Consider the following 1,153,433-nt stretch of genomic DNA (forward strand, 5'->3'; position numbering starts at 1 on the left):
GTAGACCTTCACAGCAGTGCTCCCAGACCCCTAAACCCACTCCCAAAAATCTAGAAGTCTTCCAGACAGACCCCCAAAAACATGAAAGGCCTCTACTTTGCAGGGGCCTAAATGAAAATAGTGCCAAAACGCGCTCTGAAACTAGGCCCAAAACACCCCTTTTCCTTCAGGGATTTTCTTCAAACCACTTGCAATCAAAATTAGAACTTCCCAACAGTGCTCCCAGACCTCTAAACCCACTCCCAAAAGTCTAGAACACTTCCAAACAGCCCCCCAAAAACATGCAAGGCCTCTACTTCGCAGAGGCCTACGTTAAAATAGTGCCAAGATGCCCTCTGAAACTAGGCTGAAAACACCCCTTTTCCACCATGAATTTTCTTCAAACCACTTGCAATCAAAATTAGAGCTTCCGGGCAGTGCTCCCAGACCCCTAAACCCACCCCCAAAAATCTAGAACACCCCCAAATAGCCCCCCAAAAACATGCAAACATGCTACCTGGCAGTGGCCTAAGTTAAAATAGTGCCAAAACGCACTCTGAAACTAGGCCCAAAACACCCCTTTTCCACCGTGGATTTTCTTCAAACCACTTGCAAAAAAAAATTAGACCTTCCGGGCAGTGCTCCCAGACCCCTAAACCCACCCCCAACAATCTACAACACCCCCAAACAGCCCCCCAAAAACATGCAAACATGCTGCCTTGCAGAGGCCTAAGTTACAATCGTGCCAAAACACACTCTGAAACTAGGCCCAAACCCCCCTTTTCCACCATGGATTTTCTTCAAACCACTTGCAATCAAAATTAGACCTTCTCAGCAGTGCTCCCAGACACCTAAACCCACTCCCAAAACTCTAGAACACTTCCAAACAGACCCCCAAAAACATGCAAGGCCTGTACTTAGCAGAGGCCTAAGTTAAATTAGTGCCAAAACACACTCTGAAACTAGGCCCAAAACACCCCTTTTCCACCATGGATTTTCTTCAAACCACTTGCAATCAAAATTAGACCTTCCCAGCAGTGCTCCTAGACCTCTAAACCCACTCCCAAAAATCAAGAACATTTCCAAACAGCCCCCCAAAAACATGCAATGCCTCTACTTCGCAGAGGCCTACGTTAAAATAGTGCCAAGACGCACTCTGAAACTAGGCTGAAAACACCCCTTTTCCACCATCGATTTTCTTCAAACCACTTGCAATCAAAATTAGACCTTCCCAGCAGTGCTCCCAAACCCCTCAACCCACTCCCAAAAATATAGAACACCCCCAAACAGCCCCCCAAAAACATGGAAACATGCTGCCTTGCAGAGGCCTAAGTTAAAATCGTGCCAAACCACACTCTGAAACTAGGCCCAAACCCCCCTTTTCCACCATGGATTTTCTTCAAACCACTTGCAATCAAAATTAGACCTTCCCAGCAGTGGTCCCAGACCCCTAAACGCACTCCCAAAATTCTAGAACACTTCCAAACAGCCCCCAAAAAACATGCAAGGCCTCTACTTCGCCGAGGCCTAAGTTAAAATTGTGCCAAAACGCACTCTGAAACTAGGCCCAAAACACCCCTTTTCCACCATGTGTTTTCTTCAAACCACTTGCAATCAAAATTAGACCTTCCCAGCAGTGCTCCCAAACCCCTCAACCCACTCCAAAAAATATAGAACACCCCCAAACAGCCCCCCAAAACATGCAATACTGCTAAAAAAACACCCCTTTTCCACCATGGATTTTCTTCAAACCACTTGCAATCAAAATTAGACCTTCCCAGCAGTGGTCCCAGACCCCTAAACGCACTCCCAAAATTCTAGAACACTTCCAAACAGCCCCCAAAAAGCATGCAAGGCCTCTACTTCGCCGAGGCCTAAGTTAAAATAGTGCCAAAACGCACTCTGAAACTAGGCACAAAACACCCCTTTTCCACCACGGATTTACTCCAAACCATTTGCAATCAAAAATAAACCTTCTCAGCAGTGCTCCCAGACCCCTAAACCCACTCCAAAAAATATAGAACACCCCCAAACAGCCCCCCAAAACATGCAATACTGCTAAAAAACACCCCTTTTCCACCATGGATTTTCTTCAAACCACTTGCAATCAAAATTATAACTTCCCACCATGCCTCCCAAACCCCTCAACCAACTCCCAAAAATATAGAAGAACCCCAAACAGCCCCCCAAAAACATGCAAACATGCTACCTGGCAGAGGCCTAAGTTAAAATAGTGCCAAAACGCACTCTGAAACTAGGCCCAACACACCCCCTTTCCACCATTGATTTTCTTCAAACCACTTGCAATCAAAATTAGACCTTCCCAGCAGTGCTCCTAGACCTCTAACCCCACTCCCAAAAATCAAGAACACTTCCAAACAGCCCCCCAAAAACATGCAAGGCCTCTACTTCGCAGAGGCCTACGTTAAAATAGTGCCAAGACGCACTCTGAAACTAGGCTGAAAACACCCCTTTTCCACCATGGATTTTCTTCGAACCACTTGCAATCAAAATTAGACCTTCCCAGCAGTGCTCCCAAACCCCTCAACCCACTCCCAAAAATATAGAACACCCCCAAACAGCCTCCCAAAAACATGCAAAACTGCTAAAAAACACCCCTTTTCCACCATGGATTTTCTTCAAACCACTTACAATCAAAAGTAGACCTTCACAGCAGTGCTCCCAGACCCCTAAACCCACTCCCAAAAATCTAGAAGTCTTCCAGACAGACCCCCAAAAACATGAAAGGCCTCTACTTTGCAGGGGCCTAAATGAAAATAGTGCCAAAACGCGCTCTGAAACTAGGCCCAAAACACCCCTTTTCCTTCAGGGATTTTCTTCAAACCACTTGCAATCAAAATTAGAACTTCCCAACAGTGCTCCCAGACCTCTAAACCCACTCCCAAAAGTCTAGAACACTTCCAAACAGCCCCCCAAAAACATGCAAGGCCTCTACTTCGCAGAGGCCTACGTTAAAATAGTGCCAAGATGCCCTCTGAAACTAGGCTGAAAACACCCCTTTTCCACCATGAATTTTCTTCAAACCACTTGCAATCAAAATTAGAGCTTCCGGGCAGTGCTCCCAGACCCCTAAACCCACCCCCAAAAATCTAGAACACCCCCAAATAGCCCCCCAAAAACATGCAAACATGCTACCTGGCAGTGGCCTAAGTTAAAATAGTGCCAAAACGCACTCTGAAACTAGGCCCAAAACACCCCTTTTCCACCGTGGATTTTCTTCAAACCACTTGCAAAAAAAAATTAGACCTTCCGGGCAGTGCTCCCAGACCCCTAAACCCACCCCCAACAATCTACAACACCCCCAAACAGCCCCCCAAAAACATGCAATACTGCCACCTCGCAGAGGCCTAAGTTAAAATCGTGCCAAAACGCACTCTGAAACTAGGCCCAAACTCCCCCTTTTCCATCATCGATTTTCTTCAAGCAACTTGCAAACAAAATTAGACTTTCCCAGCAGTGCTCCCAGACACCTAAACCCACTCCCAAAACTCTAGAACACTTCCAAACAGACCCCCAAAAACATGCAAGGCCTGTACTTAGCAGAGGCCTAAGTTAAATTAGTGCCAAAACACACTCTGAAACTAGGCCCAAAACACCCCTTTTCCACCATGGATTTTCTTCAAACCACTTGCAATCAAAATTAGACCTTCCCAGCAGTGCTCCTAGACCTCTAAACCCACTCCCAAAAATCAAGAACATTTCCAAACAGCCCCCCAAAAACATGCAATGCCTCTACTTCGCAGAGGCCTACGTTAAAATAGTGCCAAGACGCACTCTGAAACTAGGCTGAAAACACCCCTTTTCCACCATCGATTTTCTTCAAACCACTTGCAATCAAAATTAGACCTTCCCAGCAGTGCTCCCAAACCCCTCAACCCACTCCCAAAAATATAGAACACCCCCAAACAGCCCCCCAAAAACATGGAAACATGCTGCCTTGCAGAGGCCTAAGTTAAAATCGTGCCAAACCACACTCTGAAACTAGGCCCAAACCCCCCTTTTCCACCATGGATTTTCTTCAAACCACTTGCAATCAAAATTAGACCTTCCCAGCAGTGGTCCCAGACCCCTAAACGCACTCCCAAAATTCTAGAACACTTCCAAACAGCCCCCAAAAAACATGCAAGGCCTCTACTTCGCCGAGGCCTAAGTTAAAATAGTGCCAAAACGCACTCTGAAACTAGGCCCAAAACACCCCTTTTCCACCATGTGTTTTCTTCAAACCACTTGCAATCAAAATTAGACCTTCCCAGCAGTGCTCCCAAACCCCTCAACCCACTCCCAAAAATATAGAACACCCCGCAAACAGCCCCCCAAAAACATGCAAACATGCTGCCTTGCAGAGGCCTAAGTTACAATCGTGCCAAAACACACTCTGAAACTAGGCCCAAACCCCCCTTTTCCACCATGGATTTTCTTCAAACCACTTGCAATCAAAATTAGAACTTCCCAGCAGTGCTCCTAGACCTCTAACCCCACTCCCAAAAATCAAGAACACTTCCAAACAGCCCCCCAAAAACATGCAAGGCCTCTACTTCGCAGAGGCCTACGTTAAAATAGTGCCAAGACGCACTCTGAAACTAGGCTGAAAACACCCCTTTTCCACCATGGATTTTCTTCGAACCACTTGCAATCAAAATTAGACCTTCCCAGCAGTGCTCCCAAACCCCTCAACCCACTCCCAAAAATATAGAACACCCCCAAACAGCCCCCCAAAACATGCAATACTGCTAAAAAAACACCCCTTTTCCACCATGGATTTTCTTCAAACCACTTGCAATCAAAATTAGAACTTCCCACCATGCCTCCCAAACCCCTCAACCAACTCCCAAAAATATAGAAGAACCCCAAACAGCCCCCATAAAACATGCAAACATGCTACCTGGCAGAGGCCTAAGTTAAAATAGTGCCAAACGCACTCTGAAACTAGGCCCAACACACCCCTTTTCCACGATTGATTTTCTTCAAACCACTTGCAATCAAAATTAGACCTTCCGGGCAGTGCGCCTAGACCTCTAAACCCACTCCCAAAAATCAAGAACACTTCCAAACAGCCCCCTAAAAACATGCAAGGCCTCTACTTCGCAGAGGCCTACGTTAAAATAGTGCTAAGACGCACTCTGAAACTAGGCTGAAAACACCCCTTTTCCACCATGGATTTTCTTCAAACCACTTGCAATCAAAACTAGACCTTCCCAGCAGTGCTCCCAAACCCCTCAACCCACTCCCAAAAATATAGAACACCCCCAAACAGCCTCCCAAAAACATGCAAAACTGCTAAAAAACACCCCTTTTCCACCATGGATTTTCTTCAAACCACTTACAATCAAAATTAGACCTTCACAGCAGTGCTCCCAGACCCCTAAACCCACTCCCAAAAATCTAGAAGTCTTCCAGACAGACCCCCAAAAACATGAAAGGCCTCTACTTTGCAGGGGCCTAAATGAAAATAGTGCCAAAACGCGCTCTGAAACTAGGCCCAAAACACCCCTTTTCCTTCAGGGATTTTCTTCAAACCACTTGCAATCAAAATTAGAACTTCCCAACAGTGCTCCCAGACCTCTAAACCCACTCCCAAAAGTCTAGAACACTTCCAAACAGCCCCCCAAAAACATGCAAGGCCTCTACTTCGCAGAGGCCTACGTTAAAATAGTGCCAAGATTCCCTCTGAAACTAGGCTGAAAACACCCCTTTTCCACCGTGAATTTTCTTCAAACCACTTGCAATCAAAATTAGAGCTTCCGGGCAGTGCTCCCAGACCCCTAAACCCACCCCCAAAAATCTAGAACACCCCCAAATAGCCCCCCAAAAACATGCAAACATGCTACCTGGCAGTGGCCTAAGTTAAAATAGTGCCAAAACGCACTCTGAAACTAGGCCCAAAACACCCCTTTTCCACCGTGGATTTTCTTCAAACCACTTGCAAAAAAAAATTAGACCTTCCGGGCAGTGCTCCCAGACCCCTAAACCCACCCCCAACAATCTACAACACCCCCAAACAGCCCCCCAAAAACATGCAATACTGCCACCTCGCAGAGGCCTAAGTTAAAATCGTGCCAAAACGCACTCTGAAACTAGGCCCAAACTCCCCCTTTTCCATCATCGATTTTCTTCAAGCAACTTGCAAACAAAATTAGACTTTCCCAGCAGTGCTCCCAGACACCTAAACCCACTCCCAAAACTCTAGAACACTTCCAAACAGACCCCCAAAAACATGCAAGGCCTGTACTTTGCAGGGGCCTAAATGAAAATAGTGCAAAACGCACTCTGAAACTAGGCCCAAACCCCCCTTTTCCACCATGGATTTTCTTCAAACCACTTGCAATCAAAATTAGACCTTCCCAGCAGTGGTCCCAGACCCCTAAACGCACTCCCAAAATTCTAGAACACTTCCAAAAAGCCCCCAAAAAACATGCAAGGCCTGTACTTAGCAGAGGCCTAAGTTAAATTAGTGCCAAAACACACTCTGAAACTAGGCCCAAAACACCCCTTTTCCACCATGGATTTTCTTCAAACCACTTGCAATCAAAATTAGACCTTCCCAGCAGTGCTCCTAGACCTCTAAACCCACTCCCAAAAATCAAGAACATTTCCAAACAGCCCCCCAAAAACATGCAATGCCTCTACTTCGCAGAGGCCTACGTTAAAATAGTGCCAAGACGCACTCTGAAACTAGGCTGAAAACACCCCTTTTCCACCATCGATTTTCTTCAAACCACTTGCAATCAAAATTAGACCTTCCCAGCAGTGCTCCCAAACCCCTCAACCCACTCCCAAAAATATAGAACACCCCCAAACAGCCCCCCAAAAACATGGAAACATGCTGCCTTGCAGAGGCCTAAGTTAAAATCGTGCCAAACCACACTCTGAAACTAGGCCCAAACCCCCCTTTTCCACCATGGATTTTCTTCAAACCACTTGCAATCAAAATTAGACCTTCCCAGCAGTGGTCCCAGACCCCTAAACGCACTCCCAAAATTCTAGAACACTTCCAAACAGCCCCCAAAAAACATGCAAGGCCTCTACTTCGCCGAGGCCTAAGTTAAAATAGTGCCAAAACGCACTCTGAAACTAGGCCCAAAACACCCCTTTTCCACCATGTGTTTTCTTCAAACCACTTGCAATCAAAATTAGACCTTCCCAGCAGTGCTCCCAAACCCCTCAACCCACTCCCAAAAATATAGAACACCCCGCAAACAGCCCCCCAAAAACATGCAAACATGCTGCCTTGCAGAGGCCTAAGTTACAATCGTGCCAAAACACACTCTGAAACTAGGCCCAAACCCCCCTTTTCCACCATGGATTTTCTTCAAACCACTTGCAATCAAAATTAGACCTTCCCAGCAGTGCTCCCAAACCCCTCAACCCACTCCCAAAAATATAGAACACCCCCAAACAGCCCCCCAAAACATGCAATACTGCTAAAAAAACACCCCTTTTCCACCATGGATTTTCTTCAAACCACTTGCAATCAAAATTAGAACTTCCCACCATACCTCCCAAACCCCTCAACCAACTCCCAAAAATATAGAAGAACCCCAAACAGCCCCCATAAAACATGCAAACATGCTACCTGGCAGAGGCCTAAGTTAAAATAGTGCCAAACGCACTCTGAAACTAGGCCCAACACACCCCTTTTCCACGATTGATTTTCTTCAAACCACTTGCAATCAAAATTAGACCTTCCGGGCAGTGCTCCTAGACCTCTAAACCCACTCCCAAAAATCAAGAACACTTCCAAACAGCCCCCCAAAAACATGCAAGGCCTCTACTTCGCAGAGGCCTACGTTAAAATAGTGCTAAGACGCACTCTGAAACTAGGCTGAAAACACCCCTTTTCCACCATGGATTTTCTTCAAACCACTTGCAATCAAAACTAGACCTTCCCAGCAGTGCTCCCAAACCCCTCAACCCACTCCCAAAAATATAGAACACCCCCAAACAGCCTCCCAAAAACATGCAAAACTGCTAAAAAACACCCCTTTTCCACCATGGATTTTCTTCAAACCACTTACAATCAAAATTAGACCTTCACAGCAGTGCTCCCAGACCCCTAAACCCACTCCCAAAAATCTAGAAGTCTTCCAGACAGACCCCCAAAAACATGAAAGGCCTCTACTTTGCAGGGGCCTAAATGAAAATAGTGCCAAAACGCGCTCTGAAACTAGGCCCAAAACACCCCTTTTCCTTCAGGGATTTTCTTCAAACCACTTGCAATCAAAATTAGAACTTCCCAACAGTGCTCCCAGACCTCTAAACCCACTCCCAAAAGTCTAGAACACTTCCAAACAGCCCCCCAAAAACATGCAAGGCCTCTACTTCGCAGAGGCCTACGTTAAAATAGTGCCAAGATGCCCTCTGAAACTAGGCTGAAAACACCCCTTTTCCACCATGAATTTTCTTCAAACCATTTGCAATCAAAATTAGACCTTCCCAGCAGTGCTCCCAAACCCCTCAACCCACTCCCAAAAATATAGAACACCCCGCAAACAGCCCCCAAAAACATGCAAACATGGTGCCTTGCAGAGGCCTAAGTTACAATCGTGCCAAAACACACTCTGAAACTAGGCCCAAACACCCCTTTTCCACCATGGATTTTCTTCAAAGCACTAGCAATCAAAATTAGACCTTCCCAGCAGTGCTCCCAGACCCCTAAACCCACTCCAAAAAATATAGAACACCCCCCAACATCCCCCAAAAACATGCAATACTGCTAAAAAACACCCCTTTTCCACCATGGATTTTCTTCAAACCACTTGCAATCAAAATTAGACCTTCCCAGCAGTGGTCCCAGACCCCTAAACGCACTCCCAAATTCTAGAACACTTCCAAACAGCCCCCAAAAAACATGCAAGGCCTCTACTTCGCAGAGGCCTAAGTTAAAATAGTGCCAAAACGCACTCTGAAACTAGGCCCAAACCCCCCTTTTCCACCATGGATTTTCTTCAAACCACTTGCAATCAAAATTAGACCTTCCCAGCAGTGGTCCCAGACCCCTAAACGCACTCCCAAAATTCTAGAACACTTCCAAACAGCCCCCAAAAAACATGCAAACATGCTGCCTTGCAGAGGCCTAAGTTAAAATCGTGCCAAAACACACTCTGAAACTAGGCCCAAACCCCCCTTTTCCACCATGGATTTTCTTCAAACCACTTGCAATCAAAATTAGACCTTCCCAGCAGTGGTCCCAGACCCCTAAACGCACTCCCAAAATTCTAGAACACTTCCAAACAGCCCCCAAAAAACATGCAAGGCCTCTACTTTGCAGAGGCCTAAGTTAAAATAGTGCCAAAACGCACTCTGAAACTAGGCCCAAAACACCCCTTTTCCACCATGTGTTTTCTTCAAACCACTTGCAATCAGAATTAGACCTTCCCAGCAGTGCTCCCAGATCCCTAAACGCACTCCAAAAATATAGAACACCCCGCAAACAGCCCCCCAAAAACATGCAAACATGCTGCCTTGCATAGGCCTAAGTTACAATCGTGCCAAAACACACTCTGAAACTAGGCCCAAACCCCCCTTTTCCACCATGGATTTTCTTCAAACCACTTGCAATCAAAATTAGACCTTCCCAGCAGTGCTCCCAGACCCCTAAACCCACTCCAAAAAATATAGAACACCCCCAAACAGTCCCCCAAAACATGCAATACTGCTAAAAAACACCCCTTTTCCACCATGGATTTTCTTCAAACCACTTGCAATCAGAATTAGAACTTCCCACCATGCCTCCCAAACCCCACATCCAACTCCCAAAAATATAGAAAACCCCCAAACAGCCCCCCAAAAACATGCAAACATGCTACTTCGCAGAGGCCTAAGTTAAAATAGTGCCAAAACGCACTCCAAAACTAGGCCCAAAACACCCCCTTTCCACCATGGATTTTCTCCAAACCATTTGCAATCAGAAATAAACCTTCCCAGCAGTGCTACCAGACCCCTAAACCCACTCCAGAAAATATAGAACACCCCCAAACAGTCCCCCAAAACATGCAATACTGCTAAAAAACACCCCTTTTCCACCATGGATTTTCTTCAAACCACTTGCAATCAGAATTAGAACTTCCCACCATGCCTCCCAAACCCCACATCCAACTCCCAAAAATATAGAAAACCCCCAAACAGCCCCCCAAAAACATGCAAACATGCTACCTGGCAGAGGCCTACGTTAAAATAGTGCCAAGACGCACTCTGAAACTAGGCTGAAAACACCCCTTTTCCACCATGGATTTTCTTCAAACCACTTGCAATCAAAATTAGACCTTCCCAGCAGTGCTCCCAAACCCCTCAACCCACTCCCAAAAATATAGAACACCCCCAAACAGCCCCCCAAAAACATGCAAAACTGCTAAAAAACACCCCTTTTCCACCATGGATTTTCTTCAAACCACTTGCAATCAAAATTAGAACTTCCCAACAGTGCTCCCAGACCTCTAAACCCACTCCCAAAAGTCTAGAACACTTGCAAACAGCCCCCCAAAAACATGCAAGGCCTCTACTTTGCAGAGGCCTAAGTTAAAATAATGCAAAACGCACTCTGAAACTAATCCCAAAACACCCCTTTTCCATCATGGATTTTCTTCAAACCACTTGCAATCACAATTAGACCTTCCCAGCAGTGCTCCCAGACACCTAAACCCACTCCCAAAACTCTAGAACACTTCCAAACAGACCCCCAAAAACATGCAAGGCCTGTACTTTGCAGGGGCCTAAATGAAAATAGTGCCAAAACGCACTCTGAAACTAGGCCCAAACCCCCCTTTTCCACCATGGATTTTCTTCAAACCACTTGCAATCAAAATTAGACCTTCCCAGCAGTGGTCCCAGACCCCTAAACGCACTCCCAAAATTCTAGAACACTTCCAAAAAGCCCCCAAAAAACATGCAAGGCCTGTACTTAGCAGAGGCCTAAGTTAAATTAGTGCCAAAACACACTCTGAAACTAGGCCCAAACCCCCCTTTTCCACCATGGATTTTCTTCAAACCACTTGCAATCAAAATTAGACCTTCCCAGCAGTGGTCCCAGACCCCTAAACGCACTCCCAAAATTCTAGAACACTTCCAAAAAGCCCCCAAAAAACATGCAAGGCCTGTACTTTGCAGGGGCCTAAATGAAAATAGTGCCAAAACGCACTCTGAAACTAGGCCCAAACCCCCCTTTTCCACCATGGATTTTCTTCAAACCACTTGCAATCAAAATTAGACCTTCCCAGCAGTGGTCCCAGACCTCTAAACCCACTCCCAAAAATCAAGAACATTTCCAAACAGCCCCCCAAAAACATGCAATGCCTCTACTTCGCAGAGGCCTACGTTAAAATAGTGCCAAGACGCACTCTGAAACTAGGCTGAAAACACCCCTTTTCCACCATCGATTTTCTTCAAACCACTTGCAATCAAAATTAGACCTTCCCAGCAGTGCTCCCAAACCCCTCAACCCACTCCCAAAAATATAGAACACCCCCAAACAGCCCCCCAAAAACATGGAAACATGCTGCCTTGCAGAGGCCTAAGTTAAAATCGTGCCAAACCACACTCTGAAACTAGGCCCAAACCCCCCTTTTCCACCATGGATTTTCTTCAAACCACTTGCAATCAAAATTAGACCTTCCCAGCAGTGGTCCCAGACCCCTAAACGCACTCCCAAAATTCTAGAACACTTCCAAACAGCCCCCAAAAAACATGCAAGGCCTCTACTTCGCCGAGGCCTAAGTTAAAATAGTGCCAAAACGCACTCTGAAACTAGGCCCAAAACACCCCTTTTCCAACATGTGTTTTCTTCAAACCACTTGCAATCAAAATTAGACCTTCCCAGCAGTGCTCCCAAACCCCTCAACCCACTCCCAAAAATATAGAACACCCCGCAAACAGCCCCCCAAAAACATGCAAACATGCTGCCTTGCAGAGGCCTAAGTTACAATCGTGCCAAAACACACTCTGAAACTAGGCCCAAACCCCCCTTTTCCACCATGGATTTTCTTCAAACCACTTGCAATCAAAATTAGACCTTCCCAGCAGTGCTCCCAAACCCCTCAACCCACTCCCAAAAATATAGAACACCCCCAAACAGCCCCCCAAAACATGCAATACTGCTAAAAAAACACCCCTTTTCCACCATGGATTTTCTTCAAACCACTTGCAATCAAAATTAGAACTTCCCACCATACCTCCCAAACCCCTCAACCAACTCCCAAAAATATAGAAGAACCCCAAACAGCCCCCATAAAACATGCAAACATGCTACCTGGCAGAGGCCTAAGTTAAAATAGTGCCAAACGCACTCTGAAACTAGGCCCAACACACCCCTTTTCCACGATTGATTTTCTTCAAACCACTTGCAATCAAAATTAGACCTTCCGGGCAGTGCTCCTAGACCTCTAAACCCACTCCCAAAAATCAAGAACACTTCCAAACAGCCCCCCAAAAACATGCAAGGCCTCTACTTCGCAGAGGCCTACGTTAAAATAGTGCTAAGACGCACTCTGAAACTAGGCTGAAAACACCCCTTTTCCACCATGGATTTTCTTCAAACCACTTGCAATCAAAACTAGACCTTCCCAGCAGTGCTCCCAAACCCCTCAACCCACTCCCAAAAATATAGAACACCCCCAAACAGCCTCCCAAAAACATGCAAAACTGCTAAAAAACACCCCTTTTCCACCATGGATTTTCTTCAAACCACTTACAATCAAAATTAGACCTTCACAGCAGTGCTCCCAGACCCCTAAACCCACTCCCAAAAATCTAGAAGTCTTCCAGACAGACCCCCAAAAACATGAAAGGCCTCTACTTTGCAGGGGCCTAAATGAAAATAGTGCCAAAACGCGCTCTGAAACTAGGCCCAAAACACCCCTTTTCCTTCAGGGATTTTCTTCAAACCACTTGCAATCAAAATTAGAACTTCCCAACAGTGCTCCCAGACCTCTAAACCCACTCCCAAAAGTCTAGAACACTTCCAAACAGCCCCCAAAAAAAACATGCAAGGCCTCTACTTCGCAGAGGCCTACGTTAAAATAGTGCCAAGATGCCCTCTGAAACTAGGCTGAAAACACCCCTTTTCCACCATGAATTTTCTTCAAACCATTTGCAATCAAAATTAGACCTTCCCAGCAGTGCTCCCAAACCCCTCAACCCACTCCCAAAAATATAGAACACCCCGCAAACAGCCCCCAAAAACATGCAAACATGGTGCCTTGCAGAGGCCTAAGTTACAATCGTGCCAAAACACACTCTGAAACTAGGCCCAAACACCCCTTTTCCACCATGGATTTTCTTCAAAGCACTAGCAATCAAAATTAGACCTTCCCAGCAGTGCTCCCAGACCCCTAAACCCACTCCAAAAAATATAGAACACCCCCCAACATCCCCCAAAAACATGCAATACTGCTAAAAAACACCCCTTTTCCACCATGGATTTTCTTCAAACCACTTGCAATCAAAATTAGACCTTCCCAGCAGTGGTCCCAGACCCCTAAACGCACTCCCAAAATTCTAGAACACTTCCAAACAGCCCCCAAAAAACATGCAAGGCCTCTACTTCGCAGAGGCCTAAGTTAAAATAGTGCCAAAACGCACTCTGAAACTAGGCCCAAACCCCCCTTTTCCACCATGGATTTTCTTCAAACCACTTGCAATCAAAATTAGACCTTCCCAGCAGTGGTCCCAGACCCCTAAACGCACTCCCAAAATTCTAGAACACTTCCAAACAGCCCCCAAAAAACATGCAAACATGCTGCCTTGCAGAGGCCTAAGTTAAAATCGTGCCAAAACACACTCTGAAACTAGGCCCAAACCCCCCTTTTCCACCATGGATTTTCTTCAAACCACTTGCAATCAAAATTAGACCTTCCCAGCAGTGGTCCCAGACCCCTAAACGCACTCCCAAAATTCTAGAACACTTCCAAACAGCCCCCAAAAAACATGCAAGGCCTCTACTTTGCAGAGGCCTAAGTTAAAATAGTGCCAAAACGCACTCTGAAACTAGGCCCAAAACACCCCTTTTCCACCATGTGTTTTCTTCAAACCACTTGCAATCAGAATTAGACCTTCCCAGCAGTGCTCCCAGATCCCTAAACACACTCCAAAAATATAGAACACCCCGCAAACAGCCCCCCAAAAACATGCAAACATGCTGCCTTGCATAGGCCTAAGTTACAATCGTGCCAAAACACACTCTGAAACTAGGCCCAAACCCCCCTTTTCCACCATGGATTTTCTTCAAACCACTTGCAATCAAAATTAGACCTTCCCAGCAGTGCTCCCAGACCCCTAAACCCACTCCAAAAAATATAGAACACCCCCCAAACATCCCCCCAAAAACATGCAAGGCCTCTACTTCGCAGAGGCCTAAGTTAAAATAGTACCAAAACGCACTCCAAAACTAGGCCCAAAACACCCCCTTTCCACCATGGATTTTCTCCAAACCATTTGCAATCAGAAATAAACCTTCCCAGCAGTGCTACCAGACCCCTAAACCCACTCCAGAAAATATAGAACACCCCCAAACAGTCCCCCAAAACATGCAATACTGCTAAAAAACACCCCTTTTCCACCATGGATTTTCTTCAAACCACTTGCAATCAGAATTAGAACTTCCCACCATGCCTCCCAAACCCCACATCCAACTCCCAAAAATATAGAAAACCCCCAAACAGCCCCCCAAAAACATGCAAACATGCTACCTGGCAGAGGCCTACGTTAAAATAGTGCCAAACGCACTCTGAAACTAGGCCCAACACACCCCTTTTCCACCATTGATTTTCTTCAAACCACTTGCAATCAAAATTAGACCTTCCCAGCAGTGGTCCCAGACCCCTAAACGCACTCCCAAAATTCTAGAACACTTCCAAACAGCCCCCAAAAAACATGCAAGGCCTCTACTTCGCAGAGGCCTAAGTTAAAATAGTGCCAAAACGCACTCTGAAACTAGGCCCAAAACACCTCTTTTCCACCATGTGTTTTCTTCAAACCACTTGCAATCAAAATTAGACCTTCCCAGCAGTGCTCCCAGACCCCTAAACCCACTCCAAAAAATATAGAACACCCCCCAAACATCCCCCCAAAAACATGCAAGGCCTCTACTTCGCAGAGGCCTAAGTTAAAATAGTGCCAAAACGCACTCTGAAACTAGGCCCAAAACACCCCCTTTCCACCATGGATTTTCTCCAAACCATTTGCAATCAAAAATAAACCTTCCCAGCAGTGCTCCCAGACCCCTAAACCCACTCCAAAAAATATAGAACACCCACAAACAGCCCCCCAAAACATGCAAACATGCTACCTGGCAGAGGCCTAAGTTAAAATAGTGCCAAAACGCACTCTGAAACTAGGCCCAACACACCCCTTTTCCACCATTGATTTTCTTCAAACCACTTGCAATCAAAATTAGACCTTCCCAGCAGTGCTCCTAGACCTCTAAACCCACTCCCAAAAATCAAGAACACTTCCAAACAGCCCCCCAAAAACATGCAAGGCCTCTACTTCGCAGAGGCCTACGTTAAAATAGTGCCAAGATGCACTCTGAAACTAGGCTGAAAACACCCCTTTTCCACCATGAATTTTCTTCAAACCACTTGCAATGAAAATTAGACCTTCCCAGCAGTGCTCCCAAACCCCTCAACCCACTCCCAAAAATATAGAACACCCCGCAAACAGCCCCCCAAAAACATGCAAACATGCTGCCTTGCATAGGCCTAAGTTAAAATTGTGTCAAAACACACTCTGAAACTAGGCCCAAACCCCCCTTTTCCACCATGGATTTTCTTCAAACCACTTGCAATCACAATTAGACCTTCCCAGCAGTGCTCCCAGATCCCTAAACCCACTCCCAAAAATCAAGAACACTTCCAAACAGCCCCCCAAAAACATGCAAGGCCTCTACTTCGCAGAGGCCTACGTTAAAATAGTGCCAAGACGCACTCTGAAACTAGGCTGAAAACACCCCTTTTCCACCATGGATTTTCTTCAAACCTCTTGCAATCAAAATAAGACCTTCCCAGCAGTGCTCCCAAACCCCTCAACCCACTCCCAAAAATATAGAACACCCCCCAACAGCCCCCCAAAAACATGCAAACATGCTGCCTTGCAGAGGCCTAAGTTAAAATCGTGCCAAAACACACTCTGAAACTAGGCCCAAACCCCCTTTTCCACCATGGATTTTCTTCAAACCACTTGCAATCACAATTAGACCTTCCAAGCAGTGGTCCCAGACCCCTAAACGCACTCCCAAAATTCTAGAACACTTCCAAACAGCCCCCAAAAAACATGCAAGGCCTCTACTTCGCAGAGGCCTAAGTTAAAATAGTGCCAAAACGCACTCTGAAACTAGGCCCAAAACACTCCTTTTCCACCATGTGTTTTCTTCAAACCACTTGCAATCACAATTAGACCTTCCCAGCAGTGTTCCCAGATCCCTAAACGCACTCCAAAAAATATAGAACACCCCGCAAACATCCCCCCAAAAACATGCAAACATGCTGCCTTGCAGAGGCCTAAGTTACAATCGTGCCAAAACACACTCTGAAACTAGGCCCAAACCCCCCTTTTCCACCATGGATTTTCTTCAAACCACTTGCAATCAAAATTAGACCTTCCCAGCAGTGCTCCCAGACCCCTAAACCCACTCCAAAAAATATAGAACACCCCCCAAACATCCCCCCAAAAACATGCAAGGCCTCTACTTCGCAGAGGCCTAAGTTAAAATAGTGCTACAACGCACTCTGAAACTAGGCCCAAAACACCCCTTTTCCACCATGGATTTCCTCCAAACCATTTGCAATCAAAAATAAACCTTCTCAGCAGTGCTCCCAGACCCCTAAACCCACTCCAAAAAATATAGAACACCCCCAAACAGCCCCCCAAAACATGCAATACTGCTAAAAAAACACCCCTTTTCCACCATGGATTTTCTTCAAACCACTTGCAATCAAAATTAGAACTTCCCACCATGCCTCCCAAACCCCTCAACCAACTCCCAAAAATATAGAAGAACCCCAAACAGCCCCCCAAAAACATGCAAACATGCTACCTGGCAGAGGCCTAAGTTAAAATAGTGCCAAACGCACTCTGAAACTAGGCCCAACACACCCCTTTTCCACCATTGATTTTCTTCAAACCACTTGCAATCAAAATTAGACCTTCCCAGCAGTGCTCCTAGACCTCTAAACCCACTCCCAAAAATCAAGAACACTTCCAAACAGCCCCCCAAAAACATGCAAGGCCTCTACTTCGCAGAGGCCTACGTTAAAATAGTGCCAAGACGCACTCTGAAACTAGGCTGAAAACACCCCTTTTCCACCATGGATTTTCTTCAAACCACTTGCAATCAAAATTAGACCTTCCCAGCAGTGCTCCCAGACCCCTAAACCCACTCCCAAAAATCTAGAAGTCTTCCAGACAGACCCCCAAAAACATGAAAGGCCTCTACTTTGCAGGGGCCTAAATGAAAATAGTACCAAAACGCGCTCTAAAACTAGGCCCAAAACACCCCTTTTCCTTCAGGGATTTTCTTCAAACCACTTGCAATCAAAATTAGAACTTCCCAACAGTGCTCCCAGACCTCTAAACCCACTCCCAAAAGTCTAGAACACTTCCAAACAGCCCCCCAAAAACATGCAAGGCCTCTACTTTGCAGAGGCCTACGTTAAAATAGTGCCAAGATGCCCTCTGAAACTAGGCTGAAAACACCCCTTTTCCACCATGAATTTTCTTCAAACCACTTGCAATCAAAATTAGACCTTCCCAGCAGTGCTCCCAAACCCCTCAACCCACTCCCAAAAATATAGAACGCCCCGCAAACAGCCCCCAAAAACATGCAAACATGCTGCCTTGCAGAGGCCTAAGTTACAATCGTGCCAAAACACACTCTGAAACTAGGCCCAAACACCCCTTTTCCACCATGGATTTTCTTCAAAGCACTAGCAATCAAAATTAGACCTTCCCAGCAGTGCTCCCAGACCACTAAACCCACTCCAAAAAATATAGAACACCCCCAACATCCCCCAAAAACATGCAATACTGCTAAAAGACACCCCTTTTCCACCATGGATTTTCTTCAAACCACTTGCAATCAAAATTAGACCTTCCCAGCAGTGGTCCCAGACCCCTAAACGCACTCCCAAAATTCTAGAACACTTCCAAACAGCCCCCAAAAAACATGCAAGGCCTCTACTTCCCAGAGGCCTAAGTTAAAATAGTGCCAAAACGCACTCTGAAACTAGGCCCAAACCCCCCTTTTCCACCATGGATTTTCTTCAAACCACTTGCAATCAAAATTAGACCTTCCCAGCAGTGGTCCCAGACCCCTAAACGCACTCCCATAATTCTAGAACACTTCCAAACAGCCCCCAAAAAACATGCAAACATGCTGCCTTGCAGAGGCCTAAGTTAAAATCGTACCAAAACACACTCTGAAACTAGGCCCAAACCCCCCTTTTCCACCATGGATTTTCTTCAAACCACTTGCAATCAAAATTAGACCTTGCCAGCAGTGGTCCCAGACCCCTAAACGCACTCCCAAAATTCTAGAACACTTCCAAACAGCCCCCAAAAAACATGCAAGGCCTCTACTTTGCAGAGGCCTAAGTTAAAATAGTGCCAAAACGCACTCTGAAACTAGGCCCAAAACACCCCTTTTCCACCATGTGTTTTCTTCAAACCACTTGCAATCAGAATTAGACCTTCCCAGCAGTGCTCCCAGATCCCTAAACACACTCCAAAAATATAGAACACCCCACAAACAGCCCCCCAAAAACATGCAAACATGCTGCCTTGCAGAGGCCTAAGTTACAATCGTGCCAAAACACACTCTGAAACTAGGCCCAAACACCCCTTTTCCACCATGGATTTTCTTCAAAGCACTAGCAATCAAAATTAGACCTTCCCAGCAGTGCTCCCAGACCACTAAACCCACTCCAAAAAATATAGAACACCCCCAACATCCCCCAAAAACATGCAATACTGCTAAAAGACACCCCTTTTCCACCATGGATTTTCTTCAAACCACTTGCAATCAAAATTAGACCTTCCCAGCAGTGGTCCCAGACCCCTAAACGCACTCCCAAAATTCTAGAACACTTCCAAACAGCCCCCAAAAAACATGCAAGGCCTCTACTTCGCAGAGGCCTAAGTTAAAATAGTGCCAAAACGCACTCTGAAACTAGGCCCAAACCCCCCTTTTCCACCATGGATTTTCTTCAAACCACTTGCAATCAAAATTAGACCTTCCCAGCAGTGGTCCCAGACCCCTAAACGCACTCCCATAATTCTAGAACACTTCCAAACAGCCCCCAAAAAACATGCAAACATGCTGCCTTGCAGAGGCCTAAGTTAAAATCGTACCAAAACACACTCTGAAACTAGGCCCAAACCCCCCTTTTCCACCATGGATTTTCTTCAAACCACTTGCAATCAAAATTAGACCTTGCCAGCAGTGGTCCCAGACCCCTAAACGCACTCCCAAAATTCTAGAACACTTCCAAACAGCCCCCAAAAAACATGCAAGGCCTCTACTTTGCAGAGGCCTAAGTTAAAATAGTGCCAAAACGCACTCTGAAACTAGGCCCAAAACACCCCTTTTCCACCATGTGTTTTCTTCAAACCACTTGCAATCAGAATTAGACCTTCCCAGCAGTGCTCCCAGATCCCTAAACACACTCCAAAAATATAGAACACCCCACAAACAGCCCCCCAAAAACATGCAAACATGCTGCCTTGCAGAGGCCTAAGTTACAATCGTGCCAAAACACACTCTGAAACTAGGCCCAAACCCCCCTTTTCCACCATGGATTTTCTTCAAACCACTTGCAATCAAAATTAGACCTTCCCAGCAGTGCTCCCAGACCCCTAAACCCACTCCAAAAAATATAGAACACCCCCCAAACATCCCCCCAAAAACATGCAAGGCCTCTACTTCGCAGAGGCCTAAGTTAAAATAGTGCCAAAACGCACTCCAAAACTAGGCCCAAAACACCCCCTTTCCACCATGGATTTTCTCCAAACCATTTGCAATCAAAAATAAACCTTCCCAGCAGTGCTACCAGACCCCTAAACCCACTCCAAAAAATATTAGAACACCCCCAAACAGCCCCCCAAAACATGCAATACTGCTAAAAAACACCCCTTTTCCACCATGGATTTTCTTCAAACCACTTGCAATAAGAATTAGAACTTCCCACCATGCCTCCCAAACCCCTCATCCAACTCCCAAAAATATAGAAAACCCCCAAACAGCCCCCCAAAAACATTCAAACATGCTACCTGGCAGAGGCCTACGTTAAAATAGTGCCAAGACGCACTCTGAAACTAGGCTGAAAACACCCCTTTTCCACCATGGATTTTCTTCAAACCACTTGCAATCAAAATTAGACCTTCCCAGCAGTGCTCCCACACCCCTCAACCCACTCCCAAAAATATAGAACACCCCCAAACAGCCCCCCAAAAACATGCAAAACTGCTAAAAACACCCCTTTTCCACCATGGATTTTCTTCAAACCACTTGCAATCAAAATTAGAACTTCCCAACAGTGCTCCCAGACCTCTAAACCCACTCCCAAAAGTCTAGAACACTTCCAAACAGCCCCCCAAAAACATGCAAGGCCTCTATTTTGCAGAGGCCTAAGTTAAAATAATGCAAAACGCACTCTGAAACTAAGCCCAAAACACCCCTTTTCCATCATGGATTTTCTTCAAACCACTTGCAATCACAATTAGACCTTCCCAACAGTGCTCCCAGACCCCTACACCCACTCCCAAAAATCTAGAACACTTCCAAACAGCCCCCCAAAAACATGCAAGGCCTCTACTTCGCAGAGGCCTACGTTAAAATAGTGCCAAGATGCACTCTGAAACTAGGCTGAAAACACCCCTTTTCCACCATGAATTTTCTTCAAACCACTTGCAATCAAAATTAGACCTTCCCAGCAGTGCTCCCAAACCCCTCAACCCACTCCCAAAAATATAGAACACCCCGCAAACAGCCCCCCAAAAACATGCAAACATGCTGCCTTGCAGAGGCCTAAGTTAAAATCGTGCCAAAACACACTCTGAAACTAGGCCCAAAACCCCCTTTTCCACCATGGATTTTCTTCAAACCACTTGCAATCACAATTAGACCTTCCCAGCAGTGCTCCCAGATCCCTAAACCCACTCCCAAAAATCAAGAACACTTCCAAACAGCCCCCCAAAAACATGCAAGGCCTCTACTTCGCAGAGGCCTACGTTAAAATAGTGCCAAGACGCACTCTGAAACTAGGCTGAAAACACCCCTTTTCCACCATGGATTTTCTTCAAACCTCTTGCAATCAAAATTAGACATTCCCAGCAGTGCTCCCAAACCCCTCAACCCACTCCCAAAAATATAGAACACCCCCAAACAGCCCCCCAAAAACATGCAAACATGCTGCCTTGCAGAGGCCTAAGTTAAAATCGTGCCAAAACACACTCTGAAACTAGGCCCAAACCCCCCTTTTCCACCATGGATTTTCTTCAAACCACTTGCAATCAAAATTAGACCTTCCAAGCAGTGGTCCCAGACCCCTAAACGCACTCCCAAAATTCTAGAACACTTCCAAACAGCCCCCCAAAAACATGCAAGGCCTCTACTTTGCAGAGGCCTAAGTTAAAATAGTGCCAAAACGCACTCTGAAACTAGGCCCAAAACACCCCTTTTCCACCATGTGTTTTCTTCAAACCACTTGCAATCACAATTAGACCTTCCCAGCAGTGTTCCCAGATCCCTAAACGCACTCCAAAAAATATAGAACACCCCGCAAAAAGCCCCCCAAAAACATGCAAACATGCTGCCTTGCAGAGGCCTAAGTTACAATCGTGCCAAAACACACTCTGAAACTAGGCCCAAACCCCCCTTTTCCACCATGGATTTTCTTCAAACCACTTGCAATCAAAATTAGACCTTCCCAGCAGTGCTCCCAGACCCATAAACCCACTACAAAAAATATAGAACACCCCCCAAACATCCCCCCAAAAACATGCAAGGCCTCTACTTCGCAGAGGCCTAAGTTAAAATAGTGCCAAAACGCACTCTGAAACTAGGCCCAAAACACCCCTTTTCCACCATGGATTTACTCCAAACCATTTGCAATCAAAAATAAACCTTCTCAGCAGTGCTCCCAGACCCCTAAACCCACTTCAAAAAATATAGAACACCCCCAAACAGCTCCCCAAAACATGCAATACTGCTAAAAAAACACCCCTTTTCCACCATGGATTTTCTTCAAACCACTTGCAATCAAAATTATAACTTCCCACCATGCCTCCCAAACCCCTCAACCAACTCCCAAAAATATAGAAGAACCCCAAACAGCCCCCCAAAAACATGCAAACATGCTACCTGGCAGAGGCCTAAGTTAAAATAGTGCCAAAACGCACTCTGAAACTAGGCCCAACACACCCCCTTTCCACCATTGATTTTCTTCAAACCACTTGCAATCAAAATTAGACCTTCCCAGCAGTGCTCCTAGACCTCTAAACCCACTCCCAAAAATCAAGAACACTTCCAAACAGCCCCCCAAAAACATGCAAGGCCTCTACTTCGCAGAGGCCTACGTTAAAATAGTGCCAAGAAGCACTCTGAAACTAGGCTGAAAACACCCCTTTTCCACCATGGATTTTCTTCGAACCACTTGCAATCAAAATTAGACCTTCCCAGCAGTGCTCCCAAACCCCTCAACTCACTCCCAAAAATATAGAACACCCCCAAACAGCCTCCCAAAAACATGCAAAACTGCTAAAATCACCCCTTTTCCACAATGGATTTTCTTCAAACCACTTACAATCAAAATTAGACCTTCACAGCAGTGCTCCCAGACCCCTAAACCCACTCCCAAAAATCTAGAAGTCTTCCCGACAGACCCCCAAAAACATGAAAGGCCTCTACTTTGCAGGGGCCTAAATGAAAATAGTGCCAAAACGCGCTCTGAAACTAGGCCCAAAACACCCCTTTTCCTTCAGGGATTTTCTTCAAACCACTTGCAATCAAAATTAGAACTTCCCAACAGTGCTCCCAGACCCCTAAACCCACTCCCAAAAATGTAGAAGTCTTCCAGACAGACCCCCAAAAACATGAAAGGCCTCTACTTTGCAGGGGCCTAAATGAAAATAGTACCAAAACGCGCTCTGAAACTAGGCCCAAAACACCCCTTTTCCTTCAGGGATTTTCTTCAAACCACTTGCAATCATAATTAGAACTTCCCAACAGTGCTCCCAGACCTCTAAACCCACTCCCAAAAGTCTAGAACACTTCCAAACAGCCCCCCAAAAACATGCAAGGCCTCTACTTTGCAGAGGCCTACGTTAAAATAGTGCCAAGATGCCCTCTGAAACTAGGCTGAAAACACCCCTTTTCCACCATGAATTTTCTTCAAACCACTTGCAATCAAAATTAGACCTTCCCAGCAGTGCTCCCAAACCCCTCAACCCACTCCCACAAATATAGAACGCCCCGCAAACAGCCCCCAAAAACATGCAAACATGCTGCCTTGCAGAGGCCTAAGTTACAATCGTGCCAAAACACACTCTGAAACTAGGCCCAAACATCCCTTTTCCACCATGGATTTTCTTCAAAGCACTAGCAATCAAAATTAGACCTTCCCAGCAGTGCTCCCAGACCCCTAAACCCACTCCAAAAAATATAGAACACCCCCAACATCCCCCAAAAACATGCAATACTGCTAAAAGACACCCCTTTTCCACCATGGATTTTCTTCAAACCACTTGCAATCAAAATTAGACCTTCCCAGCAGTGGTCCCAGACCCCTAAACGCACTCCCAAAATTCTAGAACACTACCAAACAGCCCCCAAAAAACATGGAAGGCCTCTACTTCGCAGAGGCCTAAGTTAAAATAGTGCCAAAACGCACTCTGAAACTAGGCCCAAACCCCCCTTTTCCACCATGGATTTTCTTCAAACCACTTGCAATCAAAATTAGACCTTCCCAGCAGTGGTCCCAGACCCCTAAACGCACTCCCAAAATTCTAGAACACTTCCAAACAGCCCCCAAAAAACATGCAAACATGCTGCCTTGCAGAGGCCTAAGTTAAAATCGTGCCAAAACACACTCTGAAACTAGGCCCAAACCCCCCTTTTCCACCATGGATTTTCTTCAAACCAGTTGCAATCAAAATTAGACCTTCCCAGCAGTGGTCCCAGACCCCTAAACGCACTCCCAAAATTCTAGAACACTTCCAAACAGCCCCCAAAAAACATGCAAGGCCTCTACTTTGCAGAGGCCTAAGTTAAAATAGTGCCAAAACGCACTCTGAAACTAGGCCCAAAACACCCCTTTTCCACCATGTGTTTTCTTCAAACCACTTGCAAACAGAATTAGACCTTCCCAGTAGTGCTCCCAGATCCCTAAACGCACTCCAAAAATATAGAACACCCCGCAATCAGCCCCCCAAAAACATGCAAACATGCTGCCTTGCAGAGGCCTAAGTTACATTCGTGCCAAAACACACTCTGAAACTAGGCCCAAACCCCCCTTTTCCACCATGGATTTTCTTCAAACCACTTGCAATCAAAATTAGACCTTCCCAGCAGTGCTCCCAGACCCCTAAACCCACTCCCAAAAATATAGAACACCCCCCAAACATCCCCCCAAAAACATGCAAGGCCTCTACTTCGCAGAGGCCTAAGTTAAAATAGTGCCAAAACGCACTCCAAAACTAGGCCCAAAACACCCCCTTTCCACCATGGATTTTCTCCAAACCATTTGCAATCAAAAATAAACCTTCCCAGCAGTGCTACCAGACCCCTAAACCCACTCCAAAAAATATAGAACACCCCCAAACAGCCCCCCAAAACATGCAATACTGCTAAAAAACACCCCTTTTCCACCATGGATTTTCTTCAAACCACTTGCAATCACAATTAGAACTTCCCACCATGCCTCCCAAACCCCTCATCCAACTCCCAAAAATATAGAAAACCCCCTAACAGCCCCCCAAAAACATGCAAACATGCTACCTGGCAGAGGCCTACGTTAAAATAGTGCCAAGACGCACTCTGAAACTAGGCTGAAAACACCCCTTTTCCACCATGGATTTTCTTCAAACCACTTGCAATCAAAATTAGACCTTCCCAGCAGTGCTCCCACACCCCTCAACCCACTCCCAAAAATATAGAACACCCCCAAACAGCCCCCCAAAAACATGCAAAACTGCTAAAAAACACCCCTTTTCCACCATGGATTTTCTTCAAACCACTTACAATCAAAATTAGAACTTCCCAACAGTGCTCCCAGACCTCTAAACCCACTCCCAAAAGTCTAGAACACTTCCAAACAGCCCCCCAAAAACATGCAAGGCCTCTACTTTGCAGAGGCCTAAGTTAAAATAATGCAAAACGCACTCTGAAACTAAGCCCAAAACACCCCTTTTCCATCATGGATTTTCTTCAAACCACTTGCAATCACAATTAGACCTTCCCAACAGTGCTCCCAGACCCCTACACCCACTCCCAAAAATCTAGAACACTTCCAAACAGCCCCCCAAAAACATGCAAGGCCTCTACTTCGCAGAGGCCTACGTTAAAATAGTGCCAAGATGCACTCTGAAACTAGGCTGAAAACACCCCTTTTCCACCATGAATTTTCTTCAAACCACTTGCAATTAAAATTTGACCTTCCCAGCAGTGCTCCCAAACCCCTCAATCCACTCCCAAAAATATAGAACACCCCGCAAACAGCCCCCCAAAAACATGCAAACATGCTGCCTTGCAGAGGCCTAAGTTAAAATCGTGCCAAAACACACTCTGAAACTAGGCCCAAACCCCCCTTTTCCACCATGGATTTTCTTCAAACCACTTGCAATCACAATTAGACCTTCCCAGCAGTGCTCCCAGATCCCTAAACCCACTCCCAAAAATCAAGAACACTTCCAAACAGCCCCCCAAAAACATGCTAGGCCTCTACTTCGCAGAGGCCTACGTTAAAATAGTGCCAAGACGCACTCTGAAACTAGGCTGAAAACACCCCTTTTCCACCATGGATTTTCTTCAAACCTCTTGCAATCAAAATTAGACATTCCCAGCAGTGCTCCCAAACCCCTCAACCCACCCCCAAAAATATAGAACACCCCCAAACAGCCCCCCAGAAACATGCAAACATGCTGCCTTGCAGAGGCCTAAGTTAAAATCGTGCCAAAACACACTCTGAAACTAGGCCCAAACCCCCCTTTTCCACCATGGATTTTCTTCAAACCACTTGCAATCAAAATTAGACCTTCCAAGCAGTGGTCCCAGACCCCTAAACGCACTCCCAAAATTCTAGAACACTTCCAAACAGCCCCCCAAAAACATGCAAGGCCTCTACTTCGCAGAGGCCTAAGTTAAAATAGTGCCAAAACGCACTCTGAAACTAGGCCCAAAACACCCCTTTTCCACCATGTGTTTTCTTCAAACCACTTGCAATCACAATTAGACCTTCCCAGCAGTGTTCCCAGATCCCTAAACGCACTCCAAAAAATATAGAACACCCCGCAAAAAGCCCCCCAAAAACATGCAAACATGCTGCCTTGCAGAGGCCTAAGTTGCAATCGTGCCAAAACACACTCTGAAACTAGGCCCAAACCCCCCTTTTCCACCATGGATTTTCTTCAAACCACTTGCAATCAAAATTAGACCTTCCCAGCAGTGCTCCCAGACCCCTAAACCCACTACAAAAAATATAGAACACCCCCCAAACATCCCCCCAAAAACATGCAAGGCCTCTACTTCGCAGAGGCCTAAGTTAAAATAGTGCCAAAACGCACTCTGAAACTAGGCCCAAAACACCCCTTTTCCACCATGGATTTACTCCAAACCATTTGCAATCAAAAATAAACCTTCTCAGCAGTGCTCCCAGACCCCTAAACCCACTTCAAAAAATATAGAACACCCCCAAACAGCCCCCCAAAACATGCAATACTGCTAAAAAAACACCCCTTTTCCACCATGGATTTTCTTCAAACCACTTGCAATCAAAATTATAACTTCCCACCATGCCTCCCAAACCCCTCAACCAACTCCCAAAAATATAGAAGAACCCCAAACAGCCCCCCAAAAACATGCAAACATGCTACCTGGCAGAGGCCTAAGTTAAAATAGTGCCAAAACGCACTCTGAAACTAGGCCCAACACACCCCCTTTCCACCATTGATTTTCTTCAAACCACTTGCAATCAAAATTAGACCTTCCCAGCAGTGCTCCTAGACCTCTAAACCCACTCCCAAAAATCAAGAACACTTCCAAACAGCCCCCCAAAAACATGCAAGGCCTCTACTTCGCAGAGGCCTACGTTAAAATAGTGCCAAGACTCACTCTGAAACTAGGCTGAAAACACCCCTTTTCCACCATGGATTTTCTTCGAACCACTTGCAATCAAAATTAGACCTTCCCAGCAGTGCTCCCAAACCCCTCAACCCACTCCCAAAAATATAGAACACCCCCAAACAGCCTCCCAAAAACATGCAAAACTGCTAAAAAACACCCCTTTTCCACCATGGATTTTCTTCAAACCACTTACAATCAAAATTAGACCTTCACAGCAGTGCTCCCAGACCCCTAAACCCACTCCCAAAAATCTAGATGTCTTCCAGACAGACCCCCAAAAACATGAAAGGCCTCTACTTTGCAGGGGCCTAAATGAAAATAGTGCCAAAACGCGCTCTGAAACTAGGCCCAAAACACCCCTTTTCCTTCAGGGATTTTCTTCAAACCACTTGCAATCAAAATTAGAACTTCCCAACAGTGCTCCCAGACCTCTAAACCCACTCCCAAAAGTCTAGAACACTTCCAAACAGCCCCCCAAAAACATGCAAGGCCTCTACTTCGCAGAGGCCTACGTTAAAATAGTGCAGAGATGCCCTCTGAAACTAGGCTGAAAACACCCCTTTTCCACCATGAATTTTCTTCAAACCACTTGCAATCAAAATTAGACCTTCCCAGCAGTGCTCCCAAACCCCTAAACCCACTCCCAAAAATATAGAACACCCCGCAAACAGCCCCCAAAAACATGCAAACATGCTGCCTTGCAGAGGCCTAAGTTACAATCGTGCCAAAACACACTCTGAAACTAGGTCCAAACACCCCTTTTCCACCATGGATTTTCTTCAAAGCACTAGCAATCAAAATTAGACCTTCCCAGCAGTGCTCCCAGACCCCTAAACCCACTCCAAAAAATATAGAACACCCCAACATCCCCCAAAAACATGCAATACTGCTAAAAAACACCCCTTTTCCACCATGGATTTTCTTCAAACCACTTGCAATCAAAATTAGACCTTCCCAGCAGTGGTCCCAGACCCCTACACGCACTCCCAAAATTCTAGAACACTTCCAAACAGCCCCCAAAAAACATGCAAGGCCTCTACTTTGCAGAGGCCTAAGTCAAAATAGTGCCAAAACGCACTCTGAAACTAGGCCCAAAACACCCCTTTTCCACCATGTGTTTTCTTCAAACCACTTGCAATCAGAATTAGACCTTCCCAGCAGTGCTCCCAGATCCCTAAACGCACTCCAAAAATATAGAACACCCCGCAAACAGCCCCCCAAAAACATGCAAACATGCTGCCTTGCAGAGGCCTAAGTTACAATCGTGCCAAAACACACTCTGAAACTAGGCCCAAACCCCCCTTTTCCACCATGGATTTTCTTCAAACCACTTGCAATCAAAATTAGACCTTCCCAGCAGTGCTACCAGACCCCTAAACCCACTCCCAAAAATATAGAACACCCCCAAACAGCCCCCCAAAACATGCAATACTGCTAAAAAACACCCCTTTTCCACCATGGATTTTCTTCAAACCACTTGCAATCAGAATTAGAACTTCCCACCATGCCTCCCAAACGCCTCATCCAACTCCGAAAAATATAGAAAACCCCCAAACAGCCCCCCAAAAACATGCAAACATGCTACCTGGCAGAGGCCTACGTTAAAATAGTGCCAAGACGCACTCTGAAACTAGGCTGAAAACACCCCTTTTCCACCATGGATTTTCTTCAAACCACTTGCAATCAAAATTAGAACTTCCCAACAGTGCTCCCAGACCTCTAAACCCACTCCTAAAAGTCTAGAACACTTCCAAACAGCCCCCCAAAAACATGCAAGGCCTCTACTTTGCAGAGGCCTAAGTTAAAATAATGCAAAACGCACTCTGAAACTAAGCCCAAAACACCCCTTTTCCATCATGGATTTTCTTCAAACCACTTGCAATCACAATTAGACCTTCCCAACAGTGCTCCCAGACCCCTACACCCACTCCTAAAAATCTAGAACACTTCCAAACAGCCCCCCAAAAACATGCAAGGCCTCTACTTCGCAGAGGCCTACGTTAAAATAGTGCCAAGATGCACTCTGAAACTAGGCTGAAAACACCCCTTTTCCACCATGAATTTTCTTCAAACCACTTGCAATCAAAATTAGACCTTCCCAGCAGTGCTCCCAAACCCCTAAACCCACTCCCAAAAATTTAGAACACCCCGCAAACAGCCCCCCAAAAACATGCAAACATGCTGCCTTGCAGAGGCCTAAGTTAAAATCGTGCCAAAACACACTCTGAAACTAGGCCCAAACCCCCCTTTTCCACCATGGATTTTCTTCAAACCACTTGCAATCACAATTAGACCTTCCCAGCAGTGCTCCCAGATCCCTAAACCCACTCCCAAAAATCAAGAACACTTCCAAACAGCCCCCCAAAAACATACAAGGCCTCTACTTCGCAGAGGCCTACGTTAAAATAGTGCCAAGACGCACTCTGAAACTAGGCTGAAAACACCCCTTTTCCACCATGGATTTTCTTCAAACCTCTTGCAATCAAAATTAGACATTCCCAGCAGTGCTCCCAAACCCCTCAACCCACTCCCAAAAATATAGAACACCCCCAAACAGCCCCCCAAAAACATGCAAACATGCTGCCTTGCAGAGGCCTAAGTTAAAATCGTGCCAAAACACACTCTGAAACTAGGCCCAAACCCCCCTTTTCCACCATGGATTTTCTTCAAACCACTTGCAATCAAAATTAGACCTTCCAAGCAGTGGTCCCAGACCCCTAAACGCACTCCCAAAATTCTAGAAGACTTCCAAACAGCCCCCAAAAAACATGCAAGGCCTCTACTTCGCAGAGGCCTAAGTTAAAATAGTGCCAAAACGCACTCTGAAACTAGGCCCAAAACACCCCTTTTCCACCATGTGTTTTCTTCAAACCACTTGCAATCACAATTAGACCTTCCCAGCAGTGTTCCCAGATCCCTAAACGCACTCCAAAAAATATAGAACACCCCGCAAACAGCCCCCCAAAAACATGCAAACATGCTGCCTTGCAGAGGCCTAAGTTACAATCGTGCCAAAACACACTCTGAAACTAGGCCCAAACCCCCCTTTTCCAATATGGATTTTCTTCAAACCACTTGCAATGAAAATTAGACCTTCCCAGCAGTGCTCCCAGACCCCTAAATCCACTCCAAAAAATATAGAACACCCCCCAAAAACATGCAAGGCCTCTACTTCGCAGAGGCCTAAGTTAAAATAGTGCCAACACGCACTCTGAAACTAGGCACAAAACACCCCTTTTCCACCATGGATTTTCTCCAAACCATTTGCAATAAAAAATAAACCTTCCCAGCAGTGCTCCCAGACCCCTAAACCCACTCCCAAAAATATAGAACATCCCCAAAGAGCCCCCAAAAAACATGCACGACTGCTGAAAAACACCCCTTTTCCACCATGGATTTTGTTCAAACCACTTACAATCAAACTTAGACCTTCACAGCAGTGCTCCCAGACCCCTAAACCCACTCCCAAAAATCTAGAAGACTTCCAGACCGCCCCCCAAAAACATGAAAGGCCTCTACTTTGCAGAGGCCTACATGAAAATAGTGCCAAAATGCACTCTGAAACTAGGCCCAAAACACCCCTTTTCCTTCAGGGATGTTCTTCAAACCACTTGCAATCACAATTAGACCTTCCCAACAGTGCTCCCAGACCCCTACACCAACTCCCAAAAATCTAGAACACTTCCAAACAGCCCCCCAAAAACATGCAAGGTCTCTACTTCGCAGAGGCCTACGTTAAAATAGTGCCAAGACGCACTCTGAAACTAGGCTGAAAACACCCGTTTTCCACCATGAATTTTCTTTAAACCACTTGCAATCAAAATTAGACTTTCCCAGCAGTGCTCCCAAACCCCTCAACCCACTCCCAAAAATATAGAACACCCCGCAAACAGCCCCCCAAAAACATGCAAACATGCTGCCTTGCAGAGGCCTAAGTTACAATCGTGCCAAAACACACTCTGAAACTAGGCCCAAACCCCCCTTTTCCACCATGGATTTTCTTCAACCTACTAGCAATCAAAATTAGACCTTCCCAGCAGTGCTCCCAGACCCCTAAACCCACTCCAAAAAATATAGAACACCCTCCAACATCCCCCCAAAAACATGCAATACTGCTAAAAAAACACCCCTTTTCCACCATGGATTTTCTTCAAACCACTTGCAATCAAAATTAGACCTTTCCACCGTGCCTCCCAAACCCCTCAACCAACTCCCAAAAATATAGAAGACCCCCAAACAGCCCCCAAAACATGCAAACATGCTACCTGGCAGAGGCCTAAGTTAAAATAGTGCCAAAATGCACTCTGAAACTAGGCCCAAAACACCCCTTTTCCACCATGGATTTTCTTCAAATCACTTGCAATCAAAATTAGACCTTCCGGGCAGTGCTCCCAGACCCCTAAACCCACCCCCAAAAATCTAGAACACCCCCAAACAGCCCCCCAAAAACATGCAATACTGCCACCTCGCAGAGGCCTAAGTTAAAATCGTGCCAAAACGCACTCTGAAACTAGGCCCAAACCCCCCCTTTTCCACCATGGATTTTCTTCAAGCCACTTGCAATCAAAATTAGACTTTCCCAGCAGTGCTCCCAGACACCTAAACCCACTCCCAAAACTCTAGAACACATCCAAAAAGCCCCCCAAAAACATGCTAGGCCTGTACATAGCAGAGGCCTAAGTTAAATTAGTGCCAAAACGCACTCTGAAACTAGGCCCAAAACACCCCTTTTCCACCATGGATTTTCTTCAAATCACTTGCAATCACAATTAGACCTTCCCAGCAGTGCTCGGGGACCCCTAAACCTACTCCCAAAAATCAAGAACACTTCCAAACAGCCCCCCAAATACATGCAAGGCCTCTACTTCGCAGAGGCCTACGTTAAAATAGTGCCAAGACGCACTCTGAAACTAGGCTGAAAACACCCCTTTTCCACCATGGATTTTCTTCAAACCACTTGCAATCAAAATTAGACCTTCCCAGCAGTGCTCCCAAACCCCTCAACCCACTCCCAAAAATATAGAACACCCCCAAACAGCCTCCCAAAAACATGCAAACATGCTGCCTTGCAGAGGCCTAAGTTAAAATCGTGCCAAAACACACTCTGAAACTAGGCCCAAACCCCCCTTTTCCACCATGGATTTTCTTCAAACCACTTGCAATCAAAATTAGACCTTCCCAGCATTGGTCCTAGACCCCTAAACGCACTCCCAAAATTCTAGAACACTTACAAACAGCCCCCAAAAAACATGCAAGGCCTCTACTTCGCAGAGGCCTAAGTTAAAATAGTGCCAAAACGCACTCTGAAACGAGGCCCAAAACACCCCTTTTCCACCATGTGTTTTCTTCAAACCACTTGCAATCACAATTAGACCTTCCCAGCAGTGCTCCCAGATCCCTAAACGCACTACAAAAAATATAGAACACCCCGCAAACAGCCCCCCAAAAACATGCAAACATGCTGCCTTGCAGAGGCCTAAGTTACAATCGTGCCAAAACACACTCTGAAACTAGGTCCAAACCCCCCTTTTCCACCATGGATTTTCTTCAAACCACTTGCAATCAAAATTATACCTTCCCAGCAGTGCTCCCAGACCCCTAAACCCACTCCAAAAAATATAGAACACCCCCCAAACATCCCCCCAAAAACATGCAAGGCCTCTACTTCGCAGAGGCCTAAGTTAAAATAGTGCCAAAACGCACTCTGAAACTAGGCCCAAAACACCCCTTTTCCACCATGGATTTTCTCCAAACCATTTGCAATCAAAAATAAACCTTCCCAGCAGTGCTCCCAGACCCCTAAACCCACTCCAAAAAATATAAAACACCCCCAAACAGCCCCCCAAAACATGCAATACTGCTAAAAAACACCCCTTTTCCACCATGGATTTTCTTCAAACCACTTGCAATCAAAATTAGACCTTCCCACCATGCCTCCCAAACCCCTCAACCAACTCCCAAAAATATAGAAGACCCCCAAACAGCCCCCCAAAAACATGCAAACATGCTACCTGGCAGAGGCCTAAGTTAAAATAGTGCCAAAACGCACTCTGAAACTAGGCCCAACACACCCCTTTTCCACCATTGATTTTCTTCAAAACACTTGCAATCAAAATTAGACCTTCCCAGCAGTGCTCCCAGACCCCTAAATCCACTCCAAAAAATATAGAACACCCCCCAAAAACATGCAAGGCCTCTACTTCGCAGAGGCCTAAGTTAAAATAGTGCCAACACGCACTCTGAAACTAGGCACAAAACACCCCTTTTCCACCATGGATTTTCTCCAAACCATTTGCAATCAAAAATAAACCTTCCCAGCAGTGCTCCCAGACCCCTAAACCCACTCCAAAAAATATAGAACACCCCCAAACAGCCCCCAAAACATGCAATACTGCTAAAAAACACCCCTTATCCACCATGGATTTTCTTCAAACCACTTGCAATCAAAATTAGACCTTCCCAGCAGTGCTCCTAGAACTCTAAACCCACTCCCAAAAATCTAGAACACCCACAAACAGCCCCCCAAAAACATGCAATACTGCCACCTAGCAGAGGCCTAACTTAAAATCGTGCCAAAACGCACTCTGAAACTAGGCCCTAAACACCCCTTTTCCACCATGGATTTTCTTCAAACCACTTGCAATCAAAATTAGACCTTCCCAGCAGGGCTCCCAGACCCCTAAACCCACTCCCAAAAATATAGAACATCCCCAAACAGCCCCCCAAAAACATGCACGACTGCTGAAAAACACCTCTTTTCCACCATGGATTTTCTTCAAACCACTTACAATCAAAATTAGACCTTCACAGCAGTGCTCCCAGACCCCTAAACCCACTCCCAAAAATCTAGAAGACTTCCAGACAGCCCCCCAAAAACATGAAAGACCTCTACTTTGCAGAGGCCTAAATGAAAATAGTGCCAAAACGCACTCTGAAACTAGGCCCAAAACAGCCCTTTTCCTACAGGGATTTTCTTCAAACCACTTGCAATCAAAATTAGAACTTCACAACAGTGCTCCCAGACCTCTAAACCCACTCCCAAAAATCTAGAACACTTCCAAACAGCCCCCCAAAAACATGCAAGGCCTCTACTTCGCAGAGGCCTAAGTTAAAATAATGCAAAACACACTCTGAAACTAAGCCCAAAACACCCCTTTTCCATCATGGATTTTCTTCAAACCACTTGCAATCACAATTAGACCTTCCCAACAGTGCTCCCAGACCCCTACACCCACTCCCAAAAATCTAGAACACTTCCAAACAGCCCCCCAAAAACATGCAAGGCCTCTACTTCGCAGAGGCCTACGTTAAAATAGTGCCAAGACGCACTCTGAAACTAGGCTGAAAACACCCCTTTTCCACCATGGATTTTCTTCAAACCACTTGCAATCAAAATTAGACCTTCCCACCGTGCCTTCCAAACCCCTCAACCAACTCCTAAAAATATAGAAGACCCCCAAACAGCCCCCAAAAACATGCAAACATGCTACCTGGCAGAGGCCTAAGATAAAATAGTGCCAAAACGCACTCTGAAACTAGGCCCAAAACACTCCTATTCCACCATGGATTTTCTTCAAACCACTTGCAATCAAAATTAGACCTTCCGGCCAGTGCTCCCAGACCCCTAAACCCACCCCCAAAAATCTAGAACACCCCCAAACAGCCCCCCAAAAACATGCAATACTGCCACCTCGCAGAGGCCTAAGTTAAAATCGTGCCAAAACGCACTCTGAAACTAGGCCCAAACCCCCCCTTTTCCACCATAGATTTTCTTCAAGCCACTTGCAATCAAAATTAGACTTTCCCAGCAGTGCTCCCAGACACCTAAACCCACTCCCAAAACTCTAGAACACATCCAAACAGCCCCCCAAAAACATGCTAGGCCTGTACTTAGCAGAGGCCTAAGTTAAATTAGTGCCAAAACGCACTCTGAAACTAAGCCCAAAACACCCCTTTTCCACCATGGATTTTCTTCAAATCACTTGCAATCACAATTAGACCTTCCCAGCAGTGCTCGGGGACCCCTAAACCCACTCCCAAAAATCAAGAACACTTCCAAACAGCCCCCCAAAAACATGCAAGGCCTCTACTTCGCAGAGGCCTACGTTAAAATAGTGCCAAGAAGCACTCTGAAACTAGGCTGAAAACACCCCTTTTCCACCATGGATTTTCTTCAAACCACTTGCAATCAAAATTAGACCTTCCCAGCAGTGCTCCCAAACCCCTCAACCCACTCCCAAAAATATAGAACACCCACAAACAGCCCCCCAAAAACATGCAAACATGCTGCCTTGCAGAGGCCTAAGTTAAAATCGTGCCAAAACACACTCTGAAACTAGGCCCAAACCCCCCTTTCCCACCACGGATTTTCTTCAAACCATTTGCAATCAAAATTAGACCTTCCCAGCAGTGCTCGGGGACCCCTAAACCCACTCCCAAAAATCAAGAACACTTCCAAACAGCCCCCCAAAAACATGCAAGGCCTCTACTTCGCAGAGGCCTACGTTAAAATAGTGCCAAGAAGCACTCTGAAACTAGGCTGAAAACACCCCTTTTCCACCATGGATTTTCTTCAAACCACTTGCAATCAAAATTAGACCTTCCCAGCAGTGCTCCCAGACCCCTAAACCCCCTCCAAAAAATATAGAACACCCCCAAACAGCCCCCCAAAACATGCAATACTGATAAAAAAACACCCCTTTTCCACCATGGATTTTCTTCAAACCACTTGCAATCAAAATTAGACCTTCCCACCGTGCCTCCCAAACCCCTCAACCAACTCCCAGAAATATAGAAGACCCCCAAACAGCCCCCCAAAAACATACAAACATGCTACCTGGCATAGGCCTAAGTTAAAATAGTGCCAAAACGCACTCTGAAACTAGGCCCAAAACACCCCTTTTCCACCTTGGATTTTCTTCAAACCACTTACAATCAAAACTAGACCTTCCGGGCAGTGCTCCCAGACCCCTAAACCCACCCCCAAAAATCTAGAACACCCACAAACAGCCCCCCAAAAACATGCAATACTGCTACCCCGCAGAGGCCTAACTTAAAATCGTGCCAAAACGCACTCTGAAACTAGGCCCAAACTCCCCCTTTTCCACCATGGATTTTCTTCAAGCCACTTGCAATCAAAATTAGACTTTCCCAGCAGTGCTCCCAGACACCTAAACCCACTCCCAAAACTCTAGAACACTTCCAAACACACCCCCAAAAACATGCAAGGCCTGTACTTATCAGAGGCCTAAGTTAAATTGGTGCCAAAACACACTCTGAAACTAGGCCCAAAACACCCCTTTTCCGCCATGGATTTTCTTCAAACCACTTGCAATCACAATTAGACCTTCCCAGCAGTGCTCCCAGATCCCTAAACCCACTCCCAAAAATCAAGAACACTTCCAAACAGCCCCCCAAAAACATGCAAAGCCTCTACTTCGCAGAGGCCTACGTTAAAATAGTGCCAAGACGCACTCTGAAACTAGGCTGAAAACACCCCTTTTCCACCATGGATTTTCTTCAAACCACTTACAATCAAAATTAGACCTTCCCAGCAGTGCTCCCAAACCCCTCAACCCACTCCCAAAAATATAGAGCACCCCCAAACAGCCTCCCAAAAACATGCAAACATGCTGCCTTGCAGAGGCCTAAGTTAAAATCGTGCCAAAACACACTCTGAAACTAGGCCCAAACCCCCCTTTTCCACCATGGATTTTGTTCAAACCACTTGCAATCAAAATTAGACCTTCCCAGCAGTGGTCCTAGACCCCTAAACGCACTCCCAAAATTCTAGAACACTTCCAAACAGCCCCCAAAAAACATGCAAGGCCTCTACTTCGCAGAGGCCTAAGTTAAAATAGTGCCAAAACGCACTCTGAAACGAGGCCCAAAACACCCCTTTTCCACCATGTGTTTTCTTCAAACCACTTGCAATCACAATTAGACCTTCCCAGCAGTGCTCCCAGATCCCTAAACGCACTACAAAAAATATAGAACACCCCGCAAACAGCCCCCCAAAAACATGCAAACATGCTGCCTTGCAGAGGCCTAAGTTACAATCGTGCCAAAACACACTCTGAAACTAGGTCCAAACCCCCCTTTTCCACCATGGATTTTCTTCAAACCACTTGCAATCAAAATTATACCTTCCCAGCAGTGCTCCCAGACCCCTAAACCCACTCCAAAAAATATAGAACACCCCCCAAACATCCCCCCAAAAACATGCAAGGCCTCTACTTCGCAGAGGCCTAAGTTAAAATAGTGCCAAAACGCACTCTGAAACTAGGCCCAAAACACCCCTTTTCCACCATGGATTTTCTCCAAACCATTTGCAATCAAAAATAAACCTTCCCAGCAGTGCTCCCAGACCCCTAAACCCACTCCAAAAAATATAAAACACCCCCAAACAGCCCCCCAAAACATGCAATACTGCTAAAAAACTCCCCTTTTCCACCATGGATTTTCTTCAAACCACTTGCAATCAAAATTAGACCTTCCCACCATGCCTCCCAAACCCCTCAACCAACTCCCAAAAATATAGAAGACCCCCAAACAGCCCCCCAAAAACATGCAAACATGCTACCTGGCAGAGGCCTAAGTTAAAATAGTGCCAAAACGCACTCTGAAACTAGGCCCAACACACCCCTTTTCCACCATTGATTTTCTTCAAAACACTTGCAATCAAAATTAGACCTTCCCAGCAGTGCTCCCAGACCCCTAAATCCACTCCAAAAAATATAGAACACCCCCCAAAAACATGCAAGGCCTCTACTTCGCAGAGGCCTAAGTTAAAATAGTGCCAACACGCACTCTGAAACTAGGCACAAAACACCCCTTTTCCACCATGGATTTTCTCCAAACCATTTCCAATCAAAAATAAACCTTCCCAGCAGTGCTCCCAGACCCCTAAACCCACTCCAAAAAATATAGAACACCCCCAAACAGCCCCCAAAACATGCAATACTGCTAAAAAACACCCCTTATCCACCATGGATTTTCTTCAAACCACTTGCAATCAAAATTAGACCTTCCCAGCAGTGCTCCTAGAACTCTAAACCCACTCCCAAAAATCTAGAACACCCACAAACAGCCCCCCAAAAACATGCAATACTGCCACCTAGCAGAGGCCTAACTTAAAATCGTGCCAAAACGCACTCTGAAACTAGGCCCTAAACACCCCTTTTCCACCATGGATTTTCTTCAAACCACTTGCAATCAAAATTAGACCTTCCCAGCAGGGCTCCCAGACCCCTAAACCCACTCCCAAAAATATAGAACATCCCCAAACAGCCCCCCAAAAACATGCACGACTGCTGAAAAACACCCCTTTTCCACCATGGATTTTCTTCAAACCACTTACAATCAAAATTAGACCTTCACAGCAGTGCTCCCAGACCCCTAAACCCACTCCCAAAAATCTAGAAGACTATCAGACAGCCCCCCAAAAACATGAAAGACCTCTACTTTGCAGAGGCCTAAATGAAAATAGTGCCAAAACGCACTCTGGAACTAGGCCCAAAACAGCCCTTTTCCTACAGGGATTTTCTTCAAACCACTTGCAATCAAAATTAGAACTTCACAACAGTGCTCCCAGACCTCTAAACCCACTCCCAAAAATCTAGAACACTTCCAAACAGCCCCCCAAAAACATGCAAGGCCTCTACTTCGCAGAGGCCTAAGTTAAAATAATGCAAAACACACTCTGAAACTAAGCCCAAAACACCCCTTTTCCATCATGGATTTTCTTCAAACCACTTGCAATCACAATTAGACCTTCCCAACAGTGCTCCCAGACCCCTACACCCACTCCCAAAAATCTAGAACACTTCCAAACTGCCCCCCAAAAACATGCAAGGCCTCTACTTCGCAGAGGCCTACGTTAAAATAGTGCCAAGACGCACTCTGAAACTAGGCTGAAAACACCCCTTTTCCACCATGAATTTTCTTCAAACCACTTGCAATCAAAATTAGACCTTCCCAGCAGTGCTCCCAAACCCCTCAACCCACTCCCAAAAATATAGAACACCCCGCAAACAGCCCCCCAAAAACATGCAAACATGCTGCCTTGCAGAGGCCTAAGTTACAATTGTGCCAAAACACACTCTGAAACTAGGCCCAAACCCCCCTTTTCCACCATGGATTTTCTTCAACCCACTAGCAATCAAAATTAGACCTTCCCAGCAGTGCTCCCAGACCCCTAAACCCACTCCAAAAAATATAGAACACCCCCCAACATCCCACCAAAAACATGCAATACTGCTAAAAAAACACCCCTTTTCCACCATGGATTTTCTTCAAACCACTTGCAATCAAAATTAGACCTTCCCACCGTGCCTTCCAAACCCCTCAACCAACTCCTAAAAATATAGAAGACCCCCAAACAGCCCCCAAAAACATGCAAACATGTTACCTGGCAGAGGCCTAAGATAAAATAGTGCCAAAACGCACTCTGAAACTAGGCCCAAAACACTCCTTTTCCACCATGGATTTTCTTCAAACCACTTGCAATCAAAATTAGACCTTCCGGGCATTGCTCCCAGACCCCTAAACCCACCCCCAAAAATCTAGAACACCCCCAAACAGCCCCCCAAAAACATGCAATACTGCCACCTCGCAGAGGCCTAAGTTAAAATCGTGCCAAAACGCACTCTGAAACTAGGCCCAAACCCCCCCTTTTCCACCATAGATTTTCTTCAAGCCACTTGCAATCAAAATTAGACTTTCCCAGCAGTGCTCCCAGACACCTAAACCCACTCCCAAAACTCTAGAACACATCCAAACAGCCCCCCAAAAACATGCTAGGCCTGTACTTAGCAGAGGCCTAAGTAAAATTAGTGCCAAAACGCACTCTGAAACTAAGCCCAAAACACCCCTTTTCCACCATGGATTTTCTTCAAATCACTTGCAATCACAATTAGACCTTCCCAGCAGTGCTCGGGGACCCCTAAACCCACTCCCAAAAATCAAGAACACTTCCAAACAGCCCCCCAAAAACATGCAAGGCCTCTACTTCGCAGAGGCCTACGTTAAAATAGTGCCAAGAAGCACTCTGAAACTAGGCTGAAAACACCCCTTTTCCACCATGGATTTTCTTCAAACCACTTGCAATCAAAATTAGACCTTCCCAGCAGTGCTCCCAGACCCCTAAACCCCCTCCAAAAAATATAGAACACCCCCAAACAGCCCCCCAAAACATGCAATACTGATAAAAAAACACCCCTTTTCCACCATGGATTTTCTTCAAACCACTTGCAATCAAAATTAGACCTTCCCACCGTGCCTCCCAAACCCCTCAACCAACTCCCAGAAATATAGAAGACCCCCAAACAGCCCCCCAAAAACATACAAACATGCTACCTGGCATAGGCCTAAGTTAAAATAGTGCCAAAACGCACTCTGAAACTAGGCCCAAAACACCCCTTTTCCACCTTGGATTTTCTTCAAACCACTTACAATCAAAACTAGACCTTCCGGGCAGTGCTCCCAGACCCCTAAACCCACCCCCAAAAATCTAGAACACCCACAAACAGCCCCCCAAAAACATGCAATACTGCTACCCCGCAGAGGCCTAACTTAAAATCGTGCCAAAACGCACTCTGAAACTAGGCCCAAACTCCCCCTTTTCCACCATGGATTTTCTTCAAGCCACTTGCAATCAAAATTAGACTTTCCCAGCAGTGCTCCCAGACACCTAAACCCACTCCCAAAACTCTAGAACACTTCCAAACACACCCCCAAAAACATGCAAGGCCTGTACTTATCAGAGGCCTAAGTTAAATTGGTGCCAAAACACACTCTGAAACTAGGCCCAAAACACCCCTTTTCCGCCATGGATTTTCTTCAAACCACTTGCAATCACAATTAGACCTTCCCAGCAGTGCTCCCAGATCCCTAAACCCACTCCCAAAAATCAAGAACACTTCCAAACAGCCCCCCAAAAACATGCAAAGCCTCTACTTCGCAGAGGCCTACGTTAAAATAGTGCCAAGACGCACTCTGAAACTAGGCTGAAAACACCCCTTTTCCACCATGGATTTTCTTCAAACCACTTACAATCAAAATTAGACCTTCCCAGCAGTGCTCCCAAACCCCTCAACCCACTCCCAAAAATATAGAGCACCCCCAAACAGCCTCCCAAAAACATGCAAACATGCTGCCTTGCAGAGGCCTAAGTTAAAATCGTGCCAAAACACACTCTGAAACTAGGCCCAAACCCCCCTTTTCCACCATGGATTTTGTTCAAACCACTTGCAATCAAAATTAGACCTTCCCAGCAGTGGTCCTAGACCCCTAAACGCACTCCCAAAATTCTAGAACACTTCCAAACAGCCCCCAAAAAACATGCAAGGCCTCTACTTCGCAGAGGCCTAAGTTAAAATAGTGCCAAAACGCACTCTGAAACGAGGCCCAAAACACCCCTTTTCCACCATGTGTTTTCTTCAAACCACTTGCAATCACAATTAGACCTTCCCAGCAGTGCTCCCAGATCCCTAAACGCACTACAAAAAATATAGAACACCCCGCAAACAGCCCCCCAAAAACATGCAAACATGCTGCCTTGCAGAGGCCTAAGTTACAATCGTGCCAAAACACACTCTGAAACTAGGTCCAAACCCCCCTTTTCCACCATGGATTTTCTTCAAACCACTTGCAATCAAAATTATACCTTCCCAGCAGTGCTCCCAGACCCCTAAACCCACTCCAAAAAATATAGAACACCCCCCAAACATCCCCCCAAAAACATGCAAGGCCTCTACTTCGCAGAGGCCTAAGTTAAAATAGTGCCAAAACGCACTCTGAAACTAGGCCCAAAACACCCCTTTTCCACCATGGATTTTCTCCAAACCATTTGCAATCAAAAATAAACCTTCCCAGCAGTGCTCCCAGACCCCTAAACCCACTCCAAAAAATATAAAACACCCCCAAACAGCCCCCCAAAACATGCAATACTGCTAAAAAACTCCCCTTTTCCACCATGGATTTTCTTCAAACCACTTGCAATCAAAATTAGACCTTCCCACCATGCCTCCCAAACCCCTCAACCAACTCCCAAAAATATAGAAGACCCCCAAACAGCCCCCCAAAAACATGCAAACATGCTACCTGGCAGAGGCCTAAGTTAAAATAGTGCCAAAACGCACTCTGAAACTAGGCCCAACACACCCCTTTTCCACCATTGATTTTCTTCAAAACACTTGCAATCAAAATTAGACCTTCCCAGCAGTGCTCCCAGACCCCTAAATCCACTCCAAAAAATATAGAACACCCCCCAAAAACATGCAAGGCCTCTACTTCGCAGAGGCCTAAGTTAAAATAGTGCCAACACGCACTCTGAAACTAGGCACAAAACACCCCTTTTCCACCATGGATTTTCTCCAAACCATTTCCAATCAAAAATAAACCTTCCCAGCAGTGCTCCCAGACCCCTAAACCCACTCCAAAAAATATAGAACACCCCCAAACAGCCCCCAAAACATGCAATACTGCTAAAAAACACCCCTTATCCACCATGGATTTTCTTCAAACCACTTGCAATCAAAATTAGACCTTCCCAGCAGTGCTCCTAGAACTCTAAACCCACTCCCAAAAATCTAGAACACCCACAAACAGCCCCCCAAAAACATGCAATACTGCCACCTAGCAGAGGCCTAACTTAAAATCGTGCCAAAACGCACTCTGAAACTAGGCCCTAAACACCCCTTTTCCACCATGGATTTTCTTCAAACCGCTTGCAATCAAAATTAGACCTTCCCAGCAGGGCTCCCAGACCCCTAAACCCACTCCCAAAAATATAGAACATCCCCAAACAGCCCCCCAAAAACATGCACGACTGCTGAAAAACACCCCTTTTCCACCATGGATTTTCTTCAAACCACTTACAATCAAAATTAGACCTTCACAGCAGTGCTCCCAGACCCCTAAACCCACTCCCAAAAATCTAGAAGACTATCAGACAGCCCCCCAAAAACATGAAAGACCTCTACTTTGCAGAGGCCTAAATGAAAATAGTGCCAAAACGCACTCTGGAACTAGGCCCAAAACAGCCCTTTTCCTACAGGGATTTTCTTCAAACCACTTGCAATCAAAATTAGAACTTCACAACAGTGCTCCCAGACCTCTAAACCCACTCCCAAAAATCTAGAACACTTCCAAACAGCCCCCCAAAAACATGCAAGGCCTCTACTTCGCAGAGGCCTAAGTTAAAATAATGCAAAACACACTCTGAAACTAAGCCCAAAACACCCCTTTTCCATCATGGATTTTCTTCAAACCACTTGCAATCACAATTAGACCTTCCCAACAGTGCTCCCAGACCCCTACACCCACTCCCAAAAATCTAGAACACTTCCAAACTGCCCCCCAAAAACATGCAAGGCCTCTACTTCGCAGAGGCCTACGTTAAAATAGTGCCAAGACGCACTCTGAAACTAGGCTGAAAACACCCCTTTTCCACCATGAATTTTCTTCAAACCACTTGCAATCAAAATTAGACCTTCCCAGCAGTGCTCCCAAACCCCTCAACCCACTCCCAAAAATATAGAACACCCCGCAAACAGCCCCCCAAAAACATGCAAACATGCTGCCTTGCAGAGGCCTAAGTTACAATTGTGCCAAAACACACTCTGAAACTAGGCCCAAACCCCCCTTTTCCACCATGGATTTTCTTCAACCCACTAGCAATCAAAATTAGACCTTCCCAGCAGTGCTCCCAGACCCCTAAACCCACTCCAAAAAATATAGAACACCCCCCAACATCCCACCAAAAACATGCAATACTGCTAAAAAAACACCCCTTTTCCACCATGGATTTTCTTCAAACCACTTGCAATCAAAATTAGACCTTCCCACCGTGCCTTCCAAACCCCTCAACCAACTCCTAAAAATATAGAAGACCCCCAAACAGCCCCCAAAAACATGCAAACATGTTACCTGGCAGAGGCCGAAGATAAAATAGTGCCAAAACGCACTCTGAAACTAGGCCCAAAACACTCCTTTTCCACCATGGATTTTCTTCAAACCACTTGCAATCAAAATTAGACCTTCCGGGCATTGCTCCCAGACCCCTAAACCCACCCCCAAAAATCTAGAACACCCCCAAACAGCCCCCCAAAAACATGCAATACTGCCACCTCGCAGAGGCCTAAGTTAAAATCGTGCCAAAACGCACTCTGAAACTAGGCCCAAACCCCCCCTTTTCCACCATAGATTTTCTTCAAGCCACTTGCAATCAAAATTAGACTTTCCCAGCAGTGCTCCCAGACACCTAAACCCACTCCCAAAACTCTAGAACACATCCAAACAGCCCCCCAAAAACATGCTAGGCCTGTACTTAGCAGAGGCCTAAGTAAAATTAGTGCCAAAACGCACTCTGAAACTAAGCCCAAAACACCCCTTTTCCACCATGGATTTTCTTCAAATCACTTGCAATCACAATTAGACCTTCCCAGCAGTGCTCGGGGACCCCTAAACCCACTCCCAAAAATCAAGAACACTTCCAAACAGCCCCCCAAAAACATGCAAGGCCTCTACTTCGCAGAGGCCTACGTTAAAATAGTGCCAAGAAGCACTCTGAAACTAGGCTGAAAACACCCCTTTTCCACCATGGATTTTCTTCAAACCACTTGCAATCAAAATTAGACCTTCCCAGCAGTGCTCCCAAACCCCTCAACCCACTCCCAAAAATATAGAACACCCACAAACAGCCCCCCAAAAACATGCAAACATGCTGCCTTGCAGAGGCCTAAGTTAAAATCGTGCCAAAACACACTCTGAAACTAGGCCCAAACCCCCCTTTCCCACCACGGATTTTCTTCAAACCATTTGCAATCAAAAATAGACCTTCCCAGCAGTGCTCCCAGACCCCTAAACCCCCTCCAAAAAATATAGAACACCCCCAAACAGCCCCCCAAAACATGCAATACTGCTAAAAAACACCCCTTTTCCACCATGGATTTTCTTCAAACCACTTGCAATCAAAATTAGACCTTCCCACCGTGCCTCCCAAACCCCTCAACCAACTCCCAGAAATATAGAAGACCCCCAAACAGCCCCCCAAAAACATGCAAACATGCTACCTGGCATAGGCCTAAGTTAAAATAGTGCCAAAACGCACTCTGAAACTAGGCCCAAAACACCCCTTTTCCACCTTGGATTTTCTTCAAACCACTTACAATCAAAACTAGACCTTCCGGGCAGTGCTCCCAGACCCCTAAACCCACCCCCAAAAATCTAGAACACCCACAAACAGCCCCCCAAAAACATGCAATACTGCTACCCCGCAGAGGCCTAACTTAAAATCGTGCCAAAACGCACTCTGAAACTAGGCCCAAACTCCCCCTTTTCCACCATGGATTTTCTTCAAGCCACTTGCAATCAAAATTAGACTTTCCCAGCAGTGCTCCCAGACACCTAAACCCACTCCCAAAACTCTAGAACACTTCCAAACACACCCCCAAAAACATGCAAGGCCTGTACTTATCAGAGGCCTAAGTTAAATTGGTGCCAAAACACACTCTGAAACTAGGCCCAAAACACCCCTTTTCCGCCATGGATTTTCTTCAAACCACTTGCAATCACAATTAGACCTTCCCAGCAGTGCTACCAGATCCCTAAACCCATTCCCAAAAATCAAGAACACTTCCAAACAGCCCCCCAAAAACATGCAAAGCCTCTACTTCGCAGAGGCCTACGTTAAAATAGTGCCAAGACGCACTCTGAAACTAGGCTGAAAACACCCCTTTTCCACCATGGATTTTCTTCAAACCACTTACAATCAAAATTAGACCTTCCCAGCAGTGCTCCCAAACCCCTCAACCCACTCCCAAAAATATAGAACACCCCCAAACAGCCCCCAAAAACATGCAAACATGCTGCCTTGCAGAGGCCTAAGTTAAAATCGTGCCAAAACACACTCTGAAACATGGCCCAACCCCCCTTTTCCACCATGGATTTTCTTCAAACCACTTGCAATCAAAATGAGACCTTCCCAGCAGTGCTCCCAGACCCCTAAACACACTCCCAAAAATATAGAACATCCCCAAACAGCCCCCCAAAAACATGCACGACTGCTGAAAAACACCCCATTTCCACCATGGATTTTCTTCAAACCACTTACAATCAAAATTAGACCTTCACAGCAGTGCTCCCAGACCCCATAACCCACTCCCAAAAATCTAGAAGACTTCCAGACAGCCCCCCAAAAACATGAAAGACCTCTACTTTGCAGAGGCCTAAATGAAAATAGTGCCAAAACGCACTCTGAAACTAGGCCCAAAACAGCCCTTTTCTTTCAGGGATTTTCTTCAAACCACTTGCAATCAAAATTAGAACTTCACAACAGTGCTCCCAGACCTCTAAACCCACTCCCAAAAATCTAGAACACTTCCAAACAGCCCCCCAAAAACATGCAAGGCCTCTACTTCGCAGAGGCCTAAGTTAAAATAATGCAAAACACACTCTGAAACTAAGCCCAAAACACCCCTTTTCCATCATGGATTTTCTTCAAACCACTTGCAATCACAATTAGACCTTCCCAACAGTGCTCCCAGACCCCTACACCCACTCCCAAAAATCTAGAACACTTCCAAACAGCCCCCCAAAAACATGCATGGCCTCTACTTCGCAGAGGCCTACGTTAAAATAGTGCCAAGACGCACTCTGAAACTAGGCTGAAAACACCCCTTTTCCACCATGAATTTTCTTCAAACCACTTGCAATCAAAATTAGACCTTCCCAGCAGTGCTCCCAAACCCCTCAACCCACTCCCAAAAATATAGAACACCCCGCAAACAGCCCCCCAAAAACATGCAAACATGCTGCCTTGCAGAGGCCTAAGTTACAATCGTGCCAAAACACACTCTGAAACTAGGCCCAAACCCCCCTTTTCCACCATGGATTTTCTTCAACCCACTAGCAATCAAAATTAGACCTTCCCAGCAGTGCTCCCAGACCCCTAAACTCACTCCTAAAAATATAGAAGACCCCCAAACAGCCCCCAAAAACATGCAAACATGCTACCTGGCAGAGGCCTAAGTTAAAATAGTGCCAAAACGCACTCTGAAACTAGGCCCAAAACACCCCTTTTCCACCATGGATTTTCTTCAAACCACTTGCAATCAAAATTAGACCTTCCAGGCAGTGCTCCCAGACCCCTAAACCCACCCCCAAAAATCTAGAACACCCCCAAACAGCCCCCCAAAAACATGCAATACTGCCACCTCGCAGAGGCCTAAGTTAAAATCGTGCCAAAACGCACTCTGAAACTAGGCCCAAACCCCCCCTTTTCCACCATGGATTTTCTTCAAGCCACTTGCAATCAAAATTAGACTTTCCCAGCAGTGTTCCCAGACACCTAAACCCACTCCCAAAACTCTAGAACACATCCAAACAGCCCCCCAAAAACATGCTAGGTCTGTACTTAGCAGAGGCCTAAGTTAAATTAGTGCCAAAACGCACTCTGAAACTAAGCCCAAAACACCCCTTTTCCACCATGGATTTTCTTCAAATCACTTGCAATCACAATTAGACCTTCCCAGCAGTGCTCGGGGACCCCTAAACCCACTCCCAAAAATATAGAACACCCCCAAACAGCCCCCCAAAAACATGCAAACATGCTGCCTTGCAGAGGCCTAAGTTAAAATCGTGCCAAAACACACTCTGAAACTAGGCCCAAACCCCCCTTTTCCACCACGGATTTTCTTCAAACCACTTGCAATCAAAATTAGACCTTCCCAGCAGTGCTCCCAGTCCCCTAAACGCACTCCCAAATTTCTAGAACACTTCCAAACAGCCCCCAAAAAACATGCAAGGCCTCTACTTCGCAGAGGCCTAAGTTAAAATAGTGCCAAAAGGCACTCTGAAACTAGGCCCAAAACACCCCTTTTCCACCATGGATTTTCTCCAAACCATTTGCAATCAAACATAGACCTTCCCAGCAGTGCTCCCAGACCCCTAAACCCCCTCCAAAAAATATAGAACACCCCCAAACAGCCCCCCAAAACATGCAATACTGCTAAAAAACACCCCTTTTCCACTATGGATTTTCTTCAAACCACTTGCAATCAAAATTAGACCTTCCCACCGTGCCTCCCAAACCCCTCAACCAACTCCCAAAAATATAGAAGACCCCCAAACAGCCCCCCAAAAACATGCAAACATGCTACCTGGCATAGGCCTAAGTTAAAATAGTGCCAAAACGCACTCTGAAACTAGGCCCAAAACACCCCTTTTCCACCATGGATTTTCTTCAAACCACTTACAATCAAAACTAGACCTTCCGGGCAGTGCTCCCAGACCCCTAAACCCACCCCCAAAAATCTAGAACACCCACAAACAGCCCCCCAAAAACATGCAATACTGCTACCTCGCAGAGGCCTAACTTAAAATCGTGCCAAAACGCACTCTGAAACTAGGGCCAAACTCCCCCTTTTCCACCATGGATTTTCTTCAAGCCACTTGCAATCAAAATTAGACTTTCCCAGCAGTGCTCCCAGACACCTAAACCCACTCCCAAAACTCTAGAACACTTCCAAACACACCCCCAAAAACATGCAAGGCCTGTACTTATCAGAGGCCTAAGTTAAATTGGTGCCAAAACACACTCTGAAACTAGGCCCAAAACACCCCTTTTCCGCCATGGATTTTCTTCAAACCACTTGCAATCACAATTAGACCTTCCCAGCAGTGCTCCCAGATCCCTAAACCCACTCCCAAAAATCAAGAACACTTCCAAACAGCCCCCCAAAAACATGCAAGTCCTCTACTTCGCAGAGGCCTACGTTAAAATAGTGCCAGGACGCACTCTGAAACTAGGCTGAAAACACCCCTTTTCCACCATGGATTTTCTTCAAACCACTTACAATCAAAATTAGACCTTCCCAGCAGTGCTCCCAAACCCCTCAAACCACTCCCAAAAATATAGAACACCCCCAAACAGCCCCCCAAAAACATGCAAACATGCTGCCTTGCAGAGGCCTAAGTTAAAAGCGTGCCAAAACACACTCTGAAACTAGGCCCGACCCCCCTTTTCCACCATGGATTTTCTTCAAACCACTTGCAATCAAAATGAGACCTTCCCAGCAGTGCTCCCAGACCCCTAAACGCACTCCCAAAATTCTAGAACACTTCCAAACAGCCCCCCTAAAACATGCAAGGCCTCTACTTTGCAGAGGCCTAAGTTAAAATGGTGCCAAAACGCACTCTGAAACTAGGCCCAAAACACCCCTTTTCCACCCTGTGTTTTCTTCAAACCACTTGCAATCACAATTAGACCTTCCCAGCAGTGCTCCCAGACCCCTAAACGCACTCCCAAAATTCTAGAACACTTCCAAACAGCCCCCCACAAACATGCAAGGCCTCTATTTTGCAGAGGCCTATGTTAAAATATTGCCAAAACGCACTCTGAAACTAGGCCCAAAGCACCCCTTTTCCACCAAGGATTTTCTTCAAGCCACTTGCAATCACAATTAGACTTTCCCAGAAGTGCTCCCAGACACCTAAACCCACTCCCAAAACTCTAGAACACATCCAAACAGCCCCCAAAAACATGCAAAAATGCTTCCTTGTAGAGGCCTAAGTTAAAATAGTGCCAAAACGCACTCTGAAACTAGGCCCAAAACACCCCTTTTCCACCATGGATTTTCTTCACACCACTTGCAATCAAAATTAGACCTTCCAGGCAGTGCTCCCAGACCCCTAAACCCTCCCCCAAAAATCTAGAACACCCCCAAACAGCCCCCCAAAAACATGCAATACTGCCACCTCGCAGAGGCCTAAGTTAAAATAGTGCCAAAACGCACTCTGAAACTAGGCCCAAAACACCCCTTTTCCACCATGGATTTTCTTCAAACCACCTGCAATCAAAATTAGACCTTCCCAGCAGTGCTCCCAGACCCCTAAACCCACTCCCAAAAATATTGAACACCCCCAAACAGCCCCCCAAAAACATGCAATACTGCAAAAAAACACCCCTTTTCCACCATGGATTTTCTTCAAACCACTTTCAATCAAAATTAGACCTTCCCACCGTGCCTCCCAAACCCCTCAACCCACTCCCAAAAATATAGAACATCCCCAAACAGCCCCCCAAAAACATGCAAACATGCTACCTTGTAGAGGCCTAAGTTAAAATCGTGCCAAAACACACTCTGAAACTAGGCCCAACCCCCCTTTTCCACCATGGATTTTCTTCAAACCACTTGCAATCAAAATGAGACCTTCCCAGCAGTGCTCCCAGACCCCTAAACGCACTCCCAAAATTCTAGAACACTTCCAAACAGCCCCACTAAAACATGCAAGGCCTCTACTTTGCAGAGGCCTAAGTTAAAATAGTGCCAAAACGCACTCTGAAACTAGGCCCAAAACACCCCTTTTCCACCCTGTGTTTTCTTCAAACCACTTGCAATCACAATTAGACCTTCCCAGCAGTGCTCCCAGACCCCTAAACGCACTCCCAAAATTCTAGAACACTTCCAAACAGCCCCCCACAAACATGCAAGGCCTCTATTTTGCTGAGGCCTATGTTAAAATATTGCCAAAACGCACTCTGAAACTAGGCCCAAAGCATCCCTTTTCCACCAAGGATTTTCTTCAAGCCACTTGCAATCACAATTAGACTTTCCCAGAAGTGCTCCCAGACACCTAAACCCACTCCTAAAACTCTAGAACACATCCAAACAGCCCCCCAAAAACATGCAAAAATGCTTCCTTGTAGAGGCCTAAGTTAAAATAGTGCCAAAACGCACTCTGAAACTAGGCCCAAAACACCCCTTTTCCACCATGGATTTTCTTTAAACCACTTGCAATCAAAATTAGACCTTCCAGGCAGTGCTCCCAGACCCCTAAACCCTCCCCCAAAAATCTAGAACACCCCCAAACAGCCCCCCAAAAACATGCAATACTGCCACCTCGCAGAGGCCTAAGTTAAAATAGTGCCAAAACGCACTCTGAAACTAGGCCCAAAACACCCCTTTTCCACCATGGATTTTCTTCAAACCACCTGCAATCAAAATTAGACCTTCCCAGCAGTGCTCCCAGACCCCTAAACCCACTCCCAAAAATATTGAACACCCCCAAACAGCCCCCCAAAAACATGCAATACTGCAAAAAAACACCCCTTTTCCACCATGGATTTTCTTCAAACCACTTGCAATCAAAATTAGACCTTCCCACCGTGCCTCCCAAACCCCTCAACCCACTCCCAAAAATATAGAACATCCCCAAACAGCCCCCCAAAAACATGCAAACATGCTACCTTGTAGAGGCCTAAGTTAAAATAGTGCCAAAACGCACTCTGAAACTAGGCCCAAAACACCCCTTTTCCAACATGGATTTTCTTCAAACCACTTGCAATCAAAATTAGACCTTCCCAGCAGTGGTCCCAGACCCCTAAACGCACTCCCAAAATTCCAGAACACTTCCAAACAGCCCCCAAAAAACATGCAAGGCCTGTACTTAGCAGAGGCCTAAGTTAAATTAGTGCCAAAACACACTCTGAAACTAGGCTGAAAACACCCCTTTTCCACCATCGATTTTCTTCAAACCACTTGCAATCAAAATTAGACCTTCCCAGCAGTGCTCCCAAACCCCTCAACCCACTCCCAAAAACATAGAACACCCCCAAACAGCCCCCCAAAAACATGCAAACATGCTGCCTTGCAGAGGCCTAAGTTAAAATCGTGCCAAACCACACTCTGAAACTAGGCCCAAACCTCCCTTTTCCACCATGGATTTTCTTCAAACCACTTGCAATCAAAATTAGACCTTCCCAGCAGTGCTCCTAGACCTCTAAAACCACTCCCAAAAATCAAGAACTCTTCCAAACAGCCCCCCAAAAACATGCAAGGCCTCTACTTCGCAGAGGCCTACGTTAAAATAGTGCCAAGACGCACTCTGAAACTAGGCTGAAAACACCCCTTTTCCACCATGGATTTTCTTCAAACCACATGCAATCAAAATTAGACCTTCCCAGCAGTGGTCCCAGACCCCTAAACGCACTCCCAAAATATAGAACACCCCCCAAACATCCCCCCAAAAACATGCAAGGCCTCTACTTAGCAGAGGCCTAAGTTAAAATCGTGTCAAAACACACTCTGAAACTAGGCCCAAACCCCCCTTTTCCACCATGGATTTTTTTCAAGCCACTTGCAATCAAAATTAGACTTTCCCAGCAGTGCTCCCAGACACCTAAACCCACTCCCAAAACTCTAGAACACTTCCAAACAGCCCCCCAAATACATCCAAGGCCTGTACTTAGCAGAGGCCTACGTTAAAATAGTGCCAAGACGCACTCTGAAACTAGGCTGAAAACACCCCTTTTCCACCATGGATTTTCTTCAAACCACTTGCAATCAAAATTAGACCTTCGCACCGTGCCTCCCAAACTCCTCAACCCACTCCCAAAAATATAGAACACCCCCAAACAGCGCCCCAAAAACATGAAAACATGCTACCTTGCAGAGGCCTAAGTTAAAATAGTGCCAAAATGCACTCTGAAACTCGGCCCAAAACACCCCTTTTCCACCATGGATTTTCTTCAAACCACTTGCAATCAAAATTAGACCTTCCGGGCAGTGCTCCAAGACCCCTAAACCCACTCCCAAAAATCTAGAACACTTCCAAACAGACCCCGAAAAACATGCAAGGCCTCTACTTCGCAGAGGCCTACGTTAAAATATTGCCAAAACGCACTCTGAAACTAGGCCCAAAGCACCCCTTTTCCACCAAGGATTTTCTTCAAGCCACTTGCAATCACAATTAGACTTTCCCAGAAGTGCTCCCAGACACCTAAACCCACTCCCAAAACTCTAGAACACATCCAAACAGCCCCCCAAAAACATGCAAACATGCTACCTTGTAGAGGCCTAAGTTAAAATAGTGCCAAAACGCACTCTGAAACTAGGCCCAAAACACCCCTTTTCCACCATGGATTTTCTTCAAACCACTTGCAATCAAAATTAGACCTTCCAGGCAGTGCTCCCAGACCCCTAAACCCACCCCCAAAAATCTAGAACACCCCCAAACAGCCCCCCAAAAACATGCAATACTGCCACCTCGCAGAGGCCTAAGTTAAAATAGTGCCAAAACGCACTCTGAAACTAGGCCCAAAACACCCCTTTTCCACCATGGATTTTCTTCAAACCACTTACAATCAAAATTAGACCTTCCGGGCAGTGCTCCCAGACCCCTAAACGCACCCCCAAAATTCTAGAACACTTCCAAACAGCCCCCCACAAACATGCAAGGCCTCTATTTTGCAGAGGCCTATGTTAAAATATTACCAAAACGCACTCTGAAACTAGGCCCAAAGCACCCCTTTTCCACCAAGGATTTTCTTCAAGCCACTTGCAATCACAATTAGACTTTCCCAGAAGTGCTCCCAGACACCTAAACCCACTCCCAAAACTCTAGAACACATCCAAACAGCCCCCCAAAAACATGCAAAAATGCTACCTTGTAGAGGCCTAAGTTAAAATAGTGCCAAAACGCACTCTGAAACTAGGCCCAACACACCCCTTTTCCAACATGGATTTTCTTCAAACCACTTGCAATCAAAATTAGACCTTCCGGGCAGTGCTCCCAGACCCCTAAACCCACCCCCAAAACTCTAGAACACCCCCAAACAGCCCCCCAAAAACATGCAATACTGCCACCTCGCAGAGGCCTAAGTTAAAATAGTGCCAAAACGCACTCTGAAACTAGGCCCAAAACACCCCTTTTCCACCATGGATTTTCTTCAAACCACCTGCAATCAAAATTAGACCTTCCCAGCAGTGCTCCCAGACCCCTAAACCCACTCCCAAAAATATTGAACACCCCCAAACAGCCCCCCAAAAACATGCAATACTGCAAAAAAACACCCCTTTTCCACCATGGATTTTCTTCAAACCACTTGCAATCAAAATTAGACCTTCCCACCGTGCCTCCCAAACCCCTCAACCCACTCCCAAAAATATAGAACATCCCCAAACAGCCCCCCAAAAACATGCAAACATGCTACCTTGTAGAGGCCTAAGTTAAAATAGTGCCAAAACGCACTCTGAAACTAGGCCCAAAACACCCCTTTTCCAACATGGATTTTCTTCAAACCACTTGCAATCAAAATTAGACCTTCCGGGCAGTGCTCCCAGACCCCTAAACCCACCCCCAAAAATCTAGAACACCCCCAAACAGCCCCCCAAAAACATGCAATACTGCCACCTCGCAGAGGCCTAAGTTAAAATAGTGCCAAAACGCACTCTGAAACTAGGCCCAAACCCCCCTTTTCCACCATGGATTTTTTTCAAGCCACTTGCAATCAAAATTAGACTTTCCCAGCAGTGCTCCCAGACACCTAAACCCACTCCCAAAACTCTAGAACACTTCCAAACAGCCCCCCAAATACATCCAAGGCCTGTACTTAGCAGAGGCCTACGTTAAAATAGTGCCAAGACGCACTCTGAAACTAGGCTGAAAACACCCCTTTTCCACCATGGATTTTCTTCAAACCACTTGCAATCAAAATTAGACCTTCGCACCGTGCCTCCCAAACTCCTCAACCCACTCCCAAAAATATAGAACACCCCCAAACAGCGCCCCAAAAACATGAAAACATGCTACCTTGCAGAGGCCTAAGTTAAAATAGTGCCAAAATGCACTCTGAAACTCGGCCCAAAACACCCCTTTTCCACCATGGATTTTCTTCAAACCACTTGCAATCAAAATTAGACCTTCCGGGCAGTGCTCCAAGACCCCTAAACCCACTCCCAAAAATCTAGAACACTTCCAAACAGACCCCGAAAAACATGCAAGGCCTCTACTTCGCAGAGGCCTACGTTAAAATATTGCCAAAACGCACTCTGAAACTAGGCCCAAAGCACCCCTTTTCCACCAAGGATTTTCTTCAAGCCACTTGCAATCACAATTAGACTTTCCCAGAAGTGCTCCCAGACACCTAAACCCACTCCCAAAACTCTAGAACACATCCAAACAGCCCCCCAAAAACATGCAAACATGCTACCTTATAGAGGCCTAAGTTAAAATAGTGCCAAAACGCACTCTGAAACTAGGCCCAAAACACCCCTTTCCACCATGGATTTTCTTCAAACCACTTGCAATCAAAATTAGACCTTCCAGGCAGTGCTCCCAGACCCCTAAACCCACCCCCAAAAATCTAGAACACCCCCAAACAGCCCCCCAAAAACATGCAATACTGCCACCTCGCAGAGGCCTAAGTTAAAATAGTGCCAAAACGCACTCTGAAACTAGGCCCAAAACACCCCTTTTCCACCATGGATTTTCTTCAAACCACTTACAATCAAAATTAGACCTTCCGGGCAGTGCTCCCAGACCCCTAAACGCACTCCCAAAATTCTAGAACACTTCCAAACAGCCCCCCACAAACATGCAAGGCCTCTATTTTGCAGAGGCCTATGTTAAAATATTGCCAAAACGCACTCTGAAACTAGGCCCAAAGCACCCCTTTTCCACCAAGGATTTTCTTCAAGCCACTTGCAATCACAATTAGACTTTCCCAGAAGTGCTCCCAGACACCTAAACCCACTCCCAAAACTCTAGAACACATCCAAACAGCCCCCCAAAAACATGCAAAAATGCTACCTTGTAGAGGCCTAAGTTAAAATAGTGCCAAAACGCACTCTGAAACTAGGCCCAAAACACCCCTTTTCCACCATGGATTTTCTTCAAACCACCTGCAATCAAAATTAGACCTTCCCAGCAGTGCTCCCAGACCCCTAAACCCACTCCCAAAAATATTGAACACCCCCAAACAGCCCCCCAAAAACATGCAATACTGCAAAAAAACACCCCTTTTCCACCATGGATTTTCTTCAAACCACTTGCAATCAAAATTAGACCTTCCCACCGTGCCTCCCAAACCCCTCAACCCACTCCCAAAAATATAGAACACCCCCAAACAGCCCCCCAAAAACATGCAAACATGCTACCTTGTAGAGGCCTAAGTTAAAATAGTGCCAAAACGCACTCTGAAACTAGGCCCAACACACCCCTTTTCCACCATGGATTTTCTTCAAACCACTTGCAATCAAAATTAGACCTTCCAGGCAGTGCTCCCAGACCCCTAAACCCTCCCCCAAAAATCTAGAACACCCCCAAACAGCCCCCCAAAAACATGCAATACTGCCACCTCGCAGAGGCCTAAGTTAAAATAGTGCCAAAACGCACTCTGAAACTAGGCCCAAAACACCCCTTTTCCACCATGGATTTTCTTCAAACCACCTGCAATCAAAATTAGACCTTCCCAGCAGTGCTCCCAGACCCCTAAACCCACTCCCAAAAATATTGAACACCCCCAAACAGCCCCCCAAAAACATGCAATACTGCAAAAAAACACCCCTTTTCCACCATGGATTTTCTTCAAACCACTTGCAATCAAAATTAGACCTTCCCACCGTGCCTCCCAAACACCTCAACCCACTCCCAAAAATATAGAACACCCCCAAACAGCCCCCCAAAAACATGCAAACATGCTACCTTGTAGAGGCCTAAGTTAAAATAGTGCCAAAACGCACTCTGAAACTAGACCCAACACACCCCTTTTCCAACATGGATTTTCTTCAAACCACTTGCAATCAAAATTAGACCTTCCGGGCAGTGCTCCCAGACCCCTAAACGCACCCCCAAATTTCTAGAACACCCCCAAACAGCCCCCCAAAAACATGCAATACTGCCACCTCGCAGAGGCCTAAGTTAAAATAGTGCCAAAACGCACTCTGAAACTAGGCCCAAACCCCCCTTTTCCACCATGGATTTTTTTCAAGCCACTTGCAATCAAAATTAGACCTTCCCAGCAGTGCTCCCAGACCCCTAAACCCACTCCCAAAAATATTGAACACCCCCAAACAGCCCCCCCAAAACATGCAATACTGCAAAAAAACACCCCTTTTCCACCATGGATTTTCTTCAAACCACTTGCAATCAAAATTAGACCTTCCCACCGTGCCTCCCAAACCCCTCAACCCACTCCCAAAAATATAGAACACCCCCAAACAGCCCCCCAAAAACATGCAAACATGCTACCTTGTAGAGGCCTAAGTTAAAATAGTGCCAAAACGCACTCTGAAACTAGGCCCAACACACCCCTTTTCCAACATGGATTTTCTTCAAACCACTTGCAATCAAAATTAGACCTTCCGGGCAGTGCTCCCAGACCCCTAAACCCACCCCCAAAAATCTAGAACACCCCCAAACAGCCCCCCAAAAACATGCAATACTGCCACCTCGCAGAGGCCTAAGTTAAAATAGTGCCAAAACGCACTCTGAAACTAGGCCCAAACCCCCCTTTTCCACCATGGATTTTTTTCAAGCCACTTGCAATCAAAATTAGACTTTCCCAGCAGTGCTCCCAGACACCTAAACCCACTCCCAAAACTCTAGAACACTTCCAAACAGCCCCCCAAATACATCCAAGGCCTGTACTTAGCAGAGGCCTACGTTAAAATAGTGCCAAGACGCACTCTGAAAGTAGGCTGAAAACACCCCTTTTCCACCATGGATTTTCTTCAAACCACTTGCAATCAAAATTAGACCTTCCGGGTAGTGCTCCCAGACCCCTAAACCCACTCCCAAAAATCTAGAACACTTCCAAACAGACCCCGAAAAACATGCAAGGCCTCTACTTCGCAGAGGCCTACGTTAAAATATTGCCAAAACGCACTCTGAAACGAGGCCCAAAGCACCCCTTTTCCACCAAGGATTTTCTTCAAGCCACTTGCAATCACAATTAGACTTTCCCAGAAGTGCTCCCAGACACCTAAACCCACTCCCAACACTCTAGAACACATCCAAACAGCCCCCCAAAAACATGCAAACATGCTACCTTGTAGAGGTCTAAGTTAAAATAGTGCCAAAACGCACTCTGAAACTAGGCTCAAAACACCCCTTTTCCACCATGGATTTTCTTCAAACCACCTGCAATCAAAATTAGACCTTCCCAGCAGTGCTCCCAGACCCCTAAACCCACTCCCAAAAATATTGAACACCCCCAAACAGCCCCCCAAAAACATGCAATACTGCAAAAAAACACCCCTTTTCCACCATGGATTTTCTTCAAACCACTTGCAATCAAAATTAGACCTTCCCACCTTGCCTCCCAAACCCCTCAACCCACTCCCAAAAATGTAGAACACCTCCAAACAGCCCCCCAAAAACATGCAAACATGCTACCTTGTAGAGGCCTAAGTTAAAATAGTGCCAAAACGCACTCTGAAACTAGGCCCAAAACACCCCTTTTCCAACATGGATTGTCTTCAAACCACTTGCAATCAAAATTAGACTTTCCGGGCAGTGCTCCCAGACCCCTAAACCCACCCCCAAAAATCTAGAACACCCCCAAACAGCCCCCCAAAAACATGCAATACTGCCACCTCGCAGAGGCCTAAGTTAAAATAGTGCCAAAACGCACTCTGAAACTAGGCCCAAACCCCCCTTTTCCACCATGGATTTTTTTCAAGCCACTTGCAATCAAAATTAGACTTTCCCAGCAGTGCTCCCAGACACCTAAACCCACTCCCAAAACTCTAGAACACTTCCAAACAGCCCCCCAAATACATCCAAGGCCTGTACTTAGCAGAGGCCTACGTTAAAATAGTGCCAAGACGCACTCTGAAACTAGGCTGAAAACACCCCTTTTTCACCATGGATTTTCTTCAAACCACTTGCAATCAAAATTAGACCTTCGCACCGTGCCTCCCAAACTCCTCAACCCACTCCCAAAAATATAGAACACCCCCAAGCAGCCCCCCAAAAACATGCAAACATGCTACCTTGTAGAGGCCTACGTTAAAATAGTGCCAAGACGCACTCTGAAACTAGGCTGAAAACACCCCTTTTCCACCATGGATTTTCTTCAAACCACTTGCAATCAAAATTAAACCTTCGCACCGTGCCTCCCAAACTCCTCAACCCACTCCCAAAAATATAGAACACCCCCAAACAGCGCCCCAAAAACATGAAAACATGCTACCTTGCAGAGGCCTAAGTTAAAATAGTGCCAAAATGCACTCTGAAACTCGGCCCAAAACACCCCTTTTCCACCATGGATTTTCTTCAAACCACTTGCAATCAAAATTAGACCTTCCGGGCAGTGCTCCAAGACCCCTAAACCCACTCCCAAAAATCTAGAACACTTCCAAACAGACCTCGAAAAACATGCAAGGCCTCTACTTCGCAGAGGCCTACGTTAAAATATTGCCAAAACGCACTCTGAAACTAGGCCCAAAGCACCCCTTTTCCACCAAGGATTTTCTTCAAGCCACTTGCAATCACAATTAGACTTTCCCAGAAGTGCTCCCAGACACCTAAACCCACTCCCAAAACTCTAGAACACATCCAAACAGCCCCCCAAAAACATGCAAACATGCTACCTTGTAGAGGCCTAAGTTAAAATAGTGCCAAAACGCACTCTGAAACTAGGCCCAAAACACCCCTTTCCACCATGGATTTTCTTCAAACCACTTGCAATCAAAATTAGACCTTCCAGGCAGTGCTCCCAGACCCCTAAACCCACCCCCAAAAATCTAGAACACCCCCAAACAGCCCCCCAAAAACATGCAATACTGCCACCTCGCAGAGGCCTAAGTTAAAATAGTGCCAAAACGCACTCTGAAACTAGGCCCAAAACACCCCTTTTCCACCATGGATTTTCTTCAAACCACTTACAATCAAAATTAGACCTTCCGGGCAGTGCTCCCAGACCCCTAAACGCACTCCCAAAATTCTAGAACACTTCCAAACAGCCCCCCACAAACATGCAAGGCCTCTATTTTGCAGAGGCCTATGTTAAAATATTGCCAAAACGCACTCTGAAACTAGGCCCAAAGCACCCCTTTTCCACCAAGGATTTTCTTCAAGCCACTTGCAATCACAATTAGACTTTCCCAGAAGTGCTCCCAGACACCTAAACCCACTCCCAAAACTCTAGAACACATCCAAACAGCCCCCCAAAAACATGCAAAAATGCTACCTTGTAGAGGCCTAAGTTAAAATAGTGCCAAAACGCACTCTGAAACTAGGCCCAAAACACCCCTTTTCCACCATGGATTTTCTTCAAACCACCTGCAATCAAAATTAGACCTTCCCAGCAGTGCTCCCAGACCCCTAAACCCACTCCCAAAAATATTGAACACCCCCAAACAGCCCCCCAAAAACATGCAATACTGCAAAAAAACACCCCTTTTCCACCATGGATTTTCTTCAAACCACTTGCAATCAAAATTAGACCTTCCCACCGTGCCTCCCAAACCCCTCAACCCACTCCCAAAAATATAGAACACCCCCAAACAGCCCCCCAAAAACATGCAAACATGCTACCTTGTAGAGGCCTAAGTTAAAATAGTGCCAAAACGCACTCTGAAACTAGGCCCAACACACCCCTTTTCCACCATGGATTTTCTTCAAACCACTTGCAATCAAAATTAGACCTTCCAGGCAGTGCTCCCAGACCCCTAAACCCTCCCCCAAAAATCTAGAACACCCCCAAACAGCCCCCCAAAAACATGCAATACTGCCACCTCGCAGAGGCCTAAGTTAAAATAGTGCCAAAACGCACTCTGAAACTAGGCCCAAAACACCCCTTTTCCACCATGGATTTTCTTCAAACCACCTGCAATCAAAATTAGACCTTCCCAGCAGTGCTCCCAGACCCCTAAACCCACTCCCAAAAATATTGAACACCCCCAAACAGCCCCCCAAAAACATGCAATACTGCAAAAAAACACCCCTTTTCCACCATGGATTTTCTTCAAACCACTTGCAATCAAAATTAGACCTTCCCACCGTGCCTCCCAAACACCTCAACCCACTCCCAAAAATATAGAACACCCCCAAACAGCCCCCCAAAAACATGCAAACATGCTACCTTGTAGAGGCCTAAGTTAAAATAGTGCCAAAACGCACTCTGAAACTAGACCCAACACACCCCTTTTCCAACATGGATTTTCTTCAAACCACTTGCAATCAAAATTAGACCTTCCGGGCAGTGCTCCCAGACCCCTAAACGCACCCCCAAATTTCTAGAACACCCCCAAACAGCCCCCCAAAAACATGCAATACTGCCACCTCGCAGAGGCCTAAGTTAAAATAGTGCCAAAACGCACTCTGAAACTAGGCCCAAACCCCCCTTTTCCACCATGGATTTTTTTCAAGCCACTTGCAATCAAAATTAGACCTTCCCAGCAGTGCTCCCAGACCCCTAAACCCACTCCCAAAAATATTGAACACCCCCAAACAGCCCCCCCAAAACATGCAATACTGCAAAAAAACACCCCTTTTCCACCATGGATTTTCTTCAAACCACTTGCAATCAAAATTAGACCTTCCCACCGTGCCTCCCAAACCCCTCAACCCACTCCCAAAAATATAGAACACCCCCAAACAGCCCCCCAAAAACATGCAAACATGCTACCTTGTAGAGGCCTAAGTTAAAATAGTGCCAAAACGCACTCTGAAACTAGGCCCAACACACCCCTTTTCCAACATGGATTTTCTTCAAACCACTTGCAATCAAAATTAGACCTTCCGGGCAGTGCTCCCAGACCCCTAAACCCACCCCCAAAAATCTAGAACACCCCCAAACAGCCCCCCAAAAACATGCAATACTGCCACCTCGCAGAGGCCTAAGTTAAAATAGTGCCAAAACGCACTCTGAAACTAGGCCCAAACCCCCCTTTTCCACCATGGATTTTTTTCAAGCCACTTGCAATCAAAATTAGACTTTCCCAGCAGTGCTCCCAGACACCTAAACCCACTCCCAAAACTCTAGAACACTTCCAAACAGCCCCCCAAATACATCCAAGGCCTGTACTTAGCAGAGGCCTACGTTAAAATAGTGCCAAGACGCACTCTGAAAGTAGGCTGAAAACACCCCTTTTCCACCATGGATTTTCTTCAAACCACTTGCAATCAAAATTAGACCTTCCGGGTAGTGCTCCCAGACCCCTAAACCCACTCCCAAAAATCTAGAACACTTCCAAACAGACCCCGAAAAACATGCAAGGCCTCTACTTCGCAGAGGCCTACGTTAAAATATTGCCAAAACGCACTCTGAAACGAGGCCCAAAGCACCCCTTTTCCACCAAGGATTTTCTTCAAGCCACTTGCAATCACAATTAGACTTTCCCAGAAGTGCTCCCAGACACCTAAACCCACTCCCAACACTCTAGAACACATCCAAACAGCCCCCCAAAAACATGCAAACATGCTACCTTGTAGAGGTCTAAGTTAAAATAGTGCCAAAACGCACTCTGAAACTAGGCTCAAAACACCCCTTTTCCACCATGGATTTTCTTCAAACCACCTGCAATCAAAATTAGACCTTCCCAGCAGTGCTCCCAGACCCCTAAACCCACTCCCAAAAATATTGAACACCCCCAAACAGCCCCCCAAAAACATGCAATACTGCAAAAAAACACCCCTTTTCCACCATGGATTTTCTTCAAACCACTTGCAATCAAAATTAGACCTTCCCACCTTGCCTCCCAAACCCCTCAACCCACTCCCAAAAATGTAGAACACCTCCAAACAGCCCCCCAAAAACATGCAAACATGCTACCTTGTAGAGGCCTAAGTTAAAATAGTGCCAAAACGCACTCTGAAACTAGGCCCAAAACACCCCTTTTCCAACATGGATTGTCTTCAAACCACTTGCAATCAAAATTAGACTTTCCGGGCAGTGCTCCCAGACCCCTAAACCCACCCCCAAAAATCTAGAACACCCCCAAACAGCCCCCCAAAAACATGCAATACTGCCACCTCGCAGAGGCCTAAGTTAAAATAGTGCCAAAACGCACTCTGAAACTAGGCCCAAACCCCCCTTTTCCACCATGGATTTTTTTCAAGCCACTTGCAATCAAAATTAGACTTTCCCAGCAGTGCTCCCAGACACCTAAACCCACTCCCAAAACTCTAGAACACTTCCAAACAGCCCCCCAAATACATCCAAGGCCTGTACTTAGCAGAGGCCTACGTTAAAATAGTGCCAAGACGCACTCTGAAACTAGGCTGAAAACACCCCTTTTTCACCATGGATTTTCTTCAAACCACTTGCAATCAAAATTAGACCTTCGCACCGTGCCTCCCAAACTCCTCAACCCACTCCCAAAAATATAGAACACCCCCAAGCAGCCCCCCAAAAACATGCAAACATGCTACCTTGTAGAGGCCTACGTTAAAATAGTGCCAAGACGCACTCTGAAACTAGGCTGAAAACACCCCTTTTCCACCATGGATTTTCTTCAAACCACTTGCAATCAAAATTAAACCTTCGCACCGTGCCTCCCAAACTCCTCAACCCACTCCCAAAAATATAGAACACCCCCAAACAGCGCCCCAAAAACATGAAAACATGCTACCTTGCAGAGGCCTAAGTTAAAATAGTGCCAAAATGCACTCTGAAACTCGGCCCAAAACACCCCTTTTCCACCATGGATTTTCTTCAAACCACTTGCAATCAAAATTAGACCTTCCGGGCAGTGCTCCAAGACCCCTAAACCCACTCCCAAAAATCTAGAACACTTCCAAACAGACCTCGAAAAACATGCAAGGCCTCTACTTCGCAGAGGCCTACGTTAAAATATTGCCAAAACGCACTCTGAAACTAGGCCCAAAGCACCCCTTTTCCACCAAGGATTTTCTTCAAGCCACTTGCAATCACAATTAGACTTTCCCAGAAGTGCTCCCAGACACCTAAACCCACTCCCAAAACTCTAGAACACATCCAAACAGCCCCCCAAAAACATGCAAACATGCTACCTTGTAGAGGCCTAAGTTAAAATAGTGCCAAAACGCACTCTGAAACTAGGCCCAAAACACCCCTTTCCACCATGGATTTTCTTCAAACCACTTGCAATCAAAATTAGACCTTCCAGGCAGTGCTCCCAGACCCCTAAACCCACCCCCAAAAATCTAGAACACCCCCAAACAGCCCCCCAAAAACATGCAATACTGCCACCTCGCAGAGGCCTAAGTTAAAATAGTGCCAAAACGCACTCTGAAACTAGGCCCAAAACACCCCTTTTCCACCATGGATTTTCTTCAAACCACTTACAATCAAAATTAGACCTTCCGGGCAGTGCTCCCAGACCCCTAAACGCACTCCCAAAATTCTAGAACACTTCCAAACAGCCCCCCACAAACATGCAAGGCCTCTATTTTGCAGAGGCCTATGTTAAAATATTGCCAAAACGCACTCTGAAACTAGGCCCAAAGCACCCCTTTTCCACCAAGGATTTTCTTCAAGCCACTTGCAATCACAATTAGACTTTCCCAGAAGTGCTCCCAGACACCTAAACCCACTCCCAAAACTCTAGAACACATCCAAACAGCCCCCCAAAAACATGCAAAAATGCTACCTTGTAGAGGCCTAAGTTAAAATAGTGCCAAAACGCACTCTGAAACTAGGCCCAACACACCCCTTTTCCAACATGGATTTTCTTCAAACCACTTGCAATCAAAATTAGACTTTCCGGGCAGTGCTCCCAGACCCCTAAACCCACCCCCAAAACTCTAGAACACCCCCAAACAGCCCCCCAAAAACATGCAATACTGCCACCTCGCAGAGGCCTAAGTTAAAATAGTGCCAAAACGCACTCTGAAACTAGGCCCAAAACACCCCTTTTCCACCATGGATTTTCTTCAAACCACCTGCAATCAAAATTAGACCTTCCCAGCAGTGCTCCCAGACCCCTAAACCCACTCCCAAAAATATTGAACACCCCCAAACAGCCCCCCAAAAACATGCAATACTGCAAAAAAACACCCCTTTTCCACCATGGATTTTCTTCAAACCACTTGCAATCAAAATTAGACCTTCCCACCGTGCCTCCCAAACCCCTCAACCCACTCCCAAAAATATAGAACACCCCCAAACAGCCCCCCAAAAACATGCAAACATGCTACCTTGTAGAGGCCTAAGTTAAAATAGTGCCAAAACGCACTCTGAAACTAGGCCCAACACACCCCTTTTCCACCATGGATTTTCTTCAAACCACTTGCAATCAAAATTAGACCTTCCAGGCAGTGCTCCCAGACCCCTAAACCCTCCCCCAAAAATCTAGAACACCCCCAAACAGCCCCCCAAAAACATGCAATACTGCCACCTCGCAGAGGCCTAAGTTAAAATAGTGCCAAAACGCACTCTGAAACTAGGCCCAAAACACCCCTTTTCCACCATGGATTTTCTTCAAACCACCTGCAATCAAAATTAGACCTTCCCAGCAGTGCTCCCAGACCCCTAAACCCACTCCCAAAAATATTGAACACCCCCAAACAGCCCCCCAAAAACATGCAATACTGCAAAAAAACACCCCTTTTCCACCATGGATTTTCTTCAAACCACTTGCAATCAAAATTAGACCTTCCCACCGTGCCTCCCAAACACCTCAACCCACTCCCAAAAATATAGAACACCCCCAAACAGCCCCCCAAAAACATGCAAACATGCTACCTTGTAGAGGCCTAAGTTAAAATAGTGCCAAAACGCACTCTGAAACTAGGCCCAACACACCCCTTTTCCAACATGGATTTTCTTCAAACCACTTGCAATCAAAATTAGACCTTCCGGGCAGTGCTCCCAGACCCCTAAACGCACCCCCAAATTTCTAGAACACCCCCAAACAGCCCCCCAAAAACATGCAATACTGCCACCTCGCAGAGGCCTAAGTTAAAATAGTGCCAAAACGCACTCTGAAACTAGGCCCAAACCCCCCTTTTCCACCATGGATTTTTTTCAAGCCACTTGCAATCAAAATTAGACCTTCCCAGCAGTGCTCCCAGACCCCTAAACCCACTCCCAAAAATATTGAACACCCCCAAACAGCCCCCCCAAAACATGCAATACTGCAAAAAAACACCCCTTTTCCACCATGGATTTTCTTCAAACCACTTGCAATCAAAATTAGACCTTCCCACCGTGCCTCCCAAACCCCTCAACCCACTCCCAAAAATATAGAACACCCCCAAACAGCCCCCCAAAAACATGCAAACATGCTACCTTGTAGAGGCCTAAGTTAAAATAGTGCCAAAACGCACTCTGAAACTAGGCCCAACACACCCCTTTTCCAACATGGATTTTCTTCAAACCACTTGCAATCAAAATTAGACCTTCCGGGCAGTGCTCCCAGACCCCTAAACCCACCCCCAAAAATCTAGAACACCCCCAAACAGCCCCCCAAAAACATGCAATACTGCCACCTCGCAGAGGCCTAAGTTAAAATAGTGCCAAAACGCACTCTGAAACTAGGCCCAAACCCCCCTTTTCCACCATGGATTTTTTTCAAGCCACTTGCAATCAAAATTAGACTTTCCCAGCAGTGCTCCCAGACACCTAAACCCACTCCCAAAACTCTAGAACACTTCCAAACAGCCCCCCAAATACATCCAAGGCCTGTACTTAGCAGAGGCCTACGTTAAAATAGTGCCAAGACGCACTCTGAAAGTAGGCTGAAAACACCCCTTTTCCACCATGGATTTTCTTCAAACCACTTGAAATCAAAATTAGACCTTCCGGGTAGTGCTCCCAGACCCCTAAACCCACTCCCAAAAATCTAGAACACTTCCAAACAGACCCCGAAAAACATGCAAGGCCTCTACTTCGCAGAGGCCTACGTTAAAATATTGCCAAAACGCACTCTGAAACGAGGCCCAAAGCACCCCTTTTCCACCAAGGATTTTCTTCAAGCCACTTGCAATCACAATTAGACTTTCCCAGAAGTGCTCCCAGACACCTAAACCCACTCCCAACACTCTAGAACACATCCAAACAGCCCCCCAAAAACATGCAAACATGCTACCTTGTAGAGGTCTAAGTTAAAATAGTGCCAAAACGCACTCTGAAACTAGGCTCAAAACACCCCTTTTCCACCATGGATTTTCTTCAAACCACCTGCAATCAAAATTAGACCTTCCCAGCAGTGCTCCCAGACCCCTAAACCCACTCCCAAAAATATTGAACACCCCCAAACAGCCCCCCAAAAACATGCAATACTGCAAAAAAACACCCCTTTTCCACCATGGATTTTCTTCAAACCACTTGCAATCAAAATTAGACCTTCCCACCTTGCCTCCCAAACCCCTCAACCCACTCCCAAAAATGTAGAACACCCCCAAACAGCCCCCCAAAAACATGCAAACATGCTACCTTGTAGAGGCCTAAGTTAAAATAGTGCCAAAACGCACTCTGAAACTAGGCCCAAAACACCCCTTTTCCAACATGGATTGTCTTCAAACCACTTGCAATCAAAATTAGACTTTCCGGGCAGTGCTCCCAGACCCCTAAACCCACCCCCAAAAATCTAGAACACCCCCAAACAGCCCCCCAAAAACATGCAATACTGCCACCTCGCAGAGGCCTAAGTTAAAATAGTGCCAAAACGCACTCTGAAACTAGGCCCAAACCCCCCTTTTCCACCATGGATTTTTTTCAAGCCACTTGCAATCAAAATTAGACTTTCCCAGCAGTGCTCCCAGACACCTAAACCCACTCCCAAAACTCTAGAACACTTCCAAACAGCCCCCCAAATACATCCAAGGCCTGTACTTAGCAGAGGCCTACGTTAAAATAGTGCCAAGACGCACTCTGAAACTAGGCTGAAAACACCCCTTTTTCACCATGGATTTTCTTCAAACCACTTGCAATCAAAATTAGACCTTCGCACCGTGCCTCCCAAACTCCTCAACCCACTCCCAAAAATATAGAACACCCCCAAGCAGCCCCCCAAAAACATGCAAACATGCTACCTTGTAGAGGCCTACGTTAAAATAGTGCCAAGACGCACTCTGAAACTAGGCTGAAAACACCCCTTTTCCACCATGGATTTTCTTCAAACCACTTGCAATCAAAATTAGACCTTCGCACCGTGCCTCCCAAACTCCTCAACCCACTCCCAAAAATATAGAACACCCCCAAACAGCGCCCCAAAAACATGAAAACATGCTACCTTGCAGAGGCCTAAGTTAAAATAGTGCCAAAATGCACTCTGAAACTCGGCCCAAAACACCCCTTTTCCACCATGGATTTTCTTCAAACCACTTGCAATCAAAATTAGACCTTCCGGGCAGTGCTCCAAGACCCCTAAACCCACTCCCAAAAATCTAGAACACTTCCAAACAGACCTCGAAAAACATGCAAGGCCTCTACTTCGCAGAGGCCTACGTTAAAATATTGCCAAAACGCACTCTGAAACTAGGCCCAAAGCACCCCTTTTCCACCAAGGATTTTCTTCAAGCCACTTGCAATCACAATTAGACTTTCCCAGAAGTGCTCCCAGACACCTAAACCCACTCCCAAAACTCTAGAACACATCCAAACAGCCCCCCAAAAACATGCAAACATGCTACCTTGTAGAGGCCTAAGTTAAAATAGTGCCAAAACGCACTCTGAAACTAGGCCCAAAACACCCCTTTCCACCATGGATTTTCTTCAAACCACTTGCAATCAAAATTAGACCTTCCAGGCAGTGCTCCCAGACCCCTAAACCCACCCCCAAAAATCTAGAACACCCCCAAACAGCCCCCCAAAAACATGCAATACTGCCACCTCGCAGAGGCCTAAGTTAAAATAGTGCCAAAACGCACTCTGAAACTAGGCCCAAAACACCCCTTTTCCACCATGGATTTTCTTCAAACCACTTACAATCAAAATTAGACCTTCCGGGCAGTGCTCCCAGACCCCTAAACGCACTCCCAAAATTCTAGAACACTTCCAAACAGCCCCCCACAAACATGCAAGGCCTCTATTTTGCAGAGGCCTATGTTAAAATATTGCCAAAACGCACTCTGAAACTAGGCCCAAAGCACCCCTTTTCCACCAAGGATTTTCTTCAAGCCACTTGCAATCACAATTAGACTTTCCCAGAAGTGCTCCCAGACACCTAAACCCACTCCCAAAACTCTAGAACACATCCAAACAGCCCCCCAAAAACATGCAAAAATGCTACCTTGTAGAGGCCTAAGTTAAAATAGTGCCAAAACGCACTCTGAAACTAGGCCCAACACACCCCTTTTCCAACATGGATTTTCTTCAAACCACTTGCAATCAAAATTAGACCTTCCGGGCAGTGCTCCCAGACCCCTAAACCCACCCCCAAAACTCTAGAACACCCCCAAACAGCCCCCCAAAAACATGCAATACTGCCACCTCGCAGAGGCCTAAGTTAAAATAGTGCCAAAACGCACTCTGAAACTAGGCCCAAAACACCCCTTTTCCACCATGGATTTTCTTCAAACCACCTGCAATCAAAATTAGACCTTCCCAGCAGTGCTCCCAGACCCCTAAACCCACTCCCAAAAATATTGAACACCCCCAAACAGCCCCCCAAAAACATGCAATACTGCAAAAAAACACCCCTTTTCCACCATGGATTTTCTTCAAACCACTTGCAATCAAAATTAGACCTTCCCACCGTGCCTCCCAAACCCCTCAACCCACTCCCAAAAATATAGAACACCCCCAAACAGCCCCCCAAAAACATGCAAACATGCTACCTTGTAGAGGCCTAAGTTAAAATAGTGCCAAAACGCACTCTGAAACTAGGCCCAACACACCCCTTTTCCACCATGGATTTTCTTCAAACCACTTGCAATCAAAATTAGACCTTCCAGGCAGTGCTCCCAGACCCCTAAACCCTCCCCCAAAAATCTAGAACACCCCCAAACAGCCCCCCAAAAACATGCAATACTGCCACCTCGCAGAGGCCTAAGTTAAAATAGTGCCAAAACGCACTCTGAAACTAGGCCCAAAACACCCCTTTTCCACCATGGATTTTCTTCAAACCACCTGCAATCAAAATTAGACCTTCCCAGCAGTGCTCCCAGACCCCTAAACCCACTCCCAAAAATATTGAACACCCCCAAACAGCCCCCCAAAAACATGCAATACTGCAAAAAAACACCCCTTTTCCACCATGGATTTTCTTCAAACCACTTGCAATCAAAATTAGACCTTCCCACCGTGCCTCCCAAACACCTCAACCCACTCCCAAAAATATAGAACACCCCCAAACAGCCCCCCAAAAACATGCAAACATGCTACCTTGTAGAGGCCTAAGTTAAAATAGTGCCAAAACGCACTCTGAAACTAGGCCCAACACACCCCTTTTCCAACATGGATTTTCTTCAAACCACTTGCAATCAAAATTAGACCTTCCGGGCAGTGCTCCCAGACCCCTAAACGCACCCCCAAATTTCTAGAACACCCCCAAACAGCCCCCCAAAAACATGCAATACTGCCACCTCGCAGAGGCCTAAGTTAAAATAGTGCCAAAACGCACTCTGAAACTAGGCCCAAACCCCCCTTTTCCACCATGGATTTTTTTCAAGCCACTTGCAATCAAAATTAGACCTTCCCAGCAGTGCTCCCAGACCCCTAAACCCACTCCCAAAAATATTGAACACCCCCAAACAGCCCCCCCAAAACATGCAATACTGCAAAAAAACACCCCTTTTCCACCATGGATTTTCTTCAAACCACTTGCAATCAAAATTAGACCTTCCCACCGTGCCTCCCAAACCCCTCAACCCACTCCCAAAAATATAGAACACCCCCAAACAGCCCCCCAAAAACATGCAAACATGCTACCTTGTAGAGGCCTAAGTTAAAATAGTGCCAAAACGCACTCTGAAACTAGGCCCAACACACCCCTTTTCCAACATGGATTTTCTTCAAACCACTTGCAATCAAAATTAGACCTTCCGGGCAGTGCTCCCAGACCCCTAAACCCACCCCCAAAAATCTAGAACACCCCCAAACAGCCCCCCAAAAACATGCAATACTGCCACCTCGCAGAGGCCTAAGTTAAAATAGTGCCAAAACGCACTCTGAAACTAGGCCCAAACCCCCCTTTTCCACCATGGATTTTTTTCAAGCCACTTGCAATCAAAATTAGACTTTCCCAGCAGTGCTCCCAGACACCTAAACCCACTCCCAAAACTCTAGAACACTTCCAAACAGCCCCCCAAATACATCCAAGGCCTGTACTTAGCAGAGGCCTACGTTAAAATAGTGCCAAGACGCACTCTGAAAGTAGGCTGAAAACACCCCTTTTCCACCATGGATTTTCTTCAAACCACTTGAAATCAAAATTAGACCTTCCGGGTAGTGCTCCCAGACCCCTAAACCCACTCCCAAAAATCTAGAACACTTCCAAACAGACCCCGAAAAACATGCAAGGCCTCTACTTCGCAGAGGCCTACGTTAAAATATTGCCAAAACGCACTCTGAAACGAGGCCCAAAGCACCCCTTTTCCACCAAGGATTTTCTTCAAGCCACTTGCAATCACAATTAGACTTTCCCAGAAGTGCTCCCAGACACCTAAACCCACTCCCAACACTCTAGAACACATCCAAACAGCCCCCCAAAAACATGCAAACATGCTACCTTGTAGAGGTCTAAGTTAAAATAGTGCCAAAACGCACTCTGAAACTAGGCTCAAAACACCCCTTTTCCACCATGGATTTTCTTCAAACCACCTGCAATCAAAATTAGACCTTCCCAGCAGTGCTCCCAGACCCCTAAACCCACTCCCAAAAATATTGAACACCCCCAAACAGCCCCCCAAAAACATGCAATACTGCAAAAAAACACCCCTTTTCCACCATGGATTTTCTTCAAACCACTTGCAATCAAAATTAGACCTTCCCACCTTGCCTCCCAAACCCCTCAACCCACTCCCAAAAATGTAGAACACCCCCAAACAGCCCCCCAAAAACATGCAAACATGCTACCTTGTAGAGGCCTAAGTTAAAATAGTGCCAAAACGCACTCTAAAACTAGGCCCAAAACACCCCTTTTCCAACATGGATTGTCTTCAAACCACTTGCAATCAAAATTAGACTTTCCGGGCAGTGCTCCCAGACCCCTAAACCCACCCCCAAAAATCTAGAACACCCCCAAACAGCCCCCCAAAAACATGCAATACTGCCACCTCGCAGAGGCCTAAGTTAAAATAGTGCCAAAACGCACTCTGAAACTAGGCCCAAACCCCCCTTTTCCACCATGGATTTTTTTCAAGCCACTTGCAATCAAAATTAGACTTTCCCAGCAGTGCTCCCAGACACCTAAACCCACTCCCAAAACTCTAGAACACTTCCAAACAGCCCCCCAAATACATCCAAGGCCTGTACTTAGCAGAGGCCTACGTTAAAATAGTGCCAAGACGCACTCTGAAACTAGGCTGAAAACACCCCTTTTTCACCATGGATTTTCTTCAAACCACTTGCAATCAAAATTAGACCTTCGCACCGTGCCTCCCAAACTCCTCAACCCACTCCCAAAAATATAGAACACCCCCAAGCAGCCCCCCAAAAACATGCAAACATGCTACCTTGTAGAGGCCTAAGTTAAAATAGTGCCAAAACGCACTCTGAAACTAGGCCCAAAGCACCCCTTTTCCACCAAGGATTTTCTTCAAGCCACTTGCAATCACAATTAGACTTTCCCAGAAGTGCTCCCAGACACCTAAACCCACTCCCAAAACTCTAGAACACATCCAAACAGCCCCCCAAAAACATGCAAACATGCTACCTTGTAGAGGCCTAAGTTAAAATAGTGCCAAAACGCACTCTGAAACTAGGCCCAAAACACCCCTTTTCCACCATGGATTTTCTTCAAACCACTTGCAATCAAAATTAGACCTTCCAGGCAGTGCTCCCAGACCCATAAACCCACCCCCAAAAATCTAGACCACCCCCAAACAGCCCCCCAAAAACATGCAATACTGCCACCTCGCAGAGGCCTAGGTTAAAATAGTGCCAAAACGCACTCTGAAACTAGGCCCAAAACACCCCTTTTCCACCATGGATTTTCTTCAAACCACCTGCAATCAAAATTAGACCTTCCCAGCAGTGCTCCCAGACCCCTAAACCCACTCCCAAAAATATTGAACACCCCCAAACAGCCCCCCAAAAACATGCAATACTGCAAAAAAACACCCCTTTTCCACCATGGATTTTCTTCAAACCACTTGCAATCAAAATTAGACCTTCCCACCGTGCCTCCCAAACCCCTCAACCCACTCCCAAAAATATAGAACACCCCCAAACAGCCCCCCAAAAACATGCAAACATGATACCTTGTAGAGGCCTAAGTTAAAATAGTGCCTAAACGCACTCTGAAACTAGGCCCAAAACACCCCTTTTCCAACATGGATTTTCTTCAAACCACTTGCAATCAAAATTAGACCTTCCGGGCAGTGCTCCCAGACCCCTAAACCCACCCCCAAAAATCTAGAACACCCCCAAACAGCCCCCCAAAAACATGCAATACTGCCACCTCGCAGAGGCCTAAGTTAAAATAGTGCCAAAACGCACTCTGAAACTAGGCCCAAACCCCCCTTTTCCACCATGGATTTTTTTCAAGCCACTTGCAATCAAAATTAGACTTTCCCAGCAGTGCTCCCAGACCCCTAAACCCACTCCCAAAAATATAGAACACCCCCAAACAGCCCCCCAAAAACATGCAAGACCTCTACTTCGCAGAGGCCTAAGTTAAAATAATGCCAAAACGCAATCTGAAACTAGGCCCAAAACACCCCTTTTCCACCATGGATTTTCTTCAAACCACTTGCAATCAAAATTAGACCTTCCCAGCAGTGCTCCCAGACCCGTAAAACCAATCCCAAAAATCTAGAACACTTCCAAACAGCCCCCCAAAAACATGCAAGGCCTCTGCAGAGGGCTACGTTAAAATAGTGCTAAAACGCACTCTGAAACTATGCCCAAAACACCTCTTTTCCACCATGAATTTTCTTCAAACCACTTGCAATCAAAATTAAACCTTACCAGCAGTGCTCCCAGACCCCTAAACCCATTTCCCAAAAATATAGAACACCCCCAAACAGCCCCCAAGAAACATGCAATACTGCTGAAATACACCCCTTTTCCACCACGGATTTTATTCAAACCACTTGCAATTAAAATTAGACCTTCCCAGCAGTGCTCCCAGACCCCTAAACCCACTCCCAAAAATATAGAACACCCCCAAACAGCCCCCCAAAAACATGCAAGGCCTCTACTTTGCAGAGGCCTAGGTTAAAATAATGCCAAAACGCAATCTGAAACTAGGCCCAAAACACACCTTTTCCACCATGGATTTTCTTCAAACCACTTGCAATCAAAATTAGACCTTCCCAGCAGTGCTCCCAGACCCGTAAAACCAATCCCAAAAATCTAGAACACTTCCAAACAGCCCCCCAAAACATGCAAGGCCTCTACTTCGCAGAGGGCTACGTTAAAATAGTGCTAAAACGCACTCTGAAACTATGCCCAAAACACCTCTTTTCCACCATGAATTTTCTTCAAACCACTTGCAATCAAAATTAAACCTTACCAGCAGTGCTCCCAGACCCCTAAACCCATTTCCCAAAAATATAGAACACCCCCAAACAGCCCCCAAGAAACATGCAATACTGCTGAAAAACACCCCTTTTCCACCACGGATTTTCTTCAAACCACTTGCAATCAAAATTAGACCTTCCCAGCAGTGCTCCCAGACCCCTAAACCCACTCCCAAAAATATAGAACACCCCCAAACAGCCCCCCAAAAACATGCAAGGCCTCTACTTTGCAGAGGCCTAGGTTAAAATAATGCCAAAACGCAATCTGAAACTAGGCCCAAAACACCCTTTTTCCACCATGGATTTTCTTCAAACCACTTGCAATCAAAATTAGACCTTCCCAGCAGTGCTCCCAGACCCGTAAAACCAATCCCAAAAATCTAGAACACTTCCAAACAGCCCCCCAAAAACATGCAAGGCCTCTACTTCGCAGACGGCTACGTTAAAATAGTGCTAAAACGCACTCTGAAACTAGGACCAAAACACCTCTTTTCCACCAGGGATTTTCTTCAAACCACTTGCAATCAAAATTAGACCTTCCCAGCAGTTCCTAGCACTTCCAAACAGCCCCCCAAAAACATGCAAGGGGTCTAAGTTAAAATATTGCCAAAACCCACTCTGAAACTAAATCAAAATTACACCTTCCCAGCAGTGCTCCTAGACCTCTAAACCCACTCCCAAAAATCAAGAACACTTCCAAACAGCCCCCCAAAAACATGCAAGGCCTCTACTTCGCAGAGGACTACGTTAAAATAGTGCCAAGACGCACTCTGAAACTAGGCTGAAAACACCCCTTTTCCACCATGGATTTTCTTCGAACCACTTGCAATCAAAATTAGACCTTCCCAGCAGTGCTCCCAAACCCCTCAACCCACTCCCAAAAATATAGAACACCCCCAAACAGCCTCCCAAAAACATGCAAAACTGCTAAAAAACACCCCTTTTGCACCATGGATTTTCTTCAAACCACTTACAATCAAAATTAGACCTTCACAGCAGTGCTCCCAGACCCCTAAGCCCACTCCCAAAAATCTAGAAGTCTTCCAGACAGACCCCCAAAAACATGAAAGGCCTCTACTTTGCAGGGGCCTAAATGAAAATAGTGCCAAAACGCGCTCTGAAACTAGGCCCAAAACACCCCTTTTCCTTCAGGGATTTTCTTCAAACCACTTGCAATCAAAATTAGAACTTCCCAACAGTGCTCCCAGACCTCTAAACCCACTCCCAAAAGTCTAGAACACTTCCAAACAGCCCCCCAAAAACATGCAAGGCCTCTACTTCGCAGAGGCCTACGTTAAAATAGTGCCAAGATGCCCTCTGAAACTAGGCTGAAAACACCCCTTTTCCACCATGAATTTTCTTCAAACCACTTGCAATCAAAATTAGACCTTCCCAGCAGTGCTCCCAAACCCCTCAACCCACTCCCAAAAATATAGAACACCCCGCAAACAGCCCCCAAAAACATGCAAACATGCTGCCTTGCAGAGGCCTAAGTTACAATCGTGCCAAAACACACTCTGAAACTAGGCCCAAACACTTCTTTTCCACCATGGATTTTCTTCAAATCACTAGCAATCAAAATTAGACCTTCCCAGCAGTGCTCCCAGACCCCTAAACCCACTCCAAAAAATATAGAACACCCCCCAACATCCCCCAAAAACATGCAATACTGCTAAAAAACACCCCTTTTCCACCATGGATTTTCTTCAAACCACTTGCAATCAAAATGAGACCTTCCCAGCAGTGGTCCCAGACCCCTAAACGCACTCCCAAAATTCTAGAACACTTCCAAACAGCCCCCAAAAAACATGCAAGGCCTCTACTTTGCAGTTAAAATAGTGCCAAAACGCACTCTGAAACTAGGCCCAAAACACCCCTTTTCCACCATGTGTTTTCTTCAAACCACTTGCAATCAGAATTAGACCTTCCCAGCAGTGCTCCCAGATCCCTAAACGCACTCCAAAAATATAGAACACCCCGCAAACAGCCCCCCAAAAACATGCAAACATGCTGCCTTGCAGAGGCCTAAGTTACAATCGTGCCAAAACACACTCTGATACTAGGCCCAAACCCCCCTTTTCCACATGGATTTTCTTCAAACCACTTGCAATCAAAATTAGACCTTCCCAGCAGTGCTCCCAGACCCCTAAACCCACTCCAAAAAATATAGAACACCCCCAAACAGCCCCCCAAAACATGCAATACTGCTAAAAAACACCCCTTTTCCACCATGGATTTTCTTCAAACCACTTGCAATCACAATTAGAACTTCCCACCATGCCTCCCAAACTCCTCATCCAACTCCCAAAAATATAGAAAACCCCCTAACAGCCCCCAAAAAACATGCAAACATGCTACCTGGCAGAGGCCTACGTTAAAATAGTGCCAAGACGCACTCTGAAACTAGGCTGAAAACACCCCTTTTCCACCATGGATTTTCTTCAAACCACTTGCAATCAAAATTAGAACTTCCCAACAGTGCTCCCAGACCTCTAAACCTACTCCCAAAAGTCTAGAACACTTCCAAACAGCCCCCCAAAAACATGCAAGGCCTCTACTTTGCAGAGGCCTAAGTTAAAATAATGCAAAACGCACTCTGAAACTAAGCCCAAAACACCCCTTTTCCATCATGGATTTTCTTCAAACCACTTGCAATCACAATTAGACCTTCCCAACAGTGCTCCCAGACCCCTACACCCACTCCCAAAAATCTAGAACACTTCCAAACAGCCCCCCAAAAACATGCAAGGCCTCTACTTCGCAGAGGCCTACGTTAAAATAGTGCCAAGATGCACTCTGAAACTAGGCTGAAAACACCCCTTTTCCACCATGAATTTTCCTCAAACCACTTGCAATCAAAATTAGACCTTCCCAGCAGTGCTCCCAAACCCCTCAACCCACTCCCAAAAATCTAGAAGACTTCCAGACAGCCCCCCAAAAACATGAAAGACCTCTACTTTGCAGAGGCCTAAATGAAAATAGTGCCCAAACGCACTCTGAAACTAGGCCCAAAACAGCCCTTTTCCTACAGGGATTTTCTTCAAACCACTTGCAATCAAAATTAGAACTTCACAACAGTGCTCCCAGACCTCTAAACCCACTCCCAAAAATCTAGAACACTTCCAAACAGCCCCCCAAAAACATGCAAGGCCTCTACTTCGCAGAGGCCTAAGTTAAAATAATGCAAAACACACTCTGAAACTAAGCCCAAAACACCCCTTTTCCATCATGGATTTTCTTCAAACCACTTGCAATCACAATTAGACCTTCCCAACAGTGCTCCCAGACCCCTACACCCACTCCCAAAAATCTAGAACACTTCCAAACAGCCCCCCAAAAACATGCAAGGCCTCTACTTCGCAGAGGCCTACGTTAAAATAGTGCCAAGACGCACTCTGAAACTAGGCTGAAAACACCCCTTTTCCACCATGGATTTTCTTCAAACCACTTGCAATCAAAATTAGACCTTCCCACCGTGCCTTCCAAACCCCTCAACCAACTCCTAAAAATATAGAAGACCCCCAAACAGCCCCCAAAAACATGCAAACATGCTACCTGGCAGAGGCCTAAGATAAAATAGTGCCAAAACGCACTCTGAAACTAGGCCCAAAACACTCCTTTTCCACCATGGATTTTCTTCAAACCACTTGCAATCAAAATTAGACCTTCCGGGCAGTGCTCCCAGACCCCTAAACCCACCCCCAAAAATCTAGAACACCCCCAAACAGCCCCCCAAAAACATGCAATACTGCCACCTCGCAGAGGCCTAAGTTAAAATCGTGCCAAAACGCACTCTGAAACTAGGCCCAAACCCCCCCTTTTCCACCATAGATTTTCTTCAAGCCACTTGCAATCAAAATTAGACTTTCCCAGCAGTGCTCCCAGACACCTAAACCCACTCCCAAAACTCTAGAACACATCCAAACAGCCCCCCAAAAACATGCTAGGCCTGTACTTAGCAGAGGCCTAAGTTAAATTAGTGCCAAAACGCACTCTGAAACTAAGCCCAAAACACCCCTTTTCCACCATGGATTTTCTTCAAATCACTTGCAATCACAATTAGACCTTCCCAGCAGTGCTCGGGGACCCCTAAACCCACTCCCAAAAATCAAGAACAGTTCCAAACAGCCCCCCAAAAACATGCAAGGCCTCTACTTCGCAGAGGCCTACGTTAAAATAGTGCCAAGAAGCACTCTGAAACTAGGCTGAAAACACCCCTTTTCCACCATGGATTTTCTTCAAACCACTTGCAATCAAAATTAGACCTTCCCAGCAGTGCTCCCAAACCCCTCAACCCACTCCCAAAAATATAGAACACCCACAAACAGCCCCCCAAAAACATGCAAACATGCTGCCTTGCAGAGGCCTAAGTTAAAATCGTGCCAAAACACACTCTGAAACTAGGCCCAAACCCCCCTTTCCCACCACGGATTTTCTTCAAACCATTTGCAATCAAAAATAGACCTTCCCAGCAGTGCTCCCAGACCCCTAAACCCCCTCCAAAAAATATAGAACACCCCCAAACAGCCCCCCAAAACATGCAATACTGATAAAAAACACCCCTTTTCCACCATGGATTTTCTTCAAACCACTTGCAATCAAAATTAGACCTTCCCACCGTGCCTCCCAAACCCCTCAACCAACTCCCAGAAATATAGAAGACCCCCAAACAGCCCCCCAAAAACATGCAAACATGCTACCTGGCATAGGCCTAAGTTAAAATAGTGCCAAAACGCACTCTGAAACTAGGCCCAAAACACCCCTTTTCCACCTTGGATTTTCTTCAAACCACTTACAATCAAAACTAGACCTTCCGGGCAGTGCTCCCAGACCCCTAAACCCACCCCCAAAAATCTAGAGCACCCACAAACAGCCTCCCAAAAACATGCAAACATGCTGCCTTGCAGAGGCCTAAGTTAAATTGGTGCCAAAACACACTCTGAAACTAGGCCCAAAACACCCCTTTTCCGCCATGGATTTTCTTCAAACCACTTGCAATCACAATTAGACCTTCCCAGCAGTGCTCCCAGATCCCTAAACCCACTCCCAAAAATCAAGAACACTTCCAAACAGCCCCCCAAAAACATGCAAAGCCTCTACTTCGCAGAGGCCTACGTTAAAATAGTGCCAAGACGCACTCTGAAACTAGGCTGAAAACACCCCTTTTCCACCATGGATTTTCTTCAAACCACTTACAATCAAAATTAGACCTTCCCAGCAGTGCTCCCAAACCCCTCAACCCACTCCCAAAAATATAGAGCACCCCCAAACAGCCTCCCAAAAACATGCAAACATGCTGCCTTGCAGAGGCCTAAGTTAAAATCGTGCCAAAACACACTCTGAAACTAGGCCCAAACCCCCCTTTTCCACCATGGATTTTCTTCAAACCACTTGCAATCAAAATTAGACCTTCCCAGCAGTGGTCCTAGACCCCTAAACGCACTCCCAAAATTCTAGAACACTTCCAAACAGCCCCCAAAAAACATGCAAGGCCTCTACTTCGCAGAGGCCTAAGTTAAAATAGTGCCAAAACGCACTCTGAAACGAGGCCCAAAACACCCCTTTTCCACCATGTGTTTTCTTCAAACCACTTGCAATCACAATTAGACCTTCCCAGCAGTGCTCCCAGATCCCTAAACGCACTACAAAAAATATAGAACACCCCGCAAACAGCCCCCCAAAAACATGCAAACATGCTGCCTTGCAGAGGCCTAAGTTACAATCGTGCCAAAACACACTCTGAAACTAGGTCCAAACCCCCCTTTTCCACCATGGATTTTCTTCAAACCACTTGCAATCAAAATTATACCTTCCCAGTAGTGCTCCCAGACCCCTAAACCCACTCCAAAAAATATAGAACACCCCCCAAACATCCCCCCAAAAACATGCAAGGCCTCTACTTCGCAGAGGCCTAAGTTAAAATAGTGCCAAAACGCACTCTGAAACTAGGCCCAAAACACCCCTTTTCCACCATGGATTTTCTCCAAACCATTTGCAATCAAAAATAAACCTTCCCAGCAGTGCTCCCAGACCCCTAAACCCACTCCAAAAAATATAAAACACCCCCAAACAGCCCCCCAAAACATGCAATACTGCTAAAAAACTCCCCTTTTCCACCATGGATTTTCTTCAAACCACTTGCAATCAAAATTAGACCTTCCCACCATGCCTCCCAAACCCCTCAACCAACTCCCAAAAATATAGAAGACCCCCAAACAGCCCCCCAAAAACATGCAAACATGCTACCTGGCAGAGGCCTAAGTTAAAATAGTGCCAAAACGCACTCTGAAACTAGGCCCAACACACCCCTTTTCCACCATTGATTTTCTTCAAAACACTTGCAATCAAAATTAGACCTTCCCAGCAGTGCTCCCAGACCCCTAAATCCACTCCAAAAAATATAGAACACCCCCCAAAAACATGCAAGGCCTCTACTTCGCAGAGGCCTAAGTTAAAATAGTGCCAACACGCACTCTGAAACTAGGCACAAAACACCCCTTTTCCACCATGGATTTTCTCCAAACCATTTGCAATCAAAAATAAACCTTCCCAGCAGTGCTCCCAGACCCCTAAACCCACTCCAAAAAATATAGAACACCCCCAAACAGCCCCCAACACATGCAATACTGCTAAAAAACACCCCTTATCCACCATGGATTTTCTTCAAACCACTTGCAATCAAAATTAGACCTTCCCAGCAGTGCTCCTAGAACTCTAAACCCACTCCCAAAAATCTAGAACACCCACAAACAGCCCCCCAAAAACATGCAATACTGCCACCTAGCAGAGGTCTAACTTAAAATCGTGCCAAAACGCACTCTGAAACTAGGCCCTAAACACCCCTTTTCCACCATGGATTTTCTTCAAACCACTTGCAATCAAAATTAGACCTTCCCAGCAGGGCTCCCAGACCCCTAAACCCACTCCCAAAAATATAGAACATCCCCAAACAGCCCCCCAAAAACATGCACGACTGCTGAAAAACACCCCTTTTCCACCATGGATTTTCTTCAAACCACTTACAATCAAAATTAGACCTTCACAGCAGTGCTCCCAGACCCCTAAACCCACTCCCAAAAATCTAGAAGACTATCAGACAGCCCCCCAAAAACATGAAAGACCTCTACTTTGCAGAGGCCTAAATGAAAATAGTGCCAAAACGCACTCTGAAACTAGGCCCAAAACAGCCCTTTTCCTACAGGGATTTTCTTCAAACCACTTGCAATCAAAATTAGAACTTCACAACAGTGCTCCCAGACCTCTAAACCCACTCCCAAAAATCTAGAACACTTCCAAACAGCCCCCCAAAAACATGCAAGGCCTCTACTTCGCAGAGGCCTAAGTTAAAATAATGCAAAACACACTCTGAAACTAAGCCCAAAACACCCCTTTTCCATCATGGATTTTCTTCAAACCACTTGCAATCACAATTAGACCTTCCCAACAGTGCTCCCAGACCCCTACACCCACTCCCAAAAATCTAGAACACTTCCAAACAGCCCCCCAAAAACATGCAAGGCCTCTACTTCGCAGAGGCCTACGTTAAAATAGTGCCAAGACGCACTCTGAAACTAGGCTGAAAACACCCCTTTTCCACCATGAATTTTCTTCAAACCACTTGCAATCAAAATTAGACCTTCCCAGCAGTGCTCCCAAACCCCTCAACCCACTCCCAAAAATATAGAACACCCCGCAAACAGCCCCCCAAAAACATGCAAACATGCTGCCTTGCAGAGGCCTAAGTTACAATTGTGCCAAAACACACTCTGAAACTAGGCCCAAACCCCCCTTTTCCACCATGGATTTTCTTCAACCCACTAGCAATCAAAATTAGACCTTCCCAGCAGTGCTCCCAGACCCCTAAACCCACTCCAAAAAATATAGAACACCCCCCAACATCCCACCAAAAACATGCAATACTGCTAAAAAAAACACCCCTTTTCCACCATGGATTTTCTTCAAACCACTTGCAATCTAAATTAGACCTTCCCACCGTGCCTTCCAAACCCCTCAACCAACTCCTAAAAATATAGAAGACCCCCAAACAGCCCCCAAAAACATGCAAACATGCTACCTGGCAGAGGCCTAAGATAAAATAGTGCCAAAACGCACTCTGAAACTAGGCCCAAAACACTCCTTTTCCACCATGGATTTTCTTCAAACCACTTGCAATCAAAATTAGACCTTCCGGGCAGTGCTCCCAGACCCCTAAACCCACCCCCAAAAATCTAGAACACCCCCAAACAGCCCCCTAAAAACATGCAATACTGCCACCTCGCAGAGGCCTAAGTTAAAATCGTGCCAAAACGCACTCTGAAACTAGGCCCAAACCCCCCCTTTTCCACCATAGATTTTCTTCAAGCCACTTGCAATCAAAATTAGACTTTCCCAGCAGTGCTCCCAGACACCTAAACCCACTCCCAAAACTCTAGAACACATCCAAACAGCCCCCCAAAAACATGCTAGGCCTGTACTTAGCAGAGGCCTAAGTAAAATTAGTGCCAAAACGCACTCTGAAACTAAGCCCAAAACACCCCTTTTCCACCATGGATTTTCTTCAAATCACTTGCAATCACAATTAGACCTTCCCAGCAGTGCTCGGGGACCCCTAAACCCACTCCCAAAAATCAAGAACACTTCCAAACAGCCCCCCAAAAACATGCAAGGCCTCTACTTCGCAGAGGCCTACGTTAAAATAGTGCCAAGAAGCACTCTGAAACTAGGCTGAAAACACCCCTTTTCCACCATGGATTTTCTTCAAACCACTTGCAATCAAAATTAGACCTTCCCAGCAGTGCTCCCAAACCCCTCAACCCACTCCCAAAAATATAGAACACCCACAAACAGCCCCCCAAAAACATGCAAACATGCTGCCTTGCAGAGGCCTAAGTTAAAATCGTGCCAAAACACACTCTGAAACTAGGCCCAAACCCCCCTTTCCCACCACGGATTTTCTTCAAACCATTTGCAATCAAAAATAGACCTTCCCAGCAGTGCTCCCAGACCCCTAAACCCCCTCCAAAAAATATAGAACACCCCCAAACAGCCCCCCAAAACATGCAATACTGCTAAAAAACACCCCTTTTCCACCATGGATTTTCTTCAAACCACTTGCAATCAAAATTAGACCTTCCCACCGTGCCTCCCAAACCCCTCAACCAACTCCCAGAAATATAGAAGACCCCCAAACAGCCCCCCAAAAACATGCAAACATGCTACCTGGCATAGGCCTAAGTTAAAATAGTGCCAAAACGCACTCTGAAACTAGGCCCAAAACACCCCTTTTCCACCTTGGATTTTCTTCAAACCACTTACAATCAAAACTAGACCTTCCGGGCAGTGCTCCCAGACCCCTAAACCCACCCCCAAAAATCTAGAACACCCACAAACAGCCCCCCAAAAACATGCAATACTGCTACCCCGCAGAGGCCTAACTTAAAATCGTGCCAAAACGCACTCTGAAACTAGGCCCAAACTCCCCCTTTTCCACCATGGATTTTCTTCAAGCCACTTGCAATCAAAATTAGACTTTCCCAGCAGTGCTCCCAGATCCCTAAACCCACTCCCAAAAATCAAGAACACTTCCAAACACACCCCCAAAAACATGCAAGGCCTGTACTTATCAGAGGCCTAAGTTAAATTGGTGCCAAAACACACTCTGAAACTAGGCCCAAAACACCCCTTTTCCGCCATGGATTTTCTTCAAACCACTTGCAATCACAATTAGACCTTCCCAGCAGTGCTACCAGATCCCTAAACCCACTCCCAAAAATCAAGAACACTTCCAAACAGCCTCCCAAAAACATGCAAAGCCTCTACTTCGCAGAGGCCTACGTTAAAATAGTGCCAAGACGCACTCTGAAACTAGGCTGAAAACACCCCTTTTCCACCATGGATTTTCTTCAAACCACTTACAATCAAAATTAGACCTTCCCAGCAGTGCTCCCAAACCCCTCAACCCACTCCCAAAAATATAGAACACCCCCAAACAGCCCCCAAAAACATGCAAACATGCTGCCTTGCAGAGGCCTAAGTTAAAATCGTGCCAAAACACACTCTGAAACATGGCCCAACCCCCCTTTTCCACCATGGATTTTCTTCAAACCACTTGCAATCAAAATGAGACCTTCCCAGCAGTGCTCCCAGACCCCTAAACACACTCCCAAAAATATAGAACATCCCCAAACAGCCCCCCAAAAACATGCACGACTGCTGAAAAACACCCCATTTCCACCATGGATTTTCTTCAAACCACTTACAATCAAAATTAGACCTTCACAGCAGTGCTCCCAGACCCCTAAACCCACTCCCAAAAATCTAGAAGACTTCCAGACAGCCCCCCAAAAACATGAAAGACCTCTACTTTGCAGAGGCCTAAATGAAAATAGTGCCAAAACGCACTCTGAAACTAGGCCCAAAACAGCCCTTTTCTTTCAGGGATTTTCTTCAAACCACTTGCAATCAAAATTAGAACTTCACAACAGTGCTCCCAGACCTCTAAACCCACTCCCAAAAATCTAGAACACTTCCAAACAGCCCCCCAAAAACATGCAAGGCCTCTACTTCGCAGAGGCCTAAGTTAAAATAATGCAAAACACACTCTGAAACTAAGCCCAAAACACCCCTTTTCCATCATGGATTTTCTTCAAACCACTTGCAATCACAATTAGACCTTCCCAACAGTGCTCCCAGACCCCTACACCCACTCCCAAAAATCTAGAACACTTCCAAACAGCCCCCCAAAAACATGCAAGGCCTCTACTTCGCAGAGGCCTACGTTAAAATAGTGCCAAGACGCACTCTGAAACTAGGCTGAAAACACCCCTTTTCCACCATGAATTTTCTTCAAACCACTTGCAATCAAAATTAGACCTTCCCAGCAGTGCTCCCAAACCCCTCAACCCACTCCCAAAAATATAGAACACCCCGCAAACAGCCCCCCAAAAACATGCAAACATGCTGCCTTGCAGAGGCCTAAGTTACAATTGTGCCAAAACACACTCTGAAACTAGGCCCAAACCCCCCTTTTCCACCATGGATTTTCTTCAACCCACTAGCAATCAAAATTAGACCTTCCCAGCAGTGCTCCCAGACCCCTAAACCCACTCCAAAAAATATAGAACACCCCCCAACATCCCACCAAAAACATGCAATACTGCTAAAAAAAACACCCCTTTTCCACCATGGATTTTCTTCAAACCACTTGCAATCAAAATTAGACCTTCCCACCGTGCCTTCCAAACCCCTCAACCAACTCCTAAAAATATAGAAGACCCCCAAACAGCCCCCAAAAACATGCAAACATGCTACCTGGCAGAGGCCTAAGATAAAATAGTGCCAAAACGCACTCTGAAACTAGGCCCAAAACACTCCTTTTCCACCATGGATTTTCTTCAAACCACTTGCAATCAAAATTAGACCTTCCGGGCAGTGCTCCCAGACCCCTAAACCCACCCCCAAAAATCTAGAACACCCCCAAACAGCCCCCTAAAAACATGCAATACTGCCACCTCGCAGAGGCCTAAGTTAAAATCGTGCCAAAACGCACTCTGAAACTAGGCCCAAACCCCCCCTTTTCCACCATAGATTTTCTTCAAGCCACTTGCAATCAAAATTAGACTTTCCCAGCAGTGCTCCCAGACACCTAAACCCACTCCCAAAACTCTAGAACACATCCAAACAGCCCCCCAAAAACATGCTAGGCCTGTACTTAGCAGAGGCCTAAGTAAAATTAGTGCCAAAACGCACTCTGAAACTAAGCCCAAAACACCCCTTTTCCACCATGGATTTTCTTCAAATCACTTGCAATCACAATTAGACCTTCCCAGCAGTGCTCGGGGACCCCTAAACCCACTCCCAAAAATCAAGAACACTTCCAAACAGCCCCCCAAAAACATGCAAGGCCTCTACTTCGCAGAGGCCTACGTTAAAATAGTGCCAAGAAGCACTCTGAAACTAGGCTGAAAACACCCCTTTTCCACCATGGATTTTCTTCAAACCACTTGCAATCAAAATTAGACCTTCCCAGCAGTGCTCCCAAACCCCTCAACCCACTCCCAAAAATATAGAACACCCACAAACAGCCCCCCAAAAACATGCAAACATGCTGCCTTGCAGAGGCCTAAGTTAAAATCGTGCCAAAACACACTCTGAAACTAGGCCCAAACCCCCCTTTCCCACCACGGATTTTCTTCAAACCATTTGCAATCAAAAATAGACCTTCCCAGCAGTGCTCCCAGACCCCTAAACCCCCTCCAAAAAATATAGAACACCCCCAAACAGCCCCCCAAAACATGCAATACTGCTAAAAAACACCCCTTTTCCACCATGGATTTTCTTCAAACCACTTGCAATCAAAATTAGACCTTCCCACCGTGCCTCCCAAACCCCTCAACCAACTCCCAGAAATATAGAAGACCCCCAAACAGCCCCCCAAAAACATGCAAACATGCTACCTGGCATAGGCCTAAGTTAAAATAGTGCCAAAACGCACTCTGAAACTAGGCCCAAAACACCCCTTTTCCACCTTGGATTTTCTTCAAACCACTTACAATCAAAACTAGACCTTCCGGGCAGTGCTCCCAGACCCCTAAACCCACCCCCAAAAATCTAGAACACCCACAAACAGCCCCCCAAAAACATGCAATACTGCTACCCCGCAGAGGCCTAACTTAAAATCGTGCCAAAACGCACTCTGAAACTAGGCCCAAACTCCCCCTTTTCCACCATGGATTTTCTTCAAGCCACTTGCAATCAAAATTAGACTTTCCCAGCAGTGCTCCCAGATCCCTAAACCCACTCCCAAAAATCAAGAACACTTCCAAACACACCCCCAAAAACATGCAAGGCCTGTACTTATCAGAGGCCTAAGTTAAATTGGTGCCAAAACACACTCTGAAACTAGGCCCAAAACACCCCTTTTCCGCCATGGATTTTCTTCAAACCACTTGCAATCACAATTAGACCTTCCCAGCAGTGCTACCAGATCCCTAAACCCACTCCCAAAAATCAAGAACACTTCCAAACAGCCTCCCAAAAACATGCAAAGCCTCTACTTCGCAGAGGCCTACGTTAAAATAGTGCCAAGACGCACTCTGAAACTAGGCTGAAAACACCCCTTTTCCACCATGGATTTTCTTCAAACCACTTACAATCAAAATTAGACCTTCCCAGCAGTGCTCCCAAACCCCTCAACCCACTCCCAAAAATATAGAACACCCCCAAACAGCCCCCAAAAACATGCAAACATGCTGCCTTGCAGAGGCCTAAGTTAAAATCGTGCCAAAACACACTCTGAAACATGGCCCAACCCCCCTTTTCCACCATGGATTTTCTTCAAACCACTTGCAATCAAAATGAGACCTTCCCAGCAGTGCTCCCAGACCCCTAAACACACTCCCAAAAATATAGAACATCCCCAAACAGCCCCCCAAAAACATGCACGACTGCTGAAAAACACCCCATTTCCACCATGGATTTTCTTCAAACCACTTACAATCAAAATTAGACCTTCACAGCAGTGCTCCCAGACCCCTAAACCCACTCCCAAAAATCTAGAAGACTTCCAGACAGCCCCCCAAAAACATGAAAGACCTCTACTTTGCAGAGGCCTAAATGAAAATAGTGCCAAAACGCACTCTGAAACTAGGCCCAAAACAGCCCTTTTCTTTCAGGGATTTTCTTCAAACCACTTGCAATCAAAATTAGAACTTCACAACAGTGCTCCCAGACCTCTAAACCCACTCCCAAAAATCTAGAACACTTCCAAACAGCCCCCCAAAAACATGCAAGGCCTCTACTTCGCAGAGGCCTAAGTTAAAATAATGCAAAACACACTCTGAAACTAAGCCCAAAACACCCCTTTTCCATCATGGATTTTCTTCAAACCACTTGCAATCACAATTAGACCTTCCCAACAGTGCTCCCAGACCCCTACACCCACTCCCAAAAATCTAGAACACTTCCAAACAGCCCCCCAAAAACATGCATGGCCTCTACTTCGCAGAGGCCTACGTTAAAATAGTGCCAAGACGCACTCTGAAACTAGGCTGAAAACACCCCTTTTCCACCATGAATTTTCTTCAAACCACTTGCAATCAAAATTAGACCTTCCCAGCAGTGCTCCCAAACCCCTCAACCCACTCCCAAAAATATAGAACACCCCGCAAACAGCCCCCCAAAAACATGCAAACATGCTGCCTTGCAGAGGCCTAAGTTACAATCGTGCCAAAACACACTCTGAAACTAGGCCCAAACCCCCCTTTTCCACCATGGATTTTCTTCAACCCACTAGCAATCAAAATTAGACGTTCCCAGCAGTGCTCCCAGACCCCTAAACTCACTCCTAAAAATATAGAAGACCCCCAAACAGCCCCCAAAAACATGCAAACATGCTACCTGGCAGAGGCCTAAGTTAAAATAGTGCCAAAACGCACTCTGAAACTAGGCCCAAAACACCCCTTTTCCACCATGGATTTTCTTCAAACCACTTGCAATCAAAATTAGACCTTCCAGGCAGTGCTCCCAGACCCCTAAACCCACCCCCAAAAATCTAGAACACCCCCAAACAGCCCCCCAAAAACATGCAATACTGCCACCTCGCAGAGGCCTAAGTTAAAATCGTGCCAAAACGCACTCTGAAACTAGGCCCAAACCCCCCCTTTTCCACCATGGATTTTCTTCAAGCCACTTGCAATCAAAATTAGACTTTCCCAGCAGTGTTCCCAGACACCTAAACCCACTCCCAAAACTCTAGAACACATCCAAACAGCCCCCCAAAAACATGCTAGGTCTGTACTTAGCAGAGGCCTAAGTTAAATTAGTGCCAAAACGCACTCTGAAACTAAGCCCAAAACACCCCTTTTCCACCATGGATTTTCTTCAAATCACTTGCAATCACAATTAGACCTTCCCAGCAGTGCTCGGGGACCCCTAAACCCACTCCCAAAAATATAGAACACCCCCAAACAGCCCCCCAAAAACATGCAAACATGCTGCCTTGCAGAGGCCTAAGTTAAAATCGTGCCAAAACACACTCTGAAACTAGGCCCAAACCCCCCTTTTCCACCACGGATTTTCTTCAAACCACTTGCAATCAAAATTAGACCTTCCCAGCAGTGCTCCCAGTCCCCTAAACGCACTCCCAAATTTCTAGAACACTTCCAAACAGCCCCCAAAAAACATGCAAGGCCTCTACTTCGCAGAGGCCTAAGTTAAAATAGTGCCAAAAGGCACTCTGAAACTAGGCCCAAAACACCCCTTTTCCACCATGGATTTTCTCCAAACCATTTGCAATCAAACATAGACCTTCCCAGCAGTGCTCCCAGACCCCTAAACCCCCTCCAAAAAATATAGAACACCCCCAAACAGCCCCCCAAAACATGCAATACTGCTAAAAAACACCCCTTTTCCACTATGGATTTTCTTCAAACCACTTGCAATCAAAATTAGACCTTCCCACCGTGCCTCCCAAACCCCTCAACCAACTCCCAAAAATATAGAAGACCCCCAAACAGCCCCCCAAAAACATGCAAACATGCTACCTGGCATAGGCCTAAGTTAAAATAGTGCCAAAACGCACTCTGAAACTAGGCCCAAAACACCCCTTTTCCACCATGGATTTTCTTCAAACCACTTACAATCAAAACTAGACCTTCCGGGCAGTGCTCCCAGACCCCTAAACCCACCCCCAAAAATCTAGAACACCCACAAACAGCCCCCCAAAAACATGCAATACTGCTACCTCGCAGAGGCCTAACTTAAAATCGTGCCAAAACGCACTCTGAAACTAGGGCCAAACTCCCCCTTTTTCACCATGGATTTTCTTCAAGCCACTTGCAATCAAAATTAGACTTTCCCAGCAGTGCTCCCAGACACCTAAACCCACTCCCAAAACTCTAGAACACTTCCAAACACACCCCCAAAAACATGCAAGGCCTGTACTTATCAGAGGCCTAAGTTAAATTGGTGCCAAAACACACTCTGAAACTAGGCCCAAAACACCCCTTTTCCGCCATGGATTTTCTTCAAACCACTTGCAATCACAATTAGACCTTCCCAGCAGTGCTCCCAGATCCCTAAACCCACTCCCAAAAATCAAGAACACTTCCAAACAGCCCCCCAAAAACATGCAAGGCCTCTACTTCGCAGAGGCCTACGTTAAAATAGTGCCAGGACGCACTCTGAAACTAGGCTGAAAACACCCCTTTTCCACCATGGATTTTCTTCAAACCACTTACAATCAAAATTAGACCTTCTCAGCAGTGCTCCCAAACCCCTCAAACCACTCCCAAAAATATAGAACACCCCCAAACAGCCCCCCAAAAACATGCAAACATGCTGCCTTGCAGAGGCCTAAGTTAAAAGCGTGCCAAAACACACTCTGAAACTAGGCCCAACCCCCCTTTTCCACCATGGATTTTCTTCAAACCACTTGCAATCAAAATGAGACCTTCCCAGCAGTGCTCCCAGACCCCTAAACGCACTCCCAAAATTCTAGAACACTTCCAAACAGCCCCCCTAAAACATGCAAGGCCTCTACTTTGCAGAGGCCTAAGTTAAAATGGTGCCAAAACGCACTCTGAAACTAGGCCCAAAACACCCCTTTTCCACCCTGTGTTTTCTTCAAACCACTTGCAATCACAATTAGACCTTCCCAGCAGTGCTCCCAGACCCCTAAACGCACTCCCAAAATTCTAGAACACTTCCAAACAGCCCCCCACAAACATGCAAGGCCTCTATTTTGCAGAGGCCTATGTTAAAATATTGCCAAAACGCACTCTGAAACTAGGCCCAAAGCACCCCTTTTCCACCAAGGATTTTCTTCAAGCCACTTGCAATCACAATTAGACTTTCCCAGAAGTGCTCCCAGACACCTAAACCCACTCCCAAAACTCTAGAACACATCCAAACAGCCCCCAAAAACATGCAAAATGCTTCCTTGTAGAGGCCTAAGTTAAAATAGTGCCAAAACGCACTCTGAAACTAGGCCCAAAACACCCCTTTTCCACCATGGATTTTCTTCACACCACTTGCAATCAAAATTAGACCTTCCAGGCAGTGCTCCCAGACCCCTAAACCCTCCCCCAAAAATCTAGAACACCCCCAAACAGCCCCCCAAAAACATGCAATACTGCCACCTCGCAGAGGCCTAAGTTAAAATAGTGCCAAAACGCACTCTGAAACTAGGCCCAAAACACCCCTTTTCCACCATGGATTTTCTTCAAACCACCTGCAATCAAAATTAGACCTTCCCAGCAGTGCTCCCAGACCCCTAAACCCACTCCCAAAAATATTGAACACCCCCAAACAGCCCCCCAAAAACATGCAATACTGCAAAAAAACACCCCTTTTCCACCATGGATTTTCTTCAAACCACTTTCAATCAAAATTAGACCTTCCCACCGTGCCTCCCAAACCCCTCAACCCACTCCCAAAAATATAGAACATCCCCAAACAGCCCCCCAAAAACATGCAAACATGCTACCTTGTAGAGGCCTAAGTTAAAATCGTGCCAAAACACACTCTGAAACTAGGCCCAACCCCCCTTTTCCACCATGGATTTTCTTCAAACCACTTGCAATCAAAATGAGACCTTCCCAGCAGTGCTCCCAGACCCCTAAACGCACTCCCAAAATTCTAGAACACTTCCAAACAGCCCCCCTAAAACATGCAAGGCCTCTACTTTGCAGAGGCCTAAGTTAAAATAGTGCCAAAACGCACTCTGAAACTAGGCCCAAAACACCCCTTTTCCACCCTGTGTTTTCTTCAAACCACTTGCAATCACAATTAGACCTTCCCAGCAGTGCTCCCAGACCCCTAAACGCACTCCCAAAATTCTAGAACACTTCCAAACAGCCCCCCACAAACATGCAAGGCCTCTATTTTGCAGAGGCCTATGTTAAAATATTGCCAAAACGCACTCTGAAACTAGGCCCAAAGCATCCCTTTTCTACCAAGGATTTTCTTCAAGCCACTTGCAATCACAATTAGACTTTCCCAGAAGTGCTCCCAGACACCTAAACCCACTCCCAAAACTCTAGAACACATCCAAACAGCCCCCCAAAAACATGCAAAAATGCTTCCTTGTAGAGGCCTAAGTTAAAATAGTGCCAAAACGCACTCTGAAACTAGGCCCAAAACACCCCTTTTCCATCATGGATTTTCTTTAAACCACTTGCAATCAAAATTAGACCTTCCAGGCAGTGCTCCCAGACCCCTAAACCCTCCCCCAAAAATCTAGAACACCCCCAAACAGCCCCCCAAAAACATGCAATACTGCCACCTCCCAGAGGCCTAAGTTAAAATAGTGCCAAAACGCACTCTGAAACTAGGCCCAAAACACCCCTTTTCCACCATGGATTTTCTTCAAACCACCTGCAATCAAAATTAGACCTTCCCAGCAGTGCTCCCAGACCCCTAAACCCACTCCCAAAAATATTGAACACCCCCAAACAGCCCCCCAAAAACATGCAATACTGCAAAAAATCACCCCTTTTCCACCATGGATTTTCTTCAAACCACTTGCAATCAAAATTAGACCTTCCCACCGTGCCTCCCAAACCCCTCAACCCACTCCCAAAAATATAGAACATCCCCAAACAGCCCCCCAAAAACATGCAAACATGCTACCTTGTAGAGGCCTAAGTTAAAATAGTGCCAAAACGCACTCTGAAACTAGGCCCAAAACACCCCTTTTCCAACATGGATTTTCTTCAAACCACTTGCAATCAAAATTAGACCTTCCGGGCAGTGCTCCCAGACCCCTAAACCCACCCCCAAAAATCTAGAACACCCCCAAACAGCCCCCCAAAAACATGCAATACTGCCACCTCGCAGAGGCCTAAGTTAAAATAGTGCCAAAACGCACTCTGAAACTAGGCCCAAACCCCCCTTTTCCACCATGGATTTTTTTCAAGCCACTTGCAATCAAAATTAGACTTTCCCAGCAGTGCTCCCAGACACCTAAACCCACTCCCAAAACTCTAGAACACTTCCAAACAGCCCCCCAAATACATCCAAGGCCTGTACTTAGCAGAGGCCTACGTTAAAATAGTGCCAAGACGCACTCTGAAACTAGGCTGAAAACACCCCTTTTCCACCATAGATTTTCTTCAAACCACTTGCAATCAAAATTAGACCTTCGCACCGTGCCTCCCAAACTCCTCAACCCACTCCCAAAAATATAGAACACCCCCAAACAGCGCCCCAAAAACATGAAAACATGCTACCTTGCAGAGGCCTAAGTTAAAATAGTGCCAAAATGCACTCTGAAACTCGGCCCAAAACACCCCTTTTCCACCATGGATTTTCTTCAAACCACTTGCAATCAAAATTAGACCTTCCGGGCAGTGCTCCAAGACCCCTAAACCCACTCCCAAAAATCTAGAACACTTCCAAACAGACCCCGAAAAACATGCAAGGCCTCTACTTCGCAGAGGCCTACGTTAAAATATTGCCAAAACGCACTCTGAAACTAGGCCCAAAGCACCCCTTTTCCACCAAGGATTTTCTTCAAGCCACTTGCAATCACAATTAGACTTTCCTAGAAGTGCTCCCAGACACCTAAACCCACTCCCAAAACTCTAGAACACATCCAAACAGCCCCCCAAAAACATGCAAACATGCTACCTTGTAGAGGCCTAAGTTAAAATAGTGCCAAAACGCACTCTGAAACTAGGCCCAAAACACCCCTTTTCCACCATGGATTTTCTTCAAACCACTTGCAATCAAAATTAGACCTTCCAGGCAGTGCTCCCAGACCCCTAAACCCACCCCCAAAAATCTAGAACACCCCCAAACAGCCCCCCAAAAACATGCAATACTGCCACCTCGCAGAGGCCTAAGTTAAAATAGTGCCAAAACGCACTCTGAAACTAGGCCCAAAACACCCCTTTTCCACCATGGATTTTCTTCAAACCACTTACAATCAAAATTAGACCTTCCGGGCAGTGCTCCCAGACCCCTAAACGCACTCCCAAAATTCTAGAACACTTCCAAACAGCCCCCCACAAATATGCAAGGCCTCTATTTTGCAGAGGCCTATGTTAAAATATTGCCAAAACGCACTCTGAAACTAGGCCCAAAGCACCCCTTTTCCACCAAGGATTTTCTTCAAGCCACTTGCAATCACAATTAGACTTTCCCAGAAGTGCTCCCAGACCCCTAAACCCACTCCCAAAAATATTGAACACCCCCAAACAGCCCCCCAAAAACATGCAATACTGCAAAAAATCACCCCTTTTCCACCATGGATTTTCTTCAAACCACTTGCAATCAAAATTAGACCTTCCCACCGTGCCTCCCAAACCCCTCAACCCACTCCCAAAAATATAGAACATCCCCAAACAGCCCCCCAAAAACATGCAAACATGCTACCTTGTAGAGGCCTAAGTTAAAATAGTGCCAAAACGCACTCTGAAACTAGGCCCAAAACACCCCTTTTCCAACATGGATTTTCTTCAAACCACTTGCAATCAAAATTAGACCTTCCGGGCAGTGCTCCCAGACCCCTAAACCCACCCCCAAAAATCTAGAACACCCCCAAACAGCCCCCCAAAAACATGCAATACTGCCACCTCGCAGAGGCCTAAGTTAAAATAGTGCCAAAACGCACTCTGAAACTAGGCCCAAACCCCCCTTTTCCACCATTGATTTTTTTCAAGCCACTTGCAATCAAAATTAGACTTTCCCAGCAGTGCTCCCAGACACCTAAACCCACTCCCAAAACTCTAGAACACTTCCAAACAGCCCCCCAAATACATCCAAGGCCTGTACTTAGCAGAGGCCTACGTTAAAATAGTGCCAAGACGCACTCTGAAACTAGGCTGAAAACACCCCTTTTCCACCATAGATTTTCTTCAAACCACTTGCAATCAAAATTAGACCTTCGCACCGTGCCTCCCAAACTCCTCAACCCACTCCCAAAAATATAGAACACCCCCAAACAGCGCCCCAAAAACATGAAAACATGCTACCTTGCAGAGGCCTAAGTTAAAATAGTGCCAAAATGCACTCTGAAACTCGGCCCAAAACACCCCTTTTCCACCATGGATTTTCTTCAAACCACTTGCAATCAAAATTAGACCTTCCGGGCAGTGCTCCAAGACCCCTAAACCCACTCCCAAAAATCTAGAACACTTCCAAACAGACCCCGAAAAACATGCAAGGCCTCTACTTCGCAGAGGCCTACGTTAAAATATTGCCAAAACGCACTCTGAAACTAGGCCCAAAGCACCCCTTTTCCACCAAGGATTTTCTTCAAGCCACTTGCAATCACAATTAGACTTTCCTAGAAGTGCTCCCAGACACCTAAACCCACTCCCAAAACTCTAGAACACATCCAAACAGCCCCCCAAAAACATGCAAACATGCTACCTTGTAGAGGCCTAAGTTAAAATAGTGCCAAAACGCACTCTGAAACTAGGCCCAAAACACCCCTTTTCCACCATGGATTTTCTTCAAACCACTTGCAATCAAAATTAGACCTTCCAGGCAGTGCTCCCAGACCCCTAAACCCACCCCCAAAAATCTAGAACACCCCCAAACAGCCCCCCAAAAACATGCAATACTGCCACCTCGCAGAGGCCTAAGTTAAAATAGTGCCAAAACGCACTCTGAAACTAGGCCCAAAACACCCCTTTTCCACCATGGATTTTCTTCAAACCACTTACAATCAAAATTAGACCTTCCGGGCAGTGCTCCCAGACCCCTAAACGCACTCCCAAAATTCTAGAACACTTCCAAACAGCCCCCCACAAACATGCAAGGCCTCTATTTTGCAGAGGCCTATGTTAAAATATTGCCAAAACGCACTCTGAAACTAGGCCCAAAGCACCCCTTTTCCACCAAGGATTTTCTTCAAGCCACTTGCAATCACAATTAGACTTTCCCAGAAGTGCTCCCAGACACCTAAACCCACTCCCAAAACTCTAGAACACATCCAAACAGCCCCCCAAAAACATGCAAAAATGCTACCTTGTAGAGGCCTAAGTTAAAATAGTGCCAAAACGCACTCTGAAACTAGGCCCAACACACCCCTTTTCCAACATGGATTTTCTTCAAACCACTTGCAATCAAAATTAGACCTTCCGGGCAGTGCTCCCAGACCCCTAAACCCACCCCCAAAACTCTAGAACACCCCCAAACAGCCCCCCAAAAACATGCAATACTGCCACCTCGCAGAGGCCTAAGTTAAAATAGTGCCAAAACGCACTCTGAAACTAGGCCCAAAACACCCCTTTTCCACCATGGATTTTCTTCAAACCACCTGCAATCAAAATTAGACCTTCCCAGCAGTGCTCCCAGACCCCTAAACCCACTCCCAAAAATATTGAACACCCCCAAACAGCCCCCCAAAAACATGCAATACTGCAAAAAAACACCCCTTTTCCACCATGGATTTTCTTCAAACCACTTGCAATCAAAATTAGACCTTCCCACCGTGCCTCCCAAACCCCTCAACCCACTCCCAAAAATATAGAACACCCCCAAACAGACCCCCAAAAACATGCAAACATGCTACCTTGTAGAGGCCTAAGTTAAAATAGTGCCAAAACGCACTCTGAAACTAGGCCCAACACACCCCTTTTCCACCATGGATTTTCTTCAAACCACTTGCAATCAAAATTAGACCTTCCAGGCAGTGCTCCCAGACCCCTAAACCCTCCCCCAAAAATCTAGAACACCCCCAAACAGCCCCCCAAAAACATGCAATACTGCCACCTCGCAGAGGCCTAAGTTAAAATAGTGCCAAAACGCACTCTGAAACTAGGCCCAAAACACCCCTTTTCCACCATGGATTTTCTTCAAACCACCTGCAATCAAAATTAGACCTTCCCAGCAGTGCTCCCAGACCCCTAAACCCACTCCCAAAAATATTGAACACCCCCAAACAGCCCCCCAAAAACATGCAATACTGCAAAAAAACACCCCTTTTCCACCATGGATTTTCTTCAAACCACTTGCAATCAAAATTAGACCTTCCCACCGTGCCTCCCAAACACCTCAACCCACTCCCAAAAATATAGAACACCCCCAAACAGCCCCCCAAAAACATGCAAACATGCTACCTTGTAGAGGCCTAAGTTAAAATAGTGCCAAAACGCACTCTGAAACTAGGCCCAACACACCCCTTTTCCAACATGGATTTTCTTCAAACCACTTGCAATCAAAATTAGACCTTCCGGGCAGTGCTCCCAGACCCCTAAACGCACCCCCAAATTTCTAGAACACCCCCAAACAGCCCCCCAAAAACATGCAATACTGCCACCTCGCAGAGGCCTAAGTTAAAATAGTGCCAAAACGCACTCTGAAACTAGGCCCAAACCCCCCTTTTCCACCATGGATTTTTTTCAAGCCACTTGCAATCAAAATTAGACCTTCCCAGCAGTGCTCCCAGACCCCTAAACCCACTCCCAAAAATATTGAACACCCCCAAACAGCCCCCCAAAAACATGCAATACTGCAAAAAAACACCCCTTTTCCACCATGGATTTTCTTCAAACCACTTGCAATCAAAATTAGACCTTCCCACCGTGCCTCCCAAACCCCTCAACCCACTCCCAAAAATATAGAACACCCCCAAACAGCGACCCCAAAAACATGCAAACATGCTACCTTGTAGAGGCCTAAGTTAAAATAGTGCCAAAACGCACTCTGAAACTAGGCCCAACACACCCCTTTTCCAACATGGATTTTCTTCAAACCACTTGCAATCAAAATTAGACCTTCCGGGCAGTGCTCCCAGACCCCTAAACCCACCCCCAAAAATCTAGAACACCCCCAAACAGCCCCCCAAAAACATGCAATACTGCCACCTCGCAGAGGCCTAAGTTAAAATAGTGCCAAAACGCACTCTGAAACTAGGCCCAACACACCCCTTTTCCAACATGGATTTTCTTCAAACCACTTGCAATCAAAATTAGACCTTCCGGGCAGTGCTCCCAGACCCCTAAACGCACCCCCAAATTTCTAGAACACCCCCAAACAGCCCCCCAAAAACATGCAATACTGCCACCTCGCAGAGGCCTAAGTTAAAATAGTGCCAAAACGCACTCTGAAACTAGGCCCAAACCCCCCTTTTCCACCATGGATTTTTTTCAAGCCACTTGCAATCAAAATTAGACCTTCCCAGCAGTGCTCCCAGACCCCTAAACCCACTCCCAAAAATATTGAACACCCCCAAACAGCCCCCCAAAAACATGCAATACTGCAAAAAAACACCCCTTTTCCACCATGGATTTTCTTCAAACCACTTGCAATCAAAATTAGACCTTCCCACCGTGCCTCCCAAACCCCTCAACCCACTCCCAAAAATATAGAACACCCCCAAACAGCCCCCCAAAAACATGCAAACATGCTACCTTGTAGAGGCCTAAGTTAAAATAGTGCCAAAACGCACTCTGAAACTAGGCCCAACACACCCCTTTTCCAACATGGATTTTCTTCAAACCACTTGCAATCAAAATTAGACCTTCCGGGCAGTGCTCCCAGACCCCTAAACCCACCCCCAAAAATCTAGAACACCCCCAAACAGCCCCCCAAAAACATGCAATACTGCCACCTCGCAGAGGCCTAAGTTAAAATAGTGCCAAAACGCACTCTGAAACTAGGCCCAAACCCCCCTTTTCCACCATGGATTTTTTTCAAGCCACTTGCAATCAAAATTAGACTTTCCCAGCAGTGCTCCCAGACACCTAAACCCACTCCCAAAACTCTAGAACACTTCCAAACAGCCCCCCAAATACATCCAAGGCCTGTACTTAGCAGAGGCCTACGTTAAAATAGTGCCAAGACGCACTCTGAAAGTAGGCTGAAAACACCCCTTTTCCACCATGGATTTTCTTCAAACCACTTGCAATCAAAATTAGACCTTCCGGGTAGTGCTCCCAGACCCCTAAACCCACTCCCAAAAATCTAGAACACTTCCAAACAGACCCCGAAAAACATGCAAGGCCTCTACTTAGCAGAGGCCTACGTTAAAATATTGCCAAAACGCACTCTGAAACGAGGCCCAAAGCACCCCTTTTCCACCAAGGATTTTCTTCAAGCCACTTGCAATCACAATTAGACTTTCCCAGAAGTGCTCCCAGACACCTAAACCCACTCCCTACACTCTAGAACACATCCAAACAGCCCCCCAAAAACATGCAAACATGCTACCTTGTAGAGGTCTAAGTTAAAATAGTGCCAAAACGCACTCTGAAACTAGGCTCAAAACACCCCTTTTCCACCATGGATTTTCTTCAAACCACTTGCAATCAAAATTAGACCTTCCAGGCAGTGCTCCCAGACCCCTAAACCCACCCCCAAAAATCTAGAACACCCCCAAACAGCCCCCCAAAAACATGCAATACTGCCACCTCGCAGAGGCCTAAGTTAAAATAGTGCCAAAACGCACTCTGAAACTAGGCCAAAAACACCCCTTTTCCACCATGGATTTTCTTCAAACCACCTGCAATCAAAATTAGACCTTCCCAGCAGTGCTCCCAGACCCCTAAATCCACTCCCAAAAATATTGAACACCCCCAAACAGCCCCCCAAAAACATGCAATACTGCAAAAAAACACCCCTTTTCCACCATGGATTTTCTTCAAACCACTTGCAATCAAAATTAGACCTTCCCACCTTGCCTCCCAAACCCCTCAACCCACTCCCAAAAATATAGAACACCCCCAAACAGCCCCCCAAAAACATGCAAACATGCTACCTTGTAGAGGCCTAAGTTAAAATAGTGCCAAAACGCACTCTGAAACTAGGCCCAAAACACCCCTTTTCCAACATGGATTGTCTTCAAACCACTTGCAATCAAAATTAGACTTTCCAGGCAGTGCTCCCAGACCCCTAAACCCACCCCCAAAAATCTAGAACACCCCCAAACAGCCCCCCAAAAACATGCAATACTGCCACCTCGCAGAGGCCTAAGTTAAAATAGTGCCAAAACGCACTCTGAAACTAGGCCCAAACCCCCCTTTTCCACCATGGATTTTTTTCAAGCCACTTGCAATCAAAATTAGACTTTCCCAGCAGTGCTCCCAGACACCTAAACCCACTCCCAAAACTCTAGAACACTTCCAAACAGCCCCCCAAATACATCCAAGGCCTGTACTTAGCAGAGGCCTACGTTAAAATAGTGCCAAGACGCACTCTGAAACTAGGCTGAAAACACCCCTTTTTCACCATGGATTTTCTTCAAACCACTTGCAATCAAAATTAGACCTTCGCACCGTGCCTCCCAAACTCCTCAACCCACTCCCAAAAATATAGAACACCCCCAAACAGTGCCCCAAAAACATGAAAACATGCTACCTTGCAGAGGCCTAAGTTCAAATAGTGCCAAAATGCACTCTGAAACTCGGCCCAAAACACCCCTTTTCCACCATGGATTTTCTTCAAACCACTTGCAATCAAAATTAGACCTTCCGGCAGTGCTCCCAGACCCCTAAACCCACTCCCAAAAAATCTAGAACACTTCCAAACAGACCCCGAAAAACATGCAAGGCCTCTACTTCGCAGAGGCCTACGTTAAAATATTGCCAAAACGCACTCTGAAACTAGGCCCAAAGCACCCCTTTTCCACCAAGGATTTTCTTCAAGCCACTTGCAATCACAATTAGACTTTCCCAGAAGTGCTCCCAGACACCTAAACCCACTCCCAAAACTCTAGAACACATCCAAACAGCCCCCCAAAAACATGCAAACATGCTACCTTGTAGAGGCCTAAGTTAAAATAGTGCCAAAACGCACTCTGAAACTAGGCCCAAAACACCCCTTTTCCACCATGGATTTTCTTCAAACCACTTGCAATCAAAATTAGACCTTCCAGGCAGTGCTCCCAGACCCATAAACCCACCCCCAAAAATCTAGACCACCCCCAAACAGCCCCCCAAAAACATGCAATACTGCCACCTCGCAGAGGCCTAGGTTAAAATAGTGCCAAAACGCACTCTGAAACTAGGCCCAAAACACCCCTTTTCCACCATGGATTTTCTTCAAACCACCTGCAATCAAAATTAGACCTTCCCAGCAGTGCTCCCAGACCCCTAAACCCACTCCCAAAAATATTGAACACCCCCAAACAGCCCCCCAAAAACATGCAATACTGCAAAAAAACACCCCTTTTCCACCATGGATTTTCTTCAAACCACTTGCAATCAAAATTAGACCTTCCCACCGTGCCTCCCAAACCCCTCAACCCACTCCCAAAAATATAGAACACCCCCAAACAGCCCCCCAAAAACATGCAAACATGATACCTTGTAGAGGCCTAAGTTAAAATAGTGCCTAAACGCACTCTGAAACTAGGCCCAAAACACCCCTTTTCCAACATGGATTTTCTTCAAACCACTTGCAATCAAAATTAGACCTTCCGGGCAGTGCTCCCAGACCCCTAAACCCACCCCCAAAAATCTAGAACACCCCCAAACAGCCCCCCAAAAACATGCAATACTGCCACCTTGCAGAGGCCTAAGTTAAAATAGTGCCAAAACGCACTCTGAAACTAGGCCCAAACCCCCCTTTTCCACCATGGATTTTTTTCAAGCCACTTGCAATCAAAATTAGACTTTCCCAGCAGTGCTCCCAGACCCCTAAACCCACTCCCAAAAATATAGAACACCCCCAAACAGCCCCCCAAAAACATGCAAGACCTCTACTTCGCAGAGGCCTAAGTTAAAATAATGCCAAAACGCAATCTGAAACTAGGCCCAAAACACCCCTTTTCCACCATGGATTTTCTTCAAACCACTTGCAATCAAAATTAGACCTTCCCAGCAGTGCTCCCAGACCCGTAAAACCAATCCCAAAAATCTAGAACACTTCCAAACAGCCCCCCAAAAACATGCAAGGCCTCTGCAGAGGGCTACGTTAAAATAGTGCTAAAACGCACTCTGAAACTATGCCCAAAACACCTCTTTTCCACCATGAATTTTCTTCAAACCACTTGCAATCAAAATTAAACCTTACCAGCAGTGCTCCCAGACCCCTAAACCCATTTCCCAAAAATATAGAACACCCCCAAACAGCCCCCAAGAAACATGCAATACTGCTGAAATACACCCCTTTTCCACCACGGATTTTCTTCAAACCACTTGCAATTAAAATTAGACCTTCCCAGCAGTGCTCGCAGACCCCTAAACCCACTCCCAAAAATATAGAACACCCCCAAACAGCCCCCCAAAAACATGCAAGGCCTCTACTTTGCAGAGGCCTAGGTTAAAATAATGCCAAAACGCAATCTGAAACTAGGCCCAAAACACCCCTTTTCCACCATGGATTTTCTTCAAACCACTTGCAATCAAAATTAGACCTTCCCAGCAGTGCTCCCAGACCCGTAAAACCAATCCCAAAAATCTAGAACACTTCCAAACAGCCCCCCAAAACATGCAAGGCCTCTACTTCGCAGAGGGCTACGTTAAAATAGTGCTAAAACGCACTCTGAAACTACGCCCAAAACACCTCTTTTCCACCATGAATTTTCTTCAAACCACTTGCAATCAAAATTAAACCTTACCAGCAGTGCTCCCAGACCCCTAAACCCATTTCCCAAAAATATAGAACACCCCCAAACAGCCCCCAAGAAACATGCAATACTGCTGAAAAACACCCCTTTTCCACCACGGATTTTCTTCAAACCACTTGCAATCAAAATTAGACCTTCCCAGCAGTGCTCCCAGACCCCTAAACCCACTCCCAAAAATATAGAACACCCCCAAACAGCCCCCCAAAAACATGCAAGGCCTCTACTTTGCAGAGGCCTAGGTTAAAATAATGCCAAAACGCAATCTGAAACTAGGCCCAAAACACCCTTTTTCCACCATGGATTTTCTTCAAACCACTTGCAATCAAAATTAGACCTTCCCAGCAGTGCTCCCAGACCCGTAAAACCAATCCCAAAAATCTAGAACACTTCCAAACAGCCCCCCAAAAACATGCAAGGCCTCTACTTCGCAGACGGCTACGTTAAAATAGTGCTAAAACGCACTCTGAAACTAGGACCAAAACACCTCTTTTCCACCAGGGATTTTCTTCAAACCACTTGCAATCAAAATTAGACCTTCCCAGCAGTTCCTAGCACTTCCAAACAGCCCCCCAAAAACATGCAAGGGGTCTAAGTTAAAATATTGCCAAAACCCACTCTGAAACTAAATCAAAATTACACCTTCCCAGCAGTGCTCCTAGACCTCTAAACCCACTCCCAAAAATCAAGAACACTTCCAAACAGCCCCCCAAAAACATGCAAGGCCTCTACTTCGCAGAGGACTACGTTAAAATAGTGCCAAGACGCACTCTGAAATTAGGCTGAAAACACCCCTTTTCCACCATGGATTTTCTTCGAACCACTTGCAATCAAAATTAGACCTTCCCAGCAGTGCTCCCAAACCCCTCAACCCACTCCCAAAAATATAGAACACCCCCAAACAGCCTCCCAAAAACATGCAAAACTGCTAAAAAACACCCCTTTTCCACCATGGATTTTCTTCAAACCACTTACAATCAAAATTAGACCTTCACAGCAGTGCTCCCAGACCCCTAAGCCCACTCCCAAAAATCTAGAAGTCTTCCAGACAGACCCCCAAAAACATGAAAGGCCTCTACTTTGCAGGGGCCTAAATGAAAATAGTGCCAAAACGCGCTCTGAAACTAGGCCCAAAACACCCCTTTTCCTTCAGGGATTTTCTTCAAACCACTTGCAATCAAAATTAGAACTTCCCAACAGTGCTCCCAGACCTCTAAACCCACTCCCAAAAGTCTAGAACACTTCCAAACAGCCCCCCAAAAACATGCAAGGCCTCTACTTCGCAGAGGCCTACGTTAAAATAGTGCCAAGATGCCCTCTGAAACTAGGCTGAAAACACCCCTTTTCCACCATGAATTTTCTTCAAACCACTTGCAATCAAAATTAGACCTTCCCAGCAGTGCTCCCAAACCCCTCAACCCACTCCCAAAAATATAGAACACCCCGCAAACAGCCCCCAAAAACATGCAAACATGCTGCCTTGCAGAGGCCTAAGTTACAATCGTGCCAAAACACACTCTGAAACTAGGCCCAAACACCCCTTTTCCACCATGGATTTTCTTCAAATCACTAGCAATCAAAATTAGACCTTCCCAGCAGTGCTCCCAGACCCCTAAACCCATTCCAAAAAATATAGAACACCCCCCAACATCCCCCAAAAACATGCAATACTGCTAAAAAACACCCCTTTTCCACCATGGATTTTCTTCAAACCACTTGCAATCAAAATGAGACCTTCCCAGCAGTGGTCCCAGACCCCTAAACGCACTCCCAAAATTCTAGAACACTTCCAAACAGCCCCCAAAAAACATGCAAGGCCTCTACTTTGCAGTTAAAATAGTGCCAAAACGCACTCTGAAACTAGGCCCAAAACACCCCTTTTCCACCATGTGTTTTCTTCAAACCATTTGCAATCAGAATTAGACCTTCCCAGCAGTGCTCCCAGATCCCTAAACGCACTCCAAAAATATAGAACACCCCGCAAACAGCCCCCCAAAAACATGCAAACATGCTGCCTTGCAGAGGCCTAAGTTACAATCGTGCCAAAACACACTCTGATACTAGGCCCAAACCCCCCTTTTCCACATGGATTTTCTTCAAACCACTTGCAATCAAAATTAGACCTTCCCAGCAGTGCTCCCAGACCCCTAAACCCACTCCAAAAAATATAGAACACCCCCCAAAAATCCCCCCAAAAACATGCAAGGCCTCTACTTCGCAGAGGCCTAAGTTAAAATAGTGCCAACACGCACTCCAAAACTAGGCCCAAAACACCCCCTTTCCACCATGGATTTTCTCCAAACCATTTGCAATCAAAAATAAACCTTCCCAGCAGTGCTACCAGACCCCTAAACCCACTCCAAAAAATATAGAACACCCCCAAACAGCCCCCCAAAACATGCAATACTGCTAAAAAACACCCCTTTTCCACCATGGATTTTCTTCAAACCACTTGCAATCACAATTAGAACTTCCCACCATGCCTCCCAAACCCCTCATCCAACTCCCAAAAATATAGAAAACCCCCTAACAGCCCCCAAAAAACATGCAAACATGCTACCTGGCAGAGGCCTACGTTAAAATAGTGCCAAGACGCACTCTGAAACTAGGCTGAAAACACCCCTTTTCCCCCATGGATTTTCTTCAAACCACTTGCAATCAAAATTAGAACTTCCCAACAGTGCTCCCAGACCTCTAAACCTACTCCCAAAAGTCTAGAACACTTCCAAACAGCCCCCCAAAAACATGCAAGGCCTCTACTTTGCAGAGGCCTAAGTTAAAATAATGCAAAACGCACTCTGAAACTAAGCCCAAAACACCCCTTTTCCATCATGGATTTTCTTCAAACCACTTGCAATCACAATTAGACCTTCCCAACAGTGCTCCCAGACCCCTACACCCACTCCCAAAAATCTAGAACACTTCCAAACAGCCCCCCAAAAACATGCAAGGCCTCTACTTCGCAGAGGCCTACGTTAAAATAGTGCCAAGATGCACTCTGAAACTAGGCTGAAAACACCCCTTTTCCACCATGAATTTTCTTCAAACCACTTGCAATCAAAATTAGACCTTCCCAGCAGTGCTCCCAAACCCCTCAACCCACTCCCAAAAATATAGAACACCCCGCAAACAGCCCCCCAAAAACATGCAAACATGCTGCCTTGCAGAGGCCTAAGTTACAATCGTGCCAAAACACACTCTGATACTAGGCCCAAACCCCCCTTTTCCACATGGATTTTCTTCAAACCACTTGCAATCAAAATTAGACCTTCCCAGCAGTGCTCCCAGATCCCTAAACGCACTCCAAAAATATAGAACACCCCGCAAACAGCCCCCCAAAAACATGCAAACATGCTGCCTTGCAGAGGCCTAAGTTACAATCGTGCCAAAACACACTCTGATACTAGGCCCAAACCCCCTTTTCCACATGGATTTTCTTCAAACCACTTGCAATCAAAATTAGACCTTCCCAGCAGTGCTCCCAGACCCCTAAACCCACTCCAAAAAATATAGAACACCCCCCAAGCATCCCCCCAAAAACATGCAAGGCCTCTACTTCGCAGAGGCCTAAGTTAAAATAGTGCCAACACGCACTCCAAAACTAGGCCCAAAACACCCCCTTTCCACCATGGATTTTCTCCAAACCATTTGCAATCAAAAATAAACCTTCCCAGCAGTGCTACCAGACCCCTAAACCCACTCCAAAAAATATAGAACACCCCCAAACAGCCCCCCAAAACATGCAATACTGCTAAAAAACACCCCTTTTCCACCATGGATTTTCTTCAAACCACTTGCAATCACAATTAGAACTTCCCACCATGCCTCCCAAACCCCTCATCCAACTCCCAAAAATATAGAAAACCCCCTAACAGCCCCCAAAAAACATGCAAACATGCTACCTGGCAGAGGCCTACGTTAAAATAGTGCCAAGACGCACTCTGAAACTAGGCTGAAAACACCCCTTTTCCACCATGGATTTTCTTCAAACCACTTGCAATCAAAATTAGAACTTCCCAACAGTGCTCCCAGACCTCTAAACCTACTCCCAAAAGTCTAGAACACTTCCAAACAGCCCCCCAAAAACATGCAAGGCCTCTACTTTGTAGAGGCCTAAGTTAAAATAATGCAAAACGCACTCTGAAACTAAGCCCAAAACACCCCTTTCCCATCATGGATTTTCTTCAAACCACTTGCAATCACAATTAGACCTTCCCGACAGTGCTCCCAGACCCCTACACCCACTCCCAAAAATCTAGAACACTTCCAAACAGCCCCCCAAAAACATGCAAGGCCTCTACTTCGCAGAGGCCTACGTTAAAATAGTGCCAAGATGCACTCTGAAACTAGGCTGAAAACACCCCTTTTCCACCATGAATTTTCTTCAAACCACTTGCAATCAAAATTAGACCTTCCCAGCAGTGCTCCCAAACCCCTCAACCCACTCCCAAAAATATAGAACACCCCGCAAACAGCCCCCCAAAAACATGCAAACATGCTGCCTTGCAGAGGCCTAAGTTAAAATAGTGCCAAAACACACTCTGAAACTAGGCCCAAACCCCCCTTTTCCACCATGGATTTTCTTCAAACCACTTGCAATCACAATTAGACCTTCCCAGCAGTGCTCCCAGATCCCTAAACCCACTCCCAAAAATCAAGAACACTTCCAAACAGCCCCCCAAAAACATGCAAGGCCTCTACTTCGCAGAGGCCTACGTTAAAATAGTGCCAAGATGCCCTCTGAAACTAGGCTGAAAACACCCCTTTTCCACCATGAATTTTCTTCAAACCACTTGCAATCAAAATTAGACCTTCCCAGCAGTGCTCCCAAACCCCTCAACCCACTCCCAAAAATATAGAACACCCCCCAAACAGCCCCCAAAAACATGCAAACATGCTGCCTTGCAGAGGCCTAAGTTACAATCGTGCCAAAACACACTCTGAAACTAGGCCCAAACACCCCTTTTCCACCATGGATTTTCTTCAAAGCACTAGCAATCAAAATTAGACCTTCCCAGCAGTGCTCCCAGACCCCTAAACCCACTCCAAAAAATATAGAACACCCCCCAACATCCCCCAAAAACATGCAATACTGCTAAAAAAAAACCTTTTCCACCATGGATTTTCTTCACACCACTTGCAATCAAAATTAGACATTCCCAGCAGTGCTCCCAAACCCCTCAACCCACTCCCAAACATATAGAACACCCCCAAACAGCCCCCCAAAAACATGCAAACATGCTGCCTTGCAGAGGCCTAAGTTAAAATCGTGCCAAAACACACTCTGAAACTAGGCCCAAACCCCCCTTTTCCACCATGGATTTTCTTCAAACCACTTGCAATCAAAATTAGACCTTCCAAGCAGTGGTCCCAGACCCCTAAACGCACTCCCAAAATTCTAGAACACTTCCAAACAGCCCCCAAAAAACATACAAGGCCTCTACTTCGCAGAGGCCTAAGTTAAAATAGTGCCAAAACGCACTCTGAAACTAGGCCCAAAACACCCCTTTTCCACCATGTGTTTTCTTCAAACCACTTGCAATCACAATTAGACCTTCCCAGCAGTGTTCCCAGATCCCTAAACGCACTCCAAAAAATATAGAACACCCCGCAAACAGCCCCCCAAAAACATGCAAACATGCTGCCTTGCAGAGGCCTAAGTTACAATCGTGCCAAAACACACTCTGAAACTAGGCCCAAACCCCCCTTTTCCAATATGGATTTTCTTCAAACCACTTGCAATCAAAATTAGACCTTCCCAGCAGTGCTCCCAGACCCCTAAATCCACTCCAAAAAATATAGAACACCCCCCAAAAACATGCAAGGCCTCTACTTCGCAGAGGCCTAAGTTAAAATAGTGCCAACACGCACTCTGAAACTAGGCACAAAACACCCCTTTTCCACCATGGATTTTCTCCAAACCATTTGCAATCAAAAATAAACCTTCCCAGCAGTGCTCCCAGACCCCTAAACCCACTCCAAAAAATATAGAACACCCCCAAACAGCCCCCAAAACATGCAATACTGCTAAAAAACACCCCTTATCCACCATTTTCTTCAAACCACTTGCAATCAAAATTAGACCTTCCCACCATGCCTCCCAAACCCGTCAACCCACTCCCAAAAATATAGAACACCCCCCAAACAGCCCCCAAAAACATGCAAACATGCTGCCTTGCAGAGGCCTAAGTTAAAATCGTGCCAAAACACACTCTGAAACTAGGCCCAAACACCCCTTTTCCACCATGGATTTTCTTCAAACCACTTGCAATCAAAATTAGACCTTCCAAGCAGTGGTCCCAGACCCCTAAACGCACTCCCAAAATTCTAGAACACTTCCAAACAGCCCCCAAAAAACATACAAGGCCTCTACTTCGCAGAGGCCTAAGTTAAAATAGTGCCAAAACGCACTCTGAAACTAGGCCCAAAACACCCCTTTTCCACCATGTGTTTTCTTCAAACCACTTGCAATCACAATTAGACCTTCCCAGCAGTGTTCCCAGATCCCTAAACGCACTCCAAAAAATATAGAACACCCCGCAAACAGCCCCCCAAAAACATGCAAACATGCTGCCTTGCAGAGGCCTAAGTTACAATCGTGCCAAAACACACTCTGAAACTAGGCCCAAACCCCCCTTTTCCAATATGGATTTTCTTCAAACCACTTGCAATCAAAATTAGACCTTCCCAGCAGTGCTCCCAGACCCCTAAATCCACTCCCAAAAATATAGAACACCCCCCAAAAACATGCAAGGCCTCTACTTCGCAGAGGCCTAAGTTAAAATAGTGCCAACACGCACTCTGAAACTAGGCACAAAACACCCCTTTTCCACCATGGATTTTCTCCAAACCATTTGCAATCAAAAATAAACCTTCCCAGCAGTGCTCCCAGACCCCTAAACCCACTCCAAAAAATATAGAACACCCCCAAACAGCCCCCAAAACATGCAATACTGCTAAAAAACACCCCTTATCCACCATTTTCTTCAAACCACTTGCAATCAAAATTAGACCTTCCCACCATGCCTCCCAAACCCGTCAACCCACTCCCAAAAATATAGAACACCCCCCAAACAGCCCCCAAAAACATGCAAACATGCTGCCTTGCAGAGGCCTAAGTTACAATCGTGCCAAAACACACTCTGAAACTAGGCCCAAACACCCCTTTTCCACCATGGATTTTCTTCAAAGCACTAGCAATCAAAATTAGACCTTCCCAGCAGTGCTCCCAGACCCCTAAACCCACTCCAAAAAATATAGAACACCCCCCAACATCCCCCAAAAACATGCAATACTGCTAAAAAAAAACCTTTTCCACCATGGATTTTCTTCACACCACTTGCAATCAAAATTAGACATTCCCAGCAGTGCTCCCAAACCCCTCAACCCACTCCCAAACATATAGAACACCCCCAAACAGCCCCCCAAAAACATGCAAACATGCTGCCTTGCAGAGGCCTAAGTTAAAATCGTGCCAAAACACACTCTGAAACTAGGCCCAAACCCCCCTTTTCCACCATGGATTTTCTTCAAACCACTTGCAATCAAAATTAGACCTTCCAAGCAGTGGTCCCAGACCCCTAAACGCACTCCCAAAATTCTAGAACACTTCCAAACAGCCCCCAAAAAACATGCAAGGCCTCTACTTCGCAGAGGCCTAAGTTAAAATAGTGCCAAAACGCACTCTGAAACTAGGCCCAAAACACCCCTTTTCCACCATGTGTTTTCTTCAAACCACTTGCAATCACAATTAGACCTTCCCAGCAGTGTTCCCAGATCCCTAAACGCACTCCAAAAAATATAGAACACCCCGCAAACAGCCCCCCAAAAACATGCAAACATGCTGCCTTGCAGAGGCCTAAGTTACAATCGTGCCAAAACACACTCTGAAACTAGGCCCAAACCCCCCTTTTCCAATATGGATTTTCTTCAAACCACTTGCAATCAAAATTAGACCTTCCCAGCAGTGCTCCCAGACCCCTAAATCCACTCCAAAAAATATAGAACACCCCCCAAAAACATGCAAGGCCTCTACTTCGCAGAGGCCTAAGTTAAAATAGTGCCAACACGCACTCTGAAACTAGGCACAAAACACCCCTTTTCCACCATGGATTTTCTCCAAACCATTTGCAATCAAAAATAAACCTTCCCAGCAGTGCTCCCAGACCCCTAAACCCACTCCAAAAAATATAGAACACCCCCAAACAGCCCCCAAAACATGCAATACTGCTAAAAAACACCCCTTATCCACCATTTTCTTCAAACCACTTGCAATCAAAATTAGACCTTCCCACCATGCCTCCCAAACCCGTCAACTAACTCCCAAAAATATAGAAGACCCCCAAACAGTCCCCCAAAAACATGCAAACATGCTACCTGGCAGAGGCCTAAGTTAAAATAGTGCCAAAACGCACTCTGAAACTAGGCCCAACACACCCCTTTTCCACCATTGATTTTCTTCAAAACACTTGCAATCAAAATTAGACCTTCCCAGCAGTGCTCCTAGACCTCTAAACCCACTCCCAAAAATCTAGAACACCCACAAACAGCCCCCCAAAAACATGCAATACTGCCACCTCGCAGAGGCCTAACTTAAAATCGTGCCAAAACGCACTCTGAAACTAGGCCCAAAACACCCCTTTTCCACCATGGATTTTCTTCAAACCACTTGCAATCAAAATTAGACCTTCCCAGCAGGGCTCCCAGACCCCTAAACCCACTCCCAAAAATATAGAACATCCCCAAAGAGCCCCCAAAAAACATGCACGACTGCTGAAAAACACCCCTTTTCCACCATGGATTTTGTTCAAACCACTTACAATCAAACTTAGACCTTCACAGCAGTGCTCCCAGACCCCTAAACCCACTCCCAAAAATCTAGAAGACTTCCAGACAGCCCCCCAAAAACATGAAAGGCCTCTACTTTGCAGAGGCCTAAATGAAAATAGTGCCAAAATGCACTCTGAAACTAGGCCCAAAACACCCCTTTTCCTTCAGGGATGTTCTTCAAACCACTTGCAATCACAATTAGACCTTCCCAACAGTGCTCCCAGACCCCTACACCCACTCCCAAAAATCTAGAACACTTCCAAACAGCCCCCCAAAAACATGCAAGGTCTCTACTTCGCAGAGGCCTACGTTAAAATAGTGCCAAGACGCACTCTGAAACTAGGCTGAAAACACCCGTTTTCCACCATGAATTTTCTTTAAACCACTTGCAATCAAAATTAGACTTTCCCAGCCGTGCTCCCAAACCCCTCAACCCACTCCCAAAAATATAGAACACCCCGCAAACAGCCCCCCAAAAACATGCAAACATGCTGCCTTGCAGAGGCCTAAGTTACAATCGTGCCAAAACACACTCTGAAACTAGGCCCAAACCCCCCTTTTCCACCATGGATTTTCTTCAACCTACTAGCATTCAAAATTAGACCTTCCCAGCAGTGCTCCCGGGCCCCTAAACCCACTCCAAAAAATATAGAACACCCTCCAACATCCCCCCAAAAACATGCAATACTGCTAAAAAAACACCCCTTTTCCACCATGGATTTTCTTCAAACCACTTGCAATCAAAATTAGACCTTCCCACCGTGCCTCCCAAACCCCTCAACCAACTCCCAAAAATATAGAAGACCCCCAAACAGCCCCCAAAACATGCAAACATGCTACCTGGCAGAGGCCTAAGTTAAAATAGTGCCAAAATGCACTCTGAAACTAGGCCCAAAACACCCCTTTTCCACCATGGATTTTCTTCAAATCACTTGCAATCAAAATTAGACCTTCCGGGCAGTGCTCCCAGACCCCTAAACCCACCCCCAAAAATCTAGAACACCCCCAAACAGCCCCCCAAAAACATGCAATACTGCCACCTCGCAGAGGCCTAAGTTAAAATCGTGCCAAAACGCACTCTGAAACTAGGCCCAAACCCCCCCTTTTCCACCATGGATTTTCTTCAAGCCACTTGCAATCAAAATTAGACTTTCCCAGCAGTGCTCCCAGACACCTAAACCCACTCCCAAAACTCTAGAACACATCCAAAAAGCCCCCCAAAAACATGCTAGGCCTGTACTTAGCAGAGGCCTAAGTTAAATTAGTGCCAAAACGCACTCTGAAACTAGGCCCAAACCCCCCTTTTCCACCATGGATTTTCTTCAACGTACTAGCAATCAAAATTAGACCTTCCCAGCAGTGCTCCCAGACCCCTAAACCCACTCCAAAAAATATAGAACACCCTCCAACATCCCCCCAAAAACATGCAATACTGCTAAAAAAACACCCCTTTTCCACCATGGATTTTCTTCAAACCACTTGCAATCAAAATTAGACCTTCCCACCGTGCCTCCCAAACCCCTCAACCAACTCCCAAAAATATAGAAGACCCCCAAACAGCCCCCAAAACATGCAAACATGCTACCTGGCAGAGGCCTAAGTTAAAATAGTGCCAAAATGCACTCTGAAACTAGGCCCAAAACACCCCTTTTCCACCATGGATTTTCTTCAAATCACTTGCAATCAAAATTAGACCTTCCGGGCAGTGCTCCCAGACCCCTAAACCCACCCCCAAAAATCTAGAACACCCCCAAACAGCCCCCCAAAAACATGCAATACTGCCACCTCGCAGAGGCCTAAGTTAAAATCGTGCCAAAACGCACTCTGAAACTAGGCCCAAACCCCCCCTTTTCCACCATGGATTTTCTTCAAGCCACTTGCAATCAAAATTAGACTTTCCCAGCAGTGCTCCCAGACACCTAAACCCACTCCCAAAACTCTAGAACACATCCAAAAAGCCCCCCAAAAACATGCTAGGCCTGTACTTAGCAGAGGCCTAAGTTAAATTAGTGCCAAAACGCACTCTGAAACTAGGCCCAAACCCCCCTTTTCCACCATGGATTTTCTTCAACGTACTAGCAATCAAAATTAGACCTTCCCAGCAGTGCTCCCAGACCCCTAAACCCACTCCAAAAAATATAGAACACCCTCCAACATCCCCCCAAAAACATGCAATACTGCTAAAAAAACACCCCTTTTCCACCATGGATTTTCTTCAAACCACTTGCAATCAAAATTAGACCTTCCCACCGTGCCTCCCAAACCCCTCAACCAACTCCCAAAAATATAGAAGACCCCCAAACAGCCCCCAAAACATGCAAACATGCTACCTGGCAGAGGCCTAAGTTAAAATAGTGCCAAAATGCACTCTGAAACTAGGCCCAAAACACCCCTTTTCCACCATGGATTTTCTTCAAATCACTTGCAATCAAAATTAGACCTTCCGGGCAGTGCTCCCAGACCCCTAAACCCACCCCCAAAAATCTAGAACACCCCCAAACAGCCCCCCAAAAACATGCAATACTGCCACCTCGCAGAGGCCTAAGTTAAAATCGTGCCAAAACGCACTCTGAAACTAGGCCCAAACCCCCCCTTTTCCACCATGGATTTTCTTCAAGCCACTTGCAATCAAAATTAGACTTTCCCAGCAGTGCTCCCAGACACCTAAACCCACTCCCAAAAATCTAGAACACTTCCAAACAGACCCCGAAAAACATGCAAGGCCTCTACTTCGCAGAGGCCTACGTTAAAATATTGCCAAAACGCACTCTGAAACTAGGCCCAAAGCACCCCTTTTCCACCAAGGATTTTCTTCAAGCCACTTGCAATTATTATTATTATTTATTATTATGTTTCTTATATAGCGCCTGAATCGACCCCCGAAGGGGTATCTCCGCGCTTGCCTTGGGAACCCGTCCTGGCTTTTCCCTGTGAGATAGCCCCTACAGGGCATCCCCAAGGTGAAAGCCAGGCATCCCGCCGCAGGGGGGCCGTTGTGGAGATTAAGCAAGCTTAATGCCCAGAGTTGCAGAGTGTGAACCCATGATTAGGTCAGGCACCGAAGCGAGAATTATCGAGTCCATGGACATTTGAGCTCAAGACCCTGCCGCGTCGGGAATTGAACCCTGGTCCCGGGTCTGACCTCTGCTTCAGGGTCTGCCTGCTCTAACCAGTGAGCCACACTTCTCCAATCACAATTAGACTTTCCCAGAAGTGCTCCCAGACACCTAAACCCACTCCCAAAACTCTAGAACACATCCAAACAGCCCCCCAAAAACATGCAAACATGCTACCTTGTAGAGGCCTAAGTTAAAATAGTGCCAAAACGCACTCTGAAACTAGGCCCAAAACACCCCTTTTCCACCATGGATTTTCTTCAAACCACTTGCAATCAAAATTAGACCTTCCAGGCAGTGCTCCCAGACCCCTAAACGCACTCCCAAAAATATTGAACACCCCCAAACAGCCCCCCACAAACATGCAAGGCCTCTATTTTGCAGAGGCCTATGTTAAAATATTGCCAAAACGCACTCTGAAACTAGGCCCAAAGCACCCCTTTTCCACCAAGGATTTTCTTCAAGCCACTTGCAATCACAATTAGACTTTCCCAGAAGTGCTCCCAGACACCTAAACCCACTCCCAAAACTCTAGAACACATCCAAACAGCCCCCCAAAAACATGCAAAAATGCTACCTTGTAGAGGCCTAAGTTAAAATAGTGCTAAAACGCACTCTGAAACTAGGCCCAAAACACCCCTTTTCCACCATGGATTTTCTTCAAACCACCTGCAATCAAAATTAGACCTTCCCAGCAGTGCTCCCAGACCCCTAAACCCACTCCCAAAAATATTGAACACCCCCAAACAGCCCCCCAAAAACATGTAATACTGCAAAAAAACACCCCTTTTCCACCATGGATTTTCTTCAAACCACTTGCAATCAAAATTAGACCTTCCCACCGTGCCTCCCAAACCCCTCAACCCACTCCCAAAAATATAGAACACCCCCAAGCAGCCCCCCAAAAACATGCAAACATGCTACCTTGTAGAGGCCTAAGTTAAAATAGTGCCAAAACGCACTCTGAAACTAGGCCCAACACACCCCTTTTCCAACATGGATTTTCTTCAAACCACTTGCAATCAAAATTAGACCTTCCGGGCAGTGCTCCCAGACCCCTAAACCCACCCCCAAAAATCTAGAACACCCCCAAACAGCCCCCCAAAAACATGCAATACTGCCACCTCGCAGAGGCCTAAGTTAAAATAGTGCCAAAACGCACTCTGAAACTAGGCCCAAACCCCCCTTTTCCACCATGGATTTTTTTCAAGCCATTTGCAATCAAAATTAGACTTTCCCAGCAGTGCTCCCAGACACCTAAACCCACTCCCAAAACTCTAGAACACTTCCAAACAGCCCCCCAAATACATCCAAGGCCTGTACTTAGCAGAGGCCTACGTTAAAATAGTGCCAAGACGCACTCTGAAACTAGGCTGAAAACACCCCTTTTCCACCATGGATTTTCTTCAAACCACTTGCAATCAAAATTAGACCTTCGCACCATGCCTCCCAAACTCCTCAACCCACTCCCAAAAATATAGAACACCCCCAAACAGCGCCCCAAAAACATGAAAACATGCTACCGTGCAGAGGCCTAAGTTAAAATAGTGCCAAAATGCACTCTGAAACTCGGCCCAAAACACCCCTTTTCCACCATGGATTTTCTTCAAACCACTTGCAATCAAAATTAGACCTTCCGGGCAGTGCTCCCAGACCCCTAAACCCACTCCCAAAAATCTAGAACACTTCCAAACAGACCCCGAAAAACATGCAAGGCCTCTACTTCGCAGAGGCCTACGTTAAAATATTGCCAAAACGCACTCTGAAACTAGGCCCAAAGCACCCCTTTCCCACCAAGGATTTTCTTCAAGCCACTTGCAATCACAATTAGACTTTCCCAGAAGTGCTCCCAGATACCTAAACCCACTCCCAAAACTCTAGAACACATCCAAACAGCCCCCCAAAAACATGCAAACATGCTACCTTGTAGAGGCCTAAGTTAAAATAGTGCCAAAACGCACTCTGAAACTAGGCCCAAAACACCCCTTTTCCACCATGGATTTTCTTCAAACCACTTGCAATCAAAATTAGACCTTCCAGGCAGTGCTCCCAGACCCCTAAACCCACCCCCAAAAATCTAGACCACCCCCAAACAGCCCCCCAAAAACATGCAATACTGCCACCTCGCAGAGGCCTAGGTTAAAATAGTGCCAAAACGCACTCTGAAACTAGGCCCAAAACACCCCTTTTCCACCATGGATTTTCTTCAAACCACCTGCAATCAAAATTAGACCTTCCGTGCAGTGCTCCCAGACCCCTAAACGCACTCCCAAAAATATTGAACACCCCCAAACAGCCCCCCACAAACATGCAAGGCCTCTATTTTGCAGAGGCCTATGTTAAAATATTGCCAAAACGCACTCTGAAACTAGGCCCAAAGCACCCCTTTTCCACCAAGGATTTTCTTCAAGCCACTTGCAATCACAATTAGACTTTCCCAGAAGTGCTCCCAGACACCTAAACCCACTCCCAAAACTCTAGAACACATCCAAACAGCCCCCCAAAAACATGCAAAAATGCTACCTTGTAGAGGCCTAAGTTAAAATAGTGCCAAAACGCACTCTGAAACTAGGCCCAAAACACCCTTTTTCCACCATGGATTTTCTTCAAACCACCTGCAATCAAAATTAGACCTTCCCAGCAGTGCTCCCAGACCCCTAAACCCACTCCCAAAAATATTGAACACCCCCAAACAGCCCCCCAAAAACATACAATACTGCAAAAAAACACCCCTTTTCCACCATGGATTTTCTTCAAACCACTTGCAATCAAAATTAGACCTTCCCACCGTGCCTCCCAAACCCCTCAACCCACTCCCAAAAATATAGAACACCCCCAAACAGCCCCCCAAAAACATGCAAACATGCTACCTTGTAGAGGCCTAAGTTAAAATAGTGCCAAAACGCACTCTGAAACTAGGCCCAACACACCCCTTTTCCAACATGGATTTTCTTCAAACCACTTGCAATCAAAATTAGACCTTCCGGGCAGTGCTCCCAGACCCCTAAACCCACCCCCAAAAATCTAGAACACCCCCAAACAGCCCCCCAAAAACATGCAATACTGCCACCTCGCAGAGGCCTAAGTTAAAATAGTGCCAAAACGCACTCTGAAACTAGGCCCAAACCCCCCTTTTCCACCATGGATTTTTTTCAAGCCATTTGCAATCAAAATTAGACTTTCCCAGCAGTGCTCCCAGACACCTAAACCCACTCCCAAAACTCTAGAACACTTCCAAACAGCCCCCCAAATACATCCAAGGCCTGTACTTAGCAGAGGCCTACGTTAAAATAGTGCCAAGACGCACTCTGAAACTAGGCTGAAAACACCCCTTTTCCACCATGGATTTTCTTCAAACCACTTGCAATCAAAATTAGACCTTCCGGGCAGTGCTCCCAGACCCCTAAACCCACTCCCAAAAATCTAGAACACTTCCAAACAGACCCCGAAAAACATGCAAGGCCTCTACTTCGCAGAGGCCTACGTTAAAATATTGCCAAAACGCACTCTGAAACTAGGCCCAAAGCACCCCTTTTCCACCAAGGATTTTCTTCAAGCCACTTGCAATCACAATTAGACTTTCCCAGAAGTGCTCCCAGACACCGAAACCCACTCCCAAAACTCTAGAACACATCCAAACAGCCCCCCAAAAACATGCAAACATGCTACCTTGTAGAGGTCTAAGTTAAAATAGTGCCAAAACGCACTCTGAAACTAGGCTCAAAACACCCCTTTTCCACCATGGATTTTCTTCAAACCACTTGCAATCAAAATTAGACCTTCCCACCTTGCCTCCCAAACCCCTCAACCCACTCCCAAAAATGTAGAACACCCCCAAACAGCCCCCCAAAAACATGCAAACATGCTACCTTGTAGAGGCCTAAGTTAAAATAGTGCCAAAACGCACTCTGAAACTAGGCCCAAAACACCCCTTTTCCAACATGGATTTTCTTCAAACCACTTGCAATCAAAATTAGACCTTCCGGGCAGTGCTCCCAGACCCCTAAACCCACCCCCAAAAATCTAGAACACCCCCAAACAGCTCCCCAAAAACATGCAATACTGCCACCTCGCAGAGGCCTAAGTTAAAATAGTGCCAAAACGCACTCTGAAACTAGGCCCAAACCCCCCTTTTCCACCATGGATTTTTTTCAAGCCACTTGCAATCAAAATTAGACTTTCCCAGCAGTGCTCCCAGACACCTAAACCCACTCCCAAAACTCTAGAACACTTCCAAACAGCCCCCCAAATACATCCAAGGCCTGTACTTAGCAGAGGCCTACGTTAAAATAGTGCAAAGACGCACTCTGAAACTAGGCTGAAAACACCCCTTTTCCACCATGGATTTTCTTCAAACCACTTGCAATCAAAATTAGACCTTCGCACCGTGCCTCCCAAACTCCTCAACCCACTCCCAAAAATATAGAACACCCCCAAACAGCGCCCCAAAAACATGAAAACATGCTACCGTGCAGAGGCCTAAGTTAAAATAGTGCCAAAATGCACTCTGAAACTCGGCCCAAAACACCCCTTTTCCACCATGGATTTTCTTCAAACCACTTGCAATCAAAATTAGACCTTCCGGGCAGTGCTCCCAGACCCCTAAACCCACTCCCAAAAATCTAGAACACTTCCAAACAGACCCCGAAAAACATGCAAGGCCTCTACTTCGCAGAGGCCTACGTTAAAATATTGCCAAAACGCACTCTGAAACTAGGCCCAAAGCACCCCTTTTCCACCAAGGATTTTCTTCAAGCCACTTGCAATCACAATTAGACTTTCCCAGAAGTGCTCCCAGACACCTAAACCCACTCCCAAAACTCTAGAACACATCCAAACAGCCCCCCAAAAACATGCAAACATGCTACCTTGTAGAGGCCTAAGTTAAAATAGTGCCAAAACGCACTCTGAAACTAGGCCCAAAACACCCCTTTTCCACCATGGATTTTCTTCAAACCACTTGCAATCAAAATTAGACCTTCCAGGCAGTGCTCCCAGACCCCTAAACCCACCCCCAAAAATCTAGACCACCCCCAAACAGCCCCCCAAAAACATGCAATACTGCCACCTCGCAGAGGCCTAGGTTAAAATAGTGCCAAAACGCACTCTGAAACTAGGCCCAAAACACCCCTTTTCCACCATGGATTTTCTTCAAACCACCTGCAATCAAAATTAGACCTTCCCAGCAGTGCTCCCAGACCCCTAAACCCACTCCCAAAAATATTGAACACCCCCAAACAGCCCCCCAAAAACATGCAATACTGCAAAAAAACACCCCTTTTCCACCATGGATTTTCTTCAAACCACTTGCAATCAAAATTAGACCTTCCCACCGTGCCTCCCAAACCCCTCAACCCACTCCCAAAAATATAGAACACCCCCAAACAGCCCCCCAAAAACATGCAAACATGATACCTTGTAGAGGCCTAAGTTAAAATAGTGCCAAAACGCACTCTGAAACTAGGCCCAAAACACCCCTTTTCCAACATGGATTTTCTTCAAACCACTTGCAATCAAAATTAGACCTTCCGGGCAGTGCTCCCAGACCCCTAAACCCACCCCCAAAAATCTAGAACACCCCCAAACAGCCCCCCAAAAACATGCAATACTGCCACCTCGCAGAGGCCTAGGTTAAAATAGTGCCAAAACGCACTCTGAAACTAGGCCCAAAACACCCCTTTTCCACCATGGATTTTCTTCAAACCACCTGCAATCAAAATTAGACCTTCCCAGCAGTGCTCCCAGACCCCTAAACCCACTCCCAAAAATATTGAACACCCCCAAACAGCCCCCCAAAAACATGCAATACTGCAAAAAAACACCCCTTTTCCACCATGGATTTTCTTCAAACCACTTGCAATCAAAATTAGACCTTCCCACCGTGCCTCCCAAACCCCTCAACCCACTCCCAAAAATATAGAACACCCCCAAACAGCCCCCCAAAAACATGCAAACATGATACCTTGTAGAGGCCTAAGTTAAAATAGTGCCAAAACGCACTCTGAAACTAGGCCCAAAACACCCCTTTTCCAACATGGATTTTCTTCAAACCACTTGCAATCAAAATTAGACCTTCCGGGCAGTGCTCCCAGACCCCTAAACCCACCCCCAAAAATCTAGAACACCCCCAAACAGCCCCCCAAAAACATGCAATACTGCCACCTCGCAGAGGCCTAAGTTAAAATAGTGCCAAAACGCACTCTGAAACTAGGCCCAAACCCCCCTTTTCCACCATGGATTTTTTTCAAGCCACTTGCAATCAAAATTAGACTTTCCCAGCAGTGCTCCCAGACACCTAAACCCACTCCCAAAACTCTAGAACACTTCCAAACAGCCCCCCAAATACATCCAAGGCCTGTACTTAGCAGAGGCCTACGTTAAAATAGTGCCAAGACGCACTCTGAAACTAGGCTGAAAACAACCCTTTTCCACCATGGATTTTCTTCAAACCACTTGCAATCAAAATTAGACCTTCGCACCGTGCCTCCCAAACTCCTCAACCCACTCCCAAAAATATAGAACACCCCCAAACAGCGCCCCAAAAACATGAAAACATGCTACCTTGCAGAGGCCTAAGTTAAAATAGTGCCAAAATGCACTCTGAAACTCGGCCCAAAACACCCCTTTTCCACAATGGATTTTCTTCAAACCACTTGCAATCAAAATTAGACCTTCCGGGCAGTGCTCCCAGACCCCTAAACCCACTCCCAAAAATCTAGAACACTTCCAAACAGACCCCGAAAAACATGCAAGGCCTCTACTTTGCAGAGGCCTACGTTAAAATATTGCCAAAACGCACTCTGAAACTAGGCCCAAAACACCTCTTTTCCACCATGAATTTTCTTCAAACCACTTGCAATCAAAATTAAACCTTACCAGCAGTGCTCCCAGACCCCTAAACCCACTCCCAAAAATATAGAACACCCCCAAACAGCCCCCAAGAAACATGCAATACTGCTGAAAAACACCCCTTTTCCACCACGGATTTTCTTCAAACCACTTGCAATCAAAATTAGACCTTCCCAGCAGTGCTCCCAGACCCCTAAACCCACTCCCAAAAATATAGAACACCCCCAAACAGCCCCCCAAAAACATGCAAGACCTCTACTTCGCAGAGGCCTAAGTTAAAATAATGCCAAAACGCAATCTGAAACTAGGCCCAAAACAACCCTTTTCCACCATGGATTTTCTTCAAACCACTTGCAATCAAAATTAGACCTTCCCAGCAGTGCTCCCAGACCCGTAAAACCAATCCCAAAAATCTAAAACACTTACAAACAGCCCCCCAAAAACATGCAAGGCCTCTACTTCGCAGAGGGCTACGTTAAAATAGTGCTAAAACGCACTCTGAAACTATGCCCAAAACACCTCTTTTCCACCATGAATTTTCTTCAAACCACTTGCAATCAAAATTAAACCTTACCAGCAGTGCTCCCAGACCCCTAAACCCATTTCCCAAAAATATAGAACACCCCCAAACAGCCCCCAAGAAACATGCAATACTGCTGAAAAACACCCCTTTTCCACCACAGATTTTCTTCAAACCACTTGAAATCAAAATTAGACCTTCCCAGCAGTGCTCCCAGACCCCTAAACCCACTCCCAAAAATCTAGAACACTTCCAAACAGACCCCCAAAAACATGCAAGGCCTCTACTTCGCAGAGGCCTAGGTTAAAATAGTGCCAAAACGCACTCTGAAACTAGGCCCAAAACACCTCTTTTCCACCATGAAATTTCTTCAAACCACTTGCAATCAAAATTAAACCTTACCAGCAGTGCTCCCAGACCCCTAAACCCACTCCCAAAAATATAGAACACCCCCAAACAGCCCCCAAGAAACATGCAATACTGCTGAAATACACCCCTTTTCCACCACGGATTTTCTTCAAACCACTTGCAATCAAAATTAGACCTTCCCAGCAGTGCTCCCAGACCCCTAAACCCACTCCCAAAAATATAGAACACCCCCAAACAGCCCCCCAAAAACATGCAAGGCCTCTACTTTGCAGAGGCCTATGTTAAAATAATGCCAAAACGCAATCAGAAACTAGGCCCAAAACACCCCTTTTCCACCATGGATTTTCTTCAAACCACTTGCAATCAAAATTAGACCTTCCCAGCAGTGCTCCCAGACCCGTAAAACCAATCCCAAAAATCTAGAACACTTCCAAACAGCCCCCCAAAAACATGCAAGGCCTCTACTTCGCAGAGGGCTACGTTAAAATAGTGCTAAAACGCACTCTGAAACTATGCCCAAAACACCTCTTTTCCACCATGAATTTTCTTCAAACCACTTGCAATCAAAATTAAACCTTACCAGCAGTGCTCCCAGACCCCTAAACCCATTTCCCAAAAATATAGAACACCCCCAAACAGCCCCCAAGAAACATGCAACACTGCTGAAAAACACCCCTTTTCCACCACGGATTTTCTTCAAACCACTTGCAATCAAAATTAGACCTTCCCAGCAGTGCTCCCAGACCCCTAAACCCACTCCCAAAAATCTAGAACACTTCCAAACAGACCCCCAAAAACATGCAAGGCCTCTACTTCGCAGAGGCCTACGTTAAAATAGTGCCAAAACGCACTCTGAAACTAGGCCCAAAACACCTCTTTTCCACCATGAAATTTCTTCAAACCACTTGCAATCAAAATTAAACCTTACCAGCAGTGCTCCCAGACCCCTAAACCCACTCCCAAAAATATAGAACACCCCCAAACAGCCCCCAAGAAACATGCAATACTGCTGAAATACACCCCTTTTCCACCACGGATTTTCTTCAAACCACTTGCAATCAAAATTAGACCTTCCCAGCAGTGCTCCCAGACCCCTAAACCCACTCCCAAAAATATAGAACACCCCCAAACAGCCCCCCAAAATCATGCAAGGCCTCTACTTTGCAGAGGCCTAGGTTAAAATAATGCCAAAACTAAATCTGAAACTAGGCCCAAAACACCCCTTTTCCACCATGGATTTTCTTCAAACCACTTGCAATCAAAATTAGACCTTCCCAGCAGTGCTCCCAGACCCGTAAAACCAATCCCAAAAATCTAGAACACTTCCAAACAGCCCACCAAAAACATGCAATGCCTCTACTTCGCAGAGGGCTACGTTAAAATAGTGCTAAAACGCACTCTGAAACTAGGACCAAAACACCTCTTTTCCACCAGGGATTTTCTTCAAACCACTTGCAATCAAAATTAGACCTTCCCAGCAGTGCTCCCAAACCCCTCAACCCACTCCCAAAAATATAGAACACCCCCAAACAGCCCCCAAAAACATGCAAACATGCTCCCTTGCACAGGCCTAAGTTAAAATCGTGCCAAAACACACTCTGAAACTAATCCCAAACTCCCCTTTTCCACCATGGATTTTCTTCAAACCACTTGCAATCAAAATTAGACCTTCCCAACAGTGCTCCCAGACCCCTAAACCCACTCCCAAAAATATAGAACACCCCCAAACAGCCCCCCAAAAACATGCAAGGCCTCTACTACACAGAGGCCTAAGTTAAAATAGTGTCTAAACGCACTCTGAAACTAGGCCCAAAACACCCCTTTTCCACCATGGATTTTCTTCGAACCACTTGCAATCAAAATTAGACCTTCCCAGCAGTGCTCCCAGACCCCTAAACCCACTCCCAAAACCCTAGAACACTTCCAAACAGCCCCCCAAAAACATGCAAGGGGTCTAAGTTAAAATATTGCCAAAACCCACTCTGAAACTAAATCAAAATTACACCTTCCCAGCAGTGCTCCCAGACCCCTAAACCCACTCCCAAAAATATAGAACACCCCCAAACAGCCCCCCAAAAACATGCAATACTGCTAAAAACACCCCTTTTACACCATGGATTTTCTTTAAACCACTTGCAATCAAAATTAGACCTTCGCACCGTGCCTCCCAAACCCCTCAACCCACTCCCAAAAATATAGAACACCCCCAAACAGCACCCCAAAAACATGAAAACATGCTACCTTGCAGAGGCCTAAGTTAAAATAGTGCCAAAATGCACTCTGAAACTCGGCCCAAAACACCCCTTTTCCACCATGGATTTTCTTCAAACCACTTGCTATCAAAATTAGACCTTCCCAGCAGTGCTCCCAGACCCCTAAACCCACTCCCAAAAATATAGAACACCCCCAAACAGCCACCCAAAAACATGCAAGGCCTCTACTTCTTAGAGGCCTAAGTTAAAATAGTGCCAAAACGCACTCTGAAACTAGGCCCTAAACACCCCTTTTCCACCATGGATGTTCTTCAAACCACTTGCAATCAAAATTAGACATTCCCAGTAGTGCTCCTAGACCTTCAAACCCACTCCCAAAAATATAGAACACCCCCAAATAACCCCCCAAAAACATGCAATACTGCTCAAAAACACCCCTTTTCCACCATGGATTTTCTTCAAACCACTTGCAATCAAAATTGGACCTTCCCACCGTGCCTCCCAAACCCCTCAACCCACTCCCAAAAATATAGAACACCCCCAAACAGCCCCCCAAAAACATGCAAACATGCTACCTTGCAGAGGCCTAAGTTAAAATCGTGCCAAAACGCACTCTGAAACTAGGTCCAAACCCCCCTTTTCCATCATGGAGTTTCTTCAAACCACTTGCAATCAAAATTAGACCTTCCCAGCAGTGCTCCCATACCACTAAACCCACTCCCAAAAATATAGAACACCCCAAAACAGCCCCCCAAAAACATGCAAGGCCTCTACTTCGCAGAGGCCTAAGTTAAAATAGTGCCAAAACGCACTCTGAAACTAGGCCCAAAACACCCCTTTTCCACCATGGATCTTCTTCAAACCACTTGCAATCAAAATTAGACCTTCCCAGCAGTGCTCCCAGACCCCTAAACCCACCCCCAAAAATGTAGAACACCCCCAAACAGCCCCCCAAAAACATGCAATACTGCTACCTCGCAGAGGCCTAATTTAAAATCGTGCCAAAACGCACTCTGAAACTAGGTCCAAAACCCCCCTTTTCCACCATGGATTTTCTTCAAACCACTTGCAATCAAAATTAGACGTTCTCAGCAGTGCTCCCAGACCCCACAACCCACTCCCATAAATATAGAACACCCCCAAACAGCCGCCCAAAAACATGCAAGGCCTCTACTTTGCAGAGGCCTAGGTTAAAATAATGCCAAAACGCAATCTGAAACTAGGCCCAAAACACCCCTTTTCCACCATGGATTTTCTTCAAACCACTTGCAATCAAAATTAGACCTTCCCAGCAGTGCTCCCAGACCCGTAAAACCAATCCCAAAAATCTAGAACACTTCCAAACAGCCCCCTAAAAACATGCAATGCCTCTACTTCGCAGAGGGCTACGTTAAAATAGTGCTAAAACGCACTCTGAAACTAGGACCAAAACACCTCTTTTCCACCAGGGATTTTCTTCAAACCACTTGCAATCAAAATTAGACCTTCCCAGCAGTGCTCCCAAACCCCTCAACCCACTCCCAAAAATATAGAACACCCCCAAACAGCCCCCAAAAACATGCAAACATGCTCCCTTGCACAGGCCTAAGTTAAAATCGTGCCAAAACACACTCTGAAACTAGGCCCAAACTCCCCTTTTCCACCATGGATTTTCTTCAAACCACTTGCAATCAAAATTAGACCTTCCCAACAGTGCTCCCAGACCCCTAAACCCACTCCCAAAAATATAGAACACCCCCAAACAGCCCCCCAAAAACATGCAAGGCCTCTACTACACAGAGGCCTAAGTTAAAATAGTGTCAAAACGCACTCTGAAACTAGGCCCAAAACACCCCTTTTCCACCATGGATTTTCTTCGAACCACTTGCAATCAAAATTAGACCTTCCCAGCAGTGCTCCCAGACCCCTAAACCCACTCCCAAAACCCTAGAACACTTCCAAACAGCCCCCCAAAAACATGCAAGGGGTCTAAGTTAAAATATTGCCAAAACCCACTCTGAAACTAAATCAAAATTACACCTTCCCAGCAGTGCTCCCAGACCCCTAAACCCACTCCCAAAAATATAGAACACCCCCAAACAGCCCCCCAAAAACATGCAATACTGCTAAAAACACCCCTTTTACACCATGGATTTTCTTTAAACCACTTGCAATCAAAATTAGACCTTCGCACCGTGCCTCCCAAACCCCTCAACCCACTCCCAAAAATATAGAACACCCCCAAACAGCACCCCAAAAACATGAAAACATGCTACCTTGCAGAGGCCTAAGTTAAAATAGTGCCAAAATGCACTCTGAAACTCGGCCCAAAACACCCCTTTTCCACCATGGATTTTCTTCAAACCACTTGCTATCAAAATTAGACCTTCCCAGCAGTGCTCCCAGACCCCTAAACCCACTCCCAAAAATATAGAACACCCCCAAACAGCCACCCAAAAACATGCAAGGCCTCTACTTCTTAGAGGCCTAAGTTAAAATAGTGCCAAAACGCACTCTGAAACTAGGCCCTAAACACCCCTTTTCCACCATGGATGTTCTTCAAACCACTTGCAATCAAAATTAGACATTCCCAGTAGTGCTCCTAGACCTTCAAACCCACTCCCAAAAATATAGAACACCCCCAAATAACCCCCCAAAACATGCAATACTGCTCAAAAACACCCCTTTTCCACCATGGATTTTCTTCAAACCACTTGCAATCAAAATTGGACCTTCCCACCGTGCCTCCCAAACCCCTCAACCCACTCCCAAAAATATAGAACACCCCCAAACAGCCCCCCAAAAACATGCAAACATGCTACCTTGCAGAGGCCTAAGTTAAAATCGTGCCAAAACGCACTCTGAAACTAGGTCCAAACCCCCCTTTTCCATCATGGAGTTTCTTCAAACCACTTGCAATCAAAATTAGACCTTCCCAGCAGTGCTCCCATACCACTAAACCCACTCCCAAAAATATAGAACACCCCAAAACAGCCCCCCAAAAACATGCAAGGCCTCTACTTCGCAGAGGCCTAAGTTAAAATAGTGCCAAAACGCACTCTGAAACTAGGCCCAAAACACCCCTTTTCCACCATGGATCTTCTTCAAACCACTTGCAATCAAAATTAGACCTTCCCAGCAGTGCTCCCAGACCCCTAAACCCACCCCCAAAAATGTAGAACACCCCCAAACAGCCCCCCAAAAACATGCAATACTGCTACCTCGCAGAGGCCTAATTTAAAATCGTGCCAAAACGCACTCTGAAACTAGGTCCAAAACCCCCCTTTTCCACCATGGATTTTCTTCAAACCACTTGCAATCAAAATTAGACGTTCTCAGCAGTGCTCCCAGACCCCACAACCCACTCCCATAAATATAGAACACCCCCAAACAGCCGCCCAAAAACATGCAAACATGCTACCAATACTTATACTTCCCTAACTTTTACAGCTCCTATTCATTACAAACTGTTTCCTAAGTCAAGTTTTTTACAAAATAGTCTTTGATCTTCTTCTAGACTGTTTCTACATTCTTATCCTGCCTCTACCACCACTCTCTGTGCTACTACTATTTACTATTATTATGAGTCGGTCTGTGTAGGTAGCTAAGCTTGCCAAGTCGGCAAACGGTGTTAAACAAAACTCTGATCCAGCAATAGCTCTAGGCACTCTAGTCCACTGGGTTGCCCTTGCTGTCTATTCCAGTCTTCTTAATGTAAGTGCTTTGACAATTTCCAACAACAAAATGTCAATGTGTCCACCAAGAATAAGCTAGTAGTTGGCTTTTTTGATTTGATAGGAGCACATACCATACCGCTAGTGTTTCAGGGACTGTTCTGCACATACAGAAGTATGGACAAGAGAAATAGGACATTATTGATGACAGGTGCAGTTTGACTTTCCACATTCCTCAGTCCGAACAGACGTTGAACCCCCAATCCCCTGACCGACTATCTAGTGTGTCTGACCAATGATTACGACCCTGAAGAACAGAAGAAGACTACCGCCGAGTCCTGACCTATCAGAGTCATGGAAACATGCCTGCAAAGTGCAGTAGTTCAAACCCTTCCGCTCACTCACTCGGGAACAAAAAACACACAGTGTTAGTTAGTTTTAAAGTTTTATTTTCAAATAAGAAATAAAAAAATGATTTCTTTATTTTTAATAGCGCAGTATTCCGAGAGAGCACTGGTGATAGATGACGTTAAAGTTTAAACAACATTCCCTTGAATCAATATACTTCAACTTAACACATCAAATTATTAGAATAACTGTGCGGGAGCCCCCACCTTCTTTAAAGTACTTAAAGTACTGCTGGTGATGAGGAGTAGGTGGTGAATTGTCCTGTTGGCAGAAGGGCAATGGAATCTTCTGTCTGTAATTAGAAAAATGGCGCAAATAAAAAGCAAGCATTCATCAGTTGTGCCAAAAAGTGTAGCATTTAACGGCTAACCATATAAAAGGTTAACATCCTCCCCAAAACTGTCACTTTTTTTCATTCCCAATAATTAAAAATTGGTTATGTATTTACCTTTTCTTCCATCACGAGTCGAAATAGGGGGTGGTGTATGGCATCTGAAAATATGACATGTTTTTTCTAGGCGTCACAACATCGGATGCGGCACCTAACACTACCATTGCCGGGGCCAGCAGTGCGGAGGGGTCCACTCCAGGGGGTGATGCGGCGGTGCCAAAAGTGCCACCAGGAGGAGCTGTGGGGGATGGCTCAGCGGCGGCTGACGGTGGTAAGTTATTATACTCTTTACTTATTGACATTTTTGAGTAGGCTCGCAGAGGAGTGTATGATGTACTGTATCGTAGACAGTACACTAGTACAAGTACACTGTACTGTTAAGAACAGTTACTAATTTAGAACTACATTTTTGCCAATCACGGAGAAGACAGTCAACCTTGACTTAGCAATAGCATTAGCGGTGGTAGTTCTCGGGTAACCAATGGCCCCCTCTATTGGACTTCAACTCAGCTAGGAAACTTTTATCGTGAAGCCAAGTCATAGCAGATGAACTTGAGGGATGTGAAGAACGAAAAGGGAAAGAAGGGTGAAAGGAAGGACGAGCGAGTCGTAACATTTATGATACGTGTTTTTGAATGCAGGCAGACGTGGCTGATAGGAAGGAATCAGATGCATGGCTGCTTGAAGCAAGGATGGTTGGAGGAGAAAGAAAAGATGACTACCTGTGTGGGTGAATCAGAAAATGCATGTGTGGTGTGCATTGCAATATATCATTTGGGTCAAACTCAAATGCAAGTCAAAACGGGGGTTTACCAAATAAAATGAAAAGGGTTTTAGTTGGTTGTTGAATAAAATTAAACTTGGTACAGTTGAGACATTAAGAAGAATGATAGACGTTTACTTTGGAAGCCTGGATGGTATCTTCTTCTTCCTCATAGATAGCAGAGGTGTATGTAGTAGAGCAGACGCTCAGTGGATGAAGAGTGTTACTTTGAACAGCATGTCCGTGCCAGAGTAGCAAAGCTGAGGAAATCCAAATACTAGAAGTTGTGATTGTTCAGAAATACTCCCTTGACTAACAATACAGTAGTTTACTTTGCAAGACAGCATATATTGTGTATGTATTGTATAGTTGACATTATATCAAGTCAAGTCCCTTCCTCCGGCAATTATGGGTACCACACTCACTCCCTATGTTAATAATTTTCTTTCAGCTGTGTCATGGGTGGACTATCGCTGTTGTTCACTCAATCTATCAAAACAAAGCACCTAAAGTCATCCATCATACAAGCAAAGATCATGTGATCGGCAGGATATATGATCAGAAATGGATAATCTTCATTTTCCTTTTGTAGTAGTCAAGGCCCTGGGGGGCAGTTCGAAATATAATTTACATTGAGCAGTAGCCCTTGATGTAACCGAGAATGGCCAGTGCCACCCCTATAGAAAAGTAAGAGCTTCCCTATCCCCACCTGCATGTACTGCTTAAAGTAATGCGAGTCTGCGTCATCATGGCTTGTGCCTGTTTTTTTTGGGTGCAAGCTGAGTGAGCTGGCATTATGCCGCTACCACAAGTTCACGTACAAGTAATTTCTTTTGCAAAACAAGAGAAAAACAGAAGAAGACTGGTGTAGTCTCTGACTATGTAGTAGTGAGTCCATAGTGCTGCTAGTAGAATTCCTGAAACTCCCACTAATGTCACAGGCCTACAAAGACGGCGGAAAGATACATGCCAAAATGTTATACTGTGCTTGCAAGTTGCTAGTGTTACTGTGAGACAACTTTCTGTTGAATTATTTTGAGTTAATGTTAAAGACTATTGGCTACAGTGTTTTTCTTTCTTTCTTCATATAGATGCTCCGCGACAAAGAAAGCTCACCCGGAAAGAGATGGCTGTCCGGGCCAGGGCCCGTAAGCTGGAGGCCATTTGTGCCAAATATCAGTGGCTGTGGGCTCGGGAGTAGGAGGAGGAGGCAGCAACTACTGCATCCTCCTCCAGTGCCCCCGGGGCCACCAGCCAGCAGCCTCCAGCGAAACGGCGCCGTGGCCTGACAGCCTCCCGCTGCCGCCGCACAGCAGCAAAAACAACAGCTGCCCCCCCCCCCAGAGCCTGGATGGCATGTCTGCGCCGCCTCCGAAAGAGAGTGGACTACCTGGCGCGCTTGGCAGAGAAGCAACATCGCCAGCTCCGGGACTTCCGCAAAGAGCTGCGGGACCACCTGTCCACAGGACACCGCCGGAGGAAGTGACTGTCCTTTGCCCCTTTTTTAAAGACTGTTGGGGGGGTGGGAATTCGGCGTTGGGGAAAGGGACTTGAAGAAGGACATTTGGACATTGGTTGGGGTTAGGGAGGGGGGTGAGTTGGGTTAGTTTATTTTTGTTAGGGGAAATATATTTATTTATTTTACATACTTAAACATAGTATACACGTTCATATTATTTTGTGTGGTGGTGGGCGGGGGTTACTGTACGTTTGGTTTCTTCAAACTTACCAGCATGAATTATCTAAACGTCCACAAATGTACAAAAGTGCCACTAACAGAGTTAGTGAATTTAATTGCCCTAGTAGTACTTTACTAGTACTACTGTCAGTCTCTCCTCTCCTCTGAGTCCTAGCCCATCATTCTACCTCCCCAAAATGCTTATCTTACCTGTGATTCGTGTTTGAGAATAGGGCTAGGCACAGGGCTGGCTGCATGGCAAATGGAGATTAATGTTGGGTTTTGACTTGAATCCTGGACAGATGAAATATCATCGTTGTGCTGGTAGTAGTAGTGGTACACACTGGCAGTAGCAGCATATGAAAACAAAGGAAATGAAACATTGAGTGGCCTGAGCGTAGGATTAGAAACAGTCCGATAGATAGTACGGTAGAGAACAGTGCCATAAATTGTTGCCTAAGCAGTGCTAATGTATTCAAAATATAAGTACTAGTTGCGTGGAGTATGGCTACTATAAGAAATAGCATTAAGGCAAAGGACACAGCAACGTAAGCACTAAGCATTCGATTTGTCACGTGTCGGAGGAGGATGTTGTTGATGATCAATCCACGATGGCGCACATGAAATTCTGATTTGAATGATTTTTCTGTTGCTTTGACCTTATCCTCCCCAGCAAGTGTGTGGAATTATTGCTGTCATTTAGTCACAACTCAATGAAAAAACCACACAGCCCGGGGGAAGAGGGTTAGGGTTTGAAAATTGGATGGGAATGGGGGTTTTTGGGAAAGTTTTGTGGAGAGAGGAAAAAAACACAGCATGGACAAACAACAAATGAAGAAAAACAAATCTTTGGATTCGAAGATATCCATAAATCTTTTAGGGGACATAAAGGAAGTGCACTACTGCTTGCATGAAGTTGTTTGCTAAATGGATGGTTAGGTTACTGAAAAGTAGTACTTACTACAACTTACTAGTAACTATGAAGAAACAATTTGACAGTACAGGGCTGCAGTAATTATGCAATTTCACTTGCCTCTCTGCCCTCAGAGAGAATAAACACTTATTAGTACATTAAATTCGTTTTAAAAATAGCAAAGAAACTTATCAAATAGCTGGAGGGATGAATTTGAAGCAGAGAGCAAACAAAAACACAGAGTCACACTCGTAGAAGTTCAAGTACACAACAATAACCTTTAAAAGATAAGGAGAAGTGAAGAGGATACTGTAACTGTATGTTGTAGTTGTCCTGTTGAATTTGTGAAGTTGCATTCATCCAGCCATTCCTCTTATTCGCGGTACTCCTCCATTCCATATGACGCTCCGTCAATCAATCTTGGTGACCAGACACACTGTCCACTGCCTGCCTAATGCGGAATTGTGGATCGCTAATGGTAAGCCTGAGTTAATTGTTTGTTCCATGGCACAGGGTAAAACCCGGCCTGTAATTGTTGATGGAAAAAGAGGAAGTGATATTAAAACACCACGGAGAAACAAATAGAAGGTACGCTGGTAGTGCAAAAATAACACTTTCAGTTTCAGAGGTGACAGTATTACATACAAGCATCATTTCGAAAGTGCGTACCCTGAGTCTCCTTTTCAAGGATAGTAATTAGTAACTATGGGCGAATTTTGCAGATCTGCGGTCCACAAATTCATGCGAAATCGCAAAAAAATCAGAGAATTTGCGTGAAATTGAAAAAAATCAGAGAATTCGCGGATTTTCCCGCAAACTCGCAGATTATTTTGCGATTTGCATAACTATTACTGGAGTACTTTCTACTGGCTAATCCAGTAAGTGCTACCTCGTTGGGTAAATATATAGTGCTTTTCCTACACTACAGCTGCGTAAAGTGCTAGAAGAGTTGTCTCCTGTGACATCTGCAAAAACGCATTGCCCGCAATGTTAGCCTATGTGCCGAAATGCACCTCAGAAACAGGGCCAAATTCCCCTTTCCCCTCAACCTACGACCAAATTGCTACTTTTACACAAAATTAGACCTTCCCAGCAGAGCTCCCAGACCCCTAAACCCACTCCCAAAAATCTAGAACACCCCCAAACAGCCCCCCAAAAACATGCAAGGCCTCTACTTCGCAGAGGCCTAAGTTAAAATAGTGCCAAAATGCACTCTGAAACTAGCCCCAAAACACCCCTTTTCCAATATGGATTTTTTTCAAACCACTTGCAATCAAAATTAGACCTTCCCAGCAGTGCTCCCAGACCCCTACACCCACTCCCAAAAATCTAGAACACTTCCAAACAGCCCCCCAGAAACATGCAAGGCCTCTACTTCGCAGAGGCCTAAGTTAAAATAGTGTCAAAACGCACTCTGGAACTATGCCCAAAACAGCCCTTTTCCACCATTGATTTTCTTCAAACCACTTGCAATCAAAATTAGACTTTCCCAGCAGTGCTCCCAGACCCCTAAACCCTCTCCCAAAAATCTAGAACACATCCAAACAGCCCCCCCAGAAACATGCAAGGCCTATACTTCGCAGAGGCCTAAGTTAAAATAGTGCCATAATGCACTCTGAAACTAGCCCCAAAACACCCCTTTTCCAATATGGATTTTTTTCAAACCACTTGCAATCAAAATGAGACTTTCCCGGCAGTGCTCCCAGACCCCTAAACCCACTCCCAAAAATGTAGAACACATCCAAACAGCCCCCCAGAAACATGCAAGGCCTATACTTCGCAGAGGCCTAAGTTAAAATAGTGCCATAATGCACTCTGAAACTAGCCCCAAAACACCCCTTTTCCAATATGGATTTTTTTCAAACCACTTGCAATCAAAATTAGACCTTCCCAGCAGTGCTCCCAGACCCCTAAACCTACTCCCAAAAATCTAGAACACTTCCAAACAGCCCCCCAGAAACATGCAAGGCCTCTACTTCGCAGAGGCCTAAGTTAAAATAGTGCCAAAACGCACTCTGGAACTAGGCCCAAAACACCCCTTTTCCACCATTGATTTTCTTCAAACGACTTGCAATCAAAATTAGACCTTCCGAGCAGTGTTCCCAGGCCCCTAAACCCATTCCCAAAAATCTAGAACACTTCCAAACAGCCCCCCAAAAACATGCAAGGCCTCTACTTTGCAGAGGCCTAAGTTAAAATAGTGCCAAAACGCACTCTGAAACTAGGCCCAAAGCACCCCTTTTCCACCATGGATTTTCTTCAAACAACTTGCAATCAAAATTAGAACTTCCCAACAGTGCTCCCAGACCCCTAAACCCACTCCCAAACATCTAGAACACTTAAACAACCCCCCAAAAACATGCAATTTTGCTAAAAAGCACCCCTTTTCCACCATGGATTTTCTTCAAACAACTTGCAATCAAAATTAGACCTTCCCACGTGCCTCTCAAACCCCTCAACCCACTCCTAAAAATATAGAACACCCCAAACAGCCCCCCAAAATCATACAAACATGCTACCTTGCAGAGGCCTGTTAAAATTGTGCCAAAACACACTCTGAAACTAGGCCCAAACCCCCCTTTTCCACCATGGATTTTCTTCAAACCACTTGCAATCAAAATTAGACCTTCCCAGCAGTGCTCCCATACCCCTAAACCCACTCCCAAAAATATAGAACAACCACAAACAGCACCCCAAAAACATGCAAGGCCTCTACTTCGCAGAGGCCTATGTTAAAATTGTGCCAAAACGCACTCTGAAACTAGGCCCAAACCCCCCTTTTCCACCATGGATTTCCTTCAAACCACTTGCAATCAAAATTTGACCTTCCCAGCAGTGCTCCCAGCCCCTTAACCCACCCCCAAAAATCTAGAACACCCCCAAACAGCCCCCCAAAATTATGCAATACTGCTACCTCGCAGAGGCCTAAGTTAAAATCGTGCCAAAACGCACTCTGAAACTAGGCCCAAAACACCCCTTTTCCACCATGGATTTTCTTCAAACCACTTGCAATCAAAATAAGACCTTCCCAGCAGTGCTCCCAGACCCCTCAATCCACTCCCAAAAATCTAAAACACCCCCAAACAGCCCCCCAAAAACATGCAAGTCCTCTAATTCGCAGAGGCCTAAGTTAAAATAGTGCCAAAACGCACTCTGGAACTAGGCCCAAAACACCCCTTTTCCTGCCATGGATGTTCTTCAAACCACTTGCAATCAAAACTAGACATTCCCAACTCTCATCCCAGCTACGCAAATCCACTAAGAACCACCTACAACACACTCCAATCGCACCCTAAAAACACGCAATAATCGAAAGTTAACATAAGCGCCTATGGTAGCGGTTTCCCTTCCTCGACTTTGCCTAAACACACCCTTCCCATCAATCGATACCTCCCAAATATCCTGCACAACCACCAATTCCCCCTCCCTACCACTCACAGAAGCCCCGTTCCACTAGCTCAACTGGAACACCGCAAACACACTTTCTCCTTGCGCTCCCAAACTGCCCATTGGATAACTCGGCAAATCGTACCTTGACAAAACATTGCTGTTTTCAGCACTTCCACTACTTTGATCCTCTTGAAACTTACCAGGAAACTTGTTCCAGTGATTCCCAAGAATCTCTGTAAGGCAGAACAAAATCGATCTACTGGAAGGTATACGACTTTTCAGCCAAACACATGCGCCCGCAAAACACCAAAAAAGGCCAAAATTCGGCCAATTCTGAACCAAAAAACACCAAACCCCCCTAAAACCTTGCCAACATCATTATAAACGAGCCTGCATTGGGCCCTGAACCCTAGACTCCGGGAACCCTACCAAATTCAACCCAAAAACCCTAGTAAATCGCACTGAACCCCCAAAACAGCCCTAAACCCTAGATATGCTCTGTCTGTCTGTGTCAAAGAGCCTAGGTATGCTACATCAGGTTGCTTCACTCAGTGGTGCCTGCCTTGACCGTCTGCATGGCCCTGCCACAAGCATGGGCCAAAAATCTGTTCCGCTCAAGAATTTAGGAATTTTCGGCAATTTCGCAAGATTCGCGGATTTTCGAATTTGCCGACGAAAATCCGCAAATTTCACGAGCGGAAAAGAATTTTGGCCCATGCTTGCGGCAGGGCCATGCAGATGGTCAAGGCAGGCACCACTGAGTGAAGCAACCTGATGTAGCATATCTAATTGTATGCAGCAAGCCACATAGCCCCAATTTTACATGATCTGCTGTCTGGACTCTGCCGGGCATAGCAACACTACACTGCCTCGACCACTCCATACCATGACTAGACAGACATGTAGTTCTGCTGTAGTAGTTGTTGTAGACTGGTTTACCTGTTTGCCACTCACAAATTGGCCATAGTTCTTCCGTAAACCAACGCTGATAATCCATCCATCCCAGTGAGTGACTGTAAAGAAAAAAGAAATATTATTTAATCAATCATCATGGTATATTGGCAACCAGTGAGTCCAAGGACAATTTGCATATTGGAAAACCCAATGTAGCGGCCCCTGCAGTTAAAGTACAATTTGAATTAAACAAGGTAAAAAAAGCAGAGTAGACTTCGGTTACATTTAGTGTGTAAAATATTAAATAGTAACAGAAGACATATGATTAATTTCATGTACAACAAACAAACAGCAATTGCTTTCATCAGAGCCAGACAGCCATTGCTGTCCACTGCATGCCACCTTTTCATTATTCATTACCTGTTCCACTTTTTGTCCGCATCTTCTTCTGAAAGTGAGGGCCCACAGGGCAGCCTCTCCTGTCAATTTCAGAAGTAACTGTCAGCAATCAGCAAGCATGTATTCAGTAATTCCAGTCCCACTTGAGGGGACTCGTCTACGACAACAAAGTTTCTTGATTCTGCGTAATCCAGCCATCTGCCTTGAGGGAAATGGATAGGGAAAGTCTGGAGGAGGAGGATAGAGGAGCATGATTGAGTTGTAAACTTGTGAACCTCAGGAATGCAGACTGCGGCACCTTCAAATCAATAAGGAAATAAGACGAAGAAAGTGCTGCTGATAGACTTGTTGTGATTAGGTGATTAGAGTTTTGTTGTGGTAAAAGTTGCAAAACAAAGAAAGACACACAGGAATAAAAGTGAATAAGGATAAAAAAAAGGAAGTCATTTTCAGGCCTCGTGTCAGAATTGAGACGGGAGTAGGTCAGCTAACAGAGAAGAACTTCCGTCACCTAAGTCAGTGTCCTCTTCTTCCTGCGTGCATTCACGTATTTTGTAATCTGGTGGTATGAAGTGCTGATTCATCTTGATCATTGTTAACCTCTCCACATTTTTGGGCGAGAGGCGGGTCCTTTTTGAAGTTACAATGACACCAGCAGCACTGAAAACACGTTCAGAAGACACGCTTGCTAGTGGGCTCGACAGATAATTTAGAGCCAGGTTGGTGATCAGTCGCCATAGAGGCCTTTTGCCATACCAATACAGCAATGGGTTCTGATTAACAAAGACCTCTGTTGGGTCATCCAGATAGGCCTGCACCAACGACTCAAGGTTCTCCAGGGTTGCGCCACTTTGCGTACCATCTGTGGCCTTTGCATCACTGCAACGAGCAAACCTTTGATGAGTTAGCCAATCCGCTTCCGACAATATTATGGCTGGGCCTGGAGCAGGTGAGGATGATGATACGGTTGCTGGTGTCGTTAACGGCTGTGAGGGAAAGTGACTCCCTTCGGCCACAGATTCTGAAGTGGAACTTGAAGCCGGGTGGCCTGCTGATTCAGTAGTTCTTCTGCCGGTTCCTTCAATTTTCTGCCACTCTTTTTAGAACCGAGTGGCTGACAGAGCCAGCCAATGTTTGTACTTCGAAACATCTGCTTCATTAAAAGGAATGAATGCTTTGCTGGCCACAGCCTTTTTGTACCGTGGATCCAGAATAGCGGCACAAATGTAATGTTGTTCTGTATGTATTTTTTTAAGCCTTTCATTGTCAACTAGGCAGCTTAATAAACTCTCCGCCAACTGATATGCGTCTTGCTTTTCAGCATCATCTCGGAACCTTGAAGACACCGCCTTCAGTTGGTGCTCTAGCAGGTGCAACAATGGATAGCTTTGCCCAAAGTACAGTCCTCCCTGCTGACTTCACGCGTGAAGACCTCAAAAGGACGAAGCATGTCTGTCAGGCTTTTAACTAGCTTCCATTCCTCCAATTCTAGCCACATGTCTTTCATAGTAGAACCCAGTGCAAAGACATACTGATTGATTATGACCCACTGCTCAGACAGACGCTCAAGCATGTAGAAGGTTGAGTTCCAACGTGTTACCACCTCCTGGATGAGTCCTCTGACTGGCAGTCTACGTTCACGTTGCATGTTCCCCAGCTGCTTCTGGGCCTTAAAAGAATGGCTGAAATGTCTGCAGATTCTTCGGCAGGTGATCAGTAACTTGCTGACTGTGTTTTCTTTTTTCAAGAAATCTTGCACAACAATGTTAATACTGTGCGCCAAACGCAGCACTCTGAAATAGCCACCCTCATGCATAGCCTTAACTACATTACTGCCATTGTCTGTGGAAACATAACCAATCATGCGCTTTCTTGGATGAAGCCATTCATAGACCTTACTCTGAAACTCATCCAAAATGTTTTGTGCAGTATGAGATTTCTCCATGGCAAACATGGCTACTGTTGCATGTTTCCGAGTAGCTTGAAAAACAGTGTCCGGGTCAACACTTGCACATAACTTATCTGTAACACCTGCAAAAGAGACCAAGTGTGCAGTGATGCACGTGTAATCAAGGGCTTGGCAACTGGTCCACATGTCTTTTGTCAGGTGGACAGTGTGAACAGCACTCTTCTGCAAAGCTGCCCCAATCACCTCCAGCACATCTTGATGTAGTGCTGGAACCGCAACTCTGGAAAAATAGGACCGGCTAGTAACCTTCCATTTAGGGCAGACTGTTGCCATAAATTCTAGAAAACCCACCTCTTCCACGAAAGAAAAAGGGAGAAGGTTCAGCGCTAGCATTTTAGCCAGCTTTGCCTTATACAGACGTGCCATTGGCTGGTTGCGTTCAAATGGCGCCTCCGACCAAAACATGCTTTTTATGGTGGTTTGAACCGTTTTAAGTGACGATGATAATGATGATGCAGACTTCTTCAAACCAGTTAGGCTCATTGATGTACTTTCTCGCATTGGTATCTCTCCCAGACTCTTAGTGTGGCTCATACATGTTGCTGGGGTAGAGGGTGTGGGCGCTACCACTGAAGTGCTGCTACCCGGAGTACTGGGTGTACCAGAAAAAATGTCTGTCACTTCTTCACTTCCCCCCTGCACGATCAGCCCCTCGTCATCATCAGATGCAATACGAATGGATACATTTGGATTTGTTGTACTTTTGTATTCCCGGATCTTCCTTAGGTGCACCTCCCAAATGATAGTGTGGTGTTTCTGGAGATGACATCACTGGCCTCCGGTACCATAGTTGGTACCAAGCTTACCCCGACTATCTACACTTTTACAAATCGAACAAACGAGCATGTTTTCTGACTTTTTGCTAACACTAAAGAAGTCCCAAACTGGGGACTGGAGATATCTGCTAGCGATGGAGGTGCTACTTTCAATGCCAGATGAAGTGGAGGATGGGCGTGGCTGAATTTGACTCTGTTGTACACTTACAGCACCACTACTTGAGGTCATGGAGGTCGTGCTGGATGGAGGTCCCTGCCGGCCCTTCTGATGGGAAAATATGGAAGCTGTAGGTCGTGTTGGTGTAGTAGGTAACTGCGTTGGTGGTGGAACCAGTGCCACACTGCCCACATCCCGCTCAGCAGCAATTAGGGATACGGTAAAAATACAGCAGAATACACCACTTCTTGTTCGTCATCATCAACCATAGGTGGAAGCCTTGCGGGAACCTTCCTTTTAGGCTTAGCTACCTTTGTCGGCTCATGGCGTGCCTCACTCTCAGACTGTATTGCTGGGTTCCAATTAATATCAAGATCATCAGAAGGAAGGGTGCTTGAAGAAGAACTTGTAGTAGTAGCCCTCCTTGACCTTTTTCTTGCTGGGGATCTGGAAGACAATGGATCATCATCAGGAGGAGTGGCTTCCTTGGATGATACCTCCGCTTGAATCTTGATTTCCTGATGTGCCCCTACTTCTGGAGGAACAAGCATTGTGGGCAGTTGTGCCGCTCCATGCGCCTCTAGTTGCGCCTCTCCATGCGCTTGCGCCTCTCCTTGCGCATGTACTTGCGCTTGTACTTGCGCTTGTACTTGCGCTTGTACTTGTGCTTGTACTAGTTGCACCTGTGGTTGTTGTTGCGGCTGTGGTTGTTGAACACTCGTCAGATGAGTTACACCATGCATTGATTGGATGCTACTTTCTTGCGATGAGCCAACATCACTGGTCGATGGTGATTGAGCACTTACAGTGGCTGCCTCTGCAGCACTCATGGTCTGGGACCTAACTTGGCGTGGTGGCACTGAGCCAAATGAAGCGGAGGTGCTGCTCCCAGCTTGGTCCCCAGTGGACACAGCTGCTGCTGCAGGCGTAGGTTTTTTCCCCAAAAAGGTGTCTGTGGGCACACCAGTCGCCATGGTAGGTGGTGCCACGTGGTTCTTCTGCTCCTTCTTACTGGCAGTGGCACTGGCAACTTTTTTCATAGAGGCGCTACGGCCACCTTTCTTTGGGCCCATCTTCTTCAGATGTCCGAACTAAGTATGGGTAAAATTTGCTGCGAAATGGCAAAAAAATCTGTGAGTTCACGAATTTTCCTGCGAACTCGCGGATTTTTGTGGCTCTTGCACAAATATGTGACCACGGGTGCCTGTAACTTTGCCAGCGCGCCAAAAGGCGCCGAGGTCCCTTGAGTGAGCTGGCCATTATAGTGGGGAGGGGCGGGAAGATGTTTCATACCGCTAGTGTGTGGTGGTCGGGGCCAAACGGGCGGGGCTTCTATGCGAGTTCACATGCATCTTGTTTATAAAGGGTCAGAGACCGAGCAGAGCAGCAGATGAGGAGAAAGTAGCCTCCTGGTCACAGGAGCTACACAGGGATGGCGCTCGGGAAACTCATGGATGCAAAAATACATTTGGCACAGGACCCCAGAATCCTTCAGATGTCCAAGATAGCTCTGCTGTGCGTGTTGGTACAAAGCCATTCTGATCCTGCTCAGTGCGTTCAGGCGCATGCAGCTGCTGCTGGACAATGTCCCATCTCATACTAAACTGCCCCGTACAGACATATGCTGGCGCTGGGCAGTAGGGTGCAGTGGCATGCGGGTGCATCACGCCTGGTACATGTGCATACCAGTGCCAGGGGGGGGACGTGTTTATTGGTGCTGTGTAGCAAGTTATGACTTTACATTTTGACTGCACCAGACGGTGGTACCACCTACACGGATCAGGAGCATCCAGGCACCAGACTTCATGGTGCAAGAGCATAATGGTGCTGTGCGGTACGGGTATATATGTACTGGGGGCAGGGGGGCACTTAGCACAATGTGTGCTCAAATCCAGAGGTTTCCAAGGCAATTGAGCACAAATGATTCTCACACTGAGAGGGCTCCGGGACAGTTCAGCAGCACGGGGGCTCACACCCACTGGGACCCGGGGCAGTTCAGTAGCGCGTGGGCTCACAACCCCTGGGCAGCTCAGCAGCGCGGGGGCTCATACCCACAGGGCTCCGGGGCAGTTTAGCAGCGCCACCCTCTGGTTCTTCACTGCCAACCTCTGGTTCATCACTGCCACCCTTCTGGTTTCACCACTGCCACCCTCTGGTTCATCACTGCCACCCTCTGGTTCACCACTGCCACCCTCTGGTTCACCACTGTCACCCTCTGGTTCATCACTGCCACCCTCTGGTTCACGCTGCCACCCTCTGGTTCATCACTGTCACCCTCTGGTTCATCACTGTCACCCTCTGGTTCATCACTGCCACCCTCTGATTCATCACAGCACCCTGTGGTTCACCACTGCCACCCTCTGGTTCACCACTGCCACCCCCTGGTTCATCACTGCCACCCTCTGGTTCATCACTGCCACCCTCTGGTTCGCCACTGCCACCCTCTGGATCATCACTGCCACCCTCTGGTTTATCACTGCCACCATCTGGATCATCACTGTCACCCTCTGGTTCATCACTGCCACCCTCTGGTTCATCACTGCCACCCTCTGGTTCATCACAGCATCCTCTGGTTCACCAGTGCCACCCTTTGGTTCATCACTGCCACCCTCTGGTTCATCACTACCACCCTCTGGTTCACCACTGCCACCCTCTGGTTCATCACTGCCATCCTCCGGTTCATCACAGCACCCTCTGGTTCATCACTGCCACCCTCTGGTTCATCACTGCCCCCCTCTGGTTCATCACAGCACCCTCTGGTTCACCACTGCCACCCTCTGGTTCATCACTGCCACCCTCTTATTCATCACTGCCACCCTCTGGTTCACCACTGCCACCCTCTGATTCACCACTGCCACCCTCTTGTTCACCACTGCCACCCTCTGGTTCATCACAGCACCCTCTGGTTCACCACTGCCACCCTCTGCTTCACCAATGCCACCCTCTGGTTCACCCCTTCCACCATCTGGTTCATCACAGCACCCTCTGGTTCATCACTGGCATCCTCTGGTTCACCACTGTCACCCTCTGGTTCATCACTGCCACCCTCTGGTTCATCACTGCCACCCTCTGGTTCACCACTGCCGCCCTCTGGATCACCCCTGCCACCCTCTGGTTCATCACTGCCACCCTCTGGTTCATCACTGCCACCCTCTGGTTCACCACTGCCACCCTCTGGTTCATCACAGTACCCTCTGGTTCACAACTGCCAACCTCTGGTTCACCCCTGCCACCATCTGGTTCATCACTTCCAACCTCTGGTTCATCACGGCCACCCTCTGGTTCACCACTGCCACCCTCTGGTTCATCACTGCCACCCTCTGGTTCATCACTGCCACCCTCTGGTTCACCACTGCCACCCTCTGGTTCATCACTGTCACCCTCTGGTTTATCACTGTCACCCTCTGGTTCATCACAGCACCCTCTGGTTCACCACTGACACCCTCTGGTTTACCACTGACACCCTCTGGTTCACCACTGTCACCCTCTGGTTCGTCACTGCCACCCTCTGGTTCATCACAGCACTCTCTGGTTCACCACTGCCACCCTCTGGTTCACCACCGAGACCCTCTGGTTCACCACTGTCACCCACTGGTGCATCACTGCCACCCTCTGGTTCACCACTGCCACCCTCTGGTTCATCACTGTCACCCTCTGGTTCATCACTGCCACCCTCTGGTTCACGCTGCCACCCTCTGGTTCATCACTGTCACCCTCTGGTTCATCACAGCACCCTCAGGTTCATCACTGCCACCCTCTGGTTCATCACAGCACTCTCTGGTTCACCACTGCCACCCTCTGGTTCACCACCGAGACCCTCTGGTTCACCACTGTCACCCACTGGTGCATCACTGCCACCCTCTGGTTCACCACTGCCACCCTTAGGTTCATCACTGTCACCCTCTGGTTCATCACTGCCACCCTCTGGTTCACGCTGCCACCCTCTGGTTCATCACTGTCACCCTCTGGTTCATCACAGCACCCTCTGGTTCATCACTGTCACCCTCTGGTTCATCACTGCCCCCCCTCTGGTTCATCACAGCACCCTCTGGTTCACCACTGCCACCCTCTGGTTCATCACTGCCACCCTCTAGTTCATCACTGCCACCCTCTGGTTCACCACTGCCACCCTCTGATTCACCACTGCCACCCTCTGGTTCACCACTGCCACCCTCTGGTTCATCACAGCACCCTCTGGTTCACCACTGCCACCCTCTGCTTCACCAATGCCACCCTCTGGTTCACCCCTTCCACCATCTGGTTCATCACAGCACCCTCTGGTTCATCACTGGCATCCTCTGGTTCACCACTGTCACCCTCTGGTTCATCACTGCCACCCTCTGGTTCATCACTGCCACCCTCTGGTTCACCACTGCCGCCCTCTGGATCACCCCTGCCACCCTCTGGTTCATCACTGCCACCCTCTGGTTCATCACTGCCACCCTCTGGTTCACCATTGCCCCCCTCTGGTTCATCACAGTACCCTCTGGTTCACCACTGCCAACCTCTGGTTCACCCCTGCCACCATCTGGTTCATCACTTCCACCCTCTGGTTCAACACTGCCACCCTCTGGTTCACCACTGCCACCCTCTGGTTCATCACTGCCACCCTCTGGTTCATCACTGCCACCCTCTGGTTCACCACTGCCACCCTCTGGTTCATCACTGTCACCCTCTGGTTCATCACTGCCACCCTCTGGTTCATCACAGCACCCTCTGGTTCACCACTGACACCCTCTGGTTTACCACTGACACCCCCTGGTTCACCACTGTCACCCTCTGGTTCATCACTGCCACCCTCTGGTTCATCACAGCACTCTCTGGTTCACCACTGCCACCCTCTGGTTCACCACTGAAACCCTCTGGTTCACCACTGTCACCCACTGGTGCATCACTGCCACCCTCTGGTTCACCACTGCCACCCTCTGGTTCATCACTGTCACCCTCTGGTTCATCACTGCCACCCTCTGGTTCATAACAGCACCCTCTGGTTTACCACTGCCACCCTCTGGTTCATCACTGCCACCCTCTGGTTCATCACTGCCACCCTCTGGTTCACCACTGCCACCCTCTGGTTCCTCACTGTCACCCTCTGGTTTATCACTGCCACCCTCTGGTTCATCACAGCACCCTCTGGTTTACCACTGACACCCTCTGGTTTACCACTGACACCCTCTGGTTCACCACTGTCACCCTCTGGTTCAGCACTGCCACCCTCTGGTTCATCACAGCACTCTCTGGTTCACCACTGCCACCCTCTGGTTCACCACTGTCACCCACTGGTGCATCACTGCCACCCTCTGGTTCACCACTGCCACCCTCTGGTTCATCACTGTCACCCTCTGGTTCATCACTGCCACCCTCTGGTTCATAACAGCACCCTCTGGTTCACCACTGCCACCCTCTGGTTCACCACTGACACTCTCTGGTTCACCACTGTCACCCTCTGGTGCATCACTGCCACCCTCTGGTTCACCACTGTCACCCTCTGGTTCATGACTGTCACCCTCTGGTTCACCACTGCCACCCTCTGGTTCACCACTGCCACCCTCTGGTTCATCACAGCACCCTCTAGTTCACCACTGTAGATTAGGGGGAGAAAGCACACCTGCCCAGCCTCAACCAGGGGCTGGTTAATGTGTTACTGAATTTGAGCTTCAAGTCCGGCACCTGCTTCCTTATCTGCAAGTGCTTCCTGTTGTGGTTTAATTTTTGTGACAGACTGGAGCTTGGGTGTCCGTTGTATATGTTGTTAGCTAGGGACGCTCGACGTGTGACGTGTGATGTCAACACGCTCCTTATGAGCCCCGGAGTGACGTGAGCGAGTCAGGCGAACTCGGATGTTTGTTGCCTGTGGATTGTGAATGCCAGTTTAGAAGCAGTTTTTTTACCTCATTTGAAGAAACTGTCGGAGCGTAAATTTCCCGCCATGCATATTTTGCTGCATAACGTCTACAACGTGGATCTTCTCTCCCGTTTTTTTGAAAAGTGGACACTGTACGTTGTTGTTGCCTTTAAAGCCTACTTGGCACTAGTTGTAGAGGATTTTTCTTCTTGCCCTCCCCTGTGTGGGAGTGGCGGGTTCATCGACATTTTACCTGGAAGTACCCTTGTCCTGATGAAGCCATTAAGAGTCTACTGGCGGAAACGCGACCACGACTGCGTCGTCACTCTTGTGTTGAAGGAGTCCCTTTATCTTTATTCGTGTTTGTTTCAACTTCTTGCACCCCTGACTAAATCAGTTTTGTGGGAGAATTGACTTCTCAGGCGCCATGAGGATTCCCTTTTAGATTTATAACACTCAGAAGTAGGAGTGAATATTTTAGGTAGGTTTCAATTATCTTTCTTCGGGTACACTGTTGTATATGTATTGTATATATTGTATATGTGTATTGTAAATAATTACTGTATTTTGTATAGTAGGATTATATATATATTTTTTGTGTTATTCTCCGGATTTTTCTGTGTGCCACTTTTTCTTGTGATACGTTTATATGTCCTTGCAAACTTATGATTAGTAATATTTGTTTACATTAATTTGTACCAAACAAGATAATTAATTATTTCTTGGGTCATAACATTAAATGTTAAATTAATCCCTTAGTACCATTTCTTCTACTTTTTTCATCATTTGATAACCCTTGCTCCGGTATGGGAGGGTATGTGGGCAGAACCCCTTTAGTATTTTCTAGCCTGGAGCATTGTGCCATACTTGTAACTATTCTCTGACCCTGCTTCGAGGGTCAGAGCAGGGTCAGAGAATATTTGCAAGTAGGCAACAACTCTGGAGACGCCGCTCAGGAGGCACTTAGAGAGTTACAGCCCAAGTTGAAGTTAATTTCTTTGTAACCATTTTGTAAATGGTTGCAAAGAAATTAGCTTCAACTTGGGCACCTGCTGTAACCCTGTAAGTGCTTCAGTTTTTGAAAATCCATTCCGCAAGCGATTTCGCTGATTTTTCTGCAATTTCGCGAGATTCGCGGACCGCGAAATTGCAGAAAATCCGCAAATTCCGCGAACAGAACGGATTTTACGCCCATGCTTAGTCAGAACAGCAGGCCGCAGTTGCACAAGTTGCAGAGTTCTCTGTGGCCACACGTGACGTAACGTGACGTTGTGCTGCACACACCGCTGCAGGACTTCTTCCTGGCACTGATGATGAACGATGACTGATGTGATTCTATTGTGCACCTAAAAGCAAAGAAAGCCAGACGAACATCAGTTAAATAAATGTTGCTTATGTCGTGCTTCAATTAATATTTGCAACTAGGCATTGCATTTATTATTATTACAACAACACACCCAAAACGGAAAGACACAAAATAAACATTGCAATTCTAATTCAAAATGGATGTTTAAATTAATAGAAGAGAGACCACACAGAGAGAGTTGGTGCATGCACCACTGAGTACCCCTGGGCCTAATGGATGAAAGCAAGGCAAACTGGGTGCAGGCCTGAGCACACTGCCTGGCTTCAAAATGGCCCCTTGACCCCCAGCCACATGGCCAGGCCCTGCCTGGACCAGGCCTCAAAATGCCCCCCACCCACATGGCCAGGCCCCAACACCACCCCAAAAAGTCGAAAAAACACACAAAAATCACCACAATCCAATGCCATCCATGCCCTCAATGATGTTTAAATTCAAGACACCCCACAGAAAGACTTGGTCCATGCACCACTCACTACCCCTGGGCCTAATGGATGAAAGCAAGGCAATCTGGGTGCAGGCCTGAGCACACTGCCTGGCTTCAAAATGGCCCCAGCCACATGGCCAGTCCCTGCCTGGACCAGGCCTCAAAATGGCCCCCACCCACATTGCCAGGCCCCAACACCACCTCAAAAAGTAAAAAAACACACAAAAATCACCACAATCCAATGCCATCCATGCCCTCAATGATGTTTAAATTCAAGACACCCCACAGAAAGACTTGGTCCATGCACCACTCACTACCTCTGGGCCAAATGGATGAAAGCATGGCAAACTGGGTGCAAGCCTGAGCACACTGCCTGGCTTCAAAATGGCCCCTTGACCCCCAGCCACTTGGCCAGGCCCTACCTGGACCAGGCCTCATAATGGCCCCCACCCACATGGCCAGGCCCCACCACCCCAAAAAGTCGAAACACACACAAAAATCACCTCAATCCAATGCCATCCATGCCCTCAATGATGTTTAAATTCAAGACACCCCACAGAAAGACTTGGTCCATGCACCACTCACTACCTCTGGGCCAAATGGATGAAAGCAAGGCAAACTGGGTACAGGCCTGAGCACACTGCCTGGCTTCAAAATGGCCCCTTGAACCCCAGCCACATGGCCAGGCCCTGCCTAGACAAGGCCTCAAGATGGCACCTACCCACATGGCCAGGCCCCAACACCACCCCAAAAAGTCAAAAAACATACAGAAATCACCACAATCCAATGCCATCCATGCCCTCAATGATGTTTAAATTCAAGACACCCCACAGAAAGACTTGGTCCATGCACCACTCACTACCCCTGGGCCTACTGGCTAGTGTGGCTTTACAGGCCCCCAAAATAAAAATATAAAAAATCCACATATAGTGAGCTAAAATTCAATGACATAAATGAGATTTAAGTTCAACAAAACTCACAGAAACAGTTTTATCATGCACCCATGACTAACCCTGGGCCTACTGAATACTGTGGCTACCCACAATATATATTTTTTTAAGTTGTGGAAAAGTTTTCAAATTGTAGTTGCAGCAACTGCAATGCCCCAAACAAACAACACCAACTTACTTGTAAAATCTCAAATCCAAAAGTGATCCAAAAACTCCAAAGTCCAAAAAGTCCTCAAATACAAATATCCAGCAGCAGCCACGAAAAGTAATCCTTCCAGCTCCAGATCCAAATAAAAAGTGACCAGGAGATGGACAAAGCACTGGGAGGAGCCTGCTGGACAGGAACAGGAAGTTGGAGACTCTGGGGCACTTCCTTCCTCCCACCCTCCCCCCAAAAAATTGACTCCTTGCACAAAAAAGTGCAGCCAAATCGCAATCTGAGGATTTATTCTGATCAAAATCATCATTTTCAGAAGGTTTATGCTGCCTGCGGTGGATTTCTTGTGCAGAATTGCAATTTTTGCAAGTTCGGGAAAGTGAGCTGTTCAAATCTCCCGCCGGAAGTCAGCTGTGCGCCGCATCTACGTGTTCGCAATTGTTTACTCCCGCGATACGTGATCGCGGGCCCTTATGACGTACTCGCGTTGTCAAACACTCGCTGTGCAAGACAGCGGGCCGCGATAACATACACGTGGTCGAAAAACTCTTGCGCGATCACGCAGCAAGATCCAAAATGGCGCTGCACACGCAAACCGGAAGAAAAACAACTCGGCGGTACAGCAACACAGCGCGTGATATTGTATTTTTCAAGCGTGACCAAGCAAAAAAATCCGGCAGCTTGCGAATTGCGGATTTTTGGGAAAATTCACGTGATTCGCGGACCGCGAAATTGCCAAAAATCCACAAATTCCGCGAGCGGAACGGATTTTACACCCATACTTAAGTGTTGTAGCGCTGATCTTATGTTCCAGCGCTAAGACTCTCACACAGCTCTGTCAATGCACCTTGTGTGATGTGCAGCTCATTATTCTGTTTCAGCACTGCGACGCACACATCTCCACTGATGCACCTTATGTGTGATGTGTTGCTCATATTCTATTCCAGCACTGAGGTTCGGACATCTCCATCTCATGTGTGATGTATACCTCATCTTCTAATCCAGCGATGGGTCTCCCACACAGATCTGCTTATGCACTCCATGCGCTGCTCATCTTCTGTTCCACCTCGGAAATTCTCACACCGCTCCATCAATGCACCTCATGTTTGATGTGCCTCTCTTGTTCTATTTCAGGGCTCACACCAACAAAGCTCTGCTTATACACCTCCTATGTGATATGCTGCACATCTATTCTAGATCTGAGACTCACATAGGTCTGCGGATTACTTCATGTGTGATTTGAAGCACATCTGTTGCATCACTAAGATTCCTACATTGCTCTGCTGATGCTACTCATATCTTATGTGCCGCTCATCTTCCTATCCAGGGTTAAGGCTCTCACAAAGCTCCGCTCATGCACATCATGTGTGATGTGCAGCTCATCTTTTTCAGTGCTGAGACTTACACAGCTTGGCCAATGCACCTCATATTTTATGTGCAGGATGTCTCCTGTTCCAGTGCTGAGACCCTCACTCAGCTCCACCCTCACATCTTTTTTACAGCCCATCTTCTGTTCCATCACTGAGTCTCGCACAGCTCTGCTGATGCACCTCCTGTGTAATGTGTAATGTGTAGCTCATTTTCTGTTCCTGCTGAGACTGTCACACAGTTCTGCAGATGCACCTCATGCGTGATGTGCCGCTCATCTTCTGGTCCTGTCCTGTGTTGAAGCCCTCACACAGCTCCGGTCATGCACATCTGGTGTGATGTGCTGCACATCTTCTGTTAAAGCGCTGAGACTCTCACACAGTTTTGCCGATGGGTGATGTGCTGCTCATCTTCGGTTCCAAGTCTGAGGCTCACATACCTCTACTGATGCAACTCATGTGTGATAAGCCACACACTTTCTGTTCCAGCACAGATACTCTCACATAGCTTTGTTGATGCACCTCATGAGTGATGTGCTCCTCATCTTTTGTTCCAGTGTAGACTCTCTTGCACAGATCTTCAGATGCAGCTCCTGTGTGATGTGCAAAAAGAACAATTGATGGACAGAATGCAGAACAGTGTCATACATTCACCCCAGTACAGAGATCTGAGCCTAAATCCATCATTTGTGTGCTCCTCATACCATTCCAATTTGAATCCAGCCCTATGCAAATCAGCCTTGACCCTACGCCCAATGGGAACAGTCCAGCCCCAACTGCAAGGCCATGTCCTCCCTGGACTGGAAAAAAGCAGCCTAGGACCAGCTTCGGGGTTTCGCCCCTCATCAGCCAAGATCACTTGACTCCAGTGGCATAGAGAGCATGGGACCCATGTCTGGGCATACCCCTCTCACTCTGGGTGACAAATGCAGGAAGAACAATTGATGGACGGAAAGCAGAACAATGTCATATATTCACCCCAATACAGAGATCTGGGCCTAAATCCATCGTTTTCTTGCCCCCAAGCCATTCCAGCTTGAACCCAGCTCTATGCAAATCAGTCTTGACCCTGCGCCCAATGGGAAGAGTCCAGCCCGATATGCCAGGCCCTCCCTGGACTGGAAACAAGCATCCAAGGGCCAGTTTCGGGTTTTCACCCCTCATCAGCCAGGATAGGTTGACTCCTGTGGCATGGAGAGCAAAAAAACACAATGGATTTATGCACAGATCTCTGTACTGGGGTGAATGTATGACATTATTCTGCATTCTGTCCATCAATTGTTCTTCTTGCATGGGTGATATGTGGCACATCTGTAGCTCCAGCCCTGAGACTCGGCCAGCTCCACCAATGCACTTCATGTGTGGTACACCACTCATCTCTGTTCCAGCACTGAGACTTGCGCAACTCTGCTGATGCACTTCATCTGTGTGATGTACCACTCATGTTCTGTTCCATAGCTGATACTTCCACACTGCTCCGCTGATGCACCTTATACGTGATGTTCAACTTATTTTCTTTTCTATCACTGAGATGCTCACAGAACACGGCCAATGCACCTCACCATTCACCTTATGTATTGAGACTTTTCCACAGCTCTGCCAATAGGTGATGTGCCACCAGGGCTCGATTAGTGGAGAAGCGTGGCTCAGTGGTTAGAGGCGGCAGACCCGGAAGCTGAGATCAGCCGTTGACCAGGGTTCGATTCCCCGCCTCGGCGGGTCTCGGGCTCAAAATTCCACGGACTTGACAATTCTCGCTCCGGTGCCTACTCGACTCACGGGGTCACACTCTGCGACTCTGGGCAATAGCTTGCTTAATCTCCACTATGGCCCCTCGCGGCGGGATGCCTGGCTTTCACCTTGTGGATACCCTGCCGGGGTATCTCACAGGGGAATACCAGGACGGGTTCCCTAAGCAAGCGCCTTGATACCTTCGGGTGATACGTGCGCTATATAAGTCGCAATACATTTACATTCAGGGTACCGCATGGGTGGTGGTGTACCCCCACTTGTTTTACCGGGTGGACGCTGTCACCCCTGCCAAACAGCTGGACTTCACTCTTTGGCCTCTCTAAGACGATATTGGAGCTCACAGCACGCTGCTCACGCGCAAGATGAGATTGGAGCTCACGGCACGCTACTCACGTGCTGACTTCTCAGATGCAATCGCATCTAAGGGGTGAGCGGTGAGAGGCAATGAGCCCGATGGTGCAAGCCACCTTTCGTGACGTCACTTCCTGTCATGACATCACTTCCGGTGACAGCGTCCCCCCACTTCTTTTTAGGTCTCGGCTAGTGTAAGACTGCGCACATGCGCAGTCTCGCTGGCGAGATTTAATGAGTTAGAGTAAGTTTCACTAGCGAGGTTAAGCCCCGCCCCTCGTTTCCATTGGTTGGCGTCACCGTTCATGCTAAACGGTGGCCAGCCATTGGAAAAGAGGTCCTAGTGACGTACTCTTTTCTCTTTGAGCCCCGTCCATTTCTGACTGGCTTCCTTGACTTACTACTGTGGTAAAAGGTTTCTTATCTTCTTGATGGGTCCAAAAAGATGGCCCCATAAAGAAGATAAGAAACCTTTTACCACAGCAGGAAGTCAGGCGCTTGTCGGGAGCTTGTTTTTCTTTCCTTTTTGTATAATCGCGGCACCCTCGCTTTACTCTTAATGTTACAAGTAAAGCGCGGATGCCACGACTATACCAAGAGTAAAGAAATAGATGTTTGTTTCTATTTCTTTACTTTTGGTATCATCGCCGCACCCGCGCTTTACTTGTAACATTAAAAGTAAAGCGCGGGTGCGGCGATGATACCAAAAGTAAAGAAATAGAAACAAACATCTATTTCTTTACTTTTGGTATAATCTTGGCACCCGCGCTTTACTTGTAAAATTAACAGTAAAGCGCAGGTGCCACGATGATACCAAAAGTAAAGAAATATATGTTTGTTTCTATTTCTTTACTTTTGGTATCATCGCGGCACCTGCGCTTTACTTTTAATCTTACAAGTAAAGTGCAGGTGCCGCGATTATACCAAAAGTAAAGGGCGGGTGCATTGCACGTGGCTCTGCAAATACACTTCACCCTGATCCAGGCCTTCTGCTGCGAGAATGACATCAACATCCTGCAAGTGGGCAACGTGAGTCAGCTGGAGGCCATCCTGGGCGGGCCCGACACCGAGGAACCCGGGGCGGACCTGCACTGCAAGCTAGTCAATGTGTCAACACCCGCTGCCTGCCTGCAAGCAAAGAGGTAGGCAGCGCGCACGTGTTACAGTTGTGTGCCAACTAAGCCCTCCCTTCCCTTTTATAAAATACTTGTAAACAGCATGATCCTTTGTGAGATTCCCCAAAGTGATAACCAAATGCCTCGTAGAAACAACGCTGTAATTTTCACCATTAATTATTTGCACATGGCCCAGTCTAGCACTGGTGTGCGGTGTAAGGGCACTATATAAATACATTTAAACTAACCCTGGGCGGGCAACTTCGCTACGCCCACGAAGTGGACGTAGTGTTGCCTACTTCGCCCTTTGCAAAGTAGGCAAAGTAGGCAACACTACGCCCACTCCTTGGGCGTAGCGAAGTTGCCCGCCACCCGCCTCCCTCCCGCCCTCCCGGACATAGCTAAATTTAATTAAATGGGCTCATATAATAAATAAAATACACTTACCTTGTCCGCGGTGTCCCGGGGCTCCCTCTGCTCATTCACGGCGCCATCTTCTAACCAATGCGCATGCGCGGGCGGTCACGCATGCGCATTTCTCGTTGACAAAAGGGCATGTATCTCCGCAGAGGACCTTGAAACTTGCAGTTCATACGTCTCTTTGGATGAAGTCAGTGGCACAGTTTTTTGTAAAAGAATGGCTTTCACTCTGCTTAAAGTATCAATTCGTATAGAAGAGATGTTCAGCGAAGGCCATAATGGCGACTCCCCGTCTGTCTTAGTTTTAGGAAACAATACTTGCATACAACAAGTGACCCTGGCTGACACACTTACGTGCCACAACAGCTGTGATCATTCAACATAATGTAGCTTCCATTCGAAAGCTGCCTAAAAATTAGATCTATCACTGCAGCTGGAGAACCTTGCAGGTGTCAGGATAAGTTGTTAGAAGAACCATCACAGGCTCCGTGTAAGTTAATACCCTGACATAGAAGTGTACCACTTAGTGTGCTTTTGCAATTTGTACCACTAAGAAATACTTCTTTTCCTCCACTCCAACATCTGTGTGTGTATATGGTAAATCCCAGGTCGACTTGATGTATTCTTTACCCAACCTTTCATACAGGCCCGCTAGTATGTGTTTCAAGCAATACTGAAACTGGAAATTTGCCACTGGCAAGGTAATGGTGCCATGTATTATCTGTTCTATTGCTGGTTTCTCAGAAACAGTCAATGGTAATCTTGCCAGTTTTTCTATGCTCAACACCGTATAGTCTGCTCCTCTCTGTGCCAAAGAGAATTGTTTATCTGTAAGGTTAAATGCAGAAAACAATGACGTGGTGTTGATTAGACGCCAAGGCACATAGCCTTAACGAAGATTTTGTAGCGTCCAGCCTAGCAGTATTATAGAACATAATTGAGACTGTCCATGTTATAACATGAGCAAGTCCTGTTCCATTATGTCTATGGCAGAGGATACAATACTGTCCAAAGAATACATTCTGGATGACAGAGTCGTTAACCCATTGTCAACTACAGAGAGAGATTTCTTTAAATTAATACGATCAATTTCTCGTATTCGTTCTGCAGTTACCATTTGCGTGATTTTCCATGCTTCATTATAAGCAGCATAGATACCGGCGTATATGAAACGTTTATGACGAGGTTTAGGAGGCCCTTGTAAGAAGTCCCTCAAATCAACGCCTTCTTTAACCCCTTGCATGCTGGTGACGGACCCCAGCCGTCACGCTCCGCGGTGCTCGTGTGCTGATGACGGCTGGGGTTCGTCACGGCCCCGCCCTGTTCGTTTGTTTACCGCACAGCGGCGGAAACGGGCCAGCAGTGAAGGGGTTAAGTAAAGTTAAGTGTTGTTTTATATCTGGTAGTGTGGATTTTTGTAGCCACTCAAGGCACAATTTTCCTACACTGTATGATGTTACTATCCCTAGATGTTGTCTCTGGAAATATCTTGGATCTGGCCTAGTTACTGTAAACCCTTGTGTCTTGCTCAGGAATCTATCTTGACAGTTATTCGTGTCTGTGGGCCAGATTAACCATTTCTTCCAATCAGTTCTGTTCTGTTGTAAAATATATTTCACTTCTACCTCCTCATCTGTAGTGTCATCACTATCAGGTGTGGATTTAGGTATGGACGGTTTGTTTAAATCTTTTATCTTAGCTAAGCCAAGGCAAAATGTTTGATGAACAGTGTCATTTAAAAACATTATTTGTTCTGGGATGATTCAGGCTCTAAATAAAGCTTCTAATCGCTGCACCTGCCAGTCTTTTGTGCCCCAGACAGTTTTGTCTCAATGTTGTCTTTCCAAAAGTCAAAGCCTAAAGTAGACAATTGAGCATAAAAGGCAGCAGAATAAATTTGCTTATTATTAGTCAACATACTTTTCATTCCTGTCTTATTAACTTTTTTAAAGTGAAATGTTTCTGGATTTGAAACATTAAAACCTGAGAAGTATGGACATTTTTCATAGAATGTTTTTGAGCTACCCTTTGGTGGCATTTACCAATTTTGGTGATTCGATCACTTTTTGAGTCTCTATATAAAGTTTCCACATATGAGACTCTTTATCTACAGACAAATTCTCCATTGTACTGTTCTCACCAAAAGATGCATGCTCCTTGATGATGTCCATGTTTTCTCCACTCATTTAAGTAGGATTTGAAAGACATTATGGTTTTAGGAGAGCACGATAATATTACCTTCGGGTTTACGATAGTCCCTACCAGTTTAAACATTTAGTAAGTGTACCTTCACATAACTAAGCAAGTAATTAGATTTAATTTCTCAGAAACCCAGCACATTTCCAGTCAGTTCGAACATCTTTTCAGATGGCGCCCACATATTTACTGTGGTTGCAGTGTGCTACTGTGCACACATGCTTGTATTGTATTACCGCGTACTATCGCGAGATTTGACAAAGAGCATGATAATAGCTTCAAGTGGTTTATGCTAATCCTTGCAAGTTTAAATATTTAGTGAGTGTAGTACTGAACCCCATAGCAAGCAAGAGAATTTATTCTCTCAGTACCTCAGCAGATTTACAGCTAGATTAAACCTCCTTTAAGATGGCGTCCTCACTTTTCTGTTATCGTAGTGTGCGACTGAGCACACATTATAGTATCTGTTTACCGTGTAATAGCGCGAGATTTGTCAAATGATAACCATTGTTAGTTTAAATATTTTGTGAGTGTATGTCTGAACCCCTAAGTAAGTAAGAGAATCTTTTTCTCTTAGTACCTCAGTATATCTAAAGCCAGATTGAACCTCCTTTAAGATGGCGTGCTCTCTTTTCTGTTATCGCAGTGTGCGACCGGGCACAAATTAAAGTATCTGTTTACCGCGTAATATCGCGAGACTTGTCAAATTTGGCGCCAAGTCTCTACACTTTAAAATGGCTAATTGCATCAGCCACAGCGTACGAAGATCTGCAGACAGACGCCCGCCCCATTGCATCCAGTCATCCGTTTTATAGTGAGTACATACATTCTACGGGGACCAGCTTTGCTTTACGCGAACCATATTTTCTATCATCATCAGGGTGGGATAGGTTGCACTTCACCCATCGTTGCTTATATTGGTTATTTTGCACCGCTTTTAGGGACAGCCCTTCTGTTTTAGCCGCTATGCTGGTTTTCTATACACCACGTTACCGGTGACATCAATAGTAAGAGATTGCAAGTCAATATAATCTAGGGCATAAGGTGGGTTTTTGTCTACGAAACATTGGCTTTATTGGCTCGGTTTCTTCTTTATATCTTTGCCGCACTTACATTGCGGGTGCTCCGGCCGCCAGAATCCTGTTAACAATATCAATAGGGGGGCGATTATTGATTACGATAACTATTGTCACTATTCAACTAGGGTGGAACGGTCAGTTCTTATCCCTCATTGTAGAACTATATCCAGCGCGCCGCCCGTCTGTTCCATTAGGCTTTTTTTAGCGCTTACACATATCATTTTCTACAGATGGAGTAGACGCGGTAGTTATGACGAATTCTAGTCATCCCCAACTTCATCAAAACACTTTGTTCAGCTGGCACACAGCGTCCAATTAAGGTAGGATTAGTTTTGCCATTCTTGCAGGTGGCGATTAGACTCTAGCGATACAAAATTGAATTACAAATCATGTCTGTATCTTTGTACCTTTCCTGTTTTTTTCAGTAACCTCGAGTAGGCGTTGCTACTGTTTTCTATCCACTATTCCCCCTTCAAGGGCTTGGTTCATCTACTGGACTAATTTAGTCCTTTTATCAGGAACATTATTAGCGCCACTGTAGATCTATTGATAAACAGCTTGTTCTGCTAAGAGACTAACTGTACCTTTATATATGTCATGTTTTTTTCACTCGTTAGAGTAAATACAAGGCAACATGCATTATAGTCTTGGTGATCTCCAATACTGACAGAACTATGGATCCAAGTTCTCAAAATCTATCCATTCACAACAAGGTATTGCTAAGTTTTATCTACCACGGTCCCCTTTTTTACAGGCCCATTATAAATAATTACTTAAATTAGTTTACCATCTCTTGTAAGGCTAGTTTCATCTGCGAATGTGCTGTGTTTTCCAACAGGTGACAAGTGCCTCCACTTGTAGTTTGTTTTTCTCCCAATAAGTTTACCCAAATCAGTTACTAATTGGCTATTTTAGGGGTATTTTATCCCTTTTCTCCCATACAGATTTCCCAGTTGAAATTCTCCCTTAAATCAGATATGAATTGGTTATCAGTTTCATCTGTAGACATACAATTGTTGTCTCCTGTACTTTCTACCATCTGGTAGCCAGGCTTATTCATCAGATGTATATATGTATATATTGTATAGAGTATTATATATTGTGTAGTGGAATATTGTACAGATTATTATAATTCTTGTGGTGAGATTCAATTATGTATTGTACATAGGCATATAGATGTATTATAATGTTTTAATTTCATATGTACATAAATGAATTCGTTTGGCTTAGTCTTGCTTCGGTCACCAGGTGATTAGAGAGATCGATTCAGATTAAACAAATTATCAACAGAAATGTAATTTAAATTATGTGAAGAATGAGAATTTTCTAATATGCAAATAACATTTATCTTTTGTTTCTTAGTTATCATAATTGTGCATGAATACAGACTTCCTGAAGAAGGCTCACGCCGAAACGCGTTGCAATGGGAATGCACTTCTGTATTTTATAAATCATATGGATTGTTTGTTATTATTCATATAAATTGTTATATGTTTTGGATTTTTGTATGTATGAATTTATAAAAAAGACAAAAAAAAACAACAAAAAAAACACTTTCTACACAAAAAAAGATGATATAAAAGTAAATAAAATATTAGAATATATCAGTAAAATCACAGTGTGAGTTCAGTTATTAGCTTTTAGTTTTCTCTCCCTCAAGTTCAACTGGCACAAAACCTGGGGCAATTTTGCTCTTCCTTACCCCTAGTGTAGTAGCCTTGCCAGGGTTCATCCTATTAGGCAGGGGCCCCTTCCTTTTCAAATATAGTATACTCAAGGCCTGTCCTTGATTGGTCTTTCTTGTTGTAATCAACTGATCCGATGGACAATTAAGACAAATATAAAATTAGTACGAGTTGATCTCCCTGGTTTCACCCAGGTGAGGCAAGTGGGCTAAGCCATAATCATCCTTTTAATCAATTTTGTAGTTTCCCTTTTCTATCTCACCTTGGTATTACAATTCTTTTTAACAGTTTTTGGATACCATGGCCAAACTACCCACGTTTAGCTTTTCTGACGAACAGTTTGCTAATATGGTAGGTAGCACTGTTTCCTTCGGTGATTCCACCACCCTAGGACAGGATAAAAATGACGAGATAAACACCTTATTAGGGCTAGGAAAAAAACTTAAGCGGATAGAACAACACAGACATTTCATGCTCCAATACTTGAAAGCGGGAGTTATCCCGCAGGACCTTAGGGTACAAAATATACCAGGTCTATTTGTACATATCAGGGATTTTTTGGAATGCTGGGCACTAATATCCAACCGGTGTTCGAGAGACTATATGATGCTAATTGTAGAAACATCTAAAGGCATTTTACAGCAATTAGCAAAGGAAAAAGCAGACCTGGAAGAGAAAATCAAAAGTTCAGGCATAGTAGAAGATGTGAAGACAGAGCTGGAAGATATAGAAACATATGTTAACTCATACTCAGATTATTTGATCAAAAGAAAAACAGAGAAATTACAAAAGACATTCACTTTTTCAAAAAAGAGACTACTTACCCCTATCTTTCAGATCACTATTTTACCAACTCTGAAGGTTCAATAGACAGTTGGGGTAATAGACCACCTAAATTTGGCAAAAGAGGTAACACCTTTTCAGAATCATCTGGCTCTGATGGTGATGGAGCGTATTATGAAGACACCTACCAACAGGGTAGATCGAACACCAGATATCAAAACAGGCCCCCTTTTTTAGGGAATCGCCAAATGAGACGAGGAAATTGGAGGCCCCATTATCAACCTCGTTTTCAGAGTGCTCCTACACCAGACTTCAGCCAGTTCCCAGTACATCAACCCATGATGTACAACCAGTATCTAGAAACGAGAAACAACCGATACTGGAGAAATTATATCATCTTCCCATTTTTAATTTATGTGATAAAATCTTTCACTGTCCGCGATCTCTGTTCTATCCTAAGGACTTACATTCGGTCCTCATCCTGGATTGAACAAATTTGATCTATTCAGAGACTTACAGTCCTTCTTAAGGAAGATCAGGCTTAAACTTGTTTTATTAGGACAAGAAGAGACATTAGAGGTGTCTAATCGGTCAGGGTTACGACCTAAATCCACTTTCACCCCTACTATAGATCAATTACCTCCCCAGGTTGCCATCTTTGAACAAATCATTTATGATAAATTCATGAATATTACTAACTACACTCCTAAAACACCTTTCAACCTTACTGTGGCAGAATACAAAGCTTTAAAAAACATCAAAGAAGCTAAGAATCTCACAGTTAAAGCGTGTGATAAGGGAGGAGGGATTGTAGTCTATGATACTTCCAGTTACGTTTCCAAAATGGAAGACATATTAAGCGACATTCGCTTTTATGCCCCAATAACCAGAGATTCTACATCTCAGACGAAGAATAAAATCAGAAGACTTACAGACAAAGCCTTCAGGGATGGAGAAATATGTAAAAAGGAATGGGAATACCTAAATGTAACTAACCCTAAATTAGCAAGCATTTATGGAATTCCGAAGGTCCATAAGAACAGTCTTGATCCACCTTTAAGACCTATAGTGACCACCATCGGCTCAGTAACAGAGCCGTTGGCTAAATATGTGGACGCTATTCTTTGCCCTCACATTTCCCGTATCCTGAGATATGTACAGGATACCAGACATATTATTAACCGAGTGGAACATGTACAATTTTGCAACACCTCCCAACTGTTAGTCACTATGGATATAGAAGCACTATACAGTAACATTCCCATCATGGGAGCATTGGAAGCAACCCACTGGTTTTTGCAAAAATATAACATCATATGTCCAACCTTGTTTGTTCTAGAATGTCTGAAAATTGTTCTTATGGATAATATCTTCGAATTCAATGGTAATCTCTTTAAGCAACAGCAGGGAGTCAGCATGGGTGCCTCATGCGCTCCAACTATTGCTAACATTTACATGTCCCTCTTCGAAAATCAGTGTATCTTCAATGAGATTACACCATTCTGTGAATCTGTGACCAACTGGTCACGATACATAGATGATGTATTTTTCATTTGGATTGACAACGAAGATACTTTGGATCAATTCCTCCAATGGATAAATCTGTGTGATAACAACATTAAGTTTACTCACCATACTGATAGGACACAAGTAGAATATCTAGATGTCGTGATTAAACATCACGATGGGGCTCTTGCTGTGGACTTATTTGTTAAGCCCACGGCAAGAAACACATTACTTCATTACGACAGTTACCATCCGACCCTACAAAAAAACAGTGTCCCATTTGGTGAATTTCTTCGGTTACGACGTAACTGTACAAATTTATCAGATTATGATGACAAATCCCTTATGATGAAGTCTAAATTTCTGTCAAGAGGATATCCTAAAAAAATAAATAATAATTCATGATTCATATAAGCGGGCCCGCTTTTATGACCGCCAGCAACTGTTGGCACCCAGTAAAGATAAAACAACTCCCAGTTTAGTGTTCATCACCAAAACTCGGTTCTCAATGAACAAATTTGACAGACTGTTTGTGCCCACTGGCCTATATTAAATGTGAACATACCAAAGGAAAATCGGTTACCCAAACCCATGTTTGCATATAAAAGGAACAAATCCTTAAAAGATCACATAGTACGTTCCCTCATGGGAAAAGGAACTTTAAGTGGGCAACAATCATTGATCAATACTCTACCAGTTACAGGCACTTTTAGCTGTTCAAACTGTAAATCGTGCACCTCAGTATTGCAGGGGTCAACTCTGTTATTCAATAAACAACTCATTAAACCCAAAGATCTCAATAATTGTAAGAGCTCCAATGTGATCTACTAATCATTTGCCCCTGTCAGAAAGGCTATGTGGGACAGACAAGTCGGGCTTTGAATGTTAAACTGACAGAACATCGGTCTGCAATTAGGACACGCAAACTAACAGCCTCTATGGTCTCTCACTATTTAGAGCAGTACCATGAACCTGATAGCATGTCCTAGTATATCCTGGAGAGGATACACCCAAAGACAGGCTCAGATCAAGATAAGATCAGGAAACTACGAGAAGTTTACTGGATCTTTTTATTGGGGACAGCAGTAACAGGATTAAATGCAGAAATATCATTGGGAACAGGCTATAACATAAATTTCAAATACGGCAACTAATTAGATTGGATATAACCTGAAACTTTCTGAAACATAGATTTTAATATATTGCAATGAAAGGGTGCCTACAGATGAGACTTCCAATACATGTTGATCATTGTGAGGGTCTAATTAAAGGGATTTTTGAATTGGTGGTAATTCACCACGACCCCTCCTGCAGTAACTTTATAGGACATTACTAGGATTCCGTTAGAACTGTCCTTCTTTGTGTATTATTTAGTACTCAGTCTGTTTAATTGTTCATTCCCATAGACGAGCTAGATATGACCCATCTTGTTGGGACTCTTTAGTTTACATTTGGCAGAACTACTGAAGTGCACCAATTAGTTTTTTTCTAATTTTGGTGATTCAATCACTTTTTGAGTCTTTATATAAAGTTTCCACATATGAGACTCTTTATCTACAGACAAATTCTCCATTGTACTGCTCTCATCAAAAGATGCATGCTCCTTGATGATGTCCATGTTTTCTCCACTCATTTAAGTAGGATTTGAAAGACATTATGGTTTTAGAAGAGCCTGATAATATTACCTTCGGGTTTACGATAGTCCCTACCAGTTTAAACATGTAAGTGTACCTTCACATAACTAAGCAAGTAATAAGATTTAATTTCTCAGAAACCCAGCACATTTACAGTCAGTTCGAACATCTTTTCAGATGGCGCCCACATTTTTACTGTGGTTGCAGTGTGCTACTGTGCACACATGCTTGTATTGAATTACCGCGTACTATCGCGAGATTTGACAAAAAGCATGATAATACCTTCAAGTGGTTTATTCTAATCCTTGCAAGTTTAAATATTTAGTGAGTGTAGTACTGAACCCAATAGCAAGCAAGAGAATTTATTCTCTCAGTACCTCAGCAGATTTACAGCTAGATTAAACCTCCTTTAAGATGGCGTCCTCACTTTTCTGTTATCGTAGTGTGCAACTGAGCACACATTATAGTATCTGTTTACCGCGTAATAGCGCGAGATTTGTCAAATCATAACCATTGTTAGTTTAAATATTTAGTGAGTGTATGTCTGAACCCCTAAGTAAGTAAGAGAATCTTTTTCTCTTAGTACCTCAGTATATCTAAAGCCAGATTGAACCTCCTTTAAGATGGTGTCCTCTCTTTTCTGTTATCGCAGTGTGCGACCGGGCACACATTAAAGTATCTGTTTACCGCGTAATATCGCGAGACTTGTCAAATTTGGCGCCAAGTCTCTACACTTTAAAATGGCTAATTGCATCAGCCACAGCGTACGAAGATCTGCAGACAGACGCCCGCTCTATTGCATCCAGTCATCCGATTTATAGTGAGTACATACATTCTACGGGGACCAGCTTTGCTTTACGCGAACCATATTTTCTATCATCATCAGGGTAGGATAGTTAGTTTAAGTACTTTATTTGATTTAAAAAAAATTCAGAAAAGGGTGGACTTACCACCATGCAAGCGGTATTTACATCATAAAAACAACACAAGATAAACTTTGAATCAAGTTAAAAATTGATATCATGCTCTACAAAAGTAACAGAAAAAAGGTCTAAAAGGAAAAGAATAAACAAATGATGTGAGTTCTTGCTTGGGACACATTGATTTTGACTCATGATAAAAGGAAAAAGTTTAAAAGAATAATGATTATACAAAAAAAGCTCGTTATTTTTAACGTATAATACAAAAAGACAACCGTTTGGAGAAAAGGGAGGGGAGTGGAAAAGTCTGTGCTCTGCCAAAGCCTGGTCTATTGTCCAGAGACGTCTTTGGGTGGTGCCCTTTTTTCCAACTCTATGGCGGCGAGGTTCAAAAATGTTATGGTTTTACATGAGAGTTCTATCCAAGAACCGCTTAGGCATCTTATCACCGCCGCCCTGCAAGTTCTCACCTGAGCTTCTCTTAAGAGAGATCGAAGAAGCGTTTTTCTTAGATTTTGAAGTGCCGGGCATATGCATATAAGATGCAGTAAAGACTCTACGCTGTTGCCACAGAGGCGGCACTCGGAAGTTGCCCACAGCCGTAGCCATTTGGGTGTGAGGTCTTTGGACGAGAAGCAACCCAGCCTTAAAAGGCTTAATTTCCTTTTATAGTGGTCCCTGAAGCATTCTTTCAGATAATCCTGTGGTTTTAGGTAGGTATAGGACGGCAAAACGATCCAGGCATGGCTTTTGCCAGCCACTGCTGCTTTGTCCATGAACAGTGATGATTGTTTGACTGCTTTCTTGACTATCAGTTTGAAAGCAGAATATGTCATGGACAGATGCCAAGATTCTTCTAGTTTTAATGTCTCCAAAGCATGCCTCAAGATCTTGTAAATTGAGTCTGGTAGCCCGGCCTGTTTTTCGACTTCTAACCAGCATAGGTGGGCCAGGGATTCGTCTTCTGCGTCCCTCATACGCCAATAATATTTGGCGAGTGCTCCTTGTCTTGCTGGGAGCTGGTTAGTGAGACCGAACTCCAAACGAATTTGGGCTTGCGAAATATGTCTCGGGATTGAGAAAAGAGTTTTGAACAGCCTAGATTGGGCGAGATTTAACGCTGTGGCGTCCCGGATTGCCAGTAGTTCAGAGCCGTATGTCAATGATGGCAGAAATTTGGCGGCTACGATGTTAAGGATGTGGCCGGTGGAATGACCTTTTAATTGCTTTTGAACAGTTTTGAAAGCAAATTGAAGCTGCTTTGCTTTGGATTTCCCCTGTTGTAGATGCTGTTTAAACTTTAAACGGTGGTCCAGTAAGATTCCCAGGTATTTATAATGATCTACCTGGATTAAAGGGGTAGAATTTATCCTTCAGACGAAAGTTTTTTTTTTTTTTTTTACCACCGAAGCATATGATGTTAGTTTTCTTTAAGTTTGTAATCAGTTGTGCGTTCTCAAGGTACTGCGACAGTTTGGAGATCAAGCGTTGTAAACCGATGTTTTTTTTTTAAAGGAGCACGATGTCGTCTGCGTATTGAAGACTTGTTATAGGTGAGTAGGCCAATTTTGGTGGGTCTCCCTGGATGGTGCTTAGGTCACTTTCTAGGTCTGCGGTGTAGGTGTTAAAGAGGCTGGGGGCCAGAACGCAGCCTTGCTTTAAACCGTTGGTTGTATAGAATTTCCTTGTCAGGCGTCGCCCGTCTCCTTTTTTCACTTGGACCCAAGTATCTGTATAGAGCTCGATAATTGCTCCCAGCAACTTTGGCGGCATGCCCCACGCTTTCATTTTGGCCCAAAGATTAGATCTAGGCACTTTATGAAAGGCCGCTTTAAGGTCCAGAAAACAGGTGTACAGCGGGGTGGAGTTATTGATGGCTTTGTTAACAAGGAGGGTTAATGCGGATAGATTGGTCAAGGTGCCCAGTCCTGGCCGAAAGCCTGTTTGTGTCCGTGGAATTATCCCTGTACTGCTCACCCAGGATTCCAGTTCTGCCAACAAGTTGGAAGAGTAGATCTTAGCCTCCACGTCTATTAAGGCTATAAGCCTGTAGTTGTTAGGGTCTGAGCGGGACCCGGATTTATGGATAGGATACAGAATGCTGCCTCTCCATGATTACGGAATGTTTCCGGTCTTTAGAATCTGACCGAATAAAGGTGTTAGTTGGCTGGCCCAAAACGATGGGTCTTTCCTAAATAAGGCGTTGGGAAGACCGTTTGGACCGGGCGCTCCGTCTGCTCTCAATGATTTTATAGTATTTGAGACTTGCTTTAGTGAGAACAATTCCATGTCTCCTGTAGTCTTTGGTGTCGGTAAATTCCCAGTGATTTTTGGAACTGGCATTTTACTCGGGCTGGACCGGGGAAGCTCCACAAGATGCTTGGTGTTATTGTCCGTAAATGAATTGTATGAGGAGTTGTACAAATGGTCGATGTGGCTACTCCAGAGCTGGTCCGTCATGTCTGAGTTAAACTGGCGATGTTTGCCATTTAGCATAAAGTTTATTTTTGCCCAAAAATCTTTTGAATTCTGCAATTTGCTTGCATGGAGTATGGAGCACGCTAGTTTTTCCCTGTGCATTCGCTTTGCCAGATTAATCTCTCTTTTTAGTTCTTTTTTTAGGGATTCGATTGTATTCAGCGTGGGTTGTGAGAGCTGGGGATCTTTTTTGCGTTCGGCCCTGAGGAGAGCGTTTATTTGCCTTTTTAGTTGGCGCAGTTTCGGTGTGTACCATTCCCCACCTCTTTTTCTTATGGGTTGGCGTCCTCTGTTGTTGGATTGATGTTTCTTGTTGTTCTCCATTACGAAGTTTTCCCACGTTTTGACTATGTCTCTCGTTGTTTCAGATAGTTGGAACAATTTGTGGCATGATGCCATTAAGATCGAGAGATTTCCTTCGTTCCAGTTTAGCCGTTTTAGATTAAAGATTTGTGTATTCAAGGACAATGGCGCGGTCTTCTCTGACTTTGTAGGTTGAATGGTCAGGATGAGGGTCTGTGGAAAATGATCGCTTTCTATGCGTTCCTGAATCCGGAAATCACTTATGTGGTGGAATAGGTCGGGGTCAGCCAGGGTATAGTCTAAGGTAGAGCCGGAGTTCTTAGAGACCCTCGTTAGGGCAGCTGGTCTGTCCAGATGGCCTCTCCCATTTAGGGTATACAGATGAAGAGCTTCCAATTCAGAGGCACATTTCCTTCCCAATGCACTTTGTCTGCGTTGATTACCCTGCCGTGGCTCGATATGAGCGGGGAGGGTTCCCTCCTGTCCACGAGTTAGATTCAGATTGAAATCTCCCGTTATAATCATGTTTTCGCTTGGGTAGGTTGATTTCAGTGTCTTGATAGTGGTGACTAGTTGTTTTAACCTTTTCCCTTTGTGTTTTCCGCTGGGGTGCATGTAGAGATTCACGATCAGAAGGCCCAGGTTAGAGGAAACTTCCACTTTGATGCATTGCATCCATGTTGAGTCTAAGTCGATGCAAATTGGTGACCAGGTGAAATCTGTTGATATGAAGATGGATAGGCCCCCTTTGGCCCTACCGGAGCGTCCCTCCTTCTGGGCTGGAACAAAGAATTCTTTATATCCCATTAAAGGCGAATTTTTGGTCTGCCATCTTTCTTGGAACAGTAGTATTTTAAATTGGGTTATGAACTCAATAAAGTCATCTTCCTCCATTTTTGTATTCAAGCCATTGATGTTCCATGAGCAGATCTTGCAACCCTGCTTTTCCCCCATCGTTGATCTACTATCAATTCAAGCTGCGTTCCTGTGAGATTGAGCCCGAATAGCGTGTTGGAGCCTTTCGGGCTTATCTGCCTCTTGGTGAGCGAATGTGATTGTGATTTGTCTTAGTTGCTGCACTTCCACTTCGGTACTGCTTCTTAAATCTGGCCCTTTGGCATTTTTTAAAAGGCTTATTTTTTGGGATTTGTTTCCGCAGCGGGCTGGGATAACGTGCAGGCTCCACTTTTTTTAGTTCAATGCCACATGCGGCGAAGACCTCCCTATGAGACAGGATTTGATCTGTGATGGTATGGTTGGTCCAAGTTGTGATCGTCGAGTCTGAGCCTAATTGAAGAGGGTTTGGTTTTAACTCTATTAATTCAAGGTCGCTCGATTTTAAGTAACGTAGGCCTGGGAATTCTTCTAGAAGTCTTAAGATGGCCCCTCTATTCAGGATATCGTAGGACCCTCTTGAACAATATTGTGGAATAAACTCGATTTTGTTGCTTGGCATGGACCGCTTTAGGATTTTTGGTCGACTACTCTCTTCATTAGGTGGAGGGGCCATTCCTGCCTGGTCGACCTCTAGCTCTGGTGTATGTGAGTTTACCATCTGTGCGCTGTTGGCGAGGTCTTGTCCATTGGGGGCTGGAATATGAAATTCGCCACCCTGTGTGTCTCGTAAGTTCGCTCCCTTGATCTTTGCGGCATTGACTAAGATAACTTGGCTGTTGATGTCCGGGACTTGGCTAGATGAATTCTTGTCGCTTAATTCCGTCCTTTGATTGGTGTTTATGTTGATTCCAGGCTCTTGAAGTGGTTCCTTACGATCTGGTTTTTGTCCCACTGGTTTAAAGATACTGAACACTTTTAATATGTTCTGATTTGTCATAGTGTGACCTGTTGCTCCTTTTGAAAATGAGGGTGCCTTGGTGGTTGAAGGATCCCTCGACGTGGTCCCTTGCTCTGACATTGTTTTAGTTAGGAGTGGGACACACTCGGAGTGCTGTTTAGCTTCCTTGGTCATGGAATTGTTAATGGATTTTTCCGGAGAAGTTTGAGGGGCCCTTCGGTTGTGTGCTTTTGCTTTTGCATTTCTGGCTTTCCTTAGTCGCTTCCGTTCTCTCTTTGTAAGCGTTGGAGCCTGTTTGATGTAATTAGCGGTTGGCGCGACGTTGGGAGTTGGCTCCTGAATTATCTCGGCTGCCTCTATGCGGTTAACCAGGTTGTTGTCATCTGGGCTTGCTGGGCTTGCTGGCGACCTGTTTTCCTTTGCTGGGGGGGAGTGTGGATAGTCTTGCGATTCCGGGCTCTCTTCACCCCTGCTGGCAATGGTCAGCCTTATCAGCCTACCGGGGTCCTCTTTAAGCTTCTGATTGCCGGTTAAATCGCTTGATGTTGTGGTTGTTTCCGTGGGGAAGTCTTTAGACGAATCCTTAACAGCCCCCAGTATTTGGGTCATCAGACTGGGAACTGTGGCTAATTTGTCTATTATATTGGAGCAGTGACAAGTGTAGAACGTATGGTCCTTATTCAATTGAACCTTGGTAATCATGGTATTTAATTCCTGAAGGTTTGCTTCAATCCCCTGGACGTGAGACGCCAGGAGGTGGAGCAGGTCAACTTGAGTGTCCAATTGAGTGGGATAGGTTGCGCTTCACCCAGCGTTGCTTATATTGTTTATTTCGCACCGCTTTTAGGGACAGCCATTCCGTTTTAGCCGCTATGCTAGTTTTCTATACACCACGTTACCGGTGACATCAATAGTAAGAGATTGCAAGTCAATATAATCTAGGGCGTAAGGTGCAATTGTCTACGAAACATTGGCTTTATTGGCTCGGTTTCTTCTTTATATCTTTGCCGCACTTACATTGCGGGTGCTCCGGCCGCCAGAATTCTGTTAACAATATCAATAGGGGGCGATTATTGAATATGATAACTATTGTCACTATTCAACTAGGGTGAAACGGTCACTTCTTATCCCTCATTGTAGAACTATATCCAGCGAGCCGCCCGTCTGTTCCATTAGGCTTTTTTTATCGCTTACACATATAATTTTCTACAGATGGAGTAGACGCGGTAGTTATGACGAATTCTAGTCATCCCCAACTTCATCAGAACTCTTTGTTCAGCTGGCACACAGCGTCCAATTAAGGAAGGATTAATTTTGCCATTCTATTGATAAACAGCTTGTTCTGATAAGAGACTAACTGTAACTTTATATATGTCATGTTTTTTTCACTCGTTAGAGTAAATACAAGGCAACATGCATTATAGTCTTGGTGATCTCCAATACTGACAGAACTATGGATCCAAGTTCTCAAAATCTATCCATTCACAACAAGGTATTGCTAAGTTTTATCTACCACGGTCCTTCTTTTTTACAGGCCCATTACAAATAATTACTTAAATTAGTTTACCATCTCTTGTAAGGCTAGTTTCATCTGCGAATGTGCTGTGTTTTTCAACAGGTGACAAGTGCCTCCACTTGTAGTTTGTTTTTCTCCCAATGAGTTTACCCAAATCAGTTACTAATTGGCTATTTTAGGGGTATTTTATCCCTTTTCTCCCATACAGATTTCCCAGTTGAAATTATCCCTTAAATCAGATATGAATTGGTTATCAGTTTCATCTGTAGACATACAATTGTTGTTTCCTGTGCTTTCTAGCATCTGGTAGCCAGGCTTATTCATCAGATGTATATATGTATATATTGTATAGAGTATTATATATTGTGTAGTGGAATATTGTAAAGATTATTATAATTCTTGTGGTGAGATTCAATTATGTATTGTACATAGGCATATAGATGTATTATAATGTTTTAATTTCATATGTACATAAATGAATTTGTTTGGCTTAGTCTTGCTTCGGTCACCAGGTGATAAGAGAGATCGATTCAGATTAAACAAATTATCAACAGGAATGTAATTTAAATTATGTGAAGAATGAGAATTTTCTAATATGCTAATAACATTTATCCTTTGTTTCTTAGTTATCATAATTGTGCATGAATACAGACTTCCTGAAGAAGGCTCACGCCGAAACGCGTTGAAATGGGAATGCACTTCTGTATTTTATAAATAAATCATATGGATTGTTTGTTATTATTCATATACATTGTTATATGCTTTGGATTTTTGTATGTATGAATTTATAAAAAGACAAAAAAAAACCTTTCTACACAAAAAAAGATGATATAAAAGTAAATAAAATATTAGAATATATCAGTAAAATCACAGTGTGAGTTCAGTTATTAGCTTTTAGTTTTCTCTCTCTCAAGTTCAACAGGCACAAAACCTGGTGCAATTTTGCTCTTCCTTACCCCTAGTGTAGTAGCCTTGCCAGGGTTCATCATATTAGGCAGGGGCCCCTTCCTTTTCAAATACTGATGGAAGTGTTAGACAGATGTCCAACACGTATTCTTCTGCACATAGCAGGCATCGTAGAACAGGTAAGATGCGATCTTGCAAGATTGGTCTGAATGATGGAAACCATGTGGTATTCAGATCTCTTAAACGAGCCAAGCCCAAAATGTGGATTATGCGCTCATGACACTTCATTGCCAGAAGAGTGGTCTCCGTGGTAATCTGGGTGTCGTTGGTGACTGGACTTGCCATATCGGAGCAGAAGGGACAAGACAATGATTCCTGCTACGAGTCTCAAAATGAGAGGCAGGCCGCCGAACACAGAGTGCACGAAGTTTGGAAAAATGTCTAGGACTGCTTCAAAGGGTGCTAACAGTCCCGAAATAATTGTCTTAAATACATGTACAATACCACTGTTATCAGACATGTTTAAGATATGACCTAACATTCTGCGAAATGTATGGGGCAGTTTGTTGACAAAAGGGCATGTATCTCCGCAGAGGACCTTGCAACTTGCAGTTCATACGTCTCTGTGGATGAAGTCAGTGGCACAGTTTTCTGTAAAAGAATGGCTTTCACTCTGCTTAAAGTATCAATTCGTATAGAAGAGATGTTCAGCGAAGGCCATAATGGCGACTCCCCGTCTGTCTTAGTTTTAGGAAACAAAACTTGCATACAACAAGTGACCCTGGCTGACACACTTACGTGCCACAGCAGCTGTGATCATTCAACATAATGTAGCTTCCATTCGAAAGCTGCCTACAAATTAGATCTATCACTGCAGCTGGAGAACCTTGCAGGTGTCAGGATAAGTTGTTAGAAGAACCATCACAGGCTCCGTGTAAGTTAATACCCTGACATAGAAGTGTACCACTTAGTGTGCTTTTGCAATTTGTACCACTAAGAAATACTTCTTTTCCCCCACTCCAACATCTGTGTATGTATATGGTAAATCCCAGGTCGACTTGATGTATTCTTTACCCAACCTTTCATACAGGCCCACTAGTATGTGTTTCAAGCAATACTGAAACTGGAAAATTGCCACTGGCAAGGTAATGGTGCCATGTATTATCCACTCTATTGCTGGTTTCTCAGAAACAGTCAATGGTAATCTTGCCAGTTTTTCTATGCTCAACACCGTATAGTCTGCTCCCCTCTGTGCCAAAGAGAATTATTTATCTGTAAGGTTAAATGCAGAAAACAATGACGTGGTGTTGATTAGATGCCAAGGCACATAGCCTGAACGAAGATTTTGTAGCGTCCAGCCTAGCAGTATTATAGAACGTAATTAAGACTGTTAGTCTCCGCGGTGCTCGTGTGCTGATGACAGCTGGGGTTCGTCACGGCCCCGCCCTGTTCGTTTGTTTACCGCACAGCGGCAGAAACGGGCCAGCAGCGAAGGAGTTAAGTAAAGTTAAGTGTTGTTTTATATCTGGTAGTGTGGATTTTTGTAGCCACTCAAGGCACAATTTTCCTACACTGTATGATGTTACTATCCCTAGATGTTGTCTCTGGACATATCTTGGATCTGGCCTAGTTACTGTAAACCCTTGTGTCTTGCTCAGGAATCTATCTTGAAAGTTATTCGTGTCTGTGGGCCAGATTAACCATTTTTTCCAATAAGTTCTGTTCTGTTGTAAAATATATTTCACTTCTACCTCCTCATCTGTAGTGTCATCACTATCAGGTGTGGATTTAGGTATGGACGGTTTGTTTAAACCTTTTATCTTAGCTAAGCCAAAGCAAAATGTCTGTTGAACAGTGTCATTTAAAAACATTATTTGTTCTGGGATGATTCAGGCTCTAAATAAAGCTTCTAATCGCTGCACCTGCCAGTCTTTTGTGCCCCAGACAGTTTTGTCTCAATGTTGTCTTTCCAAAAGTCAAAGCCTAAAGTAGACAATTGAGCATAAAAGGCAGCAGAATAAATTTGCTTAGTATTAGTCAACATACTTTTCATTCCTGTCTTATTAACTTTTTTAAAGTAAAATGTTTCTGGATTTGAAACATTAAAACCTGAGAAGTATGGACATTTTTCATAGAAAGCTACCCTTTGATTATAAGTATAAACATTTCTAGGGTTTGCAGATTTGTGCAAATAATGATGGCCATAGTGATTATAATAGTAGTACATTTGTTGATAATCTGATGAACCTTCTAAGTATTCATGTTTCGTAAATTTTGCTGACATCTCTAAGTCTGACATCATATTATTAACAGTCTCAAAGTCCCAATTATCAGAAAATGTGCTGGGTGAAACAAAGTCACTCAAGGAAACCTTGAATTGATGTAGAATCTTTAACAACTCTGCAGAACTGAAGATGTCATAATCAGTTCTGTCCCAGGCTATACCACCAGGTATAGGAATGGCTTTGATGTTCACTGATGACAAGTCTCTTTGTTCACGATGAGATGATTTGTGTGGCTTCAGTTGCAAGTTGATGGTCTTACTTGCTGTGTCCATTTTGCTATATCTTCCATTTATCAGCATTCCCAAATTTAATACAAGAATCCGCCAAAGTAGAAGAAAAAAGTACGCCTAGCACAATTCCAAGTTCAACCCATTGTGAAACTAGATAAGTTTTTTCAAGTTGAAAAAGTTCTGTTACTTGTTCTTTGAAAGTTTTATTTGCTGGCATCGTTTCCGGTTCACTGGGATCCACAGAAAACATATCAAAGTTGATGAAATAGCCAGAGGCAGTTCTGTCAATTGTAGGGATTGCATCAGGATTATTTGAAATCGCTGGAGCTACTTGATCATTTGTCATATTAGTATAGTCAGACGCTATATCATTGTAGACAGGTGTTTCTTGACGAACTGTTTTTTGGGTTTCAAGAGGTACAAGTTCCATTGCTTTGTTGCATAGTCCTTCTTTTTGCACTGCAGATTCTTTAAAGGTGATGAGTCTCTCAGTTTGAACCTCTTGGATAGTAGCCAGATTTGGTCATCTGCTACATCTTTGGAGTCCACTTGGCCTACTACTTATGATCGGCCACATGATGTGGTTTTACCAGGTCAATGGACACAAACCTGTTTTCCTTTCTTCCAGCAAGGGGCGGCAGTAACACTGTTCTTGATCCTTGGATTGCTAGCACAGGTACTGGTTGTATGTAAGAAGGCCCAAATTCCTTCTTATCTGCAATCTTTTCTCTGACTAGATCCCCAATCTTTGGAATCCAGGCAGGCCTTGCTAGGACGGGTGGTTTTTCTTCTGTGGTTGTCGGCTTCTGTATTGTGTTGCTTAGACTTCTTGTTTCATTTAAGTCCTGTAAAACAGCCAAACAGTCTTTGATATTAAAGCGTTTTTGTTCTACCACTGAAGTATGACGATCGAGGTCATTGGCAATCATTCTAGTACAAAAAAGGATTTCATATGGAGTGATTCTACTCAGAGAACCTTTTGGCAGATTGTTTAGACTACGTTGGACACTTATTAGATGTTTGAACCACCCGTCACATGAGCCTAATACCCTAGCTGTTATAGATTGCTTTATGTCCCGTTTTTTTCTTTCCACTACAGAATTTCCCTCAGGATGGAATGGACTTGAGTACCGCAATGCAGCGCCCAAGCTGGCCATGGCCTCCTTGTAAGCCTTTGAGCTAAACGCAGGACCCTGGTCAGAATGTAGCGTGTCGATTGTGTATGTGCCCATAAAGACTAGCAAATCTTGTATAACAGTTCAGGCGTCAGCCGAGCGCTGATGGCACATCCAAATGAATCTGTCCTAATAGTTGTGGGACCACATTTGCCCATAGGGACATCTGCGTGTAGAAAGTCTAATGCTGTCTAACAATGGTGTCTATACTGGGCTGGCTACACTGTAGTCAGGTATCTGGCGGCATTCTCTGCTGCGCTCTCTGTTGCAGTCATGGCAATTAATTGCAAATTTGTGAATGTATGCATTCATCCCTGGCCACCAGTATGTCTCCTTTAATTCTAGTATAGATTTAGAGTTCCCTTGATGTATCAGACCCTCTCCCAAATGAGGTTCGTGTATCAAAGCTACTCTACATCTCCTGTTTGGAATAACTCTATCCCCCACTCCAGTGATTCGAGCAAAAGGAACGGAGTTTGCGTCAATTATGTATGAATATTCGAGTGGATATTTTAGAGGTAACGCTGCACCGCTGCCTTTGCTTGTGGCATTGACAGCTAGGATTATTTTGCCGTCTGTTTTCATTTTTGAACAAGTAATTTCAGCTACGGAAGCCGTTTGCACAGCTGCATTTGCGGCTTCATCAGCCAATGAATTCCCTGCAACGTGAACGCCATCACGCTGATGACTCAGTGTATGGATCACGTGAGTTTTTTGTAGTTCTTTCTGTAATTGAACTACTTGTTCCAAAAGCAACTTATGCTTGATTGTGCCACCTTTTGCATCTTTGAAACCGTTTTGAACCCAGTTCTGCAAGTATTCATTGTAAGATTGAACACAGTAATAGGAATCGCACACTATGAGTGTGGGGAATTCGTGATCGGTATTTTCAAGCGCCATCTTAAATGCCTGTAGTTCAGCTCGCTGAGCTGTACAGTCTCCGAGAGATTGTCTTTTTATGACCATAGGTCGGAATTTACCATCGCGCCAGCGACCTTTAACAATCGCGCACGCAGCACTATAAGCCTGTTTACACCCAATTGCGGGCAGTGCTGATCCGTCTGTATAAATTATATCTTCGTATTGTTCTAGAGGCAGAATCTCAGTGGGCAGAGAACATTCTTGTTCATATTGTAGAAATTCTTGTGTTTTCAAGTAAGGATCAAAAACGTATTCAACGTCTGTTGCAGCAAGAGAATTAACCAATTGTATCCACCTTGGATGTAAAGCTTTTGCATTTGGAATGCTCGCTTGTGTCACTGCCTCTAGGGCAGGTACAGGTGTAATGAACATTATGCGTTTTCCATGTGCGAGGGCTCTCTCTTTTGATACTGCAGTTTGAACCGCTGTCAAGATTTTTTCTTTAGAAGTGAATTTCATTTCTCCTTTTGTGTACAAGTGTGATTTATAAGCTATTGGTACCTTTTCACCTTCATTAAAGGTTAAGTATGTGAATCCACATCTCCCTGGGATGATTCGGATTACAAAGTTTTGTATGCTTAAATGTGTCTGTAGATGTGTTGTTGCTAACATGTCTGTTTGCACTGAATGCAAAATTTCTGTGTGTTTTGAGTCCAATTAGTTGTTTTGAAATCTGGTTTGATTAATTCGTAGAGAGGTTTAACCCTTTCTGCATAATTTAGAATGTTAGTTCTTCCAAAATTCAGGAAACCTAGAATTGACTGTAACTTCTTCAGCATTTTTGGAGATTGGAGCAGCGCATATTTCTCTAGAAAGTTTGCTCTCAGGCTTTTGCCTTCACTTGAAAGTTTGTACCCTAAGAATAGGACGTTGAGGTAGGCAATTTGTGATTTCTTAAAATTGAATTTGTACCCTTCAGATGCAAAGCCAAGTATTATGGTGTTCACTCTGTTTAAGTGCCTGTCCAAGTCATCGTCTGTTAGATAGATGTCATCGACATAAGATAATGCCTCATCATCATACCTTTGCAGTAACTCTGTTACTCTGGCTGAAAATAACCCTGGACTATTCTTGAATCCCAAGGGGAGACGACAGAAGAGACGCTGTGTCCCCATGATTGAGAAAGCGGTCAAGTACCTGCTTTCCGGTGCAATATTTTGACAGAAGAAACCGTTAGAAATATCTAATGTTGTTTTATATTTTTTGCGCACAATGTTATTCATCAGTGCTGCACTGTGTGCATTTTGTACTGCAAAGGTTTTGCAACAAGAGTTTAAATGTCTTTAGTCCAAGACTAGACAATATGTATTGTCTGGTTTAGAGACAGGAAACAAAGGATTGTTCATGGACGAGGTGCATGTTTCAATCACCCCCTGATATTCAAGTTGATCTAAGTTCTCCCTGACCTGTTTTTTAGCTTCTTGCTTAACTGGGTACTGCCTCTGTGCAGTTTGTTGAGTTTTTAACTGAATTTTGTGATGAGGGGAATCCTCATCCCATCCTACATGATTTTTATATAATGCTGGAGCCTGGGATACAGCCCATTTTCTGGCATAGGTGTATTTTAAGTGAATTGGAATATGATTTGAGAAGGCTGGCATAATGATGTCTTCACCATAGGCACTCCCTGACACATTTTGGTGGCCAGTCTTTTTCACCTAGGAGAATGTCATAACCCTTAGAGAGCTTCTCTCAAAAGAATGCTCTTATTTTCCTAGTTATGTCCCCCTCCATCCGGAGCGTTATTTCATATACCTTATGGGGTACACTAACCCTGGTATCGGCAGTTTCAACTTGAATGTATTAATTCAAGTCCACTGTATCTCAAGATGATCCTTCAGGATCTTGTGAGCTATGGTGACTTCTGCTGCACTGTCTAGCATTGTCTGGGCCCACTTCCTGTTCTTGAGTTGTGTCCTCAAGATCCTCGGCATGTCTGATTGTTAGGCCTGATTCCTTCTTCTTGGTGAATTGGGTTTTCTTATTTTTTGGAATGTGTTGATCATCTTTGGACTTCACGTGTTCTTCCTTCTGTTCTGACCGTTCTCTTCTTTCCGATTTCTGTGAGGAATGTCTGAAAGGTACGAGAGGAACGTGTATCAGTATCTTGATATCTATCAGGTTTTCTCAAATTATCCTTGTTCCTGAGGTTATACCTCTTTTCAGTGGGCTCCTTTTGAGGAGACCTACCTCGGGACTGAGAACGCTTCTCTTTAGAAGTTTGTTTAGTATTCTCCCACTTCTTTTTAGGAGTAGTGAGAGTATTTTTAATAAAAACATTTTCTGTTAGTTAGTGCTTAACTGTTTTTTGACCCAAACTATCTCTACCTAGTTCTTCATACAAGTTTTTTATTATTCTGGCCAATTCAAATGGTTGCTCAGTTATATCAATTTCTCTTATTTTTTGGCAGATTGCCACTGATGTTGCTTCACCTTTAATGTTAGCTAATATTATAGCTGAGACCTGTTTGAAATATTTTAGTAATTTCATACCCAGATTTAAAGCATGCTCTGCCCCGTATTCATTTTGAATCTGTTTCAGGACGTCTGGTATAACTGCCATAGATGGAACATCATGAGTTTTTTTGTAGATTACAGCAGACTGTACCCCAGGTGTCACGGTCCTCCAGCTGTGGTGCGATCCCCATTGGTAAACAGATTGTTTAAATCCTGTGTTTCTCATGAGGTGTACTATTGGAAAATACTGCCTCTATTTGAGTGTTTTTTTTAGCTATCCAGAATGGAATTTGTTCCCTTTTTGCGGGTAATTTCCCAATGACTGACTGTATAGTCTGTGGTGTGATTTTATTTGTGTTCCCCTGGTAAGGGGTATGTTGTGGAATCCTTATAGGTGGTTGGACTGTTAGAGTCTGCGTGACATATTGAACCAATTGTCTATGTATTTTTAATAATTGTTTTAGTTGAACTAATAGTTCTGGACCTGTCATTTCTTCAATGGCAGGATGTGATCATAGCTGGCTAATACCGGCCATGTTGCTCCTGGTCTACCCAGTGGACCGAGCCTGGTAATGTGATTTTGATGTTGTAGGGCGCCTTTAAACCAGAGCACATGCTCTTGGTATGTTAATGGAATGTCAACATCCTCTAAAGGGGTGTATTCCGCTGGAGGTTCCTCTACTTTGTAGATGTGGAACACATGTGTTAATGGATTTGCTTCTGGAAAGATAATCCATAAATAGAATACCTCTGTCTGCCGATATTCATGTGCCTCTATGACAAATATCACCCTACCACCTCTTGATGATACGTCATTTGTTATAAGATTGATAGTGATGGATTTCCATACATTTTCCGAGATGATTATAGCATCCGCATCGTCTTCATTAAAACCTGTAACGTCAAAACCTGGTCGGGCTGCTGCAGATCCACCGGTTTCGTTGTTGTCGCCGTTAAGCGACATTGTTTAATGAAAGTTTGCAGAGCAAGTTTCAAGGAAACAAAGATAAGGTGAACAATATTTTGCAAAACTGTATCCTTCAACGTTGAACAAACAAGAACCTAATACATTGGATTTTCATCCTACTCAGTTATGGTTGATATTATCCCTTTAAAACACACAAGATGATGGACAGAATGTTGCACAATGGCAAAACATTCACCCCCAGTCACAGATCTGGGTTTAATCCATCGTTATTTTGCTCACCAAGCCACCCCAGTTCAGACATGGCATTTGCAAATCAGCCGTGGCCCTGTGCCTCATTGGAACAGTCCAGCCCGAACTGCCAAGCCATATCTTCCCTGGGCCGGAATCAAGCATCCTAGGACCGGTTTCTGGCTATCAGCCGTCTTTAGCCAGGACAGCTTGACTCCAGTGGCGTAGTGAGCACGGGACCCACGTCTGGGCATACCCTTCCCACATAGGGTGAACAGCAAAACACACAAGATGATGGATGGAATGTTGCACAATGGCAAAACATTCACCCCCAGTCACAGATCTGGGTTTACTCCATCGTTATTTTGCTCACCAAGCCACCCCAGTTCAGACATGGCCATATGCCACTCAGCCTTGACCCTATGCCTCATGGGAACAGTCCAGCCCGAACTGCCAAGCCATGTCTTCCCTGGACCGGAATCAAGCATCCTAGGACCGGTTTCTGGCTATCAGCCGTCTCCAGCCAGGATAGCTTGACTCCAGTGGCGTAGTGAGCACGGGACCCACGTCTGGGCATACCCTTCCCACATAGGGTGAACAGCAAAACACACAAGATGATGGACAGAATGTTTCACAATGGCAAAACATTCACCCCCAGTCACAGATCTGGGTTTAATCCATCGTTATTTTGCTCACCAAGCCTGACCCAGTTCAGACATGGCCATATGCAAATCAGCCTTGACCCTGTGCCTCATGGGAACAGTCACGCCAGACCTGCCAAGCCATGTCTTCCCTTGACCGGAATCAAGCATCCTAGGAACGGTTTCTGGCTAACAGCCGTCTTCAGCCAGGATAGCTTGACTCCAGTGGCGTAGTGAGCACGAGACCCACGTCTGGGGATATCCTTCCCAACATTCCGGCCATCCTCTTGTGTGTTTTGATATTATCCCTTTACCCACTCCAGACGTCTATTGGATTATTTTACGGGAAAAAGGGTTCTCTGTGAAAAGCACGACTGAGTTACTCTAGTATCTAGCGTTTAATTAGTGCCTTACCAAACGTTGGGCGCCATGTAGTGTAGTTCCTATATTTTCAACAGGCTCTGCGCTTTGGAATAATATATCCTATAGAATTGACATTGGACTTAGGTCGACTAGGTCTCTATCAAATATATTAGACTTAATAGTGAGTGCCAGCTAGCTCAGAGGTCACTAGAAACTTTCTCGAATAAACTAGAAGGGATTAGTTTCTGACAACCGCATAAACATGACAACTTCTGTTCTGTCATTCCTTTAGGAACTTTGCACACCGCCAAACTTCGTCCTGCTTACCGGTCTGAGGGGGCCGCAATGCTTGTGCCTGCCCTCGCATCCTACCTTCTGCCAGCTATCATCAATGCGAGTGAAGAACTACAAGCCCCAGCGCTCCCTGCGTGGCGCTTTCAACTCGCGTCACAGGGAAGCGCCGTCCACGCTTGAAAAGCGTTCAAGGGCTCCCGCAGAGCGGGTTCTGTCATTCCTTTAGGAATTTTGCACACTGCCAAACTTCGTCCTGCTTACCGGTCGGCGGGGACCACAACGCTCATGCCTGCCCTCGCATCCTCCCTTCTGCCAGCTATCATCAACACAAGCTGAGGACTACAAACCCCAGCGCTCCCTGTGTGGTGCTTTCAACTCGCGTCACAGGGTAGTGCCATTTCACGTTTGAAAAGCGTCCAAGGGCTCCCGCAGCACGGGACGCGCGCGGGCGTGCCTGGGTGCTGCCCGGACGAAGCCCGGGCCAAAGGCTGGCCCATCCGCGCCCGTCGTAGCCAGGAGGAGGCAGAGCTGGGCCACCTCCCTTTCATCTGACCTTATTTACCTTGGGGGACTCGGTTAGTAACGTTCATTTCTAACTGTTATTGAACTTTTGAATTTTAAACTTAAGCTCCAGACACTCCCACTCTTCAGTAGGCTTTGTGGAGGTTTGCCTTAGTATTGTTTTAACTCTGATATCCATTGTCTGAACAAATTTCATCTTGTATATAAAAAAGAAAAATGGCCACTAAACATAAGCTTACGGGGCAGAGGGGAGGGGGGGTGGTAGGTACGTTGGATGCATTTCTATCCAGGGCCGAATCAGTCCTCCAGCATGAAATTCAGCTTACTGAAAAAAGATTGTCTTTGGTGTTGTATGTAGAACAAAAAAGATCATCACTGGGGGCGATAAGTATGGCTAAATCACAATCTACGAGTCATATAAGTACAGAGTCCATAGAAGTAGCAAGATCTAGTATGGTTGATATGGATCCCATCCCTGATTTAGGGATAGCAGAGGTGGTTGACCCGACTGCTACGGAATGTATTAATTCCCCAAAATTGAGTGCCCATGGGGCTTCAGTGGGTTCTCCCCATTTGCAGAACCCTGATTACTCTGCTGCCCAAGCTCTACCCCAAGCCCAAACCCACTCCCCTATAACACTCTGGGTTCCTCAAGGTGACCGAGCCACTAGATTCAAAAGACCAGCCAAAGATAGTGAAAGGGCGGCTAGTGCATCCTTACTGGGGTTGGGCTCTAATAGAGAGGGAGTATCTGGAGAACCACCGGCAAAGTGCACTAGGAGTGGATTAGCAACAAGGGGTAAAACGAAAGAAAAACTTAAACATCTAAATGGGAAGTCGTCTCCAAGATCTGATAACGGCTTGCCCCTAACTATCAATACTAACTTGAGCAAGCCGGGTGAACCTGGAGATAATCTGGATTATTGGAAACGCTTGGAGACCCTAATTACCACTCTCCTCGCACCCTTTTGGAATAAATTAGGGGCAATTGAAGAAAAAATCACCCTCCTTTCAAAGGGTGCTGAAGTGAAGGCAAATCCTGAAGTAGCGAGGGCTTTAGGGGGTGGCTCGGAACACGGAGTACCGGCACAGCCTAGGAGTAGTGGTGCTGTTGGAGATCAAAATAAGGACATGATTTATGGGGCGGCAAATAACCATAATGGAGAGATGTCTACTGTAAGCTCGCAAGTCCCGCATGTAAGGTCAGACCCAGGAGGGGCTTTCCCGCAACTGAGTTCAGCACCACAAGGCATGGGTGGGCAGGCAACTACGTCTTGTTTGGGTGCTCAGAATATGCACATGTCAAAGGGTTTATCGAGGGTATTAACTGTTGATCCAGACCGTCCTAGAGAAGGACCTAGTATTACAAACCTTGCGATCATTAAGCCCGCGCGAGACACTTTAGATTTGCCACCGGCGGCTTGTCCTTTTGTTGTGGTCTTGGCTGGTGTTCCTCCGCTGAGGCCCGATCAAACAGAATCCTGGACTCAATTAAGAAACAAAACTCTGAACTGGTTATCCAGATATAACCGTTTTAGGGTGGCCATGAGTAACAATATCTTGATGGTGCGCAGGGTTGCATGGGTGGACCGGTCGCAGAAGTACATAGGGGGGGACTGTGATGTTGTTATTTTTCGAAGCCCCGTAGTTGCCCAAATGATCCTTAAAGCTTATGATCATTACCCGCTTTCTGCCACTTCTATTGTGGCCCGCCCACTTGGCTACTTTAACAGGCCCCCTTTGAGATCCTGGTCTCAAATAGTTTTGACGATCAAGGCTGACTACCTGTAATTAATCCAACTTTAGTGGATCCATTGAATACGGGGGGCACGGTAGAGGAAGAAACTCCTATTTCTGTGACTAGCCCGACAACTCTAACAACTCCTTTTATTGAAGTGCCTCGTCCCATTACCCTTGGTTCCGCCAAATCTAATTCTACTTGGCGGTCAACAAGTGGACTTGATTTACAAATCTTATCATAGAATATAGCATGGCTCAGTCGAAAAGGGGGGATACCAATTGGGACCTCTTCCTTTCTAGCCACCACATTATTGTCCTGCAGGAAACATGGGACTCTAAAGAATCTTATTTTCTGGATGGGTACTTGTCTTTTTGTGAATATGCTGTACCATCTAGAATGGGGAGAGCCAGCAGGGGCTTTTGTTGTTAATCAGCCTTAAACTATTGTCTAAAGCCAAGTTAATAGACACGTGCTTACCTAATATCATAGCAGCTGAACTAACAGGGACAAACCTACCGAGCTTTTTAGTGGTCAATTTTTATAATTCTTTTATGAGAAGTGACGATTTGGAGCATATAAGACTTCTCGCTGCCTTTTTGGATGACTATGAGGCCAAGGGTGATATACCCTACCATTTATTAGTCCTCAGATTTTAATATCCATGTCTGTCCTACTAATTGTCTAATTGTCTATCAAGATCAGAAGAGGAGTATGGCCCGCAGCGGATAACACATTTCGAACATACTAACTCCGGGACCTTTCTAGAGAGTTTTTTATCGGCCCATAATTCGATCTGCCCTGCGCAGTAGGATATTTTATCTCCTATTCCCACATATACTCGTCAAGGCCATCCAAATGCCATTGACTATATTTTAGTCTCAGGTTCAGTGATGGAATTACTAGGTATTTTTGGTGTAACTTATAGTTGCCTGAGTGACTATAATTCACTGACGCTGGCCATCAATATTTCTGTTACTGAGAAAGCTAAACCCCTGGCTCAGATAACTCATCCTAATATCACTCCAAAAGATAAAGCACGCAAGTTAAGATGTGAGGTAATTACTCCGAACAGTTTTCTTGAAAATCTGTATAATGATTGTGTAAAGGAGTTTGGTAACTGTATGGACCAGGACTTTGACCTATCAATAATCTTAGGTGCGTTTGATCGCATTACGAGGCAGGTAGCGGTCAACTTGACGGTCCCATGCAAATTAAAACCCAAGAAATATAAAAAAAATGGTTTGTTGAAGCCTGTATTAGTACGCACAGAGTGCTCTTGGAGGAGCTTAATGTGAACCCAAGGGCTACTGATAGGGTTAGCAAACTAGGAGGGCTTATAAAGCTGCAATTGATAAAAGAAAGAAGCAGTTAAGAGAGATGGCATGGGAGGAACTTAGCCAAGTGAGTGTTTTGGCTAATAGCACTAGGTTTTGGAGTGTGGTGAATAGCCCCACTTTTGATGAATTCACAAATTCTGTTAAAGACTGTCTCAACTACCCTGAGAGGTGGGTTCATCACTTTAGGGGCGTATATAGCGATGTGAGTCAGGAATTCACTAGATTGCCAGAGGACATAGGCTGTGTCTCAAATGGGATGTATGACGTTACAATGCATACTATTACAACGCATGCTTTTACAATGCAAGTTTTACAACGCAAGTACCTTTACAACGCATGTTTTTACAACGCATACCATTACAACGCAAAATAGTAAAAGAAATATAAAAGTACCATTACAACGAAAACCAAAATAACGCATACAGTTACAACGCATAAATAAACGATTTTTTTTTTTTAATTGTAAAATTAAATCTGGCACGGGATGCAGGGAAAATAGGGATTTTGGGTGGGGAAGTGTATTAAAATGTAGTAATAAACTGATTGTAAATTTAGCGAAAGTGAAGTATTTTTCAAAAATTAATACGCGAGTATTAATATTAATACTCGAGTATTAAACGAAGAAAACAATTGTTTTTTTTTAGATTTTGTAAACTAAATCCTGGCACGGGAAGCAGGAAAAATTATGGGGTTTGGGTGGGGAAGTGTATTAAAATGTGATAATCCGAAAAAGGCAGATATTATCACGAAATTAATACTCGATTATTAAAAATAATACTCAAGTATTTAACAAGGTACTCGCTTAATGTAAAAATTAATTATCTCAATTAAAAAATCTCGAATTTTTTTTTATTAAAAATTATATAAAACGATGGATAATTTAAATAAAGTTTTCTAAAGAACAAACACATACCAAAGATATAGCAGCCATTTTAAGTAGTGTAGTTAAATAAAATAGTCCTTCCACTATTTTCATAAACGAACCACCACAACAATGAAAACAAGATGGATGCCAAAACGGACTAAGAAACTAAAACATTTTTTCTTCGTAATTTTAAATTACCTGTTTCCACATTTAAAAAATCAATTTTAAGCGCTTTTTAAAACGTACCTTTTCTCAAAAATTAAGAACACACTGCCACAAACCTATAAATACGAGGCATACACCATTTTGAAACCAGTTGATTTTCAACTAGGAGAGTGAGCAGATGCAAAAACCTGACCCTCTGACCTATTTAACCAACAAGGACCCTGACTTATTCCACAAAATATTTCTCAGAATAAACAAGTAAGTTTATAAATAAAACAAAGTATAAAGTAATGTTATGAAATAAAAAACGTATTAAACCTAAATCAAATGTTTTTTTAATTTACAGAATAACGCAAATTTACTGTTTATCAAAGCACGTTTTCATTTACAAAGCGAATAATCACAGCTATTTAAGTACTTATTTTCCTAAAAGCATAGCGTACTAAACAGTTAAAATAGCAACATAACTCTGTTTTTTTAAAGGTGTAAACAATTAAATAAACGTTTTATCAGTCAAGTTTCCATACTATAATTTTAAAAAACGAATTTGAAAATTGCCAATAGATACAACGCTGGAATTTTTTTTAAGGTGCACAAATAAGTAAAAGTCGTTCTTTTTTAATCCAAATTCAAAATAGCATAAGTTAAAGGTTGTTGAAATATTTAGAAATAAACAAATAACGTATTTAAATTTTTCAACAGACAAATAATTCATTTAGAAGAAAGCTTCATAAAGCTACCATTAATCATAATGAAAAGGAGACTAACTGATAAATAAACCATATAAAATGTAATTTTTATCTTTTTTACAAACTACTTGAAAGAAAGTAAAGGGTAAAAAACATTTCCTAAATCAAATTTTTTTTTATTTCTTTCAAAACAGATAAATAATATTGGAATAAACCGAACACTGACTTATAGAAAAAAAGCCAAGGACAATTTTTCAAAGGGTAAGAATTTCAATGAAAATACAGAGAAAGCATTTGCTAATGTTACATCAAAAAGGTATAGCAAGCGACAAACTGTGGAATAAGATAAGTTTATCAATAACTATGAAAAAACCAGCAAGATGCAACAATAAGTAAAGTGATATGTACTCTTGAGATAACATTTAATATTCCAACCTTAGAAATTTGTAGTAGTAGGAAAAGTGAGGGATAGCGATGGCCTGAAATTATCCTATTCTAACCCTAGAATATTACAGCAAATAGTAAAATGATAAATATTTCAAAGAAATGCTGTCAATTTCAATTTCGTGATAATAGTAAAACATGCATTAACATATCATTTCGTATTTATTTATTTCAGAATTTCAACAAGTAAACCTCAACAAATAAATCCGAACCTCACCTTAAACTCAGTCAACTAAGAAAAGAAATAATCACCAAACTTAAAAGGTAAATGTAATCGAAATGCATCAAAAATGAAATACACATAGCTAGCTATTTATTTTTTCTAACTCTTCAAAACTTTAGCAATAGGGAAAATAAGGGATAGTAATCGGGTTCAATATACTAATGTGACACGAGGAAGGTATAGTAGTAGGGAAAGAGAGGGATAGTGTAAGAGTATAATATACTAATCTGACACCAGGAAGGTATAGTAGTAGGGAAAGAGAGGGATAGTGTAAGAGTGTAATATAGTAATGTAACTCGAGAAAGCTGTAGAAGTAGGGAAAATGTGTGATAATGTAAAAATATCTTTTTCTGTGCTATATCCTAGAAGGTGCAGCAATTGGGTAAGTGAGAGATACTGTTGAGGTGTAATGGACTATTTTACCTTTAAGAATATGTAGTAGTAGAGAATGTTTAGGATAAGTGAAGGATAGTGTAGGGGTATTAATTACTATTCTAACTCCAGGAAGGTGCATCAGTATGGTAAGTGCTGGATAGTATAGGGGTATTAATTACTATTGTTACTCCAGGAAAGTGCATCAGTAGGGAAAGTGATGGATAGTGTAGGGGTATTACTTACTATTCTAACTCCAGCAAGGTGCATCAGTAGGATAAGTGAAGGATAGTGTAGAGGTATTAATTAGTATTCTAAATCCAGAAAGGTGTATCACTATGGTAAGTGGTGGATAGTGTAGGGGTATTAATTACTATTCTGACTCCAGGAAGGTGTATCAGTATTGTAAGTGCTGGATAGTGTAGGGGTATTATTTACTAGTCTAACTCCAGGAAAGTGCATCAGTAGGGAAAGTTCTGGATAGAGCAGGGGTATTAATTACTATTCTTACTCCAGGAAAGTGCATCAGTAGGGAAAGTGCTGGATAGTGTAGGGGTATGAATTACTATTCTAACTCCAGGAAAGTGCATCAGTAGGGAAAGTGCTGGATAGTGTAGGGGTATTAATTACTATTCTAACTCCAGGAAGGTGCATCAGTATGGTAAGTGCTGGATAGTGTAGGGGTATTAATTACTATTCTTACTCCAAGAAGGTGTATCAGTATAGTAAGTGCTGGATAGTGTAGGGGTATTAATTACTATTCTATCTCCAGGAAGGTGCATCAGTAGGATAAGTGAAGGATAGTGTAGCGGTATTAATTACTATTCTAACTCCAGAATAGTGTATCATTTGGGTAAGTGATGGATAGTGTAGTGGTATGCTTTAAGTTTAACATGTAAATAAACACATAATAAAACAATTTTTTTTTTTTTTTTACAGAAAATGTCAAGCCTTCCAACAGCTGAATATATCAAATCTCGAAAAGGAAACCGATTACTTACACATGCTGGATATATATATTGTAAAGAAAGGATAAGTGAACCACGTAGACATTGGAGGTGTGTGCAATATTACTCAACCCATTGCAGCGGCAGAGCGGTTACCCTGGGAGATAACATCCTTAAAACCACAGACCATAACCACTCTGACTCTGCAATGGAGATTGAAGTTGGGGAAACTATTAACGAGATGAAAGATATTGCATCCACCTCCAATGACACTACTGGTTCAATTTTAAGAGAGGTTGCACAGCATGTCACCAGTCATGTTGCTAGTAGTATGCCTATTATTCCCAATTTGAGAGGAATTATCCAAAGACAAAAGCAGGCAAGTAACACTCACACTGAAACTCCTCATACCTTTTCTGACATTATTATTCCAAATGAACTATCTATTTCTTTTTCTAATGAACCTTTCCTACTCCATGACAACAAAAAACCCTCAAAAACATATTCTAATCTTTAGTACACCCCGCAACCTTGTTAAGTTAGAGAGTAGTGAAATTTGGATGATGGATGGGACGTTTAAAAGTACACCCCATCCTTTCACCCAAATTTACACTATTCATGCACAGATTAACCATAATGTAATTCCCTTAGTATATAGTTTGCTACCTGATAAGCAATCTGCAACCTACACTGAGCTTTTATCAGTGATTAAAAGCAAAACATCAAATAAAAGTCCTAGGAAAATAATTGTTGATTTTGAATTGAGTATGATCAATGTGATCACTAAAACGTACATGGATACCCAAATTCAAGGATTTTTTTTTCATTTTTCCCAGGCTTTTTGGCGTAAACTTCAAAAACATCCCTGGTTTCAGATTACTCTACGGATAGCAAACTACAGTTTGAATTAAAAAAATTAACTGCTCTTTGCTTTGTTCCTCCTGAAAGTGTAGACGAGTACTACACTGCAATTTCTGAATCAGAATATTTTGTCGAAAATGAAGATAAATTGGCACCCTTACTAAATTATTTTGAGGACTCATGGATTGGGCAACTAAGCAGATCGGGTCGCAGGAGGAAGCCACCATTCCATCTGGAGTGGAGGAACTGCTACACAAGCTGTTTAGAAGGAGGAGCAAAAACAAACAATGCCATAGAGGGATGGCATAACTCCTTCAACCATACAATTGGCAAACCTCACCCTAACTTCTACTCATTTTTGCAAACTTTGAAGAAGGAGCCAAGTTTTCAAGAAATGAGAATTTCTCAAACATTAACTGGTAGCCTAAACCCACGAATTTCCAAAAAATCAAAGGAGATGTCTGAGAGACTATTGGCTATACTACAACAGTTTACGTTGTGTGTGGCTTTAGACTACCTACATAATGTTGGTAATATTCTCCATTTTTAAATATAATTTACACCTTACTTTCCTGCTTTTACCTAAATTAATATAACTTTTCAATTTAATTGGCTGAAACATTTTTTTTAATTTTTTTAAATAATTAACGTCGGGTCACCTTACCTGTAGTTGTCTTCTTTCTTTTTCTTCATCTTTTTCCCAATATTAAAATTCTTTATATTGCAAAATCCAATAACCCAAGCAATCCAAGGATGTTTCCATCTTTTTCTTTTTTATAAGTAATTTGATTCCCTTTTTTAATATTACATTTTAAAAAAAGTATTTTTTATAATTTAAAAAATTGTATTTTGAATCATAAAAAAATATCTTCTTGTTTCGAATGTAAGTTAATCCTTAAAAAAGGTTTTTTGGTGATTTCCATCAAATGTCAACTGGTTTCAAAGTTAAAAATGTACACCATTTGTAACCCAATTACTTCTTTTTCTTTCAAATTACTCTCTATCTGTCTTCCATTTTTCGATCGGCAATGTTTCCAAACTCAATGTGCATCTTTTCTTTTTTTTTTTTAAATATATTAAATTTTTTACACACTTTGCACATTGCACATTGTACAATTAAACATTTCATGTCAATCATATGTAGATGAAAAAAAAAAATCATTCTATTATATATATACAGTACATCTTTTAACTCTACATTACAATAAGAATCTTAATCTTAATGCGAACCCATATTCTCTTTCCATCTAAATATAGGTTCCCAAATTCTCAATCCTCTCATTTTACCCCTTATCCCTTTCCGTGCATATATAGATTTTTCCAAATTATAAGCCGCTAGTAAATTAGCCAACCAATTATGCATGGCAGGTGGATTTTTATCGAGCCATGCTCTGGCTATAGTCAATCTGTATACTGCAGCGGCCACGAAGATAAATTCTCTCTGCGCATTTCCCCAATCTGGGTCTATCCCCAACAACAACAGTGAGGGCGTGAGGGTTATTTGAATATCCAATGATCCATTTAAGAAACGTTCTATGTTTCCAATCAAGGTATGCAATTGTGGGCAGGTAGCAAAAACATGAACAATATCTGCCTCAAGGAAGTTGCACCTCGGACAGGTAATACCAGTAGTGCCTCCCCATTTAGCTATTCTCGCTGGGGTAAAATATAATAAGTACAGTGTTTTGTAATGCTGGGATTGAAGGGGAGCAGAACACAGTACCATACGAGCCAGTTCAAGTGACTCCTGGAATATTTCATTCGGAATGCTCAATTTATCTACCCATTTGTTACAGTACTTTTCCATATCATCTGCTTTCCCTTTCACCAAACATGCATACAAACTCCTAATTGTAAAGTCTGCAGAGACCTGTATTTTCGCCATAATTTCGTTTCTTTGATACCCTGCGGGTCCTCCTTGTTTATTACTCAAAAAGCTCCTAACCTGTAGGTATTTAAAAAACGACCTCCTATCAATATCATATTTCACCGTAAGATCTGCAAACTGTACTATCTCTTCCGTGTCCCTCAAATCCCCAATCTGTACTATTCCTCGTTCAGCCCACCTAGCCATTGTACCGTCAGCAAAGACTGCCGCAGGGAATGACCTACTCTTATATAGCCTAGTATATCTATTAAATCTTCCAAGACCTGCCTTTTTTAGAAAAGCATTCCAAATTCTGACTGCTGCGTTAAGTGTTTTAAATCTGGTCCTCTTGTAGTACCCATAATCCGTGCAGTTTAGGAAGCAGTTTTCTGCTTCCTCTCCTAAAACAGCCGCGTAGATTTCTGTAGACATGGTTGTCACTTTTTGCTCATTGCCACCCCCCCTATTAACCCCTGCATATATTGTAGGGCAGCCGCAAAATAATACATTCTAAAATCAGGTACCCCCCACCCCCCTCTCTCTCTCGGTAAAGCCATAAATCTGTAAGCCCTTCTGGTCTTACCCTGTGCCCAGATGAATCTATTCAAAATAATCTCTAATGAATTGAACCATTTAGTTTTAAAAAAAAGTGGGATAGCTCTAAATAAGTAAAGAAACTTGGGGAGAATTAACATCTTAATAACATTAGTAGTACCTACCAAGGATAAGTGCAGGTTGTTTAGTCTTTCCAAATCAGATTTTACCCTTGATAATAGGGGGGCAATATTGTTTTCAACAACTTTATCTAAATCTGACGAAATAGCCACCCCTAGATAAACTGCAGAGGTAACCACCCGTGGGTCATTACAGCTGGAATGTGCATTTTCTACAATCTGCGTCTTTGATCTATTAAGACTATATCCAGAAATTTGTCCGAACAACTCAGCTTCACCTTCCACTTCACTAATTGACAAATGAGGATCTGGGGTAAGTATTGCCACATCATCGGCGTAGGCCAATGTTTTGACCACGCATCCATTCACCCTCACAGGAGGGATCAGTGGGTTGAATTCGAGCCTACGCAGTAGTGGCTCTAAATAAAGTGCAAACAACAATGGGGATGAGGGGCACCCTTGTCTCGTCCCCCTCCCAATTTTAACTGCTGCCAAGTACCCTCTGTTAACTCTTATTTTAGCCGTAGGCTCCTTATATAGTGCCTGTATAGCCCTAATAAATCCTTCTCCTATCCCACACCACCTCATAGTTTGCCATAAGTACTCCCAGGAGACCCTATCAAATGCCTTTTCGGCATCTAAAAAAAGCGCTGCCATAGGGTCTCCCAGGGTACCTGCCGCATCGAACATAGTTACTACCGTCCTAATATGCTGCGTTGTCCCTTTACCGGGGATAAATCCATGTTGGGCTGGGCTTACCAAGCTCTCAATGACCGCTGACAACCTTGTGGCTAAAATTTTGGAATACACTTTAACATCAGCGTTCATCAATGTTATCGGTCTATAAGACCCCGTGACTTTTGGATCCTTCCCCTTTTTCAAAATTACAATGATGTCCGCTCCCCCCCATGATTGGGGGATCGACTCTCCCTTTTGTGCCATGACCATGATATTAAACATATCAGTTGTCAGTGAGCCTTTAAATACTTTATAAAACTCCACCGGTATCTGGTCCGGTCCTGCTGCTTTACCTGATGGTAGACTACTCAATGCAGCATTAAACTCATCTATATGTAGTGTCATTTCTAAATCTTCACTTCCCTCCTCAGACAGTTTAGGAGGATCAATTTCCCTAAGATATCTTGCTATATCAGCAATGCTTTCTTCCTTCTCAGGGGTGTACAGGGTGGTGTAGTAGCTCCTAAATACTTCTCTAACCAGTTCAACATCACCTTCTATATTACCCTGGTGATCCTTAATCTCTTTAATATCTGAGGTAGCCAATCTCTGTCTAGTGCGCACGGCCAAAATATGCCCTACCCTTTCACTTAGTTCATATGCATTCTCCTTTTTGGTCAGGTAATTCTTTGCAGCTTTCTCGGCAATACCTTCTATGGCTTCTGATTTTAGCGCTATAATTCTAAATAAATATGCTTCTAATGGGCGATTCTGTGTTATAGCCAAGGCCAAATCTTCTTCCTCTTTTATCAGCATCAGTCTTACTTCCTCTAATCTTGCTCTTTCTTTCTTCTGCTTTGCTAAGACAAAACTTGTAGTCTCTCCCCTTATCCAAGCCTTAAAAGCGTCCCACACAACACCTGGTGATGCGGTTTCTCTATTAATCTCCCAAAAAAATGTAATCCATTTCTCCATATGTTCTCTATACTATAGGCGGGATCTATTAGTAAAGCTCTTTCAAAAGTCCATTGTGTTCTAGTATTTTATTCCTGCCTCATTTTCAAAGTTAATATCAGTGGACTATGGTCTGACACTATCCGAGGCTGCTTCTCCATTTGCGATCCCTGTAGTAATGTTCTAGAAATTAAGAAATAATCCAACCTAACCAACGTCCTATGTGGGGCTGAAAAAAATGTACTGCCATCTATATGCGGTGCAGCTTGACCCAAGGGTCTTCCAGAGAATTATGTGACACCAGATCTACCAGAGCCTTATATACTTTCTTCTTCCTCCCCCCATACTTTCCTCCAGCCTGCAAAAAAGAGCTATCTGGTACATGTATGTTTAAGTCCACGCAGCATACAATAGGTTCTGGCCATTGAGCTAGTTCAATATCTAAATATTGCAGGACATCTGGATCATCCTCAGTAGAGCCATAAACTGTAACTAAAGTTAAAGTCTCCCCTTTAAAGCAAATTTCAAGAATCACCCACCTCCCCCATTGATCATCTTTCTTTCTTCTTACTACTATCTCACTATTTCTGCCCAAGACTGCTACCCCCCTTGTTTTTGTCCCTTGTTTAGTGTTTGCTAATACTCTAAATCCCAGTTGTTCCAATAGATACCCTCTTGTGCCTTCTATATGTGTCTCTTGTAGACATACTAAATCCAATTTCAAAGATTTTAACAAGGCTGCCACCCTCATTCTCTTAGTAACACAATTGAGTCCACAGATATTAATAGAAGCGATCTTACATGTCATCGTAATGCCCCAGTTTCCTTATGTGAAGACCTACTATTTTTGTGTACCATATACTTTTAAACTTATACAATGTGCCACTGTGCTGGATCAAATAGTGAGTACCAAAGATTTGTGCGTTTCCCCCCCCCCCACCACCCCACCCCTGAGCTCCCTCCCCTCCCTCCACCAGCCTCCCCCCTTTATGGGCAAATAGGTCAAAAATGACCTATGTGTGGCCGCTTTTGAATTGCGTCAGTCGCATCCCCCCTCAGCCTATATAATCACTAGCCGAATCCCTGAATCATCCTTTCCCATCATACAGAGCTATACATTTGTGCACACCCACCTTATATAGCATTTCCAGCATCTTAACCCCCCTTCCTGTTTTTCAATTCTTCAATAAACTGCTGTGCTTTAATTTCTGAATTAAACATTCTTATTTTCCCTTTTGTTACCACTTTCAGTTTAGCAGGGAAGAGGAGATATGCTTCTGACCCTAATGACTGTAATGGTGCAATCAGCTGTCTAAGCCTCCACCTTCTCTCTACCGTCGCATGGCAAAAATCAGGCCGAGCGAAGAATGAAGAACCTTCAAATGTCCTCTTACTGTCAGGTCTGGCTTTAGCGATAATTTCCTCCCTTAGCAAGAAATTCCCCACATTTACTAGGATTGCTCTGGGAAAGGAGCCCTGCCCATCCTTTCTTACTCCCTGCTTCAATGTGAAGGGGTATCTGTGCGCCCGTTGAATCTCTTTGTCCCATTGCCAGTCTGACTCTGGAAAAGCCCCCTTTAACATATTCACTACAAAGCGCCTCGTGTCCTGCCCTTCAATCCCTTCTGCCACACCCAAAAGTCTAATGTTATTTCTTCGCTGGCGATTCTCAAAATCCTCCAGTTTCCATTGGAAGTCCTCCGAGAGTTTTTCTTGGTCCGTCTTAAAAGTCTTGAAATCTCCAATGTCGTCTTCCAACTTGCCTGTTCGTTCTTCTGCTTCCGTTACTCTTTCGGCCAGTTCGTCATATAATTTATTCATTTTCCTCATTGTGTTCTGAATTTTTTTAGCATCCTGCCTTGCCCTCCGACTTTCCGCTCTGGCCTCCGCTTGTATTTGTTTAAGAGTGTTAAATAGAAGCTCTACGGGAATCTGTTGCGTTGTACCCACAGGGGGAATTTCTAGGTTATTATCATCCTCTTCCCGATATGACTGTGAGGTTGCTGAGTAGTCCCAAACTAATTTCCTCTGGGTCCCCTCAAAACCCCCTGTCAGCTGCCTGGATAGCTTTAGGAACTTCTTTTTCTGGGTAGTGTCTTTATCTGTACCGGACTCAGAGCCAGAGCCTGAACACTCCTCTGTACTCCCAGCACTTGTTTGTTCTAGCTCCGATTCCTCATTGAGGGAATAAAAACAATCCCCCTCAGCAGAGCCACCTTCAGCTTTTTCTAGTCCCTCGCTCACTCCGTCTTTACTTGCAAGGCTTAGGGTGCTTCCCCATGTTTTAGAAGACTCCCCCATTGCTAAATTCATCTCCTTTTCCACTAACATTAGAGCCCCCAGCATGTCCGTGTTACCGAACTCAAACACAGCCTGCCCCAGGCTCTCACCAGTTTTTGTTCTATTTTTCACAGCAGGGTCGGTAACATTACCTTCTGGCTGTAGCGTCTGATCTGCTTGCTCTGCTTGCTCTGTCAGAGCTACCGTGCGAGTGCCAGCAATTGAATCGCGCTCCAGCTTGCTGCCTGGGTCGAGCTTACGGCGTTGCCTAGCAACCTCACCATCAGCGTCCTCGGCGTCCTCGAGGACACTCTCTCGATCATCCAGCTTTTCACCGCCTTTACCGGCTCCGCTGATGCCGCTGATGCCGTTGATGCCGCTGTTCCGTCTGCCTCTGCCGACTGTTGTATCCTCTACATGCTGAGAGGGTAATCTCGGTGAAAAGGCCTCCGTGACGGTAGGCTGCCGCATCATTGTCTCCTTACTTTTCTGTTTCTCTTCGTTTCTTCCCGTTTTGCTGGAGGTAGCCGCTCGTTGTGCTGCGGTGTTCACTTGCACCTCAGAAGCTGCTTTAGTTTTTTGCTCTGTTTTCTTTTTCCCCCCAGCAGAGATTCCTGTCTTAGGGATGGCGCCGGGGTTGCGAGGGGGTTTACTCACATCCTCCGCATTCGCAGCTACTCCTCCCGGCGTCTTTTTTTCTTTCTCTTTTTCTTGCTTTGACGTCCTCTCTGGCATCTTGCTCACTTGTGCCAGCTGCACCTGTTGTTTCTTTTTGAGCCCGATCCCGAGCACACTCATCAGGCCTCTAGCACCTCTCTTGAGCCAGGCAATAACCCGATAGCAATTTTGAATATAGTTCACGGCAGACCCTGTATCAAACACTCCAAGTAAATCAGAGTCACCGTATAATGTCCATTCAGGTGCCATTCAGAATATACAGGATATTCAGGGTATTCAGCATCTCAAAATCATGCTTCTAAGTCCTTAAAGCTGGAGAGGGGAAAAGTGTGACTGCTCACAGCAATCCAGTGTCGGCCATCTTGCCTCTCCTCCAAACCAACTCCATGTGCATCTTGATAGTTTTTCAAAGAAAGATTTTTCATTTTTCTTTCAAAGTTGATCCCAAAAATAGTGCAAAATCCACGAAAAACATCCAAAACAAGGTCTTTCCATGTCCATCTTCACAATATTGCAAATCCCACGAAATCCTTCTTTTTTTAAAATCTTTTTTAAAGATTTCCAAAGTCCATAACCTTCCTGAAAATAATCCAAAAATGTGGTATTCCAAGTTTTTTCAAAATTGATCGACAAAGGTTTCGAAATTCCATGTCCATCCCGATGAAAAGCCCAAAACAACGAAATCCAAAGTCTTTCCAAATAAATATTGATAGATTTTCAAAATCCATGTGCATCCTGAAAGTAAAACATCGTGCACAAAATACAAAACCTTTCTAACTGCAAAAAATCTCGCTAGCTTTCTGAATTTACCTAAATTCCCATTTTTTCAAAAATTTTCAACGCAAGAAATACAAAAACTTCCCTTAAACAATAACGCAAACTAAGCCGATCGCCTAAATAATCCAAAACTATGAATCCAGCTTTTTTTTTCAAAGTCGATCACCAAATTACATTCTAAAACATGTATTCGAAATACTTTTAGATATTTTTTGTTCAAAGCATTTCAAATTATAACTTTCCTTGAAGCAAAGAGTTTTGAAACATCCTTAATATACATTTCTATATAACATTATTTTGCAAAATACATCCTTTAATAACTTTATCCTATTAATTATTGCGACCCGACAAAGGCATACTCTAGTAACATAATCGGCGACATGCTAAATTTACTACCTTAACATTACATTTTACATATGCAACCTCTCCTTATCCTTTCTTAACAATATATATATCCATAAAGCATTTAAATGTTTTTAAATAAAGTTTTAAAGGTTTCCTACCTGTGCGCAGATCAGCTTCCAGCTGCTTCCTCCATCGACGCAGTTGAAAATGGCTGCTTGCATAGACGTTTACGCGACGACGTCATCAAGAGCTACAAAGATGAAAAAAGGACTATTTACTATTTTGTACAATTTAATATATTGTATACATTTTTATTTAATGTTTCTTTACATGTTATTTTTTTTAAAATATGTTAAAAATACAAAAAATAAACATAAATAAAACTATTTTTTTTAATAAAAAATACGTAAAATAAGAATATTTTGTTTTTGATTTATTAAATATTTTTCTTTAAATTAATGTTTTTTTAAAAGTGTATTACATAGTAAATACTTTTAAATATCACTTACCGGAAAGCTTATTCCATTTTCATCCAAATCACCATTTTTCTGACTTTTTACCTGCTTGCAAAGTTGATCCGCACGTTTCATTGCTTGAGCTGTAAAAATAAATGAAGGACAAATCACTCCATTGACAACAGTAGAAAAGCGTGGGAACATAACTTCTAGTCATCTAAATACACTTTTTTTAAATCACAAAACATATAATATTATTTTTAAAATTACTTATTGATGTTTCTTAAATATTAATATAATTCCTAATTATTCTTATTTTATTAATTTTATTTTTTTTAATTTTAAAAGATACTTGAGTATTAAAATAATAAAACTTAATTTTATTATTTAATTATATATTTCTATATATTTCAAATAATGCTTGAGTATTTTCTAGCATCAAAAACTACTTGAGCATTAATTAAAAAAATCATCAAATTATTATTGATTATAAAATAATAACTTTATTTATTTTTAAAAAAGGTACTTGAGTACTTAATATATGTAATTTTTTTAAATAAAAAAACATGATTTTTAAAAAGTACTTGAGTATTAATTAAAAAAATATATAGTATATATTTTAAATGAAATATATATAAATAAAAATATTATTACATTTTTTTTTTTAAAGTATTAAAAATAATATACTTACGTTGTAAAGACTTACGTTGTAATGACATCTGCGTTGCAATGGCATGCGTTCTAAAAACATGCGTTGTAAAAGCACTTGCATTGTAATAGTTGTGTTGTAATGGTAGTGTGTTGTAAAAGTTGCGTTGTAAAGGATGTTTCCCTCTCAAATGCCATGTCCTTTTCTTTGGATGAAGTCACTGAGGTGATTATGTCAACATCAAGGGGGAAGGCACCAGGTCCCGATGGTGTTCCGGCTGATCTTTACAGAGCAGATCCTATTTTTTGGGCAAAAATGTTAACTTTTGTTTTTAATGCTGCAAGCCAGGCCGGCTTTCCCCCGTCTTGAGCCAAGGTGGTAATTATTCCGATCTTTAAAAAGGGTTCAAGAGATGATCCAACCTGTTTTAGGCCAATCTCACTCTTGGATTCCGCGGCCAACATAATGGGGAAGTTGTCCTTGCCCGCCTAACAGAATGGCTAGATCAAAACAGCATCATCTCTGATCTTCAATATGGATTTAGACAGGGAAAGGGCACATTGGGTCAATGTCTTAATCTTCATTTAGTGATAGGGAAGGTCGTAATGCGCACGCATCTCCATTTGGCATTTATGGACCTAACCTCAGCTTTCGACCTCGTAAATAGAACAAAACTCTGGGCATCCCTTCATAGCATTGGTTTGGATGCAGATTTGATTTCCTTCTTGGCGGCTATTCATGAAAACACCACAGCCACTGTACGCTATAATGAGGATGACAGCCTAACTGATGCTTGGGCTGTCAAAAGAGGGGTTCGGCAGGGGTGCATTTTAGCTCCCCTGTTGTTTACACTCTATATCAACAAACTTGGGGACGCCCTGACCTCCTACTGCAAAAGCCGTTCCAAAAGCCGGTACAAAAATGATCCCTGCATCACTTTCTGCTGAGGGTGCGGTTTTGGTCGTAAGGACTTCGAGAGTGCTGCAATCTCTTTTAGACAGTTTTATTGGTTTTATGGACTCTCTGGATCTAATCACAAATTTTAAGAAGTCACACTCAATGTCTATTGGTTCAGGTAGAGCAAGGAAGGCTAAATTCGATTGTAAGGGTACGGAACTAACAAAAGTCCCCTCCTTTCCATACCTAGGTGTTCTTTTTGATGATAGGCGCTCGTGGCTCACGCAGCGCGCACACAAAAAGAACACGCTAGCTAGAGCCTCCGGGCCATTTTAGAGTTTGCTAGAAGAATTGGCTCCAAACCACTCCCGGCCCTCATGAACATTTATAATGCTAAGTGCCTCCCTATGGTGACCTATGGGAGTGATGTATGGGGATACATAGAGACTGGTGAAATCCAGGCAGTCGAAAACAATTTTTTCCGTAGGTTGCTGCTGGTCCTGGCCTCTACTCTAGTTTTTAATATTCATGAGGACTTTGGCGCTGGTTTTATCTCGGACCAGATTGCGGTTGCCCCTTTACCATAGTGCGGACTTTGTTTTTTAATGAATTTATTAACTTTTATTGTGTCTTTTGTAAAATTGTTCTGTAAATGGTGGACTTGTGATTAGGCCAAACTTTTTATATATTTATTCAAATCCCGAGGAATGTTTTGATGGATAGGAATGTTTAATATATGATGGCTCATGGAGAATCTGTTAAAGGCGTGAAAATCGGAATGAACTTTTGTATTAATGTAATGTGTTATGCTTTGTGATGTACACTTTGAGGGTTTTAAATTTAACCGAATAAAGTAACTTTGACTTTGACTTTGCATAAACATGACAACTTTGTTTCCCAAGAATAAAATGTATCTTCAGAGTCGTGTAAACAATAGATAGATATTTTACTCAGTCAATCGTTTCATCAGAGGTGCAGGGAAATCAAGAGACGGGCGTTTTCAATAAAAGGATTTATTGAAAGAGTATTTTATTGTTCGATTATTTAAAATCATTACAATATACTAACAATATAAAAAATTATCTAAAATACAAATAAGTTAAATTCCCTGAATGTTACTGCGAACTAGTGGAACATAAAGCCTTAAGAACAGTGTCACATTCTGGCTATACAGTTTAAGAACAAAGAGCCTTGGTTTTTAAATGGGTGGTGTGTCCATACTTCAGGGCTGACTGTTTTCTTTATGAGGCTCCATTTTTGCGGTCATAGCAGCTTGAATTAGTTCTATGAATTTCCCCAGCCGTGCTACTGTTTGAGTTGAGGTTGAAGAAAAACACAAGTCAGAGATTTCGCTGCATCGTGTGAGGCCCTGAGCTCTGCAGATTGGGGTGACCAAACGGTGCCTCTCACTAGCTAGCTTTGGGCAACAACACAACAAATGGAGCCAGGATTCCTGATGGTAGTTGCAAAGTCTGCATGCTGCTAATTTATCCGAGTGGGCCCAGCTTTGATTAAAATCCACGATGGGTAATGCGAGGAGTCTCATGTAAGTGATCTTTTTTCGGGTTTGGACAGATAGTGCTTGCTCAAGATAAGGCTGTGCTTTTCCCACTTTGTAGGAGACATCCAATGTAGAAAGATTTGGATGGTGATGCAGACTTTCCAGGTCTCCTATGTGTGATATATGCTTGACCTGTCTGTTCACAGCTCTTTTCCATGCAGCTATTGAAATATTAGCGTTGTCCAAGTTTTGCACCTCTATTTCTAGCAGATTTGTGGCTACTGACGATTGTGCTTGCCATGGGGATCCGCTTTCTTCGAAGATTGTTTTGATTTGCGCTTTCAAGGCTGTTGCTGGAGCTCGCAGGGTACTAATGTAGTATTTTATAGTGTCGCCCAGGCAGGAAATATCTGGGCGAGATAGACCCAACTCCAGCCTTACTCTGGCTCTCCTGGCCTGTCGTGGTATTCCTAATACTTTCTTGTATACGGAAATTTGGAAGCTCATGAAAAAGTTAGTAAGGGCGCCAGGAAAGATTAAGTGGCCGTAGTTAACTGAGGGCACTACTTTTGCTTTTAGGACTTTCAGAATGGGTTCAGTGGATTGACTGTGTAGTTTTCGGTTAAGACTTCTCAAGCTTCAGATGATTCCGGCCCCTTTGTTTCTTAGGTGTTTCAAATGAGCTGTTGATTTTGCCCCTTCCATTAGCCTGAGACCCAGATAGTTATAATTTTTGCAAGATGTGATTTGATGGTCACCTAGGCGCCATTGAACTGTTTGCTTTCGATGGTACTTCCCAAAGATGAGGATCTTGGTCTTCTCCTGGTTTACCAGTAAATTATTCTTTTGATTGAATCTATGAAGCGCATCTAAGGCTTTCTGTAGACCTGTCCCAGTGTGGTCCAATATAACAAGATCGTCCGCGTATTGGAGGATTTGAAGCCGCACATTCCCCAACTTTGGAGTAACTAGATTTGCCCCCTCCAGGGCTTGACCCAGATCGGATGTGTAGATGTTAAAGAGTAAAGGTGCAAGGACGCATTCTTATTTGAGGCCGTTATTAGTTGGGACCCTAGTTGTTAACGACGTTTGACTGGTGCGTACCCAGGTCCCATCGTATAGAGCCCTTATCGCCTTTAGCAACTTTTGAGGAATGCCCCAGTTGATGAGTTTTCTCCATAATTTACCACAATCCACTCGGTCAAATGCTGCACTATACTCTACAAAGCAGCAAAACAAAGTGGGTTGAGAGGGCTGGGTCGCACGTCTGGACAGATAGCCCAGTTCTAGGATGTTGTCTACGGTGGAGCATTGAGGTCTAAATCCAGTTTGGAAGAATGGGAGGATGTTGTGCTCCTTTACACAGCTTCCTAGTTCCTTCAGCAACACTCTAGCATATGCCTTTGCTTCGATGTCTAGCAGAGCCACAAGCCGATAATTTTCGGGTTTTGTGCGGTCACCTTTTTTGTGTATAGGGAAAAGTATTGAGCCTTTCCATGATGTTGGAATGGAGGCTGTTTCAAAGGCATACTTGAAAAATGGGGTTAACCGGTCCGCCCAGAATCCATGAGACACTTTGAAAACTGCTGCAGGCTCTCCGTTAGGACCCGGTGCGCTATCTGTCCTCATTTTCTTAATCAGGTTGGTTATCTCTATTGTATTGATAAATGGTCTTTTGTCCTCTTCTTCGTTAGCTGGTGGGAATTGTTGTTCTTGGGTGTCCGTCCTTCCCTGGTCAATTGTGTACAGTTGCTTTACATAATTAACCCACTCAACCGCTGCCACCCCATTTTGTTTGCTTTTACCGGTGTGGCACAATTGTCTGATGTGTCTCCAGAGTCGAGTATGTCCCTTTTCTTTAAGCAAATTGAATATTTTCAGCCACTCTGCCTCAATTTTCTTTGTTCGAATTTCCCATATTTTTTCCTATGTTCTCCTCAAAGCGCTTTTATTTCCTGTATGAGGTGATTTGTGACTCCTTTTCTTCTCGCCTTCAAGGCCTTTGAGAGACTCCGTTTGGTTTGCTCTAGATCCATTGGGTTTGATTGTAATAAATGGTTTTGTGAATGGAGGGCCTGAGCTTTAGGGTTGCCACTGACCTGTCCTAGCAAAGATTTTAATTCCTCTAGTAATTCCTTCCAGTGCTCCAGGGGAGGTGCCAGTGTTTGGCACTGCTCTTTATGAGTGACCCACTCCATGAGTACTGGACTTAGTTTTGTGGACCATTTTATTCTATTCAGTACTGTGTGGTGCTCTTCCTCGATTGAGGTACCCAGTGTTCCCGGGGTGGTTTGCGGTTTTCCCATTTATATCAAGGGTGACCCTCAATGGCCTGTGATCACTTTCCTCCCTGTTTCACACCTTGAAGTCTTTAAAGTATGTTAGCAATTTTTCGACAATCAAGATGTATTCAATTGTTGACTTATCCCTGAAGGTGGTCAAGGGTAGCCATAGAGGGTCCAATGCTTTCTTGGAGGCGTGGGTGGAAACCATGTTATGCTCGAAAAGCAGCCGATGTAGAGGCGCTAATTCTGTTATGTTTGGAGGTTTCCTCGTACCATCTCCCAAGCCCCTGATGTTCATGTCCCCTATGATGATGGGGGAATGAGAGGCATATTTGCTGTGCTTTGGTTCCGTGTGGAACACTGCCCTTTGCTCTGCTGTGCTTATTATCTTGTAAGCGTTGTACAGTCTGGGTTCCGTGGCAGAGCTTTTCCCTATTTGATTGACGGCCGTCCCCCTTAAAACTGAATACACCTCCCTTGTTGGAGAAGTTACTGCTAATACATGTGGGTATTTCTCGGGTATGGGAAATGCTACGTCAATACCCCAGGCAGCCATTTTTGCTGTTTCATCTGTTGTGAGCCCCACTCGGGCGTGTCGACTCAACCCAATCGAGGTTGATTCACCATGAGAGTCGCTGGTTAGACTTAGGAACTTAACCCAGACTAAGGGGCTCATTAGGATGGCGGACGGAAACGGGTACCTTCCGCCATGGTCGCGGCAAAATCACTCCCGCCCGCATTGCGGAGAATCCGCGGTTGCGATTAGGATATTCATGTCAAGAAACTCCGACCGCGGCGGACGGATCACATCAAACACCGTCCGCGGCGGACGGAACACATCAAACACCGTCCGCGGCGGACGGAACCAAAAGAAACCCCACCGCCGCGGACGAACATGACCGCGGGAACAGGCCCAACCGCCGCTATACCTGCGGAGGGTCCGGCAGCGCGATTAGGATAATGCCGCCATTCCAACGGAACTCACCGCCGTCCTCCACCGCCGCGGAAACAATACTTCAGAAAACGGACCATGACTGCGGAAGGACCACACAAGCACCATCCCTGCCGTCAAACCGATTACAAAATGGCAGACGGAAGTAAATAGAAAACACACTAAACAGAACACCCAACCACCTGAAACACCCACCCCCAGCAACTACACGCCCCAATGACACCCCCCAAGCACCGAAAAATGCACCTAAATCACCACACCCACAGAACACCTGATTGCCAACAACCATTGGGACACCACCACCACACAGACTGTAAAATGAATCCCTCCCACTACCACAGTCCTTTGCATCACAGCATAGCTGCAAGCAAGAGCCACATTACCACGAACAGCAGACACACACAAACACACATAAAACCTGCACACAAACACACACCACACAAACCAACACAACACCATCCCTACACACCCCACACCTGCACATCCCACCCCACCACACCAACACCTTGCACATCACACACCATGGCACCAAAGACAAATCCCAAATTCACTGAAAGTGAGTTGAAGGTCATGGTGGATGAAATCATCCGTGTCGAACTACATCTCTTCGGCAACCTAGTCCAGCAGACAACCTTGGCAACCAAAAAACACATGTGGGACAGGATAGTGACCAGAGTGAATGCGTCAGGGACCGTGCCACGCACCAAACACGAGATCAAGAGGCGGTGGCACGACCTCAAGGCAAGGGTGAAAGGCATCAGGGTAAAGAACCACCTGCGGGCACACCACACTGGCGGCGGCACTCCCCCGGAGCCCATACCATTTGCTGAATGGGAGGAGAAGGTCCTGGGCATACTGCACCCTGAGAGCCTGGAAGGAATCGAGGAGGGACAAGAGGCTGGTAAGTACAAACCAATGACCACGATCACACTGCCATGGTCTGCCATGCACAACTGCCAACACACATCTCCCTGGCCCCAATCCATGCATGTGGACCACACATTCACCCAAATGTGAAGTCCTGGCCTCAAATGCATACACCATGACCAAACACAAATGTTGCCTCCTACCTTCCCAGCCTTGCATGTTGTCAAAGCAGCCAGCACTACAACTCCCAACAGGCCCCCATGTCCACAGGGAGGGTGGTGGTGGGTGGGGTGTGTGAGAGACCAGCACTACAACTCCCAACAGGCCCCCATGTTCACAGGGAGTGTGGCGGTGGATGGGGTGTGTGAGAGACCAGCACTACAACTCCCAACAGGCCCCCATGTCCACAGGGAGGGTGGTGGTGGGTGGGGGTGTGTGCGAGAGGTGTGTGGGGTGTGTGAGAGACCAGCACTACAACTCCCAACAGGCCCCATGTCCACAGGGAGGGTGGTGGTGGGTGGGGTGTGTGAGAGACCAGCACTACAACTCCCAACAGGCCCCCATGTCCACAGGGAGGGTGGTGGTGGGTGGGGTGTGTGTGCGAGAGGTGTGTGGGGTGTGTGAGAGACCAGCACTGCAACTCCCAACAGGCCCCCATGTCCACAGGGAGGGTGGCGGTGGGTGGGGTGTGTGAGAGACCAGCACTACAACTCCCAACAGGCCCCCATGTCCACAGGGAGGGTGGTGGTGGGTGGGGGGTGTGTGCGAGAGGTGGGTGGGGTGCGTGAGAGACCAGCACTACAACTCCCAACAGGCCCCCATGTCCACAGGGAGGGTGGCGGTGGGTGGGGTGTGTGAGAAACCAGCACTACAACTCTCAACAGGCCCCCATGTCCACAGGGAGGCTGGCGGTGGGTGGGGTCTGTGAGAGACCAGCACTACAACTCCCAACAGGCCCCCATGTCCACAGGGAGGGTGGCGGTGGGTGGGGTGTGTGTGCGAGAGATGGGTGGGGTGTGTGAGAGACCAGCACTACAACTCCCAACAGGCCCCCATGTCCACAGGGAGGGTGGCGGTGGGTGGAGTGTGTGAGAGACCAGCAATACAACTCCCAACAGGCCCCCATGTCCACAGGGAGGGTGGTGGTGGGTGGGGGGGTTGCGAGAGGTGGGTGGGGTATGTGAGAGAGGTTATTGATTTGTAATGTTGTTACCAAAAACATGTCATGTCCACAGCATTGATCATGATAATCTTGTCCCTCAGGTGATCGCAACTTGACTGGCGAAAGCAGCAACCGCCAGCACCAGTCGCCCCCTCACAGCACGGACTCTCTGGGGACGAGCCCATTGCCAGCTCAGGCGCAGAGGACGATGCGGGCCAAGCAGACTTCCAGGGCCATCAGGCTCCAAGGACATCACTGCCTCCACCACCTCGGCCTGTGTCACCACACCAACACCTGCCATTGTGAGCTGTGCAGCCACCACCACCACCACCACCACCACTCCTGCCTGTGCCACCCTGCCTGACCCATCAGCCGATGATGGACCATCAACATCCCAGGCAAGCAGGGAGAGTGGACGGGAGAGGACACAGGTGAGGGCACAGCTCACAACCAGGAGTGCAGTTGTCCGGCGAGGTGGGGAAGGACACCCACCCCATCCTGGCGCCGAAACCCTGGAAGCCATCGCCAGAGTCAATGCCACCTATGAGCGGTCGCAGGCACAGTCTGATCGGGCCCACCAAGACTCACAAGAGAACAGTCATCTGTTGCGGTCAATTGATACCCGCGTAGGCCAAATTGTGGACCTCATGGGCCAGCAAACTGCTCTGTGGAGGGACTGGCTATCCCGCGCCACACCACCACCCCCTCACCCTAGTGCCCAGCGGGACCGCTCACCAACACCACCGCCACCCACACCTGAGCCCAAGGACAGGGAGGTGGTCCCTGGCCAACCTGCCCCCACAGCTGTCTCCGCTCCGGCTACAAGACGGAGGGGCCGTCCGAGGCTGGATACAGGTGAGAGCAGTGGTGTTGCTCCATCTACCCGCTCTAAGAGGGGGTGCCAATGACTTCACCCTTGTCTGAGCCTGCCATTCACCCTGCAAACTATCCTGTCCCACAATGCCAACCATTGCCACACATCTGTTGGACTATCTGGACATCACACATTGTGGTGTCCCCGCGGTGTTTTCATCTGCCATGACCTTCAACTCTCTCTCCCCCACCAACACTTCTTTGTAAATATGCACCAACATCAATCCTCAACCTGTAAATAAACATCACGTAAACACTCAATGATGTGTGGCCTCCATATTTTAATCACATGATTGTCTTAGAATGTAACGTTACCAGGTGCAGGGATCAATGTAGTTGAGAATCATGCCTCTTTGGGAGTGACCTAGGGATAATGAGAGAACAACAAACACAGGTCAGGAAAGAGATTCACACCAATCACAACACACTGTACTGCAACATCCCACAAACCACACTCATCACCAATTAAGCGGATCACAGGACACACATCAGGGAGCATTGCATGTACACCATCTAACACACATTTGCAAACAGAACATACCAGAACAGGCATCATAGACACACATCATCCACACTCCAGCACCAAACATACATCACGCATTGTCTGGCTGCACAAGCGGTAGTTACTCACATTCAAGGGAAATAGCGATCAATGAGCTGACGCCTCTGGTCCACACCTTCTTCCTCACCACTATCCTCATCAGTCGACATGGGTGGGATGGGAGACCGAGCAACCTGTTGGTCTTAAGGGTCCATGATCAGTTCAATGTTATTGCGCAAGGCCAGGTTGTGGAGCATGCAGCATGCAATCACGATTTTGCATACTTTGCCTGGTGAGTATGGCAGGGCCCCTCCGGTTTTGTCAAGGCAGCGAAACCTAGACTTCAGCAGTCCAAAAGTACGTTCTATCACTCGACGTGTCCTCCCATGGGCATCATTATAACGCAATTCACCAGGGGTGGTAGGATTCCTGATAGGGCTCAGCAGCCACAGCCGGTTTGGGTACGCAGAGTCGCCTAGGTGGGCTGATGACAGATACAAATTTCATTACCAGGATTTGTGGGAACACCATGCCACACATACAACACAATTGTCCTCACAACACACTGACAACACAATTGTCCTTTCAGCACACTCACCTACAAGCCACGCACGTTCTGGACGCAGATTAGCCATCAGTTTGGGGACATTGCTGCTTCGCATGATGTGGGAGTCATGGGCGGAACCGGGAAATCTGGCACACACATGCGAGATGATGTTGTCAGCCAGGCACACCACTTGCACATTGATCGAACGGTAGTGCTTCCGATTCCTATATACAGCTTCACGTGCCTGGGGTGGTATGAGACCAATATGTGTTCAATCAATGGAACCCACTACGTGTGGTAACTGGGCCAGGGCATAGAAGCCCCCTTTGACTGCTGTCAACTGTGCCGGACGTGGAAAATGGATGTAATCATCCTTGTAAAGCATCATGGCATTCAGAACATCCCGAAGTACCATGCTGAACATGGATTGTGACATCCCTCCCGCATGACCAACTGTGTATTGGAAAGTGCCAGTCGCAAAGAAATGAAGTACCACCATCACCTTTGCTGTGGGTGTGAAAGCGCCAGGATATGTCCTGCGTGGCTGCAGATGAGGTGACAATTGTGTGACAAGCTCCTGCAATCTCAGTCGGTCAAGCCGGTATTTGCGGATCACCTCCTCGTCAACCATGTCCTCCAGCACAGTGTATGGTCGATGCACATTTGGAGCCCTCCTGTGTGGGAGTAGATGGCAGCAGATGTTAAACGACCAACAACGCATTGTTGTGCAACACTATCACATCTTGAGCAACACAATGCTAATAATACATGTTGCAGACAGTGATGATATGTGTGACCGGAACAATATATAAGGCAATAGAGCTGACTACACATACAATGTACAACCACAAAGAACATCCTGTGGGCTAACATGTACAATGTAACGTGCACACATGTTCAAACATCTTGCAACAACACATGACTGAGGGCCCATATGTGGACAAGCGTCCACACAGACACACATGTACGTGCACAAACAACATGAAATTGGAACACACCCTCCTTGTCTTCATGCACCCATGAACACACCTACAATGCCCCCTCAGCTGACATGCATGGGCACACAACAACAGACACGCATACACAGAATGCATGTACACACACATCATTGTTACTTGCACGCACAAACCGCACACTCACAACAGCTAATGAATGTGTGTACACACCCTTGCGGTATTGTGTAGATGTGTAGAAATTAAAACGTGTGTCCCCAAGACCAAGACGTCAACACGTCGCCATGCAAATCTGACACAACTTGGGCCCACATCACTAGCCTTTGTTAACCACTGGCAAGGTCTACAGTCTGAGCACACATGCAACAAATGCACATGAATGTCGCACTTGGACACGGTCCGTAGACTACTCATCAATCTTCTTCCAGCATTCCGGACATGTCCTGACACACACGTACAACTAAGAAGATTACATGAGTGCGGAGACATGCAGTGTGTGTACTAACGCCATCTGGGGACGCCTTCCACCAACACAGAAGATGACCGATTACACAGCAATTAAGCATCACATATGCTGTTTGGTCAATGACCATCCCGGTTACACCCCGCAAAATGCATGTGCGCACTACCGCAACGGTGCAATATTTGAAATCAATCACTCACTATCGCCGCTATGGCGGTGCACGCATTCCGCGGTGGCGGTGCAGGCCAACACATACATTTGATGATGCAATATGAAATGGCAGTTGAGAAAACCCCTTACAGTGTCATTGCCTCACCCACCGCCAGTCCAGGCCGGTCACCCACCACCAGTCCAGGCCGGTCACCCACCGCCAGTCCAGGCCGGGCACCCACCGCCAGTCCAGGCCGGTCACCCACCGCCAGTCCAGGCCGGTCACCCACCGCCAGTCCAGGCCGGTCACCCACCGCCAGTCCAGGCCGGGCACCCACCGCCAGTCCAGGCCGGGCACCCACTGCCAGTCCCGGCCAGGCGCCCACCGCCAGTCCAGGCCGGGCACCCACCGCCAGTCCCGGCCGGGCACCCACCGCCAGTCCCAGCCGGTCACCCACCGCCAATCCAGGTCGGTCACCCACTGCCAGTCCAGGCCAGTCACCCACCGCCAGGAATGGCCAGTCACCCTCTGCCAGGACTGGGCGGTGCCAGGACTGGCGGTGGGTGACCGGCCAGGACTGGCGGTGGGTGACCGGCCTGGATTGGCGGTGGGTCCCGGCCATTCCTGGCGGTGGGTGACCGGCCTGGACTGGCGGTGGGTGAGGCAATGACACTGTAAGGGTTTTTCTCAACTGCCATTCCAGATTGCATCATCAAATGTATGTGTTGGCCTGCACCGCCCCCGCGGAATGCGTGCACCGCCATAGCGGCGCCAGTGAGTGATTATTTTCAAATGATGCACCGTCGCGATAGCGCGCACATGCGGTTGCCGGTGTGTGAACGTGACGGTCCGTGCACATGTAGCCAATGGGAACAGGTTACGCGTTGCGCGTAAGCGCTTTCAAAAATTGCGGAAGACGTGCACCGCCACACCAATGCGAGTCATTGGCTCTTTTTGAATGATGCATCCAAGGAAAACCAATTGCTGCAGACGTGTGCCACTGATATGAGCTCAGGGCCCTATATATATGTGAAGATTTTCTGCACACATTCACTGCTTCCAGCCACTGCTGCCTGCTACCGTCACCTCCACCTGCTGCTCCAGAGCTATCCAACAACTGCTGCCGGCGACCGTCACCTCCACCTGCTGTTTCAGAGCTATCCAACAACTGCTGCCTGCGACCGTCACCTCCACCTACTGCTCCTGAGCTATCCAACAACTGCTGCTGTAGTGCCACAGTCCTGGACCTTGCCATGTCGAGAGTGCGAGAGATCCGGTCTCGTCCCTTCACCGCAGCGGAGCTGGTTGTCCTTGTAGACGGTGTGCTCAGCCACTATGAACGGCTCTACGGTGCCTCCGGACAGGTGGTGAGTGAAGTGGGTAACATGTTGGTGGCCATGAGGTGGTCACTGACTCCTTGCTTCTGCAAGCTTGGCGGTGTGCTGTGGGACCTTCACATGGGTTGTACTGCGCATGGCTGCATGAAGATACGTGTTTCTGCAATGTTTATGAATGTCAAACAGTCCACTGACGTTCTCCTCTTGTCTCCCATCCTGGTAGGTGAAGCTGCACCTTCGCAAGGCCGTGTGGAGGACCATAGCACGTGATGTACGGGCAGTGGGGGTGTGCAATAGACGACACACACACTGCCACAAGCGCTGGGACGACATATCCAGGCTCAGCAAGAATGTTGCGGAGATGACACTGGGGATCATTCCAAGAACAGTCCGCCTTTCCCAACGCACCATGACACCTCTAATGCGCCGCATAATTGCTGTGACGCAACCTGACCTGTCCGCCCGGATGAGAGGGGATCAACAGCAAACTAGCAGTAAGCAGACTGTATGTGTCTATAACTTGTGAGTGCATGCATGTATTCGTGCTCAGACACAGTAGTGACATCCGTGGTGCGTATCTTTTGCATATATAGCATGTTGGTGTCATTAGCGGAGTGTGTGGTAGCACCCATGTCTGCCAGGTGGACATACCAGTTGATTTGTATTTGAGGGTTCCAGGACATGCCGTTGAGGTCTGGTGTCCCATGGCATGACATGTGTGGTGGTCTGCATGCACTTGCCCTGTTTGTATGATGTACATGTTTCACAGACACCCACGGATCTATGATGTGAGGATGTGTGGTAGGGGTGGTTCGTGTACAGGATGGGTGCTACATGTCAATCGACTATAAGGAACGGTGTGACTTTGTAACCTTCAGTACGTGAGTGTGGCACTTAGGTTAACATCTCTTCCCTCTCTCTTCCAGCTTTGGCCGAAGGCACTGACACACAGACGACGGAGATGAGTGGTGGCAATGCATCCGGATCCGAGATGACACACACGCAGACTGACACTGAAGAGGGCAGCCACGGAGAGGGGGACAGAACCGTCCCTGAGGACTCACATGTGGAGACACCATCGTCCTCATCCTCAGGAAGTGTTGGTGAGTCAGCACTGTTGTCACAGACAGGGAGTGGGCAATCGACACCTTCAGTCGGGACACAGCACACAGGGCCCACACTGCCACCCACTGCAACATGTACTGCTCGTGCTCGCCAGAGGAGAGGGAGCAGAGTTGCCTTTGGTGCAGGCACCGCGGAGCCTGCCCCTGTGACACAAAGTGCACTTTGTGCAGAGGCTGTTGATCTGCTACGACAGCTGTGTGTAGGGCAGACCAACATGATCAATGCATTCCAAGACCACGATAGGAAGTTGGGGCAGGTGGTGGCATTCATGGAGGGGATGCATGGCGATGTTGCTGGTCTCCACAGAACAGTTCAGTCATTGGCAAACACTGTGTCTTCAGCCATTGTACAGTTGCATAGACAGGGTGCTACTTCTGTACCATCCACACCACTTGATGTTACAGGGGAGAGTGAGTTATGTTATGTTATATGTTATATGAGTATTTATTACGCGCACAATTACTCTTGAGTATCCTGGCGCGAAACCACAGAGAAATCACATAAGGAAGCACAGCATAATTTTAGTGAACTTGGTTAAAAAGGTGAGTTTTAAGAAGCTTTTTAAAACGGCTAAGGTCTCTTGTGTCCCTGAGAATGAACGGAAGGGCATTCCAGAGGGTAGCTGCTCTGACTGAAAAAGATTGGCCGCCCAATCTGGTGCGCCTTAAGCGCGGTATTACCAGCAGGCGTTGGGAGGCAGATCTGAGATGTCTGCTTGGCACATGAAGCGTCACTCTTTCCCTGAGATAGACTGGGCCGTTATCATGTAGTGCTCGGTGGGTGAGAACCAGAGCTTTAAATTGAACTCTTTGGGCCACTGGAAGCCAATGAAGGGAAGCCAGTTGGGATCTTATGCTAATGCGTCTGGGAATGCCCAGCAAAAGTATCGCCGCCGCATTTTGTATGATCTGCAGCCTGTTTAGCAAATAGGAGGGGGAGCCCAGATAGAGAGCGTTGGCGTAGTCTAGGCGGGACAGTATAAGGGCTCTGGCAACCGTTTCTTTTGACGGTTGGGGCAATAAGGGAAAGAATCTGCTCAGGGATTTAAGGGTCCCAAAGCAGGCACCCGTCAGTCTTTTTATCTGCTCTGAGAACCTCAAATCTTCATTAAACCAGATGCCCAGATTCTTGGCCGGGCCCCCCTCAGAGAGGGGACGGGGTAAATCGGGAGGCCAGATGAGTTCAGTAAATTGGTTGGGAAAGTGGCCATATAATATGATCTCCGATTTACCCTCGTTGCATTTCAGCTTGGCCTGAGCCAGCCAGGTGAACACGGCCGCCAGGCACCTTTGTGCTGCGGTCGTTTCTAATTGTGAGTTACCCCAAGTGAACAAAAGCTGGGTGTCGTCGGCATATGCCATTATTTTCGCACCCAGCCTCTCGGCCAAGTAGATCAGCGGGGTCATATAGATGTTAAAAAGTAGTGGGCTCAAAGTAGAGCCCTGTGGGACCCCCGTCTGAACTAGCCTGGCCGAGGAAGAGTGTGGGGGCATCCAAACTTGCTGGTACCGTGAGTCCAAGAATGACTTCAACCAAGACCAAGCGGCCCCCGTGAGGCCGATGTCAGTGAGGCGGGCTAGGAGGAGTTGGTGTGGGACCGTATCAAAGGCAGCAGAGAGGTCCAATAAAATCAGCGCCGCTCTGCCACCCTTGTCCGTGCACTCCCTGATGGCTTCCACCACCTCTACCAGGGCTGTCTCCGTACTGAAGGAGGCCCTAAAGCCTGATTGAGCTGGGTGAAGTACCCCAGACTCCTCCACAAAGGTGTTCAACTGCCGAAAGATCACCTTTTCGCAGACTTTGGCCAATGCCCGGAGCAAAGAGATGGGACGGTAGTTTGCAGCGACAAGAGGGTCAGCTGAAGGTTTCTTTAGGAGGGGCAGAAGTTTCGCTTGCTTCCATAGCCTGGGTACCGTTGCGGATTGCAGTGACCAGTTAATTATATCTGTAACTTCTGTCACTACATAGTCTGCAACTCCAGCCAAAACTCTTGCCGGGCAAGGGTCCGCAGGGGAGCCCGATTTAAGAGATGTCAACACAGTAAGAATGTCCGATTGATCGGCCAAAGTAAAGTTGGCGAGGCAGTTATTCGAGAGGGAGCCGGACGTCTCCTCCACCGGAAGAGTTGTAACGGGACTCAAGGCAAATCCCTCCTCAATAAGCTTAATTTTGTTAATAAAAAAAGAGGAGATCTCCTCACATCGGTCTGCGGAAACTGGAATCTTTTTTTGCTCCGCAAGAGGCGACAGAAAGCTTTGTACAATAGCGAATATCTCCTTATCATTATTATCTGCCTTTAAGATTCTAGTCGCAAAGTAGGTGCCTTTTGCAGTCTTAACTGCGATATAATATTCTCTTTGGACTAGACGGAGGGCGGCTTTAGCTTGTGGAGAGTAAGCAGCCCTCCAGAGCCTCTCCGATTTTTTGCATGACCTTTTTAACTCTTTAAGCGCTGGCGTATACCAGGGTTGAGAGGGCAAAACCCGTCGGTGGCTTTGTGAGGCGGGTTTGGAGGTAGCCTCTACTCCTCGCCTAACCCAGGCATTAAAGAGTTCCACTTGGGCCTCTAAATTGCTTGCTAGGGCCATATGGGAATGCGTAAGAGCATCGACCCAGCCTGGGATATTAATTTTCCTCGCTGGGAGGCCAACCAAAGGGGAGGGGTGGCGTGGTGGTCGTGCCATATCCCAGGAAAAATAGACAACCGCATGGTCGGACCAGGTGACCGGCTGGGGGTCTTTCAGAGCCAGATTAAAGTTGGAACATACCAGGTCCAATAAATGTCCATGGGAGTGCGTTGGTTTGGTGACCCACTGAGTCAAAAGTGTAATACCTAGAAGGTCTTGTAGGGTCAGCACATCTGGGGAACCGGTGGAATCCCAATGGATGTTGAAATCTCCCAGTAGGAGAAATTTTGGAAAGCGTAGCACACGTTCCGCTACAGCATCTCCTAAGGAGCTTAGAAAGGAACCCAAGTGAGGGGACAGAATAAAGGAAAAGTCAAGTGCTTCACCATCCAGCACACTCAGAGATTTGTCACATGAAAAGGCCCAAGCTTCCCTGAATACCACAGCAGTGCCGCCCCCTCTGCCTAAAGTGCGATCAGCCCTGGCCAGGCGGTAGCAACGTGGGACGGCCAGTTCTACTACTGGGGCACAGGAGTCACTGAGCCACGTTTCCGTGATGAATAAAATGTCCAGATTATTATCCCCGATGAGTTCAAAGATGTTATCAGCATGTTTCACCATCGAGCGGGCATTGATGAGAGCGGCTTTAATTGAGGGCTTGGTCTGGGTTTTTTGTGTTCGATGTATAGGGATGGAGGGGAGATGGAAATTGCAATGATTGCATTCCCATCCCCTATCCGGGCACGGAGGGGACCTTTTCAGACCTGCGTGTGAACCTGGATTCAAAGAGAGCATGGTTTCACAACTGTAGGTGAGAAAGCTCGGGATGTGTGGAGCAAAAGGGGCAGTCGGACCGGCCCTGGGCGCGGGACAGGCGCGGACGCGCTTACCTTTGGCGCACCTTCGGCGCGCCATCGACGCGCCCGCTGCGCCCGTCCGCTGCGCCCTCGCCAACACATGATGATAAATGGGGGGGTAGCTGGAGGCGCGGGCTCCTGTCTCCGCCCTCCTGCTTGCTGGTATGTCCCTGATTGGTCCGCCTACCTCCCAATGAGCTCTCCACTCAATCGGCACACAGCCGTGGTGGAACGAAGCTCGGGATTCGGCGACCAAAGAGCTAGTGCATCAGAGGAGCAGCCTGACTCGCTGTCGTCCTCGTGGATGTATTAAATGAGCCCAGCGTGTGACAAGAAACACAGAAACAATCTTAAAAAAGGAGGAGCAGCCTAACTCGCTGTCGTCCTCAGTGCAAAGAATGTACTTGTGCAAAATAGGCAATTAAAATACTTGTCACCATACAAAAATATAAACATCAGAATTTAAAAGCACTGTAAGAAAATGCTAGCGCTCGCACAGTGGCAGCAGCGATTTCAATGTGGAAGGCTGCGCGCTTACCGATGCCGGCTTAAAATAGCTGGAGGCGCGGGCTCCTGTCTCCGCCCTCCTGCTTGCTGGTATGTCCCTGATTGGTCCGCCTACCTCCCAATGAGCTCTCCACTCAATCGGCACACAGCCGTGGTGGAACGAAGCTCTGGATTCGGCGACGAAAGAGCTAGTGCATCAGAGGAGCAGCCTGACTCGCTGTCGTCCTCGTGGATGTATTAAATGAGCCCAGCGTGTGACAAGAAACACAGAAACAATCTTAAAAAAGGAGGAGCAGCCTAACTCGCTGTCGTCCTCAGTGCAAAGAATGTACTTGTGCAAAATAGGCAATTAAAATACTTGTCACCATACAAAAATATAAACATCAGAATTTAAAAGCACTGTAAGAAAATGCTAGCGCTCGCACAGTGGCAGCAGCGATTTCAATGTGGATTTCAATGTGTCAGACCAGGCCTCTTATTCAGGTTATTACACTAGGAGCAGCCACAGGCAGCAAGGCAGGGCACGGAGGGCACAGACACCATCACCTAGGACTGGGATGTCTTTCTCCGAAGACGACATGAGCTACACTGGAGTTGACACACAGGATCATCAAGGGGTGTTGGGGGAAATGGATTCACATGCTACACAGGCATCCCCCACAAAAGTAACTCCCAAGGCAAGGGCACAGCCCAAGTCCAGGGACACTCCCAAAGACAAGAATACTACAAAGGAAAGGGCACCTCCCAAGAGCAGGGACACTCCTAAGGACAAGGACACTACCAAGGAAAGGGCACCTCCCAAGAGCAGGGACACTCCCAAGGACAAGGACACTACAAAGGAAAGGGCACCTCCCAAGAGCAGGGACACTCCCAAGGACAAGGACACTACCAAGGAAAGGCCACCTCCCAAGAGCAGGGACACACCCAAGGATAAGGACACTACAAAGGAAAGGCCACCTCCCAGGAGCAGGGACACTCCCAAGGTCAAGGTAGCTTCAAAGGAGAGGGACACTACAATGGACAAGTCTGCACCCAGGGACAGGGCACTGCCCAGGGATCAGGGACATTCCAGAGACAGGACACCTCCTACGTCCAAGGCACATCCCATGGCCAAGGGTTCTCCCATGGACACAAGCACCATCAAGGACAGGCATATATCACCCCTGGCTGCACTGAGGATGATGTTTAAGGAACGTACAACACATGTGTCAGCGGTGGAGTCCCCCCATACCTCTACTCCCATCCACGCCCCGCAGAAGCAGAGGAAGGAGTACACTGTTGTTGCATCCCCCATTACACATGATGCAGAGGACAGAAGGCAGGCCCACAGCAAACGGCAGGCAGGGTCCAGCACGTCCCCAGAGAGCAAACCACCACAAGCACATGATCCACCTTTGATGTCTGATGATGCCACTCCACTTACCAGTCCATTCATGTCCGGGGTGCCCCTACATTTCACAAAAAAACGGAGGCACACACCAGTGACACCTGACCACCTCAATGTCGCTCAAGTACAGCTTTCCCCAGCTCCCAGGGCCACCCTGCCACCTGGCCCATACAGCCCTGTGGCTCATCATTTCAGTAGTCCTAGTGGGTCAGCTGCAGTTCACTCTCATGTGTCAGATAGTGGCACTGTGTCTATTGTACGCTGTCATGCATCAAGAGTAGCACTGTGTCAGTCGTGCCCTCTCCTGTTGCAGGTACTGGCACTGTGTGTGTCCGCCGCTCTCAGATGTCAGATGCAGGCATGGTATTTGTTGGTCAGTGTACAGGGACATGTCCTGGCAGTGTGTCTGGGTCTATGCGGCTCATGTGTCAGTCAGTAGATCTGTGGCTGTGTCTCACACTCCTGTTTCTGGTGCTGGCGGTGTGTCTGGGTCTAGGGCTCATGTGTCAGTCACTACAGCTGTGGCTGTGTCTCACACTCCTGTTCCTGGTCCTGGCGGTGTGTCTGGGTCTATGGCTCATGTGTCAGTCAGTAGATCGGTGGCTGTGTATCACACTCCTGTTTCTGGTGCTGGCGGTGTGTCTGGATCTATGGCTCATGTGTCAGTCACTAAAGCTGTGGCTGTGTCTCCTCAGACTCCTGGTGCGGGTGCTGGCAGTGTGTCTGGGTCTATGGCTCATGTGTCAGTCAGTAGATCAGTGGCTGTGTCTCACACTCCTGTTGCTGGTGCTGGCGGTGTGTCTAGGTCTATGGCTCATGTGTCAGTCAGTAGATCGGTGGCTGTGTCTCACACTCCTGTTGCTGGTGCTGGCGGTGTGTCTGGGTCTATGACTCATGTGTCAGTCAGTAGATCGGTGGCTGTGTCTCACACTCCAGTTTCTGGTGCTGGAAGTGTGTCTGAGGCGAGTAGTTCAAGCACTCCACCAGATTCTGTGGTGTGAGGTTTAGTTGCCATCACTCACATGTCATTTTACTTTGTGTGTAGATTGACGAATGTAACCACCCAGACATTATTATTGTCCTTGTGACGGGTCGCTTGACACACGTACTTGGGTAGCCAGTGATGTACCTGCTCTGTTGGCCACAATACTGATACTGATACTGCATTCTGCCCTCTCATGTGCTGCCTCTGATGTACCTGTTCTGTGCAATGGACTGTTGATGCACTTAGCCCCTCTCATTTGCTGCCTCTGATGTACCTGCTCTGTTGGCCACAATGCCCTGTTGCTGTTGTGATACTGCATTCTGCCCTCTCCTGTGCTGCCAATGATGTACCTGTTCTGTGCAATGGACTGTTGATGCACTTAGCCCCTCTCATGTGCTGCCAATGATGTACCTGTTCTGTGCAATGGACTGTTGATGCACTTAGCCCCTCTCATTTGCTGCCTCTGATGTACGGAACTGAAAGCAGTCTCTGAGGGAGAAACCTGTTCCAAGGACTGATCAAGAGCCACCACCGCCGGACGCACTGTGCGCGAGCCGCCCCGACGCAGAGGGCGCGTGCCTCTGCTGTTGTCATAGCCTCGGCTGCAGCTGAGGACGCTGTGCGCGCGCCGCCCCGACGCAGAGGGCGCGAGCCCCCCCAGTGCCCCGGATGGACGCTGCCCGCGGGCTGTGATGACGCTGAGCTGTGCTGGACAGAGCTAGAGACCGGAGCCCCCCCACCCCCCCCAGACGGCGCGCGAGCTGCAGAAGCGGTAGAAAACCGCAGGAGGGGCCGCGGAAGGGCCGCAAGTCGAGCTGAGCTGGTGCTGGCGAGGAGGATTGCTGGTGAAGGATCGACACTGAGGAGAGGCAAGGAGGCGAGGGCGCAGAGGCAGGAAACTCGCACACAGAGACCTCGCACGCTAGACACAGACTGAGAAGTAAGTGAGGAGAGAGTAAAGTGCGTTGAGCGCAGGACCCTGGGACTGTTTAATAAACGGGTCGAGCTCAGAACCCCTGTACAGTTAGTAAATAGTAAATAGTGGCACTCATTACATCTAACCCCAAAATCCCCACACGCAAATACTGAAGTTGGGAATCGGACTATTGGAAGTTTGGGGTGTGCAGCTGGGGCTTTGCGTTGGTCAGCTTGTTAGACCAACAAATCAGCTGCGGGTCCCTCGGTTCTAAGTGTTGGTGGTGCGTGTAAATTCGGAGGGTAACCATAGTGATGGCCCCCAAAAGAATGAAAACAACTGTGGGGCACAACGTGAGAACAAGATCAAACTCCGCAAATGTAGAGAAAGCAGGTACCTCGGAGAGGAGCAAGGGGAGCCCAGAGTCTAAACTTATTAAAAAGAGAAGGAAAGGTGTGAAAAAGAACACAGTGACCACTAAGGACATTACATCAAACTCAATAAAGGAGTTTGTGGGAAGACATTTTAAAAAAGTATTCACACCTGTAAAGGACAAGGATATTATGTCTATCGAGTCTATCGAGTCAGTATCTGATACTGAGAGCTTCGAAAGAGAAGAGATCAGGTATACATCCCTACCCTCGGATGTTCAGATATCCGAGTCCCTAAATATGGTCAATCAGTCTTTGCAGCTTTTATCGGACCATCTGGATTTTGCGTCTCCAAGGCTGTCATCATCGCCACAAGATCTCTTCCCCCGTGATTTGGAAAGAAGAACCCAAGTTAGCCCGATCCCTCAGGAGGATCTGGAAAGAGAAAAAGATAGCACCACGAGCAGTAAGGTGCGTCACAGAAGAAGCGGAAGTAAAAGTCCTCCCGTCCTTCGTGATGCTAACATAGAGCAATGTGGGGAACTGAATTTAACTTCAGAGATAAATTGAGATCTCTCTGCTATGTCTGCAACCTCAATGTTGGATCTAATGCTGATTTTACAAAAAACTCTTCAAGGCCTTCTAGAAGTGACTCTGTCTAACAATGTAATTCTAAAAACTCAAAAAATGTATTTAGCTAAAATAGAAGGGGAGCTAGAGGGGATCAGACTACACATGCCAGATAGGGGAAGACAAAACCTCGATCTCGACCCTGTGCCTGAGGCGCAGGCCGAGGCGCAGGTAGAAACTGTCGAACAACTTAAAGAAAATCATGAGGTATACATTTCAAAGTGGCCAATGAGGATTATAAGAAGAGGGGAGAAGGTTAGACGTGAGAAACCAACTGGAGCAGGTAGGAGATCACTAGGAAAAGGGAGGGAAATTCCAGAGAAAAGGTCAAGGGTGGAAAAGGATGTCTGTGAAAAGGGAAATGAAATAAAGGGACCCAAACCAGGTATGAGTACAATAATGAAGAGAACCTCAAAGAATCAGGGAAAAAATGTGTGCCCCCATAATACTCCAGCGCAAGAGATCGAACAAGGTAATAAGAAAATTAAATCACAGACTAAAGAGGCCGGGAGACAGTTACAAGGGAATCTACAGTCATGGGTCACCCGGGAGGTGCAAGCTAGCAGGCCTCATACTCAAACATACAAGGCAAACAGGACAGAACCTCTGAGCCCAAACAGGATAACGAAAGATGGGAGGGAGGAGATGAGGCTATACCTTGAACCAATACCCTTAAGGAAAGGGGGGAAGAAACTGGAAAAGAGGTTGCCCCTTAATAGGACACAACTTCTGCAGGGCTTTGCCAAATGTCATAATCTGAAAGATTTAGGAACGAAGGACCTCAGACAAGTGGACTTTAGCCAAAACAAAGAAGGGAAGGAGGTCACTAAGATTATACTGTATTCAAAACTGATAAAAACTTTGATTGAGAAAGCAGCGAATGACCTACAGAAAGAGGGAATTCGGCTATTAACCGAAGAGGAGGTACTGAGGGAAATAGAAGGAATTGATTGGCAAAGAAATAATTTCCTAAGATGCCATGCAGGGTTGGGAAAGAGACAGGTAAGGATAAAGGACCCAGAAGAAGAGGAAGGAACCGCCTTGGGTAACATACAAATAGTAGCAAATAATTCAAATTTAGAAAACTGGTGGGGAAATTGGAGTAAGGTCACGGCCCAGGCGGGCCCTTCATCCAGAGCCCTTGAACTTCAGGGCGAGGATGGATGGCTAGAGGACATAGAATAGGTAGAGGATTTGCCACATAGCATAAGATTGGCCTCCTGGAACATAAATGGCCTAGGAGATGACGTAAAGCAAAAAAATATAAAGGAATTAAGTAAAAATACAGAGATTATATGTATCCAGGAGACCTGGCTGTGTGGCAGGACCCCGACAATAGATGGCTTCTTCCAGCTAAATAGAATGGCTAAGAAACAGAGGTTTGGCCGTCCTGCGGGGGGAATAATGACCTTGGTGTCAACAAAAATCATGAAAAAGGTGACAGAAATTACTGTAAAATGTAAATGGCTACTTGTCTGTAGAATAATGTTATCAGTATGTATGGAAAAGAACACGTTATTGCTAATAAATGTATATATGCAATGGGATACGGCAGAGGAATATGCTGCGGAAATGGAGTTATTTACAGAAGACATTAATACGATCTGTGAAAAGTATGGTAAGGATGTGATCATGTTAATGGGCGACTTTAACCATAAAATGCACCCCAAAAATGTAGATTGCTGGTTTCAAGAATTACTAGAGACCTATGAGATACCGCAAGCTATTTTTCCAGACTGCATAACAAGTGCTAAGGATATCCAGTTGGGAAACTTTTTGGGAACAAAAAATCTTTTCTGTCTAAATGGAAGATCCCCCTCAGACTGTCCAGCAAAAAAAACTTTCAAAGTGGGCACTCAAAATTGCCCAATTGATTACGTATTTGTGTCCCCTTGGAGTTTCCAACTAATAACAGGGTTTAGGATTCTAAATAGAGAAGGGAGCGACCATAATATTGTAGTCCTGGAGATTCCAGGTGTACAACTAGAACCCGGAACCCAAGTTATGGAACAAAGAATGGATTATCCTAAACGACGTACAACTAGGTTAACCGAAGAATATATGGCCAAACTAATGCAACTACAACAGAACTTAGATCTGGATGCAGAAAATGGCCAGGGCCTAGACTGGTATGTAGGGAAAATTGAGAAGGTAGTCCAAATCCTTAGTGAAGGACTGAGAATCAGTCAAAAAAAACCTAAAGGAAACAGCTTAAAAGTGGACAAACAAAGAGGTTGGTTCACAATGGAATGCAGGGAAAAGAAAAGAGAAGTGAGGAGAATGGCACGACGTAAACTGATAAAAGGTGGGCATGGCAGTGGAAATGTATTAGCATCCCTAAAAAGAGAATACAATATGTTAATCAGGAGGACAAAAAGGGAATTTAAGGAAAGTAATTGGCAGAAGCTATTAGAGGCCATAGAGGCAAAAAACTTACGACAGTTCTGGAAACTGGTTCATTCAGCAACAGACCATCAGCCAGCAGGAATGATCTGTGTAGTGGAGGAAGCAGCCTGGGAGGACTACCTTCAGGAATTATATAGTCCGGGGAGGAACCGGGAAGCAAATCAGCACACAGATTGGAGCGGTCTGGTAGCTGATATAAAACCTGACTTCACGGCCTCTATAGTTAAAAAAAACGATAAAGGGCCTGAAATTAACAAGGGCAGCTGGTCCAGATAACCTCCCTGCACTAATAATTAAAATTCAAATAGACTGGTGGGCGGAATTTTTGGCTAATATGTTCCGAGTAATTTTAGATACTGGAAAGATCCCCGAGAACTGGAAAGGGGCAATAATAAGACCAATACACAAGAAAGGCGATAAGCACACCCCAAAAAACTACAGGTTAATTAACCTGTTAGACATTGGGGAAAAGTTATTTACTAAGATAGTGCTGGCCAAACTAAAGACTTGGGTAGAAGGTAAGTCAATTATCCCGGTAGAACAGGGGGGATTTAAAGCAGGGCACTCCACAGTGGATCACTGTTATGCCCTTTGGGAACTTGCACGGAAGTCGACGGAGCAAACGGGGAACATGTTCTGTTGCTTCGTAGACTTCCGGGCAGCCTTTGATTTGGTGGACCGCGGGAAGCTATGGGAATGCCTGACTAAATATGAAATCCCAGCGGGTCTACTAGCAATCCTAAAAGAATTGCACAGAGAGAATTGGGCGCAAGTGATTAAAGATACTCAAGGGGCACTGACAAGGAAGATTGACATAGCAAATGGGTTAAGACAGGGCTGTGTCCTGGCCCCACTCATCTTCTCGATTTTTCTAGCAGATCTGCCAGCAGCACTGGAAATAGAAAGAAGTGCTAGCCCGAGAATGAGCGGCAGGAAGGTGGCAAGCATGCTTTACGCGGACGACCTAGTAATAATCGACTAAACAGAGCTAGGGTTACAGAGAAAACTAAACGTTTTTAATGACTACTGTAAGGCAAAACTTTTAGTAGTAAATATGGATAAAACGAAGATTCTGTGTTTTGGTAAAAGGTCTAAAAGTTTTAGCTGGTACCTAGGCAAAACTAAATTGGAAACGGTAAAGGAATATAAATACCTAGGCTTATGGTTCGAAAGCTCCTTAAATTGGGATAGACATATTGAAGCCCAAATGGCAAAAGCATCATCCTCTATTTGTGGGTTGAAAAAATTCAATAGAGATTACGGGGACCGGTCTCATAAACCCATGCTAAAGGCTTATGAAGCAATGATCCCTCCCCAAGTATTGTATGGGATGGAAGTTCTTTACTTCTGCGGCAAAGTGGGTTGGGATCGGGAGGAAGGTATGGTGTTGAAAATGCTTCTGTCCTTGCCAAAGTCAGCGATGATACAGGCAATTAGAATAGAGACCGGAACAATAGCATGGAGTATTCAGGCTAAAATGGCTGTGGCAAGGTTCTGGAAACGACAATTACAAGAGGAAACCCAGAAGGTGTCCCTTTGGTGTAGTAATGAAATCCAGCATAGCAACCTAAAATGGGCAGTGGAGGAAAAAAGGGAAATAAAGGAGGTAACTGGTAGCTTAAAGGTGAGAGTTAATCAGAATCCAGTAGAAATCTCCTTCACCAAAGGCGTACTAAGAGCACAAGGAAGGGAGCTATCAAGACATCAGGACATAGAATACTTGAGAAAGAAAAAGTCGGTTCACTGTATGATAGAAGCATGGGAAAATGATGCATGGTATCCATACCTAGAAACCCTGCCGAACTACGGATTGAGGTGGGAGATTTTGAAAATCCGAATTGGAACTAATCCTTGGCTACTGGAGGGGAGATTAAAAGCAGAAATGATGTATCCAGATGGGTTATGTAAGTGTGGACTGGAGACGAAGTGTGATATTTTGCACATATTGTTGGATTGCCTAACTGGTTTAGGAGTGAGGAAACAGTTCTTACGACCGCTATTTATAAAATATGGCATTAATTCAAGAGGGCAAGCAGCTACATTACTAATAAAAATGGAAAAATTGGATACTGCAATTGCACTAGGTAACTACCTGAAAGGTATAAACCGTTTGTCAAGGGAAAGCTCAAGAAAGGATTGTAACTTATTTTATTACCCACCCTTGCAGGAGACATTATTAAAGCCCGATGCACGTCTAGTTCAAATGGTCTTAATCTTTGTAAAATAATAATGATGTTTGTACAGGTTTTTAAAGATTGTAAATGCTTATTTTATTATGTTTAGAGATTTTTAACATTTTAACCGACTTTTAAATTTGGAAATACTGAAATATATGGGCCTATAGTAGCTAGGGTTTTACTAGAAATGTATAAGCAACTTAGAAATGCAATTGTGTGATTTTAGAGATCATTACGTATCATTGTGACTGTTTGGATTGTAATGTTTTAATTTTATATGAACTCGAAGTTTAAAGACCACGGTCTAAATAAACAGATTTTTCTCTCTCTCTCTCCCTCTCATTTGCTACCGCTGATGTACCTGCTCTGTTGGCCACAATGCCCTGTTGCTGTTGTGATACTGCATTCTACCCTCTCATGTGCTGCCAATGATGTACCTGTTCTGTGCAATAGACTGTTGATGCACTTAGCCCCTCTCATGTGCTGCCAATGATGCACCTGCTCTGTGCAATGGACTGTTGATGCACTTAGCCACTCTCATTTGCTGCCTATGATGTACCTGTTCTGTGCAATGGACTGTTGATGCACTTAGCCCCTCTCATTTGCTGCCTCTGATGTACCTGCTCTGTTGGCCACAATGCCCTGTTGCTGTTGTGATACTTCATTCTGCCCTCTCATGTGCTGCCAATGATGTACCTGTTGTGTGCAATGGCCTGTTGATGCACTTAGCCCCTCTCATGTGCTGCCAATGGTGTACCTGTTCTGTGCAATGGACTGTTGATGCACTTATCCACTCTCATTTGCTGCCTCTGATGTACCTGTTCTGTGCAATGGACTGTTGATGCACTTAGCCACTCTCATTTGCTGCCTCTGATGTACCTGTTCTGTGCAATGGACTGTTGATGCACTTAGCCCCTCTCATGTGCTGCCAATGATGTACCTGTTCTGTGCAATGGACTGTTGATGCACTTAGCCCCTCTCATTTGTTGCCTCTAATGTACCTGCTCTGTTGGCCACCATGCCCTGTTGCTGTTGTGATACTGCATTCTGCCCTCTCATTTGCTGCCTCTGATGTACCCGTTCTGTGCAATGGACTGTTGATGCACTTAGCCCCTCTCATTTGCTGCCTCTGATGTACCTGCTCTGTTGGCCACAATGCCCTGTTGATGTTCTGATACTGCATTCTGCCCTCTCACGTGCTGCCAGTGATGTACATGCTCTGTTGTACCCAGTGCCCATGCTCTTGAATAATCTGATATTATACACCTATTATGTTGAATAAAGCTAGTAAATCATGTTTTGTTGTTTGTCGTTGGCATTCCTGGTTGTGCACTTCAATTGTGTATATATTGGTGCGATCGTCAATGTGATTTCTCTAACATGACACACCCCCTTCCAACGTCACAGCCCTGGCAGGTACTCCCCTTCCGACAGCAATTGGTGGGTTGGCGTACCTGCGTCGTCGTCGATGATGGTCCATGACTTGCTGGTGGTGGAGCACGAAGAGTATCGGAAATGCGTGTAGCGCTGGGTCCATGACGGCGATCTGCTTGTGGTGTGTATCTCCGCTGTGGTGATTCCGCCGTGTTCAGGCAGGTTGTTTATCCGCAGTGATTTTATGTGTGTTTTCCGCCATCGTGATTTGGAGGACGGTCGGAGATGTCATTCCGTATGGCGGTGTGTCTGGATTGGGTGTGTCCGCCGTGGGGTCGGGTGTACTTCAGCGGCGGTGCGTGCTCTTCCGCCGTGTACGGAAATTTGACAGTGTTTCCCATCCTAATATGGCGGACGGAGTGTCCGCGGCAGGCGGACAGAGGAAAGGCTTTTTCCGCCTACTCCAGGACGGCGGTCGTCCTTCCGTCCGCCATCCTAATCGACCCCTAAGTCATTTGACTGTATTTCCGTAAGAGACGGGATGTGCATAAAAAGTCTGAGTAGATTGCCCCTATTTAAAATATCATGTTGGCCTTTGATATGATATCTGGGGGTAAGAATCACCTTGTACGTTGTTTTACAGATTTGGTTTGCTTTGCCCTGATTATTTAGGTCTCCTTCGCAGGTGCTTGCTTTGTGACTAGAACCAAAGGTCCCTTGGCATAGATCTGGTTGCTGGGCCAAACTATGGATTGGCTGTACTGCTTGGTCACTGATTTTCTGCCCGCCTGGGGCTAGGTATCCCTTAATTATGTTAGCCCCAGTCTCGGGTACTTGGTCCTTGACTGATCCCACTGATTTTCTTTGCTCTCTCTTCTTGTTATTTAATGCAGGAGGTGATTGGACTATAATTTCCGGGCCTGTTGGGCTTTGACAGACCTCCGTATGAGGGTTTGGCTGGTTGGCACTATCCCTCACTTCTGTGTTGCCCGGTGGGGGTGGGGGTGGGGCTATGCTTGTTGAGTTATTTGAAGCATGATTTTTTATAAAGATCTGGAAAAGACGTCTTTTCTCTATAGTGCTTTGTAAATTTTTTAAATGAGTTGGTAAAAGGAGAGCACGTTTTTTAGATGCCTTAGCTTTTTTTTCCTGTTTCTTTAACTTTTTCTTAGCCCTCCTTGAAAGCGGATTCTCTTTCCTTATCTGATTGGAGTTGTTGCCCTCAGTTTGCTTTCCTGGGGAAGAGTTACTGATGTTAGAGTTACAGCTGAAAGGGCTATTAATAGGTTTGGTCGATACCAATGGATCTTGTATCTCGGAATTTGTTGACAGGTTCCCCTAGTTGCCTCCCGCTGCGATACCCAAGAGATTTTCTAGGTTTGAAGCGGGTATGGAGCTGTTCCTATTACTTGGGGCCAACGTACTTCCTGTTTGCATTTTTAATGATTCTACCAATCCTTTAAGAATTTCTGGCAATGTTGCCCATGTGTCCATGAGAGCTGCGCACGAGCAGGTGCCAATGCTGTATTCTGGATCTCACAAATCTTGTTCTCCAAGTAGTCCACCTTCATGTTCAGCTCCGCTAGACGCTGCGCGATGGTTGATAAAAGGTCGATTTGTAACTCCATTTTCTTCGATTGCCAGAGCAGTGACCTAGCCATGTTTTGCATTGTTTCCCCGGAAGGGGATGCTCCTTGATCGTAAATGGCACTGCTCTCATAAAGTTTTTGGCTTTGGGAGCTTGTTGTGGGAGAAGGCGGACGTCGGTTGTCATTAGAGCTTCTAAAGAGATGGGGAGTCAGCTTCAGTGTGCTTTGTATCTTGGATTCCAAGTTTAGGAGGAATGTAGGCGATAGGCAACCCGAGTTTTGCAGCCGCTCTGACACACCTGAATTTCTTAGACCGGAGCCTATGATAGCTATCGACGGCGTCTGCACCGGGGAGTGAAGATTAGGTTGTTCCTGCCAGTGTATTTGGGCGGTCACAACTTGCTCTGGCTTTTTGCTATTTAGTGCCGTGCTGTCGCCTACTGGGTCGCTTGTGTGTCTGAATTTCTTTCCTGATGAGCGTCCCGGCCCCGAACAGGAACGAGAACTTCTTCTTTCTGTTCTTGTGCTTCCTGTATTTGCACTTTGTGCTTGTATGTCCAGCAGCCTGTGAGGGAACTGACTCCCTGAACTGTTGTCCAACCTGTCGCTACTCTTGGCTCTTGGTTGAACTGCCATATCTGAGGTGCTCTCTGGGTTGGGTGGAAGTTTAACTAAAAATTGTGTTATGAGACCTCCTGGTGGCGACTTTAAAAATAACTTTTTATCCTGTTCTGCTGTCCTTGCACTCCTTAAAATTCTGGGTGATACTTTAGACTGGTGTGGTGACTTTGCGTGGCAGCTTTCTTGTTGCTGACTGTATTTTCCTTCTCTTTTTTTTTTGTCATTCTTCTATGTGGGTGACCTACTTATCAGTGAGAGCTATGTGCTCCTTATGGCTTCCTCCTCAGCAAGGCTCTTTGTTTTTTTTTCGTTTTGCGTGTTTATAGACGTCCACCTAGAATAATTTCCTTATTTTTAGTACACTCGCTACGTGTCCCGTGGACAAGCCTGTACCACCCCCCAAATGATGTTTTTGAGAGCATATGAATGTGTGCTAAAAGAGCTGTGTATTCATAAAGGGCAAAACTGAAGAGATTCGGAGCTAGTCTAACCCGTTCCAGGCAGTATGGACCTGGCTCCACTTGCGGCACCCGGCTCCTGGCTCCCGCGGCTCCTGCGGCCCTCTACTCACAGCTCACGGCACCCGGATTGGCACGGCTGGTGGCTGGCAGCTCACGGGTTCACACTCCCCGCGACTCTCTACGGCACTCTATGGCTCCGCCTACGCTGCTGCAGTCTGCTTTCTCTTCGTGTGCTCCGCTCCTCTCCTTTGGACACTCGCAAAACCCGGACAGGATCAAATGTGAAGGGAGCCAGGAGATTCTTTCTGCGTGCTCTGGGTGTGGCCTGGGTAAGTCCCAGATCGGCAGCACAGATTTGTCGTCTCTTAAGGACTTGTTCTGGCACAAGCTGAATTTCAGATGTCTTCTTAGTCTGGAGAGATGAGGCTGGGCTAAGAGCAACAAACTGCAAACAAAGAACCGCTCCTGAGATATGCAAGGCTTTAAGGTGCTCCCAGCTCCCGCCGCACACCAAGCTGAACAGTGAGCCTGACAATCCAGTGAGAAAAATCTTTGTGGTGCTTTGTGGAGCTCCTGGCTCCTACCACGCAACAACAAGAAAGGCAATAATTAGGCTCAGCTGCTGCAGGCTGTCGTGTTTTAAAATGGGGCCCGCATAATCTGCCACACGCTACCCACAGGTAAATCCCAAATAAAACAGCAAAAGAACACTTATACAGTGTTTACGGTGCTCGCGGCTCCTGCCGCACACAAGACGGTTATTAATATAGCGATATGCGTTGTTGCTTTTTCGGGGCTAATGCGGTGCTCGCAAGTCCTGCCGCACCTCAAAGAGGTATCAGGCAGTACTAAATCGCTCCCGCGATCTCTGCAGGTATGGCAGGAAATGGTGATGCTCGTGGCTCCTGCCGCCGCGCACCGTGCACCGGAGGGGAGAGAAGTCCTCCTTGCAGCTCTCGCCGGTGCGGCGCACTGAAAGGGGAGATCACTGCTCACGGGGCCGCTCTTCACACGCGGCTCCCGCAGCTGCTCACCTCCTCTCGCGGCTCCTGCAGCTGCTCTCTCCCGGCTGCAGCACTCCTCCGCTCACGGCTTGCGGCTCGAAGCTCGCGGCTCCAACAACTCGTTCTCTGCAGGAATGGTAGGACTGGCGGGAATGGTGGTGCTCACGGCTCCTGCCACCGCGCACTAAAGGGGAGAGAAGTGCTCCTCGCGGCTCCCACCGCCGCTGCTCACCAAAAAGGGAGAGAAATGCCCATGGGGCAGCTCTTCACTCGCAGCTACTGCAGCTTCTCTCTCTTAGCTCTCTCCCAGCCACAGCACTCCTCCGCTCTCGGGCCGCTCCCCCGACACTGAGGTGAATAGGCACAAGAATCACCTACCAAAAGGATTTATTGAACAGTCTTCTGTCTCATGCAAAAGAAATGAACTGCTACAATCATAATACTGGCTTCAAAGTATAATACGTACAGCAAGAAGAGTATTATGAAATAATACTTTAAAAGCATGGTATGGTTTCTAAGCCATAAATGCATACATAAATAACAAAGACTAAAAGTACTTAACAAGTGCTTCAAACATACGCCTTCCTCAATGTACCTAACCTAAGTCTAGTACAAGGGAATAAGTAAGTGTGGTGTAGCATAGGTTTAGTATTCTTTGCCAAGCACTATCCAAGATTTCTCTTAGGGTCTAATCAGCTCCGTCCCTTGGTTTTAGAATGAAGGAGGTCTGGTATCTCTGTCTCGGGACTCGATTTCCCAACACCCACAAGGGGAGCTTGGAAACACTGGAGCTGGATTTCTCGGTGAGAGAAAGGCAGCCTCTCTGTCAGTGTGTCAGCTGGAGGGTTGGCTTCCCTCGGCACTTGCTGTAGCGAGCTGCGTCGGGCAAGTAGATAGTCGAGCTGCTCCAAACCACTGTGTCTTTGCTAGGGCAAGTGTGGGCATATTTCTACCTTGACGGTGCCGAGTTTGACGTAAAGTTGGACTTAATAACATCATCAAAGAACCCCAAGGGAATGGCAGTTCTTTGAAAATTCCATGAGTTCTTGGACAAATCAATATTCAAGCAAGGGGAAGTCCTTGACTGCTGAAGCCGAGTTTTCCAAGAAATCGTTGTGGCTTTTCGGAACTAGTGGAAGTATCCATGCCTGTATTTGCCTGTATTTGGACTGCATGGGCTATGTCTAAATATGGTTATGATTTCTATGTCTATATAAGGGCAATGTGAATTGTACCTATATAAGGGCATGAATCAGGAAAATTAAACTCGGGTCCTAAAACGCTATAAAACAACTGGTGCAGGTAGGGTTGGAGTAAATGCAGTACCCCAAGGAGGAGCTGCGGAAAGGGCCTATTGCTTGTCGGTATATTTACAGTTCTAATGAAGTCTTGAGAGGGTATTTAAATGGTATTCATTGTGCTGTTGTTTTAAGACGTTTTGAGCCAGCTTGCAATGCCGTTTGTGTCCTTCGTAGACCTCTACCATGTCTTCTTGACACCGGAGAAACTAGACAAAGAGAGTGCTCCCGCAGAACTGGTCTGTGGTTTTTCTGTGCTAACAGACGAACCCAGGGCCACGCCTCTCACCTGTTCCAGGGCTACCTCGTGAGTTTCCTCAGACTTTAGCTGTATTCTCGTGTATTTTTTGTATCTTTATGTAACCTCTTGTGACCCTTTTTTAATTTCACCTGCAGCATCAGGTGACATGCGACGCTTGATTATTATCGGTAACGTCTAGCCTTATGTTAGTTATTTGTGTAGGTGTCTCTGTAAATAAATCCTAGGTGGAGGAGAGTGAGTGACAGCTAAATCGGTACAGGACAGAGCTTGCCCTCCTTGCCTTTCCCTGCCGTCCATGGTCCCAGCCCAACCATTAGAAAAAGTTCACCTCACGCCTTAACTCTTGAACACCCTTCCATTGCGGTCCAGGATGTTGGATACTAGTTTGGCCTTTTTGCAAGCTTTAAAAACCTTTATAGCACGCTGACTTTGTCTTTGCTGTGTGTTTCTTTGCTGCTAATTTAGCACAAGGAAACCATTTGATGTCGGTGCTCTTCACGAATAATAAAATAAATAAAGACAAATATTATAACAAACCTGGGGGCCTGTTTTTAGACTTTAGATTTCGAATAAACTTCAAAATCTAACTTAATCTCTCACCCTATGAAAAATATGTACACCTTATCTCTACAAATCTGCAGCCCACTGTTATTGGGACCTTGGTGAATTTTTAAATGCATTATTGAAATTGGTTCCTGCAGCACATGACTAAAGGGAGCCTAGCCCATTTCCTGGAGCTCAAAATGAAGTGTCTCAGTTGGCCGTGCGGCCAAAAATAAGAGCTCATGTGAATATAATATAACCAGGAGAGCTCTCCATTGGCTGATGTCAGTGTGTAACAAATAAGGATACATTTTCAAAAATTCACTCGTATTCCAGCAGAACACTGAAACATCAAAAAATATGATATCAAAAGTGGATATTCTCCCTGAATTGGTGTGCTCAGTAATTGCAGTACCCATTGCATACCAATGGGGTCCTTGCGGGGGCACGGATTCTGTATGTTTTTCATTGGCACTGCAGCAGAACTTGCTTGTTTAAATGGAGTAAACAGAAGTGACTTAATCACTACTTTTCTCTAGTGTTTAAACTGGATTAAATCGATTAAGAACAAAAATTGAAAATGGTAAGCCTGTTGAATTAAATGATGCTGCTAAGGGACACTTTAAAGCTCAGATATCATTCTAATAAAATAAGAAGCGTACCAAATCAACCAGGTACAGCAGTAAAACTAACATGCATCTGATGTGGTGACCACTATTGCGAACTAGAAGTACTTCCAGCCATATTAATAATTAGTTAATGTGCTCCTTATGCATGTGTAACACTTGCTTGTCCTTCCTATGTTATGTTTTGTATGGTGCCTGTACTTCAAATTTCAATTAATTGGTAATCCTGATTTTGTGTTCATGTTGCTGTTGGTAGGTATTTGTGCTGATGTGTTACACTCATTCATGTTCATCTGATTGTCCCGTGTGGTGGTGTTTCGTTGTGCTGGATCCATTTCTACATCTGTAATGTTTGTTGTTGTGGTCAACAAAAGGATTTAGCATTTTCTTTTCGGCACCTGGGCATAGGTTTTATATTGCTTGAATGGTGTTGGTGGAATATATCCTCGTCAATCTGGTGTTTCTAAGCTGTTTGCACATACCCTTTGCTGTTTATTTTGTTGCAGCAATTTTGCTCAACAGTTACTCGAAACTCTCTTTGTTTTGAATTGTTTCATGTTTTTCATGGTGTTGTGCTATGCATTTTCAGTGCTCGCTTACAAGGCACTCTTCGACTCTGTGTTTCTATGCCTTTCAGATGTGAAGTTTTGACCGGGTGTGGGATTCCTGCTTTTATTGTCAGAAGCATAGGAAGTGGGCCAGTATTTCTATAGGCTAGATGCCACCGGGCCATATTTGATTGTTTGAATGCCATAACAAAAAACGTGCATTAAAATGCAATAGGTCTCTCCTTTTATTAAGTTAAAGCCATTTGCTTTGCTATACAATACCATTAGAAAAGCAAATGGCTTTAATTTAACCAAAGGCGAGACATGTTGCATTTTCAATGCTTGCTTAGGTGTGTAAGAGCTTCCATTGCAGGAAGCTTCTAAGGCGAGGTTGAAAGCAGGTGAACTGCCAGGCTTGGCATTTATATTTTGACGTGCTCCCTATGTGTACATTATTCAAAAGGCACCAGAGGAAAAGCAGCAAAAACAGACCATGTGGTTTGTGAATGACCACAAGAAAGTTTGTGTTCAAGTTTTCCACAGTTTAAAGATTATGCTTGGATGACTATTCCAAAGTGCTGTGCTGCATTAGTTCAGTATGAAGTGACTATTGTGCTTTTTTCTTGTTTTAGGACATATACCCTGTGTGCAACACATTATCTTTTCCATGGCTAAGATTCACACAGCTCCGCTGATCCATCTTGTTTAAAGTGCCACACACCTGTTCCATCGCTGAGAGCTCAAACAGCTCCGTTGATGCACCGTGTGTGATGTTGTGCTCATGTTGTGTTCTAGCGCTGACACAACTCTTCTAATCCACTTCATGACTAGCAGCACATCTTTAGTTCTAGCCATGAAACTCACCCAGCTCTGCTTATGCACCTCATGGGTGATGTGCCGCTTATTTTCTCATCCAGTGCCGAAGCTCTCACACAGCTCCGCTCATGCACTTCATATATGATGTGCAGCTCATCTTGCTTTCTAGTCCTGAGACTGAGCTTTGCCAAAGCACCTCATATTTAATTTGCAGAACATCTTTCATTCCAGTGCCGAGACCCTCACGCAGCTCCACTGCTGCACCTCACGTGTGCTGTGCATCTGGTCTTCTGTTACAGCGTTGACACTTTTGTATAGCTCTGCCAGTGCACCTCCTGAGTGATCTGGAGAACATGTTCTGTTCCAGCGCGCTCATACACCTCATGACCTATGGTCTGCTTGAGCGATGAGTCTTATGCAGCTCCATCGATGTACCTCATGTGTGATGTGCTGCCATTCCTCTGTTCCAGTGGCGAGATGGTCACACAGCTCTGCCAATGGGGGATGTGCTGCACATCTTCTGTTCCACCAGTGATACTCTCATACAGCTGTGCTGGTGAACCTCAAGTGTGATGTGCAGCAATCTTCTGTTCCAGCACTGAGACTCTCACACAGCTCTTTCAAGGGACCACAACATGTGCAGTGCATCTTTAGCTCCAGCCCTGAGACTCACTCACAGCCATGCTGAAGCACCTCCTGAGTTGTGTGTTCTTATATCTACTGTTTCAGCCCTGAGATTCTCACACAGCTCTGCCAATGCACCTCATTTTTAATGTGCTGCTTATCTTCTGTTCTAGCGGTGAGACTTGCATAGCTCTGCCCATGGGTGATGTGCTGGACATCTGTTCCTCCGCTGTGGCTCTCGCACAGCTATGTCGATGCACCTCATGTGTGTTGTGCTGCTTATCTTCTGTTTCAGCAATGATACTTTCATACAGCTCTGCCAAAGCATCTCATGTGTGATGTGCAGCACATCTGCTATTCCAGCAATGAGGCTCTCACACATCTCTAGCTATGCAACTCACGCGTGATGTGCCGCTCATCTATGCCAGTGCTGAGACTCACATAGCTCCACCAAAGCACCACATGTGTGATGTACTTCTGATGTTTTATTCCAACTGCTGTTTCCCATCCAGCTCTGCTGATGTGCCACACACCGATCAAAGGCTGGGCAGTTCAGGGCCCATTTCAGTATCTGACTGCCACGCGTTACTGCAACAAGCAGTCGAGGTCTCATGCCCTCTACCCAGAGGTTATGAGGCTGGGGTGGTAGCTGGCCCCTCCACTGCATCTTCTGGATAGTCACCTGGCATGTACCCGGAGTTTCACGGCAGACAATCTTCGTAGGTGTTTATTTAATGACCATAAATGGTGTCTACTATCAGGGTTGGTTCAGGGCATCTTCACGCAGTGCTGCCCACACTAGATGTTTTTGCTACTGCAGAGATCGCTCAATGTCTACTGTTTCACGTCCTGGAGTTCTCTCTTTGAGACTCTATAGTTGCCACTTTCTGTCTTTCGTGGTACTACAGCCTTCTTCATGTGATTTTACCACCTCTGGGTCCCCAGGGGGGGAACAGCGTTTACAACCTAACTTTTACAACACAGTACCTTTACCACGCAACTTTTACAACACAAGTTGTTACAACGACTTGCGTTGGGGGGCGCTCTAGGATAGGGAATAGTTAATTTACTATCCAAAACCTTCCCTACTATCCACGGGGACTGGAGTTGGAATAGTAAATTAAACTATTCACTATCCAGCACCCCCCAATGCAAGTCGTTGTAGCGACTTGCTTTGTGAAAGTTGCGTGGTAAAGGCATGCGTTGTAAAAGCATGCGTGGTAATGACATACATCTGTCCCCAGGTCATAAAGGTCAGGAGGGATTGGCCCCTGGTCATCTGCCATCCACCCTGGTTGCCTCTTCGGTAGGATCTGCTGCTCCGGCAAGAGGTCACAACATAGCACCCAAAACTCCAGAAACTATGCTATGGATGGGATGAGACTGAGTGGAGACAACGGAGTGGTTTCTACCTCCCTTTAGAGGTAATGGATGTGATTTTGGCACTTGGCGTAAGGAGAGGATGTAGTCCGCCGGCTAGATTGCAGACTTTGGTGCTGGAAACCATAAATCTGCATTGACAGACAGTTTGATCATCTTTGTTAATTTATTTGATGTTCTTTTATTTATATGGTCTCCAGCCCAGCAAGGCTTTACTGTGGGAACAGTTAAGGATTATGTATCGGTCTGCTGAACATTCTTTAATTTTTCTGATCCACCGGGTCCTTTCATTATGCTGCAGTGTGACCTTAATTTGGTGCTTACCCCTCTTGATGTGTCTGCCATTTGAAACTATGCACAGTTGCACCATGTTACCCTTGACTGTTTATAGGTCTCGCCTGAGCCAGCGCATGCTCTACTCTGCAAGACATTTAGTTAGTGGGTTTTGAAAGTGCTACCACAGGCTTTTGCTGGCCTCAAGCTTCCGGTTGCGTGCGCGTGTAATCGTGCAGTCACCATCTGTCTTTCCTCCGTCACGGGATCACTTTGGCGGGGGCGCAGCCAAAGCTTGTTTATTCTTCATTCCAGCACGCGCCGGGGCCATCTGTGTTTTATCAGCGTGGGCGCGCTTGTTTTTCCAATGTTTGTTTCATGTAGTGCCTCTTGCCACCTATCCTGCTCTAATGAGTGCTAAAGCTAATCAGTGTTACTTTTTACCCAGTTCTCCTCTTAGAGACCATGGGAGGATGAAAGGCTGAGTTTGCATTGGTGTCATCAAATCGCTTGATTTACAGAGCATGTTTTTAAGTCCTTTTTATTTAAGTGAGAACACCAGCATGGTGTATAAGAGGCACATGTGTTTTTTTTTTTTTTTTTTTTTTAAAACCTTTATTATCAGAAAAGTTATACAAATACAGACCTACAACCCCCCAGGGCCGGCCAGTAATAATCAACAACACAATCGAAAACAGTACAAGGCCCATCCACCCCTGGAATCAATCACAATGGTAACACGTCAATAAACAGGGTTGGCGGCTGTAAGGGGATAATAAAAAGGTTTCACATTTTATAATTGAAACAAAACAACACAGAAACAAAGTCCGAGGTAAGACTGTTATCGAAGTGACCATCTCCACCAGCAGGGGGGGAAAGCCAGCCACTGAGGCTGGTCTAAAGATGGATAAATCCTAAGGGGGTAGAAAGAAGGGCCAAGAGCGGACAAGCAAACTGTGTGGTATAGGAGAAGGATGCATGGAAAGCGAGGTCACGGAGACAGAGGGATAGCAACGGAATCCACGGAGGGGGGTACAAATCTCTCCTCGATACGCATTCCACTGACCCCACACCTTACCCCATTTCCTAGGCCTACCACGGGCAGTGTACACCGTTTTCTCTCTAAACATACACCAATCCATGCATTCCATCCATGCCGATGCCGAGGGTGCCCTCTGGGACCCCCACAATTGGGCTATGTCCCGTTTGGTGATCATGTTGCCGAGGGTGGCCCACCGAGTCTGCGCCACGCTATAATGATTGGGCTCCCAGACGTTCAGAAGGCACCTCCTTGCTTCTGGCTGTAAAGACACACCCGTCACCTCCTCCATAATGTCATGCACGCTGTTCCAGTAAGACACCACATCCGGACATTCCCATATGATATGGAGAAAAGTAGCAAGCATACCACAGCCACGCCTGCACAACCCATCCAACGAATAACCCATCCTCATCAGGCGTGGACCCGTGACATAGACGCGGTGTAAAATCTTCAATTGCACTAGCCGTAGACGCGCCGGAATCGCCACTTCCTTTGGAGACGACACCGCGGCCTGCCAGTCTTCGTCATCCAACTCGAGCCCATCCGCGGTCCAGGTATTACGGAGCTGTACAAGGAGGTCAGAGCGGGCGTTAATAAGCTTCTTATATATAAGAGAGATGGTACTATCAGGGACATGTCCATCGAGCACCCTGTCTTCCAGGGGGGAGGATTCCGGGACAACGGCACCATCCGGAAACACCGAAGCAAATGCATGGCGGATTTGAAGATAGCGGTAGTATTCCCTATCACTCAGGCTGTATTCCCGCTGGAGTTCGGCAAAAGTCTTGATCCTGTCCTTGACCAGGAGGTCCCCTACTCGACTGATACCTATAAGATCCCACTTGTCGAACCCCTTCGTCGTCCAGAGATTCCCCAGCCGTTCAGCCGCATAAAGCGGAGTTGCTCTAGTCAGCTTGTCTGTCCATCCCGTGGCAGCCGTCGCACTAGTCCAAACTCGCACCGCGACCGCAGTAGGACCAGTAAGTGTCTTCCTAGCAGCTTTAGAGTAAAGCGCCCTACTGTAGTCGCCACCCGGTAGCTGCCATTTATCCATCTCAAACGCAGGGTTAGGGGTAGGACCATACATGGCATGGTTGATAGCACTCAACTGAGATGCCCAGTAATAGCGCTTGATGTCGGGCAGCGCTATACCGCCATCATACCAAGGTAGAGTCAGTTTCGAGAACGCAATGCGAGGCCGCCCGCCCCATACCAGTTGCCATTGGAGGCCCTCAACCTCACGGAAATAACTAGCTGGGACCAGATCGAGCGTATTTTGAAGGGCATAAAGGAACCGGGGGAGAGACATCATCTTAAACAGGGCGGCTCTCCCCAACGGGGACAGCGGCAAGCCACACCAACCCGCAACGTCCGACCGCAGCCGACGAAGTGGCGGCAGTAAATTCCTCTCATACCGCACCGCAGAGTCCAAGGAGATATAAATCCCCAAATATTTGAAGCCGTCACGTACTACAGGTATCGGGCAGACACGGGGCAGCAAGGGCAGTTCTCCAGTGAGCGGATAAATACAAGACTTGGTCCAATTGATGGACAAGCCAGAGTTTCTACCGAAGGAGCGCAGCACGTCAAACAACACTCCCAGGGATTTACGAGGGGAAGTCAAGTATAACAAGATATCATCCGCGTACAATGAAACACGATCTTCATATCCCGGGGACCAACTAATGCCCTTAAGCGACGGCTCCCATCGGAACCACGTGGCAAGGGGTTCAAGAGCAAGTGCGAAGAGCAACGGTGACAACGGGCAGCCCTGTCGCGTGCCTCTGCCAAGAACGAAGGACTCCGAGGCCCTGCCGTTCACCACCACTTGTGCCAATGGTTGTTCGTAGAGGAGCTGGACCCACCCGATAAAACGCGGGCCGAAACCGAACTTCGAGAGAGCCGCCCATAAATACGACCACTCTATTGTGTCAAAGGCCATCGAGGCGTCCAAAGAAACCAAGATGGCCGGCTCACGAAGTGACCCCGCCCGCGCCAGAACGCCATGAAGACGTCGGAGATTGAGTGCAGTATTACGGTGGGGGATAAATCCTGACTGGTCTGGATGTACCAAGCCACCAATCACTGTAACTAGACGATTCGCCAATACTTTCGCCAGAACCTTAGGCTCAACATTCAGAAGCGAGATCGGTCTATACGACGAACACTGCTCACGGGGTTTCCCATCTTTATGAATTACCACAATGGACGCCAATCTCTGATCCCGAGGAAGGAGTCTGAGATCTCGCGATTCCAAGAACATGTGACGTAGGTGCGGCGCCATCTTATCCGGGCACAGCTTATACAGCTCTACCGGAATACCATTCGGGCCAGTGGCCTTGCCCGAACGAAGGGAACGGATAGCAAGCGCTATTTCATCAGTGGAAAAGTCCGCTTCCATAAGCTCATGGTCAGACTCCGAGAGGCTAGGCAGCGCAATATCTCTCAGTAGCAAATGCGAGTCCTCCTCCGGCCGGTCCGAGACCGGCGCGTAGACTTTCTGGAAGTGCTGAGCAAAAGCAGCGACTATCTCAACAGGGTCCACAACCCGCGAGCCATCCACCACTTCCACAGCAGGCACAACCCTATTCAAACACTCTCTCTTATCCAACCAGGCAATCAACTTCCCGGCCTTATCACCAACATCATACAGTCGCCCCTGTTGCACACGATACATCATCCTGGCTGCATCCGTCACCAGAGCCCTGTAGTCAGCCTGTTTAAGGGCCAAAACATGCAACTTCTCAGGTGTAGCCCCAGAACCCAAATCTTCCTCCAAAGCTGTGATATCAGTTTCAACCTCCTCATTCTTACTTTTCTTCGCGCTAGCAATCAAGGACAGGACCTGACCCCGAATCACAGTCTTATAGGCCTCCCAGAGGGAAACGGAAGAGGACACCGATCCCACGTTCTCATTAAAGTAGTGTTCCATGCATTGAACCACTGCAGCCATAGTCTTGGGGCTGCGTAGGTGCCAGGGGTTGATCGGGGCAACACGGCCCTCCGCTCCCAAGAACAAATCAATACCAAGCCAAAGTGGAGAGTGATCCGAGATCCCCCCTAGCCAAGTGACGCACTTCCGTTACGGAGACCATCTGCACCGCAGGCACTAGGATATAGTCAAGCCTCGAAAGACTACCATGCGCTCCCGAATGAAAGGTGTACTGTGACTGTCCAGGGTGTAAGTGCCTCCAGCTATCCACTAGACCCATCGCATCCAGAAAATCACCCAACCATGACTGCGATCTCAAGAGAGTTCTGGGGGGGGTTACGATCATCATCACCACTAACCACTGAATTGAAGTCGCCACCCATTATCAACATGCCCTCGGGGAAGCTCAAGACCACCCCACCTAAATCAGAGAACGTAGCGGACTGTAGACCTGGTGGAACATAGACAGAGAGTATGGAAATCGTCTTCCCCTCCCATCGCCCCGTAATGGCTGCGTATCGGCCACGATCGTCAAGCACGCCGTCATCTATCTCCAAGGGGAGGGAGTTACGAACCAAGACGCCCGCCCCCCTCGAACCCGTGGTGAAACCTGAGTGCGCCACCAGACGATACCCCCTCCTATTCAGCGCATGGCAAGTGTTCCCTATCAAATGAGTTTCCTGAATCAACACAACATCGGGTGAAAGACGTTTCAAATACTGCAAAACTATCCCCCGCTTGATCCTATCACCCAACCCGTTCACATTCCAACTCAACACCCTCAGCCCCCTACCCCCCATTGCAGAAATGTACCCAGCATCCCCCCCGCATAAGGACAGTCACATCAAGCAAATCGTATATTGAAATTAAACCTCGGAGTAAACAAAGAAACAGAAGACCCCCCCGCCCCCAAAAGAATACCCAACACACACACCCCCACCCTGCACCCCTGCGTCGATCCAAAGAACCACCCCAACTTGCAGTGTGCCTGTCGCCCCATTAAACTAATCTACGAAAAGAAAAAGAACCCCTTAGAGGAGGAAGAAACCCGAACCCTCCCATCCCCGGGTAAACAATATATATAATAATAATAACAGTCAGACCGCTGCTGCAAGTCCATATAGCCTGCCCTCCGGTGGGGACTCACTCCTCCCGTTCCTCAATGCCACCTTCAGCACCGCCGGAGTGTTCAGATCGGTCGCGCTACGTTGGCAGAGTATCAAGCCAGTCACTAGCAGCTTCCGGGCGATCAAAAAAGAAAGTGCGCTCCTCATATTCGACCCTCAAGCGGGCCGGGAACAGCATAGCGTACTTTAAGCTCATATCTCGGAGGCGTCGTTTCACACCCATGAAGTTCATGCGCTGTTTTTGAGGTGACTGCGTGAAGTCCGGGTAAAAACTGATGGATGCATTGTCAAATTTCGTGGGCCCACCAGTGCGCGATGCCTGGAGAATAGCATCTCTGTCCCGAAAGTTGAAGATCCTGGCTATAATGGGCCGCGGTGCCGCTCCCAATTTAGGCTTACCACCTGGGACTCTGTGGGCACGCTCCACAGTGAAGAAGTTACTGAGACCCTTAGGTGCCAGGTAGTTCAGCACGAGGTCCTCAACCAAAAGATCCGTAGACCCTGCTTCGGAGCTTTCCGGAACACCAATGATGCGGACGTTGTTTCGCCTGGCCCGGCTCTCGTAATCATCCAGCCGACGAGCAAACAAGTCGTTAAATATCCGGAGATTGTGGACCTCAGTCTGAAGGTCCGAAACATCAGTAGTGAGACTTGCAGTTTTAATGTCCAGCGATTTTACCCGCTCATTAGTCTTTGCAAGATCCGTTCTGATGAGGTTAACCTCGATAGCCACAGTGTCTATCTTCGAGGCCAGTGTCTCGTACTGCTGGCCCATAGAGGTCTTTATACTGGCAATGGCGCCCATGACGTCTCGCAGCGTCAGGTCGTCTGTCGCAGGAAGGTCCTCTCCAGATTCACCCGGGGCTCTACCAAGCCCCCCAGGGGTGTCCTTTCGGGCGGGCAAAGCGATCAATGGTATTAGATTGAGTAGAACCCCCTCGGCTCGTGACCCTGGTGGCCCGCTTCTCGCTCTCAGATCTACCCGACATGGTGGCCAAGGAGTCCTGGCAGACCCCTGGGAGGGTACGACGAAGGCAACTCTCCAGAGATCCGCCGTGTACAGTCAAGAAATACGAGAGACAGGAGATGCGCTGGGGGCGGGCCACAAGGTATGGGCAAGCAGTACTGGCAGGCAGGAAGCCACGGAGGACAGCAACCAAAAACGAAACCGAAAGTACCACGAGGGTTACGATCAAGCCTCAGTGACCGTTGTTATTCAATTACCACTCGGGTAGTTCGGCAACTCGAGACCGTGGGCATCCGCCGGTGTAGGCCGTAAAGTTCGAGATGCAGCAAGTCCGGTTGTCGGCGGGCAAATCGAATTCCGAAATGAATTTCGTATCAGCAGGGCTTCCTTCAGTCGAACCCGTCGTCTAAATCAGGATATTGAACAGGATAGCTGTAGGAGGTGGAAGGGGTCTCGGAAGCCCTGTGCTCATGCGTCCATCTTGGATCCGCGCGAAGCTCCTCCTCCCCACATGTGTTTGACGTCTGATGTGCTAATTGATTCCAAATGAATCACGTGTTTCGTCAGAGTGCAGATCGCTCTGACTCTTCAGGGCTGGAATTAAAACAAAATATATATAGTACTGAATATTCTGTCATGTATGTCCAGTGTAGCACAAGATTTTACATGGTTGTGGCAATACTTTGAAAATACATTATGATTGTACACTTAAGGCGATACATTTTTCCCCAAAAATATATAAGTACAGGGAGAGGAAGGTTTCCAAGGACTCAAACAGCCTTGCACCACCAATCTCTATAAAACCAAAGTTAACAAGAGACATTCAGCCAGATTCATCAAGCGAAATGCGCTCGCAAAAGGGCCAGATTCCGAGAATCTGGCCCTTTGCGAGTGCAATTTTTGCATTTGGGATTCATCATCCCAAATGCAAAAATCGGTAATAAAGAATTCGCAAATTTGCGAGGATTAGCATTTAAGGAATCTCTATTAGAGATTCCTTAAATGCTATTCATGAAACATTTAAAAATTGCGAATTCGCAATTTAGGACCGCTATTTACCACGAAGTCAAACCTCGTGGTAAATAGCGAAAACTTAGAAAAATGCATTTAAATGCTTTTTTCTAAGTTGCATGTTAAACACACACTTGTCCTTTGGACATGTGTGTGCACAACATCAGTGTAAATTCACATATCAGGAGTGCTACAGGGTGTCCTTTGGACACCCCTGCACCCTTGAAATCCCATCTTATGGGCCTTTAGGCCGATAGGAATGAATGGGGAGTTATTCCTTATTTGCGATTAGCAATTTGCTAATCGCAAATAAGGAACATGTAGGAATCGCAATATTTTTTTGCAATTCCTACATGAATCCCGTTTTGCAAGTCCTTAATGGCGATTCCTTATGAATCGCTATTAAAGACTCGAAAAACGGGTCTTTGATGAATCTGGCTGATTGTTTTTTTCTTTTATCAAAGAAAAAAAACATCATTATTTTCATACATTGTACATTCCACTCGTGTAAGTGACATGCACATGCATTGGAAAGGTGAGTAAGTGACAAGATCACGACGAAAGCTTACACGTATAAGCTGAAATTATGCAAATATATGTACAGTCCTGCATGTTACCGATAAAAACAATAAATCGTTCAAAATCCAACATTTACGAGGTTACAGTATTTTCTCGTGCATAACTATTTCTGCTCATAAAGGTGAACAACCGGACATAGGTGTGAAGCTTATAATACGTCCGCGAGAGAGAGTAGTGTCTCTGTACACCAGTATAGAGATTGATAAGGGCTTGGCAGCAATTACCCGCCTTCTGAGCAACAGACCGGCTACACAGTGGTTGCGCAATGAAATGCTTATTGGAATGATGGAACTAATCCTGAAGTATAATTTCTTCCTGTTTGACAGTAAATGGTACAAACAAACTAAAGGGGTGGCAATGGGATCAAAATTTTCACCATCGTTTGCCAACCTTTACATGGGCTGCCTTGAGACTGAATACATCTGGGGTAGTGAAGGTGCGAGATGGATTGATCGAATTGTCTATTGGGGGCGTTACATTGACGATTGTTTGCTTATTTGGTCGGGCTCGACAAATAAATTGAACGAGTTTAAGGAATATCTGAATAAGAACAAATATGGTATGCAGTTTACCATGGAACAAAGTGCTGAGAGAATACATTTTCTAGACATAGAACTATATGTGAAAAATAACAAACTAAACAGTAGACTCTTTAGAAAGGACACCTCATGTAACTCCATACTGCACGCATCCAGTAGCCATCCCAGACACCAAATCAGATCAATACCATATGGTGAATACCTAAGTACTTGTAGTGATGATCAAGATTACAAGAATTGTGTTAAAGATATGGAACAAAGATTCAAGAACCGAGGTTATGACAACACTACGTTGTCAAGAGCAGCCAAAAAAATAACAAAAGTCACAAGAACTGAAACACTAAGAGGTACAACAAACAAACCAGAAAGTAACACTGTACGCTTGATCACAGAGTTCAATGGAATGAACCAAACACTAAGAAAAACCCTTAACAAGCATTGGGGGATCCTAAAATGTGACAATATTTTGTCACAAGAAATCCCATCTCGACCTTTGATTACATTCAGAAAAGGGAGGATGTTAAGCACCAGGCTCAGTCCGTCACTGCCCAGAACAACACAGAGCAACATATGGTTAACAGCACACACTGAAGGTTTCTACAAATGTGGGTTTTGCAGTATATGCAAATGGGCCCAACACAAAGTTAAATCTTTCAAAGGTCTCAATAACCAATGCTATAAAATCAGACAAAACATTAATTGCACTACTAGATATGTGGTATATCTACTAGTATGTAAATGCAACAAACAATATGTGGGTAGCACCATCAGACCCTTAAAAGATAGAATCACTGGACACATAAGAGCCTTAAAAAAATGGGGATGCTAAATATCCCGCAGCAATCCACGCTTCACTATGCCCTGCCCAAAACACCCATAAAGAGATTTCATTCTTTGGGATTGAAGTAATACAACAAAACCCTAGAGGGGGCAACAGGGAACTTAGACTTCGCAGAGCAGAGGCACTATGGATAATGCGTTTGGAATCAGTGAAACGGGGCCTTAATTGTGATTCTGAAATGCAATTTTTCTTGGGATGATTGCATGACTATGATATGGGATGTACTGGACTATGTTAACGCAGTTTTTAATTTTGACTGGATATGTAATATTGGTCAAATATGATGACACTTAAGTGATGCGAAAGTTCCACATGTGTATAAAAAATGTAATCGCATGCAATACGTGTCACTTAAGTGGTCATCGATGAGACACAACTGGGTGATAGGAACATTTGGAGTTATAAAATAAGGCCTATTATCATCCATAGAATAAGATAATTCCCAAACAAATGTTGAGTTTATTGGATGCTGGGCATTCAAATAAACAAAAGAAATTCATTCTGATTTGGTAGCGTAGTGTACTCTAGCGATGTCTAATTTGCACATCACTTTATTCCCACATATTAGTAATATTGGGTATTAGAATTTGGTTTCCCATATAACGGCATGTAATATTGTACAGCCTCTTACTGGGTGTTCTGGAGTGTATACCTGGCAGTTCCATTTATTGAAGTGAATCAAGACTAGACACCCGTTTTTCATTCTAGATCGCGACGTTATACATAACCACAATATGGCACCGAGGGATTTCCGCTGATATACTTCCGTAGTGAGGTTTCCATCCAAACGGAAGTGATCTTTAACGTTCTAGTCTCAGAAACCCACTAGGTGGAGAGCCCCTTTAATATTCGCGCGGGCTATTCCCTTCCGCATTCGGGAAACAACATCTTGAGAGACGCCGGATTCGCGGCCGCATGGAACAGGAGGTACGGAGAATAGATTTTTGCACATAAAATGATTATTAAACCTAAGCGAGTAGATTGGGGCTCTTATTTTGTATTTTGGCCGAATTGTAGGTCCTAACAGAGTCGGACGTGTTACAGTATAACTAGGGAGAACCACTGTGTCGTGAAACTTCACATGCGGAGACTTGAACAAGTATACTTGTAAGCACAGTAGCCCCGAGGGGTGTTTTATCCGTGACATTTATGATTGTTAAGTGCATCATTAGGTACAAAATATTTTTAAATGTTTCTCTAGGGATTGATCAAGAGTAACGAAAGGAGTGCTCCTGTTCCTTTGTCGCGCACTATTACGGCGCATAGAACTTAATAATTATATGATACAGGTGAGCACCTTCATTTTTATAGCTAATCTGGGAGTGAGTAGGATAATGATGGACGTTTTAGAGTCAGGAGCATAGCATAAGTAGTTTCTTAAAATGTTCTAGCACCTTTGATATAGCAACCAAGCAGGACTTGTGTGCAACTGATTTAGGCAGGTACTTGGATAGCAGACATTCCATTAACGAGTTAAACGTAAATATACCGGTGCACACATTAAGTCACTTGATGAGTAAGGGATGTTTTGAGAAAGCCACCGGTTTGTGGATTTATTCAGAGCGATGCATCATTGGTTTAGATGGAAGTCTAATAGCAACTTGAGATCGGAGTGCGAAAGCAATAGAGAGACATTGATTGTCATTGCAGTATAAACGCGTTTCGAGTAATTTGAAGGGTTTAAAGACTTACTGCATCTGGAGTACTTTCAATGAAAACTTGGGAAGTAATACGTACTTACAGGGCCCTATTCTACCTTTATTTTCTATACCGCTTTGGGTGATATGCCCACACCGCTGAAGACTAAAGTGAAGATCTACAATTACAGAGATTATAAAAGATACCCTTACCGGGTTGGAATTATCACCGGTCAAGCGGTAAGTTTCTATTTAAGGTTCTTCAATCACCATTCATAGGGGTTTTTTCAATCTTATACATATTATTGAGGTTACTCATACGTATCAATTTTCAATAGGACTTACAACGCACGCCATTATCAGAAGACAGGTATGTCTTTATATGCATATGGCAGGACATTTCCCATTATCGGATAATCAAACAGAGGTGCAGGGTCTTTTCTACTCTCTCTCGCGGACGTATTATAAGCTTCACACCTATGTCCGGTTTTTCACCTTTACGAGCACAAATAGTTATGCACGAGAAAATACTGTTACCTCGTAAATGTTGGATTTTAAACGATTTATTGTTTTAATCGGTAACATGCAGAACTGTACATATATTTGCATAATTTCAGCTTACACGTGTAAGGTTTCGTCGTGATCTTGTCACTTACTCACCTTTCCAATGCATGTGCATGTCACTTACACGAGTGGAATGTACAATGTATGAAAATAATGATGGTTTTTTTCTTTGATAAAAGAAAAAAACAATGTTTCTTGTTTACTTTGGTTTTATAGACATTGGTGGTGCAAGGCTGTTTGAGTCCTTGGAAACCTTCCTCTCCCTGTACATATATATTTTTGAGGAAAAATGTATCACCTTAAGTGTACAATCACAATGTATTTTCAAAGTATTGCCACAACCATGTAAAATCTTGTGCTACACTGGACATACATGACAGAATATTCAGTACTATGTATATTTTGTTTTAATTCCAGCCCTGAAGAGTCAGAGCGATCTGCACTCTGACGAAACACGTGTCGGCTGGCGTGATTTATCTTAAAGCAATAAAAAGAAAAAATTGCTCATACAAGAAGAAGTGAACACTTAAACATCTTTTGATTGCATCGACCGCATTAAGACCAACATTACCCTGTTTTTGAATTACTATTGTGTGTGCATAGGAATTTGTTGTTTAAAAATCAGGTGTTGTTCTGCAACATCTTTTGAGAGGTGAGAGGGTTCACCCTTTCCTGTAGCACCACCACCCATAATTGTTTAGCCAAACAGGCAGTCAGTAACACAGCAGAGCGCAAGTTTCCCCTGAAAGTTAAAACCCTGCATCGTTGTGATTATTCCAAATGATTGTTATTGCATCAAGACCATTTCGTACCATGCTAGGGTATTTTACCGAATGAAAGCACTATTGTTAGTTGGGACTTGTTTCTCGAATATATCCATTGAAATTATGAATCCGCACACACTTTAACATAATGAAGGGTCCCGAAACAGAAAGCATAAATTAAACAGCTACCTAAAAATAATTATGCCAGCTCTGAAACTAACTCTCAGACCGACATTTGCTAATCAAACACATCTCCCCTGAATGCTTCCTGCACACACTGCCCTTCTCAGCGTGCTTTATTTCCGGAGTGCACGCGCCTGCCAGCTCTGACCTCTTGCAGCGCGTGTCCTGCTGTGGAGCAATCTTTCAGATCAGCAGCTCTAATCTGCCCGCTGCGTTGTATAGCCGGCGACATTAAATGGGATGGCTTAGGAGCATTCCTGTAGCTGTCTGCCCGGGTGCCACCAGCTTGCCAGTCTTTGACGTTAACCCCATCACTCACACATCAAGTCTGGTAGAACATCTCCTCTCTTAATGGAGGCTTCAAGAACCAGCATTTCAAACCCTGATCGTGAACTTACAGAGGACCTTCGACACGCCCAAAAAATGATGAACTGTAAATACAAATTCCCTGCATTAACAAATAAAGTGCTTTACCCCAGGCTTCCTCTCGGTTACTCTCTTCATGGTATCTAATCTTTTGTTTTTTCAAGAGTACACCTAGAGATAGGCCTACTGCCTGTGTTTACTTTCACAATACATTGATTAATCTTATAGCATCTGACACAATTCCCAATCACCCCAATATCCTTCCTCATTAGTTTATGGGCTGCATTGTGACTTTCTTGAGTGACTTTTTGGGGCGAGTAGAGTTCAGCACTTGGGAGGATGTGCTGGGGGGGTTCCACGTCCACCCCCAGCACCACCACCCCGTCCACCACAACAACCATGTCCACCACCACGTCCACCGCCACCACCACGTCCATGTCCACCACCACGTCCACCACATCCACCACCACGTCCACCAATACCACGTGCACCATGTCCACCACCACCACGTCCACCACCATGTCCACCACCATGTCACCACATCCACCACCACCACATTCACTACCACCACATCCACGTCCACCATGTCCACCACCACCATGTCCACCACCACCATGTTCACCATCACGTCCACCACCACGTCCACCACCACGTCCTCCACCACCATGTCCACCGCCATGTACTCCACCACCACATCCACTACAACCATATTCACACCACCACCGCATCCACCACAACATCCACCTCCATCACATCCACCACCACGTCCACCACCACCACCACTTCCACCAACACCAAGTCCACCACCACGTCCACCACCACCACCCATGACAGGTAAAGTGTCACTGGAGGACAGGGGTAATAGGAGTGTCAACCCCGGCTGTACATGGGACATTTAAGGATGCATTAGGTGCGAGAAGACGGGAATAGGGGCTATAAGTATTACACCAGACCCAAGATACATTTTGAAGAGGCGCAATATCACTGGGGCTCCTTTAAAAGCACTCGCAGCATCTCTATCTCACAGTGGCATACCTGCACGAGCCACTCACTCAAAACAAGCATTGGCATAGCCAATAGGTCTTGCGTTTGGGACCTTATAAGTGTTTAGACATGCAACACTTGATGTTGTTGCACCAAGGATATTGTGCTGGAAAGCTAAACACTTATAAGGTCCGAAAGGCGGGATCTATTGACTATGCCAAGGCTTTTTCTGATTGCCATCACTCCAACTCACCGCATCCGAGAACTCCTATCATTTTCTATTTTGTCGCTGGACACAGGCCACATATCTCTTTGCTAAGCTAGACAACAAGTATTATGACTTAGGCAACAAGTCAGGCAAATTGTTTGTGAACCTACTTAGATGATGCCAGACGAAGAGGTTAGGTCTGGGATTGTGCAGATTTATACTCAACATAGAAATAAGGCTCAATGCTTCCACAACATCTTCTATACAAAATAATCTACTGATCCACAAGCCCTCGTCTCTTATATAGCTGCAGTGGCCCTACCCATACTGAGATGAGTAGACAGGGATAACTTTAAAAAACTATAGTAAAAGATCAGATCTTCACAGCTTTCTCCAAATTATGCCAATTTTATGCTCCTGGCCGGGACGGCTTAACAGCTGCCTTTCATCAATGTTTTGCACTGTGCTTCTCTCTCTATTGCATAAGGTGTACCAGGAAATGATTCAAGAGGGACGAGTGATTGGACAAAAGTATGCAAGTCAATTGCCTCTATTTGCTCCACTAACTTTCCTTTTGATATTCACTCCATAGTTTTGGGTAGTAATTCTATACGCTGGTTGGGTGTTCGTAAATTTGGTTCATTTATAGATTTATCAATTGCTATTGCTTTTCAGGTTATAACTTCTAATTGGAAGGACACCTCCAAAATCTCCTTTTGCGCCTGGTGGAATCTTTTATGTCACCATCACAGGCTTGATAGAGCTTATGTAACCACCTCCCAGCAGCTTATTCGTAAAGAGACCTTCTGGTCTCCTCTCGCTAATTATATTTCTTCCTTTGCACTGCATGCCAAGGACAGTAACTTTGTGTTTCAGCCGCCATAAGTGCTGTGCTTTTTCCTTTCTTTTTATAATGTTCATAATTTATGATTGTATGTTGCTAATTGTGATTCTGTTTTAATTTTTATTGGATAGTTTTATTAGATTATATGATATGATTTCTGATACCTTTTATCTTTTATCTCCTTCCTCCTTCCTCCTTTTCTTTTCTCTCTTTTTTCTCTCTCCTCTCCTCTTTTCTTCCCCTTTTCCTTTCCTCCTCCTTCTTTCACCCCTTGTCTGTCCTTTAAAACTCAACAGCAAAAATGGCAATTTTATTAAGGTACTCTTTGATTTTATTTTATTCTCAATATTGGTTTTTAACTCAGACAATGTATGATCTCTTAGGATTTTCACCATTTGTTTTTAATTTTTTTATTCTTTGTTATCCTATGGATTTGTGCTTCTTGCTCTTTATTATAATTCTGTACCATTTTTTCTCTATCTATTTTAATAAAGCTTTCTAAACTTAAAAAAGAGGGATGGGTGACCCCCTATGATGACAGATTCCACTATTTCTCTTATTCTCATGCCTGGCAAAGAGCCTAGAGACCGTGGGTCGTACAGGCCAATATTCCTCCTTAGCGTTGATGCAAATATCTTTACTATAATCGCTACACTGTGATTACAGGCATTGATGGGAGAGTTGAGATATCACAACCAGTTAGGTTTTATTCAAGTAAAGCAGGCAAGAAATACCACAAAGACGGCCTTCCATCTTCTAGACATAGGTGGCACCAGAGCTAAACAGTCAATCCTGGTCACCCTAGATGCTGAAAAAGTGTTTCAAAAGGTGAACTGAGTTCAGATGACTGATACACTGCGGGCAGTGAGTATTGGTGATAACTTCCTATTAAGGTAACTAGTGGCCTTCCTGAACCCCAGAGCTAGTGCTAGGGTCAATGGGCTGTATTCTCCATAGTTCAACATGTGTAGAGGTATGAGACAGGGGTGCCCGCTGTCAACTCTCCTCTGTGCCCCAAGCCTGGAAATGCTGGCCAAAATTATTCGGGCTAACCCCTAAATAAAAGGGATTATGTTTAGTAAGCAAGACATAAAATTGACCGTGTTTACAGATGATATCCTGCTGTCCATCACAGACCCGGTGCACTCTCTACCTGAGGTTCTAGCCGAGCTGGATACATATCAAAAGGTTTCACGGTTTAAAAACATTCTCACCAGATCGGAAATCCTTAATATCTTGACACCCACATCCATGATAGAGAAGTTACAGGCGATAACATTGCTTTGTTGGGTGATGACTAACATCTGCTGTCTGGGTTTCGCCTTAGCCCCCACCCTGATTAAAACCAAATACCAACACAGGTTGAAGAGAGGGATACAAGCCAACCTTAGTATTTGAAAGCATAAGGCATTCTCATTTTTGGATATAATAGCAGCATAAAAGATGTCAATCCTGCAAAAGATTCTCTGTGTTTTTCAAACATTGGTACGTCTCATTCCAAAAGGTAATATACATGTCATTTAAAATCTGTACTACTCATATCAGGAAGGATAGGAAGAAAAGAATATTGAGGCTTCAGTGCTCACTCAGGCAAGGGGGATTAGGAGTGCCAGATTTATCCCAACTTCTCATGTTCCTGATCATTGGACCTGTAGGGAGACTGAAAAAGTATTAGTGTAAGATAGACCATACAATTGCTGCAGGATCCCTCTGGGAGATACTGTGGCAGCATAAAGCACTATTACATATTACAAATCCCCAGTCACTAAAGCCAATCTGGACATCTGCAATAGAGCGGCAGTTTGAAATGGGCTGAACTCATTCCCGACACCATTCATCCCACTTTGGGCCAACACAGATTATACACCAAGAGTGAACAGGATTTCCTATTGTGAATGACTCCTGGTGAGATTTGAGACTTTTGGAGGTACTTTTGTCTTTCAACCAACTGAAGGAGGTATTTACACTTCCGTAGACGGAACACTTTCTCTACCTTCAACTACACCATTGGTTGCTCTACCACACAATCAAACAGCCAGCCACCAGAGAAAAATATCTGCTAACTTGTGTAGGGGAGGGGCATGCTATATCTAAAATGTATATAATATTGAACACCAGATGATATGACCAGAAGTTAGCTTTCCAGTGTATCTGGGGAAAAAGAGTTGTATATCACTCTGGACCAGGACCAATACGAGGTTACTTTACTGAGGGCAAATAACTTTTCCGCCCATGTGAGAGGACAGGAAACAACACTGACAATCCTCTATAATTGGCTGTTGGACCTAGCCCTCTTTTGCAGGGTTATCCCCAAACCTTTTGCCTTCTTTCTCCAATATTTCTGACCCGCTTTTTGTTGGATTTAGGGCACTTCTCCTCTGCTAATCAGTTCGAACATTCAAGTGCTCTCTAAACATGGAATGAATGGTTTACAACTGTTTGGCATATTTAATGTACCTGTAAGTCCCTTGTACAGTGGTATCCCATACCCAGGGCCTGTATATTAAATGCTACAAGTGGGCCTGCAGAGCTGATTGTGCCACCCACAAAAGCAGCCTTTCAAACCTGTCTGAGGCCTGCCACTGCAGAGCCTGCATGCACAGTTTACTGCCACTTTTAACCTGCTATTTATAACTATTTGCCAAGCCTTAAACTCCCCTTTTACTAAATGTGTACGCCATCTGGTGGCTCCATTAGGTTCCGCGTGACGCTGTCGTTAGCATTGGTTATGACGTCACTGTCACCTATATAGGTGCCACCAAGGCACGCGGGCGTCAGTACTTTTAGATTTTTCAACGCAAGAAGAGCAGAGCCACAAATCAACTGATGAAATACGTGTGTACAACTAGGGCCCTGAAAAGGGGAGTAACCCTAGTCCTAACAACATCGGTCTGCAAAGGGGGGAAGCATTGGTGGCTCTGTATGGAATCTGCAGTTAGATAGAATCTCTACCAGTTAATGTGTTAACAAAGGTAAGTAACTTGTTCATCAGATGAAGACTTCTAGCTGCAGACTGCTTACCTTTAAATTAGATACACAAGCTACACCATCCTGGCAGTGGGTTGCGGACCAATACTTTACACTAGGAAGTCCTGCATCACCGAATGGGACCTGTGGACCTGACTGTCCAGCCAGTAGTGCTTGGCAAACGTGTGCAAAGATGCCCATGTTGCTGCCTGACAGATGTCCAGGACAGGGACACCCCGAGCCAAGGCCATAGTTGCAGCCTTTCCCCTGGTGGAATGGGCCCTTAATCCCGCAGGGGCAGCTTCTTAGCCAGATCTTAATGCAGAGAATGACCCAGCGAGAGATGGTCCTTTTCTGCACTGCCCCATCTTAGCTCCCATGTACCACTCAAAGAATTGGTCATCCACTCTGAACTCTTTTGTGCGGTCAAGGTAGAACGACAATGCTCATATTAGGCCCAGGCGGTGGAGACGCTCCTCTTCCTTAGAGGGATGTGGGGAGCAAAGAAGGCAGGCAGCATGATAGACTAGCCAAGATGGAATGGGGTCACCACATTTGTCAAGAATGAAGCATGGGTATGTCCCCTCACCCCACATCTCTTTAATTTATATATAGAGCCGTTAGCCAATGTGATCAGGACCTCGGAGGGGGAAACATCCTTTACAATGCAACTTTTACCCCGCAGTGCCTTTCCGACGCAACTATTACAACGCATGTCATTACAACGCATAGCGCTGGGGGGCGCTCTAGGATAGGGAATAGATTTAATTTACTATCCAACACCTTCCCTACTATCCACGGGTACTGGAGTTGGAATAGTAAATTAAACTATTCACTATCCAGCACCCCTAAGGGCTATGCGTTGCAACAGCATGCGTTGTAAAAACTGCGTTGTAAAGGCATGCATGGTAAAAGCATGCGTTGTAATGTCATACATCCCCTCGGAGGAGATTATTCCTTTTAGTTTTAACTGTTGGGATTTAAAGGTGGCGTTATATGCAAACGATTTGATGATTTATACCAGCAGTCTCAAAGAGTCACTTGATAACATAACTGATATATTAACAAGCTTTGGAGAAATATCTGGTTACCAAATAAATCATCAGAAAACCGAGGTAATGCACTGGAATATATTAAGCCCACGAATAGTGTCCCAAAGTAAAATCAAATATCTTGGAATCCAAGTCTTGAAAAATATTGATGACATAGCTAAGACAAACATAGAAATAAAAGCTAAAGAGATGAGGAAAGTACTAAAGTCTTGGAATTGCTTATCACTTACCTTTATGGGGAGGGCCAATGTTATAAAAATGGCCATCCTTCCGAAATTTACGTTCCTTTTCAATACGATTCCTTTGGAGTTTGACTTACGATATCTGAAAAAAGTTCAGGGAAAATAAATTCGTCATTTGGGCATGCAAAAGTGTCAGGATAGCTTGGAGGAAACTGAGCCAGAAGAAGAACCAGGGGGGGGATAGCTAGCGCAGACTTCATATCTTATTACAAAGCATTTCAGTTTAAGAATATAAGACGCCTTTTTTGAGGATATGAGACTTACCCCCCTTACTGGAAAGCAGTGATCAAACATGGTCACTGCTTACATAAATTTGGCCATCAAAAGTATTTAAAAGAAATTAGGTTAAAGATACTAAGAGCTGCTTTCAAACTTTGGACTGGCATGTGGAAACTATGGCGATATCCATACTATAGCCCCCAAGCTCCGGTATTGGAATTCTCCTGGAACCCCGGAAGTTATGAGATACTCTTTAGCACTGTCATTGAAAAGAGGAGGAATTACCAAGTGGGGAGAATTACTGGAACTTGGTGTTCTAAAACCTTGGGACGAGCTAGTGGAAATGACAAACAATGGAATATCTAGGTTCAAATTCTACCAGTTGGTGAGTTGGGCTAAAGAGCAAGCGCCATGGCCAGACTACGTTGAGTCTCTAGACCAAGAACTATATAAAGTCCCCGGGAAGGAAGAAGTCTCAAATTGGTACTGGCATTTGGTGGAAAAGATGGAAACGGAAAACAACACTCCGGTTCTAAAGTGGACGAAGTTCTTTCCAGCTCAAGATTTGCAACAAGCATGGCAAGTATCCTGCACTTTTTTATGGCACATTATAATTTCTGCACCTCTTAGGAAAAATCATTTGTTTACTTTGCACAGATCTTACTGGGCCCCCTAACAGCTATCTAAATTGAATTCCCAGGTGACTAAGAATTGTCCGAGATGTGGAGAGAGGAAGGCCAATGATATCCATATGTTCTATTCGTGTCACCATTTAGACATATATTGGTGTGAAATTGGTAAGATTATTGGTGAAAGTCTAAAAGCGCCCTTTAAGGTAAGAACCTTTAATGTTATCTTTGGCATATTAGATATCAATGAATGTAATACTATCCTAACAAGGAACCATAAATACCTTTTGTTCACACTTATATTCTGTATAAATTGGGTTCTTCCCTCTCCCCCTAAGGTAGAAGGTTGGGTTAGGTCAGTAGATAAATTCCGGAACTTGGATAGTCTCAGAGGGGAAAGCAAACGTACAAAGTATTGGGGTCTGTGGGACACTTTTAGAGGGTAGGATAGGAAGGGATGTCCAATGGTTTAAACAAACGCGATCAAGAGCCATATGTGGTTTGTAGGGGCTGGGGCAGCAATGCATAAACCCATGCAAAGATGGCAATCTGATGGCATCAAGACCTGGTCTCCTAACTCTTCCTAAGGGCCCACGCTAAGAGGTGACCCTGTTGCTTTTCACAACAAGATCGCACTAATGAGGACAAAAAAAATAAAAAAAGAATGAAGCATGGGTGCGAAGCACCACTTTGTCCTGAAAATACATCAAGTAGGAAGGCATACAAGATAGCGCCTGCAACTCACTCAACCTCCGGGCAGATGTTACCACCACTAGAAAGGCTGTCTTGATGGTAAGCAGCTGGAGGGGACAGTCGTGTAAAGGCTCGAAAGGGGCACTCATAAGATAAGTGAGGACCAAATTAAGGTTCCACTGTGGCATAACAAAGGGCGTGGGTGGAAACAAGTGAGCCAACTCCTTCAGAAACCTATTTAAAATCGGAAACCTAAAGATCGAGGGATGGTCTGGCATCTGCAAAAAAGCAGATAGAACAGAAATATAACCCCTCAGGATACACAAAGTAGAGCCCTGTTGGGAAAGGGTCAGAATGAATGGAAGAACATTGGATAGAGAAGCAGAAAGAAGGTCATTATACCTTTGTGTACAGTATAATACACATTTCTGCCAATGGCAGGAGTAAACCATCTTAGCGAAGGGCTGCCTGGCCACCAAAATTACATACTTCGGGAGGAAGGTCAAAAGCCATCAACTGTCACCGCTCAATCTCGACGCCTGGAGGTTCAGAGTTGACAGTTTGAGGTGGGGAACCCTTCCCTCTTGCTGCGACAGAAGATCCACCCATAGGAGGAGCCTGATCAGAATATTGATGCTCATTTTCAGAAGCTAAGGATACCAGACTCTCCTCGCTGAGTCTGGAGCCACAATAATGACTTGGGCCCGGCCGTTCCTGATCCTCTTGAGAACCCTGGGCAGGAGTGGTATGGGCGGAGAGGCGTGCAGCAGGCCTGAGCTCCACTTGTGACAAAAGGTGTCGCCGAGAGATATCTGCCTTGGAAACTCCAGCGCACAGTATTGCGGACACTCTGTGCTCTCTTTGGAGGCAAACAGATCTAACCAAGGTTCTCCCCACTGTTGAATAAGACCTTGCCCACTTTCGACTGGAGACGCCGTTTGTTATCCACTAGGCATCAATGGCTGGATTTGTCCGCCCTGACGTTCAGAGAACCTACCAGGTGGTTAACCATCAGGGTTATGCCCTGCTGTTCATGCCATGTCCAGAGACACAGGGCCTCTCGACAAAGGGTCCACGACCCCACCCTGCCATGCTTGTTTTATTACCACATGGTGGTGGTGTTGTCTGTGAACACCTGCACTAACTTCCCCTTGACAGAGAATAGAAATGCCTTCAATGCCAATTGACTCATTTGAAGCTCCAACACATTGATGTCTTGCCCCGACACCGCCAGAGACTAGTGTCCGCTGATCCCCACTTCTCCCAGACGGCAATTCCAGAAATGCCGCTTCTGTCATGACTCTGAGCTTTGGTTGGACTTTCACGCCACTTTGGCTTCCACTGCACCCTTGCCACTGAACTCGCTAAATGATCAAGCCGACCATTTGGACGAATGGCTCCGTCTTACTAGTAACAAAGTGGCCCCTTATAAAAATATCAAAGCTAAGCGCCCTCACGACGCTCAACGATGGTTCACGGACCAACTCAAAACCGAGAAACTTGCTCTGCGGCAAGCTGAACGCTGTTGGCGCCGTAACTATGACCCACAGCTTAAACTCCTTTATGTCAACTCTCTAAAAACCTACAAAAAATCGATCTTAACAGCTAAAACGGCCTACTTTTCTAAAAAAATAATGAACTCTCACAGCAAAACTAAGGACATTTTTGCAATTGTCAATGAGCTTTCCCTGCCTGATAGGGTTACCCTCCAACCTCAACCCACCCAAACCCTGTGCGACTCTCTAAACTCATATTTTATTGATAAGATTAAAACCATAAAAAACAATATTCCAACCCCTGCCTCTCCTCTTCCTCCTTCCCTTCCCCCCAGGTACCCCAACACCTTGTCGCAGTTTCCTCCAATTTCTCTGCAGGAATTTTCCTCTCTTCTTTTTAAAGTCAGCTCAGGCTCCCCCAACGATTGCTGTCCCCCTCTGATCCTGAGAGAAGCTTTCCTTGCCTGTCCGGGCCCTCCACTGGCATTACTCAATCACTCTCTTGCTACTGGGGAGGTCCCTCGCTCCTTCAAACAAGCAGCTGTTTTACCTATTTTAAAAAAAAACAATGCGGACCCCACAATCCTAAGCAACTATCGTCCCATTTCCCTCCTTCCCTACTTAGGCAAGATTCTGGAGACCTATGTCACCCGCTGCCTGAGCTCCTTTATAGAGAAATACTCCTTCCTGGACCCCCAACAAGCCGGCTTTAGACCCCTCCATTCCACTGAGGCGGTCATAGTAGCAGTTATGGACGCCCTCAGGAAAGGTGCCAATAAAAACATCCCTCAGGCCCTTGTCCTTTTAGATCTCTCGGCTGCCTTCGACACGGTCGATCACGTCATCTTGATCGACCGTGTCCACAATGCTGGCATTCAGGGGGTGGTCCTTAACTGGCTCAGATCTTTTCTTGACCAGGGCTCACAAGCTGTTCACTTGTCTACCTTCTCTGCACCTCTCACATCCCTTTCCTGTGGTGTCCCCCAAGGTTCTGCACTATCCCCTCTCTTATTTAATTTATATCTGCAACCCTTACTAGCGTCCCTTCGCAACTCCCCTATCACAATTTTCAATTATGCGGATGATCTTCAGTTAATTTTTCCCATTGATTCTTCTCCTTCCACCCGTCTTAATTTTCAGTCCACTATGCTGACTATTGCTGAGTGGATGTATCACAGCCAATTAAAATTGAACCCCACAAAAACTGAACTTGTTCTTGTGGGGGGTCCCACTAACCCCTGGAATTTCACCTTCTGGCCAATCTCCCTGGGGACGGCACCTACCCCTGTGAGAACAGTGAAGAGTCTGGGGGTGATTATTTCTGAAGACCTTTCGATGAGACCTCAAATCAACTCGGTCATCTCATCCTGTTTTTTCCATCTCAGGCGGATACGCAAAATCAGTTGGTTTCTCACCAGGGAGGCCTTAATTCAAGTCATCATTGCTCTCATCACCTCCAGGCTCGACTACGCCAACACGCTGTATGCGGGTATTCCCGCTTGCCACCTCCATCGGCTGCAGCTGGTGCAGAATCAGGCTGCCCGCCTGATTTTTCGCCAGCCTAAACACCAGCATGTCACTCCCCTCCTTCGTAGTCTTCACTGGCTCCCGGTCTCTAAGCGCTGCACCTTCAAGCTGACATGCTCAGTTTTTAAGGCCCTCTCTGAGGCAGCCCCAGCCTTTATCTCATCCGCCTTGACACGTCACATCCCCCCCAGAGCTCTTCGCTCTGCATCCCTCAACCTCCTGGTGGTCCCCAAATTCAAACGTAAAAAGCACGGCGGCTTGAGTTTTTTTTGTTTTGGCCCCCTCCACTTGGAACTCCCTGCCATCTACACTTCGCTTATGTCCCAGCTATGACTGCTTTCGCAGCTCATTAAAAACCCGGCTCTTTCAGTCTGCCTACGAATAACCCCCCACCCTTGATCACTCTACTTGTCAAGAGCGCCATGAAACCGTTGGTGAAAGTGCGCGGTATAAATAATTTTAACGTAACGTAACGTAACGTGGTTGGGGAAGGGAGAGGGGTCTGCCATTGACCCAATCGCAGTTGGTCAACCACCACTGCAGATCTCTTGGAGTTCCTTCCAAGATCGGGACAACATCGGTGAGATTTTCTGAATGCTGTGCCCACTGGAAACGCCACCTGGCATGCTTTCCCAACAGGATGCATAAGGCTGTGAGGCTCAACAATCTCAGAGTCAGTTTCACTGCAATTCAGAATAGAGGCTGAAACATTAGAATCATAACCTGAATATCCTGGACTCACTGCTTCGGAGAATAGGCCAGAAACGACACTGTTTCCATAACAGCCCAATGAAAGGGAGCTTCTGAGAAGGAGTTAGGTGTGACTATGGCACGTTTATAGAGAACCCCAGCGAATGCAGGAGGTTCGCCATAGTCTGAAGGTGGGAGACAACAGGCTGGGTCTAAGACACCTTCAACAAGTCGTCGTCGAGATAGTGGAACACTGAGACCCCTATCCTGCACCTTGGTGAACATCCGAGGGGCACTGGTAAGGCCGAAAGAGGTCACAGTAAACTAAAATTGCTTGCGGCTTACCTTGTAGTGCAGATTAAAGTCGTTGGCCAGGCAGAATGGGGATGTGAAAATACGCATACTACAGGTCCAATGTGTGAGAGGCTGGCTCAGTATATGGTGCTCACTTATATTGAGTGTAGCACCCTGCACTAATCCAAACAACCCTTATGTTTATTTTTTGTGGTCTTAGACAACATTAGAAACCTCTCTAAGTGGTAGCTGTGGAGAGCAGCCTTCAGGAGTAGTCCAGAAGGAGTGTAAAGCAGCTTGTTTTACCAGTACTTAATCTTATGGCATAGATTAAGTGAAAAAGAATCCCACAGTGTACTTATAAAAATGTGTATTTATTATTAACACTCACTAACACAAGACAATATCGCCTACCTGGAGAAATACACAATGGACACAATACTTTATCAATAGAATTCCTAAATAGCACATGTTAGAAAATGTTATTTTTGGTCAGCTAGGGCATGTACCAAAGTCGGGCAGAAATCACCACTCTAGTCAGGATAAGGGAGCTACACTCCTAAAATAACCCCTGCTCACCCCCTTGGTAGCTTGGTAGGAGCTGTCAGGCTTATCTTGAAGGCAGTGTGTAAAGCATGTGCACATAACCAACAGTAATACAGTTTAAGCACTACAAAAGGACACCACACCAGTTTAGAAAAATATCCAATATTTTTATATATTTAAGACAAGACCAAAAATGGTAAAAATCCCCAATACAGTACTTAAAAATCTTCAATTATCAGAATATGCTTGAAAAAAGTTCCTTGATGTCAACAGCTATCACTGCGTCGTAAGCTAACAAATACAAACAGTTCGGGCTGACCGCGGCATCGCGGGCCAGCTACGGTGTCTGGACGTACCTTTTAGAAATGCAGTGTGTTGGCGACCTCTTGTTGAGCTTCCGAAAGCATGGCATCCTTAGGCGTCAGTTCTGGATGATGGTACAGGAGTCGTCAGGGCCCTAGAAGTCTCACGCGTTGCAGGTCAAACTGGCGTCAGCTGGCGTCGGGTGCTGCAGTACAAAGTGTAGCTGTTCGGCGTGCGGTGCCCTCAGGTCGCGGTGCAAGCAGTGCTCGGTGGCAGCATCAGATGGTGGCATCAGTGAGACCAGGGTCATGGTGTGAGGTGAAGGTGGTGCTCGTCACGGTGCTGGCAGTTCACGGTGCAAGCTGCGGCGTCATCGTGGCTGAAGCACTGTCGTCGGCTGATGAACTGGACTCAATGATGTGGCGTCGGTAGGCCAAGGCTGCGGTGCGGGATGAGGGTGGTAAGTCGTGTAGCTTTACAAGCAGTGCCCTCGAACCACGGTGAAAGCAGCGGTGTAGATTTCGGCATGGAGCCTCGTCATCGGGGAAACCAAGGTGGTGTTGTGAAGCAAGGCGGTGCGGTGCCCACAGGTGGCAGTGCGAAGAGCGGCTTCAGCAGGCGTCGTTGGTGAGACCAGGGTCGCTGTGCAGCATTTCAACGGTGGTCTCTGCGGTACCTTCAGGACACGGAGTCAGCAGCGGCGTCGCAGACGGCGTCGGGTTGCTTTTTCCTTTGTTGCAGCAGAAAACATACAATCCCCATGCTGAGGGCAGAAGAGTTTGAAGTCTTTGCTGTCCCTGAGACTTCTTGAACAGGTGGCAAGCACTACCTCAAGCCCTTGGAGAAACTCACAAAAGTAGATTGCAGAAAGTTCAATCCAGTCCTTTCACTGCCCAAGACAGAAGCAGCCACTGCAGGCCAACACAGCAAGCAGAGTGGTAGTTCCTCCTCACAGATTCTACAGCTCTTCTTCTTGGCAGTCTTCTTGATCCAAAAGAGTTCTAAAGTCCGGGGGTCTGGGCCCCAATATTTATATCCCAAAATCCTTTTGATCTCTTAGGCGGAAAGTGTCTGTGGCCAGCCAGAACCAGTTCTGCCTTCTCTGGTGTGACTTCCTGCAGTAGGTGAGAAGGCATAGACAGAGGCAGACCAGGCCCTTTGAGGTGCAAAGAAATATCCTCCCCCTTCCCCAATTTCACCCCAGGCCTATTTAGCCCTTTTTTGACCCACCTTGACAATCTGGAGCCACTCCTGTTCCCCAGCCTTCTGTCATCCAAAACCCAGACAGGCAATCCACATTCCAGTAGAGGCAAACGGGATGACTGAGCAAGAAAATGCCTACTTTCTAAAAGTGGTATTTTCAAACACAGAATGTAAAAATCACCTTCACGAAAAGATGCATCTTTACATTCTGAGTTCAGGCATACTAAACTTTATTTTCCTACCTAGTTCCCCGGGCCAGTTATGTTTATAAGATGTTATAAACAAACTCCCCATTCTGTCCTATGGGGAACAGGTAACCTTGCAATGGCGAATAACTAAATTGGCCGTAATTCACTATCAGGACATGCCACACATACCACGGCATGTCCTACCTTTCATACACTGCACCCAGCCCACCGGGGTACCTTGGGCCTACCTTAGGGATGGCTGACATGTAAGAAAAGGGAAGGTGAGGGGCTAGCAAGTGGGTGCACTGGCCAAGTCGACATGGCAGTTACCAACTGCGCGCAGACTCCACAATGACGGGTCTGAGTTACCTTTTCAGGGCTACTCACGTTGGTGGCAAAATCAGTGCTGCAGGCCCACTAGTAGCATTTGATTCACAGGCCCTGGCACACTCAGTGCACTATACTAGGGACTAACAAGTAAATCAAATATCCAGTCATGGAAACACCAATCCATAACACAGTTTACCACAGGAGCACTTGCACTTTACCACTGATCAGCAGTGAGAAAAGTATGCAGATACTCTATGCCAGCAAAAACAGAGATAATTTATGTGTGGGCCGGGTCAAGCCTATTCAGGTGTAAGTGTGGATCTTTGCCCAGCTCCTCCCTCCCTTCCTCCCAGGAAGATGCATAAAGTCACACCAAGCTTCCGTTGTGTGGGACTGTCTAGAGGAAATACACAAAGTAAATTGTTTCCCAATTAAGTCAGTGGTCAGAGACTGGCAGTCGCCTGGACAGTGGCCTTTCCAGGATTGATACTACAAATCCAATGTCACCATTAAAGAATAATTGCCATTCCTATTCCAGAGGTACTGAACATGGCCACTCTACCTTTTCTCAGTTATGAATTACAATGTATTAATTGTAATAAAGATTTCCCAATGTTAAGCTATGAGAGGGGAAGTCCTCTCGGTAGTGAAAAACAAGTTTGGGAGTTTTTCACTACCAGGACATACACAACTTAAAGTACATGTCTTTCATTTTAGTTACATAGCACACTGTCCTATGGGCTACATCAGGCCTACCAAAGGGGTGACATATATGTAATAAAAAGTGAGTTTAAGGCTTGGCAACGAGTTTTAAATGGCAAGTTGACATGACAGTGTAAACTGTACGTAGGGGTTCTGCATAGACAAGCCCGAGACATGTTTAAAGAGCTAATTCTGTGGGTGACACAATCAGTGCTGCAGGCCCACTAGTAGCATTTAATTTACAGGACTTGGGCACATGTATTGCACTGAACATAGGGAATTATAAGTAAATTAAATGTGGCAATGGTGGGTACATCAATCAAACCATGTTTTAGGGGGAAGCACATGCACTTTAACACTCATTAGAAGTGGTAAATTGCCAAGAGTCCTAAGCTAATAATAAAAATCAGCAAAATGGGAGGCAATCAGGCAAAATGTCTGGGAGAAGACCACCCTAAGGATGCCAGGTTTAGAATGGGCCACTCCCAGCTAAAAATGGGTAGAGATACCGAACGTCCTCGGATTTTTCATCTCTAATGCTGAAGAACCTGGAAAGACCATCAGCATTAGCGTGATCAACGCCAAGTCTGAGTTCCACTAATAAGTCAATTCCCTGTAGGAAAATGGACCACCTCAACAATGTTGGATTCACACCCCTCATTTGAATTAGCCACCTGCGGTCCTGTGGTCTGTCTGAATCATAAAATGAGTCCCAAACACATGTGGTTTCAACTTCTTCAGTGCCCTGACCACAGCAAAGGTTTCCCATTTAATAGCCCTCCACCTTTGTTCCGGGAAAGTAACCTCCTAGAGATGAAGGCTACAGATTAAATTAGGCACTCTTCATTTAGCTGTGATAAACCTGCCCCCATGCCATTGGAGAAGTTAGGGGCCTTGGCACAGGAGCTGTGCCCATGGCCTGCTTCAGGGAGTCAAATGCTTTTTGGCACTTATACTCAGTTGTGCCCAGTTACTCCTTTGAAGCTGGGGTGACTCCAAAGAAGGAACTTTGAAGTGCACATAGTCCCCTTCATTCTGCCCTGGCTATCAAAGTCATGATCTCTTTTTTGTATTTCACAGAAGATACTTGCATCTGTGTGACTAATGGCAGGGATGCATATGAGCAATATCTTGCAGGGGCATTCTGAGTCCAAGAACAACTGATAAGCCAATACATACAACACAGTATCAATACAGTTACCTTCACAATGGAATGATTCCTACAATGTTTGCAAACATATTATTGGCAAATCTTTAATGCGCACAATTCCACTGATCAAAACGAGGCTGAAACCATAGATTGAAAGCGAAGGTGTAACCAAATATTAGAGGTGGAGCTTCCACAAAGATGTATGACATGGCAGTAGATTAGCGTGTGTTGTAGGCCAAAAGAAGTCATCAGAGTTTCATCTTGGTCAGTTTGGGCAGAAAGTAGCCAGTTCTATCACTATTAATTTATGCTCTCACTCTTTAACACTTTTAATTTTATCATGATTTCCACTTCTCCTGAGGAATCTGTGTAATACATATATAATATCTTTTTCTGGGTTCTTATTGTTTTGTATTTGAGATATTCATTTAATGAATGTAGTAGCTAATATAATTGAAAATCAACTCAAAATAATATTCAAAAATATTTTAGTGGGAGGAGGGGCTTAGCGCGATTCCAAGATGGACGCGTGAGCTAAGAGCTCCCGGGACCCCTTCCACCTCCGGCGACTATCCTGTCATCTATCCTGATTCTGACGACGGATATTTTTCATTGACGCCCTGCTGATGCCAGCGCTCTTTTCGTGATTTGTTTTGGCCGTCGCACGCTGGACTTACTGCGACCTGAACTTTGAGGCCTACCACGTATGCCAACCGGGGGCTCGAGTCTCCGAGGTACCCAGGTGGCAATCGAACAACAGCGGCTGGTGGGCCACGCCCTCTTCCCTTGGTGTGCTTTCGGTTTCGTTTCTGCTCCTTGTGCCAGCCTACTTCCCGACTGGAGTTCTTATTCTGCAACTGCTGGCCTGGTCTTGTGCTGTGCCTTTATTTCCTCGCACTTCGGCGCCTGCCACGACGGAGGCTGTTTTGTCCGAGTTTCGCAATTCCAGTTGGAGTTTCTCCCCGGTCATGACGGTCAGGACAGTGGTCGAGAGACGCGGCGCAAGAGGTTCGTCCCGAGGGGGGGCCACCCAATCTCAGACTATTGATCGCTTTACTCGACCCAAGGGCTCCCCGGGCGGATCGAGTGGTGCCCTGGAGGAAGCTGGGGACGGTGCTCCTGATGGCGAGGAGCCTACCCTGAAAGACGTGATGGGCGCCATTGCGAGTATTCAATCCAGTATGGGCCAGCAGTATGAAACCCTGGCTGCTAAAATAGACACAGTGGCGGTTGATGTTTCCCTTATCAGAGCGGACCTTGGGAAAACTAACGAGCGTGTCAAATCTCTTGATCTTAAGACCGCTAGTCTGACCACGGATGTCTCAGGCCTCCAGACCACGGTCCGTAATCTCCGGACCACTTGTGACCTATTTGCCAATCGGTTGGAGGATTTTGAGGGCGGGGCCAGGCGCAACAACGTCCGCATCGTTGGTGTCCCGGAGACTTCTGCCGATATGCCTGTTGATATCCTGGTGGAGGACCTTGTGTTGAAGCATCTGGCGGCGCAGGGCCTAAGTAAATTTTTTGCGGTCGAAAGGGCCCATCGTGTTCCGGGAGGCAAGCCGAAGCTGGGTGCCGCTCCACGGCCTATTATAGCTAGACTATTTAACTTTCGCGATAGAGACGCTATCCTGCAGGCATCGCGAACCACTGGGCCCATTAAATTTGAGAACGCCTCCATAAGTTTCTATCCGGATTTCACGCAGGCCGTCCAGAAACAGAGGATGGGCTTTACGGGCGTGAAGAGGCGCCTCAGGGACCTGGGACTGAAATATGCCATGCTTTTCCCGGCCCGCCTGAGGATCGAACATGCTGAGCGTGCCTTTTTCTTCGACCGCTCTGAGGTGGTGAGTGACTGGTTGGACACTTTACCGAAGCGTACCGATGGCCCGGAAGACTCGAGAGGGGCCGAGGGAGGAGTGGAGGACCAGGAGCAGTGAGTCTACGTTGGAGAGCCGGACTACATCGCAGGGACTGCCGGACTGTATTTTGAGTATTATGTGCCTGCCCGGGGGTGTGACGGGGTCTGAGGGGTCTTCCTCCTCTGGGGATTTCTTTCTCTCTTTCTGTAGGTTAGTTTAATGGGGCGACAGGCACACTGCAAGTTGCGGTGGCTTTTGGGTCTACCGCAGGGGTGCAGGGTGGGGGGTTCGACACTGTTGGGTTCCTTGGGGGTGGGGGGGGGCTTTTTTCTTCTTGTTTGATTCGAGGCTGTGCTCTGTTTATCACTTGCTTTCACATGACTGTTTCGAGGTGGGGAGTGCGGTCGGTTTGCTTCAGGGATGGGGGGTATGGGGCTTAGGGTATTGAGCTGGAATGTTAATGGTCTTGGGGACAGGATAAAACGTGGGATTGGTCTGCAATACTTGAAGAGGTGCTCCCCGGATGTGGTCCTGCTTCAGGAGACCCATTTGGTGGGCAACACGTGCCACGCTTTGAACAGGAGAGGCTATCGTCTGGTGGCGCACTCCGGCTTCACCTCGGGATCGAGGGGGGCTGGTATCCTGGTCAGGAATTCCCTTCCCTTGGAGGTGGATACCACGCTGTTAGATGATAGGGGCCGCTATGCTGGCGTTACCGGGAGGTGGGAGGGGAAATTGATTTCCATACTGTCTATTTATGTTCCGCCTAGGCTGCAGTCTACCACGTTCGCTGACTTGGGCAAGGTCATTCTGGGCCTGCCCGAGGGCTTGCTTGTGCTGGGTGGTGATTTCAATTCAGTGGCAAATGGTGAGAGTGATCGTAGCCCCCCCCGGCTCCTCCCTGCATCGCAGTTGTGGTTGGGGAAATTTGGGTTGGCCGATTGTTGGAGGCAGCTGCACCCTGGCCAACTTCAGTATACCTTTCATTCGGGGGCTCACGGAAGTCTCTCGAGACTTGATTATATTGTCGTGCCTATGGTGCAGTTGGCCTCGGTGCGTGAAATCAGACACTTGGCTAGGGGGATCTCGGACCATTCCCCGATATGGTTTCACTTAGACGTTTGTTTGGGGGCGGGGGGCCGTATCGCCCCGATCAATCCGTGGCACTTCCAGAACCCTAGACTCAGATCCGAGGTGGTCAAATGTGTGGACTTTTACTTTGCAGAAAATGAGGGTTCTGTCTCCTCCCCGGTTTCACTGTGGGAGGCCTACAAGACGGTGATCCGAGGTCAGACCTTGTCCCTTGTGGCCGATGAGAAGCGGCGTAGCCAAGAGGAGGTGGTGCGTTTGGAATCTGAGATTGCTGTGCTTGAGGGGCGGTTGGAGGCTGGGGTGACGCCTGAGATTCTGCATGTTTTGGCTCTTAAGCAAACTGAATACAGGGCACTTGTGACTGCCGCTGCTGAGGCGATGCATCGCATGCAGCAAGGGCGACTTTATGATGTGGGTGATAAGGCAGGGAAATTGCTTGCGTGGCTGGACAGGAGAGACAGATTGAATCGTGTGGTGCCAGTGATTGAGAGAGATGATGGAGTGCGAGTCGTGGACCCGGTGGAGATAGTTGAGGTGTTTGCTCAGCATTTTCGGGTCGTATATGCCCCGGTTTCGGGCCTCCCGGAGGAGGACTCGTGCTTGTTACTTCGTGACCTTGTGTTGCCCAGTCTCTCGGAGTCGGACGGGGTGTTAATGGAGGCAGATTTTTCCGCTGATGAGGTTGCGCTTGCCATTCGCTCCCTTCGCTCGGGGAAGGCTTCGGGCCCTAATGGTATTCCGGTTGAGTTGTATAAATTGTGTCCAGACAAAATGGCGCCGTATTTGCTGCGTATGTTTACGGCCTCGCGAGATCTTGGTTCTCTTCCCAGGGACCAGAGGCTGGCTTCCATTGTGGTCATTCATAAAGATGGTAAGCCCCGTGAGCGTTGCTCATCGTATCGTCCGATCTCCCTTCTGAACGCTGAACCGAAGATATTGGCAAAAATACTGGCAAATCGACTGGTCACGGTGATCAGCGGACTGGTTCACCCGGATCAGTCCGGTTTTATCCCTTAGCGTAATACTGCTCTCAATCTTCGCCGTCTACATGGCGTCGTTGCGAGGGCGGGATCTCTTCGTGAGCCGGCCATCTTGGTTTCTCTCGATGCTTCGATGGCCTTTGACACGGTTGAGTGGCCATATCTGTGGGCCGCCCTCGCCAAGTTCGGTTTTGGCCCTAAATTCATCACTTGGGTTAAACTCCTGTATGAACAGCCACTCGCGCAGGTGGTGGTTAATGGCAGAGCCTCGGCGCCCTTCGCTCTCGGGCGTGGCACGAGGCAGGGTTGTCCTTTGTCGCCGTTGTTGTTTGCGCTTGCGCTTGAACCGCTGGCCGCCTGGCTTCGGTGGGAACCCTCTCTGAAGGGTATACGCTGGTCCCCGGATTTCGAAGACCGAGTCTCTCTCTATGCTGATGACATCCTGTTATATTTGACGTCCCCCCGCAAATCGCTGGGAGTTCTTATTGACGTATTGCGCTCTTTTGGCCGCAACTCCGGGTTGGTTATCAATTGGTCTAAATCCTGTATCTTTTCGCTCACTGGTGACCCACTTTCTCTGCCCCGACTATGTCCGATCCCGGTCTGCACTGATGGTTTTAAATATTTGGGGATTTATATTTCACTTGACCCTGTGCTGCGTTATGATCGGAATTTGCTGCCTCCGCTCGCTCGGCTCCGGTCGGATGTTGCGGCGTGGTGCAATCTGCCTCTCTCCCCCTTGGGACGTGCGGCGCTGTTCAAAATGATGTCCCTCCCTCGGTTCCTGTATGCCGTACAAAACACGCTGGATTTGGTGCCGGCTCACTATTTTCGTGAAATAGAGTGCTTCCAAAGGAAGCTGGTGTGGGCTGGTCGGCCCCGTATAGCACTGGCTAAACTCACGCTCCCCTGGTATGATGGGGGCATTGCCTTACCCAACATACGACGATATTATTGGGCATCCCAGTTGAGTGCTGTGAATCAATCAATCAATCAATCAATGACATTTATAGAGCGCACTACATACCCGTAGGGTCTCAAGGCGCTGGGGGAGGGGGGGTGCCGCTACTGCTCGAACAGCCAGGTCTTCAGCTTCTTCCTGAAGGAGAGATGGTCTTGGGTCAGGCGCAGGTCGATCGGGAGGGAGTTCCAGGTCTTGGCGGCCAGGTAGGAGAAGGACCTTCCTCCTGTAGTCGCTCTTCGGATGCGGGGGACGGCGGCGAGGGCGTGGTTGGCTGATCGGAGGTGGCGTTTGGGAGCGTAGAAGTTGATTCGGCTGTTGAGGTAGCTTGGGCCTTGGTCGTGTAGGGCTTTGTGTGCGTGGGTGAGGAGGCGGAAGGTGATTCTTTTGTTGACGGGGAGCCAGTGAAGGTCTCTCAGATGTCCGGAGATGTGGCTGGTTCGTGGGATGTCGAGGATGAGTCTGGCTGAGGCGTTCTGGATCCGCTGGAGTCTCTTCTGGAGCTTGGCGGTGGTACCGGCGTAGAGGGCGTTGCCGTAGTCCAGTCGGCTAGTGACGAGGGCCTGGGTGACGGTCTTCCTGGTCTCGGTGGGGATCCACCAGAAGATCTTCCGTAGCATGCGTAGGATGTTGAAGCACGCCGAGGAGACGTTGTTGACTTGCCTGGTCATGGAGAGGGAGGAGTCCAGAATGAAGCCCAGGTTGCGTGCATGGTCTGTCGGTTTGGGTGCGGTGCCCAGGGCGGGGGGCCACCAGGAGTCGTCCCAGGCGGAGGGTGAAGAGCCCAGGATGAGGACCTCCGTCTTGTCCGAGTTCAGTTTCAGGCGGCTGGTCGTCATCCACTCGGCTACCTCTTTCATCCCTTCGTGCAGGTTGGCTCTGGCGGCGGCGGGGTCGTTAGTCAGGGAGAGGATCAGCTGGGTGTCGTCGGCGTAGAAGATTATGCTGAGGTTGTGTTGGCGTGCGATGGCCGCGAGGGGGCTCATGTAGACGTTGAAGAGGGTGGGGCTCAGTGAGGATCCTTGGGGGACGCCGCAGATGACTTCGGTGGCCTCTGACTTGTACGGTGGTAGGCAGACTCTCTGTGTTCTTCCGTCGAGGAAGGAGAGGATCCATTCCAGCGCCTTGTCCTGGATTCCGACGTTGCTGAGGCGCTGTACTAGGGTGCGGTGGCAGACCGTGTCAAATGCCGCGGAGAGGTCTAGGAGGATGAGGGCCACTGTTTCTCCGTTGTCCATCAGGGCTCGGATGTCATCGGTGGCGGCTATGAGGGCGGTCTCGGTGCTGTGATTGGCTCGGAAGCCGGACTGTGAGGGGTCGAGGGATCCATTCATCTCGAGGAAGGCGGCCATCTGCTTGTTGACGGTCTTCTCGATGACTTTGGCTGGAAACGGTAGGAGCGAGATGGGGCGGTAATTCTTGAGTTCGGTGGGGTCCGCTGAGGGTTTCTTGAGTAGAGCGCTGAGTTCGGCGTGCTTCCAGCTCTCAGGGAAGGTGGCGGTGTCGAAGGATGTGTTGATGATGTCTCGCAGGTGGGGTGCGATGACAGCGTCGGCCTTGTTGAAGACGTGGTGAGGGCAGGGGTCGGTCGGTGATCCGGAGTGGATGGAGTTCATCGTGCGGATGGTGTCTTCGGTGCTGATCGGGGTCCAGGCGTGGAGGGTGGTGGTGGGGGATGGTTGTTCGGTCTTGGTGTGCGTTGGTTGGTTGTTGAAGCTGTTGTGTATGTCCGCAATCTTGTTGTGGAAGTATGAGGCGAGGGAGTGGCAGAGGTCTTGCGATGGGGTGATGTCGTTGTTTCCTGCGCTGGGGTTGGATAGCTCTTTCACGATGTTGAAGAGTTCTTTGCAGTTGTGTGCGTTGTTGTCCAGCCGGTCCTTGAATGGAGTTTTCTTGGCGGTGCGGATCAGCTGGTGGTGCTTCCGGGTGGCCAGCTTGAAGGTGGTCCTGTTGTCCGGTGTGGGTTCCCTTCTCCAGACTTTCTCGAGGGCTCGGCAGTTCTTCTTGGAGCTCTTGAGTTCGTCGGTGAACCACGGGGCTTTCTTGCTGCCGGGTCTGTTGGGCGGGGTCCTCAGCGGGGCGAGCTCGTCCGCGCAGATGCTGATCCACTTCGTGAGGTTGTCGGCGGCCTGGCTGGGGTTCGCTGAGCTGGCAGGAGGGTGCTGGCTCAGGGAGGTGGCGAGCTGGTCTGCTGTGATCTTGTTCCAGCTTCTGCGGGCGGCCTGTTGCTGGTGGTGGTGGGTCTTCGTTCTCTTGAAGGTGAAGTGGACGCAGCTGTGGTCCGTCCATTGAAGCTCTGTGGCGTGGCTGAAGTCGATGTCTGTGCTGGAAGAGAAGACTGCGTCGAGTGTGTGTCCGGCGAGGTGGGTGGGGGTGGACACCAGCTGCTTGAGTCCAAGATTGGCGAGGTTGTCGAGCAGGGTGCTGGTGTTGCGGTCGTTGTTGTTCTCCAGGTGGAAGTTGAGGTCCCCCAGGAGGATGTAGTCAGCGGAGGGTAGGGCATGCGGGCTGACGAAGTCGGCGATGTCCTCGCTGAATTGTGTGCGTGGTCCCGGGGGTCGGTAGATCAGGGTGCCTCTGAGGGTGGTGTTCGGGTCGGTGTGGATCTGGAAATGCAGGTGTTCCGCAGTGGTCAGGGAGTTGTCGGTGCTGGTCGTGAGACGGATGGTGTTCTTGTGGATGATGGCGATGCCTCCTCCCACCTGGTTGGCGTTGCGGTCCCTCCGGACGATCTTGTAGCCCTCTGGGATAGCGATGGCGATGTCGGGAGCTAAAGAGGCGTTCATCCAGGTCTCAGTGAGGAAGGCCACGTCTGGGGCTGTGGTGTCTAGGAGGTTCCAGAGTTCGTTGGCGTGCCTGTGGACAGAGCGGGTGTTGAGCAGGATGCACTTGAGGTGGGTGCTGCTGGAGGTCGACTTGGCGGGTGCTGGTGCGAGGCAGGTCCGGATGCAGGTGAATTTGCAGGCGTGGCAGCTGAAGGGTCCGTGGGAGCATCGTGGTGTGGCTTGGTGGCAATCTGGGAGTCGGCCGGTGTTGAGTGCGGTGAGGGTGGCGGCGGCGTACGTCAGGCGGATCGGTCGGGGTCCTCGGGGGCCAGGGGTCCTGGCACTGGGCGCGGTCCAGGCGCGGACGGGCGCAGACGGGCTTACCTTTGGCGCGCCTTCGGCGCACAATCGGCGCACCCGCTGCGCGTGGCCGCTGCGCGTTCGCACGGTCGCCATATAAGGCGAAGTGCGCGGGTGGGCGGAGCAGCTGGGAGGCGGGAGCGGGGAGGGTACAGAAGAGAAAAGGGGCGGGGCAAATGGCGGTGGCGGGAAGCGGGGAGGGAGAGCGGAGGGCGGCGAGGTAGGCGGGCAAACAGGAAGGAAACCGTAAGCACGGCACAGAGATTACAATACTTTACAATGAAACAAGCACAAATGGAGGGCAAAACAAATGGAAAACACAGGAAGAAAAACGTTACCACGGCACAGAAGTACAAGCACAAATGGAGGGCAAAACAAATGGGGAAAACAGGAAGAGAAACGTTACCACGGCACAGAAACTACAAGCACAAATGGAGGGCAAAACAAATGGAGAAAAACAACTGGGGAGAGAGCAGGGCGGCAGCGAGGCCGGCGGCGAGGCAGTTAGGCAAGGCAATGGGACGCACGCAGCAGCTGGTGGCCGTGCGGCGCGGGGGTGTCCCACAAATCATGCTATGTATGGTCCTGTCCCGAACCCGGCTTTTGAAATGGACCGATGGCTCTTACCTGGGGGGGATTACTATAGGGCATTTTATTCTAGGAGTGCTAGGAGGAACTTGACGGGTCCCACGGCAGTGCCGGTGCGGGTTTTGAGCAGCGCGACCGCGGCTACTGGGTGGTCGGATAGGCTTACCAGGGCGACCCCTTTATTTGCTGCGGAGAGGCTGGGTGAACTATGGACGTCGAAGGGGTTCGATAGATGGGACCTCATCGGGATTAGTAAATTGGGCGATCTTTGGGTTAAGGATAGAGTGAAGTCCTTTGCGGAAATACAGCAAGAGTATGGTCTGCATGACTCGGAATTTTTTCGATATTTTCAGGTTTGCCATGCCGTTGGGTCGGTTTTTCCAACCGGTTCTGATGTTCCGGAGAGTTCCCCTCTGGAGGATAGGGTGCTGGACGGTCATGTTCCGGACAGCACTATTTCCCTTATTTACAAAAAACGTATTAATGTTCGGTCGGACTTGCTTGTCCATTTGCGTGGCGCCTGGGCTGCCGATGGGCTGGAGCTAGACGATGAGGATTGGCAGGCTGCGGTGTCCTCTCCTAAAGAGGTCGCGATTCCGGCGCGCCTGCGACTTGTTCAGCTGAAAGTCCTGCACCGAGTCTATGTCACTGGTCCCCGACTGATGCGTATGGGTTTTTCTGAGGGTGGACTGTGTCGGCGGGGTTGTGGTATGCTTGCTACTTTCCTCCATATTGTATGGGAGTGCCCGGTGGTTGAGTCCTTCTGGAGGGGAGTGCATGAAGTGATGAATGAAGTCACGAATGTTCGGCTGCTACCTGAATCTAAGCGCTGTCTATTGAATGTGTGGGAACCGACCGACTGTAATGTTGCTCAGACTCAATGGGTGACTCTGGGCAACATGATCGCGAAGAGGGACATTGCGCAGTTCTGGGGGTCTCAGAGGGCACCCTTGGTTTCTGGGTGGGAAGATAACATGGACTGGTGCATGTTCAGAGAGAAAATTGTCTACATTTCCCGTGGCAGGCCCCGGAAGTGGGGTAGGATATGGAACCAGTGGAATGCATTCCGTGGGGACATTTGTGAACCCCCCCTCGTGGATCACCCTGATACTCCTTGTTCCCCTTGACTGTACACTTCGGCTCTCACGTGTACAGATATATCGATATTTCCACTTGCTCTGGGCTCCCGTTCTGTCCCTCCCTCCCTGAACCTTCTCCTGTCTACCGTATTGTTTCCTGACCGCTTCTTCCTGCCACATATGTACTGACCATACTGATCGGAGTGCAGCCTTGTTTCTTTTGTTGTTTGAATGTTATAAAATGAAACCGCTCGTATCCTGTCGTTTGGAACTTCACGAATTTCTTACCACGGCTGCCGGACCCCTGGTTGTCGGCTGATGAGCTGTGTATTATGCTATATCTTGTGATGTTTTCTTGGCCGGCCCGAGGGGTTGTAGGCGAGAATCTGTATTTCCATACTTTGTTAAATAAAGGTTTTTTTCAACAAAAAATAATAATAATAATAATATTTTAGTGAGTAGAAGTGCCTCCAAAGTTTTACCTATTTATATTTACTTTCACGATTCAGTAAGCTTTATTCGATTATTAAAATCATCATAAAAGCACAGAGAACATTTAAAACATGTGCAGTACATTGGTATGGTATAACAGCAGTCAGGGCAACGAATATTTAAATAACATACTTTTTCTAGCAGCAATTGATTTTAGAATATACGTTGCAGTAAAAAAGCAGATATCTGGCTCATGTAATAAAAACAGCAAATTCATAGCAGTTTTCACGGATAAGGTGCCGTATTTTTTAAAAAGAGGTTTAAGAAAGGCAATACGGAGGTGTAGGAATAAATCACAATGAGGAGAAAGTGCATAGTGCTCTGTTTCGTGATTCCATCATATGGACATGGGGCAATAGGATACTTTTTAATACATGGAAATGAAATGAAATGAAAGAAATTTGTTAAGCGGGAACAGCTGCCCTGAGGCATCCAGGCGCTAAGGAATAGAATGGACCTTCTACAGAAGTAGATCACAGGGAGTAAGTTTGTTTTTAGTTAAAGAGGAAGGTTTTTAATTGTTTGCAAAAGGTTAGTAGGTTGGAGTTGGACCTTAGATGTAGGGGGAGAGAGTTCCACAGTTTGGATGCGTTGTAGGAAAAAGATCGACCTCCTTCTCTGGATCTTCGTATCTGCGCGACAACGGCTAGGAAGGCTTGAGAGGAGCGAAGAGAGGAAATGCTACCAGATGATGTACAATACCTAATCTCATTCTAGTTAGTACAAACCGGTGCGATGTTCTAGTAACTGTGGTTAGGTAATGTTGGAAGCCATCAGTATCCGTATAAAAAAAATAGAACTTAAAGGTTAATAACTGCCCAATAGTACTTTGACGGTCAAGAACTTTCTTCCTCAAATAGCTATTTTTAAATTCTCTCTTGGGGATATCAGTCGCACTGCTGGGGTCTTCCATGATATTTATATTAAATGTATCCTTAAATGTTGACACTACATATTTGAGCCAAGGTATCTGTAAACAATTGTCCAGGCGAAGGCAGTCATTAATAATGCTTCTATTAAAAGTAGTTTCTTCCTTCAACCATATAGATCTCCACACCATCAATGGTCTTAGCCCTATTAAATCCGTCGAGTATTCCATCCCCACTTCATTATGTATAAGCTCGGAGGAGGCTGACATAGGTAAACAGAGTAACTTTAAAAAAAAAACTGTTTTCCTCTATTTGTAGCTCTAAATGGCAGCAGTAGCCCCAGACCCCAGCTTCGTAGAGTGCTATTGATACGCATCTGGTTTGGTAGATATGTAACATATCGTAAATGCGTTGATCCCCGAGTTTAGCAGCAAATTTAAAAACCCCATATGCACTTTTGGCCAGTTTTGTCCCTGACGTTCGTTACCTCCTGTGTCTACATTCCATTACTGGTGAAGATTATACCCAAGTAGCAAAACTTCTCAACTGTTAACATTTTTTGATCATCAATATAAAAGGGTTTTGTTTTTCCTGCTCTATGGCCACAGATCAAAGCATATGTTTTAGTTTTATTAATCTGCAGCTTTCTGCCCTTGATAAAATCTGTGAACTTATCCATCAATCTAATGGTGTCCTTGAGAGGAGTACCGCGTCGTCTGCGTATAACAGCACCGGTACATCCTGCCCCTCCACCTGTGGTGCATCACATTGAACCATTTTAAGTTCAGCATCAATAGCGTTAATAAAAAGGGTACAAAGAAGGGGCGCAAGGACTAAGCCTTGCCTAATACCTAGGTTAACCTTAATTTTAGGAGTGCATTCTCCGGCTTGTCCATAACGCACACAGGTAGATAATTTAGTGTGGAGCCTTGCCAGAAAGTATATAATAGGCTCTGGTGCAACAAGTCCCAATAAAATCAGCCATAATAGGGCATGATCTACTAGATCGAATGCACTACTTAGATCTGCGAAGCAAAGGAAAAGTGATCCTTGCTTTGCGTGCGTATATTTTCCTATTAAAAGGTCCAAGTTAATGCATTGTTCCAGGGTTCCCTGTCCTTTCCTGAACCCATATTGTGATTGAGCCAGAATCTCATTATCCTCAGCCCACTCTTCTAGTTATTGTTATTGTTATTGTTATATGTACTTCTAAAGCGCAACACTCATCCAACAAGGATATCACGGCGCTAAAATTGAACAGTAAACCATAAACAAGTTTCCAGGGACTACTATCATACAATTTAGGGAATAATGCAGTTTTTAGTTTTTTTCTGAAAGTGAGGTAACAATCAGTACATCGTAGATCGATAGGCAAGTCATTCCAACACTTAGCGGCAAGGTGCGAAAAGGCACGTCCACCCATCCTAGATAATTTTATTCGTGTGGTGACTGCTTTAGCTGTGGCTTGTGAACGTAAGTTCCGAGCTGGGGCATAGAGCTTGATTCTGTTCCGCAGGATGTAAGGACCAGTATTATGCAACATTTTATGAGCAATGCACAGCATTTTGAAAGATGCTCTTTGCCTCATAGGCAGCCAGTGTAACGCTCTCAGGCAATATGTAGCTGAGTCGTACTTTTTCCTATCGCAGACAGCTTTGGCTGCCGCATTCTAGACCAGCTGTAGTTTTGAAAATAAATAGTCCGCCATACCAACAAATAGCGAGTTGCCATAGTCCAGCCTACTAATCAGTAAAGATTGAACTAAAATCTGTCTACATTCCATCAGGATCCAGGGAAAGACACGTTTCAGCATTTTTAGTATGGCGAATCCTTTGCCACATATTGTGGTAACATGATGCTTCATGGATAAAGTAGTGTCCATATGGATTCCCAGGTTTCTAGCGGTCAGGGTTGGGTTTGGTGGAGTACCTAAAGTATTTGGCCACCAAGAGTTGTCCCAAAGCTGTTTGGATCCGCCGAATAGAAGAATTTCTGACTTGTCAGCATTTAATTTCAGGTAATGACCATGCATCCAATTAGATAGCTCTGACAAGCAGTTGACTAACAAGACCCTGCTCATGATCTTGATAATGAGTCTAGAAGGGAAATAGGCCGGTAATGTTTGGCTTTGGATCTATTTCCTTTCTTGAATATGGGGATAATTATGGACTCGCCCCAATTAGATGGTGCACTTTCCATTACAGCCGCATTAAAAACTCTGGTCAATACGGGTCCCCAGAGTGCCGGTTCGCCTTTATACAAGTCAACTGGCACGCCATCTGGCCCAGGTGCTTTCCCTGCCTTACTTCTATTAATGCCAGATTCTACCTCTGAGTGTAATGTTAAGAGCGAGGATTGGCCAAAAGTCTACATCCCCACTAGTTTCTGAGGGCGCATCCCCCGGGTCAAAGATACTAGTAAAATGTGCGACCCAAACTTCCTCACTGACATGAGATGTTAGGTCGGGGGCGTCCTCATTTCTTAAAAAAGTTGACTTAACTGTGTCCTAAAACAACTTGCTATTGGATATCTCTACTGCCGTAGCCAGTTTTCCCCAGGCGTCTTCCTGAAGCTCCCTCTTGCTTCGCTTTAACTGTTCTTTATAGACTAATCTCAAATTAATAACAATTGACCTATCCCTAGGTCTACATGACAGGACTTGCTTTAACTGCAACAGGGACTGAGTGCAGGCATGATCAAACCACCCTTGTTCTGCTCTTGTCTATTCACCTTGGTTGCGGTCAGGATGTTATTGATTATACCATTAATCTTGCTAAAACACAATATAGTACGCAAGGAATCGGCATTGTCATCCAGACAGTCATATACCTCGGATTGACAAGCCGTAACAATACTTTTAAAAAATGTATCAGAATTTTCCCCTTTCCACTTAATCCTAAAACCGTTGGGTCTACATGGAATAATATCATCTACAGTAATTTTTGGTAATCTGACCTCTAAAATCCCAAATACATAATGTTAAAGCAATACAGTTATGGTCACTAATGGATAGATCTAATATCTCCGGGGTGGTACAGTGTGCACTAATATTCGCAGAGACCAGCAAGTGATCAATAATAGTGCAGGCTTTCCTGCCAGTGAATGTTGGTAAAGGGTTACCGTCCCCATCTTTGGCACATTGCAACCCCTCCATGTCGAATTTAACCATAACAGAATTCAACGCCTCTCCATAGATGCTATGCAAAAAGTGAACACATTCATCACCTGAATCATCATTAAACCCACAGGCCTTGGTTAGAGAGAGGGGACACATAGGTATGTTAAATTCACCCCCCAAATAAAATCAAAATTTACACAATTGTCAGAACACAATTTATCAAGTGCATTCTCTAATTCGATAACCACTTTATGACGTGTGGAATCAAACAAATTATTGTAGTAATTAACTAACAGGACATTACGACCATTTTTATGTTATAACCACAGAACTTGGGAATGACATCCAATTATTTTATACATTTTGATTTCCACTGGCAGTTTGACAGACAAGAGTATTAGAAGTCCTCCTTTTGCTCTTCCAGCGGCAGTTCCTAGGGCAGGTAGATTAAATGAAACATACCCGTCAAAGTTAATATGCTCCGTACACATGTCTCCTGGAGACATAGAATATTGTGGCTGTTAACAAAATCCTTCCAGCCAAGTGAGTCTTTCTTACTATACCACCCGACAATATTCCAAGTGATTAGGCTATTCCCCTTACCATATACTCCTGCCCTAGGACCAACTACTTCACATGACAGTAGTGGGGCAACGCCTGTTTCCTTTGGTGTGGCTACTACTTCCTTAGGTAAACAATTCCCAGGGCTTTCCAGATGTACATCTAGTAAATTACCTTGATTACGCTCTTCTATTAACCTAATATCCCCTGTACTACTCTCCACCTGAACAAAGGTTGGATTTTCTGACTGTTTTGTAACCCCTAAAGGAATCACGCTTTCTTGTTCCACCATACCTGTGCTATGGCGGTAGGGGTTATGTCAGTCTATCTCCTCTAGTGATGTTAGTGGGGCAAATCTATTAGACGTCGGGACGATGGGGTATTTGAATATCGCGGTAGAAAAATTAGGTCTCTTCCGGTTACAGTCTTGTGCTATGGGACCATCAGCTTTAAGGTGTCTGTAAAAGAACCCTAACGGTAGCAGAGAGATACTTTCGCCATTAGGGGGCTGTGTGGGACCTTTTTCTAAAACTATCCGGGCCTAGTGGGAATTCCGGGAGTAGTGGGAATTTTTTGAATTTTTTAAATTGACAATTACACAATCCTCCCTGAGGGCTTTATTTGATGGACCAATCCAATTGACTCTCCTTGTTGTAAGGATTTGATCCACACAGGCTATGGGGAGGCCACAGTTACGGTGGACCCAATCGACAACCTTGTTTTTAAGTGAGTCATGCGATTCTATGGCACTTAGTGTAAGTGGGGGGACATTTGCCAGTACAACTACGTACGGACAACATGCTGGAGGCAGATCAATTGTCCTGGATATTTTTACTTCCTGTAGATCTTTGCCTGGACGGATTGTATCTGCCTGTGTCACCTCTTTATTTCTCCCAGTGAGACTACTCCCTGATGCTTCTTTACGATGTCCCGGGATAGCTTGGACGCCTCTGGTATTTTGCAAACCTAGAGTCGGGCTATTAAATGGCCCTTCCCCTCCTTTCAATACACGAATACCTTCATTCCCTTAGGCGGCTACATGTCCTTGGGTACAGTCTAAATTCCCAATTGTACCTCCTGTCTGGCTTTTTCCCAGCGTTGTAATTGCGTCCTTTGATCTACACACTTCTCCTTTAAGTTCCTTTATTCTATCCTCTAGTCTAGAGGCTTAATGTGTGTTACCAATTAACTTGTTATTTGAGCTATGATCATGCTAACCTGCTCTTTAGTAAGGGTTCCTGTTATCATTTGTACTTCCACTAAAGGTGTGTGTGTAGGGGCATTAAAGCTTTTTTTAGCAGGTCCCTGCTTTAGCACTTTGGGCTGGGCCCTCCTACAGTTCCGCTTTCTTTTGGGGGATGGGTAACTACAGTGGGTGTGTTAATCCTGGGGCCAGACTCATGTTGGGTGCCAATCGTAATTAAGGGGTCAGGTAGATTACCTAATCCCAACGAGAGTCTTCGTTCGGCCTTATCAATCTCCTGGTTAATAACACTAATCGCCTTAACCAGGTAGCAACCTATTGTGGTCCCAGGTGTGTCAGAGATACTAGTGTGGTATTGGGTTGCAACAGACCTACATACTCTGCACGAACTCTCGATACCTTAGAACAGAAGTTGGCACGGAAACTGGAAAATGCAAAAGACAAGTTTATTAAGACCCCATGGGGTGGTGATACAATCCTACAGCACCCTTCGGTAATGCAAGGAGTATCACACTGAACATCGGTGCATAGCTCCTTTTATACAATCTACAGGAATGCAAGAAATAGGCGGTACACCTTTACATGATTTTAGGGACATATAAGAACATTTTTGAAACACAGCCAACACGTGGGAGGAGTAAGCATGGGCGAAATCAGTGAAATCGCGGTCCATGAAATCGTGCAAAAGCGAATTCGCGATCCGTATAATTCGCAAATTTGTGCGAAATTGCGAAATTCTGGTTTTTTGCGTGTTCGCGGGCATTTTTGCGTGTTCGCGGGGCTTTTTGCGTGTTCGCGGGCCGCTTGCATGGTGAAATTACCCATGCGGTTGTGTATGTGGGCACAGCACCCTCTGGTTTACACTGCCACCCTCTGGTTCACCACTGACACCCTCTGGTTCACCACTGCCACCCTCTGGTTCATCACTGCCACCCTCTGGTTCACCCCTGCCACCCTCAGGTTCAGCACTCACTACTGCCACCCTCTGGTTCATCACAGCACCCTCTGCTTCACCCCTGCTGCCACCCTCTGGTTCAGCACTCACCACTGCCACCCTCTGGTTCATCACAGCACCCTCTGGTTAATCCCTGCCACCCTCTGGTTCATCACTACCACCCTCTGGTTCAGCACTGCCACCCTCTGGTTCATCACAGCACCCTCTGGTTCATCACAGCACTTCTGGTTCACCCCTGCCACCCTCTGGTACAGCACTGTCACCCTCTGCTTCATCCCTGCCACCCTCTGGTTCATCCCTGCCCCCCTCTGGTTCATCACTGCCACTCTCTGGTTCAGCACTGCCACCTTCTGGTTCATCACAGCACCCTCTGGTTCACCAGTGCCACCCACTGGTTCATCCCTGCCACCCTCTCGTTCATCCCTGCCACCCTCTGGTTCATCACTACCACCCTCTGGTTCAGCACTGCCACCCTCTGGTTCATCACAGCACCCTCTGGTTCATCACAGCACCTCTGGTTCACCCCTGCCACCCTCTGGTACAGCACTGTCACCCTCTGCTTCATCCCTGCCACCCTCTGGTTTATCCCTGCCACCCTCTGGTTCATCACAGCACCCTCTGGTTCACCAGTGCCACCCTCTGGTTCATCCCTGCCACCCTCTGGTTCATCCCTGCCACCCTCTGGTTCATCACTACCACCCTCTGGTTCAGCACTGCCACCCTCTGGTTCATCACAGCACCCTCTGGTTCATCACTGCACCTCTGTTTCACCCCTGCCACCCTCTGGTACATCACTGTCACCCTCTGCTTCATCCCTGCCACCCTCTGGTTCACCACTGACACCCTCTAGTTCACCACTGCCACCCTCTGGTTCATCACTGCCACCCTCTGGTTCACCCCTGCCACCCTCAGGTGCAGCACTCACTATTGCCACCCTCTGGTTCATCACAGGACCCTCTGGTTCACCCCTGTTGCCACCCTCTGGTTCAGCACTCACCACTGCCACCCTCTGGTTCATCACAGCACCCTCTGGTGCACCAGTGCCACCCTCTGGTTCATCCCTGCCACCCTCTGGTTCATCCCTGCCACCCTCTGGTTCATAACTACCACCCTCTGGTTCAGCACTGCCACCCTCTGGTTCATCACAGTACCGTCTGGTTCATCACAGCACCTCTGGTTCACCCCTGCCACCCTCTGATACAGCACTGTCACCCTCTGCTTCATCCCTGCCACCCTCTGGTTCATCCCTGCCACCCTCCTGGTTCATCACTGCCACCCTCTGGTTCAGCACTGCCACCCTCTGGTTCATCACAGCACCCTCTGGTCCACCAGTGCCACCCTCTGGTTCATCCATGCCACCCTCTGGTTCATCCCTGCCACCCTCTGGTTCATCACTACCACCCTCTGGTTCAGCACTGCCACCCTCTGGTTCATCACAGCCACCTTCTGGTTCATCCCTGCCACCCTCTGGTTCATCCCTGCCACCCTCTGGTTCATCACTGCCACCCTCTGGCTCATCCCTGCCACCCTCTGGTTCACCACTGCCACCCTCTGGTTCAGCACTGCCACCCTCTGGTTCATCGCAGCACCCTCTGGTTCATCACAGCACCTCTGGTTCATCCCTGCCACCCTCTGGTACAGCACTGTCACCCTCTGCTTCATCCCTGCCACCCTCTGGTTCATCCCTGCCACCCTCTGGTTCATCCCTGCCACCCTCTGGTTCAGCACTGCCACCCTCTGGTTCATCACAGCACCCTCTGGTTCACCAGTGCCACCCGCTGGTTCATCCCTGCCACCCTCTGGTTCATCCATGCCACCCTCTAGTTCATCACTACCACCCTCTGGTTCAGCACTGCAACCCTCCTCTGGTTCATCACAGCACCCTCTGGTTCATCACAGCACCTCTGGTTCACCCCTGCCACCCTCTGGTACAGCACTGTCACCCTCTGCTTCATCCCTGCCACCCTCTGGTTCATCCCTGCCACCCTCTGGTTCACCACTGCCACCCTCTGGTTCAGCACTGCCACCCTCTGGTTCATCACAGCACCTCTGGTTCATCCCTGCCACCCTCTGGTTCACCACTGCCACCCTCTGGTTCATCACAGCACCCTCTGGTTCATCACAGCACCTCTGGTTCACACCTGCCACCCTCTGGTACAGCACTGTCACCCTCTGCTTCATCCCTGCCACCCTCTGGTTCATCCCTGCCACCCTCTGGTTCATCACTGCCACCCTCTGGTTCAGCACTGTCACCCTCTGGTTCATCACAGCACCCTCTGGTTCACCAGTGCCACCCTCTGGTTCATCCCTGCCACCCTCTGGTTCATCCCTGCCACCCTCTGGTTCATCACTGCCACCCTCTGGTTCAGCACTGCCACCCTCTGGTTCATCACAGCACCCTCTGGTTCACCAGTGCCACCCTCTGGTTCATCCCTGCCACCCTCTGGTTCATCCCTGCCACCCTCTGGTTCATCCCTGCCACCCTCTGGTTCATCACTGCCACCCTCTGGTTCAGCACTGCCACCCTCTGGTTCATCACAGCACCCTCTGGTTCACCAGTGCCATCCGCTGGTTCATCCCTGCCACCCTCTGGTTCATCCCTGCCACACTCTGGTTCATCACTACCACCCTCTGGTTCAGCACTGCAACCCTCTGGTTCAGCACAGCACCCTCTGGTTCATCACAGCACCTCTGGTTCACCCCTGCCACCCTCTGGTACAGCACTGTCACCCTCTGCTTCATCCCTGCCACCCTCTGGTTCATCCCTGCCACCTGCTTCCTTAGCTGTAAGTGCTTCCTGTTGCAGTTATGTTTTTTTACAGGAGCATTGTGCCATACTTGTAACTATTCTCTGACCCTGCTTGGAGGGTCAGAGCAGGGTCAGAGAATAGTTGCAAGTAGGCAACTGAACTCTGGAGGGGCCCCTCAGGAAGCATTATAGGGAATGGTTGCAAATTAGCTTGAACTTTTGCACCTGCTAAGTGCTATCAGTTTTCCAAAAGTCATTTTTCTGCCATTTCGCGAGATTCGCGGGGCGCGTATTCGTGCGAAATCGAACTTGCAATCCGCAAATTCGTGCGAATTTGCTGATTTCTTTTTTTTTGCGTGTTCGCGCGGTTTTCTGCTTATTCGCGGACCGCTTGCAGCGCACCGACCCCAAGGTTGCCCATGCGGTCGTGTATGGGCGCGGCCATCTTGTTTGCATGACGTGTTTCCGTTTCCGAGTGCTTGTTGCATGCTCGCGACGTATGCGGCGTGCAATTACGTGTTCATGGGCGTTTTTGCGTGCTCGCGGGGAAAATATCGCGCGAACTTACCCACGCGGTCCTCTACGGGCGCGGCCATCTTGTTTTTCATTCACTGCTATGGTTTTGGGCATGCTACCTTTCTATCCATCTCACATCTTCGTAATCCTATGTTTTTCTGCATTTTTTTGTCTTTTTTTGCTTATTATCTCTCTCTTCAATTTCCTACATCTATATTTTGTGTTTTTTAAAACTTTTTGTTACTTTATTACCTACTTTATTTCTTTCGCTCTCTCTCTTATTTTTTTCACACCTATTCTTCTTTCCTTCTTCTTGTGCCCAGGACCATGGCTAAGGGAGGCGACAAGGGCAAGGGGAAGGGCCCAGCACCCCGTACCCAGCTCCCTTGCGGGCGTTTGAGGGGCAAGGAAGTCCAGGCCAGGGAGATCTTCTCCGCGGTGGAGGTGACCACCTTGATGGTGTTTGTGCAAGTCCACCTCCCTAAAACCGTGGCAGCAGGTGGGCGGATTGCTTCCAGTTACGGCCTCCGGGAGCATCGCCAGCTGTGGGAGAAGGTGTGCCGGCACATGTATAAGGAGTCTGGGGTCCGGCGCACCTACCAGCAAGTGACGCACCGGTGGAGTGACATCTTGGACGGGGGGCATGACATGGTCGACCTGCTCGGTGTGGAGATCCCTGGCCTTGGTAAGTAGCTATTTAATAACTACTTTTTTTCCTTCTGCTCTGTTATATTGCTAATCTATTTTTTTCCTGAAGAGTACGAATGCTGCTGATTCGATTACATTGCAGGTAAATTAATGTTTAAATAGCTTCTGTCATTGCAGGTGCTCGCCTGGTTATTGGCGTTGCTACTATGCTTACTTGTTTGCAACTTTTTAGTCATTTGAGAGCATTACTGCGTAATGCTAGAGACAGTAGACTCAAGTCTAGTCCTTCTTTGTACTCCTGCTGCTGCCACTTTGATGAGATAGTGGTGGAGTGATACGTTGAGTTTATTATTTTTTACTTGTTAAAGGACATTTGTTAGTGGTCTGCAATCATGATGACGGACTGTGTCTGTCACCCGACGTCTCGTGCTGCTGAGTGATGGCAGTCGTAATAGAACCTTTTTGTTGTTGATGTAGTTAGTGAATTACATAACTTTCCTATTAGATGGTCTGCGAATCCTGCAATACTGTACTACTATCCTCCTAGTTTACCAGATCAGATGCAATTGATGTTAATTGGTTTCCCCGACATAATTTTAGATTGAGTACAAAGAAATCAAATATTTCCCAAAGAACAATCATCCATGTTGTGTTTCATTATTTCATGATCACCAGGACCTCCCAGGGGCAAGGCGGCGGCGGCGACAGAGACTCCGGTGGCAGAAGGTGGAGAGGCTCAGTCCCTTGCAGGCTCTTCTGCTGGCCCCAGTAAGTTGTTCTATTGTTATATTAATACTTATACTTCCCTAACTTTTACAGCTCCTATTCATTACAAACTGGTTCCTAATAATTCTATGTTTTACAAAATAGTCTTTGATCTTCTTCTAATGTAGACTACTTTCTACATTCTTATCCTGCCTCTACCATCACTTTCTGTGCTACTACTATTTACAATTATGAGTCGGTCTGTGTAGGTAGCTAAGCGTGCCCATTCGGCAAACGGTGTGACACAAAACTCTGATACAGCAATAGCTCTAGGCACTGAGTGCAGTCCTCTGAGTTGCCCTTGCTGTCTATTCCAGTCTTCTTAATGTAAGTGCTTTGACAATTTCCAACAACAAAATGTCATTGTTCACACCAAGTAAAAGGTAGCAGTTGCCTTTTTGATTTGAGAGGAGCACATCCCATACCGCTAGTGTTTCAGGGACTATTCTGCACACAAAGAAGTATGGACAAGATAAATAGGACAATGTTGATGATAGGTGCAGTTAGACTTTCGACATACCTCAGTCCGAACAGAAGTTGAACCCCCATTCCCCTGACCGACTATCTAGAATGTCTGACCAATGATTTTACGACCCAGAAGAAAAGAAGACGACTACCTCCGAGTCCCGGCCTATCTGAGTCACTGAAACATGACTGCCAAGTGCAGTAGTTCAAACCTTTCCGCTCACTCACTCGTGATCAAAAACCACACAGTGTTTGTTAGTTTTAAAGTTTTATTTTCAATTGAGAAATGAAAACATTATTTCTTTATTTTTAATAGCGTAGTATTCTTATGGATGAAGATGACGTTAAAGTTTAAACAACATTCCCATGAATGAAATTAGTATGACTCAAACTTAATAATAGTTAACACTAACAGACACAGGAAATTATTAGAATAACTGTGCGTGAGCCCCACCTTCTTTAAAGTACTTAAAGTACTGCTGGTGGAGACTCAGTAGTAGTTGGTGAATCGTCTGGCAGAAGGGCAATGGAATCTTCTTTCTGTAATGAGAAAAATAGTGCACGTTAAGCAAGCATTCATCAGTTGTCATAAGAAGAAGTGTAGCATTTAATGGAATAAGCATCTAAAAGGTTAACACCCTCCCCAAAACCGTTACTTTTTTTCAATCCGAGTAATAAAAAATGTGTTATGTAACATTTTCTTCCATTACGAGACAAAATAGGGGGTTGTGTAGGGCATCTGAAAATATGACATGTTTTTCCTAGACGTCACAACATCTGATGCGGCACAGATGACCACCAGTGCCTGGGCCAGCAGTGCGGAGGGGTCCACTCTGGATGCGGCGGCGCCAACAGGAGGAGCTGGGGGGGAAGACTCAGCGGCGGCGGATGGTGGTAAGTTATTATACTCCTTACTTATTGAAATTTGTTTGAGTAGGCTCGTAAAGGAGTGTATGATGTACTGTACAGTAGTACACTAGTATAAGTACACTGTACTGTCAAGAACATTTACTAATTTAGAACTACTTTTTGGGCTATCACGGAGAAGACAGTCAACCTTGACTTGTAATAGCATTAGCGGCGTTACTTCTCTGGTAACCAATGGCCCCCTCTATTTCTCTTGAACTCAGCTGGCAAATTTTTATTGTGAAGCCAAGTCATATCAGATCAGATGTAGTTTAGGGATGTGAAGAACGAAAAGTTAAAGAAGGGTGAAACGAAGGACGGCGAGTCTTAATATTTATTTATGACTGTAAAGAATGGTTTTGTTGAATGCAATTTAACATAAAAAAGAAGACGGCGGTTTCCAAAATATAATGAAAAGAATGTTAGTTGGTTGTTGACAAAAAGAAATTTTGGTACATTTGAGACATTAAGAAGAATCATAGGCGTACTTTGGAAGCCTGGATCTTATCTTCTTTATCCTCCTCGTCGATAGCAGAGGTGTATGATGTAGTATAGCAGACGCTGAGTGGATGAAGTATGGCCAGTGGCAGTACCACCCCTATAGAAAAGTTAGACATTCCTATCCCCACCTGCATGTACTGCTTAAAGTACTGCGAGTCTGCATCATCATGGCCTGTGTCTGTATTTCTTGGGTTAAAGCTGAGTGAGCTGCCATTATGGCGGCTACCACAAGTTCAGGTACCAGTAATTTCTTTTGCAAAACAAGAGAAAAAAAGTAATAAAGGCATTTTTTAGTACTATCTGACTGTGTATGTAGTAGTGAGTCCACCTATAGTGCTGCTAGTGGAATTCCTGAAACTCACAGTATCACAGGCTTACAAAGACGGCGGAAAGATACAGGCCAAAATGTTATACTGTGTTTGCTACTTGCTGGTGTTACTGAGTGTCAACCTTCCGTTGAATTATTTTGACTTTATGTTAAGGACTATTGGCTACAGTATTTTTCTTTCTTTCTTCATAGTTGCTACTCCCAAAAAGCTCACCCGTAAGGAGATGGCTGTCCGGGCCAGGGCCCGTAAGCTGGAGGCTATTTGTGTCGAGTATCGGCGGTTGTGGGCTCGGGAGCATGAGGAGACAACATCAACATCTACATCCTCCTCCACTGCCCCCGGGTCCACCAGCCAGAAGCCTCCAACCAAACGGAGCCTTGGCCCGACAGCCTCCCGCCGCACAGCAGCAACAACATCAGCACCCCCCCAGATCCTGGATCGTTCGTGTGCGCCGACTACGCAAAAGAGTGGACTACCTGGCCGAGAAACATCAGCGCCAGCTCCGGGACCTCCGCAAAGAGCAGCGGGACATGAAGCAACAGCTTGCAAAACTACGCCACCGGAGGAAGTGACTGTCCCTTGCCCCTTTTATAAAGACTGTTGGGGGGGTGGGAATTGGGTGTTTGGGAAAGGGGACTTTTGGACTTTTGGACATTGGTTGGGGTTAGGTAGGGGGGTGAGTTGGGTTAATTTATTTCATTTATTGATTACCTCAATATATTTCTTAATAATTATTTTTCATACCAAAACATAGTATACGCGTTCATATTATTTTGTGTGGGGGTGGGCGGTGGTTACTGGACGTTTGGTTTCTTCCAACTTACCAGCATGAATGAAACATGCCAATTTTAAACGCGACGTTCGGCATCTCACCGATTTGAGGGTGCAGATAGCTTTTTAAAAATTGCTGTTATTATATTATTTCACTCACTTTAGTCAGCGCTGCCTCTCCCAGAGGGTCCGGCCGATTTTAGGGCTGGGCTTCCTGGGTCTCGGGTGGAGCGATTACGGCGGCCATCTTAGGTGAATCACCACTATAAAACTAAGGAAGGGACTGGATCCGCGAGAACACTGCATTAGACGCCTGAGGCTTGAGCCGGGCGGTCTTTCTTTACCCTGATAGCTCCATTCTATTGATTGTACTTGCCCTGTGTGTCCGCTCCCCCCCAGCACCAGCGCGCCGATTTTAAACGCGACCTTGGGCATCTCACCGATTTCAGGGTTGCAGATAGCTTTTTAAAAATTGCTGTTATTATATTATTTCACTCACTTTAGTCAGCGCTGCCTCTCCCAGAGGGTCCGGCCGATTTTAGGGCTGGGCTTCCTGGGTCTCGGGTGGAGCGATTACGGCGGCCATCTTAGGTGAGTCACCACTATAAAACTAAGGAAGGGACTGGATACGCGAGAACACTGCATTAGACGCCTGAGGCTTGAGCCGGGCGGTCTTTCTTTACCCTGATAGCTCCATTCTATTGATTGTACTTGCCCTGTGTGTCCGCTCCCCCCCAGCACCAGCGCGCCGATTTTAAACGCGACGTTCGGCATCTCACCGATTTGAGGGTGCAGATAGCTTATTAAAAATTGCTGTTATTATATTATTTCACTCACTTTAGTCAGCGCTGCCTCTCCCAGAGGGTCCGGCCGATTTTAGGGCTGGGCTTCCTGGGTCTCGGGTGGAGCGATTACGGCGGCCATCTTAGGTGAGTCACCACTATAAAACTAAGGAAGGGACTGGATCCGCGAGAACACTGCATTAGACGCCTGAGGCTTGAGCCGGGCGGTCTTTCTTTACCCTGATAGCTCCATTCTATTGATTGTACTTCCCCTGTGTGTCTGCTCCCCCCCAGCACCAGCGCGCCGATTTTAAACGCGACGTTCGGCATCTCACCGATTTGAGGGTGCAGATAGCTTTTTAAAAATTGCTGTTATTATATTATTTCACTCACTTTAGTCAGCGCTGCCTCTCCCAGAGGGTCCGGCCGATTTTAGGGCTGGGCTTCCTGGGTCTCGGGTGGAGCGATTACGGCGGCCATCTTAGGTGAGTCACCACTATAAAACTAAACGTACATGGCTCCGCGCAGCGGTCGCGTTCAGCGGTCGTGCCGCATTCGCGCCGGAGTCAAGCCAGAGTCCAGCCCGTCTGCGCCCGTCCGCGACAGACCGGGATGTGGGGCGACTCCCTTTAGTCCCCTTATACCATCTGACACCATGGACCCAGCCTGGTATCACTTGCAATATACAAAACAGGAGCTGCTCCTCTTATGCCCTGATGCGGCTAACTACTGTGATCACAGCTATAACGCTGATCAATTACCAACTGTTTGCGACTCCTGCGACCTGACTTTTCAATCACCTAAGATTACCATACAGGCAACATCTAAACCCAATATGATATTACTTAATTGCAGGTCATTAAAAAAACACAAATTGGAAATATATGATCTAATAACCACAAATAAGCCCGACGTGCTTTTTCTAACCGAGACGTGGTTGGATAAGGAATCCTCTCCGGAAGTACTCGAGGCTACCCCCCATGGCTACTGTCTACTTTATTTAGATAGAGAAAAACAAAGAGGAGGAGGGATAGCCCTCATTCATAGGGCTGAGTTAGAATGTACCTTAGTAAAAGCCACTCTATTGCATAGTGAAAGCGGCTTATTCACCATCAAATTAGGGCCAAGAAACATCATCAATGGCATGTTGATATATCGCCCGCCTGGAGCAGCTGGACAATTTGATAATCAGCTCCTAGACTTTATAACACAACCAGCTCTCCGTTACAAAAAGTTCATCATTTTAGGTGACTTAAACCTCCACTTTGATGATGGGGAATGTAAGGAGGCTCAGGAGGTGGCAACTGCTTTGGCGTCTTTGGGGCTGAATTTACAATCTACTGCCCCATCACACCAACTAGGCCATCTCCTAGATCCCATATTTGCCAACTGGGAGGGCATTATTGCCTTTCCTCCGGTCAAAATAATTTGGTCTGACCATTTTGTCATCCCGTTCTTGGTTGATAATACTTCTACAGAAAACAGAGCTTTCAAACCCACTTCCTTGAAACGAAGAAACTGGAAGAAGTTTAACCAAGAAGCCGCAGACATGCTCTTCAAAAAAATCCCCCTCCACAAAGCAACTGTCTCCAAGAGGCTTGGAAAAATTATGAAAATTGGTTGGCCAATGCTCTGGATGAGATAGCTCCCTGGACCTCCAAGCCCCCAGCCAGGCAATCTAAAACCGCTCCTTGGTTCACGGAAAAATTAAAACTTGCCAAAGCCAGATGTAAAACCCAAGAGCGCAACTGGAGAAAACACTACAATCTAGAGGACAAACTACTATATAAGAGCGAACTAAACAAATACCATAAACTAATGAGATCGGAAAAAAGCTGCCACCTCAAAAATAGAATTGACTCAGCCAGATTCCAACCAGATTGGAAACCCAAGACACTTACTCGGAAGAATTATGCGACTCTATTGCAGATTTTTTTGTAAATAAGATTGATAAAATCCATGCTACCTTCACTAAGGATGAGGCCAGTTCTAATAAACTCGCAGAAGCCAATGACAGTAATACGGGGACCTCTGACCTCATGTGTTTTACCACCCCTGATAAACAAGAGTTACTTAGTATCATAAACAGCATAAAATCTGGCTCTCCGAGCGATGTTTGCCCGCCAACTCGTTGTAGAGGAGTCATGGAGACCACAATAATTGACCACATCAGCCTTATTATTTCGCTCTCCTTTAAAGAATGCAAGGTTTTAGATGCTTGGAAAACCGCCAAGTAATCCCCCTTAAAAAGAAGGCCAACATCCACATCTCCCAATTCCAGAATCTCCGCCCCATCTCACTCCTCCCTTTTTGTGCTAAGATTGTGGGGAAAGTAGTGAATAGGCAACTTATGAGTTATCTGAAAGAACATTCTCTCCTACATCCCACACAATCAGGTTTTAGAGCTGGATACTCTACTGAATCCGCCCTACTTTTCTCCACCGAGAGTCTTAGACACATAGTTGATGAGGGAGAGACAGCAGCGTTGGTACTTTTAGACCTAAGTGCAGCCTTTGACACCGTGCTGCACTCAACGCTGCTGTCTCGGCTATCTGGCATGGGAGTAAAGGGGTCAGCTCTTGCATGGATGGAGTCCTTCTTGGTTGATAGGAACTTTCAGCTGCACTACCCCCCCTTTAGGTCCTCTCTCAGAAAGGCGAGCCATGGGGTTCCTCAGGGCTCGAGTCTGAGCCCCACCTTATTTAATATCTATATGGAACCCTTGGCTCGCATAGTTGAGACTTATGGGGTGGGCATTGTCAGCTACGCTGATGACACCCAATTGATGTTCAAGCTTACGCCCGACCACAGTGAAGATGCCACCAATTTCTCCAACTGTCTCTCTTCCGTGGCAGCTTGGATGAACAATAACTGCCTTCTCCTTAATGGTGATAAAACCGAGCTGCTGGTGGTAGGAAAATCTCCCTCCGCATGGTCTCACATGTGGTGGCCTGCGGAATTAGGCAGTCCTCCCTGTCCTGTGGTTTCGGTGCGCAACTTGGGCATCATACTGGACTCTAACCTTTCATACAAGCCCCACATCAGCAAAGTCACAGCCAGATGTTTCAGCGTACTGAAAGTTCTTCGGAAGGTATTAGACCTCCTTCCCATGGACTCCAGGAAGACCATTGTCCATGCCCTAGTAACTCCCCATCTGGACTATGGGAACGCCCTGTTACTGGGTTTGAGCAAAAAGGGACTTCACCAACTCCAAGAGCTTCAGGGAGATCTGCCTTGGCCGAACTCCACTGGCTCCCCATCAAGGAGCGAATTAAATTTAAGTCCTTATGCTTTGCCCACCGAATTGCCCACGGCACTGGTCCAGGTTACCTTCATCGCCTACTTACAATACATCGGCCTACCAGGAATTTGAGATCTTCTGGAACTATGCTGTTTAAAATCCCTAAAATCACTAGAGCCAGGATGGGTGGCTGCTCATTCAGATACTTGGCTGCCAAGGGCTGGAACGAGCTCCCACTCGAGATCCGTATGGAACCCTCCGAAATCAGGTTTTGGGGAAAACTTAAAACCTTTTTATTCCCCCGTACTTAATTACTGTTCTTTAACCTGCCCTGCTTCGACCTATCTGTGCTCCTTCCTCTGAGCTCCTTTGCAGTTGTCAGCGCGGGGATACTCTGTTTTTGAGTAACCAGGCGCTTTAAAAATGGTTTCTATTCTATTCTATTCTATTCTATTCTATTCTATCTAGTCCTGAAATGTACCAAAGTGCCAGTAACCGAGTTAGTGAATTCAGTAGCCCTACTAGTACTTTACTAGTAGTACTGGCAATCTCTGCTCTCCTCCCAGTCCTAGCCCATTATTCTACCTCTCCAAAATGCTTTTCTTACCTGTGATTCGTGTTTGAGAATAGGGGTAGCCCCAGGGCTGGCTGCATTGCAAATGGTGATTAAGGTTGGTTGTTGACTTGAATCCTCGATGGATGCAATATCATTGTTGTGCTGGTAGCAGTAGTGGTACACACTTGCAGTATCATCATATGAAAAAAAGAGGAAATTAAACATTGAGTGGCCTAAGCGTAGCATTAGAAACAGTACAATAGATAGTACGGTACAGAACAGTGCCCTAAATTGTAGCCTAAGCAGTGCCAACGTAAGGTAAGCATTAAGCATTAGATTGTTCACGTCATGTAGGAGGAGGATGTTCTTATTATCAATCCACGATGGCGCACATGAACTTCTGGTTACTTTGACCTTATCCTCCCCAGCAAGTGTGTGGAATTTATTGTTGTTGTCAGTCACACATCAATGAAATACCACACAGCCCGGGGGAAGAGGGTTAGGGTTTGAAAATTGTATGGGAATGGGGGTTTTTGGGAAAGTTTGGTAGAGAGAGAAAAAACACAGCATGGACAGTCAAACAACAAATGAAGAGAAACAAATCTTTGGATTGGAAGATATCGATAAACCTTTAAAGGGACATAAAGGAAGTGCACTACTGCATGCCAGAAGTTGTTTAGTAAATGGATGGTTAGCTTACTGAAAAGTAGTAATACTTACTGCAACTTACTAGTAACTACGAAGGAACAAGTTGGCAGTACAGGGCTGCAGTCATTACGCAATTTCACTTGCCTCTCTGCCCTCAGACAATAAACACTTAGAACATTAAATTAGTGTTAAACATAGCAAAGACGTATCAAATAGCTGGAGGGATGAATTTGAAGCAGAGATCAAACAAACGCACAGAGTCACACTCGTAGAAGTAAGTTCAAGTTCACAAGAATATCATTTAAAAGATAAGGAGAATTTTGGATACTGTTACTGTTTTTTGTAGTTGTCCCGTTGAATTTGTGAAGTTGATGCATCCAGCCATTCCTCTTATTCGCGGTACTCCTACATTCCATCGAATGCTCCGTCGATCAATCTTGGTGACCAGGCACACTGACTGTCCACTGCCTGTCTGATGCGGATTTGCGGACCGCTAATTGTAAGCCTGAGTAGTACATCGATGGCACAGGGTAAAAGCCTGCCTGTAATTGATGATGGAAAAACACAACAGTAAGTGTTAAAGACACCTCGGAGAAAAAAAATATATAAGGCACGCTGTGTAGTGCAAAAATTATACTGTCACTTTCAGAGATGACAATCCTCAAAATCTAGAACACCCCACATTACCCTCCCAAAAACTAGCAGAATACTGCTGCTACCTCGCAGAGGCCTAATTTCAAATCGTGCCAAAACGCACTCAGAAAATATGCCCAAAACCCCCCTTTCCCACCATGGATTATCTTCAAACCACGTGCAATCAAAATTAGACATTCCAACAAGTGTTTCAAGACCCCACCCAGTCGTAAAAATCTAGAACCCCCGCCCAAACACATGCAATACAATACTGCTAACCCTAACGAGCCCTAAGTTAAAAAAAGTGCCAAAACGCTTTTCAGCATGGATTTTCTCCAAACCACTTTTATCCGGTATTAGACCTTCCCAGCAATGCCCCAAGAACCGCCAACCCACCCGCAAAAAATCAGAACACCCCCAAACAGGCAAAAAGCAAAAATGGAAAATCTCATACTTAGAATCGGCCTTCTTTCAATTCTGTCCAAACGCGCTGTGCAGCTAGGCCATAACTCCAGTTTTCCACCATGGATTTCCTGAAAAACATATGCAATCAAAATTAGACTGTGCCAGCAGTACTCCCAGACCCCAAAACCCACCCCCAAACACCAGGAACCCCCCCCCCAAACAGCACCAAAGACAAGCAAGTGAGCAAAAACGCAAAAAAAATTCAACTCCGATTTTCTCCAAAACACTTTTATCCAGTATTAGACCTTCCCAGCAATGGCCCCAGACCCGTCAACCCAGGCGCAAACAAGTAGAAGACCCCCAAACAGGCAAAATGCAATATACAAAAGTGGGGACTTAGAAATTTTCAGGCAAATTTCCAAAATCACTCAGCGTGCGCTCTGCAGCTAGGCCCTAACTCCCTTTTGCCACCATGAATTTGCTTCAAACCTCTTGCAATCAAAAGTAAAGTATCCATACCCAGCGTTGCTCCAGAAATATTTAGGCCTCATTCCAAAATCACTCCAGGCGCGCTGTGCAGCTAGGCCATAACTCCCGTTTTCCACCATGGATTTCCTAAAAAACAAATGCAATCAACATTAGACTGTGCCAGCAGTGCTCCCAGACCCCCGACCCAGCAACCCCCAAAATCCTGCAATACTGGTATATTGAAAACATGGCAAATTGCGCTGTTCACAAAAAACAAAAAGCAATTGCTTTCAACAGAGACAGACAGCCATTGCTGTCCACTGCATGCCATCTTCTCATTATTCATTACCTGTTCTACTTTATGTCCGCATCTTCTTCGGAAAGTGAGGGCCCACAGGGCAGCCTCTCCTGTAAATTTCAGAAGTAGGTCTGTCAACAATCAGCAAGCATGTAGTCAGTCAGTCAGTTATTTCAGTCCCACTTGAAGACAAAGTTTGTTTTTTCTCCATAATCCATCCATCTGCCTTGAGGAAAATGGATAGGGGGGTCTGGAGGAGGAGGATAGAGGAGCATGATTGAGTTGTGAACTTGTGAACATCTGAATGCAGACTGCGGCACCTTCAAATCAATACGGAAAATAAGATGAAGACAGTGCTGATGATGGACTTATTGTGATTAGTTGATTAGAGTTTTGTTGTGGTAAAAGTAGCAAAACAAAGAAAGACACACAGGATTAAAGTGAATAAGTATGGAAAAAAGGAAGTCATTTTCAGTCCTCGTTGTCAGGGAAGCAGAGCTCGTCCTCCAAGTCTATGAATTGAGACGGGAGTAGGTCTGGTGACCGAGAAGAACTTCCATCGTCGTCATCACCTAAGTCGGTATCCTCTTCTTCCTGCGTGCATTCACGTATTTTGTAATCGGGTGGTATGAAGTGCTGATTCATCTTGATTATTGTTAACCTCTCCACATTTTTGGGCAAAAGGCGGGTCCTTTTTGAACTAACAATGGCACCAGCAGCACTGAAAACACGTTCAGAAGACACGCTTGCGAGTGGGCAAGACAAATAATTTAGAGCCAGGTTGGTGATCAGTCGCCATTTTGAGCTTTTCGTATACCAATATCCCAGTGGGTTCTCATTATGACAGACCTCTGTTGGGTCATCCAGATAGGCCTGCACCACCGACTCAAGGTTCTCCAGGGTTGATCCACTTTGCGTACCATCTGCGACCTTTTCATCAGTGGACCGAGCTAACCCTTGCTGAGTTAGCCAATACCCTTCCGACAATATTTGTTTGCGGACTGGTGCAGGTGAGGGTGATGATATGGTTGCTGGAGTCGTTAACGGCTGTGAGGGAAAGTGACTCCCTTCGGCCACGGATTGAGAAGTGGAACTTGACGCCGGATGGCCTGCTGATTCAGTTGTACTTGTGCTGCCTCCTTGAAGGTTCTGCCGTTCTCTTTCGAACCGAGTGGCTGACACAGCTAGCCAATGTTTGTACTTTGAAACTTCTGCTTCAGAAAAAGGAAAGAAAGTATTGGTGGGCAGTGCCTTTTTGTACCGTGGATCAAGAATAGTGGCACAAATGTAATGTTGGTCTGTATGTATCTTTTTAAGCCTTTCATTGTCAAGTAGGCGCCATAATAACTTCTGCGCCAAACCATATGCTTCTCGCTTTTCACCATCATCTCGGAACGTTGAAGACACCTCCTTCAGTTGGTGCTCTAGCATGCACAACAATGGGATAGCTTTGGTCAAAAAACAGTCCTCCCTGCTGACTTCACGCGTGAAGAGCTCAAAAGGACGAAGCATGTCTGTCAGGCTTGCAATTAGCTTCCATTCCTCCAACTCTAGCATCAAGTCTTTGTGAGCAGAACCCAGTTTAAAGACAAACTCATGTATTACCTCCCACTGCTCAGACAGACGCTCAAGCATGTAAAAGGTTGAGTTCCAACGTGTTGCCACCTCCTGGATTAGTCCTGTGATTGGCAGTTTACGTTCATATTGAAGGCTCCTCAGCTGCTTCCGGGCCTTAAAAAAATGGTTGAAATGGGTACAGATTTTTCGGCAGGTGGTCAGTACATTGATGACTGGCTCTTCTGCTTTCAAGAAGGCTTGCACCACGATGTTAATACTGTGCGCCAAACACGGCACTCTGAAATAGCCACCGTTGTCCATGGCCTTAACTATATTACTGCCATTATCCGTGGAAACATAACCAACTGTGCGGTTTCTTGGATGCAGCCATTCATTGACCTTCCTGTTAAACTCCTCCAAAAGGTTAGGTGCAGTGTGAGATTTCTCCATGGCAAACATGCCTACTGTTGCATGTTTGCGAGTAGCTTGAAAAACTTCCTCCGTGTCAACATCTTTGTGTTTTAACTGTCTTTCGACCCCTGTAAAAGAGACCCAGTGTGCAGTGATGCACATGTAATCAAGGGCTTGGCAACTGGTCCACATGGCTGTTGTCATGTGGATAGTGTGAACAGCACTCTTCAGAATAGCTGCACCAATCACCTCCAGCACATCTTGATGTAGTGCTGGACAGCAACCTTTGCGAAATTGTACCGGCTAGGAACCTTCCATTTAGGGCAGACTGTTGCCACCAATTCACGAAAACCCACCCCTTCCACAAAAGAGAAAGGGAGAAGGTCCAGCGCTAGCATTTTAGCCAGCCTTGCGTTATAGAGACGCACCGTTGGGTGGTTGCGTTCAAATGGCGGATCCAACCAAAACATGCTGCTAATGGTGCGCTGGACCGTTTTACGTGATGATGATGATGATGATGCAGACTTCAAACCAGTTAGGCTCATTGATTTACTTTTTTGCATTGGTGTGTCCCCCAGACTCTTAGTGTGCCTCATACATGTTGCAGGGGTAGAGGGTGTGGGCGCTACCACTGCAGTGCTGCTGCCAGGGGTACTGTGTGTACCTTCTTCACTTCCCCCTGCACGATCAGCCTCTCATCATCATCAGATGCAATATCAAGGGATACATTTTGATTTGTTTTGGCTTCATCGATGTCACTTAGGTGCTTATACCACTGGATAGGGTGGTGTTTTTTGAGATGACCTCTCTGGCCTCCGGTACCATAGTTGGTACCAAGCTTACCCCGACTAACTGATACTTTACAAATTGAAAAAACAACCATGTTTTCCACATTTTTGCTAACAGTAAAGAAGTCCCAAACTGGGGACTGGAGATGTCTGCTGGTGGTGCAGAAGCTACTTTGACTTCCAATGCCAGATGAAGTGTAGGTTGTGCATGGATGAATTTTGTTCTGTAGTTGACTTACAGCACCACTACTTAAGGTAATGGGGGTCGAGCTGGATGGAGGTCCCTGCCGGCCCTTCTGACGAGAAAATATGGAAGCTGTAGATCGTGTTGGTGTTGTAGTTAACTGCGTTGGTGGTGGTACCACCAGTGCCGCGCCGCCCACATCCTGCTCAGCAGCAGCCATTCAGGCCAGGGTTAAAATGCTTGTCTGCTGCATGCCCGATGTGGCTGGAGTGACATCTGTGATGACTGGGTCATCGTCAGATATCTTCATCAGCAGCAGAAGGCACCACTTCTTGTTCATCGTCACCAACCATACGTTGAAGCCTTGCGGGAACCTTCCTTTTAGGCTTAGCTACCTTTGTCGGCTCATGGCGTGCCTCACTGTCAGACAGCATTGCTGGGTTCCAATCAAGATCAAGGTAATCAGAATAAAGGGGGCTTGAAGAAGAACTTGTAGTAGTAGCAGCCCTCCTTGACCTTTTTCTTGATGGGGATCTGGAAGACAATGGATCAACATCAGGAGGAGTGGATTCCTCGGATGATACCTCCACTTGAATATCAATTTCCTGATGTGCCCCTACTTCTGGAGGAACAAGCGTTGTAGGCAGTTGTGCCGCTCCATAAACCTCTAGTTGCACCTCTCCATGCACCTCTACTTGCGCCTCTCCTTGCCCATGTACTTGCGCCTCTCCTTGCCCATGTACTTGCGCCTCTCCTTGCCCATGTACTTGCGCCTCTCCTTGCCCATGTACTTGCGCCTCTCCTTGCCCATGTACTTGCGCCTCTCCTTGCCCATGTACTTGCGCTTGTACTAGTTACACTTGTGGTTGTCGTTGCGGCTGTGATTGTTGAACACTCGCCAGCTGAGTTAAACCCGGCGTTGATTGGATGGTACTTTCTTGTGATGAGCCAACATCACTGGTCGATGGTGATTGAGAAACTAAAGTGGCTGCCTCAGCAGCACTCATGGTCTTGGACCTAACTTGGCGTGGTGGCACTGACCCCAATGAGGCGGAGGTGCTGCTTCCAGCTTTTCCCCGGCGGACACCGCTGCTGCTGCAGGCGTCGTTTTTTTTTCTCCAAAAAAAGGTGTAGGTGGGCACACCCGTCTCCTTGGTAGGTGGTGCCACTTGCTTCTTCTGCTCCTTCTTACTGGCAGTGGCACTGGCAACTTTCTTCGCTGAGGCGCTACAGCCACCTTTCTTTGGGCCCACCTTCTTCAGATGTCAGAACAGCAGGCCGCAGTTGCACGAGTTGCAGAGTTGTCTTGTCTGTGTCCACACGTGACGTCGCGTGACGTTGTGCTGTGCTGCACACACCGCTGCAGGACTTCTTCCTGGCACTGGTGGTTCTCTTGTGCACCTAAAAGCAATGGAAGACAGAGGAACATCAGTTATACACCCCAAAAAGTCAAAAAACACATAAAAATAACCACAATCCCATGCCATCCATGCCCTCAATGATGTTTAAATTCAAGACACCCCACAGAAAGACTAGGCCCATGCACCACTGAGTACCCCTGGGCATAATGGATGAAAGCTAGGCAAAATGGGTGCCGGCCTGAGAACACTGCCTGCCTTCAAAATGGCCCCTTGCCTCCCAGCACATGGCCAGGCCCTGCCGGTACCAGCACTCAAAATGGCCCCCACCCACATGGCCAGTCCCCAACAACACCCCCAAAAATCGAAAAACACATACAAATCACCACAATCCCATGCCATCCATGCCCTCAATGATGTTTAAATTCAAGACACCCCACAGAAAGACTTGGCCCATGCACCACTGAGTACCCCTGGGCATAATGGATGAAAGCTAGGCAAAATGGGTGCAGGCCTGACAACACTGCCTGCCTTCAAAATGGCCCCTTGCCCCCCAGCACATGGCCAGGCCCTGCCTGTACCAGCACTCAAAATGGCCCCCACCCACATGGCCAGTCCCCAACAACACCCCCAAAGATCGAAAAACACATAAAAATCACCACAATCCCATGCCATCCATGCCCTCAATGATGTTTAAATTCAAGACACCCCACAGAAAGACTTGGCCCATGCACCACTCACTACCCCTGGGCCTACTGGCTAGTGAGGCTTTACAGGCACCGCAAAATAAAAAATAAAAAAACATAGAACAGTGAGCTTAAACTCCATTACATAAATGAGAATTAAGTTAAAAAAAATCAGAGAAACAGTTGTATCATGCACCCATGACTAACCCTGGGCCTACTGGATACTGTGGCTAGCTACCCACCACAATATATATTTTGTTAAAGTTGTGAAAAAAGTTTTAGAACTGGAGTTGCCTCAACTGCAATGCTCCAAACAAACAACACCAACTTACTTGTAAAATCTCAAGTCCAAAAGTGATCCAAACTCCAAAGTCCAAAAAGTCCTCAAATACAAAAATGCACCAGCAGCAAGAAAAAGTAATCCTTCCTGCTCAACAGCCAAATGAAAAGTGGCCAGTACATGGACAAAGCACTGGGAGGAGCCTGCTGGACAGGAACAGGAGGTTGGAGACTCTGAGGCACATCCTTCCTCCCACCCCACCCCAGAAAATGGACTCCTGTACCAAAAAGTGCAGCCAAATGTCAATCTGAGGAGTTATTCTGATCAAAATCATCATTTTCACAAGGTTTATGCTTCCTGCGGTGGATTTCTTGTGCAGAATTGCAATATTTGCAATTTCGGGAACTCGAGCTGTTCAAACCTCCCGCCGGAAGTCAGCTGCGCGCCGTCGAGGGCATTTAGGACGTACTCGCGTTGTCAAACTCTCGCTGTGCAAGATGGCAAGCCGCGATGATGTAATTGCGTTCGAAAAACTCTTGCGAGATCACGCAGCAAGATCAAAAATGGCGCAGCACACGCAAAACCGGGAGAAAAACAACTCAGCAGGCTCAGAGTCAACGCCGCGCATGCGATATTGTATTTTTCAAGTGCGACCAAGCAAAAAAATTCATAGCTTGCGAATTTGCGGATTATTGGGTAAATTCGCACGATTCGCGGATCGCGAAATCGTCAATAATCTGCAAATTCGCCCGCGAAACGGATTTTACGCCCACGCTTAGGGAGGAGTTTTAGTACTACTGGTCAGTTTGAAGAACATTCCTAAGCAGTGACCGATCATTAACCTTGGGGCTTAAATACGCTTTGACCACAGCTAAAAATAGCCGGTTGCTGGGCAGATCAAAATGGTCATCGGGAGAGAGAAAGGACAAAGGGTATACTGACCACGAGGCAGCGCATTCACTAAGATGGAAGCCAGAAATACAAAATGGCCTCCGGAATATGGTCAAGCTAACAGTGAGAAGTTTGTGTAGCTCAAGCAAATGCTAACCCAATCGCTGTCAAATTACGACAGACGGCCCTTTTAGCATGAAGCTGAAGCCACCTCATATCTGAAGTAATCTGGGTGCTCATCATCAATATTAAATAGCATAATATTTGCTATTTCTTTGCTGATCATTTGTTCATTTTTGGCATTAACTCGTTTGGACGGAATGCAAGCTGTAATACATACAGAACATAGTGTAGGGCCACATTGGATACATAGGCAAAGGAAAAAGAGTATTCCAATAAAAACGCAAAGAACAGTCAATAGCTTCCAACCCCAGGTACTAAGCAAAGTCCAGAACCAATTTGAGAATGTCCATGTACCATTTTCGGGGTGGATTTCAGCAGCAATTTTGTGTAGTTTAGAAATAGCAGCATATAGAGAAGGCGAGTTGTCTGGAACATAAACACAACAACTACTTCCGATAATGCGACATGCACCTCCACGATCAGCTAATACTACGTCTAAAACCATGCGATTCTGGAGCGTCACAATTCTGGTAATTTGAAGCTCCTCAGTTAAATTCCCTAGAGCGGAGGCAGTTTGATTAGCAACAGCTTCCACAACACGTGTTAGCCGTCTTATTTTTCTACTGTTTAAGGCTGCTCCTACAAATGAAAACAGGCCTAAATTAAAGTCAACATATTGCTGCAAGACAGTATCAGTTTGGTCAATGCTTTCTATCTCTGATGTCCTTTTAACTCTATTTAATATAAAATCGTGATATAGCACAAAATCATTATGGTACATTGGCGGGCGATAAACACAGGGGTAATACAAAAGATATATAACAAGTTCCTTACCACCCAATCGGAAGGCGGTGGTAGACCTTATTTCCACAAATAAAATAAGTATTACGTGATGCTACAAAAGCAATAATATTTGGTGCGTCAAATGCTAGAGTAGTAATACATTCGCTTTTTCCTACTGGGATTGTACCTTTATTTCTTACACAAAGTTCCGCTTTTGCTTCAATAACTATAATCACAAATAACCTAGACATATTCACAGTTCTTAGATTAGTGAAAATACGAGGCGTAGATACATTGTCCGGACGATATTCTTCCCACTCGAGTTTAGTTCCTTCTGCTTGTGGGTAGCCATCTTTATCGTTATGACAAACTTTATTAAGCCGGAAAAGAAGTCCACCTTTTGTTGGCCATCTCAAGGTGAAGAGGAGAGTGTACCAAGCGTTGCAAGATCCATTGTGGGAAAATGGAAGAGGAATAAGTGGAGTTCCTCCTTTCCTTTGATGTCCAGGCAACATTCCACATACCCAACAGTTCGTAGTGTTCGTCATATTATGGGTGTGGTGTAGAATTTGGATGGAACTTTTATTCAAATAAGTTTGTCTATGTCTTTCTTCATGATAAGGCAAAGTAAAATGGAAATGCTCAGATGGAACTGGAGTGGTAGGCATCAAATAGTCTCTAGCCGGGGCCATTCGTTCCACAACCCAAGCTATTACTGCTATTACCACTATTGTGAAAACAAAAATCACAGCACCAAGAATCTACTTATTTCTCATTATTTTAGATGCCATAATCTCAAAATAAAATAATCAAAATAAACTAAAAAACAAATGAGTGCTGTGCTCCGAGGGTGCCGCTGGTTTCTTCTCCGAGATTCAAGACGGGTGCCTCTACGCTGGACAGAACTGATCCCCCCCCCTTGATATTCTCGGCTTCCGTTTTCACAACCCTGAGAGCGGTAACTCAACCAGTCTTGCACAAAACAGCTGCAAATTATACTTCACTGTAGCAGAAACAGTATGGTCCGGGAAGGCTCCCTCAGATTCGCTGGGCGTAGTTGCTGGGCTCTTCTCTGCATCCAAGATATCCTGATAATCAGACAGCACAGCAGGATTCACCAGATCCGGAGAAACACGGCGACAATGAGTAGAATGGATCCACTGCTTCCTGTTCGTGACTCGCACGGCTGTTCGGGTTGTGAGCAACACTTGCTCAGGGCCACGCCATCTCGGCTCTAGACTGCTGGACCTCTCGAATGCTCGGACCATCACATGGTCTCCAGGTCGGAGAGTGTGAGCCTCGCCTTCAGATCGATCTGGGAGCGCTTCTCGAAACTGCTGGTGAATAGAAAGTAAATAATTTGTTATTCGTGCCAAATAATCGTTCATCATTATACAAGGCACATCATGGATGAGGCGAGGTTTAGGAACTCCCCAAATGTTCATAGGCCTTCCAAACACCACTTCATAGGGTGTGAGGCCAGATCGAGAGTGTGGGACTGATCTAATAGATAGTAATGCTAGGGGCAAGGCATCCGACCATTTCAAAGACGTGGATGCAACAATCTTCGCTAGCTTCAGCTTCAAAGTAGCATTGTATCACTCCACTAAACCTGCTGACTGCGGATGGAACACAGCATGGAATTTTTGCTTTATCCCCAATTCTTTCAGGACATACTCCACAATCTTCCCGACAAAATGGGGGCCGTTGTCGCTCCACAAAAATTTACAAATTCCATACCTAGGGAAGTACTCCTTGATTAACGCCTTAGCTGTTGTCAACGCTGTATTGTCCTTCGTGGGGTAGGCCTCTATCCATTTACTGAAGGCGCACACCACCACTAAGACATACTTTAAATTGTTACAGCATTCAAGCTGTATGTAATCCATCTGTAGTACTTCAAATGGTGCGGTCGGTGGAGCAAACCCGCCTTTAGGAGTATAAGTCCCTCTGGCAGGATTGTACTGTAAGCATATCAAACAGGTCTGCACTACTCTCTTAGCCGTGCTGGCAATCTCAGGATGCTCCCAAACTCGTGTAAGCAATTTGGTAATTGCAAGAGCTCCAACATGTGCCAGCCCATGTGTCATTTGAACCATTGCTTGCAGATAGGCGGCAGGCAATTTCCATCTCTCCATATCTTTGCTACGCCAACAGCCCTCATCATCCAGCACTCCCTCTGTTGCCCAAATTGCAAGTTCCGCTTCAGAGGCCGACTTTTGTATGTCTAATATCTCCTCTCTGGCGTCATTCCATCGCTCAGCCTGTGATTTCACCACATACATAGGAGAGTCACTCTTTAACATCGCAGTCTCTCTCGCTACGTGATCTGCAAAAGCATTTCCTTGTCCTACTTTATCTGTCACCTTCTTGTGTGCACTACATTTGACTATCGCTACTTTCTTTGGACATAATAGTGCATTTAGGAGATTGCGTACTAACTCTCCATGCATAATTTGCACTCCATGCGAAGTCAAAAATCCTCGCACCTTCCAGAGTAGGCCAAAGTCATGCGCTATGAGGTTACGTAGTTTTCGGCTCCGCTTCGTATTAAGCCGCCATTTTGTGCTTAGCCGCCATTTTGTGTTGCCTCACTCAGGCAGCACGGCTAACGCGGTAAATATGGTGTTTTTGCCTTTTCAGTTATTGCGTGTCCTTCCTGTTAAAGAACAACCCTTGTCCATGTTTACGAAACTGATGTCAGGGTCTGGCCGAGTTCGTAAAGCCATGTCTAGACTGATTAATCCATGTCTTACTCCACTGTTTGGGTACCACCATTCTTCTCTACTTTACCTTGTTTAACTGGCCTTCACCATTCTCTTCGTGTGTTCTCTTGTTACATAGCCCTTCCTTTGAAGCATTCTACACATGTTCTACCACCTGCAAATTAAATTACGGGCACTAGTGTTGATTAACTTGAGGGGAGGAGAGCACACGGGGTCTGAAAGGAGGGTGTGTTTTAGACATCCGATAGCTTGTTTTCTAACTATTCCTATTAGTCAGTTTTGTGTGTTTTGGGAGTTGTCATTGTAAACTTGTTCTGTGTAATAGACTGTACGCCACGGAATGAAGTTACGATTTAGAAAAGGGGGTGGTGATGAACAGAGTGTCTGAATTAAGCAGACCACTCTTACCCAGTCCAAAGATCAGGGCTTGATCCATCACCGTTATTTAGCTCACTGCCCCATCCCAGCTCAGAACCTGGCTATATGCAAATTAGTCTGTCCCTGGCCCAGTGCATCATGGGAACAGGGCAGACCAAACTACCAAGCCAATTCTTCACCAGAAAGGAGACAAGCTACCGGGGACCGGTTTCTGGCATTTCAGCCTCGTCGGCCCGGCTTGCTTGAATCCTGATGGAGCAGTGAGCAAGGGACTCATGTCTGAGTATACCCTGCCACACCTAAAGTGGCCAAAAACGATTTAGAAAAGGGGGTGGTGATGAACAGAGTGTCTGAATTAAGCAGACCACTCTTACCCAGTCCAAAGATCAGGGCTTGATCCATCACCGTTATTTAGCTCACTGCCCCATCCCAGCTCAGAACCTGGCTATATGCAAATTAGTCTGTCCCTGGCCCAGTGCATCATGGGAACAGGGCAGACCAAACTACCAAGCCAATTCTTCACCAGAAAGGAGACAAGCTACCGGGGACCGGTTTCTGGCATTTCAGCCTCGTCGGCCCAGCTTGCTTGAATCCTGATGGAGCAGTGAGCAAGGGACTCATGTCTGAGTATACCCTGCCACACCTATAGTGGCCAAAAACGATTTAGAAAAGGGGGTGGTGATGAACAGAGTGTCTGAATTAAGCAGACCACTCTTACCCAGTCCAAAGATCAGGGCTTGATCCATCACCGTTATTTAGCTCACTGCCCCATCCCAGCTCAGAACCTGGCTATATGCAAATTAGTCTGTCCCTGGCCCAGTGCATCATGGGAACAGGGCAGACCAAACTACCAAGCCAATTCTTCACCAGAAAGGAGACAAGCTACCGGGGACCGGTTTCTGGCATTTCAGCCTCTTCGGCCCGACTTGCTTGAATCCTGATGGAGCAGTGAGCAAGGGACTCATGTCTGAGTATACCCTGCCACACCTATAGTGGCCAAAAACGATTTAGAAAAGGGGGTGGTGATGAACAGAGTGTCTGAATTAAGCAGACCACTCTTACCCAGTCCAAAGATCAGGGCTTGATCCATCACCGTTATTTAGCTCACTGCCCCATCCCAGCTCAGAACCTGGCTATATGCAAATTAGTCTGTCCCTGGCCCAGTGCATCATGGGAACAGGGCAGACCAAACTACCAAGCCAATTCTTCACCAGAAAGGAGACAAGCTACCGGGGACCAGTTTCTGGCATTTCAGCCTCGTCGGCCCGGCTTGCTTGAATCCTGATGGAGCAGTGAGCAAGGGACTCATGTCTGAGTATACCCTGCCACACCTATAGTGGCCAAAAACGATTTAGAAAAGGGGGTGGTGATGAACAGAGTGTCTGAATTAAGCAGACCACTCTTACCCAGTCCAAAGAGCAGGGCTTGATCCATCACCGTTATTTAGCTCACTGCCCCATCCCAGCTCAGAACCTGGCTATATGCAAATTAGTCTGTCCCTGGCCCAGTGCATCATGGGAACAGGGCAGACCAAACTACCAAGCCAATTCTTCACCAGAAAGGAGACAAGCTACCGGGGACCGGTTTCTGGCATTTCAGCCTCGTCGGCCCGGCTTGCTTGAATCCTGATGGAGCAGTGAGCAAGGGACTCATGTCTGAGTATACCCTGCCACACCTATAGTGGCCAAAAACGATTTAGAAAAGGGGGTGGTGATGAACAGAGTGTCTGAATTAAGCAGACCACTCTTACCCAGTCCCAAGTTCAGGGCTTGATCCATCACCGTTATTCAGGATTCAAGCAAGCCGGGCCGAAGACGGCTGAAATGCCAGAAACCGGTCCCCGGAAGCTTGTTTCCTTCCCAGTGTAAGAATTGGCTTTTGTAGTCTGGTCTGCCCTGTTCCCATGATGCACTGGGCCAGGGACAGACTAATTTGCATACAGCCAGGTTCTGAAACTGGGATGGTGCAATGAGCTAAAAAACGGTGTTGGATTTAGCCCTGATCTCTTGACTGGGTGAGAGTATTCTGCCTTATTCAGAGACTCTGTCCATCACCACCCCTTGTTGTAAATATTTTTGTCCACCCTAAGCGTGGAAGGGTATACTCAGATGTGAGTCCCTTGCTCATTGCACCATCAGGATTCAAGCAAGCCGGGCCAAAGACGGCTGAAATGCCAGAAACCGGTCCCCGGAAGCTTGTTTCCTTCCCAGTGTAAGAATTGGCTTTTGTAGTCTGGTCTGCCCTGTTCCCATGATGCACTGGGCCAGGGACAGACTAATTTGCATACAGCCAGGTTCTGAAACTGGGATGGTGCAATGAGCTAAAAACGGTGTTGGATTTAGCCCTGATCTCTTGACTGGGTGAGAGTATTCTGCTTAATTCAGAGACTCAGTCCATCACCACCCCTTGTTGTAAATATTTTTGTCCACCCTAAGCGTGGAAGGGTATACTCAGATGTGAGTCCCTTGCTCATTGCACCATCAGGATTCAAGCAAGCCGGGCCGAAGACGGCTGAAATGCCAGAAACCGGTCCCCGGAAGCTTGTTTCCTTCCCAGTGTAAGAATTGGCTTTTGTAGTCTGGTCTGCCCTGTTCCCATGATGCACTGGGCCAGGGACAGACTAATTTGCATACAGCCAGGTTCTGAAACTGGGATGGTGCAATGAGCTAAAAACGGTGTTGGATTTAGCCCTGATCTCTTGACTGGGTGAGAGTATTCTGCTTAATTCAGAGACTCTGTCCATCACCACCCCTTGTTGTAAATACGGAATGAAGTGGCAGTCTCTTGAGAACCTACCTGTTTGGTACTTCTTAGATAACTGTGCTTAGCTGCAGCTAATAAACCTGCTTTTCTACGCCCAACAGAGTGTCTTGTGTCTCTGTCTGTCAAGGCAGGTGAACCCGGAGATCTTAGGCGTGCCCTGCGCCGCCTGGCCCATAAGGTCAGGTTCACTAGCTACTCCAAAAGCATAGCGACTATCAGTGTAAATATTCACACACAATCCAGCACTTAGCTCACATGCTTTCGTTAGAGCTATCAATTCAGCTGCTTGAGCAGATTTTTGTGGGATGCAAACTGTCTCTACCACTGTCTTGAGTGTCGTGATTGCATAGGCTGCAGAAGTGGTACCATCTGGCAACTTTAAACACAATCCATCCACCCACAGTTCCCCTTCTACATCTGGAAGTGGCGTATCCTGTAAGTCGATACGGCCCTTTGTTTGTTCTTCAGTCAGAAAAACACAATCATGTTGTTCTTCCTCTTGGGACTCAGAAACTGGATATGGCAATAAAGTAGCAGGGTTCAAAGTGGAGCACCTCTTAAGGGTAATGTGTGGCGCCAACAGTGTTAACTCGTATCCTGTTAAACGAGCACTAGTTAAATGCTGTGTTTTCGTTTGGTTCAATAAGGCGTCTACTGCATGGGGCACTATCACCAACAATTTGTGCGACAAACCTATTCCCTCACTTTGTCGTATAGCCACTGCTGTTGCTGCAACTGCTCAAAAACACCCAGGTAATCCTCGTGCTACAGGATCAAGTATTGCTGAAAAGTATGCACATGGTCGCTGTTTATCTCCGTGTGTCTGCACTAGAACTTACAATGCACACCCATCCTTCTCGTGTACATATAATGTAAAAATCTTTGTATAGTCTGGTGTACCTAAGACTGGTGCAGAACAAAGGGCCTGTCTCAATTGTTCAAAAGCATTCTGACATTCATCTGTCCATTCAAGGGGAATCGGTGTACTTTTGGATAACAATGCTAACAAAGGTTTTATAATATGTGAAAATCCTAATATCCACTGCCTGCAAAAGGACGTTAACCCTATAAAGGCACGAACATCTTTCTGAGTGGAAGGAACTGGTGTGCCTAAAATTGCTTGAATTCGATCTGATGTCAATGCACGCCCCTCCTTAGACAGAAGATGACCGAGGTAGGTAACCTTCGGTCTACAATATTGTAATTTCTTCTTTGAAACCTTGTGATTATTCTTGGCAAAAAAAGAAAGCAAGGAGAGGGTACTCTCCTCGCATTGCTTTTGTGTATCTGCTGCTAACAAAATATCATCAACATATTGAATAAGAGCCACTCCAGACAGTAGCTCAAAAGAATCAAGCTGTCTTTTCAAGGCCTGACTGTAAATGCTGGGACTTTCTGTATAGCCTTGAGGAACTCGACAAAATCTGTATGATCTATTATTTAAGGTAAAGCCAAAGAGGTACCGGCTATCAGGATGAATGGGGATTGAAAAGAAAGCATTCTTTAAGTCTATTACAGAGAAGGTGGTAGCTGTAGGTGGGACCAAAGTAAGCAAGGTAGTAATATCAGACACTACAGGATATTGGGGCACTACTATCTTATTTACTTCCCTCAAATCAATGATGAAACGATAGATTCTGGTGTCTGTATCTTTCTTTAGAATCGGAAGAATTGGGCTGTTGCAAACATTATAGGGAACTTCCTCCACTACTCCTACAGCAATCAAGTCACTTATAATTTGGGTCAAGGATGGCTTCACCTTCTCTGGATATTTTGTACTGTGGTACACGTGGCAAAAGCACTCCCTCCTTTACAGTAATGTGTACGGGCGGGATAATCATCTGTCCTACATCAGTATCAGAAGTGGCCCATGAAGTATTTGGAAGGGAGGCTAGTGTATCGGCTTCCTGAAGGAGGCACGATCTCTCAAACTCTGGGTAATTCTCATTTAAAATGACCCACACCCCGTCGGGTGCCCACGTCTGGTTGCTCGAAAATACTTGAGCATATCAAGTCCCACAATATTATCCGGCGTATTCGGGGACAACAAAAATGGACATGGGGCAGTGAACTTATCAATGTGAAATGGAAGGGGCTGAGACAATGGGCTAAGGGAAGGTGTTCCATTGAACCCTATTGATGTAATCGTTTTGCCAGACAGGGGAGCCCTTGGAACCAATTGTTTGGGCAGAGCGCTACGAGTAGCTCCTGTATCGACCAGAAACTGATCATTGGAACCCAAAACATGCGCTGAAATATATGGACCCCTTTGATCTACTGGTACCTCAACCGATTCCATACCCCATCCTACGCAATCCTATGCATACGCATTATCCTGAAACTCAGAAGACTCACCCTCAGCTATCTGATACTGATTCTGTCGATCAAAAGTATTATAGTCAACCTGACCACGACCCCTACCTTCAAACCTACCACGATCATTCGCTCCACCCCTCAAACCGGAATAACTATTCCGAAACCTACCATTTCCTCGACCACGCTGAATACGCTGTTCGCGAAGCACCGGACAATCTGAAAGCCAATGCCCAAACTGTTTACAGTATGCGCACTGGTCTGCAGAGAGATCAGAGCGGGAAGAAGGCGGGCCATAAGACCCACGTCTACCCCTATCATTTCCCCTTGGCTGCGTAGCGTAAACCTGAGCCAACATCACCTTCGTCTTCAAATCTTTCGCCTTTCTATCACCACTTTCTTTAGCCTCCAATTCCTGTCGTTCATAATACTGAGCCATAGTTAGGAGAGAAGCAGGAGTTGCAGTAGTCCATGAACTTTCACTAGCCTTCAAACGTTTTGCAATCTCCGGTAGGAGATTAGCCACGTACTTATCAACAAACAAATGCCTCCCCGTGTCCTCTGTTAATAATTGACCGCTATAATCATGAAACGCTTCCTCGAAGCGTGTAAAGGAATCAGAAACTGATTCATCTGGCTTCTGTTTACAAGAGGCCAACATCGTCCAATCAATCTTTTTAGGGGGAATGAGCATTTTTAATTTATTGAAAATAGCCGCCGGAAGATCTAAAATTAATTGACATGGTTTACACGCGGGTTCTCTATCCAGATCGGCCTGTGCGAGATCCTTCCAATCTGCACCTAAAATCTGTCGATCATCAAACTTACGAATTGCCCTCCACATATCGGGAGGCAATATTAGTCCAAAGAAAAGATCAATATCAACTAACGTCATAACACACGAAGAAATAGCTCCGTCCACTCCCTCATAAAAAGCTGCCGGATTTTTACGCGGGTCAGGCAAAGCAGTTTTAAGTGCCATAACATCCGCTCTATTCCAAGGAGTATAAACCCAATTATATATGAAATAGCCCTTCGAGTCCGCAGACAACTTATTATCATCTGTACCTTGACCTTTAGGAGGGACATACAAAGGTGCAGCTTCTCGCATAGGCATAACATGAACTGCATCACTCTTATCTGCTCCAAAGATAGGGCACTCCCTGGACTCAACCGTCGATCCAGACGCATTCGAACCCGATGTCTTTTTCAATGCCTGTAGTCTTAACGTCTCGTCCCGTAGCTGACCCAAACGCCGGAAAAACCCATCTGCATCTGCGAGAACAAAAACACCTTTACGTAAATTTTCACAACCAACTGCTATATCTTTAGATTCTAACTCTGATGAATACTTTCTAAACCGTTCAACAACTTCTTGCCCAAAATGTTCCAGAAAATATTATTTCTCTTTTTCAGACCACGTACGCATACAATCGTCAATCTCTGAAACAGAAATAACAGCAATATTAAGTTTACGGGCCATCCCGCGTAATTCCACAGATCGAGCAGTAGAAAGCATAGAATGGGTATCCCTCCTTTTATCCTGATCATCAGCCGAATCAGAATCCGTAGCTGGAGCCGTAGGCATGATATACGGAGGCGGGCAACGATCTAGCAATGAAAAATCATCAGATTCATTAGTAAGGACAGGATAGAGAGGACGTCGAATAGGAAACTGACCATTAACTTGTAAATTACGCTCTCGTATCTCCCTATCTTTTTGGTCCTGTAGTTCCTTATCCTGTAGCTGTAAAGCTTTAACATGGGCAGCCTTTCGCTGCTCCTTGTCCGCCAAGGCTTGTTCACGCTTCATTCGTTCACGCACCGCTTTCTCCCACATACTCACACAATCAAACATATCCTGTCTAGACCTGCGCTGAAACAAACACTGCTCCACATACTGAACTTTTCGTAAATCAAATGACCCATGTAGTGGCCATTGCAAATCAAGGTCGGCCTTGGTGTACCCATTCTATAATGTACTATACATAATAGGGGGAAGGCCAAATTTTATGTACAGTTCACGATTAGGTGTCCACTCTGGGGGAGCCGGCTGAGATTCATTTAATCGATAACTGGTACCATTTCCAAGACAGCACATTCCTCGGAGTGTGCTTAAAACAGGCATGTCAAAAATATCACAAAAACGCGATATTACACCAAATGGCACTTAAAATGTTTTACACATGGTGCGCCGTTCAAACAAATACAAAATCAGAGAAATATCTCTACATTACCTACCTATGTGAGGTGCACTCCACATATAAGTACAAATCATAAATCCAAGTGTTAGCTAACTCAAACAAATCCAAAAAGCCACAGTAAGTGTCAGTAGACTACCTTACCAATCCAAAGCTTACCAAATATTCCAAACGTTCAGATTCCAACTGCCAAGTTCTCGAATCGAATCAACCAAACGGTCACTGCACGGAAACCCAACGATCGGCATCTCAGTCGAGGACCGGCGCCACCTGGAAGGTCAGATCGGAAGAAAGGGAAAAATGCAGTGGGTGCCAAGACTTGGGTCACTCATTGGCAGCGCGCGTCCAGGGCGAATTTCCGATCCTTCATCGTGACCAATCCTTCGGGTATCCGAGTCGCCGATGAGTTCCTATTCGGGCACCAATTTGTGGTATTGGGTTGCAACAGACCTACATACTCTGCACGAACTCTCGATACCTTAGAACAGAAGTTGGTACGGAAACTGGAAAATGCAAAAGACAAGTTTATTCAGACCCCATGGGGTGGTGATACAATCCTACAGCACCCTTCGGCAATGCAAGGAGTATCACACCGAACATCGGTGCATAGCTCCTTTTATACAATCTACAGGAATGCAAGAAATAGGCGGTACACCTTTACATGATTTTAGGGACATATAAGGACCTTTTTGGAACACAGCCAACACGTGGGAGGAGTTTTAGTACTACTGGTCAGTTTGGAGAACATTCCTAAGCAGTGACCGATCATTAACCTTGGGGCTTAAATACGCATGCGCAGGCTTGACCACAGCTAAAAATAGCCGGTTGCTGGGCCGATCAAAATGGTCATCGGGAGAGAGAAGGGACAAAGTGTATACTGACCACGAGGCAGCGCATTCACTAAGATGGAAGCCAGAAATACAAAATGGCCTCCGGAATATGGTCAAGCTAACAGTGAGAAGTTCGTGTAGCTGAAGCAAATGCTAACCCAATCGCTGTCAAATTACAACACTAGGAATTCCCTTGTTTAATTTACGTTTTCTCATGGTTAAAAGTTTACAACAATTATCGTAATATTATTAAGAAAATCAGAATGAATGTTAAGAAAGATATGTACTTTGAGTAAAAATAATAAAATAGAATTAAATGGAGCTTACAGATCAAGAATCATTAACTTTGTAAATAGGTTTAAAAAACCCAAAGGTGCGTGATTATATTACAATACCAGAGTCTATTGTCCAGAGTACTCAAGTGTCCGTGTCAGTCCTTAATTAGTCGACCAAAGTGGGTGGCCCAGCCCATCCTCAATCGGCCCCGGACGGCCACAGACGGCCCGCCCTTTGTCCAGGCCTAGCACGGGCATAGCCCGGCGCCGCCCACGCGTGTCCCGCGACACGGGGGCTCGCCTTGATTTTTATGCGCCTCCGGACGCGGAACAGGCGTGTGCGGCTTCCTGCCACTAGGAACACTGGGTGATGCAGTCCCCCCTCTCTGCGGCCGCGCCGAGGTTCCAAAAGGCTGCGGCGGCGCGGGGAGACCAGTGTCGGGGGCAAAGTGGGTGGCGCTAGGAGCTGCCAGGAGCCATGGCAGCAAGCTGGTCAGTCCCAAAGACTTGGAACGAGCCCCGGCTCCACCGGGGCTCACCTTGATTTTTGTGCGCCTCCGGGCGCAGAGCAGGCGTGTGCGGCTTCCTGCCGCTAGGAACACTGGGTGATGCAGTACCACCTCACTGCGGCCGCGCCGAGGTTCCAAAAGTTTGGGGCGGCGGGGGAAGACCAGTGTCAGGGGCAAAGTACGTGGCGCTAGGAGCTGCCCGGAGCCACGGCAGCAAGCTGGTAAGTCCCAAAGACTTGGAAAGAGCCAACGCTCCACCGGGGCTCGCCTTAATTTGTATGCTCCTCTGGGCGCGGAACAGTAGTGTGCGGCTTCCTGCTGCTAGGCACACTGGGTGATGCAGCCCCCCTCACTGCGGCCGCGCTGAGGTTCCAAAATGCTGGCGCGACGGGGGGAGACCAGTGTCAGGGGCAAAGTATGTGGCGCCAGGAGCTGCCAGGAGCCACGGCAGCAAGCTGGTAAGTCCCAAAGACTTGGAAAGAGCTCCCGCTCCACCGGGGCTCGCCTTGATTTGTATGTGCCTCCTGGCGCGGAGCAGGCGTGTGCGGCTTCCTGCCTCTAGGAACACTGGGTGATGCAGTCCCCCCTCCCTGCAGCCGCACCGAGGTTCCAAAAGGCTGCGGCGGCGGGGGGAGACCAGTGTCGGGGCCAAAGTACATGGCGCTAGGAGCTGCCAGAAGCCACTGCAGCAAGCTGAGAAGTCCCAAAGACTTGGAAAGAGCCCCCGCTCCACCGGGGCTCGCCTTGAATTTTATGACCCTCCGTGCGCGGAACAGGCGTGTGCGGTTTCCTGCCGCTAGGAACACTGGGTGATGCAGTCCCCCCTCACTGCGGCCGTACCGAGGTTCCAAAAGGCTGCGGCGGCGGTGGGAGACCAGTGTCGGGGGCAAAGTACGTGGCGCTATGAGCTGCCAGGAGCCACGGCAGCAAGCTGGTAAGTCCCAAAGACTTGGAAAGAGCCCCCCTTTCACAATATTGTAGATGTAGCACAATAATTTGTGTTGGGTTTTCTGACACATAACAATTCTAAAAGCTGCAAACCAATCTTTAAAAGTCAAGTTAATTTCAGGATTTTTCACATGGCATGGTGTAAGCAAGATACAGGCCTGCTCCTAGAAAACCTAAGGATATCCATTTTTTGTCAAACAAAAAAAAAAGATTGTACATACATAGTAGTAGCTGCAGAACAGACCTACTTGGTAGATCTGGCTTTTGACAGCACCACTGCCATATAGAGTGATTGTTTACAATGTACTTTAAGTGGACTTTGAGTCTACCCCTTTTAATGACTGGCTTTCCTCAACCAGTTGCTTTTAACTAATGCCCTGAAACCAGGGCCGGACTGGACATATCAGGCACCGGGCATTTCCCCGGTGGACCTGAAGGGTGGGGGCAGTTTTGGACCAGGGGGGGCTGTTTTTGCTACTGGGGGGCAGTTTTGCATCAGTGCTGCAAAATCGTCCCCTTGTAAGAAAAGCACAGCAGCAGTGCTGCTGCTAGCACCCCCACCCCATCCCCCACCAGGGCCGTTCGGACATAATGGCCAGGGCAGATTTGCGATCCCAGTCCGGCTCTGCTCAAAATGTTGTCATTCTTTTCTTGGCTCTGCACAGTGGAGTATTCAACCATCACCAAATACTGTTGGCCAATTCTATGTACCCTTCTGCCTCTATTTGAGTGCCCTTTAAACCCATGGCCCTCTCTGGCCTCTCCTTCTGATTTGAATATGTTTACTCTGCATGCTCTAACACATTAAATCCAGAACTGTTGGCTTTGTCAATGATCATTTCTTTATTTTGCTCTATAAGTAAATTATTTCCTGCTGGAGAACTCCCTTCCATTACACCTGGGATCGCTTTGGGGTTCTTCGCCTTCCCACTCTCATAAGTGATTTTTTTCTAGGATAATTTGGTGGAAGGGTTCAGGGAAGAGTCTGAGACCACTCACAAACTCTGGTTTGTGGTTGTTCCTAAACTTTCCAGGCAGACTTCCTTGCCCCTTTACTAAAATGTACTCACACTCTATATTATACCATTAGAAGGTAATATTGTGCATGAGTACATTTATTTACAAGAGCAAATTCTTAATCGAGTTATTTGTACAAGTCTGTGCCACACACAGAAATGACTCTATGAACTGGACCTCATCTTCTTACATCCGAAATTATGATGTAGAGCGAAATATGAAAGAAAATGGCTCAATTTTAAGCATGCTATCAAATGAGGGCTGACGAGCTACTGAACAGTGAAATCTAGCTACGGGTTGCAGATTAGCAAGCTAAAAAACAGTTATTCTTACGTTGAAATACATCTTCTGCACATTTTTCGTAAGACAATTAAATTCACATATACAAAATAGTTGACTGTTTTTGTTCAGTTGGCCAAAATCAGTGCGCTAGATTCAACATGAATTAAGTCAAGAAAAAAAGAGTCACATATAAGTAAGGTTGCAGTTGATTGATATGATTTATTGTTGTTCAAATGAAGACGTTACTATGATTTGAAAGTAAATTAAAAAAAACATTTTATCACTGAAATGCACCAAGACATGTTTCTCCACATTAAGAACATGTTACATTTAATTCCAGACTGAAGATCCCAGAGTGCAGAACTGCACAGGAGAAGGAAAGCAGCCATCCTGCTGTAAATATTCAAAAGAAAGAAAATGTATGTTTAATAAACCAGTCTGGGCTTACTATCTTATTGCTTTTAAAGCAATAATAACATAAATCACTAATCGCTGTCTTTTATATCCAATCTAGGATTAAGTGACAATGTTCACTTCAGGAAGCAAGAATATCCAGAATATGAAGAACATTTCCCTGTAAACTGGTATTGAGCATCTATAGCCCAGTGATGTTAACTCTGAATTTTAATGAGTTTGGCGAATGGGCGCAATATGCAGCTGTGGATAGTCCCCGTTTACAGGATGTTTCTGCTCCTATGCTGCTATTTGCTTACAAAGGTTGCCCGCATTCACACCTGACTGCATTACAGATTTCTGTAAAGTAAACATTTTGCTGATCGGTCTCTCATGGTCAAAGGTATCAAAACATGGTAATGATGTGCCTAGTGAACAATACTCAATTGGGAATGGTCTGAGGTGGAATACGGCCAATATTGTGACCAACACAAGTTAGATTTGCAACAAATGTGACAGGAGTTACCATGAGTTGTGAGCAATAATTGCTGTCAGTTGTATCTATTCAGGGGGAAAGTGACAGTGTCCTTTTAGCATTCTCCTGAGGAATCTGTGTAATACATATATAATACCTTTTCTGGGTTCTTATAGTTTTGCATTTGAGATATTCATTTGATGAATAGAGTAGCTAATATAATTGAAAATCAACTCAAAATTATAGTCACAAATATTTTAGGGAGTAGAAGTGCTTCCAAAGTTTTAACTATGTATACTTACTTTCCCAATATTGTAGATGTAGCACAATAATTTGTGTTGGTTATTCTGACACATAACAATTCTAAAAGCTGCAAACCAATCTTTAAAAGTGAAGTTAATTTCAGGATTTGTTACATGGCATGGTGTTAGCAAGATACAGGCCTGCTCCTAGAAAACCTAAGGATATCCTTTTTTTGTCAAATAAAGAAAAAAATTGTACGTGCGTATTAGTAGCTGCAGAACAGACCTACTTGGTAGATCTGGCTTTTGACAGCACCACTGCCATATAGACTGATTGTTTACAATGTAATTTAAGTGGATTTTGAGTCTACCCCTTTTAATGACAGGCTTTCCTTAACCAGTTGCTTTTAACTAATGACCTGAAACCAGGGATGGACTGGACATATCAGGCACTGGGCATTTCCCCGGTGGACCTGAAGGGCGGGGGCCGGTTTTGGATCAGTGGGCGTGGCCAAGATGGCGGCGCAGTAGGACGTGGGGATCTGCTCCTCCGGGCCGCCGAATTATTAGCATTGTATTAGCCCCATTCCCTGCAACATACCTCACTGGAGTACGAAGGGCACTGACTCCTGCTCATCATAGTGCCTTTGCTAGCCAGAAATTAGATCATAGGAGCGTGCCTGCCTGCTCCCACAGCAGAGAATGCCGGGGATCTTATGGCTGAGATTGAGGCCGAGAATTCGGCACTGGTGAGCTCCACGGTTCCGGTGCTGCAGCACGACCCGTAGGAGCACCGGAGCGCCAGTGACGCATCAACTGCTGCCCGTCTTGTGATTGGGAGGTCCAGCGGGCTGGGGCCCCCATCACCTGAGGAAGCAGACCGGGCCTGGGCTATGACTGGACGGGTGTCCACCATCTTGCTGTTTTTGCGCCGGCTGGCCCCATCTACTCTGCGCCAACTGGCTCCTAATTGACGGGACTTTTAGCAGACTGCTGTGCCCGGCAGGGGGGCTCTCACAGGTGCGTTCTGTCTCAAGAACTCACAGGACCTGCGCTTCCACCTCTCCTCGTGGGCCACCCACATTACTTGCAGAGAGTCTGGGGACTCGGCTAACTCCTGCATTGGGAGGCAGTGGGCCCGCCAGGGACAGAGCTTGACGGACCGCTGCTGTCTCTTCTTCCACAACTCTCTGGCACGCACAGTCATAGGCAGTGCACCCCTGGGGGGGCTTCATGTCTAGCAGACCAGTGTGACTTCACCAGACGATCTCCAGGTGCGTCCCTAACACCGCGCACCACAGGAGCAGAAACCCACCCCAAGGTGAGATTGATCCACGAGTCACCATTTTGCTTCTCTCCCGTGGTAGACTGAAAGGACTCTTCTTATAGCTGAACACAGGCCATAATTCACTTGTGCTCCCTCAGGTGCAGTGGGGGAGGATTTTGTCAGCTGCAATGGTGCTCCTGACGGGGTGCCTGATCGGGAATAACCAAAGCTGAGACGAGGGAGACGGTGGACAGTGCCGTGCTCCTGGTGAGGTCGAAGGGAGCTTTGTGGCGGTGTGCTTTGACGCGCCTCGGAGCTCGCAAAAGGTTATGTTATGCTCGGAGAACCTGCTGCAGAGTACTGAGGACGAAGCTGACTGCACCCCACGAGGGAACGGTAGCGGCTCAGTGTGAGGTCTGTAGGTCACCCGCCATTTTTTGGGGAGATCTGCCGTGACGGAGCCGCCGTGCTGACGACTGCGGTGCTACATGCTCTGAAACTTGCAGCTTGGGACCTGTGAGCGCATCTGACTTGATGACCGCCCCCTGGACATACAGCGGACCACCGTGCCTGCGCAAGAGATTTTACAGAGTGCATTTTCCCCTGCGCGCCATGGACCCTGAGGCCCTGTATGGAGCGGGTGAGGTCTACGAGCTGCCCTTTTTGTCTCTCGCCCAGCTTAGACTACGAGGACTGAGGCCAGGTGGATGGGGATCCCCCGGATTGCCCTTTGGGAGAGCGGCTATTAAATAGTCTATCTGGGCTGTGGCGGGATCCGGCCCTTCGCCCACAAGTGATACCTAGCCCGGCGACCGCCGTCGGACTGCTTCCTGGTGACTCGCTCAGAGCTAGGGCGCTGGGTGCAGAGTATTTTGATGCACCCGTGCAACGCCCCGACATCGAATCCTCAGAGCTTGACACAGACCTCCAGGAGAGCCGGCGCTTCCCTTCTGCCTGATCCTTGAGGCTGAACGATTGGAAAGCCCTGAGCTCTGGTCGGCTTTCCCCCGTGAGACACCACTCAGTACCCTGTAAGATGGAGTAGGATATCTCCTGGCCTCTGCTATTCACCCCTAACGACCCCGATACACCACGTCCCAAAGAGCTCTCTCTGTCAGCTACCCCTGGAAGGTGCATTCAGTACTTCCTCCCGACAGATGAGGGGGGTCCTTCGATCGCTGCTGCCAGGTCCTCTCCTCACCCAGTCCAACGCTTGCCTGGACGCTTTCACCCACAGTCCCCGGAGTCTCAGTCTTAGGTTCCAATAGCAGGAGCACTGTGACATTCTGGGAGACAGAACAGCTTGATTAGCCCCACAAGCACAGCATCGTGCTAATCTGCACCCAGGCCCAGAATACAGTTGCAGCTACATATCCAGATTGACGGTGTGTCGCCCGGCCTTGGCTTTGGATCTCTCTCCGCTTGCCCTTAACAGCTCAGAGCGCAGAAATGGCCTCAGCCCAAGCTCGCAAGTAGAAGTCCCTTAAAGAACTCTTGCTCAAGCAGCCCAGGGGTTCAGAATCATCTCAAGGAGCACCTTAAGACCAGGGACACACAGACTCGAACGACGAAGCAGATAGCCCAGCCACGAAAACCTTCATGCTAGAGGTATTTTCGGTAAATTAAGAAGGACATCTTGGAGCTGAAAGGGCAGCTCGCATCTGACCTCAAAGAGTTGCGCCGAGATTTAGATGAAGTGGGTGAGAGAGTGGCATTGCTGGAAGAACACAAACTGGCGAGAGAAGATGATCTTCATAAACTACAGCAAGAGGTCCTACCCCTGCAGAAACAAAATCTGGATCTCCAGGCCCTTGCAGAGGATCTTGAAAACCGGTCCCGAAGGAATAACATTCACATCCGAGCAGTGCCCTGGAATAAAGAAGGTGATGAACTGCGAGAATATGTCCTATCCCTCTTCCAGCAAATCCTAGGCGAGGATTGCCCCCAGAAGTTACAGATGGACCGCGTGCACCGTGTGGTGTTCCCTAGGGGCGGCATAGCCCCTCCGCCTGACGTGTTGGTCTGCATACATGACTTTCAACTTAAAGAGAAGATCTTGCGTTTGGCCAGAACAAACAAACCAATTCATTTCCGGCGTCACACACCAGCATTTTTTCAAGACCTGGCAACATCGACACTAGCGAAACGGAGGGATTTTGAGTCGTCACATCCTGCCTCCAAGACAAAGGAATTCCGTACTCATGGGGCCACCCATTCCGAATAATTTTTAAGTACCAAGGGAAGCTGAGGCATATGCGGTCCCCCACTGAAACTATGGGTCTACTGGGAATTGAAGCAGATGTGCACCCGGCACCAATACACAGCCTCTCAAAGTCCACCAGTTAAAGGCCTCCCCTTTAGTTTTTTCTCATTATCCTGCATCTTCAATTCAATCACCTGGGCCCACTGTAGGCCAGCTCATGGTTATTGTACCATTATGGGACTGTGCCCTTTTGGGCAGTAAACAGTTTGTTATGTTCTTGTTGGAGTATTTTTTTTTTCTTTGAGGAATCTCCGTATCCCTCTCTGCCATCATCCCCCTCATATGCTCCTGCTCATGCTCCAGCCCATCTCCTGTATTGCGCTCCCAGGAGCCTCTGAGCCCAGTAGACATGCTCCCAGATGCCAACTATGCCTGGAGATCTGAAAATTGTTAGCCTCAATGTCCAAGGCTTAAATCACCCTTCCAAGCGCACTGCGATACTCTCACTTCTAGAGCAGTCGGAGGGCGATATTCGTATGCTTCAACAGACCCTCATATTAGCTAAGGACACTCCCAGCATGCATTCCCAATGCTTTCCAAGCCAATTTCGGTCCTCGGGGGTGGCACAAAAGAACGGGGTGGCTATTCTATCAGGGGCTAGATTCGAGGGTAAGGTTTTGTCCACCTTCCATGAGTCCAAAGGGAGGGTTTTAGCTCTTAGGATCCATTGGGGCTCTACAGTTTTCATACTATTTAACATATATGCGCCTAATACACAGCAAGAAACCTTCCTTCACAGACATCCACTGGAGGGCCTAGCCTCCCCTGACTCTGCCTTGATTGTAGGAGGGGACTTTAATCTAGCGATGGACAACGAGTGGGACAGATCAGGGCAATGTTATACGCAAATAGGGGCCCTCTTTCCCGAGGGAAAACATTGGCTGGAAGAAAACGGCCTCCATGATGTATGGCACCTCCGCCATGCGGACACACGAGATTACACATATTACTAGGCCTGGGTGGTAAATTCCGTTCTGCCTGCGGAATTTGCCGCATTTGGGCAATTTCGCGTTCCGCGTAGAGCGTGAAATTGCCCAAAATTCTGCGTTCCGCAACTGCGTAAAATTGTTTGCTTGTTCGCGATCTCAAAATGCGTGTTCACGAGATATTTTGCCAAGAGCAGGCAAACAGTGATTGCGAACAGGAAAAAAGCATCGCGAACAAGCAATTCCGCGTGTTCGCGTAGATTTTGTAAAGTTTTGGTGAGCTTTGCGTAATGCGGTACCACAAATTCCGCCCACTCCTACATATTACTCAGCAGCCCACAAAACATATGCAAGGCTAGACATAATCCTGGTCTTTAATGCACTCCTTCCTAGGGTACAATACACCTCAATTGCTGTGCGGTCCCATTCAGATCCTGCTCCTATCCCCCTCTGTTTGCGCCCGAGGGGATCAGGTATGTGCCGGCTCGATGGCGTTTGCACGTGGGTCTTCTACACTTCCCCGCGGTAGTAAAAGAGGTACGCACCAAGATTACAGATTACCTACAATTTAACAATAACAGCGCTACCCACCTGGCGGCGGTTTGGGATGCGCTGAAAGCGGTCATCCGCAGGGAGTTCATGGCCATTTCTTATGCGGAGGTGCCCAAGGACAAAGAGGCATGTGTAGCCCTTGAACAAGAGGTGGCGGAATTGAAGGCCACACACAAACGTTCTAGGGCCCCCGGGTTTGGTGAGTGATGGAAAAGAAACAAACCCTCCGTAAACGTCTCGACCGGGATAGGGCCAAATACGCCCTGATCTGCCTACGGCACAAGTTCTATCTGGGAGGTGACAAGTGTGGGAAGGTTTTAGCACAGAAATTACGGGTCAGAGAAGTAGCTGGGGTCATCCCCTTCATCAGTGTTGGACCTGGCCTCGTGGCGTGGTTCCCCCGTTCCTCAGCACCCTGTTAGCCTTGCCCTGCACCCAGAAGCCCCTGGTCATCCTGCTCCCTGTACGTCCAAACTCCCTGCACTACCCCACCAGCCGACGACCAGCCCTGCATCCCCGTCCTCCTTCCCGGCCCCAGGCACCCCCGGACCTGCATCACCCCACAGGGCCCCGGCAGCCATTTTCCCTTCCCGAGGTCCCTGACTCCTTGGGCCTTGCATCACCCCGGCCCCAGCGAAACCTAGGCTCCAGACGCACCAGTCCTGGCTGGGGGTAAAGGGCTCCCTGAGTGAGATAAGACAGGGAGTTTCGATGGCCCCTCCGGCCTCCCCTGAGAGACCGGTTTCTATCACATCTCTGGCCTTCCCCTGGGGGCCGGTTTCGATCACACCTCTGGCCTCCCCGAGAGCTGGCTCCAGACCCTGCTGGGCGTATGGGATGCATCTTCAAAGGGATCAAAGGGCCAACCGACGGACCTCTCCAACATCCAGCCCCCAAGGCATGAGACCTCCACCTGCGAGGGTCCGGACATCAAAGGGCCACTGGACTATAACAAGGCTCGCCCAACAACTAGCGGGCAGTTGTATCCTGGACAAGAAAGCCCTGCTGATCTGATCGCGGCGGAACCTTGGGGAAAACTGAACCTCTGAACTCTTCGAGCCCTGCTGACGCTGTCGCGGCTCTTCCTCGGAACGACGGAACTGAACCATCGGAGCCCTGCTGATGCTGTCGCGGCTCGTCCTCCTAAGAACGGAACTAGAACATCGGAGCCCTGCTGACCTCGTCGCAGCTCGAGCTTGAACTCTAAAGAGATCTTCGTGAAACCTCCTGAGCCCTGCTGACGTTCTCGCGGCTCCTCAAGAACACCTCCGGATCGAGCCCTGCTGACCTCGTCGCGGCTCGAGGAGTAGTCTGGTCCGGCTGGACCATCGACGCTACCAACACGACCTGAATCGACTCGAAGTGAGTGAAGCAGCCAGTACGACCATAATCTCCCGTATCCCCCGGCTCGAGGATTGAGAGCTGTGCGCAGGGTACGCTTCGTACTGGCCTAAAGACTGAGACTGTCCCGCTTCCCTATTCCCGAATTCCTGAAGACTTTACGATCCCTCGATCGTTTGTAAATAAGAGTGCTGATTCCTTTTTACTGTTCATAAAGAACTTGTTACTGAAAACCTACGGTGTGGTGTCCGTTCGTAAGTGTGGTGTGAGCTCAGTGTGTACGATCCAAGACCCAACGTCCTCTCCGGCGAGGACCTCACGTTAAGACTCGGCATTACTTGTGGGAGAGGTGGGTCCCGGGGTGGTTGGGTGAGCATAACCTGGCCCTCTGACATCGCCCCTTCTAACATTGGTGGCAAGCGACGGGATAACAGCCTACGTCTAGGGATCGTACAGTAAAACGGCTAACACACTACCTGAACGTAGAACAACCATGAGTCTTACGGCAACAAGCGAAAAGACCACATTCCAGAAGGACCTTCTGGAAGAGTATACCCACCGAGAACTGAAGCAATTCTGCAAAGACTTCCATATCGCTACCACTGGGTTAAGTACCAAAGAAGACTTCCAAAAAGCCCTGACAGCATGGGTAGAGGCCGGAGCCCATCTTCCCCCGCCAGAAGGAGACGTTGGAGAAGGAGGGTCACAGACAGAAACCCGTGATCAAGAGGGTGAGGGAACCGACTCCCTGACACAGAGTCCCAGCACGGAGAGAGGTCTGTCACCGGAGGAGATGACAGACCGAGAACGCAACCGAAGCCACGAGCTAGAACTGGCACGCCTTAAAATGGAAGGAGAGCTCAAGTTGGCTGATAAGAAACTGGCCATCGAGCAGTTACGGCTGCAAGGAGAACTGGAGGAGAAGAAGCTCCAGAGGGAACATGAAGGCAAGAGACTCCAGCTGGAGCACGAGCGCGGCCTGAAGGAGATCGAACTCAAGGCCCGGAGCGGAGACAACCGAACCTCGGAGAACCGAGAAGCCGTTCCCCGGGCAGAACCAAAAGTCCACATCCCCAAGGATGTGGTAAAAGAGTATTACAAGAACGATGATATCCAGCAATGGTTCAAGGCCTACGAAGTTGCCATGACCTCCCACCGAGTTCCTCAGAAGGATTGGGGAGCCGGGTTGTGGGGGCGATTCCTGAGCGAGGGGAGAGACACCCTACTCGATCTACCATCTTACGAGCAAACCTCCTACAGCCACATGAAAGAGGCCCTCCTCACGAGATATGGGCTCACCCCTGAGATGTATCGACAACGGTTTAGAGACTGCAAGAAGATCCCCGGCACCACATGGGTAGAATATGTGAATTTCTACAGCCGGGCCTTGGAGGGGTGGATCATGGGTAGCAAGGTGACCACTTCCGCAGCTTCCTCCTGAACCTGGCCCACGATGTGGCCCTGGCGGGACACCTGGGACAAGACAAAACCTACCACCGCCTGGTCACTCACTTTTACTGGCCCGGCATGCGCTCCGATGTGGAGGCCCACTGTAAGTCCTGCCCCACATGTCAGGCCAGCGGTAAGAGCGGAGGGAGGCGCAAGGCCCTGCTCCAACCCTTCCCCGTGGTCAGTACCCCCTTTGAACGGGTGGGAATAGATATCGTGGGGCCTCTCGACCCCCGGACCTCCTTAGGCCACCGGTTTATCCTCGTCCTGGTGGACCATGCCACCCGATACCCCGAGGCCATTCCCCTCCGAATGGTGACGGCCCCCGTAGTGGGGCGGGCACTCATAGGGATCTTCTCCCGAGTGGGATTCCCGCTAGAAGTGGTGAGCGATCGAGGGACGAACTTTATCTCCAAGTACATGAAGTCCCTCTGGCAGCAGTGTGGGGTGACGTACAAGTTCACCACCCCATACCACCCCCAAGGTAACGGCCTGGTTGAGCGATTCAACCGGACCCTCAAGGGAATGATCATGGGTCTCGAAGAGCCCCTGAGGTGCAAGTGGGACGTCCTCCTTCCCTGTCTCCTGTTCGCGCACCGAGAAGTCCCCCAGAAATCCTTGGGGTTTAGCCCCTTCGAGCTGCTCTATGGGCACCCCGTTTTGGGGCCCCTCAGCCTGGTCAAAGAAGGATGGGAGACGGCGGCCCCAGAGCCCCCTCCAGATGTGTTTCGATACATCCTGGCCCTCCGAAATCAGACTCCGAAATTCCGGGAACTGGCCGAGGCAAAGCTTGAGGCCAGTCAGGAAGAAATGAAACGCTGGTATGACCAGAATGCCACTCTGGTCGAGTTTCAGCCCGGACAGCAGGTCTGAGTGATGGCCCCAGTGGAACCTTGTGCCCTGCAAGACAAGTGGACAGGGCCCTTCAAGGTGGTGGAGCGCAAGAGCCAGGTGACATACCTCATAGATGTGCAGTCCCCCAGGAACCCCTTGAGGGTCCTTCATGTGAACCGCCTCAAACCCCACTTCGTGCGGTCCGAGTTGAGTTTGTTCCTCGCCACCGACGACGGAGCGGAAAAGGACACGGAGCCCCTCCCCGATCTCCTGTGTGCGAACGAAAAAGATGGCTCCGTAGCGGGAGTGAGTCTCTCCTCCTCCCTCACCCCCGAGCAGCGCGAGGACTGTCGCCAGTTACTGGGACAGTTCTCTGACCTTTTCTCCCTCATCCCCGGCATCACCAGCTGGTGCGTCCACGATGTGGACACCGGGGACAGCCCTCCGGTACGGCATAGAGCCTACCGAGTCCCTGACAGAGTCCGGGCCTGCATCAAGGCCGAAGTCTCTAAGATGCTAGCCCTGGGAGTGGTCGAAGCCTCTGACAGCCCATGGGCCAGCCCCGTGGTCCTGGTTCCGAAGGCCGCCGCCCCCAGTGCTGTTCCCGAGCTGAGGTTCTGCGTGGACTACCGCAGCCACAACGCAGTCACCAGAACAGACGCCCACCCCATTCCCCGAGCAGACGAGCTTATTGACCGCCTAGGTTCTTCTCGCTATCTCAGCACGTTTGACCTGACCAGCGGATACTGGCAGATCGCCCTCACCGAGGGGGCCAGAGAGAGATCCGCCTTCTCCACCCCGGATGGTCACTACCACTTCCGGATGATGCCCTTCGGGATGAAAAATGCCCCCGCCACCTTCCAGAGGCTGGTTGACCAGGTACTGGCTGGGTTGGAGGAATTCAGCGCCGCCTATCTCGATGATATCGCGGTGTTCAGCGCCCACTGGTCCGAACACCTCCACCACCTCTGGGAGGTGTTGATGGCCATGCGGAGGGCGGGCCTCACAATTAAAGCAAGCAAGGGTCCATGGTCTACCTGGGGCACCAGGTCGGAAGCGACCTGGTAGCTCCCCTCCAGCCCAAGATTGATGCGATCGTGGCCTGGGAGGCCCCCACATTCCAGACGGAAGTGCGGGCATTCCTAGGGCTCACGGGGTACTACCGAAGATTCATAAAAGGGTACGGCAGCATCGTAGTCCCCCTCACGGAGTTGACCTCCAAAAACCAGCCGAAGAAAGTCAGCTGGACTCCCGCCTGCCAAGAGGCGTTCGAAGCGTTGAAAGACGCCATATGCACTGCTCCTGTACTCCAGGCCCCCGACTATTCCCGAGAGTTCGTGGTCCAAACGGACGCGTCCGAACATAGCATCGGAGCGGTCCTGTCCCAGATGAACAAAAAAGGCCTAGACCAGCCAGTGGCATTGATTAGCCGGAGGTTACTCCCTCGAGAGCAAAGGCGGAGCACCATTGAGCGGGAGGCCTTCGCGGTGGTTTGGGCCTTGAAGAAGCTGAGGCCCTACCTCTTCGGTACTCACTTCCGGGTCCACACCGACCACCGACCCCTCCGGTGGCTAATGCAAATGCGGGGGGAGAACCCCAAACTATTGCGATGGTCCATCTCCCTCCAGGGGATGGATTTCACTGTTGAGCACCGGCCTGATGTTGACCACGCCAACGCAGACGGCCTGTCCCGATTCTTCCGCCTCAGTGAAGAGAACCCCCAAGGGGATGGGTAGTTCTCTCCTCCTTTCAGCTGGGGGGGATGCGTGTTGGACCTGACCTCGTGGCGTAGTTCCCCCCATTTCTCAGCACCCTGTTAGCCTAGCCCTGCACCCAGAAGCCCCTGGTCGTCCTGCTCCCTGTACGTCCAAACTCCCTGCACGACCCCACCAGCCGATGACCAGCCCTGCATCCCCGTCCTCCTTCCCGGCCCCGGGCACCCCCGGACCTGCATCACCCCACAGGGCCCCGGCAGCCATTTTCCCTTCCTGAGGTCCCTAACTCCTTGGGCCTCGCATCACCCCGGCCCCAGCGAAACCTAGGCTCCAGATGCGCCAGTCTTGGCTGGGGGGTAAAGGGCTCCCTGAGTGAGATAAGACAGGGAGTTTAGATGGCCCCTCCGGCCTCCCCTGAGAGACCGGTTTCTATCACACCTCTGGCCTTCCCCTGGGGGCCGTTTTCGATCGCACCTCTGCACTCCCCGAGAACTGGCTCCAGACCCTGCTGGGCGTCTGGGAATTCCCGGACGCATCTTCAAAGGGATCAAAGGGCCAACCGACAGACCTCTCCAATGACCAGCCCCCAAGGCATGAGACCTCTGCCTGCGAGGGTCCGGACATCAAAGGGCCACTGGAGTATAACAAGGCTCGCCCAACAACTAGCGGGCAGTTGTATCCTGGACAAGAAAGCCCTGCTAATCTGATCGCGGCTGAACCTTGGGGAAAACTGAAGACTGAGACTGTCCCGCTTCCCTCTTCCGAATTCCTGAAGACTTTACGATCCCTCGATCGTTTGTAAATAAGAGTGCTGATTCCTTTTTACTGTTCATAAAGAACTTGTTACTGAAAACCTACGGTGTGGTGTCCGCTCGTAAGTGTGGTGTGAGCTCAGTGTGAACGATCCTAGACCCGACGTCCTCCCCGGCGAGGACCTCACATTAAGACTCGGCATTACTTGTGGGAAAGGTGGGTCCCGGGGTGGTCGGGTGAGCATAACCTGGCCCTCTAAGATCGCCCCTTCTAACAATCAGAAGCTCCACACGGGAGGAACATCATCTAGACTCCCAGATTGTCGAAGCATTTCGATGTTTCTATCACTCTCTCTATAGTCCTGAACATCATGACGCCCCTGAATCCCGGGATTTTCTGAAGTCTAGCCATTTCACCCGTCTACCGAAATCAGAAGCTGAGCCCTTTGTGGACCCTATTTGACTGGGAGAGGTTGTTTCCACCATAGCTAAACTGAAGCTAGATAAATCGCTGGCCCTGATGGCTTCCCTGCCCTTTTCTATAAAACTTTCTGTCACAAATTGGCCCCATTACTCACTTGTCTGTTCAACTCTTTCCAAAATAGCTGGGCAATGACGGACTCGTTGGGAGAGGCAGCAATTTCTGTGCTCCTTGAACCTAAAGATGACCCAAGCCACTGGGGTTCTTACCGCCCAATCTCACCACTCAACATCAATGCAAAATTGTTTACTGGCATCCTTGCTGCACGACTGAATCCACTCATGGCTGGCCTCATTGACCCTGATCAGGCCGGATGCATCCCTACTCGGCAGGGAAGTGATAACACTAAGCGTCTTCTACACCTCATTGACAGCGTCCACCGCTCGAAGGTCGGCGCTGTGCTCTCCTCAGTGTACGCGGAGAAGGCGTGGATTTAATGCATTTACCAGGCCCATCTGGCATTTGTGTGGGTCAATGGGGTCTCCTCAGCCCCTTTTCAGGTTGCCCGGGGCATGCAGCAAGGGTGTCCTCTATCGCCCCTTTTATTTGCCCTTTATATGTAACCCCTCGCACAGAACATACGAGACCACCCGGACATTTAGGGCCTCAAATTCGGGGGTGACTACCACAAGGTCAGCCTGTATGCCGATGATATCATCCTCTCCTTCACGCAGCCCCTTACTTCCCTCCCCGCACTGGCAGACGAACTTGAAGCCTTTGGCCACATATCGGGCTTTAAGGTAAACCTCAACAAGTTTTAGGTCCTTACCTTTCAATGCCACAGCCTCAGGTGAAGGCCCTTCAATGATCTCTTCCCTTTCAATGGTCCCAGGACTCGGTCCCCTACTTAGTATCCTTCTGACCCTTTCAAGCCCGCACACACTTGAAGTTACCTACAAGGCTCTAGTGGCACAGACATGACGCTCTCTGAAAGGGTGGGCTTAACATACGCTATCTTGGTTCGGGTGCATTGCTGTGGCAAAAATGATGCTATTGCCTCACTTTTTATATATATATACCAAACCCTCCATTGACTCCACCACCTGGCACAATGCGTTCACTTTAGCTAGCTTTAAACATTTTTATTTGGGTTCTCTGTCGCTCAGAGATAGAGAGATTTAGCGCTTGTACGCCTTCGGGCAGCAATTCGCGCTCTATAAATCTACATCTCTAGAGAGGCAGGGTGCAAACGACTGGGACACCTGTTCGATCTCAAGGGTATAATTCCATTTAGGCGAATCCGCCAGGATCTCGACCTTCCCCGTTCAGATGAATTTTACTATGTACAACTGTGGCACTGGGCCAATTCTCGGACCAACCTTCCACAAGCCACCTCTTTTGAACATAGAGTGGCGAAGAAAGAGAATGACAAACATTTTGTTTCAGAATTATATACGTTCCTTACTCCAAGTCTGAAGGGAACTCGCACTATGGTCAACTCAGGTGGGAGGAAGAACTCGGTAGGGTTCTTACCGACAAAGAATGGGATAACATTCATTATAGGGCGCACCACACTGCATATCATACAGCAGGGAACGAATCTGCATTTAAAGTTGTAACATACTGGTACCTTACTCCCGCTAGGATCCACCAATGGAACAAAAACCACACTGAGGAATGCTGGTGCGGCTGTGGGATGTCAGGTACCCTTGCGCACCTACTATGGCACAGCCCGAGGCTAGAGTGATTTTGGGAACTGGCTCTCAATGGTATCGATGCAGCCTTTGACACCAAGATGCCCCGTTTCCCTGCCTACACTCTTTTAGGTCTGTCCACCCCCTTACCTTTCCCTTGAGGTCCCTATACAGCAGGCAAATAGATTTGGCTCACCTAGCAGTGCGTCTGGTGATTCTACTACACTGGGGCACTACAACAGTACCTGAGCATTTGGCTTAGATCCATAGGCTCTGGATGATCTTAGCAATGGAACGGCTCACACCAATCCTGACGCAGAAAGGCGAGAAATATACCGAACTTTGAGCTCCATTTATTACACTGTTATCGAAGGATCTCCATGAGGTCACCTGCCCCAAACTACTACCAGTCTTACATTTGATACTTCCCCCTGTGAATTGTGCAGACCCTTAAGGAAACGGAGCGAGAGGGAGCGGGCTGGTGACCTATGGCTCACTTTCTTTTAACTCTAGACAATCAGATACGGAGTTCCCCCCATTTTTTCTTTTGCCTTTCATGTACGGGGGCTGGATGGGTGGGAAGGGGGGTTCTTTTTTTTATTCTTTTCTCATTGTTGTTTCCTCTCTCGGTTGACTCTTGCATTGGGTCACATTGACTTCTTTGAATACACAGGCTGAATAGACACAATAGCCTTGTTTCTCTTGGTTGCCTGCCTCCGGTATGTTAACCTTAATACAATGCCTTCTGTAAACCTTAGCTAGCACTATTTGTAGCCGCTGGCCCCTGTGGTTGTAGGCTGAAGGCTGTGTGCAACTAATGAGTCACCTCTCAAATGTTTAATAAAACATATTTGTTCCATAAAAAGTGAAGTTCATTTCAGGATTTCCCACATGGCATGGTGTAAGCAAGATACAGGCCTGCTCCTCGACAACGTAAGGATATCCTTTTTTGCCAAATTAACAAAAATATATTGTAGATGCATAATAGTAGCTGCAGAACAGACCTACTTTGTAAATCTGGCTTTTGACAGCACAACTGTCATATAGACTTGTTGTTTACAATGTAAGTTAAGTGGACTTTCTGTTCGCCCCTTTTAATGACTGGCTTTCCTCAACCAGTTGCTTTTAACTATTGACCTGAAACCAGGGCCGGACCGGACATAGCAGGCACCAGGCATTTCCCCGGTGGGCCTGAAGGGTGGGGGCCGATTTGGGACAAGTGAGGGCTGTTTTTGCTACTGGGGGCCAGTGTTGCAGGAGTGCAGCAAAATTGGCCCCTTGTAACAAAAGCACAGCTGCTGTGCTCCTGCTAGCACCCCCATCCCTCACCGGGGCTAGTCAGACATAATTGCCAGGGCTGATTTGCGATCCCAGTCCGGCCCTGCTCGAAACGTTGTCATTCCTTTCTTGGCTCTGCACAGTGGAGTATTCAACCGTCACCAAATACTGTTGGCAAATGCTATGTACCCTTCTTCCTCTCCTTGAGTTCCTTTTAAACCTTTAGCCCTCTCTGGCCTCTCCTGCTGATTTGAATATGCTTATGCTACATGCTTATTTTGGACCAGCCATTTAGTGAAGGCAATTGCAGGGGGTGTAAAACTGTGCTTTCCCTGTGCTTGTATTAAGGGTGTCACTCTGGGCACGTAAAGTATACCGCATTTCTTGTTGTGTGCCTGTTGTTCCTTTTGCGGCTGCTCCTCGTTCCACCACAGCACTTGCTGATTGTGTGGAGGGAGCGCTGACGTGATATTTCACCTCCACTTCCGGTGGGACAATTAAGGCTGCCATTTTGGTATAAGAGACGGTCTAGTCTCTCTCCACAGCACCTCTCAGCAGGCCATAAAATGGAGGTACCGGTGCTGACGCGCAGCGGGCTTGCCGGTGGCGCTCCAAAGGAGCGCCAAAGGCAAGCCCGTCTGCACCCGTCCACGCCCGACACGCGACCAACTCCAGCCATGCTGTCAGTTTTCTACAAGGTAGCACATTTTCAGCAAATTAACTGTATACATTGAACCCTAACACACATTGTGAACATTATATTGAAGTTGACAAAATCAATGGTCCGATTACATGACGTGAATGTAAGATTCAGATACCATTCTATGAGTCCGCCAAAATGAAAGGAGGAGTAAATGGAGTCGTCCATCATGCGAGTGTCAGGGGGGGCTTAATTAACTCACGATCCTTGGGTCAACATGCCTTTGATGTTAAGGAATTGATTGTGGATAATGATTTAGATTTCCTATGTGTTACAGAATCTTGGTTAAATGAAGAGTCTAACCCAGATATTGCTATGGTGTTACCACCAAAATGTACAATCTGTAGGAAAGATAGAGAGGGCGGTAGGGGGGAGGAGTAGCCATTCCACACAGAGACACCTTACAATGGAAATCTTCACTTTACCAGGGATTAGAGGAGCAGAACATATGACTTTTTGCTGTGCTATTAATAACTATTTTCCTTTTCTGGGACTCTGTTATATCGCCCTCCAGGCAATAGTAAGGCATTCCTGGACTCGCTGGGAGATTCTCAGAGCGAAGACATGCTTAGATATTCAAACTTTACATTATTGGGCGATGTTAACTTGCACCTGGAAAGTAATGATAGCCCAGGGGTGACAACTTTCTTGGAAATGGTTAATCTGCTAGGCATGAAATAAACGGTACAGGGACCAACACACAGAGCAGAACACACCTTGGATGCAGTCTGCACCAACTTTAGTTCGCTTCAGACAGGCAATGCTATTCCGCAGGTCTGGACCGATCACTGTTTTATTCCGTTAGCCTTCCAAATTCCTACTAAGAAGGTTGAATGATGTAGGGGCCCCAAGGAGACAATGGCATCGTATAGCCACAAATCCCTATCTGCCTACAATTGCCCAAGACAAGGTCCCTAAACTCACTGGATAACCCGGAGAGGACTCTCACTGATTTCATAACTGGATCTTGTCTATAGGCGAGGAATTAGCTCAGACGGAGCACATGGCTAGACAGAGTAAAAGAAACATTCATAATGACCCTTGGTTCTCAAAAAAGCTGGAGGGACTGCATCTGCAGTCTAAACAGTTGGAACACAGATGGAGAAAGGGCTATGAAGTTCTTAATCTACAGATTTTCAAAACTTTTAGGAAACGCTATCATTTAGCCATTAGGTTAGCGAAAAAAGAATATTTTTATAATAAAATAATGTTAGCAAAGTATAATCAAAAAGAAATTTTCACAATCGTAAAATCTTTTACTGATCCCAAAGGTCTGCATGTGGAAATCCCCCCTTCTCAGAAGATATGTAATGAAATTGCGACACATTTCGAAGACAAGATCAAGGTCATTTAAAAGAACTTCGAGACTTATAATCCTTTAGTGCTCATAGAGAGTCAGATGTCAGACAGTAGAGATGACCGATCCAGTCTTCATGCCTTCCAAGGGGAAACATCCTTTACAACGCAACTTTTACCACGCAGTGCCTTTACGATGCAACTATTACAACACATGTCATTAAAACGCATAGCGCTGGGGGGCGCTCTAGGATAGAGAATAGATTTAATTTACTATCCAACACCTTCCCTACTATCCACGGGGACTGGAGTTGGAATAGTAAATTAAACTATTCACTATCCAGCACTCCTAAGCGATATGCGTTGTAACAGCATGCGTTGTAAAAACTGCGTTGTAAAGGCATGCGTGGTAAAAGCATGCGTTATAATGTCATACATCCCTTCCAAGCGGCCACTCTCTACCAGACTAAGGAGACAATTCTGGCCTGCAAATCAGACTCCCCGTTGGACGCTTGTCCCCCTGTCCTATTACATCATATTATTGATATTGTAAATCTAGTGATCAATAATATTGTGAACACATCATTTTCTACCGGTATTGTACCGGAGGAATAGAAATTTGCTATAGTGAAACCTTTGACGAAAGAACCTAACATCGATGTTTCTAATCTATCTAATTACTAGCGTATATCTCTATTACCACTCTTGGGCAAGATCACAGAGAGAATAGTTTATAAAGAACTTTCCAGCTATTCAGAGTCAACAAAGATCTTCCATTCCCGTCAATCTGGTTTTCGATCGAAACATTCAACTGAGACTGCGTTACTTGAAATATCAGATACCATTAAATTTACAACGGATAATGGCAAGAAGGCAGTCCTGATCCTTTTGGACTTGTCTGACGCTTTTGATTCCATTTTACACAACATCTTGTTAGCCAGACTGAGATCTTGTGGCATATCCGACTCCTCATTGGCATGGATTACATCTTTCCTGTCTTTCTTTTCACCTGCACGGACCGTGTCCACTGGTGTGCCTCAGGGGGCGTCAATCAGTCCACTTTTGTTCAATATATATATGGCCCCTTTTATTTCGTTGATTTCGTCCTATGGGATTGAAACCACGTCATACGCAGACGATACTCAGTTAATTTTGTCTCTGGATAAGAATTCTACTGATGCGGAAAAAAACTTTAAATCTTGTTTTGTAGCAGTTATAAAGTGGATGAAAGATAATCATCTTTGCTGTAATAGCGATAAAACTGAGATCTTACCTATCGTTAAAAATAATTGTTTTCAACCAAATGACTGGTGGCCTGACGACATCACAGCCCCCCCAGCGACGGTGGAGGTAGCAAAAAATCTGGGTGTTTGGTTCGACTCTTGTATTTCATTTAAGCCCCATGTATTGAAGACAACTGGGACCTGCTTTGGGCATATAAAAACGTTAAGAAAGTTCTTTATTTGATTCCACTCACCGCCAAGCAAACAGTGGCAGTGGCTCTTATACTCTCGCGACTAGACTACTGTAATAGCCTCCTCGTAGGAATTAATAAAATTATCCTGAGGAGACTACAGGTAGTCCAGCACGCAGCAGCCTGATTGGTCCTAGGGCTCCCGCGCAGGGCATCGGCCTCGGCCGCCTTGAAGACCCTCCACTGGCTTCCGGTTCATAAAAGAATTTTGTACAAAGTACTACTGCCGACTTTTAGAGCACATCATCAAATGGGCCCAACTTATCTCTCAGCACGATTTAAGCCTTATATTACAACAAGAACACTAAGATCTAGTGCTGCAAGCTTGCTTAAAGTGCCGAGCTTTAAATTAGTAACCAAAGGTGGGAAATCAGCCACTGTACTGGGAGCAAAGGCCTGGAACTGCATGCCTAAGGAACTTAGAGTAATCGAACAGGATGGGCAGTTCAGAAAGGCATTAAAGACTTGGATCTTTAGGATGTCTGATGCCTGTTGTTTAGATCTTATATAGGTCCCATTCCGTGTAATCTGATCTTTGTCATTTTCAGCGCCAGGAGATTCCGCTAGGAGTTACAGTTGTGCTATATAAGCCGCACTTTTCATTTCATTTCATGCTCTAACACATTAAATCCAGAATTGTTGGCTTTGTCAATGATCATATATTTATATTGCTCTTCAAGTAAATTATTTCCTGCTGGAGAACACACCTGGGATTATTTTGGGGTTCTTCGCCTTCCCACTCTCGAAAGTGATTTTTTTCTAAGATAATTTGGTGTAAAGGTTCAGGGAAGCAACTGAGACCACTCACAAACTCTAGTTTGTGGTTGTTCCTAAACTTTCAATTCAGACTTCCTTGCCCTTTAATACGATTTACTCATACTCTATATCATACCATTACAAGGTATTATTGTGCATGAGCACATTTATTTACAGGACCAACTTCTCAATCGAGTCATTTGCACAAGTCTGTCCCACACACAGAAATGACTCTATGAACTGGACCTCATCTTCTTACAGCCAAAATTATGATGGAGAGGGAAATATAAAAGAAAATTTCTCAATTTTAAGCATGCTGTCAAATGAGGGCTGACGAGCTACTGTACACCAAAATCTAACTACGGGTTGCAGATTAGCTAGCTAAGTTATTCATACGTTGAAATATATCTTCTGTACATTTTTCTGAAGACAATTAAATTCAAACATACATAATAGTTGACTGTTTTTATTCATTTGGCCAAAATCAGTGTGCTAGAATCATCATGAATTAAGTCAAGAAAAAAGAGTCACATATAAGTAAGGTTGCAGTTGTTTTTTTTTAATTACGGTTGTTCAAATGAACACGTTACTATAATCTGAAAGTAAATTTAAAAAAAGACTTTTATTACTAAGAAGCACCAAGGCATGTTTCTCTACAATAATACCGTGTTACATTTAATTTCAGACTGGAGATCCCAGAGTGTAGGACTGCACAAGAGAAGTAAGGCAGCCATCCTGCTTTAGCAGACTCCGAGCCTTCTGCTGTATACATTCAAAATAAAGAAAATGTATGTTTAATAAACCAGTCTGAGCTTACTATACTATTGCATTTAAAGCAATAATAATATGAATCAATAATTGCTGTCAGTTATATCCAATTTAAGGACACGTGACAATGTTCACTTCAGGAAGCAAGAATATCCAGAAAATGCAGAACATATCCCTGTGAACTGGGATTGAGCATCTAGCCCAGTGGTGTTAGCTCTGTATTTTAATGAGTTTGGCCCATGGGTGCAATATGCAGATGTTTCTTCTCCTATGCTGCTATTTGCTCAGTCTCTCATGGTCAAAGGTATCAAAACTTTGTAAAGATGTGCCTAGTGAACAATAATAAATTGGGAATAGTCTGTGGTGGAATTCGGCAAATATTGTGACTAACACAAGTTAGATTTGCAACAAATGTGAGAGTCAGCATGAGTTGTGATCAATAATTGCTCTCAGTTCTATCCATTCAGGGGGAAAGTGACAGTGTTCACGTCAACAAGGAAGAGTATGAAGAATATGCACAACATTTACCTGTGAAGTAGGGTTGAGCATCCAGCCCAGTGGTGTTCACTCAGTATTTGAATGAGTTTAGCCCATTGGTGCAACAGGCAACCGTGGATAGTACTGGGTTACAGGATGTGTAGGAAAGTAGAATCTACTTCTGAGGTTACCCCCACTTTTTGCTTGATCTAATGCTGTTTCTGACTAGTCTGACTAGTCTAACTGGGATCCTGCTAATTATAAGTCCCTAGTATATGGTGCTAAGGTGCCCACGGCATAGGTACCCCAGATGTCCCTCACAGGCTGAAGCATGTATTATGCCAAATGGGAAACCAGTCAAACTATCACTACTGACCTGCCATTGCAGCCTGTGTACGCTGATGATAGTACCACTTACAAAAGATATAGCTTTCCCTATATCTAGGGTCACTGCACTTAAAATCGATAAGTCACCCCTACAGCAGGCCTTTTAAGTCCTAAAGTCAGGGTGCTCAGTTCTAAGTGTGAGGTTGTCCCTGTTTGAGCAGGACCCCCCTACAGCCTTCAGGGCCCATTCTCCCCGGTTGTGAGTCAGCCATATAACATATAGAGGGGCACCGCATCATTACGCGATGACCATCTCAAAACTGGCTGTAACAAACCCTGTTATGTTTGGTATCAAGCATGTTGGAATCATACCTCCATCGTAAAAGGTGTGGGAGGAATGCTTCCAAGCACTGTAAAGGCCCTCTGTTAGGCCCTCAGTGCTCCCGAACCCGTCTTCTAGACCTGGACAGCAGAACATGGCTGCTGCCAACGAGAGACGATTCTGCCCACGTGCTGCTGAGCCAAGCTTCCGAAGGAGGAGGCAGAACAATTGGCATCCTGTCACAGGGAGGTGTGACCACCTCTCAGACAGGGTTTTGTGTATTGGGACAGGATCCGCCAAATAGTGTGCGTTCAGGGCACATTTGGTGCCCTTCATGCATAATCCAGGTCAAACCAGTTCAAAGAGCCATTGGCTCCCGCTCTGGCGCGAAACTGGACAAAGGACAGGGGAATGTCCCAGTAGGGAAATGGACCACCTCAACAATTTTGGATTCACACCCCTCATTTGAATTAGCCACCTGAGGGGCTGTGGTTTGTCTGAATCATGAAATTTGTCTCAAAGACGTATGGTCTCAACTTCTTCAGTGCCCAGACCACAGCAAAGGTTTCCCATTTAATAGCACTCCACCTTTTTTCCCTGGAAAAAAACCCCTAGAGATGAAGGCTACAGATTGATTTAGGCCCTCTTCATTTAGCTGTGATAAAGATGACCCCTTGCCATTGGAGAAGTAAGGGGCCTTGACACGGGAGCTGTGCTCATAGCCTGCTTCAGGGAGTCAAATGCGTTTTGGCACTTATATTCAGTTGTGCCCAGTTGTTCCTTTGAAGCTGGGGTGACTCCAAAGAAGGAACGTTGAAGTGCACATAGTCCCCTTCATTCTGCCCTGGCTATCTAAGTCATGATCTCCTTTTTGTATTCCATAGAAGATACTTGCATCTGAGTGACTAAGAGCAGAGATGCATATGAGCAACATCTTGCACGGGCATTCTGATTTCAAGTACAACTGATAAGCCAATACATACAACACAGTATCAATGCAGTTACTTTTACTATGGAAGGATTCCTGCAATGATTGCAAACATATTGTTGCCAAATCTTTAATACGCACAATCCCACTGATCAAAACAAGGCTGAAACCAAAGATTGAAACCGAGAGTGTAACCAAATATGAGAGGTGGGGCTTCCAAAAAGATGTATGACATGGCACTAGATTAGCATGTGTTGTAGGCCAAAAGAAGTCATCAGAGTTTCGTCTTGGTCAGTTTGGGCAGAAAGTAGCCAGTTCTATTACTATTAACTTATGCTCTCATTCTTTTACATTTTTAATTTTAGCATGATTTATACTTAATGATTGCCATGAACATATCCTTTAGATACTTACGTGGAAATGTTTAGTTGTACTTACATTCACTTGTGATTCATATTTTCCTGATTACTTTGAATATGTCATTGCCCTCAGCATTTTTAATCTATTTTTATTTGCTTTGAAGAAGTAGCCTTTGGCTGTGGAACAGATGTCGGATGTTTGCTATATGTTTATATTGTTCTATTGAATCCTTGTATCTTTAAATTGTAGGTCCTTTTACAATTCTCCTGAGGAATCTATGTAATACATATATAATATCTTTTCTGGGTTCTTATTGTTTTGCCTTTGAAATATTCATTTAATGAATAGAGTAGCTAATATAATTGAAAATCAACTCAAAATGATAGTCAAATTTTTTTTAGTGAGAAGTGACTCCAAAGTTTTACCTATGTATACTTACTTTCACAATATTGTAGATGTAGCACAATAATTTGTGTTGGTTATTCTGACACATAACAATTCTTAAAGCTGCAAACCAATCTTTAAAAAGTGAAGTTAGGTGGGCGTGGCCAAGATGGTGGTGCGGTAGGACTTGGGGATCTGCTCCTCCGGGCCTCCGAATTATTAGCATTGTATTAGCCCCATTCCCTGCAACATACCTCACAGGAGTTCAAAGGGCACTGACTCCTGCTCAGCATAGTGCCAGAAATTAGATTGCAGGAGTGCACCTGCCTGCTCCCACAGCAGACAGCGCCGGGGATCTTACGGCTGAGACGGAGGCCGAGAACTCGGCACTGGTGAGCTCCCCGGTTCCGGTGCTCCAGCTCCGATTGCTGCCCGCCTCGTGATTGGGAGGTCTGGCAGGCTGGGGACCCCAGTCACCGGAGGAAGCAGACCGAGCCTGGGACACGACTGGACAGGTGTCCGCCATCTTGCTGCTTTTTGCATCGGCTGGCCCCATCTACTCTGCGCCAACAGGCTCCTGATTGACTGGACTTTTAGCAGACTGCTGTGCCCGGTGGGGGCTCTTACAAGTGTGTTCTGTCTCATGCACTCACAGGACCTGTGCTTCCACCCATCCTCGTGGGCCACTCGCATTACTGGCAGAGAGTCTGGAGACTCTGCAAACTCCTGCGTTAGGAGGCGGTGGGCCCGCCCGTAACAGTGCTTGATGGGCAACTGTTGTCTCTTCGTCCACCACTCTCTGGCACGCCCAGTCATCGGCAGCGCCCCTTGGGGGATTCACGTCTAGCAGTCCAGCGTGACTGCACCAGACAATCTAAGTGCACCCAATATACCACGTGCCAGAGTACTCTCTCCATCAGCTACCCCTGCAAGGTGAATTCAGGACTTCATCCCGACAGATGAGTGGGTCCTTTGATCGCTGCTGCCAAGTCCTCTCCTCACCCAGTCCAATGCTTGCCCGGACTCTTTCACCCACAGTCCCCAGAGTCTCTGTCTTAGGTTCCACAAGCAGGAGCACTGTGACATTCTGGGAGACAGCACAGCTTGATTGCCCCCACGAGCACAGCATCATGCTATCCTTCACCCAGGCCCAGAATACAGTTGCAGCTACGTCGCCAAATCGACGGTGTGTCTCCCGGCCTTGGCTTTGCATCACTCTCCGCTAGCCCTTTACAGCTCGGAGCGCAGAAATGGGCTCAGCCTGAGCTCGCAGGTAGAAGTCCCTTTATGAACTCTTGCTCAAGCAGCCCGGAGGCTCAGAATCATCTCAAGGAGCACCTAAAGACCAGGGACACACAGTCTCGTTCGACAAAGCAGGTAGCCCAGCCATGAAAGCCTTCATGCGAGAGCTATTTTCGGCGATTAAGGAGGACATCTTGGAGCTGAAAGGGCAGCTCGCATCTGACCTCAAAGAAGTGTGCTGAGATTTAGATGCAGTGGGTGTGAGAGTGGCGGCGCTGGAAGAACACAAAATGACGAGAGAAGATGATCTGCCCCAACTACAGAAGGAGGTCCTTCGCATGCGGGACCAAAATTTGGATCTCCAGGCCCATGCGGAGGATCTTGAAAACCAGTCCCGAAGGAATAACATTTGCATCCGAGCAGTGCCCTAGAAGACAGAAGGCGATTAACTGCGAGAATATGTCCTATCCCTCTTCTAGCAAATCCTAGGTGAGGATTGCTCCCAAAAGATACAGATGGACCGCGTGCACTGTGTGGTCCTCCCTAGGGGCGGCAAAGCCCCTCCGTCTGACGTGTTGGTCTGTGTACATGAATTTCAACTTAAGGAGTAGATCTTGTGTTTGGCCAGAACAAAGCAACCAATTCAGTTCCAGGGTCACACACCAGCCCTTTTTCAAGACCTGGTAACATCGACACTACCGAAATGGAGGGATTTTTGAGTCGTCACATCCTACCTCCAAGACAAAGGAATTCCGTACTCATTGGGCCACCCATTTTGTATCATTTTTAAGTACCAAGGGAAGCTGAGACAGATGCGGTCCCTCACTGAAGCTATGGATCTACTGGGAATTGAAGCAGATGTGCAGCCGGCACCAATGGACCGCCCCTCAAAGCCCAACAGGAAGAGGCCTCCCCGATGGCAGAAGGTGGGCAAGCCCTCAGCCTATACAAAAGCAGGACCGGAAGAAATAGCGAAGGACTGTGATATGGTGCTCTCCACTCTTTCACAGTCCAAAGGTCGCCCATGTAACCTGTGCATCACCTCCACTTACACCAAGGGGATGGCAGTAATTGTTCCGGAGCCGGAGGGGCCGCGGAATGACCCGCACTTAAAGACTCCTTAGGATCTCCAGTGCAGCTCGTAGGCCGACTGGTCCTTTGTTGGGGGATGCTCTGGCACGGTCTCGTCTCCTCAGACACTTTCTCCAGACAAACTTTGGTCTTTAGTTTTTTCTTATTGTCCTACATCTTCAATTCAATCGCCTGGGCCCACTATAGGCCAGATCATGGTTATTGTACCATTTTGGGACTGTGCCCTTTTGGGCAGTAAACAGTTTGTTATGTTCTTGTTGGGGTTTCTTTTTTTCTTTTTCTTTGGGGAATCTCCGTATCCCGCTCTGCCATCACCCCCTTCATATGCTCCTGCACATGCTCCAGCCCATCTCCTGCATTGCGCTCCCAGGAGCCTCTGAGCCCAGTAGACATGCTCCCAGATGCCACCTATGCCTAGAGATCTGAAAATTGTTAGCCTCAATGTCCAAGGCTTAAATCACCCTACCAAGAGCACTGCGATACTCTCACTTCTAGAGCAGTCGAGGGCGATAATTGTATGCTTCAAGAGACCCACTTATTAGCTAAGGACAGTCCCCGCATGCATTCCCAACGCTTTCCACACCAATTTTGGTCCTCGGGGTGGCAAAAAAGAACGGGGTGGCCATTCTATTAGGTGCTAAATTCGAGGGTAAGGTTTTGTCTACCTTCCATGAGTCCAAAGGGAGTGTTTTAGCTCTTAGTATCCAATAGGGCTCTACAGTTTTCATACTATTTAACAGATATGCGCCTAATAAACAGCAAGAAACCTCCCTTCGCAGACATCTACTGGAGGGCTTAGCCTACCCTGACTCTGCCTTGATTGTAGGAGGGGACTTCAATCTAGCGATGGACAACGAGTGGGACAGATCAGGGCAACGTTACACGCAAATAGGGGCCCAGTCTCCCAAGGGAAAACATTGGCTGGAAAAAAACGGTCTCCATGATGTATGGCGCCTCCGCTATGCGGACACACAAGATTACACATATTACTCAGCAACCCACAAAACATATGCAAGGCTAGACATGCTCCTGGTCTCTAATGCACTCCTTCCTAGGGTACAAGACACCTAAATTGCTGTGTGGTCCCTTTCAGATCATGCTTCTATCTCCCTCAGTTTGGGCCCCGAGGGGATCAGGTATACGCCGGCTCGATGGCGTTTGCGCTTGGGTCTTCTACACTTCCCCGCGGTGATGAAAGAGGTACGCGCCAAGATTACAGATTACCTACAACTTAACGATAACGGTGCGACCCCCCCTTGCGGCGGTTTGAGATGCCCTCAAAGCACTCATCCACAGGGAGTTCATGGCCTTCTCTTCTGCGGAGGCGCTCAAGCGCAAAGAGGCATGCATAGCCCTTGAACAAGAGGTGGTGGAACTGAAGGCCATACACAAACGTTCTGGGGCCCCCTGGGTTTGGCGAGTGATGGAAAAGAAACTAACCTTCCGTAAACGTCTCGACTGGGATAGGGCCGATCCGTCGCCTGCACAAGTTCTATCTGGGAGGTGACAAGTGTTGGGAAGGTGTTAGCACAGAAATAAAGGGCCAAAGAAGTAGCTGGGGCCATCCCCTTCATCAGCAGCTCCACAGGGGAGGAACTTCATCTAGACTCCCAAATTGTTGAAGCATTTCGATGTTTCTATCACTCTCTCTATAGTCCTGAACATCAGGACGCCCCTGAATCCTGGGATTATCTGAAGTCTAGCCAATTCACCCGTCTTCCGAAATCAGAAGCTGACCTCTTTGAGGACCCTATTTGACTGGAAGAGGTTAATTCCACTATAGCTAAACTGAAGCAAGATAAATCGCCTGGCCCTGACGGCTACCCTGCCCTTTTCTATAAAACGTTCTGTGACGAATTGGCCCATTTACTCACTTGTCTGTTAAACTCTTTCCAAAATAGCAGGGCAATGACAGACTAGATGGGAGAGGCAGCGATTTCTGTGCTCCTTAAACCTAATAAGGACCCAAGCCACTGTTTTTTTTTAGCCCCTCTCACTACTCAACATCGATGCAAAATTGTTTATGGCATCCTTGCTCCACGACTGAATGCCCTCATGGCTGGCCTCATCGACCCTGATCAGGCCGGATGTATCCCTACTCGGCAGGGAAGTGATAACACTAAGCGTCTTCTCCACCTCATTGACAGCGTCCACCGTTCGAAGGTCGGCGCTGTGCTCTTCTTAGTGGACGCGGAGAAAGTATGCTGGCCATACCTGTTTGATGTCCTCAGCAGTTTCGGATTTGGTCCCCATTTTATCGCTTGGATTCAATGCATTTACAAGGCCCCTCGGGTTTGTGTGGGTCAATGGGGTCTCCTCAGATTCTCTTCAGATTGTCTGGGGCACACAGCAAGGGTGTCCCCTATCACCCCTTTTATTTGCCGTTTATATAGAACCCCTTACACAGAAAATACAAGACCTCCTGGACATTCAGGGCCTCAAATTTGGGCGTGACTACCACAAGGTCAGCCTGTATGCCGATTATATCATCCTCTCCCTCGCGCAACCACTTACTTCCCTCCCCGCACTTGCAGACAAACTTGAAGCCTTTGGCCAGATATCGGGCTTTAAGGTAAACCTCAACAAGTCTCAGGTCCTCAACCTTTCACTGCCACAGCCTCAGGCGGAGGCCCTTTAACGATCTCTTCCCTTGCAATGGTCCCAGGACCTGGTCCCCTACTTAGGTATCCTTCTGACCCCTTCAATCCCGCACACGCTGGAACTTACCTACAAGGCTCTAGTGGCGCAGACATGATGCGCTCTGAATGGGTGGGCTTAACATACGCTATCTTGGTTCAGGCGCATTGCTGTGGCAAAAATGATGCTATTGTCTCGCATTTTATATATATTTCAAACCCTTTAAGTGACTCCACCACCTGGCACAGTGCGTTCACTTCAGCTAGCTTTAAACAATTTTATTTGGGGTAACAAGAAACATGCCTTTCGGTGGTTCAACTCTCGCGCTCCAGAGATGACGGTGGGGTGAGTTTACCGCTTATTCATAGATTCTTACAGGTGGCACATCTGCGATATGTGCTGGAATGGAATCTCCCGTTGTCAGAGAAGCACTGAACCTTCATGGACCATGCGGTAGCGGGTGCGAATGTGTGGTGGGAAATTTGGCTTCCCCTGCCGCCTTCGGTCCTGGAGCCTCTATTCATCCCCGGTCACGGCAGCCACGATGAAAGTGTGGGATAGGGAAGCTCTTGCAAAAGGCCTCACCACATTTCCCTCAACCCAGACTTTCCCCCTGGTGTGAAGTCCTCTGTCACCCAGAGATGGAGAGAGGAAGGGTGCAAACGATTGGGACACCTGTTCGATCTCAAGGGCATAATTCCGTTTAGCCAAATCCACAAGGATCTCGACCTTCCCTGCTCAGATGAATATTACTATGTACAACTGTGGCACTGGCCCACTTCTTGGACCTACCTTCCACAAGCCACTCATAAACTAACCTCTTTTGAACAATGGGTGGCGAAGAAAGAGAACGACAAACATCTCATTTCAGAATTATATATGCTCCTTACCCCAAGTCTGAATGGAACTCGCACTCGTGGTCAACTCAGGTGGGAGGAAGAACTCGGAAGGGTTCTTACCGACAAAGTATGGAATAACATTCATTATAGGGCGCATCACACTGCATATAATTCAGCAGGGAACAAATCCGCGTTTAAAGTTGCATCATACTGGTACCTTACTCCTGCTAGGATCCACCAATGGAACAAAAACCCCACTGAGGAATGCTGGTGCGGCTGTGGAATGTCAGTTCCCCTTGCGCACCTACTATGGCACTGCCCGCGGCTAGTGCGATTTTGGGAACTGGTTCTCAATGATATCGTTGCAGCCTTTGAGACCGAGATATCCCGTTTCCCTGCCTACACCCTTTTAGGGCTGTCCAACCCCTTTACCTTCCCCTTGAGGTCCCTAGGCGACAGGCAAATAGATGTGGCTCTCCTAGCAGCGCGTCAGGCGATTCTACTAAACTGGGGCACTACAACAGTACCTGAGCATTCGGCTTGGATCAATAGGCTCTGGATGATCTTAGCAACGGAACAGCTCACACTAATCCAGATGCAGAAAGGTGAGAAATATACATAACTTTGGGCTCCATTTATTACACTGCTATCAAAGGATCTCCGTGAGGTCACCTGCCCCAAACTACTACAATTCTTACATTTGATACCTCCCCCAGTGAATTGCGCAGACCCTTAAGGAAACAGAGCGAGTGGGAGCGGGCTGGTGACCTATGGCTCCCTTTCTTTTAACTCTAGACAATCAGATACGGAGTTCCCCCCATTTTTTCTTTTGCCTTTCATGTACGGGGCGGGGGGGGGGGGGAAGTGGTTTTTTCAAAAAATATTCTTTTCTCATTGTTGTTTCATCTCTCGGTTGACCCTTGCATTGGGTCACATTGACTTTTTTGAAGACACAGGCTGAATGGACACAATAGCCTTGTTTCTCTTGGTTGCCTGCCTCCGGGATGTTGACATTAATACAAGGCTAGCACTATTTATAGCTGCTGGCCCGTGTGGTTGTAGGCTGAAGGCTGTGGGCAACTAATGAGTCACCTCTCAAATGTTTAATAAAACAGATTTGTTCCATAAAAAGTAAAGTTCATTTCGGGATTTCCCAATTGACATGGTGTAAGCAAGATACCGGCCTGCTCCTAGACAACGTAAGGATATCCTTTTCTTGCCAAATAAAAAAAAATATATTGTACATGCATAATAGTAGCTGCAGAACAGACATACATTTTGGAGATCTGGCTTTTGACAACACAACTGCCATATAGACTTATTGTTTACAATGTACTTTAAATGGACTTTCTGTCTGCCCCATTTAATGTCTGGCTTTCCTCAACCAGTTGCTTTTAACTATTGACCTGAAACGAGGGCCGTGCTGGACATAGCAGGCACCAGCCATTTTCCCGGTGGGCCTGAAGGGTGGGGCCAGTTTTGGACCAGTGAAGGCTGTTTTTGATACTGGAAGCCAGTTTTGCAGCAGTACTGCAAAATTGGCCCCTTGTAACAAAAGCACAGCAGCAGTGCTCCTGCTAGCACCCCCACCCCCATCCCACACCGGGGCCAGTCAGACATAATTGCCACGGCTGATTTGTGAACGCAGTCCGGCCCTGCTCGAAACGTGTCATTCTTTTCTTGGCTCTGCACAGTGGAGTTTTCAACCATCACCAAATACTGTTGGCAAATTCTATGTACTCTTCTGCCTCTAATTGAGTGCCCATTCAACCTATAGCCCTCTCTGGCCTCTCCTGCTTACTTGAATCTGCTTACGCTACATACTCTAACACATTAAATCCAGAACTGTTAGCTTTGTCAATGATCATTTCTTTATATTGCTCTACAAGTAAATTATTTCCTGCTGGAGAACTCATTTCTATTACACCTGGGAATATTTTGGGGTTCTTCGCCTTCCCACTCTCGAAAGTGATTTTTTTCTAGGATAATTTGGTGGAAGGGATCAGGGAAGTGTCTGAGACCACTCACAAACTCTAGTTTGTGGTTGTTTCTAAACTTTCAATTCAGACTTCCTTGCCCTTTTATAAGATTTACTCACACTCTTTAATATACCATTACAAGGTATTATTGTGCATGAGTACATTTATTTAAAAGAGCAACTTCTCAATCGAATCATTTGCACAAGTCTTTCCCACACTCAGAAGTGACTTCAAGAACTGGACCTCATATTCTTACATCCAAAATTATGATGTAGAGGGAAATATGAAAGAACATTTCTCAATTTTAAGCATGCTGTCAAATGAGGGCTGACGAGCTACTGAACTCCGAAATCTAGCTATGGGCTGCAGATTAGCTAGCTAAGAAACAGTTATTCTTACGATGAAATATATCTTCTGTACATTTTTCTGAAGACAGTTCAATTCAAACATACATAATAGTTGACAGTTTTTTTTCAGTTGGCCAAAATCAATGTGCTAGAATCAACATGAATTAAGTCAAGAAAAAAGAGTCTCATATAAATAAGGTTGCAGTTGATTTATTTGAATTATGGTTGTTCAAATGAAGACGTTACTATGATCTGAAAGTACATTTGAAAAAAACATTTTATTATTGAGATTCACCAAGACATGTTTCTCTACATTAATGACATGTTACATTTAATTTCAGACTGGAGATCCCAGAGTGCAGGACTGCACAAGAGAAGGAAGGCAGCCATCCTCCTTTAGCAGACTCCGAGCCTTCTGCTGTATATATTCAAAATAAAGAAAATGTATGTTTAATAAACCAGTCTGAGCTTACTATTTTATTGCATTTAAAACAATAATAATATGAATCAATAATTGCTGTCAGGTATATCCAATCTGGGGACATGTGACAATGTTCACTTCAGGAAGCAAGCATATCCAGAATATGCAGAACATACATATCCCTGTGAACTGGGATTGAGCTTCTAGCCCAGTGGTGTTAACTCTGTATTTTAATGAGTTTGGCCCATGGGTGCAATATGCAGATGTTTCTGCTCCTATGCTGCTATTTCACATTCACACCTGACTGCATTACAGATTTCTGTAAAGTAAACATGTTGTTGGTCAGTCTCTCATGATCAAAGGTATCAAAACATGGTAAAGATGTGCCTGGTGAATAATAATCAATTGGGAATGGTCTGTGGTGGAATACAGCCAAAATTGTGACTAACACAAGTTAGATTTGTAACAAATGTGAAAGGAGTCAGCATGAGTTGTGATCAATAATTGCTGTCAGTTGTATCCATTCAGGGGAAAGTGACAGTGTCCACTTAAACAAGGAAGAATTTGAAGAATATGCAGAACATTTATCTGTGAACTAGGGTTGAGCATCCAGCCCAGTGGTGTTCACTCTGTATTTGAATGAGTTCAGCCCATGGGTGCAACAGGCAACTGTGGATAGTACTGGGTTAAAGGATGTGTAGAAAAGTAGAATCTGCTTCTATGGTTACACCCGCTTTTTGCTTGATGTAATGCAATTTCTAGCTAGTCTGACTGGGATCCTACTAATCAGGACCCCCGTCTTGCTGATTTATCCTCACAATTGTTATGGTATGTATTTAGGTACATCCCAGATTGGATACTGGGGTACACTTATAAGTCCCTAGTATATGGTGCTAAGGTACCCAATGCATAGGTACCCCAGATGTCCCTCATAGGCTGAAGCATGTATTATGCCACATATGAGAAGCCATTGAAACTATCACTGCAGGCCTGCCATTGCAGCCTGTGTAAGCTGATGATAGTACCACTTACAAAAGATATAGGTTTCCCTATATCTAGGGTCACTGCACTTAAAAACTATATGTCACCCCTACAGCAGTTCTTTTTAGTCCTGAAGCTAGGGTGCTCAGTTCTAAGTGTGAGGTTGTCCCTGCATAAGCATGACCCCCTGGAGCCTTTAGAGTCCATTCTCTTGGGTTGTAAGCGAGACAGCCATATAACATATAGAGGGGCACCACGTCATTACGCGATGTCCATTTCAAAACTGGCTGTAACAAACCCTGTTCTAGCAACCCCAGATGATTTTGTTTTTGCTCTCTAATACTGCTGCTCTCTATGGAAGACGGGCTCAACCCAGAAACACGTGTCTAGAGATATACAGCAATGTCTGCACCAACTTTGGTGAAAAACTCCCGCTAATTTTGAAGTGAGTTTGAACTGTGTACTGCATTTACCAGGATGCAATGGGGCAAACTGTGCTGGGACTGTAAGGCATTGTGCTCCCAACCCCCTTTCTGATTAAAAGGCTCCCTTGAGCCAGCAAGCTGACGAGCTTCGGAGATGCACCTGTGTGCCTGTGAGTGGTACTGTGACCTAAGAGGAACTTGGCAGCATTTCCAGCAACTCCAGATGATTTTGTTTTTGCTCTCTAATACTGCTGCTCTCTACTGAAGACGGGCTCAACCCAGAAACACGTGTCTAGAGATATACAGCAATGTCTGCACCAACTTTAGTGAAAAACTCCCACTAATTTTAAAGTAAGTTTGAACTGTGTACTGCATTTACCAGGATGCAATGGGGGAAACTGTGCTGGGACTGTGAGGCAGTGTGCTCCCAACCCCCTTTCTGTTTAAAAGGCTCCCTTGAGCCAGCAAGCTGACGGGCTTCGGAGATGCACCTGTGTGCCTGTGAGTGGTACTGTGACCTAAGAGGAACTTGGCAGCATTTCCAGGAACCCCAGATGATTTTGTTTCTGCTCTCTAATACTGCTGCTCTCTACTGAAGACGGGCTCAACCCAGAAACACGTGTCTAGAGATATACAGCAATGTCTGCACCAACTTTGGTGAAAAACTCCCGCTAATTTTGAAGTAAGTTTGAACTGTGTACTGCATTTACTAGGATGCAATGGGGCAAACTGTGCTGGGACTTTGAGGCAGAGTGCTCCCAACCCCCTTTCCGTTTAAAAGGCTCCCTTGAGCCAGCAAGCTGACGAGCTTCGGAGATGCGCCTGTGTGCCTGTGAGTGGTACTGTGACCTAAGAAGAACTTGGCAGCATTTCCAGCAACCCCAGATGATTTTGTTTTTGCTCTCTAATACTGCTGCTCTCTACTGAAGACGGGCTCAAACCAGAAACACGTGTCTAGAGATATACAGCATTGTCTGCACCAACTTTGGTGAAAAGCTCCAGCTAATTTTGAAGTAAGTTTGAACTGTGTACTGCATTTACCAGGATGCAATGGGGCAAACTGTGCTGGGACTGTGAGGCAGTGTGCTCCCAACCCCCTTTCTGTTTAAAAGGCTCCCTTGAGCCAGCAAGCTGACGAGCTTCGGAGATGCACCTGTGTGCCTGTGAGTGGTACTGTGACCTAAGAGGAACTTGGCAGCATTTCCAGCAACCCCAGATGGTTTTGTTTTTGCTCTCTAATACTGCTGCTCTCTACTGAAGACGGGCTCAACCCAGAAACACGTGTCTAGAGATATACAGCAATGTCTGTACCAACTTTGGTGAAAAACTCCCGCTAATTTTGAAGTAAGTTTGAACTGTGTACTGCATTTACCAGGATGCAATGTGGCAAACTGTGCTGGGACTGTGAGGCAGTGTGCTCCCAACCCCCTTTCTGTTTAAAAGGCTCCCTTGAGCCAGCAAGATGACGAGCTTCGGAGATGCACCTGTGTACCTGTGAGTGGTACTGTGACCTAAGAGGAACTTAGCAGCATTTCCAGCAACCCCAGATGATTTTATTTTTGCTCTCTAATACTGCTGCTCTCTACTGAAGACGGGCTCAACCCAGAAACACGTGTCTAGAGATATACAGCAATATCTGCACCAACTTCGGTGAAAAACTCCCGCTAATTTTGAAGTAAGTTTGAACTGTGTACTGCATTTACCAAGATGCAATGGGGCAAACTGTGCTTCTAGACCTGAACAGCAGAACATCTGTTAACAAAAGCGACAGGACAACCCTACCAAGGTTCAGCACAACCAAAACACTAGTCCAGACAAAAGTAATAATGGTGCAGCACACTTCCCGTGCCCGTTGTCCCTGGGCACAAATACAATATACAGGTTTGGAAAAGAAATGGAAGGCGCACTCGAAGGAATTGCGCAGGTACTTGTAATCTTGAGTTTTCTTTTCTTTATTTAGGTAATTCTACCAAAAAGACATATACACAGCCAACGCGTTTCGTTACTTGTTGTAACTTCGTCAGGGCAGAACATCTGCCCACCTGCTGCTGAGCCAAGCTTCAGGAGGCGAAGGCAGAACAATAGGCATCCTGTCACAGAGAGGTGTGACCATCTCCCAGACAGGGTTTGGTATAATGGGACAGGATCCGCCACATAGTCTGCTTGCAGGGCACATTTGGTACCCTTCTTGCATAATCCAGTTCAGAGAGCCATTGGCTCCTGCTCTGGTGCGAAACTGGACAAAGGATTGGGGAGTACCCCTCTGGGGAAATGGACCACCTCAACAATTTTGGATTCACACCCCTCATTTGAATTAGCCACCTGGGGGGCTGTGGTCTGTTTGAATCATGAAACGAGTTCCAAAGAAGTATGGTCTCAACTTCTTCAGTGCCCAGACCATAGCAGAGGTTTCCCATTTAATAGCACTCCATCTTTGTTCCATGGAAAATACCTCCCAGAGATGAAGGTTACAGATTGGTTTAGCCCCTCTTCATTTAGCTGTGATAAAACTGCCCCATGCCATTGGGGAAGTCTTGGGCCTTGACACAGGAGCTGTGCCCATGGCCTGCTTCAGGGGTCAAATGCTTTTTGGCACTTATACTCAGTTGTGCCCAGTTGTTCCTTTGAAGCTGAGGTGACTCCGAAGACGGAAGTTTGAAGCGCACATAGTCTCCTTCATTCTGCCCTGGATATCAAAGTCATGATCTCTTTTTTGTAATCCACAGAAGATACTTGTATCTGTGTGACTAAGAGCAGAGATGCATATGAGCAACATGTTGGAGGGGCATTCTGAGTCCAAGAGCAACTGATAAGCCAATACATACAACACAGTATCAATGCATTTACTTTTACAATGGAATGATTCCTACAATGTTTGCAAACATATTGTTGGCAAATCTTTAATGCGCACAATCCTACTGATCAAAATGAGGCTGAAACCAAAGACTGAAAGCGAGAGTGTGACCAAATATGAGAGGTGGAGTTTCCATAAAGATGTATGACATGGTACTAGATTAGCACGTGTTCCAGGCCAAAAGAAGTCATCAGAGTTTTGTCTTGGTCAGTTTTGGCATAAAGTTGCCAGTTCTATTACTATTAAGTTATGCTCTCACTCCTGAACACAAGACGGACTATATGGATTCTTCAAGACTTTCCTCCTCACATATTACTTGACTTTCCTAATCTTCATATATATGATGCCACCTTGTCTTTGAATGCAGGTTTTATGCTGTTACTTATCTTCAATGGATTTATAGTAGAGTGTTATCTTTGATAATCCTAGTTATTGTTACTTGGTTTTGCGACTTTCATGTTCATCACTTAATCTATAACCTAATGTTAAATATTCTATTTTTTGCTTCCTCAGTTTTGTTTACGTTACGGCATGATCCTCCTTCGGGTCAGTCCAGTCCTCATTAGACGTTTCGTCTGTTCCATGTGGTTCCACCCACACCCACATCCATGTTCCTTTTTTGTAGGTTTGTTATTCATTTTGTCTTTTGTTTTTTGTTTTTCCTTGCATTTTCTCACTCTTTTCTATTTTGGTGTCTTCTCCATCTCTATCTCTTCTTACTGTCCCATACTTATAACTATACGTGTCATTACAACTCTAAATCTTATTATCTCTCTATCCTTTCCCCAGCTATCTATTATACTTATCTTTTTTTGTACTGCTATACCCGTTTTTAATTCCTGGCTTTGGCTGTCTGACTTTTCTATTTTTCTCTATCATGGGATTGAATTAACAGTTCATTTCCTTATTTTTTCCTTTTACATTCTCTATTGTCATTTTTATGAATTGGACTGTTGCTTCCTATTCCTAGATCTATTTGATTTTGATAATTTATGTTATTAAAACTGATTTCATGGAACGTTAGGGGATTACACTCTCCCATCAAAAAACAGAGAGTTTTAACCTATTTAGCTAAATTGGATGCTGATATAGTATTTTTGCAAGAAACACATCTCACGGATGTCGAATCATTAAAATTAAAAAGAGGTTGGGTGGGGGAAGTTTTCTTCTCTCAGGGAGATGGTAAACGTAATGGAGTAATGATACTGTGTCGTAAATCACTTCCAGTTACACTCCTGTCGCAAGAGTCAGATGTTGATGGTAGATGGCTCAATGTTAAATTGTCACTAAAGGGTGTTCCAGTCTCTCTATCCTCAATGCTTATGCCCCTACGTGTGGCGAACCCTCTTTTTAGCCCACATTGGCCAAGCAATTACCCATTGCATTGAAGATAATATTATATTAGCCGGTGACTGTAATTAGATTTTGGACCCGTTTATTGATAGGAATTCCAGATTTTCTTTTGTCCCCAATAAACCTCATAAATCTTTTGTTTATACTATCACTCAGCATAAACTTCTAGATGCTTGGCGTCTATGCAATCCATCCACTAGTGAGCATACTTTTTATTCCCCAGCTCACCAAACTCAGTCAAAAATTGATTATATTTTTGTCTTTCACAATGTTTCGCAAACTCTCTCGTATAAAAGACATTGGTCCCATTTTACTTTCAGACCATGCCCCTGTCTCAATTGGCCTTGACTTTCTACCTAAAATTACTGTTCCTAGAAAGTGGCCTTTTAATAACACTCTCCTTTTAAATCCAGAGTTTACCGCTTCCTTCACCTCCTTTTTTAATGAGTATTTTGAAATAAATCAAACAGAATCCATGCCATTCTCAACTATATTGGATGCTTTTAAAGCTTCATCAAGGGACTTCATTATTGGCTTTGTTGCCAAGAAACGAAAAAATGCGTGTAAACTTGCCAACGATCTCCTTCATGACATTAAGAGACTGGAGCACTCTTATTACACTTCTCACTCAAAAGATTGTTTAACAGCTCTTATAAATGCCAAAACGCAATTCAGTAAGAAATCAACAGATGATGCCTCATTATACTTGTTAAAATCTAGTGCAACATTTTATGGAGGTAAAAATAAAGCAGGAAAAATATTGGCCAACTATTTAAAAGGAATCCCTGACAGAATATCGACTGTCAAAATATCGACTTGCAAAAATATCGAGGTCAAAATATAGAATGACAGAATATCGACTTCCTATCTACAAACAGGTAAGTACAAAAATATCGACTCCAAAATATCGATAGGAAAAAATATAGACTGTCATAATATCAATTTTTTTAAATATCTTAAAAGTAATTTTAAAGTAATATATTAATTTAAACATACTTAAAATACTTAAATAAACTTAAAATTAATAAATAATTAATGTAACTTTAATAAAAAAAATGTTAAAACATATATATATATATATACATATTATTAACAAAACATATACAATATTTTTTCCGTTGGATAGCGAGAGGGTTAAATTTACTATTCACACTCCAGAGAGTACAACAGTAGGGAAAGGGTTGGATAGCGTAGGGATAAAGATTACTATTCCCACTCCAGAGAGCGCAACAATAGGGAAAGCGTTGGATAGCGTAAGGTTAAAAATTACTATTCCCACTCCAGTTAGCGCAACAGTAGGGAAAGCGTTCGATAGCATAAGGGTAAAAATTACTATTCCCACTCCAGTGAGTGCAACAGTAGGGAAAGCGTTGGATAGCGTAGGGGTAAGAATTACTATTCCAACTCCAGAGAGTGCAACAGTAGGGCAAGCGTTGGATAGTGAGAGGGTACAAATTACTATTACCACTCCAGAGAGAGCAACAGTAGGGAAAGCGTTGGATAGCTTAGGGGTAAAAATTACTATTCCCATTCCAGAGAGTGCAACAGTAGGGAAAGCATTGGATAGCATAGGGGTTTAAATAACTATTCCCACTCCAGAGAGTGCAACAGTAGGGAAAGCGTTGGATAGCGTAGGAGTAAAACTTACTATTCCCACTCCAGTGAGTGCAACAGTAGGGAAATTGTTGGATAGCGTAGGGGAAAAATTACTATTTTTAGCCGCTGAGCCCGTGTCGCGGTTTTCTTTACTGCTCTGTCTCCCCGGCTGCATATTCGGCAATTATATGGCTCATTGACATTCTTCCTTCTACTAATGGCGCTTTCCTGCAATTTTCTGCCTTTTATTAATTTTCTGCGCCGAAATAATGTTCATTCTGACAGAACAGGATGAGGTGCCGCCATTTTGAATATGCCGTATTTCAAATGACTGTTTTGTTCATTCCCTCTCATGTCTACAACAATATCTTACATTTGAAGTTTTGGCTCTGCTGCTCGCTGCCCTACATGAATTGCTCCTTGTTGCTACATCCTGTGACGATGAATACTCTTTTCTTCAAATACTAATGCGATTTCCCCGTCGCGTTACCTCATAGCCCAGTGCCAACCTGTCATATCTGCTGTGTTTCGTATTTTTTCAACTTCTACCATCCAGCTTGTCCATTGTAACCGCTACCTTTCCTATTTGTTATACTCTGAGGGAGAACCTGTTGCAAATACTGTCAAATTTTACTCTGCGCAGTGCTCGTCATTCCTCTCTAACCCTCACCTAGCTTTTCGACTCCAGTTAACGCTATTATCATGGCCAATGACTCCAAACTATCTCAAACTGGTACCAAAACAAAACGGCCTAAGAAGGATCCACCCTCCCCTAATAAGTCCTCCTCCAATCCTGTTCTGGACTCCATCCTTTAGGAGGTTCGCGGCCTTCAACCGTTCATGGTCGCTACTAATGAAAGGCTTAAACAAATTGAAGATCGCTGGGTCCTTATGGAGGGAAAAGTTTTAAACTTGGAGCAAAGGTTTAGTGACTTTCAGGATGCTTCGACTAAAATTCCACTATTGGAGCAAGAAATCCATAAACTCAAGTTGCACACCGAGGATTTGGAAAATCGTAATCGCAGAAACAACCTACGCGTTTATGGTATTCCAGAAAATTTGGAAGGTCCTGATATGGTGTCTTTTATGCAAAAAATTTTACAGGAACTTTTGGATCTCCAACCTGCGTCACACCCTCTTAACATTCAAAGGGCTCACCGGCTCGGTCGTATTAACTCTAATTCTAACAAACCTCGTGGCATTATCTTGCTCTTTCTAGAATTCACGGAATTAATGTCTGTTCTGAAAGCTGCCAGGCTTAAACGACGTCTCCAGTGGTCAGGTCACAACATCTTTATCTCACAGAACCTCTCAACTGCGACAAATGCCCGAAGAAAAGAATTCTTGAATCTACGACCCCTCATGCGTCAACTCAACATACAATATGGTATCCTACATCTGTGCTTTTGCAAGATCACTCATAATGGTCGGACCAGCTCATTTGATGATCCTCAAAAACTTCATACCTATCTACAGAGTATCTCTCCCTCAACGATGGACACTGCTATCTAAATATTACTTACTGCTACTTTTCATACTACTCTTCTCTGTAGCTCTTTTTCTTTTCAAGGTGGTTCCTTTCCTCCTTCTTTGGCCTTTCCTTGACTCTTTTCTCTAGTCTTTATCCATATTCTACTGTTTTCGCTCTTACACTCTTTTCTTTATCCCTATTTATGTCCTTTTTTCTCGGTAGCTCGTGGGGATTTGTCCCCTATCTGGTGTATCCTTGCCCCTGAGGTTTTTGTTGTTCTTTGCTTCTCAGATCAGGCTTCTTTGCCTTGATCTGTTTTCTTTTTTCTCTCTCTTCTTTGTTCTCTTTTTTACCTCCCCTTTTCTTTCTTTTTTTTCTTCTCTTCTTCATGGTTTTTTTTCCTCTTCTCCAATGCTCTAAATTTTTCTTTCCCTCTGCAGTCTCTTTCTCGATTATCCTTCTTCATGGTGTATTTCGTTTTTTTAACCAAATTTAACATTTGCGGTTTCAGTATTTTGAGAGCTCTCTTTACATGTATTTTATGTCTTTGTTGTTTCCATTTCTGTAGTGACTCCCTTACCATGTTCCCTCTCCACGTGTCGCCCATCACCCCTCTCCTCCATGGTGTGTAACTTTGTCTCGTGGAATGTCCGAGGTCTTGGTCATCCTGTCAAGCGTCAAAAGGTATTGTCTCATTTATCCAAAATTGGTTCTCAAGTTGTTTTCCTTCAAGAAACGCATTGTTCTGAAGTTGAATCACTCAAGTTGAAAAGACAAAGGGTTGGTCAGGTTGTATTCTCTCCTGCTCTTTGTAAAAAAGGGGGAGTTGCTATTTTATTTCACAAAGCTTTGAATGTTCAAATTATTTCCTCTCAGCATGATGATGAGGGACGTTGGGCAATGGCTAAGGTTGTTATTCATAATAAGACACTGGTTCTGCTATATTATGGTCCGGTACGTCCTGACCCTAAGTTTTGGAATACTATTAAAGCCCTGATTTCTTCCATTGATTGCCCCGACTTTGTGATTGCAGGTGATTTTAACCAATGGTTAGAACCTTTCGCTGATAGATTGTCCTCCAGTAAATTTCAACCTGACAAATCCCATAAGAGCTTCCAATCTGCCATTGCCTCACGTCCTTTGTATGATTCTTGGAAAATGTGCAACCCTGATGTGTTGGAATATACCTTTTTCTCTTCTGTTCATCACACCCATTTTAGAATTGATTACATTTTGGTTAGTAAATCTTTACTCCCCTCCATTCAAAAATCTGAAATAGGCTCCATTTTTATTTCTGACCATGCCCCTGTTTCTACCTCACTTGAAAGAAAAAGAAACTCAATAGGAAACAATATGATGACCAACTTCATAAAATCAAACACCTTGAACATTTGTACTTCTCTTCTAAATCCCCCTCCTCCCTTCACGATTTAATCTTAGCCAAAACAGAATTCAATAAGATTATTACCAATGAGGCCTGTAACACCCTCCTTAAAATTAAATCCAAATTCCATGGTGGCCAAAATAAAGCGGGGAAAATGTTGGCAAACTAGTTGAAAATTAAATCTGAACGTAAAAATGTAGGCCCCATTTTCAATGACTCTCTAAACAAATTGGTTACAGCAGATGAGGACATCGCTGACATATTCCATTCCTATTATCACTCCTTATATACCGATGACACCCATCCCTCTGATGTTAACTTATCTTCCTTTTTTGAGGGCCTTCCCTCTCCCCCATCCCTACCAGATGAGTTTGCTCTCCTTGAAGATGGAATTACACTACAGGAGGTAACTCGAGCCATTAACTCACTCAAACGATCAAAGGCTCCTGGTCCGGATGGCCTACCTGTAGAATTTTATTCCTCGTTTCATACCTTTTTCGCTCCCAAACTCCTTCAACTCTTTGGAAAAGAAGATAACAAGCCACTTCAGCACTCCTGTATGTATTCAGTTAGTGTATATCATAGAGACTCATATGACTGTATTATCAGTCCAAACCCGTTTAACATGTCAATTATTAGTCCATGATCACAGTTTGTATGATATCCAATATTCGTAATCAAACAACTCCAAAATTTAGAGATCCAAGTCAGGTTATGTTCCTCCAAAGATTCTTTTATTAGGTATCAAAAGTTATATAACGACTTCACAGGTCACACCGCCGACACGTGTTTCGTCTCACAGAGGCAAAGAAAAAAAGGTATGCGGACGAGTGTTGTGCAGAGACCACAGTATTTTTACAAGAATATTCCATCCAGCAGTATCTCCTCACAATAGATAGGGGATAGGTGAGTAAAAACCTTCCTTCCTAGCAATATAATAATATAGCTGTACTAAATGGGTAATCCCTCCTGGTAGTCACAACGAATTAGTGTCGAGTAAGACCATGATAAGTCTATACAATAACCCTTTAGCTAAAGGGTTATTGTATAGACTTATTTAGTACAGCTATATTACACTACAAATTCAAGCACGCGCAGTTTGGGCAAGACTGGCTGTTAGGTTCAGAATATACTCTATACACTGAACCGTGAATCCTTGCACCTACGGTGTCTCAACTGAACTGATATAACAGCTATACTTATATTGCTAGGAAGGAAGGTTTTTACTCACCTATCCCCTATCTATTGTGAGGAGATACTGCTGGATGGAATATTCTTGTCAAAATACTGTGGTCTCTGCACAACACTCGTCCGCATACCTTTTTTCTTTGCCTTGAAAAAGTCTCTGTGAGACGAAACACGTGTCGGCGGTGTGAGCTGTGAAGTCGTTATATAACTTTTGATACCTAATAAAAGAATCTTTGGAGGAACATAGCCTGACTTGGATCTCTAAATTTTGGAGTTGTTTGATTACGAATATTGGATATCATACAAACTGTGATCATGGACTAATAATTGACATGTTAAACGGGTTTGGACTGATAATACAGTCATATTAGTCTCTATGATATACACTAAGTGAATACATACAGGAGTGCTGAAGTGGCTGGTTATCTTCTTTTCTTGTGATTGAGGCACTCTTGCCTTATTGACACCCTTGGTGGTGGGTGTGTGCCAGGCCACAGAAGCACCCTTTATTCAGACAGCCTTAATAATCATCTTGTTCTTAATTATACATCTCAAAGAACTATACTGTGAGGAATATTACTTTATGTGTGGACGTTTTCCCTCTGCTTAGGGAAACACTACCACCTATTTCTTTGCTTGTATCCTTCAACTCTTTAACTCCTTTATTTTGAGTGCGAAGGCTTCTGGGTCCTTTTTAGACGCACTAATTATCATCATCCCGAAACCTGATAAAGACCACACCCAATGCAAAAATTATCGCCCTATATCTCTAATTAATTATGATTGCAAAAATGTTGCTAAAATTCTTGCTTCTCGCCTTGACTCCCTTATCCCCCGTTTAATCAAAACGGACCAGGTGGGTTTTGTGAAGGGTAGGCTTGCTGTGGACAATGCTCGTATGTTCTCTAACATCATTGCCCACAGCAAAAATCTTAAAGTCCCTTTAGCAGCACTATCCTTAGATGCTGAAAAAGCTTTTGATCGTATCAACTGGCAATTCATGTTCCTTACCCTACACTGGTTTGGCTTTGGTCCATCCTTTATTTCATTGGTTAAACTCCTCTATTCATCTCATCGTGCCAGTATTTTTGTTAACAACCAATTTTCCAAGTCCTTCTCCTTATCTAGAGGCACTCGTCAGGGTTGTCCCCTCTCTCCCCTATTATTTGTTCTCTGTCTCGAACCCTTCTTAGAAAGAATTCGCTCTAACCCTGACATCACTGGTTTTAAATTGTCTTCTACTGAAACTAAATTGTCTGCATATGCGGATGATGTGCTGGTCTACATGTCAAATCCTGAATCCTCCCTTCCACCTTTTTTTGGATGAAGTCCGATTATATTCCTCTATATCGGGATATAAATTGAATCTCTCCAAAACAGAAGTCCTCCCACTTAACTCGCTTTGTTACCAATTCACGTTTAATAATACTGATTTTGCTTGGTGCCCCTCTAAAATTAAGTACCTTGGTATTTTGTTTGCTCCCAACTTGAGAGATACCCTTAAACTTACATTTGATTCTCTCATAAAGAGAATCAATTCCCTTCTTCAAATCTGGTCCCCGTTATTTCTCTCCTGGTGGGGTAGATTAGACACAATTAAAATGATGATTACCCCCATGTTCTTTATACGGTCTCTATGCTCCCTTTTAAAATTCCCATTTCATATTTTTCCCGCATAAACGCTATTTGTTCTAAATTTTTATGGAATTACAAGCATCCCCAAATAGCTCTGCATAAGCTGGTTCGCCCTAAATCTGAAGGTGGAGTTCGCTTTCCCAATTTTAAAATGTATCACTCCGCCTTTCTGATAAAACAATCCTTTTCTTTGGCCTATGACTTTAATGATACCCCAGTTCCTACCTGGGTTCTTCTAGAACGCTCTCTGCTGAAAGACTTTTCCTTCCAACATATTGTTTTTATGTCAAAATTCCCTATCTTAAAATACTCCCAAACAGTGTTACACAATGTTTTCTCTTCTAACTTATCCTCTTTGCAATGTTTTCTATTATCTGTGGTTTGGTATAACAAATTTCTTAGATATAAAGGCAAATCGTTTTATTTTAAGCACTGGAAAGAAAAGAATATTTTATTTGTACATCAATTTTTTGATAGTGACTCTATCATTACGTTTCCCAAATTGCAAATTTTATTTCACTTACCTTCATCTTATGTTTCTGAATATACCATTATTACGTCTGCCATTCAATTACACTTAGATACCCTTTCATTGCCTGCTGTATTACCCTCTTTTGTTCCTACCTCTTCACTCTATCCCTTATTCTCCACTCAGCAACCTAAGGCTGCTCTTGTTTATACACTGTTACTGTCCAATGGTACAGATCGTACTAAATCAATTGTTGAGATTGCATGGGAAAATGACCTTGATGTTTCTTTCTCTGTTCTGTTGTGGGATCGATTATGGTCCAAATTGTGTAAATCTCCTGCTGCTCGCATTACCCAATCTTTACTGTTCATCTATCATAGAGTCCTCATCACCCCAGTGAGTGTTCATAAGTTTTCCCCAACATCTTCTCCACTATGTTGGTCATGTTCTAAAGATACTGGAACACTGAAACACTTACTTTACGAATGTCTCCCTGTTTTATCCTTTTGGAAGAAAGTTTGGAAGATATGTATGCGAGTTTTTAGTTGTTCTGCCCAGTTATCTTTACAGACTATTTTCCTGGGATCGTTGTCATCTGACATTGTTATTATTTCTTCTTCTGCAAGATTGTTGGACTTGTTTATTTCTCTTGCATTTAAAGTTATTTTATTATATTGGAAAGATAATTCTAAAATGTCTGTTCTCACCTGGTGGAATTTTGTCTGCGATGCATATAGGATTGCTATCGCTTCTTCCTCTTCTGTCCCCCTAAAAATTAAATCCGATCTCCTTTGGCTCCCTTTTACCACTTATCTCTCCAACTCTCTTCCTTAAATGACTCTCAGTTTTCCCACTTACTCTTACCTTTCCCTCTCTTTCTTCTCCCTTCCCCTCTTTTCCCCTTTTTCTTTCTTTTCTTTCTTTTCTTTCTTTCTTCTCTCTTCCTTTCTATTCCTCATGTATCTCCCTTTTTCCTTTTTCCTTCTCTATATTTCCATTTTATTATTTGTTTATTACTCAGTGCAATTGTTTCAGTAATCCCTATTGTTATTCTTATTTTTTCCACTTATTTATGACCTATGTATTGTATTTAATCTAAAATGCCCCAAAAAAATTCTTAAACAAAAAAAAATTACTATTCCCACTCCAGAGAGTGCAACAGTAGGGAAAGCATTGGATAGCGTAGGGGTTAAAATAACTATTCCCACTCCAGAGAGTGCAACAGTAGGGAAAGTGTTGGATAGCGTAGGGGTAAAAATTACTATTCCCACTCCAGTGAGTGCAATAGTAGGGAAAGTAAATACTTCATATATAAATATAAATAATATAAATATTAATTTCAATTAGAAAATAATTACATTATTTTTAAATTGTATAATATATATTAATTAGTCAATTAAAATTACAAATATAAATTAACTAATAATAAAAATTACCTACTAATACTAATTATTTACCAATTACCAATAAATTAATTTACAATATAAAACAAAAAATATAATTATACACAAAAAACTATTTAATTAATATAATTACTTACAAATTACTTCCCACCCTATTCCCCTATAAATCCAAAACCCGCTACAGAAAATAAATTACTAAAATTAACATATTTATCAATTAATCAATTAAAATTAATTACCAATTATATTTTAGTTATTTACCAATTAATAACTATTTAACAATTAATTTTAAATAAATAACAATAAATAAATTAACATATTTAATTAATTATAATTAAATTACTTCCCACCCTATTCCCCTATAAACCCACAACCCGCTACAGAAAATAAATTACTAAAATTAAAATATTTATCAATTAAACAATTAAAATTAATTAGCAATTTTATTTTAATCAATTACCAATTAATAATTAATTAACAATTAATTCTACAAAAATAACAATAAATAAATTACTATATTTAATTAATTATAATTAAATTACTTCCCGCCCTATTCCCCTATAAACCCACAACCCGCTACAGAAAATAAATTACTAAAATTAACATATTTATCAATTAATCAATTAAAATTAATTGCCAAATATATTTTAATTAATTACCAATTAATAATTAATTAACAATTCTAAATAAATAACAATAAATAAATTAACATATTTAATTAATTATAATTAAATTACTTCCCACCCTATTCCCCAATAAACCCACAATCCGCTACAGAATTATATTACACAAAAAATAATAAATAATATTAACTTACCTAAAATTCGATACTTTTTGTTGTCTATATTATGTCTAGTCGATATTATGTCCATTCTATATTTTTGATTCGATATTATGTCCATTCTATACGATATTAAAATGTTCTAGTCGATATTTTTGCTGTCTATATTATGTCTAGTCGATATTATGTCCATTCTATATTTTTTACTCGATATTGTGTCTAGTCGATAAAAAAACTCGATATTTTGGCTGTATACCATTTAAAAGTTAGGCGCAACAAATTGAACATTGAATCTATCTATGATGAGCATTCCGATTTAAAATTTAAAGATGCTGACATTTTGAATGAATTCTCTCTTTTACAAATCATTATATACATCCGAAACACAACCCACAGACCACTCCCTGTCGCATTACTTTTCTAACATCTAAAAACCCTAACTTACTCCTCTGGATTTGTCTTCTTTGGAGTCAGACCTAAAACAGCAAGAACTCTTAAAGGCTCTTCAACACCTTGAAAAAGATAAAGCACCGGCCGGATGGTTTTAACGTCAAATTTTATCTCCACTTCTCCAAACTCCTATTGCCCAAATTATACTCCCTAATTGACTCCTTTCGCTCCTTAAATAGCTCCTCTGGATCCTTTTCAGAAGCACATATTTGCCTTATTCCCAAGGAAGGCAAAGATTCTACATATTGTAAATATTACAGCCCTATATCCCTGGTTAACATTGACTACAAAATCTTTTCCAAATCACTAGCAATACGATTAGACTCCTATTTACCAAAATTGCTGGGAAAAGAACAATCTGGCTTTGTTAAGGGACGAGTCATAACAGATAATACACTACGCGTGGCGGGATTTGGAAGCATCAAGGATATCTTCTCGGATAGGCTACTCAGACCTGGAAGTGTTAAAAGCTCACCATTATCAAGTGGGAGAATTTCGTCCCGTGTGGAGTCTTTTATGTGCAGCGGTAATTTTTCCTTTTCCCGTGACGCGGGTGGCCGCCATTTTAGCCGCTGAGCCCGTGTCGCGGTTTTCTTTACTGCTCTGTCTCCCCGGCTGCATATTCGGCAATTATATGGCTCATTGACATTCTTCCTTCTACTAATGGCGCTTTCCTGCAATTTTCTGCCTTTTATTCATTTTCTGCGCCGAAATAATGTTCATTCTGACAGAACAGGATGAGGTGCCGCCATTTTGAATATGCCGTATTTCAAATGACTGTTTTGTTCATTCCCTCTCATGTCTACAACAATATCTTACATTTGAAGTTTTGGCTCTGCTGCTCGCTGCCCTACATGAATTGCTCCTTGTTGCTACATCCTGTGACGATGAATACTCTTTTCTTCAAATACTAATGCGATTTCCCCGTCGCGTTACCTCATAGCCCAGTGCCAACCTGTCATATCTGCTGTGTTTCGTATTTTTTCAACTTCTACCATCCAGCTTGTCCATTGTAACCGCTACCTTTCCTATTTGTTATACTCTGAGGGAGAACCTGTTGCAAATACTGTCAAATTTTACTCTGCGCAGTGCTCGTCATTCCTCTCTAAACCTCACCTAGCTTTTCGACTCCAGTTAACGCTATTATCATGGCCAATGACTCCAAACTATCTCAAACTGGTACCAAAACAAAACAGCCTAAGAAGGATCCACCCTCCCCTAATAAGTCCTCCTCCAATCCTGTTCTGGACTCCATCCTTTAGGAGGTTCGCGGCCTTCAACCGTTCATGGTCGCTACTAATGAAAGGCTTAAACAAATTGAAGATCGCTGGGTCCTTATGGAGGGAAAAGTTTTAAACTTGGAGCAAAGGTTTAGTGACTTTCAGGATGCTTCGACTAAAATTCCACTATTGGAGCAAGAAATCCATAAACTCAAGTTGCACACCGAGGATTTGGAAAATCGTAATCGCAGAAACAACCTACGCGTTTATGGTATTCCAGAAAATTTGGAAGGTCCTGATATGGTGTCTTTTATGCAAAAAATTTTACAGGAACTTTTGGATCTCCAACCTGCGTCACACCCTCTTAACATTCAAAGGGCTCACCGGCTCGGTCGTATTAACTCTAATTCTAACAAACCTCGTGGCATTATCTTGCTCTTTCTAGAATTCACGGAATTAATGTCTGTTCTGAAAGCTGCCAGGCTTAAACGACGTCTCCAGTGGTCAGGTCACAACATCTTTATCTCACAGAACCTCTCAACTGCGACAAATGCCCGAAGAAAAGAATTCTTGAATCTACGACCCCTCATGCGTCAACTCAACATACAATATGGTATCCTACATCTGTGCTTTTGCAAGATCACTCATAATGGTCGGACCAGCTCATTTGATGATCCTCAAAAACTTCATACCTATCTACAGAGTATCTCTCCCTCAACGATGGACACTGCTATCTAAATATTACTTACTGCTACTTTTCATACTACTCTTCTCTGTAGCTCTTTTTCTTTTCAAGGTGGTTCCTTTCCTCCTTCTTTGGCCTTTCCTTGACTCTTTTCTCTAGTCTTTATCCATATTCTACTGTTTTCGCTCTTACACTCTTTTCTTTATCCCTATTTATGTCCTTTTTTCTCGGTAGCTCGTGGGGATTTGTCCCCTATCTGGTGTATCCTTGCCCCTGAGGTTTTTGTTGTTCTTTGCTTCTCAGATCAGGCTTCTTTGCCTTGATCTGTTTTCTTTTTTCTCTCTCTTCTTTGTTCTCTTTTTTACCTCCCCTTTTCTTTCTTTTTTTTCTTCTCTTCTTCATGGTTTTTTTTCCTCTTCTCCAATGCTCTAAATTTTTCTTTCCCTCTGCAGTCTCTTTCTCGATTATCCTTCTTCATGGTGTATTTCGTTTTTTTAACCAAATTTAACATTTGCGGTTTCAGTATTTTGAGAGCTCTCTTTACATGTATTTTATGTCTTTGTTGTTTCCATTTCTGTAGTGACTCCCTTACCATGTTCCCTCTCCACGTGTCGCCCATCACCCCTCTCCTCCATGGTGTGTAACTTTGTCTCGTGGAATGTCCGAGGTCTTGGTCATCCTGTCAAGCGTCAAAAGGTATTGTCTCATTTATCCAAAATTGGTTCTCAAGTTGTTTTCCTTCAAGAAACGCATTGTTCTGAAGTTGAATCACTCAAGTTGAAAAGACAAAGGGTTGGTCAGGTTGTATTCTCTCCTGCTCTTTGTAAAAAAGGGGGAGTTGCTATTTTATTTCACAAAGCTTTGAATGTTCAAATTATTTCCTCTCAGCATGATGATGAGGGACGTTGGGCAATGGCTAAGGTTGTTATTCATAATAAGACACTGGTTCTGCTAAATATTTATGGTCCGGTACGTCCTGACCCTAAGTTTTGGAATACTATTAAAGCCCTGATTTCTTCCATTGATTGCCCCGACTTTGTGATTGCAGGTGATTTTAACCAATGGTTAGAACCTTTCGCTGATAGATTGTCCTCCAGTAAATTTCAACCTGACAAATCCCATAAGAGCTTCCAATCTGCCATTGCCTCACGTCCTTTGTATGATTCTTGGAAAATGTGCAACCCTGATGTGTTGGAATATACCTTTTTCTCTTCTGTTCATCACACCCATTTTAGAATTGATTACATTTTGGTTAGTAAATCTTTACTCCCCTCCATTCAAAAATCTGAAATAGGCTCCATTTTTATTTCTGACCATGCCCCTGTTTCTACCTCACTTGAGCTTTCCCTTATCTCCTCTAAATTTAGTCGTTGGAAATTTAACGCCTTTCTTTTATCTGACTAAGTTTTTTTGAAGGAAAGTGCGGAATTTTTCAATGAATGTTTTACCTTTAATGATCCCTCTGATACCTCCATTCCTAACAATTGGGATGCTTTTAAAGCTGCGTTCCAAGCATTTACTATATCCTATGTTTCTAAGAAAAAGAAACTCAATAGGAAACAATATGATGACCAACTTCATAAAATCAAACACCTTGAACATTTGTACTTCTCTTCTAAATCCCCCTCCTCCCTTCACGATTTAATCTTAGCCAAAACAGAATTCAATAAGATTATTACCAATGAGGCCTGTAACACCCTCCTTAAAATTAAATCCAAATTCCATGGTGGCCAAAATAAAGCGGGGAAAATGTTGGCAAACTAGTTGAAAATTAAATCTGAACGTAAAAATGTAGGCCCCATTTTCAATGACTCTCTAAACAAATTGGTTACAGCAGATGAGGACATCGCTGACATATTCCATTCCTATTATCACTCCTTATATACCGATGACACCCATCCCTCTGATGTTAACTTATCTTCCTTTTTTGAGGGCCTTCCCTCTCCCCCATCCCTACCAGATGAGTTTGCTCTCCTTGAAGATGGAATTACACTACAGGAGGTAACTCGAGCCATTAACTCACTCAAACGATCAAAGGCTCCTGGTCCGGATGGCCTACCTGTAGAATTTTATTCCTCGTTTCATACCTTTTTCGCTCCCAAACTCCTTCAACTCTTTGGAAAAGAAGATAACAAGCCACTTCAGCACTCCTGTATGTATTCAGTTAGTGTATATCATAGAGACTCATATGACTGTATTATCAGTCCAAACCCGTTTAACATGTCAATTATTAGTCCATGATCACAGTTTGTATGATATCCAATATTCGTAATCAAACAACTCCAAAATTTAGAGATCCAAGTCAGGTTATGTTCCTCCAAAGATTCTTTTATTAGGTATCAAAAGTTATATAACGACTTCACAGCTCACACCGCCGACACGTGTTTCGTCTCACAGAAACTTTTTCAAGGCAAAGAAAAAAAGGTATGCGGACGAGTGTTGTGCAGAGACCACAGTATTTTGACAAGAATATTCCATCCAGCAGTATCTCCTCACAATAGATAGGGGATAGGTGAGTAAAAACCTTCCTTCCTAGCAATATAATAATATAGCTGTACTAAATGGGTAATCCCTCCTGGTAGTCACAACGAATTAGTGTCGAGTAAGACCATGATAAGTCTATACAATAACCCTTTAGCTAAAGGGTTATTGTATAGACTTATTTAGTACAGCTATATTACACTACAAATTCAAGCACGCGCAGTTTGGGCAAGACTGGCTGTTAGGTTCAGAATATACTCTATACACTGAACCGTGAATCCTTGCACCTACGGTGTCTCAACTGAACTGATATAACAGCTATACTTATATTGCTAGGAAGGAAGGTTTTTACTCACCTATCCCCTATCTATTGTGAGGAGATACTGCTGGATGGAATATTCTTGTCAAAATACTGTGGTCTCTGCACAACACTCGTCCGCATACCTTTTTTCTTTGCCTTGAAAAAGTCTCTGTGAGACGAAACACGTGTCGGCGGTGTGAGCTGTGAAGTCGTTATATAACTTTTGATACCTAATAAAAGAATCTTTGGAGGAACATAGCCTGACTTGGATCTCTAAATTTTGGAGTTGTTTGATTACGAATATTGGATATCATACAAACTGTGATCATGGACTAATAATTGACATGTTAAACGGGTTTGGACTGATAATACAGTCATATTAGTCTCTATGATATACACTAAGTGAATACATACAGGAGTGCTGAAGTGGCTGGTTATCTTCTTTTCTTGTGATTGAGGCACTCTTGCCTTATTGACACCCTTGGTGGTGGGTGTGTGCCAGGCCACAGAAGCACCCTTTATTCAGACAGCCTTAATAATCATCTTGTTCTTAATTATACGTCTCAAAGAACTATACTGTGAGGAATATTACTTTATGTGTGGACGTTTTCCCTCTGCTTAGGGAAACACTACCACCTATTTCTTTGCTTGTATCCTTCAACTCTTTAACTCCTTTATTTTGAGTGCGAAGGCTTCTGGGTCCTTTTTAGACACACTAATTATCATCATCCCGAAACCTGATAAAGACCACACCCAATGCAAAAATTATCGCCCTATATCTCTAATTAATTATGATTGCAAAAATGTTGCTAAAATTCTTGCTTCTCGCCTTGACTCCCTTATCCCCCGTTTAATCAAAACGGACCAGGTGGGTTTTGTGAAGGGTAGGCTTGCTGCGGACAATGCTCGTATGTTCTCTAACATCATTGCCCACAGCAAAAATCTTAAAGTCCCTTTAGCAGCACTATCCTTAGATGCTGAAAAAGCTTTTGATCGTATCAACTGGCAATTCATGTTCCTTACCCTACACTGGTTTGGCTTTGGTCCATCCTTTATTTCATTGGTTAAACTCCTCTATTCATCTCATCGTGCCAGTATTTTTGTTAACAACCAATTTTCCAAGTCCTTCTCCTTATCTAGAGGCACTCGTCAGGGTTGTCCCCTCTCTCCCCTATTATTTGTTCTCTGTCTCGAACCCTTCTTAGAAAGAATTCGCTCTAACCCTGACATCACTGGTTTTAAATTGTCTTCTACTGAAACTAAATTGTCTGCATATGCGGATGATGTGCTGGTCTACATGTCAAATCCTGAATCCTCCCTTCCACCTTTTTTTGGATGAAGTCCGATTATATTCCTCTATATCAGGATATAAATTGAATCTCTCCAAAACAGAAGTCCTCCCACTTAACTCGCTTTGTTACCAATTCACGTTTAATAATACTGATTTTGCTTGGTGCCCCTCTAAAATTAAGTACCTTGGTATTTTGTTTGCTCCCAACTTGAGAGATACCCTTAAACTTACATTTGATTCTCTCATAAAGAGAATCAATTCCCTTCTTCAAATCTGGTCCCCGTTATTTCTCTCCTGGTGGGGTAGATTAGACACAATTAAAATGATGATTACCCCCATGTTCTTTATACGGTCTCTATGCTCCCTTTTAAAATTCCCATTTCATATTTTTCCCGCATAAACGCTATTTGTTCTAAATTTTTATGGAATTACAAGCATCCCCAAATAGCTCTGCATAAGCTGGTTCGCCCTAAATCTGAAGGTGGAGTTCGCTTTCCCAATTTTAAAATGTATCACTCCGCCTTTCTGATAAAACAATCCTTTTCTTTGGCCTATGACTTTAATGATACCCCAGTTCCTACCTGGGTTCTTCTAGAACGCTCTCTGCTGAAAGACTTTTCCTTCCAACATATTGTTTTTATGTCAAAATTCCCTATCTTAAAATACTCCCAAACAGTGTTACACAATGTTTTCTCTTCTAACTTATCCTCTTTGCAATGTTTTCTATTATCTGTGGTTTGGTATAACAATTTTCTTAGATATAAAGGCAAATCATTTTATTTTAAGCACTGGAAAGAAAAGAATATTTTATTTGTACATCAATTTTTTGATAGTGACTCTATCATTACGTTTCCCAAATTGCAAATTTTATTTCACTTACCTTCATCTTATGTTTCTGAATATACCATTATTACGTCTGCCATTCAATTACACTTAGATACCCTTTCATTGCCTGCTGTATTACCCTCTTTTGTTCCTACCTCTTCACTCTATCCCTTATTCTCCACTCAGCAACCTAAGGCTGCTCTTGTTTATACACTGTTACTGTCCAATGGTACAGATCGTACTAAATCAATTGTTGAGATTGCATGGGAAAATGACCTTGATGTTTCTTTCTCTGTTCTGTTGTGGGATCGATTATGGTCCAAATTGTGTAAAGTATCTCCTGCTGCTCGCATTACCCAATCTTTACTGTTCATCTATCATAGAGTCCTCATCACCCCAGTGAGTGTTCATAAGTTTTCCCCAACATCTTCTCCACTATGTTGGTCATGTTCTAAAGATACTGGAACACTGAAACACTTACTTTACGAATGTCTCCCTGTTTTATCCTTTTGGAAGAAAGTTTGGAAGATATGTATGCGAGTTTTTAGTTGTTCTGCCCAGTTATCTTTACAGACTATTTTCCTGGGATCGTTGTCATCTGACATTGTTATTATTTCTTCTTCTGCAAGATTGTTGGACTTGTTTATTTCTCTTGCATTTAAAGTTATTTTATTATATTGGAAAGATAATTCTAAAATGTCTGTTCTCACCTGGTGGAATTTTGTCTGCGATGAATATAGGATTGCTATCGCTTCTTCCTCTTCTGTCCCCCTAAAAATTAAATCCGATCTCCTTTGGCTCCCTTTTACCACTTATCTCTCCAACTCTCTTCCTTAAATGACTCTCAGTTTTCCCACTTACTCTTACCTTTCCCTCTCTTTCTTCTCCCTTCCCCTCTTTTCCCCTTTTTCTTTCTTTTCTTTCTTTTCTTTCTTTCTTCTCTCTTCCTTTCTATTCCTCATGTATCTCCCTTTTTCCTTTTTCCTTCTCTATATTTCCATTTTATTATTTGTTTATTACTCAGTGCAATTGTTTCAGTAATCCCTATTGTTATTCTTATTTTTTCCACTTATTTATGACCTATGTATTGTATTTAATCTAAAATGCCCCAAAAAAATTCTTAAACAAAATAAAATTACTATTCCCACTCCAGAGAGTGCAACAGTAGGGAAAGCATTGGATAGCGTAGGGGTTAAAATAACTATTCCCACTCCAGAGAGTGCAACAGTAGGGAAAGTGTTGGATAGCGTAGGGGTAAAAATTACTATTCCCACTCCAGTGAGTGCAATAGTAGGGAAAGTAAATACTTCATATATAAATATAAATAATATAAATATTAATTTCAATTAGAAAATAATTACATTATTTTTAAATTGTATAATATATATTAATTAGTCAATTAAAATTACAAATAAAAATTAACTAATAATAAAAATTACCTACTAATACTAATTATTTACCAATTACCAATAAATTAATTTACAATATAAAACAAAAAATATAATTATACACAAAAAACTATTTAATTAATATAATTACTTACAAATTACTTCCCACCCTATTCCCCTATAAATCCAAAACCCGCTACAGAAAATAAATTACTAAAATTAACATATTTATCAATTAATCAATTAAAATTAATTACCAATTATATTTTAGTTATTTACCAATTAATAACTATTTAACAATTAATTTTAAATAAATAACAATAAATAAATTAACATATTTAATTAATTATAATTAAATTACTTCCCACCCTATTCCCCTATAAACCCACAACCCGCTACAGAAAATAAATTACTAAAATTAAAATATTTATCAATTAAACAATTAAAATTAATTAGCAATTTTATTTTAATCAATTACCAATTAATAATTAATTAACAATTAATTCTACAAAAATAACAATAAATAAATTACTATATTTAATTAATTATAATTAAATTACTTCCCGCCCTATTCCCCTATAAACCCACAACCCGCTACAGAAAATAAATTACTAAAATTAACATATTTATCAATTAATCAATTAAAATTAATTGCCAATTATATTTTAATTAATTACCAATTAATAATTAATTAACAATTCTAAATAAATAACAATAAATAAATTAACATATTTAATTAATTAAATTACTTCCCACCCTATTCCCCAATAAACCCACAATCCGCTACAGAATTATATTACACAAAAAATAATAAATAATATTAACTTACCTAAAATTCGATACTTTTTGTTGTCTATATTATGTCTAGTCGATATTATGTCCATTCTATATTTTTGATTCGATATTATGTCCATTCTATACGATATTAAAATGTTCTAGTCGATATTTTTGCTGTCTATATTATGTCTAGTCGATATTATGTCCATTCTATATTTTTTACTCGATATTGTGTCTAGTCGATAAAAAAACTCGATATTTTGGCTGTATACCATTTAAAAGTTAGGCGCAACAAATTGAACATTGAATCTATCTATGATGAGCATTCCGATTTAAAATTTAAAGATGCTGACATTTTGAATGAATTCTCTCTTTTACAAATCATTATATACATCCGAACCACAACCCACAGACCACTCCCTGTCGCATTTCTTTTCTAACATCTAAAAACCCTAACTTACTCCTCTGGATTTGTCTTCTTTGGAGTCAGACCTAAAACAGCAAGAACTCTTAAAGGCTCTTCAACACCTTGAAAAAGATAAAGCACCGGCCGGATGGTTTTAACGTCAAATTTTATCTCCACTTCTCCAAACTCCTATTGCCCAAATTATACTCCCTAATTGACTCCTTTCGCTCCTTAAATAGCTCCTCTGGATCCTTTTCAGAAGCACATATTTGCCTTATTCCCAAGGAAGGCAAAGATTCTACATATTGTAAATATTACAGCCCTACATCCCTGGTTAACATTGACTACAAAATCTTTTCCAAATCACTAGCAATACGATTAGACTCCTATTTACCAAAATTGCTGGGAAAAGAACAATCTGGCTTTGTTAAGGGACGAGTCATAACAGATAATACACTACGCGTGGCGGGATTTGGAAGCATCAAGGATATCTTCTCGGATAGGCTACTCAGACCTGGAAGTGTTAAAAGCTCACCATTATCAAGTGGGAGAATCCTTTTTTGATGTTCCTTTACCATTTATCAAGTTTACTCTTTAGAAATCCTTTTAACTTGTATTGCTATTTCGAAATCACGGTGGTCCGTTTTATATAAAGAAGCGCAAAATTGCCCAGGCTGCTGGCATTTCTCGGCAGACTGCTGGTTGCTAGCGATTATTACATCGTTAAGAGTCTTGCATTATTGGGACATTTATGATCGCTACTGCCTATATCCGACTGTGGGATTTTCTCATCTGACCTAATTTAGAGGCCGGGCGAACAAACGTACGCTAGAATAGTATTCGTGAATCATTGTCTACTACAATTTCTGACTCTAAACATTAATTCTAGCCTTGAAAAAGTCGTCTCAAGACGAAACACGTGTTGGCTGTGCATGTTTCTGTTTCTACGGGTCAACATTGATGAAGAATTAAGAATAAAAGATTTTGGCTGTGCATAATATTGGAGTTGTGCTATTAATGTCTATAGAACTGTTCTACTCACTATAGTTACTCTTATAACTTGTTTTGGGGTGTGCTCTGTCAATCAAATTTTTGGTATTGTTTGTATGTGGGGTTCTTGCATACTTTGTAACACTGTGGATTGCACGGTGTTTGACATTGAGCACGCTGGAGAATATCCTTTTTGTTTCCTAGAACTATGAGACCAACATACACAGAGGTGCTGGCTGTAGTGTACCACTGCCATGAAGTGTTCTTAGAAGAGCTATTTAATTTGGCTTTGGAACCTTTTCTTTCTAAATTATGTCAAAACCCAAATTTACATGGTTTCCAAACATTAAATTCCCGCTTTAAACTTGCAACTTATGCTGATATTTTGCTTTTTTATGTCAAAACCAGATGACTCAATTCCTGCCTTCTTAGCAGAAGTGAAGTCATACTCCCTTATTACTGGCTACATACTGAAAAATGATAAATGTGAGATTTTGGCCTTAACCAAATACACTTTTAAATCGGAATTTAGCACCTCCAATTTTACATGGAGTCCTAATCATATTAAATATCTAGGATTACACATCACCTCTTCAATCTCGGAAACAGTAGCATTATGCATGAACAAATGCATTTGAAAGATCTCAGACTTAACCACTAAATGGCATCCCCACTACTTATACTGGTGGGGTCGTTTTGACACGATAAAAGTGATGCTGTCGCCCATAGTTTTATATACTATTTCTAATATTCCAGTCCCTATTCTCACTAAACTATTTAAGAAAGTTAACTCCATCCTTTCTTCCTTTCTATGGAACAATAAGAAGCCCTGAATGTCCATGCTAAAATTAACACACCTAAAACAGAAGGTTTCCAGACTTTCCGGCATATCAGAAAGCATTCCTTTTGCGTCTGATTGCTTAATTCCACAGTAGATTGCCCTTTATGGACCTCAATAGAGCATCTTTTTTTAATCTCCCTTTTCCTTTCCTGAGTATCTTTCCTTCCCACGTAAACCACAGGCCCTCTCTACTCCCATAATTAAATTGACCTCCTAACTCCTTGAGTCAATTTCTCCTTCTACTCACAGTACTATAGATTCCTTCCTCAATTCAACAATTTGGCACAACAAAAACCTGCTTATTCCGAATAAACCCTCTACTGGAAGCCCTGGAGACAAAAGGGATTACTATGGGCCCAGCAGTTATTCTTACAATCAGACGTTTTACCCTTTTCTGGAGAAGTGTGGCTCACTGGTTAGAGCAGGCAGACCCTGAAGCAGAGGTCAGACCCGGGACCAGGGTTCAATTCCCGACGCGGCAGGGTCTCGAGCTCAAATGTCCACGGACTCGATAATTCTCGCTTCGGTGCCTGACCTAATCATGGGTTCACACTCTGCAACTCTGGGCATTAAGCTTGCTTAATCTCCACAACGGCCCCCCGCGGCGGGATGCCTGGCTTTCGGATGTATGACGTTACATCGCGAACTTTTACAACGCACACCGTTACAACGCAATTTTTACAACGCAGATACATTTACAACGAATGCTTTTACAACGCATGACATTACATAGCAGATGCTATTACAACGCATGCCATTACAACGTAAGTATAGGTAAGTATATTATTTAAAAAAAAAAATTAATTTATTAAAATTTAATTAATTTAATAAATTAAATTATTTTTTAATAATTAATTTGTAAATATATATATACTTTAAAAAATAGTTTATTTTAAAAAAACAATTATTAAAGAACTAATATTAAAAAATAATAAAATTATTAAAATTAATTATTTAAATTATGTAAAATTATTTATTTAACAACTGAACCCTAAAAATACCCGTTACCCTGAACCCTTAAAATACCCATGTACCCCATAACCCATACCTAGCCCTGAAACCTAAAAATACCCCTGTACCCCAAAACCCAAACCTAGCCCTGAAACCTAAAAATACCCCTGTACCCCAAAACCCATACCTAAACCTGAAACCTAAAAATACCCCTGTACCCCAAAACCCAAACCTAGCCCTGAAACCTAAAAATACCCCTGTATCCCAAAACCCAAACCTAGCCCTGAAACCTAAAAATACCCCTGTATCCCAAAACCCAAACCTAGCCCTGAAATCTAAAAATACCCCTGTACCCCAAAACCCAAACCTAGCCCTGAAACCTAAAAATACCCCTGTACCCCAAAACCCAAACCTAGCCCTGAAACCTAAAAATACCCCTGTACCCCAAAACCCAAACCTAGCCCTGAAACCTAAAAATACCCCTGTACCCCAAAACCCAAACCTAGCCCTGAAACCTAAAAATACCCCTGTACCCCAAAACCCAAACCTAACCCTGAAACCTAAAAATACCCTTGTACCCTAAAACCCAAACCTAGCCCTGAAACCTAAAAATACCCCTGTACCCCAAAACCCAAACCTAGCCCTGAAACCTAAAAATACCCATGTACCCCAAAACCCAAACCTAGCCCTGAAACCTAAAAATACCCCTGTACCCCAAAACCCAAACCTAGCCCTGAAACCTAAAAATACCCCTGTACCCCAAAACCCAAACCTAGGCCTGAAACCTAAAAATACCCCTGTACCCCAAAACCCAAACCTAACCCTGAAACCTAAAAATACCCCTGTACCCCAAAACCCAAACCTAGCCCTGAAACCTAAAAATACCCCTGTACCCCAAAACCCAAACCTAGCCCTGAAACCTAAAAATACCCCTGTTCCCCAAAACCCAAACCTAGCCCTGAAACCTAAAAATACCCCTGTACCCCATAACCCAAAACTAAATATATATACTATTACTTAAATTAATTTATAGAATTTACATTTTAAAAAAATGATTAAAAAAAATAACATACTTACCAATACTTATGTTGTAATGGCATACGTTGTAATAGCATCTGCTATGTAATGTCATGCATTGTAAAGGCATGCGTTGTAACGGATCCTGCGTTGTAATGGTGTGCATTGTAACGGTGTGCGTTGTAATAGTTGCGTTGTAAGGGTTGTTTCCCCTGGCTTTCACCTTGGGGATGCCCTGTAGGGGCTATCTCACAGGGAAAAGCCAGGACGGGTTCCCAAGGCAAAGCGCTTAGAGACCCCTGGGTTATAAGCGCTATATAAATCCAAACATACAAACATACATTTTCTTCCCTTTGCCAAATATTTAATTTACCTGCCTCATTTACTCATGAATATAATCTCCTCAAGAAAGCTGTGATGGATACATACATCTAACTGCCTACTACACCTGATACTCCTATCAGTTCAGTTCAGTTCATAAACTTTATTTGGATAGACAATGTATCCATAAAAGTACAAATCAGTAAAAAGAGTGTAGATGACTAGAGAAGAGTAACAATAAATATTAATGGAAATTTACAATTACAATACACAATGGTGGTAAAATAAAAAATAATTATCAGCAAAGCTAGACTTTCTCAAAAACGTGCTTGGACGAAAAACCAGCTCTTCATCAGTCAGGGCAAGCATACTTAAATAGGCAGATTCCAAGCTAATAGGCCTGCTCCTGTTGCTGTATTTCATGTAATATTTACAAAATAGCAAAAAATGGAGGGTAGATTAGCCACTCACCCCGTCACATGGACAGGGTGCTGAATCAAGTTTTGGATGGTAGCCAAGAGGAAAACACAATGCAAATTTGACTGTCCCCGCTCTCAAGCGGAATAGAAGGCTCCTCATGGGTAAAACAAGATAATTTGGTAGAGGGTGGTAGTACCGCTCCAGAGACATTTAACTAGAAACGAAAGGTTTCTTCGATTCCAGCGTAGTTCTTTCAGTGCTATATAGCAGATATATAACAGATATATGGATACTCCTATCACTTCAGACACCTCTTCACAACTTTACACTTTGTTAAAAACCATACCCAAAGCTTCCACCATATACAGCTACTTACAAGGTAACAATACTGTCAGGCAGAAATCTAAAATAGAAGAGGCGTGGGAACGTGATTTTATGACATCTTGGCCAATGTCTTTATGGAAGAACATATGGACCAAGATACGTATGTTTTCCAGAGCAGCTAACATAATGCAAACATTGTTTTCATATACAATGGACTTTTACCAACACCGAGAGCTTTGAGCAAAAGGTTTACGACTGTACCAGATACTTGTTGGACATGTTCGTCCTCTAATGCTGATTTATTTCATATGTTATTCTCTTGTCCCTCTGTTCATAACTTCTGGAAACTAGTGTGGTCCCAAATTACCCTGATTTTTTAAACTAAATTTCCTTTTTCCTTTATTCATGTTTTCCTAGGAAGTCTCTCATCTATTTGGGAAAATGTTACGCTTATTGTCAAAATTATTGATCTGTTATTAGCGGTTGCTCTTCAGCAAATTACCATAAATTAGAAAGACTCCACAAAAATTTCTTATAGGGCCTGGTGGTATGCTGTTTGCCATAATCATAGGTTAGACACCTCCTTTGTATACCCTAAACACATGGCAACGAAATGTTTAGATTTGTGGTCACCCGTTACAATATATCTCGACGCAAGTGCCAAACGTTGTTCCCAGCTACAGCCATCCCAGCAAGAAACCTCCTTGATTCCCCCAAATGTTCCTAGGAACTTCTGTATTCTAATGTTATTCATGTTTTACTTATATCGTTTTGTACTTATTGGGGCAGATGTATCAAGATTCCATTTTGCGATTCCTAAATAGCGATTTTTAAGGAATCGCTATTTAGAATTCTCAAAATGGAATGTATGTAAAAAATCGCAAATTTTTTGCGATTCCTTAATCTTCCTTATTTGCGAATTCGCATTTTGCGAATTCGCAAATAAGGAATAATTTCCCATGCATTCCTAATTGTGAAATAATTCTCAAATTGCGAATTCGCAATTTGCTAATCGCAATTTGAGAATTATTTTAAGGGTGCAGGGGTGTCTCAAAGACACCCTGCTGCACCCCTGAAATGTACATGTGTGTGCATATGGCACACATACATGCCCTATGGGCATGTGTGTGCGTCACATGCCACCTTCAAAAATGCCAAATTGTGCATTTTTAAAAGAATTTGCAAATTAACATCAACTACATGTTGGTGTTAATTGGCGATTTCTTAACCAAAATTTGCAAATAAAAAATGCTACATACATAGCATTTAAGGAATCGCAAAATTTGCGATTCCTTAAATGCTGTGGCAAAATAAGGAATTGCAAATTTTTGAGATTCCTTATTTTGCGAATTTTTGATGCATGCCAAAACATGCAAAAATACCGTTGCGACTCGCAAAGGCCGAAATTCTGTGAATTTCGGCCTTTGCGATTCGCAAAAGGCTTGATACATCTAGGCCTTACTTTTTATTTTATTAACAAGTGGAACCTTTGCTAATCACCCAAGGAGACCATCGTGAGACTTTGCCTGACATCCACTCGAGTCCCGAGTCCCGCTGTCACGACTGTACGCACCCGCTTCGCGGGTGCCGCTGCGCGGGTTGAGACGCCGCCGGGAGAACCTACCCCGTGCCAAGGAGTGTGCTGGGGCGGAGAGGCTTCGTGACATCACAGGTGTGCAGCGCTGCAGGGACTCGCTCTCCCAGGAGTCCCTGCCTGACCTCTTCCAGCTGGGTCGCGCCCCCTGTTAGCCCCGCCCCCCTGGATGCCTGATCACCTCTGAACTCTAATATAACTGAGCCAGTCGCTCGCTGCGCGAGAGCGCGTGGGAGCGCCGGGCTAAGCCCGGGCAAAGGGCGGGCCCTCTGTGGCCCTCAGAGGCCTGAGGAGCCTGGCCTGGGCCACTCACCCTGCATCAACTGTATCAACTCACCCACACACGGACATCTGAACTGTAAGCACGGACGCTATAATTCAAACTCCTTCCTACTTAGACATATAGGGAGTGTGTATATTTGCTTAGTATTTGTTTTTGTTGGTGGGATTTGATAACACTTTTATTTAAGTATTAATTGGAGTTGATATGGAGTGCCGAGAGACCAGAAGCATGACAGCAGGGGTTAAAAAGCTGACCGGCACCCTTGATGATTTTATAGTTCGTACCAACTCACTAATTGATGAGGGGATAGTCTTAATGGGCAGAAGGGTGTCACAAAACTTGGCATTGGCCAAAGGATCTTCATTAGGCCACATTGCCCAGACACGAACACCTGACACTTCAGTATGCATCACCATGCCAGCTAGGTCCAGTCCCCAACACTGCCCTGGTGTACCCCCTGACGTTAATTCTTTGTTAGAGGGCACATCGGGTGATGACTCTGTACTTTTGCATGTGAACACTGAATCCATCACTACTGATATTGACCAGAGGGGGCTGATAGAGGGGGCGATCCCTAAAAATAGGCCTATTAAGTCGACTGTCAATAAAACTAGGAAAGCTGAAACCATCTCTAACCAGATGACAGTTGACAAAGAGATTGTAGCGGTTAATCGGGATTCGGCCGTACGAGTCGAAGATCCAGGTGACGTCCGGATGGCAGCTGGTGGCCTATCATTGAGTTTACTTGATGATACGCTTGCAGATGACAGTCTGGACGATATCCTGGAAGTAAGTTGGGAAGATTACAACCCGGGGGATATTCGTAGGGAACGTTATTGAAATCTTGAAAACCCTACTTGCACCCCTTGAGGCAAGGCTTCGGGGCATTGAACTGGTGTTGAAAAATATCCATATGGATATAAGTGCCCCTAGCCCCGCTAAGATTAACATGGCCCCCAGTGCAACAACTAACGCCCGTAAACAACCTCTGGCAAGTGACAATGCAGCGTCGGGTAAAAAAATCCTGCCAAAGAACCCGACCGGGACCTCAAACCTGGCTGGATCAAATGTTAAAACATCTGAATTAAATAAAGCTCCTATTCTTGCTAAGACCAAGCCTACCAGCCAGGTTAAATTCAAAGACCAGACACCACAGACCCCTCTGACCCCAAACTTGGACTCAGCCCCACTTGAAAAGGCTGAGCCTCGAAGAAATATTCACCTTCCTCCAGATGCTGGTCCGTATGTTGTGGTTCTGACTGGGGTAACAGAACTAACACCACCCTATGTGGAACCCTTTCAAGCACTAAAGAACAAGGTATGCCACTGGCTATCAAATAACCATCCCCTACAAGTGAATACCCCCAGTAACATCTTAATGGTGGAAAGAACCCCCTGGGTGGGTGGAAACAAGAAAAGATTACAAGGGGACTGCATAGTGGTAACCTTTGAAAACCCGCAGGTGGTGCAACACATCTGCAGTAGGACCCCTCGCTATCAAGCCAGTACAGTCACTGCTAGGCCACTCTCTTATTTCTATCTGCCAATGGAGCAGACGGACAAAAGATGGAGTTGGTTGAGAGCTCCAAATGACCAAAAGGGAAGGAGGAGGCCTAACCCCCCATGGAATGCAAATGCCCATAGTTGGGGTGGTGGAGGTGACGAAGGCTGGAGCATGGTTTATGGAAGAGGTGGTAGTTCCACACATGGGGGATTCGGGGCAGGGTCTTTTAATGGCCATTTAAACAGTTACCCCCAGTCTGTCAATTGCCAAGAACCATACTTTAATATTTCTATGGCTAACCGTTATGACTGCTTGTCTAACTTAGGCTGGGTAGATTGACAAACACGGGGCATTTTGGTAAATGAGTTGGAAAATATTCCCCAAACCCCACCACAGCAGGTAAAAATCAGCCAGACTTTACAGGAGTCGAATATAGACATGGGCCTACCAGCCTCAGTTACCGACCCATGTAATGGCGGTGGTGAACAAGAACCCGTAACTGACAACAAAAAAGTAAGAGGAAAAGGGGAGTTAATTGTGGCCACGTGGAATATTGCCGGTCTTGGGAATAAAGTTGATGATCCCATTTGGAGGGATTTCCTGAGCACTATGGATATTATTGGCATGCAGGAAACCTGGGATACAAAAAACGCGCTGACTGTAGATGGTTTCACCACTTTCTATCTTCCTGCTGTCCCCTCTATTCGGGGACGGGCGTGGGGTGGTTTGGTGACACTGATCTCTGCCAAAATCCCTGGTATGTACAAAGAAATAGCTACTGGCTGTCCCTACTGTCTGGCAGTACAAATAATACGTAAGGGTTACCACAATGTTCTTGTGGTAAACTTTTATAATTCTTTCGATAGGGCTCAATCCACGAGTAACTTAATGATGTTAAACTCTTTTCTCTCGAGATTCAAAGAGTCACTCGAGGTTGAATGCACTATCTTATTGCTGGGGGACTTTAATATCCATGAGTGTCCAGACAAATGCCCTCTAAACACTTTTTTGGGTCCCCCTGATCAAGTGGACATTCACTTTGAGCATACAGACCAGGGTGTTTTACTGGAAACCATGTTGGCCGAATATGGGCTGATGTTACCAAGCAGGGGAGGTGAAGATATTCCCACATTTAAAGGACAAGGTAGTGGGTCAACAATAGATTTTATCTTTTTAAGCAGTATCTGTGGCAGTCATATCATGAGTTATTTCGTAGTGAGGTCTCATTTCAGTGACCATAATCCAGTCCTGTTAAGGTTAAGAGATGTTATTATAATAACCAAGAGTAGGCCGAATATGGTGAACAAATGTGACATTAAGTCAACTGACCAAGCCCGCAGAATTAAGTGGTGCAAGATAGTCCCAAAGGAGTTTCTCTCAAACCTCTGCAATGGAAGCTGGGAGGAATTGGACCTCTGCATGAATGTTGATGCTGGGGACAAAGAAGTAGTGGAGGCGTATCAAAAAGTCTGTCATGAAATTGCCTCTAACTTGACACGACACGGCAAAGGTAAAAGCAATGGGAGGGCAGGTTGGTTCGATGAAAATTGTTCAATGGCAAATAAAAAAATTAAATCTGCCCTTAAAAGTAAACCAGTGGACAGACTGCTTGTAGCCACCCTCAGGAAAGATTATAAGGTAGCCGTTGAAAGGAGGCGACGTGAGATTAGAGAGGACGCCTGGGCAGCTTTAACGTCAATCGACGTGTTGAAAAATAGCGCCAAGTTCTGGGCAGTGGTAAACCAATCTTATTTTGCTGACTCTTGTAACAACGAATTGGACTGTGGAATACAGTAAGACAAATGGCTGCTGCATTTCAAGTCAGTTTATGAGGATGAGAACTCTGGGGCTGAGGCGTCGACCACCTTCACCAGGCTCCCTTACATCCTAGCAGTAAATGAAGGGGAGGTGGCCAACGCAATTGGCAAAATGACTAGTAATAAGGCTCCAGGGCCGGATGGTGTTCTCTCCGACCTTTTTAAAGCTAACATAACATTTTGGTCCAAAATCTTAACAAATGTTTTTCACAGAATTTCCAGTGTAGGCATTCCGGAGACATGGTCCCAGTCGGTGATTGTCCCTATCTACAAAAAAGGTGATAGAGGTGACCCGGGTAATTACCGCCCAATTTCTCTTATTGATTCAGCGGTAAAGGTCCTAGGGAGATTGGTTTTATGTAAACTAAATGATTGGCTTGAAGAAACTGATACTCTTTCCGCCCTACAGTATGGTTTTAGAAAAGGGCGAAGTACAATAGACCAAAGCCTCAACCTGCAACTGATCATAGGGAAGTACACAATAGCGAAGCAAGGAAACCTATACATTGCATTTATGGACCTATCCTCGGCGTTTGATCGAGTAAATAGGTCCAAGCTATGGGGTTTGCTCTTAAGGATTGGTATTGACCCCGATATTGTATATTTCCTGGCAGACCTCCATAGGGACCTTACAGCCTCTGTGAGGTATGATCGAACAGTACGGGCAAGATTAGTATCTCCAATGGTGTAAGGCAAGGATGCATTTTAGCTCCGTTGCTTTTTACACTATACATTAATGAACTAGGAACTGTTCTAGAACAATCATGCAAAGATATACCTAAGGGGGGGAAGTTTCTATTACCGGCATTATTATATGCGGATGATGCCGCCCTTTTAGCTCGTACTGCAGTGGGTCTCCAGTGCCTACTAAATTTGTTTTATGTTTTTATGTCATCTCTTGATCTAAGTGTCAATTATGGTAAATCCCATGTTATGGTTGTGGGGCAGAAAAGGTATGGCCCAGAAAAATGTTAAGACGTTGCATTGCAACGGGCATAAATTGACAAGAGTGTCGAGATTTCCCTATTTGGGGGTTGTTTTTGATGACTGTTCAACCTGGCACCCCCAACTGTCAGAGAAAAAGAATGCTTTTGTTCGTTCTATCTCGGCAGTTCTGGGTTTTTCCCGCAAATTGGGGGTGAAACCCTTGGAGGCGGTATTGAAGGTTTACACTGCAAAATGCATTGCTATCGCTATGTATGGTGCAGACTTGTGGGGCTTCAGACCCGTCAAGATGCTTCAGGTAGCGGAGGATAATTTTCTCAAAACAATTCTTTCTTTACCAAGATCTACGGCCGGTTTTATTGTACATCAGGAATGTGGCATTGATTACTTGGAGGATCGAATTGCTATGGCCCCTCTACTGAAGTGGATCTCAGTCTGGCTGAACCCGGAACTGAAGGTGAACCACGAAGTTTTAAATGATTGCCTCGCACTTGATCATTGGGATCATATCCCGTGGTTGAAATATATCCAACAACTATCCATAAGGTTGGGACGGCCAGAACTGTTTAAAAAACCATCTCACTTGGTCAAGGGTGACCTAAACTGGGTGAAAAACACCTTTATGTTAATTAGAGGGTCGGACAGAGAGGGCCTGGAACTGGTAAAGCCTACTGTGAGAACGCACCAATTAATTGTATCCTCTGGGTGCGAACTGGAACTGTACCTAAAGGTTGTCAACATCTCAAACCATAGATATCTTCTAACTAAGTTTCGGTTATAAACAAAATCCACCTTTTGATTTCTGGCCGCCCCTGTTGGACTAAATCCCTTGATTTGGATTTGTGCAAATGCGATGGTTGTTCTCTTATGGATACTGCTCATTTTTTGTTTTTCTGTGGTTACTTCACTCACATAAGGAAAAAGTTTATCATACCCCTATTAAAGGGGAAAGGTTTTAGTCAAGTGAAGCCTGCTTTATTGTACCTTCAATTACTGTCAAATATTTGGGAAATCTGCAATGTTGCCAAATTCTTAACCATAGCAATGAGACTTAGTAAAAAGATCAATTGGACTTAGATTAATTACAATATATTTTATTATTTTTAAACATAAGTACATAACGTCTTTATCCCTCTTTTTTAACTATGGATTGCTGTTTTTAACCTTTTTCTAAACTGGACACAATGTACTTGTATTTTTATGTATTTTTTTTATTTTGGACCTCTTTGCATGTTTTTTGTATACTTTTGTGGTTTTTGTAAATGAACCGAATAAAGTATTTTTTGACTGACTAACAAGTCAGATTCATGTAACTTTAATGCAGCAGTCTTCTAATGTAATGAAATGAGTTTTAGACTATGTACAAACATCTTTATTCTACTCAATCAAAACTTTACTGAACTTAAAAAATGTCAACATGTGGAAATGAATTTACTGTTTCTGTAAAAGCGTGGTTTGCTGATCAGGCACAGTTTTAGCTCCCTGAGTCTTGTTGTGTTCCAGAAAAGTGATTTACAGTTCACAAATATGAACAGCTTCAAGAAAAGAGAATTCAAAACTAAAAATAAAGAGCTTCCGAAGTTCTCAGGCCCCCATACATGCTCCTGGAGTTTCTAAGAACAAACCAAAGCCCTTACTGCAGAATCCTTTGAAAATTAACAAGCAGCCCAGCTGTGCATGGGAAGAGAGGGGCAGAGATGACTATCTCGTGATAATTGCACTGCATAATCAGCAAAAAGAGGATGAGTATTATTGTGTCTATGCCACCAGACCATATTTGTATCTTGTATACAGGCAGCCAGAGGTTCAACAAAATGGCTATGTTTATGATTACATGCTGGTACTTTGGAACTTAGCCACAGAGAGCTCTTAATTTGGAAAACGCTATGGCAGCAGTACTCCACATTTGCTATAAAATATTTTAGCAAGCTACTGGCTACTTCACACGGGGCGATGGACTATTTGGATTTTTGAAGGAGAGGTGTTTATCTCCATAAACAATTATTGAAACCAATGCCGTGTGAGGAAGGGACCACCGAAAGAACCTCTGTGCTCTTTGCTCCTGACCTAAATGGAGAGCAGAAGAGAACACCATTTGCTGAACAAGCAATCGATTTCTGTGCCAGCTCCCTTTCACCGTTTTGTTGGCATTTCCCATGAAGGGCTCTGCTCAAACAGACCCTATTGTTTAAAAATGGGAAACACTTCCCCTTTCTAATTGACACTGCATAGTTCATTTACTTTTTTATCATTAACTGTGGCGCTATTTGGGCTGCATAGCAGCAGTCCGGCCCATCATTAATATGGGAGAGGATGTGGTCTGACGACTAGAGCTGCTGACTTTGGAACTGGAAAACCAAGGTTCGAGCCTCGGGGTCGCGTCCACATCCTGTGATTCTGGGCAAATCACTTAATCTCCTCATGCCTACCAAAGTAAAATAAAACATTGAATGTGTCCTTGTGTAACATAGCAGGTGCTCATGTAAAAGCACTCTAATACCTTCAGGTCGAGTTTTCGCTATATGAAACTGCAAATAATGTAAAATAAATTGAGACATGTAATCCCTGGTTCCTCCAGTTCTAGCTGCCTCTGGTCTGTAGCCTGGGGACGTCTGCGCGTGGTGACATCTGTCCTTTGTTATGTCGTGAGTAAGCATCACACACACACGGGTATGACTGTTCATTGTCCTGGCCAAACCAGGACCCTTTTATTAATCAACACAAGCCCCACCCCCAATAAGCAATTAACATTAGTCCTACATAAGCATCATCTGTAACAGCGCGATCCCTTTTTGGCGCCATTCATATTCAGGTAAGCCCAGCGACAACATCACATCCTTGACACTCAAGCAGTGAATTTCTAATGTGGTTGAAGGTACTTCAGAATATATATTTCTGCTGCTATGCGATTCTTACATTGACTTCTTAATTTTCCTGCAGAGGTGTGAAGATTATTGGGAGTTCCTTCTCCTCATTTAGTTGGAATCATAAGCACCTGAATCCTGAGATGCTCTTCAAACTTTGTGACTGACCCTTGCAATCCTGATCAGAGCTAAGCGACCTGCGCTGGTTGGGGAGTTTCACAATTGTATGGTGAAACCTATAGAGTGCTTACTTCCCCTATGTTAGTTGCTGAATCTCTTGCACCGGTAGCATTGATTAGAAGGGTTTTGGCCTTATCCTAAGTGGGAAGACTTTCCATGTCACTGATCACAGATGCAGTTACTGAGTTAGAGGATGCAGCGCATAACAATGTGGTTGATTATACGGTCTGACAGAGTAGCATTTATCATTCACATTCGGCAATAAACTACTAAAAGGTGACCAATCAACCTTTTGGGAGTGCCTTCCACTGTCCAGCAGCCCATTTTGCTGCTTTTTTTGTGTGTACATTTTGACGTGTTTGCAGATTTTATCAAAAATGCTTTTTTTTCCAAATCAAGCAGTACCTGATAGATAATGTGGCAAGTGTACTGTATAAAAATAAAAAATCTAGGGTTAATCCCACCTTCCCTTCTTCAGAAAATTGCACGATCCTTTATTTTACCAAGCCCTATTTGTTTGTTTGCTGTCACAGAAGAGATCACCTTCAAGCAGTAGCAGTCGGCAGTAGGTGTTTCTGTAGGACGGTGATGTGGGCAGGGTGGGGGGGTAGTAATGTATGGATTACGGAGTTTTACAGGTAAGTAAACATTTAAATAAATAAAACGAATTTCGTTGCTCGCACTGCATCACCAAATGTGATGCAGTGCGCGCAACGAAATTCGTTTTATTTATGTATATGTTTACTTGAATCTATGACATAATATCGCCAGACAGAATATCTACATACAAAAATATCGACACAAAAATATCGAAATCAAAAATATCGGAGTCATATCTTCATAAAGGTAAGTACAAAAATATCGAAAAATTAATATTGTAGTACAAAAATATCGAAATTAAAAATATCGTTTTTTTAAATGTATTAATAATAATGTAAAAATAATTTTAAAATACATATAATTTTACAAATATTAAATAAAACATTAAAACATAATTAAAAAATTTAAACTAATACATATACATTTAAAATAAATTAAAAACTCTACATATAAATTAACGCAAAAACTATTAAAACGCATGTATTTACAACGCATGTTTTTACAACGCAGGTACCTTTACAACGCATACCATTACAACGTAAGTATTGGAAAGTATATATTACTTTTTTTAATTTAAAAAAATTGAAAATAATATAATTTAATTGAATATAATTTAATGTAATTTAATTTTTTTTAATTTCATTTAATTCATTTAATTTAAATTTAATTTTATTTTATTTTTACCCTGTACCGCTGTACCCCAAAAACCCCAAACTGACCCTGAACCCAAAAATTCCCCTGTACCCCAAAAACCCCAAACTGACCCTGAACCCTAAAAATACCCCTTTACCCAAAAACCCAAAACTGACCCTGAACCCTAAAAATACCCCTTTTCCCAAAAACTGAAAACTGACCCTGAACCCTGAAAATACCAAAAACCCAAAACTGACCCTGAACCCTAAAAATACCCCTTTACCCAAAAACTGAAAACTGACCCTGAACCCTAAAAATACCCCTTTACCCAAAAACTGAAAACTGACCCTGAACCCTAAAAATACCCCTTTACCCAAAAACTGAAAACTGACCATGAACCCTAAAAATACCCCTTTACCCAAAAACTGAAAACTGACTCTGAACCCTAAAAATACCCCTTTACCCAAAAACTGAAAACTGACCCTGAACCCTAAAAATACCCCTTTACCAAAAAACTGAAAACTGACCCTGAACCCTAAAAATACCCCTTTACCCAAAAACTGAAAACTGACCCTGAACACTAAAAATACCCTTTTACCCAAAAACTGAAAACTGACCCTGAACCCTAAAAATACCCCTTTAAAAAACTAAAACATATAAAATTTAAAATATAACTATATACTTACCTATACTTACGTTATAATGGTATGCGTTGTAAAGGTACCTGCGTTGTAAAAACATGCGTTGTAAACACATGCGTTGTAATGGTTTTTGCGTTGTAAAAATGTCGTTGTAATGGTAGTGCATTGTAAAAGTTGCATTGTAAAGGTTGTTTCCCCGTTGGATAGCGTAGGGGTAAAAATTACTATTCCCACTCCAGAGGGTGCAACAGTAGGGAAAGCGTTGGATAGCGTAAGGGTTTAAATTACTATTCCCACTCCAGAGGGTGCAACAGTAGGGAAAGCGTTGGATAGCATGGGGGTAAAAATTAATTCCCACACTACTCCCCCTTTAACACACAACACATATAAAAAAGACAATTAATATAAATTTCAATTAATCAATTATTAACAATTAATATTACTAAATTGATGTAATTATAAATGAACTAAATAACACATATTAATTACTAATTAATTAACAATAAATACCAAAAAAATACAATCTCTTTAATTAACTACATTTAATTATATCACACCCTATCCCCCTATAAACACACAACCCACTACACATAAATAAATCATATCATTTAATCACTTAATAATTATTAATTACCAATTAAATTATTATTTAACAATAACAAAAAATTAAATATATTAGCACATTAACTCTAAATAATGTAATTACATAATTAATATTATTTCATTACCATTAATTATTAATTAACAATAACAACACATTAAATATATTAGCACATTAACTCTAAATAATTTAATTACATAATTAATATTATTTAATTGCCAATTAATTATTAATTAACAATAACAATAAAGTAAATATATTAGCACATTAGCTGTAATTATTTTAATTTACTAATTAATATTATTTTTTTCCAATTAATTAATTAACAATGACAAAAAATTATATATATAAAAAATTACTCTAATGTAATTAACAAATTCATATTAATTAATTACCAATTAATTATTAATTAAAAATATGTACAAAATTATATTAATTAATTAACTAATTAATATTAATTAATTACCAATTAATTATTAATTAAAAATATTTACAAACATATATTAATTAATTAATTATTATTATTAAATTACTTCCCACCCTATTCCCCTATAAACCCACAACCCGCTCTGATACTAAAACGTAAAAAGTAAACAAATTTACAAATGTTCAAACATACATTACAAAACATGTTTAACAAACATATAAACAACATAATAAAATACATAACACTAAACAAAATTTCGATATTAGTAAAATTCGATATTAGTAAGATACATACCTTAAAAAACGATATTCTGTCTGTCGATATTTTGGACATCGATATTCTATACTATCGAAATTAAAACATCGATATTATTGTATGTCGATATTTTAATTTCGATATTTTGTCTCACTACCGTTTACTTACCTGTTAAATTCCGTAATCCATTCATTACTACCCCCCACCCTGCCCCTCCCCCTGCCCACGTCACCGCCCTACAGAAACACCTACTGCTGACCGCTACTGCCTTCAAGTATATATCTGCAAGATGCCTGCTGTACAAATACTACGCTTGTCCTTGACCTAATAGCATACAGTGTACTACCATTTAGAGCAGGAATCTAGGCCCCATATAATAAACACATGAACCCTGCTGTCTCTCTTATTTCTCTAATAGCATTATCATCAGGATGGGGCAGCGCATGTTTAAAACTCAGTTTTAATAAATACTTCTCAATGCAGTGGTATAATTTGATGGGCTTAGGTGTGACACTTCCAATGATAGAAGAAAAAATACTTTTCTGGATTATAAAAATATCTAATTCCAAATAGGTAGTTTATTGATCGACCAATAGCATGATCATAACCAGCATAAAATCTCAAATACACACATTATCACATAATACATTTAAGAACGTTTTTTAAACAAATGATTTAAAACCTTGCTTAAAGATATCTAATCATATTCTAACATGATCTTTGTGTCATGATGTACTTGCCAAATCTTTTCATGCCTTGGCTGAACCACTAGCTTTTAGAGCCAGAGCCAAGCTTTGGTTTGGCTCTACACTCCCTGTTCATTTGCTGTCTATCCCACCTCTGTTACATTGAATGTAGATCGCTCAGTGGATACCTACTTTTGTATCCCAACAACATTTTGTTCTTTGCAGTTAATCCAGTATTGCACTTTTTCTATTATGGCATATACTGTGAGCCTCCAACTTCCAATTGACATTTTCACAATTGTACCCCTTCATGTTTATTCCTATAGACATGTTATCTATGGAGTGCAGTTCCATTACCTCTTCAACTGCAGACAAAAAGCATAGTAAGCTTTAAATTAAGGCTTGTCTTATGCAGTGTCAGACTGTTGATTTTGTGTGTGGGTTCTATTGTGATGTCCTAAATAGTCAGTAACTACCTAGAACATATACAAGTACACTGTTACATATGTATGTGCTTGTGTATGTATTTGTGTATATGTATATATGTGCAAATAATTGTAGCCCTCCTTTTTTAAGCAGGACTTTCCATGCCACTAACGCTGTCACAGCACTTCCAGTATATCTAACGTGGTAACATGGAATGTATTACTTTTACTGAAAAGCACCATAGTTTTTACCTTTTTACACTCTCAGTGAGTTACATATCAAGCAGGGTTAGCCATTCCACTAACTCTGCCCCAGCCCTTCTAGTCTTCCCATCACACAAACCCACAATATAAAATTCAAAAACGCGGGGCATGGCCAGGCGAGATCTAGAATGGCCACTTAGTTTCTGAGCTCCCTGCTCAGTAAGTCCAAAAACCTATCCTCAACACCCATCCTGCCATCCGGAGAACCGCCCCCGGTGTCGGAGGAGTTGTGGAACCTGGTCCGCCCATCCCGGAATTGTCAGCGGACCCGGAGGTGTTTTCTGGCATCGGATCGCGGAGAGCCGCGTGTGGGCCTCTACGCCGGGGCCCACAGTTAATGCTCCTGCCCGGCATTTGACAGCTTCCGGTCCGCCCTGAAGAGAGAGGAGGCGTGACCGAGGGCACGGCCGGTGACTGGTGTTGCCTCATTCTGCCTCGGGACTGGGTGATGATGCGCCCCCCTTAGGAGCAATATTGACGGTAAAGGAGGTGGCGGCTGCAGTGTTGTTGCGGCGGTCACAGGTGCGGAGAACTCAGCCGACCTATATAAATACCGACCCGGGGGTGTGAGCGAGTCTCCCTCCCTGTCCACTAGTGACTTTTGGCGTTTGTTCCCTCCCCTCTCCGGCCATCGCTGGAAGACAGCGATGAGGTGGTGATAGAGTGAGGCCCAGCCTGGAGCATCGTGGTGGCTTTGCGACACGGAGGGAGCTGTGCCAGCCAGTGGTAGTGTGGGATGACCGTCTGCTCCTGTTTATCACCGCCTTCCTCAGCCGTTGGGTAAAAGACCCCCCCCACTTTGTGGAGCCTTCCAGTTTGCTGTGGCGACCCGGGGTACAGGCCGCGCTGCGGGTCGGGTGAGTGCACCTGCCTGTTGTCGGGGGCGTGGGGTGGACAGCCGGCCCCTTGGGCCTCTCCTTCATACAACTGGGTTTTTATGCCCCCCCTTCTGCTGTGCTGAGAGACACTGACTTGGTGGATGGCTGTGTGGGGGTAGTGCAGAAGAGACCTCCCACCCTCCTGTATTCCCTGTAAAGTCCCAGGAGTAGGTGCGACTGGCTGTTGAAAGATCCCCATGGACTGCATCATTATTTCATAAATCGGGAGTGGTGGGGCGCCCAGTGCCTGTGCGGCCGGGGTGATGTGGAGTTCGCTGCGGCTTTGTCAGTCATAGAAGACCCGTGAGCCTCTGAGGAGCTATAGTGGAGACCCCTCAGTGTGGCGGCCTGCGGTGAAGGGCTGCAGCGTTGGAATTGGGTGGCTCTGCGGTGATGTGTGGTCATTGCTGCCGTTTGCTCTGACTTCAGCACTGGGTTGGTGGCTCAATAGTTGGTGTATGGTGCTGGTTACTGGACTTAGTTGCCTCTTGTGATTGATCCCCTGTGGTGCACGACTGCTAGAATTATAGAACGTGTGAAGGGAGCTAGGGCCAAGGGCTCAAAGTCGATCCAGGCAAATAAATTGGACCGTTATACGATCTCCAAAGATGCGTAAAAAGGGAGGCTCTCAGAGGTCTCAGTGAAGGAAACTCTGCCTGGGGAGGAACCCGAACTCTCCCTAAAAGATGTCTTGGACGCGATAACAGGGGTCAAGACCTCACTTGAACATAAGATGGACTCCATGGCTATCGACATCACCTTGATCCGTGCAGATATGGGAAAATTGAATGAGAAGGTGAAGCAGGTGGAGCTAACTACCTCCAGCCTGGTGGACGACGTTTCCCAGCTGCAGAAGGAGGTCAAGGAGTTGCGGGACTTCCGGGCTGATTTCAGTCTCAAGCTGGATGATTATGAAGGCCGCCTCTGCCGCAACAATCTACGCATCTTGGGTGTGCCGGAGAAGGTGGAGGGTTGGGCCCCCGACCTCTTTGTGGAAGATCTTATTCTTAACCATTTGAAAACGAAGGGCCTTAGTAAGTTTTTGTATGGTAGAGAGGGCACACAGGGTCCCAGGCGGCTGTCCCAGACCGGGCGCTCCCCCGCGGCCTATGTTGGCCCGAGTCCTTAATTATCGAGACAGAGGTGCTATCCTCCAGAACTCGAGGGCCAATCCCTCTCACAAATACAAGAATGCTACCGTCTCCTTCTTCCCGGATTTCACACACAGAGTGCAAAAACAGAGGAAATCTTTTTTACTGGTAAAGCGTGATCTAAGGGAGAGGGGCAAGTACTCGATGTTGTTCCCGGCCTGTCTTAGGGTCGAGGCGGATGGTCAAGTGTGGTTCTTTGATCCAGAGGCTGTGATGGAGTGGCTCGAATACCGGGGTGCCCAGGCCCCAGTGGGCAAAGAGGAGGACGATGGTGCGGTCGCTGAGCCTTCCTGAATAAACTGCAGGTGAAGTGTTTTTGGGGGTTGCAGCGGGTGGTGGGCGGAGTGTGAGTGTAGGGGAGGGTGGGACATTCTCTTCCTTTGATTAAGTGGGGAGCAGGGGACTCCGTAGATTGGCACGTGGTTCAGGACTCCGGATCTTCTATTGTGCTGGATTGGGCACTGACCGGGGCTCGAGGACGTAATCCCCCAATAGCGTTTTGTTCTTTCTTTTGAATGTTTAGGGTGACAGGCACTCTGCAGTTTTCAAGGGGCAGTTCTAAGCCTATTGGGCAGGGCAGCGGGGTGGAGGAGATTTGGGAGGGGAAGTTTTTTTCACCTGTTGTGTGGTTGGTTAGTTCTGTCAGCACACTGTACTTTATTGCTATCCTGTATGCAGAGGATTGGCGGACTTTCTACGTAGATGATGGGAGGTAGGGAGATTTACGTTTTTAAGTTGGAACGTGAATGGGTTGGGGGACAAGATTAAGCGAAGTGTGGTCCTTCAGTATCTTAAGCGGAGCTCGCCAGACGTGGCCCAGCTCCAGGAGATGCATTTAGTGGGGAATTCATGCAAAGCCCTGCATAGACTGGGATATAGACTAGTGGCACACTCAGGTTTCACATCAGGCTCGAGAGGGGTGGGCAAATTGGTTCGTAGGGCCTTCCCATTGGCAATTACTTCTGTTTGGGAAGATGACAGAGGTAGATATGTCGGAGTCACTGGCACATGGGAGAGTCACAATATCACCCTTTTGTGGATCTATGTTCCTCCGGGGTTGCAGGGCACCACATTTGAAGACTTGGGGAGGCTTTTGCTTACTCTCCCGGAGGGGCTCCTGTTCTTGGGGGGCGATTTTAATGCAGTCATGTTGGACTTGGCCCTTCTGGCAGGTTCACCCCTAAACTTTTTGCTTTTAATTGTGACTTGGTGTTAGTGATTTTTGGCTTCTGCGCACTTTATCACTGTGTCCCAGGGTAAAGTGCGAGCATGTGGTGAGGTTGGCCTGCCCTCCCATAGGAATGCATGGGGAATGTATGTGTACATGTTAGTTCCTGATGTGTGGGGAGTGCAGGCTCGAGTTTTGTATGTGCGGACTCGTGTGATTAAATGCTGCCCGATGATGTGTGTGGCGTTATTGTACCTAGTGTGGAAGTGCCAATTCTAGGAGTTGGCCTGTCTGTGCAGTGACTGTCTGGCTTGTGATTGGCTGGAGCTGGCTGGTGTGTCTGGCTCCGGGAGTCAGGATGGGTCTACCCCGGTGGTGAATGGGAGATCTGCATGTTGATGGCCGGGGAGGAGTGCACCTGGGACCTGAATAGTGAAGGGCTTTTCCTCCACAATGCTGGCTCCACCCCCTGTGGTGTGTCTGATGTCCCTGACCCATCCTGTGAATAGGCAGAGGCGCTGAGCAAAACAAAGTGCTCAGGAACCAGTTGTATCTGGTTCGCCCCTTGTCTGCACCCTTGTAGACAAAGGATTTCTCTGTATAAAAGAGGGACTAGACCCCATGAAAATGTTCTTGTTTCCTGACTTGAATCTACCAGGGGCGTGGTGCTGCTGGGGCCCTGGGGAAGGCTTGCCTTCCTGGGCCCTGCCCAGCCCCTGGATGCCTGGATAGTGGAGTAGTGTGGCTCACTGGTTAGAGGCAGCAGACCCGAGAGCAGAAGTCGGCCCGGGACCAGGGTTCGATTCCCGACGCGGCAGGGTCGTGGACCTTGGTCAGCGGACTTGATAATTCTCGCTTCGGTGCTTACTCTAATCAGGGATCACACTCGGCAACTCTGGGCATTAGCTTGCCTAATCTCCACCAATTCCGGGGATGCCTGGCTCCACCTTGGGGACTCCCAGCAGGGACCATCCCACAGGGAAAGCCAGGACGGGTTCCCCAGAGTTATACAGCGCCGGGACGCCCCGTTGTTGGGGCAGCTGTGCGCTTTACAAGTATACTACATTTACATTTACATTTACATACCTGGAGTTCCTGCTTGGGTCCTAATAGGAGGGGGCTGCTGCTTGTGGGGCCCAGGAGGGACCGCCATGGGGGCTGTCTCCTGCCCTGTGTGCTGTACCCTGGGCCCTGCATTCCCCTCCTGATACCCTAGGACTATTTTTGCTCTGTTTTTGTCCTTTGGGGCTGGGTTTCAGTCCCTTTAGAGCCTGGGGCGCTGTACCGCCATTTTGCCCGCTTATTTCATTGTGCCCGATGCGCAGGTGCCCACCCTGCGTCTTCTAATTATTTTATAAATTTATACGGGGGACCACCCCGTTTATAGGTACCTTAGCGGGTGCCCACCCGCTTCTACTTTTAGTTTATTTACCGAAGGAGCCTACCCTCTCAGTTTTTATCAGACTGAGCTTCTCACAATAAAAAAACATATCGATCCTCATACCCCAGTCATGTAACTTAGATGGAGTGTAATACAGATTAAATAATGTTTTGAAATGCTGGGCCTTCAGGTTTGAGGAACGTAGTAGCTGCTTATCCAACCCCAAAGCTTTGTCAAGATCGGTGTCCGGATCTTGTAGTCTGTCTGCCCAAGCAGCCTCGTGCTTCTCAAGGTCATCGGGTAATCTTTCTATAAGAGCTTGATATATGTTCCTGATCCTATCGCCTCCTCTTATCAAATATCCCAGCACTGGGCAAGATGGGCCAGGAGCGATATCCGAGATAGCAGTTTTGAGTGTTTGCGAGACCTGAAGATATTTAAAAATGTGGCCGCTGGACAGACCGTACTTCTCCAGTAGCCTGTTAAAGCTCAGAATGCTGCCATTTGGCATCACATCTCCAACCGTCCGAATGCCCAGTTGTTCCCAGTATTTCCAGGCCCCATCCACACTCAAGTTTGGTAGATAACCTGAATTCCACAGCGGGGTGTACATATTAATCTTGGGGATATGAAGCAGTTTCTGCAGATTTTTCCAGAAATCCCAGGCACTAAGCAGCCCTTTATGCCGGGATTTTTAAAAAATCTACGACTAGTTTTTCTCAGCAGTGCCCCTACGGCCTCCTTACCCATCAATAGTTCATAGATTGATGGTGGCACGTATAGATCAGATGTCGGGTCCTATGAATATCTTCCCCTGGGTACTGATGTAAATAATATAGACATCTGCATCAGCAAACAAGCCCAATGGTAGAATCTTATGTTTGGGGCTGCTAGACCTCCACGTTCCTGTGGGAGAGTCATATACCTGGCTGCCCTCCTGATTTGACCATACTGCCAGAAAAAGCTATTAAAGATAGACTCCATTTTTTTTAACATCCCTTCCTCAATTAAATAGGGTATGCATCTAAACAAATAAAGGAGTTTGGGTAGCATGGTCATCTTTAGCACGTTGGTCCTCCCTATCAAAGATAAATGCAGTGAGTCCATCCGCTTCAAATCTGCCTAAATTTTTTGTATAAGTGGAGCATAGTTATCCTGCATAATAGAGCCTGTTCCTGCGTTGATTACTACCTCAAGATAAGTCGCAGAATATACATATCTTTCATCAGCTTTAACGACATCCTTTGAGCAAATTACCTGAGTTTTTGACTCATTCAGTCGATACCCCGAGTGCTTTCCAAACTCCCTAGTGACTTCCACCAATATCCGCATGGCCTCAACTGGCTCTGGAGTAATAACTGCCAGATCATCGGCATACGCCAATATTTTGCTTTCAAATACATTGGTTACTACTGGCTGAATTCCCACGTTTCCCAGAATTTGCCTGATCAGTGGATCAATGTATAGTGCAAACAGGATCGGTGAGCAGGGGCAACCCAGATGGGTGCCCCTGCTCATCCTAATCCTATCAGAGCTCTGGTCCATCAACTGAATACGGGCCGTTGGGTCGCGATACATGGCCTCCAAGGCCATACGGAATTTTGGGCCAAAACCTCTATCTATCAGGACGTCCCACAAATATAGCCACCTGACACGGTTGAACGCTTTTTCCGCATCGAGGAGGATGAAGGCGACCCCCCTCCCCCAGCAGCATGGGCCTCAAACAATGAAATTGGTCTCCTAACGTGGTCCGTTGTTCCCCGGCCGGGGAGGAACCCATGCTGCCAGGGTGAGACGAGTCCCCCAATGACCCTCCCTAACCGTGCGGCCAAGATCTTTGCGTACAGCTTATTATCTGAATTAATCAGAGATATGGGCCTGTAGGACCCAGGATTCTCCCTTGGCTTTCCCTTTTTATGAAAGACTATGATGTTGGTGTCTTTCCATGTTTCCGGGATCTTACCCGTACATATGATGCCATTAAATAGGTCCAGCAGAATTGGAGCCAGCTCTGCTGAAAGACAATTGTATACCTCAAGGGGCATGTTGTCTGGCCCAGCAGCCTTTCCGGTGGCCAGGTCAGACAGCGCCCCGCGGATCTCATCCAGTGTTATATCCAGCTTCAACTTTGCCCTGTCCTCTGATCCCACTCTGGGCCCATTATCCAGATACCTGCCATGTGGACGCGCCCCACCTGTTTCTTCCTTATACAGGGTTTGATAGAAATTTGCAAAAACTGAAAGGAGGCCCTGAGGTTCCACAACCTCCCGTCCATTCTCTTGAATGCTTGTTATTGTATTTTTGATATAGCCTTGCCTGACCCTTAGCCCCAGTTCCTTCCCAGCCTGCTCACCGGTCTCATACACTCTGCTCTTATATGTCCAATATTCTGCTGCCGCTTTCTCTGCCAGTTGTTTTTATATTTCCGCTTTAATTAGGCAGATACTGGTTTGACTCTCTTTACCTTCCCTTCCTTGTGTTAGATCTTGGCAATGCTGTTCCTCTGCCCTAACTAAATCTGCCATAAGCCTGTTCCTATTGGCTTGAACTTTTTTCCTGGTCTGAGCAGTGTAACTAATGACCTCCCCCCTCAATGCTGCCTTTAATGAATCCCACACACAGTTCCTTGATGTGCTATATCGATTGGCATCAAAGTATTCTCGGGTCCATTTTGCATATATTCCACGAACTGTGCGTCTATCAAGAGTTTTCGATTGAATGTCCAAGCCCTGCAATTCCTAACTAATCCTATACCATTATATCTGATTGCCAGTGGGCTATGATCCGAGAGGACCTTGGGGAGTTTCCTGATTCTGATCTTACTAAGGTACCTATAAATGGGGTGGTTACACGTATAAATGTATAAAATAATTAGAAGACGCATCTGCGCACCGGGCACAATGAAATAAGCGGGCACAATGGCGGTACAGCTCTCCAGGCTCTAAAGGGACTGACACCCAGCCCCAAAGGACAAAAACAGAGCAAAAATAGTCCTAGGGCATCAGGAGTGGAATGCAGGGCCCAGGGTACAGCACACAGGGCAGGAGACAGCCCCCATGGCGGTCCCTCCTGGGCCCCACAAGCAGCAGCCCCCTCCTATTAGGACCCAAGCAGGAACTCCAGGTATCCAGGCATCCAGGGGCTGGGCAGGGCCCAGGGAGTAAAGCCTTCCCCTGGGCCCCAGCAGCAGCACGCCCCTGGTAGATTCAAGTCAGGAAACAAGAACATTTTCATGGGGTCACAGCCACTCTTTTATACAGAGAAATCCTTTGTCTACAAATGTGCAGGCAAGTGGCGAACCAGATACAACTGGTTCCTGAGCACTTTGTTTTGCTCAGCCCCTCTGCCTATTCACAGGATGGGTCAGGGACATCAGACACACCACAGGGGGCGGAGCCAGCATTGTGGAGGAAAAGCCCAGCCCTATTCAGGTCCCAGGTGCACTCCTCCCCGGCCATCAACATGCAGATCTCCCATTCACCACGGGGGTAGACCCATCCTGACTCCTGGAGCCAGGCACATCAGCCAGCTCCAGCCAATCACAAGCCAGACAGTCACTGCACAGACAGGCCAACTTCTAGAAGTGGCACTTCCACACTAGGTACAATAACGCCGCACACATCATCGCGCAGCATTTAATCACCGAGTCCGCACATACCAAACTCGAGCCTGCACTCCCCACACATCAGGAACTAACATGGACACATACATTCCCCATGCATTCCTATGGGAAGGCAGGCCAACCTCACCACACACACGCACTTTACCCTGGGACACAGTGGTAAAGTGCGCAGAAGCCAAAAATCACTAACAACAAGTCACAATTAAAAGCAAAAAGTTTAGGGGTGAATCTGCCAGAAGGGCCAAGTCCAACACGACTGCATTAAAATCGCCCCCCAAGAACAGGAGCCCCTCCGGGAGAGTAAGCAAAAGCCTCCCCAAGTCTGCAAATGTGGTGCCCTGCAACCCCGGAGGAACAAGTTTAGGGGTGAACCTGCCAGAAGGGCCAAGTCCAACAAGTCGTCTCTGGCTTTCTTGATAGACACCCTCCGCGGGACCTGGGGGGGGCTATGCGGTGGCTGCCTGATTTTATGGAGGCTCTGGGACTGATCGATGGCTGGCGGCAACTTCATCCGGGTCAACGGCAATAAACATTTCACTCAGGGGCACACAATAGCCTGTCCAGACTTGATTACTGTTTAGTTCCGGCTGCACAAGCTTCCTACATCACTGAAGTTACACACCTAGCTAGGGGTATTTCGGACCATTCTCCACTTTGGGCCCATATGACCATTACTCGGGGTAAAGCCTGCAGTGCCGCCCCCATTAATCCTTGGTATTTGCATAATCCCAAAATTCGCAATGTCCTCCTTATGGCGTTAGATGACTACTTCCTCAACAATGAGGGATCAGTATCCTCTTCACTGTGCCTGTGGGAAGCCTTTAAACAGTCATCAGGGGTCAGGCCCTCTCCCTTATAGGGGGCTCAAAGAAAGAAAGAAATAGGGAGTTGGTTGATCTGGAGACTGAGATTAGTCTGCTCGAAAGGGAGTTGGAACCCGGGGTTACACAGGCTAAATTACATCTTCTGAGGCTTAAGCAACATGAATATAAATCACTGACAACGAATAGGGCCAATACATTGCCTCAGGAACAACAGGGTAGGCTCTATGATCTGGGGGATAAAGCGGGAAAGCTCATTGAATGGTTAGATAAAAAAGACTGGGCCAGCCATCTTGTCCCTGGACTCCTCACGGAGTTTGAGTTTGAGTTTAAAGCATTTATAGAGCGCACGTTCATCTGGCGGTTTCATGGCGCTGTAGTGTGCGGAACCCAGAGAACAAAGAGATCAGGGGAGAAGCAGAAGAAAACAATTACAGTGGAAAGGCTTGTGCAAAGAGAAAGGTTTTTAACGCCTTTCGGAAATGTAGATATTGAGTGGAAGATCTAAGATGGACGGGGAGAGAGTTCCAGAAAGCGGGGGCAAGTGTGGAAAATGACGTGCCCCCCCACTTTTTGCACCTAAAGCGGGGAACTGCCAGCAGATGTTGGGAGGAAGAGCGCAGCTCCCTGACAGGGGCATAGACTTTGATTTCTGAAGAAATGAAAGCAGGGGCTGCGCCAACCCGTGCCTGAAAAGTAATGCAGCCCATCTTGAACTGAGCTCGTTCTCGGATAGGGAGCCAGTGCAAGGACTTAAGGAGAGGGGTGACATGGTGGGACTTGGCCAGATTGTAAACCAGGCGAGCAGCCTGGTTTTGAACCAACTGTAATTGCCGCAAACTGTAAGCGGGCATGCCACCATATAATGCATTGCCATAATCGAGGCGAGAGATTACCATCGCCAGGACTATGAGTTTTAAAGCAGAAAATGAAAAAAAAATGGGAAACTTTACGGATAGTGCAGAGTGAAAGAAAGGAAGAGGACACCACTAGACTGACCTGGGAGTGCAAAGTGAGTTGGTCATTCAGCTTAATCCCAAGGATTTTCACGGAAGAGGATGGAGAAGGGGAGGGACCCAGGGAGGGGGGCCAAAAAACGGAGGATGGAGCTTTGCTTATAGACCCTCAGGATGTGGTTGAAATGTTAGCGGCTCATTTTCAGACGGTTTATACTGCAGTTTCTGCTTGGCCAGAGGAGGACTCACATTTGTTGCTCCGGGATATCCAGCTCCCGTGTCTATCCTTGGAGGATCGGGACTTTATGAATATTGCCCTACCTTTGATGAGATTGCTCAAGCCATTTGTTCCCTGGATTCCGGTAACGCGCAGGGCCCAAACGGGCTCCCAATTGAACTCTACAAGCTCAAGCCGGATAAACTGGCCCCCTACCTGAAAGACATGTATGTTGAGGCACGGGATAGAGGGATCTTGTCTGAAGACCAAAGGGTGGCGTCAGTGGTGGTAATCCACAAAGAGGGTAAAGTCAAGACTAACTGTTCCTCATACAGGCCCATATCCTTATTAAATGCGAAGCCTAAGATTTTCTCCAAGCTTTTGTCGAATAGACTGGTAAAAGTGGTCAGCGGCTTGATTCATGCAGATCAGTAGGGCTTCATGCCCCACAGAAACACGGCTCTAAATTTGCGCAGACTACACGGGGTGATGGCTAGAGCCCACACACTGTTTGAGCCGGCCGTGATTGCTTCGCTTGATGCAACCATGGGCTTCGATACTGTCGAATGGCCCTATCCCTGGGCGGTGTTGGCCAAGTTTGGGTTCGGCCCTGTAATTATTAGATGAGTGCGACTGCTATATTCTAAACCGATGGCCCAAATAGTCGTAAATAATAGGGTGTTGGCACCATTTTTGTTCGGTCGGGGTACCCGGCAGGGGTGCCCTCTGTCCCCGCTCCTTTTTGTGCTCGTCCTGGAGCCGCTGGCAGCTTGACTGCGTTGGGAACCATCGATTCGGGGTCTGCGGTGGTCCTCGGATTGGGAGGACTGAATATCTTTGTACGCAGATGATATTTTGCTTTATCTGACCTCGCCCCGGAAGTCTCTTATCATTGTTCTTGATGTCTTGGCCTCTTTTGGGAAAAAATCAGGACTCTCCATTAACTGGGAGAAGTCCCTGTTGTTTGTGTTGAGGGGTGACCCTCTGCTTCCTCCTCGTAACTGTCCGATACAAATCAATTCTGACGGGTTCAAATATTTGGGGATTTTCATCTCTCTGGACCCAGCAACCAGATATGCTCGGAATCTCCTTCCCCCGTTGCAGAGACTTAGGAGCGATATTGCGAACTGGAGGAAACTTCCTCTCTGTTGGGTCAGACGGCCCTCTTTAAAATGATGGCTCTGCCCCGTTTTCTCTATTCTCTTCAGAATACTCTGGATGGTGTGCCGGCTAGCTATTTCCGTGAGGTGGAGGGGCTGCAGCGTAGTCTACTATGGGAGGGCAAACCCAGTATTGCGCTAACTAGACTCACTCTTCCCTGGTACGACGGAGGCATTGCCCTCCCAGATATCAAACGGTACTGCTGGGCTTCCCAGCTTGCTGCGATTAACCACTGTACGTACGGTCCGGTGGTAGATCCGGCATATGCCATGGACAGGTGGCTTCTTCCCGGGGGGGGGGGGGGTACAGCAGAGAGCTGTATTCGAGACCGAGGAAAATGGATTTGATGGGACCCACCAAGCATGCAGTTCGTATTTGGCATGATGTCACCTGTTCCTTGGGTTGGAGAGATAAATTGGCCACTCCGCTCTTTGACTCTGAGAGGCTTGGCAAGCTCTGGAGGACAAAAGGGTTTGATAAATGGGACCTAATAGGCATTTCTACCATCAGAGACGTTTGGGGTAAGGGGAGGATCAAATCATTCATAGAACTGCAGGCAGAATACAAATTGGCACAGTCTGAATATTTCCGTTATGCACAGATTCGGCATTCGCTCCGGGCTGCCCTGCCCTGAGATGTGGAACCCACGGAGGCCTCTCCACTTGAAGATAGGATTCTCCATGGTCACCTCCCCGAAAAAACAATTTCTTTAATAGATAAGAAGTTAATTACCCATAGAGACGATCCCCTTGGGGTGCTTAGGGCCAAGTGGGTCCAGGACGGGATAGAATTAGACGACGAGGACTGGCAGATGACAGTGTCCTCCCCTAAGGAGGTTGCTATTCCGGCTCGGCTGACATTGGTTCAGCTGAAGGTACTTCATAGGGTCTATGTCACGGGTCCCCGGTTGGTACATATGGGTCTCTCGATTCCAGTCTATGTAGACATCAGTGTGGTTTGACTGGTTCCTTTCTCCACATCATTTGGGAATGCACACACATTGTCGAGTATTGGCGCACAATTCATGACACGATGCCGGAGGCGAGGAGGTGCCTCCTGAATATATGGGAGCCAACTGACCTAAACTCTGCGCAGACACAGTGGGCTACGCTGGGCTTCATGATAGTGAAATTAAACATTGCCCAGCTTTGGGGAGCTGCACAGCCTCCCACTCTGGAAGTATGGAAAAACTATTTAGACTGGTGTATGTTCTGGGAAAAAACTGTTTATCTAGCAAAGGGACGCCCTCGAAAATGGTCATTAGTATAGAGACCTTGGAATCGTCACAGAGGAGATATTTGTGTGCCACCGAGCACTATTGAGTTTGATGTGCCCTCTTCCCCATAATGTCCCCTATCATGTTTTTTACTACTTTGCCTATACCCCCTGAAGTGCTGCCGGGCTTACGGCGATTCCTCTGTATGGTAATTTTGCTGACTTTTGTTTAATAAAAAGAATTATTAAAAAATAACATTCAAAAACACATAATGACTTTCCACATAATTCCAATACACATCATGCCACATAATGCCACTACACACATCCACTCCACACCACACATTTACATCCATACCACACAATTCGACAACTAACAATTGCAATCCAACCCACATCCATCCACTCCACTCTATAACACATGGATAAATTGCACTATCAATTACAACACCAATAGCTCTAACTCTCACAAATGAAAAACCTATTGGCTTTGCACAAAATAAATTCAGCTTCTCAACATGCCACATAATTCCACACCATATAATACTTCTCCACACCATACCACATATCACTCCAAACCACCCCACATAATTTCACACTTCGCACAATTCAATGCCACACAATTCTACACAATTCTACACCACACAGCATAGTTGCACTCCACATATCACCACTCAGCAGCACATAATTACACTCTACTCAATACAATCTATTGAGAAACAGTCAAATCACTTCTCCTGCTATGGGTTACCTCCTTGAAAACCCTGCCTTTCTATATGTCCTTGAATGGCTCTCAGCCAAGCCAGCTGAGTGTCCTTGATTCAATCCGCTCCTGCAAAAATCTTGGTTCCAAAGAACTTCTTAACCCCTTAGCTCGCAAAAGATGGGCACCCCAATTGCGGTGCCCTTTTCATGGTCTGGCTTGCCAGTGCAGATTTCACCCAAAAATTCTTTGAGAATCATCAAGAGAGGGGCTTTGGCTCCGTCTGCATGAGGGGAGCCAGGGTACATGTTTTTATTGGGTAGACGTGTGCTTCTGCAAAAAAAGTGCTTGTCCTCCACACAGCTGTGATCATTTCATTAATTTATCCAGCTGCCTGAGCACATTTCGAATTGAGAACACTAACTTTGGGAACTTATACTTGTTAACAATGTTTTTTGCTTTGGTCTCTATTGAACCCAGTACATTTCCGGTAATGTTTGCTCTTTATGCTCTTTAGCATCTCCCTCACAATGTAAACCGTACATTCATATAACTTCCAGCCACCACAAACCTGTGTCTACTATTAATGTAATGTTGATAAATCACATACAGTGGTATGTAGTAGCTCACTAACAAGATAGAACATGACACAAGAGTTGCCTAATATGTCACGCACGAATCTACACAGGAACATCTAGGACCAAATGTCACTTATACCCCATTTGACCTTTGGAACACTTCAAGAAGATGCTTTGAAGTACACAAGACCCTGCCTCTCCTGCCCTGGCTCCAGACTCACTCCAGGAGGGGAGGCAATCCATGGTTTGGGGATAGAACACTGCCTTTTCATGTGTAAAGTGTCAGGTCCTCCCTCCTATCCTGCTCAGGATGACCCATCAACTGGCAGATGGCTACTTAGTCACACCTATCCTTGCGTGGTGTGTGACTGCCTAGAGGGAATGATGGAAGTAAGCTATTGCCCACCCCAAACGTGTATTTGAGAGACAGGCAGAAATCACAAAATGGTTAAGGTAAGTAAATGCTAACTTTCTAAAAGTTGCATTTTCAAAACTGCAATTTAAAATCCAACTTCATTATACGTTGTATTTTTAGATTGTGATTCCAGAGACACTCAAGCCCTGATTTACATTTCGGTGAATGGGTTACTCTGTCACAACGATGATGGATATCCCATCCCCCAAAATATAAATCCAATAGGATATAATAGGATTTTATATTTCAGTGGACGTTATATCCATCCCAGTTTTGACAAAGTAACCTGTCCGTTAACATCTAAATCAGGCCCTAAGTTTGGTTTTCCTATCTTTTCCCAATTCTAAACTGCACCTATAAAATGTAATAAGTCAGCCCCAATCTTATCCCACGGGAGAGACCTTAAAGGACTGAAAAACAAATGTAAGAGTATTTCACTACCAGAACATGTAAAACTTTAAAATATATCTCTTACCGTTAGACCTGGTATATTTGGCGTGGTTTCCCCAGACTTTTTGCCTCTGCCGCTTGTATTTTTGACGCTGTGCTGGATTTCCTTTATTCTGGTTTAGATGCTTTGGGCACTTTGCCACTGCTGATCAGTGTCAAAGTGCAAGTGCTTCCTGGGTAAATTGCTAATATGATTGGTTATCCATGATTGGCAGATTTGTTTCATCAGTAGGTCCCTAGTACTTTGCACTGACTGTTCCAGGGCTGGTGATTGAAATGCTACTATTGGGCCTGCAGCACTGATTGTGCCACCCACATGAGTAGCCCTAAAATGGTGTCTCGGGCCTGCCACGGCAGTGCCTGTGTGCAGTTGGTAACTGCCATGCTTACCTGACCAGTGTCCCCACTGGCCAGGCATGACCCTCTCCTTTCTGTAAACATTGGACACCCCTATTGAAGGCCCAAGGTACCCCCCTGGGCCAGGGGCACTGTATGTGAAAGGTAGAGCATGTACTCGTATGAGTGACATGCTCTGATGGTGAAATACTGCCAATTTCGTTGTTCACTATTGAAAAGCTATCTTGCTCATAGGCCAGAATGGGGAATGCTGTGTATAATGTTTACCTGCATATCTTCCAATAGGAGTAAGATAGAAAATTGAAGTCTGGTTTCCCTGAGCTCAGAATTTAATAACCCATCTTTTAGGAAGGATGGTTTTTTAATCCTGTGTTTGAAAACAGCACTTTTAGAAAGTGGTTGATTTCTTGTCTAAACTTTCTGTGTGCCTCTGCCTGTTTGTGAATTGACTGCCTGGTTTGTGAGTGACAGGGGCTGGGGTGGCTCCAGGAGGCTGGATGAGTCAGCACTGGGCTGAATAGCTCCATCTGCATCTGGAGTGGTGGGAGGGGATAGCACTTGAGCCTGAATAGGGCTGTCCCTGCCTTCCACAATGCTGGCTCCACCTCCTGCTGGGTGGCTGACGAACCTACCCTCTCTCTCAAAGGAAAGAAGGAGTCATGTAAACAGAGTGCTCCAGGACTGACCAGAACTGGTTTGGACTAGGCAAAGGCCTCTCTGCCTTCAGGGAACAAAGAAAATATTGGTATAAAAAAGGGATACCCAGACCCCAGAACTTTAGATCATCCTGGAATCAAGAAGGAACCTCTGCCAAGGAGAAAAGCTGGAAGACTGAATATTGGCTGCCCTGCTATGTGTTTGTAGGCTGACCTGCAGTTGCTATTCTGCCATGGAGAGGGGAAGGACTTTGTTACTGCTGTGTCCCCTGCTTGAAGAGATCTCCAAGGGCCTGAGGAGAGCTGGCCTCCTGTTAAAAAGTCCCAGGCACAAAAGGACTTCACCCCCAGCTTTCCCCCCTGAACTCTGATGTGTGAGTTCTGACCTGCTTAGAGTGCTTGATCCAGTTGTGGGGACTCTGGAGGTTGCTTCCTGCTGTTTGGGGATCTGGGAAACAAGAAAAGAAGAAGATCTACAATTTTGCACGCATATCTCGCTTACAGAGCGCATCGTCGACAGTGCGAGAAGATTCCCATTGCTGCGAAGATTGTCACAGCACCTGTTGCCGCTGCAAGACCTGACACTTCGCTCGCTTGCGGAGCACATCGCCCCAGTGCGGGAAGATTCCTGTAGCTGCAAATATCGCTGCGAATATCGTCACATAGCCTGTCGTCGCTGTGAGACCCAGCGAGGTTCAATGCTGCTCCGTGCATGGCAGTTACAATGAAGATCGTCGCCACCCTGAAGATCGTTGCATCGTGCCTGTGCGAGAAGCTTCCAACCGGAGAACCTGCAAACCGGAATCCTTATAAGGTATCGCATCGCGCCCCATACAGACTGCATTCAACGCAACCAGCCCGCTGCGTACAGCGGGGTTGTTACATCGCATCCCCAGAGTCTCAGGAGTGACGTATCGCTTGTTTTCTGATGCTGCAGCTGCCGCTTGGAACTTTTGTCACATCTACAGGTACTTTGGGCTAAAAGTGACACAACTGTGGATTATTTTGGTGCAAACCTTTGAACTCTTTTTAAAGACTTATTTTGGAACAGTGTATGTTGGATTTAAGTCGTTTTTGTCTTGTGTTGTTTAGATAAAGATACTTTCTTTTTCTAAACTGGTGTGGGGTCCATTTGTGGTGTTTTCACTGTGTTATTGTGAGTGTTGCTACAAATACTTTACACATTGCCTTTGATAAGCCTGTCTGCTTGTGCCAAGCTACCAAGGGGGTGAGCAGGGGTTATCCAAAGATTGTATTCCCCTTACCCTGACTAGAAGCAAGGATCCCTATTTGGACATTGGTACTTACCTCTGCCAACTAGAGACCCCCAGATCTAACACTTACTTTCTTAATACATTTCACCCTGCCCATGAGCTGTCCAGGGCCTACTGTAGGGGTGACCTATATGTAATAAAAAGTAAGGTTTGGGTCTGGCAAGTAGGTTAACTTGGCAGGTTGACATGGCAGCTCAAAACTGCACACACAGGCTCTGCAATGACAGGCCCGAGAAATGTTTAAAGTGCTACTTAAGTGGATTGCACAATCAGTGCTGAAGGCCCACTAATAGCATTTGATTTCTAGGCCCTGGGCACATGTAGTGCACTTTTTTGAAGGCACTTATAAGTAAATCAAATATGGCAATTATGGATAAGCCAATGTTACCACATTTTAGATAAAGAGCACAAGCATGTTAGCACTGGGTAGCAGTGAGAAAGTGCACAGGTAACTACAACCTGCAAAAGCAATCAAAAAGCAGTCAGCTGGAAAAGAATTTGGGGGAAACCACCCCAAGGATGCCAGGCCTAACACCACTTATTAGTCCCAAGTAAACAGGTACCATGTGTATTTCAGGCATTGGTGTTTAAGAGGTCACCAGTGCTGTAGCACAATTTGTGGATCCTTAAGTGACTTAAGTAAACAGATGACAGCTTGCCTGTCATTGTAGACTGCAGGAGCAGTGCAAACTTCTCATACTCTACTTTTCCCTCACCTTGAGTGGCAAGGTCAAAGCACTATCTTTAATAGATGTTAGTCACCCCTAAGGTAGGCCTCCTGAGCCCAGGAGTTGGGGTGCAGTAGATCAAGGATATGGACATATAAATACAAGTTTATACCTCCCCATATTTGCCCATTCCATCAAGGAGTACTATAAATAAACTGGGGTGGCATGGTGAGCAAAAGAATGATGGATTTAACCAAAATCTCTTGATTGGGGGTGAATGTTTTGAGTTGTTTTGCATTATGTCCATCAATTGTGTGTCTTTTGCTTTCTCGCCCTAAGTGCGGCAGGTATGTCCAGACGTGGGTCCTGAGCTCACTGTGTCACTGGAATCATTTCTTCCTGGCTGAAGAGTGGTGAAACTCCAAAGCCAGTCCTAGGATGTTTTTTTCCGGTCCAGGGAGGACCTGGTTTGGCAGTTTGGGCGGGACTGTTCCCAAGAGGCACAGGCTCAAGACTGATTTGCATATTGCCAGGTCTAAACTGGGGTGGCCTGGTGACCAAAAGAATGATGAATTTAACCCAGATCTCTTGACTGGGGGTGAATGTTTTGGTGTGTTCTGCATTCTGTCCATCAATTGTGTGTCTTTTACTATAAATCAGTACGCCGCGGCACCCTGGTGTGCCCCCTGATATAGTCAGGGGGGCCGCAACACAATACGTCAATATCCTGGCATGTGCAATTACTTGCATTTTGTAAGCTCGCTATCTAAAATATGTTTTGTTAGAGATTGCTGAAACTCCTTTTTGTACCACTAGATGGCAGTGCGACATGTAAAACAGCACATTAACTGCTCCTGTATGTCAGATATTGACACAGTGTAAGCACTCATGCTGCTCCATTACAATTATATGTTGTGGTTAATTTTTCTTTAAATTTGATTATAGACATATGGCAGCCCTGTTTGTATTATATGGTTGCAACAACAAATGAAAAAAAAATGTCAGTGCACCAGTTTGCCGGTGCCACACCTCCTGCATTTGTCAAGGCTTGTTCTTTCATTTTTGGGAGATAGATTTGCACCAATGGTTATGATGTAGACAACTATTACAAAGATATTCAACTGACTTCTGACATAGAGTGGACTTTGAAGCCTCGAATATAATGCCCTTACAAATAAGGAGAAAGATCATTTGTTTACCTCTGCATATTTTTAATATTGCGTTACCTCATTTATTCTCGATACTCATATCACCCTCCTTCCCTTTATGTAAATATGCATAATACTGATGACATCACTATAGCGGCATACAAGGCATTACATTACGCGTCAGGACTGCCTGTGCTCTAGCATGCGGAAGTGAAATGGCATTTGCCGAGAGCCATTAACTGGAATGAGTGAGTACTTGCTAAAGTGATGCGCATGCGCATGTCGAAGAGTGCCCATAACATCGCTGCTAACATATGCCCATTTGAAATTGCACGTATGTTACTCTGGGTAACTCATTAAACCAGGGCTCATGACTCCTCTGCCAGACCCACCTCCCATATATGTGCAAATGCCCCACAGTATCGATATTTACAGCATTTGCAATTTGTGCATTTAAAATAAAATATAGTATTTCATGTAGTATAATGAGGCTTCAGAGAATAAAATGGAATTACTCCAGAGGCCGGGCTTACATTCCCCCATCCGCCAAAAAAGTAAACTAATGGGGAGCCGCGGTCAACAGCCTATAGGTCAAGGGAGCCGCAGGTGGAAAAAGTTTGAGAACCACTACCGTAGCGGGTTGTGGGTTTATAGGGTGTGAAGTAATTTAATTATAATGTAATATTTATTAATATTTATTTGAGGTTTTATAGTGTGTTCATTGTTAGAAGTAGTTTATTTTTAATTATTAATTGATTTATTGTTAAATAATAATTAATTAATTGAATATTGAATATGGAAGTTGTGTACTTAACTTTAGTTGTGGTTTGTGGGGTTTATAGGGGTAAAGGGAGGGAAGTAATTTATTTTTAATTAATTCATAATTAGTTGTTAATTATTCATTAATTAATTGAAAATGATATATGTAAATTGTTTAATTAATTTTAGGTGCGGTTTGTGAGGTTTATAGGGTTAAAGCGTGGGAAGTAATGCATTTTTAATTCATTCATAATTAGTTGTTAATTATTAATAATTATTTAATTGAAAATTAAATATGAAAATTGTGTAATTATTTTTAGGTGCAGTTTGTGGGGTTTATAGCGCTAAAGAGTGAGAATTAATTAATGTTGTAATTAATTAATAATTCATTGTTAATTACTATTATTTAATTAATTGAAAATTAAATATGGGAATTGTTCAATTGTGTGTTACGGGATTTATAGGGGTAAAGGGTGGGACATCAATTAGTTTGTATGCATTTTAATTTATTTTTAATTAATGATATTTATTTAATTTATAATTAATTATGTTAACTATGGAAGTACATTTTATTTTTATTTTAGTTGTGAATTTTTGTGGTGTTATAGGATAGGATGTAAATGTCTGTACTAATGTTTTTCTTTATAAATAATTTCTAACTAGAAATATTTGTTTGTTGAAGTTTTTGTATTTAATATATTTGTAGGTATTTGTGATTTGTATTTAACATTATATGATGATTTTTTTAATGTATATTATTAAATATGTTTGCATTTTTATTTCTAAAATATTTATATATTTTTTAATGTATTTTTTGTTGTTGATATTTTGTTTGTTTTTAATTTTGAATTGACTGTGGGAATAGTAATTTGTATACCTCCACAAACCAACACTTTTCCTACTGTTACACTCACTGGAGTCGGAATAGTAATTTTTACCCCTCTGCTATCCAACACTTTTCCTACTTTTGATAGGAGATGGAATAGTAATTTTTTCCTCTGCGCTATTCATCACTTTCCCTACTGTTACACTCACTGGAGTGGGAATAGTAATTTTTACCCCTCTGCTATCCAACACTTTCCCTTTTGTTGCATGCACTGGAGTGGGAAAAGTAATTTTTTCCCCTCCTATATCCAACACTTTCCCTAATGTTGCACTTTTTGGAGTGGGAATAGTACTTTTTACCCCTTCGCTGTCCAAAACATTCCTTACTGTTGCGCTCATTGGAGTGGGAATAGTGACTTTTACCCATTCCCTATCCAACCCTTTCCCTACTGTTGCACTCACTGGAGTGGGAATAGTAACTTTTACCCCTCCGCTATCCAACAATTTCCCTATTGTTGAATGCATTGGAGTGGGAATAATACATTTTACCCCTTCGATATCCAACACTTTCCCTACTGTTGCACTGTCTGCAGCGGAAATAGTAAATTTTTACCCTCTGCTATTCAACATTTTAACTATTGTTGCATTGACAGGAGTTGGATATTTAAGTTTAAATATTTTTAAATAGTTTAGTGTTTTAATTAATAATAGAATGGTTTTTCACATAATTTTTATGTTATTGGTATATGTATGTATATATATTGGCCACCAATTCGTTCCTTAGAAGGTGCACACTTGTACCGGTCGGTGCCAAACAGCAGGGATGAACGTGTCCCCACAAATAATCCTTCACCAAAATAGAAAATAATGTCTGCACTCGTCCATTTGCTAAAGTTTGGGTTTTTATTCAAGAGACTCAAGGAGCCCCATCCACCTACGCGTTTCGACCGCAGGTCTTGATCACAGTGTTGCCACTTGTCCATTTTCTATTTTCACTATTTATACATTTGCTTCCCATCGACTTATAATGAAGCATCCTGGGAGATGTAGTTTAACAAAAACATTTGGAAATAAAAACGTTTTTTAAACATTTCATTTGAATACATTAACCAAATTAAACATTATATTCATCACTTTTGACTTATTTTCAGAAGTAAAAGAGGAAATCGGGCAGTCTTTCAAGGAGATTATGAAAGTCGGTTTTTACGCATGGAAAAATTCCATCTAACTTGTGTATTAGTTATGCCGACACATAGTGCATCATTTACCAAATCGTTTGGATGTAATGTCTATGTTGTAATAGTTCATTCATTAGCTCAGTGCCATTTAACTCCTCATCGAAAGTCCAATCCTCAAATACATATCATATAGGGCTCAGTGCCCAAAAGGTTATATTTAAAAAGTGATTTTCATAATAGTCTACATATTGCATGAAGTCAAGACATCTCATATCTGTTTGGGTCCCCAATAGTCAAAGAATCATTAGAGATGTACGTACATCTCATCATCCATGTTCAATCCTCTCTGCGTCTTGGTTTGAAAGCGTATGATTAGACGTGACTCTAATATCCTCAGTTGCAGTTTTCGGTTGCCTCCTCTTTCATTGGGAAGTATCGTCGCTATACCACTGTAGCGTATGTCTTTCCATGTTTTGCCAGTGTGTAATGACATATGCTTAGCAATGGCGTAGGACATGTCCCCATTTTGAATTGCTTGGATATGCTCCAGAATTCTTTTGTGTAATGGACAGGTGGTCATACCAATATAGTTCTTACCACACGCGCATGTTAAGATGTAAACTACATGTGTGTTTTTTTTCTTTCTTTTTTTTCTTTTAAATTTTTTTGTTATATCCTCATTTGCCACCTCGCCACCCAAAACTTCTATCTTAGTCCACCACTGGGCTTTTATATCTCATATGCTGGTTTAGAGTAATGAGGCATAAACATCACATATTCTTGAGTCTGGCCTTCCTCTGAACTATCCCTCTTGGCCACCTGACTCAACATGTGTGTCCTCCTCCATCTCTGTTTATCGTCCTGAACAAAAACCATATACCAGCGAGACAGGCACGGGCTTAATCATCGGACTTCAACATAAAAAATTATTCAACCAAAACATAACAAGAAGGGTATCCAAAATCCTCTATTTCTCTTAGAACGGTCTAAAATATCAAGCTTAGCCATATATCTCATAGCTAAATTCCAATCCTTTAAACTAGGACTAAGTGGTGAGACCCATAGTTTACATATCTCTCGACGTGCTAGCAGCATAGCATAAAAAATAAGCCTAACATTGTTATTCAAAAATCTGTTTTCTAAATCATATCTCCCGGTAATAATTAATTCAGGGCTTACCTCAATGCGTTGGTTCAGAGATTTGGAGAGAGAGTTACTTACATCAATCCAGAATTGCTTGATTTTTGGACAGGACACAAACATATGTAAATCATCCACATTTGGAACTTTACACTTTGGACATCCAACAATTCCTCCAACTTTAAATTTAGAAAGTCTATACGGAGACCAATATGCCCTGTGAATGGTAAATAAAAGGTTTCGCCTTAGGTTTGCAGGTTTAACAATACTATAAAGCATGAACATAGTTACTTGCCATTGGTTTTCTGTCGCAATCCTTGGCAAGCTATCCATCCACAGGGTCTCTGGCAAAACGAATGGTCCATCTTCCATTTCTAGTATCTGCGAGTACCAAAAAGCCACTTCCTTCTTAGTCCTTTGCCCAGCTTTGGATCTGTAGATATTTATATTTTGAAAAAAACGGACCCCACATTTGCTGGCAAAAACCCCATGTGTGGTTTTGCAGGTTATTGTCTCCTCTATATTGAAGGTCTTACCTTGTGGATCTTTTAAGGATTTCAGGGATAATCCTACTGTGCAAGCTTTACAGTGTAGACATTTGGTAAAGCCTTTCTGTCTGGAGGTTAACCAATCTTTTTTCGTGTTCATTTTGAAGTGACTATTCACAAGTTTATCTTGCAATGAGGGTGGTTTTCTAAAAGTTACAAGAGGATGTTCACTCAATTGGTCACCGATGTCTGGATCTTTTTTAATGATGTTCCAATATTTATTGAGGATCCTTCTTACGTTTTGACTCTCTTTGCTGTATGTCATGATCATTCTGATCGGTTCTGGTTTAGATACTGATTCCACTTGTTTTTTATCAATCAGAGTTTGTGTTCTGGTAAGTTTTCTAGCTTTCAGTTCTCCCTTTTTGACATCTTTGTAGAAAAATATCCTCGTTTGAGGAATCTTTTTGTTGTCTCCTTGTATTTAAGATTCATTTCCTCTGGATTCGAACAGTTTCTTTTCATACGGATGAATTCACCGTAAGGTATACTCTTTTTTAGGTTTGTAGGATGGAAACTGTCTCCATGTAGAATACTGTTAGTTGCAGTACTCTTTCTATGAACAGTGGTTTCCAGTTGTCCATTGTCAATGTATACCTTGGTATCTAAAAATACAATCTCCTTTTCGCTGATTGCTGATGTGAATCTCAGCCCTAGATCGTTGTTATTCAGTTTGTTCAGATATTTGGAGAATTCAAGTTCAGTACCGTTCCAAATCAGGAATAAATCATCGATAAAATGGAGCCAAATTACAATTTTTGACATGTGGTGGCCATTCTCTTCATCCCAGGCTATAGTTCTTTCCCATAGCCCATTGCTAAGTTGGCGTAGCTCGGTGAAAAAGCCACGCCCATAGCGGTTCCACATCTTTGGGCATAGTGTGTTTTATTAAAGGGAAAGACATTATTGTTGAGGCATAGCTCCGTCATTTCTTTGATCATTTGCCAATGCTGGTATTCTTCCAGAGGTTTCTGTTTAAGGAAGAAATCCATGGCAGTGAGTCCCATTTTGTGAGTTATGGACGTATATAAGGAGACTACATCGATGGTAGCCAACTTGTATCCATCGACCCAAACAATGTTCATCAAGTTACGTGAGAAGTCTCCTGTATCTTTAAGATACGATGTTAATGTGGGGACAATGGGTGCCAGAAAGGAATCCAAATAGATAGAAAGTTTTTCATACAATGAACCACAACTTGCTATAATGGGCCTGCCCGGTGGTTTCCTTAATGTTTTATGCACTTTCGGCAGAAAGTACATGGTGGGCATAATAGGATCCTCATTAGTCAGAAATAGTACTTCCTGGTTAGTCAATAGTCCTTGAGTTTCCCATTTTGTCAGCTTAATGTTTAATTCAGCGATCAAATCATTAATCGGATTCTTTCTTAACTTTTCATAGTTCTTGGTTTCATTAAGTTGACGCATAGCTTCTTGTATATAGTCAGATTTATCCATTAGGACTATATTTCCACCCTTATTGGCTGGTTTGATTTCAAGTGATTCATTTTCCATTAAAGATCGCAGTGCTTTTCTTTCCAAAATTGACATATTTTCATTTCTTCCTTTGTGTTTAATCTTTTGCATTTTTTCAAGGTCAGCGTTCACTAGATCAAAGAAAATATCAATTTTGTTTCCTGGATGTAACATAGGACAAAATCTCGTTTGTTTCTTGAATGTAGTTTTCAGATGTTGGTTTGTGACCTGTCCCATGTTTGATAACATTTGACTGTCTGTAGTTGTCAAATCATCCATTTCATTTGCTAATTCAAAAGCTGTTCTCATGGCAGGAGTTTCAGCTATTGTGATGCGTGTTTCATTCTCAGCATTATCATTCAGCGTTGATTCATTATTTACTTGGATATTTTTCTTTTTAAAGAATTTAGCCAGTTTAAGTTTTCGTGTATACTTGTACAAGTCAATTTTTGTTTCTACCGGGTCAAAATGTTTTTCCGGGCAGAATGTGAGGCCTTTATTTAGTAGATTTTCCTCAGCTCTTGTTAATACGTGTTTTGATAGATTTATTATCAAATACGGATCCGGTTCCTCATTAGCCATTATTTGTTCGTGACTCTGTTTCGTAGGGTGTATCCCTTGGTTTTTTCCGGAGCCTCTTCTGGTTTTCCTTCGTTTTTTCTCTGGCTTTGTTGGCCCCTTCCTTTTGGCCTTGTACCTTGTTGTTTCTGGCCTCTTCCTCTCCCTCTCCCTCGTCCTCTTCCCCTTGTTTGTTGTTGCCCTAAATAGACCATTTTCACCTCTTCTAAAAAAGGTGTCCTTGTTCCTGTGATCTCCTGGTCCTCATTTTCGCTCCAATCAGTGTCAGATTCGCTCAGAGTGGTGTTAGGGGTTTCAGTTTGAGGTTGTGATTTCATTTGTAGTTTTATTTGCTCAAATTTCTTTGCAAATGTTAGTATTCTACCACATGAGTAATCTTGTTCATCTCTCCTATACTTACGTTCCTTTCGCTCTTCTACTTCACTCTCGTGTTTATCCAGTATAGTTTCCATATCTTTTCTTAGTTTCTTAGTTTCTTCATCTTTACCATGCGATAGAATTAGAGATTCCAGTTCTGATATTTTTACATGTAATTCACCTACATCAATTTTTGCATATTTTACTATTATTCTTAACATATTAATAGAACATTGCATATTGTTATTGCCCCAATCAATAAGCATCTCAGGGCGTGTGTCCGCATGGTTTGGGAGAGTGTATATTCTTAGACCTCTTGGGATCATTTTACATTCCAAATACTTTTCCAATGTTAGAATTTCCCAACTCTTGGTTATTTCTTTTTTAATAGTCTTTCCAATTTCATAAATAGTTGTTTTAATGTCATGGAACTAAGATCGGTTTCCTCTGGTTCTTTATTGGTGTTATCCGTGGTCTTTTCTGGCTTTTTTCCTTTTTGAAATACTGTTTGTGCACGCAGTGCACGTTTAGTTGCTCTTTCTTCCATTATATATGTAGACTCTCTTTCTTGGTTTAAATGCAAACGTTTCTGTTTTTTTACCACTAAACTTAACTGTGTGGCAGGGGAACTGTCTTGTTTTAGTTACTCTTGACCCATAAGCATTGGACAATGTTAGTTTAAACAGACACAATCAAGCAGATGGTTTTGTGTTCTCTTGAATTGCTAGGGATAAACTGTATTCATTTACCGCGACTCCGCAGGGCGTATCCGTGTGTTTAAAAATAGACGCGAAGCGCTCTCACCTTGTTATTTCTTTGTGAGGCGCCGGGTCACGGAAATCCTTCCTTCTCTTCACACTCGTGTGGCGGAATGCCTCTTACGGGTCCCTCGGGAAGATAAATAATACGTTGTATCCCGGTTCCTCAATACTTGTTTGGATTGCCTTGGTCCGAACGGCTTTTCGTTCCGCGGCAAATTCCAAAGCTGTACGTTGTCAGTCACGTTTAGTTGAACTGGGAACTGGGAACCTCCGAGGGTAGTCGGGTGCCGCCTTCTTCTTTTCTCAATTGGCCACCAATTCGTTCCTTAGAAGGTGCACACTTGTACCGGTCGGTGCCAGACAGCAGGGATGAACGTGTCCCCACAAATAATCCTTCACCAAAATAGAAAATAATGTCTGCACTCGTCCATTTGCTAAAGTTTGGGTTTTTATTCAAGAGACTCAAGGAGCCCCATCCACCTACGCGTTTCGACCGCAGGTCTTGATCACAGTGTTGCCACTTGTCCATTTTCTATTTTCACTATTTATACATTTGCTTCCCTCCGAATATCTGAACAAACTGAATAACAACGATCTAGGGCTGAGATTCACATCAGCAATCAGCGAAAAGGAGATTGTATTTTTAGATATCAAGGTATACATTGACAATGGACAACTGGAAACCACTGTTCATAGAAAGAGTACTGCAACTAACGGTATTCTACATGGAGACAGTTTCCATCCTACAAACCTAAAAAAGAGTATACCTTACGGTGAATTAATCCGTATGAAAAGAAACTGTTTGAACATGGATGATGAGATGTACGTACATCTCTAATGATTCTTTGACTATTGGGGACCCAAACAGATATGAGATGTCTTGACTTCATGCAATATGTAGACTATTATGAAAATCACTTTTTAAATATAACCTTTTGGGCACTGAGCCCTATATGATATGTATTTGAGGATTGGACTTTCGATGAGGAGTTCAATGGCACTGAGCTAATGAATGAACTATTACAACATAGACATTACATCCAAACGATTTGGTAAATGATGCACTATGTGTCGGCATAACTAATACACAAGTTAGATGGAATTTTTCCATGCGTAAAAACCGACTTTCATAATCTCCTTGAAAGACTGCCCGATTTTCTCTTTTACTTCTGAAAATAAGTCAAAAGTGATGAATATAATGTTTAATTTGGTAATGTATTCAAATGCAATGTTTAAAAAACGTTTTTATTTCCAAATGTTTTTGTTAAACTACATCTCCCAGGATGCTTCATTATAAGTCGATGGGAAGCAAATGTATAAATAGTGAAAATAGAAAATGGACAAGTGGCAACACTGTGATCCAGACCTGCGGTCGAAACGCTTAGGTGGATGGGGCTCCTTGAGTCTCTTGAATAAAAAACCCAAACTTTAGCAAATGGACGAGTGCAGACATTATTTTCTATTTTGGTGAAGTATATATATATATATATATATATATATATATATATATATGAACAAAGATTCTCCTCCGAGGAAAAGAAACAGTGACCCAGGCAGAGGATTCAAAGTGACTACCAGTGATGATAAAGAACAGCTTTGAACATTTTGGGGGCGGAGCGAAGCACGATTATCCAATCAGGATAGGGCAAGATACTTTATCTTTGAAACCCGCCCTACACCTGATGACACACACCACTGGCGCTGAGGAAGGCTGAAGTAAATGCCGAAATGCATCCGCCGAGAGTGGGAAGTGGCTGGCTCTCTTACCTCTGAAACAAGGAATAAAGGTGTTTCCTCACATTCCCCTGCTGTGGCCTCGCGCTTTGTCTTCGGAGGAGGTGTGGAGTTTCATTTACAGCGCGATTTCCAGTGTCGTGCATACGAGGTCCCCGTTCCCTTAAGAAGGCTCTGGCTCACTGGTTTTCTACGCCTGTGGAAGCTTGGAAAAAATCCAGGTTACCGGAACGACCAGAACCCACCTGTTAGCCCGGGATAAGAGGCGGCGGTGAGGAGGCAATTTTGCTTCACGTGGGCTAGGGAGAATTTTCACCTATGCCCCCGCTTATTCAAAACTCTGGACACTTTCAGGTTGGAACGGTTGGGGAGCTGAGGGGATTCCGTGTTCCACAAGAAAGAGATACGGGGAGCCGACACCTTCGTAGCAACAACCCGCCCAATGCAACATCGCCCAGAAGTGCTTTTAAGACAACCGTGCATGCTGGGACTGGTAGTCACAGAACATGGAGTGACTACCAGTGATGATAAAGAACAGCTTTGAACATTTTGGGGGCGGAGCGAAGCACGATTATCCAATCAGGATAGGGCAAGATACTTTATCTTTGAAACCCGCCCTACACCTGATGACACACACCACTGGCGCTGAGGAAGGCTGAAGTAAATGCCGAAATGCATCCGCCGAGAGTGGGAAGTGGCTGGCTCTCTTACCTCTGAAACAAGGAATAAAGGTGTTTCCTCACATTCCCCTGCTGTGGCCTCGCACTTTGTCTTCGGAGGAGGTGTGGAGTTTCATATATATATATATATGAACAAAAATTCTCCTCCGAGGAAAAGAAACAGTGACCCAGGCAGAGGATTCAAAGGGGCACTTTATTAAAAGAAATGTCCTCAGCTAATGCATTTCGGCATGTGTGCCTTCGTCAGCGCTCCTTCCCATCTGCTTGCTCTGCTGTGGCGTAGGCAAACCTGCCGCGATGTTTTAAAAGTCCACCTTGCTCCGCCCCCTGATGATTTGGAGCTCCCACGTGCAGTCCTGTAGGCAAAGACTGCAAATCCCAGAATGCCACAGTATGGTGCAAACTGGAGAAGGAGATGCTCGCCGGGGTTTCACTCACGGAGAGGGAATCGATGGGAGGCACAGACTCCAAGCGTGATGGCAGGTAGGGCAAATCAGTAATCCAGCGCCCCCTCAAGTCCCCTGCTTTGTGACCACAGCAACCTCTCAGCCGGGAGTTCGTCGCGGGGGTGTACACAGGAATCCCGATCACCCAGAAGGAAGTGAAATACCTCCTTACTGCTGCATGGTCCCGGCGTCCTGGTGGGTTCTTGGGCGGAATTGCTAACGCAATCAATGTAAGGGAATGCTCGGATGAGCAAGCCAGAGCGCCATGACCTCTTGTGCTGCGGGGGTTCACTGAAGTGCGCACTGGCAGTCGCATTGTTAATGCACAAAGATTCTCCTCCGAGGAAAAGAAACAGTGACCCAGGCAGAGGATTCAAAGGGGCACTTTATTAAAAGAAATGTCCTCAGCGAATGCATTTCGGCATGCGTGCCTTCGTCAGCGCTCCTTCCCATCTGCTTGCTCTGCTGTGGCGTAGGCAAACCTGCCGCGATGTTTTAAAAGTCCACCTTGCTCCGCCCCTGATGATTTGGAGCTCCCACGTGCAGTCCTGTAGGCAAAGACTGCAAATCCCAGAATGCCACAGTATGGTGCCAACTGGAGAAGGAGATGCTCGGCGGGGTTTCACTCACGGAGAGGGAATCGATGGCAGGCACAGACTCCAAGCGTGATGGCAGGTAGGGCAAATCAGTAATCCAGCGCCCCCTCAAGTCCCCTGCTTTGTGACCACAGCAACCTCCCAGCCGGGAGTTCATCGCGGGGGTGTGCACAGGAATCCCGGTCACCCAGAAGGAAGTGAAATACCTCCTAACCGCTGCATGGTCCCGGCGTCCTGGTGGGTTCTTGGGCGGAATTGCTAATGCAATCAATGTACAGGAATGCTCGGACGAGCAAGCCAGAACGCCAGGACCTCTTGTGCAGCGGGGGTTCACTGAAGTGCGCACTGGCAGTCGCATTGTTAATGAACAAAGATTCTCCTCCGAGGAAAAGAAACAGTGACCCAGGCAGAGGATTCAAAGGGGCACTTTATTAAAAGAAATGTCCTCAGCGAATGCATTTCGGCATGTGTGCCTTCGTCAGCGCTCCTTCCCATCTGCTTGCTCTGCTGTGGCGTAGGCATATATATATGAACGAGAAAATCCAGCTCCCAACAGAGTCTCCATGGAAAGCAGGCACGGACACGAAGTGACTTTGGATTCGGCATTTATTTCATGGTAAGGTCACCCTTGATCCCGAGCACTATATGTACCACAACACCACTTCACCAGGCAGCCGAACACAATGGCGGGTGCATCCGTAGACGACACGTGAGTTCGTCTTGTTCCACAACAACTCCAAAACACGTAGCACACACGGGGGTCTTCAAAACTATTTATTTTGCAAATGCATTTCGGTCATTACCTTCTTCAGTGCTATAAATCATTTGTAAAATGTGCACAGTTCAGTCTCTCCAAAATATACACCGATTGGTGGGGCTGTAACCAATAGGAAAGCGGCAAACTTTTCCAGCGATGCCATGAATAATTAATGTGCAGGGCCTCAATGTCCCATAATTCACCATCATTCATAGATGTATTGCATTATTCCAATTGGCAGCCACTATTGATCCTTTTCCGTCTGTGCATGTCACCTTCGCCAGCCGCTGATTGTAATAGGCACAGAACCTGTAGATGCCACTCATATGGTCAAGACATCTCAGACCTGATGGTCAGCGTCCCCTCACAACGACAGGAACTGGCAGCGGCGGTTCAAGCACGCCAACAGTACTCCACAACACCACTTTACCAGGCTGCCGAACACAACGGCGGGTGCATCCGTAGACGACAGGTGAGTTAGTCTTGTTCCACAACAACTCCAAAACCAGAAGCACACACGGGGGTCTTCAAAACGATTTATTTTGCAAATGCATTTCGGTCATTACCTTCTTCAGTATATATATGCCAGAATATTGCAGCATCTCCGTGCCATAGTCAATAACGATAGTTCCTACCCTGTCGCGAGACACTTCAAAAGTGTACATAATAACAACCTGCAGTGTCTCAACTATTTTGTGCTTACCTCTGTACCCAAACCTCGCAGTGGGGGAGACAGGGATACAATGTTACGACAATTAGAATCAAAAATTATTCTGGAACTAGACAGTAAGGTTCCGAATGGACTCAATACAACAGAGGACCTGTATCACTTCCTGTAGGGCTCTACGGAGAATGACGAGGGGGCTTTCTAAAATTCCAACTCTGGGCATATAATTGCAATTTTAGTATAGAAGGCCATAACGCCCCCACCCTGACGAGTACTTTTATATAATGACTATATTTGAAATGTTATCCTTGATTAAGCTTATTCTTTGATAAAAAAATCTCCCTTTCTTGTTTGTAAATCACTTTTTCATGATACTAGGGAATACAGTTTTGATTTATTAAAATCAGCTGTTACAATATTATTTATCACACCATGGCAGTCATTGTGGGTTCCCCATCACTAATTTTCGGGATAATAAAAATTCTTTGTATTGGATTTTACCACGCTTGGCCAGGCCGAGATTTGCTGGCCCCAGAACACATTGGGGTTGCCATCTATCATAGATGTCCCCAATAGGAATCAAATTACCATATTCCACCATTTAATCATAACAGTACGTAAACTATTAGCACAAGTTGCACAAAATCAATATGTTTACATTGCGATATTTTGCACATTCCATTAGGAACAAATAGTTTTTAGAACGTTTGATATTTCTGACTAGGTTTCTTAAGTATGAAAGACATTACTTTTAACTTATGATCCATGGTTTACATTTGCGATATTTTGCACATTTATGCAATGCTGCTAAATAGTTCTTAGATCCTTTGTACTGTATTGTTTTAAATTATTGGATGAAATATGTATATATCTGCATTCGGGCATGTATCAATTGCCATCTATGAATTTATTCATGAATATGTTCTTTGTATTCGTTGTGGTATACTATAACATCAATCAAAATGACGGGTAACTTTACAGAGTTTTCCATTAATGGAGCCATGTTCACACCATAGTATGTCGTTTGTGTTTATTTGTCACATGGTGTGCACTACAGCATATAAGAATAAGGCTTGTTTAATTGCATTTCACTGTGAGCAAGGGAATCCAGCCGAAACGCGTCAGTCTGCTGCGTGCCTTTCGAACTTTGGTGCAATAAAATCTTTCTGCCTTATCTTGGGATTCGCTGGTCTTTGTTCGCCACGAGCTGGAGGTGCAGGATCTTTTGTTTGAACTTATATATATATATATATATATATATATTCACTGAAAAAACCATAGGTTATAGACCATATATAGTTAGGAATTAGCATTTAAAAAACCTTATTTTACTCACACAAAACCATTGAAATTCCATATATAGTTAGTTGCACTAACTATATATCGCGCACCCGCAATCCACTGCTGATCATGTCACATATTACATCATTCATGACATGGTCAGTGACATCACTGATGACATCACTGATGACATCTCAAATGACATCACTGATGACATCACTGATGACAACATCCAGTGACTGTATTTTTCTGTAAAGTTAAAATATGTCTTGAGTGGATGTATAAGTGTCTGGATGAAGGATTTAGTAGGTGCATGACTGACTGTATGAGTGAGTGATTAAATGTGTCTCACTGAATGCATGGGTTAGTGACTAAACTGTCTTAATTTGTGCATCATTATGTCTGTTGTTCTGTAAACTGCTGCATGTGTTGATCATTAGCTATACGAGAGGCTATATGTGTTATTAATTGGTTGCCCAAGTATTTCTATGGGAGATTGAGTTTGTGTGGGGGTGGCTGGAAGGTGTGTGACTCTATGCATAGATGTGTGAGCAGTTTATTCACTAGGTGTATGAGTTCAAGAGTGCATGTGGAAACAGCTACATGGGCAGTTGACTGTGTGCATGAGTGTATTGATGAGTGAATGGATATCTCAATGCTACATGTCATAGTAAGTACATATGTAAAACACAGTACATGTGAGAGTTGGCATATATAAATAACTGTGCATGAGAGCCACTGAATGAGTGAGTGGTTGTATCGATCATTGTGAACTTGTATCAGGGATTGTATAAGAGAGTAAATATGTGTTAGTATATGTTTCAATAAGTAAGGTGTGTTTAACTGTATAGTTGAAGAAATGGAGGTGAGATTGTTTCTTTGCATGACTGACTGGGTGTGTGAGTAACTCCATGGATGAGTGGCAGTGTGTGAGTGTCTGTATACACTGAGTGTATCTAAGGTTATATTAGAGTCTGAAGAGGTTTATCGTATTAGCACAAGAATGATGTCAAATGAGATGTCATCAGTGATGTCATCAGTGATGTCATTTGAGATGTCATCAGTGATGTCATCAGTGATGTCACTGACCATGTCATGAATGATGTAATATGTGACATGATCAGCAGTGGATTGCGGGTGCGCGATATATAGTTAGTGCAACTAACTATATATGGAATTTCAATGGTTTTGTGTGAGTAAAATAAGGTTTTTTAAATGCTAATTCCTAACTATATATGGTCTATAACCTATGGTTTTTTCAGTGAATTTTCAAGGTTTTGTAAATGCTAATTCCTAACTATATATGGTCTATAACCTATGGTTTTTTCAGTGAATTTTCAAGGTTTTGTAAATGCTAATTCCTAACTATATATGGTCCATAACCTATGGTTTTTTCTGTGAATTTCATTGGTTTTTTAACAGCTAATATCTGTAGCTGTAAAATGTATTCTTCTTTAAATCCAAAAATATATTTTATATGTTTATGAATAATTTTTTTTTTAAATATTTTTTTTTCTTCGTTCCCGCTTCGCAAATCGGGAAGCTTCCCGTTAGCTGACCTTGATGCCGCGAAATAGACCGCGAGCCGGTAAACGTTTCTTTACCGCAAGTGCCGCGTTACAAAACAACATCGTGACGCCTCCCGTCCGCATGACGTTTCACGTTGTCGCGTGATACGTCATATGACGTACTACGTTAGCGAACTGGTACGCGAAGCGAGTCGCAAAGCGCAGGTTTCTGGAAGCAAACCGGGAGGCCCTGCAAAGCGCATAACGTAAACACAGCAAGTCATGTGACTTGGTAATAACACTTTTCATTGGTTCATTTCACTTTTGGTTTCCTAATGATGTAAGACTAGGTCATATAATCTAAAATGAACACTTTTGATTGGTTGAGAACTCTTGTTTTTCCCAAATGATGAAAATCCCTCCTTCTTTCCTCACTCTGACTTTCATCATTGTGAGAGAAAGACCCTTTGTGATCACTGAGCAATGGCTTCTTTAGTAGCTTCAGCTGGTGCTTCCCCACCACCTCCACCACATCCAAGGAAGAGTGGACCACCTGCTCAAGTTATAATTCAACAAGAAGAAGAAGAAGAGGAACAGGAGGACGAGCACGAAGAGAGGCAGTTTTTGCCTGAGCAGCCCAGGACGTCTCACCGGAAAGAAAACTTCATTTGGCAATTTTTTTAAATTCCCAAAGGTCAGAAAAAAGTAAATGCAAGATACGTAACTTGCCTTATATGTCAAGATAGACTGTCCAGAGGGACCGACAAAAAATACAGTTTCGGAAACTACACAATGCATCGCCATATGACTAGGTGGCATCCTAACAACTACAGTGCTGCACAGTTTCGGAACGACCTAGATAATCTCCCTATTATGGCCAGAAGATCTGTTGTACCGGAAGTAACGGGACCAGAGGGCAGGGAGATGGTGCCAAATATACAAATGAGATTTGGTGATGTAAAACACATCTGCGCATTTTGCGATGGATTCATTTCCTACGGAGAAAAAAGCATCACTCTGATCAACAGAGCTATTGAATATCATATGCAAGTTTGTCCGAAACGCCCAAAATAATAAATACTTCTTTTTTTTGTTTTGTTGCTCCTGTTGAGCCCTTTACAATGAATCGTTTTCATTGCCCCCTCCAAGAAAAACCCCCAAAAATATAAAACTGTTCCGAAAAATTCAAAAACAGTAAAAAAATGTTCAGAAAAATAAAAAAAAAAGTTCTTTTCAGAACCTCCTCCCCGTTATTAAAAAATTGGTACAATATTTGGAACTGTGCCAACCTCTATTTCTCTTAGTTCGCTTCCCAGTTCGCTCCCCGGTACGCGAACCGGAAGCGAACCAAAAACAGTAAGTATAAGGGAAGGAAACAGACACTTATGTTAAAAGAAAGACAGCTATAGGGGAGTAAACTAGAGATACTATTACCCGTAATCCACTGCTGATGATGTCACATATTACATCATTCATGACATGCTCAGTGACATCATCAGCAGAGGATTGCGGGTTTTTTGGCAACATGCCTTATCCACGGTTTAATAACGCTGCCTTTTGCTTTATATAAGTTTTCAAATTGTATGAAATATATACCAATAGGTCGTTATGAACCTTTAGGTAGTGCTTTTCTTCATGAGGTCTGGTCGCTTCCATACACATACAGATGTTTCAAAGATGATCAAGAAGTTTATCTGAATGGAGAGGAATGCACTGAGACGCCAGATCATTCACTAATGTGTAGGCACATACAGTTACACGGTTCATGCAACAAACACCGACCAAATATGGCTTGCGTGTTGCAAGGCACGCCAGTTCCTGCTATCATCCCCACGTTCAAGTTGTTGGAAAATGGTAGTTATTTGATGCTCAATAATGAAGATTGTTCTGAGTTAATTAAAAGTATTCCTTGTATCGTAACAGTAAGTGAACGGGTTATTTGCTGCAGAAATGTTCTATTTCCTCCCACACATGAACATAGGGAGTTTTCAATCTGGCCACAAATACCAACCTTGGGACACGTTTCAACGGCATGGCAAGAATAAGAGCTCTTTTGTCTCAGAGAGAGGTGGCCTTGAGTTCGGCCCGTGAAACTTTCGTACTTCACATAGCGAACACCCGTACAGAGGTGCACACCCTTTTCAATTAAGATTTGCCTTTCAATTTCAGCAACATGTTTCCGACTATCTTTAACGCATCCTCCACAAAGTCCCTGGCGCTCTTTTTTAAAGTTGTTACCAGTGGTCTCGTGACTTCATTTGAGAAAATCTTTGGAGTCATCCCTGCTTCCTTTCATTCTATTTTCTGCACTCTGGTTCGTGGATTGGCATTTTTACTTGCATTACCAGCGGACGCTCTTGTGCTTTTTTACATTTTTAAATATGGATGTCCCTCCTATGCAACCTCCCACCCTGCAGCTGCTGACACTGTTCCGCAATCGCATGCTAGAATATTATGGCACAATGCCGTTGGCGATATTAAGCACGGCATATGGATTATCTTTTCGATTCTCCTACTTCACCTGTGTCCAGCCTGTATTTCACTGCCTGACCTGTGATTTCGATTGGGCCATTGATTTGTGTCTCTGCGGACCGGTTTCTCCTGACGTCGACTTTAATCAGCTGATGACTCCTATCATTACTCACGAGTTGGTTTGTCCTGGCGAAAGGATTATGGCTGTGGCATTGATGCATGGACTACTTGGTCCCTGGAATTTACTGGCGGCAGCACAGTCTTTCTTGGAACAGAGCTTTCTTGAAAACCCACCGAGCTGTCCTCTGATGGTGATAGAGGATCCGGTGCTGGGAGAGCACGTATGTTCTTTTCCGCTTTTAAATTGGATGGCAAAACTGTTTTCGGATGAAGACGGTGACTTCCTATTGGAGGCTGTTGCAGCTTATTTTGCATACACAGTTATGTCATAGACCTTTTTCATGTTTGATATGCTGAGTACTAGCATTTCATTGACAATTCATTGACTTATTTGTCAAGTTTTTATTATTTACCTTGCCTATTGGCTTAAGACTCGATAAAGTACTTGGCTGTTTTATTTTTCTTTAGCATTAAATTTTCCTAGTTTTTAATGCTTTACCTTGCGGACCGTCCACATATAAACTTGCAATCTGCTCTCATGAGATGGCACTTCTATTATCTTATTCAGTTCGTTTCCGGATCATGAGGAGGTGTCATCTAGGTCCTGGATATCTTTACACCGTGTTAAGTTAGCATGGGCTCATTACCGGTTTAAACGCCATTTTTCCTTTTTTGCAACTTCTGCACACGACACTTAGTTGTTGCTTTAGCTTTCCACCTAGTAGTTCATCGTGGTTTACATGAGAATAATATGTTATTGGTCTACTATCTGCTTTACTTGTTAAACTATATCTGTACAGCGAGTGCTAAAGTTTCAAGAACAACACGATACAGAATTGTTATGAGGTCTGATCTCCACGACTTCATACTCATAACATAAGTGCAACTTCTGCCAATTCTGGGCATGAGGCGGGTTTTATATTGCTTTGCCGAACACACATACACAACAGTTGATGCGGTTCACATGAAGAGAGAGCTGGTGTATGCTGATGTGATTCCTTCAAATCTAAGACACTAAAGTATGGGCACGCCCTAAACCAACACAAAGAGACCTTCTTAGCAAATAATATAATATGTGTATTAGGGAGGGTGAGATATAAGCAGCCGCGGGCCGTGGAGGGAGTTACGATGGGGCAGGGAGGCGGGGAGGGGGAGAAGCAGGGTGGAGCCCTCTCTACCTTGCCCCTCCCCCTCCCCGCCTCCCTGCCCCACCGTAACTCCCTCCACGGCCCGCGGCTGCTTATAAGTGTTGCTAACTCTTATTCATTTACAGCATGTTAACATACTGTCACCATTCGCTTTTTATGTACTAGTAACTATGCTGGTAATTTTGCTACTGATAATATGTGTACTTGTATTCTCCACCCTGCTTCTCCCCCTCCCCGCCTCCCTGCCTCACCGTAACTCCCTCCACGGCCCGCGGCTGCTTATAAGTGTTGCTAACTCTTATTCATTTACAGCATGTTAACATACTATCACCATTCACTTTTTATGTACTAGTAACTATGCTGGTAATTTTGCTACTGATAATATGTGTACTTTTATTATCTAAGGTACTACGCCTGAGAAGACGGCATTAGTAAATAAACATTTCAAATACACATCTGTTCTTCTTAACTCCATGTTCTGGTTTCTAAGAAATCTATAACGACCGACTGTTCATGAGTTCCACGTATCCTGAGGTACTATAAGTTCATATTCTGGATTGTCTAAACATTGAGAGTTTGTTATATCCAATGTGACACTGTACCTAGCTTGCTAAGGAGTTTTTGATTACTAACGTGAGTTTTGGGACACCCTAATTCGCCGAGGTTCCAATCCTCTGTCCACAGTTCTGTGTGAGAACAGAAACCCTGCGACAGGGGCACCCCCGACCCTTGCTGGAGCTTCATCACACTTGCGATACAACTCCAGCAATGCATTCGCCGAGGTTCCAATCCTCTGTCCACAGTTCTGTGTGAGAACAGAAACCCTGCGACAGGGGCACCCCCGACCCTTGCTGGAGCTTCATCACACTTGCGATACAACTCCAGCAATGCGCCACCTTTACGGCACAGATACATCACGCATCTGTGCTGTTTTTTCCCCATGATGCGCCGCATTGTAAATGCAGCACACCATAGGTGACGGAACAGCGGCACAGAATGACTAACACATCCCTGGTGATGCGCCAGTCATCATAAATGTATCCCTATGCTTCTTATCTTGTTAGAGATGAACCGCCATATGTATCATCAAAGTTTTTTGCATTTCCTAAATAGCGAACTTTAAGGAATAAATAGCGATTCTTTACCATTCCTAGTTTGCGATGAGCTATTTGCTAATTAGCCGAATGTAGCCCAATGAAGCCCAATGTAGCCCAATGTAGCCCAAAGATGGCCACCAGACACACAAAAAAACAAATGTAGCCCAAATATCAGCCAGATGTAGCCCAACTATAGCCCAGTGACAGAATGACCAATCAGCTTCGCAAACCTCCGTTACGCGAAGCGGAGCGCTGTTACAGATATATATCTTTTTTTGAACGTTAATTTCTCAAAATCCACTGGAGCACATATATTGAGACCTAGCAAAGGCACATCGGGCTACCAGTCCCTAATATTTTGCCAAGTTTCGTGCAAATCCATTCAGCCGTTCGATTATTATTATTATTTTTTTTTTTTGCCCCGCGGGGCCCTTTTAAAACCTCCACATCAAACCTAGGGGGTCAGCGAGGATCTACTATGCCCCCTTATAGTTATTTCCCCCTTTGTTTTGACCTCCTCTTGTCTCTCGATCCTACCGAGAGACAAGATGGCGGCCGCTACGGACTGTTTGGAATGTTGACAGACGCCGGAGAACCAATCAGCTTCGCTTCACAAAGCTCCGTTGCGCGAAAAGTCCGCGAACCAGAGCGCTGCCCGGTCCGCTGTTACAGATATATATCTTTTTTTAAACGTTAATTTCTCAAAATCCACTGGAGCACATATATTGAGACCTACAAAAGGCACATCGGGCTACCAGTCCCTACAATTTTGCCAAGTTTCGTGCAAATCCATTCAGCCGTTCGGGCTAAAAGTGAGGCCAACCGCCCTATGGAAATTAACATGGGAAAAACGCGTTTTGGGACCCCCCTTTTTTCTCGGCCCCCCCTTGACGAACCCCCGCAAAATTTTCAGGGGCTGCTCAGAAACAAGATGTGCCATTTTCCTGAACATTTCAGCCAATTCCGTCCACAAACGCCAAAGTTATTAGACATAGAATTTTCAAAAAACCCATAGAGAAAAAATCCTAACTATATATACCTACTGGCGACCGCCAGTAGGTAATATATATATATATATATATATATATATATATATATATATATATATATATATATATATATATATATATATATATATATATATATATATATCCAAAACAAAGTTTGCCTGCAGTAGAGATGACACCACACAGGGAAGTTCTCGCTTCTGTAACCATTTATTCAGCAAAGGCAGTAACAATCTGCAGCCATCGTGGTCACAATCTTCTCCCTCCCGACGCGTTTCGTGCTGCATAGGGGCACTTCTTCATGGGGTGCTGGGGAATTTCTGTTTGAGGAAGGCCGTTTTTCGCGCACTGATAAGTGTAAGTTCCCCGCCCACACCGGGCGTGGCCACCCCTGTGGCCTGTTGGTCAATGTAGTGCTGCTGTGATTCTCCAGTGAGTGGCCTGACCTCAAACCGAATGTGGTAAACAATGAGTCCCAAGTGGGTGTAACACGGAAAGCCGAATGTTGTCCTGCCGCTCATATTTGCTGAATCAACACTTTCCTGTTCTTGCGCTAAAATACCGTGTGGCATCAAAGCTGAACTGCGCAGAGCGCAGCGGGGTCAATCTCGCGGCTCAGGCAGGCCGCTGAACAATCCAAAACAAAGTTTGCCTGCAGTAGAGATGACACCACACAGGGAAGTTCTCGCTTCTGTAACCATTTATTCAGCAAAGGCAGTAACATATAGTATAGTATATATATTTCTTTGTTAGATTTGTATATATTTTTAAAATTATAAAATAAATATAAATGAATAGTTGAATTGTCTGAATAAATATATATAATTATTATATGTGTGTTGAACTTTTTTAAGTTAGTTTATCTGTTATTTTTGTTAGAATGTATATTAAATCAATTTTTTTTATTAATTTTATTATTTAAAGTATTTGATATTTATTATTTTATTATATATATATAAAACAATATTTATTTTCCATCTATATTTAAGTAATCGATTTTTCTTTGTGATGTTTTGTACTTACCTCTATAAATATAGGATGTCGATATTTTTGACATCTATATTTATGACTCGATATTGTGGTATAAGGATGATTTGTGTGTCCATGTTTTGTCCGTGAACTGGTGGGGATAGCAAAAAGAGACATTGCTAAGATATGGGAAGCCACCAGTCCTTTGTGCTTAGAAAGACGATATGAACCGGTGTATGCTGGTTGAAACGACAGATTCATAAAGGCAGGAGCTGTCCTCTGAAATGGACAATGATTGGGGGTGGCATGACAATCATCCAGAGGGCTTCTCAAGATATGATAAAGAACAGACTATGTATATTGGAAATGGACGTGTGGATTGGAATGGAAATGGAAAAACATGAGTAGCTCATAAACTAATGCTAGTTATTATATATATATATATATATATATATATATACATACTCGACACATGACCCTGTTTCCCAAAGTCCGTGTCCCGTTGGCAAGTCAAACCGAGCAGGTCTCACGGTAATAATATATCCACCAAATCTTCTGAAAGAAGGACTTGCACTTGGAGTAAATACCAAAGTGATTTATTCGTCGTTTACGCGTTTCATCAGTGAAACTGACTTGATCATATATATATATATATATATATATATATATATTCCACTACAGGATCGCGATCCCTCTGTCTCTTAATGGCGGCGAGCTTCGGTTGAGGTAGCGAACCTCCAAAATTACACAATTTATAGGATATGTAGTTCCAAAGAAACCGAGGCCAACTCCATCAGCGTGGTTTCAGATTCAACCTTCCTCAAGGACCTCCTTCCCACTTCTGGAACTCGGCAAAAGTATCACAGCACCACACCCGGCAGGTAATTGAAGAAAACAGTGTTTTATTTAAACCAAAGTGCAGACATGAACAGTAGAGGACGGTCTACGGGTTTCGGCTCCCAGCCTTCAACTGGACCATAGAGTCCCGGAGCCCAGAGTGTCCCTTTTAAAGTGCTAGTGCAATTACCCACAGTAAAACTAGAAGACAGACTAGACATGTATCAATCCTGATTTAATATTTTTATTTAATTTTTTTATATCAAACGATAAACAATATTATGGAACACAGTCATCCATCGACATTTTATAATTTAAAGTGCGAGTGGTTTTTGGGAGAGAAATATATATGGGATAAAAGAACCATGTAGGTTCTGAGTTTTTGTAACTCTAGGATTTCCAATATTATACCAGTATAATTATCGCATGAATAATATAATTTTTTTCTATTTCAGTAACTATATGGTTTTATGTCATCTCATAGCGATAAAACATTATGCAAGACAGTCTCTATTCATGTGATTCAATTATAGTAAAGTACTATATAAACATGATTCCAAGTGCCCGACAATTGTTAATGGGATTATTGGATATAAATTATGTCCTTGCACATTTAAAGTGTCCAGTGCATTTAATATTTCCATCTGTTCGAGGTGCTAGGTAATCGTAAAGTACATATTAATCACCAACGTTGAAAACTAGTCGGATTTTGGGTCATAATTTAAGAGTCTGCTTTCAAAAAGGCACATTGTATAAAAATGAGTCCATATGTTTAAAAAAGGCTCAGATTTTTTCTCAAGTTCATGCTATGAAGGCACTGTTCCATATATTTCATCTCCCATTTCCTTTATCAAAAAACAACTTTCAGCGGCAAGCAATGAAATAATTTTCTATAGTGAATCACACATTTCCATGTCTCTTTGATTACTTGAGTTTTGCCAAATTTTGACTTCATATTCTTCTTACGTTGAATGTATAATTTGGCATCCAAGTTATGACCGTAACGATTTTCAGTGCCTATGGCTAAGATTAGTCTGGATTCCGTTCTACGTAGATTGAGGGTTCTATCACCAGCTCTTTCCTTTTGTTTTACAATCGTAATCCCAGAGTATTTCAAATATTTGCAATCACTTAAATGGTATTCGTGAAAATGCTTAGCCATAGGATAAGCGAAGTCTTTATTTTTAATGTCTGTCAGGTGTTGTAGGATTCTTAGCTTGAGTTTATTGATGGTACTCCCTACATACAATTTGTTACAAGGGCATTCTAATAAATATGCAACAAATTTCGATTCACAAGTGATGTGATCATCAATTTTTTCAATATGGGCGTTTTGGAGTCGATATGTGGTCCTGTGTTGACCATGATCACATGCTAAGCATTTAGAGCAGTTCCATAATCCTGGAGTGTTGAGCCAAGATGGTGTGACTGCTTTCTTTGTTGTTATTTCAAAGTCACTCTGTGTTAGTATGTCACCCAAGAAAGCGGTTTTTCTGTAGGTGATTTTGGGTTTTGGAGGCAATACCTTTTGGACTGTTTCATCTAAAATCAGTATCCTCCTGTTCTTCTTGATGATCTGTCTTAGCTCTTTGTTTTGGTTGTTGAAATCAATGAGTAGTCTGGTTGTTGTCTCATCTTTTTTATTTCTCTCCAGATTTTTCTCAAATTGTTCTATATTTGATAATAGGAGATCAGCTCTTGTTTTTAAGGGGACTCTGTTTCTTGCAGTTGTAATTACTTCAAGGGGATATCCTCATTTTGGAAGCAGTCACTCATTTCTTGTAGCAGTAAATTACGGTCTGATGTTTCAGTGCAATTTCTTTTGGCTCGTAACATTTCCCCGTAGGGGATGCTCTATTTGTGATTTTGTGGGTCCCCACTGTTCGCATGTAAGATACTGTTGCACGAAGTAGGTTTCCGGTGCATCTTTGTACATATGTTTTGACCCTGAATGAAGATTTCCACGTCCAAGAAGATGATGTTTGTTGAGCTTATTGTGGATGTAAAGGTTACGTTGTATTTGTTTGAATTGAGTGAATTTAGGGAGTTCTGAAGATTGATGTGATCACCTTCCCAAATTATGAAAAGGTCATCGATGAATCTTGACCAAAATTTGATGTTAACTGATTTTTCATTTCTCAATACTTCTGCTTCCCATACAGCCATTAGTAAATTGGCGTATGTTGGCGCAAATGATGTCCCCATAGCAGTTCCCTGCGTTTGCAGAAAGAGATCACCTTTAAATAAAAAGATGTTGTGTGTTAAGCAGTATGTGAGCATTTCAATTAGCATTTCCGAGTGCTCAAGGTGACTTATAGATCTTGTTTGTAGAAACTAAGCGTGGGCTGCAAATCCGTTCCGCTCGTGGAATTTGTGAATTTTTGGCAATTTCCTGGTCCGCAAATCTCGCGAATTTGTAAATAAATTAGCAATTCGCAAGCTGATGTATTTTTTGCTTAGTCGCGTCTCAAAAATACAATATCTCACGCGCGGCGTTGACTTACCGTGATTCTGAGTTCACCGAGTTGTATTTCCTCCCGGTTTGCGTGCGATCTAGCTGCGTGATCGCGCAAGACTTTTCGACCGCGAGTACGTCATAGTGGCCCTCCATCTTGCACTGCGAGAGTTTGAGAACGCGACTACGTCATAAGGGCCCGCGATCACGCATCGCGGGAGTACACAATTGCGAACACGTAGATGCGACGTGCAGCTGATTTCCGGCAGGAGATTTGAACAGCTCGCTTTCCCAAACTTGCAAAAATTGCAATTCTGCACAATAAATCTACCACAGGCAGCACAAATCTTCTGAAAATGATGATGTGGATCAGAATAACTCCTCAGATTGACATTAGGCTGCATTTTTTTGTGCAAGGATTCCATTTTTGGGGGGGGGAGAAGGAAGTGTCCCAGAGTCTCCAACTTCCTGTTCCTGTCCAGCAGGCTCCTCCCGTGCTTTGTCCATCTCTTGGTCACTTTTCATTTCAATCTGGAGCTGGAAGGATTACTTTTTGTGGCTGCTGCTGGATTTGTATTTGAGGACTTTTTGTTTGGATTACTTTTGGATTTGAGATTTTACAAATAAGTTGGTGTTGTTCGTTTGGGGGCATTGCAGTTGCTGCAACTACAATTTTTAAACTTTTTCACAACTTTAAAAAAAATATATTGTGGATAGGCACAGTATACAGTAGGCCCAGGATTAGTCATGGGTGCATGATACAACTGTTTCTGTGAGTTTTGTTGAACTTAAATATCATTTATGTCATGGAATTGAATAGCTCACTGTTTTTAAAATTTTGGGGTGCCTGTAAAGCCACACTAGCCAGTAGGCCCAGGGGTATTCCCTCAGTGGTGCATGGACCAAGTCTTTCTGTGGGGTCTCTTGAATTTAAACATCATTTAGGGCATGGATGGCATTTGATTGTGGTGATTTGTGTGTGTTTTTGATTTTTTGGGGTGTTGTTGGGGCCTGGCCATGTGGGTGGGGGCCATTTTGAGGCCTTGTCCAGGCAGGGCCTGGCCATGTGGGTGGGGGTCAATGGGCCATTTTGAAGCCAGGCAGTGTGCTTTGTGCCATAGGCCTGCACCCAGTCTGCCTTGCTTTCACCCAATATGCCCAGGGGTACTCAGTGGTGCATGGACCAACTCTTTCTGTGGGATCCCTTGAATTTAAACATCATTTATGGCATGGATGGCATTCCATTGTGGTAATTTTTGTGTGTTTTTCGATTTTTTGGGGTGTTGTTGGGGCCTGGTCATGTGGATGGGGCCATTTTGAGGCCTGGTCCAGGCAGGGCCTGGCCATGTGGGTGGGGGTCAAGGGGCCATTTTGAAGAAGCCAGGCACTGTGCTTTGTGCCATAGCCTGCACCCAGTCTGCTTTGCTTTCACCCATTATGCCCAGGGGTACTCAGTGGTGCATGGACCAAGCCTTTCTGTGCGGTCCCTTCAATTTAAACATCATTTAGGGCATGGATGGCATTGGATTGTGGTAATTTGTGTGTTTTTGATTTTTTGGGGGGTGTTGTTGGGACCTGGTCATGTGGGTGGGGGCCATTTTGAGGCCTTGTCCAGGCAGGGCCTGGCCATGTGGGTGGTGGTCAAGGGGCCATTTTGAAGCCAGGCAGTGTGCTTTGTGCCATAGGCCTGCACCCAGTCAGCCTTGCTTTCACCCAATATGCCCAGGGGTACTCAGTGGTGCATGGACCAACTCTTTCTGTGGGATCCCTTGAATTTAAACATCATTTATGGCATGGATGGCATTCCATTGTGGTAATTTTTGTGTGTTTTTTGATTTTTTGGGGTGTTGTTGGGGCCTGGCCATGTGGGTGGGGGCCATGTTGAGGCCTGGTACAGGCAGGGCCTGGCCATGTGGGTGGGGGTCACCAGTCTGCCTTGCTTTCACCCATTATGCCCTGGGGTACTCAGTGGTGCATGAAACAAGCAACTCTCTCTGTGTGGTTTCTCTTCTATTAATGTAAACATCAATTTTTGATTAGAAATAATTGCAATTTCTATTTTTGGTCTTTCTGTTTTTAGGAGTGTTGTAATAATAATAAATGCCTAGTTGCAAATATTAATTGAAGCACGACATATGCAACATTTATTTAACTGATGTTCCTCTGGCTTCCTTTGCTTTTAGGTGCACAAAGAGAACCACAAGTCATCCTCATCGTTCATCATCAGTGCCAGGAAGAAGTCCTGCTGCGGTGTGTGCAGCACAACGTCACGTGACGTCACGTGTGGCCACAGACAACTCTGCAACTCGTGCAACTGCGGCCTGCTGTTCTGACATCTGAAGAAGATGGGCCCAAAGAAAGGTGGCCGTAGCTCCTCTACCAAGAAAGTTGCCAGTGCCACTGCCAGTAAGAAGGAGCAGAAGAAGCAAGTGGCGCTCCTTACCAAGGAGACTGGTGTGCCCACAGACACCTTTTTTTGGGGAAAAAAAACTACACTTGCAGCAGCGGTGTCCGCCGGGGACCAAGCTGGGAGCAGCACCTCAGCTTTATTGGTCTCAGTGCCACCACGCCAAGTTAGGCCCAAGGCCATGAGTGCCACAGAGGAAGCCACTTTCATTGCTCAATCACCATCGACCAGTGATGTTGGCGTTGACTCATCGCAAGAAAGTAGCATCCAATCAACGCAGGGTGTAACTCATCTGACGAGTGTTCAACCACAGCTGAAACCACAACCACAAGTGCAACAAGGAGAGGCGCAAGGAGAGGCGCAAGGAGAGGCACAAGGAGTGGTGCAAGGAGTGGCGCAAGGAGTGGCGCAAGTAGAGGCGCAAGTAGAGGCGCATGAAGAAGCGCAAGTAGAGGCGCATGGAGATGTGCATGGAGAGGCACAACTGCCCACAATGCTTGTTCCTCCAGAAGTAGGGGCACATCAGGAAATCGAGATTCAAGCGGAGGTATCATCCGAGCAAGCCAGTCCTCCTGATGAACCATTGTCTTCAAGATCCCCAGCAAGAAAAAGGTCAAGGAGGGCTAGTACAAGTTCTTCTTCAAGCCCCCTTCCTTCTGATGATCTAGATCAAGATTGGAACCCACCAATGCAGCCTGAAAGGGAGGCGCGCCATGAGCCCACAAAGGTAGCTAAGTCTAAAAGGAAGGTTCTCGCAAGGCTTTCAATTATGGGTGATGACGACGAACAAGAAGTAGAAGTGGTGTATTCTGCTGCTGATGAACAGTCTGACGATGACGACCCAGTCATCACAGTCGTCATTCCAGCCCCAGCGGACATGCAGCAGACAGACACTTTTACCCTATCCCGAATTGTTGCTGAGCGTGATGTGGGCGGCTTGGCACTGGTACCACCACCAACACAGGTAACCACTACACCAACACAACCTACAGCTGCCATATTTTCTCTTCAGAAGGGCCGGCAGGGACCTCCATCCAGCTCGACCTCTGTTACCTCAAGTAGTGGTGCTGTAACTGTAAGTGCACAACAGGGTCAAATTCGGCCATGCCCATCCTCCACTTCATCTGGCATTTAAATTAGTAGCACCTCCACCACCACCACCACCACCAGAAATCTCAACTCCCCAGTTTGGGACTTCTTTAGTATTAGCAAAAAGGCGGAAAACCTAGTTGTTTGTTCGATTTGTAAAACTATAATTAGTCGGGGTAAGCTTGGTACCAACTATGGTACCGGAGGCCACAGAGGTCATCTCCAAAAACTCCACAATATCCAGTGGGAGGCGCATCTAAGTAAGACCCGGGAATCCAAAAGTACAACAAATCCAAATGTATCCATTGATATTGCATCTGATGATGATGAGGGGCTGATCGTGCAGGGGGAGGTGAAGAAGCGACAGACATTTTTTCTGGTACACACAGTACCCCTGTCAGCAGCACTGCAGTGGTAGCGGCTACACCCTCTACCCCAGCAACATCTATGAGGCACACTAAGAGTCTGGGAGAGACACCAATGCGAAAAACTACATCAATGAGCCTAACTGGGTTGAAGAAGTCTGGATCATCATCATCACGTATGAAAACGGTCCATACCACCATTAAAAGCATGTTTTGGTTGGAGGCGCCATTTGAACGCAACCACCCAACGGCACGTCTATATAATGCAATGCTGGCTAAAATGTTAGCGCTGGACCTTCTCCCTTTTTCTTTCGTGGAAGGGTGGGTTTTCTAGAATTTGTGGCAACAGTCTGCCCTAAATGGAAGGTTCCTAGCTGGTCCTATTTTGCCCGAGTTGCGGTTCCAGCACTACATCAAGATGTGCTGGAGGTGATTGGAGCAGCATTGCAGAAGAGTACTGTTCACACTATCCGCCTGACAACAGACATGTGGACCAGTTGCCAAGACCTTGAATACATGTGTATCACTGCACACTGGGTCTCTTTTGCAGGGGTTAGAGACAAGTTATATGCAGGTGTTGACAGTGACACAGTTTTTTAAGCTACTCGGAAACATGCAACAGTAGCCATGTTTGCCATGGAGAAATCTCATACTGCAGTAAACATTTTGGAGGAGTTTAACAGTAAGGTCTTTGAATGGCTGCATCCAAGAAACCGCATGATTGGTTATGTTTCCACGGATAATGGCAGCAATATAGTTAGGGCCATGAATGATGGTGGAGTGCTGTGTTTGGCGCCCAGTATTAACATTGTTGTTCAAGATTTCTTGAAAGAAGAAAACAAAGTCAGCAAGTTACTGACCACCTGCCAAAGAATCTGCACACATTTCAGCCATTCTTTTAAGGCCCGGAAGCAGCTGAGGAACATTCAACGTGACCGTAGAGTGCCAGTCAGAGGACTCATCCAGGAGGTGGTAACACGTTGAAACTCAACCTTCTACATGCTTGCGCGTCTGTCTGTGCAGTGCTTGGTAATCAATGAGTATGTCTTTGCACTGGGTTCTACTATGAAAGACATGAGGCTAAAGTTGGAGGAATGGGACCTAGTTAAAAGCCTGACAGACATGCTTCGTCCTTTTGAGGTCTTCACGCGTGAAGTCAGCAGGGAGGACTGTACTTTCGGAAAAGCTATCCCATTGTTGCGCATGATAGAGCACCAACTGAAGGCGGTGTCTTCAACGTTCAAAGGTGATACTGACAAGCAAGACGCATATCAGTTGGCGAAGAGCTTATTAACCCGCCTAGTTGACAATGAAAGGCTTAAAAAAATACATACAGAACAACATTACATTTGTGCCACTATTCTGGATCCATTGTACAAAAAGGCAGTGGCCAGCAAAGCATTCATTCCTTTTAATGAAGCAGATGTTTCAAAGTACAAACATTGGCTAGCTCTGTCAGCCACTCGGTTCAAAAAAGAGCTGCAGGAAATTGAAGGAACCAGCAGAAGTACTATTGAATCAACAGGCCATCCGGCGTCAAAGTCCACTTCTGTGGCCGAAGGCAGTCACTTTTCCTCACAGCCGTTTCCGACACCAGCAACTGTATCATCATCCTCACCTGCACCAGGCCCAGCCATAATATTGTCGGAAGTGGATTGGATAACTCATCAAGGGTTTGCTCGTTCCAGTGTTGATGCAAAGGCCACAGATGGTATGCAAAGTGGAGCACCCCTGGAGGACCTTGAGTGGATGGTGCAGGCCTATCTGGATGACCCAACAGAGGTCTTCTTTAATCAGAACCCATTGCTGTATTGGTATGGGAAAAGGGCTCAATGGCCACTGATCACCAAGCTGGCTCTAAATTATTTGTCTTGCCCACTCACAGGTGTGTCTTCTGAACGTATTTTCAGTGCTGCTGGTGACATTGTAACTTCAAAAAGGACCCGCCTCTCGCCCAAAAATGTGGCGAGGTTAACAATGATCAAGATGAATCAGCACTTCATATCACCAGATTACAAAATACGTGAAACCACGCAGGAAGAAGAGGACACTTACTTAGGTGATGGAAGTTCTTCTCTGTTAGCTGACCTACTCCCGTCTCAATTCACAGAATTTGAGGATGAGCTCTACTTCCTTGACACCTAGGCCTGAAACTGACTTCCTTTTTTTTCGTCCTGACTCCTTATTCACTTTTACTTCTGTGCGTCTTTCTTTGTTTTGCAACTTTTACCACAACAAAACTCTAATCACAACAAATCCATCAGCAGCACTGTCTTTGTCTTATTTCCTTATTGAAGGTGCCGCTGTCTGCAATCCTGAAGTTCACAAGTTCACAACTCAGTCATGCTCCTCTATCCTCGTCCTCCAGACTCCCCCTATCCTTTTCCCTCAAAGCAGATGGCTGGATTACACAGAATCAAGAAACTGTCGCTTCATAGACGAGTCCCCTCAAAAGAAGTGGAACTGGAATTACTGACTATATGCTGATTGCTGACTGTTACTTCTGAAATTGACACGAGAGGCTGCCCTGTGGGCCTTCACTTTAAGAACAAGATGCGGACAAAAAGTGGAACAGGTAATTAATAATGAGATGGCATGTAGTGGACAACACTGGCTGTCTGGCTCTGATGAAAGCAATTGCTGTTTGTTTGCTGTGCATGAAATGAATCATATGTGTTCTGTTATTATTTAATCTTTTACACACTAATGGGCCGATTCTGATTCGGGATAAAAAAACATCGTACGATTCGTATTCATAGCCGTCTCCGTACAAATTAAAAAAGTCCGTCCGAATTGCGTAGTACGATCCAAATCCCTAAAATACGTCCGAATATCAGCAAACCGTACGAACCACAATCGAAGACCCGTACGAAATGTTATCGGAACTCAAACCGTACGATTTGTAAACATGCCGTACGAACTAACAAGTACGATTCAGACCAGGGACCAAGTACACGATTTGTACGGGCAAACATAGTCGCGCATGAAGCATGATTTGTACGGAAAACATCGCGTATGATCGAGCCGCACCAACAAATACGAACTGCACCCCCCTCAATCAACCGTACACGAACCGCCACCCTGAAAACGACCGTAACAGCCAGCCGCACCAACAAATACGAACCGCACACCCCTCAATCAAGCGTACACAAACCCCCACCCCGAAAACGGACCGTAACAGCCAGCCGCACCAACAAATACGAACCGCACACCCCTCAATCAAGCGTACACGAACCCCCACCCCGAAAACGGACCGTAACAGCCAGCCGCACCAACAAATACGAACCGCACACCCCTCAATCAAGCATACACAAACCCCCACCCCGAAATTGGACCGTAACAGCCAGCCGCACCAACAAATACGAAATGCACACCCCTCAATCAAGCGTACACGAACCCCCCACCCCGAAAACGGACCGTAACAGCCAGCCGCACCAACAAATAGGAACCGCACACCACTCAATAAAGCATACGCGAACACTCCAAAAACGTCCCATATGAGCCAGCAACAACAACAAAAATGAACTGCACACCCCCCACTAATAAAGTGCACACAAACCCCAAAACAAGCACAAGGAGGGTGCAAACAACCCCACAAAACATGTCTACTGTGTACACACCATAGGAAAATAATGTCCTGGCCACATCCAAACAGGCAAACAGGGGGCCCAAGTCACACCCACCCCTTATAATACACCCACCAAAAATTCAAAATAAGCCACACCCACAAATGGACCAATAAAAGGGCCTACACATACAACCCATCATCCTTTGCAAGATACCTATTTGCTCAAAGACACTGATAGCACACCAACAACTGCAGCCATACACCTTCACACATACACCCTATCTCATTCACACACACACCACCCCCTTCACAATCAGACCCACAAACCCTCATCCATACATACCATCACCCCCCCAATCACATACACCCCACACCATGACCACACCAAAGAATCCAAAGTTCACTAACCCGGAGTTGGAGATCCTTACAGATGAAGTAATCAGAGTTGAGCCACAGCTGTTTGGTGCATTGGTCAGACAGACCAGCATAGTTGAAAAGACATGCCTGTGGGAGAGGATCGTCGAGAAGGTCAATGCTGTTGCAGCCATTAGGCGCACCAGGAGGGATTGTCAGAACAGGTGGTTCGATCTGCAGAGGATGGTCAAGCACAAGATGGTTGAGGACTACGCCAACGCTCATCACACTGGAGGTGGCGGTCCCCGCAGACCTGCACAATACCATCCCTGGGAGGAGAAAGTCATGGCCCTGCTACAACCGGTGGAAGTTCACTGAATCGAAGGAGCCGTGGAGACTGGTGAGTATACAAACAACTCATGTAACATGGGGGGACTACCAGCAGTGCCTAACAGTATGGGGGGTGGGGGGATGTGGCTACGACTCCCAGCAGTGCCTAACAGTGTGGGGGGGGTGGCTATGACTCCCAGCAGTGCCCAACAGTATGGGGTGGGTGGCCATGACTCCCAGCAGTGCCTAACAGTATGGGGTTGGCATGGGGGTGTATGGCTATGACGCCCAGCAGTGCCTAACAGTATTGGGGGGTTGCCATGACTCCCAGCAGTGCCTAACAGTATGGGGGTGGGTGCAAGGGTAGTGCCAGAAGACTGCAAGGGGGGAGGGTGAGAGGGTACAAGGTGTAGGGTAGGAGGCTGCACTCAACCCATATGGCCCAGGTACACACCCATGCACCATGCTCAATGCACAGGGAGTGTGAAAGTACTGACAAGATAGCTGACACTGGGCCCTGGTGTAGGCAGCACAAGGACCTCCGGTGACCAGTGCAAACACTAACACCAGGACAAGGTCAGATATCCTGCACAGGAACTCACAACCACTATGGCAGCATGCTTCATGGGGGGACAGACACACCACGAGGGACGCCCACTTGCAAATCACACTCAAACTACTAGCATGGCCTGTCACACACACCCCTTACAGAAACTGAGCCCCTGGGGACAGACAATGGAGTGCACCACTGTCACAATCGTCATGTAACACAACCTTAAAAATACTGATCTGATGACGCATCCAAGCAAATAAAGCACAGTGCTGAATCACAAGTCCATTGTGCCTCTCACACAATGCTGTTGCCACAGCTTTGTGACGCTGTGGATGCACTCAAGTAGCACCATGGACCTGGGTATTGACAAGGTAATGCATCTTGGAGAAGTGATTGTGATTGAAAAAGCTTTATTCGAGTTATACACTCATAAAAGCACACACATATAAATTCATACATTTTAAAACTTCAAGCATTTGATAACAATAAATTTATGGTTAAAAATACATATTACATAAGCATAAAAGTTATTACCAATTGGGATTAAAAATAAGCTTTCTCATAAAGTGCTGAAACTAAATGCATGTTAAGGTATAGAAACCTCCGCGTTACGGACCATTCCCAAGTTTATACAATCAGAACTCCTAACGTACATCTTTAGCAGCATTTTCTAATTAAAATTCATATCATTCTCCCAGTAGATACTTGCAAGGATAAATCAACAAGCCAAAGAGGTAAAAAAAATCAATCTTGGAGAAGTGTAACGTTCTAAAGCCCTGTGCCTGAAGTGGGTGTACTGGTCCGGGGGGGCTGGCAGTGGGTGGCCGTCACGGCCCAGCAACACCTCTCAAAAGTTGCTGAATGAAATCAGCAAAATTCCACTCAGTCTCCATCATAAACATGCTGCATTAAAACCCTGTGCATGCTTGAACCAGGCATAAGGATTGACACTGCATTGTGCAGATTGGGCCACACAGAGCACAGCTGGATCTGTGTGGTGCTGCCGACACAAGCCACAGCAATGGGTGTGCCAGTCATCGTAAACAGTACTTAACATGTCAAGCACCCCTGAGCACATGTCAATCTCACCCCACAACATACCCATACACAAGTGAACAATTTCAAAAATCCAAAGAAGGTGGAACAGTGCTAACGACAATGGATATAACATTTGGATGTTGCATGATAGTGCATTAACAGTGTTTGTCTCTCACACCCACAGGCAAACGTGTGGAAACTACCCCCAACCAGGGGGGAGATGGATCCCAGTCCCAGGCACAGCACGGCCCTGACCCCACCGACAGCGAGGCCTCTCAACACACTGTGGATGACCCCAACCAACCTGGCCCCTCTGGATCCCAAACCCGTGCAGCAGCTGGAACAGATACATCTGTGCCAACCACCACACCCATTCCAGCCACATCCCAGCAGACAGCTCGGAGCCCTGCCCATAATCTTCAACAGAGCCAGTATGACAATGAGGGACATGGTTCGCCGGGCACCCAGGAGGTGGCCGACGACACCTCCGCTGCCAGCACTCATGGGTCCCGTCGACATGAAATGCCCACAAACGCAGGCCGGGCTCATGTGGGCAGGGGTGGTGGGAGTGGCACAAGGTGGAGGCGAGAACCTGAACAGCCAGCTGCAGGGCCCGGTATGGCAGAACTCAGAGACATCATGGATGTATACCAGCGGGACACCAGGGAGTTCAGCCTGGTAGTTGAGGCCCTCAACAAAATTACAAATCAGCAGGCCCAGCTACATGCCAGTCAAGAACGACACCAGGGACGGATGGAGGCAAGACTGGATGAGCTCATGACGTGCATAGAGAAATTAACCAATCACTCCGTCTGATCGTTGTCTACATGCAGCATCCTCCCTGTGTCACAAGGCCAGAAACATCTAGGCAAAGACCAACAACAGGCACAGGGAGGGAGGAGGAGGAGGAATTGTCAGACGGAGCATCCCAGGAATCGTCAAGGCCTGCACGTGAGGGTCCCCAAAGGAAGGTGGGTCGGCCACGGACAAGACGTTGAGAGGCATAGGGCAATTGCACAACTCCCAGGTCACCTGGTCTGCCATCTTGCCTTTGTGTGCAACAGCATCCCTTTATTGACTTTCTGACTCTCCCACATGGACTTGCTGGTCGCAGTGTGCCCAATGATGCCAAGCACTGTGGCCTGGACTCAGTTGACTCATACTGTAAGGCATCACATCTCCCGCTGTGAACTTTGGATTCTCCCCTTGTTGTACAGCACCTACTCACGTTACACGCACAAGAGTCCAAAATAAATCTAACTAGCACAATATGCATTGATGTATTTGAATGTACCCAGATTCAAATACATTTGTGAGGTGATATGTCTTCAAATGCCACAGTCTCCTGCAAACTCTAGCCATCCACACACTGGGATCTGAGTCCGGCTGTGGACACACATAGGTCACAAGATTGCCAAAACTACATGCATGGATGGCAATACTCACCCGTGATGGTTACTAACTGCAGAAGTTGGGGTTTGCGTGAAATACTGCAATGACAGACTATCATAGAAGAGTGCGTGAGGTGTCAAGAGCATGGCTAATATGTAGGTGTCCACGGAGGGAGCACCAGGATCTGTTTAATGAGGTATGGGAACTATCAGCCACATGCCGTTGTACTGTGGATGTAAAGATTGTTGGCCTGGCCAAGGGTAGCAAGACGGACTGTGGGCAACAGGGTGTTGGATGGTAGACGTCCATATCATTTATTTTGCCTGGGTCTGTGGAGGGCCTACTGAGTGTGGCTGATGAGTATGAAGGTGAACCTGCATTTGACTGTGGGACCATGGTAGGTATCTCAGGCGGATGGTCATTAAGTATGGGCAAAATTCGCGAATTCGCGGTCCGCGAATTCGCGCGAAATGGCAAAAAAATCCACGAGTTTGCAAATTTTCCTGCGAACTCGCGGATTTTTTTCCCATTTGCGCAGATATGTGACCACGTGTGCCGAGGTCCCTTGAGTGAGCTGGCCATTATAGTGGGGATGGGCGGGAAGACGTTTCATACCGCTAGTGTGTGGTGGACGGGGACAAACGGGCGTGTCTTCTATGCGAGTTCACATGATTCTTGTCAGAGACCGAGCAGAGCAGCAGATGAGGAGAAAGCAGCCTCCTGGTTACAGGAGCTACACGGGGATGGCGCTCGGGAAACTCATAGATTAAAAAATACGTTTGGCACAGGACCCCAGAATCCTTCAGATGTTCAAGATAGCTCTGCTGCGCATTTTGGTACAAAGCCATTCTGATCCTGCTCAGTGGGTTCAGGCGCATGCAGCTGCTGCTGCTGGACAATGTCCCATCATATACTAAACTGCCCCGTACAGGCATATGCTGGCGCTGGGCAGTAGGGTGCAGTGGCATGCGGGTGCTGCACGTCTGGTACATGCACATACCGGTGCCAGGGGGGACACGTGTTTATTGGTGCTGTGTAGCAAGTTATGACTTTACATTTTGACTGTACCAGACGGTGGTACCACCTACAAGGATCAGGAGCATCCAGGCACCAGACTTCATGATGCAAGAGCATAATGGTGCTGTGCGGTACGGATATATATAAACTGGGGGCAGGGGGGCACTTAGCACAATGTGTGCTCACACCCAGAGGACTCCCAGGCAATTGAGCATGAATGATTTTCACACTGAGAGGGCTCTGGGGCAGTTCAGCAGCGCGGGGGCTCACACCCACTGGGCCCCAGGGCAGTTCAGTAGCATGGGGGCTCACAACCCCTGGGCAGCTCAGCAGCGCGGGGGCTCACACCCACTGGGCTCCCGGGCAGTTTAGCAGCGCCACCCTCTGGTTCATCACTGCCACCCTCTGGTTCACCACTGCCACCTTCTAGTTCACCACTGCCACCCTCTGGTTCATCACTGCCACCCTCTGGTTCATCACAGCACCCTCTGGTACACCACTGCCACCCTCTTGTTCACTGCCGTCACCCTCTGGTTCATCACAGCACCCTCTTGTTCACCACTGCCACCCTCTGGTTCACCACTGCCACCCTCTGGTTCATCACTGCCACCCTCTGGTTCATCACATCACCTTCTGGTTCATCACAGCACCCTCTGGTTCACCACTGCCACCCTCTGGTTGACCACTGTCACCCACTGGTTCACCACTGGAACCCTCTGGTTCATCACTGCCACCCTCTGGTTCACCACTGCCACCCTTTGGTTCACCACTGCCACCCTCTGGTTCATCACTGCCACCCTCTGGTTCATCACAGCCCCCCTGGTTCATCACAGCACCCTCTGGTTCACCACTGCCCCCCTCTGGTTCACCACTGCCATCCTCTGGTTTACAACTGTCACCCTCTGGTTCACCACTGTCACCCTCTGGTTCATCACAGCACCATCTGTTTCATCACAACACCATCTGGTTCACCACTGCCACCCTCTGGTTCACCACTGCCACCCTCTGGTTCATCACTGCCACCCTCTGGTTCATCACTGCCACCCTTTGGTTCACCACTGCCACCCTCTGGTTCACCACAGCCAGCCTCTGGTTCATCACTGCCACCCTCTGGTTCATCACATCACCCTCAGGTTCATCACAGCACCCTCTGGTTCACCACTGCCACCCTCTGGTTCACTGCTGTCACCCTCTGGTTCATCACAGCACCCTCTTGTTCACCACTGCCACCCTCTGGTTCACCACTGCCACCCTCTGGTTCATCACTGCCACCCTCTGGTTCATCACATCACCCTCTGGTTCATCACAGCACCCTCTGGTTCACCACTGCCACCCTCTGGTTGACCACTGTCACCCACTGGTTCACCACTGCAACCCTCTGGTTCATCACTGCCACCCTCTGGTTCACCACGGCCACCCTCTGGTTCACCACTGCCACTCTATGGTTCACCACTGCCACCCTCTGGTTCATCACTGCCACCCTCTGGTTCATCACAGCCCCCTGGTTCATCACTGTCACCCTCTGGTTCATCACTGCCACCCTCTGGTTCATCACAGCACCATCTGGTTCATCACAGCACCCTCTGGTTCACCACTGCAACCCTCTGGTTCATCACTGCCACCCTCTGATTCACCACGGCCACCCTCTGGTTCACCACTGCCACTCTATGGTTCACCACTGCCACCCTCTGGTTCATCACTGCCACCCTCTGGTTCATCACAGCCCCCCTGGTTCATCATTGTCACCCTCTGGTTCATCACTGCCACCCTCTGGTTCATCACAGCACCATCTGGTTCATCACAGCACCCTCTGGTTCACCACTGCCACCCTCTGGTTGACCACTGCCACCCTCTGGTTCATCACTGCCACCCTCTGGCTCACCACTGCCACCCTCTGGTTGACCACTGTCACCCACTGGTTCACCACTGCAACCCTCTGGTTCATCACTGCCACCCTCTGGTTCACCACGGCCACCCTCTGGTTCACCACTGCCACTCTATGGTTCACCACTGCACCCCTCAGGTTCACCACTGCCACCCTCTGGTTTACCACTGTCACCCTCTGGTTCACCACTGTCACCCTCTGGTTCATCACTGCCACCCTCTGGTTCATCACAGCACCATCTGGTTCATCACAGCACCCTCTGGTTCACCACTGCCACCCTCTGGTTCACTGCTGTCACCCTCTGGTTCATCACAGCACCCTCTTGTTCACCACTGCCACCCTCTGGTTCACCACTGCCACCCTCTGGTTCATCACTGCCACCCTCTGGTTCATCACATCACCCTCTGGTTCATCACAGCACCCTCTGGTTCACCACTGCCACCCTCTGGTTGACCACTGTCACCCACTGGTTCACCACTGCAACCCTCTGGTTCATCACTGCCACCCTCTGGTTCACCACGGCCACCCTCTGGTTCATCACTGCCACCCTCTGGTTCATCACTGCCACCCTCTGGTTCACCACTGCCACCCTCTGGTTCACCACAGCCAGCCTCTGGTGCATCACTGCCACCCTCTGGTTCATCACATCACCCTCTGGTTCATCACAGCACCCTCTGGTTCACCACTGCCACCCTCTGGTTCACTGCTGTCACCCTCTGGTTCATCACAGCACCCTCTTGTTCACCACTGCCACCCTCTGGTTCACCACTGCCACCCTCTGGTTCATCACTGCCACCCTCTGGTTCATCACATCACCCTCTGGTTCATCACAGCACCCTCTGGTTCACCACTGCCACCCTCTGGTTGACCACTGTCACCCACTGGTTCACCACTGCAACCCTCTGGTTCATCACTGCCACCCTCTGGTTCACCACGGCCACCCTCTGGTTCACCACTGCCACTCTATGGTTCACCACTGCCACCCTCTGGTTCATCACTGCCACCCTCTGGTTCATCACAGCCCCCCTGGTTCATCACTGTCACCCTCTGGTTCATCACTGCCACCCTCTGGTTCATCACAGCACCATCTGGTTCATCACAGCACCCTCTGGTTCACCACTGCAACCCTCTGGTTCATCACTGCCACCCTCTGGTTCACCACGGCCACCCTCTGGTTCACCACTGCCACTCTATGGTTCACCACTGCCACCCTCTGGTTCATCACTGCCACCCTCTGGTTCATCACAGCCCCCCTGGTTCATCACTATCACCCTCTGGTTCATCACTGCCACCCTCTGGTTCATCACAGCACCATCTGGTTCATCACAGCACCCTCTGGTTCACCACTGCCACCCTCTGGTTGACCACTGCCACCCTCTGGTTCATCACTGCCACCCTCTGGCTCACCACTGCCACCCTCTGGTTGACCACTGTCACCCACTGGTTCACCACTGCAACCCTCTGGTTCATCACTGCCACCCTCTGGTTCACCACGGCCACCCTCTGGTTCACCACTGCCACTCTATGGTTCACCACTGCACCCCTCTGGTTCACCACTGCCACCCTCTGGTTTACCACTGTCACCCTCTGGTTCACCACTGTCACCCTCTGGTTCATCACTGCCACCCTCTGGTTCATCACAGCACCATCTGGTTCATCACAGCACCCTCTGGTTCACCACTGCCACCCTCTGGTTCACCACTGCCACCCTCTGTTTCATCACTGCCACCCTCTGGTTCATCACTGCCACCCTCTGGTTCACCACTGCACCTTCTGGTTCATCACAGCACCCTCTGGTTCATCACTGCCACCCTCTGGCTCATCACAGCACCCTCTGGTTCACCACTGCCACCCTCTGGTTCACTGCTGTCACCCTCTGGTTCATCACAGCACCCTCTTGTTCACCACTGCCACCCTCTGGTTCACCACTGCCACCCTCTGGTTCATCACTGCCTTTACATCCTCCTTGGGGAACTTAACTTTCACCGTCACAACAACAATGACGCAAACTCCACCGCCCTGATGGACAACCTTGCCAACCTTGGATTACAACAACTCATGATGACCCACAACCACACCGCTAGACACACACAGGACCCCATCTTCTCAGAAACTCCACACGTCTCATTCAACCACACCACCTAACACCACTGGACAGACCACAGAAGCGTCCATTTCACCTTCAGGAAACCCACCACACCCGCCGGCACACAGACCATGCCACGCCGCTGCTGGTGCAAGCTTACCGAGGACTAACTGACAGCCACCCTTGCACTGGGACCACAAGCCTACCCCACCTACCCCCACACCACTGCCATCTGGCTCAAACAGTGGATCAACGACTGCGCAGACACCTTCGCCCCACTCAAGACCTCCGCCACCTATCACAACAACAACATTGCCGCATGGTTCACCAAAGACCTCAGGACCTCCAAGTGCACCTGTCGGAAGCTGCAGAGGAGCAGGCTCTGCAAACAATCACCAGAAAGCTACAACGCACACAAGAGTGCCACCCGCAGACACCACCAACTCATCAGGACCGACAAAAGGACAGCCATCAAGGACCGCCTAGACAGCAAAGCACACAACAGCAAATAGCACATCAACATCACTATTCAACTCTCAAAACCCAAATACAGCACCAACGACATTCCACCATCACAAGACCTGTATGACTCACTGGCCAACTTCTTTCACCGTAAGATCATCGACATCCACAACAGCTTCTACTCCACTAGCCCCACATCCACAACCGAAACCACCCCCCCTACGACCAAAACCCACACAAATCACCTGATTGCCTGCTACAACGTCAGCAATGAAGACACCATCATGACCATGGACTAAATTCACTCTGGATCCCTATCTGACCCATGGCATATCCACATTTCCAACAAAACCAGATAAGCCACCTCACCCCTTCTCCGTAAAAATATCCTACATCTCCTTCAAGACAACAACCTTCACTGGGAGCTGGGAGAATGTCGTGATCAACGCCTTACTGAATAAACTAAAGGTGGACCACAAATACCTCTAGAACTTCCGGCCCATCTCCCTGCTCCCTGTCCCAGAACAAGTCACGTAGAAGATTATCAACAGACGGCTGACCCGCTACCTCAAAGACAACAACATCATAGAACCAACCCAGTCTGGATTCTGCATCACCCACAGCACAGACGCCACCCTCATTGCTGCCACCAACAACATCAGCATCCTCATGGACAAAGGAGGAACAGACGCCCACATCCTTTTGGACCTATCAGCAGACTTCCACACTGTCTCCCACGGCACCCTAACAGTACGCATCCATGACGCAGGAATCAAAGAGATTGCCCTGGTCTGGGCAACATCCTTTGCGACCGGCAGACCCCAGAGCGTCTGCCTCCCACAGTTCTGTTCCAAGACCACTGACACCATCTGCAGCGTCCCACAGGGATCATCCCTCAGCCCAACGTTGTTAAATATCCACATGGCACAACTCACCCATGTGGCCCAACAACATAGCCTCAACATCATCTTCTACGCTGATTACACCCAGCTGATCATATCCCTCACCAAAGACACACACACTGCCAAAATCAACCTCCACAGAAGAATGAAGGCTGTTGCAAAATGGAGTAAGGACAGCAGGCTGATGCAGAATCCTGACAATTCGGAGGTACACATCCTCGGCCCCACCAGCTCAGCCTGTGACGACTCCTGGTGGCCAACATCGCTAGGAACAGCCCCAGAACACACCAACCACGCCCAAAACCTGGGGGCATCCTCACTCCCCATGACCAAGCAGGACAACGCCATCTCTGCTTTCTGCTTCAATACCCTCTGAATGCCCCGCAGTATCTTATAATTGATCACCTCAAATACACTAAAAACAGTCACCCTGGCCCTCTCCACCAGCTGACTTGAGTAAGGAAACGCCATCTATGCAGCTACAACAACCAAACTCCTGAAACGGCTGCAACGCATCCAGAACACCTCGGCATGTCTGATCCTCGATTGCCACAACACAGCCACATCACACGACACCCGAGAGGCCTGCACTGTCTCCCTGTCAACAACAGGATCACCTTCAAACTCCACATCCACGCTCACAAAGCTGTACACCACGCAGGACCAGCATACCACAACGACAGACTCAGCTTCTACACACCCAGCCGCAGCCTCTGCTCTACCAACCTTGCTCTCGCCACTGTCCCTCACATCCTGAAAACCACTGCCAGTGACAGATCCTTCTCCTACCTCGACTCAAAGACCTGGAACACCCTCCCTACAAGTCTACGACAGACCCAGGACCTGCTGCCCTACACAAGACTTCTCAAGCCCAGGGTGTTTTTATCAGTAGCAGCCCCCCCAGCGCATTGAGACCGTCACGGGTAGGTAGTGCGTTTAACAAATGAACCGATTGATTGATAGATGGCTTAGCCAAATTGTGTGTGTAGGATAGGAGAGCTGTAGATGATAGTTACAATGAGGCTGGTCAGGATGCTGGTGTGAAACTGGATGTGCAGATGTTTGACAATGCAGAGTGTGTCCATGGTGTTGGCTGTGACTCTGAGGGTGTACCCCGTTAAGTTTGACCAATCATAATCCTGGATTGGGTGTGTGGTCCCTGTGGGATTTTGACAATCCGTCTGTGATGGCTATGCAGAAGTGGTGTGCTGAGGTTGCATACTACCAGGTTACAGCATTGGAGGCGATGTGTGGTGGTGTTGTGTCAACGAGGTAATACACTACAATGCGGTGCTGCTGGAAGTAGTGTGTGTGCAGTACGAGGCACATGACCTGGATGTACGTACACGCACTGTTATGTGTGGCTGCGTCGTGTTGTCAGTATGGAGGGAGATCTGAAACAAAGGAAAACAAGCATAATGATTCCATACTTTTTGTCACAGATTCACAGATTACCTTGGCACCTAGACTGTACCACTCACACCTGTGTAGTGTAACCACTGCCACTGTGTCCTATTACTGATCACAGATCTTGCAATGAGACAAGATCAGATGCTTCAACACTGACACATGAGAGTTAGTAGAGGTTGTCACCAAAATGGTGCATGTATGACGCTCACTGGGCTGCTACAATGCAATTAGATCCATGCAGTCATCAACTACGTCACAGTGTATGATTGATGCTCGCTATCTCAGTAATTGTGACGTATAGCACAAATGACACAAAGCCAACAATCCATAGTTAGCCCTGTGAATCAGTAAGGGTCATGAAGGAAAAGTAGACATCACCCGCAAGAGCCGTAATCAGCTCCTCAAATGAGGAAGGAAATCACCTAAACACCAGGAAGCCCCATAGGGGCCAGTCATTACCTCTTGCAACTGTGCCTTGCTATGCTAGACAGGACAAGCATGTGTAACCAAACTCAACAGCGTGTAAATAGGAACAAAGCAACAAAAACAACCCTACTGTGACCAGGATATGCTGCATGGCACAAGAGATTTCGGGCAATGACCTCACCCGACTGGTGCCACGTAAGTGTGAATATTTGTGATGTAATCAGCGCAACATAACTGGCATCATGAGAATGGAAAGTTAACATCAACTTACTGAGAAGGCTAGCGAAGCAGTGTTCTACACCGGCACTGAGGTAACGACATGACAGTGACATGACATACTGCCACAAGGGGCAATGTATCCATGCAAACAGACTCACAGGACAGTTTACATAACATGTGGGACATATACTGGCTCACACCGGCACAACATGGTTTTCTGGAAATCAAACTGTACTGGCCCACAAGGTTGAGTGGATGATTCAGACACATCCTGCTGCATACAGTGAGGCTACAATTCTCCACGGAGCCTGTGTTTGTGATGTCACACACAATGGCAACCCGTGGTATCCGCAATGTGTAAGGGTCAATGTTAACACACATTGATGCATTCACCAAAGTCAAAACTCAACTACAGATGACTGTCAAGAAAGGTGAGTGTCTTGTCATGGCAGTGGCGCTACATGAAATTTGATACATGGTAATGTGACATGTATGTATGGGCCTACAACATGCGCATGAACAGTTTCCACACATTTAAAAACCATACCAACAATAAACTGCCTGTTTGGAATCCTTAACTAAAATGACATTTCCACATGTCCGTGCAGGGAACGCAGATTCATCCGACCTTGCTATCATCAAGAGGAATTGCAGGAGGACCAAGATGACACGAACAGACAACAGGCAGGGCGACCTGGAAAGGACAGGCACACAAGGGGTCACATACTGAATATATTCATTCAGACATGGTGATGTACAATACACTAACAATGTAGTACACTTGTACATTCAAAGTTCACTCATTGCGCTCATGTGTGTGGCATGACATCGGCACTTGTGTGACACTGCACCACAAACATCAAACTGACATTGTATACAGTCTGCTGGACACACAGTATGCTACACATGTCACTCTATGGTAGCAGCTTGCACACTATTTTACAGGTACTCACCGTTATGAGAAGAAGTTGCGTATGAGCTGACTCCGGATATCATCATCCTCCTCCTCATTGCTAGCATCCTGGCCAAGGCCTTCATCCTCAACAGGTGGATGTTCCTCATCATCAGGATCCAGGATGAGTGGCACGTCCTTCTCCACTGCCATGTTGTGCAGCATGCAGCACACGGTGAAGATGTCACACACCTTGAGCAGGGCGTATGGTAGGGATCCGCCTGTCTTGTCGAGACACCAAACCGGCTCTTCAGGAGTCCAAACGTACGCTCTATCACACGTCTGGTCTGCCCGTGTGCATTATTGTACCGCTGGTCTGCAGCAGTTCTGGGATTGCGTAGTGGAGTCATGAGCCACGGCATGTTTGGATATCCGGCGTCTCCTACAACAATACATCATGGCAATGAGTGTGTAATGAGAAGCCGTGAGAGAGATAAATTACATTGAGACATACATGAGAAACAGTATTTACCCACCAAGTCATGCCCGATGGTTGCGCAGCTGCAGCATCATCTGTGGTACCCTGCCCCGCCTCCTGGAAAACGTGCACAAACATGGGAAATCATCATGTTAGCAAGACACACCACCAGGGCATTTATGGAGTGGTGTTGTTTCCTGTTGCGGAAGGCCTGCTCCTGAGCCTGTCGTGGCACCAGTCCAACATGTGTCCCATCAATGGACCCAATTACATGTGGCATGTGTCCCAGGGCATATAATGCACCCTTGACATTGGTCAACTCTTCTGGAGTAGGGAACTTAATGAATTCATCAATGTGCTGCAACATAGCAGCTAAGACATCACGTAGTACACGACTGAACATGGTCTGGAACATCCCCCCACATCACCTATGGTGAATTGGAACGTACATGTGGCAAAGAAATATAGGGCTGCCATCACCTTTACCTTGGGTGTCAGCACAGTTGGATACCTGTGACGCGGTTGGAGATGTGGTTCCAGCCTGTCCATCAACTTCTGAATCAACTTGTGAGTGAATCTGTAGTGGCGCATGCATTCACGTTCCCTCATGGCATCCAAGTCAGGCAACGGCCTTGGCAGAGGGGGTGCCCTGCACGACATGTTTGGGTAAAAAGGTGTACAACTATCAGCAAACAACAATTACAATGTACATAGCACAATCAACACTGCTTCAACACATGAAATCACGTATGAATCTGCCGTGGGCTATACATCATGGACACTTATGCCAGCTAGTTGGCACTCCTACAACAAAACTAATTCACCTGTTGTCTGTGAAATGGACATGACATGCACACAAATGATCATCTGGGCAGGTCTGAGTTAGCAGACCAATGTATCACGTCAGTGACACACGTCACGTGACCTGCATGAGAAGGTTGTCAACACATCCAGACAGCTGACTGCAAGGAACACACCCCAGTCATATGTGCTATATATTTTACATGTCTGTGATATTGTGCATGAGTTGTGCATTTGACAAAACTGCACCACAGCCATCCTCAGAATGCAGATCTGTATGTCTGTGGACAAATGCTCTATGATGCCATCACACACATGAGCTGTAGAAATGGCCCTGTGGCATGGTGTGTGTACATGTGAGACACTTGCAATCACGACACAGACCCATCATAGATGCAATTAAAGAGGATTACTTTTACCCGATACAAACAGCATGTCCAATCTATTACATGGCACACACATTACATTGTCACACAGGGTCATGCTGAGCGTCAATTGGTCAAGTGAGACAGTGCCCCTGTCCCTGGCATCATGTGACAGATGCCAGTACTGAAGAATGTGCCATCCCAGTGTTCATGTGAATAACAACATGTTCATGATGTTACTCATGTGACAAGTGTCAAGGTAATGTGAACCACATAGTGGCCCATCACAAATGTCATGTCTCCACAGCCCATCACACATCAACTGTGCCACTAGATCACATGCCCTCTGCTATATAACTGTGTGCCACACCTAGGGCCTGCTCATGTAAGTATGCCATGCCAACACATACATGGACATCCTCATAATGACCTCACAACCACATCCCGGCCATGTGTTTTCCTGTTATCACCATAGTAATGGTGCCATGCGTGAGCTTGTTGAACGCACTGTACACATGCATTCACTAGAGCGTCTGAAACGCCCAGTACCCCACTGGTGCGTGCGTGTGTACGAGTCGTCTTACTATTGCATTGTAGCCATACGCGTGCGGAGCGTACCCCACTGGTGCGTGCGTGTGTACGGGTCGTCTCACTATTGCATTGTAGCCATACCCGTGCGGAGCGTACCCCACTGGTGCGTTTGTGTGTAGGGGTCATCTCACTATTGCATTGTAGCCATACCTGTGCAGAGCGTACCCCACTGGTGCGTGCGTGTGTACGGGTCGTCTCACTATTGCATTGTAACCATACCCGTGTGGAGCGTACCCCACTGGTGCATGCGTGTGTACGGGTCGTCTTACTATTGCATTGTAGCCATACCGTGCGGAGCGTACCCCACTGGTGCGTGCGTCTGTACGGGTCATCTCACTATTACATTGTAGCCATATGCATGCGGAGCGTACCCCACTGGTGCGTGCGTGTGTATGGGTCGTCTCACTATTGCATTGTAGCCATATGCGTGCGGAGCGTACCCCACTGGTGCGTGCGTGTGTACGGGTCGTCTCACTATTGCATTGTAGCCATACCCGTGCGGAGCGTACCCCACTGGTGCATGCGTGTGTACGGGTTGTCTCACTATTGCATTGTAGCCATACCGTGCGGAGCGTACCCCACTGGTGCGTGCACCTGTACGGGTCGTCTCACTATTGCATTGTAGCCATACGCATGCGGAGCGTACCCCACTGGTGCGTGCGTGTGTGCCGGTCATCTCACTATTGCATTGTAGCCATACGCGTGCGGAGCGTACCCCACTGGTGCGTGCGTGTGTATGGGTCGTCTCACTATTGCATTGTAGCTATACCCATGCGGAGCGTACCCCACTGGTGCGTGCATGTGTATGGGTCGTCTCACTATTGCATTGTAGCCATACGCATGTGGAGCGTACCCCACTGGTGCGTGTTTGTATGCGGAACGTTTCCATATCGAAAAACTGGCATTTACAACGAAAAACGCACCGTACTTGTGTGTGGATCCCAGAAAATACATAGGGAACACAAAGGGGACGAGTAGAATGCCCAGAATGCAGTCTAGTTGTCAAGGAAACAGAGATTTGAGTGTGCTACAGGTGTTATGCAAAATTCAGTTGGCCTAAACTATACAATGTTGCAATATTTGTTGTGTAGCTAGAGCTCAAATTTTAAACCATGCAAATGTGTGTCAGGGCCTTATCTGGAATGGGATTGGATGAAACATAGGATGTAAAATAATCTGCCCTATCAAACTGTCTTCCTGAGACTGACTGCCCCTCGGCAGCACTGATTTAAGGATGCATGTGGCTGTGAGAGGGCACTTGCCTGCACAACATTGGAGTGGACTACACTGCTGCTGTCTCTGATTTTCCTGGACCCTGATTTTGTTGAGCATGGAGAGGGCACCTGCATTCAGTGATGAGGAGAACCAGGCCCTGCTGGATGCCCTCCTACCTAACTACAGCAAGCTATATGGAAAACCAGGGGATCAGCTGAGTGATGAATGTGTGAGTGTCACTACAGCCATTGTGTATTTATGGGACAGAGAGTTGCAATGTAGTTTGGAGTGAGTGCCAGGTGTGTACATTGTGGTATCTACCATGCAGTGGATGATGTAGCGAAATAATGTTTACTGCTTACCGGCATTGTGCTAACTGTGACATTCAATGCAATGTGAATCACTCTTTTCTGCTGTGCCACACCTTGCATGTTTTTGGGTCATTTTCACAGAGGTGTAACAGTGTTCCCCCCAGAGTGACAGATGAATGTACTCACTGTTGTCAATTGTTTCTCGTGACCTGTGTGGATTGTTGACAAATGCATGCTTTGAAGTCATGGACATTGAAGAGTGTGTATGTTCCTTGTAACCAGGCTAATTGTGTATGTGATGTTTAGCAACACTGATGCATGGCGTATGCCACAGCTGTACCAATCTGATGTGACAAGTATGCAGTGCCGTGTCCATGACTTGGACAGTTAGCATGAGGCCTGTGTCACATCTTTGAAAAGTGTGACATGTGCAAAGTGAGGTTGTATACACGGTTGACACTGATAAGCAAGTGATCTGTGCCAGGGCGTGCATGTGTGGTCTGCTGAAAGTTCTTAGGTGTAGTGGGATATGTGACAGCATGTCACTTGCTGTCCACCACCCTGAAGTTGCATATCTTGTTCAGTGTTAGCCATGCTCAGTGAGTGGTTTGCACCCCTCAGGGCATCTGTTGCCTTTCAAAGGCATGTAGTGCATTGGTGTTTGCTCACAGGCCACATTCACATGGACAATGATGCAAGTCCTGTCAGCATCCTCTGCCCTCTTGTCATCGTCAATGTGGTGCAAGTGTGTGTCTTTGGGACATGGAGCAGGTGTACTGATGTTGTTTCACTTTGTCTTCCTGACAGGTATCTGCCTATGAGAAGGGGGAGATCTGGCTGGACATAGCCAGGGCTGTCAGGAATGTCAGGTCTGTGGGGGGCCCTCACCGCAAGATCCGGAACATCCGCAAGAGGTGGCAGGACATCCGGTGCTGGAGCCGCCGTATCGCCCGGGTGCAGCTGAAGCTTGAAACTCCACGCCGGCATGGCGGCACACGTCACCTCGCCCCCACCCTGCTCCGGGTCCTGGCCGTGGTTTTTCCGGACCTCCATAGGCAGTTGCAGGAGGGACAGCAGCAAGGAGGGGGTAGGTACATGTCTGTTTGTTGTCATGTGTGTCACATGCTACCTGCAGTGTTCCGAAGCCTGGTAACACTCCCACAGTTGGGGTTGTTCTGGCCAGACAGGCACTTTATGCATTGTCATTTCAATGCCCCATATTCAGCAGATGCTTTTTTACATCTCATCCCCTCCTCCACATTTGTCCCCTGCTTTGGGTATTTCATTTTTGCGCGTGTCCTCCTAGGGTGCAATGTATTAGTATGCATATAGCTTAGCACCTCATCATGTTGGAGGGAGGTCTGTGACAGGTGTTGGTACCTTACCTGTTCCACGACCTGTGCACTGTGTTTGCCCTTCATGATATTTTGGCACTGATCATGAGTCTCAACATGGAGTTCAGCACGGGTCTGCCTCAGTGGCCTTTGTCCCTGGCATACTTTGTATTTCTCATGTGTTAGCTACATGTGCACACTGTCCATGTATACAAACTTTGGCTTGTGCATACTCACACTGGGCAGTGCGTGTGTGCATATTCACAGGTTGTTTGGAACTAATATTGATGGGCAGCCACACAATCCGCCACACAATAGGAGGAGTGTTGCTCAATGGTTAGAGCAGCAGACCCTGATGCAGAGTTCTGGCCCGGGACCAGGGTTCAATTCCCGCCTCGGCGGGTCTTGGGCTCAATTTCCTCGGACCTGATCATTCTCGCCTCGGTGCTTATTCTAATCATGGGCCCCACGCTGCAACTCTGGGCAATAGCTTGCTTAACCTCCACACCGGCCCCAACAGCGCTAGGATGCCTGGCTTCACCCCGGGGTTGCCCAGGAGTGGACACTTCACAGGGAAAGCCAGGAAGGGTTCCACAGCGGTATGAGTAATAGCACCAGGAAACTGCTTGGTGGCAGTGCGCTCTACAAATACCTTGACAATGTGGCCTTGGCTTACTTAATATAGCTGCGCAGTTATTGAAACCCAGATTATGAGTTTTCACTACTTGGGCTGTATCACTCACATTGAGGAAGTGATTGGGGTGTTGTGCATGGGAAGTGTGATGGGCCTGCCTGTTTAGCCTTGTCAGTGTTGTGCTGTGTATGTTATTTCTGATGTGAACATGTCACTATGCACTTAGCCTGTGCTGCTGGACAATGCAGTCATTGTAGGATTTACAGGCGATGTTATTGGCTCGCAGAGATGATTGTTCCACATCGTTTTATGCTACATGTATGGATTGGTGGTGCAACACAGTTTTGTCTTGGTGTGCACACTACTGTATTCACATTTCCCATGTGGTTGCGGGTGTGTCAAGAATGCATCAATGTTTTTCTCATTCACAATTGTAGGCACATTAGCTTTGTCTTTTTCTGGATTTTGGACATGTGTGCCACTTCACTTGACAGCCAGTGTGTGTTATGTGCTAGCAACTGTATGGTCTGGTGATAGATGCCCCTGTGAGGAGTGTCACTAAAGTGTGTGGTGATGGAGGAAGCCTCAGTACCAATCATATACTCACACCTAGTCAACAGGTCAGGGTTTTATCCATCACCTCTCTGTTGCACACTTTTCCCCCAAGTTCAAACATGGTTATGTTCAAATCTGTCTGTCCATGTGCCTCATGGGAACAGTCCAGCCATAATTGTCAAGCCATGCCTTCCCTGGACTGGGAACAAGGTTCCTAGAACCACTTTCTGACATTACAGCCGTCTTCAGCCATGCTTGTTTGTATACACATCTGTGTTTCACACAAGCCTGGCTGTAGACAGCTGTGATGCCAGTGAGAGGTGAATGAAAACTTGTTTCAGGTCCAGGGATGGCATCACATGGCAGTTCGGGCAGGACTGTTCCCATGTGGCACAGGGTCAAACAGATTTGAACATGACCACGTCTGGACTTGGGTGGCAGAGTGGGCAACTGAACGGTGATTGATCAACACCTATCCTGTTGACAGGCAGTGGCTCATCATTGTGACTCTCATCCAAGTTGTGGCCTGGTCTGTTACTTGTATCTTTGTACACAATGATCGTTGTGTCTATTACAATTGCGCATTACTAGACTTATATATGTTCAGAGTTATGTGGCATGTGACTCATGATGCATGCCATGATTAGAAAGGTCCCCAAATGATTTGTTGCTGATATGTCTGATGTGTACAGGTGACTGATATATTTTTATATTTCTCCTTGCCAACAGCATCATCACCAAAATCTGGAGGAGACACAGGCACGGACCAGACAGAGGGACCCAGCAACAGTGCCACCAGCTTTGAGGAGTCGGAGGGAGGCAGTGGCACAGAGGGTGGGGGGAGTCAGGCGGCCAGACCTCATGAGCACGACACCTCACACCATGCGGATGGCTCGGATTCGGACTCCCAGGAGGAGGGGGAATATGCAGCTATGCCATCTACAACAACTATGCCTGTCCCCTCCTCCTCCTGATCCATCTCCAACCTCCCAGTTGTTAGGGTCCCTATGGTCCGTGGTACCCCCGTGTCTCCTTTGTCCCCTGCACCTCAGCCCTTGCCCCTGTCTCCCCTGCTGCCCTCAGTGCTGAGTCTGTGGACCTGCTCCGGCAGATCCACGTTGGTCAGACGTCATTGCTGACTGTCCTCCATGGCCAAACACACATCATGACACAGTTGTTGTCATACATGGAGGGCATGTCATCAGCCATGTCTGGCCAAAGTCGGAGTTTGGCAGCCATAGAGTCTTCACTGATGGCAGCACTGTCCATCCTGCAGCGTCAGCCCCCCCCCTCTCCTTCAAACCCATCCACATCACCCTCTACCATACCTGTCCAACTTACATGCAGACGCCACAGGTCAGACACCACAACAGACACACCCAGCACACCCACACGGCAGTCGAAACGCAAATCTCCACGCACCCAATCTCAAGGGGATGTAGGCACAGCCACAGGGAGAGGGGACAGACGTCACACACGCATCCACAGACACACAACACCTGACTCACAGCCCTCTACCTCCACCCCCATTGTGTCCCCGGGTTCAGGTGGTAGTTTGTCTGAACTGGCAGCAGTGTGCAGCGCAGAATATTTGTCAACCTTTTGCCCTGCACTGGCCAATGTGGAGGAATCCACCCCACCTGCACCCACTACACCTGCCCTTCCCTCTCCTGTCCCTGCGGTGCCGGACAATTACCCCGATGATGCCCCCCATGTGTCCACAGACATCTGAACTCCATGTGCAGGCAAGTTTGGGTGTGACAACATCCACAGCGCCACCTCTGTTGAGGACATTTATTTGGACTGGCCGTTGGCCTTTTGTGAGCCTGGACTCATTATTTTCGAATTTTTGATTGAGGCGCTGAATAAAGCTTTTCATTTTTCATTTTGAACGTTTGCATTTTAGGAAGTTGCTTTAGCTGCTGTGTGCCTACGAGTTGGTGTAATGTTCATTTTTGGGTATTGTAACATATGTCTATTTCCTGATGGTAATGAGGTGGACCATGGTATGTTTGTGCTATCCCAATGTTGCAGCAAAATATCTAGATTGGTGTGTGTGCAGTTTGCATGCAGGCATTGTCCCAAAGAGTGTCCCTTTCTCAGTGACACATGTGATCTTCACTACGGACAGTTACACAATTGTTGTGATGACGTTTGTGTTGATTCCCTATAGATTTATAGCTTCCCTTCGGCAATGGCCATGCCTGCTCACAAATGAAATCAGATAATTGGTCAGTGCCATCCATGCTACTCACTGTGCTTGGGTTTGTAATATGTAGTGTTGACTTCAGGGAGACCATCATACTTTATCACACTATGCATGACAATGTTAACAGCCTTGACGTTATGATTCAGATTGTAATTTTTTTATATTTGGAACACAAAATACATTTTGATTCTTTCTATCTAAGGGATTTCTACGCTGTTACATCCATGAGGGAGTACATGTTGCACCACCTGGACATTCACATCATGTCCGGGATGTACATGACACTTTATTATTCCATTTGTGCTTCATTTGTTTGGTGGTCTGTTACATGACTACACACTATTGAGTCATGATGGAGGGGTGTGTGTCAGCGAACTAGACAGGTGAATATACATGTGGGATCTGACAATACACCCCCATGTGGTGTGTCACCCAGTGTGTGACAGGATACCATTCTCCGTGGAGTAGGTCACTGCTGTGTGTGATGTGTTGATATGCAACTATCATGAGTGTTCCCAGTTAGGGATGTACACATACAGGCATGTACTTGCTGTATGATGTTGGACATGCACACCCCTATGACTGAGCAGTGCTGGTAGTCCTGTGCACCCACCCCCTATACTGTTGGGCACTGCTGGGCACTGCTGTGAGTCCTGTGCACCCACCCGCTATACTCTTGGGCACTGTTGGGCACTGCTGGGAGTCCTGTGCACTCACCCCCTATACTGTTGGGCACTGTTAGGCACTGCTGGGCACTGCTTGGAGTCCTGTGCACCCACCCCTATACTATTGGGCACTGTTGGGCACTTCTGGGCACTGCTGGGCACTGCAGGGCACTGCTGGGAGTCCTGTGCACCCACCCCCTATACTGTTGGACACTGCTGGGAGACCTGTGCACCCACACCCTATACTGTTGGGCACTGCTGGGCACTGCTGGGAGTCCTGTGCACCCACCCATTATACTGTTGGGCACTGTTGGGCACTGCTGGGAGTCCTGTGCACCCACCCCCTATACTGTTGGGCATTGCTGGGCACTGCTGGGAGTCCTGTGCACCCACCCCCTATACTGTTGGGCACTGCTGGGAGTCCTGTGCACCCACCCCTATTGGGCACTGCTGGGAGTCCTGTGCACCCACCTCCTATACTGTTGGGCAATGCTGGGAGTCCTGTGCACCCACCCCCATACTGTTGGGCACTGTTGGGCACTTCTGGGCACTGCTGGGCACTGCTGGGAGTCCTGTGCACCCACCCCCTATACTGTTGGGCACTGCTGGGAGTCCTGTGCACCCACCCCTATACTGTTGGGCACTGTTGGGCATTGTTGGGCACTGTTGGGCACTGATGGACACTGCTGGGAGTCCTGTGCACCCACCCCCTATACTGTTGGGCACTGTTGGGCACTGCTGGGAGTCCTTTGCACCCATCCCCTATACTGTTGGGCACTGCTGGGAGTCCTGTGCACCCACCCCTTTACTTTTGGGCACTGTTGGGCACTGCTGGTAATCCTGTGCACCCACCCCCTATACTGTTGGGCACTGCTGGGCACTGCTGGGAGTCCTGTGCACCAAACCCCTATACTGTTGGGCACTGTTGGGCACTGCTGGGAGTCCTGTGCACCAAACCCCTATACTGTTGGGCACTGTTGGGCACTGCTGGGCACTGATGGGCACTGGTGGGAGTTCTGTGCACCCACCCTCTATACTGTTGGGCACTGTTGGGCACTGCTGGGAGTCCTGTGTACCCACCCCCTATACTGTTGGGCACTGTTAGGCACTGCTGGGAGTCATGTGCACCCACTCACTGGTTCAACTTAAGATTCTTTACAGGGTATATGTCACGGGCCCCCGATTGGCGCACATGGGCTTTTCTGAAGAGGGTTTGTGCAAGCGAGGATGCGGCCAGATGTGGACATTTCTACATATTATCTGGGAATGTCGTGAGGTTGCCGCCTACTGTAGTGGGGTACATGATGTGATGAAGGAAGTAATGGGGGTTGCCATCTTACCAGAGGCTAGGAGATGTCTATTGAATGTTTGGGAACCCACGGATTATAACGTAGCCCAGACACAATGGGCGACCCTGGGGGCCATGATCGCCAATCCCGATATAGCTCAACTGTGGGGATCCCACAAGCCACCTACAGTTGCATTATGGAAGGAAAATATGGACTGGTTCATGTTCCGAGAAAAAACAGTGGTGTAGAATATGGGGACCCTGGAATACCTACCGTGGAGATATTTGTACACCGCCTTTCGCCTTCCGCCTTTCGCAAATAATACTGATGTCCCACCTTCCCCCTGACCATGCATTCTGACTGCCTATTTATATGTGTATTGATTTTCCTTTTGTCCTACCCCCCCTTCACCTTTGTATATGGATAGCTGATTTCATTGTAATGATTATTCCTTCCCCATTTGAATTGACACTTTGTGTAATATATTCTTTACCTTGCTGTTTTTATATTTTCTCAATAAAAAAAAATATAAAAAAAAAAATTCAAAGAAACAAAGGATTGCAAAGATTAATGGAGTATGGATAAATCCTTCCCAGAACCATAGCAATGAATGAAAAACAAGATGGTCGCGCCCATTGCGACCACGTGGGTAAGTTTGCGCGATATTTCCCCCGTGAGCACGCAAAAACGGACACGAACACGCAATTGCGGCCCACACATAGGAAATGCACAACGCGAGCATGCAACAGGCGTCCGGAAACGGCAATACGCAACTCGAACACTGAAAACAAAATGGCCGCGCCCATGTACGACTGCATGGGTAACTTCGCGGTCGGCGCGCTGAAAAAAACCCAGCGAACACGCAAAGCGCCCCGTGAACACGCAAAAAAAATCTGCAAATTTGCACAAATTTGTGGATTTTGCAGACCACTGATTCGCTTGCGCGCGAATTCGCGTACCACAAATTCGCAAATTCCGCCCATACTTATTAGAAACTGCCTCACGGCTGATATTCCATCGGAGTGGAGAATCGAGATATACAATGACAAGACATCAATGGACGCCATGATGTAACATTCTTCCCATGAGATCCGCTTGCCGGCCGGACTTCTCGAGGCAAGATGGCGGTCACGCCCGTGATCGTGTGAGTAGGCTGCGGATGCTCCTCGACAGTGACCCCCCTGTCTAACCTCCAGACGACCAAGCTGTTTAAATGTGCTAATACCTCTGGGCATGCTGTGGTTGTGGCAATACCTGTGCTTTGAAGGGTCTTGACAGGCAGTACATCGTAAATACTGCAGCCCCGTCAGACATCTGTGGAGCTCAAGAGCGTTCTATCTGTGGCAGCGGAGCCGGAGAGTAACTGAAGCTGGAGCTGAGTTTGTGTGGGAGAATCTGCCAGAAACCCAGGACCGGAGCGTGTGGACTGAGATGGGGCCGAAGAATGCTAGCAAGATTCCTAAGACTCGGGCGGCAGTATCAATGATCTCAACTCCCCCCCGCTTATGTCTCTGCTTCTGCAGGTAACAGACAAGGCAGCGTGGCAGGCGCACGGCTGGATAAAAATAATTTCTCTCCTACAGACAGCGTTGCTGATAAAACACTTAAGGTTCCTGGGATATTCAAGAAGACACAGGCGTTGCACCAGGTGCTTTAGGAACTAGTCAACCTGGCAACAAAGTCACAGCCGCATCAGTATTAGCAACCACAACCCCTGAACGGAGAATGAAACAAAAGCCCTCCATCCAGCAAGGGTCAGTAGCGTTGATATTGATTGGGGAAAGTACATGCTTACCAGACTCAGGATGTAGCAATGCAGGTGCTGGAGCAAATATACCTCTGGATTAAATACCCCCTGGTGGTAGTAATAATATGAATCTGAATAAAACGCAAGCATCAGTGGATCTATCGGAGGCACCAGAATCATCTTTTCTTCCCCAGGTTATATTGTAAGTAGCAATGCTCCCTGTTAACCCTCAGTTGGGTGCTCAGTCTTTGGTACATACGCTACTTAGTTCTAATAACCAAAATCATTTAAGTTCACAAGCGGAATTACTTGATACTGGATGCAATATGGAGAGCTCAGATAAAGATATGATAAAAGATTTGGATTCAGGGGACTCGCTGGAAAGTTTTACTCGATGTCAGACCCATTTAATTCCTCGGATAATGAGAGTGTTGGAGGTGACTGGGCAGATGATAGGAGTCAGACCAGCTTTGTCCTGCAGGACGATGATGAAATGAGTTTAGATGTTTCTGTCGATAAAGGAACTATGCGTAAATTAAAGGATCTCTCCAAATCTGCTGCTAATGAAATAGCTGATAAAACTCGGTCACTGGTCTGGGACTATTCATTTTCTCCACAGCTTGGTGAGAATAATGGTGAGAATAATGTAGGTTCGGGCAGTAACATTGATGGAACGGGAGAGATTGCCAGCACTGGTGCTTTGGCAGAAGGGGAGATCACCCTGAATACTATTTACCAAGCTATAATGACACATCGTGAGGAAACTAAAGCAGAGGGATTACGCACTCAGGGTGCGGTTTGCAAACTTCAAAATACAGTGCGCAGTGTTGTAAAGACATGTACAGAGATGTCTACAAGGGTCGGGGAAGCGGAGGCAAGAATATCTTCAATGGAGGATGAGATAGTGCAGCTGAAGGCGACTATAACATCTTTGCAATCTGTGAGAGATGATATCACCTGGAAACTTATTGATTTAGACGTGGGCGCCGTGATGATGTTGTCGGAGTACTTAGAAGCCGCCTCCGCGTGCTGATGTCAGTTCTTAGACACAGCTTTTCCGCGCCAGAAGCGCTGAGCCATGTTAAAAACCAACACTGGTGCCATTGAAACTAGGGCCCTGAAAGGGAATGACCTTAACCCTAGATATCGGTTCGCAGAACGGGGAGGATAGGTGGGTCGGTAAGGAATCTATCACTAACTAATGTCTCTTACAGATATATCGTTACACAAGTAGTAACTTGTGCATCTGAAAGAGACACGTTAGTGATAGATTCCTTACCTTAGAATAGATACCCCAGCAATACCAACCCCGGTGGTGGGTCTGCGAACCAATAATCACACCAGAAAGTCCTGGAGGACAGAACGGCCAAAGAAGCCATCCCTCCGGACTTGACTGTCCAGGCAGTAGTGTCTTGGAAACGTGTGCAGCGAGGCCCACGTAGCTGCCTGGCAAATGTCCTGCAAGGGCACTCCCCGGCCCAGGGCAGTTGTAGTCGCCGTGGCCCGAGTGGAATGAGCCCGTAATCCAACAGGGGGCTCCTTTTTAGCCAAGGAGTAACATGCCTGGATACACAACATGATCCACCGAGAGATGGTCCACTTGTGCACCGCCTTTCCCTTCTTAGCGCCCACATAACCAACAAAGAGTTGGTCATCCACCCGGAACTGGCGTGTGCGGTCCGGATAGAAAGAGAGTGCACGTTTTTGGACCAGTATTATCTGCAGTGTTGCCTTGACTCCTGAGCCTTAGCTCACTTCTTGTTCCTGCCCCAGCACTGCCTTCTATGCTACTTTGCTTTCTTGATTCCTTAACCTGCACTATTCTAGTATACCCTTGTAGCCTCCTCTTCTGTATATCCGTTTCCAGTCCCTGCCTTGCTTCCCATTTCCTTGGTTCCAGTTCTAGTTTGCTGCCTTTCTATTCTGCTGTCTTACTTCTGTTACCTTGTATGTTTGTTACCTGCTTTCTGCCAAGTGTGCCCTGTCATTTCCTTCCTTTCCTGTTAGGCACTCCTCCTTGCTAGCTCCTTGTCTGTTGTGCTTGTGTTTAGTTGCTGTTACTGCCTTGCGCGTTCCTGTTTGATCGCCAGGATCCGTGGGCTCAGCTGACTACCTAGGTGGTGTTTCTTGTTCACTGTGAGTTTTGTCTTTGAGTTACATTTATAACATCACTATAGGTATAAGCTCCACAGAGCCTGCCTTTGCATGCATATCCTACATGTGGGTATTTGCAGTCAGTATCTGTAACAGCAATTGCGGGTAAGAAACTTACTGAGCTTCAGTCTTACCATGTGGAGCTCCTGAGTGCTTTACCCCACACCCCCCTTTATTTTTAAAGTTGTATTATATATATGTCTTGCCCGTCCGTCCTGGGTGTAGTTAGTCTGAATGCTAAATTGCCTTGTGAGTGCCCTTCCTTTCTGAGTCTTACCCATCTTGTTCACTTGTACAGGCTTCCCCTTTGGATCACTTTTTCTCCTCTGACTCCTGTATGATCCGGGGCAGTGCTGTACTCCTCTTCCTGTGTAAGTTTTCTACCCAGTGCCCAGTCCTTGCCCAAGTCCCTGACTGTGTTCCCCACATAGTCCCAGACAGTCCCTGACAGGAGGAATGCCTTCAGTGCTAGACGAATCGCCCGCAGCTCCAAAAGCTCCGTGATGCACCAGGAGGATGCAGGAAGCCATCAGCCCCACAAGCCACAGCGTCAACCTGACTGAGACCCGGTATAAAGGTCGAAAGAGTGGAATCAGAGCCTGAATATCCCGAACCCGCTGCTCCGGAGGATAAACCCGAAACAGCGCCAAGTAGAGAACCGCTCCGATGAAGAGGAGCTTCTGAGAGGGGCACAGGTGTGACTTTGGAACATTGATGGAGAACCCCAGCTGGTGCAGGAGGTTTGCCGTCGTCTGGAGGTGGCTGGCGACTGTCTGGGGCGAGCCCGCCTTCAACAACCAGTCGTCGAGGTAGGGGAAGACTGAAACCCCTAACCTGCGCAGATGAGCTGCGCCCACCGCCATTACCTTTACGAACACCCGTGGGGCACTGGTAAGGCCGAAGGGGAGCACGTTAAACTGAAAGTGCTCGTGGCCAACCGTGAACCGCAGGTGGCGCCGGTGGGCCGGCAGGACGGGGATGTGGAAATAAGCGTCCTGCAAGTCCAACGCTACCATCCATTCTTCTGGGTCCAGGGCAGCTAGGACCTGAGCCAGTGTCAGCATTTTGATCTTCTCCTTCCGGAGGAAGCCGTTGACGTTCCGTAGGTCCAAGATAGGGCGTAGGCCCGCTTTGCCCTTCTTGGGTACCAGAAAGTAGTGGGAGTAACAACCACACCCTACTTCTGGCCCAGGAACGTGCTCGATGGCCCCCTTGGCCAAGAGGGCCATACCTTCCTCCTACAGAAGCCGCAAATGATCCCCCGATACGCGGTGGTATTGCGGTGGCATGGCTGGAGGGGTCGTCTCGAAGGGGAGGGAGTAGCCCCTTCGGACGATTTGCAGCACCCACCTGTCCGAAGTGACAGTGTGCCAGTGGAGGAGGTGATGGCGAACCCTGCCCCTCACTGGCATCACATGGGCCTGAAAGCACGGACTAGGAGGGCTTTGAGGCGGATGCTGCGGGGGAATGTGTGGACTGACCTCGCCGTTGTCCCCGACCGCCGCCACGACGGTTTCCACGGCCGCCCCGCGTTGGGTATTACCCTGCGGCATGTGTCTGGCAGCATGTGTGGGTACACCCCTTCCGTGGCCACGAAAGGAGTGAAAGGCAGCCGATTGCTGGCGCGGGCCGAGAGGCCCAAGGACTTGGCCGTAGCACTAGAGTCCTTAAAGCGGTCAAGCGCATGGTCTGCCTTGTCGCCAAAAAGGCAACGGCCATCAAACGGCATGTCCATGAGTGTATTCTGGACATCAGCCGAGAATTTGGCGGATCTCAACCAGGCGTGGCGATGAATCGCCACCGTCGTTGCCATCGCTCTGCCCAGTGAGTCGGAGGTATCCAGCCCACACCGGATAGAAAACCGCGCTGCATCTCGGCCCTCCACAAGGGCCTGGCCGAGTTTAGCCCGTACCTCCAACGGGCATTCTGGCAGCACGTCCGCGACCGTATCCCACAGAGAGTGGGTGCAGCGGCCCAAGAGGCATGCAGTGTTGGAAGACCGCAGTCCCAGACTTAGGAAGGAGAATACCCTTTTGCCGTATTGCTCATACCTCTTGGATTCCCTGTCAGGCAGAGCCGACGGGAATGCGGTCTGGGAATTGGAGGCCTGGATCACCAGGCTCTCAGGGGTGGGGTGCGTGGACAGGAAACAAGGGTCGCCCGGGGCCGGGAGGTGGCGTCTGGCCACGTTCCTATCTACAGGCGAACCTGTAGCGGGCCTGGACCAAGTGCCCAAAAGAACGTCGGTCAAGGCCTCATTAAACGGCAGCAGTGGCTCAGCAGAGCTAGACTGCGGTTTATGGAGCTCAGTGAGGAGGTTAGTCCTCACGGCCGCGACGGGGAGTTCAAGGCCCAAGGCCGCGTCAGCACCACACTGTAGGCAGCCCCCTCCTCCGTAGCCACGGTAGAAGGGGAGACAAAGCCATTGTCCGGTGATGTGTCCAGACCACTGGCATCCCCAAGTCCACCTGTCCAGTCCTCCTGGGACTGACACTCCCGTGTCAGAGGGTCCTCAGACCCCTCCCAATCCTCCTTATCACCCATCTCCTGGTACCCAGGTGTGTCAAATGATGGGGCCGGCTCATAAAAGGTGAACTCTCCGAACGGCGTCTGAAGCGGCGCCCAGCGGCACCGCTCCGGCGCCGAAGCCGGATCGAGGGAGGCCTCGGGGACGGCGCCGCCCGAAGACGGCGCCGGGGGCGACACCTGAGGGACCGGCGCCGGGGAGGTCGTTAGGTCCACCGGTGGCGACCCAGATCCAGAACCGGATCCAGTGGGGCCTGCGTCGCCGGGCCCTGCGTCGCCGGCGGCGCCAAGACCTAAGCACTCGATGGCGTCGGGGCCGGAGCCCCCGACCAGTTAGGACCCCCAGACGGGTCCGCTGGGCCCGAAGGCACCGCGGAGCCCGTCGGAGGAGTGAGAGACCTCATGGCCATGAGGAACCGCTCGATCTCCTCCGGCGTCGCGCGCGACCCAGGGACGGGAGGGTATGGGGCCGGACGCGACGCCTGCGACTCTGATGGAGCCACGTGGGCGGTGTCACCTGAACCCCCGGCCGCGTCGAGCGAGCGTCGGGGGGGTCGGAAGAGCGATGACGTCTCTTCGACTTCTTGTGCTTACCTGACGACTTCGACCCTGAGGAGTGATGTCGACTCCCGGAGCTATGATGGCTCCGCTCCCGCGACCGGTCCCTCGACCTCTGTCCAGACTGGGACCTCTCTCGGCGCGGGGCCAACTGCCGGAGTTCGAGCCGCTTGCGGGACTGCTCCCGCCTAGCTTTCGAAGTCAGGGCCCGGCAGTCGGAACAGGTCTTCTCGTTGTGGTCGACGCCGAGACAGTGAAGACACCGACGGTGAGGGTCGGTGACCGTCGGTCGCAATCCTCACAGGGCTTAAAACCTGGCAGCCCTACCGGCACCGTTCGGAGTCGACGACTCGAAAAAGAATGATCAAATGAGATCAAAAAAGTTTAGTAAAAAAAGACTAAGGTACCACTTTTTCCGGATCTGCGCTACTGGCGCGGAAAAAACAGAAGAACTGACGTCATCACGTGGAGGTGGCGTCTAAGTACTCCGACGATGTCATCACGGCGCCCACGACGCCGACGATGGACGCGCGGCCGCAGATGACGCCAACCGACGCGCAAGGGTACTGCTACGCAAAAAAAAAATTCCAGATCCAGTCTAACGCCTGGGGATATTCTAAGGTAAGGAATCTATCACTAACGTGTCTGTTTCAGATATAATATTTTCTAAAGGACGGGAAAAATAAGGACCATGCTATGAGTCACAATCAATTGATTTCAGCAGGGTGGGTAAGGAGAGAGAATACAAATTATAATGACGTAACTGAATTTTACCATGTAACTATAGGGAAGGTAAGAAAATGGAACACGCTAATAATTCAGTGTTATCACTTCAAATTTCAGTAAAGGGAGGGCAAAAAAAAGGATCATCTATTTATTCCTGAACAGTAATTTAACATCCAACTATAAGGTAGGGGAAAAAATGGAACATACTAATAACGGCAAGCTTTACGATTTTTATTATGTGTCAAAAGGAAGGGTAAAGAAAAGGAACATATGTAATTATAACTTCAGCAAGATGAGGGGGAGGGTAAGAAAAAGGACGCAATTATACTAATTGTTACCCACACAGATTTATATTTACCTAGAGCGGTGTGAAGAATAACCCTGGCCAAGGGTCAGTTAAGGACAGAAACCCCGAAAGTTGCAAACGCCAGTAGGCCAGCAAGTGCAGGTCAGAATCAGGACAGGAAAGCCAGATTTGGATCAGAACCGGACCATCGAAAGTTGAGACCAGCAACCGCAGTTCAGTTGCAACGCCTGCGCTACTCCGTCTCTGCAGCTATCAGTCAAAACCCCGATTGGGTTATCGAATTCCCCAGCAAAGTGCTTCGCCAGCACTTAAGGTCCCAGAACCCCGATTGGGTCAGCGAGTCTTCTGACAGAATGCTTCGCAGCACCTCTGTTCTTGATCAGCTATTGAGTGCGTTGGGTCAGTGACAGGTCAGTATTAGGACAAGTTGGAATATTTCTTTAGCTAACCTAGGCTAGTTATACTATTTTCCAGGTCAGTGTACCACCCCCCAATGTTGCAAGTGTAAGGATCCCCAATTTCGATTGGACTAGAGAAGAGGAGAGGTCGACACACCACCTAAATATTTGATACTTCAATATTGAATATTAATTTTTACATTCCAGACCATCCATTTCAGGTTCACATTACATCTTCATTTCACTTCACAATGGTCGCTTAATTAATAAATACATTGTAATTCAACAGGTAGACTCTGGCTTCTTCGACCAAGGGGAGAGGTCAGCTTCCCAGGCGCATCTTGGCTGTGTCTTGCCTTGGCTGGGTTTCAATGACAAATGACTTCAGACCTCCTCTCATAGCGTGCCGTGTGCAAAAGAATTTTCAAAATGGAGAATTCCAGTCTCTCAGGCCCCAACGTTTATGATACATGAAAAGTAAAGGGAAATAGTTTTAGAACACAGAATAAATGATTTCACTGTATACCATGAATTTCTACACTATACCCCTTACTTTATAATCAACTATAGCATTAGGATTAAGCAGAACGAACAGCTTAGCAAAAGCAGCAGTGCAAACTTCTCGCATGTGAGAACACAAAGCAGCCATCTTAGCTCTAGTGCGCAAATGCGAACAGTTTCCCACCAAGACAACGAATACGTCCCGTCACATGGGTATGACCGACGCATGCGCAGTCTAAATTCCAGCGTAGCAGCGGCCATTTTAGATGCAAGCGTATTAGTATTAGTAGACACATAAGCAAGCTTCTATCGGATACCCAGTATGTACGGGAAAATGTAAAATTAGTATGACAAACATGTTGGTTACTTATTAATACTGCTGTTTGAGGTTCTTGAATACAAGCAAGTCGCTTTATGTGCGAATACTTGCTCCATCAATCCCCTCTTTGATGATATTTTATATCATCATAATTAATGGAACCAGATGCCAACTTCTCACATTTCACCCATTTCAATCTCGTCAAACTCTCTATTTTGTTTTCTCTCAGCATTTTTATTAGGATGTGAATTTTTCATCTTTTTATAAATCTGGTTATTCAATTCTTCTAATTAGAGCTCTTCAATGTTCCTTTTCACTCCTCGCCTATTCACAGAATATTTCTTTTTGTGTTTTCGACATTTGCAGCAAATTATTATTCCGAATACTAATAAACCTATTCCCGCTATTGGCATCAGTATTTTGCTCACAAGACTTTTGCCTAAATTAGAAAACCAATTACCTGCAGCAGAGAGACCATCAGTAAGCCTCTTCCAGGCACTGTCAACCTCCAGTGGTTTCAGCTCCTTTTCCAAATTTGTAATATTTCTCACATACCCTTTAATTTCAACACTTCTGTCAGGTATGTAAGTGCAACAATGTTGCGCTTTCAACATTCTGCAGCCTCTGCCCTCTTTTGCCAATAATGTGTCAAGAGCAAGTTGATTTTGTAAAACCATGGATATGATCGTAACCAATTCGGTATTGACCATCAGGAAACCTCCAGCAGTGTCAGTCGATAACCGGTCTACTACTGTTGACAATTTGCTGATTCTGTGTGTATTTAGAGCCACTCCCACTGTAGGTATCAATGCACTCAAAATACCACCTACTATTTCAACAACACTTTCTCTTTTACTACGTACTAATTCATTAGTTCTTTCATTGCTTCCGGTGATTTCACCCACATGGTATATCTTTGGGAAGACAATACCAAAATAACAGCTCCCGTACCAATGGTTGGGCAATTTGAAATAAGCCTTGTTCCCACATATATAATAGATTCCAGGAAACACAGGTTCTGAGCCATCTTTGAAACCCCAACCCCCAATTACCTTGTAATTGTGTTCGCATTCACTGGAACCAATGAATATATTGTTATAATAACTGGTTCTTTCTCTTTGAAGACAAATGTTCCCCTTCTTTTCGAAATCCAGCAACATAGCAGCATTAGCCCCACCATTTGAGGTGCTCCCTATGCTTTCAGCCCATTTAGGAATTTTCTGATTCTTGTCCTATGCTTTCCTTTGGAAACTTTCTCTTCTTTTCTCTGCCATATTCAGAAATATTTTTTCTTTTTCTTGTAATAAACATGTTAAATTATTCTTGTGTGCGTCATCTATGTTTATGTTACCTACAGTTAGAAAATATTCACTCATGTATCGTGCTACATCTCTAGTTGTATATATAGGGTTAAGGTTTCTTCATACAGGTAGTTCAGAAAATATCACATCTAGGTTAGAATAATAATATTGTAAAGGTCCTCTTCTGTAAAATAAACTGGTTAAAACACTACAGGAAATACCATAGGTTAGTGGCAGATGGTGGTATGTCACACCCTCAGCTACCGAGGTGGGCAGCTTCATACAGACATAGCAGTCTTCTATTTCCATTGCTTCTACATAATGTACTAACAGGTTTGCAAATACATTTAAATGGGTTCTGTTTTTAATTATATTATAGTGTAATCCTTCCTCATCTGGTGCTCCTAAATCTACTTTTGTTTGTTTAAGGCTAAGTGCTCTCTCTGGTGTATCTGCTCTTTGTGGTGTATTTCTAGTTTTTAACTCTTCAGTGTCTTTTTGCAATTGATTAGTAGGGTACAGATTTGTCTCTTTACTCATCATGTAAGGAATAGCTATTGTTAGTCCTATCCAAAGTATAAGTACTATTGCTACACTACATAAACATATTCTACAAGATGTTTTTAAACAACCTCGCCTCGGTCTTCCATTAACAGAGGGATCAGACATTTTTGACTCAAAGGAGATTCAACCCCTTTTTGTAACTTTGCACAGCTTGTTTACCCTGTGTGGCTTTCAGGTCGGTTTCACTTCGTCGTCAGTCTGGTCAGTAATCAATTCTTCATCACTTTCGTCACTTATTTCCAGATTTTCAAAGTCTTCCAATACAAGATAAGTTCATTCAGGGCTTTGATATTTATTATTCAGTCTTTTTATTCGGGGACTCCTTCTTCTGGTTTGTATCACAGATGGGTCAATTTGACTTGAGACTTCATTCACCTATTCAGGTTCTTCATTGATTGTTTTTAATCGCAGTCTCAGTCTTTTAACAAATCTAGGTACCTTATCTCCTTTCCTGAGTCTTTTGACTGGCACTGTGTCTTGGCCCTCTTCAAATGCTCTTTTATTTTCATTCAGTTGTGGCACATTGGTTTCAAGATCGTCTTCTGTTTTTCTCCCTAACTGACTAGGTCCAGGTCTTATATCAGTTTCTTTCGCCTGGTCACTAATCTGGCCTTGTTCAGGTATATGCTGGATTTGTCTTTGGTTTGTTTCGTCTTCTTCCTGAACACGATTGTCTATTCCTGTCCGGTCCTGTTCAAGCTCTTCGAACTTTTGATTTTCTTCCGCTTGAACCTCTGCCCTAATTTCTATCTGTCCCTCTTTAGGCTCCGGAGTTCTTGGAGGAGTGTCAATTACCTGCTCTTTCCCTATCTGATCCTCCTCAGTATCAGATTTGATTTGAATTTCGATGATCTGAGTATCTCCCTCTACACCTGTCTCGTCCTCTCTTTCCCACTGTCTGTCTGACTACATTTGTCTTCTTGTTCTCACAGGGTCTACAGTCAGGTCGATTACTGGGACCCAATCATCTTGACTGGAGCTCGGTTGTTCCTCCTCGGCTACTTCTGGATCTAGTTCTTGAGACCCTTCAGCTGCACAACCTTCAGCCTCAGTTTCTTCAGGTTCAGTCACTTTCTTTGTGTGACTGGCATGGATCCAATGTGGCACTCCTGCACATTTCACAGCAGTGGTGGTAACCAGGATTACTTGTCGTGGTTTTCCCCACCTTGGTGCAAGGCAGGTTTTCGGAGTATGTTTCTTTATTACTACCCAATCACCTGGGTTCAGGTCATGTGCTGGAGTTGCTGGTCTGGCAACAGCGTCTTCCCCAACCTGATGAGAGATAGAACGCACTTGGTCAGCCAGTTCTTTACAGCTTTCTAGTACCAAATCATCAGATATGCTTATCAGTTTGTATCCTGGCACCCATGCTTGCCGCATTGCTCTTCCCATCAGTATCTCATGGGGACTCAAGCCTGTGTTCTGGTCTAGAATACTTCTAAGTCCCATCAAAACTCCTCCTCCTTGATGTCTTCCAGTCCGGCTTTAGAAAGGGTTGCAGCACAGAAACTGCTATGCTTAATGTCATGGATGATATTCATCGTTCCCTTGACAAAGGTGAATCCTCAATACCTATCCTCTCGACTTCTCAGCTGCATTTGATACCGTCCACCACCCCACCCTTCTCAGCACTTTCAAAGATCGATTCGGCTTTGAAGGCACGGTACTCAAATGGTTCTCCTCATTCCTACAAAACAGATCCCAACAAATCAAACTTAGCCATTTCCTCTCCAAACCCCAACCTGTTTCACTTGGAGTACCTCAAGGTTCCATCCTCTCCCCTACCCTATTCAATCTGTTCATGGAACCACTCACCCTCATCCTCAAACACTCTAATGTCAGTTATCATCTCTATGCTGATGACACTCAAATATACTACAAGATCAAATCTCACAAAGACATCCTTCACCTAAATGAGACACTGACTAAAATGTAAACCTGGTTCCATCTGAACCATCTCAAACTAAACCCCAAAAAAACAGAAATCATAATTTTCTCCCCCAAAAACAATCCTCTTCCCATCCAACTCTGGGTAAATGACATCAAAGCACTAAACTGCACTCTCTCTACCTCTAATACTGTTAAGTCCCTTGGCATCAGTATTGACCAAAATCTCAAACTCATCCCCCACATCAAAAATGCATCCAAAAGCGCTCTTCTCACCCTTCTCCACCTCAAAAAACTCAAACCTTTTATTCCAGCAGAAGATATCAAACTTGTTGTCCAGTCACCGGTCCTCTCCAGGATCGACTATGGCAACGCCACTTTGGCTGTCACACCTAAAATCCATCTTGCCCCAATTAAATCTGTCCTCAACCTTGCGGCTAGACTCCTCTCCGACTTCAGAAAATTTGATCACATCTCCCCCATCCTCAAAAATCTCAAGAGGCTACTAATAGAAGGGAGATCCACATACAAAATTGCCTGCATCACTCACAAAGCTCTTCACCAAAACACCCCTTCCTACCTTGCAACAAAACTTCAGAAAGCAGGTTGTTCCAGATCCTTTAGAGGCACTAACTCACTTGTCCCGATCCCACCCAGACTTAAACATCATAAGACCCAATCCTGTGCGTTCTCTGGTAACGCTCCCACAATCTGGAACTCCCTCCCAAAGGATATCCGCTGCAACCCTTCCTACCATCTCTTCAAAAAAGAACTTAAAATACTGCTTCTCAACAAATACTGGGGTATCTAATGTCACGGACACTTTACATGCCCAATGTATCGTGATACTTGCAGTATGACACCATCCCTGATCACTCCTCTCTCTCATACTATGCTCTCCCCTCCCTCCTCCTCTATACCCCTTCCTTCTCTTTCTCACCCTCGCTTCACTTCCATCTCTCTCCTCCCTTCTTTATCTGTATACATTTTAATTTATATGTCCATGCTTCTCTGACGCACTAGACTTGTTTGAACTCACTTTCACAATGTAACGCTTTCTTGCTTGTTTTTTACTCCACCTCAGTGTTTGTTTTCACCTTCCTTGTAAAGCGCTCTGATACTCTCGGGTCCAGCAGCGCTATATAAAACCTTTGAAATAAATACATAGTGCCATTCAGTTGTTCTACCACTCCAGAAGCCTCTGGGCGATATGCACAGTGCAGTATTTGTGTGATTTTGAATGCTTCGATTTATTATTTCACTACGGAAATGTTTCCCTCTGTCAGATTCAATTGTAACTGGAAAACCGTACCGAGGTATAAGTTCCCTAAGTAACAATTTAGCTTCCGTGATGCCATCATTCCTGCGTGTGGGGTAGGCTTCCACCCATTTTGAGAACAGGCAGACAATGACAAGTATGTACTTCATTCCTCGGCAAGGGGGCAACTGAATGAAATCAAGTTGTAATCGTATAAAAGGGCCCTCTGCCTTTCCAATGTTTCCTGGCAACACTACTGTTTTCTTTCCTGGGTTAAATTGCTGACAAACCAGACACCTCTGGCAGAGTGCCTCTGCTATGTTTCTGAATTTCGACTTGAACTATGCCTGTCTAAATATGCGTATCATAGCATCTCTTCCCAAATGTGTGTCTCCATGTATCAACCTAGCCATAGGAGCAAGCAGACAGTCTGGTAACACAGGCATACCATCAAGGTAAACAATGACACCATCTTCAACCCTTCTCTGACAACCAAATTTCTTCCAATTTTCCTTCTCTTTTTGGCTGTGCTGTGTCCTGTAAATCTCTCACTTCTTCCCATGTGTTTATTCCTTCTAGCATCATAAGTTGGAAGCTGTTTCCGTTCACCCCAACCTTTTTATTAACAGCCATTTTGTACCTTGCACAATGCTGGGCTAACTGGTCAGCATATCGATTACGTGCTGTCACTTTGTCATTGCCAGATTTGCGAGTTGCACACTTGACCACAGCCAATTCTTTTGGTAACTGGATTGCTTCCAGTAAGTCTTGCACATAATTTCCGTTTCTAATGGGGGTACCCGAACAAGTCAGAAACTCCCTTTGCATCCATAACTGGCCAAAGTTGTGCACGACTCCGTAACCATACTGGCTGTCAGTATATATTGTTACTTTCCAGTTCTTTCCAAATTTACAGGCTCTTGCCAAAGCAACCAATTCAGCTACCTGTGCAGACTTGACTCCATGTAAATAGGATGCTTCAACTGGACCTCCCAAAGTACACACCGAGTAAGCAGCGCTTAGGCCTCCTGCCTCATGTCTCATGCAAGAACCATCTACAAACAGCTCGTATTCTGCATTAGTTAAAGTCTCTTCCTTTATGTCTGGGCGTGGTTTTGTACTATACTCGGTCAGATCAATGCAGTCATGTTCAACTTCTCCCTTTAGAGTGAATTTGGAGTGAATTTGGTAGTAGGGTAGCTGGATTCAAGATATTACATCTGGCAATGGTTAAGTTTCCTGCACCTACAAGGATTCTCTCATACTTAGTCAGCCGACTAGGTGTGATATACTGGGTTTTTGTTCTTGTTAGCAAAATTACAACTGCATGTGGAACTTACACTGTTACAGGATGTCCCATAATGATGGATTCACTGCTCAAGACTCATGCATTTTCCTGCCATCCGGGTAATGCAGCTGCCACTGGTCCAATGTGGAAGAAAAATATGCCACTGGACGTCTTGTTAAGCCATGAATTTGGGGCAGGACTGAAAGTGCACAATTGTCTCGTGTGTCACAAAACAGTGCAAACTCTTTTGAGTAGTCAGGCATTCCTAATGCAGGAGCTGTTCATAGACATTCTCATAATTTCACAAAAGCAGTCATGCTTTCGTCATCCCACTCCACTGGGTCCTTAGCTCCTTTCTTTGTCATCTTTATCAATGGTCTTGCTAGGACTGCAAATCCCACAATCCACTGCCTGCAGTATCCTACAACTCCAAGAAACATTCTGATTTCTTTCTGGGTGTTGGGCAGTTCCATATTTCGAATTATTCGAATTCTTTCCGTGGTAACTTTCCTGACACCTCTCTCTATCTGGTGCCCCAGATATTTTACTGATGAGGTACAGAACTGTAATTTTTCTAGCGACACTTTATGTCCTCCTTCACCTAAATGGTTCAGTAATGCAATGACGTCAACAACACAGTCTTTCTGGCTTTTAGACGCGACCAAGAGGTCGTCTATGTATTGCACTTGGACTGACTTTCCGGGCAATATCAGGGATTCAAGGCATTTTTTCAGAATTTGATTAAAAATCGAGGGACTCTCTGTGTACCCCTGAGGAACACGATTCCAGATGTAGACATGACTGTCGAATTCAAATGAGAAAAGAAATTTGCTGTCTGGATGCAATGGAATCGAAAAGAATCAATGACACAAGTCAATGACGGTAAACCATCCAGCATTCCATGGTATTTGGTATAAAATCACTGCAGGATTTGGCACAACTGGACAGCAAGGAACAACAATTTTATTAACCTTGCGCAGGTCCTGTACGACCCTGTACTTACCACTCGGTTTCTTTATGCCAATTATGGGAGAGTTTCAAGGACTGCTAACCACTTCCTGCAAAATGCCTGTTCTAGCAAACATTTTATTTCGATAGCAACCCCTGCATTCACTTCTGCACTCATTTTATACTGCCGAGTATTTGGGTAGATTGCATCTTCTTTTATTGCTGTTTTAATTGGGTCAACATTTGCCATGAATCCTACGTCTTTCCCAGTAAAATTCCATACTTCTGGTTTTACTGTCTGTTGGAGTTCTTCTGGTAAGTCTTGTATTGTCAGTCTTTTAATTTCTGTCTCTGGTTTTGCTAACATTAATTTATAAATTCCGTCTTCATCTGGGGTTTGAATTTCAACGCCATTTGGAGTGAAAAGATAGTACAATTCATTTTGCACAACAAATCTCGTCCTAACAAGTTCGCCGGACTTGAGTCGCAGACAACAAATCTATGCATTTCTTTAAAATTACCTATTCTGCCTTCCCTGGGTTCTGTAACTGGGGTACTAATCTGTTTATTAGAAACACCCACTACTTGGATTGCTTCGCCTGAGAGGGGTAGGTTTGGAACGTCCACTGTTCTCACAGTAGAACGGGTAGCACCAGTATCCAACAGAAAGGTGACATCATTTCCTTCAACCTTTCCTTCAATGTATGGCCCTGACTGGTCCACCGGCAAGGAGGCGCCAAGCACGCCCTCCTCGTCCTCCCCCCTCAGGCACCGTCAGTAAGGTTCGTCACAGAGGAATGTGTCATTTAACAGAAATTGTGAAGTTGCAGTATCTCTATTCTCCCTTCCTTCCCAATGTGTGGTATCTACTTCCTGATGTGCTTTGCTCCTATAATTTGGCATAGGTGCACGAGGCAACTGATTCTGCTTTACCTGCTGCTGGGTCTTCCGTGGTACCTCATTCTGCGTCTGTGGATTTAAATCATTAATTTGCACATTACCATTCTGCACTGCCTTACACTCGTCCTTCCAGTGTACCACCTTTCCGCACCCGTGGCAGGGAAACTTATTTTTCGCCTCTTCTCTACTCATTTTTCCCCTCGGCTTTCCCCTTTTCCGGTTCCCTGATTCTGGTTACTTGTCATTTTGTTTAACTGCTGTTCTTGGTGCTCTGCTAATTTTACCTGTGCCCAAATTACCTTTTCTTTCAACTCTTTTCATTTATTTTCTAGCTCATCTTCACAGTACTTAGCATATTTAAGGACTTTGTCAATTGGTTTAGCCTGCCAACAGATTTTATTGTCTTTGATCCACTGTGAAATCTCAGGCCTTAACCCTAACACGAATCGATAAATGAAATGGGTCATGTCTTTCATTTCGATATTGTCCAGTCCACTGTACGTCTTGAACACCTGTAACAGACGTTCATAGTATGCATGTACAGTTTCATCTCGGTTCTGAGTGGTTCTATCTATCCTAGTCCAGTCAGTCTCCTTTGCAGGCACCTTCCCTTTCAGATACAGCATCACCTGATTATATTTTCTCATTACATCCTCGGAAGGTGCCCCGGTCTTTGGGTCTCTGGGGTATTCTTCAGTAGGCCAATCTACAGCAGTTTTACATTCTGTCCACAAATCTACGGGAACTACAATGTCAAAAAATCCATCTAGATCTTTCAGAAGTCATTTTGAAACTTTCACGAATCTTTTGACCTGCCTGTACCAATCTACAGGTTTTTTGCGCAGTTTTGGGAAATCATTTGTAAAGGATACAATATCCTGTCGGGACCATGGCACATGTACATAACCTCCACCTGGTACTTCTCACATAGGATATCATTTTTCCACTTTTTCTGCTTCTTTTAAAACATATTCTGAATTCATTTGTCTTGATCAAACTTCTTCTTTTTTCTTTGCCCACCTGGCTTTTCCACTTTTCTAAGTCTCCCCATTTTTGTAAGGGGTTTAGTAATTCCCTTATCTGCACTTTTCTTCCTGACACGTTCATGTTTTCTAAATCTTTGTCAGAGAATTCTGCTCGGTAGGGTTTTTGCAACACTTTAGATTTACCAATGTCTATCCCCATGCTATCTGCGGTGTCCATTAATTTTTCATGGTACACTCTTGTATTCCGGGTATTACTTTTGCAAATGAATAATAATTCATCTTCACTAAGAGTGTTCAGTCTCTCCAATCCCACATTCAGAGCCATCAATTCCTCCAATTCGATCCTTAGCTTATATATATCTAATGGTCTTGGCTGGGGTTTTGGTCTCTCTATTTCTCGAGTCCATCAGTCTATTTCTTCAGGAGTCACTACCGTGGCACTTCTTGTACCAGAAGATGTCTCTATCTGGACTTCTCATGAATTTAAAGGAGTGTTCTTTCTCATCAAACTGCCTCTGGTTCCCTTATTGGTAAGTCCATTAAGGAAATTACGGACTCACATTCACTTGCCTGGTCGTCTATTACCAAGGGATCTTTTCTTGGCTGCACTACTGATGTAGTTATAACTGGAGCTTTTGGACTAGATTGCTTATCCCCGTACAAAGGAACAACTGGGCCAATAGATACTGGGATTGTCAAAACTTCAGGACTTGTGTTTAATTGGGAAATTTTCTGAATCAGCTCACTTCTTTGTTTGATTAAAGCCTCTTGTTCTCTGTCCTGTAGTACCTTTTCCATGGAGGTTTCGTGTATTATTTGCGGAATCAAAGGCGGGTTTAAACTCGGGGCACTTGGATTTACCATACTTGGTCCCTCAGTATAAGGGGGTTTTAGAAATGGGTTCCTTGAATTTAGGGATCTGGGTTCCTCATTATAAGGTGGTGGATTCTTCATTAATAAATCCTCCAAATAATCATCGTCTGAATCACCACTGGTCATTAAATGTTTTGTTTTCTCAGTCCTCTTACCTCCCGTGGGCTCTCCTAATGTTAGTACAGGATATAACCCTTCCACTAATATGTTCTGTCTCCATTGTTTCATTTGTTTATCTTTGGAATCTCGTTTAACCTTTGGGTAAAATGTACTCAATCCTTGGTCAATTCTAGGTCTGTCTCGCTCAAAAGCCTCTATTTCCCATTCTTCTAGTGCCTCATATTGCGTTAATCTAGGTCTAGGATGTAAATCATTCATTCGGGTCCTTAAATTGAACAAAATGTTTCTATTAAATGTGCCTTCTAAGGGAAATGCTAAAATCCCATCATCTCTAGTATATTCCACCCAGTTCTCTAACCATACACAAGAGTGGTAGCCTCTATCAAACATCATAAATAATGCAGGAGTGTTTGGTGGTGGAATGATGACTCCTTCTCTAGTTTTGATGGACTTGTCTTTTTTTAAATACTTTATTACTCTGTTTACAATCGACATTTTTCTCTTACTTCTGTACAGAATGCGAGGTCTACCTCTTATTGCCTGATCTCTAGCAAACCCTTGGTATCTTGGATCAGGTCAAATCTCTGGATGACTTGGATACCACATATGATTTTTACAGTTTTAACGTTTGCGGAAATACTTATTTCTGTTTACCAAAATACTTCCAATATCAACGTGTCTTTTAATTCTCCGGTAACCAACCAACAATGCTGTTTCAAATAATTTTAACCAACGAGTGCACGGCCTTTCTCGTGAGACGAGTTCCCACGCTCCTGTGCCCACCCCTTCTTTACAATGCTATCTCAGCTACTCGCCCGCTGTGTCGACCAATACCAGTGCGGCTCTGATTAACGTCAGCGCAGCTCCGCAACTGACTCCCTCCTTCACAAGGTAATGAAAAACTCAATTTCTACTTTTAAAGTGCAAGTGCTTTATTTAATTTACAACGCAAAACATTCGCCACTGTACTCGAGTGTCTAAAAGAAAAGATGTATTTCACTGCAAGTAAATATCTTCTATTTACTTTTCATATACTGCGGATAGATCTCTTCTGCCTACCCTTCCCACAAGCATTAGGGAACCTGCTACTTCTTTAGACTCATCCACTCGGGGATATATATGTTGGAACCGGAGGTCTCTGGTTGGCACAGGTATGCACTTGTGACAAGCAGGGACCCTCAGCTCCACATCAGGGCAAGGGAAATATTCCTTCGAATAACCCCTGCTCACCCTCTAGGTAGTGTGGCACGAGCAGACAAGGCTAATCCTCAGGGCGATAGTAAGTTAAGCATTTATGATCACACACAGTAAACCCACTGACCCACCACAAATGGACACCAGTCGTGTAGTTGTATCAAAAATACGTATACTTTATATAAAAGATAAATTCAAGCAGGATTATCACAAGACCATGTAACATGTAACAATTCGAGGCCACCAGATTATAATAGGCAAGATTTAGTCTTTAAATGTTCGTTGTTCAGCAAGGTACGATGACAGGGAAATAAGAACGTTGCGGACCCTGGATCCGATGTGAACTCTGGACGGAGTTCAAGTGTACCTTGCTTGTGGAAGTCCGAGGAGTTTCAGGCGCGGCTGGTGAGGGCGGACTCCGAACGAGGCCGACGGTTCTCCAGAGGATCTCTTCGGCTCAGGTCCCCCTCGAGGTGCGAGGTGGAGGAGCAGGACTGTGGAGGGTTGCGGCGATCCGGGGTCGATGCAGCTCACGGGGCGAGGCGCCGTTCAGGCCTGCGGGACGTACTACTTCTTAGCACACCGGGTCATACTCGTGGATCTGTGAGGGGCGTCACGTTCTACGGCAGACGGGTGCAACACCAGGCTTCCGGTACCAGTGTACAGGGAGGCCTTTCTTGAGGTGCAGCATGGGTCTTGGTATGCAGGAGGGCAAAGCGAGACAGTCGGGTACGTTACGACGTACGGACCGTCCGAGGCTATGGAATGCGCTCAGTGCAGATTCCGGCGGAAGAAGATGAGAGGTGCACAACGCGTTCCGTTAGCGGCGAGGTGACAGGAGAGCGGGCGGCCCGGCACTGAAGCGGAGAGCGACTCGGGGATGAGCGGGCTCTCTACGGCGGGAAACATCACTTACAACGCAACTTTTACCACGCAATGCTTTTACATCGCAGCTTTTACAATGCAAACCATTACAACGCATTGCGCTGGGGGGCGCTCTAGGATAGGGATTAAGTTTAATTTACTGTCCAACACCTTCCCTAGGGTCCACGGGGACTGGAGTTGGAATAGTAAATTAAACAATTCACTATCCAGCACCCCAAAACGCTATGCGTTGTAATGGTATGCGTTGTAAAAGTCGCATTGTAAAAGCATGCGATGTAAAAGCATGCGTTGTAATGTCGTACATCCCTCTACGGTGGGGCGACCAGGCTCGGTGCTGTCACGACCTGGGAGGGGGCGAAGGCACCCGAGTCACAACTCCGGCGAGGGAATAAGAACTAAGGCCCAACAGCAGACGGGCACAAGCAGATAGAACCCAATGGTCCTGGGGTTCCGTTCAGGGGGCAAGCTCTCGATCAAGCCCTTGGAAGTCGTTTCAGGCACAAGTCTACAAAGTCCTTTCTGGTCCTTTCCTCTCTGTTCTCAGCAAGGCACCACTGCAGGTCAGTCTTACAGGATTCAGACCGGTTTCCGTCCTTCAGCTTCTCTTGGTCCTTCTAGTCAGGCAGAGGTTCGTCGTGGTCAAAACTGGATCTAATTTGTAAGGAGCGGAGCTCCGATATTTATACCGTGATTCATTTGTCTTTGCAGGCCAGGGGGCCTGAGCCTAGTTCAACCCGGTTCTGGAGTACTCCGTTTACAGGAAGCTGCCGTCTTCTTTCAGAGTGCGGGCAGGGACATCAGACGCTCTGCAGGGGGGTGGAACCAGCATTGTGGTGGTAAAACACAACCCTACTCAGAGTCAAGGACTACTCCGCCCACAAATCCTGGTGCAAGCACCCTATTCACCACCTGGGGGTCCCAACTGTCCCCGGGAATCTCCCAGCCATGTCACTCACACAAACCCAGACAACAGATACACATCCTGGCAGAGGCGGGCTAAATAGTTAGGCGCGCAAAGGCTATCTTTCTAAAAGTAGCATTTGCAAACCCAGGATATTAAAATAAACCTTACTAAAGGAAGTATTTTATTATTCTGAGTTCAGGCATACTAAACTCGACATGCTACCGTGTTCTCTGAGTCTGCCGGGACTATAGCGTGTAATAGTAGGCCTACCATAGGGGTGACTGATATGGAGGTTAGGGAAGGTTCAAGGACTGGCAAGTGTGGGCACTTGCGCTGTCAGCGTGACAGTACGGGACTGTACGCGGGGTCTGCAATGGCGGACCCGAGTCATGTCTTACGAGGCCGCTTCTGTGGGTGGCGCAACCAGCGCTGCAAGCCCACTAGCAGCATTTGTATCTACAAGCCCCGGCACTCCTCGTGCACGTTACTGGGGACTGACAGTAAACCAAATAAGCCAATCGTGGAAATCAATTGCATATACACTTTATATTGGGAGCACTTGCACTGCGGCACGGATTGGCCATGGCGCAGTGCCCTGAGCATCGAACACCAGCAAAACATCGGAGGCACATCAGCAAAAAGTGGAAGGGAGACTCACGCCAAGGTGTCAGGTCTAACAATATACTAAGTCCAAAGTTTTACCAGCGAACCCCTTTGCTATCAATCAAGCTCAGATGAACCTGCTACTCCTTCCGTGTGACCCTTTATAGGTGATATCACAATAGTTTTGCCAGCGAACTCTTTGCTATCATTTATTTATTCATTCATACAGAAAACCCTAAATAGTGCTTCCCGTTCTGCCTCACCATGCACTAATTTCCTCGAGCCACTGGCCTCACTGCGATGTGGCTTTCCTTTACCACCAGCTATTCTGACCCCGGGGATTCTAGACAAACATATAACATTCACAAACGGGTTTGGTTATTACATAAATCAATATAGCAGCACATCAGTAAAATTAAAAAAAATTCAGAACATTTCAAAACTATTTATATTTGATCGATCAATACATAGGGCCCTATTAGGATGGCGGACGGACCTGCGTCTGTCCGCCACCCCAGAGGTGGAGGGACCGTCCGCAGGGGCAGCGGCGGTCCCTCCGTACAAATTAGGATGTGACCGGCACCCTGGCGGTCACATCCTGTATTTGTAACATTGCGGCGGGTGCTGCTTGAAGCAGCACCCGCCGCAATGTTAAAAATGAAAGCAGTGCATTTGCATGCACAAAGCGGCAGGCACTGCGCGGTGCCTGCTGCTTCGTGCACGCAAAGGACCTCCATGTGCACCCCCCACCCCCCCTTCACCCCTGGGGGCCCGCAACGGGCCCCCAAAGAAAAGACCGTATGCCTTTCCACGGCGGAAATGCTGCCGTGGAAAGGCATAGGACCGCCGACATCCTAATATGCCTGGCGGTGTCTGACAGACACCGCCAGCCATGTTAGAGCTTTTCCGCTGCGGTGGGTAGGCGACCGCGGCGGAAAAGCTGCGGATGGAAAAGATATCCCCCAGCCATCCTAATCTGGTGGGGGGGGGGTTTCCAGTCAGCATTGTCCAGACCACTGGCATCCCCAAGTCCACCTGTCCAGTCCTCCTGGGACTGACACTCCCGTGTCAGAGGGTCCTCAGACCCCTCCCAATCCTCCTTATCACCCATCTCCTGTACCCAGGTGTGTCAAATGATAGGGCCGGATCATGAAAGGTGAACTCTCCGAACGGCGTCTGAAGCGGCGCCCAGTGGTGCTGCTCCGGCGCCGAAGCCGGATCGAGGGAGGACTCGGGACGGCGCCGCCGGAAGACGGCGCCGGGGGCGACACCTGAGGGACCGGCGCCGGGGAGGTCGTTAGGTCCACCGGTGGCGACCCGGATCCGGAACCCGATCCAGTGGGGCCCTGTGTCGCCGGGCCCTGCGGCGCTGGCGGCGCCAAGACCGAAGCACTCGATGGCGTCGGGGCCAGAGCCCCCGACCAGTTAGGTCCCCCAGACGGGTCCGCTGGGCTCGAAGGCGCCGCGGAGCCCGTCGGAGGAGTGAGAGACCTCATGGCCATGAGGAACCGCTCAATCTCCTCCGGCGTCGCTCGCGACCCAGGGACCGGAGGGTATGGGGCCGGACGAGATGCCTGCGACTCTGACGGAGCCGCGTGGGCGGTGTCACCTGAACCCCCGGCCGCGTCGAGCGAGCGTCGGGGGGGGTCGGAAGAGCGATGACGTCTCTTCGACTTCTTGCGCTTACCTGACGACTTCGACCCAGAGGAGTGATGTCGACTCCCGGAGCTATGATGGCTCCGCTCCCGCGACCGGTCCCTCGACCTCTGTCCGGACTGGGACCTCTCGAGCCGCATGCGGGACCGCTCCCGCCTAGCCTTCGAAGTCAGGGCCCGGCAGTCGGAACAGGTCTTGTCGTCGTGGTCAACGCCGAGACAGTGAAGACACCGACGGTGAGGGTCGGTGACCGTCGGTCGCAATCCTCACAGGGCTTAAAACCTGGCATCCCTACCGGCACCGCTCGGAGTCGACAACTCGAAAAAGAATGATCAAAAGAGATCAAAAAAGTTTAGTCAAAAAAGACTAAGGTACCGCTTTTTCCAGATCTGCGCTGCTGGCGCGGAAAAAAGAAGAACTGACGTCAGCACGCGGAGGCGGCGTCTAAGTACTCCGACGACGTCATCACGGCGCCCACGACGCCGACGATGTCACGGTTGCACTCCGCAGGATCCACATGCAGCAGAAATGCTCCACCTCCGGACCTCCCAAACACCCTGAACGTAATATACACAGGGTGTTTAGGGGATACGGTGAGGGAAAAACCCCAAAAGGGGAAAAAAAAACAAAGAAAAGAATAGAAGGGAGGGACAGCAGGGGAAATGAAGCTGTAACAGAAAGGCACAATGTATTAATAAAGTTATAAATGCTACTCTCATTTCATTCTCGCTAATAATGCCCAAGCAGATTCACCTTGTACATTTACAGCATGTGCCTCTTCATATGTAGTGTCTTCACATAGCACTCCTCTCCCCCTGTACAACGCAAGAAGCACATAAATGGTTAATGTCACCACAAACAAAGAGCGTCCTATGTATTGGTAGCGAATGTACACATACCCATTGAAAAGAAAACTAACTCCTGAAGTGGGAAGCTCCAAAGACAAAATACGTAATCTACCATGTGCAGTCCTTTGCCTATGTATTGCAAACATAAGGCATAACAGATAGATCAATAGCAGACTCCTCCTCTGCTAGAGAAACAAAACCAGGTTCCAGATAATCTCTCTAGATCCAGAAAGTCACTAAACACGGTATGCTGTAGTTAATCCTCACTACTAGCATCCGCTTTAGCATTTGTAATCCAAAATAAGAATGAGCCCTTATTCAGACGAATATCCTTTCATGCCGGCATAGCGGAGACTCCTCCCCCTGCTATCCGTCACTTGCATAAATGAAGTACAACCCCCAGCCGGGAATCGCAATAGACACAATCACTAACTCCCTTAAAAGAGAGCCGATACCAAAGAGTAATCTCCTCGCAGCCGCGAGGCTCTTCAATTAAGAGGCGCTCACAAGAAAGCTTCTAGTCAAAAGGTCAATGGACAAACGATAAATAGCGCGCGCTTACAACGATACCCTTCTGTTTCTTGCAGCGCTGAATGTCAGAACTTCTCAGGGAATGCCTACGAAGGGCGAGAGCCACAGGTGCCATGGAGAAAGAGGAGCCGAACAGGCTCCATACCAAACACAGCCAAAATCACGAGCACCATTTCCTGGTTCTTGCCTGACTATATCCTGATGAACAAAGGATCATGGGAATCGTAGTTCTAAGCCCGCTGCCCATGGGAATTGTAGTTTAGGCAGGCGCTGACCTGTCCAGATCCTGACAGACGATGGACGCGGAGCCGCAGACGATGCCTACCGACGCGCAAGGGTACTGCTACGCAAAAAAAAAAATTCCGGATCCAGTCTGACGCCTGGGGATATTCTAAGGTAAGGAATCTATCACTAACATGTCTCTTTCAGATATAATATTTTCTAAAGGATGGGAAAAATAAGGAGCATGCTATGAGTCACAATCAATTGATTTCAGCAGGGTGGGTAAGAAGAGGGAATACAAATTATAATGACGTAACTGAATTTTACCACGTAACTATAGGGAAGGTAAGAAAATCGAACACGCTAATAATTCAGTGTAATCACTTCAAATTTCAGTAAAGGGAGGGCAAAGAAAAGGATCATCTATTTATTCATGAACAGTACTTTAACATCCAACTATAAGGTAGGGAAAAAAATGGAACATACTAATAACGGCAAGCTTTACGATTTTTATTATGTGTCAAAAGGAAGGGTAAAACATATGTAATTATAACTTCAGCAAGATGAGGGGGAGGGTAAGAAAAAGGACGCAATTATACTAATTGTTACCCACACAAATTAATATTTTCCTAGAACGGTGTGAAGACCAACCCTGGCCAAGGGTCAGTTAAGGACGGAAACCCCGAAAGTTGCAAACGCCAGTAGGCCAGCAAGTGCAGGTCAGAATCAGGACAGGAAAGCCAGATTTGGATCAGAACCGGACCATCGAAAGTTGAGACCAGCATCCGCAGTTCAGTTGCAATGCCTGCGCTACTCCGTCTCTGCAGCTATCAGTCAAAACCCCGATTGGGTTATCGAATTTCCCAGCAAAGTGCTTCGCCAGCACTTAAGGTCCCAGAACCCCGATTGGATCAGCGAGTCTCCTGACAGAATGCTTCACAGCACCTCTGTTCTCGATCAGCTATTGAGTTCTTTGGGTCAGTGACAGGTCAGCTATTAGGACAAGTTGGACAATTTCTTTAGCTAACCTAGGCTAGTTATACTATTTTCCAGGTCAGTTTACCACCCCCCAATGTTGCAAGTGTAAGGATCCCCAATTTCGATTGGACTAGAGAAGAGGAGAGGTCGACACACCACCTAAATATTTGATACTTCATTATTGAATATTAATTTTTACGTTCCAGACCATCCATTTCAGGTTCACATTACATCTTCATTTCACTTCACAATGGTCGCTTTATTAATAAATACATTGTAATTCAACAGGTACACTCTGGCTTCTTCGACCAAGGGGAGAGGTCCGCTTCCCAGGCGCATCTTGGCTGTGTCTTGCCTTGGCTGGGTTTCAATGACAAATGACTTCAGCCCTCCTCTCGTAGCGTGCTGTGTGCAAAAGAATTTTCAAAATGGAGTATTCCCGTCTCTCAGGCCCCAAAGTTTATGATACATGAAAAGTAAAAGGAAACAGTTTTAGAACACAGAATAAATGATTTCACTGTATACCATGAATTTCTACACTATACCCCTTACTTTATAATCAACTATAGCATTAGAATTAAGCAGAACGAACAGCTTAGCAAAAGCAGCAGTGCAAGCTTCTCGCATATGAGAACACAAAGCAGTCATCTTAGCTCTAGTGCTCAAATGCAAACAGTTTCCCACCAAGACAACGAATACGTCCCGTCACATAGGTATGACCGACGCATGCGCAGTCTAAATTCCAGCGTAGCAGAGGCCATTTTAGATGCAAGCGTATTAGTATTAGTAGACACATAAGCAAGCTTCTATCGGATACCCAGTATGTACGGGAAAATGTAAAATTAGTATGACAAACATGTTGGTTACTTATTAATACTGCTGTTTGAGGTTCTTGAATACAAGCAAGTTGCTTTATGTGCGAATCCTTGCTCCATCAATCCCCTCTTTGATGATATTTTATATCATCATAATTAATGGAACAAGATGCCAACTTCTCACATTTCACCCATTTCAATCTCTTCAAACTTTCTTTTTTGTTTTCTCTCAGCATTTTTATTAGGATGAGAATTTTTAATCTTTTTATAAATCTGGTTATTCAATTCTTCTAATTCGAGCTCTTCAATGTTCCTTTTCACTCCTCGCCTATTCACAGAATATTTCTTTTTGTGTTTTCGACATTTGCAGCAAATTATTATTCCGAATACTAATAAACCTATTCCCGCTATTGGCATCAGTATTTTGCTCACAAGACTTTTGCCTAAATTAGAAAACCAAGTACCTACAGCAGAGAGACCATCAGTAAGCCTCTTCCAGGCACTGTCAACCTCCAGTGGTTTCAGCTCCTTTTCCAAATTTGTAATATTTCTCACATACCCTTTAATTTCAACACTTCTGTCAGGTATGTAAGTGCAACAATGTTGCGCTTTCAACATTCTGCAGCCTCCTCCCTCTTTTGCCAATAATGTGTCAAGAGCAAGTTGATTTTGTAAAACCATGGATCTGATCGCAACCAATTCGGTATTGACCATCAGGAAACCTCCAGCAGTGTCAGTTGATAACCGGTCTACTACTGTTGACAATTTGCTGATTCTGTGTGTATTTAGAGCCACTCCCACTGTAGGTATCAATGCACTCAAAATACCACCTACTATTTCAACAACACTTTCTCTTTTACTACGTACTAATTCATTAGTTCTTTCATTGCTTCTAGTGATTTCACCCACATGGTATATCTTTGGGAAGACAATACCAAAATAACAGCTCCCGTACCAATGGTTGGGCAATATGAAATAAGCCTTGTTCCCACATATATAATAAATTCCAGGAAACACAGGTTCTGACCCATCTTTGAAACCCCAATTACCTTGTAATTGTGTTCGCATTCACTGGAACCAATGAATATATTGTTATAATAACTGGTTCTTTCTCTTTGAAGACAAAGTTTCCCCTTCTTTTCAAAATCGAGCAACATAGCAGCATTAGCCCCACCATTTGAGGTGCTCCCTATGCTTTCAGCCCATTTAGGAATTTTCGGATTCTTGTCCTTTGCTTTCCTTTGGAAACTTTCTCTTCTTTTCTCTACCATATTCAGAAATATTTTTTATTTTTCTTGTAATAAACATGTTAAATTATTCATGTGTGCGTCATCTATGTTTATGTTACCTACAGTTAGAAAATATTCACTCATGTATCGTGCTACATCTCTAGTTGTATGTACGGGGTTTAGGTTTCTTCGTACAGGTAGTTCAGAAAATATCACATCTAGGTTAGAATAATAATACTGTAAAGGTCCTCTTCTGTAAAATAAACTGGTTAAAACACTACAGGAAATACCATAGGTTAGTGGCAGATGGTGGTATGTCACACCCTCAGCTACCGAGGTGGGCAGCTTCATACAGACATAGCAGTCTTCTATTTCCATTGCTTCTACATAATGTACTAACAGGTTTGCAAATACATTTAAATGGGTTCTGTTTTTAATTATATTATAGTGTAATCCTTCCTCATCTGGTGCTCCTAAATCTACTTTTGTTTGTTTAAGGCTAAGTGCTCTCTCTGGTGTATCTGCCCTTTGTGGTGTATTTCTAGTTTTTAACTCTTCAGTGTCTTTTGGCAATTGATTAGTAGGGTACAGATTTGTCTCTTTACTCATCATGTAAGGAATAGCTATTGTTAGTCCTATCCAAAGTATAAGTACTATTGCTACACTACATAAACATATTCTACAACATGTTTTTAACAACCTCACCTCGGTCTTCCATTAACAGAAGGATCAGACATTTTTGACTCAAAGGAGATTCAACCCCTTTTTGTAACTTTGCACAGCTTGTTTACTCTGTGTGGCTTTCAGGTCGGTTTCACTTCTTCGTCAGTCTGGTCAGTAATCAATTCTTCATCACTTTCGTCACTTATTTCCAGATTTTCAAAGTCTTCCAATACAAGATAAGTTCATTCAGGGCTTTGATATTTATCATTCAGTCTTTTTATTCGGGGACTCCTTCTTCTGGTTTGTATCAGAGATGGGTCAATTTGATTTGAGACTTCATTCACCTATTCAGGTTCTTCATTGATTGTTTTTAATCGCAGTCTCAGTCTTTTAACAAATCTAGGTACCTTATCTCCTTTCCTGAGTCTTTTGACTGGCACTGTGTCTTGGCCCTCTTCAAATGCTCTTTTATTTTCATTCAGTTGTGGCACATTGGTTTCAAGATCGTCTTCTGTTTTTCTCCCTAACTGACTTGGTCCAGGTCTTATATCAGTTTCTTTCGCCTGGTCACTAATCTGGCCTTGTTCAGGTATATGCTGGATTTGGCTTTGGTTTGTTTCGTCTTCTTCCTGAACACGATTGTCTATTCCTGTCTGGTCCTGTCAAAGCTCTTCGAACTTTTGATTTTCTTCCGCTTGAACCTCTGCCCTAATTTCTATCTGTCCCTCTTTAGGCTCCGGAGTTCTTGGAGGAGTGTCAATTACCTGCTCTTTCCCTATCTGATCCTCCTCAGTATCAGATTTGATTTGAATTTCGATGATCTGAGTATCTCCCTCTACACCTGTCTTGTCCTCTCTTTCCTACTGTCTGTCTAACTACATTTGTCTTCTTGTTCTCACAGGGTCTACAGTCAGGTCGATTACTGTGACCCAATCATCTTGACTGGAGCTCGGTTGTTCCTACTCAGCTACTTCTGGATCTAGTTCTTGAGACCCTTCAGCTGCACAACCTTCAGCCTCAGTTTCTTCGGGTTCAGTCACTTTCTTTGTGTGACTGGCATGGATCCAATGTGGCACTCCTGCACATTTCACAGCTGTGGTGGTAACCAGGATTACTTGTCGTGGTTTTCCCCACCTTGGTGCAAGGCAAGTTTTCGGAGTATGTTTCTTTATAACTACCCAATCACCTGGGTTCAGGTCATGTGCTGGATTTGCTGGTCTGGCAACAGCGTCTTCCCCAACCTGGTGAGAGATAGAACGCACTTGGTCAGCCAGTTCTTTGCAGTATTCTAGTACCAAATCATCAGATATGCTTATCAGTTTGTATCCTGGCTTCCATGCTTGCCGCATTGCTCTTCCCATCAGTATCGCATGGGGACTCAAGCCTGTGTTCCGGTCTTGAATACTTCTAAGTCCCATAAAAACTCCTCCTCCTTGATGTCTTCCAGTCCGGCTTTAGAAAGGGTTGCAGCACAGAAACTGCTATGCTTAATGTCATGGATGATATTAATCATTCCCTTGACAAAGGTGAATCCTCAATACTTATCCTTCGCGACCTCTCAGCTGCATTTGATACCGTCCACCACCCCACCCTTCTCAGCACTCTCAAAGATCGATTTGGCTTTGAAGGCACGGTACCTAAATGGTTCTCCTCATTCCTACAAAACAGATCCCAACAAATCAAACTTAGCCATTTCCTCTCCAAACCCCAACCTATTTCACTTGGAGTACCTCATGGTTCCATCCTCTCCCCTACCCTATTTAATCTGTTCATGGAACCACTCACCCTCATCCTCAAACACTCTAATATCAGTTATCATCTCTATGCTGATGACACTCAATTATACTACAAGATCAAATCTCACAAAGACATCCTTCACCTAAATGAGACACTGACTAAAATTCAAACCTGGTTCCATCTGAACCATCTCAAACTAAACCCCAAAAAAACAGAAATCATAATTTTCTCCCCCAAAAACAATACTATTCCCATCCAACTCTGGGTAAATGACATCAAAGCACTAAACTGCACTCTCTCTACCTCTAATACTGTTAAGTCCCTTGGCATCAGTATTGACCAAAATCTCAAACTCATCCCCCACATCAAAAATGCATCCAAAAGCGCTCTTCTCACCCTTCTCCACCTCAAAAAACTCAAACCTTTTATTCCAGCAGAAGATTTCAAACTTGTTGTCCAGTCACTGGTCCTCTCCAGGATCGACTATGGCAACGCCACTTTGGCTGGCACACCTAAAATCCATCTTGCCCCAATTAAATCTGTCCTCAACCTTGCGGCTAGACTCATCTCCGACTGCAGAAAATTTGATCACATCTCCCCGATCCTCAAAAATCTCAAGTGGCTACTAATAGAAGGGAGATCCACATACAAAATTACCTGCATCACTCACAAAGCTCTTCACCAAAACACCCCTTCCTACCTTGCAACAAAACTTCAGAAAGCAGGTTGTTTCAGATCCCTGAGAAGCACTAACTCACTTGTCCTGATCCCACCCAGACTTAAACATCATAAGACCCAATCCTGTGCGTTCTCTGGTAACGCTCCCACAATCTGGAACTCCCTCCCAAAGGATATCCGCTGCAACCCTTCCTACCATCTCTTCAAAAAATAACTTGAAATACTGCTTCTCAACAAATACTGGGGTATCTAATGTCACGGATACTTTACATGCCCAATGTATCGTGATACTTTCAGTATGACACCATCCCTGATCACTCCTCTCTCTCATACTATGCTCTCCCCTCCCTCCTCCTCTATACCCCTTCCTTCTCTTTCTCACCCTCGCTTCACTTCCATCTCTCTCCTCCCTTCTTTATCTGTATACATTTTAATTTATATGTCCATGCTTCTCTGACGCACTAGACTTGTTTGAACTCACTTTCACAATGTAACGCTTTCTTGCTTGTTTTTTACTCCACCTCAGTGTTTGTTTTCACCTTCCTTGTAAAGCGCTCTAATACTCGCGGGTCCAGCAGGGCTATATAAAACCTTTGAAATAAATAAATAAAAACCAGGGGCAAAGCATCTGGCCATTTCATTTGAGTGGATTCACACATTTTTCCCAATCTTGATTTGATAGTGCCATTCAGTTGTTCAACCACTCCAGAAGCCTCTGGGCGATATGCACAGTGCAGTTTTTGTGTGATTTTGAATGCTTCGATTTATTATTTCACTACGGAAATATTTCCCTTTGTCTGATTCAATTGTAACTGGAAAACCGTACCGAGGTATAAGTTCCCTAAGTAACAATTTAGCTACCGTGATGCTATCATTCCTGCGTGTGGGGTAGGCTTCCACCCATTTTGAGAACAGGCAGACAATGACAAGTATGTACTTCATTCCTCGACAAGGGGGCAACTGAATGAAATCAAGTTGTAATCGTATAAAAGGGCCCTCTGCCTTTCCAATGTTTCCTGACAATACTACTGTTTTCTTTCCTGGGTTAAATTGCTGACAAACCAGACACCTCTGGCAGAGTGCCTCTGCTATGTTTCTGAATTTCGAGTTGAACCATGCCTGTCTAAATATACGTATCATAGCATCTCTTCCCAAATGTGTGTCTCCATGTATCAACCTAGCCATAGGAGCAAGCAGACAGTCTGGTAACACAGGCATACCATCAAGGTAAACAATGACACCATCTTCAACCCTTCTCTGACAACCAAATTTCTTCCAATTTTCCTTCTCTTTTTGGCTGTGCTGTGTCCTGTAAATCTCTCACTTCTTCCCATGTGTTTATTCCTTCTAGCATCATAAGTTGGCAGCTGTTTCCGTTCACCCCAACCTTTTTATTAACAGCCATTTTGTACCTTGCACAATGTTGGGCTAACTGGTCAGCATATCGATTACCTGCTGTCACTTTGTCATTGCCAGATTTGTGAGCAGCACACTTGACCACAGCCAATTCTTTTGGTAACTGGATTGCTTCCAGTAAGTCTTGCACATAATTTCCGTTTCTAATGGGGGTACCCGAACAAGTCAGAAACTCCCTTTGCATCCATAACTGGCCAAAGTCGTGCACGACTCCGTAACCATACTGGCTGTCAGTATATATTGTTACTTTCCAGTTCTTTCCAAATTTACAGGCTCTTGCCAAAGCAACCAATTCAGCTACCTGTGCAGACTTGACTCCATGTAAATAGGATGCTTCAACTCCCAAAGTACACACCGAGTAAGCAGCGCTTAGGCATCCTTCATCATGTCTCATGCAAGAACCGTCTACAAACAGCTCGTATTCTGCATTAGTTAAAGGCTCTTCCTTTATGTCTGGGCGTGGTTTTGTACTATACTCGTTCAGATCAATGCAGTCATGTTCAACTTCTGCCTTTAGAGTGAATTTGGATTGAATTTGGTAGTAGGGTAGCTGGATTCAAGATATTACATCTGGCAATGGTTAAGTTTCCTGCACCTACAAGGATTCTCTCATACTAAGTCAGCCGACTAGGTGTGAGATACAGGGTTTTTGTTCTTGTTAGCAAAATTACAACTGCATGTGGAACTTACACTGTTACAGGATGGCCCATAATGATGGATTCACTGCTCAAGACTCATGCATTTTGCTGCTACTTCTTTCAGGCATCCGGGTAATGCAGCTGCCACTGGGTCCAATGTGGAAGAAAAATATGCCACTGGACGTCTTGTTAAGCCATGAATTTGGGTCAGGACTGAAAGTGCACAATTGTCTCGTGTGTCACAAAACAGTGCACATTTTTTTGAGTAGTCAGGCATTCCTAATGCAGGAGCTGTTCATAGACATTCTCGTAATTTCACAAAAGCAGTCATGCTTTCGTCATCCCACTCCACTGGGTCCTTAGCTCCTTTCTTTGTCATCTTTATCAATGGTCTTGCTAGGACTGCAAATCCCACAATCCACTGCCTGCAGTATCCTACAACTCCAAGAAACATTCTGATTTCTTTCTGGGTGTTGGGCAGTTCCATATTTCGAATTATTCGAATTCTTTCCGTGGTAACTTTCCTGACACCTTTCTCTGCCCCAGATATTTTACTGATGAGGTACAGAACTGTAATTTTTCTAGCGACACTTTATGTCCTCCTTCACCTAAATGGTTCAGTAATGCAATGGTGTCAACAACACAGTCTTTCTGGCTTTTAGACGCGACCAAGAGGTCGTCTATGTATTGCACTAGGACTGACTTTCCGGGCAATATCAGAGATTCAAGGCATTTTTTCAGAATTTGATTAAAAATCGAGGGACTCTCTGTGTACCCCTGAGGAACACGATTCCAGATGTAGACATGACTGTCGAATTCAAATGAGAAAAGAAATTTGCTGTCTGGATGCAATGGAATCGAAAAGAATCAATGACACAAGTCAATGACGGTAAACCATCCAGCATTCCATGGTATTTGGTATAAAATCACTGCAGGATTTGGCACAACTGGACAGCAAGGAACAACAATTTTATTAACCTTGCGCAGGTCCTGTATGACCCTGTACTTACCACTCGGTTTCTTTATGCCAATTATGGGAGAGTTTCAAGGACTGCTAAACACTTCCTGCAAAATGCCTGCTTCTAGCAAACATTTTATTTCGATAGCAACCCCTGCATTCAATTCTGCACTCATTTTATACTGTCGAGTATTTTGGTAGATTGCATCTTCTTTTATTGCTATTTTAATTGGGTCAACATTTGCCATCAATCCTACGTCTTTCCCAGTAAAATCCCATACTTCTGGTTTTACTGTCTGTTGGAGTTCTTCTGGTAAGTCTTGTATTGTCAGTCTTTTAATTTCTGTCTCTGGTTTTGCTAACAATAATTTGTAAATTCCGTCTTCATCTGGGGTTTGAATTTCAAATCTATTTGGAGTGAAAAGATAGTACAATTCATTTTGCACAACAAATCTCGTCCTAAAAAGTTCACCGGACTTGAGTCGCAGACAACAAATCTATGCATTTCTTTAAAATTACCTATTCTGACTTCCCTGGGTTCTGTAACTGGGGTACTAATCTGTTTATTAGAAACACCCACTACTTGGATTGCTTCTCCTGAGAGGGGTAGATTTGGAACGACCACTGTTCTCACAGTAGAACGGGTAGCACCAGTATCCAACAGAAAGGTGACATCATTTCCTTCAACCTTTCCTTCAATGTATGGCCCTGTCTGGTCCACCGGCAAGGAGGCGCCAAGCACGCACTCCTCGTCCTCCCCCCTCAGGCACCGTCAGTAAGGTTCGTCACAGAGGAATTGCAGTATCTCTATTCTCCCTTCCTTCCCAATGTGTGGTATCTACTTCCTGTTGTGCTTTGCTCCTATAATTTGGCATAGGTGCACGAGGCAACTGATTCTGCTTTACCTGCTGCTGGGTCTTCCGTGGTACCTCATTCTGCGTCTGTGGATTTAAATCATTAATTTGCACATTACCATTCTGCACTGCCTTACACTCGTCCTTCCAGTGTCCCACCTTTCCGCACCCGTGGCAGGGAAACTTCTTTTTGCCTCTTCTCTACTCATTTTTCCACTCGGCTTTCCCCTTTTCCGGTTCCCTGATTCTGGTTACTTGTCATTTTGTTTAACTGCTGATCTTGGTGCGCTGCTAATTTTACCTGTGCCCAAATGACCTTTTCTTTCAACTCTTTTCATTTATTTTCTAGCTCATCTTCACAGTACTTAGCATATTTAAGGACTTTGTCACTTGGTTTAGCCTGCCAACAGATTTTATTGTCTTTGATCCACTGTGAAATCTCAGGCCTTAACCCTAACACGAATCGATAAATGAAATGGGTCATGTCTTTCATTTCGATATTGTCCAGTCCACTGTACGTCTTGAACACCTGTAACAGACGTTCATAGTATGCATGTACAGTTTCACCTCGGTTCTGAGTGGTTCTATCTATCCTAGTCCAGTCAGTCTCCTTTGCAGGCACCTTCCCTTTCAGATACAGCATCACCTGATTATATTTTCTCATTACATCCTCAGAAGGTGCCCCGGTCTTTGGGTCTCTGGGGTATTCTTCAGTAGGCCAATCTACAGCAATTTTACATTCTGTCCACAAATCTACGGGAACTACAATGTCAAAAAATCCATCTAGATCTTTCAGAAGTCATTTTGAAACTTTCACGAATCTTTTGACCTGCCTGTACCAGTCTACAGGTTTTTTGCGCAGTTTTGGGAAATCATTTCTAAAGGATACAATATCCTGTCGGGACCATGGCACATGTACATAACCTCCACCTGGTACTTCTCACATAGGATATAATTTTTCCACTTTTTCTGCTTCTTTTAAAACATATTCTGAATTCATTTGTCCTTGCCCATCTGGCTTTCCACTTTTCTAAGTCTCCCCATTTTTGTAACAGGTTTAGTAATTCCCTTATCTGCACTTTTCTTCCTGACACGTTCATGTTTTCTAAATCTTTATCAGAGAATTCTGCTCGGTAGGGTTTTTGGAACACTTTAGATTTACCAATGTCTATCCCCATGCTAGCTGCGGTGTCCATTCATTTTTCATGGTACACTCTTGTATTCCGGGTAATACTTTTGCAAATGAATAATAATTCATCTTCACTTGGGGCCAGATGTAGGTAATTCCTATTTACCGACTCTTAAATACCAACTCATACCGAATCGGTATTTAAGAGTCGGTAAATAGGAAGGAGGCAGATGTAGGTAAAAAATTACCGAATCTGTAAGAGTCGGTATTTACCGAATCTGTAAATACCGATTGGGTATTTCACATTGATTCCTATGGGCCTTGAAGCCCATAGGAATCAATGGATTCGGATTCAAAGGATTCGGTATTTACAGATTCGGTAAATACCGAATCCTGCAAGGGTGCAGGGGGTGTCACTTTGACACCCTCTAGCACCCCAAGTACAGGCATGTGTGCCATGTGGCACACATACATGTCCTAAGGGCATGTCTGTGTGTCACATGGCACAGGTGTGCATGCACAGATGTGCATGCACACCTGAATTCGGTATTTTACCACCCAATAGGATTGGGTGGTAAAATACCGACTCTTAAGGGCCTGTGGCACTCTTAGGAGTGTCACCTACATATGGATTTACAGAATCGGTATATTTACCGATTCGGTAAAATACCGAAGTGGTAAATTTACCGAATCGGTAAATATACCGATTCTATAAATTCAGACCCACCTACATCTCAAAAGCCAAATACCGGTCGGTAACGGCCAAAATCGGCCGTTACCGACCGGTATTTGGCGACCTACATCTGGCCCTGAGAGTGTTCAGTCTGTCCAATCCCACATTCCCTGCCATCAATTCCTCCAATTCGATCCTTAGCTTATATATATCTAATGGTCTTGGCTGGGGGTTTGGTCTCTCTATTTCTTGAGTCCATCGGTCTATTTCTTCAGGAGTCACTACCGTGGCACTTCTTGTACCAGAAGATGTCTCTATCTGGACTTCTCATGAATTTAAAGGAGTGTTCTTTCTCATCGAACTGCCTCTGGTTCCCTAATTGGTAAGTCCATTAAGGAAATTACGGACTCACATACACTTGCCTGGTCGTCTATTACCAAGGGCTCTTTTCTTGGCTGCACTACTGATGTAGTTATAACTGGAGCTTTTGGACTAGATTGCTTATCCCCGTACAAAGGAACAACTGGGCCAATAGTTACTGGGATTGTCAAAACTTCAGGACTTGTGTTTAATTGGGAAATTTTCTGAATCAGCTCACTTCTTTGTTTGATTAAAGCCTCTTGTTCTCTGTCCTGTAGTACCTTTTCCATGGAGGTTTCGTGTATTATTTGCGGAATCAAAGGCGGGTTTAAACTCGGGGCACTTGGATTTACCATACTTGGTCCCTCAGTATAAGGGGGTTTTAGAAATGGGTTCCTTGAATTTAGGGATCTGGGTTCCTCATTATAAGGTGGTGGATTCTTCATTAATAAATCCTCCAAATAATCATCGTCTGAATCACCACTGGTCATTAAATGTTTTGTTTTCTCAGTCCTCTTACCTCCCGTGGGCTCTCCTAATGTTAGTACAGGATATAACCCTTCCACTAAAATGTTCTGTCTCCATTGTTTCATTTGTTTATCTTTGGAATCTCGTTTAACCTTTGGGTAAAATGTACTCAATCCTTGGTCAATTCTAGGTCTGTCTCGCTCAAAAGCCTCTATTTCCCATTCTTCTAGTGCCTCATATTGCGTTAATCTAGGTATAGGATGTAAATCATTAATTCGGGTCCTTAAATTGAACAAAATGTTTCCATTAATGTGCCTTCTAAGGGAAATGCTAAAATCCCACCATCTTTAGTATATTCCACCCAGTTCTCTAACCATACACAAGAGTGGTAGCCTCTATCGAACATCATAAATGATGCGGGAGTGTTTGGTGGTGGAATGATGACTCCTTCTCTAGTTTTGATGGGCTTGTCTTTTTTTAAATACTTTATTACTCTGTCTACAATTGACATTTTTCTCTTTCTTCTGTACATAATGCGAGGTCTACCTCTTATTGCCTGATCTCTAGCAAACCCTTGGTATCTTGGATCAGGTCAAATCTCTGGATGACTTGGATACCACATATGATTTTTACAGTTTTAACTTATGCGGAAATACTTATTTCTGTTTACCAAAATACTTCCAATAGCAACGTGTCTTTTAATTCTCCGGTAACCAACCAACAATGCTGTTTCAAATAATTTTAACCAACGAGTGCGCGGCCTTTCTCGTGAGACGAGTTCCCACGCTCCTGTGCTCACCCCTCCTTTACAATGCTATCTCAGCTACTCGCCCGCTGTGTCAACCAATACCAGTGCGGCTCTGAGTGACGTCAGCGCAGCTCCGCAACTGACTCCCTCCTTCACAAGGTAATGAAAAACTCAATTTCTACTTTTAAAGTGCAAGTGCTTTGTTTAATTTACAACGCAAAACATTCGCCACTGTACTCGAGTGTCTAGAAGAAAAGATGTATTTCACTGCAAGTAAATATCTTCTATTTACTTTTCATATACTGCGGATAGATCTCTTCTGCCTACCCTTCCCACAAGCATTAGGGAACCTGCTACTTCTTTAGACTCCCATAAGCCACAGGTGTAAGCAGGTGCAGTCTTTTGACTCAACCCTTGCTTTTCATGTAACTTCTTTAGACTCATCCACTCGGGGATATATATGTTGGAACCGGAGGTCTCTGGTTGGCACAGGTATGCACTTGTGACAAGCAGGGACCCTCAGCTCCACGTCAGGGCAAGAGAACTACTCCTTCGAATAACCCCTGCTCATCCTCTAGGTAGTGTGGGGCGAGCAGACAAGACTAATCCTCAGGGCGATAGTAAGTTAAGCATTTATGATCACACACAGTAAACCCACTGACCCACCACAAATGGACACCAGTCGTGTAGTTGTATCAAAAATACGTATACTTTATATAAAAGATAAATTCAAGCAGGATTATCACAAGACCATGTAGCATGTAACGATTCGAGGCCACCAGATTATAATAGGCAAGATTTAGTCTTTAAATGTTCGTTGTTCAGCAAGGTACGATGACAGGGAAATAAGAATGTTGCGGACCCTGGATCCGATGTGAACTCGGACGGAGTTCAAGTGTACCTTGCTTGTGGAAGTCCGAGGCGTTTCAGGCACGGCTGGTGAGGGCGGACTCCGAACGAGGCCGACGGTTCTCCAGAGGATCTCTCCGGCTCAGGTCCCCCTCGAGGTGCGAGCTGGAGGAGCAGGACTGTGGAGGGTTGCGGCGATCCGGGGTCGATGCAGCTCACGGGGCGAGGCGCCGTTCAGGCCTGCGGCACGTACTACTTCTTAGCACGCCGGGTCATACTCGTGGATCTGTGAGGGGCGTCACGTTCTACGGCAGACGGTGCAACACCAGGCTTCCGGTACCACTGTACGGGGAGGCCTTTCTTGAGGTGCGGCACGGGTCTTGGTATGCAGGAGGGCAAAGCGAGACAGTCGGGTACGTTACGACGTACGGACCGTCCGAGGCTATGGAATGCGCTCCGTGCAGATTCCGGTGGGAGAAGATGAGAGGTGCATAACGTGCTCCGTTAGCGGCGAGGTGACAGGAGAGTGGGCGGCCTGGCACTGAAGCAGAGAGCGACTCAGGGATGAGCGGGCTCTCTACGGCGGGGTGACCAGGCCCCGAGCTGTCACGACCTGGGAGGGGGCGAAGGCACCCGAGTCACAACTCCGGCGAGAGAATAAGAACTAAGGCCCAACAGCAGAATGGCACAAGCAGATAGAACCCAATGGTCCTGGGGTTCCGTTCAGGAGGCAAGCTCTCGATCAAGCCCTTGGAGATCGTTTCAGGCACAAGTCTACAAAGTCCTTTCTGGTCCTTTCCCCTCCGTTCTCAGCAAGGCACCACTGCAGGCCAGTCTTACAGGATTCAGACCGGTTTCCGTCCTTCAGCTTCTCTTGGTCCTTCTAGTCAGGCAGAGGTTCGTCGTGGTCAGAACTGGATCTAATTTGTAAGGAGCGGAGCTCCGATATTTATACCGTGATTCTTTTCTCTTTGCAGGCCAGGGGGCCTGAGCCTAGTTCAACCCGGTTCTGGAGTACTCTGTTTACAGGAAGCTGCCGTCTGCTTTCAGAGTGCGGGCAGGGACATCAGATGCTCCGCAGGGGGGTGGAGCAAGCATTGTGGTGGTGGAGCACAACCCTACTCCGAGTCAAGGACTACTCCGCCCACCCATCCTGGGGCAAGCACCCTATTCACCACCTGGGGGTCCCAACTGTCCCCGGGAATCTCCCAGCCATGTCACTCACACAAACCCAGACAACAGATACACATCCTGGCAGAGGCGGGCTAAATAGTTAGGCGCGCAAAGGCTATCTTTCTAAAAGTAGCATTTGCAAACCCAGGATATTAAAATAAACCTTACTAAAGGAAGTATTTTATTATTCTGAGTTCAGGCATACTAAACTCGACATGCTACCGTGTTCCCTGAGTCTGCCGGGACTATAGCGTGTAATAGTTCTGACAGCTCATCTTGGCCTAGGAGAACCAGTAGCCCTTCCATAGTGAAGAACGAAAAGGGCGGTAATTCACTATGAGGACATGCCACAATCTAGGCTTGTCCTACCTTACGCTCCAATGCACCCTGCCCGTAGGCCTACCATAGGGGTGACTGATATGGAGGTTAGGGAAGGTTCAAGGACTGGCAAGTGTGGGCACTTGCTCAGTCAGCGTGACAGTAGGGGTCTGCAATGGCGGACCCGAGTCATGTCTTACGAGGCCGCTTCTGTGGGTGGTGCAATCAGCGCTGCAAGCCCACTAGCAGCCGTTGTATCTATATGCCCCGGCACTCCTCGTGCACGTTACTGGGGACTGACAGTAAACCAAATAGGTCAATCGTGGAAATCAATTGCACATACACTTTATATTGGGAGCACTTGCACTGCGGCACGGATTGGCCGTGGCGCAGTGCCCTGAGCATCGAACACGAGCAAAACATCTGAGGCACATCAGTAAAAAGTGGAAGGGAGACTCACGCCAAGGTGCCAGGTCTAACACGTGTCCCCTCCAGCTGAAATGTGGGGAGAACTACCCTTGCCCAGGGAGTTCCTCATCACTAAGGCGGAAAAACCTTGACAGACCGTCAGCATTGGCGTGGTCTACGCCAGGGCGGTGTTCCACCGTAAAGTCCATACTCTGTAGAGAAATGGACCACCTCAACAGTTTCGGGTTCTCACCCCTCATTTGCATCAACCATCTGAGGGGCCTGTGGTCCGTCTGAACTCGGAAGTGAGACCCAAACAAGTAGGGTCTTAGCTTCTTCAGGGCCCAGACCACAGCAAAAGCTTCTCGCTCAATCGCACTCCACTTCTGTTCCCGTGGAAGCAACCTCCGACTGATGAAGGCCACAGGGTGATCCCAGCCCTCCTCAGTCGTCTGTGAGAGGACAGCCCCAATCCCATGCTCTGAAGCGTCTGTCTGCACTAAGAACTCTTTGGAGAAATCAGGAGCCAGGAGCACGGGCGCTGTGCACATGGCCGTCTTCAGGGTGTCGAATGCTACCTGACAGGCGTCAGTCCAGATCACTTTCCGGGGCTGCTTCTTCGAAGTCAGCTCGGTCAAGGGGGCAACGATGGTGCTGTATCCCTTGACGAACCTCCTGTAATACCCGGTGAGTCCTAGGAAGGCCCTCACCTCCGTCTGGGTCTTGGGGGCTTCCCAAGCCAGGATGGTTTGAATTTTGGGTTGAAGGGGCGCCACCTCGCCGCTCCCAACTTGGTGTCCCAAATACACCACTGAACCCTGCCCGATCTGACACTTGCTTGCCTTGATCGTGAGGCCTGCCTTACGCAGAGCCGCCAACACTTCCCACAGGTGTCGCAAGTGTTCTTCCCACGTACTGCTGAACACTGCGATGTCGTCCAGGTAGGCGGCACTGAACGCGTCCAGTCCAACCAACACCCGGTTGACCAACCTCTGGAAGGTGGCAGGGGCGTTTTTCATCCCGAAGGGCATGACCCGGAATTGGTAGTGCCCATCTGGGGTTGAAAACGCGGACCTCTCCTTGGCCCCGTCAGTTAAGGCGATCTGCCAGTACCCAGACGTTAAGTCAAACGTACTGAGGTACCGGGCAGCCCCTAACCGATCGATGAGCACATCAGCTCCGGGGATGGGGTGCGCGTCAGTCTTCGTGACCGAATTGAGTCCTCGATAGTCCACACAGAACCGTAGTTCGGGTGTGGCTCCCGGCGTCGCAGCCTTCGGGACCAAGACAACTGGGCTGGCCCAAGGACTGCTGTAGGACTCAATCACCCCAAGAGCAAACATCTTCGAGACTTCCTCTTTTATGTAGGCTCGTACCCTTTCAGTCACACGGTAAGCCTTGTGCTTCACCGGCAAGCTGTCTCCCGTGTCCACATCATGGACGCACCAATCTGTGACACCCGGAACCAGGGAGAACAAGTCAGAAAATTGCCCCAGAAGCTGGCAGCAATCACTCTGCTGCTCAGGGGTCAGGGAGGGTGAGAGGTTAACTCCATCCGCTGACCCGTCTCGCTCGGAGGCCACCAAGAGGTCCGGAAGAGGCTCGGTCTCCTCCTCCATTCCGTCATTGGTTGCCAACAGCATGCCCACTTCGGACCTCTCCAAGTGGGGCTTAAGGCGGTTAACATGTAGGACCCTCAAAGGGTTCCTGGGAGTTTGCAAGTTCACCAGGTAGGTGACAGGACTCTTGCGCTCCCCAACCTCAAATGGACCCGTCCACTTATCCTGAAGTGCACAGGGCTCCACTGGGGCCAAGACCCACACCTTTTGTCCAGGTTGAAGCTCCACCAGAGTGGCATTCTGGGCGTACCACCGCTTCATCTCTTCCTGGCTGGCTTCCAGGTTTGCCTCAGCAAGTTTCCTGAATCGCCGGGTCTGGTTTCGGAAGGCCAGCATGTAGCTATATACATTCTGGGGAGGTTTCCTGGGAGATTGCTCCCAGCCTTCCCGAACCAGACTCAGAGGTCCTCGGACCGGGTGACCGTACAGAAGCTCGAAGGGACTGAACCCGAGCGACTTCTGTGGCACCTCTCGGTACGCAAACAACAGGCATGGCAAGAGGACATCCCACTTACGCCTCATCGGTCCTTCTAGGCCCATGATCATGCCCTTCAAGGTTCGGTTGAATCTCTCAACCAACCCGTTTCCTTGGGGATGGTAAGGGGTGGTGAACTGGTACGTTACACCACATTCTTGCCAAAGGGACATCATATTTTTCGATATTAAATTGGTACCTCTGTCAGACACCACCTCTAGAGGGAATCCTACTCGAGAGAAAATTCCCATCAGCGCTCGTCCCACCACAGGGGCCGTCACTGTCCTCAGAAGGATGGCTTCAGGGTACCGGGTGGTATGGTCCACCAAGACCAGGATGAACCTGTTGCCCATGGCTGTCTTGGGGTCCAGAGGCCCCACAATGTCAATTCCCACTCGTTGGAATGGGGTACTGACGACGGGAAATGGTTGGAGGGGAGCCTTGTTCTTCCCTCCACACTTACCACTGGCTTGGCAAGTCGGGCAGGTCCTACAGTGAGCGTCTGAGCTCCTGTGCATCTGGGGCCAGTAAAAGTGGGTGACAAGCCTGTCATAGGTCTTGTCCATCCCCAGATGTCTTGCTAACGGCACATCGTGAGCCAAACCCAGTAGGAAGGCTCTGAACTTCTGAGGTACCACCAGCACACGGGCTGACCCAGGTTCAGCAGCCTTAGGCTCTGAATACAGGAGATCGTTCTCCCAGTAGACCAAGTGTTTTCCGGACTGAACACCATTGGCCTGGTCTGCAGCCTGCTGCCGCATCCCTACGAGAGAAGGGCACTGTAGGAGAGTAGGGTCTGCAATCCTATGATCACCCAGATTTTTGCTTTTTGCTGCACTGGTTTACGACTTTCCCTGGCTGTGGGCCTGCTAATCAGACCCACAGCCTAGCTGTTCTCTCTATCCAAATTGTACTCAGGTACTGAATTGGCACTGAGCCCTCTCCAAGTCCCTGTACCCAGGGCTGAGGTGTACCCAGAAGTCTCCCAGGGGCTGAAGCATGTATTATGCCACCCCTGGGCTGACTAACTAAACTGACACAACTGTCTGCACGACAGCTGGGGCAAGGTGGTGTACTCACCCTTTGCTTTAGATATAGTATACCTATATCTAACCCTAAAATGGACACACAGATCTCCTATCAGTCACTCCTATGGCAGGCCTTAACAATCCTGAAGGCAGAGTGCTTGGAATCGTGTGAGATGGTGCTCTGGCATGAGCTGAGCCTGTCTGCGGCTTTCGGGATCCATCCCTTAGCCGTTTCCATGATATCGCATACCATATACTCTTAAGTGCATTATAATCCTTGCGGTTATATGCCAACTCTGGTATCGCTTTATCAAAACATGTCGAGTAAGGTGTCATACGAATTGGAATACTAACCCCTCGCCAATTCTGGCGACGGGGTTAGCATTCCACCCTTCTAGAGGGACACGACATGTATGTAACCCCTAACCCCGGTTAAAGTCAAACAGAGCCTCAGCTCCACAAAATGGATGCTGCCACCGAGACACAAGTCTGCCCTCCTGCTGCTGGGAGTCCTCCCAGAGCAGGAGATAAGGACAAAGGGTTTCCTGCCAGGGGCGGTGCCAGCACCGTCCCAGACAGGGTTTTGTGTATTGTAGGTAGGCAGGGCTTTAGAGGAAGGTGACTGCACGTGGCACCCCGGTGCTCACTGTGCATAGGCTGGCTGGAACCAGTTCCAGGGTCACTCCAGACCCTGTGCTGGGGAAAAGCCCGCCAAGGAAGTGGGTGTAACCACCCCCCTCCTAGTCCCACCCCTAGGGCAGGACTTAGTCGCGTGCCAGCCCCTTTTTACAGGATAAAGGTAGGAACTGGCCCCCTTCCAAATCAGATCATCTTTGAATCCTGAAACTACTTTCCACGAAAGGAACTCAAGACTTCTTCCTAAGATTTCTCCCTTGTGACTAAGGAGTAGTCACCCTGCATCCGCAGGCACCATCTTAAGAACACTGCGGTCTGCTGCAAGTCTCTCCTCCGGATCAAGACTGCCCAGCTCGACGAGAACCGGCTTCCCTGGCACCTCTGACCTCTACCTGCATCATCAGTCACGCTGAGATTCGTGGGTGTGACGAGACCTCGAGGGACCGGCCATCTTCAAGACTGCACGACTTCTTTCCAGCAAGCCCGCCGAGTAATTTCCTGGTGAGTGCTTTGGGGTCCGAGAAGCCCCGACCCTGAGTAGCTCCAGCACCGAAGTGCAGCCTCCCAGCATCTCCCCGATCTGCGTGGGGCCCTTCTGCTTTTTGCTGCTCACCGCGTTGTTTGGCTACTAGCCCGCTGGCTTGTGGCCTTCTGAACGACGCCCGACGACATCACTGCTGCTGGTCTGGTTGCTCCAGGCTGGCCCTTGCTCCCTTCCAAAAGAGGAGCACCCCGGACCCTCCTGGTCCACTCAAGACGCCATTTTGAGTCCACCGCGTGGGCTTGAATTAGCCAAGGCTTGTTGCCCAATCCTGGGTAACTTCGACGCCGACAGCTTCATCCATCGTGGGACAGCTCGCCTCTCCATCCTGGTCGCCGACAACGCCTCCTGGTCCGTGAGATCTGCAGAGCCAGCGTTGCCCACTCACCTAGTCGAGGTGACTTCGCCCGGTGCCATCCTGGTGCCCACTTAATCACTGGCTAGTGATTCAAGAACTTGGTCCCCTCTGCTTTCAGGTTTCTTCTTCCTCGATCCAGGCTTGGATCCAACGAACTTTCCTTCACTGGTCGCCTGCCAGCAACTTCCTTCTTCCAGGCTCCTGGTCCGGCAACGAGATCCCCGACGTCTTTTCAGACCTATGCAGCTGCAGCCCCTGGGCTAGGTAACTTTGGCACTTCGGTGTCCCAGCATAGCCTCACTACCCTAGGGTCAGGATCCACTGTCGTTTTCTTCCTACCAGGTCGGGTTCGCCCGTGAACACTAACTTTGCCTTTACTAGCTCCCATAGACTTTGTCCCGCATCCCGCGTGAGAGTGCACACTCTGCACCCGAGTCCCCTAGGCCTCCTAGAAGTAATCTAACGATTCTATAGTCAAGTCCTAGCGAGTCCAAAGCCTATTAGTACTGTACTTACCTGCTAGTAATTTCGCATTCCACTTTTAAAGTATATGGTTTTTCGTGCCCCTCGGGCATTTGTGTATAACGTGCTAACTTAAGTATTTTCGTAAGAGTTTTGTTGTGTGCTTAGCACCCTGTCCTCATAAAGAGTACAGGGTTGTTGTGATTCTAATAAATATATTGTTTATTTTCATAACACTTGTGTGGTGTCCTTTCACTGGGTGTTCAAGGGGTAATGTGATGGTAAAACAGCTGGCTTAACACGCCCTCTAGAGTCTTAGCCTTAGACTGCTCGTATCCATGCTACTAGGATAGCTGGTCTATAAGGTTGACTTACAACCAATCATCAATAAGGGTTGTTTGGACTGATATATAGTGATCACTAGAATAGTGAACACTGCACATCAGGCCAACTTCTCACATTGGTGAGCAGCGGTTGGGATTTGAGCTTGCTGTTGTTTTACCACACATGCCCTAAGAATATCTTGTGAAAGATCACATAAGTACTAAAGGTACATATAACTTAGCTTAGAATACTCTGAGTTCTACTGAACCAGCTGTTGTAGCTCCTAGGGCCTAGCACACCCTAAACTACAACTCTAGCAAGGGATCAGTAGGCAAACATATAGTGTAGGTAAGTGCACCACTTACACCTCACTAGAAAAGCATGTCTACCCAGGGAGATTCTACTGAGACTCCCCTGGTCAGTGTTGACCCTCCACAGGTCACTTCAAGATATGCAGCTCTCAGTTTCCAGGAGATGAGACAGATCTGTGTCTCCAGAAAACTGAAGCAGGGGTCTAACCCCACCATTCCCTTTCTGATAGGTCTCTTAGAGACATATGATGCCAGAACGCTTTCTCAGTTACATGAGAACATGCCAGCCTTAGAGGGAACCTCTGGGGATCCAGATCTCCCCAACATTGCTACTGCAGTTGAGGAGGAGGATCAAGAGGAACTCTCTGGGGATGAGGTAGACAAAGGTCTTGAGGTAGTCAGAAGGCTAACCAGGGCCAACTTAGACTTACTTGGGCTAGGATCTGGGGGACCCCCAGTACTAACCCGAAGTGGGCCTAACCTTGGAGTTAGGAGAGATAGATCTCTTTCTAGGGACTCCAATAGATCTCTGCACTCTAATGCCTCTTCTCAGGGGAGAAGGAATCCTCCACAGAGGAGATTTACTTCCCCTCAGAGAAGGGAGCATGAAGCTAGGATGAGACAAGCTGAACTGAGGATTGAAAGGGAAGAAATTGCCCTGGCCAAAGAGAAGCTTGCCCTGGCAAGAGAGCAGCAGATGAGTGGGTTAGCTCCCACTGGTGGCAGCAATCTCCCAAGAGATAGAGAGAAGGGTTTAGATACTAAACACCTGACTAAGATAGTGCCCCCCTTTAAGCAAGGGGATGATATCCAGAAATGGATGGCTGCTCTGGAGAGGGCCTGCACTGTGCAGTGCATTCCCCAGAGTCAGTGGGCAGCTATACTGTGGCTCTCCTTTGATGGTAAAGGTAGAGATAAGCTCCTTACTACAAGAGTAGAGGATGCTAACAATTACCAGGTCCTGAAGAATACACTGGTTGATGGGTTTGGTTTAACCACTGAGCAGTACAGGTTGCTGTTCAGAGACACCCAGAAAACTCAGTCTCAGGACTGGTCTGACTTTGTGGATTGTGCCACTAAGGCTTTGGAGGGCTGGTTGCTGGGTAGCAAGGTTACAGATTACACAGGATTGTATAATCTAATGATGAGAGAACAAATTTTAAACAATTGTCAGAACCAGTTGCTGCACCAGCACCTTGTTGATTCAGATCTGACCTCTCCCCAAGAATTGGGAAAGAAGGCAGACAAATGGGTCAGGACAAGGATCAAGCAGAACCAGAACCAGAACCAGGGTGGTCAGAAGAAAGCAGACCAGAAGGGTAATGTTAAGAATGAGCAAAATGACCAGAAGTCTTCACCAGGTCCCCAACAAACCAAAGAGGGTGGGGGTCAGGCTTCCCAGAAGAAGAAGACTCAAGAAGGCCAGTCAAAAAGGTGGTGCCAGTACTGCAAAAGTAAATCTCACTGGTTTAGTGAGTGCACCAAAAGAGGAGGACAAACTCCTGCCACTACAGCCCCTAAGGCAACTGCACCCCCTAGTACAGTCAGTAGTGGTAGTGTACCTCCCAAGGCATTAGTTGGGTTAACCTTGGGTACTGAGGGGTCTGACAACTTAGTTGGCACACTCACTCAGGCGGTCCTTGTCTGTACAGGGGATGTGGATATGTCCCCTGAAATAAGTCCCAATACTTTGGGCAAATACAGGCAGACACCTTTGATTAATGGCAAAATGGCTCAGGCCTATAGGGACACTTGTGCCAGTGTCACCATGGTGACACCTAACTTTGTGGACCCTGGACAGATCATGCCAGGTACTGATTTCCTGGTGACCAATGCCAGCAATGTCACTACTAGTCATAGTGTGGCAATTGTGGCTTTCTCCTGGGGTGGAGTGAAGGGACAAAAGAAAGTTGTAGTCAGTTCAGACCTCCCAGTTGATTGTTTGTTGGGCAATGATTTGGAGTCATCACAGTGGTCAGAAGTGGAGCAGAGGACTCACATGGAAATGTTAGGCTTGCCAGCACATGTGCTTGCTGTGACTAGGTCACAGGCCATAAAATGCCCCACTGAACAGGTGCTGGATCCTGAAATGATGGACCAGACACCTTCCAAGAAGAAGAGCAGTAAGGGTAAGGCTTTGCCTTCCCCCTTGCCCCAGGTTGAGGATCAAGTGTCTGAGGAGGCTGATCTGGAAGAGCTGAGGGAAACTGAGCCTAAAGAGCTTGAACTTGATCAAGTTGAGTTTCTGGGCTCAGGGGGACCCTCCAGAGCAGACCTGGGGAAGGAACAGTTGAGCTGCCCTTCCCTTGAACCCCTCAGACAGCAGGCTGCTGCTGAGGCTGCAGGGAATGCCACAGGTGCCCACGGGGTATACTGGGAAGATGGACTCCTGTACTCTGAGTCAAGAGACCCCAAGCCTGGTGCAACCAGGAGGCTGGTCATCCCCTTGTCTCTGAGAGGTTTCCTTCTCACCTTGGCCCATGAGATTCCCCTTGCAGGTCACTTAGGTCAGACAAAGACTTGGGACAGGCTTGTCTCACACTTTCACTGGCCCCATATGAATGAGAATACCAAGGAGTTTTGTCGCTCCTGTGTCACTTGCCAAGCCAGTGGTAAGTCAGGTGGCACAACAAAGGCCCCCCTCATACCACTACCTGTGGTGGGGGTCCCCTTTGAAAGAGTGGGGATTGACATTGTTGGTCCAATGGAACCCCAGACAGCATCAGGGCACAAGTTTATACTGGTGGTGGTGGACCATGCCACCAGGTATCCTGAAGCTATTCCCCTGAGGACCACCACAGCCCCTGTGGTGGCAAGAGCCCTAGTTGGAGTGTTCTCCAGAGTGGGTTTTCCAAAGGAGGTCGTTTCTGACAGAGGTACAAACTTCATGTCAGGATATCTGACTGCCATGTGGAAAGAGTGTGGTGTGAACTACAAGTTCACCACACCCTATCATCCACAATGCAATGGGCTTGTTGAGAGATTCAACAGGACCCTCAAAGGGATGATTCATGGACTACCTGAAACTCTTAGGAGAAGATGGTATGTCCTGATCCCCTGCCTCTTGTTTGCTTACAGAGAGGTCCCACAGAAGGGGGTTGGCTACAGCCCTTTTGAGCTTCTGTATGGGCATCCTGTAAGAGGACCCCTGTGTTTGGTGAAGGAAGGATGGGAGAGACCTCTCAAAAAGCCTGCAACCAACATAGTGGACTATGTACTTGGTCTCCGCTCCAGGATGGCTGAGTATATGGAAAAGGCATCTAAAAACCTTGAGGCCAGCCAAGAACTTCAAAAAGCTTGGCATGACCAAAAGGCTGTTCTGACTGTGTACCAGCCAGGACAGAAGGTGTGGGTGCTGGAGCCAGTGGCCCCAGCAGCTCTGAAAGACAAATGGTCTGGGCCCCACACCATCATTGAGCAAAAGGGAGAGGTTACCTACTTGGTGGACCTTGGAACTCCCAGGAGCCCTCTCAGAGTGCTCCATGTTAACAGGCTCAAGGCATATGTTGACAGGAAGGACATGAGCTTGCTCATGGCCACAGATGAGGGACAGGAGGAAGAGAGTGACCCTCTCCCAGACCTGCTCACTCAGAATCCTGATGATGGATCAGTTGATGGTGTTGTCTTTTGTGGCAGCCTCTCTGAACATCAGCAACAGGATTGCAGGCAAGTCTTGCAATCCTTCAGACATATGTTCTCTCTGACACCCAGCCAAACTGATTGGTGTACCCATGATGTTGACACTGGAGACAGTCTGCCTGTCAAGAGTAAAATCTACAGACAGCCTGATCATGTTAGAGACTGCATCAAAACTGAAGTGCAGAAAATGTTGGAGCTGGGAGTCATTGAGCCCTCAGATAGCCCTTGGGCTAGCCCAGTAGTTCTAGTGCCAAAGCCTCACACCCAGGGTGGTAAGAGAGAGATGAGGTTTTGCGTAGACTACAGAGGCCTCAATGCAGTCACTAAGACTGATGCCCACCCAATACCAAGAGCAGATGAACTTATAGATAAATTGGCTTCTGCCAACTTCTTAAGTACATTTGATTTGACAGCTGGGTATTGGCAAATCAGGTTAGCTGAGGAGGCCAAACCCAAGACAGCATTTTCTACCCCTGGAGGGCATTATCAATTTGTGGTAATGCCCTTTGGACTGAAAAATGCACCTGCCACCTTCCAAAGGTTGGTGAATCAAGTCCTCACTGGGCTGGATGACTTCTGTGCAGCATATCTAGACGATATTGCTGTCTTTAGCTCCACCTGGGAGGATCACCTGGTCCACCTGAGGAAAGTGTTAGAGGCCCTGCAAAAGGCAGGCCTCACTATCAAGGCCACAAAGTGCCAGATAGGGCAGACACAGGTTGTGTACCTGGGCCACCTTGTGGGTGGAGGCCAGGTTCAGCCACTGGAGAGTAAGATACAGGCCATCAAGGACTGGACTCCTCCAATCACCCAGACTCAGGTTCGAGCTTTCTTGGGCCTGACTGGGTACTATAGGAAGTTTGTCAGAAATTATGGGTCCATAGTGACCCCTCTTAATGACCTGACAAGCAAAAAGATGCCAAAGAAAGTTCAGTGGACAGCAAGCTGTCAGAAAGCATTCAATGACCTAAAGCAGGCCATGTGCACGGCACCTATCCTAAAGAGTCCAGATTACTCCAAGCCATTCATTGTCCAAACAGATGCTTCTGAGTTGGGTGTGGGGGCTGTTCTGTCTCAACTGAATTTTGATGGTAATGATCAGCCTATTGCTTTCATTAGTAGGAGGTTGACACCCAGAGAGAAAAATTGGTCAGCTATTGAGAGGGAGGCCTTTGCTGTGGTCTGGGCCCTGAAGAAGCTGAGGGCCTACTTGTTTGGCACTCACTTCACCATTCAGACAGACCATAAGCCCCTCGTGTGGCTAAATCAGATGAAGGGTGAAAACCCCAAACTGCTTAGGTGGTCCATTTCCCTACAGGGGATGGATTTTACAGTGGAGCATAGACCTGGTACTGATCACAGCAATGCTGATGGGCTCTCCAGGTATTTCCACTTAGAGCAAGAAGACTCACCTGGTCAAGGTTAGTTTATTGTCCCAAAGTTTGGGGGGGGGTCATGTAGGAGAGTAGGGTCTGCAATCCTATGATCACCCAGATTTTTGCTTTTTGCTGCACTGGTTTACGACTTTCCCTGGCTGTGGGCCTGCTAATCAGACCCACAGCCTAGCTGTTCTCTCTATCCAAATTGTACTCTGGTACTGAATTGGCACTGGGCCCTCTCCAAGTCCCTGTACCCAGGGCTGAGGTGTACCCAGAAGTCTCCCAGGGGCTGAAGCATGTATTATGCCACCCCTGGGCTGACTAACTAAACTGACACAACTGGCTGCACGACAGCTGGGGCAAGGTGGTGTACTCACCCTTTGCTTTAGATATAGTATACCTATATCTAACCCTAAAATGGACACACAGATCTCCTATCAGTCACTCCTATGGCAGGCCTTAACAATCCTGAAGGCAGAGTGCTTGGAATCGTGTGAGATGGTGCTCTGGCATGAGCTGAGCCTGTCTGCGGCTTTCGGGATCCATCCCTTAGCCGTTTCCATGATATCGCATACCATATACTCTTAAGTGCATTATAATCCTCGCGGTTATATGCCAACTCTGGTATCGCTTTATCAAAACATGTCGAGTAAGGTGTCATACGAATTGGAATACTAACCCCTCGCCAATTCTGGCGACGGGGTTAGCATTCCACCCTTCTAGAGGGACACGACATGTATGTAACCCCTAACCCCGGTTAAAGTCAAACAGAGCCTCAGCTCCACAAAATGGATGCTGCCACCGAGACACAAGTCTGCCCTCCTGCTGCTGGGAGTCCTCCCAGAGCAGGAGATAAGGACAAAGGGTTTCCTGCCAGGGGCGGTGCCAGCACCGTCCCAGACAGGGTTTTGTGTATTGTAGGTAGGCAGGGCTTTAGAGGAAGGTGACTGCACGTGGCACCCCGGTGCTCACTGTGCATAGGCTGGCTGGAACCAGTTCCAGGGTCACTCCAGACCCTGTGCTGGGGAAAAGCCCGCCAAGGAAGTGGGTGTAACCACCCCCCTCCTAGTCCCACCCCTAGGGCAGGACTTAGTCGCGTGCCAGCCCCTTTTTACAGGATAAAGGTAGGAACTGGCCCCCTTCCAAATCAGATCATCTTTGAATCCTGAAACTACTTTCCACGAAAGGAACTCAAGACTTCTTCCTAAGATTTCTCCCTTGTGACTAAGGAGTAGTCACCCTGCATCCGCAGGCACCATCTTAAGAACACTGCGGTCTGCTGCAAGTCTCTCCTCCGGATCAAGACTGCCCAGCTCGACGAGAACTGGCTTCCCTGGCACCTCTGACCTCTACCTGCATCATCAGTCACGCTGAGATTCGTGGGTGTGACGAGACCTCGAGGGACCGGCCATCTTCAAGACTGCACGACTTCTTTCCAGCAAGCCCGCCGAGTAATTTCCTGGTGAGTGCTTTGGGGTCCGAGAAGCCCCGACCCTGAGTAGCTCCAGCACCGAAGTGCAGCCTCCCAGCATCTCCCCGATCTGCGTGGGGCCCTTCTGCTTTTTGCTGCTCACCGCGTTGTTTGGCTACTAGCCCGCTGGCTTGTGGCCTTCTGAACGACGCCCGACGACATCACTGCTGCTGGTCTGGTTGCTCCAGGCTGGCCCTTGCTCCCTTCCAAAAGAGGAGCACCCCGGACCCTCCTGGTCCACTCAAGACGCCATTTTGAGTCCACCGCGTGGGCTTGAATTAGCCAAGGCTTGTTGCCCAATCCTGGGTAACTTCGACGCCGACAGCTTCATCCATCGTGGGACAGCTCGCCTCTCCATCCTGGTCGCCGACAACGCCTCCTGGTCCGTGAGATCTGCAGAGCCAGCGTTGCCCACTCACCTAGTCGAGGTGACTTCGCCCGGTGCCATCCTGGTGCCCACTTAATCACTGGCTAGTGATTCAAGAACTTGGTCCCCTCTGCTTTCAGGTTTCTTCTTCCTCGATCCAGGCTTGGATCCAACGAACTTTCCTTCACTGGTCGCCTGCCAGCAACTTCCTTCTTCCAGGCTCCTGGTCCGGCAACGAGATCCCCGACGTCTTTTCAGACCTATGCAGCTGCAGCCCCTGGGCTAGGTAACTTTGGCACTTCGGTGTCCCAGCATAGCCTCACTACCCTAGGGTCAGGATCCACTGTCGTTTTCTTCCTACCAGGTCGGGTTCGCCCGTGAACACTAACTTTGCCTTTACTAGCTCCCATAGACTTTGTCCCGCATCCCGCGTGAGAGTGCACACTCTGCACCCGAGTCCCCTAGGCCTCCTAGAAGTAATCTAACGATTCTATAGTCAAGTCCTAGCGAGTCCAAAGCCTATTAGTACTGTACTTACCTGCTAGTAATTTCGCATTCCACTTTTAAAGTATATGGTTTTTCGTGCCCCTCGGGCATTTGTGTATAACGTGCTAACTTAAGTATTTTCGTAAGAGTTTTGTTGTGTGCTTAGCACCCTGTCCTCATAAAGAGTACAGGGTTGTTGTGATTCTAATAAATATATTGTTTATTTTCATAACACTTGTGTGGTGTCCTTTCACTGGGTGTTCAAGGGGTAATGTGATGGTAAAACAGCTGGCTTAACACGCCCTCTAGAGTCTTAGCCTTAGACTGCTCGTATCCATGCTACTAGGATAGCTGGTCTATAAGGTTGACTTACAACCAATCATCAATAAGGGTTGTTTGGACTGATATATAGTGATCACTAGAATAGTGAACACTGCACATCAGGCCAACTTCTCTCTGCTCCTTGCAGAATTCCTCCCTGGAGGGACCCCGTTCCTGCTGCCAATGGGTCAGCTCAGGCAGGTCTCCCAGTTCGGCGATCTGTTCCCCGGTAGGCTCCAGGGCATCCCCCTCGAGGTCTGCTTCCTCCTGGGCCATGGGAACCTCAGGAGCCGGCTGTCTGCGCCCCCTGCGCCTTCTCTCTAAGGCCGGTTCCTGGGCCTCTCCCTCAGGCTCCAAGACTTCTTCGACACCCCTACTGGCTGCCATGGACCGTGTGGTCACGCACGCCCAGTCGGGTAGACCCACCATCCACAGATGAGTCGTTTTCTCCACCTTTTCCCAAGGGGAGTTCTCCAAATCATTCCCTAGCAGACAATCTACAGGCATGGAGGTCCTCACAGCGACTTGCAGAGTACCAGAGACACCCCCCCCACTCAAAGGGAACCTGAGCCATCGGACATTGGCTCTCAGAATTGTCAGCATTGACAACCGTACAGTAGGCGTGCGGTACTACCTGCTCCTGAGACACCAGGTGCTGCCTCACTGCAGTCACACTGGCTCCTGTATCTCGAAGAGCCTCAGCCTTCTTACCGTTGATGGTCACTACCTGCGCAACTTTTTTAGTGTTACTGGGCAGGTAGTTTTCAGGGACTATCTCCCTGTCTCTTAGCAAGACTAAGGTCATCTGAACGGGATCCCCACCCATTTGGATGGCTACTTCCTCCCCAAAGTTAACATTAGCTAGTTGCCGGGGTGGAGCACCAGTGGGTGCGGGTTTTGCAAATAAGCGACACTTAGGGTCAGAGGCAACGTGACCCAGGTCGCCACACCTAAAACAGGTGATGGGCCCTCTTTGAACAGGTTTACCTGTCGGGGCCCCGGTTGATTTCGGGGGTGGAGGAGGCTGAGAAACTTTCACTTGGTTCCCTTGGGGATTACTTTGGGGGCCTTTTTGGGACCCTTTCTGTTTTCCCCTGTCCCCCCCACTCTTCTGCTGGGGACCCTGCCCACCTTTGGATGAGTCTCCCACTGGACCTTTGTGAACCCTGGTGCTGAGCCAGCGGTCCGCTTCCTCTGCAAGCTTCCTCGGGTTGGACAGCTTGCTATCGATCAGGTGCTGGCGTAACTCAGGAAAACAATTAAGCGACAAGTGCTCCCATGCCATCAAATCAAGCAGCCCTCGAAAATCAGTTACCTTACTGCCCTTCACTCAACCATCCAGCGCTCTGCAGAAAAAGGTCACATACTCCACATACATACTCCCTTGAATCTTCACACACTTCCTAAACCGCTGTCGGTACATTTCAGGAGTTAATTCAAATCGATTCATCAGGCCATCTTTCATGTGCGGGTAGGAGTTGGACTCTTCAGAAGGAAGATCTAGCAGGGTATCCCACCCCTCGGTCAGGAACCGTCCCCACAACCCCACTCCCCAGTCTTTCTCAGGGACCCAGTGGGAGGATATGGCTACCTTGAAGGCCCGGGACCACTGCCCTATGTCATCCCCCTTAAAATACTCCTTCACCACATCCTTCGGTACGTAGACCCTTGACTCTACCTGGGCTGGCGTTGTGCTGCCACCAGGAGCTGCGTCCAAGCTCTTTGCTTTCAGCTCCAACTCTTTTAGTCATATCTCATGCTCCAGCTGGAGTCGTTTCTCTTCCATTGCCATCTGTCCTTTCAATCTGGCCATCTCTACTTCATGCACTCTGGTTGCGGCTCTGTCCGCCAGCTCTTCTGACGACAGACCTCCCGGCACTTCGATAAGGCTCTCGGGTGGATCCACTACCACCTGATTTGCTGGCTCTCTCGACTCCTTCCAAGCTATTAGTGCCTTGATGCGCTGGGCTCTGGTTTTGCAGCCACCTTGGGAGACTCGGAACTTTTCGCACAGGGCTTTCAATTGATCAAGCTTCATCTGCTCAAGCCCTTCCCAGTCAACTTCGTCGATTCCAGAGATAACAGAGAGTGCTCTCACGGGGAGTAAACCAGGCATGATTTCGGAGATTGGAGATCTCTCGGCAAGGACGTAATCTGTGGCTCGTTACTTGGTCTGCTCTCACTACGTTGTGATCAGTAATTCACTGTATATAAATCATAAATGCAAATCCGAAATCCTCATCGCTGGTACCAATGTTGGAACCGGAGGTCTCTGGTTGGCACAGGTATGCACTTGTGACAAGCAGGGACCCTCAGCTCCACGTCAGGGCAAGGGAACTACTCCTTCGAATAACCCCTGCTCACCCTCTAGGTAGTGTGGCACGAGCAGACAAGGCTAATCCTCAGGGCGATAGTAAGTTAAGCATTTATGATCACACACAGTAAACCCACTGACCCACCACAAATGGACACCAGTCGTGTAGTTGTATCAAAAATACGGATACTTTATATAAAAGATAAATTCAAGCAGGATTATCACAAGACCATGTAACATGTAACGATTCGAGGCCACCAGATTATAATAGGCAAGATTTAGTCTTTAAATGTTCGTTGTTCAGCAAGGTACGATGACAGGGAAATAAGAACGTTGCGGACCCTGGATCCGATGTGAACTCGGGACGGAGTTCAAGTGTACCTTGCTTGTGGAAGTCCGAGGCGTTTCAGGCGTGGCTGGTGAGGGCGGACTCCGGTACCACTGTACGGGGAGGCCTTTCTTGAGGTGCGGCACGGGTCTTGGTATGCAGGAGGGCAAAGCGAGACAGTCGGGTACGTTAAGGCGTACGGACCGTCCGAGGCTATGGAATGCGCTCCGTGCAGATTCCGGCGGGAGAAGATGAGAGGTGCACAACGCGCTCCATTAGCGGCGAGGTGACAGGAGAGCGAGCGGCCCGGCACGAAGCGGAGAGCGACTCAGGGATGAGCGGGCTCTCTACGGCAGGGCGACCAGGCTCCGAGCTGTCACGACCTGGGAGGGGGCGAAGGCACCCGAGTCACAACTCCGGCGAGGGAATAAGAACTAAGGCCCAACAGCAGACGGGCACAAGCAGATAGAACCCAATGGTCCTGGGGTTCCGTTCAGGGGGCAAGCTCTGGATCAAGCCCTTGGAGATCGTTTCAGGCACAAGTCTACAAAGTCCTTTCTGGTCCTTTCCTCTCCGTTCTCAGCAAGGCACCACTGCAGGCCAGTCTTCCAGGATTCAGACCGGTTTCCGTCCTTCAGCTTCTCTTGGTCCTTCTAGTCAGGCAGAGGTTTGTCGTGGTCAAAACTGGATCTAATTTGTAAGGAGCGGAGCTCCGATATTTATACTGTGATTCTTTTGTCTTTGCAGGCCAGGGGGCCTGAGCCTAGTTCAACCCGGTTGTGGAGTACTCTGTTTACAGGAAGCTGCTGTCTTCTTTCAGAGTGCGGGCAGGGACATCAGACGCTCCGCAGGGGGGTGGAGCCAGCATTGTGGTGGTGGAGCACAACCCTACTCAGAGTCAAGGACTACTCCGCCCACCTATCCTGGTGCAAGCACCCTATTCACCACCTGGGGGTCCCAACTGTCCCCGGGAATCTCCCAACCTTGTCACTCACACAAACCCAGACAACAGATACACATCCTGGCAGAGGCGGGCTAAATGGTTAGGCGCGCAAAGGCTATCTTTCTAAAAGTAGCATTTGCAAACCCAGAATATTAAAATAAACCTTACTAAAGGAAGTATTTTATTATTCTGAGTTCAGGCATACTAAACTCGACATGCTACCGTGTTCCCTGAGTCTGCCGGAACTATAGCGTGTAATAGTTCCGACAGCTCATCTTGTCCTAAGAGAACCGGTAGCCCTTCCATAGTGAAGAACGAAAAGGGCGGTAATTCACTATGAGGACATGCCATACTCTAGGCTTGTCCTACCGTACGCTCCAATGCACCCTGCCCGTAGGCCTACCATAGGGGTGACTGATATTGAGGTTAGGGAAGGTTCAAGGACTGGCAAGTGTGGGCACTTGCGCAGTCAGCGTGACAGTACGGGACTGTACGCGGGGTCTGCAATGGCGGACCCGAGTCATGTCTTACGAGGCCGCTTCTGTGGGTGGCACAACCAGCGCTGCAAGCCCACTAGCTGCATTTGTATCTACAAGCCCCGGCACTGCTCGTGCACGTTACTGGGGACTGACAGTAAACCAAATAAGCCAATCATGGAAATCAATTGCACATACACTTTATATTGAGAGCACTTGCACTGCGGCACGGATTGGCCATGGCGCAGTGCCCTGAGCATCGAACACCAGCAAAACATCTGAGGCTCATCAGCAAAAAGTGGAAGGGAGACTCACGCCAAGGTGCCAGGTCTAACAATATACTAAGTCCAAAGTTTTACCAGCGAACCCCTTTGCTATCAATCAAGCTCAGATGAACCTGCTACTCCTTCCGTGTGACCCTTTCTAGGTGATATCACAATAGTTTTGCCTGCGAACTCTTTGCTATCATTTATTTATTCATTCATACAGAAAAATAGTGCTTCCGGTTCTGCCTCACCATGCACTAATTTCCTCGAGCCACTGGCCTCACTGCGATGTGGCTTCCCTTTACCACCAGCTATTCTGCGCCCGGGGATTCTAGACAAACATATAACATTCACAAACAGGTTTGGTTATTACATAAATCAATATAGCAGCACATCAGTAAAATTTCAAAACATTGCAGAACATTTCAAAACAATTTATATTTGATCGATCAATACATAAGGCCCTATTAGGATGGCGGATGAACCTGCACCTGTCCGCCACCCCAGAGGTGGAGGGACCATCCGCAGGGGCAGCGGCGGTCCCTCCGTGCAAATTAGGATGTGACCGGCACCCTGGCGGTCACATCCTGTATTTTTAACATTGCGGCGGGTGCTGCTTGAAGCAGCACCCGCCGCAATGTTAAAAATTAAAGCAGTGCATTTGTATGCACAATGCGGCAGGCACCGCGCGGTGCCTGCTGCTTCATGCACGCAAAGAGGGGGGTACCATAGGTACCCCCATGTGCACCCCCCACCCCCCTTCACCCCTGGGGGCCCGTAACGGGCCCCCAAAGAAAAGACGGTAAGCCTTTCCACGTCGGAAATGCCGCCGTGGAAAGGCATAGGACCGCCGACATCCTAATATGCCTGGCGGTGTCTGACAGACACCGACAGCCATGCTAGAGCTTTTCCGCTGCAGTCGGAAGGCGACCGCGGCGGAAAAGCTGCGGATGGAAAAGATATCCCCCAGCCATCCTAATCTGGTGGGGTTTTTTTTCCAGTCCGCAGCGGATAATCCACATCCTCCGGGCCGGCGGTGGCTTCCGCCGGCCCGAAGGATGCGGATTATCCGCTATCATAATCGGCCCCTTATTTAGCAACCGATTACCTACCTACCTATCTTAACTAATCCTTAACCATGCCTCTGCTACCAGAAAATATACTGATAGAGTGCGCAGGTCACCCGACTAAAATTTTAGCAATATACTCACCTAGACCCATGTACCAATTAATCACAATTTCTTAGAACAGGTAACCTGGTCACTTAACTATCAGTCATTTGTACTTCCTAGGTCCTATACCCTTTGACTTACTCTCCTGGTCATCAGTATCTATGAACCTATGGGATCAGGGAGTATAGCATAATAGATATATATGCACTCATATAATAACCACAGACTCGAGAAGTTTTGAAAACCTTAATCTAATCTTCATCAAAAGTCATAAGCCAAAGATTAACAGCAAGCAAGGTATCGATAATCAGAATCACAAACAGCGTATAACTATGCAAAAGATATATTATGCCAACCATTTAGTATTCTAAAGGGAAGGTAAGAAAAAGGAACATACTGAAATGAACTTATAGAAGTCAGACTTGAAATAATATTTTCTAAAGGACGGGAAAAATAAGGAACATGCTGTGAGTCACAATCAATTGATTTAAGCAGGGTGGGTAAGAAGAGGGAATACAAATTATAATGACGTAACTGAATTTTACCACGTAACTATAGGGAAGGTAAGAAAATGGAACACACTAATAATTCAGTGTAATCACTTCAAATTTCAGTAAAAGGAGGGTAAAGAAAAGGATCATCTATTTATTCATGAACAGTACTTTAACATCCAACTATAAGGTAGGGTAAAAAATGGAACATACTAATAACGGCAAGCTTTATGATTTTTATTATGTGTCAAAAGGAAGGGTAAAGAAAAGGAACATATGTAGGGAGGGTAAGAAAAAGGACGCAAATATACTAATTGTTACCCGCACAGATTTATATTTACCTAGAACGGTGTGAAGACCAACCCTGGCCAAGGGTCAGTTAAGGACAGAAACCCCGAAAGTTGCAAACGCCAGTAGGCCAGCAAGTGCAGGTCAGAATCAGGACAGGAAAGCCAGATTTGATTCAGAACCGGACCATCGAAAGTTGAGACCAGCATCCGCAGTTCAGTTGCAACGCCTGCGCTACTCCGTCTCTGCAGCTATCAGTCAAAACCCCGATTGGGTTATCCAATTCCCCAGCAAAGTGCTTCGCCAGCACTTAAGGTCCCAGAACCCCGATTGGGTCAGGGAGTCTTCTGACAGAATGCTTCGCAGCACCTCTGTTCTCGATCAGCTATTGAGTGCGTTGGGTTGGTGACAGGTCAGCTATTAGGACAAGTCGGACAATTTCTCTAGCTAACCTAGGCTAGTTATACTATTTTACAGGTCACTGAACCACCCCCCAATCTTGCAAGTGTAAGGATCCCCAATTTCGATTGGACTAGAGGAGAGGTCGACACACCACCTAAACATTTGATACTTCAGTATTGAATATTAATTTTTACGTTCCCGCCAATCCATTTCAGGTTCACATTACATCTTCATTTCACTTCACAATGGTCGCTTTATTAATAAATACATTGTAATTCAACAGGTACACTCTGGCTTCTTCGACCAAGGGGAGAGGTCAGCTTCCCAGGCGCATCTTGGCTGTGTCTTGCCTTGGCTGGGTTTCAATGACAAATGACTTCAGCCCTCCTCTCGTAGCGTGCCGTGTGCAAAAGAATTTTCAAAATGGAGTATTCCCATCTCTCAGGCCCAAAAGTTTATGATACATGAAAAGTAAAAGGAAACAGTTTTAGAACACAGAATAAATTATTTCACTGTATACAATGAATTTCTACACTATACCCCTTACTTTATAATCAACTATAGCATTAGGATTAAGCAGAACGAACAGCTTAGCAAAAGCAGCAGTGCAAGCTTCTCAAATGTGAGAACACAAAGCAGCCATCTTAGCTCTAGTGCGCAAATGCGAACAGTTTCCCACCAAGACAACAAATATGTCACGTCACATGGGTATGACCGACGCATGCGCAGTCTAAATTCCCGCGTAGCAGAGGCCATTTTAGATGCAAGTGTATTAGTATTAGTAGACACATAAGCAAGCTTCTATCGGATACCCGGTATGTACGGGAAAATGTAAAATTAGTATGACAAACATGTTGGTTACTTATTAATACTGTTGTTGGAGGTTCTTGAATACATGCAAGTCGCTTTACGTACTAATCCTTGCTCCATCAGGAGGAAGGGGAAAATCATTCAGTGGGTTTACTTACTATAGAAAGACCCATGTTTTAAGTTTTTTTCTAAACCTGACAATAGTCGCTAGTGAAGTGGAGGACAATGGGTAATAGATTCCACTGGGCGGCTGCTAGTTGGGTAAAGGAGCAGCTTGCATAGACTGTTGAGTGCAGGAAGGATATGTAGGACAGGTACTCAAAGGATAACAAAGATTGCCACAATAAAGGCACAAACCAAGTTTTCCTGTTAATGGACACCTAGTTAAGCCAATTTGCAAAGGATCTTCTTCAGCATTGGAAGAGTTAGGGGCCAATTACGAGTACGGTGGTCATTGACTGGCTTACTCACGATGATGCAGTGGTCCGGCAGCCGCCTCATTACTAGACTGCTTTTAGGAGCGCCGACTGCTGTGCCGGCTGCTCCAGGGAACCGTGGGTTCCTGGAGGTGGCACAGAACAGTGGGCCTATATTATATGCAAGGCTGGATTGTTCCAGTCTGCCGAGCATATTGAGTTTCCCCTCAGACAGCCTTTTAATGGCAGGCTTCTTCCCATGAAAAGGCTGGTCGAGGAGAACCAAAGGGGGGCCCTATAGGGCTCTCATGCCCCTGCTGCCATGGGGATGCATTAGGGGGGCACATCATGTGCCTGGAATGGGGCTATAATAAGGTCCATACATAAGAAAGGGGAGATGAACAACCCAAAAAATTACAGATTAATTAATCTACTGGACATTGGGGAGAAGATATTTGCTAAAATAGTGCTAGGCAAACTAAAGGACTGGGTAGAAGAGAACTCAATTATCCTGGTGGAACAAGGGGGTTTTAAATAAGGGCACTCCACTGTGGATCACTGTTATTCTCTCTGGGCCCTTGCCCGGAACTCGATAGAACAAAAGGGGAACTTGTTTTGTTGTTTCGTCGACTTCCTGGCAGCCTTCGATTCGGTGGATCGGGGGAAATTATGGGAGTGCCTGATTAAATATGAAATCCCGGTTTGCTTACTTGAAATCCTGAAAGAATTGCATAGAGGGAACTGGGCCCAAGTCATTAAAGACACACAAGGGGCATTGACCAGGAAAATAGAAATAGGGAATGGACTGAGACAGGGCTGCGTCTTAGCCCCCCTCCTCTTTTCAATATTTTTAGCTGACTTGCCTGCAGCACTTGAGGTTGAAAAGAGTGTTAGCCCTAGAATGAATGGTAAAAAGGTCTCATGCTTGCTGTACGCAGATGACGTTGTGATTACTGACCTGACAGAGCTCGGGCTACAGAGAAAATTAAATGCATTCAATGATTACTGTAAGGATAAATTGTTGATAGTAAATATGGAAAAAACAAAGATCATGCGCTTTGGAAAAGGGACCAAGAGTTTTAGCTGGTACCTAGATCAAATAAAATTAGAAACGGTAATAGAATATAAATACCTTGGTCTTTGGTTTGAATCCTCTTTAAAATACACTTGGAACACCAAAACGCTAAAACATCTTCCTCCATTTGTGGTCTGAAAAAATTCAATAAAAATGATGGGGATATGTCACACAAACCCATGCTAAAAGCGTATGAGGCCATGATTCCGCCCCAAGTACTGTATGGTGCAGAGGTGCTCCTCTTAAGCGGTAAGGGAGGTTGGGATCGGGAGTAGGGTAAGGCCCTAAAAATGCTACTGTCATTGCCAAAGTCATCAATGATACAGGCAATTAGACTGGAAACAGGTACGATAGGGTGGAATACCCAGGCCAAATTGGTGGTGGTAAGATTCTGGAAACATCAATCCCAAGGGGATGCCGAAAAGGTCTCACATTGGTGTAATGAGGAAATCCGTCACAGTAACCTAAGATAGGCATTAGAGGCAAAAATAAAAATAAAGGAAATAATTTGAAGTCTAAATGTGGGAGTAAATAAAAAATATTTAGACGTGGAGTTCACGAAGAGTGCACTCAGAGCACAAGGAAGGGAGTACTCTAGAAGGCAGGATATAGGATACCTGAGAAATGAAAAATCAGTCCAAAATATGATAGAAGCTTGGGAAAACAAGACGGGCTACCCGTATTTAGATACCCTGCCAAACTACGGATTTAGGTGGGAGATTCTGAAAATCCGAATTGGTACTATCCCTTGGCTAATGAAGGGGAGAGTTAAAGCAGAAATTTTATATCCGGATGGTACATGTAAATGTGGCCTGGGGGTCAAGTGTGAAATGTTGCACATACTTCTTGATTGCTTGACATGTCTTGAAGTGAGAAAACGGTTCTTATGGCCTTTATCTACAAAATATGGCATAAGACAACGCGTTCAAGCAATGAATTTACTGATAGGAATGGAACATCTGCATATAGCAATTGCACTCGGAAACTATCTGAAAGGGGTGAATCGCTTAGCACATGAACAGTTAAGGAAACTAAACTGAGAAACCTACTTGTATTCCATTACCAGAAATAAGTATATGTTCAAATGTGAGGGGACGCTAGCCCATAATACTAGAATAGTACTGTAAGTGAATAATGAGAAATGTAATGAACTTGCCTCGTTTTAAAATGTAATAATCTCCAGTTTTATTATGTCTAGCTTGTTTTTAAAATTCTTTTTAAACGATTTTATATATGTGCTACCCATGGAATGTCTTTTTTAAATTAGTATAATATTTAGGAAGCGGCATAGAGAGTAACTGCCTGATTTTATGAATTTTGTATTGTTTTGATACTGATTAATTTTGTATAATGAGCAGCATTTTTATTTTAAAAAAAGTAATGTATCAACATCTTAGACATTTTCCTTTTGAACTGGATGGTACTTTGGAGTTCGTTAATTCAGATTTGTATTTTGTGTGATGTCATCCTTACATAAGGTAGACCATAAAGACATTTGGTCAGATAAATGACATTGTCGTATTTGTAGTTAGTGAAAGCCTTGATGGGCATTGACTATCACTGCCTATGTCTACTGCTGTTGTACTGGTGAACACGCAGATGAACCATTTCCCACATGGGTAGTGAACCACTAAACAGATAAGCCCTGGAGTGTGTTTGCCCAGCTAGGTCTGTCTTGCTGCTGTTTTGTGTATCAAAGGGTTACATGTATTCTTGCAGCATGTAAGGGGGAGCAGAGGTTTCTCCCAATGTGTACCAGTACTGGTCAGGATTTTTGAGTAATTTTAATTATCTTTTTTATATGGTTGGATGCAGGGGAGAATGTTGCGACACACATAATCCTATCTATTTATTCTTTGTGTATTGCTTATAGTAGGTCCTCCCTGATGTTATTTTGGTAAATATCGTTTTTAACAAACTTTTTATAACACGGACTTTGACTACGCATACCTTTACTCCGCATTGTCCTCCTACCCCGCATACCATTACTCCGCATTTTTTTACACCGCATGTGCATTTATCACACATGCCTTTACAACGAAAATCGTTGTAAAGGTAAGTATGGTAAATGCACATACAATGTAAAAAGTCAGGAATCAGGCTTTTCCGTTTCCTCACATCGACGTGCACCGCCCCTGACAGAAAGAGGGACTTGATGCAGGAAGCAGAAGGAGAGAGAAATCATGAGGAGAGAGAGGTAAGGGGGAATGGGCCTGGGGTGGGCGTTAATTTTTAGGGGATTAGGGTAGTGTTTGTGTAGTGTAGGGTAGTGTATGTGTAGTGTAGAGTAGTGTTTGTGTAGTGTAGGGTAGTGGTATAGAGTAGTGTGTTAGGGTTTAGGGTAGTGTTTTAGGGTTTAGGGTAGTGTTTGTATAGTGTAGGGTAGTGTTTGTGTAGTGTAGAGTAGTGTTTTTGGGTAGTGTTGTGGTTTTGGTGTAGTGTAGGGTAGTGTTTGTGTAGTGTAGGGTAGTGTTTTAGGGTTTAGGGTAGTGTTTGTGTAGTGTAGGGTAGTGTTTTAGGGCTTAGGGTAGTGTTTGTGTAGTGTAGGGTAGTGTTTTAGGGTTTAGGGTCGATTGTGGTGTGGGTGTAGTGTAGGGTGCCATGAGAGGTCAACGAGTGTGCGTCCCACCGCAGGATGACCGTACCGCGTGACCCATGTGCTACCTCCAGGGTACGGGGGCAGAAGCGGCATCGCAGGTCATCTTGAAGACCGTTGTAGCACTAATTCTACATTTTGGTATGGGGCATTTTTACTTGGTTGTTTCTGCCACATACAAAAAGAAGATCCTGTGTTATTCAGTGCTCTAGTTACCTTTTTTGTGGGTTGTGGTGCTTGTAACTTCGCTGCCCCGCCGGTGCAGCTCCACCTTGTGTGCCATCTGCAGGGCCTCTGCCCTCAGATCACTGGTTTCGGTTTCTGGAGTGGCAACATAAACAGTTGCTCCCAAAGGACTAGCATGAACTCTTAGGTGATTATCGCCTGCACCAGCATTCCACGGAAATTCTTTCCTAGCTCTCCCACATCAACAAGGACGTCATAATAGCACGGCTCCGCTCGTGACACCGTATGAGGTCATCGGAGCCATTAGAGGACTTTGTCGGCGTGCTGACGTCAGTTCCACCCATTTTTTCTGTGCCACCGAGGCAAACAGGCAGACCAAGACATTTTCACATGTATACATTGTATAATAAATGTATATATATTCACTGAAAAAAACATAGGTTTCAGGCACGTTACAGTTAGATATTAGCATTTAAAAAACCTTAGAAATTCACTGAAAAAACCATAGGTTTCAGGGGCGTTATAGTTAGTTGGACATTTCAATCGTACAAAACTATAGAAATTCCCCCGTTATAGTTAGTTCAGCTAACTATTACTCTTGCGCCCAAAATGCACTGCTGATGACATCACATATTACAAAAACAACAGGTGATGGACAGAATGCAGAACAATGTCATACATTCGCCCCAGTACAGAGATCTGGGCCTAAATCCATCGTTTTTTTGCTCACCATGCCATTCCAGTTTGAACCCAGCCATATGCAAATCAGTCTTGACCCTGTGCCCCATGGGAACAGTCAAGCCCGAACTGCCAAGCCAGGTCCTCCCTGGACTGGAAACAAGCATCCAAGGACCGGTTTTGGGTTTTCAGCCCTCATCAGCCTGGATAGCTTGATTCCAGTGGCATGGAGAGCACGGGACTCACATCTGAGCATACCCATCCCACTTGGGGTGACAATTGCAAAAACAACAGGTGATGGACAGAATGCAGAACAATGTCATACATTCACCCCAGTACAGAGATCTGGGCCTAAATCCATCGTTTTTTTGCTCACCATGCCATTCCAGTTTGAACCCAGCCATATGCAAATCAGTCTTGACCCTCTCCACACCACTGGAGTCATGCTATCCTGGCTGAAGATGGCTGATAGCCAGAAACCGGTCCTAGGATGCTTGATTCCGGTCCAGGAAAGACATGGCTTAGCAATTCGGGCTGGACTGTTCCCATGAGGCACAGGGTCAAGGCTGATTTGCATAAGGCCATGTCTGAACTGAGGTGGTGTGGAGTGCAAAAAAATGATGGATTTAGGCCCAGATCTTTGTACTGGGGTGAATGAATGACATTGTTCTGCATTCTGTCCATCAACTGTTGGTTTTGAAGGCATCACATATTACATCACTCATGACATCGTCAGTGACATCACTCATGACATCACTGATGACATCTCAAATGACATCACTGATGACATCATCCAGTGAATGTGTGTTTTTCTGAAAATTCATTATGTTTTATATATGTATATCTCAAGGTCTATGGAAGAATAGATGGGTATATAAATGTCTAAATGGATGATTTTTTTGTAAAATTGATTGTATAACTGACTGATTAAGTGTATCTTAGTGAATACATGGGTTAGTAAGTAAAGCTTAAATATGTAAATATCTGTATCAGTGTCTCGCTTTGTGTATAAGTGGCTGCATGGGTTGGTGAGTAGCTACATGAGTGTCTATATGGGTTATTAGTTGGTTTTTTGAGTATCAGTATGAGTGTCTGAGTGTCTGTATGGTTCGGTGGGGGTATTACTTAGTGCATAGATGCATGAATGAGTGACTCACTGTTTGTATGTGTTGAAGACAGCATGTGTGCAGGACTGTATAGGTGGATGAGTGTGTGTATGGGTGTGTTAGTGAGTGCATGACTGTCTCAATAGTGTCTTTATGAGCAACTACATATATTTTAAACTAGTATATGTGAGTATTGGTGTATATAAGTGAGTATATGTGAGAGTGAGAGATTGGAAGAGTTCCTGTACAAATAAGTAGGTGTTTCTATAAGTGATTGTTTAAGAGAGTAAGTATGTGTACGTTTCTGTAGAAGTAAAGGTGGTAGTGTATGTATAACTGTATATGCAAGTAAATGGATGAGTACATATGATGAGTGAGTACATGTATGAGTGACTGTATAGGGACTGTTGGTGAATGAGTGGATGTGTGTGTAGATCTTGGAATTACTGAATAGGTGTGTTGTAACTGGTATTGGTATGTCCATTGTTTTGAAAATGTTAGTTTGTATTATTGCGTGTGTGTCAAAGGTTATATTAGGGTGGGAGAAAGTCTGCCACTCTATCACAAGGATGATATCATCAGTGGTGTCATGAGTGATGTCATTTGAGATGTCATTAGTGATGTCATGAGTGATATCATTGACCATGTCATGAGGGATGTAATATGTGATGTCATCAGCAGTGCATTGCTGGCACGCAAGTTATAGTTAGCTGACTAACTATAACGGGGGAATTTCTATGGTTTTGTACGAGTGAAATGTCCAACTAACTATAACGCCCCTGAGACCTATGGTTTTTTCAGTGAATATGTGACATGTGTGTACTTATGCAGTCAGTCCGCCAAAACCCAAGCACTTATAAATTCACCATGCACTCTCCTTGCAGTACTCTAATCATCCACTCAGTACCCATGTACTCATGCAATGGCCCAGTCACTAACTCATGGCAAATACAGTGGAGGTCTTGCTAATCAGAGGGTACACCAACGCAAAGTGTTCCCTAGTGTATGTAGTTTTTTCACTGTATTCTAAGTGTCTGTTAGCATAGCACTGGCTCCGGTCCTGGTCAACAGTGATGTCATTTGAGATGTCATCAGTGATGCTATGAGTGATGTCAATGACCATATAATGAGTGATGTAATATGTGACGTCATCAGCAGTGCATTGCTGGCGCGCAAGTTTGTGATATCTGAACTAACTATAACGGGGGGAATTTCTATGGTTTTGTATGAGTGAAATGTCCAACTAACTATAACGCCCCTGAGACCAGTGAATATGTATACACACACACCCAATGCAGTCTATGGTGGTATGATGTTCCCTTTAACCGAGAATTTAGAGAAATCCAATCATTGCAAGATTAAAGGAATCCACAAAGTTGAAAAGCTATGTGTGTGCCTCTGTTGAGCCTCAATCTGTTTCCTAGTTTCAATGTGCATGTTTCTCCTTAATGTAAAATGGTTGCGTGAGAAGCATGGGCTTATCAAATATGATGTCAGTCTAAGTAACACAGCCAAACGACAAAGAATGTTATGTTCAGATCACATTTAAGGAAAGGTGAATAAGATTAAAGAAATGTGATCCTCACATCCAAAGCAAATGCTCTTTTTAGACAATTTTTGACACGTCATTGAAACAAACCTATTGATAAAAACGCCAGAATTTGACGAATTAGATATGCCTTGGTTTCAACTTGTGATAGAAAATTATACTTGGATCGGTATTAGCATCAAACTGATTTATTACACTGATTTTAAAACAAAAGGAACCTTCAATAATGAGACCGCACTCACTTACTGTGTGTCAACAGCACAGAAATTAATGTAATTTTAACACGTCTGCAAACACCAAAAATGCTATAAAGAAGCTTTCGAAGTAGGCAGAGTTTCTGTGCATTTGAGCAGTTTCGATATGGATTGTATGTTAATGTAACTAGCTGTGTTTGCTTGTTAAATCGAGTATGTTAAGAGCACCCTCGCCGCTTGGACTCCTAAGTAAAAGTCAATATATTTGGAATTGTGATTCACCACGAAAGATATGCTAACAACGCGGCGTAATGAACGCAACAGATGAAAATGTTGATTCTGAGAACAAGCGGTTTGTGTTACTGCAAGCACTGCACCGACACAAATGAAGTAGGGTGACCAACTGGCATGGATGCAAATTCAGGACAGTCAGTGTAAAAATTCAGGACAAAGGGTCAAAATTCAGGAAAAAAATTCAGGACAGAGGGTCAGAAATCAGGACAAAAATTCGGGACAAAGGGTACGTTTTGCAGACACAGCAGAGGACTTCGCGCAATAATACATAAGTAAATAGACAGCCAACACTAGCACAAGTCAAAATAAGTTTATATTAGGTAGAGAGAACTTTGCATTGTATCTGTTTTGTGTGTGAGTGAAACTTAAACACCTGCGTTTGCATATTAAAAAAAAAATTTAGAAAATGATCAAAGCTGAAGGCTTCTCAGATTTTACATGCCCCCTCTTCCCCACTGGAAAAAAAACACCTGTTCTGATCAGTCATCCCAAGGGGATGTGATTTGTAAACACTAAAGGGGCCCAGAAGGCCAGGGTAAACATGAAAATAATAAAATCACAAAAGCAGAAACTTTGCAATATTGGAGAAAAATAAATAAATAATAAAGGACAATTGTATTTGTACCATTATCACTGCTTGTGTGACAGTTTAAGAGGCTAACAGTGGATGCACCTAGGTAACGTGCGCCAAAATGAAACCTCCACCTCCCCAGAGCTTGGCCCCTATTGAGGTGACAGGAGCCGGTAAACAAAAGCAGTTTGCCATGCCCTGGGCTCTGGCAGGAGGAGGCCCAGCAAATGCTGTCACTGATCTGCCTCGCACAATTTGTGCACACTCTCATCAGAATGTTTCCCCCTTTCCAGGGTGTCCAACCTCATACCAGCACCAGCCTTTAGCGGGCCCCCAGAGATGCTTGTAACAACTGATGCCACTGGGAGTGCACAGCATGTGTGATCTTGGGCATCAGGCGCTCACGATGCCAGGCTGGTCCTCTCCATGGCCAGGCAGATTCATTGTCGTGTTTCCGAGCTGCAAGATAACAATGTCCTCCCAAACCACCCACCCTGTCAGGTGACCTCTGACCTTCTTCTCCTCTCTGTAGGAGCAGGCCTGTCTGCAAGATTCTGACTCTGAGAGGGCCATGAAGAAACATGGGTGTGCCAAGATGATGGATTTGGTGGAGGCAAAAAATAAAAGCATTCAGGAAGATTGTGAGCATTGGGGAAAGAATGTAGCCAAACCGCTAGGGCGATCGATCTCTGAGCTGGGGAACCGGGTTTGAGTCTCTGCATGGACGCTCAACATCCTGTGATTGTGGGCAAATCACTTAATCTCCCCATGCCTACTAAAATTAATGTGCCCGTCTGTAACGCAACTGGTGCTCATGTAAAGCGCACTGATACCTCCGGGCCTGGTTCACGCTATATAAAACTCCACACAAAAAAAATCTGCTGTTTTAGACACTGACGATATAGGCCCACTTTTCACAAGTCTGCGAACTGAAAGATGCATATGTTTACTAATGTTTGGCCTAATTGAACAGAACACTGGCCCTTCTCAGTACCCAAATTGTACTGTTTGCAGCAGTACTGGGCATAAGGCATGGCTGCAATCCATACCCTCTGAGCACAGCAGCAAGAAGTGCCAGTTTGGATGTTCATGTCATTTGTTAGAGGGCAAGGGCAGTGACCGTGCTCAAGGTCTACTAAGCATAGCCATGCCTAGACATAATAGTAGGGAAGAGACTTTTGGCTACAGTGCATGACTAAAATGTATGGGTTGCGATGATGGAGGTGCTCTGTTACCATAACTGACCATACTCTTGTGAATGGCAAAGTGTTTTGGTTGTGGATCATTAATTAAATATCCTTTCAGCAGCAATTTCAAAAGTCATATTTTTCAGGAATAATGTCATACTGATTAATTCTTTTTATTATCTATATTATTATTATTTATTACAGTATCAACCAATAATAAGACCAGAAATGAGTGAAATGTAGTATACTAAAGTGGTGACATGTACTGTTTTCAAGGCATATTTTAATGTTCCAAAAACATGTGATGTTAAAAGTACATAACCTAAAGTTATAAAGTTCTAGGGAGGTTTACAAATCACTCTTTCACAGTTTAATATCTTGTATGTATAGAAATGTTGCAATACAAATTATGATCTTGCCGTTCCTTTTGCATCACACGCATCCTTTGCCTGAAGTGGAAGAGCCTCCTCTGAGAGCATTCCTCTCCTCCACCTGAAAACCTCTGCCTGGTTCACTATCAGCCATACTATTGGGATTGTTTATTAATTGATTTGGGAATAGATGGCTGATAAATTTAACCCAGGTAATCAGGATTTAAGATTTAGCAGTTGATACTGTCAATGGGGATAATTCCATGCCTGTTCCTCATGCAATTAGCATGGGTAAAAAGGACTGCCCAATTCTGTTTTTCAAAGGCTAAAGTAAGGTTCTGTATTGTTCAGGCTTGTGCACAGTATTATCTCTGGACTGCGGTATTACCATCCTACTCGGATTACCAAGATCAGGCACAGTGTTCAAGGTCAACTCCTTACATGGGCCATGGTCACACATAGTTTTTAACAGAAGTTCAGGGTGAAATTTGTGCAGGCTACAGCGCAAAAATATACCTCAAAGGAATTAGCATACATAAATTGTATCTTGACAGAAAAACACATAGTGATATACAGAATTAGTGATCAATAAGCCGAGACTTCCTGCAATTTTCACAAATAGTTACAGTAGTTGTTAATACTAAGATGTTTTTTAAAATCTTCAATTACGTGATTTAGTACTTTTGAGACTTGTTTTTTGTGTGTTGCAGTTTACATTCCATTTTAATTTCAACTCACACTGAAACCTTTATTTTTTTATTGAACAAATATACAATTATGTCTGATAGTGCTTGATATAATATATTCCTTCTTAAAATATATTTAGCCACATTGTATCATTATAAAGTATTCTAAATAGCAATTATTTGTATTTGTCTAACCAGTGACTTCCATTTCATCAACTTCAGAAGGATGAAATGCTGAGAAGTCCGTGTTGGTGTTCAAAACAGAGTCCTGCAGGTTACACATGACTCCAGCAAAAGTCACAAAACTGCACTTATAACTATCTAAATTCACACGCATATTATGTGAACTAAGCCAAAAGGTCCATAAAATGTTCTTATATAACTGTCAAAACGCAACATTTTTCTCCTTTAGGAAAGGCCCTTCTATAGAAAGAAAAAAAAACACTACTTATATATATATATATACTCTAAGTGTTCTCCCTGAGAGCAAGAGTGTGTGTTTGTGTGTGTATACACATGTGACATTTCGCTACCTCATTCCCAATTGCTATGGGCGCTTGCATCACTGTATTTTGCTGTAGTGTGATTGTCAGACACCTTGGTGTTCTTTTGTGTGTGGGGGGACATCAGCATCCATGCCTGCTGACTTTCACACCTATAGATGCAGATACTTTTAGGAGCCTAACTGAACATCATACAAGTGAGGTGATTAAACAAAGTTTAAGGGCACACAGACACTTGAAAAATAAAAAACAAATGGACACTATTTGCTTGAGTACAGACTTTGGGAGAGCCAGGGGCTCTCTTGGGTGGGCCTGGCCCACGCAGCCCTCTCTCTAGAACCGGGCCTGTGTAGGAGCCCTCAACCACAAAGTAACAAGCCTTTAAATGGTTCACACATTTGTGAATCAAAAAAGTGACCCCAGGGCGTCTGAGTCAAAAATCTGTGAGGATGGTATGTTAGGGAGAGTTGTAGGCTCAGATCTTATATGCCTCCTCTCCCCCACTGAAAAAAGAAAAAACCTGATCTGCTCAATCATCCCCAGGGTATGTGACATGTAAACACTAAGGGTACATAAACAAAAAGCATTTTGCTATGCCTGGGGCTCTGGCAGGAGAAGGCCCAGCAAATGGTGTCCCTGTGCAGAGGCCCATTATCATTCTGTATGTGATCATTAGGCCGACATACAGAATGATAATGGGCCAGATAGCAGAGTGTGCCAGGTCGGGGAGGGGCTGTTGCAGGCCATTGATCACAGCAGGAGCCGAGCTGGCCCCTGCAGTGAGAGTTACAGAACTCTCCGACTGCTTGCAGGGGGAAGCTCGCTCAAATACCGGAAATTACGGACAAAAGGCGTCCGTGAAAGAATCCTTCACGGGCAACGGGCAAGAGGCCGGTTGGTCACCCTAAAATGAGGAAACAGCAACAGCAGAAGGCTGGGAACCTGACGTGGACGTGTGTCTGCACTGTCTTGTCATAAAACAAATAATGTTAGAACACAAAAAGTTTATCTTGTAAAAGACAAATGTCGAAAAAGGAAAAATCTGAATATAAAATTACACAGACACAAAAGGTAGCTAGGGCGTAACTGAGCTCATAAAAGCGAACCACTCCATTAGTTGGCCCACCATCAGTACCCTCGGCCCATACATACGCTTGAGTGGGGACCTCCGAACAAATATAGGCAAAATCAAATAGCAGCTTCCTTCTTTGACAACATCCACCTCTTTCTCTGCTCGAACATGTTTAACACACAGGTGCAGACTGCATCTCCCTTTACTCTCTGTAGGTATTGTTGTGCATTCAATCTTTCCTGCTCCGAGGTTCTCGCAGGTCTCCGGCTCCACCCTGCCCGGTCTCCCACTGTGCTTTATTCGCCTTTTTTCAACATGGCTCATCAGCCCACCCATAACCACCAACTCCCATTCTGTGTTTCCTCGAGTCTGCCCCTGATGCCTCCCAGTCATTGTCTTCATCACTCCTCCGCCTCCTCCATTTATTCCATCCTGTTCCCATGGGGCTCCCCAGGCTCCCCCTTTCACCCTACCCGCAGCGGCCCACATCCCATTATCACTTTGCAGGAAACTTTGCAATCTCAGACATCCATGCAAAATAAGTTGTTTATTGGGGGAGTGGGGCGGAGGAATCAAAGTGGCATTTTGGGGGGGGATTTAATTCCGTACCACATTCCTTTAAATGAGGCCCCCTGTGCCTTTAAAGGGCATAGGTTTGACTAGCAGATGTTGTGCTTGAAAGTGACTATTATGGCATACTATTTCGGTGTTCCAAACCCTCTTCCGCCTCATGGGGGTGTTCATGATTACTCTCAATCGCTACCCTTGGATAGTCAAGAGCGAAAGGGAGTAAACAGCTTCACTATGCAATTGGAATAAAATAGTGTCTTAGGGCCTGAGGAACCAATGGCATCCAACACCATTACTTCCAGTGGTCCCCTATTATCTTGGACCCCATAGAGAAGAACTTTTGAACTCATTCCTCAGTTCTTATTGTTTCCTTCGATTTGGAGTAGTTAAAATAAAAAAAAGCTGTTAGCAACTTTGTCGTAAAGAAGCAAGACAGGAACCCAAACTCATTGCATTTTACCCCAAGGATCACCGTATACCTCCCCACAGTTTACTCACGAAAATGAGGTATAGTGGGAAAGCCAGCCCTGCTTTGTAATCTCGGTTCTCTTACTTTATAAAATATTTTGTTTATGGGAAATGATGTTCTCTCCTTCTCTCTGTCTACTAATGAAATGCTAAATTTTATCACAGCACAGTGATTCTGCAGTTCTGTTAATTGCATGGGCAACAATATAAAATACAAACTCTTGATGTTGGTTGTATGCCAGAGACTTTATTGTTCTACTGGGGATGCTGTCCGTTTTACTCCTAATGTTGCTGCTCTCTTGGGACTTCGATTTTGCATTCAACCGTATTGCCTTATTTACTGAGAGTCTTTATGGTGTTGATTCTGTATTGTCTTACTTTCAACTTTGTGTAGTAAAACTCTTTAATTATTCCACTGATGTATAACTCAGTTATTGAATGGGCCCTTTAATTGACTGTAATTCTATTTTGATGCGTTAGGAGGCGTCTTGACCTGGGCCCAAAATGCTTCATCAAATTAGGGTTAACATGTTTTACTCATCGGATTGTAGGCACGACATTGAGGTAAGTTTTGGCATGTCTGGATTTCGGAATTCCCAGCACCCACGACATTCAATGGCCATTCACCTAAGTCCAACTATCCCTAGGCCCAGGTGCTGACTACACAATGCAGCCCCAGGTCATGAAGCTCTTGGCTTCTTCGTTGTGGCACTGGTTGCTAGGCACTGAAGGCCATTGTCAGAGTGATGTCAGAGTGATGTCATAAAAGGACTCTGAAAAAGATTTCTCCTAATGTGTTTACTGGATGGTAGTGTTGGAGGAGTAGGTGGTGTAGTGTGGCGTCCGGCGATTTTCAAGTTGTTTTTGTTTACAAAAACTGTGCTTTTGTAGCTTTTTTTATAGAGGACAGAAAGTATTTCCCCTTAATTCCACCGGAGGGTGATCATTTCATCAGACTTTCTGTCTCTTTACAACAACTGTACTTTTGTATCTTTTTTTATATAGGACAGAAAGTATTTCCCCTTAATTCCACCGGAGGGTGATCATTTAATCAGACTTTCTGTCACTTTACAACTGTACTTTTGTCCCTTTTTTTCACAGAGGACAGAAAGTATTTCCCCTTAATTCCACCGGAGGGTGATCTTTTCATCAGACTTTCTGTCACTTTACAACAACTATACTTTTGTACCTTTTTTATAGAGGACAGAAGGTATTTCCCCTTAATTCCACCAGAGGGTGATCATTTCATCAGACTTCGTGTCACTTTACAACAACCGTACTTTGTACCTTTTTTTATAGAGGACAGAAAGTATTTCCCCTTAATTCCATCAGAGGGTGGTCATTTCATCAGACTTTCTGTCACTTTACAACAACTGTACTTTTGTACCTTTTTTTTATAGAGGACAGAAGGTATTTCCCCTTAATTCCACCAGAGGGTGATCATCTCATCAGACTTTCTGTCACTTTACAACAACCGAACTTTTGTACTTTTTTTTATAGAGGACAGAAGGTATTTCCCCTTAATTCCACCAGAGGGTGATTATTTCATCAGACTTCGCGTCACTTTACAACACCTGTACTTTGGTACCTTTTTTTTATAGAGGACAGAAAGTATTTCTCCTTAATTCCACCAGAGGGTGATCATTTCATCAGACTTTCTGTCACTTTACAACAACCGAACTTTTGTACCTTTTTTTATAGAGGACAGAAAGTATTTCCCCTTAATTCCACCAGAGGGTGATCATTTCATCAGGCTCTCTGTCACTTTGTTGTACCCTGTTTGGGTATATCTTATCATTCTTAGTTGGGCACAGGCAATATTAACATATCACACATTCGGAACATCAGCTCCCCTCCGCCCCCTTAGAGGGGCGGGCAGTGATGTGCAGCCAGTGAATTGCCCTCACATCCGGCCACCAAAGCAGGGAAAAATGGAGGAGCACAAGGTAAGTGTTTTTTTTTTATAATACTCATAACATTTGTGGTGAATATTATTAATACCTCTATGTTAGGTAAAAATATTATCGGACTTCTATATGCGGCGTTGTATTAAAATATGTTTTACTACCATAGATATTTAGTCATTACATTTATTGTTATTATTGTCATTCTTCTAATAGCACTACTAATTATAACATAATAATAATATTAATAATAGCCACAATGCTAATAATAATAACCACTTAGTTAAGGATATTTATATCTCAGTTCTTAAATGAGTTGATTGATCGATTCTGGAAACTGATTTATAGTAATTTTGGAAAATTCTCCTTAACGATTTTAGTTTTGTTTTCGTATGATAAATCATGTTACTCACTGGAAAAAATGCTGAAACATTTGCTTTCTGCTGTTGTATTTTTATTGGATAAAGGCAGAGGCGTAACACAGGCCACACAATTTCAAATTCTACCAGTCATTTTCCAAACTAAAGTAATTCAATCGTGTCTGGTTGTTCTTATGCTACACTGAATAGTTCTCTTTTTTGTTGAACTGGAACATGCAACCCATCAGAAAAACTCCTCATGTAATGCGTCACCAGCAGCTACTTGGCTGTGGTCAAGCTCTGCATGCTTGGATGAACGAGCCTTTTTCTTGAAAGCTTAAGTATGTATAATGCGCAAAGCACATTTTTTTAAATATGAAAACCCTGAAGGGTGCATTTACCCCAACCTTTTTAAAAAATATATATATATTTGTGCTACACGAAGCAATAGTGCTTTATCCTGAAAACCGTCCCAAAAATTCCCATCTAAAATATGAATAAATCACACATTAAGAATGAGGGTTCAAAAAACATCTCTGGTGCACAAGCAGCATATTTCTTCCATGCTTATATGTCCAAAAATAGTCTGCGCAATAGATTCTGGATGACAATGATAACTATGGGGCACAGTAAGATAAGGACATCTTAAGGATTTTGGGGGACCCGGGCCAACCGTATTTTGGTGGCCCCGGTTCAAACAGATTTGAGTTTATGTTTTAATTTCTGCTCTTTCGCCCCTCTTTGGCTTGGTCCCTGACAGTGCACTGGTATTCTTGTCCAACTTTTGTGTTTACATCTACTATTCAAGGACAATGTCGTATGTTTTCAATTTTAACACAGCAACAGCTCACTAGTATTACTGCAAATAATCTCTGTGACACCCTTCCATTTCTCATATGTGATGACCTGTTTGATCTAAAAGAATTTTTTTTATGGATGTTGCATGAAACATAAACACATTTTTCTGCAAAATGTCTGTGATAAATTTTCACTCATCACCGACATTTAAAATAAATTAACAGAAACTGGTATTTCAAACAATCTGATTAAGGATTATTCCAGTTCATTAGGGCAAGATTCTCTGCAGAACAGAGCTGGGTCTATCAGGAGCCCCCCTGAAAGGCTTGGGCCCTGGGCTAGAGCTCACTTTCCCCATGCCTTGAATCGGCCCCTAGTGTCACTTTTTTCGACCCTCCTGTGGCGCTATGTGCTGGCCCATATTTACAAGGCCATGCAAAGCCACCCTGCGTGCCTTTTCAAGGTCCTGTAAATACGGCCACTTTTCACACATCACTTTGCGTGAAAGGGGTGTGCAATAGGTGTTGCTGTTGGCGTTCCAGCACAACACCAATTGCTTTTTGACCCTGTCCCAGATTTACAAAGTGTAAATCTGAGGCTGTGCCATGCAATAGAAATAGCAGGTGTTAGAAAGATGCAATGAGAAGAAATAATTCTCTTTCTCGTTGTTTTTGCTTTTTCAATGCGTACTGCATTCTGCAGCACACATAGAAAGAGCAAAACACCAGTAATGTTTCTTTATGTGCAGGAAGGTGTCCCTTTCTGCACATAAACAATCATTTAATAATGGTGATTTGCTACTTCTATGTGCGCTGCAGAATGCAGCACATATGAAAGTAACAAATCGCCATTATTGAGTGTAAACAATCATTCCCTGCAATGCAGGTATCCTTGCACTATGGTGCAAGGGAACCTGCGTTCGTGCTAGGAAGCTATTTTTTAGTGCCAGCCCTGGTAAAAACACAGAGGTGTGCTGTATTGTTATAAATAAGGCGCATCTCTGCATTTTGGTAATGGCGGACAATGGCGCTGCCAAATCTGGCCGTGCTCTGCGCTCCGCCATTTCCTTGTAAATAGGCCCCTTTATTTCTCCTTGTTTTTGGCTCTTCCTATGTGTGAAGCATTCTGAAGCACACATAGAAGGAGCAAATCGCCTTTAATGATAGATTTTGTGCAGATAGTTTATGTGCAGGAAAGGGTCCCTTGTTGCACATAAACAATCATCCCAGAAACGCAGGCACCCTTGCACCATGGCGCAAGTGTGCCTGCGTTGGCACTAGGCAGAGTTTTTTTAGCACCAGCACTAGGGAAAAAACAGGGGTGCGCTGTATTCTTGTGAATAAGGCGCATTCCCTCATTTTTTTAAATGATGCAGAGCGGTGCTGCTAAATTGCTTGCAATTTGCTTGCATAATGTCTTCGTAAATATGCCCCTATGAAACAAATCATACATGGGACACTGTAAGAAGATGAAAGCCCAGGGTGGTGATGCTCACTTTTAGTTCAGACAGCAGATGAGAAAATGTACATAATAATTGTGATATTAGGTTTAATAATGATAGCTGTTCACCATCAAAGGGAACTGCTAGCTTCTTTTTAGAAGTAATCTGTTGGCCCCAGTAATACGTGAAACAAGAGAGCGTGGAGAGCCTTAGATGTGCTGCAGGGGTAAACAAATCAAGTGAGCCTCGACTTTCAATACTTGATCTGTTCTTTTTATACTACTCAATTTCATGGAAGTCAGTTCACCAAAATGCCAGGGGTAGCAGAAGTGACTTCACATACCCTTTGGCTTTCGCTTTCACTCACACCTACACACGCTTACACACACACACATATTCATGCATACACACATGCTCTCACACAGTCTGCCTACACATACACACTCATTTACCCATAGACACACTCTCCCTTACAAATACATACTCAAACCTGCAAGGATGCACACAACAAACATACATTTAAAAGCAATTTTTTTAAACTTATCTCTGCTGTTAGGGAAAGTCATATTCCAGCTATTTGTATTCCATTTCTTATGAAACTAATAACGAGTAATGTAATATTATTCTCTATTAGTATAATGAAACAAGCACTGGAAATGCAGTAGGTCTCGCATTTGCTTGAGTTAGAGTTATCGCTGTTGTAAATGACAGTGTTTTTACCTATGTGTTATGCAGTGTATTTATGCGATGTGTAGTGGAATCAATTAGTTTGGATTGTAATTGGTAGTTGTGGAATTGTGTGGCCTGGAGTGGATTGATATAGTGGAATTAGGTGGCATAGTGTGCAGTGTGATTATGTATTTAGTAATTTTGTGGTATTGAGTGTACTGAAATTATGTTGAGTGGGATTGTGTGTTATGGAGTGTAATTATGTGTAATGGTATTTTGTGTTGTGGAGTGGTGTGTCGTGGAGTTTAATTATGTGGTGTGCTGTTGAATTTTGTGGCATGGCATGGAATTCTGCGGCATGAATTTGAAGTATGTGGTGTGTTGTGTAATATTGTTGTTGAGCTGAATTATGTGATTTGGTATTGAATTATGTGGTATGGATTGGAAATGTGTGGAGTTGAATTGTGTGGCATGGAAACGTGTGGATAGCTTTGCCTCTTTGGTGATGAATAAAATAACCCTGGGCGAAGCACTACGCTACGCTCGTGTAGTTTGCGAAGTTTGCGCAACTTTGCACTACGCGAGCTGCACGTAGCACAGTGCGAACACGCGTAGCGCAGCGTAGCGTAGTGTAGCAGTCATTTTTTGCTTGTTCGCGGTCCTCAACGTCATGTTCGCGACCGCGAGCAAGCAAAATGACATCCCGGCGAGACTCTCAACGCGGGGAGGTCAGGTTTCTCATTGCGAGTGGTCGTGCATGCTCGCGATGAGAAACTACCAGTTCGCGTTGAGAAAGTTGCCGCTCGAGTAAAAATCTACTCGAGCGGCAGAAAACTACAGCTCGCACTGTGCAAGATGCCGTTTTCAATGATTGCACAGTTCCGGATGCTTGTTCGCACTGTGCAATCATTGAAAATGCATCTTGCACAGTGCGAACATGCTACTACGCAGCTTGCGTAGTGCTACGTGAAGTTTGCGTAGTGCGAAGTGCACTTCGCGTAGCTTCGCGTAGCGCTACTTCGCGAACTACTCCCACCCTTAGAAGAAAAATAGGTAGGAGCTAAGCTCCAGATCTGTGTCTTTGGGTGTTGAAAAAAAGAAGAAATTATTACAGGACATAATACTGTAGCCTTTATGGGGCTCCTTCTCATCATGTTTATGGGGAGGACCGAGTATCGACAGAGGCAAAACATGCCACCTGTGAGAGTAGATAAGGTATTGAAAGAGTTGAAAGAGTTACCACAGAAAGAGAGAGGCAGATGGCCCCACCTACCAGAGGAGAGAAGTTATTGCAAGAAGGCTGCCACAGAAAGGCTAGTGCCTGCAGAGATTCACAAGCTAAATCACCAAAATCCAGAACGATAGACCTCAGCCGAATGGTATTGCAGTCAGACTGGAATTTATCACACTTTCTCTGGGCTACCTGCACATTGCTCCAAGAGGACTCTCTTTTATAGCATTTATTCCAGGTGACATAAATCTACCACTGTTCTGAACTCCAATGATCCAAGGATTGCAGATTAATCACTCTGATTGATTTTGTAGGCCACCTTCTATGGTAGCATGTCAATAATTGCTAACGCTGCAAAATAATTTTGCTCTGATGCAAGAGATACCTGTATTTGGTGGAAAACTTTATTTCGTGCTGTATGCTATTAAACCCTTGCTGCCTCTGGGAAGCATAGTTTCTGCAGCTCCAGAGATAAGAATTGTTATACCTGAAGAAATCTCTTATGGTTTGAGGACTCAGCCGCGGCAGCTAACATCAGATCAAAAGCAACAACATCTCATTTCAAAATTGAAACCCAATCCACGTACAGACCCAGTCACAGCCAAATCTTTTGCTCTTTGGATCCCATCATGTTCCAGAGAATGTCTGGCCACTAGCTCCTGGAGTAGTGCCATGCAAATATGCGTGTTTGGCTCACCAAGGTTGTAGTGAGTGGTTGTTGTTAGTAATGACGCGCGTGTGCTCATGCGCGTCATTCATAACAACAAATATCGAGTAATGGTTTGAATGTGAATATCGCGTGCATGTGTGCGTGTGGTGTATATGTAAGTTGGTGCCGCGAGCTGGTATGTTGTTTCTTGAATGTTGATGTATGCATGCAAGTCTGTGTCGCGTGTGAGAGTCGCGTGTATGTGTGTTGATGTTCAAATGGGGATGCGCTGCAGAAGTAGAGTTGCCGAACAGTTAACCGGCATTCAAGATCTTACGCTCGACCTGCAAGCTTCACAATTAAAAGCTCTACTTACTTATTCAATTCAAATTGCCTCCTGGAAGTCATTTCTTCTTTTATTACACTGGCGACGATCGGGAACACGTATTTATGCGTGCAACGAATACATTTTTCAAGGATTTTCACTTTTTTACATTAAATCGTTTTCATTGGCTGCAACCTGTGGGAGAATTCGCACCAGCATCTCCTATTGGATGGTTTTCAGCGCTTCTGATTGGATCACAATATATGGATTACTAAGAGCTCATTTCATTGGTTATTCCCTGGGCAATTTCAAAAAAAAAAAAAAAAAAAAAAAACGAATACTTTATTATTCAGCTCATCGTGGATCAGTAACAACTGGAATTTACAAAGAGAGAGGCATTTACAAGGAAATATTGACAGTAAGTGACATCTGTGATTCGCACACACTATTGTGAGTCACAAGTAATTATAAATAATTGTACCTTTTACTTTTAAATCCTTTGTTTAAATAACCATGACTGGAATTCAACCTCCTCCCTTATTTTTAGCTAGCAAAGGTGATCCTCCTATCGAATGGGACATTTGGGAACCTATGTTTTTAGCGTATGTTGAAGTTCTAGAGGAAGGTGAGTGTGAAGCAGAAAGAAAACTAGCCTTATTGAAACATTGTCTTGGTGGAATAGCTCTCAAAGAATTCAAAAGCCTTCCTCCATTAAGTGACACCTCTAATTTAAATGTATACCAAATTGCTACCAGACAATTAGCCATTAGATATGGAAAAAAAATTAATATGGTTATGGAAAGATTTAAATTTTACTCAAGAAAACAACAAGCAGATGAATCTATAGACAACTATGTATCTGCATTGAGAGCATTGGCGGTAACTTGTGATTTTGAACACATTAACTATGACCAGGTTTTAAGAGACCAGATCCTCATGTGTACAAACAACAAGAAAATACAACAAAGGCTATGGACAACTTCAGATATGACTTTAAATGCAGCAATCGAAATTGCGAAATCAATAGAACATTCAGAAAAATTTGTAGATGAAATACGTTCACAGAATAGGTGTAAATCTGATGTTTCAGTCATAAACAAGGAAAGTGAGAGATTTAAAGATTCAGGGAAATATGGGAAATATACCAATACAAGGAATGATAACCAGTATAAAAACGAATACAGAAATAGATGGCAGAAACCTGATCAGAGAATGAATACATGGCAAAGATCTGATCAGAGAGTGAATATGTGGCAGAAACCAGACACAAGAACTTATAATATATACTGTTTCAGATGTGGGAGTAATCTTCATTTGGGGAATTCGAGATTGTGCCCAGCTTTAGACAAAGTATGTTCAAGATGTGAAAAAAAAGGGCATTTTTCAAAAGTTTGCAGATCAGCACCAAGGAAAGTCAGTTTAGTGCAAGAACAAGAACAAGAGAATTCAAGTGATTGTGAATTTGATGTGAATACCATAATGTGTATAACTAAAGAACAAAAAGTAAAGAAATTTCCTTCGTGTTTAATCACCATTAATGGAGTCTCTACCAAAGTATTTGTTGACTCTTGCTCATGGTACACAGTCCTACCTAATATCTTGTTCAAATCTAACTGGCCTGATATCAAACTATTACCACCAGATGCCACACCAAGTGGATATACAGGACATAAATTGCAACTCATTGGATATTTTGTTGCTGAACTGAAATTTAAAAACTACTCTGCACATGGGAAAGTATATATAACAGAATCTGGTGATTCATTATTAAGTTGGCCACATGCTGATCAACTAGGTATGAAACTTGATCCCAGCGCTGATCCACCAGTTTATGCAATTGACTCTGGATCAAATGAACCTGTACATGGTAAAACTGAAGGAGATTTAATGTCAAAAATTAAAGAAGCATTTCCCAACTTATTTTGTGATGTTCTAGGTAAATATAAAGGGTTTGAACATCGAATAAAAGTACATACAAATGCTTTACCTGTCCGCCATAAAGTAAGGAATGTACCTCTTTCTTACAGAGGAAAGTTGAAAGAAATCCTTGATGACATGTGCAAAAAGAACATCATAGAACCCATTGAATCGTCTCCATGGGTTTCTCCCATCGTGATTTCGATCAAATCTGGGGGAGATCTTCGTGTGTGCATAGATTTGCGCAGTTTAAACAATGCAATTTGTGTAGACTCACATCCTTTGCCCAATCTACACGAAATGGTATCTACTCTTAACAACGCAAAAAATTTTTCATGCTTAGATCTAGCGAGTGCGTATCATCAAGTGGTCTTACATGAAGACTCAAAGGACTTAACAGCTTTTATAACTCCTGAAGGATTATATAGATTTTGCAGGATGCCTTTTGGATTAGCAAGTGCAGCTGCAGTTTTTCAAAGGCTAATGAAAGAGACACTAGAAGGTTTAACAGGGGCAATTGCATTCCAGGATGACATTTTAGTTTTTGGGAAAGACATAATTGAACATGACAACCATCTATTTAAAGTATTAAACGCTTTGGCCAAGAAAGGGCTAACATTACGTGCATCCAAATGTAAATTTAGGAGAGATGAAGTAGAATATCTTGGACATTGTATTAGTGCTAATGGCATTAGACCTAAAAATTCACATTTGGAAAACATCAGCAAAGCCCCTATTCCTCAGAACAAGGAACAGTTAGTTGCATTTTTAGGTCTTGTTGAATTCTATTCAAAATTTATCCAGAACTATGCGAGTGTAATTGAACCTTTCAGGATACTTTTAAAGAAAAATACAAAATTTGAGTGGACAGAAACTATGACAGGAACTTTCAATACTGTGAAGTCAATGATTACCAAAGCACCTTGTCTTAAACCATTTGTAATTGGCAAGAAATGTATAGTGACAGTAGATGCAAGTAATTGTGGGTTGGGTGCTGTGCTGATTCAAGAAGAGTGGGGTAAAGAATGGATTGTTTCATATGCTTCAAGAACGTTGAGAGAAACTGAACGTCATTATTCGGTGATTGAAAGGGAACTCCTAGCGTGTGTTTGGGGTGCTGAACATTTCAGACCTTTCTTATGGGGAACGAAATTCACAATAAAAACTGATCACAAACCTTTAGTACATATATTGTCACCGGGTGGAGGACGCACTCTTTCTTCGAGGTTAGCCAGATTATCATCAAGGTTGCAGAATTTCCAATATTCTTTAGAATATATTCCTGGGAAATCGAATGTTCATGCAGATTGTATGTCAAGGCTTCCATTACCATGCAGAGATACTGATGTGATTGATAAAGATGAATGTGAAGTAGCATGTGTTTATAATGACGTTAATTTAGTGTTTGGTGAAAGTTCAATAGTTAAGGAGGAAACATGGAATGAAGAAATGAACAAAGATTTAGAACTCACAAAAGTGAAAGAATATGTGTTAAATGGTTGGCCTGAAAAAAAAAGACCTTACAGGTAGTTTAATGAGTTATCATATGATTAAGGATGAATTAACCATAGAAAATGGGATATTGTTGAGGAATGATAAATTTATTCCACCTTTCGGTCTCAGAAAAAAGTTTTTAGATTTAGCTCATGTTGGGCATTTTGGGATATCGGTCACTAGAAGACGGTTGAAGAACAATTTCTGGTGGCCAGGTATAGATTATTTTGTTGAACAGCAGGTGAAATTGTGTGATTTGTGTACTAACAGTGACAAAACGGCCAAAGCTTTGCCCAGTATACCACAACCTGTCAGTTTACCGGCATCACCATGGAATAAGATTGGGATTGACATAATTGGTCCATTTAGTGTTTTACCACAACAACATTCGTTTGGCATAGTACTTATAGATTACTTTTCAAAATGGCCAGAGATAAAAACAGTCAAAGAAGTGACTAGTGATGCCATAATACAGTTTATGGATGAAATTTTCTGCAGGGAGGGTATTCCCCAGGAAGTAGTGACGGATAATGGTCCACAGTTTGTTAGTAGACAAATGGAAAAGTATTTTAGTAGATGTGGCATCTTTCACAGAAGGATAGCAGTATTCCATCCTGAGGCCAATGGTCAAATAGAAAGATTCAATAGAGTTATCAAAGAAGCTATCCAACTAGCTGTCAAAGGTGGATTGTGCTGGAACAAGGCTTTACAGTCCATGTTACTATCTTATAGAACTACTCCCAGTGCCATTACCTTACTGTCTCCTTTTGAAATGTTAAGAGGGCGTAAACCTAGCACTAATTTAGTTCCTTGGTGGTTAAAGAATAAAGATAGTAACCGTATTGATTTTGCTGAGGTGGATTTTGAGGAGATTCGCAAGAAAGTTAACACTTATAAGGAGAAGATGAAAAATGAATTATCAAAGGGAAGAACAAGGAGTTGTGTACCTGTACACGTTGGTGATTTGGTGAGGTTGAAGAAAGGCAGCTATGTACATAAAGGATTGGCAAAGTGGTCTGATCCTGTTAAAGTTGTTGAAGTGTTCAGGAATGCTGTGAGAGTAACTGATGGTAGTGTATGGCATTTCAGCAGAGTCTCAAGATATAATAGTAGAAAGGAATTTCACGGAAATGTTTCAACAAATAAGGCCTTGGATGAAGATGATTCAATCAATGAATATCTAGATGTTGATGTTAATGACTCAAGGTCACCTGAGTTTTCTACCACTACTACTGACAGTGAATTATCTACAGCTACCACTGAAGGTGATTCACAAGAATTATTGAGGAGTTCAAGATGTCGGAGAATTCCTTCAAAGTTCAATGATTTTGTTCTATCTTAAAAAAAAAAAAAAAAAAAAAAAAGGGAGGGAGGTGTGTAGTGAGTGGTTGTTGTTAGTAATGACGCGCGTGTGCTCATGCGCGTCATTCATAACAACAAATATCGAGTAATGGTTTGAATGTGAATATCGCGTGCATGTGTGCGTGTGGTGTATATGTAAGTTGGTGCCGCGAGCTGGTATGTTGTTTCTTGAATGTTGATGTATGCATGCAAGTCTGTGTCGCGTGTGAGAGTCGCGTGTATGTGTGTTGATGTTCAAATGGGGATGCGCTGCAGAAGTAGAGTTGCCGAACAGTTAACCGGCATTCAAGATCTTACGCTCGACCTGCAAGCTTCACAATTAAAAGCTCTACTTACTTATTCAATTCAAATTGCCTCCTGGAAGTCATTTCTTCTTTTATTACAAAGGTGTTGGACAGTGAGGTCAAGGGAAGTTTTTTTGAGTGTTTAGGCACAAAGCGCTGGTTCAGGGAAGGATTTACAAAGAATGCGGTCGCTTGCTTTACAGAGAAATAACAAGTTTAGCTAAGGAGTGTGTGAGGTGTGGAGTGGGCTTGTCGACGCACAGGGATTCCGGCCGCCAGGCAGTCAGGACAGGGGGTGTACGGGCTTCCCTATGAGGTCTGCACTGTGATTGACAGTGGAGAGCAGAGAGGAGCTGTGACTGAGGAGAGACAACTCGGTGGGCAGGCCCAAGCAGTCAGGGGATGCTCCTTTTGCCATGTGCTCTGAAGAGAGCTCCTGTGCTGCCAGGCCTGGACGGTGCCAAATACACAATTCAAAAGCGTGTAGATAAGTAAAAGAAGCAGGCAAGCCTTGCCACGGGGAAGTGTTGATGTATAATGCCTCCTGTGAGCGGCATAGTGGGAAGGCTCAAAGAGGCACAGACAAGAGGCAAATGTCCACCCACTCAGATGACAACACACACAGACCACAACAGGCCAAATCACCTTTGAAAGAATGCCTAAAACAAATATTCTACCAAACAAAATCACAACTGACGGTGGACATCAAGGGGTCGATTAGGATCGCGGACGGACTTGAGTCCGTCCGCGACCCCTGAGGAGGAGGGAACGTCCGCATGGGCTGCGGCGTTCCCTCCGATCAAATTAGGATGTGACCGCCAGGGTGGCGGTCACATCCTCTATCACTAACATTGCGGCGGGTGCAGCTTCAAGCTGCATCCGCCGCAATGTAAAAAATCCATGCACAGCATTTGCGTGCACAAAGCGGCAGGCACCGCGCGGTGCCTGCTGCATTGTGCACGCAAATGCAGGGGGGTACCATAGGTACCCCCCATGTGCACCCCCCACCCCACCTTCACCCAGGGGGCCCGCAACGGGCCCCCAAAGTGAAGGTCCGTATGCTTTTCCACAGCGGTAAAGCCGCCGCGGAAAAGCATATATTTTCAGACATCCTAATATGCCTGGCGGTGTCTGATAGACACCGCCAGACATGTTAGTGCTTTTTCGCCGCGGTCGCCTTCCGACCGCGGCGGAAAAGCGGCGGACAGATTATCAGACCCACCAGCAATCCTAATTTGGCGGTGGGTCTTTGGAGTCTCCGCCGCGGTTTTTCCGCATCCTCCAGGCCGGCGGACACTTCCGCCGGCCCGGAGGATGCGGAAAAACCGCCATCCTAATCGGCCCCTAAATGTGCAAATAGGCTAAATAAATACAATCAACAGAGGTGGAGGCAGAGTGCGGGAGGCTGCGCTAACACAACTGTAGCTTTAAGAGGAGGTGGGAGGGAGGAATGCTATATTTACATGTAAGCAGCTATGGCGCCAAAGCTGAACATAGAAAAACAGTAACAGACCAGGAAACCAAGAAAAAATAGTAGTACTCCAAAGAACACATTAAGAACCATAATGGAATGAGACAGTACTTAGTCCCCATTGCGTGGGAGGAACAGAAGAGAAAAAGCGGGGACAAAGAGGCAGGATTGACTAAGCAAACTAGTAAGCAAGCATTTCTAAAGGTCACTGAAACAAACAAATAAAAAGCAAGGGGATGGCTTTAAGCTCACAGGAGTAGTTACAGTAGGTATCAAATGCTGGACCTAAAACTTAAACAATTGACAAAGAACAAGGAGAGTGAAGCCCCGACTGACGTCCACAAGCTGCTTCTGCTGGTGATTTTGCCACTGCTGACACTAGGGGTCACAAAGGCAGGGCTACGGGTCACAAGGGGCATGCCAGAGGGCACAACAGCGACCCCTGGCAACCACTAAATGACATACATCCTCTATTTTTCTTTTGTTATGGATATTTATTTTGTATAGAGAGTTTATGAACCACCAAAAAGCAATGGCAAGCTATGCATAGAGAAATGAAATGTGTTTTGCCTCTTGGATTACAGGGATGCTGAAAAGGTGGTAAATATAAACTGGTGGTGGGGGTGATGGTTGTAAGGTTACATTGGTGTGGTGTGTGTATGCAGAAGGGAGAGGGATTGGTCCTGACCAGCTGAAGATGGGTGAACAGTCCTGGCATGGAGACGAAAGCACTAAGTATTGAAGATTGTTCGAGGTGAATAGGGTTTTGTTCAAGTGTATGTTAGTGGGAGATGATTCTATAGTCCAGCAGCATATAATGAAAAGGTGGAAAACCTTAGTGATGAATGGGACCATGCTATTGTACTGTGAAGTTTATCTAGTTCAACTTCTCTTGTGGCATATATATTTATATACACATAAATGTATACATTGACATAAGTGTGTGTGATGTGAAAAAGAAAGCACACTCTCTTAAGATCCTATGGCTTTGCATATTAAGGCATATCTGATCTTCATCTGTCCTTATCTAGCCCTGACTGTAGACAAGTGGATACATCAAACCTTATGTAACAAATAACATAAAGTTAACTTTACCAATATTCATTGAACAAATAAATCAGCTGATGTTAAGAATCTTCATATGAAAATATGCACCCTGAGTTCAATCACCTAGTGGAACCCCTTTTCGCAGCAATAACTTTAATTAAAGTTGTCCTGTCAGAATGTATCAGTCTTTCACATCACCTGGGGTCCTTTGCAAGTTCATCGGTATCTCCATGGGGAGGCACCGGGCTGTAATTTACAACACTGGCCTGTGTCCTGTGAGATAACAGGAATTAAAAATAATTTTTCCAGAATGGGGCATAACATGTGGAATCTGGGATACCATGTCCAGTATCGCTTGTTTCCCCCATTTCAGGAGAATCAATTCACCCAAATTCCTGCACTTTTACCACCCACTTAGAGCAGGTGGTTAATGCTCCGGGGGAGTTTTCTTTTGCTTGTGGGCAGGCGAGATGGAAGGTATCCTTTTTTTTCAGCTGATGTGAGCTTCTTTAGACCTGTAATGCTGTACTATGTTGAAATGGGATGGCCCCCGCAGATGTTTATTCTATCTATCTATTATCTATTATATAAATATATCAAAACAATATACTTTCTGATTTAGAGTGCCGCATAAATTATGCAAAAAAGAACCAGAGAATTCTGGGTAGTTGCCAAGTTTAGCTGGAGAGCAGCTCTACAACACCTGAGACACTCTGAATTTTCTCACCTCAAATGTCTGTTTTTCTAGCAAAGTTTTTAAGCATAGGATTAGCACAGTGCCATCCACACAGAGTTAGAAAGGGACAACGTCTTCAGCCATTTCTACAGCAAAGCCTTTAAGCATAGGATTAGAACCATCCAAATCACTCTGGAATGGATAAAAGCAACTCAGAGTTCTCTGCTTCTTTTTTGCATACATTTTGGCCGTGTACGGTGGGAGGGTTGGCTGCAGGGCCTGCAACCAACCCTCTTCTATACAGTCAACCTAACGATGTACATGGCCAAAGGATTGGACATAGGGCCTGGTCCTGGGGACCCTATTCCCAAGGGCTGTTTGTATTTAAATTAAAAGGGACAGTGTAGTGTTCTTAGCATGTAGAATGTTGGTAGCTGGCTGCTGCTACCAATATGGGGGATATGGGATTCAGGTGAGGACAGTTTGTGTATGGTCATGAAACCAGCTGTGGTTGTGAACTGTCTTCTTTTTAATGACTTGAAAGCTACTTGACGTACCCTGCATTGAGAGATACTTTCTCTACACATACTGTTTACAAGTGGGAAAAAGGAAGGCAGCGCTCACCTGTGTACTGCATGGAATTTGGCTGAGCTTGAAGAATTTGGTGTGGCCACCAACACTGTTGAGGAGTGTCGGTTCTTCTTCTGCGGTGAGGTAGGGCTGCGTCGAAGTTCCAGAGTAGTGACAGATTGTGGCAGTTTGTGAACATCCCTGTCGGGGATTTTAACTCAAGTACGGTGCTTGTCCTTAGGAGGCTGTGCAGCTCATGCTGTCATCTTGGGGGCTCGTGAGAGGCAGAGTAAGACTGCACGTGTCCGCTGTAGTGTCATCAAGTACTTTCATGTTTCTTAGCTGCCATCTTGGATCGAGCTAGGTTTTAGGCTTTGATTCATTGTGTTGGTGTACTACCTGCATATACTTGACAGACACACCCAATTTAAATATTTTAAAGTGCCTACGTGTCTGTACCCACGGTAACAGGCACACCTGTTGTTGCACAGCACAATTATTGTTAAGCAATCTATTTTCACGCTGCATGCATTTACAGTGACAGTCACACCTGATTTTGGAGGCAGTTAAATAGTATTAGGAACCATATCGGTTTCATAGTGACAGGCACACCTCTGTTGGTCTCCCACAGCTACTGTTGTTTAGTGCCTGGATTTTCGGGAACAGGCGCACCTGTAATATTGTGGTCTTCTCCTTTATTTGTTAATTTATTAATTATAATATGGTCAATATCTTAGCTCCACCGCATTTTATGCATGCTGCTGGGAATCCAAAATTAGAATTAAAATTATGGGATGCCATGTTTATGGCTTAAGTGGAGGTTTTAGAGGATGTTGATTGCTCTGCAAAGAGGAAACTATGTTTATTAAAGCATTGTTTAGGTGGAGCAGGTTTGAAATAATTCAATAATCTTGCCCCTTTGGAAGGCGCTGGAGAGACGACATATTTTTTTTACCAGACCATAAAAAAAGAGTATTTGGTTTGGAAGGAAAATCAATACAGTGATGGAAAGGTTCAAGTCTTATTTATGTGCAAAAAAGGAGGATGAGTCATTTGAGGGTTACGTATCTGTATTACAGACAATGGCAGGATCTTGTGCTTTTGAAACAATAACATATGAACAGGTGTTGAGGGACCAAATAAAGATGAAGACTAAAAGTTAAAAGATACAGGAAAGGTTATGGCTTAGTACAGAATCCTCTTTAAGTGCAGTTATCAATATTGCAAAGGGGATATAATCATCTGAGAAGTTTGTAAAAGAGATCAGAGGCCAGAGTGACAAAGTACAAGATACTAATCCTGAGGTTTCCATAGTTAAAAGTTAGACGGTTCCCAAGAAAAGACTGATGACCCGTTAAGAAAGATGCAGAATCTAAAAACATTGATCCTAAAATGTTTGGCAAAGAAGTGGTATCTGTTGTTCAAGGTGTGGAACTTCATAACATGTAGGGAACTTTAAGGGACGTCCATCATGGGATAAAGTGTGTGTAAATGCAAAAAGGGGATATTTGGTTAAGGTGAGCAGATCTTCTCAAAGAGTTGATTGCATTTTTTGTTAATGAGAATGTTGAAAATGCCACTGATTTCAATTCCATTTCAAGTGTGGATGACACTAAATGCAAGGGGTTTCCTAGGTGTATGATAACATTTGATGGGAAGTCAGTAGTGTGATGGTTGACTCATGTGCTTGATACAGTATTATTGTCAAGATCTTGTTCAATGATACAATGGGTGATAAGAAATTGTTTAAATCTGACATCCAACCAAGGGGTTTCTCAGGACACAAAATTGATCTGCAAGGATATTTTTGGTTAGACAGGGAGTTTGAGGGGAGATGATGAATGGGTATGTGGCAACGAAGGGTGAAGCTATATTTTGATGGCCCCATCAACAAGAGAGGGGTGTAAGATTAGATTCCAATGAAAATCGGCTGGTGTGTGTACTCACAGCTGATAGAGATGAATATGTCACTAGAATAAGGACACAGGGGCACATGCATCAAGCATTTTTGTCTTCGCGAATGGCCGATTCACAGAATCGGCCCGTTTGCAAACGCAAAACATGCTTTTCAGATGCAGCAAACCTTATTTTGCGATTCGGTAACATGTTACCGAATCGCAAAATGGGTTTGAGATTCCCTATTAGGAAGGGGAGTGTTTAAGGCGTCCCTTCCTAATACCGAATCGCATTGGTATGTTGGAATGTTTTGTGGCCGAAATGCTGTCGCAAAACATATGCATTTTACCACCTACTTTAAGTAGGTGGTAACCCATTTGCAAATGGGAAGGGGTCCCCAAGGGGCCACTTCTCCTTTGGGAATGTTTGTTACAGCATTTTTTAAGAGCAGGCAGTGGTCCCACAGAATGAGGCCCCCTGTGCCTTTAAAGGGCATAGGTCTGACTAGATGATGTTGTGCTTGAAAGTGACTATTATGGCATACTATTTCGGTGTTCCAAACCCTCTTCCACCTCATGGGGGTGTTCATGATTACTCTCAATCGCTACCCTTGGATAGTCAAGAGCCAAAGGGAGTAAACAGCTTCACTATGCAATTGGAATAAAATAGTGTCTTAGGGCCTGAGGAACCAATGGCATCCAACACCATTACTTCCAGTGGTCCCCTATTATCTTGGAGCCCATAGAGAAGAACTTTTGAACTCATTCCTCAGTTCTTATTGTTTCCTTCGATTTGGAGTAGTTAAAATAAAAAAAAGCTGTTAGCAACTTTGTCGTAAAGAAGCAAGACAGGAACCCAAACTCATTGCATATTACCCCAAGGATCACCGTATACCTCCCCACAGTTTACTCACGAAAATGAGGTATAGTGGGAAAGTCAGCCCTGCTTTGTAATCTCGGTTCTCTTACTTTATAAAATATTTTGTTTCTGGGAAATGATGTTCTCTCCTTCTCTCTGTCTACTAATGAAATGATACATTTTATCACAGCACAGTGATGATTCTGCAGTTCTGTTAATTGCATGGGCACAAATATAATATACAAACTCTTGATGTTGGTTGTATGCCAGAGACTTTCTTGTTCTACTGGGGATGCTGTCCGTTTTACTCCTAATGTTGCTGCTCTCTTGGGACTTCGATTTTGCATTCAACCGTATTGCCTTATTTACTGAGAGTCGTTATGGTGTTGATTCTGTATAGTCTTACTTTCAACTTTGTGTAGTAAAACTCTTTAATTATTCCACTGATGTATAACTCAGTTATTGAATGGGCCCTTTAATTGACTGTAATTCTATTTTGATGCGTTAGGAGGCGTCTTGACCTGGGCCCAAAATGCTTCATCAAATTAGGGTTAACATGTTTTACTCATCGGATTGTAGGCACGACATTGAGGTAAGTTTTGGCATGTCTGGATTTCGGAATTCCCAGCACCCACGACATTCAATGGCCATTCACCTAAGTCCAACTATCCCTAGGCCCAGGTGCTGACTACACAATGCAGCCCCAGGTCATGAAGCTCTTGGCTTCTTCGTTGTGGCACTGGTTGCTAGGCACTGAAGGCCATTGTCAGAGTGATGTCAGAGTGATGTCATAAAGGGACTCTGAAAAAGATTTCTCCTAATGTGTTTACTGGATGGTAGTGTTGGAGGAGTAGGTGGTGTAGTGTGGCGTCCGGCGATTTTCAAGTTGTTTTTGTTTACAAAAACTGTGCTTTTGTAGCTTTTTTTTTATAGAGGACAGAAAGTATTTCCCCTTAATTCCACCGGAGGGTGATCATTTCATCAGACTTTCTGTCTCTTTACAACAACTGTACTTTTGTATCTTTTTTTATATAGGACAGAAAGTATTTCCCCTTAATTCCACCGGAGGGTGATAATTTCATCAAACTTTCTGTCACTTTACAACTGTACTTTTGTCCCTTTTTTTACAGAGTACAGAAAGTATTTCCCCTTAATTCCACCGGAGGGTGATCTTTTCATCAGACTTTCTGTCACTTTACAACAACTATACTTTTGTACCTTTTTTATAGAGGACAGAAGGTATTTCCCCTTAATTCCACCAGAGGGTGATCATTTCATCAGACTTCGTGTCACTTTACAACAACCGTACTTTGTACCTTTTTTTATAGAGGACAGAAAGTATTTCCCCTTAATTCCACCAGAGGGTGATCATTTCATCAGACTTCGTGTCACTTTACAACAACCGTACTTTGTACCTTTTTTTATAGAGGACAGAAAGTATTTCCCCTTAATTCCACCAGAGGGTGGTCATTTCATCAGACTTTCTGTCACTTTACAACAACTGTACTTTTGTACCTTTTTTTTATAGAGGACAGAAGGTATTTCCCCTTAATTCCACCAGAGGGTGATCATTTCATCAGACTTTCTGTTACTTTACAACAACCAAACTTTTGTACCTTTTTTTATAGAGGACAGAAGGTATTTCCCCTTAATTCCACCAGAGGGTGATTATTTCATCAGACTTCGCGTCACTTTACAACAACTGTACTTTGGTACCTTTTTTTTATAGAGGACAGAAAGTATTTCTCCTTAATTCCACCAGAGGGTGATCATTTCATCAGACTTTCTGTCACTTTACAACAACCGAACTTTTGTACCTTTTTTTATAGAGGACAGAAAGTATTTCCCCTTAATTCCACCAGAGGGTGATCATTTCATCAGGCTCTCTGTCACTTTGTTGTACCCTGTTTGGGTATATCTTATCATTCTTAGTTGGGCACAGGCAATATTAACATATCACACATCCGGAACATCAGCTCCCCTCCATCCCCTTAGAGGGGCGGGCAGTGATGTGCAGCCAGTGAATTGCCCTCACATCCGGCCACCAAAGCAGGGAAAAATGGAGGAGAACAAGGTAAGTGTTTTTTTTTATAATACTCATAAAATTTGTGGTAAATATTATTAATACCTCTATGTTAGGTAAAAATATTATCGGACTTCTATATGCGGCGTTGTATTAAAATATGTTTTACTACCATAGATATTTAGTCATTACATTTATTGTTATTATTGTCATTCTTCTAATAGCACTACTAATTATAACATAATAATAATATTAATAATAGCCACAATGCTAATAATAATAACCACTTAGTTAAGGATATTTAGATCTCAGTTCTTAAATGAGTTGATTGATCGATTCTGGAAACTGATTTATAGTAATTTTGGAAAATTCTCCTTAACGATTTTAGTTTTGTTTTCGTATGATAAATCATGTTACTCACTGGAAAAAATGCTGAAACATTTGCTTTCTGCTGTTGTATTTTTATTGGATAAAGGCAGGGGCGTAACACAGGCCACACAGTTTCAAATTCTACCAGTCATTTTCCAAACTAAAGTAATTCAATCGTGTCTGGTTGTTCTTATGCTACACTGAATAGTTCTTTTTTTTGTTGAACTGGAACATGCAACCCATCAGAAAAACTCCTCATGTAATGCGTCACCAGCAGCTTCTTGGGCTGTGGTCAAGCTCTGCATGCTTGGATGAACGAGCCTTTTTCTTGAAAACTTAAGTATGTATAATGCGCAAAGCACATTTTTTTAAATATGAAAACCCTGAAGGGTGCATTTACCCCAACCTTTTTAAAAAATATATATATTTGTGCTACACGAAGCAATAGTGCTTTATCCTGAAAACCGTTACAGGATTAAGAATGAGGGTTCAAAAAACATCTCTGGTGCACAAGCAGCATATTTCTTCCATGCTTATGTGTCCAAAAATAGTCTGCGCAATAGATTCTGGATGACAATGATAACTATGGGGCACAGTAACATAAGGACATCTTAAGGATTTTGGGGGACCCGGGCCAACCGTATTTTGGTGGCCCCGGTTCAAACAGATTTGAGTTTATGTATTAATTTCTGCTCTTTCGCCCCTCTTTGGCTTGGTCCCTGACAGTGCACTGGTATTCTTGTCCAACTTCTTAATGTGTTTACATCTACTATTCAAGGACAATGACGTATGTTTTCAATTTTAGCACAGCAACAGCTCACTAGTATTACTGCAAATAATCTCTGTGACACCCTTCCATTTCTCATATGTGATGACCTGTTTGATCTAAAAGAAAATTTTTTATGGATGTTGCATGAAACATAAACACATTTTTCTGCAAAATGTCTGTGATAAATTTTCACTCATCACCCACATTTAAAATAAATTAACAGAAACTGGTATTTCAAACAATCTGATTAAGGATTATTCCAGTTCATTAGGGCAAGATTCTCTGCAGAACAGAGCTGGGTCTATCAGGAGCCCCCCTGAAAGGCTTGGGCCCTGGGCTAGAGCTCATTTTCCCCATGCCTTGAATCGGCCCCTAGTGTCACTTTTTTCGACCCTCCTGTGGCGCTATGTGCTGGCCCATATTTACAAGGCCATGCAAAGCCACCCTGCGTGCCTTTTCAAGGTCCTGTAAATACGGCCACTTTTCACACATCACTTTGCGTGAAAGGGGTGTGCAATAGGTGTTGCTGTTGGCGTTCCAGCACAACACCAATTGCTTTTTGACGCTGTCCCAGATTTACAAAGTGTAAATCTGAGGCTGTGCCATGCAATAGAAATAGCAGGTGTTAGAAAGATGCAATGAGAAGAAATAATTCTATTTCTCGTTGTTTTTGCTTTTTCAATGCGTACTGCATTCTGCAGCACACATAGAAAGAGCAAAACACCAGTAATGTTTCTTTATGTGCAGGAAGGTGTCCCTTTCTGCACATAAACAATCATTTAATAATGGTGATTTGCTACTTCTATGTGCGCTGCAGAATGCAGCACATATGAAAGTAACAAATCGCCATTATTGAGTGTAAACAATCATTCCCTGCAATGCAGGTATCCTTGCACTATGGTGCAAGGGAACCTGCGTTCGTGCTAGGAAGCTATTTTTTAGTGCCAGCCCTGGTAAAAACACAGAGGTGCGCTGTATTGTTATAAATAAGGCGCATCTCTGCGTTTTGGTAATGGCGGACAATGGTGCTGCCAAATCTGGCAGTGCTCTGGGCTCCGCCATTTCCTTATAAATAGGCCCCTTTATTTCTCCTTGTTTTTGGCTCTTCCTATGTGTGAAGCATTCTGAAGCACACATAGAAGGAGCAAATCGCCTTTAATGATAGATTTTGTGCAGATAGTTTATGTGCAGGAAAGGGTCCCTTGTTGCACATAAACAATCATCCCAGAAACGCAGGCACCCTTGCACCATAGCGCAAGTGTGCCTGTGTTGGCACTAGGCAGAGTTTCTTTAGCACCAGCACTAGGGAAAAAACAGGGGTGCGCTGTATTCTTGTGAATAAGGCGCATCCCTCATTTTTTTTAAATGATGCAGAGCGGTGCAACTAAATTGCTTGCAATTTGCTTGCATAATGTCTTCGTAAATATGCCCCTATGAAACAAATCATACATGGGACACTGTAAGAAGATGAAAGCCCAGGGTGGTGATGCTCACTTTTAAATCAGACAGCAGATGTGAAAATGTACATAATAATTGTGATATTAGGTTTAATAATGATAGCTGTTGACCATCAAAGGGAACTGCTAGCTTCCTTTTAGAAGTATTCTGTTGGCCCCAGTAATACGTGAAACAAGAGAGCGTGGAGAGCCTTAGATGTGCTGCAGGGGTAAACAAATCAAGTGAGCCTCGACTTTCAATACTTGATCTGTTCTTTTTATACTACTCAATTTCATGGAAGTCAGTTCACCAAAATGCCAGGGGTAGCAGAAGTGACTTAACATACCCTTTGGCTTTCGCTTTCACTCACACCTACACACGCTTACACACACACACATATTCATGCATACACACATGCTCTCACACAGTCTGCCTACACATACACACTCATTTACCCATAGACACACTCTCCCTTACATATACATACTCAAAACTGCAAGGATGCACACAACAAACATACATTTAAAAGCAATTTTTTTAAACTTATCTCTGCTGTTAGGAAAGTCATATTCCAGCTATTTGTATTCCATTTCTTATGAAACTAATAGCGAGTAATGTAATATTATTCTCTATTAGTATAATGAAACAAGCACTGGAAATGCAGTAGGTCTCGCATTTGCTTGAGTTAGAGCTATCGCTGTTGTAAATGACAGTGTTTTTACCTATGTGTTATGCAGTGTATTTATGCGATGTGTAGTGGAATCAATTAGTTTGGATTGTAATTGGTAGTTGTGGAATTGTGTGGCCTGGAGTGGATTTATATAGTGGAATTAGGTGGCATGGTGTGCAGTGTGATTATGTATTTAGTAAGTTTGTGGTATTGAGTGTACTGAAATTATGTTGAGTGGGATTGTGTGTTATGGAGTGTAATTATGTGTAATGGTATTTTGTGTTGTGGAGTGGTGTGTCGTGGAGTTTAATTATGTGGTGTGCTGTTGAATTTTGTGGCATGGCATGGAATTCTGCGGCATGAATTTGATGTATGTGGTGTGTTGTGTAATATTGTTGTTGAGTTGAATTATGTGATTTGGTGTTGAATTATGTGGTATGGATTGGAAATGTGTGGAGTTGAATTGTGTGGCATGGAAACGTGTGGATAGCTTTGCCTCTTTGGTGATGAATAAAATAACCCTGGGCGAAGCACTACGCTATGCTCGCATAGTTTGCGAAGTTTGCGCAACCTCGCACTACGCGAGCTGCACGTAGCACAGTGCGAACACGCGTAGCGCAGCGTAGCGTAGTGTAGCAGTCATTTTTTGCTTGTTCGCGGTCCTCAACGTCATGTTCGCGACCGCGAGCAAGCAAAATGACATCCCGGCGAGACTCTCAACGCGGGGAGGTCAGGTTTCTCATTGCGAGTGGTCGTGCATGCTCGCGATGAGAAACTACCAGTTCGCGTTGGGAAAGCTGCCGCTCGAGTAAAAATATGCTCGAGCGGCAGAAAACTACAGCTCGCACTGTGCAAGATGCCGTTTTCAATGATTGCACAGTGCCGGATGCTTGTTCGCACTGTGCAATCATTGAAAATGCATCTTGCACAGTGCGAACATGCTACTACGCAGCTCGCGTAGTGCTACGTGAAGTTCGCGTAGTGCGAAGTGCACTTCGCGTAGCTTCGCGTAGCGCTACTTCGCGAACTACACCCACCCTTAGAAGAAAAATAGGTAGGAGCTAAGCTCCAGATCTGTGTCTTTGGGTGTTGAAAAAAAGAAGAAATTATTACAGGACATAATACTGTAGCCTTTATGGGGCTCCTTGTCATCATGTTTATGGGGAGGACCGAGTAGCGACAGAGGCAAAACATGCCACCTGTGAGAGTAGATAAGGTATTGAAAGAGTTGAAAGAGTTACCACAGAAAGAGAGAGGCAGATGGCCCCACCTACCAGAGGAGAGAAGTTATTGCAAGAAGGCTGCCACAGAAAGGCTAGTGCCTGCAGAGATTCACAAGCTAAATCTCCAAAATCCAGAACGATAGACCTCAGCCGAATGGTATTGCAGTATGACTGGTATTTATCACACTTTCTCTGGGCTACCTGCACATTGCTCCAAGAGGACTCTCTTTTATAGCATTTATTCCAGGTGACATAAATCTACCACTGTTCTGAACTCCAATGATCCAAGGATTGCAGATTAATCACTCTGATTGATTTTGTAGGCCACCTTCTATGGTAGCATGTCAATAATTGCTAACGCTGCAAAATAATTTTGCTCTGATGCAAGAGATACCTGTATTTGGTGGAAAGCTTTATTTCGTGCTGTATGCTATTAAACCCTTGCTGCCTCTGGGAAGCATAGTTTCTGCAGCTCCAGAGATAAGAATTGTTATACCTGAAGAAATCTCTTATGGTTTGAGGACTCAGCCGCGGCAGCTAACATCAGATCAAAAGCAACAACATCTCATTTCAAAATTGAAACCCAATCCACGTACAGACCCAGTCAAAGCCAAATCTTTTGCTCTTTGGATCCCATCATGTTCCAGAGAATGTCTAGCCACTAGCTCCTGGAGTAGTGCCATGCAAATGTGCGTGTTTGGCTCACCAAGGTGTTGGACAGTGAGGTCAAGGGAAGTTTTGTTGAGTGTTTAGGCACAAAGCGCTGGTTCAGGGAAGGATTTACAAAGAATGCGGTCGCTTGCTTTACAGAGAAATAACAAGTTTAGCTAAGGAGTGTGTGAGGTGTGGAGCGGGCTTGTCGACGCACAGGGATTCCGGCCGCCAGGCAGTCAGGACAGGGGGTGTACGGGCTTCCCTATGAGGTCTGCACTGTGATTGACAGCGGAGAGCAGAGAGGAGCTGTGACTGAGGAGAGACAACTCGGTGGGCAGGCCAACGCAGTCAGGGGATGCTCATTTTGCCATGTGCTCTGAAGAGAGCTCCTGTGCTGCCAGGCCTGGACGGTGCCAAATACACAATGCAAAAGCTCATAGATAAGTAAAAGAAGCAGGCAAGCCTTGCCACGGGGAAGTGTTGATGAATAATGCCTCCTGTGAGCGGCATAGTGGGAAGGCTCAAAGAGGCACAGACAAGAGGCAAATGTCCACCCACTCAGATGACAACACACACAGACCACAACAGGCCAAATCACATTTGAAAGAATGCCTAAAACAAATATTCTACCAAACAAAATCACAAATGACGGTGGACATCAAATGTGCAAATAGGCTAAATAAATACAATCAACAGAGGTGGAGGCACAGTGCGGGAGGCTGCGCTAACACAACTGTAGCTTTAAGAGGAGGTGGGAGGGAGGAATGCTATATTTACATGTAAGCAGCTATGGCGCCAAAGCTGAACATAGGCAAACAGTAACAGACCAGGAAACCAAGAAAAAATAGTAGTACTCCAAAGAACACATAAAGAACCATAATGGAATGAGACAGTACTTAGTCCCCGTTGCGTGGGAGGAACAGAAGAGAAAAAGCGTGGACAAAGAGGCAGGATTGACTAAGCAAACTAGTAAGCAAGCATTTCTAAAGGACACTGAAACAAACAAATAAAAAGCAAGGGGATGGCTTTAAGCTCACAGGAGTAGTTACAGTAGGTATCAAATGCTGGACCTAAAACTTAAACAATTGACAAAGAACAAGGAGAGTGAAGCCCCGACTGACGTCCACAAGCTGCTTCTGCTGGTGATTTTGCCACTGCTGACACTAGGGCTCACAAAGGCAGGGCTAGGGGTCACAAGGGGCATGCCAGAGGGCACAACAGCGACCCCTGGCAACCACTAAATGACATACATCCTCTATTTTTCTTTTGTTATGGATATTTATTTTGTATAGAGAGTTTATGAACCACCAAAAAGCAATGGCAAGCTATGCATAGAGAAATGAAATGTGTTTTGCCTCTTGGATTACAGGGATGCTGAAAAGGTGGTAAATATAAACTGGTGGGGGGGTGGTGGTTGTAAGGTTACATTGGTGTGGTGTGTGTATGCAGAAGGGAGAGGGATTGGTCCTGACCAGCTGAAGATGGGTGAACAGTCCTGGCATGGAGACGAAAGCACTAAGTATTGAAGATTGTTCGAGGTGAATAGGGTTTTGTTCAAGTGTATGTTAGTGGGAGATGATTCTATAGTCCAGCAGCATATGCTGAAAAGGTGGCAAACCTTAGTGATGAATGGGACCATGCTATTGTACTGTGAAGTTTATCTAGTTCAACTTCTCTTGTGGCATATATATTTATATACACATAAATGTATACATTGACATAAGTGTGTGTGATGTGAAAAAGAAAGCACACTCTCTTAAGATCCTATGGCTTTGCATATTAAGGCATATCTGACCTTCATCTGTCCTTATCTAGCCCTGACTGTAGACAAGTGGATACATCAAACCTTATGTGACAAATAACATAAAGTTAACTTTACCAATATTCATTGAACAAATAAATCAGCTGATGTTAAGAATCTTCATATGAAAATATGCACCCTGAGTTCAATCACCTAGTGGAACCCCTTTTCGCAGCAATAACTTTAATTAAAGTTGTCCTGTCAGAATGTATCAGTCTTTCACATCACCTGGGGTCCTTTGCAAGTTCCTCGGTATCTCCATGGGGAGGCACCGGGCTGTAATTTACAACACTGGCCTGTGTCCTGTGAGATAACAGGAATTAAAAATAATTTTTCCAGAATGGGGCATAACATGTGGAATCTGGGATACCATGTCCAGTATCGCTTGTTTCCCCCATTTCAGGAGAATCAATTCACCCAAATTCCTGCACTTTTACCACCCACTTAGAGCAGGTGGTTAATGCTCCGGGGGAGTTTTCTTTTGCTTGTGGGCAGGCGAGATGGAAGGTATCCTTTTTCTTCAGCTGGTGTGAGCTTCTTTAGACCTGTAATGCTGTACTATGTTGAAATGGGATGGCCCCCGCAGATGTTTATTCTATCTATCTATTTTCTATTATATAAATATATCAAAACAATATACTTTCTGATTTAGAGTGCCGCATAAATTATGCAAAAAAGAACCAGAGAACTCTGGGTAGTTGCCAAGTTTAGCTGGAGAGCAGCTCTACAACACCTGAGACACTCTGAATTTTCTCACCTCAAATGTCTGTTTTTCTAGCAAAGTTTTTAAGCATAGGATTAGCACAGTGCCATCCACACAGAGTTAGAAAGGGACAACGTCTTCAGCCATTTCTACAGCAAAGCCTTTAAGCATAGGATTAGAACCATCCAAATCACTCTGGAATGGATAAAAGCAACTCAGAGTTCTCTGCTTCTTTTTTGCATACATTTTGGCCGTGTACGGTGGGAGGGTTGGCTGCAGGGCCTGCAACCAACCCTCTTCTATACAGTCAACCTAACGATGTACATGGCCAAAGGATTGGACATAGGGCCTGGTCCTGGGGACCCTATTCCCAAGGGCTGTTTGTATTTAAATTAAAAGGGACAGTGTAGTGTTCTTAGCATGTAGAATGTTGGTAGCTGGCTGCTGCTACCAATATGGGGGATATGGCATTCAGGTGAGGACAGTTTGTGTATGGTCATGAAACCAGCTGTGGTTGTGAACTGTCTTCTTTTTAATGACTTGAAAGCTACTTGACGTACCCTGCATTGAGAGATACTTTCTCTACACATACTGTTTACAAGTGGGAAAAAGGAAGGCAGCGCTCACCTGTGTACTGCATGGAATTTGGCTGAGCTTGAAGAATTTGGTGTGGCCACCAACACTGTTGAGGAGTGTCGGTTCTTCTTCTGCGGTGAGGTAGGGCTGCGTCGAAGTTCCAGAGTAGTGACAGATTGTGGCAGTTTGTGAACATCCCTGTCGGGGATTTTAACTCAAGTACGGTGCTTGTCCTTAGGAGGCTGTGCAGCTCATGCTGTCATCTTGGGGGCTCGTGAGAGGCAGAGTAAGACTGCACGTGTCCGCTGTAGTGTCATCAAGTACTTTCATGTTTCTTAGCTGCCATCTTGGATCGAGCTAGGTTTTAGGCTTTGATTCATTGTGTTGGTGTACTACCTGCATATACTTGACAGACACACCCAATTTAAATATTTTAAAGTGCCTACGTGTCTGTACCCACGGTAACAGGCACACCTGTTGTTGCACAGCACAATTATTGTTAAGCAATCTATTTTCACGCTGCATGCATTTACAGTGACAGTCACACCTGATTTTGGAGGCAGTTAAATAGTATTAGGAACCATATCGGTTTCATAGTGACAGGCACACCTCTGTTGGTCTCCCACAGCTACTGTTGTTTAGTGCCTGGATTTTCGGGAACAGGCGCACCTGTAATATTGTGGTCTTCTCCTTTATTTGTTAATTTATTAATTATAATATGGTCAATATCTTAGCTCCACCGCATTTTATGCATGCTGCTGGGAATCCAAAATTAGAATTAAAATTATGGGATGCCATGTTTATGGCTTAAGTGGAGGTTTTAGAGGATGTTGATTGCTCTGCAAAGAGGAAACTATGTTTATTAAAGCATTGTTTAGGTGGAGCAGGTTTGAAATAATTCAATAATCTTGCCCCTTTGGAAGGCGCTGGAGAGACGACATATTTTTTTTACCAGACCATATAAAAAGAGTATTTGGTTTGGAAGGAAAATCAATACAGTGATGGAAAGGTTCAAGTCTTATTTATGTGCAAAAAAGGAGGATGAGTCATTTGAGGGTTACGTATCTGTATTACAGACAATGGCAGGATCTTGTGCTTTTGAAACAATAACATATGAAGAGGTGTTGAGGGACCAAATAAAGATGAAGACTAAAAGTTAAAAGATACAGGAAAGGTTATGGCTTAGTACAGAATCCTCTTTAAGTGCAGTTATCAATATTGCAAAGGGGATATAATCATCTGAGAAGTTTGTAAAAGAGATCAGAGGCCAGAGTGACAAAGTACAAGATACTAATCCTGAGGTTTCCATAGTTAAAAGTTAGACGGTTCCCAAGAAAAGACTGATGACCCGTTAAGAAAGATGCAGAATCTAAAAACATTGATCCTAAAATGTTTGGCAAAGAAGTGGTATCTGTTGTTCAAGGTGTGGAACTTCATAACATGTAGGGAACTTTAAGGGACGTCCATCATGGGATAAAGTGTGTGTAAATGCAAAAAGGGGATATTTGGTTAAGGTGAGCAGATCTTCTCAAAGAGTTGATTGCATTATTTTTTAATGAGAATGTTGAAAATGCCACTGATTTCAATTCCATTTCAAGTGTGGATGACACTAAATGCAAGGGGTTTCCTAGGTGTATGATAACATTTGATGGGAAGTCAGTAGTGTGATGGTTGACTCATGTGCTTGATACAGTATTATTGTCAAGATCTTGTTCAATGATACAATGGGTGATAAGAAATTGTGTAAATCTGACATCCAACCAAGGGGTTTCTCAGGACACAAAATTGATCTGCAAGGATATTTTTGGTTAGACAGGGAGTTTGAGGGGAGATGATGAATGGGTATGTGGCAACGAAGGGTGAAGCTATATTTTGATGGCCCCATCAACAAGAGATGGGTGTAAGATTAGATTCCAATGAAAATCGGCTGGTGTGTGTACTCACAGCTGATAGAGATGAATATGTCACTAGAATAAGGACACAGGGGCACATGCATCAAGCATTTTTGTCTTCGCGAATGGCCGATTCACAGAATCGGCCCGTTTGCAAACGCAAAACATGCTTTTCAGATGCAGCAAACCTTATTTTGCGATTCGGTAACATGTTACCGAATCGCAAAATGGGTTTGAGATTCCCTATTAGGAAGGGGAGTGTTTAGGGCGTCCCTTCCTAATACCGAATCGCATTGGTATGTTGGAATGTTTTGTGGCCGAAATGCTGTCGCAAAACATATGCATTTTACCACCTACTTTAAGTAGGTGGTAACCCATTTGCAAATGGGAAGGGGTCCCCAAGGGGCCACTTCTCCTTTGGGAATGTTTGTTACAGCATTTTTTAAGAGCAGGCAGTGGTCCCACAGAATGAGGCCCCCTGTGCCTTTAAAGGGCATAGGTCTGACTAGCAGATGTTGTGCTTGAAAGTGACTATTATGGCATACTATTTCGGTGTTCCAAACCCTCTTCCACCTCATGGGGGTGTTCATGATTACTCTCAATCGCTACCCTTGGATAGTCAAGAGCCAAAGGGAGTAAACAGCTTCACTATGCAATTGGAATAAAATAGTGTCTTAGGGCCTGAGGAACCAATGGCATCCAACACCATTACTTCCAGTGGTCCCCTATTATCTTGGAGCCCATAGAGAAGAACTTTTGAACTCATTCCTCAGTTCTTATTGTTTCCTTCGATTTGGAGTAGTTAAAATAAAAAAAAGCTGTTAGCAACTTTGTCGTAAAGAAGCAAGACAGGAACCAAAACTCATTGCATATTACCCCAAGGATCACCGTATACCTCCCCACAGTTTACTCACGAAAATGAGGTATAGTGGGAAAGTCAGCCCTGCTTTGTAATCTCGGTTCTCTTACTTTATAAAATATTTTGTTTCTGGGAAATGATGTTCTCTCCTTCTCTCTGTCTACTAATGAAATGATACATTTTATCACAGCACAGTGATGATTCTGCAGTTCTGTTAATTGCATGGGCACAAATATAATATACAAACTCTTGATGTTGGTTGTATGCCAGAGACTTTCTTGTTCTACTGGGGATGCTGTCCGTTTTACTCCTAATGTTGCTGCTCTCTTGGGACTTCGATTTTGCATTCAACCGTATTGCCTTATTTACTGAGAGTCGTTATGGTGTTGATTCTGTATAGTCTTACTTTCAACTTTGTGTAGTAAAACTCTTTAATTATTCCACTGATGTATAACTCAGTTATTGAATGGACCCTTTAATTGACTGTAATTCTATTTTGATGCGTTAGGAGGCGTCTTGACCTGGGCCCAAAATGCTTCATCAAATTAGGGTTAACATGTTTTACTCATCGGATTGTAGGCACGACATTGAGGTAAGTTTTGGCATGTCTGGATTTCGGAATTCCCAGCACCCACGACATTCAATGGCCATTCACCTAAGTCCAACTATCCCTAGGCCCAGGTGCTGACTACACAATGCAGCCCCAGGTCATGAAGCTCTTGGCTTCTTCGTTGTGGCACTGGTTGCTAGGCACTGAAGGCCATTGTCAGAGTGATGTCAGAGTGATGTCATAAAGGGACTCTGAAAAAGATTTCTCCTAATGTGTTTACTGGATGGTAGTGTTGGAGGAGTAGGTGGTGTAGTGTGGCGTCCGGCGATTTTCAAGTTGTTTTTGTTTACAAAAACTGTGCTTTTGTAGCTTTTTTTTTATAGAGGACAGAAAGTATTTCCCCTTAATTCCACCGGAGGGTGATCATTTCATCAGACTTTCTGTCTCTTTACAACAACTGTACTTTTGTATCTTTTTTTATATAGGACAGAAAGTATTTCCCCTTAATTCCACCGGAGGGTGATAATTTCATCAAACTTTCTGTCACTTTACAACTGTACTTTTGTCCCTTTTTTTACAGAGTACAGAAAGTATTTCCCCTTAATTCCACCGGAGGGTGATCTTTTCATCAGACTTTCTGTCACTTTACAACAACTATACTTTTGTACCTTTTTTATAGAGGACAGAAGGTATTTCCCCTTAATTCCACCAGAGGGTGATCATTTCATCAGACTTCGTGTCACTTTACAACAACCGTACTTTGTACCTTTTTTTATAGAGGACAGAAAGTATTTCCCCTTAATTCCACCAGAGGGTGATCATTTCATCAGACTTCGTGTCACTTTACAACAACCGTACTTTGTACCTTTTTTTATAGAGGACAGAAAGTATTTCCCCTTAATTCCACCAGAGGGTGGTCATTTCATCAGACTTTCTGTCACTTTACAACAACTGTACTTTTGTACCTTTTTTTTATAGAGGACAGAAGGTATTTCCCCTTAATTCCACCAGAGGGTGATCATTTCATCAGACTTTCTGTTACTTTACAACAACCAAACTTTTGTACCTTTTTTTATAGAGGACAGAAGGTATTTCCCCTTAATTCCACCAGAGGGTGATTATTTCATCAGACTTCGCGTCACTTTACAACAACTGTACTTTGGTACCTTTTTTTTATAGAGGACAGAAAGTATTTCTCCTTAATTCCACCAGAGGGTGATCATTTCATCAGACTTTCTGTCACTTTACAACAACCGAACTTTTGTACCTTTTTTTATAGAGGACAGAAAGTATTTCCCCTTAATTCCACCAGAGGGTGATCATTTCATCAGGCTCTCTGTCACTTTGTTGTACCCTGTTTGGGTATATCTTATCATTCTTAGTTGGGCACAGGCAATATTAACATATCACACATCCGGAACATCAGCTCCCCTCCACCCCCTTAGAGGGGCGGGCAGTGATGTGCAGCCAGTGAATTGCCCTCACATCCGGCCACCAAAGCAGGGAAAAATGGAGGAGAACAAGGTAAGTGTTTTTTTTTTATAATACTCATAAAATTTGTGGTAAATATTATTAATACCTCTATGTTAGGTAAAAATATTATCGGACTTCTATATGCGGCGTTGTATTAAAATATGTTTTACTACCATAGATATTTAGTCATTACATTTATTGTTATTATTGTCATTCTTCTAATAGCACTACTAATTATAACATAATAATAATATTAATAATAGCCACAATGCTAATAATAATAACCACTTAGTTAAGGATATTTAGATCTCAGTTCTTAAATGAGTTGATTGATCGATTCTGGAAACTGATTTATAGTAATTTTGGAAAATTCTCCTTAACGATTTTAGTTTTGTTTTCGTATGATAAATCATGTTACTCACTGGAAAAAATGCTGAAACATTTGCTTTCTGCTGTTGTATTTTTATTGGATAAAGGCAGGGGCGTAACACAGGCCACACAGTTTCAAATTCTACCAGTCATTTTCCAAACTAAAGTAATTCAATCGTGTCTGGTTGTTCTTATGCTACACTGAATAGTTCTTTTTTTTGTTGAACTGGAACATGCAACCCATCAGAAAAACTCCTCATGTAATGCGTCACCAGCAGCTTCTTGGGCTGTGGTCAAGCTCTGCATGCTTAGATGAACGAGCCTTTTTCTTGAAAACTTAAGTATGTATAATGCGCAAAGCACATTTTTTTAAATATGAAAACCCTGAAGGGTGCATTTACCCCAACCTTTTTAAAAAATATATATATTTGTGCTACACGAAGCAATAGTGCTTTATCCTGAAAACCGTTACAGGATTAAGAATGAGGGTTCAAAAAACATCTCTGGTGCACAAGCAGCATATTTCTTCCATGCTTATGTGTCCAAAAATAGTCTGCGCAATAGATTCTGGATGACAATGATAACTATGGGGCACAGTAACATAAGGACATCTTAAGGATTTTGGGGGACCCGGGCCAACCGTATTTTGGTGGCCCCGGTTCAAACAGATTTGAGTTTATGTATTAATTTCTGCTCTTTCGCCCCTCTTTGGCTTGGTCCCTGACAGTGCACTGGTATTCTTGTCCAACTTCTTAATGTGTTTACATCTACTATTCAAGGACAATGACGTATGTTTTCAATTTTAGCACAGCAACAGCTCACTAGTATTACTGCAAATAATCTCTGTGACACCCTTCCATTTCTCATATGTGATGACCTGTTTGATCTAAAAGAAAATTTTTTATGGATGTTGCATGAAACATAAACACATTTTTCTGCAAAATGTCTGTGATAAATTTTCACTCATCACCCACATTTAAAATAAATTAACAGAAACTGGTATTTCAAACAATCTGATTAAGGATTATTCCAGTTCATTAGGGCAAGATTCTCTGCAGAACAGAGCTGGGTCTATCAGGAGCCCCCCTGAAAGGCTTGGGCCCTGGGCTAGAGCTCACTTTCCCCATGCCTTGAATCGGCCCCTAGTGTCACTTTTTTCGACCCTCCTGTGGCGCTATGTGCTGGCCCATATTTACAAGGCCATGCAAAGCCACCCTGCGTGCCTTTTCAAGGTCCTGTAAATACGGCCACTTTTCACACATCACTTTGCGTGAAAGGGGTGTGCAATAGGTGTTGCTGTTGGCGTTCCAGCACAACACCAATTGCTTTTTGACGCTGTCCCAGATTTACAAAGTGTAAATCTGAGGCTGTGCCATGCAATAGAAATAGCAGGTGTTAGAAAGATGCAATGAGAAGAAATAATTCTATATCTCGTTGTTTTTGCTTTTTCAATGCGTACTGCATTCTGCAGCACACATAGAAAGAGCAAAACACCAGTAATGTTTCTTTATGTGCAGGAAGGTGTCCCTTTCTGCACATAAACAATCATTTAATAATGGTGATTTGCTACTTCTATGTGCGCTGCAGAATGCAGCACATATGAAAGTAACAAATCGCCATTATTGAGTGTAAACAATCATTCCCTGCAATGCAGGTATCCTTGCACTATGGTGCAAGGGAACCTGCGTTCGTGCTAGGAAGCTATTTTTTAGTGCCAGCCCTGGTAAAAACACAGAGGTGCGCTGTATTGTTATAAATAAGGCGCATCTCTGCGTTTTGGTAATGGCGGACAATGGTGCTGCCAAATCTGGCAGTGCTCTGGGCTCCGCCATTTCCTTATAAATAGGCCCCTTTATTTCTCCTTGTTTTTGGCTCTTCCTATGTGTGAAGCATTCTGAAGCACACATAGAAGGAGCAAATCGCCTTTAATTATAGATTTTGTGCAGATAGTTTATGTGCAGGAAAGGGTCCCTTGTTGCACATAAACAATCATCCCAGAAACGCAGGCACCCTTGCACCATAGCGCAAGTGTGCCTGCGTTGGCACTAGGCAGAGTTTCTTTAGCACCAGCACTAGGGAAAAAACAGGGGTGCGCTGTATTCTTGTGAATAAGGCGCATCCCTCATTTTTTTTAAATGATGCAGAGCGGTGCAACTAAATTGCTTGCAATTTGCTTGCATAATGTCTTCGTAAATATGCCCCTATGAAACAAATCATACATGGGACACTGTAAGAAGATGAAAGCCCAGGGTGGTGATGCTCACTTTTAAATCAGACAGCAGATGTGAAAATGTACATAATAATTGTGATATTAGGTTTAATAATGATAGCTGTTGACCATCAAAGGGAACTGCTAGCTTCCTTTTAGAAGTATTCTGTTGGCCCCAGTAATACGTGAAACAAGAGAGCGTGGAGAGCCTTAGATGTGCTGCAGGGGTAAACAAATCAAGTGAGCCTCGACTTTCAATACTTGATCTGTTCTTTTTATACTACTCAATTTCATGGAAGTCAGTTCACCAAAATGCCAGGGGTAGCAGAAGTGACTTAACATACCCTTTGGCTTTCGCTTTCACTCACACCTACACACGCTTACACACACACACATATTCATGCATACACACATGCTCTCACACAGTCTGCCTACACATACACACTCATTTACCCATAGACACACTCTCCCTTACATATACATACTCAAAACTGCAAGGATGCACACAACAAACATACATTTAAAAGCAATTTTTTTAAACTTATCTCTGCTGTTAGGAAAGTCATATTCCAGCTATTTGTATTCCATTTCTTATGAAACTAATAGCGAGTAATGTAATATTATTCTCTATTAGTATAATGAAACAAGCACTGGAAATGCAGTAGGTCTCGCATTTGCTTGAGTTAGAGCTATCGCTGTTGTAAATGACAGTGTTTTTACCTATGTGTTATGCAGTGTATTTATGCGATGTGTAGTGGAATCAATTAGTTTGGATTGTAATTGGTAGTTGTGGAATTGTGTGGCCTGGAGTGGATTTATATAGTGGAATTAGGTGGCATGGTGTGCAGTGTGATTATGTATTTAGTAAGTTTGTGGTATTGAGTGTACTGAAATTATGTTGAGTGGGATTGTGTGTTATGGAGTGTAATTATGTGTAATGGTATTTTGTGTTGTGGAGTGGTGTGTCGTGGAGTTTAATTATGTGGTGTGCTGTTGAATTTTGTGGCATGGCATGGAATTCTGCGGCATGAATTTGATGTATGTGGTGTGTTGTGTAATATTGTTGTTGAGTTGAATTATGTGATTTGGTGTTGAATTATGTGGTATGGATTGGAAATGTGTGGAGTTGAATTGTGTGGCATGGAAACGTGTGGATAGCTTTGCCTCTTTGGTGATGAATAAAATAACCCTGGGCGAAGCACTACGCTATGCTCGCATAGTTTGCGAAGTTTGCGCAACCTCGCACTACGCGAGCTGCACGTAGCACAGTGCGAACACGCGTAGCGCAGCGTAGCGTAGTGTAGCAGTCATTTTTTGCTTGTTCGCGGTCCTCAACGTCATGTTCGCGACCGCGAGCAAGCAAAATGACATCCCGGCGAGACTCTCAACGCGGGGAGGTCAGGTTTCTCATTGCGAGTGGTCGTGCATGCTCGCGATGAGAAACTACCAGTTCGCGTTGGGAAAGCTGCCGCTCGAGTAAAAATATGCTCGAGCGGCAGAAAACTACAGCTCGCACTGTGCAAGATGCCGTTTTCAATGATTGCACAGTGCCGGATGCTTGTTCGCACTGTGCAATCATTGAAAATGCATCTTGCACAGTGCGAACATGCTACTACGCAGCTCGCGTAGTGCTACGTGAAGTTCGCGTAGTGCGAAGTGCACTTCGCGTAGCTTCGCGTAGCGCTACTTCGCGAACTACACCCACCCTTAGAAGAAAAATAGGTAGGAGCTAAGCTCCAGATCTGTGTCTTTGGGTGTTGAAAAAAAGAAGAAATTATTACAGGACATAATACTGTAGCCTTTATGGGGCTCCTTGTCATCATGTTTATGGGGAGGACCGAGTAGCGACAGAGGCAAAACATGCCACCTGTGAGAGTAGATAAGGTATTGAAAGAGTTGAAAGAGTTACCACAGAAAGAGAGAGGCAGATGGCCCCACCTACCAGAGGAGAGAAGTTATTGCAAGAAGGCTGCCACAGAAAGGCTAGTGCCTGCAGAGATTCACAAGCTAAATCTCCAAAATCCAGAACGATAGACCTCAGCCGAATGGTATTGCAGTATGACTGGTATTTATCACACTTTCTCTGGGCTACCTGCACATTGCTCCAAGAGGACTCTCTTTTATAGCATTTATTCCAGGTGACATAAATCTACCACTGTTCTGAACTCCAATGATCCAAGGATTGCAGATTAATCACTCTGATTGATTTTGTAGGCCACCTTCTATGGTAGCATGTCAATAATTGCTAACGCTGCAAAATAATTTTGCTCTGATGCAAGAGATACCTGTATTTGGTGGAAAGCTTTATTTCGTGCTGTATGCTATTAAACCCTTGCTGCCTCTGGGAAGCATAGTTTCTGCAGCTCCAGAGATAAGAATTGTTATACCTGAAGAAATCTCTTATGGTTTGAGGACTCAGCCGCGGCAGCTAACATCAGATCAAAAGCAACAACATCTCATTTCAAAATTGAAACCCAATCCACGTACAGACCCAGTCAAAGCCAAATCTTTTGCTCTTTGGATCCCATCATGTTCCAGAGAATGTCTGGCCACTAGCTCCTGGAGTAGTGCCATGCAAATGTGCGTGTTTGGCTCACCAAGGTGTTGGACAGTGAGGTCAAGGGAAGTTTTGTTGAGTGTTTAGGCACAAAGCGCTGGTTCAGGGAAGGATTTACAAAGAATGCGGTCGCTTGCTTTACAGAGAAATAACAAGTTTAGCTAAGGAGTGTGTGAGGTGTGGAGCGGGCTTGTCGACGCACAGGGATTCCGGCCGCCAGGCAGTCAGGACAGGGGGTGTACGGGCTTCCCTATGAGGTCTGCACTGTGATTGACAGCGGAGAGCAGAGAGGAGCTGTGACTGAGGAGAGACAACTCGGTGGGCAGGCCAACGCAGTCAGGGGATGCTCATTTTGCCATGTGCTCTGAAGAGAGCTCCTGTGCTGCCAGGCCTGGACGGTGCCAAATACACAATGCAAAAGCTCATAGATAAGTAAAAGAAGCAGGCAAGCCTTGCCACGGGGAAGTGTTGATGAATAATGCCTCCTGTGAGCGGCATAGTGGGAAGGCTCAAAGAGGCACAGACAAGAGGCAAATGTCCACCCACTCAGATGACAACACACACAGACCACAACAGGCCAAATCACATTTGAAAGAATGCCTAAAACAAATATTCTACCAAACAAAATCACAAATGACGGTGGACATCAAATGTGCAAATAGGCTAAATAAATACAATCAACAGAGGTGGAGGCACAGTGCGGGAGGCTGCGCTAACACAACTGTAGCTTTAAGAGGAGGTGGGAGGGAGGAATGCTATATTTACATGTAAGCAGCTATGGCGCCAAAGCTGAACATAGGCAAACAGTAACAGACCAGGAAACCAAGAAAAAATAGCAGTACTCCAAAGAACACATAAAGAACCATAATGGAATGAGACAGTACTTAGTCCCCGTTGCGTGGGAGGAACAGAAGAGAAAAAGCGTGGACAAAGAGGCAGGATTGACTAAGCAAACTAGTAAGCAAGCATTTCTAAAGGACACTGAAACAAACAAATAAAAAGCAAGGGGATGGCTTTAAGCTCACAGGAGTAGTTACAGTAGGTATCAAATGCTGGACCTAAAACTTAAACAATTGACAAAGAACAAGGAGAGTGAAGCCCCGACTGACGTCCACAAGCTGCTTCTGCTGGTGATTTTGCCACTGCTGACACTAGGGCTCACAAAGGCAGGGCTAGGGGTCACAAGGGGCATGCCAGAGGGCACAACAGCGACCCCTGGCAACCACTAAATGACATACATCCTCTATTTTTCTTTTGTTATGGATATTTATTTTGTATAGAGAGTTTATGAACCACCAAAAAGCAATGGCAAGCTATGCATAGAGAAATGAAATGTGTTTTGCCTCTTGGATTACAGGGATGCTGAAAAGGTGGTAAATATAAACTGGTGGGGGGGTGGTGGTTGTAAGGTTACATTGGTGTGGTGTGTGTATGCAGAAGGGAGAGGGATTGGTCCTGACCAGCTGAAGATGGGTGAACAGTCCTGGCATGGAGACGAAAGCACTAAGTATTGAAGATTGTTCGAGGTGAATAGGGTTTTGTTCAAGTGTATGTTAGTGGGAGATGATTCTATAGTCCAGCAGCATATGCTGAAAAGGTGGCAAACCTTAGTGATGAATGGGACCATGCTATTGTACTGTGAAGTTTATCTAGTTCAACTTCTCTTGTGGCATATATATTTATATACACATAAATGTATACATTGACATAAGTGTGTGTGATGTGAAAAAGAAAGCACACTCTCTTAAGATCCTATGGCTTTGCATATTAAGGCATATCTGACCTTCATCTGTCCTTATCTAGCCCTGACTGTAGACAAGTGGATACATCAAACCTTATGTGACAAATAACATAAAGTTAACTTTACCAATATTCATTGAACAAATAAATCAGCTGATGTTAAGAATCTTCATATGAAAATATGCACCCTGAGTTCAATCACCTAGTGGAACCCCTTTTCGCAGCAATAACTTTAATTAAAGTTGTCCTGTCAGAATGTATCAGTCTTTCACATCACCTGGGGTCCTTTGCAAGTTCCTCGGTATCTCCATGGGGAGGCACCGGGCTGTAATTTACAACACTGGCCTGTGTCCTGTGAGATAACAGGAATTAAAAATAATTTTTCCAGAATGGGGCATAACATGTGGAATCTGGGATACCATGTCCAGTATCGCTTGTTTCCCCCATTTCAGGAGAATCAATTCACCCAAATTCCTGCACTTTTACCACCCACTTAGAGCAGGTGGTTAATGCTCCGGGGGAGTTTTCTTTTGCTTGTGGGCAGGCGAGATGGAAGGTATCCTTTTTCTTCAGCTGGTGTGAGCTTCTTTAGACCTGTAATGCTGTACTATGTTGAAATGGGATGGCCCCCGCAGATGTTTATTCTATCTATCTATTTTCTATTATATAAATATATCAAAACAATATACTTTCTGATTTAGAGTGCCGCATAAATTATGCAAAAAAGAACCAGAGAACTCTGGGTAGTTGCCAAGTTTAGCTGGAGAGCAGCTCTACAACACCTGAGACACTCTGAATTTTCTCACCTCAAATGTCTGTTTTTCTAGCAAAGTTTTTAAGCATAGGATTAGCACAGTGCCATCCACACAGAGTTAGAAAGGGACAACGTCTTCAGCCATTTCTACAGCAAAGCCTTTAAGCATAGGATTAGAACCATCCAAATCACTCTGGAATGGATAAAAGCAACTCAGAGTTCTCTGCTTCTTTTTTGCATACATTTTGGCCGTGTACGGTGGGAGGGTTGGCTGCAGGGCCTGCAACCAACCCTCTTCTATACAGTCAACCTAACGATGTACATGGCCAAAGGATTGGACATAGGGCCTGGTCCTGGGGACCCTATTCCCAAGGGCTGTTTGTATTTAAATTAAAAGGGACAGTGTAGTGTTCTTAGCATGTAGAATGTTGGTAGCTGGCTGCTGCTACCAATATGGGGGATATGGCATTCAGGTGAGGACAGTTTGTGTATGGTCATGAAACCAGCTGTGGTTGTGAACTGTCTTCTTTTTAATGACTTGAAAGCTACTTGACGTACCCTGCATTGAGAGATACTTTCTCTACACATACTGTTTACAAGTGGGAAAAAGGAAGGCAGCGCTCACCTGTGTACTGCATGGAATTTGGCTGAGCTTGAAGAATTTGGTGTGGCCACCAACACTGTTGAGGAGTGTCGGTTCTTCTTCTGCGGTGAGGTAGGGCTGCGTCGAAGTTCCAGAGTAGTGACAGATTGTGGCAGTTTGTGAACATCCCTGTCGGGGATTTTAACTCAAGTACGGTGCTTGTCCTTAGGAGGCTGTGCAGCTCATGCTGTCATCTTGGGGGCTCGTGAGAGGCAGAGTAAGACTGCACGTGTCCGCTGTAGTGTCATCAAGTACTTTCATGTTTCTTAGCTGCCATCTTGGATCGAGCTAGGTTTTAGGCTTTGATTCATTGTGTTGGTGTACTACCTGCATATACTTGACAGACACACCCAATTTAAATATTTTAAAGTGCCTACGTGTCTGTACCCACGGTAACAGGCACACCTGTTGTTGCACAGCACAATTATTGTTAAGCAATCTATTTTCACGCTGCATGCATTTACAGTGACAGTCACACCTGATTTTGGAGGCAGTTAAATAGTATTAGGAACCATATCGGTTTCATAGTGACAGGCACACCTCTGTTGGTCTCCCACAGCTACTGTTGTTTAGTGCCTGGATTTTCGGGAACAGGCGCACCTGTAATATTGTGGTCTTCTCCTTTATTTGTTAATTTATTAATTATAATATGGTCAATATCTTAGCTCCACCGCATTTTATGCATGCTGCTGGGAATCCAAAATTAGAATTAAAATTATGGGATGCCATGTTTATGGCTTAAGTGGAGGTTTTAGAGGATGTTGATTGCTCTGCAAAGAGGAAACTATGTTTATTAAAGCATTGTTTAGGTGGAGCAGGTTTGAAATAATTCAATAATCTTGCCCCTTTGGAAGGCGCTGGAGAGACGACATATTTTTTTTACCAGACCATAAAAAAAGAGTATTTGGTTTGGAAGGAAAATCAATACAGTGATGGAAAGGTTCAAGTCTTATTTATGTGCAAAAAAGGAGGATGAGTCATTTGAGGGTTACGTATCTGTATTACAGACAATGGCAGGATCTTGTGCTTTTGAAACAATAACATATGAAGAGGTGTTGAGGGACCAAATAAAGATGAAGACTAAAAGTTAAAAGATACAGGAAAGGTTATGGCTTAGTACAGAATCCTCTTTAAGTGCAGTTATCAATATTGCAAAGGGGATATAATCATCTGAGAAGTTTGTAAAAGAGATCAGAGGCCAGAGTGACAAAGTACAAGATACTAATCCTGAGGTTTCCATAGTTAAAAGTTAGACGGTTCCCAAGAAAAGACTGATGACCCGTTAAGAAAGATGCAGAATCTAAAAACATTGATCCTAAAATGTTTGGCAAAGAAGTGGTATCTGTTGTTCAAGGTGTGGAACTTCATAACATGTAGGGAACTTTAAGGGACGTCCATCATGGGATAAAGTGTGTGTAAATGCAAAAAGGGGATATTTGGTTAAGGTGAGCAGATCTTCTCAAAGAGTTGATTGCATTATTTTTTAATGAGAATGTTGAAAATGCCACTGATTTCAATTCCATTTCAAGTGTGGATGACACTAAATGCAAGGGGTTTCCTAGGTGTATGATAACATTTGATGGGAAGTCAGTAGTGTGATGGTTGACTCATGTGCTTGATACAGTATTATTGTCAAGATCTTGTTCAATGATACAATGGGTGATAAGAAATTGTGTAAATCTGACATCCAACCAAGGGGTTTCTCAGGACACAAAATTGATCTGCAAGGATATTTTTGGTTAGACAGGGAGTTTGAGGGGAGATGATGAATGGGTATGTGGCAACGAAGGGTGAAGCTATATTTTGATGGCCCCATCAACAAGAGATGGGTGTAAGATTAGATTCCAATGAAAATCGGCTGGTGTGTGTACTCACAGCTGATAGAGATGAATATGTCACTAGAATAAGGACACAGGGGCACATGCATCAAGCATTTTTGTCTTCGCGAATGGCCGATTCACAGAATCGGCCCGTTTGCAAACGCAAAACATGCTTTTCAGATGCAGCAAACCTTATTTTGCGATTCGGTAACATGTTACCGAATCGCAAAATGGGTTTGAGATTCCCTATTAGGAAGGGGAGTGTTTAGGGCGTCCCTTCCTAATACCGAATCGCATTGGTATGTTGGAATGTTTTGTGGCCGAAATGCTGTCGCAAAACATATGCATTTTACCACCTACTTTAAGTAGGTGGTAACCCATTTGCAAATGGGAAGGGGTCCCCAAGGGGCCACTTCTCCTTTGGGAATGTTTGTTACAGCATTTTTTAAGAGCAGGCAGTGGTCCCACAGAATGAGGCCCCCTGTGCCTTTAAAGGGCATAGGTCTGACTAGCAGATGTTGTGCTTGAAAGTGACTATTATGGCATACTATTTCGGTGTTCCAAACCCTCTTCCACCTCATGGGGGTGTTCATGATTACTCTCAATCGCTACCCTTGGATAGTCAAGAGCCAAAGGGAGTAAACAGCTTCACTATGCAATTGGAATAAAATAGTGTCTTAGGGCCTGAGGAACCAATGGCATCCAACACCATTACTTCCAGTGGTCCCCTATTATCTTGGAGCCCATAGAGAAGAACTTTTGAACTCATTCCTCAGTTCTTATTGTTTCCTTCGATTTGGAGTAGTTAAAATAAAAAAAAGCTGTTAGCAACTTTGTCGTAAAGAAGCAAGACAGGAACCAAAACTCATTGCATATTACCCCAAGGATCACCGTATACCTCCCCACAGTTTACTCACGAAAATGAGGTATAGTGGGAAAGTCAGCCCTGCTTTGTAATCTCGGTTCTCTTACTTTATAAAATATTTTGTTTCTGGGAAATGATGTTCTCTCCTTCTCTCTGTCTACTAATGAAATGATACATTTTATCACAGCACAGTGATGATTCTGCAGTTCTGTTAATTGCATGGGCACAAATATAATATACAAACTCTTGATGTTGGTTGTATGCCAGAGACTTTCTTGTTCTACTGGGGATGCTGTCCGTTTTACTCCTAATGTTGCTGCTCTCTTGGGACTTCGATTTTGCATTCAACCGTATTGCCTTATTTACTGAGAGTCGTTATGGTGTTGATTCTGTATAGTCTTACTTTCAACTTTGTGTAGTAAAACTCTTTAATTATTCCACTGATGTATAACTCAGTTATTGAATGGACCCTTTAATTGACTGTAATTCTATTTTGATGCGTTAGGAGGCGTCTTGACCTGGGCCCAAAATGCTTCATCAAATTAGGGTTAACATGTTTTACTCATCGGATTGTAGGCACGACATTGAGGTAAGTTTTGGCATGTCTGGATTTCGGAATTCCCAGCACCCACGACATTCAATGGCCATTCACCTAAGTCCAACTATCCCTAGGCCCAGGTGCTGACTACACAATGCAGCCCCAGGTCATGAAGCTCTTGGCTTCTTCGTTGTGGCACTGGTTGCTAGGCACTGAAGGCCATTGTCAGAGTGATGTCAGAGTGATGTCATAAAGGGACTCTGAAAAAGATTTCTCCTAATGTGTTTACTGGATGGTAGTGTTGGAGGAGTAGGTGGTGTAGTGTGGCGTCCGGCGATTTTCAAGTTGTTTTTGTTTACAAAAACTGTGCTTTTGTAGCTTTTTTTTTATAGAGGACAGAAAGTATTTCCCCTTAATTCCACCGGAGGGTGATCATTTCATCAGACTTTCTGTCTCTTTACAACAACTGTACTTTTGTATCTTTTTTTATATAGGACAGAAAGTATTTCCCCTTAATTCCACCGGAGGGTGATAATTTCATCAAACTTTCTGTCACTTTACAACTGTACTTTTGTCCCTTTTTTTACAGAGTACAGAAAGTATTTCCCCTTAATTCCACCGGAGGGTGATCTTTTCATCAGACTTTCTGTCACTTTACAACAACTATACTTTTGTACCTTTTTTATAGAGGACAGAAGGTATTTCCCCTTAATTCCACCAGAGGGTGATCATTTCATCAGACTTCGTGTCACTTTACAACAACCGTACTTTGTACCTTTTTTTATAGAGGACAGAAAGTATTTCCCCTTAATTCCACCAGAGGGTGATCATTTCATCAGACTTCGTGTCACTTTACAACAACCGTACTTTGTACCTTTTTTTATAGAGGACAGAAAGTATTTCCCCTTAATTCCACCAGAGGGTGGTCATTTCATCAGACTTTCTGTCACTTTACAACAACTGTACTTTTGTACCTTTTTTTTATAGAGGACAGAAGGTATTTCCCCTTAATTCCACCAGAGGGTGATCATTTCATCAGACTTTCTGTTACTTTACAACAACCAAACTTTTGTACCTTTTTTTATAGAGGACAGAAGGTATTTCCCCTTAATTCCACCAGAGGGTGATTATTTCATCAGACTTCGCGTCACTTTACAACAACTGTACTTTGGTACCTTTTTTTTATAGAGGACAGAAAGTATTTCTCCTTAATTCCACCAGAGGGTGATCATTTCATCAGACTTTCTGTCACTTTACAACAACCGAACTTTTGTACCTTTTTTTATAGAGGACAGAAAGTATTTCCCCTTAATTCCACCAGAGGGTGATCATTTCATCAGGCTCTCTGTCACTTTGTTGTACCCTGTTTGGGTATATCTTATCATTCTTAGTTGGGCACAGGCAATATTAACATATCACACATCCGGAACATCAGCTCCCCTCCACCCCCTTAGAGGGGCGGGCAGTGATGTGCAGCCAGTGAATTGCCCTCACATCCGGCCACCAAAGCAGGGAAAAATGGAGGAGAACAAGGTAAGTGTTTTTTTTTTATAATACTCATAAAATTTGTGGTAAATATTATTAATACCTCTATGTTAGGTAAAAATATTATCGGACTTCTATATGCGGCGTTGTATTAAAATATGTTTTACTACCATAGATATTTAGTCATTACATTTATTGTTATTATTGTCATTCTTCTAATAGCACTACTAATTATAACATAATAATAATATTAATAATAGCCACAATGCTAATAATAATAACCACTTAGTTAAGGATATTTAGATCTCAGTTCTTAAATGAGTTGATTGATCGATTCTGGAAACTGATTTATAGTAATTTTGGAAAATTCTCCTTAACGATTTTAGTTTTGTTTTCGTATGATAAATCATGTTACTCACTGGAAAAAATGCTGAAACATTTGCTTTCTGCTGTTGTATTTTTATTGGATAAAGGCAGGGGCGTAACACAGGCCACACAGTTTCAAATTCTACCAGTCATTTTCCAAACTAAAGTAATTCAATCGTGTCTGGTTGTTCTTATGCTACACTGAATAGTTCTTTTTTTTGTTGAACTGGAACATGCAACCCATCAGAAAAACTCCTCATGTAATGCGTCACCAGCAGCTTCTTGGGCTGTGGTCAAGCTCTGCATGCTTAGATGAACGAGCCTTTTTCTTGAAAACTTAAGTATGTATAATGCGCAAAGCACATTTTTTTAAATATGAAAACCCTGAAGGGTGCATTTACCCCAACCTTTTTAAAAAATATATATATTTGTGCTACACGAAGCAATAGTGCTTTATCCTGAAAACCGTTACAGGATTAAGAATGAGGGTTCAAAAAACATCTCTGGTGCACAAGCAGCATATTTCTTCCATGCTTATGTGTCCAAAAATAGTCTGCGCAATAGATTCTGGATGACAATGATAACTATGGGGCACAGTAACATAAGGACATCTTAAGGATTTTGGGGGACCCGGGCCAACCGTATTTTGGTGGCCCCGGTTCAAACAGATTTGAGTTTATGTATTAATTTCTGCTCTTTCGCCCCTCTTTGGCTTGGTCCCTGACAGTGCACTGGTATTCTTGTCCAACTTCTTAATGTGTTTACATCTACTATTCAAGGACAATGACGTATGTTTTCAATTTTAGCACAGCAACAGCTCACTAGTATTACTGCAAATAATCTCTGTGACACCCTTCCATTTCTCATATGTGATGACCTGTTTGATCTAAAAGAAAATTTTTTATGGATGTTGCATGAAACATAAACACATTTTTCTGCAAAATGTCTGTGATAAATTTTCACTCATCACCCACATTTAAAATAAATTAACAGAAACTGGTATTTCAAACAATCTGATTAAGGATTATTCCAGTTCATTAGGGCAAGATTCTCTGCAGAACAGAGCTGGGTCTATCAGGAGCCCCCCTGAAAGGCTTGGGCCCTGGGCTAGAGCTCACTTTCCCCATGCCTTGAATCGGCCCCTAGTGTCACTTTTTTCGACCCTCCTGTGGCGCTATGTGCTGGCCCATATTTACAAGGCCATGCAAAGCCACCCTGCGTGCCTTTTCAAGGTCCTGTAAATACGGCCACTTTTCACACATCACTTTGCGTGAAAGGGGTGTGCAATAGGTGTTGCTGTTGGCGTTCCAGCACAACACCAATTGCTTTTTGACGCTGTCCCAGATTTACAAAGTGTAAATCTGAGGCTGTGCCATGCAATAGAAATAGCAGGTGTTAGAAAGATGCAATGAGAAGAAATAATTCTATATCTCGTTGTTTTTGCTTTTTCAATGCGTACTGCATTCTGCAGCACACATAGAAAGAGCAAAACACCAGTAATGTTTCTTTATGTGCAGGAAGGTGTCCCTTTCTGCACATAAACAATCATTTAATAATGGTGATTTGCTACTTCTATGTGCGCTGCAGAATGCAGCACATATGAAAGTAACAAATCGCCATTATTGAGTGTAAACAATCATTCCCTGCAATGCAGGTATCCTTGCACTATGGTGCAAGGGAACCTGCGTTCGTGCTAGGAAGCTATTTTTTAGTGCCAGCCCTGGTAAAAACACAGAGGTGCGCTGTATTGTTATAAATAAGGCGCATCTCTGCGTTTTGGTAATGGCGGACAATGGTGCTGCCAAATCTGGCAGTGCTCTGGGCTCCGCCATTTCCTTATAAATAGGCCCCTTTATTTCTCCTTGTTTTTGGCTCTTCCTATGTGTGAAGCATTCTGAAGCACACATAGAAGGAGCAAATCGCCTTTAATTATAGATTTTGTGCAGATAGTTTATGTGCAGGAAAGGGTCCCTTGTTGCACATAAACAATCATCCCAGAAACGCAGGCACCCTTGCACCATAGCGCAAGTGTGCCTGCGTTGGCACTAGGCAGAGTTTCTTTAGCACCAGCACTAGGGAAAAAACAGGGGTGCGCTGTATTCTTGTGAATAAGGCGCATCCCTCATTTTTTTTAAATGATGCAGAGCGGTGCAACTAAATTGCTTGCAATTTGCTTGCATAATGTCTTCGTAAATATGCCCCTATGAAACAAATCATACATGGGACACTGTAAGAAGATGAAAGCCCAGGGTGGTGATGCTCACTTTTAAATCAGACAGCAGATGTGAAAATGTACATAATAATTGTGATATTAGGTTTAATAATGATAGCTGTTGACCATCAAAGGGAACTGCTAGCTTCCTTTTAGAAGTATTCTGTTGGCCCCAGTAATACGTGAAACAAGAGAGCGTGGAGAGCCTTAGATGTGCTGCAGGGGTAAACAAATCAAGTGAGCCTCGACTTTCAATACTTGATCTGTTCTTTTTATACTACTCAATTTCATGGAAGTCAGTTCACCAAAATGCCAGGGGTAGCAGAAGTGACTTAACATACCCTTTGGCTTTCGCTTTCACTCACACCTACACACGCTTACACACACACACATATTCATGCATACACACATGCTCTCACACAGTCTGCCTACACATACACACTCATTTACCCATAGACACACTCTCCCTTACATATACATACTCAAAACTGCAAGGATGCACACAACAAACATACATTTAAAAGCAATTTTTTTAAACTTATCTCTGCTGTTAGGAAAGTCATATTCCAGCTATTTGTATTCCATTTCTTATGAAACTAATAGCGAGTAATGTAATATTATTCTCTATTAGTATAATGAAACAAGCACTGGAAATGCAGTAGGTCTCGCATTTGCTTGAGTTAGAGCTATCGCTGTTGTAAATGACAGTGTTTTTACCTATGTGTTATGCAGTGTATTTATGCGATGTGTAGTGGAATCAATTAGTTTGGATTGTAATTGGTAGTTGTGGAATTGTGTGGCCTGGAGTGGATTTATATAGTGGAATTAGGTGGCATGGTGTGCAGTGTGATTATGTATTTAGTAAGTTTGTGGTATTGAGTGTACTGAAATTATGTTGAGTGGGATTGTGTGTTATGGAGTGTAATTATGTGTAATGGTATTTTGTGTTGTGGAGTGGTGTGTCGTGGAGTTTAATTATGTGGTGTGCTGTTGAATTTTGTGGCATGGCATGGAATTCTGCGGCATGAATTTGATGTATGTGGTGTGTTGTGTAATATTGTTGTTGAGTTGAATTATGTGATTTGGTGTTGAATTATGTGGTATGGATTGGAAATGTGTGGAGTTGAATTGTGTGGCATGGAAACGTGTGGATAGCTTTGCCTCTTTGGTGATGAATAAAATAACCCTGGGCGAAGCACTACGCTATGCTCGCATAGTTTGCGAAGTTTGCGCAACCTCGCACTACGCGAGCTGCACGTAGCACAGTGCGAACACGCGTAGCGCAGCGTAGCGTAGTGTAGCAGTCATTTTTTGCTTGTTCGCGGTCCTCAACGTCATGTTCGCGACCGCGAGCAAGCAAAATGACATCCCGGCGAGACTCTCAACGCGGGGAGGTCAGGTTTCTCATTGCGAGTGGTCGTGCATGCTCGCGATGAGAAACTACCAGTTCGCGTTGAGAAAGCTGCCGCTCGAGTAAAAATATGCTCGAGCGGCAGAAAACTACAGCTCGCACTGTGCAAGATGCCGTTTTCAATGATTGCACAGTGCCGGATGCTTGTTCGCACTGTGCAATCATTGAAAATGCATCTTGCACAGTGCGAACATGCTACTACGCAGCTCGCGTAGTGCTACGTGAAGTTCGCGTAGTGCGAAGTGCACTTCGCGTAGCTTCGCGTAGCGCTACTTCGCGAACTACACCCACCCTTAGAAGAAAAATAGGTAGGAGCTAAGCTCCAGATCTGTGTCTTTGGGTGTTGAAAAAAAGAAGAAATTATTACAGGACATAATACTGTAGCCTTTATGGGGCTCCTTGTCATCATGTTTATGGGGAGGACCGAGTAGCGACAGAGGCAAAACATGCCACCTGTGAGAGTAGATAAGGTATTGAAAGAGTTGAAAGAGTTACCACAGAAAGAGAGAGGCAGATGGCCCCACCTACCAGAGGAGAGAAGTTATTGCAAGAAGGCTGCCACAGAAAGGCTAGTGCCTGCAGAGATTCACAAGCTAAATCTCCAAAATCCAGAACGATAAACCTCAGCCGAATGGTATTGCAGTATGACTGGTATTTATCACACTTTCTCTGGGCTACCTGCACATTGCTCCAAGAGGACTCTCTTTTATAGCATTTATTCCAGGTGACATAAATCTACCACTGTTCTGAACTCCAATGATCCAAGGATTGCAGATTAATCACTCTGATTGATTTTGTAGGCCACCTTATATGGTAGCATGTCAATAATTGCTAACGCTGCAAAATAATTTTGCTCTGATGCAAGAGATACCTGTATTTGGTGGAAAGCTTTATTTCGTGCTGTATGCTATTAAACCCTTGCTGCCTCTGGGAAGCATAGTTTCTGCAGCTCCAGAGATAAGAATTGTTATACCTGAAGAAATCTCTTATGGTTTGAGGACTCAGCCGCGGCAGCTAACATCAGATCAAAAGCAACAACATCTCATTTCAAAATTGAAACCCAATCCACGTACAGACCCAGTCAAAGCCAAATCTTTTGCTCTTTGGATCCCATCATGTTCCAGAGAATGTCTGGCCACTAGCTCCTGGAGTAGTGCCATGCAAATGTGCGTGTTTGGCTCACCAAGGTGTTGGACAGTGAGGTCAAGGGAAGTTTTGTTGAGTGTTTAGGCACAAAGCGCTGGTTCAGGGAAGGATTTACAAAGAATGCGGTCGCTTGCTTTACAGAGAAATAACAAGTTTAGCTAAGGAGTGTGTGAGGTGTGGAGCGGGCTTGTCGACGCACAGGGATTCCGGCCGCCAGGCAGTCAGGACAGGGGGTGTACGGGCTTCCCTATGAGGTCTGCACTGTGATTGACAGCGGAGAGCAGAGAGGAGCTGTGACTGAGGAGAGACAACTCGGTGGGCAGGCCAACGCAGTCAGGGGATGCTCATTTTGCCATGTGCTCTGAAGAGAGCTCCTGTGCTGCCAGGCCTGGACGGTGCCAAATACACAATGCAAAAGCTCATAGATAAGTAAAAGAAGCAGGCAAGCCTTGCCACGGGGAAGTGTTGATGAATAATGCCTCCTGTGAGCGGCATAGTGGGAAGGCTCAAAGAGGCACAGACAAGAGGCAAATGTCCACCCACTCAGATGACAACACACACAGACCACAACAGGCCAAATCACATTTGAAAGAATGCCTAAAACAAATATTCTACCAAACAAAATCACAAATGACGGTGGACATCAAATGTGCAAATAGGCTAAATAAATACAATCAACAGAGGTGGAGGCACAGTGCGGGAGGCTGCGCTAACACAACTGTAGCTTTAAGAGGAGGTGGGAGGGAGGAATGCTATATTTACATGTAAGCAGCTATGGCGCCAAAGCTGAACATAGGCAAACAGTAACAGACCAGGAAACCAAGAAAAAATAGTAGTACTCCAAAGAACACATAAAGAACCATAATGGAATGAGACAGTACTTAGTCCCCGTTGCGTGGGAGGAACAGAAGAGAAAAAGCGTGGACAAAGAGGCAGGATTGACTAAGCAAACTAGTAAGCAAGCATTTCTAAAGGACACTGAAACAAACAAATAAAAAGCAAGGGGATGGCTTTAAGCTCACAGGAGTAGTTACAGTAGGTATCAAATGCTGGACCTAAAACTTAAACAATTGACAAAGAACAAGGAGAGTGAAGCCCCGACTGACGTCCACAAGCTGCTTCTGCTGGTGATTTTGCCACTGCTGACACTAGGGCTCACAAAGGCAGGGCTAGGGGTCACAAGGGGCATGCCAGAGGGCACAACAGCGACCCCTGGCAACCACTAAATGACATACATCCTCTATTTTTCTTTTGTTATGGATATTTATTTTGTATAGAGAGTTTATGAACCACCAAAAAGCAATGGCAAGCTATGCATAGAGAAATGAAATGTGTTTTGCCTCTTGGATTACAGGGATGCTGAAAAGGTGGTAAATATAAACTGGTGGGGGGGTGGTGGTTGTAAGGTTACATTGGTGTGGTGTGTGTATGCAGAAGGGAGAGGGATTGGTCCTGACCAGCTGAAGATGGGTGAACAGTCCTGGCATGGAGACGAAAGCACTAAGTATTGAAGATTGTTCGAGGTGAATAGGGTTTTGTTCAAGTGTATGTTAGTGGGAGATGATTCTATAGTCCAGCAGCATATGCTGAAAAGGTGGCAAACCTTAGTGATGAATGGGACCATGCTATTGTACTGTGAAGTTTATCTAGTTCAACTTCTCTAGTGGCATATATATTTATATACACATAAATGTATACATTGACATAAGTGTGTGTGATGTGAAAAAGAAAGCACACTCTCTTAAGATCCTATGGCTTTGCATATTAAGGCATATCTGACCTTCATCTGTCCTTATCTAGCCCTGACTGTAGACAAGTGGATACATCAAACCTTATGTGACAAATAACATAAAGTTAACTTTACCAATATTCATTGAACAAATAAATCAGCTGATGTTAAGAATCTTCATATGAAAATATGCACCCTGAGTTCAATCACCTAGTGGAACCCCTTTTCGCAGCAATAACTTTAATTAAAGTTGTCCTGTCAGAATGTATCAGTCTTTCACATCACCTGGGGTCCTTTGCAAGTTCCTCGGTATCTCCATGGGGAGGCACCGGGCTGTAATTTACAACACTGGCCTGTGTCCTGTGAGATAACAGGAATTAAAAATACTTTTTCCAGAATGGGGCATAACATGTGGAATCTGGGATACCATGTCCAGTATCGCTTGTTTCCCCCATTTCAGGAGAATCAATTCACCCAAATTCCTGCACTTTTACCACCCACTTAGAGCAGGTGGTTAATGCTCCGGGGGAGTTTTCTTTTGCTTGTGGGCAGGCGAGATGGAAGGTATCCTTTTTCTTCAGCTGGTGTGAGCTTCTTTAGACCTGTAATGCTGTACTATGTTGAAATGGGATGGCCCCCGCAGATGTTTATTCTATCTATCTATTTTCTATTATATAAATATATCAAAACAATATACTTTCTGATTTAGAGTGCCGCATAAATTATGCAAAAAAGAACCAGAGAACTCTGGGTAGTTGCCAAGTTTAGCTGGAGAGCAGCTCTACAACACCTGAGACACTCTGAATTTTCTCACCTCAAATGTCTGTTTTTCTAGCAAAGTTTTTAAGCATAGGATTAGCACAGTGCCATCCACACAGAGTTAGAAAGGGACAACGTCTTCAGCCATTTCTACAGCAAAGCCTTTAAGCATAGGATTAGAACCATCCAAATCAATCTGGAATGGATAAAAGCAACTCAGAGTTCTCTGCTTCTTTTTTGCATACATTTTGGCCGTGTATGGTGGGAGGGTTGGCTGCAGGGCCTGCAACCAACCCTCTTCTATACAGTCAATCCCACGATGTACATGGCAAAAGGATTGGACATAGGGCCTGGTCCTGGGGACCCTATTCCCAAGGGCTGTTTGTATTTAAATTAAAAGGGACAGTGTAGTGTTCTTAGCATGTAGAATGTTGGTAGCTGGCTGCTGCTACCAATGTGGGGGATATGGGATGCAGGTGAGGACAGTTTGTGTATGGTCATGAAACCAGCTGTGGTTGTGAACTGTCTTCTTTTTAATGACTTGAAAGCTACTTGACGTACCCTGCATTGAGAGAGACTTTCTCTACACATACTGTTTACAAGTGGGAAAAAGGAAGGCAGCGCTCACCTGTGGGCTGCATGGAATTTGGCTGAGCTTGAAGAATTCGGTGTGGCCACCAACACTGTTGAGGAGTGTCGGTTCTTCTTCTGCGGTGAGGTAGGGCTGCGTCGAAGTTCCAGAGTCGTGACAGGTTGTGGCAGTTTGTGAACATCCCTGTCGGGGATTTTAACTCAAGTACGGTGCTTGTCCTTAGGAGGCTGTGCAGCTCATGCTGTCATCTTGGGGGCTCGTGAGAGCCAGAGTAAGACTGCATGTGTCCGCTGTAGTGTCATCAAGTACTTTCATGTTTCTTAGCTGCCATCTTGGATCGAGCTAGGTTTTAGGCTTTGATTCATTGTGTTGGTGTACTGCCTGCATATACTTGACAGACACACCCAATTTAAATATTTTAAAGTGCCTACGTGTCTGTACCCACGGTAACAGGCACACCTGTTGTTGCACAGCACAATTATTGTTAAGCAATCTATTTTCACGCTGCATGCATTTACAGTGACAATCACACCTGATTTTGGAGGCAGTTAAATAGTATTAGGAACCATATCGGTTTCATAGTGACAGGCACACCTCTGTTGGTCTCCCACAGCTACTGTTGTTTAGTGCCTGGATTTTCGGGAACAGGCGCACTTGTAATATTGTGGTCTTCTCCTTTATTTGTTAATTTATTAATTATAATATGGTCAATATCTTAGCTCCACCACATTTTCTGCATGCTGCTGGGAATCCAAAATTAGAATTAAAATTATGGGATCCCATGTTTATGGCTTAAGTGGAGGTTTTAGAGGATGTTGATTGCTCGGCAAAGAGGAAGCTATGTTTATTAAAGCATTGTTTAGGTGGAGCAGGTTTAAAATAATTCAATAATCTTGCCCCTTTGGAAGGCGCTGGAGAGACGACATATTTTTTTTACCAGACCATAAAAAAAGAGTATTTGGTTTGGAAGGAAAATCAATACAGTGATGGAAAGGTTCAAGTCTTATTTATGTGCAAAAAAGGAGGATGAGTCAATTGAGGGTTACGTATCTGTATTACAGACAATGGCAGGATCTTGTGCTTTTGAAACAATAACATATGAACAGGTGTTGAGGGACCAAATAAAGATGAAGACTAAAAGTTAGAAGATTCAGGAAAGGTTATGGCTTGGTACAGAATCCTCTTTAAGTGCAGTTATCAATATTGCAAAGGGGATATAATCATCTGAGAAGTTTGTAAAAGAGATCAGAGGCCAGAGTGACAAAGTCCAAGATACTAATCCTGAGGTTTCCATAGTTAAAAGTTAGACGGTTCCCAAGAAAAGACTGATGACCCGTTAAGAAAGATGCAGAATCTAAAAACATTGATCTTAAAATGTTTGGCAAAGAAGTGGTATCTGTTGTTACAGGTGTGGAACTTCATAACATGTAGGGAACTTTAAGGGACGTCCATCATGGGATAAAGTGTGTGTAAATGCAAAAAGGGGATATTTGGTTAAGGTGAGCAGATCTTCTCAAAGAGTTGATTGCATTATTTTTTAATGAGAATGTTGAAAATGCCACTGATTTCAATTCCATTTCAAGTGTGGATGACACTAAATGCAAGGGGTTTCCTAGGTGTATTATAACATTTGATGGAAAGTCAGTAGTGTGATGGTTGACTCATGTGCTTGATACAGTATTATTGTCAAGATCTTGTTCAATGATACAATGGGTGATAAGAAATTGTTTAAATCTGACATCCAACCAAGGGGTTTCTCAGGACACAAAATTGATCTGCAAGGATATTTTTGGTCAGACAGGGAGTTTGAGGGGAGATGATGAATGGGTATGTGGCAACGAAGGGTGAAGCTATATTTTGATGGACCCATCAACAAGATATGGGTGTAAGATTAGATTCCAATGAAATCGGCTGGTGTGTGTACTCACAGCTGATAGAGATGAATATGTCACTAGAATAAGGACACAGGGGCACATGCATCAAGCATTTTTGTCTTCACGAATGGCCGATTCACAGAATCGGCCCGTTTGAAAACGCAAAACATGCTTTTCAGATGCAGCAAACCTTATTTTGCGATTCGGTAACATGTTACCGAATCGCAAAATGGGTTTGAGATTCACTATTAGGAAGGGGAGTGTTTAAGGCGTCCCTTCCTAATACCGAATCGCATCGGTATGTTGGAATGTTTTGTGGCCGAAATGCTGTCGCAAAACATACTTTAAGTAGGTGGTAACCCATTTGCAAATGGGAAGGGGTCCCCAAGGGGCCACTTCTCCTTTGGGAATGTTTGTTACAGCATTTTTTAAGAGCAGGCAGTGGTCCCACAGACCACTGCCTTCTCTTAAAAAAGTAAAAGAAACATTTTCATTCTTGATTTAGAAATGCATCCTGTTTTCCTTTAAGAAAACCGGGCTGCATTTCACACAAAAAAATTGCTTCATATAAAAGCAATCACAAAAATGGTGGTTTGCTGACCCCAGCAGGCCATCATCTCTGTGATTTTTGCAAATCCTTGTGGGTCGCAAATTGCGACCTACCTCATTAATATTCATGTGGTATGTCATTTGCGATCTCCTAGGAATTGCAAAAAAAATTTCAATACACTTTTTTGCATGTCGTTTTGCAATTTCCTAGTTGTGAATCGCAAAGATTCACAATTAAGAAATCACAAAACGGTTTCTTCATGCATCTGGGCCATAGTTTCCATGGTCTTTTTCAAGGAAGTTTTGGAAAATATGCTGATTTCAAACATAGGATCATACTGAATAAGGAGGCAATACCTGTGGGGCACAAGCTTAGGAATGTGCCATTGGCCTACAGAGGCAAACTTGAGGTGATGTCGAGTGATTTGGTTGAAAAGAAAATCATCAAACCCTTAGAGCCTTCTCTTTGTGTTTCTTGCATTGTGCTGTGTCTTAAGGTGTCCGGGGATCTCCAGTTGTGCGTGGATTTACACAGTTTAAACAAGGAGTTTTGGGTTGACAAATACCCCCTTCCAAACAAACATGAGCTAATATCTAAAGTATTTTTTCGGGGGAAGTTTTATATAGCGTGAACTAGACCCAAAGGTGTCAGAGTGCTTTACAAGAGCACCAGTTGCGTTACAGATGGACACGTTCATTTTTTTTTGTTAGGCACGGGGAGATTAAGAGGCACATGCATCAAGCTAATTACCGGTCACAAAGAGGCTGATTGGCAATTGAAATTTGTCATTCCCTAAATGCAATGCAAGAAGCAATCTCAGATTTGGACTTTGCATTAAGAAATCGAAAATTACCATCAACTTCAAGCTGATGGTAATTTGTAATTTCTTAGAAAAATGCAAACAAAAAAGATTTTCTAAGTGCCATGTGGTGCACACACATGTCCTTGGAGCATGTGTGTGCTCCACATGTGCACACATGCCAATTTTGGAGGTGCATCAGCGTTGGCTTTTGGCCCCCTAGCACCCTTGAAATTGCATTCACAATTTGTGATGACCTATTTGGTAATCGCAAACTGCGAATGGTTTCCCATTCATTTCTTTGGGCCTCTAGGCCCATCGGAATAAATGGGAAAGCATTCCCTATTAGCAAATCACAATTTGCGATTCTCTAATAGGAAATGTGTGGGAATCACTATTTTTTTTAAAGACTTACATACATAGTCAATTTTGGTTTCTTAATAGTGATTCCTTAATATTCGCTAGTAAGGAATCCCAAGTGCTTACCTTAATGCATGTGCCCCTAAGTGATTTGCCCAGAATCACAGGATGTTGAATGTCCTTGCCGAGACTTAAACCCGGTTCCCCAGCTCCCAGGTCGACAGCTCTAGCTGTTAGGGCACATCCTCTCCCCATGGCAAGTGCCTCAGTTTTTTCTACGGTAGATTGAGCAAGTGCCTACCACCAGATGAAATTACATGAACATTCCAGACATCTGACAGGGTTCAACACACCAGAGGGAATGTTTCAATATTTATGCATGCCTTTTGGTTTGGCAAGTGCGGCTTCTGTTGTTTCAGCGTCTTGTGAAACATGTTTTGGAAGAAATTAGGGAGGCTATTACCTTCCAAGATAATATTTTGATTTTTGGGAAAACACACCAGGAACATAATAAGAATTTAGGGGATGAGTTGAAAAAAATTGCAGGACAAAGTTCTTACTTTTAAATTATTTAAGTGCAAATTCAGATAGGATAAAGTGGAGTATTTGGGACAACTATGTGCAAAGCATTTTGAATGCTCCTGTGCCTATCTTAAAAAAAACAGCTGTTGTCCTTTTTAGGGTTAACAGAATATTATGGGAAATGTGTATAGGACAATTCTACTAAACTGCATCCTCAATAATAATTGCTAAAGTAAAATGCTAAATATGTGTGGGGTAAAAGCCAACAGAAGGCTTTTGAACTAGTAAAAGAGGAAATTGTTGGTGCACCATTTTTAAAATCATATGTGGTTGTTAGAGAATGCATAGTTTCAGTGGATGCTAGTAGTGTTAGGTTGGGGCAGTACTCATGAAGAAAGACAGACTGGGTGAATAAGTAGTTTCATATGCCTCTAGAATGTAGCGTAATTCTGAGTGCAATTATTCTACCATAGAGAAAGAATTGTTCACTTGTGCGTGGGCAGCATAACATTTTCATCCATTCTTATGGGTGACAAAGTTTCTATTGAGAACTGACCATAAGCTGTTGGTCAATATCTTGGACAGCGGGTGTTAGCTTGGTTAGCGAGATTGTCTGCCAAGCTGCAGGAATATCAGTGTGTGGTGGAATATATTCCTTGTCATGCTAATGTACATGCGGATTGTATGTCATGGTTACCGATCATGGATGGAGCTAAAGTGATGGAAGATGTGGAATGTGACATGATGTAGAACCTGGATGATGTCAACAATTGGTGTGTAAATGAAAATGCAATGAAAACTATATTTGAAGAACAAATGGAGGGAAGCCATGAAAGCTGACTGTGTTTTGCAAGAGGTTTAAACCTATTTGTCTAAAGGTTGGCCAGAGGAGAGGAAATTGAGCGGTGAGGTGGCATAATTTTTCAAATTCAGGGAGGAATTAATGATCTCTGATGGTATAGGTATTAGAGGTGGCAAAATTGTTATGCCACAGAAAGGAAGAGAATTCAACTTCAGTTTGACTCATGAAAGCCATATGGCAATGTCTTCTTCAAAGAGGAGAATATGTGAATTGTACTGTTGGCTTGGTGCATATGGCATGATTGATAATTGGGTGCAGGAGTGCAGTCCTTGTGCAAAACCATTAGCTGTTGAAGTTAGTCTAATTGAATTTGCTCAAGGTCCTTGGTGAAGATTAGGGATTGATGTATTGTGGGAGTGGAATATTTCACCAAATGGCCAGAGTTGAACACAGTGGAAAATGTTCCTTTCACACTGGACGGTGGTGCATCAGAGGGGTTCTGTGGGGCTGGCGTGTAGCAGCTGGCGGCCTACCCAGGTCGGCTCCGTAGAAGCAGCTGGCGAGGAGATGCAGCTGACAGAATGGTTCTGTGGTGAGGGGGGGCCTGGCTGAGCATAGAAAGGCCCTGTTGGATCCTGGCTGGGCCTGGAAGGAGTGTGGCAGCCCTTATCGACTGGTGTTTGTGGCTCCTGGACCTGGATTGCCAACGTAATCCTCTCGCTGCGCCCCTTGTGGGCACCCGGGGCCAGAGCTGTCACCCTGCCAGAGAAAGACAACGGAAGGCAGAGACGAGCTGTGGGATGACGAAAGAACAATTGACAAAAGTAAGGGGATGCTACAGCAGCACATTGCGGGTGAGGGCTTTGCCCTCCAGACCCCCCTAAATAGGGGATAACCCTGGAGCAGTGAGGCCTGCTGGAAGGACTGATTTCTCTGCGGGTCTGCCACTGGCTTGCCGTGGTGCCATTGTTCACAGCTGGGTAGAGAGCCATGCAGGAGAGGCCTTTGGTGCCGCACATTGGGGGTGGCCTAGCCCCCGGAAAGTGCCTCGGGCAGAGTTATACAAAGGAGGAGCACCTCAAGGAGAATCTGAAGTCACCTAATTGGGGCACCCCCACCAGATGGACATATTTGAGCACGTGCAAGGTGTGGCCAAGGTCACTGTGTACCATTTAGCAACCACTCTACAAATGCACAATAGAGAAGATGGGCAAACCAGATTATTCACAGCCTAAGTTTCAGTTCGACCTCAGGAAAATACCTAAAAAGCATGGGGACTGTGACGCAATACTGGCAAACACAATGGGTGACACCGGAATGGAGGAAGTAGTGGATATGAAGCACATCTTGATAACAATGCAGTGGAGTCTCTCCAAGATAGATGGCAAGATAGGATGAACCTCATTTCGGAACATCTTGACAAACACACCAAAAGGCTGGATGCATGGAAAAGCATGTATCTGGGACAGAGGATGCACAAACATCACTATTCACCTGTCAAAAAATAAGTAGAGAAGCTTCTATCAGTGCTGCTGTCCAAGGCAGAAGAGTTAGAGGCAACTCAAGGTGGAAAAACTTGATATTAGTGGGTCTGCGGGAGACAACGGATATTGCCAATATTGAGTACTTTGTGGAGCAGCTGCTTATTGGTCTACCAGGAAGGAAGACCTTCTTGGATGTATTTATAGTTGAACAGAGAGATAAACGGTTAAGGGGGGGTCCGAGGGAAAAAGATTTATTATAGACCTACTGGTACCTAGTCCCCCAACTAGACACTAAAACACACGGAAGGTACAGAAGGTCTCAGAAATACAGAGGGAGAGAAAAGAAAATAGCAAATCTCTCTATTGGGACCTAATAGTGTCCTCTTTACATGCCCAGAATACACAGTTAATCTGGAAACAACCAAGAAAACAAAAACAAGAGAAGATGCACAAGGAGAGGAAAAAGATACCCATCAGCCCACTCATAAGTGGAATCTCGTCATCTGGGTATATGTTGGTAAATGGTGTCCTCTAGGGTCTGCCTTGGAAACAATCCATAGGACTGCCTAGTGATGGACCCAGAACATTTCACCAACAGATGACAGTATATGAGCGGGAGGGGTTGAGGTTGCAGTGCTCAAAGAAAAAGAAGAAGAAAAGGAAAATAATCCAAGTGATTCTAAAAATACCTACGATGATGTCATGAAATACTTTATTAGGGCTGACCATCAAAGTGGTATGGTTAAAAACAGTATGCTGATAGCATGTAAGGAATTGCTACCCACCAATGTTGTTATTCGGTCAACATGTTTCAGCCTCAAGGGCTTTCGTCAGGACCTATGGTGCTACTGCAACACTTACTTAAGTGATGTGAAAGTGGGATCTACATCTGCTTTCCAAACTGAAAAGAGTGTATCTTCTCCTGCATAGACACAATACAAAAGACAGAAACAGAGACATGGACAAAATATGTCAACAAAAGGAATTGCACAGACTGCAAACTCTCGTTTCTATGGTCTTTATAATATGGCTATGAACACTTGAAAGACACTCACCCTTATTGTGGGGAGAGAAAACCTCACCTCACCTGGCCACTGCTCAGGAAGAAAGGGAGGCCACGCACTGGAAATAAACAGAACACTTAGAAAGTTATAACCAGTCCATGTCTCTGTTTCTGTCTTTTGTATTGTGTCTATGCAGGAGAAGATACACTCTTTTCAGTTTGGAAAGCAGATGTAGATCCCACTTTCACATCACTTAAGTAAGTGTTGCAGTAGCACCATAGGTCCTGACGAAAGCCCTTGAGGCTGAAACATGTTGACCGAATAACAACATTGGTGGGTAGCAATTCCTTACATGCTATCAGCATACTGTTTTTAACCATACCACTTTGATGGTCAGCCCTAATAAAGTATTTCATGACATCATCGTAGGTATTTTTAGAATCACTTGGATTATTTTCCTTTTCTTCTTCTTTTTCTTTGAGCACTGCAACCTCAACCCCTCCCGCTCATATACTGTCATCTGTTGGTGAAATGTTCTGGGTCCATCACTAGGCAGTCCTATGGATTGTTTCCAAGGCAGACCCTAGAGGACACCATTTACCAACATATACCCAGATGACGAGATTCCACTTATGAGTGGGCTGATGGGTATCTTTTTCCTCTCCTTGTGCATCTTCTCTTGTTTTTGTTTTCTTGGTTGTTTCCAGATTAACTGTGTATTCTGGGCATGTAAAGAGGACACTATTAGGTCCCAATAGAGAGATTTGCTATTTTCTTTTCTCTCCCTCTGTATTTCTGAGACCTTCTGTACCTTCCGTGTGTTTTAGTGTCTAGTTGGGGGACTAGGTACCAGTAGGTCTATAATAATTTTTTTCCCCTCGGACCCCCCCTTAACCGTTTATCTCTCTGTTCTGTTGTGCAGCCTTGGCTGCGGGTCCTTCATCTTGAATTAAGGCACTGACCATTTGGTGCATCCCCTGGATTCTTCACATTCTGATTTGACGACACCATGGCGGACTTTGGCGGTCTTGGTTTCGACGATGAATTCCTTTCATCGATTTTATCTGAAAATCCTAGTATGCTAGACCAGATCCCCACTCCAGCTCCAGCTATTGTGGGAGACTGGGAAACGATATTAAACCTGAAAAAAAGTCACTCACGTACCATCATACACGGTCAAATAATGGCAGAATATTTACATGGCAAATGTTCACCCACAGGTCTCATAGTTACCAACGCGCCTAGGCTCTTCCTCACTGACAAGGTCTTTGTCAAAGACTGGTCCTTAATAGCCTGGCGCTGTACAAGAGACTGGCTGATTTTAATTATCACTACAGCCAAACGTATTGCAGATGCCATCTTGGTCGAGATTCAAATTCTAGAAGGGCAAATTAAGACCACCCTAACAACCAAAAGATTTGAGAAACAATTAGAAGACTCCAACAAAGCAAACAAGGAGTATAAAGATCCAATTTTTCTCGCCAAGATAGAAAAGTTCAAGAAAGACCTGGCTAAGTTCTCACATGAGAAGGTGTATCCCTACACCAGTGATAATTACACTCCCACTGATACCAATAAACCCAAACACACTGCAGGTTCTTCATATGCCACATCATCTGAGACTGAGTCTTCTGGCTCTGAGAGTGGAGACAATAGCCAACCCAGAGGCAGAGGCCGTGGTAATCGACCGAATCGTCGATACAATAATCGTGGAAACATGTACCAGACGGGGTCATGGTGGCCACCAGCCCCGTGGGGTTATCCCCAGTTTCCCCCACCAATGTCTCATTACCCGATGCAGCCTCAGTATTTTGAAAACCAGGCTTTTTTAGGACAGGGCCGAGGTTGGAACAGAGGCAGGCGGAGAGGCCAAAACCAAGTTCAGTGGTCAGACAACCAGGACTCGACAACAACACACAACAAACAAGGGCAATGAGCGAGTCACAAGAGGATGAAGACTTGGTAGTGAACCTAAGTAGTCGAGTGATCACTCCTACTGAACAGGATGTTCTAAACAGAGGCCTAGGGTTTGTCCCGACCAACAGTGGGGAACCCTTTTTGATAAGAGGGGAGATCGAACGATTTTTCAGAACCATCAGGCTGCACTATTTCTTCAAAAACAAAGAAACAGATACCCCGACTGAAGATACAAACACAGGTCTTAAAGTTAGATCCACTTTCATGCCCCTGTTGCAACAAGTACCATCCAAAGTTGGCACTTTTGAGGCTGCAATACTACAAGACCTCAAATCTATGGACTTTTCCAAGGAGGGGAACTACCAGAATATATCAAAAAGAGACAGATCAGCCCTGGACACTCTCTCGAAAGACACGGGGATAGTGATTAAACCAGCGGACAAGGGGGGTGCCATAGTCATTCTCAACACTACTGACTACCGAGCTGAATGCCTGAGACAACTAGGCAATGCACAGTCCTACACCCTCCTTGCTGAAAATCCCACGCCAAGACTAACTAATGAGATCAAACATCTGGTAGAGGAAGCCAGCGCAGAAGGCTGGATTACTCCGAAAGAGGCAATCTTTTTAGTCACCAAGTGTCCCATCACTCCCTACTTTTACATCCTCCCAAAGATTCATAAGCCTGCGAGACCCCCTCCGGGCCGTCCGATCATTTCGGGCATTGGATCTTTGCTCGAACCTCTGTCCTCCTTTGTTGACATCTTTTTAAGTCCCATTGTTAAGACAATGCCGACCTACCTTCAGGACACCAAAGATGTCCTGCGCATTCTACCTGAGGTGACCTTCGACATTAATACTGACATTTTAGCTAGTTTTGATGTCGAATCTTTGTACACTTGTATTCCTCAAATGGATACACTACAAACTGTACAAGAACTTTTAGAGGCTTTCCCTTCTACCTTGACAACTCCCACTCACTTTGTCATGGAATTAGCTCGGATTGCTATGACCGAGAATTTTTTTGCCTTTGAGGATTCCCTGTATTTACAAACCTCGGGGACATCAATGGGCAGCAAATTTGCCCCCAGCCTGGCTAATTTGTATGTCCACCAGTTTGAGACCCACCACGTGTTGAGCACCAACAACCCTCATCATCATCAATTGATGATGTGGAAGCGGTACATCGACGACATTCTTGTCGTCTGGCGTGGCGATGTACCTTCCCTCTTGTTGTTTCAAGAGTGGCTGAATGGTCAGAATGCTTTTTTGAGGTTTACCCTTGAGCATAGTAGAACAGAGCTCCCCTTCTTGGATCTTGTCATCTTTCCAGAAGATGGCCATTTGGCGAGCTCCTTGTATCGGAAACCCATGGCTCGGAACTCCCTGCTGAGATTCGATAGCCATCACCCCCGGTCCCTCCGTGAGAACCTCCCCTTTGGACAGTTCTTGAGGGTCCGGAGGAATTGTTCAAACATTCCAGACTTCCGCCGTAAAGCGAAAGATCTCTCCATGAAGTTGAAAGTGAGACGCTATCCGAATAACCTTGTGAGGACTTCAATGAAACGCGCTGCGAATAACCATCGCGAAGCGCTGCTTGAGCCTCCAGTTGTCAAACCACCACTAGACAGATTGGTGTGCGTAACAACGTACAACACATCATCTTCTAAAATCCAAAAGATGATCAGGAAAAGGTGGCCGCTCCGGTGAGACCATTCCCCTTCCACTCTTTTCTTTTAAAAGAGGGAACAACTTGAGAGACTCTCTTGTGCATACACGACCTCGGCAAGAAGTATGTGAACCCCCGCAAACTCTATGGGGTCTGCCCCCGGTACGAGGACATCATCCCTGCGGGAATTGCTCAGTATGCCCACTGACCAGCAAAACACTTGAAGTGGACATTGGGACCTCGCGACCATGGCAATTGAAACACCACACTAATTGCAACAGTGAGAAAGTGATATACCAGATTACCTGCCCCTGTGGACTAAGGTATATCGGCATGACCGCAAGAAAAATCAAATTGCGCGTGCAGGAACATATGAGCACCATGAGACGCAGAAAACAGGCAACACGGCTCACCACTCACTTCCTTGACAAGAGACATAGTCCAGATGAACTGAGATGGTTGGTTCTAGAACAACCTTACATACCTAGTCACGTCACGGATGTTTCACTTTTCCTATTGAGGAAAGAACAGAAGTGGGTTTTCAAACTTCATAGTGACACAGAAGGATTGAATGATGACATTCCTTGGATGCAGCTGTGATTGCGCAGATTGTTTTTCCGAACACAGAGTCCTTGTGCTAACAGCCTTTGGCATAAGGGTTACCTCCACTGAGCTCTAACACCCTCGCTGGGTAGGGTTCCCCTTCTCATGTTCTATATATATTGAATATATGTAGCCAGTGTCTATATCAGTTTAAGCCCCCGGTACTATCCGACTGGAAGGTGGCAAACGGCTAAATTAGCGCGCGACCTCTAAACATTGCCCTCTAGCAGTATAAATAAATAAACACACCTAGCTCTTCTTATGGCTCTTCTTTGGATAGAATACAACACACCATCTTACTGCCTTACGATTTGACTGGTGCGCATATGCGCGTGAGGTATGTCTCACGGTCGGCCTGTTAATGTGGCTGAGGCTTATCAGTGTTGGTCACGGTTGGCTGCCTGTGAGCCGATTCCCATTGGCCTACACATGAGCCAATCAAATTTTGAAACAAAGGAGTTTCCTTTCAGGTCCACTGCAGGCTTATCAGTGTAGGTCACGTTTGGCTGCCTGTGAGCCGATTCCCATTGGCCTACACATGAGCCAATCAAATTTTGAAACAAAGGAGTTTCCTTTCAGGTCCACTGCAGGCTTATCAGTGTAGGTCACGGTTGGCTGCCTGTGAGCCGATTCCCATTGGCCTACACATGAGCCAATCAAATTTTGAAACAAAGGAGTTTCCTTTCAGGTCCACTGCAGGCTTATCAGTGTAGGTCACGGTTGGCTGCCTGTGAGCCGATTCCCATTGGCCTACACATGAGCCAATCAAATTTTGAAACAAAGGAGTTTCCTTTCAGGTCCACTGCAGGCTTATCAGTGTAGGTCACGGTTGGCTGCCTGTGAGCCGATTCCCATTGGCCTACACATGAGCCAATCAAATTTTGAAACAAAGGAATTTCCTTTCAGGTCCACTGCAGGCTTATCAGTGTAGGTCACGGTTGGCTGCCTGTGAGCCGATTCCCATTGGCCTACACATGAGCCAATCAAATTTTGAAACAAAGGAGTTTCCTTTCAGGTCCACTGCAGTGTATTTAACATCGCGTGTGACCATCAGTCGTCGCCTCCCCCTCGGCTCAGTTTTCACTCCGAGGCAACGACGGAGAGGTCAGTGGTGGTGGTACAGTCAATAGCATTATTGCTTTGGTCTTTGGTCTTTGAGTACTAGGTGGAAAGCACAGGAGTAGGCGCCTCTATTCCCAGTGACTGCGGCTGGCTACCTGGGCCTTTGTACTTTATAGGTCTACAGGTTTGTGCAAGCAGTGCAGTCAGTGAGGCTTTGTGGTATACTTTCCTGATGCAAGAGGAAACCAATCTGGCCATTGTGTCACCATGTGTGTCTCTGATTTATGTGTTTTGAATCCAGTTTTTCTTTTTTTCTTGTCTGTAGATTGTGTTTCTACTACTACTGGTTATAACTTTCTAAGTGTTCTGTTTATTTCCAGTGCGTGGCCTCCCTTTCTTCCTGAGCAGTGGCCAGGTGAGGTGAGGTTTTCTCTCCCCACAATAAGGGTGAGTGTCTTTCAAGTGTTCATAGCCATATTATAAAGACCATAGAAACGAGAGTTTGCAGTCTGTGCACTTCTTTTTGTTGACATAATTTGTCCATGTCTCTGTTTCTGTCTTTTGTATTGTGTCTATGCAGGAGAAGATACACTCTTTTCAGTTTGGAAAGCAGATGTAGATCCCACTTTCACATCACTTAAGTAAGTGTTGCAGTAGCACCATAGGTCCTGACGAAAGCCCTTGAGGCTGAAACATGTTGACCGAATAACAAGATTGGTGGGTAGCAATTCCTTACATGCTATCAGCATACTGTTTTTAACCATACCACTTTGATGGTCAGCCCTAATAAAGTATTTCATGACATCATCGTAGGTATTTTTAGAATCACTTGGATTATTTTCCTTTTCTTCTTCTTTTTCTTTGAGCACTGCAACCTCAACCCCTCCCGCTCATATACTGTCATCTGTTGGTGAAATGTTCTGGGTCCATCACTAGGCAGTCCTATGGATTGTTTCCAAGGCAGACCCTAGAGGACACCATTTACCAACATATACCCAGATGACGAGATTCCACTTATGAGTGGGCTGATGGGTATCTTTTTCCTCTCCTTGTGCATCTTCTCTTGTTTTTGTTTTCTTGGTTGTTTCCAGATTAACTGTGTATTCTGGGCATGTAAAGAGGACACTATTAGGTCCCAATAGAGAGATTTGCTATTTTCTTTTCTCTCCCTCTGTATTTCTGAGACCTTCTGTACCTTCCGTTTGTATTTATAGTTGACCGTGCTCACAGATTTTTAGCCCCAGTCCTGTACTAGGGGCCCACGCCCAGCAGCGCCTGATCGTTGCCCGTCTCTTGAATTACAGGGATTGTGACCCTGAGCTGAAGAAGACATGAGAACTAAAGGTACTCAGGTACAATGGCTCTGAAATTGCATTACACCCGGACTGCATCCAAGAGGTTCAGGAAGCTGAGGGAACTCCAAATCGACTGTAATATGCTATATCCAGCTCAAGTGAATGTCATGATAGATGGCAAGACAACCATATTCAATGACCTGAAGCAAGTCATACAATTCCTTAAGCACAGAGGAGCTGGGTGAGTGCTGCAACATTCACCTAGGCTAGACAGCTAGGAGACTGAGCCCTCACAAGAAGCAGGGACCTCAAATACTTTGTAAACGAATTGTTCATCGCGATCTGACACGTGGTTCTGTGGCATCAACCCTTGACCCTGTCCACAAGTAGCTCGCTCCCCTTGGTGTGTAGAAGCTGAGTCGTCTGTTGAGGTACGTTGGACCAGTGTTGTAGAGTGCCTTGTGTGCATGGGTGAGGAGCTTGAAGGTTATCCTCTTGTTGAGGGGAGCCAGTGCAGGTCTCTCAGGTGGAGTGTGATGTGGCTGCGGCGAGGGATGTCGAGGAATATTGGGTGCAGAGGTGTTCTGGATGCATTGGAGCCGTCTCAGGAGTTTGGCTGCGGCTCCTGCGTGGAGGGCGTTTCCGTAGTCCAACCTGCTGCTGAAGAGGGCCTGGGTGAACGTTCTTCTCATTTCAGTGGGGATCCACTTGTAGATCCTGCGGAGCATGCGGAGAGTGTTGTACCAGGAGGAGGAGACAGCATTGGCCTGTTTAGTCATGGAGAGGGTGGAGTCAAGGAGGACCCCTAGGTTGCGTGCGTGTTCGGTGGGTGTTGGAGCGGTTCCCAGTGTGGTCAGCCACCAGGAGTCGTCCTAGGCCGAAGGGGTGGATACGAGGATGAGGACCTCTGTCCTTGTCTGAGTTCAGCTTCAGATGGCTGTTCCTCATCCATTCAGCGATGGCCTTCATTCCTTCATGAAGGTTGGTTTTGGCGGTGTGGGGGTCCTTGGTGAGGGAGAGGATAAGCTGGGTGTCATCGTCGTAGGAGATCATGTTAAGGACGGGCCGACGGGCGATGTGGGTGAGCGGTGCCATATAGATGTTAAACAGAGTTGGGCTGAGGGATGAGCCCTGGGGTACGCCGCAGATGATCTCGGGGGCTTTTGAGCGGAAGGTGGACTCTCTGTGTTGTGCCGGAGAGGAAGGAGGTGGTCCAGTCCAGGGCCTTCTCTTGGATCCCGGCGTTGTGGAGGCGTGTTCATAGTGTGTAGTGGCAGACCGTGTCGAAGGTGGCTGACAGGTCCAGGAGGATGAGGGCCGCCGTTTCTCCGTTGTCCAACAGGGACTTGATGTCATCGATGGCGACGATTAGGGCAGTCTCGGTGCTGTGGTTGTTGCGGAACCCAGACTGGGTAGGGGCCAGGATGTTGTTCTCTTGAGGGAGCGGGTCAGTTGTTCATTGATGGTCTTCTCGATGACCTTTGCCGGGAACGGGAGCAGGGAGATGGGCCAGAAGTTCTTGAAGTCCTTGGGGTCCGCCTTGGGTTTCTTGAGTAAGGCATTGATCTCGGCGTGCTTCCAGCTCTCCGGGAGGGTTGCTGTCTCGAAGGACGTGCTGATGACTTTCTGGAGAGGGGGTGCGATGGCTGTGCTGGCTTTGTTGAAGATGTGGTGTGGGCATGGGTCTGACGGAGATCTGGAGTGGGTGGTGTTCATGTTCTTGATGGTCTTGTGGTCGTTGATGTTGGTCCAGGAGAGCAGGCGGTTGGTGCGGATGGTGGTCGTGGCGGCAGAGGTCTCAGTGGTTGTTGGGGAGGTCGTGGCGTTGAAGCTGTCATTGATGTCTACGATCTTGCAGTGGAAGAAGGTGACCAGAGAATCGCACAAATCTTGAGTGGGACGTCGTTGGTGTTGGAGCTGGGGTTGGAGAGTACCTTCACGATGTTGAAGAGCTCTTTGCTGTTGTGCGCGTTGTTGTCTAGGCGGTTTTTGAAGGAGGCCCTTTTGGCGGATCTGATGAGGTGATGGTGTCTGCGGGTGGCGTTCTTGTGGGCTGCATGGCTGTCCGGTGTTCGTTCATGGAGCCAGATCTTTTCCAGCTTTCGACAGGTTTGCTTGGAGGCCCAGAGGTCTTCAGTGACCCAGCTGGCTTTCTTGCTGGTGTGACTGTTGGAGGGTCTCTTGATCGGGGTGAAGGTGTTGATGCAGTCGTTGATCCACTGTCTGACGTTGTGGGAGGCAGTGTCGGGGTCGATGGGGTCGGCGGGTGGGCTCTGGACGAGGGTGGTGGTTAGCTGGTCTTCGGTGACTTTGCTCCAGCAGTAGTGAGGCATCTGTTGGGTGCGGTGGTGCATGTTGGGTTTCTTGAGGGTGATGTGGATGCAGCGATGGTCGGTCCAGTGGAGTTCAGTGGTGTGGTTGAAGGAGACGTGGGGGCTTGAGGAGAAGATTGGGTCAAGCGTATGACCGGCGGAGTGGGTGGGTGTTGTGACAAGTTGTCTGAGTCTGAGATTGGCTAGGTTGTCGATCAGGGTGGTGGAATTGGTGTTTTTATTGTTCTCGAGGTAGAAGTTCAGGTCCCTGAGGAGGATGTAGTCCGTGGAGGTGAGGGCGTGTGTGCTGACAAAGTCGGCGATGGAGTCGCTGAACTGTGGTTGGGGTCTGGGGGGTCTGTAGATGAGGGTTCCTCTGAGGGTGGTGTTAGGGTCGGTGTGGATCTGGAAGTGCAGGTGTTTGGCGGTGCTGAGGGTGTCGTCGGTGTTGGTCGAGACTCTGAGAGTGTTCCTGTGGACGATGGCGATTCCTCCTCCTGGTCCATTGGTGCGGTCCCTGCGGGTGATCTTGTAGCCTTCCCGGACGGCTATGGCTATGTCGGGTGCAGAGGCGGGGTTCAGCCAGGTCTCCATCAGGAAGGCGACGTCTGGGGAGGTTGAGTCGAGTAGGCCTCAGAGTTCAACGGCGTGTTTGCGGACGGAATGGGTGTTGAGAAGGATGCATCTCAGGTGGTTGAGTTATTTCCTGGTCGGCAGCATGGTGGGGCGGATGCTGCTGAAGCTGCAGTTCCGGCAGGTGAATGCTCCGTGGGTGCTCTTCGGGGCGGCCAGGAAGCAGGTGTGTAATCATCTGGTGTTGAGTCCATTGAGGGTTCTGGCATGGTAGCGATATCGGGCGTTGTGGCGTTTGCGGTGACCCTGGGCGAAGGACTTCACTACGCCCACGGAGTGGGCGTAGTGTTGCCTACTTCGCCCTTTGCAAAGTAGGCGTAGCAGGCAACCCGCCTCCCTCCCGCCCTCCCCTACATACCTAATTTTAGTAAATGCGCAAAGAAAAGTATATAAAAGGCACTTACCTTGTCCGCTGCATCTGGGGGCTCCCTCTGCTCGTTCACGCCGCCGTCTTGATAACCAATGCGCATGCGCGGCCACCCGCGCATGTGCATTTCACCTCTTTCATCTCTTTTGCGTTTATTTAGCTTCTTTCTGACACTTTTGTTATTCACCTACCTCTCTTGTTCTTCTGCATATTTTCCCCTTCCCACAGCTGTCCCTTGTGGCCCCGCCCCCCTCGCTTGTCATTCGTTCACCCCACCCGCCTCCCAGCAGCTTCTGCCTCCAACCTCCCCTTCATGAAGGCGGCCGCTGCGCATCCACGCAGCTGGCGCGCCTAAGGCAAGCTCGTCAGCGCCCATCCGTGCCTGGACCGCGCCCAGCACCAGAGCCCCTGGCCCTCAAGGGTGCCATGACACCCAACGCCGCTACGATGCCAACATCTTCCATGCTCTCAACATGGGGTTCTTCTACCTGCTTCCAGGCCACCCCAAAGCGCACCCATAGACCCCTCACCTGCTGAAACTGCAGCTACACCAGCCAGAAAACATCAGCACAACATGCCCTCCCACCAGGGCAGGCCTCAACCATCTCTGATGCATACTACACAACACCTGCTCCGTCCACAAGCATGCCGCCCAACTCTGGGACCTGCTCGACTCAACCTCCCCGGACGTCCCCTTCCTGACAGAGACCTGGATGAACCCATCATCAGCACCCGAAATTGCCATAGCCATCCCAGATGGCTACAAGAACAGCCACAGACCGTGAGGAGGAATCGCCATCATCCACAGGCATACCCTCAGAATCTCGACCAACACCGAAGACACCCTCAGCACCGCTGAACACCTGCACTTCCAGATCCACATCGATCCCAACACCACTCTCAGAGGATCCCTCATCTACAGACCCCCAAGACCACGGCCACAGTTCAGCGACTCCATCACATACACCATCAGCTCGCACGCCTTGGCCTCCACAGACTACATCCTCCTCGGAGACCTGAATTTCCACCTGGAGAACGCCAACGACAGCAACTCCACCACCCTACTCGACAGCATCGCCAAACTCCTACTCAAGCAGCTTGTCAGGACACCCACCCACTTCGCCGGGCACACGCTCTACCCCATCTTTACTGCCAGCAACTACGTCACCTTCAGCCACACCACCAAACTCCACTGGACAAACCACTGCTGCACCCACTTCTCCTTTGAGAAAAACACTGCACACAAGCACCCACAACAAATCCCCCACCACAGTTTGAACAAGGTCACCAAAGACCAGCTAATCACCACCCTTGCCCGAGAACCACCAACGACCACATCAACACCAAGACAGCCACCCGCAATCTCAGGCAAAGGATCGATGATTGCGCCAACACTCTCACCTGATCAAGAATCCCTCAAACAGGTGCACCAACAGAAGGGCCATCTGGTTCACCACCGGCCTCCAGGCATCCAAGCAAACCTGCCAAAGACTCGAGAAGAAGTGACACCACAAACAGGCACCGGACAACCATGCTGCCATCAAGAACACCAGCCGCAAGCACCACCAACACATTTGAACCGCCAAAAGGACCTCCTTCAAGGAACACACCAACAACAACACACACAACAGCAAAGAACTCTTAAACATTGTGAAGGAATTCGCCAACCCCAGCTCCAGCTCTAACGACATTCCTCCGTCACAAGAGCTCTGTGACTCTCTAGCCACCTTCTTATACCGCAAGATCATAGACATCCACATCAGCGTCAACACTCAGACCCCCCCGGAGAGCCGCCGACACCTCAAACTCACCGCCCCCCAGTCACACGGCCTTCTTCTCTCCTAGAACCACGTCAACCACGAAGACACCATCAAAACCATGAACACCATCCACTCCGGCTCACCGTCAGAGCCCTGCCCTCACCACGTCTTCAACAAAGTGTGCTCCATCATCACTCTCAACTCCGGAAGATCTTCAACAGCTCCTTCGAGACTGCCACCTTCCCGGATAGCTGGAAACACACAGAGATCAACGCCCTACTCAAGAAACCCAAGGAGGACCCTAAAGACCTCAAAAACTTCCGGCCCATCTCCCAGCTCCCATTCCCAGCAAAAGTCATTGAGAACATTGTCAACAGACAACTGACCCGCTACCAGCAAGAGAACAATGCCCTGGACTCGTCCTAATCCGGATTCCGTAGCAACCACAGCACTGAAACCGCCCTAGCTGCCGCCACGACTACATCAGGATTCTGCTGGACAACGGCGAATCCGCGGCCCTCATCTTCCTAGACCTCTCGGCCACCTTCGACACCGTCTGCCACTACACCCTACACACACACCTCCACAACGCAGGGATCCATGACAAAGCCCTGGACTGGATCACCTCCTTCCTCACTGACAGAGATTCCGCCTCCCCATTCTGATCCGTAGCCACCAAGATCACCTGCGGCGTACCTCAAGGATCATCCCTCAGCCCAACCCTTTTCAACGTCTACATGACACCGTTCAACAACATCGTCCGATTGCACGACCTCAACATCGTCTCATATGCCGACGAAACCCAGCTGATCCTCTCCCTCATAAAGGACCCCGCCACTGCCAAAACCAACTTCCATGAAGGAATGAAGGCCGTCGCCTGAAACTGAACTCGGACAAGATGGAGGTCCTCATCCTCGGCTCCAGGCCCTCTGCCTGGGACGACTCCTGGTGGCCAGCCTTGCTGGGAGCTGCGCCGGCACCCACCGACCACGCACGCAACCTGGGGTTCATACTGGACTCATCACTGTCAATGACCCAGGAAGTCAACGCAGTTTCCTACTCCTGCTTCAACACCTTCCGCATGATTGGCAAGATCTACAGATGGATCCCCACCAGAACCAGAAGGATGGTAACCAAGGCCCTCGTCACCAGCAGGCTGGACTACGGCAACGCCCTCTTCGTGGGAACCACGGCCAAACTCAAGAAAATACTTCAAGCATACAGAACGTCTCCGCACGCCTCGTCCTCGGCATCAGCCGCCACAGCCAAATCACTGTCTACCTGAGAGACCTGCACTGGCTCCCCGTCAACAAGAGGATCACCTTCAAGCTCCTCACCCACGCTCACAGAGCACTCCACGACACCGGACCAACTTACCTCAACAAACGACTCAGCTTCTACACTCCCTACAGCCTGCTTTGACCCACAGACCTCGCCCTCGCCACCGTCCCACGCATACACCGAACAACCACTGGTGGCAGATCATTCTCCCACCTCGCCACCAAGACATGGAACACACTCCCCATCCACCTGCGACAGACCCAGGACCTGCGGTCCTTCAGAAGACTCCTCAAGACCTGGCTGTTCGAACAATAGCAGCTTCCCCCCTTAGCGCCTTGAGACCCCCGTGGGTGAGTAGTGTGCTCTACAAATGCTTGATTGATTGATTGATTGATTATAGATGGGTTTTTGTGGGTGGAGCGACCCTCCTGCTAGCAATTACAGGAGCTCCCTTTCCCTCCAGGTTTGATGTATGTCTTTGAGAATTGAGCATGGTTTCGGGTAGATTTGGTGCGCATAATATGGCTGTATTTTATAATATTTTGTTGGGCAGGCGCATTTGGGATTAGCCATTGGTTGATCCCAGAGTCTGAAGCCTCTGGGAGCTGGAGCAATTATGGTTTACGAATAAGCGTACACACAAGCTCTGGTGTAGAGCGGCATGCAAGATGTAGATATTAAGTAAGTGGTTAGACAACATCTGCTCCACTAGTGTGTGCCACAAAGTTTTGTTACTACCCACTGTCCGGGAAAGTTGGGAGGGAGGAGGAGTGGAGAGTTTTGCTGTGTCAGTTGGTGATTTACACAGCATGGTTGGAGGGGGGTGTCATGCACATGTCCACTGAGGTACTCTGCACACAACCAAGGCACAAGGGCAGGCAGCGAAATGACACTGATAGAATGAAGCACATGATTGACCATGGGTGATTGGCATCAGGCAGCGCCGGGCTCAGAGTGTTCCCCCAATTCTACACCTGCTAACATGGAATGTCAGGGGACGAAACAACCACAGGAACATTTGAAACATCGTGGCCTATTTACAAAGACACAGGGTGGATGTGGCAATATTTCAAGAAACACACCTGTTACCAGGCAGTGGGGTCCAAACACAACACTTAATGAAGGGCCAATGTGTGGCAGCTGGATTTACCTCACATGCCAGGGGAGTTTTGGTGTGGGCACATAGGGGTTTGAATGTAAAACTGCAGGAGGTATTGGTTGATCTAGCTGGCAGAATGTGGCCGCACGGTTCAATAAACGGGATCTGGCGATTCCATTGGTTGGGATCTATTGTCTGAATTTCGATGACCTCACATTTACAACTCGCTCAATGAGCACCTCCCTACACATGGAGACCTACCCAGGATATGGGGGGAGATTTCAATTGCATATTAAAATCAGAGTTGGACAGATCTAAGGGCAGGACTTGGCGGCCGGCGGAGGCGACCCACGTGATTATCTTTAAAAGCGAGATGAAACAATGTATTTTCCAGCATTACCTCTTGACCTAGCAGACAAACTGCTCTCAACCTAGCAGATAAACGTCTTGTCAGATGTTGCTCTCAAAATATGTGTCCACACCCTGGTGTGGTTTGTATTCTGCCTACTGGCTCATGTCTTAATTTATTTACCTCCATCTTATATCTATAAATAGGAATCTTGTGAATCTCATTTGATGTATATTGTTTAACTTGAAAGTCTAATTTGTTTGTTTTCTAAACATAGTTGAATTTTCACCTTATAGCTCGTAACTCTGTGGACTCTATGCAAACCATTCGGAACCTAAACTAACCCTGCCCCCTCTGTTTATGTATGTTGATACCCTGTTTCTCTGTGAAATGCTCTGCCACCCCTTATGTCTAGTTCACACTTTAAAAAAACATAAAATAAATAAATAAGTAATCTCAGAGATGTGTTAACACATGAATAAAGTCAGAACTTTTGGCTTTGCGGATGCTTGTTTCATTTAGCAGTGAGAGTGCATGTTTTTCCTCTGTACTCTCCTCTTTTTCCTCTTTATTCTCTGCTGTGCCCTTTTTGCCACTCTCCTCCTCCCTGCCACATCCTGTCCTGCTCCCTGACCATATTTTCAACCTACTCCTCATGTTATATATATTTTTTCATTTTTTTTATTTAATTTTTTTATAGGGACCCAACAGCTGCAAAGTGCTGCCCTGGCTGCTCGCTTGCTTTTCGTGATCTGTTGACTATGAATTTTTTAATTTTTTATTTATTGTTCGAAAATGGCCGTGTGTTTGCAGCATTGTGTGGTATGTATTCACATGTGTCAAAACACATGTGACATGTGTGCACATTGGTGGCCATCTTGGAATTGGTTCTCTTCACTATTCATTTGGAATTCTCTTCTAAATCAACAGAATGTCATAACATAAGTATGGATAAAGTGATTTGGGCATCATTGCAGGGGAGACACAAAGTTAAATATAATAAGAAAAAAGTTGAATAGGTCACATTTACTGCCCTTCTTGACATTGCATTCGAGTACAGGAGAGGGATCATTGAGGAATGTGAATATGTGAGCAGGTTTCATCTTTGTAACCAATCTGTACACTAACATAACATACACTTTAAATTGAGAGGCTAGAAAAGGAGGGTCCGCATTGAAGCGAAGGGCGAGAAGCAGGAATTTCACGTTGTCACATTGACAAAATATAAATGCTGAACCTACATTATTATATCTTAGACATGAGACTGGAATATTGTATTTCATCCCCTTAATGGAACTAGGGTATTAACTAATAAAAATAAATTCAAGGCCATGTTGGCCTGAGTTGGGGTTTTGATTGAGGAGTATGGAGACTACAACAACACAAGGACGATGATGTGTTTAGGTAACACTAAACATTTAAGGACCTGCATTGCACTGTGTGCAATTATATGCAAACTACTTAAACTTAATATAAAGGGCCCTAACTCCCCTTGATATTCTGTTCGTAGACTTGATCTCAATGTAGTATTCTTACAGGAAACTCACTTAGTTTAGGATGTGTTGTAGGATTTATCTGAATCAATTTTGGACTTCAGTGGAGTCCAAACCAACAGAAGTAGCAATAATCAGTAATTTGTTCACTGTGGAATAGGGGGACAGGTTGAAGATAAATTAACGTGGAGTGGGGGAGCAGTATGTTAAAGTTCAGCTTACCATCCATTATAAGTCTTACATCTTTCCCAACAAACATATACCAAATACGGGAACATTATTTTTTTAAGGGAAGCGTTGCAAACCCCGCTGAATGATGTGGTTGAGGGAGAATTTAGCTACATATGAGACCCCCTCTGGACAGGAATGGGAAGATACCCACACAGGGGCAGTGTCAAAGTGACTGGAAAGACTAATAGAGTATCAGCGGTTGATGGATGTGTAGTACTACATCGGGATGTTATGTTATGTGTGGTGAACAGACATAATATCGAGTTGGAAATATCGAGTAGCAATAATATTGAGTACAAAATCTCAGACTACAAAAATATCGAGAGTCAGGATATTGTTGTAAAGAATATTGAGTTGAAAGTAAGTAATATTGTTTTTCAAAATATCAAAGTAATTAATATCATTAGCAAAAATATTGTTGTAAAAATATTGTTCCTCGATTTAGTGTTATGTATTTGAATGTGTATTTTACATGTATGTGTTCTATTTTTTGTATAAGTATTGCAGTTGTTTTTTAATATATGTGTTCCATTTTTAGAAGTTAATACATTTTTTTATTAAGTAAATTTTGCGTTTTAGTTCCGTACCGGGTTGTGGGTTTATAGGGGAATAGGGTGGGAAGTAAGTTAGTTATAATAACTGTAATAATCATTTTTAGAAGTTATTCATTTATTTTAATTACATTTTGCATTTTGTTCCGTAGCGGGTTGTGGGTTTATAGGGGAAAAGGGTGGGAAGTAATGTTATTATAATTAATTAATAAATACATTTGATTAATTCCTATTTATGTATTTAATATTTTATATTGTAATTATGGTAATTAATTAATTTGTATTCGTCATTAATTGGTCATTATTGATACTTATTTGATACATTTCTTAATTGTGTTATTTTTTTAGGAGCGGGTTGTGGGTTTATAGGGAAATAGGGTGGGAAGTATTTTAATTATAATTAATACATTAATATTTTTTATTAATTAATATCTACGTAGTTAATATTTTATATCTCTAATTGTGGTAATTAATGTATTATTAATTAGTTAGTAATTGATTGTTAATTATTGATAATTAATTGGTAAATATCTTAATTGTGTTATTTTCTAGAAGCAGGTTGTGGGTTTATAGGGAAAAAAGAGGGGAAAGTTATTTAATTATAATAAATTAATTAACATGTTAATTATTCGATATTTATGTATTTAAAATGTTATACTGGTAATTGCGATACTGAATTTATTGTTAATTATTTATTAATTGGTTATTAATTATTCATTTTGTTATTTGTGTCATTTTTTTAAGAGTGGGTTGTGGGTTGATAGGGGAGTAGGCTGGGAATTAAACAAATATTTTATTATAATACTTATTTTAAGTTGTTTTATAGTGTTAATAGTGTGAATTAATATATTATTGACTGTTTTTAAATTGCTTGTTAATGTTAATTAATTAATTAATCAATTATTAAATATTTATGTTACTAGTGTTATGTTTTACAATATTGCTGGTGTCATTTATAGGGGAATATGGTGGGAGGTAAATTTGTTTGAATTAAATGATTTTTTATTAATTAATTTTAATTATTTTGCTTGAGTGGGAATAGTAAATTATTCCCCTATGCAATTCAACACTTTCCCTACTGTTGCACTCGCTGGAGTGGGAATGGTAAATTATTCCTCTCCGCTATCCAACACTTTCCCTACTGTTGCACTTGCTGGAGTGGGAAAAGTAATTTTATCCCCTACGCTATCCAACACTTTCACTACTGTTACACTCGCTGGAGTGGGAATAGTAAATTATTCCCCTTCGCTATCCAAACCTTTTCCTACTGTTGCACTCGCTCGCAGGAGTGGGAATAGTAATTGTTACCCTTCCGCTATCTAACACTTTCTCTACTATTATTCCCCTCTGCTATCCTACACTTTCCTTACTGTTTATTTATAATTTAATTACATTTGTTGAGCGCGCAGCTACCCGGAGGTTTCCCGGCGCTAGAGCAAACTGAACGGAGGAAGGGGGGAAGGATCATAAGATCAAATTAGTTGTTAAAAAGCCAAGTCTTTATTCCCTTACGGAATTTCAGAAAACACAATTCAGTGCGCAGGGATTGAGGAAGAGAATTCCATAAGGATGGGGCCAGCAGGGAAAACGAGCGTCCTCCCATCTTGGCTCTTCTGATGCGCGGAATCTTAAATTTATTCTGCGTCGAAGACCTAAGTGTACGGGGGGGATGTATTGCTGCACCAGAGCAGAGAGATAGCAAGGGGCTCTACCAGTCATAATTTTGTGCATGTAGCAGAGTGCTTTGAAGTTAACTCTGCTTTCAATCCGCAACCAGTGCAGATTCCGCATGTGGTGCGCGACCGAGGATCGGGCAGGAAGGTGACAGATCAAACGAACCGCCATATTCTGTACCACCTGGTACTTCTTGATTACCTCTTTGGCAGCACCTAGGAGCAAGATGTTCCCATAGTCCAGGCGTGAGATGACAAGAGCCTGGACTACGGTCCTCAAGGTGTCCGCAGGTAACATCCAGGTGATCTTTCTCAGCCACCTGATGATGGTAGTACAGGTGGCTGAGACTTTCACAGCGTGTTGTTTGAAAGTGAGTTGGTTGTCGAAGATTACACCAAGATTGCGGGCAGACACAGATGGAACGGGAAGAGGACCCATCTCTGGAGGCCAATGGTGTGGGCCCCAGAGAAAGGTGTCTGGGCCAAACAGGAGCAGCTCTGTTTTATCCCCGTTTAATTTTAGTTTGTGCTTCAACATCCAGTCCGATATATGTTTCAGTCCAACTTGCAGAGAGGAAGAGGGGAGGTTTTTATTGGTGGAGAGAGAGTAGATGACTTGAGTGTCATCAGCGTAGGAATAAATTGTGAGGCCAGCTTGCTCCACCAGGAAAGCAAGCGGCCTAACGTACAGGTTAAAGAAAAGGGGACTAAGAATAGACCCCTGAGGGACACCGTGAGGGGAAGGAAAAATAGATGAAACAGATGTAGAGGAAAAAACTTGAAAAGTGCGCTCCAAAAGAAAGTTAGCAATCCAGGCCAGGGCGGTACCACCGACACCAACTGCCTCCAAGGTGGATAATAAGATGGAATGGGAGACGGTGTCAAAAGCGGCGCTCAAGTCAAGCAGAATGAGTGCCACCGTCTCACCATTATCCACTTGGCGTCTGATGGTTTCTGACACGCCAAGGAGGGTAGTTTCCGTGGAAAAACCAGCCCTGAACCCGGATTGCGAACCATGAAGAAAATTAGTGGATTCAACAAAGGAAGACAACAAAGAATTAACATGCTTCTCCAGAATCTTGGAGAAGCAAGAAAGCAAAGAGATAGGGCGGAAATTGGAAGGATTATTGGGGTCTGCGTTAGCCTTCTTTAGTAATGGTACCACCATTGCGTGTTTCCATTCGTTTGGGACAATTGCTTCTGTGAGGGAAGCATTCAGGACGTCCAAAATAATGTGGAGTAAGGCTGGGTCAAGGGAACTCAAAACTTGAGGGGGCAGAGGGTCAAGGGGGGAGCCAGATTTGATGTCCTGAAGATACTTTTTTAGAAGCGCGGGGGAAATAGGGTCCCAAGCATGAAGTGGGGTGGTAGTAGGCAGCGAGCAAGGCGTCGTAACCGGAGGAAAGTAGCAAGGGGTTTGAGCAGCGTGAGTTGAGGCGGCTGGAGTTGGGTTAAAATTCGCATAGATTTTATCAATTTTTGCACAAAAGAAGTTGGCTAGAGCATTACACTGGGCCGTGTCTAGGCAGGGATCCTTGGGGACAGAGGAAGCACCTGAGAGCTCCTTGACTATTTTAAACAAGGCCTTGGGTCTGTTTTGAGCTGTAAGTATGGTGCTGTTAGCAAAGTTAGCTCTAGCGGTATCACATGCCGCATGGTAGGTTTTAAGAGCTGACCTATAATTTACTTTATGCTCAGGATTATAATTTGAACGCCAAATTCGTTCCAATTTTTTGCAATTGGATTTTTCAGAACGGAGGGAATCATTAAACCAGGGTGCCGGGGGGTGGTGAATTTGAGATTTGTTTTTTTGTGTAGGAAGGCAGGAGTCCAAAGCAGTAGTTAGCCATGATCTAACCACCGGTAGCTCTTTGATAGTCAGGTTGGAAACCGAAGGTTTGGAACTGGCAAGGAGAGAGTTTAGTTTATTTAGATCTAAGCGTTTCCAGTTCCTACTGGCTTTGTGGGGAGGGTCAGGCCTAAATGAAACAGCTTCGCACGTTGTAATCGAGAAATTAACAATAAAATGATCTGACCAGAGAACCGGGATAGAGGATTGATAGGAGATGTTAATCAAATTGGAGATGATGGGATCTAGAAGATTACCGGCCTTATGAGTAGGGTCGGAGTTAAAAAGGTGCAGATCTAAGGCTTCAAGATCCTGAATAAGGCGTTTAGCAATGGCACAGGACACAGAATTAAAGTGAATATTTAAATCCCCTACAATAGTGAAGTTGGTAGATTGTGCTAAAAAAGGGGCGATAAGATCAGGAAATGAGGCGGCCCAGCAGCTGGCCGAACCTGGCGGGCGATAAATCAGGGTGCCAGTAAGGGTAAATTGAGGAGAAAGAGTTAATTTAAAAAGGCCAGCTTCACAGTCAGGGAAATCTAAGTCTTCCCATTTACAAGAGAATACTCTCTTGAAGATGATGGCAATTCCCCCGCCGTCTTTAAGCGCTCGATTTCGTCCCACATAGGTGTAGTCATTGGGAAGAGCCATGGCGATGTCGGGGCCAGAGGTGTCATTGAGCCAAGTTTCGGTGATAAACATGGCAGCAGGATTAGCAGTCTCCAAAAGGTCGAAAATGTCTCTCTTATGTTTTGAGAGAGACCGACAGTTAATACTAATGAAGCTCAGAGCAGGTGAGGGATTGTGCAAGGTGGAAGGTAAAGTGTGCGTAGGGGAAGAGAAATTCCAAAAAGTGGATGACATGCTGTCTGTACATGAGTCCAGGGAGTCCAAAGCCAGAGAGCAATGGGGGCAGGATATGGGAGCATTATTACAATTTAGCATGGTATGTGAAGGGCACAGTGGTTCTCGCAAATGCAGTAAGGCGGAGCGTGAATAGGAGATAAGAGTATGTGCCGAGGGACTAAGCCCTGGGCACGTGCTGGCGCGGACGGGCGCAGACGTCAGGACTTTGGCACGACTTCGGCGCGCTTCCGGCGCGCCCGCTGCGCCAGCCCGCTGCGCCGTCTGAACGGATGACACATAATATAGGGCGGAGGAGGGTGGGAGGCCGGCCCGACTTGAGCGCTGACCTCGCCTTCCTCACCCAAGATGGCGCCCACCGCCGAGTGAAAGATCCTGCAAAGCGGATTGAGGCGGATTGAGGCTCCAATAAGAGAGGTAGGGTGTAAAGAGTGTCAGTGTGCCTTTCTAATAAATTCCCCTTCCTAAAACAGCCCCCAGAACACAAGTGCGGTAAAATTCTAAAAACGCTGTAAATGCTTCAATTATAAGTTTTACAAGGCTAAAATCAATCAATGCGCATGGGTTTGTGCTTACACCTTTCCCTCAGCAGCTCGCAGCCCCAGAGCCCTCGCTAGGGAGAGCTACTGTAGGGACTAGTAGGACTGTAGGGGTAGCTACTGTTGCACTCCATGGAGTGGGAATTGTAAATGATTCCCCTTTGCTATCCAACACTTTCCCTACCATAGCATTTGCTAGAGTGGGAATAGTAATTATCACCCCTCTGCTATCCAACACTTTCCCTACTGTTGCATTCTCTGGAGTGGGAATAGTAAATTGTATCCCCTCTGCTATCCAACACATTCCCGACCGTTGCACTATCTGGAGTGAGAATAGTAAATTATTCCCCTTCGCTATCCAAACTTTCCCTACTGTCGCTATTGCTGAAGTGGAAATAGTAATATTTACCCCTATGCTATCCAACACTTTCCTTAATGTTGCACTCCCTGAAGTGGGTAAAGTAAGTTATTCCCCTGCGCTATCCAACACTTTCCCTACTGTTGTACTTTCTGGAGTGAGAATAGAAAATTTTTCTCATCCGCTATCTAACACTTTACTTACTGTTGCACTCCCTGGAGTGGGAATAGTAATTTTATCCGCTCCACTATCCAACATTTTTCCTACTGTTGTAGTTAATGTAGTGTCAAATGTAATTGTAAAAGATTAAACATATTTTAATATTTTAAATTATTATATATATATATATTTTATTTTTAGTTTTGTTTTACTGGTATATGTATATATATATGTATTTATAATTTTAATATATTTGTAACATTTATAATTTATTATAATAATTAAAATGTATTAATATTATTAAGTAAATGTATATATTATATTTTATATATATATGTTTAATTATTTTTGACATTATAATAATTATTTATAATTTTAAACATTTTCTAAGAATTCAGTTTTTTTAATTATATGTATTGTTTACTTTTCTTAAACATTTAGAAAAAAACGATATTTTTAACAACTATTTTTTTAACAATTTTTTTTCTGATATTTTTTAATTTACCATTATATAGATAGGACTTCGCTATTCTGGACAACGATATTTTTGTCCAGATATTTTTGTACCTCTACATGTTTGTTGTCGATATTCTGTGAGTGATCCGTTATGTGTATTTGTTAAGCACCCATGAGAGTATCCTGGCACAGAACATGTTAGCAGGGCAGAAAAATCAATGAAATACCTAGGTGTACACTTGACTAATAATCAGAAGAACTGATGGGAGTAAATTGCGAAACATTTTTGTGGTCAAATCTTTCAGAGAAGCCACGATATATGTGCCGAGTAGGTCCCATAAATGTAGCAAACATTTATATAATACTAGGACTGATTTATCTTTTTTTAAACACCCCTGGTCTCTAGCGCAATAGTTTGGATTATAGAAATGCAGGAAAAATATTAACCAGACAGTGGCCAAGATTGCCATGGGACCTGGCTTTGCTGAGAAAAGTACAATGTCTCAGCGGTGTATTTTGAACACATATGATAAAAAGTTTATTAGATTGGTTAGTAGTGAGAATCATTTGACTACCTTTTCATCACCAACAACTTCAATTCATTAAAATCCAGAATTTATATCTGCACAGGAATGGTGAGTTCTTTGACATATAATGACGGTGAAGGGTGTCTTACTTTAAGTGAGGATGAACTAAAAGTTTGAAGAATGTAAAGCAGAGTTGGGATTACTGTGAGGGTTTGATTTCATAACTTCAAATGTGACATTGGGTTTTACATCCCCCAAAAATAGAGGCAGCGGTGAACAAATGACCCACTTTGAAATGTTCACCAGAATTTGAGCTGGTTCCAGGACCTAATTCCCAACTTTTACCAATGTAATAATTTAATACAAATAATTTCACAGATTCTAGAGTGGATTTTCTTTTCAAGGTCAGAGGAATTGTTGAAATTACATATAGCATTGAAGGAGCAATTCAAAGTATGGTGTATAGACAGTCAGTATACTAGGTAATACTCTAATTCAGGGTTCTCGAAAGTCGGTCCTGGAGAGTCGGATCCATGCCAGATTGTTTACATATGCCTGTTTAGATAAATGTAGTTATCTTAAAAATCTGGCTTGGATCTGGCCCTCCAGGACCTACATTGTAGAACCCTGCTGTATTGCAATGTTTCCCAAACTGTTGGCAAGCCGATTTTTGGTGGGCTGCCAAGGTTTAGGCAATAAAGATGCCTTTACATTTTCGTGTCACATCTGATGTGCTTCAAAGACAGAGGTCAAATGTCAGATTGTGTCTTCTGCCACTTTTTTACATGGGGACTGTTGTTTACAAACCCTTCTCACTTTGCAGTCAGAGAAAGTGTGTGAATTATGTGACAATCCTGCTGGGATACATGAAGTTTGAAAGGAAAGCTGGAGGATGTCAATATTTCTAACGCACCACAAAATGTAAATGCCTGTAAATTAATTGCACACATTTAGCAGTTAGAAAAGCACAATGAAGCACATTGTTTTGAAATTCTGAAGTGTGATTGAAACTTTTAGGTTTAAGTAGGATCATAACAAATCAAGTCAACTTCCTTGGTGATGCACAAATGATAGTTATTTACTGAAACCCAATTGTCAAACATCATCATTTGTGTGCAGTATAGTTTGTGCAAATTGAATGATCATTTCAATGGAAAATGTGCTGTCTGTAAATGGGGAATGCTTTATTACATTACAATTTCGCTTGCTTCATGTCTATTAGGGCTAGGTGGGTCACCAAAGGTTTGTCATGCTAAAAAGTGGGTAGTGGCTCTAAAAGGTTTGGGAAGCACAGCTCTATTGCTTTATTTCCACACCATATTTTCAGAGATGTCTCGTCAATGCTGTTTAGAGCATAGGGTTTATGGCAGAGGGCATGGCGTTCATGTATAGTGGTAATGCTTCTTTAGTCAATTATTTTGAAAGTAGGTTCTGGGTAAAATAATAAAAGCCCTAGGGTACCCAATTCACAGAGATCCAACAATCATTGTTCTGGGCATGTGGGACTCCCCAACTGGATCTGCATTTACCAGAGCAGCTCTTCCTGTCCCAGATGGTATGAGCAACCAGGATGCTAGTTGCACTTAAATGTAGAAATATTAAGGCCTCTAACATTGTCCACTGGTTACATATAGCATGGCCAATCATGGTAATGGAGAAATGCATGCCCTAACCCGCATTGACGGTAAGTTTTCAGCGATATGATCCCCTCTTAAGAAACTAATCTTTGATAGTGGAGAGTTCAACCTTTTAGCCTAAAAGATGGAGGTCGTATTGGCCTTATTATCATTTCCAATTTGTGGGGACACTAATATGCTCTGACAAAATATAAAAGTCAGGGAGTTTACAGTGATTAATATTTAGCTTATATCAGAATTCCTGTGGTCCCTGTCCAATGTTGGGGAATTGGGGTAACTTGTCTGATGTGCAGGTTCTAGATTACCAAATGCTAATAAAAGAGTTCTCTAAAAAGGAAGAAAAGAAAAAGAAAATGAGGGCAAATGTGCAGAGAGGTACACTGATGGGGATGAAGGAGAAATTTTGGCAACAGAAAAATTCATCAATAAAAACAGACAACGAGAAGAGAGTAAGAAGGGGGAAAGGGTGCATAAAAAGGGTGATAGTGTGTCTCTCATGTAAAAAAAAAAAAAGATTGGGGGCACCCCTGCAGCGCAGGGGCTGCCAGGGTCTGTGTTACACCCCTCCCTTCAATAGGTGCTTGAGTTGATCAGTTACTAGCCTCCCAGACGATACTTGTCATGCTCTATCCCTGTCCAAATTTCAGGCCCCATTCCCAATGCCTGGCAGGTCCTGTTACACACTTACCTATGACTGATAATGGAAGGTCTAATTGAAGGCCTTGCTATGTCTATCTATTCTATGTAGGCCCTGTTCTGTAAATATTTCACTAGGAAGAAAAATACAACATTCTGGTCTGAGGGGCTGAACTTGGATCAATGGCTCATCAAACATGAACAGTTTGTGTTCCCCTTTCGCTTTAATGTTTTGCTTCCCCTTCAAACCCTTGGAGTAGCAGGGGGAAAAGGAGCTGGGGCAGTATATGAAAATCTTAATGTGTAAGCACTTCTGTGGTCTTTTACTTTGCTTCCTTCTACCCTTAGTAATATGTCCATATGTCCCCTCTTCAGTCTTTTTTCTCTTGTATACTTTATGCCTCTTTCATTTTTGTAGATCTGTTTATTACTTTTTTGGATATAAAAAACAATGCAAAAACAAGAAAGTCACACAAATAAAATACACGAACATGAACACTAACAGAGTCCCAACAACCCATACAGGTGGGCAGCAGAAGAGTAGTAATTTAAGGGAGATAATCCCATCACAATGGGTCCTGGAGAACAAATAGGCAGAAGACAAATAACAGATACACCAGGGGCTGACCTCCATATCCTGGGAACCGAGCCTCACAATACCACCCCAAGCACGCACATGCTATTATCACTGTTATATTTCACAAGCGCTCCAGTTAAATGTCATTCAGCCACTCGATTCTGACAACATATGATCAAATCATGTTGACGCCACCTAGAGCCACTCCACTGGGCAACGGGAATGCTAGCCGCAGTGGGAAGAGTGTCAGAGCATACTGATGCAGCAGGTGATCAAAGGGTGTCCCCGATTTTACAGCGACTTACCAAACGCGTGCAAGCTGCCGTAAATGCTTCCCAGGAGGACAACAACAGGACCATCTGCAAACCCCAAGCTCTTCTCCCGGCAGCGCCTCCCACCCGCAGTCCACCCACTTGGCCAATTCCCTGCTCCAGCCACACAAATCAGGGCCAGAAATATATCTCCGGCAGATTGTTAGCTGCCTCTTGGCTAGCAGTAGGACCAAGTCTGAATACCGGTCTGTCACCTTCCAAGCTGTGCTGTGAGCATGCAAGCCCAGTAGGCAAAATTGTGATGTGCAATCAAATTGCCTATACGTGGCCCACTGTATTACCTGTATGACTGAATCCAATACAAGGCCAGGGTCGGGCAAGACCACACAATATGGAATAAGCCCACATCAGATACCTGTTAGCAAGGGCAGCCCACTGACGCCCACAGTATGCGACCTCCAAGGTGTTAGTTAAGCCGAATGCAGAAAAAAATAATTAATAAGCTCCCACCGGTGTCATAGAGGCAGAATATCTGGTTGTGCTCCCTGCAACAAGGCCTGGTACACTAGAGTAACTCCCAAAATAAGGAGAAGCTGGAGAAGATAATGGAGACACTGAAAATAGAAAACCTCTTAACTGACCTATTGATTTTACAAATTATGGACTAAATCACATAGGATAATGGAGACATTCATGTTTGATGGATTCCACGGAACCCATCTTCCACGCAAACCCAACCCCAATGAGGCAACATTCAGTAAAAAATGCCCCGCCGGTATATCATAGACCTCTCTGAGATACAGAAAGGAAGTCAATTCAATTCCAGTAAAAATAACCCCCATAATTATCACACCCATGTCGGGCCATATCTCCAGAACAACCCAACCTGCAGGGCACATCTGCAAGGGAAGTTTGCACAAGTATTGGGTTCTAGTACGGTTTCTCCGCATGCCCTCACCCATAGATGGATAAGAATGTTCTCTCCTCTAGTCAGTGAGGCCAGAGTAGGGCGTTGGAGTGGCTTTGCAGGCATCTTTTGCTCAGTGTTTGTTACATCCCATGTGCTGACCTCCATGGAGCGACCCACTGCAGTTGGGCAGCCAGGTAGTAAAACTCAAAGTCTGAGGCGGCCAAGCCCCCTTCCTCTACAGGTAAGATCAGCTTCCGGAGAGTCAACTCCCATCTAGAAGTTCCCCAGTACAACATGATTAGTCAGCTATACAATTCCTGGTGAAAAGGACCTGGGGAGTTCAACCAGCAACGCTGCAAAAAGGTATATTAGTTAGGGGTGGGCGTAGTTCGCGAAGTAGCGCTACGCGAAGTGCACTTCGCACTACGCGAACTTCACGTAGCACTACGCGAGCTGTGTAGTAGCATGTTCGCACTGTGCAAGATGCGTTTTCAATGATTGCACAGTGCGGAAAAGCATCCGGCACTGTGCAAGCATTGAAAACGGCATCTTGCACAGTGCGAGCTGTAGTTTTCTGCTGCTCGAGTAGATTATTACTCGAGCGGCAGCTTTCTCAATGCGAACAGGTAGTTTCTCATTGAGAGCGGTCGCGAGCATGCGCAACCACTCACAATGAGAAACCTGACCTCCTCGCGTTGAGAATCTCGCCGGGATGTCATTTTGCTTGCTCGCGGTCACGAACATGACGTTCAGGACCGCGAACAAGCAAAAAATGACCGCTGCACTACGCTACGCTGCACTACGCATGTTCGCACTGTGCTACGTGCAGCTCGCGTAGTGCGAAGTTGCGAAAACTTCGCAAACTCCGCGAGCGTAGCGTAGTGCTTTGCCCAGGGTTAATAATATTGAGTCAATAGTATAATTTTTGATATGGCGATGTGCCCATAAACGGAAAAAATACTGAGCTCCTTTCAGCCGTCAAGGCCCTGGTGAAGTAGCCCTTGAGGAGCAGTCATGGAGTTCTGTAGACACTTACCCCCAGCTACTGAATATTGGCACCCTCCCAGTGTAGTTCCCAAAGTCTGACGAGACTGCCACTGCACCCTCCCAATCAGTAGAGGCACTACGCATGTAGGGAACCAAGTCATTTGCATAGAGAGAGATGTAAACTTAATTCTTTGTCACCTGTAGGCCCTGGTGGTGCCTTCCCCATTGCACTGTTAATGCAATTCCATCACAATCGCGAACAATAGTCCCCAAAAGCACAGTGTGCAAAAAATAACACAATGGGAATCAAACACCTTATCTATATCCACTAAGAGGGCCAGGGCATTAGGTGGCACTGACTTTCAAGCATCTAGGACATATATGAATTATCAGGTAGTCAGCAGTGATCTATAGGTGGGAATACAGCCTGTTTGATCAGGGTGCACCAGTTTGGTCTTGTGGGGAAGCATTCTATTGTCCAGTATTTTACTCAATATTTTACAATCTGCATTGAGCATGGAGAACGGTAGACAGGAGTCCACCAGTTAAGGGGTCTTTACCTTTCTTTGGCAGTGATACTAATACCACCTCACACAAAGATGGCGGGAGCATGCCAGTGTGCCTTGCCTCTTTAACGACCATCACCAGCCATGAGCCAATCACCGGCAAGTAAGTGGGGTGGAATTCAAAAGTTAGACCATCAGTTTCAGGCACTTTGCCCCTTGCCATCTCTTTGATGTCTCCCCTGACCTCCTGCACTGTAACCTTTGCCCCAGCTACACAGCCAGCCTTGTGTCAAGCATGGGTAGGGATGCATCAACAATATGGCGTAACATTTCTGACTCATCGACCTCTATGCCCGCGGCATATAGCACATGATAGAAACACAAGAAAACTGTGTTAATATCCTCATGTGCAAACAAATGGGGGTCGCTGGTCTCCTGGATCTGGTGGATGGTATGACTCCCAGCCTCCTCTCAAAGGAGCTAGGCTAACATACGCCCCATTTTATCTGTCAGCAAAGGCCTTACCAACGTACACACTGTAATTATACTGGCGCAACCATTCTACTAAGGTGAACAGTTTTTCGCTCTCTGCTACCTGGCATGCCGACCAGCCTTGCATGAAGACCTTCCAATACCACCTCCTATTGATGTATATAAGAATGCAATTGGGCACACACTCCCCCTTATTTGCTATCCTCATGACCTCGTGACATCCAATGACTTATTTGCTCCTATTATATCTGACCTCTGTACGAGATATAAAAATATTGTAGTAACTGGAGATTTTAATCTACAGTGGGATAACCCTCACAGGGACTTGGCCACACGTCATTGGATATTACAATGTCTTCTCTGAGATTTAAACAACTTGTGGAAGTACCCACACACATCAAGGGTCATACCCTAGATCTTGTGTGGACCTCTGATCCAAATGTGATACTTAGAGAGGTTTTACCATGTATATGGACCGACCATTACTTACTGAATTGTGAAGTCCATATCGATGGCCTCCTGAGCCACCCATCGCGTGGAGCTAGAAAAATCCGCAAATGGAATGAGGTTGATTCAAAAACCTTGACGGAGATATTTCCAGAAGTGGCCCGGCCTTTTGGTGTCGGAAGCAACTTGGATCTGGAATACTCGGACCTAACGGAGAGCTTGTGTCAAGCTATCTATCAGATAGCCCCTGAACGGATGCAGTCCATTAAAGAACATGGTAAAGGAGCGCCATGGTTCACTCCGCTCCTGAGGGAGCACAAGCGGAAACTCCGGGCTTTAGAGAGATCTTGGAGGAAAGCCAAACATGTCATAGCTAGGGATCAGTACAAAGCCTCTCTTCATACATATAAAAAACTCATATTGCAAACAAAAGCGGAACACTATGAGCAGCGCTTAAAGAAGGCTGGGAATATCCAGAAAGAGACTTTTAAAATATTATCTGAGTTGAGTAAAAAAACGGAAAACTCAGAAACCACTATAAGTTGTAATACCTTTCAGAGATTTTTCTTAGAAAAAGTGGAGAATATCCTCTTGGAAATAAAAAGCACCATGGTGAATAAGCCTGTAATACACCTTGATCCCCATAAAGTTACTGACTGCACCATTGAGGAGTTTCCAAAGATAGACGTGTTGAGTTTGGAGCAATTGATGGACTGGACTAAATCTGGCTCCCCAGCTGACCCATGCCCTCCTAGTATATTTCGAGATGCACGCCCCGTCCTGGAAGAACGTATTATTTCTCTCCTCAACAGATCATTAGCAATGGGGTATCTACCTGCAGAATTTAAGGAAGCAAGAGTTAAGCCCCTGTTGAAGAAGGCCGGCGCGGATCCCATGGTCTTGAAGAATTATAGACCAATCTCTCAGCTGCCTTTTCTCTCCAAGATTTTGGAGCAGCATGTCCTGAAATCCTTATCTCTCCATGTGGAGTCTCACCACCTACTTCATGAGCGACAGGCGGGGTTTTGAGCACATCACAGCACCGAGTTGGTGATGCTGTCGGTGCTGGATGATTTAAGAGGCATGGCTGACATTAAGAAACCGAGCGCCCTGATTCTTTTAGATCTGTCAGCGGCGTTCGATTCTGTCAGCCATGCCCTGCTCTTGGAGAGATTACGTGATTTCGGGATTAGGAGTGTGGCTTTCAATTGGCTGAAATCCTTTCTCTTAGGAAGGACACAGAAGATACAGCTGGGGGATATGATTTCAGATGTGGGGACCTTATAGTGTGGGGTGCCTCAGGGCTCCGCACTGTCCCCGTTACTATTTAATCTATATCTCCAACCCCTGATTGCGTCTCTGGTTAATATGGGCTGTAGAGTTTTCAACTACGCGGACGATACTCAGCTTGTGCTGAGTATCGATAACACCAAGGCCGCGCAGCTCCAAGTGCAGAACATCCTAAGGCACACGGTTGGGTGGATGACTGGAAACCTATTAAAGATCAACCCGGATAAAACCGAGGTATTGGTAATTCCATCCACCACCTCACCTTGGAGCGATCTCTACTGGCCACAAGAGTTAGGCTTAACTCCAAAACCAAGTGCAAATGTAAAGAGGCAGTGATCTATCAATGTGTAGCCAAATCTCCTCTGTCATCGGAAGCTGCACGAACATCATTAGGCAGCTACATAAGCTAGCCCCTGTCCTTTCTCAGTCTATGCTGCGTACAGTCGTAGCGGCGACCATAATATCCAGATTGGATTATGGGAATTCCCTCTATCTGGGCCTTCCCAAATCTCTAACCAATAGGTTGCAGGTCGTGATGAATGACGCGGCGCGTCTGATTTTTAAACTTCCCAGAAGGACCAAGGCCTCTCCCCTGTTACAGAGCCTACATTGGCTCCCTGTAAAAGAGAGGGTAGAGTTTAAGAGCCTTTGCACGGGCCATAAGGCAATTTATGGCCATGCACCCGACTACATCAAAGATCGTTTGAGAGTGTACAGCCCAAAAAGAACACTCAGATCTTCTGGCTCTCAGTTGTTGATCTGCCCTCGGTACAAATTGGTGACCAAGGGAGGGAGAGCTTTTTCTGTGTTGGTCCCCAATTTGTGGAATAAGCTACCTGAGGGGCTACGCAGTGAGGTGAACCTCCTGCGATTCAGGAAACCTTTAAAAACACTGCTATTTGTAAGGGTGTGGGTATAGTGTAAGTTGGTTGGTGCATTATTTCTCTATGTTGTATGTAGTTATTGTATGAACGCCATTGATTTCCACGCGCCTAGAGACCTGTAGGTGATTGGCGCGATATAAATCCAAAATAACAATAACAACCTTGAATGCATCCCCATTCAACTTCTATTGTTGTTGCAGAGCCCTGGTTCTCAGAACAATATGCAGTGATTTTCTATGGCAGGAAGGCTCTAAACACATAGGGGTCTATTATGATGGTGGGCGTAGGCACCCCTGCGTTGCTGGCGAAAAATGCATTTTTGAGCACGCCAGCAGCGGTCTTCATGCCTGCCACATTACTATGGCCAAACATAGCTGATTTCCCCGTCTGCTGTGGTGCGGCGCGAACCGCCATTAAAGTGCTCCCACCATTGCGGCGGTGGGAGCCAATGGAGACTCCCCGCCGTGGGGAATGACATCCTGTCCGCTGTATAAATCAGGATGCCCCAAACATCCAGTCGCACCGCAGCAGAGAAACCGCCCAACCAGAGACGTCGGAAGCACGACAGCGGAGCGCGAAACCAGAGTCCCGCTCCCTTGCACACGGTCCCGACCGCAATGGACCCAGCTCTACACGTCTTCTCAGTGCTGTACCTGATACATTACCAGCAACTCAATGACAGTCGCGGACGACGCCGCCGGTACGCAAACACACAATCTCGCACACAAGTCCTGGGCTGATATGGTGTTCCTGGCCACACCAGACAGCCTGGTGGCAACAGGAACACATCCACAAGTGTACCCACACATGTCCTACCTGACACAAAATCACCCCTCCGCATCCGGTTTACCCATCTACAGTGAAATCGCAGCAATGTCCTGGTCCCTCACCAAAGCAGGAGAGTCGCGTGAAAACATGCGCACAATGCAGTAGGCAGGGACAGCGCCAGGCATGGGCACTGCAGAAAGACCAAAGGGCCACACCTCCACCCTCCACACACTAGGCCCCCCCAACATGAAGGGACATGCCATGCGCCCCTCCAATACTCCCCCATGCGCAAAAAGTGAGGTGCACACAAATGGAAGGCCAAGGAGCTAACCACCAAGCATGTGTACATCACATGCAAGATAAGGAACATATAACAACACCCTCAGCCCATCAAATCACACATGGCTGGCACAGTGAGTGAAGTCTAACTTCAGTCACCTCAATGCAATAACTCAGGGAGACAGCAAGGCAACCCATGTTTAGGCACAGGGATGAAATGAAGGGTATTAAGTCAAACAGTGAACACACACACATCTGTATCCAACTACTTGACAGAAGTATGTCAGCAGCAAAACACACAGGGCCCATTGCAACACTCCATGACTGTCAAACAAAAGTAGGATCCTTCACACATACAACCCCCATCACACCTGCAGCACACAACACCAGTGTCAAACACACAGAAGGGTGCCAATAATGTCCAGTCAATACACTGACAAACAATCACACTCCATGGGGGTATCCACAAACATCACACACACACACAGAGGGATGCCTGAACCATGATTGCACAAAAACAACAGACAAACACATAACTCACCTAAACCACACACAGAATCACAACACGACCAGACATTACCGGTGCAGCAAAACTGTGGAAAGGCAATGGAAGCACAGACACAACAGGAGTGCGCAACCTCATCAGTCAGGAACAACGCACAGACAACATGCCACAACACAGACGAGAAGTGAACAATCACAAACAATCATGGACACAAACTGGGAGCAATGGGCCTACAATGACACACAGACAGACATACCACACCACCCATCAAGTCAACATGGTATCACAGTGTACCACATGCCTGCACATGCACAAGAATGACAAGAGACAGCCCAAACATGACAGAAGAAAATACCAAGGACGCACATAACAAAAGCACAGGAACTAGAATAGACCTAAGTTCATGTGACAGACACACAAGTAAGGCACAACACACTGGCAACACACATCTGAATGAAGATGAGAAGAACCTGACAGCAGAGGGGACAGAGTCTGGGTCACTTGCCAGTGACCAGGGGCACGATAGTCGAATGCCCACCGATGTTGTGTGATTTCAGGTGAAGAAGATGAAGCTTGACTCTTCAGCCACGAGGACCAGGAGGTGTCGATGACAACCAGGATCTGCATTTTAGCTGTCCCACAAAGGATGTCGAGTGCTGCGGTGTCAGTGCCTGGATTGAACCCAACAAGCCTTGGTAACAGCAACCCATGCAGGAATCAAAGTAAGGCTTCGGTGCAGACCAGCAACGTCTGAGGGACTCACAACACAAGGGGGGAAGCAGGGCACATCTGGAGCAACCAGGGAAGCCCAAGGAAAATCGGAGTTGCCTTCACAGGGACCCACCAGTCGAAGGACCAGGGATCGCGAAGGAGCCTCAAGAGGAAATGCAAGAAGCGGACTCACGGAACACTCATGGAATGTAGGCCCACAATCTTCGGTGCAGATGGTGCTCGGGACTTGGACTACAAGTAGCCCAAAGCAGAACTTAAAACACTTTCGAGAAGTCAATGCACTAGCAAATGTACACGGTGTCCAGGAGTTCTGGTTCCACGTCACTCGTGATGGCTACGGGTCACGGCTTTACTGGTGACTCGGGTCGACCTCTAAGAAGACTGGAAATCCTCTTCCTGTGTTGCAAATACTCCCGAGTCCGGTGGGAGCCTTGGAAATGCAGACTGGCAAGATGCTTCATTGGTGCCTGCCAAGCAGGGGAGTCACTCCTTGACCCCATGGGAGATTCTTCCGCCCTCTTGTCTTTAGTAGAGCGTTGAAGTTCCAGGATTCAGTTTCAGAGTTTTGTCCAGGTGTAATCTAAAGTCCTGTTGCCAGGGGTTCCATAGTTATACTAAAGAAAGGGGTTGGACATACTCTGGGAACCCACCTATGGGAGGGTCTGGAAAAATGGGTGGCTACACCCATTTCCTTTGTCCAGTTTCCTGCCAGAGCAGGACCTGGTAGCCCCTGCAACCGGTTTGAACTGGGCTATGCGCAGGGACACCAAATGTGCCTCCAGTGCAAACTTTCAAAGCACTCATGGAGTGCACCCACCCAACCCTAATACACTAAAGACTGTCTGGGAGGTGTTTACACCTCCCTGTAACAGGAAACCTATTGTCCAGGCCTCCCCTGCCGAAGTTTTGGTCAGCAGCAGGAAGCCAGACTATGTCTGTGGCTGCAGCATCCGTTTCGTGATTCCTGGGCTCTTTTAAACTTTATTACCGAGTAGACCAGTGTGTACATGTCTCTCCCTCTAGAAGAGTGGTATTCTACACCCGCCACCAGGACTGGCGGGGGGGAGGTAGGCCGGGGCATAGTTAGAGCTTCTGGCACCCGGGGCTATCCCTCAGATTGCCGCCCATGGCAGGTAGCGGCGGGGAGGGTGGATCTGGGAAAATTTTTTGGTGAGCAGCAGGGGTGGATTGGCAGGGTTTAAGTTACAATGCCACTCTCTACTCCCCTGCATAAGAAAGGGTGTGAAACTGCAGCGTAAGCCTAGAGCAAACCTCGAAGGTCAAGTCTCCGTTGATGAAGGCCCACCAGCACTAAAATGGTAGCTAAATGCATAGGTAAATGTATCCCTTCCTTCCCTTACTCCTCTTACACCTCTCCATACTGAACTGCTGCTACAAGACCACAGCAGTAAAACCACCCGCTCGACATCAAGCACAACACCAAAACAACTCCCACGTGGGTCACACTCTACACCCACACTCTGCCAAACAACGACAGTATTTAGAAACATAAGCAAAGTTATAGCAATAGATCAGCTTCATTATCTCTTCCATCCATGCATCCATCTATTCATTCTTTCAGCCTTCCATCCACCTACTGGCATTCACTATTTCACCTTTAGATTCTGTCTTCCATTCATTCTTTCATCAATCATTCAATATTTCCCCATTTTATCCATTTATCTATCTATCCATCCATCCAATTTGCCATCCATCTATTATGCCATCCATCTGCCCATCCATACAGTCTAAAAACCAACCAACAACTCTGCCACCCATTGATCTATTCACTCTGCCATCCATTCTCTTTGCATCCATCCTCCACTCTGTTATCTTACCATCACCTCTGCCATTCATCAATCAACTGACATCCTTTCATCAATTCATTAACTCTTCCATTCATCCACTCAGCCATCCATCAGCCTACTCTGCATCCATCCATCCTCCTATCCTCTCTTCCATCCATCCATCAATCCACTCTGTCATTCACCCTCTCTGCCATCCATTCACCATCCATCCACTCTGCCACCCATCCATTTATCAACTCTTCTATCTATTCATTCAACCACCCATCCACTCTGCCATTCATTCATCCATCAATCTACCCACTCTGCTATTCAACCACCCATTCATCCACTCTGCCATGCATCAATCCCCTCCACCATCCATCCATTCTGCCATCCATCTGCTCATCCATCCATCCATGTATCCACTCTGCCATCCATCCTGCCATTCATTCATCAATCCATCCACTCTGCTATCCAATCATGCATTCAGTCACTTTGCCTTTCATCCATTCACGCTGCCACGCATCCATTCATTTACTTTGCCATCCATCCAATTTGCCATCCATCCATACATTCATTCACTTTGCCACCCATCTATTCACCCTGCCATCCATTCATCATCCATCCACTACGACTTCCATTCACAGATCTTTTGCCCACTCATCCAGCCCTTTACTCTATCCTCCTTTCAGCTTTCCCTCCACCTATTCATTCACTCAACTATTCATCCATTTGTTCTGCCATCCTTTCACTTGTCCATCCACCTATCCATTCACGCATTCACCCATCCACCCATCCCTTTACTAAACTTTCATGTGTCCATCCATCATCATTCACTTCTTTTTTCACCCAAACATTCATCCACATATCCATTCATCCTCTTACTCCATCATCTCTACTTCCTTTATTTCACCCTTTTCTTCCAACATTCCTTCTTACTTTCCCTGTTCTATTTACCCAGCAGTCGGTTTTCCTCTGTGGCTGTGGGGGTGCTTCTGGTTTCCATGTGAGACATGTTTGGGGTCCTTCTTGCTAGTCCACAAAATGTAATGAACTGAATTTTTGCTTATTGCGGCGCTGGGAGTGAGCCTTGCATACCAGAGCACATGAGGACGGAGACGAGAGCAGAGAGACGGGCGGAGCGAACATAGGAGGATATTTGACTTTTTTGGGAGCACTGCAGTCAACGTCGGGCATCGGAACGCTTAAGAGAAACTGAATGAACAAGTGCAGTCCTATCCTAACAAACTTGCACAGTGCACTTACATACACGTGACATGTGCAGTGCTGCTCGACTATGTGCCGTTGTAAATCCTGGGCTGGCCACCAGTACCACGCAGCTGCCGCCCCCAAAATAGTGCCTCCTGGGGCGGACCGCCCCCACCGCACCCCCCTAGCTACGCCAGTGGAGGTAGGATTCCAAAGTGTTTGACACCAAACACAACATGTTCCATGCAGCCATTCCAAAGTTAGCATTTACTGCGAGGTTATAATGCACTTAAGAGTATATGGTCTGGTTGCATCACAGAACAGCCTCAGAGAGTAGATTCCGAAACCTGCAGAGGGGTCCTGCTCATGCATGGGCACCCTCTCACACAAAACCAATCACCCTGCCTTCAGGACTGATAAGGCCTGCCATAGGGGTGACGGATAGTTTTCTGTGTGCAGTGATTTAAGGTAGATATAGGTAACCTATATCTTAGTAAGAGGTGCATGCACCACCTTACCCAGGCTGCAGTAGCAGTCCTGTGATGTCATTTTGGAAGGCTTCCCAGGGGTGGCATAATACATGCTGCAGCCCCTGGTAGGCCTCTGGTGTACCTATGCCCTTAGTACCTAGTGTACCATATACTATGGACTCACAAGGATACCTCAGTAACCCAACTGGAGTGTACCTATAGTACTTGCAATCAATTTAGAGAGGAAGCAGCTAGGCTGGGGTCCTGAATAGCAGGGCCCCAGCCAGACTAAAATTGAAAAACAGTGAAACACCAGCAAAAAGTGGGGGTAACCATAGTAAGCAGATCCTTCTCTCCTACAAGCTCCAAGTGGTGGTATTTTCAATAAGGGTGTAGTAGGGTTAACCCTTGGTTCTGAGATGGACTCTGGCCTAGTCAGAGTTCCAATTCAGGCTGTAATGATCTGTGATGGAGGCATGCATATGTCCTCCTTTGTGAGTCCCAGTAATCTGAGCAAATACAGACAACAGCCTTTGATTAATGGAAAAGAGGCTTTGGCATTCAGGGACACAGGAGCAAGTGGCACAATGGTGACACAAGACCGTGTGGCTCCTGAGCAGATCATACTTGGTGAAATGTACCAAATGAACAATGCTAGCAATGTCAGGACTGACCATGCCCTGGCAGTTGTTACTTTCACCTGGGGAGGGGTAACTGGCCTCAAGAAGGTGGTAGTAAGTGCAGACGTCCCTGTTGAATGCTTGCTTGGCAATGATTTAGAGACTTCAGCTTAGGACCCATGCAGAAATGTTAGAAATCCCTGCACATGTGTTTTCTGTAACTAGGTCACGGGCCAAAATGTCAAAAACTGAACAGGCCCTTGATTCTGGAAGAATGGAGCAGATGCCTTCCAAGAAGAGTAGCAGTAGGGTTATGGTAGTGCCCCCCTCCCCTGCCTCAGAATACATATCAGTCTCTTAAGGGAGATGATCTTAGTCCTGAAGAAGGAACTGTCCCAGATGAGATTGAGCCTGATCAGGTTGAGTTCTTGGGGACAGGGGGCCCTTCCAGGGCAGATCTGAGCCAGGAGCAGCTGAGCTTTCCCTCTCTTGAACCCCCTCAGACAGCAGGCTGCTGCTGAGGCTGCTGTGAATGCAAGTGGTACCCAAAGGATCTATTAGGATGATGAACTCCTATACTCAGAGAGTAGGGACCTCATGCCTGATGCAGCGAGGAGGTTGGTTATACCTGTGAAGTTTCGGGGCTTCCTATTAACACTAGCCCATGACATTCCCTTAGCTGGTCACCTGAGCCAAAATAAGACTTGGGATAGGATTGCCCCTTACTTTCATTGGCCCCATATGTCTGAAGACACCAAGGAGTCTTGTCCTGCCAGTGGTAAGGCAGGTGGTACAATACAGCCCCCCCTGATACCACTACCTGTGGTGGGGGTTCCCTTTGAAAGAGTGGAGATTGACATAGTTGGTTCCATGGATCCTCAAACATCCTCTGGGCACAGATGTATCCTGTTGGTGGTGGACCATGCCACTAGGTACCCAGAAGCTATTCCCCTTAGGACCACCACAGCTCCTATGGTGGCAAGGGCCCTCTTGGGAGTGTTCTCAAGGGTGGGGTTTCCTAAGGAGGTAGTATCAGACAGAGATACTAACTTCATGTCTAGTTAATTGACTGCAATGTGGAAGGAGTGTGGAGTAAATTACAAATTCACCATACCCTATCACCCACAATGCAATGGATTAGTTGAGAGATTCAACAAAACCTTAAAGGGCATGATCAAAGGTCTCCCAGAAAAGTTTATGCACAGATGGGACTTCCTTTTGCCCTGCCTTTTGTTTGCATACAGGGATGTTCCTCAGAAGGGTGTTGGTTACAGCCTTTTTGAACTTCTGTTTGGGCATCCTGTAGGAGGTCCATTGTGTCTGGTGAAGGAGGGATGGGAGTTACCTCTCAAATCCCCTTAACAGGACATAGTGGACTATGTACTTGGTCTCTGCTCTAGGATGGCAGAGTACATGAAAAAGGCAACCAAAAACCCTGAGGCTAGCCAGGAATTGCAAAAGACCTGACATGACCAAAAGGCTGTGCTGACTGTTTACCAGCAAGGGCAGAAAGTGTGGATGTTGGAGCCTGTGGCCCCAGAAGCCCTCCAGGACAAGTGGAGTGGCCCCCATATAATTGTTGAACAGAAGGGAGAGGTTACCTATTTGGTAGACCTTGGAACTCCCACAAGACCCCAAAGGGTGCTTCATGTCAACAGACTGAAACCATATATTGACAGGGCAGATATGGGCTTGCGCATGGATACTGATGAGGGACAGGAGGAAGAGATTGATCCACTCCCTGACCTGCTCTCACAGAACCCTGATGATGGGTCAGTGAATGGTGTAGCCTTGTAAGGCAGCCTCGTTTCCCAACAGCAAACTGATTGCAGACAGGTGCTCAATCAGTATAGGCATATGGTTTCTTTGACTCCAAGTCCGACTATCTGGTGTATTCATGAAGTGGACACTGGGGACAGGCTGCCTGTTAAAAATAGGATTTACAGGCAACCTGACTATGTCAGGGACTGTAACAGGATTGAAGTCCAGAAGATGTTGGATTTGGGAGTTATTGAATCCTCAGATAGCACTTGGACTAGTCCAGTAGTCTTGGTACCTAAACTTCACACCCAGGGTGGTAAGAGAGAGATGAGGTTTTGTGTAGACTGCAGGGGTCTCAATACAGTCACTAGGACTGATGCCTATCCAATCCCAAGAGCAGACGAGCTTATAGACATGTTGGCCTCAGCCAAATTTCTTAGCACATTTGATCTTACAGATGGCTACTGGCAGATCAGATTAGCTGATGATGCAAAGCCAAAGACAGCATTTTCTACCCCTAGTGGGCACTATCAATTTGCCCTTTGGTTTGAAAAATGCACCTGCCACTTTTCAAAGGTTGGTGAACAAAGTCCTAACAGGCCTGGAAGACTATAGTGCAGCATATCTAGATTATATTGCTGTCTTTAGTTTCACCTGGGAGGATCTCCTGGTCCACCTGAGTAATGTTTTGGAGGCCCTGTAGAAGGCATGCCTAACTATCAAGGCTACTAAGCACCAGATAGGGCAGAGTCAGGTTGTGTACCTGAGCCACCTTGTAGGTGGAGGCCAGGTTCAAACATTACAGAGCAAAATCCAGAGCATCATTGACTGCGTTGCTCCAACTACCCAGACTCAGGTCAGAGCTTTCTTGGACCTGACTGGGTACTACAGAAGATTTGTCAAGGGGTATGGATCCATTGTGACACCCCTGAATGACTTAACTTCCAAGAGAATGCCAAAGAAAGTTCAGTGGACAGTTAGCTGTCAAAAGGCAGTTGATTACCTGAAGCAGGCCCGCTGCTCCATTGATTCTTTCGGATCCCCTTATAGGACCTTATTTAAATATTACTGGAAAGGTTTTTTGTGCACTGCACCAATTCTGCAAAGTCCTAACTACTCAAAAGAATTCATTGTTTAAACAGATGCATCTGAGTTCGGGGTAGGGGCTGTGCTGTCAGTAGTCATAACAAAAAACCCTGCCAGTAATATTTAAATAGGGTCCTATAAGGGGATCCTAAAGAATCAATGGAGCAGCGGACCTGCCATTCAGAGCCAAACATCAAATCATTCAAGAGTATGTATATTTTTATATATATATTTTATTTATTCATTTTCTTTGATTTTCAAAATTCCATATACTGATATTACAAAAAATAAATAAATATAGATTATTCTGCAAATTAGATTAAAACACACATGATCAATATTACATGTAATGTCCCACAAACACCGTACATATCTCATACTCACATAACCATCTACTCTAATAACTATCACACAACCATTCTTTCACACATCCACGCATAAATAATCCCACTGGTACATGAACACCATCAAATGAATTGATAATAGAATGGACGATAATTCATTAAGCAAAGAGGTAAGGGCAGAAATAGAGATGGAAATAAGGACTGATGGTGGAATAAACAATCCTGCCGCCAACAAGAATCATGCCGATGCGTGTTTCGGTGTAAGGGGCCACACCTTCCTCAGGGCGATGATGTACCACGGAGTGGGGGACTGTATATCTAAAAATACAAAATATGCATATGGATATATCGACAAAATCACATAAAAATTGTTTTGGTATATAATACATCATTGTTTCTAAACCACATGTGGCTCTGAATCCGGAGGTTGCTCCTAGTCGTTTAATCTCATCAATTACTACATTTTAACTAGGAAAAAAAGGGCTGTTCAAGGGTCTGGAAACAACAGTTCAAAAAAGATTAAATACACCACACAATAATCAACATTTTTCTCATTCCTCTTTCAACACGCACACTAAATGAATCAAATCAACTACCCTAGTTAGTTCAACTATATAAATACACAGTTGAGACGGAGGATAGATATCCCTGAAACTTCATTTTGGTGAAAGTCTTGGACCCATATGTAATTAATGAATATATAGGGAGAGTCCCATAGGTTTAAGCTATGCATGTATACAGAGGCAAAAAAAGATTCCATATGGCTCAATGTCGAGCGCAGGATATAGTGAGGACAACACAGGCCCTATCCTAGAGAAATTACTCATACCTACAGGGTATTCAGTGCACAGAATCTAAAGTAGTAAAGGGCACAGCATGGTATTCTACCAGCTTGCTCTAATTCAGCAATGGGCCATTCCGCCTGATCACTGAGCACAAAATCTGGTAATCAAACTTACCAACAATTGTTTAACCCAGGGTCCAAATAAGAACCATCGGTCCTGGAGAGATAGATTCAGAAGACACTCATTCTTCAAATGATTAAGAACTGCAGCCTTGCCTAAATTCACGAGTCTTCCGGGCCCTTAACAGGTGGCGCTCAAATCTGGGGAGCATGGAGAGAAACCAGATATGAGGGCCAAAAAGTGGACATCACCGGGTCCATTATGAGCCAGTAACATATTTCACAGGCTCCGCAGGGTCACCTAGAAGGAGGCAACCTGAATGCATGCATCGAAAGGCTTCCCTACATATGATCAAACAAAAATATGGGGCCCTAGGTGACGCCTATGGAATCCAAAGCAACATTAGAAATAAGGCACAGGCCTACCTGAATTCCACTAGAGAGAAGAGATCCAATGAAAGTCTTTGGCGCGACGTCTCTATGCATAAGTCAAAGGTCTCCATATGAGGAACTGGTTCCATATAAATTTGTAGTCTATAGAAAAACGTATAGATGGAATCACGGATTAGCCAAAACGTTCTTCCTCATAGGGGTAGGAACTAGCACGGTAACAGCACTACCCTGTTTATTTAACGTATGAACAGGGGACCTAAATACAAGCAATAAACAACTTCCGTGTCTCTGATCTCACGGTAAGGGGAGCAGGAGTATAAGATTCAGGAATCTTAGTCTAAACATGAGGGAGTTCATATGAAATGTGGTCCTGGATACTACAAATAGATCTATGGCCCCAAATAGTCCCGGCATTGATCAAAAGGCGCACGCATACCTGAATTCCGTCAATGTGCCATAATCCACCTGATATCTGGATCATGGCGTCTTTATGGATACATCTGTGAGTCATACAGGGGTAGCGGATTTCATGTGGTTTAGCGGTCCGTAATGAATAACAGGCTCACTCGTTAACCTGTACAAATGCCCTCCAATAGATCGAAACAGACCTTTGGGGCACTACCTCGTAAGAGCAAACATGTCGGTTGTAGGCTGAGGTCGCAGCTCTCAGGCTGCGCATGGGGGACTCGGGGGCCAGATCGGGGCAGGATAAATGCATGGTTCCGGGAGAACCATTGATGTGCCCTGAGAGGCGAGTGGGGCCCACCGCCACTTACCAAGGTCGATAACAGGGTACGCCTTCTATGGACCGTCAGACAAGGTGCAAGAATGCCGGTTTCCTCGTAAGGGAGCCTGGGGAAAGAGTCTTCTTCCCGCGTCCTTTTAAATCAATCAGATCCAGGTTACGCCAACCAATCTGGGTTTCAAAGCTAGAAAATAAATAAAAAAAATAAAAAATAATAAATAAAAAAAAAAAAAAAAAAAAAAAAATCAATTTATTCAAGAGATAAAGGTAGGACTCGGATCAGAGTTAGTACAAGGGAATGGGTGGCCATCTTGGAATGGTACGACTCATATCCAAGAAAGTACAGATTCCGAAGTTCGTTTTTCTCTCAGAGCCATTAGTTTCCATATGTAGCTATTTAAGTGCTTTTCCTACGGAGAAATAAACAATTGATTCGAAGAAATTTTTTTAATTAATTAATTTAAAAAAAAAAGAAAATCATATCTTTAAAATCGCATATCAGAACCGATTTGCTAAAAAGGCGGAGGAGACCATAGTCACAAGGTGGTTCCTAGCCATATTTCTAAGACACGGATAATATAGGCCATCCACACAGTATCGTAATCAGGGCTGGCACAACTGGCACGGTAAGGTCCAGAGATGGACTCATGCTTAGAATTAAACAGCCATCCTGGTCATAAAGCACACAACAAAGGAAAGAAAGGGGGTCCTGTTTTTCAGTATTGGGTACATCATATGAGGATGAGGTTACCAGGGAACACTCCTACATATATCAAATAGGCGGACCAGAATAGTCATACAGATGCCTCTGGTCGTAGATAGGTAAAACAGGTAAAACAGAACAATCCACAGGAGTTTTTCCATTCAATAATAGATGCTACAACATGGCGTTAGACATGGGGCATTCCTCATTTAGTTCTTTTTTTACTGAATTAAGGTAAAAGATCCAGAAGACCTCTCTTTGTTTACGGAGGGTCGTAGGGTCCACTCCTGGTCGTGCCTGGATCTTCTCTAATATGAACCATCTTCACTCTTTCTCGGAATGCTTAGCTTCTAGCCAGTGTGTCACAATAGGAGCAGCGGTCTTCCCGTTTCGTATATTGGATTTGTGTTCACCTATTCTCAGGCGACATTCTCGTCCTGTTTCGCCAACATAGGGAAAATTGCACGGGCACAGAATCACATATACCACATTGCAAGTGCGGTAGTTTGTCAATTTCTTATTTCGTTCCACAGATACGGTGCGTTCAGTAGTAGTGATAGACTCTCCAATCACCGCATGGGGGCAAGCCTGGCAGCTGCCACATCGGTGGTTGCCAAAGATTGGATTTAAACCATCAATAGCAGTTTGTTGGTGGATCGGAAGTTCCTGCATTTTGCCTTTTACCAGATAATTTTTCAAGTTCTTATTCCTTTTAAAGGAAAAGATGGGCTTCCAGAGTGGCATTCCACTCTCTCCCAAATTCAGGAGGTGCCAGCTTGAATTGATGGTTTGCCTCAGTTTGTGGTCCAGATTGGAATGCCGAGTGATGCATACCAGTTGGTCTTGGACTTCCCTATCCGTAGGTTGGAACATTGATTCTCGATTAAAGTATCTAGCTCGTTTAAACGAGTCTTTGATCAGTTTGAGAGGATATCCCTGGTGGGCCAGATTTTCTTTCAGGATGTCAGATTGAGTTAAGAAATCTCTGATGTCAGTGCAGTTTCTCTGAATCCGGAGGAACTGACTAAAGGGTATAATGTCCCTTTGGCACCGAGGGTGAAAGCTGCCATATTGTAGCAGTGTGTTTCTTGCCGTGGGCTTGGTGTTTAAAGACACCCTCAATTTATTGTCCTGATGCTTGATCCAGATGTCGAGGAATTCAATTCTGACATTACTGGCATGGAGGGTAAATTTGAGATTAACATCTGCGGAGTTTAGCCACATTATGAATTCATTCAATGACTCATGGTCCCCCTTCCATATAAAGAAAATGTCATCGATGAATTGAGACCATATTCCGACATTTTCATGGAAGGGGGCCTTTTTATTGCAAATGTGGGTTTTTTCAAACTCTCCCATGTATAGACAAGATATACTAGGTGCGCAGCTGGCCCCCATGCTGACTCCTTGTATCTGTTTGAAGAGCGCATTATTGAATTCAAAATCGTTTTCATACAGCACAACTTCAAGACATTGCTTGATTTTAAGAAGCTTGACTTGCTGACTCCGTCCCCCCTCTTTCCCGCTGCCCTGGGCCACTCCCAGCCGAGTATTGAAGCTGTGGAGTTGGTCCCGGGCAAAGAATTGCGGCGGCCATCTTGTGTGTGGGTGGGTTTTAGCGCGCTCTAGTTGCGCATACAAGGGGATGTCCACTCCTCCGCGCAGCGGATGCGCCTTGCGGGTGCGCCCGACCCGCGGCGGAGTCGTGCCAGAGTCCTGCCCGTCTGCGCCCGTCCGCGGCCGACCGGGCTCAGGGACCAGGGACTCTGTCACCTCTATTACATACACTCCCTCTGCCCTGAGAAATCTACAGCCCAAACACTGTAACCTACCCCCTGCCTGTTTGGATCGCATTTCTTTATTGGGCATCGCGCGTACAGCCTCCTCTCCTCACCCTATCGCCCATCCCCCAGTATGCACGGATAATCAAGATTCTCGTATACGTGTCTTATACTTAAACACATGATCTTTCGTAAAACATCATGCTGATCTTCTTATCCTACTCACCGATGAGCGCCCTGATATTCTCTTAATCACTGAAACTTGGCTAACTGATGACTCCCTCCCTGATATTCTGGCAGCCCTACCCCCTGACTACTATATGTTTAACATCAATCGTCCCCCCGGCCGTGCCGGTGGCGGGGTGGCAGCTGTCATACGGAAGGAGCTTAAATTCATCTCTACATCCTCCTTCACTCTTGTCGATGTAGATAATCTTATCATCAGTCTTGAAACAGGAGAGGGAGCCCTTACTCTTATTGTCCTATATCGTCCTCCATGCCTTTATTTTCTGCCACTTTTAGCGAACAACTAGCCAACCTGATCACCTCATCTGCCCGACTCGCTATCTTCGGCGATTTCAACTATTGGTACAACGATAGCAATGCTGGCCTCCATGCTGCAGAGCTGTTTGAAGTCCTCTCTAACTTCAACATGAATCAACTTGTCTCTTAGACCACTCATGTCAGGGGTCACATATTAGACCACATCTGGGCCTACAACCTCACTCTCTCCTGTCCTGTGGTTACCCCCTGCATTTGGTCGGACCATTACTTAATCGACACGGTGATTACAATCAGGGGCCGTGTTAAAGCTCCTGCAGTAGCAGGCGGGGTCGTTCGAAATGGGGCACCCTTGATTCGCAAGGTTTTCTGTCTTCCATGGCTGACACTCAACCTCCATTGCGCTGCAATGCGACAGTCCAGGCCTTGGAAAACGATTTCTCCAGCTGGATCACTAAAGCTAGTGATCTTTTCGCCCCCCTTTCCAAATTTCCCCGCTCTCGCCACAGCAAGTCACACAGGTGGTTTAATACCTCCCTGAAATCCCAGCAGCTTAAACTGCGTCAGATGGAACGCAGGTGGAGGCGTTTTTACTTACCACTCGACAGAGAGGCTTATGTTGAGGCACGAAAAATATACAAAAGGGCAATTATAGCTGCGAAATCTTCATACTTCTCCGAAAGAATCTCTGTTGCCCCCAACAAGTCCAAGGAAATATTCAGAATTATGGGCGAGTTGACATCTGATGCCAGAACCCTCCCTTCCCAGGTCCCCACCCAACAATCTTGTGATGCTTTAAATAGCTTTTTCACTGAAAAGATCATTAAGATCAAGAACACAATCCCCCCTGCCCCTCCTGCCACTCCTCTTGCCCCCACCCTTGGTAACCCATGCTCACTATCACACTTCCCCCTCCTTAACTCTCCCTCCCTCGCCAAACTTGCCTCTCGAGTCAAATCTGGCTCCCCCAATGATTGTTGCCCTCCCTCTGTCTTCAGGGACATCTGCTTGGCTCTGCCGAACTGTATTTTGCCTCTACTTAACACCTCTCTTGAGGCCGGCATTGTACCCAACTCCTTTAAGGAGGCTGCCTTGGTACCATTGCTGAAAAAACCCGGAGCCGATCCAGAGGACCTTGCCAATTATCGGCCTATTTTTCTCCTGCCTTATTTTTCTAAGATCTTGGAGGCACATGTCACCTGCTGCCTCTCTCAGTTCATCGAGTCCACCTGCTACCTTGAGCCTAACCAAGCCGGCTTCAGACTTGCCCATTCTACTGAGGCTGTGATCTTGGCGGTCATGGACTCCCTCAGGAGCAATGCTGACAAAGGGTCTTCTCAGGCTCTGATCCTTCTGGACCTGTCGGCAGCGTTCGACACGGTGGACCATAACATCCTCCTCCACCGTGTCGAGCAAGCCGGCATCCGGGGCTCGGCCCTGGCTTGGATTAAATCCTTCTTGACAGGCCGAACCCAGGCTGTTCACCTGGGTCCTTTCACAGCTACTAGGGAACCATTCATCTGTGGAGTGCCTCAGGGTTCCTCTCTGTCTCCCCTGCTTTTTAATCTTTATCTTCGCCCGCTCATCCTTTCCTTGAAGAGCTGGGACATTACCGTCTTCAATTACGCAGACGACCTGCAAATCATCTTTCCTCTTAACACCTCTAACGCAGCTCTCGACTGTCAGGCGGTCATGTTACATATCCAGCAATGGATGAACCTCAATCAGCTTAAGCTGAACCCAGGGAAGACAGAGCTAATTCTCCCAGGCAGTAGCTCCATCCACTGGGGTTCACAGTTTTGGCCTACAGAGTTGGGCCCCCCGCCCATCCCGGCTAAGTCGGCAAAGAGCCTGGGGGTCATCATAGACTCAGAGCTCTCCCTCAAACCTCAGGTTGGTGCAGTCGTATCTTCTTGTATGTTTCAGCTCCGGAGAATCAGGAAAGTTTCCCACCTCCTTTCGCCTGAAGCCCTGATACAAGTCCTGATCGCCCTTGTGCTCTCCCGCCTGGATTTTTCCAACTCCCTGTATCATGGCCTACCGAAATACCTGCTTCACAGGCTGCAAGTTGTGCAGAACCAGGCGGCTCGACTAGCCTATAAGACCCCAAAGTGGCAGTCTGCAAAACCACTGCTCTGCAAGCTTCACTGGTTGCCGGTCGAACAGAGAGCCGCATTTAAGATCGGCTGCCTGACTTACCAAGCTGTGACAGGTACATCTCCCGCCTTGCTAAGATCCCTAGTGACTCCTTACCATCCGGCACGTAACCTACGGTCCTCCCATCGTCAACTTCTGACTGTAGTTCCAATTAAACTCAAAAAATATGGTGGCGGCAGATTTGCTCATCTGGCTCCCAAACTTTGGAACCAGTTGCCGTTATCGCTCAAATCTTCCCTGTCTCTGCTGGAATTTAGAAAACTTCTTAAAACCAATCTCTTTACACAGTCTGGCTAGCTCCCCTTCTCCACATCTCTCAGCACCACCCAGCGCCAGGAAACCTATGGTGACAGAGCGCTATACAAGTCTCCCCTAAGATAAGATAAGATTGTAAAATGAAGTGGGCATTGGTAATGTCAGATCTAGATGACAGAATTCCTTCAATAGCTTTAAACGCTCCACTTTGGGGGATGTTGGAATATAAAGATTCCACATCTAGGGTGACTAAAAGTTCCCTATCTTCCTGATATGGAGTGCCTTCGATTTTACCAATGAAGTGACCGGTGTCCTTCACATAGGATTTCAGGTCACTGAAATCGGAAACACTGAAATGTTTTAGAAATCGGTCTATATATTTAGATAGTGGCTCCGTAATGGCACCAATGGTGGGGACAATTGGCCTCAGAGGAGGGTCTACACTGTTTTTATGGGTTTTGGGGACCCCATAGATTATGGTCCTTCTCGTGAAACTTGGGGTTAAAATTCTGCCTCCTGTTCACAGATATGGCCCTTTTCGACCGCTTGCTCAACTAAGTATAAAATGCGTCGTTTCAGGGCGGTTTCAGGGCTCTTAGTGATCTTCTGGTAATGTTATGAAGATGATAATAAAGCATTTATCTTTTCAATATATGTCGGGGTGTCAAAAATAACAATCCCTCCTCCCTTATTGCAAGGTTTTATTGTGAGATGTTTATCTTCTCTCAGACTTTTGAGCATATCTTCTTCTTGTCTGGGAAGATTGGAGGGTGGCACTGGGACATATTTGATTAGTTTTTCGATCTTCATGGTTACAGCCTTTTCCAAAATGCTCACTTCTGGGCCCACCATATCGATGGAAGGCGTAAACACAGATGGAGGTTTAAGGCCTGATCGATTCTCCTGATCCTGCAATGTAGGACTGTCTAAGAAAAAAAAAATGTTGTCGAAGTTTTCTAAAGAAAAGTTGTAAATCCTTGATAAATTCAAATTTATCAAAATTTGCCGATGGCACAAACGATAACCCTCTAGAGAGAAGGCTTACTGATCTTAAGTCAATCTCTTGATTGGATAGATTGAAGACTGGTATGCCCTTTATGTTCTCCAATACTGCTGATGTCTCGTTTGTACGTACATCTGGGGCTGGCCTCGACCCTGATGGAAATTCCTCTGTTAGGGGGTCCGTGTTCTTGGGCGAAGGTTGCCCCGACCATTCCCTAAAAAACGATTTTGGGGTGTGTTTCTCTCAAAGGGTCCTTGTCTATTCTGGGGGTTGGGATTGTACCCTTGATCAAAATTAGGGTCATATTCTTCATGCCCATCTCCCTCAGAGTCTGTGGTATAGGAAAAGGTGGTTACCCTTTTATTACCCCATCTAGCGGTCTGGTTGCACAGGCTAACCTCCTCAGTATTGGTATAAACCCCAGTGGCTAAATACGGGTAGGCGCGTTCTTGCGAAAACAAGCGGATGTCTTTTCTAAATTTTTCGGTTTTCCTTTTAAGGAGGTACTCGGTAAAGGAATCCAGCTCCATGTGAATTTCTTCCAACTTTTTCTTGCCCAGTTCAACCGCATTCCCTTCTTTAAGTTTCTCCTCCAGCTCTTGGATTTCCTTAGTAAGGATAGCTATAACTTCCCTGGCGGTCTCAATGATGAGCATCATCCAGTCCCTGTAGCAACGGTTAGAGATCAGAGCCCATCGCTCCAGGAACTGTCTGATCTCAACAAAGATACCCGGGATGTTGCGGACCCCAAGTCCAATGGGAATGGTTCCTGCTCTAAGATAATCTAGCATGAACTGGGCATGGAGTTCAGTTCCCTTGGATTTCTTTCTTAAATTTAACAGTTTGGTCCATTCACCCTCCAACCCTTTGGCGAGGGTGAACTGTTAATCGCCATTGGCTAACGCGCCAATCATTTTAGCAAAGTCTTCATCCATGAATCCGAACGTTTTAATGCTTTCCATTTTCTCAGAGGAATCGTTCAAAGCCTATTTAGTGAGAAAGGAAAAAGGTCAAAACCCCAAGAAGGCCGGGCTATAACTAGGAGTAGTTGTACCAAACAATAACTTTCACCAAACATACATCACATCATGCATACATCGAACTATTGTTCCAGAACCAGCAAAAACACCCAAAGGCCTCCACAGCTCAAGGCTGTGAAAATACAACAAAATAGAAGGAGGCCCCGCAACGGGTTAGGATATAGGCAGGTTAACGGGGGTAGAAAGCAGAAACAGTCAGAACAAAAAGCCCTGCCAGTAATATTTAAATAAGGTCCTATAAGGGGATCCAAAAGAATCAATGGAGCAGCGGACCTGCCATTCAGAGCCAAACATCAAGTCATTCAAGAGTAGGTATATTTTTTATATATATATATATATATATATATATATATATATATATATATATATATATATATATATATATATATATATATATATATATATATATATATATATATATATATATATTTTATTTATTCATTTTCTTTGATTTTCAAAATTCCATATGCTGATATTACAAAAAATAAATAAATATAGATTATATTAAGCAAATTAGATTAAAACACACATGATCAATATTACATGTAAAGTCCCACAAACACCGTACATGAACATCATCAAATGAATTGATAACAGAATGGACAATAATTCATTAAGCAAAGGGGAAATAGAGATTGAAATAAGGACTGATGGTGAAATAAACAATCCTGCCGCCAACAAGAATCACGCCGACGCACGTTTCGGTGTAAGGGCCCACACGGGCCACACCTTCGTCAGTGTGATGATGTACCACGGAGTGGGGGACTGTATATCTAAAAATACAAAATATGCATATGGATATATTGACATAATCACATAAAAATTGTTTAGGTATATAATACATCATTGTTTCTAATCCACATGTGGCTCTGAATCCGGAGGGTGCTCCTAGTCGTTGAATCTCATCAATTACTACATTTTAACTAGGAAAAATAAGGCTGTTCAAGGGTCTGGAAACAACAGTTAAAAAAAGATTAAATACACCCCACACAAAAATCAAAAGTTTTCTCATTCCTCTTTCAACAGGCACACTAAATCAATCAAATCATCTACCCTAGTTAGTTTAACTATATAAATACTCAGTTGAGACGGAGGATAAATATCCCTGAAACTTCATTTTGGTGAAGGTCTTGGACTCATACGTAATTAAAGAATATATAGGGGGAGTCCCACAGGTTTAAGCTATGCATGTATACGGAGACAAAACAAGATTCCACATGGCTGAATGTTGAGCGCAGGATATAGTGAGGACAACACAGGCCCTATCCTAGAGAAATTACTCATACCTACAGGGTATTCAGTACACAGAATCTAAAGTAGTAAAGGGTACAGCATGGTATTCTACCAGCTTGCTCTAATTCAGCAATGGGCCATCACTGATCACTGAGCACAAAATCTGGTAATCACACTTACCAACAAGTGTTTAACCCAGGGTCCAAATAAGAACCATCGGTCCTGGAGAGATAGATTCAGAAGACACTCAGGAGGGCGTCTTCTTCAAATGATTAAGAACTGAAGCCTTGCCTGAATTCATGGCCCTTAACATTGTGACACCCCTGAATGACTTAACTTCCAAGAGAATGCCAAAGAAAGTTCAGTGGACAGTTAGCTGTCAAAAGGCATTTGATTACCTGAAGCAGGCCATGCACACTGCACCAATTCTGCAAAGTCCTAACTACTCCAAAGAATTCATTGTTTGAACAGATGCATCTATGTTCGGGGTAGGGGCTGTGCTGTAAGTAGCCAGTAGCCTTTATTAGCAGACGGCTGACCCCTAGAGAGAAACTTTGGTCAGCTATTGAGAGGGAATCCTTTGCTGTGGTTTGGGCTCTGAAGAAACTGAGACCATACTTGTTTGGCACTCACTTCACTGGTCAGACTGACCATAAGTCCCTAGCTAAAACAGATGAAGGGTAAAAACCTCCAAACTTTTGAGGTGGTCCATTTCCCTACAGGGGATGGACTATACAATGGAACATAGACCTGCCAATGCAGCTGGACTCTGCAGATATTTTCACTTAGAATATGAAGACTCAACTGATCAAGGTTAGTTTAATGTCCCTGCGTTTGGGGGTGGGGGGGTTGTTTAGGAGAGTAGGATCTGCTTTCTATGGTTACCCCTACTTTTTGCTGGTGTTTCACTGTTTTTCAACTTTAGTCTGGCTGGGGCCCTGCTAACCAGGACCCCAGCATAGCCGCTTCCTCTCTAAATTGATTGCATGCACTTTAGGTACACTCCAGTTTGGTTACTGATGTACCCTTGTGAGTCCCAGGTATATGGTACACTAGGTACTAAGGGGATAGGTACCCCAGAGGCCTACCAGGGGCAGAAGCATGTATTATGCCACCCCTGCGAAGCTTTCCAAAATGGCACCACAGGACTGCCACTGCAGCCTGGGTACGGTGGTGCATGCACCCCTTACTAAGATATAGGTTACCTATATCTACCTTTAATCACTGACACATATAAACTTATCAGTCCCTCCTATGGCAGGTATTATCAATCCTGAAGGCAGAGTGCTTGGTATTGTGTGAGAGGGTGCCCATGCATGAGCAGGACCCCTCTGCAGCTTTCGTAATCTATTCTCTGAAGCTGTTCTGTGATGCAGCCAGACCATATACTCTTAAGTGCATTATAACCTTGCGGTGAATGCTAACTTTGGAATGGCTGCATGGAAACATGTTGTGTTTGGTGTCAAATACCTTGGAATCCTAACCCCCTGCCGGTCCTGGTGGTGGGGGTAGAATTCGAGCCTTCTAGAGGGAGAGACATGTAGACATTGGTCTACCCACTAATAGTTTAAAAGAGCTCTAACATCACAAAATGGATGCTGCAGCCACAGACACGCATCTGACCTCCTGCTGCTGGATGAAACTCCAGCAGAAGAGGCCTGCAGAATAGGTTTCCTGTCACAGGGAGGTGTAACCACCTTCCAGACAGGCTTTAGTGCATTAGGGCTGGGTGGGGGCACTCTGAGAGTGCCAGAAAGTCTGCACTGGGGCACATTTGGTGTCCCTGTGCATAGACCAGTTCAAACCGGTTGCAGGGGCTACCAGCCCCTGCTCTGGCACGAAACTGGACAAAGGAAATGGGTGTAACCACCCCTCTTTCCAGACCCTTCCATAGGTGGGTTCCCAGAATATGTCCAAACCCCTTTCTTAGTATAAGTAAGGGACCCCTGGCAACAGGACTTTAGATTACACCTGGATGAAACTCTGAAACTGAATCCTGGAACTTCAACGCTCTACTAAAGACTAGAGGACGGAAGAATCTCCCTTGGGGTCAAGGAGTGACTCCCCTGCTCAAGAAGGCACCAATGAAGCATTTGCCGGTCTGCATCTTCGAAGCTCCAGCCGGACTCTGAGGTACCTGCAGCCCAGGAAGAGGATTTACAGACTTCTTTAAGGCTGTACCGAATCCCCAGCAAAGCTGAGACCCGCAGCCCTCACGAGTGACATGGACCTGGAACCGCTGGACACCATGCTCATTTGCTATGTGCATTGACTTCCCTAGCTTTTCTGAAGTTGTGCTTTGGGTTAGTTGTAGCCAAAGCCCCGAGCATCATCTGCATTGAAGGTTGTGGGCCTACACTCCACTAGTGTTCCGTGAGCCCATTTCTTGCATTTCCGCTCGAGGCACCTTCGCAATCCCCTGTCCGTCGACTGGTGGGTCCCCTCGAAGGTAACTCCTTGGGCTTCTCTGGTTGCTCCAGACGTGCCCTGACGCTCCACTGAGTGGTGAGTCCTTCAGACCGTTCTGGTCTGCACCAAAGCATTTCTTTGATTCCTGTGTGGGGTGCTGTTGCCAAGGCTTGTTGGGTCCAATCCGGGCACCGACACCGCAGCACTCATCATCCTTTGCGGGACAACCCGAACCCAGATCCTGGTTGTTGCCAACACCCCCTGGTCTTCGTGGCAGAAGAGTCAAGCTTCACCTTCTTCACCTGAAATCACACGACATCAGTGTGCAATCAAGTATCGTGCACCTGGACACTGGCAAGTTACCCAGTCTCTGTCCCTTCTGCTTTCAGGTTCCTCTGATCTTCGATCCAGGCTTGGATCACCCCTGACACTTTCCACTTGGACGCCAGCAGCACTTTGCAGCATGTCACCATTGAAAACTACGACGAAACCCGACACCCAAGGACACCTATGCACCCGGCTTCCTTGGGTGAGGTAACTCAAGTACTCCGGTGCTCCTGTGGGTGTTGGCTCTAGAACCTCCTAGTTCTAAAGGAGTTTGCTCCAAGTCCTCTTCTAAGTGTCCTTTATCTTTATAATTCCAACTTCGACTTTCCCCATAGAAGGTAATGGTGATTTGCGGCTGTGTTCACACACTGCACGCTTCCCCCGTGGGTCCCTTGTGTCACTACCTTGGGTTGTTCCTGGTAGCCCCAGCGGTTCTACAGGCCCTAGGCCTTGTGTCTATGTCAGTCGTGGTTCTTATACCACTTTCTAAATATATGGTTTAGTATGCCCCTAGGGCTCAACGTATATTGTGCTAATTCACCGTGTGCTATTAAGTTTATTGAATGTACTTTTGCCTCTAGCCTCATAAAGAGACTAGAGGGATGTGCTTAGAATAAATATTTATATTTTATATATATTCCCGGTGGCGTTCTCCTTTCATTTGGTCATTCAAAAGATTATAGACTGGTAAAACAAGCTGCTTTACATTCCTCCAAGACTTAGCCTGAAGGCTGCGCTCCACTAGGATAGCTTTCTATAAAGGTTGTCATAACCTACCATCAATAAGGGGTCATTTGGACTGGTGCAAGGTGCCCACTAGAATAGTGGACAGCATATGCCAGGCCAACTTCTCACACCCCCAAGCAGTAGCGCACCAGGAGGCATGTTTGCAGAATGCTTCGAGAATGAGGCCAGGCCTCCAACTCGGTCTCAGAAATCCCTAGTGAGGAACTAACTGGTGGCAAAAATGTGGATTCTTGGCCCCACAAACCCTCAGCAACCAAGGGGACCGCATCCCAGCACCAGTAGTACACCAGGAGGTGCATTTGTATAGTGATTGAGAAGGGGTGCGGCCTCCGATGAGGTCTCAGCAATCCCACTGTAGGGGACTTATGGTGGCAACAATAGAACATTTGGGCAGTAAGGGCCCTTTGCAGCCAAGGGGACTACATCCCCCAACCAGAAGTGCCCCAGGAGGTGTGTCTTTAGAGTGGTTGAGAAAGGGGGCGGGACCTCCAACTAGGTCTCAGCAATCCCACTGTTGTGAACGTACTGGTAGTAACAATAGGGGTTCTTGGCCCCAAACTACTCATAGCAGCCAATGGGACTTCTTCCTCCAACCAGTAGTATGCCAGGAGGCATGTTTGCAGAGTGTTTGGGAAAGGGGGTGGGGCTTCTTGACAAGGTCTTAGAAATCCCACTGTGGGAGTTTTACTAGTGGCAACAATAGGGGCCTTGCCCCCCCCAAGGGCCATCAGCAGCTAAAAGGACTTAGGGGCATATTATCAAGGGGGTTTATCGCCGCTTTTTTGGCTTTAAAAGTCAAGAAAGCGGAGATAAAATTATCTCCCTATTACCTAGCTGTCGCTAACACCAGTTAGCGACAGCTAGTAGGAGATAGCGACCATCTTGGGCCCCACTTTGCATGTCAGTGATATTTATCACTAATGACATGCAAAGTGGGCGTGCCAAGATGTTAGCGACTGGAAACAGTCGCTAACATCGCTATCTCCTATTACCAACTTTTGGAGATATTCGCGCTAAGCGCGAATATCTCCAAAAGCTAACATCTGCTCTGAACAGTTCTTAGCCATGTTATCCAATGGGAGGTAGATAACATGGCTAAGAGCATTAACTCGGTAATGCATGAATATCGCTGACTTTTCAGCGATATTCATGCATTGCGGCCGTTTTTTATCGCATTTGCGATAAACCTTGGTAATACCAAGGTTTATCTGCGATAAAAATCGCCGCAGCTCAGCTGTAAAATTTTGTCTCTAACCAAGCAATAGCGATAATTATCGCTATTGTTTGGTAATATGCCCCTTAATCTCCTAACCAGTAGTGAACCAGGAGTTGGATTTATATAGTGGTTGAGAAAGGGAGTGGGCCTCCAATGAGGTCTCAGTAATCCCGCTTACTGGTGGCCCCTAACTACTCTCAGCATCCAAGAGGACTTAACTAGTGGTGAGAATTACTCACAGAACTCCACGGAATTTGACAGAATTTTTGGGTAATTCTGGGAAAAAACTCTGCGAGTTCCACCCAGGTATAGCAGAAAGAGGAAAAATAAAGGTCGGCAATGAGCAGAAAGAGGCAAAATAAAGGCCATAAGTGATCAGAGTAATTGCACAAAATTAGCAGAAAACAAGCGGAACCTAATCAGGAACTCATCTACCTACACAGAGATCAATTCAGTCACTCACACACCCACTCAGACACTAATGCACCTACTCACAGACCCACTCTGACACTCACACATCCACTCAGACACCCAGTGAGACAACCATAGAAATGTACATATGAACCCGAAGGTTGTATGAAGTTGTATGTACCTCACTCCTACAAAACAATAGAAATTCAGCAGTTATAGTTACTAAGTATGGGCGAAATTTGCGAATTCGCGTTCCGCGAATTCACGCAAAATCGAATTTGCAATCCGCAAAATCCACGATTTGTGCGAATTTGCGGATTTTTGTTTTTGTGCGTATTCGCGGGTTTTTTGCGTGTTCGCGGGCCGCTTTCATGCCGAAGTTACCCATGCGGTGATGTATGGGGACAGCACCCTCTGGTTCACCACTGCCACCCTCTGGTTCACCACTGCCACCCTCTGGTTCACCCCTGCCACCCTCTGGTTCACCCCTGCCACCCTCTGGTTCACCATTGCCACCCTCTGGTTCAGCACTGCCACTCTCTGGTTCACCCCTGCCACCCTCTGGTTCAGCACTGTTACCCTCTCGTTCACCACTGCCACCCTCTGGTTCACGACTGCCACCCTCTGGTTCATCACAGCACGTCTGGTTCACCACTTCCACCCTCTGGTTAACCACTGTCACCCTCTGGTTCAGCACCGCCACCCTCCGGTTCACCACTGCCACCCTCTGGTTCATCTCTGCCACCCTCTGGTTCACCACTGCCACCCTCTGGTTCAGCACTGCCACTCTCTGGTTCATCACAGCATCCGCTGGTTCATCCCTGCCACCCTCTGGTTTAGCACTGTCACCCTCTGGTTCACCACTGCCACCCGCTGGTTCACGACTGCCACCCTCTGGTTCATCACAGCACCTCTGGTTCACCACTGCCACCCTCTGGTTAACCACTGTCACCTTCTGGTTCAGCACTGCCACCCTCTGGTTCACCAGTGCCACTCTCTGGTTCACCACTGCCACCCTCTGGTTCACCCATGCCACCCTCTGGTTCACCACTGCCACCCTCTGGTTCACCCCTGCCACCATCTGGTTCATCAATGCCACCCTCTGGTTCACCCCTGCCACCCTCTGGTTCAGCACTGCCACCCTCTGGTTCAGCACTGCCACCCTCTGGTTCACCCTTGCCACCCTCTGGTTCATCACTGTCACCCTCTGGTTCACCACTGCCACTCTCTGGTTCACCACTGCCACCCGCTGGTTCACTTCTGCCACCCTCTGGTTCACCACTGCCACCCTCTGGTTCACCCCTGCCACCATAAGGTTCATCACTGCCACCCTCTGGTTCACCCCTGCCACCCTCTGGTTCACCACTGCCACCCTCTGGTTCACGACTGCCACCCTCTGGTTCATCACAGCACCTCTGGTTCACCACTGCCACCCTCTGGTTCACCACTGCCAGCCTCTGGTTCAGCACTGCCACTCTCTGGTTCACCTCTGCCACGCTCTGGTTCAGCACTGTCACCCTCTGGTTCACCACTGCCACCCTCTGGTTCACCACTGCCACCCTCAGGTTCATCCCAGCCACCCTCTGGTTCAGCACTGTCACCCTCCGGTTCACCACTGCCTCCCTCTGGTTCACGACTGTCACCCTCTGGTTCATCACAGCACCTCTGGTTCACCACTGCCACCCTCTGGTTAACCACTGTCACCCTCTGGTTCAGCACTGCCACCCTCTGGTTCACTGCTGCCACCCTCTGGTGCACCCCTGCCACCCTCTGGTTCACCACTGCCACCATCTGGTTCATCACAGCACCCTCTGGTTCATCCCTGCCACTCTCTGGTTCATCACTGTCATCCTCTTGTTCACCCCTGCCACCCTCTGGTTCACCACTGCCACTCTCTGGTTCACCCCTGCCACCCTTGGTTCACCACTGCCACCCTCTGGTTCAGAAGTGCCACCATCTGGTTCATCACAGCTCCTTTGGTTCACCACTGCCACCCTCTGGTTAACCATAGAAATGTACAGATGAACCCGAAGGTTGTATGAAGTTGTATGTACTTATAGTTACTAAGTATGGGCGAAATTTGCGAATTCGGGTTCCGCAAATTCACGCGAAATCGAATTCGCAATCCGCAAAATCCACGATTCGTGCGAATTTGCGGATGGTTTTTTTGCGTGTTTGCAGGGTTTTTTGCGTGTTCGCAAGGCTTTTTGCGTGTTCGCGGGCCGCTTGCATGGCGAAGTTACCCATGCGGTCGTGTATGGGCACAGCACCCTCTGGTTCACCACTGCCACCATCTGGTTCACCACTGCCACCCTCTGGTTCACCCCTGCCACCCTCTGGTTCACCCCTGCCACCCTCTAGTTCACCAATGTCACCCTCTGGTTCAGCACTGCCACTCTCTGGTTCACCCCTGCCACCTTCTGGTTCAGCACTGTCACCCTCTGGTTCACCACTGCCACCCTCTGGTTCACGACTGCCACCCTCTGGTTCATTACAGCACCTCTGGTTCACCACTTCCACCCTCTGGTTAACCACTGTCACCCTCTGGTTCAGCACTGCTACCCTCTGGTTCACCACTGCCACCCTCTGGTTTAGCCCTGCCACCCTCTGGTTCACCACTGCCACCCTCTGGTTCATCACAGCACCCACTGGTTCATCCCTGCCACCCTCTGGTTCAGCACTGTCACCCTCTGGTTCACCACTGCCACCCTCTGGTTCAGCACTGTCACCCTCTGGTTCACCCCTGCCACCCTCTGGTTCATCACTGTCACCCTCTGGTTCATCACTGCCACCCTCTGGTTCACCACTGCCACCCTCTACCGAGACCTTTTGTGACGCAGTGGCAGCACAAAAGATGCGCCATGGTGCTGGGTATTAACAACGTGACGTATCTGAGAGATGCGTCACTTTTTTTGCGTGTTCGTGGTTTTTTTTGCGTGTTTGCGGGGCTTTTTGCGTGTTCGCGGGCCTCTTGCATGGCAAAGTTACCCATGCGGTCGTGTATGGGCACAGCACCCTCTGGTTCACCACTGCCACCTTCTGGTTCACCACTGCCACCCTCTGGTTCACCACTGCCACCCTCTTGTTCAGCACTGCCACTCTCTGGTTCACCCCTGCCACCTTCTGGTTCAGCACTGTCACCCTCTGGTTCACCACTGCCACCCTCTGGTTCACGACTGCCACCCTCTGGTTCATCACAGCACTTCTGGTTCACCACTTCCACCCTCTGGTTAACCACTGTCACCCTCTGGTTCAGCACTGCTACCCTCTGGTTCACCACTGCCACCCTCTGGTTTAGCCCTGCCACCCTCTGGTTCACCACTGCCACCCTCTGGTTCATCACAGCACCCACTGGTTCATCCCTGCCACCCTCCGGTTCAGCACTGTCACCCTCTGGTTCACCACTGCCACCCTCTAGTTCAGCACTGTCACCCTCTGGTTCACCCCTGCCACCCTCTGGTTCATCACTGTCACCCTCTGGTTCATCACTGCCACCCTCTGGTTCACCACTGCCACCCTCTACCGAGACCTTTTGTGACGCAGTGGCAGCACAAAAGATGCGCCATGGTGCTGGGTATTAACAACGTGCCGCATCTGAGAGATGCGTCATTTTTTTTTGCGTGTTCGTGGTTTTTTTTGCGTGTTTGCGGGGCTTTTTGCGTGTTCGCGGGCCTCTTGCATGGCGAAGTAACCCATGCGGTCGTGTATGGGCACAGCACCCTCTGGTTCACCACTGCCACCTTCTGGTTCACCACTGCCACCCTCTGGTTCACCCCTGCCACCCTCTGGTTCACCCCTGCCACCCTCTGGTTCACCACTGCCACCCTCTGGTTCAGCACTGCCACTCTCTGGTTCACCCCTGCCACCAGGTTCAGCACTGTCAACCTCTGGTTCACCACTGCCGCCCTCTGGTTCACGACTGCCACCCTCTGGTTCATCACAGCACCTCTGATTCACCACTGCCACCCTCTGGTTAACCACTGTCACCCTCTGGTTCAGCACTGCCACCCTCTGGTTTACTACGCCACTCTCTGGTTCACCACTGCCACCCTCTGGTTCACCCATGCCACCCTCTGGTTCACCACTGCCACGCTCTGGTTCACCCCTGCCACCATCTGGTTCATCACTGCCACCCTCTGGTTCAGCCCTGCCACCCTCTGGTTCACCCCTGCCACCCTCTGGTTCATCACTTTCACCCTCTGGTTCACCTCTGCCACCCTCTGGTTCACCACTGCCACCCTCTGGTTCAGCACTGCCCCTCTCTGGTTCACCCCTGCCACCCTCTGGTTCAGCACTGTCACCCTCTGGTTCACCACTGCCGCCCTCTGGTTCACGATTGCCACCCTCTGGATCATCACAGCACCTCTAGTTCACCACTGCCACACTCTGGTTAACCACTGTCACCCTCTGGTTCCGCAAAGCCACCCTCTGGTTCAGCACTGCCACCCTACGGTTCACCACTGCCACCCTCTGGTTCACCTCTGCCACCCTCTGGTTCACCACTGCCACCCTCTGGTTCATCCCAGCACCCTCTGGTTCATCCCTGCCATCCTCTGGTTCAGCACTGTCACCCTCTGGTTCACCACTGCCACCCTCTGGTTCACGACTGCCACCCTCTGGTTCATCACATCACCTCTGGTTCAGCACTGCCACCCTCTGGTTAACCACTGTCACCCTCTGGTTCAGCACTGCCACCCTCTGGTTCACCGCTGCCACCCTCTGGTGCACCCCTGCCACCCTCTGGTTCACCACTGCCACCCTCTGGTTCATCACAGCACCCTCTGGTTCATCCCTGCCACCCTCTGGTTCATCACTGTCATCCTCTGGTTCACCCCTGCCACTCTCTGGTTCACCACCGCCACCCTCTGGTTCAGGACTGCCACTCTCTGGTTCACCCCTGCCACCCTCTGGTGCACCCCTGCCACCCTCTGGTTCACCACTGCCACCCTCTGGTTCATCACAGCACCCTCTGGTTCATCCCTGCCACCCTCTGGTTCATCACTGTCATCCTCTGGTTCACCCCTGCCACTCTCTGGTTCACCACCGCCACCCTCTGGTTCAGGACTGCCACTCTCTGGTTCACCCCTGCCACCCCCTGGTTCAGCACTGTCACCCTCTGGTTCACCACTGCCACCCTCTGGTTCACCCCTGCCACCCTCTGGTTCTCCACTGCCACCCTCTGGTTCATCACAGCACCCTCTGGTTCATCCCTGCCACCCTCTGGTTCAGCACTGTCACCTTCTGGTTCACCACTGCCACCCTCTGGTTCACAACTGCCACCCTCTGGTTCATCACAGCACCTCTGGTTCACCACTGCCACCCTCTGGTTAACCATTGTCACCCTCTGGTTCAGCACTGCCACCCTCTGGCTCACCAATGCCACTCTCTGGTTCACCGCTGCCAACCTCTGGTTCACCCATGCCACCCTCTGGTTCACCACTGCCACCCTCTGGTTCACCCCTGCCACCATCTGGTTCATCACTGCCACCCTCTGGTTCACCCCTGCCACCCTCTGGTTCACCCCTGCCACCCCCTGGTTCATCACTGTCACCCTCTGGTTCACCCCTGCCACCCTCTGGTTCACCACTGCTACCCTCTGGTTCACCCCTGCCACTCCCTGGTTCACCACTGCCACCCTCTGGTTCAGCACTGCCACTCTCTGGTTCACCCCTGCCACCCTCTACCGAGACCTTTTGTGACGCAGTGGCAGCACAAAAGATGCGCCATGGTGCTGGGTATTAACAACGTGACGCATCTGAGAGATGCGTCACGTTTTTTTGCGTGTTCGTGGTTTTTTTTGCGTGTTTGCGGGGCTTTTTGCGTGTTCGCGGGCCTCTTGCATGGCGAAGTTACCCATGCGGTCGTGTATGGGCACAGCACCCTCTGGTTCACCACTGCCACCTTCTGGTTCACCACTGCCACCCTCTGGTTCACCTCTGCCACCCTCTGGTTCACCCCTGCCATCCTCTGGTTCACCACTGCCACCCTCTGGTTCAGCACTGCCACTCTCTGGTTCACCCCTGCCACCAGGTTCAGCACTGTCAACCTCTGGTTCACCACTGCCGCCCTCTGGTTCATGACTGCCACCCTCTGGTTCATCACAGCACCTCTGATTCACCACTGCCACCCTCTGGTTAAACACTGTCACCCTCTGGTTCAGCACTGCCACCCTCTGGTTCAATACGCCACTCTCTGGTTCACCACTGCCACCCTCTGGTTCACCCATGCCACCCTCTGGTTCACCACTGCCATGCTCTGGTTCACCCCTGCCACCATCTGGTTCATCACTGCCACCCTCTGGTTCAGCCCTGCCACCCTCTGGTTCACCCCTGCCACCCTCTGGTTTATCAATGTCACCCTCAGGTTCACCTCTGCCACCCTCTGGTTCACCACTGCCACCCTCTGGTTCAGCACTGCCCCTCTCTGGTTCACCCCTGCCACCCTCTGGTTCAGCACTGTCACCCTCTGGTTCACCACTGCCGCCCTCTGGTTCACGATTGCCACCCTCTGGATCATCACAGCACCTCTGGTTCACCACTGCCACCCTCTGGTTAACCACTGTCACCCTCTGGTTCCGCACTGCCACCCTCTGGTTCAGCACTGCCACCCTACGGTTCACCACTGCCACCCTCTGGTTCACCTCTGCCACCCTCTGGTTCACCACTGCCACCCTCTGGTTCATCACAGCACCCTCTGGTTCATCCCTGCCATCCTCTGGTTCAGCACTGTCACCCTCTGTTTCACCACTGCCACCCTCTGGTTCACGACTGCCACCCTCTGGTTCATCACATCACCTCTGGTTCAGCACTGCCACCCTCTGGTTAACCACTGTCACCCTCTGGTTCAGCACTGCCACCCTCTGGTTCACCGCTGCCACCCTCTGGTGCACCCCTGCCACCCTCTGGTTCACCACTGCCACCCTCTGGTTCATCACAGCACCCTCTGGTTCATCCCTGCCACCCTCTGGTTCATCACTGTCATCCTCTGGTTCACCTCTGCCACTCTCTGGTTCACCACCGCCACCCTCTGGTTCAGGACTGCCACTCTCTGGTTCACCCCTGCCACCCCCTGGTTCAGCACTGTCACCCTCTGGTTCACCACTGCCACCCTCTGGTTCACCACTGCCACCCTCTGGTTCATCACAGCACCTCTGGTTCACCACTGCCACCCTCTGGTTAACCACTGTCACCCTCTGGTTCAGCGCTGCCACCCTCTGGTTCACCACTGCCACCCTCTGGTTCACCCCTGCCACCCTCTGGTTCACCACTGCCACCCTCTGGTTCATCACAGCACCCTCTGGTTCATCCCTGCCACCCTCTGGTTCACCACTGTCACCCTCTGGTTCACCACTGCCACCCTCTGGTTCACAACTCCCACCCTCTGGTTCATTAGAGCACCTCTGGTTCACCACTTCCACCCTCTGGTTAACCATTGTCACCCTCTGGTTCAGCACTGCCACCCTCTGGCTCACCACTGCCACTCTCTGGTTCACCGCTGCCAACCTCTGGTTCACCCATGCCACCCTCTGGTTCACCACTGCCACCCTCTGGTTCACCCCTGCCACCATCTGGTTCATCACTGCCACCCTCTGGTTCACCCCTGCCACCCTCTGGTTCACCCCTGCCACCCTCTGGTTCATCACTGTCACCCTCTGGTTCACCCCTGCCACCCTCTGGTTCACCACTGCTACCCTCTGGTTCACCCCTGCCACTCCCTGGTTCACCACTGCCACCCTCTGGTTCAGCACTGCCACTCTCTGGTTCACCCCTGCCACCCTCTAGTTCAGCACTGTCACCCTCTGGTTCACCACTGCCACCCTCTGGTTCACAACTGCCACCCTCTGGTTCATCACAGTACCTCTGGTTCACCACTGCCACCCTCTGGTTCACCGCTGCCACCATCTGGTTCATCACTGCCACCTTCTGGTTCACTCCTGTCTCCCTCTGGTTCACCCCTGCCACCCTCTGGTTCATCACTGTCACCCTCTGGTTCACCTCTGCCACCCTCTGGTTCACCACTGCCACCCTCTGGTTCACCCCTGCCACCCTCTGGTTCACCACTGCCACCCTCTGGTTCAGCACTGCCACTCTCTGGTTCACCCATGCCACTCTCTGGTTCACCCATGCCACCCTCTGGTTCAGCACTGTCACCCTCTGGTTCACCACTGCCACCCTCTGGTTCACGACTGCCACCCTCTGGTTCATCACAGCACCTCTGGTTCACCACTGCCACCCTCTGGTTCACCGCTGCCACCCTCTGGTTCAGCACTGTCACCCTCCAGTTCACCACTGCCACCCTCTGGTTCACCTCTGCCACCCTCTGGTTCACCACTGCCACCCTCTGGTTCATCACAGCACCCTCTGGTTCATCCCTGCCACCCTCTGGTTCAGCACTGTCACCCTCTGGTTCACCACTGCCACCCTCTGGTTCATGACTGCCACCCTCTGGTTCATCACAGCACCTCTGGTTCAGCACTGCCACCCACTGGGTAACCACTGTCACCCTCTGGTGCACCCCTGCCACCCTCTGGTCCACCACTGCCACCCTCTGGTTCATCACAGCACCCTCTGGTTCATCCATGCCACCCTCTGGTTCATCACTGTCATCCTCTGGTTCACCCCTGCCACCCTCTGGTTCACCCCTGCCACCCTCTGGTTCACCACTGCCACCCTCTGGTTCAGGACTGCCACTCTCTGGTTCACCCCTGCCACCCTCTGGTTCAGCACTGTCACCCTCTGGTTCACCACTGCCACCCTCTGGTTCACCCCTGCCACCCTCTGGTTCACCCCTGCCACCCTCTGGTTCATCACTGTCACCCTCTGGTTCACCCCTGCCACCCTCTGGTTCACCACTGCTACCCTCTGGTTCACCCCTGCCACTCCCTGGTTCACCACTGCCACCCTCTGGTTCAGCACTGCCACTCTCTGGTTCACCCCTGCCACCCTCTAGTTCAGCACTGTCACCCTCTGGTTCACCACTGCCACCCTCTGGTTCACAACTGCCACCCTCTGGTTCATCACAGCACCTCTGGTTCACCACTGCCACCCTCTGGTTCACCGCTGCCACCATCTGGTTCATCAGTGCCACCTTCTGGTTCACTCCTGTCTCCCTCTGGTTCACCCCTGCCACCCTCTGGTTCATCACTGTCACCCTCTGGTTCACCTCTGCCACCCTCTGGTTCACCACTGCCACCCTCTGGTTCACCCCTGCCACCCTCTGGTTCACCACTGCCACCCTCTGGTTCAGCATTGCCACTCTCTGGTTCACCCATGCCACTCTCTGGTTCACCCATGCCACCCTCTGGTTCAGCACTGTCACCCTCTGGTTCACCACTGCCACCCTCTGGTTCACGACTGCCACCCTCTGGTTCATCACAGCACCTCTGGTTCACCACTGCCACCCTCTGGTTCACCGCTGCCACCTCTGGTTCAGCACTGTCACCCTCCGGTTCACCACTGCCACCCTCTGGTTCACCTCTGCCACCCTCTGGTTCACCACTGCCACCCTCTGGTTCATCACAGCACCCTCTGGTTCATCCCTGCCACCCTCTGGTTCAGCACTGTCACCCTCTGGTTCACCACTGCCACCCTCTGGTTCACGACTGCCACCCTCTGGTTCATCACAGCACCTCTGGTTCAGCACTGCCACCCACTGGGTAACCACTGTCACCCTCTGGTGCACCCCTGCCACCCTCTGGTCCACCACTGCCACCCTCTGGTTCATCACAGCACCCTCTGGTTCATCCATGCCACCCTCTGGTTCATCACTGTCATCCTCTGGTTCACCCCTGCCACCCTCTGGTTCACCCCTGCCACCCTATGGTTCACCACTGCCACCCTCTGGTTCAGGACTGCCACTCTCTGGTTCACCCCTGCCACCCTCTGGTTCAGCACTGTCACCCTCTGGTTCACCACTGCCACCCTCTGGTTCACCACTGCCACCCTCTGGTTCATCACAGCACCTCTGGGTCACCACTGCCACCCTTTGGTTAACCACTGTCACCCTCTGGTTCAGCACTGCCACCCTCTGGTTCACCCCTGCCACCCTCTGGTTCACCACTGCCACCCTCTGGTTCATCACAGCACCCTCTGGTTCATCCCTGCCACCCTCCGGTTCAGCACTGTCACCCTCTGGTTCACCACTGCCACCCTCTGGTTCACGACTGCCACCCTCTGGTTCATCACAGCACCTCTGGTTCACCACTCCCACCCTCTGGTTAACCATTGTCACCCTCTGGTTCAGCACTGCCACCCTCTGGCTCACCACTGCCACTCTCTGGTTCACCGCTGCCAACCTCTGGTTCACCCATGCCACCCTCTGGTTCACCACTGCCACCCTCTGGTTCACCCCTGCCACCATCTGGTTCATCACTGCCATCCTCTGGTTCACCCTTGCCACCCTCTGGTTCACCCTGCCACCATCTGGTTCATCACTGTCACCCTCTGGTTCACCCCTGCCAACCTCTGGTTCACCACTGCCACCCTCTGGTTCACCCCTGCCACCCTCTGGTTCACCACTGCCACCCTCTGGTTCAGCACTGCCACTCTCTGGTTCACCCCTGCCACCCTCTGGTTCAGCACTGTCACCCTCTGGTTCATCACTGCCACCCTCTGGTTCACAACTGCCACCCTCTGGTTCATCACAGCACCTCTGGTTCACCACTGCCACCCACTGGTTCACCGCTGCCACCATCTGGTTCATCACTGCCACCTTCTGGTTCACCCCTGCCTCCCTCTGGTTCACCCCTGCCACCCTCTGGTTCATCACTGTCACCCTCTGGTTCACCTCTGCCACCCTCTGGTTCACCACTGCCACCTTCTGGTTCACCCCTGCCACCCTCTGGTTCAGCACTGTCACCCTCTGGTTCACCCCTGCCTCCCTCTGGTTCACCCCTGCCACCCTCTGGTTCATCACAGCCACCCTCTGGTTCACAACTGCCACCCTCTGGTTCATCACAGCACCTCTGGTTCACCCCTGCCACCCTCTGGTTCACCCATGCCACCCTCTGGTTCACCACTGCCATGCTCTGGTTCACCCCTGCCACCATCTGGTTCCTCACTGCCACCCTCTGGTTCAGCCCTGCCACCCTCTGGTTCACCCCTGCCACCCTCTGGTTCATCAATGTCACCCTCAGGTTCACCTCTGCCACCCTCTGGTTCACCACTGCCACCCTCTGGTTCAGCACTGCCCCTCTCTGGTTCACCCCTGCCACCCTCTGGTTCAGCACTGTCACCCTCTGGTTCACCACTGCCGCCCTCTGGTTCACGATTGCCACCCTCTGGATCATCACAGCACCTCTGGTTCACCACTGCCACCCTCTGGTTAACCACTGTCACCCTCTGGTTCCGCACTGCCACCCTCTGGTTCAGCACTGCCACCCTACGGTTCACCACTGCCACCCTCTGGTTCACCTCTGCCACCCTCTGGTTCACCACTGCCACCCTCTGGTTCATCACAGCACCCTCTGGTTCATCCCTGCCATCCTCTGGTTCAGCACTGTCCCCCTCTGGTTCACCACTGCCACCCTCTGGTTCAGCACTGCCACTCTCTGGTTCACCCCTTCCACCCTCTGGTTCAGCACTGTCACCATCTGGTTCACCACTGCCACCCTCTGGTTCACCTCTGCCACCCTCTGGTTCACCACTGCCACCCTCAGGTTCATCACAGCACCCTCTGGTTCATCCCTGCCACCCTCTGGTTCAGCACTGTCACCCTCTGGTTCACCACTGCCACCCTCTGGTTCACGACTGCCACCCTCTGGTTCATCACAGCACCTCTGGTTCACCACTGCCACCCTCTGGTTAACCAATGTCACCCTCTGGTTCAGCACTGCCACCCTCTGGTTCACCACTGCCACCCTCTGGTTCACCACTGCCACCCTCTGGTTCAGCACTGCCACTCTCTGGTTCACCCCTGCCACCCTCTGGTTCAGCACTGTCACCATCCAGTTCACCACTGCCACCCTCTGGTTCACCTCTGCCACCCTCTGGTTCACCACTGCCACCCTCAGGTTCATCACAGCACCCTCTGGTTCATCCCTGCCACCCTCTGGTTCAGCACTGTCACCCTCTGGTTCACCACTGCCACCCTCTGGTTCACGACTGCCACCCTCAGGTTCATCACAGCACCCTCTGGTTCACCACTGCCACCCTCTGGTTAACCACTGTCACCCTCTGGTTCAGCACTGCCACCCTCTGGTTCACCGCTGCCACCCTCTGGTGGACCCCTGGCACCCTCTGGTTCACCACTGCCACCCTCTGGTTTATCACAGCACCCTCTGGTTCATCCCTGCCACCCTCTGGTTCATCACTGTCATCCTCTGGTTCACCCCTGCCACCCTCTGGTTCACCCCTGCCACCCTCTTGTTCAGCACTGCCACCCTCCGGTTCACCACTGCCACCCTCTGGTTCACCCCTGCCACCCTCTGGTTCACCACTGCCACCCCCAGGTTCATCACAGAACCCTCTGGTTCATCCCTGCCACCCTCTGGTTCAGCACTGTCACCCTCTGGTTCACCTCTGCCACCCTCTGGTTCACCACTGCCACCCTCAGGTTCATCACAGCACCCTCTGGTTCATCCCTGCCACCCTCTGGTTCAGCACTGTCACCCTCTGGTTCACCACTGCCACCCTCTGGTTCACGACTGCCACCCTCTGGTTCATCACAGCACCTCTGGTTCACCACTGCCACCATCTGGTTAACCACTGTCACCCTCTGGTTCAGCGCTGCCACCCTCCGGTTCACCACTGCCACCCTCTGGTTCACCCCTGCCACCCTCTGGTTCACCACTGCCACCCTCAGGTTCATCACAACACCCTCTGGTTCATCCCTGCCACCCTCTGGTTCAGCACTGCCACTCTCTGGTTCACCGCTGCCACCCTCTGGTTCAGCACTGTCACCCTCCGGTTCACCACTGCCACCCTCTGGTTCACCTCTGCCACCCTCAGGTTCATCACAGCACCCTCTGGTTCATCCCTGCCACCCTCTGGTTCAGCACTGTCACCCTCTGGTTCACCACTGCCACCCTCTGGTTCACCACTGCCACCCTCTGGTTCATCACAGCACCTCTGGTTCACCACTGCCACCCTCTGGTTAACCACTGTCACCCTCTGGTTCAGCACTGCCACCCTCTGGTTCACCGCTGCCACCCTCTGGTGCACCCCTGCCACCCTCTGGTTCACCACTGCCACCCTCTGTTTCACCCCTGCCACCCTCTGGTTCACCACTGCCACCCTCTGGTTCAGCACTGCCACTCTCTGGTTAACCATAGAAATGTACAGATAAACCCGAAGGTTGTATGTACTTATAGTTACTAAGTATGGGCGAAATTTGCAAATTCGCTTGCCGCGAATTCACGCGAAATCGAATTCGCAATCCGCAAAATCCATGATTCATGCGAATTTGCGGATGTTTTTTGTATTTTGCGTGTTTGCAGGGTTTTTTGCGTGTTCGCAAGGCTTTTTGCGTTTTTGCGGGCCGCTTGCCTGGCAAAGTTACCCATGCGGTCGTGTATGGGCACAGCACCCTCTGGTTCACCACTGCCACCATCTGGTTCACCACTGCCACCCTCTGATTCACCCCTGCCACCCTCTGGTTCACCCCTGCCACCCTCTGGTTCACCACTGCCACCCTCTGGTTCAGCACTGCCACTCTCTGGTTCACCCCTGCCACCTTCTGGTTCAGCACTGTCACATTCTGGTACACCACTGCCACCCTCTGGTTCATGACTGCCACCCTCTGGTTCATCACAGCACCTCTGGTTCACCACTTTCACCCTCTGGTTAACCACTGTCACCCTCTGGTTCAGCACTGCCACCCTCTGGTTCACCGCTGCCACCCTCTGGTGGACCCCTGGCACCCTCTGGTTCACCACTGCCACCCTCTGGTTCATCACAGCACCCTCTGGTTCATCCCTGCCACCCTCTGGTTCATCACTGTCATCCTCTGGTTCACCCCTGCCACCCTCTGGTTCACCCCTGCCACCCTCTTGTTCAGCACTGCCACTCTCCGGTTCACCACTGCCACCGTCTGGTTCACCCCTGCCACCCTCTGGTTCACCACTGCCACCCTCAGGTTCATCACAGCACCCTCTGGTTCATCCCTGCCACCCTCTGGTTCAGCACTGTCACCCTCTGGTTCACCTCTGCCACCCTCTGGTTCACCACTGCCACCCTCAGGTTCATCACAGCACCCTCTGGTTCATCCCTGCCACCCTCTGGTTCAGCACTGTCACCCTCTGGTTCACCACTGCCACCCTCTGGTTCACGACTGCCACCCTCTGGTTCATCACAGCACCTCTGGTTCACCACTGCCACCATCTGGTTAACCACTGTCACCCTCTGGTTCAGCACTGCCACCCTCCGGTTCACCACTGCCACCCTCTGGTTCACCCCTGCCACCCTCTAGTTCACCACTGCCACCCTCAGGTTCATCACAACACCCTCTGGTTCATCCCTGCCACCCTCTGGTTCAGCACTGTCACCCTCTGGTTCACCACTGCCACCCTCTGGTTCACGACTGCCACCCTCTGGTTCATCACAGCACCTCTGGTTCACCACTGCCACCCTCTGGTTAACCACTGTCACCCTCTGGTTCAGCACTGCCACCCTCCGGTTCACCCCTGCCACCATCTGGTTCATCACTGCCACCCTCTGGTTCACCCCTGCCACCCTCTGGTTCACCCCTGCCACCCTCTGGTTCATCACTGTCACCCTCTGGTTCACCCCTGCCACCCTCTGGTTCACCACTGCTACCCTCTGGTTCACCCCTGCCACTCCCTGGTTCACCACTGCCACCCTCTGGTTCAGCACTGCCACTCTCTGGTTCACCCCTGCCACCCTCTAGTTCAGCACTGTCACCCTCTGGTTCACCACTGCCACCCTCTGGTTCACAACTGCCACCCTCTGGTTCATCACAGTACCTCTGGTTCACCACTGCCACCCTCTGGTTCACCGCTGCCACCATCTGGTTCATCACTGCCACCTTCTGGTTCACTCCTGTCTCCCTCTGGTTCACCCCTGCCACCCTCTGGTTCATCACTGTCACCCTCTGGTTCACCTCTGCCACCCTCTGGTTCACCACTGCCACCCTCTGGTTCACCCCTGCCACCCTCTGGTTCACCACTGCCACCCTCTGGTTCAGCACTGCCACTCTCTGGTTCACCCATGCCACTCTCTGGTTCACCCATGCCACCCTCTGGTTCAGCACTGTCACCCTCTGGTTCACCACTGCCACCCTCTGGTTCACGACTGCCACCCTCTGGTTCATCACAGCACCTCTGGTTCACCACTGCCACCCTCTGGTTCACCGCTGCCACCCTCTGGTTCAGCACTGTCACCCTCCAGTTCACCACTGCCACCCTCTGGTTCACCTCTGCCACCCTCTGGTTCACCACTGCCACCCTCTGGTTCATCACAGCACCCTCTGGTTCATCCCTGCCACCCTCTGGTTCAGCACTGTCACCCTCTGGTTCACCACTGCCACCCTCTGGTTCATGACTGCCACCCTCTGGTTCATCACAGCACCTCTGGTTCAGCACTGCCACCCACTGGGTAACCACTGTCACCCTCTGGTGCACCCCTGCCACCCTCTGGTCCACCACTGCCACCCTCTGGTTCATCACAGCACCCTCTGGTTCATCCATGCCACCCTCTGGTTCATCACTGTCATCCTCTGGTTCACCCCTGCCACCCTCTGGTTCACCCCTGCCACCCTCTGGTTCACCACTGCCACCCTCTGGTTCAGGACTGCCACTCTCTGGTTCACCCCTGCCACCCTCTGGTTCAGCACTGTCACCCTCTGGTTCACCACTGCCACCCTCTGGTTCACCCCTGCCACCCTCTGGTTCACCCCTGCCACCCTCTGGTTCATCACTGTCACCCTCTGGTTCACCCCTGCCACCCTCTGGTTCACCACTGCTACCCTCTGGTTCACCCCTGCCACTCCCTGGTTCACCACTGCCACCCTCTGGTTCAGCACTGCCACTCTCTGGTTCACCCCTGCCACCCTCTAGTTCAGCACTGTCACCCTCTGGTTCACCACTGCCACCCTCTGGTTCACAACTGCCACCCTCTGGTTCATCACAGCACCTCTGGTTCACCACTGCCACCCTCTGGTTCACCGCTGCCACCATCTGGTTCATCAGTGCCACCTTCTGGTTCACTCCTGTCTCCCTCTGGTTCACCCCTGCCACCCTCTGGTTCATCACTGTCACCCTCTGGTTCACCTCTGCCACCCTCTGGTTCACCACTGCCACCCTCTGGTTCACCCCTGCCACCCTCTGGTTCACCACTGCCACCCTCTGGTTCAGCATTGCCACTCTCTGGTTCACCCATGCCACTCTCTGGTTCACCCATGCCACCCTCTGGTTCAGCACTGTCACCCTCTGGTTCACCACTGCCACCCTCTGGTTCACGACTGCCACCCTCTGGTTCATCACAGCACCTCTGGTTCACCACTGCCACCCTCTGGTTCACCGCTGCCACCTCTGGTTCAGCACTGTCACCCTCCGGTTCACCACTGCCACCCTCTGGTTCACCTCTGCCACCCTCTGGTTCACCACTGCCACCCTCTGGTTCATCACAGCACCCTCTGGTTCATCCCTGCCACCCTCTGGTTCAGCACTGTCACCCTCTGGTTCACCACTGCCACCCTCTGGTTCACGACTGCCACCCTCTGGTTCATCACAGCACCTCTGGTTCAGCACTGCCACCCACTGGGTAACCACTGTCACCCTCTGGTGCACCCCTGCCACCCTCTGGTCCACCACTGCCACCCTCTGGTTCATCACAGCACCCTCTGGTTCATCCATGCCACCCTCTGGTTCATCACTGTCATCCTCTGGTTCACCCCTGCCACCCTCTGGTTCACCCCTGCCACCCTATGGTTCACCACTGCCACCCTCTGGTTCAGGACTGCCACTCTCTGGTTCACCCCTGCCACCCTCTGGTTCAGCACTGTCACCCTCTGGTTCACCACTGCCACCCTCTGGTTCACCACTGCCACCCTCTGGTTCATCACAGCACCTCTGGGTCACCACTGCCACCCTTTGGTTAACCACTGTCACCCTCTGGTTCAGCACTGCCACCCTCTGGTTCACCCCTGCCACCCTCTGGTTCACCACTGCCACCCTCTGGTTCATCACAGCACCCTCTGGTTCATCCCTGCCACCCTCCGGTTCAGCACTGTCACCCTCTGGTTCACCACTGCCACCCTCTGGTTCACGACTGCCACCCTCTGGTTCATCACAGCACCTCTGGTTCACCACTCCCACCCTCTGGTTAACCATTGTCACCCTCTGGTTCAGCACTGCCACCCTCTGGCTCACCACTGCCACTCTCTGGTTCACCGCTGCCAACCTCTGGTTCACCCATGCCACCCTCTGGTTCACCACTGCCACCCTCTGGTTCACCCCTGCCACCATCTGGTTCATCACTGCCACCCTCTGGTTCACCCTTGCCACCCTCTGGTTCACCCTGCCACCATCTGGTTCATCACTGTCACCCTCTGGTTCACCCCTGCCAACCTCTGGTTCACCACTGCCACCCTCTGGTTCACCCCTGCCACCCTCTGGTTCACCACTGCCACCCTCTGGTTCAGCACTGCCACTCTCTGGTTCACCCCTGCCACCCTCTGGTTCAGCACTGTCACCCTCTGGTTCATCACTGCCACCCTCTGGTTCACAACTGCCACCCTCTGGTTCATCACAGCACCTCTGGTTCACCACTGCCACCCACTGGTTCACCGCTGCCACCATCTGGTTCATCACTGCCACCTTCTGGTTCACCCCTGCCTCCCTCTGGTTCACCCCTGCCACCCTCTGGTTCATCACTGTCACCCTCTGGTTCACCTCTGCCACCCTCTGGTTCACCACTGCCACCTTCTGGTTCACCCCTGCCACCCTCTGGTTCAGCACTGTCACCCTCTGGTTCACCCCTGCCTCCCTCTGGTTCACCCCTGCCACCCTCTGGTTCATCACAGCCACCCTCTGGTTCACAACTGCCACCCTCTGGTTCATCACAGCACCTCTGGTTCACCCCTGCCACCCTCTGGTTCACCCATGCCACCCTCTGGTTCACCACTGCCATGCTCTGGTTCACCCCTGCCACCATCTGGTTCATCACTGCCACCCTCTGGTTCGGCCCTGCCACCCTCTGGTTCACCCCTGCCACCCTCTGGTTCATCAATGTCACCCTCAGGTTCACCTCTGCCACCCTCTGGTTCACCACTGCCACCCTCTGGTTCAGCACTGCCCCTCTCTGGTTCACCCCTGCCACCCTCTGGTTCAGCACTGTCACCCTCTGGTTCACCACTGCCGCCCTCTGGTTCACGATTGCCACCCTCTGGATCATCACAGCACCTCTGGTTCACCACTGCCACCCTCTGGTTAACCACTGTCACCCTCTGGTTCCGCACTGCCACCCTCTGGTTCAGCACTGCCACCCTACGGTTCACCACTGCCACCCTCTGGTTCACCTCTGCCACCCTCTGGTTCACCACTGCCACCCTCTGGTTCATCACAGCACCCTCTGGTTCATCCCTGCCATCCTCTGGTTCAGCACTGTCCCCCTCTGGTTCACCACTGCCACCCTCTGGTTCAGCACTGCCACTCTCTGGTTCACCCCTTCCACCCTCTGGTTCAGCACTGTCACCATCTGGTTCACCACTGCCACCCTCTGGTTCACCTCTGCCACCCTCTGGTTCACCACTGCCACCCTCAGGTTCATCACAGCACCCTCTGGTTCATCCCTGCCACCCTCTGGTTCAGCACTGTCACCCTCTGGTTCACCACTGCCACCCTCTGGTTCACGACTGCCACCCTCTGGTTCATCACAGCACCTCTGGTTCACCACTGCCACCCTCTGGTTAACCAATGTCACCCTCTGGTTCAGCACTGCCACCCTCTGGTTCACCACTGCCACCCTCTGGTTCACCACTGCCACCCTCTGGTTCAGCACTGCCACTCTCTGGTTCACCCCTGCCACCCTCTGGTTCAGCACTGTCACCATCCAGTTCACCACTGCCACCCTCTGGTTCACCTCTGCCACCCTCTGGTTCACCACTGCCACCCTCAGGTTCATCACAGCACCCTCTGGTTCATCCCTGCCACCCTCTGGTTCAGCACTGTCACCCTCTGGTTCACCACTGCCACCCTCTGGTTCACGACTGCCACCCTCAGGTTCATCACAGCACCCTCTGGTTCACCACTGCCACCCTCTGGTTAACCACTGTCACCCTCTGGTTCAGCACTGCCACCCTCTGGTTCACCGCTGCCACCCTCTGGTGGACCCCTGGCACCCTCTGGTTCACCACTGCCACCCTCTGGTTCATCACAGCACCCTCTGGTTCATCCCTGCCACCCTCTGGTTCATCACTGTCATCCTCTGGTTCACCCCTGCCACCCTCTGGTTCACCCCTGCCACCCTCTTGTTCAGCACTGCCACCCTCCGGTTCACCACTGCCACCCTCTGGTTCACCCCTGCCACCCTCTGGTTCACCACTGCCACCCCCAGGTTCATCACAGAACCCTCTGGTTCATCCCTGCCACCCTCTGGTTCAGCACTGTCACCCTCTGGTTCACCTCTGCCACCCTCTGGTTCACCACTGCCACCCTCAGGTTCATCACAGCACCCTCTGGTTCATCCCTGCCACCCTCTGGTTCAGCACTGTCACCCTCTGGTTCACCACTGCCACCCTCTGGTTCACGACTGCCACCCTCTGGTTCATCACAGCACCTCTGGTTCACCACTGCCACCATCTGGTTAACCACTGTCACCCTCTGGTTCAGCGCTGCCACCCTCCGGTTCACCACTGCCACCCTCTGGTTCACCCCTGCCACCCTCTGGTTCACCACTGCCACCCTCAGGTTCATCACAACACCCTCTGGTTCATCCCTGCCACCCTCTGGTTCAGCACTGCCACTCTCTGGTTCACCGCTGCCACCCTCTGGTTCAGCACTGTCACCCTCCGGTTCACCACTGCCACCCTCTGGTTCACCTCTGCCACCCTCAGGTTCATCACAGCACCCTCTGGTTCATCCCTGCCACCCTCTGGTTCAGCACTGTCACCCTCTGGTTCACCACTGCCACCCTCTGGTTCACCACTGCCACCCTCTGGTTCATCACAGCACCTCTGGTTCACCACTGCCACCCTCTGGTTAACCACTGTCACCCTCTGGTTCAGCACTGCCACCCTCTGGTTCACCGCTGCCACCCTCTGGTGCACCCCTGCCACCCTCTGGTTCACCACTGCCACCCTCTGTTTCACCCCTGCCACCCTCTGGTTCACCACTGCCACCCTCTGGTTCAGCACTGCCACTCTCTGGTTAACCATAGAAATGTACAGATAAACCCGAAGGTTGTATGTACTTATAGTTACTAAGTATGGGCGAAATTTGCAAATTCGCTTGCCGCGAATTCACGCGAAATCGAATTCGCAATCCGCAAAATCCATGATTCATGCGAATTTGCGGATGTTTTTTGTATTTTGCGTGTTTGCAGGGTTTTTTGCGTGTTCGCAAGGCTTTTTGCGTTTTTGCGGGCCGCTTGCCTGGCAAAGTTACCCATGCGGTCGTGTATGGGCACAGCACCCTCTGGTTCACCACTGCCACCATCTGGTTCACCACTGCCACCCTCTGATTCACCCCTGCCACCCTCTGGTTCACCCCTGCCACCCTCTGGTTCACCACTGCCACCCTCTGGTTCAGCACTGCCACTCTCTGGTTCACCCCTGCCACCTTCTGGTTCAGCACTGTCACATTCTGGTACACCACTGCCACCCTCTGGTTCATGACTGCCACCCTCTGGTTCATCACAGCACCTCTGGTTCACCACTTTCACCCTCTGGTTAACCACTGTCACCCTCTGGTTCAGCACTGCCACCCTCTGGTTCACCGCTGCCACCCTCTGGTGGACCCCTGGAACCCTCTGGTTCACCACTGCCACCCTCTGGTTCATCACAGCACCCTCTGGTTCATCCCTGCCACCCTCTGGTTCATCACTGTCATCCTCTGGTTCACCCCTGCCACCCTCTGGTTCACCCCTGCCACCCTCTTGTTCAGCACTGCCACTCTCCGGTTCACCACTGCCACCCTCTGGTTCACCCCTGCCACCCTCTGGTTCACCACTGCCACCCTCAGGTTCATCACAGCACCCTCTGGTTCATCCCTGCCACCCTCTGGTTCAGCACTGTCACCCTCTGGTTCACCTCTGCCACCCTCTGGTTCACCACTGCCACCCTCAGGTTCATCACAGCACCCTCTGGTTCATCCCTGCCACCCTCTGGTTCAGCACTGTCACCCTCTGGTTCACCACTGCCACCCTCTGGTTCACGACTGCCACCCTCTGGTTCATCACAGCACCTCTGGTTCACCACTGCCACCATCTGGTTAACCACTGTCACCCTCTGGTTCAGCACTGCCACCCTCCGGTTCACCACTGCCACCCTCTGGTTCACCCCTGCCACCCTCTAGTTCACCACTGCCACCCTCAGGTTCATCACAACACCCTCTGGTTCATCCCTGCCACCCTCTGGTTCAGCACTGTCACCCTCTGGTTCACCACTGCCACCCTCTGGTTCACGACTGCCACCCTCTGGTTCATCACAGCACCTCTGGTTCACCACTGCCACCCTCTGGTTAACCACTGTCACCCTCTGGTTCAGCACTGCCACCCTCCGGTTCACCACTGCCACCATCTGGTTCACCACTGCCACCCTCTGGTTCAGCACTGCCACTCTCTGGTTCACCGCTGCCACCCTCTGGTTTAGCACTGTCACCCTCCGGTTCACCACTGCCACCCTCTGGTTCACCTCTGCCACCCTCAGGTTCATCACAGCACCCTCTGGTTCATCCCTGCCACCCTCTGATTCAGCACTGTCACCCTCTGGTTCACCACTGCCACCCTCTGGTTCACCACTGCCACCCTCTGGTTCATCACAGCACCTCTGGTTCACCACTGCCACCCTCTGGTTAACCACTGTCACCCTCTGGTTCAGCACTGCCACCCTCTGGTTCACCGCTGCCACCCTCTGGTGCACCCCTGCCACCCTCTGGTTCACCACTGCCACCCTCTGTTTCACCCCTGCCACCCTCTGGTTCACCACTGCCACCCTCTGGTTCAGCACTGCCACTCTCTGGTTAACCATAGAAATGTACAGATAAACCCGAAGGTTGTATGTACTTATAGTTACTAAGTATGGGCGAAATTTGCAAATTCGCTTGCCGCGAATTCACGCGAAATCGAATTCGCAATCCGCAAAATCCACGATTCATGCGAATTTGCGGATGTTTTTTGTATTTTGCGTGTTTGCAGGGTTTTTTGCGTGTTCGCAAGGCTTTTTGCGTTTTCGCGGGCCGCTTGCATGGCAAAGTTACCCATGCGGTCGTGTATGGGCACAGCACCCTCTGGTTCACCACTGCCACCATCTGGTTCACCACTGCCACCCTCTGGTTCACCCCTGCCACCCTCTGGTTCACCTCTGCCACCCTCTGGTTCACCACTGCCACCCTCTGGTTCAGCACTGCCACTCTCTGGTTCACCCCTGCCACCTTCTGGTTCAGCACTGTCACCCTCTGGTACACCACTGCCACCCTCTGGTTCATGACTGCCACCCTCTGGTTCATCACAGCACCTCTGGTTCACCACTTTCACCCTCTGGGTAACCACTGTCACCCTCTGGTTCAGCACAGCTACCCTCTGGTTCACCACTGCCTCCCTCTGGTTTAGCCCTGCCACCCTCTGGTTCACCACTGCCACCCTCTGGTTCATCACAGCACCCACTGGTTCATCCCTGCCACCCTCTGGTTCAGCACTGTCACCCTCTGGTTCACCCCTGCCACCCTCTGGTTCATCACTGTCACCCTCTGGTTCATAACTGCCACCCTCTGGTTCACCACTGCCACCCTCTACCGAGACCTTTTGTGACGCAGTGGCAGCATAAAAGATGTGCCATGGTGCTGGGTATTAACAACGTGACTCATCTGAGAGATGCGTCACGTTTTTTTGCGCGTTCTTGGTTTTTTTTGCGTGTTTGCGGGGCTTTTTGCGTGTTCGCGGGCCGCTTGCAAGGCCAAGTTACCCATGCGGTCGTGTATTGGCACAGCACCCTCTGGTTCACCACTGCCACCTTCTGGCTCACCACTGCCACCCTCTGGTTCACCCCTGCCACCCTCTGGTTCACCCCTGCCACCCTCTGGTTCACCACTGCCACCCTCTGGTTCAGCACTGCCACTCTCTGGTTCACCCCTGCCACCCTCTGGTTCAGCACTGTCACCCTCTGGTTCACCACTGCCGCCCTCTGGTTCACGACTGCCACCCTCTGGTTCATCACAGCACCTCTGGTTCACCACTGCCACCCTCTGGTTAACCACTGTCACCCTCTGGTTCAGCACTGCCACCCTCTGGTTCACCACGCCACTCTCTGGTTCAGCACTGCCACCCTCTGGTTCACCCATGCCACCCTCTGGTTCACCACTGCCACCCTCTGGTTCACCCCTGCCACCATCTGGTTCATCACTGCCACCCTCTGGTTCACCCCTGCCACCCTCTGGTTCACCACTGCCACCCTCATGTTCATCACTGTCACCCTCTGGTTCACCTCTGCCACCCTCTGGTTCACCACTGCCACCCTCTGGTTCAGCACTGCCACTCTCTGGTTCACCCCTGCCACCCTCTGGTTCATCCCTGCCACCCTCTGGTTCTGCACTGCCACCCTCTGGTTCACCACTGCCACCCTCTGGTTCACGACTGCCACCCTCTGGTTCATCACAGCACCTCTGGTTCACCACTGCCACGCTCTGGTTAACCACTGTTACCCTCTGGTTCAGCACTGCCACCCTCTGGTTCACCGCTGCCACCCTCTGGTGCACCCCTGCCACCCTCTGGTTCACCACTGCCACCCTCTGGTTCATCACAGCACCCTCTAGTTCATCCCTGCCACCCTCTGGCTCATCACTGTCATCCTCTGGTTCACCCCTGACATCCTCTGGTTCACGACTGCCACCCTCTGGTTCAGGACTGCCACTCTCTGGTTCACCCCTGTCACCCTCTGGTTCAGCACTGTCACCCTCTGGTTCACCACTGCCACCCTCTGGTTCACCACTGCCACCCTCTGGTTCATCACAGCACCTCTGGATCACCACTGCCACCCTCTGGTTAACCACTGTCACCCTCTAGTTCAGCACTGCCACCCTCCAGTTCACCACAGCCACCCTCTGGTTCACCCCTGCCACCCTCTGGTTCACCACTGCCACCCTCAGGTTCATCACAGCACCCTCTGGTTCATCCCTGCCACCCTCTGGTTCAGCACTGTCACCCTCTGGTTCACCACTGCCACCCTCTGGTTCACGACTGCCACCCTATGGTTCATCACAGCACCTCTGGTTCACCACTGCCACCCTCTGGTTAACCACTGTCACCCTGTGGTTCAGCACTGCCACCCTCCTGTTCACCACTGCCACCCTCTGGTTCACCACTGCCACGCTTTGGTTCAGCACTGCTACTCTCTGGTTCACCCCTGCCACGCTCTGGTTCAGCACTGTCACCATCCGGTTCACCACTGCCACCCTCTGGTTCACCTCTGCCACCCTCTGGTTCACCACTGCCACCCTCAGGTTCATCACAGCACCCTCTGGTTTATCCCTGCCACCCTCTGGTTCAGCACTGTCACCCTCTGGTTCACCACTGCCACCCTCTGGTTCATGACTGCCACCCTCTGGTTCATCACAGCACCTCTGGTTCACCACTGCCACCCTCTGGTTAACCACTGTCACCCTCTGGTTCAGCACTGCCACCCTCTGGTTCACCGCTGCCACCCTCTGGTGGACCCCTGCCACCCTCTGGTTCACCACTGCCACCCTCTGGTTCATCACAGCACCCTCTGGTTCATCCCTGCCACCCTCTGGTTCATCACTGTCATCCTCTGGTCCACCCCTGCCACCCTCTGGTTCACCCCTGCCACCCTCTTGTTCACCGCTGCCACTCTCTGGTTCACCCCTGCCACCTTCTGGTTCACCACTGCCACCCTCTGGTTCACGACTGCCACCCTCTGGTTCATCACAGCTCCTCTGGTTCACCACTGCCACCCTCTGGTTAACCATAGAAATGTACAGATGAACCCGAAGGTTGTATGAAGTTGTATGTACTTATAGTTACTAAGTATGGGCGAAATTTGCGAATTCGCGTTCCGCGAATTCACGCGAAATCGAATTCGCAGTCCGCAAAATCCACGATTCATGCGAATTTGCGGATGTTTTTTTTATTTTGCGTGTTTGCAGGGTTTTTTGCGTGTTCGCAAGGCTTTTTGCGTGTTCGCGGGCCGCTTGCATGGCGAAGTTACCCATGCGGTCGTGTATGGGCACAGCACCCTCTGGTTCACCACTGCCACCTTCTGGTTCACCACTGACACTCTCTGGTTCACCCCTGCCACCCTCTGGTTCACCCCTGCCACCCTCTGGTTCACCACTGCCACCCTCTGGTTCAGCACTGCCACTCTCTGGTTCACCCCTGCCACCTTCTGGTTCAGCACTGTCACCCTCTGGTTCACCACTGCCACCCTCTGGTCCACGACTGCCACCCTCTGGTTCATCACAGCACCTCTGGTTCACCACTTCCACCCTCTGGTTAACCACTGTCATCCTCTGGTTCAGCACAGCTAACCTCTGGTTCACCACTGCCACCCTCTGGTTTAGCCCTGCCACCCTCTGGTTCACCACTGCCACCCTCTGGTTCATCACAGCACCCACTGGTTCATCCCTGTCACCCTCTGGTTCAGCCCTGTCACCCTCTGGTTCACCACTGCCACCCTCTGGTTCAGCACTGTCACCCTCTGGTTCACCCCTGCCACCCTCTGGTTCATCACTGTCACCCTCTGGTTCATCACTGCCACCCTGTGGTTCACCACTGCCATCCTCTACCGAGACCTTTTGTGACGCTGTGGCAGCATTAAAGATGCGCCATGGTGCTGGGTATTAACAACGTGATGCATCTGAGAGATGCGTCACGTTTTTTTGTGCGTTCTTGGTTTTTTTTGCGTGTTTGCAGGCCGCTTGCATGGCGAAGTTACCCATGCGGTCGTGTATGGCACAGCACCCTCTGGTTCACCACTGCCACCCTCTGGTTCACCCCTGCCCCACTCTGGTTCACCCCTGCCACCCTCTGGTTCACCACTGCCACCCTCTGGTTCAGCACTGCCACTCTCTGGTTCACCCCTGCCACCCTCTGGTTCAGCACTGTCACCCTCTGGTTCACCACTGCCGCCCTCTGGTTCACGACTGCCACCCTCTGGTTCATCACAGCACCTCTGGTTCACCACTGCCACCCTCTGGTTAATCATTGTCACCCTCTGGTTCAGCACTGCCACCCTCTGGTTCACCACGCCACTCTCTGGTTCAGCACTGCCACCCTCTGGTTCACCCATGCCACCCTCTGGTTCACCACTGCCACCCTCTGGTTCACCCCTGCCACCATCTGGTTCATGACTGCCACCCTCTGGTTCACCCCTGTCACCCTCTGGTTCAGCACTGCCACTCTCTGGTTCACCCCCGCCACCCTCTGGTTCAGCACTGTCACCCTCTGGTTCACCACTGCCACCATCTGGTTCATGACTGCCACCCTCTGGTTCACCCCTGTCACCCTCTGGTTCACCTCTGCCACCCTCTGGTTCACCACTGCCACACTCTGGTTCAGCACTGTCACCCTCTGGTTCACCCCTGCCACCCTCTGGTTCATCACTGTCACCCTCTGGTTCATCACTGCCACCCTCTGGTTCACCACTGCCACCCTCTACCGAGACCTTTTGTGACGCAGTGGCAGCACAAAAGATGCGCCATGGTGCTGGGTATTAACAACGTGACGCATCTGAGAGATGCGTCATTTTTTTTGCGTGTTCGTGGGTTTTTTGCGTGTTTGCGGGGCTTTTTGCGTGTTCGCGGGCCTCTTGCATGGCGAAGTTACCCATGCGGTCGTGTATGGGCACAGCACCCTCTGGTTCACCACTGCCACCTTCTGGTTCACCACTGCCACCCTCTGGTTCACCCCTGCCACCCTCTGGTTCACCCCTGCCACCCTCTGGTTCACCACTGCCACCCTCTGGTTCAGCACTGCCACTCTCTGGTTCACCCCCGCCACCCTCTGGTTCAGCACTGTCACCCTCTGGTTCACCACTGCCGCCCTCTGGTTCACGATTGCCACCCTCTGGATCATCACACCACCTCTGGTTCACCACTGCCACCCTCTGGTTAACCACTGTCACCCTCTGGTTCAGCACTGCCACCCTCTGGTTCAGCAGTGCCACCCTCCGGTTCACCACTGCCACCCTCTGGTTCACCTCTGCCACCCTCTGGTTCACCACTGCCACCCTCTGGTTCATCACAGCACCCTCTGGTTCATCCCTGCCACCCTCTGGTTCAGCACTGTCACCCTCTGGTTCACCACTGCCACCCTCTGGTTCATGACTGCCACCCTCTGGTTCATCACAGCACCTCTGGTTCACCACTGCCACCCTCTAGTTAACCACTGTCACCCTCTGGTTCAGCACTGCCACCCTCTGGTTCACCGCTGCCACCCTCTGGTGCACCTCTGCCACCCTCTGGTTCACCACTGCCACCCTCTGGTTCATCACAGCACCCTCTAGTTCATCCCTGCCACCCTCTGGCTCATCACTGTCATCCTCTGGTTGACCCCTAACATCCTCTGATTCACCACTGCCACCCTCTGGTTCAGGACTGCCACTCTCTGGTTCACCCCTGCCACCCTCTGGTTCAGCACTGTCACCTTCTGGTTCACCACTGCCACCCTCTGGTTCACCACTGCCACCCTCTGGTTCATCACAGCACCTCTGGTTCACCACTGCCACCCTCTGGTTAACCACTGTCACCCTCTGGTTCAGCACTGCCACCCTCTGGTTCACCACTGCCACCCTCTGGTTCATCCCGCCACCCTAGGGTTCACCACTGCCACCCTCTGGTTCATCACAGCACCCTCTGGTTCATCCCTGCCACCCTCTGGTTCAGCACTGTCACCCTCTGGTTCACCACTGCCACCCTCTTGTTAACGACTGCCACCCTCTGGTTCATCACAGCACCTCTGGTTCACCACTGCCACCCTCTGGTTAACCATTGTCACCCTCTGGTTCAGCACTGCCACCCTCTAGCTCACCACTGCCACTCTCTGGTTCACCGCTGCCACCCTCTGGTTCACCCATGCCACCCTCTGGTTCACCACTGCCACCCTCTGGTTCACCCCTGCCACCATCTGGTTCATCACTGCCACCCTCTGGTTCACCCCTGCCACCCTCTGGTTCATCCCTGTCACCCTCTGGTTCACCCCTGCCACCCTCTGGTTCACCACTGCCACCCTCTGTTTCACCCCTGCCACCCTCTGGTTCACCACTGCCACCCTCTGGTTCAGCACTGCCACTCTCTGGTTCACCCCTGCCACCTTCTGGTTCAGCACTGTCACCCTCTGGTTCACCACTGCCACCCTCTGGTTCACGACTGCCACCCTCTGGTTCATCACAGCACTTCTGGTTCACCACTTCCACCCTCTGGTTAACCACTGTCACCCTCTGGTTCAGCACTGCTACCCTCTGGTTCACCACTGCCACCCTCTGGTTTAGCCCTGCCACCCTCTGGTTCACCACTGCCACCCTCTGGTTCATCACAGCACCCACTGGTTCATCCCTGCCACTCTCTGGTTCAGCACTGTCACCCTCTGGTTCACCACTGCCACCCTCTAGTTCAGCACTGTCACCCTCTGGTTCACCCCTGCCACCCTCTGGTTCATCACTGTCACCCTCTGGTTCATCACTGCCACCCTCTGGTTCACCACTGCCACCCTCTACCGAGACCTTTTGTGACGCAGTGGCAGCACAAAAGATGCGCCATGGTGCTGGGTATTAACAACGTGCCGCATCTGAGAGATGCGTCATTTTTTTTTGCGTGTTCGTGGTTTTTTTTGCGTGTTTGCGGGGCTTTTTGCGTGTTCGCGGGCCTCTTGCATGGCGAAGTAACCCATGCGGTCGTGTATGGGCACAGCACCCTCTGGTTCACCACTGCCACCTTCTGGTTCACCACTGCCACCCTCTGGTTCACCCCTGCCACCCTCTGGTTCACCCCTGCCACCCTCTGGTTCACCACTGCCACCCTCTGGTTCAGCACTGCCACTCTCTGGTTCACCCCCGCCACCCTCTGGTTCAGCACTGTCACCCTCTGGTTCACCACTGCCGCCCTCTGGTTCACGATTGCCACCCTCTGGATCATCACACCACCTCTGGTTCACCACTGCCACCCTCTGGTTAACCACTGTCACCCTCTGGTTCAGCACTGCCACCCTCTGGTTCAGCAGTGCCACCCTCCGGTTCACCACTGCCACCCTCTGGTTCACCTCTGCCACCCTCTGGTTCACCACTGCCACCCTCTGGTTCATCACAGCACCCTCTGGTTCATCCCTGCCACCCTCTGGGTTAGCACTGTCACCCTCTGGTTCACCACTGCCACCCTCTGGTTCATGACTGCCACCCTCTGGTTCATCACAGCACCTCTGGTTCACCACTGCCACCCTCTAGTTAACCACTGTCACCCTCTGGTTCAGCACTGCCACCCTCTGGTTCACCGCTGCCACCCTCTGGTGCACCTCTGCCACCCTCTTGTTCACCACTGCCACCCTCTGGTTCATCACAGCACCCTCTAGTTCATCCCTGCCACCCTCTGGCTCATCACTGTCATCCTCTGGTTGACCCCTAACATCCTCTGGTTCACCACTGCCACCCTCTGGTTCAGGACTGCCACTCTCTGGTTCACCCCTGCCACCCTTTGGTTCAGCACTGTCACCTTCTGGTTCACCACTGCCACCCTCTGGTTCACCACTGCCACCCTCTGGTTCATCACAGCACCTCTGGTTCACCACTGCCACCCTCTGGTTAACCACTGTCACCCTCTGGTTCAGCACTGCCACCCTCTGGTTCACCACTGCCACCCTCTGGTTCATCCCACCACCCTAGGGTTCACCACTGCCACCCTCTGGTTCATCACAGCACCCTCTGGTTCATCCCTGCCACCCTCTGGTTCAGCACTGTCACCCTCTGGTTCACCACTGCCACCCTCTTGTTAATGACTGCCACCCTCTGGTTCATCACAGCACCTCTGGTTCACCACTGCCACCCTCTGGTTAACCATTGTCACCCTCTGGTTCAGCACTGCCACCCTCTAGCTCACTACTGCCACTCTCTGGTTCACCGCTGCCACCCTCTGGTTCACCCATGCCACCCTCTGGTTCACCACTGCCACCCTCTGGTTCACCCCTGCCACCATCTGGTTCATCACTGCCACCCTCTGGTTCACCCCTGCCACCCTCTGGGTTATCCCTGTCACCCTCTGGTTCACCCCTGCCACCCTCTGGTTCACCACTGCCACCCTCTGTTTCACCCCTGCCACCCACTGGTTCACCACTGCCACCCTCTGGTTCAGCACTGCCACTCTCTGGTTCACCCCTGCCACCCTCTGGTTCAGCACTGTCACCCTCTGGTTCAGCACTGCCACCCTCTGGTTCACCGCTGCCACCCTCTGGTGCACCTCTGCCACCCTCTGGTTCACCACTGCCACCCTCTTGTTCATCACAGCACCCTCTAGTTCATCCCTGCCACCCTCTGGCTCATCACTGTCATCCTCTGGTTCACCCCTGACATCCTCTGGTTCACCACTGCCACCCTCTGGTTCAGAACTGCCACTCTCTGGTTCACCCCTGCCACCCTCTGGTTCAGCACTGTCACCTTCTGGTTCACCTCTGCCACCCTCTGGTTCACCACTGCCACCCTCTGGTTCATCACAGCACCTCTGGTTCACCACTGCCACCCTCTGGTTAACCACTGTCACCCTCTGGTTCAGCACTGCCACCCTCTGGTTCACCACTGCCACCCTCTGGTTCATCCCGCCACCCTATGGTTCACCACTGCCACCCTCTGGTTCATCACAGCACCCTCTGGTTCATCCCTGCCACCCTCTGGTTCAGCACTGTCACCCTCTGGTTCACCACTGCCACCCTCTTGTTAACGACTGCCACCCTCTGGTTCATCACAGCACCTCTGGTTCACCACTGCCACCCTCTGGTTAACCATTGTCACCCTCTGGTTCAGCACTGCCACCCTCTAGCTCACCACTGCCACTCTCTGGTTCACCGCTGCCACCCTCTGGTTCACCCATGCCACCCTCTGGTTCACCACTGCCACCCTCTGGTTCACCCCTGCCACCATCTGGTTCATCACTGCCACCCTCTGGTTCACCCCTGCCACCCTCTGGTTCATCCCTGTCACCCTCTGGTTCACCACTGCCGCCCTCTGGTTCACCACTGCCACCCTCTGTTTCACCCCTGCCACCCTCTGGTTCACCACTGCCACCCTCTGGTTCAGCACTGCCACTCTCTGGTTCACCCCTGCCACCCTCCGGTTCAGTACTGTCACCCTCCGGTTCACCACTGCCACCCTCTGGTTCACAACTGCCACCCTCTGGTTCAGCACTGCCACCCTCTGGTTCACCACTGCCACCCTCTGGTTCACCTCTGCCACCCTCTGGTTCACCACTGCCACCCTCTGGTTCATAACAGCACCCTCTGGTTCATCCCTGCCACCCTCTGGTTCAGCACTGTCACCCTCTGGTTCACCACTGCCACCCTCTGGTTCACGACTGCCAGCCTCTGGTTCATCAGAGCACCTCTGGTTCAGCACTGCCACCCTCTGGTTCACCACTGCCACTCTCTGGTTCACCACTGCCACCCTCTGGTTCACCCATGCCACCCTCTGGTTCACCACTGACACCCTCTGGTTCACCCCTGCCACCATCTGGTTCATCACTGCCACCCTCTGGTTCACCCCTGCCACCCTCTGGTTCACCCCTGCCACACTCTGGTTCATCACTGTCACCCTCTGGTTCACCCCTGCCACCCTCTGGTTCACCACTGCCACCCTCTGGTTCACCCCTGCCACCCCCTGGTTCACCACTGCCACCCTCTGGTTCAGCACTGCCACTCTCTGGTTCACCCCTGCCACCCTCTGGTTCAGCACTGTCACCCTCTGGTTCACCACTGCCACCCTCTGGTTCACGACTGCCACCCTCTGATCCATCACAGCACCTCTGGTTCACCACTGCCACCCTCTGGTTAACCACTGTCACCCTCTGGTTCAGCACTGCCACCCTCCGGTTCACCACTGCCACCCTATGGTTCACCCCTGCCACCCTCTGGTTCACCACTGCCACCCTCTGGTTCATCACAGTACCCTCTGGTTCAACCCTGCCACCCTCTGGTTCAGCACTGTCACCCTCTGGTTCACCACTGCCACCCTCTGGTTCACGACTGCCACCCTCTGGTTCATCACAGCACCTCTGGTTCACCACTGCCACCCTCTGGTTAACCATTGTCACCCTCTGGTTCAGCATTGCCACCCTCTGGTTCACCACTTCCACTCTCTGGTTCACCGCTGCCACCCTCTGGTTCACCCTTGCCACCCTCTGGTTCACCCCTGCCACCCTCTGGTTCACCCCTGCCACCCCCTGGTTCAGCACTGCAACCCTCTGGTTCAGCACTGTCACCCTCTGGTTCACCCCTGCCACCCTCTGGTTCATCACTGTCAGTAAGTCAGAATATCTTTATTCGACTTATACCAAGTCATACAAAGAAACAAAAGCAATAAAAGACACTAAAAACATGACATGCGATACATATTCATACAATTTCATAAAAAGCAATAATCTGAATACATTTAAAAGCTATATACATTATTAAAAAACACGAATTTACATTTCATTTGTGAGAAGAACATAGTAAAACCACAAATTTTAAGGCGAGATTTGGCCAGCAGCTTTCGCCCTAGCGGCAGCCACCAAAAAGTTAGCAGTGCAGAAAGCAATGCGAGGATTTGACAGGAGTTGTAGATAGAGCAAAGCCGGGCGCACCTGTGTGAAACCCGCTTCTTTTAGGATGGGGAGCAAATATTTTTTCCTCTGCTCATGATACAAACTACAAAACATGACAAAATGCATTGTATTCTGCACGGAGAAATGGTCGCAGCTGCACGGAGGGGCTAGATCTGGCTTCTGCCAGCACTTAAAAGAACCTAAATAAAAATGTAACAGGTTAAACCTAAACTTAGTTAATAAGAACCTATGATAAGGGAATGTGACAAAGCTTAAATAAGGTGCGAGTGAAGGTGCGCTAACCACAAGGCTATGAGCCCTTACTGCTGGTTTCAACAGTTCTTGTTCCTCGCGGCTCACTTCCTTCCTTTCCCTGAATGACTTTTTTATGTAGTCCAGGTCCTTGGCCCTAATCTTCTCTGGGCATGAGAAGAGTTCCGGACGGCCCAAGTCTGTAAATGATTTAGCTAGATAGGCCAACCATGGAATACTGCTGTATTTGTCAAGTGATAAAACATCATATAATATTTTATGGTTCAAAGGGAGATCTTCGTTCAGCCATATTTTCAGCCACAGAGTCAGGGGAGCTAAACTCAACGTATCTGATATATAGGGTAGGCCCACCTCATTGTGAATGGAATAGGTTGGGGTGGACTGTGGTAAGGAGAGAAGAGATCTAATAAATCTATTTTCAGCTCTCTGAATTGGGTCAAGGTTTACATACCCCCACAAAGGGGACCCATATAATGCAATAGCCACAGGCTTGCACTTATAGATTTTTAAAAGGGCTTCCATGGGCCTAGCACCTAACTTGCCAGCGAAGCCCAAGAGCGCAGAGGATGATCTAATTACGGCCAGCCTCTTTGCTCTTATCTGTGGGCCCCATGATCCTTTTTGGTCGAACAATACGCCCAGATAGGGGAATGTAGTTACCTTAGAAACGGGGACCCCCCTGCAGAAGAATGATTTATGCCTTTTTTTTATACACTCACGCCCCATTACCATCGTGTGTGACTTGGCGACATTGACCTTAAGGTCCAGGTTTTCCATAAAAGAACCGAAAGCGTCTAGGAGGAGCTGAAGGCCAACGCCAGTGCGAGCAATCAGGACAGCATCATCCGCGTACAGGAGTGCTGGGATTTGGGCGTCTCCTGCACGGGGGACGTCCGCTTCCTGGCCTTGCAAGTGTGCCCCCAGGCCGTTAATGTAGATGGTGAAAAGCGTGGGGGCTAAAATACAACCTTGCCGTACCCCCTTTAGGGATTTAAACAGTGGGGTACATCTGCCATTATTTGACACTCGGACGGCTGCAAAAAGCTCCTGATGCAAAGTGGCCATGAACGCGACCAAAGCTTCATCAATACCCATCTCCAACAAGATCAACCATAGTTTTGACCTATTGACCAGGTCAAAGGCCGAGGAGAGGTCCATAAATGCAAGAAACACGGAACCCTCCTTGGCCACAGTGTATTTAGAGATTAGTAGATGCAAGTTAATACCTTGCTCAATGGCCCCTTTTCTCTCTCTAAAACCATATTGCAGTTCGGACAACCCACCACAACCCTCAACATTCTCCCTCAATCTGGCTAAGAGTACTCTCCCCAAGATTTTTACAGTTGAATCCAGTAGGGATATGGGCCTATAATACACAGGGTCGTCCCGCTGACCTTTGTTTTTAAAAATCGGGACAATGGTGGATCTGGCCCACGAGGCAGGGGCTGGGTTACCATTGACTGCATTAAACACATTTGACATGACCTCTGCCCACAGTTTAGGTGAATACATAAAAAAGTCAGCAGGGACTCCATCCGGGCCAGGAGCCTTGTGTTTTGTAGTTGCCAAAAGCGCTTTTTCCACTTCTTGGGGGTTAAAGATGATAGGATGTACGACTACAAAGGGTGGTGGGGCCTTTTTAGTTCCTTCTTCATCACCCCCATAGACATTTTTGAAGTGAGACAGCCACTTTTCATCAGAAATCACGAAATCCATGGGTGCATTTTTGTCTTCAGAGAAAAGGGGCTGTTTGATAATCTCCCAAAATCTCCTACTGTCCTTCAGCACTGCCGCTGAGAGGAGATTTTCCCATGTTTCGTGTTTGATGGTGTCCTTGCGATTCTTAATGGCTGCCTTATAAGTCTTCCTTAGTCTGGAAATATCTTCTTTAACCCTGGGCACATTTATTTAGGGCAAGCAGCAGTTCTCTGTGAGCTTTTGACCATGCAGAGTCAAACCAACGCTTTTGTCCTGGGGCTCCCTTTATAGGTTTGGCTAGCAGATCCTTTGACACCTGGTCATCACTGTCATCCTCTGGTTCATCACTGCCACCCTCTGGTTCACCACTGCCACCCTCTACCGAGACCTTTTGTGACGCAGCGGCAGCACAAAGATGCGCCATGGTGCTGGGTATAAACAATGTGACGCATCTGAGAGATGCGTCACGTTGTAAAGCCCTGGGCCATCAGGAGGCGTTCCGGCGCCGGGGAGGGTGTTCCTGCGCAGGAACGCCTCCTAAAAGTGGCTGAGTGAAATCTACAAGATTTCACTCAGTCACTTTTAGGCCAATGCTGCGTCAAAACCCTGTGCCTGAAGCAGGCGCAAGGCTTGATGCAGCATTGGCGAGATAGGGCCCCCCAGAGCATTGCTGGAGCTGCGTCGCAAGCGCGATGTAGCTCCAGCAATGCGCTGCTTTTACGGCACAGATGCGTGACGCATCTGTGCCATTTTTGAATCATGGTGCGCCGCATTGTAAATGCAGCGCACCATGGGTGGCGGAGCGGCGGCGCACAATAAAGCGCATCCCTGGGGATGCGCCAGTTATTGTAAATCTGCCCCTATACATTTAGCCAACGAGGGTGCACTTACTGATTAGACAATAGAACGTACTCCAGTTGAGTTGAGGTATTGCACAAAAAGGTGGCATCTTCGTGGACAAACACGCAGGGCGGGATTCATTCTGCCCCCTGTTAGACTCGTTTTTTGTGCCCTTGTGCCCTCTGTTAGACTCATTTTTTCCCTTGTTTTTCTGCCCTTCTGCCCTCTGTTAGACTTGTTTTTTGTGCCCTTCTGCCCTCTGTTATACCCTTGCTTTTGTGCCCTTCTGCCCTCTGTTAAACTCGTTTTTTGTGCCCTTCTGCCCTCTGTTAGACTCGTTTTTGTGCCTTTCTGCCCCGTTAGACTCGTTTTTTGTGCCCTTCTGCCCTCTGTTAGACTCGTTTTTCCCTTGTTTTTCTGCCCTTCTGCCTTTTGTTAGACTGCTTTTTGTGCCTTTCTGCCCTCTGCATCACCACATCATCACTCAGCGCTACCTCAGCATCACTCAGCACCACCACATTATCACTCAGCACCACCACATTATCACTCAGCATCACCACAGCACCACTCAGCACCACCACAGCATCACTCAGCACCACCACAGCATCAATCAGCACCACCAGAGCACCACTCAGCACCACCACAGCACCACTCAGTGCCACCACAGCATCACTCAGCACCACCACAGCATCACTCAGCACCACCACATTATCACTCAGCACCACCACTGCACCACTCAGCGCCACCACAGCATCAATCAGCGCCACCACATTATCACTCAGCACCACCACAGCACCACTCAGCACCACCACAGCATCACTCAGCACCACTACAGCATCACTCAGCACCACTACAGCACCAATCAGCACGACCACAGCACCTTCCGCGCCACCACAGCATCACTCAGCACCACCACATTATCACTCAGCACCACCACAGCACCACTCAGCACCACCACAGCATCACTCAGCACCACCACAGCATCACTCAGCACCACCGCAGCACCACCCCAGCATCACTCAGCACCATCCCAGTATCACTCAGCACCACCACAGCACCACTCAGCATCACCAAAGCACCACTCAGCACCACCACAGCACCACTCAGCGCCACCCAGCATCAATCTGTGCAACCATTCAACAACAACTGGTTCAAATAAGTTCTCTCAATGTTTCAAACTTTATTACAAATGTCACAAAAAGATGTTAATATTTCGCTTCTGTTCTTGGATTTTCGTCACAATAAAATACACTGAATATAATCTTCACAAAAGTTATTTACAAAAGTTTAAGCTATTGCCATTATAAATTAAAATCACTTTTATTTAAGTATTAATTATTTAAAAAAATTAAAAGCCATTGTAATTTGTAATATCAATACAGCTAAGTCACGTAAATACAAAACATGTTGCATTACAAATGCTATAGGTGTCACATTTGTGAAAGTTATAACTATTGGCATTGTAAATGACAAAGCTATTAATTTAGCTATTTTCAAAACTAACACAAAAATAAAAAAAATTGTCATTTACAAGACCAATAGCTCAAACTTTCCTAATGCGAGACCTATTGCATTGCAAATGTTTGTTTTTATATCTGTCAGTGCTTCCTGTTGAGGTTTAATTTTCGTGACAGGCGCCTCATTGCCTACTTGTAACTATTCTCTGACCCTGCTTCAAGGGTCAGAGCAGGGTCAGAGAATAGTTGCAAGTAGGCAACTAGGCGCCAGGAAGCACTTACAGGCTTACAGCAGCAGGTGCCCAAGTTGAAGTTAATTTCTTTGTAACCCTTTTATAAAAGGTTACAAAAAATTTGCTTCAACTTTTGCACCTGCTGCTGTAACCCTGTAAGTGCTTGGTTGAAAATTCATCCCTGCTGATTCGCGGATTTTACCGCGATTTCGTGAGATTCGCGGATTGCGAAATCGCGGAAAATCCGCAAATTCCGCGAGCGGAACGAATTTTCAGCCGATGCTTAATAGTTACCTGAGCAAACTATAACTTAAGCCCCCGCTATGCACTGCTTATGACCTCACATATTATATCACTCATGACATGGTCAGTGACATCGCTGATGGCATCTCAAATTACATCACTGATGACATCATCCACAGAATCACTCACACACCCATGCACCCCAGCATGCAACATCGTATACACCCATATACAAATCTATATAAATACTCCTGTACCCACTCACTCCTGTATAGAGCCACTCACACACCCACTCACTCAATTATACAAGCCCTCATGCAACCAGTCACTTCTAACACCGCCCTCTCTGTAATTGTTGTCAGCCAGTGATCAAGAGCTAAGAGTGCTCGAAACGTGTTTGGAAGTAATGACACAGAGAAGCTGGGTAAAGAGCTGCTGTTGCTGCTGTTACAGGCAGTGTGTGTGTGATAACTGTTTCAGGTGCGATATCTTCATTGGGGCAAACTTTTTGTTTAATGTTGAGCGGTGTGTCCAGCCGCGAAGATCTCCCGCCACTAGGCAGGCGGTTCCATGATGCTTGCAAAATTCATGCGCCTGCTGGAGTGTAATTGACAGCAGGACAGTGACTTTCCCATTTGCTGCTACCCACTTGGTTAAAAGACTGTTATAATTCATTCAAAATCAACTTTAATAATTTTTATCTTGCAAGCAGCGTTCGCAGTACCCACTGGGGTTTTGATGGAACGTAAAGTCAGGCAACTATTTGATGGACTACTTGTACCAAGATGACATGCGCATATAAGGCGGGACTTTGTATTTGAATAAATTGAGGTTTCACTTAACACCGCCCTCTCTGTAATTGTGATCAAGAGCTAAGAGTGTTCAAAATGCATGCGCCAGTTATGACACAGAGAAGCTGGGAAAAGAGCTGCTGCTGCTGTTACCGGCAGTGTGTGTGCGGTAACCCTTTCAGGTGCAATATCCTCATTGAGGCAACCTTTTTGTTTTATATATATATATATATTCACTGAAAAAACCATAGGTTATAGACCATATATAGTTAGGAATTAGCATTTACAAAACCTTGAAAATTCACTGAAAAAATCATAGGTTATAGACCATATATAGTTAGGAATTAGCATTTAAAAAACCTTATTTTACTCACACAAAACCATTGAAATTCCATATATAGTTAGTTGCACTAACTATATATCGCGCACCCGCAATCCACTGCTGATCATGTCACATATTACATCATTCATGACATGGTCAGTGACTTCACTGATGACATCACTGATGACATCTCAAATGACATCACTGATGACAACATCCCGTGACTGTATGTTTCTGTAAAGTTAAAATATGTCTTACATATTGAAGAATGAGTGGATGTATAAGTGTCAGGATTAAGGATTTAGTAGGTGCGTGACTGACTGTATGAGTGAGTGATTAAATGTGTCTCACTGAATGCATGGGTTAGTGACTAAACTGTCTTAATTTGTGCATCATTATGTCTGTTGTGATGTAAACTGCTGCATGTGTTGATCATTAGCTATACGAGAGGCTATATGTGTTATTAATTGGTTGCCCAAGTATTTCTATGGGAGATTGAGTTTGTGTGGGGGTGGCTGGAAGGTGTGTGACTCTGTGCATAGATGTGTGAGCAGTTTATTCACTAGGTGTATGAGTTCAAGAGTGCATGTGGAAACAGCTACATGGGCAGTTGACTGTGTGCATGAGTGTATTGATGAGTGAATGGATATCTCAATGCTACATGTCATAGTAAGTACATATGTAAAACACAGTACATGTGAGAGTTGGCATATATAAATAACTGTGCATGAGAGCCACTGAATGAGTGAGTGGTTGTATCGATCATTGTGAACTTGTATCAGGGATTGTATAAGAGAGTAAATATGTGTTAGTATATGTTTCCATAAGTAAGGTGTGTATAACTGTATAGTTGAAGAAATGGAGGTGAGATTGTTTCTTTGCATGACTGACTGGGTGTGTGAGTAACTCCATGGATGAGTGGCAGTGTGTGAGTGTCTGTATACACTGAGTGTATCTAAGGTTATATTAGAGTCTGAAGAGGTTTATCGTATTAGCACAAGAATGATGTCAAATGAGACGTCATCAGTGATGTCATCAGTGATGTCATTTGAGATGTCATCAGTGATGTCATTTGAGATGTCATCAGTGATGTCATCAGTGATGTCACTGACCATGTCATGAATGATGTAATATGTGACATGATCAGCAGTGGATTGCGGGTGCGCGATATATAGTTAGTGCAACTAACTATATATGGAATTTCAATGGTTTTGTGTGAGTAAAATAAGGTTTTTTAAATGCTAATTCCTAACTATATATGGTCTATAACCTATGGTTTTTTCAGTGAATTTTCAAGGTTTTGTAAATGCTAATTCCTAACTATATATGGTCTATAACCTATGGTTTTTTCAGTGAATTTCATTGGTTTTTTAACAGCTAATATCTGTAGCTGTAAAATGTATTCTTCTTTAAATCCAAAAATATATTTTATATGTTTATTAATAACTTTTTTTTTAAATATTTTTTTTTCTTCGTTCCCGCTTCGCGAATCGGGAAGCTTCCCGTTAGCTGACCTTGATGCCGCGAAATAGACCGCGAGCCGGTAAACGTTTCTTTACCGCAACTGCCGCGTTAGAAAACAACATCGTGACGCCTCCCGTCCGCATGACGTTTCGCGTTGTCGCGTGATACGTCATATGACGTGCTACGTTAGCGAACTCGTACGCTTACCGAGTCGCAAAGCACAGGTTTCTGGAAGCAAACCGGGAGGCCCTGCAAAGCGCGTAACGAAAACACAGCAGGTCATGTGACTTGGTAATAACACTTTTCATTGGTTCATTTCACTTTCGGTTTCCTAATGATGTAAGACTAGGTCATATGATCTAAAATGAACACTTTTCATTGGTTGAGAACTATTTTTTTTCCCAAATGGTGAAAATCCCTCCTTCTTTCCTCACTCTGACTTTCATCATTGTGAGAGAAAGACCCTTTGTTACCAGTGAGCAATGGCTTCTTTACTAGCTTCAGCTGGTGCTTCCCCACCACCTCCACCACATCCAAGGAAGAGTGGACCACCTGCTAAAGTTATAATTCAGCAAGAAGAGGAAGAAGAGGAACAGGACGACCTAGATAATCTCCCTATTATGGCCAGAAGATCTGTTGTACCGGAAGTAACGGGACCAGAGGGCAGGGAGATGGTGCCAAATATACAAACGAGATTTCGTGAAGTAAAACAAGTCTGCGTACATTGCAGTGGATTCATTTGCTACGGAGAAAGTAGCATCACTCTGATCAACAGAGCTATTGACAATCATGCTCATGTTTGTCCGAAACTCCCCAAACAAAAAATTCTTTTTTTTTGTTTTCTTGCTCCTGTTGAGCCCTTTACAATGAATCGTTTTCGTTGCCCCCTCCGAAAAAAAAACAAAAAAAATATAAAACTGTTCAGAAAAATTCAAAAAAAGTAAAAAAATGTTCAGAAAAATAATAAAAAAAATATAAAACAACAAAAACAATTTAAAAAAAAGTTCTTTTCAGAACTACCTCCCCGTTATTAAAAAATTGGTACAATATTTGCAACTGTGCCAACCTCTATTTCTCTTAGTTCGCTTCCTAGTTCGCTCCCCGGTACGCGAACCGGAAGCGAACCAACATTTTTTTTTTTAAAAAGAACAGTAAGTATAAGGGAAGGAAACAGACAGTTATGTTAAAAGAAAGTTAACTTACTTTCCATGACGCCAAGGATGTCCTATGAACAGCTTACACTCTGTTGTGCTGTTATTACTTTCAACCCGCCACTTTCTGAAAGAAAACCTCCATCGTTTTCAAAAACATGTTACATACAATAAATGACTTCTTGCTCTCTACCACAAGATTCCACAAGGCCAAATCTTGTCAGATCCATGTATAACTCTTGGATTTCTTGTTAGCCAATCCCGTCTTTTCGCATTTCCGCAACTTTCAGAATTAAAATGTTGAAGATCATTTACACAATCCTGGACTAGTAATATCTTCCCCTTCTTGCTCAATCATGTTCTACATTTCCTATCACACTGATACTGCTTACTATGAAGCAGACTTACACTACCTTTATGACTAGTACAATTATTTAATTCTCTACATCACTTTTAATCACAAAGCAATGTAAAACAGTAGACAGCATTGCAGACTTACATTCCCTCTACTCCATGTTTTGATTGGCTGCTTCAATTAGCTTATAAAAAGAAACAGTTTTTCTGAACTCATTCAAAGTGCACGTATTTCTCCATAACGTCCAGTGTTATGGTAAGAAGTTATGTCTCTGTACTACACTTATCCTCAAGGCCAAATCGTGTAGGAGCCATGAGAACTTCTTGAAATTCCTCAGAGCACATCCCGAGATTCTTTCCCTAAAATTTTGGTTTTAAAAACACCAGGTAAGAGTTTTTAAGGTCATACGGCAATTTTTTTTTGAAAATTAAAACAGAATCATTGCAGAATGACCAGCCATTTCTACACTTTAAATAAGCTGTATAATGTCCTGATGTTATTGAAGGACCATCATGATATATAATTGCTACAGTTACAAAAGTCCTTCCTGATATTGACAACTGTGAAGCCACAAATTTTTTTATTAAAGTTGTCAATTTTGTTCCATCAGGCCTACATCGTTAGAACATTAAAATGACATACTGGCCATATGTTCGTATAAATAATGTGGACATCATTTCAGATTTACATTGGCTACACTCCATGTTGTGATCAGCTGCTTTTACTAGCTTATTAAAAGAGACTGATTTACTGTCTGGCAAAGTTAAATATATAAATCTTTCTGAGTCTACACTAGTAGTACTTGATACCCTACAGTTCTCGCAGTCATGCTGCCATTGATAAGAAAGCCCAAACAGGTGATCTACATCTACACCTTCATCATGCAATACATCAAGCATGTACATTAAAAACTCCTGACAATCTTGCTGACTATTTTGAGAGAATTGTGTTTGGCCTGAACATCTGTCTAACAGATTTCGAATTTCAGACACACTTTCTATGTTTGTTCTATCAGTGCTACATTTCTCTAACACAGAATTTAACAAACTGCAAAATCTTTGATCAGAATTGACCACAATCTCTTCTTTTACATTTTCTAGAGAAAACAAAACATTAACCACTACATTAGCATAGCAGTTGACACCAGAACTGTTTTCAAATTGAAAACCAACAACATCTTCAACAGAATCCTTTTTGTTTCTGCTTATAATTTCAGGTTCATCGACTTTTCGTCTTTTTGCTACAACCTCCCCAGTATTGGTCACATTTCTTCGTTTCCGGCCTACCACACGTTTCTCAAACAAAGGATACTGAGGCAAATGTGGCGCATACTCTCTTCTCAACCTATTGTATTCCTTAACACAATCTAGATCCGCACAAATGTTTGTGACATCACACTCAATCAAGTACAATCCCGATAAAGTCCTAACTCGTGACAATGCCACATATGCCATACCCTCCTTGAACACAGAACTGCCAATATTCACCAATGCACAGTCTACACTTAAACCTTGCGATTTATGGATTGTCACCGCATATGCCAAGCAAACAGGAAACTGCTTACGACGAACATATAAGTCTTTTACAAGCAAAAATCTAGCAGAACAACGAGCAATTAGCTGTACTTCCTCAATGCCATCAAATTTAATTTTTAAAAATTCAATTCAATTCCATCTCTATTTCTGTATTTCACAAAATCAACAACATTACCCATTGATCCATTTACCAGACCTCTTTCAACATGTAAATTCCTTCTTAAAATTATACGGCAGTTCAAGCACACATTCAGAGTCTTTTCAAAACCCGCAGTTTTAGATATACTCTTCTCTAATAAATCCAATTTTGTTTTCAGATTCTCAGACAAAATAATTGTTGATCCCATATGCTCTACTCTGTCAATAGCTTCCAGTTTCACAATCTCTTGCTTTTCTAAATGCAACATTTTGTTGTTGAATTTGGCACATTCTGCAAGAGTTGGCATCAAACATATTCCAGATTTTTTCTCAGTAAGTGTCTGAAAAATATTCTCAGGCACAACATCTTCGTCTGGATATAAATTTGTCAGTAATCGTGCATGTAAAGCTTCTTTCCCATGCTCGGTCACTTTTCCAATTCTAACATCTTGTAGAATAGTCTTGTAAACTTCATCCTTTGCCTGACGCATATTTTCATGCATTTCAGCATAATTGAAGTTTAACCATATATTGACGTTGCCAATGCTCCCTAAGCACTTCCTGGTATCTTCATGCGTGAGCATTTTGAACACAGGTTGCCCTTTCACTGGTGTCAGCTGCAGAAGATCTCCGAAAACAATGATGTGTTTGCCACCAAATAACACATCATACTCTGTTTTGAGAACTTCTTGCATTCTCAAATGCACAAAGGCAAGCATGACATTGGAAACCATGCTTACTTCATCAATGATAAGAAGTTTCATTTTCCTCAAGACTCTTGAAACTTCAAAACAAGCATCTCCAGATAGCTTGTGATATTCTAATTTGTTGTCATGCTCCACTGGCAGCATCAGTAAACGATGTAAAGTAATCCCTTTAATGTTATGTGCTGCCAGTCCAGTTGGAGCAGTGACAACACAAGACAGCGATGACTCTGTCCTTTCCTGCAAATAACACGAAATTGCTTTAATAAGGAAACTTTTTCCAGTTCCCGCTTCTCCACTCACGTACAGTCGGACAGGCTTCAACGACGTACATGAGCACTCTTTCTTGTCATGACGTAATCCATGATCAATTTGCATGGTAAGTTCGTCATATATTTTCCTCTGCTCAACGTTGAGTTGTCTTTCCAACTCTTCTAAGTTAACCGCATCCTCCTGAGCATGTGCCATGGCTCTTTCCACTTCATTCATAGCAGTGGCAGCTTCATTTTCGATAAGAGGTCCTCCTAGTGGATCCTGACTCAATGAAGCAGAACTCTGACTGTCCTGAGAACTGTCTCTGGCAATCTCGGCTGCAATCGTTGCTTCCTGCTCAATTTCCACATTCAACATTTCTACATATTTAGGAAAAGCAGGACATTCTATGGTCTCCTTGGCACCATTGAATGAGTCTTCATAACAAAGGAAATCTCCAAGCAGTTCCTCTTCTGCACGCCAAGGCTTAAAAAGTTGCAAAAGTGCTAAATAGAAAAACTCCTTTTTTTCAGGAGATTCGCCACTCAATTTTCGATGGTTTATCAAGTGGCATTTTCTTTGCTTGACCAGACATCCCTCACTTCCTATTACAGCATACACTCCTTTCTCAGTATCTTCTTTGATGTTCCTCTTGAATATGTAATTTTGCAGAACCTCATACAGACAAACATTCTCGAGATGACTGCTTCGATTTGGATAATATGTATCCAACATGTTGCTCTTCAAAATGTCGGTACTGTTTGGCTCCTTTTCCGCCAAATACTCAATTTCCCGCACAGGTTTCAGAACTCGATTACGCGTTGCAGCAAGACCAACACTCACCCAAACGATACTCCTGGACTTGGCATAGAGGCTTGCTGAAGACAACCGGTCAGAACATTCGTAAGCTCCGATTTCTCGATGCGACAACATCTTCAGACTGAAACTGTACAACTTCTTGCTGAGGCTCTTTTCATGGGAAATGTCCTCCCACATATCCTTCAATTCTGTCTTCTCTTTTTTGGTGATGTAAGATGTCACATACCGAGCCACAGCCATACAGTTATCAGCCACAAACTGTATATCCATGTTAGCATTCCACATGGACAAAATCACCGGGTTGTAGTCGTTGATGTACTTAGACTCTTCGTTCCTCTTCAAATTGTATGTGTTTTTAGGTGATTTCTTCATCACATTATGTCGCAGCGAAGACATCAAACTGTTCACTCTTCCTTTAGAAATCACCGGTCGTGGAAAGCCGAAACGACATTTGGTGTAGAACTTGTCTTTGTTCCGGAATTTACGACGACAGTACTTTCCACATCGATGGCTTTGGAAACGTAGAACTTTTTCTCTTAGGCTTTTTTTCTCCTTTGCGTTTGGAACAGCACACGTAGAATACTGTTCTATGAAACTCATCACTGAGTCTTCTGCATCCGTTCCAAATTTAGGTGCATCCTTGATCCACAGCAACATATGTATATGAGGAGCACCTCTTGCTTGGTACTCCTTCCTCCAGAAGAAATCCAACACCTCTCCAAGAGGTGGATTCTTCTTATTCATGATGAAAGACATCATACCTTCAAATCTATGATTGAAGTACCTACATACATTGACTGGATCCAAAGAGCACAGTTCTCCGGGTGTCTTGAATTCGATGTTTTCTACGTTAGCATTTGCCTCTCGTAGAAATTCAAGTAAGTCTTCCCAGCCATACTCAGCACAGCTCAAAGTGAGGAACCATGTGGGAGTTCCTAAGTTCCTCAGCATACATTTTAAATCACCATGACGACGGTACCAGTACTCATTAGTACCACGCTGACACGCCATGAGATTAATCAGGTGAGAATCCAAAATACTGTCTTGGACATTGACTTTATCCATAAAGTCACTTGCCGACATGTTTTGCATGTGTATACCACTTTTCAAGATGTGGTTCACTGCATATGACAGTCCAGACAGATCGCTTTCAAACAGGAGATGAAACAAATAAGGAATGCATTGTCGAAACCTAGGATCTCCTGCATACAATCGCAAAGTCCGGTATTCAGAAGCAGGAATTTGATGAGGTCGCTCATCATATCTTCCTCCCTGACCTGTTGGAAAAAGCTGTGGGAAACACCGAGCTTCCAAACTTTCCTCCCAAACACTAATGGGACTCCCTTTCGCTTGTTTCATTTGAAACAACTCAATAGCATTCCCCATGACTTCCTTGGAATGCAAAGGATGAACACTATAATGTTCATATATTTCTTCACTAGTACAGGGTTCTACTTTCTCAATTTGACCAGCACACAAATCGCTATCCTCTTCCTCACTTACTTCCTCTTCTGCAACATATACATTTTTATAGTACTTATTATATTTTTTCAAATACAATGTTGCCCTTTTGACTTTCCTAACATCTACTAAATCTTGCCATATTTTCTTATTCTTTGTCGGAACCCCATTAACTAAGATAACAAGAGGTTCCTCTTCCACTTTTTCTACTCCAATTGTGTTAATGTTTTTCTTCAAATCTAGAGGCAAATAAACAACTCTTCCCTTTAATCCTCTCTGTAAATCTGATGGAGGCAATTTCCCTGTCTTTGGCTCCATTCTTACAATAGCCTGAAAGGGATGGATACTTTGAATCAAAATAGATTCATAAGTATTTAAATCCTTCAATTGAGAAGGAATCTCAACCAATTCCAGATTATTATGAACTGCTCTAGCAGGCATCTGGTTTTGATTTAATTTGTTACAACAATAAGTACACACACGTTGATCCAATCCCAAATCAAAACAATTTTCTACCATCAAGTATGTTGTAAAATCCTTCCATTCACTATTATTTTCCCTTTCACTTTTTCCATATAAATCCACTAACTTAGTCTGATTCTTATAATAAGTGCGTCGACAACACACACAAGTGAAATTTGGCCTCTCACTTGATTTCACCTCAAACGTCGCAATTTCCCTCTGGAAATTATCTGTACTGGAAACCTGTACACTATCTTCCACATTACTCTCTTCTTCTTGGTCAATTTCAACATTCTCCTCTTTACTTCCAAAGTAACAAAACTCAATTTCTTCACATATATTCTTCACATCTATTTCAGAACCATGCAAAAGAGCAGCGCATAATTGTTTAAGCATAATTGCTGGACTCTTAGCATAATACAACATTCTAACTAATTTCCTCACTTTATTATGATGCACTGCTAGCATCCTGAAATGATGAAAAACACTCTGGCATACTCTCCTGGAAAGACAAGCCAGTGAATGACCATGCAAACCTATCACTTCTCTCACTCTGCAAGGATCTAATTCTTGCAACAACTTCATTTTCTGCTTCAAACTTTTCTTACTAAATGACCGTATAAAATCACAAAGCAAATTGATGGAATCCTGTCGTACACTGCAAATACTACTACACTTCCAGGTGTACACAGGACCCTTAGGACGTCTCCCTAAAACCTCATTACCTAACACCTCTTCTATCTCTGTTCTCACAAGTTTTTCTTGTTCAACTGGACAACCATCTTTCACTTCATAAGCTCGACCACTGGTGTCAACTGCATGCACCAAATCATTATCCTGGAAATAACTCTCCTCATTAAAAAATGCCTCAGAGCTTGAACTATGCATCCATTCTCCAGAAAAAACTTGACAAAAATTACTACGATTAACTATTCTCTTCCATCTACTATTTCTTTTGAAATCATAAATTACCTTGTTTAGCTTCCTAATTCTATTGATTGTCAAAATAAATAACTTACGTTTAATTTCAAATGCCTGATCAATAATTTTCTCAACTATTTTTTTTCTCTTATAAAAAACCACTTTCTGCTGACCTTTCTTAATATTTTTTAACAAATTCCCAATTATCCTGTTGCGGAACATTCGTTTACGAATATCCCTAAACTGTTGTTTCCTTCTACTTTCATGCATAGAGTTATCTCTTACTCTAGCAGTAACATTTCTCATTGGCCTTTCCTTACCATTTGAATTCTTTCTCCTTTTCTGGACTGAAACATTTTCTGTAGTAATATTTTTTTTACTACACATATTTCTTATGACTGTTTTTCGACTCTTACCCGGTGCTTTCTTGGTGACTTGACAAATCTTTTTGTTAGAGGACTGCTGCATTATTCCATGGTCCTGCTGTCTTTGACGTTTTGCAGCCTTTCTTACTCTTTCTTTGCTAGGCATCCTAAAATCTTGAAATAATCTGCAGTTGAATCTGTGGTAAAATATAATAAAAAATGTTATTAACCACTATTACCCAACAGTAAATTAATAACAGTCATCAAAAACTTAACACACTACTTAAGTATATAATATACTGAAGCCTATCTCCAATTTTTCACTGAACAGGACTCATCTCTTCTTAACCTTGGATAAACCTCACCTACTCTGTGTCCCCTGCACATAATTAAATGTAAAGGGGCAGATTTATATTAACTAGCACATCCCCAGGGATGCACCAGTTAACGTGCACCGCTGCTCTGCCACCCACGGTGTGCCGCATTTACAATCAGATAGGACAAAGCTACATCAAAACCCTGCGCCTGCTTGAAGCAGGCATAGATCTTGACGCAGGTAGGCTGAAAGCTAAAGCAACAACTAAGTATCGTGTGCAGAAGTTACAAAAAAGGAAAAATGGCGTTTAAACCAGTAATGAGCCCATGCTAACGTAACACAGAGTAAAAATATCCAGGATCTACATCAGTTTGGGGTTCACGAACCTGGCAGGTACAAGGCACTGAGGCTTTCCACCGTGCATGTCTCATCCCAAATCATATGTTGTTTGTGAATGAAACAATTTCCCAGACCAAATGCTTTGGATTGGCTACTTCTAAAAAATTAAACACCCCTACTATCCCGGAGTTAGAGGAATATGATGGTTGGAGTAATTTTACTTGTTGTCCATTAAAGATTTACAGGCCCTACTCCGTAATTCTTCCTTTAACATTTCCAGTATAAATCCAAAAGGTTGACTGCTTTGGCAACGTGCCTTATCCACGGTTTAATAACGCTGCCTTTTGCTTTATATAAGTTTTCAAATTGTATGAAATATATACCAATAGGTCGTTATTAACCTTTAGGTAGTGCTTTTCTTCATGAGGTCTGGTCGCTTCCATACACATACAGATTTTCAAAGATGATCAAGAACTTTATCTGAATGGAGAGGAATGCACTGAGACGCCAGATCATTCACTAATGTGTAGGCACATACAGTTACACGGTTCATGCAACAAACACCGACCAAATATGGCTTGCGTGTTGCAAGGCACACCAGTTCCTGCTATCATCCCCACGTTCAAGTTCTTGGAAAATGGTAGTTATTTGATGCTCAATAATGAAGATTGTTCTGGGTTAATTAAAAGTATTCATTTTATCGTAACAGTAAATGAACGGGTTATTTGCTGCAGAAATGTTCTATTTCCTCCCACACATGAACATAGGGAGTTTTCAGTCTGGCCACAAATACCAACCTTGGGAGCACATTTCAACGGCATGGCAAGAATAAGAGCTCTTTTGTCTCAGAGAGAGGTGGCCTTGAGTTCGGCCCGTGAAACTTTCGTGCTTCACATAGCGAACACCCGTACAGAGGTGCAGACCCTTTTAAATACAGATTCGACTTTGCATTTCAGCAAGATTACCCATTCATTTCCATGCAGCAGGAGGCCCATAGGAATGAAGGTGCAATTTGCGATTAGCAATTACCTCATCGCAAATTAGGAATTTTTCCGACGGTGCAGGGGTGTCTCAAGAACACCCTGCTGCACCCCTGAAAAAGAAATTTGGGGTCATATGGCGCACATACATTTTGAAAACATTCCTTTACCTCAAAAACGATTTTCAACTCATAATTTGAAAACACTGCACATGGGGAAATGACTTAAAATGTCCTTAAGACACATAAAAGCATTTTTTCATTGCCTTTGCAGCATGTTTCAGTCACCTTTAACATGCCTATGTAACGGAAACATTCAAAATCTAAATTTGCCATGCACAGGTGGGAGCATATTTACAAGCAATTTGCTCCACAGACAAACTTCTTACATTGAAATGGGAAAAATAACATCAGAGACTCTCAATTACCTTATAAAGAAGCAGACACCATTATGTCCTTCTCATCAATATTAAAACCATTGCTTTTTCTCAAAAACGATGTACAAGTCATAATTTGAAAACACTCCACAGCTCCTATGCACATAAAAGCCCTGTCAGTACTAATACTTCACATTTTCTCCAATTACAATTTCTCAAAGAAACAAAATCTATTTGTGAAACACTTGAGACAAAGCAACATTTGAAAAACACAACTTTCTTCATAATTTTCTCCTTAAAGCACACTATTTTCTATCTAAATTAAAGAAATTTTTTCTCACCTTAGCAAATACTTTGAGTTTCAAAACAGTCTCAGAAACACACCAATTTGTCTTCAGCAGAGCAAAAGGTATGCACTCCAGAGTCTGCAGCTATCAAAAGCACAGAAATGCTGTAATTCCTCACACATATCTCTCATGTCACCCAATCAAAACTCTTCCCTCACTTTTTTTCAAAGCAAAACCCTTCCCCCCTCTGCCCCCTCTCTGCTTTTTCTGCATAGCAACCACCTCTTGCAAGACCTCTCACACAACAATGTTGCAATTGAACTCTGAACTCTCAGTGCACCTGCATATCCAGAGCATTCTTTCATTTAATGATTTTTTCTTCGCCACTCAAAATACATCTTTCAACGAACTCATCCATGCACACTAACTTTCTGTTTTCAGCAATCAAAATCCACCAATCACTCTTACTGCTTCATTAACACAGAAACTCCTCAGTTTTTTTCATTTTACACTCTCATTTTTTCAACTGCCATTTCATTGCCACACTTCATCTGACTGCAGGAGAACCTTCTCTCGCCATGTTTTCTGTCTGGATTGTTGGACATAGTTACATCTATTGGGCTCAAAGGTACGTTGAAAACAGGAATTTACCTAACCTCAATTTACAAGATGTGGAAATTAAGTGGTTTGGCCACAGAGGATTAAAATGTCACCAATTGATACCATTGGTGAAAACCTTTATGCATTTGCCAAAACCTGACCTGTTAATTGTGCACTGTGGAGGTAATGATTTGGGCACTTTGACTGGGGTAGGTCTGGAAATGCTTTTAAAGGACACCTTTGAGCAATTGATGGCACTTTTTCCTCAGACTGCCTTGGTATATTCAAATATATGCCAAAGACAGAAATGGAGGTGGTCGAACCAATTTTGTCCACAAATTGAGAAATCGAGGAAGCATGTAAACAAATCTGTTTCAGCTTACATGAGAGACCATGGAATGGGCTCCCTGTACAACAATAACTTGCGTTACTACATGCAAGATATCTACAGAGGAGATGGAGTTCACTTCTCAGATGAGGGCAACAGAGTTTTCACTCTGAATTTAAGACTGTGCATTGGTACCTACTTATAAGTACCTAAATGTACCATAAACCCAAAAGCTCTTCTCAGAGCTACTCTACATCTGATCACTCACAATTATTATTTTACTCTAACTTTTTTCACTAATTTTCAAGAAAGTACGCTCCCCAGACCGCTTCCCGGTTCGCGAACCGGGCGCACTCCACGCAAAAAAACTAAAAAAACGGTATATTTTTTTTTTGCCCTGCGAGACCCTTTCAAACCCTCCACATCAAACCTAGGGGGTCAGGGAGGATCTACTATGCCCCCTTATGGTCATTTGCCCCTTCGCTTTGGCCTCCTCTTGTCTCACGATCCTACCGAGAGACAAGATGGCGGCCGCTACGGACTGTTTGGAATGTTTACAGACGCCGAAAAACCAATCAGCTTCGCAAACCTCCGTAACGCGAAAAGTACGCGAAGCGGAGCGCTGTTACAGATATATATCTTTTTTTGAACGTTAATTTCTCAAAATCCACTGGAGCACATATATTGAGACCTAGCAAAGGCACATCGGGCTACCAGTCCCTACAATTTTGCCAAGTTTCGTGCAAATCCATTCAGCCGTTCGATTATTATTATTTTTTATTTTTTTGCCCCGCGGGGCCCTTTTAAAACCTCCACATCAAACGTAGGGGGTCAGCGAGGATCTACTATTCCCCCTTATGGTCATTTGCCCCTTCGCTTTCGCCTCCCCTTGTCTCTCGATCCTACCGAGAGACAAGATGGCGGCCGCTACGGACTGTTTGGAATGTTGACAGACGCCGGAGAACCAATCAGCTTCGCTTCACAAAGCTCCGTTGCGCGAAAAGTACGCGTCCTGGGGCGCTGCCCGGTCCGCTGTTACAGATATATATCTTTTTTTAAACGTTAATTTCTCAAAATCCACTGGAGCACATATATTGAGACCTACAAAAGGCACATCGGGCTACCAGTCCCTACAATTTTGCCAAGTTTCGTGCAAATCCATTCAGCCGTTCGGGCTAAAAGCTGACCCCCTAGGTTTGATGTGGAGGTTTTAAAAGGGCCCCGCGGGGCAAAAAAAAATAATAATAATAATAATTGAACGGCTGAATGGATTTGCACGAAACTTGGCAAAATATTAGGGACTGGTAGCCCGATGTGCCTTTGCTAGGTCTCAATATATGTGCTCCAGTGGATTTTGAGAAATTAACGTTCAAAAAAAGATATATATCTGTAACAGCGCTCCGCTTTGCGTAACGGAGGTTTGCGAAGCTGATTGGTCATTCTGTCACTGGGCTATAGTTGGGCTACATCTGGCTGATATTTGGGCTACATTTGTTTTTTTGTGTGTCTGGCGGCCATCTTTGGGCTACATTGGGCTACATTGGGCTTCATTGGGCTACATTCGGCTAATTAGCAAATAGCTCATCGCAAACTAGGAATGGTAAAGAATCGCTATTTATTCCTTAAAGTTCGCTATTTAGGAAATGCAAATAATTTTGATGATACATATGGCGGTTCATCTCTAACAAGATAAGAAGCATAGGGATACATTTATGATGACTGGCGCATCACCAGGGATGTGTTAGTCATTCTGTGCCGCTGTTCCGTCACCTATAGTGTGCTGCATTTACAATGCGGCGCATCATGGGGCAAAAACAGCACAGATGCGTGATGTATCTGTGCCGTAAAGGTGGCGCATTGCTGGAGTTGTATCGCAAGTGTGATGAAGCTCCAGCAAGGGTCGGGGGTGCCCCTGTCGCAGGGTTTCTGTTCTCACACAGAACTGTGGACAGAGGATTGGAACCTCGGCGAATTAGGGTGTCCCAAAACTCACGTTAGTAATCAAAAACTATTTAGCAAGCTAGGTACAGTGTCACATTGGATATAACAAACTCTCAATGTTTAGACAATCCAGAATATGAACTTATAGTACCTCAGGATACGTGGAACTCATGAACAGTCGGTCGTTATATATTTCTTAGAAACCAGAACATGGAGTTAAGAAGAACAGATGTGTATTTGAAATGTTTATTTACTAATGCCGTCTTCTCAGGCGTAGTACCTTAGATAATAAAAGTACACATATTATCAGTAGCAAAATTACCAGCATAGTTACTAGTACATAAAAAGTGAATGGTGATAGTATGTTAACATGCTGTAAATGAATAAGAGTTAGCAACACTTATAAGCAGCCGCGGGCCGTGGAGGGAGTTACGGTGGGGCAGGGAGGCGGGGAGGGGGAGGGGCAAGGTAGAGAGGGCTCCACCCTGCTTCTCCCCCTCCCCGCCTTCCTGCCCCATCGTAACTCCCTCCACGGCCCGCGGCTGCTTATATCTCACCCTCCCTAATACACATATTATATTATTTGCTAAGAAGGTCTCTTTGTGTTGGTTTAGGGCGTGCCCATACTTTAGTGTCTTAGATTTGAAGGAATCACATCAGCATACACCAGCTCTCTCTTCATGTGAACCGTATCAACTGTTGTGTATGTGTGTTCGGCAAAGCAATTTAAAACCCGCCTCATGCCCAGAATTGGCAGAAGTTGCACTTATGTTATGAGTATGAAGTCGTGGAGATCAGACCTCATAACAATTCTGTATCGTGTTGTTCTTGAAACTTTAGCAGTCGCTGTACAGATATAGTTTAACAAGTAAAGCAGATAGTAGACCAATAACATATTATTCTCATGTAAACCACGATGAACTACTAGGTGGAAAGCTAAAGCAACAACTAAGTGTCGTGTGCAGAAGTTGCAAAAAAGGAAAAATGGCGTTTAAACCGGTAATGAGCCCATGCTAACTTAACACGGTGTAAAGATATCCAGGACCTAGATGACACCTCCTCATGATCCGGAAACGAACTGAATAAGATAATAGAAGTGCCATCTCATGAGAGCAGATTGCAAGTTTATATGTGGACGGTCCGCAAGGTAAAGCATTAAAAACTAGGAAAATTTAATGCTAAAGAAAAATAAAACAGCCAAGTACTTTATCGAGTCTTAAGCCAATAGGCAAGGTAAATAATAAAAACTTGACAAATAAGTCAATGAATTGTCAATGAAATGCTAGTACTCAGCATATCAAACATGAAAAAGGTCTATGACATAACTGTGTATGCAAAATAAGCTGCAACAGCCTCCAATAGGAAGTCACCGTCTTCATCCGAAAACAGTTCAGCCATCCAATTTAAAAGCGGAAAAGAACATACGTGCTCTCCCAGCACCGGATCCTCTATCACCATCAGAGGACAGCTCGGTGGGTTTTCAAGAAAGCTCTGTTCCAAGAAAGACTGTGCTGCCGCCAGTAAATTCCAGGGACCAAGTAGTCCATGCATCAATGCCACAGCCATAATCCTTTCGCCAGGACAAACCAACTCGTGAGTAATGATAGGAGTCATCAGCTGATTAAAGTCGACGTCAGGAGAAACCGGTCCGCAGAGACACAAATCAATGGCCCAATCGAAATCACAGGTCAGGCAGTGAAATACAGGCTGGACACAGGTGAAGTAGGAGAACCGAAAAGATAATCCATATGCCGTGCTTAATATCGCCAACGGCATTGTGCCATAATATTCTAGCATGCGATTGCGGAACAGTGTCAGCAGCTGCAGGGTCGGAGGTTGCATAGGAGGGACATCCATATTTAAAAATGTAAAAAAGCACAAGAGCGTCCGCTGGTAATGCAAGTAAAAATGCCAATCCACGAACCAGAGTGCAGAAAATACAATGAAAGGAAGAAGGGATGACTCCAAAGATTTTCTCAAATGAAGTCACGAGACCACTGGTAACAACTTTAAAAAAGTGCACCAGGGACTTTGTGGAGGATGCGTTACAGATAGTCGGAAACATGTTGCTGAAATTGAAAGGCAAATGTTAATTGAAAAAGGTTTTGCACCTCTGTATGGGTGTTCGCTATGTGAAGTACGAAAGTTTCACGGGCCGAACTCAAGGCCACCTCTCTCTGAGACAAAAGAGCTCTTATTCTTGCCATGCCGTTGAAACGTGTCTCAAGGTTGGTATTTGTGGCCAGATTGAAAACTCCCTATGTTCATGTGTGGGAGGAAATAGAACATTTCTGCAGCAAATAACCTGTTCACTTACTGTTACGATAAAAGGAATACTTTTAATTAACTCAGAACAATCTTCATTATTGAGCATCAAATAACTACCATTTTCCAACAACTTGAACGTGGGGATGATAGCAGGAACTGGCGTGCCTTGCAACACGCAAGCCATATTTGGTCGGTGTTTGTTGCATGAACCGTGTAAATGTATGTGCCTACACATTAGTGAATGATCTGGCGTCTCAGTGCATTCCTCTCCATTCAGATAAACTTCTTGATCATCTTTGAAACATCTGTATGTGTATGGAAGCGACCAGACCTCATGAAGAAAAGCACTACCTAAAGGTTCATAACGACCTATTGGTATATATTTCATACAATTTGAAAACTTATATAAAGCAAAAGGCAGCGTTATTAAACCGTGGATAAGGCATGTTGCCAAAAAACCCGCAATCCTCTGCTGATGATGTCACTGAGCATGTCATGAATGATGTAATATGTGACATCATCAGCAGTGGATTACGGGTAATGGTATCTCTAGTTTACTCCCTTATAGCTGTCTTTCTTTTAACATAAGTGTCTGTTTCCTTCCCTTATACTTACTGTTTTTGGGTCGCTTCCGGTTCGCGTACCCGCGAGCGAACTGGGAAGCGAACTAAGAGAAATAGAGGTTGGCACAGTTCCAAATATTGTACCAATTTTTTAATAACGGGGAGGTAGTTCTGAAAATAACTTTTTTTTTTATTTTTCTGAACATTTTTTTACTGTTTTTGAATTTTTCGGAACAGTTTTATATTTTTTTGGGTTTTTCTTGGAGGGGGCAATGAAAACGATTCATTGTAAAGGGCTCAACAGGAGCAACAAAACAAAAAAAAGAAGTATTTATTATTTTGGGCGTTTCGGACATACTTGCATATGATAGTCAATAGCTCTGTTGAGCAGAGTGATGCTTCTTTCTCCGTGGGAAATGAATCCATCGCAAAATGCGCAGATGTGTTTTACATCACCAAATCTCATTTGTATATTTGGCACCATCTCCCTGCCCTCTGGTCCCGTTACTTCCGGTACAACAGATCTTCTGGCCATAATAGGGAGATTATCTAGGTCGTTCCGAAACTGTGCAGCACTGTAGTTGTTAGGATGCCACCTAGTCATATGGCGATGCATTGTGTAGTTTCCGAAACTGTATTTTTTGTCGGTCCCTCTGGACAGTCTATCTTGACATATAAGGCAAGTTACGTATCTTGCATTTACTTTTTTCTGACCTTTGGGAATTTTAAAAAATTGCCAAATGAAGTTTTCTTTCCGGTGAGACGTCCTGGGCTGCTCAGGCAAAAACTGCCTCTCTTCGTGCTCGTCCTCCTGTTCCTCTTCTTCTTCTTCTTGTTGAATTATAACTTGAGCAGGTGGTCCTCTCTTCCTTGGAGGTGGTGGAGGTGGTGGGGAAGCACCAGCTGAAGCTACTAAAGAAGCCATTGCTCAGTGATCACAAAGGGTCTTTCTCTCACAATGATGAAAGTCACAGTGAGGAAAGAAGGAGGGATTTTCATCATTTGGGAAAAACAAGAGTTCTCAACCAATCAAAAGTGTTCATTTTAGATTATATGACCTAGTCTTACATCATTAGGAAACCAAAAGTGAAATGAACCAATGAAAAGTGTTATTACCAAGTCACATGACTTGCTGTGTTTACGTTAAGCGCTTTGCAGGGCCTCCCGGTTTGCTTCCAGAAACCTGCGCTTTGCGACTCGCTTCGCGTACCAGTTCGCTAACGTAGCACGTCATATGACGTATCACGCGACAACGTGAAACGTCATGCGGACGGGAGGCGTCACGATGTTGTTTTCTAACGCGGCACTTGTGGTAAAGAAACGTTTACCGGCTCGCGGTCTATTTCGCGGCATCAAGGTCAGCTAACGGGAAGCTTCCCGATTCGCGAAGCGGGAACGAAGAAAAAAAATATTTAAAAAAAAAATTATTCATAAACATATAAAATATATTTTGGGATTTAAAGAAGAATACATTTTACAGCTACAGATATTAGCTGTTAAAAAACCAATGAAATTCACTGAAAAAACCATAGGTTATAGACCATATATAGTTAGGAATTAGCATTTACAAAACCTTGAAAATTCACTGAAAAAACCATAGGTTATAGACCATATATAGTTAGGAATTAGCATTTAAAAAACCTTATTTTACTCACACAAAACCATTGAAATTCCATATATAGTTAGTTGCACTAACTATATATCGCGCACCCGCAATCCACTGCTGATGATGTCACATATTACATCATTCATGACATGGTCAGTGACATCACTGATGACATCACTGATGACAACATCCAGTGATTATGTGTTTCTGTAAAGTTTAAATATGTTTTACATATTGAAGAATGAGTGGATGTATAAGTGTCTGAATGAAGGTTTTAGTAGGTGCGTGATTGACTGTATGAGTGAGTGATTAAATGCGTCTTACTGAGTGCACGGGTTAGTGACTAAACTGTCTGAAAGTGTGCATCAGTATGTCTGTTGTTGTGCAAGCTGCTGCATGTGTTGATCAGTAGCTATATAAGTAGCTATATGGGTTATTGATTGGTTGCACAAGTATTTGTATGGGAGACTGAGTGTGTGTATGGCTGGCTGGGAGGTGTGTGACTCTGTGCAGATCAATGTGTACTTGTATCAGTGATTCTATAAGAGAGTAACTATGTGTTAGTATATGTTTCAAAAATGTAAGGTGTTCTGTGTTTAACTGTATAGATGAGAAAATGGAAGTGTGATTGATTCTTTTCAGGACTGACTAGGTGTGTGAGTAACTCCATGGATGAGTGGCAGAGTGTGAGTGTCTGTATAGGTGTATGAGTGCATATGATAGTGTTGTAAAGATGAGTGATTGTATGTATGAATGATTGTATGAAGTGAATGTGTGTGTAGACATAGGAATCAGTGAGTGCGTATGTAGTAACTAGTATTGGTGTGTCAATGGTTTCAAAAATGATACTCTCTATTTAACACTGGGTGTAACGGAGGTTATATTACAGTGTGAGGAATTAGCATTTACAAAACCTTGAAAATTCACTGAAAAAACCATAGGTTATAGACCATATATAGTTAGGAATTAGCATTTAAAAAACCTTATTTTACTCACACAAAACCATTGAAATTCCATATATAGTTAGTTGCACTAACTATATATCGCGCACCCGCAATCCACTGCTGATGATGTCACATATTACATCATTCATGACATGGTCAGTGACATCACTGATGACATCACTGATGACAACATCCAGTGATTATGTGTTTCTGTAAAGTTTAAATATGTTTTACATATTGAAGAATGAGTGGATGTATAAGTGTCTGAATGAAGGTTTTAGTAGGTGCGTGATTGACTGTATGAGTGAGTGATTAAATGCGTCTTACTGAGTGCACGGGTTAGTGACTAAACTGTCTGAAAGTGTGCATCAGTATGTCTGTTGTTGTGCAAGCTGCTGCATGTGTTGATCAGTAGCTATATAAGTAGCTATATGGGTTATTGATTGGTTGCACAAGTATTTGTATGGGAGACTGAGTGTGTGTATGGCTGGCTGGGAGGTGTGTGACTCTGTGCAGATCAATGTGTACTTGTATCAGTGATTCTATAAGAGAGTAACTATGTGTTAGTATATGTTTCAAAAATGTAAGGTGTTCTGTGTTTAACTGTATAGATGAGAAAATGGAAGTGTGATTGATTCTTTTCAGGACTGACTAGGTGTGTGAGTAACTCCATGGATGAGTGGCAGAGTGTGAGTGTCTGTATAGGTGTATGAGTGCATATGATAGTGTTGTAAAGATGAGTGATTGTATGTATGAATGATTGTATGAAGTGAATGTGTGTGTAGACATAGGAATCAGTGAGTGCGTATGTAGTAACTAGTATTGGTGTGTCAATGGTTTCAAAAATGATACTCTCTATTTAACACTGGGTGTAACGGAGGTTATATTACAGTGTGAGGAGATGCATTGTATTATCACATGAATGAGATGTCATCAGTGATGTCATCAGTGATGTCACTGACCATGTCATGAATGATGTAATATGTGACATCATCAGCAGTGGATTGCGGGTGCGCGATATATAGTTAGTGCAACTAACTATATATGGAATTTCAATGGTTTTGTGTGAGTAAAATAAGGTTTTTTAAATGCTAATTCCTAACTATATATGGTCTATAACCTATGGTTTTTTCAGTGAATTTTCAAGGTTTTGTAAATGCTAATTCCTAACTATATATGGTCTATAACCTATGGTTTTTTCAGTGAATATATATATATATATTCATTTAAAAAAACATAGGTTTCAGGCCTTATATAGTTAGGAATTAGCATTTTAAAAACCATTGAAATTGCTCCTATATAGTTAGTTGTACTAACTATATTTCGCGCACCCGCAATCCACTGCTGATGATGTCACATATTACATCATTCATGACATGCCAGTGACATCACTGATGACATCTCAAATGACATCACTGATGACATCTCATTTGACATCACTGATCACATCACTGATGATATCATTCATGTGATAATACGATGCACCTCCTCACACTCTAATATAACCTTTGATACACCCAGTGTTAAATACAGACTACCATTCTTGAAACCATTGACACACCAATACCAGTTACTACATACGCACTCACTGATTCCTAGGTCTACACACACATTCACTCATTCACCCATAATGCTAATTCTATTAGCGGATAACGTTTATATATGTTATTATCCTTCTGGGACCACCTGAGCAGCCATCTTGTTTCTCAGGAGAAGTGAGGCACAAGAGAGCACAAAACAAAAGTGGAAAACACGAAAAGGGGGCAGGTTAGAGACCCCCGGACCCCCTAGTCCTTCTCAGGGGGTCCCAGAAGGACCACCAAGTGCAAACATTTTTTTTTTTTATCGCGGGGTATGCGCACGGTACGCGCACCGTATGCGTCCGGTGCGTGTACCCCGCGATTTTTTTTTTGTCCTTGAGGGCTAGAGGGTTGGGGGGTCTTTACCCTGCCCCCTTTTTGTGTTTTCCACTCTTGTTTTGGGCTCTCTTGTGCCTCAGTTCTCCTGAAAAACAAGATGGTGGCCAACACTTCCTGGTTTGGACTGTTTAGAATGTTGACAGTCGACTGCCAGCCAATCAGAAACTCGCTCGCGCACGTAAGGGTACGCGCACGTACGCGTACGGTACGCGTACCGTACGCGTAAGGTGCGCGTACGGTGAGCGCATATAGATATATAATTTGCTCAAATTAAATTTTCTCAACAACTACTGGAGGGATTTTCACCAAATATAGAAAAGGCACTACTGCATACCTGTCCCTACCATTTTGCCAAGTTTGGTGTAATTCCGTTCAGCCGCTCAGGCTGTAGCCGGGTCTAAAGGTCCCATGGAAAATGCCATTTGAAACATTTCAAATTCAATTTTCTCAAGAACTACTGCAGGGATTCTCACGAAACATAGGAAAGGCACATCTGCATACCAGGCCCTACCATTTTGCCAAGTTTGGTGTAATTCCATTCAGCCGTTCGGGCTGTAGCCGTGTCTAAAGGTCCCTATGGAAATTAACATGGGAAAACACGTTTTGGAACCCCCCTTTCGGCCCCCGCTTGACGAATCCCCCCGAAACTTTCAGGGAAGGAGCGGAGCGGAGCTGGCCAAAATTCTGGAACATTACACGCAGATTCCTCAATCGGCACCAAAGTTATTCCCAATAGAATGTTGAGCACATATAGATATATAATTTGCTCAAATCCAATTTTCTCAACAACTACTGGAGAGATTTTCACCAAATATAGAAAAGGCACTACTGCATACCTGTCCCTACCATTTTGCCAAGTTTGGTGTAATTCCGTTCAGCCGTTCGGGCTGTAGCCGTGTCTAAAGGTCCCATAGAAAACGCCATTTTAAAACTTTCAAATTCAATTTTCTCAAAAACTACTGGAGGGATTTACACCACACATACAAAAGGAACTGCTGCATACCAGTCCCTACCATTTTGCCAAAATTGGTGTAATCCCGTTCAGCCGTTCGAGCTGTAGCCGTGTCAGAATGTCCCTATGGAAATTAACATGGGGAAAACACGTTTTGGGACCCCCATTTTCTCTCGGCCCCTGCTTGACGAATCCCCCCGAAACTTTCAGGGAAGGAGCGGAGCGGAGCGAGGCAAATTTAAGGAAAATTACAAACAGATCCCTCAATCGGCGCCAAAGTTATTCCCAGTAGAATGTTCGGAATTTCCTGTGGAAACTAGGTCCTAACTATATATACCTACTGGCGACCGCCAGTAGGTAATATATATGAAACAAATGTTGCTTGTTTAAGCAAGATTGAAGAAAGCACTCACTCGTCTTCTGAGTTGTTTTAGGCAGATTTATTTTGTGATTCTTTTCCATGCCCTACACGTTTCGGTCAGGTAACTCTGACCTTGTTCATGGGATCAAGTCATGCATAGCAGAGTTCTTCTTTTATTTCTGTTTGCACATGTCTACTTCCTGTTTAATCAGTTTAGCGCATTGTGGGAGATGTAGTGAATTTTATTAAACAAACAACGTGATGTTTGGTGATTTCATGAAAAAGTGCTCTTGTCTCTATCGTCCTACTTTAATGTCTGTCTTTATTAATCTCTTAATTATTAATTCTGTTTTCTGCTCTCTGGAGAGTCTTTAAAGTCATCAATATTTTTCTCATCTTATGATTCTAGTATCATTATTCTTTTCAATCCTTTCACAGTTCATCATGGCATTTCCGACTCTTTTAACACCCCAACCAATAAAACTAATAACGACAAATAGTGTTGAAAATAAAAGTCTTATTAAGATAATCAAGAAGTACTGGGGCATCCTACGACTTAAACAGGAAGTAGTCATGTGCAAACAGAAAAAAAAGAAGAACTCTGCTCTGCATGACTTGATCCCATGAACAAGGTCAGAGTTACCTGATCGAAACGTGTAGGGCATGGCAAAGAATCACTAAATAAACCTGCCTAAAACAACTCAGAAGACGAGGGAGTGCTTTCTTCAATCTTGCTTAAACAAGCAAAAACCGTTTCATGTACACCGGCGTGGCTCTGGCGGAAAGAAGTGTACCGCCCCATAGAAGTGAGCGCCAGCGTCAAAACCTTTGGACTGAAAACTGTTGAATATATGTGGTCGCCAGTAGGTAGTTATAGTTAGGATCGTTTTCCATAGAAAATCCGCAACATTCTATTGGGAATAACTTTGGCGCCGAATGAAGGATCTGCCTGTAATTTTCCATAACTTTGCCTCGCTGCGCTCCGCTCCTTCCCTAAAAGTTTCGGGGGGATCCGTCAAGCGGGGGCCGAGATAAAAGGGGGTCCCAAAACATGTTTTCCCCATGTTAATTTCCATAGGGCGGTTGGACTCACTTTTAGCCTGAACGGCTGAATGGATTTCCACCAAACTTGGCAAAATTGTAGGGACTGGTACCCCGATGTGCCTTTGCTATGTCTCAAGATATATGCTCCAGTGGTTTCTACGAAAATTAACTTTGAAAAAATATATATTGGGCTACATTGGGCTATATATATGTTAGAGCCCAAATGTAGCCCAATGTAGCCCAATGTAGCCCAATGTAGCCCAAAGATGGCCACCAGAGACAAAAAAAAACAAATGTAGCCCAAATATCAGCCAGATGTAGCCCAACTATAGCCCAATGACAGAATGTCCCAGGGTGTTCTAAAGAACAACTAGAGCGCTAACAGTCTTACTTATGACAAAAGTATGGCACACCTGAAGTCATCTTGATTGGAATAAAGTGTTAACACTTAAAACATTTAATTTGCAAAGGAACAAAATGAGGGGGTTCATTTTGCCATAGAAATTATGATTAGTGCTGAAGAAAGAAAAATTAGGGCACATTTTGAATGACTTCTCAAATCCTCTTATATTTCATTAAAAAAATTCTGATATGCAGTCTCCCAAGATGGCCACCAGAGACAAAAGAGCCCAAATGTAGCCCAAATATCAGCCAGATGTAGCCCAACTATAGCCCAATGACAGAATGTCCCAGAGTGTTCTAAAGAACAACTAGAACGCTAACCGTCTTACTTATGACAAAAGTATGGCACACCTGAAGTCATCTTGATTGGAATAAAGTGGTAACACTTAATACATTTAATTTGAAAAGGAACAAAATGAGGGGTTTCATTTTGCCATAGAAATGTTATATATATATATATATATATATATATAGATATATCACAAACAATGGCGACTCGTGATCAAGCGGCTGCGGCTGCGAAACGCGTTGGGTGTTTTCTGCCATTAAAATCACTTTTGAATGCAATTGGGCCTCAGCTTGTTGTCTTATGGAGAGTGGTGACAACTTTTCTACTGGATATATATATATATATATATATATATATATATATATATATATATATATATATATATATATATATATATATATATATATATATATATATATATATATATATATATATATATATATATATATATATATATATATATATATTCACTGAAAAAACCATAGGTTTCACACCAGTTATAGTTAGGAATTATCATTTAAAAAACCTATTAAATTCACTGAAAAAAACATAGGTTTCACACCAGTTATAGTTAGGTGGAAATTTTAGATGTGATCAGTGATGTCATGAGTGATGTCACTGACCATGTCATGAGTGATGTAATATGTGACGTCATCAGCAGTGCATTGCACGCGCAAGTTATAGTGAGTCCAACTAACTATAACGTGGGAATTTCAATGGTTTTATGCGAGTAAAATTTCCACCTAACTATAACTGGTGTGAAAGCTATGGTTTTTTCAGTGAATATATATATATATATATTTTTTTTTTTTTTGTCAGGTGGGATCTGCATTAATAAAGTATTGGATACTTTAATAAACTGCTCCCGTGTGTGCTTTCCACTTGGTACCGAAGATTTTCCGATACCTGTTGTTGCAGTTTACGAGCAGCTTACCACTGCTGGAGTGAGCACCCAGGAGGAAGGCGCGGCGGCGGTGGTTTTCTGTGCTGTAAATTTGAATTGGCCGCCAACCCCGAGGTTTGTGATTTGAAGACCGTGAGACTGTAACGGCGAAGTTTGACAACAAGCGGAGAAGGATTGAAGCAGTGCGGCATCCTTGGACATTGTAGTGGGGTGAGGACTTAGCGTCGTTGGACGAGAAGCCGGTGCTGGCTCCCGATGGGTGAGTGAATGCCGCCCTATCCGCCATTGAATAACTCTAAAGAACCTTGTCCTGAGGGAGTTTCAAGTTAGTGCAGACCCTGCCACCACATTTAACTGAGCGCAAAATCGGCAATAAACATAATGTGTCGAGCATCACCGAACGCGAGGAAGCGGCGGCTGATATATTTCAAGCGATAAATGAGACCACGATAAGCAATAAAAAAAGTGCAAATGCCACGAACATCCCTACCGCAAATTTGGTGATTTTGTTCCATGTTTTGGAAAAAGTGCAGGAGCGGGAGATAAGGAAATGGTGGGAAGCCACCTCATTGCAGAAATACATCGAATGCAACAGCATTCCAAGAGGCCTGCGCATTTTTATCGTCCCATCATATAAACATACCAATCCGGCACTGCTGAATGAACGGGCAGAGTACACGGCTGAATCCGCGAAAGGAATGGTCAGGATTTTAATAAAATATGCATGGGACGATAGGGACAAATTTGTAGCTGAAATCCAGAAATTGGAGGAAATGATCGCTAAAGGCAAGGATGTGAAACAAAGTGAGACCTTGAGATTGGCTTTGCTAAAACGCTTAAAGGACTATGAGGCCATAATCAGAAACAGGAAGCAAATAAAATTTCAAAGAAATGAAGAGGATTACCGTACTGATCGGATTTTAACATTTTCGCATAAGTTCAACGCCCTTAGAAAAAAAATGACACGTGAAGGTACTACTCGCACAAACAAAGAAACTTCAGAATCAGACATAGAAACCCCTGAAGGAGAGCAGGCCCTGAACACGGATGAGAATAGGGGTGCTCCTTACTTCCCTTATTTTCGGGAATATCAGCTAATGCGGGAAACACGCCAAAGACCCATGCAGAGAACTCACCCCGCAGAGAAAACAACAACAAAGAAACGCAAGACAAGGAGAGAAAGAAAAGGGAGGAGAAGAAGGACCGACCCCAATGATGACAAGCAGCAAGGAGAAAAGGGTGAAACTGTAAACAACGAGGATCTACGGACAGTTGTCAACCTTTCAAGCAGACCACTGACAGAAATCAAGGTGCTGCAATTAGGGTTGAGTTTCTGTCCTACTTCTGATTATGACTACGTCCAAACCAGACTATATCTATTTAAATATATAAGAAAGTTAAAGCTATAGAGGAACAAACACTGAAGGAAACGTTGTAGACCAATTGAGCAGTCAAGATTTGGAAACACTCCTAATGCAGAATCTGGAAAGAGAAAGTTCCGAAGGAGCAATTCCAAGAACACAAATGGAAGACGCAAATGACGAACAAACAGGGGGCAAAAGTAAATTCAAACAAAAATAAAAAATGATGCCACAAGTTCCCTTTGACACTATCGCTGTCTTTAGCGAAGCTATCCTGAAAGACCTGAAAGATCTAACAAAAACAAATCAAAGAAAGGATTACAATATGCCAAGAAAAAATTGGGAAGCAATTAAGACACTAAAAATGGATTTGACACTGGAGATTAAGCCTTTAAACAAAGGAGGCAATATTGTTTTGTTTAATAAAGAGCAATACTTGAAAGAAGCTTTGAGACTACTTGGGGACATAGAATGTTACGCAGTTATTAATAGAATGGACTATTTAAACTGTATGAAAAATTACCACACGTTTTTAACAGGGTGGTGGGATGAGGGGATGTTAAATCAAGATGAGTTTTTGTTTTTATTTTGTGAATCACCGGTTCTCCCAACAGTCTACCACTTACCCAAAAGGATCCTGTTAACCCCCCTGGGAGGCCGATTGTGGCCTCAATCAATAGCCTCTTGGAAAATACATCATTGTATATAGATTCTTTTCTAAGACCGCTAGTCAAAGATCTGGCATCATATGTCAGAGATACACAAGATTTTTTACGACTGACGGAGGGTATTGTGTGGGAGCCTGACATGCTTTTATTCACTCTTGACATTACGAGTCTTTACACCTGCATTCCCCACCAAGACAGCTTGAAAGCAGTTAAATATTTTTTTAAACAAAAGGGCTTCAAAGTTTCATACGCACAACACCTTGTTGTTAGAAATGATCGAGTTTTGTTTGCACAAAAATATATTTCTATTCTCTGGCAAGTTGTATCAGCAACAACACGGAACTGCCATGGGCACGTGCTTCGCCACCAGCTCTGCGAATTAATTCGTGGGCTGGTGGGAGAAGCACGTGGCCTGGGGGAGGCAAATGAAAATTGGCTAGATAGTATTATTTTATGGGCCAGGTATATTGACGACCTATTTGTTGTCTGGAGGGAAGTCACTCCTCGGCTGAGGAGTACATATCCTCCTTATATAACAATGGGCTAAATTTGGAATTTACAGGCCAAATCAGTGAGGTCTCAGTGAATTACATAGATTTGGAAGTTTTTATCGAGAAGAACACCTTACTAGACTCTTTCGAAAACCGACCGCTGGAAATGCTGTATTACATGCAGCCAGCTGTCATCCCAGAAGCTTGATTAGGAATATCCCGTTTGGGGAGCTATTGCGTATTAAACGCAATTGCTTCAACCAGAAAGATTTTGAATCAGCCAAAGATGCAGGTATAGAAAATTCTAGAGGCATGGATATGGTAATGCGATCTTAAAACAAGCTGAGGTCAAAGTGGAGAAATTGGAAGGAAGGAGTCTTTTGGGGGCCAAAATGAAAACACCTGATGCTCAGGATAATGATGTACGAATGATTACCACTTATAATAGTAGATCTAGTGCTGTGGTGCACATCTTTCGAAAAAATTGGCATATTTAACAGACAGACAATATTTTAAAAAATCATCTACCGTCTCGTCCATTAATAACCTATAAATGCTGCCAATCTCTGATTGATCATTTAACACATAGCCACTCTAATCCCACTACGACAGTTAAAAATAAGATCAATGTTTTGGGATTTTATCTGTGTTGACGCTGCAAGGCTTGTACATTTAGTAAAAAAAACACAACTTACATGGGAAGGCTAGAGGATCCTAGACCAACCGGATTAATACAAAAGTTTCTTAATTGTAACTCAGAGTATATAGTATACTGCTTCGAATGCCCATGTCATAAACGCTATATAGGCAGTACGATCAATCCAGCGAAGAAGCGTATCCTTGAGCATATGCGTGCAATAACAACAAAGACGCATGTAATGCAGTTGCATGTCACTTTGAACAATTCCACCATAGTGACCGAAACCTCCTAAAATATTATTGCATAGATCAGGTAGAGAGAGGAGAAAGAGGGGGTGATAGAACCAAAAGGCTACGTGTCCTGGAGTCCAGGTACATCATAGATCTTCAAACAAAGGCTCCGATTGGGCTTAACAATGATGAAGAGCTATGGGTACATCTGGAAGCATAGGACAAGGGACATGGATTGTGTATAGATACCACTGCTGAAAAAAGATATATTTTTGTAGAGAAAAATGTGGTCTATGATTGAGGCTAACCCCTACTTCAGCACCCGATATTATAGCAGCTCTGCCACCTGACTACTACATTATTCAGGCAGACCGCGCTACCGGGAAAGGAGGAGGTGGAGTCGCGGCGATTATCTATTCTAGCCTGGATGTCACCACTCTTACCTGTCTGACGCTAGCCAACACAGATAACCTTGTATTAAAAATTGCTACTCCCCACATGACTATAGCATGTGTTCTCTTGTATAGACTGCCCACTTCAATGCCATTGTTTCCCATGGCTTTCAGTGAGCAAGTTGCTAACCTGGCTTTGGATCACGCCAGGGTCATGTTAGTAGGTGATTTTAATTACTGGTATAAAGATCCATCAGAGGGCTCTCAATCGGCAGAATTGACTGACCTTCTGTCTAACCTTAACTTCAAGCAATTGGTGGTGCTTTCCCCCACCCACGATAAAGGACACATACTAGACCAAGTGTGGTCTAATACCACATGTGTGACCACCCCGCTAACCCTGCCTTGCCTATGGTCAGACCATCTTATTCTTAAATTTAAGATTTGTGTTACTCATATCAGAACCACTGTGCCAATCGCTGGCAGATTAGCCAGAAATTGGAACGCAATGGATAAGACCGCTTTTCTACAGTCACTAGCCAATGATGTCCCCTCCCTGGACAACGACATAAACTTGTCAGTTTCCACTCTAACCGACTGGCTACAAGCGGCTAGCAATCTTCATGCCCCTTACAAAAGAATTAGACTAGCACGGCGCACGGATGCCAACAGATGGTTCTCAGCCGACTTGAAAAGTAGGAAACTGGCCCTCCGGCATCTTGAACGCCTGTGGCGCCGTGATTATGACACTGAGGGAAAAATTAAATATACTAGGGCAAGGAAGGAATACATGAATGCCATCTCTGCAGCAAAGAGTATTTCTCTTCTCGTATCCTAGACTCATCAAATAAATCTAAAGATATCTTTTCTGTCTTTAATGAACTGACCAACTTGGAGAATGTCCGTCCTAAAGTAATCCCCACTCAGTGTCTGTGTGACTCACTTAACACTTACTTTAGTGACAAAATCACAGACATAAAAACTAGCATTCCCCAATCAAAGACTCCAATCACGACCGGCATGGCAATCAAGACCGGCTCTGCCACCCTTGCCAACTTTCAACCTATAACTCATGGCCAGCTGACGGAACTAATGATGAGAGTCAAATCCGGCTCCCCACTGGATATTTGCCCCCCTCGCATCTTGAAAGAATGCTTCTCCACCTACCCAACCCCTGTTCTTGCCCTCCTAAATGACTCCCACTTGTCGGGCATAGTCCCGTCTGCTTTCAAAGAAGCCACGGTCATACCTCTACTAAAAAAAAAACGGGGCTGACCCTGTATGTAAGGCAAACTACAGGCCCATCTCCTTGTTGCCTTACTTGGCAAAAATTCTAGAGGCACACGTGGCGAAAATTCTCTCTAATTTTCTGGAGGAGTCCTGCTTTGACCCCCATCAGGCTGGATTCCGGCCTGCACATTCAACGGAGGCAGTGGTCACTGCAGTGTTGGACACACTCCGAGACTGCGCAGATAGACGCTCTCCCCAGGCCCTGGTGCTCCTGGACCTGTCGGCCGCGTTCGACACGGTCGACCACAACATCTTGGTCGACCGTGTCGAACAGGCCGGCATACAGGGCGCGGCAGCCTGCTGGTTGAGGTCCTTCTTGGAGGACCGCTCCCAAGCGGTGCGCCTGGGGGACCTAAACGGTGTTAAACAGCCTATCCCATGCGGAGTGCCACAGGGCTCTTCCCTGTCACCTCATTAAAGGTACAAGTGGGCCAGGTGGTCTCCAAATGTTTTTACCAGCTAAAAAAAATCAGGAAGGTCCGGCGACTACTAACGCTAGAAGCTATTACCCAGGTTGTGATCGCCACTGTTCTGTCCCATCTGGATTACGCGAATGCCATCTACTTGGGTCTCCCAAGCTATCTACTCAAGCGTCTCCAGATGGTGCAGAACTATGCTGCTAGGATGATCTTGAAGCAACCAAGGTGGCAAGCAGCGACCCCCCTTCTCATTAAACTGCACTGGCTTCCGGTCATACAACGCTGTACCTTCAAAGCAGGCTGTATGATTTTTAAATCGCTGCATGGCAAAAGCCCTAAATTCATTAATCAATTAATCACCAGGTACGTTCCCTCCCGCAATCTTCGCTCACTCCACCTAGGCCTTCTCCAGACCCCCCCTTTCAAACTTAAACGCTCTGGTGGACGTAGGTTTGCAACACTTGCCCCCTGCTTATGGAACACATTTCCTCTGGAAATCCGGTTCTGCCAAGATCTCCTACCTTTCCGGAAAGCACTGAAGACCTGGCTTTTTAGACAAGCTTTTTAATCTACCTTCTCTTTACCTTCATTTGTGTTACTGTCAATTTTAGCGCCAAGAAACTAATCAGTGTTAGTGCGCTCAATAAATGATTTAATAACATAACATAACATAATAACAATGCTTGATTATAGTGGAACGTTATGCCCTTTATGACCAATTAGAAACGTGGGTAACTCAAATGCACTGAGAAATGAAATCGCTGCTTTATAAATGCCCATTGAGGGTGCAATTGTGATGCAATTGAGAATATTGAAATAATGCATGGTGACATTTTTAATGTAAAGTAACAGCTTGATTTGTTTGCCAGAAGTCTAGGATTGTATAATGCATTTTTTCATTTGACATAACTTGGCAATGCAGATAGCTGGGTGCCTGCAAGAATTAATATGGATCACAATGCATGATGATTTTAAAGTTTTATCACTTTTCTGCACTTACTCACTATTTGCTCAAAATAGGCAGTATGAGATACACACTGAATACCACGTTACAAGATGGCCATCAATTGTTTAGCCTGTGGTAGTAGAGCGACAGTTCATCATTTGTATAAAGGAGAAAATCATGTGACACGCTGTTATGTGAAATGCTGCCAAACCAGCACTGGGTAACTGACTTTTCAAAAGCTACGGTGTCAGGGGGGTCTGCACTAATATAGTATTGCATACTAATTACCTGCTCCCATGTGTGCTTTCCACTCGGTATCGAAGATTTTCCAATACCTGTTGCAATATATATATGTATATATATGGCAGCGGACTATCTGGACCTGAAAGTAATTGTGGAGGACAATGCCATACACACTGCACTTTTTCGGAAACAACTGCCAGAAACGCAGTCCTTTTTGCCAAGAGTAGCCATCCGAGCAAATTGATACAGAGTATCCCCTATGGGGAGTTCCTCAGGTTAAAAAGAAATTGCACAACAGAGGAAGACTTTGAGGGAGCGGCATCTGAAAGTGTGGCAAGATTTACTGTGAGAGGGTATGACTGCGCACTTTTAGAGAAAACTGCACAAAAAGTCAGACGCTTCCCAAGAAAGAAACTTCTCATGGATGGAAGAAAGACTAACAAGGGAACCAGTCACAATGAGGGCAAATTCAGAATGGTTACTCCATATTCTTTGGAGGCTAACCATTTGAAAAAATTGCTTAAAAAACATTGGTCCATTTTAAAAACGGACAATGTCATCAGAGAAGATATTCCACCTTATCCTCTGGTGACATTAAGGAAAGCTAGATTGCTTAAGGATATGCTAGTAAAGAGTCATCTTGAGGTTGCACAGCAAAGATCTAATACGTTGAGAGAGATGAAGGGCTTTTTTCCGTGTAGCAGATGCAAAGCCTGTGCACAAAGTAAAAGGGTCCTTAATTACATTGTACCAGACACAGGCATGATGAAGGTTATCCCGAAATTTCTAACATACAGTACCACATATGCGGTATGTTGCCTAATCTGTCCATGCAGCCTAAAATATATTGGCAGCACGATCCATCAACTAAAGATTAGAATCTTAGAACATCAGAGGGCAATAGAAAAGGCAGATCCTGCATATCCTGTGGCCCGCCACTTTGCAGAGTTTCACTGTAAGGACAGGACCAAGCTACAATATTTTGGCTTGGATTCTGTTCCCTTGAACCCGCGTGGAGGGGACACTCTTCGCACACTCAGACGCCTTCAGTCAAGGTACATTATTGATCTCTCAACTAAGTACCCCAGAGGATTAAACTGTGGGGAGGAATTAGGGGTGCACTTAGGTAAATGATGATAATAACAGGAAAAGGAAAGCTTTATGTGATGAAATTCTAACTAAATAAACTGTGAAGACTAAAAATTGCTGAAAACTGCCAAGTTAAATCTTTGTCAATTTTGGAAAATTGATTTCACACTTTATAATTATCAATTTTGAGTGATTCTGCTTGTTTATGAACATTGAATGATATAATGTTGATTAAGTGTATTTTCCAATGACTTTCATGTTCTTGATTTATCTATTTAATTTGAAGTTTCGCTAAAGAGTTGTAAATAGCATGAATTTCGTAAATTGTGGTGGTTTGTACTGACAACTAGGAACAGGGACACCTGCCGATACACGGCTAGGTGTGTTGTGTCTGTGTTCTACAACATGATTATATTCATACAAAGATTATGCAGAATATTTTAGCGCATCAATGCGCATTAAGTGTAACACGTTGAGATCACAGAGATAATACCATCTACAAAATGTATAGGTCAATCTGCACAGACAGTGATGTAGATGGTTAGCCTCTTCAAAATGGCGCTCGAATTTGTTGGAGGCAATTGGTCCCTTTTTCATCTCACTGCCCGTTTGTGAACAAATGCTTTATAAACACTGTCTTATGACTATTTGAATAACACAGAAGAAGGCTCTGCGCCGAAACGTTTGTTCCTTGGCTTGCCAATAAAAGTCTTGTGTGAGCCCCCTCACCTTGAGTGCGGTATTTTCTCGTATAATATCTGGGGAAAAAAACAAGCTTCAATTTAAAACGGTCAGTCACGACCGTAACCAGCACCCGCCTGAAAGAGTGCACTGGCAGTGGAAGTGGCAACGGAGCGTACATTTTTTCACAGTGCACCACCGTAACTGCAGATTGTGGAGACAGAAGAGAACAACACCGGGAAATCAAGTGACGCGACTGTTTGATCTCATACCGGGCTGGTCGGGGAACACGCGTAACGTCAGAAAACGGTGAGTTTGAAACTGTTTTCTCCTTCTCTTGATATGACACGAGCGGACATTTAACGGCGAGGCGTTAGGTGCAAGGGGGCTCCAGATAGACTTTTAGGCAACAAGGGAAGCACGATAAAGACAGTACAACATGTTTTGCGAAACAGAGCGCCGTGAAGCAGCGAAAGACATGTTTAAGTCACATGGCAAAGAAATACGGCAGAAAGCACCTGTAGCAACAGCAACTAATGGAAAAATAAATGACATTCTATTAAAACTTGAGAGATTGCAGGAACGCAAAGTTCGAAAATGGTGGGAAGCGACAAGCCTCCAAAGGTATATCGAGGAGGGAAGAGTGCCAAGAGGGCTAAGGGTATATACTGTGCCCTCATATGAAAATCAAGATCCGCAACTTCTCACTGACTGGGCCGAACATACGGCGTCTTATTGCCGGGGGACACTAGCAATGTTGGTGAAATATGCATGAAGTGATAGAGCAAAGGCACTTGAAGAGATCACTCAAATGGAAGAAGATCTGTTAAAAGAAGAAAATACTAGTCGTGTGGAAGAACTTAAAGAACAAATGAAGATCAGACTATTGAAATACGAACATAAAATCAAAATGAGGAAACAAGAGAAATTTGTCAGAGACGAGAATTATTATCTCCAAGGAAGGGTCCTCACCTTTGCTCGTAAGTTTGATGCACCGAGGAAGGAATTTAACCAAAGAAGTAAGCAAACGGTAGCATCAAGAGTGGAGACTTCGGAATCAGATCTTACTGAAAATGAGTCCGGTGATGAAAACGTAGCAAAGGGAGGAGATAAACACAGGATCCCTTTTCACGACAAATTCCAAATCATCTGTCAATCATGGCTGCGGGGGGTAAAAACCAAGCCCCCAGAAAGAGACGCAGATGAACCTGCAGAGCAGGCGGGGGCAGGAAGAGGGAGAACCCAAGCGTGGGGAACCCGCAACAAGAAAAAGATACACAAGCAGTAATAGAGGCAACCAATCTCACCGTAGTTAATCTAACGGATGTAACCCTAACAGATGAAGAAACTAAGGTTCTCAGCTTAGGTTTAACATTTTGTCCCTCAAAAAAATTGGAGTACACACAGACTAGAATAGATCTCTTCAACTTTACTCGAGAACTCAAACTGAACAAATATTTTAAATTAAGATCCAACAGAAAGAATCCTAAAAGGGTGTCAACTAGAATCACCGCCATGGATGCTCTATCAGTAAAGGATCTCCCAGCTATGGAAGCTTTGGAAGATCTAAGAAATGAAGAAGTGGCAACTGGTGGCAACAAAGCATCTATCGCAGAGAGAGCGGTAACCGCTGGTATTGAGCACGATAGGGACGAGAGTCCTTTTAAACCAATTTCAACGTTAAATCCACAGATGCCATGCGATGCAATTTTCATCTTTTCGGAGGCTACAGTCAATGATCTGATTAAATTTAGATCCAATCAAAGTAAGACCAGTACATCTGTAGATAACATCAACCCGGCTGAAAGAACAGCGTTAAAAAATCTCATGAGTGACAAAACTCGGATAATAAAGCCATCGGACAAAGGTGGGAATGTTGTTGTCCAAACTAGAACCAAGTACTGTACCGAAGGCCTACGTCAATTGTTGGATGTGAGATATTATGAGAAAACAATGGAACAAGTGTATCAGAGCAGTATTATATCATATGATCAGCTTATAAATAAATGGTACACAAATTCCAAGTTAGGGACAGAAGAACATTTATTTCTTCGCACAAACCATCCTGTGATCTCCACATTCTATCACATTCCGAAATTACACAAAGATAAGATAGACCCACCGGGAAGACCGATAATATCTTTTAAATGGGCAGTCTAACAGAACATTTATCCAGGTTTATTGACTAATATTTGTTTTCTTTGGTTGCAAAATTAGACTCTTACACAAAAGATACGAAGCATTTCCTTAACAAGATGTCCTCTTTGAAATGAATCCCAGCTATGTATTAATTGTGCTTGACATCACAAGCTTGTATACCTGTATAGATCATGTATTAGGTTTAAAAGCTGTACAATTTTATCTTGGGAAACGGCAACTAAGATTTACATTACACAACCAAATGCTACTCGAATGCACAGACTTCTGTCTGAGAAACAAAAAAATTTTATTTGATGATCAATTTTACAGACAGACCTCCGGAACGGCAATGGGCACCTGCTTTGCCCCCAGCTATGCGAACTTGTTCATTGGCTGGTGGGAGGAGCGGCGGGTGCCCAGAACCGTGAAGGGCAGAGAGGTGGGCAGGGTAGTGCAGTGGCACAGGTACATAGACGATTTATTCATCGTATGGCAAGGCACACCTGCGTCAGCTCATGAATATATCAAAATCTTAAATGAAAATGATTTAAATCTTCACTTTTCAGGGACAGTAAGTCCGGTGGCAGCGGACTATCTGGACCTGAAAGTATTTGTGGAGGACAATGCCATACACACTGCACTTTTTCGGAAAACAACTGCCAGAAACGCAGTCCTTTTTGCCAAGAGTAGCCATCCGAGAAAATTGATACAGAGTATCCCTATGGGGAGTTCCTCAGGTTAAAAAGAAATTGCACAAGAGAGGAAGACTTTGAGGGAGCGGCATCTGAAAGTGTGGCAAGATTTACTGTGAGAGGGTATGACTGTGCACTTTTAGAGAAAACTCTACAAAAAGTCAGACGCATCCAAAGAGAGAAACTTCTCATGGATGGAAGAAAGACTAACAAGGGAACCAGTCACAATGAGGGCAAATTCAGAATGGTTACTCCATATTCTTTGGAGGCTAACCATTTGAAAAAATTGCTTAAAAAACATTGGTCCATTTTAAAAACGGACAATGTCATCAGAGAACATATTCTATCTTATCCTCTGGTGACATTTAGGAAAGCTAGATCCCTTAAGGATATGCTAGTAAAGAGTCATCTTGAGGTTGCACAGCGAAGATCTAATACGTTGAGAGAGATGAAGGGCTTTTTTCCGTGTAGCAGATGCAAAGCCTGTGCACAAAGTAAAAGGGTCCTTAATTACATTGTACCAGACACAGGCATGATGAAGATCATCTCGAAATTTTTAACACGCAGTACCACATATGCGGTATATTTCTTAATCTGTCCATGCGGCCTAAAATATATTGGCAGCACGATCCATCAACTAAAGATTAGAATCTTAGAACATCAGAGTGCAATAGAAAAGGCAGATCCCGCATATCCTGTGGCCCGCCACTTTGCAGAGTTTTACTGTAAGGACAGGACCAAGCTATAATATTTTGGCTTGGATTCTGTTCCCTTGAAAAACCATAGTTATAGTGAGTCCAACTAACTATAACGTGGGAATTTCAATGGTTTTATGCGAGTAAAATTTCCACCTAACTATAACTGGTGTGAAACCTATGGTTTTTTCAGTGAATTTAATAGGTTTTTTAAATGCTAATTCCTAACTATAACTGGTGTGAAACCTATGTTTTTTTTCAGTGAATAAATATATATATATATATATAAAATTTCTATGGCAAAATGAAACCCCTCATTTTGTTCCTTTTCAAATTAAATGTATTAAGTGTTACCACTTTATTCCAATCAAGATGACTTCAGGTGTGCCATACTTTTGTCATAAGTAAGACTGTTAGCGTTCTAGTTGTTCTTTAGAACACTCTGGGACATTCTGTCATTGGGCTATAGTTGAGCTACATCTGGCTGATATTTGGGCTACATTTGGGCTCTTTTGTCTCCGGTGGCCATCTTGGGAGACTGCATATCAGAATTTTTTTAATGAAATATAAGAGGATTTGAGAACTCACTCAAAATGTGCCCTAATTTTTCTTTCTTCAGAACTAATCAGAATTTCTATGGCAAAACGAACCCCCTCATTTTGTTCCTTTGCAAATTAAATGTTTTAAGTGTTAACACTTTATTCCAATCAAGATGACTTCAGGTGTGCCATACTTTTGTCATAAGTAAGACTGTTAGCGCTCTAGTTGTTCTTTAGAACACTCTGGGACTTTCTGTCATTGGGCTATAGTTGGGCTACATCTGGCTAATATATGGGCTACATTTGTTTTTTTTGTCTCTGGTGACCATCTTTGGGCTACATTGGGCTACATTGGGCTACATTGGGCTACATTTGGGCTCTAACATATATGTAGCCCAATGTAGCCCAATATATATTTTTTCAAAGTTAATTTTCGTAAAAACCACTGGAGCATATATCTTGAGACATAGCAAAGGCACATCGGGGTACCAGTCCCTACAATTTTGCCAAGTTTGGTGGAAATCCATTCAGCCGTTCGGGTTAAAAGTGAGTCCAACCGCCCTATGGAAATTAACATGGGGAAAACACGTTTTGGGACCCCCCTTTTATCTCGGCCCCCGCTTGACGGATCCCCCGAAACTTTCAGGGAAGGAGCGGAGCGCAGCGAGGCAACGTTAAGGAAAATTACAGGCAGATCCCTCATTCGGCGCCAAAGTTATTCCCAATAGAATGTTGCGGATTTCCTATGGGAAACAATCCTAACTATAACTACATACTGGCGACCGCCAGTAGGTAATATATATATATATATATATATATAAAATTTCTATGGCAAAATGAAACCCCTCATTTTGTTCCTTTTCAAATTAAATGTATTAAGTGTTACCACTTTATTCCAATCAAGATGACTTCAGGTGTGCCATACTTTTGTCATAAGTAAGACTGTTAGCGTTCTAGTTGTTCTTTAAAACACTCTGGGACATTCTGTCATTGGGCTATAGTTGGGCTACATCTGGCTGATATTTGGGCTACATTTGGGCTCTTTTGTCTCTGGTGGCCATCTTGGGAGACTGAATATCAGAATTTTTTTAATGAAATATAAGAGGATTTGAGAAGTCACTCAAAATGTGCCCTAATTTTTCTTTCTTCAGCACTAATCATAATTTCTATGGCAAAATGAACCCCCTCATTTTGTTCCTTTGCAAATTAAATGTTTTAAGTGTTAACACTTTATTCCAATCAAGATGACTTCAGGGGTGCCATACTTTTGTCATAAGTAAGACTGTTAGCGCTCTAGTTGTTCGTTAGAACACTCTAGGACATTCTGTCATTGGGCTATAGTTGGGCTACATCTGGCTGATATTTGGGCTACATTTGTTCTTTTTGTCTCTGGTGGCCATCTTTGGGCTACATTTGGCTACATTGGGCTACATTGGGCTACATTTGGGCTCTAACATATATATAGCCCAATGTAGCCCAATATATATTTTTTCAAAGTTAATTTTCGTAAAAACCACTGGAGCATATATCTTGAGACATAGCAAAGGCACATCGGGGTACCAGTCCCTACAATTTTGCCAAGTTTGGTGGAAATCCATTCAGCCGTTCGGGTTAAAAGTGAGTCCAACCGCCCTATGGAAATTAACATGGGGAAAACACGTTTTGGGACCCCCCTTTTATCTCGGCCCCCGCTTGACGGATCCCCCGAAACTTTCAGGGAAGGAGCGGAGCGCAGCGAGGCAACGTTAAGGAAAATTACAGGCAGATCCCTCATTCGGCGCCAAAGTTATTCCCAATAGAATGTTGCGGATTTCCTATGGGAAACAATCCTAACTATAACTACATACTGGCGACCGCCAGTAGGTAATATATATATATATATATATATATAAAATTTCTATGGCAAAATGAAACCCCTCATTTTGTTCCTTTTCAAATTAAATTTATTAAGTGTTACCACTTTATTCCAATCAAGATGACTTCAGGTGTGCCATACTTTTGTCATAAGTAAGACTGTTAGCGTTCTAGTTGTTCTTTAAAACACTCTGGGACATTCTGTCATTGGGCTATAGTTGGGCTACATCTGGCTGATATTTGGGCTACATTTAGGCTCTTTTGTCTCTGGTGGCCATCTTGGGAGACTGCATATCAGAATTTTTTTAATGAAATATAAGAGGATTTGAGAAGTCACTCAAAATGTGCCCTAATTTTTCTTTCTTCAGCACTAATCATAATTTCTATGGCAAAATGAACCCCCTCATTTTGTTCCTTTGCAAATTAAATGTTTTAAGTGTTAACACTTTATTCCAATCAAGATGACTTCAGGGGTGCAATACTTTTGTCATAAGTAAGACTGTTAGCGCTCTAGTTGTTCGTTAGAACACTCTGGGACATTCTGTCATTGGGCTATAGTTGGGCTACATCTGGCTGATATTTGGGCTACATTTGTTCTTTTTGTCTCTGGTGGCCATCTTTGGGCTACATTTGGCTACATTGGGCTACATTGGGCTACATTTGGGCTCTAACATATATATAGCCCAATGTAGCCCAATATATATTTTTTCAAAGTTAATTTTCGTAAAAACCACTGGAGCATATATCTTGAGACATAGCAAAGGCACATCGGGGTACCAGTCCCTACAATTTTGCCAAGTTTGGTGGAAATCCATTCAGCCGTTCGGGCTAAAAGTGAGTTCAACCGCCCTATGGAAATTAACATAGGGAAAACACGTTTTGGGACCCCCCTTTTATCTCGGCCTTCGCTTCACGGATCCCCCGAAACTTTCAGGGAAGGAGCGGAGCGCAGCGAGGCAAAGTTAAGGAAATGTACAGGCAGATCCCTCATTCGGCGACAAAGTTATTCCCAATAGAATGTTGTGGATTTCCTATGGAAAACGATCCTAACTATAACTACCTACTGGCGACCGCCAGTAGGTAATATATATATTTATGTATATATATATATATTTATTTATATATATATATATATATTCACTGAAAAAAACCATAGGTTTCACACCAGTTATAGTTAGCTGAACATTTTACTCATACAAAACCATTGAAATTCCCACATTATAGTTAGTTGGACTCACTATAACTCGCGCGCCCGCAATCCACTGCTGATGATGTCACATATTACATCATTCATGACATGGTCAGTGACATCACTGATGACATCACTGATGACATCTCAAATGACATCACTGATGACATCATCCAGTGAATGTGTGTTCCTATAAAGTTAAAATATGTTTTACATATTGAAGAATGAGTGTATGCATGAAGGATTTAGTAGGTGCGTAACTGACTGTATGAGTGAATGATTAAATGTGTCTTACTGAATGCATAGGTTAGTGACTAAACTGTCTGATTGTGTGCATCATTATGTCTGTTGTTGTGTAAGCTGCTGCATGTGTTTATTAGTAGCTATATGACTGGCTATATGGGTTATTGATTGGTTGCCCAAGTATTTTTATGTGAGGGTGAGTGTGTGTGGTAGTGGCTGGGAGGTGTGTGACTCTGTGCATAGATGTGTGAGCAGTTGATTTACTTGGTGTTTGGATTCAAGAGTACATGTGGAAACAGCTGTATGTGCGGTTGACTGTGTGCATGGGTGTGTTGGTGAGTGAATGGATTTCTCAGTGCTACATGTCCAAGTAAGTACACATGTAAAAAACAGTGCATGTGACAGTTGGCATATATATCAATGACTATACATGAGAGCCTGTGATTGCGTAAGTGACTGTATTGATCAATGTGTACTTGTAGCAGTGATTGTAAAAGAGTGTAAATATGTGTTAGTATATGTTTGAATAAGTAAGGTTATGTGTGTATAACTGTATAGATGAGGAAATGGGAGTGTGATTGATTCTTTTCATTACTGAGTAGATTAGAGAGTAACTCCATGGATGAGTGGCACTGTGTGAATGTCTGTATAGGTATATGAGAGCATATGATAGCGTTGTATTGATGAGTGACTGTATGTATGAGTGATTGTATGGGTGAATGAGTGGATGTGTGTGTAGACTTATCAATCAGTGAGTGTGTATGTAGTAAGTGGTATTGCTGTGTCAATGGTTTCAGGAATGGTAGTCTGTATTGAACACTGGATGTATAAAAGGTTAGATTAGAGTGTGAGGAGGTGCAGCGTATTATCACATGGTAATATATATATATATATATATTCACAAAACACAGTACACCAACCACCGCTCCTCGTTGTTGCGGGTGCGTCCTCTGCGCGTTGTGAGACGCGCCGGTTAATTGCACAACACCAGTTTCCCAATTCCGAAATCTGTTTACATGAGTGCACTCCAGAGCCATATGTCGAGTCAAAGCAAAGATTTCTTTTTATTCCGTCAGTTACAGCGAAACTTGACAAACCCGTTTCAGCGTTTCCGCCTTCATCAGTGCCATTTGATGATTCTGAGTCTGAAATAAACAAGAGAATGTCATCGGCATATGCAGAAAGTTTTAATTGGTGATCACCATAGGGGAAACCGGAAATAGAAGTATTTTGTCGAATATAGGATAAAAAAGGTTCAAGGGATAGAGGGCAACCTTGACAAACTCCTCTGTGAAGAGTGAAAGAAGAAGAGAGTTGGCCATTCGCAAGAACAGAGGCTTTAGGTGAAGAATATAATAAAGATATGAGTGAAATACATTTAGAACCGAAGCCATGCCATTTCAGTGAAGCAAATAAAAAAGACCAATCTACTCTGTCAAAAGCTTTTTCAGCGTCAACAGAAATAGCAGCCAAAGGTATGGAAAGAGAGGGGGCTTTATTTAAAACATTCAGAAAAAGACGAGAATTATCAGAAGTGAGCCGCCCTTTGATAAAACCGCATTGTTCCTTTCCAATAAGATGAGGCATGAATGAGTCCAAACGCAAAGCAAGTAGTTTAGCGAAAAGTTTGGAATCAACATTGACAAGAGATATGGGACAATAGTTTTTACAACATTTGGGGTCACAACCTTCTTTCGGAATAAGGCAAATGGTGGCATCTTGAAAGGTTCCTGCGGCTGTATCAGAGGAGGAAAAGAATTGAAAAAGTAATAAAAGCTTAGGTAACAAGAGGTCAGAAAAGTGCAAATAAAACTCCACTGGGAAGCCATCAGGACCAGGAGTTTTACCCTTAGTGAGAGAAGATAAAGCTGTAGAAAGTTCATGTAGGGAAAGGTCAAGGTCAAGAGTTGAAAAATCAAGGTGAGATGAAGAGGGTTTAGGTAACTTTTCAAAGTGAGAGTGAATCATAGAAGAAGTAGGAGGGGACTCTGGAGTGTAAAGCTGTTGATAGAAAAGTTGGAATTGTTCAAGAATATGTTTATCAGTATGGAGAAGAACATTATCAGAGGAAAAGATGGATTCAATGGAAGTGCGCTCCTTACGAGATTTAAGGTAATTAGCTAAAACTTTGCCAGATTTGTTACGCCCTCCATAATAACGCGCACTACTGCGAAGAAGAATTGAGGAGGCATTTTCTGTGGTAAACTTGTTGAAAGAGATCTTTGCACTGAGGAGCTCTGGGGACATACAATTATCGAAAGAAGTATAAAATTGATGTTCTAATTTTTTAATATATGCGAGAGAGGATTTACGTTTTTGAAGAAATTGTTTCTTTTTCCTAGAAACAAAATCAATAATAAATCCTCTTGCAGTAGCCTTAAAGGAGTCCCAAAGAATATAAAGAGGAGTATTGGGAGTAGAGTTAGTTTGGAAGGAGAAAATAGGGTCAGTGAGAAGTGCAGAATTAAAATGCCAGCGAGAGGGTTTTGGAGGAGGAGGAAGAAGTTCAATATCAGTTATAATGGGAGCATGAGCCAAAATACCAATAGGTTCAATAGAGGAAGATAAAAGATTGTGACTGAGACACTAGGAGAGAAAAATATAGTCTAATCTAGAGGAAGATGCATGAGGGTGTGAGAAAAAAGAATAATCCAAAGTGTCTGGATGCGCGAGTCTCCAAGAGTCGGAAAGATGCGTTTGAAGTGTAGTGTTCAAGAATTGCTTGTGGGATTTGTGGGGAATGAAATGGACAGAGGATTTGCGATCAAGGAAAGGATCTATAATCTGATTACAGTCTCCTCATAGAAGACAGAAATCATTCTTGTGCTGCATACACATGCTCGTAATTAAAGGCCAAAACACACAGTCGGGTTGAGTAGGACCATAAATATTAAAAACAGTTAGAGACACAGAGTTAATCAATAACTTAACCAAAATCCATCTTCCTTCTGAGTCTTTTTCTTCTAATAATACTTTACATTTCAATTTTTTATGAAGTAAAATAGCAACTCCATTCCTTTTATTGGAAGAGGGTGAAAATAAGACTGTACCCACCCAATTCCTTTTTAACTTAAGGGATTCAAGATCATTGAGGTGAGTCTCCTGTAAAAGAACAATATCAGGGGTATAGGAGGATAAGTGAGAAAGTACTCCCTGCCGTTTAATGGGGTTAACAAAACCTTTTACATTCCATGAAATAACTCTAAATTTGCAAACAAGATAAATATAATAACATTAACATTTGCAAAAAAGTATGTAAACAACATAAAGCCGAAAAGAGAAATGGAAACAACATCAGGAAACGGAAAGGATTGAAGAAAAGCAAGGGAAGGGGAAAGAGCAAGGGAGAAAAAGATGAAGAAAGAAAAGAGACAGTACATATCCAAAGGATGACTGAAGGAAACATACCTGAAGGGGAAAAACAAAAGGAGAGATGGGATAATGGCGGCACAAAAAAAGACGAACCACCCGAAGAACAGGGATCCAACCGCACCAGGACACAAATAGGAAGCTATGGGATAGGAGCCGTACAACGTATGGGATGGGATCAAGGGAAAGGAACTTGCGTCGGAATATCTGAAGACAAATAAGAAAAAAGCCAAGAACAATATTAGGAGAAAGCAATACAATAGAAACAACAAATAAACATATATAACAGAATATTCAAACATTTCTCATATTAAATCTGATAAGAAACACCAACAGGATAACAGTGAGAAAATAAAGGAAATAATACAGATGCAAACGCCAATTCAAATCAGCCAGTAGGAGGAGTAGATGTATCCATGCTGCTGTTGGACTGAATATGAATGAAGTTCTTAAGCTCATTAGGATCCAAATAAGTCCAAGTACGATTCTTGTGGGTATCCCTGAAAGTGCATGGATGGAACAAACCGTATATAGCGCCAAGAGATCTCAAAGGAGCACGAAGATTCAGGAATTCTTTTTGTCGATTTGCAGTAACATTGGAGACATCTTGAGAAATAACACTCTCTGACCGTGCCAGGAGATTTGACGTTTGGCTCTTGCTGCACAAAGGACCTAAAGTAAGTCAGTAAATTTCAAGAAGAGAATAATGACTTCACGAGGTTTTGATGAAGTAGATGACACCGAGAACCAAGTCTGTGAGCTCTCTGAATACTAAGAGAAGTAGTAGGAGGCAAATCCAGCAATTTCTGAAGAAAAGAAGTGAAAAAAGTCACGGGATCATCACTCTCCAGGGATTCAGGTAATCCATAAATACGAAGATAATTTCTCCTGTTCCTGTTTTCTAAATCTTCCGTATGCTGCTGAAGAGATTGGACAGACTTTTCCAAAGCAGAGATACGTTGAGAATTGGTGTGAATTTCCGTAACTTGTTGTTCAACAGAGGTAAGTCCACTGTCCATAGAAGACCATTTCTCCTTCAAGAGTTGCATATCACTACTAGTCTCCTCTACGAATGGACATAAAGCGTGAATTTCCTCCATAATTAGTTCCATAGAGAAAGTGGAGAATGATTTATCAGGAGACGGAGGATCATGTTTCAAGCGCTTGGTTGACGTGTTAGGAGGAGAAGCTTTGTTAGATGTAGATGAAGTAGAGGAAGAGCGATTAGATGTTACTCCAGCCATTTGTATCTCAGTAATAGGAGAACTTGGGGTTGAAGGCTGCGGTACTCGAGCAGAGTTGGAAGGTACAAAAACAAATTTGTGTTTACGCAGTTTTCCCATATACGTGAAGTATAGTAGATGTGAGCTGAAAGTCAAAGTATTGGGCAAAGGATAGAAATAAAGTATTGACCTGCAACCAGATCGCAAAAATGAGCTGACCAATGCAGCACACCCAAAAAGGTCAGAGAAATTCAGTTGTCCGTGATGTAGCAAACGGAAGGAGGGGGTCCACTAAGGAGATACAGTAGCAAGTTGAGATGTGAAGCCAGAAATTTCACAAAAGAAGACACATGAGGCTCCGGAGTTGATGACGTGAAGAACTCTAAGATGGCAGCTAATGACGCAAGAGAAGAGGCGGAGGAGACGTTATTAAGCATGACGTGCTTGAAGCTCTGAAACGGTTTCACTCTGTTGTCTAGGTATTCTGCTGAACAGCACTGCTGACAGGAACCCACAGCCACAATAACAACAGGAGTAAAATTGCTGAAAAAAAGGCCGGTGCAATTGAATTACTCCTTCATGCGGCCATCTTGAACGGTGCTGAAAAAGCTCCTCAGATTATATTACATCAAATATAACTTGTCAGCTGGAGCGTGCTGTATGAAACATACAATTCTGTCATTTGTTAGTTCAGCAGGCTGTAGACACTGGGCAGCGAAATTGCCAAGCAGTAATCAACTCTATGGAATTCAGCCACTATTGTTATGAATAGGCTGACTGAAGCACAGCGGGAACTGATAATAGCACAGGACACGCATGGAGGTAGTATAGCACTGCCTCCCTTACCAGGTTTGCAAAGCGTTCCATATGTAGTCAGTTTATAGTATTAGTGACAGTCTTTAGGCAATAAGTCAGTCATAAAGTGATATAATCACACGCGCTGAGGAAAACATCAAAATGGCAGCCGATGATGCTGGAAACGCCGCAAGTGAGATAGGTGAAATGAAACGCGCTGGAGATTGCAAAACAGCCTCACCCTATGCTCCAGGCATTCCGCTGCATAATACTGTTCACGAAGACCCCACAATCACGAGAATAGCAGGAGGAAATTGGTGAGGAAAGAATCGGTGCGGCAGAGCTCCTGCCCAGGCGGCCATCTTGCCGTGGCGCCGAAACCACGCCCCTGATTTCCTTGTTCTATTGCTGGCGAGGGTCCATTTTTTAATCTGTGCCACCATATGATCACTGAAGGTATCCAAACCATCACGCGCTACAATTGGAATAAATTTGGACTTCAGCTTAAACTTATATATTACCTACCGGCGGTCGCCAGCAGGTAGTTATAGTTAGGACCTATTATCCATAGGAAATCCGCAACATTCTATTTGGAATACCTTTGGCACCGGTTGACGAATCTTCGCGAAATGTTTAAAACTGGTGGCCTGCTCTGGTCCGGTCCTGTCCTCAAAGTCTTGGGGTGATTTGTTAAGCGGGGGATGAGAAAAAAGGGGGGTCCCAATACGTGTTTTCCCAATCCAATTTTCCTCAGGAACCTTTAATCACAGCTACAGCCCGAACTGCTGATCGGAATTACACCAAATTTGGCAAAGAGGTAGCCCTTGGTTCACACTTGTGCCTTTTGGTTAAATGGTGTAAATCCGTTCAGCAGTTGCTGAGAAAATCAAAAGTAAAATCATAGATATATCTAAGGCGCGGTGGATCCGCGCACCCTATGCGCACCCAGCGCGCACCCACCTGATCACGAGCTGCATGCTAATTGGCTGTCAACTGGCTGTCAATACTCCAAACCAGGAAGTGTTGGCAAACATTTTTTGCCTCGGTAGAAGCGAGGCTGAAGAAATCAGTGGAACAAGTGTTCAAAACGTATAAAGGGGGCAGGGTAGAAATACCCTGACCCTCTAGACCTGCTTAGGGGGCCCCTCCAGTACCCCCGCCCCCCCCCCCCCCAATTATTATAATTTTTTTTAAATGGAAAAATGTGTGCAGGGTGCGCGGATCCATCCGTAAAAAAATAAAACGAAGCGTGGGCTCCCGTGCTTCTTTAATAATTAGCCCCGGGGGGGCCAAATCCCAGGGGCAAAAATAATAAATTTGATGGGGGGCCCAAAGGGGCCCCCAAGTCTTGGGTAACAAATGGGTGGGGGGGGCTTAAAGGCAACCCCCCAGTAAAATATATGGGTGGGGGGCTCAAAGGCCCCCCAGCCCCGATGACCGCTACCCCTTGGGCTTTAAAATTAAAGGGTGGGGGGATCAAAGGCCCACCAAGCCCCGGGGACCACCACCCCCGAGGCTTTGTATGTTGTGTGGCCGTGGAGGGCCCTGGGGACCGCCTCCCACCAGGGGCAGCTACTGCAGTGTCTCTGGGTGCCCACCCTCGGGACACTGCAGTTTGCTATGGCAGGGTGGGAGCCGAGGCTCCCACCCTGCCATAGCAAACTTGGTTTGGATTTTGAAAGAGAGAGCAATGAAACCTGCTCTCTCTTTCAAAATGCTAACCAAATTGCCTTTCCTCACAGAGAGCTGCATGTCCGTGTGGAAAAGCAATGCCGGCACCACAAGGACGCGGGGAGCCGCCTGGGACTGTGGGGGCATTGGGGCTCCCCTCACGGTCCCCAACGTTGTATATAGGATGGGGTCCCCCGGGAGAATAAAAATTAGTGGTGGGTACTAATTTTTTTACTGTAAAATTAGGAGTCTCTAAGTTTTGGAATGTCGACAATCCCGTCTCCCACTGAAATAGCCACAAAGTATTTAGTGAAGCCCACACTGTGAAGCGTTTCACAAAACTTGAAACAGCAGTGTCTGACTGGGATCGATAAAGAATTGCCCACTGATGAGTACAGAGTAGGCAAATTGTACATTGGGTTTTGTAATGCCAGTGACTGCTGCTCGTGCCCTCTCTTGAGTTTAATTCAAAGAGTTGTGTACCCCTTTTGCTCCGTCATCTCTGTTTGCTTTCCCCTCTGTCATCTAGAGGCCCCTGGGGAAATATGACGGCTTCCCTACAGCCAGCACCTCTGAAAAGCTAGAAGAGCTGGTAAAGAGTATTACACTTCCAGTAATAAATACCATTCCCTACTTAGTAAAACTTTGAGCCCCGGCACTTATTCTTTTACAGATTAAGTACTGTCTTAATGTCACATGTGAATTGGGCGTGGAAGGGCACAGAGACGTTTTGCAGTCTAGGAGAACGCCACCTTCCCGAGTATTGTTTACTAACTGTTCAGGGAGTTTGAGGCCAACTTAAGTCCAGGGATCCTCATACTCAGGGTCTTTATTTAAATATACAGGGTGGACCGCGGCAGTCCCTGAAGCCTCGGTGGTCCTAGGCAGTGCCCTATTTGTTCTGTAATCACACGGGAAATACTTGTTATAAAGTGATACACTCCTAGAACTTTTGCAGTTGTACAATTATCCAGGATTCCTTTTTCTAACAGTTAGATTATTTTTTGTAGGTGCACTCTAACGTTAAATAGTATTGACCTTAAAATCTTCTATAAACAGATGATTATCACAATAAATAATAGTCAAGTGTTGTCAAAAAAGACGACCTACACACTCAGTTATTTTTTTTTAAAGTAACCTTTATTAAAACAGAAATAAATAGAAATGTAACTTTAACAGAACAGTGTAGTAAAAAAAACGTGGGTTGGACTCCAGTGGAAGCAGTGTAGGAAACCTGCAAGACAAAAATGAAACATAAGTATGTGTGCCATGTGGAAGAGGTAAAGAAACCTAGGGCCAGATGTAGGTCACCAAATACCAGTCGGTAACGGCCGATTTCGGCCGTTACCGACCGTATTTGGTGATTGAGATGTAGGGGACCTATATTTTACAGAATAGGTAAATTTACAGATTCGGTAAATTTACCGATTCTGTAAAATACCGAATCGGTAAATATACCGAATCTGTAAATCTATATGTAGGTGGCACTGGAAACAGTGCCACGGGCCCCTAAGAATTCGTTATTTACCATGTAATACTATTGCATGGTAAATAACGAATTCCTGTGTACATGCACATCTGTGCATGTACACCTGTGCCATGTGGCACACATACATGCCCTGAGGGCATGTATGTGTGTCACATGGCACACAAGCCTGAATCAGGGGTGCAACAGGGTGTCAAAGTGACACCTTGTCCCCCTGTAGAATTCGGTAATTTTACCGAATCGGTATTTACTGATTCGGTAATTGCCATAGGTTTCTATGGGCCTCTACAGATTCGTTAAATTAATCGGTAAAAATACCTACATAGCATTTACCGATTTGTAAATACCGAATTGGTAAAATTTGGTATTTAGAAATCGGTAAAGGACATTTACCTACATCTGGCCCCTAGTTCGAATGAAAGGACCATAGTGAAAATGGAAGGGAGGGGCAGTGGGTGGAAGGGAGAAGGGGAGGGAGAGTTAAAAGAAGAGAGGCAGGAGTAGATAGAGCATTGGCCTATTGCACTCAGCCCTTAGTGTTTACCCTCCGTCACCCGTTTGTCAAGGACGCAGGGATCTGCGATATAGAGTGTGGTTTAAGAATTCATTAAAATTAAATACATGAAGCCAGAGATTATGGGCCATATTATGTAGGAAGGGCGATAATATTATCGCCGTTTTAGCGTCAGGAAACCGCCGCTAAAGCAGCGATAAGGGGTTCTTAATATGCTGTTGTGAATTCCCTGAGAAGCTCAGGTTTTTGTGATGGCCTATTGGTGTCTATTACAGGCACCAAGCGTGTAATAGACACCAATAGGCCATAGGCGGAGCAATGCGCCCGCCTCTGGCCAATTGCGTGCAGTCTTTTAGAATAAGACCTACGCAAAGGCCAATGGGTAAGCACAGAAGGAAACACACACGCACGAGCGTGTGCAATTCTTAGGTTAGGTTAATATCCTCGTTTTTTCACTTACAAAATGTCTCGAGTGTGTTATCAGCTTTGAAAACCTCATACAAAAGGACTCTCGCTGCGCCAGCAGTGCTGCGCACTGCAACGAGAGCACGAGCCGTACTGCGCACAGCAACACAGGCGCGAGCCATAAAACAACTGAGAAAGGAAACGTGGTCAAAATAAGATGGTAAGTTTAAGGGGACATAGTATAAAAAAATAAATCTACTTTGCTACAGATGTGGGAGCAAAGGACATTTGGCCGACTATAAAAACTGTCCTGCTATTGAAAAAATAATAATAATGCAATAAGACAGGGTATATAGGACTGCGTACGCCAAAATCGCTGCATCGCCTTCTTGTATCCAGTCTGCTGCACCCTATCTACTCCCTCTGCTGCGCACCCAGGCCTCACTGCTCACCTTTTCGTGGACATGGCACCTTCTACATCATGCAGTCTGGCTCTGCAACAAAGAAGTCTCATATTTGGTGCTGAGTCTTGATATCGCTCTGGCAAAGGACATACTTGTGCGCCCATCATCATAGCAGGTTGCTCACCTGCTCAGTCCTTGTGGTGCCACTAACTCACTGACCAAAGAGGGCACACACGTGGTGGTGGGCTCCCCTGTTCGATGGTTCGGGCCTACATTAGGTGTAGGGACCACCAGGGCAGGCCATCACAGTGCATGCGATGGGAGCAACTCTGAAATGGTGTAGAGCACGTGCACCCGGTCTTGTTTATTGGGAGGGTCACGTGTCTTGTGACGCCTATGCTGGATGGGTGTGGTGTGGGTGTATACCAGCCATGAGAGAGTGTCTCTGCCGTTCTGACAACTAAACCTGTGACCAGCTGATCACTACAATGAAAATCTGGGCAATGTTGCGTTGTTGTCCTTTCCTGTAAGCATAAGCGGAGTGGACTGGCCTGACGTATGCCAGTGCTGCGTGAGTCTGAGAAGAATGACTCCAGTGAGCTATATGAGAAATCAACTGATTTGGGTGTCTGTGTTGTAGTGCTGCCGCCACCCGGGTCTTAAACGCAAATGTGTCATTATGTGAGTGAAGTCACACAACATGGCCAACATGGAAGGTATGGGGAATCACTGACCCTATATTCATCCATAGTTGCACACATAAAAGATGGTGGACATGATGCATTTCTATGGATATGAATGTTTATTGCACATTCAGTGGAGTGTTGTAGCTGTAGCAATAAAGGGCCATGAAAAGTTCAGGGCAGCTAATTAGAGCGAAGCTTGTGGTCAGAGTTAGGCTGCGCCAACATATGTACTTATGTCATCAGTCATGTACACTGTCGAACTTGGTGCTGGAAACCAGGGTTCGAGCCTCGGAGTTCCGTCCACATCCTGTGATTGTGGGCAAATCACGTAATCTCTGCGTGCCTGAAAGTGTAATGTAAAGACAGTGCTCATGTAAAACGCTGAAATACTTTTGGGTCAAGTTTGCGCTATATAAATATGCAACGAAAAAAAAACTCCGGCAATCACAGACACTTATAAATTTACTAAACACTTTGCTTGCATAACTCTAATGATTCAGGGCCCGATGTAGGTAAAACGCATTTACCGATTTTAAAATACCGATCCGTACCGAATCGGTATTTCAAAATCGGAAAATGATATGTAGGAAATAATCATCGGAAAAATACCGAATCGGTAGCAATCGGTATCGAGAGTCGATACGTACCGATTCGCCAACTACCGAATCGGTATAGGGCGGGTCGGACAAGTCCGAATCGGAAAAAAAAAATGCGGAACCAACCGAATCGGTAAACGCCGATTCGGAATTATAAAAACGCCCCATGGGCCGAAAGGCCAATAGGAAGGCATTACACATTCCGATTCGGTATTTACCGAACACATTCGGAAAATACCGAATCGGAAAATACCGATTCGGAGAATGCCGTTTTGCCGAGCTGGTTGAGTGACACTGAAGACATCAGCCAATGAGCTGTAAGCACCCTCCCCCACAGGGAGTGGCAACCCAGGCAGGTGCAACTCATCAGAACTTTCTGGAAAGCTGCCTGAGCTGAGCAAACACAGAGAGAGCAGCATTGTGAGCAGGATCCCTGTGAGACATGGACACCAGCACAGAGAGCCAGAAGGCAGCGCGTAAGCGCAATCCAAAATTCAGCACCATGGAGCTGCAAACTTTGGTGGAGGAGGTGGTGAGGGTGCACACCCAGCTATATGGAAGGCTGTCCCTCACTGTTCCGGAGAGCACCAAGAGGAGGCTGTGGATCGACATCGGGGAGAAAGTGAATGCAGTTGGTGTCACCCACAGGAGCCTAGACGACCTCAAGAAGAGGTTTTATGACATCCGTGGCGTGACCAAGCGCAAACTGGCCGACCTGCACAAGCAGGCTGGACTCACTGGAGGAGGAACAAACCGTGCGCCACCCCTCACTCAGCTGGAGGAACTAGTGGCGACCACCATCGAGAGGGCCAGTGTCGTGGGAATTGGGGACCTGGATAGCTCATCCCGAGCTACAGCTACAGGTAAGAAGCATGCGCAACTTGACACACCATACCAGACACCTCCCCTACAGACCCAATGCACAGCCAAACCCCAGGCCAGTACTGCTAGCAACAGACATGAGCAATGCATCTTGCTAAATGTACTCTGCAAAAGTTACCAAAAATGCCACAGCAGAAGCGTGAGATAAATAACTGTAATACAGCATCAACGTGTTTGTAATGAGATGTGCAATGCTTTAATAGTTGTGACTGGAACACATTAGCACCCACTTGACAAATGCTTCTTTGTACCTAGGGGCACCATCAGGCGGGGGAGCAGCATCAGCTCCAGCACCAGCTCCAGCACCAACAGCCAGTGCGGCGGTGGCAAGCACCAGTGCAGCAGCACAGGAGGAGGAGGACAACAGCTGTGCCCTGGCAAATGAGGAGGACACTGGACATTCCCTCACAACTCCACACTCCCCCCGACTGTCTCACTCTCAGTCGCCCTCATTGGTATTCTCCCCGGAGAACACACCACCACAGAGCCACCCTGCACCTGCCACTTCCCCGGCCCGGAGGAGAATAGTAGCTCCATTAGTCATCATGGAGGGGGCAGCGGGTCAGGCTCCTGCACAAGACCCCGTGACACCAGCGTCACCAGAGCACACACAGCAGGGCAGCAGAATCCCACGTAGGCCACGTGCAACCAGCAGCCCAATACCAGCACCGGGAGGCAGCGTCTTCGCAGGGCTGGAGACCAGCATGGTCACGATGCAGAGGATGCAGGCGAAATCCATCCTGGCCTGCCATCGCCAGTTGCGCCTGCACAACCTGCAGATGGGTGAGATGACACAGGGCTTCAAGACCTTCGTTGACAGCAACAAGGAAATAGCGACATCAATTGGCCGAATGACCACTGCCATCACCCAGCTCTGCAACAGGTTGGATGACCATGAGCTGAGTCGTCGCAGGGATGCACGAGTCACGAACAGGTCACTCAACCGCCTTGCGGCTGCGACTGCCCAGCTATGCCAACGTGGGGCAAACATGGAGGCCAGCCTCACACAGAACATGTCCGAGGTCACTAGGGGCATGGGCCGTATTACAACCGCCATGGAGACACTACTCATCTCCAACACCGTAGTGAATCCCGTCCTGGGCGAGGCTGGGGACAGCAGCAGCCGCAGCAGCCCGGCCAGCGCTGCGTCAGAGCCGCGCCGGAGCAGCAGGCGCTCAGCTGAGGCTGCAGGGCATTCAGAAGGGGGTGAGGCTCATCCTAGTGGGCCTGCTAAGCGCAGCAAAAAATAGGACTGCCACTGCGGGTGAGGCAACCCGGACATTGGACATTCCTACCCCTTCTTGTTTAACTTTTCTTTTGTTGCACATCAGTGCAGTAACGTTGATGCAACATTATTAAATTTATTTTCTGAAAACATACATTGACCTGTTTGTGCATCTGTACTCACTCAGAAATAGTTGTCTGTGATCTCCTGACGCCTGTATCTGCCGTCAGATGGTGCAGAGACTCCAGCAGGTAGTGGTAGTGGCACAGCATTGTCATCGTCAGGGTCCTCGTAGTCGGATAACTCTACCTCAGTGCCTTTCCTGACTGCAAGGTTGTGCAACATTGCACAGACAGCAATAATCTTGCAGCAGGTGATGGGGGTATATTGCCTTGCACCTCCGCTCTTGTGCAGACATCTGAACCTGCTCTTCCAGATGCCAAAGGTCCTTTCCACTACGTTCCTCGTACTTTTGTGGGCACGGTTGTACCTCCTTTGGCTGGGTGTTGAGGGGTTGAGGTAAGGGGTGAGAATGAACGAGCGTAGGGCATATGCACTGTCGCCTAGAAGGAGAAGGGGTAACATTACTCACATGCATACATGTATTTCACACTGCAATTTTGGTTATGGGGGTCTGACACTGTATCTTACCTAGGAGGTATCCTTCACCAAATTCCCCTGCCATCAGCCGTGCATAAATTCCGCTACTCTGGAAGATATAGGAGTCGTGGGTACTCCCGGGAAACTTTGCAACCAGGTCAGTGATCACACACTTGGCATTGCATATCACTTGCACATTTATGGTGTGCCGTGACTTCCGATTGCGGTATACGTATTCGGTGTCAGCAGGGGGGCAAATCGGTATGTGTGTGCCATCTATGCAGCCAATGATGTGGGGGAATCTTGCCATCTGATAGAATTCAGCTTTTGTCTGTGCCAGTTCTGCATGGGTAGAAGGGAAGGAAATGTAGTGGTCCAACCTCTGGATCATGGCATCAAGGAACTTGTGGAAGAACCTTGACAGGCTGCTCTGGGTCACCCCTCCTGCCACAGCAACTACACTTTGATAGCTGCCAGACGCCAGCAGGTGTAGGCAGCATAGCACCTGCACCTGCACAGGGATTTGCGTGTGCCCTTGGGGTGGGGTGCTGCAACAGGGGTTGGAGGTCCCTGATGAGGTCTCTGATGGTGTCTGCCTCCAGCCTGTACCTCTGTAGGATCTCTGGATCTGTCAGCATGCACAGGGTCACCCTCTGCCTGTACACCTGCTCCTGTCTCAGCCATTCCCTCTCTCCTTCCTGCTGTAGCCGTAGCCGTCTTGCTATGACATAGAAAGCTGCCATGTTGCAAGTAGAACTGCATTTTGGGTCCTTTTTTATAGGTTGCACCTGGTTACCACCTGATTCCAATCCATGGTAATTTCCTGCTCTGAAATACCGAATTTGGAGCAAAATCGGTATTTCAGTGCTTACCTACATCTCAATCTTAGGCTTTTCGCATGGAATCGGATTATCACGGATTCGGAATATATACCAATTCGGCGATTTTACCGATTCGGAAAGTCACCGAGTCGGTCGGATTCCGAATCGGAAAAAAGTAGGAATCGGAAAAATCTCCGATTAGGTAATCTACCGATTCGGATAATTTTTCCGATTCCTACTTTTTTCCGATTCGGAATCCGACCGACTCGATGACTTTCCGAATCGGTAAAATCGCCGATTTCGCAGGATTTCGGCCTCCTACATCCCGTTGTCTCTATTCCGATCGGTAACGGCCGAAAATACCGATTTTCGGCCGTTACCGACCGACCTACATCGGGCCCTCAGTCTCTAGGTTCGTACTTGTAGAATGAGCGAGAGAAAGTTACATAACCAAAGTTGTTCCTTCTGCCAGACGTAACATGGTTGCATACGCTGTTTACAGCACAATGTAATGTGGTAGGGCCCAGGGGCAGCATCTTACAAACATAATGAACACACAGACACAGATAGTTGAACTCGGTATGGGCACGTGCGCTCGACTCCTTTTTATTACCAGGGTCACATGTCCAGTGATGTCTGTGCTGGGTGAATGTGGGGTGAGTGTGAGTCAGCCCTCTGGGAATCGTTGGTGTGGGTGACAAGTACAATAGTAATCATCAAATTATACACAGATATCCCATCATAAAGGGTTTATGACTTGTGCTGCACAAAAGTAGGAGCACTACATGTGAAATAATACATAAAATATTCTATCGTAAAGGGTCCATGACTTATGGTGCACTGAGATAGGGGCAGCAGATCTAAAATCATGCACAACACATTCTATTCTAAAGGGTCCATGTGTTGTGCTGCACTGAGGTAGGGGCATCACAAGCATTTAGTGTCTGAGGACCCAGCTATGATACGTGATCTGGTTGGGTTGAACTGGGCGCATTGTCTGTTGCCTACTGGACTGCATCATCTGTAATTGAGATTCGAACAAAAGCTGAAACATGTATGCAATACATTGTCTAAACATGTAGGTTTCAGGGACATGATAGTTCAAACTGTGAGCTGTGCTGTCCGCAGTGCAGACTGCCATTCAGTGTTCGTTTGGACTTGCATGATGAATTTGGTTATTGTACTAAACCTATAACTGATATAAAACAAGTTCTTGAAGGATGGATACTAAAAGGATATTGTGTAGGTGTGAGGTACATTATTCTTAGTTGCGTACTGCACTCTACAATTATTGAATGAAGAGTCAATTTAATTGTGAGCCTTTATGACCTCAGTGTAGGCAGGAGGCAGCGGTCAGCAAGGCCACGTGGCGTTGAGTAGAGCTGCACAGAATTGGCAATTCAGCATGTGTGCAGCCAGCGATGATAAGTGGTGCACTGAGTTAGTGGCAGGCCGCACTGGTAGCAATGCCTTTTGCCTACTGAATTCTGCCTTAATAAGGCCATGTGGTGATTATTTATGCTGCACTGAGTTAGTGGTACTCCTGGCGCTCAGCGTGTGCGCAACCTGTGATGATGCGTGGTCCAGGCAGGCCGCACTGGGAGCATTGTCTCTTGCCTGGACTGCATCATCTGTTATCGTGATTCGAACAAAAATTAAACATGTGTGGAATACATTGTCGAAATATGTAGGTTTAAGGGATATTATAGTTCAAATTGTGAGCTATACTGTCCGCAGTGTACACTGTCATTCAGTGTTCCTTTAGACTTGCAAGATGAATTTGGTTATTGTACTAAAGCTATAACTAATTTAAAACAAGTTCTTGAAGCAAGGATACTAAAAGGATATTGTGTACGTTTGAGGGACGTTATACTTAGTTGCGTACTTCACTCTGCAATAATTGAATGAAGAGTCAATTTAATTGTGAGCCCTGGTGTGTAGGCAGGAGGCAGTGGTCAGCAAGGACCCACGGCTACGTGGCGTTGAGTAGAGCTGCACAGTATTGGAAATTCAGCATGTGTGCAGCAAACGATGATAAGTGGTGCACTGAGTTAGTGGCACCTGAAGCAACCAGCTTGTGTGGAGCCTACGATGATGCGTGGTCCAGGCAGGCCACACTGGTAGCAATGTATTTTGCCTACTGAATTCTGCCTTAACAAGGCCATGTGGGGATGACTTATGGTGCAGTCAGTTAGTGGCACCTAAAGAACTCAGCGTGTGTGCACCCTGCGATGATGCGTGGTCCGGGCGGACCGCACTGGTACAACGTGTGTTGCCTACTGGACTGACTGCGTCATCTGCAATCGCCACTCCACCTGAGTTGTGAGCCCTGCTGTCCGCAGTGTAAATCGAAGGCAGTAGTCAGCACAGACGTCGAGGAATGCGTTTTGTCACATCCTTTAACAAAATCTGAGGACATAGAGTACAATTGTCTCTGCATTAAATAAATCAAGGCTCAATTCAATGTTGTCCGCAGTGTAGATCCAAATCTGAATTAAAGCTGTAAACCCTGCTGTCTGCAGTGTAGATCGAAGGCAGTAGTCATCACAGACATCGAGGAATTTTTTTTGTCACATCCTTCAACAAATTCTGAAGACATACAGTACAATTGTCTCTGCATTAAATAAATCAAGGCTGTATTCAATGTTGACCGAAGTGTAGATCCAAATCTGAATTCAAGTTGTGAACCCTGCAGTCAATAGTGTAGATCGAAGGCAGTAGTCAGCACAGACATCGAGGAATGCTTTTTGTCATATCCTTTAACAAAATCTGAGGACATAGAGTACAATTGTTTCTGCATTAAATTAATCAATGCCAAATTCAATGTTGTCCGTAGTGTAGATGCAAATCTGGATTCAAGTTGTGAGCCCTGATGTCCGCAGTATAGATCAAAGGCAGTAGTCGATATAGACATAAGTCTGTGGTGCTCTGCGCAGGGTTCGCAGGGGACCTGTGTGGAGGAGGCCCGTGGTCATGGTGGCATCCACGTGGCATGGTGAGGGCCACCGCTCTGGCAGACTCATTTGTCTTCGCACAAGTCAACCACGCCTAGGGCGTGGCTTAAGTATTTATACTCTCACGCTGGAGTTGCGTACATTGGACCAGCCCACTCCACTTCCACTTCAAGTGGGGGGACAACACAGCTACATGACCTAAATATTCCCCAGTGTCTGAGATAATATGGTTGCGTCTACTGTGCAGTACACTACACGTATCAATACTATATCTTCACATGGAAAGGTTTGTTGTTTGTATAGTGAGTTGTGTACAGCACATCACCGGTGCACTTGGGATTGTGTGAATTATTGTTGGTGTGCGAGTTCCCTCCCTTATACATAGTTGGTTGCCACATCTCCGAACATTCAGCTATTATGCGGTTGAGGGGATATGGTATTTTGGGAAGGTCCATTGTCCTTTTTTGCACTATCTCTGATGTAGTAGGGGGGGAGTAGTGCGGGGAGTGGTTGTGGTGGTGGTGGCGCTGGGTGTTGTGATTTTGTTGGGTGTCGGAGCTGCATGATTAGTACCTCTATCACATATTCGTCTTTAGAAATGGGTGTTAGTTGAGTGTAATTTACGCAGTAGATAGTCAACCTTCTTACACCAGTTAAATGTTGATGTTAATTTGTTACTGGTAAGTGGGGCTATCGCCTGTTTTTAGGTAGCATTGCCGATTTGGCTGGTTGTTGAAAATATGGGGAAGTGGTGCTTTTGTGTTCTTTTTTCCACAGGAACGTCTAGTTTGTATATCATTAGCGTTAGTTGTGGTTCTGGTTTGTGGCGATATTGTTGGCGGTAGGTATCAATGGAAGAGTGGTGATATTTGCAGTTTTTACTGGGTTGAGAATGAGATGACAATTAAAAAAGACAGAAAAAATAGATATGCTTAATGAACATTTTAATTAGAAATTAGCATTTAAAAAACCTTTGAAATTCACTGAAAAAAAACACAGCTTTCAGGCATGTTATAGTTAGGAATTAGCATTAAAAAAACCTTAGAAATTGACTGAAAAAACCATAGTTTTTAGGGGTGTTATAGTTAGCTGGACATTTCACTCATACAAAACCATTGAAATTCCTCCGTTATAGTTAGCTGTACTAAATAAAACTTGCGCGCCCACAATCCACTGCTGATTATGTCACATATTACATCATTCATGATATGGTCATTGACATCACTGATGACATCACTGATGGCATCTCAAATGACATCCCTGATGACATCACTGATTATATCATCCACGTGGCAATCTGATACACCTCAACATACACTAGTATAACCTTTCATCACTCACTAAAAAATATAGAGTACCATCTTTAAAACAATGACACACCAATACAAGTTTCTAAAAATCCACTTACTGATTTGTAGATCTACACACACATCTAAACACTTACCTATACATTCACTCATTCATGCTGACAAAGATCAATAGAACACTATTAATTATACTTATACGCCTATATCGACATTACCCACCAGCACACATTTTATTGACTTATATAGTCATCCTACTCACTTATGCAAACAATTGATCATACTTACATTTACTCAGCTACACACTTATACAAATACCACCTTATTTATTCATACAGATAGTAACTCATAATTAGGGGTCGATTCCGTTTCGGGGAAAAAAAACGTCCGTACGATTTGTATCCAGAGCCCTCTCCGTACGAATCGTACCCATCCGTCCGAGTCGCGAAGTATGATCTGTATTCCGTGAATCCGTCCGAACTGTCGCGATTCGTACGTATTGCAAGGCTGAAACCGTGAACCGTACGACTTGTACACATACCGTACGACTCGTACACATGCCATACGACCCGACGAGTACGATCCGGACCGGGGTATGAGGACGCGATTCGTACGGTCCACGTCAGGTAAGGGCGAGTCGTACGGAAAAGCACAGAAACACATACACAGCGTACGGTCCGTACCCCCCATGATCGCAGGGGTACGCACCGTACCCCTGCGATCATGGGGTGTACGAGCCGTACCCCCATTGTACAATCGGTGTACGAGCCGTACCCCCATTGTACGATCGGTGTACGAGCCGTACCCCCATTGTACCATCGGTGTATGAGCCGTACCCCCATTGTACGATCATTTTACGAGCCGTACCCCATGTACGATGGGTGTACGAGCCGTACCCCCATTGTACGATGGGTGTACGAGCCGTACCCCCATTGTACGATCGGTGTACTAGCCATACCCCATGTATGATGGGTGTACGAGCCGTACACCCATCGTACATGGGGTACGGCTCGTACACCCTTCGTACAATGGGGGTGCGGCTCGCACACTGATCATACAATGGGGTACGGCTCGTACACCGATCGTACAATGGGGGTATGGCTCGTACACCGATGATAAAATGGGGGTACGGCTCGTACACCGATCGTACAATGGGGGTACGGCTCGTACACCGATCGTACAATGGGGGTACGGCTCGTACACCCCATGATAGCAGGGGTACGGTGCATACCCCTGCGATCATGGGGGTCCGCACCGTACCCGGGGGGGGGGGGCGTTCCATACCTGTTTCGGCGTGAACTCTGCTTTTACGGCTGTTTTCAGATCCCGTACCCGACACGTATCATACTTGCTGGGTCATAAAAACCAGCCGTGAACCGTACAGATGCCGCGTACAGCGGGTTCCAAGGGAGAATCGTACGGAGATTAGAGTCGTACGGTGTCTTGTACGACTCGTACGGAGTACGGCTCCTGGTATGAATCGTACTTCGTCGTATGTACGGGGGACGTTGCAGGGTACGATTCGTACGGGAAAAACGCTCTGAACGGCTATTCGGAGCGGTTTTACCCGAATCGGAATCGACCCCTTAATGTATTATAACATCACTATTACAAGGATGCATTTATCCATACAGTCACTCATACAACCACTGACTCTTATGTATACTTATTTATATACAGCAACTGTCACATACACTGCTTTTTATATTTCTACTTTGTTGGACATGTATCATTGAGAAATATTTTTACTCATCAACACACCCATAAAGAGATTCACTCACCCAAAAAACTGTTTCTACATGCAGTCTTAACCTCATAAACCTACTAAATCAACTATTTACACATCTTTGGACAGTCACACACCTCCCACCCAACCACAGACACATTCACTCTCCCATACAAATACTCAATTAACTAATCAATAACTAATATAAACTTTCACATAGCTAGTAATCAACTTATTCAGTAGTTTACACAAGAGACAGAGCAATATAGATATTCACACAGTTTAATCACTATCCCATATATTTAGTAAGACACTTTAAAAATTAGTCACTTAGTCAATCACAGTGCTACTAAATCCTCCATTCAGACACTTATACATCCATTCAGTTTTCAATTCAGATTCCTATATATATATATATAATACTTATTTAAATATGTAACCAAACAGCATTCACTGGATGATGTCATCAGTGATGTCATTTGAGATGTCATCAGTGATGTCACTGACCATGTCATGAATGATGTAATATGTGACATCATCAGCAGTGGATTGCGGGCCCGTGAGTTATAGTTAGTACAACTAACTATAACAGAGGAATTTCAATGGTTTTGTACGAGTGAAATGTCCAGCTAACTATAACACCTCTGAAACCTATGTTTTTTTTCAGTATATACATATGCCAGTGCCCACCCCCGGAGACAGGAGGAATGGAGGCGGTATAGGAGTCATTAACTCTTCGCTAGGCGTCATGGATTTCCGTTTCTGCCCCCGCTAATTTGAATCCTGCACTGGGGGTTGATGCGTTTGGGGACCTGAGGGGGCGCTTAATTTGACATTTACACATGCATGAAGTATGGTGACACTTATATCGGAATGCCCTGCATATCGCATAGTCCTTTGACTTCCCTTGCATTACCTACCTGGTTTACCAACAGTATTCTGGGACTTGCAGTTTATAGGCATACGGTGATCTGCTACAGGTGAGCATAGGCGCTGAGCTGATTACATTGCATCAGTTTGAGGCGGGCATTTAAATGTGAGGATGACGTGCTTACCACTCAAAGACTGCTGGCACTGAGGAAGGCTGAATATGCCGAAATGCATTCGCCATTGCTTTTTGTCTGCCGAATAAAGGTGTCCCCCAAAGTTTCCCCTGCTGTGGCCTCTTCTCTTCCCTGGAGGAGTTTTGCTTGGATATTTCAGCGTGGTGACCGGAGACGCGCCTAAGAGGGCCCCGCGTTGTCAAGTGGCCTGACTTTTCCGGAGACTCAGCTGCGGCTGATTATTTCTTTTCCATGGTTGTGGATTGCCAGTGCCCTCCCCCGGAGGCAGGAGGAATGGAGGCAGTGTAGGAGTCATTGACTCTTCGCTGTGCGTCATGGATTTCCGTTTCTGCCCCACTAATTGGAATCCTGCACTGGGGGTTGATACGGTTGGGGACCTGAGGGGGCGCTTAATTTGACATTCACAAATGCAGGAAGTATGGTGACACTTAGATCGGAATGCCCTGCATATCACATAGTCCTTTGACTTCCCTTGCATTACCTACCTGGTTTACCAACAGTATTCTGGGACTTGCAGTTTACAGGCATACGGTGATCTGCTACAAGTGAGCATAGGGGCGGAGCTGATTACATTGCATCAGTTTGAGGCGGGACATTAAAATGTGAGGATGACGTGCTTACCACACAAAGACTGCTGGCGCTGAGGAAGGCTGAATATGACTAAATGAATTCGCCATTGCTGTTTGTCCGCCGAAAAACGGTGTCCCCCAAAGTTTCCCCCGCTGTGGCCTCTTCTATTCCCTGCAGGAGTTTTGCATATATATATATATTCACTGAAAAAACCATAGGTTTCAGGCCTTATATAGTTAGGAATTAGCATTTAAAAAAACCTTTGAAATTCACTGAAAAAACCATAGGTTTCAGGAGTTATATAGTTAGGAATTAGCTTTTACAAAACCTTTGAAATTCACTCAAAAAACTATAAGTTTTAGTGGTGTTATAGTTAGCTGGACATTTTACTCATACAAAACCATTGAAATTGCTCCTATATAGTTTGTTGCACTAAGTATATATCGCGCACCCGCAATCCACTGCTGATGATGTCACATATTACATCATTCATGACATGGTCAGTGACATCACTGATGACATCTCAAATGACATCACTGATGACATCACTGATGACATCATGCAGTGAATGTGGTTTGCTTCGTTATTTAAATATGCATTATATATATAGCAATTTGCATTGAAGAATGAGTGGATATATAAATAAATATTTGGATGGAGGATTTAGTAGCAGTGTAATTGACTGTTTACTTGACCAATTTATAATGTCTCACTAAATATAGTGGATAGTGACTAAACTGTGTGAATATCTGTATCACTTTGTCAGTTGTTGTGTAAACTGATTCTACAGTTGGTTACTAGCTTTGTGAAAGTCTATATTAGTTATTGATTAGTTAACTGAGTATTTGTATGGGAGTGTGAAAGTGTGTGTGGTTCGGTGGAGGGTGTGTGACTGTCCAAAGATGTGTGAATAGTTTATTCAGTAGATATATGAAGTTAAAACTACATGTTCTAACAGTTTGGGTGAGGGAATCTCTTTATGGGTGTGGTGATGAACAAATATATTTCTCAAAGGTACAGGTCCAACAAACTAGAAAAATAAAAGGCAGTGTATGTGTCAGTTGTTGTATATAAATAAGTATACATAAGACACAATGATTGTGTGAGTGACTGTATGGATAACTGAATACTTGTAATAATGATTTTATAATTCACTAAGTATGACTTACTATCTAAATGAATAGAAGAAGTGGTGTTTGTATAAGTGTTTTGCTAAGTAAATATGTAAGTATGATCCATTGTTTGCATAAGTGAGTAGGATGACTTCATATGTGAATAGGATGCGTGCTGTTGTTTAATGTCGATATAGATGTATAAGTATTTTTGATAGTGTTCTATTGTTCATTGACAGCATGTATGAGTGAATCCATAGGTAAGGGATTAGATGTGTGTATACATGTATGAATCACTGAGTGGATTTTTAGATACTTGTATTGCTGTGACAATGGATTCAAATATGATACTCTGTATTTTACAAAGAGTGATGAAAAATTGTAATAGTGTATGAAAAGGTGTATGTGATTGTCACGTGGATGATGTCATCAGTGATGTCATCAGTGATGTCATTTGAGATGTCATCAGTGATGTCACTGACCATGTCATGAATGATGTAATATGTGACATCATCAGCAGTGGATTGCGGGTGCGCGATATATACTTAGTACAACTAACTATATAGTAGCAATTTCAAAGGTTTTGTATGAGTAAAATGTCCAGCTAACTATAACACCACTAAAACTTATAGTTTTTTGAGTGAATTTCAAAGGTTTTGTAAAAGCTAATTCCTAACTATATAACTCCTGAAACCTATGGTTTTTTCAGTGAATTTCAAAGGTTTTTTTAAATGCTAATTCCTAACTATATAAGGCCTGAAACCTATGTTTTTTTCAGTGAATTTCAAAGTTTTTTTTAAATGCTAATTCCTAACTATATAAGGTCTGAAACCTATGTTTTTTTCAGTGAATTTCAAAGGTTTTTTAAATGCTAATTCCTAACTATATAAGGCCTGAAACCTATGGTTTTTTCAGTGAATTTCAAAGGTTTTTTAAATGCTAATTCTATTAGCGGATAACGTTTAAATATATTAATATCCTAGTGGGACCACCTGAGTAGCCCTAGGGGGTCAGGGTGTTCCTACCCTGCCCCCTTTTTGTGTTCTATACGTTTGTTTTTCTGCTTTCTTGTGCCTAATTCCTAACTATATAAGGCCTGAAACCTATGTTTTTTTCAGTGAATTTGCAAGGTTTTTTAAATGCTAATTCCTAACTATATAAGGCCTGAAACCTATGGTTTTTTCAGTGAATTTCAAAGGTTTTTTAAATGCTAATTCCTAACTATATAAGGCCTGAAACCTATGGTTTTTTCAGTGAATTTCAAAGGTTTTTTAAACGCTAATTCCTAACTATATAAGGCCTGAAACCTATGGTTTTTTCAGTGAATTTCAAAGGTTTTTTAAATGCTAATTCCTCACTATATAAGGCCTGAAACCTATGTTTTTTTCAGTGAATTTCAAAGTTTTTTTTAATGCTAATTCCTAACTATATAAGACCTGAAAGCCCACCAGGAATCTCCAGTATGCACCAGGGGACTGCATTGCAGAGAGGTGTAATTAAGCCAGACCCCCTTTTTACACCTCTCTGCAACGCAGCCCCCGTGCATGTTTGAAGAGGGGGAACTCATTCCCCCTGCATACTGGGGGCCCCTGGGGGCCAACTAGCCCACCAGGAGCCTCCAGTATGCGCCAGATGGCTGCATTGCATAGAGGTGTAATGAGGCCACACCCTTTTTTACACCTCTCTGCAACACAGCCCCCGTGCATGTTTGAAGAGGGGGAACTAATTCCCCTTGCGTACTGGGTGTCCCTGGCAGCCATCTTGTGCCTTGTTCGAACCAAGGCACAAGAAAGCAGTGAAACAAAGGTGTGAAACTCGCAAAGGGGCCAGAGTAGAAACACCCTGACCCCCTAGGCCTGCTCAGGGGGTCCCACAAGGACCCCCAAGGCAAAAAAAATAATATATATATATTTTTTTTAAAGTCGCGGGTACAAAAAAACAATAAAAAAATATAAAACAACAAAAAGAATAAAAAAACAGTTCTTTTCAGAACTACCTCCAATTTATATAAAAATGCTACATTTTTAAAAAACTGTCTTTCTTTTTTTCTCCAGGGTACGCGTACCGGTACGTGTACCGATACGTGTACCGGGGCGCGCACCCCCTCAAAAAAAGAAGAAAAAAAATAATGAGTGTGTGTGTGAGTGGTGTGTGTGTGTGGGGGGGGGTGGGTGTGGGGTGTGTGTGTGGGGGGGTATGTGTGTGGGGTGTGTGTGTAGGATGTGTGGGTGTGTGTGTGGGGTGTGTGTGTGTGGGTGTGTGTGTGTGGGGGTGTGTGTGGGTGTGTGTGGGGGTGAGGAATGTGTGTGTGTGTGTGTGTGGGTGTGTGTGTGTGTGAGGTGTGTGTGTGGGGTGTGTGTGTGTGGGGGGGTGTGTGTCAGAGGTGTGTGTGTGGGGGGTGAGGTGTGTGTGGGGGATGTGTGGGGTGTGTCTGTGAGGTGTGTGTGTGGGGGGGGAGTGAGGTGGGTGTAGGTGGGGGTGTGTGGGTGTAGGTGGGGGTGTGGGGGTGTATGGTGTGTGTGTGTGGGTGTGGGTGTGTGGGGTGTTTGGGTGTGGGTGGAGGTGTGGGTGTATGAGGTATGGTGGGGGTGTGTGGGGTGTTTGGGTGTGGGTGGAGGTGTGGGTGTATGAGGTATGGTGGGGGTGTGTGGGGTGTGTGTGTGTCGGGGTATGTGTGTGGGGCACCCCCTCAAAAAAATAAAAAAAATAATGAGTGTGTGTGTGGTGTGTGTGTGTGGCGGGGGTGGGTGTGGGGTGTGTGTGGGGGGGTATGTGTGTGGGGTGTGTGTGTGTAGGATGTGTGGGTGTGTGTGTGGGGTGTGTGTGTGGGTGTGTGTGTGGGGGGGGTGTGGGTGTGTGTGTGAGAGGAGTGTGTGTGTGGGTGTGTGTGTGTGTGTGTGTGTGTGAAGTGTGTGTGGTGTGTGTGTGTGTGTGTGTGAGAGGTGTGTGTCAGAGGTGTGTGTGTGTGGGGAAGGGGTGAGGTGTGTGTGGGGTGTGTCTGTGAGATGTGTGTGTGGGTGTGGGTGTGTGGGGTGTTTGGGTGTAGGTGGGGGTGTGGGTGTGTGAGGTGTGTGTGGGTGTGGGGGGTATGTGTGTAGGATGTGTGTGTATGTGTGGCTGTGTCTGTGAGGTGTGTGTGTGTGTGGGGGGGGGGAGGTGTGTGTGTGGGATGTGTGAGGTGTGTCTGTGAGGTATCTGTGTGTGCATGTGTGTGTGTTGGGGGGGTGAGGTGTGTGTGTGATTGAGTGTGTGTGGGATGTGTGGGTGTGGATGTGTAAGGTGTCGGTGTGGGGGTGTGGGGTGTTTGGGTGTGGGTGGAGGTGTGCGTGTGTGAGGTGTGTGTGGGGAGTGTCTGGGTGTGGAGGTGTGGGGATGTGTGTGTGTGGGTGTGTGTGGGACGTACTTGTAGGTACCTAAAACAGCCACAGAACCAAAAGCTCTTTTCAGAGCTACCCTACCTGTAATCACTCAAAATGATTATTTTATTATTTATTATTATGATTATATAATTTTTTTCACTATTTTTCCCCATGGTACGCTCCCCGGTACGCTCCCCGGTGCGCGTACCGGGCGCTCCCCCCGCGAAAAACGAATGGTTTTTTTTTGGCCCGGCGGGACCCTTTAATGGCCCCCACATCAAACCTAGGGGGTCAGGGGGGGTCTACCCTGCCCCCTTTTGGTCATTTTCCCCTTTGATTTTTGCCACCTCTTGTGTCTCAATACTACCGAGACACAAGATGGCGGCCGCTGGGGACTGTTTCGAATATTTACAGACACCCGAGAACCAATCAGCTTCCCGTGCGCAAGTCGCGTGGCACGCCTGGAGCGCTCCCCGGTGCGCGTACCGGGGCGCGGCCATAGATATATACATTTTTTTGAACCTAAATTACTCAAAATCCCCTGGAGCACATATCTTGAGACATAGCAAAAGCACATCGGGCTACCAGTCCCTACAATTTTGCGAAGTTTGGTGAAAATCCATTCAGCTAAAAGTGCGACAGACCGCCCTATGGAAATTAACATGGGGAAAACACGTTTTGGGACCCCCCTTTTATCTCGCCCCCGCTTGACAAATCCCCCCCAAACTTTCAGGGAAGGACCGGAGCGCTGCGAGGCAAAGTTGCTAAAAAATTCAGGCCGATTCCTCAACCGGCGCCAAAGTTATTCTCAATAGAATGTTGCGATTTCCCTATGGAAATCAATCCTAACTATATATACCTACTGGCGACCGCCAGTAGGTTATATATATATATATATATATATATATATATATATATATATATATATATATATATATATATATATATATATATAAAACTTCTATGGCAAAATGAAACCCCTCATTTTGTTCCTTTTCAAATTAAATGTATTAAGTGTTACCACTTTATTCCACTCAAGATGACTTCAGGTGTGCCATACTTTTGTCATAAGTAAGACTGTTAGCGTTCTAGTTGTTCTTTAGAACACTCTGGGACATTCTGTCATTGGGCTATAGTTGGGCTACATCTGGCTGATATTTGGGCTACATTTGGTCTCTTTTGTCTCTGGTGGCCATCTTGGGAGACTGCATATCAGATTTTTTTAATGAAATATAAGAGGATTTGAGAAGTCACTCAAAATGTGCCCTCATTTTTCTTTCTTCAGCAGTAATTATAATTTCTATGGCAAAATGAACCCCCTCATTTTGTTCCTTTGCAAATTAAATGTTTTAAGTGTAAGCATGGGCGTAAAATCCGTTCCGCTCGCGGATTTTCCGGATTTTCGGTAAATTCGCAATCCGCGAAGTCTTGCGAACTTACCAAAAATTCGTAAATCTGTGCGAAGCGGATTTTTTTGCTTTGTCGCACTTGCCAACTAGAATACTATACAATTTCGCGGGAGTAAACACTTGCGAAAACGTAGATGCGGTGGGCAGCAACAATCTCGCAATTGCGAGATTGCAAAATTTTCAATTTCGCACAAGAAATCCACCAGCAGGCAGCATAAACCTTGAAAATTAAGATTTTTATCAGAATAACTCCTCAGGTTGACATTTGCCTGCACTTTCTTTTTGTAAAGTGTCCATTTTTTGGGGGGGGTGGGAGGAAGGAAGTGCCCCACAGTATCCAACTTCCTGTTCCTGTCCAGCAGGCTCCTCTCAGTGCTTTCTTCATGTGCTGGTCACTTTGATTTGGATCTTGACCTGGAAGCACTCAGCAGGTGCAAAAGTTCAATCTTATCATTAGTAACCATTCCCTGTAGTGCCTGGAAGGATTACTTTTTGTGGATGCTGCTGGATATTTGGATTTTTGCAAAACTGAAAGCACTCAGCAGGTGCAAAAGTTCAATCTTATCATTAGTAACCATTCCCTGTAGTGCTTCCTGAGGGGCCCCTTCAGAGTTCAGTTGCCTACTTGCAACTATTCTATGACCCTGCTCTGACCCTCACGGCAGGCTCAGAGAAAGCAATTACAGATAAGGAAGCAGGTTCCAGCCAAGAAGTTCAAATTCAGTAACACATTAATCAGCCCCTAATTCATTTATGTCAGTTGAGGCAGGGCAGGTGTGCTTTTCCACCCATAATCTACAGTGATGAACTAGAGGGTGGCATGGGTGAGCCAGAGGGTGGCATGGGTGAGCCAGAGGGTGACAGTGGTGAAACAGAGGGTGGCAGTGGTAAAACAGAGGGTGCTGTGATGAACCAGATGTAGAAACAACATGTTCGCGACCGTTGCTACCCGAAAAGTAAGTTCGCGTTTGCGAACTGGTACAAAATCCTCGCGAACTGGCAGAAATCCTTGCGAACACAAAAAAAAAATTCGCGAGAGTTCGCGGATTTTGCGGATTGCGAATCCGTAAATACACAATTTCGCGGATTGCCAATTCGCAAAATCCGCCCATGCTTATTTAAGTGTTAACACTTTATTCCAATCAAGATGACTTCAGGTGTGCCATACTTTTGTCATAAGTAAGACTGTTAGCGCTCTAGTTGTTCTTTAGAACACTCTGGGACATTCTGTCATTGGGCTATAGTTGGGCTACATCTGGCTGATATTTGGGCTACATTTGTTTTTTTTTGTCTCTGGTGGCCATCTTTGGGCTACATTGGGCTACATTGGGCTACATTGGGCTACATTGGGCTACATTTGGGCTCCAACATATATATAGCCCAATGTAGCCCAATATATATTTTTTCAAAGTTAATTTTTGTAAAAACCACTGGAGCTTATATCTTGAGACATAGCAAAGGCACATCAGGGTACCAGTCCCTACAATTTTGCCAAGTTTGGTTAAAATCCATTCAGCCGTTCAAGCTAAAAGTGCGACAGACCGCCCTATGGAAATTAACATGGGGAAAACACGTTTTGGGACCCCCCTTTTATCTCGCCCCGCTTGATGAATCCCCCCCAACCTTTCAGGGAAGGACCGGAGCGCCGCGAGGCAAAGTTGCTGAAAAATTCAGGCAGATTCCTCAACCGGCACCAAAGTTATTCCCAATAGAATGTTGCGATTTCCCTATGGAAATCAATCCTAACTATATATACCTACTGGCGACCTCCAGTAGGTAATATATATATATATATATATATAGGGTGGAGAAGGTGATATGCTGGAGGAGGTATATCGACGACCTCTTCCTTATTTGGAGGGGGTCGGAAGACTCAGCTTTGGATTACATTAGGATTCTGAACCAGAATGATCTTAACCTGCATTTCACCTGTACAATAAGCAAGAGTGAGGTTAATTATTTAGATCTCAGAGTTTTCGTTGATGCAGGCAAGATCCAGACCGCCCTCTTTAGAAAAGAGACGGCGGGTAACTCTGTCCTCCACGGACGCAGCAGCCACCCGCCCTCCCTGATTAAGAGTATCCCCTATGGGGAACTGTTGAGGATCAAGCGCAACAGTTCTCTGGAGAGAGATTACACAGAGGCCGCTCAACAAAGTGTGAAACGCTTTAAATCTCGCGGCTACTCTGTTTCTACCCTCCTTCAAGCTGAGAAAAAGGCAGAGAAAGTCAACAGAGATACCCTCCTACAAGTTAAGAAGCTAGGTAGCCCTAAAGAAGGAAGTGGCATCATTAGACTGATCACTAATTATTCAGTGGCAGCTAATAAGGTTAGAGCCATCATGGCTAAGAATTGGGGGATCTTAAAATCCGATAACGTAATCTGAAAAGATCTACAACAACACCCCATGATTACCTTTAGGAGATTAAGATCTTTAAAAGACACACTCGTCACTAGCCATCTACCGAAGGGCAGATCCAAAGGAGAACTGCAGTCGATGCATGGCTCGTACCCATGCGGGAAATGCAAAGCCTGCAGTAATAGTCAGAGGGTATTGAGCTATCAAGTGCCACACAGGGACTCAAAAGTTAAAATTAACAAGTTTATTACTTGTTCAACCACATTTGTGGTATACTGTCTCAAGTGCCCCTGCGAACGGATGTACGTAGGAAGCACCACAAAAGCAGTTAAGTTGAGAATCCTTGAGCACCAACGAGCCATTGCAAATAAGGATGAAAATTACCCAATGGCCCGGCATTTTGCTAGCCACCATGATAGCGACAGGACTAAACTCAGCTTTTTCAGCTTAGACTGCATCCCTCAAGACATTAGGGGTGGAGACTTGAAAAGGCGACTCAGACGTTTGGAGTCTCGATATATTATCGACCTCCAAACGAAGTCGCCAGGAGGACTCAATGCAGGGGAGGAGCTACTATCACACCTATGAACACTTCTACTTGTTTTTGAACCACGTCACTGTCTGTAGTAATATTCTTCGTACACTTAAAATAAGGCGTAGTTATCATTTGGTCTCATTAGAACAGCACCCCCCCACTCCACACCCCTTCTCTTTTAGTTAGGGTTTATGTTGTGTGGTTTTGTTAAATATTGGTATTTGAGTGTATGGCCATCCAGGCCTTAATTATTATCATAAACTGGGGATTGTGTTATTTCTACTGTAGACCGACAATACGATTTGATGAGGAAAGCAATGGAGATTTTCACTGTAGTAGTAATTTGTGTTTAACAGCCCATTCAGGGCGCAATCAGTTACCAACACGATAATAGTATATCTATGAATGTTCAGTTTATTTACTTTCATTGCTTATTAATGAAAATGTGAAATGTATATTGTAAATAGCGCGATTTCATCGTTACAAGATGGCGCTTTCATTTGACCCTTTGAACCTTTTTTTGTTTCAATGAATTTTGCCTTATCTAATGCTGCACTGCCGACGCCAGCTGACACTGACGAAGGCAAGTGCTGAAACGCGTCTGATCCTATTCTTTTTGCGCTAAATAAACCGGACTGGTTTATACCTGCTGCGAGTGCCGTCTTGTTGCTTTCTGCTGCCGGTTCCCGGTAGCAGAGTTGCGGAGCTCTAAATATATATATATATATATATATATATATATGTATATATATATATATATATATATATATTCCAGCTCCGAAGTACCCAACGTACAAAGGAGCACCCGGACCTCAGCTGCACACAAGGAGCCTTGAATAGTAAGCACGCCCCCAGCACAACGATATCCTTTGACTGTTCAAACTGCCCTGGATGCCTGACGCGTTTCGAAGTGTCCCCACTTCTCTTCAGAGGCTTTGGCAGTTATGAAGGAGCGCTTGAGGCACCACACCCCTTCTTGCTTAGATGCACGCCCTGGATGGGACTTATGGGACTTGTAGTGCCTCACGTCGCGCTAATGTTCAGTTGGTAACTTTTCAAGCCCACAGATGGGCCTCGCTGTGTGGAATTCGTGCAAAATCCATATGCTGCTGTCCCATGTTCTCGGCCCGTAGTCAAGACCGCATGGCCCCTGGTTCTTTCAGGGTGGTGCTCCTTTGTACGTTGGGTACTTCGGAGCTGGAATATATATATATATACATATATATAACATTTCTATGGCAAAATGAAACCACCTCATTTTGTTCCTTTTCAAATTAAATGTATTAAGTGTTACCACTTTATTCCAATCAAGATGACTTCAGGTGTGCCATACTTTTGTCATAAGTAAGACTGTTAGCGTTCTAGTTGTTCTTTAGAACACTCTGGGACATTCTGTCATTGGGCTATAGTTGGGCTACATCTGGCTGATATTTGGGCTACATTTGGGCTCTTTTGTCTCTGGTGGCTATCTTGGGAGACTGCATATCAGAATTTTTTTAATGAAATATAAGAGCATTTGAGAAGTCACTCAAAATGTACCCTAATTTTTCTTTCTTCAGCACTAATCATAATTTCTATGGCAAAATGAACCCCCTCATTTTGTTCCTTTGCAAATTAAATGTTTTAAGTGTTAACACTTTATTCCAATCAAGATGACTTCAGGTGTGCCATACTTTTGTCATAAGTAAGACTGTTAGCGCTCTAGTTGTTCTTTAGAACACTCTGGGACATTCTGTCATTGGGCTATAGTTGGGCCACATCTGGCTGATATTTGGGCTACATTTGGTTTTTTTTGTCTCTGGTGGCCATCTTTGGGCTACATTGGGCTACATTGGGCTACATTGGGCTACATTGGCTACATTTGGGCTCCAACATATATATAGCCCAATGTAGCCCAATATATATATGTTTTCAAAGTTAATTTTCGTAAAAACCACTGGAGCTTATATCTTGAGACATAGCAAAGGCACATCGGGGTACCAGTCCCTACAATTTTGCCAGGTTTGGTGAAAATCCATTCAGCTGTTCGAGCTAAAAGTGCGACAGACAGCCCTATGGAAATTAACATGGGGAAAACACGTTTTGGGACCCCCCTTTTATCTCGGCCCCCGCTTGACGAATCCCCCCTAAACTTTCAGGGAAGGACCGGAGCGCCGCGAGGCAAAGTTGCTGCACAATTCAGGCCGATTCCTCAACCGGCGCCAAAGTTATTCTCAATAGAATGTTGTGATTTCCCTATGGAAATCAATCCTAACTATATATACCTACTGGCGACCGCCAGTAGGTAATATATATATATATATTATATGTGATCAAGGCTTTGGCCGAAACGCGTCGTAGCAAACTGGTGTTTGGGTTCACAATAAATATTTAAACACCAAGAATTGGGTCTCGCATCATCCTTTGGCAGCACATGCTGAGCTGAGTCAAGCTGAGGACGACATACACCATATATATATATATATATATATATATATATATAGCCACAGTTCGCTGCCCTTTGGTTATTTGCGGGTAGAAGAGAAAGAGGAATTAAAAGACTGTTTGGTGCTTTGCGTTTTGGACATTATACGTGAGGCTCGACACATAGGTGCTACACTTCATTATTCCGACATCTAAGATGGCGATGGCAGCTGACATATTTAGAGACCGAGAGCAAGCAGCGGATGCTTTCTTTTTGAATTTACCGGCTATTCCAAATGGAGCCAAAACTAAAGGAAAGGTGATTGAATCTGATGATGTAACAATAAAACTCAAAAAATTAGAAAAATTGCTCCGTACGGAGCTTACTAAGTGGTGGGAAAAGAAGAGTTTGGAGAAATACAAGGAAGCGGGGAGAGTGCCCCGAGGTTTAAGGGTACTGATAGCTCCTTCCTTCAAAAATCCCAACCCCCTGATGTTGAAGGAGTGGGCCAATAACAATTTAGAGGCCTCAATGAACATGGTGTGTTTATTGATTAAGTATGCTGAGATCGACAGAGTAGAGCTATTGGCCCAAATTGAAGCGCTTAACTTGGAACTTGATGCCATGGAGTAACAAGAAGTAATCCTCAAAGAGCGGGAAGAGATAAAGAAACGCCTGGATAAACACGAAAGCGTCATTAAAACACGTAAAGCCTTCAAATTTGCGAGGGATAAATCTGACTATGAAAATGGAAGAATATTTACCTTTTCAAGGAAATTTGAGTCAGCCAAAAAACAAGCTTTAACCAACACGGTGTCCGAAAACTTAACACCAGCTACTATTGCCCCTGCTCTATCAGACACTGATCTAAGTTCTGTGTATAGCAGTACTGGCTCTGAAGATGAAAACAGTGTCCAACAAACTGCCGTCAGTAGTTTCACTCCATCAGAGGAACTGGTTTTTATGGTGGAAGACAGACGCAACACTTTGCGTTCGAGGGGCACACAGCAACAACAAGTGAAAGGCGCCACAGGCGCAACAAATGCCGCAAAGAGAGGAGGAAACGCTGGCGGTTTCATGAAAAAGAAAAGAGTGAAGGGGAATCCGCAATGAATGAAATAAAGGTTACTGGTTTCCCTCCCACCACCATTACGAATGAATCACCAAGTAATGATGAATCTATAACTAAAAATAATGAAAAAAATGATAAAAGCAATGGAAAAGACAATGAAGAAAAATTGAATAAAGACAAAAATGTCAGCAAAAATATTGAGAACACTGTGATCAATCTAACAGACCTTGACCTTAATAAAGCGGAAATCCAATCTTGTCCTTGGGTCTCTCTTTCTGCCCCAAAAACAGCTTCAAATATGTGCAGACGAGGATTGATGTTTTCAAGTTTATTCGGAAACTGAAACTCTTGAAATTTCAACTTTGAACAAAAAAAGTGATCAGGCAACCAAGATCCTACAAGACTCTCAACCAAGTAGGGCGTTCGCGATATCTGATACCACGGCGCTTAAAACTGCACACTCTCTTCTAACTTTGGAGGAGGAGGTTGTTGATAATACTCGAGTAGTGCTGAAATCTATGGGTATCTCGAGTGGCAGTGCGGCGAAAAGTCCTTTTTGTCCTAGATCATCGTTTGTCCCCGTTATGCCCAGGGACGCTATTGACATTTTTAGTGACCGAATGATTGAGGAATTGAAGAAGCTGAATTTTGATCTGGCAAAAAATCAGAAACGTAGGAGCTACAAGGACAAGCAGTATTCTAACCTAATGCGGAAAATCAAGAATCATGGAAATATTATAGTAAACAAAGCCGATAAAGGTGGAAACGTTGTTCTATGGCCACGAGATGTATACATTGCAGAGGCTGAGAGGCAGCTTAATGGTCCTCTTTGCTATAGGAAGGCCTCTTTTAATGAACTTAATAAAGTGAAACAGTTAATCCACACTAACTTGTCTCAGTGGAAGAGAGAAGGCCTAATCAGCAAAAAGGAGTTTGAATTTTTAAAGATGGATCATCCCATCACTCCCACCCTTTACTTGCTGCCCAAGATCCACAAAGGCACTTTTCCTATACCTGGGCGACCGATTATTTCAGCCCAAAATGGACTATTGGAGGCAATATCCAAATATGTGGATTTTTTTCTTCATGGTTTTATGGAGGCCCTTCCGACCTACATAAGAGACACCAGTGACTTCTTGAATAAGTTGAATGGGATCATGTGGAAACCTGAATATCGGTTTCTGGTAATGGACATTTCGTCTCTTTATACATCTATCAATCACAGTGATGGCCTTGGAGCGATTGAATATTTCTTGAGTGAAAGAGACATCAAATTCTATGAACATAGCAAAATGCTGGATAAAATGATTGATTTGTGTCTAAATAACAATTATTTTTTATTCAACAATGAGGTATACCAGCAACTGCGGGGTGTGGCCATGGGGACATGCTTCTTCCCTAGTTACGCGTGTTTACACGTGGGCTGGTGGGAGAAGCATGTTCTGGGTCAGCCCCGTGGTTGTTTGACTGGTACAGAGACAGGAATTGTCAATATGTGGCATTTCATAGACGATGTTTTTATTATCTGGCAGGGCTGTGAAGCTTCGGCTGAAAATTTTGTCAAAGAAATGAATAGCAATGCCTTGAATTTAGAATTCACAGCTACTATAAGTAATTTTAAAGTTGATTTTCTTGATGTTGAAGTGTATATTTTCAATAACAAAATCATGACTGAAATGCACAGAAAGGTCACGGCAGGTAATTCCATTTTACATGCTCAGAGTAACCATCCTCGCCATCTTATTAAAAGTATTCCTTATGGAGAATTTTTAAGAATTCAAAGAATTTGCAACAACGAGGTCGATTTGAATATCTGTCTGGAGAATTCATTTCAAAGATTTTTAGTTAGGGGTTATGACAAAAATGAACTTGTAAAATCTCTGAAAGAAGTGATGACCAAAACCCCGACAGCCCCTATAGATTCTGCGGTTTCTACTATTATACCAGCAGAAATAAAAGAAAGTGGGGCCGATAAATCTAAAATTAGACTCATCACTAACTTTAACTGCCAGGAACGCAAAATTAGACAGATTGTGAAATCTAACTGGCCAATCCTCATGACAGACATTACACTAGCACCCCTGTTGGAAGATTATCCGGCAATACCTTTTCGAAGAGCTCCTTCGATGAGGGATGTGTTAGTCAAATCTAGCCCTGAAGTTACTATTAAATCTAATTGGCTATCCAATAGAACTGGTTTTTTTTAAATGCAGCTCTTGCAGGGCATGCAAATTCGGAGTTAACACCAAAGAGTACCAAGAGGCTTTCTCTGAGATTATTAGCAAGATTAACAATCACTACACTTGCAAAACTGACCATGCAGTTTAAGTCTTACAATGTACTTGCAATTTACAGTACGTTGGAAGTACGAAATTGCAAGTGTATAATCGAATTTTACAGCACTTACGGGCAATAGTCAACTCCGATGCCAGTTATCCAGTAGCGCATCATTTCAAATTAGTTCATAAGAACAACTTGAACGATTTGAAATATTTTGTTATTGACGCCGTCCCCATCTCTAAGAGGGGAGGGGATAGAGAAAAAAGACTGAGACAACTGGAGAGCCATTATATAGTACTGCTTAATAGTAAAATCCCGAATGGCCTCAACATGGGTGAGGACCTTCATAATTTTTTTGTAATCATATTTGAATATTAACTTTGGAAACTCCCTCTTTTTTTATAATCCTTTCAGTTTTGGATTAATTGTGAAGGTCTAGAATGATGAACCTCCTCATAGTTGCAACCAATATTAATTAGCTTTTAGATTCTGGCTCTTAACTTCATTTTTTTTTTAACGCAAAATTTGAAATTTGGTTTTACCGATTTTATGGTTTTACCGAGTTTTTGTGCATTGAGGATAATATTGACTTTCGCAAGAGGTTATTATTGATCCAATATGAAATGGTTAAATGGTGTTTTCCAGAAATAAGCTATTAAGTATATGTGATCAATGGAATTATTTAATATCTCTGCGGAAGTATATTTTATGTAATTGATCTGCCTGCTAGGTTCTGTTATTGAGTATCTCTGTTTGCACTGTATCTGATAAATTGTTTTGCTGCCATTTGTATAATATATGAATTAGCTGGTTTTAAATTACTTTGCACTTTATAGCACTTGCCACTTTGCACATTATACACTTGCTGCTATTACCGATTACTTTCTTGGTAAATCTGCTCTCTAAACACTTTATGAGTATGCACAAATCTTTAATTTTTTAGAAACTCTTACACATTGTGTGGGTCTTTTTTTAAATATTGTATATAACAGCTGACTATCGCCTCCTTTTTTAAAGCCTCTTTGATTACATATTATACCACATGGTTTTCGTAGGGCACTTGCCCTCTATTTTTGTAACTGTTATAAATGTTGAAATGTTTCTGAAATAGTAGTAAGATTCATTGCCATAATTACAATCTTTTATCATTTTAAGAGAGTATTTTTTGGTTAAGCATTTATGTTAGAAAACAGACTGTGGTTAAAGAAATAAGTATGTTCTAATTTTCTATGAGGGTTAGTAGGAGGAGCTACGATAGATGTGCACAGTATTTAAATCACCCAAGTCTCTGGGTATGTCATGTGATCAAGTCCGGGTTCCCCGGACGAAACGCGTCATGCTGCTGCCCATTTTGGAATAAAGCATTTTTTTTCATCCCTCCATTGCTGTGGTCTGTACCTGTTAGTGCTGGTATTCGTTTGGATCCGTGTACTGCAGGACTGTGGATTCCAGATAAATATATATATATATATATATATATATATATATATATATATATACATATCCATCATATCCAGGAATCCAATTCGGAATGGCCACACGGAAGCTGGTAAAAACACTCCTTTATTTGCAGCATGCCAGTGAAAGACAGTCAAAGAAACACTTCTATTCGTGCATTAGCCAGACGCGTTTCGAGAGTAAAGGCTCTCTTCTTCAGTGGCTTTGTGAAAAATGAGGTTGCTGCATGCGATAGTCTTAATCTACAACACCCGCCCCTCCCTGGGCGTGGCCCCACTTGGCCTCCTGGGTGTTGTAGTGTAATAAGTAAATAAAGTCCAAGTGGATGTGCACCTTATCTGTGATAAACAAAATATATATATATATATATATATATTTCCTCGAATCTTCTGCTTCCCACCTTGAATACAGAAGTCACGGCACCATAGCAGCAGTAAGTTTCAATTATTTATTCTTTTATAACACCATGTGCATTAGCAACAGGACGGCCTACGCGTTTCAACTATACTTAGTCTTCAACTGGACCATAGAGTCCTATGTGTCTAGACAATTTAAACTGTGCTCTGTGTGAGTCCCCTCATCAGTTTCCATACATTTTTAAAAACAACTAGACTTCCAATCTTGAGCATATTTACAAGGCACATTGTAGATGCCATTTTACACTGAATTTTCAATTCCAACATTACAGTTTTATAGTAAAGTACTGTTAAATGATTTATGTGGAAGAAAAAGAGGAACGGTTTGAAGTGCAGATATGTGAGAAAAAATGAGAAAATATGAGTTATCCAAGTTTTTCCATTATTCCTGTTAAGGTGCGTAAAGTTCATTTCTAGAATTCTGTGTATTTTGCAACCCTCTATACAATAATACATATATACATTTTACATTTATCTATTTCAAATTCATGTGATGTACATATCTGTATTATACATACCCACAAAAAGACGAGAGATTTGATTAAATCATCCAATTAACTGGTCTATGGCAACTGAAGTCTAATTTCTCATTGTGTATACGATTGCTCATATCTCAAATTGTTTTACAAAATAAACATTGTTATTGTTGCTTCTTCTAGTAAAGTACAGTTTTAAAAGAGTGCTGATATGTATAAAACAATGTACATATTAAAGATATATATAAGTCATATATCACATTTATGCTTCAGTCCATGCCAAGACCAATGATATAAAAACGGGGGATTCATTCATCTAATTGTGAGATAGCAACTACCAGAGTTCATATGAATTACAGGTTTTTGTTATGATTGGCACAATAATGGAAAACAACGACCAAAGGGTAAAATATTAAAAAATGAAAAAGTTCAAAGATGAAAGACTCAAGGGAAGAAAAGAAGAGGAAGGAAGGAAATGGTAAATATTCAAATGGACTAATTCAATCCAGTCCTGATCTGTGGTGGCCAGAGTCTACGTGGCTGAACAAAATCAAATGCATCCTGAACTTTTTCTCAGGGAAAATTTGTTATATCCTTTTTCTAAAGTTCAACCATAGCTTTGATTTCAGTGTCTTGCCACATTCATTCTTGTTACTTTTTGAGAACATTTCCATCCGTGTATTCAGTTACAATGAAGGCTCTTCACTCTTCTCAGTCCCTCTTATCATTTCTTTTTATCCAAGTTTTTAGTCATTTTTTTGTTTATATATATTCACATTATTATTGCACTTCTCCTGGGCTTCCTTGTTGGTGAGATTTTTTCTGTTTTACTTTGCATTCTAGAGACATGGGAGAGAGGGATAAGTCCATATGTTGTACATTGCATTCGATCTAATTGGCTTGCCAATTTTTCTTAGCATGAACTGTGCAGATTGCTTGTTCTGTTATTGGTCCAAGTGTACATATAACTCTGCATTCAAGTTGTGACCATGTGGGTATTCAGTTCCCATCCCTAGAATCATCCTGCTTTCCATCTTTCTTAGTTTTAAAGTGCGGTCTCCTCCTCTTTCGGATATCTTGGCAAGTTTCAACCCCGAATATGTTAATTTGGTGCAATCCCCTTTGTGGTGTTCATTGAAGTGTTTTGCCATGGAGTAATTCGAATCATTATTCTTTATTGCACGCCGATGTTGGAGGATTTGCAATTTTAGTTTGTTAATGGTGCTCCCGATGTATTCTTTTCCACATGGGCATCCTAGTCTATAAATTACAAACTTTGATTCACAGGTGATGTGGTCTGAGATCTTTTCAATTTTCCCATTTAGCAAAGTATATTCCTTGATGTTCTTACGATTTTCACAAGCTTTGCACATTTCCAAAAACCTGGTGTGCTCAACCACGGTATTCTTTCCTTCTCTGGTTGCTTTTTCTCAAAGTGGCTTTGTGTCAAAATGTCTCTGAGGGACGATGTCTTCCTGTAAGTAATGCTCGGATAGGGAGTTAAATGTTCCCTGAGGGTTTCGTCTAATAGGAGAATATCCCAATTCTTATTTATGATCTTCTTCAAATTTTGACTCTGGTTGTCAAAGTCCATAATGAGACGTGTTACATTTTCAGATTTTTCCATCTGTGAGTCTTTCATGATCTCTTGAGATTCCATTGTTCGTTTGTGTTCTTTCCGTGAGATCAAGAGATCTGATCTATTTTTCAGGTGCATCCAGGTTTTTGCTGTTGTCAGAACTTCTAGTGGGTATCCTCTGGATAGGAATCGGCTGAACATTCTCTCTATTTCTGCATCCAGGTCTTCTTTTTCGGAGCAGTTCCTTTTCACTCTTAGCATCTCTCCATACGATATGCTCCATTTTAGGTTTGAAGGATGACCACTGTATGCATGGAGGATGCTGTTGCAGGATGTGGGTTTACGGTATATCTTAGTGCATAATTTGTTGTCCCGTATGCTCACTTCTACATCCAAGTAGATTACACAGGTGTTACTAATAGTTGATGTGAAGTCTAGATTGTACCGGTTATTCTCCAGAGAGTCTATGAATGTCTGTAGTTATGCCAGCATATTTTGTAACTTCCCATGCGGGACTGAGGCGTGTCTGACCGATGCCGTTCTTTCAGCGGGAGTCCCAGAGTATTTTACATAGTAACTGTTTTGAAGCTTTACCCACCACTTGGGGTCATATGCATTCTGAGCACATTGTGTTTGCATGCCTAGACTGCAGTATTCCTGTGAGTCCCAACCGTACACAGCGCTGGCGTCTCAGAGTATTTACCTTAGTAACTGCATTGACGCATACCCCAAGACGAGGGGATTAACGCATTCTGAGCACAACGTGTCTTACATCTCGAAATTGTAGTACACCCAGCGAGTTCACACTGTACACAGCGCTGGTGCATTCACACATTTAGACTTTTGCAGTCTCCTTAGTTGGCTCGGTTTCCAGTGCAGGATTTACCCTGGGTGCTCGATAGGTGTCAGATATTCCCCGTGACTCCCACCCTAATATTCAGGTTTCCATTTGGTTTACCATCACTTGGTCAAACCATTTGATATGCCCTGACCCTTTGTGCATGCCCCACTGCACGGCTCTCCTTAGCTTACAGCACACATCACTCATGCACATTGAGCAGTCACTTGTTGTACATATACTTCATAGTGGTACTCTTACCCCTCAGAGGGCCTACGCTAATGGGCAGGAGACAGGCTGTCTTGCATGCCACACACGAATGCTTATCCATTTACATGTTTGTGTACATTTATTTATTATTTGTTGAGAACAATCATGTATTAGCATGATGCAGATACCCACATTTTGGTGCTCTCTTGCTGCATACCTTTTATGAATTTTCCTTTGACATTTTGCTTTCATATCAGATGTATTGTGATAGAACATATATTTTCCGCAATGAGGGTTGACAATATGATTTATGCCACATTCCAAGATGTCAGCCGTTTACTCTGCCTGATTCTTTGTTGTCCTATGTTTTTGTCCAAGACTTGCCCAAAACTTTATCAGTATGTTTGTTGCATGCACTTACTTACATGAACAAGGCTTCCTGTAAGTCAAAACATGTAGTAGGTGAAATAAATACCCTTGAATCTTGGATTTTCTGGCGAATTCTTGGCGGCTGAAAGCGTACTGATTTGGAACTTTGTTTTGGAAATATTGTATTACTGGCGTGCTCGGCCGGTGTGTATGCCACCTCCCATGGAGCCACCAGTTGACCACGACGGAGCATTCTTTGGAAAAAAAAAAATATATATATATACAACGGATACCACGGGGGCTGCGCATAATGCTGGCCCCCAGCTATGAGAATCCTGACCCCAATATGCTTTCGGAATGGATGGAGGTAAATTTGGATTCATCAAGGAGATTAGTTGTGCTCCTGGGCAAGTATGCAGAAAGCGATAGAGAAAAACTCCAAAAAGAGATTGATTTCCTGAATGTTGAAATTGACAAGGTGGAGACAACACGAACAATTATAAAGTACAGGGAGGATATGTTGGCACGTTTGTCTCAGGAAGAGGACATCATAAAGAAACGAAAAAGTTTCAAGTTCCAGAGATAAAAACTGGATTACGAACACGGCCAAATCTTTACCTTCTCCAAAAAATATGACAGTGTTAAGGCTAATAAGAAACAAATGCAACCCCCATTCACAGCCCTTCCCACGCAGCCAAATGAAATGTCAGCCGCAGCATCGGCGTCTGCGTCGGACCTAAGTTCTGCAGTGGACAGTGGCTCTGATAATGAAACCACTAGAATTCAAAGGATGGGGTTTCATAAATACACCTTGGCACAAGAAGTGGACTGTTTACGACAAGACAGGCATCAAACATTACGTCCACGTGCGCAGGGTGTTCAAAAAAACTCACAAGAAACCGTAAAAGATGAGAACGCAGGCAATGCTGCAAACAGCGCAGCAAAAAAGCAGTACATCAAGAAGACGAAAAAACAATGGAATCGTTAAGCAGCACATTGAGGCAGTCTGAGGATGCACAAACTGTTAGCAACTTAACGGATGTCCCATTATCAGAGAGTGAGATCTCAATTTTATCCCTGGGCATATCATTCAGTCCCAGATGTGATTTCAAGTATGCGGACTGCCGTATAAACGTATATAAGTTTGTGCGGAAGATCAAATTGAAAATATTTATTCTCCTGCAAGGAACAGGAAAACAAAAACAAGCTTTGGTACTGACAAGATCGATGTTTTTCATGAGAAAGTGAAACAGGAACTTAAAAGTCTATACAAAAAACAAAATGATTTAAAAAAACGGTACACAGCCAAGGATGGTGCCTATTTTAAGTTGATGAAAAAACTACGTCTTAACATCAATGTGATAGTACGCTAATCCGATAAGGGTGGCAACATCGTCCTATGGCCTCGAAGCATGTACATGACGGGGGCAACCAGCCAACTAAGTGACAAAGAGTGCTAAAGGCAGAGAGATATAGGGACAGTAAAAACGTCTTGGGAACAGTTTTACTCCAGCCTAATAGCATGAAAAAGTACTGGTTTACTGTCAAATGATGAGTTCCGCTTTCTCAAGAACGACCGCCCGGTGATGCCTGTGGTGTATTTAATACCCAAGATTCATAAGAACAAAGAAAATCCACCAGGCAAGCCCATAATTTCGGCATGTGGTAGTATAATGGAAAACGCGAGCAAGTATGTAGATTATTTCCTTCAGGAACATGTGCGAACTTTACCTTCCTTTATTTTGGACACAGGGGACTTGCTGCGAAAATTAGAGAGTGTGGTTTGGCAAGATTATTTTATGCTCATATCGTTAGACGGCTCTTCATTGTATACCAGCATCCATCATAGAGATGGTTTAAAAGCAGTAGAATTTTTTTTAAGGAGACGTACGATATGCTACTCTGAGCATAACAAAATGTTGATGGCAATCATCACTATGTGCCTAGATAATAATTTTTTTGTTTTCAAAACAGGTGTACCAACAAATCAGGGGCGTGGCGATGGGGGCCTGCTTCTCCCCTAGCTATGTTTGTTTGCATATGGGGCTATGGGAGAGGCAGGTCCTCATGGCGGCATGTAATGTGACCGTGAACAATCAGATAATACGTTGGTATCGGTACATTGATGATTTATTAATCATTTGGAAGGGAACTGAGAGCGAGGCCCAGGTCTAAATTGGTTCTTTGAACATCAACAACCTTAACTTAAAATTTACCAGCCACATCAGCAATTCCTCTGTTTTCTTTCTTGATGTTGAGATTTTTATCTCTGATAACCAGTTAAATACTAAGCTGCATAGAAAAAGTACAGCTGGAAATTCCTTGTTACATGCTGATGGTAATCATCCAGCACATCTAATCCACAGCATCCCCTATGGGGAGATGTTGCGGATTAGAAGGGTTTGCAGCCTGGATATAGACTGTTTTAAAGCTCAATCCGAATGTCGTTCCAGATTCATTGAGAGGGGGTACAGTCCTGATGTGATTGACAAAGCCACAATCAGAGCTAATGCGCAGAGCAGAGCTCAGGCATTAGTTGACAGGAGCACATGTAGTAACATTCCTAAAACAGAGCAACCATTGCAGCTTATTCTAACATATAGCAATCAACAACATGCTATTAGAAAAATCATCAACAAAAATTGGGCTCTTATTAGGAATGACCCTACACCGGGGGAAAGACTTACTCGCTCGCCAAATCTAACTTTCAGGAAGGCCAGTTCTATGAGCAACACGCTGGTCTCCAGTAGTCCAGAGGTTAACATAGCTTCATCATGGATTATGGGCAGTAAGAGTTTCATTAAATGTGCTTCCTGCAAGGCATGTAAGCATGGCATAAACAAAACAGAGTTTTATACTCCTTTTAAAAACAGGCCTACTAAGATCGACAAAAAATTGACCTGCAAGACGGAGTTTGCGGTGTATGTGCTGGAGTGTCCCTGTGGCCTGCGGTACGTGGGAAGTACTAGGTAACAGGTCCAGAAGCGGATACTCCAGCACATACGCGCAATCATTAATAGAGATAAGTCATTATTATTATTATTATAGGGGCTTATAGAGCGCCTGGTGACGTCTCTCGACGTGTCCCCGCGCTATGGAGAAGAGTGTTGCTTAGATGGAGTGAAGCATCAGACAGTTTAGGTGGTGAAAAGATATGTTTTTAGATGTTTCCTAAAGGATGTTTCACTTTTTTCCTGTCTGATATTCATAGGAAGGGTATTCCACTCCTTAGCTGCGAGAATGCGGAAAGATCTGCCTCCAAGTCTGGCTTTTTTTGGGCGCATTATCTTGAGCAGACCTGTTCCCTTCGAGCGAAGGGATCTGGAAGGTTCATAGGGTAAGGCTAAGTCTGACAAATAGGAGGGGGCTCTAAGGTGAATGATTCTGTGGCACCAGAGAAGGGCCTTGAATATTATTCGTTTTTTTATGGGTAGCCAATGCAGAGCATCCAAGGAAGGTTTAGAAGGAGCTCTTCGCGGGAGTCGTAGCACAAGGCGTGCTGCTGAATTTTGTAGGACCTGTAACTTCCTAATGTTTTTTTCTGAGGTGCCCAATAGAAGCACATTCCCATAATCAATACGGGATGTGATGAGAGCCTGCGTCATCGTGCGCCTGGAACTCAGAGGAAGAAGATCCAGGGTGCGACGGAGCGTCTTCATCACTCCGAAGCATTTCCCAACAGTTTTTTGGACATGACTGTCATAAGAAAGTTTGGTGTCAATCCAGACACCCAAGTTCTTAGCCTCCTGACTGGGGATGGGTAATGATCCCAGACATGGGGGCCACCAATCCTTGGTCCAGTTGGTGTTGTTCCCACCTATGACGAGTACCTCTGTTTTTGTTCCGTTTAATTTGAGGCAATGCTCGTTCATCCATGTAGCCAATTTGCACATACATGAGTTGAAGTTATCTGCCTCAGAGGAGGGGGATTGAGACAAGGAGATCAAGAGTTGAGTGTCGTCGGCGTAAGAGACAAGCTCTACGCCGAACGATTGGACCACCTCTGCCAAAGGAGACATATATAAGTTGAACAGGGTGGGACTCAGGGCCGAGCCCTGAGGGACCCCCTGTTCTAAGATCAGACTGTCAGAGAGATAGATCCCTCTTTGGACCTGAAAGCTTCTGTTTTTTAAAAAAGCCTTCAGCCAGCCTAGAGCCTCTTTAGTGACTCCCGCTCTGTTTAGACACTGTAGCAGTATAGAATGAGCTACAGTGTCAAACGCGGCACTGAGGTCCAGCATGATCAAGGCCATAGTTTTGCCTTTGTCGGCTCCCTCCCGCAGAGTTTCAGTGGCTCTTAGAAGTGCAGTCTCTGTAGAGAAGCCTGTTCTGAAACCCGATTGAGATGGGTGAAAGGTTTTTTGGGTTTCGAGATGGGTCATTAGTTGGGCGTTGACCACTTTCTCGGCCAGTTTGGCAAGGTAGGGGAGTAAGGAAATTGGGCGGAGGTTCTCCAGTATGTCTTGGCTTAGGTTCGGTTTTTTCTTAATGGGAAACACTATAGCTTGTTTCCAGTCAGCAGGAAGGGTGGCTGTGGAGAAAGATGTTTCCAACATAAATCTAAAGTGCGGCTCCAGGACCGGGAGACTAGCATTTAGTATTTTCGGGGGTGCGGGGTCGCGGGGTGATCCAGATTTAATCCCCTTACAGATTTTATTCAAAATTTCAGTAGGAGGTACAGAGAAGGCACACAAGTGGATAGTAGTGCTGATGTAATCTTCGTTCTCAGAGAAATCATTGCCAGATTTTATATTGCCAGAGAAATTAGCGTATATGTTAGTGATTTTGTCAGAAAAGTATTTTGCAATTTTATTACAGGTATCCACTGAGTGTTTCTGAGAGGTGGGGTTGGACTCGACTGTGGAGATCTCTTTATAGATTCGAAAGAGCTCTTTAGATGAATTCTCAGCTTCCGAAATACGTGTGTTATAGTAGGAGGCTTTAGACGTGCGCACCAATTTGTAATAGTTTTTTTGGGCTGTTTTATATCTGATTTTTGTTTCGGGACAAAAATTTACACGCCAATCTCTTTCGAGTTTTTTGCATGCTGTTTTAGCGATCTGGAGCTCTTGCCTATACCAAGGAGCAGTTTTTTTGGTTCTAGTGGCATTGGTAATAGTGCGATTAGGGGCGGTCATATCCAGTGCTTTAGCAATATTGTTTTGTAACTGAGCATATACCGTCTCACTATCATATCCTTTAGGGGGGCCTGCAGTCTGGATTAAGCGAGAGAAGGAATCTATGGAAAAAATTTTCCAACTTCTACGCTTAAAGCGTTGAGAGCTTTGGTTATAAAGCTCCGCCTTTTCTTGTTGGATGACTATCGGCACTATGTGGTGATCAGACCAGGGGATTGGCAGAGGATCTAGGGTCTCAATTCCCTTCCAATTTCCAAAAACAGGATCTAATAAATGTCCATGTTGATGTGTAGGGGCAGTGTTTTTTAACTCTAGTTCTAAGGTACGTAGCTCAGATATGATGTCCGCCGCCTCTTTATTAAGCGAATCGTCAAAATGGACGTTAAGGTCACCGAGTACTAGGATACGTGTTTTTTTAATCGCCAGATGAGTTAAGGCTTCAATCAGAGTAGGGGTGAAGTTATACAGTTGTCCAGGGGGCCGATACACCAGGATGCCAGAAAAGGAATGATTCGGACCAGTGGTGATTGTCATATCCAGTTGCCCGTCACTTTGATGCAGTCCATGCCAAGAAATCCAATGAGTTACGTTATTTTGTGGTTTATTGTATCCCCCCGTTAAGACGAGGTGGTGATCGTGACATGAGATTAAGAAAGTTGGAAACTAAATATATTTTAGAAATGGACACTAAAAGCCCCAATGGATTGAATTCCGCGAAGATTTTTATACATACTTATGAAAAGTATAAGAAGTGAGTTTTTTATATATTTATCTTCTTATAGTGTCTGTTACTGAATATTTATCGCTGCTTAAAAATGTAATTGTATTTTAACTTAAATTTTGCACATTTTTGTTTTAGGGTAGGCACATATTTAAAAGCACATAGCACTTTAACCATGGTTTATATATATAATTGCCCACTTGGGATGTATCTAAGAGTCTTATTGTCATTGCTGCTACTCTTATGAATTTGGAATTTTGTGTAATATATTATAAATCTCTTACTGCCATGGTGAATTAAATGTAAATTGGGAGGTGTCTCAGTGTTGGACATCTTTTTAGATTTCTTTTATTAAAGGCGGTGACTTTTACTAACAATTGTATTTAATCTTTTGATCTCATTTAATTTTATGATGTACAATTGGTTTTTATCCTCGGAAATTTTAGCACAGATTTTACTGAGTTGTGTTTAAAATATTTCTTTTGAAATTTACTGAAAATTATTGTTTTTTTTATGGAGGATTTTTATTAACATTATTGATAAACTGTATAATTGTATGGCAGTATGGCATAGAATGTAGTCTGTTGTCCATGGTTATACTTTGTGGAGTTGCACTGTCACTTTAAATGGTTGGCCTGCCCCATGTAGCGTGTCATGTGATCAAGGTCCAGGGAGGACCGAAACGCGTCATGGCGGCGGTGCTGGGCGAAAAATAAATGAATATTCAGCACTGATTTGGGTTTGCTTCGTCTCTTTGGAAGGAAATTCCGTTGCAGTGGGACGAGCATAAGGAATATATATATATAGACGTGACCTCCCTATACACCAGCATCAATCATGTTGATGGCCTTAAAGCTGTAAAACACTTCTTGGACAATCGGCCATTACATTGCCATGCCCACAAAAATATGATTGTAAACATGATTGAAATGTGCCTGCAAATAACTTCTTCATGTTTCAGCAAATGTACTTTCAGCAGACTAGAGGAGTGGCGATGGGTTCCTGCTTCTCCCCCAGCTATGCTTGTTTGCATATGGGGCTGTGGGAGAGGCAGGTTCTCGGAGTCCAGTTTGCTGAAATTATGCACAATAATGTTGTATGCATTTACAGATACATAGACGACCTGTTTTTGATTTGGAGAGGGGAGGAGAGCTTGGCCAATGTATTTATTGATAATTTGAATGTCAACTCTTTAAATCTTAAATTTACCTCCAGTGTTAGCAAGTCCATAGTGAACTTTCTGGGTGTTGAAGTTTTTATTGACCAACAAAAAATTCAAACCAGATTGCATCGTAAGGCCACGGCAGGCAACACACTGCTGCATGCGACCAGCCACCACCCTCGCCATTTGATCCACAGCATCCCCTACGGGGAGATGCTACGCATCAAACGCATTTGCAGCCGACAACAAGATGCCGTTTGCGCTTTCTAGCAAGGGGCTATACTGATAAAACTATCATGTCAGCTATCAAGCGCACACAGGCCCTACCCAGAAATGAAGCTTTAATCACAAAAGCCATGAGACAAAGAAATCAGCCAGTGTCCGAAGATAACACTATTCGTCTAATATTTACCTATAGCAAACAGCATCAGGCGATTAGGAAAATCATAGGTTAACATTGGGCACTCATTCAGAATGATCCAGCACTAAAAATGGGGTCCATTAAGTCACCGACCATCATTTACAGAAAGGCAGGATCAATGCAAAATAGCCTGGTTAGTAGCAGCCCTGAGGTCTTGGCCAAGACCGACTGGCTGAGCAGCCGCACAGGCTTCTTTAAATGCATGACCTGCAAAGCCTGCAAACATGGGGTAAATAAAAAGTCCTATACTTCCCCTTTCTCAGACAGACCGATTTCCATCTCAAAATATTTAACTTGCAAGACTGAATTTGCGATTTACGTTTTGGAGTGCCCATGTGGACTTAGGTACATCGGAAGTACTACACTCCCAGTACACAAGAGGGTACTACAGCACATGAGGGCCATCACGAATTGTGATGAGGCTTATCCTGTCGCAAGACACTTTAATGACTGCCACAATAGAGACCTTCAATTACTACAATATTAAGCGGTAAATGCAGTCATGCCCCTGAGAAGGGGTGGCGACAGAGAAGGGATCCTCCGCAAATTGGAAACCAATTACATTCTTAACCTTGACAGAAAACATCACAATGGTTTGAATGCATGGGAGGATTTGCATACGTGCTTATAGACTAATGTTAAACTCGTCTCTCTGTTATCGCTCTGTCTTGAATGAACTGCAAGCAATTTAGTTGGTATTTATCTATGAAATTTGGAAATATGTAATGAATGTTCTGGTTTTTCAACTTTTTGATGAATTGATTTTATAGTTATAATCAATTTTACGTAGCACTAATTGTTTTATATATGCATTTTACTATTTATTGTTTTTTAAATAGTGGCTTGCATATTTTAGCAAATTTTGGTTTCCACAGGTTCTTTGCACTATTGTCTTGCACATTTTTGCACGTTGCCTTTGATAAACATTACTTATCATATACTATGATACGTCATCTGACATTTTATCAGTTCTAGTATATAGCAGTGTCTATGTTTTTGAACAAATGTATTGAGGAATGTCCATCACATTACACATTTGCAGTAATTGTATTTTACAATTATTCCCAGAAACAACCACAACAGGCATATCATTTGCACATGAGATAGTGTCAAATATGGTTTTAAATTGCTATTTTAGCAGTAACTATTTTGACTTTTATCTTCCCTGATTTTACCATTGATTTGTGTAAATAGGTTGTTGTGTTTTTAAAACAGTATTTATTGATGTCTTTTAAGCAAATGACGAGCTGCTTAACATTATACTTTGTTTATGTCTATAATGACGTTGTCGATTGCAACTTGCACTGCCACTTTAAATTCATGAACATCACTCCATAGCGTGTCATGTGATCAAGGGCCAAGGGGGCCCAAAACGCGCCATGGCTAAGGTGCGGGGTTACTTGCACGAATAAAATATTTGCATGTTTAAAATTTGGGTCCACTGTCGTCCTTCTAACTACTCAAGGCGTCGACTTTCCTGTTCATATATATATATATATATATATATTACCTACTGGCAGTCGCCAGTAGGTATATATAGTTAGGATTTTTTCTCTATGGGATTTTTGAAAATTCTATGTCTAATAACTTTGGCGTTTGTGGACGGAATTGGCTGAAATTTTCAGGAAAATGGAACATTTAGTTTCTGAGCAGCCACTGAAAACTTGGGGCGGGTTCGTCAAAGGGGGGGCCGAGAAAAAAGGGGGGTCCCAAAACGCGTTTTTCCCATGTTAATTTCCATAGGGCGGTTGGCCTCACTTTTAGCCCGAACGGCTGAATGGATTTGCACGAAACTTGGCAAAATTGTAGGGACTGGTAGCCCGATGTGCCTTTGCTAGGTCTCAATATATGTGCTCCAGTGGATTTTGATAAATTAACCTTCAAAAAAATATATATATCTGTAAGCGCGCTCAGGGCAGCGCCCCGGTTCGCGTACCTGACGCGTAACGGAACTTCGCGAAGCGAAGCTGATTGGCTCTCTGGTGTCTGTCAACATTCTAAACAGTCCGGAGTGGCCGCCATCTTGTCTCTCGGTAGGATCGAGAGACAAGAGGAGGCCAAAACAAAGGGGGAAATGACCATAAGGGGGCATAGTAGATCCTCCCTGACCCCCTAGGTTTGATGTGGAGGCTTTAAAAGGGTCCCGCGGGGCAAAAAAAAACCAAACATTTTTTTGTTTTTTTTGCATGGGGAGCGCCCGGTACGCGCACTGGGAAGCGGTCTGGGGAGCGTACTATAAGGAAAAAAGAATGATAGACTATGATATTTTGAAATATTGTATGTTTATTGATTGTTCTTTTTGTTGCTTTTTTTTTGTTTTGTTTTTATTTAAGTAGCAGTATTTATGATTATTAAATATAAATTTATTTTTGGGATTGTGCACAGTATACTATAAGTCTGACTTTACATTATAATCAATTTGGTACTAGTTTATGAATTACATATAAAAATGATTAAAGACTCAAATAATTTTTTAATATTGAATATAATTTTATTTTTCTGATTCTTTTTCAAAATTTAATAGAACGTCTAACATTTGACTGTCCGATATGTCCTAGTGTTGAGTGAACATAACTTCCCACATTTAACCGTCATCATAATGAAGTAACAAATCCACAGATTCTACACATTGTAGAAGTTCATGTTCTCGTGATTCATCCATGAATTCCAAGTCAATGGGTTCAATGATTTCCTGATTGTTCATGTCTAGGACAATTTCAAAGGAAACGTTCTGTTCTCCTTGCATTTTTGTGCTGAAATTTGAATAAAAAATAAATATATCAGTAGAGATAGGGCACGGTTTAAGTTCAGACAGGTACTTTTGAGGCATGAAGTAGTACTATTTAAAAGTGCCTGTGAAAAAGCCTATGTAAATTCATAATTATACCACAGAAACCTAAATCAATCCATAATTATAATAAACAAGCCTTTCTCAATGTCTAACTCTTACAGAGGGATAGTATATAACTATCTGAAAATGTTTTCAAATTTATAAAATAATATCTTACCTTTTAAAAACAAGTTTAAGTTGTGAGTGAAAATGATCTTGCAATGTAGTTCAGGAAGTAGTAGTCAAAATGGCTGTGTTTCTCTCTCTTTTTTTATATATATTCAGGTACATAACCAATCAAATGTCAGGTAAAAAAAGTAGAAAATGAAAGTAACATTTTAATTGGTTGTCAATTCCAACACTTCAGATGTGTTTTGTGAAGTAATTTACCTCAGGGTATTTAGAGAGGTCTACAGGCTAAATGGCTAAATGGAATTCCAACCACATTTGTGAAAATGGTAGGGATTGGTATGTAGTATGAGTTAATATATATTTGGTGAAAGTGTCTCCCGTCGTTTTTCTGTGAATTACTTTCCCACCTTTATTTAAATGAGCGCTTCCCGTTGAGCGCCCCGGTACGCGAACCGGCAGCGTTACGGGAGTCCTCCATTTTGTATTACGGTAGAATTGAGATACAAGATGGAGGGCAAAAAATTTTCAGAATGGGTGGAAGGGGGCACGGTAGACGTATCCTGACCCCCTAGGTTTTCTGAGGGTGGCTGCGGAGGTCCATATGTGCGAAAAAAAACATTTTTTTTTAAATTTTCGCTCGGTTAGCGTCCGGTGAGCGTACCGGATAGCGCTCCAGGAAGCGTAAATTGTGAAAATTAGTAAAAAAAAATTACATTTAAAATTTGTTTATGGTGATCATAGTTAGGGTAGCTCTGAGAAGAGCTTTTGGGTTTATGGTAGATTTAGGTACTTATAAGTAGGTACCAATGCACAGTCTTAAATTCAGAATGAAAATTCTGTTCCCCTCATCTGAGAAGTGAACTCCATCTCCTCTGTAGATATCTTGCATGTAGTAACGCAAGTTATTGTTGTAGATGCAGCCCATTCCATGGTCTCTCATGTAAGCTGAAACAGACTTATTTACATGCTTCCTCGATTTCTCAATTTGTGGACAAAATTGGTTCGACCACCTCCACTTCTGTCTTTGGCATATATTTGAATATACCAAGGCAGTTTGAGGAAAAAGTGCCATCAATTGGTCAAAGGTGTCTTTTAAAAACATTTCCAGACCTACACCAGTCAAAGTGCCCAAGTCATTTCCTCCACAGTGCACAATTAACAGGTCAGGTTTTGGCAAATGCATAAAGGTTTTCACCAATGGTATCAATTGGTGACATTTTAATCCTCTGTGGCTAATCCACTTAATTTCCACATTTTGTAAATTGAGGTTAGGTACATTTCTGTTATCAGCAAACCTTTGAGCCCAGTGGATATAACTATGTTCAACAATCCAGACAGAAAACATGGTGAGAGAAGGTTCTGCTGCAGTCAGATGAAGTGTGGCAATGAAATGGCAGTTGAAAAAATAAGAGTGTATAATGAAAAAAACTGTGGAGTTTCTGTGGTAATTAATCAGTAGCAGTGATTGGTGGATTTTGATTGCTGAAAACAGAAAGTTAGGGTGCATGGATGAGTTCTTTGAAAGATGTAATTTGAATGGTGAAGAAAAAATCATTTTATGAAAGATTGCACTGGATACGCAGGTGTACTGAGAGTTCAGAGTTCAATTGAAACATTGTTGTGTGAACTTGCAAACATGAGAGGTCTTTCAGGAGGTGGTTGCTATGCAAAAAAGGCAGAAAGGGCAGAGGGGGGAAGGGTGTTGATTTGAAAAAAGTGAGGGAAGAGTTTTGATTGGGTGACATGAGAGATATGTGTGATGAATTACAGCATTTCTGTGGCATTGTTGCTTGCAGACTCTGGAGTGCATACCTTTTGCTCTGCTAAAGACAAATTGGTGTGTGTCTGAGACTGTTTTGAAACTCATAAAGTATTTGCTAAGGTGAGAAAAGATTCATTTAATTTAAATAGAGAATAGTATGCTTTAAGGAGAAAATTATGAAGAAAGTTGTGTATTTAAAATGTTGCTTTGTGTCAAGTGTTTTAGAAATAGATTTTGTTTCTTTGAGTTACATAGCCATGTTAAAAGTGGCGCAAAAATAGTGCAAGGGTCTTACAAAAATGCTTTCATGTGTTTTAGGGCATTTTAACTCACTTCTCCATGAATGTAGGAATTTAATTGCTTTACAATATGTGTTTAAAAACGTTTTTTGAAATCAATTAGGTTTCTTGATATGTACTGGTAGAGTTTCATAGGTTAATTGGGGCATATTTACAAGGCTTTTGAGTTCATTTGATGTAATTTTTCCCATTTTATTTTAAGACATTTCCTTGTGGTGCAAGGTCCTTGTAAATACGCCCCCATGTGTGCTTGGCAAATTTAGATTTTGATTCTTTGAGTCACATAGCCATGTTAAAAGTGACCCAAAAAAGGTGCAAGGGCCTTAAAAAACGCTTTAATGTGTCTTAGGGCATTTTAAGTCATTTCCCCTTGAATGTAGGTATATAATTGATTTAGATGATGTGTTTAAAAACGATTTTTGAAATCAATTAGGTTTCTTGATATGTAGTGCTAGAGTTTTATAGGTTGCTTGGGGCATATTTATAAGGCCTTTGAGTCTCTCTGATGTTATTTTTTACAAGGCTTTTGAGTTCATTTGATGTAATTTTTCTCACTTTATTTTAAGACATTTCCTTGTGGTGCAAGGTCCTTGTAAATACGCCCCCATGTGTGCTTGGCAAATTTAGATTTTGATTCTTTGAGTCACATAGCCATGTTAAAAGTGACCCAAAAATGGTGCAAGGGCCTTAAAAAACCGCTTTCATGTGTCTTAGGGCATTTTAAGTCGTTTACCCTTGAATGTAGGTATATAATTGATTTAGATGATGTGCTTAAAAACGATTTTTGAAATCAATTAGGTTTCTTGATATGTAGTGCTAGAGTTTTATAGGTTGCTTGGGGCATATTTATAAGGCCTTTGAGTCTCTCTGATGTTATTTTTTACAAGGCTTTTGAGTTCATTTGATGTAATTTTTCCCATTTAATTTTAAGACATTTCCTTGTGGTGCAAGGTCCTTGTAAATACGCCCCCATGTGTGCTTGTCAAATTTAGATTTTGATTCTTTGAGTCACATAGCCATGTTAAAAGTGACCCAAAAATGGTGCAAGGGCCTTAAAAAAACGCTTTCATGTGTCTTAGGGCATTTTAAGTCATTTCCCCTTGAATGTAGGTATATAATTGATTTAGATGATGTGTTTAAAAACGATTTTTGAAATCAATTAGGTTTCTTGATATGTAGTGCTAGAGTTTCATAGGTTGCTTGGGGCATATTTATAAGGCCTTTGAGTCTCTCTGATGTTATTTTTTACAAGGCTTTTGAGTTCATTTGATGTAATTTTTCCCATTTTATTTTAAGACATTTCCTTGTGGTGCAAGGTCCTTGTAAATACGCCCCCATGTGTGCTTGGCAAATTTAGATTTTGATTCTTTGAGTCACATAGCCATGTTAAAAGTGACCCAAAAATGGTGCAAGGGCCTTAAAAAAACGCTTTCATGTCTCTTAGGGCATTTTAAGTCATTTCCCCTTGAATGTAGGTATATAATTGATTTAGATGATGTGTTTAAAAACGATTTTTGAAATCAGTTAGGTTTCTTGATATGTAGTGCTAGAGTTTCATAGGTTGCTTGGGGCATATTTATAAGGCCTTTGAGTCTCTCTGATGTTATTTTTCCCATTTTAATTTTAGACCTTTCCCTGTGGTGCAAGGTCCTTGTAAATTCCCCCCCCATATCTGTGCTTGGCAAATTTAGATTTTGATTCTTTGAGTCACATAGCCATGTTAAAAATGACCCAAAAATGGTGCAAGGGACTTAAAAAAACGCTTTCATGTGTCTTAGAGCATTTTAAGTCATTTCCCCTTGAATGTAGGTATATAATTGATTTAGATGATGTGTTTAAAAACGATTTTTGAAATCAATTAGGTTTCTTGATATGTAGTGCTAGAGTTTCATAGGTTGCTTGGGGCATATTTATAAGGCCTTTGAGTCTCTCTGATGTTATTTTTCCCATTTTAATTTAAGACCTTTCCCTGTGGTGTAAGGTTCTTGTAAATACGCCCCATGTGTGCTTGGTTAATTTAAGTACTGATAGGATGTGCTTCTACATAGGACCTGTGTTGTGTTTTCAAATTATGACCAGAAAATCTTTTTTTTTTTTTAAACGCTTTTCACATTTATGAGAAGGTCATATTTTGTGTGCTTCTGTAAATAAATATTGAACTGAGAAATATTAAACTGAGGCTTCTGTACGTGTCAAAGGAGGTGAGTAATGTGCATTGCTCTGTTGGATACAGTCCTCATCCTCTGCGTACTCTTGGATATGCTAGACTAAATCTGCTCAATGAGATAACTAAGCTGAGGAAACACAGGTTATGTGATTCTGAAATGAGGAAAAGAAATTCCACATTTTTCAATTACATCACCTGTGTTTCCTAACTTTACGAATGACATTGTGCAGATGAGGTTTAGGCCTGTCCACGGACACAGAAGAGGTCTGGCCTTTGTTCAAGAGTGAAGTGGACATGACTCACTTCATTGGTAGGCCTGCACATGTATTATCTCCTCTGTACTCTTCAACAAGCGTAAATTTCATCTGCAACCCTGAGTAGGCCTCACCTCAAACAAACCTCTGGATAGGGCACACCTTATCGTCATCCTGAATCAATCATTTAAAATGTTAGGGACAGATTTATGATAGGTGTGTGCATCTTTTGCGCCACTGTGCGTCACTTTTGTGACGCAGCGGCGGTGCAAAAGATTTGCTATGTGGCAACATATTTACAACTTGATGCATCTAGGCAGATGTGTCATGCTGTAAAGTCCCGTGCCACATGAAACTGATGCAGCAGTGATGCAAAAGATGCACCATGTTGCAAGACAGGCCTCACTTCATCTCCAACAAGATAAGAAGCTGAATCTTCTGTAAATGTCAAAATTGTTGTATACAGTGCTCAACTTCTGTGTACTCTTTGATATGCTAGACTCCATCTGCACTATGAGATACCTAAGCAAAGGAAAGACAGGTGATGTGATTGTGAAATGAGGAAAAGAAATTCCACTTTTTTCAATTACATCACCTGTGTTTCCTAACTTTACGAATGACATTGTGCAGATGAGGTTTAGGCCTGTCCACGGACACAGAAGAGGTCTGGCCTTTGTTCAAGAGTGAAGTGGACATGACTCACTTCATTGGTAGGCCTGCACATGTATTATCTCCTCTGTACTCTTCAACAAGCGTAAATTTCATCTGCAACCCTGAGTAGGCCTCACCTCAAACAAACCTCTGGATAGGGCACACCTTATCGTCATCCTGAATCAATCATTTAAAATGTTAGGGACAGATTTATGATAGGTGTGTGCATCTTTTGCGCCACTGGGCGTCACTTTTGTGACGCAGCGGCGGTGCAAAAGATTTGCTATGTGGCAACATATTTACAACTTGATGCATCTAGGCAGATGTGTCATGCTGTAAAGTCCCGTGCCACATGAAACTGATGCAGCAGTGATGCAAAAGATGCACCATGTTGCAAGACAGGCCTCACTTCATCTCCAACAAGATAAGAAGCTGAATCTTCTGTAAATGTCAAAATTGTTGTATACAGTGCTCAACTTGTGTGTAGTCTTTGATATGCTAGACTCCATCTGCACTATGAGATACCTAAGCAAAGGAAAGACAGGTGATGTGATTGTGAAATGAGGAAAAGAAATTCCACATTTTTCAATTACATCACCTGTGTTTCCTAACTTTACGAATGACATTGTGCAGATGAGGTTTAGGCCTGTCCACGGACACAGAAGAGGTCTGGCCTTTGTTCAAGAGTGAAGTGGACATGACTCACTTCATTGGTAGGCCTGCACATGTATTATCTCCTCTGTACTCTTCAACAAGCGTAAATTTCATCTGCAACCCTGAGTAGGCCTCACCTCAAACAAACCTCTGGATAGGGCACACCTTATCGTCATCCTGAATCAATCATTTAAAATGTTAGGGACAGATTTATGATAGGTGTGTGCATCTTTTGCGCCACTGTGCGTCACTTTTGTGACGCAGCGGCGGTGCAAAAGATTTGCTATGTGGCAACATATTTACAACTTGATGCATCTAGGCAGATGTGTCATGCTGTAAAGTCCCGTGCCACATGAAACTGATGCAGCAGTGATGCAAAAGATGCACCATGTTGCAAGACAGGCCTCACTTCATCTCCAACAAGATAAGAAGCTGAATCTTCTGTAAATGTCAAAATTGTTGTATACAGTGCTCAACTTCTGTGTACTCTTTGATATGCTAGACTCCATCTGCACTATGAGATACCTAAGCAAAGGAAAGACAGGTGATGTGATTGTGAAATGAGGAAAAGAAATTCCACTTTTTTCAATTACATCACCTGTGTTTCCTAACTTTACGAATGACATTGTGCAGATGAGGTTTAGGCCTGTCCACGGACACAGAAGAGGTCTGGCCTTTGTTCAAGAGTGAAGTGGACATGACTCACTTCATTGGTAGGCCTGCACATGTATTATCTCCTCTGTACTCTTCAACAAGCGTAAATTTCATCTGCAACCCTGAGTAGGCCTCACCTCAAACAAACCTCTGGATAGGGCACACCTTATCGTCATCCTGAATCAATCATTTAAAATGTTAGGGACAGATTTATGATAGGTGTGTGCATCTTTTGCGCCACTGGGCGTCACTTTTGTGACGCAGCGGCGGTGCAAAAGATTTGCTATGTGGCAACATATTTACAACTTGATGCATCTAGGCAGATGTGTCATGCTGTAAAGTCCCGTGCCACATGAAACTGATGCAGCAGTGATGCAAAAGATGCACCATGTTGCAAGACAGGCCTCACTTCATCTCCAACAAGATAAGAAGCTGAATCTTCTGTAAATGTCAAAATTGTTGTATACAGTGCTCAACTTGTGTGTAGTCTTTGATATGCTAGACTCCATCTGCACTATGAGATACCTAAGCAAAGGAAAGACAGGTGATGTGATTGTGAAATGAGGAAAAGAAATTCCACATTTTTCAATTACATCACCTGTGTTTCCTAACTTTACGAATGACATTGTGCAGATGAGGTTTAGGCCTGTCCACGGACACAGAAGAGGTCTGGCCTTTGTTCAAGAGTGAAGTGGACATGACTCACTTCATTGGTAGGCCTGCACATGTATTATCTCCTCTGTACTCTTCAACAAGCGTAAATTTCATCTGCAACCCTGAGTAGGCCTCACCTCAAACAAACCTCTGGATAGGGCACACCTTATCGTCATCCTGAATCAATCATTTAAAATGTTAGGGACAGATTTATGATAGGTGTGTGCCTCTTTTGCGCCGCTGTGCGTCACTTTTGTGACGTAGCGGCGGCGCAAAAGATGCGCTATATTGCGACATATTTACAACTTGATGTATCTAGGCAGATGTGCCATGCTGTAAAGTCCTGTGCCACATGAAACCTGCGTCAGGTTTCATATAGGCGTTTTGTTGCAGGGTGGGCATTCATTTGCATGAAAGCCCTGTAAAACTAACACAGTGAAATTTAGAAGATTTCACTGAGTCAGCTTTATAGCATTGCTGAATCAAATCCTTACGCCTGTTTGAAACAGGCATAAGGAGTGATGCACCATGCAATGTGTGGCTTGCTCCTGTGCATTGCAGTAGACATGTCGCGCTTACGACGTGATTCCTGCAATGTGCTGCTTTTGCGGCACAGATGCGTGACGCATCTGTGCTGTTTTTACTCAATGGTGCTCCACATTGTAAATGCGGCACACCATGGGTGGCAGAGCAGCGGTGCACATTAACTGGTGCATCCTTGGGGATGCGCCAGTTAACATAAATCTGCCCCTTTACATTTAAGTATGAGCAGGGGACACAGAGTCAGTGAGGCTTATCCAAGGTTAAGAAGAGATGAGTCCTGTTCACTGAAAACTTGGACATAGGCCTCACCTCCTCAGCATCGCTGGACATGGCTAAATAATAGCTGCAAAATGTTACTCTTGTTAAACAATTTTACTATTATAGTCTCTGAGATTTGTCTCTTACTCTGCAACATCTCATTGTTGTTCTCTTTCTTTAAAAATAACGACAACATCAACCATGAGTGATAATGAGCAATCCGTTGATCTCGATATTATCATTGAAATTGTGATTGAAACATCAGTGGAAGTAGATCCCTTGGATGTTTTAAATCCTGAGGATGATGAAGAACATGATGAGGATGCCGATTTGTCAGAATTGTATGACATAGGCTGGGAAGCTGACCTGCTTGAGCCTATGGAACTATAAACATTTATTTTTAAAAGTTACTGGAAATGAAAAGTAAACATGTAAACCGTTTCATTTAAAATTAAACACAACTTCAAAAACAGCTTGTGTGTAGTGTCTTTAATAAAATACTCAAATATGCTCATAAAATTAGTTCAGATTCACATATAAAACAGCACAGGTAAAATGTAGAAGCATTCCATTTCTTTGCTACTATTTGTAACTACTAAATTTGCCAATACACTAAAAATTATTCTATGTAAAAATGAAAAGTAGTGTGTTAAATTTTTGACGACTGTTATTGATTTACTGTTTGGTTATAGTGGTTAATAACATTTTTTATTATATTTTACCACAGATTCAATTGGAGATCATTTCGCAATTAGAGAATGCCGTCTAAGGGTAGAATCCGAAAGGCTACAAAACGTCAAAGACAGCAGCTTAAAAAATTGTTGCAGCAGTCCTCTACAATAAAAACTCGTCAAGTCACCAAGAAAGCTCCGGGTAAGACAACGAAATCATTCATAAGAAACATTTGTAGAAAAAAAAGTACTACTACAGAAAATGTTTTAGTCCAGAAAAAGAGAAGCAATTTAAACGGAAAGGAAAGGCCAATCAAAAATGTTACTGCTAGAGCAGGAGATAACTCTGTGCATGATAGTGGAAGGAAACAACAGTTTAGGGACATTCGTAGACGAATGTTCCGCAACAGGATATTTGGCAATTTGTTAAAAAATATTAAGAAACGTCAACAGAAAGTGGTTTTTTATAAGAGAAAAAAAAAAGTTGAGAAAGTTATTGATCAGGCATTTGAAATTAAGCGAAAGTTATTTATTTTGATAATCAATAGAATTAGGAAGCTAAACAAGGCAATTTATGATTTCAAAAGAAATAGTAGATGGAAGAGAACAGTTAATCGTAGTAATTTTTGTGAAGTTTTTTCAGGAGAATGGATGCATAGTTCAAGTTGTGAGGCATTTTTTAATGAGGAGAGTTATTTCCAGGATAATGATTTGGTGCATGCAGTTGACACCAGTGGTCGAGCTTATGAGGTGAAAGATGGTTGTCCAGTTGAAAAAGAAAAACTGGTGACAACAGAGGCAGAAGAGGTGTTAGGTAATGAGGTTTTAGGAAGACGTCCTAAGGGACCTGTGTACACCTGGAAGTGTAGTAGTATTTGCAGTGTGCGACAGGATTCCATCAATTTGCTTTGTGATTTTGTACGGACATTTAATAAGAAAAGTTTGAAGCAGAAAATGATGTTGTTGCAAGAATTAGATCCTTGCAGAGTGAGAGAAGTGACAGGTTTGCATGGTCATTCACTGGCTTGTCTTTCCAGGAGAGTATGCCAGAGTGTTTTTCATCATTTCAGGATGCTAGCAGTGCATCATAATAAAGTGAGGAAATTAGTTAGAATGTTGTATTATGCTAAGAGTCCAGCAATTATGCTTAAACAATTATGCACTGCTCTTTTGCATGGTTCTTAAATATATGTGAAGAATACTTGTGAAGAAATTGAGTTTTGTTACTTTGGAAGTAAAGAGGAGAATGTTGAAATTAACCCAGAAGAAGAGGGTAATGTGGAAGATAGTGTACAGGTTTCCAGTACAGATAATTTTCAGAAGGAAATTGCCACGTTTCAGGTGAAATCAAGTGAGAGGCCTAATTTCACTTGTGTGTGTTGTCGACGCACTTATTATAAGATTCAGACTAAGTTAGTGGATTTATATGCGAAAAGTGAAGGCAAAATAATAGTGAATGGAAGGATTTCGCAACATAATTGATGGTAGAAAATTGTTTTGATTTGGGATTGGATCAACGTGTGTGTACTTATTGTTGTAACAAATTAAATCAAAACCGGATGCCTGCTAGAGCGGTTCATAATAATCTGGAATTGGTTGAGATTCCTTCTGAATTGAAGGATTTAAATACTTATGAATCTATTTTGATTCAAAGTATCCATCCCTTTCAGGCTATTGTAAGAATGGAGCCAAAGACAGGGAAATTGCCTCCATCAGATTTACAGAGAGGATTAAAGGGAAGAGTTGTTTATTTGCCTCTAGATTTGAAGAAAAACATTAATACAATTGGAGTAGAAAAAGTGGAAGAGGAATCTCTGGTTATCTTAGTTAATGGGGTTCCGACAAAGAGTAAGAAAATATGGCAAGATTTAGTGGATGTTAGGAAAGTCAAAAAGGCAACATTGTATTTGAAAAAAAAGCAATAAGTACTATAAGAATGTATATGTTGCAGAAGAGGAAGTAAGTGAAGAAGAGGATAGCGATTTGTGTGCTGGTCAAATTGAGAAAGTAGAACCCTCTAAAAGTGAAGAAATATATGAACATTATAGTGTTCATCCTTTGCATTCCAAGGAAGTCATGGGGAATGCTATTGAGTTGTTTCAAATGAAACAAGCCAAAGGGAGTCCCATTAGTGTTTGGGAGGAAAGTTTGGAAGCTCGGTGTTTCCCACAGCTATTTCCAACAGGTCAAGGAGGAAGATATGATGAGCGACCTCATCAAATTCCTGCTTCTGAATACCGGACTTTACGATTGTATGCAGAAGATCCTAGGTTTCGACAATGCATTCCCTATTTGTTTCATCTCCTGTTTGAAAGCGATCTGTCTGGACTGTCATATGCAGTGAACCACATCTTGAAAAGTGGTATACAGATGCAAAACATCTCGGCAAGTGACTTTATGGATAAAGTCAATGTGCAAGACAGTATTTTGGATTCTCACCTGATTAATCTCATGGCGTGTCAGCGTGGTACTAATGAGTACTGGTACCGTCGTCATGGTGATTTAAAATGTATGCTGGGGAACTTAGGAACTCCCACATGGTTCCTCACTCTCAGCTGTGCCGAGTATGGCTGGGAAGACTTGCTTGAATTTCTACGAGAGGCAAATGGAAACATTGAAAATATCGAATTCAAGACACCCGGAGAACTGTGCTCTTTGGATCCAGTGAATGTATGCAGGTACTTCAATCATAGATTTGAAGCTATGATGTCTTTCATCATGAACAAGAAAAATCCACCTCTTGGAGAGGTGTTGGATTTCTTCTAGAGAAAGGAGTACCAAGCAAGAGGTGCTCCTCATATACATATGCTGCTGTGGATCAAGGATGCACCTAAATTTGGAACAGATCCAGAAGACTTAGTGATGAGTTTCATAGAACAGTATTCTACATGTGCTGTTCCAAACGCAAAGGAGGACAAAAGCCTAAGAGAACAAGTTCTACGCTTCCAAAGCCACCGTTGTGGAAAGTACTGTCGTCGTAAATTCAGAAACAAGGACAAGTTCTACACCAAATGTCGTTTCGCCTTTCCACGACCGGTGATTTCTAAAGGAAGAGTGAACAGTTTGATGTCTTCGCTGCGACATAATGTGATGAAGAAATCACCTAAAAACACATACAATTTGAAAAGGAATGAAGAGTCCAAGTACATCAACGACTACAACCCAGTGATTTTGTCCATGTGGAATGCTAACATGGATATACAGTTCGTGGCTGATAACTGTATGGCTGTGGCTCGGTATGTGACATCTTACATCACCAAAAAAGAAAAGACAGAATTGAAGGATATGTGGGAGGACATTTCCCATGAAAAGAGCCTCAGTAAGAAGTTGTACAGTTTCAGTCTGAAGATGTTGTCACATCGAGAAATCGGAGCTTACGAATGTTCTGACCGGTTGTCTTCAGCAAGTCTCTATGCCAAATCCAGGAGTATCGTTTGGGCGAGTCTTGGTCGTGCTGCAACGCGTAATCGAGTTCTGAAACCTGTGCGGGAAATTGAGTATTTGGCGGAAAAGGAGCCAAACAGTACCGATATTTTGAAGACCAACATGTTGGATACATATTATCCAAATAGAAGCAGTCACCTCCAGAATGTTTGTCTGTATGAGGTTCTACAAAATTATATATTCAAGAGGAACATCAAAGAAGATATTGATAAAGGAGTGTATGCTGTAATTGGAAGTGAGGGATGTCTCGTCAAGCAAAGAAAATGCCACTTGGTAAACCATCGAAAATTGAGTGGCGAATCTCCTGAAAAAAAAGAGTTTTTCTATTTAGCACTTTTGCAACTTTTCAAGCCTTGGCGTGCAGAAGAGGAACTGCTTGGAGATTTCCTCTGTTACGAAGACTCTTTCAATGCCGCCAAGGAGACCATAGAATGTCCTGTTTTTCTCAAATATCTAGAAATGTTGAATGCGGAAATCGAGCAGGAAGCAACGATTGCAGCCGAGATTGCTAGAGACAGTTCTCAGGACAGTCAGAGTTCTGTTTCATTGAGTCAGGATCCACTAGGAGGACCAGTTATCGAAAATGAAGCTGCTACTGCCATGATTGAAGTGGAAAGAGCCATGGCACATGCTCAGGAGGATGCGGTTAACTTAGAAGACTTGGAAAGACAACTCAACGTTGAGCAGAGGAAAATATATGACAAAGTTACCAAACAAATTGATCATGGATTAAGTCATGAGAAGAAAGAGTGCTCATGTACGTCGTTGAAGCCTGTCCGACTGTACGTGAGTGGAGAAGCGGGAACTGGGAAAAGTTTCCTCATTAAAGCAATTTCATGTTATTTGCAGAAAAGGACTGAGTCATCGCTGTCTTGTGTTGTCACTGCTCCAACTGTACTGGCAGCACATAACATTAAAGGTATTACTTTGCATCGTCTACTGATGCTGCCAGTGGAGCATGATAACAAATTACAATGCCACAAGTTATCTGGAGATGCTTGTTGTGAAGTTTCAAGAGTCTTGAAGAAAATGAAACTTCTTATCATTGACGAAGTAAGCATGGTTTCCAATCTCATGCTTGCCTTTGTGCATTTGAGAATGCAAGAAGTTCTCAAAACAGAGTATGATGTGTTATTTGGTGGCAAACACATCATTGTTTTCGGTGATCTTCTGCAGCTGACACCAGTAAAAGGACAACCTGTGTTCAAAATGCTCACGCATGAAGATACCAGGAAGTGCCTAGGGAGCATTGGCAACGTTAATATATGGTTAAACTTCAATTATGCTGAACTGCGTGAAAATATGCGTCAGGCGAAGGATGAAGATTACAAGAATATTCTACAAGATGTTAGAATCGGAAAAGTGACCGAGCATGGGAAAGAAGCTTTACATGCACGATTACTGTCAAATTTGTATCCAGAACAAGACATTGTGCCTGAGAATATTTTTCAGAAAATTACTGAGAAGAAATCTGGAATATGTTTGATGCCAACTCTTGCAGAATGTGCCATCTTCAACAACAAAATGTTGCATTTAGAAAACCAAGAGATTGTGAAACTGGAAGCTATTGACAGAGTAGAGCATATGGGATCAACAATTATTTTGTCTGAGAATTTGAAATCAAAATTGGATTCATTAGAGAAGACTATATCTAAAACTGCAGGTTTTGAAAAGACTCTGAATGTGTGCTTAAATTGCCGTATAATTTTAAGAAGGAATTTACATGTTGAAAGAGGTCTGGTAAATGGATCAATGGGTAATGTTGTTGATTTTGTGAAATACAGAAATAGGGATGGAATTGAATTTTTAAAAATTAAATTTGATGGCATTGAGGAAGTACAGCTAATTGGTCGTTGCTCTGCTAGGTTTTTGCTTGTAAAAGACTTATATGTTTGCCGTAAGCAGTTTCCTGTTTGCTTGGCATATGCGGTGACAATCCATAAATCGCAAGGTTTAAGTGTAGACAGTGCATTGGTGAGTCTTGGCAGTTCTGTGTTCAAGGAGGGTATGGCATATGTGGCATTGTCACGAGTTAGAACTTTATCGGGATTGTACTTGATTGAGTGTGATGTCACAAACATTTGTGCGGATCTAGATTGTGTTAAGGAATACAATAGGTTAAGAAGAGAGTATGTGCCACATTTGCCTCAATATCCTTTGTTTGAGAAACGTGTGGTAGGCCGGAAACGAAGAAATGTGACCAATAGTAGGGAGGTTGTAGCAAAAAGACGAAAAGTCGATGAACCTAAAATTATAAGCAGAAAGAAAATGGATTCTGTTGAAGATGTTGTTGGTTTTCAATTTGAAAATAGTTCTGGTGTCAACTGCTATGCTAATGTAGTGGTTAATGTTTTGTTTTCTCTAGAAAATGTAAAAGAAGAGATTGTGGTCAATTCGGATCAAAGATTTTGCAGTTTGTTGAATTCTGTGTTAGAGAAATGTAGCACTGATAGAACAAAAATAGAAAGTGTGTCTGAAATTCGAAATCTGTTAGACAGATGTTCAGGTCAAACACAATTCTCTCAAAATATTCAGCAAGATTGTCAGGAGTTTTTAATGTATATGCTTGATGTATTGCATGATGAAGGTGTAGATGTAGATCACCTGTTTGGGCTTTCTTATCAATGGCAGCATGACTGCGAGAACTGTATGGTATCAAGTACTACTAGTGTAGACTCAGAAAAATTTATATATTTAACTTTGCCAGACAGTAAATCAGTGTCCTTTAATAAGCTAGTAAAAGCAGCTGATCACAACATGGAGTGTAGCCAATGTAAATCTGAAATGTTGTCAACATTATTTATATGAACATATGGCCAGTATGTCATTTTAATGTTCCAACGATGTAGGCCTGATGGAACAAAATTGACAACTTTAATTAAAAATGTTGTGGCTTCGCAGTTGTCAATATCAGGAAGGACTTTTGTAACTGCAGCAATTATATATCATGACGGTCCTTCAATAACATCAGGACATTACACAGCTTATTTAAAGTCTAGAAATGGCTGGTCATTCTGCAATGATTCTGTTTTAACTTTAAAAAAAAATTGCCTTTTGACCTTAAAAATTCTTACCTGGTGTTTTTAAAACCAAAATTTTAGGGAAGGAATCTCGGGATTTGCTCTGAGGAATTTCAAGAGGTTCTAATGGCTCCTACACAATTTGGCCTTGAGGATAAGTGTAGTACAGAGTCAAAAGTTATTTTTGAGTTTTAAATAGTTCCTGGAAAAAAAGAAGGTTTTCTTACAGAAAGTGGTGGGCAGGGATTAGTTAAAGGACAACAGAGTATTTCCCAAAGCAAACGGTGTTCTTACCATAACACTTGACGTCATGGAAAAATAACTGCACTTTGAATGAGTTCAGAAAACTGTTTCTTTTTATAGGCTAATTCAAGCAGCCAATCAAAACATGGAGTAGAGGTAATGTAAGTCTGCAATGCTGTCTAGATTATTTGTCCAAACTTTTGGTTATAATGTCATTTTAAAATTCCAACTATATAAACCTGATGAAAGTAAGTCTTCAACTTTAATTACAAATGTTGTGGCTACACAGTCGTTGATTTTAGGAAGAACATTTGTAACTGCAGCTATTATATGACATGATGGTCCTTTGACAAGATCCGCTTATTACACAGCTTATTGAAAATGTAAAAAAAGCTGCTGTTTCGGAAATGATTCCCATTTGACTACGATACAATGTTGCCTTTTTACTTAAAAATATTCTTACTTTCTGTTTTCAGAAAAGAGAATTTAGGGTAGGTAACTGGCCTATAATGATTCTAGGGGTTGATATAATTTTATCTACTCTTTTAAATTGCTTTGTGATTAAAAGTGATGTAGAGAATTAAATAATTGTAGTAGCCATAGAGGTAGTGTAAGTCTGCTTCATAGTAAGCAGTATCAGTGTCATAGGAAATGTAGAAAATGAGTGAGCAAGAAGGGTAAGATATTACTAGTCCAGGATTGTGAAAGTGATCTTGAACGTTTTCTTTCTGAAAGTTGCGGAAATACAAAATGACGGGATTTGCTTAGAAGAATTCCAAGAGTTATAAATGGCTCTTACACGATTTGGCCTTGTGGAAACGTGTGGTAGAGAGCGAGAAGTCATTTATTGTATGTAACATATTTTTCAAAACGATGGAGCTTTTCTTTCAGAAAGTGGCGGGCTGAAAATAATAACAGCACAACAGAGTGTAAGCTGTTCATAGGACATCCTTCGACGTTATGGAAAGTAAGTTACTTTTGAGGAGTTCTGATTTCTGATTGGTTATGTTATGTGGGTTTTTTAAACACAATCATTTTGATTGTGTTTTTTTTCCCCGCTGTTATATGATGAATACCTTCAAGTCACTGTTTTTAGTGAAATTTGATAAATTCTGAGAACAGCAAAAATAAACCATTTAACATGTATAATTAATTCTGTACTTTTTGTATTTATGATATACATTTAGAACTGTATAGTAGGCATGGAGAAGCTGAGGCTTCTGTAAGTGTCAAAGTTGTTGCATACAGTGCTCACATTCTACGTAGTCTTTCATATGATAGACTACATCTGCACAATGAGATACCTAAGCAAAGGAAACACAGGTGATGTGATTGTGGAATGAGCAAAAAAAATTGCACGTTTTTCAATTAAATTACCTGTGTTTCTTAACATTACACATCACATTGTGTAGATGAGGTTTAGGCCTGTTCCAGGAGACAGAGGAGGTCTGACATTTGTTCAAGAGTGCAGTGGACATGACTCACTTCGTTGGTAGGCCTGCACATGTATTATCTCCTCTGTACTCTTCAACAAGCCTAAATTTCATCTGCAACCCTGAGTAGGACTTACCTGAAACAAATCTCTGGATAGGCCACACCTTATCAGCATCTAGAAACAATCATTTAAAATGTTAAGTGCAGATTTATGATGGCCGTGCGCCTCTTTTGCGCCGCTGTTCCGTCACTTTTGTGACGTAGCACCAGTGTAAAAGATGCACCATGTTGCAAGATAGGCCTCAGTTCATCTCCAGCAAGATACCGTCAGTTTAAAATGTATATAATTAAGACTGTGTAGGGGGCATGCAGAAGCTGAGGCTTCAGTAAGTGTCAAAGTTGTTGCATGCAGTGCTGCACTTCTGCGTACTCTTTCATATGCTGGACTACATCTGCACAATGAGATACCTAAGCAAAGGAAACACAAGTGATGTGATTGTGAAATGAGCAAAAGAAATTGCACGTTTTTCAATTACATCACCTGTGTTTCCTAACATTACGAATCACATTGCGCAGATCAAGTTTAGGTCTGTCCAGGGAAACAGAGGAGGTTTGGCCTTTGTTCAAGAGTGCAGTGGACATGACTCACTTCATTGGTAGGCCTGCAAATGTATTATCTCCTCTGTACTCTTCAACAACTCTAAATTTCATCTGCAACCCTGAGTAGGCCTCACCTCAAACAAACCTCTGGATAGGCCACACCTTATCGTCATCCTGAACCAATCATTTAAAATGTTAGGGACAGTTTTATGATGGCTGTGCGCCTCTTTTGCGCTGCCGTTGCATCACTTTTGTGAGACAGTAGCAGTGCAAAAGATGCACCATGTAGCAAGATAGGCCTCACTTCATCTGCATCAAGATACTGTTAGTTTAAAATGTATATTTTTAGGACTGTGTAAGTGGCCTGGAGAAGCAGAGGCTTCTGTAAGTGTCAAAGTTGTTGAAAAACTGTTTTTCCTTCAATCTTTTCCCTTGTCTTTTCTAATTTTTAAATATATGTTTTAATATTTTTTCAAATGTTTGTTCTGTCTTTCACAGATTGAAAGTATAAAAATAACAAGTGACTAAGTTAACGACAATTATAAGGTAAATGTTTTGTACTCTTTTCGTTACATTTCTATCACATTTAACTTCTATTAGTTCCACTGCTTCATTTCTTTAACCCTCACTTTCCTGCCTTTGCTACTTCCCTCATTCCTTTCTCTATTACTTAATTACTCTACTCCTTCCACTCTTTTTCTCAGTCCCTCTCTTCTCATAGTTCCTCACTCCTGTTCACTCACTCCGTCTCTATTACTCTCACTATCTCTGACTCATCACTCTTTCACTACTTGTTCATTATGCTTTCTCCCTGTAGTTCAAACACACTAAGGGGCATATTATCAACACAGGTGATAAAATTATCGCTGCTTTTATCGGCAGAAAACTGCCGCAAAAGTGGCTTTAGCGGCAGTTTTCTGCCGCAAAAGCGGCTTTAGCGGCAGATTTCTGCCGATAAAAGCAGCGAAACTTTTATCGCCTATGTTGCGGAAACGGAACGTTTACCTGTTCGCGGACCGGGTCGCGGCACCAAATTGAGCTAACGGGAAGCTAACCGGTTCGCGGACCGGGAGCGAAACAAAAAAAATAAATAAAAAAAATAAAAAATTGTATTAAAAACATATCAAATATATTTTGCGAATGAAAGAAGAATACATTTTAAAGCTTTTTATATTTGCTATTAAAAAAACATTGAAATTCACTGAAAAAACCATAGGTTATAGACCATATATAGTTAGGAATTAGCATTTACAAAACCTTATTTTACTCACACAAAACCATTGAAATTCCATATATAGTTAGTTGTACTAACTATATATCGCGCACCCGCAATCCACTGCTGATCATGTCACATATTACATCATTCATGACATGGTCAGTGACATCACTGATGACATCACTGATGACATCTCAAATGACATCACTGATGACATCTCAAATGACATCACTGATGACATCACTGATGACATCTCAAATGACATCATTGATGATATCACTGATGACATCACTGATGACATCATTGATGACATCTCAAATGACATCACCGATGACATCACTGATGACATCACTGATCACATCTCAAAAGACATCACTGATGAGATCACTGATGACATTATTCATGTGATAATACGATGAATCTCTTCAGACTCTAATAAAAACTTAGATACACTCAGTGTAAACAGACACTCACAGACTGTCACTCATCCATGGAGTTACTCACACACCTAGTCAGTCATGCAAAGAATCAATCACACCTCAATTTCCTCAACTATACAGTTATACACACCTTACTTATTGAAACATATACTAACACATATTTACTCTCTTATACAATCCCTGATACAAGTTCACAATGATCCATACAGCCACTCACACATTCACTGGCTCTTATGCATAGTTATTTATATATGTCAACTCTCACATGTACTGTGTTGTACATATGTACTTACTTTGACATGTAGCACTGAGATATCCATTCACTCATCAATACACTCATGCACACAGTCAACCGCCCATACAGATGTTTCCACATGCACTTTTGAACCCATACACCTAGTGAATCAACTGCTCACACATCTATGCAGAGAGTCATACACCTCCCAGCCACCCATACACACTCTCAGTCTCCCATACAAATACTTGGGCAACCAATCAATAACCCATATAGTTAATCATATAGCTAATGATTAACACATGCAGCAGTTTACAGAACAACAGACATAATGATGCACAAATTAAGACAGTTTAGTCACTAACCCATGCACTCAGTGAGACACATTTAATCACTCACTCATACAGTCAGTCATGCACTTACTAAATCCTTCATCCAGACACTTATAAATCCACTCATTCTTCAATATGTAAGACATATTTTAACTTTACAGAAACATACAGTCACTGGATGTTGTCATCAGTGATGTCATCAGTGATGTCATTTGAGATGTCATCAGTGATGTCATCAGTGATGTCATTTGAGATGTCATCAGTGATGTCATCAGTGATGTCACTGACCATGTCATGAATGATGTAATATGTGACATGATCAGCAGTGGATTGCGGGTGCGCGATATATAGTTAGTACAACTAACTATATATGGAATTTCAATGGTTTTGAGTGAGTAAAATAAGGTTTTGTAAATGCTAATTCCTAACTATATATGGTCTATAACCTATGGTTTTTTCAGTGAATATATATATATATATATATATATATATATATATATATATATATATATATATATATATATATATATATACTTTTACCAGTAAAAAACAAAGGGAAGGATAAGGTATAGTCTAGAAGACGTCATTTATTCTTTCTATGCAAACCAAACTTAAACTGTACTGGCATTCTACATTTTAAAGTTAAAGTATACCTTTAATTTGTATTTTATGCACAACCTTCAATTTACTACAAGTGGCACACCTCCATACACGGTCTCACCTCACTTGCCACACTGCATTAATTATAACTTGCCACTCATGCAGTGTGTTGTCTGAAATGATTTAATTTCAAATGCTATAAGAGTTGTTCTCATTGCTATAATTTCACATGTTGTATGTTATGTAAAATGCAAGGGTATGATGAATGCATGGAGGAGGAGTGAGTTATATTTAATGTAGTGTGGTGAGTAATATGACAAGACTGTGTACGGAGGTGTGTTTCTGAATATAGGGTTGAGTGTCATTTAATCGACTGTTGTTAAGTACAGTTTTATAGAGTACTGTTAGGGACAGTGGGCCCGATTCACCGAACTAACTTAAAACTAAATCCTAAACTTACTACCATTTTGGTATTCACAGAAGGCACTTACTCATTTTGGTATTCACAGAAGGCACTTACTCATTTCGGTATTCACAGAAGTTAGGAGTCCTAACTTTAGGACTCCTAGATGCCTTCTGTGAATACCGAAAGTATTAAAGTTAGGATTTTTCTCGGTTTAGCAGTAGTAAAGTTAGGACTCCTAACTTTAGGACTCCTAAATACCTTCTGTGAATACTGAAAGTCTTAAAGTTAGGATTTTTCTCAGTTTAGGAGTAGTAAAGTTAGGACTCCTAACTTCTGTGAATGCCGAAATGAGTAAGTGCCTTCTGTGAATACCAAAATGAGTAAGTGCCTTCTGTGAATACCAAAATGGTAGTAAGTTTAGGATTTTCTCTTCAGTTAGTTCTGTGAATTGGGCCCAGTGTTGTTTAGTCTGGTCTCATAGAGTCTAGTGCCTTAAAGTGAAATAGAGTGAAGTAGAGGACAGTGGAGTGGCATTGCGTATAGTGGAGTAAAGTGTTATACATTGGAGTAGTATGGTGTTGCACAGTGGAGTGGAGTATCCTAGAGTAGCAGTGTGTTTTATACATTGGAGTGGTGTGTCATATAGTACGGTCAAGTGTCAAACATTGGAGTGTTGTCGACTGCAGTGTTTTGGAGTCAAGTGTTGTGGAGTGATGTGTCATCAAGTATTATGTACTACAGTGCCACTGAGTAGTGAAGAGAGTTGCACACTTTAGTGGCATAGAGTGGGGTACAGTTCACTAAAATTCTGTACAGTTCACTGTTGTGGAGTGGAGTGTCATCCAGTAGAATGGCGGAGTGTATGGTGCACTGTAGTGTCGTAGAGTGGAGTGTCGTAGAGTGGTGTGTCATACAGCAGACAGTGGAGTGTCATAGAGTGGTATGTCATGCAGTATATGAGAGTGTCATAGAGTGTTGTTCTCTGTCATAGTGGAGAGGCGTCCAGAAGAGTTGTGTAGTACCATACAGTGGAATAGCGTATGGTGGAGTGGCGTAGAGGAGTTGGGTATAGTGAAGAGGGGGGCAGAGAAATAGCATACAGTGGAGTGGCAATGAGTGTAGTTGCATACAGTGGAATAGCATAGAGTGACATGGTGTTGAGTGGAGTGCCGTAGAGTGGGGCTTGCTGGAGGTAACAGGAGGGGTATTTGTACCCCAAGGACCCTCAATAGTCAAGGGGACTTCATCTCCCTAGGAGCAGTGCACCAGAAAGTATGTTTGCAGAGTGGTGAAGAAAGGGTGCGTGACCTCCTACCAGGTCTTAGCAATCCTGCTGTGTGGGACTTAATGGAGGTGACAGGAGGGCTAGTTCGCCCCAAGGATGTCCTTGGGGGCCACCGACCCCTCCTGTTATCTCCAGTTAGTCCCACACAGCGGGATTGCTAATAGGTTGATGGAGGCCACACCACCTTTCTCCACCACTCTGCAAATGCAGCTCATTGTGCACTATTGGTTGGGGCATGAAATCAACTTTACTTCTGAGGGACCTTGTGGCCAAGAAACCCTCTTGCTACCTCCTTTAAGTCCTATACAGCAGGATTGCTAAGAGGTTGATGGAAGCCACGCCCCCTTTCTCCACCACTGTGCAAATGCAGCTCATTGTGAACTATTGGTTGGGGCATGATATCAACTTTACTTCTGAGGGACCTTGTGGCCAAGAAGCCCTCTTGCTACCTCCTTTAAGTCTTACACAGCAGGATTCATGAGAGCTAGTTAAAGGCCCAGCCCCTTTTCTCCACCACTCTACAAACGCAACTACTAGTTTAAAAGCATAGAAGTTCACTGAAAAAACAAAGGTTACAGGGACATTATAGTTAGAAATTAGAATTTAAAAAACCTTAGAAATTCACTGAAAAAAACCAAAGGCTACAAAGACATTATAGTTAGCAAATAGAATTAAAAAACCTTAGAAATTTAGTGAAAAAACCAAAGGTCAAAGGGATGTTATAGTTAGAGTCAGGTTTCCCTTGTACAAAACTTGAGAAATTCAGCAGTTATAGTTACCTGAGCTAAGTATAACTTACACCCGATAAATGTTGTCTGACATCATGGCCGGCTAGTCGCATACCTGTGAAGCTCCTGCCCCAACGGTCGAAATCCTGCAGGAATCCTGGTGGAATCCTGACCTCTGATACAACGATCGGCAGAGGAGGCCCCCGACCCCGAGGGGCCCAGTCGTGACAAGTAAAGACGGCCCGCGGCCAGAGGAATCAACCTCGGGCATCAGGAGACCCGTCGGGATACTGATCTTCAAGATAGTGGCCCCAGCCTGTCCAGAGAGGTAGGGATCACCATGTGCTGCCCCCGATTACGCGCGGGCTGAAGGCTTGCATTCGGGACCCTTACTATGTCGACTATGTCAACTGGAGGCCGCTGGAGGCGGTGCCAGGGAGGAGAGACTGCCATGGTTTGCCTGGCTGAAGTGAACTCAGAGGCTCGGTTGCACGATCCATGCGACCCTGGTGCTGCGTGGTTGCCGCGATCGACCCACCCTGCCCCCTGCCGAACGTACCCGGACACGTCGCTAGGGCCGCTGTGGGGTCTGTGCGGCCAGGCGGACATCTGGATTACGGGACTGAGGCTCCTGTCCGAGGGGTGAATCTACCCGCACCTTGATAAAGCATTGACTGCAGCGGCTGGGCCTGGGGAGGCAAACGGCGGTGTGAACAAGTGCCAAAGATCAGAATTCAGGCCGGTGGTGACCACGAGCAGGTCCCGGACACCGAACGAGGTGGACTGAGAGGCAATTACCCTATTGAGACCTATTGCTCCGGACCAGGGGTATCGCTGGGCGACATCCTCGAATTTAGGTTTCCCTCTGAGATGGTCCTTGCATCATCAATCTGCGAGTGAGAGGTCACCAGGGAGCGCCTTGCGTCATTTGCACTGGATATGGGGAGTGATAGTACCCGTAGAGGCGCCCAATCCAATGAAATTATGCAGTACACAGTGCCGGGCCCAACCTCTGCTGACCACCTCAGAACAGATCCAGAGCAGATATCACACCAGGGTTCAGCGGCCCGCGACAAATCCAACATCCTGGAGGCCATACGGGAATGTCAAGTGGCGCTAGAATCCAAAATGGATGGGATGGCAATGAACAACAACCATCTGCGCCTGGATCTCAGAAAGGTGGTGGACCGGGTTACCACCACTGAAGGAGACCTGAACACATTGCAGACCGAGGTCCAACAGCTGCGGGCAACAGAATCTGCCCTCCAGGAGCACACAGCCTGTCTTCAGGATAGGACCAACGACACAGAAGGGCGGTCAAGAAGAAACAACCTCCGTTTTTGGGGTTTCCAGAAAAGGAGGAGGGGCTGGCAGCAGACTTATTTTTGGAAGGATGGATAGGCTCAACATTCCCAAACCTCAGGCTCTCCAAGATGTTTGCAGTAGAGAGAGCCCATCGCTCCCTCGGCCCCCCACCAAAACCGGGATCCCACCCTGGGCTTTGATCGCTCTATTATTCAACTTTAGGGACCGGGACACGATCCTGCAATTTATTCGCACAAATGGACCGCCCAGGTTTGAAAATCATGATATCCATATTTACCCGGACTATACCAAAAAAAGTACAGGACTTACGAAATGACTTCTTGGGTATCAAACATCGATTGCGAAACCTCAACATCAAATATAGTTTAATGTTTCCGACCAGCTCCGTGTACAATATGAGGACAAGGTTCACTTTTTGGTACAACGCTGGAGGTAACGGACTGGATGGACTCGCTGGGCCTGGCAGGACAGGACCAAAACCAGGTCTGGCAAGAACAGAGAAGGAGGAGTGGTTGGCAATGGAACCAGCAACGTCACAATGATGAGCAGCGACCCAAGGTACAGGACTTGTCAGACGGAGGGCGCATCATGGTGGGACCGGATAGCACCCTACTAATATAGATGGAGGCGATCCTGACGCAGAATCAGTTCTCTCCATTATGTCTGGTGCAGGAAACGCAGTCGGAGCAGGGGAGAACCACCAGCCCAGTCAATGGAGGCTCCTGAGAAACTTGAGGGCAAGCCACTGAATTGAGACCTTGGGGTTCTGGGTCATTGTAACTGTAAGTACGGGATTTGGCCCAGATGGAACTTGACTCTGATACAGGGCTTCTACGAGGGGGCCTCGAGCCCCATAGACAATAGGGGGGGGATGAAAAGTTTTTGAGGAGTTAGGCACTATTTCGCCAACCTGCACTTCAGACACTCCAGCTATTGTACGCTGAGGCGGATTAGCTAGACCAGCAGTTGGGCAGGGCCACGCGTGGCCAGACAGTTTGCTGTATATCTGAGACCGAGAGGGTTGCCTTGCCTGTGAACATTCTTCAGTTCATAGTCATTAATTCAAGTTGGGGAGGGTGATCTTGGGGGAGGTTGAAGCTATGGGGCCAGGTCCTGAGTCCTCAGACCAGGGTTGGGTTGTGAGTATGAACTACTACTGCATGTGGGGGGGGAAAGATGGGATTGGGGGTTCGCAATGTTGTGTTTTTCATTTTAATGCCGGGTCTGTTCCATGCAGTGTCGCTAGAGGTCAGGAGAGACTACAGCACGAGGGGTCACACTGCTACACTATTGGGGGTCCCCCACACAAACGACGGGTGCTGCCTCACCACCAGCTGTCAAACTCTTTGCCAGATGACACACAAAAGTATAAATTCGTAACGTGGAATGTCATTGGGCTCAATGATGTGAACAAACGATGTATCTCAGACGGTTTGGGATAAGTGTAGCCCTGCTCCAGGAGATGCACCGATGGGGAGACTGTCCTAAATATGACCAACGCCGATTCTCTACCGCGGCGGCCCTCTCGGGCTGGGCGTCCTCCCTGGAGCTTTGCGATGCCTGGCGGGTGTGGAATCCCCGTAAGACACAGTACCCTCATACCTCGGCCTCTCGCCACACCAATTCCCGCATAGACCTTCTCCTACTTCCAGCCCTGGACTGCCAGCTGCTCGCTGGTGTGGCCATTTTACCAAGGGGGCCACCGGATCACTCCCCGGTCTCCCTTCGCCTGGGCTTTACCCCGGGGGTCGCGTGTGGTATGGCACCTCAATGCCTGGTTCCTGCAGGACCAGGCCCTAGTGGAGAAGATGGGATGGGAACTCGCCCATTATTTTCCCACCAATGAGGGCTCGGTTTCATCAGCAGGGTCCCTATGGGATTCGGACAAAGCCGTGATCCGTGGGGTGGCAAGGGGGCGGGTCCATGCCAAACGAGCGGAACGGCTGGCCCGACTGGTCGACTTGGAGACCCGTGTGGCACGGCTTGAGGTTGAGCAGGCCGCAAGTGGTCGAGGGGATCCCGCCCGACAGTTAGCAGTGATCCGAGAGGAAATTCGCCAGGTCTCGCTCGACTCGGCCCAGCAGCTGTGGCGGTCGTCGGTAGCGCGGATCTATGGATGGGGTGATAAAAATGGTAAACTCCTCCATAACCTGGTGTCCTACCCTAAGATCCACCACGTCATTCCAGAGATCCGTGCGCTGGACGGTACCCTCCGGACGACGTCTGCAGGCATTACGGACACCTTCACCGAATTTTATACCCCCGGAGGCGCTGCTGGCCACCCTCCTGGACGGTGCAGGTGTGCAGATGTCCTCCCTTGCTCCGGAAGATGCAGACTCCCTGGAACGGCCCTTCTTGCAGGAGGAGATCTTGGAGGCCATCCCCCTCCTAAATCGAGGCAAAACGCCAGGCCCGGACGGCTTCCCCCAAGAATTCTATGCGGCCTTTAGAGACACTCTGGCACTCCGGCTGTTGCATCTCTTCCACCATGTGCTAGAGTCAGGCGCCTTCCCCCCTGAGTTGGACCTGGTCACGATTGTGGTCATTCTTAAGTCCCATCCGCCCTCACTGGATTGTGCGAACGTCCGCCCCATCTCCCTCATCAATACTGAAATTAAGCTTTTCGCCACAATACTGGCCCAGAGACTTAAGCCCTTCCTACAGGACCTGGTACTCCCAGACCAATGCGGCTTTATGCCAGCCAGGGGAACCCGCCACTGTATCCGTCGCCTTCATCTGGCCTTGGCCCATCAATCCCGTCTGTCTCCCTATCTCGCCCTCCTCTTTCTTGACTTTGAGAAGGCTTTCGACACGGTGGGTTGGGAGTATCTGCAGGACGTGTTACGGCGAATGGGTTTTGTCCCGCGGTTCCGCAGTTATGTGGGGGTCCTCTATGCGAATCCCAGGAATCCCAGGACCCGAGTGCTAGTCAATGGATCACTCTCACAAGTGTTCCGAGTTCGTAGAGGGACGCGCCAGGGGTGCCCCTTGTCTCCGATCCTTTTCGCGCTGGCAATGGAGCCCCTGGCGACGCTCATCCGGCGAGATTGCCATATCCAGGGCTGGGCCTGGAATGAGAGCCACGTAGATAAGTTCGCCCTCTACGCCGACGATGTGCTTCTATATTTGGCGGACCCAGCGAACTCGGGCCCCTGATGCCTGCACCTCCTCCGGGAATTTGAGCGAGTCTCTGGCCTCAGGCTTAATGCGGCCAAGTCCACCCTGGTCCCATTACACCCCTCCCGGGAATACTTTGACTGGCAGTCATCTATTCCCATCCAACACAATTCGGTCAAATATCTGGGGATCCGGGTGACCCTCCTGCCGGAGTTGGAATGGGACGTGAATATCGCGCCCCTGGTGACCCGAATGAGATCGGACTTAAAGAAATGGCACTCCCTTCCCCTCAACCTCCTTGGGCGGAGCGCCCTTTTCAAAATGATGATTCTTCCCCGCTTTCTTTACACCCTACAGAACACCTCCATCCCACTCCCCCGTACCTGGTTTCGTGAGCAGGAAGGACCCTTGTCCAGGTTCCTCTGCGGAGGCGGGCGACCGCGGACCTCCCTTGCACACTGCCGAATTCCGCCCTATGACGGAGACCTGGGGGTGACTCATCTTTACCTCCACTATCTGGCCACCAAACTAATAGTTATCCACGACTGGTATGCGGGCAGCTGGTCCGACTCGGCATATCGGGTGGAATTGGCAGAGACAGACTTCCCCCAGATTCAAGCCCTCCTCTATGGCTGCCCGATTCCGCAATCTTTGGCCCCTGTTACCAGAGCGGTCTTGTCGGCTTGGCGAGCCTCTCTCCGACACACGGGATGTGGCCGTACACTTACCCGCCAGATGCCACTCTGGCATGGGAACTGGCTCCGTGAGGTATCGTCCCTGGACGGGTTCCGACGCTGGGACCTTATTGGAGTGTCGGTGCTCGGAGATGTATGGGTGGGAGACCACATCCAAGCCTTTACCGAATTACAGCAACGTCACTCCCTCTCACATACCCAACATTACCGCTACCTCCAGCTGCGACATGCCCTCCACGCGCATCTCCCTACACCAACTACCCTCCCAGAATTTAACCCATTAGAAGCCCAGGTGATGATGGGAGACCTGGGGAGGGGGGGAGTATCCCGAATCTATTGCGCTCTAATCAACAACAGTCCTGCGTCCCTTGATCGCTGCGGGCCCGATGGGAGGGATGGGTGGGACCCCTGGAGGAGGGCGATTGGAGAGACGCCTTGATGGCCCCACGTACCCTGACCACGTCCTCCAAGTTAAGGCTTGTACAGATATACTACCTGCACACGTCCTACCTTACCCCAGAGAGGCTCCATCGAGCCCGCCTGAGACCCACCCCTGACTGCCCTAGATGCGGATGTTCCCCGGCTGATTTTTTCCACATGGTCTGGACATGGCCTGGACTGGAGAGGTTCTGGCGGGGGGTGGAGAGGGAGTTAACACGGGCCTTGGGTTGGGAGGTCCCCCATGACCCACTCCGGCTGATCCTAGGGGTATTGGATGGCCTTGATGGCAATAGATCGGACAAGCGCCTGCTGGGGACGGCGTTGGCCGTGGCCAAGCGCGATATTGCACGTCATTGGCTCCGAGACTCTGCACCAACAGTTAAGGGCTGGAGGAGGGGGATGGACTGGTGCAGGGTCCAGGAGGAGGCTCTCTGCGAAGCCCGGGGTGTGCCTGAACGATTTACCAGAATTTGGGGGAAATGGTTTAACCTGCTGCCACCATGAGCACTGATATAACTGTTGTGTTTTACTCTATCGACAAGTTTGTGCTGCCGGACTGGGACATTGCCCACCCGTTTAAGTACGCTGCTGAATGTTTTTACCTGTGCCTAATAATTGCTGAGCTGCCACCAACGACCTTTCTTTGTGCTTCCGAAATGCCAATAAAGTTGATTATCAAAAAAAATATGACCAACGCAGATGGAGAGGCCAGTTTTTCACAACCTCCTACTCAGGGATTACTAGAGGAGCACTTATTTGGGTGGCGCCAGGAGTTTCCTTTACGGCTATAAACACTAGACAAGATCCAGACTTGAGATATGTGATGGTGGAGAGGACACTAGATGGGCGAAGCATATGTTTGGTAAATATTTATGCCCCGAATAGTAACAATGGAGAGTTTTTGAGTCAAGTCTTGGGGCAGTTAGATCTGGGTCCACATACAGAATTGATTGCTGCAGGAGATTTTAATTGTGCCCTTGATGGGGAATTAGACAGACACCCCCCAAACTGGACCCCAAACCTAAAGTGAGAGGCTATGGGCGAGATGCTCCAAAACTATGGCTCACTGGATATATGGCGACACCGCAACCCCTGCTGTCGAGTGTACTCGTGCCACACACCTGCTGCCAATACCTATAGTAGACTAGATTATTTCTTTATTCAGATGGCGTCTGCTCATCAGATAGGGGAGACGCAATATCTGGCCCACTATCTGTCTGACTATTCCCCCCACTTACTAGCACACACACCCCTCTCCGTCACTCTTCCCGGGGAACTTTGTACACCCCTTTTGTGCTACATAACATATACTTTGGGCCGGTCGAGATCCAAGGTACCGCTATGGAGACTAAACACCGAGGCCTTTGCAGACCGACCTATAAAGATCCAATAACAAAAGAGCTAGATGACTATTTTGATGTGAACTGGGGCACGGCCAGCACTAGGGTGTTCGAATGGGACGCGATGAAGGTTGTGATACGGGGGGTCTGTATGTCCACGGAGGTGGGGATTAAGAAAGTGCTGGAACGGGATCTGCACCACCAGGAGGAGCGCTTGGCAGCTCTAGAGAAAGAGCTTCACACGGACAGGGAAGGGCCGGCTAAATGGGCGGAACTATGACGGAAGATTGGGGACATCTGGGGCTCATTGGGCAAATTTAATAGAACTGCGAGTAGACGCCAATGGTATACAGAGGGGGACAAGGCCGGGCGGATACTGGCGCGCCTGATTAGGATTGAAACTCAGCCTCACCCGATTTTGACAATTAAAAATTAATATGGACATATGGTTTATACACAACATGAGATCAATAGGGCATTTACAACCCATCTGCAAAAGATATATTCCAAGCCCCAACCACCCACCACACCTCAGGTTGTGGAGGCCTATCTAGCCGAGGTGGAACTGCCCTGCGTAGACCCTGAGAGTCAGGAGTCCTTGGGGGCCCCTTTTAGAGGGGAAGAGATACGGGCAGCGATCGCCCATTTGAAGACCGCAAAGTCCCCCGGGATGGATGACCTTGCGGCTGAGCTCTACAAAGAATATGGGGGGGGGGGGTCTTGATTCCTAAACTCCTGGAAATCACGGTGGAAGCTGACAAAAACGGCATACTCCCAGATTCCATGCACGAAGCATTGATAGTGATGATTCCCAAACCGGGGAAGGATCCCCTGCTCCCCAGTTCATATTGGTCAGTTTCCATGCTGAACGTGGATCTTAGAATTATTAGCCAAGTGCTGGAAAGTCAGCTCCTCCCGTATCTCCAGCAACTGGCGCATGATGACCAGTCAGGTTTTATGCAAGGCAGGAATGCATTAAGGAATATCCGCCGCCTCACACACGGTATGCAATCTTTGGAGGGAGGTGCCCAACAGAGCTCCTTAGTGTTCCTAGATATCGAACAAGCGTTCAACTCGATCGAATGGGAATATTTATGGCAGGTTCTTCTAAAAACAGGGGTGGGTGAGGGTTTCGTAAATTGGGGAAACTACTCTCTGCTCGACCAGTGGCGAGGGTGCGCACGAGACGGTACATGTGGGACACAATATCAATAGAAAAGGGGACACGACAGGGATGCCCACTCTCCCCCTTGCTGTTCGCCCTAGCAATGGAGCCATTGGCATGTCATCTCCATGGGGTACTCCGGGGGCGGGGCATTCAAGTGGGAGGTATGGAACATATTGTATCGCTATACCCTGACGATGGTTTGGTATACCTGCACCGGCCGACCCAGTCATTGCCGTAACTGTTTGCTGCCCTGACTCAATTCGCTGGAGCCTCTGGGTTTTACATTAATAAAGTAAAATCCCAACTATACGCGATTGGGTCAGTGGACGAGTGAGACGGAGTCCAGATCCCTGAGATGGGACTTCCATGGTTAGCAGACACACTGCGCTACCTTGGGATATGGATAAGTAGAGATGAGACCACCCTTTACCAGCACAATATGGGGAGGATACTTAGGGGTCTCCGGGGCAGTGTGCCTTCTGGAACACACTCATAGATGTATAAGATCGCCTTGATAAAGATGGTGGTTCTGCCTAGATGCCTCTTCACAATGCAGGGTTCCTTCTTTGAACTACCACATCAGGTATTTAAAGAATTAGACGCACTGCTCAATCAATAAATCAATCAATCAGAGTATTTGTAAAGCACACTACATACCCGTGAGGGTCTCAAGTTGCTGAGGGGGAGCTACTGTTCGAAGAGCCAGGTCTTGAGGAGTCTTCTGAAGGTGAGCAGGTCATGGGTCTGCCGAAGGTGGGTTGGGAGGGTGTTCCAGGTCTTGGCGGTGAGGTAGGAGAAAGATCTGCCGCCGGAGGTTATTCGTTGGATGCGGGGGATGGTGGCGAGGGCCGGGCTGGTGGAGCAGAGCTGGCGGGTGGGGGTGTACAAGCTGAGTCTGCTGTTCAGGTTGGCTGGTCCGGTGTTGTGGAGGGCTTTGTGTGCGTGGGTAAGGAGCTTGAAGGTGATCCTCTTGTGGACGGGGAGCCAGTGTAGGTCTCTCTGGTGGGGGGGTGATGAGGGTCAGTCGGGCAGAGGCGTTTTGGATGCGTTGTAGTCGGAGCAGATGTTTGGCTGGGATTCCTGCATAGAGTGCATTGCCGTAGTCCAGCCTGCTGCTGAAGAGGGCCTGTGTCACTGTTCTTCTAGTTTTGGTGGGGTTCCACTTGAAGATCCTGCGGAGCATGCGGATGGTGTTGTAGCAGGAGGAGGAGACGGCGCTGACCTGTTTAGGCATGGAGAGGGAGGAGTCAAGGACGAATCCTAGGTTGCGTGCATGGTCGGTCGGTGTCAGTGGTGTTCCCAGCGTGGTCGGCCACCAGGAGTCGCCCCAGGCTGATGGGGTGGGTCCGAGGATGAGGACCTCCGTCTTGTCCAAGTTCAGCTTCAGACGGCTGTTCCTCATCCAATCGGCGACGGCTTTCATTCCCTCATGGAGGTTGGTTTTGGCAGTGTGAGGGTCTATGCTGAGGGAGAGGATGAGCTGGGTGTCGTCGGCGTAGGGGATGATGTTTAGGTTGTGTTGGCGGGCCACTTGTGCGAGGGGGGCCATGTAGACATTGAACAGCGTCGGGCTGAGGGATGAGCCTTGGGGGACGCCGCAGATGATGTCAGTGGCTGCGGATCAGAAGGGAGGGAGGCGGACGCTCTGTGTTCTGCTGGAGAGGGAGGACATGGTCCAATCGAGGGCCTTCTCTTGAATCCCGGCTTCTTGGAGGCGCGTCTTTAGAGTGCTGTGGCAGTCTGTGTCAAAGGCGACTGACAGGTCCAGGAGGATGAGGGCTGAGGTTTCGCCGTTGTCTAGTTGGCGCCTGATGTCATCTGTGGTGGCGATTAGGGCTGTCTCGGTGCTGTGTTTCGTTTGAATCCGGACTGGGATGGGTCTAGGATGTTGTTGTCTTCAAGGTGGCGGGCCAGTTGTATGTTGACTATTTTTTCGATTACTTTCGCCAGGAACGGGAGTAGAGAGATGGCTCGGAATTATTTGAGGTCCTTGGGGTCCGTCTTGGGCTTTTTAAGGAGGGCGCTGATTTCGGCGTGTTTCCAGCTTTCCGGGACTCTCGCTGTCTCGAAGGAGGAGTTGATGGCCTTTCGTTGTTGGGGTACGATAGCTGCGTCTGCTTTGTTGAATATGTGGTGTGGGCATGGGTCTGACGGGGATCCTGAGTGGATGGAGTTCATGACCTTGCGTGTCTCGTCGATGGTGACGTTGGCCCAGGAGGTAAGGCGAATGGTGTGGGTGATGTTCGCTGTGGGTGTGGGTTCTGGCGTAGTCGGGGTGGTCGTGGTGTTGAAGCCATTGTGGATATCAGTGATCTTGCGGTGGAAGAAGGTGGCCAGCGAGTCGCACAGTTCTTGTGAGGGTGGTACGTCATTGGTGTTGGCGCTGGCGTTGGAGAGTTCCTTCACGGTGCTGAAGAGCTCTTTGCTATCGTGTGCATTGTTCTCCAGGCAGTTTGTGAAGGAGGATCTCTTGGCTAGTCTGATGAGGTGGTGATGTCTGCGGGTGACGTCCTTGAGGGCTGCATGGCTGTCCGGAGTGCGTTCATGGAGCCAATCCTCCTCTAGTCTCCGGCATGCGCGTTTGGAGGTCTGGAGCTCGTCGGTGAACCAGGCGGCTTTCCTGCTGGTGTGATTGTTGGAGCATTTCTTGAGTGGTGCAAGGGTGTTGGCGCAGTCGTTGATCCATGTTCTGAGGTTGCAGGCAGCGGCGTCTGGGTCGGTGGGTGGGTTCTGGGCGAGGGTGGTGGTCAGCTGGTCTCCGGTAACTTTGCTCCAGTAGCGGCAGGACAGCAGTTGGGTGCGGTGGTGCGTGGTTGGTTTCTTGAAGGTAAAATGGATGCAGCGGTGGTCGGTCCAGTGGAGTTCGGTAGTGTGATGGTAGGCAAAGTGGGTGCTTGTGGAGAAGATGGGGTCCAGTGTGTGTCCGGACGCGTGGGTGGGTGCAGTGACGAGTTGTCTGAGGCCGAGGTTGGCGAGGTTGGCGATCAGGGTTGTGGAGTGGGCGTCGTTGTTGTTCTCGAGGTGGAAGTTCAGGTCCCTGAGGAGTATGTAGTCCGTAGTAGCCAGTACGTTGGTGCTGGCGAGGTCGGCGATGGAGTCACTGAACTGTGCCTGGGGTCCGGGGGGTCAGTAGATGAGTGTTCCTCTGAGGGTGGTGTTGGGGTCGGTGTGGATCCGGAAGTGCAGGTGTTTGGCGCTGTTGAGGGTGTCGACCACATGGGTGTAGATTTTGAGGGTGGATTTGTGGATGATGGCTATTCCTTCTCTGTTTCCATTGGCGTGATCCCTGCGGGTGACCGTGTAGCCGTCCAGGATGGCTATGGCGATGTCGGGCGCCGAGGAGTTGTTCCACCAGGTCTCGGTCAGGAAGGCGACGTCTGCGCCGGAGGAGTCGAGCCGGTCCCAGAGTTCAACGGCATGTTTGCGTGCTGAGCGGGTGTTGAAGAGTATGCAGCGAAGGTAGTTGGGTCCGGTCCTGGGGTGTTTGGAGATTCTGTCGCAGGTGAAGTTGCAGGAGTGGCAGGAGAAGGGTCCGTGGGTGCGTTTTGGGGCGGCCTGGAAGCAGCTATCGTCACGGCCAGCGTTGAGGGCATGGAGGGTGCTGGCATCATAGCGGAGTCTGGTTGCGTGGCTGTTGCGGGGGCCAGGGGGCTGGTGCTGGGCAGGTCCAGGTGCAGACAGCGCAGAAGGGCTTGCCTCTGGTGCGCCTCCACCGTGCCAGTGGAGTCCAAGTGGCGCAGCTGCGCAGCAGACACCATTTAAGGCGAGATGGGAGGGGGGAGCAGCTGGAAGGCGGGAGTGGGGGGCGGCGAATCAAAAACAGAAGGAAAAGGGGGCGGGCCGCAGGGGAACAGCGGCGGGGATACAGAAGGCAAAAAAGGGGGGAACTGGGCAAGAGGCACAAGGAACAGACAAAAGGACAGAGAAATAAACAGAAAAACTTAAAACAAAAGTGAAGAAACCACAGAGCCACTGGGGTGGAACAAACATTGACCGGCCGAGCTGCTTAGCACAGCAGCAGCTGCGAACTCACGAGCAGCAGGGGGGAAGGCACGGGCACAGCAGTGGAGCTGTGCCGTGTGGGGAGCGACCTGGCCTGCAGGCAGGGTCAGGGGTCGCTCTCACTACCGTGCAGCAGCCGCCATTTAAGGCGAGATGGGAGAGGGGAGCAGCTGGAAAGCGGGAGCGGGGCGGCGAATGGGAAACAGAAGGGAAAGTGGGTGGGCCGTGGGGGAGCAGCGACGGGGATACAGAAGGCAAAAAAGGGGGGAACTGGGCAAGAGGCACAAGGAACAGACAAAAGGGCAGAGAAATAAACAGAAAACCGTAAAACAAAAGTGAAGAAACCACAGAGTTGCTGGGGTGGCACAGACACTGACCAGCCGAGCTGCTTAGCACAGCAGCAGCGGCGAACTCACGAGCAGCAGGGGAGAAGGCACGGGCACAGCGGTGAAGCTGTGTGGTGTGGGGAGCAACCTGGCCTGCAGGCAGGGTCAGGGGTTGCTCATACAACTGCTATGGAATGGGAAACGCTGTAGAGTCAGCCTGGAGGTCATGAAGCATAGGCGGGGCAAAGGAGGTTTAGAAATCCCAGATTTGGAACTTTATTACTCTGCATCACAACTACAGCATGCTATAGCCTGGTTGGACACGGACCCCTCCTAGGAAAGGTCCTTACTATCAGGCACTTATGGAGATAATAGTTAGGTGCACTTCTTTGGCGGGCGGGGGACAATGTGAACACTAACCTCCACTGGTGTGGCTATTAGCTGCAATAGAGAACTAAGTGGTCCGAAGGCTTATCCGAAACTGGCCATTTGCCCCAGAGGCAGATTTGTGGCTTATGTCGCCCTTTGCTCATATTGAGCGGCTCATGTCAACTGACAAATGGAAGGAAGGGGCTGTCTAATGTTGTCTGACCTCTACCTGGACAACAAATTCATTCCCTATCAGGAGGCAGTGGCTACCATTGAGCTGGGGTCAGGGCAATTCCTGCAATATGCTAAAATAGCGGCAAAGGCACAGCAATTATGGCCCTTGTTCCCAGAGGCCCCGGGGCAGGAAACATTGTTTACAACGCTGGGATTACATCGCAATGCTATTACATTGCGGTTTTCACAATGCAAGTCATTACAACAACTTGCGCTGGATGACGCTCTAGGACAAGGAATAGTATAATTTACTATCCAGCACCTTCCCTACTGTACGTAGACTGGAGTTGGAATAGTAAATTATACTACTCCTAAATCCTTGCGTTGTAATGTCATACATCCCCCCGGGGTACACCCATACCCTGGTCACTATGATCACCATGGCTGGGGGGCGGAAGTTTGTCACCCACCTATATAGGGCGCTGAGGGACGATAAAAAGTCTGGACCCCTTAAAGTAGAGGAGAAATGGCAGCGGGTGTGTCCGCAGGAGATTTACACCACAGGACTGAGAGCAAAATCGATGAGGGTGTACGGAAGGTGTCGGTCTGCAATTGATTTAAGCAAATCCAGTATAACATAGTACATATGACCTACCTCTCACCCAGGCGGCTCCATGCCATCGATAGTTCTAGAGCTCCACATTGCCCTAGATGTCGCCATGTTCAAGCGGATTTTCCACATATGGTGTGGACCTGTCCAACAATTCAGACGTACTGGATGGCGGTCCTAGGAACCTAAACAGAATAACAAGGTGGACGATTGCCATGGATGCGCGCTCTTGTCTCCTGGGCTTGATTCCTTGTGATCCTAAGCGCAAGACGAGTAGGCGGTTCCTGGTTTTGGGACTTGTCATTGCTAGGCGGCGTATTGAGATCAATTGGTTAACCCAGACTGGGCCGATAATGGCGAAATGGAAAACTGACTTGAGGGAGTGTGCTCTGGCCGAGGAGGGGCATATGCTTAGCACTAGAAGAGATGGGAAACTACCTGAAGTACTGCTGGCATGGGGAATGATGGTCCAGGAGATAGCAGGACAGGCCCCACATTCCACATAGGTATCATCAGAGGGGATGACTTCCATTGGGGTGGTGACCCATAACCAGGAGGGGAGGCATGAGGAGACCCGGAATGGTTTTTGAGATACATGGACCTCAAGTTATACAGACGTATGGGGGGAGGTGGGGGATGTTGGGGGGGGGGATTGGGAGTTTAGGGGGGGTTGGTGGAGTAGGTTTAGTTACAGTTGTGGTTACTATGAAACACAAAAAAAATGGACAAACCATGTTAGATTGGAAAACTTCCACGGGGGAGAGTATAGGTCTTTATTCCTGAGTTTATTGTTTGAATGTACCCTGAATCTGCTGTTGTATATGCGATGTGTAATTGTATATGAACATGGTCTACAGATCTGTTCACATTTCTCCATAAACCCATACACTGGTTTAAAAAAGATATTTTTTAGTAACGGGTCTATAGTCACACATAGAGAAATTACTGTAATTACATGTTTTGCCTCATATAGTGGAGACTTGGTAAACAAAATATCCATGTGCTACTGTGCATGACAGAGGAAATATGATGCATGGTTTATCCACCAATAAAGTTGTGTTGATCAACCAGTGTTTCATTCTTAAACAAGGTAATGCTGTATATGCTCTGATTTTCCATCTAGGGGCCTCTCATTTTAATTTGAAATGTATGTTAGTTAAATGATCACGAAATGAACAACTGTGATTTCATCAAATGCACAACCTTTTTTTTTTTATTAGTTTCATGTCAGCAAGCATTTATACAGCAATAAAGCCCCATATAAAAAAAACATAAAAAATCATTATATACAATAACTCATAAAGCAGCAACATTACAGACGCATAAATTAATCAATAAGCAATAAATCAAATCCATTTTGATAGAGGAGCCCATTCATTGCGTCCAAACAGCTTTCTTTTTGACCCCTTCAATTTATAAACTGCAGTCTCTAAATGATATATGGATAGCAATCTAGATTGCCAGTTATAAAAAACTGGTGGGTCAGGATCTAGCCTTTGGGATGTAATACAAGATCAATACACCAACATACAAATAAATAAAAATCCTTCCTCTGCCTCTGATCTTATTCCAACTAGATTTGCCTGAAGTCCCAAAATTGCCATTTCTGCAGATAATTGCAAATGGATCCCCAACATATTTAAAAAACATTAACTATCTATTATAAATTGAGACAATTTGGGACAATAAAAAAATATATGAGCTGAATCAGCAGCAATACACCCACAGCGGTTACACTTATCACCAGTTTTCGATTTCCATTTTGCCAATTTAGCAGGGGTGTAGTATAAATCACAAATAGACATGAAATGTTGACTTTTCAGAGATCCATTAAACAAAATTTTAGTTGATAATTCAATTGCTCGGGTCATATCTATTTTATCAATTTCCAATTTTCGTTGCCATTTATTTTCAAACAAACATAAATCATCTTGTAACCTATTTAACATAAGTTGGTAACCTGAGCCAATTTTCTTTTCACGTCTACTAACTTCCAGTATATCAATTCTATTCATCATTGGCTGATCTTGAAGCCCTTTATGGTCCAAAAAACTTCATATTTGAAGATATTTAAAAAAATCAGTCCTGGTCAAATTATATTTATGCTGCAAATGAGTGAAAGAGGCAACTTGATCCCCCTGGTATAAGTCTCCTAGCGTACGGACTCCAACAGAATGCCATCTTATCATCACTTGGTCCCTAAAGATCTCTGGTAAAGTCCGACAATTAGCTAAAGGTGTATAACAATTCAAATCAAGGCACAAACCAAATCTCTTTTTTAATTGCTTCCAGATATGAAAAGCAGTTATCACAATCTTAAATTTTGTTTTTTTATAATAACTAGGCTCAAATATTCTTACTAGACATTGCCTGGCCACTTTCCCTAGCAACATTTCATAGATTGAAGGGCTAACCAATTCTCCTATACTGACATCTTTTAAAATTAGGATAACCATATATTTCAATAAGACCAATAATACAGACGAAAATACGGGATCCCCCACTCTCCTCTAGCTCTCGGGAGAATACACCACTTCATGGCTCTTCTAGATCTGTGATAGCCCCAGAAGAACCTAGAGGACATTCTATCTATCTTGGCAAAGAAAGCAAATGGAAGAAGCAAAGGTATCGTACAAAATAAATATAAACATTTTGGAAATATTCGCATTTTTTTAATACGTTAGTGCGGCCATATAATGACAAGTGAAGACTATTTAGTCGCTCCAAAGTTCTATTAGCTGATTCTAATATAGGATCTACGTTAAGCCGCACTATATCATCTATTTTAGCGGATATTTTAATGCCAAGATAGAGGACATCTGATGAGAAGGCTAGATCACTTGGACGACCCTCTTCCGAATGAATCAGCTGAGTTTTGGAGACATTCAGCTTCTTTTTTCAATCTATTTAAGAAGGGTTCAATATTCAATGCAAACAGCAAGGGGGAACAAGGACAGCCTTGTCTAGTCCCCCTTGTTATTGCCAAATTATCAAAAACTTCACCTGCTATACGGATTGCAGCCTTCGGGTGGTTATATAATGCCTGTATTGCCTTAATATATTCTTCAGGAAATCCCTTCCATGTCAATGTAGACCACATGAACCTCCAGGAGACCCTGTCAAATGCTTTTTCAGCATCTAACATGGCCACCGCAGCAGGAGATCCTGTGGCTTGTGCCCAGTCCAATAACGCAATGACCCTTTTTACATGGTCGGTTGTATCCCTATTTTAAAAAAATCCATGCTGCCTCACTGAGAATAAAGATGGCAAAAAATCGTTCAACCTGTTAGCCAAAACTTTTGAGAAAATCTTACTATCCGCATTGATAAGCGAAATGGGTCTATATGAGCCTAGCTCCATACCCTCCTTCCCCTTCTTTTTAAAAATAACTATAGTTGCCAGAGACCACGATTCGGGGGGGTTAGCCCAAAAAGGCTTGATGAAAAACTTTCAGTAATTCTGGTTTTAAAGATCTTCGAAACGTACGGTAAAATTCAAGGGGTATATTTTCTGGTCCCATAGCTTTCCCAGAAGCTAGGCCTAAAATCGCTGTTTCAATTTCTTCCCACGTGATAGGGGCAGATAATAAGGTTTTCTGTAATTCCGAGAGTTCTGTAGTGCCGAGATCTCAAAATACTCTAAAGCATCTTTACCTGCACCTACACCATCAATGGACTCATTATATCATAGTTGGTAAAAATCTCGAAATGCTTTTAGTACCTCAGTTTTAGACTCTTGAACAGCCCTGTTCAAGTCACGGATCTTTAAAATATCATTAGAAACTGCTTTTTGACGTAACCTTTTAGCTAGAACTCTCCCAGTTTGCTCACTAAGTTCATAACATTCCTTCTTATATTGTTTATGTTTAAGTGCGATTTTGTGGGCTATATTTGAATAGACTATAGCCCTTTTAATGGTCAAATCTCGTTGGGCAGCTTCAATGCCCTGGCCCTGTTTAATGTTTTTAGCTAGCTCGATTTCTGCCTTCATTACCAAATCGGTTTCCTCCTTAAACTTACTCTGTTTTGCTTTGCGTTGGAATTTCGAAGAACTAAGAGTTTCCCCCCTGATTATTGACTTAAGGCGTCCCAAACAATTTTAATAGATGCAGTACTATTATTAATCTTAAAAAACTCCTCAATAATTTTAGCCATGCGTTGTCAATAATCATCCTCCAATAATAAATTCCTTTGAAACAACCAATTGGTTTTTATACCCCTTATTTGAGAGGCCAATTTCAATTCGAGTATTAGTGGGTTATGATCTGATATGAGTTTTGGGAAAATCTCAATATTAACATTTTCTATAAGATGTTGCGAAATAAAAAAATAATCCAATCGAACAAATTTTTGATGTGGGGCGGAAAAAAACCTATACCCAGGATCTTTCGAGCGAAACATTTTCAACACATCAATGAGCCCATTTTCTAGGATCAGTTCCCGAAGAGCTTTAAAAGTCTGATATTTTCTGCCCAAATACCTCCCACAAATGCACAACCTTAACATGTTTTTTTCTTCAATTGTATCATGCAAGTATGATAATTAACCTTATGGAAATCTATTCTTTTTATTTAATCATTTGTGCTGAGGCATAACATTATTATCTATTATAAATATACAAGGCTTCAAGAAGGTTAGCGATTGCATTCTGTGTTTTATTTTCTCTCAACGAGCATCGTGTAATGATTTGAAAAGCTGAAAGGGCTTAACCCTTTTTTATATTGATTGTTTATTCTAACAGTTGTTAGCAAGCTTCTGATTAGGAATTATAAAAGGACATGAAGAGCTCAAGAATGTAGAGAGGAGATCTTCATATAAGTGCTATCCAAACAGACTGAGCACAACTTCAGCCACTTTAATCAAAGGTTGCAGTGACACGGCAACTGGCTTTCACTGGCTACCAGAACAGTTGTGTTTGTTCATTGAGATGCACTGCTGCTCTGTAACAGAAGAGTGGGATTGCTATTCAGGAAGAACAAGTCCTGTTCTGCATCATATATGGAGTGCACATTACCATTAAAACTCAAAGATGGTTTAATTACTTGCCAATCTGCTATAGCTAGTATAGTGCCTAGAAGTAGCAAAAAGGGTGTTAAATATTAGAAATGCTGTAACTCTATTAGAATATATCTTGCTGTTAACAATTCATGTTTTATGCTCTCATTTTGACTTTTAAAATCAACATTTTTAAACGCTCATTGTGAGAATGTGTATTATTATACGGTGTGATTGGGTCATCCTCGCTGGGTATAAATGTATCAATTCCAGCCAGGTCCACTTTGGTTAGTTTGCAATGACTTAGCATAGTCCAAGGTTGTTGTGGCAAGGAGCAGGCAGGCTTTATCAAAAGAATGAGTGTATAGCATTAAGAACCAAGAGTAAATAAAAAAAACTGGCACAATAAAAATCTAACTCCAATTTCTAAAAATAGGGTATATGTGTACCTTTACTACTGAAATCTACCAGTGATATGATTTTTGAAAGAAACAATACATCACTGCTTTTTCACTGAATGCAAAAAAGCATTTTAATCGACTGCAATAGCGGTCAGGGGTTAGCCACAACAAGTTGAAAACAGCTATCTAGCTCCTCTTTGGCAGATTCTGATTGAGGACCAATCACAAGGGCCAAACATGTCCGAAGAGACAGTTACCTGCCATTTGTAGCAGTCTCCTGTCCAGTTGAGAAGCCTTAGGCAGGAATGCTACTGAAGTCAAAGAAAGTGGTCCTGATGCCCGGGATACAGGATGCTGAAGGATTCACTATGACAGTAATAGAACGTTTGTGGCATAATTTACCACAGACTGTAAAGATAATTCTACTGAGTTATGCAAGAACTCTTGTTACCAATATTGTGAAAATTCTTGGATTACCTACTAAATTATTGCATATGATTGCTTTCTTATGCCCTGAAGAAGTCCCAATATTTAAGGGATGATACACGTTGGCTGTGTCCGTATCCATGTTGCACTGTTCAAGAAAGAAACAACAAATGAAAATGTTAACATACTTGTCTGTGGTACCTTGACCAACTAATTGGAACTCTTGTGCATTTCGGAACATCAGTTTGTTGGTCTGTACAAAACTCTTCAGTTGATTGGACATCAGATACCAATTGGCTTTACTCCATTGTCTGATATTCATAAATAACAATCTATTTTTTTTCTTTTTGATTTTGATTTTTAAAAATTGTTCTTACATACAGCTATATTATAATACATTTGTAGACTGCCATCTATAGTGTGCTTCTCCCTTATGTTGTTGTATTAGCATTCTGTACATGCTGGGAATGCTGGGCTGGTGAGGTGGACCTACTTGTTCTTAATCCAAAAGCTGGGTGGGAGCTTGGCTTTGGCCTGTGGAGTTGATCTCCAATGTAGTTCAGACAAAGTTCAGAGATTGTCCAGTTGCCACTGGCCAACTGTTCTCTGGTGGCTCCCTTTATAGTGGATCCCTTTAACTAGCAATCATTTTCTTGCTGGGTGACTAAGAGACACCTGGTGGCCTTCATGGATTGAACAAACACGTGGGGCATTGTATGAGGGTCAGTATCCATTCTACCAGGCTATACCTTAGTGTCCAGCTGTGGCCAGAGCTCTTAACACTGGGCTCCCAAAGGTGCAGACTTCATTGATTTTATAACCCTGTGGCAATAACACGAAGACAGCCAGCGGACTCTTGGAGTCACTTCTTCTGCCTGGAACATTTGGGATACATTCCCACAAGTGGGGCACCACAGGCACAGTCCTCTCTTTGCCAGTTTGCAGCTTCAATGGGTGCATTCCAGTCTATGGTCCAGCCTTTCTTTGCTGGGACAATGGCGCAGCTGTCCAGTCCTTCTTCAGTCTTCTTTCCAAGATAGTAGGATCTCAGGTCTAGTGACACTTGTATGCCTGCTACGAGTTTAGGAGTGGTGACAATCAACTACCAGGTCCTCTTCTGCCTGATAACTACTTCCTGTGAAGAGTGGCATCTGGCTATCCCAGAGTGAACGTTTCTGCCCACTCCCAAAATGACCATACACTTCTTTCTCTGTGTGCAACACCCTAGCCAAACCTCGGGCTGCACGACCCTTGAAAAACCATGTTAGCAATGAGCTTTTCCTCTCTGCCTGAGATGCCAGCCTGTCTGTCTAATTAAGAGAGCAGCCCCTTCCTAGTGTGACTAGCATTTGCTCTCAAAAGGTGGCTTTCTCTTTGAAGTTTGCAGTTTGGCCACACACTCACTCTGGCCATCCTGCCAGGAGGAGTTCATGCTTTTTTCTTCGGCAGGTCATTTGTTTCCCTTCCTGAAAGAGCCAAGGGCAGTAGCTTTTTACCACGGAAAGCGCGTAGTGGAAAACTTGGGCAAAAAGGTGGCAATTTTCTAAAGTTGATTTTTGTGAAATACTTACATTAAATATTTTGAAGTATCAGATTTAGTTGACCTATCTGGAAGTTAGAAGTGCTGAGTTGTCAGTGTGCCGACACCTTACTCACCAATGGGGCTTTTTGCCTTTCTACAGTGAAAACGATAATACAGGATTTCTACTGTCAGGACATGTAAAGTAATCAAAGCACATACCCTTCTTTTAATATAATGTACCCTACCTTAGAGTGTGTTAGGCCTACCTAAAAAGTGACTTCTAAGTATGAAAAAGAAAGACTTGGAATTTGTTAAGTGCCTAAAATGGGAAAGTCAAGTTAGCAGTTTAATAACAGCTCTACCAGTCTGCAATGGCAGCCCGTGAGTAATGCTTTACTTTGTGAGGGAACAGGGAATTTTTAAGTAAATTAGGTTACAATTGGGTTTAAACTAATTAATCAAATACTTTTAAGGGCCAGAGCACTAGTATTGGGTGCCTGAATGGCAGATCCCAGTTCCCTTTCAGAGTTGAAAAAAACAGTAGCATTACTCCAAACGTTTGGGGGTAATCATTGAAAAAGAGACATTTCCTTATATAAATTTAATTTTTTAGTGCTCATTTACCATGAGATTCATTTTTGAAAAATGATTTAGCTTCCACTAAAATGTTCCTGCCTTTCCTTATGAGACCGGTCATTACCAAAAACACTCAAAGATAGCTCAAGGGGATGTGAATTGGTTGCAATCCACATGCGTTCTGATTCAGTTTGGTACATTGACTTTAGTGCCAGGGTCTGAAACCCGAAAGCTGTTATCCTAAAAAAGCTCTAGCAAATGTGTAAGTAAAGTTTGAAAGGACCTGATGTAAGTTACAAAGGCACATTTGAAAGTAAGTTATGCCCTACTGGCATAGATTGTTGCTAAAATCTGTGAGAAAAGTCAAAGACTGTTGTCACAAAAGATTATCCATCTGTAAATGTCTGGCCATAAGCCCTTGTAATAAAAATAAAAAAGTTGTCATACGGAGCTGAAGGCAATTATATGTTAAGTGGAGGTTTATAAGGAATTCGTGTTTAGATAAGAACCTTCCCTCAAGGTTTCGATTAAGTCAACATTTTTCAAGAATGTACAAATCGGGGAAGGATCACTTACACATTTTTTAACTCAGAGTGTTATTGAACACAGTTCTTAACTTATTTGCCAGTCTCAGGAAGATATGTAGTGCATTTTACAAAATAACTGCTGGTTGCCTATTGCAGCTTGCATAAGTTGACTTTTCATTGACCAATGGATACATGTCATCCTTTCATTATAAATTGGGAGTATTCTTACTTGTTTTGGTGGGTGTTATAATTAAAGTGAATCAAGAGAACAACTAAAATGTTTTCACTCGTGATCAAACTATAAACAAAAATATACGTGAACCCCTTTAAACCTGTAGAGACTATTTTTATTTTGGTGAGACAATACAAGGCAAAGAAGGTTACATCTGATAAATGTGATATAATGTAGCATAAATAAATAGAGCGGTCTGATTGGCTGAGGGGTTCTTTATCCTGTTAAAATTTAGGGTTATTTTGACCCTAGTGGGTCACCTGGGACCCACTTTACAAGAACCATGGGGCCCGGATACCGCTACCCTTTATCCTCGTATGTTTTATGAAAACAAACTAATTGTATTGGAACCTTGTTCCTGAGTAATAAAATGGCTAACCTCATTCCTGAGTAATGAAATGGCCGCCTCAACATTTCTGTTGATGTTGCAGCCAGTCAACTAGACCACACTGTACCTCAGGACCACTTTGGTCCCATGGTACTAAGAAGGCAGACAGGAAAAAAAGTCTTCTCAACCCATTAGATTGTTCACTTTCTGAGTACATATCTGACTTTCTGGCAACTTTAGTTTAATTCTATTAAGCTGTTTGTTCTGCACCACTTTCTTAAATCCCTCTGTGAAATAGCATGGTTAAAATGAGTTTTGGGGCCCTCTTTTTAACAACCCCCACGTGTCACCCAGGAATTTTACAGGGAAGAGCTTGTCCATTAGAAACTTCTGCCCAACTATAACTACACAGTGGCAATCTCCACTGTGTTACACACACACACACCCGCAGATATTGTCATAAGAGAGTCAACCCACTCATTTCAAAACTGAAATCTTTCTCCAAAAAGAAAAAAAATCCTTCTATTGCCTCCATGGTGACTCAAGTCTTTGCCTTTAATGAGGGTTTGTTTGGCAAGGTTTAAAACAGCAGGTGATGGGAGATTTCAACACTCATGTTGATATACCCACACACTCTGATGCCACTGCCCTGATTACAGACCTTGCCAATTTAGGTCTGGAATTACAGAATCACGGACCCACCCATAAAGGAGGACACACGTTAGATCTTCTCTTTAGTAATTGTGCTAAAGTTAATTTCTCCAGGGCAACAGAAGTAACATGGACAGATCACTCCATGCTTGAATTCTCTTTGGTTACCCCTGTAAAAATTGTTAAGAATGCTCCTCTTCCCCCTATCTGGCGACGAGAGTGGCATAAAGTCACTGCCAATAAAATCCAGGAATTCTGGAGAAATCCAGAAATCTCAGCAACTGACACCGCTGATATGGCTTTAACCAAGCTCAACGCCTCTATTAAGCTTGCTATTGACACTGTAGCCCCACTAAAAAAACACAAACAGTATCCAGTGTCTAAACAAGACAGCTGGTATACTCACGAACTAAGGGTAGCTAGGCAAAACTGCAGACGAGCTGAGAAAGCTTGGAGGAAAGGGAAGACCGAGAGTAGTAGAGTAGCTTTCTTAAACACTCAATCTAAGTATTATAAAGATATCAAGCAGGCCAGGAAGCAACATCTAACGCAGCAGATAGCGCAGGCTGGCAACTGCTCTAAGGAGCTTTTTAACATTCTGCAGAATTTTATTAAGCCGACTGCTTGTGATAGCTCTGAGGACTTCTCACAAGACCTATGCGATAAAGTCTCGAGATATTTTGAGGATAAAATAGAGAACATCTATGAAAAAATAGTGGCAGCAAATGATGCAATAATAATTTCCAGTACAGGCCACCCCCATCCTCAAATATCGGTACCTAGTAATAAACCCACCCTTTCATCTTTTCCTCCGATTACCAACACAGAGCTCCTCTCCTTCTGCAGCCATATTAAATCTGGGTCGCCTAATGACCTTATTCCAACTAAAATGGTCGGCCGCATGATCTCTATCCTGAGCCCACATATGCTGGATGTGATTAACATCTCCCTAACTAAAGGCCAGGTCCCTGCAGATTGGAAAAGGGCGGTGGTGAACCCGATTCGGAAAAAGGCATCCTCTCCTTGGACAGACCTCTCCAATCTACGACCTATCTCCCTCCTGCCTCACCTGGGTAAGGTTACGGAGAGGCACGTGAACACCTATCTCTCTCAACATCTGGAAGCGACGGATGGCCTGGACTATTCACAATCTGGGTTCAGGCCAAACCACAGCACAGAATCAGCCCTTCAGACAGTGACCAATAACATCAGAATGGCACTGGATGAGGGCAGCTCCTTGATTCTGGTGCTGTTGGACCTTTCCGCCGCTTTCGATACGGTGTCTCACACGGTGCTTCTTGACCGCCTAGGTGAGGTGGGTGTGGAGGGAGAGGCTTTGACTTGGTTGAGGAGCTTTTTGACTGGTCGTGTCCAAGAAGTTAGGCTGGGCTCCCACAAATCCACGCTAAGGGAGCTCAATAAGGGAGTGCCACAAGGCTCATGCCTTGGCCCTACACTTTTCAATGTGTATGTGGCACCCCTAGCCAACTTAGCTAGATCTTTCGGGTTCACCCCGGTGTCGTATGCTGACGACACCCAACTCCTCTTCCCTTTTAAAACTCTCACATCTGCAATAAAAAGATCTTTTGCAGATGGTATGAGAGCCATAGCAGACTGGATGTCAACTAACCGTCTGCAGTGCAACGTGGGGAAAACGGAGGTTATGTGTTTTGGACAAGCGGCAACATATTGGTCATCTGACTGGTGGCCCGTGGAGCTAGGCCCTGTCCCCACCCCCAAGAGTTCTGTTAGGAACCTGGGAGTGCTCTTTGACCAGCAACTTACTTTTAAGGGACACGTTAACCAGGTTGCTGGTACCTGCTTCCGGGCTATCGGGATGTTGAGACGAGTCTTCCCCTATATTCCAGATCATCACAGAAAAACGCTCGTGCAGGCTCTGGTCATCAGCAGGGTGGATTATTGCAATGGGCTGCTCCTCGGAGCTAACGAGGAGCAGCTCAGTAAATTGCAAATAATTCAAAATACAGCAGCATGGGTTGTCCTGAATGTTCCAGCCAGGACCCCTTCCAGTCCCCTGCTGATGAGACTCCACTGGCTTCCAGTTAGGAAGCGAGTCCAATTTAAGACCTTATGCACCATCCACAAGAGCATGATAGGGGAGGGCCCGAAATACATGATTAAGATCTTTCAGCCCTACATCCCGGGGCGACTTCTGCGCTCCAGCCATCAGCAGCTCCTGCAGATACCAAGAGTAAAGAAGACCAGACAAGGTGGCCGTGCATTAGCTTATGCCGGCCCAACACTTTGGAATTCTTTGCCTCCAGAACTCAGATCAATTTCCAGCTATCTGAGTTTTCGGAAGAATTTAAAAACGTATCTGTATCCTGACAAATAAATTACTTCTCAGCCTCTGCACCCTATACTAACCACATTCTCGTAATTAGCACAAACTTGTGGCACAGCAATAGCGCGGAGATACCCCTTCGGGAGTCTAATCTAGCGCTCTATAAGAATATAAAATAAATAAATAAATAAATAAATAAATAAATGCTCAAAAGTTTAAATCACTTTAGAATCTATGGTCTACATGTTTCCATTGCACCAGGAGCCAGAAAGCTGGTCCTGGGCACTTTTCTGAAGACCAATATTAGATCCCACAATTCCTACATTTTTCAGGGCAGAATTCATTTGTCAGCGTGCATTTTGCCCACGCATATTCAGTGCAGGTGGCTCTTCCATCAGGGCATTGGAGTAATCCACCCCTTTGCTCTAGCAGGACAACATGCTGTCCACCTGGACATAAATAAGGCCCTAAGTCTCAAAATAAAAATGAAGCCAAAATCCTTTGGCAGGGCAAGGTTGCAGACTATAGTTGAGGAATTTCTGTGAAAGTCAGATAGCCATTCATGACGTCCCACTGAATGTATTAGCTTTGGAAGAAAAACACTAGAGCTGAAGAAGGTCAAATTTCACATCCAGGAAAGGCATTTCATAGGTAGTCTAATCTTTGCATTTTCACCCAGTCAAGATTTTCTTTTGTCTCTTTTCAAGCTCTGAATCCTCCAGTGATGCCAGGCTGCATGATCTATCTTGGAAGGTTGCCTCAAAGTCAGATAGGCTTTCCACAAGGGTCAGCAGAATTAGGTTTTAAAGTGAAAAAAAGGTCAGAGAATGAAAAACTTGATTTTCTGGCCCAGTGAGATCATCAAAACACACAAGATGATGGACGGAATGTTGCGCAATGGCAAAACATTTACCCCCAGTCACAAATCTGCGTTTAATCCATCGTTATTTTGCTCACCAAGCCACCCCAGTTCAGACATGGCCATATGCAAATCAGTCTTGACCCTGTGCCTCATGGGAACAGTCCAGCCCGAACTGCCAAGCCATGTCTTCCCTGGACCGGAATCAAGCATCCTAGGACCGGTTTCTGGCTATCAGCCGTCTTTAGCCAGGATAGCTTGACTCCAGTGGCTTAGTGAGCACAGGATCCACATCTGGGCATACCCTTCCCACATAGGGTGAACAGCAAAACACACAAGATGATGGACGGAATGTTGCGCAATGGCAAAACATTCACCCCCAGTCACAGATCTGGGTTTAATCCATCAATATTTTGCTCACCCAGCCACCCCAGTTCAGACATGGCCATATGCAAATCCGTCTTGACCCTGTGCCTCATGGGAACAGTCCAGCCCAAACTGCCAAGCCATGTCTTCCCTGGACCGGAATCAAGCATCTTAGGACCGGTTTCTGGCTATCAGTCGTCTTCAGCCTTGATAGCTTGACTCCAGTGGCTTAGTGAGCACGGGACCCACGTCTGGGTATACCCTTCCCACATAGGGTGAACACCAAAACACACAAGATGATGGACGGAATGTTGCGCAATGGCAAAATATTCACCCCCAGTCACAGATCTGGGTTTAATCCATCAATATTTTGCTCACCAAGCCACCCCAGTTCAGACATTGCCATATGCAAATCAGTCTTGACCCTGTGCCTCATGGGAACAGTCCAGCCCGAACTGCCAAGCCTTGTCTTCCCTGGACCGTGAGATCATGCCTTGAGGGAATTGACTTGGGTTGTTGGTTCTGGTCCTCTGGAGGTTTGGAAGTCCAACATTTATCCAAATGCAAAACTTTCAGATATTTCAGAACAGTCCTTTTGGACCTCAACTGTAGTGTAGTTCCTATATCCCTGATAGGCTCTGCACATTGGAATAATATAAACTATAATATTGGCATAGGACTGAGGTCAGTATGTCTCTATCGAGTACATTGAACTTAATTACTTGTGTGTGCCAGCTAGCTCGGAGGTCACTAGAAACTTCTTGAATTAACAAGAAGGGATTAGTCTCTGACAACCGCATAAAGATGACAACTTTATTTCCCTTAGAATCGGAACAGTTCTTCTCAGAATCGTGGAAACAATTGATAACAGTTTCACTCAGTCACTCCTGCATGCTTTATTTCTACAGAGTTACACAGAAATAAGTAGATGGGAGTTTCAATAAAAAGGGGTTATTGAACAGTCTTATTTCTCGTGCAAGAGATATGAGCTGCTACAATCGTAAGACAGAATGTGAAGTATAATACATACAGCATTAGCAGTAAGATGAAATAATACTGCAATAGCATAGTTTGTACGATGACATGTATTCATAAAACTATATACATAAATAACACAGGCTAAAATGTGAATACTCATCTGGTGCTTCTAAATAGTTCTACCCCAGTGTACCTAACCTAAGTGTAGTAAGAGGTAAGAAGTAGGTGCTGTTTTCTAAAGTATAGCTAGCTATAGTTTAGTTTTGCCAAGAGTTGCCATGAGTCCCTCTAGGTTCTAGTCTGCTCTATACCTTAGAATGAAAGTGTTTGGAATCTCTTTCTGGTTCTCGATCTCTAACACCCCGCAAGGGGAGTCAGAAACACTGGAGTTGGATTCTCTGCAAGGAGGATGACAGCGACTGGTCAGTGCGTCAGGCTGGGACTCGAGTTCCTTCCGAACTTGCCGCGGCGAGCGGTATCGAGCTGTGTAGCTGAGCCGTGGTTTGCCATGGTAAGTGAAGGTATATTTATACCTTGAAGGTGTTTAGGAATGCCAGTATTGACGTAAAAGTCGGGCAGAGGAACGTCATGAATGAACCCGTATGGAATAGATGTTCATGCTTAATAAAAGAGTTCTTGGAGAAATCAATAATCCAAGCAAGGGGAAGTCCTAAAAGGCCTAAGAGTCTGGTTTTCCAAGAACTCGTTGTGATGTGGATGGACAGTTGTAGGTGACCATGCCTCTATTTGGTTTAGCATGGATAATGCCTAAATAAGGGTTGGATTTCTATGCCTAAATAAGGGCAATGAGAATTGTGCTATATAAGGGCATACATCTGGAAACCTATATACGGTATCTAAATCGACACACAATACAAGGACAGCACAAACGGTCAGAACTCATTCCAGCAGAGGACACCAGTAGGGCCCAGTCCTCTTCTAGTTTTAACTGATTCCTCAAGGAAAAAGGCCTCTTGTTGCTTGTTGATTCTACATGTAAACCTGGGCGTGGTGTGTGACACTCAGCTCAGCTGCGCAGGACAGATAATCCAGGTAACATTTATCTGCTACTTCACTCTAAGGATATTGCGGAAGATTTTACTGTTTCTCCGAGTGGAGTTAAGGAAAACGGTTGTGGTAGCATTCGTACTGTCCTGGATTGACTACTTCAATGCCCTCTATCTAGGGGTGGATACACGACAATTGATCAAACTGCAATCTCTGCAGAACCCTGCTGCCTGCACCCTGTTGAACATTCCTAAATACAGTCATATATCTGGGGCTATTAGAAAACTTCAATGGTTTTCAATCAAGGAGCTGATTGAATTAAAGGCTCTATGTCTGGTTTAAAAAACCTTGTATGTAAGTTGACCCTCGGAATACCTTAAACTATTTCAATGGTACTCTCCTAGACGCTCTCTAAGGTCAGCAAAGCAATCACTGGTTAAGGTCCCGAAAGTCAAGAAGACAAAATGGGGTGTCAAATGCCTCTAATATTTATCTCCCAAGCTATGGAACAAGTTATCACTTAATATTAGATGCCAACCTGTCCATACACAATTCCGTTAAGAAAATGGGGTTTGACCCAGACAAAGTCCAAGAGAATAAACGAAAACCAAATGCGCTTGTAGCCTTATTGATGATACCCACAACAAAACAAATGTATAGCAATTAGTTCCACAATTTATTTCATATACATATTTACATATTTATACATAACATGAGGTTGGGAAAATTCTCTTTCTCCTTATTTTTCAGGACTCAATCCAAAGAATTAACTCAGATTCATAATGAGTAGTACATTCAAATGTGTTGATTAATTTGTGTCTAGGACCACATTGTTCTGTATATCATACACAATTTCGGGCCATATTAAAAACCTGGCTCTTTCCCACTCAGTAACAACCTGCTCTTTCTTGGGCTTTCTCATATCTCTGCTATTCTAGCACCAAGACGCCTCGGCAATAAAGTACTTTACAAACCTGTTACCCACTTACTTACTTACATGAAGGCACACAGGAGGGCAGTCAACTGAGCCTTTGAGTCTACTTCTTTTCTCTGGGAACATGTGGGAGCAGGTCCAGCACTTCAGGTCTCATCACAGCCCATAAACAGCAAATGTGTCTTTTTTTCTACAGGTCCAGAAAGTGTTCATGCGACCTATGGATGAGGTGCAACTTTGTATGTTTACCAGCCAGTGCTGAACAGTCCTTAACCAATGTGGATAACGTTCCCAGTTACAACTCTATCCACGTTTTCAGCTTATACTGTACGTCTTACTGCTCATATTCCCAGAGTGCACTAAAAGGAAAGACAGCACAGGGCTTCTACACTTGGAGGGAGTTTGTGTGGCAGTCATGGGTGTGTTTAATAAAATGAGAACCCCCTCCTTCTAAGCTATACCAAACTGAATCTGGCACCAGCTCACCGTCCATTTGGCTGCATCTCAACTGGCTAGCTTGGTGTAGAAAAAAGGCTGTCCCTCCCTGAAGCCTCTGATTACACACACTAACCTATGAATGGGCAGGCTTCACCTTTGTCCCTTTCATTGTATGAAGATCTGGGAATCTCCCCAGCTGCTTTTCTTGGTCTGACATGTATCACGCTCCCTACCCCCCCAGTTCATACAATCATGAGCCCTTAGTAATTGTCTCTGCTCTAGCAGCAGTTTTCGCACTGCATGAAGTTCAAACACTGACTCTGATGTTTTGATTCTGATATGACTCATATTCTGTTTTGGGCGGGCTCTTAGATGCTTGAGGTAGGACAGCTCTCTAAAGAATACCTGTCCTGGAAAAGATTTACATGCCTTTAACTGGCTTTGACATCCTGTTTCTAAGGTGACTCGCAATCCGTTTTCATAGGACTTTAAGGGCCACATGTGTCACCAATTGGAATAGTGATTACCTAATTGTGATTTTCAGCAAATCACAGTTAGGTAATCGCTATTCAAAATATATGAAACACCAAGAGTTTCATTTAGTGATTTGCAGAGGCTCTCAAATCAACCTAATTCATTATAATTAATGAGGTAGGCCTCAATTTGCGACCCTCTAGGAATCGCTAAAATCACTGGGATGGTGCTTGCTGGGGTCAGCAAACTACCATGTCTGTGATTGCTTGTGAATAAAGCAATATATTTTTTAAAGCAGCCTGTTTTCCTTGAAAAATAGGTGCTGCTAATTGTTAGCTGCTATTGGCTTCTGTTCTCCTGCTGTTTGTCCACTGCTCAGGTACCTTTTTAAAAAAAATTACCGAGCCCCGCGTTACTGTCTGGCTCTCCAACCCTCTCCAACCCTCTCTCGAGGTTGCTTTGCCCGGCTTTTCAGCTCACCGGCCAAGTGGGAGCTGTGGAAGCAAGGGACGATAGGGCAAGGTTTCAAGGAAAGCAAGGGTGTGCGGGTGCAGGCGGGGGCGAGCGGGGGTGGGGTGGGAGCAATACACCACTCGCCGATCTCTGCTCTCCGCCTTGCTGCCTCTCCTCTTGCTACCCACGATCTCCCCCTGAGGCACAGCTGCAGGTGCTGCGGATGCTGGGTGTCGGGTGTCAAGATACGGTGAAAAAAGGCTGTGCGGGCTAAGGCCACAGCCGCGGGCAGGGAACCACGAACAGACTCACCCGCCCGCGCTGGTCGCCGCTTCCTGTCTCTCCTCTCGGCTCCTGCCGTTCTTGCTGCGCTGGCCCCCTTAATGCTGGGAATCAGACCCAGGTGCTCTGTTCCGCTCGGGGCTCGGGGGCGAGACTCAATCGCGGAAGGGCTTCCTCCCTTGCTCCTTGCCTTGCCTTGTCCCGGCTCCTCTCGCCCTGCAGCGCCCCTGCTCAGCTCCAGCTCCTCGCTCACCGCTCGCCGCTCGGCTTCAGTTGCTCAGTCGATAAAGGACAAATGTGAAAACAAAAAAGGAAAGGTAGAAAAAAGACTGCCAACATAAAAACATTTTTACACAGGTCAACCACGACCCTAGAAGTAGTAGCAGCAGAAGCATTAGAAGAAGAAGCGGCAGAAGAACCAGAAAATCCGCTCACGACCATAAAAACATCACCGGCCAGGAAGATGGAAAAGCCAACACAAAGTGAAAATTCCACCCACTCAACATCAAGGGGGGGACCATTGGCAGTCAGCAGCAAGGGCCCCCGCTTGAAACAAGATTCCAGAGCAGCGGCCAACAAGACAAACTGGGAAGGGCAGGCGGAGGACCCAAAACCTGTCAAAAGATATGATATCCCACAGATGGAAATGGGCACAAAAGAACACGAAAAATGGGAGACCGGTCAGGCGTAAGTCAATAACAGTATAATACTGTTCATTCCAGATTATAAGTCAAGAGGGAGAGGAGATATCCTAAATCGAGGTAATATCTTACTCCTACTATCAACCTTTAGCAGTCTGACTGACATCAGTACCAAAGATCTAGCGGCAGTGGAATTTATCCACAGCAACCACCTGTGAAACCTGGAGGTCACAAAAACAACATGGGCAAGGAATGAAACAGTAAAGAGAATCATGGAATTTGAAACACATTTCTATCTTGGGGGATACGCCTAAAAAGAATGGAAATAACGGGTATACGGAACCACTAAGCCAGGCACACAAAGAGAGACAAGCCTATAATCCAACAAGCAAGCTACTTCCAGCAAAAACTGAAAGTGTCCTAAAGGGGGTCAGAAGCCTCTCAGTGTCCAGGATGACCCCTCAGTCCAACAGGCAAGAGCAAGGCTTAACTGAACAAGACGATTGGAACTGGATAGAGAGGGGGCTACTTTGAAAATCGTTTACCTGGAATTTACGGTGACGGCTCTGCTGGGCACCTTGTTTCCCTGGGCTCCCTGCTTCCTGCCGTGTTTTCCTTCCGCTGCCTCTGCCAATTGAGAACAGGCGAGGCCGCCGAGAGGGGGAACCGGCTAACCAGAGACTACATTGCCCAGGACTCTCCACTGCACCCACGCCCATAACGCGACAGGATGCGCATATAAACGCATCAGGCTTTCGGCGGAGCGGGCTGCTTTGAAAATCGTTTACCTGGAATTTACCGCGACGGCTCTGCTGGGCACCTTGTTTCCCTGTGCTCCCTGCTTCCTGCCGTGTTTTCCTCCCGCTGCCTCTGCCAATTGAGAACAGGCGAGGCTGCCGAGAGGGGGAACTGGCTAACCAGAGACTACATTGCCCAGGACTCTCCACTGCACCCACGCCCATAACGTGACAGGAGGCGCATATAAACGCGTCGGGCTTTCCGCTTCGCGGGACGCCGGGCGAAGCCCGGGCAAAGGGCCGTCCCTCTTAGTCTCTCGGAGGCCAGAGGAGGCTGGGCTGGGCCCATCCCCCATCCCCTAATATTCATGTGAGGTTTATTGGCTTGTATCCTTGGATTGTGGGACCATGGCGTTGAACATTGATAAAAACACACCGGTGTAGGCAGGAGTAACCAGTAAAGGTATTTTGGATAATTATTTTACTAAGGTTCCCCCAGATATTGACAGGGAGAGTGTATTGGCCGAGCGCCGTGTCGAACGGCGACGGTCTGTCGAAGGTATGAAAAAGAGACCTCCTGCGGACTGTTCAAAACATACTTCCTCACTTGATGTGAGCTCTCGCACTGACCTTGACGATCCTCTTTCTACTGATAACGTTCCAATACTTTTGCGCGACACACCTCCCTCCTTACCCGATGTGCCCATTGATTTACACACGAATGTCATATCTCTCCCTGGTAGTAATTCTTCCATGGGATCTGATGCGACAATTAAGCCATCTTTACCAGTAGTTGGGACCGCTAAGAAGAGGACCAAGAACTCTGTTACGCCCAAAGTCTTTGGCCCACCACCTAGTAAAAGAAGAAAAAGGGGTGGTGATCCGCCAAGAACGAAGATTAGCCCTTCTGACTTTGGTAAACCTTCGAAGGATATTGTAATAACTGGGTCAGCTTTAAAGGGACCTACTTCAACTGTACCGACCCCAAAAGTTGATATAACTACTGTACCGATTTCTCCAGGTTTAGACATGCTTCCACATTGCTCGCCAAGGGAAGCGCTGTCTCTTGCTCCTTTGGAAAGTCTGGAACTTATGATTAGGTCTTTTATTCTACCTGTAATAGAGAGGTTGAAGAGGGTTGAGCAACGGTTCGAGAATTTAGAGCTGGCAATTGGTAATTCTGCTGGGTTAATTAAGAACCTTGCGAAGCCGGCACTATCCTCCCCAGCAATAGTGCTATCTCCCACTCCTGTTGCCCCCAAAGGTTTAAATAAAACCCACAAGTCTACAAATTCTGAGCAGTCTAGGGCAAAACCACCCAAACCAGCCCAAAAACCGGCATTACTTGGTGTTAGTGCTGCTCAAAAGTCAGATAAGAAAAAGTCCTACAACGGAGAAAGCCGAGGCGATAGGGGGACTATTAGCCCGGTCCCAGTAGGTAACCATAGGGGTTGCCAGGTAGAATTACCCCCTGAAGTGGTACCCTTCGTGGTTGTCCACACGGGAGTCCCTATATTACCAGACGGGAAAAAGGAAGGGTTCTTCCAGCTAAAAAACAAAACTATGCATTGGCTTAGTCAAAATCGACCACTCCCTTATAACATTAATGGTGATATCCTACATGTTCGGCGACTTCAGTGGTTGGGAAGCAGAGTAAAAGATATAAAGGGGGATCTAATTGTTATTAACTTTAGAGATCCCAGAGCGGTTAGATATATTCTAAATTGGTCCCCAGGGGATGTTGGAAATTCAATTGTTCCCTGCGAATTGACATATTTTTACCCAAGACCTTTAGTGACCCCTATAACAAGCCTTGGGTCCCTATCCTATACGCAGACCAACCTTCCTATACATCTTAACAAACCCTATAGGACGAATGTATTCAACCCTGTGAATTTTGAAAACCTATCCAGGTGGGATACTGTACCATTTAAGAGATATAGGAATAGAAATGGGAGGATGGACCATTTGCTGCTGTTTACTCCGCTGGAAGTCGCAAATAGATTCAACGCCTTTTCAGGCTTCGTTGACTGCGATTGACAGACGGAGCCCCTTAATACCATGCTACCCACTACTGACAACCCACTTGGTAAAGCAAAAATGTGCCCATTAATAAAAAGCTTGAAACTAGCACAAACTATACTACCTGTAACTGACCCTTATTTTGACGAACGGTCACCGGTGAACTGTGAGCCTGTCCAAGGTGTAGAAGTCAGCTCCCTTGCTTCCAATAATCTTTCGGGATCTTTGGATTGTGAACCAACTAAGCAAGACTTGGTTGAAGCTCCAGTCAAACTCTTATCCTGGAATGAGGCGGGTCTTAAGAGTAAATTGCCCATTCCAGAGTGGGGCTCCCTAATTGGTTTGCACGATATTTGCATGTTGCAGGAAACTTAGGCTCTAAAAGAAAGTGTAGTCCAGGGTTTTGCAACATACGATATTCTGGCAAGCATGGGTGCTCGGGGCAGACCCTTGGGAGGATTGTCTATATGGGTTGGTACACACTTGGGAGTAAATGTAACACCAATCCCAACTAACTCATTGGATGTCCAGTGTGTCTTGCTGATCTTGCCAAATGGGCCAAACATCGCCTTGATTAATGTATATTCAAGGCCAGTTAGGCGGGGTCTTGAGTCTAAAACTATTGAAACATTGCTAACCCTCATGCAATCGATTGACCTATCTACTGTTTTAATTGTGGGTGGTGATTTTAACTGTCATTTTGAGCCCCTTATGGACCCAAACTTTGGTGAATCGGATGATGTAGACTTATTTTGGAATATCCCAGAGCCAGTGACCCCTCAGGTCAAAGCATGGACACCCCTTGTTCTGCAAATGCAGTCGTTTGCGCTAGCTACTTCGTTAAGAGCCTGCAATGGGAGGGTGGAGCCCGACAGACCAGGGAGAGCCACGTTTAATCGACCAAACCAGACCTCAATAATTGATTATATTTTTATGGAGGCTAAATATTGGGATAGGCTGTCCGAATTTAAGGTCATCGAAAGGTCTGACAGCGACCACAATGCCTTAGTGCTGTCCCTCAAACCAGGGAGTTTTGGGTTGAAGGGCTCATCTTTGATTAATTACCCCGATACTGTGCCATTAATAATATCTAACTGTAGACGTAGGGTTAAATGGCCAGATCTACAAGACTCGACTACCAAACTCGCAGAACTGTATGAAACCATTATTCCGTTCATCGAAGAGATGGGGAACTCTGGGCATCTGGGTAGGGCAACACAAATACATAACCAATTGGTTGCCACACTAAAAGATATTCTGTACCCAGTAAGGGCAAATAACACACGGACCACGACTTCTCGATGGTTTAATAGTTCCTGTAGGAAGGCCAAAAAGGCTTTGCTTACAGCATTAAAAACCAATGATAGCGAGGCTATTAGGCTACATCGCATTACTTAATAAAAGCGAATTTGTGAAGCTAAAAGGGAATGGTAAGCCGCAATGTGGGAAGAGTTGGGATCTGCACTCAGGAATAAGGACTTCAAACTATTGTGGTCCATTGTCACCACCGGTATTAGTGGCCATACCCAGGCGCTTGCCCCTAATATTGCCCCCTCCATTTGGGAAAGCCACTTTTCTGCTTTATATGGCTCTTCGGAGCCTGACGCCTTGCCTCGTAGCTCTGTAGAACCCCAACAAACGCAGGGCACCCATGGGACTGAGGTTTGTGGACGGTTGATTGAAGCCCCCTACGCCTCACACTTTGGTGGAACCTTTCACCCTAGCAGAGGTTGAGACAGCCATAGGCAAATTGCTGCCTAACAAGGCCCCAGGACTGGATAAATTGCCGGGGGATTTGTTTAGGGAGCAGACGAAAATCTCCCCCTACCTGGTCATTTTATTTAATGGTATTGTGCAGGGGGAAAACCCTCCCCTCACTTGGCTAGGAGCAGAAATTGTCCCTATTCTAAAAAAGGGTTGCCCGTTCATCCCTTCCAATTATAGACCCATCAGTTTAATTGATACTTCACAAAAGCTGATGGGGAGGGTTATCCTTGATAGGATTCTTGGGTGGATCGAAGAAAAAGGGATCCTTTCTATACTGCAGGCAGGGTTCAGGTCTGGAACATCTACCCTAGACCAGATATTTCGCCTGCAGGTCCTGTACTGGAAAACAGCAAGGGTGGAGGGTGGCAGCCTCTACCTTGTGTTTGTGGACCTGCGGGCGGCATTTTATCTGGTTCCCCGCGCTAAATTGTGGAAGGTGTTGGCAGACCTGGGACTCCCTCCATACTTACTAAATGTACCAGCTAGGTAACACGTAAATAATTTTGCACAAGTCAGGTGTGGTAGGCATGGTGAACTCACAGATCAGTTTCCAGTCCAAAAAGGAGTTCGCCAAGGGTGCGTGTTGGTACCCACACTTTTCAGCCTTTACATTAATGGCCTTGTGGAACATTTGAAGCGTGTGGTTAACAACGATGCCCCTAAATTGGCCACGGGCAGGTTGCCCGCTCTGATGTTCGCAGACGACACATTGTTGTTGTCTAGAACATCATCGGGCATCCAAAAAACTCTTGATGGATTTGTTGATTTCTGTGAGCTCCGGGGACTAGAAATCAATTTGGGAAAAACTAAGTTCATGATTTTTAATCCCCCTAAGCGGGTACGTCCAAACCCAGTCCTACATGGCACCCCCCTCGAAAGGGTCAAAACATTTGTTTATCTGGGTGTTACCCTAACTGAGATCTTTGATTGGAACACCCAGATTGCCAAATCTACACTTAAGCTATCCCAGCTTGCTGGGGGTATAAGTAAAGTCTTTAGGGAGTCAACATTCAGGCCAGTGTCCCCAGCTCTGGAAATTTATTGCCGCCAGGCGAGAATGGCAGCAATTTACGGGGCTGAACTTTGGGGGCACAAGCAGGCACCGAACCTCAAGAAGGCAGAGCAGTTTTTTTTGAGAAACTTAGTTGGGCTACCGCCCAGTACGCCTATGATTCCTCTTAGGCTTGAGCTGGACATGGTCCCATTAGAAGAGATTATTAGTGCAAGACCAATCATGTACTGGAAGAGGTTGTGGTCAGTTCCCGAACTGGCCGCATATAGAGCAGAGTTCTCTGAGATTTTGTCCCTTCATATACACAACAAGATTCCTTGGTTTCAGCACATTCGTGCAGTTAGTACCAGGCTAGGTCTATTAGATCTGTGGGAAAACCCAGAGTCTTATTGTCCAGGGATATCAAAGAAGGAACTTCTATCCCATATAAGCAAGCAGAGTGCTCAGATGCTAGCGAGCTGCACATCATTGGGAAGGTTAACTTCTGAATTCCTCCAAGTAAAACTTGAAGCTAAAAGTGAGGAATTCTTGGACACAATTGAACCCCCGTTTGCTCGAAAACTATATCTTCAGTTAAGGCACGGCACCCTACCTATTGGATCTTTTACATCTAAGTGGGCAAAAACTAGCATCGAAGTTTGCCCTGCATGTAATTACAAAAAAGAGAATGTAACCCATGTACTGTTGTTTTGCCCTGCCTATTCTGCCATTAGGAAATGTTGGCTGACCCCTATTTGTAGGAACCTGGGATTTTTGCACTTTACACAGGCTTGCAGGATATTAATCTATGACACCCATCCTCCGATTGTGTTTGCGGTTTCACGCTATCTTCTAAGCATGTGGCGCAGGAGACAAACTTTTTTAAACTAAATCAATTGTTGTATTTACTGCTTTTATCCATGTACCCTGATAACTTCCAGTTTAATGCTGTTTTAACATTTTATGATTATTTATTGTTTTACTGATTGTGCTGATGTATTTTATGTGCACTTTTATGGTCAATTGACCGAAATAAATTTATCAATGAATGAATGACTCAGGCGTCCGCCTACCGCGCTAGCGGTCGTGTTTGCGGACGCGCCTCATCAGCGCCGGAGTCACGCCTGAGTCAGCCCGTCTGCGCTCGTCCACGTCTCGGACGTGCCTCTGGGCCATGGCCGCTCCACATGTGTCTGGCACCACTACAACTCAGGTACTTCCCTTAACTCAGGCTAGAATCCCCACATGTAGCAAGTATACGTCTGCCTTCATGAAGACCTTACAACCAGTGAGACCGTCTGCATGTAGACTGCTTAAGATGGGATGGGAGAAAGATACATGCCAAAACTGCTTTTTGCATATTGATCCTGTAGGAACAAAAGCCTCTAAGGCAAATCCCCCCAAACTACCTATGTCATCTATATTTCAACCTTTTTCATTCCTCAGCCTAAATAGCCGCTCCCTACCAATGCACAGAACGGAAATATTTAACATCTTAATGGATGAAACACCAGATGCCTTATTTCTGACCGAGACCTGGCTCAAGGAAAGCTCAGGACCGGATATAGCCATGGCACTCCCAGATACATATGCGATAGTTAGACAAGATCGCGATAAGAAACCTGGGGGTGGAATAGCTATTATATTTAAAAGAACTTACAGTTGCGATTTCAAACCCCTTAGCTGGGACGGATGCGAGGCTGCAACTTTCAAACTCTCACTGGCCCCAAATTTCACCCTCTCAGGAGTTTTGGTCTATCGACCCCCAGGGTCGGCGTCCAAATAGTTGACCAATCTCTTAGATCTTATTGGCCCACTGGCGATGAAAACTGCCAACTTCACCATCCTGGGGGATATTAATTTACACTTAGAGGATGATAACTGTTCCCTGGCTAAAAGTCTGATTGGGGACCTAGCTTCTCTTAATTTGATATTGAAAAATTCAGGATCAACACATCGTGCAGGCCATCTGCTAGACCCCATACTCTCTAATCTTAATAATATCAATATGTACCCTGCCCTGCCCTTGCCCTGGTCAGACCACTACATGGTCAAATTCACACCTCAGGATGAAACAATTAATAAAGATTACATCCAAGCACCAAATAAGTGCATTAGAAAATGGAAGCAAGTAGACATGGAGAGTCTTAATGCTTTCCTAGAAAATCACGACCCAAGGACTAAGCCCACAGTTCAGCAGCTTTCGACCGCAGTTCAGAGCTGGCTCTTAGCAGCCATCGATCACACTTTGCCTATAACCAAATTAAAACAAAACCCTCACCGATGCCCAGCCCCCTGGTTTAATGACGCACTAAAAAATGAAAAAACTAGATGTAAAAATCTGGAAAGGCTATGGAGAAGATATTATTCCCCCGAAGATAAGTACAAATATAAAATCCAACTCACAAAATACCAAAAAATGGGCAGTATAGCAAGATCTGAATATGTCAGCACTAAAATCACAAATGCACTAAAGCAATCAAAAACACTTTTTAATTTGGTAAGGGAGTTGGCTGGTTCAAATACATCACAATCCCCACCAGACCTTAACAAAACGCAATGTGATCTTTTGGCCGCTTATTTCATTAACAAAGTTGACTTAATTCACTCAGATATAAATCAAGATCCCACTAAAACTCCCCCAGTGACACCGGCTACATCCAGTGGGATACCCCCTACTCCCATTGGGGATACCAGCACTTTAGAGGGTCTCACCTCAGTGGAGGCGGCGGCTGTTCCACTGGAAGAATAGCCCTTGTTAAATCCTGACACGGTCCAGAGTCTGCTTAAAACTATTAAATCAGGCTCACCGAAAGATCCACTGCCATGCACAATCCTAAAGTTACTCAGTAGCAATGTCTTTTCAATAATTACAGATCTTTTGAATTCATCGCTACTGGAGGCAACCGTACCTAGTGAATGGAAACATGCCATGATCCATCCACTCCTGAAGAAAGCTGGAGCTGACCCCAATTTGCCATCTAATTTTCGTCCCATCTCCTTGTTGCCCACCTTTGCTAAAATACTGGAAAAGCATGTGCATCGATGCCTTACTGATTTTATTTCTACTCATGACTTACTTCCCTCTCATCAATCTGGTTTCCGTTCAGGATTCTCCACTGAGACCACCCTGCTGGGCGTTACTGAAAACATTCGCCGCATGGTGGACCAGGGTGAAACGGTAGCACTTGTGCTGCTCGACCTCAGCGCGGCATTTGATACCGTTTCACACGCTATCCTTGCCCAGACACTCCATTCTATAGGCATTCGAAGTAGGGCTCTCGATTGGATTAAATCACTACTAAAAGATCGAACATTTCAAATCTTTTCACAAACCGCCAGTTCAGACATCAAGTCATTCATACATGGAGTACCTCAGGGCTCAATTCTGAGCCCGTTACTCTTTAATATTTACATGAGCCCCTTAGCTAAATTAGTGGAGGAAACAGGACTTTTGATGTTCTCATACGCTGATGATTCTCAGTTGCTCTTTTCTCTTTCATCAGCAGATGCAAGCACTCCCTCCGCTCTGCAACTTGGACTCAGAAACATCTCGAATTGGATGAATACATTTTTTTTTAAATTAAACGGCGGAAAAACGGAGTTAATCCTGCTGGGAAAACACAAAGAGTTATGGGGCCACCAGCACTGGCCCTCTGAAATGGGTACTCCCCCCATACCGGTCACAAATGCCCGCAATCTGGGAGTCATTATTGATGACTCGCTCAACCTTCACCAACAAGCGATAAAAACCGCTGCCACTTGTTTTGCCATCTTAAAGTGGCTAAAAAAGATATGCTGGATGCTACCGGAAAATTCTAAAAAAAACGTAGTCAATGCTTTAGTGACATCAAGGCTCGACTATGGTAATGTCTTGTACCTGGGGGCAACCAAGGCCACTGTCCGCAGACTACAGACTGTACAGAATGCAGCAGCACGACTGTTATGTAAAATTCCATTCTCTACACCTACCACCAAATATATCAGGAAACTTCATTGGTTAAAGGTTGAGAACAGAGTCAAATTCAAAACTTTATGTTTTATGCATAGAATTTCCACTAACACTGTCCCTAAATACCTGCAGAACCTGGTGCGCCCCTATCGCCCCACCAGGACTCTGCGGTCCTCCACGGCCAATCATTTTGTAATTCCAAAATTCAAACTGGCGCGCATGGGTGGTAAGTCCTTCTCAGTTCTTGGACCATCTCTCTGGAACTCAATGCCACCGACATTGAGAACAGAGCTGAACTACGTAAAATTCAGGAAGGCCATAAAAACCTGGCTATTCAATATCTAGCATGCCATAGCTTATCATATCGGGATCTGTTGCGCCGGGAAACCCTTTGTTGGGTAGCTGTGCGCCCTATAAATGAAATAAATAAAAATAAAAATAAATGGATAGAGAGGACAATTAACACAAGGGTCCCAAAGTCTTGACAAAACACTCAACAAAATACCGCAACACAGCAACAACTAAGAATATGCTGCTGGAATATAAACGGCTTAGGAAACAAAAGAGACGACGCTCAGCTATTTTTTTACCTCCAAAAATTCGACATATTAGCCCTACAGGAGACCTGGCTAGAACAAGCACATCACATTCAAGGCTTCAACGCATATCATCTGCCAGCGATAAGAAATGCCAAATACGGCCATCCAAATGGTGGCCTAACAATATACACTGCTATAAAGAGCTTCAACGAATCAAAGTACATAAACGCGAAACAGACAGGCAATAATAGCGCCCTCACAATAGAACTAGAAGTGAGGGGAAAAGATCTAAAACAAAAAATAAGGCTGATGAATGTATACCTACATCCCCGGGAAAAAAAAACCAGGAATGAACCTCCTTGTGGAAGAGATCTCAAAAACATTGACAGAGACAGCAACTTCCAGCCTTATAGTAACAAGGGACTTCAATATGTTCTTGGGAGGGCCTCAAACAAGGGACACACCGCTAGAAGAACTGTTCCTGGCATGGGGCATTCCACAACAAGCAATAAGCAAATGGGGCAACCAGAACCGGTTGGCAAGGTCATGCATTAAGAATCTAGAACACCTCAATCTGGCAGCATTAAACGGCTGCTTCACAAACGAAAGGCCCCCGTCAGCTACTTTTCACAATTCAACAGTTAGCTCCACCTTAGACTTTACATTTGTATCCCTGCAACTCTTTTGAAAGTCACGGATTTCCGAATAGGCACAATGTCAGCCAGCGACCACCAGCCTCAAGAATTCGGCTTTATCGGGGGGCGTGGCCAACAGCATGGCCGGTTAGGACGTGCTGCGACGGAGCTCCCGCCAAGCTGCCTCAAGATCCGACTTACTACCGAACCTGATCGCAACCAAAACGTAGGCGGAGGTACCTGAGGTGTCCTGCACCTACTGCGAGCGAGAACCGTTCACGGAATTGCACCCGGGAAAGAGCAAAGCGGCCCGGAATCTCCCGCTCGCACGCCGGACTGCACCAAGATGGCGGCTGCCACCGCGAGTGCGAGACGAGCTCCGTGACTGCGGGAGCTGGGCACCCGGGCGCGACTGGAGGAAGGTGAGCGGCTGTGTCCCTGGCCATATACACCCCGGACTGGCGCCTGCATCAACTGCGCTTTCCCGGCGGGGGTTTGACGCCGTAGGGAGACCTGCACCAAGATGGCGACCGGAGTGCAGTGGGGACATCGGAGGGGTTGAGCCCCGCGACCCGGTCTCCGAACACCCAGACACACGGGATCCGGCGCGACCGCTGGTGGGGCAAGGCGGCCATCGGAGGGACCCGTGGGGAGCCCCCCCTGCAGTGTCGGCGGCAACGACCGGGTACCGTAAGACTGGCCCAGCCCGCCTCCTTGAGCACAGTCAGTCCCAGCGAGGTCCGGACCCCCGGGCAATGCCAGAGTGAGTGCACGAGACCTTCCTAACCCGAGGGGCAGTCAGGCAGGAGTGTCCCAGTGGTCGGGGGGCTGTGGCAACTGCTGGGGAGCCGGTGATTCGACGGCGGCGGTGGCGCCCCCAAAGTGAACCCAGGCGCCGCTGGCCTTCCACGTGAAGTGAGGCCCCGAGACCCCCGGGGCACACACGGACTGGGGTCTGAACAGTATTCTTGGGGGGATTCGGGCCTCCGACACCCTGAGGAGCCCGGGAACAACTTTCGCCCATAGTACTCCATCACGTGGGCAGACAACGGCCCGGACCACCGCTACTCATCATGGGCAAAAGGGAGACAGTACCGAAAGCACCGAAGCAAGGCCCGATGGATAATTTCGCTGCACCGCGCCAGGCGGTGAGTGGACTCCCGGCGGCCCCGGGCCCGCGCTCGGATACAGACCTGCTCATGGAGGCCATCCAGGCATCACGTACCGACATACAGGAGTCGAGAGCGGCATTGGAGACCAAGATCGGCGAGGTGGGGTCGGAAGTGACACTCCTGCGACAGGACTTTCGGAATCTATCAGAAAGGGTCACCAACGCGGAGACGTGGATAGGTGAGGCGGAGGACTCTATCACTGCCCTACGGAGAGACATGACGGAACTGCAGGCCTCACATCGCCAACTCCTCTGGAAAGTGGATGATGCCGAAAACAGGGCACGTCGCAACAACCTGCGCTTCGTAGGATTTAGAGAAGGATGTAAGAAGTCCAACATGGTGGCCTTTCTGAAAACATGGCTGGTGGACACTTTCCCGGAGGCGCAATTCTCGAACTGTTTCGTAATAGAGAGGGCGCACAGGGCGCTCCTTGCCAAACCACCAACAGGAGCACGGCCGCGTCCGATCATTGCACGCTTCCTGAACTTTGCCGACAGAGACCTGATTTTGAGAGAGGCGAGGAAGCTGGGAGAGATCCGCTTTGAAAATACGCACATCATGATTTTCCCAGACTATAGCCAGGAGGTACAGAAGCAGAGGCGATCCTTTGATGCAGTGAAGACGAAACTCAGAGACCAGAAAATCGCCTATATGCTACTGTTCCCGGCGAAACTTAAGGTGCTCTTTAATGGACAGACCCTCTTCTTCACACACCCGGAGGACGCCTGGCAGTGGCTGGAGGAGCGACCGATCCTAAACAGCAGGGAGATAGCCAATCGGGATCTGCTGGACAGGTCCGTGAGAAATGCCACCCACTGGGAAATCCCTAAGGAGCAGAGACTGAAGGCTAGAAGATCCAAGAGGCGGACCCCAGTGACACCATATAGGGGTCAAGACACAGGATTGGTGCGAAGGGGGCGCTCGGCCTCACCGACCGGGGCGAGTGGCTCAGGATCAAGATTTGCAGCACTGCGCATCACGGCCCGCTCGGAGGGTGAGGACGACGAGGTACCAGACTGTCGCACATCGGGCGGAGAAGAAGAGGAGGAGATAGAGGGACAATCTGATCACCCACTGGTACAAGAGATCCGTGTACTGGAACAGGACCTGTCGGGACAGCACAGCACACCAGAATCTGAGATTCCGGACTCTAAATCATGAACGGATGCAGACCCGCAGTTAGGAAGAACCAGGCACCCAATTGCAAAGAGGCGTGGACAGACTCTCTGATACCTGACGGTTCCATGGGACTGGAATGGCAGCTGGTCGCAGGGAAGCACGCAAGTTGGCACCCCCTTATGTTTCGTTTTGCACTTTTGTGGTGTTTTTGAGAGTTTGTGAGGGAGGGTATAGTGGGTGGGCGACAGACCTACTCCTACTGAAAGTCATGTCCCGCTTAGGGGCACATCTGGAAGGGGAGGGAGGTGGGGAGGGGGAGGGGGGAAGGGGTTTTCTAGTTTGTTGGGGTTGGGGAGTGGGTAGTTGGGGACATTGGGGGGGATGTTGGTTACTGGAACACTCATTGGGAAACAGTCAGATGCACAAGAATCCACGTGGTCGCAAACAGCTGCTATGGTCTCCTACTGACCTCCAGACAAGCAACACAGTATGGCAGATACACTAACGACCACTGAGAGACCTCAGAGGGGGGTCTCCATTCTGACATGGAATGTTAATGGATTGGGGTCCAAAATAAAGAGAGGATTGGTAAACTCGTACATCAAAAGGGTCGCCCCAGACCTTATCCTCCTACAGGAAACTCACCTTAGGGCAGGCAAATGCACGTTCATAGCGAGGGGGAGATATAAAGTCCTGACTCACGCGGGCTATACGTCAGGAGCCAGGGGAGTCGCAATCCTAATCAACAAAACACATCCCTTTACCGTCACACGCTCGTGGAGCGATCCACAGGGTACATACGTGGGAATACAGGGGTTATGGAATAGACTGCACATGACAGTTATCTCAGTATACGCCCCGCCAAAACTCCAGGCGCGCACACTCAGGGAAGTAGCATCCATCCTATTGGACACGGCAGACACGATGCAGATAGTGGGGGGGGGACTTCAATGACATCATGTCGGAAGAACTAGACCGTTCAGGTGCAACACGCAGAGGGGGGACACAAACGGCATTGGCAAAATACATGGCGGAGATGGGACTCACCGATACATGGCGATGGCGACACCCGACCCAGGAGACGTTCTCCTTTTACTCAGGGGCCCATAAAGCCTTCTCCAGGCTAGACTACATTTTTATGGCGAGGCAATACCTGGCGGAGGGTGACGTGTTCGCCTACAAAGCAAGGGGGATATCAGACCACTCACCTCTGTATGCACACTTAGGGAAAAACACGGAGAGGCGAGAGACAGAGTGGCGCTTGGCAGCGTGGGACATACAAACCCCCGAGATAACACGAGGACTGAGGGCGGATATAAAGGTGCATGTGGCGGAGAACGAGGGTTCAGTAGACTCCGATATTACCTTCTGGGAGGCCATGAAACCGGTGTTGAGGGACAGAATCAGAGGGAGACTAAGGGATGAACGCAATAAACGGCACAGGGAGGCTGCAGGGCTAGAAACTGAAATCCTAGCGCTTGAAAGGGAATACCATGTACACAAAGGGGAGGGCGTACTGAGGCGGTTGCAAGACAAACAAAGGGAGTATAGACAACTGGTCTCTAATGAGGCGAAGACACAATCGCTAGCAACATTGCACCGCCTATACGATGTAGGTGACAAGTCAGGCAAACTTCTGGCATGGCTTAGCAGGAAAGAACGAGCAGCAAGGTGGGTGGAAAAAATCAGGAGAGACGGGGGTGACATGGAAACGACAGACAAGGGCATTGCAGAGGAGTTTGCACTCCACTATGAGAATTTCTATAGAGGCAGAGACCTCGGAACAGTTGACGAGGCCCTACAGTATATGGAAAATGTCGATATCCCATTACTGGAGGCAGAACTCAGCGCCCCACTGGAGGCGGACATCACATTGGAGGAGATTAGTATAGCCATAAACAAGTTAAAAACGGGGAAAACACCGGGACCCAACGGGTTTCCGGCGGAATTTTTAAAAAAAACGGCCGACTTGCTGACACGTCATCTGTTGGCCCTATATGTTGAAGCTTACGAGATAGGGACACTCCCACGAGACCTAACACTGGCGACCATAGTGCCGATACACAAACAGGGCAAGCCAGAGGAGGATTGTGCCTCATACCGCCCCATCTCACTGCTGAACATGGAGGTGAAAGTGCTGGCCACGATTCTAGCGGCACGTCTCCGGACAGTCGTTCCAGACCTTATACACACAGACCAATCAGGGTTTCTGCCGGATAGAGCGACAAAGCTTAACCTCCGACGGACACACAACTGGCTCCAAGAAGTGAAAGATGAGACGGAACCGCACTGGTTCCTGTCCTTGGACGCTGAAAAAGCGTTTGACGCAGTACACTGGCCCTTTCTCGTGGCGGTGCTGAGGCGGTTTGGTTTTGGTCCCCACTTCCAGAAATGGATAGGGCTGCTGTACACGGCGCCGAGAGCGCGGGTACGAGTTAATGGATGGTTATCACGTGAATTTCGTGTAGAGAGGGGCACCAGACAAGGATGCCCGCTGTCCCCGCTACTCTTTACACTCACGATAGAAATATTGGCGGCCAAAATTCGGCAGAACCCGGGGATCCATGGTTTCACGTGGAGTAATTCAGGTGTGGTAAATAAATAATTAATTACCGGTACTATTTTTCTATGCATTAACTGAAAAGGATAGCTCAATAAATAAGAGGCAGAATCCGTGGTATCTGAGTCGTATGGGCTTTAATCAGATGGCTCGAGCCAATGGACCATCGGGTTCCATCACCTGCAAAAGCTCAGGAAGGGACGGACACAAGGAAAAAGGAATGGCAGCTGCTACGTCTCATTAACATTATACAGTATATATAGTAAAACAGTACAATTGCATTGAATACAGTAGGCGTAACAAGTGACAAATGGAAGATAAGAACATATGGGCGTGAAAAGACGGCGTGCACAGGGCATGCACAAAGACACGTGATGTAAACGTCACAGAAGTGTCATAAATGGGTGGATACATGGAGGGGGCTACCTGGGCAGCTGGAACCTTTAACCTACTGGTGCGCGCAAACGGGCCATGACGTGTAACTGGGGAGAGCTGGGGGCTCTGACTTCTGGCACTAGAAGAGGAGACTAAAGTCTGGGATGTCAGGACGACATGTACCTATAGCATATCTGATATCTTGTGTTTGGAGTACATGTTGATAGAATCTAAAAGTCATCAGGGCAAAGGCTACTTGTCACTAAGGCTGGTGCATGCATATATTTCTTTATGTATTGCGTGTGCTATGAATCTTCTATGGATACTAATTCAGTACTTCTCTTGCATGGAGACAGAAAGACTAGACTATAAATGAAGATGTTTATGTGGTTCGTTAGCTAGGAATGTGAAGCCGGGGAGCTGAACTGATAACTAGAGGCATAACATATTCTTGGCAGACAGGCAGGCAGGCCAGGCCGGGCACCGCGCTGCTTGGCAGAAAGTAAGTGAAGGGTCAGGGATGCGGGAGGGGCTGCATCGCTCCTCGGAGTGGTTTCAGGAGACTTGAGACTCGAGACTCGAATCTGGTGTCCGGGCCCTTTAAGGCCTAGAAACGGGGACAACTCGATGAATTAACGTGCACAATGTAAAGACGTTGGCAACATAGGCCTAAAACTCGTTGCTTTCACGAGGGACTGGATAACTGGCATACTAACGTTGGACACAACTATAATTGCGTCTTTATTCAGTCAAGGGATAAATATGCATATTAATCATGCACATATAACATATAATGGGGAACACGTAGGGACACATGACAGGGCAAAATTCAATTTTCCTCATTCCCTCCTTGTTCCCTACGTTTCCTTCAGGAAACATCAATATTCATGAGACCATCTATCTGTTCATAGAGCATCATTTGCTCGTCTCTTATCTTTCTGGAATGGGATTTAGGACTTGGAATACAAGAGGTAGCGCACAAGCCGCAAATCGCAGGGCCACATTGTAAACATAGGCAACAACTGAATATGATCATTACTACTATTCCTAGGAATGACAGTACTTTCCATCCCCCGGCAGATATTATATTCCAGAGCCAACCGGACCATGTCCAGGTGCCTGGATTCTGGTGTAACTGATGGGCTATTTTATGAAGTCTTGTTATAGCTGAATAAACAGACGGTGCGATATTAGGAATGAAAATGCAACAACTAGATCCGATGACTCTACAAGCTCCGCCCCTATCGGCCAGTATGACGTCAAGAACAAGGCGGTTCTGAAGAACGACAAATCTCATAGCAGATTGCTCTTCGGTTAAGTTACCTAGAGCGGAAGCAGTCTCATTCACTACTGCTTCAAGGGTTCTGGTTAACCTACGTATTAGCTTACTATTCTGGATAGGTCCTATGAAGAAAAAGAAACCTTTATTGAAGTCTGTATACTGTTCTAAGGCAGTTTCAGTTTGATCGACAATTGGGGACTCGATCTCCCTTCTATGTCTGACGTGTACTAGATGTGTATTTCTGTGATAATCGGATGGGGCTAGGAAAACTGGTGGCAGTAGAAAGGCAATGTAACATGTTCCATCCCAATCTAGGGGCAGACGTACATATGCGGTCTGACCACATACAAAATACGAATGACGTGAGGCTTTGAAAGTAGACTTCCCACTGTCACTATACTCGACCACAGTATTACAATCACTGTGTCCTAGATGTACTGAACCATTCTTTCGGATACATAATTCGCCTTTCACTGGTAGAACTGTAATAGCAGGCAAGTCTGGAGTAGTCTCGGACTGAACATTCAAAACCATGAAATTCGAGGAATAATTACCTAGATCATATACTTCATTTTCTAGATCTAACCCTGTTCTATGGGAAAGACCTTCCTTGTCCGGGAAACATGTTCTATTCAGAAGGGACTTATCTTCTAAGGATGATGTTAACGTAAACCATGCTCCACACGAACCATTGTGTGAAAACGGATAGGGAAAGAGTGGCAGAACTCCCTTCTGTGTCTGGAAAGGGGGGAGTCGACCACACACCCAACAATTAGTGGCATTGCTGGTCTGGTGTGAATAGTGTAACATGCGTATGAAAGTATTGTTGCGCATGGCAAGTCTGTAGGATAACTCGTGAGGGGGTAGTTCACTAAAAGTGTGCTCTACTGTATCATTAGAGGAAAGATGTACATGTGAATCAATAGGAGGAAAAAATACATGAAAAACGTAACTTATGCATGTAATCGTAAGACTCAGAAATAACATAAACAATAAAGTGATAACGCATCTGCTGCGCAAATTCTTACAGTAACGTATTTTCTTGGAGTTTCGTCTAACTCTCTCACTATGGGGGTCTATCTCATACATGTCAGGAACCTGTCTAACCGCTTCACCCGAGAGGGACTTAAACAATTAAACTGTCTGACTTGCTAGACCTTAATTTGATTTTATACTCTTGCTGCGGAGTTTTCTCTAACAGGGGAAGTTTAGAGTCAGTATCGGGGCAGTCCTTGAAAAAAGTCTTTGGACAGAGTCCATGAAAACGCTTGATGTGGCTGGAGTGTAGCCAGCCCTTCCGGCCCTCCAGTTTCACAGCGGTCCTTGTGGTCATCAGAACAAGTTTCGGCTCTTTCCAGCGGGGCTCCAGAGGGCTTGAACGATCGAAATTCCTCACTAGAACGAGGTCGCCTGGAATGACCTCGTGCGGTTTCACTTGGGTGTTATCTGGAAAGGCAGCCGCGACCTGTGAACGACAAGAGAGTAGTGCAGACATCAAGGAAGCTAGGTAATCTGTCAGCATATTACTGTCAACATCGGTAATTCTACGTGGCATAGGTGTACCCCACATATTCGGGGGACGACCGAATACTACTTCATACGGTGACAGACCTGAACGGAAGTGGGCGACCATTCTCATGAAAAAAAGGGCGACTGGCAGAGCTACCATCCAATCTACGCCTTTCTCGGCACAAACTTTTGCAATGCGGATTTTCAGAGTCTGATTATGTCTCTCGACGAGGCCAGCTGCCTCGGGATGTCGCACGCAGTGGAACTTCCACTGGTACCCTAACAGAAGAGATACTTGTTTCATGAGTTCGGATGAGAATGGCTGGCCGTTGTCTGAATACACGACCCTGGGCAAACCATAGCGGGGGAAAAACTCACGAACCAACTGCCTGGCAGTGGTCGCGGCAGTGTAATCTGGGACTGGATATGCTTCTGTCCATCTGGACAAAGCGCATACTACTACGAGGACATACTTGAACCCTCGACATCGATCCATCTGGATATAATCCATCTGGAGGACTTCAAAAGGGTGGTCAGGAGGATGGAATCCACCTTGTTCCACCGGAACACCTTTACCTGGATTGAACTGACAACAGATCATGCAGGTACGCACTTTCTGTTTAGCTGCTGCTCGTAAATGCTTATTAAACCAAAGGTTCTGGATGCTGTCTAACATAGCTTTTTCTCCTAAATGTGCTGGACTATGTGCTGTGTTAATAATGACTTGAACCATAGAGTCGGGGAGAAACCATGTGGCTTTTCCCTTCGTCAACCATCCCTGTTCTGTCTGGACCCCTCCTTGTTCAGACCATTTCTTGATTTCATCTGGGGTAGCATGTGTCTGTATGTCTAGTACGTCTTGTGTAGGGTCCTTCACTGTCATACAAGTCGTCTGAACTGGAACATCTGTCTTTGTCGTGTTAACTGGAATGTCTGGAGTCTGAGCTGTAAGCTTGGCTGTTCGATCTGCTAGATCGTTACCTTGAGAAATGGTATCAGTGGCTTTCGTATGTGCTTTGCACTTCATAATGGCAATGGCTTTCGGTAAATGTATTGCTTCTAACAGAGCTTGAATGAGGGGGCCATGCTGAATCTTGGCTCCATGAGAGGTCATGAAACCTCTTTCTTGCCAGAGGACTCCAAAGTCGTGAACGACTCCGAATGCATAACGTGAATCTGTATATATGTTTACTTTCAGGTTCTTGGCTCGTATGCAGGCTTGGGTCAGAGCAATGAGCTCTGCTGCTTGAGCAGACAGGGTGTCAATACGATGTGTTTCTATAACTTCAGTTTCAGTAGTCACTGCATACGCGGCTACTAACTCTCCTGTACTCGTTCTCATACATGAACCATCCACATAAAGTGTCAGGTCTGGATCAGGTAATGCAATGTCCGTCAAGTCTTGTCTTGGCTTTGTCATGGTGTTGATAACCTCCACACAGTCATGTGTGGCAGGGTTTGATGTAATCGAAGGTAACAGTGTAGCAGGATTTAAAATGTTGCAGCGTCTGATTTCTATGTGTGGCTGAAACAGTGTCAGTTCATATCCTGTTAATCGTGCAATTGTCAGGTGCTGAGTCTGTGTTCGGTTTAAAAGAACTTCCACGGAGTGTGGAACTTGTACTGTCAGGGAGTGTCCTAACACTATGGAATCACTTTGTCTGATAGCTAGAGCTGTGGCTGCAACTGACTTGAGGCACGCAGGCAGAGCCTGGGCTACTGAATCTAATGTGCTTGAAAAATAAGCACAAGGCTTGTGTTGTCCTGCTTGATCTTGTGTGAGAACAGATAATGCTGTACCATCACGTTCAGTGACAAAAAGTGTAAAAGGCTTACTGTAGTTTGGTGTCGCTAAAACAGGTGCATTACATAAAGCTTTCTTTAACTCATTAAAAACGAGTGTATGTTCCTGGGTCCAAGGGAGGACAGTGATGTGGCTGCCTCCTGTGTTGTCAACTGTATCAATGGCTTGGCTAGATATGCATATTGAGGAATCCATTGTCTGCAGTAAGAAGTGAGGCCGATAAAAGCTCGTACCTCCTTCTGTGTCTGGGGCTGTGGAAGATGTGCTATTAACTGGATACGGTCAGGTGTCAACTGTCTACCCCTCTTGGACAGCAAGTGTCCAAGGTATACCACTTGCTGGACACAGAATTGCAGTTTCGAAGGGGACACCTTGTGCCCCATTTCTGCCAGAAAATACAGGACTGTCAGTGACGCACGTTCGCAGTCACGTTCTGTTCGGGCTGTGATCAATAAATCATCGACATACTGGAGCAGGGCAGTGTCAGTTGGCATGTGAATACTGTCTAGTTGTCTTTTAAGTGCTTGACTGTAAATACTAGGACTTTCTGTAAAACCTTGAGGTGCACGTGTGAATTTATAGCTTCTTCCATTTAAACAGAATCCGAAAAGGAACTGGCTGTCTGGATGAATGGGGACACTAAAGAATGCGTTCTTAAGATCAATAACAGTAAAGAACGTAGCTTCGGAATCAATGGCAGTCAATAGGGATGAGATATCTGGAACCACTGGGTACTGGGGTATGATACATTTATTAAGTTCTCGAAGGTCAATCACTAATCGATAAACTGGAGGTGCATTTGGATCAGTACGTTTAAGAATCGGAATGATAGGAGAATTACATACATTGGAGTCAGTTTCTACAACTACTCCTTGAGCATTGAGCTCGTCAATGATTTTTGATAAGGCTGCTACAGCCTCGGGTGGCAACTTGTATTGTCGGATTCGTGGCAATACAACACCTTGTTTCAGAGTAATACGATATGGTGTAATGTGCATACAACCTACATCAGTTGGACCTTGCGCCCATAAATGCTGTGGTACATTCAATAATCTTGGATCAAAATCTCTTAACACATAATGTCCTTTAAAATCACGTAAAAACAATCTCACTCCTTCCGGAGAACAGCATATTACAGCTCCTAATTCTTTCAATGTTTTAATACCAAGTACATTTTCTGGACATGATTTCGTAAGTAACAAGTCTGTAGTTCGGGACAATGGACCAACTTCTAGGGAAACTGGTTTCGATATTTCATTAACAATCGGCTTTCCTGAAAATCCCAGGGAAACATTTCTTGAGCCTGAGAGTGGAGCCCCTGGAACCTCGTCATGACTGATGGTAGTCCTACTTGCCCCTGTATCAATCAGAAACTTTCTGTCTTTCCTTAATACTTGACTGTGTACATAGGGACCCTCTTGATCTACAGGAATCTCGATGAGAGGCAAGCCAACCTCCCTCTCTAGGCTGTTTCATGAATACTGCTGATATTCTGGATAATCTGACTGTGCGTACTGGTACATCTGTTGTGTAACGTGTTGTGTGGCAGCTATAGGCTGCGGTACTGTAACTGTCTGTTGTGCGTTCTGCGGTGGTTGCGTATTCTGCGGAACATGTTCTTGTCTAGGAGGACGCGGTCTCTCTTTCGTCTTACCTGTAGCTATGTTGTGTTTCAGAACTGCACATTCGTTTATATAATGACCTGGCTGTTTACTGTAATTACATGTCCCTTTAACGGGAGCTGCAGAATGACTAGTTTGATTCGTACCCCTCTTCTGACTATCTGGTGGAACAGACTGTGCAACTAGTACTTTCATTTTCGTGTCTTTCATACGTCTCCTTTCGTGTTCTTGCTCTTCCCTGATTCGGTTCTGGTGATACTGTAACATCTGGAGCATTTGTGACGGGGTTTTAGCTTGCCATGTACTCTCGACCTTCAATACTCGATTTTTAACTTGTGGTAAGGAATTCTCGACTAGTTTGGTAACAAAAAGATGTGGATACGACTCACTACTTGTTTTCAGACCGCTATTAATAATGAAACATTTCTCGAATCTGGAATAAAAATCACTAGTGTCTTCGTCTTGTTTCTGTTTACAGGCTGAGATGGCATCCCAGTCTTCTTTTTTCGTGGCTAGTAATCTTGGCAAGACTTGTATTAACAGTTCGGGAAATGCTTTGGCTTTATCCCCAAGACCAGTACCTGGGACTCGTGTGTTATCTTCGTTCTCTAACGCGGTCCAGTCAATCTTTTTCTCTCCCACCTCCCATTCTTTCTCTTTGAGTTTTTCATATATGCCCGCAGGCAACAGGACCTTTAACATTTTGATGATATCGGGATACGTGTATTCTCCCATACGGAGCATGTCTTTTAATTCTCGATGGAACCCTGCTGGATCTTTATCGTGACAGGGCACTAACTTTTTCATTTCTAGTAGTTCTATTTTTGTTATAGGGGTGTAAACAAATACTCGTTCGAGCTCACCCCCCGTTCCTTTAACAGGATGCACTTCTCGCAACGGATTCTGTCTATCTATGTAGAATGGGGGTAAAATAGGAACAAAATGCGGAGTCAGGAACGTTCTGTATTTGTGGCGTTGTTCTAAAATGACACTAATTAAATCGGTACCTAGACCTTTCCATCGGTTCAGGAGTAACTCGTTCAATACATTATATAAAGGACCTGGATCAGAATGCTGACTCTCATACAGTGTGATGAGGTGCTGCATCATGTACATACCCACCAGTCGCTGCTCGGCTGGGGGCAGTTTCAGAAACATTTGAGCCACTACTTCGTCTGAATATGTGGTAGAATCACTAGTCCATCGAACTGCTGATCGGGCGAGTTCTTGTTCATGCATGGTACTAAGCTCACTGTAACCTATTCGTAATTTCAGAACTTTATCAGTAGCCTGGAATAATTCTTCAAGAGAACACTGTTCTGGTACGGGAGGAGGAAAAACTTTCTTGTAGTCTAGGCGGGTGTGTCTATCAAAGGATCTCGTCCTACCTACATACGCTATTCTGGAGGGATTCTCGTTGTCTACCTCTTCGTCTGAAGAGTCATTCTCTTTCTCGGCTACTCTCATTGCTTCCTCCTTTTGATGTATACTTATAATTTCTTTACGAATCTTTCTGTACATGGTTTCTATACTATTTTGTGTTCTGTGTTTTCCTTCTGCTATATTGTCACTCCATCTGGTCAGGACTTTCATATCTTCTTTATTTTTATCAGGGTGATCCTGTTCTCTTATTAAACAATTTATTAAAAATTGTAAAATCATGCCTTGAATCTCGACTTTTCTGTGTACCATAGCTTCGTGAATACTTTCTGGTTTCTCCCCTGTACGAATGAAGTGATATATCCTGTCTAGATGTTGTTCCATATTTGATATGGTAACCAAGAAGCTTGCAACTCGTCGTAAACGTATGGAATATATTATCATACTATCTTTGCCTGGTACTGGGTCATATCTACAATCAGATCCACACTCATTAAAATACTTTTTGAGGGCTTCGTACGTAGTCACTTTTGGCGTACGTTGTAACGCTGCATCTCTCAGCGTCAGTCGCTTTGTTTGAGGCGGGGTGATAGGAGTACCTCCCCCTGCTCCTCCTGAACTGGAATCGTCAGTTAATACTGAATGTGCGGCTACTGGTAACGTGACTGGCAAAGTAGGGGTACGTAATGCGGGTTGGTCCTTGGGTACTGGCACATTAACAGGACCAACGACTGGAGGCACAGTAATTACATTAACAGGAGGTGGAAGTTGAACTGGCGTAGGATTCGTGTTAGCATATTCTGGGACAGTGTCATCTAAATAGGAAGAAAAGAAAATTTCAGCCGCGGTCGGTTTATGACGTAGCTTAGTCGGGACCAAGGGTGGCGGTAAATTACAGGGTGTTTCCGGGGTTACATACCTTTAATAAGAGCATTCCTCTGTCTGTCTGACTGTTCTGCTCTAACTCGTTCACCTTCTTCTAGTAATTCCCTTTCTTGGGCTTTTTCGGAAGATTCCCTACTTAATTCTGCTTTTCTGAATTCTTTCTCTGTTCTTTTATGGGATTCTTTACGCCATAATTCTATGGCATCTTTCTGGGATTGTCTGGCTTTCTTTTTCCATAATGCTTCTTCTACTCTCATGATGCACTCGGCATCCCATGTTCCTGAAACAGGCCATCTATATTTCTCTTCGAGGTGTTTCGTGTAATCAACCCATAAATCTAGATACAGTATGGCATCTAAGCCATGCTTATGATACATAAAATGTCCAGGACTGTCCCTGGGAGGGACAGGAACTGATTCTTCGAGTAACCCTTTTCTGGTTTTTATCTGACGTAGTTTCGAAAACAGAGGCATATTTGAACCGTACTTGAACTTGAACACAATACACAGTGACCACGACAATAAATAGCAGAACAATCACTCATACCACGACATCAAAAACACATTAATAGCAGTTCGAACAGATACTACCTAATACATTGAAAACATAATACTTGAATTTCTCGAGAACAGACTTACTAGAATTACTGGATGCACTGCTAAAACAGTACAGAACATACCGGTCTCCTAAAGAGACACGTCTTACCGTATCCACCTAGGTGAACACGTCGGACCGGATCTGTGTACCCAAACCCGTCGGACCGGGCACAAATTAATGAACCCGTCTAGATACGTCCCAGCAACGGTACTCACCGGGAAGCAAAACTGAAGGCCTCGGACTGGACTGGACTGCTACGACGTCTGGTTACTGCTACGCACTACGCATGCGCCTCGGGCTTCGGGCTTCAGAAACAGGTGGGCCTCCGGATACCTCGGACCTTGCTCTCTCGGCTTGGGCTCTGGTCGGGACGATCCGCCTTCCTCACCGCCTCGTCTGGATGCCGGACCGCAGTCTCCGTCTCCTCCGTGGGCCTGAGGGAGACTTGAAGCAGAAATATCTGCACGTGCACAGTAGGGGTCCGTCACGGCTGTAGAAGGGTCAGGGGGCCTGCGTTACATCGCCGGCGCGTGGGGAAGGGGCTCGTCCCTATTCGGGCGCCATTTTGTGGTAAATAAATAATTAATTACCGGTACTATTTTTCTATGCATTAACTGAAAAGGATAGCTCAATAAATAAGAGGCAGAATCCGTGGTATCTGAGTCGTATGGGCTTTAATCAGATGGCTCGAGCCAATGGACCATCGGGTTCCATCACCTGCAAAGGCTCAGGAAGGGACGGACACAAGGAAAAAGGAATGGCAGCTGCTACGTCTCATTAACATTATACAGTATATATAGTAAAACAGTACAATTGCATTGAATACAGTAGGCGTAACAAGTGACAAATGGAAGATAAGAACATATGGGCGTGAAAAGAAGGCGTGCACAGGGCGTGCACGAAGACACGTGATGTAAACGTCACAGAAGTGTCATAAATGGGTGGATACATGGAGGGGGCTACCTGGGCAGCTGGAACCTTTAACCTACTGGTGCGCGCAAACGGGCCATGACGTGTAACTGGGGAGAGCTGGGGGCTCTGACTTCTGGCACTAGAAGAGGAGACTAAAGTCTGGGATGTCAGGACGACATGTACCTATAGCATATCTGATATCTTGTGTTTGGAGTACATGTTGATAGAATCTAAAAGTCATCAGGGCAAAGGCTACTTGTCACTAAGGCTGGTGCATGCATATATTTCTTTATGTATTGCGTGTGCTATGAATCTTCTATAGATACTAATTCAGTACTTCTCTTGCATGGAGACAGAAAGACTAGACTATAAATGAAGATGTTTATGTGGTTCGTTAGCTAGGAATGTGAAGCCGGGGAGCTGAACTGATAACTAGAGGCATAACATATTCTTGGCAGACAGGCAGGCAGGCCAGGCCGGGCACCGCGCTGCTTGGCAGAAAGTAAGTGAAGGGTCAGGGATGCGGGAGGGGCTGCATCGCTCCTCGGAGTGGTTTCAGGAGACTTGAGACTCGAGACTCGAATCTGGTGTCCGGGCCCTTTAAGGCCTAGAAACGGGGACAACTCGATGAATTAACGTGCACAATGTAAAGACGTTGGCAACATAGGCCTAAAACTCGTTGCTTTCACGAGGGACTGGATAACTGGCATACTAACGTTGGACACAACTATAATTGCGTCTTTATTCAGTCAAGGGATAAATATGCATATTAATCATGCACATATAACATATAATGGGAAACACGTAGGGACACATGACAGGGCAAAATTCAATTTTCCTCAAGGGGAGGCACAGGAAAAGGTTTCATTATATGCCGACGATGTCTTACTGTACATTACGAAACCAGAGGTCTCAGTAGGGACGTTGTTCAGAGAGTTGGAGGGCTTTGGGGCGATGGCAGGCCATACCATCAACTGGCACAAATCAGTCTTGTATACGCCGCAGGGACCAGTGACAGAAGTGACTCTGCCAGACCGTTTGCTCACTACCACGGAAGGGTTCCAGTACCTTGGGGTCTATATCACTCTGGACAAGAAGCTCTCGTTTCAGACTAACGTAGAACGAATAATGAAAGAGGCAGTAGAGGATATGACGAGATGGCGGCTGCTACCGCTCACCCTCCTGGGTAGGGCGGCAATGTACAAAATGATTACCTTACCAAAATTCCTCTACGCACTTCAGAATGAATACTACCCACTCCCGACCACCACGATCACCAAAATCCATGCAGACCTACGATCATTCCTATGGTTAGGCAAACAACCACGCATCGCACTCCAAACACTCCAACGACACCAATACAATGGAGGGATCTCACTGCCGAACCTGGAGGCATACTACTGGGCGGAACACTTGACCCCCATAAATGACTGGTTACATGCACCAGCGGACCACCCGACGTATGCATTAGAAAGACATAACTTGTCTGCACACAATATAGTTCACTACTTGTATGGGGGGAGGGCAGGGAGAAAGCTCCTGCCCGCTACCATGATCACGATTCGAGCATGGACACGGGCCACGAGAGCCACGGGGTGGGAGGAGAAACCTACATGCCAGACACCACTATGGCACTGCAACTGGTTCACGGAACTTCAAAAACTGGAAGGCTTCCAAAGGTGGGACGATATAGGGATATCTACCATCGGGGACGTGATTAGGCAGGGTGAGCTGAAGACTTTTGCAATGTTCCAGGCGGAGTTTGGATTACATCACAAACAACAGTACAAACATTTGCAGCTAGTCCATGCTTGGCAAGCACAGAAGATATCACTACAAGATATACCGGAATATTCACCCCTAGAAGGGAGACTCTTGCAGGAACACATACTACACCAGGCAGTGTCCCTCACATACAAAACACTCACAAATAATATGTTTGGAAATTTGGCGAAACTCAGGGGAGTGTGGGAGGCGGAAGTGGGGCAAATGGAAGATTTAGACTGGGAGCTGATCCTGATGCACCCCCGAGAAGTGGCCATTAAGTCACGGCTAAGGCTGATTCAATTGAATGTGCTGCACAGGACAAACTTTGATAGGAGGCGTCTCCTCAAGATGGGAAGGATAACAGACGACACATGTCTTCGTTGCAGGGCCGAACAAGGGGACTTCTACCACACTATCTGGTCCTGTGCGGAGATTCAACAGTATTGGTCTCACATCTTCACGGAACTGGGGGAGGTACTGGGAGTAGAGCTGACACTGGACCCGAAGCTGGCACTACTGGGAATGGTGACCGAAGTAGACCTGCCGCGCCCGCATATTATTTTCCTGGTGCTGGCATTAGTAGTGGCGAAAAGGGACATTGCAAAATACTGGGGGGCAGCGGAAAGGCCGGAAGTAGAGGAGTGGAGGAGAGGGTTGGACCTCTATATGGCGGCAGAACAAGTGACTTACAAAGCGAGAGGTTGTCCCAAAAAATTCCGAAAGGTGTGGGGTAAATGGAGACAATACCATGGCCTAGAAGCAGGGCGCTTGGGAGGTCCCTCATAGACTAACGGAGAGCAGAGGCGGGAGTGGGAGACCACCTGATAAAGATATGTAATCGGTGGCAATCTGGAACACTGAGAACTTAGGGACACAACACATGTAAGGTGATGTACAGTATCATGGGGAGGGAGACGGGCATCAGCAGAGTGGGCACAAAGGGTATTGATGGGCTAGTGGCACTTAGTTGGCTGCGCATGTGATCGAACTGTTACCGCATTGAGGGGGAAACCAACCAGTTTTGTGGATAGGGGGGGTGGGAGGGGGGGAGTTGTGGGAGGAAAAATAACACAAAAAAGCAGGTTTGGGGTGTTACTTGAAGAGCTCGCAAGTCATGGAATAACTGCAAATTACTCAACGAAAATTATGTCGCCGCCCGGCCTCCGGGTTGTGGGCATGAAGGCTGTGGATATAGAAACATGATGTAAGTTTTCCCATGCTGAATCTGAGCTTGCTGTGACTATATTCTTTTCTACCTGCACAAAAATAAAATGTATAAAAAAAAAAAGAATTCGGCTTTATCTTGCAGGGAATTGTGCAACCCAAGCCGGCGATAAATTTGGGATGTTCACTGTCGGTGGCACAGAAAATAATTAAATGCAACACGTCAAACCTGGAAGGCTTCACAACGGATGCAAAAAGCCGGTGGGATAAGTGCATCGCAAACAATTCTGGGTACCTAAACACCTGGGAACAATTCACGAGGAGCCTGGGACAGGCTCATAAAAGGAAATCCAAGACTCATCGCCAATGCTGCAAAAGCCAAGGAAAGAGAACTGATTCAGCTGGCAACTGCGACAAGGCCTCAAATCAAAACATCAAGATAAAGCTCCTTAAAAGTAACATCAACAAACTACCGCGGAAACTACACCGTGACGGACCGGACACTGCAATTCAATCGGAACTGCAAAATTTAAAACAGAGCAAAAAGAGAATAATCTGGCAGCAAAAAAGGGAAGCAGAGGATGAGCTATGGGCGAGACGTCTACATGACAAGCGGAAGATTCTGGAAAACAGTCAACTCACTCTAGAACTCCAGGATTCCCACCATCGATTCCTATGTAACCGAGGAAGCCTGGGCCAACCATCTTCAGGCTCACTTCAATACAGTGCCACAGTCTGCAACAACCGGTCGACCGGATAAGGTGAAAAAAAGTCCAGAATGGTCAACACAATTGGTCAGTAATTCATTTGACCCAACTGAAAAACAAATAAGAAGCAGGATCGCGAAGGGAAAGTGGAAGGGGCGCCAGGCCCCAACGGGATTCCCCCAATACTGTATAAACAAAACCCGGATTACTGGGCAGCGGCCTTAGCGCCACTCTTCAAACAGATAACAGTCACTGCAACAATCCCAGCGTCATGGAAAGGCTCCATAATAGCGCCAATACACAAGAAGGGCAACGTAAAGGACCAAAAAAACTACAGACTAATAGCCCAAATCGACAACGAAGCAAAATACTATTCTGGTCTCCTATTAGAGGAGCTCTTGGGCTGGACGGAAGAAAACGCAGTAATCCCCATTACCCAGACGGGATTCCGCAAACAAATGGGCACAACATCAAACATGTTAGCTCTCTCGCTCCTCATTGATGCCACAAAGGCAGCCAATTTGCCACTGTACGTATGCTTCATCGATTTCACCTCAGCGTTTGACACCGTCAACAGAAACTTATTATGGTCAAAGCTGGAAGAAAGGAACATTCCATCAGCCCTTCTCACACAGCTGATCTTACTACACACGGACACATGGGTCCAAGTCAAGCTAGGGCCAGGGGATCTCCTGTCAAGAAAAAAATGACCACAGGCCTAAAACAAGGCTGCGTCCTAGCGCCAACACTATTTAACATCTTCATGTCTGACCTTGCACAGCAGCTGGATGAAACTAACTCTCATGCTCCAAGCATAGGCGGTCTCACTCTCTCCAACTTAATGTATGCTGATGATATTGTCCTAATTAGTAGAACACCGATAGGACTTCAACATCTGATCAGTACCACGTTTAAGTACTCAACAGACAACAGCTTAAGCATTAACCTCTCAAAAACCAAAATAATGAGGATTAACGCTAAAATCTCGACAGCAGGGTTCCACTGGCACATGGGAGGGACCACAATGGAAATAGTGGATGAGTACAGGTATCTGGGGGTAATTCTTGACAGAAAGGGCTCATTCCATCAGCAAAAGGAAGCAATAAAACGGAGGGGTATTAGCACAGGGATTGCACTAAGGAGCCTCAAAACAAAAGCAGTTGGCCAAAGCTTCACCCCCCTGCTCCAAGTGCTTCAGGCAAAACTAACATCAGCCTTAACTTACGGAAGTGAATGCCTCCGAGGAAGGGACGCCCAGAAACTGAACAGCACAATAGCGAGGGCCATGAGAATGATTTTCAGCCTGCCTAACTACACCTCTCAAGCACAAATAAGGCTGGAATTTGGCCTGAGAAACCAAACGTTGGAGCGAATGGGTGCCTACGGCAAAAGATGGCACAAGATCCAGAGAGGAGAAGCCACTAGCCTAAATCACCATCTATGGAATAAGATGGAAAGCAAGAGCAATAGTGCGGCTGCGAAATATCTTAAGCACTCCATAAACTCCTTGTGCCTACAAGAAGCCTGGAAGTTCAGTGGATCTCACAACACCTCTAAACAGCTAGTCAACAAATCAGTCAGATCTATGTCGTTAACCAAGGATAAAGCAAGTCTAGCAACCTGGGCCCATGGCTGGACAGTTATCCAAAGCTACACAAGCAGCCTCTGCCAAAGCTATCTAGAAGTCGGGTTCACTAGGCGCACAAAGGAAAAGTTCCTATGCTTACGGCTGGGCCAACTTCCAGTACAAAACCATCTCCCCCCATGGAAAAGGCCCCTAGAAGCAATCAATTGCCGAGTATGTGGAAACGCAAAAGAAGACATCCTGCACCTATTATGTACTGCAAAGGACTGGACACAGAGCGCAGATACCACCTAAAACAGCACTTCAACAAGCTGGGCATAAGAACACGCCAGCAGGCGGTAAAGGCTTGCCTTGATGGAACGAACATTCATCTAGCAAGCCATGTTGTCAAATTCTTGGGGAAAGCAGAAAAGAAACAAGAATGACAGAGGGCAGATACAGGATGACGCTAACTTAAGAAGCGAAACTCAAACGGTCATTGAAAAGGGATCAATCATATGACATGGGTAACGGACTGATTCCCGAATGCTAACTAGCACTCAATAAAACAGTAGGGGACCGATATGACCCAACAGACTTTGGAGAAAAACAAGCTCCTTTATATTAGTAACATACACAACAGTTCGGTTTAAACCCAGGCGCAAAATAAGTGATTCACCTTATTTTAATTCTATGCACAGCCCGAAATAAGCATAACATTCTGTATTAATGACTATTTTTTATACAAAGTCATTCTCATTTTATATTTTTTACACCAATTGTATTGATCAAACGTTTTTTATATGCTAATGTTTGCAATGGTTTTAATTAACTGAGCAATAAAGATTTACTTACCTTGAAAATAATACGGGTTGCTTTTACAAAACAAAAATTTAAAGTTTTCTTTTCCTTTTCTAAGAGATGACAGTGGTCCCTGGGACCTCTGCCTGCTCTTAAAAACCTCTCCGCCACAATTCCTAAAGGGGAAGGGGTCGCTTGGGGACCCCTTCCTATTTGCCAATGGGTTACCACCAACTTGAAGTTGGTGATCAATTCAGAATGTTTTGCAACCGCATTCTCGATCACAAAACATTCATACATATCTCAGCGATTCGGTATTTGGAAGAGACACCCTAAACATCCCCCCTTCCAAATAGCTAACCCATTTTGTGATTCAGTAACAGGTTACTGAATCGCAAAATAGAGTTTGCTACATATAAAAGCCTTTTTTGTGTTTTGAAATGGGCTGAGTCTGCGAATCAGCCCGTTTGCGACAACAAAAATGGTTGATATATGTGGCCCATATAGGCTTGGGCAGGACAGCTCTCTAAATAATAACTGTCCAAGGAAAGTTTAACATGGGACCCAACTATCTTCAGAGTAACAGTAACTCTAATCCAGTGCCATTGAGATCATTTCTTTGCTCATCATGTTTTTGCCATTTTACTTTTATTTATTAAACATTTGAACCTGCAAACCTTGTTAAAAGCTGTGTTTTATTTATTTATTGCTGAACAGTCAATAAGTAAATAAATAACATAGCTGTTCAACTGTAATAAGTAATTAAATTTAATTGTGACATCACAATCAATCCTTCCTGCCAAAGTCAGCAGCCAAGGGGAAAGGTAGAGCATAATTAGTGGCAGTTAAAACAATGAAAACCAAAAACTGCACTTCATTTTTCTGATAAGTTTTTTCGATAATGAAAAGCCATCAGCAGAAAGGAGAGATGTATGGTAACATGTTAATTCTAGCAAATACTTCACAGAAGGACAGAAAGCATCACCCTGTAAGTTACTACTCAGTCTGAGCTACAGATATTCTTTAATCTGATTTACAATCAACTGGTTCACATAGGTTTTTGTGAAATTAATCACGATAATGATTGTGTTGAAAAAGTATTAAAAAAAAGTCCAATAGGAGTGCATTTAATAACCTTAACCACATCGCTGCTTGATAGTTTCCCCTGCTGTGCTGGACAGCAATGAAAACGGGTGTGGTCATGACGAGCTCAGCTCATCATTAGCACCTGAGAGGTGTATGCCATGACGAGCTGAGCTCGTCATGAGCATGGAAGGGGTTAATTGTACATCCTTCGTATCCTTCAGGCACTCCTGGAAGAATGCCCCCCAGGACCCAGTACTAAGGAAATTGTAAAAGGAGATTCCTCTGAACCAACGAGAAAAACATCTGAAGAATCGGCAAAACTGAATATGGTATCAACATATCAGGCTATTTTGATATTTTAAATGACTCTTACTAGATAGTATAGTATATGTTACTTCACATAGAGTAGTTTATCTAATTACTGCGAACTTGAAGTTATGGTTCTATGCGATGGCATAATATTCAAGTTGCCTAAAGTCTTTTGTTTATCATTACTGTGACTAATTCTTAATTTCAGCACTACAGTATGGAACAGTATAAATTTCATGATATAACATGGACCCACTCAACATATATCATAATTAACCTTGGGTTTTGAACTCCACTCCACCCCCGGAGTTTGCAGATTTTTCTGCACTCGGACATCCGAGGAGCTCGCGGAGTTCTGAAAAAAGCTCCGTGGAATTATTCCTTCACTTAATTGGTTTGACACCCCACGTACCATGATCTCAGTTGGGCACACATATGATAGCATCCGTAGGGTGATAATGCGCTTTACAAGTGATGATAACAATAACAGTAACTTTCTCTCGTTAACGTCATGTTGGCGAGCGAGGTAAATACACCTACCGGCGAGATTTTTTCTCGCTCGTGTTCATCAACGTCTCGTTGCGAGCATTAGCAAGAAAAATCAACCTCCCAGTGAAATTTCTTAACGTGGGATGGTTGGATTTCTCAATACGAGTGGTCACACATGAACACTGCTGCTCGCATTGAGAAATCTTCCGTTTGCGTTGAAAAAGCTGAAAACAGCAAAATGTAAACAGGGCCTTCTTGCACAGCAAATCGTGCCGTTCGCAATGATTTTCGATTGCGGGACAAACACCCGGCACTGAAAATCACTGCGAACGGCATGACCCTAACTCACTCTGCCGCTTGCAGAACTCTTCGTGGCGCGGCAGAGTTTTTTTGTCACTTCGTAGAACTCAGCGAATTCCACCCAGGCTTAATTATAATTTGGCAAAAAGTATGTGTTGGCTCACAATATTGTAGAGATGGGAAGTAGTGTTAGGATTTTGGCTACATATATTAGATCCACATGTTCACACACCCTCCTAAATGTGGATTTGGTTCAGTTTAAAATTAATTTATGATGATAGTGCTGCAAGAGTATTAAAAAAAAAAACTCCAATATATGTGCATTTAAAAGCCTGTATGTCTTCCTATCCTTCAGACACTCCTGGAAGAACACCGTCCGGAACTCAGTGCCTACGAAATTGCAAAAGGAGTTTCCTCCTCACCACCTGGCATAATGTTTGAGGAATCTGAAAAACTGAATATGGTACAGTGATTTATCTCCTTACTGTGAAACTGTACTTAAGATGTTAGTACGCTGGCAGACTATTCAACTACCACTCTGTCCCATGTTGATCATTACTGTGAATAATTCTTAATTACAGTAATATGGTTTGAATAATTATTAAAACAGTATGCATTTCATGATATAACATGGATCAACTGAACATATATCATAATCTGGTAAAATGCTTGTTTGCTCACACTTACATAGAGATGGAAAGTTCTGTAAAGATTTTGGTTGCATATCCGAGCTCTATATTCAGGATGATTGTGTAAAAGAAAATGCTATCTTCAAAGTCTCCTAAAATTGAAACAGACTTTGTCTACTACTCCCCAAATAGACGTGGGCTGTGAGGTTTGCATCCACAACTGATTTTAATTTCACACTCTGTATTTAAAAAACAATATGTGTGCACTTAAATAGCTTAATTGTACATCCTTCGTATCCTTCAGGCACTCCTGGAAGAATTCCCCCATAGACGCAGTGCTTGGGAAATTGTAAAAGGAGATTCCTCTGAACTAACAAGAAAAACATCCGAAGAATCGGCAAAACTGAATATGGTATCAACATCTCAGGCTATTTTGATATTTTAAATGACTCTTACTAGTATAGTATAGTATATGTTACTTCACATAGAGTAGTTTATCTAATTACTGCGAACTTGAAGTTATGGTTCTGTGCGATGGCATAATATTCAAGTTGCCTAAAGTCTTTTGTTCATCATTACCGTGACTAATTCTTAATTACAGCACTACGGTATGGAACAGTATAAATTTCATGATATAACATGGACCCCCAGAACATATATCATATTTAACCTTGGGTGGTGAACTCCACTCCACCCCCGGAGTTTGCAGATTTTTCTGCACTCTGCCTTATGAGGAGCTCGCGGAGTTCTGAAAACCCTGCTCCATTAAGCTCAGTGGAGTTTTTCCGTCACTTAATTGGTTTGACACCCCAAGTACCATGAGCTCAGTTGGGCAAACGTATGATAGTGCCAGGATGCCTGTTGGGTGATAGTGCACTTTACAAATGATGAGAACAATAACAGTAACTCTTTCTCGTTAATGTCATGTTGGCGAGTGAGGGAAATACACCTCCCGGTGAGATTTTTTCTCGCTCGTGTTCATCAACGTACAGTTGGCGAGCATGAGCAAGAAAAATCAACCTCCCGGTGAAATATCTTAACGTGGGTAGTTGGATTTCTCAATGCCAGTGGTCACGCATGAACACAGCTGATCGTGTTGAGATATCTTCCATTTGCGTTGAGAAAGCTGAAAACAGCAAAACGTTAGCAGGGCCTTCTTGCACTGCAAATCGTGCTGTTTGTGATAATTTTTGACTGCGGGACAAACACCCGGCACTGAAAATCACTGCGAACGACATGACCCTAACACACTCTGCTGCTTGCAGAACTTGCAGTTATGCGGTCCCCACAATGGAAACTAGCCTCAGACTTGGTCAAAGGGCAGCTCAACCTCAAGGAACATAGGAACCCACCATCTGTGTTGCTGGAGCCTACGGAGTCCGCAGGAGCTTGGGCTCAGCAGAGCAGTCAGTTGAATTACAGTGCCTGCAAACACAAGGGAGATACTTCAGTTGTCCTTGATGCGCCACAGGTCCTGCATGGTGCACGGGCACAGACAATGCTTTGGATGGAGAGGGAAACGATCCATCACCGTTCTTTAGTCCACTCTGCCACCCCAGTTCAGACATGGCCATATGCAAATCAGTCTGACCCTGGGCCTCGTGGGAACAGTCCAGCCCGAACTGCCAAGCCATGCCTTCCCTGGACCGGAAACAAGCTTCCGAGGACCGGTTTCTGGCATTTCAGCAGTCTTTAGCCCGGCTTGCTTGAATCCAGTGGCAAAGTGAGCAAGGTACCCACGTCTGAGCATACCCTGCCAACTTATGGTGAACAAAACGGTACAAAAGGGGGTGGTGATGGACGGAGCATCTGAACGAATCAAACACTCACACCCAGTCAACAGATCTGGGTTTGATCCATCACCGTTCTTTAGCCCACTCTGCCACCCCAGTTCAGACATGGCCATATGCATCAGTCTGACCCTGTGCCTCATGGGAACAGTCCAGCCCGAACTGCCAAGCCATGCCTTCCCTGGACCGGAAACAAGCTTCCTAGGACAGTTTCTGGCATTTCAGCCGTCTTCAACCCGGCTTGCTTGAATCCAGTGGCAAAGTGAGCAAGGGACTCACGCCTGAGCATACCCTGCCAACTTATGGCAAACAAAGCGGTACAAAAGGGGGTGGTGATGGACGCAGCATCTGAACGAATCAAACACACACCCAGTCAATAGATCTGGGTTTGATCCATCACCGTTCTTTAGCCCACTCTGCCACCCCAGTTCAGACATGGCCATATGCAAATCAGTCTGACCCTGTGCCTCATGGGAACAGTCCAGCCCGAACTGCCAAGCCATGCCTTCCCTGCACCGGAAACAAGCTTCCGAGGACCGGTTTCTGGCATTTCAGCCGTCTTCAGCCCGGCTTGCTTGAATCCAGTGGCAAAGTGAGCAAGGGACTCACGTCTGAGCATACCCTGCCAACTTATGGCGAACAAAGCGGTACAAAAGGGGATGGTGATGGACGGAGCATCTGAACCAATCAAACACTCACACCCAGTCAACAGATCTGGGTTTGATCCATCACCATTCTTTAGCCCACTCTGCCACCCCAGTTCAGACATGGCCATATGCAAATCAGTCTGAAGAATGCCCCCATGGACGCAGTGCTTGGGATATTGTAAAAGGAGATTCCTCTGAACTAACAAGAAAAACATCCGAAGAATCGGCAAAACTGAATATGGTATCAACATCTCAGGCTATTTTGATATTTTAAATGACTCTTACTAGTATAGTATAGTATATGTTACTTCACATAGAGTAGTTTATCTAATTACTGCGAACTTGAAGTTATGGTTCTATGCGATGGCATAATATTCAAGTTGCCTAAAGTCTTTTGTTCATCATTACCGTGACTAATTCTTAATTACAGCACTACCGTATGGAACAGTATAAACTTCATGATATAACATGGATCCCCAGAACATATATCATATTTAACCTTGGGTGGTGAACTCCACTCCACCCCCGGAGTTTGCAGATTTTTCTGCACTCTGCCTTATGAGGAGCTCGCGGAGTTCTGAAAACCCTGCTCCATAAAGCTCAGTGGAGTTTTTCCGTCACTTAATTGGTTTGACACCCCAAGTACCATGAGCTCAGTTGGGCAAACGTATGATAGTGCCAGAATGCCTGTTGGGTGATAGTGCACTTTACAAATGATGAGAACAATAACAGTAACTCTTTCTCGTTAATGTCATGTTGGCGAGTGAGGGAAATACACCTCCCGGTGAGATTTTTTCTCGCTTGTGTTCATCAACGTACAGTTGGCGAGCATGAGCAAGAAAAATCAACCTCCCGGTGTAAAATCTTAACGTGGGTAGTTGGATTTCTCAATGCCAGTGGTCACGCATGAACACAGCTGATCGTGTTGAGATATCTTCCATTTGCGCTGAGAAAGCTGAAAACAGCAAAACGTTAGCAGGGCCTTCTTGCACTGCATATCGTGCTGTTTGTGATAATTTTTGACTGCGGGACAAACACCCGGCACTGAAAATCACTGCGAACGGCATGACCCTAACGCACTCTGCTGCTTGCAGAACTTGCAGTTATGCGGTCCCCACAATGAAAACTAGCCTCAGACTTGGTCAAAGGGCAGCTCAACCTCAAGGAACATAGGAACCCACCATCTGTGTTGCTGGAGCCTACGGAGTCCGCAGGAGCTTGGGCTCAGCAGAGCAGTCAGTTGAATTACAGTGCCTGCAAACACAAGGGAGATACTTCAGTTGTCCTTGATGCGCCACAGGTCCTGCATGGTGCACGGGCACAGACAATGCTTTGGATGGAGAGGGAAACGATCCATCACCGTTCTTTAGTCCACTCTGCCACCCCAGTTCAGACATGGCCATATGCAAATCAGTCTGACCCTGGGCCTCGTGGGAACAGTCCAGCCCGAACTGCCAAGCCATGCCTTCCCTGGACCGGAAACAAGCTTCCGAGGACCGGTTTCTGGCATTTCAGCAGTCTTCAGCCCGGCTTGCTTGAATCCAGTCGCAAAGTGAGCAAGGTACCCACGTCTGAGCATACCCTGCCAACTTATGGCGAACAAAACGGTACAAAAGGGGGTGGTGATGGACGGAGCATCTGAACGAATCAAACACTCACACCCAGTCAACAGATCTGGGTTTGATCCATCACCGTTCTTTAGCCCACTCTGCCACCCCAGTTCAGACATGGCCATATGCATCAGTCTGACCCTGTGCCTCATGGGAACAGTCCAGCCCGAACTGCCAAGCCATGCCTTCCCTGGACCAGAAACAAGCTTCCGAGGACAGTTTCGGGCATTTCAGCCGTCTTCAACCCGGCTTGCTTGAATCCAGTGGCAAAGTGAGCAAGGGACTCACGCCTGAGCATACCCTGCCAACTTATGGCAAACAAAGCGGTATAAAAGGGGGTGGTGATGGACGCAGCATCTGAACGAATCAAACACACACCCAGTCAATAGATCTGGGTTTGATCCATCACCGTTCTTTAGCCCACTCTGCCACCCCAGTTCAGACATGGCCATATGCAAATCAGTCTGACCCTGTGCCTCATGGGAACAGTCCAGCCCGAACTGCCAAGCCATGCCTTAACTGTACCGGAAACAAGCTTCCGAGGACCGGATTCTGGCATTTCAGCCGTCTTCAGCCCGGCTTGCTTGAATCCAGTGGCAAAGTGAGCAAGGGACTCACGTCTGAGCATACCCTGCCAACTTATGGCGAACAAAGCGGTACAAAAGGGGATGGTGATGGACGGAGCATCTGAACCAATCAAACACTCACACCCAGTCAACAGATCTGGGTTTGATCCATCACCGTTCTTTAGCCCACTCTGCCACCCCAGTTCAGACATGGCCATATGCAAATCAGTCTGACCCTGTGCCTCATGGGAACAGTCCAGCCCGAACTGCCAAGCCATGCCTTAACTGTACCGGAAACAAGCTTCCGAGGACCGGTTTCTGGCATTTCAGCCGTCTTCAGCCCGGCTTGCTTAAATCCAGTGGCAAAGTGAGCAAGGGACTCACGTCTGAGCATACCCTGCCAACTTATGGCGAACAAAGCGGTACAAAAGGGGATGGTGATGGACGGAGCATCTGCACCAATCAAACACTCACACCCAGTCAACAGATCTGGGTTTGATCCATCACCGTTCTTTAGCCCACTCTGCCACCCCAGTTCAGACATGGCCATATGCAAATCAGTCTGAAGAATGCCGCCATAGACGCAGTGCTTGGGAAATTGTAAAAGGAGATTCCTCTGAACTAACAAGAAAAACATCCGAAGAATCGACAAAACTGAATATGGTATCAACATCTCAGGCTATTTTGATATTTTAAATGACTCTTACTAGTATAGTATAGTATATGTTACTTCACATAGAGTAGTTTATCTAATTATTGCGAACTTGAAGTTATGGTTCTATGCGATGGCATAATATTCAAGTTGCCTAAAGTCTTTTGTTCATCATTACCGTGACTAATTCTTAATTACAGCACTACGGTATGGAACAGTATAAATTTCATGATATAACATGGACCCCCAGAACATATATCATATTTAACCTTGGGTGGTGAACTCCACTCCACCCCCGGAGTTTGCAGATTTTTCTGCACTCTGCCTTATGAGGAGCTCGCGGAGTTCTGAAAACCCTGCTCCATAAAGCTCAGTGGAGTTTTTCCGTCACTTAATTGGTTTGACACCCCAAGTACCATGAACTCAGTTGGGCAAACGTATGATAGTGCCAGGATGCCTGTTGGGTGATAGTGCACTTTACAAATGATGATAACAATAACAGTAACTCTTTCTCGTAAATGTCATGTTGGCGAGTGAGGGAAATACACCTCCCGGTGAGATTTTTTCTCGCTCGTGTTCATCAACGTACAGTTGGCGAGCATGAGCAAGAAAAATCAACCTCCCGGTAAAATTTCTTAATGTGGGTAGTTGGATTTCTCAATGCCAGTGGTCACGCATGCACACAGCTGATCGTGTTGAGATATCTTCCATTTGCGTTGAGAAAGCTGAAAACAGCAAAACGTTAGCAGGGCCTTCTTGCACTGCAAATCGTGCTGTTTGTGATAATTTTTGACTGCGGGACAAACACCCGGCACTGAAAATCACTGCGAACGGCATAACCCTAACGCACTCTCCTGCTTGCAGAACTTGCAGTTATGCGGTCCCCACAATGGAAACTAGCCTCAGACTTGGTCAAAGGGCAGCTCAACCTCAAGGAACATAGGAACCAACCATCTGTGTTGCTGGAGCCTACGGAGTCCGCAGGAGCTCGGGCTCAGCAGAGCAGTCAGTTGAATTACAGTGCCTGCAAACACAAGGGAGATACTTCAGTTGTCCTTGATGCGCCACAGGTCCTGCATGGTGCACGGGCACAGACAATGCTTTGGATGGAGAGGGAAACGGTCCATCACCGTTCTTTAGTCCACTCTGCCACCCCAGTTCAGACATGGCCATATGCAAATCAGTCTGACCCTGTGCCTCGTGGGAACAGTCCAGCCCGAACTGCCAAGCCATGCCTTCCCTGGACCGGAAACAAGCTTCCGAGGACCGGTTTCTGGCATTTCAGTAGTCTTCAGCCCAGCTAGCTTGAATCCAGTGGCAAAGTGAGCAAGGTACTCACGTCTGAGCATACCCTGCCAACTTATGGAAAACAAAACGGTACAAAAGGGGGTGGTGATGGACGGAGCATCTGAACGAATCAAACACTCAAACCCAGTCAACAGATCTGGGTTTGATCCATCACCGTTCTTTAGCCCACTCTGCCACCCCAGTTCAGACATGGCCATATGCATCAGTCTGACCCTGTGCCTCATGGGAACAGTCCAGTCCGAACTGCCAAGCCATGCCTTCCCTGGACCGGAAACAAGCTTCCGAGGACAGTTTCTGGCATTTCAGCCGTCTTCAAACCGGCTTGCTTGAATCCAGTGGCAAAGTGAGCAAGGGACTCACGCCTGAGCATACCCTGCCAACTTATGGCGAACAAAGCGGTACAAAAGGGCGTGGTGATGGACGCAGCATCTGAACGAATCAAACACACACCCAGTCAACAGATCTGGGTTTATTCCATCACCGTTCTTTAGCCCACTCTGCCACCCCAGTTCAGACATGGCCATATGCAAATCAGTCTGACCCTGTGCCTCATGGGAACAGTCCAGCCCGAACTGCCAAGCCATGCCTTCCCTGGACCGGAAACAAGCTGCCGATGACCGGTTTCTGGCATTTCAGCCGTCTTCAGCCCGGCTTGCTTGAATCCAGTGGCAAAGTGAGCAAGGGACTCATGTCTGAACATACCCTGCCAACTTATGGCGAACAAAGCGGTACAAAAGAGGATGGTGATGGACGGAGCATCTGAACCAATCAAACACTCACACCCAGTCAACAGATCTGGGTTTGATCCATCACCGTTCTTTAGCCCACTCTGCCACCCCAGTTCAGACATGGCCATATGCAAATCAGTCTGACCCTGTGCCTCATGGGAACAGTCCAGCCCGAACTGCCAAGCCATGACTTCCCTGGACCGGAAACAAGCTTCCGAGGACCGGTTTCTGGCATTTCAGCCGTCTTCAGCCCGGCTTGCTTGAATCCAGTTGCAAAGTGAGCAAGGGACTCACGTCTGAGCATACCCTGCCAACTTATGGCGAACAAAGCGGTACAAAAGGGGGTGGTGATGGACGCAGCATCTGAACCAATCAAACACTCACACCCAGTCAACAGATCTGGGTTTAATCCATCACCGTTCTTTAGCCCACTCTGCCACCCAAGTTCAGACATGGCCATATGCAAATCAGTCTGACCCTATGCCTCATGGGAACAGTCCAGCCCGAACTGCCAAGCCATGCCTTCCCTGGACCGGAAACAAGCTTCCGAGGACCGGTTTCTGGAATTTCAGCCATCTTCATCCCGGCTTGCTTGAATCCAGTGGCAAAGTGAGCAAGGGACTCACGTCTGAGCACACCCTGCAAACTTATGGCGAACAAAGTGGTACAAAAGGGGGTGGTGATGGACGGATCATCCGAACCAATCAAACACTCACACCCAGTCAACAGATCTGGGTTTAATCCATCACCGTTCTTTAGCCCACTCTGCCAACCCATTTCAGACATGGCCATATGCAAATCAGTCTCACCCTGTGCCTCATGGGAACATTCCAGCCCGAACTGCCAAGCCATGCCCTTCCCTGGACCGGAAACAAGCTTCAGAGGACCGGTTTCTGGCATTTCAGCCATCTTCAGTCCGGCTTGCTTGAATCCAGTGGCAAAGTGAGCAAGGGACTCACGTCTGAGCATACCCTGCAACGTATGGCGAACAAAGTGGTACAAAAGGGGGTTGTGATGGACAGAGCATCTGAACCAATCAAACACTCACGCCCAGTCAACAGATCTGGGTTTAATCCATCACCGTTCTTTAGCCCACTCTGCCACCCCAGTTCAGACCTGTCCATGAGTGTGAGTGTTTGATTGGTTCAGATGCTCCGTCCATCACCACCCCCTTTTGTACCGTCCTGCCAAAGTCAGCAGCCAAAATGAAAGGCAGAGCTTATTTAGAAGCAGTTTAAACAATGGAAACAGAAAATGGCACTCCTTTTTTCTGACATGTGTTTTTCAATAATTACGTGCCTTCAGCACAAAGTTGAGATGTACAGAAACATGTTCCTTCTGGCACATTGTTCATGAGAGGACAGAGAGTGCCACCCTGCAAGTTACTACTAATTCTGAGCTACAGATAGATAGATTATACTGGTTCGCATATGTTTTTGCAAAAAATGACTAGTTTTTATTGTTTTTAATTTTGCACTGCAGATTCCACTTTTTTCCTTCTTGTCTGTAACCGCACTTTCATATAAAGGAATAAAACCCAACATGGAAGGCCATTTTATGAGCAATAAAATGTGCCCTTTCCTGTGTTGAATGGAAATTGCAATTCCTTTCGGAGTCCAGTCCGATGACCTTGTACATGAACTCATGCTTCGAACGTGCTCTCCTTTTAAGTCTTACAAAAGGGGGTGGTGATGGACGGGGCATTTGAATCAATCAAACACTCACACCCAGTCAAAAGATCTGGGTTTAATCCATCACCATTCTTTAGCCCACTCTGCCACCCCAGTTCAGACATGGCTATATGCAAATCAGTCTGACCCTGTGCCTCATGGGAACAGAATAAAAAATACAGGGACCTTATGTCAAAGGTCCAGAGACCTGGTGGGTGTATTTATGGTTACTGCTTACTGAGTCAGTGTGTACCAAAAAATATATGTAAGAAAGAAAAATTTCTTTCTAGAGTCCCCTCACTCACCGGGGTTGCCCCACGGTGACATGCTTGGGAACAGTCCAGCCCGAACTGCCAAGCCATGTCGTCCCTGGACCGGAAACAAGCTTCCGAGGACTGGTTTCTGGCATTCCAGCCGTCTTCAGCCCGGCTTGCTTGAATCCAGTGGCAAAGTGAGCAAGGGACTCACGTCTGACCATACCCTGCCAACTTATGGCGAACAAAGCGGTACAAAAGGGGGGGTGATGGACGGAGCATCTGAACCAATCAAACACTAACACCCTGGCAAGTCTGGCACTACATGGTGACTCATAATGCACAGCATGGGTACTTTATCCCTTGTATTGTATCCACATAATGCTATATAGGAATTCTCAAACACCCTCTTATATGTGGATCCGGGTCAGTTTAAAAACTAATTTATGATCATGAAAGTAACGTAAGACTATTAAAAAATGCCTTCCCATATGTCCATTTAGTAACCTTTTTGTCTTCCTGTTCATCAGGTTCTCCCGGAGAAATGCTCCCAAGGTCCCAGAGCTGATAAAATTGCAAAACATCATTCCATTCCACCTACCAGCATAAATACTGAGGATTCAGTATCACTGAAAACGGTATGCTCATATCGGTCTATTTTGATATTTTAAATGAATCTTACTAGATAGAATAGTATATGCTACTTCACATAAAGAGTTTTATATAATTACTGTGTACCTGAACTTGCGATGTGTCTATGCCGTTATAATATAAAAGTCCCCAGATTTCTCTTGTTTATCGTGACTATGATTAGTTCTTAATTACAGTACTACGGTATTTAAAGGTGTCGAGATTTTTCTATGAGGCCATACTATTCAAGACCCCATATGTCACTTGTTTATCATTACTGTGATTAGTTACTTAATTGGAGCACAACTGTATGGAACAGTATGATTTAAGGACGGAACATGGACCCCTAGAACATATATCAAAGTACGTGTTAGCTCTCACAATTATAGAAATGTGAATCTCTGTAAGGATTTTGGTTGCATACATGAGATCTACATTTTCACATACCATCCTATATGATGATTTGTTTCAGTGTAAATTTAATTTATGATAATGACAGTATTGTAATAATATTAAAAAATAAACTCCAATATGTGTGCACCATAGAGCTCGACCAACTTGATTTTCTTCACCAGTCAGGTTGTGCCTTGGGTGAATTGACTAGGGTGTTTGGTCTCGGTCCTCTGGAGGTTTAGAAGTCCAAACATTTTCTAAATGCTATTTTTTTAGATAATTCAGAAGAGTCTATCTGGACCTCAAGCCCAACACATACGGTCAGAACTCATTTAAGCAGAGGACCCCATTGTGAGAAGTTGGCCAGGCATATGATGTCCACTATTCTAGTGGGCACCTTGCACCAGTCCAAACGACCCTTATTGACGGTAGGTTTTGACAACCTTTATAGAAAGCTATCCTAGTGGTAGCTGTGGAGAGAAGCCTTCAGGCTAAGTCTTGAAGGAATGTAAAGCAGCTTGTTTTACCCGTATACATATATATATAATATATGTATTTATTCTAAACACAACCCCTCTACTCTCTTTATGAGGCTAGAGGCAAAAGTACAATACAATAACTTAAATAGCCACAGTAAATTAGCACAGTATATGTTTTGCCCTAGGGGCCTCACAAACCAGATACTATGAAAGTGGTATAAGTACCGCTCTCAACACAGAGACCAGGCCTAGAGCCTGTCGAACTGCTGGGGCAACCAGGAACCACCCAAGGAAGGGATGCAGGAGACCCACGGGGGACGTGTGCAGTATCTAAACACTGTCGCAAATCACCATTGACTTCTATGGAGAAAAGTTTAAGTTACAGTTTTAAAGTTTAAGGACACTTAGGAGTGGACTACGGTGAAACCGAAGTACTCGTGTTACCTCACCCAGGAAAGCCGGGTGTATAGGTGTCTATTCGTGTCGGGTTTTGTCGTCGATTTCAATGGAGAGCTGCAAAGAAGTGCTGCATGCGTCCAGGAGAAGAGTGTCCGGATGGATCCAAGGGTGGATCGGAGATCTGAAGAACCTGAAAGCAGAGGGGACAGATTCTGGGTCACTAGTCAGTGACCAGGATGGTGACAGGAAGATGCCAGCCGATGTTGGGTGCTTTCAAGTGAAGTAGGTGTTATGTTATGTTATGTTATGTTATGTTATGTTATGTTATGTTATGTTATGTTATGTTAGATGAAATTTGTAGAGCACACTGACACCGAGGGTTTCCTGGCGCTGTAAGACAGAGGTGAGTGTGGGGTCTGAGGAGGCGGAGTTTAGCCGGGTGGGGGGAAAAGGAAGGTTTTGAGCAGTTTTCTGAAATGAAGAAGGGAGCTACTGGATTTGATAGAAAGTGGAAGAGGATTCCAAAATTTGGGGGCTAGGTGGGCAAACCGACGGCCACCAAATTTGTTGATTTGGGTTTTGGCGGCAACAAGCAGGTTGAGGTGAGCTGAACGGAGATTGCGCGTTGGACGGTGTGGGTTGATAAGTGTTGTCAGGAAGGCGGGGCTGGAGCAGTGGAGTGATTTGAACGTGAGGCAGCCCAGCTTGAAGGCCCCCTTTGTTCTATAGGTAGCCAATGTAGTTTGTGTAGCGGAGGTTTGGCCGACTGCCATTTAGGAGTTTTGTTGATGAGACGTGCTGCTTGATTCTGCACGACCTGGAGGCGACGCAGCAGTGATTGTGGGAGTCCGTGATACAGGGAGTTGGAAAAGTCCAAACGGGATAGTACTAGGGAGATGATAACCTGGACCAGGGCGGCTGGTGGTAGAAGGTGACTGACTTTACGGATTTTACGAAGCTGGAACGTGCATGAGGAGATCACAGCGCCCACTTGAGATCTGAGGGAGAGTTCGGCATCGATGGTCACACCAAGACTTTTTACTGATTTCACCGGGACCGGGGAGGGGCCTAATTCGTTAGGCCAGAACTGCGGACCACAGTGGGAAGGGCTGGAGCTGGGGAGGAGGAGCTCCGTTTTCCCAGGATTTAATTTTAGTTGGTTGTAGTTCATCCACTGCTGGATGTGTATCATGGCGGAATGGAAGTTGTTCACGGCGTCTGAGGAGTTGAGTGGGAAGATGATCTGCAGGTCGTCAGCGTAGTTGTACACTGTGATGTTGTCAAAGGGTCAGTACCTGGAATTCCAGATTTCCGTAGGAACGCCTGGCTGAAGGTGTGATGCTAATTTCCCAACTCCCTTACACCACTGGACCAGATTTCTCTGACCCCAGAGATGAGGGGGAAAGGGGAAGTGGATGACAAACAAGAGAGACAGACACACTCGTGACTTCACTTCTTCTTCTTCAGGAAATGATAGTTCACCTGTAAGAGTTAACAGACCATTACTCCATTCTCACAGCATCTGAATTTAGACTAAATACACTTTTATTCTAACCCTCCTATTACCTGACTAGTGTGTGCTTTAGCCTCTCTCTGAATTGACTCAAAAGGCTGGGTAAGCATAGGAGCTGATTTTCTAGTGCTTGATCAAAGTCCTATGCATTGAAAATAAGGCTTCAATAACTGACGCTGTTGCTGAGTTCTCAAGGATTGAACTATTATCTCTAAGCAAGTTCCCAACTGGATTGACTGTGTTGCTGAAGATTAAGTTGGTAAGTAAAAATATATATATATATTTCCATCTACATACAGGAACCAGAACGTTGAATGAACAAACACTGCTGCCAAAATTCTCAGAGAATTTGGGAACTGAAAGTAATACGATTTTATTCCAGAAGGTGGCGCTCTAATACAAGTCTAAAAGTTTCTTGCGCCACATTCGAGGTTTGAACTGTACTAGAAATCGAATATCTTCCTCGGGCTTAATTCAAGTTCAAAAGTCAGATTGTTCTCACAGTACAGGTAATTAGACAGCGTTGAACCATTCGTGAATCTCACTGGAAAGACATCTCCAGAGCGCACCGGTACTTCAAGGAAAATTCTTACCGGAGTCAAAGTTGCTGGAGAAAGGGAATCGACTGAACAGGAAACGCTGAACAAACTGGTAGCGTTTCATGAGGGAAAAACTCAACGGAGGTTGAGAACAGCTGACGAATTCCAAACTGCTCCAAAGAAATTGCGGGGCGGACAGGGAATTACCGGAACAAGGTGACAGTGACTGAATATGGTAGGAAAAGGACCCAAAACTATTATTACCGCGATAAGCGGCTCAGAAGATAAGAGAGAGCACGGAGGCTACCGTCTCTCAGGGAATGACGGTTGAAGTGCGCAGCAGAACAGTTGCACGCGCATCAAGTATCTACATTCCGAACCAGATGGAATGACTAGAACGCTGACAGCTCAATTAATCTGTGGCATCAGAGGCGGCTGCCACCATCTTGCGTCTGAATTTTGCCACCAACAGCGTCCAATTTGCAGCTCTGCCAAAAAACTTAGTATTGTCCAGGAACAGCTGGGGAGGGACTTTACTTGTGTTAGAGACTAAGTCATGACCATTCCTGACAGTACCCCCCACCAAAACCCCCTCCCTAGGCTTCTGTGGATGAACTTTATGGAACTCTCTCACCAATCTGGGAGCATGAATGTTAGAACTGGGTTCCCAGGACCTTTCCTCCGGACCATAGCCTTTCCAATCTACCAAATAAAATACCTGACCTCTTTTAATCTTAGAGTCAAGAATTCTTTTAACTTCAAATTCTTCTGCTGATTGTACTTGGATGGGAGCTGGAGGAAGAACCTTGCGCAAATTGGGTGGATTCCTGCGGATTAATGAAACATGGAAAGTCGGATGAATTTTGAAGGTTTTAGGCAGGTCTACTCTGACACTCACTGGATTTATCATTCGCACCACTGGATAAGGTCCCACAAACTTTGGCTGAAACTTTCGATTACCTTTTAATCGCATATGGCGAGTGGAGACCCAAACTTGATCCCCAGGTGCAAAAACTGGTCCCTCCTTACGACTTTTATCAGCCTGCTTCTTGTACTCAGCTTTTGATTTAATCAACTTTGCTGAAGCTAACTGATAGGCCTGTTGCAATTTCTGAACTAAATCTCCAGCAGCTGGAACCTCAACTTCCACTTGACTCACCAACATGTTAGGATGTCTGCCATAATTTAAAAAGAAAGGAGAGAAACCAGTAGCAGAGTGGATTGAGTTATTGTACGCAAACTCTGCTGTACTAAGTAAAGACGGCCACTCCCCTGCTTGTTCCATCAAATAAATTCGAAGATACTGTTTAAGGTCTTGATTAACCCTCTCCGTCTGTCCATCAGTTTCTGGATGGTAACTGGTGGACAGACGAGAGTCCACTCCCAACCCTTTTAGGAAGGATCTCCAGAAACGAGACACGAACTGTGACCCTCGATCTGAAATGACCACTCTAGGAATTCCATGCAATTTTACCACATGTTGGACAAACAGAGTAGCTAACTGGGTGGCATTAGGAAGACCCTTCAAAGGAACAAAGTGACTCATCTTGGAAAATTGGTCAACCACAACCCAAATGACTGAATTTCCCTGACTAGTTGGCAACTCGACAATGAAATCCATCGACACGGTGTGCCAAGGATAAGGGGGAACAGGCAAAGGCATGAGAAGACCCTGTGGAGATTGTCTAAGACTTTTCCCTTTTAAACATTGTTCACAAGTGGCAACATACTGTCTCACCTGAGCTTCCATGCCCGGCCAATCAAAATTTCGCTTCAAGAGTTCCAAGGTCTTAGTTACTCCTCTGTGTCCAGCCAATGGTTGATCATGAAACATTCCAACAGTCTTTTCTTGTAATTCAACTCCAGGAACGAATGTCTTGCCTTGAACTGATGGTTTTCCATTCATTACTAACCGATCTGGCCCCTCAGACGCCCAATTCTCATATTCTTTTTTCTGAAATTCTTTTTTGATCTGTTCCTCCAAATCAGGGATCACCGAAGCTGCCACAATTCTTTCTTGAGGAATGATAAACTCTTCCGATCTATTCACTGACTTCGCAGCTGAGTCATCTTCAGAATTCAGACGAGAAAGTGCGTCTGCTTTTCCATTTTCAGCCCCAGGTTTGTAGGTTAAAACAAAATCAAAGTCGGCGAAGAAAAGAGACCACCTAAGCTGTCGAGGGGTCAGGGTGCGAGCTGATTTCAGGAACTGCAAATTTCGATGATCAGTAAATACTGTGACCACATGTCTGGCTCCCAGTAAGTAATGTCGCCATTCTTGAAATGCTTCTTTCACAGCTAATAATTCTCTGTCAGCAATGGAATAATTAATCTCAGCCGGAGATAATTTCCGGGAATGGTAAGCTACCGGATGGAGCTGTCCTGTCTTCCGGTGTCGCTGAGATAAAACTCCACCAATGGCCCAATTTGAAGCATCTGCTTCCACAAAAAATGGTTCTGTTGGATCTGGATGCTGTAGAATAGGTGCTGAAACAAAAGATTTCTTTAAAAACTGGAAGGCTTCCTCTGTCTCAGATTTCCACTCAAACTTTTCATTCTTTCTGAGCAATCGGGTGATTGGACTCACTTTTTCAGAGAAGTTTTGGATGAAACGTCGATAGAAATTGGCAAACCCCAAGAAACTTTGGATTTCTTTTACTGATTTTGGAGTGGGCCAATCTTGTATTGCTTTTAATTTTGAATCATCCATGTAAACTCCTTGAGGAGAAAGAATAAAACCCAAGAATTCAACTCGAGAAGAATGAAAAACACATTTTTCCAATTTGACAAAAAGTTGATTCTCCAATAAACATTTCAGGATGGCTCGTACATGGAGAACATGTTCATTCATATCCTTAGAAAAAATTAGGATATCGTCAATGTAGACGACAGCAAACCTATCCAGAAATTCCCGGAGGATATCATTCACAAAATGCTGGAAGGCAGCGGGTGCATTGCACAGTCCAAAAGGCATCACCTGGTATTCAAATAAACCAAATCGAGTTCGAAATGCCGTTTTCCACTCATCTCCTTCCGCCATCCGCACCAAGTGGTAGGCCCCTCTTAGATCCAATTTGGTGTAAATATGGGCATCTTTCACCTGATCCAGAAGCTCCGAAATGAGTGGTAACGGGTAGCGATTTTTCTTTGTAACCAGGTTTAATGCCCTATAGTCAATGCAAGCCCTTAAGCTCTTGTCCTTCTTGGGAATAAAGAAAAGAGGAGAGGAGACTGGAGACTGAGAAGGTCTAATAAAGCCATTAGCCAAATTCTGATCAAGGTACTCCTTTAAGTGCAAATTCTCCGATTCTGAGAGAGCATAGATCCGACTACATGGCAAAGACGCTCCAGGCTCTAACTCTATCTTACAATCATATTCCCGATGGGGAGGGAGTTTAAGAGCTTCTTTTTCATCAAAGACTGACTTTAAATCTTGGTATTCCTTCGGAATTTTTGGAATTTCCACTGTGCAAATCATCTGTGGCTGATTAGCTAAACAATAAGGGATTGTTGATTCACTCTCCTTAGGGATGGGATGAAAACAATGCTGAAGACAGTAATCTGAACTCAATTCAACAGTTCTCTTAGCCCAGTCAATCTTGGGATTGTGTTCAGTTAGCCAGGGTAACCCCAAAATCAATTGAAATTGCGGGGCATCAATTAAATTGAAACTGATGTAACTACAATGTTCTCCTGGACCCAGAATGGTGATCACTTCTGTATCGAAAGATATTGGACCTGAGGATAGCGGAGTTCCATCTACTGCACGCACAGGTTCTGGTTTGGGTTTCTTCACAAACTGGATACTCAAACTCCGGGCAAATGCAAGATCACAGAAATTTCCTGTGGCTCCAGAATCAATCATGATGGCCACAGTGGCCTGTTCTGATTTTCCAAATGATATCTGACATGAGAGAATAAGATGAGGAGCAGAAAATTGCAATGTATTAGCCAAACTTTGCTGATTGGGAGTTGTCTTAGAATTCGCTTCCACCAGAGCAACTCCTTCTACTGGTGGAGCTTGTCTTTTACCCACGACGCAGTCTTAGGCCGCCTAGGACACTCTCTCAAAAAATGACCGGAACCACCACAATACATACACAGTTTTCCAACTCGCCTCTTCTCTCTTTCTTCTTTACTCAGCGGTCCTCGAACGGTACCAATTTGCATCGGTTCTTCTGTGATTGCTTCTTCCTTTGTCTTTCCAACTTCAGTACGCATTCGGTCAAACCTTGGAGGAATCGGTCGAACTTCTTTTCTTCGTTCAGAACGTCTTTCTGATTGTCTTTGATCAATTTGAAGAACCAAATCTATTAATTCCGAAACATCTGTGGGTCTTTTAGGGATCTGAGCCAACCCATCCTTTAATTCGTCCCTCAGACCTCGATAGAAAATGGCTGCTCTTTTAGTCTCTGGCCATTTTGTCTCCACAATTAATTTATTATACTGAGCAAGATAAGCCACCAACTCTCTGTTTCCTTGCTTTAGATCCAAAAGCTCATTGTCTGTTGTCTGAGAAATTGCTCGTCGATCAAAAATTCGCAAAAATTCAGTTTTGAAATTTTCAAAATTGTATAACACTGGATCATTGGTGGACACCAAAGGCATGGACCACGCCGCAGCATCGCCACTCAGATAAGACAGCATGAACGCCACTTTTGATTGGTCTTCTTTAAAAATTATCGGTTTGCACAAATAATGCAATGAGCATTGTGTAACAAATACCTGTGCCTTGTTTGGGTCACCCAGAAATCTTTCAGGAGGGGCTAATGGAATTGTCGGGGACATAGCATGCACTACCTGAGTTGTAAGTTCTGAGGAAGAAGGAGAAGGGCTAAATGTTTGAGACCTCTGACCCCCAAAATTTGGACTGGGACTAATTGTAAGTTCATTTAGCCGCTGACGAAGATAACTAGTCTCCTGATTGGATTTTTTAACCTCTTCTCTAGTCTCACTCAACTGTTTTTGTAATCCTTCCAAAATGGAACCCAGAGCCTTCAAATCTAAACCTTCAGCCATGACGCCCAGACGGAAGGCAACTGCGGGCACTTCAATCTGTCAAAGGGTCAGTACCTGGAATTCCAGATTTCCGTAGGAACGCCTGGCTGAAGGTGTGATGCTAATTTCCCAACTCCCTTACACCACTGGACCAGATTTCTCTGACCCCAGAGATGAGGGGGAAAGGGGAAGTGGATGACAAACAAGAGAGACAGACACACTCGTGACTTCACTTCTTCTTCTTCAGGAAATGATAGTTCACCTGTAAGAGTTAACAGACCATTACTCCATTCTCACAGCATCTGAATTTAGACTAAATACACTTTTATTCTAACCCTCCTATTACCTGACTAGTGTGTGCTTTAGCCTCTCTCTGAATTGACTCAAAAGGCTGGGTAAGCATAGGAGCTGATTTTCTAGTGCTTGATCAAAGTCCTATGCATTGAAAATAAGGCTTCAATAACTGACGCTGTTGCTGAGTTCTCAAGGATTGAACTATTATCTCTAAGCAAGTTCCCAACTGGATTGACTGTGTTGCTGAAGATTAAGTTGGTAAGTAAAAATATATATATATATTTCCATCTACATACAGGAACCAGAACGTTGAATGAACAAACACTGCTGCCAAAATTCTCAGAGAATTTGGGAACTGAAAGTAATACGATTTTATTCCAGAAGGTGGCGCTCTAATACAAGTCTAAAAGTTTCTTGCGCCACATTCGAGGTTTGAACTGTACTAGAAATCGAATATCTTCCTCGGGCTTAATTCAAGTTCAAAAGTCAGATTGTTCTCACAGTACAGGTAATTAGACAGCGTTGAACCATTCGTGAATCTCACTGGAAAGACATCTCCAGAGCGCACCGGTACTTCAAGGAAAATTCTTACCGGAGTCAAAGTTGCTGGAGAAAGGGAATCGACTGAACAGGAAACGCTGAACAAACTGGTAGCGTTTCATGAGGGAAAAACTCAACGGAGGTTGAGAACAGCTGACGAATTCCAAACTGCTCCAAAGAAATTGCGGGGCGGACAGGGAATTACCGGAACAAGGTGACAGTGACTGAATATGGTAGGAAAAGGACCCAAAACTATTATTACCGCGATAAGCGGCTCAGAAGATAAGAGAGAGCACGGAGGCTACCGTCTCTCAGGGAATGACGGTTGAAGTGCGCAGCAGAACAGTTGCACGCGCATCAAGTATCTACATTCCGAACCAGATGGAATGACTAGAACGCTGACAGCTCAATTAATCTGTGGCATCAGAGGTGGCTGCCACCATCTTGCGTCTGAATTTTGCCACCAACAGCGTCCAATTTGCAGCTCTGCCAAAAAACTTAGTATTGTCCAGGAACAGCTGGGGAGGGACTTTACTTGTGTTAGAGACTAAGTCATGACCATTCCTGACAGATGTCCCAGCTCTGAAGCGAGTGAATCAGGGGCCGGAGGTAGAGGTTGAATAATAGGGGTGACAGGGAAGAACCCTGAGGGACTCCACAAGTCGTGGGCGTTTTGGACGCTGTGTAGGGGCCCAAGCGGACGGCTTGTGTTCTGCCGGTCAGAAAAGACTGGGTCCATTTGAGGGCAGGACCCTGGATGCCTGCCCGCTCGACACGGTGAAGAAGGATGTTGTGGTCAATCGTGTCGAAAGCGGCCGACAGGTCCAGGAGTACGAGGGCCTGGGGAAGCTTGACTCTTCAGCCATGAGGTCCAGGAAGCATCGACGACAACCAAGAGCTGTATTCTAGCTGTCCCACATTGGATGTCGAGTGCTGCAGTGTCAGTATTCAGATTGAACCCAACAAGCCTTGGCAACAGCAACCCACGCAAGATGACAAGATCGGCTTCAGTGCAAACCAGCAAGATCTGAGGTACTCACCCTTTGGAGGGGAGTCAGGGCACATCTAGAGCAACCAGGAAAACCCAAGAAACAAAGTATTGTCGTTCATAGGGACCGACCAGTCAACAGACTAGGGATCGCAAAAGCGCCTTGAGCTGTGAGGCTGAAAGCGGGCCCACGGAACACTCGTGGAGTGTAGGCCCACAATCTTCAAGGCAAAAGGTGCTCAGGGCTTGGACTACAAGTAGCCCATTGCACAACTTCACGAAAGCTCTGGAAGTTGATGCACTAGCAAATGTGCAGGATGTCCAGGAGTGTCGGTCCCACGTCTCTCGTGATAGCTACAGGTCTCAGCTTCACTGGGGACTCGTGTCAACCTCGGTGATGTCTGGAAGTCTGTGTCCTGTGTCGCAGATTCTTTGGAATTTGTTGGGAGCCTTGGAAATGCAGACCGGCAAGATGCTTCTTTGGTGCCTGTTTGAACAGGGGAGTCACTCCTTAACCCCAAGGGAGATTTCTTCCATCTTCTAGTCGATATGGAATGTCGAAGGTCCAAGATTTCTGTTTCAGAGTTTGGTCCAGGGTACTCTAAAGTCCTAGAGACTGGGTTCATATACTTATACTAAGTTTAGGGGTTGGACTAACTCTAAGGTCCCACCTATGGGAGGACCTGGGGAGGGGGTGGTTACACCCCTTCCCCTTTGTCTAGTTTCGTGCCAGAGCTGGGGCTGAGTGCCCAAGCAACCGGTTTGAAGTGGGAAATGCATGGGACACCTTGTGTGCCCCAGGCAGTGTCTGAAAAGCAATCACTGAATGCAACCCACCCTGCCTCAATACGCTAAAGCCTGTCTGGGGAAATGCATGGGACACCTTGCCTGCCCCAGGCTGTGTCTGAAAAGCATTCACTGAATGCAGCCCACCCTGCCACAATACACTAAAGCCTGTCTGGGGAGGTGCTGGCACCTCCCTGGACAGGAAACCTCTTGTCCAGGCCTCCCCTGCTGGAGTTCCGTCCAGCAGCAGGAGGTCAGACTCGTGTCTGTGGCAGCAGCATCCATTTTGTGATGCTGAGGCTCTTTTAAACCTTTGCTCTAGAAAGGTGGAATTCTACCCCCGCCATCAGAACTTCCGGGGGGTAGGATTCCAAAGCGTTTGACACCAAACACGACATGTTTTGATAAAGGCATTCCAAAGTTAGCATTAACCGCTAGGATTATAATGCACTTAAGAGTATATGGTAGTGTTATATCCAATAACAGCTATAAGGAAGGGATTCCAAAAGCTGCAGAGGGGCTCAGCTCTTGCTAGGGCACCGTCTCACACAAAACCAAGCACTCTGCCTTCAGGATTGTCAAGGTCTGCCATAGGAGTGACTTATAGGTTCATATGTGTCAATATATATAGGTAGATATAGGTATACTATATCTAAGTAAGGGGTGATTACACCACCTTATTCAGGCTGCAAGTGCAGACCTGTGGTGCCATTTTGGAAGGCTTCCCAGGAGTGGCATAATATATGCCTCAGCCCTCGGTAGGCCTCTGGGGTACCTATACCCTTGATACCTAAGGTACCATATACTAGGGACTCACAAGGGTAACACAGTAACCAATCTGGAGTGTACCTATTATACAGGTAACCAATTTAGAGAGAGAACAGCTAGGCTGTGGTCCTGATGAGCAGGACAACAGCCAGAATAAAGTTGATAAACCAGTGAAACACAGCAAAATGTGGGGGTAACCATAGGAAGCAGACCCTACTCTCCTACAACCATTAGGGTCCACTCCTCTTCTAGTTGTAAGCAGTCACTCCCGGAAAAAAGACCTTCTGTAGCTTGCTATGTCTATGTATCCACAAAGGAGGGCAGCCAACTGAGTCTTTGAGTAAACTTCTTTGTCTCGGGAATAAGTGTGAGCAGGTCGGGCCCTTCAAATATTGTCACAGGTCCTACTCAGTGAATTAAGTCTGTCGGGATTTTTTTCCCACAGTTTGAAAAAGTGTTCCTGTGGATAAGGTGCCCGCTTTGTATGTTTACCAGCTAAAACTGTGTAGTCACTAACCAATGTGGATAACGTTTCCAGGGGAAACTATACCCATGTTTTCAGCTCATTTTGTTTGCCTTACTGCTAACTAGTCCAGAGTGCACTATTCTAAGGGAAATAAAAGATGTCACAGACTTCTGCCCTTGGAGGGAGATTGTGTTGCGGACAGAAGTGTGTTTAAGAAAATGAAAATCCCCTCCTAAATATACAAAACTGCATCTGACTCCAGCTCCCCTTCCACTGGACTGGGTCTTGGAGTAAAAGAACAAAGGCTGTTCCTTCCTGAGCCCTCCGCTTACACCAGAAGTCTTCGATCTGTGAGGTGCGATCCTCAGGGGGGCCGTGGATTTATGGGAAGGGGGGTCGCGTTCTTCTTTTGCTAAATGAAAAAGTTCCAGAAAGTTAGTTAAAATGCCTTCCCTGGATCGTTATTCAGGGACTCTCCCGTGCTGGGAAATAGAAGCCAGGCAGACAGCTGAATACCTTTCTACAAGTGTGTTGCTGGCCTGAAAGAAATGCACATGTGCACAATGAGTTAATCTGCAAATATAAAGGATTTTCAGATTAACTCAATGTGCACATTTGCATTTCTTTCAGACCATCACGCACACTGGCAGAAAGTTGTGTTTAACTGTCTGCCTGGCTTTGATGTATCAGGAAAGGAGAGTTCTGTTGCAGTTAAGTTTTTTGAATCACTTGAAACTTTTTGAGTGGTAGTGCACACAGCTAACTGCGCAGTGAAGTGCTTGCTTTTAATTGTCATTGTATTTACCTAGCTCTTACTATCCCTGAGTATGTGTTGAAGGGACAGTTATGTAAAATACAAAGGGCCAGATGTAGGTAAATTTAATTTACTGATTCTAAAATACCGGGTCATACCGAATCGGTATTTCAGAATCGGAAAATGAGATGTAGCAAAAAAATCGGTAAAAATTATCGATTCGGAATCACTCTGTTTTTGAAATCGGTATTTACCGATTCGGTATATACCGACTCAGTAAAATCCGATTCGGTAAAACCCATACATTCCAACGGGCCCATGGCCCATAGGAATGAAGGGGTATTACCGAATCGATAAATACCGATTCGGTAAAAACCGATTTGGTAAATACCGAATCGGAAATTTGAGATTGACAAACATGTGAGCCTGTGAACCAATCAGGAACTCCAACCACACCCAAACCCAAAGGTACTGTGGAATCAACCAATCAGAATCAAGCACCCCTCCCCAGTACCTGGGACTTGCCACGCCCACGCAGGTGCAGAAACCAACAGTCAGGAGAGCAGGAGGACAGACTGAGGAGCAGGCTTCCCTGAGCTCACCTGTACAGCACCATGGAGAGTCAGGATGCACAGAGGGATTCTGCTGAGCGCAAAAGAAAGATGAAATTCAGCCCTGAGGAACTGCAGGTGCTTGTTGCAGAGGTTGTCAGACATTACAGCAAGATCTTTGGGAAACAATCACTGCATGTTGCTGAGTCCATCAAGCGCACAACCTGGATTGAGATACAAGGCAAGGTAAATGCCATTGGTGTCACCCACCGTGAAATAGACAATCTGAGAAAACGGTGGTATGATCTCCACATCATCACCAAGAAAAAACTAGCTGCCCACCGCAAGGAAGCTGCAGAAACAGGGGGAGGAAGAAACCGAGCCCCATGACTCACCGACATAGAGGAGCTGGTGGAATCCACCCTTGAGCCTGAATCCATCCACGGCATCGGGGACGCTGACAGCTCTGCAAGAGCTGCAAAGAAACAAGGTAAGATGCCAGTACATTGTCATTAACCCATTTACCTATTCCCCTTACACACTCTGTGTGCCTACATCATACTCCAGAACAGGTTTTACCAAAGTCCTGTAATGCATCATGGGAAAAGTAGTCATAGGTAGATACCTCTATGCAGTCAGCATGCCATGCAGCTAGGGATGCTACAGAGTACTAGCATAAGCAAATGAGGGACAGGCAAATGTGCTATAGTAGTGTGTTTAATCAAGAGACACAGGTGACACAATGTCCATGTCTGTCCACAGGGGAGTCATCGCACAGCGCAGCAAAGGATAGGGAGAAGAGGAGGGAAGATGCTGGACCCAGCACAGGACACGGAGGGAATGACAAAGAGCTGGCAGCCAAGTCACATGAGGAGCCAACACCACCACAGCCACAGTCCCCTCTGTTATTTGGGAGTCAAGAGTCAGGAGCGGCTGCACAGTCCCCCACCCCCACAACTGCGTCCCCAGTGCATGAAAGGGCAAGGCTCCTTGATGTGCCCCCTCCCCGCATACTGGAAACATCCGCGGAGGAAGAGGATGAGGGTGACATGGCCATCAACCCACAAGATTCAGCCGACGCTGAGCAGCTGCCCACTCCCAGAGCTGTGCGGGCCAGTGTCCGAGGACGAAGGGCACGGGAGGCAGATGAAGTGCGTCAAGATCAGGGGGTCTTCTGCGGACTGGAGGCCACCATGGTCAAAGTTCAGCGCCTGCAGGCGAAAGCAATGATGGGGGTTCAGAGGCAGGCACGCAACACCAACAACAAGCTGGATGAAATAGGCAAGGGCATTGGAGACATATCTGAGAGCATGCAGTCAATGGCATCTGGCATTTCCGACATGACACAGTGCATGACTGTCCTGTGCGACAAGTTGGACAGGGACCATTTAGAGAGACGCAAGGCTTGTGTCGATGTGCGGCAGCAGACAAAAGCCCTGAACAGATTTGCAACTGCAACCACCCTGCTGTGCAGACGGTCAGTGGCGATGCAGGATGCCATTGTGCAGTGCTGCACCAATTTATCAGTGGGAATGGCCATAGTGACCTCTGCTATGGAGCTCATGCTCGCACAACAGACTGCCACTCGAGGCGACACATGTGTGGCTGAAAGTGAGGAGTCCACCAGCAGGAGTGTGCAAGCACTCCTGTACAAGAAATACGTAGGAGCGGCAGGCGTCATGCTACTGAGACAGGTCACACCGAGAACATTGACACACAGCCACAGCAGTCCCACCCTGTTGTCCGTGGCCGTACACATTGACTGTGCCCTCCACCCAAAGAACAGGTCATGGTGGTGTTAACCATGACAACAAAGTCATGGACATTTGCATATCGTGTGCAGAATGTGTGCTATCATTGCACTTGCGTAATGAAAATTAAACTACGTACGTCATGACCTTTGCCTGTCTGTGTCTCATTACTCACTCAGAAATATTGCTGTGTGACCTCTGCCCGTCTCAGTCTCACATCTGTCGCTGCTGCTGCTACTGTACCATGGGGCTCTGCCAGTTCTGTGTCATCATCAATGTCCTCATGATTTGTGATCTCCACCTCTGTGCCTTCCTTGGTGGCGAGATTGTGTAACATTGCACAGGTCGCAATTATTTTGCAGCACAGGATTGGGGTATATTGGCGGGCCCCTCCACACTTGTGGAGGCAGCGAAACCTGCTCTTTAGGAGTCCAAATGTGCGCTCCACCATGTTGTATGTAGATCTGTGAGCCACATTGTACCGCCTTTCACTCCTGGTGGATGGGTTGAGGTAGGGGGTGAGCACAAAGGACCGCAGGGCATATGCACTGTCGCCTAGGGGGGAGAAAGATTGACATTACTTGCATGTACATGATACATTACTCTGCTGTGAGTGACAGGGTGTGTCAAATTCATTTACCTAGCAGGTATCCGTTTCAAAATTCTCCGGCAACTAGGCGTGTGTATATTCCACTATTCTGGAATATGTACGAATCATGGGTACTTCCAGGGAACTTCGCAGCGATGTCTGTGATGATGTTGCCAGCGTTGCATATGACCTGTACATTGATGGAGTGCTTTGACTTGCGGTTTCTGTATATGTGTTCTGTGGCTGCAGGTGGACAGAGTGGTACGTGGGTGCCATCAATGCAGCCTATCACGTGAGGGAAGTGTGCCAGTTGATAGAAATCAGTCTTGGTTTTTGCAAGTTCCGCAGGTGTATCAGGGAGTGAAATGTAATGCCCCATCCTCTGCATCATGGCGTCAAGGAACCTCCTGAAGAAGCGGGACAGGCAGCTCTGGGACACACCACCCACTGCAGCTATCACACTCTGGTAGCTCCCGGAGGCCAGCAGGTGTAAGCTACACTGTACCTGCACATGGGGTGGGATGGCGTGGGCCCTGGGTGTTGGGTGCTCCAGGAGTGGGTGTAGGTCCCTGATCAAGTCCTGGATGATTTGGGGATGTAGCCTGTACCTCTGGAGTATTTCAGGTTCTGTCAGTTGGAACAGTGTTATCCTCTGCCTGTACACTAGTTCCTCCCTTTGCCATTCCGTCTCTTCTGCTGCCTGTAGTCTTTGCCGCCTTGCAATGACGTAGAAAGCTGCCATTATGGTTCCACAGTTGCATTTTGGGACTCTTTTTATGGCCTTCACCTGATTACCACCTGCATTCAATCCATGGTAAATACCGACTCATAAATACCGAATTTCCGTGTATTCGGTATTTTTTGGCTTTCCTACATCTCCATGGACATTTTGTACCGTTTCTTATTTACCAATTCGGTAAATAAGAATTCGTTAAATATGAAATCTGTAAATTCTGCCTCGGTAAGAATACCAACTCTTATTTACCGAGTCGGAATTATACCGACTCATATTTACCGATTCGGAAAATAATAGGCTCCTACATCTCATTTCATTTATACCGGTCGGTAACGGCCGAAATTACCGAATTATGGCCGTTACCGACCGGTATTTGGCTACCTACATCTGGCCGCAAATGCATTACGTAGGGTATAGATATTACTAAAATCTAGGGCCGAATTTATAATTAAATGGTGTAGGGCAGCTCCGCAAGAATTTTTGCTGTGCTGCCCTATGCCATTTCAAAAGGCCAGGATTGGACTGTATTTATAAGATACAACACATTTCTGTCCTTTCTGCCAGCACACAATTTAGTGCATAGCGCCAACACAGGCACCCCTGCGCCATGGTCCAAGGTTGTCTGCATTGTTTGCAAGACTGTTTTTGTGCAAGAAGGCACACATTTCTAGATAAAAACTACCCATGGAGGCTTTTTTCTCTTTGTATGTGTGCCACAGAGAAAAAGAGGAAACAACTGAGGAGAAATAAAGATATTTCTCCCCGTTATGCATCCCCTGGGGCAGCGTACAGTTTTCAGGTATCCTCAGGTTTACAGATGCTTGTAAATCTGGGAATGTGTCAAAACTCATGGGAAAACCCCCCGCAATGCTCATGGAACACCCCCCTCCCCGACGCAGTGTAAGGCAACGGATCAACTTGCGCAGCATTGCCTTACCCAATAACCAGGAGGTTATGCCATGCAAAGTGGCTTTGCGTGGCCTTGTACATATGGGTCTGTGCATCCAGAGCATCATAAAAAACGATGCAGCGCAAGGGGCTTATAAATAAGCCCATATATTTTTAAAGCAGGCCATACATTTTTGAAACACTATTTTATCGTAAAACATTTGGCACATTATGTAGCTGTCTATCTTATACTGTGAGTAATGCAAGTATAAAATGAAGACTTAAATATACACAATGCTTTCTGTCACAGGATGTGAAGTCATAGTACTAAGAATACACAAGTCACTATTTTCCACTGCACCAACTACAATTTAATTCTGTGGCTCTCTGGTTTCACACAGACCTTTGCAGTGCATTAACTAATAGAGTTTTCATTATGTATCATAGTGCATTTCTGACTAAATAACAACATGTTTTAATGTTTTTATTATTCATTGACTCTGCCCGTTATTTTATAGGTAGCTACTGGATGGTGAAAGACCTAAAATATTTATGTATATTTTAATTATGATGAATGATGTTCAGCTACCTCCAGTTACATGCAGCTGTAAATGCCAAGCTGCCAGCATCCAATGAAATATAATACAGTTTTTCTCTAATGCAGTGCAATAAAGTTGCAGCCCATGCATTACAGCTATTATACCAAGGGACGCAGCGATTTCAGCATAATTATAGTTTTGCCGCATTTGCCATATAATCCATCAACTGCCGCATAATCTGCTGATTTTAAACCAAAAAAAAGTATTTATTCAAAAATGTCAAAAGTTAATAAAAAGCAGCAACAGGTGTTGATGCTTAGTAGAAGGCAATTTGTAAAGCCGTGCTGGTCACCTTTTTGTTGCTTATTGCTATATTTGGGTGTAAACTGGTACTAATGAGGTGCAACAACAGATTGGCCATTTGTCTGGAGAATATTTATGGATGTCAATGATGAGGAGTACCAGGCTCTTGAAATTTCTGTCAGGAAGGGGTCCTTATGCCTAAAAAACCGTTGATGGGGGGACTCAGTATCAAAAAGTTTGAAGACCACTGGCTTACATTAATAGATAATAGGCAGGCTTCATCTCTGTCCCATTACATTTCATGATGTTTTTGGAATCTCACCAACTGCCATTTTTTTGGCTGATATGCATTATGCTCCCACCACCAGTTCATCCAGTCATGAGCTGTTAGTCAATGTCTCTACTCTGCAGCAGTTTTCCCACCTCATGAAGGTCAAACACTAACTCTGACCAACACTGACGTTTTGGTTCTAATGTGACTCACAGTCAATTTCGGCAGAACTCTTAGATGCTTGGGGCAGGGCAGCTCTCTAAAAATAACTTTTCTAGAAAAGTTTTACATGGGACCCAACTATCGATTTGAAAAACCGTCCCACAGGCCACATACGCAACTCGTATGTTCTGATTTTTTACTGTGCCCCTTAATATGATGGAGAGCGGTAATTTCTTCTGGTAGTTTCTCAATGCAAAACCCTCATGCTACCTCTAATTTACCGCTCAAAAGGTGTTGGGCCCTTCACACCATGTATTACCATCAGGAGAATTTAAATAAAGATGAACAGTCAAAATACAATTATTATTGTGAGCCAATAAAGAGAGTTGTTGATTATTTTAAAGGGTTTTATTTTCTAGTCAAAAAGTTAATTTTTCTCTGACCCTTTATTCATTAGTAAAATATCAATCAGGTTACAGAATTTGGAAAACAGGAAAAATATCAATAATACAGAACACATTACAGTCTGCATATAAGCATTACATGTAGTTATGAAAATGTGGCGCAAAATTTCAGTCACAATTCTTAAAGAGTTTCTAAGAAAAATAGTCTTGCAAAGCTAATCAATAATTAAATAGTTGGCAAAAAATCTCCCATTAAGAGAAATAAATGCATAAGACAAATAAATCTTTTAGACCTAATTAATTAGTCAAAACATGAACTTAAAGTTTAGCATCTATCCTGATCCACTGCACTCTCTGTCTGTCTGTGTCTAAAGAGGAAAGCAGCCCCTCCTTCACCAGACCTCAAAGGAATGCGGCATGAAGTGCCAAGATATGACGTGGAAGCAAGAAACCTCCCCCTGAATCTCCTCGGACGCAAACCTGCCCTTCAGCAATCTCCCGAGACGTTTCTCGTACCTAACCCATAGAAGCCAGCTGAGCTGAGAAAAAAGAAGAAGAAGTGGTGGCTCCCATCCAGAGAGGACAGTATTTATACCATAATTATTGGCAGAGTACACAAAGATGTAACATTTTTCAGGAGAACCTTACGTGATTGGTCAGTCATAAAGGCATGAGGTCACACTTCCCTGACTCATTCTAAAAACCTGACTTCACTAGTCCTAACAAAAGAAGCATACATGAATAAATACATTTATAAACATTTGCAACATTTACTAGGAAAAATGTTTCAATCTAATTCATCCTTCTTCCTTCTCAGCGCAGTAGATGGATACTTTTAACTAACTGGTACATTGGCAGAATGACAAGAATGTGCAGTTCACGCTGTTCTTGTCATGAGGAAAGCTGCCACAGTCTGCGCATGCTCCCTTCTCATTAAATTGAAAGTCAAAGCCTTGATGGATTCACAGGCAGCCATGTTTTGTGTAGGCCCCAAAAATAAAACAAACACAAAGATAATATTAATTTCATGTAAATCAGTCCATTATGTGTCCCAAGTGCATTATTAATTCACACACATTATAAAAAGAGGTGTTATTAACTGAAAATGTTTATCAAAATATGCAACAAGTCAAAGTCTATTAAGACAGGAATAATACATTTAGTTTACATGGATGTGCTGGGAAGAGAGAAACACATTCTATTAAAAATCTTCAAAGGTAAAAAGGCCACTTTTTCTCTACATTGCAAAAAAACACATGTTAATTTAATTCAGCAAAAGCATTTTCAGTCTGAAGTGAATAGGCCTCACTTTTCATGTTTTTCATGTGCCATGTTTTTAACCTGCACCAAAATGTGCGTGGCAATTTTATGCAGCCTGTCTGAAGCACAAAAAATAAAACAATGCATGACTGCAGATGAAATCTGCTCCATCAATCCACCCTCTTGATAATTCAAATCATAATAAAATGATTTATAATTCATCACACATATTTCATTTCATAAGTGACAATTTTTTTTTTTTTTCTTTTTTTTTTTTTTTAAATTGCAAAAGCTGAGCATATAAGAATGTTACTTCTATTTCTAAGGCAAACACAAGTTTGGTCTGTAATCAGATCATATATAGCCAAGCTCAAATGTTTTAGTGCAGAGATCTGTAAGTAGCTTCTTGGAACAGTTAGTCTTCTTTAAAATAAGTAACTAAAATAATAAAAAAGGAATTCAACAGGACAGTTTCAGCATTTCTTTACTCATTGTCATCAGCTTGTCATCAGTATGGCCCATACTTTCCATGCAAATTGGACTACTTAGGTGCTGAGAAACTCTGACAGAGCACCATCAATCCTTTGCACTTTTTCAACCAAGGCCTTTCACTCTTATTTTCACTTTGATCAGATTCAGATGTTTCACCACAACATCTCTCAGATCAAAACCGTTGCACCATCCATTATGCAGATCTTGTGTAGCAGCTGCAATCTGGTGAGAAACTGCACACTGTACATCAACCAGACCTACACAGCAATGGCTAGTGTTCTCCTCAGTGTTTTCCACAAGTGCATTTGCATATGCATTTTCAAGCCACTTTGGTAATGCTGAAAAACAGTCTTTTGCAAAAGGTAACTCTGTGCTGCCATTGTTTTGCTTTATTATGCGTGACACTTCAGGCAGATAGCTACAATCCATTTCTTGTCCAATCTGTTGTTCTGCACTCATTATCTTTGAGACCACATTATGATCTGATTTCAGAGAAACTGGCAATTTATACCTGGGCATCAGTCTTTGCAATAACACATTTGTCACTTTGCAGTTGTCATTTTTCTCAAAAACAGTTCTGATACAACCCTGTTGTGCTGCTTCAAAAACATTTTCTTGAGCCTCTTTAAACTTAACTGTGAAGATTCCATAGAATGTATATGCTAACAGAACACAATTTTGTGCAACTGAATTAGCATTTCTCTCTCCCATGACAACAGTGACTCCCAATTGAGCAGATATACTGCATGTTATGGTAAGGGCAATCAATTTCGAATTTTGGGCTGGGGTAATTACTAAAAGCCATGAAGCTTTGACAACATCATGTATAAGGAGCACAGCATGTGCTGCTTTTAATGTGTCACCTTTCAAACTTGGGCCATCTACAAAAAGGACATTGTTGGGCTGACTCAGATGTTCATCCTTCAAGTCTGAATTTGGCTTTATGCATATTTTCATGATATTTAGACACTCATTTTCAGTTTCATCACCATCCAATCCATTTGCTGACATTTCTGTGAAGTTAGGGTCAAAGGCCATTGGGCAATACATCACAGACCCTTGAAAACATTCATCTTTTTGAATAAGCAATGAGAGAGCGCAGCCCTCCCTCTCACTGCAAATTAGTGTATTTTCTTTCAAATAAACTTTCATTCCTAGTGCTGGGGCGCGCCATTTTTTCTCTTTCAACTCTAGGAATGCTTTTGTGCAATTGTTGTCCAATGGAAGCGGATCAGACACACCTGAGTGTGTCAGCCTCAGTAAAGGCTTAGCCACTAGGGAACTGTTTATTAACCACTCTCTACAGCAGCTAACCATTCCCAAAAATGTCCTGACTTCTTTCTGAATTTGAGGTGGATTCATCTTGGAAATTATTTCCACCTTCTCTGGTGACACCTTTCTACCTCCCTTTCCAATTTTGTGTCCCAGATATTCATCTTCTTTTTGACAGTACTCCTGACTATTCTCATGCAATGGCACTGTGACATGAACTTGGCAAAAATCAATAAAAGTAAGCCATTCTTCACCACATGGAATGTGAAAAAATATATTGGCTGGATTCGGTACCACAGGACAACATGGAAAAAATATGCTTTTAATCTCCTGCACTATTCTGTTCTTTTCATTTATTTTCTGTGAACCTATGATCAGAAAGTTACACAAACTTCCAATCAGTTCCATCAAAAATCCTTTTATTGGTAAAATTCCTGCAACTGATTGTGTTCCTGAATACATGTCATCTGGTTCAAATTTTAATAAGACATGTTCAGCACATTTTATTAGCCTGGCATCCTTCTCTGTGAACTCTCTTATTTCTGTGTTTAATATTTTTTCCAAAGCAGAAGGTAATTTTTCAACTGTCTTTTCTGAAAACAATGCTACAACTGTCTCTTGATGGGCCATTTTAAAATGTACATCCTCATCAGGAATCTGAAAAATAGCATTATCTGGTGTACAGTAATCTGTGCTGCTTAATTTGCAAAATAATTGTTTTCCTGCTAGGCCTGAGTCACAGACAACAGTTTTGCAATCTTCCTCAAATGGGCCTAATTTTGGTGCACAATTTTCTAATACTTGGTTTGTAATTTCTTTCTTGAAAACTCCTGAAACTAAATCTGGACTTTCCACTGCCCTCACAATGGAATTGGTAAATTCAGAATTGTGAGTGTTAAAACTCTCATTTGGAAAAAGAGCAACCTGTTGGACTGGGTTCTGTTTTTGTCTCTGGAAACAATTCACATTTACTCTGGGCAACTCATTTAAATTAATTTTAGCATTTTCCAAATTTTGTGGGACCATCTGTGCTTGAAAAATTTCTGCCATTGGTACCTGTTTCTGAACTGACATTTGCATTTGCTTAACTGGCATATTTTGCACCTGCATTTCTCCATGTTTTTGTGCATCATGTTTAAATTTAGTTTTCTTCTTCCAATGCTCAAATCTGTTATAAAGATGGCAAAAGGACACATTTTCCAGAAGTACAACATCCATACCTGAATGTGCACAAACCAAAACACCTTTACTTCCATCCTGTGTTCTTTTAATCTGTACCCAATCAACATCCTTTGCTAGCACTCTGCCCTTTAGGAAATAAATCACTGCTATATTTTCCTCCATAACAACAGAAAATGATGGTGCATTCATGCAAACCCTTTTCATTGTCTCTTCACTTGGCCTTTCCACAACTTTAGATTCAAACCACAATTCCTTTTGCATGGCAATGTAAAAGAACATTTCCAAATGAATGCAAAACTCTTTTAAAAATTCATCAAATCCATCAACTTGTGGATACCACAGCATAAATGTGTCTCTCAATTGTGGGATTGTGTTCAGAAATGCTGCAAGTTCACTTTTATTCTGTGGCATATGAACATGCACTTCTCCCACCATTTCTCTCAATGAGTAAGCAAAAGCTTCTCCCTCATTCTGCTTATTATTTTTCTCAATTATATCTGGTGGCTTCTTTTCCTTAGCCAGTTTCCTTTCTAGGTCTGGTTGTTTCTTTTTCTTCTCATGTTTTCGTGCCCACTTGTCTCCTAATTGCTCAAACCCATTGCATTTGAAAATATATTTTATTTCTGTAATGTGCAATTGCATTCCTGAAGAACACATTTTCTCATTTGCTTCATCATCCATGTGTACCCTAAAACTTTTCTGAAATGGAAAACTTCCTGAAACATCAGTTTCATATTTTTGAGCCAAATCTGTCAGTCCATTATGAGTAATTAATGAACATGTAGCTGTTTCCTTACTCAGGGAAATTAATTCTTTTTCTTGACACTGGTTCACATTTTCATTATTTAAACAGCAGGGACAGTTAATTTCTTCATGTTCAAATGTTGAATTTAAAACACTAAGCTGTTTCTCTTTTTCAGGGCCTGTGTTAATATGTTCCCCCATGTTTTCTATATTTTTAATCACTGCTGCTTCCTCAGAGCAGGTTTGAAAAATCCCATTTTCAAATATATTTATTTTATCCTGGGCTGCAGATGTTGTAAATACCATTTTTCTCTCACCTTTCAGTGCTTGGTGTACTTTCTGTTCAATAATCTGTGTGTTCTTAGTTTCTGAAATAAACCCTGCCATAATCACTCCTTCTGCAGCCCTTTGCACCTTTTCAGTAGGGACCATATTAATTGGGACAGTCATAATTTTTCTAGGCATTATCTGTGCATCTGCAGTTTTCAATTCTTGAACTAAATCAGTCATATTTGAAGCAGTAACACCTGGAGGTATCACTGTCAGTACTGAATCAACAGGTAATGGTTCAATATAAAATGTCTGCACATTTCTCTCAGTCTGTATTTCTCTCTGTTCAACAGAAGCAGTAGCCCCTGTAGTATTTACTGGTGCACTATTTTCAGTATTTTTCATGGGAACCACATAAAGTGGTGGACACTCAGTTAACAATGCATCCATTATTTCATCCCCTGAATTATTATTTATTTGAAGCTCTTTTTCAGCATTAATTCCCTTCTCCTGTATATGGTGCTTTACCTTTTCATCCTCACTTGCTTTCTCTCTTGCTGCTTTTTCCCACAGGCTTAAGGCCTCAAATTGTGCAGCTTTAGATGGTGTCTTTATTTCACATAACACTTCCCTTAATTTGTCAATAATTTGCAATTCAAAAGTACCATCTTTTGGAAACCTCAAAGCACCCTCTTTTTCAGTAATCTTGCACCATTGTTGAACCCACATACATGTGTTTTGTCCCAAACTGGTAGACATAAAATGCACAGGTGTTCCTTCAGGAGCATCACCAATAAAAAACGAATTTTTCATTTTACCTCCTAACAGCTTCTTTAAACCTTCAAACAGTTTCATTTTTGCAATAGTTCAATGCAATTTCTTTTCTCCAAAGCTGTCAATCTAAATTTCAGTCAGTTTTACTCCTACCACTGACCCTCCACAAAATCTTACTGCAATATTTCTCTTAATCAATAACTCTGTTAGTAACAACATAAATACATTCGCTACTCTGTCTGTTGTGCTAAATAAAGGATAGATTTATATTCACTGCGAGTAACACATTCCGCTTACCCTTCACAAAGTAAGACTTTCCGTTTACTCTTCAAACACTACAGGTAAATCCCTTCCGCTTACCTTTCACTCAAGCTCAGAAGAACCTGCTACTCCTTTGGACTTATCCTTCAGGATATATCTTAGGCCAAAGTTTCACCAGCGAACCCTTTTGCTGTCAATCAAGCTCAGAAGAACCTGCTACTCCTTTAGTGTGACCCTTTCTAGGTGATATCAGACCAAAGTTTCACCAGCGAACTCTTTGCTATCAATCGCAAACACAGAAAATAGTCCCTAATTTAACACTGCCAGCCCTCCTTAGCTTCTCAGTGTTATTCCAACAGACGAGTAACCTCAGTGCAGTGTGGCTTCCATTTACCACCCGCTATTCCTTCCCGGGATTCCACAGGTGTGCATACCTGCGTGTTCCAGACAACAAAGAACAAGACACTAACTAAACATGAAGAGTTAAAACATGTAATCAATAACCAAAAAAGTATGTCCTATGAAATTACCAATATAATCAATAACACCATCAATTCAAAATGAGCAAAATATCACCAACAGTAAAAAAATCCTTACTATTTTCAACACTTCAAAAAACATGCTAGCATATTAACACCATTTCACAACCCTATTGATACTCACACCACTTCTTGCATCACCTGCCAGTACTGCTTTGCCAGTCTTCAGGTTCTGAGCATTGGAGTCAGGAATCAGGACTTGGACATTTATCTAACTTGGGCAATTATTTTATTTCCCTCTTAAGGTCAATGATCCATTAGTTGAGTAGTTGATGGTGAAATCAATAATTACTAATCACCAAACTAATCAATAATGACCATCCTCTGCTTACCAAAAACTGATAGAGAGCGGTAATTTCTTCTGGTAGTTTCTCAATGCAAAACCCTCATGCTACCTCTAATTTACCGCTCAAAAGGTGTTGGGCCCTTCACACCATGTATTACCATCAGGAGAATTTAAATAAAGATGAACAGTCAAAATACAATTATTATTGTGAGCCAATAAAGAGAGTTGTTGATTATTTTAAAGGGTTTTATTTTCTAGTCAAAAAGTTAATTTTTCTCTGACCCTTTATTCATTAGTAAAATATCAATCAGGTTACAGAATTTGGAAAACAGGAAAAATATCAATAATACAGAACACATTACAGTCTGCATATAAGCATTACATGTAGTTATGAAAATGTGGCGCAAAATTTCAGTCACAATTCTTAAAGAGTTTCTAAGAAAAATAGTCTTGCAAAGCTAATCAATAATTAAATAGTTGGCAAAAAATCTCCCATTAAGAGAAATAAATGCATAAGACAAATACATCTTTTAGACCTAATTAATTAGTCAAAACATGAACTTAAAGTTCCTGATCCACTGCACTCTCTGTCTGTCTGTGTCTAAAGAGGAAAGCAGCCCCTCCTTCACCAGACCTCAAAGGAATGCGGCATGAAGTGCCAAGATATGACGTGGAAGCAAGAAACCTCCCCCTGAATCTCCTCGGACGCAAACCTGCCCTTCAGCAATCTCCCGAGACGTTTCTCGTACCTAACCCATAGAAGCCAGCTGAGCTGAGAAAAAAGAAGAAGAAGTGGTGGCTCCCATCCAGAGAGGACAGTATTTATACCATAATTATTGGCAGAGTACACAAAGATGTAAAATTTTTCAGGAGAACCTTACGTGATTGGTCAGTCATAAAGGCATGAGGTCACACTTCCCTGACTCATTCTAAAAACCTGACTTCACTAGTCCTAACAAAAGAAGCATACATGAATAAATACATTTATAAACATTTGCAACATTTACTAGGAAAAATGTTTCAATCTAATTCATCCTTCTTCCTTCTCAGCGCAGTAGATGGATACTTTTAACTAACTGGTACATTGGCAGAATGACAAGAATGTGCAGTTCACGCTGTTCTTGTCATGAGGAAAGCTGCCACAGTCTGCGCATGCTCCCTTCTCATTAAATTGAAAGTCAAAGCCTTGATGGATTCACAGGCAGCCATGTTTTGTGTAGGCCCCAAAAATAAAACAAACACAAAGATAATATTAATTTCATGTAAATCAGTCCATTATGTGTCCCAAGTACATTATTAATTCACACACATTATAAAAAGAGGTGTTATTAACTGAAAATGTTTATCAAAATATGCAACAAGTCAAAGTCTATTAAGACAGGAATAATACATTTAGTTTACATGGATGTGCTGGGAAGAGAGAAACACATTCTATTAAAAATCTTCAAAGGTAAAAAGGCCACTTTTTCTCTACATTGCAAAAAAACACATGTTAATTTAATTCAGCAAAAGCATTTTCAGTCTGAAGTGAATAGGCCTCACTTTTCATGTTTTTCATGTGCCATGTTTTTAACCTGCACCAAAATGTGCGTGGCAATTTAAATGCAGCCTGTCTGAAGCACAAAAAATAAAACAATGCATGACTGCAGATGAAATCTGCTCCATCAATTACACTGGTTTCCTTTCCTGCACATAGGACAACAGATATAATTTCATAGGACTCCACATTTCCTCTTCCTTTGCAGAGAGGAATGTTTTGAAACCAGCCTGTGGGAACTTACAGATGACCAAACCTATCCTCACCAATCCTTGGGAGTAGAGTGAATATCCACTTCTGCTTATGTTTGGCACCTCACCCTGGAAATGTTATTACCTTTTTATTTTTATTTATTATACATGAGAACTCACAAACCTTGTAAAGTAGCTGCCTTTAATTTATTACAGGATTTAAAAAAAATAAAGAAATAGCATAGCTGTTCAACTGTAATAAGCAATTACATTTAACATGTGACATCACAATGCTACCTGCCAAAGCCAGCAGCCAAGATGAAAGGCAGACCACAAATAGCCGCAGTTTAAACAATGATAACAGAAAATGGCATTTAATTCTTCTGATATGTTTTTCCATAATCAAGAGCCATTAGCAGAAAGGAGAGATATAAGGTAACAGGTTAATTCTGGCAGAGAGTTCACAAGAGGTCAGAAGCGATCACCCTGCAAGTTACTACTAAGTGTGAGCTACTGATCTTCTTTAATCAGATTTACATTAAACTGGTTTGCATATGTTTTTGTGAAAACTTACTATGTTTCATTGTTTTTAAATTCACACTGCAAATTTCACTTTTATGCTTCTTGTCTGTAACCACATTTTGATATGAAGAAACCCCTAACATGGAAGACCATATATTATGACAAATAGAATGTCCTTTCTCCTTTGTTGAGAGGAAATTGCAAGTCAATTTGAGTTCCATGGCCTTGTAATTTAACTCAGCCTTCAGACGTGTTCTTCTATTGAGTCTGGAACTCCTTTTTGATTTACAATATGGAGTATGGGTACTTTACCGCATGTATTGTACCCACAAAACGTTCTATATGACTTTTCCAACATCCTTGGGTCAGTTTAAAATTAATTTATGATAATGATATTATTGTACAACTATTAACAAATAAACTAGATGTCTGCATTTATTACCCAATTTTAATTCCTATCCTTCAGCTACTCTTGAAAGAATGGTCCCCAGGACCTTTTGCTGTCAAAATTGCAAACAAAGACTCCTCTTTACCCACTAGCGAAGAAGCTGAGGATTCAGTAAAACAAAATATGGTATGAACATATCACTCTATTCTGATATTTTAAATTAATCTTACTAGCTAGCATAGTGTTGTTACTTATCTAACTACTGTGAACCTGAACTTGAGATGTTTTTATGAGGGCATAATATTCAAGTTCTCATTTGTTTCTTGTTTAACATGACTGTGATTAATTCTTAAAGGCAGTACTATGGATTGTAACATTATACATTGAATTATATAATATGGACCCTATGAACATATATCATAATCTGGCAAAGTGTGTGTTGGCTCTCACTAATATTTGGTTGCACAATGAGATCTACATTTTCACACACACTCTGATATATGGATTTGGTTTAGTTTAAAATTCATTTATGATAATGATACTATTGTGAGACTAATAAAAAATAAACTCCAAAATGTTTACATTTATTAACATTTTTGTCTTATCGTTCAGCTAATTGAGAAAGAAATCTTCAGAAGACGTAGTGATGAAAGAATTGCAAAACAATATTTCTCTTCAACCACTAAAAAAAATACTGAGAAATCAGTAAAACAGAAAAACTTTGCACAAATCAGTCTATTCTGATATTGTAAATCAACTTGTGATGTTTCTACATTGGCATAATATTTAAGTCCCCATATGTCTCTAGCTTATCATCACTGTGATTACTTCTTAATTACAGTACTGCAGCCTGAACATATATCATAATCTGGCAATGGCAAAGTGCATGTTTGCTCACACTATTATGAAGATGGAAAGCTCTGTAGGGATTTTGGTTGAACATCTGAAATTTACATTCAGGATGATTGTCTCACAAAAAGTGTCATTTTCAAAGTCACATGACATTCTATATTTCTACTGCTCCCAGAATAGAAAGGGCTCTGAGGTTTGCATCCCCGATCTGACTCTTCAATCACCAAGCCCAGACTTGCCAGACCACCTATGTAATTTAAGTATTTCAGTATGTGTCACATAAAAGCAAGTGCCAAAATGCCACGGTCAGAGAATGGCACCTTATTGGAAAGTTTCATTGAGTTATAGGCACAAAAATACAACTATGAAGGCACCGCTCAAAGCAGCTCTTCTAGTTTGGCAGGTAGTGCAAGGGGGTACACCTCGAAAGTTGGTAGCCAGGCTTAATATATATCACAAATTAAGTTGGTCAAATAAGTTGCTTGCATCTCAGTCATTTACTGAGAGCTCTAACACCCTGCAATCCATTTTTGGGTAAAATCAGTGCCATATGTTTTGCATATTTTTTAGTTCAACTTTTCTAATGAAACAGACACGTTCACATGGACATATTTGGCAAATTATGTCTTTCCAAAGATCATATTTATGTTGTGGAATTAATGGTCTGATGTTTAGATAACTTTACATTTTTGGTGAAATCATATGTGACTGAGACAGGTCAAATGCAGAATTATTTACGAAGGTAAGAATGTAAGAGCATTTGTTTCATACAATAGCACCAAGTCCTGCTGTCGAGTGCTATGTGGACTGTTAAAGACACTCACCCAGAAAATGTGGTTCTAGCAAAGAGAATACATATTTGATGTGAGTGATGGCCCACAGCAATTAATGAAGTCACTTATACTCCTGGTCCAGACAGTGGTTTAAATATTTTTAAATTAAGCGCAAACGATTGTAGATATGGCACAGAGTAGATAAGCTTAACATAGAGCAAATGAGTAAAGCATTTTGAAATAGCAAAACAGTTAAAAAGTAAAAAAGTAAAAAAACAATAGTAACTAGAGTTAAATTCAATAAATAAATGGCATCAAAACAACAAGGAAACAAAGATTTGGATATTATCAGATTTAAGGCAAAAAGTACCTAGAAAAAGTGCCAATATAATGTATTGTTCATGAATGCTAGAAAAAAAGTAAAGCATTGAAGCGCAGGTCAGATATTCCAAGTGAGCTTGACCTGGTCAAAGTTTTTCCCTGTCTGACTTACCCTCTAAAATTGAAGCCTGTTAGAAATTGGGTTGTTGGTTCACTGAGGTGTGAGTCCTAGTCATGCAGCAACCAAAATTCTAGTCAGGGCAAGAATCAGGTAAACCTTAATTTAACTTGTGCACAGCCTCTGCTATCTTGTCACTAAGCAGTCAGGTGTAACTTAGAGGCAATGTGTAAAGTATTTCTTCAATACTTCAAACAGCAAAAGACTGAAATACCACACAAAAAGATTCTACACCAGGTTAGAAATATAGAGTTTGATTTAATAAATAAAATGAGACCAAGCGACAAATATCGAATTAGGAGAACTTGAGAAATATAATTTCAAACTATTGAGGTAAATATCATCTAGAAGCAAAACAGTGCTATTTGTGATATCTGGCCAAGCCGAACCCAGACAAAGTCCAAAGTTTAGGCAGACCATAATGGAGCACAGTCAAGTTACAGGGACCCAGTTTGGCCCACTGGAAAAAAGTACCTTAATCTGAGGTTGCCGAGCAATGCGTGGATTTGGGTTGAGTGTGCTTTGTGCAGCAGAGGTGATGCGTCAAGGTTCCGAGATGCAGTAAGGATGCACCGCGAGGTCCTGATGCGTTAACCTCAAGGATCCTGTGGATGGGGCTTTCGATGCAAGGACCGGTGTTCAGGATGGGTTGTGCAGTCGAGGTGATGCAACTGCTCTGATGTGTGGGGAAACTGTGATGCAGAGTTTTGGCCTCAAGGCTGCCATCAAAGGGAATGCAAGGACTGTGTGCGTCAAGTCTGATCCATGCAGGAGCGGAGATGCAATGGTATCGACCCACACAGTGGTGGCGATGTGCTTATTCTGATATATGCAGCAGCAGCAAAGCTTCGGTTCAGCGTAGGATACATCAGTTCCCCGGGAGCAAAAACCTTAGGCCCACTTCCAATAGTGCAGGACCGACCTGGCAACACTTGGCAGGACAGACCCACAGATGGCAGAATCCAGGTGTAGGCACAGGGTGGTGTCCCTGGGACTACAGATCAGGAGGCCAGCCAGCTAGCCATTAGAGCGACTCTGGGTTCAGGTGATGTAGGTCGAGTCCTTCTCACCCAGGCAGAAGGACAACAGGCCTGCAGTTCAGCACAGCTAGCAAAACACACAATATGATGGACGGAATGTTGCACATTGTCAAAACATTCACCCCCAGTCACAGATCTGGGTTTAATCCATCGTTATTTTGCTCACCAAGCCACCCCAGTTCAGCCATGGACATATGCAAATCAGTCTTGACCCTGTGCCTCATGGGAACAGTCCAGCCCGAACTGCCAAGCCATGTCTTCCCTGGACCGGAATCAAGTATCCTAGGACCGGTGTCTGGCTATCAGCCGTCATCAGCCAGAAGAGCTTGACTACAGTGGCGTAGTAAGCAAGGGGCCCACGTCTGGGCATACCCTTCCCAGATAGGGTGAACAGCAATCCCACAAGATGATGGACGGAATGTTGCACATTGGCAAAACATTCACCCCCAGTTACAGATCTGGGTTTAATCCATCGTTTTTTGCTCACCACGCGACCTCAGTTCAGACATGGCCATATACAAATCAGTCTTGACCCTGTGCCTCATGGGAACAGTCCAGCCCAAACTTCCAAGCCATGTCTTACCTGGACTGTAATCAAGCATCCTAGGAGCGGTTTCTGGCTACCAGCCGCCATCAGCCCGGATAGCTTGACTCCAGTGGCGTAGTGAGCACGGGACCCACGTCTGGGCTTACCCTTCCCACGTTGGGCGGACAGCAAAACACAAAAGATGATGGACGGAATGTTGTACATGGGCAAAACATTCACCCACAGTCACAGATCTGAGTTTAATACATTGTTATTTTCCTCTCCACCCCACCCCAGTTCAAACATGGCCATATGCAAATCGGTCTTGATCCTGTGCCTCATGGGAACAGTCCAGCCCGAATTGCCAAGCCATGTCTTTCCTGGACTGGAATCAAGCATCCTAGGAGCGGTTTCTGGCTATCAGCCGTCATCAGCCAGGATAGCTTGACTCCAGTGGGGTAGTGAGCACGGGACCCACGTCTGGGCATACCCTTCCCACATAGGGCGAACAGCAAAACACATGGCGAACAAAGTGGTACAAAAGGGGGTGGTGATGTACGGAGCATCTGAACCAATCAAACACTCACACCCAGTCAACAGACCTGGGTTTAATCCATCACCGTTCTTTAGCCCACTCTGCTACCCCAGTTCAGACATGGCCATATGCAAATCAGTCTCACCCTGTGCCTCATGGGAACATTCCAGCCCGAACTGCCAAGCCATGCCCTACCTGGACCGGAAACAAGCTTCAGAGGACCGGTTTCTGGCATTTCAGCCGTCTTCAGCTCGGCTTGCTTGAATCCAGTGGCAAAGTGAGCAAGGGACTCACTTCTGAGCATACCCTGCCAACTTATGACAAACACAGTGGTACAAAAGGGGGTGGTGATGGACCGAGCATCTGAACCAATCAAACACTCACGCCCAGTCAACAGATCTGGGTTTAATCCATCACCGTTCTTTAGCCCACTCTGCCACCCCAGTTCAGACACGGCCATGAGTGTGAGTGTTTGATTGGTTCAGATGCTCCGTCCATCACCACCCCCTTTTGTACCGTCCTGCCAAAGTCAGCAGCCAAAATGAAAGACAGAGCTTTTTTAGAAGCAGTTTAAACAATGGAAACAGAAAATGGCACTCCTTTTTTCTGATATGTGTTTTTCAATAATTACGTGCCATCAGCACAAAGTCGAGATGTACAGAAACATGTTCCTTCTGGCACATTGTTCATGAGAGGACAGAGAGTACCACCCTGCAAGTTACTACTAATTCTGAGCTACAGATCGTCTCTAACCAGATTTACATTATACTGGTTCGCATATGTTTTTGCCAAAAATTACTCGTTTTTATTGTTTTTAATTTTGCACTGCAGATTCCACTTTTTTCCTTCTTGTCTGTAACCGCACTTTCATATAAAGGAATAAAACCCAACATGGAAGGCCATTTTATGAGCAATAAAATGTGCCCTTTCCTGTGTTGAAAGGAAATTGCAATTCCTTTCGGAGTCCAGTCCCATGACCTTGTACATGAACTCATGCTTCGAACGTGTTCTCCTTTTAAGTCTGGCACTACATGGTGACTCATAATGCACAGCATGGGTACTTTATCCCATATATTGTATTCACATAATGCTACATAGGTATTCTCAAACACCCTCTTATATGTGGATCTGGGTCAGTTTAAAACTAATTTATGATCATGAAAGTAACGTTAGACTATTAAAAAATGCCTTCCCATATGTCCATTTAGTAACCTTTTTGTCTTCCTGTTGGAGAACCGCAGCCTTAAGGCTCGGCGGCGCAGGGTACGCCGAAGATCCCCGGGATTCACCTGCCTTGTCAAATACAGAGACACGGACTCTTCGTCTGGCGTAGAAGATGATATTTATTAGCTGCAGCTAGTAAAGTGGTCTTAGAAGTCGTCAGTCTAACGAGGTTCAAAAGAGACTGCCACTTAACTCCGTGGCGCACAGGTTTATATACGGTACAATACGATGCAAAATGTAATCATACGAGAGCTGGAGACATAAACAAATGTTACAGACAATGCTTTAAGCCCAAAGTAACTCAAGTTTCCCGGTTGTGTTTGTTACTCGACCCCTTGAGTAAATTATCAAGTGAATCCACACAATTTGGTTTACAAGCAGAGAAAACACAGCTGTACGTGTTAGAAGAATAGTCGTGAAACAGGAGAATACATGAGACATGTAGCGAAGGACAGCAGATAAGATAACCTGGAGGAAAGAATGGCGTGAGCCAACAAATAGTCCGGACGGGGATTTAATCAGCTCAGACAGGAATTAGTGTACTCGGCCAGACCCTGACACTTATAGGTAAACATAAGCAAGGAAGCCACCTGACATGTGAAACCAGAAATGGCAAAAACATCGCGTTCGCCGCGCTGCATGAGTGAAGGCAACATAAAATGGCGTGGATTACAAAATGGAGGCTGAGCTCGAACAAATTCATAATTTACAGAACCTCAGCCCCTCCTTTTGCCATTACTCAGGAAAGAACAAACCAACTCATGCTAATCTGAGTCGGAATCAGCATCAATGTTCATAAAGTCTTCAAGCGGTTGCTGCATCATCATCCTAATATTCTCTGTCCTCTGTATTGCAGGATGTGGAACGCAGAAAGTAGCCAGTAGGCCACACATTGCGGGACCACATTGAACACACAGACAACAAGAAAATATGATGGCCAAAATTGCTCCCAGGAATGTCAAAATCTTCCATCCCCATGTTGACAATATTCTCCAAAACCATCCCATAAAAGACCAATCCCCTTCGTCCTGATGAATGGACTCGGAGATGGTATGCAATTTTGAAACGGCTTGATATACTGCCGGAGCATCGTCTGGAATATAAATGCAGCAACTAGATCCGATCAATTTACAGACACCTCCTCGGTCTGCTTGGATCACATCTAATGCAATTCGATTTTGTAACGTCATAAGACGATCAGCCTGAAGCTCTGCTGTAATGTTACCTATTGCGCCTGCAGTAACATTAATAGTGGTCTCGACCACACAAACCAATTGCCTGATGTGTCTGCTGTTAATCATCGGACCCCAAAAGGGGAGGAATCCTTTAAGGAAATCCCCTCCTTCTTGGGCTGATGTATCCTTGGTATCAAATATACCTCGGCTATATCTAATTCTATGGTGGTCTGACGGAGCCGAATATGTAGGGGGAAGAAGGAAGGCTACATAACATGTTCCAGAAAAGTTGGAAGGGAGCCAGGTGTAAGCTCTATCCTAACAAACAAAGTATGTTCCTTGAGACGGAACCAATGGGGGAAAATCAGTGGACGAGAAAATATAGGTGTGTAAACAACTCTGCTTATTGTCAGTTTTCTTACTGTTGACTTGGAGACAAAGATTACCTTGATGGGGTACAGTCCATACAGGAGAAGACTCACCCTTTTTAATTTTGTCACCAAGACCTGAAACATAGTGGGTAACATTCCATCCTTCATAAGCTCACTTCTCATCTAACGGAATTTTGCCCTTTTCTACAATCTTAGCCATTACCACTATACCTTTGATCAAAGAACTGTGGCTAAAATCCAATCCAGTCCCAGAAGTCTTTACAGGATTTCTAAGTCTGTTGTGGTATGCAGCCGAAAACATAGTCAGGTAAGCCCAAGCTGAACCTTCATATGAAAAAGGGAGGACCAAATAAGGCATTCTCTTGTGTGTATTGTGTGGCATAAGACCGCATACCCAACAGTCAGTCATATTAATGACCAACTGGTGTTGGTGCAAAAACTGGATAAACGTAGTATTCATATATTCAGCTCTCCTTATCTGTTCATGAGGGGGTAGAGTATGCATTTTATGTGAAAAGACAGAAAAACAAGAGGGCAAAGAAGTAGTAGAATTAGCAGCATTTCTCGGGTGTAGAATATGGACAATCCAACCTATGCAGGCTAATAAAATACACAAAAACACAAAAATACACAAGGTTACACCAAATCGACTACGCAATGATTTGCAATATTTCAATCTAATTTCTTGTTTTCTATTTTCCCTACCTATGGTTATTGTACCATCCATCTTTATCTAAAAAAAATGTCGCTCACGGCAATCTTCTTCAATCACGCAGCTATGTACGTCTGTGTATCCTGAGGCGCTAGCCACGTACTAAAAGAACGAAAACCAGGTTACAGTCTGAGTCTCCTACCGTGACCCTGCGACGGAGACAGATGGCACATCTAATACTAAATATTTCATAAAAAAAATACAAGAAGGCAAGAGATCAGTTCATATATATGGAGAGAAAAAAAATTCTTTGAGTAATAAAGAAACAGGTGTTCAAAATATTCAGTTCTTCTGGTCAGCTCTCGAACTTAGGTTGTAGCGAGTTTTGCTCGGCACTGTCTGATCCTTAAATAATGTTTTTGGATCCGTAGTGTCTATTCGAAGGTGCGCAGGCACAGCGGCTTGAAGAATGTCGTCATCTGCTTTCTCGGACTGAGTTCCATAGATCTGAGGATCACTGAAGGGCACAAAACAAGGGACGGCTGCAGTATCCGATTCTCTTATACCACTGCAAATCCACTGGTCAAAGGGTAATGGCAACTGCACTTTTTTACAATGCACGCCATGCACCCAGTTCTGCTTGCCAACTACTTTCACAGCCGTGCGAGTGACGAGCAAATCTTGCGTAGGTGTAGACCAACGAGACTCCAGATTTTTAGTCCGTTGGAAATTCTTAATGCAGACCCAGTCACCGGGCAGAATGATGTGATCTGGGTCCGTGGAGGCCTCTGGCAAAGCACTTTGTACCTGTTGACGAATAACACTTAATTTAGTAGTCAAATCATGTAAATAGTCAATTAGCAAAGGATATGGTATATCAGAATATCTCTTGGGGCGAGGGACACCCCAAACATTAGCTGGACGTCCAAATACCACTTCATATGGGCTAAGTCCCATACGAGAGTGTACAGTAGTTCTGGTTGACAAAAGAGCTAGGGGAAAAGCATCTGGCCAGACAAGACCCGTACTGGCTTGAATCCTAGCTAGTTTAAGTTTGAGTGTACCATTATAACACTCAACCAAACCTGCTGACTGTGGATGGTTTGCCGCATGGATTTTTTGTCTGATCCCAAGACCAGAGCATACTTTCTGCATAATTTTACCCACAAATTCACTTCCATTGTCACTCCAGACAATTCGCGGCAAACCAAATCTAGGGAAGAACTCTTTAAGTAACACAGAGCAGTGTTATCTTTCAAGGGGTAGGCCTCTATCCAGCGGGAAAAGGCACATACCACCACCAGAACATACTTAAGATTATTGCATCGATCCATATGAATGTAATCGATCTGCAACACTTCGAAAGGATATGACGGGGGAGAAAAATGACCTGCCGGAGTTGGGGGTACCCTTTCCTGGGTTATGCATTAGACAAACAATACAATGCTTAACCACGTTCTCTGCACATTTTGGAATTCCTTCATTCTGCCACACAGGAGCCAAAAGCTTACAATTGCCTTTCGCACTAATGTGGGCTGGACCATGAGCCATAGTTACAACCGGCAATATATAAGCGTCCGGTAATAACCATTGCTGATGTTCCGACAATTCTGTCCCACAACCCGCCGAGTCCAACATTCCCGTACTTTCTTTCCACGTTCTTAATTCTTTCTCAGTTGCTTCTCCCTGAATCGTTTTCACACTCTCAATCGTGTCTTCACACATTCCAACTTCCTCAACCCAGTTTGCAGGATCTGCCACGTACATTCGCCTAGTTATATCTCTAGCTGTAGTTCTTGCTACTTCGTCTGCAAACGCATTTCCATGACCCACGTCATCTGTAACTTTCTTATGTGCGCTGCACTTTATGATTGCTATCTGTACAGGTAAGGTAAGTGACTCAAGAAGTTCAGTCACTAATTGACCATGCTGGATCTTTGTCCCATGAGAGGTAAAGAATCCTCTCTCCCTCCATAACCTGCAAAACTATGTGCAACGCCAAAGGCATACTGGCTATCTTTGTACACATTCACTCTCTTTCCCTTTGCCAACACACATGCTCTAGTCAAGGCTATCAATTCAGCTGCTTGGGCTGAATTGTGTCCAATACGTGCTGTTTCAACAATTGTGCATAAGGTGGTAACAGCGTAAGCAGAAGTAGTCTCACCATTTGGAAGATTGAAACAAGACCCATCCACCCATAGGGTCCCATCCGGGTCCTTGAGCGGAGTGTCCTTTAAATCAATCCTACCCTTCGTTTCTTCTTTCATTCGAAGAAAACAATCATGTTTTCCCTGAACATCTTTCTCATCTGGCAGTGGCAACAGTGTAGCTGGATTTAACGTGTTACATCTTTTGATGTACACATGACTTGCTAGAAGTGTCAGCTCGTATCCAGACAAACGAGCACTCGTAAGATGCTGTGTTCTGGTTCCGTTCAACAAGGTATCCACTGCATGCGGGACCATAACAATGAGTGTGTTATCCAACACTAATCCGGCAGATTGTCAAATAGAAATCGCTGCGGCTGCTGTAGCTCTAAGACAACTGGGCAAAGCTTTAGCTACTGGGTCTAATGTAGCGGAGAAATAGGCACATGGCCTCTGCTTATCTCCAAATAACTGTGTCAAAACTGACAACGCGCAACCCTCTCTCTCGTGAACGTACAGTGTAAAGGACTTGCTATAATCTGGGGTACCTAACACTGGAGCAGAACATAGAGCAGCACGTAGGTCAACAAAGCTTTTCTGACATTCATCCATCCAAGTGAGCGGATGTGGCGTATCTTTCAACGTTAATGCCAACAGTGGTTTAGCCAAAAGTGAAAAATTTGAAATCCATTGTCTACAATAGGAAGTGATACCCAAAAGGGCACGCACTTCTCTCTGCGTGGTGGGTACAGACATCTGTGAAATAGCGTGATTACGTTCTGGGGTCAATCGCCTTCCCTCCTTCGACAAGAGATGACCTAAATAGGTAACCTCTTGGCGGGCATATTGCAACTTAGTGGGAGACACCTTATGTTGTAGAGCAGACAAATGATGCAACAACGCAACAGTCACTTCCTTACACACCTCTTCCGTATCAGCAGCCACCAACAAATCATCCACATACTAAATAAGTGTAGCACCAGGAGGCAAGGAAAAAGCATCAAGTTGTGACTTAAGAGCCTTGCTATAGATAGAGGGACTTTCACAATAGCCTTGGGGAGCTCTCTTAAATCTAAAACTTCGGCCTCCGAGAGAGAAACCAAAGATATCCCTACTTTCTTCAGCAATAGGAATACTAAAGAAAGCATTCTTGAGATCAATAACCGAAAACCAGGCTGCCGAAGCAGGAATCATTGTCAACAGAGCTGTAATGTCCGGAACAACAGGAAACTGTGGCACAACTATTTTATTGACCTCTCTAAGGTCAATAACAAATGGATAGACAGGAGACTGTGAAGGATCAGTTCTTTTAAGGATCGGAAGAACTGGACTATTACAAATATTTCCTCTCATCTCTTCGACCACACCTTTCTGGATGAAATCATCGACAATAGCCAAGAGTGCTCTCTCTCCATCATTGGAAATACGATATTGGGAAATGCGCGGCATCTTCACATTCTCTTTAATTGTAACAATATACGGTGGGATTGCAAGACAACCCACGTCATTTGGGCCTGTAGCCCAAAGACTTTCAGGGAGAGAAAGCAACTCAGGTGGAAACTCGTTCCGAGACAGATACACGGAAGATGTCATTTTCTTTCCCAATGTAAGATGCACACCCGAAGGGGAACAGTACAATGTTGCATGTAATGTTTTTAACAAATCCAAACCCAACAAATTCTCACCGCAACCAGTTGTCAGAATAAGTGGAGCATTCAAGTCATAGGGTCCAATCGAAACAGGCAAGGAACAAGAAACCGGATTACGAACTGGGGCGCCAGAGAATCCTACAGAAGTATTTATTAAGCCAGACAAAGGTGCCCCAGGGAGTTTATTATGCATAATAGAACTTCTCATCGCACCAGTATCCAAAAGAAACGGTTCTGAAACACCCATAGTATTGATCGTCACATATGGCCCATTTTGATCTACTGGAATCAACACAACTCCCTCACTTCGTCCATGGCTGTCCTATTCTGTCTGAAAATCTTCAGCCCTGTCTTCACAATAATCGTCATTATAATACTGCGTAGACTGGACTCTCTGTTGATCAAAATAATTCGTAGTAGATGGAACAGTAGAACGCTGTTCCTGAGAGGACACACCTCTTCCTCTACCTCTAGATCCTGGCTGAGAATTTCCACGTCCTCGAGAAGCAGACATCCCATTATTACGCTGTATTAAAACCGGACAATTATTCTTGAAATGTCCCTCTTCTCTACAATACGCACATTGATTAGGACCCAATGGAAGACGTGGCGTGAAGTACTCAGGCTTCTGAAACACTTTCTGAAACTGTGGGGGTTGAGAAAACGAGGTTGTGCAGAACGCGGAGGATAAGCTTGCTGTAAAAGAACCTTTGTTTTCAAATCTTTATTTTTCTTCTCTTGTTTCTCTTTCTCCTCCTTATCTCTATTCTTATAATACTGTGCAGTAGCCAGTATTTTAGCAGGAGAAGAGACAGCCCATGCACTCTCAGAACTCTTTAGTTTATTGGACAATTCAGGAAGCAAGTTGTATACAAACTTATCCACAAACAAACGCTGGCCACCCTCTGTACTCAAATCCTGACCACTATGATCAATAAACGTTTCTTCAAAACGGGTGAAGAAATCCGAAACGCTTTCATCTTTCTTTTGCTTGCATGCGGCCAGCTTATCCCAATTAACTCGCATCGCGGGCATCATAGTTTTTATCAATTCAATTATTCTGCCTGGTAGGGCCGTAATTAGATCATCGGGATTCGCACCACCCACTTGACCTGCATCAGCGGCTCTAATAGCAGCCCAATCACCACCTAATTCAGCATTATGATTTTCCTTACGAATCCGTGCCCATAATGCTTGTGGAACAACATTTCCAAACAACATATCAATATCGGCCAAATTCATAATACAAGCGTCAACTGTTTGAGACAAATCCTTATAATATCCAGCCGGATTTTTACGCGGATCCGGAAGAGTTTGTTTAAGCGCCAACACTTCGGACCTTTTCCAGGGTTCGTGGACCCATATACGTTGGAAATGAGCAGGGATAGCAGGTGGACCAACTATTGCGTCCCTCCATACGGGAGAAAAATTCACGCATCGGATAATTCGTAATGCCTTTCTCTTTGGCAGTACCAGTCTCGGAAAGAGATAAAGACAAAAACATTGTTCGAAACGCAATGAGTTTATTCACCGCGTCTTCGACTTGTGGCCCTACCATAAAACCTTTATCAAAGTCAGCTTGTAACTTCAATAGCTCTGAAGGGATTATATCTAACTCCATATCTTCCCAACCTTTAATAAGAGTCTGACACATAACATTAAAAACATATCTCTGTGTGGGCTCTACCCATAGGTGAAAAGAACTCATAATGTCCTCTGTACTATAGTCTAGTCCTCTCTCAATCCATTTACGAGCGAGAGAACCCAAAACTACTTTCTCGTCTGTAAGAGGAAGTTGACAACAAGATTGTCATCTAGAGAAAGCTGGAGACAGATTCAAAGAACTGAGAAGGGGAGAAAAGTAATTGGAGACAGCATCAGCTAATCTCCTACGCGATGTAGGGGAATCCCTCGACAGAATGGGAGGCAATACAGATGCAGAAGGTAACGGAGACTGAAACGTAGCCGGCTGAGGGACAGGATTGAGGATTGGTAAAGGTGGGGGCTGAATTGTAGGCTGGAAATACGGAGCAGAAACAGGCAGGGAAGCAGTAATGGGCTGAACCGGTTGCTGAATAATCGGCAATTGAGCAACCGCTAGTTGAACAATAGGAGGGGGTAACAAAGGTGCAGTAGGATTTTGGGCATAGGGCGGAGGTGAATTCAATAAACAAGACATCAGTGAATCTTCTTCTAATTCCTTATTTTTATCTGAAGAAGAAACAGGCAACACCGGATAGCATCTACCTATTGCCATGCAATGTTGTCTTTCTAATATTTCATTCGCACCATCTGTTTCATTATTTTGAAACTGCTGAGCAGCCTCTATAATTGACATATTTTGTGCTTTCTTATCCTTCTTTGCTTGCTTAATTTCTTTCTGTTTGGCTTCCTTACGCCAAAGGCGAAAAGAGTCAAACATTGCCGGCAGGGCTTTTAGTCTAAATAGAATTGTGTCCAAATTATCTAGTATGGCAAAGTCAAAACTACCATTTTGGGGCCATCTCAAAACTCCACTATTTTTCGTGTATCGGACCCATGTCTCGTTAAAGGTAATGGGACCAATACCGTGTTTAGAATAGAGCTCATAAGTGGGAGTTCCAACTGGAGGAATCGGACACGAATCTTCCAACTGGGAATCCCTCGTACAACCTAAACAACAAATTCTTTTGAACTTACTTAACCCAGGCATCGTTATTTCTCTAGGCTATTCACAAACAACAAGGGGTATAAATCAATGAAACAGTACAAACGTACTTACCCCTATTGCAATGACTGAATCAAAACCCAAAAACAAAACAAAACAAAGGATTGTGGGAGCGACCCACCAAATACTTAACTAAGGATCGTCCTACACCAGCGAAGGTCTGTCTATCGTCTCGCTTTACCAAACATCATCAGAAGGGTCCAAGGCAGGGCGACAGTCAGGGCAGCAGTCTTCAGTAGCCCTCGGAAAGGAGTAGCCGCGCTGTCAAAGACCTTCGGTCCACTTATGACATACAGGGGTCGATCACGTGGTGCGCGTCCTCCAGAATTTTCTTGCGGGGCTCCTCACGACCCTCGGGATTAACCGCTACCTCTGAAGTCGCCCCATGTTGGGCGCCAGTTGGAGAACCGCAGCCTTAAGGCTCGGCGGCGCAGGGTACGCCTAAGATCCCCGGGATTCACCTGCCTTGTCAAATACAGAGACACGGACTCTTCGTCTGGCGTAGAAGATGATATTCATTAGCTGAAGCTAGTACAGTGGTCTTAGAAGTCGTCAGTATAACCAGGTTCAAAAGAGACTGCCACTTAACTCCGTGGCGCACAGGTTTATATACGGTACAATACAAAGCAAAATGTAATCATACGAGAGCAGGAGACATAAACAAATGTTACAGACAACGCTTTAAGGCCAAAGTAACTCAAGTTTCCCGGTTGTGTTTATTACTCGACCCCTTGAGTAAAATATCGAGTGAATCCACACAATTTGGTTTACAAGCAGAGAAAACACAGCTGTACGAGTTAGAAGAATAGTCGTGAAACAGGAGAATACATGAGACATGTAGCGAAGGACAGCAGATAAGATAACCTGGAGGAAAGAATGGCGTGAGCCAACAAATAGTCCGGACGGGGATTTAATCAGCTCAGACAGGAATTAGTGTACTCAGCCAGACCCTGACACTCATAGGTAAACATAAGCAAGGAAGCCACCTGACATGTGAAAGCAGAAACGGCAAAAACATTGCGTTCGCCGCGCTGCCTGAGTGAGGGCAACATAAAATGGCGGCGATTACAAATTGGAGGCTGAGCACAAACAAATTCGTAATTTACAGAACCTCACTGTCCATCAGGTTCCCCCTGGAGAAATGCTCCCAAGGTCCCAGAGCTGATGAAATTGCAAAATAAGATTCCTTTCCACGTACTAGCATAAATACTGAGGATTCAGTATCACTGAAAATGGTATGCTCATATCAGTCTATTTTGATATTTTAAATGAATCTTACTAGATAGAATAGTATATACTACTTCACATAAAGTGGTTTATTTAATTACTGTGTACCTGAACTTGAGATGTGTCTATGCCGTTATAATATAAAAGTCCCCAGATTTCTCTTGTTTATCGTGACTATGATTAGTTCTTAATTACAGTACTACGGTATTTAAAGGTGTTGAGATTTTTCTATGAGGCCATACTATGAAAGACCCCATATGTCACTTGTTTATCATTACTGTGATTAGTTACTTAATTGGAGCACAACTGTATGGAACAGTATGATTTCATGACAGAACATGGACCCCTAGAACATATATCAAAGTACGTGTTAGCTCTCACAATTATAGAAATGTGAATCTCTGTAAGGATTTTGGTTGCATACATGAGATCTACATTTTCAAATACCATATTATATGATGATTTGTTTCAGTGTAAATTTAATTTATGATAATGACAGTATTGCAATAATATTAAAAAATAAACTCCAATATGTGCGCACCGTAGAGCTCGACCAACTTGATTTTCTTCACCAGTCAGGTTGTGCCTTGGGTGAATTGACTAGGGTGTTTGGTCTCGGTCCTCTGGAGGTTTAGAAGTCCAAACATTTTCTAAATGCTATTTTTTTAGATAATTCAGAAGAGTCCATCTGGACCTCAAGCCCAACACATACGATCAGAACTCATTTAATCAGAGGACCCCATTGTGAGAAGTTGGCCAGGCATATGATGTCCACTATTCTAGTGGGCACCTTGCACCAGTCCAAACGACCCTTATTGATGGTAGGTTTTGACAACCTTTATAGAAAGCTATCCTAGTGGTAGCTGTGGAGAGAAGCCTTCAGGCTAAGTCTTGAAGGAATGTAAAGCAGCTTGTTTTACCCGTCTATAATCTCTTGAATGATCAAATGAAAGTACACCACACCAGGTATATATATATATATATATATAATATATGTATTTATTCTAAACACAACCCCTCTACTCTCTTTATGAGGCTAGAGGCAAAAGTACAATACAATACCCCTAAATAGCCACAGTAAATTAGCACAGTATATGTTTTGCCTAGGGGCCTCACAAACCATATACTAAGAAAGTGGTATAAGTACCGCTCTCAACACAGAGACCAGGCCTAGAGCCTGTAGAATTGCTGGGGCAACCAGGAACCACCCAATGTAGGGATGCAGGAGACCCACGGGGGACGTGTGCAGTATCTAAACACTGTCGCAAATCACCATTGACTTCTACGGAGAAAAGTTTAAGTTACAGTTTTAAAGTTTAAGGACACTTAGGAGTGGACTACGGTGAAACCCCTTCAGTACTGGACACTTTGAGAGTCGAGACCCACTGGGGCACCGAAGTACTCGTGTTACCACACCCAGGAAAGCCGGGTGTATAGGTGTCTATTCGTGTCGGGTTTTGTTGTCGATTTCAATGGAGAGCTGCAAAGAAGTGCTGCAGGCGTCCAGGAGAAGAGTGTCCGGATGGATCCAAGGGTGGATCGGAGATCTGAAGAACCTGAAAGCAGAGGGGACAGATTCTGGGTCACTAGCCAGTGACCAGGATGGTGACAGGAAGATGCCAGCCGATGTTGGGTGCTTTCAAGTGAAGTAGGTGAAGCTTGACTCTTCAGCCAGTGTCAGTATTCAGATTGAACCCAACAAGCCTTGGCAACAGCAGCCCACGCAAGATGACAGATTGGCTTCAGTGCAGACCAGCAAGATCTGAGGGACTCACCCTTTGGAGGGGAGTCAGGGCACATCTGGAGCAACCAGGAAAACCCAAGAAACAAAGTATTGTCCTTCATAGGGACCCAGCAGTCAACAGACTAGGGACCGCAAAAGCGCCTTGATCTGTGATGCTGAAAGCGGGCCCACGGAACACTCGTGGAGTGTAGGCCCACAATCTTCAAGGCAAAAGGTGCTCAGGGCTTGCACTACAAGTAGCCCATTGCACAACATCACGAAAGCTCTGGAAGTTGATGCACTAGCAAATGTGCAGGATGTCCAGGAGTGTCGGTCCCACGTCTCTCGTGATAGCTACAGGTCTCAGCTTCACTGGGGAATCGTGTCAACCACGGTGATGTCTGGAAGTCTGTGTCCTGTGTCGCAGATTCTTTGGGATTTGTTGGGAGCCTTGGAAATGCAGACCGGCAAGATGCTTCTTTGGTGCCTGTTTGAACAGGGGAGTCACTCCTTAACCCCAAGGGAGATTTCTTCCATCTTCTAGTCGATATGGAATGTCGAAGGTCCAAGATTTCTGTTTCAGAGTTTCGTCCAGGGTACTCTAAAGTCCTAGGGACTGGGTTCATATACTTTTACTATGTTTAGGGGTTGGACTAACTCTAAGGTCCCACCTATGGGAGGACCTGGGGAGGGGGTGGTTACACCCCTTCCCCTTTGTCTAGTCTTGTGCCAGAGCTGGGGCTGAGTGCCCAAGCAACCGGTTTGAAGTGGGAAATGCATGGGACACCTTGTCTGCCCCAGGCAGTGTCTGAAAAGCATTCACTGAATGCAGCCCACCCTGCCCCAATACACTAAAGCCTGTCTGGGGAGGTGCTGGCACCTCCCTGGACAGGAAACCTCTTGTCCAGACCTCCCCTGCTGGAGTTCCATCCAGCAGCAGGAGGTCAGACTCGTGTCTGTGGCAGCAGCATCCATTTTGTGATGCTGAGGCTCTTTTAAACCTTTGCCGGGTAAGTAAGTGTGTACATGTCTTCTCCCTCTAGAAAGGTGGAATTCTACCGCCCCCGTCACAACTGGCGGTGGGTAGGATTCCAAAGCGTTTGACACCAAACACTACATGTTTTGATAAAGCAATTCCAAAGTTAGCATTAACCGCTAGAATTATAATGCACTTAAGAGTATATGGTAGTGTTATATCCAAGAACAGCTATAAGGAGGGGCTCAGTTCATACTAGGGCCCCGTCTCACACAAAACCAAGCACTCTGCCTTCAGGATTGTCAAGGTCTGCCATAGGAGAGACTTATAGGTTCATATGTGTCAATATATATAGGTAGATATAGGTATACTATATCTAAGTAAGGGGTGCTTACACCACCTTACCCAGGCTGCAAGTGCAGACCTGTGGTGCCATTTTGGAAGGCTTTCCAGGAGTGGCATAATATATGCCTCAGCCCTTGGTAGGCCTCTGGGGTACCTATGCCCTTGATACCTAAGGTACCATATACTAGGGACTCACAAGGGTAACACAGTAACCAATCTGGAGTGTACCTATTATACAGGTAACCAATTTAGAGAGAGAACAGCTATGCTGTGGTCCTGATTAGCAGGGCCATAGCCACAATAAAGTTGATAAACCAGTGAAACACAGCAAAATGTGGGGGTAACCATAGGAAGCAGACCCTACTCTCCTACAACCATTAGGGTCCACTCCTCTTCTAGTTGTAAGCAGTCACTCCCGGAAAAAAGACCTTCTGTAGCTTGTTATGTCTATGTATCCACAAAGGAGGGCAGCCAACTGAGTCTTTGAGTAAACTTCTTTGTCCTGGGAACAAGTGTGAGCAGGTCGGGCCCTTCAAATATTGTCACAGGTCCTGCTCAGTGAATTAAGTCTGTCTGGATTTTTTTCCCACAGTTTCAAAAAGTGTTCCTGTGGATAAGGTGCCCGCTTTGTATGTTTACCAGCTAATACTGTGTAGTCATTAACCAATGTGGATAACGTTTCCAGGGGAAACTCTACCCATGTTTTCAGCTCATTCTGTTTGCCTTACTGCTAACTAGTCCAGAGTGCACTATTCTAAGGGAAATAAAAGATGTCACAGGACTTCTGCCCTTGGAGGGAGATTGTGTTGCGGACAGAAGTCCACTGGACTGGGTCTTGGAGTAAAATAACAAAGGATGTTCCTTCCTCAGCCCTCCGCTTACACAAGAAGTCTTCGATCTGTGGGGTGCGATCCTCAGGGGGGCCGTGGATTTATGGGAAGCGGGATCGCGTTCTTCTTTTGCTAAATGAAAAAGTTCCAGAAAGTTAGTTAAAATGCCTTCCCTGGATCGTTATTCAGGGACTCTCCCGTGCTGGGAATTAGAAGCCAGGCAGACAGCTGAATACCTTTCTACAAGTGTGTTGCTGGCCTGAAAGAAATGCAAATGTACACAATGAGTTAATCTGCAAATATAAAGGATTTTCAGATTAACTCAATGTGCACATTTGCATTTCTTTCAGACCATCACGCACACTGGCAGAAAGTTGTGTTTAACTGTCTGCCTGGCTTTGATTTATCAGGAAAGGAGAGTTCTGTTGCAGTTAATTTTTTGAATCACTTGAAACTTTTTGAGTGGTAGTGCATACAGCTAACTGCGCAGTGAAGTGCTTGCTTTTAATTGTCATTGTATTTACATAGCTCTTACTATCTCTGAGTATGTGTTGGAGGGACAGTTATGTAAAATACAAAATGCATTACGTAGGGTATAGATCTTACTAAAATCTAGGGACAAATTTATAATTAAATGGTGTAGGGCAGCTCCGCAAGAATTTTTGCTGTGCTGCCCTATGCCATTTCAAAAGGCCAGGATTGGACTGTATTTATAAGATACAACACATTTCTGTCCTTTCTGCCAGCACACAATTTAGTGCATAGCGCCAACACAGGCACCCTTGCGCCATGGTGCAAGGGTGTCTGCATTGTTTGCAAGACTGTTTTTGTGCAAGAAAGCACACATTTCTGGATAAAAACAACCCATGGAGGCTTTTTTCTCTTTGTATGTGTGCCACAGACAAAAAGAGGAAACAACTGAGGAGAAATAAAGATATTTCTCCCCGTTATGCATCCCCTGGGGCAGTGTACAGTTTTCAGGTATCCTCAGGTTTACAGATGCTTGTAAATCTGGGAATGTGTCAAAACTCATGGGAAAACCCACCGCAAGGCTCATGGAACACCCCCCCCGACGCAGTGTAAGGCAACGGATCAACTTGCGCAGCATTGCCTTACCCAATAACCAGGAGGTTATGCCATGCAAAGTGGCTTTGTGTGGCCTCGTATATATGGGTATGTGCATCCAGAGCATCATAAAAAACGATGCAGCGCAAGGGGCTTATAAATAAGCCCATATATTTTTAAAGCAGGCCGTAAATTTTTGAAACACCATTTTATCGTAAAACATTTGGCACATTATGTAGCGGTCTATCTTATACTGTGAGTAATGCAAGTATAAAATAAAGACTTAAATATTCACAATGCTTTCTGTCACAGGATGTGAAGTCATAGTACTAAGAATACGCAAGTCACTATTTTTCACTGCACCAACTACAATTTAATTCTGTGGCTCTCTGGTTTCACACAGACCTTTGCAGTGCAATAACTAATAGAGTTTTCATTATGTATTATAGTGCATTTCCGACTGAATAACAACATGTTTTAATGTATTTATTATTCATTGACTCTGCCCGTTATTTTAAAGGTAGCTACTGGATGGTGAAAGACCTAAAATATTTGTGTATATTTTAATTATGATGAATGATGTTCAGCTACCTCCAGTTACATGCAGCTGTAAATGCCAAGCTGCAAGCATCCAATGAAATATAATACAGTTTTTCTCTAATGCAGTGCAATAAAGTTGCAGCCCATGCATTACAGCTATTATACCGAGGGATGCTGCGATTTTAGCATAATTATAGTTTTGACGCATTTGCCATATAATCCATCACCTGCCGCATAATCTGCTGATTTTAAACCAAAAAAATGTATTTATTCAAAAATGTCAAAAGTTACTAAAAAGCAGCAACAGGTGTTGATGCTTAGTAGAAGGCAATTTGTAAACCTGTGCTGGTCACCTTTTTGTTGCTTATTGCTATATTTGGGTGTTAAACTGGTACTAATGAGGTGCAACAACAGATTGGCCATTTCTCTGGAGAATATTTATGTTTGTCAATGATGAGGAGCACCAGGTTCTTGAAATTTCTGTCAGGAAGGGGTCCTTATGCCTAAAAAATGTTGATGGGTGGACTCGGTATCAAAAAGTTTGAAGACCACTGACTTACATTAATAGATAATAGGCAGGCTTCATCTCTGTCGGATTACATTTCATGATGTTTTGGGAATCTCACCAACTGCCATTTTTGGGCTGATACGCATTATGCTCCCACCACCAGTTCATCCAGTCATAAGCTGTTAGTCAATGTCTCTACTCTGCAGCAGTTTTCCCTCCTCATGAAGGTCAAACACTAACTCTGACCAACACTGACGTTTTGGTTCTAATGTGACTCACAGTAAATTTCGGCAGAACTCTTAGATGCTTGGGGCAGGGCAGCTCTCTAAAAATAACTTTTCTAGAAAAGTTTTACATGGGACCCAACTATCCTTAGAGAAACCGTCCCACAGGCCGCATACGCAACTCGTATGTTCTGATTTTTTACTGTGCCCCTTAATACACTGGTATCCTTTTCTGCACGTAGGACAACTGATATAATTTCATAGGACTCCACATTTCCTCTACCTTTGCAGAGAGGAATGTTTTGACAACAGCCTGTGGGAACTTACAGATGACCAAACCTATCCTCACCAATCCTTGGGAGTAGAGTGAATATCCACTTCTGCTTATGTTTGGCACCTCACCCTGGAAATGTTATTACCTTTTTATTTTTATTTATTATACATGAGAACTCGCAAACCTTGTAAAGTAGCTGCCTTTAATTTATTACAGGATTTAAAAAAAATAAAGAAATAGCATAGCTGTTCAACTGTAATAAGCAATTACATTTAACATGTGACATCACAATGCTACCTGCCAAAGCCAGCAGCCAAGATGAAAGGCAGACCACAAATAGCCGCAGTTTAAACAATGAAAACAGAAAATGGCATTTAATTCTCCTGATATGTTTTCCATAATCAAGAGCCATTAGCAGAAAGGAGAGATATAATGTAACAGGTTCATTCTGGCAGATAGTTCACAAGAGGTCAGAAGCGATCACCCTGCAAGTTACTACTAATTGTGAGCTACTAATCTTCTTTAATCAGATTTACATTAAACTGGTTCGCATATGTTTTTGTGAAAACTTACTATGTTTCATTGTTTTTAATTTCACACTGCAAATTTCACTTTTATGCTTCTTGTCTGAAACCACATTTTGATATGAAGAAAACCCTAATATGGAAGACCATATATTATAACAAATATAATGTCCTTTCTCCTTTGCTGAGAGGAAATCGCAAGTCAATTTGAGTTCCATGGTCTTGTAATTTACCTCAGCCTTCAGACGTGTTCTTCTGTTGAGTCTGGAACTCCTTTGTGATTTACAATATGTAGTATGGGTACTTTACCGCATGTATTGTACCCACAAAACATTTTATACGACTTTTCCAACATCCTTGGGTCAGTTTAAAATTAATTTATGATAATGATAGCATTGTACAACTATTAACAAATAAACTAGATGTCTGCATTTATTACCCTATTTTAATTCCTATCCTTCAGCTACTCTTGAAAGAATGGTCCCCAGGACCTTTTGCTGTCAAAATTGCAAAGAAAGACTCCTCTTTACCCACTAACGAAGAAGCTGAGGATTCAGTAAAACAAAATATGGTATGAACATATCACTTTATTCTGATATTTTAAATTAATCTTACTAGCTAGCATAGTGTTGTTACTTATCTAACTACTGTGAACCTGAACTTCAGATGTTTTTATGAGGGCATAATATTCAAGTTTTCATTTGTTTCTTGTTTAACATGACTGTGATTAATTCTTAAAGGCAGTACTATGGATTGTAACATTATACATTGAATTATATAATATGGACCCTATGAACATATATCATAATATAGCAAAGTGTGCATTGGCTCTCACTAATATTTGGTTGCACAATGAGATCTACATTTTCAAACACACTCTGATATATGGATTTGGTTTAGTTTAAAATTCATTTATGATAATGATACTATTGTGAGACTAATAAAAAATAAACTCCAAAATGTTTACATTTATTAACATTTTTGTCTTATCGTTCAGCTAATTGAGAAAGACACCTTCAGAAGATGCAGTGATGAAAGAATTCCAAAACAATATTTCTCTTCAACCACTAAAAAAAATACTAATAAATCAGTAAAACGGAATAAGGTATGCACAAATAAGTCTATTCTGATATTGTAAATCAACTTGTGATGTTTCTGCATTGGCATATTATTTAAGTCCCCATATGTCTCTAGCTTATCATCACTGTGATTACTTCTTAATTACAGTACTGCAGCCTGAACATATATCATAATCTGGCAATGGCAAAGTGCATGTTCGCTCACACTATTATGAAGATGGAAAGCTCTGTAGGGATTTTGGGTGAACATCTGAAATTTACATTCAGGATGATTGTCTCACAAAAAGTGTCATCTTCAAAGTCACATAAAATTCTATATTTCTACTGCTCCCAGACTAAAAAGGGCTCTGAGGTTTGCATCCCCGATCTGACTCTTCAATCTCCAAGCCCAGACTTGCCAGACCACCTACGTAATTTAAGTATTTCAGTATGTGCCACATAAAAGCAAGTGCCAAAATGCCACGGTCAGAGAATGACACCTTATTGGAAAGTTTCATTGAGTTATAGGCACAAAAATACAACTATGAAGGCACCGCTCAAAGCAGCTCTTCTAGTTTGGCAGGTAGTACAAGGGGGTACACCTCGAAAGTTGGTAGCAAGGCTTAATATGTATCACAAATTAAGTTGGTCAAATAAGTTGGTTGCATCTCAGTCATTTGCTGAGAGCTCTAACACCCTGCAATCCATTTTTGGGTAAAATCAGTGCCATATGTTTTGCATATTTTTTAGTTCAACTTTTCTAATGAAACAGACACTTTCACATGGACATATTTGGCAAATTATGTCTTTCCAAAGATCATATTTATATTGTGGATTTAATGGTCTGATGTTTAGATAACTTTACATTTTTGGTGAAATCATATGTGATTGAGAAAGCTCAAATGCAGAATTATTTACGAAGGTAAGAATGTAAGAGCATTTGTTTCATACAATAGCACCAATTCCTGCTGTCGAGTGCTATGTGGACTGTTAAAGACACTCATCCAGAAAATGTGGTTGTAGGAAAGAGAATACCTATTTGATGTGTGTGATGGCCCACAGCAATTAATGAAGTCACTTATACTCCTGGTCCAGACAGTGGTTTAAATATTTTTAAATTAAGCGCAAACGATTGTAGATATGGCACAGAGTAGATAAGTTTAACATAGAGCAAATCAGTAAAGCATTTTCAAATAGCAAAACAGTTAAAAAGTTAAAAAAACAATAGTAACTAGAATTAAATTCAATAAATAAAATGGCATCAAAACAACAAGGAAACAAAAGATTTGGATATTATTAGATTTAAGCCAAAAAGTACCTAGAAAAAGTGCCAATATAATGTATTGTTCATGAATGCTAGAAAAAAAGTAAAGCATTGAAGCGCAGGTCAGATATTCCAAGTGAGTGTCAGAAAAGGATACTGTGAAGCGGCCCCCTCAGGAACAGATGCTCTTGGCCTAAAACCCCCTCCGACCAAAGTCCAGTGACTGCCTCTTTAGAGCTTGCAGTCCACAGAATTAGCCTGGGGGGAAAGGGGAAGTGGAAGACAAAACAAGAGAGACTGCTTCTCTTCTGGCACTGAGCCTGCCTCTGGACGAACCTGGCAACTGACAGTGATTAACTTCCCTACTTAACAGCCTACTCTCTCTCTTCAGATGGATTTTCTTTGGGTTTTTAATATCTTACCAGTGCTTGCAAGGAAGCTAGCTACTCTCCAAAGTGTTTTGCCTGATGTGTAATGACTATCTGATTAACTGGAAGAATCCCTGGCATTAGGTGTATATTTTCTGCTTCACATAACACTTTTGCGCAAGGTTCTTCTCTCAATAGTCTTTTCCTCAAGGTGAAAGGTTTGTTTTTACTCTAGTCAGCTTATCCTCTCAATAAAGGCAATCTCTCACAAATCTCCTGGGATTTCTTAACACGAAACTAACTTAAACACAAGTCTTTAGAAGTCTTTAAATTCTCTGAATAGATTACAGTCTTTTTCTCCGGATATGACTGGCAGTACAAGAATAGTCTCTAATGGCTCGAAGCGCTGGTTACTCTCAACTGTTCATTATGAGAGTGAAGACGCCTCTGGGTCATCGCCTGAGACTCAAGCAAAAATTCTAGACACGCTTACTTGAGAATGTGGGGTCTTCTCTTGACTGAAGACGCCCCCGGTAAGTCTGCTCCTCCTCATCAAACTCTGGGAAGTGAAAACGCCAAACGAGGTTCTCCTTAACGATGTGTTCTGAGGAAAAAAGATTTTGTTAACCAAGCACTTTTAACATTTCACTAAAGCGCACTATTCTTACTTCCCTCTTAGTAGATATTCTGAAGCCTTTAACAAAAACTCTGCATAATATCGAATCTTTTTGATAGAGAGCGTGAGGGAAGCTCTCATTCAGGTAAAACGCCAGTTGAAGTGCGCAGCACGCAACGCGTGCATGCGCGAAGAAGGAACGCTCTCGAGGACAGGGGAAATCAGCTAGACTGCTAACTTCCATCGAGAACGGAACCGCTTCAAACTTCGTAAGATGGCGGAACACTGCAACTCTAATATCAGCTGCCGCAAGGAGGTCTTCCAACACGGGTACCTGCGCTTGCAAAGTCCTTTTAGGTAGCGACTTCGTTGAGAAGAAGGATGGATCCTGACAGTGAGCTTGACCTGGTCAAAGTTTTTCCCTGTCTGACTTACCCTCTAAAATTGAAGCCTGTTAGAAATTGGGTTGTTGGTTCACTGAGGTGTGAGTCCTACTCAAGCAGCAACCAAAATTGTAGTCAGGGCAAGAATCAGGTAAACCTTAATTTAACTTGTGCACAGCCTCTGCTATCTTGGCACTAAGTAGTCAGGTGTAACTTAGAGGCAATGTGTAAAGTATTTGTTCAATACTTCAAACAGCAAAAGACTGAAACACCACACAAAAAGATTCTACACCAGGTTAGAAATATAGAGTTTGATTTATTAAATAAAATGAGACCAAGCGACAAATATCGAATTAGGAGAACTCGAGATATATAATTTCAAACTATTTAGGTAAATATCATCTAGAAGCAAAACAGTGCTATTTGTGATATCTGGCCAAGCCGAACCCGGACAAAGTCCAAAGTTTAGGCAGACCATAATGGAGCACAGTCAAGTTACAGGGACCCAGTTTGGCCCACTGAAAAAAAGGGAATGCGAGGACGGTGTGCCTGGAAGAGCATCGCCCAATGGCAATTCAAAGGTGATGCGTCAAGTCTGATCCTTGCAGGAGCGGAGATGCAATGGTATCGACCCACACAGTGGTGGCGATGTGCTTATTCTGATATATGCAGCAGCGGCAAAGCCTCGGTTCAGTGTAGGATACATCAGTTCCCATGGAGCAAAAACCTTAGGCCCACTTCCAATAGTGCAGGACCGACCTGGCAACACTTGGCAGGACAGACCCACAGATGGCAGAATCCTGGTGTAGGCACAGGGTGGTGTCCCTCAGACTTCACATCAGGAGGCCAGCCAGCTAGCCATTAGAGCGACTCTGGGTTCAGGTGATGTAGGTCGAGTCCTTCTCACCCAGGCAGAAGGACAACAGGCCTGCAGTTCAGCACAGCTAGCAAAACACACAATATGATGGACGGAATGTTGCACATTGTCAAAACATTCACCCCCAGTCACAGATCTGGGTTTAATCCATCGTTATTTTGCTCACCAAGCCACCCCAGTTCAGACATGGACATATGCAAATCAGTCTTGACCATGTGCCTCATGGTAACAGTCCAGCCCGAACTGCCAAGCCATGTCTTCCCTGGACCGGAATCAAGTATCCTAGGACCGGTGTCTGGCTATCAGCCGTCATCAGCCAGAAGAGCTTGACTACAGTGGCGTAGTGAGGAAGGGGCTCGAGTCTGGGCATACCCTTCCCAGATAGGGTAAACAGCAATCCCACAAGATGATGGACGGAATGTTGCACATTGGCAAAACATTCACCCCCAGTTACAGATCTGGGTTTAATCCATCGTTTTTTTGCTCACCACGCGACCTCAGTTCAGACATCGCCATATACAAATCAGTCTTGACCCTGTGCCTCATGGGAACAGTCAAGCCCAAACTTCCAAGCCATGTCTTCCCTGGACTGTAATCAGCATCCTAGGAGCAGTTTCTGGCTATCAGCAGCCATCAGCCCGGATAGCTTGACTCCAGTGGCGTAGTGAGCAGGGGACCCACGTCTGGGCTTACCCTTCGCACATAGGGCGAACAGAAAAACACAAAAGATGATGGACGGAATGTTGTACATTGGCAAAACATTCACCCACAGTCACAGATCTGGGTTTAATACATTGTTATTTTCCTCACCACCCCACCCCAGTTCAAACATGGCCATATGCAAATCGGTCTTGATCCTGTGCCTCATGGGAACTGTCCAGCCCGAATTGCCAAGCCATGTCTTCCCTGGACTGGAATCAAGCATCCTAGGAGCGGTTTCTGGCTATCAGCCGTCATCAGCCAGGATAGCTTGACTCCAGTGGCGTAGTGAGCACGGGACCTACGTCTGGGCATACCCTTCCCACATAGGGCAAAAAGCAAAACACATGGCGAACAAAGTGGTACAAAAGGGGTTGGTGATGGACGGAGCATCTAAACCAATCAAACACTCACACCCAGTCAACAGATCTGGGTTTAATCCATCACCGTTCTTTAGCCCACTCTGCCACCCCAGTTCAGACATGGCCATATGCAAATCAGTCTCACCCTGTGCCTCATGGGAACATTCCAGCCCGAACTGCCAAGCCATGCCCTCCCTGGACCGGAAACAAGCTTCAGAGGACCGGTTTCTGGCATTTCAGCCGTCTTCAGCCCGGCTTGCTTGAATACCGTGGCAAAGTGAGCAAGGGACTCACGTCTGAGCATACCCTGCCAACTTATGGCGAACAAAGTGGTACAAAAGGGAGTGGTGATGGAAGGAGCATCTGAACCAATCAAACACTCACACCCAGTCAACAGATCTGGGTTTAATCCATCACCGTTCTTTAGCCCACTCTGCCACCCCAGTTCAGACATGGCCATGAGTGTGAGTGTTTGATTGGTTCAGATGTTCCGTCCATCACCACCCCCTTTTGTACCGTCCTGCCAAAGTCAGCAGCCAAAATGAAAGGCAGAGCTTATTTAGAAGCAGTTTAAACAATGGAAACAGAAAATGGCACTCCTTTTTTTCTGATATGTGTTTTTCAATAATTACGTGCCGTCAGCACAAAGTCGAGATGTACAGAAACATGTTTCTTCTGGCACATTGTTCATGAGAGGACAGAGAGTACCACCCTGCAAGTTACTACTAATTCTGAGCTACAGATCGTCTCTAACCAGACTTACATTATACTGGTTCGCATATGTTTTTGCAAAAAATTACTAGTTTTTATTGTTTTTAATTTTGCACTGCAGATTCCACATTTTTCCTTCTTGTCTGTAACCGCACTTTCATATAAAGGAATAAAACCCAACATGGAAGGCCATTTTATGAGCAATAAAATGTGCCCTTTCCTCTGTTGAAAGGAAATTGCAATTCCTTTTGGAGTCCAGTCCCATGACCTTGTACGTGAACTTATGCTTTGAACGTGCTCTCCTTTTAAGTCTGGCACTACATGGTGACTCATAATGCACAGCATGGGTACTTTATCCCATGTATTGTATCCACATAATGATATATAGGAATTCTCAAACACCCTCTTATATGTGGATCTGGGTCAGTTTAAAAATAATTTATGATCATAAAAGTAACGTAAGACTATTAAAAAATGCCTTCCCATATGTCCATTTAGTAATCTTTTTGTCTTCCTGTCCATCAGGTACTCCCGGATAAATGCTCCCAAGGTCCCAGAGCTGATGAAATTGGAAAAAAAGAATCCATTCCACCTACTGGCATAAATACTGAGGATTCAGTATCACTGAAAACGGTATGCTCATATCAGTCTATTTTGATATTTTAAATGAATCTTACTAGATAGAATAGTATATGCTACTTCACATAAAGTGGTTTATTTAATTACTGTGTACCTGAACTTGAGATGTGTCTATGCCGTTATAATATAAAAGTCCCCAGATTTCTCTTGTTTATCGTGACTATGATTAGTTCTTAATTACAGTACTACGGTATTTAAAGGTGTTGAGATTTTTCTATGAGGCCATACTATTCAAGACCCCATATGTCACTTGTTTATCATTACTGTGAATAGTTACTTAATTGGAGCACAACTGTATGGAACAGTATGATTTCATGACGGAACATGGACCCCTAGAACATATATCAAATTACGTGTTAGCTCTCACAATTATAGAAATGTGAATCTCTGTAAGGATTTTGGTTGCATACATGAGATCTACATTTTCACATACCATCTTATATGATGATTTGTTTCAGTGTAAATTTAATTTATGATAATGACCGTATTGCAATAATATTAAAAAATAAACTCCAATATGTGTGCTCCGTAGAGCTTGACCAACTTGATTTTCTTCACCAGTCAGGTTGTGCTTTGGGTGAATTGACTAGGGTGTTTGGTCTCGGTCCTCTGGAGGTTTAGAAGTCCAAACATTTTCTAAATGCTATTTTTTTAGATAATTCAGAAGAGTCCATCTGGACCTCAAGCCCAACACATACGGCCAGAACTCATTTAAGCAGAGGACCCCATTGTGAGAAGTTGGCCAGGCATATGATGTCCACTATTCTAGTGGGCACCTTGCACCAGTCCAAACGACCCTTATTGATGGTAGGTTTTGACAACCTTTATAGAAAGCTATCCCAGTGGTAGCTGTGGAGAGAAGCCTTCAGGCTAAGTCTTGAAGGAATGTAAAGCAGCTTGTTTTACCCGTCTATAATCTCTTGAATGATCAAATGAAAATACACCACACCAGGTATATATATATATATATATATATATATATATATATATATATATATATATATAATATGTGTTTATTCTAAACACAACCCGTCTACTCTCTTTATGAGGCTAGAGGCAAAAGTACAATACAATAACTTAAATAGCCAAAGTAAACTAGCACAGTGTATGTTTTGCCCTAGGGGCCTCACAAACCATATACTAAGACAGTGGTATAAGTACCGCTCTCAACACAGAGACCAGTCCTAGAGCCTGTAGAACTGCTGGGGCAACCAGGAACCACCCAAGGTAGGGATGCAGGAGACCCACTGGGGACGTGTGCAGTATCTAAACACTGTCGCAAATCACCATTGACTTCTATGGAGAAAAGTTTAAGTTACATTTTTAAAGTTTAAGGACACTTAGGAGTGGACTACGGTGAAACCCCTTCAGTACTGGACACTTTGAGAGTCATGACCCACTGGGGCACCGTAGTACTCGTGTTACCTCACCCAGGAAAGCCGGGTGTATAGGTGTCTATTCGTGTCGGGTTTTGTCGTCGATTTCAATGGAGAGCTGCAAAGACGTGCTGCAGGCGTCCAGGAGAAGAGTGTCCGGATGGATCCAAGGGTGGATCGGAGATCTGAAGAACCTGAAAGCAGAGGGGACAGATTCTGGGTCACTAGCCAGTGACCAGGATGGTGACAGGAAGATGCCAGCCGATGTTGGGTGCTTTCAAGTGAAGTAGGTGAAGCTTGACTCTTCAGCCAGTGTCAGTATTCAGATTGAACCCAACAAGCCTTGGCAACAGCAGCCCACGCAAGATGACAGATTGGCTTCAGTGCAGACCAGCAAGATCTGAGGGACTCACCCTTTGGAGGGGAGTCAGGGCACATCTGGAGCAACCAGGAAAACCCAAGAAACAAAGTATTGTCCTTCATAGGGACCCAGCAGTCAACAGACTAGGGACCGCAAAAGCGCCTTCAGCTGTGATGCTGAAAGCGGGCCCACGGAACACTCGTGGAGTGTAGGCCCACAATCTTCAAGGCAAAAGGTGCTCAGGGCTTGCACTACAAGTAGCCCATTGCACAACGTCACGAAAGCTCTGGAAGTTGATGCACTAGCAAATGTGCAGGATGTCCAGGAGTGTCGGTCCCACGTCTCTCGTGATAGCTTCAGGTCTCAGCTTCACTGGGGACTCGTGTCAACCTCGGTGATGTCTGGAAGTCTGTGTCCTGTGTCGCAGACTCTTTGGGATTTGTTGGGAGCCTTGGAAATGCAGACCGGCAAGATGCTTCTTTGGTGCCTGTTTGAACAGGGGAGTCACTCCTTAACCCCAAGGGAGATTTCTTCCATCTTCTAATCGATATGGAAGGTCGAAGGTCCAAGATTTCTGTTTCAGAGTTTCGTCCAGGGTACTCTAAAGTCCTAGGGACTGGGTTCATATACTTTTACTATGTTTAGGGGTTGGACTAACTCTAAGGTCCCACCTATGGGAGGACCTGGGGAGGGGGTGGTTACACCCCTTCCCCTTTGTCTAGTCTCGTGCCAGAGCTGGGGCTGAGTGCCCAAGCAACCGGTTTGAAGTGGGAAATGCATGGGACACCTTGTCTGCCCCAGGCAGTGTCTGAAAAGCATTCACTGAATGCAGCCCACCCTGCCCCAATACACTAAAGCCTGTCTGGGGAGGTGCTGGCACCTCCCTGGACAGGAAACCTCTTGTCCAGGCCTCCTCTGCTGGAGTTCCGTCCAGCAGCAGGAGGTCAGACTCATGTCTGTGGCAGCAGCATCCATTTTGTGATGCTGAGGCTCTTTTAAACATTTGCCGGGTAAGTAAGTGTGTACATGTCTTCCCCTCTAGAAAGGTGGAATTCTACCGCCGCCGTCACAACTAGCGGTGGGTAGGATTCCAAAGCGTTTGACACCAAACACTACATGTTTTGATAAAGCCATTCCAAAGTTAGCATTAACCGCTAGGATTATAATGCACTTAAGAGTATATGGTAGTGTTATATCTAAGAACAGCTATAAGGAGGGGCTCAGTTCATACTAGGGCACCGTCTCACACAAAACCAAGCACTCTGCCTTCAGGATTGTCAAGGTCTGCCATAGGAGAGACTTATAGGTTCATATGTGTCAATATATATAGGTAGATAAAGGTATACTATATCTAAGTAAGGGGTGCTTACACCACCTTACCCAGTCTGCAAGTGCAGACCTGTGGTGCCATTTTGGAAGGCTTTCCAGGAGTGGCATAATATATGCCTCAGCCCTTGGTAGGCCTCTGGGGTACCTATGCCCTTGATACCTAAGGTACCATATACTAGGGACTCACAAGGGTAACACAGTAACCAATCTGGAGTGTACCTATTATACAGGTAACCAATTTAGAGAGAGAACAGCTATGCTGTGGTCCTGATTAGCAGAGCCATAGCCACAATAAAGTTGATAAACCAGTGAAACACAGCAAAATGTGGGGGTAACCATAGAAAGCAGACCCTACTCTCCTACAACCATTAGGGTCAACCCCTTTTCTAGTTGTAAGCAGTCACTCCTGGAAAAAAGACCTTCTGTAGCTTGTTATGTCTATGTATCCACAAAGGAGGGCAGCCAACTGAGTCTTTGAGTAAACTTCTTTGTCCTGGGAACAAGTGTGAGCAGGTCGGGCCCTTCAAATATTGTCACAGGTCCTGCTCAGTGAATTAAGTCTGTCTGGATTTTTTCCCCACAGTTTCAAAAAGTGTTCCTGTGGATAAGGTGCCCGCTTTGTATGTTTACCAGCTAATACTGTGTAGTCATTAACCAATGTGGATAACGTTTCCAGGGTAAACTCTACCCATGTTTTCAGCTCATTCTGTTTGCCTTACTGCTAACTAGTCCAGAGTGCACTATTCTAAGGGAAATAAAAGATGTCACAGGACTTCTGCCCTTGGAGGGAGATTGTGTTGCGGACAGAAGTCCACTGGACTGGGTCTTGGAGTAAAATAACAAAGGCTGTTCCTTCCTCAGCCCTCCGCTTACACAAGAAGTCTTCGATCTGTGGGGTGCGATCCTCAGGGGGGCCGTGGATTTATGGGAAGCGGGATCGCGTGCTTCTTTTGCTAAATGAAAAAGTTCCAGAAAGTTAGTTAAAATGCCTTCCCTGGATCGTTATTCAGGGACTCTCCCGTGCTGGGAATTAGAAGCCAGGCAGACAGCTGAATACCTTTCTACAAGTGTGTTGCTGGCCTGAAAGAAATGCAAATGTGCACAATGAGTTAATCTGCAAAGATAAAGGATTTTCAGATTAACTCAATGTGCACATTTGCATTTCTTTCAGACCATCACGCACACTGGCAGAAAGTTGTGTTTAACTGTCTGCCTGGCTTTGATTTATCAGGAAAGGAGAGTTCTGTTGCAGTTAATTTTTTGAATCACTTGAAATTTTTTGAGTGGTAGTGCATACAGCTAACTGCGCAGTGAAGTGCTTGCTTTTAATTGTCATTGTATTTACATAGCTCTTACTATCCCTGAGTATGTGTTGGAGGGACAGTTATGTAAAATACAAAATGCGTTACGTAGGGTATAGATCTTACTAAAATCTAGGGCCAAATTTATAATTAAATGGTGTAGGGCAGCTCCGCAAGAATTTTTGCTGTGCTGCCCTATGCCATTTCAAAAGGCCAGGATTGGACTGTATTTATAAGATACAACACATTTCTGTCCTTTCTGCCAGCACACAATTTAGTGCATAGCGCCAACACAGGCACCCTTGCGCCATGGTCAAAGGGTGTCTGCATTGTTTGCAAGACTGTTTTTGTGCAAGAAAGCACACATTTCTGGATAAAAACAACCCATGGAGGCTTTTTCCTCTTTGTATGTGTGCCACAGATAAAAAGAGGAAACAACTGAGGAGAAATAAAGATATTTCTCCCCGTTATGAATCCCCTGGGGCAGCGTACAGTTTTCAGGTATCCTCAAGTTTACAGATGCTTGTAAATCTGGGAATGTGTCAAAACTCATGGGAAAACCCACCGCAAGGCTCTTGGAACACCCCCCCCGACGCAGTGTAAGGCAACGGATCGACTTGCGCAGCATTGCCTTACCCAATAACCAGGAGGTTATGCCATGCAAAGTGGCTTTGTGTGGCCTCGTATATATGGGTATGTGCATCCAGAGCATCATAAAAAACGATGCAGCGCAAGGGGCTTATAAATAAGCCCATATATTTTTAAAGCAGGCCGTAAATTTTTGAAACACCATTTTATCGTAAAACATTTGGCACATTATGTAGCGGTCTATCTTATACTGTGAGTAATGCAAGTATAAAATAAAGACTTAAATATTCACAATGCTTTCTGTCACAGGATGTGAAGTCATAGTACTAAGAATACGCAAGTCACTAATTTTCACTGCACCAACTACAATTTAATTCTGTGGCTCTCTGGTTTCACACAGACCTTTGCAGTGCAATAACTAATAGAGTTTTCATTATGTATTATAGTGCATTTCCGACTGAATAACAACATGTTTTAATGTATTTATTATTCATTGACTCTGCCCGTTATTTTAAAGGTAGCTACTGGATGGTGAAAGACCTAAAATATTTGTGTATATTTTAATTATGATGAATGATGTTCAGCTACCTCCAGTTACATGCAGCTGTAAATGCCAAGCTGCCAGCATCCAATGAAATATAATACAGTTTTTCTCTAATGCAGTGCAATAAAGTTGCAGCCCATGCATTACAGCTATTATACCAAGGGACGCTGCGATTTTAGCATAATTATAGTTTTGCCGCATTTGCCATATAATCCATCACCTGCCGCATAATCTGCTGATTTTAAACCAAAAAAATTTATTTATTCAAAAATGTCAAAAGTTACTAAAAAGCAGCAACAGGTGTTGATGCTTAGTAGAAGGCAATTTGTAAAGCTGTGCTGGTCACCTTTTTGTTGCTTATTGCTATATTTGGGTGTTAAACTGGTACTAATGAGGTGCAACAACAGATTGGCCATTTCTCTGGAGAATATTTATGTTTGTCAATGATGAGGAGCACCAGGTTCTTGAAATTTCTGTCAGGAAGGGGTCCTTATGCCTAAAAAATGTTGTTGGGTGGACTCGGTATCAAAAAGTTTGAAGACCACTGGCTTACATTAATAGATAATAGGCAGGATTCATCTCTGTCGGATTACATTTCATGATGTTTTTGGAATCTCACCAACTGCCATTTTTGGGCTGATACGCATTATGCTCCCACCACCAGTTCATCCAGTCATGAGCTGTTAGTCAATGTCTCTACTCTGCAGCAGTTTTCCCACCTCATGAAGGTCAAACACTAACTCTGACCAACACTGACGTTTTGGTTCTAATGTTACTCACAGTCAATTTTGGCAGAACTCTTAGATGCTTGGGGCAGGGCAGCTCTCTAAAAATAACTTTTCTAGAAAAGTTTTACATGGGACCCAACTATCCTTAGAGAAACCGTCCCACAGGCCGCATACGCAACTCGTATGTTCTGATTTTTTACTGTGCCCCTTAATACACTGGTATCCATTCCTGCACATAGGACAACTGATATAATTTCATAGGACTCCACATTTCCTCTACCTTTGCAGAGAGGAATGTTTTGACACCAGCCTGTGGGAACTTACAGATGACCAAACCTATCCTCACCAATCCTTGGGAGTAGAGTGAATATCCACTTCTGCTTATGTTTGGCACCTCACCCTGGAAATGTTATTACCTTTTTATTTTTATTTATTATACATGAGAACTCACAAACCTTGTAAAGTAGCTGCCTTTAATTTATTACAGGATTTAAAAAAAATAAAGAAATAGCATAGCTGTTCAACTGTAATAAGCAATTACATTTAACATGTGACATCACAATGCTACCTTCCAAAGCCAGCAGCCAAGATGAAAGGCAGACCACAAATAGCCGCAGTTTAAACAATGAAAACAGAAAATGGCATTTTATTCTCCTGATATGTTTTCCATAATCAAGAGCCATTAGCAGAAAGGAGAGATATAAGGTAACAGGTTAATTCTGGCAGATAGTTCACAAGAGGTCAGAAGCGATCACCCTGCAAGTTACTACTAATTGTGAGCTACTAATCTTCTTTAATCAGATTTACATTAAACTGGTTCGCATATGTTTTTATGAAAACCTACTATGTTTCATTGTTTTTAATTTCACACTGCAAATTTCACTTTTATGCTTCTTGTCTGTAACCACATTTTGATATGAAGAAAACCCTAACATGGAAGACCATATATTATAACAAATAGAATGTCCTTTCTCCTTTGCTGAGAGGAAATCGCAAGTCAATTTGAGTTCCATGGCCTTGTAATTTAACTCAGCCTTCAGACGTGTTCTTCCGTTGAGTCTGGTACTCCTTTGTGATTTACAATATGTAGTATGGGTACTTTACCGCATGTATTGTACCCACAAAACGTTTTATACGACTTTTCCAACATCCTTGGGTCAGTTTAAAATTAATTTATGATAATGATAGTATTGTACAACTATTAACAAATAAACTAGATGTCTGCATTTATTACCCTATTTTAATTCCTATCCTTCAGCTACTCTTGAAAGAATGGTCCCCAGGACCTTTTGCTGTCAAAATTGCAAAGAAAGACTCCTCTTTACCCACTAACGAAGAAGCTGAGGATTCAGTAAAACAAAATATGGTATGAACATATCACTTTATTCTGATATTTTAAATTAATCTTACTAGCTAGCATAGTGTTGTTACTTATCTAACTACTGTGAACCTGAACTTCAGATGTTTTTATGAGGGCATAATATTCAAGTTTTCATTTGTTTCTTGTTTAACATGACTGTGATTAATTCTTAAAGGCAGTACTATGGATTGTAACATTATACATTGAATTATATAATATGGACCATATGAACATATATCATAATATAGCAAAGTGTGTGTTGGCTCTCACTAATATTTGGTTGCACAATGAGATCTACATTTTCAAACACACTCTGATATATGGATTTGGTTTAGTTTAAAATTCATTTATGATAATGATACTATTGTGAGACTAATAAAAAATAAACTCCAAAATGTTTACATTTATTAACATTTTTGTCTTATCGTTCAGCTAATTGAGAAAGACACCTTCAGAAGATGCAGTGATGAAAGAATTCCAAAACAATATTTCTCTTCAACCACTAAAAAAAATACTAATAAATCAGTAAAACGGAATAAGGTATGCACAAATAAGTCTATTCTGATATTGTAAATCAACTTGTGATGTTTCTGCATTGGCATATTATTTAAGTCCCCATATGTCTCTAGCTTATCATCACTGTGATTACTTCTTAATTACAGTACTGCAGCCTGAACATATATCATAATCTGGCAATGGCAAAGTGCATGTTTGCTCACAGTATTATGAAGATGGAAAGCTCTGTAGGGATTTTGGTTGAACATCTGAAATTTACATTCAGGATGATTGTCTCACAAAAAGTGTCATCTTCAAAGTCACATAAAATTCTATATTTCTACTGCTCCCAGAATAAAAAGGGCTCTGAGGTTTGCATCCCCGATCTGACTCTTTAATCACCAAGCCCAGACTTGCCAGACTACCTACGTAATTTAAGTATTTCAGTATGTGCCACATAAAAGAAAGTGCCAAAATGCCACGGTCAGAGAATGACACCTTATTGGAAAGTTTCATTGAGTTGTAGGCACAAAAATACAACTATGAAGGCACCGCTCAAAGCAGCTCTTCTAGTTTGGCAGGTAGTACAAGGGGGTACACCTCGAAAGTTGGTAGCAAGGCTTAATATGTGTCCATTTTTGGGTAAAATCAGTGCCATATGTTTTGCATATTTTTTAGTTCAACTTTTCTAATGAAACAGACACTTTCACATGGACATATTTGGCAAATTATGTCTTTCCAAAGATCACATTTATATTGTGGAATTAATGGTCTGATGTTTAAATAACTTTACATTTTTGGTGAAATCATATGTGATTGAGAAAGCTCAAATGCAGAATTATTTACGAAGGTAAGAATGTAAGAGCATTTGTTTCATACAATAGCACCAATTCCTGCTGTCGAGTGCTATGTGGACTGTTAAAGACACTCACCCAGAAAATGTGGTTGTAGGAAAGAGAATACCTATTTGATGTGTGTGATGGCCCACAGCAATTAATGAAGTCACTTATACTCCTGGTCCAGACAGTGGTTTAAATATTTTTAAATTAAGCGCAAACTATTGTAGATATGGCACAGAGTAGATAAGTTCAACATAGAGCAAATCAGTAAAGCATTTTGAAATAGCAACACAGTTAAAAAGTAAAAAAAACACAATAGTAACTAGAATTAAATTCAATAAATAAAATGGCATCAAAACAACAAGGAAACAAAGATTTGGATATTATTATATTTAAGCCAAAAAGTACCTAGAAAAAGTGCCAATATAATGTATTGTTCATGAATGCTAGAAAAAAAGTAAAGCATTGAAGCGCAGGTCAGATATTCCAAGTGAGTGTCAGAAAAGGATACTGTGAAGCGGCCCCCTCAGGAACAGATGCTCTTGGCCTAAAACCCCCTCCGACCAAAGTCTTTAGAGCTTGCAGTCCATAGAATTAGCCTGGGGGGAAAGGGGAAGTGGAAGACAAAACAAGAGAGACTGCTTCTCTTCTGGCACTGAGCCTGCCTCTGGACGAACCTGGCAACTCTCGCTCTGGAAAGGAATAGACAGTGATTAACTTCCCTACTTAACAGCCTACTCTCTCTCTTCAGATGGATTTTCTTTGGGTTTTTAATATCTTACCAGTGCTTGCAAGGAAGCTAGCTACTCTCCAAAGTGTTTTGCCCGATGTGTAATGACTATCTGATTAACTGGAAGAATCCCTGGCATTAGGTGTATATTTTCTGCTTCACATAACACTTTTGCGCAAGTTCTTCTCTCAATAGTCTTTTCCTCAAGGTGAAAGGTTTGTTTTTACTCTAGTCAGCTTATCCTCTCAATTTTCCAGCAAAAAAAGGCAAGCTCTCACAAATCTCCTGGGATTTCTTGACACAAAACTAACTCAAACACAAGTCTTTAAATTCTCTGAATAGATTACAGTATTTTTCTCCGGATATGACTGGCAGTACAAGAATAGTCTCTAATGGCTCGAAGCGCTGGTTACTCTCAACTGTTCATTATGAGAGTGAAGACGCCTCAGGGTCATCGCCTGAGACTCAAGCAAAAATTCTAGACACGCTTACTTGAGAATGTGGGGTCTTCTCTTGACTGAAGACGCCCCCGGTAAGTCTGCTCCTCCTCATCAAACTCTGGGAAGTGAAAACGCCAAACGAGGTTCTCCTTAACGATGTGTTCTGAGGAAAAAAGATTTTGTTAACCAAGCACTTTTAACATTTCATTAAAGCGCACTATTCTTACTTCCCTCTTAGTAGATATTCTGAAGCCTTTAACAAAAACTCTGCATAATATCGAATCTTTTTGACAGAGAGCGTGAGGGAAGCTCCCATTCAGGTAAAACGCCAGTTGAAGTGCGCAGCACGCAACGCGTGCATGCGCGAAGAAGGAACGCTCTCGAGGACAGGGGAAATCAGCTATACTGCTAATTTCCATCGAGATTGGAACCGCTTCAAACTTCGTAAGATGGCGGAACACTGCAACTCTAATATCAGCTGCCGCAAGGAGGTCTTCCAACACGGGTACCTGCGCTTGCAAAGTCCTTTTAGGTAGCGACTTCGTTGAGAAGAAGGATGGATCCTGACAGTGAGCTTGACCTGGTCAAAGTTTTTCCCTGTCTGACTTACCCTCTAAAATTGAAGCCTGTTAGAAATTGGGTTGTTGGTTCACTGAGGTGTGAGTCCTACTCAAGCAGCAACCAAAATTGTAGTCAGGGCAAGAATCAGGTAAACCTTAATTTAACTTGTGCACAGCCTCTGCTATCTTGGCACAAAGCAGTCAGGTGTAACTTAGAGGCAATGTGTAAATTATTTGTTCAATACTTCAAACAGCAAAAGACTGAAACACCACACAAAAAGATTCTACACCAGGTTAGAAATATAGAGTTTGATTTATTAAATAAAATGAGACCAAGCGACAAATATCGAATTAGGAGAACTCGAGATATATCATTTCAAACTATTTAGGTAAATATCATCTAGAAGCAAAACAGTGCTATTTGTGATATCTGGCCAAGCCGAACCCGGACAAAGTCCAAAGTTTAGGCAGACCATAATGGAGCACAGTCAAGTTACAGGGACCCAGTTTGGCCCACTGGAAAAAAGGGAATGCGAGGACGGTGTGCCTGGAAGAGCATCGCCCAATGGCAATTCAAAGGTGATGCGTCAAGTCTGATCCTTGCAGGAGCGGAGATGCAATGGTATCGACCCACACAGTGGTGGCGATGTGCTTATTCTGATATATGCAGCAGCGGCAAAGCCTCGGTTCAGTGTAGGATACATCAGTTCCCATGGAGCAAAAACCTTAGGCCCACTTCCAATAGTGCAAGACCGACCTGGCAACACTCAGCAGGACAGACCCACAGATGGCAGAATCCTGGTGTAGGCACAGGGTGGTGTCCCTCAGACTTCACATCAGGAGGCCAGCCAGCTAGCCATTAGAGCGACTCTGGGTTCAGGTTATGTAGGTCGAGTCCTTCTCACCCAGGCAGAAGGACAACAGGCCTGCAGTTCAGCACAGCTAGCAAAACACACAATATGATGGACGGAATGTTGCACATTGTCAAAACATTCACCCCCAGTCACAGATCTGGGTTTAATCCATCGTTATTTTGCTCACCAAGCCACCCCAGTTCAGACATGGACATATGCAAATCAGTCTTGACCCTGTGCCTCATGGTAACAGTCCAGCCCGAACTGCCAAGCCATGTCTTCCCTGGACCGGAATCAAGTATCCTAGGACCGGTGTCTGGCTATCAGCCGTCATCAGCCAGAAGAGCTTGACTACAGTGGCGTAGTGAGGAAGGGGCCCGAGTCTGGGCATACCCTTCCCAGATAGGGTAAACAGCAATCCCACAAGATGATGGACGGAATGTTGCACATTGGCAAAACATTCACCCCCAGTTACAGATCTGGGTTTAATCCATCGTTTTTTTGCTCACCACGCGACCTCAGTTCAGACATGGCCATATACAAATCAGTCTTGACCCTCTGCCTCATGGGAACAGTCGAGCCCAAACTTCCAAGCCATATCTTCCCTGGACTGTAATCAAGCATCCTAGGAGCAGTTTCTGGCTATCAGCAGCCATCAGCCCGGATAGCTTGACTCCAGTGGCGTAGTGAGCAGGGGACCCACGTCTGGGCTTACCCTTCCCACATAGGGCGAACAGAAAAACACAAAAGATGATGGACGGAATGTTGTACATTGGCAAAACATTCACCCACAGTCACAGATCTGGGTTTAATACATTGTTATTTTCCTCACCACCCCACCCCAGTTCAAACATGGCCATATGCAAATCGGTCTTGATCCTGTGCCTCATGGGAACTGTCCAGCCCGAATTGCCAAGCCATGTCTTCCCTGGACTGGAATCAAGCATCCTAGGAGCGGTTTCTGGCTATCAGCCGTCATCAGCCAGGATAGCTTGACTCCAGTGGCGTAGTGAGCACGGGACCTACGTCTGGGCATACCCTTCCCACATAGGGCGAAAAGCAAAACACATGGCGAACAAAGTGGTACAAAAGGGGGTGGTGATGGACGGAGCATCTAAACCAATCAAACACTCACACCCAGTCAACAGATCTGGGTTTAATCCATCACCGTTCTTTAGCCCACTCTGCCACCCCAGTTCAGACATCGCCATATGCAAATCAGTCTCACCCTGTGCCTCATGGGAACATTCCAGCCCGAACTGCCAAGCCATGCGCTCCCTGGACCGGAAACAAGCTTCAGAGGACCGGTTTCTGGCATTTCAGCCGTCTTCAGCCCTGCTTGCTTGAATACCGTGGCAAAGTGAGCAAGGGACTCACGTCTGAGCATACCCTGCCAACTTATGGCAAACAAAGTGGTACAAAAGGGGGTGGTGAGGGAAGGAGCATCTGAACCAATCAAACACTCACACCCAGTCAACAGATCTGGGTTTAATCCATCACCTTTCTTTAGCCCACTCTGCCACCCCAGTTCAGACATGGCCATGAGTGTGAGTGTTTGATTGGTTCAGATGTTCCGTCCATCACCACCCCCTTTTGTACCGTCCTGCCAAAGTCAGCAGCCAAAATGAAAGGCAGAGCTTATTTAGAAGCAGTTTAAACAATGGAAACAGAAAATGGCACTCCTTTTTTCTGATATTTTTTTTTCAATAATTACGTGCCGTCAGCACAAAGTCGAGATGTACAGAAACATGTTTCTTCTGGCACATTGTTAATGAGAGGACAGAGAGTACCACCCTGCAAGTTACTACTAATTCTGAGCTACAGATCGTCTCTAACCACATTTACATTATACTGGTTCGAATATGTTTTTGCAAAAAATTACTAGTTGTTATTGTTTTTAATTTTGCACTGCAGATTCCACATTTTTCCTTCTTGTCTGTAACCGCACTTTCCTATAAAGGAATAAAACCCAACATGGAAGGCCATTTTATGAGCAATAAAATGTGCCCTTTCCTCTGTTGAAAGGAAATTGCAATTCCTTTCGGAGTCCAGTCCCATGACCTTGTACATGAACTCATGCTTTGAACGTGCTCTCCTTTTAAGTCTGGCACTACATGGTGACTCATAATGCACAGCATGGGTACTTTATCCCATGTATTGTATCCACATAATGGTATATAGGAATTCTCAAACACCCTCTTATATGTGGATCTGGGTCAGTTTAAAAATAATTTATGATCATAAAAGTAACGTAAGACTATTAAAAAATGCCTTCCCATATGTCCATTTAGTAATCTTTTTGTCTTCCTGTCCATCAGGTTCTCCCGGAGAAATGCTCCCAAGGTCCCAGAGCTGATGAAATTGGAAAAAAAGAATCCATTCCACCTACTGGCATAAATACTGAGTATTCAGTATCACTGAAAACGGTATGCTCATATCAGTCTATTTTGATATTTTATATGAATCATACTAGATAGAATAGTATATGCTACTTCACATAAAGTGGTTTATTTAAATACTGTGTACCTGAACTTGAGATGTGTCTATGCCGTTAAAATATAAAAGTCCCCAGATTTCTCTTGTTCATCGTGTCTATGATTAGTTCTTAATTACAATACTACGGTATTTAAAGGTGTTGAGATTTTTCTATGAGGCCATACTATTTAAGACCCCATATGTCACTTGTTTATCATTACTGTGATTAGTTACTTAATTGGAGCACAACTGTATGGAACAGTATGATTTCATGACGGAACATGGACCCCTAGAACATATATCAAATTACGTGTTAGCTCTCACAATTATAGAAATGTGAATCTCTGTAAGGATTTTGATTGCATACATGAGATCTACATTTTCACATACCATCTTATATGATGATTTGTTTCAGTGTAAATTTAATTTATGATAATGACAGTATTGCAATAATATTAAAAAATAAACTCCAATATGTGTGCTCCGTAGAGCTTGACCAACTTGATTTTCTTCACCAGTCAGGTTGTGCTTTGGGTGAATTGACTAGGGTGTTTGGTCTCGGTCCTCTGGAGGTTTAGAAGTCCAAACATTTTCAAAATGCTATTTTTTTAGATAATTCAGAAGAGTCCATCTGGACCTCAAGCCCCACACATACGGTCAGAACTCATTTAAGCAGAGGACCCCATTGTGAGAAGTTGGCCAGGCATATGATGTCCACTATTCTAGTTGGCACCTTGCACCAGTCCAAACGACCCTTATTGATAGTAGGTTTAGACAACCTTTATAGAAAGCTATCCTAGTGGTAGCTGTGGAGAGCAGCCTTCAGGCTAAGTCTTGAAGGAATGTAAAGTAGCTTGTTTTACCCGTCTATAATCTCTTGAATGATCAAATGAAAGTACACCACACCAGGTATACATATATATATGATATATGTATTTATTCTAAACACAACCCCTCTACTCTCTTTATGAGGCTAGAGGCTAAAGTACAAAACAATAACTTAAATAGCCACAGTAAATTAGCACAGTATATGTTTTGCCCTAGTGTCTCACAAACCATATACTAAGAAAGTCGTATAAGTGCGGCTCTCAACACAGAGACCAGGCCTAGAGCCTGTAGAACTGCTGGGGCAACCAGGAATCACCCAAGGTAGGGATGCAGGAGTCCCACGGGGGACGTGTGCAGCATCTAAACACTGTCGCAAATCACCATTGACTTCTATGGAGAAAAGTTTAAGTTACAGTTTTAAAGTTTAAGGACACTTAGGAGTGGACTACGGTGAAACCCTTTCAGTACTGGACACTTTGAGAGTCAAGACCCACTGGAGCACCGAAGTACTCGTGTTACCTCACCCAAGAAAGCCAGGTGTATAGGTGTCTATTCGCGTCAGGTTTTGTCGTCGATTTTAATGGAGAGCTGCAAAGAAGTGCTGCAGGCGTCTAGGAGAAGAGTGTCCGGATGGATCCAAGGGTGGATCGGAGATCTGAAGAAACTGAAAGCTGAGGGGACAGATTCTGGTTCACTAGCCAGTGACCAGGATGGTGACAGGAAGATGCCAGCCGATGTTGGGTGCTTTTAAGTGAAGTAGGTGAAGCTTGACTCTTCAGCCATGAGGTCCAGGAGGCGTCGACGACAACCAAGAGCTGGATTATAGCTGTCCCACATTGGATGTCGAGTGCTGTAGTGTCAGTATTCAGATTGAACCCAACAAGCCTTGGCAACAGCAACCCACGCAAGATGACAAGATTGGCTTCAGTGCAGACCAGCAAGATCTGAGGGACTCACCCTTTGGAGGGGAGTCAGGGCACATCTGTAGCAATTAGGAAAACCCAAGAAACAAAGTATTGTCCTTCATAGGGACCCACAAGTCAACAGACTAGGGATCGCGAAAGCGCCTTGAGCTGTGATGCTGAGAGCGGGCCCACGGAACACTCGTGGAGTGTAGGCCCACAATCTTCAAGGCAAATGTGCTCAGGGCTTGGACTACAAGTAGCCCATTGCACAACTTCACTAAAGCTCTAGAAGTTGATGTACTAGCAAATGTGCAGGATGTCCAGGAGTTTCAGTCCCACGTCTCTCGTGATAGCTACAGGCCCCAGCTTCGCTGGGGACTCGTGTCAACCACGGTGATGCCTGGAAGTCTGTGTCCTGTGTCGCAGATTCTTTGGGATTTGTTGGGAGCCTTGGAAATGCAGACCGGCAAGATGCTTCTTTGGTGCCTGTTTGAACAGGGGAGTCACTCCTTAACACCAAGGGAGATTTCTTCCATGTTCTAGTCGATATGAAATATCGAAGGTCCAAGATTTCTGTTTCAGAGTTTCGTCCAGGGTACTCTAAAGTCCTAGGGACTGGGTTCATATACTTATTCTAAGTTTAGGGGTTGGACTAACTCTAAGGTCCCACCTATTGGAGGACCTGGGGAGGGGTTGGTTACAACCCTTCCCCTTTGTCTAGTTTCGTGCCAGAGCTGGGGCTGAGTGCCCAAGCAACCGGTTTGAACTGGGAAATGCATGGGACACCTTGTGTGCCCCAGGCAGTGTCTGAAAATCATTCACTGAATGCAACCCACCCTGCCCCAATACACTAAAGCCTGTCTGGGGAAATGCATGGGACACCTTGTCTGCCCCAGGAAGTGTCTGAAAAGCATTCACTGAATGCAACCCATCCTGCCCCAATACACTAAGGCCTGTCTGGGGAGGTGCTGGCACCTCCCTGGACAGGAAACCTCTTGTCCAGGCCTCCCCTGCTGGAGTTCCGTCCAGCAGCAGGAGGTGAGACTTGTGTCTGTGGCAGCAGCATCCATTTTGTGATGCTGAGGCTCTTTTAAACCTTTGCCCGGTAAGTAAGTGTGTACATGTCTTCTCCCTCTAGAAAGGTTGAATTCTACCCCCGCCGCCAGAAGTGGTGGGGGGTAGGATTCCAAAGCGTTTGACACCAAACACGACATGTTTTGATAAAGCCATTCCAAAGTTAGCATTAACCGCTAGGATTATAATGCACTTAAGAGTATATGGTAGTGTTATATCCAAGAATAGCTATAAGGAAGGGAGTCCAAAAAGCTGCAGAGGGGCTCAGCTCATGCTAGGGCACCCTCTCACACAAAACCAAGCACTGTGCCTTCAGGATTGTCAAGGTGTGCCATAGAAGTGACTTATAGGTTCATATGTGTCAATATATATAGGTATACTATATCTAAGTAAGGGGTGCTTACACCACCTTACCCAGGCTGCAAGTGCAGACCTGTGGTGCCATTTTGGAAGGCTTCCCAGGAGTGGCATAATATATGCCTCAGCCCCTGGTAGGCCTCTGGGGTACCTATGCACTTGATACCTAAGGTACCATATACTAGGGACTCACAAGGGTAACACAGTAACCAATCTGGAGTGTACCTATTGTACAGATAACCAATTTAGAGAGAGAACAGCTAGGCTGTGGTCCTCCTGATTAGCAGGACAACAGCCAGAATAAAGTCGATAAACCAGTGAAACACAGCAAAATGTGGGGGTAACCATAGGAAGCAGACCCTACTCTCCTACAACCATTAGGGTCCAGTCCTCTTCTAGTTGTAAGCCGTCACTCCCGGAAAAAAGATCTTCTGTAGCTTGTTATGTCAATGTATCCACAAAGGAGGGCAGCCAACTGAGTCTTTGAGTAAACTTATTTGTCCTGGGAACAAGTGTGAGCAGGTCGGGCCCTTCAAATATTGTCACAGGTCCTACTCAGTGAATTAAGTCTGTCTGGATTTTTTTCCCACAGTTTCAAAATGTGTTCCTGTGGATAAGGTGCCCGCTTTGTATTTTTTACCAGCTAAAACTGTGTAGTCATTAACCAATGTGGATAACGTTTCCAGGGGAAACTCTACCCATGTTTTCAGCTGATTCTGTTTGCCTTACTGCTAACTAGTCCAGAGTGCACTATTCTAAGGGAAATAAAAAATGACACAGGACTTCTGCCCTTGGAGGGAGATTGTGATGCGGACAGAAGTTTGATTAAGAAAATAAAAATCCCCTCCTAAATATAAAAAACTGCATCTGACTCCAGCTCCCCTTCCACTGGACTGGGTCTTGGAGTAAAAGAACAAAGGCTGTTCCTTCCTGAGCCCTCCGCTTACACCAGAAGTCTTCGATCTGTGGGGTGCGATCCTCAGGGGGGCCGTGGATTTATAGGAAGGGGGTCGCGTTCTTCCTTTGCTAAATGAAAAAGTTCCAGAAAGTTAGTTAAAATGCCTTCCCTGGATCGCTATTAAGGGACTCTCCCGTGCTGGGAAATAGAAGCCAGGCAGACAGCTGAATACCTTTCTACAAGTGTGTTGCTGGCCTGAAAGAAATGCAAATGTGCACAATGAGTTAATCTGCAAAGATAAAGGATTTTCAGATTAACTCAATGTGCACATTTGCATTTCTTTCAGACCATCACGCACACTGGCAGAAAGTTGTGTTTAACTGTCTGCCTGGCTTTGATTTATCAGGAAAGGAGAGTTCTGTTGCAGTTAATTTTTTGAATCACTTGAAACTTTTTGAGTGGTAGTGCATACAGCTAACTGCGCAGTGAAGTGCTTGCTTTTAATTGTCATTGTATTTACATAGCTCTTACTATCCCTGAGTATGTGTTGAAGGGACAGTTATGTAAAATACAAAATGCATTACGTAGGGTATAGATATTACTAAAATCTAAGGGCCGAATTTATAATTAAATGGTGTAGGGTAGCTCCGCAAGAAGTTTTGCTGTGCTGCCCTTTGCCATTTTAAAAGGCCAGGATTGGACTGTATTTATAAGATACAACGCATTTCTGTCCTTTCTGCCAGCACACAATTTAGTGCATAGCGACAACACAGGCAACCTTGCGCCATGGTGCAAGGGTGTCTGCATTGTTTGCAAGACTGTTTTTGTGCGAGAAGGCACACATTTCTAGACAAAAACAACCCATGGAGACTTTTTTCTCTTTGTGCCACACACAAAAAGAGGAAACAACTGAGGAGAAATAAAGATATTTCTCCCCGTTATGCATCCCCTGGGGCAGCGTACAGTTTTCACGTATCCTCAGGTTTACAGATGCTTGTAAATCTGGGAATGTGTCAAAACTCATGGAAAAACCCACCGCAAGGCTCATGGAACCCCCCCCAACGCAGTGTAAGGCAACGGATCAACTTGCGCAGCATTGCCTTACCCAATAAATAGGAGGTTATGCCATGCAAATTGGCTTTGCGTGGCCTCATACATATGGGTCTGTGCATCCAGAGCATCATAAAAAACGATGCAGCGCAAGGGGCTTGTAAATAAGCCCATATATTTTTAAAGCAGGCCGTACATTTTTGAAACACCATTTTATGGTAAAACATTTGGCACATTATGTAGCGGTCTATCTTATACTGTGAGTAATGCAAGTATAAAATAAAGACTTAAATATTCACAATGCTTTCTGTCACAGGATGTGAAGCCATAGTACTAAGAATACACAAGTCACTATTTTCCACTGCACCAACTACAATTTTATTCTGTGGCTCTCTGGTTTCACACAGACCTTTGCAGTGCAGTAACTAATAGAGTTTTCATTATGTATTATAGTGCATTTACAACTGAATAACAACATGTTTTAATGTATTTATTATTCATTGACTCTGCCCGTAATTTTATAGGTAGCAACATCTACCTCCAGTTACATGCAGCTGTAAATGCCAAGCTGCCAGCATCCAATGAAATATAATACAGTTTTTCTCTAATGCAGTGCAATAAAGTTGCAGCCCATGCATTACAGCTATTATACCAAGGGACGCAGCGATTTTAGCATAATTATAGTTTTGCCGCATTTGCCATATAATCCATCAGCTGCCGCATAATCTGCTGATTTTAAACCAAAAAAATGTATTTATTCAAAAATTTCAAAAGTTACTAAAAAGCAGCAACAGGTGTTGATGCTTAGTAGAAGGCAATTTGTAAAGCTGTGCTGGTCACCTTTTTGTTGCTTATTGCTATATTTGGGTGTAAACTGGTACTAATGAGGTGCAACAACAGATTGGCCATTTCTCTGGAGAATATTTAGGGTTGTCAATGATGAGGAGTATCAGGTTCTTGAAATTTCTGTCAGGAAGGGGTCCTTATGCCTAAAAAACCGTTGATGGGGGGACTCAGTATCAAAAAGTTTGAAGACCACTCGCTTACATTAATAGATAATAGGCAGGCTTCATCTCTGTCCCATTACATTTCATGATGTTTTTGGAATCTCACCAACTTCCATTTTTGGGCTGATATGCATTATGCTCCCACCACCAGTTCATCCAGTCATGAGCTGTTAGTTAATGTCTCTACTCTGCAGCAGTTTTCCCACCTCATGAAGGTCAAACACTAACTCTGACCAACACTGACGTTTTGGTTCTAATGTGGCTCACAGTCAATTTCGGCAGAACTCTTAGATGCTTGGGGCAGGACAGCTCTCTAAAAATAACTTTTCTAGAAAAGTTTTACATGGGACCCAACTATCCTTAGAGAAACTGTCCCACAGTCCGCATACACAACTCGTATGTTCTGATTTTTTACTGTGCCCCTTAATACACTGGTTTCCTTTCCTGCACATAGGACAACTGATATAATTTCATAAGACTCCACATTTCCTCTTCCTTTGCAGAAAGGAATGTTTTGACACCAGCCTGTTGGAACTTACAGATGAGCAAACCTATCCTCACCAATCCTTGGGAGTAGAGTGAATATCCACTTCTGCTTATGTTTGGCACCTGACCCTGGAAATGTTATTACATTTTTATTTTTATTTATTATACATGAGAACTTGCAAACCTTGTAAAGTAGCTGCCTTTAATTTATTACAGGATTTAAAAAAAAATAAAGAAATAGCATAGCTGTTCAACTGTAATAAGCAATTACATTTAACATGTGACATCACAATGCTACCTGCCAAAGCCAGCAGCCAATATGAAAGGCAGACCACAAATAGCCACAGTTTAAACAATGAAAACAGAAAATAGCATTTAATTCTTCTGATATGTTTTTCGATAATCAAGAGCCGTTAGCTGAAAGGAGAGATAGAAGGTAACAGGTTAATTCTGGCAGATAGTTCACAAGAGGTCTGAAGCGATCACCCTGCAAGTTACTACTAATTGTGAGCGACTACATTTCTTTAATCAGATTTACATTAAACTGGTTCGCATATGTTTTTGTGAAAACTTACTATGTTTCATTGTTTTTAATTTCACACTGTAAATTTCACTTTTATGCTTCTTGTCTGTAACCACATTTTGATATGAAGAAAACCCCAACATGGAAGACCATATATTATAACAAATAGAATGTCCTTTCTCCTTTGCTGAGAGGAAATTGCAAGTCAGTTTGGAGTTCCATGGCCTTGTAATTTAACTCAGCCTTCAGACGTGTTCTTCTGTTGAGTCTGGAACTCATTCACTTTACAATATGGAGTATGGGTACTTTACCGCATGTATTGTACCCACAAAACGTTCTATACGACTTTTCCAACATCCTTGGGTCAGTTTAAAATTAATTTATGATAATGATAGTATTGTACAACTATTAACAAATAAACTAGATGTCTGCATTTATTACCCTATTTTAATTCCTATCCTTCAGCTACTCTTGAAAGAATGGTCCCCAGGACCTTTAGCTGTCAAAATTGAAAACAAAGACTCCTCTTTACCCACTAACAAAGAAGCTGAGGATTCAGTAAAACAAAATATGGTATGAACATATCACTCTATTCTGATATTTTGAATTAATCTTACTAGCTAGCATAGTGTTGTTACTTATCTAACTACTGTGAACCTGAACTTGAGATGTTTTTATGAGGGCATAATATCCAAGTTTTCATTTGTTTCTTGTTTAACATGACTGTGATTAATTCTTAAAGGCAGTACTATGGATTGTAACATTATACATTGAATTATATAATATGGACCCTATGAACATATATCATAATCTGGCAAAGTGTGTGTTGGCTCGCACTAATATTTGGTTGCACAATGAGATCTACATTTTCACACACACTCTGATATATGGATTTGGTTTAGTTTAAAATTAATTTATGATAATGATACTATTGTGAGACTAATAAAAAATAAACTCCAAAATGTTTACATTTATTAACATTTTTATCTTATCGTTCAGCTAATTGTGAAAGAAATCATCAGAAGACGCAGTGATGAAAGAATTAAAAAACAATATTTCTCTTCCACCACTAAAAAAAATACTGAGAAATCAGTAAAACAGAAAAAGGTATGCACAAATCAGTCTATTCTGATATTGTAAATCAACTTGTGATGTTTCTACATTGGCATAATATTTAAGTCCCCATATGTCTCTAGCTTATCATCACTGTGATTACTTCTTAATTACAGTACTGCAGCCTGATCATATATCATAATCTGGCAATGGCAAAGTGCATGTTTGCTCACACTATTATGAAGATGGAGAGCTCTGTAGGGATTTTGGTTGAACATCTGAAATTTACATTCAGGATGATTGTCTCACAAAAAGTGTCATCTTCAAAGTCACATAAAATTCTATATTTCTACTGCTCCCAGAATAGAAAGGGCTCTGAGGGTTGCATCCCCGATCTGACTCTTCAATCACCAGGCCCATACTTGCCAGACCACCTACGTAATTTAAGTATTTCAGTATGTGTCACTTAAAAGCAAGTGCCAAAATGCCATGGTCAGAGAATGGCACCTTATTGGAAAGTTTCACTGAGTTATAGGCACAAAAATACAACTATGAAGGCACCGCTCAAAGCAGCTCTTCTAGTTTGGCAGGTAGTACAAGGGGGTACACCTCGAAAGTTGGTAGTAAGGCTTAATATATATCACAAATTATGTTGGTCAAATAAGTTGGTTGCATCTCAGTCATTTAATGAGAGCTCTAACACCCTGCAATCCATTTTTGGGTAAAATCAGTGCCATATGTTTTGCATACTTTTTAGTTCTACTTTTCTAATGAAACAGACACTTTCACATGGACATATTTGGCAAATGATGTCTTTCCAAAGATCATATTTATATTGTGGAATTAACAGTCTGATGTTTAGATAACTTTACATTTTTGGTGAAATCATATGCGATTGAGACAGGTCAAATGCAGAATTATTTACGAAGGTAAGAATGTAAGAGCATTTTTTTCATACAATAGCACCAAGTCCTGCTGTCGAGTGCTATGTGGACTGTTAAAGACACTCACCCAGAAAATGTGGTTGTAGGACAGAGAATACATATTTGATGTGAGTGATAGCCCACAGCAATTAATGAAGTCACTTATACTCCTGGTCCAGACAGTGGTTTAAATATTTTTAAATTAAGCCCAAACGATTGTAGATATGGCACAGAGTAGATAAGCTTAACATAGAGCAGATGAGTAAAGCATTTTAAAATAGCAAAACAGTTAAAAAGTTAAAAAAAACAATAGTAACTAGAATTAAATTCAATAAATAAAATGGCATAAAAACAACAAGGAAACAAGGAGTTGGATATTATCAGATTTAAGGCAAAAAGTACCTAGAAAAAGTGCCAATATAAAGTATTGTTCATGAATGCTATAAAAAAAGTAAAGCATTGAAGCGCAGGTCAAATATTCCAAGTGAGCTTGACCTGGTCAAAGTTTTTCCCCGTCTGACTTACCCTCTAAAATTGAAGCATGTTAGAAATTGGGTTGTTGGTTCACTGAGGTGTGAGTCCTAGTCAAGCAGCAACCAAAATTGTAGTCAGGGCAAGAATCAGGTAAACCTTAATTTAACTTGTGCACAGCCTCTGCTATCTTGGCACAAAGCAGTCAGGTGTAACTTAGAGGCAATGTGTAAATTATGTGTTCAATACTTTAAACAGCAAAAGACTGAAACACCACACAAAAAGATTCTACACCAGGTTATAAATATAGAGTTTGATTTAATAAATAAAATTAGACCAAGCGACAAATATCCAATTAGGAGAACTTGAGATATATAATTTCAAACTATTTAGGTAAATATCATCTAGAAGCAAAACAGTGCTATTTGTGATATCTGGCCAAGTCGAACCCGGACAAAGTCCAAAGTTTAGGCAGACCATAATGGAGCACAGTCAAGTTACAGGGACCCAGTTTGGCCCACTGGAAAAAAATTACCTTAATCTGAGGTTGCCGAGCAATGCATGGATTTGGGTTGAGTGTGCTTTGTGCAGCAGAGGTGATGCGTCAAGGTTCCGAGATGCAGTAAGGATGCAACGCGAGGTCCTGATGCGTTGACGTCAAGGATCCTGTGGATGGGGCTTTTGATGCAAGGACCGGTGTTGAGGATGGGTTGTGCAGTCGAGGTGATGCAACTGCTCTGATGTGTGGGGAAACTGGGATGCAGAGGTTTGGCCTCAAGGCTGCCATCAAAGGGAATGCAAGGACGGTGTGCCTGGAAGAGCATCGCCCAATGGCAATTCAAAGGTGATGGGTCAAGTCTGATCCATGCAGGAGCGGTGATGCAATGGTATCGACCCACACAGTGGTGGCGATGTGCTTATTCTGATATATGCAGCAGCGGCAAAGCCTCGGTTCAGCGTAGGATACATCAGTTCCCCTGGATCAAAAACCTTAGGCCCACTTCCAATAGTGCAGGACCGACCTGGCAACATTTGGCAGGACAGACCCACAGATGGCAGAATCCAGGTGTAGGCACAGGGTGGTGTCCCTGGGACTTCAGATCAGGAGGCCAGCCAGCTAGCCATTAGAGCGACTCTGGGTTCAGGTGATGTAGGTCGAGTCCTTCTCACGCAGGCAGAAGGACAACAGGCCTGCAGATCAGCACAGCTAGCAAAACACACAATATGATGGACGGAATGTTGCACATTGTCAAACATTCACCCCCAGTCACAGATCTGAGTTGAATCCATCGTTATTTTGCTCACCACGCCACCCCAGTTCAGACATGGACATATGCAAATCAGTCTTGACCCTGTGCCTCATGGGAACAGCCCAGCCCGAACTGCCAAGCCATGTCATCCCTGGAACGGAATCAAGTATCCTAGGACCGGTGTCTGGCTATCAGCCGTCATCAGCCGGAAGAGCTTGACTACAGTGGCGTAGTGAGCAAAGGGCCCACGTCTGGGCATACCCTTCCCACATAGGGCAAACAGAAAAACACACAAGATGATAAACGGAATGTTGCACATTGGCAAAACATTCACCCCCAGTCACATATCTGGGTTTAATCCATCTTTATTTTGCTCACCACGCCACCCCAGTTCAGACATGGCCATAAGCATATAAGTCTTGACCCTGTGCCTCATGGGAACAGTCAAGCCCGAACTGCCAAGCCATGTCTTCCCTGGACCGGAATCAAGCATCCTAGGACCGGTTTCTGGCTATCAGCCGTCTTCAGCCAGGATAGCTTGACTCCAGTGGCGTAGTGAGCACGGAACCCACATCTGGGCATACCCTTCCCAGATAGGGTGAACAGCAATCCCACAAGATAATGGACGGAATGTTGCACATTGCCAAAACATTCACCCCCAGTTACAGATCTGGGTTTAATCCATCGTTTTTTGCTCACTACGCGATCTCAGTTCAGACATGGCCATATGCAAATCAGTCTTGACCCTGTGCCTCATGGGAACAGTCCAGCCCAAACTTCCAAGCCATGTCTTCCCTGGACTGGAATCAAGCATCCTAGGAGCGGTTTCTGGCTATCAGCCGCCATCAGCCCGTATAGCTTGACTCCAGTGGCATAGTGAGCACGGGACCCACGTCTGGGCATACCCTTCCCACAGAGGATGAACAGCAAAACACACAAGATGATGGATGGAATGTTGTACATTGGCAAAACATTCACCCCATGATGAGGGCTGAAAGCCCGAAACCGGCCCTAGGATGCTTGTTTCCAGTCCAAGGAGGACCTGGCCTGACAGTTCGGGCTGGACTGTTCCCATTGGGCGCAGGGTCAAGACTGATTTGCATATGGCTGGGTCCAAACTGGAATGGCATGGTGATCAAAAAACAATGGATTTATGCCTAGATCTCTGTACTGGGGTGAATGTATGACATTGTTCTGCATTCTGCCCATCAACTGTTGTTTTTACATTTGTCACCCCGAGTGCGACGGGTATGCTCAGACGTGAGTCCTGTGCTCTCCATGCCACTGGAATCAAGCTATCCTGGCTGATGAGGGCTGAAAGCCCGAAACCGGTCCTAGGATGCTTGTTTCCAGTCCAGGGAGGACCTGGCTTGGCAGTTCGGGCTGGGCTGTTATCTTGGGGCGCAGGGTCAACACAGATTTGCATATGGCTGGTTTCAAACTGGAATGACATGGTGAGCAAAAAAACGATGGATGTAGGCCCAGATCTCTGTACTGGGGTGAATGTATGACATTGTTCTGCAGTATGTCCATCAATTGTTCTTTTTGTGTGCAGCACAGCTAAGCAGAAGTCCAACAAAGCAGCAGTCCAGTAGAGTAGGACTCCCTTCACTAGCACAACAGTATTTTTCCTGGCAGAGTCTTCACAGGTCAGAAGTGTACTGAAGTCGTGGTGTCTGAGGTCTAGAACTTTAACCAAATTGTGCATTTTAAGTGGGGGAGACATCAAGGACAGGCCTTTGAAGGACACAGAGGTCCTCCCTTCTTGTCCTGGCTCTAGACTCATTGCAGGGGGTATGCAGCCCTTTGTGTAGGTAGAAGACAGTGCCTATTCAGATGTTAGTGAAGCTAGGTCCAGCTCCTTCCTCCAATCCTGCCAGGATGTCCATCAAGTCATACCTACGTTCCCATTGTATGGGACTGTCTAGGGGGAATCTACAAAGCCCAACTGTCACTCACCCCAAACATGTGATCAGAGCAGGCAGCAGGCACCAAATGACTAAAGTAAGAAAATGCTAAAATTCTCAGAGTTCCCCTGATGCGCTATACTAGATATGGTGTAGTGTTTCCCTTCGCACTGTTTATGATCCAAGTGTGGGTTCCTCTCTAGATTAACAATCTTTTGATGAATATATACAATAATATAAAATATTGAAAATGAAAATACATAAAAGATAATAACGTCCATCAAAGCTTTATTTAAATATTTTCCATTACTTTGAAAAGCCGTTGAATTTTTGTGGTTTTGACCCACATAAATGTAATTATAATTTCAGACAGTGGATCAACGACTGCGCCAACACCCTTGCCCCAATCAAGAAACCCTCCATCAATCACCCCTGCAAGAAAGCCGCCTGGTTCACCGAAGAACTCCAGATCTCCAAACGAACATGCCGGAAGCTGGAGAAAAAATTGCTCCACGACCACTGAAAACGGTATGCTCATATCAGTCTATTTTGATATTTTAAATGAATCATACTAGATAGAATAGTATATTCTACTTCACATAAAGTGGTTTATTTAAATACTGTGTACCTGAACTTGAGATGTGTCTATGCCGTTATAATATAAAAGTCCCCAGATTTCTCTTGTTCATTGTGACTATGATTAGTTCTTAATTACAGTACTACGGTATTTAAAGGTGTTGAGATTTTTCTATGAGGCCATACTATTTAAGACCCCATATGTCACTTGTTTATCATTACTGTGATTAGTTACTTAATTGGAGCACAACTGTATGGAACAGTATGATTTCATGACGGAACATGGACCCCTAGAACATATATCAAATTACGTGTTAGCTCTCACAATTATAGAAATGTGAATCTCTGTAAGGATTTTGATTGCATACATGAGATCTACATTTTCACATACCATCTTATATGATGATTTGTTTCAGTGTAAATTTAATTTATGATAATGACAGTATTGCAATAATATTAAAAAATAAACTCCAATATGTGTGCTCCGTAGAGCTTGACCAACTTGATTTTCTTCACCAGTCAGGTTGTGCTTTGGGTGAATTGACTAGGGTGTTTGGTCTCGGTCCTCTGGAGGTTTAGAAGTCCAAACATTTTCTAAATGCTATTTTTTTAGATAATTCAGAAGAGTCCATCTGGACCTCAAGCCCCACACATACGGTCAGAACTCATTTAAGCAGAGGACCCCATTGTGAGAAGTTGGCCAGGCATATGATGTCCACTATTCTAGTGGGCACCTTGCACCAGTCCAAACGACCCTTATTGATGGTAGGTTTTGACAACCTTTATAGAAAGCTATCCTAGTGGTAGCTGTGGAGAGCAGCCTTCAGGCTAAGTCTTGAAGGAATGTAAAGTAGCTTGTTTTACCCGTCTATAATCTCTTGAATGATCAAATGAAAGTACACCACACCAGGTATACATATATATATAATATATGTATTTATTCTAAACACAACCCCTCTACTCTCTTTATGAGGCTAGAGGCTAAAGTACAAAACAATAACTTAAATAGCCACAGTAAATTAGCACAGTATATGTTTTGCCCTAGGGTCTCACAAACCATATACTAAGAAAGTGGTATAAGTGCGGCTCTCAACACAGAGACCAGGCCTAGAGCCTGTAGAACTGCTGGGGCAACCAGGAATCACCCAAGGTAGGGATGCAGGAGTCCCACGGGGGACGTGTGCAGCATCTAAACACTGTCGCAAATCACCATTGACTTCTATGGAGAAAAGTTTAAGTTACAGTTTTAAAGTTTAAGGACACTTAGGAGTGGACTACGGTGAAACCCTTTCAGTACTGGACACTTTGAGAGTCAAGACCCACTGGAGCACCGAAGTACTCGTGTTACCTCACCCAAGAAAGCCGGGTGTATAGGTGTCTATTCGTGTCGGGTTTTGTCGTCGATTTTAATGGAGAGCTGCAAAGAAGTGCTGCAGGCGTCTAGGAGAAGAGTGTCCGGATGGATCCAAGGGTGGATCGGAGATCTGAAGAAACTGAAAGCTGAGGGGACAGATTCTGGTTCACTAGCCAGTGACCAGGATGGTGACAGGAAGATGCCAGCCGATGTTGGGTGCTTTTAAGTGAAGTAGGTGAAGCTTGACTCTTCAGCCATGAGGTCCAGGAGGCGTCGACGACAACCAAGAGCTGGATTATAGCTGTCCCACATTGGATGTCGAGTGCTGTAGTGTCAGTATTCAGATTGAACCCAACAAGCCTTGGCAACAGCAACCCACGCAAGATGACAAGATTGGCTTCAGTGCAGACCAGCAAGATCTGAGGGACTCACCCTTTGGAGGGGAGTCAGGGCACATCTGTAGCAATCAGGAAAACCCAAGAAACAAAGTATTGTCCTTCATAGGGACCCACAAGTCAACAGACTAGGGATCGCGAAAGCGCCTTGAGCTGTGATGCTGAGAGCGGGCCCACGGAACACTCGTGGAGTGTAGGCCCACAATCTTCAAGGCAAAATGTGCTCAGGGCTTGGACTACAAGTAGCCCATTGCACAACTTCACGAAAGCTCTAGAAGTTGATGTACTAGCAAATGTGCAGGATGTCCAGGAGTTTCAGTCCCACGTCTCTCGTGATAGCTACAGGCCCCAGCTTTGCTGGGGACTCGTGTCAACCACGGTGATGCCTGGAAGTCTGTGTCCTGTGTCGCAGATTCTTTGGGATTTGTTGGGAGCCTTGGAAATGCAGACCGGCAAGATGCTTCTTTGGTGCCTGTTTGAACAGGGGAGTCACTCCTTAACACCAAGGGAGATTTCTTCCATGTTCTAGTCGATATGAAATATCGAAGGTCCAAGATTTCTGTTTCAGAGTTTCGTCCAGGGTACTCTAAAGTCCTAGGGACTGGGTTCATATACTTATTCTAAGTTTAGGGGTTGGACTAACTCTAAGGTCCCACCTATTGGAGGACCTGGGGAGGGGTTGGTTACAACCCTTCCCCTTTGTCTAGTTTCGTGCCAGAGCTGGGGCTGAGTGCCCAAGCAACCGGTTTGAACTGGGAAATGCATGGGACACCTTGTGTGCCCCCGGCAGTGTCTGAAAATCATTCACTGAATGCAACCCACCCTGCCCCAATACACTAAAGCCTGTCTGGGGAAATGCATGGGACACCTTGTCTGCCCCAGGAAGTGTCTGAAAAGCATTCACTGAATGCAACCCACCCTGCCCCAATACACTAAGGCCTGTCTGGGGAGGTGCTGGCACCTCCCTGGACAGGAAACCTCTTGTCCAGGCCTCCCCTGCTGGAGTTCCGTCCAGCAGCAGGAGGTCAGACTTGTGTCTGTGGCAGCAGCATCCATTTTGTGATGCTGAGGCTCTTTTAAACCTTTGCCCGGTAAGTAAGTGTGTACATGTCTTCTCCCTCTAGAAAGGTGGAATTCTACCCCCGCCGCCAGAAGTGGTGGGGGGTAGGATTCCAAAGTGTTTGACACCAAACACGGCATGTTTTGATAAAGCCATTCCAAAGTTAGCATTAACCGCTAGGATTATAATGCACTTAAGAGTATATGGTAGTGTTATATCCAAGAATAGCTATAAGGAAGGGAGTCCAAAAAGCTGCAGAGGGGCTCAGCTCATGCTAGGGCACCCTCTCACACAAAACCAAGCACAGTGCCTTCAGGATTGTCAAGGTGTGCCATAGAAGTGACTTATAGGTTCATATGTGTCAATATATATAGGTATACTATATCTAAGTAAGGGGTGCTTACACCACCTTACCCAGGCTGCAAGTGCAGACCTGTGGTGCCATTTTGGAAGGCTTCCCAGGAGTGGCATAATATATGCCTCAGCCCCTGGTAGGCCTCTGGGGTACCTATGCACTTGATACCTAAGGTACCATATACTAGGGACTCACAAGGTAACACAGTAACCAATCTGGAGTGTACCTATTGTACAGATAACCAATTTAGAGAGAGAACAGCTAGGCTGTGGTCCTCCTGATTAGCAGGACAACAGCCAGAATAAAGTCGATAAACCAGTGAAACACAGCAAAATGTGGGGGTAACCATAGGAAGCAGACCCTACTCTCCTACAACCATTAGGGTCCAGTCCTCTTCTAGTTGTAAGCCGTCACTCCCGGAAAAAAGATCTTCTGTAGCTTGTTATGTCAATGTATCCACAAAGGAGGGCAGCCAACTGAGTCTTTGAGTAAACTTATTTGTCCTGGGAACAAGTGTGAGCAGGTCGGGCCCTTCAAATATTGTCACAGGTCCTACTCAGTGAATTAAGTCTGTCTGGATTTTTTTCCCACAGTTTCAAAATGTGTTCCTGTGGATAAGGTGCCCGCTTTGTATTTTTTACCAGCTAAAACTGTGTAGTCATTAACCAATGTGGATAACGTTTCCAGGGGAAACTCTACCCATGTTTTCAGCTGATTCTGTTTGCCTTACTGCTAACTAGTCCAGAGTGCACTATTCTAAGGGAAATAAAAAATGACACAGGACTTCTGCCCTTGGAGGGAGATTGCGATGCGGACAGAAGTTTGATTAAGAAAATAAAAATCCCCTCCTAAATATAAAAAACTGCATCTGACTCCAGCTCCCCTTCCACTGGACTGGGTCTTGGAGTAAAAGAACAAAGGCTGTTCCTTCCTGAGCCCTCCCCTTACACCAGAAGTCTTCGATCTGTGGGGTGCGATCCTCAGGGGGGCCGTGGATTTATAGGAAGGGGGTCGCGTTCTTCCTTTGCTAAATGAAAAAGTTCCAGAAAGTTAGTTAAAATGCCTTCCCTGGATCGCTATTAAGGGACTCTCCCGTGCTGGGAAATAGAAGCCAGGCAGACAGCTGAATACCTTTCTACAAGTGTGTTGCTGGCCTGAAAGAAATGCAAATGTGCACAATGAGTTAATCTGCAAAGATAAAGGATTTTCAGATTAACTCAATGTGCACATTTGCATTTCTTTCAGACCATCACGCACACTGGCAGAAAGTTGTGTTTAACTGTCTGCCTGGCTTTGATTTATCAGGAAAGGAGAGTTCTGTTGCAGTTAATTTTTTGAATCACTTGAAACTTTTTGAGTGGTAGTGCATACAGCTAACTGCGCAGTGAAGTGCTTGCTTTTAATTGTCATTGTATTTACATAGCTCTTACTATCCCTGAGTATGTGTTGAAGGGACAGTTATGTAAAATACAAAATGCATTACGTAGGGTATAGATATTACTAAAATCTAAGGGCCGAATTTATAATTAAATGGTGTAGGGTAGCTCCGCAAGAATTTTTGCTGTGCTGCCCTTTGCCATTTTAAAAGGCCAGGATTGGACTGTATTTATAAGATGCAACGCATTTCTGTCCTTTCTGCCAGCACACAATTTAGTGCATAGCGACAACACAGGCAACCTTGCGCCATGGTGCAAGGGTGTCTGCATTGTTTGCAAGACTGTTTTTGTGCAAGAAGGCACACATTTCTAGACAAAAACAACCCATGGAGGCTTTTTTCTCTTTGTGCCACACACAAAAAGAGGAAACAACTGAGGAGAAATAAAGATATTTCTCCCCGTTATGCATCCCCTGGGGCAGCGTACAGTGTTCACGTATCTTCAGGTTTACAGATGCTTGTAAATCTGGGAATGTGTCAAAACTCATGGAAAAACCCACCGCAAGGCTCATGGAACCCCCCCCCAACGCAGTGTAAGGCAACGGATCAACTTGCGCAGCATTGCCTTACCCAATAAATAGGAGGTTATGCCATGCAAAGTGGCTTTGCGTGGCCTCATACATATGGGTCTGTGCATCCAGAGCATCATAAAAAACGATGCAGCGCAAGGGGCTTATAAATAAGCCCATATATTTTTAAAGCAGGCCGTAAATTTTTGAAACACCATTTTATCGTAAAACATTTGGCACATTATGTAGCGGTCTATCTTATACTGTGAGTAATGCAAGTATAAAATAAAGACTTAAATATTCACAATGCTTTCTGTCACAGGATGTGAAGCCATAGTACTAAGAATACACAAGTCACTATTTTCCACTGCACCAACTACAATTTAATTCTGTGGCTCTCTGGTTTCACACAGACCTTTGCAGTGCATTAACTAATAGAGTTTTCATTATGTATTATAGTGCATTTACAACTGAATAACAACATGTTTTAATGTATTTATTATTCATTGACTCTGCCCGTAATTTTATAGGTAGCAACATCTACCTCCAGTTACATGCAGCTGTAAATGCCAAGCTGCCAGCATCCAATGAAATATAATACAGTTTTTCTCTAATGCAGTGCAATAAAGTTGCAGCCCATGCATTACAGCTATTATACCAAGGGACGCAGCGATTTTAGCATAATTATAGTTTTGCCGCATTTGCCATATAATCCATCAGCTGCCGCATAATCAGCTGATTTTAAACCAAAAAAATGTATTTATTCAAAAATTTCAAAAGTTACTAAAAAGCAGCAACAGGTGTTGATGCTTAGTAGAAGGCAATTTGTAAAGCTGTGCTGGTCACCTTTTTGTTGCTTATTGCTATATTTGGGTGTAAACTGGTACTAATGAGGTGCAACAACAGATTGGCCATTTCTCTGGAGAATATTTAGGGTTGTCAATGATGAGGAGTATCAGGTTCTTGAAATTTCTGTCAGGAAGGGGTCCTTATGCCTAAAAAACCGTTGATGGGGGGACTCAGTATCAAAATGTTTGAAGACCACTGGCTTACATTAATAGATATTAGGCAGGCTTCATCTCTGTCCCATTACATTTCATGATGTTTTTGGAATCTCACCAACTTCCATTTTTGGGCTGATATGCATTATGCTCCCACCACCAGTTCATCCAGTCATGAGCTGTTAGTTAATGTCTCTACTCTGCAGCAGTTTTCCCACCTCATGAAGGTCAAACACTAACTCTGACCAACACTGACGTTTTGGTTCTAATGTGGCTCACAGTCAATTTCGGCAGAACTCTTAGATGCTTGGGGCAGGACAGCTCTCTAAAAATAACTTTTCTAGAAAAGTTTTACATGGGACCCAACTATCCTTAGAGAAACTGTCCCACAGTCCGCATACGCAACTCGTATGTTCTGATTTTTTACTGTGCCCCTTAATACACTGGTTTCCTTTCCTGCACATAGGACAACTGATATAATTTCATAAGACTCCACATTTCCTCTTCCTTTGCAGAAAGGAATGTTTTGACACCAGCCTGTTGGAACTTACAGATGAGCAAACCTATCCTCACCAATCCTTGGGAGTAGAGTGAATATCCACTTCTGCTTATGTTTGGCACCTGACCCTGGAAATGTTATTACATTTTTATTTTTATTTATTATACATGAGAACTTGCAAACCTTGTAAAGTAGCTGCCTTTAATTTATTACAGGATTTAAAAAAAAATAAAGAAATAGCATAGCTGTTCAACTGTAATAAGCAATTACATTTAACATGTGACATCACAATGCTACCTGCCAAAGCCAGCAGCCAATATGAAAGGCAGACCACAAATAGCCACAGTTTAAACAATGAAAACAGAAAATAGCATTTAATTCTTCTGATATGTTTTTCGATAATATAGAGCCGTTAGCTGAAAGGAGAGATATAAGGTAACAGGTTAATTCTGGCAGATAGTTCACAAGAGGTCTGAAGCGATCACCCTGCAAGTTACTACTAATTGTGAGCGACTACATTTCTTTAATCAGATTTACATTAAACTGGTTCGCATATGTTTTTGTGAAAACTTACTATGTTTCATTGTTTTTAATTTCACACTGTAAATTTCACTTTTATGCTTCTTGTCTGTAACCACATTTTGATATGAAGAAAACCCCAACATGGAAGACCATATATTATAACAAATAGAATGTCCTTTCTCCTTTGCTGAGAGGAAATTGCAAGTCAGTTTGGAGTTCCATGGCCTTGTAATTTAACTCAGCCTTCAGACGTGTTCTTCTGTTGAGTCTGGAACTCATTCACTTTACAATATGGAGTATGGGTACTTTACCGCATGTATTGTACCCACAAAACGTTCTATACGACTTTTCCAACATCCTTGGGTCAGTTTAAAATTAATTTATGATAGTATTGTACAACTATTAACAAATAAACTAGATGTCTGCATTTATTACCCTATTTTAATTCCTATCCTTCAGCTACTCTTGAAAGAATGGTCCCCAGGACCTTTAGCTGTCAAAATTGAAAACAAAGACTCCTCTTTACCCACTAACAAAGAAGCTGAGGATTCAGTAAAACAAAATATGGTATGAACATATCACTCTATTCTGATATTTTGAATTAATCTTACTAGCTAGCATAGTGTTGTTACTTATCTAACTACTGTGAACCTGAACTTGAGATGTTTTTATGAGGGTATAATATCCAAGTTTTCATTTGTTTCTTGTTTAACATGACTGTGATTAATTCTTAAAGGCAGTACTATGGATTGTAACATTATACATTGAATTATATAATATGGACCCTTTGAACATATATCATAATCTGGCAAAGTGTGTGTTGGCTCTCACTAATATTTGGTTGCACAATGAGATCTACATTTTCACACACACTCTGATATATGGATTTGGTTTAGTTTAAAATTAATTTATGATAATGATACTATTGTGAGACTAATAAAAAATAAACTCCAAAATGTTTACATTTATTAACATTTTTATCTTATCGTTCAGCTAATTGTGAAAGAAATCATCAGAAGACGCTGTGATGAAAGAATTAAAAAACAATATTTCTCTTCCACCACTAAAAAAAATACTGAGAAATCAGTAAAACAGAAAAAGGTATGCACAAATCAGTCTATTCTGATATTGTAAATCAACTTGTGATGTTTCTACATTGGCATAATATTTAAGTCCCCATATGTCTCTAGCTTATCATCACTGTGATTACTTCTTAATTACAGTACTGCAGCCTGATCAAATATCATAATCTGGCAATGGCAAAGTGCATGTTTGCTCACACTATTATGAAGATGGAGAGCTCTGTAGGGATTTTGGTTGAACATCTGAAATTTACATTCAGGATGATTGTCTCACAAAAAGTGTCATCTTCAAAGTCACATAAAATTCTATATTTCTACTGCTCCCAGAATAGAAAGGGCTCTGAGGGTTGCATCCCCGATCTGACTCTTCAATCACCAGGCCCATACTTGCCAGACCACCTACGTAATGTAAGTATTTCAGTATGTGTCACTTAAAAGCAAGTGCCAAAATGCCATGGTCAGAGAATGGCACCTTATTGGAAAGTTTCACTGAGTTATAGGCACAAAAATACAACTATGAAGGCACCGCTCAAAGCAGCTCTTCTAGTTTGGCAGGTAGTACAAGGGGGTACACCTCGAAAGTTGGTAGCAAGGCTTAATATATATCACAAATTATGATGGTCAAATAAGTTGGTTGCATCTCAGTCATTTAATGAGAGCTCTAACACCCTGCAATCCATTTTTGGGTAAAATCAGTGCCATATGTTTTGCATACTTTTTAGTTCTACTTTTCTAATGAAACAGACACTTTCACATGGACATATTTGGCAAATGATGTCTTTCCAAAGATCATATTTATATTGTGGAATTAACGGTCTGATGTTTAGATAACTTTACATTTTTGGTGAAATCATATGCGATTGAGACAGGTCAAATGCAGAATTATTTACGAAGGTAAGAATGTAAGAGCATTTTTTTCATACAATAGCACAAAGTCCTGCTGTCGAGTGCTATGTGGACTGTTAAAGACACTCACCCAGAAAATGTGGTTGTAGGACAGAGAATACATATTTGATGTGAGTGATAGCCCACAGCAATTAATGAAGTCACTTATACTCCTGGTCCAGACAGTGGTTTAAATATTTTTAAATTAAGCGCAAACGATTGTAGATATGGCACAGAGTAGATAAGATTAACATAGAGCAGATGAGTAAAGCATTTTAAAATAGCAAAACAGTTAAAAAGTTAAAAAAAACAATAGTAACTAGAAATATTTGATGTGAGTTTGATAGCCCACAGCAATTAATGAAGTCACTTATACTCCTGGTCCAGACAGTGGTTTAAATATTTTTAAATTAAGCGCAAACGATTGTAGATATGGCACAGAGTAGATAAGCTTAACATAGAGCAGATGAGTAAAGCATTTTAAAATAGCAAAACAGTTAAAAAGTAAAAAAAAACAATAGTAACTAGAATTAAATTCAATAAATAAAATGGCATCAAAACAACAAGGAAACAAAGAGTTGGATATTATCAGATTTAAGGCAAAAAGTACCTAGAAAAGTGCCAATATAAAGTATTGTTCATGAATGCTATAAAAAAAAGTAAAGCATTGAAGCGCAGGTCAAATATTCCAAGTGAGCTTGACCTGGTCAAAGTTTTTCCCCGTCTGACTTACCCTCTAAAATTGAAGCATGTTAGAAATTGGGTTGTTGGTTCACTGAGGTGTGAGTCCTAGTCAAGCAGCAACCAAAATTGTAGTCAGGGCAAGAATCAGGTAAACCTTAATTTAACTTGTGCACAGCCTCTGCTATCTTGGCACAAATCAGTCAGGTGTAACTTAGAGGCAATGTGTAAATTATGTGTTCAATACTTTAAACAGCAAAAGACTGAAACACCACACAAAAAGATTCTACACCAGGTTATAAATATAGAGTTTGATTTAATAAATAAAATTAGACCAAGCGACAAATATCCAATTAGGAGAACTTGAGATATATAATTTCAAACTATTTAGGTAAATATCATCTAGAAGCAAAACAGTGCTATTTGTGATATCTGGCCAAGCCGAACCCGGACAAAGTCCAAAGTTTAGGCAGACCATAATGGAGCACAGTCAAGTTACAGGGACCCAGTTTGGCCTACTGGAAAAAAATTACCTTAATCTGAGGTTGCCGAGCAATGCATGGATTTGGGTTGAGTGTGCTTTGTGCAGCAGAGGTGATGCGTCAAGGTTCCGAGATGCAGTAAGGATGCAACGCGAGGTCCTGATGCGTTGACGTCAAGGATCCTGTGGATGGGGCTTTTGATGCAAGGACCGGTGTTGAGGGTGGGTTGTGCAGTCGAGGTGATGCAACTGCTCTGATGTGTGGGGAAACTGGGATGCAGAGGTTTGGCCTCAAGGCTGCCATCAAAGGGAATGCAAGGACGGTGTGCCTGGAAGAGCATCGCCCAATGGCAATTCAAAGGTGATGGGTCAAGTCTGATCCATGCAGGAGCGGTGATGCAACGGTATCGACCCACACAGTGGTGGCGATGTGCTTATTCTGATATATGCAGCAGCGGCAAAGCCTCGGTTCAGCGTAGGATACATCAGTTCCCCTGGATCAAAAACCTTAGGCCCACTTCCAATAGTGCAGGACCGACCTGGCAACATTTGGCAGGACAGACCCACAGATGGCAGAATCCAGGTGTAGGCACAGGGTGGTGTCCCTGGGACTTCAGATCAGGAGGCCAGCCAGCTAGCCATTAGAGCGACTCTGGGTTCAGGTGATGTAGGTCGAGTCCTTCTCACGCAGGCAGAAGGACAACAGGCCTGCAGATCAGCACAGCTAGCAAAACACACAATATGATGGACGGAATATTGCACATTGTCAAACATTCACCCCCAGTCACAGATCTGAGTTGAATCCATCGTTATTTTGCTCACCACGCCACCCCAGTTCAGACATGGACATATGCAAATCAGTCTTGACCCTGTGCCTCATGGGAACAGCCCAGCCCGAACTGCCAAGCCATGTCATCCCTGGAACGGAATCAAGTATCCTAGGACCGGTGTCTGGCTATCAGCCGTCATCAGCCGGAAGAGCTTGACTACAGTGGCGTAGTGAGCAAAGGGCCCACGTCTGGGCATACCCTTCCCACATAGGGCAAACAGAAAAACACACAAGATGATAAACGGAATGTTGCACATTGACAAAACATTCACCCCCAGTCACATATCTGGGTTTAATCCATCTTTATTTTGCTCACCACGCCACCCCAGTTCAGACAAGGCCATAAGCATATAAGTCTTGACCCTGTGCCTCATGGGAACAGTCAAGCCCGAACTGCCAAGCCATGTCTTCCCTGGACCGGAATCAAGCATCCTAGGACCGGTTTCTGGCTATCAGCCATCTTCAGCCAGGATAGCTTGACTCCAGTGGCGTAGTGAGCACGGAACCCACATCTGGGCATACCCTTCCAAGATAGGGTGAACAGCAATCCCACAAGATAATGGACGGAATGTTGCACATTGGCAAAACATTCACCCCCAGTTACAGATCTGGGTTTAATCCATCGTTTTTTTGCTCACTACGCGATCTCAGTTCAGACATGGCCATATGCAAATCAGTCTTGACCCTGTGCCTCATGGGAACAGTCCAGCCCAAACTTCAAAGCCATGTCTTCCCTGGACTGGAATCAAGCATCCTAGGAGCGGTTTCTGGCTATCAGCCGCCATCAGCCCGTATAGCTTGACTCCAGTGGCATAGTGAGCACGGGACCCACGTCTGGGCATACCCTTCCCACAGAGGATGAACAGCAAAACACACAAGATGATGGATGGAATGTTGTACATTGGCAAAACATTCACCCCATGATGAGGGCTGAAAGCCCGAAACCGGCCCTAGGATGCTTGTTTCCAGTCCAAGGAGGACCTGGCCTGACAGTTCGGGCTGGACTGTTCCCATTGGGCACAGGGTCAAGACTGATTTGCATATGGCTGGGTCCAAACTGGAATGGCATGGTGATCAAAAAACAATGGATTTATGCCTAGATCTCTGTACGGGGTGAATGTATGACATTGTTCTGCATTCTGCCCATCAACTGTTGTTTTTACATTTGTCACCCCGAGTGCGACGGGTATGCTCAGACGTGAGTCCTGTGCTCTCCATGCCACTGGAATCAAGCTATCCTGGCTGATGAGGGCTGAAAGCCCGAAACCGGTCCTTGGATGCTTGTTTCCAGTCCAGGGAGGACCTGGCTTGGCAGTTCGGGCTGGGCTGTTCTCTTGGGGCGCAGGGTCAACACTGATTTGCATATGGCTGGTTTCAAACTGGAATGACATGGTGAGCAAAAAAACGATGGATGTAGGCCCAGATCTCTGTACTGGGGTGAATGTATGACATTGTTCTGCAGTATGTCCATCAATTGTTCTTTTTGTGTGCAGCACAGCTAAGCAGAAGTCCAACAAAGCAGCAGTCCAGTAGAGTAGGACTCCCTTCACTAGCACAACAGTATTTTTCCTGGCAGAGTCTTCACAGGTCAGAAGTGTACTGAAGTCGTGGTGTCTGAGGTCTAGAACTTTAACCAAATTGTGCATTTTAAGTGGGGGAGACATCAAGGACAGGCCTTTGAAGGACACAGAGGTCCTCCCTTCTTGTCCTGGCTCTAGACTCATTGCAGGGGGTATGCAGCCCTTTGTGTAGGTAGAAGACAGTGCCTATTCAGATGTTAGTGAAGCTAGGTCCAGCTCCTTCCTCCGATCCTGCCAGGATGTCCATCAAGTCATACCTACGTTCCCATTGTATGGGACTGTCTAGGGGGAATCTACAAAGCCCAACTGTCACTCACCCCAAACATGTGATCAGAGCAGGCAGCAGGCACCAAATGACTAAAGTAAGAAAATGCTAACATTCTCAGAGTTCCCCTGATGCGGTATACTAGATATGGTGTAGTGTTTCCCTTCGCACTGTTTATGATCCAAGTCTGGGTTCCTCTCTAGATTAACAATCTTTTGATGAATATATACAATAATATAAAACATTGAAAATGAAAATACATAAAAGATAATAACGTCCATCAAAGCTTTATTTAAATATTTTCCATTACTTTGAAAAGCTGTTGAATTTTTGTGGTTTTGACCCACATAAATTTCATTATAATTTCAGACAGTGGATCAACGACTGCGCCAACACCCTTGCCCCAATCAAGAAACCCTCCATCAATCACCCCTGCAAGAAAGCCGCCTGGTTCACCGAAGAACTCCAGATCTCCAAACGAACATGCCGGAAGCTGGAAAAAAAATTGCTCCACGACCACTGAAAACGGTATGCTCATATCAGTCTATTTTGATATTTTAAATGAATCATACTAGATAGAATAGTATATTCTACTTCACATAAAGTGGTTTATTTAAATACTGTGTACCTGAACTTGAGATGTGTCTATGCCGTTATAATATAAAAGTCCCCAGATTTCTCTTGTTCATCGTGACTATGATTAGTTCTTAATTACAGTACTACGGTATTTAAAGGTGTTGAGATTTTTCTATGAGGCCATACTATTTAAGACCCCATATGTCACTTGTTTATCATTACTGTGATTAGTTACTTAATTGGAGCACAACTGTATGGAACAGTATGATTTCTTGACGGAACATGGACCCCTAGAACATATATCAAATTACGTGTTAGCTCTCACAATTATAGAAATGTGAATCTCTGTAAGGATTTTGATTGCATACATGAGATCTACATTTTCACATACCATCTTATATGATGATTTGTTTCAGTGTAAATTTAATTTATGATAATGACAGTATTGCAATAATATTAAAAAATAAACTCCAATATGTGTGCTCCGTAGAGCTTGACCAACTTGATTTTCTTCACCAGTCAGGTTGTGCTTTGGGTGAATTGACTAGGGTGTTTGGTCTCGGTCCTCTGGAGGTTTAGAAGTCCAAACATTTTCTAAATGCTATTTTTTTAGATAATTCAGAAGAGTCCATCTGGACCTCAAGCCCCACACATACGGTCAGAACTCATTTAAGCAGAGGACCCCATTGTGAGAAGTTGGCCAGGCAAATGATGTCCACTATTCTAGTGGGCACCTTGCACCAGTCCAAACGACCCTTATTGATGGTAGGTTTTGACAACCTTTATAGAAAGCTATCCTAGTGGTAGCTGTGGAGAGCAGCCTTCAGGCTAAGTCTTGAAGGAATGTAAAGTAGCTTGTTTTACCCGTCTATAATCTCTTGAATGATCAAATGAAAGTACACTACACCAGGTATACATATATATATAATATATGTATTTATTCTAAACACAACCCCTCTACTCTCTTTATGAGGCTAGAGGCTAAAGTACAAAACAATAACTTAAATAGCCACAGTAAATTAGCACAGTATATGTTTTGCCCTAGGGTCTCACAAACCATATACTAAGAAAGTGGTATAAGTGCGGCTCTCAACACAGAGACCAGGCCTAGAGCCTGTAGAACTGCTGGGGCAACCAGGAATCACCCAAGGTAGGGATGCAGGAGTCCCACGGGGGACGTGTGCAGCATCTAAAGACTGTCGCAAATCACCATTGACTTCTATGGAGAAAAGTTTAAGTTACAGTTTTAAAGTTTAAGGACACTTAGGAGTGGACTACGGTGAAACCCTTTCAGTACTGGACACTTTGAGAGTCAAGACCCACTGGAGCACCGAAGTACTCGTGTTACCTCACCCAAGAAAGCCGGGTGTATAGGTGTCTATTCGTGTCGGGTTTTGTCGTCGATTTTAATGGAGAGCTGCAAAGAAGTGCTGCAGGCGTCTAGGAGAAGAGTGTCCGGATGGATCCAAGGGTGGATCGGAGATCTGAAGAAACTGAAAGCTGAGGGGACAGATTCTGGTTCACTAGCCAGTCACCAGGATGGTGACAGGAAGAGGCCAGCCGATGTTGGGTGCTTTTAAGTGAAGTAGGTGAAGCTTGACTCTTCAGCCATGAGGTCCAGGAGGCGTCGACGACAACCAAGAGCTGGATTATAGCTGTCCCACATTGGATGTCGAGTGCTGTAGTGTCAGTATTCAGATTGAACCCAACAAGCCTTGGCAACAGCAACCCACGCAAGATGACAAGATTGGCTTCAGTGCAGACCAGCAAGATCTGAGGGACTCACCCTTTGGAGGGGAGTCAGGGCACATCTGTAGCAATCAGGAAAACCCAAGAAACAAAGTATTGTCCTTCATAGGGACCCACAAGTAAACAGACTAGGGATCGCGAAAGCGCCTTGAGCTGTGATGCTGAGAGCGGGCCCACGGAACACTCGTGGAGTGTAGGCCCACAATCTTCAAGGCAAAATGTGCTCAGGGCTTGGACTACAAGTAGCCCATTGCACAACTTCACGAAAGCTCTAGAAGTTGATGTACTAGCAAATGTGCAGGATGTCCAGGAGTTTCAGTCCCACGTCTCTCGTGATAGCTACAGGCCCCAGCTTCGCTGGGGACTCGTGTCAACCACGGTGATGCCTGGAAGTCTGTGTCCTGTGTCGCAGATTCTTTGGGATTTGTTGGGAGCCTTGGAAATGCAGACCGGCAAGATGCTTCTTTGGTGCCTGTTTGAACAGGGGAGTCACTCCTTAACACCAAGGGAGATTTCTTCCATGTTCTAGTCGATATGAAATATCGAAGGTCCAAGATTTCTGTTTCAGAGTTTCGTCCAGGGTACTCTAAAGTCCTAGGGACTGGGTTCATATACTTATTCTAAGTTTAGGGGTTGGACTAACTCTAAGGTCCCACCTATTGGAGGACCTGGGGAGGGGTTGGTTACAACCCTTCCCCTTTGTCTAGTTTTGTGCCAGAGCTGGGGCTGAGTGCCCAAGCAACCGGTTTGAACTGGGAAATGCATGGGACACCTTGTGTGCCCCCGGCAGTGTCTGAAAATCATTCACTGAATGCAACCCACCCTGCCCCAATACACTAAAGCCTGTCTGGGGAAATGCATGGGACACCTTGTCTGCCCCAGGAAGTGTCTGAAAAGCATTCACTGAATGCAACCCACCCTGCCCCAATACACTAAGGCCTGTCTGGGGAGGTGCTGGCACCTCCCTGGACAGGAAACCTCTTGTCCAGGCCTCCCCTGCTGGAGTTCCGTCCAGCAGCAGGAGGTCAGACTTGTGTCTGTGGCAGCAGCATCCATTTTGTGATGCTGAGGCTCTTTTAAACCTTTGCCCGGTAAGTAAGTGTGTACATGTCTTCTCCCTCTAGAAAGGTGGAATTCTACCCCCGCCGCCAGAAGTGGTGGGGGGTAGGATTCCAAAGCGTTTGACACCAAACACGACATGTTTTGATAAAGCCATTCCAAAGTTAGCATTAACCGCTAGGATTATAATGCACTTAAGAGTATATGGTAGTGTTATATCCAAGAATAGCTATAAGGAAGGGAGTCCAAAAAGCTGCAGAGGGGCTCAGCTCATGCTAGGGAACCCTCTCACACAAAACCAAGCACAGTGCCTTCAGGATTGTCAAGGTGTGCCATAGAAGTGACTTATAGGTTCATATGTGTCAATATATATAGGTATACTATATCTAAGGAAGGGGTGCTTACACCACCTTACCCAGGCTGCAAGTGCAGACCTGTGGTGCCATTTTGGAAGGCTTCCCAGGAGTGGCATAATATATGCCTCAGCCCCTGGTAGGCCTCTGGGGTACCTATGCACTTGATACCTAAGGTACCATATACTAGGGACTCACAAGGGTAACACAGTAACCAATCTGGAGTGTACCTATTGTACAGATAGCCAATTTAGAGAGAGAACAGCTAGGCTGTGGTCCTCCTGATTAGCAGGACAACAGCCAGAATAAAGTCGATAAACCAGTGAAACACAGCAAAATGTGGGGGTAACCATAGGAAGCAGACCCTACTCTCCTACAACCATTAGGGTCCAGTCCTCTTCTAGTTGTAAGCCGTCACTCCCGGAAAAAAGATCTTCTGTAGCTTGTTATGTCAATGTATCCACAAAGGAGGGCAGCCAACTGAGTCTTTGAGTAAACTTATTTGTCCTGGGAACAAGTGTGAGCAGGTCGGGCCCTTCAAATATTGTCACAGGTCCTACTCAGTGAATTAAGTCTGTCTGGATTTTTTTCCCACAGTTTCAAAATGTGTTCCTGTGGATAAGGTGCCCGCTTTGTATTTTTTACCAGCTAAAACTGTGTAGTCATTAACCAATGTGGATAACGTTTCCAGGGGAAACTCTACCCATGTTTTCAGCTGATTCTGTTTGCCTTACTGCTAACTAGTCCAGAGTGCACTATTCTAAGGGAAATAAAAAATGACACAGGACTTCTGCCCTTGGAGGGAGATTGCGATGCGGACAGAAGTTTGATTAAGAAAATAAAAATCCCCTCCTAAATATAAAAAACTGCATCTGACTCCAGCTCCCCTTCCACTGGACTGGGTTTTGGAGTAAAAGAACAAAGGCTGTTCCTTCCTGAGCCCTCCGCTTACACCAGAAGTCTTCGATCTGTGGGGTGCGATCCTCAGGGGGGCCGTGGATTTATAGGAAGGGGGTCGCGTTCTTCCTTTGCTAAATGAAAAAGTTCCAGAAAGTTAGTTAAAATGCCTTCCCTGGATCGCTATTAAGGGACTCTCCCGTGCTGGGAAATAGAAGCCAGGCAGACAGCCGAATACCTTTCTACAAGTGTGTTGCTGGCCTGAAAGAAATGCAAATGTGCACAATGAGTTAATCTGCAAAGATAAAGGATTTTCAGATTAACTCAATGTGCACATTTGCATTTCTTTCAGACCATCACGCACACTGGCAGAAAGTTGTGTTTACCTGTCTGCCTGGCTTTGATTTATCAGGAAAGGAGAGTTCTGTTGCAGTTAATTTTTTGAATCCCTTGAAACTTTTTGAGTGGTAGTGCATACAGCTAACTGCGCAGTGAAGTGCTTGCTTTTAATTGTCATTGTATTTACATAGCTCTTACTATCCCTGAGTATGTGTTGAAGGGACAGTTATGTAAAATACAAAATGCATTACGTAGGGTATAGATATTACTAAAATCTAAGGGCCGAATTGTTAATTAAATGGTGTAGGGTAGCTCCGCAAGAAGTTTTGCTGTGCTGCCCTTTGCCATTTTAAAAGGCCAGGATTGGACTGTATTTATAAGATACAACGCATTTCTGTCCTTTCTGCCAGCACACAATTTAGTGCATAGCGACAACACAGGCAACCTTGCGCCATGGTGCAAGGGTGTCTGCATTGTTTGCAAGACTGTTTTTGTGCAAGAAGGCACACATTTCTAGACAAAAACAACCCATGGAGGCTTTTTTCTCTTTGTGCCACACACAAAAACAGGAAACAACTGAGGAGAAATAAAGATATTTCTCCCCGTTATGCATCCCCTGGGGCAGCGTACCGTTTTCACGTATCCTCAGGTTTACAGATGCTTGTAAATCTGGGAATGTGTCAAAACTCATGGAAAAACCCACCGCAAGGCTCATGGAACCCCCCCCCAACGCAGTGTAAGGCAACGGATCAACTTGCGCAGCATTGCCTTACCCAATAAATAGGAGGTTATGCCATGCAAATTGGCTTTGCGTGGCCTCATACATATGGGTTTGTGCATCCAGAGCATCATAAAAAACGATGCAGCGCAAGGGGCTTATAAATAAGCCCATATATTTTTAAAGCAGGCCGTAAATTTTTGAAACACCATTTTATCGTAAAACATTTGGCACATTATGTAGCGGTCTATCTTATACTGTGAGTAATGCAAGTATAAAATAAAGACTTAAATATTCACAATGCTTTCTGTCACAGGATGTGAAGCCATAGTACTAAGAATACACAAGTCACTATTTTCCACTGCACCAACTACAATTTAATTCTGTGGCTCTCTGGTTTCACACAGACCTTTGCAGTGCATTAACTAATAGAGTTTTCATTATGTATTATAGTGCATTTACAACTGAATAACAACATGTTTTAATGTATTTATTATTCATTGACTCTGCCCGTAATTTTATAGGTAGCAACATCTACCTCCAGTTACATGCAGCTGTAAATGCCAAGCTGCCAGCATCCAATGAAATATAATACAGTTTTTCTCTAATGCAGTGCAATAAAGTTGCAGCCCATGCATTACAGCTATTATACCAAGGGACGCAGCGATTTTAGCATAATTATAGTTTTGCCGCATTTGCCATATAATCCATCAGCTGCCGCATAATCTGCTGATTTTAAACCAAAAAAATGTATTTATTCAAAAATTTCAAAAGTTACTAAAAAGCAGCAACAGGTGTTGATGCTTAGTAGAAGGCAATTTGTAAAGCTGTGCTGGTCACCTTTTTGTTGCTTATTGCTATATTTGGGTGTAAACTGGTACTAATGAGGTGCAACAACAGATTGGCCATTTCTCTGGAGAATATTTAGGGTTGTCAATGATGAGGAGTATCAGGTTCTTGAAATTTCTGTCAGGAAGGGGTCCTTATGCCTAAAAAACCGTTGATGGGGGGACTCAGTATCAAAAAGTTTGAAGACCACTGGCTTACATTAATAGATAATAGGCAGGCTTCATCTCTGTCCCATTACATTTCATGATGTTTTTGGAATCTCACCAACTTCCATTTTTGGGCTGATATGCATTGTGCTCCCACCACCATTTCATCCAGTCATGAGCTGTTAGTTAATGTCTCTACTCTGCAGCAGTTTTCCCACCTCATGAAGGTCAAACACTAACTCTGACCAACACTGACGTTTTGGTTCTAATGTGGCTCACAGTCAATTTCGGCAGAACTCTTAGATGCTTGGGGCAGGACAGCTCTCTAAAAATAACTTTTCTAGAAAAGTTTTACATTGGACCCAACTATCCTTAGAGAAACTGTCCCACAGTCCGCATACGCAACTCGTATGTTCTGATTTTTTACTATGCCCCTTAATACACTGGTTTCCTTTCCTGCACATAGGACAACTGATATAATTTCATAAGACTCCACATTTCCTCTTCCTTTGCAGAAAGGAATGTTTTGACACCAGCCTGTTGGAACTTACAGATGAGCAAACCTATCCTCACCAATCCTTGGGAGTAGAGTGAATATCCACTTCTGCTTATGTTTGGCACCTGACCCTGGAAATGTTATTACCTTTTTATTTTTATTTATTATACATGAGAACTTGCAAACCTTGTAAAGTAGCTGCCTTTAATTTATTACAGGATTTAAAAAAAAATAAAGAAATAGCATAGCTGTTCAACTGTAATAAGCAATTACATTTAACATGTGACATCACAATGCTACCTGCCAAAGCCAGCAGCCAATATGAAAGGCAGACCACAAATAGCCACAGTTTAAACAATGAAAACAGAAAATAGCATTTAATTCTTCTGATATGTTTTTCGATAATCAAGAGCCATTAGCTGAAAGGAGAGATATAAGGTAACAGGTTAATTCTGGCAGATAGTTCACAAGAGGTCTGAAGCGATCACCCTGCAAGTTACTACTAATTGTGAGCGACTACATTTCTTTAATCAGATTTACATTAAACTGGTTCGCATATGTTTTTGTGAAAACTTACTATGTTTCATTGTTTTTAATTTCACACTGCAAATTTCACTTTGATGCTTCTTGTCTGTAACCACATTTTGATATGAAGAAAACCCCAACATGGAAGACCATATATTATAACAAATAGAATGTCCTTTCTCCTTTGCTGAGAGGAAATTGCAAGTCAGTTTGGAGTTCCATGGCCTTGTAATTTAACTCAGCCTTCAGACGTGTTCTTCTGTTGAGTCTGGAACTCATTCACTTTACAATATGGAGTATGGGTACTTTACCGCATGTATTGTACCCACAAAACGTTCTATACGACTTTTCCAACATCCTTGGGTCAGTTTAAAATTAATTTATGATAATGATAGTATTGTACAACTATTAACAAATAAACTAGATGTCTGCATTTATTACCCTATTTTAATTCCTATCCTTCAGCTACTCTTGAAAGAATGGTCCCCAGGACCTTTAGCTGTCAAAATTGAAAACAAAGACTCCTCTTTACCCACTAACAAAGAAGCTGAGGATTCAGTAAAACAAAATATGGTATGAACATATCACTCTATTCTGATATTTTGAATTAATCTTACTAGCTAGCATAGTGTTGTTACTTATCTACCTACTGTGAACCTGAACTTGAGATGTTTTTATGAGGGCATAATATCCAAGTTTTCATTTGTTTCTTGTTTAACATGACTGTGATTAATTCTTAAAGGCAGTACTATGGATTGTAACATTATACATTGAATTATATAATATGGACCCTATAAACATATATCATAATCTGGCAAAGTGTGTGTTGGCTTTCACTAATATTTGGTTGCACAATGAGATCTACATTTTCACACACACTCTGATATATGGATTTGGTTTAGTTTAAAATTAATTTATGATAATGATACTATTGTGAGACTAATAAAAAATAAACTCCAAAATGTTTACATTTATTAACATTTTTATCTTATCGTTCAGCTAATTGTGAAAGAAATCATCAGAAGACGCAGTGATGAAAGAATTAAAAAACAATATTTCTCTTCCACCACTAAAAAAAATACTGAGAAATCAGTAAAACAGAAAAAGGTATGCACAAATCAGTCTATTCTGATATTGTAAATCAACTTGTGATGTTTCTACATTGGCATAATATTTAAGTCCCCATATGTCTCTAGCTTATCATCACTGTGATTACTTCTTAATTACAGTACTGCAGCCTGATCATATATCATAATCTGGCAATGGCAAAATGCATGTTTGCTCACACTATTATGAAGATGGAGAGCTCTGTAGGGATTTTGGTTGAACATCTGAAATTTACATTCAGGATGATTGTCTCACAAAAAGTGTCATCTTCAAAGTCACATAAAATTCTATATTTCTACTGCTCCCAGAATAGAAAGGGCTCTGAGGGTTGCATCCCCGATCTGACTCTTCAATCACCAGGCCCATACTTGCCAGACCACCTACGTAATGTAAGTATTTCAGTATGTGTCACTTAAAAGCAAGTGCCAAAATGCCATGGTCAGAGAATGGCACCTTATTGGAAAGTTTCACTGAGTTATAGGCACAAAAATACAACTATGAAGGCACCGCTCAAAGCAGCTCTTCTAGTTTGGCAGGTAGTACAAGGGGGTACACCTCGAAAGTTGGTAGCAAGGCTTAATATATATCACAAATTATGTTGGTCAAATAAGTTGGTTACATCTCAGTCATTTAATGAGAGCTCTAACACCCTGCAATCCATTTTTGGGTAAAATCAGTGCCATATGTTTTGCATACTTTTTAGTTCTACTTTTCTAATGAAACAGACACTTTCATATGGACATATTTGGCAAATGATGTCTTTCCAAAGATCATATTTATATTGTGGAATTAACGGTCTGATGTTTAGATAACTTTACATTTTTGGTGAAATCATATGCGATTGAGACAGGTCAAATGCAGAATTATTTACGGAGGTAAGAATGTAAGAGCATTTTTTTCATACAATAGCACCAAGTCCTGCTGTCGAGTGCTATGTGGACTGTTAAAGACACTCACCCAGAAAATGTGGTTGTAGGACAGAGAATACATATTTGATGTGAGTGATAGCCCACAGCAATTAATGAAGTCACTTATACTCCTGGTCCAGACAGTGGTTTAAATATTTTTAAATTAAGCGCAAACGATTGTAGATATGGCACAGAGTAGATAAGCTTAACATAGAGCAGATGAGTAAAGCATTTTAAAATAGCAAAACAGTTAAAAAGTAAAAAAAAACAATAGTAACTAGAATTAAATTCAATAAATAAAATGGCATCAAAACAACAAGGAAACAAAGAGTTGGATATTATCAGATTTAAGGCAAAAAGTACCTAGAAAAAGTGCCAATATAAAGTATTGTTCATGAATGCTATAAAAAAAGTAAAGCATTGAAGCGCAGGTCAAATATTCCAAGTGAGCTTGACCTGGTCAAAGTTTTTCCCCGTCTGACTTACCGTCTAAAATTGAAGCATGTTAGAAATTGGGTTGTTGGTTCACTGAGGTGTGAGTCCTAGTCAAGCAGCAACCAAAATTGTAGTCAGGGCAAGAATCGAAATTTGCCTAGCATAGTAACGGTAAGTTTCAATTCTATTAAGGACACGGAGGCGAGGATTATGCTTTTCTCTCTCCGCTGTTTATTAACAGAAAACACATAGCAGCCAGAAAAGCAAAACTTTGTAAAGGATATGCCATACCACTCAACACTGGGATAAACATATCTCAAAAAACATCAAACACATGGGATAAACTACAACTCCCATCAGTCCATAAACATAGTCCTTCCATAGTGTCCACTGCGCTAAGGTAGGGCATCCATCTTGTGATCCCCTCCTCTTTCTTCGCGCGAGTCACGCCAAATCAACCACGATCCTGTTTAGATTCGTTACCTGGAAGGAAAAAAGCAACAGCGTCAGCGCCGCAAACGTTCATAAGTGACTTGAACAAGGCAAGAAACAATAAATATGCCGACACGTTAGAAGCAAGCACTTTCAAGTGTTGTTACTACACCAATACGTTAGAAGCAAGTACTTTCAAGAATCTTTACTTACACCAATACGGGGAGGGATCTCCGCCGGAGAGTGGGTGGGATAATCCTCGCCTCCGTGTCCTTAATAGAATTGAAACTTACCGTTACTATGCTAGGCAAATTTCGATTCTATGTCAGGACCGGAGGCTTCAGATTATGCTTGTTTAAAGCTGACCGACCACTAAACTCGCAATATCCACCACTGGCTTGAAATAGAACCGTTTGAAAGTGGAATCCGAGGACCAATCTGCAGCACGCATTAAGTCCTCCAAACGCGCTCCCAAGGAGAAAGCTTTCGAGGCCATAGCACCTCTGGCCGAATGAGCTCCAAACTGCTTGGTATCAATGCCAGCCTCTTGCAATATCCACCGTACCCAACGGGCTATGGTGGGAGAGGATACCGCCTTATGCGGTTTTCGCAGTGCGATCAGGAGCTGCTGTTCGCCCGGAGGACGAAGTTCTAAAGTCATATCTTCGTATGCTTTTAGGCACTGGACCACACATAGTTTGGGAACGTCCACGAAGGCCGGGTAAGATATAGATCTCGTTGCGGACTTCGTTCGACGACCCACCGTGAAGGTAACTCCATCCGGAGAGAACACTCTCGCTGAGATATCCAAAGCACGTACATCGGACACCCTCCGACACGACACCAGGCACAATAGCATGGCCAATTTTGCCGATAGTTCTTTCAGAGAAAGATATCTATTCTGTTGCCAAGAAAGGAAAAGGTTCAGGACCAAATTAACGTCCCAAAGGACAGAATACCTTGGCTCCGGGGGCAAATCAAGACGTACCCCCCGAAGGAGCCTGCACACCAGGGGATGTTCCCCAACCGGGGCACCGTCTATCTGTTCATGTGCCGCCGAAATCGCCGAGCGAACGGCATTAATCGTTCGATAGGCCAAACCACTAGTCGCTAGTTCCGCCAGGAAATTCAGTACGTGAACGACTCCTGCGACCAGGGGATCCAGGTCCCGTCGAAGACACCAACGCACCCACCTGGACCACGCTGATCTATATCTCTTCGTGGTACTGCTGGCCCATGCTTTAGACAAAAAGGAGTCAGCTGCTCCCGAAAGGCCAGGGAGCGACCAGCGTCTCCGGAAAGCCTCCATGCCATGAGGCGGAGAGAACCCTGCACTATCAGGTGATGCGGGTCCCCGTCTGGATTGAGGAGAAGATGAGGGAGCCGGGGGAGTAGGATTGGAAAATCCCAAGAAAGTTCCAGAAGAACCGGAAACCAAACTTGCGACCTCCACCACGGCGTCACCATCACCACCTCCGCCTGCTGGCGGTGAAGAAGGGCCGCCGACCTCATTATCATTGAAAAAGGTGGAAAAGCATACGGGCGCTCCTGACTCCAGTCTTGAAGGAACGCATCAGTGGCCTCCGCTAGAGGATCCGGCCTCCAGCTGAAAAACCTTGGTAACTGGAAGTCGAGACGGGACGCAAACAGGTCCACCGAGAACGGGCCCCAAATGGTCTGTAGCCAATGGAACACCTGTGTGTCCAACTTCCAGAGACTCGAGTCCCGCAGGTACCTCGAGTGCCAGTCCGCCACCTGGTTTGCTCGACCCGGTAGGTACTCTGCTGTCACCGAGACCTGGTGGGCTAGGCAGTAGTCCCAAAAATCCTTTGCTAAATTCGCCAAGGCTTTGGACCGAGGGCCGCCCAGGTGATTGACATAGCGCACCGCTGAGATGTTGTCCATCCGTAGAAGGACGCACGATGACGCTGAATCCTTGGTCCAGCAACGGACCGCGAAAGAACCTGCGAGGAGCTCCAGACAATTGATATGGAGACGCTGCTCCTCTGACGACCAGCCTCCGCCTGTGGAGAAATCGCCGCAACGGGCGCCCCAACCAGATCTGCTGGCGTCCGACTCTATTACTAGATCCGGAACCGACCCGAAAATCGCCCGGCCGTTCCAGGCCTCCATGTGGGAGAGCCACCAGGACATCTCCTCCTTTACCTCTTCGGACAATGGGACCAACTGTTCGTAAGATAGACCTTTCCGAAGGTGGTACGCCTTGAGGCGCTGAAGGGCCCGATAATGAAGCGGACCCGGAAAAATCGCCTGGATGGAGGACGAGAGGAGGCCCACCACCCTGGCGATCTGACGCAGGGACGTGCGCTCCTTGGCGATCGTCTGCCGGAGTTCGTGCCTGATCTTGGCCATCTTCCGTGATGGCAGACTGAGGGAGGCCTGCACCGAGTCCACTAGGAACCCCAGGAACACCATTCTCTGGGAAGGCGTCAAGACAGACTTGTCCTTGTTGACGATGAAACCCAGACCCTGCAATAACGTTATCGTTTGGTTGAGCTGAAGAATCAGCTTGCTGGGACATTGCGCCATTAAAAGGATGTCGTCTAGATAGACGATCATTCGGATGCCCTGACTCCGAAGGACCTCCACCGCTGGATGTAACAATTTGGTGAAACACCACGGGGCCGAGGAGAGCCCGAAAGGAAGGGCTGTGAACTCGTAAACCTGGTCCCGCCAGAGGAACTGCAGGAACCGACGGTGAGGCGGGTGGATGGGCACTACCAAGTAAGCGTCCTTCAGGTCCAAACGGACCATCCAGTCGTTCGCCCGTAGGACGTCCCTGAGAAGATGGATCCCCTCCATCTTGAAATGGTTGTAAACCAATCAACCGTTGAACTCTCGGAGATTTATCACCGGTCTCTTGCCGCCATCCGTCTTTTCCACCAGGAATATGTTGCTGCGGAAACCTGAAGGATGCCGTGTTGAACGACAGATGGCGCCTTTCTGGCACAGCGCCAAGACCTCCTCGTCGATCAACCGGGCATCCCCTTGGGAAAAAAGAATGGGCCGTGGATCCCTTAATTGAATCGGGTGATCGTAAAATTCTATGTGAAACCCACGCACTGTCTGAAGAACCCACGCGTCCTTCGTAAGTGCTGACCAGGCCTCCCGGAAGCAGGCCAGTCTCCCCCCAATCTGGACCTGGTCCGCCGGGATTACACTCACCGTGAGGATTGTTGTTGTTTGCGTCATTCCTGAAGCCGCCGCGGCCTCCTCTGAAGCGTTGACCCCTGGAGGGGTAGAAGTTAGTGTAATTAGCTGAGGAGTTGTATTGACCTCTGCCGGAGCCTTGACCCTTATTCGGTTGGTTCTGTCCACCACGGCCGGACGTGAGGCCCCTTCCACGGCCGGCCCCCCGGGAAAAACGCTGGTTAAACACCCTTTTTATGGTGGACTGTGCTCTGTCTAGGGATGAAAAGGTGGAGACAAATTTCCCCAGTTCTTTTATGAATGGATCTCCAAATAGGCCGCCCTGCGCTACTGCTCCCGCCTCTGACGAGGCTAGGTCTCCCAATTTAGGATCTAACTTAATGAGCAGCGAGCGTCTACGCTCTGTTGAAAGGGCGCAATTAGCGTTGCCCAAAAATATCACTGCCCTCTGAGCCCAATTAGAGAGAACTTCCGGTGAAATGGTGGAACCGGAAACTTTGGCCTCCTCCGCCATGTCTAGGATCTTCGTTAAGGGGCCTATTGTATCTAGAAGCTTGTCTTGGCATGACCGCCAGGAACGGTCAATGCCTTTTCGCGGGTCTTTAACAAACTTTGCCATAAAAGTAGCCATTTTCCCGTCTAACTCAGGGGTCAGGGCCACTTTTCCCTCCAGTGTAGGCCGCGGACACTCTCCCCTGAGGCAACTACGTGCCTCCTTCTCCAGTGGCCTGCGCAGACGTCCCGCCACGAACTTCGCGACTTTGTCGCCCGGTGCCCAGGCTGCCGACCTCGGATGGATAATATCGTCCGGGTCAAGCATACCTGAGGCGTCATGAGGCAACTCCGCCGCTGATCCGGACGGGCGCCACGAGCGCACTGAATCTTCGTCTTCATCCGTGTCCGCCGGGGAGAGCCCTCCCGGGGAGGAAGGGGCTGTCGCGGTCGACCCCGAAGGGCCCGGGGCTGGGAGCGACGCAGGGGTGTCAGGCTCCGTTGCCTTAGCCAGGAACGCATCCCGGAGGCGTTCAAAGGCGTCCTTATCCACCCCTTGCGACCCCCCGGAGCCACTATCCCTGCATACCTTCTTGGGGGCAGGTGGTTTAATCTCAGAAGTGGCAGGGGCAGAACCCTGGGTACCCAGTGCCGTAGAGGCCAATTTAGTGCACTCCTCCACAATGCGGGCCGAGAGTCTATCCTCCATAGGCCCCACGATCTCCTGCACACACCTATAGATGGACTGATCTACAGCTTCATAAAATTCGTCATCCCCCAAGTATTGGTGGGTTTCCTCCTCCACATAATATCCCTCTGCCATGACTAAGTCCTTTAGGGGGGGGGAAGGAGGGTTAGACTGGCCCAGGCACCAGCAATGTGGGCTAACCAGAGGTTAGCAAAGGCTTTGAATATCTGGCACACCAGACAGCAAGAGGCAGCACTCCTCGTAACGCGCTGACCCTCTTAATCAAGACCGGGTCTCAAGCCGCCCCCCAGCGCGCTCACAGAACAATATGCAAATCACGCCGAGTAAAATCGGCAAGTGCTGAACTAAATACCGCCCGTAGGCGTCAGCGCGGTAAACCGCAAGTACAGACCCACAAACGGGCGTCAAGATACTGGGGTAGTACAACCCTGGCCGGGCGTCACGGTGGGGCAGCAGTCGAAGGCTCTGGCGCGATCGCTCTCCTCAGCGCGGCTCCCGATGAAGGGAAAGACGCGCTGAGGAGAACGAGACGGGGCAGCGCCCTCTAGCGGCAAGCGAAACGAGCCGCAATTCCGGGGACAGTCGCGTCAGGGGCGAAACGTCCCCGCGACAAAGGCAATAAACACGGGCTCTGTAAGGGAAAACAAAACGTTTTAAAACCCCCACAACAAGAGCCCACACAATCGTATTAACACACACAGTACCAAAACCCCCAAACGCTCTCACCACACCCAAAAACGAGGGAGAGAACAGGGAAGGCACTTAACTGGCTGCGCAGCAGCGAAGAAAGAGGAGGGGATCACAAGATGGATGCCCTACCTTAGCGCAGTGGACACTATGGAAGGACTATGTTTATGGACTGATGGGAGTTGTAGTTTATCCCATGTGTTTGATGTTTTTTGAGATATGTTTATCCCAGTGTTGAGTGGTATGGCATATCCTTTACAAAGTTTTGCTTTTCTGGCTGCTATGTGTTTTCTGTTAATAAACAGCGGAGAGAGAAAAGCATAATCTGAAGCCTCCGGTCCTGACATAGAATCAGGTAAACCTTAATTTAACTTGTGCACAGCCTCTGCTATCTTGGCACAAAACAGTCAGGTGTAACTTAGAGGCAATGTGTAAATTATGTGTTCAATACTTTAAACAGCAAAAGACTGAAACACCACACAAAAAGATTCTACACCAGGTTATAAATATAGAGTTTGATTTAATAAATAAAATTAGACCAAGCGACAAATATCCAATTAGGAGAACTTGAGATATATAATTTCAAACTATTTAGGTAAATATTATCTAGAAGCAAAACAGTGCTATTTGTGATATCTGGCCAAGCCGAACCCGGACAAAGTCCAAAGTTTAGGCAGACCATAATGGAGCACAGTCAAGTTACAGGGACCCAGTTTGGCCCACTGGAAAAAAATTACCTTAATCTGAGGTTGCCGAGCAATGCATGGATTTGGGTTGAGTGTGCTTTGTGCAGCAGAGGTGATGCGTCAAGGTTCCGAGATGCAGTAAGGATGCAACGCGAGGTCCTGATGCGTTGACGTCAGGATCCTGTGGATGGGGCTTTTGATGCAAGGACCGGTGTTGAGGGTGGGTTGTGCAGTCGAGGTGATGCAACTGCTCTGATGTGTGGGGAAACTGGGATGCAGAGGTTTGGCCTCAAGGCTGCCATCAAAGGGAATGCAAGGACGGTGTGCCTGGAAGAGCATCGCCCAATGGCAATTCAAAGGTGATGGGTCAAGTCTGATCCATGCAGGAGCGGTGATGCAATGGTATCGACCCACACAGTGGTGGCGATGTGCTTATTCTGATATATGCAGCAGCGGCAAAGCCTCGGTTCAGCGTAGGATACATCAGTTCCCCTGGAGCAAAAACCTTAGGCCCACTTCCAATAGTGCAGGACCGACCTGGCAACATTTGGCAGGACAGACCCACAGATGGCAGAATCCAGGTGTAGGCACAGGGTGGTGTCCCTGGGACTTCAGATCAGGAGGCCAGCCAGCTAGCCATTAGAGCGACTCTGGGTTCAGGTGATGTAGGTCGAGTCCTTCTCACCCAGGCAGAAGGACAACAGGCCTGCAGATCAGCACAGCTAGCAAAACACACAATATGATGGATGGAATGTTGCACATTGTCAAACATTCACCCCCAGTCACAGTTCTGAGTTGAATCCATCGTTATTTTGCTCACCACGCCACCCCAGTTCAGACATGGACATATGCAAATCAGTCTTGACCCTGTGCCTCATGGGAACAGCCCAGCCCGAACTGCCAAGCCATGTCATCCCTGGAACGGAATCAAGTATCCTAGGACCGGTGTCTGGCTATCAGCCGTCATCAGCCGGAAGAGCTTGACTACAGTGGCGTAGTGAGCAAAGGGCCCACGTCTGGGCATACCCTTCCCACATAGGGCAAACAGAAAAACACACAAGATGATAAACGGAATGTTGCACATTGGCAAAACATTCACCCCCAGTCACATATCTGGGTTTAATCCATCTTTATTTTGCTCACCACGCCACCCCAGTTCAGACATGGCCATAAGCATATAAGTCTTGACCCTGTGCCTCATGGGAACAGTCAAGCCCGAACTGCCAAGCCATGTCTTCCCTGGACCGGAATCAAGCATCCTAGGACCGGTTTCTGGCTATCAGCCGTCTTCAGCCAGGATAGCTTGACTCCAGTGGCGTAGTGAGCACGGAACCCACATCTGGGCATACCCTTCCCAGATAGGGTGAACAGCAATCCCACAAGATAATGGACGGAATGTTGCACATTGGCAAAACATTCACCCCCAGTTACAGATCTGGGTTTAATCCATTGTTTTTTTGCTCACTACGCGATCTCAGTTCAGACATGGCCATATGCAAATCAGTCTTGACCCTGTGCCTCATGGGAACAGTCCAGCCCAAACTTCCAAGCCATGTCTTCCCTGGACTGGAATCAAGCATCCTAGGAGCGGTTTCTGGCTATCAGCCGCCATCAACCCGTATAGCTTGACTCCAGTGGCATAGTGAGCACGGGACCCACGTCTGGGCATACCCTTCCCACAGAGGATGAACAGCAAAACACACAAGATGATGGATGGAATGTTGTACATTGGCAAAACATTCACCCCATGATGAGGGCTGAAAGCCCGAAACCGGCCCTAGGATGCTTGTTTCCAGTCCAAGGAGGACCTGGCCTGACAATTCGGGCTGGACTGTTCCCATTGGGCGCAGGGTCAAGACTGATTTGCATATGGCTGGGTCCAAACTGGAATGGCATGGTGATCAAAAAACAATGGATTTATGCCTAGATCTCTGTACTGGAGTGAATGTATGACATTGTTCTGCATTCTGCCCATCAACTGTTGTTTTTACATTTGTCACCCCGAGTGCGACGGGTATGCTCAGACGTGAGTCCTGTGCTCTCCATGCCACTGGAATCAAGCTATCCTGGCTGATGAGGGCTGAAAGCCCGAAACCGGTCCTAGGATGCTTGTTTCCAGTCCAGGGAGGACCTGGCTTGGCAGTTCGGGCTGGGCTGTTCTCTTGGGGCGCAGGGTCAACACTGATTTGCATATGGCTGGTTTCAAACTGGAATGACATGGTGAGCAAAAAAACAATGGATGTAGGCCCAGATCTCTGTACTGGGGTGAATGTATGACATTGTTCTGCAGTATGTCCATCAATTGTTCTTTTTGTGTGCAGCACAGCTAAGCAGAAGTCCAACAAAGCAGCAGTCCAGTAGAGTAGGACTCCCTTCACTAGCACAACAGTATTTTTCCTGGCAGAGTCTTCACAGGTCAGAAGTGTACTGAAGTCGTGGTGTCTGAGGTCTAGAACTTTAACCAAATTGTGCATTTTAAGTGGGGGAGACATCAAGGACAGGCCTTTGAAGGACACAGAGGTCCTCCCTTCTTGTCCTGGCTCTAGACTCATTGCAGGGGGTATGCAGCCCTTTGTGTAGGTAGAAGACAGTGCCTATTCAGATGTTAGTGAAGCTAGGTCCAGCTCCTTCCTCCGATCCTGCCAGGATGTCCATCAAGTCATACCTACGTTCCCATTGTATGGGACTGTCTAGGGGGAATCTACAAAGCCCAACTGTCACTCACCCCAAACATGTGATCAGAGCAGGCAGCAGGCACCAAATGACTAAAGTAAGAAAATGCTAACATTCTCAGAGTTCCCCTGATGCGGTATACTAGATATGGTGTAGTGTTTCCCTTCGCACTGTTTATGATCCAAGTGTGGGTTCCTCTCTAGATTAACAATCTTTTGATGAATATATACAATAATATAAAACATTGAAAATGAAAATACATAAAAGATAATAACGTCCATCAAAGCTTTATTTAAATATTTTCCATTACTTTGAAAAGCTGTTGAATTTTTGTGGTTTTGACCCACATAAATTTAATTATAATTTCAGACAGTGGATCAATGACTGCGCCAACACCCTTGCCCCAATCAAGAAACCCTCCATCAATCACCCCTGCAAGAAAGCCGCCTGGTTCACCGAAGAACTCCAGATCTCCAAACGAACATGCCGGAAGCTGGAGAAAAAATTGCTCCACGACCGGGTGCCAGACAGCCACGCAGTCCACTAGGACGCCATCCACAGACATCACCACCTCATCAGAACAGCTAAGAGATCATCCTTCAAAGCCCGACTGGATAACAACGCACACAACAGCAAAGAACTTTTCAACATAGTAAAAGAACTCCCCAGCGCCAACACCAACGACATCCCGCCCTCGCAGGAGCTGTGCGACTCACTGGCCACCTTCTTCCATCGCAAGATCGCCGACATCACCTCGACAGCAACAGACCACATCCGTTACGCCACCTGCACCAACCAGCTGACCTCCTGGTCCCACGTCAACGACGAAGAGACACGCAAGGTCATGAACTCCATCCACTCAGGATCTCCATCAGACCCCTGCCCACACCATGTTTTCAACAAAGCTGACTCAACCATCGCACCCCATCTGCGAAAGATTATCAACATCTCCTTCGACACATCGACATTCCCGGAAAGCTGGAAGCATATCGAAATCAACGCCCTGCTCAAGAAATCCAAGGCGGACCCCAAAGACCTCAAGAACTTCCGGCCCATCTCCCTGCTCCCCTTCCCAGCGAAGGTCATCGAGAAAATCACCAACATGCAGCTGACCCGCCACCTCGAGGACAGCAGCATCCTAGACCCATCCCAGTCTGGATTCAGATGCAATCACAGCACCGAGACTGCCCTTATTGCCACCACTGATGACATCAGGCGCCAGCTAGACAATGGCAAAACCTCAGCACTCATCCTCCTGGACCCGTAAGCTGCTTTCGACACAGTCTGCCACCAGGAAGCCGGAATCCAGACGAAGGCCCTGGACTGGACCACATACTTCCTCTCCGGCAGAACCCAGAGAGTCCGCCTCCTGCCCTTCCAATCCGAAGCCACCGATATCATCTGTGGCATACCCCAGGGCTCATCCCTCAGCCCGACCCTGTTCAATGTCTACATGGCCCCCCTCGCACAAGTGGCCTGCCAGCACAACCTAAACATCATCTCCTACGCCTAGGACACTCAGCTCATCCTCTCCCTCACCAAGGACCCACACACTGCCAAAACCAACCTCCACGAGGGAATGAAGGCCGTCGCCGATTGGATGAGGAACAGCTGTCTGAAACTAAACTCGGACAAGACGGAGGTCCTCATCCTAGGTTTCACTCCCTCTGCTTGGGACGACTCCTGGTGGCTGACCGCACTGGGAGCAGCTCCAACACCCAGGAAGCATGCACGCAACCTAGGATTCATCCTCAACTCCTCCCTCTCCATGTCGAAGCAGGTCAATGCCATCTCCTCCTCCTGCTACAACACCCTCCGCATGCGTCGCAGGATCTACGAGTGGATCCCGACTGAAACAAGAAGAACAGTGACCTAAGCCCTCGTCAGCAGCAGGCTAGGCTACGACAACGCACTCTACACAGGAATCCTGGCCAAACACCTGCGACGACTCAGCTCTGCCAACCTCGTCCTTGCCTCCGTCCCGCGCATCCAACGAACGACATTCGGCATCAGATCCTTCTCCTTTGTCGCTGCAAAAACCTGGAACACCCTCCCCACCCATCTACGGCAGACACAGGACCTGCTCACCTTCAGAAGACTCCTCAAGACCTGGCTCTTCGAGCAGTAGCAGCAGCGCCTCGAGAGACCCTCAAAGGTAAGTAGCGCACTTTACAAATTCACTGATTGATTGATTGATTGATACATTACATAATAACCCTCAATGCATTTCTGGACCCTGGTCCTTAATCAGGAGTTCATTAGATGCTATGTAACAAAAGAAAATAATACAACAATATACTCAAGTGATCATACAACGTTGCTAATATATACTGAATTTACCGTATTGTCATCATGCAAAATGAAGCATCCATTCATGAACGGATTGACAAATACCAATGTCTGCAACCATGTGTGCAATCTAAGAAAACTTATATAAAAGACACAACTGATTTTCTGAACACACTTCAACAGATCATGGTTACTGAACAGGAAAACATTTTACTATGTACAAACTAACTATGTACTAAAAGCAATTGGAGTGCTAGGGGAGACACTACACCATATCTGATATAGTGGAAAAGGGCATTTTTTAGGACACCCTGAATTAAGTGGGTGATAACCTATCAGCACCTGAATCTTATTTATTTCTCACCTACTTGGATTGGAAGGGAGTGCACTGATAAAGTTACACTGACCAACATTATCAGAGGGGCATTTTCGGAGTTGCAACTTAAAATCGGACTTCAGCATGAGTTTCGACTTTAAATTGAAATACCAAAATTGGCAAGTCTATCTCTTCACAATTAGGAATTACGCTTATAAAATGTAATACAATAATCTCAATGTTATACTATGTGAGAGATAGGCCTTGCAACAAATTTGAGGGTTTTTCACTACCAGGACATGCAAACTTCAAAGTACATTGCCTGCCTTTTGAATGCATTTCACCTTGTCTTTGGGTTGTCTAGTGCCTAATTTAAGGGTGACTCATATGTATTGAGCTATTGGCATTGTAAATGTCAATACCTTTTATTGATGAGTTTTGAAAACCTGCAAGCTGTGAAAAAACACCTACATTGTACTTATAGTCGTTGCTTATCAGAAGCAAGGCTTGCAGGAACCGCGCCTCTTTTACTGCCAGCCTTGCTTCTCATAAGCAAGGACTATAAGTACAACGTAGGTGTTTCTGCACCGTTTGCAGGTTTTCAAAACATAAGTAAAAAGCATTGTCGTTTACAATGCCAATAGCTCAAACTGTCACAAATACGAGACCTATTGCATTGCAAATGCTTGTTTAACTTGGAGAGAGTTGGGACCCAGAGACGTTTCACTCAGCCTAGGTGGGGTGCAGGAAGACAACATCCCGCCAAAATAGCATACCTTACCAAACCATAGGATCAACTGGAAAGTATTGAATAAGCTAAAACGTAGATGAAATACCTTGAGTCATTCTGAGATTATATCATCTTTTGGCAACAGCACAAGAGAAGTGCCTGACTGGTTCCTCATCAAAGGATGTCTTGATTCTAAAGTGGGCGGTCAAGACAGAGCACCGGAGCACCGGAGTCCAAGTGGACACCGACCTGGATCTCAATGCTAGCCAGACCCACAGACCAATGGCACAAGTGTTGATGCTAAGAGACAGGACTGGTCACCAGGAACTGGCCCAAGGGGTCCAGACAGAGCTGGATCTGATCCTCTGGACTCCAGAGTCCAAGTAGACACTGAGGCTGGACCTCAACAGTAGGCAGAACATGATGTTGAATGTCACAAGTGTTGATGGTAAGCAACAGGGCCGGTCATCACAAACTGGTCCAGTGCTCCAGACAGAGCATGATCTGATACTTTGGACTACAGAGTCCATGCACACACCAAAAAGAGACTTCAAAGCTAGCCAGACCCACAGACCAATTTCGCAAGTGTTGATGCAAAGAGACAGGACCAGTCACTGGGAACTGGTCCAGTGCTCCAGACAAAACCGGATCTGATCCTCTAGTCTCCAGGGTCCAAGTGGACACCAATGCTGGATCTCAACGTTAGCCAGACCTGAAGGCCTCTCCGTGAAGGTGGTGATACTAAGAGACAGGATCAGTCAACAGGAACTGGTCCAAGTGTAGTTCAAGGACCTCCATGTTTTGTTTAGAATGAAATAAGATAACTGTAGCATCATTACTGCCAAAGGCTAAGGTCCCCGATTGAGATAACATTATCCACTGGTTTACGTACTTTGCTCACTTTGTGTGTGCACACACATTAGTAAGTATAAAAAATACCAGGGTGGTATTTAGAGCCCTCACTTTTGTAGTGCCACGCGCCCATGTACATGAAGTCTGTGGAGCACATGTCTGTCACAATCCCAGGGCACTTGGATAATATGACCAACGGAGTTCCCAGGATCACACTGTGTAAAGTCCACATTTGTAAAGCGCACAATCACCCGTAAGGGTCTCTAGGCGCTGGGGGGCCGTCGGGAAGATTAAGCGAGCTATTGCCCAGAGTCACATGGTGCTGGGCTGACCTGCCGCCGGAGCCGGGGATCGAACCGTGGTCCCCAGATTCCAGCGTCAGTCGCCCTGGCCGCGGCGCCACACCTCTTCCACTGTGTGTGCGCAGTGTAACCAGAAACCATCTCGAATAACAAGAAGCAACAAAGCCCCGACTGTTCCTAAAGCACTATGTCTCTCTCGCTGGATACAAGATGTCCTGGTGTGTACAAAACCATGGTCCTTCCTCTCACACTCCATGCAGAACTGGTGGTACAAGCCAATAAGGCGTGAGACACCTCCTAACCTCACACACAACACCAAACACACTCCTCTCGGGCCACGCCTCCCACCAGCACCATCCCCGCTATACACCACAAACTGAGTAACTGCTTGCACGATTACTTGTGGATGAGGAAAGCACTATACATTGCCTACAAGGCACTACAGGGTAGGATCCGTACTCTCACATCCAAACGTAGCCCTTCTTGTTCACCTGTAGGGAGGGTCAGATTGGGACCAAAAATAGTCCCGGGCAGCCCCATAAAAGTTGCCCACATTTCAGGGGCACAACCTTTTGCAAAACATTGCTTGGTTAGGCTGTAGAAGGTCATCGAAGCGTCCAGCGTCTGGCATACACGCTACAAAAACAATTAACCAAGAACTGGCACAGACTCTGAAAAACGCAGCTCTGTCAGAGTGATTGAAACACCCTGGTGGTCTGCCAGAAGAAGTGAGAAACCCCAGAGGACTTTCAGAGAGATTGAGCCCACCCCAGAGGTCTGTCAGAAGGATTGAGACAACACAGTCAGAGGGATTGAGACACCCCAGAAGTCTGTCAGAAGGATACACCCCAAGAGGTCTGTCTGAAGGAGAGAGACACCCCCAGAGGTCTGTCACAAGAAGTGAGACACCTCAGAGGACTGTCAGAGATTGAGCCAAGACAGTGCTCTGTCAGAATGATTGAGACACCCCAAATGTCGGTCAGAAAGAGTGAGACACCCCACAGATCTGTCAGAAGTACTGGGACACCCAGAGGATGGTCAGAGAGATCGAGACACCCCAGAGGACTGTCAAAGGGAATCACGTCACCCCAGGGATCTGTTAGAATGAGTGAGGCACCCCAGAGATTTGTTAAATAGATTGAGACATCACTGAGCTCCGTCAGAGGGATAGACATACCCAAGGGGTCTGTCTGAAGGTGTGAGACACCCAGAGGTTTGTTAGAAGGAGTGAGACACCACAGGGGTCTGTCAAAAGGAGTGAGACACCCCAGGGGTCTGTCAGAAAGAGTGAGCCACCGGGGGGTTTGTTAGAAGGAGTGAGACTCTCCAGAGGTTTGTTAAAGAGATTGAGACAACACTGAGCTCAGTCAGAAGGAGTGAGACACCCCAGAGGTGTGTCAAACAGATTGAGACAACACCTCAGTACCCCTCTATTAGGGGGACAGGGACACCCCATGAGCTCTGTCAGAGGGATTGAGACACCCAGATACCCACACACCCCCCTCTGGCAGAGAGATGAGGACACCCACAGAGCTCTGTTAGAGGCAGTGAAATACCCCCAGAGCGAGCTCTGTCAAAAAGACCCCCCGACTCCCCCTGCCCCAGCACGGGAGCTCAGTCCGAGGGAAACATACATTCCGAGAAGGTTCACAAAAGGTGAGGTCTATTAGAAAGAGACATGGAGAGCCGATAGAGATACAGAGAGGGTCTGCAGGAGTAATAGAGACACACAACTCTTCTTGGGTAATAGTGGCACGCGGAGCTATCAGATAGAGACACCTGGTGCTCAGTTAGAAGACACAATGACATCTAGGACTCTTCTAGAAAGAGACACCCTGTGCTGTGTTAGAGGACAGATGTATGGTGAAAGAGAAGCAGTCAGCGCTCTGTAAGAGAGACAGGCACACACAGGGGACTGTGTGAATGAGAGGATTGCAGAGACAGACGTGAGTACCCCGTCTTCACTCACTATTCTGCTGCTCTGTCAACATCCTGGGCACTTGTGAAACTAGTCCCGGCCCCAGTCATATCATCAGTAGTCCCAGTACTTCCCCCAGAGACCTCCCTCACCTGTATTCACTCTGAGCCTCCTGAGTGCCATGACACTAGGCCTGTCCCCAGTGCCCGGTGGTAATATCAGACCCCAACCAGTGGTTTGTACTCACAGTGCTGCTGTTGCACCGACGTATTGAGCACATGTCCCTGCTGCTCGCGGGCCTCTTGTGGAACAGGTCTGCTACATACACACAGGGAGGTTGCCAAACAGAGCTCGGTGACCCTGAAGGGGGAACCGCGTTCGGTATTACATTAAAAATAACACAAAAGAACCAAGAGTGTTGGCCCTTAATCGGTTGCCGCGCTCCATATTAAAGTTAGAAATTTAGAAAAACAGAAAACGAAATGCAAATCAGGTTAGGAAGCGCCCGTCATTGCCGAAGCTGGCACCCCATGCGTGCTGTGTACCTTAATGAAGTAAATAGTGATCGGAATTGGTAATGAAAGCTCCTGAGTTAGGACACAGTAAAAGATCGAGTCCTCATGGGCAGTAACAAATGGAGACCGGGAGGTAACAAGGAGGGACTAACAAGCCTCATAATGAATCAGAAGCCAGCATATACCAAGGACAAGGACATTAGCCAATGAAAGGTATGGGCGGAGATAGGGCGAGGCTTACACAGCATACTCAACTACTGCATGACACGCAGAGCGAGTCGCGCATGCGCTCCACCGCTAGGCTCAACCTAAAAAGGAAACGTTAACCTTACTCAAGAATTTTAAAAAAATTAACCTAGATCCCACCAGAAACACCATTTACGGTAGGTTACATATCCCAGCTACTATCCCAGCTACGTCAGGATTATCTTCACACACCTTTTTTGGTTTGAGAATGCCAGACAGCTCAGTGGTCTTTTTGAAAAGGCCTTCTGTCAGCTTATACAGAACGTACAGCGGACTTAAAGCCCACCCAGTGCTTTCCATTGGCTTTGTCACTCAGTAGCTTGCTTCTTATTCAGTGGCTTGCCTTGTCCATCTAGTGATTGAGCCTCACCCAGAGCATAGTCTTTTCCACTTCTAAATTTTAGGAAATTATTGTTCTCTTTTTGCCTAATCACTCCATGAGACTGGATGTTTTCCAGCTCTCATGAATCTGTTTGTCTTCCGCTGCACTCTGTATTGTTCTATCTCATCCATGTGCTTCCCAGCTGCAATGCAAATTGCCTTGAATGTTTATTTTTTATACAATGCACAAAACCTTCCTGAATAAGTTTCATACACAAACATGGGAACTCTTTCTCATGTTAAAGGGTGACATCCCATGCAGCGGTGCCCTCACTATCATAAACGCAATGCAACAATGTGTAAAAGGTGTACGTGAATTAAACTCATGTGCCCATATGAAGGCCAACCCACAGAATCTCCAACAAGCATTTGAAATGCAATAGGTCTCGCAGGTAGGCCAGTTTACGCTATTGGCATTGTAAATGACAATGCCTTTTATTTATGTTTTAAAAACAAAAACAAAAATAAAAGGCTTTGTTATTTGCAATGTCAATAGCTCAAATTCCTGTAAATGCGAAACTTATTGCATTGCAAATGCTTGTTTCTCTGAGTAATTGACTCTTGCTCCAGAGACAAACGTTACTTACTTTGGGATTTTCAGACCAAGAAATACTTTTCAATATACATTTTAAAAGTCATTTAAAAGTTGGATTCATCATGCCTGAAACTGAAAGTAAATTGCAACCAAAACAGGAAAAGAGACACCTACTCACAAACACAACTTTGTAAACTGGAACCTGAAAGAGCAATGAGACATTAGCACTCACTTGATAGCCTCACTTAAAGAAGACTGAGATGGGACAGTGACCGAAGCTCACTGGATACCCTCACTGAAAGAAGACAGAGATGGGAGAGTGGCTAGAGATCACAGGATAGCCTCACTGAAAGAAGACTGAAATGGCACAGCTACCAGAGCTCACTGAATAGCCTCGCCAAGAGCACGGTGACATGAAATTGCACAGTGGCCAGAGCTCACTGGATACCCTCACTGAAAGAAGACAGAGATGGGAGAGTGGCCAGAGATCTTTGGATAGCCTCACTGAAAGACGAGTGAGATGGCACAGCGACCAGAGCTCTTTGGATAGCCTTGCTGAGAGCACTGTGACATGAAATGGCAAATTGACCAGAACTCACTGAAAACCCTCACTGAGAGGAGCAATGTGAGATAAAATTGCACAGGGACCAGAGCTCACTGGATACCCTCACTGAAAGAAGACAGAGATGAGACAGTGGCCAGATCTCACTGGAGAGCCTCACTGAAAGAAGACCGAGATGTGACAGTGACCAGAACTCACTGGATAGGCTTACTGAAAGAAGACTGAGGTGGGACAGTGACAGGAGCTCACTTGATAGCCTAGCTAAGATCACTGTGATATAAGATTGCAAAGTGGCCAGAACTCACTGGATACCCTCACTGAGAGCACTGTGACACCAAATGGTACATTGACCGAGCTCACTGGATACCCGCACTGAAAAAGGACTGCGATGGAACAGTGGCCAGAGCTCACCGGATAGCCTCACTGAAAGCACAATGAAATTGCACAGTGACCAGAGCTCACTGGATAGCTTTACTGAGAGCACTGTGATACAAAATCACACAGTGACCAGAGCTCAATGGATAGCCTCACTGTGAGACGAAATGGCATAGTGACCAGAGTTCATTGAATATCCTAACAGAGAGTACTTTGACACAAATGGCACAGTGAAAAGAGCTCACTATATAGCCTCACTGAGAATACTGTGGCACGAAATATCGCAGTGACCGGAGCTCACTGGATACTCTCACTGATAGGATACTGTGATGGAACAGTCACCAGTGCTTTCTGGATAGCCTCACTGAGAGCAGTGTGACATTGAATGGTACAGTGGCTAGGGCTTACTGAAAACCCAGAGTTCACTAGATAGCCTCACTGAAAGCGCTGTGACACGAAATGGCACAGTGACCAGAGCTCACTTGATAGCCTCACTGAGAGTACTGTGACATGAAATGTCATAGTGACTAAAGCTCACTGGATAGACTCAATGAAAGCAGTGTGGCATGGAAAGGTACAGTGACTGGAGCTCACTGGATACCCTCACTGAGAGCACCGTGGCACGAAATGATACATTGACCGGAGCTTACTGGATACCTTCACTAAAAGAGGACTGCGATGGAACAGCGACCAGAGCTCAGCGGATAGCCTCACTGAGAGGACAGTGACACAAAATGACACAGTGACCAGAGCTCATTGGATAGCCTCACTGAAAGCACAATGAAATGGCCCAGTGACCAAAGCTCACTGGATAGCTTCACTGAAAGCACTGTGACACGAAATGGTACAGAGACCGGAGCTCACTGGATAGCCTCACAGAGCACTGCGATGCAAAATCACACAGTGACCAGGGCTACTGGATAGCCTCACTGAGAGCACTGTGAAACGAAATGGCACAAAGACCAGAGCTCACTGCATATCATTACTGAAACTGTGGCCTGAAATCACAAGAAACCCTTAAGTGAGCCCTGTGACGTCAACATCAGAGCACACTTTAAGTGGCATTAAACACTATCCTGTGGCATCTCTGCTAAAACTGCAATGTGGCATCAAAGCTCACTCAAGACCAAGAATTAAACTTCTCCATGACGCAAGTGTTGACTTAGTATCCTCGCGTAAACTACCCTGTGACGTCAGAGACAGTGTTAACTGAGTATTCTGGTGTAAACTGCCTTGTAAAGTCAGAGCTCAAGTGACAACTTCACTGAAACTGTCGTATGGTAACAGAATTTAGTGGAAATGCTCACTGCCCCATAGTTCTGCAAATCTTTACAACACCTACACTAACTATCATCACAGCGTTAAATATGGACAAAAATTGTCTTCACTCCATCTGACATCAGATCACAAGGTCAGATCACTAACCCGCTTTACAATATCTAGCCAACTATTATTAAATTCTAATGATTATCACCGGTGTTTAAAGGAGGACGGAAAAGAGAGCACAGCAACACTTGATTAAAGGTGGGGTGAGGGGAGTTTAATAACTGCCTGATTGCCTTTGCACGGTAGTGGAGGCTTTGAACCTCTGGCACACCTTAACACGGGAGCCCACTCAGCCCACGTGCAATTCCAATGGAAGCAGCTTTGGACCACCACAAGTGAGTCTCAGTGCAACGAGCCATGATGTTAGGCCAGTAGATAACGGTGCAAGATCACATGCCCCTAAGCGAGTGACATCACCGGGACTGCACCTCCGTCACACCACTGATGTTAAAGCAATTCAAAGCAAATCGCTCTTCCCTTTCATCAGCGCTCCGCCTTTCTAATACTGACAAGTGCACGCGCCGCGCACACTCCCCTGCCTGGGTGTTGTTAATAGAAAATGAAGTGTCGTCTGTCTCGGTGTTGCGAGAGAGTGCTACGGTGGGGCTATTTTTACCCCAACCCATCGCATAGATCCAGAACTTAGTTTCACTGGAGAACAAGCTGTTGCCATTATGCAATGGTAGTCGCTTGTGTATATTTGCATCGCCCTTTCACTTTAACAATAGCTGCCCACCACACTGCCCTCGCGGGGTGGGCCGGCATCTATTGTTAAAGTAAAAGTGCGATGCAAAAATAAACATGCGTCCGCCATTGCCAAGGCCGACTGAAAGAAAATAGTGCTTTCTGACTAAATGGATGAGACCATGTAACGCCTCAAGTAAAAGATCCAGTCCTCATTGGCAGTCACAAAAGGAGACAGGCAGTAACAAGGAGGGACTAAGATGCCTCATTATCAATCGGAAGCCAACATTTACCATGGAGAATGACACCAGCCAAAGAAAAATATGGGCGGAGCTTCCACTGCACTTCCGCATCTGTCCCTTCTACAAAATGCCTGGTAGAGCGAGCAGCTCAGGAGCTGCAACGCTAGGCTCGACCTAAAAAGGAAGGTTTAGGCAGAACAAATGGTTTATTTTCCAGGTCAAAATGACAGTTAAAACAGTACTCACAGGCTCTGCAATAGCAGGCCTGAGATATGGTTAGAGGGCTATTTAAGTGGGTAGCAGAACAAGTGCTGCAGACCCACTAATAACATTTAAATTCCAGCCTCTGGGCACATGTAATTCACTTATAAGCAAATTTAATAAGCCAATTGGGGATGTGTGAATGGTATCATGCTGTGGGAGAGAGTACATCAGGGGCGCAACTAGGTCTTAATTTCGGGGGGGGCTAACATGGCAAATGAAGGGGCGTGGCTAATGTTAATCAATGGGGCGGAGCTAAAGTGGCAGATAATCAGGATCGGTTAATGCCCCCTCACACCCTAAAACCCATACCCGCCCTGAACCCTAAAATTACCCCTGGCACCCCCAAATCCCATACCCATCCTGATCCCTAAAATTATCCCCCCCTGGCACCCCAAAACCCATACCCACCCTACACCCTAAAATTACCCCCTGGCACCCCAAAACCCATTACCCCCTGAACCCTAAAATCACCCCCCTGGAGCCCCAAAACCCATACCCGCCCTGATCCCTAAAATTACCCCTGGCACCCCAAACCCATACCCACCCTGAACCCTAAAATTACCCCTGGCACCCCAAAACCCATACCCGCAGTGATCCCTAAAATTACACCCTTGCCCCCCAAAACCCTAAAATCATCCCCCTGGAGCCCCAAAACCCATACCAACCCTGAACCTTAAATTACCCCTGGCACCCCAGAAACCATACCCATGCTGAACCATAAATTCCCCCCTTGCCCCCCCAAAACCCATACCCACCCTGAACCTTAAAATTACCCCAGGCACCCCAAAACCCATACCCATGCAGAACCATAAATTCCCCTCTGGCACCCCATAACCCATACCCACCCTTAACCCTAAAATAGCCCCCTGACATCCCAAAACCCACACCTGCCCTGAACCCTAAAATCACCCCTGGCACACAAAAGCATACCCAGCTGAACCCTAAAATGACCCCTGGCACCCCAAAACCCATACCCACCCTAAACCCTAAAATTGCCCCCTGGATCCCCAAAACCCATACCCGCTCAGAACCCTAAAATTAACCCCTGGCACCCCAATTTGTAACCCACCATGAACCATAAAATTACTCACTGGCACACTAAAACCCACACCCACCCTGAACTCTAAAGTTACCCACTAGCACCCCCCAAAAAAAATGAACACTACAAACTTACATTACAGTTGCATATCTGGAGGGTACTGTCCTCTTTGACGTTTCTATGCATGTAAGTCAAGAACAACATTCACAGTAACCTAGAAATGCAGGCAGTAGGTAATGCTGTGCTGAAAAATGCATTAAAGTTACTGGAACTTACATAAAAAACTGCTGCCTGCTCTTCTAATGCTATTCTGTGGAGTCGAGTTGATCAGCAGCACTGTGTCCTGGCATCCAGCCCCTCGAAGGTCTCAGAGTAGATAGGTCTCCTGGATTCTCCTTGCCTGGGCCTCCTCTGCTTCTTCGCTGCTGCCCTTGGATGCGAAAATAGAAAGCTCCATGGCCTGTTCACCATTCATCTAGTGAGCAGTGCAGTGGATGTGAATTCCATCCAAGTGCACAGACAGCAGGGTGAAAGGGATGGCCAGTGCAGGTGATGCTTTTCCTTTGAAAATTAATTTCTGCTGGTGTAATAGCCCAGGGTTTGCTGTCTGTGCACTTGTATGGAATACACATCTATATAAGTGCACAGACAGCAAACCCTGGGCTATGACACCAGCAGAAATTCCCATACAAAAGAAAAGCGTCACCTGCACTGGCCGTCCCTTTCTCCCTGCTGTGCACATCTTCACACCCCATGCTCACAACCCATCAAGTGCTTAGGTAAAATCCCTGCCCTCAGGCAAGGATGTCACCTCAGCAGTGCCACTCTAAAGGAAATCAAGAGGTGGGGGCAGGGCGGTTCACTCGAGGAAACTGTTCAGAGGCTGGCTGTCTGGCTCGGGCTGCTGGGCCTCTCAGAAAGCATAATAATCACATTCTCGGCTCCGATGCGCAGCCTTCTTGCATCATTTCAGTGCATGTCATCTTAGCCCGGGCAGAGGAGGCGACGGGGGGGGCTGAAGCCCGGTGAGCCCAATGGGTGTTGCACGCCTGGAGTACATGCACTTTGGCACTGGGCATCAGAGGTAAAGTGCTCAGAATCCTAAAAGCCAGCAAAAACAATGTCAGAAAAAGTGGAGAAGAGAGTCAAAAAGATGGGAGGAAGACCACACTAAGGCTGTCAGGACTAACAATGCTGAAACCCTTTGGCAGGGCAAGGCTGCAGAATACAGCAGAGGAGGTTCTGTCAAAGTGAGATAGCCATTGCATGAAGTCCAACTGAAGCTGTGTTTTTAGAAGAAAAAGCCCAAAGGGGATGAAGGTAAAATGTTGCTGTCAGAGAAGGCAGCTGATTGTCCAGAAATGTTTTGCATCTACACCCATTGAAAATGTCATTATTCAGACTTTTTTGTATCTTTGGAGCTCCGAAATCCTCCAGCAAGCCCAAGGCTTCAGGCCGTATCTGGGCACATTGCCCCAAAGTCAGATAGGCTTTCCACAAGGGTTTGCTGAACAGGTTTCTTGAGTGATTAAAAGCTCAAAGCATGACCTACTTGATTTATTTGTCCAGTGAGGTTGTGCTTTGGGATTCAGAATTCTGGACTACCATGGAAGTCCTGAAGAGGGCATTTTTGAAATTGTATTGTAGCTAAGGCAAACCGAAGATGGATGCCTCTACTCATAAGCTCCCCAAATCACCTTGGGTGGCAGAATGCAATAAAAGTCTAGTCACCTTCCCCCAGATATATATAGCTGAGGGAGAAAGGGTCTGCTGTAGCAACATCTTTCTGCCAGGCAAGATGGTGTGACAATATTGACTTTAGGGTCCACCTGTGGTGTAGCTACCAAATGTGTGGCTGGTACAATGGCACCTGGACCAATGGACACCATGGATCCACTGAAATAGCTGCTTCTTTCCTGCTGTGCTGCCTGTATGTTTATCATATTAACAGGCAGATACAGAGTGACATGTTTCTGATTGGAAGGGAGTGTCTGGAGGTGGAGTAGGTGTAGTAAATGACAGCACGACTTGAGCATGACTGGATTAGAAGCTTCAATTTCCTAAACCTGCCACAGGCTTCCTAATGGAAAAAATATTATGAGGGCAAGCTCAGTTGGCAGAAGCAGATCACCAACTGGGAGGGACTGGTAAAGGCCCTCCTACATCTGTCAGCAAGTTCCTCCACTTTAAATTTGGGATGACTACTCTACACAAACCAGCCACTGTGCAAAATGCACACATTCTGGTTTGCCCTATAGTGGGCAAGAAGACTGCAACTGTAGATAGGAGGAAATTGAGAAATCTTGTGTACTCCTGCTATGCAAGCCATACTCTGCGTGTTCCGAGAGTATGTAGCCAATAATCCCCCCAAGGGACGATCCACGCCCACAACCTGGCGGGAGAGAATGTAGGAGCTGTCTTGGTCATGAACTGGACACCCCATCACGGATATGCCAGACCGCTGCATGGTGAAATCTCAGCATGTACAGACCCTCGGTGTCAGCTGAAGTGCATCCTCTGCCTCTGCTAATCTTTTGGGATGCTCATTATTTATAACAAAAAGCATACTTGCGATGTACATATAGATTAGCAATGTTATGGATATGTAGATAGCCCTGTTGCCCCATGGATGATGATAAACCGACATTTCTAGATTGTGTGTTAAAAGTACATGGTGTTCAAAGCATGGTGATAATGTTATGCGAAGCTAGACTTGTAAACAGAAGTAGTTTTAGAGAAACTAATCCAACATTGTCACGCACGCAAATATATGCAAAAGGTCACAGCAGAAATTCTATCGTGCAAAATTAGGACAATGTAAGCAACTGTTCAGCTTCGTTACTTGGGCATAGCCCGGGCACATAATAAGGAATCAAACAAAGGAAGGCCAACATGAGTTGGACAAGTCAGTCATAAACCCTGTACAGATTATCATGCTTTAACAACAGACAGTGGTAAATGATTGTGACCAGATGTTCCCTCTATTCGTCTACATTTTATCATCATTGAGACTTTTTCTGTTGTGGCACACCATTGTAGCACTGCTGCAATTGCCTGTACAAGTCCAGAAATCTACATTTCACAGAAGAAAAAACATTGATTTTAAACAGTGTTACCTTTTATTTTGATGTTTTTATCTAAACAATTGATACATTCCTTGAATCTTTTGGAATCTTTCAGTTTATATATTAGGTCTGAAGCTTCCCATTTCTTCTAAAAAGGGATTACTTGGCATTCCAAATGGAAATTTTGTTGGATAGCTTTTAAAGCCCTGATATGTTGAACATTCTGTAAAGATCATGCCTGGGTCTCAGCGGGATGCCTCTTTCATTGTAAACAGTGCAATTTGAAGACAAGTGAGGGAGTTTACTACAGTGCCTCCCCCCACACCTCAAAGTTTAAATTCCTTAGTTTAAACTGCCACTCGATTCCAAGCACTATGCAGAAGTGTTTGACTGACACAAGATGAGGCCACCAATGTTCTTTTCTTTTTTTTTTTTTTTTTTAAAACCTTTATTGTACAGAAAGTGCTCACAAATACGGGCCTACAACCCAGCGGGCTGGCCACCACATAGCAAAAGCAGAATTAGCAGTACAAAGGCACCCACAGGATACGACAACACGAACACAGGAGACATAGGCCGAAAGCCATAGAGCAACCAGCATGGACAGGATACGTGAAGGTTGATTTTCTAGTATGGGAACGGGAAGTACAGGCTCATGACGGGCAGTAAGTCAAGCAAAAAAGGGGGGGGCCGTGGTGAGCCGCGAACAAGCGATCACAAAGAGTACAGGATAAATCCGACAAGAACTGAACATATTGAGAAAAACAATTCCAACGGAGGCACCACTAGGAGAGGCAATGGCGCTCGCCGTCCAGCGCCCACCCACCACAGCTACAACCCAACTTAACAAACAGACACAAAAACAGGCCCATCGTATAAATCAATACGAAACACACCCCAATAAAAGGAGAGAGATCCCTCACGAAAGAGGGAGGGGAAGGAAAAAGAAAAAGGAAGGGACTCCTCCTCAAACACGTGCCCCCCGGTGAAAGAAACAGGAAAACATCAGCCGGCACACAGCATCCATTAGAATCAGTGACAGGAACACACAGTGAGCCGTAATCACAATAAGACCGGAAGGCCAGTACAACCGAAACACCCCAGGGGAACACATGACAAGAGGGAGTCCTGAAAAAGAGAAGACTAAGAGCCATAGAACAAAATAAGGGGAAAAAAAGGGGGGGGAAAAAGACCCCCCAAAGTGACAGCAACCCCCACCCACCCCGCAAGCCCACCCTGCACCCCTGCAGAAGGCTATGGCCTACCCCCCTGCAGTGTGCCTGTCGCCCTAATCAGAACCCGAAATATAGAAGAGCAAAGGCAAGACGGAAACATAGAACAAAAAGGAGGGGGGGAAAGGGAGAAAGAAAAAGAAAACGCATGGGAGAGGGCCATGGGACAGGATCATCAGCACCCACCCACCCACCTGAGGAAAGGGAAGAGCCCTCGGGAAGTCAAAGAAATATAAGGATACACTCCAGGAGCACCGCAAAGTCACACAAAGTCATATCGTTACATGCCGATCATCCAACCATTACAAGACTACCGTACACAGAGCAGGTCGTCTCAACCCTGTCCTTGTTTGTCCAAAGGTGTAGTCGTCCGATTCACCAAGAACCAGACCGCAAGGAACAGAAGGCAAAGAACAGGGAGATCAAACGGCAGTCCAGAGAAGATATGTGGAGCAGAACCCGGATGATCCGGAAAAGTCAGAGAACATCGCAAGCTATGCAGGCACAGTTTCAGGGACAGTTCGAGGAAGGCCGACCCAGCGGGGCCGGCACAGGAGCCAGGGTCGGTCAGTCGAGGCGAAGGGAGGCAAAAAAAATCACCGAGTCCAGTCCGGACGGGACCCGGCCCCCGGAACAGTGGCGCAGGAGATAGCACAGGACGATGAAGGGCAGCGGAACTCCGCACAGCCACAGACGCGGCCTTCGCCGGGCCCCCGCTGCCCAGGATAGTTCCAGCCGCACCCTGCAACGGCGACGAAGCCGCACCCAGTTTAGGGGTCCCAAACGGCCCGAAGAGAGGATCCACCCCCAGGATGACGACGGGTGCGGCCACCGAAGCTCGCCAGGAGTGTAGGGCGTCCAGGATGCTCCAATGTTCTTTTCTAACAGAGACCTGGCTCACCCCGATACTGTAGTGGAGTCGGGGTTGGCTCATCCTCAAGGCTACACCATGGAGAAGTACAATAGAGTAGGCAGTAGGGGGGGCATCGCAGTAATTTTTAATGAAAGCTACTCACGTAGTCTCACAATGGAGACTATTCCTGATTGTGAAAATGCTCTTTATAAAATCACACTCAACTGCAATTTTACCCTTTCAGGGCTACTAATCCACCGGCCTCTTGGTCCCTCTAAAGCATTTAGGGAAGCTTTGCTGAACCTAGCCGCCATACTGGCTACTTAGCCTGCCAATTTTAATATTGTGGGTGACCTCAATCATCACCTGGATGCTTGTCAAGATGGTGAGATTCTAATTTCTTAGATGATCTCGCAGCTTGCCAGTTGGTGCAATACGTCCCAAGTGCTATGCACTTAGCAGGGTTCCTTTAAGGCCCTGTGTTCTCGAATATACCCTTGATGACTGTTCACTCCCCTCTCCCTACGGCTTGGTCGGACCATTTTTTCTATCTCTATAATATTACATTGTAAAGGCCCAAAATCAAGTGGCTGCTATAATCTGACTTTGGCATAAACTGGATGCAGATAATTTCTGAGACCTCCTTCTAACTCAGATGTCCTAAGTGCCTCTCAATAAAGAGGTAGCAAACAGTCTTTCCATGAATGACTTATGCATGCCCTTGATAGGAGCATCCCTGCCAAACTTACCTATAGCAAAAGAACATAGACCAGTCCATGGTTCAATGAGACGCTGATCCTTATGAAAAAAACGGCTACATCTTGGAACGTGCCTGAAGGCTCTCCTAGGACCCGGTCCCAAAAATTAAATATCGATCAGCCATTAAGGTTTACCAAACACTAATTCGGAAATCCGGGGCAGATCATTTTGCATATAAAATTAAAAATAGTAGTAACCCTGTCAAAAGTATTTTATCTTTTCTAAATGACCTGAGGAAACCCGCTTCGGTGGTAGACCTACCATCACCTCGAATACTCAGTGTGAAGATCTGGCAAATTACTTCATTTTAAGGTAGAGAATATCTACAAAAATATTTCCGCCACTACTGGCTATATAAGTCCAGAGCGGCAGATCAGTTCTCCTGGCCCATCTCTACACTTTTTCCCCCTGTTATCTTAAGCCGAACTATGCACTTTCAGCAGTAAAATTAAAGCAGGCTCACCAGCATAACCACTCAAACCTGACCAGTTCCAGAAATTCCAAGAACATCTACCTGTTTGTTGTGAGCTGATAAACCTTTCGCAGTCGATGGTGTCATTGCCCACCGCATGAAAACATGCTAAAGTAATACCTCTGCTGAAAAAACTGCTCCGGAGGTATATAAACCAGAACAATTTTGGCCCATCTCCCTTCATTCCTTCCTGGCTAAAACTGCTGAATCACACATCATTTCTATTTTAACCAAATTTGTGGCATCCAATGAAATTCTGGATTCTTCTCAGAATGGTTTTAGACCACACCACAGCACCGAATCCGCCCTGCTGGTGGTTAATGAACATTTGTGGGGCTATCTAGAAAAAGGCAACTCCTCTGCTCTGATCCTACTCGGTGTAAGTGCCGCGTAAGACACAGTATCGCATGAGATCCTGTTGAAGCGCTTACAGTTGATAGGTATTGGAGGTGCTGCACTAACCTGATTCACCTCTTTACTTTCCGAGAAATCATTTCAGGTTGCCTCTTCCCCATAAAGCTCTCAGGTGCATACCGTCCGTCATGGAGTTCCCCAGGGATCTGCTCTGAGCCCCACTCTATTTAATATTTATATAAAACCTCTTGCAGTGGTGGCAAAAGCTAGGGGGCTTTAATTAGTATCCTATCATATGATTATGATACTCAACTCGTGATCTCCTTCTCCAACAACTCTAATCCAAATCTGATCAAATTTCATGATGACATGGTGGCTATTGCAGATTGGATATCAGCCAACTGTTTGCAGTTAAATGCGAACAAAACAGACATTTTTCTTTTAGGAAGAGATATTAATCTATGGGGTGATCTATGGTGGCCCGCCTGGTTAGGGTCACTTGCCCCTGCCCAAGAAGGTGGTAAAGGTCCTGGGTGTTTGGGTCGATAGTGCATTGACCTTTGAAACTCAGACGAAATCAGTGGTGGGTGTCTGTTTCAAAGTTTTACAAGGGCTAAAACCTTTGCTTTTATTCTTTGATTCACAGACACGCCAGGTCATTATCCAGTCCACTATACTTTCAAGACTGGACTACTGCTTCACCTTGTGTCTTGGCACTAATAAGACGGTGATTAGAAGACTTCAGATGGCTCAAAATGCTGTGATGCAAACTCTAGGTGCACTCTCTAAACTCTGCCCAGTCTCTAAATTCATCCACAAGTTGCACTGGCTCCCGGTGGATAAGAGAATCCACTTCAAGACACTGTGCATTGCACATAGAATCCTTACTTCCCAGGCACCCCCTATTCTAGCCAATTTATTAGATCCATATGTCCCTCGACATGAGCTATGTTCAGTAGATCTATATCTAGCTTGTGTTCCTCGTGTCAGAAGAGCAAGAGTGGGAGAGAGTTCATTCCGCGCTAAGGTGCCAGCCCTTTGGAACGCTCTCCCGGTGACCATCAGGTGCATCCAGAATCACTTGGCATTTAGAAAGTCAGTGAAAACCTGGTTATTCCTGGCCTAATTCTCAGCCTTGTCTCTCCTTCCAAAGTGTGTCTTGGAACTAGCACAGGGATGCCTCTGGCCTGGAACAGCCATGCGCTTTACAAATCTTTTAACATAACAAAACATAATGATGCTTTGTAGAACCAAATTTACGTTTCCTGACTGTTCTTGTCATGGCTCTCTCTTTGTTGCCTTATATTTCAGTTGAATCAACTGTTGCATTAGTTTACTGAAATGCCTTTTAAAAACAGATGGTAAATGATCACTTTCTAGTCAATGCAGTATATTTTACATGAGATGGTAGAGACAATATGAGAGAAAGTTCAAGATTAGCCAAAAACAGCCCCTCAATTTCTGTAAATGTATGGAAACCTAATTGGTTAATCCATGTTAAAACAAACCATTTAAAGCACATAACCCTAGGCCATGGAGAGGACTCAAGAGTTGTCTCCTCATTGTGACATTTTATCATCCCCTGGCATCCCCTGAAATCCTCAGGAAGCATCCTGGTCTGGTAGCCAGCCATCTTCAGGATCTCTGCACTCATGAAAATGAAATCACTATGGACTATAAAATCATCTTTAGTATCCAGTGCCTCAAGCGTATAAAGACAATCCATTAAACCTTTTGCGCAGCAAGAGCTGGAGAACTGTACAAGTTGACAAACATTATGGCTAAGAAAACTACTTGAAGAAATGTATATTCAAAGAAAAGTTGAGTTGTCTCAAAATATCTCTAAATATTACTTGGTGGATATTTAGTCTGCTGGATTTCTACAGCTCTACCCCACCCCCCCAAGGTCTGTTTTACGGTTGTAATGAGGAGGAATTTGAATTTAAAAGGCTTGTATAGCGCATCGTACACCATTACGGTTTCTTGGCGCTTTAGCGGCATGCAATAAATCAGGAATGGGACATTTAAAATGGGAAGGCCTGAGTAAACAGAAAAGTTTTCAGTCCCTTACGAAAAAGGGAATATTGTTTTAAATTTCGCAGGTGGTCCGGCAGGGAGTTCCAGAATACCGGAGCCAGAAAGGAGAAGTTGGAACCTCCCCATTTTTTTCTGGTAAAACGGGGGACTTGCAGTAGGGCCCGATCCGACGAACGAAGGTGTCTGACAGGAACGTAGTTGGTTAGGAGAGAGGAAATGAAGGCCGGGGCCATTCCTTGTCGTGCCTGAAAGACCATGCACCCCATCTTGAAAAGCGAACGCTGCCGGACCGGCAGCCAGTGCAGTTCCTTCAACAGAGGTGTAGCATGATGGAACCGGGGGAGGCCATACACCAGCCGAGCTGCTTGGTTCTGCACAAGCTGGAGTTTACGAAGGCTGTATGCCGGAATGCCGTTGTAAAGGGCATTGGCATAGTCTAGCCGGGAGATGACCAAGGCAGACATAATGAGTTTGAGTGCCAGAGGGGAAAAGAAACGGGAAACAGTGCGGATAGTTCGAAGCATAAGAAAACAGGAAGAAACAACAGCACCAACCTGTGAGTGAAGAGTGAGCTGGTGGTTAATTTTTATGCCCAATGTTTTTACCGTAGAAGAAGGAAGGGGGGAGGTACCGAGAGTGAGGGGCCAAAAGGAAGAGTTCCAGGGACTGGGGGAGCCACCAGTAAGCACCAACTCGGTTTTATCCGGGTTGAGCTTCAGATGGTTGTGGCTCATCCAGTCCCTGATAAAAATCATAATAGACTGAAAATTAGAGATAGCGTGGGGGGAAGAAGAAAGGTCAAAAACCAGCTGGAGGTCGTCCGCATAGTTGTACACCGCGACCTCCCGCTGCTGGAGTGCAAAGATCAGAGGGTAGATGTAAAGATTAAACAATAAAGGGGAAAGAGAGGAACCTTGGGGAACACCACAAGTGATCTTCACAGGGTCTGCCGTGAACTCTCCCAGCCGGACCGCCTGTGTAGTGCAGTAGTCTCTTGCATGATGTACGTTGGTGACCCCTACCCTGTGTGTGCAAGCTGAGTATTCCTTTGATCCTGGTTTTTGGTTATGCCAAACACTTTCGCCATGTGCACGTATTGACTAGGCCCGGTCTTTGACAATGATTATTTAAAGAGCTTGTTCTGCACCAGTGTTGGCAGAATACTGTGTTAGTCAATTGTAGTAACACGTTTTTTACCTATTAAACATTAATACTTGCCTAATGGCCTATTCATCTGAAAACGTCCGCTACTCCTGGTGAAACGATATCCTGAACACAGTCATTCTGTCCGTTGTACAAGTAAGTGGCTGCTTTGAATGGTAGTGTGCCGTACAAGAATCAATCAAAAGAGATGCTCCCCTAGGTGAAAATCTCTATTACCACATAAATTCACTTCCACGCACCCATGCTTTATTTTGACCTTTTAATCAATTATATGAACACTGTGAAAAAACATATAGATATCATATATTAAAGAAGTATTATAAATGCATTACTGTTTTAATCAGACTCTTCTATTTTGTTGATTTACATTTTGTTGATTTACAAATCCTCTATCTGTTGATTACACCATAAAAACAAACACAAATACATGCACCACAGTGACAATGAATAATTTGATACCGTTCCAAACTCATTAGCCATGAAACCTATGCATATCTACTAATTGATTTCACTGTAAAATCATGAATTGATTTTTGATGTACATATGTAAATCAACAAAATAGAGGATTTAGATTATAACAGTATTATTTAAATGTTTTGGGTTACATTTGGTTTTCATGCTCTGCCCCCTTGGTTCGAGGAGGAGCTTTCATGAATTATCTGTGCACGGGTGATATATAAGAGAGTAGCCAGACAATGAAAATACCATCCATCCGCCCATCTGAACCCTACCACTAATAACACCAAGTATGAGAAGCAAGTAAAACTGTTGTTTATATACATTCATCCCATTCATCCTTCTTCCATCCATCTTTCTCTATTCTATGTAGTCATCTACTCATTTGTCCATCTCTTCACCTTTCCATCCATCCATTAAGCATCCTTTCACCCTTTCATATATTCACACATCCTTTTATGCAATGACCCATCAATATCTCCATGTATTCATCCTTTCACACATCCATCCTTGAGTGGTCCTTTCTGATATATTGGCTATAAAAGGATTCTGACTTCACCTGGCATTAGGTAAGAGCATGCAGAATATGTCGGTTGTGAAAGGAGTCCTTTGAAGGGGCACATATGTGTGTCTCTCTTCCTGATCTCTTTGAGGAAAGGTCAGAATAGCTGAGTGCAGCCAAAGGTTTGGTGTTGCAGTGACACCCAACTGCCCAGAGGAGGGGGAATGTCATCTCTAGTCTGGTCTAAAGGAGGGATTACTGGGTGCCTCGAGTGAGGCGAATAAGCAACAACAGTGAGGAGGGACAGATCTTAGCAGCATAATGAAATATTGCACAGTTTAAATAGGAATACAGATACCATGTTGTTATGTCATCTATAACACCCAATGAGGTGCTACACCTCTTCCAGCTCTAGGATTTCTCCTTATAGCTATAGTCCCTCATAAGACCTATGGGTATAGTCATTGATTGACTGGCTAATGCATAGATCAGTTCAGCAGATTTGTGTTGTTATAGGTTAACAGGGGTAAAGTCTACAGTTTTAACAGAAGATTTACCTCTGTGCTTTCACTCTGTCTTTTCATGTCTGTGCCCAATTTTACTAATTTGGTAAAGATATGGCTACTGTGGCATTGGTGTTTGCATGATTTGGGCCTACTCCTGCAGCAGTAACTTGATGATTTGCATCTGGGGAGGCATCATTTTTGGCACATGGACAGTTGGGCAAGTATTATTAACATACACATGGGTAGTAGTGTTCCCTAAGAAAGGGAAACGTCCGCACATTCAAAGAACAAATTTATAGACATGTAATATTATCAATTACTTCGAGAAGTCTGAATTGGGGTGCTCAGTTAGCCCTTACTACACCAATTCCCCAGTGGCATTTCTTACACACAAAGTGTGCACCAAATGAACACAACAGACAAGGGCTTCGAAAGCACACCTCTTATTATAATATCGGTATCCTATTATGGTAAATGTAATCTCATTGGACTTAAGCATAGAGACAATCACAGCAATTGTTCTCATATAAAGGCATCCAAGACGCATGGTGATCTTGATATTCTTTTATTCAAAAGTACTTCATTAAAAGTTCCCAGCACACGGCTTGCCGACACGTGTTTCATCTTACAATGACTTTTTCAAGGCTGGAAATATTAAAATATGCACCAATCATTTTTGTGTACATGTAACAGTACATAAATATAAGACAACATATATATTTACACAGTTTTACATTGTTTAGTACAAAAAATATCATGTGGACACAAATACATATTGGACACAACAACAACTCTTTATTAGAGAAGAACATAACTAATTATCTACATCACCTACAAGGGGAGAAAGTTGTGATGAAGAAATAGACAGAAACAGAGAGCTTGTGCAAAAGAGGTATGAACACTCAGAGAGAGTGGGTGCAAAAAAGGTATGAACACCCAGATATACCTTTTGGTGCAAAAGATAGTTCCAAGTGAGTAAGTCCCAAGTGAGTAACTAGGAGACAAATACACAACCCACCAGAGAAACTATGTATCCTAGAAATCCAAGTAGTCAAATGATATGACTCGATCTCCAATATAGTATAAGGATCGCAGGGAATCGCCATGCAGTCTCAGTCTATAGAATACTCTATAACAGAGGCATAAGAGATAATAAGATTAGAGTACCCAAGCACGCCATTTGTAGATAAATATAGTCCTTAGCAACAAAGGATATGCACTAATCTATATACTCTGATTTGGTGAGTTCGGCAAACAATCAGAATTTGTAGACAAAAGAGAACATCCAGAGTCACAGCATACGATAAAGCATTTGTGTAATTTAAATATTAAAATATAGTCTATGATGCGACTAATAATAAGTGGACACAATCACAGAAAAAAACATCCTTAAGACAAATAATCTGGCAACATTGTATATATATTATATACGGTTCAACGTGACACCATGATTGTAACCAAAAAAAACTCCTAACCACGTGCTGAATACGGACAAGTTAGGTACATAGTGTCATCTCGATCTACAAATAGCAAATGGACAGGTGCAATGAGATACACTCACCAATATTACCCCATACGTTGGGGAGTTCCGCAAATAATGTCCTTCCAGCGATCCCAAAGAAAATAAAGACGTCCTCGAGTATTAGAAATAGTAACAGTCACCTATAAGCACACATTTTTAAGATAAATGACATGAACATATCAATATGTTACTGTCATGCATGATCCAGAAATCGACACTAAGTGAGGTAGCTAAATCAGGTATTAAACCTGAAGTAAACATCCTAATCTGGTGGCTTAAAGTAATGCCACCTGTAGTTTCACAGATTTATCTAAGTATTCAATCAAGAGTCATGGCCATGATACGTCCTGACCTATAAAAATAATTCCAAACAAGTTGGGCAAGTATTAACTGGTCAGGCATCAATCACTGGCACTATTCTTTAGCAGGTATAACCTTCCAGACTGGACACAGATAGGTTTTTGTCTCAAGCATTGCAGCCCCTGTGGCAGATTTCCAGAGGGTGTCCGTCTTCAGAAATTGGGCCTCCCAGGATGACTCAGGGCTTACACATCAGTGTCTGCCATGGCTCCACACGTGTGGCAGTCCCACTGTAAAGGACTTGTGCCTTAGTCTTGTAGCGCATGCCATGGATCCCGAACGATAGTGTTGCTCTTTAGTGAATATCTAGGAACCGTTCATTACAGGCACCGCCCAGGAAAATCAGGAGAGCCCTCACTGTTAGGCTCGACCCTGGCTTCACTCCCAGTGACAGCCGGGTTCTTCTGATGTTTCTCACTCTGGGAAAATTATGTCCTTCTTTCTCCTGGACAGTCTCTTCTCCTGCTGGGCCAGGTACTCTCCTTTCCTCTCTGAGTAGGCAGGCTGCTTTCTAGGGACTATGCAGACCATCAGTTCCTCCAGCAGAACGTTCAGACTTCAGGTGATGCCCCTTCAACTTAGGGACACTGGCTGTCATGCAGACACCAGCCCAGTTCACACAACAGCTTTTTGAGTGTCATGCAGAGCACTGCCTTCCTTGGTAATGAGGATCTTGGGATTTGAACAAAGAGAGGTGGTTTGTGACCCTCTGATAAGTTTCAAAGTAGATACTACCCAGTGATAGTGTTACATGGTAAAAGCTAAACATGGGTGACATATAGCAGGTAGATTGCATTGTTAAACTGGGATCCCAGAGCAGACACCGCTGCTGGCTTTGGCGAAAAACCCAGAGCTTTATTGTAGCGACCGACTACAGTGAGCGGGATGACAGTGTCTGAAGGTTTGAGAAGGAATTTACCCCCAACTCTATTCCATGCTACAAAAGGCCTGACTTAGCAGATTGCGCTATTCTTCAATTGAACCTTGAGCCATTCACCAGTGATGTCAGGACAACAGAAGAGAAGGGGAGGAACCAGGTTTTAAAGGCGGCGTAGGTAGGCGCTGCTCTTGCAGCTAATTGCTTAATCAGAATCCTACAGATATTAAGGACACTCCCTCTATCTGGCGCTCCATCAGTAGGGAATCAGAAGTTTTAGGTCTTCTCTGATCCTCTTTGAATTCCACTCTATATAAAGGAGAGAGAAAAAGATGGCAGATTAAAGAAATTCAGGCTACATGCCAGATATGACCTCTACATCTTTTTTCTTTCAGGACACACAAACATTTCCTGAGCGTAGGCTAATGGGGAAGGATCTGGGAATGTTAATTAACCCCCACGTTATGGTCGACTCATGGATAATGTCTTCCTTACAAGGAAAGAAATGGGACTGACTATAACTGAATGTCATTAGAATTGGAAGGAATCTTCAAAGTAAATCAAAGAGAGACATACAGGCATAAAAGAAACAGAACACAAGAAACTAAGATAGATATTTTATCCATTGACTTTGTTTCAAATAGAGTAGGAAATTAGTGTGAATAAACAGACATTTTGTTTGCCCCAATCTTGTGTCCTAAGGATTAATCATTTTACAAACAAGGGATGTGGATCTATTGTCTAAGGTTTCAGAACTTATTTGGGTGGTTCTCTTTCAAATGTCATTTTCTGTCTCAGGCATAGTCTTCGTGCAAGGTGATATCTCCCCCAGCAGGTAAAAGTGGTACTGGCTTCAATCATGACTATCCAAAACAAGGGCACAATGAAGTGTGAGATCTCTGTACGTGTCTGTCATCAGTTTCCTGAAAGCAGCCACTAGCCACAGATAAAAGGGCAGTCCAAGCTTATAAGCATTGTCACTGTGAGGAGGACGGAGGCTGAATGGACCGGAAGTGTGCAACAGATGGCACCGATTCAACACCCCAACCGGAAAAGGTCAGTGGTCTAGCGGTGGCTGAGAAACTCGAGGAGGCACTCCCGACGTTATTGAGGAGGGACAAGTAAAAGGACGGAAGAACAGAGCAGTGCGTGGCAACACTGGGAGCTGAGAGCGTACAGAAATACGAGGAGCGAGGAGCATACAGTGACAGAAGGCGAGGACGAAGGAACCCAGAAGAGAGAGACCCCAGTAAAAGCAGCATACAGTGCGACCAAGCCCGGTGGCCCACAGAGGGAGGATGATCCCCCGCGTCCTTACGCCACGGCCCTGGACACGGGTCATGGCACAAGGCAAGTACCTCTGCGGGGGTCATTTTGGCGCGGGTGGTGGAGAGGCCCAGGGAACTAAGGGCACGCATGTAGCTCTTGTAGCTTGTGCACCGAGTCGTGTTTCCTCACGTTTCAACCCCCTCACTACCCAAGTGGTTTTTTGTGATGGTAGCAACCAGGGTGAACACAGGAAACCCAACAATAACCCTGGCCATTTTCTTATTTTTTCCCTGACTTGGCGGAGACCGAGGAAGTTACTGGGAGGGCGCCCGGAAGCCACATTACCCAAGACTTGGTGAAGAGAACCAGAGGGATCGTGGACTGTCACAACAAAGTGCAAACCGAAAACAGCAAGACTTTTTGTTTTGGTGTTACAAGCAAACCATTCTTCTTGCTATATACTTGAGAAGGGGAACCTCCCTGTTAATAAACCCTCTTGTTTTCCAAAACATACCTGACATGTCTCCTATTAACTTCAGCCTACCCAATACAGTCACCTTGAACAAAAGAAGCAACTGACCTACCCATCAATCCTACCATCTACCAAATGACCTTGCTCAGAAAGAACTAATCAGCAGCACTTTGCTTACAAGGACCTCATTGAATTTCTATGGGTCGCTATACCTCTATCTTCCCTAAGTTCAGTGTCTAGAGCTCAATCCTCCAGCCACAGGTAGGCGGTCAATACACTTCCACAGTTTAGAGAAATGTGCATCTACTCTCCATCATGTGTGATGCTAAACCAAGGCCATCCAAATTGCATCCCACTGGTCACAGCACCCAGACTGTCTCCACATGGAGCGTTACTTGCTACACATCTATCATATATAGTTATTCACTAGACATGCACATTGAATGTCTGTGCCAGAGTCTGGGTGTCAAACTGAACGTTACACTAGTATGGTCAGTATCCTGCACTATTTTTCTAATGCAGAAAAAAAGGACTGGTTAAGAGTAGCAATTCACAAAGCACAGGATGCTGTCACCACAACTTCATGTGGTACCTCTGGCAGTGCCAGATATAGGGCAGCGTGACCCGTACTAGCACACCAGTCACCAAGGTCAAAGGAGTGTACTCTGCATGACAGGCTGAACCAAGGTAAGAGGGGACTACAGAGATCTTTGTGTGCATGGATATTGTTCAAGGACAATTACAACAACAAATTAACTTTGTTGGTTTATGCACCGAGGGTGGGATCTGCAATTTGCCTAGTCAAGTTTAGACTCAGGATATAATAGCATAGACCATTTATGTTCCATGTGCAAAGCCCAACATGGGACAAGCCGATCACAGATTAGTGATAGTATGTTGATAGCTTAGTGGGTTATTGTTTTTGTCACAGTAATCATTTTGTTTCTTGGAGTTCATAATTAATCCTAATATAGCTCATTGACGTCATTAAAGCGCTTCATGCAAATTGAAAGGCATAGGTGTAGAACCTTATTGATTTTTCCCATCAATCTGTTGCTATTCTAAGGTCGCTAAAAAGGGCTTCTCCGGAAATCATTATGGCATTTATTGGGTGGATTTACTAACACTTTGTGCCAGGTCTTCATGGTCTGAAATGTTGGTTGAAGCTTACAATTCAGTACAAATTCTGAATTGCATTTGACAGCATCCCTAGAGTAACAGAAAGTAGCACTATGCACTACTTTACATCAAGGAGACGTTTCCATGCACGTACTCATTATTTTGATACAAATTCTCATCCTTGACCTTCCCCGAAGAACCCACATCACACCACACCTCAAGCAACTTCACAGACTTCCCGTACAGAAGAGATGCTATTTTCAAGCTACTGGCCCAAGCATGCAAGACTCTACGCAACCAAGGACCTGCCTATATTAATCACTGACTGAACTTGCACCAACTGTCGAGAAAACTTGGCTCCGCCTCTCTTTTACGTGCCCACACTCCCCGCATCTACTGAAGCAGAAGTGGAGGATGGTCCTCCGATATTGCACAAACAACCTCCCCACGCAACTCTGGATCATTACCTCACTTCTGGAATTCCAAAGGGCCCTCATGACCTGGCTATATTTGAATGAGCCTCTGGGATGTAAAAGCATCGGGATACACTGTTGGGTGATTAGCCATGCTTTACAAATTCTGATTGATTGATTGATTGATTATCCCTATCTGCTAACTTTGATAAAAAAGGAATGACATCACAAAATTACATCTCCTTGAGGCGGGCGTAAAGCTGGCATAAATATTTGGTTTCATCGAACCTTTCAAGCTTTCCATGTGTGCTGCCCCCTTGCAGTACACATACAGAGTGGTAAAGTGTTAAAATGTATCAAAGCATATAATGTTGTGCTTGAAGGGTACATTTCTAATATAAAACCTAACCTTGACATTACACACACATGGTGCAAGGACGTGCATTGGTGCAAGGCAGCTTATGGTGCAACAGTACTGGAGGAGAGAGTAACAGCACCATATCTTAGTAGCTATGGTACTGTTGTGCTTTCTTCTTTTAATGCAACGTAGTACAGCAAACTTTGGTTATTGCGCATAAAATAAATAATAAATCAGCTCCTTCACTTCTCCAGACCAAACACTCTTCACATAAAATGCCTACTAGTATGGATGGCTTGTGACTTCCACACTTTGTATTCCTTATTGTCTTAGGCATTTCCTATACATTAACTAACACACTTTTATGTCTCCTTGTCTCTGTATAATATTTGTGATGTAAAGCACAACGACAATCTACATTTAGATGAGTAGTGCTACAAAATAAGTAAATGTGAGAAAGGACTAAGGATAGATGAGGGGCACCATTTGGAGAGTGGTAGTGAGGGAATTCATGAAGGAGGTCATTGTGGGTGCACCAACAAAGACTGTTGCACCAGGCAAGAGCAATGCAAAAGCTGGCCCTACCTCCAGGACATAGATAGAGGTCAAATTTCGGGTATGAAGGCATTCTTGATGTGACCCCCCAAGTCAAAGCAAAGGTTGTGGACCTTCCATTTCCATCAAGAGGCCTAGGCCTCTATGCACGTCTTATATTAGTGTGGTGGCAGGGCCAAAAAAGTCAGGATACCAACTTCACAAGCTGTCGCGCAGTTAGGACATTGGCAAAGACCCATATACCATGCAGGCGATACTACTGTCCTAACATAGTCTAAATTTGTTTACTGAACTGTCCAATTCAGTTCCTCTGCAAATTTTAGAATAGGACCTATAGCACCCATTCAAACTGCATTCATCCACACCCACCCCAATTTTCATAATTCCATCACAACCTTGTCTATGCCTCCATCTACAAAATCCCATCCAAAACATCTTATTCACAGGCCATCAGAGTCTCTATGTCAAATGTTCTGACCCCCATTACACTGCCTTCTGTTTTATGTTCTTCCTTTCTGGGCCCCAGGCTGTCCGGCTGAAGCTTTGGTCACTTCTACCTCAACCAGTCCTCAGGGTTCTCTGCTGAGCCTCAGAGCCCATTCTATTTAGTCTGTCAGCACCTCTACACTTCAGATGGCCATGCTCTCATCACCTCCCTCATCTTACTGCCATCAGCTCTTAGACCCCCATGACAAGCCTTAGCCATTACACGTGTAGCAGTTCTGAAACCCCTCAAGCAACACACTATGGTCGCTTTCTGAACCCCCACCACTTGACCACAGACCACTACCCTGGCTGTCGCATCCTTTCTTTGTCATTAAGTGAGTTTGCCCTCTCATTACAACCCTAAGTGCATAGAACACCTCTCTCCTTGGGACCTCACATGCCACTATCAACTTTCAGTGCCTGACCACCTCTCTAACTACTACCACTAACTCTCAAGCCTGTAGCCTACTGGGTCTTGTAATCCCCTTGCTCGTCCACAGCACCTAAGCCATTGCCACTCAGTCTCAGAAGCCACTTGCTAGTCCACACAGGCTGTCAGACTCCTCTAGGCTCTCTCCTATGTAAGTTCTGAAAACTCATCTACTAGCTCAAAAAGCTGATGTACAAAACGTTTAAAGCTTTCTGCAGGCATTCAGAAATTGTAAGATCTTTCTGCAAGTCCTTATTTCAGTCCTGCCAGCTTCAACCCAGAAACCCATATGATACTCTTTGCAGATGCAGATTGCACTTTAATAGATATCTCATCTAACCTGCTCTGTCAGCACTATCACTTTTCAGCTTGCCCTCAAATCTTCAGACACTTCTCTCAGCAATCAGAGCCTCTACACCAGTGCGCAGACCACCTCTCTAATTGTTGCATTTCAATGGCACTTCTTATGGTCCTCAGAGACCTTCGGCGGACTCTCTGAAAGTATCTTTCTAGGCCTGGGGTCTACAACCTTTTCTGTAGTGAGAGCTACTTCTGGTCAGGGAAAATCATTGTGAGCTACTGAAGGCTAAACAACTCATCTATTGTTACCAGACACCTCCACACCCAGTTTCATTGCTTAATGGCTAATTTTCATAGCGCCAGATACCATGGTTTGAATAACATACTTTGACTAACGGCACTATGACAGGGCTGCCAACTGTGTCAGTGAGAGCACGGTCACTGGGGATATATGAACATGTGTGCGTATGAATGGGATACATTTGTATAGGTGACTGACAGCCTTTGTCATATGTGCTTGCAGCACAGGACATACTTTTTACCATATGTATCACTGTCACAAGTATAACACTAACAAACATTAAATAAAAATTATGTGGGAGAAATTTAAAGTGCAGAAAAATGTCCTGTAAAAAGTTTCATAATATGGAACATTTTTCTGCACTTTAAGTTCTCTCATTTAAAAAATGACAGTTTTTTTTGTTATACTTATTACTCAGTATCTACTGGCCACTGGGAGTAAGGGGCTTGCTGTTTTTAAATTTGACACTTTGAAATGAAGAGTTGATGTAATCGTTAAGGGCAATTTTAATTTTAATTTTAATTTTCTCCTACTTAAAAGCATTCAGAAACATCACTTTGTTCACAGTTCCAAAACTGAGTTGACAAGGACTTTGCCCTAGGCAAGCAGACTTTCATTAACACCTACTCTGCTGGCACCGGATACAAATGTAGAAGCTCCACTTTTAATTAATGACTCTATAGAGCCTGATGATATTGATGTACAACTAACCACTGATCCTGCACATTCGGATAGGGCAACTATTGAAAGTCCACCTGCAAGGACCAGAGGGCAAAAAGCGAAAAGTAAACAAAATCATATTACCAAAGAACAACCTGTACACAAATATAGGGGAAAGGGCAGCCGTACATACCACAAAACGGTTTCCAATCCGTCAGGCCGTAAGGGGGACAAGTGTGAGGGCCAGTCATGTGCTGTAGACGCCCAGCCCAAGGAGGGAAGGTTTGAGGTTGGTGAAGAAGGATCCCGGGGGAGAATGGAGACCCTGCTATCAACACTTTTAGGGCCAATTAGTGTAAAAATTAACAGCATTGAAACTAGGGTAGGTCTCATTGAACAACATATAACAAATACTTCCCATTTAAATAAGACTCCCCATGCCATAACCCTCGCACCCCCACCTGCATCCACTTCAAATGGGGCTGTGCACAAATCTGTGCAACATATAACTAAGGGAGCTAAGGATAAGTCAGGGGGAATTACTGTAAACACCCAGGCAGATCGAGTAGCCTCAAATAATCGATCCAAAGCAAATAATAACATTAGTAGCCATATTGTAGGAGAAAGACAGGAGCAACAAGAAAAATTATTAAAGGATAATGCTGCAATCTTACCAGTAGGAAATAGGAAACGAGGGGACCAACCAATAGAGCAGACAAAGGGCCCTTGTATTTCAGAAGACCCCAAGGGCAACATTACACCACCAGTAATAAATCTACCACTGGAATGCGGGGCTTATGTTACAGTACTTTGTAATGTCCCCAAACTGCGGGAAGGACAAACAGAAACACATGAAATCCTTAGAAATAAAATCCTTTATTGGCTGACAAAAAATTGTAAAACAGATTATACTTACACAAAGAGTGGGATGGATATGCCCCCACTACGAAAACATTTGATGGGGACTGTGTAATAATTAATTTTAGGTCACCGAATTGGGCATATAAAACTTTACTTAGTGCTCCCCCTCCTTCATGCTGGGATTTTAATATGACTTTATTACCACTTGCATATTTTTATAGACATTTGTTGGTAAATAACCCAGCCTCTGATCATAAGATCTACTACCCAAGTAAAAACTGGTTATCTACACCTTTGTTAGCATGCCCTATGGGACCTTCCATACCACTTTAATATAGATTTCAATCCTTGACCTAGTTAGAGGATAATGACTGACATAAAATCGTAGCCGAGGTTTTCCCCAGAAGCTTGTCAGGGTGGATAGTAACTCAAAGACCATTAAGAAGTGGAAATGAAATAAGTAACACTCAATCCTCATACACAGCCCCCAATATGGAGTGTAAGAATAATAGTGAAATTGAGAATGGGAACCTAATTGCCATACAACCTGTGGAGCCTATAGTGAACGTGGATATGCCTATAGACTCTAATGATATTCTAGGAGCAGAAACCACGACACATGAAGGGTATACCCTTACAACCTGGAATATTGCAGGTCTAGGGAAAAAATTAGCTATGTCTTTTTGGCAAGATTTTATTGCTTATGGTAGTGACTTCATCTGTATACAAGAAACTTGGAGTACAGAACATGTTGCAGTCGAAGGCTACACATCTTACTGCTTAAATGCCACTCCCTCCCCATTAGGAAGAGCTAAGGGTGGATTAATGATGCTTATATCCAACAAATTATACTTTATTCATCCATTGGTAATCATAGCCAAGTTTTACGATTATCTTTCCCAATGTGTAAGGATATGGTTGTAATTAATCATTATAACAATAATTTTGACAAAGATAGGGGAGCTCCATTAGACCCTTTAGAAAAAGAGATAGACAGGGTACTGAAATTCTCAAGTAAACTTGCAGTCATTTTGTGGGCGGGCGATTTTAATATCCGAGTCTGTCCTACAATTAATACTAATTCATGTGGATTTATGAAGGTCCACACCACTGCAGATGGGACTGATGACGACATGCTACATTTCCCACACTGTGGATATGGAATGGCCCTTAATACAATAATGGCAAAGTTTGACCTCGAGTTGTTAGACTGTTCCAAGAAAAAGGGTCACGTAAAATGTCCAACATTTACTGGGGTGAACGGGAACAGTAATATAGACCATATCCTAATGTCGAAGAACAGTTTTTATTGGATACTAGAACAGGAGGTTAGTGACCACAATAGTATCTCTATAGTTTTATTAGACTGGGGTAATAAACTGTCTAATAACGCTGACAGAATTTTAGACATCCTCCCCGGTAGACCTAACGGGATGAGAATAAAGTGGGATGGCGTGGACCCACGGAAGATCCAAATGGAAGTGGTCAGCAAATGTAGAGAATGTATTGACTATTGCCTTAGTGAAGAGGTCACCTCAGACACATTACAAACCTTATTTTCTGAGATAAATAATGTAATTAATAGTATACTAACCAGAAATACCAAAGGCCAGAAACAAGATGGGACGAGGTGGTTTGATTCAAAATGTGCCCAGGCATTACACAAACTTAAATTGGCGCTGGGGACAAAACCCCGTAACCAAATTCTTGTCCATGAGCTTCGAATTATTTATAAACAAGCCCTGTTGGTACATAAAAAAGAGATGCGATCAGAGGCCTGGGATGAATTAAGTATGGCAGCTGAAATGAACAACAGCAAACTCTTTTGGGAAACTGTAAATAGTCAATTTTTAAAAGACAATCACATTCCTGAACTGACGTCCTTTGTAAATTGTACTGAATGGATTGAACACTTTTCTAATATTTTTAATCCGGATAAGGTGCTTTTAACTCCTCTTTTAAATGACGATTTTACGTGGCCTACACTACCACTGTTGATTGATGTTGAAGAGGTCCAGGAAGGGCTGGTAATTAGCAAAGGGGGCAAAGCGCCGGGACCGGACGGCGTCCCGATTGGTTTATATAAGGATGTAATGGACTTATGGGCCCCAATCCTCACAAGGATCTTTAACACTGCTGCCTTGGGGAATTTTCTAATATCGTGGGCACAATCATTAATTGTTCCATTACACAAAAAGGGTTCGCGTTCCGAAGCATGCAATTACTGCCCAATATCACTACTGGACTCTTCTATAAAGGTGATGAGTAGGGTGCTTTTAAGAAGATTGGAAACATGGACCTCAGATCTAAATATTTTAACCCCAGTTCAGTATGGCTTTAGAAAGGGTTTAGGGACTATTGAACAGTGTATAAATTTGGATTTACTATTTATTAAACATACAGTAGCGAAAGAGGGAAATTTGTTTTTATGCTTCGCCGATTTGAGCATTGCGTTTGATTTAGTGGACCACTCTCTTTTATGGACAGTGCTGCTCGAATCTGGGGCCCCAAAAGAGATTGGGTTCTTCTTAGCAAGGTTATACAAAAAACTTTCCTGCAGTGTACGATATGGGCCGACTGGCGAGCGAACCCCGTTTTTTGCTGTGCGAAGAGGCATCAGGCAAGGGTGCGTACTGGCACCGCATTTATTTTCCCTTTTTATTCATCAAATAGCTACTGTTCTAAACAATATCCCGGCAGATGCCCCAAAAATAGATAACACTGCCGTGTCGGTATTGCTATATGCCGATGACGCAGTTTTAATTTCCCAAACCCCTCTAGGCCTGCAAAGGCTCATTGATGAATTTACTGATTTTATTAATGGCAGGAAACTTTTAATCAACAAATCGAAGACATACACTATATGCGGCAGAAAAATGAAGTCACCTAGTTCCTTTTATCTGGATGGTTCAAAGATACAAGCTGTCAAAACCTTTTGTTACTTAGGCATTACCTTTGAAGGCAATGGTAAATGGACTAGTGAGCAAGATAATATTAGATATAAAATGACTAGGAATACTAACGGTATCTTTCGTTTCGCTGCAAAAATAGCAGAATTAAGGATATGATAACAATATACAAAGCAAGGTGTGTCTCCTCCGCTCTATATGGAGCTGGACTGTGGGGTCACTCCTCCACAGCACAACTTCAAAAAGATGAAAATAGCTTTCTTCAGCATCCACCGACCTAATTCACCAAGAAACTGGTCTAAATTATATTTCAGACCAGGCTGCTTTACGTCCCTTACTTGTATGCCGTTCTATTTGGCACAAGAATGAAACGGAGTTCACACAGACCATATTCAGAGATTGCCTTATGTTAGATTATTGGTCACGTATTCCTTGGTTGAGCTCTATCATTAATTGGTATAGCGTATTATTTAACTTCACCATCTCCAAGGAGTCTGATTACGTAATACCATTCTCTAAGAAAGAAATAAAAGACCTGTTTCTGTCTTATAAGGGGGAAGGACCTATAAGACATCTGTATTCTATAGGCAACTAGAACTGAAAAGTGGACTTCAGGCATATCTGTCAGATGTACAGCATAAGGAGATTTCCCTCTTAGACCAAACTTATTTCAACATGAAATATTTCATCTACTTGTCTCCAATAATTCAGAAGTACAATGGAGACAATCACACAAGATATATCTTTACATAGATGATGTATTCCATTTTTATTTTTTCAAACAATTTTTATCCATTTTTACTAACAAGGCCTCTTATGGTCCAATCTTTTTTTTGTCCTTTTTTTTAATATAATAAAAGAGAATATTTCATTTCTTTCTTTGTGATATCTCATTACATTTCATTACAAAATTTCATGGTTACAAAATTCATATAAATAGAAAAAAAAATACATCAAATATACAATATAAAAAACAATATATTAATGCACCCCCTGGATACACAACACTCATCTACCAAGCATACTCACACACTTCTTCACCCTCACCAAAACCATTCATAACAAAATCTGTACAAGGCTGAATTCCAATTGGCAAAGAGAAATTCTCTGTCAATATGCGTGTCATAAGACACTAGGGGCCAGATGTAGGTAGAATTGATTTACCGATTCTTAATTACCGAATTTTACCGATTCGGTAATTAAGAATCGGTAAATCAGAGGGGTGGAGATGTAGGTATTCCAGATGTGCTGGAATACCGAATCGGAACAATTCGGTATTTACCGATTCAGTAAATACCGAATCGGTAATGCCCATTCATTCCTATGGGCTTTGAAGCCTATAGGAATGAATGGGCATTACCGATTCGGTATTTACCGAATCGGTAAATACCGATTTTCACAAGGGTGCAGGGGGTGTCACTTTGACACCCTCTGGCCCCCCCAAAACAGGCCCGGGTGCCATGTGGCAGGCATACATGCCCTAAGGGCAGGTCTGCCTGTCATATGGCATAGGTGTGCATGCACACATGTGCATGTACGCACCGGAATCGGTATTTTACCAACAAATTGGATTTGATGGTAAAATACCGATTCGGCAAGGCTTGTGGGACTCAGAAGAGTCCCACCTACATCTCAGATTTACCGAATCGGTAAAAATACCGATTCGGTATTTTACAGAATCGGTAAATTTACAGAATCGGTAAATTTACCGATTCTGTAAAATAATGCCCCTACATACCATTTCTGTAATACCGGTCGGTAACGGCCGAAAATACCGATTTTCGGCCGTTACCGACCGACCTACATCTGGCCCCTGATGAAGTTCCGCACTTTAGAGTGGTCGACGCGCGTTTCGGTGGTACGACCCCACCTTCTTCAGGACCTCTCCAGACTCAAACAAGCATATCCCAGGGAACCTAAATGTATACAAAACAATTGTCACCAACTCCATACTTCTCAAGAAAGTGCATCAGTGCAAAAATAGATATTACATGACAAACTCTCTGTCCAACAGTGACCCACCCACGGGAACCAAATCATGTATGCACCTTCAGTAAGCCCCTATGAGAGGACTCAAGATGACTCTTGTAAGAAGAATTTTTTTTGTCAGATGTGACTAGACCTTCACATCGATTTGTATTGATACGTTTGAGGTTGGGCATTGCTCATCATCTTGTGTCCTTTCCCATAATAGGGCAAGGCACTACTGCAAATTGTCCTTGTGATAACGTTTCAAAACAGAGTTGTTGCCATTTCCTGCAATTTTGTAAATTTTACGTATTCTTAAGGAAATTTTATTTGAAGCCTATCCTTTTAAAATATGGTATTCGTTTATCAGTTGATGCAATGAAATTATTATGTTCTCTTGAGAGCCCAGATATTTGCTTTTATGTAGCACATTTTATATTGAAAAGTAGAGCTGCTAGGAAATCGATATTACTGTAAAATACTTGCACTTAAGCACATGTCACTTTTAGTAGAGAAGGTTTAATTATTGACTGTGAATTAATGTCAGCTGTTGTAAATAATATAATGAATTATAACAGAGCTGTAAAGATGTATATTCTACTGTGCAAAGTCTGTTCCTATGGTCATATATGCATTTATGCACAGGTCACTTTATCATGCTTATGTCACTTTAAGGAGCATTTGCTTAGCTTAGCTCCACAGTTCTAATACTATTAGCGCAATTTTGCACATCTGGACCCCTGTATATGAGATTTATTTTTAATCACTATGTATTTTAACATGACGTATTGACATATGTTATACTTAATTCACAATTGATGATGTACTATTTGTTTCATGTATTTATTTATTTATGCACAATAGAGTATCTCCATTCTAGCATTAAGTTAATAGGAAGGTCGGTTCATGAATGAATTCCCTATATTGTCTAGTGGTTGACGTATAATATTTTGGTGTTTATGATGATATTTAGGATGTGTAACAATTAATAGTCTTTTATTGTTGTATTTTATTGTTCAGCTTGTATGGTTGTGTAAATACAAACCGAATAAAAGCTTTTTGAACTGAACTGAACTGAACTGACAAGGACTTTTATTTAAGAGTCATTTTTCTCAGTGCTTCAGTTGTTCACCTCTGTGACCCATCCTGGGTCATATATCTGACTGAGCAGTGCTCATTATCTGGCCCATCTGTCTGCGGCCTGCTGATAATAATTTAAAACAAACACTGCCTTCCCTTAACTTCAAAAGATAAAATAGGACCTTGTTCCTGTTTAAAAATTTACTCAAGGCTGTGTGCTACTCCAAAGTAGTCTGGGAACTACTGGTAGCTTGCGATCCACTGGTTGGAGACACCTGCTCTAGAACATGGTTTGCTGTCCTGCACCCTACGTGGCTAGCCTGTGATTCCCGTTTCTGATCTTAGCATTCAAACATTGCTGCTGTACAATGTCTTTTTCAGCTTTCATATTGCTTTACCGCCCTCAAATACTTAATTTTGCCAGTTTTTAGTTTCTACTGACTTGAGACCCTAGCATTGCTTCTCGTCAAGAGTCTGTTTGCTACTTTGCCAGCTCTTGCAGACTACTGAACACATCTGTTTCCCATTGATGATCATAGAACTTCTCTTATGGCACTCACAACCTCAAACCTTTACTTAGAATACCTCTTTTGGCTTTCTGGTTTAACCCTTGCCTTAAGAGCCCTTCTGCCTGGCCCCAGACTACTTCTCCGTGATCTCGGGTGGCCGGGCAGCCTGCAAGGTGTTTTTAGACTTTAAACCTGACTACTTCTTTCATACATCTCTGAAAATCAAAGTTTCAAAGACAGATCTTCTGGTGTTGATACCTAGAGTCTCTTCGCTGGCAAAAACCTCCGCTGCATATGTACTTCCACAACCCACCAACTTGCCCTCAGAGTCCGCATGACCATTTGTCTGGTACTGAAGCTCCAACTGCTGGCCTTGGTTTTCAGTGCTAACACAACTAGCTATCAGAGCCCTTAGTTACTAAGAGTGGCACTGTGGGCCATCTAAGCCCATCTATCTGCAGCCTTTCTCCCCCAATCTTCTGGGTGTCAGAGCCTTCTTATGATGCCAAGCTCGCCTTTGCTGTTTCGCGTGGCCATTTGAACTGCTTTATTAGTCATACACTATTTTTGTGAATTTAGCCCCAGAGTTTCTCAATACACTTTGTCACAATCCTTTTCATCTATCCACCTTTAGAACCCTCTGTCAAGTTTCAGTCCTCCGATCTACCCTCAGAGCACTGTGCCATCTTCAAAGACTATCTGCTATCACTCAGAGTTCAGAGCATACCTGTCTGGCCTTTTATAACCACTTTGCATGCTCCAATTTTCTAAGAAAAAAGTGGTGGATTTGAGGCCTGCAACATTCCAGGAGACAATGGCTATGAGTCTTGATCCTCTTACTGGTGCTTCGTGGGTCAGGGCAGTTCTTCTGAGTTAATCTCTTATCCATTGCTTACTACGACGTTTATTATTTGGTGTGTTTGGCATCATTCTATACCTGTCTCGTTCTGTGGGGTACTACCTCTTTGGCTTTCTTCCCGTTCAGGTTGCTTGTCTGTCATCAGATTCTTTTACTCAATCCACTAGGTCGAGATTTGTGGTTGGGTGGTTAAGCACTACCTCATTGGTAGTGAGATTTCCATGCCCAAGTTGTGATGTTAAGGTCTCTCTAGGGTCCTTTAATTTAAAGCGCTGGATTACTCTGTCTGACGTGTTTGTTCTTTGATCCATCATAATCAGTCCCTCTACTATGTCTCTATTGATCATAGTCAACCTAATGGTATCCGTCATCTCATTTCCTCCCTCCAAGCGCACTGCCCTCTCTATGTCTGAGCGCATTACAAACAAGCATTTCCTCTTGTTCCTGATCCAGTGTATAATTTTATTTTTTAATGAGTCTTCATCCTCCCTATTTCCAACTATAACCTTGGGTATATTAGTTAAATATACTTTCCAACCTTCTTCGCTCCTGTATGACTGGTGCCTGCACAATGGTTAAGACAGGTAGTTAGCCTCATGTTGTGTTCTAAATACGGGCCTTCGAGTTTGTAAATTATGTAGTGGTCTTGGAGCCCCTTCTTGAGTTATTGTGGTCTATCTGAGTGTATTATGTAGTTTGCATCATTGCCTATGGTGTTAGGCCTGTTCACTATATCTCTTTTGTGATTGGGCAGTTGCCCCCTTCTAGGACCCTCTGGGGGATAGAATTTGCAGGATTCTGGTTCTCATGTTTGGATATCTCGAATTGTGACTAACTAATGGTTTAACTTCTTGTGCTGGTTGCCCCTTATCTCCCTTATGAGAGTCGATAGAGTCGGTTACATAAATAGCATCTAGTTTACTCTTTAGTGAGGTTACTATAGATTTTAAAATCCCTACCTCATTAAAAAAAATAACTTTCTCAACTGGTGCTTTTAACACCTTTGATTCATCTAGGCACTTACACCCTTGCTTGCTTAGTGCTCGAGCAACCTCTTTGGGTACTATGAGCTATTTGCATATACTACTAGAATGAGTCACTGCCCCTCTATAAGGGCCCTTCCAGGGTTTTCCTCAGCTTCAGCTAGCAGCATGTATCTATTTGTAAGAGTGATGCCTCCAGATTCTGCATTACCCATGCTTTCAGTCACCATTTTCCCTTGGTCTACGGGTCTGTTGCCTATTTTTTCCACTGATGGTGAATTCTGTGTTGAAGTGGTAGATGTAATTTGTTGGTTGGTCATTGTTAGTGCTTGATTAGAGGTGCATTGCTGACTAGTTATATGCACTATGGCATCGTTTTGGTTTAATAGTGTTTGTTGTTTGTGTGCTGCCTGCTTTGCATAGAAAGATGTAATCTTCTTTTTGGGGAGTGCCTTATGTTTCTTAGCCGCTTCTTCGAGTATAGTCTCTACCTCTTCTATTAAATTATCTATCTCGGCTATAGTACAGTTTCCACCCACACTTTCTCTTAGTTTTGGTGTTTTTCCCTTCCCCATTGGTGCCTCTGAGGCTATCCTTTTACCCAGCGTCAGACTGTTTAGAACTCATGAGTTTGTTGCTTTTGACTCTATGTATAATCAAGGGAAAAGGGAAAAGGATCCTGACACGAGAGCCTCGAGAAGGAGCGTGTCAGAACAATAAGAGGTAGGAATAATGAGAAATACTGTGTCATATGTTTCTTCGGGTCGTGATTCACATTAGTTTGTTACCCAGCCTGTTCAACTCAACCCAGCGAACCCTTCCAATTTCGTTTAGATCCCTTGCGTTTTCGCACGTGGCACAGTACCTTCTTCAATGTCTATGTCAGTTCTTTAATTTGAATGATGATGCAGCTGGAAGGCAATATGTGCTCTGCAACCACAGTTCTCATGAGTGCCAGAAGTAAGAGAGGAGGCCCAGTGTTGACAGCTTAAGATACATGAATAAACACTTTTTACATGTGGGATATCCTTATATAGATGGCCTAGACTCACACAGGTCTCCTCCACCCATTCTTCTTCCTTACGGTCCTTCTATCCCTTCCGATCTTGGACCTTCAAATCCCCCTTTTCGTGGTTGTTTTGGTCTTCCTAGTCATTTTCCCGGCCCTGGTCCCCGTAGCTCTGGTTATCCTGGTAATGGTTTCCCAAATCTTTTTCTTACTTCTTTCTAGCCCTGTTCCGTTTTGGTACCATCTGGTCCGGCCCATTCCATGTATTGGTTCTTCCCAGACTTTCTGGTCCTGGTCCCCTTTGTCTTAATCACTGGCCTCTTTGGCTGGGTCTTGTCATCTTGGTCCTGATTGGGTCCCCTTGGTTCTCCTGCCTCAGGTTTTCTGGTCTGTCTGATCCTTGTCTCCATAGGCCTGCTATCCCATGTCCTTATGCTTATGCTTCCTTGACGCTTCAAATTGTTGTCCCTTTGGTTCTGATTACTAGTCCTCTGAACTATTTCTGCTTGGATTGATAGTTCTAGTTCATCTAACCCACCTCCATCTGGCCTCTCCCATAATGTCCCGAATCCACCCTTCAGAATCTTCTCACCCTGTTCTTCCAAATCCTGGTACCCATGCACCAGGTATCCTTGGTACACCTGGCTTCTTGTGTCCTGGTCTTTATGGGCCATGTTGCCCATTTTTAGATTGCCCTGGTCCTTCTGACCCTGTGCCTTGTCATTATGGTCCTTCTGACACCGTACCTCATTGTCCCGGCCCTCTTAGCCCTGGCAACGTTGTTTAGCCTAGGTCATTTGGATCATGGTCTTCCTGGCCATCCAGGTCCAGTTTTTCTTGCATTAGCTGCCCTGGTCCTCCTAACCTACCTTACACTAGTCTTGCTATCCCCATGTCCTGGACTTTCTGTACCACTTCATACTTTTGATAGTGCCAACAGTTCTTAAATAAAGGTCAAGAACAGGATGGTGGTCAATACAATACTAGTCAGAATGTTTGTCATATATTGAAGGCTATATCAGCAGAAGGAAGAATACCAGTGCAACAGGATCAATAAATGCATGAATGTTCTCCACTCTGAGCCACTGGATGGCTGTGGTTATTTTACTAAGCTTCAGAGAGTATAACTAGAGCGTATAACTATTGCCACTGAAATGCGTATATCAGACATTTGCTTGGGCTTGCTGTTGAAGTCATGTCTCCCAGCTGAATGTATTAAGAACAGACTACTGCTCTTGAAATGTTATTTAAGAATTTCTGGTGCTATAACTTAGTCCCTGTCCAGAAGTCCTAGTTAGCCTGACAATCCTAGGCCTGGGCCCCGTCCTCTGGGTCCTTATGTTTCTACTCCTAAAAATGTTCTTTTGGTCATCCTAGTCTTTCCTGGTTCCCCCATATGTGCCCTCCCCAGCTTTGCTTCTTTTTGGTCCTGTTCCTCGAATATGAATTTACCTTGAAAAAACTAAGATAGGAGACATTTGGCAAAACAGGAGCAGTTGGTTTCTTCAAACAATACTGCCTGGAGTGCAGCCTACAGAAATGGGTCCGAGGATCGACTCAAAGTACAATAGATTTGAATTTTCTTGAAGCAACATCAAACAATTGATAGGTCTTTTTTTGATAGTGGAATATCGGAATTATCATGGGTCATAAATAACTCCCACCTGATGACAATAACAAGTGGGTCCCGACCTTGTGTGGACACAATAAAGGCCAGTGGGTAACATGTCCACATGTCCGGAATTAGGAGCACATGATCAGTATGCGTGCAGCGTTTGCTGTGTCCTGTTGTGTGGTTAAGTGTTCCTAACTTCATGTGGCATCTAACATTATGGTGTTTTGGGAAAGCGTGCTCCTCCTGCCATATGTGTTTTGTTAAAGCCAACCTCCCCGGACTATTGTGATTTTTCGTATTTGCACATATCTCCTGCTGGTTATGTGCCATCCCACCTGTGAACAGTTATGTTATGTTATGTTATGTTATGTTAATATACATTTATTAAGCACTCGTACGCCCGGGGGCTTCATGGCGCTATAGGAGAGAACACAACACGACAGTTAAAAGTGAAAATAATAATGAACTCAGCAATAAGCCTGCGAAAATAACCAAGTTTTAAGGGAGTGTCTAAAGTTAAGAAGGTTACCACTCAATTTCAACTGCAGAGGAAGGGAATTCCAGAAGGTGGCTGCCAGATGGTCAAAACAGCAACCACCTAGGCGCTTCCTTTTATAGGATGGAACAGTCAATAAAGATTTTTGAGCGGAACGTAAGTTTCGCAAAGGAACATATCTAAGAAACAGGTCTTTTATAAATTTAGGGCCAGAGTCTTGTAAAGATTTAAAAAGGATGCAACCTGTTTTAAATGCCACACGCTGCGCAACAGGCAGCCAATGTAAGTGTTTCAGCCCAGGTCTAATGGATTGTCTGTTTGAGAGTCCCAGAATCAATCTGACAGCCTGATTCTGGTCCCTCTGAAGACGTTTTAACTCTCCAATTTGGAGCCCCAAGTAGAGGCTATTGGAGAAATCCAATCGAGACAGGACCAAAGCAATTATGACTTGAATAAGGGCAGCCTGTGAAAAAAAGCGGGCAATTTTTCTTATTTTTTTTTAGCTGAAAAAAACTGGAAGACACTACCGCGCCTACCTGTCTTTTCAAAGAAAGATCTTCGCTAATTAGTACACCCAAGCTTTTAACTGAGGACGATCTGACCGGCGGGGCCCCCATGCTAGATGGCCAAAAACATGGGCTCCAACTTAACACACTCTGTCCAGGCAAGACCAATTCAGTCTTGCCAGGGTTAAGTTTCAGATGGTTACGGCTCATCCAAACCTGAATGTGTGCCATGGTGTTTTGGAATTCCTCCACCGAATCCTTGGTGTTCAAAGGGAAGATGAGTTGCAGATCGTCCGCATAATTAAAGATGGTTACTTTCGCCTTTCTTAGGGAGTACAATAGCGGGCGCAGGTACAAATTAAAAAGTAGAGGTGACAGAGATGAGCCCTGAGGTACTCCACATGTGGTGGAAATAGTGGGAGCAGTAAAAGGGCCCAGCCTTACGGATTGGGTGCGGCCCGTGATGAATGAACGGATCCAGCTCAGTGCAGGTCCCCTAAGGCCGGCCTGTTCGACACGGTTGACCAAGATGGTATAGTCAACCGTGTCGAACGCCGCCGAGAGGTCCAGTAAGACCAGGGCCTGGTGAGTCCCATTGTCCGCATTCCGCCTCAGGGTATTTTGTACCGCCAGAATGACTGCTTCAGTCGAATGACAAGAACGGAAGCCGGCTTGATATAATTCCAAATAATCTGTTTCTTCAATGAATTTGGACATATTGGCACAGACATGTGCTTCCAATAGCTTAGCACAGTACGGCAGCAGTGAAATGGGCCTGTAATTTAACGGGTCAAGAGGGTCGGCTCCTGCTTTCTTAATCAGGGGAATACGTAAGGCCTTTTTAAGGTTATCGGGGACTTTACCCTGTGAAAGAGAACTATTTAACAGAGATAGTATGCCTTCAGGAATGGCAGTGCCGACCTCTCTCAGGATGTGCGGGGGGCAGATATCGTCAGGTGAACCCGATTTGACCCTACCAAACAGTTTAGAAAGGGTATCGCCATCAATAACGGGAAAGGATTCCAACGTCTCACAGTTGTAATACGCATCATCCAACAAAGAGGGGGGCAAAACAGTAGAAATACTTTGTTTTATAGTGCAAATTTTATTGAGAAAGAAGGAGTTCAACGTATTGCAGAGATCCTGAGTAGGAGTGACCAATGGTGTAGTTCTGTCACTGCTACTAAGACCATCTACAATGTTGAACAACTCCTTAGATTTATTCTGAGAATTCATTATTTTCTCCGAGAAATAGTCAGATTTATGTTTTAGGACAAGTTTCTGATAATCTTTTCGAGCCTTACAGTAGTTGGCTTTATCTTGTGCCAAGTAACCGGTTCGCCATTTCCGCTCCTTTTGACGAACTTCCAATTTCTGAGATTTCAAGTGTGATGTAAACCACTTATGTGCGTCATTAGGGCGGGAGCAGGGAAAGTTAGAGCAAGGGGCATGAACGTCTGCTGCCTGACGTAGCCAGTTGGAATAGGCTTCTTCAATGCCATCGATGTCCTGAGGCATGAAGGGGAGAGACAACTTCAGAGAATCTAAAAAAGCTGAAGTATCAATGTTCTTCCACAATCTAACTTTCCCACCTGTCTGGAATGGCTGCTTTTTACTCCTCACAATAGTGAGAGTAAAGTGTATCAAAAAGTGGTCCGTCCAAATACAGGGATTGATGGAACAGACCGCCAGGGGAATATTCTGAGACCAAATTTGGTCCAGATGATGGCCTTTTTCATGAGTTGGCAGATGAATCTGTTGAGTTAAATTCAGGTCTAGTAATACCTCTTTCAGTGCAGCTGCATGGGTGTCCAAATCAGTGGCATCAAGCCAGAGATTAAAATCGCCCAGCAACACAATATTTTTATAATTAATAATAAGAGGAGCTAGATGTTCTGCCAATGAAGCAGCAAATGTGGCCATAGTTTGGGGAGGGCGGTAGATAAGGATCATTAATAATGACCCACTGTCAGTATCCATTTTAAAAACAATATTTTCTGACCCTGTAAGGTCAAGAGAAGGTAATAATGAGAACTTGTAGGTATTACGAATAATAGCTGCTACTCCTCCACCTCTTTTATCAGCAAGTCTGTTGGCATTTAAGATGTAGTAATCAGAAGGAACGGCAGCCAGAATATGTGGTAATGAGTCAGCATTAAGCCAAGTCTCCGTAAGGAGCAAGATGTCTGGTTGCTCAGCTTTTAACATGAAAAATAGGTCCATATGGTGTTTAGCCATTGACCTAGTATTCAAATAATAGCATTTAAGCAAAGTGTCTGGTTCCACAGACAATTGAGGAGAACGGCGGGGGTTATAGTGCATATCTTTACCAGCTATATACTCAGGTTTAAGTATGCCATAAATGGCAGCGCGATTAAGTACATACGGTGGTAATGGAGGGCCTAAACTATCTAACGGTTTTAACAGCAGCAGGTCCTGGGAAGAATAGGTGTATAAACGACCAGGGGTACTGGCCCCAGGGCCCGGTCGGCCGCGGACGGGCGCAGACGGGCTTGACTTGAGCGCGACTTCGGCGCGCATTCGTCGCGCCCGCTGCGCTCGTCCGCTGCGCTCCGGGATACACATTTCGTTTTATGCCCTGCCTCCCGGAATGACTAGACCGCTAGCTCCGGTCCAGCCCCACCCAAGATGGCGCCTCGCCTCGCCCTCCACACAAACGGCACCAGCCGCGGTGGAACGGGGCGGGGTACAGATGAAAATCAACACAGTCGGTAAGTGTTAGTGAGTGCTATCGAATTTGAATTAAAAATCACAGGCATAAAATAATATGCAGCGCTGACACCTAAGTCGTGCCAGAACTGCAGCATTCACAAGCATTAACTGCGCGTTTTAGCAAGGCAATAGGTTCCCAGAGAGCTAAGTTGCTGCCACCAACCATACGTTCTCGAGGAGCCCTGGGCGTTAGGTCGTTTTATGCCCTGCCTCCCGGAATGACTAGACCGCTAGCTCCGGTCCAGCCCCACCCAAGATGGCGCCTCGCCTCGCCCTCCACACAAACGGCACCAGCCGCGGTGGAACGGGCGGGGTACAGATGAAAATCAACACAGTCGGTAAGTGTTAGTGAGTGCTATCGAATTTGAATTAAAAATTACAGGCATAAAATAATATGCAGCGCTGACATCCTAAGTCGTGCCAGAACTGCAGCATTCACAAGCATTAACTGCGCGTTTTAGCAAGGCAATAGGTTCCCAGAGAGCTAAGTTGCTGCCACCAACCTTACGTTCTCGAGGAGCCCTGGGCGTTAGGTCGTTTTATGCCCTGCCTCCCGGAATGACTAGACCGCTAGCTCCGGTCCAGCCCCACCCAAGATGGCGCCTCGCCTCGCCCTCCACACAAACGGCACCAGCCGCGGTGGAACGGGGCGGGGTACAGATGAAAATCAACACAGTCGGTAAGTGTTAGTGAGTGTTATCGAATTTGAATTAAAAATTACAGGCATAAAATAATATGCAGCGCTGACACCTAAGTCGTGCCAGAACTGCAGCATTCACAAGCATTAACTGCGCGTTTTAGCAAGGCAATAGGTTCCCAGAGAGCTAAGTTGCTGCCACCAACCTTACGTTATAGTCAATCAGAGGCCTCAGGGCTAGGGCGCAGGACCTGCCTGACTATGTATTTCTGACTCAGGTTTGATGGAGCAGTTATATCTGGGGATTTCGACAGCAGTGATTCTATTTTGTTCTTATACATACACATATCATTGAGTACATCTACATCAATATTAACAGACCTCATGGCCATGGCCACCTTGTCATGTGTTTCTTCACCCTGTAACTTCTAATCGTGTTACTGCAGGTCATGCTAGTCTCTTTGGCCGATCTGGCTTCTTGTATCTTGGTCCCTGTAATCCATGTTGTCCTGGTTTGGATTGTCCTGGTCCTCCTGGCTCTACTTCTTATCCTTTTGGTCCTCTTAGTAGTGCACCTACTTATCCAAACAAGCTTGTTGTTGTTCTCCCTGTTCGGGTCCGGTGGGGTCTGATCATTTTGGTCCTGGTCTTCTGGCCGTCCATGTCCAGTCTTCTTCATCTCCCTGACTTTGGTTGGCCTTGTTACGTCTGATCCACTTCACCCTGATCCTGCTGCATGAGGTCATCAATATGCTCCATTTAGTACTCTGAACCTTGATACCCTATTGTAGCGGGTTGCGCAGGGAAGGGCAGGAGGCGGGATTTTGTGATATGCGGTTTTATTTGAGCAAACAAAAAGTCAGTACAAGTCTTTCACCAAGGGGGCCTCCGAGGTGAGCGACTTCTCGCTGTTCTCCTTTTAGGCTGGGTGCTTTCGTCTCTGGGGCTGCGGCGAGGGCTTCGTCTGGATCGCTCTTCCTCCGCCTCCGGGATGGTGGTAAGTCAGCAGTATGTAAAGAAAGGGAAGAAAGGACAGGATTCAGTCCTATGTCCACTCTCTGGGTCAGTACAGGGAAAGGGGAGTGAGGGAACACCAGTTGTGATATTGTACAATCGAGCGTGAGGATGTGAAAGGTGACGGGAGGGGAAACCGGGTTATTTACACAGGGTCTTAGGTCACGGGACAGCCCTCCCCCTTCTCTCTACCCAGCCCGCTATACGGCTGCGTACCTCGGTTAGCCACACACCTCCGGGTGTGCGGCTGGGCGGATCATGGTGCCGACGGCCTCCTGTCTCCCGCGCCGCAAACGGGTCTCTTCTCCTCCGTTCCGCTGATGTTATTACGGCTCTTCCTCCCTTGTCCTCCTCTCTCGCTACGCTCTCCAACTCCTCATTCGCCTCCGCTCTGCTCCCGCCAACTCCTCCGGCGAACAAGCACACCTGTGTGCCGTCGGTTTCCGCATTTGAAGATGCTGTAGGCTCCTCCTCCTCTGCCAAGATTTCCCAGTTAAAGGGGCCACCGTCCATTTCGTCATCATCCCGAGAGCTCCCCGGGTATATCGCACATCTCCAGTTGTCGTGCTGTGGAAACAAGAGGGGGGGTCACAGGATGAATCCCCACTCGGGGGTATGTTTTTCCCGCTCTGGGGGTTTGATGGCCGCTCCGCGTTACACCTATGTACAGATCTTTATGGACATTGTAGCCCTGTTTCTGGCCCTCCTGATCATCATCCTGGCTCTGGTCTGCTAGGTGCCCTTGATTCTGCCCCCCAGGAGAATCTAGGGCCAGATGTAGGAGCCAAAATACAGGTCGGTAACGGCCGATTTCGGCCGTTACCGACCGGTATTTAAGAATTGGTATGTAGGGGGCATATTTTACCGATTCGGTAAATTTACCGGATCGGTAAATTTACCGAATCGGTAAAATACTGAATCTGTATTTTTACCGATTCTGAAACTTTCAGATGTAGGTGGGACTCTTCAGAGTCCCAAAGGCCCTACAAATTCGGTATTTTACCACCCAATCCAATTGGGTGTTAAAATACCGAATTCAGGTGTGCATGCACATGTGTGCATGCACACCTAGCCATGTGACAGACAGACATGCCCTTAGGGCATGTCTGTGTGCCACATGGCGCACATGCCTATTTTTGGGGTGCCAGAGGGTGTCAAAGTGACACCCCCTGCACCCTTGCAGAATTCGGTATTTAACGAATCGGGAATTACCGATTCAGTATTTCCCATTGATTCCTATGGGCTTCACAGCCCATAGGAATCAATAGGAAATACCGATTCGGTATTTACCGAATCAGTAAATACCGAATATTACCGAATCGGTAGTTCCACATCTGGAAATACCTACATCTCCCCCCTTCATATTTACCGATTCATAAATACCGAATCGGTAAAATTCGGTATTTATGACTCGGTAAATACAACTTACCTACATCTTGCCCCTAGTCTCTGTCCTGCTTATCCTGGTTTCCTAGTCCTACTGGCCATTGCCTTTCTGGTCCTGATCTTTATAGTTTTCCTGAATCTGGTCCTGAGTTCTCCTGGTCGTCCTGCTCCTTGTCATCATGGTTCTGCAATAATGTAAACTGGCCCACCGGTGTTCATTCTTCACTTTTCAAATTCTGATCATCCAGGATCTCCTCCTAATGCTAGCCTAAGAATATTGCAAGATACTTGTTACAATCTCTCACATTTTTCCCTTGGTACATTCCATCTCTCTCTCCCTTTCCCCTTAGCTTGGAATGCTCCGCTGAAGCTTGGGTAGGAATGTTGATAGTGTGTCATTTGCTGAGGAGAATTGGATGGCTATTAAAGCATACACTGAACTTACTCAACAATACTATTGCTACTTGTCTCCTGTTTCCTGTTTCTCCTGTTCCACATGCACCAGGCCCTTTTCATCCAACTCACCATTTTTCTGGAACTCATCCCTCCTGATCGTGCACCCAGGTTTTCTTGCTCCCTAGTTTTCCTGTCCTTAATCCTTCCGGTGCTGGTCCTCCTGAGCATCTTAGTTTTGCTACTTCTTTGTCTGCTCCTCCTGGATCTGGGCTTCTGGTGCTGATCCCACCAGCCTTGGTTACCCTAGACTTTAGAGTACACTGAGCCTCCTTTCCCCACTTCTTCTACTAACTAGTTCTCCTATTCTCCTGGTTTTCCTGTTCCATCTTGTTCTTGTCAACCTGACCCTGGTTCACCCTAGTTCCTGTTTTCCAGGGAACCCTGGTGTACGTACTCCTTGGTATCCTAGTACATCATCCTCCTGACTCCAGCCCTAATGGACCTCCTGGTTCCACTGGGATTTTATTTTCTGTTCTTTCCTATGTGTCCTAGTTCTTTTGTTCTAGGGCCTCCTGGCCTGCTAGCTTCCTAGTTATTTTCTTCCAGGGCCTCCTGGCCTGCTAGCCCTTATCCTTCCTAGTTGTGTTCTTGACAGCCCTGGCCCCTTTAGTCCACTTGTCCTCCTTTATGTGATTTCTGTGGTTTTGGTCCTCCTGTCCCTGATCCTCCATTTCACTGTTCTTCTGGTAATGGTCATTTTCGGTATGTCCACCTGGGTCTGTCAATCCTAGCCCTTTCCATCTTCTCCTCGCCGTTTTTATCCCTCTATTCCTAGCTGAAGCTCTCAGACATTCATATCCCTTTTAGTTTTGTTGGCCCAGTGACTTCTATTCCACCTACCCTGTTCCTTCTCTTCTTTTGGTCCTCACCTTCTGGGCCCTGATTCTCCTGAAGCACATCCTCCTGGGCCTCCAGATAATTCTCGGCCTTTGAGCAATGGTCCTGTTTCTCCTGGTTTTAATCCTCCTCGCCCATTTGTTTATGCCCCCCCGGACTTGGTCACTTTGGTCTTTGTGGTATAGGTCCTGGTACCCCTTATCATGTTCCTCTTAGCTCTTGCCATTCTGGCCCACCTGCCATCAAACTTTTCGCCCTTATCCTCCTGCCGGTCACCTTTTACATTTCCTCGTCCTTCCCTAAATCGCCATCACAATGAGATAAGTTGGATACATTCTCCAAGCCTGTAATTTAGATTATTATTTTACTTGCAGATTTCTTTTGCTGAGACGACGTTGTCAAGGACAGTAATGAGGGCCCAGTAGAGACAGGATCTAACCCACCTAAAACACTACTAAGCATCTTAACAATGAAATTCCAATTCCATGACTAGTACGACAGTGTGGATGAAGAGTCCATTCATGAGATAAAAACACTAAGAATCTATGCCTGAAACCTGCACTGCTAGGTAAACAGTGGGCACAGTGTATTTATTCAGCTGGCAGCTGAGTGAATAGACACTTCCATTGTGAATTACCTAGAAGTTTTGCCTCTCTTTCTCCTTCTTTAACTTTCCCTGTTCCACAGAAGCCCCTTTACTGTATCTTACGCAATTTCTTCCTGGAAGTGCCCAAAAATGGTCTGCCCCTTAGAAATGCCACATCCAGTTTGGCCTAGATAGCACCTGTCTCTCTGCACTCCATTTCCTTTTGCTCATCAGATGCTGCTGTGAAGTCAGGTTTGACATACTAAGTATGACGATAGTGGTTTGTTGTATGGTGTGGTTTTGTGACCTTACTGTATAATAAACTCCCAAATCTATCTTGGGTCCAGTCAGGCTCATTGTAAACCGTATCTCAACTCAAATGAAAAACATTTATAAGTAACATAACAGTTGAAAAGAAAAAAGCACAAAACAAAGGAAATCTAATACCAATTTATAAAAAGATAGCTTCCTTTGAATAATATTTACACACCATAATGAACAAAATCTACAGAAGAGGTCTGGAGATATAAACCATTAAGCAAGTAGTAAATCACTCTTTTTCATTTGAATCACAAACAAGAATTGGCAAATACTGCGGCTAGCGGTTGCTTTGAAAACCTTTGACAACTTTTGTAAAAAGTTGTATTATGCTATTTCGGCCAACTCTGGTAGGAAGCAAGTCACAGTGGCCAAAAAGTCTTGGCAGTACAGTTACCTTACAATCAAAGCAGTATCCAGTCTGATAACGGGTGGGCTAGTCCGCTGTCCACAGTCAAAGTCACAATGGGGAGACTTTGGCCACAGAGGTCGATGTCCCTCAAACTCCAGTTGAAGTCCTGCCAAAAACCAGTTGCCACTGGTCTATTGGTCTTCAGTTACAATGAAACCAGTGGTTCCCTTCAGCTGAGGCATTTGTCTTTCTTGGTTGACCAAACTGACTCTGTGGACTCTCTTGGTTGCAGCAAATTCTGGTGCAACTTTTGAGCATTAAAACATTGTCTTTTGGGCAGCGCTTTGACAGTCAGCAGTGGTCAAGTATTGTGGCTACCAAATCACCAAGGTGCACTTCTTAAGCTTTTGTGGCTCTGTAGCTGAAACAGGAAGTCAGCCAATTGACTCTTGTGTCTTTCCTTCTGTCTGGGGCCCATGAATGACTTTCTCTCGAGCAGGGCATCACAGGTATGGTCCTCTCTTTGCAATCCCAGGAGCGGAAGGTGAAGTCCAATCTTTGGAGCTGTCTCTCTTTTTGCAAGTCCTGGAAGAAGAGCAGTCCTTTTTCTGCCCTCTCTCGAGTGCACACATGATCTGACGTCTGGGTGCCAGGCGTGCCACTTTTATGCCGGGAAATTGCTCTTGGGGAATACGGTGACAACTAGCCAATGGGCTACTAGGTCTGCTCCAACCAGATTATTACCTTCCTGTCAAGTGTTGCATCTAGCTATCCCAGGATGCAATAAAGATTAGTTTACTTTTATTTGCATAGTTAATTAAAACCATTTCAATATAGAAAAGCAAAGTGTGGGGGGGCAAGATGGCGTCCGTGATGGACGCGTGAGGGAGTCGCTCCTGCTGGGCCCTGTTGGGAAAGTTCGAGAAAAGGAGAGGTGATGAGTTTAACGGGCTCAGCTTATTGAGGAAAGTTTGCCCGTGGTTTCTGTTCACTGGTTTTTTGGAAAAGTATTTTCCCCCTTGCCGGATTCTGGATTCTGGATTCTGACTCCTGTGTTGCAAACCGAAACTGAACTAAAGTCACTCTTGCTATTTACCGCTGTCCCCTATTTCTGGACACTGCACTCTGTGTTTTCACTCACTGTAGCCACGGAACGTTTGGAATTAAGCTGCGTGCCTGCCTGTAACTCGATGCTGCGGTTGCTGCTGGTCCAGGTTACGTGGCGTCAACGGAGGAGCCAAGCTGGGTGGGCGTCGCTGCTCACTGGGGATCGGTTCACCTGCTTTGTGTTACCTAATTCTCCCGCAAGCTCTAAGCAGCGAAAGGAGATGCCGCCGAAAGGGAGCAGCAGCAAGAACCGCGGGCTGGAGGCTGAGCCTGCAGACGTTGTCGACGTGCACTGGGTGCAGGACAGGTGAGGAAGGTTCTGCAGGGTGGCAATAATAGCGGAACTACAGGAAAGCTAGTGAAAAAGTAGCATCTGCGACCAAAGCTAAAGGGATGCAAATCTTGGGAAAAAAATACCTCAGTTGTTTTTGGTTGCCAAAGATAAAGAGAAGGAGAAACAGCAGCGGGGGGTCAAACCTGTAGAAGCAGCAACGGACCCTGTAGATTTGCCTAATGTGATAAATGGGGCAGTTCATGACTCTGATGTGGTTCCTGCAAATGGTGTGGATAATCTTGTGGCTAATCCTGTGGTCGTAATCAATGAGTCAGAGGAGTCCTGTACTATGGTGAACACTCAGTTGAATTTGGCATCTTTATCAATGGAGAAAAATAAAATTGGTGTAGGGGATTTAGGGGATGTAGTGGACAATGTTTTAAGTGTAGCTTCTGAAGATATTACGCGTAGTGAATACCCTAGCCCTGAGATTAACCTAGGAGGCCAAGTCAACATATAATGGCTCCAGAAACCGACTGAGCTGATTTTTCCTCCCTGTCAGAACAGTCGTTGTCATCTTGTGAGGACCTCGCTGTACAATACTCAGCTCAGCTGAGTATGGGGAATGGAAGTGACCACAGTAGTTGGATATGGAAGAACAGGAAGAGGGTCACTATCACACTGTTAGGAAGCTTGAAATGAATGGGAAAAAAGGGACTACAGTAAAATCTTTGACTCAGGGGGAGCCAGTCGTCGGAGGCAGGGGCAGAGGGAGAGGAAATTTCCTTAGCTTTGATCTATTGCTCCATTATGTCACATCGAGACGAGACTCGAGAAGAGAGTCAAAGACTCCAAAACTCATGTTGGAAGTTACAGAACTCAGTTAGACGCTTGGTGAAATCTCACGCCGAATTCCTCTCCAGATTTCATGAAGCAGAAGCACGTATATCCACTTTAGTGAATGAACTAACTCAACATAAGACTACCATTGATTTACATATGGCAACTAAGGAGGACACTATGTGGAAACTTGCTTACATTGAAAAACGGTCCCGCAGAAATAATTTGAGGGTTCTTTAGATACCAGAAGGGTAGGAGGGGTCAGATCCTCAAGGATTCATTATAGATATGTTTAAAAAAGCCTTCCCCGAGTTGACGAAGTGGCATTGGGAAAGGGAGGTTGAGCGGGTACACCGATTCCCATTTAATATTCGAGTGAGACCTGGTCAGCAAGAGTTAAGACCCAGAGCCATGTTGGTATCATTTAATAGTTTCCTTGCTCGAGAGAAGATTTTTCTGAGGGCACGGCAAGACAAAAAAAGAAGCGGGTGATTTTGAGTTTTTTGTGCACCCAGATCTATGTCAACGCTCTGTAGAGCTCCGCTGGCAGTACCGACAGTTCATTTCAGAATTCCAATCTAAGGGGGCTCGCGCGTTTTTAATGTTTCCTGCTAAGTTGAAAGTTATTCGCTTCTTTACTTGTATTGGCCCGGCTAAAGAATATTTAAGCTCTATGTAGTTAGCATAGATCTGAGTATCTGGATTTTCGCCATGCGTATTGTTGTCTTTCTTCTCCTTATTCTTTATTTTTTCTCTTGTTGAAGTAGTAGTTGGAGTTTGAAACCCACAGGCAAAGGCAGGGGGCTGAGGGTGAACTCGCATCTACAGGATGATGAGTCCTAAAGCCTCGTTAAAGAGGGGTGGGTTCGAGGGTGGGTGGAGGGAGGAGGGTTTCTAGGGTAGGAAAGGGTGGGGAGTAGGGGTTTCTGGGGGGGTGGGTAGCATAGATGGGGTAAAAAGGGAAAACGTTTCACAGTGTCAAGTAAACGCTTTAACCCGTTTCATGAGCCGCCAATTTTGCGGAAGTGCGTCACCTCCGCAAAATGGGCGGGGCCGCGTCAGCCATTGGCCGACGGCAGCACTACCGGCCCAGTGCTGCCGTCGGCCAATGGCCAACGCGGCCCCGCCCGTTTTGCGGAAGTGCCAATGGCCGACGGCAGCATGGAAGGGGTTAATGTCAAGAAACAAAAAAAACTAAATGTTGGTACCAGTCGGCAGTTAGTTTTGTTTTTTTAAGGTTGGCACTTTTTGTACTTGGAGGATTGATATATTATTTTAACAATGCTACGTGATGGAATAAAAATCTGTTCTTTAAATGTGTCGGGTCTTAATAACTGGCTAAAGCGATAGTAAGTGGCTGTGGAACTACGACAGATTCAGCCTGACTTACTTTGTATACAGGAGACACACATACCCTGGGCCAAGTGAGATATAATGAAAGAATTGGGATTCTCACTAATATCCGCTTCAATTCAATCAGGTATGACTCGTGGTGTAGCTATCCTGGCCAGAGGTAATTTTGTTATTACCGGTCAGATTTTGGCAGATAAACTTGGCCGGTGGGCTATAGCTGAATGCGGGTTTGAGGGAAATAAGATTATGCTCTGTACTATTTATGGGTCCAATTTGGACGATCCTGGGATTTTAATTGAATTAAATACTGAATTAGCTACATGGCCATACCCCTTGGTAATCTGTGGGGGTATTAACATTAATTTGACCAATTACGCTCTACAAGCGGGCCCCCAGAAATATGATGGACGAAAACCAAAGGTTTTTAAAGCACTTTATGATTTAATCTGTGACTATGGTTTAGTGGATGTGTGAGGCAAATTAAAGGAACACGATATGGGTTTTACTTTTTATTCACATCCACATGAAAAATTAGTAAGGTTGGATTATTTCTTTACACCTACTTCGTCTCTAACTGATGCGTCTATTCAGGTGTATCCGAGGATCTCATCGGATCACGCTCCTATTGTTTTAGAATTACCGCTATGTAGGGGTATGCCTCCATATAACTCTTTTTCTTTTGACCGGAAACTCTGCTTAAATGAAGAATTCAAGGAACATATGGGCTATTGGATTAAGGGCTTTTTCTTAAATAATAACTTGTCAGCACCTATTACCACTATCTAAGGGGGAAGCTCTCAGCTTTAGCTTATATCAACAGAAGAAACGTAAGTTGGAGTTGGCTCGACATTACGAGGCTCTGACAGAGGCAGAAGGTGCCTTTCCTATAGAGATCGCTTTAGGCAAGAATTATGTTTCTGGATTAGCGCATGATGTGGCTAAATATTACACAAAGGTTTTGGGGTTTTGGAGTGATGAGAACGCTAGGAATTTTTTAACATTGAAACAACAAATCCATGAATTTGGGGAGACTATTGGAAGACGTTGGCTTTACGGCTTCGTATGAAGGAATCTGCTCAAACTATTCAGGCATTGAAGGATCAGAATGATGTATTGCACTCTGACCCTCAACAGATACTTTCTATTTTCCATCAGTTTTATTCTACTTTCTATAGCCACCAGGGAGGGTTGACTGTGGGTGAAAGCATATTTCTGCTGGTGGGATTGGCGCAATTAGACCCTTCTGTGGGAGAGCAACTTGACACCCCCCGATTTCTATGACGGAATTAGAAAGGGCAGTAAAAAGCTTAGCCGTAGGGAAAGCGGCAGCACCCTATAGGATTCCTGTAGAGGTGTATAGATTGTTTTTCCATCTAATTAAAGACGAGATGCTGAAGGTGTTTCGATTGGCACAATTAGGGCAACCACCTAAATCTTGGTCAGAAGCCACAATTGCGGTGTTCTGTAAAAAGGGCAAACCTTCGGAGCTGGTGGGATCATATCTCCCAATTTCCTTATTAAACTGTGACAATAAAATGTATTCCAAAATTTTGGTTAATCGGTTATCCACAGTTATTACTTCCTTGGTCTCTTTAAACCAACATGGTTTCATTCCTCAACGTGGAACCACTGAACACGTTAATAAAGTTGTAACACTATTTGATATCGCCGGTACAGAAAAGAGGGATTTAGCGCTGATAGTATTGGATACTGAGAAAGCGTTCAACCGCGTTAAATGGGGCTACTTGTGGCAATTGTTGGGTCGAAGCGGTTTTGAAGATACATTTATTATAGCTCTGCAAGCCTTGTATGAAGCCCCCTCAGCTAAAATCTCTGCCATGGGTTTTTTATCTGAGGCGGTATCTATAACTCGGGGCACTCGCCAATGCTGCCCCTGTTCTCCCCTTTTATTTGCCCTTTATATAAATCCTTTTATAGAACAACTATCCCATAATGTTCGTATCTCCCCATTCCCGGTTTATGACTATCAATTTTCTGTTTTCGCTTACGCAGACGATATAGCTGTGACTACTGTGAATCCCTCTCTTGCGATAGAGGAGATTGAGCGGTTATCTATAGAATTTGGTTTGATTGCTGGGTACAAGCTCAACGTGTCAAAAATGCAAATTTTGTGCTCGGATAATATTGTTTGGATAGGTGAGCGTGTAGTTAAAGAGGTGACATACTTGGGTATTCAAATTCGATCTCCTATGTCTGAAGTGATGGAAGTAAATTGGAATTTATTGATTTGTAACGTTAAAGATTCTCTGGATAGGTGGAGGCGATTACATTTTACATTGATAGGGCGTTGTAATATTATTAAAATTAAGGTTTTACCCAAGGCTCTTTATTTATTTAGTTTGTTACCTTTGGAAACTACAAATAGTAGATTACAAAATCTTCAATCAATTTGTGGGAAATTTATTTGGAGCCCGGGTAGGCCTAGACGTGCGATGCGTTTTATGACGCTACCTATCGAGAGAGGGGGGCCTAGCGGTTCCGGACTTTGCGTTATACTTTTACACATGTTTTTTGTTAAAAATGCGGCTGTTAATTACTGGGGAAGGTGCTGTTAACAGAGCTACCACACCCACAGTCTTCGAAATCTTTATGGGCCCTATTGCTAAACAGTGCTTATATACAGAAGTGGATGGTAGCTATTTTACGCGATTTAAAGTCTTGAATAGTGCCTATAAAGTGTGGAAACAATTACATATGCCGATTACAATGGGGAAAATCTCATATTATATGCCCTTGCATGCACTGAAGATTCTACCTGGTATATTTGGGGATAATATAGTTTTTGCCTGGAGGAAAAGAGATATTAGGAACTTAGGGGATTTTTACTCTGTTGATGGGGTCTGTAAATCTTTTGATGAGTGAGTTTCGCAATATGGTGTGCCTTAAGCGCAGTTTTTCAAATTTTTGCATATTAGGGACATTTTATTTCGGTCTAATGTTAATATGACACCCCACTCTCTTATAGAGATGGTTAGACGACAACATAAAATTGGAGTTTTATATCAGTTATTTTTAGCCGATAGACCAGATGATTTGGATAAGTACAATATTAAATGTCTAGGGAGTTAGGAGAAACAGACATTGTTGAGAAACTTATTGCACTCTCCAGGGAGACACTAATGTCAGAGAACTTGAAAGTTACATTTTTTAAGTCTTTATTTGATTTATACTATACCCCCGCACGGATGGCTAAATGGGGTGCTGGGTTTGATGGAAAGTGTTTCCGCTGTGGGGATGATAGTGCGGATAGTTTACATATTTTTCTTAGTTGTGATAAATTGTTTAGATTTATAACAGACGTAGAAAAGTTTTTGTCTCTGGTTATGAATTTTCGCCTGACAATTACACCTGCCATGATGTTAATAGGGAAGCTGCCTGAAAGTACCATTTTGAAAACACTACACCTACATCGACAGTTTATCTTTTTTTCTCTGGTTATGAATTTTCGCCTGACAATTACACCTGCCATGATGTTAATAGGGAAGCTGCCTGAAAGTACCATTTTGAAAACACTACACCTACATCGACAGTTTATCTTTTTTTCTATGACTGTCGCTCGCCTCTGTATTGCCGGCGAGTGGCTCCAGAAAGATCCCCCAGTATTTGAGTTATGGAGGGCAAAAATGTATAATTTATGTAAGCTAGAAACGGGACTATTTTCTGTTAAAGGGCCTAAGAAACGTCAGATTGGTATAAATATTTGGGGTGCCTTTCGTGATTATGTTAAGGGGTGATTTACACATCTCTGTACTTATTTGTATATGTGTCTCATTTTATCCTCCCATTGACACTTATTGTATATTGTATATTGTTTTGTGTAATCTTGCTGCTGTGAAGCTATAAAAAAAAACACTTCAATACAAATGACCCTGAATGCAATAAAATAAATCAAATACAATATTAAAAACTTCCCTGATCTGTATTTTGCCAGTAATTGAGCTATTTAAAACATTAATTATTATAACCGGAGGCAAGTCTCTGGATATAAGATTAAAACACAGAAATGCAAACTACTTAGCCCACTTCCCTGCTCAGAATAAAGCCAATAAGAACTGTCCATTGAAATAGAATGGTTTCCTAACCATTCTCCTAATATTCTATGTTTAGAGACTAAGGGGATCAGTGGTGAGTGGCTACTTGGATTGTGCAAATTGGATCTTTAAAATGATTAGAAAAACGAATTTGCCTGCACTCTCTACCACAAGTTTACCCTTAGATTTACTCTTAGGGAGGTGTATAATATCAAACATTGTGTATCAAAAGTGTGCAGGTAGGGGTACAGGTGTAAAGTGCTAAGGTGCCATTCAGCTATCAGCAAGCAATTCCATTTGAAAAAGGTTCTGACAGAGCCATGTAGTAGGGAGGGGCTTAATTTAAAGTACATTAATGCCAAACTGCAGAAGAGTTTTTATTTATGTGTAAAGTGCTCTCACAGCCTCCTTAATGATGTCACACCTCTTAGGTATTGCAGAGTGTAAAGTGCAAATGTGCCTATGCATTATAGTGCCTTGGTGCTAAATAAAGTGCCCCTGCATGCCTCCCTTCCAAATAATGGCAGGAGGGTCCCGTAGCTGGATGGCACCCTACTAGGGTATGCCTCAGCTGCTTGGTTAAGTTCTATGGCCAATACCATTTTGTTTCTCCACTGTCCTGAGAAGTTTTACCTTTCCAGAATGCAGTTCATACTTAAGTCCAGTGGGGTGAAACACGCTAAAACTGCCTCCCTGCATGATCTTATCTCTCTCTCTCTTGTTGAAATGTCTGCATAGAAGCTTTCAGCAACCATCCAAGGTGGCTTTACAGAGGCACAGAATCTGAATAATGTCCTCTGGTGCTTGTCCGCAAAGTCTGCAAGGTCCCCAGCCTTCCTTTCTTCTCCAAGGTGGTAATGTTTTCATATAGGCAAAACCCCCCGTCTCTATTCTAAAAACTGTTCCTTTGCATAATTATTGTGAGGTGTGGCTAGATAGCCTTGAGGGGATACCTCTGTGTATTCCTGGGTATTAGCCCCCCATGGCTCATTCTTGCCAATGATTGCCTGGGGTTCAAAAGAGAAAGTGCATTGGTATTCAGCTTCATTATTCTTTTTAGCTCACTGTGGCACAGGTAAAGGGCCTAAGCAGATAAGAGCTGAGAGTAGTTGCATGAAGGCTCCCATAGGTGAAAGATACCCCTCTGTATTTCCAGCCAGAGGTGGTGGCCTAGAGTGCCCTCCTTTGTGAGTTTGAGGCCTTGGCAGCAGTTCACAAAAGCCGCCTGTGGGCCCAAATTTGTTTTACTAGGCAAAACTCCAGCCTAATTTGTGAAGTGGACGTATGCGCTGGCAGGTGGAAAATGGCCTTGAAGATTTTTTTATTTTATTTTTTAAATATTTTTATTTGCATTTTTAACCAATACAAACACAACTGGCATGTCACAAGTAATTATACACGCACACACGAGCCCCCCTGTCCCCCCACCCACCACCCATGGTGACAGCATCGTGGCCATCAGTTCAACAAGATCCGGCTTCATCCTAAAAGAAATTATTCTGGGGTACTCTTTTATTCTCCCACCGACTCCCCTCGGGTCTAGGGCCCATGGCCTGCCACCCGCCAACTTGGAGCACAGCCTTACCCAGTAGGACTCTCAGTATGTCAAGCTGGTCCCAGACCCCCATCAAGAACATGGTACCAGGCCTTGAAGATTTTTGATACAGTGTTATCCAGCACAGTCCTATCCCGGACGCTCAGAGCCTCACCCCCATGAGACATCATCAGGAGAACTTTAGGTTGTGCCACCTGCAAGATTGAGAGAAGCAAATCACCCTTCTTCTTTCTGTGCAGAGAACCTATACCAGCTACCAGTGCTTTGCCTTTCCTTTTAATTTCTTTGATTTGGGCTGCAAACCTTCCATTGGGATTATATAGTACTCCAAAGTATTTGCAATCATTGGCTGGTTCCACCTTTTTGCTTCCTAGATGCCAATTGTCGTTGTTCAGTGTTTTCCTTGGGATGTTAGGGTTTGAGTCTTTTCCATATTTATGGTGAGAACATTTCTATTTGAATATTCCAAGGTTACATCCAGGAGTCTTCACAGCCCCTACTTTGATCTGCTGACTAGCAATACATTATCTGCATACTATAGAGTTCATAGTAGAATTCCTCCTAGCTTTTGGCCATGCCTGTTGACTTTATTTAGTGAAACAGAAAGATCTGAGATGAACAGGTTAAAAGGAGTTAGTGCCAGCACGCAGCCCTGCTTTAATCCTTCAGTTGTTGGTATGACAGTTGGGGGCCATCCCCCAATGTAATTCTAATACACATGTTTGTATGCAGAATTTGTAGTGGCCTTAGAAGATCACCGGGCACATTCCAAGCCGTGAGTTTTCACTACACTGTGCTGCAGTTTACCACTTCAAATGCGGATTTAACATCTATAAAACATAAATGAACAGCCTGTAAGACGTTGCAAAGTCGCTCAGCACGGAAAGGGCCATGATGTTCGTTATTGGCCATTCTTTATTTAAGACAAAATTAGAGTGGTTCTAACTGATGACAAGTATGAAGGCTCTTCCTTGAAGATTACCAGTGCAATCCCATTTGGACCTGGGGCCCCTTCTTGGTGCCCTTTGGAAATTTGCTTCTGGATGTTGTGTGAACAGATTGATATTTTTGTTCTCTCCGACTTTTTGGGCTATTGAACAGATTAGATTTCCAGGTGGAATTTGTTAAACTTGTTCATGGTTGTACTTGGGCCTGCTGAGCAGTTTCCCCCTGTGCATTGCTCCTCATCCCAGTTTGAGCATACACATGCTTTTTTTGTCCCAGTCAGCAGTGTATAGATGGGAAGCAATCTGAAGCTCTTGCTTCAGTGTTTCTCCTTTTCTCCTTGTAGTTCCACTCTCAATTCTCTTTGAGAGTGCTGTGCCTATCGGACGGTACTACCCAGTTAAGAAGCGAACCCAGGTGGCTTCTGAGATGTTAGAACTTGTCACTTTCGGCAGATAGTTGTGCTGTTCACAGTCCACCAATAATTGGCTGAGTATTTTCTCTTTTAATTACATAGCAACTTTGCCCATAATACATCACTCCTAGCTCTTGGTAGCTCCCATGTCTACTTTTATAGATCTATTTTTGCTTTCCTTAGTTCAAACCATAGGTCCAGGTCACTTGGTGCCAGGCCCGGCTCCAGGAATTTTTATATGGGTGGGCCAAGGGTGCATTTGGCTGGGCTACTGTGGGCTTGATTTGTCGCATATATGTCTAGGCAGGCCTGCTTCAGGGCCCTCCTTTATCTCTTCTTAGTCTTACAAGGTCCAGTAAAACATATTCTTTTCCAAATCTCTTTTTAATGTTTTCACTCTCAAAAAGTGTTTTTTCTATGTAATGTTACTTTGATGGGAAGAGGAGGTTTCTGAGGTGGGAGTATCAGGCTAGTGACACTCCTCGGGCTCCCTCAGTGCGAACTTTCAGGGAGAATCCCTCTTCATTACTACCTCCACCTGACCACGGACTCTGCAACGCACTCCCTTACAGGCTTGATTAGCCACTATTCCTCTCCAGTGCACCTCATCTCACAGCTGACCTTGGGCCCCAGCCCCATATCAGGCACCATCGGGCTCCACTTTCATTTTCCCCGGTAAAAACATTAGTAAAATCACCTTCATACTAAAAACATTGAATATAGCAGTAAATATAATTAGCATGCACTTTAAAGTATGTTCCACAGTAGCCCTTACGACCCGACTGCTAATTAAATAAACAAAAACAGAAAGGGCATGACAGAGCCGGCTTCAGCGCTGATGTGAAAGTCTTTTTTGGCGCCGCACCAATAACCTCTTTCTCCGTAAATCCCTTTCCTACCACCTTCCACCAGTGCCCCTTGTCCCTCCATGGCCCCCCATATTGACCTCTTCCTCGGATTCCCTCACTGCCACACGCCACAAGTGCCCCTCATATCCCCACAACCCCCACCCCTTATGACCTCCTCCTCGGATTCCCTCACTGCCATCCTCCACCAGTGCCCCTCATCTCCCCATAGCCCCTCCCTCTTATGACCTCCTCCTCGGATTCCCTCACTGCCACCCTCCACCTGTGCCCCTCATCTCTCCATAGCCCCTCCCCCTTATGAACCTCCTCCTTGGATTCCCTCACTGCCAGCCTCCACCAGTGCACCCCATCTCTCTGTAGCCTCCCCCCTATTGAGCTACTCATCGGACTCCCTCACTGCCACCCTCCACCAGCACCCCTCATCCTCTGTAGCCTCCCCCTATTGACCTTCTCATCGGATTCCCTCAATGCCAGCCTCCACCAGTGCCGCTCATCTCTCCATAGCCCCTCCCCCTTATGACCTCCTCCTCAGATTCCCTCACTGCCACCCTCCACCAGTGCCGCTCATCTCTCTGTAGCCTCCATTGACCTTCTCATCGGATTCCCTCACTGCAACCCTCCACCAGTGCACCTAATCTATCTGTAGCCCCTCCCCCTCATGACCTCCTCCTCGGATTCCCTCACTGCCCCCCTCCACCAGTGCCCCTCATCTCTCTGTAGCCTCTCCCCATTGAACTCCTCATCGGACTCCCTCACTGCCACTCTCCAACAGCACCCCTCATCTCTCTGTAGCTTCCCCCTATTGACCTTCTCATCGGATTCCCTCACTGCCACCCTCCACCAGTGCACCTCATCTCTCTGTAGCCTCCCCATATTGACCTTCTCATTGGATTCCCTCACTGCCACCCTCCACCAGTGCACCTCATCTCTCTGTAGCCCCTCTTCCTCATGATCTCCTCCTCAAACTCCCTCACTGCCACCCTCCACCAGTGCCCCTCATCTCTCTGTAGCCTCCCCCCTATTGAACTCCTCATCGTACTCCCTCACTACCACTCTCCACCAGCACCCCTCATCTCTCTGTAGCCCCTCCGCCCATGACCTCCTCCTCAGACTCCCTCACTACCACCCTCCATCAGTGCCCATCATTTCTCCCTAGCTCCTCCCTCCACCCCATGACCTCTTCCTCAGATTCCCTCACTGCCACCCTCCAGCAGTGCCCCTCATCGCTCCATTACCCCTACCACTACCTCCTCCTCGGATTCCCTAACTGCCACCCTCCACCAGCACCCCTCATATTTCCGTAGCCCCTCTCTCATATGCATTTCATTTGTTGTATAGCGCTACTCATATCAGTGTAGTGTGTATCAGTACTTTACACCACGCACACATTATGCAGAGATCATGAATCCTACAAGTATGTAAATCAATCTACAGGGAATGTCACATAAGCCAATGAGGATTACAAGATGTAGGAATCAGATGTCATCCATACTGGTGGGCAGTATATTTTAAGAAGTTTTGGTCTGGGGAAACACAACCGTAGGATTTAAAGAGTATTCCCTCGGGGTCAGCTTTACTGATAAAAATGTATATCTGCCCAAAAATACTAATTTTAGCGACATTAGAATAATGAAGCACTGGGAAAGTTCTAACTATATCACAGACCAAAAAAGCGAAGTTCTAACTATACGATTCATGTTTGTATGAAGCTCTTTGGTGACAGTTCATTGGTCACTGTCTCCTATGTTAGGATTGTAACTTATGAACTGCAAGTAACACAAGGATCTCTGTGACAAAGGCAGTAACTCACTGAGCTAGCCACATAAAATACAGTTCATCTGCATTTCAAAACTACCAACAGACAAATGATTGCCCTCCAGCAGGATCATTAATCACCAGCATTATCTGGGCATTTTTTATAGTCTTATTGTTGTGCTGCATTGGCCATGATAATGATAAAAACTGTTTAAATGAAGCATTCACGAAGTATGTGTCTGCTGGGCCTCTGCAGATTTTAAAAAGAAATATTTTTAACACATTCTCTTACCTACTCCATTAGTTAAGCGTTGTGTCACAGCCCGATGTGATAAGCCACTGCAGGGGTCAGGAAAGGTGAATAGAAATAAACAAATCTCTTTTCTCCTGTGCTGCATAGAAAAAGAAATATCAACGCAACAGGACAGTAGGCAAAGGTTACCAAAGGTTACCATTGTCAAAGAGAAGATGTGTCGCCTTTCACCATGCAGAGATGAAGGGGTGAAAAAATAAACAAAGCCTCGTTAACATTTAAATGGTCTTTAAAGATCTGTGAAGTGCTCAGGTGCGGCTGCGATAATCTCTGAAACTGTCTCTGTGTGTGTGCGCCCGGGAAGCTGTCTCGGCCCGGACTGACACACACGACCGTGAGCGCCTGCCTTCAAGCCCTCACTGTGAGGGCCAGGGCTCCTGTTTGGGTGGGCCAGCATCATGTTTGTGGGAGCTTGGCCCACCCACTAGAACAGGGCCTGCTTGGTGCCCTCCTCGAATGTAGCACGTTACAGCCCGTGCTTTTACTACGCTGTATTTCACAACATGGAACGACTGTGTTTTTTACCACGCAATGTAATTACTACACAAGACATTACATCAACTTGCAGTAGATGGCGCCATAACATTAGGAATGTATAATTTTCTTTTCCAATTCCAGCCTACGCAACAGTTGGGAAGGTTTTGGAATAGTAAACTATACTATTCCTTATGTGAGAGCGCCATCTACTGCAAGTCGATGTAACAACCGCGTTGAAAAAGGCATCGCGGTCTAATGACCGAGAGCTAAAGGTTGTTTCCCGCCCTCCTCAGTACCCTCCATATTTTGTTTACTCACCTTTTTATCTCCCTGAGGAATGGTTCCTCTTCCATGTGCTTAGTATGGTGTTCTTGACCATTCCATCGAGCCATTGCTGATGTTGAAAAGAGAGTAATGAATTTAGTTGTAAAGCATTCCCAATCGGTCTTGTAATGCATTTGCCATATGAAGTATTTCCTTGGGGCCAATTATAAGATGTGGCAGAGAGGTAATTTTGAATTCTGTATTTGTGAAGCACGAGCATATCACCCCCTTAAGGGTTTCATGGCGCTGGGAGCTGTCGGGGAGATTAAGTAAGAGTAAGCTATTGCCAAGAGTTACATTGTGCTGAGCTGAGCCGCTGCCCGGCACCGAGGATCGAACCGCGAGCCACGCGCTCCTGAGTCAACTGCTCCTTTGACCTTAGCAAGAAGATTGACAGCAACCACTGTCCTCAGAAGATAGTTCTATCAGTCTCCCCTGGAGAATATGCACTCTTAGTAGACTATATCTTAGTCAGTCAGTAAGAAGAGGATCAGATGCAGTGTCAAGCAAGATAGGCAGGACAGTCATGTATTGTGTGTCATCAACCTCTCTTGGTGTATCGAGATTGGTAGCCTCCGCCTAGAACTGTGGCTACCTAAGGGCTACACGCCCAGGGAAACCTGATTTGGCAACGGTTTTCCCCCTATGTCACTGACATCAACCTGTATATCATAACAAAGGAGCAGCCCATCTTGTGTGTCCTCACTGTTTGCTTGCCAAGGCTTCAAAGGCACCCTCCCCTTTGAAGCATGCCTTTTGGGCTCATACACTGTTTGGCCTTGCTGCCAGAGGAAACACCTCTTCCGACAGGAGTCCCTTTTATGTTTCTTCCTAGGAGACATTCACACATCTACCCAGCAGGGCAGAAGGTTGTCTTGCGGCCAGCAACCGTAACCCGTCAATAGAACACTTTGGGCAACAGAGGAGCACATTTTTAACATTGCCTTTTACATAAAATGTGACTTGGGTATCAAGTCAGATTTAATACAAAGTTTATTTTGAAATTGTGAGGTACCACCTTCATAGCCCCAATCAGAGATGAGTGGTCAGCATGTAACCCTGTACTCACCAATGGGGCTTCCAACTTTTACAGTAAAAATGAGAGTTTGGGGTTTTAACTATTAACTGGTAAAAAAAACGTTCCACTTTTTAGTATACAGCATCCTGCTTTCGGGCTCCGTATGCCTGCTTTAGGGGTAACATATATATTTATATGGAAGGTTTCGAGTTTGTCATTGTTTTGTTTTAAAAGGCAAAGTTGAGTTAGCAGTTAACACTATTCAGCCAGCCAGCAATGGCAGTCTGGAAGTCATGCTTTTACTTTGTCACACATTGTGGTGGCACAATAAGTGATGCCGTCCATGAGACACACCCCAGCCCTAGGTACGCCATCTATCATATACTAGGGACTTATATTAAGCAAACCCATGCCAATTGGGTATAAGCCAAGAGTTAGATCATATGGACTGCAGGGTCCAGTGCATCACAAAGTCATTACACCAGTACCTAATAGCCAAAATGTGGGGCAAACACTGGGGGTGAACCTGCAAAAACCATTTCCTCACATCAAGCATGTACAATCTTGTTAAAAAAGAAGCATACAACTAGCACTCATTTCAGAAGAATCCCAATTTGAGCTCCAACATCAGAAATCTCATAAAGAGGATCATGAGCATTAAACAAAAATCAATGTGCCTTCATGAGTGAAGAAAATATGTAATATACATTAAAACATGATTTTTATTCATTGCAGACAGCCGGATACTCTCAGAGTGTATCACAAAATATATTTATTCAAAATTGATCCGGATCTGGAAGGCTTTTCTTAATCTGTAATCATATTTGTTTCATTCAAGCCCTTAAGTTTGTACATAATTGTGTACATTTGTGTGTGCAATTACTTTCAAATGTATTACTGAATTTCCTGCACTCCTTTACAAAATGGCCAGCAGCCTACAATTTCCTTGTGTTTCTTTTGGGTTTGTGGTTAGGCAGGACGTTATGTTTTTTCACACCACAAATATAATAAAATACATATCGAGAGAAAGAGGGGACTTTCAGCCATCCTTCTTCATACATTGGTCTGCTTTATTGACATTCCCATTTATCTTCTGCCCGTCACAGTATACACCATGGGACAGTCAGAGGAGTATATTTAGGGGGGTGTTTGGAGTGAAACACCCCTTTAATAATCTCTTAGTCGGGTAACACGGGTGGTCAAGGTGGGGTAGGGGCATCAGTGCACCTCGCCTAACTGTACAGTGTGCCTAAAGGCTAGGTTGCATGCTGGCAGGACCAAGGGCAGCCGGGCGCAGGCTTGATTTACAATATATATCAGTGCCAGGGGCCCTGTCTGTCATTCACACTTTATCCCTGGTCTAAGTGACCCTAAAGGTAGGATGTGGTGCTCAGGTAGGGAACAGTACACACTTTACCTGCAACTGAAGGCAGCAGTTGGGTCGCTGTCAGACTCTGAGTCCCCACGGCAACATAAGCAGCTTTTTTCCCAGAATCCATGGTTAGTGTCCTACTGTCCTCAAGGGCAATCAGGTAGTGCCTGTTGAGCTGGTCTGACAAAGCAGTGTGTGGAACTGTTTTTTAGCATTTTGTGGGCCTGTTTTATGACTAGGTGGGCTGTTGATTTCCCTGCTATTGCCACAAGTGTTGTCTGAAGCAAACACCAATGCATCACATCGCCTATAACTTGCAATATACCCATACAGTGTATCTTTACCTTTGCAAGTTTTAAAGTGACCTGACTTTAAAAGGTGGGTCACTTTTTTAGCTATCTTGTTAGTTAGTAAAGGGCACTTTCATTTTAGTGCCCATGTTTCTTTTTCGTCCCAGTCTGACCCTGCCCATGGTGCGTGTCATGGTGCTGCTAGAACTCTCAGTTGTGCTCCAGCGATCGTTATTTAGTATTAGGCTTGGGACAGACAAACTGACTCCAAGCCCCCGAAGCACTCAACAGCACCATGTTTCCTCAGCGTCTACTGCAGCATGCCACTTGCCCAACCCCTTGTGGTGAGTCAGGCGGGGCCCACTCTTACAGCCCTTTGGTGCCAAGAGCTATGAGGATCTCGGTGCTGCCCCTGTCACAAAACAGGAGCAATGTTAATCTGAATAGGAACTTAGATTTTATAGTAGCACTTTGTGCCCTTGCATTGTAATTCTGAAGCGCTGTAAAATGTCTGTATGCATGGAATGCTCGTACTCTACATACATACAGGGGGCTAGGTACATATATATGGGGACATCAAACAATCAGTGCTTGTTAAGTGCGGCAACTCACCTGTGATAGTCTCAAGGTACTGGTGGGGGTGGGAGTTGCAGTTCCGCCAGAGCGGTGTGGTTCATTCGAAGAGCCAGGTCTTGAGATCCTTCCTGAATTGCGTCAGAGACAGGGAGAGCCTGAGGTAAAGAGGCATGGCATTTTGGGATTGGCATCAAGGTAGGAGAAGGATCTTTCTCCGATCCTGGTCTTGCGGATCTGAAGGACAGATTTGCTCTGTTCTTCTGCATGACCTTGGTACTGTCCCCCTGAGACTTGCTAATTCCTGTGCTGATTATCCTAGTATCATGGACATACAGAACATTGCCCTTCAGGTCCTTATCTTCTTAGTCCTCTTTAATCTGGTCCTAATCCTCCTGGCCCTCATCCTTTTGGTCTTTACCTGCATGGTTTTGCAATAACTTGTCCTGTCACAGATCATCCTAGCCTTTCCTATTTCTAATGTTTCTTGACCTCAGGTTTAAGCTTGTCTACGAATATTCCTGCCCCTGTACTTCCTGGTTTGACTGGTCACCATTACTATATACTTCTGCCCTTAGTCGTTTGGATCTTGGGTCTCCTGTGTCACAGGCTCCCAGACCTAAATCTTTTTATCCTCCCCACCCTTTCTTGTCCACCATCTTGTTTGCATATTCTTAATCTTTCTGATCCTGGCCACCTTGGTCTATGTAGCCCTGGCCTTAGTCCTGGTACTCCTTTGTCTGGCCCTCATGAATCTGGTCTTCTGTTGCTAATTACACTGGTCTTGGTTTTCCTAGCCCTCCAAGTCCCCGGTCCTCCTACCCCATTCTACTCCTACTAGTCATCGTGGCTCCCAGTTTGCCTATTCTACCTAGTTCAAGGTCCTTGTAACTATGGGCCCCTTTGTTATGGTCTTCCTAACAATGGTCTAATTTAGTCTGGTCTTCCTCATTATTCTGGCACTGATCGTCCTAGTTCCTATATTGTGGGTTATCCTGGTTCAAGAACTTCTTGCCACCCTGGTTTAGGCTCCCCTGAGTCTACACTCCTGGACCTTCTGCTGCTGGTCTGACTGGACCTAGGCTTTCTCATCCTTTATAACCCCCTGGTCACTCTAATCTAAGGTCTCCAGGCCCTGCTAGCCCTGGTCCTTTCTGATTGTGGGTTTCCTGGTCCTGATCCTTTTGCTTCTGGCTCCTTGGTGCTCCTTGATCTGATGTAGGTTCTCTTGGCACTCCTGTCACCGGTCCTCTCTATTGGTTTCCAGGTACTGATCCACTTTGGTATGCCTACTTGGGTCTGCCAGGTCAGGGCTGGGCTGTCCTCTCCATCCTGATCCCAGTACCCCTAGCGCTGTTTGTCATTGTTCTACTCCTCATTGCCTATTTGTTCCTGGTCCCCTCTGGCATTGGATACCCAGGTTCTCACAGGTTAGGTTTACTTGGACCTGGTTCTTCCTGTCCTGGTCCTTGTGGCTCTGATCATCCTGGTTCTCTTAGTGTTCTGCCTCTTAGCCCTTATTCTCCTACTTTTCTTACTCTTCCTACTGCTTCCTTCCCTAGCTCCCTTCCAGAATGTCTTTAGTCAAGTACAACTTCCAAGCCTGTCACAATGTTTTCATATTTCTTTCGCTGAAACAGCACTGTCAAGTACAGAAATGAGGACCCAGTAGAGACAGGACCTTGCCTGTTTGAACCACTGCTTAACATGTTAGAAATGTACAGAGTGAATAGTATGTACACATGTGTTTATCCAAAGGCAGCACAGTGAAATCCTCCCCTGAATTACCCAGATGCATTACTAACATGTCTCCTGCTTTCACTTCCCCTTTCCACAGAAGCCTCATTACAGTGTTTTACTCAATGTGTCTCTTGCTTCAAAGCACTGTGTCCCCAAACACCAATTACCTGCTGTACGTGTCCCTTCCACTGGAGCCTAGATACAACCTGTAAGAAATTGGATTGTTGGTTGACTGGATGTGAGCCATGGTCAAGCAACAACCCCAGTCCTTGTCAGGGGTAGGCACAAGCAAACCCTAAATTGACCTCAACCACCTGGTAGCTTGACACAGAACAGTCAGGCTTAACTTAAAGGCAATGTGTAAAGTATTTGTTCAAGTAATTGTCCCACTTGCACACTCTGTTTTCTCTCTATATTTTCATTTCCTGCGTGCTCTAGGGGGCACCCTCCGTTCTGTAGTGCGTCCAAATCAAAATTCAACAGCGTGTCCCATCTGGGAGACGTCCCCTAGTCACAGCTCTTTCGCCCCGAAGGGGTATCTCAATTAATGGTGAGTTCCAATTAATCACAACGTTATTTGATTCACATTCGTTTATTTTTTCTTATTTTCAAGAATTCCTTCATTCTCTTAAATGTATCTCATTTTCAAATCCAAACGAATTATGTTCAATCACATCCTTATAACATATCCATCAATTTACCAAAAGAGAAAGATGAGGTAGTGAGAAGCGCGTAATTATACATTTCGAATTTGAAGACATTCTAAGTTGCCATTATACTCCATGTCACCGAACGGTTATTTATAGTATAGGAATATGTGAACACATTCGATTTGTATAAATTCATGTATTTACCGTTTTTAAAAAAAAGTCACGGGTGATTTCATTTACTTTTGGTTAGTTAGGTTTAGTCTATCTCGAAATCTATTTCTGGGGGCGTTGGCCTTCTCACTACCTCATCTTTCTCTTTTGGTAAATTTATTAAATGTGGGACGAATAGTTTCTGTTACCTCATGTATTATACCCTTTTGATTGTAGACATATATCCCTGATGAAGGCTCATTGACAGCCGAAATGCATTGGAGGATGGATATGTTATAAGGATGTGATTGAACATAATTCGTGTGGATTTGAAAATGAGATACATTTAAGACAATGAAGGAATTCTTGAAAATGAGAAAAAATAAACGAATGTGAACCAAATAACGTTGTGATTAATTGGAACTCACCATTAATTGAGATACCCCTTCGGGGCGAAAGAGCTGTGACTAGGGGACGTCTCCCAGATGAGACACGCTGTCGAATTTTAAAGTATTTGTTCAACACTTCAAACAGTAATAAAGTCAAAAACACCATACAAAAAAGGATCCCACACCAAGTAAGAAAAATAGTACTTTCTTTAATACATAAAAAAGAGACGAAAACAACAAACCAGTAGAACCGGAGGAATGTAATTTTAAAGATTTTAGTAAAAAGAGCCGACTGTGGATATCTGGACGCACCAGACCAGGACAAAGTCACAAGTTTAGGCCTACTACAATAGAGCTCTGGCTGGCTACAGAGACCCAGTTTGGCCGGCTGATCAAAGTACCTTAAATCTTGGTAGGTAGGGCGTTGCAAGGATTCACATCAAAGATGTTTTTGTGAAGCCAAAGTAATGCAGTGGTTCTGAAGTCTGGCGAACCTGTGATGCGCAGACATGCATCATCATTGATGATCCTGTGTACAGGGCTTACATTGTAAGGTCCGGCATCAAGGATGTGGCTCGCAGTCTGAGTGATGCCTCGGTTTCGAGGAGCTGCAAGACTGCAAAGCAGAGTCCGTTGTCATGATTGAGGCTGCTGTCAATGAAGAGATGCAAGGGCCTGTGCCACGAATGTGTCGTGGTGGTTCCAATGGGGCTACAAAGGTGATGCTCATCTTTGTGAAGGGTCCAATCCACACATCAGCAGCAATGCATCAGTTCTTCCTGGGTTTGCGTTGCACAGCAGAGGAGATGCATCAGTTCCGCTGGATCCACAGACTTTGCAGAGCACCTTAAGCCCACTACCAATGGTCCAGAACTGGGGTTGCACCACATACAGGGAAGACTCACAGATGGCAGAGTCCAGGTGCAGATGCATGATTGTTGAAAACCTGTTGTGTCCCTGAGGCTTCAGACCAGGAGGTCAGTTCAACTAGCCCTTGAAGTCACTCTTTGTTGGGGGTTGACGAGGTGCAGATCCCGTTTTTCTCACCCAGGAAACTGGGTAGCTGGCCAGCACATCAGGGCAGCAGTTCGTAACAGCAGCAGGCCAGTGGAGTGGCAATTATTTCAGCAGCACTGCAGTCCTTCTTGCTACAATATCCACAGCTCCGGAAAGTGTACTGAAGAGGTGGTGTCTGAGGTCTACTATACACAGGGGAGAAGTGCAGGGCAATGGGAGACGTCTGGTGCAGCAGCCAGGGTGGCTGACTCTGAAGCGTAGGGCTCACTGTTTGATCCCCGGTGCCGGGTGCGGGGGGCAGCTCAGCACCATGTGACTCTAGGCAATAGCTCACTTAATCTCCCCGATCGCCCTCGCACCTTGACACCCTTAGGGGTGAGTAGTTTGCGCTTTACAAATACTGGATTTCAATTTATACCCTGTTGTCCCTTTGAAGTGGGGAGAAGCTTCTAGAGGCATGCTTTTAAAGTGCATAGATGCCCTACCTTCAAGGCCCTGGATCAAGACTAACTACAGGGGTTATGCAGCCCTTTGTGTGGATGAGGACACAACCTATTCAAGTGTTAGGGGGCTGGGCTCAGCTCCTTCCTCCATCCTGCCAGTTATACCAGGGACGCCTTCAAGTCTGGATGGAGGAACATAACATCTTAACCCCCCTCCAAGCCGGGTTTAGAGCTAGGACATCAACGATTGACCAAATATTAAGGCTGCAGCTGATATATTGGAAATCTGTTTTCATTTAAGGGGGGCACCCTTTATCTAATTTTTGTAGATTTAATATCTGCTTTCGACCTGGTTCAGAGGAAAAAATTATGGGTTATTTTAACAGACATGGCAGTACCTGAATATCTGTGCAAACAGTGAATTCGCCTTCACGAGGGCAACTTTGCTCGCATTAGATATGGTAAGATCCCGGCCCTGATGTTAGCGGACGATACACTTTTCCTCGCAAAATCTCTTATGGGAATACAGAGGACCCTCAATAACTTCAAGGATATCCTAGCACCTGAGCTTACCAATTTAATTTGTGTATGTTAACCCCTCCCATGCTCGTGACGGAACCGCACCGTCACGAGCCTCGGGTGGGCTGTGCTGGTGACGGAGTGGTTCCGCCACGGCCCGCTCGGCACGCATGCGCGGTGCTGATTACGTGCCTGCGCGGCGCGTTCTATTGAGCTGGCGGGACCGTGACGGAACCGCTCCGTCACAAGCACAGCCCACCCGAGGCTCGTGACGGAGCGGTTCCGTCACGAGCATGTGAGCGTCGCGCGGGCCCCCCTCCCCTTAGCGTTGCGGCGGAATTGCCACCGCAGCGAAGGGGTTAAGAGGAGGAGCCCCTGTATCACGGAGCCTGGCTTATATAGTGGTGTTTCCCGAAAAGGGCAAACCACCTGAAGAGAGAAGCTCGTATCGACCAATTTCGTTGATTAACTCTGATGCAAAAATCTTCCATAATTTATTGGTAAATTGTCTGGCTACTGTTATACATGGTTTACTCTCAGATCAAAAGCACTGGTTCATTCCCGGGAGAGATACCTGGGCTCATGTCAATACTGCCATTTCAGCCTTTGACATATCTGGTACACTAAAAGAACATGATAATGTTGGATGCCAAAAGGCTTTCGAATAAGTAACATGGGAAGGACTTTGGCTGCCCATAATGGCATTCGGGCTCAAAAGTTGGTTTCTATCCTTGCTGCAGATGCTGTATAAGAACCGTGTAGCCAAAGTTATGCTGAATGGCATCTCATCACCTGTATTTTCAGTACAAAGGGGTACACAGCAGGGATACCCACTTTCTCCGCTATTATTTGCTCCATATATTGAGGGATTTCTCAGACATCTTTTTCAGAATGTAGTTATCCATACCGTAAACATAAATGGCATGGAACCTAAGTTGACTGCGTATGCAGATAATATTGCAGTCTTCTCTAATAGCCAGTAGAAGCTTTAGCCTGTATTACAGAAGAGGATGAGCTTTTTGGTGTCTTTTTGGTGTCTTTTCTGGGTATAAACTAAACTTGACTAAAGCACAGATGATTTCATTACAAGACAGGAGGCTAACATTATGCATTAATCCTTTAATGCAACTCACAAACAGCCACTTACATCACAAATACTAAGAACAAGAATGAACTGACATCATGGCAACAATATAAGGCATGTGCCAGGGAAGATCTGCCTCTTTTAAATGCGGCTCTCAAACAGATAAGTTGTCTTGCTTACTCCTCTGACGTTGTCATTGATATTGATTTTACTGATATTCTTTAGTCTGTATATACTTCTTAAGTTATATAGATGTTTAAGTGATTATTATTTATAATGTGAATGTCATGGTTACAACCCTTCTTTTTCTGTAGCTCAACCACTTGCTTTTCATGTTTCTCTGGTTACCCTCACCGTAACCCCCTCCCTTGAGACTTCCAATTTATGGTAGTTTTCACCTCACCTCATCCCCCTTCTCCTCACCCATGTCCGATTTTCGGAACTCCTCTTTTCTCCGTATTTCAACACCCCGCAATCCATGTAGATCCATCAAGATCGCGCACCCTCGGAGATCGAAGTGCTGAGGCACTCCAAGCTACCCTTCTCCCAAATTTTTTTTATTTAGTCGCGCTCGTCGCGCTTGCGCTCCAACCACGAACACGTAACTTATGCTCTCAGATCCCCCGAATTAGAGGAGTGACCCTCGGCAGTGGCAGCGTTACGCGCCCTGCCTTCTAAGGGTAATTCCTCTCCCCCTAGAGGCTTGTGCGGCTCGAGCACGTCAGTTGCTTCGGAGAGCATTTCAATCGTGACGAACAGCTACTTTTCCTTCCCTTTAATCGTTTTTCAACAAACAATATCTCGGGGGCAAAATTGTAGACACAACTTGTGTAATTTATTTATAAACTTTTAGATTCTCATCCTGATAAAAAACATATATAAAAAAAAGAGATTTAATTTAGACTTTACTTTTGTATGGATAATTGATAATTGATAATTATCATTTCAGAGTAAATTAAATAATTGAAATCTAGACTCTATATGACAGGTTATCAAGAGTCAAATACCTTTTCAATATTTACAAGACATATCTATTAATTGAGGCTTCTACCCCTCCAACAGACAATTCTATCCCCAGAGAGGAAGAGGTTCCCGTGGCAGAGGCTTACCTTCCCGTGGAGCTTCCAACAATAACACTCAAAGTAAGTGCTCCTCTTTCTTCTTCCCATCCCAGGGTCGGGGGGGGGTCAGACACTTCTACCACGTTTGGAAATCATTAACACAAGACCCGTGGGTTCTCGAGACAGTCCGGGGATTCAGAATAGACTTTGTAAATATCCCGTGTCAGACTGTTACACCAAACCTCTGGCTCTTCCTTTAGAACACCTAAAAATTGTCAAAGAGGAAGCTTCCTCTATGCTCCAAAAGGGCGCCATTATCGAGGTCCCTTGGTCTCAAAGAAAATTTGGGAGCACCCTCTTCCTAGTCGAGAAGAAGGAAAAAGGTTGGAGACCTTGTTTATCCTCACTTCCAGATGGAAGGGATCCATCTTCTCAGGGACCTTCTCCTTCAGGGAGATTGGATGGTTAAATTGGACTTAAAAGACGCCTACTTTACCATCCCTATGGCCAAAGAACATCAACCCTTTCTACAATTCATTTGGGACGGACACCTCTTTCAATTTCAGCCACTCCCCTTCGGTCTCTCCTCCACCCCTTGGTGTTTCACCAAGGTCATGAGGACGATCGTATCCATCCTGAGAGCAAGAGGTATTCGTCTCATCATCTACTTAGACGACATCCTCATCATGTCTCAAACACATTCCCAAACATTGGAGGATCTCAAGATCACCATGAACCTTATAGAGGACCTCGGCTTCATTATAAACAGGGAAAAATCCATTCTTTCCCCCTCAAAATCTCTAGAGTTCCTAGGTTTTACTGTGGACACTTCCAGTTGTCTCCTCTTACTCCCCAAAAAGAAAATTGCCAAAATTCGGAAAGAGATCAGGTTTGCTCTGAGACAGCAATCCCTCTCTCTCCGAGAATTGGCCAGACTCCTAGGTTTACTTTCTTCTTCGATCCAAGCTATCTTCCCAGGTCCTCTAAACTACCGTGCTCTTCAGAGAGTGAAAGCCAACGCACTCAGGTCCGGTCTTTGGTACGGGGACCATGTTTCATTAGATCAACAAGCAAGACTGGAACTCTCTTGGTGGCTGGACAATTTGGACGCCTGGAAGGGAAGGGCTATCTTCGGTTCGACTCCAGACTTTGTTTTAGAGTCAGTCGCCAGCCTTCACGGTTGGGGAGCACGTCTCCTTGACCAAGACACTGGTGGAGTATGGACCCATTTAGAGTCTCCCCACCATATAAACATTTTAGAAATGACGGCCGGTCTCTATGCCCTAATGAGTTTCAGACACTTTCTTCAGAGCAGATGCGTTCTTCTAAAAATGGACAACGTATCCGCAGTCTCTTACATCAACCGACTCGGTGGTATGAGGTCTGCGGACCTATCAGACCTAGCAAAGAAACTCTGGATGTTCTGTTTGGAACACATGATTTCTTTGAGGGCAAAATATCTTCCAGGGAAATCCAATCTCTCAGCAGATTGGAACTCGAGATTCCTTCAAGATTTCAGCGATTGTAAACTCGATGTGACCGTTTTCGATTCCCTGGCTCATTTCTGGGGACCCTTCGATGTGGACTTTTTCGCCAACCGGTTGACCTTCCAACTCCCTCAGTATTTCAGCTGGATGCCAGACCCGGGCGCTCTGGCTGTGAACGCTTTTCTCCAGCCTTGGGCTGCTCACCCCCCTTTCGCCTTCCCGCCATTCGCAATGATCCAACGGGTTCTGCAGAAAGTGAGGCAGGAAGAGTGCTCTCTAATCCTGATAACTCCTTTCTGGCCGTCTCAAGCTTAGTTCTCCACAGCTCTGGAACTTTCTTGCGACGTTCCCTTCCTGATTCCCGCAACTCAAGGCCTCCTTATAAACGCAAACGGAGAGGATCACCACCTGGTTCTTTCAGGGAGTTTGAACCTTCTTGCCTGGAAAGTGTCAGGCAATCTAACCAATTGTTTGGACTTTTGTCATCTGCTCTCACTCTCCTTAGAGAATCATGGGCACCAGGAACTCACTACAGATATAATAACATCTGGAAAAAATGGTCTTGTTGGTGCTTGGAGACGAACTTGTATCCCGTGGAGGCTCCTATCGTTAATATAGTTAATTTTTTGGTAGAACTCTTCGACAACGGTCTCTCCTATAGATCAATTAAATGCTTTAGATCTGCAATTTCAGCCGGACACTCTCTCGTCAACGGTAAGACGGTAGGTAAGAACGTTATCATTTGTAGAGTTCTTAAAAGTATTAGGCTTAAAAGGCCTCCTCGCCCTAAATACCAATCTGTGTGGGATGTTAAACTTCTGCTTGACCTTTTTTGTTCATGGCCTGACAATTCTCTTCTTAACAGGAAATGTCTTTCTATTAAGCTTGCCTCTCTTTTGTGCCTAGTTTCTTGTCGCAGAGTTTCAGATGTCAAAGCTCTGGAGATCTCTTATAGATGTTATGACATGTTTGGTGTGGAATTTGAAATCTTTAGGAGAACTAAAACCGTGTCTGATTCTATCTTTTATCCACGTTTTGATTTCTGCAAGAAACTCTGTGTAGTTGATTGCATGAAGGAATACGATTCGAGGTTGTTAAATCTTCGTCCTCCTGATGCCAATCAACTTCTTGTTTCCTATGTCAAACCTTTTAAACCCATCTCATCCTGCTATATCGCCAGGTGGGTTAAATTGGCTATGATCTTTGCTGGTATTGACCTGTCTAAATTTCAAGCTCATTCTCTGAGAAGCGCAATGGCCAGCAAGTCTTTCTGGTCTGGTGGTAAGTTGGATGCTATCCTTAAGGCTGCTGATTGGTCTAATGCCTCTACCTTTGCCCATCATTATTGTAAACCAATCGAACATGTTTCTGACGTTGGTATTCTGGGCTACCAACATGCATAATGTAGCCTCCTGTCTTGTAATGAAATTGCGATTCTCCTATTAACATGACCAGAGAATCTGGATTTCATTAAAGACACGGAGGCTAACATTATCCCTCCCGTCCCTCCCTGGATGTAAAATGTAATCTTTTTTTTTGCTAGGATTAATTTGGTTTACAATGGCTTATGTTTATCTCATGTTATCTAACTCTTTTGCTCTACTTTTAAAAGGATATTGTGTTCCTTTCTTGACTTTCTCTACTTTATTTTCAGATAATTCAAATTGAAGAATTTCCATGGATTTTGCCTCCTTGTTTTCAACGTTCACTAATCCCTCGTTCCAGTTTAAAGATTGATTCATCGTTTGCAGCTTGATCGAGTGTTCGATTGCATTTAAAAGAGGCAGATCTTCCTTGGCACATGCCTTATATTGTTGCCATGATGTCAGTTCATTCTTGTTCTTAGTCTTTGTGATGTAAGCGGCTGTTTGTGAGTTGCATTAAAGGATTAATGCATAATGTTAGCCTCAGTGTCTTTAATGAAATCCAGATTTTCTGGTCATGTTAATAGGAGAATCGCAATTCTTAACTACCAGCCAGACATCTCGTTAATAACTCTAGGGATTACAGACACAGACACATATTTAGGCATACAGTTTAGTAGTCAGGTAGAAGATATAGTCAATCTTAACTGCGAGTCACTCCTACAACTGGTGACGGCTAAGTTACGGTACTGGCACCAGCATCCTCTTAGCATCCTTGGTAGGTGCAATGTAATAAAAATTAATATATTACACACATTTTTATATTTGTTTCATTCAATCCCACTGCGGGTTCATGGCTCTTTTTTAAGCATTTAGCAAGTATAATTGGCAGGAGATATAGTTGAGCCAGAAGCGCCTTAAGTTTAATAAAGCTGACTTGCAAATAAGCTCCCAGATTTTAAATTGTATTATTGGCCATCATTTGCTGGATGGATTCAGAGCTTGTTAATAGGGTGTTAAGCCGGCCTGTCCTCCTTGGCCTATCAACTGGCATGTGAGCCATCTATCGGATTTATACTCCATAAGATCACATATACAAATTAATGGGGAACATCCATTATGACGCGGTGTTTACACCGCACTACCATTACAACGCTGGTTTTACAACGCAAGTCGTTACCATGACTTATGATGGAGGGCGCTCTAGGCTAAGGAATAGTAGATTTACTATTCCAACACCTTCCCTACTGTACCTAGGCTGGTGTTGGAATAGTAAATTTTACTATTCCTAAGTTCAGTACCCTAAAGCGCAAGTCGCGGTAACGACTTGCGTTGTAAAACCAGTGTTGTAATGGTAGTGCGGTGTAAACAACGCATTGTATTGACATACAACCCTCTCTTCCTTTGTTGCATAACTTTACTATACTATGGATTAATCCAATATTTTAAGAAATATTTTACGATAATACCGGCAAAATCTGGCAACATTTGGGTAGTAATATTTTAGGCCATCTGTATGATAGCCAGGGGTTTTGCTCTTTCTATTCATTACAAGAGGAATATGGGCTCTGTTAGCAATCCTTTAATCTTTTTATTTTTTATTTGGGAGTTTTATATAGTGCTAGCCAAACCTGAAGGTATCGGGTGCTTACAACATAAGTGGTGGGGAAATCATACAGAAATAACAGTAGTATACATATTGACTTGTAGCGAGTCAAAAGTCACAGAGCAGAATACAACATTGAAAGTAAGAAATCACAGAACATAGGGGGGATATACACAATGACTCGAGGGAGACAATTTTCGGGGAGGGGGGCATAGGAACGAGTCAGGAGGTGGGTGAGGTAGAAGTCTTAGTATTAAGGTGGCAGAGTGCTGCAATGGACAAGAGTCTGCATTCGGGCGGCAGCTATCCATTTGGAAGGGAAAGGTTGAGGAAGAGGTCTTTGAGCTGCCTTTTGAATTTTACAAAGGAGGGGTTAGTCTTGATATGGAATGGGATGGAGTTCCAGATTTTGAGCGCATTTCCAGAAAAGGATCGAGATGAGGTTTTTTCTTTGCGAGTTTTCGAGGGCATGAGGAGTACTGGAGTAGTGTTGGTGCTACTGCAGCTGCTTTTCTGGCCGGCTTTCTTGAGTTTGGTGACCAGGTAGGTGGGTTTCCCAGTGTGTAGAGCTTTGTGTTTGAGCCCAGCAGTTCTGAAGTTGGCACGCATTTCGAGTGGGAGCCAGTTTAGTTCTCTGAGTGCCAGCAGAATGTGTTCAAATTTCTTCACTCCTGTGACCATTCCGGCTGCTGCATTAAGAGTTGATCTAAAAGGAGCGACGTGAGATTTTGCTGTTTCTGTGAGGGCTGCATTCCCATAGTCCAGTCTGGACAACACCAGGGATTGAGTCGCTTGTTTCAGATCTCTGAGAGGGATGAAGGGTTTTATTTTGTTGAGCAGTTTAAGGTTAAGGAAGGCGCTCTATGCGGAGTTCTTGATGTGCTTGGCCAAGTCTAATTTTGGGTCCAGAGTGATTCCCAGTGATTTTACGGAGTCTGTCAGGGTGAGATCACAACTGAGAGTATTGATGACTTTTAGCCATTCTGGAACTTGGAGTTTTACTCCATATTTGAAGTGACCGGGATTTCTGTCTTGTCTTGGTTGAGTCTCAGGGGGTTGAGTGTTAGCGAGTGTTGGACTTCACTTAGAGTGTGGTTTATTTTTTGAATGTCATCAATGGAGGAGGTTTCGAGATTGATCTGGGTGTCGTCCATATAAAGGTGGAAGAGGATGTTGTTGTTTTTTTTAGAATGGATGAGAGGGGTTCCATGTAGATGTTGAAAAGTTGCGGATAGAGAAGTGATCCTTGTGGTACGGCTCTGCTGATGGGGTGTAGGTCAGACTAGAATTTATTGATTTTTATTCTTTGGGTACGGTTCTGTAGAAAAGGGGTGAACCATTGTAGGACCACCTCATCCACTCCTACCCTTTATTTCAGTACCTTAATGAGTAATTTGTGGTCAACTGTGTCGAAGGCTGCCGATAGGTCCAAGCGTATGAACATACAGCATTGTTCATTGTCTTGTGACTTTTGGATATCGTCTATGACAGCGTTTCCCAAACTGTGGTCCACGGACCCCCAGGAGTCCGTGAGACATTCCCAGGGGGTCCGCAGGACTCGAGAGCCGTTCCTAGTGAAAAATGAAACGCCCATGCGTCCTCACAGCACACAAGAGCTGTGAATGTTGGCGCAGGGGCGGCGAGACCACAACAATACAATCGGGAGGCAGGGGCAGCGAATGGGCAGTGGGCAGTCAGAGAGGCGAGGCCGAAGGGGGCACAGTGGCTGGGGAAATGAGCGGAATAGAAGACAAAGTGGCACAAAAGCAAGGAAAAAATGAGTGGCACAGAAGGCAGAAGGGCACAAAAAAACGAGTGGAACGGAGGGCAGAAGAACACTAAAAACTAGGGGTAAACGAGTGGAACAGAGGGCAGAAAGGCACAAAAAACGAGTGGAACAGAGGGCAGAAGGGCACAAAAAACGAGGGAAAGCGAGTGGAACAGAAGGCAGAAAGGCACGAAAACAAGTGGAACAGAGGGCAGAAGGGCACAAAAAACGAGGGGAACACAAAGTGGAACACAGGGCAGAAAGGCACAAAAAATGAGTGGAACAGAGGGCAGAAGGGCACAAAAGCAAGGAAAAAATGAGTGGCACAGAAGGCAGAAGGGCACAAAAAAAAGAGTGCAACAAAGGGCAGAAGGGCACAAAAATCTTGGGGTAAACGAGTGGAACAGAGGTCAGAAAGGCACAAAAAACGAGTGGAACAGAGGGCAGAAGGGCACAAAAAACATGTGAAAAACGAGTGGAACAGAGGGCAGAAATGCACTAAAAACGAGTGGAACAGAGGGCAGAAAGGCACAAAAAACGAGTGGAACAGAGGGTAGAAGGGCACAAAAAACGAGGGAAAAACTAGTGGAACAGAAGGCAAAAGGGGCACAAAAACGAGGGAAAAACGAGTGGCATAGAGGCAAAATACAGAATACAGAAATATAGGGGAAGCTAAGAACAGAAGGCAGAACGGGCAGAGAGGCACGGGGGCAGTGAGGAGAACAGAAGGGAAGAAAACTGGGCAGAGACATGGGATAGCGAGGAGTACAGAAGGAAAAACCGGGCAGAGAGAGCACGGGGACAGCGAGGGGAACAGAGGGAAGAAAAAGGGGCATGGACCACGTACAGGCAGCGGGGGAAGACAGACAACAGCAGTCACAGACACAACAATGAAAATACAGGCAATACAATAAAAGCAATAAAACGTTGAAAGGCACATGTGTATAGGTTACCGTTACTTGGCAGGCAGGTAAAAATAGATGCAGCCAGGATCAGCAGTCGCATTTTCATGCTGCTGTCTGATTGCTCACTTTCCACAAGCCCTTGGGTACCGCTAAATAATACACTGCTGTATGCATACATGTCCATGCCAATAGACCCAATTCAGGCTGTCTCCCTCTTGAAATTGCCTCTGCTTCAAAAGGCGTTTTTCAAAAGAAACTTAAACTGTACAAATTGCTTGAGGGTCCCCGGCATCCAGTATTGATTCAGTGGGGGTCCTGAGGAGTCAAAAGTTTGGGAACCACTGGTCTATGACATTCAGGATCGCTGTCTCTGTGCTGCAACCTTTTCTGAAGCCCGATTGGTGGGGGTCTAGAAGGTTGTTGCAGTCCAGGTTTTAGGTAAGTTGGAGGAGGACACATCTTTCCAGGATTTTAGCTAGGAGAGGGAGATTGGAGACAGATCTGAAATTGTTAAAATCCTTTGTGTCAGAGCCCGTTTTTTAAATAGTGGTGTGACTTGGCCAATTTTGAGGCAGTCCGGCATGACTCCAGTTCTCAGGGAGCTATTTATAATCTTGGTCCAGATCGGGGCTAGGGTGAGTTTGAGCTTTTTGACCCGTTGGGCAGGAATGGGGTCCGAGACGTGAGATGCGGGAGTGGAGCTGGAAATAATTTTTTCGATCTCTGCTACAGAGATGGGGTTGAAGGATTTCCAGTTGTTTGGGTGGAGCTTGTGTGTGATGACTTCTGTCTCATTACGCAAGCTATTGCAGGGGGAGCAACTGTGATCATCCAGGAAGAGCTCAATCTTAGTGATTTGCTCATTAAAGAAATTGGCAAAGTTATCACATAAGTCTTTGGAGGCCTGAACTGATGATGCAGGGAGTTTGGAGGTGTGTTGTCTGATGAGATTGAAGAGTTCTTTCGGCCTATTTTTTGCGGTGTCAAGAGCACTACAAAAGAAGTACTTTTTTCATTCTTGATGTGTTTTTTGTATTTCCTGCGTACTGATTTGAGTTGATTAAGGAGGATTGTGGACAGGTTGCTCCGCCTGAGTCATTCAGCAGCTCTTAGCTGTCTTCTTTCAGAGTTTATGTACGTATTGAACCATGATCTAGATGGGGTGTTCCTGACTCTTTTTTGTTTGCAGGGGGCTAATTGGTCCATGATGGACGTCATAGTTGTATTGTAGTGGGAGGTGAGTTCTGTTGTGGAGAGGTTGTCTGTTGTGATGGGTAGGAGTGAGCTTACCCTTTTATCCAGGTCAAGAAGGCAGATTTGACTTAGATATCTGACCCAGTGGATGTATTCCTGCGCTGCGGGGCAAGCATTGAATCGTTATGTTGATGTGAAATAAGATGATGTGGTGGTCAGACCAGTCAACAGGTAGGATGTAGTCGATAGTGACTGTGTCTACTTAAGCAATAATGGCATCCAGTATTGATCCTCTGTTATGGGTTTGTTCTGTGCAGTGTTGGGTAAGGTTATTGTTATGTAGAAGTTTGTTCAAGGTTTGGATCAGCGAGTTGTTTTCCTCATTCCAGTGTAAGTTGAGGTCACCTAGAATTATGTTGTTGAAGTCCTGAAGTGCGCAGTGAGTTATCAGGTCGGAAAGGTGTTCTCGGAATGAGGTGGAGTTGCCAGGGGTATGGTAGAGGAGATGTCATAGTAGTGTTTTATTGATACTCATCTTAATGGAGGCAGTTAGGCATTCAAATGTGTTATATTTGAAGGAGTCAATTTCTGATACAGGGATGTTGTTCTTCTGAATGATTGCAATACCCCTTCCTAATTGTTTTCTGTCTTTATTGATGATTAGGAAGCCCTTGGGCACAAGCTTGTCAATGGATGGGGAAGAGAACTCGTTTGGACAAGTTTCAGGGATGAACGTGATGTCTATGTCGTGGGCAAGGATAGTTTCTGCAGTTCAGTTTCATGGTCGATCTGCAGTTTATAGGCATGCATTTGGTGGTGTTCCCCTCATTATTGAGTTTCTTCGTTAGGGGGGTCCCTATTTGCAAGTAAGGGATTACTTCCAGACCACAGGGCTAGGAACAGGATGGCCTAAAAGAAGAGCAATAGGACGGACAGGCCTACAAGAACCACATAAAGGAGGCCTTTATGAGTTTGTGTAGCAGTACTGAGACAAGCAGCAGGAAAACCAGGGTCAAGAGGACCAGATCCAGGAAGAAAAGATCCAGACCTATATGACCAGGCAGAATAAGAAAGATGGAAAAGGGGGTCAGTATAAAAATTGCCAGGAGGACCTGAACCAGGTGTGCCAGTAACAGAACGAGGGTTAGAAGGATCAGCACCAATGGCACCAGGATCAGGCCTAGGAGTGCCAGGGGGCCATGGCCATAGGACCAGTGTATAGAGTACTAAGTGGAGCAGAAAAACCAGGACCTGGGTGAGAAAGGTCAGGACAACCAGAATACCTAGAGCCAGGAAGACTGAGAGGAATGGACTTAGATGTTCAGGAGGACCAGGAACAAAATGACAAGGCCCAGAAGGAGCCATGCAAAGAGAACCAAGACCAAGAGGGACCAGACCACTACAGGCAGTGCCAGAAGGACCATGAGGATGAGGCACAGGGCCAGGAAGAGAAGGATGTCCCAAAGCAGTAAGACATGAGCTTAGAGGGCAAGGACCTAGAGGTTAAGGACAGAAGATGCCAGGTAGACCAAAGGGGTCTACCTGGCAGATATACTAGGTATAAGATGAGCAGGGCGAGAATGATCATATGGACAGGTTAAATGGAAGGGGGTCAAGAAAGAAAAAGAGACGTGAGTAGGAGGCCTAAAAATATACAAGGATAGCCATGATGAACAGAACCAAGAGGATTAGTCATACGAAGAGCCAAATAGGGAAGACCAGAAACAAAAGGCTCAAGTCTAGTGGGAAACAAAACCAAGAAGAGACCACAGACTGTGTGGACCAGGAATAGAGAGACCATTGCTGGGTAAATCAGACTGTGGAAGACTAAAAGAACAGGACCTGGAGAATAAAGAGGAGGTGGCAGGGCAACCAGAGCCAAGGGGAGATGTGCTAAGACAACTAGGCCAATTAAGACCAGTGAAACCACAACCAACGGGGAAAGGAAGCACACTTCACCCCGGCCCAGGTTACCAGGACCTGGCATACCTGGACAATAAGGACCAGGATAAGGAGGAAAAGGAGGAATAAGTCAAGGAAGGACAGGATGACACAAGCCATAATGACCAGGCTGGGTGGCTAAGAACAGCCAAGAAGAGAGGATGACCTAAATAAGGAGGATCAGGATAAAATGGACAAGTGAGTCCACAATGATAATGAACAGGAAGACCACAGCAAAGACCATTATGACATGTTGGAGGAGGACCCGAAGAACTATTCTGGTCAGGAATTGGTGGACTAGGGCTGTTAGAACCAGGTACAAGATGGTGGAGGATTTTGAGGACTAGAATGGTCAAAATAAGCAGGACCAGGAACATGCTAGGAGAACCAGAGAGTTAAGAACCAAGGGTCCCACCCTGAAGTCCAAAGTGCAACAAGAGAACTAGTGTATTAGGACCAGGCTGGTGAGGACCAGGGGAACTAGGAAAACCACAGCCAGGGCGAGTAAAGGGACCAGACCAGGACCAAAACGACCAGACCACAAGGACTTGGGCAAGGAGAATCGGGATGGCCGAAACCAGGAAGACTAGGAGTGCCAGTCCTAAGAGAACTATGAGAAAGGCTATGTGGATAAGAACCCAGCACACCAGCAGGATAAGGATGGGGATCAGTACGAACCAAGATCATGAGACCCAGGAAGTGCTATAACAAGGATGAGCCAGGAACAGGGCCAGGAAGACCAGAGTCAGGAAGGAAAAACAAGAAACCCAGGATTCAGGAAACAAGGGTGACCAGGCCTAATTAGACTGGGACCATGATGGGGATCAGAAGAACCAAAACAACCCAGAAAAGGAGCACCTGGAACAAGACTAGAAGAAGGACCAGTACCTAAAGGCACAGAAGGACTGCAAAGTGAAAGAAGAAGAGCAGGAGGACTTCTTTGTGAGTTGAGGCCACATGTATTTTTTGTAAATGGTTCTTATTCATGCTTCTTACATTGTCAGCCCCTAGAAGCCCACCCTTTCCAGCCCACATATTCAACTGGTAAGTATTTGCTGACAAATCAGAGCATGCAACATGAATAAAAAGCTGGGACTGTTAAACTCTGACTTATGATGGTAAAAGGCGTGCCTGATGCTAACACAATAGTCTGAGGATTGATCAGAGGGCACAAGGACTGACATTTGGCAGAGGAGTTTGCAAATGGTCTGGTAAGGAATGCAGAAAGGGTTTAAGAAGCTCAGATTACTGAAGTCAGGACAAATGGTTAATGGTTAACAAAGAGGCCAAAGGGATATGACAATCAGCACAGGGAAGCTCAAGATCATAAGAAGGCTCTGATGAGCAGAAGAGGGGGTGGTGGAGTCTCCAGCTATATTGTTTCACATTACCATGATGTTTGTGCTGCTATTCAATGTCTGTGTATGTACATGTAAATGTAAATTACAGGAATTTATATAGCGCAAATCACCAAGCGGTTTCTAAGCGCTTGCTTAGGGAACCCGTCCTGGTATTCCCCTGTGAGATAACCCCGGCAGGGTATCCGCAAGGTGAAAGCCAGGCATCCCACCGCGAGGGGCCGTTGTGGAGATTAAGCAAGATATTGCCCAGAGTCGCAGGGTGTGAACCCGTGAATCGAGTAGGCACCGGAGCGAGAATTGTTGAGTCCATGGACATTTTTAGGACTCAAGACCCCGTCGAGCAGGGAGTTGAACCCTGGTCCCGGGCTGACCTCTGCTTCCAGGTCTGCCTCCTCTAACCAGTGAGCCACACTTCTTCACCATCTATGTGAGATGGGCATGTGGCAATAGGCAGATTTACTAAGAAGTCATGTAACGCAAGGCAGGAAGGCAACTTGCCAGCTGAGTTGCTTGACAGGGAGTGAGCAGAAATGAACCTTATCTACTATGATATGCCACAGTTCTGCTATCTACCTGTGCTGGCACACTCTCTGCTTCCTAGTGCCAACACAAGCACCCTTGCATTACGGTGCAAGGGTGCCTCGATTACGAGTAGGATTATTTTTGTGCAGGAAGGGGTAGAATTCAACACACTTAGAAAGAGGAAGTAATGAGGATCAAAAACAATTTCTCCTTGTTGCACCTTATTTGGGAAGGCGTTCCATTTTGATGCAATCTCAGGGTTACTCTCCTTAGTGAATTTGGGATTGCATCAACATTCATGGGTGGGTACAGGGGAATGCCCATGCTTTATCCACAGAAAACCTTCTCAACATAGGGTAATGCAAGGCAGCGATTTGTGCTGCCTTGCATTACTCTGGATTTACTAAGCCACAAAGAGTCACTCAAGGTGCTTTGCATGGGTTAGTGAATCCCATTTAAGGGCTTGTGTTGGCTTGCATCACACTCCGTGGCGCAAGGGCAACACACGACCTTAGTATATCAGTCTCTAAGTGCATAGTAGTAAGATTCCTTGTGTGATGAAAGTCTTAGTGCATGGAACAGTGGGATGTATTTGACATGATATGGCATGAGAGAAGATGTTGCTTCCCTAAACAGTGAGCGTGTATTGACTGCATCCCTGTGGATAGAGGGTGAAGACCCAGAACTGAAGTAAGGATGAATGGACAAAAGGCTACCCAAAACAATTCTGAGGTCCTTTTTGCCAAAGAGCTGCTGCTTAGTTCTTCTTGAGGGACTACATAGGGTAGATATTAAAAGTAGGTATAAGAAAGGTGATATGTTTTTCTTGTTAAAGGTGTCAAAGTTTTTGAGCAGGGCTCCCCTTTTGCCTGTGCCTGACGAGTACTCAGAAAGGCTGATGACACTCTGGTGCTGAGACCTTATGTTTGTTGGCTTCTTGTCTGGGATAGTTCTGCTTGGAATCAGCACTATTGCTACTGCTGTGAGAGTCTTTACCTGGCACAAAGGCTGTGTCTGAGTGACAGCCAGAAAATGATACTTGAAAGAGAAACACACTAAGTCAGTCCTGAAACCTCAATTGTGCATCCACATCCCATGTCTGGCAAAACAGTATTAAAGATGAAGTGTGCAATGATTGATCACAATAACAGGGGTAACAGAATGTCTCAGTTTATCAAGAGTCCTATTTCTTTCAATATTAGTAATAAAGTCAACGAAGAAAAGTCTCTGTGAGTTTCTTTTCTTCCGTGTCTTCGATACCTATATATCTTTTTCTGATTTACTGGGAAAATTAATTGAAATTCAAAAGACATTCAGTTCAATTAATTATAGTTGCATTCCTTTGCATGTGGCTCCTCAACAGAATACTTCCTCTGTTGGCCTGACAATCTATGTGCCGCCAAAGGAAGGACTTTATACCATTTACACAATTTAGAGTAAATTGTGGCTCAAAGGGGCAGGACAAATATAATAACCTCTTCACACTGGTTGAGAACTCCTAGCATGTTAGAATATTAGGGTTTTTGTTTTTCAAAATCTAACTCCTGTGTTGGAAGTTGTTTTTTTTTAAAACAAACATTTCTTTAATAGTTTGCTATCCAGCTATGATGTTTACTGTACTGACCTTGAAATGTTTCATGCATAGGCAGAAACTGCTCTGACAGCAGTTCCTGCCAACGTAGAGAGATGTTCTTAGGGCTAGTGGACAACTCTAAATTTGGTGGGTAAATGTCCTTCAGCATGTCAAAGGTAATGTCGTTTGCCATTCCGACGGAGTTAACCATCCATGAAACAGTAAATAAGGCCCATACATTTTCATACTTCTGTCATGAATTTGGAATGAACCCTCCCAATTATAATGTGTTGGTCACTTCATAAGGGTCTCAATGCAATTTTTTCAAATTTGATAAAATCATCCTAAATATCAGATGACTCATTGTTACTGGGGTACTACAGTTCCTTTCTGGTTTTTGCTTTTACAAATCATTGTTTTTGGTGTTTAGTCTGATTTGTTTAATTGATCTAAAACAGAGCTTGCAGATTGCACTGATTTGCTGCAAAAAAGAGGTGTTCTCATAACGCCTTTTGGTAATCCTATATCTAGCCCTTGTACATTCCCATGACTTTGTGAGCACAAGCCAGTATATATCTTTAGAAGACTTAATAGGTTTAACTATTTTTGCAAAGGTTCTCATCATCTTTATCATTAGTCATATCTGCCGGTAAATATAAAAGAGTAGGAGCATTTGTGGAACATGAGTCAGCTCCAGAGCTTCCTAAGTTGTATGTCTTGGCCCATGGTGTAATGGAGCGGCACTTTGTGCCATGTCTGTCAAAATAACTTAGAAACATTCAAACATCAATCTTATATATAATGGAGAAGAGTGGCTCAGTGGTTAGAGGCGGCAGACCTGGAAGCTGAGATCGGCTGTGGACCAGGGTTCGATTCCCCGCCTCAGCGGGTCTCGGGCTCAAAATTCCATGGACTCTACAATTCTCGCTCTGGTGCCTACTCGACTCACGGGGTCACACTCTGCGACTCTGGGCAATAGCTTGCTTAATCTCCACTACGGCCCCTCGCGGCGGGATGCCTGGCTTTCACCTTGTGGATACCCTGCTGGGGTATCTCACAGGGGAATACCAGGACGGGTTCCCTAAGCAAGCGCCTTGATACCTTCGGGTGATACGTGCGCTATATAAGTCGCAATACATACAAACATTTCCGACCTATGAACGTATAAGTTAGTGCCTGCATCTAAGCCTGTTACAGCACTAACAACCTCATGTCGAAAAATCACAGGATTAATGACTACAAAAGTACTTATCATTATGTCCAAAACACTTTATATGAGTGGAATTTTTTGGGGACAAATAAAATTATTTTTGCAATTGTTTCTTAAATGCAAATAGGGAGCTCATGAAAGCAGTTTCCTCCCTCCTATTTCCAAATCGGAAATGAATGTATTGATGATTGGTGACTGCAATTACTGTCGTCAACCATTGATGAGCTATCGACCTAGGAGTTTGGTCAGTAACTTATTCACAAAGGGGAAGGGGCCCTCTCAGGACAGGATGTTGGCAGCCTCAGGGGGAGGTTTCTTAAAACTGTCAGCCAAAGAGTGCAAAATGTCTACTATTTAGACAGCAGCTGGGTAAATAGTGACGTTTTTCTGCCACTTGCACGGCTGCCAGCTAAATGGTGCAGAATCTCTAATGTTTTGCGAGAGTCTGCGTAAATAGTGATGTTTTTCTGCTTTTGGCTGCAAGTCAAACAGCACAGAATCTCTATTACTCATACAGCTAAATATTTAGGTTTTCCTGCTATTTGCACAGCTATCTGATGAACAGTGCTGAACCACTGGTATTTAACTAGTGGCTGGGTGAATAGCAAAGTTTTTCTGCTATTTGCATGGCTGCCAGGCGCATAGTGCAGAATCTCTACTGTTTAGCCAGCGACCAGGTAAATAGTAACAAATAGTAACAATTTCTGCAATTTGCACAATTGCCAGCCGGATAGCACAAAATCTCCACTATTTAGTTAGGGGTAACTATTTAGGTTTTTCTGCTATTTATATACTCACCAGATGGAGAGTGCAGAATCTCTACCATTTAACTAGTTACTGGATAAAAAACAAAGTGTACCTGCTATTTGCACGGCCACCAGCCTAACAGTTCAGAATTTCTACTGTTTAGCCAGCAGCCAGGTAAATAGTGACGTTTTCCTGCTATTTGTCCAGCCGCCGCCAACACAGTGCACAATCGCTACTATTTAGCCAGCACCGGGTAAACAATTAAGTTATTATCCTATTTGCATGGCCGTCGGCAAAACAGAGCATAAGCTCTATTATTATTTAGCCAGCTCTAGGAAAACAGTAATGTTTTTCTGCTATTTTCAAGGCCAAATATTAAATGATTTCTACTATTTAACCAGCTGGAAAGTAAATAGCAAAATAAATTCACTATTTTCCTACTAGCCAGGTACATAGACACTATCAATTATGCTAAGAGCCAGGACCCATATGGATCTCCAAATTAGACACCCCTTTCTCTTTTGGTGTTGTATATTATTATTTGCCTTCTGTGTCATGCTATACAGAAAGGCCATTATAAATACAGGCAGGGATTTTACTTTGAGAAACCTATTAGACAATAATCAGATATGGTAGATAGAGAAGGAGTGAAGGAGACCTAGTTAAGATACATCAATCTTATATAGCAACAGACAATTATTTGGTTTCTTACCATATGGTATTTGATGGAAGTTTTATCTACAAAAATATTGTGACACGATATTGCCTTTGTCTTAAACGTACTTTTTTTTTTTTTTTATTTCTTTTTTTTTTTTTTTTAATTTCTTTATTGTGCTAATTAATAGTACAGATAATCTGATAGTTCTCATGTACATAGTTAATACATTTACATTGCTGCGCCCTCTGTGCATTTATTATAACATTTTACAATTTTCTGATTTTGTTGCAAAACTCCCCGGAACAGAAACGTGAACCCCCCTCCCATCATAAATACAGGCAGGGATTTTACTTTGAGAAAGCTATTAGACAATAATCAGATATGGCAAATAGAGAAGGAGTGAAGGAGACCTAGTTAAGATACATCAATCTTATATAGCAACAGACAATTATTTGGTTTCTTACCATATGGTATTTGATGGAAGTTTTATCTACAAAAATATTGTGACACGATATTGCCTTTGTCTTAAACGTACTTTTTTTTTGTTGAAAAATTCTTTATTGTGCTAATTAATAGTACAGATAATCTGATAGTTCTCATGTACATAGTTAATACATTTACATTGCTGCGCCCTCTGTGCATTTATTATAACATTTTACAATTTTCTGATTTTGTTGCAAAACTCCCCGGAACAGAAACGTGAACCACCCCTCCCCCTCTCGCACTCTTAGCATTTCGTTGTCCACACAACTCCGTTTCTGTATTACAAGTCAAACATAATCAAGCATTTACGTCGTATATTGTGCCCATTAACATCTGTTCTCTCTGTTCACGTGTGTACTCCCGCCGATGCATGTGTCACATCACTCCCTGACGACTACTCTGTTCCATCCCGCTATCACTTTACTGCTATCATAGTAGGAATCCTGCAGTACCGTATACCTGAACCTATTCCCCATTTCCCGATTCAACTATTGAGTCCGCACAAGCCTCGAATTCTGCTAATATTGCCTCCCATTCTATTGATATATGTGTTTTCCTTAGTCCTCTGCGTTCTTCCCTTCTTAGTTCCGTCCCCTCTGTCTTGCTCCATCTCAGTACCTCGTTATGCCATCCCTCTGAGTCCGGTGGCCTGGGCGATTTCCATCGCATGGTTATCAATCTTTTCCCTAGTAGTATTGCCAGATCAGCAAAGCGGGAGGCTGCGCTTCTCTTTCTTTCCCTGTGACCTATACCTAGTAGACTGTATAATGGCCTTGTGTAAGGTCTGCCCGGGGCCACCTTCACCAGGATTGTGTGAATAGCTGTCCAATAATAACCTAACTTGGGGCAGTCCCATAACATGTGAAGCAGTCCTGCATCATTCTCCTTGCACCTAGGGCAGGTGTCCTCTGCGTCTGGGAACATGGCACGCAAAGCATGGGGGGTGAGGTACGCCCTGTGCACTATCATCAATTGAATAAATTTGAATTTTGGATTACGGGATACTTTTTTGGGGAACTTATGTATTCTTTCCCATTCCTTGTCTCCTATTGCATGTCCTATATCCCCTTCCCACCGTGTTCGATTGTGTTTATGACTGAACCTGCATCCCATCAAATGTAAGTGCTTTGAGAGTTTTTGAGAGCATCAAGTACTTTTTAACTACTACTACAGTTTGCTCTGATTGAAAGGTGAACTACCATGTAGGCCAACGATCACCAAAGAGATTTTGGTATGATGATTCAATCTTAGAGAAGATGCTATGTAAGAATTTAAATGTAAACCCCTTAATAGGAACAGACATAGTGTGAGACTGCTAGTCATCATTCAAGCTGTAACCACACAATTCACTAGACATCATGCTGGGCAGGGCTGGTCAATTGAATGTGTAGTGAGTTCTTGGCCAAGCTAAGTGCATGCCCATGTTTTTGTGATGGACACACAAATGTGTTAAAAAGAGAAAAGGTAAAAGTCTACATGTAAGGGTCATACTATATCACTTAAAACATAATAGCAATACATTGTTAAGAAAGCTATATACACCTAAATCAAAATAATAATTTACTGGTATTCTGTTTATTCGACAGAAGCGTGAAAAAAGACCAGATGAGAAGGAAGGACGCTGTCAAGTAATACCAGTAAGGATGTATCGGACAAAAAAACGCAAGCTTTCCAACTCCATCCCCTGGCTACGTATGAAACTTGAGAAAACCCTCACCCATATCAGTGAGGACGAAGAGAATGAGGAGGAGGAGGAGAAAGAGAATAAGGTCAGTAGTAATAAATTGGTCTCGGAAAAGAGATTTGAACAAAGTTCTGTCTATTTTGATTGCTTTGTTTTTCTATGATTTCCTATGTTTAGGCACAGTTCAATACAACTATAAGTGTGCTATAGTAAAATTGTATAACACAGTTATTCATTGATGATAACGGATATGCCATGACTGCCTTGAACGACTGTCCATAGTTTTTAGGTAGAGTATAACTGCGCTTGCACAGTTGCTTAGCGACCTGTTAGTGAAGGTTTGTGGAGTAAAACTCCGCCCACTTCTTGCCGTTGTTTTTTATTTGTCAGTAATACTGTCGTTTAGAAATCTTTGCTTGTTTCTGGGCAATCGTTGATTTTTCCCCTTCTTTGTTTTTACGCTTTCCTGCCCAGTAGTGCCGGTCAAATACTGTCTCCTTTCTCTTTCACGGTTTAGGTATCCCTTGGAGGACTACTTTGTTTTTTATTCGACCAAGTTTTATACCTTGACTATGCGCGTTTACTTTACCTATAGCTCCCGCCCGCCCACTTGTGTTTCTTTATGCATATCAGCATGGCGCTTTCACTTTGGTATGCCTGCTGCCCGCTTCTGTTTGTTTTTGCATTATCTTTACAAATGGCTTCAGAACACTTATGTTTCCTTCTGCACGGCTGGCTGACTCACAGCCTCTGCTCCTCCGCTGATACGAAGGACTCAAGTAACCCTGGGCGGACAACTATGCTACGCTCGTGTAGTTTGCGAAGTTTGCGCTACTTTGCACTACGCTAATTGCAGGTAGCACAGTGCGAACACGCGTAGCTTAATAGTCATTTTTTGCTTGCTCGCGGTCCTCAACGAGCAAAAAGACAACCCGGCGAGGCTTTTTCCTCTTTCGCGATCAGCAACATCAAGTTGGCGATTGCCAGAGTGGAAAATAAACCTCCCGGCGAGATTCTCAACGTGGGGAGGTCAGGTTTCTCGTTGTGAGTGGTTGCGTATGCTCGCGACCGCTCGCGATGAGAAACTACCAGTGTGCGTTGAGAAAGCTCCCGCTTGAGTAAAAATCTACTTGAGCGGCAGTAAAAGACAGCTCACACTGTGCAAGATGGCGTTTTCAATGATTACACAGTGCGGACAAGCATCTGGCACTGTGCAATCATTGCGAACAGCGAACTACGCAGTTCGCGTAGCGCTACGCATAGCTCGCCTAGTGCAAAGTGCACTTTGCGTAGCTATGCGTAGCACTGCTTCGCGAACTACGCCCAGGGTTAGAATCAAGTAATTTCCTGCTGGCAACATTAAACACAGCAAAGGAACTTGTTTCAAGTTTCTTGCTGTTTCTGAGGGTCATGTGGCGCAACCCTGGGGCTGCTGATCTGCGCAATCCCCAGGAAAAAATGTTTTGATTCATATTTACCTATCAGCCTCCTACTGGGCTCAGCCAAAGCTTCTAAGCTACACAATTTTCTAATCGTTTCGGTAATATTATCTAGTCATATTTTCTCACAACAGTCCAATCAGGCCAAGCCTGAAAAGTACAGTTGCAGCACCTATCAGGGAAAAATGTTGGGTAAAAAGATAAAGGGGCACATTAGGCTGGCGGTTGGACTTTGTCCGCCTGCTATCCTGTCGTAACCAGGGACCACCCGCCATAAGGGCGGGGGTCCCGTATGTGCCATTAGGATGCGCCCGCCACAGTGGCAGGTGCATCCTGCATCACTAACGTTGTGGCGGGCGGTGCACTCAGCACTGCCCGCCACAATGTTAGGGTGGCATGTTGTGCACTTCCATGCACATCATGGCAGGCTCTGCGCGGTGCCTGCCATGTTGTGCATGGAACTGCAGGATGTACCATAGGTACCCCCATGTGCACCCCATTCCCCTGAAGTCCCTGGGGGCCCGCAACGGGCGCCCAAGTAGACTCTGCATGCCTTTCCATGGTGGCATTGCTAATATGGCTGGCAGTGTCTATTAGACACCGCCACCATATAGAACCCTTTTCCGCCCAGTCGACATGTCGACCGGGCTGAAAAGCGGCGGACGGTCTTTCCATCCACAGCGGAACCCCCAGTCATTCTAATATGGCGGGGGTTCCTTTGTGCACGGATCGCAGATGGATCGCCCCTGTCTGGCCAGCGGTGGCTACCACCAGCCAGGCGGGGGCGATCCGCCCGCCATCCTAATGGGGCCCTAAGTTTGAAAGCCTGCGCCTGATAATCTTAATTAATCTAAGGATCTGCGGCTGTGGAATCTGTGTTAAGGTTTAACATAACAGCAGACAGCATTAGGAATGTATACAGGCAGCCAGAGGTTCAACAATATGGCTATTTTTATGATTACATGCTTGTTCTTCTCACGAAGGGATCTTAGCCACAAAGAGCTCTTAATTTGTAAAGCGCTATGGCAGCAGTACTCCACATTCGCTATAAAATATTTTAGCAAGCTACTGGCTACTTCACATGAGGAGATGGACTATTTGGGTTTTTGAAGGAGAGGTGTCTATTGCCATAAAAATATACTGAAACCAATTCCGTGTGAGGAAAGGACCACCGAAAGAACCTCTGTGCTCTTTGATGCTGGCTTGAACGAAGAGAAGAAGGGCACACCATTTGCTGAACAAGCAATCGCTTTCTCTGCCAGCTCCCTTTCACTGCTTTGTTGGGATTTCCCATGAAGGGCTCTGCTCAAACAGACCCTTTTGTTAAACAAGCATTTGCAATGTAATAGGTCTCGCATTACTCAATTTTTTAGCTATTGGCATTGTATTATTGTTTGCAACGCCAATAGCTCAAACTTTCAGTATTGCGAGACCTACTGCATTGGAAGCCAATGACAAATATGGGAGCTTCAAGTCCAATTTCAAATACAGCATGCCTTGCAGCGCACCAAAGGCACGTAAAGGCTACACGACCCAGCGAGACCTCACCCCCCCTCTCGAGTCATACACTGAGACCCAAAAGAACTATGGAGGCTATGTCCTCAGATGAAGCGGCCGATCTGGCCTCCTCGTACGACACCCCCACTGCTTCCTTTCCCCAATCCATGATTCAGGTAATCACTGGATTTAGAAGTGACCACTCCACTCCGAATCCCTGTAGACCCCCCAGCCTCCTTCATCAACATCCCCACTAAAAAAAAACTAATAAGAGAGTCACCATCTATTAACTGGATGCTCATAAACGGCAGATCAGCCACCAAACATGCCACAGAGCTTGCTGAATCCATTCTCACCCTTGACATAGACATAGCCTTCATCACAGAGACATGGTTTAATGACTGCTCGCCTCCATTCTTGGACACCCTCGTACCCCAAGGCTTCTCAATCACAAAAGACCGAAAAGACCAAAGAGGTGGAGGCTTAGCAATCGTTCACAAAAACAACCTGTCTATGACCCAAATAGATACCTTCAACTACAACACCTTTGAATGTCTAACCGCCAACTTCAACACCAGCAACAACAAAATACTGCAATGCCATCTCCTGTACCATCCCCCAGGCAACACCCCCACTTTCACTGAACACCTGTCAGACCTGATTGCACACTGCGCACTCCGAGACAATAACAACCTAATTCTGGGTGACCTCAACTTGCTTTGGAATGACAAAAACAGCCCACCTATACAAAACCTGAACAAGCTACTACAAACCAACAACCTTAGCCAGCACTGCTCAGAAGGTACACACATCGAAGGGGCTATCCTGGATGCCATCATCGCCCAACATGACACAATCACAATAGATCCTACCAGTTGACTAGTCAGATCACCACTTAATCCTATTCCACATCACGCAACTGATCATGCATCAACCTCCCATCCAAAACCCTCCCATGTGGATGAGAAACCTATCACAGATCACCATGAGCGACCTAGAAGATAAAATAAGCACGCTCCTGCTCATCTCCCCTGATGGCCGCTCCACAATTGAACGCACTTCCAACTACAACACAACCATGGCATCCATTCTAGACCAACTTGCTCCCCTGAAACTGAAAGAAACTAGGAATATTCCATCCAGATCCTGGTTTAACAAGGACATTCATGCTGAAAGGAGACAACTTAGAGCTACTGAACGTTTATGGAGAAACAATCCTTCTACAAGCCTCTGCGAGTAACTCAAAGCAACTACAAAAACCATATCAACAAGGAAAAAAGAAAAATTTTCTGCACCGCCTTTAACAGTGCAAAAAACAGGCCCAAATAACTCTTTATTATCATCAGGCAACAGACCTCCAAGACCTCAGCAACCCCAGTCCAGGCCTCCAAAGACCTGTGTGACAACTTCGCCAACTTCTTCAACGAAAAAATCACCAAAATTGAACTATCTCTTGACACCAACCTCTACCCCTCCTGCAAAAACCCAACCCCAGCAACCGAAACCAACACGAAACCCCCCTCAAAAGCCTGGAAATCCTTCGACCTTATACCCGAAGCGGAGATTCTTAAACTAATCTCCTCCTCCCTCAACTCTTTATCTTCCCAATTATCCAAAAAGCTGAAATTCTCACTTGCCCCACTCTGGAGCAAAATCATAAACAGCTCCTTGAAAACCGGCAGCATTCCAGAATGCCTTAAAGTAGGCCAAGTCACGCCACTATTGAAAAAGCCAGGCCTAGACAACACTGACCTGAACAACTTCAGACCTGTTTCCAACCTCCCCTTCCGATCCAAAATCCTTGAAAAATGCGTTCTCAAACAACTGACACAGCACATAGACAACATTAACCTACTAGATCGCCACCAATTGGGCCTCAGAAAAGGCTGTAGCACTGAAACCGCGATCCTTAACATCGTGGACGACATGCACAAATCCCTCGATGCTAACAAATGCTGCCTATTCATCCTCCTAGACCTATCGGCAGCCTTTGACATGGTAAATCACAATCTACTCATCAAGGCTCATCAAGACAGAGTAGGTGTGGATGAGGTAGTCCTAGAATGATTCTCCTCCTTCTTACACAACCGCGCCCAAAGGATAAAAATCAAAACCCTCGCATCCGACCTACACCCTCTTAACAGAGGTGTCCCCCAAGGCTCGGTGCTCTCCCCTCAATTGTTCAACATATACATGAAAACCTCTCACCACCCTCCTCAAAGAAGCCAACATCCCTTTCCACCTATACGCAGAAGACACCCAGATCCACTTGGAAACCTCCTCCATCAACAACATTCAAAGACTCAACAACACTCTCAAAGAAATTCAACAGTGGCTAGCAACAAACCACCTTAAATTCAATCAAGACAAAACCGAAATCCTCCTTATCTCTAACAAATAAAAAATAAAAAAATCGTTGAATGGTTGAAATCAATTGCTGCTCTCAACGGCAATCTCACCCTAGCCAACTCGGTAAAATCTCTAGGAATCACCCTCGATGCAAAACTGAACATGACCGACCACATTAAGATCTCCGCAAAGAGTGTCTTCCTCAATCCAAAGCTTCTCAACAAAATTAAGCCCTTCATACCACCCAAGGACCTCAAACAAGCCATGCAATCACTAGTGCTAGCTAGGCTCGACTATGGGAACGCAGTCCTCAGCGGTATAGCTCAATCCCACCTAGCGCTACTCAAAACAACCATCAATGCAGCTGCCAGAATGGTCTCCGGGGTTTTAGGAATACGACCACTTATCTCCCGTCCTCAGAGAACTAAAATGACAACCAGTCAAAATGCGTGCCAGCTTCAGAACTGCCTGCCTCATGCACAAAGCCCTGCACACAGGGAAACCGGAATACCTGGCCTCCGAACTCAAGAAAGCTGGCCAGACAAGAAACCTCAGGAGTTCCAACACCCTCCTACTCATCCTGATGAAAACACACAAACAAAAATCCGCGGCACAATCCTTCTCTGGAAATGCAGCCAAAATCTGAAACTCCATCCCAGTCAATATCAGGACTATCCCCTCCTTTATAAAATTCAAAAATCTCCTAAAAAACTTTTACCTCAACCGTGTCTTCCCGAAACGAGAATCACAGATGAAACGCACAAACCGGAAGAACGCTGGTACCTGACAATGTTCCACCACAATCCTACCTCATACTGTACTTTAAGACCCCTTGACAATGTTCCCCCTCTATCTACCTCACCCCCACTCCCCTACCCCCTCCTCGTCCCCCCCCCATGGAAAGAGGTTGAACCCAGGACATTGTGCACTCATCAATGATCTCCGGACCTCCCTACCTCAAGGACGCAAAACTCAAGGAGTCAGTCAAACTTTTACGTATACCTTTGCCTATTTTGTTTCTCTGTATGTGACTTCTGCTCTAAAATCTGTTGTGAAGTGCTCCGATACCCTTGGGCCTGGCCAGCGCTATACAAAACTCCTAAAATAAAATAAATAAATAAAACGTGCTGGTATCTTTGTTGAGGTGATTAGTCGGATGGGAGCTGAACGCTGCTTGTTTTGGTGAAAGTAATATACCCAGGGATACTCAGACCAACAAATCCCTATTTAAGCAAGAAACCTGTTGAAAGAAATACATAGGGCAAACTCGACCCCAAGGAATGAGAGCACGCTACAGAGCGAGCCAGCAGTCACCAGGCCTTACATCTCAGACAGACGTCTCTCTTCATAACAAGAGATACTTGAACGGTGCACGGAGTCTGTGAAGAGAGTCCGCTCTGGCTTGCATCAGCCAAAGCACGTCTGTGAGGATGCTACTCAGGTGGAAGCATGACATGCGAGGTGGCGATCAGAGCTGAACACCGTCATAACTGGCCTTTTGTACAACCTCACGGTATCTGTACGCTTTTTCAGCCAAAGTATTGCTATTTTTCTATAACTTATGATGCGAACTGTCACCTTAAGGTTCAGGACCAATGGGGGCGCTAGGTGGCGCACGAGTGGAATGGCCGCCGTGAAGTGAGGCTCCCGCTGACCGGCTATATGATCCATCTATTATCCTACTCTGCCCCTGCAGACTCACAGAACAATTAGCGGGAGGTGATACCTGCTGACATTGTGCTTCCAGCGGTGCGGATCTCGGATCCGAGGGTGAAAGCTGCGGCAGTAACTCGGCAGAAGTGGCGACGAGCGAGCTGTTGTGTTGCTGGGCCTGGAGCTGCTTTGCGGGGATCTCAGCCACGGGAGGTCCCGGCCTACCACGAGGAGCCTAGGCCGTGGATACCAGCCGGCGCCGGGCCGGCAAAGGAGGTTGCGCTCAGAGGTGCGACCGATACCAGGAGTCGTGCAAAGGCTGCATGGTGAGTGCCTCGCACCCCCTGGCCGGTCAGTGATTGCCCTGGGTGCTCTGGGAGGAACGGACTGGTCTTCTCCCGTGAGCGTGGTGTGGCCATTTTGAGGAGGATGGCGGCAGGTTCTGCGGGCGCTGCTGCCCGGACGGAGTGCGGCTCTCCCTGCCGCCGCCTCAGTGGGCTGGCAGCACGGCAACAGTTGCCTAGGAGGGACACCTGCGGCCTTTGGGGGGGGCGCTTGCTAACTGCTGCGGAGGCCTGAGAGGTGGCGGAAGCCGAGCTCCGATGCCTGGACTCTCTGGCTGGCGAGGTGGGGAGCAGCTGCGTGTGCCCAGGGGTGAAGAGCCGGGGGGCACAGCGACACTGAATACATTGATCTGCACACTGCTGGATAGTGGTGGGCGCCTACCCGGCCTGCCTATCTACTGCGATCCTGGTGCGGGGGACAGAGACGAACGCCTTGATGTGGATAGAGTGGTTCCCGGATATATTGAGGTGCACGCCTAGGCCCATATCCAGGATGGGGCGACCGGACATGCGACAACCGAAGCTTACATTTGAGACTAAGAGGTCTAATAAACAACAATCAGAAGGCAAGACTCATTGCAGATAGCGGGTGATGACCTCAAATCGCTTCTTACAGAAGTCTGACAGGGGTTTGTGACCATGGCGGACAAAATTGATACGGTCTCTACCAGAATGGATGCCATAGTGCGCACAATTGATGGGCATGGGACACGACTTAAGGAGGCAGTCTCAGATGTTGAGGACTACGGCCCAGCTTAAAAAAGAACTTCGCAGATGGACAAGCTACTGAAGATAATAGAGGCAAAGAATGAGGACATTGAGGCCTGAAGTCGTAGAAACAACATCCGGGTCCTTGGAATTCCTGAGAGTACAAACACAGGACGGATGGAGGAGTACATTGAAAAACTGCTTAAAACTGTGGTGTGTACCAAACTGTTGTCTTCTCAATTCGTGGTGGAGAGGGCGCTTAGATGGCTGGAGGCGAGACCTCCCCCCTGGCAGCCCTCCCAGACCCATCATCGCCTACCTCTTAAATTATCGGGACAGAGACGTGGCTCTGCGGATTGCTCGCGGGAAAAAGCAGCTGACGTATGGTGTATATATTTTACAATGTACCCGGACTTCATCATACATGTGCAGGAGGAACGTCACACATTTTTGGGAGTAAAACAAAAGCTCAGGCAGGCTCCGATAGTCTACGACTTGCTATACCCTGCCCACCTTCATGTTACTCACCAGGGGACGCAAAGATTTTTTACCAATCCACAACAGGTAGAGTATTACCTGAAACAACTCAAGAAGCAGCAGCACTCTCAACGCACACTGGAAGACTCTCCTGGATCACATCCTTTGGAAGAGGAATGAGTATATTTTGACAAGGCATAGTTGTAATGTGTAGAGATGTTTTCCGCCTTGTTGTTCTGAATGATGTTCTGTCGGATACAGGGAGGGTGGTTTGAAGTACCTTACATATTCGGTATATCCACACTGAGATGTAGGGATTGCAGGGGCTGGGAGAGCCAATTGAACTGCCGGTCACCATCAGGTTAGACCCTTCAGGTTGCGTGTTATAGGCGTGACTTCTGGGTTGACTCGGGGTGTCAGTGGGCTACCTACACGCATTTTCCCACTAGGGAGTACCCCGCTTTTGCTACTACCTTGATGAGGTTTCTCAGGAGTCCTCCCTCACGGTTGGGGGAGGATGATTTGGGCCCTGTTGGCCTACCTGAGGAGAAGTTTGGGTATTGGGAGGGTGGTGGGGTGTACAGTACTGGCATGATTGGGATGCTTCAGTGAGAGGGGGGATGGATGGGGGGGTCAGTGATTGTTGCGATGAAGCTTATATGCCACTTATTGAAGCCATTCATGTTTTGTTAAGTGTACAATCTGTGCGAGGTCCCTATGGGCTGCCGATTGACCAGGTGTTGACCATCTTGCTAGATGACTCTGGTGGGGGGTGATACTCTTAGAGTACTTTTGTGGAATATACAGGGTCTTGGGGATCCGAGAAAGCAGAGGAAGGTGCTGGCCTATCTAGATAGACAACAGATTCACATAGCACTTCTACAAGAAACCCACCTAGCACCACGAGTAGTGACTTCTTTTGCTAGCTGTTGGGCGGGTTGTCGGGTGTTTTTCTCCTTCTCCTCCTATGCCCGAGGCACGGCAATACTCTGTAATAAACTCACACACTTTGAAAGGTTGGAAGAGATGACGGATACACAGGGAGATATGCTATCCTCTAGGGGCAGTTAGGTTGATATACCGTAACAATAGCTAACTGCTATGGCCCTAACTCAGACTGCCCTGAATTTGTTTCTGACTTGTGGGGAAGATTCTGGCAGTTGGGTAAACTCATGTCATCTGGGGGGGGATTTTAATGTAGCACTAGATCCACAATTGGATGGGTCCAATACGAGCTTGCAGCATTATACAAGAGCACAGGAGGTTCTGCAGGGCATCATGCTGGAGGGGGGGTTGGTTGATAGCTGGAGACATCTGCATGCCACGCATCGGGAAGGTACCCTCTTTACATCCTATAGGGGGACCTGGGCTTGCATAGATTACTGTTTGGTCACGAGAGGCCTTTGGAACTGTGACACATCTGGCCCGAATGTTTTCGGATCATTGTCCGGTCAAGTTGTTGCTGTCCCTTCCGGGGTACGATAGACCCCGACCAAGCTGGCGGCTTCAGCAACAGCATTGTTAGATTCAATTTTTAGGGTAGAACTAGATGAAGAGATAGAGGATTTTTTTGCCCGGAACAGGGGCTCAGTGGACAGCGTCGAGATGATATGGGAGGCATTTAAAGTGACGATCTGCTGATACTGTATGTCTAGGAGCTTTAGTGTTTTACGAGATATTCAGAATGCAATACAGAGACTGGAGCAAGACCTAAACGGGTTGGAGAGACGGATGGGGCGGGGTGAAGTGGGGCAGGTACAAACTGAGTTTTGCACATTGTTGACCGAGTACGAAGAGGTCGCGCATAGAGACGGGAGGTTCAGGGGGAAGTACTGGACAGCGCGCAAGTATGGGGAAGGCGACAGGCCAGGGAAAGTGCTTGCTGCACTAACGAGGGGCCCTCGCTTTAACACCAATGTGCTGGAAATATAAGAGCCAGACGGGAAGACACATAGAGACTCGCTACAGATACTGGAGGTATTTGTTAAACATTACACTACACTAGAACTGGTATCCCTCTGAGCTCCACAAACCAAAACAGTAATGCAAACTTTCGCAAATTATTATAAGGAATAGTTCAACTCAAGTGCAGGAGTAATGTCTTTCTTGAGAGAAAATATATCCGTTGAAGAAAGGTGATCCACAAATCCAATGTTTTGATAATCCAATATCTTTTAATAGAAGATTCTTCAAATAAATCTTTAATATCCACACGGCCACAGCCAACGCTTGTTTCGTCAGATGCTAGTTATTGCATCGCTTGACTTCATCAGGGCTGCAACCCAGAAAATAAGACAATATATGTATATGTCAATCGAAAGTACGTTAATGTATACCCATCACCAAAATCCAAAGGTGTTGGAAAAGTAGTTCCAATTAAGAGAGACTCCCAAGAAACTGGAGAGAATCAATTAATGACACCAAAGTGAAAATGCATATGTACCTTACTTGGAAACAGATGTGCTGATGTGAGCAAAACATGAAAATATAATAAAAGATAAAGTCCCAACGTACCAAGTAAAAAACTCAGAATAAAAGGCAAGTAATTTACCTTGAACTGTAACAAGTCCATCATTGGACAATAAATCAAAGTAATCCAATTCTGAGACAAGTGTGGAATTACCTGGAATAAAGGTATACTGTCCTGAACATACATAATCGATAAATATCTAATTCAACCGTCAATTTACTCAATATTAAGCCATGACACCCATCCTAGATTCCTATTTGTAAAAAAGTCGCATGTCCAGAACTATCAGTGCGTCAACAAACTAGAAATGTGCTCTCACAAAGGAAGTAAAGTAATAAACTGCATATCTGCCAAGATCCACAGGACATCCCTATTAGTAATACTAGATGCTGCATGCATATATGCAAATCATATGTAAGGTGTATAACCTCACCTCATTTCACACTCTTCTTATACTCTACTCGTTCTGTGATCGTTGAATTCTTGCTAGGTGGAAGTTCATCCAAAATACAGGATACACGAGTACATGTACCTGTAAGAGTATTATAAGCACGTTTAAGTATCAATACCACCAATAAGCAACCGTGTTACCCTCATTGTCGGCACTCACCTGTCCTATTCAAAAAAGTGCTCCCTCGTACATCTCGTGGCTCTCGCGTTCGCGTTTTACCCAACCGCCATTTTTAAATGGTTTTCGTAGGTCCGAATTATGGGCGCCATGTTAACCTACCCAATATTCCTGTTTAGAGCAAATAACTCTTACTACTTTGGTATATAATGTCTGAAACAAATTTATCATATTTGAAACGTGACCCATAAATATTGTAGTCACGTAAAATAACTAGATGTAAGTATACTATCAATTCATTAATATTAGTCCCTGTGAGTTAGTAATATGACCCAATTAGCCATTGAATCACCGCATATCATAATATTTTCATAGTACAATTGTATATATCTTAAAACTTCACCACAAATCCGGCAGTATTGGGGAACCATAATAGTCCTCTTTCGGTTTCCATACGGACTACTAACAACTGATTCTCATCGTTTCAGTTGCTGTTTCATAAGTTTTCAAATAAAAATGATGTTATCCTACTTTAATTAATCTTACAAATCACCAAAAGTTAATATAATTGCTGTTTTGCCGATTCCAAGTAAGTTAACAGGAAAGACATTACTCCTGCACTTGAGTTGAACTATTCCTTATAATAACTTGCAAAAGTTTGCATTACTGTTTTGGTTTGTGGAGCTCAGAGGGATACCAGTTCAAGTTTTGACGATCTCTGGATTTATATTCAGGGTTTTCCGGGGACTGTATTGTAACCTATCCCCTTCTCTCTTAGAGTTCACTGTGACTACCATCTCCCTGTTACAGTTTCAACCACAGCTGTGCGCCTGACCTTCGGCCTGGTTGCCAACCCTTCAAGTGTATTACACTACACTATACACCTCACAGAGAAGGGATGCCATAGATTTGGACGAATTTACAAAGGATATTGCACTAGGATGGATTGGGCCTACACAGCAGAAGTTCCTCAGCATCCCCTTTGAGATTGACGAAATAAACAAAGCTATTATGTAGCTTCAAAATGGTAAGGCGCCGGGTTCAGACGGCCTTCCGGATGAATTCTACAAGGCCTACATTGATATCATGGCACCAGTCTTGAAGGAAGTTTATGAAGAATCCTTAGAGATGATTATGCTCCCCAATTCTATGAGAGAGGTGGTAGTTACTTCACTGTTTAAACCGGGAAAACCCCCAGAGTTCTGTGACCCTATGGGCCATTATCGCTGATGAACTGTGACACTAAAATAATGGCAAAAGGGCTGGCTAATAGACTGTCCCTTCTCCTTGATAAGTTGGCACTCCCCGACCAATCGGGATTTGAGCCTGGTAGGGCAACCTCCAATAACCTTAGGACCTGTTCTTACTGCTTCAAAATGTAGCGCCAGATTTCCCACTTGCCGCAGACTTCCTGGACGCTACCAAAGCGTTTAATTTGGTAGATTGGGATTATTTATTTGGAGTGCTACGGAGAATGGGTTTCCCCGAGGCATACCTTTCCTGGATTGCGTTGCTGAACCATCGCCCTTTGGCTCGAGTACTGGTTAATGGACATCTGTCACAGCCCCTGGCTATCTCTAGAGGCACTCGTCAGGGGTGCCCACTATCCCCGCTTCTTTTTGCCCTGGCGGTGGAACCCCTGGCTTGTAGGCTGCGACAGATACACCAAGATAAGGCGTTTTGCTGCTGCCTGCGGCAAATACTAGTCTCGCTGACGACATTACACTCTATATTAGAGATCCGCAGCAGAACATTAATCCCATCCTACGTGAGTTTTTAAAATTTGGCCGATTGTCGGGCATTAGTATTAACTGGGGGATGTCGCAGTTCTTCCCTCTTACCCAGGCAGTAAAGAAATTTCCGATGGATTTCCCGATTGAGTGGTGCGGCTCAGAGCTACGATATCGCGGGATACAGGTTACCCATGATAGAGACTAAACTATACGTGCAAATTATGGTACAGCCTTCACGCGGCTCACTGCTAACTTTATGGGTTGGATATCACTGCCTCTATCGCTCGCTGGGAGAACTTCTCTTATCAAAATGATTGTGTTCCCTCAGTTCCTTTACTTATTTCTTAATGTCCCCTATGACCGGGGCATTTTTTCTTTAAGACGCTGCGTACTGAGTTGCTTCGACTCCTTTGGGGAGGGAAAACAGGCAAGACTTAGCTGGTCGATGCTGACGCGCCCATATGAGCAGGGGGGGGTTTGATGTTCCGGATTTTGAGATTTATTATTTAAGTGCGCGGGCGCACTATGCCTACTACGGGATCTATCCTCCTCGATATATGCTGCAGGTAGCTGTTGAAGACTGGCTTGCTGCTCCAATACCATTGACTGGCGTGATATATGGGCCTCCCAGTACACGAGCAACGCCGCCTATGACTGTCACTGGTACGGTGGATGCCTGACATCGGATTGCCAACCTGCTGGACATGCCCCTCCTATATTCCCCTTTGCTCCCATTGTCATACCATCCCGAATTATCACTTTTACATGAGAAAGGCTTTCAGAGCTTATGTGCGCGGGCACATGTTGCCACCTGGGGGGATCTCTTTCATGATGGGGTGTTTCGATCCTTGGAACATCTCTTGTCAGTGATGCAGTCTACACCATTAGACACATTCCTATATATTCGGCTTAGGCAGGGGATGCGGTCCATTCTTCCTGACTTCCCACACAAACCAGCATGTCTTTTCCCCTTACATCACATGTTAAGCTCTACGGAAGAGAAACATCTAGTGTCTAGATTATACAATAGTATCCGTACACACAGGACAGGAATAGAGGTCACATCCCGAGCCCGTTGGGGGGAGGACCTAGAGCGGGAGATCACTGACGAACAATGGCGATACTGTAGTTTGCAGACAGCAGAGATTTCCTCTAGCTGTAGGTTGCGAATTATACATTACAAGTATCTGCATAGGTTGTATTATACGCCGGCAAAGAAACTGCGCTTTAACATAGCGGACAATGATAGATGCCTACGTTGTAAGCAGGCGGGAGCCGGGTTTTTACACGTCGCTTGGGATTGTCCCTCTATTTGTGACTACTGGGAACAAGTTTTGCTATCTTGGGCACTATTTTTGGCCACACGTTGGAACAGGATCCACTGGTCGCATTGCTGGGGAACACGGCACTGATCCCTGCACAGTATAGAAAATGTGTTGCTCTTTCCTTATAACTAGCCAAACGCAGGGTGGCTTGCAGATGGGGCAGGGGTAGAGCCCCAAAATTCAAGGAGTGGGTAGCGGACTTAACTTATTGTCAAGAACAATACACCACATATGCTGAACTGCTGCCATTGGCCTCTAAGCCCAAAGATATCTGGGGACCACTGCAGGATTATCTCCGCTTGCAGGATGCTGCGGAAACAGAGGACGACAATTGTGTTGATTGATAGGACACTTCCATATGACTATGTGGAATGAAGACCCTGACAATGGATCAAATATGTATTACATATTGTTTACTGCTTTTTGCCATGTCTATCAGTAAGGGCATTATCAGCATATGAGTATTCGTCCTCATTGTACGATGTCTGGTTGACATAGACTGAATGGTAACTTATTGATAATGTTGAGGGGTGATGGGTGGGCAATGCATCATTGTGACAATGTTTAATGCACTGTGTTGTGCAATTAACATGAAAAATTCAAAAATAAAGGTTTAAAAAAAAAAAGGTTCAGGACCAATGGCGGGATGAAGCGTTTCTTTAATTATTGAGTTTTGCGATATACTATGAAGTGAGCACCTTTATTGTCTTTTTATTTTATGCACTGCTTGGTTCTTCCCACTTCTGAACATAAAGGAAGTGTCTACTGAAGCCCTGCGTTTGGGCAGTCATTGATACAGTCAGTCCTCTTTGTCATCACTTGGACTTGACGTCATAACACCGTAGTGACGGCAGGCAGTGAGTATGGAAGGCACTAACGATGTGAGCCCAGGGGAGGCATACAGACACAGTGCTGGGCAGAAACCAAGAGAAGGGGGTGCACAAGATCACACTGCTGTCTGCAGTGGACCGGATCACACTGATGTCTGCAGTGCACAGGATTACACCGCTGTCTGCAGTGAGCAGGATCACACCGATGTCTGCAGTGCACCGGATGACACCGCTGTCTGCAGTGCACCAGATCACAATGCGGTCTGCAGTGCATTGGATCACAACGCTGTCTGCAGTGCACCAGATCACAAAGCTGTCTGCAGCGCACAGGATCGTAACGCTGTCTGTAGTGAGCCGTATCACACCGCTGTCTGCAGTCACCAATATCTGCAGTGCGCCGGATCACACTGCTGTCTGCAGTGGACCCAGAAGCCTTCAATGCTGCCACAGAACTGTGCCTACTTCCGATGACGAACGATTCCCCATGGACTGTTGAGGTGATTGTGAGGTCTGGGGGTCGCATGCGTGTGGAGGATAAAGCACTGCGGGGACACATGGACCTCAGGACACCAGTTTGCGTTCCCGCGTGGTCCGGACTAACTTGCCGGCCACGCCCCGTTTATTATATACTCCACGCGTGACGTATCACGCCTGCTTGCGCGCACGCCTACGTGCGCGTTTAATTAGACTGCTAACCTGCAGTCAAGGACATTACATTCCTTTCAACCTTTAATAGAACAAAAACATGATAATCACACATGGGTCTCTGGATAGGATGATAATAACAAAAATACGGTGAGGGCCATCCGGCCTGTTACCAGTCTAATGGATAGGAAGTCTGTGATCAGCCCACGGAAAAGTCCGCCAGTCGTGAGGACGGGGCCGGATTCCTTCTCAGCCCCTATCCCGCTGTTTCCCCACGGGCGGGTGCCCACCGCGGGGTCTCCTGAGGTGGTGTTCTGGCAGGCCGGGAGTCAGCAGGGACATGGGGGCTGTCGACTCTCGGCGTTTTGGCGGTCAGGGGGTTTCCTGTCGGGCTTTCACCTTGGGTGTCCTCTTCGCCTCCTCGTGGACTGCTGTTTCCTTCCGGTAGACTGGGCAGTTCTTGGTCGGGTTCTTGGCCTTGGTGATCTCCTGGTTGTGTGGAGGCTTTCTTGAAGAAAGAGATGTTGCGTGTGACAGTTTCCATTCCCCGCTGAGCTGTCACCATAGTGCCTGTGCGGCGTGTGACTGTCCATGGTCTTGGTTCAAATGGGAGTCTGAATTTGCTCCCTGGATATCTGTCTTTCACGTAGACTTGGTCTCTCTCTCGAATGGACGGTTCTTTGGCCCTGCGTCGGAAGCTGGCATAGTCATTTGACCGCCTCCTGTTGGACAGAGACCTCCGGGAGTTTGCACTGTTCGGGGTCCAGGTCGAATGGTTGGGGATTGTGTCTCTGACTACCCTCTCCATTGTCGATGGACCTGGGGCAGCTTCAGTAGTGCGATGCGGTGTGAGCCGGTATTCCCTCAGGAACGTGTAGACTGCCCTCTCCAATGGGGCTTCTTCGGAATGTGCGATCCGGATGACTTTGTTTAGAGTGTGCATAAACCTCTCTACCTGCCCGTTGGCTTGAGGCCAGCGGGGGGTGATTTTTCGGTACTGGATTCCCCACTCTTTGAGGTAGTCTGCGAACTCTTGTCCTTGAAATGGTGGTCCGTTGTCTGTCTTGACCCATTCGAAGATACCGTGTGTGGCAATGACCTTCTCAAACTTTGCAATGACTTCCCTGGTTGTGAGGGTTGTCACGATTTCTACCTCTGGGTATTTGGTGAAGTCGTCAATGATGACGAGCATGTATCTACCATCCGGGAGATGCCCAAAATCTGGGCTGACGTGTTCCCATGGTTTCCGCGGGTTATCTTCGGTGATGACCGGGGGTGGGCATTCGGGATGCCCCGCAGCCTGGCACCATTGGCATTCCTTGATGGCTATTTCCACTCTGGTGTCATTGTCCGGGAACCATACCTTTGCGCGAAGTCTACTCTTGGTCTTCACCATTCCTTGGTGCCCGCGGTGAGCTAGCTCGATTGCTTGTTGGGTCAGGCTCATTGGCATCACGATCCGTGGTCCCCTCAATAGGCATCCTTGGCTGTCAACAGACAGTTCCTCTCTCACTTTCATAAGTGTCTCTAAAGCGCTTCTCGCCTGCGGTGTCCTCTTGCTCAGTGATGTTTGAATGGTTTTCCAGTCGTTGTCCTGTAAGGCGTTCGCCACTAGTTGAAGGACTTCATCGCTGCGGGTTGCTTCAATGATCATCTCTATGCTCATCGGCAGAGGTCTTGACCTTTCCCGCACCACTTTTACATATTCCTCGGTTTCCTCGGCATCCTCCTTTTCTTCACTGGTTGCCGCTCGGGGGTGCCTCGAGAGGTAGTCTGTGGGGTTCGTCGCTCCCGGCTTGTATTCCAGTTGGTAATCGTATTCCTGGAGTTGCAGGATCCATTTCTCTATTCTGGGTGGTGGTTTGGAGACCGACCCTCAGAATAGGGGGATCAGAGGCTTGTGATCCGTTGAGACGGTGAACGGGTGTCCATACACGTAAACGTGGAAGTGCCTGCAGGCCCAATGGATCGCAATTGCCTCCCTCTCTATCTGGGAATACCGTTGTTCAGTTTCGGTCAGCGACCGGCTGGCGTAGGCAATTGGTGCCCAGTCTTCTCCTCCCTGGCGCTGTGCCAGCACGGCTCCCAGGCCGTAAGGGCTGGCGTCCACGGCTATGTTGGTAGGTTTTACCGGGTCAAAGTATGACAAAGTTTTGTCCGCCGACAACGCGGCCTTGGTGTTTTGGAACGCTACGTCCTGTTCCTCTCCCCACTGACAGGGGGTGGTGGACTTTGTGAGTTCTCGGAGAGGCCTGGTGAGGTTGGACAAATCCGGAATGAACCTCCCACAGAAGTTTACCATGCCCAGGAAGCTTCGTACCTCCGAGATGTTGGTCGGTGCTGGGGCTGCTTGCACGTCTTTCACCTTGTCTGGGTCTGGGGCTATTCCTTGGTCCGAGAAGGTGTACCCAAAAAAACTGATTTTGTTTCGGAGGAATTGGCACTTCTCGCGGTGTAAAGTTAGGCCCGAGTCTTTGATTCTCTGCAGCACGCCTCCCAGTCTTTGGTGGTGTTCCTCGACGGTGTTCGCGTAGATGAGCAGGACATCGCTGACGTTCAAAACTCCTGGGAGCCCGCTTAGAACCTCCCTGATGGTGTTCTGGAAGACTTCAGCGGCGCTGGAGATGCCGAAGTTGAGTCGTCGATACCGCATGAGACCCACATGGGTGGAGAAAGTAGTTATGTAGCGGGAGTCCGGGTGCAGGGGTAGCTGATGATAGCCCGACCGGAGATCCATCTTGGAGAACCACTTTGCTCCGTTCAACTCTCCCAGAATGTCATCAATGGTGGGGGTTAAGTGTCGTTCCCTCTTGACTGCCGCGTTGGGCAAACGCATGTCGACACAGATGCGGACTTGTCCTGGCTGTTTGGGTTTTCGCGCCACCACGATTGGCGATACCCACGGAGTGGGCCCACTGACTCTTTCAATGATGCCCTGTCTCTTAAGAGCCTCTAGTTCTTCCTCCACCTTCTTCCTTAGGTGGAACGCTATTCTTCGGTGCCTGAGGGCGACCGGTTGAATGGACGGATCTATGTGGAGTGACACCTCTTTTCCTTTTAGACATCCGATGCCACGGAACGTGCCCTTGAATTCTTCAAGAATCGTGTCCAGCTCTTCTTCTAGCACCGCCATTGCGAAGAATATGAGTTGAAGTCCTTCGGCCGTCTGACCGCTGAGGAGCATGCCGCTGCCTTCTTTGGTTACATAGATGGTCGTCTGGACTTTCCGGTCCTGTTGGTGAATTTCCGTTTGGAAGCACCCAATTAGCGGGATAGGGATCTTCTGTCCGTATGCAAACACTTGGATCTTTGCAGGCTTCAACACTGGCTTTTCCCGCAGTTGGTGGTATACGTTTGCCGCCATGAGTTCAATCGAGGCTCCCGTATCGATCGTTGCTCTTACTTCCTGTTGGTGTATTCTGATGCAGCATTTAGGGAGACGCCTCTTCTTCCTCTGTGACTGGTCGATGGCGAACACGTAGTGGACCGGGTAGTCATTGGAGTCATCGTCCATGTCTTCGCTGTCTGGGCTCTCTCTGATGGCGTGGGCAGCCTCGGGTTTTGGTTTGGTGGACCTGCAGACCGCTGCGAAGTGGTTCATTCGTCCACATGAGCTGCATTTTCTCCCGCGCGCCGGACAGTCTTGAGCGCGGTGGGGCATGCCTCCGCAGTACTCGCATTCCATTCGACGTTCTTGCGGCTTCCTTCCTCCGTATTGGCGTGACTTGGGCCGGACCACGTTGACCTGTTCGGCAGTGTTGACTTGCTCCGTCTTGACTGGCCTATGGAGAGCCGCCTCCATGTGTGACGCTCTCGCTTGCGACAGTTCTTTGGAGCGACCTAGTTTCAGGATTTCTGCTAGCGGTTTCCCGTCTTCTGGAAGGATTTTCACTCTCAGGTTGGACGAGTAGCACCCTTGTATTATTTGACCGCGTATCTCCTCTTGTTCGTCACGAAAACCACGGTGCTTGCGAGCTCTTTGAGCCTACCGTCGAATGCATCAAGTGACTCTTCAGCCTCCTGTCTTGCTTGCCTGAATATGAATCGTTCATAATCTTTACTGGCCATTGGCTCGAAGTGTGCGTTGAGCGCGTGGAGGAGTGCGACGTAGGTGTGTGGCGTGGCTTCCACCAGGGTCTTGTAAATCCTGTGGATATCTTTTCCTCCCAGATGAAGGAGAAGCGCCCTGCGGCGTTCCCTCGCCGTGCCAGCACCCTCAAAATAGAACTGCAACCGCTCCGTCCAGTCCTCCCAACGCGGCGCCAGGGATGCAGGGGCGCCGTCCACCACAAAAGGCTCGATGGGGGGAAATGGCCGCCATGCTGGCGCGTTGGGTTGCTCAGAGCAAAGATGAAGCAAGGCTGGCGCTGTAGCAGCCACAGGCGACGTCACCGAGGTCTGCCTCGTAGATGGGCCACTGTGCGGTACTTGCGCGGACAGGCCAGCGATGGTTGAGGCCAGAGACTTGCCAAACAATCGAGCCAGGAGTGAGGCCCTCCCCTGCAGGCTGGGGGCCTCGAGCGCTCTTACCCCTGTGCTTCAGATTGGGACAGTAGCTCCGCCCCCGGGGTATGCCACACCCGGCTGCAGCTCTGCCATTCGCGGATGCCTCCGCGGGGGGCCGCAGGCTGCGCACGCCGTTATCCGCTGGTTCCAGCTCCTGGGGCGGGCGGCCTGGACTGGGCCTACTGCGATCGGGGCTCGGCCGTCGGTCGAGCATCGGCGCACCTCCTGAGGGCAGATGGGATCGGCAGGTGGGGCACAGCACAGGTTCTTTAGACCCTTGTCGCCATTGTGAGGTCTGAGGGCCGCTTGCGCGTGGTGGATAAAGCGCTGCGGCGACACATGGACCTCAGGACACCAGTTTGCGTTCCCACGTGGTCCGGACTAACTTGCCGGCCACGCCCCGTTTATTATATACTCCGCGCGTGACGTATCACGCCTGCTTGCGCGCACGCCTACGTGCGCGTTTAACTAGACTGCTAACCCGCAGTCAAGGACATTACAGTGACGCTCCTCGGATAAGGGTTCCCTGCAGTTGATTAGATTCCTTAGACTTGCTCACAGCCTCTGCATGCCGCCTATGCATATTAAACTTATGCACATGGCAACCTCTGAAGCCTGTGCCATGGCAATTAAAATATATAAATAAATGAAGTAGTCCCAAAACGAAAGATACCAACCTCACAATGCGGTCTGCAGTGCACTGGATCACAACGCTGTCTGCAGTGCACCAGATCACAAAGCTGTCTGCAGTGCACCGTATCACACCGCTGTCTGCAGTCACCAATATCTGCAGTGCGCCGGATCACACTGCTGTCTGCAGTGGACCCAGAAGCCTTCAATGCTGCCACAGAACTGTGCCTACTTCAGAGGATGAACGATTCCCCATGGACTGTTGAGGTGACGCTCCTCGGATAAGGGTTCCCTGCAGTTTATTAGATTCCTTAGACTTGCTCGCATCCTCTGCATGCCGCCTGTGCATATTAAACTTATGCACATGGCAACCTCTGAAGCCTGTGCCATGGCAATTAAAATACATAAATAAACGAAGTAGTCCCAAAACGAAAGATACCAACCTACAGCGTAACTAAAAGGTAGTGGCAGGTGCTGCTTCCTACAAAACGGAAGTGACGTATCAGATCGCCAGCCAATAATAAGCCAGCTAAGAAGAGAAATGCCAGAGTTAACTAATGGCAAGCTGCAGGAGGGATTACCCTCCATATATTGTTTACTACAGGTATTGCAGACAGCGTGCGTGCGCTGTCTAGGCTCGACCTAAAAATGGGAAACACTTCCCCTTTCTAATTGATACTGCGTAGTTCATTTACTTTTTTCTCATTAACTCTGACACTCTTTTGGCTGCATACCAGCAGTCCGGCCCATCATTGATGTGGGAGAGGGTGTGGTCTGATAGCTAGAGCTGCCGGCTTTGGAGCTGGGAAAAAAAGGTTTGAGCCTCGGGCGCATCCAGATCCTGTGATTCTGGGCAAATCACTTAATCTCCTCGTGCCTACCAAAAAAAAAATAATAATAATTTAATGTGTCCTTGTGTCACATAACAGGTACTCATATCAAGCGCTCCATTACCTTTGGGTCGAGTTTGTGCTATATAAATCTGCAAAAAAAACTAAACATTGAGACACGTAATCCCTGGGTCTTCCAACTGCTCCAGTTCTAGCTGCCTCTGGTCTGTAGCCCGGGGACGTCTGCGCGTGGTGACATCTTTCCTCAGGTGACACCCGTGTCACTGAAGCTCAAGCATTGAATCTCTAATGTGGTTGCAGGTACTTTAGATTAAATATTTCTGCTGCTACGTGATTCTTACATTGACTTCTAAATTTTCCTGCAGAGCTGTGAGGATTATTGGGAGTTCCTTCTCCGCATTTAGTTGTAATCATAAGCACCTGAATCCTGATATGCTCTTCAAACCTTGTGACCCTTGCAATCCTGATCAGAGCTAAGCGACCTGCGCTGGTTGTGGCATTTCACAATTGTATGGTGAAACCTATAGAGTGCTTACTTCCCCTATGTTAGTTGCTAAATCTCTTGCATGGGTAGCATCCTGTACCTTGTAGGGTGCGCGATTAGAAGGGTTTTGGCCTTCTCCTAAGTGGGAATGCTTTCCATGTCACTGATCACAGATGCACTTACTGAGTTATAGGATGCAGCGCTTAGCAATGTGGTTGATTATGAGGTCTGACACAGTAGAATTTAACATTCACATTCGGCAATAAACTACTAAAAGGTGGTCACCTTTTAACCTTTTAATCAACCTGTGGAAAGGACCTTCCACTGTGCAGCAGCCCATGTTGCTGCTTTTTTGTGTGTAAATTTTGATCTGTTTGCAGATTTTACCAAAATGCGTATTTTGCAAATCAAGCCTTACCTGATAGATTATGTGGCAAGAGCACTGTACAAAAATTGAAAATCTGGGATTAATCCCAGCTTCCACTCTTCAGGAAATTGCACGAGCCTATATTTTACCAAGCCTTATTTGTTTGTTTGCTGTCACAGAAGAGATCACCTTCAAGTACATATGTGCAAGATGCCTGCTGTACAAATACTAAGCTTGTGATTGACCTAATAGCATACTGTGTACTGCCATTTACAGTATGAATCTAGGCCCCATATAAGGAACACATGAACCCTCTTGTCTCTCTTATTTCCCTAATAGCATTATCATCAGGACGAGGCAGTGCATGTTTAAAACTCAGTTTTAATAAATACTTCTCAATGCAGTGGTATAATTTGATGGGCTTAGGTGTGATACTGCGAATGTTAAAAGAAAAAATACTTTTCTGAATTATAAAGCTATCAAATCATATTCTAACATGATCTTTGTGTTGTATTTGCCAAATCTTTTCATGGCTTAGCTGAACCACTAGCTTTTAGAGCCAGAGCCAATCTTTGGTTTGGCTCTGGCTCTGCACTCCCTGTTCATTTGCTGCCTATCGCACCTCTGTTAAATGAAATGTAGATCGCTCAGTGGAGAACTACTTTTGTAACCAACAACATTTTGTTGTTTGCCGTTAATCCAGTATTGTGCTTTTTCCTTTATGGCATATACTGCGAGCCTCCAATTTTCAATTGCCATTTGCACAATTGCACCCCTTGATGTTTTTTCCTATAGACATGTTATCTATGGAGTGCAGTTCCATTACCTCTTCAACTGCCGCCAAAAAGCATAGTAACCTTTAAATTAAGGATTGTTTTATGCAGCGTCAGACTCTTGATTATGTGTATGAGTGTTCTATTGTGATGTCCTAAATAGTCAGTAACTACCTAGAACATATACAAGTAGATTGTTACATATGTATGTGCTTGTGTATGTATTTGTGTATATATATATATATATTCACTGAAAAAACCATAGGTTATAGACCATATATAGTTAGGAATTAGCATTTACAAAACCTTGAAAATTCACTGAAAAAACCATAGGTTATAGACCATATATAGTTAGGAATTAGCATTTAAAAAACCTTATTTTACTCACACAAAACCATTGAAATTCCATATATAGTTAGTTGTACTAACTATATATCGCGCACCCGCAATCCACTGCTGATCATGTCACATATTACATCATTCATGACATGGTCAGTGACATCACTGATGACATCACTGATGACATCTCAAATGACATCACTGATGACATCACTGATGACATCTCAAATGACATGAGATGTTATCAGTGATGTCATTTGAGATGTCATTTGAGATGTCATCAGTGATGTCATCAGTGATGTCATCAGTGATGTCATTTGAGATGTCATCAGTGATGTCATCAGTGATGTCACTGACCATGTCATGAATGATGTAATATGTGACATGATCAGCAGTGGATTGCGGGTGCGCGATATATAGTTAGTACAACTAACTATATATGGAATTTCAATGGTTTTGTGTGAGTAAAATAAGGTTTTTTAAATGCTAATTCCTAACTATATATGGTCTATAACCTATGGTTTTTTCAGTGAATTTTCAAGGTTTTGTAAATGCTAATTCCTAACTATATATGGTCTATAACCTATGGTTTTTTCAGTGAATTTCATTGGTTTTTTAAAAGCTAATATCTATAGCTGTAAAATGTATTCTTCTTTAAATCCAAAAATATATTTTATATGTTTATTAATACATTTTTTTAAATATTTTTTTTGTTTCGCTCCCGGTCCGCGAACCGGGAAGCTTCCTGTTAGCTCAATTTGATTCCGCGACCCGGTCCGCGAACCGGTAAGAAATCAACATAGTGACGGTATCGCGTTGCCGCGTAATGCGTCTTATGACGTACTGCGTTAGCGCACCCGGAAGTGCCCCGGGGCGCGGACCGAGGCGCGAAACGCAGCTCCCCGGAAGCGATCCGCGGCGCGAAAGCGCGACGTATCGCGTTGCAGCGAAATGCGTCTTGTGACGTATCGCGTTAGCGCACCCGGAAGTGTCCCGGGGCGCGGACCGAGGCGCGAAGCGGAGCGACCCGGAAGCTAACCGGGGAGCGTTCCGCAGCGCGTAACATGAGCGTGAGAGGTCATGTGACTTGTTAATAAACCTTTTCATTGGTTCATTTCCCTTTTGGTTTCATAATGATGGAAGGCTAGGTCAGGTGACTTAAAAATAACACTTTTCATTGGTTGAGAAGTATTGTTTTTTCCCAAATGATGAAAACCCCTCCTTCTTTCCTCACTCTGACTTTCATCATTGTGAGAGGAAGACCTATTTTGCTTGTTGGAAAATGGCTTCATTGGTAGCTTCAGCTGGTGGACCCCCACCACCACCACCACCTCCTCATGGGAAGAGAGGACCACCTCCCCAGGTCCTGACCAACACTGAAGAGGAAGAGGAAGAAATGGATGAGGAGAGAGAAGAACCACAATTTTTAGAAGAGTTGCCCCGGGTTTCCAGAAAGAAAGCCAGTTTCATCTGGCAGTTTTTTTCAATACCTCGTGGCCAAAAAAAAGTCAATGCGAGGTATGTCACCTGCCTCATATGCAAGGAACAATTGTCCAGAGGGACGGACAAAAAATATAGCTATGGAAATCACACAATGCACAGGCACATGACAAGGAAACATCCCCTAAATTACAGCCGGGCGGAAATAAGAGATATGCACGACAATCCAAGACCAAGTCCTGTGGCCAGACCAACAATACTGATTTCTCTAACACCAGAAGAGGCACGGGAAACTGTGCCAAATATTCAAGAAAATGTTGGGCACATGATTCACTTATGTATGCACTGTCGTGCATTATTAGCTTGTGGCAACATGAGCATCAATGCACTCAACCTGGCGTATGAACACCATGATTGCCCTAACCGCCCCCAGTAATTTTTTTTTGCTCCTGTTGAGCCCTTTTCAACGCCTGTTTTTTGTTGTTTCCCCCCCCCCCAAAAAAAACCAAAAAAAATATAAAATCGTTCAAAAAATACAAAAAAAACAAAAAATGTTCAAAAAATACAAAAAAATATAAAACAACAAAAATATAAAAAAAAAAGTTCTTTTCAGAACTACCTTCCCTTTCCAAAAAAATTGCTAGAATGTTTAGCACTCTGGCAAGCTCTATTTCTTTTGGTTCGCTTCCGGGTTAGCTTCCCGGTACGCGGACCGGGAGCTAACCAAAAAAAATAAAATAAAAAAAAAAGTGTAAGTATAAGGAAAGGAAACAGAGAGTGATGTTAAAAGAAAGACAGCTATAGGGAGTAAAGAAGAGATACTGTTTAATAGATCTATTTACCGAAGAAAAGACAGAAGAGGGTATAATTGTGAAAAACAAAATAGATAACGAAGTGAAAGAAAAAAAAAGAGAGTATAACATTAACAAAGAAGAGTTTCTTGGAGAATGTGAGTGAATGTTCAAAATAAGATTAAAACATGAGGAATAACAGAGAGAAAAAATAGAAAACAGAAAACAAAAAATAACAGAAAAAGATTAATTGAAACAGCAAAGAAATGTAATTAACATAGAGCCATATCATCAACATAGGCAATAAAAGTTTTGCAGCTTTTATTGGCAGAAATGTGTCGCTAAAGCTGCTTTTGTGGCAGAAAACTGCCACTAAAACCACTTTTGCACCAGTTTTCTGCCAATAAAAAGAGCAATAATTTTATTGGCTGTGTTCATAATATTCCCCTTAGTGTGCTTCAACTACACAGAGAAAGCATTATGAACAAGTAGTGATAGAGTGATCAGTCAAAGACACTAAGAGTAATAGAGACGCAGTGAGTGAACAAGAGTGAGGAACTATGAGAAGAGAGGGACTGAGAAAAAGAGTGGAAGGAGTTGAGTAAGTAGGTAATAGAGAAAGGAATGAGGGAAGTAGCAAAGGCAGGAAACTGAGGGTTAAAGAAATGAAGCAGTGGAACTAATAGTAGTTAAATGTGATAGAAATGTAACGAAAACAGTACAAAATATTTACCTTATAATTGTCGTTAAATTACTCACTTTTTGTTTTTATACTTTCAATCTGTGAAAGAGAGAACAAACATTTGAAAAATATTAAAACATGTATTTAAAAATTAGAAAAGACAAGGGAAAAGATTGAAGGACAAACAGTTTTTCAACAACTTTGACACTTACAGAAGCTTCTGCTTCTCCAGGCCCCCTACACAGTCCTAAAGATATACATTTTAAACTAACAGTATCTTGATGCAGATGAAGTGAGGCCTATCTTAAAACATGGTGCATCTTTTGCATTGCTGTTGTTTCAGAAAAGTGTCGCAAGACACTAACATTTTAAATAATTGCTTCAGGATGCCAATAAGATGTCTACTATCCAGAGGTTTGTTTCAGGTGAGGCCTACTCAGGGTTGCAGATGAGATTTACACTTGTTGAAGAGTACAGAGAAGATAATACATTTGCAGGCCTACCAATGAAGTGAGTCATGTCCACTGCACTCTTCAACAAAGTCCAAACCTCCTATGTTTCCCTGGACAGACCTAAACTTGATCTGCACAATGTGATTCGTAATGATAGGAAACACAGGTGATGTAATTGAAATACGTGCAATTTATTTTGCTCATTTCACAATCACATCACTTGTGTTTCCTTTGCTTAGGTATCTCATTGTGCAGATGTAGTCTAGCATATGAAAGAATACGCAGAAGTGCAGCACTGCATGCAACAACTTTGACACTTACAGAAGCCTCACCTTCTCCATGCCTCCTACACAGTTCTACATATACATCATAAATGCAAACAGTACAGAATTAATTATACATGTTAAATGGTTTATTTTTGCTGTTCTCGGAATGTATCAAAATTCACTAAAAACAGTGACTTGAAGGTATTCATCATATAACAGCGGGGGAAAAAAAACACAATCAAAATGATTGTGTTTAAAAAACCCATACAACATAAGAAATCAGAATTCAGAACTCCTTAAAGTTAACTTACTTTCCATGACGTCAAAGGATGTCCTATGAACAGCTTACACTCTTTTGTGCTGTTATTACTTTCAGCCCGCCACTTTCTGAAAGAAAATCTCCATCGTTTTTAAAAACACGTTACATGCAATAAATGACTTCTTGCTCTCTACCACAAGTTTCCACAAGGCCAAATCTGGTCAGAGCCATTTATAACTCTTGGATTTCTTGTAAGCCAATCCCGTCATTTGGCATTTCCGCAACTTTCAGAATTAAAATGTTGAAGATCATTTTCACAATCCTGGAATAGTAATATCTTCCCCTTCTTGCTCAGTCATGTTCTACATTTCCTATGACACTGATACTGCTTACTATGAAGCAGACTTACACTACCTCTATGACTACTACAATTATTTAATTCTCTACATCACTTTTAATCACAAAGCAATGTAAAACAGTAGACAGCATTGCAGACTTACATTCCCTCTACTCCATGTTTTGATTGGCTGCTTCAATTAGCTTATAAAAAGAAACAGTTTTTCTGAACTCATTCAAAGTGCACGTATTTCTCCATGACGTCCAGTCCTATGGTTAGAAGTTATGTCTCTGAACTACACTTATCCTCAAGGCCAAATTGTGTAGGAGCCATTAGAACTTCTTGAAATTCCACAGAGCACATCCCGAGATTATTTCCCTAAAATTTTGGTTTTAAAAACACCAGGTAAGAGTTTTTAAGGTCATACGGCAATTTTTTTTTGAAAATTAAAACAGAATCATTGCAGAATGACCAGCCATTTCTAGACTTTAAATAAGCTGTGTAATGTCCTGATGTTATTGAAGGGCCGTCATGATATATAATTGCTGCAGTTACAAAAGTCCTTCCTGATATTGACAACTGCGAAGCTACAAAATTTTTTATTAAAGTTGTCAATTTTGTTCCATCAGGCCTACATCGTTGGAACATTAAAATGACATACTGGCCATATGTTCGTATAAATAATGTGGACATCATTTCAGATTTACATTGGCTACACTCCATGTTGTGATCAGCTGCTTTTACTAGCTTATTAAAGGAGACTGATTTACTGTCTGGCAAAGTTAAATATATAAATCTTTCTGAGTCTACACTAGTAGTACTTGATACCATACAGTTCTCGCAGTCATGCTGCCATTGATAAGAAAGCCCAAACAGCTGATCTACATCTACACCTTCAGCATGTAATACATCAAGCATATACATTAAAAACTCCTGACAATCTTGCTGAATATTTTGAGAGAATTGTGTTTGGCCTGAACATCTGTCTAACAGATTTCGAATTTCAGACACACTTTCTATGTTTCTTCTATCAGTGCTACATTTCTCTAACACAGAATTTAACAAACTGCAAAATCTTTGATCAGAATTGACCACAATCTCTTCTTTTACATTTTCTAGAGAAAACAAAACATTAACCACCACATTAGCATAGCAGTTGACACCAGAACTGTTTTCAAATTGAAAACCAACAACATCTTCAACAGAATCCTTTTTGTTTCTGCTAGTAATTTTAGGTTCATCGACTTTTCGTCTTTTTGCTACAACCTCCCCAGTATTGGTCACATTTCTTCGTTTCCGGCCTACCACACGTTTCTCAAACAAAGGATACTGAGGCAAATGTGGCGCATACTCTCTTCTTAACCTATTGTATTCCTTAACACAATCTAGATCAGCACAAATGTTTGTGACATCACACTCAATCAAGTACAATCCCGATAAAGTTCTAACTCGTGACAATGCCACATATGCCATACCCTCCTTGAACACAGAACTGCCAATATTCACCAATGCACTGTCTACACTTAAACCTTGCGATTTATGGATTGTCACCGCATATGCCAAGCAAACAGGAAACTGCTTACGGCGAACATATAAGTCTTTTACAAGCAAAAATCTAGCAGAACAACGAGCAATTAGCTGTACTTCCTCAATGCCATCAAATTTAATTTTTAAAAATTCAATTCCATCTCTATTTCTGTATTTCACAAAATCAACAACATTACCCATTGATCCATTTACCAGACCTCTTTCAACATGTAAATTCCTTCTTAAAATTATACGGCAGTTCAAGCACACATTCAGAGTCTTTTCAAAACCTGCAGTTTTAGATATACTCTTCTCTAATGAATCCAATTTTGTTTTCAGATTCTCAGACAAAATAATTGTTGATCCCATATGCTCTACTCTGTCAATAGCTTCCAGTTTCACAATCTCTTGCTTTTCTAAATGCAACATTTTGTTGTTAAATTTGGCACATTCTGCAAGAGTTGGCATCAAACATATTCCAGATTTCATCTCAGTAATTTTCTGAAAAATATTCTCAGGCACAACATCTTGTTCTGGATATAAATTTGACAGTAATCGTGCATGTAAAGCTTCTTTCCCATGCTCGGTCACTTTTCCAATTCTAACATCTTGTAGAATAGTCTTGTAAACTTCATCCTTCGCCTGACGCATATTTTCATGCAGTTCAGCATAATTGAAGTTTAACCATATATTGACGTTGCCAATGCTGCCTAGGCACTTCCTGGTATCTTCATGCGTGAGCATTTTGAACACAGGTTGCCCTTTCACTGGTGTCAGCTGCAGAAGATCTCCGAAAACAATGATGTGTTTGCCACCAAATAACACATCATACTCTGTTTTGAGAACTTCTTGCATCCTCAAATGCACAAAGGCAAGCATGACATTGGAAACCATGCTTACTTCGTCAATGATAAGAAGTTTCATTTTCCTCAAGATTCTTGAAACTTCAAAACAAGCATCTCCAGATAGCTTGTGATATTGTAATTTGTTGTCATGCTCCACTGGCAGCATCAGTAAACGATGTAAAGTAATGCCTTTAATATTATGTGCTGCCAGTCCAGTTGGAGCAGTGACAACACAAGACAGCGATGACTCTGTCCTTTCCTGCAAATAGCATGAAATTGCTTTAATGAGGAAACTTTTTCCAGTTCCCGCTTCTCCACTCACGTACAGTCGGACAGGCTTCAACGACGTACATGAGCACTCTTTCTTATCATGACTTAATCCATGATCAATTTGCATGGTAACTTCGTCATATATTTTCCTCTGCTCAACGTTGAGTTGTCTTTCCAACTCTTCTAAGTTAACCGCATCCTCTTGAGCATGTGCCATGGCTCTTTCCACTTCATTCATAGCAGTGGCAGCTTCATTTTCGATAACAGGTCCTCCTAGTGGATCCTGACTCAATGAAGCAGAACTCTGACTGTCCTGAGAACTGTCTCTGGCAATCTCGGCTGCAATCGTTGCTTCCTGCTCAATTTCCGCATTCAACATTTCTACATATTTGGGAAAAGCAGGACATTCTATGGTCTCCTTGGCGGCATTGAAAGAGTCTTCGTAACAGAGGAAATCTCCAAGCAGTTCCTCTTCTGCACGCCAAGGCTTGAAAAGTTGCAAAAGTGCTAAATAGAAAAACTCCTTTTTTTCAGGAGATTCGCCACTCAATTTTCGATGGTTTACCAAGTGGCATTTTCTTTGCTTGACCAGACATCCCTCACTTCCTATTACAGCATACACTCCTTTCTCAGTATCTTCTTTGATGTTCCTCTTGAATATGTAATTTTGAAGAACCTCATACAGACAAACATTCTCGAGGTGAATGCTTCGATTTGGATAATATGTATCCAACATGTTGGTCTTCAAAATGTCGGTACTGTTTGGCTCCTTTTCCGCCAAATACTCAATTTCCCCGCACAGGTTTGAGAACTCGATTACGCGTTGCAGCAAGACCAAGACTCGCCCAAACGATACTCCTGGACTTGGCATAGAGACTTGCTGAAGACAACCGGTCAGAACATTCGTACGCTCCGATTTCTCGATGCGACAACATTTTCAGACTGAAACTGTACAACTTCTTGCTGAGGCTCTTTTCATGGGAAATGTCCTCCCACATATCCTTCAAGTCTGTCTTCTCTTTTTTGGTGATGTAAGACGTCACATACCGAGCCACAGCCATACAGTTATCAGCCACAAACTGTATATCCATGTTAGCATTCCACATGGACAAAATCACCGGGTTGTAGTCGTTGATGTACTTGGACTCTTCGTTCCTCTTCAAATTGTAAGTGTTTTTAGGTGATTTCTTCATGACATTGTGTCGCAGCGAAGACATCAAACTGTTTACTCTTCCTTTAGAAATCACCGGTCGTGGAAAGCCGAAACGACATTTAGTGTAGAACTTGTCCTTGTTTCGGAATTTACGACGGCAGTACTTTCCACATCGATGGCTTTGGAAACGCAGAACTTTTTCTCTTAGGCTTTTCTTCTCCTTTGCGTTTGGAACAGCACACGTAGAATACTGTTGGATGAAACTCATCACTGAGTCTTCTGGATCCGTTCCAAATTTAGGTGCATCCTTGATCCACAGCAACATATGTATATGAGGAGCACCTCTTGCTTGGTACTCCTTTCTCCAGAAGAAATCCAACACCTCTCCAAGAGGTGGATTCTTCTTATTCATGATGAAAGACATCATAGCTTCAAATCTATGATTGAAGTACCTACATACATTGACTGGATCCAAAGAGCACAGTTCTCCGGGTATCTTGAATTCGATGTTATCTACGTTAGCATTTGCCTCTCGTAGAAATTCAAGTAAGTCTTCCCAGCCATACTCGGCACAGCTCAGAGTGAGGAACCATGTGGGAGTTCCTAAGTTCCTCAACATACATTTTAAATCACCATGACGACGGTACCAGTACTCATTAGTACCACGCTGACACGCCATGAGATTAATCAGGTGAGAATCCAAAATACTGTCTTGGACATTGACTTTATCCATAAAGTCACTTGCCGAGATGTTTTGCATGTGTATACCACTTTTCAAGATGTGGTTCACTGCATATGACAGTCCAGACAGATCGCTTTCAAACAGGAGATGAAACAAATAAGGAATGCATTGTCGAAACCTAGCATCTCCTGCATACAATCGCAAAGTCCGGTATTCAGAAGCAGGAATTTGATGAGGTCGCTCATCATATCTTCCTCCCTGACCTGTTGGAAAAAGCTGTGGGAAACACCGAGCTTCCAAACTTTCCTCCCAAACACTAATGGGACTCCCTTTGGCTTGTTTCATTTGAAACAACTCAATAGCATTCCCCATGACTTCCTTGGAATGCAAAGGATGAACACTATAATGTTCATATATTTCTTCACTAGTAGAGGGTTCTACTTTCTCAATTTGACCAGCACACAAATCGCTATCCTCTTCCTCACTTACTTCCTCTTCTGCAACATATACATTCTTATAGTATTTATTATTTTTTTTCAAATACAATGTTGCCTTTTTAACTTTCCTAACATCTACTAAATCTTGCCATATTTTCTTATTCTTTGTCGGAACCCCATTAACTAAGATAACCAGAGGTTCCTCTTCCACTTTTTCTACTCCAATTGTGTTAATGTTTTACTTCAAATCTAGAGGCAAATAAACAACTCTTCCCTTTAATCCTCTCTGTAAATCTGATGGAGGCAATTTCCCTGTCTTTGGCTCCATTCTTACAATAGCCTGAAAGGGATGGATACTTTGAATCAAAATAGATTCATAAGTATTTAAATCCTTCAATTCAGAAGGAATCTCAACCAATTCCAGATTATTATGAACTGCTCTAGCAGGCATCTGGTTTTGATTTAATTTGCAACAACAATAACTACACACACGTTGATCCAATCCCAAATCAAAACAATTTTCTACCATCAAGTATGTTGCGAAATCCTTCCATTCACTATTATTTTCCCTTTCACTTTTTGCATATAAATCCACTAACTTAGTCTGATTCTTATAATAAGTGCGTCGACAACACACACAAGTGAAATTAGGCCTCTCACTTGATTTCACCTCAAACGTCGCAATTTCCCTCTGGAAATTATCTGTACTGGAAACCTGTACACTATCTTCCACATGACCCTCTTCTTCTTGCTCAATTTCAACATTCTCCTCTTTACTTCCAAAGTAACAAAACTCAATTTCTTCACATATATTCTTCACATCTATTTCAGAACCATGCAAAAGAGCAGCGCATAATTGTTTAAGCATAATTGCTGGAGTCTTAGCATAATACAACATTCTAACTAATTTCCTCACTTTATTATGATGCACTGCTAGCATCCTGAAATGATGAAAAACACTCTGGCATACTCTCCTGGAAAGACAAGCCAGTGAATGACCATGCAAACCTGTCACTTCTCTTACTCTGCAAGGATCTAATTCTTGCAACAACCTTATTTTCTGCTTCAAACTTTTCTTATTAAATGACCGTACAAAATCACAAAGCAAATTGATGGAATCCTGTCGCACACTGCAAATACTACTACACTTCCAGGTGTACACAGGACCCTTAGCACGTCTTCCTAAAACCTCATTACCTAACACCTCTTCTGCCTCTGTTGTCACAAGTTTTTCTTTTTCAACTGGACAACCATCTTTCACTTCATAAGCACGACCACTGGTGTCAACTGCATGCACCAAATCATTATCCTGGAAATAACTCTCCTCATTAAAAAATGCCTCACAACTTGAACTATGCATCCATTCTCCTGAAAAAACTTCACAAAAATTACTACGATTAACTATTCTCTTCCATCTACTATTTCTTTTGAAATCATAAATTGCCTTGTTTAGCTTCCTAATTCTATTGATTATCAAAATAAATAACTTACGTTTAATTTCAAATGCCTGATCAATAACTTTCTCAACTTTTTTTTTTCTCTTATAAAAAACCATTTTCTGTTGACCTTTCTTAATATTTTTTAACAAATTGCCAATTATCCTGTTGCGGAACATTCGTTTACGAATCTCCCTAAACTGTTGTTTCCTTCTACTATCATGCACAGAGTTATCTCTTGCTCTAGCACTAACATTTTTGATTGGCCTTTCCTTTCCATTTGAATTCCTTCTCGTTTTATGGACTGAAACATTTTCTGTAGTAATATTTTTTTTACTACACATATTTCTTATGAAATATTTTGTGCTCTTACCCGGTGCTTTCTTCGTGACTTGACAAATCTTTTTGTTAGAGGACTGCTGCTTATTTTCTTTCACCTGCTGTCTTTGACGTTTTGCAGCCTTTCTCTGTCTTTCTATTGTTGGCATGGTGAAATCTTGAAATGATCTGCAGTTGAATCTGTGGTAAAATTTAATAAAAAATGTTATTAACCATTATTACCAAACAGTAAAACAATAACAGTGATCAAAAACTTAACACACTACTTGACATTTTAAATAGAAGATTTTTTAGTCCTTGCAAATTTACAATACAGAAATAGCAGAAAAGAAATGACATTTATATTTATGTTACCTATGCTATTTTATATGTGAATCTGATCTAATTTTATGAGCATATTTTAATATTTTATTGAAGACACTACACATAACCTGCTTTTGAAGGTGTCTTTATTTTTAAATTAAACGGTTTACCTTTTTACTTTTTATTAATTATAAATTTTAAAAATAAATGTTTATATTTCCATAGGCTCAAGCAGGTCAGCTTCCCATCCTATGTCATATAATTCGGACAAATCTGCATCCTCATCACGCTCTTCTTCATCCTCAGGATTTAAATCATCCAAGGGATCAACATCCACTGATGTTTCAATTACAAGTTCAATGATGAGGTCAAAATCAACTGATTGCAGATTGTCGCTCATGTTGAGGTTGTCTTTATCTTTAAAGAAAGATAACAACAATGAGATGTTGCAGAGTAAGAGACAAATCTCAGAGATTATAATAGTAAAATTGTTTAACAAGAGTAATATTTTGCAGCTATTATTTAGCCATGTCCAACAATGCTGAGCAGGTGAAGACTATGTCTAAATTTTCAGTGAACAGGACTCATCTCTTCTTAACCTTGGATAAGCCTCACCGACTCTGTGTGTCCTGCACATACTTAAATGTAAAGGGGCAGATTTATGTTAAATGGCACATCCCCAGGCATGCACCAGTTAACGTGCACCACTACTCTGCCACCCATGGTGTGCCGTATTTACAATCAGATATGAGAAAGCTTCGTCAAAACCCTGCGCCTGCTTTAAGCAGGCATAGGTCTTGACGCAACATTGTGGAGATGGGGCACCCCTGAGCCTTGCTTGAGCTGCATCGCACTTGCGATACAACTCCAGCAATCACTACCTTTACAGCACAGATACATCACGCATCTGTGCCATTTTTGCCCCATGATGCCCCGCATTGTAAATGCAGCACACCATGGGTGGCGGAACAGCGGCGCAGGATGACTGACACATCCCTGGTGATGCACCAGTCATCATAAATCTATCCCTAAGCTTCTTATCTTGTTACAGATGAACCGCCATATGTAGCATGAAACTATTTTGCATTTCCTAAATAGCGAATTTTAAGGAATAAATAGCAATTCTTTACCATTCCTAATTTGCAATGAGCAAATTGCTAATTGCAAGTTACCCATTCATTTCCATGGGCTAGGAGGCTCATAGGAATGAAGGTTTAATTTGCGATTAGCAATTTGCTCATCACAAATTAGGAATTTTTCCAAGGGTGCAGGGGTGTCTCAAGAACACCCTGCTGCACCCCTGAAAAAGAAATTTGGGGGCATATGGCACACATACATGCCCTAAGGGCATGTGTTGGCGTCATATGGGACCTTTTGTTTTTTTGAAAAAAAGCTTTATGAAAAGAATTCACAAATTACCACCAATTTACCACAATAGTTTCCAAATCCTTAATGTCATTTTTTACATATTTTTTGTTTGATACATTGCATTTAAGTAGTCACAAAATTTGCAAATCCTTCAGTGCAATTGCAAAATAAGGAATAGCAAATTTTGCTACTCCTTATTTTGCATCAAACTTGTTTGATACATACCATTTGTCTAATAAACATTCGCAAAGGCCGAAATTCGTAGAATTTTGATCTTTGCGAATGCTAATTAGCTTGATACATATGGCCCCAAGTGAGGCCTGTCTTGCGACATGGTGCATCTTTTGCATCACTGCTGCATCAGTTTCATGTGGTACGTTTTTTTTACACCATGACATATCTGCCTAAATGCATCAATTTGTAATGTTGTCGCCTCATAGCAAATCTTTTGCACCACCGCTGCATCATAAAAGTGACGCACAGTGGCACAAAAGAGGCATACACCTATCATAAATCTGTCCCTAGCATTTTAAATGATTAATCCAGGATGACGATAAAGTGTGGCCTATCCAGAGGTTTGTTTAAGGTGAGGCCTACTCAGGATTGCAGATTAAAGTTACGCTTGATGAAGAATACAGAGGAGATAATACATGTAAAGGCCTACCAATGAAGTAAGTAATGTGCACTTTATTGCGCCAGTCATCATAAATGTATCCCTAAGCTTCTTATCTTGTTACAGATGAACCACCATATGTACCATCAAACTATTTTGCATTTCCTAAATAGCAAATTTTAAGGAATAAATAGCAATTCTTTACCATTCCTAATTTGCAATAAGCAAATTGCTAATTGCAAATTAGCACCGCCGCTGCATCATAAAAGTGACGCATAGTGGCACAAAAGAGGCATACACCTATCATAAATCTGTCCCTAGCATTTTAAATAATTAATCCAGGTTGACGATAAAGTGTGGCCTATCCAGAGGTTTGTTTAAGGTGAGACCTACTCAGGATTGCAGATTAAAGTTACGCTTGATGAAGAATACAGAGGAGATAATACATGTAAAGGCCTACCAATGAAGTAAGTAATGTGCACTTTATTGCGCCAGTCATCATAAATGTATCCCTAAGCTTCTTATCTTGTTACAGATGAACCACCATATGTACCATCAAACTATTTTGCATTTCCTAAATAGCAAATTTTAAGGAATAAATAGCAATTCTTTACCATTCCTAATTTGCAATAAGCAAATTGCTAATTGCAAATTAGCACCGCCGCTGCATCATAAAAGTGACGCACAGAGGCACAAAAGAGGCATACACCTATCATAAATCTGTCCCTAGCATTTTAAATGATTAATCCAGGATGACAATAAGGTGTGGCCTATCCAAAAGTTTGTTTAAGGTGAGGCCTACTCAGGATTGCAGATTAAAGTTACGCTTGATGAAGAATACAGAGGAGATAATACATGTAAAGGCCTACCAATGAAGTAAGTAATGTCCACTTTATTGCGCCAGTCATCATAAATGTATCCCTAAGCTTCTTATCTTGTTACAGATGAACCACCATATGTACCATCAAAATATTTTGCATTTCCTAAATAGCAAATTTTAAGGAATAAATAGCAATTCTTTACCATTCCTAATTTGCAATGAGCAAATTGCTAATTGCAAATTACCCATTCATTTCCATGGGCTAGGAGGCTCATAGGAATGAAGGTTGCAATTTACGATTAGCAATTAGCTCATCACAAAATAGGAATTTTTTCAAGCGTGCAGGGGTATCTCAAGAACACCCTGCTGCACCCCTGAAAAAGAAATTTGGGGGCACATGGCACACATACATGCCCTAAGGGCATGCATGGGCGTCATATGGGACCTTTTGTTTTTTGGAAAAAAATGCTTTTTGAAAAGAATTCGCAAATTACCACAAACTAGAAGTTGGTGGTAGTTTCCAAATCCTTAATATCATTTTTTACATATTTTTTGTTTGATACATTGCATTTAAGGAATCGCAAAATTTGCAAATCCTTCAGTGCAATCGCAAAATAAGGAATAGCAAATTTTGAATTAAGGACATTTTAAGTCATTTCCACATGTGCAGTGTTTTCAAATTATGATTTGAAAATCGTTTTTGGGGAAAAGTAATGGTTTGCAAATTTATGACAAGGACATAATGGTGTATGCTTCTCTATAAGGCATTTCAGTGTCTCTGATGTCATTTTTCCCATATTACATTATAAGACCTTTCCCCATGTAGCACATTCCTTGTAAATATGCTCCCACCTGTGCATGGCGAATTTAGATTTTGACTGTTTGAGTCACATAGCCATGTTAAAAGTGACCCAAAAAAATTGCAAACGTTTTAAAAAAACACATTCATGTGTCTTAAGGACATTTTAAGTCATTTCCCCATGGACAGTGTTTTCTAAGTGGCGCAAAAGAGGCATACACCTATCATAAATCTGTCCCTAGCATTTTAAATGATTAATTCAGGATGACAATAAGATGTGGCCTATCCAGAGGTTTGTTTAAAGTGAGGCCTACTCAGGATTGCAGATTAAAGTTACGCTTGATGAAGAATACAGAGGACATAATACATGTAAAGCTCTACCAATGAAGTAAGTGATGTCCACTTCATTGCGCCAGTCATCATAAATGTATCCCTAAGCTTCTTATCTTGTTAGACATCAACCGCCATATGTATCATATAACTATTTTGCATTTCCAAAATAGCGAATTTTAAGAAATAAATAGCGATTCTTTACCATTCCAAATTTGCGATGAGCAAATTGCTAATTGCAAATTACCCATTCATTTCCATGGGCTAGGAGGCTCATAGGAATGAAGGTTGCAATTTGCGATTAGCAATTAGCTCATCACAAAATAGGAATTTTTCCAAAGGTGCAGGGGTGTCTCAATAACACCCTGCTGCACCCCTGAAAAAGAAATTTGGGGGCATATGGCGCACATAAATTTTAACAACATTCCTTTACCTCAAAAACGATTTTCAAATCATAATTTCAAAACACTGCACATGGGAAAATTACTTAAAATGTCCTTAAGACACATAAAAGCGTTTTTTGATTGCCTTTGCAGCATGTTTGTATCACTTTTAACATGGCTATGTAACACAAACATTCAAAATCTAAATTTGCCATGCACAGGTGGGAGCATATTTACAAGCAATTTGCGCCACAGAGAAAGGTCTTACATTAAAATGGGAAAAATAACATCAGGGACAGTCAATTGCTTATAAAGAAGCATACACCATTATGTCCTTGTCATAAATTTAAAAACAATTCCTTTTCCCCAAAAACGATTTTCAAATCATAATTTCAAAACACTGCACATGGGAAAATGACTTAAAATGTCCTTAAGACACATGAAAGCGTTTTTTGATTGCCTTTCCAGCATGGTTGGGTCACTTTTAACATGGCTATGTAACACAAACATTTAAAATCTAAATTTACCATGCACAGGTGGGAGCATATTTACAAGCAATTTGCGCCACAGAGAAAGGTCTTACATTAAAATGGGAAAAATAACATCAGGGACAGTCAATTGCCTTATAAAGAAGCATACACCATTATGTCCTTGTCATAAATTTAAAAACAATTCCTTTTCCCCAAAAACGATTTTCAAATCATAATTTCAAAACACTGCACATGGGAAAATTACTTAAAATGTCCTTAAGACACATAAAAGCGTTTTTTGATTGCCTTTGCAGCATGTTTGTATCACTTTTAACATGGCTATGTAACACAAACATTCAAAATCTAAATTTTCCATGCACATGTGGGAGCATATTTACAAGCAATTTGCGCCACATAATTCATAATTTTCTCCTTAAAGCACACTATTCTCTATCTAAATTAAAGAAATATTTTCTCACCTTAGAAAATACTTTGAGTTTGAAAACAGTCTCAGAAACACACCAATTTGTCTTCAGCAGAGCAAAAGGTATGCACTCCAGAGTCTGCAGCTATCAAAAGCACAGAAATGCTGTAATTCTTCACACATATCTCTCATGTCACCCAATCAAAACTCTTCCCTCACTTTTTTCAAATGAAAACCCTTCCCCCCTCTGCCCCCTCTCTGCTTTTTTTGCATAGCAACCACCTCTTGGAAGACCTCTGGTGTTTGCAAGTTCACACAACAATGTTGCAATTGAACTCTGAACTCTCAGTGCACCTGCATATCCAGTGCATTCTTTCATTTAATGATTTTTTATTGACCACTCAAAATACATCTTTCAAAGAACACATCCGTGCACCCTAACTTTCTGTTTTCAGCAATCAAAATCCACCAATCACTGTTACTGCTTCATGAACACAGAAACTCCACAGTTTTTTTTCATTTTACACTCTCATTTTTTCAACTGCCATTTCATTGCCACACTTCATCTGACTGCAGGAGAACCTTCTCTCACCATGTTTTCTGTCTGGATTGTTGGACATAGTTATATTCACTGGGCTCAAAGGTACGTTGAAAACAGGAATTTACCTAACCTCAATTTACAAGATGTGGAAATTAAGTGGTTTGGCCACAGAGGATTAAAATGTCACCAATTGATACCATTGGTGAAAACCTTTATGCATTTGCCCAAACCTGACCTGTTAATTGTGCACTGTGGAGGTAATGACTTGGGCACTTTGACTGGTGTAGGTCTGGAAATGCTTTTAAAGGACACCTTTGAGCAATTAATGGCACTTTTTCCTCAGACTGCCTTGGTATATTCAAATATATGCCAAAGACAGAAATGGAGGTGGTCAAACCAATTTTGGCCACAAATTGAGAAGTCGAGGAAGCATGTAAACAAATCTGTTTCAGCTTACATGAGAGACCATGGAATGGGCTCCCTGTACAACAATAACTTGCGTTACTACATGCAAGATATCTACAGAGGAGATGGAG

The sequence above is a fragment of the Lissotriton helveticus genome, chromosome 10 (genome assembly GCF_964261635.1).
Source record: "Lissotriton helveticus chromosome 10, aLisHel1.1, whole genome shotgun sequence".
Taxonomy (NCBI): Eukaryota; Metazoa; Chordata; class Amphibia; order Caudata; family Salamandridae; genus Lissotriton; species Lissotriton helveticus.